Source organism: Bos mutus, chromosome 21, assembly GCF_027580195.1.
Source record: "Bos mutus isolate GX-2022 chromosome 21, NWIPB_WYAK_1.1, whole genome shotgun sequence".
Classification (NCBI taxonomy): domain Eukaryota; kingdom Metazoa; phylum Chordata; class Mammalia; order Artiodactyla; family Bovidae; genus Bos; species Bos mutus.
In genome coordinates, this window is record NC_091637.1 from 45,942,630 (window position 1) to 46,923,623 (window position 980,994).

Here is a 980,994-nt window from a genome sequence, read left to right on the forward strand (position 1 = left end):
CCGTCTGTAGTCTCCCTGCATGATAAATATCAAACCACCTCAGCATTCATTACTTCCACCCCAAGGGTCTCTCTTTTTAATGTCTGAAATCACTGACTACTCTCAGAATTTAAAGCAGAAGCACCAATAGTCTTGGGAAAAGACAAGACTTATTTTGAAGCCTTATGTCTTCGTAAACTTAGAAGTTCCCCTGCTGCTGCTACTGCTAAGTCGCTTCAGTCGTGTCTGACTCTGTGCAACCCCATAGACGGCAGCCCACCAGGCTCCGCCGTCCCTGGGATTCTCCGGGCAAGAACACTGGAGTGGGTTGCCATTTCCTTCTCCAGTGCATGAAAGTGAAAAATGAAAGTGAAGTCACTCAGTCGTGTCCGACTCTTAGTGATCCCGTGGACTGCAGCCTACCAGGCTCCTCCGTCCATGGGATTTTCCAGGCAAGAGTACTGGAGTGGGGTGCCATTGCCTTCTCCAAGAAGTTCCCCGGAAGTATCCTTAAAATATCCTGATCTTGATTTACTCAACCTTTTCAGTGATCAAAATTGTGTTCCTTATGGACTTTTCCCTGCACTGTCGCAGGCTGAGAGCAGAGTGAGAAGGGCCTGCTGTGGTCACACACTGGGCAGCGCTCCCCCCACCACAACAATGTCACCACTTTCTCCTTCACCCACCACCTCTGGGCATTTTGTACATTGCTCCCTGCAGCAGCACAGCCCCTCCCTGACCTTTTGTCAGAAAGTATGGCTGTGAGGATCCCCCAGACTTGATGTACAGAAGGGAGGGCCCTCTCTGCTCCACACCAGGTTATCATCCAATTTCATTTATCCTGCTAAGCTCCACTGTGAAAGTTCTACATGTTATTCTTTGGTGACATTTATGAAATGAATCATATAGTTACCAGCTTGCTACTCCACTTAAGGCTGCTCAGAGGCCCTTTCCACTTTGGTCTCTCTGTATTAAACATGGGTGAAGCATCCTGAGAGTGGAATTAATGCCGAGCTCAAAACTGAATGACAACAGTGCAAACCCAATCATCTGTGTCATAGGGAAAAGCGCATCCCATTTTAAAATGTCTCAAGTCTTTCATTTTCTGTGGTCCTGGAAACCTGGAGCTTCGAATAGTGAGCATAATAGGAACATCCTAGGCGCCATAATAGCCCCATAAATATCTCCTGAGCAGAGCAGTGCATCTCTCCCTGGACTCCAAGAGCCTTCTTTGAAGTCGCAGGACAGAAGTTGTGCATGTGGAAGAGGTATGCAACTTATTATCATTACTCGCCAATGCTTTAGAAGCTTTTAAGTAATACTAGATTTATCACATTTTTCTTACAGCAAATTTTATTTTCATCTAGTGTTTCTTCTGAAGCCTGAACCAATAAACTGGTTTGTCTTTGTAGTTGATCTGCCACAGTAGTTCCCATATTTTTCTGCCAAGAACCCCTTTTGGAATCCTATTAAATGGGTAACATGACATTTATAGTCTCAGAAATTAGAACACCTGGAAAGAGGCCCAGAACTTACCCGGTCTCTTGGGGGACCCTCTAGTACAAAGCAGGCTGGACCTTGCTGCTTTGCTGCTCTTTCCTCCTGAGGTCCACCCTCATCTGGAGCAGCCCCTTTAGGCTGCATTGCCAAGCATTGTGCAGAGTAAATATTTCATATGCTTGATTTGATTTTGCTGAGGGACTGATGTAAAGTTAACATACCTGTAATCAGCTAGAGAGGGCTTCTCTGATGGCTTAGCGGTAAAATATCTGCCTGCAAAGCAGGAGACCCATCAGACGTACAAGACGCAAGAGACGCAGGAGACGCAGGTTCCGTCCGTGGGTTGGGAAGATCCGCGGGAGGAGGAAATGGCAATCCATTCCCGTATTCTTGCCTGGAAAATCCCATGGACGGAGGAGCCTGGTAGGCTGCAGTCCATGTGGTCGCTAGGAGTTGGACACGACTGAGCGACTTCACTTTCACTTTTTACTTTCATGCATTAGAGAAGGAAATGGCAACCCATTCCAGTGTTCTTGCCTGGAGAATCCTAGGGACGGGAGAGCCGGGTGGGCTGCCGTCTATGGGATCGCACAGAGTCGGACACGACTGAAGCGATTTAGCAGCAGCAGCAGCCAGTATTCTTGCCTGGAAAATTCAATGGACAGAGGAGCCTGGTGGGCTACAGTCCATAGGGTTGCAGAGTCGAACATGACTGAGCAATCAGCTTGCGCTGCAATCAGCTTGCACTGCACTGTAGGGGAGGAAAAGGACAGTTACACACCAGCTGAAAACCACCATTCCTGTGTAGGTTTATACCCTTGCTCTCTATCTGTATATGACAAAACGATCATTTCCTTCTTTAACACACACACACCTCACTTTCTTTATCATTACAAAAGGAAATCATGCTCACTGTAAAAAAAATAAAAATAAATAAGCATTTATTTTTTAAATTTATTTAAGCATTTTCCTACTACTGAATACCCACTGTTAAGTTTCAATCGCAAAACTATTATTCCAATACTTCTCTGTATGTGTGTGCATGTATGTACACACTCTTTGGTATATTTCAGTTAACACGTGTCTTGCATTTCTACACACATCAACCCTCTCAGAGGTCCCACTGAAATGATAAAAAGGTTCTTTTTAAAATTGAAACCATTACAGCAATGAAAAACAGAAAATAAGACCAAGGGTCTTCAATAGTTTGGAGGGTTCTAATCAATAGAAAAGAAAAGGCAAATGGTAAGTGGAGGAGTTACCCTAGAGGCAACAAAAGCCCAAATTCAGACACAAAGGACGAGTCCCTTAGATGATTCTAATTTGAAATTGACAAGTTAGTCTGGGATGTTAAAGAGCTGCATTTGGGACAGCTGGGGTGGTGTCTTTCCTTCTCTAAATAGAATGGCTAATGAGGCCGCTTCTATCTTTCAGAGGAGGAGGGAGTAGGTCTGGAGGGGCTACTGGCGAACAAGATGGGGGCTAACAAATGCAATATCAAGTTGGAGATAGATCTGTACTTCCACAGCACCTCAAAAAAGAGGCAGAGCCACCCAGGAGTGGATAACACTGAAGGCCTCCACCCTGCAGAAAAGCCCACCTGCCTGTGGCAATTGTCAAGGAACAATTGCAGACTCAGCCCAATTGCAGACTCACACTAGCATCAGGGAGCTCCAGACAGCAATGGTGGAGTGTCTCCAAAGTCCTCAGGGAAACTATTTTGAACCTAGCTTTCTACACTCAGCCAAATTTCAAGTGTGAGGGCTAGAGAACGGCGCTTGCTACTATGTAAGAATTCAGTATGTTTAGTAATCACACAGCCAGGAAGAAAAAATTACTTCTGAGGTAACCCAGCAAAATCTAAAAATAAGCCAAGAAAGAAGAAAACATGAGATATAAGAAGCTGCAGCTACCCGATATGACCCAAGAGGGTTTACAGACATGAAAAAGAAAATTAAAGGTGAGCCTTAGACAAGGGTGTGTAGAAGGTTCTTGTTTGAGGGACAAAAATGTTCAAAATTGAGGATTATATTTGCATCTCTAGAGAGATTTGTGGTGGTGGTGGGTTTTAGTCACTAAGTCATTCCTGACTCTTTTGTGACCCCATGGACTGTAGTTCGCCAGGCTCCTCTGTCCATGGGATTTCCCAGGCAAGAATACTGGAGTGGGGTGCCATTTCCTTCTCTGGGGGATCTTTCTGACCCAAGGATTGAACCTTCATCTCCTGCACTGGCAGGTGGCTATTTTACCGCTGAGCCACCAGGGATGCCCAGAGAGATTTGTACTCAGGTATTAATTTTATAAATGTTTCACATTGGTTTTAATAGTATAATCAGCCTTCTGAAAAAGGACGTAAGACTAAGTTATGGTTTAAGAGCTTCACTTTGCTGACAAAGGTCCATGTAGTCAAAGCTATGGTTTTTCCAATAGTCGTGTATGGATGTGAGAGTTGGACCATGAAGTAGGCTGAATGCCAAAAAATTCATGCTTTTGAATTGCAGTGCTGGAGAAGACTCCTGAGAGTCATTTGGACTGCAAGGAGATCAAACCAATCAATCCTGAAGACAATCAACCCTGAATATTCATTGAAAGGATTGATGCTGAAGCTGAAGCTCCAATATTCTGGCCACCTAATGCAAACAGCCGACTCACTGGAAAAGATCCTGATGCTGGGAAAGATTGAAGGCAGGAGGAGAAGTGGGTGGCAGAGGATGAGATGGTTAGATAGTATCACCAACTCAATGGTCGTGAATTTGAGTAAAGTCCAGGAGACAGTGAAAGACAGGGAAGTCTGGTGTGCTGCGGTCCGTGGGGTTAGAAAGAGCTGGACACAACTTAGCAACTGAACAACAACAAATTGCATAAATACTAATGCAATTTAAAAATAGGAGTTAAATAGAAGACATTCACGTTACAAATTCCTCACATTTTTTACCTTGAAGCCAGTGTATATGCCTGAATTGGATAAAAATAAGAAATAGAAGAATAATTATATTTTTTTAAATTAAAGTGAAAACTGTTAGAAGCAGAAACAGAAATTGTTAGTAGAATAGGAGGACACTGGGGATTAAGGAAAGGGAGATTTTACTTTTTATTTTAAATATGCCTATGTGGTGTGATAAAACACAAAACAAAACGTGAGCATGCACCACCTTTATGGTTATATACCATCAGCATCTTTCCAGGTGTAACCCAAATGTTACCAGCCTGCTGATATAATTGAGATCACATTTATATTTACGTTTGAAATGTGTGTGTGCTCACTCAGCCGTGTCCGATTCTTTGCAGCCCCATGGACTGTAGCTTACACCACCAGGCTCCTTCTGTCCATGGAATTTTTCAGGTAAGAATACTGGAGCGAGTTGCCATTTCCTCCTGCAGGGGATCTTCCAGACCTAGGAATCGAAGCCAGGTTTCCTATGTCTCCTGCGTAGGCAGGCGGGTTCTTTACCACTGAGCCAACTGGGAAGCCCAGGAAGGCAGAGATTGTTGGCTAATACAGCAAGTACAGTGTGACCTCATTTAGCAAACACATGCACAGAGACATACGGAAAAAGATCTGGAAGAATATATACTGAACATTGATATCAACCACTGAAAGTTGATAGTGGTTGTCTCTGGTAGGAATGTTTTAATTTTTGTTAATTGAAGTATAGTATTTTTGTTAATCAAGTATAATAACATGTTATATATAGAATACATTATTAAAACATTATATATATAATACATTGTTAAAACATTTTATATATAATGTTATTAAAACATATTATATGTATAGCATATATGTATAATAATATGTTTCAGGTTACTTTCATTATAGGTTATCACAAGATATTGAATATAGTTCCCAGTGTGATACAGTGAATTCTTGTTGCTTATCTACTTTATACATAGTGTTTTAACTTTTAAATCTATGTTTATTTTCATTCCTAATTTGTTACCATATGTACTGCTTTTGTAATAATGAGACTTGATTTTAGAATTCCAGTCTCTGTTTCCTGAGCCTGGATCTTGGATTCCCTTTCTCCTCTATCAATATCTAAGTCATAAACAACATAATGGCTCCTCCCCTCCATATCTCCCCTCCTCTCTATCAACAATTTTACTCTTGGAAATACAAAGGCTATATAGATAAGTAACGTGGAGAATTAAGGCTGATGAGTCACACCACTGGGATTCTTCCAAATGCACACTGGTCTAGGTAGACTCAGACGTCACGTGCACGCCTTGCGTTTTTGATTTCTCAACTTCACCATGCGAAATGAATGAATGTCTGCAGGTCAAGACACAGCACATTCATGCCTCAGATTATAACAATGCATCCGAGTTAAGGTGGACTTTAACATCTCTGTGCTATTGCTGACAAATAGCTGATGGAAACCTTAAGGCTTCCTCTGTCAGAGAAAACAGCACCAGTTCTGAATGGCACGTGACACTTAGTAAGAGGCCTTTCTCATCTCACAGTGTGAGCTGCACATGTGCACCCACACCTGACTCTGACCCCTAAGCATTTCCAACACCAGAGATGTTAAGGGTGTACTTTTTTGAAACAGCTCTTTCCCAGGTATTCACAAAAGACACAAAGAACAATGGTGTGTTTATAACTCTTTGAAGCCAATAAGAGTTCCACATGGGGAGAAAAAGGGGGAATATCACAAGAGTAATCGGCAACCTTTTGTATCGTTCACACAAATGTTTGGTCTTCTGGGAAAGTGTGTAAGTAAAGCCCATAGCTGAAAGCAGCAACACACCACAAGTCCTGGGAGGTGTGCGCTGGATGGCGGGGGGCTGGGAGGGACAGAAAGGATAGGAATGCATTTAAAGTTTTAAGAAAATTGAGCTCTAAGTGAAAATAGTCATTCTATATGAGAAAAGCGATAATAAGAGAAAATCACTTAATAGACAGGTTTTCCAAATCCTTGCATTTACAGAAGAGCTCATACCATAGCCGTCCTGTACAAATGTAACGTACAATTCCAAAGAATTAGGACCCAGTTGAAATACAGCTAACCATTGGATTCTTTTATAGTGTCCCTGTCTTAGCATGATTCAGGTGCATCCTGATTCAGGCTATTACAACTAGATCCAAAAAAAGATTTTTGATGGAACACCTAAGCAATAGCCTGGATAGTAACCCTGATTGCCAACATCTCCATATTTTCCTTCATTCTCGACATTAGTAGTCAAATCTAGGGACCTTACAGGATAAAAATGTCTTTCAAAACATCTCCTTTCCCCCAATTTTTCTCCCAAGATAATCTCAAGGCATTGGAGCTTAGAGAGTCCTTATGGATCATTTATTTAAGCCTCAGATTTTACATATGATCCAGAGAGAGAATGTGGTTTCCCAAAGTAATTGGTGACAAAATCCAGACCTGTATCCGGCTCTCTTAAATCCCAAGCCCAAACCTCTTTACAGTGAACCCCACACAGTTCATGATCACTTACAGATCAGGTATCTTACATTATGCTTAATTTAGTTCTCTTCTCAGTAAAGCAATGAAACAAAACAAAAATGAATGAAAATCCCAAGAAGTGCACGCCCCTTCACACATACCCTTCCCTTAAGAACAGTCATAAGATTCTGCCACAATGATATGTAACCAACAAATACTTAAATGTGAGAATATCCTTAATGTATAGACTCCTTTGATTTTAGCCTGTCAGAACTAATCATGCCTTTCTATAGCTTCTCATAGAAATGTTTAGCATATTGTTTGTCTCTTCAGGGTAAACTTGGCATTCCTTATCATCCTAAAGGTCTGCACTCATCATTCCGTTATTTGTAATTAGCCGCTTGCATGGCTGTTCTTTCCATGTGCTGTAAGGCCTTGACCAACAGGCATTTGTCAAGTCCATCTCTATGCCCTCTTATACCTGCACAGGGGAGAAAGAATGAACAAATGAGATCAATAAGTAAACCAACACAGTCACGTGTTTGGATGGCTCTTTCTTCTTTTTCAAGAAGACAATCTATTGTAGTCATCAAGAAATTATGTAATACACGACTCTAATTTAAAACCTGAAGTTTTTGCCACTTAAATACTTCTAAAATAGGTAAGATTTAGTAGAGATTTTGCAACTACTGGCATTTAAAAACTAGAGGGTGTAGTTAATTGTCAACTGCAAGTTTTTTCTATCTTGTGGTCTGTAAAATGTTTTTTAAGACTGATGCTGGGAGGGATTGGGGGCAGGAGGAGAAGGGGACGACAGAGGATGAGATGGCTGGATGGCATCACTGACTCGATGGACGTGAGTCTGGGTGAACTCTGGGAGTTGGTGATGGACAGGGAGGCCTGGTGTGCTGCGATTCATGGGGTCGCAAAGAGTCGGACACGACTGAGCGACTGAACTGAACTGAAACTACCTTAACTTTTACCCTGCCTAGCTTGTAGCACAGAGTAGGACTTCAAAATGCTGAGGCGATGAATTAGCTTTTTTTTTTTTTTACAGCCAATAAGTGATCAAGCCATGATTCAAATCAGGTAGTCAGTCACCAGAAACCACACTTCTAAAATATTCTTTTACTTCATCTCTCCATCAACTTCTCGGGTTCTGTGCTTGTACCACTGGGCCTAGAGGTCTACTCAATAATATAGACCTGGCTCTCTGGGGGATGAAAAGCCCCGTTTGAACCAATTGCTGGTTTCTGTAGTGTAAATACCCCACCGTAGCAAATTTACAGCTACTGACATGATGTCACTGAACAGAGTTGGAAAGAGGTAAATGGTAGCACACCATTATACTAACATCAATTATTATATGGTATTCCTACCATATGTGCATAGAGGACACAAATAACCACCCAAACAGTGATAATAGTAAAGTACAAAAATATAATTAGAAAGTAATAAATATTAAACATTTATTACCTGTTTTTAAACAATTTAATTTTAAATTTATATAATTTGGTTGTAAATAATGGCTGAGTTTAGCAGTTGCCTCATTTAATTTCTAAAAATGCAATAACTCTCTCTCCTGAGCCCACCACACACAATTGGGTTTATCCCTAAAGTACCAAAATGTATCTTATGTGAACTTAAGCTATTTGATCTTTATCACCTCTGTTTTCTCACCTGTAAAATGAGACTAAATAATGATAATACCTACTGTGTAGGTTTTTTGAGGATTAAATACATAAAGTGCTGAGAGTTGTGCCTGGCATAAGGTAAGTACTGCATAAGTGTTATCTATTATTGCTATTATTCCCATTAGTAATAAACCAAAGGCACAGATTTTAGGATTCAGAAGAATAAGCAGTTTGGCTGTCTGAAGACCACTGACACTCTGTGATGATCGCCGAGACAGAAAACAGATACAAAATGTGATCAGCCTGGATATTATTTCATCACATCCAACACTCTCTGGACAGAATTACATATTATAGAATGCGTCCTCTACTCTGAGTAATTGAAACCAGCTGAAAAAAATATGAACTCTACTATGCAAAAGTATCTTTTAACAACAAAAAAATTTTAAATAAAAATAAAATGATGGCTAAAAAACAAGTTGCACTTCTCTGCTTTCCATCTCTCCATGATGCCAGCATCAGTCAAGAATAACAAACAAGGTAACTTCACCTGGTGATGAAGACACTTTGAATTATTACTCTACCGTGTAACACCTGCTGCTGCTACTGCTGCTAAGTCACTTCAGTCGTGTCCAACTCTGTGCGACCCCATAGACGGCAGCCCACCAGGCTCCCCTGTCCCTGGGATTCTCCAGGCAAGAATACTGGAGTGGGTTGCCATTTCCTTCTCCAATGCATGAAAGTGGAAAGTGAAAGTGAAGTCTCTCAGTCGTGTCCGACTCTTAGCGACCTCATGGACTGTAGCCTACCAGGCTCCTCCATCCATGGGATTTTCCAGGCAAGAGTACTGGAGTGGGGGTGCCATTGCCTTCTCCTGTGTAACACCTATGTCACCTCAAATGAGTTACTTAGCTTTCCTGCATCTGAGTTTCCTCATCTATAGCAAGAAGTTCATCAGAGTCTGTCCCTCATGGCTTTGTTGTGAGGATTAAATAAGAAATGTTATGTGCTTAGCACAATGCCTGGCACAGGGGACATCCTAATTATATTAGCTTTTATTACTATTTATAGCTTTTATTACTGTGTGCCTTCTCATTGCTGAGATAGTTAAACAGCATCTAAGCAATTATTTTGATAACTAATTCTGTGCATTGGGGAAGATGGGAGGGAGAGGACAATAACATACTTCATCCTCAGCAAAATGGAGCTACTGGTGTCTTTTCTTTCTCTCCTTCAACTGTAATGTTAATCCACAAACATTTCAAGATGCTCAATATAAAGAAAATGGTGCTGCTTTAGGAGACAGACAGTGGGGGAGCTGATGTCGGACACATTTCTTGACTTTGGTACGATGGAGAAAGTAAGTAAGTCTGGGATTAGGCATTCCTTGGCAACTGAGGAACATTCCTCATCACCCCTCCTCTGACTTCATGAGCATAAGAACTAGCAAGCCCCCAAGATCTACTGGCCAACTACAACATATTTGGTTAAGGGAGATACTATTTGCTAAAACTCTGAATAAAGACCAGTATAGAGAAAGTAGCAACATATGAGTATAAAATCGACAGGTTGAGGTTTAATAAGAGCTAGAAGTTCATTTCACCCAAACTGAATTTCATACTGTGGTTTGGTCAGGCACATGGCCATAATAGCTGGGGTAAAATAGGCCTGTGGTTTACAGACTGAATTCTCTAGAACCCTGCTGCTGCTGCTGAGTCACTTCAGTCGTGTCCGACTCTGTGTGACCCCATAGACGGCAGCCCACCAGGCTCCGCCGTCCCTGGGATTCTCCAGGCAAGAACACTGGAGTGGGTTGCCATTTCCTTCTCCAATGCATGAAAGTGAAAAGTGAAAGTGAAGTCACTCAGTCGTGTCTGACCCTCAGTGACCCCATGGACTGCAGCCTTCCAGGCTCCTCCATCCATGGGATTCTCCAGGCAAGAGTATGGTTCCACAACCAGCATTTATTGCTATCTTTTCTATACAAGATGCAAGTTGTCCCTTTGAAAATGGTCAATGGTTAATACACTGAATTAACAGATAACAAAGCCAAACCTAAACAACTCTTTTCCTAAAGGACCTATATATGCTTGGGACCACCACTTACAGGTTCAAATCACGGCTAAAATCAAACGAAAACTAACCGAAGCCTTCCCTATGTTCCTTCCATTCTCAAGAAGAACCTACATAATGGTGTGTCCTCCAGTATCAAGGAACTAGAATGCCTAATAAGGGCCAGTAAGACCATTTACCTATTCTTTAGTTAACATCCTTTATGAAGAAAAAATTTAATGACAATAAAATTTCCTTTCCAAACAGGTGAGTACTGGTTGAAATTAAAAATCTGAATCATGCATCTTTACTTACATTGATTATCCTAACTAATAGTCAATTTAATTGACTTCATTTGTCACCCTATTGCACTCAATTCACATGCTAGCAAGATAATGCTCAAAATCCTTCAAGCTAGGCGTCAGCAGTATGTTAACTGAGAATTTCCAGATGTACAAGCTGGATTTAGAAAAGACAGAGGAACCAGAGATTAAATTGCCAGCATTCACCGGATCATAGAGAAAGCAAGAGAATTAAAAAAAAGAAAAAACATCTGCTTCATTGACTACACTAAAGCCTTTGACTGTGTGGATCACAGCAAGCTGTGGAAAATTCTTAAAAAGATAGGAATACCAGACCACCTTACCTGTCTCCTGAGAAATCTGTATGCAGGACAAGAAGCAACAGTTAGAACTGGACATGGAACAATGGACTGGTTCAAAATTGGGAAAGGAGTACGTCAAGGCTGTATATATTGTCACCCTGCTTATTTAACTTATATGAAGAGAACATCATATGAAATGCTGGGCTGGATGACTCACAAGTTGGAATCAAGACTGCTGGGAGAAATATCAACAACCTCAGATATGCAGATGATACCACAAAGAGGAACTAAAGAGCCCCTTGATGAGGGTAAAAGAGGAGAGGGAAAAAGCTGACTTAAAACTCAACATTCAGAAAACTAAGATCATGGGCCATGGCATCACTTCATGGCAAATCGATGGGAAAAAGTGGAAACAGTTAAATATTTTATTTTCTTGGGTTCCAAAATCTCTGTGGATGGTGACTGCAGCCATGAAATTAAAAGACACTTGATCCTTGGAAGAAAAACTATGTCAAACCTAGATTTCATATTAAAAAGCAGAGACATCACTTTGCGGACAAAGGTCTGTGTAGTCAAAGCTACGGTTTTTCCAGTTGTCATGTATGGATGTGAGAGTTGGACCATAAAGAAGGTGGACTGTCAAAGAATGGATGCTTTCAAATGGTGGTACTGAAGAACACTCTTAAAAGTCCTTTGGACAGCAAGGAGATCAAACTAGTCAAACCTAAAAAAAATCAACCCTGAATATTCATTGGAAGGACTGATGCTGAAGCTCCAATACTTTGGCCACCTGATGCGAAGAGCCAACTCACTGGAAAAGACCCTTACGCTGGGAAAGATTGAGGGCAGGAGGAGAAGGGGGTGATAGAGGATAAGATGGTTGGATGGCACCATTGACTCAGTGGACATGAGTTTGAGCAAACTCAGGGAGATAGTGAAGGACAAGGAAGTCTGGTGTGCTGCAGTTCATGGGGTCGCAGAGAGTCAGACATGACTTGGCGACTGAACAGTAACAACAATTGACTTCATTTGTCACACAACTTGACACTTCTGTCCTTGAATCTCAGCTCTGTCCTTCTGAGTCACATGCAATAATTCACTCATTTGTTCCTACAACAAAATTTCCTTGGCTGCCCTCAAAAGGAAGGGACTGGAGTTACCAGGACAGTAAGAAAGTCACGGTCCCCATTCATGGAGTATCTACCAAAAAACAACTGTCAAACTCATAGAGGATGGCTTGCTCCATCAACCTCTGGATTACCAACTGAGAAAACCTTGACTGCATTCCTTTGACATAAGTTCAAAAGAATAAGTTTCACATCTTTTCTGTATGACAGTCTTTCAGGTATTTGAGGACAACTATGCTGTCTTTCCGCAGTCTTCTGGTCTCTATCAATAACCCCATTTCCGTCAACCATTACTAGACTCGGCTTAGGGCCTCTCACCACTCCAGGAGTCTCCTGTGCACAGACACTGCCAGGTCAACATCCCTCTTAGGTGTGTGGAGACCAGAACTGAGATATGTTCCAACCCCACTGGAGCAGAATAATCAACATTATGCTGGATACTCTACTTCTTCAGCACAAGCCAAGAACATTAAATTCTGGGTTCATGTCAAGCTTGTAACTAACAGCTAATATGACCCTGAGTTTAACTATGCTGCCATCCTTGACAGTCCCTTCATACATCCATGCAATTATTTTGCATCTGAACATAGAATTTTATCGTTACATTTGTTAATCTTAGTCATAGTCAATTATTCCTGTCAATGTAAAGTATTTTTATATACAGATTGTGTCTTCTTTCAAATTTCTATTCTTTCTACGTGTCGTGTTTTTAACAAATATGAGAGCGTGCCAACAGGCCTGAAGATCAGCTCTGGTGCCTTCTTGCATTCCCATAGCATTTTGTGTCTAACTGCCCATTATATTCTGACATGTCTCTTTCCTCACTTAACTGTGAATTCCCTAAGGACAGGGTCTTCTCTGTCTTTGTGTTTCCAGTACTGAGTCCAGCTCCTGACATACAGATCCAGCTCCTCACATATAGAATATGCTTAAAACTCTTTTGTTTTGAAGAATGAATGAATGAATGATACATTCAACCAATTATATTTCTCTATCTTAGCCTCCAGGGCTGCCATACAGAACTTCGTCAAATGCCTTATTGAATACGAATCTATCGCTGTACTGACTCTGCTACCTTCCATTCTCGATAAAAATTGCAGTGTTTCTCTGAGTCTCACATTCCCCATATGCAGACTATCAAAGTGTTATCACGATTAATAAATGAAATAATACATGTAAAAGTGCTTTACAAAACTGCTAAATGTGCAAATGTCAGATGTAAGCATTCCCTCATTCCAGCAGCTTTATCAAAAAAGGAAATTATGCTTACTGACCTTGCGAGGGCTCGTGGCTTGTGGCTTCCACTCAGGGGCAGGAAGTGAGGTCTCTTAAAAGACAGGCAGGGAAAGGTTCAAAGAATGAAGCCTGGAGTCAAATCCACCACAACCCTTCTGCTCCCTGGGGCTCTGCGGGAAAGCTGTGGCCTCTTGTCCGTAGCCTTCCCTCTTGGTTGGTCTTGGGGGCTTTTCCGAATTCCATGTTGAAGGGTTCGGAGAAGGTCTCCTGCAGATATTTGTTTGGGTGGGCCTGTGGAAAATCTCTAGTAAGCTACCAAAGTTTACACTGTGTGAATGGGGAAACTGTCCTCTGCCCTAGCAAAGAAGGAAGGGAGGACAGCAGGGAGAGGAGTAGGGAGGTGCTCCTGCCCTGCTGAGTGGGTGCCTGTATGTGCAGGGTCTGTTCTATTACAAGGATATCATGAGCCACCAGCTATGGGCCACCGTCTGGGGTATCTCTTTTTCTGTCTGGGCATTTCACTGCCTTTGATATTATTGTCTTCAGTTCAGTTCAGTTCAGTCGCTCAGTCGTGTCCGACTCTGCGACCCCATGAACCGCAGCACGCCAGGCCTCCCTGTCCAACACCAACTCCCAGAGTTTACTCAAACTCATGTCCATTGAGTCGGTGATGCCATCCAACCATCTCATCCTCTATTGTCCCCTTCTCCTCCTGCCCTCAATCTTTCCCAGCATCAGGATCTTTTCCACTGAGTCAGCTCTTCACATCAGGTGGCCAAAGTATTAGAGTTTCAGCTTCAACATCAGTCCTTCCAATGAAAATCCAAGACTGATCTCCTTTAGGATGGACTGGTTGGATCTCCTTGCAGTCCAAGGGACTCTCAAGAGTCTTCTCCAATACCACAGTTCAAAAGCATCAATTCTTTGGCGCTCAGCTTTCTTTATAGTCCAACTCTCACATCCATACATGACCACTGGAAAAACCATAGCCTTGACTAGATGGACCTTTGTTGGCAAAGTAATGTCTCTGCTTTTCAATATGCTATCTAGGCTGGTCATAACTTTCCTTCCAAGGAGTAAGTGTCTTTTAATTTCATGGCTGCAATCACCATCTGCAGTGATTTTGGAGCCCAGAAAAATAAAGTCTCTCACTGCTTCCACTGTTTCCCCATCTATTTGCCATGAAGTGATGGGACCTGATGCCATGATCTTAGTTTTCTGAATGTTGAGCTTTAAGCCAACTTTTTCACTCTCCTCTTTCACTTTCATCAAGAGGCTTTTGAGTTCCTCTTCACTTTCTGCCATAAGGGTGGTGTCATCTGCATATCTGAGGTTATTGATATTTCTCCCGGCAATCTTGATTCCATCTTGTGCTTCCTCCAGCCCAGGGTTTCTCATGATGTACTCTGCATAGAAGTTAAATACACATGGTGACAATAAACAGCCTTGACATACTCCTTTTCCTATTTGGAACCAGTCTGTTGTTCCATGTCCAGTTCTAACTGTTGCTTCCTGACCTGCATATAGGTTTCTCAAGAGGCAGGACAGGTGATCTGGTATTCCCATCTCTTTCAGAATTTTCCACAGTTTATTGTGATCCACATAGTCAAAGGCTTTGGCATAGTCAATAAAGCAGAAGTAGATGTTTTTCTGGAACTCTCTTGCTTTTTCAATGATCCAGTGGATGTTGGCAATTTGAACTCTGGTTCCTCTGTCTTTTCTAAAACCAGCTTGAACATCTGGAAGTTCACAGTTCACGTACTACTGAAGTCTGGCTTGGAGAATTTTGAGCATTAATCTACTAGCGTGTGAGACGAGTGCAATTGTGCGGTAGTTTGAGCATTCTTTGGCATTGCCTTTCTTTGGGATTGGAATGAAAACTGACCTTTTCCAGTCCTGTGGCCACTGCTGAGTTTTCCAAATTTGCTGGCATATTGAGTGCAGCACTTTCACAGCATCATCTTTTAGGATTTGAAATAGCTCAACTGGAATTCCATCAGCTCCACTAGCTTTGTTCATAGTGATGTTTCCTAAGGCCCACTTGTCTTACCTAAGTTATTAAAAAGAAGACCACATCATGTTGGCTGAATCATCCAAACAAGCCATAGATGCCCAGCCACCTGGGTTTGGGAATTTGAAAGCTAGGTTTCAGTTTGGCTGGAGAAGCCACTTGTCTTGCAGCCTCCCTCTCCTTGACTTACAAAGAGGAAAATTGTATTTGAGGACACTTGGAGAGAAAAAAAAAAAAAATTGCTTTTCCAGGAGAAAAGAGCCAGGCCTATAGAGAATCCCAAGCTGAGAGCAGTATTTTATCAGCCAAATGGTCTGGTTAGGAGGCCTTGTCTTTCTTCTTTGTCATTGTACCTCTGAGAGCTAGCACAAGGCCTGACACAGAGCAGATGCTCAATAAATATGTGTTGAATACATGTGTGCCATTCTACATTAATGATGATGGGCACCGGGGCCCCTTGGCCAGAGCTTTAAAAGGGAAGCAACACCTCCCAAGGCCAGTGATAAGATGGCAAGATCATTACACCAAGAACATGACCCAGAGCAGCTCACCAGAGAAAACCTGGACAGGAGGATTCAGCCTGGGATTCCACTTTGAGATTCTCCCTTCACAGCCATCCTTGGTTGATTTTAATCAGTGGGTGTACAGTAGCTAATTGCTCATGTGTAAAAAGAAATTGATGCTTTTGAACTGTGGTGTTGGAGAAGACTCTTGAGAGTCCCTTGAACAGCAAGGAGATCCAACCAGTCCATCTTAAAGGAAATCAGTTCTGAGTATTCATTGGAAGGGCTGATGCTGAAGCTGAAACTCCAATACTTCGGCCACCTGATTTGAAGACCTAACTCATTTGAAAAGACCCTGGTGCTGGGAAAAATTGAAAGCGGGAGGAGAAGGGGATGACAGAGGAAGAGATGGTTGGATGGCATCACCGACTCAATGGACATGGGTTTGAGTAAATTCTGGGAGCTGGTGATGGACAGAAAGGCCTGGTGTGCTGCAGTCCATGGTGTAGCAAAGAGTCGGACACAACTGAGCGACTGAACTGAACTGAAAGAGAACTTACCACTGCTCTGATGTGGTCCTGTTCTAGTGACCAGGACTAACACGTTTTTAAAATAAGTCAAGGATGAAGCTAGAAAAAGGAACTCAGGAGGAGTGTGCCCCTGGAAGGGGGGTGTGTGTGTGTGTGTAACTGACGTCAGAAACCTAACTCTGAAAACTCTTCTTTCTCTATTTCTCAATGTTTTGTTCCCATCTTCTGACTTAATCTCTTTTTAAAAAAATATTACTTTCAAAAATTCCTATCCAACTTGGTAGAAGTGGAAAGGAAACGCTTTCTCTTTTTCCGCGGTGGTGCAGAGAGGCTGGGAGGGTGCGGAGCGGGCTGGTTCTGCTCCAGTCCCGTGAGCAGAGCTGGATCTCTTCCAGACAGCCGGACCCCACTGCAACCTGGTGTGTGCCTTGCGGTGGGGTGGGGGGCACAAACACCCCCACCTTGAGCCATCTCTTCCTATTCTGGCTGGAGTCTTGAGGACCCGACTCTGGTGGACTTGTTAGTCACTCAGTCATGTCCGACCCTTTGTGACCCCATGGACTCTGGTCCACCAGGCTCCTCTGTCCATGGGATTCTCCAGGCGAGAATACTGGAGTGGGTTGCCATTTCCTTCTCCCTGGTGAACGTGAGGAGGGTCCTATATCCCTTGGAAGCTGATAGAAGGTCGTCGCCTCCCCGGGAGGCTGCAGCCTTCTATGCCTTCCTCAGGCAGGGGCACAGGAACCGGGCGCCTGAGTGAGCCTATGTAGAGCATCCCGTGGAGCTAGGACCTGCCTTTCGCCGTTTGCGGAGGTCACTGACCCACGGCTTGGTAATTGTTACCGCAGGCGTTTCTGGAGGCATTTCGGCGCGTTATTAGGGGAAATCGCGCTGACTGGGAGGCGGAGGACCCTCGCTCTCCATCCAGGAACCGCACTTCCTGGGAGGTTTCCTCGGGAGGTGGCGCCACAGCCCGCCGCTGCGCCGCAGCTGTCCGCCTTTCCCCAGCGGAACCCTGGCAGCGCAAACACCAGGTGGAGCGAGTCGGTGGCCGGGGCCTGTGCCGCGGCCGGACCCCAGCAGCGCGGCTTCTCCGGCGCCCTGAGCTTTGGCGCGTGGCGATCGGAACCCCGCCCTGCGGCTCTCCAGCGCACAGAGGGCGCGCAGGGGCCCGGGACCCGCGAGCCCTCGACTTGGGCCAGCTCCCGCCCTGATGACCCAGGATCCTTTTGTTAGGCCACGGCTGCTCTTTATGCCTTGGTGGGAGCGCCCAGGGATGACCTCGGTTGGTGACTGGGAACCAATTCCCCCACGACATCCATCTGCCGTGGGGAGCCCCAAATCCGCTCGCGAACACCATTAAAAAAAAATCTTTAGAGATTCGGAGCAGTCCTTAAGTCCTAAAAGTCTACGGAGTTTCCCGCTTACTGCGCAATTAGACATCGGTCCGGCAGCAGCGGCCGTGAGCGAAATGCCGAGCAGCTTTGGGGCACATTTCCCCGGGAGGAAAGACGCGTGTGGCCACCATCTCTCCGCGGCCAAGCTACGGGTTCCAGCAGGGGCTCGGGCCCTCTTAGCTCCGCAGATCCGGTTCAGGATCCGGTTCCGGGATCCGAGGCTCTGGCGTCCTCGGCTCGCGGGAAGAGGACTCGCGCGGTCGCTTTGGGCTTGAGGTCCCCCGCCGCTGCGTCTGCGGGACGCCGAGCCTGAGGAGTCGATTCAGAGCGCTGGAGAGTTTCCAGAGATCCGGGAGAGGGCGATATTCGCCAATCCCTTCCCCCCAGAGCAACGGTGCGGACGCGGGGTGGCTGGGGTGGAAGACCTGCACGTGTCGGTAACGAAAGTATGGAGCCGAGGGCCTTCCCACCCGGGGGCCTGCTAGACAAGGGACCCGGAATGGGACAAAAGCGTGCGGCCAATTTTCCAGGTTTCATCTTGCCTCTCCTCTGGTCACCATTCTGATCAAACTCCAGCCACTCTCTCCCAGGGTCACAACCCTCACCCTTGTATGAAGAAGGATACCAGTCTGAAGAGCGCAGTACAGCAGACGCTTTGTTTTCAACTTTTCATTACTGCTCTCTTCATCCAAATGCCAGGCCATTTCTCTCGGTGTCGTGTCCACAGAATAGTTGATAGCAGACAAGGAAGCACTAGTAGTGGCGGACTTGAACCTGAACCTGAGAGCTGACGCTGTGAATTTGATTGTAATTCTTGGTTCGACCTTCGGGAACGTTTCTGGGAATGTGTTTTGGGACAGTCCCGCAAGCAAGAGTCCTGGTTCAACCCTCTTTCCCTCCTCTGGGACAGTTCAGAATAGGACGACATGTGAGGTCTCCTAAACCATTAAGATCCTCTGCTCGGCCAGAGGAGTCTCAAGTAACAAGTTACTTTGTCTTTGAGAGCCACTATCCATTTGTAAGCACCTACTTAATGTCTGTTCTCTGGGGTATGCAGATATCCATGGCGTAGCACCCAAAGAAAGCCCCCCACTCCCCCCACCCAACACACACACACACAAACACACACATCCCACTGCCATTTATCTTGTCCGTTTAAAATCTAATTTTAGACGTTGTTTATTCTGTACATCATTTTCATCATGAATAAATAATGTCCATGTAGTCCTTGAACTGCCAGCTGATGGGGGAGAGCAGACTTGAGGACTTTTTCAACTTTCAATAAAAAGAGGAGGACTTTACGACCGGGGTGAAAAGGGGCTGCCGAGCTAAGCCAATGGGGCAGCGGCCTTTACTGTGTGCAAAAGCATTCAGACACATGGCGACCCTTTCGCAATAAAACTTTATTGATGATCGTTTGAAAGTTATGGCAACTCCAAGGTTATAAAACCTGCCATAAAATACCAAGCAGTCATTAGTTTACCTGACCTCATTTCAATATAAACTTCCACAAAACATTTTATTTTGTTCCTTCCTATAAGTGGGGAAAAGAAATTGAGGGGCAGGACACAGTGACCCATTATTGAGGACCCAAGGTCTGCAGTTTGACACTCTGACCTTCATCCCCACAAACAAAGCAGTGAAATTCACACTTTGTTATTTTCTATGACTAATATTGTAGAAAAGATGATAATAATAGCAATGTTTTTGTTCAATCATCTGTTTTTAGCACACATCCAGGTTCTAGTTAGGATGGAGAGTTGTTCCTCTTTGGAAGACCTTGTGAGATACCTTTAACAGTTGTTAAAGTGTATTTACTCCCTAACCTAGGCGTGAGAAGCCTAAGGGTAGCCCCTGTGGGAAGCAACATAGAGCTTCCTCAAACAAAGTAAAAATAGAACTATCATACCACCCAGCTATTCTGTGTCAAGCTATTTCTCCCCTCAAAACACTAACCCAAAACACTATTCAAAAAGATATATATGCCACTATGTTCATTGCAGCGGTAGTCACAATACCCAAGATATGGAAGCAACCTAAATGTCCACAGATGGATATATATACATCTCATATCTTGTTTATATAAAAACTCCATTATATATAGTAGAATATTAATCATCCATAAAAAGAAGGAAATCTTGCCATTTGCAAAACATGGACAGACCTAGAAACAGACTCTTTGTTGGAGAGAACAAATTGCTGGCTGCCAGAGGGTAGATGAGTAGGGGAATGGGCAAAACTGGTGAAGGAAGGAAATTATGACAAAATCTCAGTCATAAAATAAATAAGTCACACGGATATAATGTACAGCATGGGGAACAGAGTCAGTAACATGGTAATAACTTTTTATGGTGACAGAAGGTAACTATACTTATCATTGTGATGAGCTGGTAATGTATAAAATATTGAATCACTGTGTTGTATACCTGAAACTAATACAACAGTGTAAGTTAACTCAATTTCAGTATAAAAATTTTTTTTGTCTTGCCCCCAATAGTGCCAAATCCACATTGAGGGTACAGATTAGGCTGTTTTTGCTGTTTTACAAATAACATTCCAGCGACACAAGGAGCAGTAGCTGAAAAAGAAGAGAGAGGAGGGGAGCTCTGGGTGGGAGGAGAAGAAGCAAATAGCCACACATTATTTGGCAGGTGACCTGAAGAATGAATTGTGTAAAACAATCAATTTGTGTTTAGAGTTACTGAAAGGTCAGATGAATAATGAATTCCCCACCACAAAATCATGAGCTTAAAAGAATGCATCTACTTTAACTGAGATCAGCAATTTGAATTATACTGCAGAAAAGAACTCCAAGTAGTGCTCCAGGAAAGCTCCAGGAGGTAACTAGCTCAGGTTCCGTCATCATTGTTTCCAATACAACTGTGTAAGTGTGCCACAAAGTATACTAACTGTACAAGTGTACCAGGCTTACACTGCTGATCAGAGGAAGAATCAGCCACCAAACAGTGATAATTTTGAATAGTTTCTCATCTGTCCAGATTCCAATTTGGATTGACTGAGGCTGATATTCTCCTAATGTTGTATAACTAAGGTCAGTCTACCTGCTTTTAGGGTAAAGAGATTTGTGAGCATGCACAGATGGCAAACGTTGACCTTGTGTTAGCTGTGTGCTAATTTCCCCCAAACATGTAACAGTCTGGATATACTTTTCATGGATTGTTTAAAATATAAGCACTGAGATAGATCCAGGCATATATGCATTTATGGTGGTTTAGGAATATAATATGAACAACGCTAACTGCTTTATGACCTCACTGGAACTCATCCTGGTAATGTTATGCTTAGTTTCCTGGTGTGCCTTAAAATATTTCAGGGATTTCATGGAATTTTAACTAGAAAAGAACATTTTAAAAATAAAAATCTTATGTAAAATGCTGCTTTCTTCTAGAGAGTGTATAGGGTGTATGTGTGTGTTTAAGAGAGAAAAGTCATATATCAGAGAAAGGGAAAGAGGTGGAGCTAGAGAGAGAAGTATAGGATACAGTACTAATTAAAGGGCAAATTTTCCTGGTATCCACAGCTTTCCCTTGTTGGTGGGTACAAGTTCTAGTAATTTGGGTTACCATTTCATACTCTCAGGCATAGTGATGCCAGGCATCAAAAGAAAGATTCTATTTTCCCAGTTTAGCAATGACTTCCAGGAAGAATAGAAGAAAATGACCTTGTGGACCTACAAAGCAGTCCATAGGCTGAACATGATGTTTTTATTGGACTTGAGAAGCAAATAAGAGATCTAAATTCAGATCTTGGAGCTTAGGACATTTTCAAAAGACTCCTGCAGTTACAAGAGATAACTTACTCAGAGATAAGTTGACAAACTGTTCTTATAACTGAGTTCATTAAATTTATTTGTTGAGATACACACACATGCAGTACTGTATTATCAATATGTGTTGTAACAACAATAGCAATGAATTTAATTTATAATGTTTGTATTAATATTTCTTTGCTATTAATCCCATTATTCATTTGCTTTTCCTAGATGCCTTAAAAGACTGATATTAATATAAAGGAGAAAAGTATCTATTTTAATCTTTTATAAAAAATATTTCTCTCTTATCCTATCTTCCTTCTCAAAACTACTATTCTTCACCCAAAAAGGTCATTTCGACTCTCTTGAGTAATGTCATCTATCTTCACATTCATATAAATGATCTCCATTCAGCTCTGTTTAAGCATATTTACCAAAGAAGCACCCATTTGGACTCACTTTTCTGAACTCTCCCTTGTACCATATTCTGGAAAAGGCACGGAAATTACCCAAGGATTTTTAAAATAGTTTTCATGTCAAAAAAATTGTAAAAGGACAACACGCCATGCACACGGTTCTTTTTCTTATATTCTCCTCTGTTTAGAGACACAGAGGTCAATAGAAAACATTCCCAAGATGCTATGTGCTCCTTCAAATTCCACCCACCCTTGTTTTCCTAGGTGATCTGGTTCATTAAGGCTTAACTACATAATGAGAAGTATGTCTTCAACAGCGTGGCAAGGTGGGGGCTTATAAATATGTTTGTTTGAAGTTTTGGGGACAGCTGGGTGGTAGGATTGTGAAATCCCCAATTATGCCTTGAGTCCTGTACAGATGACATGTACAGACTGCATAGCTCTGCCCTCACCATTTCTATTGACACAAGAAACTTTCCCTTATGAGGAAAAAGCACAGCTTTTATGTAGCATCATCCAAATAGCATTCATTCCTCTTATATAATTTAATATATCTTGCCCCAAGGGCATATTTTCCACAATGAAACTAATTTGCTCTAGTAGGAATAATAATGCCTCCATGTACCTAATACCTTTATTCTCCTCAACACCCTCATGTGACTTAGCAGTTCGATGGTGAAACACACAGATCATGTGCATGTGTGGCCAGAAGCTGTGGTTCATCTTACATACAACTCTATGGAGTTAACTCTCGAGTTTCTGTTCACTTTTCTCCTTCTCTCTCTCTCTCTCTTTTTTTTTTTTTTTTGGTCCTTTTTGACGTAGGGAACCCTTGAGAAACAGAAAATCTTTTTTTTGTTTCACAGTTAAAATATAAAAAGTCTAATTTCAAAGTATATTTTTTGTTTACCTTCATTGAAGGAGGACAATTTAGAGAAGACTCTGGAAGTCATAATTCATATGTAACTTAGCAATGTTTGAACTTCCAGCACAGAATTTAAACGACACATCTTTCTACTGTATATTCTCTTGGGGAAAAGATGGATACACACTTTCAGTTCTAAAATAAATATTGAAGAAACGATACATACTCACACAGGTTACCATTTGAGGACTTCATTTTATATCAGAGTTGAAGAAACGTAGAGAGCTAGTTTTGAATGATAAAACTCTCTGGATTGAGTATCTGGGAGATCTGAGAGGTATGTAGATACTTGAAGCTTTTCTCTCTGTTGTTTTGAGTTGGCTTTTTGTTACCTACAAGTTGGTTTGCTTTCTTTAATCTTTAAATCCGTTTATTAACACATGCTGTGCAGCACTTACACCTACCAAGTAAGCACTGAAACCTACTGCCATGAAACATTCAGATTACAAATGGAAAATCTACCCAGTTAAGTACCACACTCTCCTTTAAACACAGCAGTGGCAGTGTTTGGTTGACCTTTCAGGGAAGGCTTGTAAAAGTACCCTGTATTAGAAAGCCTGCACAACAAAGGTGAGTTAATCCAGCTAAAAGAATTTTAACTTTTTATTTCCTGACTTTCAGGGGTTTAAATTTTTAGCCTTAAACTGTCATTATTGAAGGCTTTTTTACATTGAGTAATGGAATCACTATTTCTCCCCCCACTGAAAGGGGTATCTCCATGCAGCTAGGCAGAATGTACTCCCAAAAGGAACTATGCAGGGATTGCTCAACCAATAAAAACTCCCAAGGGAATTTATGCTGTCAGCTCACCAGAACATCTAGTTCACACCTCTGGTCCTGCAGGAAGGGGTTGGGGGCTTTTTAAAGGTCCCTTATTGCCATGACCTTGGCTTTCTATCCTTCTAAGAAGTGGCTTCCAGCCCAGCCACTGTCATGGGCTCACTTCTTGATCCTACAGAAAACGGAACCCACCTGTTCTCCCAACCTTCTACACCCGTCCATCATGAATGGCAGCTGCACTCCTGAAGCCTTCACATCACAGCATTTCTGGTGTTAATCCCGGGTTGGTGCAGTCCTCTCCCCTGCCCGCCAGACTCCTAGATGCTGGATGTGATTCAGCAACAGAACCAAAATTGTAATGCCTTTATAGGTCAGACAGAAATAACACAAAATCGTAGGGATTGGGATAAAATACAGTGGGTTGGCATTATCTGAAAACTTTTTTATTTGCCTAAATTCTCCCCTCATTTATTTCTCCTTTGTTTCTCCTATGCCCATCCTTACTAATTGTAATAATTTTTGTTAAAGTCTCTACCAAAAAAGTGATTTTTATTAAGTGCACTACCAAAATACATCTGCATAAGATAGGTGCTTAAACATCTTTGCACACATTTTAAAATGTGTGAGTAGCTTTTAAATGTGCAAGTTCCTTAACAGCATTTAAAAAAAACCTTCATTGTTTTTCACATTTGCACATAGGATACTTGTGTACAACAACACTTACTTGGGTTTTCTTGAAAAAAATTTGGACTAATTTATATGAATTTTAAAATGTATCATTTGAATGAAAACGTCAATCATATAAAGGTAGTAGTTCCCTACCCCCTTCTCTTCTCAGAAAAAAAATCTTTTGTTTACAAAGATGCACGATGTTTTATCTCTTAGCTTAGAAAAGAGGAGCTTTTGAGAGGTTACCTTTATTTCTTTTTTAGCTTTCTCTTCCTTAGCCTCTAGGTACTCACCGAAAACTACGTTGTTAGATCGCTCCTCAATTTCCCAAGAACTACTCTGCAGTCCTGTCTGCAGAGAGGTGGTTACCCTCCCTTCTCCCACAAAACTGGTCTCAAATGCTACTGCCATAGGGGAGGAGGTGAGAAGCCGGGTCTTTTCGCTGATCGTGGTGAGGGTAGAGTGTTTAGACTGACTGGACTCTAGACTGGCAAAGGGAGGAAGCGAGAGAGCGCCCGGATGCTGCAAACAGCCTTCGAGTCGAGGAGCCTACCTGAGCCTATCCAGTGGGGAGGACCCAGCACAGCCAGGAAGATTTGCGGTGTAGGACCTTCGTGCCCCACGCTGAAGATTTGCTGAAATACCGGGTCTTGCCGCAGGAATAGGCTCCTGGCCTGTAGAGCTCTGGTGATCCTAGCAAAGACAGATCCTAGTGTGGATTGCAATTTCTTTCCAAAACCTGAAAGCACCAGCTAGGGATTTCGCAGACCAGGTCTGTGGCTGGGAGGCGTCCACCCTGTCCGTCTCCCCCCCGCCCCCCGGCCCCGCGCGTCTAATCCCCACTCAAGGGACAAAGGCAGAGGCAATTATGTGAGGGCCACAGCTAGAAAGCGTTTCCCCAAACTAGTAAAAAATGACCCCTGCCCATGACAACGTGGGGGCTTTCTCTTCTGGTTACCACCTTTCCTAATGTGCGCTAAAATCCTTCTATCATGATCATTTTTATGAATTGATTTATTTCTCCACTCTATCTAAGATGACGAAAAGAGTTGAGCCGGACTCCAAGATGCACTCCAGAGCAAGGAAAATCTAATTATAACCCGAACTCCCGCGAGCGAGCGAGAAGAGCTGCCACGTCTGTTTTCCACGCACTTGGGCCCAACTAGTTAATTACGAGTTCTAATTTTATTGCATCTCAGCTCCTCCCGGTTTTCCCCACTATAGTGGTCTTTAAAAGAAACACCTACAGGGACACGACAGAATAAATTCCCAGGAAAGACGAGCGTGGATTTCTCTGCCTGTAGATAGATTTGAGAGCGCACGGGGAACCAGATGGGAGCATCCTGGCAGCCGGGGAACGAATCCCAGGGAAGGGCAGCTCTTTTCCCATTCTTCTGGACCTCGCTGTGCCCGTCTCTCTGCGGTTCCGCCCGGGCGGTCCCCGGGGACGCCGCGAATTCCCGCGGTCGCTGCTGTTTCCGCCTCCAAACCCTGCTTTAGCCTGGGCCGGAGGCAGGGGTGGGGAACAGAGTACGCATCAAGCCTGATCCCGGTCTCCCGCTCTCGCCCGGTCAGTCTCGACCTCCTCGGCCGGCGCGGGGTCGGTGCCCACAGAGAGGAGTCATCCATGCGGGTGCTCTTTCCCTCAGGCTCTCTGCGCCTGCGGGCTGGGACGGGTGTGTCTCCTTGAGGTCGTGGAGGGGGCAGACACCTACAGTAAACGGGCTTCTCTTGGGGCTTCGACGTGAACTGTCCCCGCAGAAGAGGGACATTCGGAGAGCGACGACACTGAGACACAGTGGGATTTATACACCGTGGGATCTCATTTAAGTGTCTTGTATGCTCTTATATAACCCAAGTCTCTGATTTCCCTGAAAAAAAGGAAAAGAAAAGAAAAAAAGAAAGACGGTAATACTGCCTTTGTAAGTTTATCGTGAATGCTTGGACGTTGGGAGCCCTGAACAAATAGTAAGATGGGTTGGGCAAGGGTGGTCCCAACACTCCCTTTTTGAGGCGCGGAGTCGTTTGCAGTTTCAGGCTCTCCTGCCCAAGTGCACGGACAGTTCACAGCCCAGGACCCCGAGTACCTCCTGGGGAAGGCAAGAGGATCCAGCCCGAACCGTGCAAGATGGGCTCTCGGTGAATCATGACAAGAGTGATGCTCAGGATTGCCTTGGACCATGATGGGGAAAGGTACGGAGGTTTGGAACTCAGTGAAGAGTTGAGGGTGGAGGAGGAATTGGAAGGGAGAACTAGAATTTTCGGGCTATGACAGTTTCGTGGATTTTCAACCTTGCCCAATCGTGGTAAAAATTGCGCGAGCGCAATCAAATTTGCACCTGTAGGTGGCGCTATGATGAGGCGACTGTCTGCAGAAAGGTAGCCAGGGACTCAAAGAAAGCCGGAATTTTTTCGTGAACCCGACCCTAACTTTCTCCTCTTAAACCCGGATTCCTGTTTTCGGAGAGAGAATGCGAGGACAGTGTCGCATGAGTCTTCGTTCTCGAGTTCAGCGCGGGGCTGATCAGTGGTAGAATTAGGTTGGAGAAGGCGACAGGTTGGAAATCCCGCATCTCGACTGCGCGGCTCCAGGCAGTCCCATCACCCTGTCCATTGCCTGGGTGTGAGGACTCACGGAGCTGCGCGGGATCCGAGGCGATTCGTGCGGACACTGTGCCAACTGCAACCTCCCCCGCACCGCACCCCCCACCCCGCCCCCAGCATCGAGAGGACCGAGAAGTGAGCGAGTCGGGGTTCTCTGCATCCCTGAAAACAAGAGGAACTCAGATGCTTAGCACCAAGGCTGGCCCGTACATTGATTGCAGTCCTTTGAAGCCAGCAGGCAACTCCAACCACGCTGCGTTCAACAAAACCTGGACCCTGGTGGGGGACCCGGAGGGTTTCTTTGTGCTTGAGATCCAAAACCTAGGCTTACAGGCACGGCCTGGTTCTCGTTTATCTTTTCTAGGGACCTTTAGGCCAATCGGGTCTTCAGTAGGAGGCAGCCCCACTGCCTTCTTTAAGACCCCCAAAGCCTGTTCTTCCCACAGGCAGCAACAATTCTCTTTAGCCAGCGCTGCTCAAGGCTGTAAGCTCGGACAGTGTCCTTGTCACCGAGCTCTGTGGCTTCTACAGATGCTTCGAACCAGGCAGGTCGAAGAGTCCCTTGGGCAGGACGCTCAGCCCGGCGTCTCTGCTGGACTCCGCCCTGCTCTTGCCCCTAGCCGGGATCCGATCCTTGATCGCACTTGCCACTATGCAGCCAAGAGTTTTGCCCCTTGCCCCCCAAATGTGTTATCTTTCATTTGTGGATTTAATAAACAAATATAACCATATCACATGGGGGCAACGCGCCGTCCTTCTGAAAACAATTCCGCCGTTGAAAACTGAAAAATGGGTGTAATTTGCGTTCAGAAAGTGATGTTGGGGTCACAGCAATTTCCCGGGCCGTTATTTATTTTTACTTTAAAGTCTTTAGGGAAGGTTTGCTTATATACCCGGGAACTTTCCAATGCGAGGGCACCAGCAATCCCGCTTGCCTTCAAAGCGGGGGGAAGGGGGGTGGAGAACAATTACTGAGTGACGCTAATGTGGGGAAACTGAAAAGAAATGTCGATTGTTTTTATTGTAACAGAAGGAGTGTGCAAACAGAAAAACCAACCCCGGGTGATCGGAAACAGGCAGGCGGAGAATTAAAAGCGGGTTTCAGGCGGCAACAAGCCCCTCCCCTGCCCTCGGAAGGAGAAAGCGGGTGAGGAGCGCTCGCAGCCCCAGGGCGGATCCCACGGCCAGCGGCGGGATTTCCGCGCTCCCGCAGGACCCCGTGGGCTGCTGCCCACTGGGGAAAAGGTCTCGAACCGTGAGCACCAGCAGCCGGAAGGCAGCGAGAACGCAGGGAGACCTTAGAGACTTTCGGAGAATTTTCCAGGTTCCTCTTGGGGGCCCCAGCGGCCTCTACTTGGGCTGGTGCGTCCGGATGCGTCCGCAGCCCGGCGAAGTACAGGCTGGCAGGTCAGTGCCTGGACACCCCCTCCCCTCACCACCACCACTACCACCACCACCACTACCCTGGCCTGGCTGAGGCTGAGCGCCCGGGCAGGCGGTCTCTCCCACACCCCCTGGCTCTTCTCTCTAGCCGCTGCCTCCGACCCCGCCCGCGGTCCCCGGCGCAGATAGGGTCCAGCCCGCGGCCCTGGGTGGACCCTCCCTCTCCTTAGGCACCGGGTGCGCTTCCGGCTGCCACGTGCGGCAGCAGACACTGGGAGGTCCAGTGGGCGGAGGGGCGGCCGCTGACCCCACCAGGCCGAAACGTAGCATCGGGCCGATCCGGGTTGGAACCCGCGGCCCGGGCGTTGGCAGCGCAGTTTGGCGAGGACCGCAGAAGTCCGGCCTCCTTTTCTCTCTACGAGGCGTGCAATCCTTCACTTACCAGGAAGAGGAGCTTCCGTGGGGGAACAGGATCGGAGATCTTGCCTTTACCGTATTCTCCCTCAGACGACTGGAAGAAGTAACTGTGTTTTGAAAACCCATCCCCGAGCTCAGACTCCGGCTGCTTTCGATCCCCGAAACTCCCCTGGGCAGGGCGAGAGGCGGCAGTCGTTGCCTGGGCCTCACTCTCGGTCCTGTCTTTTCCCGACAGAGGGGCAAGTTGGAGGAATCTGCTCCTTAACATTCTCGTCGGCAACTCTAGTCTCCCTAAAAGCGCCTGAGAATAGCAGGACCCCTCTCCCGCGTATACACACACCCCTCTCAACCCACCTTCGCGCTCCCGTCCCATCTGCGGTCGTCGCTGACCTGCAGGACCGGGAAGCAGGCGCGAGGCGGAGCCGCCCGGGACGTCGGTCCGTGTTGGAGAGCCGGGGGGTCCCCACTCCCCGCACAGCCTGTGGCGCCTGGGTCCGGGGGCGGCCTCTGAAGGAGCCAGATTCCAGTTCCTTCCCCGCATCTCTTCCCAGACCCCGCTGGTGCCAGGAGGGGCACGCCCCAGGTGATCGCCCGAAGCACTGGGACCGCTGACAGATTTATGAAGATTTTACGGCATCTGGCCGAGGCCCGCAAGGGCAGGGAAGGAGTCCAGAAAAAGGGGCGCGCTAAGTTCCCCAGCCGCGCGCCGGGACCCGGCCGTCTCTGAAGTCCCCGGGCCCCGACTCCCCTCGGGCCCGTGCACAGGTCTGTCCCCGCCAGTGTAGAGCGTACGGAGTCTCTCCACCCCTTGAAGCCCCCTCCTTCACAAGCTCGTGTCCAGCCAGCTTCCAGTCTCCCACTGAGTAAATATTTACCCGGAGGACGGGTCGCTCCTCCGAGAACTAGACAGAGCCCTTGGAAGGGCTTTTGGCTTCTTCCCGGCCTATGTCAGCTGCAGGACTTACTTGTGTTTTGGTCTTAAATTTCTTTAGCTAAAATTCTTCCGATCTCTGTGTGATCTCCTGGGTTCGGAGGGGGCAGTAACCAGGGGGCGCTGACCTCAACTGACCCTTCCTTTTTCTCTGCATCCCTACACTCACCATCAGTCGAGGCTTATTGGCCCTTACTGTTTCTCTCTTTCTCCCCGCCCCACACCACCAACCCCCCTTTTCCGCTTTAGGTCACTGTCTCTCGCCGGGTCTCAGGCTACCTGGCCACAGTGCTCAGTGTGCGTCCGGGCAGGGAGGTGGCGGGGGAGAGTCTGCATCAGCCCCTTCATCTAGGGTTGGGCGCCTCTGTCTGTCCCCTGAAGCTTCGACTCCTCTAGCCCCCGGAGCCCCGGCCTCAGGTTGCCGCTGAGAATTAGTGCTCCCGAACAAGATCCTTCTCTCGCTCTCGGGAATGCGCTGAGCTGAGAGTGCCGAAGACCCGCACTCGCCAGCGTTAGAGGGCCTGTTGGGCCGAAAGAGACGCGGAGCAGGGGGCCGAGACCGCGTGCGACCACAGGTGGAAGTGGAGAGGCAGCAGCAAACCTGTTGGCGTGTGTGTCAGTCGCTCAGTCGTGTCCGACTCTTTGCGACTTCATGGACTGTAGCCCGCCAAGCTCCTCTGTCCGGAGAATTCTCCAGGCAAGAATACTGTCGTGGGTTGCCATTTTATTCTCCAGGGGATCTTCCTGACCCAGGGATCGAACCCAGGCCTGTCGCATTGTGAGCAGATTCTTCATCATCTGAGCCACCAGGGAAGCCCAAATCGGTTGAAGAGTCCGGGGAAATATGAGGAAACTGAGGGATTTGGGGGCGAACGAGAGGGTGTTGTGTGTGAGGTCCTCCTAGCCAGAGCAAAAAAACAATACGAGTTCTGGATCACTCCAGGCTGGTGCTGCAGAACTGCTAAAGCCCTCACAGAGCTGTGAAGAAGCACCCCGAGGCACGGGATCTTGGCCAGTTAGAAGGCGATCGGCCTTTTATCAACATTACAGCCCAGAAAAGTCCGAGAAGCCCTCGCTGGACTGGGCATAGAGTCTGCGCAGGGGACGCTACTTAGTGTGTGTTAGTGAGAGGGAAGAGGGGTCAGAGGATCTCTGGATCAAGATGCCCAGCACGTTCATTCCTTCGCACAAGCCTAAGGCAAAATCGTATGCTCCCCTCAGATGTCGCAGACTCAAATTGCCCCAACAGCAATTAGCTGCTTTTCAAATTTGGGATCCACAAAGGCCCTCCGAGTTGTAGAATTCCTGTATTACATGTAGATGCCATGTAACAGGTATTGGGGGATCAGACCCTGGTGAAATCGCTGTCAAGTCAAACTTGGAGATTTTAAACAATTGAAACAAAAACAACAACCGCAAAGGCAGACAAGTTCAAGTATGTCTAGTTGTGGGACTTTCCACAAGAAGCTGGTTGTAAAGAATTAAGGATGTTTGACTTTACTGTTCCTTTATCTTTCAAATCCTTCATACCTGTACATTTCAACTTAGAATGCACCCCTGCTATGGAAGTGTGAGGATCTGGAGACGACTGCTCATTTCAAAAAGCACAGCTGATCATGAGTTTTCCTGGGCTCTTGTCACTTACTGGCCTAGACTGGGGCCCAGTCAGCTTCCTTATGTGTAAACCAGAGCCCATCCCTCAGGACTGAAACTTTTGCGCACCAGAAGGAGGTAACGTTATGATTGTCAAGAGGCAGTGTCAATAGCCTCGACCCTGAAGCAGGGCAAACTCCCAGGTTCATTAAAAATGTTTCCCGCCTTGCTTTTAATTTTAATTCGCATTCTCCATAACCCATACTCAAAATGTGAATAACTTTGACCGCTAAAAAGACTACTGTACACTTTACATTAGACTTAGCGTGAATTAGAAAGGTAGGCTTAACTGCAGGGCCTCTGGCAGCTAGTGAGAAGATGTGGGAATCACATACATGTGCAGGTTCGGTGTTCACGGTCTTAGGAACGAGTCTGTTTCATATTTAAACACAAGCCCTTTGCAGTGATTCACTGGTGGGGGAAAACCGGCGAACGTCGTTGGCACCAAGGGCCAGCGAACCAGCAACATGGCTGAGCTCTCCAGCGCACTGGGTTCCGCAGAGAGTGAGTGCCCCGTGCCTGTCAATGGTTGAAGTTGGCTATGCGCTCGCTGTAGTCGCGTGTAATTACGTTCCTGATTGGAGCCTAGGCTAATGTTTGACCCCGCGTTCCTGGATGAAATCTCTAGAGACTGTTGTGGGGAGTTAGTCACGAGGCGAGGAGATTGGTGTCCACTTGGAGGTAACAGTGGCCTCCATCTCTGGCTCCTGCTCGTGTTTAGTCGCTCAGTTTCGTGTCCGACTCTTTGCGACCCTTTGGCTAGGTCTCCCCTATTCTCATCTCTCCAATGGGCCTACCTTCTCACACCTGCGCTCTGGTCTCTCGGCGTAGGATGTAGTGCTGTAAGATCCGCTGGTAACAGACATCCTCTCTTGACAACCTCTTGAAGCTTGCCTGACAGGCTATTCTAAGAACCCTCACCATGGCCACCATCAAAGACGGTGGCGCTCACCTCCCACCTAGAGTTTTAACTTAAATTCTGAGATGTCTGCCTTCCCCCCAGAGAAGCCTTCTCGGCCCCTTCTCCCTTCAAGTCTCTCGTATTCAGACCAAAAGCTTTCGTTTGCTTATTCAGCATTTTTAAGAGCCTGATTTTGCTGTTTGCGCTGCCCCTGGGAAGGTGTCAAACACCTCTTTTCATTGTATTTAGTCACCCAGGTGCAGAGCGAGATTGAGAGAGACAGCGGAAGAACTTTCCCGGACTGTGCTGTCGCTCAACGGGCCAAACCAATCATCACGCAGGTTGCCTCCGGGCCCTCCTCTTTGGGGGCGTGCCCCTAGTGAGTGATAGACGGAGCCGCCCGGCCCCGCTCAGCCCAGCCCACGTTGCTGCTTAGATTGAAATGCAGAACTCAAGCCTCTTTCAGCGGGGCACAGACTTCCTTTTACTCCTTCCTTTTGCACTCTCGCCGCCTCCTCCGGGGGAGAAGCGGAGGCACCGGCGGCCCGGGGCAGCAGCACGACGGGCCACTAAGGCCACACGAAGAGTTTCTTTCTGGGAGCGCGGAACTGGGGCCCGGTTGGTGTACTGCTCGGAGCAATGGGTGAGTGGCGGCAGGGTACGCTGTCAGAGCCGGGAAAGGAGGGAGGGAGCGAGCGGGCGAGGGAGGGAGGGAGGGCGCGCACCACTGAGCGCTCACACTCTCCTTATTGACTTTGCTCATGTTCCTACAAGTTGTAGGAACACGCTAAGGGTCAGCGGCTCGCAGCAGTTCAGTCTGAACGCTGGCTACTGGGTTGCTGCTGTTGATGCCATTTTTTGATTTCAAGACTAGGGAGCGGTGGCATCAGCAAGCCCCGCGCCCCGGTGGCGGACCAAATTTTGTTTCGCGTACACAGGGTACAAAAGCCAACCAAGAAAAAAAAAGACTAGACTTTGTCTAATTGCGCAGGTCCCTAGGCGGGGCGCTGGGGATCAAGGGGGAGCGGCCCAAGGACATTAGCGCCGAGTGGGTGAGAAGGAGCCGCTTTGTAGGCGTCAAGACCGACTTCCTCGCCTGCTTCGGAGGCTTCTGAACACTCGGAGAGGCCCTGCGTCTCACCACTTTATTTGCTTGTATCGGCCGCAGGCACTGCGGTAATGAGGGAGGAGGGTCTGACTCAACCCCGGTGATTTGAGGCCGTTCCTCAAGGCTCGGGGACCGTATGGTTTGGTGAAAGCCCGGGTCCTTAGTCCCAGGCGGGTGCCTCCGCCTTGCCCCCTGACGCGCGCGGAGGCCGAGTGGCAAGCGGTTGTCCCAAACTGTGGGTGCGCGTCCCCGCGCGCCGTGTGTTCGTTTTGCAGAGCCAGCCTTTGGGGAGGTAAACCAGTTGGGAGGAGTATTCGTGAACGGGAGGCCGCTGCCCAACGCCATCCGGCTTCGCATAGTGGAGCTGGCCCAACTGGGCATCCGACCGTGTGACATCAGCCGCCAGCTACGGGTCTCGCACGGCTGCGTCAGCAAGATCCTGGCGCGCTACAATGAGACAGGCTCGATCTTGCCAGGAGCCATTGGGGGCAGCAAGCCTCGGGTCACCACCCCCACCGTGGTGAAGCACATCCGGACCTACAAGCAGAGAGACCCCGGCATCTTCGCCTGGGAGATACGGGACCGCCTACTGGCGGACGGCGTGTGTGACAAGTACAACGTGCCCTCGGTGAGCTCCATCAGCCGCATACTGCGCAACAAGATCGGCAACTTGGCCCAACAGGGCCATTACGACTCCTACAAGCAGCACCAACCGGCGCCTCAGCCGGCGCTACCCTATAACCACATCTACTCGTACCCCAGCCCCATCACGGCGGCCGCCGCTAAGGTGCCCACGCCGCCGGGGGTGCCCGCCATCCCCGGCTCAGTGGCCATGCCGCGCACCTGGCCCTCTTCGCACTCCGTCACGGACATCCTGGGCATTCGCTCCATCACCGACCAAGGTAAGGGCACGGGGCCGGATATGGGATTGTGCAGAGCTTCCCTCCTCAACCTCTCTGGGGTTACCGCATCTGCGTCTCCAGGGGCCCGCGTCTGTCCCACCACCTGAGACTTTTTCCTTTGGAAACGTCAAGAGTCCTCCCAGGGGGTGTCCTGATCTCATTAACGTGAAACTCATGCCCTTCGTTTCCTTGCCACACACAGTCTACTGCCTCATCTCAAACTACCAGACCCATAACATCCCCCATCCCCAACACATGGTTCGCATTTTCCACCCTCCCCCGCCTCTCGCGCAGCGGCAGCCTCGGACCAGCCTGCTCACTTGGAGAGCGCGGCCGGGGCCGGACTTGGGGAGCAGCCCGAGAGGCCCGAGCGGGCGTGGAGCTGCCGGCTGCAGACACGGCTTCGGGCGGCTTGTTTGGGGAGTCGGGGACTCTGTAGAAATTGCAGTATTCTTCTTGCATTCTGGCAATCAGACCAAATTTGCTCAGGCAGGAAGTTCAAATGTCACCTAATTGGTTTCATTCTTATGCTTCACTTCATTTTCCTCGGAAACGGAGGTCCCGAAGTTACTACTAGTAACTTGCATGTTAGAGCATTGCTCATTCTGGGACGAATTTTCTGCTTTATTTCTCTCTTTCTCCCGCTCTCCTCCTCCCCGCCACCGGACACTTTCTACCTTAACAGATTTTAGCACATATATATCCTAGGAAGTGGCACCAATCACCGCTAAAATGAAGGGAAAATGCACGGCGATTCCACGCTGTCCTCTCTTCTGTTCTTTGCCGTTTTCCCCGCGCCTGCCGCTTCCCTTTAGGGTCCGACAGTCCCAGGGAATTCTAGTGGACATCCCGTCCCTGCACGTTTTCAGTGGTGCCACCCCACCGTTCCTTTCCTTTCTCACCCTTGACCTTGCGTGTTGTGAATGTCTTATTCTGCTGCTTAGGATGATTCCCCGCGCCCTTATGCTCAGTCGGGCTTCCGCAGGAGACCCGAGTTTGTTTTCTTTTACTGCGTTGTTAAAACAGAATAAAACAAAACATAAAACAGCGTTAACTTCTTTCTCAGTAGGGAGAAAACAAAGTCAAAAATGCCCTAGACGCAGAATTTAAATAATACAGAGATAAAGAGCCTACCTTCTTAATTTCTCAGCCAAGACTTTAAAAAGAGCGGGGGGAAAAATTAAATAGGAAAAGGGGAAATAGTTCATTTAATTATTTCCTGCCTTTCTCAGTTGCCACCACATTGGCACAATTATCTTTTTAAATAATTAACCATAGCCCTGATTTCTCATCTTCTTGTTTTCTGACTGTGACTTTACAGGATCCTTCTAAGGGCCCAGTTTTGTCTTATTTGGAGCTGGCTGGAGTTTTAGTTGGAGAGAGTTTGCCCTTGATTTATAGGATAAACTGACCTCACTGACATTTAAAGGAAGCCCCTGTTCATGGGAAAGTGTGAGATCAGCAGAAATGGGGGCGCGCAGGGGGATCTCAATTTCTTAAGATAACTTCAGGCTTGTGCCCACCGATTGCCTTTTGTCTGGGAAGGCAGGGAAAGACTGGCAGTTCTGGGCCAAAATCCTATTTCCTGGTGCAAATTGGAGCACAATCTTAATTCTTTGGCGAGGGGGAGGCACAGTGAAAAAAGACTGACAGAGTTGAAAAGAAAACCTTTCTTCCCTAGGGAGCCTACAATCAGACCAAATGTCAGTCGGAAAAGTATTAGATTATGGAGAGAAGCAACTCTTCGTTCTACATATGGTTGATTCTGGGTGCCAGCTTTAAACAACCTGTTTTCTGACAAATCTATGAATATAAAATGATTATTTCTACCAATGATCTTTCCTCAAAATGATTGACCTGCTTTGAAGCTCAGTATCAGATGGAAGTGTTTTAAGATAGTAGTAGTAGCTTTGTCAAACTTCAGTCCTCCACCCATGGGTCCCAAAGACAAACTGCTCCTAGTTTTCAAATATCTTCTCTTTAAAATTGTACTTGCTCACTTAAAGATGCCGATGATTCAACATGCACACCTCTTGGTATTGTGGTAATCGGTTTACATCATATAATTTTCTTTGCGTCTCTATAAAGAGAATAAAGGATAGTTGACAGCTTTAGCTCTTTTCCAAAACACTTAATTCTACTTTAATTTTCCTAATCTTTTGTTTCATTGAAAAAGTAAACCTATGACCTTACCTCTGACACTGGTGGCACTTACAGTGGTAATTGTACTATTTGTTTTTGAGTCATATGCACATAACCTCAGTATTTAACGTGTAGAGATAGAGCGCGGAGGGTAGTCACACACCTATGCACTTCTGCTTTGCATGTATATTGTGGGCATCCTTTAGTCATTTGTTTGCAAAAGACTTTACAGGTCTTTTGTTCCATCTGTTGACTTAAGTACTAGATCCCCACAGCACAGTGAGCACTTCCTGGACGTTTCTGAGCGCCAGAACAGGCATAGTTAGGCCAGCATGACCCTTTCTCCCGCACCAGTCTCAGATTTTTGTCAACCCCCAGTCGACCCTGGGTTAGGACTGAGGAGAACAGCGCGTCCAGTTTCACGCGTTCTTTCCCCGATTTGAGAAAATTCGGGGGAAAATTTTCGGATTCCTTCCACTCGTTTCCCAGGGGAGCGACGACGGGAGGAGGTAATCAAAGGCCGTTGCGGGGGGGGGGGGCGGGGATGTCTTCCCGCGGGCGTGGGGCAGAGAGCGGGGAGAGGCCTACTCCGAGGCGTCACCTGGGCCGGGGCCTGGGCTGCCGGCCGGAGAGGTGGGCCCCGCGCCCCTGGGAGGCGGAGGGCAGGGGGCCGACCGAGGTCGCGGCCCTGGCGCTCGCGGGTCGCGGGTTCCGAGCGGGTCTCAGGAGGGGGCGCGCGGTCGGCCCTACAGCCTGACGGCCTCTCCTCCTCCCCTCAGGAGTGAGCGACAGCTCCCCCTACCACAGCCCCAAGGTGGAGGAGTGGAGCAGCCTGGGCCGCAGCAACTTCCCCGCCGCCGCCCCGCACGCGGTCAACGGGCTGGAGAAGGGGGCCTTGGAGCAGGAAGCCAAGTACGCGCAGGTGAGGAGGCGGGGGCCCCGCCGGGTGGGCCGCGGCGGTTTGGGCGACGGAGGCCCGGGCCCCTCTCGGAGCCTCGACCGAGGAGAAGCCCTGGCCACCTCCCCGTGACGGCCACGAGCCCCAGGCCAGGGCGGCGGGGCTGGGACAACGCCCAGACGCGCGAGGGCGGGGTGAGGCCTCGACCCCTCGGCTGGAGGCCCGGGGCGGCGGCCCTGGAAGCGCCTCGGGGCCTGTTGGCCAAACGGCTTGCGCCCCAGTCCTCTCCGCGGCTCGAGTCTGGGCTACAGTCACCTGGGACGGCGTCTCCGAGGGGCCAGGCGAGCGGCCGTGGGTTCCCAGCTGCGCGCGCGGCGAGCGGCCTGTACGCCCGAGGGCGCGGCGCCGCGGCTCCTCCCGCACGGACGGCCCGTGGCTCCCGGGGCACAGGCGCGTGTGGCGGGTCCCGCGACGGCGAGTAGAGGGCAGCCAGAGAAACTTCAGACAGTTCCCGCGCCCCGATTAAAGGTCACGTCGTCATCTCCCCAGGGAGGTTAGTGAGAAAACCTCAAATTATACGGACTGGCTGTCGACCGTTTAATTTTTCTTTCCCTCTGTCCCTCCCTCGACTTTCCAAAAGAAAACTTAAAGCACCCCGTGTTGTTGTTTTTTTTCTTTTCCTTGAGAAAAGCTAAACAACCATAACAACAAAAGCCCCAGAGTTTTGAGTCTAAATTCATCACCACGGTGGAGTCAGGAGTTCAAAGCTCTCAAAAAACCAAACAACAAAGCCGGACCTTCTTTGAACAGACCTAATGTAGGTTTGCAAATTTATTCATGCCAAACTCCTATTCCAGAGCCTCAAAATACTCAGTTTTCGTTTTATTATTTTGAAATCTTAAAACTTTAAATGTTTTCATATCTGTAAAAATCAGTTTTTTCCTCAGTGAAACTTGTAACTTTTATTCACTTGGAAAAAAAAATCCTAGTCTTTATTTTCTCTAACAAACACCATTTCCACTTTCTCTTCCCTCCTTTATTTTGTTAAAACAGAATCCCGTATATATTAGTAGCTCTCCCATGACAAATATCACAGAAAATAGCAGCAAGGAAGGAGGGTCCCTTTCCTGAATCTCTATTTGCAAAGCACGCGAACAAGAAATTACAAGAAAGTTTGTCACTACCTTCTGCAAAAAAGCAAGTAGTACAGAAGAGGCTTTATGTTCAGTGGCACCACTGCCACTTAAGCAAGTTATTTAACCTTTTAGAGTCTCTGTTTTTTCATTTATGAAGCACGGAAATAATAGGCCCAACCTCAAGCAGTGTGAAATTTCAATGTGATAATACAACCATGGGGCACATAGTAAGTCTTCATTAAATATTGCCTATGGATAGAAATGGCACTTAGAGATTGACTTAAAATCAAGCAGTTTTTTATTTTGTCACAATTTACTTTGATCAGGGAATACATAGTCAGAAAGTATCAAGGTATTTTGTTACAAACAATAGAGTGTCTATAAAGCACCTAGCATATAGAGTAGTAAGCATTTACTAGGTGCTCAGTAATGTTTATTAGGTCATCATTGCCTGAAATAACATTGTGAAGTACAGAGCTGAAAAAAAAAGTCTCCCACATAGAGTTGATGAACCTAGTTAATAAATAAAGCAGTGTCATAATCCAAGAATCTTTAGGGTTACTTTTATTTTTACTCTCTTGAATTATAGACCTAGTGTTTAATCTTGTTTAGAAATGGTTAGTTAATACACACACTTCAAAATGAAACCAATCAATCTAAAATAAAAATAGAACAGTGTTAAGTAATCTACTTTGTATTTTCTGAACTTAAAAATCCATTACATTTTATGCAGTGACTATCAAATCACTAAATTATCAGATTTATAAAAATGAGTAATTTAAACAAGTGGCCAATAAGTATTGTTCTAAATGCTTGAGAAAAAATTAAAATTTTTTGAAGAAAAAGACATTTGTATCAGACTTTCATTTGGAAAGTTCTTAATGGCAATCTGCTAACCTTCTGCATTGCCATGTTGTAAGATAATATAAATGATGTAAAATTTCAAAACTTGAAAAATTTCCATGCATAATTAAGTCAGCAGCTACTCTATCAAAATAGTGCTTAATGCTGAAGATGTGCTAAGTAGACACATATACTTAGAATGTATCATTTTGTGAGCAGTTTTGGAGTTTAGACATTAATTTCCTTGAGGGTAAAGTTATACATTAAAATTTGCTCATCAACAAACTTGGAAATGTAAGGTGTGTTGTGTGTGTGTGTATTCCATATATGTATATGCATTTCTCCTATAAATATTTGAAGGGTAATTTTATTTTTTAAGGTTATTTTTCAAAATGTTATCAGCATATGTATGTTTCTACAATCCTAGTATAAACTTGGGTAACACTTTTCTCTGTGTTATGAACAAAAATTGAAAGTCTTTGACAAAAAAAAAAAAATTCTTAAGATTTTTGCCCATAATACTTTTATGGTATTTATGGTTGTTATTAAATAGCGCACTATTATATGATCTCAGTTTCATTTTAGTTAATAAAGGAGGAAATTGAGAGTTCAGGATCATAGGACTTAGAGCATAATCCTTTGTCAGAATATACCTGTAAAATTACCAACAATTGATCATAGGTTTTATTGATTACTGTAATCTAGAGTTTCTGTTTTCAGCTTAAACTGCAAAGAAAGTTGCCCGATTGCTAGTAATTAGAACCTTATGCACACATCTATCTTGTTTTTAAAACATTAGAATATTCAAACTTGTACACATTACTGTTATACTGCAATTGATATTTTATAGTGCCATTCAGAAATCCTTATTGTCTATCTTTGAGGATAGAAGAAAAAGGATATTTATTTTTACTTTTTTCACCTACATTTAATGTTGGGCTCGAACTCTTTAATCTCATCTAACTCTCAATGACAATAATGTTTCTCTGGGTCCTAATGGCTGGTTCTTTTAAGTTGAAAATATAAAACTCTCTTGAATGCAACTGCATGGCAAAAAAAACCCAACAACAAACAAAACATATAGAGAAACATGAGGTTGGAATATATCTACCCTTTTATATGGTACTTAGTGAATTACTGCCTCATTCTTTTTAAAGAGTTCATAAGCAGTTGTATAGGTGTTGAAATTTTCTTTGTATTATTAGGCACACTTTCTCAAGAAAAAAAGAATATCTGGTACTCTGATTCAAGTAATCTGAATGGTGGATTTACAAGCTTTGAGTATCTTTATTTTGGGGTAGTGAAATCAACTCAGCAAGTTTAATATAAAATTAGCTACAAATTGAGATATCAGGAATGGAGAATAGTCTATAAATACTTGAACATAAGAAAAAGTTCAGAGTTAAATGAGATGTGAAAAGAGTTTAATTTGGAGACATAAATCTGAAATTCTTATGAAACATTGATTTGTACATTATATTTAAAATATAGTATTTCCTGAGTATAATTTTCTAGTGCATTATTTAACAGACTGTCCTTGTAGACATACTGTTCTTGTGAAAATATAAATGAAGTTGCCCTGGATTTTTCTTCATATTAAATAAAGTTATTTTGTGCTAAATTTATAATTTTATAGAGAATCAATTTCAGACAAATGTTAATAGTCTTTGAAATTCATATTATCTACTATGAAAAATATTCTTTGATCTGGCTAGTTTTTAACTGTGTTTTAAAATTAGTAATTATGTATTGGTAAAACATGTCATATGAAATACCAAAAAAAGCTATTTAAATTTTTTTCAAGGCTACATCAACTTTAATAACATTTTGGAAACATAAAATTTAGAAAAACATTTAAAATAGCAGCTTTCCATTACCTAGAGACAATTAGATATGCAATGTGATAACTAAATATAATTAAGATCCTTTTGGATGGATGTTGAAATCATATTTACAACTGTCATTTCATTTTGTCAGATTTATTTTACTAGGTTATTGCATAATGAATTAAGAAGGGTAGAATAGCAGCCAGAAAAATGACTTCACGCACACACAAAAAGAGAATCTTGTTTATTTTCAGATCTGAAGCTTTTTCTTGCTTATGATACCTAGGTGGAAATTCTAGGTGAAGCACAGCTGTGTGTGGCTGAACATACTTTATTATAAAGCCAGGGTAAACTCGTTTTATCGTAAGAGAAGGACCAGGTAGGGCTGATGAGTGGATGAAAGATTGTGGATTGAAGACTTGGCACTACTATTTGCATTTTCTTCAAGAAAGAAAACGTTGAGTAGACAACTCCCAGAGTTTGAGGAATTGTCTATAACCTCTAGTTGCCAGACAGTTGTCATACCAGTTTTTTTCATGGTCATGAGTGTTTGGAAACATACATTTCCCCTTTCTCTGGGGGCAGTGGTGGGGGGAGGGGGATACATGCAATGACCATAAATTAAATAATGAAAGAGCTAGGTTACAACTTTTATTTACCTTTTCAACAGCTTTACTCATTTTGCTTACTTAAAATGTAATGCTTATTCTGTGGTAAAGGGTGTCCAGTTTTTTTGTTTGTTTTGTTTTTTCTTGTTTTTAAAAAGCAAGAGCATCACATCTTTTGCTTTCAAAAGGCTGCACTAACTTAAGTATACAAGTGATTATGAAACACCTATAATGTGTCCCATTTTGTGGGGATGTGAGATGATTAAAGGCAAGACCCTGTCCTCAGACTGTTTACAGTCTAACTCTCTGCCAATACAGCTTCTCAACATAGTCATTTGAAAATCTTTTTAAAAACTGGCAAATCTGTGTAACATTTTAGAACGCAATGAAAAGTCATACTTTGATTCACTCTTGTGATAACCGTAACTAGACTACATTGCATATTAATGTATTTTTTTCCTGGACTCTTGTTTAATGTCAGTGGGATAAAATCTGTCTTTTTCTGGAAACATTCAACAAAACAAGGAACTTACTTTTTCCAGGGTATACAATTTGGTCTATTTTACTTTGTATTAGTAAATCTCATTCTCAAAATTAGGTTGAAGATAGTTTGCCTTAGGGAAGACCCTTGTACAGTTCTTTAGAGGAAAGGTTTCTCGTGGCTTCCATGGAAGATCCACATGATCCACATGAAAAGGGGTTTGATGGATTGAGGTCTTATTTATGGAATCTTTAGGTAAAGTCATTTTCAGAAATGAGATTTCCATTACATGCCCATTGCTGGGGTTTCATTTGGAAAATTTGTTTACTCTTCCCTGGGGATTCCATATGTTGGTCGATTTATAAATCATATTTACAATCCAATTAAATAGAGTAATTTAGCATGTTTGCTCCCATGATATTTATGGTGTACCTTTGGTAGTCTCTACTCAGCCTAACCAGCTTTTCAGATTAATTACATGCCCTTCACTGAAAACATTGAACAGATTTGGGAAGTTTAGTCATGTGCTCTTTTACTGGAAGGAATAAACAAACATCAGTGCTACCTGTAGTTGTTTTCCTTTATGGTGGAAAATTTTACTCTTTCAATTATTGCTTCATAAATAACAATTACTTTACCTGGTGGAGATTTATATCTTTTACTAATGTCATGTTTCAAAATTAATAGTGAGAAAATTGCTGTGTTTATTGGGTCACTAGAATGAATGGTGATGGTGGCAGGTACATTTTATTTAAAGCATATTTGTTCTCTCATCTTAATTATGCCGTTTAAAAGAAATTTTTAAATATGAACTTTAAAAGTAAAAAGGGAAATTAAGACAAAACTTTTTCACCCCAGATCTAGGTTATAATTTAACCTGAGTGAAAGCTAAGCGCTATTTCTATACTGTTTAAAGATTTGTTTTTTTTAAAGCAAATTCTTGAGCCTTCCCTTGCCTCCTTCTAATGATGAGGAGGTCAAACCTCTCCGAGGTTCCCTTCCCAACCTTCCTTTCTGCAGTAGAGCTGGGCCTGCATCACTAAAATGACTCTAAAAATATTGCAGATTTTAGAGAACTTTGAAATATTTAACATAAAAAATAAATTTGGTGCCTTAATATGGACAAATCTGGAAAGAATTATTAGTGTTTTTTTTTTTTTTTTACAGTTGATGAACAAATGTAGTTATGGAATAAATAAGGCACCTGATGGTAACCTGAGCTTAAATCCAATGTTTTGACTTCCCACAAATCCTAGGAGCATTATCTAAAATGAGATTCCACTCCAGCCTGGCTTCTTAGGAGAACATCTCTGGGTAAAAAGAAGTGGACCCACGTCAGGGATTGTAGACATTACATTTGAGGAGCTGAAGCGCCCCCAATAAAGGGGTAACATCAGTAAGCAATGGTTCTAGCAGCAAGGATGTAAGGAAAGGAAAGGGAAAAGGGGAATATGATAAAGCAAGTTTCACAGAGATCTGTAAAGTTGAATGATATATATGAAAAATATGAATGAAAAAATATATAAAGAAAAAAGAATGAGTAGGAAAAATTTAGCTGTGATGAAAAATAGAATTCACCAATACATTTTTTTCTGCTGTGTTGCTAAATAATATGTTGTTTCTGTATAATACTACATATCTAACCCATGTATTGGTCAAATGTTGAGCAAAAGTTTTCATTAGTTTTAAAGTAATTTTAACTATAACACTTTAGTCTTAACATTCTTATTTTATGATTCTTGGTGTATAAAATATTAATTAATGCTAGAATAGAAGAGACCAGATAAAGATGCAGACACCTTTCCATAATTGAGCTGGAGCAATTCCTTTCCAAACTAATTTCTTTTAGGTTATTGGGAAGATTCTAGATAATATCAGAAATATAATCTCTGTGCAATGCTAAATTTCTTCTGCAGGTTGCCAGTTCTTGATCTTCATACTCATTTGCTGAGAGAGCCTTAAAGTGTTTCTCCTTTGAGCTATTTTCTAATGAGCCATTCTCAGAAAGCAGGAAAAAGAGGGTTTTTTTTAGAAGTTAAGAAACAGAATTAGGGCCTAAGACTGAGTGTCAGGTTCTAGAAGAGGAAAGAATCTTTTACCAGAAAAGATGCTCTAGTTTGAAATGAAATCATATCTTTTAATTGTCCTGGAGAAACAGAGAATCCTGTATCAGAAGGGGTGATAACTTCTTTTAACACATGGCCATGGACTTGCTGATTGATTGACCTAAGGCAAATGGCTAAACTCCTTAATCTATATTCTCTTGTATAAAGAGGATAAGATTTCATTTATATTCAACAATGATGTGCAGTGGTTTCTTTCTTAAAAATCAGAACATCATCCTTTATAACACATTTTAGTTGCAATTAAACATAGAGTATTACTCATTGTAAATTATCTTGTAATTATTATAAACTCAGGTTAAAATGAGATACAGTTTATCAGTTCTAATTATTTGATAAAATATGTTGGGTATTTCTTAGTGCCTGAGACATAGGACAGATTCAGGAAACCTCAGTTTCCTTTCTTCTTCCCCATTTTTCAAAGAACAAGCACTCTGACAAGAAAACAGAACACGAGGTATGTGTTCTTACAGAACCAAATACATAAAGTTAGGCTTTATGGTGGCTCAGAGGGCTTCCCTGGTGGCTCAGAGGTTAAAGCGTCTGCCTCCAATGCGGGAGACTGGGGTTCGATCCCTGGGTCAGGAAGATCCCCTGGAGAAGGCAATGGCACCCCACTCTAGTATTCTTGCCTGGAGAATCCCATGGACGGAGAAGCCTGGTAGGCTACGGTCCACAGGGTCGCAAAGAGTCGGACACGACTGAGCGACTTCACTCACTCACTCACATAAAGTTAACTCCTCTACTTTTATTCTCATTTTGACAGAAATTCACAAGCAGTGTTAAATCACATCCATGTATATATTTTACTCCATGCATTATTCTACATTGAGAAAATAATTTTTGAGACCCCCACTGTTGCAATCTCATAGACATGGAAGTGAAAATAATAACCAAATGAATTACAGTAGAAAACAATTTCTATGTTGCTATTGAATTGGAAATAGAATCAAACATATGTCTGCTTTTCTTAGCTCTAAGGATTAATTTGTTTTATGAATTATATTTCTATTATTTACATTATATTTTCATTAGGAAATATGGTGATATGTTTATTTATTCAGATCACCACCCGGAAATAGCATTTTCCTTATTTCTAAACAATGTAGAAATTGAAGGGGGAAAATTAAGTTATTCGAAGAAGGGTGCTGAGTATTCATGCCAGAAATCAGGATTAGAAATCAGGGTGTTTTTGGTGTTGTTAATAGTAACGATACCAACAATAATTTATTGCATGCCAGGGTTTCTAGGCAGACTTGCCTGCCAGAGTTGCTGTGTTTTGTTTGCAAACTAAGATTTTACATTTAAATTCATTTCAAGAGATTTATCCATGTGGCTTCTAAAACTTCAGATCACAGAGCTGTAAAACTTTTGCAAGCAAATTTTCCAATTTCAAAACCATGCATATATAATCCTTTCATATTCTGATAGTTTCCTTTTTAATAAAATAACTCTGGAAAAAATACCCCCCTCATCTTCATTAAAAAACCCTTATAGACAAACTGCCTGATCTTTGCATGTCCTTTGTCCAACAGGCATTTTCAACATGATGTTTTAAAATATGGCCGTGTTTTATTCAACAAAGGTCATGCTCATTTTGAGTTTTTAAAATGACAGCCCACACTCTGCCCTTCTTTACTGGAAATGAAAGTACACCAACCAGGCCCTTCACAAAGATCTCAACAAAAGAGCCAAACAAAGCTGGAGTGTGGGGGAAAGCAACAGAGACAGACAGAGCTGAACGGATTCTAAGAGAACTTAATCACAATTAATTCTTTCCTCACCTTGTGTTTCCTTCCTATAATTCCAAGTAGCAAAAGCAAATACTGTGGATTTTCTGGTTTTAGCCTCCTCAAAATCTTTGTTGAAAAAATACATTTAAGTAGCAAGACTGAATGCATTTAGAATATAAACAGAGTCAAATCTAAAAAAAAAGAAATTAGAAGGTAGAGTCAGAATATTGTCAGTTACTACTCAGAACTAACATTCTGTGTTTTTCTAAGAACTGGTGAAATGTCAGCCACTCTAATGTGATTATTTTCACCTCTTCTCTTTTCCGACTCCTTTTAGGCACCAAACGGTCTCCCAGCTGTAAGCAGTTTTGTGTCAGCATCCAGCATGGCTCCTTATCCTACCCCGGCCCAAGTGTCGCCCTACATGACCTACAGCGCTGCTCCTTCTGGTTATGTTGCTGGACATGGGTGGCAACATGCCAGTGGCACCCCACTTTCCCCCCACAACTGTGACATTCCCGCATCGCTGGCGTTCAAGGGAATGCAGGCAGCCCGAGAAGGTAGCCACTCTGTCACAGCTTCCGCGCTCTGATGGGAGATTCTGTCTGCAGCAGCTTCGCCGTCTGCAGCAGCTTCGCCCGAGGAGTCTCCCTCTCAACACACCCTCCCCCTCTTCCCTGGTCTCGGATCCCACCCCTCTACTCTCCAATCCTTTTGCCGGAAAGCTGGCGTTATGGACTCACCTCCTTTGTGCTGATGACACTTAAATATTTCTCGCCATAACTTCTCTCTCACAGAAAACCTGACATGACTTTAGGATTTAAAAAACAGAAGCGATGTTTAGGATTGAATGAGACGTTCGTGTTGCCCACGCACTGTTTTTAACGTAGAAACCTGCACCCCTCAAAGGGCTTAAGGAACTTTTCAAACTAGTCTTTGGTAAAACCACATGTGTATATTTATTCTAAATCAACCTGAACTTCTGAGACGTGCAATTGTTGAGATTCTGCAAAATCAATAAAAGAAAATACATATAGAAAAAGTTATGCTACACCCTCTAATCAAATAAGGTAATAAAATAAGCCTTAATTCATCATTAGGAAACCAATCAATAATTGACTTGAGTGATCCTTTATTTTTAACAGATGACCTATTTTGTTGGAAAATACATGTATAACTTAAGCAATATCTGAGTTTAGCTCCTCTGGTGTTTTGACTTGGTTCCAAATACAATAATGTTTATATTTTCTATTAGTTTGTAAATACGGACTCTGGATGGTGCATTTGTGTTTTCATTCCATGGGATAACCCCCTCCCTACTCCCCCCGCTTCTCTTTTTTTTTCCTTTTCTTTTTGCAAAGGTGACTTTCCGGCAACATCTTTGTCTCTGGTGGTGGGCTGCTCAGGCTCCTGGGCCTGGACTCGCCCCAGATTTTGTGTGTGCAGTGAAGGCTTCGACATCTCATGAAGGACATTTTCTTTCTACAACAGAGGACTCAAAAATACAGATAAAACAAGCCAGTCTCCCATTTTGTATCCCAAACAACACACATGCCAAGCATATCAAGACAGGAGGGTGGAAATATCTGAACGAGGCTCTAAAGGAAGTCACTTAGAAACTTAAGTTCAATGTGAAATGCTTCGCAAAGACACTTAAAATGAACTTTATGTTAAAGAAAACCACTGTGAAACTAAATTGTACTGTTATTGTTGGCTTACCTGTGTGTTCAGCAATCGCAGCCCAAAATTACATTGTAATTTAAAGAAAATGGAAAATTCTGCTCTAATGAATGTAAAAATGGCTTGCTGTGAAGTTTACATTGTTGTACAGAAGCATGTGTCTCGTGTAGGTAAACTGGTGATGGTTTTAGAAATACAGATGCTATTTAATTTTTAAAAATTCCCTTTATTCATTTCTGGAGCTACAGGACATGGTTTAACTGATGGATCTTTTGAAACCAGTCTTTTCACTTTAATGTTAATAATAGAACTGAGGGGGGTATATGTTTGTGTGTGTGTGAGAGAGAGCATGTGATTTGTGATTATGTTTCGTATTTTAAAACAACTGATTTTCTTGGGAAAAAATCTACAGTTTTAATCTCTTCTGTTTAGAAAGTTCTTCCTGCTTGGCAATATAGGCTTGAAAATACGTTTTTAAAATGTTGGTACAATTCATCTATTGGAAAATTAATATATTGTGGGGCTTTTTTTTTTGGTGTTGATTCTGTGCAATAACTAACAGAGCCCATCACTAGATATGGATGTTAGGTGGTTTTGATTTCTTCCTGTCTGGGCTGTGCACAGCCCACGGGGCAATCCACTTCTGTCACTTTGGTTTCATGGCCTCATTTAAAACTCAGATGGCTAGATTAGCCAGGTTTTCAAATCACTATGATATAAACAGTAAGCAGATTTCTGACACACAAGTTATGTTCGAGGAATTGCTTTTTTCAAGCAGCAGATATCTTGTAAAGAGCTTTGAACTGCATTTATTTCTAAAGCAACCGAAATTCAGTGCTACAAACAGAGGATTATAACTTCAGGAGAAGAATAAGCAGAAGGAGCAGATGAACTCTCAGGGCCATAGTCTTCCTTTGATCTTGTAAAACTCCTATTGACATCTGGAGTTCCCAGTCTGGTGAGAAAATAGAACTATAAACCAAATGAATAAAATACCAGTCCGATATTTGGTGGAAACTTTAAAACCATACGGTACAAGGACTCTCCTGCCATGCAGAAAACTGACACAAGGTACAGAATTATTCCTTATCAGATATTTTTAGGAGGCTATTAGGAGTCTTTAAAAAATATCAATAATTTGTATGGAAATACAACTGTTATTTTCCTTATCTAAATTAAGTCTCTTGTTAATATGCTATTTATAATTTTTTCCTGATTCTTGTATCTTTAAAAATCTAATATTAATACTATAAAAGTTTTCCTTTTCTTTTTTCCCCTGGAGGCAATTTAGCATTCTTAGCAATGGTGAACTCACATGGAGTAAATTTTAAAAGATAAGAGAAAGCCCAAATACAATTTGCTATTCAAAGCACACTATGATTTAAAACTACTTTTAAAAAAGAGAGAAGGAAAGTGGGAGGGGAGATGAGGTGGTTCGATTTTTAAAAACATTATTATTATTGGTTAACATTGACTTTTTTCCTCTGTTTCTTCGGGGGTGAAAGTGTTTTTAACCTGGCAAATGCACTCTTCAGAGATCCTTTTCCATCCCATCCACTTGGAGAGGTTAAAGGTTCAATTTCATGGCCTCTATGGAGGCAGTGCTCTCTCTCACAGGATGCAAGAGATAGAATCACCTGCAAGGATAGAATGCAGTTGGACAACAGACACATTCTTACTTCTCTTGTTTTGTCCTACTTTTAGTGACCCTCTTATTAAGTATTGGGCTGAAATATAAATTAAAGAACACGTTGGAAAGGATGTACAAGTGAAGGCTGTGTATGTATATACAGTATGTCAAAAGCCTTTATTTTTATACTTCAAATGCTCTAAATTAATAAAAAGTAATAATTACCATGTTATCTTTCATTTTTTATTTTCAAAATGTTTTAGTGACACAGCTTCATGGTAGACAGATCTCCTGGTTATAGTTAAGAACAGGTGTCATCCTAGAACAGGCAGATATTTTTGTTGACTCAAGATACTGAAGGAGCATCACTTCAGGATGCAGATATAAAATTAAGCTTCGTTACATCAACGTCAAGGAGATATTTGTTTTGAGTGCGTGTTAGTACAGGCATCTTTGCAAATGCCAAGAATGTACTTCTCTTTTGAAACATTTTCTTCATAATACATATGTTAACATTGAAGTTAGTAGACTTCACATCTGAAACCATCACTTAAAAATAGTAAACTAGAAATGTAGTTTATTCTAAACATCCTTTTAAAAAAATGGCATAGGTAAGAATTCTGAGAAAAGGTATCTGATGGAAATACGGACAGCACAAACAGGCCTAAGGAGCAGTTCAGATTTGGATTCAACATGAACATATTTCAGCATTAAAACTTGTTTTCAAAGGGAACTATGTGAAGAAAAGTAGTTTAGTTTCATGTTTTATCTTTGTCACAAAAGACTTCAAATATCATAATTTAAAAATATGATCTGCTTTAACCAACAGTGCAAAATATAAAGTAGGTTTAGGAAAATACAGATGAGATATAAACCAACAATTCAAATTTTAACATGAAATTTTAAAAAGGCCATTTTAGTACCCTTCAGAAACATTTCCATGTATATGATTAAATACTATTTATGGAAGCATTTAATTCCTTATAAAAACTTTAAATTTTGGCATATTTTTTTCACTTATAAGCACTTCTTTACCTTTTGGGAAAGAATAATCATCAATACAATGAATTTTTATTGCAAAGCCATGTAAGAGGAACATAGGTCATAAAATTTGTATTGTTTTTATGGAATATATCTAATTTCCATGCTACTTTTCTATATTCAGTTTATATATTTCATTGCTTCACAGTATTAATTTTCTCATAGTTTTAAGGATATGATTAAAACGACAGTTTCACATTGTCTAGATATAATTTTGAAGTATCAAAATAGGTTTTGTTCTTGAACACACTGTTTTACCCTTTATAATTGTATCTAAGTGTATAATTATAATTTATCATTGTATGGGCTTAACTGATAGATATTCTCGCCTCCTGATGGTGCTGTGTAATGAAAATCCATTTTCACAAGGGGGGAAAATACACCATAGGCAATCACCAGTTCTCCTGAAGCCATGAATAGGTGTATTCATAAACCAGCAGCATCACTGCACCACCTAGAAAAGAAAAGAGCAGTTTTTAATCCTGTGAAATTGTGTTGTCTTTCCCACTGGGTTTCTGAATCCCCTGGAGTCTTATGCAGCCTATCAGGCAGAAGCCATTCAGAATCATCAGTTCTCAAGCTCCAACGCATAGACAGAAAACTACTGTGGAAAATTCTCAGAGCAAAATCAAGACCATCTTGAGCCTCCAAATACATTTTTTCCCCATGAGTTTCTGTAACCTTCATCATTTCTCATCAGATTCTTTTTCAGGCACTTTTAATTTTTAAAAGTAAATAAATACACATTTAGTCATGTAAGGGCATGTGACTTTCCTGTGAACAGAAACCTTCAGATTTGTCATATGTAGGCAAAGGATTTATCTTTTCCAGTTTATAATGAGCATTGTTGTAGCTGCATTCAACAAGGACATTTCTAAGATGGTGCTTGATAGATGAGCCTGGTTTTCTCTTACAGCTTTCAAACTGAATTGTAATGTGAAAAATAGCTTCTGAGTCCTTCTAAAATCTGTATTTCAAAACGTAGCCAGCTTTCAACCTCCTTTTGTTGCCTTCATTCCTTTCATCTGCCTCAAATAGAGATATGGATTGCACTCGAAAATCTGGTAGTTGTACTGGGTGTCATAAAACCCATCATTTATCTGGGAAGGGAAGAGTTATATAATTGGCTGCAAAAACGCTTGCTATATAATATGTCAACAGGAATACGATATAGGAAGACAAACACTGAGGCTGCTGAATACCTAGACATTAGAAGCACGTGTATGTGAAAGATTTTGTGTTCTCTCCGATGCGGTAAACAGCACACATCCTGTGCCCTTTAAGATGTTCTCTGTCCTTTCGTGTATGTGAACAGTACTACAAAATCAAAATGTGGACAAATATCCAGAGCACATCTTAGAGAAGACTTGGCTATGTGAACAGAAGACTGACTTCTGACAGAAAGAAATAGAACTTGATTTTCATCTTATTTTGTACACACTGCCATATGCTTTTTTTTAATCTACAGGCTGCACATGTTTGTGTAACCTTATGCCAAAGATAATTATCTGCCTGTAATTTTCATTTTTAACCCATGAAGATACTCTATTAGCCCCATCTTGGCTGCTGTAGCCCTCCTGGAGCTCTGGCAAACAAAAAGGGATGCGCTACAGAGGGTTGTCATACATATGTAATTGCTGTATTTCCTCTTATTAACCGTTTGCAGTGTAAGACAAGAACACACAGAATTGAGTAAGTTTTCAGCCTAGTGACATTTGGCGTCTGAACCACAGACTTTAAGATTCTCCTTTCCTGGGAGATCCTGATCATTAGCCACAGAGAACTGTTAAAACTGTTATAAAACTAAGATGTTTTACCCTTTACAACTGTATATAAGTTGGGATGTTTCTCCAGAATGAAGGATGAGAATTCCAGGTTCATCCAGCTTTTCTTTTTTACTGTCTCTCTCTCTCAAAAACAAAACAAAACTCTTATCTTTCAGTCTTACCTTCCTCTCTACAACTTTCTTTCCTTTGAGGTTGGTAGGACTTGCATGTTTGGGATGACAGTGGAGACCAGTTATTCACAATTTTGTTTAGCCTGGACACTATGTTCACAACAACCCTTTTCATTGGATTTAACACCATAGCAACTCAGGACACCTCATGCAAAAACATTTAAGAAGCCAACCAAACATTTGTAAGCCTCTAACAAAACTTGGGGTCAGATTATTTAAGAGTTTTGGATTGAGGTTCCAGTCAATTACCATTTTAGCTAAACTCTCCCTGATCACTCTCCCTTTTCAGGCCCATGGCCTCCTGAGAATGCTGGAGGAGGGTCAGTCCTATGATTTTCTCTAATACTAGGTCTATGAGCAGGTTTTTACTGTGTGGTGAAGGAAAAACACCACATTCTTGCAGAGAGAGTTCCACAAAATCACCAATATTCTTTATGACTGAGTTCCTTTTTATACATGGACCAGTAAGACGTCTGAATCTCAAATGTGAAGCAAAAATCCATGCTAAATGCCTAGGAAGTCTGGGATAGATGGACTGGGAATTGTAAAAGTGTTTTCTAAATATATGAAAGTATGAACTGTTCACCAGCTTCAATTTACAGACTGCTGTTCTATATCTCAGGTTGGCAGAAAGGCTGAGATTTAAACGTAAATATGCATGTGTGTGAGTGTGGCAGGGGAGGGGCACATCGGGTGTTCAAAGGGAGGACAGACGGAAGGGGAAAGGGAGAGGGGAGGAGCAGGGGAAGGTTTGGGGGAAGATTACCAGGATGTCTAAGTAGGTGAGTGTGGCCTGGTAAAAAAAATCTGTGTGGTCTAGTGCATACTTCTGTACTTATTCACAAGGTTGCTTATAATCCAAGACTATTTGCCCAGGTGGTAGAGTCTGCAGCAGTTGCTTTCTTATCTATTTACATAGAGGCAGCTGACTCTCCCTGTGGGAATGGCAGCCGGCTTTTTGTGGGCTGGCATCCTGAGGTAAGGCCCCGAGCCAATCCCCTCCACCATCACGCCGACAGGAGCCAGGAAGGTGAGAGCCAGGCTGCAGCTTCCCCCGCTCCCCTCCCCAGAGGCGACTGTGAGGAGAGTGGCCCTGGCTGTTCATGGAGTAGTCCTCCTGCTTTTCTCTCTGTCAAGCAAAGTTGAGGCAGGAGCAAGAATGAACTAGAAGAACCAGGGAAAGGTTTATTGGGCTGGTCCCTTACTCAGTGAAAATCCTCGCCTTTAGCCAGAAGCCACTCAAACTCCAACTGACTGTGGATCCTTTCCTATTGACTTAAGCTGGGCTTTGGCTTCTATCAGGCTCCAGCAAGGCCATAAATAATACCTTATAACACAAGTTCAACACATCTATTGGATTCCCTTAGTGTCTTACTGCTATGCAACTTTTTATTCTTAAGGTTTCCGTGTTTCACAGTGTGACAAACTTTTATTGTGTTACAGATAGACACAAATAAGAAAAAGAAAAGGGATACTAGAACAATAAAGAAGGAAGGATATAAGTAATGAAAACATCATTACCTGGTCCGAGCCTCATAATCTTGGGAAGCAGGCCTTTATACAAAGCTAAAATGCTAGAACCAGGAGAGAAAGAGCACAAGCATTCTTATTCTGAACATGCAATGGATTTGCACCTCAACTTTATTGAGATATTGACCCAGCATTTACCCAAACAAGTCATTTGAAAAAAAATTTTCAAATCTCCAAACAGATAGTATCTGGCCAAGTATTCCCTGCAGCAAATTGGATGAGAGAAAGAGTTAATTCTTTATTACTCAAGGTATGCTGATCTTGTCCCATCAGAAATAAGATTTTTATCAGCGAGATAGTTTTTGTGTTCAAGACAGGCCTCACTTTTAAGACAGCTGTGTATATGGACAAAATGACTCTTGTAATTGAGTTTAAAAGACTTAGTCTTCACAAAAAGAAATATGATGCAGTTTAGATCAAAATCGTAAAACATTACTTGCCTACTTGAGAATGAGACCTGGTGAGGAGGGGCAGAGAGACAAAAACAAGACTTAAAAAAAAAGACCAGCAGAAAAAGGCACATACTTTAAAAGAAAACTACTTTCACAAAACTCTCATGTTTAACTCTCCCAGGAGAATATAATTAGGTGACATTTTGATTAGGAGAGTGAGAGGACACTCATTCTCCTGCCCATGTGGGAACAAGGCATATTATATGCAATAGCGTCTTATGCAAACTGTCAAGCGGAAAGTTCACCTTGGCATTCTAGGACAAACACACTGCATACTGAATGATCGTGGCTCATGTTTCTTGGTGTAAGGAGGTTTTTGCCAACATCTCATTACTGTGTTATCTCACAAAGTTCCTCATCTATTCCCGAAAGCTTCTCAGACACAGACCCAATGCAGGAGGGCTTAATGGCCCTAGTCAAAATGGAAGTACAATACAGTTTTAGCAATGCTTTAGTTTTGCTCATTTATTAAAATAAGAATGTGTTACCCTTCTTCCTGATAGACCGTGGCCATTGTTTTAAAACAGGTTTTGTACTTGATCTCTCCAGGAACTGGCTGAGGCCCTTGAATCCTACTTTTGGCAACATCAAAAGGGATGTTAATGACTGAGGCTATTGTGCCTGAGAGAAGACCAATCCCAAATTTTCTCAAAAACTCCAAGGTTGGATCCTAAAAGAAAAGAAGAATAAAATAACAGAAAGCGAAGCGGAAGCCCCTAAATCGGTTAAACACGATAAAGCAATATATATTTAAGCAGACATTGCGCTGCCTGGCACCCTCCTGTTATTCCAGCGGAACACATTAGGATTTCCTAGGCTGGAACTTGTTTTCTTGACAATCCCATTGGCTATGTTTTTACACATGGTCTAAATTGCTGAAGTACACATTTCCTCACACAGGATTTATAAACACAGTTCATAAAGAAAGACTGGTATGGCATATGGGGATGATTTGTATAATTGGGCTTCACAATGTACTTAGTATTACTGTATCAAAACAGGAGAAATCCAAGCACACTATTAGCTAATTGGCCAGAATATTTTACAAATGACAGCAACTTCCACCATGAAGCCTACTAAAATGCTCATTTGTGTGTGGACCCCCAAATGTTAAATTAAATCAAGGCTACTCTCGGTCTGCTGCTATTCCCCTCCAGGTTTTTTGCATTTATTTTCACGTGTAGCTGATCCACTGTACTGAGAAGTGCTAGCTTCCTGTTATTAACAAACCAACTTGGGGAGGCTGCAAAACAGCCTGTGACATTCTGTGCGTTAGAAACAGTAGTAAGTCACTGGACTAATTGGCTGAAGAATTTATAGCCCATTGTTCCTCAATCATATTCTTCCTTCATGGCAAAGGAAGAAAAGGAGAGAGAGAGACGGAGAAATATTTCTTCTTTCCATTTGAATTTAGGTCCTTCACTTTGGTCTGATTTGATTTTCCACCCCTGCCTGCTCTGCTTTCTGACATCAAAGTATTTAATTAGGTCTGATGTTGAAGTTGCTTTCCTTCAGCCTATTTTTGTGCCCAGCGAGCTCACATTATCCTGTGTTATAATGAATTTGCCGGGAAGTTCTCATTTCGCTTTCAGCCTCAGTCCTTACCCTAAAGAAAGGCCATCTCACACACCGTAAGTTGCTGACAGAGACCTCCCCCATCCTCCCCCTGTCCTCTCTTTTGGTTAGTACTTCAGAAAGTTTTTCAGAGAGGAACAACACCAGGTCGTGCCGTGACGCTATTTTATCTAGCAGGAGAACTTAAGGGGGGAACCATTCTCTGCTTAATTAAAAAAAAAAATCAGGTCTGAGAATTGCACGCTTCTAGCTTTGATGGAAGAAAAAAAATTCTGGAAACTCTGAAATTTTCAATGAAACCAAGAGCCAGATACCATCACAGAAACTCCTACGTGTTTAAATATAAAAAGCGAGGGGTTCGATAATAATTCTTGGATCTGGGCCATACAGGTGCCGAGTAGGTTTAAAGGGATTTAAAAACCAACAGGGTGTTTCAACAGGAAAAACAATGCCGTGATTGCAGCATGAGTGAGGTGTGTTTAAATAATTCCCCCTCCCCCATTTTCTTCTCTTTTACAAGGAGAGAAAAATGCCTTTATGTTACCCTCCTCCATGCTGGCACAGGAGCAAAACTGGAGCTCAGGAGGGTGGTGGATTCAGGGCCAGTTCTGGGTGTCTGACCATGCACTGGCCCCTGCATCCCGTGGAGCCCAGTGGACAGAAGGGACATGTTTGACATCTACTCTTGTTACCCTACTCTTGTACTGTATGGTTTCTCTGAAAAATAAAAACAACAATAATAAAAGTGCTATGAATACTGTATGAGCCTGGCATAAAATGGATAGTATTTTTATGTAGCCTGTTTTCTAAAGTCTCAAAACACCTGTAATGAGGCCCTCATGGTGCTCCTGTGACATGGCCAAGGACAGGTGAAAGTGATGACTTGTATGCACACAGACCTTTTGGGACATTTAGGGGATCCTGTCAAGCACACAGCTCTCCCCGCTCCTGATGTGTTTGCTGAGGATTGGAGTTGAGGAGGGATGGGTGGCTGAGACACTCAGTGAGGGTCATTGTGTTTGAGACAGTGCTGGGGACCAAATGCTAAGGTCTTCAAGCCATCACAGTGTTCACTAGCACAAACTTAATTGAATCCATGGTTTCTACACATTTCCCAGCTCAGCAGTAAGGTCCCACTGCCACTACCAGTCTGCCAAGTCTCTTCAGTTGTGTCCGACTCTGTGCGACCCCAGAGACGGCAGCCCACCAGGCTCCCCCATCCCTGGGATTCTCCAGGCAAGAACACTGGAGTGGGTTGCCATTTCCTTCTCCAATGCATGAAAGTTAAAAGTGAAAGTGAAGTCGCTCAGTCATGTCCGACCCTCAGCAACCCCATGGACTGCAGCCTACCAGGCTCCTCCGCCCATGGGATTTTCCAGGCAAGAGTACTGGAGTGGGGTGCCATTGCCTTCGCCCCTGTTGGATCCTACTACCTCCTAAATTGATTTTTAAACAATTGTACGTAAATTGAAGTTTGCTCATTATGCTATAAAGTTCCATGTTGTTGTTTAGTTGCTAAGTTGTGTCCAACTCTTTTGGGGCCCCATGGACTGTAGCCTTCCAGACTCCTCCATTCATGGGATTTTCCAGGCAAGAGTACTGGAGTGGAGTGCCATTGCCATCTCCGGTAAGGTCCCACACTAGTTCCCAAATCCAGCTGTGCATCAGTCACCTGGGAGCTTTACCAAATATGGATGCACAGCCCCACCTCACACCCACCTTAGATTCCCAGATCAGAATCACCTGGGAAAGTGCCTGAACGTTGATTTAAAAGAACTTTAGGACTTCTCACCTGGCCAGACAGAGGGCCCATGTCTGAGAACCATTGATTTTGATTGCTATTCCACACAGGCAAAGCAGATGGCCAATTGCTACCCCTCTAGGCATTCTAGGAAGGAGAGAAGTCTTTGCAGATAGCCAGGAGGTGCCCCTCACCAAAGACCTCTGGGCCTCTCAGCCTCTTCTTCTGAGCCTATGGTCTGCAAGAGGCAGCAACCCGGCTGGGAATCAGGTACGCCAAGGAGAGCCCGGCCAGCTCCCCTCTGCTTTATTTGCTGCATGTCGTAGCCAGCCTTGGATGAATGCAGCCCCTCAAATGTCCCTCTCCTTCATCCCCTCTGGCTACTCTCACTTCTCTGGCTTTAGCTCATGCCTGTGACTTTCCAGGTCTTGCTTTCTTCTTGCCTCTGTCACCTGTTCTTTGCAGTGGCACAGGGTTCTCTTTGAAAAAACAGATTTGCCTCCCTACTCAAAGGCCCTCAACCCTTCCCCACTCCACGGAGAGTAAGGTCAAAACTCCTTGTTGGCCTTTGCTTTCTTTCCCATGATATGCTTCCAATTTAACCTTTCGAGCCTCAAATTCTACACCCGTATGCACAACCCATACTATAGTCAGACTGGTTAAATCATAATCATGCAAATTTTCTACCAAATACTTTTCTAACTCCACATCTTTTTTCAAACAATTCACACAACCTAGAACACCATTCACCATCATCTTTGTGGACAGCAGCCCCACTCTTTACAGTCCAGCTTAAATCCCAGCTTGCCCAGGAGACTTCTGTGGATGACCACTGAAGCTGATTTCTGCCTCTCCTGTGCTCCTGAAGCACTGTCGCGATCATTGTTCTACGCTTTTCTTTGTCTGGTTTTTGTTTGTAGCCATCTCCCCTGTTGGACTGCGAGCTGACACCGCATAGGAGCATATATTACTCCTCTTTGTGTCACCTACTGCACGGTGTGCACAGCAAGTGCTAAACGTCTGCTGATTAGCTTATCACTGCACTTTTTTTTTTTTGGTAGAAACAGTGAGGATCAGGCTTTACTCTTAATCACTATTTCTCAAAGCTCAGTATCTTCTACCCTGGAAATGAGCCCCTATTAGGACTTCACGTTTCTGTCTTTCTGCCACAAAGCATTAACATGGGGACATGACAAGGCATTGGACGTTTGCAAAGTGGAGTATTTCCAGGCAAATGAATTGAGACTCTCAGGTCATGGAGCCAGGCCTGGGCTTGCCAGACCCCATTACTCAGTGACTCACAGAGAGAACCATGATATGGCAACCTGTGACCAGATTTTAGAAAAAGAATGCAATGAGCATAGAGTAAAGTCTTGAAATATTACTCTTTGGGCTCTTCTTTCTTATACTTCCTGATCTTTCCCCTACTGAGGAGAGGCATCCACTTGCCTCAAGAATGAGGATTGTTGTAGCAGGACTATAAAGAGAGAGCAAAAGGTAATATTTAGTGGTTTTCGTTTTCAAATTAGGCTCTTCAGTGTGCTATATCAATTAATCACTCTTTGAGGTAAGGACCATTATTTTTACTTTTATTTTACAAATGAGTGAACTGAAAGGTATAGAAGAAGTATAAGAAGAACTTGAGTGCAAATCCAAGTATAAGAAGAAAATTTTTGTTACATCCAAGTGAACCCAAGACTTTTCCTTAAGGGGATAGTTTTTCTACTGATACTCTTATGGGTTGGTAGGTGGGCTGTATGGGGAGGTACCTGAGAACCTCCTGAAATTACAAGCAATGCTTCTGTGTATGTGTATTTGGGTTTTTCTGGAGAAAGTATCAGTAGATTTTATCAGGCTCACAAAAGTTAAAAACAACTTCATCAAATCATTTTTCCTACCAATAAATTTATAAAGTAGGGAGAGGACAATGCAGTGTTGAAAACAGGAAGCCCTCATTTTCATGGGAGTTATCGGGCAATTCACTGTAGTGAAAATATTTCTGCAAATATTCCCACTCTGGAGTCGGGTTACTCGTACTATCGGTGAACTCAATGGTTCTCAAAGTGTAGTCCTTGAACCATCACCATCAGTATCATGTGGGAACTTACTAGAAATGAAAATTTGGGCTTTATCAGGACTACAGTACCCAAAACTCTAGGGACGGAGCACAATCTATTTAAACAAGTCTTCCAAATTATTCTGATGGATGCATGGTATTCTCCAGGCCAGAATATTGGAGTGGGTAGCCGTTTCCTTCTCTAGGGGATCTTCCCAACCCAGGGATGGAACCCAGGTCTCCCTCATTGCAGGTGAATTCTTCTGCAAGAATTCACCTGCAATGAGGGAGATGAATTCTTTACCAGCTGAGCCACTAGGGAAGCCCAAGAATACTGGAATGGGTAGCCTATACCTTCTCCAGGGGATCTTCCCAACCCAGGAATCGAACTGCGGTCTCCTGCATTGCAGGCAGATTCTTTACCAGCCGAGCTACCAGGGAAGCTTGGCTAGATAAGTGATGCTCTAAAGGGATCTAGATGTACTGTGGAGCATTTTAAAGCCTTCTTTGGTGGAAACAGGTCTTTGTTTCTTTAAGGCTGCATAAATGAATGCAACACTGTTAACTCTGTCCACCTTTTTCCGACCCCAGCTCCATCCAAAGAAGAATGCACATCTGTGAGGTTGTTCGGTCTGAGTGAAACCTATGACGTAGTTTGAATGGGTCATTCTGTACTGGCAATAAGTAAATCATTCTTGTCAATAACCACAATAGGAAATAACAATAAAATGGTAAAAATAAACAGAAGTAATAAAATAATATACCTTATGATATTTGTGCTATTTTTCATAACTTTCAGTAAGAGAATTAATGGTACTGTTAATAATAGTTACTTATTTCTAGACAATTTTATATGCAAAAAAACATGTATATAGCATATATAAGAACCCTATGAATTAGGTACATAACCCCCTTTTATAGATAAGGACATGAAACTTAGAGAATTAGGCCAGTTGATCAAGACCACATTGCTTATAAGAGATCGAGGTTGGATTTACACTCAAATTTTTCAGACTTCCAACCGCTACACTTTATTTCAATTCATTCACTATGTTATATTGCCTCTCATTCACCATCCATTTGTTGTATATTCATCCAACCTACATTTATTGTACGTTACAAGTTGCTGTGCATTAGCTGAATGCCCAGCCTTCTGGCTTGATTATCATATTACTTGGGATGTCATTCTGCCTCATTTATTTTATTAAAAATTGGAAAAAGCTGCTGATGATAATGATAACACACAATCTGCTAGGCACTATGTTAAGCACTTTCTGTATATTTAAGCCTCACAACATTGCTGAGTAGATGAGGCATCTGAAGCTTACAGAAACTATCTATCTTACTAATGAGTATAAAGTTAAATTAACCAAAAAAGAGCCATGATTCTATTATTTGGAAGTGAAGAAGTCAAAATACTGAGAAGCTCTGAGATTGCCAGATATCAACCAGCAGAATTAGAGACATACCCTTGCCTTTCAGGACTGTACTCCACTTTAACAGTCAAGGAGATCATCTCTCAGTCCAAGAGAGACTTAAGTGGTAGAAAATAAAATCACAAGACTGGAAGTGAATTCAGAAGGTCCCCTAACCTAAAGAGTGACATCAGCAAGGTGGCAGAGCAGGAAGACTTGAATTCTCCTTTCTCACACAAACCCAACAATTCATGGACAGATTCTCTGCGTGAGAAATCAAGAAATTAGTTGAAAATTCCTGTACCCTGGGTCCACATGAACAGAGTTATAGAATTCAGTAGGGAGATTCAGCACACCCTCCCACCAGAGTCCCTGCGCCTAGTGTATTGCCATATAATCAGGAAGACTCCCTAACTTCCTGCTTCTCCTAGGGGAGGGAAGGGATTAATTTGCATGTTCACCTTCTCTGGGGCTGAATGAGAAGAACTGGTATAAAGAACTGGTATATTCTCGCCTATCTTGGAGTTCTGATGGCTCCAGTAGAGTCTAGCCACCGTGGGGCGAACTGAGATGAAGGGTTGGACTGCTAGAGGCCATATCTCTCCTCTTGCTCAGTACAGAGTAAGAAGACAAAAATGACAGCTGCCTGCTTCTCCCTGAGGAGGGAAAGAGTTAGTACAGGTCCCCAGAATCTCTAGCCAGTCTGAATTGTGGGGGTCTTCTCCTGCATGAGGCTAGTCTATGAAGACTGCCTTGTCTTTGTTGGTGTCTGCACAGACACCAACAAAGAGAGTTAAGGAAAATGAACAATCAGGCAAAGATGTTCCAAATTAAGAAACATGATATAGCTCCAGAAACCGACTATAAGGAAAGAGAATTACATGATTTACCTGACACAGAATTCAAAAAACTGTCATAAAGATGCTCACTGAGGTCAAAGGAACATGTGTGAATAAAGTAAGAATTTCAATGAAGAGATAGAAAATATAAAAAATTACCAGACAGAAATCATGGAGTTGAAAAATGCAATAATTGAATCAAAAATTCACTAGAAGAACTCGGTAGTAGACTAGATCAAACAGAAGGAATCAGCAAACACAAAGACAGAGACTATTGGAAGTAATTCAGTCAGAGGAGCAAAATGAAAAAGGAAGGAAAAAGAGTAAAACTAGTCTAAGAGATTGTGGGAGACTATTGTACAAAGCCCAAAATAGAAAATTAGAAAATACCTCAAGCCAAATGAAAAAGAAAACACAACATACCCTAACTTATGAGATTCAGCAAAGGAGTACTAAGAGGGAGGTTCAGAGTGATAAACACCTATATTTTTTAAAAAAGGAAGATCTCAAACAATCTAATTTTATAGCTCAAGGAACTAAAAGGAACACTAAGTCCAAAGTTAGCAGGAGGAAGGAAATATTAAGATTAGAGTGGAAATAAAATAAACATTAGAAAAACAATAGAAAAATAAATGAAATTGAGTTGGGTTTTTTAAAAGATAAAACTGACAAACCCTTAGCAAAACTAATTAAGAAAAAAAGAGAGAAGACTCAAAATCAGAAATGAAAGAAGAGAAATTATAACTGACATTATAACAGATGCCACAGAACTGGAAATGATCATAAGAGGCTATTGTGAACAATTATATATGAACACACTGGATAATCTAGAAGAAATGGACAAATTCCTAGAAATAAACAACCTATCAAGACTAAATCACAAAGAAGTAAAAAGTCTGAATAGACCTGTAACTACTATGGAAATTACATTATCAATCAAAAATCTCCCAACAAAGGAATGCTCAGGACTAGATAGTTTCACTGGTGAATTCTACTAAACATTAATTCTTCTATTAATGCCAATGCTTCTTAAATTCTTACAGAAAATTGAAGAGGAAGGAACACATCCACCTCATTTTATGAAGCCAGCATTATCTTGATATCAAAGCTGAAGACACCACAAGACAAGAAAACTATAGGACACGATCCCCGATGAATATGATGTAAAATTTCTCAAAAAACACTAGCAAATCAAATCCAACATCACTTTAAAAGGATCATACATTATGACAAAGTGGGATTTATCCCTGGGACAAAAGGATGGTTCAACATATGAGAATCGATAATATGATAAAGCACATTAAGAGAATAAAGGATTTAAAAAAATCACATGATTCTCTCAATACATGTAGAAAATGCACTTGATAAAATTCAGCAAGTTTTCATGATAAACTCTCAAGAAAATAGAAACAGAAAGAAAGTACCTCAATGTAATAAAGTCCCAACATAAGTAAAGCCCACAGCTATTATCATATTCACTGGTAAAAAACTGAAAGCCTTTTCTCTAAGATCTAAGTAACAACACAAAGATGCCTGCTCTTATCATAGTAACATAGTAACGGAAGTCCTAATCAGAGAAATTATGCAAGAAAAAATAATAAAAGGCATCAAAGTCAGGAGAAATAAAATTGTTGCTGTTACATATGACATGGTCTTATATGTAGAAAGGATTCCCTGGTGGCTCAGACAGTAAAGAATCTGCCTACTATGTGGGAGACCCAGGTTCTATCCCTGGGTTGGGAAGATCCCCTTGAGAAGGGAATGGCTACCTACTCCAATGTTCTTACCTGGAGAATTTCATGGACAGAGGGGCCTGGCAGGCTACAGTCCATGGGGTATCAAAGAATTGGACATGACTGAGTGACTAACATTTTCACTATATGTAGAAAAACTATATGTAGAAAAACCTAAATACTCTATAACAAACATTCAGAACTAATAAATTAGTAAAGCAGCAGGATACAAATCATCATATAAAATCACCATATAAAAATCACCCATGTTTCTACTAACAGTGAACTATCTGAAAAGAAAATTAGAAAAGTAATCCCATTTACAATAGCACCAACAATAATAAAATACTTAGCAATAAACTTTGGAGAAGGCAATGGCACCCTACTCCAGCACTCTTGCCTGGAAAATCCCATGGACGGAGGAGCCTGGTGGGCTGCAGTCCATGGGGTCACTAAGAGTTGGACACGACTGAGTGACTTCCCTTTCACTTTTCACTTTCCTGCATTAGAGAAGGAAATGGCAACACGCTCCAGCGTTCTTGCCTGGAGAATCCCAGGGACGGGGGAGCCTGGTGGGCTGCCGTCTATGGGGTCACACAAAGTTGGACATGACGAAGCGACTTAGCAGCAATAAACTTACCTAAGAAGGTGAAAGACCTGTATACTGAAAACTACAAAACATTGGTGAAGAATTTTAAAAGACAAACACAAAGATAGTTCATGTTCAGGTATTGGAAGATTTAGTGTTGTTAAAATTTCCATACTACCCTAAATGATCTTCAGATTCAATGCAATTCCTGTTCAGTTCAATTCAGTTCACTTGCTCAGTCATGTGCAACTCTGCGACCCCATGGACTCCAGCATTCCAGGTCTCCCTGTCTATCACCAACTCCTGGAGTTTGCTCAAACTCATGTCCATTGAGTCGGTGATGCCATCAAACCCTCTCATCCTCTGTCATCCCCTTCTCCTCCTGCCTTCAATCTTTCCCAGCATCAGGGTCTTCTCAAGTGAGTCAGTTCTTCGCATCAGGTGGCCAAAGTATTGGAGTTTCAGCTTCAGCATCAGTCCTTCCAATGAACACCCAGGACTGATCTCCTTTAGGATTAACTGTTTTGATTTCCTTGCTGTCCAGGGGACTCTCAAGAGTTTTCTGCAGCACCACAGTTCAAAAGCATCAATTCTTCGGTGCTCAGCTTTCTTTATAGTCCAACTCTCACATCCATACATGACTACTGGAAAAACCATAGCTTTGACTAGATGGACATTTGTTGGCAAAGTAATGTCTCTGCTTTTTAATATGCTGTCTAGGTTGGTCATAACTTCTCTTCCAAAGAGCAAATGTCTTTTAATTTCATGGCTGCAGTCACCATCTTCAGTGATTTTGGGGCCCCCAAAAATGAAGTCTGTCACTGTTTCCACTGTTTCCCCATCTATTTGCCATGAAGTGATGGGACAAGATGCCATGATCTTAGTTTTCTGAATGTTGAGTTTTAAGCCAACTTTTCCACTCTCCTCTCTCACTTTCATCAAGAGGCTCTTTAGTTCTTCGCTTTCTGCCATAAGTGTGGTGTCATCTGCATATCTGAGGTTATTGATATTTCTCCTTGTAAATATTTCAATAGCATTTTTCATAGAAATTAAAAAAAAATACAACTCATATGGAATCACAAAAATACCAAAAGTAGCCAAATCAACCTTGAGAAAGATGAATAAAAGAGGAACACATTTCCTAATTTCAAAATATATTGCAAAGCTACGTTAATTAAGATAGCATGGTACTGACACAAAGACAGACATAGAGACCAATGGAACAGAATAGTAAGCCCAGAAACAAATCCAAGCATGTAGTAAGTGTAAGTGCAAATGTTAATCACTCAGTTGTGTCAACTCTTTGTGACCCTGCCAGGGTCACAAAGTCCATGGAATTCTCTAGGCAAGAACACTGGAGTGGGTAGCCATTCCTTTCTCCAGGGGATCTTACCAACCCAGGGATGGAACCTGAGTCTCCTGGACTGCAGGCAGATTCTTTACTGTCTGAGCCACCAGGGAAGCCCAAGCATACATGGGCTTGGATTTCCCACTAGGAAATCCAAGCATAAATGGTCAATTAATCTTCAACAAAGGTGCCATTGGCCTTAGCAATGATTTCATCAATATGACACCAAAAGCACATAGACATGTGGGACTATGTCAAAAAACTTCTGAACAGCTAAGGAAACAAAAGAGTAAAATAAAAACTTACGGAGTGGGAGAAAATATTTGCAAGCCATACATATGATGAGATGTTACTATTAAAATATATAAGGATCTCCTATAATTCAATACCAAGAAAACTAATAACCTGATTTAAAGATGGGTGAAGGACTTGAATAGACATTTTCCAAAGGAGACTTACAAATGGCCGGCAAGCATATGAAGAAACGCTCAATGTCATTAATAGTCTGGGAGATGTAGATAATCTGGGAAATGTAAATCAAAAATACAGTGAAATCTCATTTCACATGTGTGACGATGGCTACTATAAAAAAACACAAAAGACATGTGTTGGTGAGAACACCAACCTCACCAACCTCTCCAATGTGGAAACACTGGAACACTTGTACATTGTTGACAGAAATGCAAAATGATGTAAGCTTTATAGAAATCAGTATAGAAGTTTCTCAAAAATTAAAAATAGAAGTATTATATAATCCAGCAACCCCACTTCTTAGTATTTCTCCAAACAAAATGAAATAAAAATCTCAGAGTAATATTAGTACTCCTATATTCATCATTGGCGCTTCCTGGGGGCTCAGTAGTAAAGAATTCACCTGCAATGCAGGAGATGTGGGCTTGATCCTGAATCAGGAAGATCCCCTGGAGAAGGAAATGGCAACCCATTCCAATCTTCTTGCCTGGGAAATCCCACGGACGGAGAAGCCTGGCAGGCTACAGTCCATGGGGTTGCAAAAGAATCAGATATGGCTTGTGACTAAACAACAACAACAAATTCATCATAGCAGTATTCACAACAGCCAAGATACGTATACAACCAAAATGCACATTGACAGATAAATGGATTAAAAATGTGGTATATATATACTGCTGCTGCTAAGTTGCTTCAGTAGTGTCCGACTCTATGCCACCCCACAGACGGCAGGCCATCAGGCTCCCCCGTCCCTGAGATTCTCTAGGCAAGAACACTGGAGTGGGTTGCCATTTCCTTCTCCAATGCATGAAAGTGGAAAGTGAAAGTGAAGTCACTCAGTCGTGTCCGACTCTTAGCAACCCCATGGACTGCAGCCTACCAGGCTCCTCTGTCCATGGGATTTTCCAGGCGAGAGTACTGGAGTGGGGTGCCATTGCCTTTTCCAGTGGAATACTATTCATCTTTACAAAGAAGGAAATTCTGCAATATATAACAATATGGATGAACCTTGAGGGTACCATGTAAAGTGAAATAAGCCAGTCACAGACAAATACTGCATGATTCCACTTATATGAGATACCTAAAATTGTCAAATTCATAGAATCGAAGAATGGAACAATGGTTGCCGGGGGTGGGGGAGGGGGAAATGAGTTACAAATCAACAGGCATAAAGTTTCAGCTAAGCAAGATGAGTGAGTAAGCTCTAGAGATCTGCTGTACAACGCTACCTACAGACAACAATAATAAATTAAGCATTTAAAATTTGTTGTATGTAGATATCATGTTAGGTGTTTTTACCATAATAAAGTAAATTAAAAAAAATTATGGTAAAAAAGGTCACCTAGCCTAAGTAAAATATTTTTGATAGATCACATATTAATTATGTAAATGGATATTAATGTTGATAAAAAATCTATTCTGTTACTAAACATTTTCAACTAACTTCCATAATTTGTTCCAACTCTCATCAATCAGTAAACTTCCTTTGTTCCTAACCCACATTCCTCATGCATATGCCTAAGTTATTTTACTCCAGTTTTTTGCTCCCTTGCAAGGGCAATCAACTGTCACCATTCTCAATGTAATTCATCATGACTTAAAAGCCATTACTGCAATAACCTTTTATTCCACATGGTTAAAAATTATACTTCCTCTCAAATATTTGAGCAGTAGTAGTATTTCCCTATCTATAGATGAGTTTTATTTTTTTCCTCTAAATATTTTCTAATTTTCTCATAAAATATGGGACTTTAAACTGGAGCTGAGTAGCCTCACATGTTAGTGGCTATCATACGCATTGACTTCATTTTGTGATAGCAATGCAAAGTCCAACATTCATAATTTTCAAACATTATTTAATTCCCCTGCAAACCTTTTAAGGATAATATTAACATTTCATTTAACAAATAAGAAAACTGAGATACAGAGACAGGTATAATTTGTCAGAGACATGGCTAACTAGTAAGTATCAGAATTGGGAATTATATTCAAGTCTCTTATTAGAACTCTCTGGCTGTTTTCTTCACATTGCAATCTTGGATTAAATGCAGAGTTAAAGAAATATGTTTACCAGCCTCTGTTTCGGAAGATCAATGAATTTTCCTAACAGGACATACTGTTTATAGACTCCACAGCTTGACAAGAGACACTGATTTAGTTGTTTAGTTGTTGCTCATATCCGATTCTTTACAACCCCTGGAATGCAGCACATCAGGCTCCTCTGTGCTCCACTGTCTCCTAGAGTTTGCTCAAATTCATGTCCATTGAGTCAACAATGCTATCTAACCTTCTCATCCTCTGCCATCCCCTTCTCTTTTTGCCTTCAGTCTTTCCCAGCATCAGGGTCTTTGCCAACGAGTTGCCTCTTTGCATGAGGTGGCCAAAGTATTGGAGCTTCAGCTTCAACATCAGTCCTTCCAATGAACACTCAGGCCTGATCTCCTTTAGGATGGACTGGTTGGATCTCCTTGGAGTCCAAGGGATTCTTAAGAGTCTTCTTCAACACCACAGTTCAAAAGCATTAATTCTTTGGCACTCAGCCTTCTTTATGGTCCAACTCTCATATCCATACATGACTACTGGAAAAACCATAGTTTTGACTAGATGGACCTTTGTTGGCAAAATGATGTCTCTGCTTTTTAATACACTGTCTAGGTTTGTGATAACTTTCCTTTCAAGGAGCAGTGTCTTTTAGTTTCATGGCTGCAGTCACCATCTGCAGTGATCTTGGAGCCCAAGAAAATAAAATTTGTCACTGCTTCCACTTTTTCCCCTTCTATTTGCCATGAAGTGATGGGACCAGATGCCATGATCTTAGTTTTTGAATGTTGAGTTTCAAGCCAGCTTTTCCACTCTCCTCTTTCACTCTCATCAAGAGGCACTAATTAAGCGATCCCTAAACATTGGTGGCAGTAATGTTCCACAACCAAGTGGGAACATAAGACTCAAAATAGTTAACAATCAACACACTACCTATTTGTAACTAATTTAACCATCTAATCCAAACATACAGTAGTAAAGACTGTACCAATAATTTAAAGCAATGGCACTTAAGGAGTTAATATTCAGAGAGGCAAAAAATATCTTGATCAAGAGAAGTATGTGCCTCCTTTTTTAACCTTCCCTGGCAGGGACTCTGATGCCTTGGTTAGTGACTGGCCAACTGGCTGCTTGCTTGATAAACAGAGAACCTTCACCCATCTCACAGGCCTTTATGATTAGGGTCTGGCATCTTCAAGAAGACATTCCACACAGAGGTATGCCAGATGGAGGGGGTTAAGGAAGATGGGAAAAGCAGGATTTGTTAGCTAGTGAGAACTAGGGGTGGTGAGGGAGACTGGCCAGAAAGCCTGCTGCTTCCTACAAGGCAAGGCTGAGCAAATTGCAGTGATGGGCTTCTCATTTAAGGGAGTTCAGCATGAATATATACATTCAAGTCAACTCTTAGAATCCTCCTACCTCATGTCAACCCAAATCACATTTCCTTTGCTGCAATTCACTTACCCTTTAATTCTCTTGGTACCACACCAAATCTGAATTCCTCTCTGATTTTAGTTTTGAGTCATTTTTACAGAGTTCCTAACGACCCAGCTTAAAGTCACTATACCCTGCTTCCTCAGACAACCTTAGGATGAGCACCCTGACAGGACCATTCTCTGTTCAGGACTGGCCTTGGATGATCCTAGAGTGGCTTTCATGTTGCTTGTCAAAAATTGCTAAACTGGGTTTGCCATTTGAAGAACTAAAATTACTGTTTAGAAGTGACTAAAAGAGAATGCTATAAAATGCTTTGGATAAGAAAATTAAAGACAATATGCTAGTCCTACAAGGAGTCACATGATTTTCGGGGTATCATAAAGTATTTCTTTGAAGAACTCTTTTATTCACCTCCCTCCTCCCGCAGTGGGTAAGGAAATTTTTGATGATGTGAATGTTATGATCATAACAAGAGCAATTCAAAAAGAATTGAACATTTTGATAAATCAATTAATTAGTGATTAGATTACATATAAACGTGGTCAAAACCAATTTTAATAGATCAATCTCACTATTTCTATAACTTTACAGATGGTCACATTAATTTTCTGCTTAATTCCATCCCTTTCATAGTACATCATCATCAATAATTGAAGGGTGATCGTGATGGAGTCCTTCGTTTGTCAAGGCCACAAGTAAGAGGTAATACAAACATAAAGCCCATGATGTATCCTCATAGAAGAAACAGCAGAAAACCCAGTCTGGTAATAAATTTCACTCCAAAGCCCAGAGCCTCTTAAAGGAAGGGGCTGGGCCATGTCACATTCATTCAGGTATACTGGACCTGACACATCATAGGTGTCTAATAAATGCTGTATCTCTCCTCTGTAAAGACATAATACACAAAGAACCAAGGTCTCAGAAGCAAATTGCAAAGGAGGTACCTACACAAGGCACCTGCACAACCACAAGGCAAATAATAGCAGCTTAGCACTGCCTTCCCACAGCTGGCTGCAGCTGTCATGAAAATGATGTGGTATGTCGAAATAGTTGCCTCCTGGTAACTGAGCAAGAAGGCAGACTGAGTGAGAGTGAACTGCCTTTTTTTTTTTTTAAAGAAGAAATTTGCATGTTAGATGTTGTTAGTTTCAGTGAATGCAAGTCAACTAAAGTCAGCTCTCAGTATGCACCTTTCATTTTCTCTAATCTTGGCTCTCTTTTGTTGTTTTGTTCATAAACTTTTGTTGTTTAGTTCATAAACTTTGACAAAAACATTTTTTCCCCGATGTTATGGTATTGGGGTGTCTTGTCCCCCAGTGAAAATACCTCTATTGGAGCTTAATTAAAAGTTACAGTTGTTTCCATTCACAGATATCAGAAGAATCTATTACAGTGTTTGTTTTTTCTTCATGTGAGATATTTTGGGGAAATGCTAGCTCCTCACTCCACAGAAGGTCATTAAAATGAGATGATTTAATTGATAAGCATTCTTTAAGGAATGTGAAATATTCCCAAGATCCTATCCTTGTAGGGCTCTGGGCTTTGGAATGAAATCAAAGTCTTGTTAACTCAACATCTGATTGTAGCCATTCAGAAAATAGCCATGAAAATTCCTTTCCCCTCCTAAGATAATTGTTTTTTAAAGGGTTGTGATTTGTAAAATAATTGTAAAATAAAGGTCTTGCACACATAGCCAGAATTATAAGATACAGACAATGTCAAAATGGGTTTGGGTTTAAGAATAACAGTTATCACTTTATTATTTCATATATATATATACAGACACATATATACATACCTCTAATATCTATTATTTATAAGTATCTCTCTATAAATAAATAAATGTAGAGAGATAATACCTTCTGAGAGTCAATTATATCACTGAGTATTAGCATAAAAAATGCAGGAAAGTATTAATATGTTTCCTTGGGAACCCAGTAGAACTTTTCTGTTTTTGTGTATTCTATTCCTTGCCTTAATAAAAACACTGACCCAAAGGAACACCAAGGAAAACTAACAAACCAGGATCCCAAAACAAAATTCTAAATGTTGAGAAGTCAGGACAAGGACACACTGAGATGCTCTGAGGTGGAGTTGGGCACATGATCAAGAAGATGTCTTTGAACCAAGTTTACTTCATGAGGTTCTGCTTCTGGACTTCTATACATGAGACTTTCCCATACCCGTTTAGTTGCACTAACATGACATGCCCCCTCAGTTAAATCACTGAAGGGGACTCAACTGCCTTACCACCATGACTCAAACATTCTGGCCAGCTATCCTCTGCAGCTTCCACTGCCTCCGTCCCCCGGTTCACCCCAAACCAGCCACCCTCCTCCTCCCCATGCCTCTTTCTGCTTCTGTGCACTCACATATTCTATTCTCTCTGGTGTCTGCTCATCTTCGTCATCTTGGCCTGACTAAGCCTCATCCTTGAGCTGCAGCCTAAACATCTCTTTTGAAGGAAAGCCTTTCCTATATTCTCACCCTACCCTGCCATGGGTCTAATTAGGATCTTTGGTTGAAAATTCCCACAGGTTCATAGTTGTCTTTCATGGCACTTATCACAATTGCCACAGTTCAGTTCCCTGTATAATGTCTTGTTTATCGTCTGTCTCCTTGACTAGAATGTAAACCCCATTAAGGCAGGAGCAGAGCTGACAGTGAGATGGTGCCCGGTCTCCAATGATAGATGTGCCATGAATACTTCTGGAATGAATGAATAGGAGGCACCCACTGAGAATCTAAAGCCACTTGCACCTCATTTCCATCCACTTGGGTGGTACCTGACGGGAAACTTTTGGGCCTGAGGTTTATTTAAGAAAGTGCCTGAACCCCTGCCCTGCTCCCCTCCCCAGGCCCTCCTCCCCCTACAACACATACACCACCGCCACCCCCCCAACCCCGCCCCAAGGGAGTCTGTGAAAACTGCCAATGAAAGATACCACTTTTTACCACAGAATCTTGTCACATGTCCTGGAATTTTCTAGATAATATATACTTGTAGTTTTACCCCAGTGGTTACCAGAAAGGAGAGTTGTTCTTAATGAAACTTTAATGCTCTTGGCCTTCCCATTACCGGATGATTGGTAAGACTAATGATCAAGTAAGAGAGAATCAGAAAAATAAATGGTCATAAATTAAATCCTACTATGATCTAATCCTACTGAGATTCTTCTTTTCAAAATATAAACAGCTCTGTCTAAGTTCTCCTCTGGAACCCAAAGGTGCATTTGTCATTCTGCTCAGTGCACACCTTAGGGAAGGACAGAGCTCTAAATCATGAAACCAACACATTCCCACATTTCTTCTGATAAACTGAAGTGTGTCTGGCACCACCCTCAGACTTTCTACAGAATTTACAAAACAAAGAAAATGTTAAAAATCAAAAGAGAAACATTTGTGTTGCTTAAAAGGCAATCTTTTCTGAATATTACCTTATGAGAAAATAAAGTGTTTGACTTAATGCTGTCCATAGTAAAACGACCACAGGGACAGGTCTAAATGGTTTATTAAGTAAGAAAGATTGAACTTATGAAAAATTGTTCTCTCCTAGAATATTTCTAACCCACACATGTAATTTATATTATGGCAGAATTCAACACAAAAGGTCTATTGTTTTTGGCAAAACAACCTGCAAACATGCTTAATTAGGATGCAAACTAAAAGCAGTTAATACTGTTGGCAGCCATGTGCTTTAGACAGCAGTTTCTACTCTTATCATTATTTTACTTATGGAAACATAGGAAAAGCAGTAAACATGGAACTAGAAGACAAAAGTTATCAAAGCAATGTAACATTTAAGTTTTAGGATTCCCATTTGTGTGCCACCATCACAAATAAAATGCTTTGAACACCCTATCTAGGAATGAAAATGAAATAAATTGGTTTTGCAATGAAAGCTTACCTTCATTAATATTTTAAAAAGATGTCAGTGTTTAAAGTAATTAATATGTATTTCTAGAAGGCTTTACTTTGAGACGTGATGGCCTCTTTCTGAGAAGGGATAATTCTTTATACTGACATTGCATTCCATTTACTGAAAGATGAAAATGAATGTCGCCATTAAATGAATTCCATGGTCACTTACTATTCAAAGCAAACATTTCTATTGTAGCCATCTATTCAATATCTTATAGGAACATCTACGTTTTCAAACTGGTAATGCCCAGCTCTTCCAGGGTTATGTCTTATAATTCTTTGTTTCTATGGATCAGAGACTAAGGAGGTGAAAAGGGAGGACCAGTTTCCAGGTCTGAATGGGGTAAAAGTAGAATCTGGTTACACTGACTGGATAGTCTACCAAGTTCACTTATTTAAATTTTAGTAACCATTTTAAAGTGACAGTTTATGTGTGACACAAGTCAAGGTAAGATGCAGATGTAGCACTACAAGGAATAGCAGAACGAGTTCTCCCTCCGGTTCTTTCCTTCCCTCTGCTGTATGCTGCTGCTGCTGCTAAGTCACTTCAGTCATGTCCGACTCTGTGCGACCCCATAGATGGCAGCCCACCAGGCTCCTCTGTCCCTGGGATTCTCCAGGCAAGAATACTGGAGTGGGTTGCCATTACCTTCTCCGCCCCCTGCTGTATACCTTCAGATGGATTATGTCAGTAACTTTCACCTTGGGGCCTTTACTTACTGTTTCTATTTCCTCACCTGAAAATGTCAGTCATTGTGACAAGGATCAGGCAAAATCATGGAGTTTACAAATATGATTTTAGTAGTACAGAATGGCATAGGAGGTCAGGATATCTCAGCGAAACATGAAAAAGGAATCTACCAGAGATCATCAATCTGAAGAACTAAAGTTAAAAACTTCAGGGTGGATATCTGACCTGAGTTATCTGAACTCACTGTTTCAAGTTCTTATTTTAACTCTGTAGACACAGAGTTGAATAAAATGTGAAAAAGTTAACTAGGTACTCTATAAGATTATATTAAAATTTTCACTGATTTATTTCCTATTATAAAATTTATACAGGCTTCTTGTAGAGGCTTCCAACAGCTCAGAATGCTATAAAGAAAAAGTACTTTTCCTGCACTCTGCTTTTTCTTACACTTCCCTCCCCGCCAACTTAACACACACACACACATGCACATGGCTCTTGACTTCCACTCCTCAGATATGATCATATGGACAGTTTCTTATAAAATCAAATACTTTGAAAATGGAAAATATTGGTAGACAGTTTATAAAGTTTAGAAAATATTAAAGAAAAATCTAGAATTATCTCATGCCAGTCAGAGTTGATGAAATCTCAAATTCCCTTGGGACAACAGAATGAACAATTTCTGGGTGAGGAAACTGAAACAACAATCCTGTAAACAAACTGTCCGGAGTGTATGGCTGGAGCCGTCCTAGAGCGAAGACGGAAAAAAGCCTTCAAGGAACACCACCTCCTCCTCGTGGTTAACAACTTGATGACGTTCTTCAACATGTTTTAATGATTATCATACCTTCCCCTGCACAAAGCATTGATTTATTATGGTTTAAATTTAAAGAATACTGGTTTCCCAGTTCTGAATCAGGCTTAGATTACAGAACACATAAAATCAATGACTTTGTTCTAGGCAAAAAACCCCTAGAAAACAAAACCCACAACGAACCCCACAGTGTTCATTTAAGTGCAAAAGGAACAGTTCTGGGGAAAAGCTCTTCACACTGTTCTGCATGCTGACTGTCTCCACTACCCTCCTCGCTGCCCTACTTCTCCCCGTCCCTGTCAGCAGCAGCCGCCACGCCTAACACTTCCACAGCACCTTAAAATTCACAAACTTCACTTGCTATTTATTTTAATCCTCAAAACCATTTTGTCAGGTAGAAAGAACACTCTTTGCTTTTCAATTTACAGATTTAAAATACTCAGATGCTCAAAGCGTTACAGTGATTGGCCCATGATCATTCTCCAGAAAATGAATGTTCAAGTGCCTGTGCCTCTGTTTCTGCTTTGCAAATAAGATCATCTATACCACTTTTCTAGATTCCACATATATGCATTAATATATGATATATATGGATACCAAGGGGAAGGAGGGAAAGAGGAATTGGGAGATTGGGACTGACACATACACGCTATTGATATAAAATAGCTAACTAATGAGAACCTGTATAGCACAGGGAACTCTACTCAGTGCTCTGTGGTGACCTAAACGGGAAAGAAATCCAAAAAAGAGGAGGTACATGTATACATATAGCTGATTCACTTTGCTGTACAGTAGAAACTAACACAACACTGTAGGGCAACTACACTCCAATAAAAACTAAACAAAATAAAAAAAAGTATGCTCGCCTTGGGTATACCGATGATGTCTGGCTGTCTGTCTCCATCTTAGGGCCCTCCTCTCAAGATTCCACACGCAATCACTGCCTCAATGTCTGTACTTTGGAGTTCAAAGGTAGTTAAATCAGTTTTCCAGGCTCAGGAAATAATTTTTTCCCCAAATTTGTTCTTTTTCAATGGTATTCTTTCCCAATCAATGGCACCATTATCCTTCTAGTTGTTCAAACCCCAAACCTAGGAATCATCCCCACCCACCACTCTTTTATCAACATGCACACAGACTCCATCACCACATCCTACAGATTCTGGCTCAAATCGACCCACTTCTTGTCTTCACCATGAATACTAGTTCATGACCCCCACATTGCATATAACAATCATTTCCATGTTATACTCTGTCTTTTGCTCACTACCCCACTCTACCCATTTTCCACGCTGCAGCCAGAATTATCATATAATTCCCCTGCTTAAAATCTTCTGTTGGCTTCCCAGTGCTCTTCAGATAAACAGAAGAATCCTTAGTGTGGCCTATAAGGGCCAATATAATCTGAACCCTGTGAACTGGCAAGATAAATGAGCTCTTTCCATAATTTCAGAATACTATGATGTCTTTTAACTAATAAATACATGTTTAAGCTTCTGCTTTTTTCACAACGTGTAAAATTTAATAACAAGTGTATTGATTAATTATTAAATGAAGTTTGTATTTGTGGACTTTTTTAAAGCATTAGTAACATACAGTCAGGCTTCCCAGATGGCTCAGTGGTAAAGAATGTGCTCATCAATGCAGGAGACTTGGGTTTGATCTTTGGGTTAGGAAGATATCCTAGAGAAGGAAATGGCAACCCACTCCGGTATTTTTACCTGGGAAATCCCATGGACAGAGGAGCCCGGCAGGCTACAGTCCACAGGGTATCAAAGAGTCAGACACAACTGAATGACTAAACAACACAACACATAATCATATATAAATCTTATTGATCTTTCTGAAATTCTTCCTTAGATATAACCAAATTCATATTATTATGATAATATATGCATTAAAATAATGCACAAATAAATGTAATGAGATATATATTATTTATATAATATTTGTAAATTATTCATTTCATTGTGTGTAATTTCTATTTGCTTCAAGCCTTTGGATAGCTAGAGAAAGAGGTATGGACATTTCTCCCACATTGTATGAATCACTCAGCTCAGAGTTTAAAAAAACATCAGCTTCACGGGTGTGTGGCTTGTGCAGTTGCCCAGAGCCTGCACTTAGAGGAGCCCCATGCTTGGTTTATTGCTCCACAATTTTTTGTATGCATGCTCAGTCGTGTTTGGCTCTTTGCGATCCCCTGGACTGTAGGCCACCAGGCTCCTCTCTCCATGAAATTTTTCAGGCAAGAATACTGGAGTGGGTTGCTATTTTACTCTTCCAGGGGATCTTCCCAACCCAGGGATCAAACCAGTCTCTTGCATCTCCTGCACTGGCAGGCAGATTCTTTACCACTAGCGCCACCTGGGACACTACGGTTGCTGTCTTGAAATTGGGTTGTTTTTTTTCTGTTTTTTGACCTTACCATGCCAGTATGCAGGATCTTAGTTCCCTGACCAGGGATAGAACCCATGCCCCTTGCAGTGAAAGCATAGTGTTTTAACCACTGGACTGCCAGGGAAGTCCCTTGAAATTCTTAGTTTTTTAAAATTAATTTATTTTAATTGGAGGCTAATTACTTTACAATATTGTATTGGTTTTGCCATACACTGATATGAATCAGCCATGGGTGTACATGTGTTCCCCATCCTGAAGCCCCCTCCCACCTCCCTCCCCATCCCATCCCTCAGGGTCATCCCAGTGCACCGGCCCTGTGCACCCTGTCTCATGCATCGAACCTGGACTGGCAATCTATTTCACATATGATAATATACATGTTTCTATGCTATTCTCTCAAATCATCCCACCATTGACTTTTCCAACCCAGTCCAAAAGGACTTAATTTTTGAACGTTTTCATTTTGCCCTGGGTTCCACGGATTATTTAGCCTGTTTCTGCTAAAAGCATTTTTTTAATATATTGAAAGTTGAACTCTCTCATGTCATCCAGGACCAAAGTATTTATTGCACTCTATTTCTGTATTTCATGAGCCCAACAGGAGAAGGACACTGAGGACCGCCAGTGTCAGAACTGTCACTCATTGGGGAAATCTATCTATTCTGTGGTTATTCATTGATTTCAGATGAACAAAACATGAGCTTATGCTAAATAAGTGAGATTTCTGGTTAACAATTTTGGCTAATGAGTGAGACAACGTCAATGGAAAGTTAATTGGGAACATGCCTTGGATTTAGCTGTTACTTGGAAGATCCCTTGGAGAAGGGAAAGGCTACCCACTCCAATATTCTGGCTTGAAGAATTCCATGGACTGTATAGTCCATGGGGTCACAAAGAGTCAGACACAACTGAGTGACTTTCACTATCACTTTTTGAGATAAGTACTGACCTAGATTAAAAGGGATAACTGGAAAAAAACAAGTACAACCAACACTACTTTGCCAAATCAGGTGACAGCCATATCAGGAATATTTTTATGCTTTATAAAAAGTTCTTCAATATTTTTGTACTAGGCAAAATGAAGAACTGAACTCCTGTGGGAAAATACCTGCATGTGAAAAATGTTTCCCCATTTGGTGCTTCCAGAATTACATATTTGATTGCAAGCAAGCACTATGATGGTGGGAGAAAAGTTTGTGATGCTGTAGTGAAAGATGCTCATTTTAAATCACATGATGTGCTACTTTTATTTTATCAAAGTGGAAAGGCTGCTGACATACGTGAGTTACTGTTAAAAATTATTATTGTTATTTCATGTCAAAAGTGAATGATCCTAGAAGAGTTAATTTAATACTTACCCTAATTAACTTAGGTAAATTTTAAAATTACTATCTATATAAGATTTAAATTTTAGGCTGATAACTTTCTTTCATAAACTCAAAACGTATTTAGACTATGAAAATTTCAACTTTGAAAAAGTTATACTTCTGAGATAAAAATTAAGTAATAACAGTTTCTAGAAATTCCTATTAGAGATAAATGTGAAACATTCAGGTATAATCGCGTATTCTTCAAGAAGAATAATTTTGGTGTCAGACTTGGTTTCAGAGGTCTGCTTTGCTCTTTATTATGTGACTCTGGGCAATTTACTTGATCTTTCTAACTAAGTTTTAGTTTCTGAATTCAAAATAAAGATAACAATACTCAGTGAACAAGGCTGATGTGAGGATCAAACTAGGTAACAGATGTAAGAGTTCAGCACAGTGACTTGGAAGGATAAACACTCTACCTATGTAGCTACCATCATTGATAGGATTTTTCCTCCAGGATTTGAACCTATGAAATAGTTACCTTATTGACAGGAATAATGTTTTTGACATTGAAGTAGAAGCCAAAATAAACCATATTGAAAACTCCATGACGTCCCAAAGTTGCTGTAAATCCTTTGTTGAGGCCTCCGAGTCCCAAACCTTCCTTCTTAATGATGTGTCTTGCATAACTCATGGTGGATGGTTGCTGAAGGAGAGAGGAGCAAAGCCAGAAAGGTCATCTCTGGGACCATGAAACAGAGAAAATTACCATTTCAGCTTCCCTTCAAGCCCAGAATTTTTAGGGACCTCCTCCTCCAAACATGAATTATCATGCCTAGATTCATGCTTTTTAAAATTAGGAAACCCCAAATGTAAACAAAATTGCATGCATGACAACAGGACTTAAAAGGAAGATTGTCGGTGGAGAAAAAATACCTTTGGTGGAATTAGTGAAACTAATGTCAGATAATGACTAGCATCATTTTCAACATGTCAATAGTTGCATCCAATTCTGGATCATCCACACTAATGGAGGGGATTAGCCATGAAGATAAACTAGAAATCCATAACCGTGCATAATCCAAAAGGAATGTATATTTGGCTCCTGAATCCAGTATATTTACCTTCCTAATTATGTTTTTCTAAAGCCAATGTTACAATTAGTCTTGATTCCATTGCCTCAATAGTTTAAACTGGAGTTAGGTTAGAAATCAGCCATGGATAAATAGCAGTTGATTGTAGATTTCCTCAAGAAAGTGGGCAATTAGTGTGTGTAACACTTGCTGTGATAAATGATAAATCAATGGTGTTGAGAGGACTGGGTTACTTTTAATTTACTTCTTTCTAGCCTTTGACTGATTACCCAAGGTTGAAATACCTTGACTGCTAGAATCCAGTCTATGCTCCTTTTGGAAATTGCTAAAGAAATCACTGCAGTTTGCTCTGAGATTTATAATTCATTACAATACAATTACAACAATTCACATGAGTTTTTAAATAAGGTTGAGTGACTGTTTCCTTTTTTGGAGGTACAGCACAAAGGATATCTCTCCCTCTTAAATTTTGAATACTGAATAGCAAATAAGGGGAAATGTTCAGCGTTTAATTTTCTTTTTTTTTTTTCCCTATGAGGCAAGCACTGACATGACATTTGTTTGAAATTTCACTGGAGCAGGTTGCTGGAGTGGTCATGGCAGTCTGATGTACTTACTAAAAGTGTTTTCTTACCATATGCAATTAAGGCTGTATCAGCCAAACAGAACAGGACAGATTCAATCAAGGCTTTTCATCCAACTTGTATTTGTAGCTTAGGTAATTAACCTGATACATTTAAATGAGTTTGTTTATAGAGTAAAATCCTATAGCTTTTACTGGTAAATGTTTTAGAAACTCTAGCTACAATTCTACACTCAACTTCTTTTTTTCATTTAAGAGGATTAATGACAATATATTAATCCTAAGAAAGCCCTTTTTTGTGACATGAAGGAAAAAAAACACATAGGAACACATCTTAAAACAATAAAAGCCATTTCATAGAGGAAAACAAAAAATCTCAGAAGGTTAAAATTCATTCTCTCTGCTACAAAATGAGATTTTGTTGTTGTTGTTGTTGTTGTTTTTGTTCTGGCACATTAACTATCAACTTAAATTATTTATTTTGGTTTTCAAAGGAGACTTGAGGACAAGTTCAGCCACAGTTCATTTCTGTTGGAAAGATTCCGAAGGTGCTGAGCAGGCTTCTGGGCACTGTGCTTGTGTTCTGAGAAAGGCAGCCTAGACGGCCGAGGAAAGCAGAGGGGCAGTTTTCCTGGGGATGGGAGAAACAGGGCAGAAGGGAGGCTGCCTGGGTCCACACTGGCCAACACCAGCTCTTCCTGCTTCTGGCCTAAGCTTTCTCTACATCCTCACCCACTCCCAGCACCTGAGAGCAGGAGAGACGGGGAGCTTAGAGATCATCTAGATTCTTCAGCAACAGAGGAACCAATGGCTTTAATTGAAAGTACAGATCAACATGTTTTCTAAGATCATGGCATCCAGTCCCATCACTTCATGGCAAATAGATGAGGAAAAAGTGTAAGCAGTGACAGATTTTATTTTCTTGGGCTCCAGAATTACTGCAGATGGTTACCAAAGCCCGAAATTAAAAGATGCTTGCTTGGAAGGAAAGCTACGACAAACCTAGACAGCATATTAAAAAGCAGAGATATCACTTTGCCAACAAAGGTCCATATAGTCAAAGCTATGATTTTTCCAGTAGTCATGTATGGATATGAGAATTGGACCATAAAGAAGGCCGAGGGCCGAAGAATTGATGCCTTCAAGTTGTGGTGCTGGAGAAGACTCTTGAAGAGTTCCTTGGACTGCAAGGAGATCCAAGCAATAAATCCTAAAGGAAATCAACCTTGAATATTCATTGGAAGGACTGATGCTGAAGCTGAAGCTCTAATACTTTGGCTGCTGCCGCTGCTGCTAAGTCGCTTCAGTCGTGTCCGACTCTGTGCAACTCCATAGACGGCAGCCCACCAGGCTCCCCCGTCCCTGGGACTACCTGATGCAAAGAGCTGGCTCATCGGAAAAGACCCTGATGATGGAAAAGACTGAGGGCAAAAAGGAGAAGACGGTGGCAGAGGATGAGATGGTTAGATAGCTTTACCATCTCAATGGACACCAATCTGGGCAAACTTCAGGAGACAGTGAAGGAAGGGAAGCCTGGTGTGCTGTAGTCCATGGGGTCAAAAAGAGTCAGACACAACTTAGCGACTGAAAAACAACAAAGATGTTTTTAATCATTTTAAACTATAGTGTGCTAAACCATCAAAATGAAAAGAGAGGACTTCTATTAGGTCTTTTTAAAATGAATTTTTATTGGAGTATAGTTGATTTACAATATTGTGCTAGTTTCTGTTACACAGTAAAGTGAATCAACAATACATATATCCACTCTTTTTTAGATTCTTTTCCCATATGGGTCATTACAGAGTACTGAGTAGAGTTCCCAGTGCTATACAGTAGGTTCTTATTATCTATTTTATAAATAGTAATGTTGATATGTCAATCCAAATAACATTTACTGAGGGCTAACTGCCTGATTTCCACCAGTTTGGGTGTTTGGTGGACATGGGAAAATGTAACACATGGATTTTGACTCAAGTGCTTTGCTGAATTTGAACTCAGTTGTGAATAATTACGCAAATCAGAGGGTGGTTAGAAATAGGGGTCAGGACCAGACAGTCCCAGCTTTGAGTCCCAGCAATACCATTTGCCAGGTTAAGCAGGTATTTAATTCTCTGGTTTATTCTCACTTTACTCATCTGTAAAATAAGGATAATAATAGAATCATCCTCATAGGATTGTTGGGATGATAAACAAGTCAATGAACTTTGCCCTGTGTAAGCATTTACTATACATTAGCTGTTAATAATAATGGCAATTATGATAATAATAAAACTAGTTATCATAGTAAAATAACAGGTAATTCCTTTTGGTGGCTGAAGACAGTGACAACCAAAAGGTGGAGGCTGATGTGAGGGAGAGAAGCTGGCTTCTTCCTGCTCATTCCTTCTGGCTGTTGTTTCCTTTGGCAGAGCCCTGAACCTTTGTGAGAAGGTCCTACAGAAATGTATCCAGAGTGCAAGATCATAGGACTGCTTCCTCTGAGACCCAACCATACCTACTCTTGGGGTAGAGATCTCTTTCGAGGGATAGTTCCTCAACCCAGGAAGCGGAAGATCCTGTAAACTGGTCTCTTCGCTACCACTTGGTAAACATCGTCAGTAAGAACCGTCCACGGGACAGGTCTATGGACAGTAGAAGCAAGGCCATCACACGGGAGCAAACTCTGAGAATGGAGAAGCACACTGACTGGTCCTCCACCTCACACAGTGTATTTACACCCTAGAGGGCACATACGTGCAGGTTACCAGGTACCTGCAACACAAGAATTGCTCATTAGTGTCAGCCATCATCACAGATGTTTGATACTTTACATATATCGTCTTACTTAATCCTTTCAATAAGTGTATGGGGTGGGTATTATCATTACCTCCACTTAACAGATGAGGAAATTAAGCTACTTGCTCAAGATCACAAAGTGGAGGTTCCAGAACTCAAACTGAAGCTCCTCAGACTCAAAGTTCATGTTTTAATACTCTGCATGGTTTTGTCATCTGAACATATCTGGTTGCCCCTCTTAACAATCTGTAAGATGGGCAGCAGGTATATTCTCTGTATTTTACAGGTGAGAAACCAAGGATTGAGTAATATTTTAAGGGGAAAAGACTGAAAAATGGCTTAAGCAGAATTCTACATCTCAACCAATGGTGCTGTCATCCTTGTTAACTCATTCTTGTTATGCATATGCTGTAAGATTTTCAGAGTTTGCTAATCCAACTGATGCAGGTAATAGATAAAATACAAATATGTATTTCTGGCAACTTGGGACCTTGAGATAAAGAAAAATTTAAACTCTAATTCTCATAAGAAATAGAAGTGCCCTTTTTGCTTCATTCAGAGACATTGTATCACACATGTAAGCAAATATTTAATTAGAAAGGCAAAACCTGACTTCCACTAGGATGCTTAAATAGGAAAATATAGAATCATTTTGACTAGATCTCTGTAAACACAAGGAATTTTACTAAACTTATTTGATTACTGGGCTTCCATTTCAAAACAAAATGGTGACTGATTAGCATCATCAGCCAAATGATTCCAATACTATCCAACCCAGCAGGTCACCCACCAATTCAGTTTCCTCCCAATATTTAGATGCACTACAATTTTCATATTTAGTTACTGGCTGTGGCCCAAATTGCATTCTAAGTTTCCTAGATATACTTTTCATTGACTGCACCAGAGCTTCGAGTGTGGAAGAATAAGTGAGTCAGAATGTAGCTAATATTACCATATCACACTGCTCTCCACATTGGTTTAGAAAAATCTTCAGTTCATTGGTACCTGCCAGAAGTACTTCCATGTGAAGGAACTCAGAGACTAACTCTGATGTCAGCTATTGCCATTTGCTAATCCTGGGAACTCCCTGTTCCTTCATGCATTCATTTATTCAACAAGCACCTACTGAGCCCGACAAGGTACCACACACTGTATTAGCCATCTAGTACGGTACTTTGCTCATATTCTGGAAACAAAAATATTTTTATCTTGCTTTTTATTTGGAGAGATATACTGAAAAATATTATATCTATCCATGAGAATATTCTATAATGATTATGAACTATGAAATAGAATTTCTGTAATTGTTGCAATACTATGGAAAACAGTATGGAGTTTCCTCAAAAAACTAGAAATAGAACTACCACATAACCCAGCAATTCTACTCCTGGGAATTTATCTGAAAAAATAAAAATAAAAAATTGAAAGATACAGGCACTCCAATATTTATAGCAGCACTGTTTATAACAGTCAAGATATGGAAGCAACCTGTATCCATCAACAGACTAATAGTAGATAAATAAGACTTGGTATACCCTGAGAAATCACCTCATACCTGTCAGAATGGCTAACATCAAATAGAACACAAATAGCAAACACTGGAGAGGATGTGGAGAAAAAGGAACCCTCATAAACTGTTGGTGGGAATGTAAATTGGTGCTATCAGTATGGAAAACAGTATGGATGTTTCTCAGAAAAACTAAAAATTGAACTATCACATGACCCAGAAATTCTACTCCTGGGTATATATCTGAGAAAAACAAAACACTAATTCTAATAGACACATGCACCCCTTGTACACAGCAGCATTACTTACAATAGCTAAGGTTCGTAAGCAACCTAAGTGTCCATCAACAAATGAATGCATAAACAAGATATGGCACACACACACACACACACATAAACAGATGCAATGGAATAATACTCAGCCATGAGAAAGATTGAAAGTTGCTATCACTTATATATGGAATCTGAAAAATAAAGTAAAAAAGTGAACATAGAAAAAAGAAACAGACTCAGGTACAGAGAACAATCTAGCAGTTACCAGTGGGGGAGGGGCTGGGGGAGGGTAAGATAGAGGTAGGGGATTAAGAGGTATAAACTATTGTGTAAAAGGTAAATAAGCTATAAGGATATATTGTATAATACAAGGAATACAGTCAATATTTTATAATAACTATAAATGGAGTATAACCTTTAAAAACTGTGAGTCACTATGTTGTATACTTGCAATTTATATTGTACATCAACTATACCTCAGTTTAAAAAAAGATGTGCTATACATACACAATGGAATATCACTCAGCCATAAAGCAGATTGAAATTCTGCCATTTGCAGCAATGTAGATGGATAAAGAAATTATCGTGCTTAGTGAAATAAGTCAGACATAGAAAGACAAATAATGTATGATATTACTTAAATGTAGAATTAAAAAAATAATACAAATGAATGTATGTAACAAAACAGAAACAGACTCACAGACATAGGAAAAAACCAATGGGTATCTATGGGGAGAGGGGAGGGGAAGGGGTAACATTAGGGATATAGGATTAAGAGATACAAATTACTATGTATAAAATACATAAGCAACTAGGATGTATTGTACAGCACAGGGAATTACAACCATTATCTTGTAGTAACTTTTCATGAAATATAAATTGCAAAAATATTAAATCACTATGCTGCCCGCCTGAAGCACAAAAATATTCGAAATCAATATGCTTCAATAAAAAATTCTTTTAAAAATTAAAAGTCCTTGAAAGTATTAGTTGCTCAGTCACATCCAACTTTTTGCAATGCCATGGATGGTAACATGGAGCCTGCAATGCCAGGCTCCTTTGTCCTTGGGGATTCTCCAGGCAAGAAAAGTGTGGAGTGGGTAGCCATTCCCTCCTCCAAGGGATCTTCCCAACTCAGGGATCAAACCTGTATTGCAGGCAGATTCTTTACCATTTGAGCCACGAGGGAAGCCTAAAAGTTCTTAAAAGACTAAAGTAAAAGAGAAGATCTGGTGTTTAAACAATGCTCCCTGGCACCACTCTAGGGCCCTGATTCCTTCCTGAGAACCCAGAATCACCAACATATCACTGAGATGACTTATGGCAGCCCGAGCTATTTTTCCTGGAGTTTTTCCATCAAGGACTGGCCATAGTTGGCTCTGATTACCTTGTGAGATCACGGACAGAGGTTTCAGGCATTGTTCCTTGGGTAAATAGTTATCAGAGCATGGCCGGTAGGCACAGGCATGGGGTGTGTGTCAGAGAGAGATTTCCTCTCTCTCTAAAGTGAGAGAAGAGCGCTAGGCACACCATGTCCAAAGACAGCATGCTCCACGTGCATCTCTTTACCTGCTTCCCATGGCAAGGGGAACTTGGGTGCATTTTAGAGCCAATGGGATAAGGATGTTGCATTGGACTTCATCACATGACTAGAAAGCAAACCGGATATCTTTATACAAAGAAGTGAGTGTCCATATCTGGCCTTAAGAAAAATACTGCTTTGTTAAAAAGAGGACATCCAGTTGCTACACTTAGGTAGGAAAAATACCTTTGCTCAATTAGGAGATAGATCACATAAGCCCTTTGTTCCTCGAAGTCTTGAAGCATTTTCATAAATTAAAGAAAAAAAAAAGCCCCTTCCTTTTATTTGAGAACAAAATGTAAAAGAAGAGGAATTGGGCTCAAAAACCCCACAGTTACACATCTCTTTTTGCTTAGGTATTACACTAATTCGTCACTGCAGTTTATTTTACTAGGGCATGATTATGGACAAAAAGACATCCAAAATGTAATTATATTCTTTCTAGAATTTAGATTTGATGAGCAGGCCTATTTTTCAACAATCTGTGAGTGGAAAATAATTTGCTTTAAACAAACTCTTCCAGATGCTGAGCTACGTCAACACCACGTTGCTGCCCAATAACTGTCTGGAGGAACACAGGGCCTCCAGGTGATGAGATGTTGACCCTGTGCTTTGCCCGAGCATCGCTGGGAGAGCAGGAGGGAAGGAGGCTGGACTGTAGGCACAGACGTGCCTGGCAGCATGGAAGGACCCGTTTGCTTTTTCATGGTTCCCCAAACATTTGTGATTTCCCCTTAAGCATCTTCATTACCCACATTTCTTTATCCCAATGAAAACAGTGTTGTTTCTTGAAGGAGACGTCTATGTTAGTGCTCAGTTCATTGGAGCTAATAACTGATTAGGTTTTATTTCCACTCCCTATAAAGTCACCAACCTTACAGGGCAATGGGAGGATTTGATATCAGGTGTGTATGAGCACTGGAAAAGGCGGAAGGACCCACAGAATTTACCAGAGCGATTGGATTGGAGGGTGGGAGTGACAGAAATCATCAATTATTTTTTCTCCATATAGCTCTGTATTATGTAATTTGTGAAAAAAGTTACTTTGGTAATTTATAAAAATTGTATAAATTTTAAAACTCAAATAAAGGAAGAAACACGTGAGGCATCCAGCACAGAATCTGGCATCTAATGCATGTTCTGTAAATGGTAGCTATTATCATTACTTCAAAGTCTCAATTCTGAAAGCAAAAACCTAGGGTTTCTGGCACAGCCGAATGTAAGACTGAGATCTATTTTCTGTAAATGAAAATAGAGAGGCAACTTGGCTGCTGCCTTAGGTATTGCTGAAAGATAACTATATGAAAGGATTCGTACACATAATTCACTTTTCTGCCCACAAGAATCATAGACTGGAAAGAAATAATTTAGGTACTGAACAGCTTCCAGGCAGGATTTCACAGAGTAATGCAGGAAAAATTTGAACTTAACTCAATACATCATCATGAATGTTGACATGCCCTTGAAGCTGGCTTCTCACACTATCTGAAAATAGAGCCACACGTTCACTCTCTATGTAACTCAACTCCTCTCTTTCTTGAAAGCGAGGATCACAAAGTATCATCCTATTTGCTTTGTGTTGTGTCTACATAACACAACTAAGCTTAAGCATGTGTTCATTGCCTACGAAGAAAATAATCACTAAGCTTTGTGACACTGCTGCTCCTGCTGCTACTAAGTCGCTTCAGTTGTGTCCGACTCTGTGCGACCCTAGAGACGGCAGCCCACCAGGCTCCCCCGTCCCTGGGATTCTCCAGGCAAGAACACTGGAATAGGCTGCCATTTCCTCCTCCAATGCATGAAAGTGAAAAGTGAAAGTGAAGTCGCTCAGTCACGTCCGACTCAGCGACCCCATGGACTGCAGCCTACAGGCTCCTCCGTCCATGGGATTTTCCGGGCAAGAGTACTGGAGTGGGGTGCCATTGCCTTCTCCATTTGTGACACTGTACCTGACCTAATTGGTCTCTAATAGATAACTAGGCTTCCCTGGTAGCTCAGTGGTAAAGACTCTGCCTGCCAGGGCAAGAAACATGGGCTCAATCCTGGATTGGGAACATCCCCTGGAGAAGGAAATGGCAGCTCGCTCCAGTATTGTTGCCTGGGAAATCCCAAGGACAGAGGAGCCTGGTTGGCTATATAGTCCATGGGGTTTCAACAAGTCAGATATGCTTAGAGACTAAACCACAACTGCAGATTATTAAGTTCCCAGGATACAGTGTATAGAGCTATATTTAATGGTGTTATCCCAAACCAGAATCAAACCCTGAACTAATTAAAAAAAAAAAATCCCTATCTTTAGAGTCTATCATTGATGACACATTGGCTATTAGTTCATTGATCCTTAACTTTTATCATAGAGCTCAGGTGGAAGACTATTCTCTTCTTGAGCTGAACATCTTCAAAGACTAAATAGAGGTGAAGCAGGCTTTTGCAATTTCCTAAAGGCTGAGTTTCATACTTGGGGTGAGAATGATTATGTTCATATGTAACATAGATTAAAATGACAGAGTGGAAGGAAAACCTGTGCCCCATCCACACATCAGAGGCAAATCCTATAGACCTCAAGGGAAGGAAAACATAACCCGTTAGCCAAATAATAACTTTGAAGTCGATTTCAAAGTGGAGAGAAAAACTGGGAAACAATTCATACAAGATTTTGCTCCTGGGGAGAAATTCACATTTTCCAGGCTAGCAGAGAGCATGCCAGTCAAACACCACTTGCCTTAGCACAAGTGATAGGGGACTTCTTATATGTGTATAGAAAAAAAATGATACACTAGTTAGGAGGGAGCAGGGTCTTATAAGGACAATAAGCTATAAAGTCACACTTTTGGCAAGACTGGGTATACAAACCCTCTCCAATAGAGAAATCCTCTGGCAAGTATAATCCTCAGCCAAAAAGACTACAAACCAGAACAACACTTTGCTTGGGTTTAGTTTGAAGGACGGGGGGAAATTTGGGTCTATCCCGATTTTATCTGAACATGTTTTTACACCCACTGAACCAAACCAGAGCATGACAAAGCTGTGATTACTTTGCTCCCCACAGAAGGTCAAGCATATTTAAATTAGAGACCGGTTTTCTTTATTCACTGTGAATTTTAAGATGCTGGCCAAGATTCTGGTATTGGAATTGAAAGAAGTGTGGCAGGGATTATAGTCTTTGACTGATATGGTGGTAATTTTAAAAGTGGAGGCAAGACAAGCACACCTATTGAAATAGTTTATACAGAAGCTGGAAGGATATGAGGGAAATATCAGAAACCGAATTAACCACAATTTCCTTGAAATTTCTAGAATAGTTTAGGGCTAACCGGGAGGGAAGGCATATTTTATGGATAACATACCTCTGGTTGGCTAGAAAACCAGCCCTAGACCACAGAGAGGAGAATACAGGGAGCTGAAGCCAGCAGGGTACCTACAATTGCTCTGAGAACCCAGCGCTTGCAGTCTCTGCTCTCAGCCAATACTGTCCTTGGACCCCAGCAAGAGGGGCCCTTTTCCTGCACCCCATGCTTCAGGGGGCCCATTCTGGCCCTTTGCCAGCCATGTCCTCTCCACAAGGCCAAGTAGACATCTACCCACATCCCACAAGCTCCTTCTAGACCATGCTCTGCACACCTGGGACCACGGCAGTCCTTTTGCTCCATCTTTATCACTCTACCATTGCCCACAAGACTTTCAGTGTAATAGTAAGAGTAATACTGACTACTGTTACCCTAAGTTGTCTTCCACTGCAGACAACTTCTGGGAAAATTTTTATGTTTAAAGGACCATGTGGACTCACGTTTCCTAGGCTGACAAATTAGGAAATTTCATGATTCCTGTGTCAGAATGCATGGTGGTTAAAATATAAGGCAAGGAGGTAGAAAGGCTGAGCCGCAGAACTGAGGCCTGAGAAACTCACACTATTGGTGGAACAGCAAGAGTTACCTTCCTGTGAAATAAGCCTCCCGGGAAACTGCTCTGCTTTTCGTAAAGGTGTTGTCAAGCCCTCTGGCAGTTCCACGTGCAACTCATCCATTTAGTGTTTCCCCACAGCTGGTCAGTCAGTCAGTTCAGTCACTCAGTCATGTCTGACTCTTTGTAACCCCATGGACTGCAGCACACCAGGCTTAACCCTAACCCTAACCCTAACTCCTGGAGCTTGCTCAAACTCACGTCCATCGAGTCAGCAATACCATCCAATCATCTCATCCTCTGTCATCCCCTTCTCCTCCTACCTTCAATATTTCCCAGTGTCAGAGTCTCTCCAATGAGTCAGTTCTTCACAAGAGGTGGCCAAAGTATTGGAGTTTCAGCTTCAGCATCAGTCCTTCCAATGAAAACCCGGGACTGATCTCCTTTAGGATGGACTGGTTGGATCTCCTCACAGTCCAAGGGACTCTCAAGAGTCTTCTCCAGCACCACAGTCCAAAAGCATTAATTCTTCGGCACTTAGCTTTCTGTATAGTCCAACTCTCACATCCATACATGACTACTGGAAAAACTATAGCTTTGACTAGATAGACCTTTGTTGGCAAAGTAATGTCTCTGCTTTTTAATATGCTGTCTAGGTTCGTCATAGCTTTTCTTCCAAGAAGCAAGTGTCTTTATATTTCATGGCTTCAGTTACCATCTGCAGTGATTTTGGAGCACCCAAAATTAGTCTCTCACTGTTTCCATTGCTTCCCCATCTACTTGCCATGAAGTGATGGGACTGGATGCCATGATCTTAGTTTTTTCAATGTTGAGTTTCAAGCCAACTTTTTCACTCTTATCTTTCACTTTCATCAAGAGGTTCTTTAGTTCTTCTAAGCTGTCTGTCATAAGGGTGGTGTCATCTGCATATCTGAGGTTATTGATATTTCCCCTGGCAATCTTGATTCTAGCTTGTGAGTCATCCAGCCCCACATTTCGCATGATGTACTCTGCATAGAAGTTAAATAAGCAGGGTGACAATATACAGCCTTGATGTACTCCTTTCCCAATTTGGAACCAATCCATTGTTCCATGTCCGGTTCTAACTGTTGCTTCTTGACCTGCATACAGATTTCTCAGGACGCAGGTAAAGTGGTCTGGTTTTCACATTTCTTTAAGAATTTCCCACAGTTTGTTGTGATCCACACAGTCAAAGGCTTTGGCATAGTCAATAAAGCAGAAGTAGATGTTTTTCTGGAACTCTCTTGCTTTTTCTATGATCCAACGGATGTTGGCAATTTGATCTCTGGTTTCTCTGTCTTTTCTAAATCCAGCTTGAACATCTGGAAGTTCTCAGTTCATGTACTGCTGAAGCCTGGCTTGGAGAATTTTGAGCATTACTTTACTAGCATGCAAGATGACTGCAATTGTGTGGTAGTTTGAGCATTCTTTGGCATTGCCTTTCTTTGGGATTGAAATGAAAACTGACCTTTCCCAGTTCTGTGGCTACTGCTGAGTTTTCCAAATTTGCTGGCATATTGAGTGCAGCACTTTCACAGCATTATCTTTTAGGATTTGAAATAGCTCAACTGGAATTCCATCACCTCCACTAGCTTTGTTCTTAGTGATGCTGCCTAAGGCCCACTTGACTTCACATTCCAGGATATCTGGCTCTTAGGTGAGTGATCACACCATCATGGTTATCTGGGTCATTAAATCTTTCTTGTATAGTTCTTCTGTGTATTCTTTCCACCTCTTCTTATCTTCTGCTTCTGTTAGGTCCATACCATTTCTGTCCTTTATTGTGCCTCTTTTTGCATGGAATATTCCCTTGGTATCTCCAATTTTCTTGAAGAGATCTCAGTCTCTCCATTCTATTGTTTTCCTCTATTTCTTTGCATTGATCACTGAGGAAGGGTTTCTTATCTCTCCTTGCTATTCTTTGGAACTCTGCATTCAAATGGGTATATCTTTTCTCTTGTCCTTTGCCTTTAGCTTCTCTTCTTTCCTCAGCTATTTGTAAAGACTCCTCAGACACCATTTTTCCTTTTTGCATTTCTTTTTCTTGGGGATGGTCTTGATCACTGCCTCCTGTACAATGTCATGAAACTCTGTCCATAGTTCTTCAGGCACTCTGTCTATCAGACCTAATCCCTTGAATCTATTTGTCACTTCCACCGTATAATCATAAGGGGTTTGATTTAGGTCATACCTGAATGGTCTAGTGGTTTCCATACTTTCTTCAGTTTAAGTCTGAATTTTGCAATAAGGAGCTCATGATCTGAGCCACAGTCAGCTCTAGGTCTTGTTTTTGTTGACTGTATAGAGTTTCTCCATTTTCAGCTGCAAAGAATATAGTCAATCTGATTTCGATATTGACCATATGGTGATGTCCATATGTAGAGTTATCTCTTGTGTTTTTGGAAGAGTGTGTTTGCTATGACCAGTGTGTTCTCTTAGCCAAACTCTGTTAGCCTCTGCTCTGCTTCATTTTGTATACCAAGGCCAAACTTGCCTGTTACTCCAAGTATCTCTTGACTTCCTACTTTTGCATTCCAGTCCCCTATGAGGAAAAGGACATCTTTTTTGGGTGTTAGTTCTAGAAGGTCTTTAGGTCTTCATAGAACTGTTCAGCTTCAGCTTCTTCGGATTAGTGGTTGGGGCATAGACTTGGATTACTATGTTACTGAATGGTTTGCCTTGGAAACAAACAGAGATCATTCTGTTGTTTTTGAGATTGCACCCAGGTACTGCATTTTGGACTCTTTTGTTTACTATGAGGGCTACTCCATTTCTTCTAAGGGATTCTTGCCCACAGTAGAAGATACAATGGTCATCTGAATTAAGTTCATCCATTCCAATCCATTTTAGTTCACTGATTCCTAAAATGTCAATGTTCTCCCTTGCCATCTCCTGTTTGACCACTTCCACAGGACCTAATTCATGGACCTAATATTGATTCATGGACCTTGATTCATGGACCTAACATTCCAGGTTCCTATGCAATATTGTTCTTTACAGCATCAGACTTTACTTCCATCACCAGTCACATCCACAACTGGGCGTTTTTGCTTTGGCTCTGTCTCTTCATTCTTTCTGCAGTTTTTTCTTCACTCTTCTCCAGTAGCATATCGGGCACCTACCAACCTTGTAGTTCATCATTCAGTGTCATATCTTTTTGTCTTTTCATACTGTTCATGAGGTTCTCAAGGGAAGAATAAGTGAAGTAGTTTGCCATTCCCTTCTCCAGTGGACCTGGTGGCTCAGATGGTAAAGTGTCTGCCTACAATGTCGGAGACCCAGGTTCGATCCCTGGTTTGGGAAGATCCTCTGGAGAAGGAAATGGCAACCCACTCCAGTATTGTTGCCTGGAAAATCCCATGGACAGAGGAGTGTGGTAGGCTACGGTCCATGGGGTCACAAAGAGTCGGACATGACTAAGCGACTTCACTTTCTTTCTTTCTTTCTCTAGTGAACCATGTTTTGTCAGAACTCTCCACCATGACCCGTTTATCTTGGGTGGCCCTACACAGCATGGCTCATAGTTTCACTGAGTTAGATAAGGCTGTGGTCCAAGTGCTCAGTTTGATTAGTTTTCTGTGATTGTGGTTTTCATTCTGTCTGCCCTCTGATGGATAAGGAGGCTTATGGAAGCTTCTGATGGGAGAGTCTGACTGTGTGGGAAACGGGTTTGTTCTGATGGGCAGGGCCATGCTCAGTATATCTTTAATCCAATTTTCTATTGATGGGTGGGGCTGTGTTCCCTCCCTGTTGTTTGACCTGAGACCAAACTGTGGTAGGGGTAATGAAGATAGTGGGGACCTCCTTCAAAAGGTCTTATGCACACACTCTTGTATTCAGTGCCCCTGACCCTGCAGCAGGCCACTGTCGACCCATGTCTCTGCTGGAGACTCCTGGACACTCACAGGCAAGCCTGGGTCAGTCTCTTGTGGGGTCATTGCTCCTTTCTCCTGGGTCCTGCTTTGTAAAAGGTTTTGTTTCTGCCCTCCAAGAGTCTGTTTTCCCAGTCCTGTGGAAGTACTGTAATCAAATCCCACTGGCCTCCAAAGTCAAATTCCCTGGGGATTCTCAGTCCCTTTGCCAGATCCTCAGGTTGAAAAATCTGCTGTGGGTCCTAGAACTTTCTTAACAGTGCCAGAATTTATTTGGTATAATTGTTCTGCAGTTTGTGGGGCGTCTGCTTGGCAGCTCTATGGTGGGGTTAATGGCGACCTCCTCCAAGAGGCCACATGCTGTGTCACCCAGATCTGCTGCACCCAGAGCCCCTGCCCATGTGGCAAGCCACTGATGACCCGTGCCTCCATGGGAGATACTCAAACACTCAAAGGCAGGTCTAGCTCAGTCTCTGTGGGGTCTGGGTCCTGGCACGCACAAGGTTTTGTTTAAGCCCTCCGAGCTTCTCTTGTGGGTATGGGGTTTGATTCTAAATGTGATTTCACCCCTCCTATTGTCTTGCTGGGGCTTCTCCTTTGCCTTTGGCATGGGGTATCTTCTTCTTCTTTTTTTTTTTTTTTTTTAGCCACAGCTAGTAATTGACTGAAAAGGCTGAAAATGAGCTTTGTTCACAACCTCCAGGTGAGGTGACCATGAAGATTGATGAAGAATACGTGCTTACTTGATATGACTCTTCTGAAGGAAGAACATTTTGATTGAGGTAGAACTCTTTCCAAAGTGGCTTCAAATGTTTTTAGTTTCCTCTCAAACTTCTGCTGCTACATGCAAGTTATTTACAGTAAATAGATAGCCAACTACTACTGTTTATGATAACAGACCTCATTTGAGTTTAAAGACCTCAGTAGGTACTGAAACTGGGCTGCCTGCCCTTAAGAATTTAGGCTAAATGGATTGTATTGTCAGTTGGGCATGACCTAAGGGAACCATTGCCCAGTAAGCTGTTTTTGCACCCACAACTGGAGTGGGCTGTGACTATTAACTGGAACATATCTCAAGATAGATCTATTTCTTAAACCTTAAGGGTTTATAGGATCAATTTACATCTAGAAATTGTTATTGGTTGGGTGCCTATAATGTACCAGACTCTGTTAAGACCTTTGTGTATATTATCACATTTGCTGTTGTTCAGTTACTAAGTTGTGTCTGACTCTTTGTGACCCCATGGACTGCAGCACACCAGGCTACCCTGTCCTTCACTATCTCCTGGAGTTTGCTCAAACTCATGTCCATTGAGTCGGTGATGCCATCCAACCATCTCATTCTCTGTCATCGCCTTCTCCTCTTGCTCTCAATCTGCATTTGCCCAAAAATGGTGCTGCTAAGCTGTGCGACCCCATAGACGGCAGCTCACCAGGCTCCTCTGTCCCTGGGATTCTCCAGGCAAGAACACTGGAGTGGGTTGCCATTTCCTTCTCCAATGCATGAAAGTGAAAAGTGAAAGTGAAGTCGCTCAGTCGTGTCCGACTCTTAGTGACCTCTTGGACTGCAGCCTATCAGGCTCTTCCATCCATGGGATTTTCCAGGCAAGAGTACTGGAGTGGGGTGCCGTTGCCTTCTCCGAAATGGTAGTTGGTTTTAAATGACTAAATCTGAAATTTGCTATTCTTATCATGTCATTTCTTTCAGTTTTTTTTTGGTAATAGGCATAGCCCCATTACTTTATGTTGGGTGACTATGCATTACTTTTCAGTTTGATCAATATTGCCTACAAAGTGTCACCTCTGATCAGCTACTAATTCCTGATAACTGCTGGAAATAAATGCTGACACCTGTGACCTACGAGATCCCTCTGTTACTAAGTTTTGACTAGTTGATGTCATATGCCAAATACTTTATAAGGAACCTAATAGATTGTATTTTGTCTAAGTAAATGAATTCTGAATGCAGTTTAGCCAATTCTGCAAAAGAAACACCACCAAACAAGTTCCTCTCTCTCCCTAACTTAAAAAAACCAGTTACATATATACCAACAATTTACACAGACCACACTGGGTCAATGAACTAGGAGCACGTGCACATGCAGCATTCTTGTGTCGGGCTGCAGGGGCATTTAATGTGTTCTAGCAAGGCCTTGGCACATGCAAAACGTAACCAGCGCTTACATGGCCTCAGTGCAGAACCTCCTTGAAGGCAGAGGAGAGAAAAAGAACATTAGGCGTGAGTAGGGGTGCTATGATAATTCGTTATTTTCACTCCTGTGAATGCTTCTTGGTGCTCTGTCCCATTTTGTGTTTCTCTACTTACATGCTGTCTTGATGAAGGACTGCAGTTGGAAGGCCTGTGTATTCTTTTGCTCACTCCTTCCTGCCCCAAGACATGCTTCCCAATAGGTAAAATGGGACACTGAATGGGGAGCTCCAATTCTCCTAGCTGGTAATTCTCCCAGTCTAACAAATCAAATTTTCCTTGAGCAGATTCCATGGGGGCTGTCTTAAATGCTCCATATTGATAGGACATTGGAGAAGTGTTTCTTTTTATTTCCTTCTGGTCCCTGCCATCTTTTCCCATCATTCAAGGAAGAATAGAGAAAAAGCAAAACAGAAACAGAGTAGGGCAATACAGGGATTTTCAGCCTTTTCTAAAGTGCTGTGTATCTCTGCAATTAGCACAACCTTTTGAAACTTAAAAAAAATCTCCCTTAATTAGGACTGACCTCATCTGAGGAGCTGTAGCAGCCCAGCCCTGTCCTCTGTAGGCCTTGGCAGCTAAGGTGAGTAAGGCTCTCTCTCTTTCCCATAGTTCTGCTCAGGAAGCTGCCAGAGAGCTCTCAGGCAGTATCAGCAGACAGGAAGTGGGGTGGGAGTGAGCAGGGTCTCCACCCATTAGCAGCTGCTTAAGTGGTAGGCAGGGGAGCTTTTCTATGGAGAAATTCAGGTCAGCAGATCCTCTAGACCAATTTATACCACATGCTACCCAGTTGTGGAAGTGAATTCAAATGCTAAGAAAGGACCTGAACTGCCAATCTCCTTATTTTTTTCCTACCTTCGGTTTGGCACCCAAAAGAATAAAAGAAGAACAATTGGACTTGTTGGTTTAAAGGGAATTATTAGGCAACTGGAAGGAAGTGAAGGCAGCACAGACCAAGGGAATCTGTCTTCATGGAACATCATGTACCAGTGATTAAATGTCAAGACCCATCATTGTCCAAGTGGTGACGTCTACACAGGTTTAGTAACCCACTCATTCAGATTTAACCAAAAGACAAACTTGACAGATTATCAGAATCTTTGGGGGAAGGCAGTGGGTGGAGTGGGGAATGGAGTGAAGTAATTTTGAAAAAATGATTTCATAATTTTTTTTAAAAAAGCACAACAATATTATCACCCCAGTGGTTTTTTGCTACAGTCTATTCTAGTAAAATGTGAAATAGAGGTTTTGCCAAAAGTAGAGAAAATATTTCCAAATAAGTCATTATACATTACATTACAACTCTAAAATAAAAATGTCTAAACATGTTTGTCCATCAGACTTTAGTGCTTTTTTGTTAGCACTTTCCTGTGGAAGAATTTGACTTTTTCTTATGCTACTTCCTTAACAATAAGTTACTATGGCTTTAACAAGTGGCTAGGAGAAGGGTTCATAATTTTATACTATAGACTGAAAAATAATTTTTTACATTCCCTCAACAATAGGAAAACGTTAAATGATTACCTCTGTAAATCTGTTCCGATTGGCTTGCAAGCCAACTTTTACTACCTCAAAAGGGTTGACCACGATGGCTTCTGTTAGTCCAGATCCCAGTCCAGCAACAGCAAATGTCTAGAAAAATTAAGTCAATCAATACTTTAAAACAAGTTATCATGTGTATGAGGTTAAACATCTTACTCATTACACTATGCAGCTGAATGTTATGATGAGAATGGAGAAACTCACATAAATGCACCATATACCATTACTAAACAGCTTTAGATCTTGATTTGATGCTGACAATTCATGAAGCAGAAATTACAGAAGCCACAAACCACATCCTAACAATTCAAAATAAAACGTCAAAGCCCCATCAACAATGACTTTGTCCTTTAATGAAAAGCAAGGTTGTTTTATGTATTTAAGGTGGATACTAAAACATCTGCACATGTAACAACTAAGAGTGTGACTTAGTAAAAGGAGAGCTTCGTTTTTAAACAACTGCTTAAATACATTTAGTGAGCATATAAAAAATTCAAGGGGCAGAAAAAGCTAAATTTCAGGTAAACAAAGAGTATAGTTGAAAATATTTAAATATATAGCCACATTCTTAGAGTCACTATTCTAGGAAGTTAAGAAACAAAAAAATCATTTTAAAATTCATCCTTTATCTGTTTTTTCAAATTGAGCCCTATTCTTCCAGACCTAGAAGCTGAGGGATAAAGGTTGAGGTCAGAAGTTGCTAGGTTGTCTTGAAGGGCTCAAATAAAATCTAGAACATTCAGCAAAAGGTAACTGTGTCTCAGGTTATTTTCTACCTGTTAAGAATTTCTGCACTAGGAAAGAACAACTTTTAGAATTTTCTTCTGAATAGAATGCTGAAGGGTTTTTTTCAGAAACTTAAATAACTACAACTATTAAAACACACACACTTGGCAGGAAAACAAAATAAAACAATGTCTCAAACCTTCATACAGATGCTGGAAAAAATAATTCTTTAGTGCCGAAGCTCTAACTCTAGGAGAAGTTATACGATTATACAACTAGGAGAAGAAAAAAGCCAATGAAGAGTGAAGAACAGAAGCTCTTATTAGGAGTCTGTAATAGGAGACTAAAAGAGAAAAGGGAGAAAACTATGTTCTACATCCTTAGAAGGGGAGGCAAGATGGAACCAGGGCAGGATCCAGAGCCAGGGGATCTGGGTTTAGGTTCTGATTCTGCCATCTTATTGGCTGTGTGACCAGAGCTGGAGGCCGAAATCAGCCTGCACCCTATTTGCCAAGTGGGAGTTCTGGAAAGCCACTAGTCAGGAGAAAGGAGCACCTTTTCATAATTCACACAAAAACACCATGTGTGTCAGCTGCAACTCTACAGAAATAACTGAATCTTTTAAAGACAATGTGGTACATACAATGGAATATGACTCAGCCATTAAAAAGAATGAAATAATGCCATTTGCAGGAACATGGATGGACCTTGAAATTACTACTAAGTGAAATGTGTCAAACAAAGACAAATCTCATAGAATATCACTTATATTTGGAATCTAAAAAAAAATGATACAATGAACTTATTTACAAAACAGAAAAAGATTCACATACTCAGAGAACAAACATTATTACCAGAGGGGAAGGGAGGAGGGGAGAGATAACTTGGGGGTTTGGGATTGACATGTACACATTCAGTTCAGTTCAGTTCAGTTCAGTCGCTCAGTCGTGTTCGACTCTTTGCGACCATGAACCGCAGCACGCCAGGCCTCCCTGTCCATCTTACTATATTTAAAATAAAATGCCTTTCCATGGAAAAAAACAATGAATTTTTTATGTCACAGTTTTCTCAACTGTAAAATGGAGACTATAATATCTAATCTTTGTATTTAATCAGATTATTATGAGGGTCAAAATCATGTGTGAAAGAGTCTTGTAAATTGCTGTTACTGTTACTAAAAACCACTGTTACTGTTGCATAAAGAGGAAGAACAAGATTTTACACAGATTTCAGGAGAGAATAACTAACAATGTTTTCTTTTAATGCCCCTTCATCACAATTTTAAACATATCTGTATAGGGTAACAGACCAAATATTTTATTCATTTATCTCAGACCCCCATCATGGAAGCCAAAAGCAGAAGAAGAAGAAAAATACTAGTCCCAAACTCTTCTGACTGAAAAAAGCTAAAATCCAGATGTTCAGGTTTTTATTACTACATGCAACCTTCCAAGTAATTCACTTTTTTGTTCTTCTATAAAACTCAGCTACATTTGCTGTCAGAACTAGTGTTCAGCAGTCCCTTGTCAAAAGAATTGATCAGCTATCAGCATATCGTGTTACTCAGGTTGTTCCAGAGACAGGGGTAACTGTCAGGTTCCCAGCCTCCCAGGCTTTTCATGTGAGAGCACCAAGGGACATTTAACAGCTGTTTAAGTGTCTAGCTGTATCAAAGAGAAACTGAAATAAGTGAGTTCAAGAAAAAAGAAAAACTGTATACAGTTTGCATGAATTCAGTGAGAGGATCTGGAGTGGCCAAATGCTTTTCTTTTTGAGTTATCAAGAAAGAAGCATGGTCTCTCACATGGTACAGATGCTCTACCCAGGAACACCCAGCTGACCTTCTGGAAACCATCCTCTTTTTAACAAGATGTTTCCAAAGTGAGGGGAGACATTCAGGGAAGACAGTGAGGAATTAACAAGAAATCTCAGCTAATTTTAGGACTCATGCTACTACTTCTCCTTCCACGAGAGGCCTCCTCACAGCCCCCTTGTTTAAGCAGGAGCCTGGACCAGAGGTTTCCTTGTTGTAACACAAAGCAACACTATTGGGTTTCTTAACTGGAGCCTTCCTAGAAAGGGAGCATGTATGATTTTTTTTTTTTAAATAGCAGCTAATTCTTAATCAATCTTTGGTGTTGTTTAGTTCCTCAGTCATGTCTGACTTTTTTGCGACCCCACAGACTATAGCCTGCCAGGCTCCTCCGTCCATGGGATTTCCCAAGCAAGGATACTGGAGTGGGTTGCCATTTCCTTCTCCAGGGCATCTTCCAGATCCAGGGGTAGAACCCGCGTCTCCTGCATTGCAAGCTTTACCGCTGAGCCACCAGGGAAACCCAGTGAATTACCACTTCCCTGGTGGCTCAGAGGTAAAGAATCCCCCTGCAATGCAGAAGCTGTGGGAGGCACAGTTTTGAATTCCTAGATCCAGAGGATCCCCTGGAACATGGCAACCCACTCCAGTATTCTTGCCTGGAGAATCCCATGGACAGAGGAGCCTGGTGGGCTAGGATTCATAGGGTCACCAAGAGTTGGATGCTGAAGCGACTAAGCATGCAAAGTAATTAAAGAGCTGAAGTTCAGAACACCACCCCTTTGGCTGAGTTCTGAGGTGCATTCCATCAGGTAAACTGGAGGATGGAAGGTACATTGTAAGGTACATTCATAGAGGTTGGAAAGCACGTTGTCAAATAGTTTAGTTTAGTCTTGTTTTGCAGATTTTGAGGAGAAATTATTGCACTGGCTCTTTCTGGGGCTCTCGCTGCACTGATATTGATACAACATACTTGGCCAATATAATTTAACTTGTTTTGTGAAAAGCAACAAAATCACTAAGAAAGAAAGGAGTGGTATCTACAAATGTTCAAATCACCAAATGACTTTTATGTAATAGTTGATCTGACATTGTAAGATCACTATTCTCCCCAACTATAAAGGGCCCCTCAGTGTGCATCTGACCACAGAGTGACCTGAAGTCCTATACTTACTACAGCTTGAGCAAAAGCTGGAAAAGTGACCTGTTAGGAAACAATTTTAGGTACACTGACTTTCACATAAATAGATACGTGTAGTATGTATGTAAACACATGCATTTTTTGGGTTTAAAGGAGTCTTTGACAAATGTACCCTTTATTTTATATTCTTGACCATATCTCATATGGGCCTTTCCACACATATCATTATTATCATAAATTCATCACTGGGAGCTATAAAATAGCCAAATTGTGAGTTATTAGGAAGATGGCTTTCAACAAGTAGCTGAACATTGAATAACTCAAATTCATATTTTAGTAGCTGAGCTTGGGGAATCAAAAGGGTTTTTGTTTCCAGATTTTGCTTTATGAAATAACACACACACTTAAGTATAATAAATACTCTCACTTACCAATGCTGGTGACAGTGACACATATCCAAGCAATTTCTTGTACTGCTCAAAGGTGAAAAACTGTGAAACAAAACCAAACTCGGAGATTTATAACAATTTCCTGCAACAAACCTTTAAATTGACTCTAATTTCTTTAGTAAATCATTATATTCACTAGCAACTTAAAAAATGATAAACCATCGAACACAGTTTTTAATCCAGTCTCGGGTAGTTGCTATTGAATCTTACTTGAACATTCACATTTTTAAATGCAGCTATAATAACCTACAGAAGAGCTGATGGAATCCTTTATAGCAGTAAATGAACCATACAGCTGCCATTTACCATGACCATTTTCAGTTTCCCTAGACATCAATAGACTTCTTTTTTATGGCAGTGATTCAAAATTATAGGCATAGAGACCTGAAGTCTTAGGTCTCTTATGTTTTCTCTATGACCTGCTTTCCCAGTGAATGCCCAATTCTCTAACCCCCTTATAAAAGACACCCACTTCTCGGCTGTAACTCGCATTTATATTGCTGTGTATCTCTACTGTTCCATGGGATTTCTAAACACACAATAATGATGAAGATGCCATGATAAACTAGGAAAGGACCCAACAAGGACACATTTAATCTGTCCCCTGCCTGAAAGTAAAACTGTCTTCAATCTGAATGAAGAAAGACAGCTGTTTAATCTTCCCTTTAAAATCTGATGATGATGATGATGAAGATTTTGTTGGTTCTTTCAATAGTTGATGTTTAATATAATTTTCTCTGTGAAGAGATTTCTATGGAGGCAAATCTAATCAGTCACTTTGTATAATATGCCCCCAATAAATTTTTCTCCTCTCTTTCTATGCTATGCATTTTGGACAACAATCTGGTTGAACATGATGTTTTGCTCCTGGATTCTCTGTTAGGTACCCTGCCAAAATCACCGATAAAACACACTCTTAGGTCCTGCTAGGGTCTGATTCTCAAGACTACAGAAATGGCATGGGCATTTTATGGTCTTAAATGTCTTCTACTCTATTACTTTATAACCCAGTACAATGGAGCAAGAAAAAAATGTAGATTTGAAAGCCAGATAATATTCTGTTGTTAGAAAGAGGTAGTTACACGTAGACGTGGCTCTCATGAATCTTCGGGCAATTCAAGGGTCTTTACGTCACCAGATAGATTGATTCTTTTAAAGACTCAGGAATGATTTTTGTGCTATGGCCCTTTAGATCAACTATGGATGTAGACTTTCATAGAGCAGGAATTCATTCTTTCACTGATTTGACAAATATTTCTTGGTTCACACACTGGGGATGCAGCATAAACAAGGAGAAACCCCTGCCTTCTCGGTTTAACATTCTAGTGGATGGTAAATACCCTGAAACTATCCTGATGTTCAACTAGTAACACCAGGAGCCACCACAGTTAATGAGAGATGTACTAGAAATGATTAAAAGGAAAAGGGTTATGGTCTTGGGTTTAAAAAATAATTTGTTTTTCTTTCTCCTCATGGTCATCATCATAACAATTCTTAGATAATCACTTTATGTGGATTTTGACATGAGCAGTCCTAGGTTTGAATCCTGACTTAGCTCTGGAAGAGGACACAAGACTTCGCTTCTAGAGTAGTCCTTAAATAAAAGAACCTGAGGAAGATTTCTTGACAGTCCTGGCACACTGGAGACTTTCAGATAATCTTAGTTTCCATTTCCTTTCTTCACTTTGGGACTAAAGGGACCATAGATCCCTTATTGACATGGATCATTCACGAGAGCCTGCTGTGGTCCAGGAAACATACTAAGGCCTTTGCACATGCTACTGCATTTAATCCATATGACAGGTTATAGCGCAATCATGATTCCCATTTGTAGATATCTGTCCTGCAGCTAGTGAGTCAAAGGATTGAGGTTTCTTACTACGTCCGACTCCAAAGCCTGAGTTTGCTCTCAACCACTATACTGCACTGCTCACTGCTGAGCCATGATTTTTAGTGGTTTGGGAAGAGATTGTCTGTGCTAGAATTTTCTTCCTGCTGAAATCTTCTTGCCTTCCCTGACCCTGGAAGCTGAGTTCCTTAAAGGCAGAAGATTTCAAACTTTTCTGACCACAAACTAGGTAAAAATTATTTACCCAACTCAGGTACATACATGCATGTAGCACACACTCACCTTTATAACTGAAACAAAACACTGCTGTAAAACAATGTTTACCCCTTTACTATGTGTAATACATTCTGTTTCTTTCTATTCATCAGAAATTTTTTTCTGGTGACCCACTAAATTGATTTCAGAGCTCACAGGTCATGGCCTATATTTTGGAAACATGCTCTAAGGGGTCCATGTGAGTTCAGGAAAGTTCTGGGAGAGGATGGACCTCGCAGAATGCCTCACTACCTTGTTCCCTTCCAGTGTGAGTATGCATTTTTTCTTTCTGACTTTCTGCCATGAAAAGAAATTATAGACCAAACAGATCTCGAAGAAGTGTGGGAACGTGGACTTGATGTGCTGGGCTGTGCTTAGTCGCTCAGTCATGTCCTACTCTTTGTGATCCCATGGACTGTGGCCCATCAGGCTCCTCTGTCCTTGGGGATTCTCAAGGTAAGAATGCTGGAGTGGGCTTCCACGCCCTCCTCCAGGGAATCTTCCCAACCCAGGGATAAAACCCAGGTCTCCTACACTGCAGGCTGATTCTTTACTGACTGAGCCACCAGGGAAGCCCAAGAATACTGGAGTGGGTAGCTTATCCCTTCTCCAGGGGATCTTCCCAATTCAGGAATTGAACCAGGGTCTCCTGCATTGCAGGTGGAATCTTTACCAGCTGAGCTACCAGGGAATCCCGGACTTGACCTGTAACTCTAAGCAGTTCTCACAGGGAATTCCAAGTCTACACTTTGGGGCAATTCTAGGCTTTTCATTTTCCCATCTCTAAAACTGTTAAAAAAAAAAAAAAAGAGAGAAGCTACCACTAGCGGGTTGGTACTCATCAGCAGTCTGCCTGGAAGATTCTGGTTATGGCTGGGATGAAGTGATTCAGGTTCCTGGCAATAAAGAAGCCTCCTAGATCAGTGATAAGTTGCTAATAGATTAAATCCAAAAGTAATGAACAATATATATTACATATTCTAATAAATAGTGCTTTGAACTTAAAAAAAAATACTTGTTTTAATTTCTACCTTTTCAATCAAAGTCTAAATTACTGAATATAAAATAAAATATCTCAAGAAAGCAAAAGTTAAAATATTTTAAAATGGATTTCCAACAATATTAAAATAATGTAATGTCATTAGAATGTGAAACCCATTATTAGCTAAAAATATTCATTCATTCAACAGATATTTATTGAATGTCTCCCATATGTAAAGCTTAAAAGATATTATACTAGACTATATTCTTAAGAACTGGTAGATTAGTTGTTATTTTAATTCCTTTCTATGCAGCACTAATCCTTTATTGCCTTCATAATATTTAGTCAAAGAAGTGATAAAGTTACCCTATAACATAAGAAATGAGATTACACTCTTCAAGGATGAAATTAGGAGAGTCAACATGTTGAAGCTCCAATACTTCGGCCACCTAATGTCAAGAGCTACTCGTTGGAAAAGACCCTGATGCTTGGAAAGATTGAGGGCGGGAGGGGAAGGGCCTGACAGTGGATGGCATCACTGGAAATAGCGAAGGACAGAGGAGTCCGGAGTGCTGCAGTCCATGGCATTGCAAAGAGTTGGACATGATTTAGCAACTGAACAATAACAACAACATGTAGTAATGTTACCTATTCAAAGTCATGCAAATGTGTACTAAAGAGTTTTGAAAACCTTTATAGTCAGTCAAGGTTTTGGGAATCTTGAACATAAAATCTGGAATCCAAATTACTATGGTATACATAATCTATCTACTGGAACCTTGAAATTGGTAGTCTGGTTGGGAGAGGGGTTGGACCTGGAGGACAGGCTGTGTGGTCCCTGGAGAAGTGTCAAGCTGTGGTTGGACAGGGGAGGTGAGCACGGTTTTCCTGGGTGACCCAGCCCTCTGGAGGGTACTTTCATTGCTCACTAAACAATCTGATGATTAAGCTGACCTCCCAGATCATCTGTTCTGAGAGGCAGTTACATTACAGGGAAACAGTCGGATCCATTTGGGTCATACTTTTAACAAGTAGGCCCTGAGAAGCGCCCAGACTAGGACTGACTATTCCCCATCACAGAAGCAAACCCTTCTGGGTACTGCTCTCAATGCCCTATACATTTTGAAGCCTCCCAGTTTGGTGGGTAGTAACAGGCACTATTCCCAGTCCTGTGTGACTGCTGGCACTGTTCCTGCGAATCCTTTCAACCACACTTTCCAGGCCTTGCTAGTTTCCTCACATGTGCACTGGTCAGCGGGATACTGGAGGTGTCCCTCTGCAGATCTTAGGTGTCTCTTTCTGTGCAGATCTGTCTTTCTCTGGTGCTGTGTCCTGCGAACTCTAGATGTCTTTCCCTCCCAGCCTCTCAGCTCTTTCTCAACCCAGGGAGTCTACTGGTTGAGGCAGTCAACTGGATTTCTCCTGTGTATTCCTGAGCTGAGAACCCAAGGCAGTGAGTTACGACAATTTGCAGGGCACATCTCATCTGTTTTGCATCTCAGGTATGACTCTCCCTCTTTGTTTCATGTCCAGTGTCTTAAAAATATCCTGGTTTCATATATTTTGTTCATTTTCTGTTTTTGCTGTTTCAGGCAGCAAAGTAAATCTGGTCCCTGTGACTTCATCTTGGCTGGAAATGGAAGTCTCGGCCTTTTGGAAACTCTGAATAGTAGATGTGGGAATTTGGGGGAACAGGACAGGAATTCTCCTGTTATAAAGTAATAAATTTTCTTTCTGTTTCTTGTTACATGAAAGTGAAAGTACTATTCGCTCAGTTGTGTCCAACTCTTTGTGACCACATGGACTGTAGCCCTCCAGGCTCCTCTGTCCGTGGGATTCTACAGGCAAGAATACTGGAGTCGGTAGCCATTTCCTTTTCCAGAGGATCTTCCCAACCCAGGATTGAACCCTGGTCTTCTGCATTGCAGGCGGATTCTTTACCACTGAGCCACCAGGGAAGTTCCCATTCCATATGTTTCATTTATTCATCTAATATCCATGGAACATCTACTTGTAGGCACTGTGATAAGTGTAAAGGATACAGTGGTGAACAAATAGACTTCACAATATATAATATTTTGTGAGTTTGGTTGGCATTAAGCAGTCCTTGAGAGTCTGACCATGAACTGATGGTGTTTCCGGACCTGTGATGCTCAAAACTAGATCCTGGAATCCAGCATGCATTGCCTGCTGTCTCTGAGCAACCAACTGGTCTCTTTCAGAAGTCTTCATTTCCTTTTGCTAATTGCAATACTAATTCTGTCTCTATTTGTGAAGGGGAGTTTCATTTATTTAGCATCAATGAATATTATTATTTTAATGCTGAAATTAATTTCAAAGAATAAAGTACAGACAAAAATTATGTTTCTAGACATTTTCTGTTTCTTTCTATATACATATACATATATAGACGTAATTTCAGAGACCATATAGACATATGTATACATGTGTGTATATATCTATGGCCTGAATATTTTTTCAAAGTAAACTGTGATGGCATACAATAAAGCAGTTTATGATGTATGAAATCGTTGCAATCAGATGATCATTTTCCTCACAAATCCTAAGATAAATATCTATAAAAGGAATGTTTTCATAAATTGTGTTGAAAAACTGGTGCTATCCATCTGGCAAAGATACACTTAACTCAAAGTCATACTTAAAAAGCCAACATACTTACCATATGTCTCAATAATTTTAAGGTAAAATCCACTTGAAACAAGATGTCTGGGACACATACACCATATCCAGTTGCCCAAAAGTTCATCTGTTAACCATTGTTCTGGCAGGGAGCATTGTTTTTTTAAAGTAGAGACTAGCTCAGTTTTGTAAAGCTCAACTTTTTTTTTCTTCCATAAAAGACTGCTCAACATTGATAAATGTTAATCCTCTAAAAGCTTAAATTGTCTCTAACATATAATATTAAGGAAAAATATTCCAGGAAAAACTGTAATTACAGTTTACTTTATTTATACATGTAAAACTCTGAACAAATGAATATATTATCCCGTGGAGACAAAGTGACTTTCCTTGAACAGGAAGTATGCTCTGTTTGTTTACTTGGGCAATCTTTTATCAAGTGAAGCCATTTCATAATTCAATTCAGCCCTCTTGCGTACTTTGGTGAACTTTTTCCAGATTCTCTATTGCGATTCAGATCCTTATAATGAAATTTGTAGTGAAGTAATAATATAAAATCACAAAAACTATGGCAATGAAGAGGTGAATTTATAGAGGAAAAATGTTTTAAAGCTTTGCTTTCTGTACTCTAGACCAGAATTAAATCCTGTTAAATCTCCATTTTCACATGAGTAAAACTTTGGTGTCTGTGTATATATGTTGGCTTTTTTTTCATCATAATTTTTAACCCAGTCATCTTGATTAACTGAGTATAAAGTATAAGCTGCTTTTTCTTACCTTTCAGGAATGTTGGGAATACAAATTGAGTAATGTGTGAGAAAAAGCTTTATGTCATCAGTTGGAAAGGAAGTCTTTAAGTTTACGTTATCTTTATTATGGAAAGACAAAGCTGTATTTGGTGATGGCAGTGGTGTGGGGGAGGGGGCAATGCCATCAGAGTCACTGTGATCAGGACTTCTGTCTGAAAGAACCTAGAAAAAAGCATGATCAGATTTATTTCTTTTTCCTTTGGAGGTCCTGCTAGATCAGGATGCTTCCCCAGTGGCTCAGCTGGTAAAGAATCCGCCTGCATTGTGGGAGACCTGGGTTCGATCCCTGGGTTGAGAAGATCCTCTGGAGAAGGGAACAGCTACCCACTCCAGTATTCTGACCTGGAGAATTCCATGGACTATACAGTCCATGGGGTCACAAAGAGTCGGACACGACAGAGTGACTTTCACTTTCACTTTCCCCTGGAGGTCCTGCTAGATCTCCACGTTCATACCCAGATACTGAACCAGCAAGGAGTACATAAACCTCCATAGGTGGGATTTCCCTGGCGGTCTAGTGGTTGAGACTTCACGTTTCAATGCAGGGGTTGTGAGTTTGATTCCTGGTCAGGGAGTTAAGATCCCACATGCCTTGTGGTCAAAACACCAAAACAGGAAACAGAAGTAATATTGTAACAGATCCAGTACTTTAAAAATGGACCACATTAAAAAAAAAAATCCTAAAAAAACTCTATAGTTCTGTAGTTAAAGAATGGAAATCAATGTAGTAGAAGCATTGATAGTAATTTTGTGAAAACAAGTACAGAATATTTTAACAGAGGAGACCAGGGTGGAAAAACAAAGTTAGCACACCAAATAAATGTATTATATAAGAATCACACACAAAGAAATATATTATATTAGTTCACTCTATTCATAAAATGAGAATGATTTAGGGGAAGGTTTATCTACCTTTCCTCCCTCCTCTCCTCTCTCTCTTTACTAGTTATTGCTCCAAAGGCAAGTTTACGAATTGCCTTGAGAAAAAGTCCAAGCTCTTTTGTGGCTGCTGTGGTTTGATTACATGAATTTCATTTACCACTGTGCTTTCTGTGTAATTTCACCATTAGAAGGGAATGCTTTTACCTGGAGAAAGAAATCCACAAACCAATATAGCAATATTTGAGAGAATGACCAAGTCTAATTATGATAAAAAATATGATTTCTATATAAAAATTTTAGTATTTCACATTTAATTCCCATTAATGTCCCATAGCTTATTGTGGGATGTGCTAATGCTGAAGCACTAAGCCCATTTTCACTTGATGGGAAGGCATATGTTGTTTACCTTTACTGCTCTTTTTGGTGTTTCAGCCAAGATGGGTGGTAGAATCCCCTTGTAAAAACCGAACAACCTATTGGAGAAATGAAAAGATTTATGTAAGTAAGGAGGGCTTCCCAGGTGGCACGGTCTCCTGCCAATGCAGGAGATGCAAGAGATGCAGGTTCAATCCCTGGGTCAGGAGGATCCCCTGGAAGAGGAAATGGCAGCTCCCCCCAGTGTTCTTGCCTGGAAAATGCCATGGACAAACGAGCCTGGCAGGCTATAGTCCATGGGGTTGCAAACAGTTGGATATGACTGAGTGACTATGCAAGCACACAGATATAAGTAAGGGAATTAAGATGGATAAAGCAACTTAAAGTATTCCCAACTATTCAATATAGCTCATTAGTCACGAAATCTTCCTTTGTTTTAATGCTAAAGCGGGGAGACTATGAATTCTACATTTATATGTTCTATAACATTCAGAAGAGGAATAAATGATGCTGAGACTGGAACCCCTTAGGTAAGCTGCTAAAGATAATCATGAATTGTATAAATAAACTTAAAAATAAACTCAACCCTCCTTAATCTAAGGAATCTTTTGTGGTTGTTAGCGTTGAGCTCTCTACCATCTTGTATCTCTTCCCTGTGGTCACCAAATGAAGTTAAGGCTACACCTGAGCCCACTAGACTAAAACTTCAGAGGCTAACCAGGTGATGAAACCCTCCATTTTAGCTTTACTAACATAGGGGAAACTAACCAACTATACGGCTGTGGAACTAGGGCTCCTAGCCCTGTCCCAAATCAGCCATAATTTTTTTAACTTCCTTGATGGAGATGAAAGGTCAGGGAGGGCTAAGAGACATGTTCCTGGTAGTAGAAGTATCAGACTTTCCTGGAGGCGGTGTGTGCATGCTCAGTTGTGTCTGACTCTGTGACCCTGTGGGCTGGAGCTCACCAAACTCTCCTGCTGAGGTGCAGTCTCATAGGGCATGGGACAGCTGTCGTTTTCAATATTGACATGTGGTCACATATTCAGACATTTTTAGGAAAAAAAAGAATGAGTGCCTTATGCCTATAAGTTTTATAAAAAGTCACCATTTATTCAAAATCTTAAATTTGTCTGCCCTGGAATCTTTACACACTCATGTATACATATATATGTTATGAGGGTATGAAAGTGAAAGTCGCTCAGTCGGTGTCTAACTCTTTGTGACCCCATGGACTATACAGTCCACAGAATTCTCCAGGCCAGAACACTGGAGTGGGTAGCCTTTCCTTGAGGGGATCTTCCAAACCCAGGGATCAAACCTAGGTCTCCCACACTGCACATGGATTCTTTACCAGCTGAGCCACAAGGGAAGCCCAAGAACACTGGAATGAGTAGCCTATCCCTTCTCCAGTGGATCTTCCCAACCCAGGAATTGAACCGGGGTTTCCTGCACTGCAGGCAGATTTTTAGTAAACTGAATTATCATGAGGGTATAGTGTAAATATATATGTAGTATGAAAATATTTCAATAAGAAAGAATATTCTGCATCATTTTCTGAGATAATCAATTCCCCTGGTGATCTGGTAAGTGGCTATAGATAAAGGTAGGACTCAATCAGTCCCTATTTTAGGATAGCCACTTAATATCCTAGAGAAGGCTGGACTCTGATTAACCCATCAAACTTCACTCCAGCACTCTTAAGTTGGGTTCTGCTTCTAGCTGTGCTCTGGAACAAAAAAGTTAAGAGTTTATTCAGACTAACCCACTGTGGCACTCAATCCAACATGGCAACCTCTTGCTCTTCCTCAACACACTGGCTTACACAGCACCTTCCAATGAAGGGAGCAAAAGGCTCGTCTTACAGCTTCTAATTCTTAGTCCCTTGAGGGCTGCTGTTCCCTACAGTGCTTACCCCAGAGTCGCTGCGTGTGCGTGTGTGTGTGTGTGTGTGTCTGCATGTGTGTATGTAAACAGGACACAAATATTTGTTAAGATTACAGATTTTATGAAGAGAAAGAAAAGAGTCAAATGATCCCTTAACGCGGGCTTACTCTGCCTGCTGTTTTCGACTTAATGAATAACACTAGCATTTGTGTTAATATAAAGGAAGTAAAGCAGACGTGCTTTGAAGAACTATGGGAATTCATGAATTCCCCCACTTCCTTTCCATTTCCACTACTGAGGCCTGAAATTTACTTGGAAAATTTTAATACTCTTTCTAATTTGAATTTCATTACAAATTATTATATAATTTTCAGCATGAGAATGACTCTGCCTAGGTTTGATCTTCCTAAAAGATAAATGTGATTTTCTTCAATAGAAGTTCTATATTTATAATAAAAGACATTATTAGTTCTGTTCTTTTTGTGCTGCTTTTTTCACACCTGGAAGATTATGCCTGGTTATGGCGGAGGCGGGGGGCAGGAATGAAGAACATTTAAGTAAGGAAAGCTTCTGGAACAGAGTGTCCCTGTTAATAGAGGTACTTGAAATCCCATGCAACAGAGAACAGATATAGGACGAACAGTAGCTCAGCTGGAGGAGAAAGATCTTAGGGACGAACATCTGATGAATCTTTTGAAAAGTGAGCATGTAGGAAACAGATTAGACTTTTCTGTTTGTTTCCAGGCGGTAGAACTAGGACCAACAGGTGGAAGCAACAGAGAAAGACACATTTGTGGCTCAGTAGGAGCTTGATACAAGGAAGTACTTCTAACGGTCAGACCTATCTAAACATAGACTAGACTCTCCTGAAAAGTGGTGTGTTCCCTTTGGAATGTGGTCAAGCAGTGTGGATGACCACTCCGCATGGATGCCAGAGATGGATGTGCACAACAGTGGAAGGACTTGATGTGTCTCAAGGTGGGTTTACTCCAATCCTCAGATTTTGTTATTCTAAGAGAACGAACAAAAAACACAGAACAGCACATTTCTGAAAACAGACACTCTGCATTACTTTAAACTTTTGCCTAAAGTGGAGCACTACTGTGCTGAAGGAGGACAGAAGTCTTATAAGCAACGCAGAAAGTCTTCATTTTAAAAATGATGAAAGAAAATATTAAAAAGAGGTGTAAGGCAGAAGGGAAGAGAGGCAGCTGGGACAACCATAAGGATTTAATCTGGAAAGAGCTGGGAGGTCCAGAGCCCTCTGCTTCATGTTGGTGATGCTTCCGCGATGTGCCCTCTCTCTTTCATGTGCAGTCATCTCTGCTCCCTCACCAGCTCCAGCTAGCTCGTCATCCTGAACTCTCTAACAGTGAATGAACAGCTTTAATGGGAAATTCTCAAGGACCATAGGCAGCAGTTGCTGACAAATGAGAAGTGAGAATCATCTACTTCCTTGCATTATTTTTATAGTACATCCATGCAATAGTGGGTATCTATGGCATAGCCAGGCTGGCAACTCTTCTATTGAGAACTGTCCCACCCAATTTTTTTAAACTACTAGAACCCATGTATTAGTACAATCTGATACTGCTTGTAGGCAACTTGCTGAATGGATCCAAATGGTACTCCATTTCTTTGTTCCTGTTAATCTGATCCACGTAGAGTTTTTCTCCAGGATTTTGGAATTGGAACTGAAAAGGTCAGCCTTGCTCTGTGTGGTTGAAGCTCTAAGATAATAAGGCTAGAATATTAATAGTAGTCATGTTTTCTGTCATTCAGGGAAAGTGAGTCTGCAGTGATAAGAAAGAAGGAAGCCATCATTCAGGAAAACAAAAAAGCAGGATGCAGAAGTTCTGGTACTGTAAGTGTGATTCTGCGGCCAGGATTTCTTTAAGCCTCGTTACATCTTGACCCTTCTTGAATACTGACATTTCCCTTTGCTTTTGATTCTTTGAGATACCCAGTAATATCTATAATAAATTCCTTTATTTACTTACAAACCAAAGTCCTGGATCCAGAAATTGGCCTCTACAGTCAATGTGACTGTTGCTGTTCCTCCGTACTGTGGCCTCTCCTATGAAGAGCCTTTGGTCAGGTAAGAGTGGCACTTGGGCCAATTCAAAGAGTCACACCCAAAATGTGAGCAAGAATGCAAATCAAAACTACAATGAGCTACCACCTCACACCAGTCAGAAAGGCCATCATTAACAAGTCTACAAATAACAAATGTTGGAAAGGATGTGGAGAAAAGGGAATCCTCCTACACTCTTGGTGGGGATGTAAATTGGTGCAGCCATTATGGAAAACAGTATGAAGGTTCCTCAAAAAAATAAAGATAGAGTTGCCATATGATCCAGCAGTATATCCAGACATATCTATCATTTGAAAAGATACATGCACCCCCATGTTCACAGCAGCACTATTCACAATAACCAAGGCATGGAGACAGCCTAAATGTCCTCAACAGATGAACAGATAAGGAAGATGTGCTACATGCAATGGAATATTATTTAGTCACAAAAAAAGGATGAACTAATGCCATTTGCAGCTATATGGATGGACCCAGAGATTATCATGCTAAGTGAAATAAATCAGAAAGAGAAAGACAAATACCATATGATACTGTTTACATGTGGGGCTGAAAATATGACTCAAATGAATATATCTATGAAATGGAAACAGATTCATAGACAAAGAAAACAGACTTGTGGTTGCCAAAGGGGAAAGGGGGTAAGGAATGGAAGCACTGGGAGCTTGGGATTAGCAGATGCAAGCAGGTATATAAAGGATGGATAAGCAACATCTCACTGTATAGCACAGGGATCTATATTCAATATCCTGTGATAAGCCAGAATGGAAAAGAATAAGAAAACAAAAATATGTAACTGAGTCACTATGCTGTACAGCAGAAATGTAAAACCACTATACTTCAACAATTTTTTTTTTTTAAAGTCTGAGCAAGAGAATGTGGGCAAGGCCTTAAGCTGATGACCTATTTTTTTGATTTGATTGATAATTACTGGAAATTTTCCTAGTGTAGAAGTATGACATACAGATTCTAAAAAACAAAAAGGACTGGTAATGTCTTATGAAGAAGATACTCTTTTTGGCTAAAAAACTGATGTTTATACTCACATGCACTGTTTATTCTGCCAGTTTTGTTTTGTTTTTTTTCCTGTGCTCATGTAGTCTTGGTTTGAAATACAGGGCATGTAGCTTATCAGGACAATAAGCAAGGAAGTTAAGAGATTTGCAGCACTCATACCAACATGCTTCAACCTGCTTACTTCTCAAGAACCAGAGTGACACATTTCGTCTACTCCCTGAATGAATGGAAAGTGAGATTCTAATGTCTGCTGAGAAGACAGTAAAGCCACTACTGTGGTTTTAAGTTTTGACCCATATTAAGCCATCTGGGGAACTCTTCAGAAGAGACACAAGCACCAGTTCAAGACCTCCTATAAAACTGCAGTATGAACAGTATGGAAGACCTCATATTTTGTTTCTCAGAGCTGTTACTTCTAAAAATTATGAGTTTGATGTTAACCACCCTGTGTAGGAAAATGTTAACTTGGTTGTGTATCAACTTTTATTAATACTGTTATAAGTAAAAATAGTCAAATTTGGTGAATGCTTAATGTGGATTTGCCACTCTGTTAAGAATAAATATATGAAGGCATGTGGACATATTTTAATGTCATTCAACTGTCACAACAATCCTTCCTTTGAAGCAGGAATGATTATTTTCTTTATGTTGCAGATGAACCCTGTCCTCACAGTCTCTCGTCCTTGTCCACAGTCCTCGGTGCTTGTTCACTAAGATGTAGAGGTACTGCAGTTTTTCTTAAAATAAAACTATTTTTATAAGCACATTTGAAAAGTCAAGTTATTTCTATTGCAAAAATGTCTTGTCATTTCTTATTTTAGGAGAAGCAGTTAAAAATCAGATTTTTATTCTACTTCCATTCTCTTTTAAAGTCATATGCAACACTTCCTGCATACCTGATAGATCTGGACTGAGAAGAACAAGATCATTTTCTGGAAAAACTTTTGAGTTGTTTATAAAATGTTTTCTAGGTGAATCAGATGAGTAAAAAACTTAGGCTCTAGGATAAATGTTTTCCCCATAGGATACAGTTTTGCCCTTAAGACAAATATCAGGATAATTCTGTGTGGGAAAAGACAACACAATATGATAAAACAATGAAATATTCATACTAAATATTAAAATAAAAATAGTGTTGTTCAAAAAGTCACTTTTAGCTGTTGACTTAACAGATACCCTCCTCAACTGTCTTTGTTCCTGGAGGTGCAGGTATTCACCATTCCCTGCACTTTGGGAAGAGAGCCCTTTGCCAGTCCAGGGGGTGAAGCTGAGTTCTTCAAGCCAATCATGGTGGTCCCATTCCCTTCCTAGCAAGGAGGTTAAACATGGATATACAACCCAAACCTAGCCCCTTGGACCAGCAAAGAGGGAGGGAAGCATGCTGGAAGTCTTGAATTTCTGGCCTAAGGAAAAGAGTACATGGGAAGAAAAGGCCCTCTTTTTCACTAGATGGTGTCCGCACTGCATGATATCCCTGTGTACTGCGGTCAAGTGAAATATCAGTGCCCACAAGCTGAGGATGTCCAGCAAAAAGAAAAGACCTTGATCTTGATGACATCATCAGACTGCTCAATGAACCAGTCCTGGCATCCTACCTCCAGATGTCTGGTTACATGAAATTAAAAATAAACCTTTATTATTTGAGCACTTTCAGTTATATCTTCTGTTAACCTACAGCTAAAAGCATTCTGATACAAATAGCTTTAACATTCCTGTTTTTGAAAAAGTCCCAAATTCTTAAATCATAATATAATGAAGATAGTTGTTAAATGTTAAGCAAAGCACTTAGAAGGAGACTGTGAAAACCAATTTTTAAATATTTTTAGATTATTTCTTTCAGGAACCATATCATACACTAAAACTCTATCCCATTAGAATGATTACATATGAGACAGCCCCCACCCCAAAGACAGAATGTGGAAAAGTTCACAGGCAAAAATGAGGATGGGGTTCCAGTTCTTCGAAACCATTAGATCATGATGGTTCACATCCTGATTGAGAGTTGTTGTTCAGGAATATAAGTAGACAAAGAGTATTACAACATTGGATCACATTTGTTTTTAATTGTATGATCAAAACAGGCCTTGTATTACTTATGTACATCTATAAAGTGCAGATCAAAACTGCACTGCACGTGTTCCTCTCAAAGACACAGCTCACACATAGCTTATTTGAAATACAGATTTATGCCAAGCCCCACAAAATGATTTTATCCCTCATTTCCCCCACCACTTTTTCAAAGTGTGAAGTTATTTAACATACTGGGTGGCTCCAAGGTTGTAGACAAGCCAATAAAAAGATGTTGATTGTACAAATCAAGGAAATGCAGAATTTTCTTTGAGTTCCAGTTGGTGGTTCATTTACAAACCCTGGAGGAAGCCTTCCTGCTGTCTCTAATTAGTAGGGACCAATCTTAGGTTACCTTCTTTGGGGCCCAAACTTTAGAATCCCTGCCCCCAAGGAGACCAGATAGATCCTTAATGAAACATCTTGTACCTGACAACATCTTTAGTCCATTTGGATGGCTGAAAAAAGTTACCTGCTTTAAGTCAGCTACTGAAATCTGAAGACTTTGTGGTTAATAGTGGGAAGACAGGATAGGGCTTAACATACTCAAAATTCAACCCAGGTAAAGAAGCCAGAAAGGAATGGAAAAATGACATGTCCCTCTGCCCCTCCTTTTTCCCTCTGAGTCACCTCTTTGTTGGTTTTGCTGTAATTTTTCTAATTTAGTATGTAGAAAATGTTCGTTTGAAAGTAATTTGTACTGTAGAGCTGGACTACTCTTATAGGCAGGCTGGGAAATTTCTGAAGTTGCCAGCCTGGTAAGCAGGATTTTGGCCTTAGAAGCCACAGCATGGAAGCTTTTCTTCTTTGCAGCTCCCAAGGAGAAAGGGAAAGAGCATAGCTGCTTCACCAGTGACCTTTAGAGGGAGTCATACCATGTTGTCCGTCAGAAAGGTTATCACAAAACTCAACTGGTAGATTACTGAGAAATGAGTGTAAGGAAATGGTGAATAAATTATTTTCCCTCCTAGGAGAGGAAAAGATCACTGTACAAATCTGCTGCCTGGGGAAACCAGGCTTTCCCTGGTTGTTGGAGATGAAGGGTTTTGGGGGCCCAAACTGCTGAGATTCATAACCTGGGTCAAGCAGCCAGGATAGCAGTGCACCTCATCCAAGCCTGAAAAAGCCAATTAAAGAAATGACTTCAAAGTTGAAAAGCCATTTTCAAAGCCACCTGCAGCATACTCACATGCAGCAAGAGACGGATGTTTTCACCTGGATCCCGCTTCTTTGCCAAAAACCTGGCATTCAGTAAAAGTCCAGAGCAGCAATAATACTCATCGGTGAAGCATGAAATAGGAGAGACAGGGAAAGTGACACCAGATCCCCAGTTGGGGAAATTGGAAAGCATTAACGTGTCTGTGTACCTAACAGAGCACAATTACTACATTTTACTTCGTTTCAACAGTCAGGACCTAACTGAACATCACCATTCAGTTCTGTTCTGGGCAATGATCCAAGCTCATCTTTGGTACAGTTGATTTTGAAGCCTTACAGTCAATCATATCTTCACAATTTGTTCTTCTTTCAGGCTTTAGGCATCCTCTTGATTTCCATTTCTTGTTTGGAAGCCTTGAGTCATCTGTTCTGGCAACATGACCAACCCAAATCAGTCATTTTCTCCAAATTATATTGAAATAGGGATCTTGCTAGTTTGTTTTCTTCCTCCCCCTTTCTTTCACATAATTTCCCCTTTAAAGATCTTTTAATACAAAGCTGATTGAAGGCATACAATATCCTCTTTCTTCTGCTGTTGTCAAATCCAAGTTTCTTACCCACATGCTATAGCTCTGTAATTAAAACAATGAGGGTGGCACTCAGGCCTGGGTTATGAGGGCATGGCTTCCATTGCTCGACGGGTCCCGTCTCCCAGGGCAGAATTTTGGCCTTGACACTACACCTTTAGGGCAGAATTCTGACATCATTTACGCTCTGCAAGTCTCAGCGGTTCACAGAATCCAAATGAAAGACTGCAGTTCCATGGCTCTGTTATTTGAATTATGTAGAATCTGCAATCTGAAGTTCTCGAAATTGCATGCATCTTGGGGCCATTTTCATTTAGGCAAAGGAGAGAGGGAAAACTAGATAGTCTTCAAAGGAGAAGGAAAACAGCTTACAAAGAGTAAGTGACACAGATTCTTGTTTCAAAAGCAGCAACTGAACTTTGAAGAAGGGCAGGAAGCATAAAGAAAGTTTCAGCTAAGATTCTAACATAAAAGTCAACAAAGTTTTCCTTGCTTCAACTCCTATCAGGTCTTCGGGCACAAACAATGTAGTTATTATTTTTCATTACAGAAAATTAAGTGAATTGAGTTTCTGCATATGGTCCTCGGGTCTATTTGTTACCTCAAACCATACCACTTTCATTACATGCTATACGGAGGAATTCTTTAAAAGTTTTCCTCGACACACGTTTTTAACTGAACTTTCAGTATGATTTTACCACCACAATTAAACTTTGCTGATGGGTCTGAAATAAACTACAACTTTGATTTTCTAAGATATAAAAAATTAGTTTAGCTGTCAGTATCATTTAGGAGGTAGGTCCATGGCTCCATTCCCTGGAAAGTTGGCAGGATGCTCAATGCACCAAGCATGCTGCGCAGGGAAGGCATTAGCGTGATATAAGAACCAGAACCCTGATGGAAAACCCTAAGGAAAGAAAAAGCAAAAAAGATAATTTGAGAAGCAACTAATACGGTAAATAATATGGCTAGAATGTGGTATTAATTGCTGCATTAATCTATAAGTGAAGAGACTTATTTAGAACTGAATATGCAAAAAGTACAGTAATTTTCAGTGACAGCAGATTACCTTGCTTATAAAGATGAACACATTTCCATTAGAAAATAAGAGTGTAAGAGCAGCCTTTCACTCATGCGGATGGTAACTCTGAGAGAAAAAACTCAAAAAAAAAAAAGAAAAGAAAAGAAAAGAAAACCAAAACAACTCTATTTCTTGAATGGGGACTGAAAACCAGGAAAAAAGGGCCCGACTGTGGAATCAAAAAGTCCTTTGCCAGCCAGCTCCATGCTCTCTGCTAATCAAGTCCTGTTGAAAAAATTCCTTGCTTCATTCTAGTCACCCCAACCTCTCACCAATCCCCCTTTTCTTATTTCCTCTGTTTCTAATTTCTGTTGTCCCCACTCATGAAGTCATCATTCATTTATTCACTCATTTATTCTTTCAGTATATTTTGTTCCAAGCACTAAGCTAAACACCTTTTTCTGGGGTCAAATGTTAATAACAGAGTAGTTCTGTTGTCCCCGAATCAACTAAGGCCTTAACTTTTTCCATGAAGCCTTCTCTGAGATGGTAGACAAAAAGCTTGATATTGCGCCTGCTTGCAATATTTGACCAAGATGTTGTCTTCATACATGCTTGCCACATAGCAAGATGCAGATAACATTATATTGAATACACTGACATTCAAATAAGAAATGTATATACTTATGCATATGTGTCTATACATATCGTGCATGCGTGCTCAGTTGCTAAGTTGTGTCCAACTCTTCTGCAACCCCATGGACTGTAGCCCACCAGGCGCCTCTGTCCATGGGATTTCCCAGGCAAGAATACTGGAGAGGGTTGCCATTTCCTTCTCCAGGGGATCGTCACAACCCAGAGATAGAACCTGCATCTCCTGCATTGGCAGGCGGATTCTTTACCACTGAGCCACCTGGTAAAGTCATGTATATACATATACATATGTGTATATATATGTGTGTGTATATATATAGTCCATATTCACAGACATGACTCGGTATCCATATCAACAGTCTGAATGACTCACATATTTTTAACAAGAGTATGTATTATTCACATGATTACCATATTTAATCCAGGTTATAAATTGTTTGGCAATGGTCACTCCTGTTCTTCATCACCAACCTCTAGCATTTAGCATTCATTTGATTCTACCTGTTAGGAAAGGCAAAGTGATGTAGTGGGCAGGAATGTGGGCTCTGGAGCCACACTCCTTGGGTTGGAATGCTAGGTCAGTCATGTGTTAGCTGTAGATGTAGCATGAAAAACTGTTGGCACAAAAGGTGAGTAAATTAATTCCAAAAGATAACTGTCAGAATCGAGATTTTTTACAATGCCAGGTCCCTCTACAATTGCTTATGGAACTAAGTTAGTACATTGTTGTAAGTTGCCTGATTTTATAGTTTGGTCTAGCTGCAAGGTTGCATATGACCACAGCTGGGGCAAAAAGCCTCAGAATTCAGAGACGTCCTTTCCAAATGGAACCTTACTTAAGTGTGTGACCTAGGGCCTCAGGAATTCACACCCCATTGTGGAATTCTGCCACCACCAATGCATACACGTTTGAGACCAAAGATGCTGTGCACTAAGTAGGCTGCTCCCAAAGTAAAAGTCATATTTGGAAATGCATTAACTGTTTTCGAAAGCCACGCAGTTGTGTCCCAACTCTTTGTGACCCTAAGGACTATACAGTCCATGGAATTCTCCAGGCCAGAATACTGGAGTGGGTAGCCTTTCTCTTCTCCCGGGGATCTTCCCAACCCAGGGATCGAACCCAGGACTCTAGCATTGCAGGAGGATTCTTTACGATCTGAGCCACAAGGGAAACATTAACTGTTTTTAGTCACCAATTATTACAGTAGACTCCAGATTAATTTTTTGAGGTGCCCCCTAGTGGTACCAGGGTTAAATGCAACTCAACAGCTGTCCCATCCCTCGCTGCTGCTGTTCAGTCCATATGTGGTGTCCCACTCTTTGTGACCCTATGGACTACAGCACGCCAGGCTCCTCTGTCCTCCACTATCTCCCAGACTTTGCTCAAATTCATGTCCATTGAGTCAGTGGTGCTATCTAAGCATCTCATCCTCTGCTGCCGGTCTTCCTTTTGCCTTCAATCTTTCCCAGCATCAGGGTCTTTTCCAATAAGTTGGCTCTTCCATCAGGTAGTCAAAGTACTGGAGCTTCAGCTTCAGCATCAGTCCTCCCAGTGAATATTAAGGACTGATTTCCTTGAGGATTGACTGGTTTGATCTCCTTGTAGTCGAAGGGAATCTTCTCCAGCACCGCAGTTTGCAAGCATCAGTTCTTCGGCACTCAGCTTTCTTTATGGTCCAACTCTCACATCTGTAAATGACTACTGGGAAAACCATAACTATATGGACCTTTTTCAGCATATTGATGTTTCTGTTTTTTAATACACTGTCTACATTTGTCATAGCTTTCTTTCCAAGGAGCAAGCGTCTTTTAATTTCATGGATGCAGTCACTGTCTGCAGTGATTTTGAAGCCTAAGAAAATAAAATCTGTCACTGCTCCCACTTTTCACCCTTCTATCTGTCATGAAGTGATAGGACCAGATGCTATGATCTTAGGTTTTCTTAGTATTGAGTTTTAAGCCAACTTTTTCACTTTCCTCCTTCACTCTCATTAAAAGATCTTTAGTTCCTTTTCATTTTCTGCCATTAGAGTGGTATCATCTGCATATCTGAGGTTGTTGATATTTCTCCTGGCAATCTTAATTCCAGCTTGTAATTCATCCAGCCCAGGATTTCACATGATGTACTCTGCATAGAAGTTAAATAAGCAGGGTGACAATATACAGCCTCGTTGTACTCCTTTCTCAATTTGGAAACAGTCAGTTGTTCTATGCCCAAACCCTACCAAAGAACAAAGCCTTGGACGAGAGCATTTTGTATATTACAAATTATAGTCTGATCTAGCAGACGTTCAGTTCATCCAATGAGGCTCCAAAGGAATAGTATTTTAACAGCTTGGACTGCTCATGGAATTGAGATTACTGACAGAAACTTTAGACACAAAATCAGCAATTACTGTGCTTGATGCTTTACAGAATTATCCCATTCAACTTTACATGAAATAGATTCTACTCTTTTCATTTTATAGAGAAGGACACAGAGACTTAATGAAGTTAAGCAGTTTTCCTACTAGTCAAACAGCTTGTAATACTCTTGCCTGGAAAATCCCATGGACAGAGGAGCCTTATGGGCTATAGTCCACGGGGTCACAGAGTCGGAAACAACTTGGTGACTGAAACCACCAAGTGGGAGAGTCGCTATAAGAATGAAAGTCTACTTGAGTCTAAACAGTCCGCCTCTGAATGCTGTGCCTGACTCCCCGTGTCCTCGGAGTCAGAGTCAGGTCAGTGAGCAACGTCATTCTGTCCCCTGGCTCGCATGTTTCTCTGCGCCTGTGTCTCCAGTGCTTGGGCCCCAGGTGCTGCTTGGCTCCTGAGAGGGGCTAAAGTGCAGGCTTTTAAACAAAGGAACAGATGAGCCAGAGTTTACAGCCCCTTTTGTCATCCAAAATCCTCTGCACCAGTTTTTTAAAAAAGGGCCTGAGTTCTTACTTAACTGATTTACACACAAGATGAATGGATAGTAACTGAACTTTCTGGATTTACTTTATGGATGTCCACAGTCTTCCAGGTCACTTTGAAAAACTGTTTCCTTCCTATCACATTATTGTCAGTGAATAGTTAAGGGTTAACTATTTTCCTAACTAACTCTTTCAGTCAATGTTCTAGAAAACTACAAGTTGGATAAACTACATAGAATTTAAGACATTTGAAAAACAGTGCAGAAGCCAACCCTGGGGCTTAGTTTCTGGACCTCATCTATCTCTCCCTGGTGATTTCATCCAGCCATATGACTTTAATTACCATCCTTACGCTGTTAACTGCCATCCATCTCCAGTTCATCCAGTCACCTAGTCAGCACCTCCACTTGGATATCTAGGAGGCATCTCATAATTAGCATGTTCAAAAGGAACTCCTGATTCTTCCTCCACAGACTTGCTCCACCCACAATATTTTCCAAATCACTTCCCGGTAAGTCCATCTTTTCAGTCACGCAGGCCAGAAACTCCGAAAGCACATTTGAGTTCTGTCTTTCTCTTACTCATCGCTATTACCGTGGCCCAAGCCCGAATCATATTGCACTTGAACCTGCTAGTCTCCTAACTAGTTTCTCTATACTCTATATCCTCAAAGCCATGACAGAATAGTCCCATTAGGATAAAAGGTAGGTCATGTCATTCCTTCGCTCCCATCCTGCCAGTGTCCGCCCATCTCCCTCAGAACAAAATGAAAATCCCTTCAAAGGCCCCAGACAGTCTGCTCCTACACACTGAGTCACACATTTCACCTCATCTGCTATGCCTTCCTTGGTTCACGCCCCTCCAGCCCCGCTGACCTTAATCCTCAGAGCAGGCAAGATCCTACTCCAGGGTGTTTACATTTGCAGCATCTCATCTGAGATCCTCTCCCCCACTTATCCCCATGTCTCACTCCTCACTTCCTTAAACTGCACAGATGTTGCAGTCTCAGTGAGGCTTGACCTCACCTCTCTTCTCTTTATTGATGAAACTGCAATACCCTCACTGGGACACTACCTATTCTTTCGGCCTGCTTTCTTTTTCTTTATTGAATTTATCCCTTTCAAACATGTTTGTAGTTTACCTGCTTGTTTTATTTACTGCCTGTCGCTCCTACCAAGATACCGGCTTCATGAGGATCGGGCAGGCATTTTTGTCTATTTACTGTTGTATCCCCCAGTTTAATATGGGAATTGACATATAACAGGTGCTCAGTAAATAATTGTTGAATGAAAGAATAAATGCATTATATTCCTCCTGACCAGTGTGGTGGAGTTGTGAATAGAAAACTGGACCTGGCATTTTTCACTATTTCAAGATCAATCTCTCTCTCTCTTTTTTTTGTCATTAATTTTTATTGGAGTATAGATACTTTACAATGTTGTCAGTTTCTACTATACATAAAAATGAAGCAGCCACACACATACATATATCCCCTCATTTTTGGATTTCCTTCCCATTCAGGTCACCACAGTGCATTAAGTAGAGTTTCCTGAGCTAAACAGTATATTATCTTTATGTTATGTAATTATCTTTATACACATTATCAGTAGTGTATATGTATTAACCCCAATCTCCCACTTCCTCCCAACCCTATTCTCCCTTGGTATCCATATATCTGTTACCTATACCTGTGTCTCCATTTCTGCTTTGCAAACAAGGTCACCTATACCACTTTTCCAGATTCCACATATATGTGTTAATATATATTTGTTTCTCTCTTTCTGACTTACTTCACTCTTACTTCACTCTTTAGGTCCATCCACATCTCTACAAATGACCCAATTTCATTCCTGTTTATGGCTGAGTAATATTCCATTGTATATATGTATCATATCTTCTTTATCCATTCCTCTGTTGATGGACATTTATGTTGCTTCCATGTCCTGGCTATTGTAAATAGTGCTGCAATGAACACTGGGGTGTATGTATCTTTTCCAAGATCAATCTCTTTCACTCTCCTACCAAATGTCAATTTTTTCCTATTTCTTTGGAGTCACTTAGACTTCACCAAAGAGCTTCCCTGCTGGCTCAGATGGTAAAGAATCTGCCTGCCGTGTGGGAGACCTGGGTTCAGTCCCTGGGTTGGGAAAATCCCCTGGAGGACAGTATGGCAATGCACTCCAGTATTATTGCCTGGTGGGCTACAGTCCATGGGATCACAAAGAGTTGGACACACTGAGTGGCTAAGCACAGCACAGACTTCACCAAAATGGCTATCAAAGAGGAATGTTTTGGGCATTTGATCTAGTGAATATGAGTAGAATTCAAGAAACAGTAACTGAGGAAACCTATACTTCATGTGAGTTATTATCCCTCATCAGCTTGTAAGCCATGATAGCAAATGGTATTTTTACCCACCAAACCCACTCCATCACTCTCCATGCTGGCAGGACCTAATTCTAGGTTTCACACCTTTGAGGCCATGTGCTTATGGAAAAGGAAGTCTCTCCAACCTTGCCATGATGGAGTAAATCATCTGGTCTTATTCTCCTGGCTCATAATAGTATGAGACATGAGCATGCAACTTAATTTTAGCCAATAAAACTTTAGGGGGTTTTTGAGAGAGGATTTTTTTCCCTTTCTAAAAAAAAAAAATAGGATTCTTGTGCCTCACCTCTAGAAATTTGGATTTGGTAGGTCTGAGCTGAGGTTCAGGTATTTGAATTTTTAATACCACCCCCAATTCTGATGCAGAAGGTCCAGGAACTACATATTGAAAAATAGAAAGAAAAAAAAAAAACTTCCCTATAAGATTAATGACCTTGGGCTGTTCTTACCCAGTTATCTCTTAGGAAGCCAGCCAAATACTCATTTCCATTATCAAGTAATTCCCCCAGGAAGGTCATGAAATCATCCTCACTTTCCTCTGCTTTTGGATCTAGAATATACTCATTTTTTGAGCCAAAGACTGTTAATTGCAGGTGTGCCCCATCTCTGGCCTCCAACACCAGGAAGCTACAGATATTCTTACCATCAGTGACCATTAAATAGGGGACCAACTTGCGTTCCCTCCAAGATATGCTTAGTTGAGAGGAACTTTGTTCTTACCTCTTGGTTTCCTCTTTGGTTTATTTAGAAACAACACTGAGACATGCAAAAAAGCAGATTATTATCTTACCCACATCTTTTCAGAAGAGATTAATATTTCATTCCACCTTCCACAAGACCTGCAGAAATCTTGGTTGGCAAAAAGCGTGTTTCACTGATTAAATATGAGAACAAAATTCAAATGAGGGTACTTTTCTTTCATTCCCAAATAGTAATGCATTCTGTAGAACAGGTACAACAGGAAGTAGCCCCTGGTGTAAAGCAAGCAGGACCACACCTATGGCTGTCTGAGCTGAAGAATGTAGGAAAATGCTCTCCTTATGCTTTAGGGAATGAACCAACAAAGAATGCAGGCTTCTCTGGGTTCTGTGGGGAACTGATTTTCAGAGAAGCGACATTGCATGGAGAGTGGGACTACAGACTTAGCTTCTAAGTTGATTACTTACTTGAAGGAAAAACCTGTGAATTACTCAGCTGGTAATGAATCCACCTGCAAAGCAGGAGACCCTGGTTCGATTCCTGGGTCGGAAAGATCCACTGGAGAAGGAATAGGCTACCCACTTCAGTGTTCTTGGGCTTCCCTTGTGGCTCAGCTGGTAAAGAATCTACCTGCAATGTGGGAGACCTGGGTTCCATCCCTGGACCAGGAAGATCCCCTGGAGAAGGGAAAGGCTACCCACTCCAGTACTCTGGCCTGGAGAATTCCATGGACTGTATAGTCCATGGGGTCGAAAAGAATTGGACATGACTGAGTGACTTTCACTTCACTTGATGTTTATATTTTCCATCAAAGCCTTGACATTTATAATTTCCACCAAAGCCCCTAAGTGTCTGGAGCTCTTTTGTCCAAAAGAGTTACATATCTCTTCAGTTCAGTTCAGTTCAGTCACTCAGTCATGTCCGACTCCCTGCAACCCCATGGACTGCAGCACGCCAGGCCTCCCTGTCCATCACCAACTCCTGGAGTTCACTCAAACTCATGTCCATTGAGTCGGTGATGCCATCCAACCATCTCATCCTCTGTCGTCCCCTTCTCCTCCTGCCCTCAGTCTTTCCCAGCATCAGGGTCTTTTCCAATGAGTCAGTTCTTCAGATCAGGTGGCCGAAGTATTGGAGTTTCAGCTTCAACATCAGTCCTTCCAATGAATATTCAGGACTGATTTCCTTTAGGTTGGTCTGGTTGGATCTCCTTGCAGTCCAAGGGACTCTCCAACACCATAGTTCAAAAGCATCAATTATTCTGTGCTCAGCTTTCTTTATAGTTCAACTCTCACACTCATACACGATCATTGGAAAAACCATAGCTTTGACTAGACGGACCTTTGTTGGCAAAGTCATGTCTCTGCTTTTTAACATGCTGTCTAGGTTGATCATAACTTTTCTTCCAAGAAGCAAGCGTCTTTTAATTTCATGGCTGCATTCACCATCTGCAGTGATTTTGGAGCCCAAAAAAATAAAGTCTGTCACTGTTTCCACTGTTTCCCCATCTATTTGCCATGAAGTGGTGGGACTGGATGCCATGATCTTAGTTTTCTGAATGTTGAGTTTTAAGCCAACTTTTTCACTCTCCTCTTTCACTTTCAACAAGAGGCTCTTTAGCTCTTTGCTTTCTGCCATAAGGGTGGTGTCATCTGCATATCTGAGGTTATTGATATTTCTCCCGGCAACCTTGATTCTAGCTTGCGCTTTCTCCACTCCTGCATTTCTCATGATGTACTCTGCATATAAGTTAAATAAACAGGGTGACAATATACAGCCTTGACGTACTCCTTTTCCTATTTGGAACCAGTCTGTTGTTCCATGTCCAGTTCTAACTGTTGCTTCCCGACCTGCATACAGATTTCTCAAGAAGCAAGTTAGATAGTCTGGTATGCCCATCTCTTTAAGAATTTTCCAGAGTTTGTTGTGGTCCACACAGTCAAAGGCTTTGGCATAGTCAATAAAGCAGAAATAGATGTTTTTCTGGAACTCTTTTTTGACGATCCATTGGATGTTGGCAATTTGGTCTCTGGTTCCTCTGTCTTTTCTAAATACAGCTTGAACATCTGGAAGTTCATGTTTCACATGCTGTCAAAGCCTGGTTTGGAGAATTTTGAGCATTACTTTACTAGCATGTGAGATGACTGCAATTGTGCGGTAGTTTGAGCATTCTTTGGCATTGCCTTTCTTTGGGACTGGAATGAAAACTGACCTTTTCCAGTCCTGTGGCCACTGCTGAGTTTTCCCAATTTGCTCGCACATTGAGTGCAGCACTTTCACAGCATCGTCTTTTAGGATTTGAAATAGCTCAACTAGAATTCCATCACCTCCACTAGCTTTGTTCATAGTGATGCTTCCTAAGGCCCACTTGATTTTTGCATTCCAGGATGTCTGGCTCTATGTTTGTGATCACACCATCGTGATTATCTGGGTCGTGAAGATCTTGTTTGCACAGTTCTTCTGTGTATTCTTGTCACCTCTTCTTAATATCTTCTGCTTCTGTTAGGTCCATATCATTTCTGTCCTTTATTGTGCCCATCTTTGCATGAAATATTCCCTTGGTATCTTTAATTTTCTTGAAGGGATCTCTAGTCTTTCCCATTCTATTGCTTTCCTCTATTTCTTTCCATTGATCACTGAGGACTTTTAGTTACCATTTAGTTATCATTTTCAAGGCCATTCACTTATTTCTCAGCAAGTATTTCTTGAACACCTACTATATGCCTAGTACTAATTACCAACAGTACATGGAATTTGGTCATTGAAACAGGAAACATGCTATAATTTTGTCAAGTATCAAGTGCATGAGATAGAGAGATCAATTTTCCAAGCAACACTGAATAATGGAAAGGTGACACTGACTATTATCTCAGGCAAAAAATTGAGTTCTTAAAGATTAATCTGGGTTCTATATATGGAGGTTGTATTTTTCTCTCGTGTAAATCCATCTTTTCATTCTTTCAACAAATAATTGAGTGTCTGTTATGTTCTAGTCATGGCTCTCTGGGTTAGACACAAGGCAATGAACATGTCAGATACAATTCTCAGACTCACAGAGCCTATGTCCTATTGAGGGTGCCAGACAATGAATAGGCAACAAACAAATGAAGAAAATGACATCAGATGAGTATCACTAATCATTAGAGAAATGCAAATCAAAACTATAGTGAGATACCACTTCACACCCACTAGGATGGCTGTTATGAAAAAAGCCTGAAAATAGCAAGCCTTAGGGAGGATGTAGAGTAACTGGAACTTTGTGCATTATTAATGGGGGTGTAAAATGGTGCAGCCATGGCAGGAAACAGCATTAGCTTTTTCTTCATAAAAGCTAAATACAGATTTGTCACATGATCAAGCAATTCCACTTCTGGATATATACCCAAAGGAATTACTAGCAGAGACTCAAACAGCTATTTGTATACCAATGTCCACAGCAGCATTATTTACAAGGGCCCAAATATTCATCAATAGATGAATGGATAAACAAAACGTAGTATATAATACAATGGAATATAATTCAACCTTATAAAGGGAGCAAATTCTGATACATGAGACAACATGGATGAATCTTGAGGATATTATTATGCTAACTGAAGCCAGACACAAAAAAGGACAAGTACTGTTATGATTCCACTTCTATGAGGTACTAGAGTAGTCAAATTCATAGAGACAGAAAATAGACAGGTAGTTCCCAGGGACTAGGGGATGCGGGAATGGGGAGTTAGTATTTAATGGGCAGAGTGTGACATCTGCAATATAAAAAGGGTTATAGAGATAGATGGTGGTAATGGCTGCACAACAATATGAATATACCTAATGTTGCTGAAATATACACTTAAATATGATTAAAATAGCATAATTTATGTTATGGATATTTTACCACAATAAAAATATGATGCCAGAGAGTAGAAAGTTATAAAGAAAGTAAAACAAGAGGGTGACTGGTTGCTATATGGATTGGAAGGAGGCTACGGATTCTGGATGGGTCTCTAGGGAAGGCATCATTGAGAGGATACCTGATAAGCTAACAGGGCTTATATTTAGAAGAGGTACAACCTACTGGAAGGGGAGAGAAATTTTTAGAAATAGAGAGCTTTAGGGGGAAAAATCACTAACTTCTGGAAAAGAATTTAAGGCAGGAGTTTATGAACTTTCGCTTTATTATTTTTATTATAAAAAACAATTTTATTTATTTATTTATTATTTATTTGTGGCTGTGCTGGGTTTTGCTGCTGCACAGGCTTTTTCTAGTTACCTGGTTGCAGCAACCAGGGGCTACTCTTCATTGCAGTGCACAGGCTTCTCATTGCTGTGGCTTCTCCTGTTGCAGAGTACAGCCTCAAGGGTGCACGGGCATCAGTAGTTGTGGCCTGTGGGCTCTGGAGCACAGGCTCAATAGTTGTGGTTCACAGGTTTAGTTGCTCCGTGGCATGTGGGATCTTCCCAGATCAGGGATCAAACTCATGTCTCCTGCATTGACAGGTGGATTATTTACCACTGAGCCACCAGGGAAGCCCAAGCTTTTGCTTTACTCTTCATGTAATCATGAAAGAAGCCCTGATTTCCAAAGTAGTCTCTTGGGATGTTCTAAAAACTAATTTTAAAAATAGTTCCTGTTCTTCAGAGCCATTCTTATCCCTATAGGGAACTTCATGCATATGAATTGTACACTGTGATGGCACTGAAGATTTAAAACCAAATAACTAGGGAAGACCCTCCAGAAGTAAAGCTAATGTTGAGTATGGAATTACAGAACCACAGCATCTGAACTAGAAAGGACCCTTCAGAGCCATTAGCTTTCTCTTCTGAAGTTGGAGTTCTCGCTACAATGTCCCTGCTAGCGCTGCACTCAATATGCCAGCAAATTTGGAAAAGTCAGCAGTGGCCACAGGACTGGAAAAGGTCAGTTTTCATTCCAATCCCAAAGAAAGGCAATGCCAAAGAATGCTCAAACTACCGCACAATTGCACTCATCTCACACGCTAGTAAAGTAATGCTCAAAAGTCTCCAAGCCAGGTTTCAGCAATATGTGAACCGTGAACTTCCAGATGTTCAAGCTGGCTTTAGAAAGGGCAGAGGAACCAGAGATCAAATTGCCAACATCCACTGGATCATCGAAAAAGCAAGAGAGGTCCAGAAGAACATCTACTTCTGCTTTATTGACTATGCCAAAGCCTTTGACTGTGTGGATCACAATAAACTGTGGACAATTCTTCAAGAGATGGGAATACCAGACCACCTGACCTGCCTCTTGAGAAACCTGTATGCAGGTCAGGAAGCAACAGTTAGAACTGGACATGGAACAACAGACTGGTTCCAAATAGGAAAAGGAGTACGTCAAGGCTGTATATTGTCACCCTGCTTATTTAACTTCTATGCAGAGTACATCATGAGAAACGCTGGGCTGGAAGAAGCACAAGCTGGAATCAAGATTGCCGGGAGAAATATCAATAACCTCAGATATGCAGATGACATCACCCTTATGGCAGAAAGTGAAGAGGAACTAAAAAGCCTCTTGATGAAAGTGAAAGAGGAGAGTGAAAAAGTTGGCTTCAAGCTCAACATTCAGAAAACGAAGATCATGGCATCTGGTCCCATCAGTTCATGGAAAATAGATGGGGAAACAGTGGAAACAGTGTCAGACTTTATTTTGGGAGGCTCAAAAATCACTGCAGATGGTGATTGCAGCCATGAAATTAAAAGACGCTTACTCCTTGGAAGAAAAGTTATGACCAACCTAGATAGCATGTTGAAAAGCAGAGACATTACTTTGCCAACAAAGGTCCATCTAAGACGTCAAGGCTATGGTTTTTCCAGTGATCATGTATGGATGTGAGGGTTGGACTGTGAAGAAAGCTGAGCGCCGAAGAATTGATGCTTTTGAACTGTGGTGTTGGAGAAGACTCTTGAGAGTCCCTTGGACTGCAAGGAGATCCAACCAGTCCATTCTAAAGGAGATTGGTCCTGGGTGTTCTTTGGAAGGAATGATGCTAAAGCTGAAACTCCAATACTTTGGCCACCTCATGTGAAGAGTTGACTCACTGGAAAAGACTCTGATGCTGGGAGGGATTGGGGGCAGGAGGAGAAGGGGACGACAGAGGATGAGATGGCTGGATGGCATCACTGACTCGATGGACGTGAGTCTGAGTGAACTCTGGGAGTTGGTGATGGACAGGGAGGCCTGGCATGCTGCGATTCATGGGGTCACAAAGAGTTGGACACGATTGAGCAACTGAACTGAACTGAAATGACATTACTTTGCTAACAAAGATTCGTGTAGTCAAAGCTATGGCTTTTCCAGTAGTCATATATGGATGTGAGAGTTGGACTATAAGGAAAGCTGAGCACAAAAGAATTCATGCTTTTGAACTGTAGTGTTGGAGAAGATTCTTGAGAGTCCCTCAGATAGCAAGGAGATCCAACCAGTGCATCCTAAAGAAATCAGTCCTGGGTGTTCATTGGAAGGACTGATGTTGAAGCTGAAACTCCAATATTTTGGCCACCTGATGCGAAGAACTGACTCATTTGATAAGACCCTGATGCTGGGAAAGATTGAAGGCAGAAGAAGGGGATGACAGAGGATGAGGACTGGCTCAATGGACATTAGCTTGAGTGAACTCCAGGAGTTGGTGATGGACAGGGAGGCCTGGCGTGCTGCAGTCCATGGGATCACAAAGAATTAGACACATTTGAGCGACTGAACTGAATGAAATGCCAGAATCTTTCATCCTTTCAGAGTGTCCATCTGATCCTGGGATGACTCTGCTGTTGGAGAGCCCCATTCCATTTTTTAGGTGACCTTCATCTGATTCTATTCAGCAGGTGAGATGGTTAATTTTATGTATAACTTGACTGGGCCAGGAAGAGATTGAGTAAAGCAGATTGCCATCCATAATGTGGGTAGGCATCATTCAATCAGTTGAAGGCATGAAGAGAACAAAAGACTGAGCCTCCCCCCACCAAAAAAAAACAATTCTTCTGCTTGATGGCCTCTGCACTGAGAAATAGCTCTTCCTGTTTCCAGCCTTTGGACTCAAAGTGGGACATTGGCTCTGCAATTTTGATACTTACATATCATAATCTTGTGAGCCCATTCCTTATAATCTATTATCTGTCCATCTATCCATTCATCCTACTGATTTTGTTTCTCTGGAGAATCCTAACACACCAGGTCATATAAAATAAGTTTAATGCCAGTCCTCTTGAGGAACTGCCAAATATCTGAAGATGGTACTGAGCACCCTGATGCCTCTCTTCAATAACTAAAATACCTCAGTTCTTTATACAGCAAGGCTCCTGACTTCTTATCAATCCACCTTGGATTCCTTGAACCAAAATCTACATTTACTGTGGGCTTATCTGGGCACAAGAGAGCACGATCATCATCTCCTTGCTTTACATGTTATATTCCTATGGCAAAAGTCCAACTGAGCTTCGTTTCATCCATGTCATTCTGTTGCTTATATGTGTAGCACAAATGCACATACATGTATATACCACCTACTGCTGTAAACTTATCACTCTTCTACTTCCTTGAGGTCATAATAGAAAGAAAGGGGGATGAATAAAGATATGAATAAGTTCCAAGCACATTAAAGCAGAGTGAAATAAGATTTAACAAGAGTTGTCTGACATACATAATCTTATTTTATCTTTATTTATGGATGAAAGGGGAACAATAGACACTTGGAGCCTAAGTAACTTATCCACATCCTCATAGTTAAGAAATAATTAAAATGGGGTTGAAGCCCAGGACGCTCCGATACTGAAACCAATGGGCTGTCCGCTGCCTCACACCATATAGCACGCACATTGTGGGCACTTAAAATAATTTCCAGAGTAATATAAGATGATGGCATGAAACTATGAGAGAAAGTACCCCAAAGAGGAAAAAAGGAAGAAAACTATAATGCAAGGAAAAATTTAGTAGCAAAGGTATTACTAATTCATCTATTAGTTCTTTATATACTTTCCTATTCTATTCAATAATTTTCCTAGAAAAATTCTCACCATCAATAGCAGAATGTGTAGCAAAGGAGGCATAACTATAGGTTTACTAGGTGAGCTAAGAGGTGAAGGAAATTGAATTTAAAAAAATACACACTCAATTTTGTGATTGTTAACTTTAAAATTGGTATTTATGACGAAAACTATCAGTGCTGGGGAAACAACAGTGTAAGAAAACAAAGGTTTTAAATATAAAACTATGAACTCCTATATACAATTCTTAAAAAACAGAAATAAAAGAGAAAGGCATTTAGTCTTGGCCCTTGAAAAGCAGTCCAAAACATACCCATGTACAGAAGAAGGCAATGGTACCCCACTCCAGCACTCTTGCCTGGAAAATCCCATGGACAGAGGAGCCTGGTGGGCCGCAGTCCATGGGGTTGCAAAGAGTCGGACATGACTGAGCGACTTCACTTTCACTTTTCACTTTCCTGCATTGGAGAAGGAAATGGCAACCCACTCCAGTGTTCTTGTCTGGAAAATCCCAGGGACGGGGGAGCCTGGTGGGCTGCCATCTATGGGGTCGCACAGAGTTGGACACGACTGAAGTGACTTAGCAGCAGCAGCACAGTAACTAATAATGAATGGGGACAAATCTGCTATCTGACTACATTTTAGAAAAATCTGATACTGAACAGTTTTTATCCAGCCATAGGCATCAAAGTTTCTTGCTCATTGAAGGAAGCAACAGTGTGATATCTGAGTAGAATTCAGTTACCATCCATCATGAAAAACCAATACTGTATTCAGAAAGTGGGCATTTTGCACACAGAACAATACCATGAATCACAGTGTGCACACACATAGGCACACTCACACACGTGGGAGTCTCTTCTCTCCATTTCTGTCAGTGCCGTATGGTGATGATCACTGATCTCTATGCGTCCCACTCCCATGCAGCTTGCTTGGCAACACACTTATTCTATAGAGCGACCAGCTGATGTTCTTGGTGATGGCCTCAGAGATGTCCCTCTCCTTTTGGAGACCAAGTAGATTCTGCATAGAGGCCTGGCATCTTTACCGGGACAGCAAATGAGAGCATGGAACTCGGGGCTGAAAGTGGATTTCCTGCACAGCTGAGCCAAGGGCTTCCAACTGTCCAGCCAGATGTTTCTCTATATGGTCCTGGCAGCCATGTCTTGGGATAAGGCCAGAATCTGGCCTGATTTCTATACTGAAAAGCTTGATGGAATGCTGGGGTGGTGCCATCCCATAATAAAAGAGGTGTTCTTTCAGATTGGCATACCATTTCCATTTGCCTTGGGAGCCCCTCCAAAAGGAAGAGGGGCTTGAGTAAAAGTGGGTGTGTTCACCCAATTCATGCCAGGGCCTGGGCAGAGGAGGGGAGGGTGGGGGCTGGGGGAAAGTGGATGAAGAAAAGCTCTGAGTGACTGGAGGTCGGTGCCAGATGGAGCTGAAAGACAGCGCTTTGCCGCCTCCCTCCGCACATGTGTGGTCACCAGGGGATTGCCTGGCTATGAACACTGCTTCACATCTGTCAGCTAAATCAAAGATGCATAATTGAAGATGCAAAGCAAGAAACATTACGTGGTTCACAAGGCTCCCCAGAGGATTTTGGATCTATAATCCAGTGAGGAGATTTTAATGAGACATGAGCCTAGTGCTCTCATCTGTGAGAGAGGATCTCCCTCCAGCTGTGCTCATGGATGTGGAAAACTTCTTTTGTAAAATACAGGCAGTCTTTCTTGATTGGTTACTGCCTGCCCATTTCTCCTAGAAGCCTTTGGCCTTTCTGCCAAAGAAATGCTTCTTTTGAAGCCTGGGCAATTTCTGAACAGGAGGAAGGCTCAAGAGTTGCTATGATTGAAGCTTTAGGATGAACATGTCAGGGAAAGGTGTGCTAGATAAGAACATGGACCTGGTATTATTTCTTAGACCCAAATTTAAGCATTTCCAAATGTTTAATCATAAAAGTAATTTAAGGTTTGACTTTTTACTCAAACAATACATAAATATGGCAAGTGTGAAGTAAACGTGTAAATAGGATTTCTTGCTCACATTCCTACAACAGTGCTTCCCAGATGTTCTGAGGTAAAGGAATAAATTTTCCTTATCTCCAATCCTCATGGACCAATACTTTTGAAAACACAATAAAAATGAATTACTAGAACAATTACCAAAAACCACCCAAAGGCATATAAAGTACAAACCCATCCCCCCAAAAAGTTTAAGTTCAACAGATCACACACTTGTATGTAGTGAAAATATCAATTTGTTGTAACATTTTTAAGGCCTCTCAGTTTCTATACTCATTGTGGACCCCACTTTGACAACTCATTTCCCACTGGAGATTTTTAAAAATTTCTACACATATCAAATATATGTACATTCAGGTATATGTTTTTAAATATAAGAGGAGTCATAGTATACATATTGATATATAACTTGCCTTTTGTACTTAGTATATTCTTACATCTTTCATATTAGTTCTTAAAAAAATCTACCTCACTCTTTTTTGTGGCTGCCAGGCATTCAATATTATGAATGCATTACAATTATTTTTGGCTAGTCTCAATATTTATGGACATGCAGATGGTGTCTAGATTTTGCTTATAGTCAAAATTTGATGGCATGACCCGGAAATAGCGTGGTGGTAATTCCATATGCCTTTTGATGCCAGTGTCACCACTAGCATTTGTTAGAATTTAGACTTTATGAGCAAAAGCAAAATTGCTTGCAGCCCAAAGGTTCTTTTCCCTCAAACCAGCTCGCTGGGCTCCTTGAGAGTCACATTGGTGGTGAAATGACTCAAATAAGCATTTATCACCACAGGGTATTAAAAAGCAGAGAAATTACTTGGCCTACAAAGGTCTATATTGTCAAAGCTATGGTTTTTCCAGTATTCATGTACAGATGTGAGAGCTGGACAATAAGAAAGGCTAAGTGCCAACGAACCGATGCCTTTGAATTGTGGTGCTGGAACAGACTCTTGAGAGTCCCCTGGACAGCCAGGAGATCATCCTAAAGAAAATCAACCCTGATTATTCATTGGAAGGACTGATGCTGAAGTTGAAGCTCCAATACATTGGCCACCTGATGCAAAGATCTGATTCATTGGAAAAAACCCTGATGCTGGAAAAGATTGAAGGCAGGAGGAGAAGGGGACAACAGAGGATGAGGTGGTTGGATGGCATCACTGACTCAATGGCCATGAATTTGAGTAAACTCTGGGAGATGGCGAAAGACAGGGAAGCCTGGCATGTGGCAGTCCATGGGGTCGCAAAGAGTCAAACATGACTGAGTGACTGAACAACAATGGCATAAGGCAACTTCTTCAGAGGTTGCAAGACTAAAGGCGATGCTAATGAACACTTTAATGGAAAGGCTTTGCCTTTTACACTGAGTGGCAGAAAAGTGAATATCCAACAAGAATGCAGGTTGCCTTGGGAGTCCTGCACACTACTGCCCCTCAGCTAATGCTCAGTTCTTAACTCGGTGTTTCAGAGTTCAGCAGAGAGCCCGTATGAAGGGGAGGTCTGCCTGGTGACTAACCTCAGCTTAGGGCCCAGTTCCTCTCTGGCAGTCTTTCCCCTGAATTTGGGGCTCCACATGATTACCTGCCTGAGTTTCTACATTGCTGCTCAGGCTTCAGGTGGCCCATTGTGGGAGCAGTTAGCTTTGAGTGTGTAAACCACACTCCCAGGCAGGCAGGTCTAGTCAAGAGGAACCTGAGCATTTGGCTCCAGTACTCTCGCTCCAGGCATAGGGCATGACCCAGGGACGGGCGGGGTGTTTTTGATGTTTATATTTCAGATATCTCCAACACAGCCAATTATGTCAGGTCCCCGGGCATGTATGGAGCTACTGGAAAGGGTTTTGCGTTGAAGGCAAAACTGCTCAAGTAGAAAGACAAGTTTTCCTTTCTCCTAGGTTAGCAGGTCAAAAGGAAAAGGAGGTTCTAGACTTGTACCATGAAGTTCATCCACTTGGGTTTGGTTAACCCAGATGGGGGAAATCCAGCAATAACTTCCCTCTGTGTTTTCTGTCAAGAAGAGAAATAATTTTGGATATCCCAAAGGCTCCCAAGACCCGACACTCTCTTGCATGAGAACTAAACGCATACTGTGAGGCAGTGAGGGGACCTAATTCTTTGGTTTTGCTAAAACCTCCAATGGTCCTGAGGAGAGCAGCCCTGAGTAGAAGCATACAGACTAACAACCAAGTGAATGCATGAGCTTCATCAAAGGCTGATCCACTTCCCTTCTGGACCGAGCGTTCTACATGTCAAAGGAGGCAGAAGAGAGCTTTGGGTAACAACCGAGAGACAAGGGGACATTCTCATTATGAACCCCCATTCAGTCTGGGCTCTGAGATGACACCCTGAGTCCCAGGCATCGTCTGCACTGGGAGAGGACTCAGGGCCTGGCATTTCCTCTGTGACCTGCCAGCCCCTAACGTGCAGCTCCTGTAGGATTTTTTTTGAAAACCCTGTAAAGATCCCTTTGAGCAGAAACCTGCCCCAGCAGGCCTGCCTTACACATCCCTTCAGAAATGTTTTCTTTTTCCTACGAACATGCACTTTGGCAAGGGCAGCCTTCCTATTCTCAGCCTCTTTTGTATGAAAGTAAGGTTGCCATCTAAATCCAGGGAAAGGTATTTTAAAATGCATATCTAGTTTCCTTCTCAGAAAGGCAGAAGACCCTTTCCTTGTAAACATCATCTCCATTTCAGAGTTCTTAGAAGGACATTTTGTTGCACTGACATGGAAATGCTTACTCCTGTCTTCAATCTCCCTGATTCCCTAAAACTCTCCACAGATAGGCTCTAAATGTTTCACGCTGCTGACATAACCCCTTGGCTCCAAGTGAGCCCCCATAAGCCCTCATGATCTCTCTCTGCTGTTTGGTTTAAGATGACCTCATTTACGTCTTACGGGGAGAAAATCACATCCCAGAGGGGGAAAGGCCAGGATCAAAGAGCAACTCGGTTAGTACAGGTAGAAAAAGATCGCTCATTTCCCTCTCATAGCATATAACTCTCATCTCCAGATGACAGTGACTAGTGGCTCAGCAGTAAAGAATCTGCCTGCAATGCAGGAGACCCAGGCTCGATTCCTGGACAGGGAAGATCCCCTGGAGGAGGGCATGGCAACCCACTCCAGCATTCTTGCCTAGAGAATCCCATGGACAGAGGAACCTGGTGGGGCTGCAGTCCATAGGGTTTGCACAGAGTTGGACACAACTGAAGCGACTAAGCAGCAGCAGCAGAGCAGTTACAAAAGTAAATTGCTGAGTGCCTGGGAAAGTTCTTCCTTACATCACTTCAGTAAACAATTCAGTGGATATCTTTCCAGGCATGTGTTCAACCTGGATGAGTGAGGACAGAACCTGGCTGTTCACTGGCCGCTTACTGAGGACTCGTGCACCACTGATGTACCCAGGAGATGTGGACACTACCTCCAGGGCAGCAAAGGCTGCCTCCCCGGTGATGGAGCCTTCTCAATGCTTGTTCCACATAATCTCGAGCCATGGCCAAGTCAGCCCAATTCACATTTTACTAGGCATGACTAACTACTTTGCTGTTATTGTTTAGTCGCTAAGTCGTGTCCGACTCTTTGGCGACCCCGGGGACTGTAGCCCGCCAGACTCTGCCCATGGGATTTCCCAGGCAAGAATACTGGAGTGGGTTGCCATTTCCTTCTCTAGATCTTCCTGACCCAGGAATTGAACCCATGTCTCCCGCACTGGCAGGTGGATTTTTTACTGCTGAGCCAGCTGGGAAGTTCGACTAAATAATTACTGGTTCATGGGGTTGCAAAGAGTTGGACACGACTGAGCGACTGAACTGAACTGTACTGAGGTTCATGATATTTTATCTCATTTATAAGCCACTGGTTCTGCTGGTGACTATTTCATTTAAACTTTTTGTGACTAATTATACCAGTTATTCTTTTTAAAATTGTTTCTAATTCCGTGGTGGTCCAGTGGTTAGGAATCCACCTTCCAATGCATGGGACACGAGTTCAATCCCCAGGGGGCAGGGGGCAGCTAAGATCCCTCATTCCTCAGGACAACTAAGTCCATGCATCACAACTGGAGAAGCCTATGTGCCACAACCAGAGCATGCTGAAACAAAGACCCAGCACAGCCAAAGGAAAAAAAAATGTTAAAATATCTATGATTGTGGATTTATCTATTTCTCCTTTAAGGTCTGTCAATTTATGTTTTATGTACTTTGAAGTTATATCACCAACCCATTTAAATCTCGTTAATTTTTGAAAATGTTTTCACCTCCCGTCTAACTCCCTCTCTCATTTCCATACCTACTAATGACATGGAATGCCAGGGTGTGTGTGTAGGAGAAAACACTTCTGGAGAATACTCGGCTCCTTCCCAAAGAAAGAGGGAAAGAGGAATGGAGGAAGGATGATCACAGAGATGAGAAATGAAGGGGGAGAAAAAAAAGAAAGAAAAAAGAGACAGAAAAGAAAGGAAAAGAGAAAAAAAAAGGGTATTAAATGGTTTCTGCCTCATTATTTTTTCACTGCTGCCAAAGTTGCTGGCACATTCTTAGAGACTGCAGAGTTTGTTCCTTGAAAACCAACTAGATGTCTAGACCAGGCTTAAAGGCATCTCTTTAATTACAGCCACAGAGATGTTCCTCTTCCCTTTCATCTCATTTCTGGGGCTCGGCTCTGGCCCTTGCCATCATCTTCTGAAAGGTTAGATGTGCCATGTCACCATTCAGTTTGTGCATCCAAACAGAAGCCTTGCAGCATTTTTCTCTTGCTTAGGTTGGCACGGCCAGCCCACAGGGTGTGACTTTGCTACTCTCTCTCATCCTTTTTTTGTTCTCCTATTGAGCACACATCACATTAGTGTCCTGCCTTGTGCCAGACGTGTCTTCAGGACAGCATTCACTTTAGACAGCTTCCTTGAAGGTGCAGAAACTGTGTGCCTCTCTCTCAAGAGAGGCAAACCAGGAAAATATCTGCTGCTGTCTTTATAGAGTTGACTCATTTTAAAGCTGACCCAATCAAGTCGCACAGCCTGCCAATGAGTATTTTAAAATGATTTGCAACAACTATTGAAAATCAGTTAATCTGCACAAATGTTCATGGAGATCATAAGCTGTATTGTGTAAATAAAGGAACAAACCAATGATCTTAACTGACTTCTCAGCTGATTGGAAAGGAGCCAGTTTAAGAGCTTAGTTTGTGAATCACTCTTCTGATATACCAACATTAGGGTATGTTTGCACAGAAGTGACTTAACGGTTAAAATGGGATTGATCTACAGAAATAGAAATGATACATGAAAATATGAACTACAACAGCATTTAGTAGTTTGATCAGATTGTCAAGTTATCTACAAAGATATACAGATCGATGCATAACAGATCAGGATTCAAGGATATAGTGAATTCTGGTTATTAGGTGCTAACTATTCATCTTGTATGGATACTTTTTAGGATTTTTGTTGTTGTTGTTTTCTTTTTGTTCTTCCTACTGCCAGATGTCTGTTTATACTATCACTTTAAAATGGCATATGGGGACTTCTCTCGTGGTCCAGTGGTTAAGAATCCACATTGCAATGCAAGGGACACAGGTTCAATCCCTGATCAGGGAACTAGGATCCCACATGCTGTGGGGCAACTAAGCTCAAGTGCTATGACCACTGAGCCCACTCGCCACAACCAGACAGAAGCCCTCACGATGAAACAGAGAGGCTGTGTGTTGTCATGATCGATCCCACATGCAGCAACTAAGACCCAAAACAGCCCAAAATAAATAAATAAATAAACATTTTTAAAAAGATGAAAAAAATGACATATAGATAATGTATAGCTCAAATCTGCTCATTTTTATTGTCAAAATGTAGGTTTCATAGGGGATTATAGGTAGATTTCCATGACATGAAAGCTATATTTGCATGTGCAAGAAGGTATCATGAGTGATAAACTTAGCAAAGGCAACAGCTAGTTAGACTTCTTACAGAACCAGTGTGCTCTCTCTGCCAGTGACAGAACAGAACAGATTCAGAAAACTTTTATCTCAATAGTAAAAGTGATACTATTAATACAAATTCATATTGGAGTGCTTACTACATATCAGGCACTGAGTTAGTAATTTTATACATATTATGTCATCTATTTTTCATGGTAAGAGACTTGATTTTCTTAATTCCATTTTTACCAGCTGAAGAAATGGAGCCCAGTTAGCAGTATCAGTGGAGAAGAGAGAGGGGTACCTGGGTCAGAGTGCTGCCTTTCACTGAAGATTGCTCGCCTGGCCTGGCCCTCAATGGAAACTGGGTCTCTGTCCTGGGAAGGGCAGCTCTGAGGCTTGTTCTAAGTCACACACACAGCAAGAATGTGAGACTACATGTGTAACACCACAATCAAGGGGGTATTTAGGAAGCTCAGACTTCCCTGAATATTGCAGACTCATCTCAGCTTGAAAAGTCTCAACTCTAATCAATTCTAATCTAACATGTGGTTATCAAGCATTTAAAGTTTGTAACAGGGTCCTAGTTCAAATCCTAGCTCTGATACTTGGCAGCTGTGTAACCTTGACATGGATCTTTCTAAGCTTTAGCTTCTTCATCTGTAAAATGAGATGTTATTCTGGTCTCACTGAGCTGGTATGGGGATTGAGATAATGTTTATAAAGAGCTTACACCTTTGCCTGGTTCATGGTAAGCCCTTAATAAATGTTAGTATTACTGCATCTCTGTAGCATAAAGTAGAGTTTAAGAATATGTCACTGAATTAATCCAACATACTTAGACAATGTAGCCAAAATAAACCCATTACCTAAATTACATAGACCCTCATAGTTACGTGAATGCAAACACACGAGTTTATAACTTACTATAAGGTGAACACCATGTGATACTTATCTCTGTCTAAGTTTTAAAAGCCTGCATTAAACCATGCAAAGCAAGGAGATTAGATCTGGGAATTTTAAAAGTAACACTGTAATTTTATAAAACAAGGGAGACATGCTAATTAAATTATATTCAATATAGGCTTCCAAACATAGAGTAAAAAATGGGCATACTGATTCTAGGATGAAATGGAATTAGGGCTGCAGAGGCCCAGGTCTGGGTTTTTCTCTGCAAATATTTAGGACAGAGAGAACATTCATTTGCTTTTTTGTTCATTCACTCAGTCATTCTTTTGTTCATGTGACAAATATTTATTGAGTGTTGCTAAGCTGTGCTCGGGTGGTGCTGGAGATACTGAGGTGAATCACAGGAGCTTTTCCCCTGCCCTTGTAGGGTTTATAGTCCATTGGGAGGGAGAGGATATTCTGTTATTAACAAATAACTGATTTATTAGAAAGGTGATGAATGCTTTCAATGAGAACTATATGTCTCTTAGTCATTCCCCACTGGAGGTGAGACCAGGAAGAACTTTGAGCTGTTTGTGCTGGATAAGAAATGCTTGCTAGACCGCCTCAGGTACTTGGGTAGGAGTGGCAAGCTTGAAATAGTCTATGCTCACTGTTGGGGTGTGGTCAAAGTGATTCAAAGTGGTGCTCACGTAGGAGCCAGACACAGTGGGGCATATTGAGATCAGAAAAAGAAGCCCCATCACATTCACTACCATAGACATGGTGGAGCCTCTAAGGACTGAAGGCATCCCAAGGGAGCAGCCACCTAGGAACCTTTGCTTGGCCCAATAACAATGCCCCAGCCTGGGTCAGTGCTGTCTCTCATTGAGATTGCTTCCCAGGTTCAGCCCCTGGCAGGAACTGGGGGTGAGTCCTGGGGACTCCTATTAAATGATGGGAAAAAAAGTTAGTCCAAGAAGAGTGGTTTTCATATACAATGTCCATGAGCTGCACTGCTTGGAGAACAAGGTAACAGTATTAATAACAAAAGTGATTCCAGATGCACACTCCAACACACACACACACACACACACACACACACACACACACTCCTCTGGCACAGGACCCAGATGGCTATGATATATCTGGAGCCCTAATAATTGAGGCAGTGGCCTAACACAAAGCACTCCGCCAGCAGGGGCGACCGAGACCAGAGCTTTCTCAGTAATGGGCGACAACGCTGTTGAACTGTTTTGATGGCAGGCCCCCCTGCAGGGTCGTGACAGGCCATCGCACATGGTTTTGCATGTTGCAGGGAACCTGAAGAAGAAAGGAAGAATGTGGTGGGCCACAAAGTAACTGGCCATCTTGCTCTTAAGCACATTTGAGACCCTTTGTACAGACTTTGGGAACTAGTTGAATAGGGGGGTCTGTGTCCCTTCTCTTTCAGTCCGGGTGGGTTCTGTGACTACTGTGACCAATACAACATGGTAGACGTGATGTTGCACCAGTTTGGGAGCCCAGGCTTTATTCAACTAGAAGCTTCCCCTTCCTGTAGTTTGAAATGGTTGCTCTTGGTACCTTGCATTGTCATGTCAGAAGTCTGATGACTTGAGGCCACCATGCTCTGAGGAGAGGTCCTGGAGGATGAGACCCCATGTGGAGAGAGTTAAATGCTGAGGTACCAGACCTGCCAGTGAATAAACCATCTTGGAAAGAATCATCTAGCTCCAACCCTCAGTTGATCAGGTGGATCCTTCCCAAACTCATGGCTCGCAAAAGGTCGAAGAAAATATCATGGTTGTTTTAAGCCCCAATGTTTTGGAATAATTTGTTCCACAGCAGAAGATGACTAGAACCTGAGGGCTGAAGGAAAAGTACAAGTACCAAAGATTTCGCTGTTAGATGCAAGAGAGTAGAAGCCAACTTTGTTCATCATCCTTTACTGTTTGGGTCCAGTCTGCTGTGGCCTGTCAAAGCTCAGACTACTAGAAAAGAGAAAAAAAACTAAAACAGGAAGAAGTCACCAACTGCAATGTCTGAATTTTCTTCCTGTGTTTCGACTTTTCTGGTTCCTCTTGTGTATCCTTTTCCGCTGCTACTCCCCAAACGTATGTGCTCAAAAGAGTCTGTCCTTGGACTTCTCCCTTCTTTCACTTGGATATTATTTACTCTCTCTCTCCTTTTTAAACGTTTATTTTTATTTTTTTTGGCCTTGCTGGGTCTTTGTCGCTTCGCAGATTTTTCTCTAGTTGCCATTTCTCTAGTTGTTTCTCTAGTGGTGGTGCATGAGCTTCTCATTGCTGTGGCTTCTCTACTTGTAAAGCACAGGCTCTCGGGTCCACATGGGCTCAGCAGTTGCAGGTCTCAGGCTCTAGAGCCTAAGCACAGTCGTTGTGCTGCACGAGTTTAGTTGCCCCTTGGCATGTGAAATCTTCCCGGATCAGGGATTGCACCCATGTCTCCTGCATTGGCAGAATGATTCTTTACCACTGAGCCACCAGGGAAGCCCTATTTACTCTCTTCAAATTTAACTGCTCCTCTGTACAGATGGCAATACACAATACACAACATTCAATACAGAATACTCATTATACAATGTTCAATACAGAAGACTCAAAATACCACACTTGATACATAAAACTCAACATACAACATTCCATACAGGATGCTGCTGCTGCTGCTGCTAAGTCGCTTCAGTCGTGTCTGACTCTGTGCGACCCCAGAGACGGCAGCCCACCAGGCTCCACCGTCCCTGGGATTCTCCAGGCAAGAACACTGGAGTGGGTTGCCGTTTCCTTCTCCAATGCATGAAAGTGAAAAGTGAAAGTGAAGTCGCTCAGTCGTGCCCGACTCCCAGCGACCCCATGGACTGCAGCCCACCAGGCTCCTCTGTCCATGGGATTTTCCAGGCAAGAGTATTGGAGTGGGGTGCCATTGCCTTCTCCATCAATACAGGATACTTTAGCCTAAAAGTCTCTCCTGGCCTATAGGTTCTTACTCAACTGTCTGCTTGATACCTCCTGGAACCTGAAACTCAGCACATCCAAAATCAAATTCTCATCCCACACAAAGCCAGTTTCTCCATCCATCTTTTCAACTTCTGTTCATGATCAGCAGCCTCAGAGCCTCTTGAATTGCCAAGTCATTCCCTTCTGAAATATCCTTTTTTAGGTGCCCCTCCCATTTCCCTGGGTCTAGCCTCCACCCCTGCCAGAATTTGTCATCTGTTTCCCCACCTTGTTCCATCTCTCCCAACTATGATCTAAACCCTTGTTTTTCTTACTGTGAGTTGTAACCCATCTCTGAGTTATGAAAGTCAATTACAACTAGTACTATTTTTTAAAAAAGAAACAAAGAATATAATACAACAGAATAGAAAGTGTCAGTGTTTTGCATATGGTAAAGATATTTATCTTAACACAATTTCGCTTCATTTTAAAATATGTTTTAAATATACACGCACTAGGTTGCAATACTAAATGTACTTCTTACTATGGGTTGTGATCAAAGAAAAGTGAAAGATATTGGTCTGAACTGTACATTCCTTTCAGACTAATGTTCCTAAAGTACAGATCTGGTCCTGTTGCTCTCCTCCTCAGAAGCCTTTGATGGCTAAGTATTGCTGACCACAGGAAGGGCCTACTCTCACTCTGGGTTCCGCAACCTTCCTGATTTGGTCTAAGCCTTTTTCTAGTGCATCTCCTACTGCTTGTCTTCACAAGCTCTGACCCAGAGTGGGCTGTTATGTGTTCCTCAAATCTACTCCGGGCTTTCCATCCTCTGAATCTTCGCTCCCTCTGCCTGCCCCAGACTCTCTGAGATACCCACATGTTGATTGACTTCAGTGAGTCCACATTTCAGTGTCTGTTGTAAAGGATCAGGCCTTGGAGTCACACCAACCAGAGACTGACTTCAGGTTCTGTCACTTACTCTGTGGGCAAGTTATATAATCTTCAAGCTGAATTTCCTCATCTCTAACTGCAACCTTGGGGGAAGCCCCAGTGGCTCAGCGGTAAAGATTCCACCTGTAGGAGATGTGGGTTCGATCCCTGGGTCAGGAAGATCCCCTGGAGAAGGAAATGGCAACCCACTCCAATATTCTTGCCTAGAGAATCCCATGGACAGGGGAGCCCAGTAGGCTACAGTCCATGGAGTTGCAAAAGAGTTGGACACAATTGAGTGACTAAACAACAACAAGAGGGACCTTGTAGGATTAGCATGAGGATTATATGAAATAAAGCACACAATGCATTCAGCATAGTATGTGGCAGCCAGTAGGTATCTCTGAATGGGAGTCTATGCCTTCAACATGCCAATACTGGGTGATGATATTTATATTTCTAATGGTATGCATGTGTGTGTGTGTGTGTGTGTGTGTGTGTGTGTGTGCGTGGCGCATGCGCACATGCGTGCTATGCTCAGTTGTGTCTGACTCTTTGTGACCTCATGGACTGTAGTCTGCCAGGTTCCTCTGTCCATGGGATTTCCCAGGCTGGAATATTGGGGTGGGTTACCATTTCCTACTCCAGGGGATCTTCCTGACCCAGGGTTCGAACCTGCATCTCTTGTGTCTCCTGCACAGGCAGGCAGATTCTTTATCACTATGCCACTTGGGAAGCCCTTCTAATGATATAGCTACCACTTATATTGTTGTAAGTATAAACAAGTAAAACATCAGGCATATTGGAGAATCTCAAATATTGGAGACACTTAAATATTAGTTTCTTTCTTTTGGTCTCCAAGCTTTCTTTCTAATTTTATTGTTTTAAATTCAGTGATTCTTGTGCTTGTTAACCTTTCAGTGGAATTAATATTCCTAGATTAGGAATTTTAAAAAATCTATCTGCTGTATCTTATAATGCTTTAGTAAAATGGCTTTTATACAGATAGTATTAAAAAAAATGGAATGGACTTGGAAGCAGAAATGTTACCATGCTGTATTCTGGTCAGAAAAAAGTTCTATATCTGCATGTGGGACCTGCATAAACCAACTGAGAGTGATTATTCTGATTTTCTTCCGAACTCACAGGATGGTTGCATGTACATAAAACTTAAAGTCTATGTCCAGGAGTACCTCTTCTTAGAGTAAGCAATAGATTGTGGTATTACAATTTGCCTTAGAAACTATGACCATCAAATCTATAAATTCTGTGTGAAACTTTGGGAAAATCAGTATAAAAGTAAAAAGTGTGAGAATCTGAAACTAGTTTTGTTTTGTTTTTAGGAGAAAAAGGAGCCATCAAATCTTGAAAAGTTGGAGTGAGTCAAATATACCCAAGATCAAATGTGTGAATCCCAGGGCTGCACTTACTCACTTCTTGCAGGGAATGCTCTTTTCCTCCTAATCCATTATGCTAATACATATGCCACATTTTATGAGGCCAAGGTGAAAACTAATCAGGCTCTATTGTAACTAAGCCTGTTTAGCTGACACATGACACCCACAAGGATTTCTAGCCCAGCAAATCAGGCCCGCTGGTATCTGCTGGGAGGTGATGAATAATGAGGTAATCACAAAGGATTGTCTGGCCAGGGCACTTTGTGAGGAGGTGGCAAAACAGGCTTGGGATCTGAAGTTTTAACCCTTTTTTACTGGACATCTAGTGCTGCAGACACTGTTGAAATGAAGCGGCTGTGATCCTGATGCACATCTGGGCCCACTACCGTGGCACTGTTTCTCTGAAATCTGCAGTGTGGAAAAACATGTAGCTGCCTGCAGAGCTGCACTCTAAGAATTTTCAGGATTCCAACTGACTGTTCACCTTTCTCTGGCCCTGGAATCACCCACCAGCAACAGCCTTTGTTGAATGGCTTCAGTGCATTTGGGATGGGCTTTGTATTTTAAGCATCAGAGAAGGAAGGGCCCAATAAGCTGTTGACCTAGAGAAGGTGGTGAAAAGGAGCCAGCCTCAGGGTGAGAATGAGCAAGAGAGATGCACCTAACATCAGTGTTAGGGGCCAAATGAACCAGGAGAGAAGCAATTACGTCTCTTCCTGTTAGTGCCGATGGCTTTAAAACACCAAGAGAAAACCCAAATCAGTAAACTGACTCGGGCTTACCTACCAGTTAATTAATTTTAAGGAATTAATGATTAAAATGATCTTAATGTCTACCCCCTCTTTTTTAGAGTAGCACTGCTGCTGCTGCTGCTGCTGCTAAGTCACCTCAGTCGTGTCTGACTCTGTGTGACCCCAGAGATGGCAGCCCACCAGGCTGCCCTGTCCCTGGGATTCTCCAGGCAAGAACACTGGAGTGGGTTGCCGTTTCCTTCTCCAATGCATGAAAGTGAGAAGGGAAAGTGAAGTCCCTCAGTTGTGTCTGACTCTTTGTGACCCCATGGACTGCAGCCTACCAGGCTCCTCTGTCCATGCGATTTTCCAGGCAAGAGTACTGGAGTGGGGTGCCATTGCCTTCTCTGCCTGACTTTTATTCTGACTTCACAGTCACTGTTTCTCACTTTCCCAAGCACTCTAATTGTGGCTGTGGCATCTCTGTTAGTTGCTCAGTCACGTCTGACTCTTTGTGACCCCATGGACTGTATGTAGACTGCCAGGCTCCTCTGTCCATGGAATTTTCCAGGCAAGAATACCGGAGTGGGTTGCCAGTCCCTTCTCCAGGGGATCTTCCTGACTCGGGGATCGAACCCAGGTCTCCCTCACTGCAGGCAGATTCTTTACCCTCTGAGCCACCAGGGAAGCCCAGCACCCCTAGTCCCTCTGGCTGCGGCAAGGAGACACAAATTGCTCTCAGTTGACCAAAAGCTGCTTTCAGACAGACCTGGGTTCAAATCTTTCCAGATTCTATGATAATGGGAAGGTCACTTAACTGCTCTAAATCTTAGGTTCCATGTCTACAAAATGAGATACATAGAAACCATATTTAGAAGATATGAAGACAATATTGTTTAGAAGACAAACAGATCATGAAAGGACAAGCCTAGTGCCATGCCTGGGGAAGTACCCAACAAATGGTAGCTAGTATTATAATTGGGCTTCCCAGATAGCTCAGTGGTAAAGAATCTGCCTGCTGATGGAGGAGATGTGAGCTCAATCCCTGGGTCAGGAGGATCTCTTGGAGAAGGAAATGGCAACCCACTCCTGTATTCTTGCCTGGAGAATTCAATGGACAGAGGAGTCTGGTGGGCTACAGTCCATGGGGTTACAAAGAGCTGGACAGGACTTAGTTGGACAGGACCTTAACACAACAAGGTATTATGATTGCTCCAGGTGATAAAAACCTACATGCTAGATTTTCTTTATGTTTCTTCACAAAGCAATGTGGTATCACTTGATGTGATGTCCCCTGGCATTGTTGCAGCTGAGGATAAGGGGAACATGATGACAGGGTGTTACTAAATGTCTGGATAAAACAGATTCACTTGGAAGTGTAACAGTGGGGCTCTTTAGATAATGTGACTCAAGATTCCTTTGTCTTCATTTTCTTTCTTGGTTCTAGTTAACATTTCTATCATACTTCCAACAATTACAAATTTTTCCTCTCCCTGGCAATTGTTCAGTTCAGTTCAGTCGCTTAGTCATGTCCAACTCTTTGCAACCCCATGAGTCGCAGCACACTAGGCCTCCCTGTCCATCACCAACTCTTGGAGTTCACTCAAACTCATGTCCGTCGAGTCGGTGATGCCATCCAGCCATCTCATCCTCTGTTGTCCCCTTCTCCTCCTGCCCCCAATCCCTCCCAGCATTAAAGTCTTTTCCAATGAGTCAACTCTTCACATGAAGTGGCCAAAGTATTGGAGTTTCAACTTCAGCATCATTCCTTCCAATGAACACCCAGGACTGATCTCCTTTAGGATGGACTGGTTGGATCTCCTTGCAGTCCAAGGTACTCTTAAGAGTCTTCTCCAACACCACAGTTCAAAAGCATCAATTCTTCGGCACTCAGCTTTCTTCACAGTCCAACTCTCACATCCATACATGACCACTGGAAAAACCATAGCCTTGACTAGATGGACCTTTGTTGGCAAAGTAATGTCTCTGCTTTTTAATAAGCTATCTGCTGCTGCTGCTGCTAAGTCGCTTCAGTCATGTTTGACTCTGTGTGATCCCACAGATGGCAGCCCATCAGGCTCCACCATCCCTGGGATTCTCCAGGCAAGAACACTGGAGTGGGTTGCCATTGCCTTCTCCAATAAGCTATCTAGGTTGGGCATAACTTTCCTTCCAAGGAGTGTCTTTTAGTTTCATGGCTGCAATCACCATCTGCAGTGATTTTGGAGCCCAAAAAAATAAAGTCTGACACTGTTTTCACTGTTTCCCCATCTATTTCCCATGAAGTGATGGGACCAGATGCCATGATCTTAGTTTTCTGAATGTTGAGCTTGAAGCCAACTTTTTCACTCTCCTCTTTCACTTTCATCAAGAGGCTTTTTAGTTCCTCTTCACTTTCTGCCATAAGGGTGGTGTCATCTGCATATCTGAGGTTATTGATATTTCTCCCGGCAATCTTGATTCCAGCTTGTGCTTCTTCCAGCCCAGCGTTTCTCATGATGTACTCTGCATAGAAGTTAAATAAGCAGGGTGACAATATACAGCCTTGATGTACTCCTTTTCCTATTTGGAACCAGTCTGTTGTTCCATGTCCAGTTCTGCATATAGGTTTCTCAAGAGGCAGGTCAGGTGGTCTGGTATTCCCATCTCTTGAAGAATTCTCCACAGTTTATTGTGATCCACACAGTCAAAGGCTTTGGCATAGTCAAAAAAGCAGAAATAGATGTTTTTCTGGAACTCTTTTGCTTTTTCAATGATCCAGTGGATGCTGGCAATTTGATCTCTGGTTTCTCTGTCAAGAGAAACTCCCTCTCTCTTCAGTATCCTCACAAAGGGAAGAGATTGTTTTTGAAGGAGTTTTATTTTCTCTTTCCTTTTTTAAAACCATTTTATTGAGGTATGATCAACATACAGAAAGCTGTACATGTTTGATGAGTCTGGAGACAAGTATACAGCCATGAAACCATCTCTACTATCTATGCCATAAACATATCCATTACTGCCAAAAAGTTTTCTTCTTACTTTCTTTATTTATTTGTTGTTATTATTCTTTAAAGGAGTTTTCCATTGCCCTTCAAGTATTACTGTTGTTGAAACTGTATACATTTTTGAAGGTCATTCATAATTTGGAAATTTTTTCATCTATCAACATTGGAAAAGTATTAAAAAATAAAATACCAGTGATAACAAAACAGAACTAAATTTCTAAAAATCCCAAAGAGCACTGCTCTCATCACATTATTTCCATATTATCCAAATACTTATTAACAAGGATGGCAATTATCTTTGGATGATTCATGTTTACATATTTCTTCTCCCAAGAGTATACGAAGACTTTTAAACTTAGTAGCTTAAAATTCTTTTCAAAATATGTAGACCCATTTTTTCCCCCACAAAAATAGAATTCATGACAGAGAAACTGAACACATCTCTCAGCAGAAAACCGCAAGCGGCACAGAAATACGTAAACTGCTGTGTCATTGCTGTGTTTACATCTTTTTAATGGAGACGTCTCTCTCTCAGACTTTTTCTGGGGCCACCCTTGTCTTCTATCTTATTTAGTGTCACATCCTCAAAGGGCCTGGCATGGTGCCTTGTTTAAAGAATGAAAAAATCTACATTTCCTGTCAGGTCAGAGACTATCTCTGAACACAGCAGCTACATGTGTTCAGAGAGTTGTCTAGAATTCATCCTCCTCCAAGTCAAGGGCTTCTGGTCCAGATAGAGCTTGTCTCTCTGCCTGGGACCTGAAGGATTGCCCTGCTTGGTTTATATCTATTTCAGAAAGCATTACACCATGTATACACAGCATTTGTTGTTGATTATTTATGATTTGTGGTGATTTCTAGAAAACTTCAGGCCTCAGGCTCTTGGTGAGGCATATAATCCCCTATTATTACAGTTTCTATGAGGAAATCAGATTTGACTTATGTCTTTCCCACTTACCTTGCCTTTACTGAGAGGATAGGTAGATTTGCTTGTGTTTCATTTTGCCATATGTAATTATATTATATATATAATCAGTCTTAAGAATTGGTTGGCTATATTCTATTTCTCCTGAAACTCTTTTGACTTTCTGCATATCTGTTTTATTTAGATGCTGTTTACCTTATGTTCTGCTGTCCACCTTATGCTCAAATTTAAACTTAAAGGCCCTTATTGGGGATCAGGTCTAAGTGCCAGATTCTGACTTCACAGAGCAGCAACAGATATGTCAACATTCCACTGTGATAAACAACAGGTGAAGATGTAGGTCTTCAAGAATAATCTCTTGTTAGCTCAACTTTTGCTATCTGACAGCCCATCTGGTTTTCAGCCTGCTGCTATATTTAAATCTTTAATAAACTTAAAAAAATTACTACCTAAAATTTTGCTTAATTTGTAAATCTCACCATTTTTTGAGTACTATATAAGTTCTACAAAAACAGAAACACTACAACCAAAACAACAAAAAAAGAAAATATACAAAAATAAATCACTGATTCAATCTTATTTTTTGCAATTGTCATTTTTGGATGATAGCCAAGAATGAATTTTTTTTTTTTGATGCAGCTTATGAATTCAAAGTACAACTCCTTCCATTGTTACCAGAACAAAGATCACTCACTCTGAATGGCTCAAGATATGTAAACACAGCTGGTCTAATAGCTTGAGTAGCAATGAAACACTGCACAGAAGAGCTGGATTCAGGTGTGACCTAAAGACTCAGATGCTCTTGCGCAGAAAGCCCAGAGGCTGTACATTCTATTCCTGATCTATACAATCTATTCCTGATTGAGAAGAAAAACTTGTGCTCTCTAGAGAAGTTTCCTCCTTGATAAACCTTAGAACCAGATTTAGCCTTTTGGATTTTCCAGATAAGTAAGATTTCAAAAAATGTTCAGAGACTCAGATAAAACTGCCAACTTTGAATCATCCTTAGTAAGAAACCTAAAAAAACTACCATCTCTATCATTTTATTAAAAAAGAACATTTTAACATAAAAATATTAATAAAGGATACCCTTTTAAAATTGAATACATTTAAGCTTTACCAAAATCTCTGTCTTATTTTGCAGGGTACCAGAGAACAGTTTCGGAGAAGGCAATGGCACCCCACTCCAGCACTCTTGCCTGGAAAATCCCATGGACGGAGGAGCCTGGTGGGCTGCAGTCCATGGGGTCGCTAAGAGTCTGACACGACTGAGAGACTTCACTTTCACTTTTCACTTTCCTGCATTGGAGAAGGAAATGGCAACCCACTCCAGTGTTCTTGCCTGGAGAATCCCAGGGACGGGGGAGCCTGGTGGGCTGCCGTCTCTGGGGTCGCACAGAGTCGGACACGACTCATGTGACCCAGCAGAGAACAGTTTATTACACACAGCGTGGTGTGTGGGCCCAGTGGCCTCGTCATCCCCTGGTAAGAGCTGTTGACTGATGCTCTGATGTCTGAATCCACAAGCAGCATCAGGTGGGGACCACTTTCCTCAGAGCCAGGCAAAGGGAGAGCTTGTAAAACCCTAACATTTCACAGAACGTGCCACTTCAAGGCCACACTTTGGCCACAAAGCAAGGCTCACATGCTGCCTGGGCTCCTTCAGGAGCAAGTCATGCCACTGAGAGCCTTTGTGAGCTGTGAAAAGAGAGAGAACTCTTGTAGCCTGGCACTCAGTACTCATATTTCAAGTGTACCAGAAGCAAAGCAAGGGAATTGTTTTTAGTATTTTAAAATATCATCCAGACCTTCCAAACTTCATGTTTTGAAATTCTTGATATTTGCAAGGGATAAATCCTAAGACACACCAAAAAAAAAAAAAATTCTCCAAATCTGTGAATATGAAGATTTTTGCACAGGTTCCTCATGTTTTAAAGAATTAATTTGGGTTTTTTGTTTGTTTGTTTTTTGACACATATTTATTCCCAAAACATATCATCTTCTGAAACCAGGCAACTTTTGAAAGATTTACTTAGTTTATCTTTCATATGATGACTAATTCTCTTTTTCACTAAAACCAAGTTTTTAATCACCCCAAGAGTTACTGCGTAGGTCAGGAGTAGAGAAGAAAAAAGTCTGACTGGAGAGGGTTGCAGTGGCCAACGAGGCAAGCTTACTAGCTCCTCAATCACCCTCAACACTGGCTTCAAAGTACATGTGATTCGAATTTGAACCTCAGAAAAACTGCCAATTAACACATCACAAACCTTCATGGTCGATTGCAAATATTCAAAACCTAGAGTGTTAAATCTGTGAATTCCAAGGGTCTCCTGCATAGTTCTCTGGCAGTTCAGTGTTACATAATTTGGGGTGAGAAACCCAGGCTCCTGCTGGAATGGTAACGATCACTAACGACATCTTCTTTTGTTGCAATTCAAAGCACAGTAGAACACAAGTGCAATATGTTTTTAGAAACTACCATGCCGATTGCCAACGTGATCTTTGCTGGCTTTTACTATGCACTGGCATGGTGGTAAATGAGTATTATGAGTTAAGAAACTGGGAGATGGCTGAACATTGTTCAGAAGGAAAAGCTGGTTAAACGTCTCTTTAGTGCTGAGGTACTGGGCTAAAGAAAAAATATCTCACATTTACCAGCATTCTTGAGGATTTCATGTTCTTTCAAAATAAACTTAAAATACTTTGCCTGGTTGCATGCATGATGACAGATTTTGAGAAGAAAAATAGTCACCTACCAGCCACTGGGTGGCTAAACAATGGTGTGGAATGTTTACATCTTTCCAGCTGTGAGTGATGAGTTAGTCCTCCCAGACACTGCTGCGCTACAAGGCTCACCCTCGAAGGCACCCATGCCACAAAGGCCATATCACTTCATGTTCCTCTGGAAAGACCCCTTATGGGCATATAAGCGCTAAAGTCAGAAATAGAATATGTGACGGAAAAAGACGCCCTGCATGGCTCATCCTCAGATTGCATGGGGCTCAGAGGGAATATGTTCCAGAGTTTAAAAGTCCAAACAATGTACATCTATTAAGTATTTACTCGAAATCTGTAGCTGTTTGGAATAAGTTATGAGAGAAGAAAAATATACAGTCCCTGTCCTAAAGGAGCTCAAAATCTCATTGTGTTGATAAGAAGCAACACGCTAACAGCAAATATAATAGTGCCATTTATTGAATGCTTACCAGATGGCTGCTGGTGTGCAATTTCATTTAATCGTCACAGTAATCCTATGTGGAGGATTCTAAGGCTGTCAACAGTTCTAAGGTTGTCTCGTCTAAGGTTATGGTCAAGAAAACTGAGGCTTAGAGAAGTTAAGTAATTTGCTGAGTCAGGTGTCTCTGAATCGAAAGCACATGTTTTTTAACATTTCATGATACATACATACATACATATGTACATACATGCACAGATGACAGTGGGAAAAATAGAATTATTACAAGGTAAAGAGTCACTGTTACTTGCTGATGCTTTATGTAATGAATGAACATGAACTTTACTAAATGTCCGTCTGATGGGTACTGGTAGATGTCTTGGTTTAATATGCCTACCTCTACTGAACAGGTGAGGGGAACATCCAGATACCAGCTCAAATTTCTCCTTTCCTCTATGGCAGATCTTCTGAGTCTTCCTTTGTTCTCTTCTAATAATGCATGTCACCTTTTTGCCATTTATAATTCTGTACTAGACTATAAGCTCTTGAGCAAAAAGGATGTGGCTGCTCTCTTAATACTTCTCAAGTGTTTTATATATAGTAGCAACTTGATATCTGTAAATTCTAACAGTTTCATCCATTACTCAGCAAGTATAGGAAGTAGTCGCCTCATGGATGCTCTTGATTTCTTTGCTTATATTGTTAGTTTCTATAAATTGCTTTGATTTACATGTTATCAGATATTATTCCATGTGACATTGGAAAAAGATTCAGAAAGCAACAGAAAAGTTTTTTCCATATTTTTCTTGAGATTACTTCAGGTAAACCAGTAAAAGGAAAAGAACTGACAGCTTGCTAGATAGATTTTGATAACAATATATTCTGGACTCCAAATTCTAAGATGAACAGACAACTATATACATCTTACTCACAAGGGTTGAGTTTTTTAAAAGACTTTTTTTTTAAAGTCTTTATTGAACTTATTACAATACTGATTCTTCTTTTCCCCATTTTTTTTTTTTTAATGGTCACTAGGTACATGGGATCTTAGTTCCTCGACCAGGAACTAACGCCTGCACCCCCTGCACAGGACGGTGAAGTATTAACTTCTGGACTGCCAGGGAAGTCCCAAAAGACTAGGCTTAAAGGAAAAAAATTTTTAAGGTACAGTAAGAACTCACATTATCTGTTTGTGTTTGAGGACACTGACTAACTCTGGAAACCTTTCTTTCTTTAATAATATACAATTTCTCAATTATCCTCTTATTTAATTTTAAAAAAGTTGAAAATTAAAGGGAAAAGCCGATGTTTCAATTTCAGAAATCACCACCTTTAAAATATTTTCATGAAAATTTAAAATTATTTAAAATTGATCCCAATGGTTCTCATGTGCAATAATTTTAATCACCTTTGCTAGACTTTATAAATATACCAACAGTAGTTCACATACTTTATTCTTATCACTCATAAGATTTTACTCTCGTCAGCCAAGAGTTGCCTATGAAACAGTCTACAGTTGCTCATTTCCAAATAACTGTTTGAACAGAAATTCATTCCCATATGACTTGTAAGAAGAAGTATGTCAGTTTTAGTGAAAGATGAACAATTGCCACTCAGGAAATCAACAGCAGAAAAGGGGAAGAGTAGACCCATGTATAAGTTAGGGTCCCAGAATACTTCCATAGATTTACCCCCAGAAACTCAACACAGAATGGTTGAAAGGAACCAGGGATGTGAAGTTTGTACAGAGGTCTGCCAAAGATCTATTCCCAGCTAACTTGTATAATTTTATAAATTGTCAAATATTTAAGGACTTTGAAAGTCAAAAACAGTGAACTCTGGATGTGGAAAAAGAAACCTTGCTTTCCAGAGCTGGGTTTCTAGGAGGGCAATATATTTAGCTAAGCCAGGGGTTCTGTACTCCAAAGTTGCCAGCATAGACATTGTAGGCAAGGTTTGGAAGACTGGATGCGTATAAAACCCACTGAAAGAGAAAGAATCTTCTCTACTCCATAATAAAACAACCAATAAATATCTGTTTCTTGGCTGTTCCCAAGCAGAGGAGTACTCGTCCTGCTTTCTCCCACTGTTTAGGGCTGGGAGTAACCTCTGTGCCAGTGGCCTACATCTAGTGAGGACTGAAGTTCTTTCACATCACACTCATTAATACTAGCCATCACACTGAATACTTCTCTCACCACCCCCTGCCGGCGCCCAAATGCCCTGGTCTAATATTTCTTTGACTTCCTCATTTCTAATTTTTTTTTTGTTTTTTACCACCACCTCATTTTAGCAACCTGTTCCCAAGGTCTGGGCTTTACATCACCTGGAATTGAGACATCTGGAGACACTAAGTGTCACCAGCCCATTTTTCCATCCTTGCCCCACCCCTCTCCCCACCTTGGTTCAGTAATACCTGCCTTTCAACCTCATCTGGACCTGCTCCTTTCATCTCTCGCACTCATTCCAGTCTAATGAAACTTCTAGTGGGTTCTCCTCTTTCCTTACTCTTGGTATGTTCTTTTACTTTTTGCAATCACACTCAATTCATCATTTCTAAGAACCTCCACCAACTGCTTTCTTTGCTGCTGTCCTCAGATTCTAGTATCACTGGAGAATATCAAATGGTTTGAAAATTGGTGACACCTCGAATGTATGCCCCATGTCAACTGGGAACTCAATGACTCTTAATACTGCTATGAGTTCCTGGTCTTTTTTCTGTTCTCACAGGTGCTATTTCTAACCTTCACACCACTTTTCTCAAGTTCCCTCTTCACTATCAGCAGATAATCTTGCCTTCCATTTCACAGAGTCAATAATGGTTATCAGGGAGGATATCTGTCAACATCCAGCTCCCCACCTTTAACTCTATTTACCTTCACACATCCTGTCTCAGAAAACTGGAGACAGCTCATCCTGTTAGATTGTATTCATCTACCAGCATCATCAACTCCTGCCTCACTAGAGGTTTAGATCTGGAAATTAACTCTTTCTCACATAAAACCTAGAATAAATCCCTCTCATCTTAAAAAAAAAATGACCTCTCTTGTGGACTGAGTAGTGGCCCAAAGATGTAGGTCCAAGTCTTAACTCCCAGCACCTATGACTGTGACCTGATTTGGAAATAGGGTCTTGGAAGATATAATTAACTTAAGTATCTCACAATGACATCCTCCTGGATTTGAGTGGGTCCTAAATACAATGATGGATGTTCTTAGAAAAGACAGAAAATGAGAAGACACACAGAGTAGAAAGTCCTATAAAGATGGAGGCAGAGCATGGGGTTCTGCTGCCCCAAGCCAAGGAATGCCATGGACTGCTGGCAGCCACTAAGAGCCAGGAGCCAGGAGCTAGGCACAGAGTGGGCTCTCTCTCAGAGCCTCCAGAAGGAACCGACTCTGCAGACACCTTGATCATGGCCTTCTAGCTCCCAGACCAAGAGAGAACACGTTCCTGTTGTTTAAAGCCATGCAGTCTGTGGTCGTTGTTACAGCAGCCCTAGGCAACAAATACACCCTCCCTTCCACAAGCCCTGCTACTTATCAACGATTTCATGATTTTCCTTTCCTACTAAGAGTCATTGCTTTTATACTCTATATCTTACCCTGCCTGTAAAACTGGAAGTGTGCTCCCCAAAGACATTAACTTCCACCACCCACATCTAATGGGAACTCCCAGTCCTCCCCTCAATGGGCTGTCTGCTGCATCCCTTGCTGTTTGTGGTCCCCTCCTTCATTCTTCACAGCTCTCTTCTCCCCAGGTTTCCAAGATACCTCCAGTCCCTGTAGTACTTCCTACTTTTTGGTTGCTCCTTCTAGATCCCTTCAGTGGACTCACTTCCCTCCTTTTTGTCTTATATTTCAGCATACCTGGGCTTCTTCCTTGGCCTCTTCTCACTCTCCAAGGCATTCTGGCTCCATCTCCTACACACACGTCACGTCTAGACTTTGTAATGCAGTCAGAAAAGGATGATGTGTAGAAAGACTAATTCATACAAATGTCTCTGAGCTCCAGGTTTATCCTTTATATAATGATGAGGCCACCAACTTATAGGGTTGCCTCCAAGGCATGATAAGTATGTCGTACCAGTGACGACTCAACATAGATTAGCTTCTTCCCCTGCCCATCTCCTTAGCTCAGGTTCATTTCCTCATTCATTCACTCTAGAAATACTTATTGAGCACTACCATGAACAGGTCTGCTCTAGCAACACTAGACAGACAAGGTAACTTACGCTCTAGTGGAAGAAAAAGAAAATGAACAAATAGATACAAGGGAAAATTTCAGATAGTAATGACTTCCATAAAAGATAAGAAAAATAGACTGATATATTAGTGAATGATCAGGAACAGGGGTATTTCAACTAGCATGCTCAGGGAGTATCTCTCTGAAAAGGCTACATATGAGCTGAATGCTGAGTGATGAGAAGACAACCTTGCAAAGAGCTGGCAGAAGGAACATTCTGGGTAGAAGGAACTTTGAGTACAAAGGATAAAGGTAGGAGTGAGTTTGGTAGGGTGAGAATAGGAAGGAGGCCACAGTGTCTGGAGTGCAGTGGGCAGGGAAAGTCACAATCTCTCATCTGCATGATTACAATTGCTTCCAAAAGGACCTGTCCCTGTGGGTCTCTTCCCACTCTGAATCCTTATTGTTGCCATTGTGATCTTATTAAAATAGTAATAATAGAAAACAGTGTGGAGCATATCAAATGTATCAGACATTGAGTGCTTTACACACACTGAACAATTTAATCACATCACAGCAACCCTCTGAGGTAAGTATCATTATCTATTTTCTCCATTTAACAGGTGGGAAAATGAGACAGAGAGACAGAGAGAGATTAAGTAACTTTCATGAGTCCCAGAGAACGTCAGTGATGGAGCTGGGATCTGAATACAAGAAGTGGGGTTTGAACATATATCTGAATGTGTCACAATCTTGACCTAAATCCCTCAGAGGCTGCCCAGGACTTTCAGGATTATAGTGCAATCTATTTCATCATCCGCCCCTGTCTTCCTCCCCAGCCTTGGTTTCCCCTGAACACACCCAGATCACTTACTGGCCTGGGACATGCCACGTCTTCTCATATATCACCCCTTTGCATGTGGTCTCCCCTCTGCCTAGAACACTCTTTCTCCTCTTCCCACCTGGCTGTTTCGATGATTTGGTCAAGACTCAGCTCAGGTGTCATCTCCTCACTAACAGTTCACCCATCTTTCCTGTGACACAGTCATCATAACATACAGCATTAAGTAATGTACTGTATCTACCTCCAGGTTACACTGGGAGTGGCTTAGAGGTGAACACTATCAGATTCACATTTTTAGCCCAGCATTTAACACAGTGTCACGCACATAGATGACTCATTAAAACTCTGTTGAATAGATGAACAGGGACAGTGAGGGATGTACCATTTTTTTGAGTGCTTATTTTGAGCCAGGAACCGAGTTAAGCTTTTTACATACTGTTATGGACTAAATGGTTGTGTTCCCCCAGATTCATATGTTGAAACCCTATCCTCCAATATGATGATACTTAATTAAGGTTAAATTATACCATAATGGTGGGACCCAATTCTGATGGAATTAGTGTCCTTTTAAGAGGACAGAAGACCAGGGAGTTCTCTCTCTGTGTTGCACAGAGAAAAGGCCATGTGGGCACAGAGTGAGAAGGTTGCCATCTGCAAACCAGGAAGAAAGCTCTCATCAGAAATCAATTGTATTGGCACCTTGGTCTTGGACTTCCAGACTCTAGAAATGCAAAAAAATTAATTTCAGTTGTTTAAACCATCCAATCTGTGTATTTTGTTACAACATCCCAAGTGGACAAATGCATACCATTCAATTTGATGTCACAGTCACCTGATAAGGTAGGTACCCCCTTATTTAGAAAGAAACAAATGGAGGCTTCGAGTGAATAACATGCTTTTGATCATGCATAGTGGTGCAGCCCTGATTTGGATTACTGAGCCCAACATTCAGGAACAAGAAAAGCAAAAGGGTCTGTTCATCAAGACCTTAAATTTCTTTAGGGCATAACTAAAACACCCAAGCAAGATGATGTGGGCAATGCCCAAATCTCTCCCTTAGTTTCCTGTTTTGTGCTTCTGGTAACCCAGACGACATGTCTACTTTAATGTCTCCTTTCTCCCCCAGCTCAATCTAACACTTGCTTTTTCCCCAAAGCTTTCTTTACTCTTAGATGACACCATGTTTCTCTTCGTCACCCCAAGAGAAGCCCTTGGGATCACAAAGCTGATTCATTTCTGTCTTTTATCACTTCATCCGTATTAACTGCCACCTCCCTGCCCAAGTCCCATAATTTCTTGTTTCCTGATGTTCCTTCATAAGGCCCCTCTCCCACTCCCCCAGCACCTGCACCCACCACAGCCCACCTGATTTCTCTCCTAAGTTTCTGCAAAAGCCTCTGAACTGTGGCTCTGCCTTTAGCTCCACCCAATCAAGCACTAAATTACAACTCTATTCAACTCTTCCATGTGGGGATAAGTGTGGCTCTCACTAAGACATCCACAGCTCTGAGGGCAGCAGCTGCACACTACCATTTCCTTCACACCTTTGAACAACAGCAGTGCTTCTAACCTCATTTATTTCCCCCTCCTATTGAGGACTGGGTTTCCCTGGTGGCTCAGTGGTAAAGAATCCACCTGCCAATGCAGGAGACACAGGTTTGATCCCCTGGGTTGGGAAGACATCCTGGAGAAGGAAACAGCAACCCACTCCAGTATTCTTGCCTGGGAAATCCCATGGACAGAGAAGCCTGGTGTGCTACAGTCCATGGATCACAAGAGTCAGACACGACTTGGCAACTAAACAACAATCAAGGACTATTTTGAGAATCTTCCTTGAGAAATGAAGACTATGGATTCTTCCCGAAAAAACACATATACATACAAAAACTGGCTGATAGCTTCACACCTGCTGAGGTCCATGAACCTTAAGTTAAGATTCCTGCTTTCTGAGCATTGATAACCAGGCTGGTTGGTTAGTACCTGTGCACTCCACTTCCTGCTCTCATCCTCAGTGAATGAAACTGAAAAGCTACGTTGTATATGAAGGTTAGCGAGGGAAGAAGTCATTTGGTAAGGCTCAACTAAGGTGGGGCTTGATCTAGATTTTCAGGTACGGTTAGGATTGAGAAAGCAGGGGGAAAATGGTGTTCAAGGCAGGGAGAAAGGCATGAATAGGGTATGATGTGGAGACAGCAAAGTGACCCACTTAAGGAGCTCTAAGAGCATGCTTGAGCAGAGCGAGGGATGTAAGAGGGTAAGGCAGCATCAAACCTGACCTGGCATGGAGAAGGCAGTGAGGAGCCTGTGGAAGTTTCCGAGCAGAGAAAACATGATGAGAGTGATGTTCAGACAAGTGGACACAGAAAAGAAGAGCGAGGGGTATTGGAAATAGAAAGGCTGGCCAAAGCAACTACAATGATAGCAGTGGGAATTGGAGAGGCAGAGAAGAATCGTTCCAGAAACAGAACCAGGATTCAGTGAGGGATGGACTCAAGGATCTGGAGCTGAAAAGAGCCTGGAAGTTGGGAGGACCAGTGGAGCAGGGGGAGAAACCACAGGACAGTGTGGGTGCGCCAAATTAAACCAGCATCCTTGCTCCCTTTACCAACTTCCAGTCTAAACCAGACACCGACGTAGGGAGTCGGTTTAGTCAGTTCTACCAAGTTTTATTGAGTGAAATAAATACATGGGTAATGTTTCCAGGATGTACATCAAATGCCCACATTGAAAACATCTCCGAAAATCTGTGTCTCTTTAGCACATGGTGCCCTGCACAGAATGTGCTTTTAATGCAACAGCATCTCATCATTAGTCATGTTTTCATTTCAGTGCCTACAGAGTTAACAATAGCAGCATTAATAATGCCCACCAGCATTTCTACTGGCCATGCAAAACTCCAAGGGTTTCTGATCTTGGCATCATCTAAAGGTGCTCTCACAGGAGACAGTCACTTGTCACAAGCCTTTGCAAAGGCACAGAAGTGTGTTTAAGTAGCAGCAGCAGCAGCAGCATTGCTCATCTAGTTTCCCTACACACATCAAAATTGCCCTCCAGGGCCAAGTTATGCATGTGTGTGTGTGTGTACCTGATAACAGTTACAAGTAGAAATTAAGTGATTAGGTAACTTTATTGACTCTTGGATGATGCAAACTATTTCAGTGTCTAAAACCTTCTCCATTGTACTCAATCATTTTAAGTGAAATTGAGCATGAACTTAAAACTGGGGGCAGGGGTGGGTGGGGAGATCAATTCACCACCACCGTGTTACTTAAAATCATGAGTTCTAATTGTTCAGAGAAGACCAGATTCAGTAAAGACACTTTCAAACCATGGTTGGAGGGGGGAAGTGTACAGCTTTACCATTAGAATGGAGGCCCAAGGGAGCCCAGAACTAATCCCAGACTGAAGAAGGAGTTGACACAATCAAGAACTAGCTCCTGGGTTCTGTTCTCCACCTCCCAACCCCAGAGTCTTCACCAGCCACTGAGGCACACTGCCCAAACTTGTATCATGCTTCTGAGATGAGTAAATTTAAAAAATATTGAGAGTTAGCTCAAAATATTAAAGAATATTTAAGGGATTAGACATTCTTTTCACCTTTTTCGGTTGAAAGTCTCCCTGCACCACCAAAGATTACTCAGATTGTCAGACACTTTGTTGATGAAAGTTATTATTAGTCCTTAGCGGAGGAGCCTAGGTACCATAGACGTGCTCTTAATGACAGATTTGAGGAGTGTTTAAATCAAGCTGTGGGGCCTTCTCCAGCACAGAATCCAGAAGACACATTGGAGCTCCATGACTATTCACCTATTCGCACAAGAGATCGTGTGTTCCTAACTGGTAGTTTAGCTTTCAGTGCCAGTGCTACTGGAACTGAAATTAGGCTCGTTATGCAAGAAAGTCAGTAGTTCCCAACAGAAACATTTACATTCCCGATAGAAACAACAGAAATATACTACATTCACGCAGTCGGGATGACCCAAGTGCTACCAGAACATCGGCCCTAGTTGTTCCTCTTCTCTGGGCTGGAGATCTTGAGAGTTAGGTCAATGGTGGCAACAGTTTTATGTGAGAGATGCCTGGGACCTCCCCTAAGCAGAACTGTCTTTTTCTAGAACTACCCTCACCCTTCCCAGTCAGAACAAGCTAGACTGGGTTTGTAACCTCAGGTTTCCCCAGATAGGAGCACATCCCTTCCTTTCAGAAACAGATCTGTAAGCTAAGGCCATTTAGCTACCATCTGGAGATGAGAACAAGAGTAGTAGAATAAGGGGCTGAATCAGCTCAGTGTTTCCTTCATGCACAGGAGCACGGACAGATGTGGATGCAAACGGGACTCTAGTATTTACAGGTACCGCTTGCTTTCTTACCCTGAGAGCCGGCTACCATGATTCCCACTTTACAGATAAGGAAACAGAGTTCCAGTACATAAAACATGCTTACTATACTATCTATATTTGGCAGTTTGTGTCTTAAAAAAAATGTTTTATATGGGAAGCAGAAGGGTGTGACACGGGAACTGAAAGCTAAAATGAACTTTTGGAAGCTTTGGGAATGATATCTCTCCTCACTATTCCTGACCTGAGGGGCTCTCAGAAAGGTTGGCAGCCAAGGAAAGATATCCAATACAGTGTCTCAACGAGTTTCTCAGCTCTCACGGGGTGCAAAGTTGACTCAAGAACATGCTAACTCAGTTCTCCTACAGGTATGGATAGGGGAAACTCACTTTCTGGCCAGAAGCTGGGTGCTCCTGAATAGGGAGCAGAGCCAATCACAATGTTCTTTCCCGTGGAACTCATTCCATTTGAATCTTAGATTTGATAACCAAGTCAAATCAACTTGCAAACAAGCAAACAATAGTATGTGTGTGTTGGATTCACTGACATGCATTTAGTAGTCTGACATGTCCCTCTGTCTCTCATCTAGAGAGTAACCTTGCTGTGCCTGACTTCCTCCACGTGGGAAGTAGAGATGTACACACATTTTCCCTCATCTGCCCCAGGGGGATGGTGAGAGGATTACCAAGATAATAAACATAAAGCTATTTGAGCTTCTTATCAAAAGGTGCTTCTGGAATACAAATTATTATTAGCATTACTATTGTTCTGTGGTTTAAAACAGTAATGTGAAGAGCAAGATCTGTAGATCAGTCAGCATCCAGCATAATTCAAGTTCAATCTGAAGCTGGCTGTCTTGGCAAGCTCAGGTCCCATACTAAAGCATTCTTTTGATGCAAGCACATGTAAGGGGCCAGATGTAGTCACTCTGCAAGAAGAATAATGAAGAAGCAAGAACAGACATGCACAGGTAACACCTGTGCAAAATGGATGTCTGAGCTCTCATTTCTTTAATGCATGTTTATCTTACAAAAGTCCCACCACGGTGAAGTTGGGGGACTCTTACAAGTCTTTATTACATGCTTAATGTGAAGATTATGTGACCTGGGACCAGCTGGAAACAGATACTGAAATTTTGCTTTGAGAAGTGAAGCACTTTGATAGAAACTAAAGATGTGGAATCACAGGACATTCATCTTGGGGACAAATGTGAGATTTCTGGTCATTGAAGACCCTGCCCATGGGTTTGATGCTCAAGAGGCATCCTGGTGTACAGGCAAGAGCGTGGGCCCTGGGATCAGACATGCCTGGATTTATTTATTAGCTATGGGACCTCAGGCGCCTTGGTTTTCACTTATAAAATGGGGACAATAAACTCTACCTCAGAGATCACCTATTGTACTGTGTACAAAGAACCCAGCACCGGAGCAGGCACTTGTTAAAGATTACTCCTGTTTCCTGCTGTTTGGCATGTTTCAAGCATCTATATTGTTCTTTAAATATAGTCGATATACTATACATAAAAAATACCTAAGTTTGAATACCTGAATGTAAATGCTGAGCAATTCAGAGGTGCTTTTCTTCTCTAAAGATAACTCACTAAAGGAGATGTTCTGCAATACTTCTGCAATTAGGACAAATCAGAACAGCCCCATTTGAAAAGTAATCAGGAGAATCGGCACTAAATGAATTCCAGGAGATTCCTAATTTGTGTCTAAATTCCCAGAGACATCATTCTGCTGGCAGAGCTTAAATTCTTCGACAGTTTAATCCCTCTAACTATGTCTGTGCAAAGTTCTTCCTTTGAGTCCTGAGATCACTCCAATTCTTTTCTCTTGGAGCACAGAGGTCTGATCTACACCTGCCCCCCTGCCCTGCATCCTATTAAATGGCCCTTGAAAAAAATGTCATGAAGATGGGGGTGGGGAAACTTTGAAGGAGCTTGGCATATCGCCCATACCCCAGGCTCCAGCCTTTGTACAGGAAATGCTCTGGGCCATGTTGTGGGCATTGGTAGAGGCTCACAGACTCTCATAGCAATTAGAGCCGATGGAGGTGAGGCCCCTCACCTCTCTGACAATTATAAGCCTGTGGTAATAAACACATGCAGCCCCTGTCCGCTATAAGTTTTCTTGCTCAAGGGCTGCAGTGTTGACACTGAAAGCCTTGATAATGAGAGAGTGTCAGGGCAGGGACTGGGGTGGTGTTCTTTCACATTTACTCAGTGGCCTGGCGGAGAAGGCAATGGCACCCCACTCCAGTACTGTTGCCTGGAAAATCCCATGGATGGAGGAGCCCGGTAGGCTACAGTCCATGGGGTCGCTAAGAGTCCGACACGACTGAGCGACTTCACTTTCACTTTTCACTTTCACGCATTGGAGAAGGAAATGGCAACCCACTCCAGTGTTCTTGCCTGGAGAATCCCAGGGATGGGGGAGCCTGGTGGGCTGCCGTCTATGGGGTCTCACAGAGTTGGACACGACTGAAGCGACTTAGCAGCAGCAGCAGCAGCAGCAGCAGTGGCCTGGATGAGACAGAGTCACACATAACTCCAGGGACCTGCTCTCAGTGATGCAAAGGAGTTTTGCATAAGTTGGCAAAAGCAGTAGAGAGGAGAGTGGCCAACAAAAGAGAGTCAAGGGAATAGCCCTCCCAATACACTTTCCTCAGAATAGCCTGAAAGTGAAAGTCACTCAGTCATGTCCAATTCTTTGCGACCCCACGGACTACACAGTCCATGGAATTCTCCAGGCCAGAATACTGGAGTGGGTGGCCTTTCCCTTCTTCAGGGGATCTTCCTGATCCAGGAATTGAACTGGGATCTCCTGCATTGCAGGTGGATTCTTTACCAACTGAGTTATCAGGGAAGTCCCAGAATAGCCTGAGATGCCATGAAAAGCATGGTGGGAAGGGTGAGCAGTCATGGATTCTAATCCTGGCCAAATCCTCATTTATGACAGTATTACCTCAGGACTGTCACCACTGATTTTCCTTTTCTTTGCAAAGGGGCCAATGGCATTTTCCGAAAAATTCACGAAAACAATAGATAGAAATCTGAGGGGTTTAAATATACTTAGTATGCCAATTCTGGAATTTAATTTCTGAATATTTTCAAAAAGGATAAACTTTCTTGAAGAACCTCAATAATTAATGGTGAAATTGACACTAATATAGAAAAGAGTGAAAACACAGCCCGTTTCTACTGTGTTTAGCCCATACTAAACTGAAATCACATCATTCCAAATAACTGTATACATATATTTACAAGACAGATGCAAATGTTGGGTACAAAATGTTGAAAACAATATTATTTTCTGTACACATTTTCTTCTTGAAATATATCAAGATGTTTTAAAAAATTATTACTTCTTCCTGTGAGGCAGAAACATGTCTGACTAATATAGGAATAACTAAGATGGAGAATTGCCTTGGCCTCATGCTATTTTAACACCTAAATTCCCTGCTTGGGTTTTTTCATGCAGGAACAAATGGTTTCTTTGAATAGTCCTTTGCAAGCATGCCTGTTTTAATCAGAATGCTTGCCCAACGCATAAACTTAGCTGTATCAAATCAAGGTGAAACATGGTGTAGACACTCTGAGAGTAATTTGATGTGGACCCTAAGCAAACTACAAACACTAACTTAAAGTATATTGCTCTCTGTACTTTGAAAGGAAAAGACTAGCAGCTCTGAGGGACTCAGCTTTTATTTCTCAAGAAATGGAAGAAATAGAGCAGCAATTTTTATAAGTTTGGATGTATTTACAGTATTGCTTTATTTTCTTAGAGCATAACAGCATGCATTCATCACTTGAGGGTAACAAAGCAGAAACCTGATATATGACAAATATTACGAGCTTAATGGCTGATGTCCATTACTGATGGGTCCCGCTCAGTCTTTGCGGGAGATTGGCACTGAGGGATTACTGAGCAAACAGAGCACCTGGAAAAACGTGCACGCCACAGTCTGTCATCAGGGCCCTGATGGAGGGCGCTACCTGAGAACGGCGGCTCTTATCTGAAGCTGCAAACTGCTGCCATTGCCAACAATTCTCAACAAAGAGCCGCGGTCATGGAAGGCTGAGCCACCGAGGCAGGCGCCCAGGGACACTGCCTCCCTAGCCCATCCCCTTTATGGATCACTTGCGCCCAAGCACGATACCATGCTTTAGTCGTGGATGACCACGGCGACTGAGAACAGGGCTCCCACATCTGTATGTGTTAAAAAACAAAAAGGCTCCAAACATTCTCCCGTAACACTATAAAATATTTAGCATTTTAACTGCATCTTTAATTTCACAACCAACTAAGGAACGAGTCTGTGTTTAATGTTTGAATTCTGATGGAAATCTTTGGATTTTATCAATATTTAAAGTATGCGTTTTGCTGTCATCTATCTTTCTTCTCCTTTTCCTAAGAGGACCTCATATTCCTGAGAACTAAACTTGTCTTACCAGTTTGGCCCTCAAGAAAAGTAAGTCACTGCTTTCTCTTTAGTTATTTTACTTACCTAGAAAAGATCAATTTTCCAACCACAAGGGTTTATGGCTTAATGAACTTGTCAAATTTACAAATTCCAGGTGGAAACAGGATTTTTGAAGACTTGGTTTTACTCATTTTACTGTTTCAGCAACCAAACAAAATATCTAAAATATCTACAGATTTCCAAGAAAAAGATATTTACCTAATGTTTCTTTGTTGCTTCTCTAAGTGTATTTTATTTCAATCATGTCTTAACATTTGATTTCTTTGTTCATTTTCAATAAATTTCATTACAATGGGCTGATAAGTATAATACATGCAAATATTAACTTTATGACAGGAATAAAAAGTACTAACTTTCTGACAGAAATTTTAAAAACATTATAGGAAGTTGAATTATTGGGAGTTAATACTGACATTGTATTACTGTGATAATCTCATAAAGAATTAAATTCAGTGAAATGAACAGAAGTCATTTGAATTTCTGCCACTGGGAATCTGTTTTCCTTAAAGTATTTTATAGTTTTTTTGAGGTGGTGGGGGCAAGGAGGTAGAAGCAAATATCTTCAGAGAAGAAAGGACAAGTATTGGAGTGAAAAAAGAACATGAAATTTTGTTTTGAGAAAACCACTGAGGGTTTCATATACCTATGTATTTAAAGTGGTCACTATGCGTTCATTTTACTAACACCTTTCCTTCCTGAAAAAATTTAATTCTATCAATCCTCCTTAAAGAAACTGAGCAGCACTCAATATACCCTGTATCTGTCATTTGGCACAAACATACATGAGGCAGAGTCGGATAAAAATATGTTAGAAAATATATAGAAAACTAAAAGGTAAGCAGGAAAAAAAAATGTTTGTCTTGTTCATATAAAAATTCATCTTCTTACGACAGTTAGGTTTATATACATTTTTTTCTAGTAGAGAAAAGCACTCTATCTAAATTAATAATTGGTAAAAAGATAAAGGTATATACAAAGTACTGTTTAGGAGCGTTCAAGGTGAGTTCTGCAGCTTCATGGAGTGGTATTTAACATCTGTTGGCCCCAGGATCTACAGGTGTTTTTGTTAAGGTTAAATTTTCTTTCTAAAGTATGGTGGCATCTTAGGATATAAATATATTTACAGTGATAATTCAAAGGTAATAGGTAGAATAATAATTATTAACTATCTCAAAGGAAATGTCCAAACCAAAATAAATCATCATCAGTGTTTCTGATCTATATAAAAATTCCAATTATTTCTAAGCCTAATTTTTGAGGGCCGGTGCCATATTCTGTTTAAATCTATAAACTGTCTATATCTCTCCTTCTGCCTTTGAAGTTGTACTACATCTGCTCTTGCCAGGTAAAATGCTGAACTTATTCTGCTTTAGCTAGTTAAAAAAAAGAGAACCATAGATTGTGTGTTGTGAATTCACAAAATCCTTTCCCTGAAGAACGTATATTATATATTCAAAATGGTCTCTGTTTGGCTCATATTTAAACAGAGAGTTCATTAAATTATGGATTATTGAGAAGTGGTCCTCCAAAAAAGTCTGCAACACTTTTGAGGGTGTAAAAATAAGTCCTCTGTTAGAAAAGCCACAAAATAATGGGATTTGGGAACTCTGGTTTAAGATGAAAGGTTAGTCAGCACACCCAATCGCTTGATGATGACTGCCTTACTTTGAAAAATTAACTTTTCAAAGCAGGGATTTGGGAAAGTTGGACTATTATAAAATTACATATATAATGGCATCACAGTACTGGAAACCAGGGGAAGTATAACGAAAATCTATATCACATCTTCCAAAGATAGTATTTCAGCCATAAAAGGAACATGCTATATATCAATTTTCATTTAATAACAGAGTTCAAAGTTAAATGCAGCAAAAAATACCACCAAAAGATTTGTCCTTACTTTCTAAATTTTTCAAAATATATAGCAAGAAGTTAGTGAACATAAGCAAATGACTACAGACATTAAAACTACTGTTTATATTAGAATGGTTAATATAATTAAACTATAGAAAATTTCTAAAAGGATCCTCTCAAAATTATTGATACCTAAAAATTTTTAAAGAGAAAATTATGCTATAAGTTGTTCATTAATAATTAAGCCCATTTTTTCAAACTGAAGTATTTCTATGAGGCAAAATTTTATAAATGCACATATTATTTTGCATCTAACTTAAAACTACACCAGTAAATCACCTTTCACAGGGAAACATTAATATTCTTATTCATTACTTATTACTTCCTCCATCTAAACAAAAACACTTTACCTGCCTTTTAAAGTCTAGAAATTTCTTTGATAAATCTCAGTGAAAACTTCTAGGTTTTAGCAACTAATATCTACGAAGAAAAACCTGGCTTAATTATAGTTAACTCCACCAGCAGCCATTTTAAACAGAAACTGGTTTAGTTGTGTTGACAATCACATTTTAAACTGATTCTTTCCAGATGAAAAGATACTTTTTCAAACAATGTAATAAAAATGTAAACTCAGCTGTTTCACAGACATAAAAGTGATTTATATCACATGTACTGTGCTCATGGAGTTTTTCTCCTTACACAATGGAAGTTTTATTTTAAGGAAAAGTTAATAATTAACAGCTAGGAAAATCCCACAATGCAAAGAAGTCAGCTATAGGGGATTAACCACCCTCCTTTGCTTTCCCACAAAAATCAGCCAATAAGCCTGGTGAGAAAACGATGTAATATTTGAAAATCAAAAAGGGTCAACATCAGGATGGTCCTTACCTATGGTGGGGGTGGGTGCATCAGTGAATACAGACAGACACCAGGAGGCTTCTGGGAGTGGAAAATGGGCTGTGTTTTGATCTGGATGCATGAGTATCTAGTTTGTGAGAATTCAGTGAAGCTAGACCTGTGCTTTCTGCATTATGCTATACTTCAATGAAAAGTTTTAAAAAGACATTGCATACTTTCTGTTTTAATGACAGTATGAAAAAAATGTTAGTGTAATTAGATAAGTACTCTCCTTTTTATAAATACTCTGAGGTACAGTTGGACTATCAATTATTCCCCCATGAAACTATTACTAAAACTAAAAATTATGTCAGTGGCTTATGTGATAAGTCCCATGCTAGTCCTAAAGAAAAGGAAAATAGGATAATATTTTACATTTTAGGAGAGAAAAATACGTGTGAGAGATAAAGGGCATATTATATCGGAGGTCTCATATAGGAAGTCTCCACGAAAACATGATTTTGGAAGACACTTTAACAGAGGCTTGTAAAATTCACACTTGTAGCAGAGTGTTTCTATGACTGTGAATCTGTATTCTGTACATCCAGTTTCCAATTATTCCTGTTAACGGGAGGCAGGCCACGTGGGTAATTGAAAACCCACAGTCAAGAGTTGGAATATATCCTCTCCCATGAAAATAGGGACCCAAGTATTACATAAATAGAAAAATTGTTCTGTGTTTGAGTTGCTAATAAACTGTGAAATGTCCAAAATTTAGGCCACCGCAGGGCAAGTAAAGAACACCATCCAGCTAATGATCCCCTGAAAACTCAAGCACTGGACACATTAACGGTTATGGAACAAAAGCTTAATTTTCATGTTTGCTCTATGGTGAATTTTGGTATTTAAAACTCTAAGGTTTAGTCCACCAGCACAAAAATATTTATCACTTCCATTTTTTCAACATTTCTTTTCTCATTAAAAAGCTAAAAACAACGCATAGGATTGAGTTTTGGTATCGTGCATGCTGAAGTGTTGCCGAGCTGCCCAACACCACCAAGACTTCCCTGAAGGAAAAATATCTTTGCCCTATCACAGAACCTCCCCATCTTAGTCTCCACATCTTAAAGGCAGTCCTCTCTGGTTCTGTCTTCCTAAAACTCCTCTTTCATGTTCCGATTTGCTAATCCTTGTCTTCCTGTAGTGCCCTTACCCTCTGAAATGGGGTCTTATACTGGCTTGAATTTTGCGGTTCTTTTTTCCAAATCTGAGTAAAATAAAAATATCATCCTTAAGCATACATACACGTGCACAAGATCTGGATGTAAATAGACAACATATAGGCAAAGATACTGTGAGCTGATTATTCCCCTGGAATCTCCTATTAGTTATTTACTGAGAGAAAGCAGTGGTAAGGTGTGGAGGGAGGCACAAGGATAGAGGAGGTAGGCAGACGAATTGCTTTGGGTTTTGGCAAAGTTACTCACAGGAAAATCTGAACAAATAGAATCAGTGGGAGAACCTCAGGTACTTAATTCTAAGCAACAAGGAAGCTAATATGAATACATTACTCTGTATTTGTTCCCAGTCAGCCTGAAGGAGAAGAAGCCTTCCCACATTGCTCTACTGGCTGCTGTCTCCCCCCACCCCAAAGACACACACAAAATCCCCCAGCATGAATACCTTGATGGTCTCATCCACCTCATGTTAAGAATTAAGGAGAAGGATAAGCATATGTATATGACGAACTCAAAGTTAAGGGACCAACTGTTTTCAGAGTTACTTGTGTACCCCAGGGTCAGATTCAACCCTCAGAAAGCCACGTGCAGTTTCCATAGAAATAACTATAAACATCAAGCAGGAAAAAAGAGCTGCAGTCAGTCTCTTTCTCTGTATTGACATACGGCCTTTATTCTTTCCTGGCTTTATCTTTTGAGTGGCAAGTTTTGGCTTGGTTTTATTTATACAATGGAACTTCATCAACTCACACACACCTTTAAGAGAACCAGAGTAAAATACTCATTGTGAAGTTCAGCAAAGAACTAGAAAAAACTTGGCAAGAAGAAACAAATCAAAGAAGTTCATGAAACACATTTATTTTATTGGGCTATGAAAAAAATACAGACTTGGAAAGTGAATATGATGTAACTTCAAAGGCAAATAAATAGTTAATAGAGACGAAGGTGTCAATCACCAAGCATCAAGGCAAACATGTGAAAATAAAGGTCTATGGCCAAGTCTGGTGGAGATAAAATACCATGCATACAATCAGGGCAGGTGTGCGGAGTGTCAACAGGGGTGTAGGATGGAATAAGAAGTATTTCCTAGTTAGTGATGTTCACTTTTTAATTTCTCCCCAAGAATGTTTTTTATTTCCTCAAAAGAAGAAAGGAGAAGAAAATGAAACTTCTCCTTTAATAAAATTTAATAAATCACAATGCGTCTAGCAGACACACAATACCAAATTCTAACATGCTTGTTTCAGACTGAAACAGGGTTAGAAAATATGATTATGTAATGAATCAAAAATTTAATTGTAGACCTGCTTATTGGTGATGCATATAAACATTAGTAAAATAAGACTCTTGATCAAGTAGTAAAAACTAAAGCTATGTTTATGTCAGTGGATCAGTGCATAGAATTGACCCAACAATCAACAGTATAAAAATCTCATAAATTTCAAATAATCCTAAGTTTTACTTTTAGCATGAATTTATGCATTTGCTATATTTGTTTTTACCATACACCATGCTTACATTATTGGAGGCCACTGGACCATTCTGGTGAAAAGTTTATTTATTACAAAGGGAAAAGAGGAAATTCCCAGGTCACCCTACATGACTCCAGCTTATTATAATACCTTAAAGATATAGTAACATAAATTAATCTATTTAAACTGTTCTTTTTGTTATGGGGGCTTTCGGGGAAACTGCTTTTTAAAAAACAAAATTGGAGCATGATTTTAAAATGCTGCTGAGTGGTATACAGCTTGGAAAATGGATTTTAACTTTGTTATTAGTTCCTAAGGATCATAAATAAAGTGGTCAGTTTGGTCAATTTGTTACAAGCAAACCAATCCAATCTGAGCACAATTTTGCTCCGGGCAGTTTTGCTGTGTTCCGTGGCTCCTTAGGTCCAGTTCTGAAGTCTAGCTTCATGTGGTGAGAGTACAGCATACCTGGCACCACAACTCTGTTTGCCCAGCAGATTCTAACGAAGGTCCAGACATCTTCAAGAAAGTGTAAAATAAAATGAAAATTGTTCAGACTTAGCAGGTTGCTAGAGGTTTCTGGTTTGGGTTTTAAAGGAAGAATGGATTTACAAGTGGTTACTGGTAACCTCTAGATTTCTAATCACAGAAGCCCAAGACTGCATGTGGGTATGTGAAGTGTCTGTGCAGTTTGACTCACACACCATGATGAAGCCCATCAGCCCTTTCTGGGACGATACGTGGTAGCCGACTGTTTGCCAAGCCAAGATTCCTATCACCAACCCCAAAGAGGAACCAAACTCACAGAGTAAGTTAAAGAACCATGGCGGTACCCAGGGCTGAGCCTGAAAAGTAATAGGCAGTTATTGCAGACCAGCCCAGAGGGTACTTGGAGAAGGCAATGGCACCCCACTCCAGTACTCTTGCCTGGAGAATGCCATGGATGGAGGAGCCTGGTGGGCTGCAGTCCATGGGGTCGCTAGGAGTTGGACAAGACTGAGCGACTTCACTTTCACTTTTCTCTTTCATGCATTGGAGAAGGAAATGGCAACCCACTCCAGTGTTCTTGCCTGGAGAATCCCAGGGACCCGGGAGCCTGGTGGGCTGCCGTCTACGGGGTCGCACAGAGTCGGACATGACTGAAGCAACTTAGCAGCAGTAGCAGCACCGGAAGGTACTGGGAAGAGAAACAGAATTCAATACATGCAACAGAGCATATGCATAACCTTCTCAGTACAAGCATATGCTAAATGCGAAGGACTTGCTCCAGGGCATTGGAGTCATGGGAAACGTAATAAATGTGTCTGATCAAGGGAGGAGATGCCCTCCCTCATTTATTAAGAAAGCGAAATACTACACAGTGTAAATCAAAAGAAGGGCCCACAAGCCTCTCAGTCTTGTGTTGATGCTCTGGGAATGAAATGAAAATTCCATAGACACTGTAACTAGCAACCTACTAGCAACTTCTGCAAGGCAAGACATTAGGACGCTTTAAAATGTAGGCAATCATCATCACCATGGACATGATACAGAAAGGAATTAAGAATAAATTAAACCTATTGAGGAATAAATTATGTGTTCCACTTAGTAAATTTTAAATAATGTATTTTAGTTTCTTTCTTTTTTAAAAAAGGGCCAAATCTATCTTTAAACAGAGTTAAAAATTATAATGTGGTTCAGTGGAGCTCAACAAGCATTTGGCTGAATTCTGTCTCTGATTCAGGCACCGTGTCGGGTTCCAGGGACACCCAGATGGTGTAGTAGGACCCTGGCCCTTGAACAGTGTACTGCTGCCTGGCGGTAATGTGCTCATTAGCTTAGATGCGTACTTGGTATAAGATTCCTTGAAAAAACTACCTGGCAGCCGCTGAAAGATTCTGACATTCTCCTAATCTCTTTGGTCTATTCGTGTATATGATATATAGCACACTTGCCCAAAGACCTACCCATATCTATGGAGACAGTTAGTTTTGTTGATAAAGTTGAAAACTGAGCTATTTGTATGTTCACATATTAGCCTTGTCAGGAGATAAGCAGATTTTTCAAAGGGAAAAAGCTGGCGCAATTTAATTGCCTCGGGGCTCTGGACTCAGTAAACCTGGTTTCCATTTCTAGCTCTGCAGCCACTCCTTAGCAAGCAACCTTTAACAAGCTGCCTAATTTTTCTCTCCCTTTTATTTTCCTCAGTGCAAAATAGGACCAAGCGAGGGTGAGGGTGGGGGGAGCATAGTGAAGAGAGGAGTAGTAAGAGCCGATGTGAACACACTACTAGGGTGAGTTAAATGAGTATAAAATTCTTCTTTATCTTTTGGTGGAAACATGTTAGGAAAAGAGATATTAGTGGAAATTATAATTAACATCAAGCTAAAAAAAAAAACCCTGAAGCCAAGCATTGTTAATCTAACAATAGTTTGATGAACTACTTTCAATTAAATAGATTATTTCCAAAAGGGTAATATTTCCACTTACAGAAAGAATAATTTACTTTTAAAACATTTCAAATGTCTCATTTAAAATAAAGATAACAATCTAATGATGTTGATACTCGGCTAAAGGCAAAACTGAAAACAACTCCTTAACAGTTTAAAACCAGCTTTCAAACAGTTTAAAGTTATTTCTGTTCCCTTTGTCCAATAACAATGATTCAAAATAACAAAAACCACAGAAAAAAAAAAGTTAGAGTTCTTACTATATGTAACTTATAGGAAATAGTAGAAAAAGTTTATATTATGAGCAATGTGGTTTAGATTTTGCTTTACTGTTAGCTTGCAAGTTTGCATGGCTCATGTAAATTCTACGGCACGGAACCTCTGCACGGTAGCATCCTCCCTTTCAAGGTTTTATTCACTTCAAAACCCCTGTTGTAAAACATCATTTGAGGTAGCCAAGTGGAGGAGACTGAGTAGTGGGGAAAATTAAGGGAAGATCGTCAAAGAAATCAACACAAAAAGTTTTTATGTAGTTGATCCCAAACCTTATTTGAAAAGTCTGAATAGGATGAAAAGGTTTTCTCTATTCGGTAGTTTCACTTAATCCTCCATCCAAACATTTGCCCCAATAAACATTAGATTATTTTTATGTTAGCTATAAAGCTGTCAGTCCTCAATAAACAGATACACTCCTGGTGGTTTTACCTTTGCTGTCAAAGAATTGTCAATATGCATACTGGCTCTTAAATTAAAACAAACACACAGGAAGAGAAATGTAAAATAGAATCACGCAGCAGAGTTTAACGGGAGGCTGTTGAAATCCTAAATAGTTGGTGGTGATTAGAAGTTGAATATACTGTGATATAAAGTAGTCAATGCGTTGTTAGCACCTTGCTGTCTCCTTAAGGGAATTCTGTGACCTCTCCTATTCAGGTAAGCCAGGTCTTACTTTAGTGTGTCTCAATTAAATTTTATGTCTGATGTGTCCATTTGTTGTAGGAAAAGAAACAAATCCAATGAAAGGGACACTTGGAAGGTTTTTATTTCCTATGGGGACAGTTTACTTTTGTCTGGAAAGTCCCTTCACAGCTTTCGTGGGTCTTTTCCCTGTGATTGAGAATGGTTTTTTTAAGAGTGTTATGAGATACGGAGGTATTGAAAATGCAAACCGACTTTCCAACTGGTCAAATCTCTATCGTTTATTTATGCTTTCGGAAGAATTTTTTCACAAAGGCTAATAGAGTCATGTGACTGAGACAAGAATTTTTGTTCATTACAGTCACTGCACTGCAGAATTAAGCTTTCAGAAGGCCAAAGCTGTGTCTCTTTTTATGTACTCTGTGTGCTGCGTAACAGAGGGCTGTGTATACATAGGCAGCCACTAAATACTATTTGCTTGGTGGGTTACAAGTGTCACTCTAAGGCTGGCAAAGAAACAACATAAGTTCTGGGTGGCAGAGTGGTAAAGAATCCGCCTGCAGTGCAGGAGATGCAAGAGATGTGGGTGCGATCTCTGGTTCAAGAGGATTCCCAGGAGAAGAAAATGGCAACCCACTCCAATATTTTTGCCTGGAAAATTCCATGGACTGAGGAGCCTGGCGGGGCTACAGTCCAGGGGGTTATAAAGAGTGGGACATGACTGAGTACACATACACAGAAAGATGTAGATATCTAAGATGTAGGTTCTTAGCTTGCATAATGTTCATCACCTATATAAAAAAGCTTTGCAAACTTTAGGGAACTGGGCCTCACACCAGAGAGAAATTAATATATACTTACTAATATGATTATATTATATTATATTATATGATAATTATATTATATTATGATGATTATACTATATGATAATATCACAAAAAAAGTGGTTCTTTTAATTCTATTTACTTTAATTCTGTCTGAAATGAGTAGTTCTTTTTTCTAGAAAGAAAGTAAAAAAAAAGAGAAAGGAAAGCAAGGGAGAGAGATAAAGATCTTTTATATTGGACAGTCCGAAATAAGGGATCAAAATAGGATGTGGGGCACTAAAAGGTGTAACCTGGGAGAACAAAGAGTTTGAGGAAAAGAGAGCTGAAGGCAAATATATTGGGAATCTTAAGGTCCTGATGAATACTCCCTTTGTTCTGTGTACAAAACGCATGATCTTCCCTGCCAAGGCTGAAAGAAAATGGATTTCCCCAAGGAATGTCCCATCACTGGGGAAAAGATCTGCCATCAAAAGCCAACATACTCTTAGGTGCAGCAAAAAGATTAAATGTTTAAGACAGATGATGGGGTAGAGGAACGAGTGGAGACAGGGATGCAGGAAAGGTAAGATGTCAGCAAATGAGATCCACAAACATGAAAGGAGGAAATTGAGAGTGTCAACTTTAAACCCACAGTTTGTGTCTTATGGCCCTGAGCAATGCGGAGTTTCAGGAGAAAGAGGGACATTCTGTTCATTAGGCGGGTGTTTCTTATATGTCAAACATGCATGACGGAGCTCATGCCAAAATACATTAAGTAGTGCCCTGTCGTCCAGAAGGAACATCTGAAAAAACGTAAAGGTCACATTACAAAAAGAGTTTAGTGCCCTAGCAGATGTCACTATGCAATTTGGCTTCTCAATTTTTCAGTTATTTCTAACATTAGCAACTAGCCCAGTCAGCCAAAGCAGAACAATCTATGTTTCTTTTTTAAAAAAACTCTTTTTAAATAATGTAGGTAAAGATCTGGATCCAGGTCACCTGGGTTCAGATTTCTTTAACCTGTGAAATGTTAAGACAAGTTATACAAAGATTTTGGCCTTGGTTGTCTTATCTATAAAATGATAATGATAGTTATCATTATATATAATGATAGTTATATATAATGATAGTTCCCCTCTATAGGTTGCTGTGAGAGTTACTGCATGTAAAGCACTTAGCAAAGTGCCCGGCTTCTGGTAAATTTAACTTTCTTTTTGGTTACATAAAATGAGTTTTCAAAAAATTTTGTGATCTCCCTCATCAAAAGTATATGTATTATTATTATTTCTGTACTTATTTAATCAAGTAGTTGTAAAAATTGAGTACTTACCACTGCACACTGGTAGGATAAAACATACCCTTTAATATTTAAGAACTAATAAAACAGTTAACAAGTTACATGCTGACAATGTAACATGCAGACTGAAAATCCCCCTACTGAATTCTTATTTTCTGTTATAGTACTTTTCAAGATTTCCATGTGAGTCTTTTATTAAAAAAATAGATTTCAAATCTCTGGTGAAATTCTCCATCTTGTCTTTTACTTTCTTGAACATATTTATTACATCTTTTTAAACAGTCTTTTTAATATTTTAATATTTGTACACTTTTATTTATAGCAGCATTGTTCACAATAGAATGTGAAAACAACCCAGTGTCCACTGACATACAAATAAACAAAATATGACCTGAACATGAGCGTGTGTGTGTGTGTGTGCTAAGTCACTTCAGTCGTGTGGGACTCTGTGCGACCCCATAGACAGCAGCCCATCAGGCTCCGCCATCCTTGGGATTCTCCAGGCAAGAATACTGGAGTGGGTTGCCATTTCCCTCTCCAATGCATGAAAGTGAAAAGTGAAAGTGAAAGTGAAGTCGCTCAGTCGTGTCCGATTCTTCCCGACCCCATGGACTGCAACCTACCAGGGTCCTCCGTCCATGGGATTTCCCAGGCAACAGTGCTGGAGTGGGTTGCCATTGCCTTCTCCGATATGAAGTACCTGATGCTGCTGCTAAGTCACTTCAGTCGTGTCCGACTCTGTGCGACCCCATAGACGGCAGCCCATCAGGCTCCGCCATCCTTGGGATTCTCCAGGCAAGAACACTGGAGTGGCTTGCCATTTCCTTCTCCAATGCGTGAAAGTGAAAAGTGAAAGTGAAGTCCCTCAGTCGTGTCGGACTCTCCGAGACCCCATGGACTGCAGCCTACCAGGCTCCTCTGCCGTGGGATCCTCCAGGCAAGAGTACTAGAGTGGGGTGCCATTGCCTTCTCCTGTGAAGTACCTAGAGTAGTCAAATTCACAGATATAGAAAGCAGAATGTGTTTGCCAAGGGCTGTGAGGAAGGAAAAATGAAGAGCTATCATTTAATGGTTACAGAGTTCAGTTTGGGAAGATGAAAAAGTTTTAGAGATGGATAGTGGTAATGGTTTCACAACAATGTAAATATAAATACTTTATGCCACTGAACTGTACACTTAAACGTGGTTAAAATGGCAAAGTTTATCTTATGTATGTTTTACTACAGTAAAAATTAAGTTTAATTTAAAAGTCCCTATCTGATAATTCCAAAATTTGAGTCACTCACTTGCTGTCTCTGTTTCTCTTGATATCTGGTCATTTTCCCCCAAGACACTGCAATTTTTTATTGAATACAGGACATTGTGCATTAAAAAAAATCAAAGAGCCTCTGGATGGTGGTATCTCTCTGTAAAGAGGAATAAATCTTCTTTTAGCAAACAGATAGATGGAATCTAGCAGGTCACCTTCATCTTTCTGAGGGCTGGATATAGGCTTTGTTAGGAACAATGTTTGTGTTTTACTCCTAAGGTATATTCCTATCTTGAGAGTGGACATTTTAAATTTCAATTGAAAACTCAGTGTTTACAAGAACTCTTCCACCTGGCTGGTCTCACCAGAATCATGGGGCTGCTGAAATCTCTGTTCATTTTTTGTCTGTTTTTACTGGGTTTCTTGGAGTTTCTTCCTGTTCACAGGAAGCTTAGGAGTTGGCAAATCCCTCCAGGTGAAATTGCTTATAGATCTTTGGGTTCACTTCTCTGCAGTTCCCTCTTCTTTTCTCTTTCTTTGCTCCTCAGGGCTCAGCCATTTGCCAGCCCTGAATACCAACCCCCAACTACTCTCCCTGCCTAAGATATGGTCTCATCTGCCTCCCCCAACCCTTCCGCTTATGACTCAGCAACACCTTTATGGAAAAAGCCAGAGTGAATGTAGAGGTCAATGACATGGGCTTCCTTCTCTTAGGTCTTATAGCTCCTCACAAGTTCTGCCTGCTTTGGAGATGCTCTATTGTCTTAAAAAAGTAGTCTGTGTATTTTGTCCAAAGTCTACAGTCATTTTCAGCAGGAGAGCTGTTCCAATACAAGCTACTGTGGTTGTTGGAATCGAAAGTCTGTTAATATTGCCTTTTAAAATTCTAACTCTTGATTTGCCTCTGATTCTGTTCTAAACATTCTTTTGCTTTCATTTTAACTCTTCTTTTTATGGACCTGAGTATTTGGTTTTTATTTTTAATTTTCAAATTTGTATTGGAGTACAGTTGATTTCAAATGTTGTATGTTCTGCTGTATAGCAAAGTGAATCAGTTACACATACACATTTATCTACTCATTTTTAGATCTTTTCCCACATAGGACATTACAGAGTATTGAGAAGCGTTCTTCCTTATTAGTTATCTATTTTATATTATATATAGTAGTGTGTATATGTCAATCCCAATCTTCCAATTTATCCCTCCCCAACCCCCCGGTTCCCCCTTGTTTTTATTTATACTGTTTTAGGTCCCCATGCTTATTAAACCTCAGTCAGGCAGTGTCATAAGTACAGTAGTAGACACAGACACCTTCTAAGCAATGGGAATAAATTGTTTTCCTTCACTTGGATCATCAGCCCTTCAATTTCCCTAACTAACCCCCTCCCCCCAGTACCACTCAGCAGTGGGTCCCTTGAATCTAACCCTCTACTTTCAGCCACCACATCACTCTAAGGAGTTTAATGGTTATTTAAACCATTTTGTTTCCAATTGTACCTAAAATAATAGCACATCTTACATGGCAAATAGATGGGGGGAAAGTGAAAACAGTGACAGAATTTATTTTCTTGGGCTCCGAAAATCACTGTAGTCAGTGACAGATGCAGTCAGTGACTGCAGCCATAAAATCAAAAGATGCTTGCTCCTTGGAAGAAAAGCTACGGCAAACCTAGGCAGCATATTAAAAAGCAGAGACATCACTTTGCCAACAAAGGTCCATTGTAATCAAAGCTATGGTTTTTCAAGTAGTCATGTACAAATGTGAGAGTAGCACCATAAAGAAGGCTGAGCACAGAAGAAGTGAAGCTTTTGAACTGTGGTGTTGGAGAAGATTGTTGAGAGTCACTTGGACTGCAAGGAGATGAAACCAGTCCATCCTAAAGGAAATCAACCTTGAATATTCCATTGGAAGGACTGATGCTGAAGCTTCAATACTTTGGCCACCTGATGCACAGAGCCAACTCACTGGAAAAGACCTTGATGCTGGGAAAGATTGAGGACAAGAGGAGAAGGGGGCAAGAGGATGAGATTGTTGGATGGCATCACCGACTCGATGGACATGAGTTTGAACAAGCTCCAGGAGTTGATGATGGACAGGGAAGCCTGGTATGCTGCAGTCCATGGGGTCACAAAGAGTCAGACATGACTGAGTGACTGAACAACAATAATCCTGTGGCTTCTAAGAGAGCAGTTTGTAAAAATGGATGCAGACAAAAGCCAGATCATGAGGATTAAGGAGCAAACACGTGGTATGAAACGTTTTGTAATCTAATATATATTCTATTTTATATGTGAACTCAGATTTTTCATAATTGATATGTCTTATTGCTTAGTGGGTCACATTGCAATACTCTTCTAATTTTGGTTCTTTTGTAAATCGTGACAACTTCTGGGAATTTAATTTGAATTTTGAAATGCATGTTGAGCTATTCACTGAAAACTTAAAGGATGCAAAACGGTAATGACACCTGAGCACATCATTGTCTCTTATTGTGGTTCTTGATTCTTCTAATTTAGGGAAAACTTTACGTAAGGAAAGCAAAGGACTCATTCACTTAACATAAACTTACGAACTCTATCAGTTTCCAAAATTCATCTCACACTTTACCTCATTTTTTGTTACCACTGAGGCTCTGTCTACATTAGAATTCCTGCTAACTAGGGCTTTGTTTTCCCATGAGTTCTCCATGGCCAGAGGAGAATTATGGACATAGTGTTTATCAGCAGGAGAGCTAGGCTGCTGCATACAGCTGTCATCTGCTCTAGGTTTTGGTGACCGCATATTTCAACATATCTTGCAGTCATATGATGATTTCCACCCCATCTAACAATTCATCCCAGGAACTTTGGTTAAATGCCTTATCTCATGTTTCATGAGGTTTTCCTGGTTATTATTCAATATTCAAGTTGAGTTAGGCAAAGTCACCAACAGGTCAAATAACAGAGTTAGTTTATGCAGTGAGGCTTAATCCTAAACTAATACTGTAACTTCCTTTTGGAGAGGGCTCTGTTCTGAGTTGACAGCCTTTATCGTGGTTTCATGGGATGACGGTACCACTCTTCAGAATATATATTTTTCTAATTTCATTTTCCTAAGATGTCCTCAAAAAGTCAAATCTTTGTATTCTTTGAGTACTGATCTTAGGATCCAAGCTATTATTCTGGGAATCTCAATAAATTCCTTTCTGCCAAAATTTTCTGGTTTGTAGAATGTAACCAACCATACCATCTCTCCCAGATGCTCTTTATCCAAGTGAGATATGTGGCAATGCTTTGAACTCATAATGGAAACAGTATAAATCTGAGATGTTGCTTCTATTATTACTAATACTACTATTAAGTTATTGACAGAAGGGGAGTATGATACAGGATGCAGAAGACCTTGGATGAATGCCTGCCCCAACAAACACCAGCTATGAAATGCTGGGCAAGGTTTTTAACATCTCTTATCAGTTTCCTGACCAGAAAATGAAACATCATATTCCCCACCTTTCTAGCTGCTGGGTTCTTGTGGAGCATCAAGATAAGTAAGATGTATGGACACTTTTCACAAAAGGGTAAAAATGGCAACAGTGATTTTGAATATAATCACTGTTATGACAGCAGAGCCTGAACCTTTTCCTTTCTTCCAGTTTTAAACAACCTGAAAGAGCTGGAGGAGATGTAAAGCTAGAGTCATGAGACTAGATGAAGAATTCACAGGCTGAGAACATTGTAATTGGGTAACTAAACAGATTCCTAAGTAGCAACTGAGTAAAACCTGTCATAATTCACACTGATTGATTCTCCAATGGAATTTGACCATGGGATTTACAGATAAAATGTAACAATCTATAAGCAATTAAATTTAGTTTAATGCATATATGTGTGCATATGTCTGTAGGTATTTTGCCAATGCTTTTACTTCTTAACAGAGTTCTAGACTATTAAGAATCCATGTCACCTTTTTCTAAGAAAAATAAAATAAGCTTAAATATTCATATTGTTAGGAATAGAAGACTTCCTACCAAAAAGATAGCACATTGAAAGATGTAATTCTATAAAGTCAGAGACACTAGCTGAAATCAATGATGGAGATAAAATATTAACTCTAACCTTGTCTATGTCAAATAATACCTAAGTTGTTTTCTACAATAAGAAAATCAGACAAAAGTAGAAGAGTTTTTGGAGATTTTCTTTCTCATTCTCCTCTGAAAATGTTCAGTTTAACAACCTAGAGAAAGGATGCTGGTTTTTGTAAAGATATTTTTCCTCCCAAGGTGACTATGCATCTAGCCCATCAGAAATCCAGAACAAGTTGAAATAAGGGGCTGGAAATATTTTCAAATGGACATCTCCCACTGATGATGAAATCCCCTCACTCCCCATTAACACTCTATAAAAACATGAAGAATATCTGCTAGGGCTCTGAACTTAGACACTGACCTTCCCAAAAGACAACTACTTCCACCCAAACAACTGGTCCTCCTTTCCTACTTGTCAGCACTGCTTGCTGAGAATGGCCGTGTTTGGTCTCTTAATCAGACCTTGATGACGGGCTGACATCACAGCAAACGTTTTCACTTACTCTTTGGCAACACTTAAATCCTTGCCAAAGGCCAGTCAGTAAGTCAGAAAGCATTGTTAGTGCGAGGCTGGTGGAGGAGGGTGTGTGACTGTCAGCTAGCAATCTATGGTGATGACAGGAGGGAAATTTAGGAGCTGAAACCACTTTAAAGGTCACTCAGTGTACAGAACAAAAGATTCTAATTTAGAAAAGGAAACAGAATTCTGGGACATAGAAGCATCAGGATGCTGCTGTCTGAGTCCTCTGAAAATTCACTATCCATGCCTTGATCGCAAAGACCACTTAACAACCTGATACAGCTTAAACCAGTAGCTATTTGCTTCAGCAGCAGTGTAAAATAATCTGGTAAAATAGGAATGCCAAAGAATGTATCAGTGGTTCAACTGCCTGCTTTTTTAATTTACTTTTTTGAGGTAACGTTGATGTATAACACTGTATGTGTCATATGTGCATTATTTTCCTACTTCTGTATACACCACAGCATGCTCACCACCAAAAACTCAGTTCCCATCCGTCAACATAGAGTCAACTCCCTTTACCCCTTTTGCCTTGCCTACTGTCCCTTCCCTTCCGGTAACCACTATTCTGTTCTCTGTGTCTGAATGTTTGTTTTTGGTTTGGTTTGTTCATTTATTTACTTTGTTTGTTTTTTATGTTCCGCATATAAGTGAAATCATACAGTGTTTGTTTTTCTCTGTATGACTTATTTCACTTAGCACAGTACCCTCAGGGTCCATCCATGTTGCAAATGGCAATCATTCATCTTTTTAAATGACTGAGTAGTATTCTAATGAATATCACATCTTTATTTTTTAAAAAGATTTGCAGTATTCTTTCTCCTTACCTTTCCTTTTAAAAATAATTTTATGTATTTATTCATTCTTGGCTGTGCTGGGTCTTCACTGCTGCATGGGTTTCTCTCTAGGTACTGCAAGCGGGGGGCTACTCTGCAGCTGCAGTGCTTGCAGGCTTTTCGTTGCAGTGGCTTCTCTTGTCGTGGCGCACGGGCATATGGAGGCGTCAGTAGTTGTGGCTCCTGGGCTCCCTAGAACAGGCTCAACAGTTGTGGCACAGGGGCTTAGTTGCTCTGCAGCATGTAGGATCTTCCCAGATCAGGGATCAAACCCATGTCTCCTGCATTGGCAGGAGCCACCAGGGAAGCGCCTCACTTTTTGAAAAATTTTCAAACTTGAATTGCTAAATAGAGTTTAAAATTCTTAGCAGAAGTTTTCAGTGAAAAGCTATTACATATATTGTTGGTTCAGTTGCTTAGTCATGTCCGACTCTTGGCGGCCTCATGGACTGCAGCATGCAGCATGCCAGGCTTCCCTGTCCTTCACCAACTCTCAGAGTTTGCTCAAACTCATGTCCATTGAGTCAGTGATGCCATCCAATCATCCCATCCTCTGTCATCCCCTTCTCCTCCTGCCTTCAGTCTTTCCTAATGAGTAGGCTCTTTGTATCAGGTAGCAAAAGCATTGGAGTTTCAGCTTCAGCATCAGTTCTTCCAATGAGTATTTAGGGTTGATTTCTTCTAGGATTAGCTGGTTGGATCTCCTTGCAAACCAAGGGACTCTCAAGTCTTCTCCAGAACCACAAAGGCATCAGTTCTTTGGGGCTCAGCCTTTTTTATTGTCCAGCTCTCACATCTGTACGTGACTACTAGAAAAACCATAGCTTTGACTATAAGGACCTTTGTAGGCAAAGTAATGTCTCTGCTTTTTAATATGCTGTCTAGATTCGTCATTACATATATGCTTTATGACTAAAATTTTGTGAGTATAATATACTAAATCTTTGATAAATTATATTTAAAAGGAACATGAATCATTAGAAGATAGTAATAGCAGGCCCATGCCTGAATTGAGATCATCACTTTTCTCTTTTTCTAAAACAGGAGAAAGCTTGGAAGAACACAGTGGCTTCAGTCTACTGAACACCACATTCTGGACCTGGGTTGATCACTTATAAGATTTGCCAGAGAGATCTGCTGTAGTTTTACTCTCCAAACTCTCACTGGCTATGTTTTTTTCTTGTTTTCCTTTTTTTCTGAGCTAAAGAGGACACTTGTTCTGCCATCATTAAGAAGCCCAGGCAGGCCAGGGCTGAACTCTGACAAGTGGGGGCAAGAGCAATGGGGACCGTCTGCTTTCCCTCTCATCACCACTTAAAAACAAGGGAGAAGGGATGTAATATACAGCATGGTGACTATAATCAACAATATTGTACTGTACACTTGGAAGCTGCTAGGAGAGTAGGTCTTTAATGTTCTCACCATACATAAAAATGGTAATTATGTGAGGTGATGGATGTTTTAACTAGCCCTATTGTGGTGATTAGTTTGCAATAAATGCATGTATCAAACCCTCGCATTGTACACTTTAAACTTATGAAAGTTTATATACCAATTATATATCTCAATAAAGCTAGCAACAAAAGAAAACAAAACAAGGGAGGTCCAGTAGGTGCCAGAAAGGGCTGCTTTGGTAAAATAAAAAGGATAGAAGAGAAGGCACTCAAAGGCACCAGGAAACTCATCACAGAAGGCACACTGCACTTCTAGTACCCACCAAAGAGGTGGGTACTCTTTACCTGAATTCACTCGGGTAAATCGGGCTTGCAAACCCAGTCAACACCCGGTGACCTACACACAACTTATTTATACTATGGATTCTCTGCTTAGGACCCTGGGATATGGTCCGTAATTATTTATCTGAGTGAAAATTCTGCATTTGTTAAGTGGCAGTGAGTCCACAGTGATGTGTGACCTCCACCGGATCTGTCATCAGATAAGAGGGACCAGCCTGAGGATCCAGAGACCTGAGGCCAAGAATCCCCTGCTCCACGCCAGGCTGGCCACACTGGGTAGGGGAGTGGGTTTCTGCTGATGAGAAGTGGGGTCAAAAGGAGAGAGAAAAAGCAGCAGCAACTACTGGGCCTTGTGACGTTGGCTGAGGTGGTGAGGACGCTGATTGCTCAGATAACTACAGTTTCTGGTAGTGGGAAGAGTTATCTCCTCCACTGTCTCCTGAGATCTAACGCTTCCCCTCATTTCTATGTGCGAGTGAGAGACAGTTTCCAGACACCATTTTACTTAGAGGGTTTCAATAGGAGCAAGTCTTTCTATTTACAGCGTTACTTTAAAAATCACCTGGCCCTGTTAGACTAGGTGAACCACCATATAAAAGGCAGACTCACCTTGACAACAAATTAAGCTAAAGACCTTGGAGTGAGTCCGCCTGTTAAAAGAAAATGTCCAAGTCTTACTCGGTTATCGTTGCTTTCGAGCTGTAGACATCCCGCTTCCTTTGTCTGTGTCACAAGCCACTCACTCCCCTTCTTAATGAAAACAAGAGGGAGTGATTATACCTCCTGGGGCTGTGCCATTTATGCCGTCTGAAAGGCACTTAAACGAGTGGCACATTGTCTCACACATCTGGAGTTTACCAAATTAGCCAATTACGCTGGAGCTCATAAAATGAGGCCTTAAATGTCATTTAACTAGAAAATATTATAATCACCAAGTGGTCTGATTGTAAGATGATACTTGGGGCAACATCAGTGGTTACCAGAAAACAAATCGTGAAACAAAACACAGTTCAAATGCCCCCCAAATGCAACCACATATTTTCTACAGTAATACTTTCTGAGGAATACCATATTTCTGAAGGCACCAGCAATCAACATGTTTCTCATTTGAAACTAAGCATAATCTGACCTCCTTGTTTCCTAGTGATTTGCCTTGGGCAAACCAATGCCCAAGAATTTTTCTCATAAGAAAACTAAGGAACAAGCAGAAGGAGAGCAGACTGATGGAAACCCATGAATTCATCAGAAATATGGCGCTCTCTGCAAAAGGTGGCACAATGATTAGATTAAGAGTCTGGAGTTGTTAGAAGTTTGCGGTGCTGTCTCAAAATCGATAGGATTTAGTTGACTGAACATTTACTGGTCTGTCATACTTCACTTGAAGGAAGACATAAAAACTGCTTTAAATTGCTATGTGATTTGAGGGTAGGAATATCAAAGGTTTTAGAAAAGCTATTTAAAAATTAGAGGTTTACAGCCACTACTTCCACATTGTCTTCTTTTCATTTAATAAACAACAAAATTTGGTGTTTAGTGAAAGGTGATACAGTGTAATGGAAAAACCATGGTATGTCACTAGTACCTGTTTGACTTTGGGGAAGTTAACTCCTCTGATCAGTTATCTCACACAAAATACAAAAATACATAATGATGCTGAGTTGTGTTGAGACTAGTGCTGTGTTGAAATAAATGTATAAAAAAAGTCCCTAGCACAGTGTCTGGTACACCGAAGAAAACAGACATTATTTTCACATCTTTCTTTACCTATGTCACCAGACTATCTTAAGTTCCATTTAATTCCCTTTTCTCTTCATGTCAGAGAGAACGGCCACTAGGTGCTTTTGTTAGGGGAACTACCGGCTGAAACCAACTGCCCTGACCAGTTACCATAGTAATATTTGCGTGAGTTATCTTACAAGAGAAGGTTCTGGTAAGGAATGTGGAACTAACAAACTACCACCAACTGGAAGAATTTGGGAAAGGTTAAAAGGAGAGGGTAGACCCCAGTCCACATGTCCTACCAACCTTCCAGAATCCTTCTTGCTGGAATCCATCTTGGCTGAGTGATGCACATGCCACCAGGAATGACCCTGAGTCAGAGTGATTGGCCAGAGACAAACCAAAAACTAACCTGATTACCATAAAACCTGAAACTGTGAGCCACGTGGAAGAGCAGTTCTCTTAGGTTCCCTGACCCTGCTGTACTCCACCCCGGTGCCCCTTCCCAATAAAGTCTCTTGCTTTGTCAGCAATGCATCTCTTCAGACAATTCATTTCAGGGTGTTAGACAAGAGCCCACTCTCAGGCCTTGGAAGTAGTCCCCCTTTCCTGCAATACTTTAAGAGAAGAGTGAGGAGGTAGGCAGTCCTGTTTGTTTGTTTGTTTGTTTTTTTAAGCAAAATTTATAATCCCTTCACCTATCTGGAAACATCTCAATCACTCTCTTTAGAGGAATGACAAGCACAGCAAAGACTAGAAGAACTCTCATGAGATACTTTGAAACAAAAGGAAATTAGGTATGATGCCTGAACACATGATAAATAGAGATACCAGCTACTCTTTTCCAGGGGAGTTTACAAAATGAAGATTATTGGTTTTGAAGGCGCCTAATCAACTAGGCTAAACCTTTGTGTCTTCTGGGCTCATGATTAAAGTAGATAGACCTGTTAGTATATTTTGCCAAACCAGAGAAAGATGAAAAATCACGGTGAAGATGGAGGTGCTCTCAATAGTGACAAATTCCTTCCCTGTGACTTTTCTACAATGATGGCCTTTTTGGTAAAATCTAAGTAAAAACCTAGACAGCATATTAAAAAGCAGAGACATTACTTTGCCGACAAAAGTCTGTCTAGTCAAAGCTGTGGTTCTCCCAGCAGTCATGTATGGATGTGAGAGTTGGACCAGAAAGAAGGTTGAGTGTTGAAGAATTGATGCTTTTGACTGTGGTGTTGGAGAAGACTCTTCAGAGTCCCTTGGACTGCAAGGAGATCCAACCAGTCAATCCTACAGTAAATCTATTGTGAATATTCATTGGAAGGACTAAGGCTGAAGCTGAAGTTCCAATACTTTGGCCACCTGATGGAAAGAACTGACTCATTGGAAAAGACCCTGATGCTGGGAAAGACTGAAGGCAAAGAGAAGGGGACTACAGAGCATGAAATGATTGGGTGGCATCATTGACTGATGGACAAGAATTTGAACAGACTCCAGGAGTTGGTGAAGGACAAGAAGCCTGGTGTGCTACAGTCCATGGGGTTGCAAAGAGTTGGACTTGACTGAGTGGTTGAACTGAAGTAAATACGATGATTCCACATAACAGAAATTCTTACTTAGAATTTGGAAGGCTTTTTGAAAGAAAACAAATTAACTTCACCTCTGTAAAACTGGGTTGAAAAACTATGCCTTTAATAATAGCACAGTGTATTTATACTTTAAAAAAATCTTAGAAGCAGTAAAGGGATCCAGATCCATGTGATTTAGATTTAGCTATTGTCTCTTAGAAATGTGAATTTTTTGGTCTGAGAGGTGGGGAACTGCATCTCTAAGAATGGTGACAAGCACCAATTCACTTTCTTAGAGTGGAGAAATGGGAGACTGTGCAGATTTTAAGTGCATTAACAGACTTTAATGTTTTTAAACAACAGAAAAGGACTAGCTTTCAAAACTTCTAACTTGCAGGGGCTGGGGTGAGGGGTTAGATAAGAAGAGCGAAGAGAGATGAATTCTCCTAATTATGTAAATAGTCAAATTGACTAGCACTAGCCTCTCTGTAGGCCATAGACCAAACTGGACTCTATGCACCTGAGTGAAAAAATCATCTTTGAAAGCATAGTGTTCTCTAAGAGCTAACTAAGAAAATAAAAAGGAACTGTTTTACTAGGGAAAAAATTCAACACAGCATGTGTTAAAAGGTTTTTTTTTTTCTTTTTTTTTTTAAACTTAAAGCTATGAAATGCTCTTGCTCTGTATCAAAAAGCAGCTTTTTCTTTTGTATCTTTACAAATATTTCCATCTTTAAGACAAGAGCTTTCTGACTTTTGCTAACAACGTGTCCAGATCTAAAGGATTACAGAAAGAATGTCAATTTGCTTTAGAAGCAATTAAATGTACAGTCGAGGGAAAAGGCCAATTTTACTATGCAAGGACCACACATACTGTATGTTTGTTATATTACTTGATATCAAAGCAGAAACATTCAATTCTTCCTAAAACACACTTGAAATGAAGAGTCTGGCTAAGGAATTCCCACATCCAATTCAGAGATATCTGTTACAGTTTATAGAACTGGGTAATGCTGACATTATTGTTTTACAGGAAAGAGATACTTTTACTGACTATATAATACACTATGGTTTCTTTAACTTTATATATATTTATTGGGTAAAATGAACATGATTTTGATCCTAATTACCATAAATGCAGGTATATTATCAATGACAGGTACCACATCTCCAGAGGAACAGCAAGAATTTGCTGATTCTCTGTCATTAGATGACCTCAAAATATTTAACCAGCCTTCATTGCTTCAGAGGAAGTGGTCAGTAGCAAGAATTATCATCTTTTTTCTTCGTTTTGCATCATCATGATGTTGGTGTGATGACTTTCATTCATTTGTTCAACATACCTTTACCGAGTATCTCTACTTAGTGCCAAACGCGGGCATAGGGAATACGAGGCAAGTGAGACATAGCTATTAGCGAAATGTATTCTTAGGGTGGGAGAGGAGAGATAGAAAACAAGCTCAGTAAATTAGGGTGGTGCCTGCTATATAACAGGCCTGTGCATGGGGAATGAGCCTGGAGAAGAAGGGAGGCCATCCTAGGAAGGGCTCTGTACACCTAATAAGAAGTTTAGACTTTACCCTGTAGGCCATGTTTTTACATATTCCTGAAATACTCTAAAAATAAAATAACTAAAATAGTATGGCACTTGCATAGAGACAGAGAAATTAGTGAAACAGAACAGAAAATGGAGAAACCAAATAGAAAATTTAAATGATAAATACGTGCAAGTTTAATTAGACAAACAAACTAGCATTTCTAATTAGTGAATAAGGAATAGAATTTTTAACCAGTGGCATTTGGACAGTTGACTAACCATTTGATAATAAATTTGATTCCTATGTGCCACACTGCACACTAAAAACAAATTTCAGATAGATTAAAGATTCGAATGTAAATGTTTATGATCTTGGGGTTTGAGGATGACCTTTTTTAATGTGCCATCAGATATCACAAAGGAAAACAGATCTAATCACAAAATCACAATCTTCAAAGATCACAAACTTCTGAAAGGTTTAAGATATTATAGTTGTAAGACAAAGAGCAAGTTAGGAGAAATTTATAATTTGCATAATAGTTAAATAAATTAATAAAAATTAATAAAAATATCTAACCTAAGAGAAATGGGCAAAGGACACAAATATGCAATTCATGGAAAAAATGACAATGATATAAAAGTATGCTCGACCCCATCAACAGAATTTTATTATGACAGTTTTCTTTTTTATCTGTTAGATTATAAACAGGAGATGCACATGAGTAACAGATATATCAAATAATGATTGATATGGTCCAGTGTTTGAGAGAGTGTGGAGAAGTGAAAACTCTCAAATTCTAAGTCAGTACATACATTTTGGAAGATAATTTGGCAACATATGTGATATAAGGTGTGCATCTCATTTGATAAGTCCATAGCTAGCAACTTTTAAAAACAGAAATTAAAAAAGTAAAAAAATAGTATAAGAATATATACTGTACTGTTGTTTAATAGTAAAAATCTGGAAACAACCTAGTGGGCCACCAAAAGGGATTAATTTAACAAGCTGCAGTATGTAGATAAATAAATTACTATGCTGTTGTTCAAAAGAACATATTGGTGTGGAACAACATCAATGACATACGTTTAACTGAAATGAACAATTAGCAAAACAGTATCCCCAGTAAATTATGCTAAGAAAGATAGTGAACTACAGAGGTTAGGAACACGGACTTTGGGGGAAAGTTGACTTGATTTGAGTCCAAGATTCATAATTTACCAGGTATGTGAAAATTAACTTTTCTGAATCTTGGTTTCTTCATCTGTCTAACTTGAATGGATGCTCACAGAACCTACCTCAAAGAGCTATATGGAAAATTCCTAGTGCATAGTCAAGGCTAAATATATACTAGTTGTTATTATTACTGTTGGAGAAGGCAATGGCACCCCACTCCTGTACTCTTGCCTGGAAAATCCCATGGATGGAGGAGCCTGGTAGGCTGCAGTCCATGTGGTCGCTAAGAGTCGGACACCACTGAGTGACTTCAATTTCACTTTTCACTTTTATGTGTTGGAGAAGGAAATGGCAACCCACTCCAGTGTTCTTGCCTGGAAAATCCTAGGGATGGGGGAGCCTGGTGGGCTGCCGTCTATGGGGTTGCATAGAGTCGGACATGACTGAAGTGACTTAGCAGCAGCAGCATTATTACTGTTATCATTTTGGTATAATTATTATTGTCAACCAATTCTCTTATGAAAATAACTTCAAAACGCAAATCTAAAATCCTTTGTAAAATTATTTATGCTCGACAGAATCTTTAACTGAATCTATACATCAAAGACAATTTTAGTTTATGTAACAAAAATATCCTATTTATCTGATCATCTACTAGACAGGATGATGAACTTGACACATCAGTTTTTGACAACAGTATGTTTTGATAGAATATTCATAAACCAGAATGCAAACAAGGAACACATTTGGGCACTATATTTAAAAAACAAAATAAACAACTATCACATTTAGACATTTCCAGTTATAAGAACTTTGAAAAGCTTTAACAGCACAAATTAAAAATTGTCCTACAGTCATCAAATTATTTTTAATAAAGGATATTATTAATATCCTTTTTGAGGTAGTTATCATGTATGCGTGAGTGCTGAGTCACTTCAATCATGTTCGACTCTCTGTGACCTCATGACTGTAGCCCCTCAGGCTCCTCTGTCCATGGGATTCTCCAGGCAAGAATACCAGAGTGGGTTGCCATGCCCTCCTCCAGGGAGTTTCTATCATATACATATTTAATTTTCAACTGTATCACCAGGAAAAATATGCACAAAAATAGAAAAACACCCTTTTCAATATTTTTCCCTACGAAGACTAGGAAAAGAAATCATTCAAAATGAGCAAATGTTTTATGTAGTAATATATTAAAAAGCCTACATCAACACAGAGATTGTGTGAAGAACCTTACATACCCTTCCGTGCAGAAAATCATTCGAAAGCTGTCTCCTAAGCTTTTATAACTGTTTGGATCGGTTGTACATCTCTGAATCTGGAACCTAGAAACAAAATCAAACAAACAAAAAAATCCAAGTTAAAGATTTCGCCAAATGGCTTTTCTCATTTTTCAAAGTCTTAGGAGACTCAGCCTTTTCAGATTAACCTAAAATATTCTGGCTTTTACTATAGATTTTACTGATTTATTTGCCTCATATAATCTTTACCTTATTTTTGTAGCCTTTAAAATTATAATATTTCTCTATGCTTTAATGGAACTGCAAAAAGTGTGTTTTTCCATCTGTTTCTTAGGCAGATGCACCCTGAGGCATTTATGCTTTTTTCCTTTGTGAAAACCACATGCATATGTCATAGATTGTTTTAATGTATAACTCAGAAATCTGAAGATGCATATGAAACAAATAAGTAGCTCTATTTCTTATCTTAATTAGTGCTCTTTGATGGTAATTTAATACAAAGGTTAAAAATACAGAGCAGCTAATATGGCCTAACTTTGATCCTGATGATGAATTTGGAATTCATTCTGGCAGACAGGAGCCCTTGTTTGGAGCAAGAGTTCAGGGCATACCGTGATACCATTTACTATCAAGACTTCATGATGGAGCAGAGTTGATTATTAGGAGTAGTTCAGATTGCCTGGACTTGCACAGAAGCACAGGGCTCCACATGTAGTTTGTGTGCTTAAACAAAATTCTTTTTTTCCTTCTTTTTGGGTATGATTGTGCATCTCAGAATTCTAACCTTCAAAATGTGAAAGTTTCCAGTATGAAAGTCTTGACTTATTATTTGGTATCTTACCTGGGGGTTTGTTTTTAATGAGATTTATGACAAGTGCTCTCATTTCCCTATATCCTGGCTCTTCATTTTTGGTTTTCTTTAGTCTGTCTGGAGAAGGCAATGGCATCCCACTCTGGTACTCTTGCCTGGAAAATTCCATGGATGGAGAAGCCTGGTAGGCTGCTGTCTGTCTACCCCTTGTGTTTAACTTCCTTGTCCCAACTCTAAGGTAAGGCCCTTCCCCCTTCTGTACATCCCTCCACAGTTTTAGCAAGCCTTTAAAAATAGAAATTCTCAGATATACCTCTAATAGTGTCTACTCTGAGATGCTTTTCTCAGATTGTTGGATTTATGACATGATCACAACTTCTACCTCTGAGAGTGATTTATTTTATAGTTCTAGGCCCCAGGGAATTAAGCTGAAAACTAACACATACATCACAGAAAAGAGAGACTATTTTGCTTTGCTTGAAGTGGTTGGAAAGAACAGTACATGATAAGGCTGGCAAGTGAGGCTGGATTACATTTGACTTTGTAAAGTGGAGAGTTGCTGAACGTGATTGTGCAGGAGAGTTGCCATACTAAGATGAGGGAACTGATTCTTCCAGTTCAGTTCAGTCGCTCAGTCGTGTCCGACTCTTTGCGACCCCATGAATTGCAGCACGCCAGGCCTCCCTGTCCATCACCAACTCCCGGAATTTACCCAAACTCATGTCCATCGAGTCGGTGATGCCATCCAGCCATCTCATCCTCTGTCGTCCCCTTCTCCTCCTGCTCCCAAACCCTCCCAGCATCAGGATCTTTTCCAATGAGTCAACTCTTTGCATCAGTTGGCCAAAGTATTGTAGTTTCAGCTTCAGCATCAGTCCTTCCAATGAACACCCAGGACTGATCTCCTTTAGGATGGATTGGTTGGATCTCCTTGCAGTCCAAGGGGACTCTCAAGAGTCTTCTCCAACACCACAGTTCAAAAACATCAATTCTTTGGCTCTCATCTTTCTTCAGTAGATTACTTGAAACATACAAATTCCTAATAAAATATTTATTGTCTGATTGGGTGGATTAGAATGGGAGTATGGAGGGCAGAACAATGATGAAGGCAATTATGACAGTCTGGGTGAAGATAACGATGCCAGAATATGAATGGAGGTTAAGAGAAATGTCATAAAAGAGGTGAGCTTGTTGGGTGATCCTTTTTGTCTTTAAATCAAACTGTTTTTTTAAATGATACATTTAACATGATCCTCTCTTGATCCTCATCAACCCAGAAAGCAACAATAGTAAGTCCTAGATTTAGTATTGCCAAAGTTTGCATGCATGTGTGCTCAGTCACTCCGCTGTGTCCAACTCTTTCTGACTCCATAGATTTGTGTGTGCTCAGTCACTCAGTTGTGTCTGACTGTTTCTGACCCTATGGACTGTAGCCTGCCAGGCTCCTCTGTCCACGGAATTTCCCAAGCAACAATACTGGAGGTGGTTTCCAGTTTTCTTCTCCAGGGGATCTTCCTGACCCAGGGATCAAACCCATGCCTCCTGCATTGGCAGGTGAATTCTTTATCACTGAGCCACCTGGGAATCCCTGAAGTTCATTAACCTTTGTCAAATTCCTGTCTAGATGCTTTTCTCCCAAATTACCAAGTATTTTTTTTTTTAATATTTGCCATATGAAATAAGATGCTATGGATTTTACAAAAACCCAGGGAATTATCCTCACTCTTGAGAAGCACGAGAAAAAAACAACTGATAATATAAGGAAAACTATCCAAAATGTCAAGTAGCATCAGCATAAGTTGCCCAGGAGTTCATCAGAGGGAGCAATTACTGCTTTCTGCAGAGTCAGGAAGGATCTGATGAAGCAGAAGGGATTGAAGCTGCTCCTGTAGGATTCAGAGAGGCAAAAAGAGTAAGAAAGAGGAAGCATTCCAGTGGGGAAATGAGAGAGGAAAAGATGTCCTCTTAAGAGACGTGAAGGAAAAGATTTCCTACCATGACAACCTCCTGCATTTCCTTTAGGATGGATGTTTCAGCACCCTGCTGGTGGCATTCAGCTGCCCACGATGGGTGGAGACCTGAGCAGGTTAGAGGATGGTGTTTATGAGATCAAGTCAGCAACCAATATTCCTGCTCCTCAGCATTTCAGCTAACTCTGTGGCCATCTCACAGTCATGTGATCGGTCCTAGAGGGAACTGTGAGTCAGCCGAAGGACCAAAGTAACTGACTCCTAATGGCAAGAAAATCGACCTTAGCTTCTCTCTTACTGATGGGGTTAGAGATATCAGGTTCGTCTATGATGTCTGCGTGTTCCAATAATACCAAGGTGGGTGCTCTCTTAGCTTATGCAAAAATAAAACACAGGGTACAATTATTTCTTAATTAACTAGTTATCTAACTTGGTTATTGGAAGTTTAGTATTTCACTCACTGGTTGCGATTTCTTTCTTTTTTCAGTATCCAAACAGATATTTCCAATACACTATTCTCAGTTAATGAATTCCTGAATACTTACTATTAGTTACTCCACTATTTGGGACATTTTGAAGAAAATTAGACATAATCCTGCCCTTTAGAAGCTTATAGTTAAGTGAAGGAGATATACAAATAGATGATTACCATATGCAAGGAATGTTTAGGAATATATTTTGGAGTATCACATGTCAGCCAATGAGTTTTGCTAGTGCTGAATAAACACTAGTATTACTCTTAGGAGAGATGATCTCCCATCTGTGGCCAACTGAAAATATTATAGTACTATACAGAAACATTAGAGGGAAAAGAGAAAATGAGGAGTATATATTCGGGCTAAATATATGTGATTAAACTTTGTGTGTTTGTGTGTCTTAGTCACTCAGTCGGGTCCGACTCTTTGCAACCCCACAGGTTGTAGCCTGCCAGGCTTCTCTGTCCATGGGATTCTCCAGGCAAGAATACTGGAGTGGACTGCCATTCCCTTCTCCAGAGGATCTTCCTGACCTAGGGATTTAACCCTGGTCTCCTGCATTGCAGGCAGATTCTTTATCGGTTGAGCTACAGGGAAGTCCTGTGATTAAACTTTATCCTCCCACTTCAAAACTGGCAGCAAGGACAGTTGCTGGAATCTTTGAGGAGTGTTCCATTTAGAAGCTATCTGTCTGATGAGTGATGCTGTGATCCTTACAAACAGGAGTGGCAAATCAAAATAGTATCGCATGAGGAGGAGAGTCCACAGGCTACGTTGTAGAGCAGTGCAAAAGGATGGGCAGACATGGGAAATACTAATTCTTCCATGAAACCTCCCATCATTCCTTACTCTCCTGAAGCAGCTGGAGATCCCAGTAAGCAGGCTAGGGCAAGTACAGCTGTCTCTTCTACTGCACATCTCACATACTGGCATGTCTACTCTCTGCAGAGAAGGTCCATGCTGCATTTAGTTCCACTACACATGACTTATTCTGATCACAGAGTTATCAGTTCTTCTAAGGACTCTGTTTCAAGTCGATATAATTACAGTGCATTTTGGCCAATCATGTAAAATAGCAATTTCCTTCTTCCTCTCCATTACATTTCAGCAACTTAAAAGGTTTCTCTCTTGGATTGAGGCTTTACATCAGCATTTTCCAAGCTGCATTCTGTGCTAACAAATTCTCTCTATGCTCGGGGAGACAATTTTCCAGTTACGTAATACAACTCTTTGTAAAATTACAAAGGCAAAGCCACACTACTCCTGATTGTGTTTAGAAGAAAAGATTGGACTTTCCCATTGTCCTAATAAAAGCAGCTTAGACACATCTGGAATCTCCATCTGAGTAACGTCTTTTTATTAGAATGAAAACTTGCCGCCAGATGGGCAAATTGGACAATGGAGTAATACTTAAGAAATATTCAGTGCCTAATATCAGGTCAGAATGAAACACAGGGAGAGGAGTGTGGCTCAGACCATATGCTCCATTGCCCAGAAGTTAGCGGTCTCGTGAGCTGTGGGGCCAGGGAGCCTGGTATTGCACTCTCTTGGAGTTGGAAGGAAATGGCCCTACCATCTCTTGCACCATAGATGTTAGTATGAAGCAAGTTACTGTTGTAGTTTCCACAGGGCAAGGAAGAGCTGCTCGATGTTCATAAGCAAGTGTATAAGCATATTTTTAAAAGCCAGAGAATGTTCTCACTCACTAAAGTATTTTTCTTTAAACTGGTCAAGAACTATTACTGCAGTATTTCCCCTAACTTACTGGTGGACTTAGTGATACCAAAGTCTCTTGCTGATTCTTAGCATGGTTAGAAATGCTGCTTTAGGCATTCATTCAGAAAGTGTCTAAGCACTTTCTAAGATACCACAAGAAAGATACGTCTTGAGAAATACAACAATTTTGCTGCCTTAAAAGCTGTAGAATGAATTCTTTGAAAATTCCTAAATCTCAAACTTATACAATGCCTTTATTTTCAAAGTAAATTTTATATCTATCATCTTCATCTACTGTTGGCCGACAGTGTCTATACTGGGAAGTGGAGGCTTCAGGGCACACACACATGCACATAAATATATGTATATATACAGGTATATGTGATCTATATACTTATATGAATGGTGGCAATTGAGTTGCCAAAAGTCAGATTAGGGTAGGCGATAAGACTTGTTCTGAAGCTATATTTGCATAGCATATACTTTGCATTTAGTTAGATTGTATGATTATTTGTGGTGCTTTAGGGCTGGGAAACAAAGAGGATTTGGAAGTTGGGCAAAAGCCATCCTAACTCATCTCTTTTGCACTGCCACCAATCCTAAGCAAAGCAGTGAGACAGGTGGGTTTTATTTTTAGCATCATCTCCAGATCCTTTTCTGGTCCAGGAATATCCTAATGCTCTCTCCTACCTTGCTCTTAGAAGAGCATTCACACCAATTATTTATCCTTATTGTGTCTTTTTGGGCTTCCCAGGTGGCTCAGTGGGTAAAGATTCCACCTGCAATGCAGGAGATGCAAGAGATGCAGCTTCAATCCCTGGGTCAGGAAGATTCCATGGAGGAGGATATGGCAGCCCACTCCAGTATTCTTGCCAAGAAAATCCCATGGACAGAGGAGCCTAGTGGGCTACAGTCCATGGGGTCTTAAAGAGTCAGACACAACCAAAGTGACTGAGCACGCATACACTGTGGTTTTTAATTTGATATGCTCTCTTCCAGAACTTGTCCCCTGTTACAGGGGTTTCAGGTGTCAAGGAAGAGGCAGAAAGATTCAGTTTTGTTTAGGGTGGGGATGCATGGATACCTTTACCACCAGAGACAGCCTCTAGTGGTTCTCCTCTCCCTGAGTGGACTTTTATGCTATCATCACCCGCTGCCCCATAAAACCTACACCTTTGTGTTAAGGGAGATGCGGTGCTTGGGAAACTGAGACACTGACTAGGAAACACGAGTTTTGCTTCCAGTGCTGCCGCCAAAAAATAGTGTAAACTGGTGAGAACTATAATTGAATCCCTCTTGACCTTTCTTCTCGGTGGTAAAATGTCACCACAGACACTAGACGACACTTGACTTTGAAGGGACAGTGACATACTGACTTAACACTGGACTTTGTTAGCCATAAGAGATAAGAAACATTTCATTTTGCTTTGTAAAACCCCAAATTCCATATTTTATAAGGGTGAGAGACTGCTAATAAAAATTGTACACTGACAATAAGTGGTGATGAGCCTAAGGAAACTCCCTGCAGAGATCTTTGTAAATGTGCTGTGAACAAAGATTATCAGTAATTACCAGAATGTTACACGTGCTCCTTAATAACACTTAAGAAACCCACTAATGAATCAGAGATTAACAGACTAAAGGTTTGCAATTACAGAACACATTAAAAGGATAACTGTAGGAAGATTAAATAAAGGTTCTAATTCACTGTAATTAGCCTATCTTACTGAAATAAGACGTTGTTCCTACAGAGTATGTTTGCTTGCTTACTGGTTGGTTGAGCATGGCCAAATTACTGAACACGCAAAGACACGTCTGAGACTTTGAAATTCAGGTGTGCATGCCTACCTTACAAACTTTGGAGAAAGGCCCTATAAAGCACATCTGTAGAGAATTCCCACCAAGTATGTTGTTTCCTGTACTCTGAAAAATTACCCTACACTGAAGCTTCCCCAAGAGAATACCCCTTCCCATGAAAGGCTAGCCATTGAACTGAAGGGGGAAGGGGCCATTGCAGTCATCCCTGCAAAGTCATCCCTGCAGTCACCACATCGGGTGGTGGAGAGTTGAGGCTGCTGACTTAGGACATGAGTCTGTCAGTCTTCTTTAGCAAGTGATGAGGAAAAAGGTTTTTTCTAACATTTCTCTATTGTCCATAGCCTTCTTGTTCTAATCTTAAGTCCCTGGTGATGGTGAATGGTAATTTTTAAAAAATCTTAGCTATGGGTATTTTGTTTTACTTCAGATTAAATATAACAAAAATCCACATACCGTTGCCTTAGCCATGATGAACATGCTGCTGCTGCTAAGTCGCTTCAGTCGTGTCCGACTCTGTGCGACCCCATAGATGGCAGCCCACCAGGCTCCCCCGTCCCTGGGATTCTCCAGGCAAGAACACTGGAGTGGGTTGCCATTTCCTCCTCTTTAATGAATGAAAGTGAAAAGTGAAAGTGAAGTCGCTCAGTTGTGTCCGACTCTTCGCGACCCCATGGACTGCAGCCTACCAGGCTCCTCCGTCCATGGGATTTTCCAGGCAAGAGTACTGGAGTGGGGTGCCATTAAGAGCCCTTTAATCATGTTGGAAGGGTGTGGTTTACAGTTCTAGATCCAGATTTTGGTCTCAACTTTTCCCGAGACCTCCATCAGCAGAAGGGGCAAGGTTAAGAGTTTGGGAGACCCAACAATGAAAACCACAGGTCCTGCTTTCACGAATGGAATACATGTGGGCGGCGGGGCAGGTACAGGGAGATGTAGTAATTAGTTATAAAATAAGACAGGACACAATATTTAATAGAGATTCTAGGAATTTAGTCCATCTGCAGTTTAAGCATTGCCTTTGCTTGCTGGGTTCACAATCTAGTCAAAGTCTAGGCCTGGCATCAATTAACACCCTAAAATAATGCTAACAAATCCACAAGGGTCATGCGTTTGGCTCTGCCTCAGCAGTGATCACTGACTGAAGTTCAAAAGCTGTACTCACATATTTGGCTGCTCATCAGATTATCCTGACAGTTCTGGGGGGAAAAGATACTTCTTCTGATGGTTGCTCAGTCATCTAAGAGAGAGTCTCTTTATATAAGAAGCAGGTGCCTTTCCCTGGTAAAAATTAGGATGTCCTTTGTCTGTTTAAAGTCTGAATGTCTTTACTAGGAATACGTGGGTTGGGCTATGCTTTGGCTTAGTGTTTATGATATTGTAAAGAAGACCAATAAATTTCTCTGTGTTATTATAAAACAGTTTATAATTTTGAAGAAACATGTAACCTGGAGTGCTCATTCAACCTAGATAATTACTACAGATAAGGTAATAACATCTTGGCAAGGCCACAAAAGTGAGGGAAATCTTCTGTGCCATGTAATTTTGAACATGTTTTTGAACAAAGCCTCAAAAATATTATCTTTCTGAAATATCAGATCAACCCAGATAGCCTGATTATACTTTCGGTGATTTCCTGTGATCCAAGACACCTCTAATTGCAGTCTCCTTTCACAAGCCAGGGAGATTTAAAACCTGATAGCCTGTGACTGTACATTGTACAATTCACACTTCGACAGGACACTTAAATATCCAGTAAATGGCTCATCATTTTGTTAACCACAAATTTTGTTACAATAAACATTTACCTATGTGTCCTGATTAATGTGATGAAATAGATCTAGTTTCATACATCTTACACAATTATAAGGTATTCTTAGTATTTTGGACCTGGGTAAAATTTGACATTGTAAAATGAATCATAATAAGAGAGTTTATTCTACTGTCTGGCACAAGTTCTTCCAGTTATTTTTATTACTTAAGGGATAATAACTAAGTATGCTGACAATATAATTCTACAATTTATTTTAATGAAAATATGCTAGTTAACAAGTCAGAGACAAATGATCATTAGAGATTACAACCTAAATCTAATAATGTTAAACCACAAGCAGTAAAACAGGCTAATTGACAGAGCTATATGATTAAAATGCTCCAAGCATAAACTGGTCTCAATTAAACAAAAGTTTGACTAGTATGTCTTTCAGTCGTTTTGCTTTGTAAACTACCCGTCACATTATAAAACTATGCTTAATATCAGATTGTAATGCTACCACTCTTTGAAAAGACATATATGTGTAGGTATCATATCTATATTGAATTAAAATTCACTCTTAATGCCAACAAATGACCTCACACCCGAACACACCTATCTATATTTCCCAAGCACATTAACCCAGGCTGGCCATTACAGTGGCTGACTAGCATGAAACCAAATTGTACTTGGGAAATAAGTGGGATGGATCACAGATTGGAAATAAAACCCATTACCAAGGTGATGAACACAGAGAGGGCTACATCAAATTCAGCAATCAAATATTAAAATAACCACAGTCATGATACATATCACAGTTTCCCCATAGTCCCAAAATAATAGCAGTTTTAAAAAATTCGAACACCCCCCTGCTCCCCGCCAAAAAAAAGTTAGCTCTGTCTTTTCTCTCTCTGGTCCTCCCCTTTCCAGCCCTCCCAACTTGGGTTCACAACTTTCCTTGATGTTCACCAATAGCACCTACCACCTCAGGACAGCAGACCGCACGACTTCATTCTTACCTCAGCATTCTTGAACCTTGGCTCATTGCTCTGGATGGTACTGAAATTCTTGGTTTCTAGCCTTCATAAAAGATTTCCAGAACAGGGAATTAAAAAACAGTCAAATCTACCAGAATCTTTTCGGTGGCCCTGGGAACACAGCCACTTGTCAGAAATTAATTATGCATTAGAGACCATAAGCCTGGGTCCCAGTGAGGGGGAATGTCAGAGAAGATGTCCCTAGAGACCTAATATATACAATGCCTGTTATTTTAACTTATCAAATGTGCCTATTTTATAGTTTACTTAGTATTGATAAGAAAGGCTGCTTTTCAATAATGTCAAAGAAAGAAAGATGAAAAGTGTGGGTGGTTTCTTTGTGTTCATAAGCATAAATGCTTATGCTAGAAAGAAATTTGAAGAATGGAGATAATAAACTTGGCTATTAATGAAGAAAACATGCATGTGCTTATCAAAGTTGAGGAAAATTTCAAGGGAAGTTTATATTTTTATATCAAGATTGACCTCATATGTTACCAAGATATGAGTGAGTTATTGATTCCAAATGAGGACACAGTTTTCAAAAGCATTTCATAGGTGGACAGGACCTGAAAATGACCCCAAAATAGTAATAATCCTGCTTACTTATAAACCACTTTTAACTCTGATTGCATTTTTACATTTTTCTTCTCATCTCAGGGTGGAGTTTCACAGTTCCTTCTATTTATAGGGTTAAAATCACTTGAAAAATGAAAAAAAAAAAAAAGAAAAGTATCAGCCTGGAGCTACAAAGGCATCAGACTGGAGGGAGTAGGTTTCCCTGGAGTCTCTCAGTTGTACTAGAAATTTGTCTCTCTAACTCAGTGAAAGATCAGTAAAAATCACTATTCTGAACCCAAGCTTTTTCAGTTGTTAAAAAGGGAATAATGTTACGTGCACATCACCAAATGAAAGGCAACTGAGTCCACTTAATTCAATCTCTCCGTGTCAGGGGTGTACACTATGGATGGAGAGAAATCTCTGCCTGGGGAAAGTGGGCAGGGCATCTTTGGTAGAAAATTTTCAATTCTATTTGAAGAGCAAAGACATCAAGTGATTCCTTTCAGCCCTCTCATTGTAGACAGCTGGACTGATAGATTCTGGATCAAAAAAACCCTTTCCATGTTTATCTAGCATCTATTCTGTGAGATTTATTTCCAAGTGTTTTAAGTGCCCAATATGTGCCTGGAAAATATTGTCAAGGCCACTATCTACTAACTCTGTAAATTCTTTTGCTCACTTTCTCCTTCTCTCAACTAATAACTTTTAAGGATGAACACTCCATTATGTCAATGAACCCATGCTCGAGAGTGCCCTTGTGGAAGGATGTGGTTTCATTATCATCATCAAATAATATGCTAAAAAGAATTAATAATCACTTAGAATGCTAGAAGCAGAAAAGATATGTGAATTATTCCCACCCAGGAGAAGGCCTAACTTGTTCACAGAACTTGTACAGAAATCTGTGTTTCACTAACTAACCAAATGTTTAATAAAATGGCAACCCACTCCAGTGTTCTTGCCTGGAGAATCCCAGGGACGGGGGAGCCTGGTGGGCTGCCGTCTGTGGGGTCGCACAGAGTCGGACACGACTGACGTGACTTAGCAGCAGCAGCAGTGCTTTTTGTTGAATTATAGATGGGTACTTTGGCAGGTAACAAAGCACTTCAAGACAGTGCAAGTCATTTAATTTTATAAAATGCTGATCTAATTCCAACTAAGCAGCTTCTAAATAAAGCTAACTTCACTTTTTAAAGCAATTAGTTTTTTAAATAATAACTCTCTGTTCTACAATTTAAGATTCAGATAACCAGATATCTTGGTTAATCTAGACTCCCTAAAATCTTGAAGACTAAACATAAGACATTCACATAAAATAATACCCACGAGAGAAACCTATAGTAAATATGTGAGTTTAAAACCCCTCCTTCAGAATTTTGCTAGGGTGCGTTTTGGTTGTCTCCAGTGAAACTCCACTCACTCTCATTCATTTAATCATCATGAATTCTAAAGTGTGAAAAATAGACTTAAACATTTGGAGTTTTAGTCCCTCCCATCACAAGTGATATCTTAAAACTGAATATATAAAAAAAAGTGTTCTTTTATACAGTGAAATTTACAGAGAATTCAAGCCAACTAGCACTTATAGAATGCTTATTCTGTATGGGGCACTTGGGTTTGAGACTCTGCTTAACTTAGACACTGACCTTCTTACAGATGTTTGCATTCTAACAGGAGACAAACATGAAGCATTAAAACATTAATAACAGGCAAGTATTCCCAGATTTGTTGTGTTCTTGCTTGCTCCCTTGAACAGCACACCAGGAACCCCTCCCCACACACATCATTTTTGTAGTGCCTGGGGTTGGAAGGGACCTTCTAAATAGAAACCACCCTCCCATCCTGTTGCACAATGATTTCATCAAGCCTTGCAAGGTGTTGGCAGGCTAGTCATTGCACTAATGGCCCCATAATGCTTTTCTAGTTCTTGATTTTCCTGACATGGTTTTGTTCACTCCCTTCTTGCTAGGCACTGAGCTATCTTTTCTTGCCCATCAGTGTGTCTGCCCCTAAGCACTCTCCTTGCTTCCCTCTCCTTTTCCCACTTTTCTCTGATGGATTCCTCCCATGACCTTTAATTCACCACTTACACCCAGCAGTGAACCAAGGACCAGATAAACCAGGTGGGTCATGCCTCTCGGTGAGGGCTGGAGGGGCCATACTATGAATCAGGCCCACGGACATCAGTACCTTCCCTGTAAAACACACAAGTTGGCTGTCCAGTGACCATTTCTGTATCTGTGTCTCAATTCTGTGTCAGAGCTGAGGTTTTGAGATAAGTGGCCTCTGGCTGAGTTTGAACTTTCCTTGAGAATGAGCTGTGCTGAGAGGAAGAACGGACAGCCAGCCTCTGATTTCCTCTGGTATCTCTCCCTGGTGTTGGGGTCACGCTGAAGGAGAGCACCGCAGGCAGCTACAGTCTCTCCTCCTGGTGGAAGGATGGCCCTGCTGCCATGTGCCTATTTCTTTGGGATTCCTCCACTTTGAGGACTTCATAAAGAGTTCTATTGCTCCTGGAAGCCAAACAAGAATTAATTTATAACACAATGAGGACACATTGCACAGCTGACCTCAGCCATAATGATTCCTTCTGCATTTTGCTTCCCTGTTTGTTTAGTGGATTTCATTTGTTTGTTTCTTGAAATAAAATGCCCTTCTAGTTTTTTTGTATGTTTGTTTTCCATTTCTGCATTATAGACTGGTAGCGTGTGTTATTTAGACTCTCATAGATGCATGTTTAGCTTGAAAACTTCTTTTTTAAAAATATATATATTTTCAGAAATCTGGCCAAATCCCCATGGCTTTCTGTTGGCTCTACTGATACTGCACTAGAGGAGGTACTTGAAAGAGGAAAGGAAGGAAGAAAGAAGGAAGGGGAGAGAAAGAAAGAAAGAGAGAAATAGAGGGAGGGAGGAAGGAAGGAAAAAAGAAAGGGAAAAAAACACTGTAAAATACTGTATTTCCCAGTACAAATACTTCTAATACTTCTGGAACTGCTAAGCCCACTCTTACTCATTTGTGTTAGGTCAGATTCTGGCAAAACTCACCGGACAGCTGCAATTCCATACTTTGAAATGTCTATTAAAAGAAATCTTGATATAATTTATAGAAGAGATGGAAGGTAGTCCCTATTTTTTTTCATTCCCTTGAATGCAGACAACTTTTTTGAATAAAAGAGTAGAGAAATGAGCATTTTCAATGGTGAAGTCAGTATATTCACAACTTTAAATATACAATGCCAAGAGAACTTTCTGCAATGAAGATTGGTTCTCATATATATATATATATACACATATATGTATGTATGTATGTATGAAAGTGGAGTGAAACTGTTGATTTCTCAGTGTGTCTACCTCTTTGCAATCTCATGGACTGTAGCCAGCCAGGCTTCTCTGTCCATGGAATTTTCCAGGCAAGAATACTGGAGTAGGTAGTCATTCCCTTCTCTAAGGGATCTTTCTAACCCGGGGATTGAACCCAGGTCTCCTGCATCGCAGGCAGTTTCTTTACCTTCTGAGCCATCAGGGAAGCCCCTATGTATGGTATAGTATGTTATAATATGTATGTATATATATTAATATTTCTTGGGTCAGGTTGAATTTAAGCTAACTACATGAGAATTAAAAAGCTATACAATTTATGAAAGTTTACATGTGTACAGGTAAACAAGCATACAATCGAGATATCACACTTTTAGATACAAAGAAGAAAAACAAAATTTTCTTTAAAATATCAGATTTAAACATTCTAGAAATCTGAAGAAATAAACAGATGCCTTTTTTTTTTTTGACAGATGTCTTTTTTATATTGCAATACCTATGCTAAATGAATGTGGCTTCACCAAGGGCTTTGGTTGCCAAGACTGCCACGTGACACATGTCATATCAGGGGGAAGTGGTTACTACAGAGACCATCTGTGTTAAGGAGGTGCCATGAAATCTCCTGGTCTCCTGGGAAATGGGACTGGGATGTGGGAATCCATCAGGGGCTGTTGTGGAAGTGATTCCTTGTATAAAGTTGATGCTAGGAGATACCTACACAACCAGAGAGTAAGTACATCTCCAGCCCACTGTACATCCTGGTGTAGGTCATTTGACTTGTTCTTTTCAGTGAAAAAGTAATGTACGGTACTTCCAGACTGAGGTTTTCAAGAAGTGTGGGGCTTCTCCAGTCTCTATCTTATTGCTTCTTTTGAGTGGCACTTGCAAAATACCTTTACATCAAGACTACCTGCATCTTACATCAAATCTGTATCACCTGCAAGAAGGAAGCAGAGAGCTCCCAAGCTCTAATGAGTGTAGAGCCACCAGATGGAAGGAGCCTGGATCATTAAATCACACACTGAGGAAACCTAAATTGGACTACTATATGAGTATACTTTGGAGAAGGCAATGGCACCCCACTCCAGTACTCTTGCCTGGAAAATCCCATGAACGGAGGAGCCTGGTAGGCTGCAGCAGCAGCATGAGTATACTTGGTGGGGGGTAAACCACTGAAATTTGGTTTATTGGTTACTGCAGCTGCTGCTGCTAAGTAGCTTCAGTCATGTCCAACTCCGTGCGACCCCATAGACAGCAGCCCACTAGGCTCCTCTGTCCCTGGGATTCTCCAGGCAAGAATACTGGAGTGGGTTGCCATTTCCTTCTCCAATGCATGAAAGTGGAAAGTGAAAGTGAAGCTAGATTTGCCTTAACTGATCCAAAGATCAGCACTGCACTGTCTCTGTCTCTCTCCATGTCCTCTCTGCAGACAGCTCCTTCTGGTTACTCATACTTCCTTCTTCTCCATAGCACTGACCTTGATGAAGCAGCCCCAGCCTTGGTATAATAGGACACAAACCCAGGGCCTACTGCTTACTGTTCTCTGCCACTACTTGTGCCAAATCTCTCCAGTCTGTTCCTTCATACCCACTCTCTACTCTTCTCCACCCTGTTTACTGCCCTGAGAGGTGATCTGAACTGATTACATCAAAAGACTACTATGTTCTCTGCCTTCCAGTTGGATTTGGTCAATGAGAAGCCCTGGCAGGTGACAACAAGAAGGGAGGAAAATGAGCTGGGGACATTTATTTGTCTGGTTCCTTCCTGTGAGACTTCTTCAGGCTTGTCTCTGTCAACACAAGTTCACCGCTCCTCTCAAGGAGCTCTTTCTTCGTGACTTTCATCTTTCAAGTTTTGGTAACCTTTCCCTTCACACACACCTTTGAATTTAGACATAGGGAACAGCTTTACTTCCTCCTGCTGGTAGCCCCAGAATCCTGAATTCTTCCTTGTAATTTCCTTATATGCTGCCCATACTCTTTATAATGAATCCATTTATAAACCCTCTTCAAATTGTCCCAGTTTGAGAGTTCTGCTTCCTGTTGTTCTCTCACTGCAAATTATCTCACATCGCAGATAATATTCTCTAGGGAGTCAGCAATCTATCCCTGGCTCACTTGGCTGCATCCAAGGGATGGAGTTATTGTACAAACATGGCCATCAAGCCCATCCCATGAGTAGAGCCATTGAGTGATGGCAAATTGCAGAGGAGGAACATGCAGGCAACCCCAGAACATGTCTACCAAATAGTACATCTTCATTTCTTCTGGTAAAAGTTTCCCTTCCTCTTCTCACTCCTCTTCAGCTACATGATTGCCATCATCTGTTGTTGCATTTTTTCCCCTACTGGACTGCTTCACCACTGACAGAGCACATTGCTTTTCACAGGATTGTGCACGCTCAATAGTGCATATTCCCAGGACCCCATTTAGAATTCAATTCTTTACATTTAAAAATAGAAATGTTCATAAAAACAAAAAGGGAGAAAAAAGTAGAAATCACCACAGAAGTACTGCTATGTTACTTCTTATGGCAAAACAAACAAACCAACAAACAAACAAAAAACCAACTTTGTAACCAACTTGGATATGCTATGAATATGTCATACAGAATCTGCATCCAAAGATCTAATCACAATTTTCTCTTTCAGATTTTTCTGGTATCATGAACATTGTTTTACTGCCATTGTGCTCAGTCACTTCAGTTGTGTCCAACTCTTGGCAACCCCATGGACTGTAGTCCTCCACGCTCCTCTGTCCACAGGATTCTCCAGACAAGAATACTGAGGTGGGTTGACATTTCGTCCTCCAGCAGATCTTCCCGACCCAGGGATGGAACCCGCATCTCTTATATCTCCTACATCGGCAGGTGGGTTCTTTACCACTAAGGCCCCATGGGAAGCCCCTCTACTGCCATTGGTTCCCAGCAAAAGATGCTACATAAGCATCAAAACAAGTGGGAAAGTATTATTATTAAACCAAACATCTCATCACTTCCATTCAGTGTGAAAAGTGCCTCACATATGGGTGTGGGGGGACAGGTAGTCTCAGTAAAGCATGTAACCTGAGGGATTATGAAGATTGTGTGAATATCCAGGTACAGAATCCAAACATTCCCTTTGAAGGGCTTATTTTTCTCCAAATATTTTATCCTGGTCCTTGGTTGCTCAGCCATGTCTGACTCTTTGTGACCCCTTGGACTGTAGCCAGCTGGTTCCTCTCTCCTTGGGATTTTTCACACAGGAATATTGGAGTGGGTTGCCATTTCTTTCTCCAGGGAATCTTCCCAACCCAGGGATCAGACCTGTGTCTCTTGTGTCTCCTGCATTGCAGGCAGATTTTTTACCCTCTGAGCCATCTATGAAGTCTCATTTTATTCTAGGATGCTAGTTAAGACTTTGGTGATAACAGTTGTATCCTTTTTCTTATTTCAGGAAATGAGAAACTAGAAAGCACTTGCACTTCTCTGGGAAAACACAAAATGGGAGAAAATACATATTTTCACTCTACTTAGTTTTAAAGTTGCATGTCTTATATAGGATGAAAAAAGGTCAATATTGTAAGATATATGTCTTTCCAAATTAATGTATTCTTAAGGAATGTTACCACTGCTCTTTACCATACATGATAAAACCCACACCAATCCCTCCTCAGCATCCTACATCATCAATTTCATTACTTGAAATGTAAGGGAAAGTTTAGGTTTACTAGAATTTCATGATGGGGTTCAGAAGTGGTTTTAAGAGTCACAGACTGATAACATGGCCACAATTTCTGTCCCTCCATCCTTGCAAGCCTTCCAACACAGAGAAGCAGTGGCTAGCTAAAATCATGGGAAATAAATGTGTGCTTAGAAATCAGTGCAGCACAAAAGAATTTTATTTACACTGATTTCCAGTGGACATATAGAAAGCAATTTATCTTTGTTTTATCATGTTTCTTCTAAACAGTAACTACATACAAAAAGATCATTAAAATAGCATTAGAACTCTGAGTAAAATCCACAAGCTTGTGGATTTTAAAATTACCTTGTTCAATATAGCCACTAATCACATATGGCTATTGAGCAGTTGAAATGTGGGTAGTGCAACTGGGCAAATGGGTTTATTTTAATTAATCTGGATTTAAATTTAAGAGCTCAAAAAGTATTAAATATTTTCCCATTAAACACAACTGCATCATTTTGGTAGGACTACATTCTAACTATTGGATCCCAAAAGATACACTGTAGTAAAAATCAGTTTTTACTTTTAAAATGTGGCTAATAGCAAATTTTAAATTATATGTATGGCCATATTATATTTCCATCAGAAAGCTCTGGCTAAAAAGTGAACACTTAAGGTTAAAATGCTAGTTTATTGTTTGCATGCAGCTGCACCCTGGAGAAGAAAATGTTAACCTGATCCAGTGTTTTTGCCTGGAAAATTCCATGGACAGATGAGCCTGGCAGGTTACAGTCCATGGGCTTACAGTGTCGGACACGACTGAGTGCACACACATGCACGCATGCATCCTAATATATGTAGCATTATCAGTTCATCGGGAGACCATCTCTAATATGCAGAGTGGGTATGATATTGGGAAGAAATCCTGAATTTCAAATTCAACTCTCTGCTTATAAGCTTAATGTTACTTGTTGTATATAGTCCTCCCACTTACTTCAGTTGTTTACCTAGGTTTAAAGTAAAATGAGTTTCCACCACAACTTAATTTTATTATGCCAATTTTGAACTGGTTAAAGATGAAAATGTCTCCTTGATATTTCTCCAACAATCTTTCATGAGATGCATCAACCCTTAGAATGAAGCCACATAAGGCTGGCAAAAATGTTTTCTGAGAAATCCAAATTGGAATCTACTGAATTAAATTCCAAATCAAATTAGAAACATTAAAAAGACTCTTAAATACACAATGTTCTTTTCCTTCAAGCTATATGAGTCCCAGCTGAAGATACCAGTACAGTCTTTTCCAAGTATAAAACTTGAGAAAGATCAATACATAGATATGCTCAAGTCATTTCCATGCTGTGTCTTTGCTAGGTAATCAGAATCTTCTAAATTTAAGGAACTGTCAGCATAGACTTAAAAGAAAACCAAATCCCTCACTGAAAAACAGAAAGAGCCAGTTTCTTAGGACAGTGCTGGAGAGAAGTTGGAGCTATTTTTAGAGAGATAGTGACTTGAAAATCACCAGAGTATAATGAAAATTAAAAGTGCTTTTTTCTTCCAAATCAACTGACTCTATAAAACAATACACTTATCTTCATTACAAGTCATAACAATGACTTGAGAACTTCCAATTTAAATGTAATGCCTCTTTGTTTTTCCTTAGGCAGGACAAGAGACGAAAACTGGAAAGTTTGGGTCATATGGATCATGGCAGTACTGCTATGTCTGGAATTTTCTTATAAATATCCTATTGCTTTGAGCCTCACAGGCCTGTCTAAAACAGCAGGGACAATCTCATTTGCACTTTTATAGTTGTAGAGGGATTTTCAAGAGTTAAAACAATTTTCCACAATATTCTGTATTAACTTAACGGACCTGAAGTGTGATTATTACACTTTTTCACGCTTTTCTGCAGGCTGACAGTTTGGAAGTAATTTTAGAAAAACAGACAAAATTATAAACAAATGCCAACAAGAAGGCATTCTTGGGTACTCAAAAGAATCTATCTGCAACAAATTTTTACTGCCTATTTTCAGCTTTATGCTTTTTTTTTTATTTTTTTTTTTTTAATACTACAAATGACTGTTTCTACCCTTATGAAAATCATCACTTCAAAGGGACACCTTGTGGCACTCACAATGATGAAACAACTTTCAGAAAGCAAAGTGGATGCCACTCTCTATTTGTGTGATTAAACAATAAAGAACATTTTATCAGAATCTATAAACCCTAATAAAGTAAATACTCATTTACTAGAGTTTGAATAACTTTACTTTGCTTAAAATTAGAAAAAAAATACTAATTTCACTAAAATGTAAAACTTCCTTATAAGTCTATCAAAGTTAAATTTTCAATCCATCTACAAAGTGCACAGCAAATTGTACCAGCCATAAGAACACTAAAAATAGATGAAAAACAAGGAAGTTTGAAAATCAGTCAGCAGCACTATTAAAATAAATTTTATACAGAGAGAATATAAATGAATGCTTAAAGGAGATAGGATATACAAATTGAGTTGATGGGCTGCAGAAAATATGGGGTTAAATGAAGAAAACGTATTTGAAGCAGTTAACTTGTAATGTAGGGAAGGATAGTTCTGGGCAATGAGCAAAGTGATACCATGGGTAAATGGGAAGTTAAACCAGCACAGAAAAGAGCCTGTCAGAGTTTTTAAAGGAGATCCAACCAGTCCATTCTAAAGGAGATCAGTCCTGGGTGTTCATTGGAAGGAATGATGCTAAAGCTGAAATTCCAATACTTGGCCACCTAATGTGAAGAGCTGACTCATTGGAAAAGACCCTGATGGTGGGAGGGATTGGGGGCAGGAGGAAAAGGGGACAACAGAGGATGAGATGGCTGGATGGCATCACTGACTCAATGGACATGAGTTTGAGTGAAGTTTGGGAGTTGGTGATGGACAGGGAGGCATGGCGTTCTGTGATTCATGGGGTTGCAAAGAGTCGGACACGACTGAGTGACTGAACTGAACTGAACTGATGTATATACCGGTAAGGGCCGATAACTTTCTCCTAAGAACTAAGTTTATGATTTTGAAAGCTTAGGAGGAATGTTCAAGAAATTTACAAAAAGGTACACTTATTAGAGTCAGAAAGAAGTAAGTATCTAACAATAAGCTGAAGTGAGAGTAAATTATCAAATAGTTGATTTGTGTCTACTTAGGAAAGGGCATTGGCGTCCACTGAACTTGGCTCTGTGAAGGGAAAACTGTGCCAGACCAATTTCATTTCCTCCCATAGCAGAGTGACAGGCAATGTCAACCAACAGGAAGCAATAGCAAAAACAGGATGTTAAAATAGGCCAGGCATGAGAGAACCAATATCTGGAAAACAAATTTGATAAGGGATTTGGCAAAGTAAGGGCTTTTCAGGGGGCTCAATGGTAAAGATTCTGCCTGCCAATGCAGAAGGTGCAGGAGACGTGGGTTTGATCCTTGGGTCTGGAAGATCCCCTGGAGGAGGGCATGGCAACTTCAGTGTTCTTGTCTGGAAAATCCCATGGAAAGAGAAGCCTGGTGGGCTATAGTCCATAAGGGTCTCAGAGTTGGACACAACTAAGCACACACACATATATTGGCAAAGTAAGGAACACACAAGGATAGCTGTAATTCTTTGAAAAGTCCACCACCCTGTGTAAAATCACTTAAAATTGTGGCAGTTGATAATGAAGCAAAGGTGGACTTCTAATAATTGTGCTCAAATTGGCAATATCCACTGGATCATCAAAAAAGCAAGAGAGTTCCAGAAAAACATCTATTTCTGCTTTACTGACTATGCCAAAGCCTTTGACTGTGTTGATCACAACAAACTGTGGAAAATTCTGAGAGAGATGGGAATACCAGACCACCTTACCTGCCTCCTGAGAAATCTGTATGCAGGTCAAGAAGCAACAGTTAGAACTGGACATGGAACAACAGACTGGTTCCAAATTGGGAAAGGAGTACATCAAGGCTGTATACTGTCACCCTGCTTATTTAACTTATGTGCAGAGTATATCATGCAAAATGCCAGGCTGGATGAAGCACAAGTTGCAATCAAGATTTCCGGGAGAATTATCAATAACCTCAGATATGCAGATGACACCACCTGTATGGCAGAAAGCGAAGAAAAACTAAAGAGCCTCTTGTTGAAAGTGAAAGAGGAGAGTGAAAAAATTGTCTTAAAGCTCAACATTCAGAAAACTAAGATCATGGCATCTGGTCCCATCACTTCAGGGGAAATAGATGGGGAAACAGTGGAAACAGTGACAGACTTTATTTTTGGGGGCTCCAAAATCACTGCAGATGGTGATTGCAGCCATGAAATTAAGAGATGTTTGCTCCTCGGAGGAAAAGCTATGATAAACCTAGACAGCATATTAAAAAGTAGAGACATGACTTTGCCGACAAAAGTCCATCTAGTCAAAGCTATGGTTTTTCCAGTAGTCATGTATGGATGTGAGAGTTGGACTGTGAAGAAAGCTGAGCATTGAAGAACTGATGCTTTTGAACTGTGGTGTTGGAGAAGACTCTTGAGAGTCCCTTGGACTGCAAGGAGATCCAACCAGTCCATCCTAAAGGAGATCAGTCCTGGATCAGTCCAGTGTTCATTGGAAGGACTGATGCTGAAGCTGAAACTCCAATACTTTGGCCACCTAATGCAAAGAACTGACTCATCTGAAAAGAACCTGATCCTGGGAAAGATTGAGAGCAGGAGGAAAAGGGGTTGACAGAAGATGAGATGGTTGGATGGCATCACCAACTCGATGGACATGAGTTTGAGCAAGTTCTGGAAGTTGGTGAAGGACAGGGAAGCCTGGCATGCTGCAGTCCATGGGGTCGCAAAGAGTCAGACATGAGTGAGCGATTGAATCTAACTGAATAATTGTGAAATTTCCTGAATTAAAACAACATGTAGTTCCTAACTTCAGAAGACCCTCGATGTCTTTGAAATATCTAAGAATAGAGAATTCTGTGAATTCTCATGTGCACCTATCCCCCAGTCTTGAGCCTTTTGGGCATTTATCTCACAACCACCTTTTAAAGTGTTATGAGTGAAAGTATGAACTAATTTTGTAGTTATGCAGTATATGGAGTTGTAATCAACTTATAAATATGGTAAAAATAAGTCATCATGTTGCATTAAAAGAAATCACAATTTAGCAGAGAGGGGCATTGGTATTCTAGGCTAAAACTAGGTAAACTTCAAGGATCTCATATTTGGGGAGCGGATTGAATTTCAATCAGGCAAGGTTTCATTGATTTTCTAAATCTTTTATCATTTCTTAGAATCAGCTTCTGTGATACAGTGGAAATAGAAAAGGTTCTGGAGTTGTACAGACCTGTATTCAAATTTTGACTATGTCACCCACTATACAAACCTGGGCAGGAAATGTAAACTTCTCTGTTTATCTGGAAAAGTGATACCTACCTTTGCCATTTGCAGTGAGGATTAAATAAGACAATGTGTGTAAAATGCTCAGTATGTATATTTCTACATAGTAAATATTGGCTCCCTTCCACCACTTCTCAATCCTAATCTCTCTTCTCCCTCTCTCCCTAACTGACCATACACCTTGGAAAGAAAGATACACAAAAACGCCAAGAATAAAGCCCTGTCTTGTGAAACAGGAAAACGGACACAGCCTTACTTCCTTTCACTCTTAAACCCTTGTTAAAGGTTTCCTGACTCCACAAGGAACCTTTCACACTTATTTGGCATCCTCCCAGTGTTTCCCAGTTTTCCCATGTTGAATGTCAATAAGCTGAAGGAAAGAGCCTCCTCGTCAAGTGATACATTTCTTAAAAATTCTTCATTCCTGCATATGTTAGGTAAAACATAGAGCAAACATGAGTATGATCACCAACAAATGGTAACTCTATTAGGGCTAAAAATACACCCATCCAACTATGTCAGGTTTACAACCGCAACTTTGAACTGGGAAATCAGTCTCTTTGTTATAGATTTGTCCAGTTTCCCCAAGTAAACAAAAATCAGCTTTCTAGTGTGCTCTATAACATCTTGATAACAATTTAGCACCTATGCAATAAAGAAAGAATCAGGGATTATAAAATCACTTAGAATGTATTATTTTTAGACTGAGCAGACATAAGTCTTTGAGGATTAATTTCATGCTGAGGGTTAAATTTCACTTTCACGATAGGCTAACCATTGCCCGGGGCTGCACAGATAATGAACCTGCCAAGGGATTAGCAAGGAAACACTTGTGTTATTATAAAGCGGGTACACTTCCCTTTCTAACCAAGTTCATCCTACATGACATTAACAAATTACTCCCTCTCTCTGCCCACATTTCAATATAATGTGAGCCAGCAAGTGACCCTGAACCAATAGGACACGAGATAAGATCTTCTCAGTGCATGAATGGCTATTAAACTCGTCTGAGAGAGCTTGACCTCCCGCAGGGAAACATAAGGCATTTTTATCTCCATAGGGCCCCTGCCTCCCTGCAGAAACCTTATTTTGGTCATAAAGCCTCTAAATAGACACAATGTCAAGAGGCAGGAACATCTTAACACAAATATTTAGCCCACAAAAAAGGCACTCTCCGGAAAACACAAATGACATAATTTAATCTTGACAAACTCACAAGGACCTAGTATCTTCTAAATACAAATTTAATAGCTTATCATTTGTTAAAATATGTGTTCAGAGAGATTTCTGATTTTCCAGATAAAAGTATCCTTTTCTCAACAGAGCCTTTTAAAAATAACAGGTATGTGTGTTCAGAGGCATCAAATCTGTTGACTTTTCTCAGTCTTCATTCTCAGAGGATCATCTTCTCCTGCTAGGGGTTAGAGTGGCCCCCCTCTTTTGGAGCGGTCCCTCCCTCCTCTGAATGGCACTTACCATTGCCTCCTTTCCGTCGTGGTTTCCAAGCACTTGTCTTGTTTCTACTTGACTATAAGCTCCCTTAGAGTAGGGAGTTCATCTCAATTTACCTCTGCATCCCCTCCCTCCAGAGTCTGACCAAGTACCTTCACAGAGTGGACACAGCTCCTACTGGCAAAATCGAATCTAACTAGTATCAGCCATTTGACCATATCCTGATTCCACTGTACAATGTTTGGATAAAGGAAAATATAATGGATCCACAGAACATGTGGTTCCTGTTATCTACGAAGTCAAAATTTGGGAGTGTTTAGTATAAGTTAAGAGTGCTTTTGTTAAGAAGCTGTGCTGTTGTTGAATGGACCAACTGCTGCCACAGTGAGACCTGCTACCTCTGCAACTTGCTAATAAGTAGCAGGAGGAGATGTGGAATGCCTAGGACACCCGCTGGTGTTTGCTACAATGCTACTTGGTTCAAACTATGAACCTTATGGGAAAGCACAATATAGTTTTCTTATGATGTATCAGCAGGTCTCTGTTCAAAATATGGTCTTGTGAACAGTAGATAATGTTTCTATGCATTCATTGGAAAAGACCCTCGAGGGCAGGAGGAGAAGAGGACGACAGAGGATGAGATGGTTGGATGGCATCACCAACTCAATGGACATGAATTTGAACAAACTCTGGAAGACAGTGAAGGACAGAGAAGCCTGGCGTGCTGTAGTCTATGGGACCGCAAAAAGTCGGACATAACTTAGTGACTGAACAAAAGCAACATACATTCATGTTCTTATTTGCCAGCTTGAAGGCTTTAGAATTGGGCCCATAATAGCATATTCAAAAGCAGAGACATTACTTCGCCAAAAAAGGTCCGTCTAGTCAAGGCTATGGTTTTTCCTGTGGTCATATATGGATGTGAGAGTTGGACTGTGAAGAAGGCTGAGCACCGAAGAATTGATGCTTTTGAACTGTGGTGCTGGAGAAGACTCTTGAGAGTCCCTTGGACTGCAAGGAGATCCAACCAGTCCATTCTGAAGGAGATCAGCCCTGGGATTTCTTTGGAAGGAATGATGCTAAAGCTGAAACTCCAGTACTTTGGCCACCTCATGCAAAGAGCTGACTCATTGGAAAAGACTCTGATGCTGGGAGGGATTGGGGGCAGGAGGAGAAGGGGACGACAGAGGATGAGATGGCTGGATGGCATCACTGACTCGATGGACATGAGTCTGGGTGAACTCTGGGAGCTGGTGATGGACCGGGAGGCCTGGCGTGCTGCGATTCATGGGGTCGCAAAGAGTCGGACACGACTGAGCGACTGATCTGATCTGAAAGCTCTCATTGCATTTCATGTATATTCTCAGACTAATACAGTAGGTAGCTCTTAAACACAGGTTGTATTTAATGCCAACATGAAAGCATTATTGTATAATGGAGAGGGAGGGATCTGAACTTTGACTGTTGAACTCTGCTGGAGTGAAACACTCTAGAAGCCATGTTTGAGAAGGCAGCTTCTGTAGACCGGTGGAGGTGGGCATCAGAGTAACTGCATAAGAAATGAGCAGATGGCAGAGAAAAATAGATGTAGACAATATTCTTTGTCAAAAAGGTTTATAATTAAAAAAAGAGAGGGCAACAAGAGAAATAAATAGGAAGAATTTTTTTAACAATGGGAGAGATGAGTATATTTGTAGTTAGAGGGGAAAACTAAAGAAGCAAAAGAGAGGAGGGATGGAGTAAATCCTAGAGGAGGAGTAGAATCAGGAGCAACTAATCTTAGAAAAAAGACCAGATACATACATCCTCTTAGAAACAGTAATAAAGAGAAACAACTCAGGTGTGAGCCAGAATAGAGGAATTTTGAAGGAAATCATATCAGAGGTTCCCAGTTTCTTCAGGAGAAAGCAAGATCACCTGCAGAGAGGGATGGGAAATAACTGCAGGCCCGTGCAGTGGGAGGGAGCCTGGAGAGGCTGTTGTGGGAGTGAGATGCAGACTCAAAAAGAAAGTAGTCAGAAGCCTAGAGTCCCATGCACATGAAAAGGCCAACTATGGGTGTGAATATGGAGAGCCAAGAAAAATCAGAGGGAGTGGAAGACAAGGAAGAAGGAGGAGTTGAAGGGCAAGAGTCATGAATAGGATGAAAAGGAGTGCAGCACACACAGAGAAGGGGGCAGTGGAAGAGCAAGAAGAGAGGGGATTTCAGATTTAACCTTAGGGAGCTGAGTTTCCTGTCCCCACCTGCAGGGTGAGGAGGGTCAGGTTTGGTGCAGGAACTGTGAGCACTGAGGCTTAATGTTTAGTGGTGCTGAGGTTGATACTATCAGAGAAGAATCTCTGGGGTCCTGGAGGGTTGTGGAGCCATGTCCGGCCAGTTGGTAAACGACCGAGGAATGAAAGAGATGCTGAGAGAAGGTCAAGGACGATGGCGGGTGAGGAACATGCCAGGCCCTCGTGTGAACTGAGAACAGGAGGAGCAGCCTTCTCCAGACAGGCAGAAAGAGGAAGTGAGGGGGTGTCTGATGAGCAGGTGGGTGAGGCTGTGAGCAGTGGCTAGAAGTGGAGCAAGTTCAGGGTGACCTCCGGTTGGCCTAACCCAGGGTCAAAGAGCATGAGGTCACCCTGGTTTTATAGTTCCTTGGTATCCTCAGCTCCAGGGCTCTCTGTCTCCACACCACAGTCCTGTGACTCCTCCATAGAGCTAAAGCTTGACCTGAGCACACCAGATGTCCCACTACTATGACCTCCAATGTCAGTTTGTTGCTGCCTTGTCTTGATTTTCCTGGTGAATGAGCTCTTTGGTCCTGTGACCCAGTGCCCGTTACTATCTCCCCCACCCCATGCCTGGGCAGTGGAGCCTGCACATGGGCTCCAGGTTTGCACTAGCAACAAGCACTGGGAACCAGGTCATCATCAAGTCTATGAAGGGATTAGTGGTCCAGGTGTGCCGCAGCTTTCCCGGTGGAAGATTGACGTGGGCAAGTGCTTTTATGATCACGGTTCTTAAACTAAGCTGGTACCACAGACATCAAGGTTACTCATGGAGGGAATTATGTCAGACTCAAGAGGCAGGACTGTGAAGGAATGGGGATGGCCAGAGGTAGGCAGAGTGATCACAGCTGCCAGGGCTCTCCCTCAGCTTTCTCCTCTGGGTGAGGATTTGGACCTGCTGATGTGGAGTTCAGATGGAAAACACACAGGCCCAGAGGACTGTAAAGATGTCCTACTGGCTCCAGGAAGAATGAAATAGTGCCAATTATAAAAGAGCTGCAGTTCAGCATATCGGTACCTTCTCCAACACCAGTCCTGGCAGCTGCACAGCCCCGTTAGGGTCTTTGGGCAGCTACACCAGGACACACTGCACCTGCTCTGGCTGTCCACCTCTCTTCTACCAGATTGTGTAGCTTTTGCTCCATAAATCAGAACTATAATATAGACTCACAGAGCATGACTTGAGGTAAGGCAGACGAGGTGTAAAGAACAGGACATGACATCATAAGTTTGACATCCCAGAAAGATGGCCTGGTCTCCAGAAAATCAATTTTCTAGATGGGAAAAAGCAAATTTATGGGGGGCTGGAAGATGGGAAAGATCCTTGTCAGAAGCAATTTACATTCCTTTGACTGACATTCCAGGCTACAGTAATAGGGAGATATTAGCTAGCCTGTCTGTTCGTGGTAGTGTGAAACAGTAATGCTCATCTCTAAAGTTGAGTGGGAAGCCTTATTCATTTGTTACTAGGCAGTACTTGCCAGAAGAAGCACACCTTTCCCTTTTAATAAGCATTTTAATTGGCTAAGTACATTATACCCAGCACATCTAGTAGTCTCAATGGAAACTTCAAGTTGTTACAAGGCTAGTACCTTTTTCAGCATCTCACTTGCATGGAGTGTGCATTCTATAATCTGCCAAAAAGCATGCAGCTGAATGAAGTTCTTTAATCTACATAATTGCTACATAAAATATATTTACTATATTTTTATTTGATGTCTCCTTTAAAAGAGTCACTGGCATTTTTCCAAAATCACTTACTTAATTTTCCATTTTCTGAAGGTTATTAAACCTTAATTAAAGTGCATTTACAGTCAACCATGAGAGGCTCTCATTTAAATTATATTGACAAATTGTATTATAGATCCCTATGGTCTTAATACATGAACGCATCTCTCAAACCAAATTCTAGAAACATCATTTGCATTTGTATGTACCGTACTGTGCTGTGCTTAGTCACTCACTTGTGTCCAACTCTTTTCAACCCCATGAACTGTAGCCCGCCAGGCTCCTCTGTCCATGGGGATTCTCCAGGCTAGAATACTGAAGTGGGTTGCCATGCCCTCCTCCAGGGGATCTTCCCAACCCAGGGATCGAACCCTGGTCTCCCTCATTGCAGGCAGATTCTTGACCATCTGAGCCACCAGGAGAGCCTAAGAATACTGGAGTGGGTAGGCTATCTCTTCTCTAGGGGATCTTCCCAACCCAGAAAACCAACTGGGGTCTCCTGCATTGCAAGTGTATTCTTTACCAGCTGAGCTGACCAGAGAATCCCATACTGTACTAGGGGAATTTAATAAACATTCATTGGGTATTTACTATGAGGTGGGTATTTTTTCCCAGGTACACAAAACTGGGAATGAAAACAATCAGTTTTGTTTAAATAATAACTGGCAGGTAAATCATCTCCATCGCTTAAATGGAACTGATCAAAGGGAACTAAATTAACTTCCCTAGAGGTCAGTTTAGTAAAAGGCCACACTCTTACCTCCAAATGACACCCTTTTGCTCTGAAACATTAACATGACATATCTGAAACAAATTTCCCTGTCTGCCCAAATCCAGTCAAATGTTGACAATTATAACTAGGATACAAAGCTCCTAAGCAAAAGAAAAGATCCTCTAGAGATTTAGAGGAACTTGTTCGCTTCTGGGAGATGGTCAAAAACTGGTGAGAAATGGACTGTAACCTGATGACTCAGGCCCTAACCGTCCCGCAGTGGCACCACAGGGGTGACCTTCCAGGAGGGAAACTGGGGTTCACCGAGCTAAGTCCAGAAGAACATTCTTTGATAGCCTTCACTGCCACATGTCAAAGGAAAACTGAATTCACCAAGTCAAAGCAGGAGTTTTTAAAGAAAAGTTATTACCCAAGAAATCACCATGGAAAACTCAGGAGAGTCCATCCTCTGTGATTAGAGATAAGAAACTTTTCTAATGGATAATGAAAGGAGGAGTTTATTTCAACCACAAATATATTTGTTTGCCTTTATCTTTCAAATTTCTCAAGCAAAAGAACTGTTATGCTATCCCTAGTTGGAATGATCTTTTATCTACCAAATATTTCCATGTTCTCAACAACATTAAAAAATAAGCTCTCCAAATGAGTAACTTGAGCAAATTCCTGACTAGCCTCACTAATAAGAACAGAAGAATCCATTTGTTTTGGACAGACTTTACTCAGATAAACGTTCTTGAAATGTATCGCCTTTCAAATGGCGTGATAGCATCAATTTCCTTAGCTTAGGCTTTGAATGACCAAATGTTGCTCTCCAAAAGTTCTTCCACAGAATATTATAAAATAGAACTGTGGAACCCACAAGGTTTACAAAATCTTTCTAAATGTTAATAAGCTGTGACTTTCAGAAATCATAGATGAGCAATTTTTCAATAGATCTGAAGATCTGATGAGTCAGAGAGAAGGGAAGAAGAACTGAGGAGCCAAGCAGGATAGTACGGAAAAGAATGAGTGGCAGCTTTGACCTTAGTGTTTTGGGGTTTGAATGCTAGTTCGACCGCTTAGCTGTGTAACTGAGGACAGCACTTACTGCTCTGAGTCTAAATGTAAGAGTGTTGGAAGTTGAAATGAAATTGTCTGGCAATGTGTTAATGTTGATTTATATTTTAGTTTATTGTTATTATTGTGGCACAAATTAAATGTTAATTATTTTCCTTTTAGGAATTTTAAGTAAATGAGATTTCCTTTTTATGAAGAATTAACATAGTAAGCCTTGTGTTTTTTGAAGTATATTCAAAGTATCAACATGATCTTTGTCTACTCTTTCTCTCTCTGAAGACTTTACTCTTAGAACGCAAACTACTAGGTATGTTCTAACTAGAAATACACATAGCTAAACACAGGAGCATAGCTCAGGTCTCAGCTAACTCTCAGAAATACATTTGGGGCTTTCAATTGTGTAAGAATTACTTAATGGTGTTTGCTATATCTCTTCCACCCACTCTTAGAGTTAGTTCTTCCTCAAATGTACAATATTGTCCAGAATTTGCAACTATCCCCTCAGAGTCATCTTGTATTTTTTTCCTTTCTTCTATTTAATGATCATCATTCCAGCTCAATTTTTCTTTCAAATATCTTTCAGGTTTATTTTTTTCCTCTCAATTTCCGTTGATTTCTTAACACAGGGTCTATAGTAAATCAAGACTATACTTATTTACTAACTCAAGCCTCTTCACCTACTTTTATTTGCAACTAACAACTTCCTACAAATGGCACTTTCACTTCAATAATATCCTGCTCAAGGACCTATTAATACAATGGCTCCCTAGTGCCTGGTCCATCAGGACCAAACACATGCCTTGGGTTCAATCTCCTCCATAATCCATACCCATTCCACCTGTCTCTTTAGTTTCCGCTTTTCTCCAAACCATGTCCTCTGTCCAGCAGCAAGACCAAGGCACTGCACTCCAACTAGTCTGCTCGTTCTTCCTCTGTGCTTTACTTGTGCTCTTGCTTTCCTTAGGAAAATTCTCTTACCAAGTCTCTTATCTAAATCAAATTCAGAAAACTTGCCTGAAGACTTTGGCTTTCTTTTCTTTGAGTTCCATTTAGATTAGCACCAAATTTTCTTCTAATTTCCCCCCACCTTTCGCCTCCTCTTCTAAGTTTCCAAGGGATTAAGAGGTATGGGAGATGTGTCCTATTTTTTATGCATTCCCCCCTCAGCTCAAAGTCTATACTCAAACGTCTGACTCAGAGAATGATTCAGACGCTGGAACATCAGGTTGCTAGCTGCCTATCCAGTGTTCCTTCTCCTCTTTTTCCTGATACGTTTTCCGATTTTAGGGCAACCATGTGACCAGGGGAAAGACTACATTTCTCAACCATCTGTACTTCTTGGCAAGATGCTGGCAGTATTTCTTAGCTAAGACTCCCCAGAAACTACTTTGAATGGGGCTGACTCAGCTGGGAAGCATGTCTTTTTGCCTGGAAGCTGGATGTATAGATAGAGTTCTGGCAGCTACTTTGCACTATGAGGTGACTTTGCAAAAATGATGGAAGGTGCACAGGAGAGAGAAGTCATAGAGAGAAGGAGCTTGGGCCCCACATGACACTGTAAGGCTACACTCCTGATTGATTTGGCAAAGAGGGCTTCCTATTACTTAGAGCTATTAACACCTAATTAATTTGGTGTCAATAAAGGAAAAAGAGGCTTGGGTACAAGGTAGTATAAAATGAGGAGAAAATCACAATCCTTGCTCTAAGTAGGAAAACAAAGTTGAAAGGGTATAAAACCTGGATAGAAAGACATGGCATATCAAAGGGTACATACATATGGCACTCCATCCTGATGCTATATAAGTAGAAACCTAGACTGAGGGAGGCAGGAAGACTGGGACTACAGGTTCGACGCACCATGATCCATTATCCTGAGAGGGTTGACCCCTGGGTATTAAGAGGAAACAAATCACTTGGGGACATGTTTGGTACTCTAAGTGTTGGAGCCTGGCTAATTTTATAAAGAACCTTGGTTTAAAAATGCATCTGTCAAGTAAGACATTCACAGTAGCTGTCTGAGAATTCTAATCAGGTAGGATATTGTATGACAGAAATTCCATAGCTGAGCTAAAGAAAGCCAGGCTATCAAGACTTTACTGTTAACACTGTTAGAAATAGCAGCATTTTGCTAATCAGTGTGCTAATCATTTTGCTTACATAATTTTCATTTAATTGTTAAAACAATGCCACGAGGTAAATATTGTATGCCTCATTTGTAAAACTCATCCAAAATTATCTGTTTTCAACACTTTGCCATACATGTTTACTGAATCACTTGATATTCAATCAAAGACATCATGACACTTTACCCCTAAATACTATATAATGTATCTCCTAAGAACCAGGACATCTCCAACATAACCAAATGCTATCATTTCATTCACAAAATTCACCATTGATACAATAATATTGGTTAGTGCATTCAAGTATTCCCCAGTGGCACAGCAGTAAAAAATCAGCCTGTTATGCAGGAGATGTGGGTTCTATCCCTGGGTCAGGAAGATCCCCTGGAGAAGGAAAGGGCAACCCACTCTAGTATTCTTGTCTGGGAAATTTCATGGACAGAGGAGCCTGGCAGGCTACGGTCCAGGGGGTCGCAAAGAGTCAGACATGACTTAGCGACTAAATAACAACAACAACAATAATAATATTATCCAATATTCAATCAATATTCAAATTTCCCAACGGTCTCAATAACATCATTTGTAGTTTGTTCGCTTGTTGCAGCCAGTATCACATATTATATTCAATTGTCATGTCTCTTTAGTATCCCTTAACCTAAGAGAGTTCCCTGATCTTTTATTTGGTCTTTTAAGATATCGACCTTTCAGACTATAGACCAGCTATTTGTAGAATGTCCCACAATTTGGATTTGACTGACTGGTTCCTTATAGCTCTATAGCTCTCATTTTTTGATAAAAATACAAGCACAGGTGATGTTCTGTCCTTCTCATATGTCACAGCAGGAAGCACGCAATGCCAATTTGTCCCATTATAAGCGGGCAAAGCTACAGCTTTTACTACTGTGCAATACTAAAGAAGTCAGCGATTTCAAAGGCATCGTACCTATTAGGATGCTAATCTAGCAATAACCAGGTTACTAACGATTTACTTAGCTTTTATTTTCTTGTCACATCTTAAGAACATGTCCTTCCAAATTTACAACTCCCCTTCATTAGAGACACGAATGTTTTCTTATTTCTGACAAGTCTGCAGTCACAGAGAACTGCTCCTGCTGCAGACAACATGTGAACACAGTATCGCGCAGTTTCCCTTCCATGTGCCCTTGCTAGAAGCTGGCGACAGGTAGACACCAGCAATGCCAGCTGCAAACAAGTGGGCGAACCCGGCAACCCACATAAAACTGTGTTGCCCAGAGAAGGTGTGAAGAAGAGATGAAGCCAAATCTGAACTATGATCCCCCCGAGTACTCATTTTCATTTTCTACACCTAATGAGGCAGGAGTTAAAACATTGGCCTGATCAGAGTCAGATGGAAGCCTTAGAGGAGTGGGACCCCCCATTGCCCTCCTGTCCCGACACCCTTTGTTACCTCCAAGTGAGCTGAGGCCAGGCTGTGAACCATGTAAATAGAAGGCTTCCAGGTTAATGAAAAGCTTCAGCAGCATTCAAAAACCTGGACAGAGGGTCACGCCATCTCCTAATCCAAAGCAACTTCATGCCGCTCGGTAATAAAGTTTAATGAACAGTGGTCATTTTGAATCATGAGCCTGAGAGACTGGCCAGGGCTAATAGTTTCCTTATAGAATCTCTTCTTTAGCTGGGACAGAAGTACTCAAAAGCTATATGGGAAGCCAGAGTCGTGCATGAAAGGTAATATTCCATATGCCCCAATCCAAGGGGAAGTTTCTGAAAAGGGCAGTAAACATTTCTCATAAGCTGATGTTTTTATTAGGTGATGGCATGCTTTGTGCTGCATTTCATTAATTATCTGCAACAGAAACTTTCTTTCAACGCCATGTCAGATTTGACCTACTGCGATCATGTAACATTGTATAAAGCCAGCCTGCTAAACAGCTTCTGCATCTTTCTAGGGGCATAAGCCTGGAAGGTAAACTAACAATTTCATGAAAACTGATCCTAGAAAAACTCACATCTCCCAGAGAAGCAAACAAGGATTTGTTTTACATTATTTTTAAAAAGCTGTCTTAATTGGTTAGAAGAGTAATGCAGAAATGGATGGCTTTCGGAGGGGAAGAAAAAAAAAAGTATGCATCATTTTCAGAGTACAAGAAAAAGCCGTACAGAAAAATGTAAAGACCAAATGCTACTTTGATGGGGGTAGATGCAAACCTTACATCCTTCAGATTCATTTTAAAATATAGTAGAAATTATATTCCAGTTACCTAGTACATAGATATTCCATAAGTCAAGTCATATTCTAAGAATGTTCTTGCTTACACATGGCAGAAGTCTAAAATGTGCCAAGCCATATATGAGGCACTGGGATTTTCAGGAATGCAGAGAACGTTTCCACATTTAAAAGAGCCTCAAACTGAACTATTTCAAATAAAACTTCTGTAGAAGTGTATGATCCAACTGATGGCCAAATTATCCTATTTGCCTCAAATGCCTCTTTCAAGAAATAGGTCTTGCTATTGGTTTCCATCTATTCTTGCAAAACAATTAGCCAGAATTTTAGACCTTCTCTTGACAGGCAAGTCTGGGAATTCAATGTAAATACTGGATTTGAAGATTTATGGGGCGGGATATTGTGATCGCACACCGGCGCTTCTCCAGTTTTTCAGAGATCATAATTCCTGCCTCTGTTTATTATTCAGTTTATGGTTGGAGCGTAACAGATGATTCATTTTTAATGTGATAAATGTTTGGGGGTTGGTTTGAGGGAAATAAAAGTTTATAGTTCAGCACTGGACATGGATAGTAAACTGGAGTGTAAGGCAATATATTTCTAAAACATGGTGATTAGGATATTTATTTGCTTCTTTATACCCAGAGCTCTAGTGAAGAGTGACTGATAGTGTTTACCTTTAAACCCCTAAACCACATCACTCTGTTTGCAACTAGTGAACCTTCTAAAAGGAATTTTCATTTTCTCAAAAAATTCAAACTACTAGTTGTGAAAGGAATTTATAATTCCTTACATGAAGGCAGCACTAACTAAATCTACACAAACCATCTAAGAACAAGATATGAACAAAATAAAGTATCCTGACCAGTGAGAACTCACAGTCTATGAAAAAGTGCTTAGAAACAATACTTTACATTATTTGGGTTATACCTATATTAAGTCAGGGTTTTGTTTAATTCATATATATAACTACTCATTCATTCATTTGACAAAAATTTATTGAGCACATACTAGACATCAGAAACAGTTCTAGAACTAGTGATATAGGAGTGAACAAGACAAAGTCTGTGGCCCCAATGAGTTTATATTCCAGGGAAGGAGATGAACAATAATCAAATAGGCAAATTCATAAACAGGTCCTAGTCCCTTCCATAATTCCCAAACTCCAATGCTCCAAACATTCAAAACCCATAGTTTTCCCATTTATGGAAAACTCACTTAGTGGCAAAACCTCACCTAAAAAGAAGTGAGGCTACCTGTAGTTTTTCTTCCATTCAGTGTGAATGGTTATATGTTGAGTTGCATAATTATTGTATTTGATTATGGGGTGCTGCCTGCATCCTACCCAGGTGTTTGTAGTACACATGATAAGTAAATGCACCCTACGATTTTTATAAAATACAAAAATACCGGAGTTCCAAAGTTATATGTACCTAAGAGTTCTCTAAAGACAGTTTTACTGAGGAATAATTGATATACAAAGAAGGAAATGGCAACCCACTCCAGTATTCTTGCCTGGAAAATCCCATGGACAGAGGAGCCTGGTAGGCTATAGTCCATGGGGCCGCAAGAGTCGGACACAACTGAGCGACTTCACTTTCACGTTCACACATGTTTAACGTATACACCGTGATGAGTCTGGACATCTGTAAACCCGTGATGTCATCAGCACAATCAAGGTACTAGATGCATCCAACACCTATAGAGTTTCCTTGTGTCCCTTTGTTTTTGTGACAAGAACACAACACGAAATCTATCCTCTTAAATTTAAAATGTACAATACTATATTATTAACTGCAGGCACCGTGTTGTACAGATCTCTAGAATTTATTCACCTAGCAAACTGGAGCTTCATACCTGTTGGAAAACTCCCCACTGCCTCCATCTTCTAGCCCCTGGCAACTACTATTGTAGTCTTTGATCCTGAGCTTGACTATTTTATATTCCTCATATAGATGGAATGATGCCTGATTTGTTCTTCTGTGACTGGCTTATTTCCCTTAGCATAATATCCTTCAGGCCCATCCATGTTTTGCAAATAGCAGGATTTTCTTCTTTTTTAATGCTGATAATAGTCTGCTGTATGTGTCTACCATATTTTATTCATCCATTTATCTGTTGGTGGACAGTTAGGTTGTTTATCCTAGCTACTGTGAATATTGCTGCAAAGAACACAGGAGGGCCAATATCTCTTCAAGATCTTGATTTCAATTCTTTTGGAATTACTCAGAAATGGAATTGGTGGATCATATGGTAATTCTATAATATTTTTAATTTTTTGATGAGCCTCTATACTGTTTTCCATTGTGGTTCTACCAACTTACATTTCCACAAACAGTGTACAAAAGTTCTGATTAAGGAGTTTAGGTCTGTATATCATAACATCCAGAAGTGAATGAATAGATGCATGGACGAATGGGTGAACAAATAGATGTTTAGAATTATTTTTTTCAGGTAAATCTGATAACGCCATTAAAATACTTAGGCATCAGTAGATTTATACTTTTGCAATGTCTACAACCTAAACCCAGGTTATTTGATATTTAATGGTTCATTTATTATACCTCCTTGGTTTGCTGAGGAGACTAAAATGAATGAGGCACAGTCTTTGTCTTTGTGACGTATAATCCAGTGAGGGAAATGGATATAAAAACAGAAGAATGTCACGCACTGTGATAAATGCCACAATCAACCTTCTTCTGCCTGCGAGGATGGGCAGAGGGGGTGACATTTGAGGAGCGTTGAAAGATGAGTAGCTGTTTTCTAAGCAGAAGTAAGAGAGGACCCTCCAGGAGGTGGATTTCTATGTTCAAAGGCTCACAGAATTCGAGAAAGACAGGGCTTGTTTGAGGAAAAGGTCAGAAGGTCACCGTGGTGGTAGCACAGGGGAGAGCAGGTAGGCAGCTCTGAGGTGGAAAGACTGGAGCCGTAGGACAGCATGTCTGGGGCTGTGCGAAAGAGCACAGATGTGTTTTTGCAGGACATTTTCAGATCTGGAAGCGGGTGAAACTCTCAGCTTTTTGCTTTGTTTCGTTTATTGTTTCACAGAGATCACGCTGGGAGTAGTATGAAGTTAGGTTTGAATATGGACCAGGAGTGGAAGGCAGGCCCTGGGGAGGAGGTGATAAAGGTTGAAACAAGGCAAAGGCTGTGAGGGCAGGAGGGTAGATTTAAGAGACATTTCCAAGGCAGATACAAAAGGGTGTGGTGACCAATGGGTACAGTGAGGAAGAAGGAAGCGTCAGGGTGTCTAACCTGGAATACTAATGAGAAAAACACCATAACTGAAGACACTCATAAGGGCTTGCCAAATATTTTCCATCAACACCCAGATGTTCTCCTTTTTTATCACCTTACCTCAAAAGGTCAATTATATTCTGTTTTACACCACTGTGGATGCTATTCATAAGACACAATAAGATGGAAAAAAATCTTTTTTGTACTTAGAGACTTTCTAGCAGGACAAGCAGAAGAAGGAGACATTCAGTATATTCTCCATACTGTCAAGGACCAGATTCGTTTCCAGTGTCATAAATCATCATAATTAACAACCTTTCAACCAAATGGATCCCAAAGCACTTTCCAAATTATGCAACTCTGGAGGTGAATTGCCTCAGCTGTCCAACAGCTGTCAGCAGCACTCTGCCACGGGGACAGAACAAGAGGGAGGAGGCAGGGTCTCCACGGAATCCCCGCAGCATTTAGGTTTGTGGAATGCAATTCCCCAAAACAGAACTTGGCCCAAACAGGGTCTCATCTACTCTTCGTAGAAATGCAGCAGAAATGCATTCTTATCCCCAAATGGTCAACAAATTTCTCTTTCTTACAAAAGATACCTGTGAATGGAATCAATACCAGTCCTTTGCCCAAGAAAATCAGCTTCTATTTCAGATTACGTTTTCTAATTTTGGTAGTGGCTTCCTTAATAGTTGATCAGGGCACAGTGGTTTCAGACAGAACCCCATTTCTTTTTCACATATTAAGATATCAATAAACAATTATGGAGTTGAATTAAATCAAGCTGTTTGGAATTTCATGTGCTCAAATCCACTCTGTTTTTTCTTTTGTTCATCTAAGTTTGAGTTTTTGAGGGGGTCACTTTTGTAAGCCGATCAAATTATAACTTTTTCTCTCTCTCCCTGTTAGCTCAGGCCCAGCTGATCATTGTAGACCCATAGTAAACCCTTCAAAATATTCCTGTGATTTTGTGCTTTTCCAACTAAGGAAGGCAGGGAATTTGTGAAGTCATAAAATCAATTCTTAGAGGTTCTAATTTATTCTAAGATTTGAGATAATACCAAAATTGATATATTGTGAAGTGCAATGTAACATTAAAGTAAGTTTTAAAGATAAAATACAGGAATTTGAGTTTGCTGTGTACTACTCAGGTACATCCCTGGGCAGTCCTCCTCTCATTCCTCCCATCCCCATATGTCCATTTGTATTTGTTCGCCTTTCATTTGATATGGAGAGGACTTTGGGGAATAATTTTATGAGATGCTCCCATAAGTACTTTTAAAGTATGACTCTCCTGGATAGCAGGGGAATTAATTACACATTTTTGAAATGACACCCCATTTCAGCAAATCTCCTGTTAAGGAAATGACAGCAATGAAAAGGGCTTATCTGTTTCATAATAAGAACTAACACGATCAGTCTGAGAATAATTCAAAACAATGTGACTCCAGCTGACAAAAATTATTTTACCAATACCATTCTAAAGGGAAAAGCAAGAACATGGTATTTTTCATATCAATTCAATGAAGTAAAAGTTTCTGGATTGCCCATCTAGTACAAATAACTGAGTGATACAAGGTGCAAAAAGATAGAAACGACATATCTAAAGCTTTGGACTATGCTAATACTTGGGACAGTCTGTCTATATATCTCTGATGGATCTTGAAAATTCAGTTACCCAGAGCTTATTTCCTGCTAAAACTCATACCAAAACTGTAATGGACTAATTAGGATCTGTTATCATGCTCTTTTAACTAGGCAGAATCAAGAGCTTACAGTTTTGTAAACAGTTGCAGTTCTTTTACTTTGAATTATTTGTTAAATTGCCAGTTAATTAATTAATTCATCTATCCATTAGTTCAAACCTTTATTGTTCTCCAACCATGTGCCAATCTCTGGGCACATTTATTTTTGTAATTGACATACAGCTCCCATAGCCACAGGACTTTCAGTCTCACATGAATACAGGTAAGTGAACAGATAATTGGCAATACTTTGCATATGAAGTGTGGTGATGAGGGTGGGGAGTAGCAGGTGGGTACCTGACCCTAACATCTCAGGGGGAGAAGGCCTTCCAGGGGAAGTGATGTGTAAACAAGGACCTAAAGGATGGGGCATTATCCATGGGAAGGGGAAGGAAAGAGGAGGAGGGAGAAGAGTTTTCGAGACAGAGGAACCAGCATGTGCAAAGGCAGAGCAAAACAAGAGAAGTGTTTGGAGCAGAGTTCAGGATGGGAGAATGGCAGGAGAGGAGAAGGAAAAAGTCACAGGGGCAAGATTTGACAGCCCTGTAAATAGGACTGAAGAAAGTGGGCTTCATCCTGAGGGTAAGGGGGATCTGAGCCACGAGGATCAGAGAGGAGCCTAAACTTTATTTAAATAGAGTTATCCTGATGCCCTGCTTACAAAGCAAACAAGATATTCATGTAGGCTTCCTATCACACCAATCCATGTTTGCGGAGAAGTAACGCCTGCTACCTGCAACAGACTCTTTGCCAGAAACTGAATGGCATTTTACATATTTCACAGCATTGAACACGACTATTTCATTAGGTAGGTAGGTATCACCACCTCTATTTTGCAGATTAGAAAACTGGGGATCAGTTAAGTAATTGGTGAATTCATGCTCCAAGTTTCAGTCAGGATTTGAATCCAGGCCTGTCTTGCTCTATAACTGAAATTCCTTCCATACCTCAGCTTGCCAGCTACAGAAAGCAGTAGAAGATGCAAAGCAAGGTCCCATCTACAGTCTCTGTTAAGAAAAAGGCTTATGATTAAAGCTATTTAATCAGAAGTCACATTTGACACTTTTTATTTCCAACCTCTCAAAAATGATATTCACCATAGTATCTTGTAACTAGCCTTGAAAAATTGGCTGATGGTTCATTGCTTTGTTATAATGTGTTATTTTCTTCATATTACCTGAACTTTCCAGGCATCTAATAGAGCTGCAGCATAGGGCACAAAAGCCAACTAAAGACTCTGAATGGATTTTAGCACCGTTCACTGAAAAAGGAGAGCAGGGATTTAGCATCTATTTAGGAAGCAATATTTTGGTCTTGATGATGCTCCATAGGACTCCTTCATTCACTGCTAGAAATTCAGATTTAATGCATAATACAGAGTACACAGAGGGACCATGGCAGGTGACAAAGATTCCTGCTTTCTACCTATTCCCTTCTTCTACTAGAAATGTCAGTGGTAAAAATGATGATTAAAGGTTATGACAAGCAACAGTCCTCTTTAAATAAGATATACAATTGAAGTTTTAAAGTAGAGGGTATACTCTGTACAGGGGTTTGCTTGGTATCTCGAAAGGAAAATATTCTAATTCTGAACAAGCTCATGGGTGCTAGGTCACTAGCAGTTTATTAAACTTACCCTTGACTAGGCACAAAGTATGCAAGATAACCTGGGAACCATATGTGTCACATGATTTGTTAGGGCCCAATCACACCTAATTTCAGTGGCTGAAGAAAAAGAGGCAAGCAATTAAGGGAGAGTTCGGTCAGCTTCTGTTCAACCAAGGACGGAAACCTGCACAGCTGGAGACAATTCTCAGCAAATTGATCAGAATTCCTTTACCTTAACTAGGGCCTGGCTAACAAGTCAATACCCATGAGTTTCTACAATCAAGCAGCAACAATTTAAGAACCCAGAACGGCAAGTCACCTTGGAGTAGGGAATAGCTCTCAGCCATGTCACTTTAAGGAGTGGGGACACCTGTTAGCTTGGGATAAGGTGGACTATTTTTCATGAATAACATAATTTTCTGGGTAACAACATGCTCACTCTGGGTGTCAGGAGAATTAATCAGTTGATCATTATCAGTTATAAAATAAACTGATAGATGACAAAAATGGGAACTAGGAAAACCTATGGAAATTATTACTCTCAATGGCATAATATCTGGGTATTCAGAAAGCTGTGTCTCCTATAAAAATAAAGAGAAAGACTTACATTTTAATGTATGTTCTCCACATGGGCAGCTAGGAGTCTTCTCTGAGTTGTTAATCCCCAGAACCCCACAAAGCGCTGTTTTATATATACTAATGTTTGCTTTTCTCTTGTTTGCCAATATGATGACCACATCTAAAAACAAAGTCTTTTCCTGGGACAGATCAGCTACTTTAAGGAGGTTTCCCTAATTCCTAAATAATGAACATGGTACTCTGGAAGGATACCAAGGACATTAAACATTTGGAAGAGTTAGAGAAAACAGTTACATATTTTTTTAATAATAAAATAGATTTACCTCCCCTCAGCCGTATGATTATTTTTGCAGTTGCAGACTTCAACTCAAAGCCAAAAGTACTGAAAACACACTTGTTGCTATCCAAATGAGTGTGTTGTGGATCCTATCCTTTACTGCACAGAGCAGGAAGAACCTACCAAGCAAAACTGCCTACATTCAGAGCAGCAACAAAAACAAAGATAAGGTCCAATCCGTTTCCACTAGCCAGCAAAAGCGAACCTGGTTAGTTTGCTTTAGTGCTGAAACAATCTTCTTGGATTCTAGTCTTTTCTTAAATATACAATTGCTATTTGGGAAAAAAAGAAAGCGAACAATTAGACACAGCTGCTTACACCTGTCCTGCGCTCTGTTCACACTTCACGGTGTATCTTAAAGTGACAGCATATTAAAGTGTCAATGTAATTCTTGCGCATTATGTGGCTAAAATAACTGAAAGGACAATTAGATTTCCTAGCATTATGTAACTAAACTTGAATCTTTTGGAGTGCCCCAAAATTCATATATTATGTGAAATATGTAATTTTCATAAGATTATAAAAACTTGGAAAAACTGAAGTTGACTTTCACAATTTATAAATTCCTATTGGCTTTTTTTTGTTTGTGCATTTAGAACATGGTCCTAGAATTCTTTGAGAGTCTACCATCATGCATTAGGCATAATACAGGAAATTTTGGATAAGAAAATTGTCACTCTAATATTTCCAAGACAAACACACAGCTAACCATATTCAGCTCTAAATATATATATATTAAAAAACCATACAGGAAACACTCCTAAAATCTTACACGGAAACCAAATATACCGAATTTGACTATAATGAATATCATAAACATGAAATGGGATCAAATTGCTTCCAAGCACCAAAAAAAGGAAAATTGTAAATCTATTAGAACATATATTCCTGCTAGTAAATTGTGGCATTCTTATTGTAAAAACCAGGAATGCAGCAAAATACTTATACTGTACAATTATTTCAGTAGCCAAAATAAAATAGAATATTACAAAGGAATTTGGCACAAAACAATTGTTCAGGGGAAAGCAGTTTAATTAAATTGTTCTTTTGAAAACTAATGATAGGATATGAATCACATATTCCAGATAAATGTTTTGGTAGAGCTCTGCTTCCATTAAAATCTCCCAGGGACAAGCCTAAAATTGCAAAATCTGAGATCCAAGTGAGTGAATATTGTATTCAAGTAAAGCATTTCATGGGCTTCACTGGTGGCTCAGATGGTAAAGAATCTGCCTGGATTGCAGGAGACTAGGGTTCAATCCCTGGCTCAGGAAGATCCCCTAGAGAAGGGAATGGCTACCCACTCTGCTATTCTTGCCTGGAGAATCCCCACGGACAGAGGCGCCTGGTGAGTTTATAGTCTATGGGGTCATAAGGAGTCAGACATGAATGAGAGACTAACACTTTCAAAGCATTTCACAGCAGATTGTCTGAACACTTCTCAGCATAATACTCCATACTTCAACTTATTACTCTCTTATAAACAAACACTTAGCCCTCTCTGAAGTGCGGTGTGGCTAGGACACACTGTTTTTATATCTTAGTTTTCATTTCTAACTTTTAGAAGTCATTTCCTAATATGCCAAGTAGTGCTAGGATCATCTTAATTTCTCATCTCTCAAGACTACTACCAAGTCATAGTTGGTAGTAGAGAACCTAGTTCCTACGCAAGGCCTGCCTGCCTTTCTCTACCCATGTGGACAAGCAAACTAGCACTTACTCCAATAAATAACTGGTTATACAGGGGGACATGCTGTGACGGCTGCAGTTGCTCGGGCTTGGCTACTCTGGGTTCTGCTGGACCAGTGACAAATGCCACAGCTTTTTAATGGTCTGATCCCTGAGACTTTCATCAGCCAACACTGTATTTTTCAGAGGTCTTAGGTGTCCTCTGAGACCCTCCAATAAACACTGCTGCATTATGCATCCAGTACTTTTGTTCCACTTGGATTAGAGAGCACAGTTAATATATTGTCTTATTTTTTTTCCTCTTTTATACAAGAGTAGGTAGGGTGAAAATCTTTTAAACTATAGAAATAATAAGTATATGTTTCACTGTTCATTTCAACTCAGGTTTGACAATGGGTAGATTGGTGTGGACTGTGTACATTGAAAGCAGTATTTAAAGTTGGGATATACTATTCCTTTACTTATTCACTCCTTCAGTTAGTACATATATCTATATGGCACGAGGCACAATGCCAGATGCTAGCAGTACACATATAAATGTGACATGATCTCATATTTTAAGAGAGGACTACAAAAATCCAGTAACACTATGATGTGAAATATGTGTGTTACATATATTGTAGACACACGTGCACATGGCACACATGCCCTCATGCACACAACATACACATGTACAGAATTTTATTCAGTGTCAGAGAAAGGAACTGTTCGTGCCATTTGGAGATACAGAAGAGAATTCATGGAAGTAGCTACATTTGAGTTGAGTTTTGAAATACGACAGAGTTTGCCCAAGGAGAAGTTGGGTTAGAGTAAATTAAAAGACGCTTACTCCTTGGAAGGAAAGTTATGACCAACCTAGACAGCATATTAAAAAGCAGAGACATTACTTTGCCAACAAAGGTTCGTCTGGTCAAGGCTATGGTTTTTCCAGTGGTCATGTATGGATGTGAGAGTTGGACTGTGAAGAAAGCTGAGTGCTGAAGAATTGATGCTTTTGAACTGTGGTGTTGGAGAAGACTCTTGAGAGTCCCTTGGACTGCAAGGAGATCCAATCAGTCCATCCTATAGGAGATCAGTCCTGGGTGTTCATTGGAAGGATTGACGTTGAGGCTGAAACTCCAATACTTTGGCCACCTGATGCGAAGAGCTGACTCATTGGAAAAGACCCTGATGCTGGGAAAGATTGAGGGCAGGAGGAGAAGGGGATGACAGAGGTTGGATGGCATCACCGACTCAATGGACATGGGTTTCGGTAGACTCCAGCAGTTGGTGATGGACAGGGAGGCCTGGCGTGCTGTGGTTCATGGGGTCACAAAGAGTCGGACACGACTGAGTGACTGAACTGAACTAAACTGAATCATTGCAAAAATAAATAGTGCATATAGTACTTCACAAAGAAAATTAAAGATGAAATAAAGAAGGCTTAAAGTGATTGCCGTCCTCATCTGTAGCTACTTCACCATTGGTGGTAAAGTACCAATCCAGAAAGGTCCAATGTATAGAGTCAGACTGCCTGGGTTTGAATCCTTACTCTTTCCTTTACTCATTTCTTGACCTAAGTTCCAGATTCCTATTGGTAAAAATGGGTGTAATAATTCACAGGCTTGTTGGAAGGATTAAAATAGACAACATGGTAAAGAACAGTACATAGCACATGGTAAATGTTCAATAAATATTTGCTAGTTACTTTTATTACTATTACGACTATTACGTGTAGTTACCGGCCATGTTTAGAGAATAATAAATGATAGTTTGGCACAGATAGAACATATGTATGCATCAGAGTCAGTGAAAACAGTGGATTCTGAAAAAGGTAAGTTGGGGTTCTCCAAAAAAGTCCTCATATGTCATGCTAAGGAATCTGGATTTGATCTCATCAACAAAGGGGGACCATGACTGGTCACAGAGTTCAGTAAAGCACCTGCTAAGCAACCTACAGTGTATAGACACCTGCAGTGTAAGAAGGTAATTAGTATCTTTTGTACTTTTCTAGGGCATGAGGCTGGGGAGGCCATCCTTGGAAACTACCAAGGTAAAGTGATGATAGTAATTGCATTACATTGTCTGTACAGTTTTTAAAAGGTAATGTACTTTGGTTTGCTTTCGATTATTACCATGCTCTGGCAATTAGAAACAATGTCACTGATAAAATATGTTCTTCCTTGCTGGGTGGGCCATCTTCTCGGAATGCCACTGTGTGGTAGTTTGTTTTGTGAAATTTGAGGAGGATTATCAAGCACCCAGAAGTATCTATTAGTATTTCCCGACACATGAGTATGGGTTAATTCCAGAGCAGGAAGTAGACCTGAGGAACAAACAGCCAGACTGAAAGCTTTCATGGGAACAAGTAATTGAGAAAAATTAGGGGCATCTCCCAAGGAAAAAAGGTCAAAGGGGTAGGCATAATCAAGCAGACCCTTGGAAAAAGAAGTCAAGTGACACTGGATGGCGGCGATGACGAGGAAGACACAGACACAGAGAAGACATCAAATAATGTAGCTCACTCACCTGTAGCTACCTCACCACTGATAGATCAGGTGCCAATCCAGAAAGGTCCAGGCTTGTGGTTTTCAAGAGTATCAACTGCAGCATCCTTGTCAAGAATGCACATTTCTGGACCCCACCCAGAATGGCTGAATTAGTAACTCTGGGGTTAGTCCAAGACATCTGCCAGCCCTCCAGGTCTCTCCCCATCTGTGGAACAACTCCCTAAACACAGTACTATATCTTCTGAGTCATGAAATCATATTCTGATGCCTCCTCTGGTATTTGTGACATTTATCACATATCAATATTTATGCCTGTTTATGCTTATTACGCATGAGACCAACAGATTTGTTCCTTTGTTTAACCCAGTGGTTCTCGAAGGAGGTGGAAGGTGATTTTTGGTTCCCTAAGGGACATGAGACAATGTCTGAAGACATTTTGGGTTGTCACCCTGGGAAGAAGGTGCTTCCGGCATCTAGTGAGTAGAAGCCATGGATGCTGATAAAACATTTTACAATGCCCAGGGCAGACCCCACACAACAAAGAAACAACCAGCGCACAGTGTCAGTAGAGCTGAGATTGAGAAACCCTGGTTAACTTCACAAAGAGGTTTCTTGAGGATCCCTGTTACGTCGGGAGTGGGGGGTAGGGGAGGGGGGGAGGGGGGAGGGAAGGAAAAGCAAAGTGGGGAAGTCAGTATCTAATCTGGTGTCTTCGAACACAAATCCCCACTTGCCTGTGAGGAATGTTTACTGACTGATGACTGACTCTGTTTATTGTTGGTCTGTAAAGGAAGTAGGAGCTTTATGACCCTGACCAGGAACTGCTGGCTCTGTTTGCTCTCCCTCTCTTGAGCTTGTCCTTCTGTATATTGTTTCTACCCCAACTTCATTCTTTGATTTGAAAGCAGTCAGGCCAGTCCTGATCTGGATCTCAATATACCCCTTGTGTCCTGGCTGCTTGGACATGGCTTATAAAAAGAGAGGGAGACTATTGGCGACTGCTAGTTCTGCTAGTGGGCGCTGCAGGGACAGCCTCCCTGAATTTGCTGATGCCAAGATTCCCTCCTTTCTTAATTTGGGAAAAGTCAGTGAAAAGGGGGCCACTAGCACCACCATGGAAAGATATGAAGCTGGCGAGAGCTGTGCCAGACACAGGAGGTGATCCATATGGCAAAGCAGCCCTGGGATCCCCACACCTTGGCACAGAGTGACACAGCAGAGGCGGGCACACAAGCCACTTATTGAGTGAACTTGGCTAGAATTTGAATGAGGCAGGAATGGGGCTTAATTGTGGGACAGAGGGGCAAAAAGGAGACAGACCTATGGAGAAGGAATGCTGGATGTTGGAAACATGTCCCCCACACACAAAAATGTGGAATCAGAACAAGTGAGAGTCACAAATATTTGGCTTGCTTTCTTTTCATGTAATGTGGGGGAGGCTTGTCTGCTGTGCTGTCCAAGAGAGCTTGCTGCTGGTGCAAAAGGCCATTACATTCCTGTGAACAACTCTTGGCATCTTTTTTTCACAATGATCTTTACAGCCCTCACATTTCCACAGGGTCTTTACACATTTACCACTGTTTGATGTAACTATCATGCACTCCAGTAGCCAAATGGAACACAGTTCTATTTTAATTTTAAAGGAAACTGTTTGCCTGTAGAGTCTAAAGTGTGGTTTATCTTACACCTGAGGTCTGGAGATGCCTGGCTTTGGGTCTTCTGATTTCTTATTGCCATGGAGATGGGCAACAGACCAACACTGGAAGGCTCACTTCCTAAAAGACACCGAGCCAGGAAGCATGAGGCTGGAGGATGGAAACACCTTTCAGGCAGTACCCTGGGAGTCTCTATTTAAACAGGTGACCTTGTGGGGAAAGGCTCCAGATCCCATTACCAACTGGCCGGCTGAGAGGCAGATTTGTTTTTATGGGCTCTCAAGGCACATGTGGGGGGCCAGGAGTAAATATGGAGAAAACTTGTTGAGGTCTCGCTCCTCTTACACACAATGTAAAGAAAAGAACATGATGCAAAGGCTTTTTTGAGAACAGCAACCTACAAGTAAATGGCCAGCAAACCAAGTGGTCATCATTCAATTAAAGTTTTAAATTGACTTTATGTAGTGCTGTGGCCAATGGCACCCCACTCCAGTACTCTTGCCTGGAAAATCCCATGGATGGAGGAGCCTGGTAGGCTGCAGTCCACGGGGTCACAAAGAGTTGGACACGACTGAGCAACTTCACTTTCACTTTTCACTTTCATACACTGGAGAAGGAAATGGCAACCCACTCCAGTATTCTTGCCTGGAGAATCCCAGGGACGAGGGAGCCTGTTGAGCTGCTGTCTATGGGGTCGCACAGAGTCGGACATGACTGAAGCGACTTAGCAGCAGCAGCAGCAGTGCTGTGCTCAGTACTTCAGTTGTGTCCGACTCTTTGAAACCCCATGGACTGTAGCCTGCCAGGCTCCTCTCTCCATTGGGATTCTCCAGGCAAGAACACTGGAGTGGGTAGCCATGCCCTCCTCCAGGGGGATCTTCCCAACCCAGGGATCAAACCCATGCCTCCGGCATTGTAGGCGGATTCTTTACCATCTAAGCCACCAGGGAAATCCATGAATATTGGAGCGGATAGCCTATCCCTTCTCCAGGGTGCCTTCTAGACCTAGGAATCGAACCAGGGTCTCCTGCATTGCAGTCGGATTCTTTACCAGCTGAGCTACCAGGGAAGCCCCGACTTTATGTAGGGGAATTTGCAAAAGAAAAAAAAAATGTATGAGATATTTCAGCTCTCCTGCTTCCTTCAAAAAATGGTGAAAAGAGGAAAACAGATGCCTGTATATGAAGGAGTTTAAGGGTCAAATATTGCTCTGCCCAGCAGTGCTGACATCACTTAACTCTCCCCAGGAGAAGGGCACTGGCATCACTTGCCAAGTTGGCCAACAACAGCCCTGAAGATGGGCTGCCCCAGCTCCCACTTTGTTTCTCCCTGAGTACCTACGGGGTCAACAACTGCAAATGAATATTGCAATTCGATTCTAAAACTTTGTTTTTATTGGCTTTTGGGGGCAAGAATTTTTTTTTCACAATTTATGAAAACACAGTGTAGCCAGTAAGTTATAATGTGAATGTGAGCTTCAAACTTTGCATAGTCATTAGGCTAATCATTAGTCATTTGCGGCTGACAAGGAGGGTTATAGTTTGACACCTGGCAAAAATCAAGCAGATTTCGGAGAATTTGGAGCTGGGAAATGAAATGGAAAAAACACCCTCTTTTTCCCTAGGAGGTCCCATGAAGTAACGTTTGCAAACCTCTTTTCTCCCCATAGAAGTGAACTGCCCATGATTCAGGGCTCTGATGTCTCTCCATCTCTGACTGTTGGACCCCCACCCCGCCAAGAGCCTTGTAAGCACTGGCCAAAGAATCCGCCTCCAAGGGTTCCCAGAAGTGAGCCTCTGGGAGTTACGAGAAAGAGATAAATAACTTCTCAACCTGATGCTTAAGCAACAAGAGACCACCAGAAAGTTTCAGTGTCAATTCTGAAAATATTTTTTGAAACATCATAGAGTCATGGGAGAAAGGAGTTTTAGAATGACAGAATCCTTAGTTCCTAACATCTCCATACAATTCCAGGTTTTCTTCTGTCCACTATCTAGGACCATTTTCTTTTGTGTAATGTGATCAAAATAGCGAACCCTGAGTTTGTCTTTTCTGACCCCTGACCTCTCACAGGTGTTCTGGCTCATTTCCTGAGAGTTATGTTTGATTTGGGAATGCTTCCTTCTTTTCTCCTGTTCCCTTGTTACAGTTTGAAACCTGGAACACACGCATACAAGACCCCGACTATCTCCCTGTGCTACCCAAAAACACTCTTAAATGTTCTCTCAGAACTTGGCAAGCATCTGGACAGGGACAGTTTTCTCACACTCTGGGAAATCAAAATGTAAAACAACAGTTCTTTTCTAATTTTTCAACCTGAGGATAAATTTCGAGGTCATTTCTTTTTCTTTTTCTATTTAACCTAAAAGTTTCTCTGTTTTGTACTAAAAAGAAGTCAAATAAATAATCTACTCAAATTTTCAATATGTACTAATAAAAAGGAAGCAGAAGTGCTAATGTGAGATTCTTAGGACTAAGCATAGCAAAGGGCCAAAACGTATTCCAAGATTATTACTTCAGAAGCAATGATTAACATTTTCTTAATAAATCTCTCTCTCTCCCTCTCCCTCTTCCTCCACCCTCCCCTTCCCCTTCCCTGCCTCTCTCAGATTCCAGAAGAAGAGACTAGAAAATATTACTTTTGGAAGTCACGCATAATTTTTGTTTTGAAATGGAGCTAGAGCCATGCTTGACACTACTGCTCTATTAATCCTGTTTGCTTAAAAAAAGAAAAAGCTTAAGATACCTAGCAAATCCTGATAGAAAAGAGATTTCTATGTTTTTTTAATTCAAGAAGAGGTATGCCAGTTAACTGAGCAATGCAATAATCTCTCCCTACTCCATCTGGCATTATTCATTAGAAATAAGCAAAACAAACAAACAAAAAAACTAGCCTCTTGAACTGTGCAAGTAAAAATATGATATTGTCTGCACTAAAAACATTTCCTTAGGGAGTGTCCAGGCTGGCTGCTAGAAGCCCACCCATCACTAGCATCATTCTCACCAATCTTCTCATCACCCGTGAGAGTCCTCTTTATACTCTAGTGGGTGGGGTCATCCCTGCATTGGAAAGGAAAAAAGACCCTTGAACCTTGGCAGAGAAGAATGGACAGGACTGAGGGAGACACAGCTCTCCTGGGTCTAGATGAAACTTTCTTGGTGTAAGAGTAGTAAAGGAGCAGCTGGTGCAGAGGTCCTGGAAAATTCACTGACACAGAGTAAATATATGAAAATCATTTTTAATTCTCTGTGATATAAAGCTATAAACCACAAGTTGAGCACTGAAGAAAATACAGCATATGCTGTATAAAATGCCCAGGTTATGTGGCCAAAAGAAATATGTGAATTCCATAAAGTACGTGAATTGCCCTTGTGTGAAGATTGGCTCATGATTGGAGCAAAAGACAGGTTTAGTGTTTTTGTTTGTTTTATTTTTCCAAATACATAATTTAAAAATATACATGCATCAATTTTTAAACTACCTTCATTCAATAAGTACTTATCGAGCACCTACTTTGTGCCAACACTCTTCTAGACACTGCATACATACATCAGTAAGCAAAAGAAGGTCTCAGCTTACATTCCGGGGAGCTGGACAGTTAACAAGTACACACAGAAATCAACATGATGAGATCAGAAGACTAGAGCAAAGATAAATGGGGCAATGAGAGCGAGAGAAACACAAGAGGCCGCTTTAGATGAGGTGGCCAGGGAGGACTCTGAGTGGAGATGACAAGTGAGCCAAGGTCTGAAGGCTGAGATAGAGCCAGTCATTTCAGGAGAAGGGATAGCAGGCACACGGGTTCTGAGACAGGAGAAAGCTTGGCATGTTCAAGGAATAGAGAAATCCCACTGCTGGGCATGTACCAAGATCACGCTACTTTTAGCCATGAAGACTTGACTTTGGAAACATAGAATATCAGACTAGAAGAAGCCTCCAAGATCATTTAGGGGAATAGCGTTAATCTCCAGGTGAGAAACAAGTCCCAGAGCATTCCATTGACTCCAGCTGCTCAAGCCACCAGCGTTGAACTAAAATGCTGGGCTCCTGCATTCATCTTCCTGCTTGATTAGATGTCTCTCTGAGCTAATGTTAATCACATTCTTGCCTGACACTTAAAGCCTGTCTACAGCGGATCGTTTCTGTCAATCTATCCTTTTAGGATGAAAATGAGTCAGAATTCTAATCAGTTCTCACTTTAGGACGTCTGAAAAAAAATTTTTTTTTAGGTATATTGGTTACTTTGCAGACTTTAAAAGGACACAAATATAGAAGTTTAAATTCTAAAGACTCTTTTTCCTTGAGACTTCAGCAGTACTCAATTAGATCTGATAGACATTTGCCATATTGTATCTATTTTATAAAAAAGAGAAATGCATTTCCCAGATAGAGTTTGATTACCAAAAATTGAGGATATTCAGCTTAATTTTGGATTGTTTTTCCTATAAAAGTATGTAACGTATTCAGTACTCAAAACTGGAGAAAATATTATTCAATAACCCCCAAATGGGAAAATTTTATTCTGTAGGAACTTGGCCCAGACTATGTAGAGTTGAATCCAGAGAATATACAGCTCTATTTATCATCTTGCAAACTTCTTCATTATGTCAAAACTAAATCTCAACTGTGCCCTGACTGCAAATAAAAAGCAATACAGGCTATTTTAGCTATCTCAATAAGAGTATTTTGAGAATTAATCGATTTTCCAGGAATGTTTAAACAATTTTATCAATTTTTGGTCAAGGTTCACAGTTCTGATATTACATTATCAGCCTTGAATTTAAGTTTTTCTAAAGAAATTTTTGATTTTTTTTATTTTTGGAAAGGAAAACCAATCTTCCAGCATGTCCACAACAACCACAGTTTTCAACTGCGCTACAACCCCAGCAATTCTGATGTCATTCTTCATTCCCACTATACGCTCAGCTCAAAAGGAGCTTTCCCATGGCCAGGTCCCCAGGTTTCAAGGGTCAGCTCACAGTTGTGCTTTCTCTTCTCAAGCAGCTTCCTTCTCAATGCTTTCAGGGTTCTCTCGTGATATAGGAAGAGCCCGAGTAAGTAACTAAAATATTTTCTACGTGACACAAGACTTTTAAGGGATATTCCAGTCCTCTATGACAGACTATAGATACAGGTGAGGAGCAAATATCCCTGATAAGACAATTTTATTTTCACTGGTAATGTTGCTTAGGGTTTAACCAGAAATCATTTAAAATAAGTGCTATAGTCAAATAAACAGCAAACATTCTGAATTTTACTGTACTTCTTGAATTTAGAGTTAGAGCTTTTCTCAAATAGCCTTTGGATAGCTGCTGAAAATAGACATGGTTATTAGTTCCAAATTCTCTCTTTCCCCCAAAACCGGTACTTAAAACAGATGATAGAGAAAAGTTTATGAATGCATTTTTTTTAAAAAAAACTTTAAAAATCCCATTTGTTTTTTAAATCAAAATAATCCCAAATCAGTTTATTTTAATCCTATGCTTTATACTCATATGATATTCTAATAATACAAGATGGGAATCTAAACCATGGTTAAGGCAATATCTCATTTAGCTAATACCTATGACAGGGGAACCTGTCATAGGTATTAGCTAAATAAGTAGATTAATGAAGTTGCTGAAAATTTTAAAGCTATTGAGATAAAACCCTGGTTGGGGACTGAGGGGCGGGATGGGGGAGGTGAACAGAGGAAGCAGTCATCATGCTGATACTCACTTTAGAAGCAATTCACTTTCCCATGACAAAGATAAGAAAGCCATTTAAGAATAATTTAACCTTTCAGCTTAAAAAAAAAAAAAAAAAAAGAATGTCTGAAAAAGCCCATTGACAGGCATGAAGAATCCAAAGATGCTTTGCCTCATCCTCCTTGGGCTCCTCATAGAAGGAGAAGCCTTTGCAGGTAAGCAGAAAGAAGAGAGACGTGTCCTTATGTGTTAGCTAAGGGAGAATCTTCTAACTAAGCCCATGTCATTAGTTGAGGAATAATAGCTACTGTACTTTAAACAGATACCAAATCTGTTTTTTTTTTTTAGACAAAAACATAAATTAAGGGGAAATGAAACATTTTACAAAATTTCCACAATGTGAGTCATAAAAATAGTATGCTCCTCTGGCGAGTGATTTAAAAAAGACCTCCATTTACAAAATAGATAAAAGAAAAGAAATTAGAAATAATATTTCAAGATTATGAAATGCATTACCATTGGCTTAAAGCTCAACATTCAGAAAACGAAGATCATGGCATCCGGTCCCATCAGTTCATAGGAAAGAGATGGGGAAACAGTGGAAACAGTGTCAGACTTTATTTTTTGGGGTTCCAAAATCACTGCAGATGGTGACTGCAGCTATGAAATTAAAAGACGCGTACTCCTTGGAAGGAAAGTTATGACCAACCTAGATAGCATATTCAAAAGCAGAGACATTACTTTGCCAACAAAGGTCCGTCTAGTCAAGGCTATGGTTTTTCCTGTGGTCATGTATGGATGTGAGAGTTGGACTGTGAAGAAGGCTGAGCATCAAAGAATTGATGCTTTTGAACTGTGGTGTTGGAGAAGACTCTTGAGAGTCCCTTGGACTGCAAGGAGATGCAACCAGTCCATTCTGAAGGGGATCAGCCCTGGGATTTCTTTGGAGGGAATGATGCTGAAGCTGAAACTCCAGTACTTTGGCCACCTCATGTGAAGAGTTGACTCATTGGAAAAGACCCTGATGCTGGGAGGGATTGGGGACAGGAGGAGAAGGGGATGACAGAGGATGAGATGGCTGGATGGCGTCACTGACTCGATGAACATGAGTCTGAGTGAACTCCGGGAGTTGGTGATGGACAGGGAGGCCTGGCGTGCTGCGATTCATGGGGTTGCAAATAGTTGGAGAATACTGAGCGACTGATCTGTTCTGATATATATTTATATTTATTTATTATTTAAATATATTTATATTTATTATATATATATATTTATTTATTTGGTTGCACCAGGTCTTTTTGTGGCATGCAGGATCTAGATCCCTGACCAGGGATTGAACCTGGGCCCCCTACATTGGGAGTGTGGACTCTTATCCCCTAGGGAATTTCCGTGGATTTTTTTTTTTTTAAAGAAAGGATTTGTTTCCCTTATCAATAAGTCTGAAAAATAATTGTAGCCTATGATAGCAAGATTATTCTACATAAGATCTTTGAGACAAATTTTTTCTTCAATGTTTCAGAGCACCGGGTCCTTAGACAGCCTCTCTTTCTATCTACTCTTCATTATTATTGGGCTGCTGGAGAAATGATTAAAACTGTCCAGTAGCAGCAAAGGCCCACATGCATGTAGCATTCACTATGGATTAGGAAACTCTTAACCAATGGCTTGGATTTGTGTTCAGTGGGAAGGACTACTGAACATGAGGGAGGGGCAAATCTATTTACTGAGGGCCCTCCTGAGTTTTCCACAGTGTAGATAATGTGCTTATGGGGTTCCTTGTTTCCCAAAGAGAGGCAGAACATTGTCAAAGTAAAAATCCCAAGAGTAATATTAATGAAATTTCTTTCTGGGGTTACGGGCTCTCATCCCCCATCCTTCTGTCTTTCTCCAGAAATCCACACCTGTCTAGAACGTCAGGTAGCATTCCTACCAGTGCACAAAATAGGACTACTTTCTCTTGTTTTAGGGTCAAGCTTAGGTTATACTAGTCTTTTTAATTAAATCACTATACAAACATAGGACCTTTTAAAGTTTGCCTGAACTCACTGGCAATGACAAATTTAATTTGTAATAAAGCAATTAGGTGGGGGGAAATGGCATTTTAAAGCATTTATTCCCTTAACACATATTCACTACCGCCCTACGATATGCCAAGGAGAACATAATTAATTGTCACCTCTACCCATTCCAAATATATTATCCACCCTGTGCACAGTTTTTATTTGATTATGTCAATAAATAAAATCTCAAATGATGACTGCATGGAAAAAATGACACACTGCATCTATGTGAATCTGTGGTGTGCCCACCACCCAGGACTTTCTGGCTTTGGCTCAGGAAGTACAGAAAGACATTTCAATTAAATAAAACAAATCCCAGAAAAATCCTGATATGCTCATGCAGCTTCAAAAGCAAAGTTGAAGTTACTCACAACTTTCAGGATCCTTTCAGGATTCTGTAACCATTTTGTGCTATTATAAGTTGCCATTGATTGATTTAGCTAAAGGACAAAGATGAAACAAAAATACAGTTTATAAAAATGTGGTTCTACTCCTTGCTTGCTTTACTTCAGACACATTCTCTCCATGGTTAGAAACAAGCCATGACAGTGGTCTAGCCCCAGATTTCTATGCATGGTGAGAAATCAGGCATAACCATGGTCTAACCCTGAATGTGATCTTAATGTTTTATACCACGGACAAATCATTAACATATGGAAATAACCCTCTCAGCCGCTCCATAATTTTTTTTAGATCTATAGACTCTACTGCCTTGACTTTAAACTCCATCTTGAATTTTTTCCACTGTTCTCTCCCAATTATAAAAGGATTTTCTTTTCTTTCTTTTTCTTTTTTTTTAAGGATCTATTGGGGAGAAAAAAAATTTCATTCCTTGTTTCCACCCTGCTGTTCTGTTGGCCTCAGTGGCTGCTCAACGTCCCCTCTCCAACCTCTAAATTAAGTGTTCATTTTCAAGTTCACTGCTGTTCTCCCCTCCCCCTGTAAAGGAAGGCTGTGGATGGTCCCCAGCCCAGTCCCTCGCTCTCCGCTGGGCTCCCCACCAAGCAGCCTCTCACCAGAGCCTGTCCTCAGATTTCTCTTTTTAATAAAGTTTATGGTGGGCTTATACCTCTAAATCATTTTTACTCATCAGGGCCGCTCACCTTCCCTCTGTAACAACCGACACTCACTCCCCTCCCGTTGCCTGGCACTGATTTTTTGCCCCTGTAACCTCTCTCAGTAGGACAGAGTGTGTTTTCTCTGGCTGGAGATAATATATTCCCATATCACTCTCACAAACCACAGAATGAGCTCCGCAAGGAAACTGCCCTTCCACTTCCCGTCATTGCTAACAAAGCAGTTTACAGAAATAAAACCAATGAGAACCACAGGTTAATGAGATAGTTAACATACACACACACACACACACACGAAAAGAATTCTTTACATAAAGACTTTTTTTTACAGAACTGCCTGTAGGGTGTTCAGCCATGGTTCCCAAAGGCTGACCCAGTGACCAGTCAGGCTTAAGATTCACCCAGGAGGGTGTTAAACATAAATATCCATAGGCCCCACCCCCAGAGTTTCGGATTCAGGGGGTCTGAGGTTTGGGAGCCTCAGAGAGAGACAGAATGTAAATCAATCTCAGCAGCTTGAGTAAAAGCCCCATAAGCACATATATAACAACACATGGCTGCCAAATTTTCAAGCCATGTGAGACCTTAGAATTCACACAGTGATTAATATGTTTGAGGAGAAGTATGATAAGACTTCTCAGTGCAAGTTAAGTCCTGATGTGAGGAAGATGAAAGCTGAGGTGTGTATCGGCCTGTCCACTCACCGGCAGCCTGTACCTGTGCCTGTGCAATAAACTGTGAGGACGCCACCTCACCCCTACTTCTCCCTGCCTTCCCCAGCACCCCCAAAAGATGTGCCGCACATCTCTTTGACAGGACATGTTTGCAAAGATCAGTCTTTATAGGATGGCCAATTCAGTTCATTTGCAACTGATTTATGTCCCATTCAAAAATGAAACAAAACAAAAATGATGAAAAATGACTCTGGGCAAAATAGTGAACATCTCAGTAATTCTGTCTTCCTGAAGCACAATGAGCCATTTCCCTTCCTGGGAATAAAAGTGTGAAGGGGATGTAAGCTAAAACCCCCGTGGAGTGTAACTTCGATAAATCTGTGGGGTTTTGAATATCACTCTTTCCACACCAGGACAGACCATCAAATGCACATGTAGTAAAATTCCCTCCTACCTAGGGTCTTGCTTATTTGCAACTGTCAACCTATTTTAAGCAAGAGTATTTTTCTTACTAAGGAACCACCGGACCATCTCCCTTTCCCCATAAAGAAGTCCTTTCCCCATTGCCCTCTAGGCTTGTGCTGTCTAATCCCATAACCACTAACCATGTATGGCTATTGAGCATTTGAAATGTGACTGTCAATAAGTAGATGTATTCTAAGTGTAAAACAGATATCAGATTTCAAGGACTGAGTATAAAAAAAAGAACGCAAAACATTTCAATCATTTTTCCAGAGACTAACATGATTGCTACGATAATGTTTTAGATATATGAGGTCAATTAAAATATAGTTGCTATGCTAAGTCACTTCAGTCGCATCTGACTCTGTGCGACCCCATAGATGGCAGCCCACCAGGCTCCCCCGTCCCTGGGATTCTCCAGGCAAGAACACCGGAGTGGGTTGCCATTTCCTTCTCCAATGCAGGAAAGTGAAAAGAGAAAGTGAAGTCGCTCAGTCATGTCCGACTCTTAGCGACCCCATGGACTGCAGTCTACCAGGCTCCTCCGTCCATGGGATTTTCCAGGCAAGATTACTGGAGTGGGGTGCCATTGCCTTCTCCAGATGAGATATAGTTAGGTGAGATATACTGTTAAAATTAATTTTATAAAATGTTTTACTTTAAAAAATATAGCTTTTAGAATGTATTTTATTTCAAGTAGCCAGCGCTGTTCTAGGTGAAGTCCAAGAAATTACTTGTCATCTCAAAGCTTGTCACCTGTCCTCCAGCGGCGCCTTCAGTGCTGTGCGCGGGCTCACTCCACCCACCTCTCATCGTGACATGCCTCCTGGAAACCCTCTCATCTCCTTGTTATCCGGTCCCATCTCCAAACCTCCACTACAAGCTTGAAACGTTTTGCCCACCACCATTATCAAGTAATCTCTCCCTTTTTATTTCAACAGATCCTTATTTCCCATATCTCTTTCATGAAATCATCAGTTTTTCAATGAAGAAAACAGTTGCATATTATTCACTTCTAGACATTCCAGTTTGGCCACAGAACTCATAGGGCTCTCGTTTCTGATTGTTTCCCAACACTCATTCATTTGTTTGTTCAACAGCATTCACTGGGCCCCTCCTGGAGGCCAGGCACTGTGCATCCCTCGGGGGTTACCTAAGGATGTCAGTGCACAGACCCAAGGTGATGTGTAGAGTAACGTCAACAGGAACTCACAGATAAAACTGATGCTCTCCTGTCCTCAGACCCAGGAGGACTCTCCACTTGCAAACACCCTTCTGAGGAAGGATTTAAATGCAGTGCTCACGTAACACAAGTCTTCCAACTTGGAAACCTGAAACCTCCTGACTCCCTATTAAACATTTCCCCTCTCTCACATTTTGTATTCTCCATAGTGTTTCCCTGACTACCTTATAAACTCCATTTGTCTTTGCAGTTCCCATTTCCTCTGCTGACACAGTATTAAACACCATGATTTCCTATAAATAAATATACATATATGCATGTGTGTGTGCTAAGTCGCTTTAGTTGTGTCTGACTCTTTGCGACCCTATGGACTGTAGTCTGCCAGGCTTCTCTGTCCATGGGATTCTCCAGGCAAGAATACTGGAGTGGGTTGCCGTGTCCTCCTCCAGGGGAACTTTCCAACCCAGGGATTGAACCCACATCTCTTACGTCTCCTGCACCACTAGCGCCACCTGGGAAGCCCCATATATATAAATATGTATGTTATATATAAGACTATGCATATGTATAGTCATTTATTTCCTACAGTAAGGTAGGTACTATTACTGTTTCTATGTGAAGATATGAAAAACTGAGGCACAGGGAAGTAACTGATGTTACATGGATAATAAAGAAGCAGAATTTAAACCCAGGCAGCCTAACTCTAGAGCCAGAGTTCTTAAATACTAGGTAATCCTGTATCAGAGAGAATACAAACAAGCACCAAGGAACATGTAAGCTTGAAGCTGGTGAGGCCAGCTGGTGCCAAGTGAGAAAAGCCACACCAAAAATGAAGCCCATGTAGGGAAAGGAAAGCTCAAGGAAAAGAGGGAGAGACAGAGACTGAGAAACAACATGAGAAATGTATGAGATATTACTGATTATTTTATTTTTACTTATTTTATTTTATTTATATAAATCTCGAGGATAAGAAGCCAGAAACTAAACTACCTTTAGTCTTCCTAGTTATACAAGTAAATAAAGTCTTTCCTCATTTGTAGCTACAGGTTCTTAACTGGGAGTCCAACAACAATTGTACACAAAGTTCTTTGTATAAAAACAGAACTATGAAACAATGTACATGCATGTCTCTGGGGAGAATCTCAAAGGAGACCTTGATTCTACTTAACTGCTGTGCTTACAGTATCTTAGCCAAATCTCCTCTGCCAGATCAGGTGGGGACACTTAGAATAAGGCTGTTTTCATGTGATAGCCTATGCTCACATTAGGTCTATCCCTAGAGCTACACTTATATGGAGGAAAATGAATGATTTCTCATAAAGCCAAGTGCTACAGTGCCTAAAATCTTTCCATAAAGGATTTATTACTTACAATTTCTAATCATCTTTCAAAATGCAAAGCATGTTTCTGTTAAACATAACAGAATTGAAAATGCATGCTTGCAACCTAAGGGTCCATCAGTGGATGACTGGACAGTGGATGGAGAAAATGTGATACATCATATATATATACAATGGAATGCTGCTGCTGCTGCTGCTCTAAGTCACTTCAGTCGTGTCTGACTCTGTGCGACCCCATAGACAGCAGCCCACCAGGTTCCCCCATCCTTGGGATTCTCCAGGCAAGAACACTGGAGTGGGTTGCCATTTCCTTCTCCAGTGCATGAAAGTGAAAAGTGAAAGTGAAGTTCGCTCAGTCGTGTCCGACCCTCAGCGACCCCATGGACTGCAACCTTCCAGGCTCCTCCGTCCATGGGACAATGGAATGCTACACAGCCATAAAAAAAGGAAACTGCCACTTGCAACAACACGAATGGAATTTGAGAACATTAGGCTAGGTGAAACAAATCAGGCAGGATGGACAAATGCTATATGATCTCGCTTATATGTGGAACCTAAAAAATAAAAAATCAAACTCATAGATGCTGAGTACAACATTGGTAGTTGCCAGAGGCGGGGTGGGGGTTGAGGAAAATGGATGAAGATAGTCACAAGGTATAAACTTCCATTATAAAATAAGTCCTGTGGATGTAATGTATGGTTAGTAACAGAAGCAGAAGATATTAAGAAGAGGAGGCAAGAATACACAGAAGAACTGTACAAAAAAGAGCTTCACGACCCAGATAATCATGATGGTGTGATCACTCACCTGGAGCCAGACATCCTGGAACGTGAAGTTAAGTGGGCCTTAGAAAGCATCACTATGAACAAAGCTAGTGGAGGTGATGGAATTCCAGTTGAGCTATTTCAAATCCTGAAAGATGATGCTGTGAAAGTGCTGCACTCAATATGCCAGCAAATTTGGAAAAGTCAGCAGTGCCCACAGGACTGGAAAAGGTCAGTTTTCATTCCACTCCCAAAGAAAGGCAATGCCAAAGAATGCTCAAACTACTGCACAATTGCACTCATCTCACACGCTAGTAAAGTAATGCTCAAAATTCTCCGAGCCAGGCTTCAACAATATGTGAACCATGAACTTCCTGATGTTCAAGCTGGTTTCAGAAAAGGCAGAGGAACCAGAGATCAAATTGCCAACATCCACTGGATCATGGAAAAAGCAAGAGAGTTCCAGAAAAACATCTATCTGCTTTATTGACTATGCCAAAGCCTTTGACTGTGTGGATCACAATAAACTGTGGGAAATTCTGAAAGAGATGGGAATACCAGACCACCTGACCTGCCTCTTGAGAAACCTATATGCAGGTCAGGAAGCAACAGTTCGAACTGGACATGGAACAACAGACAGGTTCCAAATAGGAAAAGGAGTACGTCAAGGCTGTATATTGTCACCCTGCTTATTTAACTTCTATGCAGAGTACATCATGAGAAAGGCTGGGCTGAAGAAGCACAAGCTGGAATCAAGATTGCCAGGAGAAATATCAATAACCTCAGATATGCAGATGACACTACCCTTATGGCAGAAAGTGAAGAGGAACTCAAAAGCCTCTTGATGAAAGTGAAAGTGGAGAGTGAAAAAGTTGGCTTAAAGCTCAACATTCAGAAAATGAAGATCATGGCATCCGGTCCCATCACTTCATGGGAAATAGATGGGGAAACAGTGGAAACAGTGTCAGACTTCAGGTTTTTGGGCTCCAAAATCACTGCAGATGGTGACTGCAGCCATGAAATTAAAAGACGCTTACTCCTTGGAAGGAAAGTTAGGACCAACCTAGATAGCATATTCAAAAGCAGAGATACTACTTTGTGAACAAAGGTCCATCTAGTCAAGGCTATGGTTTTTCCAGTGGTCATGTATGGATGTGAGAGTTGAACTGTGAAGAAAGCTGAGCGCCAAAGAATTGATGCTTTTGAACTGTGGTGTTGGAGAAGATTCTTGAGAGTCCCTTGGACTGCAAGGAGATCCAACCAGTCCATTCTAAAGGAGATCAGTCTTGGGTGTTCATTGGAAGGACTGATCCTGAAGCTGAAACTCCAGTACTTTGGCCACCTCATGCGAAGAGTTGACTCATTGGAAAAGACCCTGATGCTGGGAGGGATTGGGGACAGGAGGAGAAGGGGACAACAGAGGATGAGATGGCTGGATGGCCTCACTGACTCAATGGACATGAGTTTGAGTGAACTCTGGGAGTTGGTGATGGACAGGGAGGCCTGGCGTGCTGCAATTCATGGGGTTGCAAAGATCGGACACGACTGAGTGACTGAACTGAACTGGACACTATATTGTACATTTGAAAGATGCTAAGAGAGTAGATCTCAAAAGTTCTCATCACAATAAAAAGAAAATTGTGACTGTGTGTGGTAATGGATGTTAACTAGACTTATTGTGATTATTTTGCAAAATATACAAACATTGAATCATTATGTACACCTGAAACTAATATGTCAATTACATCTCAATTTAAAAGAAGAAAATGCATGTTTATGTCAGCTCTTTCTCCAAATCCCACTAAAATGACAGTGTGTCAGTTCTGAATGTTTGTCTGCAGACCATTTCTCACTCTTCCCTTGTCCTCTGCTCTATTATTCAGAGGGACCACCTTCTGCTGAGCTGGGCCTCCCAGGCTTCCATGGGTTTAGCATCTAGGAGCACTGATAGGAGACAGTAGAGAGAAGAGAGAAGCCAGAAGACCTTCCCTCTCCCTGTCTGCCTCAGACAGGGAATCTGGCAGTGGTTGAGGCTCCTCTGAGACCAGCTACCACTAGACGGATATACTCCGGTTCTCCAGCTATCGCCAGGTAGTCCTGACCCTTGGGCTTAGGTCACACTACCACCTCCCCCGTCCCTCCAGCCAGGGGTAACAGAATCAGTAATTTACAGAGTGAAAAAAAAATGAAAAAAATTCCTGTGAAGAAAGAACTTGGAAATACATTTTTAGAATCTGTCATCTTTCATTCAACAAAGAAAAGGATTAGGTACAAACAGAACCCAAAAAGAAAGAACTAGACTTATTGATTTTGCCACATCCCAGATGGTAAAGCGTCTGCCTACTATGCAGGAGACCTGGATTCGATCCCTGGGTCAGGAAGATCCCCTGGAGAAGGAAATGGCAACCCACTCCAGTACCCTTGCCTGAAAAATCCCATGGACGGAGGAGTCTGTTAGGCTACAGTCTATGGGGTCGCAAAGAGTCAGACACGACTCAGCGACTTCACTCACAACACATGGGATATTGGGGAAAATGAGGCCTTTCCATGCTCAGATTAATTCACTGTACCATTCTTCAAGCAATAATATCCTATGAGAGGCAAAAACAGCCCACAAAAAACTGAAGCCGTGAGGTTTGGCCTGGTGTAACCCATGCCCACTTTGACAATGCTTGCAACAACTTAGAACCCAATGCCCTTGACTCTCATCAAGGAAAGTAACCTGGTAAAATCACTAATGCTCTGTGGTTTCACGTTTTATCCTTTATAGTTTACAGTCTGTCTTATTCAGAAGCATAGACATCTCCTGTGCAATATAACAGTGATGATTTCAGCAATAATTTAGTCTGTCCTGTGCCCTCCCTGTCACTTGTGTGTTAGTGCCCCCCTGACACATGGTTCCAATCTTGTGTATTCCACTTTGATTCAGTCAACTACAAGAGTTTGGGGCTTTCAGTTTATTTCATGATTGTGAGTCTGTATTCAGTATAGTTTTTATTGTCATGTAGGTCAAATACCATCCACTATCCCACTGACTTCTCTTTCAGGGTCCCTGGAAGTTAGGTAAGAGCACTTGACAAATTTAAATCAGTGAATTCCCTTTCCATAAAAATATCTATATAAAAAGAAGACAAAGTTCTAATGAATTGGTACATTTCAATAAATACCCTAGTCAAATCCAGTTCCATGAAATGACATTTTTTAATTCACTGTGATGAGATTCCTATTAACTCGTCAAATTGTGAGCTCTTTGAGGGCAGAGCTAACCTAGAACCCACATGCACCGGATGCTCAATATACTTTGCTAAATGAATGAATGAAGGCTTGCAGGAATGAATGAGTAACCATAATGTCAATATCATGTCTCATTTAAATCATTCTTACTTCTCCTTGCTCATTTGAACACAATGCTAATTTAGGAAATTAGCATTAAATGAAAAAGACTATATATTCCTCAGAGAGTTTAATAACAATACTCTGGCTTTTCAAAGAAAGTTAATATAAAAATTAGGAAGGAAAGGACGAGTTTTGCTTCAGTTTCTGAACTCTATATAAAAGATGGTCCAGGGAGTGCACACACCTTATTGTTTAGTTGCTCAGTCATGTCTGATTCTTTGTGACTCCATGGACTGTAGCCACCCACGCCCCCTCAAGCTCTTCTGTCCATGGGATTTCCCAGGCAAAAATATCAGAGAGGGTTGCCACTTCCTTCTCCAGTGGATCTTTCTGACCCAGGGATTGAACCTATGTCTCCTGCATTGGCAGGTGGATTCTTCACCACTGAGTCAACAGGGAGCCTACACATACCTTACATTTGAACATTAGTTGGATTTCCTTCTTTCTGTGTTTGGGTTTGGTAACTTGAGGTTGTTATAGACTGAATGTTTGTGGCTCCCCCGGAATTCACATATTGAGGCCCTAACCCCCAGTATGATTGTATTTGGAGGTGAGGTCTTTGGTGGGGGTGGGGAGGAAATAGGTTTAGATGAAGTCATGGGGGATCCCATGATGATGAAATTTGTGTTCTTATAAGAAGAAAGACATGGGTGTTTCCTCTCTCCATCACCAAGAAAGGATACAGCAAGAATGTGAGTGTCTACTCAGGACAGGTAGAGGGTTCTCATCAAGAATCAAATTGGTATCTTGATCTTGAGCTTTCCACCCTCCAAAACAGCCTCCAATCTATGTAATTTTGTTATAGGTGCAAAAGCTGACTATGAAAGAGGCCACATTCTCATCTTCTCTATCAGAAATGTAATATTATTTGCATGTCACAGACACCTTCCCTTGCTTTCAGCCACCAGCCTAGATTCGGTTGCCTCTTCAGGTAAATTAAGCAACATGTCCATTCAATGACCAGCCTCACTCATCAAGTATTCCCTAACTGTGGTCGTAAGGGTTTGCTTGACCATCACTGTTGGATGGTACTTCTGCTATTAAGCTCCATCCTAGGCATATTGTTGGAATTGACACAATGCAAATAAATGGAAACTTTCACTACAGTTGCAGAGCTTTTAATTTGAAAAAATAGAGTTCAGTAATTTAGTCACAGATTTAATTTTTTTCTAAAAAAATGCTCCAAATCATATTAAAACCCACAAGTTTTGTTTTCTCTTGGTAAACAGACTTAATACATTGCCCTGATTTGTATCTCCCTTTAAGAGCAAATGCATTTTCCAGGAAATATGGCACTCTGCACTGGCAAACAGATGTAGGAATAAATTCTTTAAGCACCATTAAAGAAGTTTACTTGAAATTTTGGAGTTTCACACCAAAATGCTAACTATTAAATAGCAATCTGCTATATGCAATGCCAAGTGGAAGTCTGCTGTCATAATTTACTTAGACAGAGTTACGTTTTTACATCATTTTGATAAATTTCCTTTGCTCACCAGTTAAGTCACAAATCATTCCTTATGGTTGTCATGTGACGGCAGTAAAATATTATATACCTTCAGATGACCTCTATCGAGAAATGCTTTTCACTGCTCACATTTTATCTGTCAAATAGTATTTTCTTTAAGAAGTAAATATAAATGCCATTATTGGGAGAAGCTACCGGCCTAGGACAAGTTCTAGCATTTAGTGTTCTGACAGATCTTAATTTGGATATCAGCCAAAGTCAATAAAACTTGTTCATGCAGAACCTTACCTGGTTTTCACCACATCGAGAGGGTGCATCAGGCAAATTTCTACAAGACCTGAAAGATGATAAAGAAAAGTCCAATAAACACTTATGCAAAGACTGGCTCCTATTTTCTTGAACGTATTGGTTTCTCAAGTATGAAGATTCAAATAAAACACTTGGACCTTTGGACATGACAGGTAACAGAGGCTAATAGCAAAAGGCTAAAGTACAACAAAATTTTATTTCAATGGAAGTAAGATATGTGACTACGTTTTTTAAAAAATGGAGTATAATTGCTTTACAATGTTGTCTTAGTTTCTACTGTACAACAGTGTTCCTTTATGTACAACAGGATTATGTATGCATATATCCCTTCCCCTTGAGCCTCCCTCCAGGTCATCACAGAGCATTGAGCTACATTTTTATAAGTGCTCTGGCACAAGCAGGGATTTTAAATAGAGGAGTGATACTAACTTCTATTACTATGTTCTCCTATCAATCTGATCATCTGTCCAGTAACCCTTCCACTGCTCCCAATCACATTTATTAACATGCCAACACATGAGTGGTGATGCTCCAATCTTCTCCCCTTGGTAAATACACCATCTCTCTCATCACAGCATGGAAGTTCTGGAGTCCCAAGCACCTCTAAGTCTGAAAAGCCAATGCCCAACTAGAAGAAGAGCACAAACACTATCATGCAAGGATTAACTGTGATTGGTGAAAGAACAGTTTCTTCAGTGTTCAATTCCCTGAGCTTTTCCTTCTCTCTGGAATGTTGTCCTCCTGTCAGGATACACACACATATACTTCTGAGAATCCTACTTACCCCAGATCTCAATTTGGACAATTATTTTCCCAGAAATCCTAAGGCAGAGACTGTTAGTTGTCCCCTAGCATTCACCCTCTTTTTCTTCCTGGTTGCCCAGAATAAATACATCATTTCCCAGCCTCCCTTGCTGCTAGATCATCACATGACCAAGTTCTGGCCAATGGGAATGTAAGTGAAAGTGGTTTGAGCAATTTCTAGGAAGTCTTTTAAAGTTACAGAGACTGCTCCTCCCCTCTCTTTTCCTACTTCCTTCTGGTGGAATGTGGATTTGGGGCAGGAGAAGTCACCTTGCACAATGAGGTGATTTGGGGCCTGGAGGTCACACACAGCACAGCAACAAGACAGAAGTAGGTCTGACATCATGGAGTTCTGGTCTACCTCAAGACATTCATGTTAAAATTTTTCTATTTCTTCTAAACTATTGCTATTTGGGTTTTGTGCCACTTGTCCTTGAACCTAATTCTAACAGATACAGGTGCCCTTTGATGCACTCCTGCAGTACCCTGGACTTGTGTTATTACATGGCACTGCAACTGTTTGCTTGTCAAAAAGCTCCATAAGGACAGAGATTCCATCTGCCTTATTTACTTTACACCCCCATCACTGTTCCATTGAACCCAGGCCCTCTGCATTGGGAGTGTGGAGTCTGAGCCACCATACCACCAGGGCAGTCCCAAATATTTACAATTTTTAAGTAAAATTTTAATTCAGTTGTGGCTTAGATGTGCTTTATAACTGAGATTATTTGTAGGATACAAGGCTGATGTCATGAGGTAAAGACCACTTAAAAATGTTAAAGATATACATGTGTGTGAATATGTATGTGTGTGTGTATGTGTATATGTATGAATTTTGCAAATTCCCCACATAAAGTCGGGGCTTCCCTGGTAGCTCAGCTGGTAAAGAGTCCGCCTGCAACACAGGAGACCTGGGTTCGATCTCTGGGTTGGGAAGATCCCCTGGAGAAGGTAAAGACTACCCACTCCAGTATTCTGGCCTGGAGAAGTCCATGAACTGTATAGTCCAACGGGTCATAAAGAGTCAGACATGACTGAACAACTTTCACTTCACTCACTTCACATATATGTGTGTGTGTGTGTGTGTATTTCACCTGGAAGCATTTTTTAGAATTCTCACCTACTTGGCCAGTAACCACTGGTGGATGACTCAATAGTATTCTTAGAGCTGGGAACAGAAAATCACATTAAAGAAAGGCATCACTTCACAGAAAAGATGTTTTTTTTTAGTGGGTTTTTTTTTTTTTTTTGAGATTATAATGCTTACAACAGAAAGTAGAAAATCCACTTTTAAAAACCATTCCTTTGTAACCTAAGCCACAGAAAAGAGACAATGGAAAGGGCAAGACCACATTGATGGACTGATTATGGGACATAGCACCCCTGCTAACTCCTAACAGAATCCTCACGTATAGAAAGCTAGAATGCTGTGGTCCTGTTGTCATTCCTGTGCCTTCCTTCCTCGTCCACCTCTGCCTTCAGCCATGAGCAATGCTGCAATGGGCTTTGGTAGCCTTTTTAGCAATAGGATAGGGGATCTCGGAAGACAAACTAGGTGCCCAAAGGTGGACCTGAATGTAGGTTATTAAAAGATAATGTCAAGTGATCCTTCAGTTCAGGTCTTAATTTTGATTTTAACTACACACAATGTTATTATATATTAATCTGTTCTAAGATACACTGTTTGAGAACAGAGTCTTCTAAATTTAACTCCACCTTCTTATCATTGAGTCAAATCACATTTCCTTTCTCTACAATCCCATGACATATACCAATTCTATTACATTTTACATTATTAATATTATATTATATTACAACTCTACTACATATATCAAGAATAGCATTTATTGTATCATGTTATGGCCATTAACATGTCTAGTCAAGGCTATGGTTTTTCCAGTGGTCATGTATGGATGTGAGAGTTGGACTATAAACAAAGCTGAGCACTGAAGAATTGATGCTTTTGAACTGTGGTGTTGGAGAAGACTCTTGAGAGTCCCTTGGACTGCAAGGAGATCCAACCAGTCCATCATAAAGGAGATCAGTCCTGGGTGTTCATTGGAAGGGCTGATGTTGAAGCTGAAACTCCAATACTTTGGCCACCTGATGCGAAGAGCTGACTCATTGGAAAAGACCCTGATGCTGGAAAAGATTGAGGGCAGGACGAGACGGGGATGACAGAGGATGAGATGGCTGGATGGCATCACTGACTCAATGGACATGAGTATGGGTAAACTCCGGGAGTTGGTGATGGACAGGGAGGCCTGGCATGCTGTGGTTCATGGGGTCACAAAGAGTTGGACACGACTGAGCGACTGAACTGAACTGAACTGAACTGATAGCCACTAACATACAGAAATACAGAACTGACTCTCCACACTGCTCCCCACATCCCCATATTGGCCATTGCAATATTCATCTCCAGACACTACAGTCTATATGAATAGCATCTCCTGCATTTATGAAAATGTACAGTCAAATACAAACCATGAGTTCTTTGAGAAGAGGGTGTATTTAACTTTACAAGCCCACTGAGTAAATCATGCCAAATACATGAAATTCACTCTTAAGTTCTCTATCTACACTCACTCCCTTGGTGATCTCATTCTAATTCATGGTTTTAATTATCATCTATATGCTAACAACTTGCCCAATACATGTCCAGTACAGGCTTCTCTTTCAAAGTCTAGACTTAAGTATCTGATTGTCTATCTAATGTCTCTGCTTAGATATCTAACAACTTTCTCAAAATTCACATGAGTAAAACTGAACAACTTCCCCAACACCCCTATTCAATAAAACAAAATAAAATAAACAGAACAAAAACCAACCTGTTCAACCTTAGAATCACTGTGGACTCCTCTGTCTCTCAAAATTCTCTTCTAATCCATTGGCTCTACTTCAAAATACAAACAGACTTCTACCATCTCTCACTTCCTCTACTGCCTGTACTCTTGACCCTTTTCTAGTTAAGTTATGGTCATCATTTCTCAGCTGATTAACTGCAGCACCTCATTAACAGGTTTCCCTTCATCTACCTTTGACCCCTTCCATCTGTTCTCACCCAACAGACCGAGTGATCCTTTTTAACATGTAAGTCATTTCACGTCATCCCTCTGGTCAGCAACGACTCCCATCTCACTCACAGAAAGGCCATGCATAATCCAGGCCTGCACTACTTCCCTCAGCAACTCTCCTACTATTCTCCCCTCACTAATTCTACTCTGGCCACAGTGGTCTCTGCTGTTTCCCAAACATGCCAAGACTGTCTCAGCTTTCAGCCTTTGTGCTAGCCATTCCCTCTGCCTGGAATACTCCTCCCTCAGATTCTACGTGGCCAACTTCCTTTACGTGGTCACTGAGTAATCTGACCACTCTAATACAGAGGTCTGCTCTTTCCTATCCCAGAATCAAAAAACAAACAAACAAAAAAACACGTCTTGCTGCTCTGTTTTTTCCTCTTGCCAAAGTACTTATCAACTTCGAACATAATACATTATTTACTTCCTTTTTTATATTTATTGTTTCCTGTCTTTTCCAGTAGAATATAAGATTCACCAGGGCAGAGATCTTTGTCTGCATTGTCCACCAATATGCACTAAGTACCTAAAATATACCTGAAACCTAGTAGTTGCTTGATAAAGATTTGTTGAAAAAAGAAACGGATTATATAAAATAATAAACCGCCACAATGATGGGTCTCCTTTACAACAATATGTAGATGATGAAGTTTTAAGAATTCAGCGTACATAAAGAGAACTTCATCCAGTTATTCAAGAAATCCATGATAATGTATAATATAGGAAGTTAGTCTACTGAAACACTCTGAGTTTGTATGTATCCTCTAAGTAGAATGGATTATTCCAAAGATAATTTTGTTAAGTAACTTTTTATGAATCAGAAAACATCTCAACATCTTCATGAAGATGAAAGGGGATAGTAATGCAGAGAGAGAGCTGAAGCATTCAAGCATCCCAAGATGTCAGTTACAAGTAAGACCTATGTTTTCCTTTCACCAAAGCCAAAAATTTTGCATTGTACTATAGCCCAAGCATTTTAAAATAAAACTTGTCTTCTATTTTGTCCTCTGAAATCATAGTACCCTAACCATTACCCTGATTTTGTGTGACATCTTTAACTCTTTAAAATATAAAGGAATTAAAAAAAAATTTTAAAGAAAACCACGAGGAATAAATGGTCTCAAACTGTGCAAATCTGAAATTCAAAAATAGAACAGCTACAGACAGAACTAATATTTTTTCATCTATTCTACTAGTCAAGCAAATCATTACAACATCCTATTTGATAGCCTGCCCAGAAAATGTGGTAGCCCTACTGAATTATAAGCAATGTGAGACTCATAAAGGGAAATCAAATAAATACTTTCCCCTAATAACAGTTAAAGCGTACTACCTTTGTGGCATAGTAAATTAATATTATGCACACTGAATTGGCTAAATAGGCAGTGTAATTTCGCAGGTTTGAAAGATGTTGTTAAAAGTTAAGCTTTTGGGCAAGCCACAGACTTCCTTGAAAATTCTGAGCAAATATTATCATGGAAGTTTACTATTAGTTTGTATTTTTCTAAAGAAACTAACTCCAAGCAATGGTCATTAGCACAAAACTAAAGGGAGTGCAGTAACTTCCTTGGCATAAACTTCTTGCTCTCATAAAGTTTATTATTTCATCGACTTCAGAATATAGGAAAATATATTTCAGAGTTATAAACATATACATACATTATGCATGAAATCATGATAGATAGAGAATGTACAAGGAAGGAAGAAAAGTTGATGCAGAGCTTAAAAACAAGTGGGTTTTTAAAAAGCACACTTTGAATGAAAGGACAGAAAAGCTGAGAATTATTAAACTAATGAAAATCTCACTTGTAAGCAAAGTTTTTACTAAACTCAATTTCAGCTCAATGTAATATATTTTAAAATTATTGTTTGCTTTTTTAATTCAATGGAAGCTATCCTTTTATTTTCCTTTACTTGCTATTAAACTTTATATTAGACCCCAAGTAAGCTCCAAGTGCACTTAGGTAAGTGGTTCAATTTTCAGATATGTTGTTGGTCTTTTATGGAAAGTTAACTGCTATATATGGGCCTTAATACAATGAGTAATGCAATGAGAAACACCAGGGGAAAAGCAAGCTGTGGATTAGGCTGGCAGATGGTAAAATACCCCAGTTCAGTTCAGTTAAGTCGCTCAGTCTTCTCCAACTCTGTGGCCCCATGGACTGCAGCACGCCAGGCCTCCCTGTCCATTACCAACTTCCAGGGCTTACTCAACTCATGGCCATCAAGTCAGTGATGCCATCCAACCATCTCATCCTCTGTTGTCTTCTCCTCCCACCTTCAATCTTTCCCAGCATCAGGGTCTTTTCTAGTGAGTCAGTTCCTTGCATCAGGTGGCCAAAGTATTGGAATTTCAGCTTCAGCATCAGTCCTTCCAATATTCAGGACTGATTTCCTTTAGGATGGACGAGTTAGATTTCCTTGCAGTCCAAGGGACTCTCAAGAGTCTTCTCCAACACCACAGTTCAAAAGCATCAATTCTTCAGTGCTCAGCTTTCTTTATGGTCCAACTCTTACGTCTATACATGACTACTGGAAAAAACATAGCTTTGACTAGATGGACCTTTGTCGGCAAAGTAATGTCTCTGCTTTTTAATATGCTGTCTAGGTTGGTCATAGCTTTTCTTCCAAGGAGCAAGCATCTTTTAATGGCTGCAGTCACCATCTGCAGTGATTTTGGAGCCCCCAAAAATAAAGTCTGCCACTGTTTCCACTAATTCCCATCTATTTGCCATGAAGTGATTGGAACGGATGCCATGATTTTAGTTTCCTGAATGTTGAGTTTTAAGCCAATTTTTTCACTCTCTTTCACTTTCATCAAGAGGCTCTTTAGTTCTTTTTTGCTTTCTGCCATAAGGGTGGTGCCATCTGCATATCTGGAGTTATTAATATTTATCCTGGCAATCTTGATTCCAGCTTGTGCTTCATCCAGCCTGGCATTTCGCATGATGTACTCTATATATAAGTTAAATAAGCAGGGTTACAATATGCAGCCTCGACATACTCCTTTCCTGATTTGGAACCAGTCTGTTTTTCTATGTCCGCTTCTAACTGTTGCTTCTTGACCTACATACAGATTTCTCAGGAGGCAGGTTAGGTGGTCTGGTACTCCCATCTCTTAAAGAGTTTTCCACAATTTGTTGTGACCCACACAGTCAAAGGCTTTGGTGTAGTCAATAAAGCAGAAGTAGATGTTTTTCTGGAACTCTCTTGCTTTTTCGATGATCCAACGGATGTTGGCAATTTGATCTCTGGTTCCTCTGCCTTTTCTAAATCCAGCTTGAACATCTGGAAGCTCATAGTTCACGTACTGCTGAAGCCTGGCTTGGAGAATTCTGAGCATTACTTTGTTAGCGTGTGATGAGTGCAATTGTGCGGTAGTATGAGCATTCTTTGGCATGGCTTTTCTTTGGGATTTGAATGAAGACTGACCTTTTCTAGTCCTGTGGCCACTGCTGACTTTTCCAAATTTGCTGGCATATTGAGTGTAGCACTTTCACAGCATCATCTTTTAGGATGTGAAATAGCTCAATTAGAATTCCATCACCTCCACTAGCTTTGTTCGTAGTGATGCTTCCTAAGGCCCACTTGACTTCACATTTCAGGATGTCTGGCTCTAGGTGAGTGATCACACCATTGTGGTTTCTGGGTCATGAAGATCTTTTTTGTACAGTTCTTCTGTGTATTCTTGCCACCTCTTCTTAATATCTTCTGCTTCTGTTAGGTCCATACCATTTCTGTCTTTTATTGTGCCCATCTTCCATGAAATGTTCTCTTGGTATCTCTAATTTTCTTGAAAAGATCTCTCATCTTTACCATTCTATTGTTTTCCTCTATTTCTTTGCACTGATCACTGAGGAAGACTTTCCTTTCTCTCCTTGCTATGCTTTGGAACTCTGCATTCAAATGGGTATATCTTTCCATTTCTTCTTTGCCTTTAGTTTCTCTTCTTTTCACAGCTATTTGTAAGACCTACTCAGACAACCATTTTGCCTTTTTGCATTTCTTTTTCTTGGGGATGTCTTGATCACTGCCTCCCGTACAATGTCATGAAACTCCATCCATAGTTCATCAGGCATTCTATCAGATTTAATCCCTTGAATCTATTTGTCACTTCCACTGCATAATCATAAGAGATTTAATTTAGGTCATACCTGAGAGGTCTAGTGGTTTCCCCTAATTTCTTCAATTTAAGTCTGAATTTGGCAATAAGGAGTCCATGATCTGAGCCACAGTCAGCTGCCGGTTTTGTTTTTGCTGACTGGATAGAGCTTCTCCATCTTTGGATGCAAAGAATATAATCAATGTGACTTAAGTATTGACCATCTGGTGATGTCCATGTGTGGAGTCTTCTCTTGTGTTGTTGGAAGAGGGTGTTTGCTATGACCAGTGCATTCTCTTCACCAAACTCAGTTAGCCTTTGCCCTGCTTGATTTTGTACTCCAAGGCCAAATTTGCCTGTCACTTCAGATATCTCTTGACTTCCTACTTTTGCATTCCAGTCCCCTGTGATGAGAAGGACATCTTTTGGGGGTGTTAGTTCTAGAACATCTTTTAGGTCTTCATAGAACCATTCAACTTCAGCTTCTTCAGCATTACTGAAGGGGGATAGGCTTGGATTACTGTGATATTGAATGGTTTACCTTGGAAATGAACAGAGATCATTTTGTCACCCTTGAAATTGCATCCAAGTACTGCATTTTGGACTCTTTTGCTGACTATGATGTCTACTCCATTTCTTCTAAGGGATTCTTGCCCACAGTAGTAGATATAATGGTCATCTGACTTAAATTCATCCATTCCAGTCCATTTTAGTTCGCTGATTCCTAAAATGTCAACATTTACTCTTGCCATCTTCTGTTTGACCACTTCCAATGCCTTGATTCATGGATATAACCTGTAGGTTCCTATGCAATATTGCTCTTTACAGCATTGGACTTCTATCACCAGCCACATCCACAACTGGGTATTGTTTTTGCCTTGGCTCTGTCTCTTTATTCTTTCTGGAGTTATTTCTCAGAAATTCCTCAAGAAGTGTATTAAATGCCTTTAAGGGCTTCTCAGGTGGTGCTAGTTGTAAATAACCCACTTGCTAATGCAGTAGATACAAGAGACACAGGTTCAGTCCCTGGGTTGGGACGATCCCTGGGAGGAGGGCATGGCAACCTGCTCCAATATTTTTGCCTGGATAATCCCGTGGACAAAAGACCAGGGTATGCTACAGTCCGTAGGGTTGCAAAGAGTTGGACACAACTGAAGTGACTGAGCACACACATACACACAAAATGTCTTTAAAGTGAAGGAAATGTGAAGAGAAACAGACGTATCACTTGTTTCACGATTGCATGTGTATATACTATATATACACTTCGGAAAAAGTTGCAATGTATTTTGTGTATCCAGAGTGAAAAAAATGTTCACTGTGACTAGCATTTCAACATTGGAAGTCTATCAACATGCAGAAGGGTAGTTGTAGAAATTAGGACTCCACTCTATCTGCTGAGTACCAGGACCTCTCTTTCCATTCAAAAGAGACTTGACCAATTCTGGGGACTTCTCTATCAGTCACAAAGAAGATATATTGCTTTGCCTCAGAATTTCTTTTTTCTTTAAATTGAAATATATTTGACATATGACATTATGTAAATTTAAGGTGTACAGCCTGTTGATTTAATACATTTATGTACTATAATTAATATGGCTGCCATTGTAACAACAATTAGCACTTACATCACATAATTATCCTTTATTTTTAGTGGTTGAAATAATTAAATTCCAGCCTCTTCAAATAAATACAGTATACTAACGCATATATATGGAATTTAGAAAGATGGTAACAATAACCCGGTGTACGAGACAGCAAAAGAGACACTGATGTATAGAACAGTCTTATGGACTCTGTGGGAGAGGGAGAGGGTGGGAAGATTTGGGAGAATGACATTGAAACATGTAAAATATCATGTAAGAAACGAGTTGCCAGTCCAGGTTCGATGCACGATACTGGATGCTTGGGGCTAGTGCACTGGGACGACCCAGAGGGATGGTATGGGGAGGGAGGAGGGAGGAGGGTTCAGGATGGGGAACACATGTATACCTGTGGCAGATTCATTTTGATATTTGGCAAACCTAATATAATTATGTAAAGTTTAAAAATAAAATTTAAAAAAATAAAGAAAAAAAAAGAAAAAAAAAAAAAAAAAAAAGTTTGATAACTTCCTCACAGTTGGTCTTCCTTCCTTCTATTATTGAACTGCCTGGAAAGAAGGATCTTTCTATTTGTCACAAGACTCAGCAACAGAGCTCAGGCCCTCCCTGCCCACTCCTCCAGTTCTGTAGTAAAGCTGACCCTTACCGGCCAGATGCTAAGCCTCTCTTCCCAACCACACATTCAGTGGCATCATGGTGGTAGCATGAAACTGCCCATGGTAGGAGTATTTACACTAAGGAAAATACCAAAAGGTACAAATCAGAGATTTTGTTTGTTTTCTAGAGAGCCAGTTATTAAACACTTACCAGACCAACACTGCCCAAATCCAACTACAAAGTCTGTTACCTTTATTGCCTAGTTGGTCAGTCGTGTCCAACTCCTTGCGACCCCAGGGACTGCAGCCCTTGAGGCTCCTCAGTCCATGGGGTTCTCCAGGCAAGAACACTGGGGTGGGCTGCCATTTCCTTCTCCAATGTTATCTATATTAGGTTCAAATAATTTTAAAAGTATAGTATATGGAGAGTTTTTAATTACCAGTACTTCCTTAACTCAGGGGCTTCCCTAGTGCCTCAGTGGTAAAGAATCTGCTCGCCAATGCAGGAGACTTGGATTCGATCCTTGGGTCGGGAAGATCCTCTGGAGGAAGAAAGGGCAACCCACTCCAATATTCTTGCCTGGGAAACCCCATGGACACAGAAGCCTGGCGGGTTACAGTCCATGGGGTTGCAAAGAGTCGGACATGACTTAGGGACTAAACAACAGCAACAACTTCTTTAACTCTGCTTGTCACAAATTTCCAAGGGTTCCATAAATCAACCTTTAGCCCATATTCTCTGTTCATGATAATTTAACAATAAAATTATGATATTATGCCAGAATTTTTAAAGAAATCCTTAGGAATTGATACCCAAGAAAACCATCCAACCCACCAAACTACTGACCATGCATGTGATTCACAATGCTGTTTTCCCAATACTTAGACCACATAGAGATTTGGTAATGAGTGCAACAGTCTTCCAGGAAAACAGCTTCCTTCCCCTGCCCTCCTCCAAGGGTATGAGCATCTTAAAAGAGAGGAGGGAAAATGTTACTTTAAAGACAGTTTCGCCTCAGTCACTGGATAGGAGTCCAGAAACAGGAAGAATTAGTACTACTTCTTGCAATCTCATTGTTCATCTTGATAGAGTAAGAGACTTAGAACTGTTAAAATATGTGCCACTATTACCTTAATTAATATACAGCCAAGTGTTTTGCACTTAATCACACTTGCCTTTATGTAATAGCTCTTAACTTTTTATTTGCCAAATGACCTAGAACCATAGCTATAGAAATTATTTATTTTGAACTTCTATTCCATACCAGCCTTGGTACCATGCTTTTATGAAATCCAGCTTACTGGGATTTATTTTAGATAAATCCCCCTATGTGCTTAGTCACTCAGTCATGTCCAACTCTTTGTGACCCCATGGACTGCAGCCCGCCACTCTCCTCTGTCCATGGGGATTCTCCAGGCAAGAATACTGGAGTGGGTTGCCATGCTCTTCTTTAGTGAATCTTCCCAACCCGGAGATCAAACCCAAGTCTCCCACATTGCAGGCAGATTCTTTACCATCTGAGCCACAAGGGAAGCCCATGTGCTTTATCAAGGTCTGGCTTATGGGGAACAAAGAAGAAAGCTGATTCATTTTCAGTTATGTAGTCAGCCATACAGTTCAATCACACAGAATTTTCACTAAGTATGGGTTAAGCTAATCTTTACTTCCACATGAAAAACTTGCAAAAATGAAACTGCCCTTCAAGCAAAATAAGTATCAACTGAAAAACAATATTTAGATTCTGAAGTGTGAGACATTACATAAACATGATGGCAGATAGATTTTATAACACAAATATTTAATTATAATAGCACTGAATATATTACTACTCACAGAAATATAATCTAAATAATAATCAATGTTTGATATCAGTTAATATGCTTAACTTACTAACTCACTAGAAACAGTATCTGCCTCCATGGCTTCCATCCAAACAAGCACTGTGGTATGTGTCTTTGCTACTGTATAACATTAAATGCGCTTAACCCCAGTTTTCTGGGAGCCAGACAAGTACACAATCAGGAGGGTTTTCATTCATCAAATTTTTCTGAGTGCACACTGTGTTAGTTATCCTAGCATAGTTCTAGGTGTTGGTTCTCTTCTGCTCGCTTCCGTTTTCCATTTTCTCAGGAAGCAAGGTCATCAACCGAGAGTGAGAATAAGGAAGGGGATGTTGGAGAAAGCAGAGAGAAGGTATGAGATAGTTGTCAGTAGGAGTGAGGGAAGGGATGGATGGGGAAACATATAGTAGTATGATTACAAGGCAACACTAAGGGTACACTTGCGGTCAGAGGTCATGACTTAGTGTCATTTTCGGTAGCCACGTTTTGGCTGTGTGTGTGCAGGCAGAATAGGCAAACCAGAATGAGGTTTTGTCAAGTGAATATGAGGAAGTGACAGGGCAACGAAAAGAATGTGTGCCAGGAAATTATTATAATGGTTGACTCTGGAACTTAAGATGAGTAGAGGGAAGTGAAGATGAATGGGGATGAGGATATGGTGGAAAGAGCATAGGCTTGCTAGTCCTGTTGGAGTCAGGATACTGGAGGAAAGCGTTGGAGGGATAAGAGGTGGAGTTAACACTGAGATAACTACTAAGTTCCTGTTTTTATGAATACATAGTAACTAAATAGCTTGTTTTTCTTTCTTAGTGTCTCCAGTATCTAGCACAAGGTATGGTATACTATCTATATACAGAATAAAAATGTTGAATGAACAAACTGTTGGTCATATTATTGAGTAATACCAAGTATGTAAAGAACAAATACACTGAAGGATGTTCACTATTCCCTGAACTAGATTCAGCAGATATTCTCTTTGTTTAGTTTTAATCTTCAAGGTTTCCTTGGGTTTATGGTTTGGCAAATATTTAACTAAGATCCAATAATGTACCAAAATGTGTATACCTTAAGCAGTTAATATACTTAATGGCCAAATTACATCATATAGAAACGTAGAAAATTGGAAACACCAACTAAAATAATTATACAAATAAACATAGGCCTCTAAAGATGGGTCACGAACCCAATAAAACTACTTTAAGAAATTTTGAATCTGCAGTATTAAGTCCTCAAGTAAAAATGGACAAAAAGTAAAAAAAGAAAGTAAAAGGACACATTCATATTCTTATTCTTAAGCAAAGTTCAGTTCAGTTCAGTCGCTAAGTCATGTCCGACTCCTTGTGACCCCATGGACTGCAGCATGCCAGGCTTCCCTGTCCAACACCAACTCCCAGAGCTTACTCAAACTCATGTCCATTGAGTCAGTGATGCCATCCAACCATCTCGTCCTCTGTTGTCCCCTTCTCCTTCTGCCTTCAATCTTTCCCAGCATCAGGATCTTTTCCAATGAGTCAGTTCTTTGCATCAGGTGGCCAAAGTATTGGAGTTTCAGCTTCAGTGTCAATCCTTCCAATGAATATTTAGGACTGATTTCCTTTAGGATGGACTGGTTGGATCTCCTTGCAGTCCAAGGGACTCTCAAGAGTCTTCTCCAACACCACAGTTCAAAAGCAAAGTTACATAGCAATTAATGAAAGATTTTTAAAATGAATCATCTTTTTTAGAGAAGGCAGTCCCTAACTTTTTGCCAAGCAATTTAAAATGCATCCTCACTAAAAGAATCTCTTGATGGATGAAAATTAAAACCATGACAATCTACCCTGGAATTCTCAGGTTGTCTAAAAAGTCTGAAAACAGACAAATAAAATTTCTTCATGTGCTACTTTGGTGTTCCAAGGATCAATGTCCTCATTTGTTTTTCTTATGCACCAAAGTAATGCATGTGATAAGTGGACATGTGAAACAGTGGCACAATCTAAAAGCGTAAAATATCTCTGGAAACAATACCTGAGCTCCACCAAAATCCAATTTCTCTTTCTTGATACCATGACCCATCTATCTCATAAATATGGCAGTTCCCAGCATCTTTTGTGTGTGACCATGTGACTAAATTCTTCATCCATGGCATGTGAGAAGCAGAGTGCATAAGACCATGAGTATGCCTCTCTCCTACCTAATTTCCTCTTCCCACTAATTAGAACTTCAGGGTGGTAGTAACTGAAGTTATACCTTACAGATGACCAGACAGTGCCCTAGGGGATGGCAGAGCAACCACTGGAAGGGACCTGTGTCCCAGAGTGACTATGAGGAGCAAAGACTCCCTGATGAACTGAACTATTACCATCAGAACTGTCACATGAAAGAGAAATAGTTCCTTCTTTAAGCTGCTGAATGGTTGGGTCTCTCTGATACAGCAGTTAAGCTTTACCCTGACATATGGTTGTGGTGGTTTAAGTCACTCAGTCACGTCTGAATCGTGACTCCATGAACTGCAGCCCAGCAGGCTCCTCTGTCCATGGGATTTTCCAGGCAAGAATACTGGAGTGTGTTGCTATTTTCTGCTCCAGAGGATCTTCGCAACCCAAGGATCAAATCTGAGTCTCTGGCATCTTTTGCACTACAGGCGGATTTTTTATCACTCAGCCACTGGGGAAGCCCTGACACATACAAATGCCAAATCAAATAGCATCAACATCAATATAGCTGCTAGCTATATTATGAATTCATAAATGGCACCTTTTCTGAACTAAATTCAGCTTACAACCAACGAGGAGAGAGGATTTCCCTGTTTCCAAGGAAGAAGAAAAATGATATTATGAAGTGTTTCAAGACCAACACTGTGAAATTACAGAGTGTGTGTATGTGTGTGTCTGTGTGTGTGTGCACACATGCCCATGCTAAGTTGTGTCTGACTCTTTGCAATCCCATGGACTGTAGCCCATCAGGTTCCTCTATCCATGGAATTTTCCAGTCAAGAATATTGGAATGGGTTGCCATTTGCTACACCAGGGGATCTTCCCAAAGCAGGAATTGAACCCTCATCTCCTTCATTGTCAGGGAGATTCTTACCACTGTGCCACCTGGGAAGCCGAGTGAAATTACAGGTTTACTCAAGCTACACCTAAGGCTTTCTCTTGCCTTTGAATGGGTTTTGGAGCACTCGTCATTGAAAATGAATTTAAGAGCATGAGATTAAAAGTTAATATGGAAGATATGGGTCCAATTAGACCACAGTACAATTATTAAAATGAGCACAGAATCTAAAATGCCGTTGTTCAATAAATGAAGCAATACTGTTTTCTCCATTGCAGTTTAATTTATTCAATATTTGTTTCACGCAGTTTGAAAGATACTCCTACAAGGAGTCATTTGTGTTTTAAAGTGGTGTTTTCCAGGATGAACAAACACAGAGTTCACATTTTCAGTTTTACCTTACCAGTGAAAAGGCAGGAGAGTTGGTGTGAGAGAAACAATGCTTTTTATTCATGCAGATAGTCAGTTCCAACCAAAATCATTTGTCAGGGCTCTTTTGATTGTTTAAGTCAAAATTCAACATAAATCACAAGAAGGGAATTCATTGGCTTATAATTGAAATGACGGCAATGGCAGGGATGCTTGGCTCTAAGACTTTCTCTCCCCTTCCCTCATCTGCTTGCCTCTGCTTGTCTTTATTCACTCCTGCTACAGAGGTTTCCTAACACAGAGAGGTATACTGCCTCTGAGAGCCCCTGATTCCCATCCTGTCACCTTTCAGATGCAGGAAGCAAGCAGGACACTTCCCTGCTGGCTCCAACAGAAAGGTCCTGGGAAGGCTCTGATAGACCTCTCACTTCAGTCACATGTGAGTCCCTGGGCCAATAGCTGTGGGAAGGAGGTTTGGACATCTGATTGGTGGGGATCTGGTCACATGTGAACCCCTGGATGGAGGGCTATAGAAAAGAGAATTTCAGAGTTTTAAAATCTCTTTGTAACATCTTTTTCTTTGTGCTTTGAAAAATAAGAGTGGGTTTGGAATGTTTAAACAACACTCTAGCTGCTTCTTTATCTAAATAATTAAGTTTTAATCCTAATTAACTGACTTATTTTCCACACTGCTGACCATCCAGTAACAACAGTACTGGGACTAATTAATTGCACTTCATTTCAAAAAACACTTTTCTATTAGGAGCCCAGGTTTATGGTTTGGTTATTCTATATTCCTGTGAGATTAGCAAACTTGGAAGGAAAATGAAATGGCTCAAGTTTTAAATATACATATACTGCATAAGATGTTAACTTGTGGATAAGGCCCAGCTCACCTAAACCTGTCATTTAGAAAGTATTTATTGTATAGGAAAGTTGTGAAGAAATAGGGAAGACATAAGCCCTGCTTGAAAGGTTTACATAATAACTCTGGAAGTCATTGCAATAGGGCATCATGGTTATTAAAACTGCACACTGCTTCCTGGAGGGGCAAACAGAGGTAACTTTGGCTGCATGTTACAATCCACAATTCAGTTTGGCATAGCATCTTGCACAAAAGTGTATCCCAAACCACTTTACAGAAGTGAAATTTCCATTCTCAAGCCAATATATGCTATACATTACAGAGCAGCTGTGTGCAAACATTGCCTCATGGAAAAAAGAAAGCACCAAAGGCATTAGATCATGAGATGGAAATCCAAAGAAAAACGTAGGCGGCACTGACCACTAAGGCAGGAAACAGGGAGAAGAGGAAAGAATGACAAGAAAGGAAACAGGTTAATTTGCAAGTTTTAGAAATGGATCTGTGATAAGCTAAAGATACATTGCATGCCTTTTCTCTCAGAAAAAATTGAGATTGAGATAATCTTTTATATGATCCAAAGGAAGTTGGATAAACATAAAAGCAGCAGAAGTTAAATAAACGTGAAAAGTAAGAAGTGAGGGCTAACAAACATTTATAGTGGTGTAAATTACACAGGATTAGTAATCTTAACTAATATGGGACAAAGGCAATACAATAATGCATTTGAGCTAACTTGAATTATACTAAACTATTATCTAGAAAGGTTGGGGATGAGATGTACTGTTAAAACTAATTTCATAAACATATACATTGCACATAGTTGTGTATTTAAAAATAAATAGAATTTTATAAAATATTACTAATAATACTAAGATAAACCACATACTTTTAGAATCTCACTAGGTTTTAAGAAACCATAAAATATCAATTTTTATTTTAGTTTTGAGTCCTAGAGTACCAGTTAATGGGGAATTGTAATATTTAACAATTGTCAATAGAGAGTTAGCTGAACTTAAACTGGATTCCCAATATAAAATCTTGCTTTTAAGTGAAATTTACTCCCAAGTGAAATTTTTTTTTTAAGTGAAAATTACTCCCAAGTATATAAAGGTACAAAAAATTTGACTATGTTTCCCATCATTTAAATAACAATAAAAGATTTTTTTTTAATTCAAATTCTCCATTTTGGATGTTTATTTGAAGCTTAAGTTGCTATTTCAAATATCATCCACATAGCAAATTAATCTATATACTCTGTGTATAACAAATATCATTCTAGTTACATAAACTCCAAGATTATCCATTTAACAGGGGTTTATATAACTCAGTAAAAGCTATGCACTTCTTTTAAGGCGATGTACTCTTGAGTAATGAAGTTTTCCACATAAAAATATGATTAACTCTGTATCTTGTGTACGTTATTCATGCTTGGCATCTCCTCACTTTAATTTGGCAAGTATCCCATTTTACATGACTCATATAACACTATATATGAAAATGGAATAAATTAAATCTAATATGCATTATTTCCCCAAACGTTTAGAAATACTGGATACTCAGTTCAGTTGTAAATGAATTTGGTATCACTGGCCTTTAAGGAACACTGAAGATAATACAGTTTATCACTGATTTTGGCAGCTGAACAGAGTTTAGCAATGACTGATTATATATATGTCAGGGAATGAAAGAGGATGAGATGGTTGGATGGCATCACTGACTCAATGGACATGAGTTTGAGCAAGCTCTGAGAGATGGTGAAGAACAGGGAAGTCTGGCGTACTGCAGTTCATGGGGTCACAAATAGCTGGACATGACTGAGTGACTGAACAGCAGTGTGTGTGTGTGTGTGTGTGTGTGTGTGTGTGTATGAAAATTCCCACCAGACTGGGTATAATTAAAGTTTTTCCTTTATCTTCTTAAATGCACAAAATTTTTCTTTAAGTCCATGCTATCTGGAAAAAAATCATTGTGTCTTAAAAGGAAAAACAACCTTTCAGAAATTTTTGTACGGTCATATATCTCAAGAGGGGTTCCCTGATGACTCAGTAAAGAATCTGCCTGCAATGCAGGAGACAAGGGTTGGGAAGACCCTTTGGATGAGGAAATGGCAACCCACTCCAGTATTCTTGCCTAGAGAATTCCATGGACAGAGGAGCCTGGTGGGCTACAGTCCATGGGGTCGCAAAGAGTCAGACATGACTGAGCAACTAACACACACACACATCTAAAGAATGATGACAGAATAAAGCATCCTCCCCTGCACCTTCCATTCCCTCATTTGCTCACTCTACAGTGAACAGCAGTACAGCAGAGTGGTTAATGGTGTCAGAGCCAGAGTCAGGATGATCATCTTGGGTTAGCAGTTCCTTTAATCTGTGTAATGGAGGTAAAAACTGTACTGATTTCATCACTCAACACAGTGCCTGGCATATCACAAGCATAGGGTGAGTAGTGGCCACTCTTACTGTTGCTGTTACTATTTGTAACTCTCAGATGTCTTAGAGAACACTGAGAAGTTTTCCAGAGACTATGGTGAGGAGGGTTCTAACTGCTGGTGTCTTTCTCCCCAGTCCCAGCCTCATCTCGGAGTCCAAACATTCCAGCAGTGGTGGCTTGCAAATGATTCTTCAGCCTGGGCAGGCTCTACTCTGGTGGCTGCTCTCTCAATTATTTGCTTCTCTAAGGAGGAAAGCATCAGGTAATAGAAAAAGACACACACACACAGCGCTCTGAAGACCTAGGTTTGAATTGTGTATTAAGTTTCACAGAACACTTATTCCAGGGGTTCTGTGGTTGGACTTTGGAATGAGGAAGGTGTGCATGACCTCCCAGAAATTATGAGCTAAGTTTTTATTTTAATGTTCAATTTTATAGCAAGAGAAGTCTGTGACTTTCAACAATTTCTCCAAAGATTCTTCATCCTTAAAATGATTAAGAACCTCTCACTGAGCTTCAATACCCTCCTCTGTAAAATGGAAATAAAAATAATAGTCCTTATAGCCCAGCAGGGTTGTCCCGAGGACTCCTCTAAATGAGAGTATGAAAGCACACAGTAAGATATCACCATACAAGCATTTGTTCTTCCTAACTTTGCTGTCACTATTTTTTAGATCAGTTTGTGCTACCATTTCTGATGACACGGTGTCACCCACTCAAAATCTTCCATGTACTTTTTGAAAGCCATGTCATAGTTTGCCCAAGCAGTAAGCGCTGAAAAGAAGATTGAGGCACTACCTCCAGAAAATAGTCTACAGATGTGCCTTGTTCAGTTCACATAGTGTTCTTTCTTAAAATGAATTGGGTTGTCAACATTTACCTATCAGAAGTTTTCACATATAAGAAAATCAGACTTCCAGGTGATTTGAGAAACTGAAATATCTGGCAGCTCTGAATCATCTTTCTGCAAGGCTGCAAGTGGCTGGAGCTGAGTACAGGGACATATGCCACCACCCCATACCACTCCCAGAGTTGAATCTGGCTCTCCTGTTCCTTTCTTTGGACTGACTGGCCACATCATAAGTATCCCTAGGCTTTAGATGTTAACTCTAAATCTTAACCAAGCATAATTATTCTGCTTTTAAAATATATTAGGTGCCTCCTGCTCCCTTTTTTTGTTCTTATAAAGTCCTTTCAAACTTCAAGTATAGAATAGTCAGGATAGACATTCAGGTAGTTGAAGACAAAATATCTATAATTTCCAAACACACTGCTTTTTCTATTAGTAAATTCTTGTCCTTTGAAAGAATGGGCTCTAACAGGAATATTGAAGGGCAAGACCCATGACGTGATTAAAAGATCCAAAAAAAGAGGCAAGTGATGCAACTGAGGAAAAGCCATTTTAGCCAAGGGGAAGTGTGGACCATGACTCATAATTTGGCCATACACAAGTCAATAGGTACAGAGAAATAGATTGTTGACATATTTGGGAAAACTCAAAGTGAATCAGCAACTCAAGAGAGCCTCCTAGTTTTATTCTGAGTGAAAATGTTACTTTTTGAAGTAAGAGAATTGTGAAATATAGGATAGTGTTTTTCTCAAATTTCATAGGTTACAAGAGATTGCATAAGGCTGACTTTTCTCTGAAACTTACAAGGAGGAAGAGCGCCTATAAAAATTGAACATGCATAGTGAAAAATGAAGGGTTGGGAAGTCCTTGATCTTCTTTCCTCAAATCAAATGTTCTCTCATGTTATCAAGGACCCCCAAATAATGATGCTATGGGTTATAATAAAGAAGAAAAAATGACAACAGGAAATCCACTTAGATATGGTTAGAATGGACTCCTTTCCAGAATAGTTCTTAAGCTCTTGTTCAAGATTATTGACTCTAAGGAACACTCTACTTTTTAAAAAACTGCTGATATTGGCATTTTCATTCCAATGAAGATTACATCAATCAGCTTGATTTGTGAAAGATTTCAAGATTTATACAGTCACTACCAAAGTAAAATTTATGTTGGATCATGTTCTACTTAATACATAGTAGATGCTTCAGCAAAAGTGATGATATGGTATAACAGAGGCCGTCCATTCCATCCGTATAGAGCATAGGAAATTTTTCTAAACCTAATTGCAGGGGCCATTTGGGTTACAGCAAAGGTGCATTGTAAATCTTCCATTCTTAGAGCACCAACATCCTCAATGCATACTGAGCCAATATTCCTGCTATGAAACTGTGTAAGCTAGATTCTGAGCCACTGTAGTAAAATGCCCCTCAGTAAATCTGTTTTCACAAGAAGTTTGCCCACTCATGCATCCCAAAGCTGTTGTAATCTTCATTGTTGAGGCTGATCTAACAGCAGGAACATTATTCTATTTCTTGACATGTTTAAAGTTCTCTAATGAATAAAGCTAACAGCTTATGGCTGCTTCCACTGTCACTTGATTACCCCGGAGGGATTTTCTTTTTTTTTTTTTTTTTTTGTCTTTAAAATGGCCTCCTAGTTTGTTTTTAACTACCTTGTGTGCAGAGGTCTGAAGGGGAAAGCAGATCAAAGATCAGCGTGCAACATAAAAAGCAGCTGTAGTTAATTAAAGGCAAATGAAGGACATCTGACCAGATTCTTTATGAGCCGCCTTGTCACACATTCAACAGTCTATAATCTCTGTGACCTTGTCCCTTGGTCCTGAACTGTCGCCAAACCTGAGAAATGGATACCTCTCAAATTATATACAAATGGAAAAATGAGAGGAATGTTCAGGGAGTGGCTTAAGAAAGAGGAAGTAATGTGGAAGAAGAATACAAAGGGAAGTGAAGTTAACTGAAATACGCAGAAGTCACCTGAGTTTCCATTGGAAAGCAGAAAATCTTTCCCCCAGTAAAAATAAAGTGGTTTGTTATAAAAAGGTAGTGGTAGATAAATCAGATTATAAAAGATAACATTTGACATGTGATAGCTATTCTGCTATGATTTGAAAGAAAATGAACTAATAACACTCTGATACCTCTGATACTTATTTAAATTTAAATAAGTTTAAATAAGGATTTAAATTTTTTTAAAAATTACAATTGTTCTGAGTTTTTTAAACATTATAAAATCTAAAGTGGTCAAGTAGAACAATAATTTCTATATTATAGAACAAAATTAATTTCTATACTTTTGAAAGCAATGTATATTTACTCTAAATACTCAGAAAATCCCAGACACGTGGAAGAAAGAAAATGAAATTCTCCCCAAACACAGTCTCTGGGAGAATTTCATTATGATTTATATTTAAATCAAGTGAAAAAAAATTGAATACTACTAATAAAAAACTGCAGTAAAGTCGCACAGTACCTGTGTTTGTAGATGGCCAAGATGGCTACAAAGCATGGATGACGGAGTGAAACTTTGGGTTCTGGCAAGTCATTAACCTCTAGCAACACTAGAAAAATAGCTGTGAGGGTCTGCATTGATCCCTTAAAAGTCCATCTCCAGCATGGATAAAAGAAAAGCCATTGTATCCTCTATAATCCCCAGAATGATTGGATAGCTTTTAGGTCTGCCTGTTGGCATACATACGATAGGCCCAGAATGGCAAGCTTCATACCCTGACTCCCACTTTCTCTCGACTGAAGATTAAAGATCATAGAGAAAATGTCTACTTCATAGTAATACATAAAGAAACGTGTTGTTGTTTAGTCACTAAGTTGTGTCTGACTCTGTGCGACCTCATGGACTGTAGCCTGCCAGGCTTCTCTGTCCATGGGATTTCCCAGGCATGAATACTGGAGTGAGTTGCCATTTTCTTCTCCAGGGGATCTCCCCAACTCAGGGATCGAACCTGAGTCTCCTGAATTGGCAGGCAAATTCTTTACCTCTGAGCCACCAGGAAAGGTCATGTAAAGAAGAGATCATATCTCCAGGAATGCATTCAGAATTGCAAAGTACTATTTATTAACTATTATTAGTAGTAATTGAAGTGTGGTGGACAACACTAAAAATAAATAAGAACTTACCTTCTAGGAATTTTTATCACATATCTAGAGGTACAATATATAAACAAATAAAATACTAGTTAAAATTTACACATAGATTCAACTTACAATGTGCCAGATAATCATCAAATGAAGTGTAAAAATCTGAGATGGGATAATCAAGTATGGGTTTTGGATTTTATTTCTAAAACAAACATCAGTACTAACCAACACAAATGAATTATTCTTTTTGAAGCCATCACCTTCACCATCCACAAGTATACTAAGAAAGTATTGCTACTGAAATATTTCTGAACTTTATGAGATTCCCTTGAACTTATGGTATATAACCTTTAAAAACCTAAAATGATAATTTTGAAGATAGATCCAATTACTGGAAAGAACCAAGCATTATTCAGAACCAAGAGTGGTGAATGCAGAGGTGATCAATTATCATACCACTAAATCATACCACCTTGGATAGCAAAAACAGGTGGCCACAGAATAAGGAAATTAATCACTGTATGTAAGATATAGTATTTCTGAAGAGTATTCCTAGAGTATCTGTCTCAAAAAGTATTTTGATTAAAGCAATGGCACCCCAGTCCAGTACTCTTGCCTGGAAAATCCCATGGGCGGAAGAGCCTGGTAGGCTGCAGTCCATGGGGTCGCTAAGAGTCGGACGTGACTGAGCAACTTCACTTTCACTTTTCACTTTCATGCATTGGAGAAGGAAATGGCAACCTACTCCAGTGTTCTTGCCTGGAGAATCCCAGGGATGGGTGAGCCTGGTGGGCTGCTGTCTATGGGGTCGCACAGAGTCAGACACGACTGAAGTGACTTAGCCATAGCCGTAAAATAAGCTACTAGTTACAAGGGCAGGATTAAATGAAATGAATGTGAACAGTGATTTCTTCTTCATTAAAAAAACCAAAAACCTGGTTACTTTATAGTTATACTCTGCAGTTGCACAGGACTTTAGAAGAGAAAGATATAGAAAAGCTTTACAGTCTAATTTGGGTTTGATGTTACTGAAGGATAGACAAGATATTATTGGGAGAGTGGATGAAGTGTGAATCTCAGGGAGGTGGAATGGTGTATAAAAATTGATGGTGGCTACAGAGGATTCTTGTGGCAGTGAAACTATTCCTTATAATACAACAATGATGGATACACGTCCTTATACATTTGTCAAAAACCACAGATGTACACCACCTAATATAAATATGGGCTTTGGATGATAATGATGTGTCAGTGTAGGATCACCAAATCATAACAAATACACCATTCTGGTGAGTGTGTTGATAAGTGGAAAGTGTTGTGTGTGTGTATGGGCAGAAGGCATATGCGAATCCTATATGTTTTCTCCTCATTTATACTCTAAAACATAAAGTCTATTTTAAAAATGATGGTGGGAAAGCACAAGGCATTAATGGGGAATGTGAGGAAAGATGAATTAGAAAGGATTCCAAGGAAAGGATAAAAGACTATGAAAGTGAAATCGCTCAGTCATGTCCGAGTCTTTGTGATCCCATGGATGGTAGCCTACCAGGCTCCGCTGTCCACGGGATTTTCTAGGCAAGAATACTGGAGTGGGCTGCCATTTCCTTCTCCAGGGGATCTTCCCAACCCAGGGATTGAACCTGGGTGTCCTTCATTGCAGACAGATGCTTTACCATCTGAGCCACCAGGGAAGCCCCTGCTGCTGCTGCTGCTGCTAAGTCACTTGAGTTGTGTCCGACTCTGTGTGACCCCACAGACAGCAGCACACCAGGCTCCCCTGTCCCTGGGATTCTCCAGGCAAGAACACTGGAGTGGGTTGCCATTTCCTTCTCCAATGCATGAAAGTGAAAAAGTGAAGTCTCTCAGTCGTGTCCATCTCTTAGCGACCCCATGGACTGCAGCCCACCAGGCTCCTCCGTCCATGGAATTTTCCAGGCAAGAGTACCAGAGTGGGGTGCCATTGCCTTCTCCGAGGGAAGCCCCTAAAAGACTATAAATGAGAGAAAAAGGCAAATTCCAGGAAACAAAAGGATTTCAATATGCATATTCCTATCCAACAGAACTTTCTGTAATGATGGAAATATTTTATAATCTGGGCTGTCAAGTATGGTAGCCACTAGCTTAATGCAGCTACCGAGCACATGAAATGTGGCTAGTAAGACTGAAGAAATGACATTCTGTTTTTACTTACTTTTAATTAATTTAAATCTAAATAGCCATACATTGGTCACAGATAAACTGAATAGTGTGAGATAGAGCATGGAGTGACGGTCCTGTGAGACTCAGATGGACAATTATATGGAGGACAAAGAGGAGAGTTATATAGAAGATATATAGGAATTATATAGGAAATTACTCGATATCAGAGGATCTTCCAGCTATGTTAGAGTATTAAATTCATCTTAAGGAACATGAGAAGCCAGTGAAAAGATTTAAGAGAGATGGCAACTAACATGATCAAATTATTTGCTTTCTGATCTCAAACTACAGGCGAAAGAACAGATTAGGGTTGGGATGATGATTTACTTAGGAGGCAAGGTACCAGGGAAAAGGCTATTGGATAATCCAAGCAAGAGATGTCATGACACAAAATGGTAGAAATAGAGGGACTTGAGGGACATTTAAGAGGGGAAGGAAAGGATGGATTAGTGGTAGAGGAATGCATATATGAGGCTTAAGAATGGAAGATGGAGGGACTTCCCTGGTAGTCCAGTGGTTAAGAATCTGCCTGCCAATGCAAGGGACACAGGTTCGATCCTTAGTGCAGGAACTAAGATTCCACCTGCCTGTGGGGCAACTAAGCGTGTGTGCCACAAATATCGAAGCCCATGTACCCTAGAGCCTATGCTCTACAACAAGAGAAGCCACAGCAATGAGTAGCCCCCACTCACTGCAACTAGAGAAAGCCAGCACACAGCACTGAAGACCTTGCCACAACAAAGACCCAGCACAGCCATAAATAAATAAACAAGTAAAATACCAACAACTATTATTTTTCAGATAAAGAATGGTAGATGGTGGTGCCATGATTTGGAGATGAATCCAAGTAGAGACACATTGAGTGAGGGGTCTGCTAGGCACCCAAACAGGATGATACACACTTGGGAGGCATGTAAATGCAGATAGAAGCCATGGGAGGGAATACCACCATCTGGAATGAGTCTGAAAGTGAGAAAAGTGGCCTGGGACAAAACCCCAACAACACCAATACCCTGATGTGATTCTTCTCCTTTAAGTCAGTTGCCTATTCATTCCTATATACTGTAGTGAACCATATTACTCTGTACTTGTGAGTCTTTTAAATAAAAACCCTCACTCACTCTCAGCACTCCACAGCTCTCTCTCAACAGGTTGAGATTCTTTCTCCCCAAAACCCCCCTTTTAGGACACACTGACATATGAAAAGTATTATCTTAAATACATTTTTTGTTTCATTCAGAACACAATTTCAGATTGAAAAAAGTAAATCCCCAAAAGAAGAAAGGAACTGGAGGAATCAACCTGCCTGACTTCAGGCTCTACTACAAAGCCACAGTCATCAAGACAGTATGGTACTGGCACAAAGACAGAAATACAGATCAATGGAACAAAATAGAAAGCCCAGAGATAAATCCACGCACCTATGGACACCTTATCTTTGACAAAGGAGGAAAGAATATACAATGGAGAAAAGACAATCTCTTTAACAAGTGGTGCTGGGGAAACTGGTCAACCACTTATAAAAGAATGAAACTAGAACACTTTCTAACATCATACACAGAAATAAACTTAAAATGGATTAAAGATCTAAACATAAGACCAGAAACTATAAAACTCCTAGAGGAGAACATAGGCAAAACATTCTCCAACATAAATCACAGCAGGATCCTCTATGACCCACCTCCCAGAATATTGGAAATAAAAGAAAAAATAAATAAATGGGACCTAATTAAAATTAAAAGCTTGTGCACAACAAAGGAAACTATAAGCAAGGTGAAAAGACAGCCTTCAGAATGGGAGAAAATAATAGCAAATGAAGCAACTAACAAACAACTAATCTCAAAAATACACAAGCAACTCCTGCAGCTCAATTCCAGAAAAATAAACGACCCAATCAAAAAATGGGCCAAAGAACTAAATAGACATTTCTACAAAGAAGACATACAGATGGCTAACAAACACATGAAAAGATGCTCATCACTCATTATCAGAGAAATGCAAATCAAAACCACAATGAGGTACCATTTCACGCCAGTCAGAATGGCTGCGATCCAAAAGTCTACAAGCAATAAATGCTGGAGAGGGTGTGGAGAAAAGGGAATCCTCTTACACTGTTGGTGGGAATGCAAACTAGTATAGCCACTATGGAGAACAGTGTGGAGATTCCTTAAAAAACTGAAAATAGAACTGCCATATGACTCAGCAATCCCACTGCTGGGCATACACACTGAGGAAACCAGAATTGAAAGAGACACATGTACCCTAATGTTCATCGCAGCACTGTTTATAATAGTCAGGACATGGAAGCAACCTAGATGTCCATCAGCAGATGAATGGCTAAGAAAGCTGTGGTACATATACACAATGGAGTATTACTCAGCCACTAAAAAGAATACATTTGAATCAGTTCTAATGAGGTGGATGAAACTGATGCCTATTATACACAGTGAAGTAAGCCATAAAGAAAAACACCAATACAGTATACTAACGCATATACTGGAGAAGGCAATGGCAACCCACTCCAGTACTCTTGCCTGGAAAATCCCATGGATGGAGGAGCCTGGTGGGCTGCAGTCCATGGGGTCGCTAAGAGTCGGACACAACTGAGCGACTTCACTCTCACTTTTCACTTTCATGCATTGGAGAAGGAAATGGCAACCCACTCCAGTGTTCTTGCCTAGAGAATCCCAGGGATGAGGGAGCCTCGTGGGCTGACGTCTATGGGGTCACACAGAGTCGGACACGACTGAAGTGACTTGGCGGCAGCAGCAGCAGCAACACATATATATGGAATTTAGAAGGATGGTAATGATAACCCTGTATGCGAGACAGCAAAAGAGACACAGATGTATAAAACAGTCTTTTGGACTCTGTGGGAGAGGGCGAGGGTGGGACGATTTGGGAGAATGGCACTGAAACATGTATATTATCATATGTGAAACGAATCGCCAGTCCAGGTTCCATGAGTTATACAGGGTGCTCGGGGCCGGTGCACTGGGATGACCCAGAGGGATGGGATGGGGAGGGATGTAGGAGGGGGGTTCAGGATGGGGAACACATGTACACCCATGGTGGATTCAAGTTGATGTATGGCAAAACCAATACAATATTGTAAAGTAATTAGCCTGCAATTAAATTTTAAAAATTGATAATTAAAAAAAAGTAAATCCCCCAAAAAGAAAAAAAAAAGTGAATGCTAACGTGAAGAGAAAATAAATTACTAGTAAAAGAAAAAAAAATTACTAGTAAAAAAAGACTATATTCTTCATAGTTAAGCCATATTTTAAAAGAAGCTAGTAATATATTCATCAAAAATAAAATCCACAAAAAACTAGTGAAATATGAATAAAATCTGGAATTTAGTTAATAGTGATGCACTAGTGTTGATTTCTTAGTTGTGCTCTGGTAAGGTAATAACTTTAGGGATATATGGGTCTGTAGTATCTTTGAAGTTTTCTGTAAACCTAAAATTATTCTAAAATTAAAATTTTATTTAAAAAATAAAGTCCACAAGTGTTTCCCTCTCCTGTAAATTTATTATTAAGCAAATGTGCAGTGCCCTTCCCATATCTGGCAAGCCATCAAATAAAGCACAAACAACTAATTGTGGGAATGTACTGATTTTTAAAAGTGGAAGCACACCGAGTGGCAACCCGGCTGTATGCAGTGATGCTCGGCGCATGCAAATGGAGGAGGTGGGGCGCCCGCCATAGCAGCCTCGTTCCTGGTGTGTTCACAGTGGACAGGGCTCTGCCTATATGAGCTCTGGGAGCCCACAGGCACTGACATGGTTGCCCACATGCTGAGATGGGGCTGAAATCTGAGCCGATGAGCCATCTCCCAGCAGCTGTGCTACTCCCAGATTTACGTGCCTCCCAGGGCTCTGTGAGCTCAGTGCCTGGCTGTGGGACATCTGAGCGGATTACTGGTGCTCCTGTGGACAGGGCAGGTCCAGGTTAGTAGCTGTGGGCTTTGTCACTCTTGGAGGCAGAGCTGGAGTCCGGGCTGTAGTTCCAACAGCGGGTCCAGGTGCTCAGCTATGGCTATCCCAGTGCCTGACTTGAGCAGATCTGTGCCAACGAATCCATGCTGATGGCATTGCAAGCACAGCACCTGTGGGACATCCAGGCTGATCGTCTGCATTCCCACAATTGAAGAGGGGCTGGGGGCAGTGCCAAAAACAGTGTGTTTCTGAGCCGACACAAGAGGTGGCAGGCAACCTCACAGAGCTCCTGTGGAGGAATACTCAGTAGCTCCTCTCCCAGCGAGAGAATTCCAATCCTGCCTACCTCACACCACAACTTATAAACAGATCTGGGGGCTTCTACTCCAACAACTAGAGAGCAGACCCTGCCCCCAACAGGACTGTGACAACCACAGAGGGAAGAGGAGGCCCCGCTGGACATTTAGTGTAGGCTCTGGTCACCACCACACCAGTCACAGCCCCCATCAATGGGACAATGGCTAGCACACACCAAGGAAAGACATGACAGGAATCCATACTAAAAACTGCCCTCGCACCAAAAATATTAGATTCAGGCAGGCTGCATACGGATGCTCCCACATAAAAACAGCCCTTCAGGACCGCAGTCCTGTTTCTCCAAACGTATACTTAGTATAAGTCTTAGGACTATTATGAGTCATTCTTATTTCAAGAACCCAACTGACATTATAAATAAATCATGACAGATCCCATGTTGGGCTATTTCATCTAGCAACCTCTTATTAAGAATTTAGTATGTATAGCGGTTTTGAGCATTATGTTGAACAGTTTGGACTTCACAGCTATGAGAAAAGAAGGCATCAGAGTGTTGGGAGATGAGGCATTGTGTGGCAGTGATAGGATCTCAATCATGTTCTCAGAGAGAGAGCACTGGGAGCAGAATTAGGGCAGAGAGACTGCCCTCGTGAGCCTCCTGACTGGAGGTTTTTACATTAACTTGGATAAGAAAAGATTGATACCTGAAACTGAGAAAGGGGTATGGCAGAGGGGATGGGGTGAAAGAAATTAATCAGAAAGATACTTAGAAGTTGATTTGGAAATTGAGAAATAATTCTGAGGTTATTATATGGGAGGATTGTGTAGATGTTTTTGATCCCAGGAAATATCTCTAAAGATATTAATTATTTCTGAGTCTCTATTTGTGGTACTCCCCTAGGGGTAGCATGGAAGTGCTAAGCACTCATTAGTGACTTATTTTGGAATTATAGTTATTTCTTCACTAAACAGCCTGTTAAGAAGTTAATGATCTGTAAAACTCTTAACTGAACAAGGAAGAGTTCTTTAAATTAATTCTTTAAACCAAAGATCCTTTCATTGTATTTTCTATATTCTGATTTGCTTCTCTAAATGAATTGTACCTATCTCTCAGGGTGTATTTTCTATTCCCTGTACTGTGAAGAAATTTCATTAGTCTTTAATATGATCCAGTGGAACTGAACTCAACCTGTTAGTTTTCTAAGTATCAACATATCAGATATTTTTTTAAGCTCTAGTGTAAATAAATCAGCACAACATATCAGATATTTTTAAAGCTCTAGTGAAACTAAATCAGCAGCTGTCAAGAAGATTCCTAAGATGATATTTCTTCTATACTCCTATTACTGCCACTACTACTACTACTAATGCTATTATTACTCCTTTTATAACTACTACTATCATCACCATCACTACTAAAAGTGGCTTACTTTAAGTGCTTTTATGTACCAGAAACTGCTGTATGAATTTTACATGTATTAATTCATGAACTCATTGCTAATACAACAGTACTCTGAAGACAGTAGGGCTATTTTCCCTATTTTATTAATTAGAAAACTAAGGCACAGGGAGGAGAAATAACTTGCCCAAAGTCACACAGCTAGTAAGGGGCAACCCAGTTGGAGACTGTTACTTTGATAGTCACTAATAACCACACCTCGAGGGATTCCTGCCCTGGTGGAATGCCCTCTAGCACTGACGCCAAGCTTGGTCACGTGACTTGCTTTGAACAATGAGGCATTACCATGTGTCATGCAACTGGGGTCTGATAAGCGGCCTGCACATTGGTGCGGTGTTTGCTCAGCTGGTATACTTCTTTTTGGGACTGCCTTGTGCTGAAAAGCCCAGCCACTTGGCAGAGGATAGAGCCTCTCCAGTCCCAGCCAACAGCCTGAACCAATTGCCGGCAGTGTGAGGAAGTCATCTCAGCCACTACAGCCCCAACCACCACCTGACTATAATTGTATGAAATACTCCAATCAAGACCAGCAGCACCGCCCATGTGGGTTCACACAACCCACTGAATTGTGAGAGATGATAACAATGGTTGTTTTAAGCTACTAAATCTTAGGGTGACTTTTTATACAGTAATAGAAAGACAAAGCAAAATCCAATCAAGTTTGGCTCCAAATCTGTGCTCTTAACCACTTTGCTATCCTGAGCTGAAGTTCCTAAATAATCATTTAAAATATATGAATATATATTGAAAGACCTAAATGTATATAATATATATTATATATGTAAATAACTTGAGTATTTACTATATGCTTATCATAACTACTTATTTAAAATCCACATTTATAAAATTTGTCTTCTCTGTGTTCTACTATATTACTTATTATAAATTTCTATCTTAAATCCAAAATGTATCCTGGGAATTAAACCTAACAACCTACCTGTCCATTGTCAAGAACATTCAGTTTTACCAAAAGAACTAATTTGCAGAAAGGATTAGATCTATTTCACTAACTCTTCTAAGAATTTATAACCATAATATTCACTCATATATTCAATCATTCAACAAATAGTTAACATTTATTGCACAAATATTATGTGCTGGTAACCATGCTAAGCAGTCTACATAGATTCGCTCCTCACAACCATGAGGTTGTTCAAGAACTGGGAGGGTACCAGGAACCATGTCTGAAGTCACAGCCGGTAGGCGGCAGAGCCTGGGTCAAGGCTCAAGTCCATCTAACTTTAGAGTCCAAGCTCTTCTCTCACATTTTGCTGTACTTTACGCTGCCATACAGGCCCTGTAAATTCTGACAACTAAGAATCTGACTGAAAGCATCACTGAATAACCTGTTTCATTAAAAATATCTAATTCCCTGTGCTCCTAAGGCAGGGGGCCCAGGTTAGATCCCTGGTTGGGGAAGATCTTGCATGCTATACAGTGCAGCTAAAAAAAGAGAAAAGCATTCAAAAGTTCCTATTCTTAGCTTCCATTTAAATTATATAGTCTATAATTTAAGACAAGTCAACAGATTATCTTCAAATTAATATTTGTTGTTACTATTGTTGTTTAATTGCTAAGTCATATCCAACTCTTTGCAACCTCATGGATGGTAGCCCACTAGGCTCTTCTGTCCATGGGATTTCCCAGGCAAGCATACTGGAGTGGGTTGCCATTTCCTTCTCCATGGAATCTTCCCCATCCAGGGATCAAACCCACATCTCCTGCATTCGAAGGTGAATTCTTTATTGCTGAGTGTTTGATGCATAAAACTCTTATTCGTGGCTAACAGTTTACTCACATGTTAATTTGCAAAGATTTTAAGACTTTGCCCAGATCAGTCGCTCAGTCGTGTCCGACTCTTTGCGACCGCATGATTCGCAGCACGCCAGGCCTCCCTGTCCATCACCAACTCCCGGAGTTCACCCAGACTCACGTCCATCGAGTCAGTGATGCCATCCAGCCATCTCATCCTCTGTCATCCCCTTCTCCTCCTGCCCCCAATCCCTCCCAGCATCACAGTCTTTTCCAATGAGTCAACTCTTCGCATGAGGTGGCCAAAGTACTGGAGTTTCAGCTTTAGCATCATTCCTTCCAAAGAAATCCCAGGGCTGATCTCCTTTAGAATGGACTGGTTGGATCTCCTTGCAGTCCAAGGGACTCTCAAGAGTCTTCTCCAACACCACAGTTCAAAAGCATCAATTCTTCGGCGCTCAGCCTTCTTCACAGTCCAACTCTCACATCCATACATGACCACAGGAAAAATCATAGCCTTGACTAGACGAACCATTGTTGGCAAAGTAATGTCTCTGCTTTTGAATATGCTATCTAGGTTGGTCATAACTTTCCTTCCAAGGAGTAAGCGTCTTTTAATTTCATGGCTGCAATCACCATCTGCAGTGATTTTGGAGCCCAGAAAAATAAAGTCTGACACTGTTTCCACTGTTTTCCCATCTATTTCCCATGAAGTGATGGGACCGGATGCCATGATCTTTGTTTTCTGAATGTTGAGCTTTAAGCCAACTTTTTCACTCTCCACTTTCACCTTCATCAAGAGGCTTTTGAGTTCCTCTTCACTTTCTGCCATAAGGGTGGTGTCATCTGCATATCTGAGGTTATAGATATTTCTCCCGGCAATCTTGATTCCAGCTTGTGTTTCTTCCAGTCCAGCGTTTCTCATGATGTACTCTGCATATAAGTTAAATAAACAGGGTGACAATATACAGCCTTGACGTACTCCTTTTCCTATTTGGAACCAGTCTGTTGTTCCATGTCCAGTTCTAACTGTTGCTTCCTGACCTGCATACAAATTTCTCAAGAGGCAGATCAGGTGGTCTGGTACTCCCAACTCTTTCAGAATTTTCCACAGTTTATTGTGATCCACACAGTCAAAGGCTTTGGCATAGTCAAAAAAGCAGAAATAGATGTTTTTCTGGAACTCTCTTGCTTTTTCGATGATCCAGCGGATGTTGGCAATTTGATCTCTGGTTCCTCTGCCTTTTCTAAAACCAGCTTGAACATCAGGAAGTTCACGGTTCACATATTGCTGAAGCCTGGCTTGGAGAATTTTAAGAATTACTTTACTAGCGTGTGAGATGAGTGCAATTGTGCAGTAGTTTGAGCATTCTTGTCATTACCTTTCTTTGGGATTGGAATGAAAACTGACCTTTTCCAGTCCTGTGGCCACTGCTGACTTTTCCAATTTTGCTGGCATATTGAGTGCAGCACTTTCACAGCATCATCTTCCAGGATTTGGAATAGCTCAACTGGAATTCTATCACCTCCACTAGCTTTGTTCGTAGTGATGCTTTCTAAGGCCCACCTGACTTCACATTCCAGGTTGTCTGGCTCTAGGTCAGTAATCACACCATTGTGATTATCTGGGTTGTGAAGATCTTTTTTGTACAGTTCTTCTGTGTATTCCTGCCATCTCTTCTTAATATCTTCTGCTTCTGTTAGGTCCATACCATTTCTGTCCTTATCGAGCCCATCTTTGCATGAAATGTTCCTTTGGTATCTCTGATTTTCTTGAAGAGATACCTAGTCTTTCCCATTCTGTTGTTTTCCTCTATTTCTTTGCATTGATCACTGAAGAAGGCTTTCTTATCTCTTCTTGCTATTCTTTGGAACTCTGCATTCAGATGTTTATATCTTCCCTTTTCTCCTTTGTTTTTCACTTCTCTTCTTTTCACAGCTATTTGTAAGGCCTCTCCAGGCAGCCATTTTGCTTTTTTGTATTTCTTTTCCATGGGGATGGTCTTGACCCCTGTCTCCTGTACAATGTCACGAACCTCATTCCATAGCTCATCAGGCACTCTATCTATCAGATATAGGCCCTTAAATCTCCTTCTCACTTCCACTGTATAATCATAAGGGATTTGATTTAGGTCATACCTGAATGGTCTAGTGGTTTTCCCTACTTTCTTTGCCCAGCTAACATCAATGCTTAAATTATTAGCTCATCCTCTCCTACTTAGGCAACTAACTAATTTGGACTACCCCAGTCAAGTCAGATGCAATCTTATTTGTCATGTGTAGTTTTATAGTGAATTCTAGTGCTCTATTCACCAATCTACTTGCTAATTCTCTCCCACTCACACTGGACTGTGAGGACTTTGAGAATAAGAAATATATATATCTTTTAATCTATGTTATTATAGTATCTTTGGTGAAAGAATAAATCCCAGGGTAGAAAGAGGGCTTCCTCCATTTCCCATTCCTCTCCCCAGCAGCCACCCACTGGGGCTGCCCTTCTACTGGCCAGCAGTTGAGGAAATCTGTTCATTTAATTGATAAATAACAGTAGTAACATAACTTCAAGTAATAATGAAACAAAGATTTCATTATTTTAAATCACTTTTTTCCTTTCCATTTCAAAAGACATTTTAACTTATACAGTTTGAGTTTAATATTCAGAAAATGATATATTAAAAAGAAAAAAATAGGAAAATTCCTAACAAAGGCTACTGTGTGAGCCTCTGTATTTAGATAATTAAAATCCAAAACATATCCTGTGAAGGAAAACACCTTAAGGCAAAGGTAGAATAGTAATGTTTGAACTGAATTTTAAAGGACAGTTCAGTTCAGTGCTCAGTCACGTCGGACTTTTCGTGAACCCGTGGACTGCAGCACACCAGGCCTCCCTGTCTATCACCAACTCCCGGAGTTTACCCGACCTCATGGCCATTGAGTCAGTGATGCCATCCAGCCATCTCATCCTCTGTCATCCCCTTCTCCTCCTGCCTTCAATCTTTCCCAGCATCAGAGTCTTTTCCAATGAGTCAGCTCTTCACATCAGGTGGCAGAGTATTGGAGTTTCAGCTTCAACATCAGTCCTTCCAATGAACACTTAGGACTGATCTCCTTTAGGATGGACTGGTTGGATCTCCTTGCAGTCCAAGGGACTCTCAAGAGTCTTCTCCAACACCACAGTTCAAAAGCACTAATTCTTAGGTGCTCAGCTTTCTTTATAGTGCAACTCTCACATCCATACATGACTACTGGAAAAACCATAGCCTTGACCAGATGGACCTTTGTTGGCAAAGTAATGTCTCTACTTTTTAATATGCTGTCTAGGTTGGTCATAACTTTCCTTCCAAGGAGTTCAGTTCAGTCGCTCAGTCGTGTCCGACTCTTTGCGATCCCATGAATCACAGCACACCAGGCCTCCTTGTCCATCACCAACTCCCGGAGTCTACTCAAACTCATGTCCATCAAGTCAGTGATGCCATCCAGCCATCTCATCCTCTGTCGTCCCCTTCTCCTCCTGCCCCCAATCCCTCCCAGCATCACAGTCTTTTCCAATGAGTCAACTCTTCACAGGAGGTGGCCAAAGTACTGGAGTTTCAGCTTCAGCATCAGTCCTTCCAATGAACACCCAGACTGATCTCCTTTAGAATGGACTGGTTGGACCTCCTTGCAGTCCAGGGGACTCTCAAGAGTCTTCTCCAACACCACAGTTCAAAAGCATCAATTCTTCAGCGCTCAGCTTTCTTCACAGTCCAACTCGAGTAAGGGTATTTTAATTTCATGGCTGCAGTCACCATCTGCAGCGATTTTGGAGCCCAAAAAGATAAAGTCTGCCAATCTTACCACTGTTTCCCCATCTATTTGTCATGAAGTGATGGGACCAGATGCCATGATCTTAGTTTTCTGAATGTTTAGCTTTAAGCCAACTTTTTCACTCTCCTCTTTCACTTTCATCAAGAGGCTTTTGAGTTCCTCTTCACTTTCTGCCATAAGGGTAGTGTCATCTGCATATCTGAGGTTATTGATATTTCTCCTGGCAATCTTGATTCCAGCTTGTGCTTCTTCCAGCCCAGCATTTCTCATGATGTACTCTGCATATAAGTTAAATAAGCAGGGTGACAATATACAGCCTTGACATACTCCTTTTCCTATTTGGAACCGGTCTGTTGTTCCATGTCCAGTTCTAACTGTTGCTTCCTGACCTGCATACAGATTTCTCAAGAGGCAGGTCATGTGGTCTGCTATTCCCATCTCTTTCAGAATTTTCCACAGTTTATTGTGATCCACACAGTCAAAGGCTTTGGCATAGCAATAAAGCAAAAGTAGATGTTTTTCTGGAACTCTCGCATTTTTGATGATACAGCGGATGTTGGCAATTTGGTCTGTGGTTTCTCTGCCTTTTCTAAATCCAGCTTGAAGATCTGAAAGTTCATGGTCATGTATTGTTGAAGCTTGGCTTGGAGAATTTTGAGCATTACTTTGCTAGCATGTGAAATGAGTGCAACTGTGCGGTAGTTTGAGCATTCTTTGGCATTGCCTTTCTTTGGGATTGGAATGAAAACTGACCTTTTCCAGTCCTGTGGCCACTGCTGAGTTTTCCAAAGTTGCTCACATATTGTGTGCAGCACTTTCACAGCATCATCTTTTAGGACTTGAAATAGCTCAACTGGAATTCCATCACCTCCACTAGCTTTGTTCATAGTGATGCTTCCTAAGGCCACTTCACTTCACATTCCAGGATGTCTGGCTCTAGGTGAGTGATCACACCATCGTGGTTATCTGGGTCATGAAGATCTTTTTTGTATGATTCTTCTGTGTATTCTTGCCACCTCCTCTTAATATCTTTTGCTTCTTTTAGGTCCATACCATTTTTGTCCTTTATTGAGCCTCTCTTTGCATGAAATGTTCCCTTGATATCTCTAATTTTCTTGAAGAGATCTCTAGTCTTTCCCATTCTGTTGCTTTCCTCTATTTCTTTGCACTGATCACTGATGAAGGCCTTCTTATCTCTCCTTGCTATTCTTTGGAACTCTGCATTCAAATGGGTATATCTTTCCTTTTCTCCTTTGCTTTTTGCTTCTCTTCTTCTCACAGCTATTTGTAAGGCCTCCTCAGACAGCCATTTTGCTTTTTTGCATTTCTTTTTTTCTTGGGGAGGGTCTTGTTCCCTGTCTCCTGTATAATGTCATGAACCTCTGTCCATAGTTCATCACACACTCTATCAGATCTAGTCCCTTAAATCTATTTCTCACTTCCACTATATAATCATAAGGGATTTGATTTAGTTCATACCTGTATGGTCTAGTGGTTTTCCCTACTTTATTCAATTTAAGTCTGAACTTGGCAATAAGGAGTTCATTATCTGAGCCACAGTCAGCTGCCAGTCTTGTTTTTGCTGACTGAATAGAGCTTCTCCATCTTTGGCTGGAAAGAATATAATCAGTGTGACTCCAGTGTTTACCATCTGGTGATGTCCATGTGTAGCATCTTCTCTTGTGTTGTTGGAAGAGGGTGTTTGCTATGACCAGTGCATTCTTTTGGCAAAACTCTGTTAGCCTTTGCCCTGCTTGATTTTGTACTCCAAGGCCAAATTTGCCTGTCACTCTAGATATCTCTTGACTTCCTACTTTTGCATTCCAGTCTCCTGTGATGAAAAGGACATCTTTTTCTGGTGTTAGTTCTAGAAGGTCTTTTAGGTCTTCATAGAACCATTCAACTTCAGCTTCTTCAGCATTACTGAAGGGGCATAGACTTGGATTACTGTGATATTGAATGGTTTGCCTTGGAAATGAACAGAGATCATTCTGTTGCTTTTGAGATTGCATCCAAGTACTGCATTTTGGACTCTTTTGTTGACCATGATGGCTACTCCATTTCTTCTAAGGGATTCTTTCCCACAGTAGTAGATATAATGGTCATCTGAGTTAAGTTAACCCATTCCAGTCCATTTTAGTCACTGATTCCTGAAATGTCGATGTTCACTCTTGCCATCTCCTGTTTGACCACTTCCAATTTGCCATTATTCATGGACCTAACATTTCGAGTTCCTATGCAATATTGCTCTTTACAGCATCAGACCTTGTTTCTATCACCAGTCACATCCACAACTGGGTGTTGTTTTTTCTTTGGCTCCGTCTCTTCATTCTTTCTGGAGTTATTTCTCCACTGATCTCCAGTAGCATATTGGGCACCTACCCACCCCGGGAGTTCATCTTCCAGTGTCCTATCTTTTTGCCTTTTCATACTGTTCAAAGGACAAGAATGTTTAAAGGACAAGATTGAGTTAATTGTATGAGTCGATGTTTACAATCCCTTCCACCATAGAAGAACCAAGGTTTGAAAGTATAAGAGAAGAGATTTCTTTTGTTGTTGTTCAGTTGCTAAGTTGTGTCTGACTCTTTGCAACCCCATGGATTGCAGCATGCCAGGCTTCCTTGTCCTTCACTATCTTCTGGAGTTTGCTCAAATTCATGTCCATTGAGACAGTGATACCATCCAACCATCTCATCCTCTGTTGCCCTCTTTGTCCTTTCTCTGCTGCTGCTAAGTCGCTTCAGTCGTGTCCAACTCTGTGTGATCCCACAGACGGCAGCCTACCAGGCTCTGCCATCCCTGGGATTCTCCAGGCAAGAACACTGGAATGGGTTACCATTTCCTTCTCCAATGCACGGAAGTGAAAAGTGAAAGTGAAGTCGCTCAGTTGTGTCCGACTCTTCACGACCCCATGGACTGCAGCCTACCAGGCTCCTCCATCCATGGGATTTTCCAAGCAAGAGTACTGGAGTGGGGTGCCATTGCCTTGTCCTTTCTCTAGTCTACAGTAAATTGTATGTTGTCCAAAGAACCTTTTATGGATCATCTAATTGTCATCAGAGTAAATTAATCACAGCAAATGTTAAACATTAATTATCTTATATACCAAGTTAAATGTTTAAACATGAATGAAAAGTGGCACATGAGTATGTCTTTGATAGACATGGGAATTCGGAATCAGATATATCATAATATTCTGCATTATCACAGCAAAGCAAAATTTGAGGAGTCTTCTAAGAAGGATCAAAAGACTCCAAGAAATATTAGGCTTTTACAACATGTGATTGTTGCTAAGTCATGTAATAACAAGTCATAATATGGTACAGTTGCAATTCTATAAGGATTCCCCTTAACAAGCAACTTCTCCAAGGCAGATCTTTGACCTATAAGCTAAATACATTAACATCAGTTGGTGGAAGATGAATAGGAACAAATGAACATAAACTTTCTAAAACTCAGGAAAACTTTAAGGAAATCTTCCAACTTAGAATAAATATATTTAATTTGCTTCCAGATCCCTTATACTTGACTGGTTTTAATCACCATAATGATAATTAATAAATGATTTGTCAGTGCTCTAGGAGACAGTATAGTCTCCATCTGGTATATGCAAGGCTTGTGAAAACATTTTCCAGTACTATCCAGTGACAGAAAACATTGGTAAGGTAAGCTCTTACAGATGAAATGCAGCAGTTGATTACCAATGGAAGCTACAGGAAAGGATGATTAATATAAACAGACTTTTGCCTGTGCTTCACAGCAACATTACATAAAGCAGTGCTATTTCAGGAGACTTTTATATTTTAATTTCCAAGAGTCCATAGGGTAATGGATTTTTTTTTCTTCATCTTGTTTGATCTTTGATATTTAAGACCAACTTCTGTGTTTTGTTTATTTTGTCTTTGCATTGGAAAAAGAACATAAAGTGAGTGACAACACATAATCAGGGCTAATTGGTATTTTTCAGAGAAAAAAAAAAGAAAACACCTTTTATGATGAGCCAAATGCAAACATTTTACAAATAGGGTATCTTGCACCAAATAATCATGTCAGTAAAAAAAGTGGTTATGTTGCATGCATGAAAGTATTTGTTAGTTTCAGATTTAATCATAGCAAGTGGTTTTAATTTATATTTCCCTAAAATTTGGCTATTACACAAAGCAAGAACTTTAAAGGACTAAATGATTGTCTTTTCCCTGAAGGAAAGAAACTGAAAGTTGATTTCAGACTGCATGGAGTAATAGAGACAAAGCATTTTAAATAAAAATAAATAAAGGGGTAGGTAAACCATCCAGTGGCCAGCTTGTTTAATATAAGATGATTTTGTTTCCTTTAAAGAAAATTTACTATTTTTTTCACTCTAAAAATGATCAGGATGATGCAAGCTAACTATTCCTTCTTAAAATACTATCAGATATGTTGGGGTCTTCTTGTTGCACTTTTGCTAAGATCTGTGTTGTCGAAACAGGTGATGACAGCAGTACTATTTTGTGTTATTTTAGCCGTCACTAGCCTTCCTAGTATTTTTCACCACTCCCACTTGCTGGCAGTATATCATGGCACAGTTTCAACAGAATTCTACTATGAGCTGTGAGCTAACTGGGAAATGTCAACATGTAAAGCCATGTCTAGAATTAACCTGTCTTTAGCTGGGGCAAACTCCCACACTCTTTCTTCTCTCTCAAAACTTAATTACAACAGAAGTGCAGCAGAAAGGAGTGGAGAGGGTTGGATGAGGAGAGGCTAGCCACTTCTATAACCTAAAGGTAAGATAATCATGCAAAATCCACCATGAACATTTAACTATGAAACTAGAAAACAATACTGTTTGTCTTGTCAGGGAACAAACTCTTCTAATTAAGAACCACATGGCCATCTGAGTAAGAGTCTTGATCCCTCCAAAGTGAAAGGATCATGCCCTTCAGCTTATTGTGATGCATGCCACATCCTTTCCTCTGTGGAACATCTGACTCTAATTGAACAGCTATTGAGGTTCCTGCTGTGACATCCTAGAGGCATCATCACACTTTCAAGCATCAGCCTTGGCTGTGATCTGCCCCATGTCCCCTTTAATGACAAGAGGTCAACACTCTATCCCCTAGCCAAGTTACACACTATATGATGGCTCCTCTTAGTACTGCCCCATGCCTGTTGACCTTGAAAAATGACCAGCAGCCACAGGACAAATCGGCCAAGCTCCTGAAGGTCATGGCCCCCATGTAACCTAATCAGCATCCCTAAATAATCTGTCAAGTTGAGAGTCATATCCTAGGGGGACTTTGCTGCCCACATATCTGAAACCTTTCTCAGATAAGCGGATCCATAAAGATTTCTGTGGAAAGATTATAGAAGCAAAAAAGAAATGTTCAAAAATTTTAAACATTTGAGAAAACAAAGAAGTAAAAGGTCATTTTCAGACTTTTAAAAAATCTATTAAAGCATTTCCTGGATTGTAAACAACAGAAAATTTCACTGAAAAAAGAACAGAGATCTAAAGATCTGGATTGTCTTCAATACAAGTGGTCTCTGACAATGCTAACAGCACCCCAGGAATCATAAAATGACATGAAAAAGATATCATATGTTGTATCTTGAGGAGTTCACTTTTCATTTTGGCTATTTATCTTGTGTCCTCTCAAAAACTAATTTAACACCTCACTGTCAAAGAGAATAAATAGAAATATTTCTCACTCTCTCTTGTGCTTATATAGTTCAGAGCTACTCATGCTGTTTTAGCACAAAACAATGTATTTCCAACCTAGTTTTTGGTTGAGGTTTCATTTAAATTCACTTTTTAACTATGGATAATGTAAATATGGGGTTCCCAGGTGGCATGAGTGGTAAAGAAATAACCTGCCAATGCAAGAGACAGACGTAACAAATGCAGTTTTGATCCTTGGATCACGAATATCCCCTGGAGGAGGGCATGGTAACCCACTCCAGTATTCTTGCCTGGAGAATCCCATGGACAGAGGAGCCAGGTGGGCTACAGTTTGTAGAGCCACACAGAGTGAAGTGACTTAGCATGCATGCACGCAGTGTGAATATGCTGGTGAGTCAAGCAAAACATTGAAAAAGATGCTATTCACTTGCAGGCCATATGATGTACATTGTTGATTTTGTTCAACTAGTATAGATTTAAAGTTAAATTAGGTTTGATAAAATGGACACAGAGCCTGATGGAAGTATAAAAATAATTAGCTTATAACTACTGCCTTTGAACTGTTGACTTCCAGATCTATATTATAATATTTATTGACAGACTGGATCTCTCTAAGGCCCAGACCCAGCTTTTAAATTGCCTCCTGAGCCAGCTCCACCTAGATATCTCTGAAGCCTCCAAATCCCCATGTGACCAGAACACATTTTTCAGCTCTCTTCCCAGTCCACCATCAATCTGCTCTTCCTTTGACCTTCCCATATATTCTACATGCAGTAATTCAAATCAGAAACTGGACTTCATACTAGATACCTTTACCTCTCATTTCCAAGCAGGCTTTAAGTCCTGGGATTTCTTTGACTTCTCTCAAATCTCTTCCTTTCTCTCCATTTCAACTGTCTTTACCAAATGCCAGGCCTTCATTATTTCTTGACTGGACTTTAACAACATCCTCTACTAGGGCTCTTTCTGCTTCAAGTTTCTCTTTACTCCTCAGGCATTTCTAATGTTACTATTCTATGACCTCAGGGGTTACCCACCACTCACAGGACGAAGACTCATCCAAATGCTATTTCTTTGTCTGGGACTTGGCCTATAACCTTCAACTCTCTCTCCTCAGTGGGCTTCCTGGTTTTGGCCCTAGAAAGTAACTGCAGGTCCTATTTGACCCTGGTCCTCTGAACGTCAAGGGTTCGAATGCCCTGAGTTATTTGTCTGCCTTCTGAATGCCACTGAGGCACCTCCAAAGACAGTGAATCCTGTTCCCACAGTTCCTTGTTTATGCCTTGCTTCTTATAATAATTTTGTACATATCTATTCCTTTCCCCACCAAATTGTGAACTTCTTAGAAAACAGAATCCATGTACTGCCCAGATTTCTGTCTTAGCATCTATCACAATATATGGTGCATAGGAGGAAATTTAATAATGTTGAGTAGATAAATAAATGCTTGTACTGAAAGATGCTTCAAATACTGGATTCAAAGCTATATAAATAAGGCAGAAAATATAGAGGCAAACTGATGGCATTTGATAGTTCCCAATCAAACATTAGTGAAATATTGTTTGTAAGGAAGAAAATAAAGTTTCCTTAATTAAGAAACATAATGCTAATTACATAAAAATCCAGGAGGTCCCTTACATTTGTATTGTAACATTAGTAGAAAAGAGTAAAAACATTTACAGATAAAGGTGAAGTTTTAGGAAATCTGAATTTCATTTTCAGTCAACTACAACCTAAGGGCAAATTAAAAGTTCTCAACTGAAAAACTAAAAATTGGCATCATAATCCTATTTTTTTTTTAACCATTTCATGATTAGGTGTTATCATCAAAGTCTGTGGCTTAGCATCACTTTTTGTGTATGAATACCTAAAGCGATCAAGGCATTAGGCCTCAGGAAAGGGACAAAGACTTCTTAAGTGACTGTGATGCAGAAGTATACTCCCTAAAAAGGAATATAAAATGGAAAGCCCCATAAGTTCCTTAGCTCAGGCCAGCTTTCTTATTGCATAAGACTTACTACAAAGATTGAGCTGAAAAAGTTGCAGAAAACCTTAACATCAGTATAGCAGATGTTAGACAATACTTTGAGCTCCAGATGTCCACAAACAGCCCTGTTACACTGAGTCAGACCCATGGGTCACCCATCCCAGAATCACATGTCTTTACAGAGATCAAGGAATGATTGTGGGATGCCATGATTTTCCTCCAAATGCCACACTCAACAAGATAAGCAAGTATTTCTCAAATATCCCCAGTTTCCTAAATAACTTATTGAAAAGCTGTCATCCTCAAGCTGATTTAAATCCTTCCTGAAAAATGAAATTTACCACAGACTCCTGATTTGGACCTAGGGAATTGGCTGGACTTGAATCAGAATTGTTTTCAGAACTGCAGGATGAGAAAGTCCAACACAGAGGAGGGCTTTAAAGGGATTTCATCAAGGGCATGGAAATATTGTCCACAATACTGTGCAAATCTAGAGCCATTTTTAGAAATTATCTTCAATTTAATATAAATTTCATACTTTCTCATAAATGATCAGAAACCAATACAACATTGAATGTAGAAAAAAATGCAGAAGCTATAACTTTGTTACACATCTTTATTACCTTTAAAAATAACTAATGAAAAACAGTAACACACACACAAAAATCAAATGGGGGTAAAAAAGAGAGAAGCTGTAAAAGGAAAAGCCCACAAGATCCTTTTAAGTGTAAAACACATAAATTTTTCTTTTTCTCTTTTTTTAACAGCCCTCTTCTGTGGGAAGGGGTGAGGAGGGAGGTTTTATGTGATCATTCAGAACTTCTAGATAGTAACTAAAGCAGAAAGAAAAAGCCAGTAAAAAGAGTTAGTGCCCAACCATGGAAACCAAAACAGAGCTCATGTTCTTCCCATTGCTCCTAGAAATATTCACCCACAAAAGATAAGATAAATTTATTCTTATAACTTTAGATGCTATAGTTCTCTCTAAATCTTTTGAAACCAAAATTCTTTACCAAATCCACTTTGGCATCAGATAAAATACTTTAAACTGCTTTACAATGAGATTTAAACCTAATTCCATGCTAGGAATTAGGAAACTGCTTATTAGGTTATATCTTCATTAGGTTTGTTTATCCATGTTTGAATATGATTTGTTTATGGAGTCATCTTTTTAGGTTAAAAACTCCTAATCAATCTTTAGAAGCACTGAATTATTTCTGAGTACAATTTAATCTTTGTATGAATACTTGTTGAAAGGTATAGCAAATTGACATTGGGACAACATATTACCCCAAAGTTAGAACTTCATAATGGCACTTTCTATGTTCAAAGCAATTTCTCTACCTCCTGAAATGAAGATGTTTCTCCTTGACATTCCTTTCATAGAATGGGAGAAATATATGTATGTGTACATATATACACATACATACATACATCAATACATACATATATATTAATACATATACACACACACACACACACACACACACACATATATATATATTTCAGCCCAAAGACTTGAAATATCATAGGGCCAATTTTTTTATAGTAATTCAGGAGAACAGATAGTAGGAATTTTGATTGAATCAGAGATATACACTCACTTGATTTGCAATCAAAATGTTTCCTTAATAAAGACCACAGACCATATTATTATATCACTTATTTAAACACAAAGACAAATAATGGTGATGAATGAAAGTAAAGATCTTGCCAAATGAATTTCATTCTCTGTGAATGAAATTACACCACCATGAAAAGTTCTTATTCTGTAGAGATGTCCTGAAGATATTTTGTTTTGTCAGTTCTCTAACCCCTTCTTTTCTGATTACTAATTTTAACTCTGGAAATCAGTCAAATAAATAAAACAAATACATAAAATGTAGCTGAGGAAGCAAGTTTAGAAGTTTTTATGTATTTGGCAAGTAAACCAGATAACCTTTCTTCTAGATACTATGTTTATTTTAAGAAATTTTTTTTTCTAATTACATTTATGGCAGGAAAAAAGTGTTCTTTAACAATATATCTATCCTCTTACAGAGATACATGTGGGAAAAATCTATTGGTTCAGGTAAACTAATTCTTGGTATCAATTATAGCTTTATTTTCACAGAAAATTTAGAATTATAAAACAGGCTCCCTGTAAAATTTTATGTTCACATACGTTATAGGAATGTGATATAATATTTTAATATTGTAATTTAAGTCGGTTTAACTATGTTTATATTTACATAATTTTAAAATCATGACAGGTTAAATATTCTTTATAATCAGGAAAGCTACCCTAATAGAATCTCTAAACAAACTAATGTAAATATTATTTGAGAGGCTCCACATGCTGAGAAGGTATCATATATCTTAAAAAGATTTGGGCCATTCTCAAGGAGTGACTTCATCACACCTCCTTTAAGTGTCCCTGGAAGAAGTGCTCCAAGAGAGAGAAAAGACCAACATGTTTTATGTAGTAATGCTATACCAAATGAAAAATTTAGTATTTCACCTCTATTTTTCAGTCTGGGTTTCAATTATAGTAGTTAAAAACTACAAAAGTAGAAAAAGAGAGGCACTAGCAATTCCATAGCTCTAATGTGAAATATTATGGCACCTAGCAACCCAAAAGGAATTCTAAAATTAACCAAAGTTATTTGCTCATTTTTGTACAATAAATATGGTTACATACTACCTATGTATTAGGAAAACAAATTACATTGATAATTACTGACTCATGATTTACGGTCAGTCATACAGGAAAGTAGATCTGTTTGCTTTCAACTGTTCCACAATACAGCTTATAGACTTTTAGGTCTAATGCATTCTTAAAAATTGAGTTCTCCTTTAAGGTTGCTTAGATAGTAACATACAAGCTAGAAACTGTAGCCCAGTGAATTTTGCCCTAGACTAACAGTGAATTGCCCTTGTTCTATGTGAAATTCACCTAGCCATAGTATGGACCATACTCAAAGGAAACAATAGTGGTACTAATGATTTTTCCATTAAGGAGGGTGATATTTCATTTGTTCATTCAATGAACATACACTGAGCACTTTCTACATGCAAGGCACATACTGGGTTCTAAAGTTACAAAAGTAAATAGAATCCTTTACCCTCAATGAAATGACAATATAGTAGAAAAAATTACAGTATATTTATGGAAATTGACACGCTAATTCTTGTCTCAAAGACGCAAAATTTACATGAAAATGCAAAAGCTTAGAATAGCTGTCTACTGTGATAAGACACAAAGTTAGAGGACTTATACTACCACATATCAAGATGTATGATAAAGCTATAGTAAGATAATGTGACACTGGAAAACGAGTAAACAAATAGACCAATGGAATAGAATTTTAAAATCGACAAGGACATCTATGCATAAAGGATCACAGGATTTATAATTAATGTACCAGTGAAGAACTGTAAGGAAAAGAAGGTCTTTTCCATAAATGGCACTGGGACAATTGGATATCCATATAGGAAAAAAAAGGAATCCTGATTCTTGTATCACATTAAATACAAAAATCAACTCCAGATGGATTGGACATCTAAGCATCAAAAGTAAAACAATAAAACTTTAAAGGAAAACCATAAGAGATCATTTTCAGAAATTTGGGATGGACATAAGATTAAACAAGTTACAGAAAGTGTTATATAAGAAAGAATAAGTTAGGCTACATTAATTGTTACATAATTTTTACCAAAAGATTAATCATAAGAGTGAAAAGGAAAGTCACAAGGTGGGGGAAGATATTTGCAGAATATATATCAACAAAAAGCCAGGGGACAAAAAGGGTACAGACTTACAAGTTATTTCATATAAACAAATACATGAAAAAGTTCTCCACTGTAATTATTCATCATGAAAATGCAAATTAGACCCACAATACACCCACTGGAATGGCTAAAATGAATAAACACACACACAAACATTACCAAGTGTCATTGAGGATGTGGGACAACTGAAGTTCCCATATATTGCTGGACTATTAACTGGTAAAACTAGTTTGGAAAACTGACAAGATCTGCTATGGCCAAATATGGACATGCTTTAAGACACAACAGTTCCATTCTAGGAATATTTCCAACAGGAAGATAAATATTCACCAAATGCTGAGTATAAGAATGTTCATAAATGTAGCATCTTTAAATTAGACCATAGGAGTAAAATTATTTTATACTATAATAGTACACTGCAATTAAAATGAATGAATGATAGCTATGTAAAACAAAATGGATAAATCTTCTAAATATTGAATTAAAGAATACAGACCCATACATAATATATGAGTCCACTTCAGTAATGTTCAAAAGAAGGCAAAACTAACCTAGGGTGGTAATAATAGCTTCTGGAATAGTGGATACCCTTTCTTGGGAGAAAGTAATATCTTGAAGGGGGAAAAGGAGGGACTAGTTGGGTGCTGATTATGTTTTGTGATATATAGGTGTGTTCACTTTGTGAGTTTTATTAGGCTAAATATTTATGATTTGTGCACTTCTTGTATGCATACCATACTTTAAAAGTCACTTTAAAAAATTACAGTATGAAAACTTTCAATTCTGGCTGTGATTTTGGTCTCCCACTATAAACAAATGAACTTGCCCTCCTACCAAAAACAACAAGAAAACTGGACAAAATACAGGGCAGCTGTTTTCAGAAAACAGATGAGTAGCATTGCAGGGCTGTTTTCCCTAAAAGAAGGGAAACAAATTATCTCTATGATTGCCTCTGCATTCCTCTTGGAAATAATTTCTAGACAGTAGTGTAGGAAAGGGCAATCCAACCAAAATACAGTAGTTTCTTCAATTGAGGAGACAGAGGTTAGAACTCAGGAAGACCAAGGCAGCTCTAATTTGGAAGACACAGCCAGAGAGGAATCAGCTACACAGCGAAGGAGCTCTGAAAATCATCATGAGGGTCCCTTCTGTTGCTTTTTTTTTTTTTCCAAATGTAGGATGAATATGGGCTTCTCCGGTAGCCCAGCTGGTAAAGAATCCACCTGCAATGTGGGAGACCTGGGTTCAATCCCTGGGTTTGGAAGATCCCCCTGGAGGAGGGCATGGGTTCTATCCCTGGGTTGGGAAGATCCCCTGGAGGAGGGCATGGCAACCCACTCCAGTATTCTTGCCTGGAGAATCCCCATGGACAGAGCAGCCTGGAGAGCTCCAGGTCATGAGGTCACAAAAAGTCGGACATGACTGAGAGACTAACACTCAGCACAGCATGCATATATGCATAATAAAATTCTACAAGACCAAGCAAATTCCAATGAGGGAATTGGAGTTAAAATATTCTTAGAGCTCACATAGGGCTGGAAGATATTCACATGTTTTAAACAGCCAGAATGGTGAGAACAGGGAACATTGAGTACAGACTCCAGAAGGGTCACAACTTTGTAGCAGGGCTAAAATAATGGTAAGATAAAAGATACTCTAGATCCATTCTAAGTAATTTAAAAGCAAGCTTTGAAAGAATCAAGGTGATCCGCAAGCAACTTAACTACTTGAAAAACAAACGAAAAACACCTTAATGGAGAACAGTGAAATCCAGACACTCAACAATGTAACATTTACAATGTTCACTGTCCCATCAAAAATAACAAAGAGGCTGGGAAAATATGACCCATATCCAGGAGAAAAATTAGTCCACAGAAACAGACCTAGAAATGACAGAGATGATGAAATAAGCAAAAATTTAAAGCAGTTATAATAAACACATCAAGGGTTAAAGAAAAACTATAAATTGTGTATTTAAGAAGCACAAAAAATCTCAAGTAGGCTAAAGAAAAAAATCATTCAAAGATAAATTATATTCAAATTCCTGTAAAACAATGACAGAAAATCTTTATCTCCCAAAAAAGACATTATATAAAGAAGAACAAAGATAAAAAATGATAGGAAAAAATGACAACCTAGCTTTCCACATTCAGAGAAAAACATCTTTAAAAAGCAAAAGTAAAGTAAATATTTTTTCCAAACAAAATTTTAGAGCATTCATTGCCTGCACCTCTTTGTACTATAAGAAATATTAACGAAGTCCTATAGGCAGGAAGAAAATGATACCAGATGGAAATTTGGAACTCCACAAGGAAATGAAGAACATCAGAAATGATAAATGTGTGAGTAAATGTAAAATAATTTTTCTTATTTTTAAACTTTTAAAAAATAAATTTAAAAAACTTTATTTATTTAAACAACAATAGGCAGTGGCAACCCACTCCAGTACTCTTGCCTGGAAAATCCCATGGATGGAGGAGCCTGGTAGGCTGCAATCCATGGGGTCGCGAAGAGTCGGACACGACTGAGCGACTTCACTTTCACTTTTCACTTTCATGCACTGGAGAAGGAAATGGCAACTCACTCCAGTGTTCTTGCCTGGAGAATCCCAGGGACGGGGAGCCTGGTGGGCTGCCATCTCTGGGGTCGCACAGAGTCGGACACGACTGAAGCAACTTAGCAGTAGCAGACTGTTTAAAAGGTGAAGGCAATGGCAACCCACTCCGGTACTCTTGCCTGGAGAATCCCATGGATGGAGGAGCCTAGTAGGCTGTGGTCCATGGGGTCGCGAAGAGTCTGACACAACTGAGCGACTTCACTTTCACTTTTCACTTTCATGTATTGGAGAAGGAAATGGCAACCCATTCCAGCGTTCTTGCCTGGAGAATCCCAGGGATGGGGGAGCCTGGTGGGCTGCCGTCTATGGGGTTGCACAGTCGGACACGACTGAAGCGACTTAGCAGCAGCAGCAGCAGCAGACTGTTTAAATGTATTGTGGGGTTTATGCGTGCATGCCACTTCAGTCATGTTGGACTCTTTTCAACCCTATAGGCTGTAGCCTGCCAGACTCCTGTGTCCATGGGATCCTCCAGGCAAGAATACTGGAGTGGGCTGCCATACCTGCCTCCAGAAGATCTTCCTGACCCAGAGATTGAACCATCATCTCTGGCAGTTCCTGCATATCAGGTGTATTCTTTACCACTGAGTCACTGGGGAGGCCCTGTGGGGTTTATAACATATGCAGAATTAAGGTGCATGACAACAATAGCACAAAGAACAGAACACAAAAAGTGGAAACATTCTGTAGTGAGGTTTGTATGGAGTGTGGTACAATATTAGTTGAAGGTGGACTAAATTAAGATAAAAAATACATATTGTAAACCCTTAAGCAAGCACTTAAAAAATAAAGCAAATTCAAAAACATAGGATGCCTTTTTATTTATCTGTGTCTTGTTAATTTCTTTCATCAATGTATTATAGTTTTCAGTGTGTAAATCTTTCACCTTTTTTGTTAAGTTTATTCATATGTAAAAAAAAGTTTATTCATATGTATTTTATTCTTTTAATGCTATTGTAAATGGGATTTTTTTCTCAACGTCCTTTTCAAATTGTTCATTGTTAGTGTATAGAAATGCAACTGATTTTTATACGTTGATTTTGTATCCTGAAACTTTGCTGAATTTGTTTATTAGTTCTAACAGTTTGGGGTATAGTCTTTAGAGTTTGCTTATAAAAGATCATGTCAACTGAAAACAGAGATAATTTACTTCTATCTTTCAGATCTGGATGCCTTTTATTTCTTTTCCTTACTCTGGCTAGTACTTCCAGTATTACATGTAATAGAACTGGCAACAGTGAGTATCCTTGTTTTGTTTATGATTTAGAGAAAAATCCTTCAGCTTTTCACAAGCTGTAGGCTTGTCATGTACTACCTTTATTATGTTGAAGGACATTCCTTCAATAGCTAATTTGTTCATCATTTTTATCAAGAAGGGTATAAAATCTTGTCAAATGCATTTTCTGCATCTATTGAGGTGACTATATGATTTTTATCCTTCATTCTGTTAATGTGATGTATCATATTTACTGATTTGTGTATGTTATGCCATTCTAGCATCCCAGGGATAAACTCTTCTTGATCATGATGTTTGATGCTTTCATTGTACTGTTGAATTTGGTTTGCTAGTATTTTGGTGAGGATTTTTATATCTATATTTATCAGGAATATTGCTTGTAATCTTTTTTGTAACTGTTCTTATTTGACTTTGGATTGATTACAGAAATTAAGGAAGACACATATAAACAGGATGACATCCCAAGTTCATGAATTGGAAGACTTAATATTGTTAAAATGTCCATACCACTTGAAGCTATCAAAAAAAAATTGAAGCAATCTACAATTTCAATGCTATTCCCAAACTCCTGATGACATTTTTTTACAGAAATAGAAAAAACGTCCTGAAATTTATGTGGAACAACAAAAGATCCAGTGGTCTTTAGAAAGTGACCAAAACTGGAAACACCGTATATTCTGATTTCAAACTATTACAAAGTTATAGTAATGAAAAATTCTGGTGTTGGCATAAAGACAGACATATAGACTAATGGAATAGAATAGAGAGTCAAGAAAGAAATCCATTCATATAACTTCAACAAAGGTGCCAAGAATATATGATTAGGAAAAGATAAGTTTCTTCAACAAATGGTATTGGAAAAACTAGATATCCAAATGCAAAAGGATGAAATGGAACACTTATCTTACACCATACAGAAAAAATCAACTCAAAATAGATTACAGATTTAAATAAAAGACTTAAAATTATAAAACTCCTAGAAGAAAACATAATGGAAAAGCTTTATGACATTGATCTAGGCAATGACTTCACAAATATGACACCAAAAGTTCAGCAACAGAAGGCAAAAATAATCAAATGGGACTAAAACAAACTGAAGAGTTTCTGCACAGCCAAGGACCAGCAACAGAGTGCAAGACAACCTACAAAATGAAAGACAACATTTATAAACCATGTATCTGATAAGAGGTTAATTTCCAAAATATATAAGGAACTCATACAATTCAAGAACAACAACAACAAAAAATTAACCCCCAATTTAAAAATTAGCAAAGGACCTTGAATAGGTATTTCTCCAAAGAAAATATGCAAATGGCCAGTAGGTATATGAAAAGGTGCTGAAAGTCACTAATCATGTTGGGAATGCAAACCAAAACCATAGTGAGATATCACTTCCTACCTGTTAGAATGGCTATTATTTAAAAAAAAAAAAAAAAGGTAAGTGTTGGCAAGATTGTAGAGGAACTAAATCCCTTATATACTGTTGATGGGAATATAAAATGGTGTAGCAGCTATGGAAAACAGTATGGAGGTTCATCAGAAAATTAAAAATAGAACTACCACATGATCCAGCAATCCCACTTCTGAGTATATATCCACAAGAATGGGAATCAGGATCTCGAAGAGATTATCTGCACTCATATACTCATTCTACCATTATTCTCAATAGCCAAGAATATGCACAAGAATATGCAAACAACCCAACAGTCCCTCAAGAGACAGATGAATAAAGAAATGCAGTACACATGTACAATAGAATATTATTCTGACTTCAAAAAGAAGAAAATCTACCATTTGTGAGAACCTGCATGGAACTGAAAGACATTATGATCAGTGAAACAAGTCAATCACCTAAGGATAAATAGTACATGATCCACTTATATGAAGGATCTAAAATAGTCAAAGTATCTAAAATATCTAAAAAAGTATCTTTTCCTTATAGAAACAGAAAATAGATTGGTGGTTGTCAGGGAATGGCGGGTGAGGGAAGCCGGGAGTTGTTGTTCAGTGGGAATAAAGTTTCAGTTTAGCTAAATGAAAAAGTTCTAGACATGTGCTAAATAACCTAGTGCTTATAGTTAACAGTGTGGTTTTGTGCACTCAGAAATTTGTTAATAGTGTAGATCTCATGTTAAGTGTTCTTACTACACACACACAAGGAAACTTTTGGAGGTTATGGATATATTTAATACCATGGTGATGATAGCATGGGTATATGTATATGTTCAAACCCATCAAATTGTATGCATTAAATATGTGGTTTATATCAGTTAAAACCAAATAAAGCTATAAAAATAAGAATGTAAAGCTAATGAGGTGATAAAGATGATACAGTACAATAGTAAAAAATAATCCTAATGAGGCAAGGATAGAGAGATAAAGGAACAAATTAAACTGAAACAAAAAGAAAACAAGTAGAATAGTAATCTTCAATCCAACTACATCAATAATTACATTAAATGCAGAAGGTTTAAACTATTACATGGTAGATTTTATCCACTTAGAGTAAATTAAAATGTAAGTTCCAATTATATGCTGTCTGGTAGATTAACTTTAAATATAATAACACTGATAGGTTAAAGAAACCAAAAAAGATATATTATGCAAACACTAATTATTACAAAAAACCAGAAATGACTATGTTAATAATATTAGACAATATAGACTTAAGAATATTATCAGAATAAAGAAAGACATTCTATAATAATAGAAGTGTCAACAAAAAACCCCCATAGGAATCCTAAATGTGCATTCACCTAATAACAGACCTTCAAAATGCATGAAGCAATGACAGACAAAACTGAAAAAAGAAACAGACAAATTCACAAATGTACTTGTTAGCTGAAGACAGGAAATCAGTAAGTATATTGATGAGGTGAATATCATCAACCAACTTGACTGTACTAACATTTATAAACCCCTCCATTTCAACAACTGCAGGATATATAGTCTTTTAAGTGTATGAGAAACATTACTAAATGGCCTATTTGCCGGGCCATAAAAATTAGTTTCAATAATTTTGATGAAATTGAAATCAAAAAGAGTACATTCTCTGACCAGGACTGAATTAAAATAAAAATGAGTGATTGATAAATATGCAGAAAATTCCTAATTTTTTAGAATTAAAGAACACCATTCAAAATATGCCACAAAGAAGAAACCATAACAGAAATTAGAAATATTTTTATCCCAATGAAAACAAAAACATAATGTATCAAAACTTGACCTTGGATAGGCAACAATTTCTTAGCTAGGACACACACGCACACAAAAGGTAACAAATTTAAACAAAGACATTTGAGGGAGAACAAAAGAAAACCCTTGGAAGAGGGAGAAGATTAAGCCAGTGGTGGTAAGCAGGACAGTAGGAGGGAACTTCTCAGAACTACCCAAGGATACAGATGGAGTGAATTTATCTTGAGATGCCAAATAATAAAACCAAGAAGTCAGGTAAAAGAGAAAGCAGAGAGGGCAACTTAGTTATGAAATGCATTAAGATTAGCACATGAAAGAGCAGGAGCACCCGGCTGAGAACCAAGAGTGTGGACTTGGAAGAGATCACGGCTTAGAACACTGGCTCCTACAGCAGCGCAGATACTTTACTACACTGGTACTCATATATTAAATATTTTGGAATACAGTCATAATGTTTCTGTAGTGCCCCCACCTACAAAAAAAAAAAGTGAACTATAAAGACTATCTGCTGCTTTCAACTAAATCTAAAGAGCATACTTGTGTAGTAATTCCATATAACTGAAAAGTTATAATAACCAATCCCTTGTGGAATGTCTCAGTTCTCCAGTTTGACACATTAGAGAAATCCCTAGGTTGTATTGATGCCACTAACAACTTTTTTTTTAAAGCATGTAAAATTATTGAATTAATAAGATATTTTAGACATTTGAATAAATTAGAAGATTTTCAATAGCTCTTTAGCCATATCAATCCAGAAACAGCCCGAATCTATTGTTTTTGTTTTTTTTTAATCACATATTCTCTCTTCCAAGGGTCATCTTTATGTCCGGAGGTCTAAAGATGGGTAGGTGAAAACAGAGGGGTTTCTTTCTATTTTACTTTCCTGGACAACATGAAGGAAATTGACAATTCTGCAGCAAGGCTAGGAATTTCCCACTGGAGTCTGCAGCAACAGCATTCACTTGAAATGTTTGACTGTGTCTCTGTTTATATATAGATTCTGATGCTACCTCTAGCTAGACGATCAGGAAACAGGCGACTCTAGTAGCATGGAGAACCAGCCCAGGATACAGTTTATGTGGAGAAAAACTTAACCTTTTAAAACAAATTCTCTATATCCACAGTCATTGTTCAGTCACTAAGTTGAATCTGACTCTGGGACCCCAGGGACTGTAACTTGCCAGGCTCCTCTGCCCAGCGGGTTTTCCAGGCAAGGATGCTGGAGTGGGTTGCCATTTCCTTCTCTAGTATCCACAGTATCCTTACCTAATCGTGGAAATAGCAACCAAAACTGACTTGAATCCAGCTTTGTGCCTGTCCCCCAAAATATTAATAATGAACTCTCTGGTGTCTGAAATCACAGATTCAACAGCTAATAGCCTCAGGAGTGGTGTATGAGCAAATATTTGGGGCGGGGCGAATCTTCCTATTTTCTTTTTGTTTCTTTTCTATTGTGTAGAAACCAGCCTTCATTAGGAATTATTGGGACCCAGCACACAACTTGAGGCAATTGAAGCTAAGGTCCTAAAACACTGACTTCTTAATGACACCTCAGAGACCCAGAAGCATTAATGCTGACTTCCTAAAGCATCTAATCTTTCCCAGGGAGCAGTTTTCCCTCCTGATATAGTTTGCCTCATTATGACAACAGTGAGTTGATACCCTTATCTTTAAAACAACTCAGAGTAATTCCTAAGTCCTGGAAACAGTCACAGCATAAGAATTTATAATAGTCACATGTGAAAAATAAACAGGTACTCCAAAGAGGACTAATTTACTTACGGAATAATGCCAGAAACATTAAATGTGATGGTTTTGCTTTTAAATAAAATGCAGTTAATTTGATTACTATTTATTTTATTTTTTGCCAGATTTCAATCAACTTTTATGGTAGGATTAAGCTTGTAAGTAGAGTGTTGTGTTTTTTAAAAAATAATGGAAGCACTTTTCCAAACTTCACCATGGTTAACTAATGGGAGGATAATGTTGTACATTATGGATCCGTGCTTATCCTCCAATGTATTTATCCACAATGCATGCGTGTTTAGGGTCTGGGTTAGAATGAGTAGGTATGTGTATTGCAGACTCTCATTAATTCATAACAGCTTAAATTGTGATTTTTATTTGGCATCCTACTGTGGAACCCAGTCGAGAATGCTGAACTACTCAGCTAAACATTTTCAAATCCGTGACTCTCCATCTGGTTATTCAATCAGAACAAAATCCCTGCAAAGAAAATCCTCTTCTTAAAATGTACCCCATTTTCCTGGCTAAGAATCATTCTGGAGAAATGTGAACAGTTTGCCCAGTTGTTCAAGGAGTTTATTTGCAGGAAAAACTAACACTATAAATATCAACAGCACTTAAATGGAAGTGAAGAAAGAATTCCCTCATCCTGCATAATAGCAGGTTTGTTAGAAATAATTATACACAGAAAATGGAAATGGAATTTATTATTTTGGAGCATTTTTTCAAAATGTGAAGTCACCATAAAACAGTCTCATATGACTCCATTGACATACCAGGAGTAGCTATATTAGCATCATTATGTTTTATAAAAACTTCAAAGTAATGGTAATTTAGTACCTAACACCATGTAAGGTCTTCATAAAAAATAAAAACTGCTCTAAACAAGCAATAATATTCTTGTGCTGCTGCTGCTGCTGCTGCATCACTTCAGTTGTGTCCAACTCTGTGTGAACCCGTAGATGGCAGCCCACCAGGCTCCCCCATCCCTGGGATTCTCCAGACAAGAACACTTGAGTGGGTTGCCATTTCCTTCTCCAATGCATGAAAGTGAATAGTGAAAGTGAAGTCGCTCAGTCGTGCCCGACTCTTAGTGACCCCATGGACTGCAGCCTACCAGGCTCCTCCGTCCATGGGATTTTCCAGGCAAGAGTACTGGAGTAGGGTGCCATCGCCTTCTCTGAATATTCTTGTAAGAGTAAGTAATTCTACCAAACAAGATGCCTGGACACAGTGGCCTATAATAAATATTTGTCAAATGAATACCAAAATATTCCACTCACAGTTCATGGGACTTTTGTTTCTATTAAAATGGTAGAGAATTAGACTCCCACCTTAAGTAGCTAAAACAGAGCCTTTTATAGAGATATTCTGTTTTCAATGTGTTTTTCATTGCTTTAGTTCATTGACTATCCCTATCTTGGAGAAAAATGGGAAAAGTAAACATTGCAATTTTTTTTTTCTTCTTAAAAGGTAAGTCTGTTTCTAATTAGAGAATATTAGATAAAAGAAGATTTGGGGGGGTGTGGCTATGGAAAAGTGATAGGAATTGTATAGGTTAGAATTAGCAGGCTTGGCTATCATGTTGAACAGAATAAACATCATGTAAACACTGGATCCTGGAAAACATTTTGTGTTTCTAAATAAAAAATGGTTCTGTAATTCCTTTACCATTAGGACAGAGAAAAAAAATATTTAAGGGGAAATGGTGAAAGTAAATCAAGGGAAAGCCTTGATTCACTTAAAAAGAACTATGACAAGAGGTTATAACATAGCTTTTCTCCAAGATGGGTAACCATGTATGTGTAACCATTACTTCTTTGAAAGTTGGAGTCAATTCTTCTATGCTCTTGAATCTCAGCTGGTGTATATATATATATATATATATATATATATATAGGTCCATGATCAATATAGAATATAACACTATATAACTTCTCAGATTAGTTCTAAGAAGACTTGCAGCTCTCACTTGGCTTCTTAGAACAATCACTTCTGGAGGAAGCAACCACTCTGTAAGAAGTTCAGAGTACTATGCTGTGTAGAAACCCAACACAGCCACGCACAGAGGCCTCTTGAGAGAGAAATGTCCAACCAGTCGTTACAGCCTGGAATCAGATATGTGAGTTAAGAAGCCTTCAGATGACTCTAGCCCTACCTGCATCTAGCTGCACCCCAAGTGAGAAACACCTTGCTGAGTTTATGAAACCATTGCCAAACAGAAGAAATATTAATAAATTTTTGTCTGAAGCCATTCAGTTCTGACAAGCTAAAAAACACAGCATAAAACCACCAATAGTCAGGTTTTCAGAAAAACATTTAACATTATTCTATTGTTGAACATTTAAAGAAACAGTGGGATTTTAGAATAAAGTGGGAACCAAACTAATGTTCACCTTTCCACAAGTTGCTAAAATCAGAAGACCGAGTCTTGTTAAACCCTCCCCATTCTTTCAGGCCCCTCATCCAATCACCAAGTTCTCCAATTTACCTTCCTAATATCACCTGATTCTAAGTACTCCTCCTCATCCACATTGTAATTGCCTTATATGACATTTGAACTTCTCGTCTAAATGACACAGTATCACTTCCCTCAGACCCTCTAAACTTACTTCATAGCTATCTATCTTTCACATTATTATCCTAATAATCTTTTTACAGCAAAGTCCTCTCATCTTTCTACCTAAAATCCTTAGTAACAGTTACATGAATTTTAAATTCCTCAATCTAACACATGAGGGTCTTTATGTTCAGGCATCCTCCTGCCTCTCAAGTCTCATCCCCTACCATCTCCTCATATGTCCCTCCTATCAAATTAAACCTCTTGTAGCCATCAGAGGGAGTTAGGTACCTCTGCATTGATTTATCCAAATGCTTTGCATTCTGCTTATAACATGCATCCCTCTGCTGTCTGACTCCTACTTGTTCTTTGAAATTCAGGTCAAAAATCACCTCTTTTTAGGAAGGTTTCCCTGAACTGGCCTATCTAATTTTTCTCATCATTTTGAATTTTTGTTGTTGTTTTTTATTAAACTTTTTATTTCATGTTGGAATATAGCTGATGAACAATGTTGTGATAGTTTCAGGTGAACAGCAAAGGGTGTTTTGTCTATCTAATTTTGACATCTCTCCTTCAGACTCCCATGGACTCATTTGCTTTTCCACATGTGAGTTCAGTGCACCTTGAGTTAATTTCCTGAGTCCCTTATGTAAAGCAAGGGAGACTGTGATGACACCTGACACATATCAGGCCTCAATAACACATTCCTAGAGGGAAATAAATGGGTTATTGAAAGCCATGATATTTTCATTTATGCAGTGAAAATCATAAATATTACTTCCAACTGTGAGTATAAAGCTGTTTCTCTGAGGAGGGGCACACAGTTCAAACTAGAGGCAAATGAGAAGCTTGTCAGAGGTCACCATAACAAGTATGAGGATAATCCGGCAGGTAGAGTGGAGAGAAAAGTATCTTAGCAGATGGATAAGCTTTTGCAAAAATGTAGAAGTAGAGAGTTCAGGAAGCATACATAAATCAATGTGGTGAATGCTTCACACTCTGAATAGCAGAATGTGAGGCTGGTATGATGGTCAGAAGCCAGAAGATGGGAGGCTCTGAGAGGACATTATACTGAATTGTGTAGGCAATGGGGAGTCATCACAAGATATAAACCAGAAAAGAAACACTGGGGTTATATGCTAGAAACCTTAGTTGTGGGAAATTGTTTAAAGGAGGAAAATAGAAAGGAGAGAGGTGTGGCTAAGAGTCTAATGCAGTAATTCAAATAAATTTAAAAGACATGGAATTAGAATTCACAAGGTTTGTTAACTGTATATAACGAGTGGCAACTAGAATGCTCTCAGAATTTTGCTCTGTGTCATTCTGTGGTGGTGGCAAATTAAAGTTAAACTAATTTTCAAGGATTTTTGAGAATTTTACCATGCATTTTGAGCTAATTAGAGACGTTTTGTAATATGAGACATGATATTTTGAAAGAGATGTTTCTGACAATAGTCTCCATTTGCTATGAAATAGCCAAGAAATAGAATTCCTTTGGATTATGCCATAGAGTCTCTATGTAATCCCAAAGAGTCATTAAACTTTCTGCACCTCAATCTAGCAAAAATTTCCATATAAGTAAGAAAAAATATATGCCTCCCAGATAACTCAATGAAACAATTTAAAAGTAAATTTGTCTGGTAATTTCTGTTTCTAAAAGGCAAAATGAAATACAACCTCAATTTCCTCCTCTATTAAAATTTTTTTTTGAAGAGAAGGCTTAAATGATTTCAAATGGCCCTTTCAGCTCTAAGATCAATAACTCCGTAAGTCAAAACACTTGGTTGGAGCTACATTCTACCCAGATCAGCAGCTGATCCTCAACAAGAACCAAAGGATTTATGGTGGAGATAGGTTGTCCTATTTAAGCACTTCCTGCTGAGTAAAGTAGTACTTCCTTTTATTTGTCTTAATAATCTGGTTCTTTATCGTGCTACTTTTTTAATGAGGTGTTTTCATTGAACAAATATTTGTTGAGTACCTACTATGTGCCAGGCACCACATTAGGTGCTAGAGAAACAAAACAAAATGGCACATGTTCCCTTTGTTACATTTGTTAACTGTAAAGAATGTTCAAGCCCAAATCCATCAACTTCTAAAGTAATATTTATCATGTACACGATCCTGCTCTAGGAACCATGCCAGGCTACCCCATTAAACTTGATGGGCCTGAGAATAGTAAAACTATACACTGTATAATGTATTTATAGTATATTGCAAGGCAACAAGGTCCCCTGAGAAGGGAAGGCAGGGAAACTGAAAAATCATCATAAGTGCACTTGGAACTCAGAACATCCACAAACTCCCTGACTACTTCATGACTCCATTTCTTTACCTATAAAATGGAGATAATAAGGCCTACTTCTAATATTCTTCACAGGATAAGGATTAAATAAGTAAAAGCACATTAAATACTTCAAGCCTTAAGAAAGAGCACTAAATAAATATTAGGTATTGTTATTTGGTAGCATTACATAAAATTACATTAAAGTTAAAAGCCTACTGTAGTTATTCTAATGGAAGTTTAAATCCCAAAATGAAAGCAAGGTGAATTGAATAACTAAAATCAGGACACACCCCTAATCAGATATAGTTAAAAACTAAAATTAAAACTGGAATTAAAAGTGCATGACTAATAAAAGATGGTTTCTTGCACAGGACAGAGCTTACAAGATGTTTGCTTTGTGCCTATAAAGCTGGGGAGGAAAGCATGAGCCCTACCTGGGATGACCACTGTTGAATTTTAAAAATGAGTCTTCAACTGGTGGCAGGTTTCAGAGAAACTCCTCATTGTTGGGGATCACGCATCCCCTAAAGATTATGCTACCAGCTCTCCAATGACAAAACAGGGACACCTGCACACCAGGGTATTTGATGTGTGTCATCTTCAACAGCAGAACCAGTTGTTAATCTTGAGAGGTTGACTGTAATGGAAATCAGTTGTCTCTGCTCAAAAGCTTTACTTAGGTTTTGTTCAAAAGTTCTATTATAAAATATCCAGACCCTAGGAGGTGTGTTAGTCGCTCAGCTGTGTCCGACTCTTTTGTGACCCAGTGGACTGTAGGCTCTTCCGTCCATGGAATTCTCCAGGCATAAATACTGGAGTGGGTTGCCATTCCCATCTCCAGGGGATCTTCCCAACCCAGGGATCAAACCTGGGTGTCCTGCATTGCAGGCAGATTCTTTACCATCTGAGTCATCAGTCCCTAGAAGAAGACAATTTCTCATGAACATTTTTTGGCTAATACACTCAAAGCTAAGAACTTCCCATGTGGCACTAGTGGTAAAGAACCCACTTGCCAGTGCACGAGATATAAGAGACGCAGGTTTGCTCCAAGTTGTTGAGAAGATCCCCTGGAGAAGGGAATGGCAACCCACTCCAGTATTCTTGCCTTGAGAATCCCATGGACAAAGGAGCCTGGTAGGCTATGATCCATAGGGTTGCATAGAGTCGGACATGACTGAAGCAAGTTAGCACACACCCAAAGCTAAGGTAGGCACTAAAACCAAACAGAGAAGCTAAACTAATAAAACCTTCATCCACCTCCACATTAGAACTATCTTCAAGCTCAATAAGAGGAATCAGAATGCAATTCAGTACCCTCCTCAAGTCCCAGGATGGAAAGCTTCATGAATAGGGAAATGACGGATTTAGCAATACCATAGTATTTCTTTCTCTTTCTGCTTCTGTGCTGTAGGTAAGAGGATAAAAGAGAGCGAAATGGAGTTTCTTTTAACCTTACTCACAACAATTCTTTTAGTTTCCTAAAGAGGAAATGAACAGAAGAGATGGGTGAGGAGATATTTGGATCCTAAGATTTAAGCATCATTAGGTTCTCTGATGCTAAGAATGGCTGAACGTTTAAAGCAAATCTTCAGAAATGGCTTTTGACTACAAGCTAGCTTTCCAGGAAAATAAATAAAGGGAAAATATTAGTTAGAAAAATACCAAAGTTTAACTAGATTTTTTTAAGCGCCGAAACAGTATTTTTCAAATTCATATTTGTTTAAACCAAAATTGTTTTAAAAAGAGGCTTATTTGGATAAAAAGTGGAAATTACACTGCTATTAATCTTTAAGGAAATAAGTAGAGAACCACTGACTAAATCTCGGGCAAAACTATACCTTTTCTATTAAATATAATCCAGGGAACCTCACATACTTTATTTCAAAGGTGAATAAATCTCTTAAGAAAGGTGATTCTCTAATAATTAAAGTATATAAGCAAAAGCAAGTCCACAAATTCTAGTGAGTTACACAACTTTCTGAGTAACAAAAAGAGTCTTAGAGTCTTAAAATTCTTAGACTCAAATTCTCCCTTACAACAAATCTGTATCTATTTTATCTTGGGAGATAAAAAATATTAAAAGTATAAAATCCCTTGGATATTAACTCTTCCTCTATATTAAAGCTATAAATCATCAGCTACCAACCACTGACTGAAATTAATGGTATTAGTCCCTATGCCATTTCCACTTAACTTCTAATTCTCCAAGACTTAGAAGGTGAAAAGAAGATAACACAATTTGACTTTTAGTTTACAAAATACAATTGTTAAAATTCTCACTCTTGCACTCTAATTAGATTTTACACAAACACACACACACACAGTAGAGGAGCTAAGATTTTGAAACTTTTTGTATGCTTAGTGTCTTTTATCCCCAAAACTTTAAGATTTATTTAACATTTATTATGTGGCTCAGTGGTAAAGAATCTGCCTGCAATCCAGGAGACACAGGTTTTATCCCTGGGTCAGGAAGATTCCCTGGAGAGGGAAATGGCAACCCATTCCAGTATTCTTGCCTGGGAAATCCCATGGACGGAGGAGCCTGGTGGACTATAGTCCATTTGATCACAAAAGAGTTGAACACAACTTAGTGACTAAACAACAACAAAAGCACCTCCTACACTTTCTTGGCACTATTTCCATCTTAGTAGCCTTGCTACTTTTTCACTTTTATGAGCTTCATTCCACAAGATACTTCAAACAACATACCATACCTGGCACTACCCCTGACGAATGAATGAAACCCGGGTGGGCAGATTCTTTACCATCTGAGCCACAGGGAGGCCCGAATAAATAAATATCAGCAGCTAAAACCTCATGGTTCTCCCCTCTCTTTCTCCTGAGTGCTATCACCAAGACTCTACTCTATCAGCAAATTTTAAATAGGGAAGATAATTCAAGAGATCCCAGAAGGCTCTCAATTCAGTCTAAAATCCATATTCTGCCACCGACACCTCCAAACAACTTTTCAGGATCCTAAAGTCTTGAACTAGTGTAGACTTTCTAGCTGCCTACATAGTGTTTCAAATGATGTTCTTGCTAAGCACCTTAATGTTTCACAGATATCTCCTAACAGGATAATTTTGAATCATAATTAAATTTCAGTTCCTCACATCTTTCCATTTCAACTCATCCAGACATGGAGCAAACTGTTGCCAAATGGTGGGGGGGTGGGACCTAACGGAGAGCCTGACTCGAGAGGGCCCTCTGTTCCCCAACCCTGACTCTAATATGGTAACTGTTTTCAAAGGATTCTCTCACCTGGACTATGTGAAATATGATGCCTCTGTGCACACTATGATTTTCTTTCTCAGTTAGTCCTGAGAACTAAATTATTTTGTAAACACAAACAGGCTCATATGGGAGGCATCTAATATCTACATTCATCACAACATCTTAGTGAAATAAATCCACATTATTTCATTATTGTCATTTTTTAACGTCTGATTGGTTAGAGGATTTAACTCCAAATTTCCTCACTGTGGGCTTCCCTCATAACTCAGTAAAGAATCTGCCTGCAATGCAGGAGACCCTGGTTCAATTCCTGGGCTGGGGTATCTGCTGGAGAAGGGATAGGCTACCCACTCCAGTATTCTTGGGCTTCCCTTGTGGCTCAACTGGTAAAGAATCTGCCTACAAAGCAGGAGACCTGGGTTCGATCACTGGGTTGGGAAGATCCTCTGGAGAAAAGAAAGGCTACCCACTCCAGTATTCTGGTCTGGAGAATTCCATGGACTGTATAGTCCATGGCGTTGCAAAGAGTCAGACACGACTAAGTGACCTTCACTTTTTTTCCTCACTGCCATCCCCTGCAATAGATCAGACTACAGTATATTTGAAACAGAATAAAGCACTGTTTGCAAACCTAGTAAAGAACACTGGAAGTAGCAGGAGGACACCCTTCAAGTACTATCAGAATAAATGTGGTTTATATCTAATTCTGAGATTCTGCTCCCAACCACGCCCCTCCAAAATAAGTAAGGTCATAGATTTTTCATCTTTCTCATTTTTAAATTTCAGACTGTCTGTAAAATAACACTTTTAAGCTTTCCTTTTAAAAGACAAATACATTTAGATCCTCTGTTTTTAAAAGGGGCACCTTCGAGAGTCCTAAGAGTTTAAAGAGTAGAATTCTGCCTGGTTTGGATATCAAGAAAGGGACAATTTGTCTTTAAATGGTGGAATAGTAACTCTAGGGTAAATTATTCCACATTTCCTTCAGCTACTGGTACTGGGTTTTTATCTATGGGTACCATCAGTTTTGCAAACCTCAGGCCAACAATCACAGAAGTTGAGAGAAGCCCATCAGGGGAAATCAATCCTAGTCAGGCTTAAAGAAATCTTTAGCATCTACATGTCTTCCGAGCTGAATCACAAACAGTCCACACCCATCATGATCCCTCTTCAAATAATTTCTTCATTTACCTGTGTGGCATTTCCTGAAAGTAAGGAATGGGCTTGACTGGATGAGCTATTATCTCATTAGGATTTGTGAAGGACCAAGCAGACTGGAATGCTTTTCATGACCCCCCCTCCCACGTCCCGTCTCCATTTCCCATACCCTGGCCACCGTTTGTACTGTTTGCCTTTTCTCAGTTTCTGTGTTGCTCAAGGCAGATAGATAAGCCCTTTAAATGATTACTACCACTCTGCATTAGCTTCCAAAGCCTCTGACAATTTTTCCATGTTTGGGAATTGCTTTGTGATAGACGTGTTGACAATGTAAGGCGATAACTCAATCACAAACCAGAACTTCTCAGAATAAATGGAAATCACCCAAAGACTCTCTGGGAATCTTTTCCTAAGGACTTTCAGCCATAGGTCTGTCCAAAGCACATGTGGAAGGCAAGATCTATTTTTCTTGTTCTTTAATCAGCAGAAATACCAGGAATAGTAATAAAGGTATACATACGAGGCTTTTTTTCGGGGGGGGGGGTGTCAATATGATAGTTTTCATATCACTTTTATTTTTTCCACTTTCTCCTTTTAGATTATCCAAAAGAAAAATCATACAATTTCTCAGTCTGGTATCCTAAAAAAATTACAAACTTTGATTTTCATGTAGAAACAAAATAAATGCTTAAAGGAGGGGGAGATCAAAGCATAATGCTTCCCCTCCGTCCTGCTGCATGCATTTTCATGCTGCCTGGGGTTCATTTATATCAGTGTAACTGGAGGTACAAGGACATAGTCAGAACTCTTTCTCTGGTACAACAAGGACAGATAGGTATTACATTTCAGCTTGAGAGACAAAAAAAAAAAAAAAAAGGCAAGGAGAATTTGCTAAATATTTGCTTCCTTCTCAGAGCACTGCTAAGTTTTCTTTTGCTAGTTGACTGAATGCCTGTTGCTGAACAAAATCCTGCAGTGGCACTGTAAAAACTGCTCTGTCTGAGTAAACTGGGTGGATGCTGAAGGCACACTGTCCCACCTTGCCCCACATCATCCCACGGTGTAGGGGGCTCCTAGGAAGGACAGGGCCACCAAAGAGCCCCCCTCCCAAGACGTGGTATTCCCACTTGAGCTAATTGGGAGTGGACAGGCATGGAGAGTAGGAAAAAATAAAGGAAACCATGTCAACTTCATTTTGAATCATGAAGAAAACAAACAAAAAACAAATGACAAAGTAATGGGGCAGAGAGAGGACAGACTATCATAGATAAAAACACTCTATTAAATGGAGAAAGAGCTAGTCATGCAAGGAGCCAGAGGAGCAATCCGGGCAGAGAGCAAAGCAAATGGCCATGCGGTCAGAAAGAACAGAAAACTCGGCACAGAGGAAAAAGACTTTTTCTTATTATTGTTTTAATGGTTGAGTTTCTAATGCATGGCCAAGAAATAAAACTATATACTAACCAAGCATGGGTTAACTAACATGTTTACGTTTAAAATTAACCTATTATTTCAGAAATTTTCTGGAGAGAACACTTTATTATTATGATTATTTGAATTAATTTTTTTCCCCAGGGACCAATTATGTCTGGCTTGTTGTTTCCTTTGAGAGCCCAGGAAACTGCTGTGATGAGTCTATACTTCTATTCCTGATTTATTTTCTCAAACCCCCCTGAAAACATGTTGTTAAACTGTATATATAGGTCTGACTGTTAAACTGTTGTTGTTTTTTTTTCACTTTATCTTTCTTACAGAAGCCTTCTCCTGGCAATACCTACAAGCTGATTTAAAGATTGATGGCAACAAATCAGATCTTTATGCACAGGGTGGATGGTGCCCTGGGCTTTGACCAAGACTCCACAGGAGTCTATTGATGTAGGATTCTAATTAGCCAGGTTTGCTTGATACCAAATGACACATCTCTTCACAAGGGCAAGACCACCTTGTTTGTGCATTGGGGCAAAGTACTTTATTGGAGACTGTCAGACTCTGGATAGTGTTAGAGGAGCAGAGGGTTGGATCCCCGGCACCTCTGTGTCATCCCCTTTTATTCTGCATCCTACTCAACATTTATCTAAATTTGGTATCACATTGGCTTTCTTCTGCTTGATTGATTTTTATTTTTCAATACATAATAATAAATGATTGCCAACAATCAATGGGATCATTGCACAGCCAATCCAATTTAATCACAAAGATCACATCTGGTTATTTTACTCATTTTAATGATCAAACAGGATCAACCATAAAGAAATTTTTGGCTCTTTAAACAATCAGTTAATCTCATAAACTTCTAAACAAGAACCTGATGAAAAACAGTCAAGTTGGGTTGTGTGTATATATATACATACACACACACACACACATACATATATAGATGGCTTATATGATGAGTTAAACAAATTTATTTAAACATAAATTTATTTCTTTCACTGCATCATAGAAATAGATCAACCTATATTATATTCAGATTTAATGTTCTTGTGCTTAGATAATAATAGATTTGTTCACTACTTTTAGCTTTCTAAAGTTTTATGTAAGCCAAATTTTTGCAAATCTAATCATGTTTTAAATACATTAAAAGAATTTACTACTTAAATTATGAATCTGTGTATAATCAATGAAATTCCTTCAAACACATCTCTTGTGTAGAGGTGGAATTTCATATAACAGAGTTTGTTTAATAGTGAGTTTGGTTGCAAAATTCTGTTTCCCAGATAACTTGTACAATTTTTAGTATATCTAAATTTGTCAGATTCATTTATGGAAAAACATAAGAAAACCATGTTTCTGTGTTTCAAAGAAGCGAAGGAAGGCGGCTTGTTTCTTCCTAAACCAGTAAGTTGGATCCAGAGGAGGAAAATGTAAATATGAATTCTCTATCAAGCTCATTTCCTTCTGTGAAGGGTTTCATGGCAATCTGATTGAAAAGAATATATCCACGTACATTGATTGTTAGGACAGCATTTTTGTTAAGTGGTTCTGTTGAGTAAACATGACTTACGCCCCTCTTTCTCATCTCCATAATCTTCTTGTTGTCCACCTAAATCTTTCTGACTTACTATCGCCAGGTTACCTGAGCTTTGTCAGGTCTTTCAAAACCAATCCAGTCTCTCTCCTTTCTCTCACTTTCACGATAATCTGCCTCCCACTGTTGTATGTGAAAAAGAAGCTATTTTACGAAAATGTATTTTATAGCAAATAGATTAATAGGTTCCTCAAGGGGGAAATATTCAGTATTTACATACACACATAAATAAGTTTTATACGTACAGCTTTGCTTATGGATTTAGCAAAAGGGAAAAAACAGATTTAGAAGACACAAGGAAATTTAAAGGATCAGCCACTGTTAGCAACATTTACCTAGAATAGTAAATGAATAAAAAGAAAACATGGACACTTTTAGTGACTAAGAACGTGAACTGTAAGAAATAAGGAAGTCTGGCTTCTGATTATTGTGTTTTCTTTTTTTATGCTTAGTATCATTTTGTACTTCAGACTTTCCTAAAGAAATCTGGGTCATCTGCAATAGCTCTCCACAGGGTACACAAGCAGACTTTAAAAATTACCTTAGCTCTGTAGATACCTACCTTCCCACATGGTTTTATAAAAAGAGAAACTAACAAGAAATTTTTAAATGTATACTCAAAAATATTTATTGTAAAAGTTTCATAATTATACTCAAATTCAGTATTTAAAAAATTTTTTAAACTTTAAAATCAACGTATGTGAATATATTCTTTTCAGTCATATTGCCATGAAACCCTTCACAGAAGGAAATGTGCTTGATAGAGAATTCATATTTACAACTTTAAAAAAACTAACCCTGGCAGTCTCTTTGAATGAATATATTAAAACATATTTTCCCATATAACTAATGAAAAAGAACAAAAAAAATGCATTCAAAACCACTGACATTTTTTTCATTTGGTTTCTTCCAAATTTAAAATGATGAAACTGCCATGATTTCAAGTTTTTAGTAAAATTTTCTCTCAGATTAAAAGAAGAAATACACGAATCTGAATGTAGTTTTTTTTAAAACGGTTGAGTTATAAACCAAAACTCCTAAAAATAGGAGTTTATGGTGGAAATGACAGCATTTTAATTATAAAGGCATGAGTGGTGTCCTTTTACAGATGCCTAAATCAAACACAGAAAAAAGTGCTGGGTTGCCAGGACATTCAGTACACTTTCCTTTAATTGCCATATATAGTTAATAGCCTAACTTTTTTTTTTTTTTTAAAGAAAATAAATTGCAAAGATGGAAGCAACTCAATTACATAATATCTTCCCATGTAAAAAAACATATCAAAAACAATGAATTTAATCATTCTGTGGTCTGGGTTGAATTCAACACTGAAATCTTTTATTGAACTTCACAGGAACAAAGAACTTCAAACTTACAGATGACCATGTTTGAAGCTGGATAGGACGCTGACCATACTATGATTGTCTGATACTAAAAAAGGACACAATACAGTATTCCAACCAGGATTTGGGCTGATCTGAGAAACTCAAGAAAAGTACTGTGAAAGAATTACAGATATAGAATGACTGGATAGGACATTTGATCTTGCTTCTGAGACTGAACTTAAGAACCTCTGTTTCAGATTAAACAGTATTTCATTGCTTTTCTTTTCCTTTTTTTCTTGTCACAAAAGTACTTCTACAGATTAAAAGAAACCATCAGAATGGAGAAACAGAATTATGCAGGATGTATTATACCTACATAGGTCTGGAAGCTTCCTGATATTTGAATAATTCAAGCTTTATTCAAAATATTGATACTAAGCAGTATCAAACCAAACTCTCGGATCACACAGTGGTCTTTTCTACAATGTGTGTGATCAGTAAAAGCAGTGATCCTATCCTATAATATACCATAAAACAGGAGGGAAAAAAATCATCTCACATTTTAGAAATGCAACTGCCCCATTAGCCTAAATACACAGTGTAGGCAGTCAACATTTTATGGTTTTCATTATTTTCAAACATGTTGCAAAAAATTGTACAGAGAATGTTTTGACTATATATTTGACATTTAGAAAAAAGTAAGAATGATGGCAACAATAGTATTGACTATAGCTTAAACTTACATTATCAAGATAACTACATCAAATAAATTTGAAATTAATATAATTTTGATATAAATCTTGAATCATATAGTTTCCAACATTTAAATAAATATTTTCACCACATTAATTTGCATTTTATAGATAACCAGTGAGGACATATTATACAGTACAGGGAATTATACTCAATATTTCATAATAACCTGTAACAGAAAAAAACCTGAAAAAGAAGTGTATGTACATACATATATACATACACACACACATATATAGTACTGAATCATTTTGTTATATACCTGAAACTAATACAACACTATAAATCAACTATATTTCAATAAAAAATAAAATTTTTAAAAATGTGCACTTTTGATGATATTTTCTAGATAGAAGATCTGTGGTATATATTTAGTTATGGCATGGAATTTTTTATTGTGCTTCCTTCCCTAGCTTAGGATATACAAAATTAAATATAACTGCTTTTGTTCATAGAATAGTTTTTACTTTCTATTATTACAGTTGCTAATTATTGAAAAATTCAAGGTTTTTATTTTTTTTAATTTAAAATAATGAAATCTATGATAGTAGGTGAACAATAATGTGCTTAAATACGTAATTTTCAAGCTTGTTACATACATAGACTACTTTAAAAGAATGAGTGTAAATATGGTGTTATCTTCATTCTGAATGTGTAAGAATTACTTCAAATAAATTTTAAACATGTAATTGGATGAAAGAAAACAAATGACACATTAAATTACATACACAACATTGAGAGAGGAATAACTATAGCAAATTAAAAACTACTTCTTGAATAACAAAACCAGTAACCATCTAAATTTTATTTTTATTACTTTAGATATATACCACCCAGCTTTAAAATTATTTATTATATGATTGCTTAGTTTTTAATTATTTTGACCATTATTTATTCTCCCACAATTAATACTGAGATTGTAAGCAAGAGCTCAGACTGAAAATAAAAGATCTTGCTGCTGGTATCAACTTAAATTCATCATACCTTGAATAATTTTTGAAAGTGAAATTCTTAGGGCTTAGAAAACCAATTTAATGAGACTCTTTTTGATTCAATTTAGTCAAAATTACCTAAACCAAACCAACCAAACAAGAGTACACCGTACATGCAAAATCCACGTTATTCAGGAGTCTGGAGGATTCGCTGAAATAACCAGAAATGAACACAAGCAGGGAGCGGTGCTGTGCTGGCACCTAGTGGAGAAGGCAGTAGAAGAGTCATTTACCAGGCTGAGAAAAGAACACATGTTAATTATTTCAATCTATGCCTTCTACCACACACCTCTGAAAAGACAAATGAGAAGTATCTGGGCTAATTCAACTTAAGTATACAGCCAAAAGTTACAATTTTAATTTTCTGCAAGGACTAAAAAAATTTTGGAGAGGCGGGATGGAATATGACTAGCTGTGGTGAAAAATATAACATAGTAAAAACAAGGATTGTGCAATTTTCTTCTCCCTTGATAAATTCTGCCAAACCTGGTCACACTAGTCTATTCTCTGTCAAGCAAAGAATTTTTATGAACTCAAGTGACAGGCTGTTTGTGAAGTTCTGTCTGTATTTGGGACATAAGTCACCAAACACTACTTAACATTAAATGTGGAATTTTCAAATGTCAGTATTACATGCAGAGTTATAATTATTTTTCCTTCTCAGCATGTTTAGGGGAAAGACATATTTAAATTTGAGTCCTACCTTCTCTTATTTTTCTAAACTAGGTACGGCATGTTTCTGGTGGAGAACTTCTGCCTTAGAAGGCAATGTGCTCCCCAATCCAATGCAAGCAAGTAAAGGCAGAATTCCTAAAACTTATCGGGGAGTGTAAGACATCAATTAAGTTCCCCAAGTGAATCAATGATCTCTTCCAGTTGGGAGATTTTATGATTTCCAAAAGGAGACATTTTCTTATATTTTTCTACACTAGGAAATTCATTTTAGTTCACTGTCCCTATCAGTATTCCAAGGACTGCATTGATCTCCTTATTTTTTGTTATTCTTGGAATGGTTGGTAATTATTTTATGATGAAGACAAAGAATGATCAAATCATACTAAACTCAAATCAAGACTGATCTTACAGTATGTGAGGAGTCAACTTTTTCATAATTGCATAACTTAGGTTACTAAAGTGCAAGTACTCCATGATTTACTCCAGGTCGGCTTTGCTTTATCAAGCAGCTACACTGTTTTGTGAAAGTCATTCAGTCATGTCCGACTCTTTGCAACCCCGTGGATTATACAGTCCATGGAATTCTCCAGGCCAGAATACTGGAGTGGGTAGCCTTTCCCTTCTTCAGGGGATCTTCCCAACCCAGGGATCAAACCCAGGTCTCTTACACTGCAGGTGGATTCTTTACCTGCTGAGCCACAAGGGAAGCCCTTGTTTTATACTGTTTAAGGAAGCTATTTTAATTTTTAACTAATACATGATGAGAGAGATTTACATACACAGTCTTTCTTATTAATAACCTTTTCCCCTCATTTTTAATCATGGAGAACAACCCGTTTTCATCCTGTTGTATTAACCTGATGACATCTTGCACCTAATGAGGTGCTAAGGCTTATCCTATATTACTGTACTGATGCTCAACTTTAAAAACTGATACTTTGGCTAACATAATTGGTTTGTCTTATGTCTTAGACATCTAGAAGTTTATTTCAGAGCACATGGATGAACTATTCTGTGTATCACACTATTGGAGGGTTGGTACTGCCCTGGCATTCTCTGCCCTGCTGCAACACTAGAGAGAACAAGATCAGTGACCCCCTTGTGATTCTGGTTCTCCTGAAATTGCAGGGAACTGCTGGACAATCCACATTCAGAGCAGCATTACTCCCCTGGTTCCATATGACGGATATACTACCTAACCTCAGAGCTCTGCCACATCAGGTCAGGGTGGTTTCTCAAAACATAGAACCGAACTCATGTCCTGGACCATACGACTTGGCCTTCCAGCGAGCAAGTGTCCTTTGGTTGACTAGGAAACCTCTTTGCAGCAAATGTGATTAATTGATTGAGAAAATAAACAGTCATTGACTCTTTATACGAAGTTTGATATGATCACTACTAAATTTATGAGAAAAATAAGAAATTCATTGGAAATTCTTTGCAGGTAGACACAAGTTTACTGGTGGAGCTACAGTAGAGTCCTCCTTCTCTCTGGGATAGCCGAGGGCACAGTGCCAACAGGGGAATGGACAGACAGACCCCAAATGGACACATGGATGGTCAAGTTCACTGGCAAGGGAAAGTTTCCTGTGAAGGACACCCCAAATCCCTTAGAAATTCTAAATTCAACTTCTTCCCTAACCCTGCTCCAGTCACATCACAGAACCATGTCTTGTGGCCATCTCTGTACTTTTTCAGGTGACTTTGCCTAAGAGTGACCAGACGTAAAGGTTTCTGTCCCCAGAGATCAGTTACCAGGATCATGTCCTGAAGCCTGTCCACATTTGGGATCTTGGCCCAGCTGTGTGACAAGGACAAGGATGAAAGATCAAGAGCCTGCCATGAATGCGAGGGAAGGATATGGGGACAAGTAGTAGAAAAAAAGCAATAGCCACAGTGGGCACAGATAGTCTGTCATAGACATTCAGAGGAAGGAACCTGCCTCCAGCTCAAGGAGGGGATTTGAGGAAGATGGTATCAAGGAAGACTTCCTGAAGGAAGTGGCTGAGATATGAGATATGGTTAGGACTTGGGAAACCATCATGGTGGAGAAAAGCACACTTTGTTTGAAGCTACATGGCAGATGGTGACAGGATTTTCTTTCTCTCTCAGACAGACAGCCTGAGGAGAAAGCCATCTGTTCCAACATCAGAAGGGTGGGGCTCCCAGCAGCCCATTCGGACACAGGCATGGCCAAGTGACTACAGCTGCCCTAGTTAATCCACAAGAAAACCACTGCATATTGGTAACGTACTTCTAAGCCCACTGAGTTGACTGGTGGCCTCCACAGCAATGATAAATTCCATTTTTCTCTCTTTTTTTCAGGCCATTGCATCTCCTGTCATTTTCAAGTATAATGAACATTACTTCAGAAGCCAAAACAGAGAACCAAAATTGAGTGTCCTAAAATGAGGTCCATTGCCTGCAGCTGATTATCCCATCGTTGTTCATTTTTGCTGTGTGAATCAATTCTAATTTTCAAACTGAAATATATCATGCTTTGTCATGAACATGCCAAATCATGTTTGTTTCTCCAGGTTCCTTTCTCCAGGAGCGCCTTTCCCAGCCAACCTTCTTAGGACAACCAAAATCAAAACAAATAATAAAACTTCTCCCTTTTGATCCAGATTGCTATTTTTAGTTTTTAAGGACATGTGAGCATAAGAGGAGATGGTTATTCATTCTGCCTCTAAAATGTTTCCATAATCATCTCAAAACTACTGGGTAATGAGGACAGTTATCTTTATTTAAAGAAGAAAGTGAAACTTTGAAGTTAAGAATATTGCTACAAAAGGAAGTAGAAATGTGAATTGGTACCATGTAGTCAAGTGATAATATCTCATTTGTAGCCTATTCAAAACAAACTTCAATAGTATGATCCAGTGAATCCGCTTCTGGGCACAGGCCCCAAAGAGCTGAAAGCATGGAGTAGAAGAAATATTTCTATATCCATGTTCACAGCAGCACTATTCACAGCAGCCAAAAGGTGGAAACAACCCAACTGTTCATCAACAGATGAATGGATGAACAAAATGTAGTATATACATACAACGGGATCTTATTCAGCCTTAAAATGGAGAAGGAAATGGCAACCCACTCCAATATTCTTGCCTAGAGAATCCTGTGGACAGAGGAGCCTGGGCTGCTGTCCATCGGGTCGCACAGAGTCAGACACGACTGAAGCGACTTAGCATGCATGCATGCATGCATTGGAGAAGGAAATGGCAACCCACTCCAGTATTCTTGCCTGGAGAATCCTAGAGACAGAGGAGCCTCGTGGGCTGCGCACAGAGTCAAATGCGACTGAAGTGACTTAGCAGCAGCAGCCTTAAAAAGGAAGGAAATTCTGATACACACTACAACATGGATAAACTTTGAGGACACTGCACTAAATGAAACAAGCCAGGCACAAAAGGACAAATGATACATGATTACACTTATATGAGGTACCTAGAGTAGTTCAATTCCTAGAGATAGAAAGCAGAGTGATGGTTGCCCAGGGCTGGGAGGAGGGGAATGAGTGATGAATAATTATTTAATGCACACAGAGTTTCAGTTTTGTAAGACAAGAAGAATTTTAGAGATGAATGGTAGTGATGATTGCAAAACAATGTGAATATATTATTACTTAATGCTACTGATGGCAAATTTTATGTTATGTATTTTATCATAGTGAAAAACATACCTAAATTTTAAAAGCTGGCAAAAAAAGTTTCACCATTCAAACTCGAGGAGTTTGAACATATGTATGTAAGCAAGCTAGCCATACACTCTACTCCTGTGATGTATGCATGCTGAGAGTGATGATACTCAAACTTCTGTGAGTACAAGATAAAGGTATCAGACAAATGATCGAATACCTCAAGAATGTTGTGAATATACAGATAATACTAGATTCAGAACAAGAAATAAAGAGAATGAAGTTATTATTATAAATAATACATTTATTATTATGCTGCTGCTAAGTTGCTTCAGTCGTGTCCGACTCTGTGGGACCCCATAGACGGCAGCCCATCAGGCTTCTGAGTCCCTGGGATTCTCCAGGCAAGAATACTGGAGTGGGTTGCCATTTCCTTCTCCAATGCATGAAAGTGAAAAGTGAAAGTGAAATCGCTCAGTTGTGTCTGACTCCTAGGGACCCCATGGACCACAGCCCACCAGGCTCCTCCGTCCATGGGATTTTCCAGGCAAGAGTATTGGAGTGGGGTGCCATTTCCTTCTCCAATTTATTATTATAAATAAATATAATTATTATTATAAATAATTATAAATAACACAATGAAACACATTTGCTAATGCCAATTTACTCCTGTGTTTCACATTGTACTAATATAGTAAAAGTTTATTATTAAAATACAGTGTTAAAATCTTTGGCAACTCTAAAACTATAGTGCATTCAAGAATTAACTCCTCTCCCTTCTAAATTCTGTATTTACTAAAGCCATTAAATAAGTGTTAGTCACTTAGTCGTGTCTAACTCTGCAACCCCATGGACTGTAACCCACTAGGATCCTCTGTCCATGGAATTCTCCAGGCAAGAATACTGGATTTGGTAGTCATTCCCTTCTCCAGGGGATCTTCCAGACCCGGGGATTGAACCTGGGTCTCCTGCATTGCAGGCAGATTTTTTACTGTCCAAACCACCAGGGAAGTCCTTTACTAGCCATTAGCCCTTAACAAAGCAAAAGAAAGAAGCATGTGTGGTTACTTTAAATATAATTCATTGAATTTAACTATGTATACCATAAATAAACTCATATTTTGTCAGTTATTAATGCCAATAAATATATAGGGTCATAGGTAAATAACAGCAATGGTAATTCTAACAAAAGCTAAGTGTCTGCATTTTTAAATCTTTCAATAACATTAACATGTGCCTCCTTAAACTTCTATGTTATACACGCATCTGCCCGTCTGATACAATCAATATTAAGAAAAAGACCTTCTAAATACCAAGTAGGTGAAATTTTTCTTCCATAAATCATGACTTCAAATGTGTTGTCACAATTCTCAAAAGTCCAATTAATTAAAATCCAAGTAACAGTTGGTTTTGCTCAACAACTGCCCGGTCTAGCAGTCCTATGAAAGATGGCCACCCCTATAATCTTACTAATACCTCTAGGCTGTCAGTGCGTCATGGCCCGAGCATGAAATCTAACTTGACAGATAATGGAAATGAGCTATTAACACAAACCAACCTATGCTCAGACCATGTTTTAGTATTTTATATGTGTTTATTTGGCATAAAATTACAACTTTTATCCAGACTGTCTTGGAGCAAACCCATTCTGGAAACTATTTCTCTTTTGTAAAAAATTTGTTAATACTGAGAAGTTTCTTAATTCTATATCCTCCAACCCTCCTCACTCCACCCCACATGCTCAGCAAAAGTTTCTAAAAGTTATTTAGCTCTCTAATCTTTAGGCTGTTTCAACTCTTGCCTTTTGAAACAGCCCATAAGTGATAATGAAATGCATAAAGGAACGAGAAAGAGAATCCAATTACATCTACCTGCATAGCTCAGCTGCACACCAAGTAACAATAAACAGGCATTCTTAAGTCACAGCATTTCACTGGAAATGGGGCAGAACTTGTGTATTTTAACAACTTTTTACAACTAGCAACCACTATAGCATTTATTTTACTTTCTCAAAGAAAACCAGAGAAGGTTCATAATTTAAACTAAAGGGTCTTTCAGCCTTGAAGACAAAAAGCACTTCTGCTTAGCACCTGAGTAATAATGTGAGATGTGTACAGGTGAATTAAGAAGACTAGACTCAAAGATAGTTTGTCTTTGGTCAGTCTGAAGCACATGACTCCTTTCCAGCCCTGCGATCATTTATTATCCAGCAAAGAAAAGCTGGGTTTTTGCTCCATAAACACAGTGGTGGTCCTCAGCTTATAATGATTTACCATGTCTGCTCTGAAATGCATGACCCAGACTGTTCCAGAAAGGTCTCTCTCATATACAGACACACACATCTGATGGTATTTCAGGTCTGATTTACTTTTGTGCCACTAAAGCCAGAGTTTTGGTCACCTGCACACATTTTCACTCTCAAATGTGACACTCAAAACAAATTTTAGGGTGTACTTTATTTTAAGCGATATATATGTGAACATACACAGCAAAAGCATCTCAGGTTTTATTGGGTTAGTAACCTGAGATTCATTTTTCCTTTTAGAAGGGACTATTTTTAAGACTTAGAAGTACTGCACCCAAAACACAGTTAAGGCATATTTTAAATGATGTGTATGTGGAAATAAATAGCAAATGCTTCTCAGGGAACGTTGGATTAGTAACTAGATATTTATTTCTCCTCTAAGAAGGGACCATCATTACTCTAAAGTATGAATATTTTATAAGAGCACAGAAAAATATATAGTATTAATAAGAAGGAGCTTTAACTCTGATGGAAGTTTGGACACATCACTTTAGAAATGCCAGTTCCTAAGTGTGCAATCATGACTTTAAATCTACATCATACATACATTCAACTATATACACAGTTATAAGTACTGCCTTATGTATGACATATGTAGGCGTGTAGAATATCTAAGTCATAGGCTCCAGTTTGTTAAAATTGCCACCCTAATTAGTTGGTATAATAATACAAGTCAGAAAACAATAATTTTTTAAAATTAGCTATATACATATAGATTTATATACTTTCCTAAGATATTTACAGAAGCATGAGTTCTGACGCTAAATTAGAATATGAATGGATTCAGTTAAGCTTGTCATCCTCAGCAGTGGTAAGTTACAAACCCAACACAGAGTCTAGCATAAATGACAAGTTTTCACTCAAAGAAAACTGTTCCATAGTGAAAAACAGAAAAGAGGCAGGAGAAAAACCTAGTAAGCAATAATTTAATGAAAACCTCCTTGAAAATAATGGCAGTAACTAGACATCTAGAAGTACATAATAAAACAACAAACATTGAGAAGCAGAAAAAGTTACTCTCTGGTTCCAAATAATGATGAAACGTTTGTCTTTCTAATGCCCTGAGTCTACAGCTGTGCAGCCAAATACCAGAGCCACTAGGCCTAAGTGGCAACTGAGCCTGTGAAATAAGGCTGCTCTGAGCTGAGACGTGCTGTGAGTGTAGAATACACACAGGTTTCAAAGATTCAGTACTAAAAACATAATGTAAAATCTCAGTAATGTTTTTAATGGATTCCATGTTGATAGGTTAATGTTTTGAATTAATTACATTAAATAATATAACCAATCTCATCAGTTTCTTTTGACTTTTTAAAAATGTGGCTACTCGGGACTTCCCTGCTGGTCCAGCGGTTATGGATTCACCTTCCAATGCAGGGGACAGAGGTTCGATCTCTGGTAGGAGAGCTAAGATCCCACACGTTGCAGGGCAAAACAGACCCAATGAGGCCAGAATAAAAGTAAATAAATAAATTTCTTTTTAGAATGTGGCTACTGAAAAATTTGAACTTACATATATGGTTTGCAATACCTATCTAAAGGATAAAGTTACAACATGTGAATATTGGCTGAGAAATTACAAATCACCTAGTTCAAATCTATTTTACAAATAAGAAAACCAAGGCTTAGAGTGATGGGTTCTGGTTAAGTCCAAATTGAGCTGTAGATTCTTTCACAGGCCAGTATTCTCTTCATGAGAGTATCATGAAGGAGAGATAACAACTTGACTTGTCTCTCAATCAAAAGTGCTTTCACACAGGTTCAAAACCCTTTTCTCATTTTTTGAGCTATGATATAAGAACTTTAAATTATACTTACCCCAAGACATGCCTTTTACGTACCATTATTAGTATGCATTTCACTGAAGATTTTTAATTCATGTCATAAACTAACATAAATTAACTAGAAGTTTGTAAGCCAAACCAATTAAAAATATGCTTTAAACTTGTCTTTAAAGCACAATAAAAGTTATGTCAGGGGATTCCCAGATGACTCAGTGGTAAAGAATCTACCTGCCAATGCAGGAGACACAGGAAACACACAGACACAGGTTCGATCCCTGGGTTGGGAAGATCCCCTGGAGGAGGGCATGGCAACCCACTCCAGTATTCTTGTCTGGAGAATTCCATGGACAGAGGAGCCTGGCAGGCTACAGTCCATGGGGCTGCAATGAGTCAGACACGACTGAAGTGACTGAACATGCACACACGTACCCTCACCCACCTCTACCATCCCTCCAGGCCACACACCCATACAAAGGGCCTTCTCTTTTTCATAGTCACTCCCATATTTAGGAGATAATTTTTTTATCTTAATAAAACAATTTTTATTTTTATTACCATATTACAAAGTTTAAGTTTATATATTAATATCTATTTCTAGATTCTAATGTCCTAAGAGTTTGAAGTTGAGTTGAAATGGTAAATGGAAAACAGGATAGACTAGAAATCTCCATTTGCCCCTCCCCTTCCAATTCTGAGCCTACAGATATTACCCTTCAGTAGGATTTGAAACATTTTCAAAATGGGCAATAAATAGCACTTGCTTGCTAAGTTGCTTCAGTCATGTCCGACTCTGTGTGACCCCATAGACAGCAGCCCACCAGGTTCCCGTCCCTGGGATTCTCCAGGCAAGAACACTGGAGTGGGTTGCCATTTCCTTCTCCAATGCATGAAAGTGAAAAGTGAAAGTGAAGTTGCTCAGTTGTGTCCGACCCTCAGTGACCCCATGGACTGCAGACTCCCAGGCTCCTCCGTCCATGGGGTTTTCCAGGCAACAGTACTGGAGTGGGTTGCCATTGCACTAGTTAAAAAAAAAATGGAGGGAAGGTTCTGTATCCAATATGTGGAAGGAAAGTCTGGGCTAAATACAGTTAACAGTTCTCTTTTCTGACATAGAAGAGGTTTTATTATGTTAAAGTATAATCTGACTCTCCAAGAGAGGGATATAGTATACAGAGTTCTCCAAATGTGTTTAAACCATGTAAATCCTATTCTCAGAGAGCATCTTGAGAGACTAGAATCCCATAGAATGCATTTGAGGAAACCCTGGACCATGGAATTTGCTGCAAGATACTTTACAAAATCACATATCACCCTTAACCTTTGTATTATTGCTGAATAACTATCATTTGTTTTATCAATTCATTTATCCAATAAACTTTTATTACCTTGTTATGGATTGAATTACATCCCCCTCCAAATTCATATATTGAAGCCTAATCCCCAATGCGATCATATTTGGAGACAAGGACATTAAGAAGTTGTTGCTGTTGTTCAGTCACTCAGTTGTGTCTGACTCTTTTATGACCCTGTGGACTGTAGACCACCAGGCTCCTCTGACCATGGGATTTCCCAGGCAAGAATACAGGAGTGGGTTACCATTTCCTTCTCCAGAGGATCTTCCTGACCCAGGGACTGAACCTGTGTCTCCTGCACTGCAGGAAGATTCTTTAAGGTTAAATGAATTCATGAAGAGGGCTCCTCATCTGATGGGATTACTGTCCTTATAAAAAGAAGAGATACCAGAGATCCCTTTCTCTTTCCAAAGGCCATGTGAGGACACAGCCAGGGCACAGCTGTCTACAAGCTGGAAAGTGATGTCCCACCAGAAACCCACTCGGCTGCACCTTGTGGATGAACTTCTGGTCTCTAGAACTGTAGGAAATAAATTTCTCTCGTTCAAGTCACCCAGTCTGTGGTTATTTTATTACTGCCACCTTAGCAGACTAATCATAGCTCCTACCATGTTTTAGAAAGTGCACATGGTTAATAAATAGGCATAGTCCCTGGCCACTGGAAGTCTGCATTCTAGTTAAAGGGCAGTGTGGGAAACACTGAGGATCTTCTGGTGTTAGACTAAGTCAAATTTGACCAAGTCAAATTACTTGACTTGGCATCAGCAAAAACTTGCCCCACAGCCCAACCTCCAACTCACATTCTCATTTCAAAGGATAATCAAATGATTTGTTTTATAAATTATTACTTGAAGAAATGGGCCAACTGGACCTCTTATTCCCTCTCATTTTCTGGAAAAGCCTGGAATCCCAAGAATCAAAGCCTAAGTCCCTGCACCCTTGTCTTGGAGTATGGAAGGATATTTCAACCAGGCAGCCAGGAATATACATTCTATGCTTCCCACCCCACCCTTCAACAGCTCTCCAAGAGACCAAACACTAGGCTCTATATCCTAACACCAAGATTTCCTCCACTATGGTTGCTGAAATTACATTGTTGATACTCTCTGCCTTGACTCTACAAAGTAAAAAAGAGGCAATCTGAAGCCAACCACATCTATCCACAGTCTACAGATGCAGCCTTCTCTATTTGTCTCAGGGGAAAAGTTTTGGTAACCAAGTCACACACTATAAACTATGTCCTTCTTTAAAATTACACAAAAAGAGAAATAATTTGACTTTTCTCTTGTCATCACAAAACAAAGAAACAAAGCAAAGAAACCCCTAGTAGTTACCAAGACAAATAGTCTATTTTTGAGGAATCAATAATGGTGTTCCAAAACATGGTGTAAACAACATAGTAACTTAAAATAGTGATAACATTCAAAAATATATAACTTAGGAAATTTGGGGACTACTGATTAGTTACATTTTTCTACCACTTTTTCCACTGCACTGCTCTGAATCCTTGCAACTCTCTGCATCTCAAATGCCAAGCTCCTTACTAACCAAGGCACAGACCTTGTCAATCCCTCTAGTTATGAGACTGGATCAAATAAAAGAAATAGGACTTTCCTCTATCTACATACCTATCCATCAGACAGAGTTAATTATTTTTTCTAAATATTTGTGCAGGAAATAGATTTTTTTGCAAAGAATTGTTTTTCAAAAATATAAACAAACAATTAAAATGTATTGTTCAGTCGCTAAGTTGTGTCTGACTGTTCGCAATCCATGGACTGCAACAGTAAATGATTAGGTTGGTCCAAAAGTAATTCCAGTATCAAACCATGAATTTTAAGTTATTATAAATAGACTAAAACCATCTTTATTAATCAAAATAGGGATGATTAAAATCAACACATTTTTGCCAACAAGAAATAAGTTGATTTATTCCTATAGCATAAAAATCCATGCTTTAGGATTCAAGAACTCTTGAAAAGTTCATCCTTCTGGTGGTGGAAGCATTTTCCACATCCTGCTGGTTGTGGAAGGATTTTCCCTGCAAAAAGTTGTCGAGATGTTTGAAGAAGTGGTAGATGGTTGGCAAAAGATCATGTGAATATGACAGATGAGGCAAAACTTTGTAGCCCAATTGGTTCAACTTTTGCAGTGTTGGTTGTACAACATGCAGTCTGACATTGTCATGGGGAAGAAGTGGGCCCTTTCTGTTGACCAATGCTAGCTGCAGTCATTGCAGTTTTGGTGCATCCCATCAATTTGCTGAGCATACTTCTCAGAGATAATGGTTTTGCCAGGATTCAGAAAGCTGTAGTGGATCAGACACCACCAAACAGTGACCATGACCTTTTTTTGGTGCAAGTTTGGCTTTGGGAAGTGCTTTGGAGCTTCTTCTTGGTCCAACCACTGAGTTGGTCATCGCTGGTTGTCATATAAAATCTACTTTCTGTTTCATGATACAATCAGATCAAGAAATGGTTTGTTTTTGCTGTGCAGAATAAGAGAAGATGACAATTCAAAGTGATGAGTCTTTTGATTTGCAGTCAGCTCATGAGGCACCCACTTATCGAGCTTTTTCACCTTTCCAATTTGCTGCAAATGCTGAACAACCATAGAATGGTTGACGTTGAGTTCTTCGGCAACTTCTCGTGTAGTCGTAAGAGGATCAGCCAGGATGATGGCTCTCAAATTGGTCATTATCAGCTTCTGATGGCCAGCCACTCTGCTCCTCATCTTCGAGGCTTTCTTCTCCTTTGCAAAACTTCTTGAACCACTGCTGCACTGTATATTTGTTAGCAGTTCCTGGGCCAAATGTGTTGTTGATGTTGTGAGCTGTCTCTACTGCTTTACGACCCATTTTGAACTTGGATAAGAAAATTATTTGAATTTGCTTTTTGTCTAACAATATTTCCATAGCCCCCAAAAATATGATAAACAGCAAGTAGTAAGTCACTAGCAAAAAACATAAAACAAGAAATGCACATTAAAATATGATGTATAACATAACCACATTTATTAAGAATGTATTCCAATATTAAACAGCAAATTTCAAGATGCAAAAACTGCAATTACACTTACACCAACCTAATAGTAATATTCAAACAAGCCAATTGGTATTAAAATGATCTAGCTTAGATCTGACTATCCTTCTTGAAAAAGTCACTTATCCTCTCTGAGCCTGCTCCCTCAAACTCAAAATGAAAGGAAAAGTTTATTTGATCTCTAAAATATTCCCAAATGCCATTACTGAATAAAAAATGATTTCTTGAAAAAAATTTACTGTAAAAGCTATCTTTAGTACTCCATTCCTTTTATATTTTGCAGTGCTAAATTTTAGCCAACTCATGATTCTCTAAGAAAATAGGCTAGCTCTACTTAACTTTTAGCCATTGCAAAACTATCCAATTGAGCTGGTTTTTATTTAAATAGAAAGAAAAAGCAAAACAATGCTAACTGTATGTTTCTATTTTCTGTCTAGGCATAGAGACAAGGCCAATCTCTTGGGAGAAATGAGTATGAGATTTGTGCAAGCTAATTATGTGTGTGCTTGTATAAGAAATGGCTAATATATTTTTGTATATTATTGTACATACTCACATTGTTTTAAAATACTCTGCCTTGTGATTGCATAAGAATTGGCAATTTGGTATCAATGCAGACCAAGTAAAATGATTACATTCAGGACACATTAACTGCTCTTAACCCCTGTTCTGTCCAGTGTTCTGTACTGGACATGCCCAGGACTCAGAGAAGTAGGGCTATGGGGCCTGGCCTTTCTGTTTAGGCATTAACTATCTGCACAAACCAAGGCTGTGGATGTAAGACTCGTAACCATTTGGTTGTGCCTCCAGAGTTCTGCCACAGGTGCAGATCACAGTGAGGAAAACTCTTAGCTTTTCAGATAAGTGGTAGGTGTTTGGAAATCTCATCCAATTAAGTGGTTCTTTATCAGTGAAGCAGATAAATCTGGAGTGTTTATAATTATAGTGGAAACACAAACATATCCAGTTATTATAAGACTATATCTCACTGAAACAGACATTGGTCCATCCTACAGAATTTTCTGTCTCTGACATGGAACCAGGGTCAATTTTGTGGTAAAGTACGGTTGACAACCATGAGTTCACAAAATGACAAGGAAAGGAACACTGGACAAAGCTTATTCAATGATGACTCTGTCTCTTTTGAACTGCCCATGAGGACACTTTACACTCTTTGAAACTAATGGTCTTTTCAGATTCTCTTGCCATTAGAAATATAATATTTCTGGATTTACTAGCTTCTAACTATTGTCAGGATTTGGACAATAGGTAAACCTAAGCAAAAGCTAACCTCAAATATTGTCCACATGGTTCTTAAATGACCAGACTTCACAAACCAGTAAATTAAAAAAAAAATAAGGAATAACTGGGTTGCCAAGTTTTCACTTTGCCAAGCAAGAAAAATTTTTAGATTACCATCACCAACTCTTACCATTATTTCACAAAACAGAAAGGACATTTTAATACCACAAAAGTAGAAAGGGCAGAATCTTAAAAGTGACAGTTCCTTAAACTGATTGAAATTAATTATGAAGATGTATTCTTTACTTTTCTTATTTCACACAAACCAACAAAGACTCCATTATGGATTGGTATGCTTTTAGGAAAAAATTATTTGGGAATAACTGATTCATACTGTAAAGCCTTTCCTTATTTCTACTCTATCAGGGTATTTTCTTTCTCCATTTCCCTTAAGAATGTGCTCATATTAGTTCTATTATATTAAAAGAAGTAATCATACTATAGTAAATGGAATAGTTGTTATACTGTAATATATAGTTGTTCATTTCTGTGTGTTCCACTAGACAAGGTTAAGAATCATTTTATTCATCTTCTGACTTCAATGCCTAAGATAACACATTCTGGATGTCTTTTTATAAATGAACAAATGATTGAGTGAATGAAAAAGAGAATAAACCAGTAAAGGAATAAACAAATGAATGGATGAAAGTCAGGCACACCGAAGACACTTTCTCAATTCCATGGGTTAGCCTGTTTTTCCCAACTAGGGAAATAGATGGCTGAGAGATCCTGGTATTTCCTACATCACTAAGAGAGCAATCTTGATCTCCCATTGTGGATATATAGCACAGTTTCACTCAAATACACTGAATCAATTCAGAGCTTTGATTACAATCTTTGGGGTTTTCCAGAGATTTCACCAGTTAAGACTTTGTATTCTGGAACCCCACAGAATGATTCACTGGTTACACAGACCCTAAGCAGAGGAATCCTGCAAAAGCTTCATTTTGCTCATGCTTCAGATAGTCTTTTTTCAGGTACAATGAATGCAGGGTAAACTTGAACCAAAAAAAAAGAATCACAGTAGAATGAACAATTATCTTCTTCTTTTCAGTTCCTGGCAGTACAGCTATTGAAGCAGGAAACAATATACCAATTTTTTGCAGGGAGGGTGTCCATTATTTTATGTTCTGAAAATTCCTATATTTATATGTGTCCATGACTATTATTGGCTGTATATTGTCACCATGTTTATTTAACTTATATGCAGAGTACATCATGAGAAACGCTGGACTGGAAGAAACACAAGCTGGAATCAAGATTGCCGGGAGAAATACCAATAACCTCAGATATGCAGATGACACCACCCTTATGGCAGAAAGTGAAGAGGAACTTTAGTGGAGAGTGAAAAAGTTGGCTTAAAGCTCAACATTCAGAAAACGAAGATCATGGCATCCAGTCCCACCACTTCACGGAAAATGGATGGGGAAACAGTGGAAACAGTGTTAGACTTTATTTTTCTGGGCTCCAAAATCACTACAGATGGTGACTGCAGCCATGAAATTAAAAGACGCTTACTCCTTGGAAGGAAAGTTATGACCATCCTAGATAGCATATTCAGAAGCAGAGACATTACTTTGCCAACAAAGATTCGTCTAGTCAAGGCTATGGTTTTTTCTGTGGTCATGTATGGAGGTGAGAGTTGGACTGTGAAGAAGGCTGAGCGCCGAAGAATTGATGCTTTTGAACTGTGGTGTTGGAGAAGACTCTTGAGAGTCCCTTGGACTGCAAGGAGATGCAACCAGTCCATTCTGAAGGAGATCAGCCCTGGGATTTCTTTGGAAGGAATGGTGCTAAGGCTGAAACTCCAGTACTTTGGCCACCTCATGCGAAGAGTTGACTCATTGGAAAAGACCCTGATGCTGGGAGGGATTGGGGGCAGGAGGAGAAGGGGATGACAGAGGATGAGATGGCTGGATGGCATCACTGACTCGATGGACGTGAGTCTGAGTAAACTCCGGGAGTTGGTGATGGACAGGGAGGCCTGGTGTGCTGCGATTCATGGGGTCGCAAAGAGTCGGACACGACTGAGTGACTGATCTGATCTGATCTGATGACTATTATTATCTCTGTGGATAAATTTCTTGAAAGGTGGAATTATTTTCTCAATTTTATTACTATATATCACATACCACTGTTCCCTAAATAAATAGTGAAATTTTTATGTGGTGGTTTAATCACGAAGTCGTGTCTGACGCCTGCGACCCCAAGGACTATAGCCTGCCATGCTCCTCTGTCCATGGGATTCTCCAGGCAAGAATACTGGAGTGCATTGCCACTTCCTTCTCCAGGGGATCTTCTCAACCCAGGGTTCGAACCCACGTCTCCTACATTGCAGGCAGATTCTTTACTGATTGAGCTACAAGGGAAGACCCAGTAACAATAAATGACATCAGGATTAGAAGCAACTCATAAACCAACGAAGTCTAGATATCATAAAGTCTAGATTTCATATATTCACCAAGTTCAAACAGACAATTTTGGGAAGTCTGTGCTTTTTCTGTGTTTTACACAATAAAGCGTAAAAACAAAACAAAAAACAGTGATGCCTTAACATCATAACAATAAATCCTAAAAAGACAAACCCCCAAAGCACGATACAAACAAATCCCATTTTTATCCAGTATACGGGACTGGGGTCTTGGAAAAAAAGACTACACCTTCTAGAGTTTGGGCTTAGTCTACAAGTTGTCATGTTTCAGGTATGAAGAATGGGATATTCAAGAAGACTTCGCTCAAATGGCTGGGTATTTACAGAACATTTAGATCTGGTTACTCATCTATCATCAAGCTGTGGCCACCCGGTCTTCACTGAACCCTTCAGCAGTATTGTGGAATTTGATTTTTATCATTTTGCTATTCTATCTCCACCTCTACTTATTTACTTTTGAAGTATCAATTGCCTGCATTGTGGTCCATGTCTAAACACTGCTTTTGGTTATCGGGGCTTGAATGTCAGAAAATATTTGGTTAATGATAACATGACATACTACATATAAGCTATTGCTAATCAGAAATGTGCTTGAACTTCAAGAGGTTTCTTAATCAACTCTTGAATTTAATATAAATACAGTGGGATACTTCTGGGCTACTTTGTGTAAATGGAAGGCTGGGCTAAATAACAAAGATTGCATTAATATTTCTATTTTGTAATCCATAAGGTTTGTAACATGAAAACAGCATAAACGGTGTGCAAAATCAAGTTGGAAATCTTAAAGTATATGTAAAGTTGGGGATATGGAATACCAAGGAAAAATCAAGACACAACAAAATAGGATATAAAAGTTTGTAAGTGATTAGCTCCAAACTGAAAAATATAAATCCATGCCTGCTAAAATTAATATTCAATAGATGGAAAACAAACAGAGGTGAAAACTTTTGAATAATTGTCTTTATTTGTTTTGCAAGCAAACGGCTAGAAGTGTCCTTTACTGCCAGAGTAGAGAACACTTCACTATTGGCACCAAGTTTTTTGGCATAAAATTTTTCTCAGCATAAGACCACATATTTCAAATATTGTGATTTGTATTAACTGGGAAAAGGGTATACATATCATTTTTGAAATTGACACAATAAGAAAGAAACATTCAAAAATGTTTATTTACTGTTTATGTATTTTAGCCACTCTCCTGGTTAAGAAATAAAACCTATTAGATATTTAACTGTATCCTACAGCCAGGCACTGTGAAGAGAGAAAATAAATTATGACTTGCCTGATTTTCCAACTGTCTACTGGACATCTTCACATGAGATAACCTGTGTGTCAAATAACATTTCAACTTCATTCAGCATCCACAGTTTGTTAGAAATTGGGAATTCAAAGATACATATACTATGATTCTGTAGATCCAGATTATCATACTGGTGTCCAGAAATGAACTTGGCAGTTTACTGCTTCTAGGCCTGCCTCTGCAGTGGCCACAGGACTGGCAAAGGTCAGTTTTCATTCCAATCCCAAAGAAAGGCAATGCCAAAGAATGCTCAAACTACCGCACAATTGCATTCATCTCACACGCTAGTAAAGTAATGCTCAAAATTCTCCAAGCCAGGCTTCAGCAATATGTGAACCCTGAACTTCCTGATGTTCAAGCTGGTTTTAGAAAAGGCAGAGGAACCAGAGATCAAATTGCCAACATCCGCTGGATCATCGAAAAAGCAAGAAAGTTCCAGAAAAACATCTATTTCTGCTTTTTTGACTATGCCAAAGCCTTTGACTGTGTGGATCACAATAAACTGTGGACAATTCTTCAAGAGATGGGAATACCAGACCACCTGACCTGCCTCTTGAGAAACCTGTATGCAGGTCAGGAAGCAACAGTTAGAACTGGACATGGAACAACAGACTGGTTCCAAACAGGAAAAGGAGTACATGAAGGCTGTATGTTGTCATCCTGCTTATTTAATTTCTATGCAGAGTACATCATGAGAAACGCTGGGCTGGAAGAAGCACAATCTGGAATCAAGATTGCCGGGAGAAATATCAATAACCTCAGATATGCAGATGACATCACCCTTATGGCAGAAAGAGCTGCTGCTGCTGCTAAGTCACTTCAGTCATGTCCGACTCTGTGTGACCCCATAGACGGCAGCCCACCAGGCTCCCCCTGTCCCTGGGATTCTCCAGGCAAGAACACTGGAGTGGGTTGCCATGTCCTTCTCCAATGCATGAAAGTGAAAAGTGAAAGTGAAGTCGCTTAGTCGTGTCCGACTCTTAGCGACCCCATGGACTGAAGCCTACCAGGCTCCTCCACCCATGGGATTTTCCAGGCAAGAGTACTGGAGTGGGGTGCCATCGCCTTCTCTGGGCAGAAAGTGAAGAGGAACTAAAAAGCCTCTTGATGAAAGTGAAAGTGGAGAGTGAAAAAGTTGGCTTAAAGTTCAACATTCAGAAAACGAAGATCACGGCATCTGGTCCCATTACTTCATGGGAAATAGATGGGGAAACAGTGGAAACAGTGTCAGACTTTATTTTTTTGGGTTCCAAAATTACTGCAGATGGTGATTGCAGCCATGAAATTAAAAGATGCTTACTCCTTGGAAAGAAAGTTATGACCAACCTAGATAGCATATTGAAAAGCAGAGACATTACTTTGCCAACAAAGGTCCATCTAGTCGAGGCTATGGTTTTTCCAGTGGTCATGTATGAATGTGAGAGTTGGACTGTGAAGAAAGCTGAGCATTGCAGAATTGATGCTTTTGAACTGTGGTGTTGGAGAAGACTCTTGAGAGTCCCTTGGACTGCAAGGAGATCCAACTAGTCCATTCTGAAGATCAGCCCTGGGATTTCTTTGGAAGGAATGATGCTAAAGCTGAAACTCCAGTACTTTGGCCACCTCATGTGAAGAGTTGACTCATTGGAAAAGACTGATGCTGGGAGGGATTGGGGGCAGGAGGAGAAGGGAACAACAGAGGATGAGATGGCTAGATGGTATCACCGACTCGATTGACGTGAGTGTGAGTGAACTCTGGGAGTTGGTGATGGACAGGGAGGCCTGGCGTGCTGCAATTCATGGGGTCCCAAAGAGTCGGACATGACTGAGCGACTGAACTGAACTGAAACCTGCCCCCATTTTTACTGACTTTCCTAGTCCTCAGCTGAAATCTGAAAGTTGATCTTGATGCATCAGTCCCCTAAACATGTCTCTGACCCTCTGATGTGACCTCTGCCTCATATTTCCACTCCACTGTCCACCTCTTCCTCTCCATGTTCATTCACAGGAATTCTTTCCCACTCATCCAACTAGCCTCCTCACCTTCTTCTCTTTATCCTCCACCCCATTCTGGAGGCTCAGCAATAAAGAATCTGCCTGCCAATGTAGGAGATGCAGGAGACACAGGTTCGATCCCTGGGTTAGGAAGATACCCTGGGGAAAGAAATGGCAACCCAATCCAGTATTCTTGCCTGGGAAATCCCATGGACAAAGGAGCCTGGTGGGCTACAGTCCATGGTGTTGCAAAGAGTAGGTCATGACTTAGTGACTAAAAAATAGCCACCACCATTCTGGAGAGTGCTTTTCTAAGCACAGTGCTAATCAAGTTTGTTTCTGCTAAAGACTTTGAATTCCTCCCACTGACTAAGGAAGAAGGCCTGAACCCTTTAGTTGGCCTCTCAAGGTCTTTGGTGATCTGGTCCCATCTTCTGTTCCCATCATTCTTCGGTTTCTTCACTTTTCCCTCCCTTCCTTTCCTCTGCACCTTTCGTCATTTTCCTTGTGTCTGTTGTGGCTTTCCTGTTCTCTGGAGGTGCAAATTCTAGGCAACCTTTAAAGCCCACCTCAAATACTGCCATTTCTAGGAAGTTTTTCCAGAGCCCTCCAGAAAGAACTAATGGTCATTCCTGCATCTTCACCTCCCAGTGCTGCCAGCAACAATCTAAGGACGTGTATCATGTTCTACCTTATATTTGGAGCATTTTCACACCTGTCTTATTTACTCTACTGCTTTTTAAACCACTGGAAGTCCCTTGTCTGATGCATTTTTCCTCCTCCTAAAAACCTGGCACAGGATAGGCTTCAGAAATATTTACTGAATAAAGTGAATAAATGAAAGAATGAATAAATGAGCAAACAAACTAAAAGTGACTAAAGATGGTCATGGCAAAATTAACTTGAAAGGTGCAACCATCAAGAAAAAAGAATGTACTGCATTGCTCAAGAGGTTATAATAACTAGTATAATGGCTGACATCATGAAAGAAATAATTTATGCTAAGTACTTGGAAAATTTTCCCAAAGGGATTACTTTTGTATAGTGATAATTTCCTACTTGGTGGTGAAAGGAAATTATCACTTGGACTGATACTAAAAGTTTTTCCTATTTTTTATTCTAATTCTGTTTTCATCCATATGGGAAAGGGCACCATGGGGACAAGTCTATGCTGTCATTCAAATGGCCTGGTTGACTTGTTGGTCTCTTGATTTTATCTACAGGCACTCTCGGTAGCAACGCACTATTAATCATGGGAATTTTAACTGTGGACACATTAGAGATGACAAACAGATTAAAGATGTATGATAAATGTGTTAAAAATCTTCTCTGCCTAATTTTTCATATTTACTCATCAAAAATTTCACCTTTGGTAATGAATACTTAGGCTTAAGATTTTTTTTTAAAGAGAGTAATCCATCTTGTGGAATGATATCTGTGAAACAACTTAAGAACTATTGCCTGTGAGGGGGTGGGACATAGAAAATAGTTTCCACAAAAAAGGGGGGGGGGAACTGTTCAAATCCCAGCCTGGTCCTACCCTTTGGTGCTGGTCAATAAACTTGGTACCAGATATAAACAAAACATTCCATTCAACATTATGTCAACCTTCAGCAAAAAGATCATCCATCACTGTACATCAATGTTCTGAGCACCTGTAAAATCCGATGTGCATTCTTTCAGGCCATTTTTTTTCAACTGTGTGTCTGTCAGAGATACCCCCCACCATATACCTATTATTTATGTTGGGAGTAGCTTTCTAAATGTCACCCAAATGAATTAGTATCACGCTGAGCCTCGGAGTTAAGAGAGTCGCCATGTGCATTTATGTGTTTTCTCTCCCCGAATACTGACACATTTATATCCCTGCCCCGTCTGCTCTGGCTTTGGCAGGGATGCATAGTACAAGCAGTTTATTTTACTATGACATGGTGACAAAATAGAACTTTATTTATGTGAAGCTGGTTAAAAATGCCCTGGCCAAAAAAATATGACACCAGTTAAGGAAATCTAATAAAACCTCTTGTAGAAATGGTGTAAAGGATAGAGTTTTATTTGGAACTTAATGAGGTTAGCAATGCATACTGTACCTTACTTTGTCTACCAAATAACATTAGGCTAATGTTGCCAAATTTTTTTTTAAGCAGCCCAATCTCTAATTTAGTCAGCCACTTTTAGTTCCCTAGCATCGCCTCATTCATTCATTCTTTCAACAAAGAAAATATTTATCAGATGCCTATTTTATGTAGCTGGAGAGGAATTATGTTAGTTTTTAAATATATGGAAACTCAAACCATTTTTATCAATATTTACATGTTCTCTAAGGGTCTCAGCTGAAGTAAGTCACTAATCATAGGGATATCTGCTGAAGCTGAAAGCAAAAAAGCCCTGAAACTTATAAAATTTTTGTGCTAAATGCCCATCATCTAACAACTATTTTTCGAGTGGCCAAAAATAAACACCTTTATTTATAGATCATGTTACATGGTTTGGTCATGGACACAGCAACCCGTACAAATAATGCAAAAAAATTATTAGGTACCCCTAAGTTCATGACTGTGTATGCAAACAAATAGAAATGAAATAAAAGTTTTTCATCCAAATTTTTGTTGTTTTTGAAAGGCACTACACTGAAAGGCTGGGTGAAGAGTCAAATGATGCTATCAACTGTTTAAAGCATTTCTGGCTCTTGTCTTGGATTTGGCCATCAGACACCCTTTTCAGTCACTAGAGAAAGTCCATCTTATTAGTTTAGAAACAGGGACACTCTTCTATGGTCATCTTCCCCCTCCCTCTTTTCTCCTCTTATTTCTTGCTTCCTCCTCATTCCCAGGCCTGCTGCTGATGCTGGCAGAGATCCAGAAACTCAAAGAAGGGCAGCAACCTGCAGAGGCCCTTGGAATAAGAGGGGCCTTCTTCAGTGTTCACTGGGATGCCTAAGGGAAGTGTTCAAAACTGATGCAGGGGTGAACCAGGCTGACTGTGGCTGGATCCTGAGTTCCCATCCTAGTTCAGTCACTCCTATGCTACTACTATTCCATATAAGGGAACACCTCAATGGATTTTGATTTCCTCACAAGATAAGGTGGTTGGGTATGGCAGTGGGGGTACCACAGGTAATCTTTACAGATCCTTCCAGCTTCACAGTTCTATGCCCCACTCCCAGACAACCACCAACAGTCAGAAAGCCTCCTGTATCAGCCCCAACTAAAATGACATAAAACTTCCAAATCTTATAAACCAATCACATTGCCTGAACAAAATTTAACTTTGATTGGCATTTCAAACACAGCTGCCGGTATAAATACCCACTGAAACAGCATATTTCTGTTGAGAAAAATGTGCCTGCTAATTGATTTCTCTTTCAACTTTAATGCATTAAGTTCACTCTAACACTTAGCATTAGAGACTTCTGACTAGGTCAGGAAAAATGGATTTAATATACAGAACTTGTTCTTTAAGGATATTCATTTCTATTCAATTTTGTTTATGTCTCATTGTTTGTGTGTGTGTGTATATATATAATTTTTTTTCTGGGTGACTCTAGGTAAGAGTCTACTCTTTCCATTGGAAGTGATAAAATACAGTATTGACTAACTTGAACATACATAATAGCATAGGTCATGACTGGGTTACATGCTATCAGAGAATAAATGAAGTAGGTCTTCAGAAATTACTCTTTAAGGCTCATTTCAGCCAGCCATTAGGCTACTGTCATACACATATATAACTCCTGAGGATAATGCAACTAGGCCATTTCCAGGTGTATGTGCTCAGAACAGCCAAACTGCCGAAACTCCTCCACTGCCCCACTCTGCCTAATTGCCTGTGTGCCACAAGTGAGTAACCATGCCCACCTTCCTCAGCTCTCCTGCCTAAGACAGAAAACATTCAGAAGCACAGACAACTCCAGCTCAGGCAACATTCAGTTTTACATTCTGTCTTATGTAATCAGCACACACATTTATTTCACATAATGAAATTTAAAATAAGTCTGAACAAAGTTTCATAATTAGGAAACCATTCAAGAAATTTTCCTCTTAGAAATCTCCAAGATTAAACTCCTTTGAAGTCTTCCTGCAGGTATGTTTCATTATGATCCTTTATGCAATGAACACACAGCACTAGTTCAGAGACAATCTTTCCGTCATTGGAGATATTAAGAGTCATTAAGTGTGCTGTGTGGAAACTAGCCTTGTTACTAGGTGTTGAGGCCTTACCCAGATATGGGAGACTGACAATCTCCACCCACATAACACTGTCAGACTCACACACGCATGTGCATAGGCACGTACGCACGCGTGCGTGTACAAAGGAGCCAGAGGGAGGACACAGAGTGCAGCCACTTGGTTTTCAAGAGTTTACACAGGGCTGCCACACAAGCGAGTCAGAATGGAGCGGAAAGGGCCAAACCCACCTGAAGGACACCGCCAAAGACAAGACCACACTCCAAACCTGGCTTCTGCAACCAGCTTCTTGGTAGATTTGATAACACGCTGCTTCAGGCTTCTTTGTTTAAACTTTCTTGCTAGACAGTGCATATTGACCCCACAAATTCTTAGGTTACCAATAAATAAATGAATCTGCTATACACAAACATGGAGTGGGGTAAACACTGTCACGTACTTCTTGTGGTTGCTTTGAATATAAGTTGAAAATGTCTTACGAGGGTATTCAGAGTATGTGGCATGAGCTTAAGGCTTAGTTTTGCTATTAGTCAGTGTTGCTGCTGCAACAGATGTGCCCCACGCTGCCGGGACACACAGCATGGGGCAGCGGACTTGTAGGAGCAAGCAGTGCAGGAGCTTGTACTCCTCCCTTCCTCTCCTCCACCAAGAATCCTATAATGATGGGGAGGGAGGAGGGAGGAGGGTTCAGGATGGGGAACACATGTATACCTGTGGCGGATTCATTTCGATATTTGGCAAAACCAATACAATATTGTAAAGTTTAAAAATAAAATAAAATTTTAAAAAAATCTTAAAAAAAAAAAAAAAAAGAATCCTATGATGAAGTGAGGGCAAGTGGAATCAACTGATTTAATTGCTAGATCCCAAGCCCTTTGTATCTGATCCTACTCACTGAAACCAGGACATTCTTCTCTTTACTGTCTCTAAAAACAAACCCCAAGAAATGTCTCTAAGTGTTCTAATTCCCTGTAATTCCCCACTGACTGCAGGTGGGGGAGGTGGTGTTTCACCTGCTTTTACAACCTGAGAAAAAGGTATTTGAACACGAGCATGGCCAGTTTTGCCTATGTTTCTAAGGGCCTTTAGAAAGGAAAGCTCTCCACAAAGCCAAAGAGATGGAGAAGAAAGGGCACAGGCCACCAGCTGACCTGAAATACATATAGAAAACAATGAAAGGAAAGAAGGGCAACCCAATTTTTGGCTCATTTCCACCTTCACCTCTTTGTTTGAATTTCCTAAATCTGGATTGCACAATTTAGATCCCAATTCCTCAGTCTGATCCTAATAAACAGATCAACTCATGATGGATGTTGCAGTACCTATTTAGCAATAATTTAATCAGTGGCCAAGAAGCAGTCTTAACATCTATCTTTTCTTTTCTATCTTAACATCTATCTTAAAAGAGAAGGCAGCACATTGGAAAGATCATTGAACTCAGAGCCAAAAGAAATGGATTTGAGTCCTCCTTGGCCACGAGCTGATCATAAAATATCCAGCAGGTCACGTAAGCTCTCTAGCTGTCAGGTTCTCCACCTCTCCAATTTGGGCAAGAATTCACTTCCTGCTTCTCTGCAGACTGTTCAGAGCATTAATGAGATGAGATGGGTATGAAACCCACAAAAGCCTAATGTGGAGAGATTCATGGGTAGTCTTTTTTTTTTTTTTCTTAATTTAAATGGGAAAATGGGAATCTAATCATTTAATCCAAAATACACAAAGCTGTTTACACAACCAAGATCTATTTTCACTGGCCAATTAATGCCATCCCTATTTCTAGTCTTGTGAATCTTATTCCTATCTAATTCCACCTTTTTCGTTTTAGTAGTTTGACCACTTATCCACACATAGACATGTGACTGAGAAAACCATATGGAGGACTTCGCTAGTGGTCCAATGGCAAAGATTCTGAGCTCCGGATGCAGGGGGCCAGGATTCAATCCTGGTTGGGGAACTAGATCCCATGAACTGCAACTAAAAAAGATCCTGCATGCTTCAACAAAGATCAAAGATCCCATGTGCAGCAACTAAGACACAGCACAGCTACATAGATATTTTTTTAAAAAAATAGGCAAAGGAAAAATAAAATAAAGTTATGTGGAATTTCTAGGATAAAAATGGTGAATAAACCAGGATTGAGAAAATCTGTTTTCATAAAACAGAACTAGATTTTCATGTTCAGGGCTTCATGTGATAAAGAGTAGAGAGAGAAGAGGATAGAGATAATATTAGATAAACTACTATGTTTTTTAAAGCATAAAATATCAATATTTCTTTTATTGAGAATGAAAAGAAGAAGTGAAAGTTAGTTGCACAGTCATGTCTGACTCTGCAATCCCATGGACTGTAGCCTGCCCAGCTCCATGGAATTCTCCAGGCAAGAGTGAGAATGCCTTTCTCATATAAATTTCCTATCTTACAATGCAGATTCTGTAATGTCATGCTCTCACCGTCTCTTTCCTTTTGTCCTTTTTCCTCCTTGCCCCAACCTGCCACCTCAGTCCTTTCCTTCCCTCGCTCTCTGACCCACTCTCCCTGAATATGGCCTCACCATTATTTGGTTTCTTGGCTGGCCTGTACCTTTCCAACAAATCTCTCATGAGTGAGAAATGTAGAGCGATGGGCTGCAGTTCTATGCACAGCCCTGCTCAGCAGCACCAAACACAGTCACAGCCAAAACAAGCAAGAAAGTCCGTGGGAACACCTATCTAAACAGCAGCAGTGATTCCACTCTCCAAGCCACCCCAAGCATGGAGCCACTCTCATTATATGTAACTCTTGCTTTTTGCCAATAATCAGAAAAAGGAAGGTTCAGACAATGTAGAACATGATAGCCTAATTGCTCAAATGGAATTCTGACAGCAACAGTGCTGCTGTCCTCCAGTACTAATCACAATCTGTTAAGGCGAGCAAATTTTAGACAATGGTTCTCAAACTTTCAGGTGCAGAACTATCCAAGTGAGCTTGAAAAAATCCACCCCCAGGAAGTCTGATGCTGAAGGTTTGAGATAAGACCTGGAAATTACAGCTTTAGCATGCCTTTCCTAGTTGTTCTGATAAAGAACATCCAATGGCCACACTTTGAAAAACATTGTTCTAAGGCTTTGCTGAGAAAGTGGCCACTATTATATGAGACCTGGAAATTTTTTAAGAGGGTCACTTTGTCTCCAGGCCTGGTGCTGATCCCTTACTGTCCCTAGTCTCAGTCTTGACCCACAAGCTCAGGGTCATTCCTCTTCCTGCCATCCCCACTCCAATGCTGATGAGGAACAGAGAGGCAGGTGGGCTCTCCAGTGGACTCCCAAGCTATAGCTGTGTAGGGGAAGAGCAAAGGAAATACAGGTACTTCCAAGTGATGGAAAAGAGTTTTACAAATGCCTTAGCACACAAATGCTGCATAAGAAGTGAAGAGGTGCATCCTCTCCCTGGAGCTGGGCAGGTAAGAGGTATTCCCTGAATCCCTATTCTAAATGCTGACACAACTGTGAGAGCTCCCTCCAGGACAGGCAAGTTCCCTCCTTCCTGTATGTCTTAAAACATAATTTCCCATACAAACAATGAAAGAGGAGAATTAGAGACCCCGGTCAGCCTATAAACGATGCCACATCTTGGAAGTATTTCAACTCCAGTTCCACAGTCTGGATGTGAGATCTCCTCATCTTTGTCTGGACAATTGCAGCCACTTTCAAGGTGGCTCACTGCCTCCCCTGTCTCTACCACTTGTCCTTTCTCTATTTTTCTATCAAAGTTATTGGTCTCACATAAAAATTGTTACTAGTGTTAATATTTTGCTTCTGGCTATTAGGCTCCATGCTATTCCTTGGTGTAATGTTTTTAAAACACAATCAAATAGCATCAAATTTAAATAAGTAACATAAATATACAGAAAATAACCACAAAAGGTAGTGATAGCATATGTTTTATGCAGAAATGAATCAAGAAATTATTCAAAAGTTGAATTAAAGATCATAGAATACCATGTAACTATCCAACCTTTTTAAATTTAAATTTATTTAAATTGAAGGAAGTGATGGAATTCCAGTTGACCTATTTCAAATCCTAAAAGATGATGCTGTGAAAGTGCTGCACTCAATATGCCAGCAAATTTGGAAAACTCAGCAGTGGCCACAGGACTGGAAAAGGTCAGTTTTCATTCCAATCTCAAAGAAAGGCAATTCCAAAGAATGCTCAAACTACCGCACAATTGCACTCATTTCACATGCTAGTAAAGTAATGCTCAAAATTCTCCAAGCCAGGCTTCAACAATACGTGAACCATGAACTTCCAGATGGTCAAATTGGTTTTAGAAAAGGCAGAGGAACCAGAGATCAAATTGCCAACATTCGCTGGATCATGGAAAAAGCAAGAGAGCTCCAGAAAAACATCTATTTCTGCTTTTTTGACTATGCCAAAGCCTTTGACTGTGTGGATCACAATAAACTGTGGAAAATTCTGAAAGAGATGGGAATACCAGACCACCTTACCTGCCTCTTGAGAAACCTGTATGTAGGTCAGGAAGCAACAGTTAGAACCGGACATAGAACAACATACTGGTTCCAAATAGGAACAGAAGTATGTCAAGGCTGTCTATTGTCACCCTGCTTATTTAACTTCTATGCAGAGTACATCATGAGAAACGCTAGACTGGAAGAAACACAATCTGGAATCAAGATTGCCGGGAGAAATATCAATAATCTCAGATATGCAGATGACACCACCCTTATGGCAGAAAGTGAAGAGGAACTAAACAGCCTCTTGATGAAAGTGAAAGAGGAGAGTGAAAAAGTTGGCTTAAAGCTCAACATTCAGAAAACGAAGATCATGGCATCTGGTCCCATCACTTCATGGCAAATAGATGGGGAAACAGTGGAAACAGTGTCAGACTTTATCTTTCTGGGCTCCAAAATCACTGCAGATGGTGACTGCAGCCATGAAATTAAAAGATGCTTACTCCTTGGAAGGAAAGTTATGACCAACCTAGATAGCATATTCAAAAGCAGAGACATTACTTTCCAACAAAGGTCCATCTAGTCAAGGCTGTGTTTTTTCCAGTAGTCATGTATGGATGTGAGAGTTGGACTGTGAAGAAAGCTGAGCATTGCAGAATTGATGCTTTTGAACTGTGGTGTTGGAGAAGACTCTTGAGAGTCCTTTGGACTGCAAGGAGATCCAACCAGTCCATCCTAAAGGAAATCAACCCTGAATATTTATTGGAAGGACTGGTGCTGAAGCTGAAGCTCCAATACTTTGGCCACCTGATGTGAAGAGCTGACTCATTTGAAAAGACCCTGATGTTGGGAAAGATTGAAGGCATGAGAAGAAGGGGATGATGTTGGATGAGATGGTTAGACGGCATCACCGACTCAATGGACATGAGTTAAGGTAAACTCTAGGAGTTGGTGATGGACAGGCAGACCTGGCTTGCTGCTGTTCATGGGGTGGCAAAGAGTCGGACATGACTGAGTGAGCTGAACCAAACTGAACTGAATTACTTTACAATATTGTGATGGTTTTGCCACTCATCAACATGAATTGGCCATAGGTACACTTGTGCCTCTAAGGATGAATCTCATTTAGGGGTCAGACATAAACACAATGAAACTCATTTCTAAAAATTTATAATTTTACTGCTTCCCTTGATTCTAGGATTTGAGTTGGAGGTAGTAGATATGCAGTTTTGACTGAGCCAGAAATTTTCTTTCTGTATTGGGGTACAACCATGAATATGAATAGCAGTAATTTTAGTTTTTGGCAGAAAAGTTATTGTGAGACCTGAGTTGGCAGTCTTCAAGTTTTTATTTTATTATTCCATATTTCTTTTGAGTCATTTAAGAGGTTGAAAGAAAGTCAAAATGTTCCAGAAATATTTTCCACTTTCTTTTGGTTACAAAATAGGCCCCCTCTCAACCAAAGGTTAGTGCATATCCCCCCATAGTATATTAAACTGGTTAAAGAAACGATAAGTGAAAAAGCCATTAAGCTTATTCTATTTTTAAAATTTCCCCCTTTTCCTGTTTTATTCCCCTAAGTCACGCAAAAATGCTGCTTAGATCATGTGAACAGAGGTTATAAAATGGCCCTCCCCAGATTACGGTGATTCTGAACAGCATGTTAGCAAAGAAGGTATTTATGGCTGACAGAGTAATGGGAAAACTTATATTTGAAAATAATAGATTATTCATGCAGGGACCATAATAACTCTATCTGCCTTCGGCACAAAGATACAAGACCACGTATGGGTCTGTGATCAAAATAAAGAGCTGAATTAATGTGCATGACCAAGCAGGCCATTCTCCCTGGTATTCTGCACCCTCTTGATTAGAAGGCATGTTTTGACTCTTCACCAGTGGAAAATCGAGCTGCTACAAACTTTGACCCTGCCTGCAAAATGAGCTGCCAAAGGTATATGCACAGAAGTGCATCTACGCCCATTTCAAGCCAGGCCAATCTTGCTCCAACTCTGCAAGCCTGCTCTAAGAGTGCCAGGAGCACCTGGTGACCTCTCATTATACGACACAACCCTAAAGGATCATAGATAGAACATCACCAATTTTTTGTTTGTGAAGAAAGCTGCTAGCTAAAGTGGAGGGACACTCAAAATACTTGGTGAAAAATGGCTTTTCTTGTCTATCAGGATCGCTTGTATTCACAATTCCACAATACTCTTCCACATCTCTCCCTTGAAACCACTTTTAGAAATTGTACTTTTGCTATATTTGTAAACACTATTTAGTGCTTTTGTTTTCTAAGACTTCTTATGTAAATATATAATTTCCTAGTCTAAATAAATCCATGAAAAACCAACATGAGTAAATATATTTTTAAATTAATATAGCTTTTCCACCTTCTCATAAATACTAATTATGATAGACTCAAACCAAATGCCAATAAAATGTTTCTAAGAATATGCATTTAATTTATGAATCAATAGCTTGTTTATAATCAGCATATTGAGAATAAGCCAGTGCAGATGAAGTGTTTGGCAACCTCTTGATGCAGCAAGTTAACCATTTTTTTCTCTACATTTCTATTACTTTGTTTGCTCAGCAAACCCCTTCTGCATGGACTCTACAAAGTGGATCACTTGTGCATGTTCACAAATGCTGATTAATTTAATGGAGTCCACATGACCATTCTCTGGGTGAGAGCCATCACAGAACGCCTCCTTCAAGTGTTAATCTCGAGGGTGGAACAGTCAAGCCCTGGAATCAGGAGCGGCTTTGTAGCTACATTAGAGACTTCTTTTGCAGACTTTGAACAAGTTACTTATATCCATGGGAAGCAGTTTCCTCAGTTATAAACCAGGAAGAATAATCCTGGGAATAACACACTAATGTGAGTAAAGCTCTTAAAGATCCTCTCTTGAGAGGTGCAGTAAAAGGACAAAGTAACATTATTGGTACCTTGTCAACACTCAAACAATACACTCAGGTATTAAGTAAAAGTGAATATAAATATAAGTAGAATCAGCGTCTGCAGTATAATCACATAATCCCACTCAGTATACTTACCTAGAACTATAATTTAGCAGTGTATTTCAAGAAGATAAACTATTTATATGGACATATCTATTCCAATATCAGAATTACAGACTTGCTTGTGATGGAGAGGGTAACAGTTTGCTTATATCTGTCTCATCAATTTAGTTCTGATTTGTATGATTAGGTGAGTTTTTTCTATCTATGTGGATAGTTCTATAGATGGAGAAAAGGCTTTTCTAAGTTACCTAAAGGAATGGTTCTGGTTGGATCTGACTTTGTCTTCCAATTACCTACTCCATATTCAGTCCGTTTTAAATGTTCATGGTTACTTTCAGTAGATGTGCTCATTTGATTTTTTTATTTTTGCAAATATTTGTTATATTTATATTCACTTTTGGAATCTGACTTTTTGTGACCCCATGGACTACAGGCCTTCAAGGCTCCTCTGTTTCGATGTCCGATACTGGATGCTTGGGGCTAGTGCACTGGGACGACCTAGAGGGATGGTATGGGGAGGAAGGAGGGAGGAGGGTTCAGGATGGGGAACACATGTATACCTGTAGCGGATTCATTTTGATATTTGGCAAAACTAATACAATTATGTAAAGTTTAAAAATAAAATAAAATTAAACAACAACAACAACAACAAAGAAAACATTAAGAAGAAAAAAAAGAAAAAAGAATACTGGAGTGGGTAGCCATTCCCTTCTCCAGAGGATCTTCCCAACCCAGGGATCGAACCTGGGTCTCTCACATTGCAGGCAGATTCTTTACCATCTGAGCCCCCAGGGAAGGTCCTTTGGAGTCCTCAGAATTTATTAATTTGAAGGTGAAAATGCTCCCTTTTGATCCTGACCTATGGAATAGATCTATGCTTTAATCAAAGGATATCATTATTTCATATCATAATCACCATGATTATGTAAACATAATAAATTCATAATTCCACAGTTATCCATCTTTTCCACTCCACTAAATTTAAAAGCTTAGGCTTCATTCTTTTTAAAATAATCTCTCCTCAACCAGATTGCTGAATCTTGGTTATGATTTTTGATATGTTTAAGACTCAAACATTTGTTATTTTTAAAGACTGTCAATAGAACATTAAATTTCTCAAATTTTCACAAAGAACAAAGACCCCCATGAGATACGGAAATTTACAGAGAATTTTATAATCTCTAACATTCCAATGTTTGAATAATCTCACTTGGTTTTGGTATATAAATACACATGAACTATATATAGACATACTTTCCAAGTAAGAACTATAGCATTCCTATTTATTCCTATCAAAAATAAAAGCAAAATGTTCTGGAGAAAGTCCAATATTTTTTGGAGTACACTAGACCAGAAATATTTTCCTTCTGAATTTATTTCTCACTCTAACAGATTCTCATGAATTATGACAAATAAATTTCATATTCTTATGAAAATACTATATTAACATTTTATTAAAATATATTTTCATTTAATTCAATTTCTAGTTAGTATAATATTTAAACATAAAAATAAATCAGAGTATCTAAGACAGCCCTAATCATCTGAGAACAATTTGTAAATATGCTTTTGGTTTGGGATAGGAACCACATAGAACAAGAAAGTGGATGGCACGGAGGTGTCACAGTCATGAGAAAGAGCTGAATCTCCATTTTCAAAGTGACCTCTCTCTTTCCTCTGCTCTCTGCCTCATTTGCTATCTCTAAAGAAACATTTCAAGAAAGTGTCCATAAAAGGAAAGAGGGGAGTTTCCCATCAGCACAGCGATCTATGACTTTACAGACATTCCAACAACTTCCCACTATTTCCAGCAAAGAGAATGAACCTCTAAGCAACATGAAGGCATGCTAGAGGAAATTCCTGAGTTGATCAAAGGAATTGCTCAAGAGTCTCTTTCTAGTCAACTCAGATACCTCAAAGAAGAGCCCTTATGTGTCCTGGAGCAGATTCAGCACAGCCTGACCTAATGTCCTCACTGATCAGTGGATCAGTGTTACGATCTTATCAATTCCTTGCTTTTCTTACAGGATATGTGACTATGTCTCTTTTTGTCGACACATTATACTCACACTTCCCTGCTAACATTGTTCTCCTCCATCATTCAAATTCACTGACTTTTGTCATCTGCCCTGAGCAAGAATTCTTGAATTCTGCAGTTTAAACAAAAGTCCGCAAATCATGACAGCAGAACTCTTTCTTCTAATGAGATTTTAAAATTCTAAAAAGAAGGTCTCAACACAGAGCCCTTCTGGTTGAAGGACTGTTGGTGGGGGGAGGCAGGGGGACCAGACCTTTATCCCTTGAGTTCCTCCCTTCCTGACCTCTCCTTCAGAAGCCTCTGCAGGGACTTCTCAGGGAATGAAAAGCCTCTAAATTAGACAGCAAGAGGAAACCTCCAAGAGAATTTTTATTTCCCTAAATACTTAATGCCTTTGCTCTGTCAAAACACAACCATCAACAAAATACACCTGCTGCTACCCCGAAAATCTTGTAAGGAATCTTGATTTTTTTTTTCCTTTTGAATATCAGGTTAATTTTAGAATGAAATCACAAGATTTATGGGTTGCAGATCTGAACAAATCACCACTAACCTAGGGTCAGTTACATTTTTATCTTTCTTGAGTCCACAGATCTGACCATGTAAAAGGAGAGAGAATTCAACTTTCTTCATATTTGTGATTCTCTCACATTTCCACCAGGTCTTCCCTGGTGGCTCAGAGGATAAAGCATCTGCCAGCAATGCAGGAGACCTGGGTTTGATCCCTGGGTTGGGAAGATCCCCTGGAGAAGGAAATGGCAACCTACTCCAGTATTCTTGCCTGGAGAATCCCATGGACAGAGGAGCCTGGAGGGCTACAGTCCATGGGGTCACAAAGAGTTGGACACAACTGAGCAACTTCACTTTCACATTTCCACAAGTGAACTTTTTCTCCCCTGGTATTTATCTGCTGTTTCTTATTTAGATAATAAGCCTCAGAAGAGCAGGCATTTTGTCTGTATCAGTCAAAAGAGCAAAGGACTGTCCTGAATAATAACCAGAACTTGATGACCATTGTTTGATAGGGTCAATAAGAGATAACTTTATTTGAAAATATATATATTCATTTGATCTGAAAATACTGGACTCTTCATTCACAAAAAAGAGGGGTTGTTACACTTGTTACTAAGTAAACAACTCAGCTTTGCTCTTAAAAGTTACCGTGTATCTGTTTATGCCTATAAAAAGGATATAATGACAAGTTTCTGCTTTCCTAATGATAGAGAAATTAAACATCACTATATCCAACAGTAACAAATATGCATTGAGTAGTGGGCAATGGAAGTACAATGATGGAGACTGACAGCCACAATTTCTGTCCTTGAGAAACCTGAAGCTGGAGCAAGGAGAACAGGCATTCATTGTGCAATCGTGTGCATGTGAGTGTGTGTGTGTGAGAGAGAGAGAGAGACAGAGAGAGAGATACACAGACAGACAGGGTACTTAATAATGTAGAGTGTGAGAAAGACATCCATTGAATGGTCACTGAAACTGTGCTGCCAAAGAAGGGACATTGTCCTAAGGACATCGCAAGCAGGAAGCTCTGACTTAAGCAAGAAGTGCAGGGGTTCTGGAAGTAAGGAGGATATTTCTCTCATAATCTGAGAATAGCAAGATGAGCAGCAGTTAAGAAAGAAGTAAATGAAGGAGGGAAAAGCCTGCACAGTCAAGGGAACAGCACGTACAGAAGCTCTGTGGTAGGAGTGAGCTAGCAAGTCCCAGGGCCTGAGAGAAAGTCAGGGAGGAATAATGTCTTAACATGAGGTAAAGTGAAAATGCTTCTGAAGGCAAAAAAGGTCAAGCAAACTCTGAAGTCACTTCTGTTATTCGACCATTGGCAACCTGGTTCTTTTCCCTCACAGAGCTTCTCCCCTGCACCGACAGCACAACTAAGCCCCTCGTCTGAGAGTGGGAGGTCCTGCAGATGGACAAGCAGTCACTGGTGAGTCACAGTCAGTCATTCCTGACAAACCCAGGTTATTATTAAATGTAGTGGAGCAGTGAATGCAATGGTTAGAAATGGAACGGAGAGAGCCTGAGAAACGTGGCGAGGCAGCCTCGAGGAAAGCCACCTCCATGGAACAGGAAGTCTTTTCTCTTTTCAGAGCATCATCCATCATGCTGGGGGAAACGGCAGGAACGTAACCTACTACTTCTTAATAGGCTTCTGCACAGAGAGTGGCTTTGAAGCAGCAGCTGCCCACAGTAAATTTCACTGACCCTTAGAGCCTTTCCCCAAGTTTTCCAACTGTTTTGTCTCCTGAGCTGCAGCTCAGTGTTGGGTCCAAGTTACAGCACCTGACAAAACTAAGGAGCCTCCACCGAATGAGAATGGATAGCGTTCAGTGATGTTGTCTTTTCTGTGCTACCCCAACAGTGAGACATGATGCCATTCCATCTGGCCAGAAAGTGTATTCTTTCCCAGGGAGAAGAAGCCCAGCAAGGGATTTTATTTTAGGATCTGGTATTTTACTGTACATATATCAAAGAAAATACAGTGAAACACAGCCTGATCCCAAGATAAAGCAGCCAAGGGGTCAAGTCTTCTCAATAAAGCAGAAATAATAAGTCTAATAAGAACACATGCTTTTAGAGTTCATTTGGTCTTGATTTTTTTAAATTATGAAATGGCAGAGACATAAAAATCAAAGGATGGCATCAGAAAAAAAATATGAAAAATAAGAAAGCGTATCAGAAAAAAATTTAGCTTTTTCCTCTTCTGAAGAGGGCTTCCCTGGTGGCTCAGTGGTAAAGAATCTGCCTGCTATGTAGGAGACCTGGGTTCAATCCCTGGGTAGGGAAGATCCCCTGGAGAAGGAAATGGCATCCCACTCCAGTATTCTTGCCTGGAGAATCCCCACGGGCAGAGGAGCCTAGCGGGCTACAGTTGCAAAAAGTCGGACATGACTGAGTGACTAACACTTTCATTTTTCTTCTGAATAATCTCAGAAGAATTACAATTAAATTTTGGGAAGCATGACTTATGTACAAAGCAGAAACTAATTAATGAAATAAAAAATATGTGGCCTCTGAGACCCAAGGTTGAAGTTCCAGGGTCCTGTTCTAGGGCTTGTGGGCTGAGCTGCTTTCCCAGGAGTGGGAATAGGTTTGTTTAGATCCTGCTATCCTGTCTCACAGTCTGGTTTCCTCTGTGGGCTATGGAAGACTGTTGTGCAAAGAAGGGCTGAGTCACACTGAAACTACTTTACACTTGAGGGCCTGAAATCACACTCTAGTTTTTATTACCACCAACCAAGCTGAGCAGTAGAGTCAAAGAAGCCCTAGACACTCACTTTTGTACTTCCGACTGCCTATCCCAGGCAGGCAATAGAGGCTCATGCAAGCAGGGCTGTTTTGGCGGTACAGGTTTTGAGCCATGCTCTTGCAGGGGAAATGCTTCTCAGTGCTTTAGCTCCCAACAGGGGAAAAGCACAAAGAGGAGTAAGGCTTCAGATCCCATTGTCTCTGCCAATGTTGAGCAAAGATCCAAATAAACTTCTATAAAATTGTCACAATAGAACATTTACTTAATGATGACACCTCTAGATTCTTCTCACTCTCCTTAGTCACAAAAATGTCAGAAGGAAAAAAAAAGTATGACAGTAATTTTTTATTATTATGAAGAACAATTCTTAAAGTATAGCTTGCTATCACTTGAGATTATGACCATTGTTATAATAATGATTATCACAGCAACTGTTCAGTGAGCAAAGATTATAGGCCAGGCACTGTTCATACCATCTCTCCTTGAGGCCAGGAACCCTATGCTATTTGAGGTGGCATGCCCAGAGTAGATGCTCAAGAAACACTTGCTGATGGAATAGTCAATGAAGGGATGAGCCTAAGAGCATAATTCACCAACATGCATGAAAGTTACTGAGTCAGAGTCATGACATGGCATGTATATACCTTTAGGCCAACATGAAAGAAAAGAAAATACTCAATTAATTTTATATTTTAATTACTAGTATAATAAAACCAACTAATTATGAATATGAACCTGTAACTAGAGAATTAAGCCAATAATTACCAGTAATGACTAACAACTAGCATTACTAATTAGCACTTTATCTCCATAGGCTGAGTCAAAAGTAAAGTAACAAACCAATTTAGAGTGAAGAAAGAACCAGATATATACAGACCCAAGGTACTAACATTAAGTTCTATAGATTCAAGACTTGTCCCAATCCACACCTACATAGGTTGACCCATGTGAAATTGCTGTTTTTGTTAAAATGCTCGAACATCTCTAGTTTCATACAATTCAAACTAATATTTTCATGCAGCTATCCTGTGCTGGACTAAAAATAAAGGTAACTAATAACTACAGATTAGTCATTGCTAATCTTTTACTCTGAAGCGCTCTTAAAAGAAGTAATGTGAGAACATCCAGCTTCTTTTATATTTATACATTCATCTGTATATTCAACATTTACACACTGAATATATTCAATCAGTCCCTGCCTGCAGGGATTCAAAGGTTTCTTAGTAGAGGAGATAAATTTATAAGCAAATAAAGCTCTTCAAGATTTTTAAAGTTCAGGTAAATATGTAAGCTCTCCAGGCAAGGCAAACTGAAATGAACTTTCTGAGTTCCTTCAGCATTTATCCAAATGTGATAATAACTGTTTTTTTATTCTTTCCCACTTTCTTCTGTAAAGTACAAGTACTGGTTGGGAAGGGGAAGTCTTGAATTTTGGAGTATCACAACAATAAAGACACACTAGTTGTGAAGATTGTGTTAAAAAAAAAGAAACAAGTAAATGAAGATATTGGAGATTATATTTAATTATACACACACACACATATATATATTTTCAACATATATTTATCAAGTACCAAGCATGCTGGGCACCATGAAGAATACAAAACTAATTAAGGCAATGGTTGTCACCTTTGTGGGTATTAAATTCTAGTCAAAAAGAAAGAAATACCGTAGGCTATAACAGGAGATAGAAGTTGACAGATGAGGAAAGAGGAATAAGTAAAGTAAGACTGGCCAGAAGGCTTGGGAAGCAATATAGCAGAACCAAGGATGGCTTCCTGGAGCAAGTCTTGAAGAAATGACCAGTGTGCTTGCAGTAGGGATTGGAAAGGGAGGTAGTAGGTGGCAGAGAGGCATTGAAAGGTCTGGGGCAGAAATAAACTACTAGAGCCACATATTAGGAAGTCTGGTAGCTGTGTGTATGATGGATTGGAAGTGGCGGGAAGCAGGAAAGCTGAGGGTGGGACATGTGGTTGGGTGGTGGCAATGGCAGGGGCATGAGTTGTAAGTTGGGAGCAATGCAGGAGGAGAAAAGCAGTGAAGGTCGAGCGAACTCAGTGATATAAGCATGGAACTGAGCACATCAATGAGAGAAACACACCGGAAGCTGACTTATAGGATGTGGTACCCAGTTGAATGCAAAACAAGAAAAGGAAGCCTAAGATAAAGAAAACACCAAATCTGTGCGTTAGGCTAACTGAGTGGCTCCATTACCAAACACAGGAACATGATGAGCTTACAGCACTGGAGGGACACCAATACAACTGAGGTTAGGTAGCCAAGGAGGAAGACAGATTCGAGTTTGAGGGAGAGGCCAGGGTCAGTTTTGGAGTCAACCTCCTTGAGTAGAAAATTGACAATTTGTAGATTCAGGAAATGTTACATAACTAATAAGAGGAAAAGTTTTTTTTTTTTTACCATGAAAATTAAACTAAAAGTACAATAAATTGTAACAGGTAGTTAAATTGATCCAACTGGACTGTAAAATAAGTTGTAAAGCTGGAAGGAAACAAAGTAAATGAAGAAATGAACTGAAAGTGTTCAGGGGAAAGGGGAAAGGAAACAGCACAAGAGAATTCCTTTAAAGGATGAAGATCAGGCCTAACTCGGGCAAGAGAAGGAAGTGTGGCAAATTGAATTTTCAAATCAGAATTAGCAAGGACAAAGTCGAATGTGGTACTAAATTAAGAAAGAAGTTAGCTGAGGATAGGTAAACCTCTTTGGGGGACAGCCTTATTCCTAAGGCTACACATGAGGGGAAAAAAGAGCAACATTTGAATAAGAAGATTTGACAAATTTCAAAAGAGTTGAGTGGAAGTGAAATAAAAGGACACTGGGATGGGCTCACCAGAAATATTTGTTTGAAAGATAGAAGGAGATTTGTTTTTCCAGTGTTACGTAAACTAATCACTGGTATTTAAACTTTACTGACTCTTGGTAATCCCGACTTCTAGAATGACTTAGACGTTAACAGACGTGCTTTTGGACTGTTTCCACACAAAGTTGGTGACTGCCTTTTCTTGTTAGGAATATGACTCATACTTTCTCTTAAATATCCCCTCTACTCCTCCCTTTTTATTTGCTAATATAATTCTGAAAGAGTAGCATGTACCAAGACCTTCATTTTTGACAACTCTTCTACTTTTGAGAACTTGTCTTAAAAAAAAAAACAGTAGGCACATGTATTATTTCTTTTTTCTAATCACTTCAGGTGCCTGCCAAGTATTCTAAAAGTTTTTACTTCCTGAGCCTCCAAATACTTTGCTGTGAAAAAGTACATATCCTAAAAGCCTGGGCGATTCTGAATTCTGATCTGCAAGAATACAATAGACATTGCTGCTGCTGTTTAGTTGTTTCGATCATGTCTGACTCTGTGCAACCTTATGGACTGCAGCCCACCAGTCTCCTCTGTCCATGGGATTCTCCAGGCAGGAATACTGGAGTGGGTTGCCGTGCCCCCCTCCAGGGGATCTTTCCGACTCAGGGATCAAACCTGGGTCTCCTGCATTGCAGGCAGAGTCTTTATCGCAGAGCCATAATGAAAGCCCATAACAGACACTGGTAGCTGCATAGCTGCATAAAATTTAAATTGAATGGAGCTACTGCAACCTGGCCATCTGACACACGAGAAGCAATGAAGCATGCGTGCACACCTGCCATTTTGAATCATCACAGACTGTGCAGATCAGAGAGGGTGGAACTCTGAGGAGAAAGTAGCAAACTGGAAATAGATGGAAAGGCATGGGATCCCTCTTCAGCATGTTTCAATATATTTCACTCTCTCTGTGAGGGTTTAACCGTGCGACTGTAGTTTTTTCTTTTGTGAACAACCAAAGGCAAAGATCAAAATAAATCTTTAAATGTGATAATTACTATACCATGTTAAAATTATAATATAAGCCTGGGGATGCTTAACTCAAAAAGCTATAAATATTTATATCAAATACGACCAAAAACAGCTCAAGAACTGTATCTGAGTATAGTTCTCTAGAGATATAAAACAATTAATGCAGAGCTGGAATACATAAGATATCAAGTAGTAAAAGGCAATCAAATGGGCTCCTACACTGAGAAAAAAGAGATAATAAGAGTGCCCAACATTTCAGCAAGGAAACGCTCAAGCTGAGTCTTCTGACACCTTGACCTACTAATGATGTACTGATGATGAAGATGATGACGAGTGCCACTTTGAAAGCACTCTCTAGGCGTACATTATCTCATCTAATCCTCATAATTCTATAAGGAAAATACTTTAATTATCCCCATTTTACAGATGAGGAAATCGAAGCTTCCCGGAACTCTTGGCAGGATATAAAAGATTAGGAAGAAGAAGTAAAGACATACATAAAGAACTTGACTGATGACATCAAAGAAGAAACACCCCTGCCAAAGAAAGGTGCTAGAGAATGAGGAAGCAGATGAGTTAAGGTTATATTACAATGAAATATATATTGAAAATCCAATTTAATAAGGAAAAAGTACAAGGTTGTTTTCTTCCAACATATTAGCATTCAATCTAGAAAATAAAGTTGAAGAAATTTCTTTTGTATCTTTGCACTGTAAAGATAACAGTTCTTCAATGGGTTACAAACTTAAAGGAACATATACATTAAAGTTTTACAAGTCCAACTGTTAAAAATGTAATTTTAAGATGGTCTGTTTGGCTTAACAAACACCTAGAAAAAGCTTAGGTGTTTTAGGTTCAGCTATTTCCCAGATACTTTGGCCAGTACTTTGGCCACCTGATGCGAAGAACTGACTCACTAGAAAAGACCCTGATGCTGGGAAAGATTGAAGGCAGGAGGAGAAGGGGACGACAGAGGATGAGATGGTTGGATGGCATCAGAGACTTAATGGTCATGAGTTTGAGCAAGCTTGATGATAGACAGGGAAGCCTGGCATGCTGCGGTCCAAGGGGTCGCAAAGAGTCAGACACGACTGAGCAACTGAACTGATTTCCCAGATAACCTTGTTTGGTCCATGGCACATACATATCCAGTGTCCAAATCCTGAGGGGATCCAGACTATCTCCTCACTGGCAACAGGAGTAGAACCCCAACAGGTGACAAACGGGAAGAAACCTGGGGACCGTGGCTGATACCAGTGAGGTGATCAGGCAACAATCACAGGAAGAAGAATCAAAGATTAAGACAGCCTGCTGAAGTAGAGTCCCAGGAAGAAATAAACTAAATAGAACTGTTGCAGAGAAGACAGCTGAAGGCAGTGCTACTGTTGGGGGAGGTAGACCGTTGGGCAGTCCCTTACCAGGCAGTGTCAGTGTAAACCAGCACCTTAGCCTTGGGAATTTTTGCTCCAGATCAAAAGGACAGCAGCAATGCCATCTGCTGTTTGCTTAGAAAAATGGTAAGAGCAGATGTTTTCATGTGCTGACCTGCCATCCTTTGACTAAGAGGCCACTTGAAAAATAATCATGAAATAGCACAGGAGAACATCTGCGCAGTTACAGCAGACCACCAATCGTGCAGCACAGGAGAGAAGGAACACGCATGGAGCCCATGAAATGATAGTAGGCAGGTCCCCAACAAGTGGTGGGGGCCCCCTTGTGTAAATGTCATATGAGAACATCTAAAAGTGAGATCAGTATTGGGCAAGGAGTGGCTGCAATGTCCCCCAGGGCCCTGAGGAACTTCAGTGGCAAACCCTAACCTATTTAGAGTATCTTTACAAGGCTCATAGCTACACAGCTACCCCCCAGACTTCTCTCTGCTGTTGCCTACAATATCATTTGATTTTGTTTAGCCCACATTTTAGGCATCACTGAAATTAAATGACTAGCGGCTCCTTAAGAACAAGCCATGGCCTGTAGATGAAAAAAAAAAAAAAAAAGTCAAATGCAAAGTGCCCGTGAAAAGTAGGGTCAGGATATGGTGAGAGGATTTGCATCTTACCTCTCCTGCTAGCCCAAGCTCCAGAGGGACCTCACCCTCAGGGTGAGGCTGATTCAAACCAGGACTCTTGGAAATTGCTGAGTCACTTGCCAGGCACCAGGTGGGACAGAGGAGGCTCAGCTTCAGGAGGAAGCAAGTTTCATTGAGGATTTGCACCTCAGGTGTGCTCCCCTTGCTTTGTGGCCACACCTGCTACCTAGTCGAGTTCATCGTCTTGCTTTGAGAGCCTTGCGTGAAAAGCACCAGTCGTCTCTTCCTGCCTCCCTGCTGGATGCAAGTCCCTGCACACCATTTCCCCAGCAGCTAATCATCATGCAGCTGCTCAAATTGTTTACCAGATCACATGTACTTGGGACTCAATGCTATCCACAATTTTTCAAAATCGTAAATTTTCCCTTTGTGCACATGGAGGACAAAATGTTTACATGACCTGTATTTCGTCTCAAACATGTAACACTTTTGTATTTAGGACTTAGCTTTCAAGGCACCGATTTTTTTCTACTTTCATTTAAGTATTTGTTCCATTCTCTTTCCTTAGTTTATTTTTCTGACCTAGTGATTGATTGCCTAATCTCTCCTCAACAGTTTAGGTTTGGGTTTTGTCATTTGGGGAGGAGAAGATTTGGCTCATTTTTAAATGAACATTTTCTCTTCTTTTTCTTGATTTAAATAAGGCATTTTGACTGATCAGAGAAGGAGGATTCAGTCTTATTTTCATTCCTCTGCAGACCTACTGGCATATGGTAAATGCTAAGTGCTTAGATAAATTAAAAAAAAAAAAAAGATTTCCAGGAGAGGGCTTACTGAAAATGTCTGCTATATAATAAAACCACTGGAAATAATATATTCTCCCTAAAAATGAAACATAAACACCTTAAAGTCTAGACCCCGGTGGGGACCTTAAAGTCTAGAATAGCTATCACTGCTGCTGCTGCTGCTAAGTTGCTTCAGTCGTGTCCGACTCTGTGCAACCCCATAGACGGCAGCCCACCAGGCTCTGCCATCCCTGAGATTCTCTAGGCAAGAACACTGGAGTGGGTTGCCATGTCCTTCTCCAATGCATGAAAGTGAAAAGTGAAAGTGAAGTCACTCAGTCGTGTCCCACTCTTCGTGACCCCGTGACTGCAGCCTACCAGGCTCCTCCGTCCACAGGATTTGCCAGGCAAGAGTGCTGGAGTGGGGTGCCATTGCCTTCTCCGCCTCCTCCCAAATTCTTGAGAAAAGAGAATATTTATTGATAGCTCTCCTCTCTTACAGCAAGACAGCTTTTGGAGGAAAATGTTAAAACAAAATGATTTTCTATATGTTCTAATGCAAGTGGGATCTTTTAATAAAGTTTGTTTTCTTAGATACCATCAATTATACGGCAGCAGCAGCATACGACAGTATTACTTATATCACACATCATTCCCAAAGAGGGATAGAAGACATTAAAGATAAAGGTAATATTTAATTTTCAAAATGTAAAATAGATTTTGTCTCCTTCAAAGATGTTGTCTTCTTAAGGCAAATGCATATCATGAACGTTCCCTTTGCACAGGGCACTTTAAGAGTTCTCTTGGGAATGTTTTCAAAACTTTTTATCTCCTTCTCCTTTTTAATTTTTCAATTCACCCCAGTGGTCATAAAGTTTTTATTTTGGGAATTAATTTGGATTTTGTAAATATTCAAATTTGGAGGCAATGATGGGCAATAACATGGTCAAGCTGGCTACCATTTGGTTAAAATCAAGGTGTGCTTGTAAAGTATTATATGAGTGATTAGTTGTCTTCTGTGACTCAACCCGACTCCAAGAGTATAACAAATCTTTTTGAGCAGTGGCAGAACTGCAGCAACAATTCTAATATGACAGTTTAGATGGATAATATTTAATCTGTATGTAAATAATCAATGAACATACATGTATATGAAAAAATACCTGTATATGTCAACTGAAAAAAAATGCACAACCTAAAAGTTGAGAATTATGTTTTATTTGGCAGACAAAACTAAGAACTTAAATCTGGAAGACAGCTTCTCAGATAGCTCTGAGGGACTGCTCTGAAGAGAGAAGGGAGAAGCCTAGGATACAGAAAAGTTTTGCAATAAAAAACCAGGTAGTCAGAATATCAAAAGATTACTATTAATTAAAGAAAACAAGACATCTCAAGTTCATGAATTTAGTGCTTTTGTAAGTTTGGGAGGATGAAAGAGTCTGAGCTGATCGAAATCTTTCCTTAGACAAGCACCATAACTATCTACCGCCCTGTATCTGATCCTAAATCCCCTAAGGGTGCACAGCGGGGGTGGCTGCAATGGCCGAAGGCTTAAAGGCTACAACATCCTGTGTTTACTGATACCTGTGTGTCAGTTGCTCAATTGTGTCTGATTCTTTACTGGTAGAGCAGGCAGCATTTTTCATCCATATACGTAAATAAATAAATTATATTTCATGATGATGCTCATGCCCCAAAATACAGTATAAAATCTAATGTAATATAAAATTATAAAATATAATACCCCCCTCTTACAGTACACTCTCAGTTCATTTCAGTTGGGTCATCAGTTGTGTCTGACTCTTTGCGACCCCATGCACTGCAGCACACCAGGCCTCCCTATCTGTCACCAACTCCCGGAGTTTACCCAAACTCATGTCCATTGAGTCGGTGGTGCCATCCAACCATCTCATCCTCTGTTGTCCCCTTCTCTTCCCGCCTTCAATCTTGCCCAGCATCTGGGTCTTTTCAAATGAGTCAGTTCTTCGTATCAGGTGGCCAAAGTATTGGAGTTTCAGCTTCAGCATCAGTCCTTCCAATGAATATCAGGACTGATTTCCTCTAGGATGGACTGGTTGGATCTCCTTGCAGTCCAAGGGACTCTCAAGAGTCCTCTCCAAAACCACAGTTCAAAAATATCAATTCTTTAGTGCTCAGCTTTCTTTATAGTCCAACTCTCACATCCATACGTGACTACTGGAAAAACCATAGCTTTGACTAGATGGACCTCTGTTGGAAAGTCATGTCTCTGCTTTTTAATATGCTGTCTAGGTTGGTCATAACTTTTCTTCCAAGGAGCAAAGGTCTTTTAATTTCATGGCTACAGTCACCATCTGCAGTGATTTTGGAGCCCCCCAAAATAAAGTCTGTCACTGTTTCCACTGTTTCCCCATCTATTTCCCATGAAGTGATGGGACCTGATTTTAGTTTTCTCAATGTTGAGTTTTAAGCCAAATTTTTTATTCTCCTCTTTCACTTTCATCAAGAGGCTCTTTAGTTCTTCTTCTCTTTCTGCCATAAGGGTGGTGTGTGTTTTTTTTTTTTGGTTAGATCAGGATTTCTTTTTATTCCTTGTTGGTTTAAAATGGCTAATCAGAATAAAAAATAAAAGGGCCTCTGTCTAGAAGCTGGGGTTGCCCCTATTTTTGAAGGTGAGAATCCAGGTATCCCCTCTACCCAGCACCATACTGAGGTGGGCAGGGGGGACCCCCAAGGGACAGCTGGAGGGGCCTAGGCCTGCTGCTCCTTCTCTCCATCCCGTTTTTTGGCATGTGATGAGAAATATTGCTTTTTGGATTCTTCTTTCCTGGCCTTGGGTTTAAAAATAACGTTAACCATGTGAACGGGGGAGGAGGGCTTTGAGGGACCCGCTAAAGAAGCCCGCTCTGCTCCCTCTCCCCCAAGAAGGGGGGGCTACCCCAGTACTGTTGCTGGAGCTCCACCAAGCCCTTCTGACCACCCCACCACCACCAGTCAAGGGGCTGAGGCGCCCTCCTCCTCTGACAGATCCCGCCCTGCCTCTCCTCTCCCTGGGTGTCTCTCCTGACCACCAGCACGGGGTGCTGTGCCCTTGGACAGGAGCTGGGACCAAAAGCGGGAGCCATGGGGAAGAGGAAGACCTCAGGACATCTCCCCCCTTCCCGCTGGTCTGAGGAACAGGAAGAGTAAGGGGCCCCATACACACCTCCCTCCCTCATCTGCCCATCCCAGGATAGATATATTATTTTTTTGATATTTATTTTTATATATATATATATATATATGTACACACACACCTCTGCATATCTGAGGTTATTGATATTTCTCCCCACAATCTTGATCCCAGCTTGTGCTTTATCCAGCCCAGCATTTCTCATGATGTATTCTGCATAGAAGTTAAATAAGCAGGGTGACAAAATACAGCCTTGACGTATTCCTTTACCAATTTGAAACCAGTCTGTTGTTCCATGTCAGTTCTAACTGTTGCTTCTTGACCTACATACAGATTTCTCAGGAGGCAGGTCAGGTGGTCTGGTATTCCCATCTCTTTAAGAATTTTCCACAGTTTGTTGTGATCCACACAGTCAAAGGCTTTGGGGTAGTCAATAAAGCAGAAGTAGACAATTTTCTGGAACTCTTTTGCTTTTTCAGTGATCCAATGAATGTTGGCAATTTGATCTCTGGTTATTCTGTCTTCCTAAATCAAGCTTGAACATCTGGAAGTTCATGGTTCATGTACTGTTGAAGCCTGGCTTGGAGAATTTTGAGCATTACTTTACTAGCACGTGAGATGAGTGCAATTGTGCAGTAGTTTGAATATTCTTTGGCATTGCCTTTCTTTGGGATTGGAATGAAAACTGACCTTTTCCAGTCCTGTGGCCACTGCTGACTTTTCCAAATTTGCTGGCATATTGAACGCAGTACTTTCACAGCATCATCCTTCAGGATTTGAAACAGCTCAACTGGAATTCCATCACCTCCACTAGCTTTGTTCGCAGTGATGCTTTCTAAGGCCCACTTGACTTCACATTCCAGGATGTCTGGCTCTAGGTCAGTGATCACACCATCGTGATTATCTGGGTCGTGAAGATCTTTTTTGTACAGTTCTTCTGTGTATTCTTGCCACCTCTTCTTAATATCTTCTGCTTCTGTTAGGTGCATACCATTTCTGTCCTCTATCGAGCCCATCTTTGCATGAAATGTTCCCTTGGTATCTCTCATTTTCTTGAAGAGATCTCTCGTCTTTCCCATTCTGTTGTTTTCCTCTATTTCTTTGCATTGATCACTGAAGAAGGCTTTCTTATCTATTCTTGCTATTCTTTGGAACTGTTCATTCAGATGCTTATATCTTTCCTTAATATCTTCTGCTTCTGTTAGGTCCCTACCATTTCTGTCCTTTATTGTGCCCATCTTTGCATGAAAAGTTCCCTTGGAATATCTAATTTTCTTGAACAGATCTCTAGTCTTTCCCATTCTATTGTTCCTCTATTTCTTTGCAATATGCTCTAGAATATTACAATTATTTGGCTTGAAAGATTGAGTTTTGTGTATTGTACATCATTTCCTTAGTTATTCTCCACTAGACTGGAAGTGAATGTCCCTTCCCCAGAGAGTTAGATGATGTCAGTGCCTAAGCCATTCATCAACATTGCTAGGATCCTCACTTTGTTAGCTAACTTAGTGGTCACTGCTATTAAGCAGCTATTCTTAGTCTTTAAAAGACCGTTTCCCATAAGACGGCACTATGCCATTACCAGGTTAGACATCATGATTCTGGTACCCTCAAAACCCCAAAATTTGCCAAGCACCTGGTCCTCTGAGGTATTCAAACTAAGTAGAATATGGAGTCTTTTACCTTAGAGCTTATATTACTATTTTGGAAAACAATCAACCAAAAATTTCAGTAAAAATTAATACAGGAGATGGTGAGATAATCTGAAAACCTGCCAAGGTAGTACTTTTTAAAACTTGCTTACGCAAACCTATAATCCAGCAAGCTCTAAGGCCACAGACATAAGTTTGAGTAAACTCCAGGAGTTGGTGATGGACAGGGAGGCCTGGCGTGCTGCAGTCCATGGGGTTGCAAAGAGTCCGACACAACTGAGTGACTGAACTGACTGAACTGAAGGCTACAGTGATTCAATAAAGAAAGCAAAAATTCTAACCTGTGGCCTGGAAACTATTTCTCCATTAAACAATGAGATTTCCTTTTCAAAAATAGCCTCTATCCTGGTCAGCAGAGACAGTGTATGCTCTGATTATATTCCTTCCAGGCCTACTCTATGGGCTTCCCAGGTGATTCAATGGTCAAGAATCCATCTGCCAATGCAGGAGCTGCAGGAGACACAGACTGGATCCCTGGGCCAGGAAGAAACCCTGGAGAAAGAAATGGCAATCCACTCCAGTATTTTTGCTGGGATAATCCCATGGACAAGAGGACCCTGCAAGGAGATCTAGTCCAGTGCTTTAACCCCACAGTAGTTATCTATGGAGCAATTGGAAGGTCACTGACATTTCTTTCTGGCTTGAAGGATGAGACCATCCCAGAAGAAGGGGTTATTCTTTACCTTCTATTTATTTACTAAAGTGTATGCTGGATAGATCGGAGACAGCAATGGCACCCCACCCCACTCCAATGACCTGGAACAAGAACATGGGGTCGCACAGAGTCGGACATGACTGAAGTGACTTAGCAGCAGCAGCAGCAGCATGCTGGGTATATAGAGTGAAAAATAACTACTTATAAAGAAAAAAATTCTGAGCTAAGTATTTGCTAAGTCACGCTAAGTCACGTCAGTCATGTCCAACTGTGCAACCCCATAGACGGCAGACCACCAGGCTCCACCGTCCCTGGGATTCTCCAGGCAAGAACACTGGAGTGGGTTGCCATTTCCTTCTCCAGTGCATGAAAGTGAAAAGTGAAAGTGAAGTCGCTCAGTCGTGTCCGATTCTTAGCGACCCCATGGACTGCAGACTACCAGGCTCCTCCATCCATGGGATTTTCTAGGCAAGAGTACTGGAGTGGGTTGCCATTGCCTTCTCCGGAGCTAAGTATTTACTTCACTTAATACCTAACAGGCTTCTTTATAATTGAATTTACTCTTTGCATTTTTCATGAACTGAACAATTGTTTTGGTGTCAGGTAAAGAACACCCTGGGGCTTCCCTGGTGGTGGCTCAGAGATAAAGAATCCGCCTGCTAAGGCAGGAGATGCAAGTTCCATCCCTGGGTCGGGAAGATACCCTGGAGAAGGAAATGGCAACCCCCTCCAGTATTCTTGTCTGGGAAATCACATGAACAAAGGAGCCTGGCGGGCTACAGTCCATGGGGTCACAAGAGTCAGGTACAACTTAGCGACTAAATAATAAAATCAACAAAACAACACTCTGCGTTTTCTACTGACCACCTTTATGATTTTGTGCTTTTTAGAGTACAGTCAAATATTCTGAAAAGTGCTTGTAAAACATGGAGAATGTCTTACTGTCAACATTATGTAATCTTAGTGCTTATAGAAAACAGTAAAAGTTCAACACCAATTGAACTTAGAACTGATTTTGGAATCTTTTAAACTCATTTTTAAAGACTGTATATCATATAGGAAGATCTCTTAAAATATACCATCACAGGGACTTCCTCGGCAGTCCAGTGGTTAAGAGCCCAACTTTGACTGCAGGAGGCATGTGTTCCATCCCTGATCATGGAACTAAGATCCCACATGCTCTGAGATAGGGCCAAAAGGAAAAAAACAAAAAAAATATACATCACATATCACACAAACATATAATTACACATCACAGAAAGCGTGACTCATTTAAGAATTTAAATTATTCTTTGTGTATTATTCATAGTATCATCCTTAGTGTGAATACTCCTGAGTGAATAAACTTCCAGTGTCCCAAAATAGGAAAATGTTACTCAAATATCACAACACAGTAACTCTATTTTCATCTTGTTGGGCTTGCACACATGAAACGAAAAGTAAAATTTTAAAAAGAAGCATGGGGGGAAAAGCTAACACACAAACAAAGCACAGGAATACATGAATAATGGCATTAGAGTCTAGCACATTTTAAAGTAGATTGATATTTTAAATTGATTAATATAGATATAGTTTACTAAATAGCATTCCGCTTATTTAAGGAAGAACTTCCCAGGTGGCGCAGTGGTAAAGAATCTGCCTGCCAATGCAGGAGACACAAGTGATGCAGGTTCAATCCCTAGGTCAAGAAGATCCCTTGGAAAATTAAATGGCACCCCACTCCAGAACTCTTGCCTGGAAAATCCCATGGATGGAGGAGCCTGGTAGGCTGCAGTTCCTGGGGTCACTAAGATTCAGAAACGACTGAGCGGCTGGCTTCATTTTCACTTTTCACTTTCATGCATTGGAGAAGGAAATGGCAACTCACTCCAATGTTCTTGCCTGGAGGATCCCAGGGATGGGGGAGCCTGGTGGGCTGCTGTCTATGGGGTCGCACAGAGTCGGACACAACTGAACCGACTTAGCAGCAGCAGCAGCAGCAAGTATTCTTGCCTGGAAAATTCCATGGACAGAGATAGGAGCCCGGCAGGGTACAGTACATGGGTCCCAAAAAGTCGGACAAAACTGAGCACACACACACAGATATTTAAGGAAACATATTTTGTTTACTTTTCCAAGCCTGCATTAAAGACATTAATTCCTTTTGAATTTTCTTCAAAATAGGCCAAAGGAAAGGCTAATAACCATCATAAAGTATGGCTGAATATGCTCCAAAATAAATATCTGATATTAAATATCCTTACTTTAATATCTATAAAGTTTTAAAAAGAAAGATATTTTGCTCTTCAGTTGATAGTTAAAAGTCTTGAATATAAGACTCTGAAACCTAGTCTTCTAGATGGCTTATACTTATTGAGTGATTTTTAGTGAATAGTCTGTATTGCCAGTTTCACTTTCATAACTTTGCATCTTTCCCTTATTTTTAATCTAAAATTAGACATTGGAAGAAAAAAACATAGTCTGCTTGGTATGGCTCTAATTTATTTATTTTACAAATATTTTGGTGTGCCTACTATACTACAGGCATTGCCATCAGTCAGTTCAGTTGCTCAGTCGTGTCCGACTCTTTGCGACCCCATGAATCGCAGCACGCCAGGCCTCCCTGTCCATCACCAACTCCCGGAGTTCACCCAGACTCATGTCCATTGAGTCAGTGATGCCATCCAGCCATCTCATCCTCTGTCGTCCCCTTCTCCTCCTGCCCCCAATCCCTCCTAGCATCAGAGTCTTTTCCAAGGAGTCAACTCTTCGCATGAGGTGGCTAAAGTACTGGAGTTTCAGCTTTAGCATCATTCCTTCCAAAGAAATCCCAGGGCTGATCTCCTTCAGAATGGACTGGTTGGATCTCCTTGTAGTCCAAGGAACTCTCAAGAGTCTTCTCCAACACCAGAGTTTCAAAGCATCAATTCTTCAGCGCTCAGCCTTCTTCACAGTCCAACTCTCACATCCATACATGACCACAGCAAAAACCATAGCCTTGACTAGATGGACCTTCGTTGGCAAAGTAATGTCTCTGCTTTTGAATATGCTGTCTAGGTTGGTCATAATTTTCCTTTCAAGGAATAAGCGTCTTTTAATTTTATGGCTGCAGGTACCATCTGCAGTGATTTTGGAGCCCAAAAAAATAAAGTCTGACACTGTTTCCCCATCTATTTCCCATGAAGTGATGGGACCGGATGCCATGATCTTCGTTTTCTGAATGTTGAGCTTTAAGCCAACTTTTTCACTCTCCACTTTCACTTTCATCAAGAGGCTTTTTAGTTCCTCTTCACTTTCTGCCATAAGGGTGGTGTCATCTCCATATCTGAGGTTATTGATATTTCTCCCAGCAATCTTGATTCCAGCTTGTGTTTCTTCCAGTCCAGCGTTTCTCATGATGTACTCTGCATAGAGGTTAAATAAGCAGGGTGACAATATACAGCCTTGATGTACTCCTGTTGTTCCATGTCCAGTTCTAACTGTTGCTTCCTGACCTGCATACAAATTTCTCAAGAGGTAGATCAGGTGGTCTGGTATTCCCATCTCTTTCAGAATTTTCCACAGCTGGCATAGGTGCTAATATAAAGCAGTAAACAAAACAGACAAAAAACCCTATCCTCATAGGTTTATATTACCTCTGTCTTTCTAATCCCATATACTTAAGGGTAATACATTCCAAGTAATCTCAGAAAAGTGGCAAAATTAATTGGATTCTGTAATATTATCTCTTTTTTTATCTACCTCAACAAGGCTATTTAAGGGACCATGGTGTAAACAAGGAACTACAATGACTGGTATTATGTGAAATTGCTTACAATATTGTTTTAAAGATAGAAACTAAACAGTATGCCAACTAAAAAGTATGACATAATGTGCCCCCCAAAGGAAGGTACTGTCACATTTTAAAATTTCCTTTTATCTCTGGGTCTTACCTAGGCATTTTAACTGGGTAAGAATTAAAATGCTACCCAGGCATTTTAACTCCTACACAAACAAGTGATGACTATGGAGTTAAAACATGCATGAGGATGACTATCCTTATATATTAAAAGAAACTATGCTTGCCTATGCCCAATTGTGACTTGTCCTGTGGAAATGATCCCATTTACCTATAGTTCAAGCTCAAAGAGAGGTGAAAGAATGACATTGCCTAACACTGCTTTTGATAAATGGGAAGACTAACTCTATTAATTTTCCAGAGTTACCATAACAAAATGCCCAACAACAGGTTGCTTAAGCAACACAAATGCATCAATCAATATTACCTCACAGTTCTAGAGGCTTGTAGTCCAAAGTCAAGGTCCTGGCAATGTCTCTGTCTCCTGAAGTGTCTCTCCTTGTCTGATAGATGGCTACTTTCTGGCTGTTTTGCCCTCACACGGTTGTCCCTATGTGTGTATATATATGCACCCCTGGTGTCTTTTGTATGCTTCAGTGCCCTCTTCATATAAGCACACCAGACAGTTTGGATTAGGGTCCATTCTAAAGACGTAATTTTAACTTAATTCCCTCTTTAAAGGCCTTATCTCCAAACACAACAACACTATAAAAATGTTATTCTACTATTTCTTGGCTTCCATTGTTGCTATTGAGAAATCTACTGTTATCTAACTTTCTTTTTAGATGATTTGTCTTTTCTCTATGGTTGTTTGTAAATTCTTCTCTTTCTCTTTGGTGTTTAGTAGTTTTATTGATATGTCCACGCATAGACTTAAAATTTTTTTCTGCTTGGTATACAGTACTGCCAACCTTTATTTGTAATGTATTTCATGTTTTAAATATTGTTGTTGTTGAGTCACTAAGCTGTGTCCAATTCTTTGCAACTTAATGGACTGTACAACTCCAGGCTCCTCTGTCCTCCACTACCTTCTGGAGTTTGCTCAAGTTCATGTCCATTGGGTCAGTGATGCTATCTAAATATTATTTTAAATATTACTTTTTTAAAAAACTACTGCTGCTCCTCTATCATCTGGAGATTCTATTAAATGTATAGGGGACCTTGGCATTGCATTCTCCAAATCTCTTAACTTCTCAATTCTACTCTCAATCCTCTTTGAGTTACATTCTGATGATTTAGCTCTTTCTTCCAGCTAACTAATATCCTTTTAAACTCTTTCATCTTCTGTTTGGCCTGTGCATTGAGCACTTTTTTTTCTTTCATTTTTACAAGTTAAATTTAGTTCTCCTCTAAAACTTCTTCTGCCTAATGGTTCTTTGAAAGACTTTTTTTCCTTATGTACTTCTTAAATTTCACTTTTTAGTTCTTTAAGTATTTTATAACAGTACTTTATATTTTTATCTTTATAATTCAAATGCCTAAATACTTTGTAGATTCGTCTCTTTTTTTTGTTACTACTGACTCTCAGTCCTCATTTGATGATTTTTTAACATGATTTTTTTTAAGTGTTTTATTTTGAAATAAGTTCAAATTTAGGAAGGGATAGCAATAGTACAAAGAATTTCCTTACATACTTCACCCAGAGATCCCAGTAGTTTCTCCAAGTGCCCCAGTTATGCACTCTACAACAAAGAAGACAATCAAGGATCACAATGCACTTAATTCCTATCTCTCTCCAGTCTCCTTCAATCTCAAGCAGTTCTTCAGTCCTTCCTTGACCTTTATGATATATCATTTTTTAAGATTAAAGGTGAGTTTGTAGACTGTATTTCAATTGTGATTTTTATGATGCTTACTCATGATAAGACTCAGATTCTAAATATGTCATACTTCAAGGAAACAGATCAGAGGCACATGATGTCAAATTTTAACATATATTGATATTTCTTGACTAAATTATTACTATAATGGTTGCTATAATTTTCTAATTGCATTACTTCTTCTACACTTAATAGTCAGCATTCTACTATAAAATTTTTTTTCTCTCGTCTCTATGTATTTATTCATTCATTTATTTATATCAGTGAGGACTCAGGCTTCCTGTTCTATTCAATGTGATAAAATTCATTAGTATCATTATTTTAACACTCAAATTGTCCCAGATTTGGCCAGTGAGAGCCCCTTCAAACTGTGTTATATGTCCTTTTCACATGTCCCCATTATTCTTTGGGTGTGTCCTTACTTTTTGATATAAGACATTCTAATCTTTTCTTATACTATCCCTGCCCCATGCCCTGAAAATATACCATTTCTCCAGAAAACCCTAGTTCCTTTTAGTGGAGAGCAGTACTTAGAAACCAAGATTTAGGTATTAGGTGTGCTCTTTACTTGGTGGCTCAGATGATAAAGAATCTGCCTGCAATGTGGGAGGCCTGGGTTCGATCCCTGTGTTGGGAAGATCCCCTGGAGGACGGCATGGCAACCCACTCCAGCATTCTTACCTGGCACATCCCCATGGACAGAGGAGCCTGGTGGGCTACAGTCCATGGGGTCACAAAGAGTCGAACATGACAGCAACTAAGCACACAGCACAGTGCTCTTTACTACTGAGATCTCTCAGGCACTCTCAAGTGGACAGAGCAACCACATATATGCATGTGTATGTATACACACTTATCTATATACATACAGTTTTAATTTATATTTATTCCTATATCTATATAAATATAGAAAGTCATGAGTTCACATCAATATTTGCAGTTCCAACTCAATGCTACAAGGTTTACTTTGTATTCTCCCTTTTTATATTAATAACAACCATCTTCGAAAGTAAGACATTTTATTCCCATTATCCTCAATCCATCCACTTATGTGCTCATTCCCCCCTGTATGTAGCCAATGTCCTGACCCTCCTGGGCCTCTACCCCCATTTATCTGCTTGGTTGATCCTTATAATCTCACATCTAATTGGACTTAATCTGTGGGAATCCTAAAGGCAACAGTGAGGTTGCTTTCCTATACAGAAGATTTGCACTTACTTCTCCCAGGAGCCTAGGGCACAACCAGTGTGAGATCATGTAAACTCCCCTACTGAGAATCCTGGCTAATTCAGAAACTTTAGGTTAGCAGTCTCATACTGCAGCAAGCCTCAGTCTAAGTCTCCTTATCCCACCATTTACTGCTCTCCTTTCCAATTTCAGTTCTCTGAGTATTTGGTGGAAGACTTTTGGAGGGTATGGGACTCTTTGCTGTTTTGATTTTATTTTTTGTTTTGTTTTTGTGTTATTTGTCTTTTTGTTTGTTCAGGTGATCTTTGTTTCTTATCTTTTGTTTTCACCCTTAAAGACTTCCATTGGCTTCTTGCAATCTCAGGAATGCTTTCAAAGTTAGCCTTCTATTTTATCCAAATTCAGGTGTACTAAGTAGTGGAGCCTTTCAGAGTTTCCATTTAGCTATAATTTGTCTTTATGTGTCCATATGCTTATCTGGGTTGATCGTTTCCTGTGTTTCAAAACTATTAATGCCCTTGAAACACCTTGGGAATCTCTGCTATAGCCTAATTATTATTTCAGTGCAGAAAAAAAAAGTGAGACAAGAGAAATTATTGGGTAACACTTTTATTTTTGTTCATATTAGAAAACAGAGATTCTTTACAGCAAGGTTATGATAAGAATGTCTTTTATTAAATCTTAAAAAGATTATTAACATTACTTTGATCTATTCCCCTAATTTGACACAAAGGGAAAATGTAGCCCAAATAGACAGGAAGAATTTCTACCAAAGTATATTGTCACCCTGCTTATTTAACTTATATGTAGAGTACATCATGAAAAATGCCAGTCTGGATGAAGCACAAGCTGGAATCAAGATTGCCAGGAGAAATATCAATAACCTCAGACACGCAGACGACACCACCCTTATGGCAGAGAGTGAAAGAACTAAAGAGCCTCTTGATGCAAGTGAAAGAGGAAAGTGAAAAAGTCTGCTTAACACTCAACATTCAAAAAACTAAGATCATGGCATCTGGTCCCATTACTTCGCAAATAGATGGAGAAACCATGGAAACAGTGAGAAACTTTATTTTGGGGGGCTCCAAAATCATGGCAGATGGTGATTGCAGCCATGAAATTAAAAGATGCTTGCTCCCTGGAAGAAAAGTTATGACCAACCTAGACAGCATATTAAAAAGCAGAGACATTACTTTGCCAACAAAGGTTCATCTAGTCAAGGCTATGGTTTTTCCAGTGGTCATGTATGAATGTGAGAGTTGGACTATAAAGAAAGCTGGGCACCAAAGAATTAATGCTTTGGAACTCTGGTGTTGGAGAAGACTTTTGAGAATCCCTTGGACTGCAAGGAGATCAAACCAGTCCATCCTAAAGGAAATCAGTCCTGATATTCATTGGAAGGACTGATGCTGAAGCTGAAACTCCAATACTTGGCCACCTGATGCAAAGAACTTACTCACTGGAAAGGACCCTGATGCTGGGCAAGATTGAAGACAGGAGAAGGAGACGACAGAGAATGAGATGGTTGGATGGCATCAGAAACTTGATGGACATGAGTTTGAGTAAGCTCCAGGAGCTGGTGTTGGACAGGGAAGCCTGGCATGCTGCAGTCCATGGGGTTGCAAAGAGTCAGACACGACTGAGCAACTGAACTGAACTGAACTGAAATGACATTTTGGTGAGTTTGCTTAGACTTATTTGGAACTCAGGACTCTGGTCTACTATCCTTAATCTATTTCTGTCCAATTTTTTTTAATGAAACTCTATGATTATTTTTGAAAGTATATTTTAATGTGCTTCCCACTTACTAAAATAATACATGATCATTTTAGAAAAAAATTAAATGCATAAAAAGTATTTCAAACCTTATTTATAATCCTACTGCCTGGAGATAAATACTGTTAACATTTAGGGGTTTTTAATGCTTACATCCTTTATTTTCATAGCTGAGATCATACCATATAGTTTTGCATCTTTTTTTCACATATCATTAAAATTTCCTCACCTCATTAAAATCTCTTCATAAGCATTATTTTTGATGCTACATAATATTTCATCATATGGATGTACTTAAGTATAGTGAACTATTCACCTTCACTAAATATTTAGATTGTCCCCCTTTTTCCTATTATATATAATGTTCTAAAGAACATTATTTTTATTCAATATTAGTTCACACCAATAATTATTCCCTAAAAACAGATTCCTAGAAGCAGATATTCTAGGTCAAAGGATGTGAATGTAACTAAGATTCCTGATATATACTGCCAAATTACTTTCTAAAAAGACAGTAACAATTTGTACTACAAATTATGGGTTTAAGAAAGCTGGTCTTATCATGTCCGTAACCATGGTTCTTCTATATGGGTTTGACCATTTTCAAGCATTCTTTTTCATTACTCTCCTAAAGTTCCAAGTTAAAGGGTTCTTGAATTATGGAGTGGAGCCTGGGGATACCATGGATAGCCCTCCAACTAGATATACCTTGCAAGAATGACCTTGGAGCACCTGAAAAGCACTGCTTATGCAGAACGGCCTTCTTCCCTTAGCAGCAGCAAGATCTTATGGGGAGACCACAGGCTCTGGAGTTAGACACACCTGTCCCATTCCTACTACCTGTGTAATCTTAAGAGAGCTAAAACCTGAATGAGACTTATTTTCCTTATCTGTAGAATGGACTATTGATGCCTTTCTGATTACAAGGATTAAAGGTAAATTTGCCTGTTACTTCTTTATCCCCTAATTATGCCTTCCCATCAAGTTTGAATATCTACCCTTAAGATAATTTCATGAGCTAGATAAAATAGAACAAGCTTCTTATACAGGTCACAGTCTCCACACATCAGTTAGTATACCTAGCGTTCTACCACATATATGACAGGTGAGTTTATATATGGGATACTTACATTTTATAATGTAACAGCATGAAATCATGGAACTTTGAAAGGACTGGCCTAGGAGAGAAGGCAGCCAGGATACAGAAGCCAAAATAGAAAGGTTTCACAAGATACTTGATCATGTTTTAAATGATCAGATCAGGTTGCTCTACCCAGAAATACAGAAGTACATGGCAAGCAGTTAACTAGTTTTTGCAATCTCACCCATGGTTGTACATCTACTATTTTTAAGCTTTAAGAGCTTCACCCAGACCTACTAAAGTGGAACTTTGTGGGATGGAGCCCAGGTATCTGCATTTTTTTAAAGCTCCTAAGCTGATTCTGATTCACTGCCAAGCTTGAGGTTTAATGGATAACGTGGTTCATAGATTCTGGAATGAAAGAACTGGAAATAGTCATCTAAACCTTTAATTAAACACCCTTGATTTATAGATTAGGAACTAAGGCCTACAGAGGTTCAATTACTTGCTAAATATCACATAGTTTGGTAATAACAGGACGAAAATGTAGAATTCTAGCACATTGCCAGAATGTCTTAAAGAAGCTTATTAGATAGAAGACAAACATCTCATAAAATGCAAAAATCAATTTTTGAAAGCAATTACTGCCATTCGGCAAGGGGTCGTTACTGCTCTCATTTTTAAATTATCATATTTCATACTGTACGTATGTGCAGGATGAAGAAATTGGATCTCAGTTCTCACCTGGATAGAGGGCCAAAAAACACTTGCCTTGCCATTTGCTCTCCCCCAGGAAGTGAGCAACAGTTGCTGCAATGCAGAATCTTTGTTAGTTCTCCTCAGTGCACTAAGTTCTCTTAACTGTTCCTTTTTAAAGCTGAAACTGTAATGGTTGAGGTGTAACTGTTGTCAGAAAGGTTCTCCTTGAGCTGCCATTTCCAAAACTCATTTTAATTTCTAAAATGTAATTGCTATTATTGCCATGAACACTGTAAAGACTCTCTCCCTTTACACTGTTTCTTCTTTAGATATTGGGAAAAGGGTGAATGTTTACTGTTGCTTAGGTCAGCAATAGTGGAGGTATGATGATCTTAAAGAACTTGGGTGGTAAAAGGCCTTAAACAAACCAGTTTTTTTTTTTTTTTACAGTTTAATTTTGACTATGGACAGCCTACTAATGAACTTTTAATCACGTCATTAATGAAGTCTTAACTATGGCTTTGTTTTAACTTTTAACAGTTTCCAGAAAAAAAACATCTAACCATACAAAAATGCCTTGCTAATTTTTATTCCTCTGGGGCCATGTGGGGAAGAGCTGGGTCCTAAAATATTGCTTAAAGGCCCTGAGTTCACAGCTGACATGTTCTTAACATTTAGAGTGATTCTAGAGACCCTTGGTATCTAGTGCTACAGTTCCTTCTTGCAGTGTTTTTCTTGGATTGGATTTACAGCCAACTGGTTGTAATTGACCCTCTACTGGGACAAGTTAGGATATGAGCATATGACTCTCCTTTAAAAAAAAAAAAAAAAAAGCAAGAGAGAGTGACCAAGAAAAAAATCACCGTTGATATTTATCTTAAACTTCCTTCATTTCCAGCTTCTTTGGCAGCAAGTCAAACTGCTGTCATAAAATAGAACTCTCAGTGAAAGGGGTTCTTAGAGAAAGGGCATAGTACTGCATGCAGAACCACACAGGAGAAAGTATAATAGAAAAGACAAGCAGTTTCTGTCTGGTAGGGCACATAGCACCTGAGTCTTGTCACAAAACTGGGATTTGTTACCTGAGATTCCAGGCTGGCACTTCCCCATAGGACAACTGTTCATAAACAGTCTAAGAACAATGGGGACACTGAAAATCACTATCAATTCTTTAAGAAAAGCAAAGCCCTGTCCAACTACACAAGCCCTCCCAGCCCCAAGTGCACTGTCTTCAGCACTCCATGGAACTGTCCCCAGTTCTCTCCACGGAACCGATCGGTGGATCCTTTTCTATTTACTTATTTAGCAGGCCACCTTCATAAAGAAAGAAAAACTAATTAAGGTTTTACACACTAAATGAGAGCCTGAAATTCTTTTCTGTTTAACCGATCATGGTTGGTTTTGAGGAAAGAGAAGAATGAAACAGAAATAATTCTGTATTTGGCACAACATGCTTACAGATTCATCCCCCAAGAAGTCTTCCCTACCATGGCCACTGTACAAACTGCAAAGTACTGATTTGTAAGACTCTAAAGTCAGCCATGTCCCAAGCTTTTTAACTTTATGGTCAGTAGGATGGGAGTTCTCATCCCCATGTGCTGGAAAACAAATCACTGCAAATCACTCTATACAACAGCATACAGTTTTCCCTTCAAATGGACTCTTTTAAAAAGCTAACTCCATCTGAAGCCTGTTTTATGTAAAAGTCCTAATAATGTAAACAGTCCAATGAGCATTTTTAGTCATTAGCACTGAAAAAATATCACACACCTGCCAGATTTACCTGGGTATGAGCAAGGAGGGTTACTTTCTATACAGAGATGTTGACCACAATTGGAGAGTTAGGCCATCTATCAGATAGCTGAAAAACACTGACCAGAAGTGGGAAGACTGTTAATGGGGACTGCTTGATGCAATGCCGCAGCTCATCTCAGTTTTGGCTCCTCATCTTCACACCCAGCTTTGTAGTTTGTGAGACTGAAGCAGGCAAGAGGTGGCCCCACACAAGACATTATGACCTTGGCTGCTGGTTTGGAGAAGGGTACATGGAAGCAATGCCTTGCCACCACTGACTTCAGAAAGCATTTCTTAAGCACTTTGCTCTATTATGACAATCTTCACCCTCTAGTAATAAAAAGAACCAAGAATTTTTGAGTGCTTCATTGTGCTAAGGCCTTACCAGCATTACTTCATTAATTCCTCATCACAGCACCCTGGAAGGGAAGTAATACTATTATTCCCTAATAGTAATAGTAATTCCCCACTCCAGTACTCTTGCCTAGAAAATCCCATGGACGGAGAAGCCTGAAAGGCTGCAGTCCATGGGGTCGCTGAGGGTCGGATATGACTGAGTGACTTCACTTTCACTTTTCACTTTCATGCACTGGAGAAGGAAATGGCAGCCCACTCCAGTGTTCTTGCCTGGAGAATCCCAGGGACGGGGGAGCCTGGTGGGCTGCCGTCTATGGGGTCACACAGAGTCAGACACAACTGAAGTGACTTAGTAGTAGTAGTAGTAGTAGTAATAGTAATACTATTACAGAGGAAGAAACTAAGGTTTGAAAAAGTTAAGTAGCGTACCCCAAGATCACACAGCCAGAAGGGCTCAAATTTAAAACTGCTGCTACTGCTGCTAAGTCACATCAGTCGTGTCCAACTCTGTGCGACCCCATAGTCGGCAGCCCACCAGGCTCCCCCGTCCCTGGGATTCTCCAGGTAAGAACACTGGAGTGGGTTGCCATTTCCTTCTCCAGTGCATGAAAGGGAAAAGTGAAAGTGAAGTTGCTCAGTCGTGTCCGACTCTTCACGATCCCATGGTCTGCAGCCTACCAGGCTCTTCCATCCATGGGATTCTCCAGGCAAGAGTACTGGAGTGGGGTGCCATTGCCTTCTTCGAATTTAAAACTGGGCATACCTTATTTCAAAGTCCAGGCTCTTAACCACCACACAGTACAAGGAAGTTAACGGTCTCTTCAAGGTGCTGTCTCCTACCCTGGGCTCTTCCCTCATACAGCAGAAACACTGAGACAGAAGGATGCCCACTCAGGAAAGACAGAAAGAATCAACTGCTTTGGGGGTTGTTTCAGTAACATCAGTGCCCAGGACTCAGTGGGGCCTATGTTTGACTTGACAAGATCCTTATAAGATCTGGGCAACATATCCCATTTCTACAGAAGTGGTATAGTAGTTGAGTGTTCTGTCAGTGGTTTCTCCATTTCTCATGTAGCAAGAGATCAAGTGATTCTTTTTCATATAAAGCAATATGAAAACATTGACAATTTATTAAGCATATGTATGCGTGAGGCCTTAGACTGGGGGAATGAAATGGCATCAATAATTATATGATCCTCACAAACCTAACCACCTGTGGGTGGAACCATCTACCTCCCCATGGATAAAACCCCTATGTTGATGGGCCAGAGAAGTTATATCCTCTATTCCCAGGGTATTAAGAATAGCTCTGTTCCTTGGTCACACTCTGAGAAAAGCTTTTTTTTTTTTTTTTTACATCTGGTTCAAGCCCTGAGTCAGCAACTGGCTATATAAGCTCAAGGTATGCTAAGGAGAAACCATTAACCATGCAAACTAGCCCCAAATGGCTTTTCTGATTACTTGCTAGCATGCAGGTGGCTTGGAGAAGAGGACTGCAATTCTAGAATGTTAGTTTTTGTAGTATGAGAAAATCATAACTTTTTTTTTTTTCCAGGAACTTGTTTTGCCACAGATTTAAGGCAGTAATTTGTTACAGGCAAGACATTTCTAGGGGCTGCGTTATCGAAGCTAGAATCATCAAGAAATTCTATCAGAAGACACAATGTTTAAGTATAGGTCTAATTACCGCAATCATTTCTTTTTTGTTTCCTTTGCAGAGATCCACTTAATCCCATCTCTTAGTGTGGGCACAAGCTGACAGTTGCATGACAAGGAATGTTTCCCTTTGTAAAAAACCCACTTCCTTTCTATGTAGTTTTAGCCTAATTGAAATGTTTCCTATTAAGCTCAATCAAGGCAGCAATTATCTAATTACTCACTTATGCTTTTCCAGCCAAAAATTTGCCTATGCTGGTATATCAGAATGAGGGAGAACATACTTATTATTGCTCTTACATTTTCCTGTTTGGCTTCAGACAACAATCAGAAACATTTACTTCTAGCTCACCAGAATATATCTAATTAATACTGCTATTTTCTATAAAATTGTGTCACTGCAAGCTACAGCCCAGTGCCAAATGTGGCCCTGGCTACGAAATATACTTTAAAAGGCTTGTGGTTATGCTACATGAATGGTGTCATTGGAGAAGGGTAATAAGGAAAGAGGGTAGTGAAAACAAATCACAAACATACATTCAATCATTTCAAAGCCATAAGTTTTATGGCTTTACAAAATAAAAAGTGAATCACAGATTTAATTGAGAAAATAATTTTTATAGCATCACTTTAAAGAAACATGTATCCTGCATGTCTGGATTTTCTCCTGATACAAATCCCTTAGGTCTCAAGATGATCACAACCAGTCAACAACACAGGTGGTCCACACTTTTTAGGTATAAATTAGAGACATATATCATTAAAACCAGAATTAATTTTAGAGTTAGTGACCCTATGAGGTCACTCCTGATTAACTCCATTTTGATTGAGGTTGTACCAAAGCACAACAGACAAATTGGGTATGAAAGATTGATATTTTCATTTCCAGACAATAAATTTTATCATTTTCATCAAAAATACTAACTAATGTGGGACTAATACAACTCTCTATATGAAAAAAAACATTCCCTGGAAAACTTGTGTCCCTCTGCGTGAATTTGTGAGGAAGAACAGGAACACTTCATCAATCCCCCAAATGTGACCACTTGACAATCTTTCACCGAAGTTTACGGTAAGCCCAGAAAATGACTACGGTCCGTGAGAATTACAACAACAAAATAAGCCTACAAGGAAAACATTTCATTTACTGGAAGGAGGTGAGTTTTTGCATTGAATTGGTAAACAGAAGAGCTTTTCACTTACACATAATGATGAATGAGACATACACAATATTAGTAACCTCAGAGATAACAAGCTCTGTTCAAAGAGGACATTTCAGTTTCTAATAACTGATTTCTCTTAGTTATACCCTGAGTGATGACTGACTGATAAATTAAACCTGAGTGGTCAGACATTTCCGGGTGGGGGAGATGTTGTTCTCCAAACCAAGTTAGGTTACCTGCTTCTCAGGATGGAAAGAAGTTCAGAAAAAGAAAATGCATTATATCTTAAAGGTGGTCCCAAAGATTCCACATCTTGTTCTATTTATTTCCTTCAGGAGAGGAAGGAAGCAAAAAAGGCACAGAGAAAGGGAAGAATCAATTTCTTTGCGAGAATGGGGGAAATAACCCAACATTTCCCTTTCACTGGTCCTTACTAAGGAACTTGGAAATTTGTGAAGACGTCAATAAAATGGTTGGAGAATGAATTTCGTTTCTTCATGTGCATGTTCATTGAAGAGGACAAGATAAGTATCCATATTCTGTCTGCAGTTGACTCATCCCCACTGTTCTCTGACCAAGCAGCTTTACACACTGGAAACAAGGTGTAAATCCACCTTACAAGAGGCAGAATGTGAGCCTGGGGCATAAGGTGAATCCTCTGGGAACAGACACAGAGACCAGCACTCTCCTACCTGTCTAGATCTGCTTGCGGCTGACCCTGAGCAGCACTGGGTCCGTGAAGGCAGGTACACCAAACCTACCAGTACCTCTTACATACACAGGCCCATGGACCTCCTGCTTAGTGTTCAGCAATAAATAAAAGGAAACAAGCCATTAAACCAAGTGGTCCTTGTGTTGAGCATTATGTAGCTCTTGAAATTTTCAAATTGAGTCACTATTGCCTTTATTCTCCCTCTTAGTTTGTACCAGTTCTCATATTTCTATCCTTCCTCCACCACAATAATTCAATAGAACTAATTAGGTCTTTAAAAATAGTTACATAAGCAAATGACTGAAGTTCTCCTTCCATTTACCCTAATGCTGGGTAAATGGCTTCTCAAGTTTGTCTGAAATGATACTCTCAAAGGTCTGTCCTGGGTCTTCTGTTTGGATCTCTTTTTTTTGATGTCTCATTGTATTTCCCAAAGTGTGTTGAAGTGTGCTATTTAATTCAACTTAAAGTAATAGTGGCTGGCAAATCTTAAGATCTTAGAAATTTAACACTAACTTTTACTAAAGAGTAAATATCTCACAGTTTCTTAATTGTAATTATGGATTATATATAGGCTTATTCTAAATTTTCCATTTGTGAATTATTTTCCTACTTTGTGCAATTTTAATATCTGATTGGTCTGTTAGTTATTTTGTTCCTAAGGCCTTTAGTTTTCTGTAATAGTAAAGGCTTTGGAAGAGATAATATGGACAAAAGCATTATTTACCTTCCAGTTTTCTAAAAATGCAAATTAATCATTGGCGCCTTCTGGAACCCGCCTTCCGCAGCATGGCTGCTGGCCCTGTCCTGAGACAGGAGCGGCTGTAGGGTGGTGGGGAGCATGGTCTCTACACAATACCACACTGGAGTGCAGAGCAGCAGCAGAGGTCGTTCAGGCTCCAAGGAGTTGGAGGTCTGTGAGATGCACGACAGGGCCGGCAGCCATGCTGAGGAAGGCGGCTTCCGGAAGACAACGAGCTGCTTGCCTGCCTATTGCGAGGCTCCATTTTGTGACGATTTTACCGAACATTCCTTTTAGACTGCACTGCAAGCTGAAAGGCTTCCACTACCTTCCCTTCCTTCCACCTGCCTCAAAGGCCAGCTCTGCAGAGAGGTCAGGAAGAGCCGCTCTGGTCTCTCCCCGCTTCCTTCCCATTTACTTTCACACCAGTTTCCTCCAGGACCAACCACATCATTTTGAGTACAAAATCAAAATGTGGAGCACTCTGTTCAAAAATCATGAATTTTAAGACCAGCAGGGCAGAGCATTGAATTAATTGTTCTAAAACGGAAGGTCTTGTGCAGCTGCTAGGTAGCTCCCTGCCTGAGGCTGGCCTTAGTATCTTCTGGTAAAATCCTTGCATATATAATATAATCCCAGTCTGGTGTCTGTTCAGAGAATGCTTACTAAAAGGACATTCTAGCACAATTCCCCTATAGTTGCTTTGGGCATCAAATCTGGCTGTGATCAAGTTAAGTGGAAGTCATATAGTTTCAACCTGCCTTTCCAAGCCTCTGATACAATTTTTAAATTAATTTTATTGGTTCAAGCTAGTTATTTTTGTTCAGTGTTGAGGTTTCCCTTTTCTCCAATAAATAACATATAATGTGTAAGAAGTAGTGTAGGTTTTTGAGCCAAGCTCATTGGGGAAAAAATATGTAGCGAGAATTACAATTGTGATTGCAACATTTCACTTGAAATAAACACTGAGGCAAAATTCAGGCAGTAAAACTCAGAAACACATTCCTTCAATTCATATTTAAAGAAAAGGAGCTGGAAACAACTAAAGGGCTACTTTAGGCGAAAGGAATAAAACTTTCTCCTTCTGCTCCCATTTGCTATTTCATGAGCAATTTTCTTTTCTGAGAAGGTGGTTTCCAAACATTCAGCAATTTTAAATATCAAGGCAAAGCTCTGTAGCCTTTAGTAACTTCTCTAGGCCTCAGTGTAGTAAGCACATTGGACTGAGAGATTCTTTTTGGCAATAAAATTCCTCAAATTTTCAAAAAAAAAAAAAAATCTGCTTTAGTTAAGTCTGTGAGTTTTTGTGGCATTATATTCTTCTTCAGTATATATTCTACTGGAAGTGTATGTCTTTTCAGGGTGTTCCAAAGAAACTGATTTGCTTAATATTCCTGACATTAGGATTTGTTAAGGAAGGCATTGTAAGTGAGATAAAGAAACTAAAATGAAAAAATGCAGTTGATGAAACGTTCAGATCATGAGCCCAATGCTCAGTGTTGGTTAGAGACAGACTCTGGAGTGGAACCTGAATCTCTTGACTATTCATCATATTTTCTTGTCTGTGTGATGCTGCCTTTTCATAATTTGTCATAATAAAGAGCCAAGCTGTTCAGTTTTACATTTTTGCAATACCAAGTTAATACATAAACATTTTCATTTAATATATTCCCTTAAATAGTGCACAGCTCTGACCAAGACACTGGATTCCCAAGGCAGGCTAATAATTTGGCCCCTTCAAACTGATGCTATTTATTCACTTAACACTGTTGTAAACTAAATATGGGGGATGCAAGAAGAGGAAGATGAGGAGGCAGTGGGGCAGGGTGGTAAGGAGGACCACCAGATCCCCATCTGTACACCAAAGGCCTGCAGAGAATAGGACCCACTGTCCTTGGAAGCTGTATGGCAACTGTCTGCTGCTATTGTTGCATACCTTTTGTGGTCACCCCCTAAGCAACTCATTCATGGACGTGACCACACTACTACACAGAGTCATGTGTTGGTGCCCTGAAGAGCTAGCTAACTGCTCCTGCTCTCAGTCCAGCTTTTGATATTTTAAATTATTTTTCCTTCAAGTCCACTTCACTTTTATAATTTGAGACAGGTGGGAGTGAAATGGTTCCTACATCATATGCCCCTTGTAAAATCTGAAAACCTGTTTCAGATTTTTCTCTTCATTCATGTAATCTGTTATCTCAGAGATTTAGATATGCAGAGAATTTATACATCTCTTTGAATAAGAAAAAAAAAAAAAACCTCAAGCCAAAGGCAAACTAGAGCCATACACAGCATTAAAAGACTTGTATTTATTGAGCTGAAACCTACAGAAAGAATATGTCTTAAATGTCAGATTTTGAGACTATTTGCCTGGAGTAGGACTATGAACAGGAACACAGGATACTTACTTTTATGTAGGTTCCATGCCAGCTACTACAAACCATGCCAAACCTCTTTCCTCCTCATCAAGAACTGAGATGCTTTATTAGCTTATGATCCTGTCCTAAATACACTGATATACTTGCCAAGTATATCAGAAAATTGCATAGAGACTCTAAACACTTGGAAAAATCTCTTAAAAAGTAATATATGATATACAGTCAACATGTTGTTCAGATCTTGTTCAACATATAGGTTCAATATGTTGTTCAACCACTGCATTTTGAGCATTACTGTAGGTAGGCCACCTACAAAGTCAACTAAAACTGGCAAAGCCTGGTTTCCAACCTATGCCTCCAAAAGTTCTTCACCATTCTATGGTACTACCTTGCCAACCACTCTCTGTTTCTGTTATTGCTATAGCTGCTTCCACTCTCCCTGCCCTCGCAGTCGATCACATCCCTTGTGTCATCTCTTGGTTAATGTCTTCATTAATATCAGAAATCTCTGTACCTAGTATTCTTGTTCAGCTAACCTACATCTGGTCTACTATATTTCATTGTCTTAATTATCTGCTTCACTTGATCATAATATTGAAGCCATACCCAGCCTCAATTAGGTCCTCACAGATACTCAGCATCAGATATTAATATCATACTGTATATGATAACAGTGGATAATACAGTGGTTAAAAGACAGGCCTCTGGAGCCAGATGCCCAGGTTTCAAAGCCTGGATTCTTTATATTCTGGCTTGGGCAAATTACTTAACTATTTTGTGACTTCATTTACTCATGTGGCAAATGTGGATAATAATACATTGTTGTGAGCAATGAATAGAAGTTGATTAATCACATTGGCTATGTACATCCTACTCCTCCTTTATACTGTTAGGATGTTTGCTCTCTTCTCCTTAAGTTCTCACAGACTGCTGCCTGTATGAGGAAATGGCATTGTGGAGAACTTACAAGCAATGAAACCAAAACAACCATATGAAGAAATAAAAGAGAAAACAGTGGGATTAAAGAGAGAGAACAAGGTCAGAAATTAGCCAAGAAGTCAGCATTTTCTTAAGACTCAGGTGAAATGACAAAGCCATGGGCTCTGTCTCCTAAAAGTGTCTTCAAACAGAAAGGTAGTTACAAATACAGAGTATATGAAAAGCAGATAAAGAGGTTCAAAATGAAGAGCTGTTAATTCAAATGAAAGAAGAAAGAAGGAAGCTTTGGAGTTGTTCCTACTTCTACTGATGAGCGATTGACTTCACTAAGCAAAAGTTAGGGATGAGAAAGAAAGAACATCCCAAATCCCGGTGGGGAAGCAGGCAATGCCCTGAACCACAGGACAATTTGTTCTCAGAACTAGAACCAAAGCAAAGTCAGTGAAGGATTATGTTGTGGGAATCCTGATGATAAACACACTCAAGATGAAGGAAAGAGTGTACCCCTCCCCCAACTTTGTGGGTACCATAATTGAAAACAGGATGATGTAATTCTTAAAAATGGAACAATCTAGGATTCAGCTCAATAAATGGAACCCCTACTATGGGCCAGGTACTGAAGATGTGGTCTGTGCCCTTGCAGAGCTACAAACCAGAGGAGAAGCAGACTTTCTCAATAAATGACCAAAGGAGTAAAGGGGGACAAATGAGAGAAGGCCAAATTGAGGATGACTTCCTATAGGAGGAGATAGTTTACACTTAGCCTGGATCAAAGCATATACAAATTAGACTGTTGGTAAGATAAACTTGGAAATAAAATTACTATATAAGTTAAAAATAAGTATTACTTCAGACTATGCATGAGATGGAAATTAAATGTTTGAAGAGACACAAAAATAAGATTTAAAACTACATTATTTAAACTCATACAAAGTACTTTCATTTAGACTTGTGCAAAGTGCTTTCATTCATGTTTTATACGTTTAGAGGTACTGAGTAAAACCTGAAGCAAGCCTAGGAGGGCCTGTTGTTATCACCATTTTATAAATGGGAAACCTAGGGAACAGAGAGGTTAACTGCCTTGTCTAAGGTTGCACAAACAAAGCCAGCCTCAACACTGGAATATATTTCTCTGGATTTCTTGCCTATGATGCTGTCAACCCACTCAGCATTTTCCCAAAGTTCGAGGCCTGACACACAAGTTCTACAGAATGTTAGCAAGTTTTTGTCTCATAGTAAAGGAAATGTTGGATATGCTGAGTGGACGGAGTTAAACAGTTTCGTACTGTGAGACTTCTCAGAGCCTTAAAAATGATCATGTACAATGTGAATTTCCAAGTGGTTGTGATGCGGAATGTGGCTTTTCTTAAACTTGTTTTATCATGGAACACGTTTCTTGTGGTCTATCTCTTGGATTTAGAGTAATATGGAACACACTAGAAAGTGCTGCACCAGAGCGAGCAAGAAGTTAGACAGGTTTTTAGTGTGAGCAGAGAAATATAAATTTGATGTAGAATAACTATGACAAGATGATTCTGGAATAAATTACTTACTTGGAACAACTTATGATTAAGCAGAAGGGAGCTGGTACCCTAAACTAGACCACCACACACCCATAAATATCTATGCAATGCTCAGTTTAGATAAGTATGCATGTGCATATTTCATTATGGAGAATTCAGATATAAATTAACACTGCTGCTGCTGCTGCTAAGTTGCTTCAGTCGTGTCCGACTCTGTGCGACCCCATAGACAGCAGCCCACCAGGCTCCCCTGTGCCTGGGATACTCCAGGCAAGAACACTGGAGTGGTTTGCCATTTCCTTCTCCAATGCATGAGAGGAAAAGTGAAAGTGAAGTCATTCAGTCGTGTCCGACTCTTCGAGACCCCCTGGACTGCAGCCTACCAGGCTCCTCCGTCCATGGGATTTTCCAGGGAAGAGTACTGGAGTGGGGTGCCATTGCCTTCTCCATAAATTAACACTAGAGATAGTAATTGGTATGAATTGTGTGACCAAAAAAAACCTATTTATTGCATCTGAACAGGGATGAGGAGAAAAATGCAAATTGGAAGAAAGTATCATCAGACACAATGGAAAAGGTTGTGTCTTTTCCACTTATACTCAAATCAACACCTTTAGAAGCAGACAGAGCTGACCAGGGCAGTGAATCGGTAATGGCAAATTCACTTATTATTTATAATACTTATGATTTTATTATTATCTTCCCATAGTTGAATGAAAACTTCTAAAGAGGAGAGTTTTGCTCTTTTTTTTTTTCTATTTCATTTTTTTCCCAGTGATCTACCCCAAGAGTCTAGAACAGTGTCTGGCTCTGGTACCCAGTCAGAGATTGATAAAACAGTGAATGAATAAAAGATTATACTCAAATCAGACCCTTTGATCACTCCCAGCACCCAGAAGAAATCTTCCTCATCTTTTCCATCTTAGTTAATGACATCTCCAGTTGCCCTTGTTCCTTGGACCCCAATATCGTGGGGTTTACCTTTACTTCTCTTTCTTGCTCACCCTCTTCCAATCAAATAGCAAATCAAGTCAAGTCTAAATTTATCTGTATTGCAATTCTAATCTCTTCTTCTCATCTCCACTGCTACCACCCTAGTCTAAGCCATCATCAACTTTTGTTTGGCCTATTTTAATACCCTCCTGATTGTTATCCTTGTTTCCTCTGACATCTTGATACTATCTCATCTCACATAGCAGCCAGGTTATCCTCTACAGTTGTAAATCAGCTTCCATTGCTCCTATGCCCCAAACCATCTCTACAAGCCTCCTTCCATCTCACTTATTGCTCATTGCTGCTCCAGGCTCACTGGACCCCTTGCTGTTCCTGGTTACATCCAGCACACTCCACACTACAAGGCCTACACTCACTGCTTCTCCACCTAGGTTTCTTCCCTCGGACATCCACACTCCATTTCTCCTAGAGGCCACCTCACCACCATGATTCCTTCTGTGCTTTTATCCTTTTTTGTTTCATTGCTCTCACCAGCCTCTGATTTTGTATGGCTATTTGTTCTCTGTCTCCATACCCTACTTGAATATAAGCTCCATAAAACCTGTTTTGCTAAATTCTGTAGCTTCGGCACACAGAATAGTGCCTGGAACAGTGTAGCCCTGATAAAAATATGCCAAATGAATTAATTGCTGATGTTTGTCAAGTGCTTATATGCCAAGACCTTTAAAAGCACTATTTCACGATTCTTCAGAGTCAGTTATTAATATTATTAACCGACTTTATAGATGAAGCAATTCATGCCCAGAGAAGTTAAGTAACTTGCTCCAAGAAAAAAGTCAAGATTTATACCCAAACAGACCAGCTCTGGCTCTGCACCTCTGTGCTCTACATCGTCTTACATTGTTATGGCGAACATGCATCAGTCATTCCAATATTCTTATGAAAATTCCCAGAAATGTCTTTTCTCTCTTCCTTTTTTCCTCTTTTTTTTCTTTTGTTTTTTTTCATTCATTCATTCATCTGCCCACATGTTAAACACTGTGACTGACTGGCTCTGGGGATACAAATTTAAATAAGACACATTCCCCATTCACAACAAGCTGCCCTATCTAGAAAGAAGGAAGACATATAAATAAATAATTCCAAGATACGTATTTATTTTCTCCTAGAAAATAGGAACCATTTTACTCAACATATGTTCCACTTTGCATTAAACTACAAGAAATTTAAGTCAGTCATTGCCTAAATGGTGTACTCTGCTTATCTCAATTGCCATAAAACATGTAAATACCATATTTTGCATTTTTTTCCTTGCAAGTTGTTTCCGGTTCTTCGGAAAGTAGATGCAGTTTAAATAGTAAATGTCATAAAATGCTAAGTATCTTACTGCTCCTGAAACAATTACTTACTGATGTTTATCATTAAGATATGTACTAGGCACCCTGAGGGATTAAAAATAACTATGATGTAGCACCTGTTCCTTAGTGAGTTTGTGGTCAGGTAGAGAGACACAGGAAAAAAATAAGTAACTGCAGTACAAGACCTCAGCAGAAAGCATCACAAGGGAAGTGCAAGGTCTCATGCATTTTCTGCAGAGAACTAGGTTCTCTGGATGGGCTATTGGGGATTTAAATGGAGACAGCCCAGTTCCGGGGCCTGTATTCTTAATCATGGCTCTCAACTACGCTCACTGAGGTTGGTATAGATTTAGCATTGGTAAATATTATATGGTAGAAATTTTTCATCTGATATTTTTAAATGTTTTTCCAGTTTTATTGAGAAATAACTGGCATATACCACTGTATAAATTTAAGGCATACAGCATGACAGTATGGTTTACATGCTGTAAAATGATTACCATAATAGGTTCATCTAACATTCATCTTTTTTTCAGCATTCAATAGGTTATTATTTTTTACTGAAATATAATTGCTTTACAGTATTTCACCTCAGATGTTTTAATGTAAATTATCCAAATGCTTTGTCTTCTACAGAATTATTAATGGCTCTGCTGAGCTTATAAGCTTTCTCTGCATATAGGTCTGGTCTTCAGGATTATACCTGGTCAGACTTTTAAGATCTTGTTTTAAAGATGTTACACGTAAAGAAAGAGTACATATTCTTCCCTACTTCCTACTATAGAATTTTGGGAAAGCTATTTCTCTGTACCTTGTCTGTAAAATGAGCTTAATAGGAGTATCTACAATATAGTGATGGTGCTGAGGGTACAAACATGGTAAAAAGTAAGAAGAAAACTGAAGGCAGTTAGATAAAAAGCAATATTCAGATAAAACTATTACAAACTGTATATAACAATACTAGTAAATATAGTGCATATAGTGAATATAGTTGGAGAAGGCAATGGCACCCCACTCCAGTACTCTTGCCTGGAAAATCCCACGGACAGAGGAGCCTGGTACGCTGCAGTCCAGGGGGTCACTAAGAGTTGGACACGACTGAGCGACTTCACTTTCACTTTTCCTTTCATGCACTGGAGAAGGAAATGGCAACCCACTCCAGTGTTCTTGCCTGGAGAATCCCAGGGAAGGGGGAGCCTGGTGGGCTGCCGTCTATGGGGTCGCACAGAGTCTGACACAACTGAAGCGACTTAGCAGCAGCAGCAGCAGTGAATATAGTATATGTCTATGTACAAACGTGTCTGCGTTAGAGTTAAAGGCTAGTCCATAATATTTTGGTACAGTCCTTCCATTTAGGTCTACAATTCAGAAACCATGGTGCAGCAAGAGAGCTGCAGTGATTATTTGCATTTTTTAAATGGTAATACATATGATGAAAAATTGGTAGTACCTACTAAAGCTGAACATTTCTATGATTCTTAGTTAATTTACCCTCATCATTATATACCCTACAGAAATGTTCACATGTTCACCAAAAGACATTTATAAGAATATTCATAACACCACTATTTATAATCAGTAGAAACTGGACACTACCATATACTCATCAACGTAAACTGTAGTTTATTCATTCAACACTAGACATTAGTTATAATGAACAGATCACAATTGAATGTAACAACATGAACGACTTTAACAGATACAATGCTGAACAAATAAGCCAGATACAAAAGCAAGCATGCTCTTTGCATCAAAATCAAGTTCAAAAGCAGCAATACTAGGAAGTTAAAAGTTAGGACAATGGTTTCTTCGGGATATGTTAATACTAATTGGAAGGAGTTACAAGGGTGTTTTTAATGGTCTAGTAACATCTAGAGCCAGACATCCTGGAATGTGAAGTCAAGTGGGCCTTAGAAAGCATCACTACAAACAAAGCTAGTGGAGGTGATGGAATTCCAGTTGAGCTATTTCAAATCCTGAAAGATGATGCTATGAAAGTGCTGCACTCAATATGCCAGCAAATTTGGAAAACTCAGCAGTGGCCACAGGACTGGAAAGGGCAGTTTTCATTCCAATCCCAAAGAAAGGCAATGCCAAAGAATGCTCAAACTACCGCACAATTGCACTCATCTCACACACTAGTAAAGGAATGCTCAAAATTCTCCAAGCCAGGCTTCAGCAATATGTGAACCGTGAACTTCCTGATGTTCAAGTTGGTTTTAGAAAAGGCAGAGGAATCAGAGATCAAATTGCCAACATCTGCTGGATCATGGAAAAAGCAAGAGAGTTCCAAAACAACATCTATTTCTGCTTTATTGACTATGCCAAAGCCTTTGACTGTGTGGATCACAATAAACTGTGGAAAATTCTGAAAGAGATGGGAATACCAGACCACCTGACCTGCTTCTTGAGAAACCTGGATGCAGGTCAGGAAGCAACAGTTAGAACCGGACATGGAACAACAGACTGGTTCCAAATAGGAAAAGGAGTACGTCAAGGCTGTATATTGTCACCCTGCTTATTTAACTTATATGCAGAGTACGTCATGAGAAACGCTGGGCTGGAAGAAGCACATGCTGGAATCAAGATTGCCAGGAGAAATATCAATCACCTCGGAAATGCAGATGACACCACCCTTATGGCAGAAAGTGAAGAGGAACTAAAAAGCCTCTTGATGAAAGTGAAAGAGGAGAGTGAAAAAGTTGGCTTAAAGCTGAATATTCAAAAATCTAAGATCATGGCATTTGGTCCCATCACTTCATGGGAAATAGATGGGGAAACAGCGGAAACAGTGTCAGACTTCACTTTTTTGGGCTCGAAAATCACTGCAGATGGTAATTGCAGCCATGAAATTAAAATACGCTTTACTGCTTGGAAGGAAAGTTATGACCAACCTAGATAGCATATTCAAAAGAAAAGACATTACTTTGCCAACAAAGGTCCATCTAGTCAAGGCTATGGTTTTTCCAGTGGTCATGTATGGATGTGAGAGTTGGACTGTGAAGAAAGCTGAGTGCTGAAGAATTGATGCTTTTGAACTGTGGTGTTGGAGAAGACTCTCGCGAGTCCCTTGGACTGCAAGGAGATCCAACCAGTCCATTCTGAAGGAGACCAGTCCTGGGTGTTCTTTGGAAGGACTGATGCTGAGGCTGAAACTCCAATACTTTGGCCACCTCGTGTGAAGAGCTGACTTATTGGAAAAACCCTGATGCTGGGAGGGACTGGGGCAGGAGGAGAAGGGGACGACAGAGGATGAGATGACTGGATGGCATCACCAACTCGATGCACATGAGTTTGAGTGAACTCCAGGAGTTGGTGATGGACAGGGAGGGCTGGTGTGCTGCGATTCACGGGGTTGCAAAGAGTCAGACACGACTGAGCGACTGAACTGAACTGAACATCGGTTTCTTGCTCCTAGTTAGCTGGTCATAGGCAATTGGTAAATATTCATCAAACTGTACAGTTAAGAAATGTACTTTTCTTAATGTATGTTATTTTCCAAGAAAATACCCCCCACAAAACATTATCCTCCCCTCACTGTCCCAACACCCAGGCCACATGTTCCTTAGCTTTGTGTGTCACTCTACCCAAGGCCAGGCATTCTGAGAACCCACCCAGCGTAAGTGTTAATAATCTTTCCCTCTGTAAGCATAATGCAAGTAGAGAGTATTGCTGCAAACCACTCTTAGAATCAATGTTTTCTTTGACTATGATTAGCTCATTGGTGCCACATGTTCCAGGGGGCATTAAGACATTTTTAAATGGCAAAATAATGAAAGAGTCATTTGATGGTAAAGCAAGTAAATAGCTTGTCCTTATTTTCCAAAAACAACCTGCAGCCACCCACCAAATTCTATTTTGAAATGTCATCGATGCTTGGAAGAAAAAACTATCAACTGACAACTATTATTTATACAAGACCCTATAAAGGGTATTAAAGATGTCAAGAGTGTTTTATCTACTAACCTGAAACCTGACCGCAGAGCCAACACATGCATTTCATGTTAGTGCTGCATTTAAGGGCACCTGGGCCAAAGTTATGTGTTAAGTCAGTGAAAATGTATAATTCATGGGGTAACTGAAAAAGCCACTAGACAGGAAGATGGATGGATTGAACATTTTCTGTGCCACCAAATGGCTAATGATCAGGTAAACACCTCTGAGAAAAACAAGATCCAGAATTGTTCCACCCGTTCTCTGACCACCTCTTGCCTCTGGCGTGAGCAGCCATTAGCCTGCTGAGGGTTCCTCCAGAAGACGGACCAGCTGCTGAGCCCCTGGGAGGTCACATGCTCCCTCCCTCCCTTCAGAGCCCAGTAAATAGCTCATTAGTCAGAGGCACCTGCTGTGGAAACCTGGCATGGGCAGAGCCAGGGCTCAAACCAAATTTGCTGATTCTGTGGCTGAGTCTCATAACTATTACACTATAGTGCTTCCTAATTTTAAAACACCTTTTTATGCTCTCGTTTTACAAAGAGGAATAAGGACAGAGGCCAGACCAAGAAATTAATTATGATCCATATCCATCCCTTCCAATCCCTGCTCTGGATTCAACCAGCCATATGATCAGAGACAGCACTCCATGAGACACATGTATGTGGAACTTCCAAATTCCCTAAGGATACTGCCCTCCAGAATATTACCTCCCCAATTATTTCATGTAAGTAGCCATCGTTCATACATCTGCACCTCATGCACATGCATGCATGCACGCACATGCATGCACACACAGACGCACACACACACCACAATAAAAAGAATTCTGGAGACAGCAAAGGTCAGAGAAGCAAGTCTTCAGGTTCAATCCCATTTTGACTGACTTCCACAAGAAGTTCAGACAGCTCTTCAAAATTAACCTCTTGTTTTTGGTTCTTAGTTCCCATCTATAGCCAACATGGTATCTTGTTCAGTTTCTCATATTTATACCCTAAGAATTATGTCAATATCCATCCATTATATTTTATTAAATAGCCATGATTGGGTAGTAGAATAATACACAAAAGTTTTCTTAAAAAAAACTATGAAACATAATGCAGCATCTGTTAAGAATTGAATTCACTTACCTAGTTATCATACATTTTAGTTTTTAAATACTGCACTTATGGATTAGATTTGCTTTATGTACATTTTGAAATTTACTTTCCCCTATAAATCAATATACTGTATGCCGTTCATGTATATATATATGATGTGATTCAAATTTAAGATTTTTCAAAGCTAGACATACCAGTGCATGTGAAATTAAAGCACATTACACACAAAATGAAAAGAACTATAGCATAAAACACAGACAGTGTGTTCCTTGCCTAAATAAAATATAGTCATTGTATCCCTAGAATATTTTGTCTTTTTTCTTCTTAAAAAATAAAGCCCATTATCCACTTATTGAGTAATTAACAATGTAATTTTCTAAAAAAAAAAAAAAAAAACAACTTATAAGTAATGGAAATCATACTGTATTCTGGGCTTTAGCCCACCAATTATTCCAAAGATATTTAAGTTAAAAAAAAAAATACCAGTATATGAAAAACAATGTAAACTGTTCAGATAAACATGTTTACATTTAAATAACTGAATAATATACAGAGTATCACATTTGCCAAGTGTAGCTGTCCCCACTGTTGTCTCACTAATGATAGAGAACAGTCATTGGCCAACTTTTCTAAGCTTTTTGCAGTATTTTCAAATGTTCATGAAAAATTTGCTATATTAGTTTTAGTATTTTGTTTTGAAGTACGGGATGACCACAAAGTTCATTTGGGGATGCCACCAGAAAACTCGAACAAACTTTTTGGCCAACCCAATATAATATCTCAATTTTCTCCCCTTAGCTCAAATCATACCCCATTCTTAAAATATTATATGTATGTAAAACAGCATGCATATTCATGTATTTATTAAACGACTTGCTAAAAGAAGGTCCCTGTGAAAAGATTTACCAACACAGTACAAAATCAAGAAGGAAACCTCTAGCAAAATCTTTCAACAATTTGTTTTACTGAGTGGCAAAAACAGAGAGCCAACAAAATTACATACTGTCCAAGATTATCAACAATTAGTTTCCTAAAACACTGTGCCAGAATCTCAAACAAACCTTAGCCAACATTATTTCCTTAATTCCTATTTTCCCCATATTTTAATGTTTCTAAAATGGGGATTATCTTACAAAGAACATATATATTTTATGTTAGTTCTCCTTTTAAAAAGGAAATAACTATACTAACTTGATGTCAGATGCAACAAGAGATAGAGGTTTAGAATCACAGAAATATAATAAATATAGTATTACTCACCAAGGGTAATTCTAAGGTAAGTATTTTTTTAATTTGCCATTTCTTCCAGTAATATGTGCTATATTTACAACTCACCCTACCCAAAGTGGAGCTCTCACAATCTCCCAAAATAAAGAAACGGCATAATCCTGCAACCAATCAATGTTTTTTAACATTTTTTTCCTACAGTGGCGACTAATGCCAAGTCATTTTATCACTTCCCAAAGTGAAGACACCAGAGAATGATTTACAGATTAGAAAGATAGATGATACAGACCAAAACTTACTGAAAAGTAATGAGGTTAGTTGTCAAATCACCAGTATGAATTATCTGTTGCAGCAGGACTCTCTTATGAGATGACACATTGTTATTTATTCCAAGAACTGGCCATTACACTAGCTTGGCCAGATTACATGCAGCACTTCCAAGAACTACTCATGCAAAAACCTTGGCTAAAAATTACCTCTAATAGTCTGGAACTTATTTTTTGGCATTAAAAAGCCAGGATTTTCAGACCACTCACCATAACTTGCCTAAGAAATCTATTTCTCTTGGTAAAAAAAAAAAAGTGCTCATTCATCTACCTTGATTTTACTGGCACACTTTAAGGGAAGAGTTAATTCATTTAATATTCATTTATCTCTTCAACCAAAGTATGACAATCACATTTAAAAAAGATACTGATCCATTTAAAACCTCTACCATCTCAAAGTTTCTGCATTTACTTCTAATTATTTTAAAGAATGTGTCTCTACGATTGCTACTCAAACTCCCAACATCACTTCTCACTCACCACACTCAAGTAAACCATCAGGCTTAAAGGACTGTACAGATTTTCAGATTGCTCAAAGCCGATCGCTGGAAGAGATGATCAAACCAGTTGCCAGGCTAGTCAATGCTCCAAAAATCATTGCATGTATTCTTTGCTCCAAAACAAGAATTTATTCTGCTGAATTACTGAACAGAATTTTAGACACTTGCATTAACTATCTTTATCCACATTTGTGGGAAAGTGCTATAGGTTAAATATATCATCTTGATGCTGCTCTGTACCTATAGAACCCAACAAAGGAGGCTGGGATTGGGATGGGGGTGGGGGTAGCGGGGATGGAGTTTCAGCTATTGTAATAGATGTGGTACCCAAAGATCATATAGTCTTCTGCAGCAACTGGAACCATGTCAATATAAAGGCCCCACCTCTGCTATTTTTTTTTCCATTTTATATAATCCTAATTTTACTCTAAAGAGATATTTGTACAGAAAGGTAACATTTGAAAAGGAAAAATCTGATACAGTTTTACCCAAATTGGTGTTACTAGTTTGCATAAATTAAAAATAGAAAAGTTGAAAGCAAAGTAATGGAAATCAAGCTTGAAACTTTTACATATAAATCTTATTTTTCTGTTCTACCATTGAGTTTTAAACTATATCTTGTGATTACTCACCATATCTACCCAGTCCACCTGCTAAAGCAGCATCCCATGATTTTAACTACCTGGTGTAACGCAGAGAGAACCTTACAAAGAGGTACAGGCCATCCCCAATTAAGAGTTGATATTGGAGAAGGAAGAGAGGCTTTGATTAAGTGCTAATGTTCTGTTCCTTCTTCAAAGTTTTTTTCCTCAAAGATTTATGTCTCAGTTATTTTATGGGCAAGTTAAAGGACTGTTTACAAAAACAATTTTATATCAAGAGGCAGCACATATGTTTTCCTATTTCTATTACAACATCTGTGTAACCAAAGGAATCCAGCAAACAACAAGTGAAAATGGAAGACAATCTTAGTCCAGGAGAATAATTCTTTATAAACAGAAGTGCATGGAGATAAAACCTGTCAGAGGAACCCAGGGCCCAGGTGTAGGCAAGTGCACAGCAGGGCAAATATAAGCCTTTTCTTAGTTTGTCTCTCCAACACCTGTTCTCATTTCTCTCTTTCCTTTTTCTTAATCTCACTCCATCAGCGCCCATATGTATTCATTTACCTCAATGACAGTCTTGGTGCTTTTCCTTGGAAGTAAAGAATAAAAGATTTAGTTTAGAAGTCTTAGTTCAGAAAAATCTGGATAAGAGAAGGAAAAAAAATGGTTTCCACTTGTCCTTTAGTGTTATTTTAGCATTGTTGGTGACATCTCTGAATTAGTGTTGGTGTCTAAACATAATGAAAACCCTGACTCATTTGTGGCCCTCTAAGCAAATTTCCCCCCAGTAAAAGCACACCTAGCCAGAGAATGCTCAGTGAAAGTTACAGACACACTGATGTCTTGACGTGGTCCTCTCAGTGGTCCTACTATTCCAGGTGTTAATGCTGAGAACACAGGATTGGACAGGCAAAATCAACCATAAATCCATGGTGCAGATAGTGCGAGAGTCAGGGCTCGGGAAATACATCATACCTTTGTAGGTCTTAACAACTTAAGACATCTTGACATAACGTGAAAAATATCTCCGGTGCTCAGATAATCGTCTAGGTGAGTAAGAATTAAAATTTGAACAGAATGGTGGGTAGAAAACTCCAATTGAGTCAGAACATCTGGTTCAAATTTTAGTCTGCCACTCATTACCTGTGACTTTGGATGTACTGCTTCTCTTAGCCTTAATTTCCTTATCTGAAAATTGGGAAAATACAAGGACATACAGAACAAGATTGCTGTGAGGGTTGAGTAAGATGAAACATTGAGAAACAATAGCAGAGTACTTGAAATGCAGTGGATACTCAATTGTTTTTACAAAAACTAACCACACTAATTCAACGATGTCACCAATGATGCCAATATAACATTTAGGGACAAATGAAAGCCTTTATATTTCTTCTCTTCTCTAGATTTTTCTGAATGAAGACTTCTCTTATAAAAGTTGTTTTTACATAATTTAATTTCTTTTTTTAAAGAAAATTTAAAATCTTTTTTCAGGGGATAGGGAGAAACTTACAGTTTTTCTGATATGGTCACTGCCTGGCATCTGCATTGCTTGAAATATTGCTGTTGTTGCGTAGTTGCTAAGTCATGTCCAACTCTTTTACGACCCCATGGACTGTAGCCTACCAGGTCCTTTGCTTGAAATATTAGGTCTCTCTTATCTCCTTTTGTTACATGTGAAATGACTTGAGGTTCATTCATACATTTAGTAAGGACCTACTTTCTTTGTCAACAGGCTTGCTATCTAGCATGAGAAATGCAAATTATGAATTCAGGATGTAACACAGCAAGGCAGAGAGTGGTACACTGGCAGCACGAAGTCCATGAGCCTGGGGGAGCCTGGGAGGCTTCAGCAGGAAGCAGGACTTGGTCAGGCTTAAGGATCAGGAAAGGGATCTGCCAGGCATCCAAGAGTAAGGGGAAGTCTTTCAGACAGAACCTAGAGAAATATCTAAACTCGATTTTTAAAATGTTTAAAATGCTCCTTTTAAAGGTGCTTAAATTCTAAATTTAAAGTGAAGAAAAAAAGGTATTAAAAAGCATAGACATCACTTTGCCAACAAAGGTCTGTATAGTCAAAGCTATGGTTTTTCCAGTAGTCATGTATGTGAGATGTGAGATCATGGATGTGAGAGTTGGATCATAAAGAAGGCTGAGCACTGAAGAATTGATGCTTTTGAATTATGGTGCTGGAGAAGACTCTTGAGAGTCATTTGTACTGCAAGGTGATTGAACCAGTCAATCCTGAAAGAAATAAGCTCCTGAATATTCATTGGAATGACTGATGCTGAAGCTTCAATTCTTTGGCCACTTGATGCAACGAGACAATTCATTGGCAAAGACCCTGGTGCTAGGAAAGATTGAAGGGACAACAGAGGATGAGATGGTTAGATAGCATCACTGACTCAATGGACATGAATCTGAGCAAATTCCAGAAGATGGTGAAGGACAGGGGAGCCTAGTGTCCTGCACTCCATGGGGTCACAAATAGTCAGACACAACTTAGCAACTGAACAACAACAAATTCTCAATTTTTATGTGTTCATATTAAACCACTCACAGATGTACACATTTTTCCCCAGAAACTCTAACTGAGATTATTTTAAAAGTAATGGAGATATTTATGCTTTTGAGATTCATGAGAACTTCTAAAGGAATAAGCAGTGATGAGAATAAATTGATCAAACCATATCAAGCATTTTACTTTTGAATACTTATTATTAACTGGGAGACACCACAGCAGACCCTTGATAACTGATGTATGCAAATACCTATAGAGGTCTTTGGTTTTCTCTCACAGTCTCATCCAGAATTACATCATCATTAAAATCATCATGATCTCAGCAGATAATATTTGCATGGTTTTTATGTGCTAAATACTGTCTCAAGTACTTGATAGATAAGAACCCATTTATTCCCCCAAACGGTGAATATTTATCATGCCAAAAGTCAATGGCCTTTTCGACTTTGCTAAAAATGCTTATTTGATGAGCAATTCTTATATTGGCTACAGCATTCCCAGAATAGATTTATAAATCATTTCTCTTTCTCTGTGGAGCATAATAAGCTCACTTCATACACCTAAATCATGGTGAAATAAATAAACATCACTTTTCAGAGGGTTTTACATTCTCACTTTTATCATACTCATCACTTGGCTCTTCATTTTTTTTTCTTCTGGACTACTTTTCACAAAGACAGCAAATCTTTACTCTTCACAAGAATTACCATATAGTGATGATCAAATTGGAACAACTAAATTGCCCTGAGAAGCTCTCACACTGTAATTGGCTGGGCTTACTTTCTAACCACAGTGATTTGCTCCTACCCAGTTTAAAAGAAATGCAAAGCCATGCTTCAGCAAAGTGACAAATTAGTACCCATCACGACTTTGGGACTATGCATGAAGAGTGAAGTCAAAGATATTAAATCCAAAGGTCTATTATTGTATATGACCACTGAAGTTAGGAGATAGCATGATGTACAGACTGCATAATGAGAACACAGCTGTGATATTTAGGATTAAAGTTTAAAAGCTGCTGCTATCAAATGTCTTATGTTATCTTGCTATATACTTTTTACATGTAATTCACGTATTTCATCACACTTGCAATTAACCTACTATAAGAAAACTTCAGTACTATAACTTCTTCCTCTTCCACCCTTAAGATGATTAGGAAATTAGAAGCTAAATTATATGGCCGAGTAATATCATGTCCACAAGTAATATAAGCTGTACATGCAGAATGTAGTAAATAACTTTAAATTATCATTAAAAGTTAACCTCAGTTTCAAGGCATTAACAGACATTTCATATTGTCTTTAGTATTGGTAAATATTAGTCAACTTCTGACTCTTATTTAGTTCATGATTCCATCATTTAGTACACAAAACATTTTTAGAACAGAGTCTGCACATGTGTGGTAGCCAAATTTCCCAATTTTAACAATAGTTATTTGGGACTTCCCTGGTGGTACAGTGGATAAGAATCCACCTGTCAATACAGGGGACACAGGCTTGATCCCTGTACAGGAAGATTCCATATGCTGCAGAACAACTAAGCCCGTGCCACAACTACTGAGCCTGCGTACTGCAGCTCTTGAAGCCCATGCACCCTAGAGCCTGTGTTCCACAAGCCAGGCAGAGAAGAGAAACCAGTACAATGAGAAGCTGCACACCACAACAAAGAGTAGCCCCTGCTCATCACCGCTCGAGAAAGCCTATGCACAGCAACAAAGACCCAACACAGCTAAAAGAGTAAAACAAACTAAAAAATAATAAAAATAGTTGTTTGGCTTAAAGGACTCAATTTTCCTAATAGACCCACCACTTAGGACATTCAGTGTAAAACAACTGCTCTTGAAGTTAGGGATCATCACAAAGAATCCACAGTGCTGGGCTATGTTTAACTTGTCATTCCTGCTGTTGAAATGACAAAACTGATTTGATCATAAATAGCCTCCAAAGAAGGCCAGTGTACTCTGGGGACACGCCAACTTGGTCTAACCACCATGAACTTGGAACTCTGAGAGCATAGTATCAGACTGCTTGGTGGGATAGTTGTAGAATATAATGCTCAGAGTCTAGTTAAACACAAGTTAAACTGCTTTGTAATTTAAAATATATATTCCAAGAACCCTAATAATTGGAGTAGTATTTGAAAATAAAAGCTTTAACAAATATGATTTTTAAAGACTTCTTGCCATTCAGAGCCACTATTCCATGGGTGTGAAATGAAACACCAGGCTTTATCCTACTGAAATCTGAGAGGCAAGGAGCTCATTTTAAATATTCGTATGTCTGTGTTGGCTTTACAGATAAAGATCAATTCAATGACATTTTAGAAAAGTAGTTGTGTCTAATCCCCAGTGTCCTAGTCAACATTTCCTTTATTAATAGAACAGGATACACATGGCTGTGGGTGACCTCTTACTGGGTTTGCTCTGACTATAGTAGTAGTCTGCAAAGAACAGATGCTCTACGAAGTACATTGGGCTACTCCAAGGGAAAAAAATACTTTATGGATCTCCTCATTATCATCCTCTATTTTAACCATCAAAGTTCTTGAGCATTTACAGATGTGTTTTCAAGTCTCTTAATATATAGGTAATAATATATATTATTAGGTAACTAAAACAGACATTAAAACATTGATTTCCAGGGACTTCCCTGATGGTTTAGTGGCTAAGATTCCACGCTCCCAATGCAGGGGGCCAAGGTTCATTCCCTGGTCAGGAAACTAGATCCCACATGCTGCAACTAAGACCTGCTGCAGCCAGACAAATAAATACTAAAAATCAATAACAACAACACTGATTTCTAAAATGCCTTCCAAAACCTACCTTTAGTATTTTATTAACATATTTTTATACACAAAAGCATAACGCAATTTTCATAAAATATTTAACCCTCCCCCAACCAATCACTCTTCAAAATTCTCATAAGTCACCTTATGAGACTATAACAAAAAAGCAAATGGTAATTACGCCTCTACTTCTTTACTTTATGCTTTCCTGTTAACCTTTATTCTCTCTTTTCTTCCTTCATTTTTTAACTTCTCATTTTATTTCTCTTAAATATCTGAATTTTATTTTGCTTTGCTTTTTCATTTCTAGAATGATTTCATATCTTTTTTACAGAAAACCAAAAAATGGAATGGCTAATAAACATGAAAAAATGCTCAACATCATGGATAACAAGAAAGTAAAGTAAAATAACACTGAGATTACATTTTCCCCTTTCAGACTGTAAAGCATAACATAAATTGATGAGTCCAATGTTAGGAAAATTGGCACTCTAATACCTGGTTAAACGGTACAGTTCTTTTCAAGGGCAGCAGTTTCTATCTGAACTCAAAATGCGTATATGTTTTGATCGATAAATTCTACTTCTTGAAATCCTATAGAAATACTTGAAAAATTATGTAATAATATACATAATAATTACCACATATGTAAATTTTGATTAAATTATAGTACAGCTATACTATCATGCAACTTTAAAAAAATAATGAAGTAATTCTATATTATAGATATGGAAGAATTCTCATAATTTGGTTTTAATGAAAAAAACAATTATATTCATAATACGCTGCTGCTGCTGCTGCTGCTGCTGCTGCTGCTGCTGCTGTCGCTTCACTCATGTCCATCTCTGTGAGATCCCATAAACGGCAGCCCACCAGGCTCCCCCGTCCCTGGGATTCTCCAGGCAAGAACACTGGAGTGGGTTGCCATTTCCTTCTCCAATGCATGAAAGTGAAAAGTGAAAGTGAAGTCACTCAGTCATGTCCGACTCTTAGCGACCCCATGGACTGCAGCCTACCAGGCCCCTCTGTCCATGGGATTTTCCAGGCAAGAGTACTGGAGTGGGGTGCCATCACCTTCTCCGTCATTTAATTTATAAATACTTACATGTATATTACTTTCAAATCCATATATTTAGCTGTCTACTTAAAAAAATCTTATTTAGGCACAAATGTCTAAAATTTAATATCTCCAAAATTGAACTACTGATCTTGCCTCCAACACTGTCCCCTATTTACTTGACACCTCTATCTACTTGTTCATTCAAGAAACCAGGGACATCTTTCTGTTTCATATGCCCCACATCCAGTCTAGTCCTAAACACTGAGAATCTGTCTACTCCCCACTATCTTGCATTGCCATTACTCTATACCTCCATCATATTTCCTCTGATTTTTACAACAGCCTTCTATCATATTTGTTATCTTCTGCTTTTGCAATTGTATAATTTACTTTTTACACACCTTTAAAAATTCTGAAGCATGTCACTCCATGCCTAAAACCCTCCATGGTGTCACTTTGCGCTTGGAGAAAATCTACTTTCTTTCCCTTGGCCTGTGCCACCTGCATTACCTCAACACTGACTACTTCTTCAGTCACTGGCTTTATTACTGCAAGAGCAATAATAATATTGCCCAATAATTCTTCACTTGGGTTTCAAAAGAACTTTTAAGAGACATATAGTTGGCCCCTGAATAGTTAAAAATCCACCTATCTTTACACTCAGCCCTCTTTATTTGTGATTTTGCATCCCTGAATTCAACTGATGGCAGATGATGTAGTACTGTAGTATTAATACATAATAACTGAAAATAATCCAAATGTAAGGGGACCACATAGCAGAAACCCAAGTTGATCAAGGGTCAACTGTAACTATTAGTAACTATTCTGAAGATAGTGGGATCTCAAGATCATCTGTTTGAAAGTTATCCCTAGCCCAAACATGTGCAATAGCCTACTTGCTGGTTCCCCTGAGATGCTTGCTCACCTACAATCTATTATGCAACAGCGTCAAGAAAGGTAATATATGCATGACATTCCTTTGCTTAAAAGCCTCCAGTGGTGTCTCGCATATAGGGTCATTGTTAGCAACTTTCTAAATTCCATATATATGCATTAATATATTGTATTGGTGTTTTTCCTTCTGACTTACTTCACTCTGTATAATAGACTCCAGTTTCATCCACCTCATTAGAACTGATTCAAATGCATTCTTTTCAATAGCTGAGTAATATGCGAGACAGCAAAAGAGACACAGATATATAAAGAACAGACTTTTGGACTCTGTGGGAGAAGGCAAGGGTGGGATGATTTGAGAGAATAGCATTGAAACATATATATCATCATATGTGAAATATATCGCCAGTCCAAGTTCGATGCATGAAACAGGGCACTCAAAGTCGGTGCACTGGAACAACCTGAGAGATGGGATGAGGAGGGAGGTGGGTGGGGGATTCAGGATGGGGGACACATGTACACCCATGGCTGATTCATGTCAATGTATAGCAAAAACCACTACAATATTGTAAAGTAATTAGCCTCCAATTAAAATTAATTAATTAAAAATTAAAAAATCAACTCAAGCAGCCCTTTGGAGATGCCCACATGAAAAGAAAGTGAGGTCTACCTTATCAAGAACTTGAGAATCACACAAGGAAAACACCATGAAAGTGTATCCTCCCATACCAGTCAAACCTTCAGATGACTGTATTCTCATGAGATATCTCAAGCCAGAACCAGACATTCCTAAATTCCAGACTCAAAGAAACTATGAAAGGTAATAAGTGGTCATTCACTTTGGGGTAATTTGTTATTGGCAATGAACAATAAAATGTGTGTCTACTGACATTAAAAAAAAAAAAAAAAAGAAGAAGAAAGAAAGCCTCCAGTGGTATAGACTGACCTGGTCTGGCCTCCATTTAGCTCTCCAACCTTATCTTGTGCCATCATCCCCTTGATCACTTGAGGCAAGTGGCCTCATCTCTAGTTGCTCAGATACACCAATCTCTTCACTTTGGAGCTTTGTATGTGACTCTCTGCCTAAAACATTATGTTTTCAGTCTCAGTTTAAATGTCACTTTTTAAGACTCTTTCTTGACCATTAAGTAGCCTAATCCTACTTTTCTTTCTCATAGCACCATACTAATTTCCTTTACATCACTTAACACAGTTGAAATTGTTTACTTTTCTGTCATCTGTCTTCCCAATACTCTGGACATTCTGTGCAACACAGCCCATGATAGAGGCATTGGTAGGGGGAGCTGTGAATATGGAAGACTTCTTAGAATATGACATTAAGTCCTGAACTTAAGGGAATGTGGTAAGAAAGGAAATGAAGAAGGTCATTCTAGGTCAAGAGGACAATTGATGAAGCTGGGCAAAAGCACTTGCTGCTGCTGCTGCTGTTGCTAAGTCGCTTCAGTTGTGTCTGACTCTGTGCGATCCCATAGACGGCAGCCCACCAGGCTCGGCCGTCCCTGGGATTCTCCAGGCAAGAATACTGGAATGGGTTGCCATTTCCTCCTCCAGTGCATGAAAGTGAAAAGTGAAAGTGAAGTCCCTCAGTCGTGTCTGACTCTTCGAGACCCCATGTACTGCAGCCTACCAGGCTCCTCCGTCCATGGGATTTTCCAGGCAAGAGTACTGGAGTGGCAAAAGCACTTAAATTCCAGAAAACTATATTTGGGACCTAAAGAGAAAAGTGAGGAATAAGGCATTGAGGCTGAAAAGATAGGTACAACCATATGGTAAAGAACTAAGGAGCCTTTTCTTGTCCTATAAACGCTGGGGAGCCACAGGAAGTTTAAAAGAAGAGTAAAATATCAGATTTATGATTTAGATGGAGAACAGACTACAGAGTGTCTTCTAAAAAACAAATCTGTAGCCCCAGCTCTTCTTATTAACAAAATTAAGATATATAATATGTCTAATATATAAAAGGTGAAATAAGTACAGTTTTTAATTAGAGTTGAGTAAGAAAAAATGCATGTAATATTTTTGGTATAAATTCAAATTTATTGTTAAAAGTTAACTCTTTTTAAAGTAATGCAGTTTTAGGAATGTCAGCTAATTTTCCAGAGGACCCAGTGGCAAAACTGTGCTGGATAAAAGTCAGTCAATGTAGCTAGTTTGTAAGAACAGGAGAAGAGTAATTTGCCCTAATTTAAAAAGAAAAAAAATTTTTTGAGGACTATAATCCATGTATCACTTTGGTAAACCTTATATGGTAAGGTTGCTGGACTTATAGAAAAACAAATAATGTCAAATATTTGTACATAAGCAAAAGTTATTAAATTAAAAATAAATTAATTGGAAAATACATGAAACTCAGTGTTTTCCATTTAGAGATTCATCCAGTAATCTAGGGGGGGGGAAACTTAGTAAATATGAAAAAAGTCAAAACACACAGTTTAGATATGACCTGATTTGACCCCAAATTCCACTGGACATTCTGCTACAAAGTAATTAGAAATACACAATGTACTTGTTCAATTTGTTTGTACTATGTAAAATTGATTTTTTTCTTTAATACTAAAATTTGGTCCATCTGTTGGGAAAACAGAAAATGTTCTAAATATATACAAAGAGTGGAAATGCTTCATTCCACTGGCTGTATCCTGTCGTATATGCATTTTCATCAGTGTGTTTGTCTTGCAGACAAAATGAATATCAGATGGTGGGTTTGAAAAAGGGCAGACCTAACATGAGGTGATTAGTTTCAAAAACAGATTTTTATTCTTGATAAATTATTACCAAATACAATCATCTGTTGATTGAGGATATAAAACAGATTGGTCATACTACAACCCACAGGTTAAATGAAAAACGGAAATAATAAGTTTATTTAACATGGTCTTGCATTAGGTTCCCAGCAGTGCAAATCTAAGGCAAATAATTAGATTTCCAATTTAAAGATATGCGTTTGTTAAGCCAGACATTTCCTGAGGTCATCTATTTCTCTGTTGGCTCGTCTCACTGCATTGGCAATGTGTTTAGGACATTTCCACTTAGAGCTTTATATCACTACACCTTGTACATTACCCTGATCAAACCTGTATTATAGTTTGATTCAGGGACAATGCAGTGAGGGCAAAGGGTTGATTATAAAATCTGGCTATAAATCAGATTCAAATACACAGTCACACAGATTAAAAAAAAAAATGAATTCCCAAAAATAAATCCCAGGAGGAAAAAAAGAGACAACTGGTAAACCAAACAAATCAAAACATCTAGGACAACAAATACAGTACACTCAATTTCTTAAATATCCACTCTTCCTTTCCTTGGGACAACCACTTACTTTTACGGTAATAAAAATAAAAAGTTAAAGACAACTGCTTTAATCAATAGTACATCCTATTTTTACTGAGCATACTCCTCTTCCCACCCCGTCCTCCTCCTTCTCTATTTTTTCAGTGATTTACAGCTCTGCTATGTAATGTCTCTCCCGGGAGCAAAGAATCCCATTACAGATGATTCCTCTGTGCAGACTTCAGCTCTGTAAATCAACAGCTGAGCTCTCTAACAGATTTTAAATCCCTGCTTCAGTAAGGCTGGGACAACTTGCAAATTGGTAGGGCCAGAATTAGGGGGAGGAAGGAGAGTTTGGTACCAGAATAAGTCCCAGAAAAAGCACTTGTAACACAACTTGTACTTTTGTTAACTTTCTCCAGTAACTATTGTGCCTTGATACAGAACACAGGAGGTCCAGAAATACTAGGGGTTGAAAAAGAACATGCAAAGGAGAGTCTCTCCCCAGAGCATTCTCAGGAGAGTCTAACAAGCCCAAGAGGATGTATCAGAAGCATAAAGTAAGCTGGACTAATGCCTCCTTAGAGATAAAGATTTCTGAATGGAATAGAGCACCTTAAAAAGATAGAGTGAAGTTGTATGACAAAGATGGTAGTGGGGATTATTTTTTAAAATAAATCTCTAAGAATTAGATGGCTCATAGGGAATTTATTTTCCTAGAGGGCTTTTGATGCCTTTATTATTCAGAAAGTGAAAAATTCTCTAGAAATCCACTGATGTGGTGGAAGACATTTGAGAGACTGCCATTATTTTTTGTATAGTGTAAGTCTCACATAAAATAATGGTTAATAACTGTAACAAGGATGTAAAGCATAGGTAATTATATAAAAACATATTTTATAATAAGAGAATCTTAGACATATTATACCAACATTGGGGCTTCCCAGGTGGCACAGAGGTAAAGAAGCCACCTGCCAATGCAGGAGACTACAGAGATGTAGGTTTGATATCTATGTCAGGAAGAGCCCCTGGAATAGGAAATGGCAACCCACTCCAGAATTCTTGCCTAGAGAATCCCATGGAGAGGAGTCTAGTGAGCTACAGTCCATGGAGTTGCAAAGAGTCAGACATGACTGAGGGACTGAGCATGTAGCACATACCAACACTGATCACATTAGGAAATAGACTTTTGGATATTTTCATTAAAAATCCAACATGCTGTGGTTTTAAATGCTTATATTAAGAAGCATGAAATTAAAAGACGCTTACTCCTTGGAAGGAAAGTTATGACCAACCTAGATAGCATATTCAAAAGCAGAGACATTACTTTGCCAACAAAGGTCCGTCTAGTCAAGGCTATGGTTTTTCCTGTGGTCATGTATGGATGTGAGAGTTGGACTGTGAAGAAGGCTGAGCGCTGAAGAATTGATGCTTTTGAACTGTGGTGTTGGAGAAGACTCTTGAGAGTCCCTTGGACTGCAAGGAGATCCAACCAGTCCATTCTAAAGGAGATCAGCCCTGGGATTTCTTTGGAAGGAATGATGCCAAAGCTGAAACTCCAGTACTTTGGCCACCTCATGCGAAGAGTTGACTCATTGGAAAAGACTCTGATGCTGGGAGGGATTGGGGGCAAGAGGAGAAGGGGACGACAGAGGATGAGATGACTGGATGGCATCACTGACTCGATGGACGTAAGTCTCAGAGAACTCCAGGAGTTGGTGTTGGACAGGGAGGCCTGGCGTGCTGCGATTCATGGGGTCACAAAGAGTCGGACACGACTGAGCGACTGATCTGATCTGATCTGATTAAGAAAATAATACTATGTTCAAGACGAACCAAGTGTTTATTGAAATAGAACAAGAAGAAGAATAGGGACAGGGAAGCCAGTTCAATATTCCAAACCAAACTGTTTCTGAAGATCAGTGCCATATAAGACCCCATTACTTGAGTTTAACAAACTACTCTTTTATTGTTATCAATAACATAAGATAGATCTCTCTTTCTCTGCCCGACTTCTCTCTCTCTGACTCTTGTAATCTCAGCAAATCTTTCCCCAATTGGCCCTAACCAACACTTTTTCTCTTTTCTCCTCAGATTATTTTCACTTTTTAAAACAAAAGCATTTATTTGGCTGCACTGGGTCTTAGCTGCCACAGGCAGGATCTTAGTTGCAGTGCACGGACTCTCTAGCTGTGGCTTGTGGCATGTGAACTTAGTCGCTCCTCAGTATGTGGAATCTTAGTTCCCTGAAAGGGATCAAATCCACATCCCCTGCATTGCAAGATGGATTCTTAACCTCTGAGCCACCAGCAAAGTCCCTATTTTCAATTTTTACCTTCTCCATTTGGCCATTTCTGTGACCAGCATTCCAACCCCTCTATCATTTAGTCTATCTACATGCCATTGTTACTTAATCTTGCCCATCCTTCCTTTTGTATTTCTCTTATTTTGTTTTTTACTGTTTTTCTACCACTATTATCCTAGTACCAGGTCTCAGCACCTCTATCCTGGATTACTACTATTTCATTCTGTCCAAACTCCTTTGCTTTGACATTTTACCAGATCTTCAGCCTCTGCACACATCTCCAATTAATCTTCCTAAAACTCCAATTATGAGTTAATAAAACCTGGAATCTGAAATATTTTCCTTTACTTAGTTCTGTGGTGGCAGACAACAACTTTGACTATGCCCAATTATGCTGAAATCTAATGTCATTTGTAAAGGGATAATAAAATAAATGGATTGGGACAAGTCTCTTCTAGACAAACTACTCCAAGCACATGCTTCTGTTAGTCAACATTTCCCCACTTTGTATATTAAAAAAAAATAGCATGTAATTATTAAACTGGAAGAGGTATAATGGAACCCTGATTATCAATTTAACTTCCTAAGGGATCCTTTCTGTTTTCCAGTATCACTTCTCCAGGTCACCATCCCAACTCTCAAACACTGCCTCTGATTGCTATGATTACCAACAGACTGAGAATACCTCCAGCACTGTTTTGCTCCTCCGGTGAAAACCCAAATGATAGCCTGTAACAATCTTTGATTCTGCTGGTTTTCTGGAAGGCATCTCACTGTCAATATTTACTCCCAAAGTGTTCCAAAAGTCAACATTTCCCTTAACATGGATTAGTATGTGGAGACTTGTCTGTGCTGCCAGGAAACTTCAGACTGAATTTTCAAATGGAAGAAAAAGCCTAGGCCCAATTGAGCACCTGTGTACTGCTTTAAAAATGATGTGTTTGTTTTAAATTGGTGCTCCATCACTAAAGTTCAAGAGGAATCTTTAAAAAAAAAAAAATCAGTGTTTAAAACAACCCAATTTCTCTGCACCTTTGGTCAAGAGTTCAGTTACTTCCCTTGTTAGGAGAACTAACTTATCTTAGCAACAGCAAAGAAAGTAAAAACCAATGGATTCTCTGTTCTTCATCTATTGATTGATCAATAAATTAACTTCTAAAACTATCTTTGCCTTTGTGTGCAAGAGCTTTAATTCTCTACTTATTTGGCATTTACAATCTCAAATGTAAATAATGAGAACGTTCTTCCACCCTGTACTCCTCCTTACACTTACTTCAAACAGTACTTCCTTGACTTCTGATTAACATTTCTCCTATGTGTACTTTCAGAGAATAGGCTCCCTGACCCTCATCACTAACACAGCACTTAACACATTGTATTACAGTGGCGATACTACAATTTACTTCCTCCCTACCAGCACAGTCTGTGAACTCCTGAGAGACAAGACCACATTTTAGTCACCTCTGAATTTCAAAACACAGCATAGTAATTAACATGTACTAGGTGCTCCATAAATTTATTTGCTGAATTGAACTGGACTGACAAATTGTAATTCAGGCCATGCTAATTACTGGTTAAGGCCAGGCTTCCACATACAGAGGATAGCAGTGAAATGAAGTAATTATCCAGATCACTGAGGACAAAAAAAAAAAAATGTGCTAATTTGGGCAAAGTGAGTAAGCAAGATTTTGCCTAACTGAACTAATCCATCATTTCATTCCAATGCTTAGCTTTGCTAATGGAAATCTGACCTCTGTGGGGGCAGTCCTATTCTCTCCTGTGCTTTCTGTTATAATTCAGCCACCTGTTTTATATCGATGCTGAACATATCCTACACTTCTTGGGCACACAACAAAAATCACACCCTAATCCCTGCCAGTGTCTCATGAGAACATCATTGGTTCCAAAGAGGACCAGTTGAGGTCAGAGTATAGCTAGTTCTGAGAAACCCACAACTGAACCCACACTTTAAAGACCACACCCCACTGACATATAGTGAGTCACTGGTATCTACATATTAAAGTTAGCAAGTTGCATAACTGATTCAACTTTTAGCACATGGATTCTCCAAACAAATTCTGCATAATCCTCTAGACAAAAAGTTAGGTGGGTCTGTCAACACATTTAACTTTGGGATGAAGATAAACATCACTGGATTTGAAGGATTATTAGAGGAAGAAAATAATGTGGCTTTTTAAACAGACCAACAGCTTTGTTATTTATACTGTATGTATTTGTTGGCATCTTTCCTTTCCCAGATAATTTGTATTTGATCTAAGCAGGAAAAGCAAAGTTACTCAAACAACTAAGCAACAGATTAAAATTTAAATACTTTTAATCTTGTCATTCTGTGCCTGTAATTAATTTCCTTATGTACATGTGTCTAGCTTCAGAAATGGTGGAAAAGTTTTTGTGTGTTTCATGAGGAAGCATAATTTTTAGAAAATACTTTGCATTTGTAAATTTAAATCTTTCAATTTGCAAGCAGTTATTTACTTTGCAAATAGCTGGGGGAAAAAAAACAACACTGAAAATATAACTATATTTGACATCAGCACTGTCAAACTTACAGGACTGTGCTTTTTTATATACCCTTAAGGTTTAAAAGCAGGATGAGTACTCTTTAAACTTAGTGGCAGACAAAATATTTAATGAAAATTATGGTAAGACAGGGCTTCCCACATGGCATTAGTGGTAAAGAACGCACCTGCCAATGCAAGAGACGCAAGAGTCACGGGTTTGATCCTTCGGTTGGTAAGATCCTCTGGAGGATAGCATGGCAACCCACTCCAGTATTCTTGCCCGGAGAATCTGATGTACAGAAGATCCTAGTGGGCTACAGTCCATAGGGTCACAAAGAGTCAGACACAACTGGAGCAACTTAGCATGTATGCACGAACAATAAGACAACACTTTAGGCAGTATAGAGAAGTAGAAAGAACTGATGTCAGAAAAAACCTAGTTTGAATCTCAATTTTCCCATCCTAACTTCATAACAGAGGGCAAGTCACTAAAACTTTCTGAACCTGACTTTGCTTATTTCTAAAACAGAAATAATAGTTCCACTATTATCTAATTCTTGAGGCTGCTTGAAGAACATAAGATAACATAAATGGAAGTAGTTTTAAAACTATGGAAAGCTATACAATATAAAGACATTATTTTTATTATTTTGGCATATGGCTATTGCTGGTGGTGATGGTAGTAATGGCCTGACATTTGCCATCAGATGTATCACTAATGCTCTGCTGTTAATTAATGCAATTATCATAATGGCAAATTAATTTTGTTCAGATTCTACCAGCTGAAAGGCCAAAATATTTGTTTCACCATCAAGTGAAAACAACATATAAGAGTCTAAACTGAGAATAGTAAACAAAGACTATAGTTCATATTTCTTCCAATTGAAGAGTCCTTTTCCCACCTGGCTTCCTCTTCACTCTACACTAACAAGTGTAGAATACTGTCAATCATATTTTATTAAATTGACTGTGAAAAGAGTAAACTTCAGATAGAGATTTGCAGTCTTCTGCTTCCTTGATTTGCTTGTTGCAGATGCAGTTTTAGCAACTCCTGCTCAAGTTTCCTTAAAAATAAAAAAAAAAAAAAAAAAAAAAGGAGAAAGAAGGAAGAACAGGGGGTGGGGAACAAAAAGGAGTGAGATAAAGGGACTAGTGCATAAATTCAAACTGGAGTGGACAAAACTAGGTGGTAGATATCAGAACTTACAGTGAAGAAGCCCTAGGTGGAACATGCAGTCGTTTACACTTCACCAAGGGAGTCAGGAACTATCTCAGACACAATCTTCTATGTCTTAGGTAACAGAAAAGCACCACAGGACACCAGCCATCTTCCTAAAGACTAGACTTCCCGGACTCCCCTGGTGGTCCAGTGGTTAAGAATCCGCCTGCCAAAGCAGGGGACACGGGTTTGATCCCTGGTGCAGGAAGATCCCATGTGCTGCAGGGCAACTAAGCTCGTGTGCCACAACTACTGAGCACACTTGCTGCAACCACCGAGACGCCACCACAATGAGAACGCTGTGCACGACGACTAGAGTAGCCCCCGCTCCCCACAAGCAGAGAAAGCCTGTGAACAGCAACAAAGACCCAGAGCAGCCATAAATCAATAAAGAGAGACTTGAAAAAGGACTAGACTTCTTAAATAAAGAAGCAATCTTCAACTAACTTTTCCTCTTTGTGAAGTACTAACATCTGCGATATAATCTATGGCTCTTTGAAAAACTCTGTTGCACCACAGGAAATAATCTTTGTTTTTCTACACATCAGCAGTTCTCAATTAGTTTCAATAAGACTCTTCTCCAACACTAACTATTATGAGTTGGCTAGGAAAAGGTAGAGGCATCACTGTAGTTCTCTGGGTTTTGTCAAAATGATTACCCTTTAATAAAGTTTCTTATGAAGAGCCTTGACCAAGCTAGTAATCTTCCAAGTGTCTTTCTTAGCTAGCAGCAGCAAGACCTCCAAATTATTTTGTTATTCAAAAAATAAGCACCAAAAAAGAGCTCCTTGTTTTGACCAACTTTAAATTACATATATTATGCATTTGAATAAATAATTAGATAATATCTATTTGGCCACCTCATGTGAAGAGTTGCTGCTGCTGCTGCTGCTAAGTTGCTTCAGTTGTGTCCGACTCTGTGCGACCCCATAGACGGCAGCCCACCAGGCTCCCCAGTCCCTGGGATTCTCCAGGCAAGAACACTGGAGTGGGTTGCCATTTCCTTCTCCAATGCATGAAAGGAAAAGTGAAAGTGAAGCCGCTCAGTTGTGTCCAACTCTTGGCGACCCCATGGACTGCAGCCTACCAGACTCCTCCATCCATGGGATTTTCCAGGCAAGAGTACTGGAGTGGGGTGCCATTGCCTTCTCCGGCGAAGAGTTGACTCATTGGAAAAGACTCTGATGCTGGGAGGGATTGAGGGCAGGAGGAGAAGGGGACGACAGAGGATGAGATGGCTGGATGGCATCACCAACTCGCTCGATGCACATGAGTTTGAGTGAACTCCGGGAGTTGGTGATGGACAGGGAGGCCTGGCGTGCTGCAATTCATGGGGTTGCAAAGAGTTGGACATGACTGAGCGACTGAACTGAACTGAACTGAACTTAAAGGGCTATGCTCCAATGCAAACTAGTGTCCAAAGCAAAACTGTTTTATGGAATATCGTGGTGTCACATGAAAAAAAAAAAAAAAAGTGTTTCACACTCAAATAAGTTTGGGAAACACTGAATTAAACTAGGTTTAAAAGTTTTTTTCTCTGCTGGATTTCTAAGAACTACAATATACTATCATGTATTGTGATTTTCTAAGGAAGTGTTTGAGCTTCCCCAGTGGCTCAAATGGTAAAAACTGCCTGCAACGCGGGAGACCCAGGTTTGATCCCTGGGTCGGGAAGATTCCCTGGAGAAGGGAATGGCTGCCACTCCAGTATTCTTGCCTGGAGAATTTCATGGACAGAGGAGCCTTGCAGGCTACAGTCCATGGGGTCCCAAAGAGTTGGACATGACTGAGCAACTAACACACATGCATGGAAGTGTTTACAAAATTTATTTGACCATGAAAGTCTTTTTCAGGGAACTCTAAGACTCCAGAGGTCTTTCAAATCCTAAAGGATGATGCTGTGAAAGTGCTGCACTAAATATACCAGCAAATTTGGAAAACTCAGCAGTGGCCACAGGACTGGAAAAAGTCAGTTTTCATTCCAATCCCAAAGAAAGGCAATGCCAAAGAATGTTCAAACTACTACACAATTGTACTCATCTCACACACTAGCAAAGTAATGCTCAAAAGTCTCCATTCCAGGCTTTGACAGTACGTGAACCGTGAAATTCCAGATATTCAAGCTGGATTTAGAAAAGGCAGAGGAAGCAGAAATCAAATTGCCAACATCTGCTGGATCACTGAAAAAGCAAGAGAGTTCCAGAAAAATATCTATTTCTGCTTTATTGACTACACCAATGCCTTTGACCGTGTGGATCACAACAAACTGTGGAAAATTTTGAAAGAGATGGGAATACCAGACCACCTGACCTGCCTCCTGAGAAATCTGTATGCAGGTCAAGAAGCAATAGTTACAACTGGACATGGAAAATCAGACTGGTTCCAAATTGGGAAAGGAGTACGTCAAGGCTGTATATTGTCACCCTGCTTGTTTAACTTATATGCAGAGTACATCATGAGAAATGCAGGACTGGATAAAGCACAAGCTGGAATCAAGATTGCCAGGAGAAATATCAATAACCTCAGATATGTAGATGACACTACTCTTATGGCAGAAAGCGAAGAAGAACTAAAGAGCCTCTTGATGAAAGTGAAAGAGGAGAGTGAAAAAGCTGGCTTAAAACTCAACATTCAGAAAACTAAGATCATGGCATCTGGTCCCATCACTTCATGGCAATAGATGGGGAAACAGTGGAAACAGTGTCAGACTTTATTTTGGGGGGCTCCAAAATCACTGCAGGTGGTGACTGCAGCCATGAAATTAAAAGCCGCTTGCTCCTTGGAAGAAAAGCTGTGACCAACCTAGACAGCGTATTAAAAAGCAGAGACATTACTTTGCCAACAAAGGTCCGTCTAGTCAAAGCTTTAGTTTTTCCAGTAGTTATGTATGGATGTGAGAACTGGAGTATAAAGAAAGCTGAGCTCCCAAGAATTGATGCTTTTGAACTGTGGTGTTGGAGAAAACTCTTGAGAGTCCCTGGGACTGCAAGGAGATTCAACCAGTCCATCCTAAAGGAAGTCAATCCTGAATATTCATTGGAAGGACTGATGCTGAAGATGAAATTCCAATGCTTTGGCCATCTGATGTGAAGAGCTGACTCATCTGAAAAGACCCTGATGCTGGGAATGATTGAAGGCAGGAGGAGAAGGGGACGACAGAGAATGAAATGGTTGGATAGCATCATCAACTTGATGGACATGAGTTTGAGCAAGCTCTGGGAGTTGGTGATGAACAGGGAAGCTTGGCATACTGCAGTGCATGGGGTCTCAAAGAGTCAGACACAATTGAGCGATTGAACTGAACTGAAGACTCTAGAATAAAATTGGTTAAGAAACGCAGGTCTGTAATATGGCATAAATATGTCAAAGAATTCATCATGACCATCAAAGAGTTGTCTCTGTGTAGCTGATCCTATTTACACCAATCTGTGTAGCCACAGGGAACCCACCGTCTTGACAGGTTCTGTTTATTTTAGGAGTAGATACAGACTGCTTTGAGGGAAGAGAAAAACAGATTTAATCAGCACCAACAGTTCCAAGGAATCTTTTTTCTTTCCCAAGTGACAGTAATCTCAAGAAATGGCTTAAGCTACTTTTTCCATGATGTCACAAGGTCCCAATACAGTAATCCCCACAATAGGAACCTTCAAGTTGCAAACTTTCAAAGATGCAAATGTGTGTTCATATGTCCAATCACGTAAGTTAATTTATGTGTCTGGTGTACACTGTCATGTGCATCCTCTACAAATGGTTGTGCTTTTGTGTATTTTAACGTACAGTTCTGTATAGAGTATAGTAGTACAGTATCTTTATTTCAAGTCCAGGATGTCTGGAAGCAAGGGTAAAAGCAGCAGTGATGTAACTGGTACTGTACTTACTGTACCTTTCAAGATACTGTACTATAAGATTTAAAATGTTTTATCTTTTGTGTTTTTTGTGTATTTTATGTATTTTGTGTTTTTTGTGTATTTTGTGTTTTTTATCTTTTGTGTTTTTGTGTATTATTTGTGTGAAAAGCATTGTAAACCTATTACAGTATAGTACTAATAGCTGATTGTGTTAGTTGGGTACCTAGGCTAACTTTGGTAGACTTAAGAACAAACTGGACTTATGAACAGGCTCTTGGAATGAATCTCTTTGTATGTAGGGGACTTACTGTATTATTCACATTTTCACTGGGGATTGTGGGAACAGAATAGGTATGGAATTACAAATGGCATGATATAAACCACAAAATACTGCATCCACATTTTTAGAAATTATAGGAAAACTGGTTTCACAATTTAAAACAGGACATGCTACAGCAAATAATAGATCCATTTTAGGGGTAATGACTTAATATCTAATACATCTGAATCTAGCTATAAGTAACTCATTTGAATTCAAATGTCTTATCTCTGTGTCTCTGGAACATTCTGTTCTCTAGTTTCTAAGACAGTTACTATAGGAACTAAAATTAGTTCATTGATTTGAACTCATATCAACTCATTCCTAAAGCCTTCTTTTACAGCCAGCCTAATGATGATGAGTTTTGTTTTGTTTGTTTACAGGCAGCGAGGAGGACCTAGATTTTATCTGTTTTCGTGAAGCTCCTCTTTTCCCAGCTGAAGTGCAGCCTCCCTACAACACTACAGTAGCTCCGGAGCGTGCTCAGCGGCTGTGGCAGCTCAACCATGCAATTTTACAGCAGGCAGCAAACAAGGCAGAGAATTCAGGGTTAAAAACTCAAGTGAAGTTTTGTCTTCTACAGTAATGAAAGCTGACTAAAAGAGTAAATCAAATGGATCTCCTAACAAAATGAAAACAGCTGTTTGGCCTGGCTTGGTCTCTGATTTAGGTTAAGTAATTATTGCTCTAGTGTGGTTCAAGGTTGTTCTGTATTAGTGAAATAGGATATCACATGAAAATCATCCAACTTTTTAATTTACTGTAGCATCAGAAATTCCACTGTATAAAAAATTCCAGAAACGTAATCTTCTAAAAACTTTACCTATAAACCTTTTCAAATACCAATTGATTAAATCTTCCAAGACATAATTACACAATACATAATTACATTATAGTAATAACTTTCAGTATCTATGCTGAGAAAATATTTTAATATTTTAAATTTAAAATGCTAAGTTTTTCAAGTTTTACTGAAGTGATATATTATATCCCTATTGTCAAAAAACTGTAAAGATCATTTCTGAATAGATATTTTACAAAAAGTAACTAATGAATAACTACTTCTTGAGCCCCCAAACAAGTCTATTTTAATAGTGTAAATTTTTAATTTTTTTTAATTCAACCTTTGCATACCAATAGTGGTTGAAAAGAAAAACAATTACAGTGAAGAACCACAGCAAAGGAAGATTCTTGAGGAAGAGGCTTTTGTGTTTAGTACTACTCCGAGTAAGATAAATTACTCAAGTCACTTCAAATACCATTTCCTGTTTGTGGACTTTTGCTTTTCATTCATCTATCATCATCATCATCATCATCAATGCTATTCCTCTCTTACTTAAACACTTTATTTCTACTTCAGCTTGTCTATGATAACAAAGGACAAGTCAATGGTTGGTTGTTGGTAGTTTTTTAATATGATGCTCCAGTAATTATTTTTAAATGACTAAAAGAAGCTTTAAATGGTGTCTAATGCAGATGTTAAGTTCTTGAAGAAAACACTTAAGTCTTGGCCACTATTAATTTTTAAGTCAATCTCCGTTATATCACTAAATGGATACTTAAATGTATGAAAAAAACCCATAACATTAAAATATTTTCTGATACTAACAACTATTTAAATTATAGGATAACATTTCTTCAATGACGTGACATCTTTAGAGCACTGTAATTCATTTAGATACATTCAATTTGATTCCCAACAAAAAACACAGACAGAGGGAGAGAGAAAATATTTTGAAGAAAATTAATTAGGTGGTGTAAAGCCCAGGGAAATGTCTCAGATGTTCTTGTTGCAATTATTATTGCTGGACACAAAACATGACATATTTACCTTTCCAGTGGGATAGTTTTGTAGCTTTCCTAAGTCTGAATAGTATTTCTTGCTAGCCCTTGCCAATTATTCTAACTAGTGGTTTCCAGCATATCAGAATAACAGAAACAACAGGGTTACATATGTTACTTCTCTAAAATGTTTCCATATTATGATCCTTCTTCGGGGTCGATATTCCTTAAATAAGAGAATATATCATGTTTGGGGTTTCCATTCAGAAAATGTGCTGTAGAACTAGAGCAACAGGGTACAGTTTACTGAAGGATTAGAGAGGAACTCAGGGAAAAGCAATATTTAAAAGGAAGGTTTAATTTTTCCTTTTCAGACAGTTAACATAAATTCCACTGCGATCTTCAGAAATGATAAGGCACAAGAAGCCAGTCTGCATTCTTCGCTGTCTGCAATCCAAGGAGGGCAATATGGACGGATGGTCCCACCATTTTTTGCATAGTTGGTGTTTCCTTTTCAAGAAGCACAAAGCCTGATGTTGTTACTGTGTAAATCTGAAGTGATAGGCAAATGTCATTAACTCAAACTTATAAAGAAAATGGAGCTACTTAAACAGTACATCTTTAACTGCTTAGTATAAGGTCAAACTCTCTTTAGTTCTCAGACATGTTTCCATAAGCAGTGTCAGAGCAGTACCTCCAGATAGAATCTTTATGCTGGAAAGAGACTCTTCCTCCGTGAAAATTTTACTCTCAAATATGTACATATTTGGGAGGAGTCCTGATCTTCCTCTAGCTCTCAGTTACTCCTGATATTCTTTTCTACTTCCTTTGCTTCTTTGATGATTCACATTTACTCTGAGGGTGAGCAGGACACCACTGTTCAAGAGAAATGGATTTTCCAAAGACTGACATACTCTAAGCCTCTCCCTTTGCCTTCTTCCTCCTTTTCCTTGGGACTCCAGCAAAAGCCTGTTTACCACAATCCACAGCCTTCTAAGGTGGCAAGACTTTCTGCCTATTGGCACTTGAATAGTGAACATTACTTTTTACAGTCACAGGGCTTACACCTTACAGCCAACCATTTCAAAGCAGCTTTCCCACACATTTTTTCCTTTTCCTCTTAAATTCTCTAATGAAAAAATTCCTCTTTTAAAAAATTCTTTGGTTCAAAGTAACTACGTAAGCTCTTACGTAGTTAGGCTTCAAATTATTTCATTATAGATTATTTTCATTTGAAGTTTTAATAATTTAGAAACAAAATGAATACAGAATATAAAATAATGTTTATCACATCAACTTCAATAAAACTTTCATAGATCTTACAAAAAATGTTTTGGCAACTATTCTACACTAATTTACAGATTACCTTGAATCATAGGTATTTTTTCACTTGATTTTGGCTAAGATATGAGACGATATCTCAACTTACATAACCTGTGAATAGTGGCAACCACATCAAAAGGTAGGGCCTTTACTAGAGTAAATTCAGGCATGAATTTAATCTATTGAAACACTCCATAGGAAAATATTCACTACTACTCTCATATCATAGGATTCTTAAATTAGAAAAGCCCTTAGCAACTCTTCTTTCCAAAGCCATCTTTTTACATGAAAATGAAAGTGTTAGTCAGATCCAACTCTTTGTGTCCCCTTGGGTTGTAGCCAGGCTCCTCTATCCATTGATTCTCCAGGCAAGAGTACTGGACAGGGTAGCCATTCCCTTCTCCAGGGGAATCATCCTGACCCAGAGATGGAACCTGGGTCTCCTGCATTGCAGACGGATTCCTTACTGTCTTAACCACCAAGGAAGCCATCATTTTACATACGAAGGGATTAAGGCCCCTGAAAGATGAAGCAAATCGCCCAAGGTCACAGGACTGATGGGTGGATGAACCCAGACTAGCTACTTCTTCCACTCTGGGAACGAGTGGTAAAACAAACACATATTTTTAAAAAAGATTTTACCTCATATTATATTCAAAAATATATATAGATATTCTTCTTAAACAATTCCCAGTTCCTAAAATTAATATTTTAGTCCTCTTTCATACTTCTAAAGCAGGGCCAAATTCAGGTCATGAGGGTTTGATCATTCCCGTTCAACACTCCAATTCTTGTAATCACAGCCTTCCCCCACAGTCTTTCCTGCACAGCTATCTGAGTTTTATATTTGAAGAAATTACGGTACAAATTTGGAAAACTCAGCAATGGCCACAGGACTGGAAAAGGTCAGTTTTCATTCCAATCCCAAAGAAAGGCAATGCCAAAGAATGCTCAAACTACTGCACAATTGCACTCATCTCACACACTAGTAAAGTAATGCTCAAAATTCTCCAAGCCAGGCTTCAGCAGTACATGAACTGTGAACTTCCAGATATTCAAGCTGGTTTTAGAAAAGGCAGAGGAACCAGAGATCAAATTGCCAACATCCGCTGGATCATCGAAAAAGCAAGAGAGTTTCAGAAAACATCTATTTCTGCTTTACTGACTATGCCAAAGCCTTTGACTGTGTGGACCACAATAAATTGCGGAAAATTCTTCAAGAGATGGGAATACCAGACCACCTGACCTGCCTCTTGAGAAACCTATATGCAGGTCAGGAAGCAACAGTTAGAACTGGACATGGAACAACAGGCTGGTTCCAAATAGGAAAAGGAGTTCGTCAAGGCTGTATACTGTCACCCTGCTTATTTAACTTCTATGCAGAGTATATCATGAGAAACGCTGGGCTAGAAGAAGCACACGCTGGAATCAAGATTGTTGGGAGAAATATCAATAACCTCAGATATGCAGATGACACCACCCTTATGGCAGAAAGTGAAGATGAACTAAAAAGCCTCTTGATAAAAGTGAAAGAGGAGAGTGAAAAAGGTGGCTTAAAGCTCATTCAGAAAATGAAGATCATGGCATCTGGTCCCATCACTTCATGGGAAATAGATGGGGAAACAGTGGAAACAGTGTCAGACTTTATTTTTGGGGGCTCCAAAATCACTTCAGATGGGGATTGCAGCCATGAAATTAAAAGACACTAACTCCTTGGAAGGAAACTTATGACCAACCTAGATAACATATTCAAAAGCAGAGATATTACTTTGCCAACAAAGGTCCGTCTAGTCAAGGCTATGGTTTTTCCAGTGGTCATGTATGGATGTGAAAGTTGGACTGTAAAGAAAGCTGAGCGTCGAAGAATTGATGTTTTTGAACTGTGGTGTTGGAGAAGACTCTTGGACTGCAAGGAGATCCAACCAGTCCATCCTTAAGGAGATGAGTTCTGGGTGTTCATTGGAAGGACTGATGCTGAAGCTGAAACTCCAATACTTTGGCCACCTCATGTGAAGAGTTGACTCATTGGAAAAGACCCTGATGCTGGGAGGGTTTGGGGGCAGGAGGAGAAGGGGACGACAGAGGATGAGATGGCTGGATGGCAGATGGCATCACTGGCTCGATGGACATGGGTTTGAGTGAACTTGGGGGGAGTTGGTAATGGACAGGGAGGCCTGGCTTGCTGCAATTCATGGGGTCGCAAAGAGTCGGACACAACTGAGTGACTGAACTGAACTGAACTGAAGATACAATAGAAAATATTACATTTAAATAACAAATATTTTTATATGTCAAGATCTTTAAACAATGCCCTCTGAGTTTCTGAAATAAGTGCCAAGTCTATAAGTAAAACCTAATCTATTCATTGTTTCAAAATATTCAAAATATTCCAGGAGGAAAAAAAGGTGGAAAAATAGATGAAACTAGATTGGAAAAACTACAACTGTAATTATAATTTAATTATAATTATAACATAAATTATCATTGGTAATGGATGGCTCAATGGTAATGCAGGGGACACATGTTTGATCCATGGGTCAGCAAGATCCCCTGGAGAATAAAATGGCAACCCACTCCAGTATTGTTGCCTGGAAAATCCCATGGACAGAGAAGCCTGGCAGGCTACAGTCCATGGGGTCACAAAAGAGTCAGGCATGACTTAGTGATTAAACAAAAAAATTTTTAAAGTGGAATATATATGGTTGATTATATTAACCCTAACAGAAGTAGAAGACATTAAGAAGAGATGGCAAGAATACACAGAAGAACTACACAAAAAATATCTTCATGACCCAGATAATCACGATGGTGTGATCACTCAACTAGAGCCAGACATCCTGGAATGCGAAGTCAAGTGGGCCTTAGGAAGCATCACTACAAACAAAGCTAGTGGAGGTGATGGAATTCCAGTTGAGCTATTTCAAATCCTAAAAGGTGATGCTGTGAAAGTGCTGCACTCAATATGCCAGCAAATTTGGAAAACTCAGCAGTAGCCACAGGACTGGAAAAGGTCAGTTTTCATTCCAATTCCAAAGAAAGGCAATGCCAAAGAAAGTTCAAACAACTGCACAATTGCACTCATCTCTTCGATACCTGGGTGGGGAAGATCCCCTGGAGAAGGAAATGGCAACCCACTCCAGTATTCTTGCCTGGAGAATCCCATGGACGGAGGAGCCTAGAGGGCTACAGTCCACGGGGTCACAAAGAGTCGGACACAACTGAGCGACTTCACTTTCACTTTCACACACTAGTAAAGTAATGCTCAAAATTCTCCACACCAGGCTTCAACAGTATGTGAAATGTGAAATTCCAGATGTTCAAGCTGGATTCAGAAAAGGCAGAGGAAGCAGAGATCAAATTGCCAACATCTGCTGGATATTCGAAAAAGCAAGAGAATTCCAGAAAAATATCTATTTCTGCCTTATTGACTACACCAATGCCTTTGACCATGTGGATCACAACAAACTGTGGAAAATTCTGAAAGAGATGGGAATACCAGACCACCTGAACTGCCTCCTGAGAAATCTGTATGCAAGTCAAGAGGCAATAGTTACAACTGGACATGGAAAAGCAGACTGGTTCCAAATCCGGAAAGGTGTACGTCAAGTCTGTATATTGTCACCCTGGTCATTTAACTTATATGCAGAGTACATCATGCGAAATGCCAGGCTGGATGAAGCACAAGCTGGAATCAAGATTACCAGGAGAAATATCAATAACCTCAGATATGCAGATGATGCCACACTTACATCAGAAAGTGAAGAACTAAAGAGCCTCTTGATAAAAGTGAAAGGGGAGAGTGAGAAAGCTGGCTTAAAACTCAACATTCAGAAAACTAAGATCATGGCATCTGGTCCCATCACTTCATGGCAAATAGATGAGGAAACAATGGAAACAGAGACAGACTTTATTTTGGGAGGCTCCAAAATCACTGCTGCTCCCCTCATAGCTCAGTTGGTAAATCATCTGCGTGCAATGCAGGAGACCCGGGTTCAATTACTGCGTCGGGAAGATCCCCTGGAGAAGGAAATAGCAACCCATTCCAGTATTCTTGCCTGGGGAATCCCATGGACAGAGGGGTCTGACAGGCTATAGTCCATGGGGTCGCAAGAGTCGGACACGACTTAGTGGCTAAACCACCACCACAACCAAAATCACTGCAGATGTTGAATGCAGCCATGAAATTAAAAGCTGCTTGCTCCTTGAAAGAAAAATTATGACCAACCTAGACGGCATATTAAAAAGCAGAGACATTACTTTGCCAACAAAGGTCCATCTAGTCAAATCTTTGGTTTTTCCAGTAGTCATGTATGGATGTGAGAGGTGGACTATAAAGAAAGCTGAGTGCTGAAGAAGTGATGCTTTTAAACTCTGGTGTTGGAGAAGATTCTTGAGAGTCCCTTGGACTGCAAGGAGATCCAACCAGTCCATCCTAAAGGAAATCAATCCTGAATATTCACTGGAAGGACTGATGCTGAAACTGAACTCCAATACTTTGGCCACGTGATGGGAAAAACTGACTTATTTGAAAGGACCCTGATGTGAGAAAGATATAAGGCAGGAAGAGAAGGGGACAACAGAGGATGGGATAGTTGGATGGCATCAACGACTCAGTAGACATGAGTTTGAGTAGCCTCTGGGAGTTGGTGATGGACAGGGAAGCCTGGGCATGCTGCAGTCCATGGGGTCTCAAAGAGTCGTACACGACTGAGTGACTGTACTGAACTGAATTGAACTATTCTATTCAGTGAATGATTACAATTTTTGATAATATAAAGTATTTATTTAAAAAATTAATCCACATACTTCCTTTTGAGAGAACTTAACAAAGTACCAGGTCACAATGTATACCAGTGGACTGTTGGACTGTATACCAGTGGACCAGTGGACTGTTATAATCAACAATAAAAAAGGTAAAGGAGAATGCAGCCAATGTCTTCATCTTTTCTTTTAATTGTGTTTAAAAACACACACACATAACTTGAAGTTAAATAGCTTGCCCATTTTAAGTGACCTTTAATAGTGTTAGGTATATTGACATTGTTGTACAATGGATCTCCAGAACTTTTTCACCTCACAAAACTGGAACTGTATACCCACTGAACAACAGCTCCCCATTTCCCCTTTCCTCAGCCCTTTGAAACCACTACTTTCTGTTTCTGTGAATTTGACTGCCTTAGAAATCTCAAGCAATGGGATCATATAGAATTTGTCTCTTTGTGACAGGCTTATTTCAGTTATCATAATGTCCTCAAGATTCATCCATGTCATCCATGAGACAAGATTTTCTTCCTCTTTAAAGCTGAATAATATTCCATTGTAGATATGTGCTATATTTTATCTTTTGTCCATTCACCTGTCAGTGGACATTTGGGTTACTTCCACCTCAAAGTCTTCATGTTAATATATTTTCTGAGGAAACTGAAATAAAATTGCTGTTAGAAAAATTCAAGTAAGCAACAAGAAGAAAGAATACATATTCAACTACTGGAACAAAGTCTAGCCGCTTGATTTTCATCACTCCAGGGACTATAAGAAACAGGGCACATCTAATGGATATTATTCAGTGGGTCTAAAAGAAACTAAATTTATTATTTATTGACTTCTGTTTTCTACCCCTCTCTTTATTTTGGTACCCTTTCTTGATGGAACTATTCAGAGGATGTTGATGTGTAGAAATATGTTTTTAGTCCCTTAATAAGGGATAAAGCTGTAAGAGATGTAGCTAAACTGAGAAAATAAATTATCACAAATGGATCAATGAAGACTGGGAGAGTGCCAAATATTTCAGATTAAAACTTTTCTGATTAATAAAAATTACATGTAAATTGCAAATTTTTAAAGAAAATTTGTAGTATAGGTACTCCAGGGTTTATTTTGATGATGAATATGCTAAACCATTTGATGTCTAAAAGGTTCCTTTTAACCGCTTAGAAAACTTTTCTGAATGACAACATGATATGGGGGGGGGACTAATTATTTTATTATTTATTAGAGATAATGAACCTACCATAGAGGACATAGTTCTTCAGATGATTATATGCCATCTGATTCTACATAGATAAAGTCCATCCAAAATCACTTGAGTTTCTTGGGCACTGAAAAATCACTGCCATCTTATCTGGAGCCATTTTTGTATTTTATATTTTGCCTCTAGTTCACTTTCTCAGCTCCTACTCCAAGGGGTCATGGATCCCTTGGGTTCATTAAATTTCTGGCTTGGATTATGTGGAATGATTAATGGTGGTGGGCCTGATACATGTTGAGGTCAGCATGCTGAGCATCCTGTATGTCAGCGACAAATACAGCAGTGTGCATCCACTAAGTCACTTTGCCCCTTTGCAACTGTAATTTATTCATCCCAGAGTACACTCGACCATCTGCTATTTATTTTGTTTTCTTTAAGCATTATTTCCTTCGATTGGCTAAGCCAGGGCACAGGTGAAAAGTGGTAAGAAGCAAAGGGAAGTTGCTGTTGTTGGACACAGGAGGGGTGAGTTGAGCTCCCCTGGAGGAAGAGCATTCAGTTCCACAGAAAAGGCCTAACTGTATTGTTGAATACTTAAATCCCTGTCTAATAGGGGCATTTGGGCCAGGCCCAATCATAACTAGCTAAAGCTAGACCCCTGGGGTGAGCAGTGTAAAGCTGGGGAATTTTAAGCATCCTTAATAGTAGCCTTGTAATAAACTGATGCTCTGAATCTTTGCTAGAGTATATACAAGACTGAACTATAAATCTTACATTTGGCTAAGTGACTCATACAGAAACACCCACCTGATTTCAGACATGCATTTTTGGCAGTGAGGGTGCTAGCTAAATTAGCTACAGTTCTATTTTTGGCTGCTTTCTTTCTCTGCCTAAAATACAATGATTCTATCTGTACAGTTTTACATCTGTGCCCTTCTCCACTACTTATTAGACTGTTTCCTGGATTGGGAGATTGCTTCTCTTTTTTTTAATGCCCAAAACATGGGAATAAAATTTATTTTTTATTTTATCTATTAGCATCTGATCCAAGAAGCTGTTTTTTTTATGAGTAACAATAATAAATATTTATCAAAATGCATTTCAGCTTAATTGCACTCAAACAATCTCTGCTATTTACAGAGTGATAAAAATATAACAACACTTTTTCTTCAGGAAGAGTTGAAGTGTCTCTTGTCTGGGGAGGTCCAGTGTTGACTTGAGGAACTTTGGTCAAGCTGGTATTTGACCTTTGGCAGGAGGCTGCCCTGGGTCTTATATTCTCAACAAACTGGACCCAAGACAATAGTGTGCTTTATAGCCCAGAGCCTGATCAGTGTGTTTCTCCAAGGAAGACCTCAAGCTGAAAAGCCAACATGCCTGACAAGCACCGTCAAGGTACCAAGGGCATAAGCACTAGACATTGGAAAACAAATGGAAAAGCACACACAGCTACATCTGGAATCCTAATGGGCCGCCAATGGTTCCCAGCTAAAGGAAGAATTACCCGTGTTATTTTATCATCCCTTGCGCTAACTTCGCTGTTTATGTACAGCAATAAATGATTTTTTAAAAACATATTTGGGTCATTATGTCATATACCACCAGCAAGTAAGGTTGTTTTATTGTGCTTGGAGTCAAAATACACTGCTGTACCCAGATGTACGGGAAGTTTAAAATCTCCTGTCCTTCTGTATTCATTCCTCCTGGACAAATGAGTTAAGTTTTTAAAAGGGAAATTGAGAATTTTTATGGCTTCTATTCCCACCTCGCCAGTAAAATTTGCACCAGTATTTTTCTACCCAGCAAAGGTGCTTGGCCAATGATAACACTAAATAGTAATGCAGAAAGCCAAACAGCTTCCAACCAACAGGAAATGCCAGAGATTCTTTTTTTCTGGAACACTTTGAGCAAGTAGAAATTTTATGCCAAGGCTGTGCTACAATCCAAAAGCAACTGCACATCAGAAACACAGAGTGAAATCCAGAGGTTTAAGCAGACTCTTCCCATGCACTATGTGGATTTCTAGCTGCTTTTCTCATTGCTGCCAGCAGTTTTAAAATACACCTGCTCTGTTATCATACATACCCAACACTTACCAACAAAATGAAACCGCTTCTTAGTTAAAAAAAAAAATCCAATGTGCCTATCTCTCTATAATGTATCCTTCTCCATGCTCTTTAATCAATGAATCTGATTGGCTTCTTTTTCTACCCCTTCCCCATACTTTCCAAAAAAATATTTTACTGGAATGTAATCGATTTACAATATTGTGTTAGTTTCTGCTGTACAACACAGTGATTTGGCTATATGTATACATATATACCTTTCCTCTTCAGCCTCCTTCCCACCCTCTCCCCCATTTAAAGCACAAGTCACGTAAACCTGCTTCCATTCTATTAAGGGAATTTTTTTCACATGAATAAAGTTAAAGACATTCTACATCAAGGGAGGGAAAAGCAGAGGAAGGCTAAGAAAAGCAGATGTTCAGACCTGACTGACCCACCTATCCAGAGAATCAGACCTTGTGTGAATGTTTGGTTTCTGAAGCAGAGGATGGTGGCCTTCCTGTTTACTTAGCTAGCCCTGTCTCTGGTTTACAGGTGGCCTGGAAAGAAGATTTAGGAAATGTTTTCCCTTTCCATAAATGAACATCAAATTATTTTACAATGTGCCCTGGTACATGCATCATGACAGGTTAGAAGGCAGAGAGAATCTCAAAAGGGGAGAAAGATGTGGAGAAGTGGGGCAGGCAGTTAAATGTTGTGGGATGAGGGGGGATGGTAAAAAACTTGGCTGAGTTCTTGGTGAAACAAAATTATTTACAGCTTTTCAAATGTTTTGCTAATAGATAAGTCATTTTGCCCTTTAACCTGGCACACCTTCCCTTCCCAGTCTCCTTCTTTGGCAGGACTTCTAAGTTCTGGTTCCTCCTGCAATGTAACAGACAGATTTTTTGAAAGATCTTCTTTAGTATGCAGCACTGAGTTCCCTGAACAGTCTTATCATGATCTTTTGCTAAATAATAATCATTATTTTATTTTTTTTTAAAAAGCAGTTAACTTGATTTTTAGTTAGTATTACTGAATCTTCTCAAAAGGGAAGACTAGAATCGCCAGCATTGCTTCCATATGGAAGAAGTCATTACTTGACAATTTATCAACTAAGGCTAGAGTTCCATCTCTTTTTCCTCCCCTTTCATGATACTCTATCTTTTCTTTTCTTTTGTCTTATTACTTGGCAATTTTTTCACCAAACTTCCAGAGGTGATTTTGGTGACTTCTTCCCTTCTTTCTTCTTATTCTTGACCTTGTCCCCCTGACACATTTCTAGCCTACATTTTAGCAGTATCTGATTCTTGTCATTTTTCATGTTTCAAGAGAGTTTTAGTCTCTTGCTCCTAACTCTACATTCCCTCAGCCCAGCAGTCTTCACAGATCATCTCTGTCAATTCACGTCCCTCCTTCTTCAGAATGCTGCCAGGAATCATCTCTTAAACTAACCCCATAGGGCTCTGCTCAACTAAATCCCTTCAACAATCCTGTTTGCACAATGTCAGGAGAAGTTGCCTAGAAAGAAGTTTCTATATTCTGCAGATGTTTATATTTTTTATATGACTCTTCTTTCATTTGCATATAACTTCTGATCCTTACTGAAACTCAAGGCTCCTTGTAAGCATGGAATGATCTTATAACCAAGTACTTTTTGTGTGTTTCTAGAATTCTTAGTTCAGTGCTCACTGTATTATAATGGAGGAAAATCAAGAACTGTGGTTACCTGACTGAAGTCTGAAATTACTTTTCTGGCTATCATGCTATTTGGCCTGTGATAGCAAAGCATCTCTTAAATAATATTTACTCATGGTCCTTTGTTATCAGGTACCCTTATTAGTAACATCCACTGGACTCAAGATTTCTGAAGTGACATGGGCGTACTCACCTTCTATTTGTTGGTACAAAAATGAAGAATAAATAGAGCTGGCAAAATAATAACATTTGAAAAATTTTCTTTTGCTTCCAACCTTCCTTTAGACATTTGTGAGAGTCCTCTCTCCTTTCTCAATTTCAGATATTAAGTGCCTCCTTAAATTCTAACTTCTCCAAAATAAAAGCAGCAAGATGTAGTATTTTTTAACTTTACCTAAAATTAATTATCACAATCTTAATATATTCACTCTTTTAAGAATTTTCCATTTTAAGCCTCATTTCCTGTTGAAAAAGTATCTCCTGAGAGAGGAGTTTAGAGAATGTTTAGGAAGTGAGAGGGCTTCCCTTGTGGCTCAGCTGATAAAGAATCTGTATGCAATGCAGGAGACCTGGGTTCAATCCCTGGGTTGGGAAGATCCCCTGGAGAAGGGAAAGGCTACCCACTCCAGTATTCTGGCCTAGAGAATTCCATGGATTATATAGTCCATGGGATCTCAAAGAGTCAGACATGACTGAGTGACTTTCACTCACTCACTCACTCAGAAAGTGAGAAGAATGTTATAGGGGGAGGAGGATGTAGAATAGAGTCTTCACCTTGACCCTCAAATCAGTGCTGCATTTAATTCCAGTCTTAGTAAGAGACTAGCATAGTTTCTACCTTTCCACTTTGCTTAAGACAAAGATTCCTGTGCCAGAAGACTCATAAATGCCAGGGGGCTTGAGACCTCAACCTGCCTGGGTCTTCCAGTATCACTGCCATTCACACAACTCCTCTCCCCCACCATGACAGGGACATGGGATATGCCTTTCCCCAGCCCCCTCTTTGCTTCTTCTAAAATATTATCTATAATCCCGAGATCCGAAGTTCTAGTTACTTCCAATACCCACCCAAAACCGGAGTCTGACACTGCCTTAGAAGCAGAGAACAGTTGCTAAGTAGTCATCAGATGAGGCAGAATGACAGTAAGGTGCGGAGTGGGAATCATCAGCCCAGAGCACCATGGTTATTAGCAGACACAATCCTGCCTTTCTGTCAAGTCCCTGACTGCATATCCCAATAAAGTTCAAAGGTATTTATTGACTCTGTCTTATTGGTAGTGTTTTTAACTAAGGTATAATTGACATGCAATCAACTGTATATATTTTAAAAGTACAACTTGATAATTTTTGACATTTGTATATACCTGTGAAACCATTACCACAAATCAAGATATTAATGAATATATTCATCACCCTCAAGAGTGTCCTCATCCTCCTTTGAATCCCAAGGGATTCCCTTGGTAAACCCAAGAGATTCTTTGGGAGCTCAGCTGGTAAAAGAATCTGCCTGCAATGCAGAAGACCCTGGTTTGATTCCTGGGTTGGGAAGATCCACTGGAAAAGGGATAGGTTACCCACTCCAGTATTCTTGGGCTTCCCTAGTGGCTCAGCTTATAAAGAATCCACCTGCAATGCGGGAGACCTGGGTTTGATTCCTGGGTTGGGAAGATCCCCTGGAGAAAGGAACACCTACCCACTTCAGTATTCTGCCCTGGAGAATTCCATGGACTGTACAGTCCATGGGCTCACAAAGAGTCAGACACAACTGACCTTTACTTGCACTTTCCTCACATTCCTATCTCTTCAGCCACTATAGATTAATTTGTATTTTTTAGATTTTACATAAATGGAACCATATAGTATGTACTCCTTTTCCTCTGACTTCTTTCACTTGGCATGATTATATGGAGATTCATCCATGTTGTTATATGTATCATTAGTATATTTATTTGTATTGCTGAGTTGTCTTTCATTGCAAGGATACACCTATCTGAAAGGTGTTAATTGGGCCTCTTCTTTGTGGTAGACACTGGAAGATAGAGTTACTTGTTACTTAAGTCTAGGTATCAGTTCTTAAGGATCTAATTTGGTGTCTAATATCTGTGTGTGTGCTCAGTTGCTCAGTCATGTTCAACTCTTTGAGACCCCATGGACTGTAGACCACCAGGCTCCTCTGTCCACGGGGTTTCCCAAGTAAGAATACCGGATTGGGTTGCCATTTCCTACTCCAGGGGATTTTTCTGATCCAGGATTGAACCCCCACCTTTATGTTTCCCACATTGGCAGACAGGTTATTTACCACCTCATCATCTGGGAAGCCCATGGTATCTAAGATGGAGACTGAGAAAAAAGTTGATAGTTATAGGAAAATGTGATCTTTGGTGTATGGGAGATAAGCATAGGGCTTCTGAGGCCTCAGCAAAAGACCATGAAAATTAGACTTCAGGAAGAGAGGTTCAGCAAAGACTGTTGATGGAACTAGTGCTTGAGGTGGATTTTGGTGGATATGCAGAAATTTGTTACAGAGTGAGGCCAAAGAGTTACAAGTAGTTCTATGTGCCTGGCATGGCTGGGGCAGAGGAAGCACCTTAGAAGGACCTTTATGTGCTGGATAAGAAGCTTAAATTATATCGAGATGTATTAAAGTCATTTAAATAGCAACTGAATTCATAAGTAAATTTACTTTTTACTATGTAGAATGAGCTAGAAGAAAACAAGACCAAAGATAGGAAGACTAATTAAGAGGGTATCAAAGTAGCCCCAGATCAGAGGGGATGGAGGTATAGGCTAAGGTGGTGGATGCAGAGACTGGGGGAAGTGGACAGACCACAAAGAAAGTAAAAAAGACAAAGGAAATAGAATTCTAAGTACTTGTTTTATTTTTATTTTTGTAATTTTTTTAATACCAAAAACATTTTGTGTTGGGTATAGCCAATTAACAATGCTGTGATAGTATTCTAAGTACCTGTTGATTCATTAACTGCATAGGGAAAAGTTAAATAGATTCCCATATTTAAAGCTTGAGCAACTACATAAATAATCGATTAAGAAGTGACAATAGGGTTTGGGAGGATGATAAAGTTCAAAAGAATTACAGAACTTAGAAGGATATAAACATAGGTTTAGACTGTGCAGGAGTTTGGAGATGGAGATACACTTCCTCATATTTACAGACTTGAGGGACAAAAAAGATAAAGAATGAAAAAGAGCAACAGGCTTAAAATGAAGTTCTTGGAAACACTGCCTTTATTAGCAGTGTTAAATGGAAAATTAGCTCATGTATCTCATACATTTATTTCTGCTCCTTAATTAGTTTAGAAATTCCTGAAGGAACAGGCTTTGCCTTAAACTTTTTAGTAACTCAGCCCCTGTGACAAAGGAGTTCAGAACTCATTATTTGCATACTTACAAACTGGAAACATAGTCAGTCTGACTCTATAACCAGCTGTCTCTGAGAAATCAATCCATTTGGCATACTAAATGCTAAAACAATTATTTAATGATGCCTGGGCATGAGCTATCACCACCACCTAGATGTGGTCTATTTCTGTTGAGCAGGAACAAAAATTGCTAGTTACAGAATTTTCTGATATTTAACCACATATGTAAAAGGAAAAAAGTGCTGCCAGTTTCAAATCTAGTAATGTGACTTAAGCCAAACCATGATGGTTAGGTCCAGCAGTGGGCTTACATATACAGCTAAATAAAAAATCAGATGACACACTGAACATTCCTTTTGCCATTTTTTGCACATCATGCAGAATTTTGCAGGTGACAACCTGGGATACATTTTTGCATAAATGATTAAGAATCCCAATTTTCTCAATAGCACCTCCACCAAAACTGGGAAAGTCTTCCTAATACAAATTAAATCTAAAGACTGCAAATATTATTGTATCTTTAAACTGGATTAAATCAAGGTAAATGAGTGTAAGGTGGTCAGGAAAACCTCAGTGAATCAGTCCTCATTTTTCCTACCACATCAAGTGGAGAAGCTATGATTTAAGCAATTTCTGCTAGGGAAAGTGCTTCCCCTGTAGCATTTTTCCTCCATGATCTCTCCCCCATAATACATTAAGGGGTAACCTTTACTTGCCATAGAAAAACAGACTTGTGAATTTGATACTCTGAGTTTGTTGATATGTTTTTAAAGCTGGCAAACAAACAGAGTGCAGAATGTGAAATTTTTTTGCTTGAGCTGCCACATGGCTAGCTGGAAGCTGTGTTCAGGACATAGCAAAGTGTCTATTCTGATTTCCAAGAACAGCAAAAATATTAAGTTATGTTTAGGGAGAAAAATTCTTATTCTTGATATCATCAAACTTGTTTCTGAAATACCCTCCAATTTCTTCTAGGTGGAGAACCTCACAAGTGAAATAAAAACAACAAACTTAATTTGACCGTCTCCAAAAGATGTCTAACAATTCTCAAAGGAATTTCTCAGACCCTCATTTTTCCAAAGTTTCTTTTTTGTAAGTAGAAAACAACAATGTAGTTTGAGTTGTAAGTACATTTCCTAACTCTTAAAGAAATATTCCTTGGATACAACTTGATTTAAGAAAATTTCTATGCAAAATCTTTCTAAAGAAGATAAATTAGGAAGATATTAATTGTATTAAGAAGTTTTTTCACATTATAAGATCCATTAATACACTAATCTCCCTGGAGAACTTAAAAATTAATTTATAAAAGTTTTGTTCACTCAGTCTTTGGGAAAACACATTTATTGCATAATCCACGGCATGTGTGAATTTTTTATAATAGTGGGTCTATGATACTCAGTCTATCATTCTCTTCTATTTCTCTTTATATATTTAATTTCCTCCTAATGTGCCAGAACAAGAGAATTTCAGAAAAACATCTACATCTTCTTTATTGACTACGCTAAAGACTTTGACTGTGTGGATCACAACAATCTGTGGAAAATTCTTCAAGAGATGGGAATACCAGACCACCTTACCTGCCTCCTGAGAAATCTGTATGCAGGTATATATGTATGAGAAAACTGTATGTAACAGTTAGAACTGGACATGGAACAACAGTCTGATTCAAAATTGGGAAAGGAGTATGTCAAGGCTGTATATTGTCACCTTGCTTATTTAACTTATATGCAGAGTACATCATGAGAAACGCTGGGCTGGATAAAGCACCAGCTAGAATCAAGATTGCTAGGAAAAATATCTATAACCTCCCATATGCAGATGACACCATCCTTACAGCAGAAATTGAAGAGGAACTAAGGAGCCTCTTGATGAAAGTGAAAGAGGAGAGTGAAAAAGCTGGCTTAAAACTCAACATTCATAAAACTAAGATCATGGTATCTGGTTCCATCATTTCATGGCAAAATGATGGGGAGACAATGGAAACAGTGAAAGACTTTATTTTGGGGGGCTCCAAAATCACTGCAGATGGTGACTGCAGCCATGAAATTAAAAGACATTTGCTCCTTGGAAGAAAAGCTATGACTAACCTAGACAATGTGAGAGCTGTCTCAACAATGTGAAAGTTGGACCATAAATAAAGCTGAGTGCTGAAGAATTGATACTTTTGAACTGTCATGTTGGAGAAGACTTGAGAGTCCCTTGGACAGCAAGGAGATTAAAACAATCAATCCTAAAGGAAATCAGTCCTGAATATTCATTGGAAGGACTGATGCTGAAGCCGAAGCTCCCATTCTTTGGCTACCTGATGCGAAGAACTCACTCATTGGAAAAGACGCTGATGCTGGGAAAGAGTAAAGGCAGGAGGAAAAGGGGACGACAGAGGATAAGATAGTTAGGTGGCATCACCGACTTGATGGACATGAGTTTGAGCAAGCTCCAGGAGTTGGTGATGGACAGGGAAGCCTGGCATGTTGCAGTCCATGGGGTCACAAAGAGTCAGACATGACTGAGCGACTGAACTGAACACTCACATATTCAGCAGAAATTTCACTGCAAGTATATTTTGATATATTACATAAAAGAGATCCTGAAAGATTAAGCAAGTTTTAGAAATACTACCAGCTTTGAATGTACCATTGGAATGTTGACTTTATTATTTATAGGAACACAGGCTTTGTCTAATGCAATGAATCCTTCTCTTGAGTTTTAGAAACTTGAATTTCTATATACAGTATTGGGTTTTCTTAAGGTAAGGTCCAGGGCTTCCCCAGTGGCTCAGTGGTGAAGAATCTACCCGCCGATGCAGAAGACATTGGCTTGATCCCTAGTCTGGGATGAGCCCACATGCTGTGGAGAGCATCTCAGCCTGTGTGCCACAATTGCTGAAGCCCATGCACTACAGAGCCTGTGCACTATAGAGCCCATGCTCCAAAACAAAAGAAGCCACTGCAGTGAGAAGCCTGTGCACCACAACAGGAGCATAGCCCCACTCTTCAGATCTAGAGGAAAAAACCTGAGCAGCTTATTTTTGTGTATGGTGTTAGAAAGTGTTCTAGTTTCATTCTTTTACAAGTGGTTGACCAGATTTCCCAGCACCACTTGTTAAAGAGATTGTCATTAATCCATTGTATATTCTTGCCTCCTTTGTCAAAGATAAGGTGTCCATATGTGCGTGGATTTATCTCTGGGCTTTCTATTTTGTTCCATTGATCTATGTTTCTGACTTTGTGCCAGTACCATACTGTCTTGATAACTGTGGCTTTGTAGTAGAGCCTGAAGTCAGGTAGGTTGATTCCTCCAGTTCCATTCTTCTTTCTCAAGATAGCTTTGGCTATTCGAGGTTTTTTGTATTTCCATACAAATTTGTGAAATTATTTGTTCTAGCTCTGTGAAGAATACCGTTGGTAGCTTGATAGGGATTGCATTGAATCTATAAATTGTTTTGGGTAGTATACTCATTTTCACTATACTGATTCTTCCAATCCATGAACATGGTATATTTCTCCATCTATTAGTGTCCTCTTTGATTTCTTTTACCAGTGTTTTATAGTTTTCTATGTATAGGTCTTTAGTTGGATTAAAGATCTAAACCTAAGACCAGAAACTATAAAACTCCTAGAGGGGAACATAGGCAAAACACTCTCTGACATACATCACAGCAGGATCCTCTATGACCCACCTCCAAGAATATTGGAAATAAAAGCAAAAATAAACAAATGGGACCTAATTAAACTTAAAAGCTTCTGCACATCAAAGGAAACTATTAGCAAGGTGAAAAGGCAGCCTTCAGAATGGGAGAAAATAATAGCAAATGAAGCAACTGACAAACAACTAATCTCAAAAATATACAAGCAACTCCTACAGCTCAACTCCAGAAAAATAAATGACCCAATCAAAAAATGAGCCAAAGAACTAAATAGACATTTCTCCAAAGAAGACATACAGATGGCTAACAAACACATGAAAAGATGCTCAACATCACTCATTATCAGAGAAATGCAAATCAAAACCACTATGAGGTACCATTTCACACCAGTCAGAATGGCTGCGATCCAAAAGTCTACAAGCAATAAATGCTGGAAAGGGTGTGGAGAAAAGGGAACCCTCTCACACTGTTGGTGGGAATGCAAACTAGTACAGCCACTATGGAGAACAGTGTGGAGATTCCTTAAAAAACTGGAAATAGAACTGCCTTATGATCCAGCAATCCCACTGCTGGGCATACACACTGAGGAAACCAGAAGGGAAAGAGACACGTGTACCCCAATGTTCATCGCAGCACTGTTTATAATAGCCAGGACATGGAAGCAACCTAGATGTCCATCAGCAGATGAATGGATAATAAAGCTGTGGTACATATACACAATGGAGTATTACTCAGCCATTAAAAAGAATACATTTGAATCAGTTCTAATGAGGTGGATGAAACTGGAGCCTATTATACAGAGTGAAGTAAGCCAGAAAGAAAAACACCAATACAGTATACTAACGCATATATATGGAATTTAGAAAGATGCTAACAATAACCCTGTGTACGAGACAGCAAAAGAGACACTGATGTATAGAACAGTCTTATGGACTCTGTTGCAGAGGGAGAGGGTGGGAAGATTTGTGAGAATGGCATTGAAACATGTATAATATCATGTATGAAACGAGATGCCAGTCCAGGTTCGATGCACGATACTGGATGCTTGGGGCTAGTGCACTGGGACGACCCAGAGGGATGGTATGGGGAGGGAGGAGGGAGGAGGGTTCAGGATGGGGAACACATGTACACTTGTGGCGGATTCATTTTGATATTTGGCAAAACTAATACAATTTGTAAAGTTTAAAAATAAAATAAAAAAAAAAAAAAAAAACCTGAGCAGCAACGAAGACCCAACACAGCCAAAAATAAATAAATAAAAATTATTTTAAAATAAGGTAAGGTATAGTCACAAAGCACTAAAATCCAAGGAAGACTTCAAGCTTGTGAAAAAAGGAAAAGTAAATCTTGAAATTACATACTGAATAAAGTTCTCCTAAATTTGTCTTGACTTAAATTAATAACTGACCTGCAATTTTTGGTTGATATTGTTTTCAAATTTGTGGCAAAATCCCCAAATCTGAAAATTAAGGTATTTACTTGCCATTTGTTTCCTCCTGGGCAAATGGGGAAACGGCTGGATCAATGTTCCCCAAACATGATTCCAACTGAGAAGTCTTTTCTTTCTTTAAAATAAATATTACAGAGATGACCAATATATAAAAACATTTACAAAATTCAGTTGGGGAAATGAAAAAGGAAGATACCCTTGTTCCCTAGCCCCTTTGCTCCACAGCACGTTGCTTCTCAAGTTCCAAGAGTTAGATGGAATACAGCTTTAAAACCCCTTGTCTGTATGAGCTGCAAAGACTCCTTTCAAATCTGAAGCTACACAATTCTAAAATTTACAAACATTTCTATGTGTGCAGTTATCTAAAGAAGAAGGCCTTAATAATCAAATCACTATGCTGGGACTTTCTAGGGAATATGAAAGTGTTTGGTATAATATAGGTGTGATGTAAACTACTACAATTAGGAAGGAAAGCTCTCTGGAAATCATCATCATAGAATTAATGGGTTCTATAATGTTTCTGTAATTATTTTTTTAATCTAATATTTTCCATCATTTAAAGGAGTCCATGAGGGCATATATAGTTGAATGAGAAAGGCAAACTGTTGGAGGAAAAAAAGTCACTAATATTTCAAAATTGGAAAGTGAAAAGAGTGAGTTTCAATGAGAACCACAAAATAATGACAGGAACTTAGTTTGAAGAAACCCCAAAACATCCAGAAACTCAAAGTAATGAGTTTAATTCCCCAAAGTCGAAAGCAGTTTCCACCCCAGGGTAACAAAAACAAGACCTCATGTTTGTTTGTTTTGGAGTCTCCATTTGGACCTGGAAGGTCAGGCTCTGAACAGCAGAGCCATTGTTCAACATCATTCATCCTGATCGTGGTCCAGCACCTGACCAGGAATTAGGAAACCTGGGTTCTCTATCTGATTCTGTGATTGACTCGCCCCTAGGGTCTTTGAAGAGTGATAGTTTCTTCCCTCTAGAGTATCTGTGAAACGATCTTTTCCCTCTGGATGACGGAGGAATTACAGAGATTATGCTGTCTCCTAGTAATACTTGGAAATACGCTTAACAAGGTTAGGCTGACATTTTATTACCAATGTTTTTCACTTCAGTACCTAAAACAACATCAGTGAGGGATTATTCTGTGCCAGGACCTTTTCTAAATTCCTTACATAAATTAACTCAATTCTCACAACAGCCCTATTACTTAGGTGTACTATAATCCTTGGCTTCCTGGTGGCTCAGTGGTAAAGAATCTGCCTGCCAATGCAGGGGACACAGGTTCAATCCCTGGGTCAGGAAGATTCCCCCGGAGAAGGAAATGGCAATCCACTCCAGTATTCTTGCCTGGGAAATCCCAAGAACAGAGGAGCCTGGATGGCTACAATCCACGGGGTTACAAGAGTAGGACATGACTTAGTGACTAAAGGAACAAAAACAAACAAACTATAATCCTCATTTTGCAAATGAGGCAGCAAAATTATAAAGAAGTTGAGTAACTTGCCTAAAATCACACAGTTAGTAAGTGGTGGTGCCAGAGCTCTAGAGCAGGTATTGCTCTTCACGCTGCACTACCTCGTCCCCAAAGAAGCTGTCTGGTTTCCCCAGATTTGCTGCAATGAACAGGAAGGCTAGAGCATATCTCATCTCTTAATTGCCTGTCAAATCAGATTAGCTAGATTTTTTCTCACACAGTCAGAGACTATGACATATATTGGCCTTACATTTTTTCCCACTATGGATGCAGGTAGTTGAGGGAGGGTTAAATAACTTCAAAATGGCATTGAAACTGAATTGGACTATCTTTCAATGTTTGTATTTAGAACAAAACAGGCTTGTAAATTTTGTTAAAGTCATTTTAATAATAATGGCAAATCCTGAACTTTCTGTTAGAGATACTTTGCAATTAATATCAAAGTACCAACAAGATAAAGTGAAACTTGCAGATCAAGTTTCCATGAAGCAGACGTTGAATTGATTCTGTAAAGTCTGTGTGCATTCATGATACTGTTCTGCCTTTACTGCTCCCCCCTACCCCCCTGATTAGAAGTTCTATCATCAGATTGTACAGGATAGGGAATTCTTAGGTCCCAGCAGAAAAGAGAAAACAACAACTGATAGTGTAAAAAAAGTGACAGTGAAAAAAACAACGGATAGTGTATTGCCTGTTGATCACAGCTAGCTGCAACACTGAATCATTCCTGCCCCACACGACACCCCTGGGTCCTACTCACCCAAGATTCCCTGGGTCTGTCCTCAACAGGAGCCAAACAGGACAATGGTATCTGGAACATTTGGCCTTACTGCAGTTTGTTCTAAGACATTACAGTTCAAAAGCCTCTAAGCAACTACTGTGCTGCACTAATCACAAAGAGATCTCTCCTACAGGAACTATGAAATAATTTAACTAGAGTCTTCCTTCCCAGACTTCAATAATTCCAAAAGTCACAGTGAGTCAAAGGACTTGGAAAGGCATTGAGGCTAAGGAAACACATACTGGTGGGGTTGTATTAACCCTAAACCAATCTGGAAATCGATTCATGTGAGATTAAGAAGAGCACACTGCAGGCTAGAGGAAATAAAGTCTGGGTGTCAAGTTCAGACCCTTGGAACATGTAAATAAGACACTTGGTCCAGGCAATTGAGACATATTTTGAAGTGTACATTTTGTTCACTAACACAAGGATAACCATATGAGTCAACTGCCATGAAACCAGAGCAAAGTCAGAAGTATGGGAGCAAAAAGAAAAACATGACCTTAAGTGGCAATGTAGCAAAGAGCAGACCATGGTCCATTGCTGGAACTTTGCTAAGAGGCAAAAGTAGGAGGCTCTGGGTCTCACCAAACCCAGATGGCAATGTAAAAATAAATGAATGAATGCTGAGTAATTATTTATCAAGCAGCACGATCATTCCAGAAACAAAGAAAATATGTAACATAACAAGAAGTATTAAATCAGTCCCAGCAGAGTTTTGAAATGGGGCAGTAAAGAAGTTCACATTGATTAAAAACCAAAATGCAATCTTGTGCTTTTGATTTGCTTTACTCTTAAAAAATAAAAGTGTTTTATTGATATCCATATGTGGAGACAGAAAGCAAAACCTTTCTTGAATTTCACGCAAAGTAAATGTGGTTTTCAATGTTTCACCCATTCCATGTCAGGCTTCCAATTAACTTTATCAGGCTTATCAGGAAAAACAATAAGAATATATTAATAGCACAGACTTGTAGGTGCTGGATTTCATGCTACTCCTAAAAGAAATATAAATATATATAGGCTTGTCCTTTTTTCAGTGAATAAATAAACAAACTTTAAAATTAACTTACCACAATCACACAAAAAAAATGAATACCTTTTTACAAAGAAAATTATTCTTTAAAAACTTCTTTTCAGGTCCACTCACAAAGTTCTTTCATTGTTTACAATGTTTGTGAACCTATTTAGGTTGTTTTGAAAAACAACCACTACTTCCATTCCTTTCTCAACATAATATCTGAAAGGAAGACAAGGAAAACCTTCAGGAAAAAAATGCTGTCTTCTAAAGCCTTTGACTATGTGGATCACAAGAAACTGTGGAAAATTCTTAAAGAGATGAGCATACCGGCCACCTTACTTGCCTCTTGAGAAACCTGTATGCAGGTCAAGAAGCATCAGTTAGAATTGGACATGGAACAACAGACTGGTTCAAAATTGGGAAAGGAGTACGTCAAGGCTGTATATTGACTCTAAAATTTAGATCAATGCTGTGGAAAGGATATGCAGTGAGACACAACTGTGAGTCATATGTGTAAATTGTAATTTTCTAGTAGCCACATTGAAAAAAAAAAGAAAACCAAATGCAATTAATTCTAATATCATGTCTTATTTAGTACAATGCATGTGTGCATGCTAAGTTGCTTCAGTTGTGTGCAACTCTGTGCAACTCTATGGACTGTAGCCTGCCAGGCTCCTCTGTCCATTAGATTCTCCAGGCAAGAAGACTGGAGTGGGTTGCCATGCCCTCCTCCAGAGGAGTTTCCCAACCCAGAGATTGAACACAGGTCTCCCACATTGCAGGTAGATTCTTTACTGACTGAGCCACCAGGGAAGCCCAAGAAATAAGCACTTTTATTAGAATTAATTCATTTATGGTAGAAGTAGATGACAAATCTGGCCCAACTTCTACACCTTCCAAGCCAAAATCATCTCCTCCTTGCTAAAGTCAGTAATACAGAGCTGAAGCAGCAACCAAGTAGTTTTAAGATTCAAGGTAACTTCCTATGTAAATATTAACCCAAAGCCTCTACCAGTTGAAAGTTTGAATGGTTCACTCTCTGGGCATAAGGCAAATCAGAATTTTAGATTCTTAACCAAAAAATCTGGTTAGCCACCTATATGCCTAGTTTTCAAGTATTTTGACCTTATTTCAGACAACACACAGATATTTACTCTTCAGGTTTCTTCATCTAAAATAACAGTTCCACTTACCAATTTAGGCTATTCCATCTTTTTCACTGACTTTATTACTATCTTTGTTACTTTGTTCATCTAATTGTTTACCTCTTTACTATCAGAGACCTCCAGTAGTACATCTGGGATAAGTGAAGTCATTTCCACCCAAAAACCTAAAAGGACAAGGAGGGCCAGATCCTGAGAGGACAGCTGCATGGGAAGGGCTATCCGCAGCTGAGAGTAGCTGTGGTCTTTTTCCTGTGGTCAGAGCCCAGCCACTGTGACTAGGTAGCGAGGGAGACAGTTGATAAACACTCTAACTTCATCCTTGCTTTCTCCTCCCTGGTTTCCCATTGGGACCTCCCATTAGATTAGACTCTGTGCTCTCACTGCCAAGAACCGGTTCTAATCCTTCGTTGGGGAACAGGTTCAACAAGGCATATGGTATAGTAAAAAAAAAAAACCACCTGAAGAGTGTTTTAAAACTAAAGATTCTGGGATCTACCCACTTGACTCCCCCGAACTCTAACTCTTCAGAAGAGGAGAGGGATTATGACACACAGATTTTTAGAACTAATGTTTTTAAATGTCCCTTTCAAATGTTAAATATCTTGGTTCTTTTAAAGTGTTTTTATTTTTCCATGCTTGTTTTTGTGCTGTTTTAAATTAAGTATTCATCAAAGATAATTTGTTATTCAAATTTCTGAAATCAATCAGTAAAATCATTAATAAACATAAAGATTTAATAAAAGACTTTTGGGGGTTCCAATCCAAGATGGTGACATGGGAGACTCCTGAATTCACCTCCTCCCATGGCATTAAATATAAAGTGATTTTCAGAACTGAGACCAAAGAAGGATGAAAAGGGAAGGTTAAAAAACACATGTAATGGCAACATGATCTGACAATGTATATACAGTATTTTTTACAAATTAAGGAAATGGGGAAAGCAAGTGTAAAAATCATTTTATTAACTGTTTTCATAATCCTTTTGGTGGGACCATCCAATTTGTGGTCTTACAATATTATTTCCTACTATAACATACCAAAACGTCTTAGATAAATGGCTGACTCTAGGTTTAGGGAAGAAATCTAAAGCCTGAAACATTTGTCATCTAATAGATAACACAGAAGCTATCACATGGTATTAGGATCAGGTCAAAAGAATCCAGAAGTCAACTTGAGGAGGCTCATATTAGTCAAAAATAAGACAATTTGAACATCAATAAAAAATAATAGCTTTGATGGATTGAAGCACATTGAATATATTTACACCTGAATTGATAATGATCCATTTTTTTTAAGTTCATCTTAGAATAATAAGTATGGTAGATTAAGATGACTACAAAATCTTTGTCACTGTTCCCAGTGAGAAGAGTAACAAAGAACCTATGAGTTACTCTTCCCTTGATATGGGCTGGTGTTAGCAATTTGCCTATGCAATAAAATGGAATGGAAGTTACATTCTGAGATTTCAAAGCCTAGATCAACATAAGATTTGCAACTTCCATCTTGTCCTAACATTCTTTGGAAACCCTGAGTTGTCATTAGTTAGACAATTCTAGTTGACACTCCCAGCTAAGGCTAGCCTCCCAGCCATCCTGACCATCATCAAACATGAACTCACATACATAGCACCTTAGATCTCTCAAACCAGCTCATCTACAGCTAAATATCACGAAGTAATCTTAGTTGATGCCACATGGAAAAAAAGAATCACATGGCCAAGAGCTGCAAAAATTCCTGACCTACGAAATCCTGTAATATAATAGTTTTTAATTTAAGCCACTAATTTTGGAGTAGCTTGTTATGCATTAATAGGTAAATGGAACATATTTTTATATCTCCAGTAACAAAAACCTAAACGTGTTTTAAAAAAAATTGGTTTGGGGACCACAGAAACTGGAAGAGCTTCAGGGAGACTAGCAATGACAGCTAAAAAGTTCAGAGAGACTTTAAAGGAGGATTTAATGGAGAGTGAGAAAAAATGCTAGGGAGTTTCGAAAAGGAGGGCACCCTGATACAGTGGAAGTTTGACAATATTACAGCCTTTAGTAATGTGGAATACAAAAGAGATTAAAAGAAGCATTGTTTGGTTTTTAAGAAGTGTTTTGCGGGGGAAAAGAAGATCTAGAACTCTCTATGGTTAAATAAAACTGTTTCTCATCTCTATTTTCTCCGAGCAAAATATTCTTAAGTTAGAAATGACTTTAGGGCAAAAATCAAATCCAGAGTCCAATAAGTAAAACTTGGTCTCAGATTAAAGCTGTCAAGCATGACTCCAAAACTCTCTCCAAAACATTTAAGGGTATGCCTAGTAGAGTGCCTAGGAATCATATAGGTATGCTTCTTAGACCCTCTCTGCTAGACAATCTGGTGTCCAGGAATCTGAAAGGTGTGCCTTACAGCCCTTTCCAACTAGATGATAGGCTTCTGTTTTAAAGTCATTGTCCCATACACAGCACCCAGACATTCAGCTCAACACTGAGAAGGGCAAGTTTCTGGAATAAAATGTAGATGTTTCTTTTGACTAATTAAGCAAATTGTAATTTGATACACAGGAAGCCCACAAATTGCTTTAACAAAGTGTGTCAGCTTCAACCAAAAAAGGCACAAAGACAATCCAAGAGAGGGAAAAAAAAAAGGAATTTGATTCCCAAACTTCTACTGGCAGGAATCAAGACTAGGAAAGGTTGTTCTTTTGCAAAGAGAAAGGAAAAGAAAAAATGACTCAGTGTGAAAACAAAATCCTGGAGGTCCATGCCAAGAGCTACAGAGAATCATTTCCAGGGGAAAGGACTGAGTCCTGATCAATGAACTGGTGACATCTGCCTAGCTGGAATTCGGAATTGCCATAGACCTTCTTGGCTATGCACCTCCAGTTTTATCCCTTTGTGAATGGAAATGTATACTGTAGACATCTTGCACCTTTGCCAATACTGTATGTTAGCTATATGGGAAGGGGGTTCAGGTTCGGGAAGATTTGATAAATTTGTCTCTAATTCACAGATGTTCAGATCAAAGGGAATGACATTATACCTGAGAAAATCACACACAAGTAACTTCATTAGCATCTGGATCTGATTTAGATAATGTCTTAGTTCAGACTGTTACAACAAATTACCATAGACCGGGTAGCTTAAACAACAAACATTTGTTTCCCACAGTTTTGGAGGTTAGAAAGTCTAAGGTCAACATGCTTGCAGATTTGGTTCTGATAAGAACTCACTTTCTGGTTTGTAGATGGCCATCTTCTAGCTGTTTCACCACACAGAAGAGCAGAGAGGGAAAAAGCAAGCTTTCTAGTGTCTCTTCTTATAAGGGCACAAATACCGTTCGTGAGGGCTCTACCTTCATGACCCAATTAACCCCCAAAGGCCCCACAACCTGATATCATCACACTGGGAGTCAGGATTTCAACATAAGAATTTTGGAATAGACATATTCAGTCTATAACAGATGAGTATTAGGCTTCAAAGAGGAGGCCACAATGAGATGAGAATTTGGAGGAACTGGGAAGAAGATAACTCTCTTTTGCACTTGGTAGGAATGTAGGAGTGTAGCCTGAAGTAAATTGTGTGTGTGTGCATATGCTCAGTCACCCAGTCTTGTCCAGCTCTTTGTGACCCCATGGACTGTAGCCCATCAGGCTCCTCTGTCCATGGGATTTTCCAGGCCATAATACTAGAGTGGGTTGCCATTTCCTAGTCCAGGGGATCTTCCCAACCCAGGGATTGAACCCCTTATCTCTTGCATCTCCTGCATCGGCAGGTGGATTCTTTACCACTGTACTACCTGGGAAGGCTCAGCCCCACCTGGGAAGTAGCCACAAATTCTTCAATGCCTCTCGCATTGAAAGGTGGCATCTCACGTCTTCCTCCTTGAATCTGGACTCACTTTAGTGGCTTGCTTGGTTAAAGAATGCAGTAAAAGTGACACCTTAGAATTTCTATGACTTAGAAGCCTCAGGGCTTCTATCTCGCCCTTTTGAAACATTTGTTGGTAGACCTAACCTGTCATACATAAAAATCCAACTACTCAGAGATCTTTCTGCTAGAGGGGCAAGGAGTAAGCTCTCCAAATGACAGTCCTAGCTAAGCCTAGCCTTTCAACCATCCCCATCAATGCACCAAACACATGAATCACTGCCCAGAGCCATAGACTAGACACAAAGATTCCTATCTCATTCTGTTCTTTAAAAGATTAGGTAACAGCCTAAGTGAAGACACTATGAAACTTCAGCAAGTACTATATAAATTCTATAAAATAGAATACCCAATCTGTACATCCATAAAGTGACACGTGTACACCTCTGTAATTTATGCATTCTCCAAATCTATGAAATGACTCACACTCTTTCCCACCATGTCCTCACACAATGGACCTGCACAGTTTTCTTCCTTCCATTCTGGCCACCCTGCTGTGCACTGACCTCCAACTACAGACTCGGAGTCTGTAGCCAAGTCAACACTGAAAGATAATTTATTTTTACATACGAGGGGCAAGCGTTCATCCATATCCATCACACCTTTGCAAACTATCAGGCTTTTCTTCCTCCCATACAAACTTCCGAAAATCTTTATCTAGACATGATATCGATTTTTAACCCTCAATCCATAAAGACTAGAAACATTTCAAATTTCTCATCCCCCTCCCTGGAAGCATTTAAATAAATTTCCACACACTGAGAGCTGGATTTTTTAACCATATCTCAAGAGAAAGTAAAAGACCATTTAAGATATATTTCACAAATGTATTTTTTATTTGAGATTTAATCTAGATCCTCCTCTAAACTGTTACCACTATATCTAAAGTAACACAGTACCGTTTTCTTCCCTTTGGATTTAGAACTTTCAAATATGTATACAAGCCTACAATAACTTCCCTTTAGTCACAGGCTCCCTAACTATATTTAACTTTTGCAGTCTTGACATTCCTCACCCCAGCTCTTTTTTCGAAGCAATTTTGTTTTGCTTTCATCTGTGATACAATGACAGTTGGAACCTAAAGCTGTATTCCAGGTGGGTCTTGAGTTACTTGCCCTTTACAAAGTATTTTTTTTTCTGGCCAATCAATTTTATGATAAATTCAAGTTAGGAAAGTTTTAGCAAGTTCAGCTAGAAAAAGGACAAATTGTTATAAATGGAGGATATTCATATAAACTGTGCAATTTCCTTTGATTTTTCTAGCTCCCTTTTCATATCCTCAGCCAAAAAGTTACTGGATTTTAAAATCTTGTGAAATTCTCCCAGCTAAATCAATAGACATTAGTAACAATAAGATAAAATATAATAATCCTTTAACAATAAAAAGCTTATAGCATTGACTGAGTCCAATGAATACCTATGTACAACTGGAAGTAAACCCAATCTTATTCTCCTTTTTTCTTTATAATGATGAACTACATTGTTGTCACTTTTTATGTTAACTTGAGTTTTCATACAAGTACAAGCTTTCCTTTGGTAAACATTTTATTCCAAGAGTTTTAATTCTATCTTGTCAGTGGATGCTTCCTTCAGAGTTTTGAGTGCATTTTCCATTTTAACAGCATATTCATATTAAGATCTAGAACATTGATATATTAACAAATTAACATCAAAGACCGAGATACCCACAGATTGCACAGATGAACCTTCAGCCTAAATCTCATAGTGCCTGGAAATGGTTTGCTTTTTTATGTTTTCCATATGAACAGTTTTCTACCCACACAGCATTGATCATAGCCATGCGATTTTGAATTTGGAATATGTTCATGGGATCCTATAGCCAGAACTTTCCCACATTCAAATCACATAAGAACTATAGTATATTCATCCAAAACTTTCAAAATTCTATTAAATAATTTGAAAAATGATTAAAGCATACAAATGGCAAATTATTCTCCATATGTACTATTTGTGTGTGCTAAGTCACTTCAGTCATATCTGACTCTTTGCGACCCCATGGACTGTAGCCCACCAGGCTCCTCTGTCCATGGGATTCTTCAGGCAAGAATACTGGAATGGGTTGCCATGCCCTTCTCCAAGGAATCTTCCCAACCCAGGGACTGAATCACCTGAGCCACTCAATTTAATTAAATTTGTTGAAATCAAGTCAGCAAATATTTATTAAACGCCAGAAATTTGGGGCCTCCCAGGTGGCACTAGTGGAAAAGAACCCACCTGCCAGTGCAGGCAACATAAGAGCCATGAGTTTGATCCTTGGGTTGGGAAGATCCCCTGGAGGAGGGTATGGCAACACACTCCAGTATTCTTGCCTGGAGAATTCCATGGACAGAGGAGCCTGATGGGCTACAGTCCATAGAGTCACAAAGAGTCAGACAAGACTGAAGCAACAGTGCACAGCAGAGTAAGAAATTTAATAATGAAAAAAACAATCTTTACTACATAACAAAGCCCTTATATCTCTACTACCATTAATGTGACCCTTGCTTTTCTGGTAGACTTTAAATTGGTAAAGATGCAACTCATTTGACCAACTTGTGTATGCCAAGCAGAACTTCAGTGGCTATCTTTGTTTTATATCACTTCTGTGAAATAATCAAGGCATCTCAATATTTATTTTGGGTCCAGGGCTGCCAGGTATGGTAATCAATCATTTTATAAAGGTTACTTTTCCTCTGTGAATTTTGATATTCTTGGCTGTAAGGTGAAGGGATCAGACCAGATGATGTCTGAGACCCTGTCCAGTTTTAGGGTACTTGGATTTTTGTCTGTCTGGTTAGAAGGAGCATGACTTGGACTGTAACAACAGCTGAAATACTGACTGAATTTTGGGGGCATTAGAGTTTGAAGACCATAGCAAGATCTGCTGACAGCCTGTCACATTTGTGGTCAAGTTTTGCTAAAATTGACAGACTCTTTTCCATGCAGGAGTGTGCAGACTAGCACCAGTTGTCAGTCTGCCCCTAGGGGCCTTGCTTGGCCTTATACTCTTAGATCACATGAATGTACATTGTGTCTCAACTAATGGCAACTCCTTCCCTCTCCCTCAAATACTTCTCTCAAGAAAGGTTAAATATCTCCATGAAACCTTCCATGATCTCTCCAGATAGGGGTCCCTTCCTCCCTGGTCACTATTCTAACCTGAATGTATCTGTGGTATTACATTTACATAATGGTAAATAACAAATTACCATTATTTAAGTGTATTCTCATATATTAAGCCATCAGCTTCTTCAGGGTAAGGATCGTGACTTATTTATCTTTGTATCTGACACAAGAGCCTACCACATAAAAGATATTCAAATAACAGTAACAGCTTACATTTATAAGTGGCAAACACTGTATACAGTGAGAGCACAGAGTCCAAAGCACTGGGCCACCAGGGAATTCCCAGAATCACACTTTTTAAAACAGCTCTAACTCCATTTCGGAAAGGTTTACTGAAACAAACAAAAAAGCTTGAGAAATAGATTTTTTGGTATTTGCCACTGGGAGAAACTGGAGGAGGAAATGACAACCTACTTCATATTCTTGCTTGGAGAATCCCATGCATAGAGGAGTCTGGGGGGCTACAGGGGTCGCAGAGAGAGTCAGACTGAGTGACTGAGCACACAGCGGGAGAGAACGACCACAAAGGCAAACCTGCAAGCATCAACGTCTGTAACGGAAGTCTTCACAGAGTTGACAAAAATAAACAGGGTCCTGTGTGGATGGAATCTGCCATCGTCAAATACTGCCACCCCAAGGTAACTAGTCTGGGATTTCCAAGTGAGGGCGCTGGAAGAGGGCCAGTCAAAACTAGAGTAGCATCAAGCAACACTGTCTGGATCCAAACTGGGGCCTGACACCTCCTAAGTTCCATTCCGGCAAGGCCTAAGGAGTCGTCACAAGTCAATGCTTTTAAGGGATGAGGAAGCTAACAGGATTGAAGGATATCTTGCTAGAAAAACATTTACAAACACTGGGATAAAAGAAAATATACCATTTCTCTCTTTACTATATTAAAAAATAATAATAACCACAAGAAAATCAGGAATGGTGGGAACTACAGAGAACTAAAGAGAGAAACATACACCGTTCCAGGCATCAGCTGCCAAATCTTTCAATTTTTCATGGGACACCAGATTTTAAGGTGAAAGTTTTCAGCTCTGAAAATATTATTAGCAACCAATCCAATTAAAACACACACATGATGCAAATAAACTCTAGATGTGGCAATCAAACCTGTTGATCAGATTTGGCCCATGGCACACAGTTACAAACTTGGAAGAGAGATCTGGATGTAAAGCAGGAGAGAGCCCAGAAGTTAGGAAGATCGGTGGGTTAAGACAATAGTACCAGAAATCCAAACCACAGAGAACAATCTGAGCCAGGGCATGTTTTGCCCAATAGAGCCCTCTCTTCTCCCTGTAAGCTGAAGCTGGGAGAGGGTGGTGGCCATCTCTGGAACCAGGGTATGCACAAGGAAGTCAATGTGGGTGGTTGCAAGAGAAAGCTCTCTTCCTACAGGTGTGCTCTGATCCTGCTGGAACGGAGACAGTCCAGCTGGGATTCCAGGGAGATTCTTAGGTTAGGGCCCCTGAACTTTCTATTCTAAATAGGAAGCACACCTCAGAGACAAGAAGGTTAAGCCCTCCTATATTTCAGAGCCTGCCTTGTCTGCCAGGGTTCCTCACGTGTTCTACAAATTAAGCACATTTTGCTATGACATCAATGAACAGCGCTGGTCCCAAGCAACAACATTCAGGCCGATTCCTCAAATGTCAGTTTGCACAATCTGCCCTCTTTCTTGTAGACCACCCAGTCTTCCTATAATGATTCTACATTGTCCCATTTATTTTCTTCATGACAGTAGAGATCCCAATTTCCTTAGTTAAATTTCATTCCCTCCCTTATGCAACTGCTGATTTATTTGTAGTTCCCTGACTCTCTATTAGTCAGTTCAGGATGATTTTTTTCTCTCTAATCAGCTGAGAAATATAGCAGAATTGATAAGCTTTTACTTTTACTTTCCTACTCAGAGAAAAGTGAGAAGCAAAAAAAAGGGGGGGGATGTAGGGGAGAAAAATTAAGTACAAAGCAATTAGAAGGGAAAAGAAACAAAGAAAGCAGATGCTACATGTAGGTAGTTCGTAGTTCATAGTGTCCTTTTTGCTGAGTGTTTTGAAAGAAATGGACAAGAAAACAGTCTTAATGAATTTACCCTATCATTTGGTGCAGCTCATGTTATTGCATTATTGTAATGAAAAACACATCAGAATATGTCTAGACACATGACATACTCCTGGTAGAGAGTTCCCTGAACTTCAAAAAAATTGTGGTTCAATTTCCTTCTGGGAAACGCTCCAATGGCAACATTTCAGGTTCTTGAAAGGCTCTTCAGAATGACCGCCTAAGGGGAGGCCACCTCCACAAGAAGACTTAAAGCACCAGGGCACTGTACGGGCTGGCAGAGCTTTCCATGGGAAAATGGTCCGAACAGCATGGCCCCCCTGGAGAAACTCCATGTACAATAATTCACTGATAGCTTTTGCTATGTACAGAGTAGCTGTGACAGTCTAAATAAAACACTAAAAAGAACCTGTAAACAGAACAGAAGTAATGAAATACTTTGTTTTGGTGATTCTTTAATTTTAACTACATATGGATTAAACAAATCCACTTGGTATAACTTTCACCAATGTGTTGATTTAAATCAAATTCTATAGACACTGGAAGTCAGGAAAGGAAAACAACACCACATCTCCATGGTACACTACCTATTAGAGGGTAAAAGATGCTACGCCTGTGCTCTCACAGAAAAGTCAGGAGAAGAGTAAGTCCTAAACTGCAGTAATCAATGCTTAGACTGTAATTCTGGCTATGCCACTCCCAGACTTGAATCTCTAAATGCCTGAAGCTGGGAAAATCACATAATCCCCTCTTATACATCTGCAAAACAAAGAGTATAAAACAAAACAAAAAGGATCCAATATTCAATCCAACTCCTAGAATTTTCTAGGATGCTATCACATACAGGACAGGATGATTTGAGAGGTATGGGGATGCTCTCTGTCTACACTCAACAAGTCAAAAAGCATTTCTTGAGTGTATAACCAGTACTACAATTAGAGCGATGAATGGCCCACCAGGTGAATACAATAGTCTCTAAGGAGTCAACAATCAAGACTGGGAAAGAGGATTAACCCTAGTTAAATAATTAAGAAGCATGACAAAATTGAATATAATTAAATGCAGAATGTTGAGAGTTTAGATAAGTTTATAGGAGTTTGGTCGATGGGCTAGATAATAGAGAGGATATCTTATGAGAGGTGGAATTTTAGTTGGGCTTTGAACCATGAGCAGATACAAAGAAAGGCATTCTAGAATGGGAAAATAATATAGCAAAGGCAAAAATTGGGGAATTTGTTGTGGAGGCATGGCCAGGAGCAGCAATTACCATGGATTTTGGGATACTTCAGCTTGACTGGCACTTATTGGAAAGGTGCCAGGTAAATCAGGCTAGAAGGAGCCAAACTTTGAAGTTTTAAAAGCAGGCCTGGTGGAAGTAAAATCTCTCTGCAGAGAATTTAGCCCTCAGTGCAATAGCTAACCCAAAAGAAGTTTGCCTTACCCTAAGGAGCAGCTCATGTGTTGCTCAATACACACCACAGTCCCACACAACAGTCAAGTCTCAAGGCCAGAATGCAAGCCAGAGGCCTTTGCTGAAACCACCTCCACTTGTGCCACTGACAGTCATGATCTAACTTCCAAGTTCAGGAATTGTTTGAACTATGATTTCTACTGATCCTCTTCCCTAGCCTGTATGTCTGAACAACTGTGAACTATAAACCCCTAAACATTCTAAATTTGCTTCTGTTCAGTTAGATAAACCAGATTGTATCCCTTCCAGACTCACAGTAATTCTACCACCACTGCTACTACCATCATGAACACCCCATCCTATGAATTAACCTGTTTAGGTCACCTGTCCTGTATTCTGTCCTAGTCATTCTGTCCCATAGTCTATCTCAATTCGAAGGTGACAAAAAAGTTCTGTCAACAAATAATTATTAGATACCTACTATGTATCTGGGAACATTAGATACGTACTAATCACTGGGAACACAAAAATCTGCCAGCCACAGTACTAGGTCCTAAGGGTACAAAAATGAACAAGATATGATACCTGCTCTCAAAGAACTCATAGTCTCTTTGGGAAAGACAGACAAGAAGGCAAACTGGATCAAGAGAATAATCTATTGTACCTCAGGAGAGGGATTTGTTCAGAGGTATCTTTATGGAGGAGGTGACACTTCAACTGATACGTGAAAACTAAGGAGGTGTTTGAGGGACAGAACAGATGAAGAAGAACACTCAGTATAGAGAATATAGTGTGAGGGAATACCACATCTTGGGTTATTCAAACCTGTCTTCCCACTGAAAACAATGTTAGTCAATGCAGAAAAACATCTTAAACCCATTAAAAAGCTAACACGTATAGAATAACCAGGCTAAAATCTAAGAGAAACAGAAACTCAGAGAGGTGAGCAGAGCTCTGGAATTCATTTTGCTCCAGGACATTTGTCAGCTAGGTAACTTTGAGTTTTTATTTGTAGACCTCTTGGGATGAGAAGAAATCAAAGCTCAGGTCCTTTAAGGTAGAGAGACATATCAAAGAGATCCCTACATTCAGCACTTTCCCCAAAGGACTATATGCTCAAGGAAAGGGTGAACTAGAAGTAAATTCACCCTATCTCATACCCAACCCCAGGGGACTATAAAGAAACATGTCTTTACTGAGCAGATTAGAAGGGAAGTCCTTAAGAAGCTGCAACCATAAAATGATCCTTGAGTCAATGTGAAGATCTAACTTACATCACTTTAAAAAAGTACCATGAGTACCATGAGAAAGAGTAAAATGCAGAAACAGATCTTCAACAGACTTCAGATAGTGAATCATTGTACATATATTATAAAACAGTTAATCTTACTATATTAAAAGAAATTAGAGAAAAGTAGAATAAAATTTAAAAGGAAAAAGAAAATATCAATATGTACCCTAAGCAAATCTGAAAAGAATAGATTTTATACAGTTGAAAAATAAAACTAATTTAAAGTGTTTTTGCAACAGTTGCAGTAAAGATTAGATCAGGCAAGAATCATCAGTGAATGCCAAATCTAGGGGGAAATTTTCATAAGGTGAAGTCTATTTAGTTTTGTTGTTTTTGTTGTTTGTTTTTACCTGCACAGCTAACTTATTTACTTGATTTTATTACCTTCTACAGACAAAGGGTTCATATTTTAATTGATGTAAGAACTCTTAACATGAGACTTACCCTCTTAAATTTTAAGTCCACAAGAGAATATTGTTAACTATAGGCACAATGTTGTAAAGTAGATCTCTTGAACGGTCGCCCTGCATAACTTAAATCACTCACTGAACAGAAACCCTTTCCCATTTCCCCTTCCCAGAGTGAGAATATTTGTATCATCTTAAAGTGCTACCCTTTAAACTGTTTATTAGTTTCAAGAGGGGGGAAAAATAATTATACAGTGGAGCAATCAGATAAATTGACTGACTGATCAAAATTACTATCACTACCTACAGATATAATACCCTGAGAAAGAAATGGCATCATTGATGTAGTATTCTTGCCAAGAATGCATAACCTGACTCTAACTATGAAGGAACATTAGACAAACCCCAAGTTAGAAATATTCTTTTTTTTAAAGGTGGGTATAGGGGCTATAGTCTTTCAAAATGTAACTATCATAAAAGACTAAGGAAATGTTTCAGATGAAAGAAGGTTTAACAGACATGACAAGTGAATACGATACCTGACTCTAGACTGGACACTGAAATGGAGGAGAAAAAATGCTATCAAAGACATACTTGAGTCAACTGAAAAATGGAATACAGCAGTAGATTAGATAAAAAGCACTGTGTGTGTTAGTCACTTAGTCATGTCCAACTCTTTGCGACCCCATGGACTGTGGCCACCAGGCTACTCTGTCCATGGAATTCACCAGGCAAGAATACTGGAGTGGGTTGCCATTCCCTTCACCAGGGGATCTTCTTGACCCAGGAATCAAACCCAGGTCTCCTGCATTGGGGGCAGATTTTTTACCATCTGAGTCACCAGGGAATCACTGTACCAATACTCTAATTGTTGAACTTAAATTTACCATGTCAAAATTTACTGAAGTTGATAACTTTACTGTAGTTACATGAAAATACCCTTATTCTTCAGAAACAAACAGTGAAGTAATCAAGGGTAAAGGACCATGATGCATACAAGTGCTACAGGTGCTTCTATTCCTGCAGCATCTCAGGAAAGAAAAGCTCTAGCAGGAGACTGATATGATGTCACATATGAAAGGAAAGCATCGAACAACACGCAGTACCCGGATGATTGTGCACTGTTTTTAATTTACTTGGACTCCATCTTGTTAAAGAAAATTAAAGAGCCTTACAAAAATGCATATAATATGTAAAAACCCAACAAAAGAAAGTAAAGATGAAGCAATATCTAGCAACCTAGAATTTGTCATTCTGAGTGAAATAAGTCAGAAAAGCAGAAACATTGTATGACACCCCTTATATGTGAAATCTAAAAAGACATAATACAAATGAACTTATTTACAAAACAGAGAGACTTGTAGACTTAGAGAACAAACATGGTTGTTGGTGGGCGGAGGGAATAGAAAAACGCTTCAGAAAAATATTTACATATATATATACATATATGCACATATGTATATCTATATAAAATGATTACTTATCATGCATATATACCTTTAATTTATATAATATATACAATTATACATAGAAAGATGGAGCAACAGAGCACAAATGATTAAGCAAATGGAGTACAATCATAATAGGCATATCTGGGCAAAGAGTTAACAGATGTTCTTTGTACTGTTTTTATTTTTTCTTCAAGTTATCCATATGTTTTAAATGTTTGAAGTTATTTCCAATAAAAAGGTAAAAAATGAATCACAATGAATAGATTCAACTACAATCTAGATAAGAGAAAACTTAGTACACTAGAAAGCAGGGAAGAAGAAATTATTCAGAATCACATCACAGTGGGAAAAAACAGAAATATAAAAGAGAGGTTAGGATACACGGGCTTAGGAAAGAGGGCAAATATATGGTTAACTGGAGTTTAATTGAAAGAGAAGATAAAAATACTGAGGCAGGAACAGGGACAAAATTGAAGAAGTAATGACTAATATTTGTAAAGTGATAAGAGCCACCAACCCTAATTCATGAATCATAATGAATCTTGAGCAGGTAAATAAAATGCACCTAAAGGAACATCAGAGTAGAACTTCATTACACCAAAAAAGTGAAAGCAGCCAGAGGGAAAAAATAACAGATTACTTCCAAACAGCAGCAGTTTGGCAGCTGACTTCACAAAAACAAAACTGAAGTCCAAAAGTCAATGGAATCACAACTTTAATGTGCTGAGAGAAAACTGCCAACCTAGAGTTCTACACACAGCAAAATTATCTTTAGTATAAAGATGTTTTCAGGCACATGAAGAAATTTTCCTTCTAGCAAACCACAGATAAAGGAATTTTAAGAGAATATATTTCAGGGGAGAGAGGAGGGAGGCTCAAGAGAGTGGGGATATGTATAATAATGGCTGATTATATGTATAATTATGTTGCTGTATGGCAGAAATTAACACAACATTGTAAAGCAATTTTCCTCCGATTAAAAAACAACTTAAATAAAGAATATAGGTCAATGAATGTGATCTTGGAGGGGAAGGTCTGAGATGCAAGAAGGAATAACAAGTAAAAAGATTGCTAAATACACGAGAGGATACCATGAACAAAAGCACAGAGGCAGAGAGCAGTCTGGTATGTCCTGAAAATTGCCAGAAGCATTGGAGTAGATTGGTAGAGCAGACAGTTAATCTCTCACATTTACCAAATACAAATCCTACAGTAAAAAATATTAACCATGTGTGTGGAGAAGGAAATGGCAACCCGCTCCAGTATTCTTGCTGGGAGAATCCTGTGGATGGAGGAGGCTGGCAAGCTGCAGTCCATGGGGTCACAAAAGTCAGACATGACTTCCTGACTAAATAACAACAACAACAACAACCATGTGCTATGAATAGCCTAAATTTTAAAAGTCAGTATATTATGGTTGGGGAACTAGGATCTTGTATGCCACACAGCACAGCCAAAAAATAAATTAATAATAATAAGTGAAAATTAAAAAGCAACACATAATTTAAATATATATATACTATGTATAATATAAATTATACACAAAAAAATTTTAAAGGATAGAATTAAAAACAAAATATAAATAGACTTTCTGATGATTTCTTCCTATAGTCTGAGGCATTTTTATTCTAAAATCAGGGTTGGCAAACTAGCCTGCAGGCCAAATTCTGGGATATCACCTTTTTTTGTAAATAAAGTTGTATCGGAACACGGTGATACTCATTTGTTTGCATATAATCCCTGATTGCTTTCATGCTGCAACAACTGTTGTATAGACCATGAAGTCGAAAATATTTGCTATCTGGCCCTTACAGAAAGTTTCCAAACCCTGGGCTTGAATACGGATGGGTACAAGGGAGGCATAGGCTCGTAAGTCACTACAATATGGACAGAAACACACAGGCAATGCCAAGTACTCAAAGGAATTTAAGCAGGAGAAAGGTCACTCTAGTAGCCATGATGTAAAAAGAACAGAGGTCAGAAAAGGGAGACATTAGGAGATTTTCTTCTATGATGTTGATTAAAGTGCTTTCTCTGAGACCAGTTTCCCTGTGACAATTTACACAGTGTTATTTTGTGGGCCAAATAAAATAATGTGTAATAAAGTGTGTCTTAAATGTAAAAGCACTATAACAAATTAAGGTATGATGTTTTTACTTGCAGTAGATTTTCATTAAATGAAAGCTTCACAAAGAGTTATATATGTTTTGTTCTCTCAGTTTGGCCTGCATTCTTTGATACTAATACATATTGTATTAATATCACATAGCTATATTGAAATCATTTAGTACCATCTAATTTTAGATGCAATTTAACTGTATTAATTGACTTAAACTCAATAGTTACTTGCCTGGAAAAATACTTCCAGATGCTAATATCCAGTGTAATTTATTTGCCTGTTCAGTTACAAATGATGCTCCTTGGTTTAAAAATATATTGTTTAGGCATTGACTTCTTATTAACACCTAGCATGCATATCCCATGTAAAAGACATACAAAGGCCATAAAGAAATAATACAGCAGAAAAAGATCTGTAAACATAATTTTCTTTTAATTTTTGAGACTACCAAAACATTAGGAGCTAAATCAAGCATTTCAAGTCTTTAAAAAAAAAACAAAAAACTTATGTGCTTCTCTTATTAATACTTAACTCTATGATCATATTAGTTGATCATTTTTCAGACTCAAGGATATGGCTTTCAATAGCATCTATCTGCATCCACCATCTCATAACACAAAGTGCTGAGAGCATTATCTGTGGCAATAACAGATTATGCCCTCCTAATTTTTAAATGCCTCTGTCCTTCATGCATGTACAAATATGTACTTATGAACACATGTGCAGATGTTTTTTTAAAACATGACAGCAAATTGGTTAAAGAAAAAATACATTATTATCATCAGTGAAGATAGAAGGTGAGAAACAGTACCACATGCATCCTAATAGAACTGCAGGCTGTTTTAATTTAAATTAGTTTCAGCCTTCTTTGTTGAAAACAGAAGTAAATCATGTAAGGAACTAATTCATACTGGGAGAGACAACAAAGAATGCCAATAAAATTTATTTGCAAAAAAAAAAAAATACTACAAAAATATTTCTACCGCATTTCCCGTTTTGTTTTAAATAAAAGAATAGAGGCCCCCTTCCAGGAACATTTTAAAAGGATATAGCTTAAAGGAAACTTTCATTTCTTTTTTTATATATATTTGGCTGGGTCTCATTTATTATGCATTAATTGCAGGCAAAATCTTAGTTCTCTGCAAAACGAGGCTTGACACAAGCAACATGGTGGTCTATGAAACAGAAGGTTACATGATCCCTAATTCTGCCTGTGTCCAACATATGCACATTATTGTTCGCTCCTCTGATAACAAAGATCAGATGCTCCTAGTATATAAAGTACACTCTTTCACAGAGGTTTTCCACCACCAAATGCTCTAGAATTCATAGGCAGCTCTTTTATTTACATGTCTTTGGAACCTGGATAATTTAATGAGCCCAATTTCACCCACATTTTTGCAGTTGTCTTACCTGCCTAAACCAACTGTTATATATACATTCCCCATGGTCCATTTCATCATGATATTCCTTCTCTGATGGGCACACCAGGGACATAGAATAGAAGAGTATGTCTGATCCCTTTTAAGAGTTGTGGACATACCCCCAAAGTGTCATTGTTTCCCCAATCTGTTATTCATGAGCTTATCTAACTTTTAATAAATCTATTTATATTTTCAATCTGCACCACATCCTGGGATAATGCATTCCACAAGTCTCTATTCATTGTAGACCTCTTTTAAGTTTCTGAGAGTGCTCTGAGTCCTAGTATACCAGAATTCAATAAATAAGAAAGCATAGCTTTCATAATTTTATAGATTTTAATCACATCTTCTATCTCAACCTTCTTCTTTTGTACATAGAGTCCTCCTCTTTTTACGCTACATGTGGAAAAATATTTAGTGAATGAATTCACCAATTTAAGCTAATTAATCAATATAGAGGCCTATTCTTCTGCCCATGTTAGTTAATTTTCTCTGGACCCACTCGCTTTAATCACATCTTTGTTGAGAATTGCTCACCAGAACTGCACACCATGTTCCTGGTACAGTGCATAATGAGGCACAAAGAGAGATTGTTTATTCTAAAACAATTTATAAGCAAGCCTGGAAATGATTAAGACACTTGTGGAATCACCACATACCACCACACTGGAATCAAGAAGGGCTTTGGGTGAAATGGTGCTTGTCAGTGAAGATAGGGCACAGAGGGGGGAAGCAAGCTACCCTTGTCAGGCTCACCACCTCTTAATCCTGGGCTGCCTTCCTCACTGGACAAGCCATCACACCAATGTCTCCAGGATAAGGCCTTTCCACACAAGGCTCTGAAACATCAAGAGTTGCCTTGAAAGTACAACTTTCAAGTAATTTTATAAGACAAGATGAAGTGCTGTACCATACATGCAGAAAGGTACCAGGATATTTGTCTGTTCGTGCTCATATTAAGCCACATTCCAAAGTGATTACCCATTTATAAAACATCCAACAGATCTTCAAGGGCATAAATCCCCTGGAAAGCTAATTCAGAAGGTTTCTTGGCAAGTAGAGAATAAAAGCAAAGATGTTTACATGGTATTGATGAAAATGGAAAAGCATGTTACATTGATCCTACTGCAGAATACATCACTATCATGACAGTGATACAGACAACTTGTGCCCATCAGCTACTATTTTTCAGAGACCTGGACAATGCCAGATAAACAGTTATAAGCTAGCAATTTGCAATTTCCTTTTAAATATAAGCCCCAGGTAGACAATTCCTTTCCAATTACTTTATAGGAAAGAACAAAAATGCCTGGCTCATATGCAGCCATCTTTCTAACCCCCACCCTTATAAATGGCATAGGCTCTGAGTCAGAATGCAGTCTCAGAATGTCTCAATTCAGTATTTCTGGTAATCATTACAAAATTATTACTAGGTTACTGTTTTGGGGGGTTACATTTTAGTGCCAGAGATACATTCCAGTTATTGAAGATAGAAAAATACCCAAATTATATTTACAAACATCCTTCCAAGGCTCAGTTTTTCAAGGACTCTAAGAGGCCATCAATCATCAAATGCACCATTGTTTTTATGTAGCAAAAGGAAAATACTGCTAAGTATTTGTAAGGCTTGTTGTTGGTGGTGGTTAGTTGCTAAGTCGAGTCTGACTCTTTCGAGACTGCACAGACTGTAGCCCGCCAGGCTCGTCTGTCCATGGGATTACTGGAGTGGGCTGCCATTTCCTTCTCCAGAGATTTCCTTGACCTAGGGATCAAACCTGCCTCTCTTACGTCTCCTGCATTGGCAGGCAGATTCTTTACAGCTGAGACACCAGGGAAGCCCTTTGTAAGGCTACAGCAATTATACAATATACCCTAGTTTCAGAGCTGTTACAGTGTGGGGGAAATGTATCTTGAAATCTATTTAATACAGTACTTTCATTTTCATATTTTTCTCAAACCAGTCCCAAATTTTGAGAGCACTCTTCATCCAGGCCCCATGCTCTGATTTCCAAAGCTGTCCTAAAGGCCGCTTCAAATTAGTGAATTCTGGGAAACGGCAGCACTGTCAGTAGCCTCCCACACTCAGTCATAAGTAGGGGACAAGCAAGGGTTTTATTTGAGGTAAGGATTCTGGTTGACTGCAAACCAAAGAGCAAGAGTCATAAGAAGAGTTTCTGGAAATACTGTTTAAAATGAGAAGCCAGGAAATGGTCTAGCAGCCTTGCTTATGAAGTAGACCTTCCAGTCACACATGCATATGTAGAAAACACAGTCACCATCAGGTATATAACCTTTAAATACCAACAACAATAATAAAAACCATACACACTTAGGTGACAACTTAGTCCTGGGACAAGGCATAATTCTTGAGCTTGGTTCCCAGGTTCATTCAATACAGCCCGTCCCTGTTTCCCAGGCTCTCTCCTGGCATCGTTCCTGAAGCCAACAGGCTTTCTTAGTGCCCAGGTTAAATGCTCTGCTACTGTGCACTCTGGCATGGGTTCAGAATAAAGTGCGAACCTGTCTTAGTTGAGCAAAACCCAGGGTGGCCTCCTGGGAACACATTACTTATTGGTTGACCATGGAACTTAATCATTACACTAGACTTTAGGGCTTTCCTGGTGGCTCAGTGGTAAAGAATCCACCTACCAATACAGCAGATGTGGGTTCAATCCCTGGGTAGGGAAGATCCCCTGGAGAAGGGAATGGCAACTCACTCCAGTATTCTTACCCAAAAATCCCATGGACAGAGGAGCCTGGTAGGCTACAGTTCATGTGGTCACAAGAGTTGGACACAACTTAGCAACTAAACAACAATATAGTCTTGAAGCATATCTATAGCATTCAAATCACCTCCTGGCTTTCTTCTACATTAAAAAAAAAAAAAAACTGTTTGTGCAGCTGAGATATAAAATTCCTAGAAAGTTCTAGAAAGAGGCTCAGAAATCTGGCCCTTCAATCCTCTCTAGTCTCCTTATCTCCCCAGTTGACCTCTGTCTAAATCAATCAGGTAACATCTTCCTTTAGAAAATGGAAAGAAGAAAGAGCAATTATTCCAAAGACAACTTAATACATCACTCATTTAATAAATATTTAATTTTTTCTGTAGCATTGCCAACAACAAAACATCTCATATGCTGCAAAAAAAAAAAAAACTGTGTTTTCTAAAACAAAGAACATTGTTTCTACTGACTTGGTATTCTTTTCCAAGGTTGAAACCAATGTTTTCTATATTTCATAACACATAACTTATATCCATTATTGAATGAATTTGGACAGAGCCCCATTGTTGAATTAGAAATCAAGATCTTAATTATGCTACATATTCTTCATTTGCCCCTTTGCTTCCTCTCTTTTCCACCTGTTTCCCAAGAGGCTAATTTCTAAGAACTACATCAACTGTATTTCCTTTTTGCCTTCTGACATCCAGTTAGGTTCGACCAAAGGGAGATACTGATAAGAATTCAAAGGCAGGAGGGGAGAGAGAGTTGAATATTTCTTTCCCAGCTTCCTCCTTTCCAAGCCTAACTTAGAACTGTTTCTGCTGGTTAAGGCCAGAAAGCCTATAAGGCAGCCTTCTCTTGCTTCAGCTATGGCCAGGGTTGATAATGGTGTCCCATGGTTGCCAAATCCTGGTGCTTCACTCTCCCTTCCTTAAACGTACCCAGTCTTTTCAATAGTTCTTCCATTCATCTCTCTTCAATTATGCCTTTTCCATGAGCCATTTCCTGCTGGGACTTAACAGACACATCAGCTTTTACAATAATCCATGCTACCTAACATTTAGTGTGCCTCTGTCCTTCAGTCTAAAGCTAAGGATATCTCTTCCTCAGACACTTGCTAATAATCTCAATTTTTAAAAATTAAAAGAGCTTTATTCTTTTACTGTCAAATCTTGCCTGAAATATCTGACAGTCAAGAGGATAGACTATATTAACCACTCTCTCTTCAAGAGCCCAAGTGTTACCCCTGTTTTAGGCCAGATCAAAAGGCAGCTACATACCTCAACCATGCCTCTCTGTACACACCCTACAGCCCTGTTCTGGTCTCAAAGGATTTCATCTCTCCCATTTCTTTGGTCTGCAATAGCTATTCTTCCTGTGGGCTCTCACAGCATCCTGAACTTATCTATCTGATTCTCTGTATTGCAACTTTTTTTTTTTCTTCTAAATTTTATTTCTCTATCTGCCCCATTTGATTATAAGCTCTGTGAAAGCACAAACTGTCTTAACTCACTTTAATATTTACAGCTTCTAAAATTATGCCACTCAGTTCAGTTCAGTCACTCAGTCGTGTCCGACTCTTTGCAACCCCGTGAATTGCAGCACACCAGGCCTCACTGTCCATCACCAACTCCCGGAGTTCACTCAGACTCATGTCCATCAAGTCAGTGATGCCATCCAGCCATCTCATCCTCTGTCGTCCCCTTCTCCTCTTGCCCCCAATCCCTCCCAGCATCAGAGTCTTTCCCAATGAGTCAACTCTTCGCATGAGGTGGCCAAAGTACTGGAGTTTCAGCTTTAGCATCATTCCTTCCAAAGAAATCCCAGGGCTGATCTCCTTCAGAATTTACAGCTTCTAAAATCATGCCACTAGGCATCTGCTAATACTTGTTTAAAAAAAAAAAAAGAATGAACTGAACATTATGCTTTTGAATTTGCAGGTCAGGAAGCAACAGTTAGAACTGGACATGGAACAACAGACTGGTTCCAAATAGGAAAAGGAATACATCAAGGCTGTATATTGTCACCCTGCTTATTTAACTTATATGCAGAGTACATCATGAGAAATGCTGGACTGGAAGAAACACAAGCTGGAATCAAGACTGCCGGGAGAAATATCAATAACCTCAGATATGCAGATGACACCACCCTTATGGCAGGAAGCAACAGTTAGAACTGGACATGGAACAACAGACTGGTTCCAAATAGGAAAAGGAGTACGTCAAGGCTGTATATTGTCACCCTGCTTATTTAACTTACATGCAGAGTACATCATGAGAAATGCTGGACTGGAAGAAACACAAGCTGGAATCAAGACTGCCGGGAGAAATATCAATAACCTCAGATATGCAGATGACACCACCCTTATGGCAGAAAGTGAAGAGGAACTAAAAAGCCTCTTGATGAAAGTGAAAGTGGAGAGTGAAAAAGTTGGCGTAAAGCTCAACATTCAGAAAACGAAGATCATGGCATCTGGTCCCATCACTTCATGGGAAATAGATGGGGAAACAGTGGAAACAGTGTCAGACTTTATTTTTCTGGGCTCCAAAATCGCTGCAGATGGTGACTGCAGCCATGAAATTAAAAGACGCTTACTCCTTGGAAAGAAAGTTATGACCAACCTAGATAGCATATTCAAAAGCAGAGACATTACTTTGCCAACAAAGGTTCGTCTAGTCAAGGCTATGGTTTTTCCTGTAGTCATGTATGGATGTGAGAGTTGGACTGTGAAGAAGGCTGAGCGCTGAAGAATTGATGCTTTTGAACTGTGGTGTTGGAGAAGACTCTTGAGAGTCCCTTGGCCTGCAAGGAGATCCAACCAGTCCATTCTGAAGGAGATCAGCCCTGGGATTTCTTTGGAAGGAATGATGCTAAAGCTGAAACTCCAGTACTTTGGCCACCTCATGCGAAGAGTTGACTCATTGGGAGACTCTGATGCTGGGAGGAATTGGCGGCAAGAGGAGAAGGGGACGACAGAGGATGAGATGGCTGGATGGCATCACTGACTCGATGGACGTGAGTCTGAGTGAACTCCGGGAGTTGGTGACGGACAGGGAGGCCTGGCGTGCTGCAATTCACGGGGTCGCCAAGAGTCGGACACGACTGAGCGACTGATCTGATCTAATCTGATCTGACATAATAACACAAAACAATCATAGGTGGAACACAAATGCATTATAAATAAACTGCTAACAAGTACTGTGGTCACTCTCTCATTGCTTCATTCACTGTTTCATTCATTTGCTGTTCTATTAAATGTGTTTAGGGTCTGCTATTAGATGGCATAGGGACTTCCCTAGTGGCTCAGTGGTAAAGAATCCACTTACCAATGCATGAGACTTGGGTTCAGTCCCTGGGTTGGGAAGATTCCCTGGAGAGGAAATGGCAACCCACTCCAGGGGTTGCCTGGAAAGCCCATGAGCAAGAGGAACCTGGCAGTGCCAAAGTTCATGAGGTCACAAAAGAGTTGGGCATTACTTGCCACTAAACAACAATTGGACAGCATGGTGCTATGTCCTGCTGCTGCTGCTGCTGCTACTAAGTCGCTTCAGTTGTGTCTGATTCTGTGCGACCCCATAGATAGCAGCCCACCAGGCTCCCCTGTCCCTGGGATTCTCCAGTCAAGAACACTGGAATGGGTTGCCATTTCCTTCTCCAATGCATGAAAGTGAAAAGTGAAAGTGAAGTCACTCAGTCGTGTCCAACTCTTCTCGACCCCATGGACTGCAGCCTACCAGGCTCCTCCATCCATGGGATTTTCCAGGCAAGAATACTGGAGTGGGGTGCCATTGCCTTCTTCGGGTGCTAGGTCCTAGAAACACAAATTTATATGAAGCATTGTCCCTACCTGAAAGCGACATTGTTAATTACAAGGACCCTGTGAGGGTCATATTTTGACCATAGGTGGATTCCTATGCAAATTCATCTTGAAAGAACTGGTTTCCTATTGCAACCCAGGAAGAACTGGGAAGATCACTTTGAAACGTTGGGCAATGTTTTTTTTGTTTTGTTTATCAAGCAGCACAGCTTTCTACCACTCCAACTTTTTGACTTACCATTCCCCTCTTCTCTATTTCCCCTTTGTTTCTCTTATTTACACTTTATGAGTAGTTCTTGCTTGTATTTTCCTTTGCCCTGGTTTTTATTGTAAGCTGTTTCAAATGCTTCTTGAAAAAAGTTGAAGCATGAATAACAAAACAAAACAAACTGCTTTATTTTTTCCCACTTAAATTTTATCTACTTTTGAAGTTCTTTATTGATTGATCCAGCTAATTTTTCACTTAAATTAATTTTAAAAGGCCAAAATTGCATTAGTAAAATATCAACAATATAAAATTCCATGAATGGTTAAGAAGTAGTTGATACACACCAAACTGTTAACATGTCAAGTGACAGGGAGGAGGGGAGGCCCCCACTGGAGATTTTAGCTATTCATATTATATAATGTTCAAAATTTTACAGCCATTTTACTTGTATATGCAGAAACAAAATAAAGAGAAGACTGCCTAAATTATTTTTGCTTTTCCACGTCCATATGGTGGTCAAATGAACATACAGATTTAAGATATATAGGGTGGTAATTTGATTATTGAGTCATATGTGACCCAGCTGAATGGATGTAATAACAGACAGATGATGGTTTATGTTGTTGATAGAAACTGATTTCCCTCGTTCCATATTTTAGCAGCCAGTCATTTCCAGAATTGGCTTAGACCCTGAAAACAACCTCAGCAGGGATGCTGTTTTGAGCCCAGGACATTCTCTAACAGCTGGAAGACATTCAGTGACTCCAAATGATGAGAGCCAGTGGGAGCATGTGAGGATGGGCACCTGTCCTGGAGCTTCCCTGAGCTGGCAAGCACCTTGCTCTGGCAATGAACTCTCCCTCGGGCTCTTTTAGGTATTAAGTTTCAGAACCAAATCGAAGGATGACAGTTCATTTGAAATAACCTTCATATCTAGAGACCACACTGTAAGACTTTTTAAAGTTTAATAAGCGTCCACATTAGAGAAGAGTAGAAGGGAGGAGGGGAGCGACATAAATAGCCTTATTTTCAAATTCCGAGGTCACCTTCAGAATAATTCCAAAGATTCACAAAGCAGGTTCTCCCTATTACACAGTAAAACAAAGTCTCCATAAAATATAAAATATTTTATATATCTCCATAAAATATAAAATGCAAAGTGTATGAATAATGAAATATTGGGGATCAATGTTTGTACTTTCATAGCAAAATATCTGAACTGTTTAACATTAAACTCCAAAGATCTAATCATCTATATATTTGAGTGACTCAGACACTGTAAGTAATTTCAGCATTGCAGTATTGTATTTGCCAGGAGATACAGTCAGTTCTTTCACCAACTGAGATATCATTTAGTCTACAACTTAAACAAGCATTGATAAAGTTTTTTACAAAAGATGCTATCAGCAAAACAAACAGAGGACTTTGTATTACTTCAAAGCTTACTCATAATGTGTTTAGAAAAAATTCAATGGAAACAGGAAAATAATGTCTTGATTTTCTAAACTTTACAACATCTGCTTTTACTTACTTTTCAGCATTGTAAAGGTCTGTGGATTTCAAGTGAATTACTTTGCTTTCCCTTTGTCTATTCCTTTACTTGACTATCTCCATACTACATTACACATCCAGGCACAGTATATGAACCCATGGAAATTTCTGTGGCATGAATAACAAAGGAATTTTAGAATATGTAATACACTACATGGAAATATGCCTCAGAAGAAAGACCAGGTGTGCAGGAGCAGATCCCTCTATAAAAATATTCAAAAGTCTGTATTATTCTTTCTCATACCATCCAACATTGGTTCTTTACATGTCGTTCATAATCTTTGCTGGATAATATTAAAACTGTTTCCTAAAGGAAAAGAAAGGACTTTTACATATATATGTATACTTGAGTATGTGTGTGTGTTTTCCCCAAATCTAAATAAAAGTATTAATATAATATTCAGTAAATCCACAGGTTTGGGGGGAAAAAAAAAGCCACTAAAATCTGCCAGGAAAATAACCTCAATGTTAATCTACTCCATTGGGTTTTTGCTTTCCTTCTTCCCAAATTAAAAGAACTTAAATCCAAAGACATTTTAGAAATGTTTTCTAATTTATTTTTAAAGAAAGGTATTTCTCTATACTGACTGAGAATTGCCCATAAAAAACACTAGCATCCAACTATTTTGGAGGGCATGTAGGTCTCTCACTCCTTGACCTTTCCCTAACTACACATTCATTTATTTCATTTAAAAGTAGTTACCTTAGAGAAATATAATGATTTATTCTGCTACATCCCTGATTTCTTAAAATTTGAGATTTCAGTAAATTTTGCATCAATAGGAGACAGTGGGTAAAAAAAGTTGATATATTGCTCATCATACAAACACAATTTTATTTAAGACTTTCTTGGAAACCTTGTTGAGATGCCTTAAACATTTGTTGGTGGCTTTTTGTGAAGCTGATTTAAAGGCTATGGGTTATTTGTGCTTAATATACAAAAGGAAAAAAGAAAAACAAGGAGAAATGGCCTTTATGGAGCACACTCCTGAGGTTTCAGTGCTGGGTTAACTGACATTCTTTCCTTCACTTCCCCAGTTAGGCTGACCTCAACATTCTTGGTGTCCAAGACTTCTAAAAGAATGTAAACCACATTATCTTCCCCAAAGGGGAAAACAGAAACAAAGTTGGATGATATGTCAGGATAAGGAATAGGTCCACCATGTGTTTAAGAAGGGGGAAGAGTTCTACTATAATCTTACCAAAAATCAAAGTTTTGTGGACATGGGTTTGTCCACATAAAAAAGAAGAGTGTCTCTGCCAATTACTCAAAGGTCCTTTACAAGCAGTTAAAGAGTAAGTTGGGAGCCATTATTCTTGGTTTTTCCACACACCTATGAGATCAAGATGGGAGAGAGAATACAAAAAGATCCATATCTCTAAAGGATTTAAAAAATGGCAAGATACTGTAAGTCAGTGGTGAAAAGAGGGAAAGGAAGCAAGGTTCTTCTTTGGCCATCACTGAATGTTGGCAACACTGCATTTTATGGTTGCTTTCATTATGCGCTAAATTCAAAAGTTTTAGCCATGGATAATTTGATGCTTTGATTTTACTTTATTCTCATTTTTTTTCATTGCATGTTTTAAAATGGTTTGTGTTCAAGAATCAATTTAACCACAACAGAAGAGACTGTGATTGGAATTTGTATGACTTCACTTGAGGTGCAAGTAAACCGGGAAATCAGTTCTGAAAAAGAAAACTCTCAGGCTTGCAAGCTTTCCTTTATTCTTTAAAAACATTTTTAAGATGTTTTTATCCAATGTTATCTTTAAACCATCACATTTTGAAACAGTCAATGTCAGTGTTTCTCTGAAGGTCCATCATAGGTCCTCCGTTGTTCCCATTCCAGGTCTGCGTAACTAAAAGCATTAACTTATAGAGCCTCAGTTGGCATCCATGTACTGGTCACCCCTATATTTCATCTCAGTTCATATCTGCTGCTCTTTGGACTCACTTATGTAACTGCCTGATGAACAACAGCCTACGTGGTATCTCATAAGCCCTCCAGTGCATCACGTTCAGAAATGAAGTTATTGCTCTTCTTTGCTCTCTAAGCTTTTCCTCTGTGGCTTTAGAGTCTACCCAGGGAGCCCATATAATTAATCCAAGGATCTCTCCAACTCTTCTGTCTCATCCAACTAAAGACAAAGTCCTGTCAAAATGCCTCCCCAGTATCACATTAATATCCTTTATCTCCATCTCTACCACAACCCTAAGTCATTGTTATCTCTGACAAATTTTGCTTAAACAGTATCCTAACCAGTCTCCTTACCTCTATTTACTCCTACCCTGTTCATTTTCCCTCCACACAGCCCTCAGTAATCCTTCTTGAAGTGGTCCCCATAAGACACAAATATGACCATACATACCAGATTAAAATCCACAAATAATTCTCATCATTCCTATAATCAAGTCTAAACACCTTAACTTAAAAGACTCTTACTATCTAATCTATTTCTACTTCTCCACTGAAGAGTTTCACTTCTCCTTCCAGTCACACTGAGCGTCTTTTTGTCCCTAGAACCCACCATGTTTTCAGTTGGAACATGTAGTTTGCACTGCCCATTTTTAATTCAAATGTCAGTTCCCTAGGGACATATTCTTAACCTAAAATAGATCCAGGACCCAGCTTTGTTTGTAAAACACCCTAACTTCTAGTGCAACATTCATCATATTCTATTTAATATTGAGCAATGTCTCCTCCATGTTACTATATGTTCCCTGAGGGCAGAGACCACATTTGTCTTAATTACTACTCAGCACCTGGTACTTGGAAGCTATTTAATAAATACTCATTGAATGTATGTACATGTATATTTCTTTCTTCATTGGTACATCAGGCCACATTACCCGCTATAAACTTACCAGTGACTGGCTCATTCACCACAAAGGGAGTACGAACCATCGTATATCCAGGATGCTCCATAATCAAGACATCACATAGAATTTATAGGTATCACTTGCCCCAAATTCTGCCTAGTTAATAGGACAGTAGCAGTTTCATCTAAGCTTCAGTTCAGTTCAGTTCAGTCGCTCGGTTGTGTCCGACTCTTTGCGACCCCATGAATCGCAGCACGCCAGGCCTCCCTGTCCATCACCATCTCCCGGAGTTCACTCAAACTCAAGTTCATCGAGTTGGCGATGCCATCCAGCCATCTCATCCTCTGTCGTCCCCTTCTCCTCTTGCCCCCAATCTCTCCCAGCATCAGAGTCTTTTCCAATGAGTCAACTCTTCGCATGAGGTGGCCAAAGTACTGGAGTTTCAGCTTTAGCATCATTCCTTCCAAAGAAATCCTAGGGCTGATCTCCTTCAGAATGGACTGGTTGGATCTCCTTGCAGTCCAAGGGACTTTCAAGAGTCTTCTCCAACACCACAGTTCAAAACCATCAATTCTTCAGCGCTCAGCTTTCTTCACAGTCCAGCTCTCACATCCATACATGACCACTGGAAAAACAATAGCCTTGACTAGACAGACCTTTGTTGGCAAAGTAATGTCTCTGCTTTTGAATATGCTATCTAGGTTAGTCATAACTTTCTTTCCAAGGAGTAAGCGTCCTTGAATTTCATGGATGCAATCACCATCTGCAGTGATTTTGGAGCCCAGAAAAATAAAGTCTGACACTGTTTCCACTGTTTCCCCATCTATTTCCCATGAAGTGATGCGACCGGATGCCATGATCTTCGTTTTCTGAATGTTGAGCTTTACGCCAACTTTTTCACTTTCCTCTTTCACTTTCATCAAGAGGGTCTTTAGTTCCTCTTCACTTTCTGCCATAAGGGTGGTGTCATCTGCATATCTGAGGTTATTGATATTTCTCCCGGCAGTCTTGATTCCAGCTTGTGTTTCTTCCAGTCCAGCATTTCTCATGATGTACTCTGCATATAAGTTAAATAAGCAGGGTGACAATATACAGCCTTGACATACTCCTTTTCCTATTTGGAACCAGTCTGTTGTTCCATGTCCAGTTCTAACTGTTGCTTCCTGACCTGCATACAAATTTCTCAAGAGGCAGATCAGGTGGTCTGGTATTCCCATCTCTTTCAGAATTTTCCACAGTTTACTGTGATCCACACAGTCAAAGGCTTTGGCATAGTCAATAAAGCAGAAATAGATCTTTTTCTGGAACTCTCTTGCTTTTTCCATGATCCAGTGGATGTTGGCAATTTGATCTCTGGTTCCTCTACCTTTTCTAAAACCAGCTTGAACATCAGGAAGTTCACGGTTCACGTATTGCTGAAGCCTGGCTTGGAGAATTTTGAGCATTCCTTTACTAGCGTGTGAGATGAGTGCAATTGTGCGGTAGTTTGAGCATTCTTTGGCATTGCCTTTCTTTGGGATTGGAATGAAAACTGACCTTTTCCAGTCCTGTGGCCACTGCTGAGTTTTCCAAATTTGCTGGCATATTGAGTGCAGCACTTTCACAGCATCATCTTTCAGGATTTGAAATAGCTCAACTGGAATTCCATCACCTCCACTAGCTTTGTTCATAGTGATGCTTTCTAAGGCCCACTTGCTTAGCCAGACCCAAATACTTGCTTACCTTTGGCTAATTCAAAAGTCAAGAGTGAAATAAATAAATAAGGTTGTTAAATGGTTATTACTACCTTTATTTATTCTCCTTGATCCTGTCACCTAGTTTAGAGAAAAGTAGAGAGTTATTCACAGAGAAGGAAATGGCAACCCAAGATGTTATTAAGCTGGAGGAATATTTTATCTATCCCCTGAGTACAACTGATAGTTACTACCAATGACCACTTAGTTCCAAATACCACTTAGACCCTGAGCATGTTGCCAGTAAGGCACTCTTGTGAACTTCTTCAACCCTGAGAATATGAGAAAAATCATGAGTTTATACAGGTATTACACTGATACCTCAATCAGAAGAAGATTTTTTAAGGGCCATTTTAACTCTCTCTAACCCTTGCCTATGTTTCCCCTGATATCATATAAAATATCAGGTATGATCTCTTGAGATAGTTTAACTGACAGAAGATGCAATGTTAGTGATATATTGTGGAAAATGACACAATTGTGCCAAAGCTGGGACAGAAGACATGATCCAACAAGAGGTATGCCACCTGCAGTGTCTCACCTCACAACAAGGGCTCAGTTCACTTATGTTCTGCTCCTTGCTGCTGTCTTCTCCAAAGAAATGATCCCTGTCTCTCCAGTGTTACACCAAACAGGAATTTCTTACTGTCTTATTTATTCTTAAGGTTTACTGATAGAATGCTACATTATGTCAAAATCATTATTGGCTTGACAGTTTTATCACTCTATAATTTCTTAGGGTGATGAAATACAATCATAATTAGAAATTAAAATATCTTCAGTGGTCTCTATAATTCTGCAAGTCAGCAAGACATGCTTCAAACCCCAGCACTGGATATTGCATTAAGTAAGATGCCATATAGAAAACTATGAAATAGAATGAATTAGATCAACTCTGGATAAACATAAAGGCTTAGCAAGAATGCTGTGCTGTGCTTTTCTTAGCCGCTCAGTCATGCCTGACTCTTTGCAACCCCATGGACTGCAGCCTGTCAGGCTTCTCTGTCCATGGGGATTCTCCAGGTAAGAATACTGGAGTGGATAGCCTATTCCTTCTCCAGGGGAACTTCCCAACCCAGGAATCAAACTGGTGCCTCCTGCATTGCATGTGGATTCTTAACTATCTGAGCCACCAGGGAAGCCCCTCAACTCATGCTTCAAATCCCATCACTGGGTATTGCATAAAGTAAGATGCTGCATAGTAGAGAAAACTAATGAAATGAAATGAATTAGATCAACTCTGGATAAACCATAAAGGTTTAGCAAGAATAATGCTATTCAATTACTGTACTAGAATCTCTGAAGTACTTCAGTCATTGTTAGAAACAGGCCAGGAAACTGTGACAATGCAGCAACTTTGTTGGAAAACCATACGGTGACTTTCTATAGAAGCACCCTTTCCAAAGGTAGTAGTAAAAAAAGAGAACGGTGTTTATAGAGACACCTGGAGAAGAAATTTGGCTCCACCTTTTTCTCCTTTTGTCTCTTTAAAAGTTTCAGGTCTCAGAAATGAAAAAGGAGTAATGATACCTATCTCACACAATAGCTCTAAGCAATGAATTAGTACATGTAAATTTCCTAGCACATGGTGAAGTACCTGGCTCATAACAAGTATTCAAAAAATTTAGCTCCCTTCCTTCTTCCTTTCCCCACCCACACTCAGGTACCTACTTAATGCTGTGGGAATCACACAGTCACTGAGCAAAACAGAAACCATTCCAACCTGATATTAGCAGGTCCTATTCTCTAGGTATCTTTTCACAGTAATTTGATCTATCATTTGTCCTCTAGAAATAGGATTGTTGAGGTGCATTTTTTACTTTTGTGTTTAACTCAGCTATAATTTTGCACAAAAATCTAAATAAAACTAATTTTAAAGTATATAATTCTACAACTACCTCTAATTTGAAGATAGTATAATAAGTCTAAAATTTATTGTATACCGAAATACCAAGAAACTCCCAACATATCTCATCAATTTCAAGCTTAAATCTATCCTAATTAGCTTAAAAAGTCAAACTGTTTGCAGCTACAAGGCAGAATTTTCTTATGTTTTCTTATTTTCTTATGCTTATGTTTCTTATTCTTACACTTAGCAGCAGGTAAGGTAGACTCTAAGAACAAGAGAGGTGTGACAGGATGGAAGTAATTATTTCAGTTCACACAGTACTGTTAAATGGGTTCACAGTTTGTTTATCCAGCCAACTACTATGAAGAGGCTGCTATATGCCACTGTTATAGGGTATACATACAGTTGCAGGTATATACTTCTAGTGCTGATTCACAATGTGGCACTAATTCACGTTCCTAGTTTTATCTCATGAGTATTATCTTCTTTCTAACTATAGTAATAACATATGCTAAGTGCTTGTAATAATGTTAGACACAGTACAAGTGCTTTATCCCATTTACTCTTCACAAAGTGAAAGTGAAAGTGAAGTCGCTCAGTCGTGTCTGACTCTTTATGACCCTGTGGACTGAAGCCTACTAGGCTCCTCCGTCCATGGGATTTTCCAGGCAAGAGTACTGGAGTGGGTTGCCATTTACTCTTCACAACACTCATATAAAAACAAGGATTATTATAATCCTTATTTTACCAGATGAAGAAAAGATCTATGGAAATAATGTTTAACTTACCAAGCCCACCCAGTTGGTAACCAAAAAATCTGAAATTCAAACCAAGTCTGTCTGATTCTAGAATCCATTCCCTAAAGTCTAAACCAGTGCTACTCAAAGTATGGTCCTCCATGGACTGGCAGTATCAGCAGCACCTGGGAGCTTCTCAGAAATACAGAAACTACTCAATCATAATTTGGTGGAGCGGGGCATAAGCTCTCGATGCTAAAGTTTGGTAAACATTACTCTAAACCACTACATAATCCACTATCAGTCTTCCTAATTCACAGTACACTAATGGTATCAGGTCAGATTACTACTCACTTGTATTTAAGAATTTTTAACTCTCATCATAGGTGTTCTCTTGGGTAGTTGAAAAACAACTCTGTGCCATATCCTTTAAGCAAAGTGGTGATTCCTCCTAATTCTCCTAGGAAAATCCCATTAATTAACAGTGGTCATGATATAATTAACAGCAGCCTCTTTCACTCTCAGAAGTGCTATGGTCAGACCACAAGTCCCGTGGCTACTGCTAAGTCACTTCAGTCGTGTCCAACTCTGTGCGACCCCATAGACAGCAGCCCACCAGGCTCCCCCGTCCCTGGGATTCTCCAGGCAAGAACACTGGAGTGGGTTGCCATTTCCTTCTCCAATGCATGAAAGTGAAAGTGAAGTCGCTCAGTCATGTCCGACCCTCAGAGACCCCATGGACTGCAGCCTTCCAGGCTCCTCCATCCATGGATTTTCCAGGCAAGAGTACTGGAGTGGGGTGCCATTGCCTTCTCCGAGTCACATGGCAGTCCCAGCTATAAAACACTACTTACCCTGGCTGCCAGTGTCTCTAACCTCACCCCCAACTTCTATTCTTTAGCTACAGTAATGGCCTTTCAGTTCCTTAGAGATCTCAAACTCATGCAAGGCCTTAACATTTGTTTCCCCTTCCTGGAAGACTCTTCCTCTAGATTTCAGAATAATTTGTTCCTCCTCAGTGGCATCCCGAGGGTGGGCTGGTAAAGTAGTCTGCACCGCATACAGGCAATTTTGAGAATTTTAAAACAATAGTAAAGCAAACTAAAAGTCAGCCTACTTTTTATTTATCACCATGTACCAGCAATTGTAAACAATGTTAATGATAAAACACTACTCTCCCCAAAAAATACTTTGTGATTTGTCTTTTAATAAACATTGTATTCTACAGCAAAGTTAATAAGGAGAACTCTCAGGTACATAGGTGGCCCCCAACAGACACAAACACAGATATTTATCTTGCATTCATTTCAACAATAAATTCCTAATAGTTTCAGGACAGTCATAGTTTATTGGGGGTAGTTTGTGTTTCCAAATCCTGTGTTACTACATATTTCTTAATTTAAACAGTAGACTTGAAGTAAATTGTGGTAATGATTATAAAGATGAAGAAATAGAACTTGACTCATTTCAATTTTCATCTTATTTGGTTTCCTGGAATTTTGATTTGTATTTAAGATTTTAAGCATAGGGAAATTCAGTGGGCCAGAGTAGCCAAAGCAGTCTTCAAAAAGAATAAAGATGAAGGTTTCACACACCTCAGCTTAAATAATCACTGCAAAGATACGGTAATCAAGACAGTCTGATACTGGCATAAGGACAGTCACATATATCAGTGAAATACACTCTAGAGTCCAGAAATAAATGTTCACCTCTAAATCAATTAGCTTTCAACAAAAGTGCCAAAACAATTCAGTAGGGGAAAAAGCCTTTTTAATACATGGTGTTAGGACAACTAGATATCCATATGCAAAAGAAAAAAGTTAAGCCCTCATCTGATACTAACTCAAAATGTACCAAAGACCTAAGTTCAAGAGCTGAAACAGTAAGACTTGTAGGAAAAATATAAGTGTAAGTCTTTGTAAACTTGCATCATCCATTTTTTTTTTTTAAGTCATTCAGTCATGTCTGACTCTTTGCGACCCCATGGACCATACAGTCCATGGAATTCTCCAGGCCAGAATACCGGAGTGGGTAGCCTTTCTCTTCTCCAAGGGATCTTGGAACCCAGGTCTCCCATATTGCAGGCAGATTCTTTACCAGCTGAGCCACAAGGGAAGCCCAAAACTACTGGAGTGGGTAGCCTATTCCTTCTCCAGCAGATCTTTCCAACTCAGGAATTGAACCAGGGTCTTCTGCATTGCAGGTGGATTATTTACCAACTGAGCTATGAGGGAAGCCCACATCAGGCCATAGTTTTTTAGATAATGCCAACAGCACAAACAACAAAAGAAAACTAGGAACTGGACTTCATCAAAATTAAAAACTTTTGTGCTTCAAAGGAAACCATCAAGAAAATGAAAAGATAACCCATAGCATGTGAAAAAATATTTGCAAATCATAAATCTGATAAAGGACATAGCTAGAATATATAAAGAATTCTTACAACTCAATAATAAAAAGACAAAGCAATTCCAGATGGGATGGGTGTTTGGCAGAGACTGGATACATGTATATGCATGGCTGAATCCTTTTGCTATTCACCTGAAACTACCACAACATTGTTATTCAGCTATACTCCAGTGCAAAATAAAAAGTTTAAAGTTTGTGGAAAAAAGACAAAGCAATTAAAATGGGCAAAGAACTGTGAAAACAGTATGGAGGCTTTTCAAACAACTAAAAACAGAACTACCATATGGAGGTTTCTCAAACAACTGAAAACTAAAAACAGACCCGGCAATTCTACTCCTGGGTATATATCCAAACAAAACACCAAGTCAAAAAGATACATGTGCCCCAATGTTCACAGCAGTATTATTTATAATTTCCAAGGTATGGAAACAATCTAAGTGTCTATCAGTAGATGAATGGATAAAGAAGATGTGGTATACATATATAATAAAATACTATTTGGCCATTTAAAAAAAAGAACAAAATTTTGCCATTTGTAGCAACATGGATCGGAGAAGGCAATGGCACCCCACTCCAGTACTTTTGCCTGGAAAATCCCATGGACGGAGGAGCCTGGTAGGCTGCAGTCCATGGGGTCGCTATAGTCGGACACGACTGAGCGACTTCACTTTCACTTTTCACTTTCATGCATTGGAGAAGGAAATGGCAACCCACTCCAGTGTTCTTGCCTGGAGAATCCCAGGGACGGGGAAGCTTGGTGGGCTGCCGTCTATGGGGTCGCACAGAGTCGGACACGACTGAAGCGACTTAGCAGCAGCAGCAGCAGCAACATGGATGGACTTGGAGGGCATTATGCCAAGTGAAATACATCAGAGAGAGAAAGACAAACATGATATTATATTACCTATCTGTGGAATCTAAAAAATAGAACAAACTATTGAAAAAAAAAAGAAAAGAAGCAGATGGCCAACAAACACAGGAAATGATGCTCAACATCACTAATTATTAGAGCAATGCAAATCAAAACTACAATGAGGTATCAGCTCACACTGGTCAGAATGGCCAACATCAAAAAATCTACAAACAATAAATGCTGCAGAGAATGTGGGGGAAAAGGAATCCTCCTATGCTGTTGGTGGGAATGTAAACTGGTATAGCCACTATGGAGGACAATGTGCTGCTGCTGCTGCTGCCAAGTCCTTCCGTTGTGTCCAAATCTGTGCGACCCCATAGACGGCAAGCCACCAGGTTCCCCAGTCCCTGGGATTCTCCAGGCAAGAACACTGGAGTGGAGGTCCTGAAAAAAAAACTAAAAATAGAGCTGCCATATGACCCAGCAATCCTGCTCCTGGGCATTTGAACTACAATTCAAAAAGATACATGTACCCCAATGTTCATTGTTACGCTATTTACAATACCCAGGACATGGAAGCAACTAAATATCCTTCAACAGAGGAATGGATAAGTAAGATGTGGTACATATATACAATGGAATATTACTCAGCCATAAAAAGAAACAAAATTGGGTCATTTGTAGTGACATGGATGAACCTAAAGTCTGTCATACAGAGTGAATGTAAGTCAGAAAGGAAAAACAAATATTGTATATTAACACATATATATGGAATTTATAAAAATGGTACTGACAAACCTATTTGAAGGGTAGGAATAGAGACACAGATGTAGAGAAAGGACTTGTGGACATAGTGGGGGAAGGAGAGGGTGGGACAAATTGAGAGAGTAGAATTGACATATATACACTACCATGTGTAAAATAGATAGCTAGTGAGAAGCTGCTATATAGCCTGGGGAGCTCAGCTGAGCACTCTCTGGTGACTGAGATGCGTGGGATGGTGGGTGGGATGGGGGATGGGTGAGAGAGAGGCTCAAAAGGGAGGGGATATATGTATATGCCTGTGTATACATCTGTATATGTCATAGCTGATTCATGTTGTTGTACAGCATAAACTAACACAACATTGTATAGCAATTATATTCCAAATAAAAATTAAATTTAAAAAATTTAATGGGCAAAGAAAACATACAAATAGCCAATAAAAAAATGAAAAGATGTTCAGCATCATTAGCCATTAGGGAAATACAAATCAAAATTGCAAAATAACTACCACCTCACACTCACAAAGAAGGACAGAATCAAAATTTTAGATAATAACGTGTTGGCAAGGAGTGCTGGAGAAGTTAGATGCCTCATTCGTTGCTAGTGGGTATGCAAACTGATGCAGCCACTTTGGAAAACAGTATGATAGCTCCTCAAAAGACTCAACGTAAGAGTTGCCATGCTGTTGTTGTTTTTGCTGTCGAGTCACTAAGTCGAGTCTGACTCTTTTGAGATCCCATGGACTGTAGCCCACCAGACTCCTCTGTCCATGGGGTTTTCCAGGCAATAATACTGGAGGGAGTTGCCATGTCCTTCTCCAGGGAACTTCCTGATCCAGGGATTGAATCTGCGTCTCCTGCATTGCAGGTGGATTCTTTACCAGTAAGCCACCAGATACTATTGCACTCCTAGGAATATGTGTGAGTATGAAGGTCGCTCAGTCATGTCCGACTCTTTGTGATTCACTGGACTGTAGCCTGCCAGGCTCCTCTGTCCATGGAATTCTACAGGCAAGAATACTGGAGTGGGTAGCCTTTCCCTTCTCCAGGGGATCTTCCCAACCCAGGGATCAAACCCAGGTCTCCCACATTGCAGGCAGATTCTTTACCATCTGAGCCACCAGAGAAGCCCAAGAATACTAGAGTGGGTAGCCTATCTCTTCTCCAGTGGATCTTCCCAAACCAGGAATTGAACCAGGGTCTCCTGCATTGCAGGCAGATTTTTTACCAGTTGAGTTATCAGGGAAGCCCTAGGAATATACTCCACAAAATATAAACATATGTTCAAATAAAATATTGCACATGAATATTCATATCAACATTATTTGTAATATAAAAACAGTAGAAACAAATCAAATGTCCATCAACTGATAAATAGATAAATGAAATGTGGTATATCCATACAATGATATATTATTCAGCAATTTAAAAAATGAAGTATTAATAAATGCTATAACATAGATGAACATTAAAAACAAGATGCAAAATAAAAGAAACTGGTCACAAAAGAACATATTTATGATTTCATTTATATGAAAAGTCCAAAACAAGCAAATCTATAGACCCCAAAAGTGGATTAGTGCCTTCCTACCCCTGGGCAGGAGAAGTGGTGATATAGGGAAACAAGAGGTGATTTTAAAGAGAAAGAGATTTTTCTTTTGGGGTGATGAAAATGTCCTAACATTGACGGTGAAGATAACTGTACAACTCTATGTGTATACTAAAAACCACTGAATTATACATTTTAAATAGGCGAATTTTATGGCACATGTATCTCACTAAAGCTGTTCAAAAAAGGATTTATAATGTGAAACAGTGCAAACTGCATATGATATAGTTATGCTATTTTTATCATTTTACAGAAAAAATACAATGATGTAATTTAAAAGTACTAATCCATTATTCCCTCCCTCTTTTCTACAGTATGTTTATTTTTTAAATTAATATGTTACTGGCATGACACTACCATAAAGCTTGATAACATTTTTTCATTGTCTGCTGTTTTCTCTAGCCATTATTATCATTCTTTTCATTACATTAATATTACTAAAAATAATTTTATCTAAAGAGGATAGAAATGTTAAAAATTACTTATCCTAGGTGACAAATGCCACTAATGTACTAAGTATTTAGATTACTTAAGAGTTTTGCTCAAATTGTACCTCAGGGAAGCCTTCTCCTAACCACTTTGTTTAAAAGAGTCCACTGCATGTCCCCAAAGACATCACTTTCTCTCCCCTTACTTAACTTTACATTCTTTATAACTTAAAATTATCTGACATTATATTATTTGTTTATTCCTGTCTCCTTCACTAGAATGTTAGTTCCCCTCTGTCTTGCTCACTCTTGCATACTCAAACCACAGAACACATTCAATCAGTTTTGGTGAATAAAAAAACACACAAAATTTTATCTACTGCTTAAATTTCTTCACATACATTTTATCCTTGTACACACTTTCTGTTTTTTACTTTGAGATGAAAGCATTGGTTCTCACCAGTCTCCTCATCAGAGTATTTCCTATATGGACATTGTATTCTGCTAGATAATTCAGAGATGTCTGGCAATCAAAATTTCTTTGTCTAGGAATTTGAAATCTCCCCAAAATTACACATAGCATTTTATACCTCTGAATTATCTTCAACAAGGTTTATGAGCTGTAGTTCAGCCAAATTTGCAACGTTCTTTCTTAAAGTTATCAAAAAAGTATAATTTTTTAAGTTTAATCAGCTTAGATTATCCCAGAATTCATTACTCAACTTTAGTGATAAAAACCAGTCTCCTTTATTGAACCTAAATATTGCTGGACTTTGTTAAACAGACTTCAAAACACTCACTTCTGAAAACTTGGCAAATTTTTATAGCAACTACTTCTTAGAGCCTAGATTTTTTTTTTTTTACTATTGTTTCTATCTCCTTTTCAAAATAATAGTTGTGTTTTTAAAACAAAGCAGAACCCTGTTATAATATGGCTCAATATTACAACTGCTTGGGTAGGCCATAAGTCAAATTCTGTCCCTCCCAAAATGCAACAACCACACATGGTAAAAACCTAACCACACTGTTAAGCCTATAACCCTTTTGTTAGTCATGTTCTGGGATATGAAAGCTAAGAAAAAAGGATATTACTATGTATATAAGTATATTAACATAATATTCCTCTGGAACAGTTTCTCCAAACATAGTGAAATAATCTTTGGAATACCATTCCTGAAGTCTTTTGAATAATAAATTTGGTGGATTTAGATATTTGTGTATAGATCTTCCAACAACTTAAACTAATGGCTGCACTGCAGAATGGTTAAGAGCCTTGAATCTGGAGTCAGAATGCCTATGTTCAAATCCCTATTCTACTACATTTTAGCTGTGTGACATTGCTCAAGTTACTTATCCTCTCTATACCTCAGTTTTATAAACTTTAAAATGAAGGTAATAACAGCACCCACCTCAAGGGGCTATGATGATTAAATGTTAATCATGTATAGTACTTAGAACTGTGCTTAGGACACAGGACACCATCATTTTTAGGTTGAAAGGGAAAAGCATTTAAAGTCTTAGTTACCACTAAAGTATCCATTTAAAGTTTAAAATATAATTCCACACATTTTAATATAAAATTAGCAGGAACTTTATTTTAGCTTCAGGTTTTCCATGTAAAATTGTATTTTATCTGTTCAGCTAAAGTAATAACTTTCTGAAGTGAACACTTATGCAGAAGCCTAAAAGATGCAAGATTATTTTCTTATACTGTTGCAGCCTAGTAGGAAAAGGACCCATGGCCCTCCTGCTAAGTTTAGACTAGACGGTTTTCTTAAACAGTCACATATTTCTTCATTAAACTGTTTTTAATGGCCTTTTTGATGACTGCCAGTTTCCTCCACAATAAAGGAAGTTTTGACCTGTGAATTCATTTTTTTAATCTAGTAATAACTTTGAATACATTAACTGAACATTGTGGACCAAATAAGGAGTCAATTACTTGTATTTTCCATCCTCTGAATAAAATACAAATGAACCAACTTCATCACTAAACTTAAAAGGTTGTCTTCATTGGCAAAGAAGTCTAACTATTTTCTGCTAACTCAAGTTCTTTTAAGAGAATAAAGAAAGTTGAATTATCTGTGACCTAAAAACAACCAAGTTTCATTTTCCCTTGCCTTCTGTGAACATCAGTCAAGTGACCTAGTACTGTTTCACAGTAGCGCTCCACATAAAATTACTCTAAGAACTCATTAGAGAGCTGCCTATAAATTATGATCCAGCACAGTCTTCATTTTCATAAATAGATGCTGTTTATTTTTCCTTCCTCATTCATTCTTTATTTTCCTTTTTCACTCATCTAGATATCGGGACGGCATGATGAATGCATACTCCTCAAGTCATTATCTTTGGTAAAGAGACCTCAAAGATAATCACCTTATCAACTAGTTATAACAAGTCAGAAGAGAGACAACCATGAATGAGTCTGAAATCTTAGCGCAAACACTGTCCAACTATGTTTGCTTTTTGTAAAAGCACATCCTTTCTCCTCAAGTGTTTAGTTTTTATAGATGTCAACTGAAAAGATTTCAAACTACACGCACACCAAACACCACATCACGATTTTGTGCCTCTCCAGATAGTGTATGTGTGGGACACCAAGCATACGGGAAATACGGTTCATCTCACCAACACACATTGGAAAAGATCCTCATTTTCAGCATTTTCATGTGTACTTTCTTTGGAGTTTCAAAAGAGAAAGTGAAACATCAGTTTTAGGTTTAAACATGTCATCACAACTTTGGGGATTTTTCACATTATAAAAGTAAAAAACACAACTGGGATGTACTAATTATTCACAGTAAAATGTTTAAATGCACCTATGATGCATTTTTTCTCTTGAAAATATATCTTTAAATTCCGATTATTTTTTTTTGTTTCCCTAATTATTTCTTAATTACTTGCTTACGCTGTTGCTAAAATATCACAATACATACAAGCTGCAATTATTAATACCCTGGTTTGAAAATATTTCTACAGCTGTTGCTTTTGTAGGAATCCCTTTTTTTTTTAAAGCTGAGGAATAATGCCGTTAATGAAATATAGATACTTAATAAACCATTTTTATGTTTAAAAGCAATTCATTAACTGGCAGCTAACTAAAGAGAATACAAAAACCTCACTTTTAATCCTCAGGTTCTTATTGTGAATATTTGTTCTGTTGAATACTTTTCTGTCAGGCAAAGTCTCCAAGTTGGGAATGGGCCCCTGCCAAGTCTCTGAAAATCGATTGCTCAAAAATCTTAATTATAAGAAAGTAAACAAAGAGCGGGTTGAAGCAGTGCAGAGTTCTAATGAGTTAATGTAACAAAACTCGGCAGAGTCAACTCGCTTCAAAGCGGCAGGCTCAGCTCTGACAGTCATCCATCAAACTGAAGGTCTCCTTAATAAATGCCAATTATAGGGCACATATGCACAAACGTGGCTAGCCTAAGCTTGAGGATCATTTCCTTCCGAGAAAACTAGTGACCAGGAAAACACCCAGGCAGTATAAGCAACCAGCCCACCGAAAGTAAGGTTTGCTCCTGATAGGAATAATAACCAGCATTATTTCTCTCTCTTTTTTTCAACTTTGGAAAAGTTCAGAACCACACAGAATTTTGTTTGGGGTTATACAAATTCCTTCACAATTTGTATAGAAGTCTAACATAACTTTTTAAAAGCCATGACATGCCCATAATGTATACAGAGTCTCCGACTTCCGCCGTAAGCGAGGCTTTTTCCTAACTTAATCATACTCAAATTTCACCCCTTTTAAAGATCCTGATTCAAAAATGTTCACTCATTCTCCACAGTCCACAAATTTATACCATCTCTTCCTGTGGTATTTTATGTGCATAAATTAAAAAAGAATGGCCTCCAATGAGGATTAAAAGGTTGAAAAAAATCATAGACTTTCCAAATTTAGTTTCATTTTTTATTTTAACTCTCAAAATGTGTGTTAACAAAATATATATATTTTCCTATACTCTTACAAAATAATCGATTTATGTTAACCTTATTACCTAGAGGAAATGCTGAATTGACTCAGATAGGAAGTTACATTGTAGGCTTAGGCTTAGCATCATATCACTATGTAACCCAGCATACATGAGAAATACATGTTTGAGGACTCCTGAGAAATAATGAAAATATTCCCCCACTAGTATATTAACTCTTACTGTAGAACTCAAACCATTATATGAATCCTAAGTTTCAAAAATATTTCTCTCCTGCCTTTTTCATTATCTACCTGGCCGGGCATGGAGTCCATCCTCAAACAGGTTTCAGAGAGGCGTATGATGACATCAGGGGAGGGGAAGGAACTTTCTTAGCAAGATGGCCACAGATCTTTTGTTCAGAGGCCATGAGCCCCAATTTTATACCACAGCACAATTTCTGTAATGGAGATAGATGGATTTTTCAAAAAGAAAGTCTGTATCCTCCTATGATGACAGAGATAATTAATGGAATAAATGAAAACGTTCATGTTTGATATTTTTATGCAAATGGATTAGAATAGTCTGCATTAGTCCCAAGTTGATGTCTTATCTAATTGCCGTTTAAAGTGATATCTTCCATTACACATGCAGACCCGTGCTAAATTCATTTATTTCCATCTTGCCTGAAATTATGATGAATGGTCTGAGCTCCATTCAATTATTTAAAATGTGCAAAGAAACAGAAACAATGAAACTGGCAAAGCCCTCTACATTCTTAGGAACAATTTAGGCTAATTAGCATCAACTTCTCCCCCATTCATCATACCCCTTTAGAAATATAAACAAACTGTCAGCTCTAACCTAACAAACAGATCACTGAGCTACTTAACACAAATTATTCTTACATGAAAAGCTCCTTCTCAGGCAATATTCTCCTTTAGGGCATCTGGGAAGCTGAGCTATTAAAATTGAAGACATATGTTCCAGTCAAACTTAACTCCCGGATTGTAATGATCGCTGTTGTGACAGTTTTCAGTCAGCATACTTGCTGCTGGCAACACAGCCCAAGCTTGAGCGAAACAAAAGTCAAACGGAATGATGCACACAGAATCCTAGATGCAGAGGACACCTCCTCATCCTACCCATCACAACTGACTTAGTGGGCCTCAACTCATGATCTCCAGTGGCAGCACAAAGTTTTGCAAAGTTTGGTTTGGGAGCATTAGGGAAAGGAAGGTAACAAAAGTGGTCTTAGACAAGACAGTGGATTTCATCATGTGTTATTGTTCATTACATCCAGTGAATGAGACTGAAACTATGGTCAGTGGAAGCCTGTAAATCAGGACCTTTCATTTCAGAGAAGGTAGAGAGGACACAGATAGAAGAGCCCAGGTGGAGAGAAACGTAAATTGCAGATAGGTTGTGTATGTCTCCTCAAGTGGACTACTTAGAAACTCTGAACTCTCCTTTTAACTAACAGGAATTAAAAATAAAGTGTTTTACATACTAGAATTCTGTGACTGAATCCTTGCCTGGATATTGGACTAAGATATTTTCTTCATTTGTTTAAATGAAATCACATATATACAGTCAATCCTTATTGCTTGCAGTAGTTATATTCTACAAAGTCACTGAGAGCACTGAATTAGTGAATACTGAACCCATTACTCCTAGGGGAAATAACAAGGCTAAGTTCCTGAGAGCCTTTGGATCACAACTTTTTCATCAACCAATCAGTACATTACTTTATGTGTGCCCCAGTTTAAACACACTTTACTTAATATACAGTTGATTTATTAATATTGACCTCACAACCAACAGCATTATAACTCATGCCTGAACACAGCTTACCTAACAGATGTATTTTCTCAGAAGGCACATCACAGCCCTCTTGCATTTAGAAACACTAGACAGCGCTTCAGCACCATGCTTGGAGGCCATTTCAAACAGTGAAATAACCAACAAAAGGCACAAAAAATGTGAAGAACGTGGCACTAAATAGACTATGAAAGGGACATGTGTTTACAGCACGAGAGTTGAAACAGGAAGGCAGAGTATCTTCTCACTTGACCTCAGCTGGGAACATGGGCTTCAGATGGCTCAGATTGTTCACCATGCTGCACATGTCTGCAAATGACCATGAAAGCACGAGCACTGATTTTGAGGTTCCAAACCAATTTTAGCAAGTAGACAAATTCACAAATACTAAATCTGCAAATAATGAGGATCAAATGTGTATACATTCATACACTTTTTTTATCTTCAGATTTCTCACGGAAGGTCTCTGAGTTTTTTTCTCTTAGTAAGCAAGAGTCATAGCCTAAAATCAAGCAAAGCATTTCATGAGCTAACTGATAGAGCAGGTGGCCACATTCCTAATTATATGATAAGCAAGAAAGCCTTTCAAATATGTTTCTGTTCTTTAGCATCATAGAAACATGAATATTGATGGCACCACGTGAGTTTGAGTGAACTCTGGGAGTTGGTGATGGACAGGGAGGCCTGGAGTGCTGCAATTCACGGGGTCGCAAAGAGTCAGACATGACTGAGCGACTGAACTGGACTGAACTGATACTTCTACAGTATAGAAGTATAGAACCCGACATGGAACAATGGACTGGTTCCAAATTGGGAAAGGAGTACAACAAGGCTGTATATTGTCACCTTGCTTATTTAATTTACATGCAAAGTACATCATGTGAAATGCTGGGCTGGATGAAGCACAGCTGAAATTAAGATTGCCAGGAGAAATATCAATAACCTCAGATATGCAGATGACACCACCCTAATGGCAGAAAGCAAACAGGAATTAAAGAGCGTCTTGATGAAAGTGAAAGTGGAGAGTGAAAAAGCTGGCTTAAAACTCAACATTCAAAAAATGAAGATCATGGCATCCGGTCCCATCACTTCATGGCAAATAGATGGGGAAACAATGACAGATTTTCTTTTCTTGGACTCCAAAATCACTGCAGATGATGACTGCAGTCATGAAATTAAAAGACGCTTCTTCCTTGAAAGAAAAGCTACGACCAACCTAGACAGCATATTAAAAAGCAGAGACACTACTTTGCCAACAAAGGTTCATCTAGTCAAAGGTATGGCTTTTCCAGTAGTCATATATAGATGTGAGAGTTGGACCATAAAGAAAACTGAGCGCCGAAGAACTGATGCTTTTGAACTGTGGTGTTGGAGAAGTCTCTTGAGAGTCCCCTGTACTGCAAGGAGATCCAACCAATCCATCCTAAAGGAAATCAGTCCTGAATATACATTGGAAGGCCTGATGCTGAAGGTGAAACTCCAATACTTTGGCCACCTGATGAGAAGAACTGACTCACTGGAAAAGACCTTGATGTTGGGAAAGATTGAAGGCGGGAGGAGAAGGGGACAACAAAGCATGAGATGGTTGGATGGCACCACCAACTCAATGGACACGGGCTTGGGTGGACTCCAGGAGTTGGTGACGGACAGGGAGGACTGGCGTGCTGCAGTTCATGGGGTTGCAAAGAGTCGGACACGACTGAGCGACTGAACTGAACTGAACTGATATTTAAGTGGAGTTGTCTCTAGGACTAGAACACTGGCCTTTAAGCCAGTTAGTGCATCCATCCCCTTGGCCACAGTAATTTCTTTAGGAATAAGTACATGACTCAGTCTGGGCTAATGACACACAAGGAGATATTTGCTGAGTTCATCTGGGAAAAACAGTTCCTGTTATAGCCATGGTGGGAACCAGCCTCAGGATGAAGCAGGCACTACAAAAAGCAGAGCAGAGAAATGCAAAGAATCTGGGTCCTTGGTGACAGTGTTGTGCTCCTGGAAAAAAAGTCTCACATTTATCCCACTCTATTTTTTAACATTTCAATTCAATAACTAATAAATACTAAAAATATACTTCATTGTTTAAGACAACTTGGGTGAGGTTCTGTTTTCCTTGTACCCAAAAGAATCCTGATATTTTTACATGCTATTTTTTATTTCCCCTGCTCCTAATACACACACACACACACACACACAGAAACATTAGTGACCTGAATTATTTTTTGCTCATCTTTCCATATACTCTTTACTTCCTGGCATCATGACTGATAATAGCAGCCATTGATAAATATTGGGTTGCCCAAAAAATTCATTTCGATTTTTCCATAAGGTGTTATGGAACACATAAGGTACTTTTTATGACAATTCAATATATAGAATTCAATTATTAGAATGGAGAATTCCTCCCATGGATATAATCATAACAGTTCAGTTCAGTCGCTCAGTCACGTCCAACTCTGCAATCCAATGGACTGCAGCACTCCAGGCCTCCCCGTCCATCACCAACTCCCAGAGTTTACTCAAACGCATGTCCATTGAGTTGGTGATGCCATCCAACCATCTCATCCTCTGTCATCTCCTTCTCCTCCCACCAGTAAACCACATTAACTGCACAATGGTTAACCAAGATGGCTGCCATCACATTGCTGCTCACCAATGAGAACAAAGCTCTTGCTATGATCACCTTAAACATAAAGTTATTCACTTTACATTATACATATCTGTACCATGCTGCTGCTGCTGCTAAGTCACATCAGTCGTGTCTGACTCTGTGCGACCTCACAGACGGCAGCCTACAAGGCTCCGCCATCCCTGGGATTCTCCAGGCAAGAACACTGGAGTGGGTTGCCATTTCCTTCTCCAATGCATGAAAGTATAAAGTGAAAGTGAAGTCGCTGTCATGTCTGACTCAGTGACCCCATGGACTGCAGCCTTCCAGGCTTCTCTGTCCATGGGATTTTCCAGGCAAGAGTACTGGAGTGGGGTGCCATCGCCTTTTCCAATCTGTACCATAGAAGGCTAAAATCTTAAAACAACCAACAAGAATCACCTTTTAACTTTATCAAGGAAAATTACAAAGAAACACAATCATATTTCCTGTCCACCCCTCCCAATAGGACTTTGGAATACATTTTCTTCAGTCTCCCTAACTCCAGTTTCTGAGGATTGGGATAAAATGAATAGGACTGAATGTTACCCAAGCTTCATTCATAAATGCTAAGCAAAATGCCAACTTAAAAAAAAAATTTCTGTCCACCTTTTTTTTCCTCTATGGGTGGTTTTAACAGCCACGGTTATTTGTGGATGCAAAACTGCATATAATAAATTGCAACTGCAATTGACTAACCTCAGAAGGACTGACAAGTGACTAATTACTCCCACAGGTGGCCAACTGCTTTGGCAATTAGCCCATTGTGGGCAAAATTCATGGCATGGAAAAAGAGGCTTCCTTTTCAAAATATCCACACCTCTTTTCTGGAGGAGGAAAGGAGGGAAGAGGACTACACGTTGGGGGTGGGGGTGGGCGGTATGGGGAAGCAGGGTTAAGGGATAAATGGAAAAATTAATGGTTTCTTCAACAATGAAAAAAAAAATTAATCTGAAGTTCTCTCCCAAGATGGTGGAATTCTACCTAACCATCTTCTTCCAAAATAACTTCAGTAATAATTTTAAAAAGAAATCAAGCCATCTAGCTAAATATTTAAAATAATTATAAGGCCATTTGCCATGAACAAATATTTCCTCTTGAGTTTATTATATATCTCAGAAATGTTTGAGTGATACTGTAGCAGTTTTGGAGACTCTGTTATAGCCCATTCTTCACAGAATATAGCAATAGCATAAAAGATTTATATCTAAATGTACATTTTTTATTAATCTATGTTTATACTATATATCATTCAGTTCAGTTCAGTTCAGTCGCTCAGTCATGTCCGACTCTTTGCGACCCCATGAATCGCAGCATGCCAGGCCTCCCTGTCCATTACCAACTCCCGAAGTTTACTCAGACTCACGTCCATCGAGTCAGTGATGCCATCCAGCCATCTCATCCTCTGTTGTCCCCTTCTCCTCCTGCCCCCAATCCCTCCCAGCATCAGGGTCTTTTCCAATGAGTCAACTCTTCGCATGAGGTGGCCAAAGTACTGGAGTTTCAGCTTTAGCATCATTCCTTCCAAAGAAATCCCAGGGCTGATCTCCTTCAGAATGGACTGGTTGGATCTCCTTGCAGTCCAAGGGACTCTCAAGAGTCTTCTCCAACACCACAGTTTAAAAGCATCAATTCTTCGGCACTCAGCTTTCTTCACAGTCCAACTCTCACATCCATACATAGCTTTCTACTAAAATGTCTCAAGATCCTAGATAACATTCCCATACCACAACAACATAGTCAAGAGGGGAATTTAGCTTTTTAAAAATTTATTTATTTATTTTTACTTTTGGCTGTGCTGGGTCTTCGCTGGTACACAGGCTTTTCTCCAGTTGCAGTGTGGAGGCTTCTCATTGCAGTAGTTTCTCCTGTTGCAGAGCACAGGCTCTTGAAAACATCGGCTTCAGTAGTTGCAGCACATGGACTCAGTAGTTGTGGATCACAGGCTCTACAGCACAGGGTCAATAGTTCTGGTGCGTAGGCTTAATTGCTTCGTGGCATGTGGACTCCTCCAGGATTGGAGATCGATCTCATGTCTCCTGCATCGGCAGGCAGATTCTTTACTACTGAGCCATCAGAGAAGTCCTGGAATTTAGATTTTAAAGATTTCTCTCCTAACAGACTTCAATCAAGAATTACATGTTTAAAATATTCATACTACCCAAAGCAATCTACATATTCAATGCAATTCCTAACAAAATTCTAAAAGCATTCTTTTATAAAACCAGAAAAGTCGATCCTAAAATTCACATGGTATCAGAGAGGACCCTGACTAGACAAAGCAATCTTGAGCAAGAACAAAGCTAGAGACGTCATTCTTCTGCCTGATTTCAATGCATACTACAAAGTCATAGTAATCAAAACAGTATGGTACGAGCCTAAACATAGATTATGTACATCAATGGAACAGAATAGAGAGCCTAAAAACAAATCTACACATCTACAGTCACCTAATCTTTGACAAAGGTGCCAAGAACACACAGAAAGTTAAGGACTGTCTCTTCAATAAATGGTGTTGAGAAAACTGGATATTCATATGCAGAAGAATGAAACTGGACTCATTTCATACCATGCACAAAAATCAATTCAAAATGGATTAAAGACTTAAATGTAAGCACTGAAACTGTAAAACCACTAGAAAATATGGAGAAAAAGTTTCTTGACATTGGTCTAGGAAATCATTTTTTGAATATGAACCCCTGAGCACAGGCAACAAAAGCAAAAATAAAAAATGGAACTGAATCTAACTAAAAAGCTTTGCACAGCAAAGGAAACAACAAAGTGAAAAGACAATATAAGGAATGAGAGAAAGTATTTGTAAACCATCTGATAGGAGACCAATATCTAAAATATTGAGTTGGCCAAATAGTTCATTTGCAGTTTTTCCTATAACATCTTATGGAAAAACTGCAAATGAACTTTTTGACTAACCCAATATATAAGGAACTCAAAGAACTCAATAACAAGAAAACAAATAATCCAATTAAAATATGGGCAAATGATCTGAATAGATATTTCTCAAAGGAAGATATACAAGTATATGAAAAAATGCTCAACATTAGTATTCATTAGAGAAGTGCAAATCAAAACCACAATGAGATATCACGTTACATCTATCAGAATGGCTATTATTTTAAAAATTAAAGGATAAGTGTTGGTGAGATTGCAGAGAAACTAGAACCCCTGTACACTGTTGGTGGGAATGCAAAATGATGCTGCTATGAAAACAGTAGGGTAGTTCCTTAAAAACTTGAAAATAGAACTACCATATGACCCAGCAATCCCACCACTGGGTATATATCCAAAGGAAATGAAATCAGTATCTTGAAGAGATATCTGAACACCCATGTTCACTGCAGTATTATTCAAATAGCTAAGAAAAGGAAACAACCTAAGCATTCATCAATAGATGAATGGATAAAGAAAATGTGACATATTATGTATTATTCCATTGTGAAATGGAATGGAATAATATTCAGCCTTTAAAAAGAATAGAATAATACTCAATGGAATAATATCCAGCCTTTAAGAAGAGAAAATCTTGTCACTTGTGACAACATGGATGAACATGAAGGACATTATACTAAGTGAAATAAGCCAGATACAGAAAGACAAATACTGCATGTTCTCACTTATAAGTGGAATCTAAAAAAGTATACCACTTAGGAGTAGAGAAGTGGTTTCCAGAGACTACAGGGTGAGGGAAATGGGGAAATGTTCAAAGGGTACAAAGCTTCAGATATGCAACATAAACAAGTTTTGGAGTTCTAATGTACAACGTGATGAACACAGTTAACAATATTGTATTGAATACTTGATATTTGCTAAGAGAGTAGATCTCAGTTACTCTCACACACAAAAAAAGTTAACTGTGTGAGGTAGCAGATGTGTTCATTAGCATGATTGTGGTAACCATTCACATATATCAGAACATTACATCATACATCTTAAGTATGTACAATTTCTGTTTGTCAATTATACCTCAATAAAGGTAGGAGAAAATGATTTGGTATTTTTTCCCTAAAGATATAAGTAACCACCTTGTGATCAGTCTCTCCATTCACCAGAGGCGGGTCTCATGAAGGACAATACTAGTAGAACTGCAACAATCAAACAAAACAGATACTTTACATGCCAGACTTGGAAAAAGCTGGATACACCTCATTGCCATCCAGCTGAGATGATCCCTACATGCTACATGCTCAGTTGCATTGGACTCTGCCACCCCATGGACTATAGCCCACCAGGTTCCTCTATCCGTGAAATTTTCTAGTCAAAAATACTGGAGTGGGTTGCCATTTCCTATTCCAGGGGATCTTCCCAATGCAGACATTGAACCTGCGTCTCTTGCATCTCCTGTATTAGCAGGCAGATTCTTTACCACTGACCATCAGGGAAGCCCTAAGATGATCCCTACTAGTATAGAAAATATGAAAACCTTTGACTGTGTCCAGTTGATGAGGACTGGGAGATATAAGCACTATACTGAAGACAAAATACACTGCACTGAAAACAAAAACAAGAGGGAAATCGTAACATCTGTAAGAACATAAAAAACAAATTTGTTTGACTCATAAGTTCTCTTTTAAGGAATTATTCCACAGATAAACAAGTTTATACACAGATATACATGCTTGCTGAAACATTCACACATAACCATAAATACACACAAACATTCATATATATGCACAGATGTACATACACACACACACATGCAACTAGATAAGTATACTACATTGCAGGGTGCTATAGCAGCATGGTGCACGCATGTGTGCTAAGTCATGTTCAACTTTGCAACCCCATGAGCTGTAGCCCACTAGACTTCTCTGTCCATGGTATTCTCCAGGCAAGAATACAGAAGTGGGTTGCCATGTCCTCCTCCAAGGGATCTTCCCAACCCAGAGATCGAACTTGCGTCTCTGCATTGGTGGCCTTTGGGAAGAGGTCATGAGGATGGAGGTCATGAGGACAGAGCTCTCATGAGTGGGATCAGTTCTCTTACAAAAGAGATCCAGAGGACTCCCTCATCCCTTCCTGCTTTGTGAGGACAGAGTAAGAAGACAGAAAATCATCTATGAACCAGGAAGCAGGCCCTCACCAGACACTGAATCAGCAGACATTTTGATTTTGGACTTTTCAGCTCCAGAATTGTGAGAAATAAATTTCTGTTATCTATAAGCTGCCTAGTCTATGGTATTCTGTTACAACAACCCAACAGACTAAGACAGAAAGTAAAGGGCCAGGGTGTTAACTACTTACTCTCAATTGGTTCAGACAAAAATAGTATCAGTTGATGGATGGATGGACAGATAGATAGATAAATAGGTAGACAGATAGACTGAGAGATGGACATAGAGAATAGATGATAAAGAAACTTAGCCAAAACGTCAATCGCATTGAATCTGGATAAAATTTCTATCATTCTTGCAACTTTTTTGAAAGTCTGAGCTTTTTTTCAAATAAAAACATTTTTAAAAGATATACTTACAGTTTCTGAAAGTAAATACTAAAAAATGTTTATGCATTTACCTCTAGGACATGTAAATAGAGGGCTTTGGGGGGACAGACAGCATAAGGTCACTGAAAAGGAGGAGGACTCTGCTTTCATTTAGTATGCTTCTCTACTGTCATAATTTAACATGAACATATGATACCTTGGTCATCAGTTCAGTTCAGTCGCCCAGTCGTGTCCGACTCTTTGCGACTCCATGAATCACAGCACGCCAGGCCTCCCTGTCCATCACCAACTCCCAGAGTTCACCCAAACTCATGTCCATCGAGTCAGTGATGCCATCCAGCCATCTCATCCTCTGTCGTCCCCTTCTCCTCCTGCCCCCAATTCCTCCCAGCATCAGAGTCTTTTCCAATGAGTCAACTCTTCGCATGAGGTGGCCAAAGTACTGGAGTTTCAGCTTTAGCATCTAATTAATCTAAAGCAACAGTGTGGAGTTGTAGAAAGTGTGTAGTCTCTGGAGCCAGACAGATGTTGGTTGAAATCCCCTCAGTGCCCACTTTACCTTGGGTGTGGCCTTGATGAAGTCAAGTAATTTTCTTGACTGTGAAATTCCTTAGATGACCTGGTTTCTTGTCACAGCTCTGTCACTAATCAACTGGGGAATATTAAGCATGCCATCTCACCTACTTGAGTCTCAAATCTCTTATCTATAAAAGGACAGAACACAACCATATTTCTTTTCAAGTTCATTTTTGCTGCAAAGAGGTTTGGATTTTCAGGACATTACCATTAACCCCTGCTTTTCAAACTTCCTCAATACTCGTCTTCGCTATTATCAAAGACCTATATCAGTACCTGTTTTCGCTAACTGAAAGAAATCCAAAGACTTTTGCTTTTATTCAAAAAGATGAAAAGCAAAAATAGCATTCATCATTGGTTTTGCAGGAAGTGTAACAGCACCCCCGAGTGAGGAGAATGTCACCGCCAAGCTCCTTCCCAGGGAACTAGACTCAGCCTTGAAGTGTTGTGTCTGTGAGTATCTGAGCCTTATCTCAATTATTTGTGTGCAACCTTTAGCAAGGTGTGTCCTAAGGTAATTGCTTCTTTCACTTTACAACACTTAGGAAAGGTTTCATAGGAACTCTTTGCTTTTGGCTATCTGGGGAATCCTCTAGCTTCTTTAACAGGAAGAGTTTTTAATTTTACCATTCACATGAAGAAAAGATGATCAACCATCTTCTGGGCCGATGGCTATTACCTAAACTCCTCCTGCTGCTGCTGCTGCTAAGTCGCTTCAGTCGTGTCTGACTCTGTGCGACCCCATAGATGGCAGCCCATGAGGCTCCTCTGTCCCTGGGATTCTCCAGACAAGAATACTGGAGTGGGTTGCCATTTCCTTCTCCAATGCTGCATGCGTGCTAAGTCGCTTCAGTCGTGTCTGACTCTGTGCGACCCCACAGATGGCAGCCCATGAGGCTCCTCTGTCCCTGGGATTCTCCAGGCAAGAATACTGGAGTGGGTTGCCATTTCCTTCTCCAATGCTGCATGCGTGCTAAGTCGCTTCAGTCATGTCCAACTCTTTGAGACCCCAAGGACAGCAGCCCACCAGGCTCCTCTGTCCATGGGATTCTCTAGGCAAGAATACTGGAGTGGGTTGCCATTTCCTTCTCCCAAACTCCTCCTAATGGGACTTAAAATGTTTTTCATATGCTGGAGTTGAGGCCACACTGACATGTAATCTTTGGACTTCACCCAAGTTGGGGCTGAGGGTACAATGTGCATCCTTGATTCTTCTATTCCTGACCTTCCCCAGGACGCACTTCTCAGTCTTTGCTTTGTGAGTCCACCTAAAACCCTGCTGGGGCAAACATCAGAGACTGCTTAACTCGGGAGGACCCTGTTCTCATTTCTCTTTCCCATTAATGTTGAAACCAGTGCATTGCTGAAAGGAAATTTAATCCATATGCTTCTCAGTAATTTACACTTAACACATCACAATATTCCGTTGTAACACTCATTTGTTGTCCCAAGAATTCTCTCGAGTCTTTTTAAGGCCTTTTATTCTTAGCAGTCTCGGTTCAACAGTCATAAATGGAATTTGAACTCCAGAAGGACAGTGCTTTATCCTTATTATTCCTCACTTATTTTGGTAGACCTTGCAGGCTTCTTTTCCTCCCCTTAGGTAAGAAAGTTTTGTTCTAAGATGCTTTTTACATTCTTTTAGTTATATAATCAGGGTGTTAATAATTACTATTTGCTGGGCATCAGTAATGACAGGCTCTATACTAGGAACTTCTCTGTATCTTCTTTAACCTTCACATTGAAGTAAGCATATTTTTTTCCTATTTTTCCAGATTCAGAATTCAAAGCTCTGAGAGATTAATTTGCAAAAATCATATAGTTGATAAGAATCTAAGTGTGACTAATTCCAAATATTGCACTGTATATCTTCTTTTTTTATCACTACAATTATTTATTTATATTCCTGATCAAAATAGTGTAAGTATTGTATATATTGTAATTTTGATGAAAAAGTGGAAGTAGTGGCAGATTTTATTTTCTTGGGCTCCAAAATCACTGCAGACAGTGACTACAGCTACGGCATTATTATAAGAGATGCTTTCCATCTATTTGGAAGGAAAGCTATGACCAATCTATACAGTGTATTAAAAAACAGAGACATCACTTGCCAACAAAGGTCTGTATAGTCAAATCTATGGTTTTTCTAGTAGTTATGTACAGATGTAAGAACTCGACCATAAAAAGGCTGAGTGCCAAAGAACTGATGCTTTTGAACTGTGGTGTTGGAGAAGACGCTTGAGAGTCCACTGGACTGCAAGGAGATCAAACCAGTCAATACTAAAGGAAATCAACTCTGAATATTCATTGGAAAGACTGATACTGAAGCTGAAGCTCCAATACTTTGGCCACCTGATGCAAACAGCTGACTCATTTGAAAAGACCCTGATGCTGGGAAAGATTGAAGGCAAAAGGAGAAGAGAATGGCAGGGGATAAGTTGGTTAGATAACATCACCAACTCAATGGACATGACTTTGAGCAAACTCTAGGAGATAGTGGAGGACAGGGGAGCCTGGTGTGCTACAGTCCATCGGGTCACAGAGTCAGAAACGATGTAGAAACTGAACAACAATATGGTACTTAGTAAGTACTAGACACTAGTCCAAGAATTTTACTCATTCAATCCATATAACGTCCCTAAAATGTGAGTATTATTATTACCATCCCCATTTCACTGAGGAAGAAACTGAAGCAGAGAAATGCTAAGATGCTCAAGGTACACCCAGAGCCCAAGTTATTAAATGAAGTTCAAACTCTGCCATTCCCTCTCATAAGGTAACTATTATATTTATTTGCACATACTTAGTGAGAACAGAGAGGAAGTCTGAGAAACACTGAGAAATGGACATACGTGAGAATCAGTGTTGGATCCTAGTAAAAGTGATGATAGGTCCCTCAGGACAGTCCAAGCTCATAACTATTGTCTCAGTAATTATTAATAGTAATCCTTTCATTATCAATAGTATCTAAGTTTGGGCAATAAACTATAGGGTCAAACTTTCAGAAAAGCCCTATTCCACTTCCATAAGCAAGGCTCTTATGCTTTGATATCCATAATTCCATCTGTAAAATGGGAATGCTCTTTTTTTGCCTCCCAAGATGATATTATGAAGGCATTATAATAAGAGTATAAATGTAAGATATTTTGCAGTGTTACAGACATCAGAGAGCTGCCTAGGGAGTTTCTATAACTGTGGAACTCCCATCATGAACAGAGCATGAAGGTAGACGCTTTAGATTTGTTAGAGGACTCATTGTCCTTGAGTACATAATGCCTTTTTTATTCTTATAAAACAAACATTTGTGATAGAAACCTTGGTGTCAGGATAGAGTACAAACAAACCATTGTCACTCTTAACCATCATTACTGAACTAGAAACTGTGACAAGAAACTTGAAAAGGAAGCTTTGCTAATTTCATTATATAATATTCACTTTATGGCTGACTCATTATTCCCATGTAAGCAAGAAAAATGAGCGGAAGAAAAGAATAAACTGTTTTGTTATTTAAAATTCAGTTTAAAAAGCTAGTACTGCTAAGTAATTCATCAGAAAGAAAATCTATGGTTTTTTTAAAAATAAGAAAAAGTATACTGTGACCTTGCTGCTACAAAAATAAGTTGAAATTCAGGAAAATAACGCACATAAGGAGGAATTAACCTATCTTTAATTAGATATGAGTTCTATCATGTGTGTGAAAGGGGAGAGAGACAGCATATTCCTTTGTGTTCTGGCTTTTTGGTATGGAAATTCACAAAAACAAGAGAAAAATCATCTAAAATGGATAAAGGTATTAAATCCTTTTTATCTTTTTGTAATTCTCCCCAGTTTTCAAGTTTTTGTTCCCTGATTTCTATCCATTCACTTTGCCACATGCTACTTTCTGAATTATTGGTCATTTTATCAGTCTATCACTTTCCTTTGCTCCTCTTTATTATCTCACTAAATGTACTCAGTTCTTTGTAAATAAGGGAAGAAAATAAGTATATTCATTGTATTTTTTTCTTACATTTTGTCCCACTTTGTAAAAGCAGAGTTTGGGTTATAGTTTCCTTAACTATAAATTGAAATGTTTCATTTAGTTGATCCCCATGAAATTTACAGCTTTGCAGTTCACAATATATTGCATGAGTGGGGGGAGTTTAATAAATGCTTCAAACTGAGACAAGGATAGAAATTACAGTGGTGTGAATTATTCTATCTTTCTTTGGGAAGAAAAATTGCCATAACAACTAACTCTGCTTCAATTAAGCAATAAATCTCTGGTTAAACAGAAAAAAGAAAGGACTAAGGGAAAGAAGGAAAGGAGAAAGGAAGAGAGAACAGGAAAGAAGGAGGGGAGGAAAAAACCTCTAGGTACATAAAAACATGGGTCAGATTTGTGGCATTCCCTTAATTTTTTGCTCCAGTGAAATATGATCTGTTAGTCATTAGCATGTGGAACATGAAGCCAAGATACATAAATGCAACTTTGGCTTTTTGAAAAATCGTTTTATCTTTACCTGTCATAAAGAGTGGTGGTCAAAGTAAACAATGTCATTAGTTAGGAAACTCATCTGCTAGCCTCAGCTCTATTTCTAACCAACTTTCCAAGTCACTTGGTTTTTTCCAGCCTGGATTTTGTCATGGTTCCTGAGGCATCTCTCAGAGAGGGAAATAACGATAAGGATTATACCTTTGGTGCATCACAATTTTTTTTCACATTGCAAAACTGTCACAGAATTGATTCTTTTTATAATCTGAGGTCTTTATAAAAGAAAATAAAAACAAAAATTTGATAAATAATATTTTTCTAGTTTGATTTCTCATGTGAAAATTAACACTGCATGTCTAAAATCAAAACAGCTTAAATGTATATAATGAAGTAAACTATTACAATTTTATTAAATATCTTATGAGGTTTCTTTATAACATCATATTACAAGAACCAGTACTTCTGACTTTAAGTTGACCTGTGCTTTCCATGAAGAACATTTTCACACTTGTGAAAAAAAAAAGTAAAATTGCTGTAAAACAATAGTTTGTGAACACTACTTCAGACTTTCTAATCATGCTCCAGGGAATCCAAGAGCTCATTTCCTCTGAAGTTCTATTACTTATGTTTTATGTTAAGAGGTTATATTGGTTTGCAAAGGCATTAGTTAGCCAGAAAACTAGTCCCTAGAGAACTTGCTTTATTATTAAATGCAAAATCAAATAGTAAATAGTAGGATGAAGGTAACTTTCACATTTATTTAACGCCTAAATTACCTAATAAGCTCATAGAGAACAGGTGAGCGTCATTCAATTCTGAAGTATTAAGTTCATCCATTCAAAATACGGCACTTGCAGGGCCTTCAAGGGGCTTCCCAGGTGGATCTGTGGTAAAGAATCCACCTGTAATTCAGGAGACATGAGTTTGATCCCTGGGTCAGGAAGATTCCCTGGAGAAGGAAATGGCAACCCACTCCAGTATTTTTGCCTGGAAAATCCCATGGACAAAGGACCCTGCTAGGTCACAGTCCACTGGGTCACAGAAGAGTCAGACATGACTTAGCAACTAAACAAGAGGGCCTTCAAAGTATGAAGGAGTCTTCATCTTTTATTTCTCAGAACCCAAATCACAGGATGTGGAGATCATTTTCTATGATAAAGACACAAGGAAGGTACCTGTTGCTTGGGTTGAAGAGTTCAGAACAGAAAGTGATGGGGCCACTCATTTCTCTGGAGGTCAGTCCCTATGCTGGGCCTGGGTCATCTCCACCCACACAACCTCTACAGAACCATGATTCAGTGATATAAGGGACTACACCATACTGCACTCAACAACTGCCAGGCAATACCACAACCAAACGACCCCTCATGCTGCAATGAAGATGGGAGATTCTGCTTGCCACAGCTAAGACCTGGTGCAGCCAAATGAAATAAAGAAAGAAATATTTTTTTAAATTGTCAGTTAAAGCCATGACAATGAAAATACTTCATTCTCAAACAACCATTCATCAATAATAATAATAATTGATAATATAAAACAATGGAGGAATAACATGTTTGAACCAATATTTATCATACATGTTATCTGGTTTTTACAAGACAATAACTATTGGAAGAACTTGGTTTCCTATTTTATGCCAAATTTCATCACATAATTCCAAAAAAGATAACTACTCACTTTTTGAACCAAGTCGCTAAATCACTGATATAAGGATATTTTGGAGCCAAAACTTGCACAGTAGGAAGATATCCAGCCCAGGAGTAAGGAGACTTGAATTCTGGACCAGGCTCTGCTTTAGAAATCTCTGAAAAATTAATTCTCTCTAGGCCTTTATGTTTTCAGCTATAAATTAAGGAAGTTGGGTTCAATGGAAGGACTCTAAACTTTTGTTAGAATAAGACCACTTTTTTTCAAGAAAATTTATTAATGAACCCAATCTGCTAAAATGATAAGAGTGAATCTGCTCTGCTTGAAAAGAGGGCAGGAAACCCAAGTTTTACCAACCACCTTCCCGTCAAAGAAAAGCCAAATTATGTTTAAGGTACAGGTTGCCTCCTGTACATTTTCTCTTTTACAAAATAATTCTATGTCAACTATCCCTTAGAGAAACAACTGATTATAATCTTATTCAAAGATGAAATCCAAACTAAAACAAAGTTAAGTCTGACTATTATGTGGCAGTTAAAGACAATACTAAGTTGAATTTGCAGGCAGTAAATTCCTACTACATTGCACTCAGCAAAGATTTTTCAAATGGAAAACTAGTGCATATGTTGGATAAGCTGGAAGTCTGAAGACAAATCCTGAGATGGAAAAATAAACCCATTTATTTGTTCATTTAACAAACTTTTTTGAGCACTAACAATGAGCTGGGCAATATTCCATATTGTAGAGATATAGCTGTGAACAAAACAGACAAAAATTCCAGTTTTCCTAAGGCTTACATTCTCATTTCCTTAATTTTCTTTTTATTTCTTTTTCTCTTTTTCTCTATCTTTCCTTCCTTCCTTCTTTCTTATTTCCATCTTTCTTCCTCTCTCTCCTGCCGTTTTTCTCTTTCTCTTTCAATTCTTTTCTTTTCTACCAACTTCCTACAGAGCACAGGCTACTTATGAACACTAGCTATTTACATTGAATATTAGCATTGTCATTACTGTAGATTAAAATAAGGGAAAGGAAGCAATAAGCAAAGAAGAAAAAGAATAAAGAGGGAGAGAGAAAAGTAAAGAGGAGAAGAAATAAAATCAGGAATCTGAACTAGAGAAGATCAAAACTGTTAGAGACCATTCTAACAGAGACCACTCCAATACTCATTCTATATACTCTTCTTTCCTTTTGGTAACAGAAAACCCCACCTTTACCACTTACTTTTAGCTGGACACACAATTGTCTATTTCCAACTACACTTCCCAGAGTCCTTTGCAGCTAGGAGTGGCCATATGACTAAGTTCCAGTCAATAGGATGTGAAAGAAAGTAATGTAAGTAATTCAGGTCATATCTTTATTAAGGCAGTTGCTTCTTCTCCTTACTTATGACCACCCCATCACCAGTTCAGGCTGAGATGAAGACAGTGCTGGTAATCATGCTTTTACTATGCAGATAGGGATCATATTCTAAGGAAACCAGGAAAAAATGAAGTAACCTATATTCCTTGACCTTACAGAACAGAAACTCCTGTATGCCTTCCTTTTTGAGTCTCTGTATTTTAAAATCTCTTTGTTACAGCATCTTAGAATATACTCTAATTAATGTAATTTCCTTCTCCTTTGTTATGATTAAAAAACAGAAACAAAAATACAGGGATAGATGCAAAGAGATAACACCCAACAAGTGGCTCTGCCTTGATGTTATGAGGGCTAAAATCACCAAGGAGTCTTAGTTTCTAGAGTGTCAAGTCACCCTAAGAAAGCTTTGTAAAGTGACTTGAGGGTTTCCATGGACACTTCAGCTAGGTCAAATTTCAACAGACCAAAAGATATTTCAGCAGGAGAATCATTCACCATGCTCCTATGTTCACTATGGCTGTCTGCTAGTTTCCTATTACAAGGTGCTTAAAAACACATCTTTTTTTCCCTATCACACAAACATCTCTACCTTTTTGAGGGATGGATTTGGGGTGGAACTGACTAAATATTTCTAGTCTCTTTTTATTCTTTAATTCCATTCCTTGTGACAATAAAACAGTGATAGAGAGTGTATACAAACTGGGCGAATACAGACACAGCACCCAGAATATATGCAGGCACAAACCAATTATATGTTATTTTATCACTGTCATTGCCTTCTTTCCTCAGAGCCTTTTCTCTAGTTATTTGGAGAATACCATATATAATTACTGAAACTTTTGTTTTGAAATAATAATGCTAAACTTTGCTCTTCCATTCAGTATATTTTATACCTGCTTGACTATCTGCTACTAAGACACATGAAAACTATTTTTGAATCCAACATGAAAAGGTATTTATATATATTTTAATAATCCAGGGACTTAAGCATTAAAAGTGGTAGAGAAAAATAGGTTGAACATGATGATGTAATAAAAATATTTAGCATGTCTTGACATTACATTTTTCCTCAGACTCTTTACTATTTCCTCCTACGTATGATAATAAAACATAGTTACAATTCATGTGTGATGACAAATGGTCTCCGGGTTGAGTTTGCATTCTTCCAAATATATTGGCATTTATAAGTGGGAAAAGATAGATGTAATCAACCACCCTCAGACAAAAGCAGGATGACTGTTCTGGCAAAATGTTCAAACCACATTAAGCCCTAATTTGAAATGATGTTTGAAAGAAAGCAAGGCAACTAGGACCAATTTATTTGTACAGCAACTAAAAAGTGAACTCACCAGACATATTTAAGAGATGGAAACAATTAAATACATTTGTTTTCTAAATAGACCAAGTATATTAGAAGGTTAAAAAAAAAACACCAATTTTACTAGACACTATTATTTGTTGCTGCATAATACTTAAATAAGTTTCTTTAATGGCCCTCTGAGGTTGTTCTAATAAAACATGCTATTTTTAAGAGTGAGTAAACAATCTATTTAATTTTACATTATCAATATATCACAGAATTTCATTCTAATTAGCCACATATGAAAGGAAGTAGCTGTAAGGAAGTGTGGGACAACTTAAACAGAATGTCTTTTTATTGTGGGGGGTATTGTTGATTTTCACTTTTGTTTTCAGAAAAACTGAATTTTGATGCTTTCTCCTTTGTATCCAAATCAAGTTTCTACAGTATTCTGGTAAAATTATGTCAAGTGAGTTCTTTTGGGTACATATCTAAACACAATACGCACTTCATCTGAAGATAACAATTGTTCTGGCTCCAAAGAGATTGAAATAATGATGTTTCTATCCAGAACAATATTCTGCTCCAAATGCGGGATGGCCAGATACCAGCATATCATCAAGTCTTTGGCTAATATATGGACCCTGACCACTCAATCAAGGAGAGTTTCTTTAAGACCAAGTGTCCTAGACTCTCTGGCGTCTTCTCCCTTGGGCTATATCCTGACAAGCCTGGCTAAGAGAGGTGGCTCTTTACACACCATAATGAAGTACATGTCCGTGAGGGCAGCACTGCCAAGGCCCCACTGAAGTCTGCCAGGAACTGTACAGCGTATTGAAAACAGGACAGGACCATTTTTAGTTCTCCTCTCTGCATCACTAGTTTATAGAAGAGCCTGATGAACACTTGAATAAATAAAGATCAAGAGGATTATTTTAAATAAGGATCACACATCACAAGCAAAGGATATAAGCCTGCCCTAGTGTGGAAGATACCGGAAGGACTGGTAGGAAAAGTAGAACATGCATCAATTACTTAACTGCATTACTACATAACTTCAAAGTACTGAAAGGCTCTCCTCGGGGCTTCTTCATCTTATGTAGAAACACTAACAATTCAGTGCATAGCATTTTCCTAACACTTCGCATTCCTCTTAGAGATCCATCTAGGGTTGCTGCTGCTAAGTCGCTTCAGTCATGTCCGACTCTGTGCGGACATGAGCCCACCAGGCTCCCCTGTTCCTGGGATTCTCCAGGCAAGAACACTGGAGTGGGTTGCCATTTCCTTCTCTAATGTATGAAAGTGAAAAGTGAAAGTGGAGTCACTCAGTTGTGTCTGACTCTTAGCGATCCCATGGACTACAGCCCACCAGGTTCCTCCGTATATGGGATTTTCCAGGCAAGAGTACTGGAGTGGGGTGCCATTGCCTTCTCCGCCATCTAGGGTTAGGAGCATGTATTTGACTTTGATATTGTACCTATTTGGGCTTCCCTGGTAGCTCAGCTGGTAAAGAATCCACCTGCCACGCCAGAGACCCTGGTTTGACGCCTGGGTCGGGAAGATCTGCTGAAGAAGGGATAGGCTACCCACTCCAGTATTCTTGGGTCCCTGGTGGCTCAGTTGGTAAAGAATTCTCCTGCAATGTGGGAGACCTTGGTTCAACCCCTGGGTTGGGAAGATCCCCTGGAGAAGGGAAAGACTACCCACTCCAGTATTCGGGCCTGGAGAATTTCATGGATGTAAAAGACATTTAGGGCTTCCCTGATAGCTCAGTAAAGAATCCACCTGCAATGCAGGAGATGCAGGTTCGATTCCTGGGCTGGGAAGATTCCCTGAAGAAGGAAATGGCAAACCACACCAGTATTCTTGCCTGGGAAATCCCATGGACAGAGGATCCTGGTGGGCTACAGTCCATTGGGTTTCAAAAGAGTTGGACACAACTTAGTGACTAAACAACACCAACAATAACAACATTGTGTCTATTCAGTTTGCTAGGAAAAGTTAAGGAGATTCTCCTGATAACAGCATTTAGTCTCAAATGATACTGGTTGCTTGGCGCTGGTGCACTGGGACCACCCAGAGGGATGGTACGGGGAGGGAGGAGGGAGGGGGCTTTGGGATGGGGAACACATGTATACCTGTGGCAGATTCATGTTGATGTATGGCAAAATCAACACAATATTGTACAGTAATTAACCTCCAATTAAAATTTTAAAAAAATAAAATAAAAGATTTAAAAGATTATAATACAGGTGAGACAACTAAAGCATGACTGAAACATCAATTCCAGTGAATTGCTTCATGGTATATCAGTATATCATATCTAGCAAGTATAAAGCACATTCTAATTGACCTAAAAACCAATGAACGCTTCAGATATTCTAACTGTAGCTATTCAGCACTTCAACTAAAATATTTAAAGATTTCAAGTGTTTCTTCTACTTAATAAGTACATGAAGAACTAAAATATAAAGGAATTCCCTCATGGTCCAGTAGTGAGGACTCCTCACTCTCATTACAGAGGGTATGGGCTCAATTCCTGGTGGGAAAACTAAGATCCTGTAACCCATGCAGTACAGACAAAAAAAAAATTAAAACATAAAAATTCATGTAGTAGAAATACATTTTAATGAAACTCATAAATTTATTTATCTAAAATAGAACTTGTCTAGAAAAATGATCCTACTGTAACACAAAAGATAAGTTCAAAAAGATTTTTTTAAAGGAGCTGCTTTAAACAAAAAAGTTGCAATTTTTGAGAGAGAATAGTCATAAAATTTAAAACAGCCAGAAAACATTAAGTGACCACATGTTATGCTTAAGACACTGTGTTTCAAGTATCATGGCACACAAGATACAATATGTCACTTCTACCCACCTCACAGGATGGGTTTGGTACTGAATGTATAGACCTTAGCCCTTCCAAAGTAGCAAATCTTTAACTAGGCTACTCTTAATTGGAGTTCTGAGGGTAGTATTAATATAAACTCCCTTACTAGGCTTATGCATTCACTGTGTTGTACAGCTTACAAAACACAAGACACATTGGTACTAAAGATATATGTTACATCCTCTAACTTTAGCATTACATTTTAAGTCCTTAGACATGTTATTGGAAGCCTTTACTCAGCAGACCTTTCCAAACTAACCAGAACATATCCTTTTAATAAAAAATAATAGCTATGTTCTCATTTTCAAAGTTTGCGATTACAACCTACAGTGAAAGAATCCAGCTGAGAAGAAATTTCCTTTTGGTTCAAAAAAATAATAATGTCATTAAATTTATCGGAACAATATGAAATGAAGATGTTGTTGTTGGGTCCTTCACTTATAATGGAAACCAAATAGGCTTGTTGGCTTAGTTATATCCATAAATTATTCGTCACGTAACATTTCAACAATAATTTTAAGCATATAAAAATTAAGGCACAAAAGAAAATCCCACTATCAATGATAATCAAACAACAATTACACATCTTTTTGCATGTGGCTTAATTACCCAGATTTCAAAGAAAACCACATAATCTCATGTGTTAAAATATTGCTTTTACATATTTTAAGCATGGCAGGACAGCTTTTCAAAATATAACTGGTAGTATTGGGTGCCATTTCAACTGCTGTTTCAGATCCGTTGACATGGCAGCTTAGTTTGCTAATCTTGGCTTATACTTTTAAAAACAACTTATTCCAGTTTTCTGTGGTAGCATTCTATCTTTCTCATAGTTTATAACCTGAAAATGCACTGTTAAATTGCTTTTGATATTGACAAAGGGCACTGTTACTCATTTTATTTTTCAACATAGAGCTAAAAGGTATATGAATCATCCTTTTGAAACCTGGAATGCAGGCAAAACAGTGGATGTGAATGGAGACTAAGCAAATAATTCCTCTCATCATCTAAACTTTTTTTTAGGGCATCAGCCCTGAAAAAAAAAAAAAAAAGTCATTTTCTTAGCAGTAGCCTATTGCCCTAAAGAAAGAAATGGTGAAAAATTTGTTCACAGAGAGCAGTTTATTTACCATAAGATGTGGCTCAGCAAAGGTTTTGTGTTCTGGAAATGTAAAGTTAATTCTTCCTGTCAAAGCCTTAGGAAAACAGGCACTTTGTAAACATATTTGCACTTAAGAGCTGGCCCTCGTTTTATTTCGGAAGAAGGTTGTTTCTATGTGTCCCATAAATCAGTGTTCTTAGATGTGCAGAAATGAGAATAAGTAATTTAATAGTGTCTTTGTATGCAGACCTAATATAACATATATTAGAGTACTCTTTCATTCTCCATATGGAATTACAAAGGGGAATGTGGGTAGAAAATGAAATCCCAAGAGATGAAACTGAATTTAGCTAAAGTGATACTTCTTAGGAAGAATTTTAAACTCTTTCAAAAAATGTTAAGAGAGAGCTAAGGCTCAATACTGCCATCTCCTTCTTAAATGTTGAAATACAAGGAGCAATCTCAAGATAAAAATACAGGATAACAAAGCAAAAGGAAATAGCGATGAACACATAAAACACACCAAATACATAATTTTTATGCTTGGCATCTTGGAGGGAAGATTCAGTCACTAAAGATAGTATATACGTTTTACTAAATTAGCAAACATTTTTAACTACAAAATGACTAATGTTTTGCGGATTTCCCCCCGCCCAAAAGGCCGTATACACAATTAATTTATCCATCCTATTATTGATGACAGTCCAACTTATTTTTCTTATTTTGAGGATAAGGATTGAGACAACTACCAAGAAGTCAATAAAGCCAGCCTTGAATGTTGGCAGAGTAATTTCCTACTGCCCTAGTAGCTTCCTCGTAGTTCAGAGAGTAAAGCATCCACCTGCAAAGCAGAACACCTGGGTTCGATCCCTGGGTCGGGCAGATACCCTGGAGAAGGAAATGGCAACCCACTCCAGTATTCTTACCTGGAGAATCCCACGGACAGAGGAGTCTGGTGGGCTACAATCCATGGGGTCGCAAAGAGTCAGACATGACTGAATGACTAACACATACACAATTTCCTACTTATTCTTTGACTATGGTTTCTTTGACTCTAATAGTCTCCTTACTTAGAAACTGATATCTGAAAATCCACCATTAGGATGCTCTTTTAACTTAAAGATTTGGGCTCTACTAAAATGCTTTTGAACTGTGGTGTTGGAGAAGACTCTTGAGAGTCCCTTGGACTGCAAGGAGATCCAACCAGTCTATTTTGAAGGAGATCAGCCCTGGGATTTCTTTGGAAGGAATGATGCTAAAGCTGAAACTCCAGTACTTTGGCCACCTCATGCGAAGAGTTGACTCATTGGAAAAGACTGTGATACTGGGAGGGATTGGGGGCAGGAGGAGAAGGGGACAGAGGATGAGATGGCTGGATGTCATCACTGACTCGATGGACGTGAGTCTGACTGAACTCCGGGAGTTGGTGATGGACATGGAGGCCTGGCGTGCTGTGATTCATGGGATCGCAAAGAGTTGGACACGACTGAGTGACTGAACTGAACTGAACTGAAAATGCAAAGAGCTCACTGTAAAGTATTATCAAGTGCGTAGAACTTATTGTGCATTGTTCTCACACAGGGTAAGAGTTAAGTTCCTAGACAGTACCAGTTGATACCTCTTGTCCTACAGTAATGATTTAAAACTCTGCCTTATCAAACTTGATAAAGTATATGGTTATCCTAGTCTTAGATCCTTCTGAAGGGTAGGGTTTAGCAGAAGAGATGAGGCCTCTGTGGCAAGTGGGGGGCCACTATCAAAGCAAGTGGGTGAAGAGTAAATAGAATGGGAAGGTTGAGGGTAAGAGTGCTTCTCAGGGAGTTATTTAGGTATCACATTTATGGGACATAAGAAGGAAAATCCATGTAGTATGAAATGCAACACAACCTTAATTAACAATGGTAAAGAATGTATTTAGCTAAAATAAATGTTAAAGCACCATACTGGTTTCATCAATAACTTCTTGAGCAATTTATCTTTTTCAAAAGAACAAAAATGATAATTTAGAATCTCTCCCTTCTAAAGTGAACAGATTACTGAATATATTCAGAACCAGCATGAGAGATTCAGAGGCTTGGAGAAGGCACTGCTCCACCATATGTACCCTTATCCTGTCTAGAAAAATATCTTTTCTCCCTCTGGAATATTGAGATCTGCAAGAGATGTCTAGAAAGGACAAGGTAAGTTACCATCTTGTCAGCTGTTAGGCTACTCACTGACAGAACAGCTCTGTTGCCATGGCTGACACACCAAAGGCCCACATCCTCAAAGGTGGGGTTCAAGCTCAAGAAGGGCCATTGACCCAAGGGGGAAAAAGAGGATGAGCTTACTCTTACTGAAGTAGTCATAACACACCAATACTCTATGTCATAGAAGGAGTATTACTATTACTGAAGAATGTATTACTTCTAATACATAACTAATAGGAGATTCAGTGTTGAGACTTAAGAAGTAGAAAGTACAAAATAAGGGGAATTCCCTGGTGGTCCAGTCATTAAGAGGACCTTGCACTTTCACTGCTGAGGGTGCAGGTTCAATCCCTGGTTGAGGAACTAAGATCCACCAAGACTCTTGGCGCAGCCAAAAGTAAAAATACAAAATTAAGAAAGTAGAAAACAAGATAGAAACATTGCCATGACTCTATCCAATGAAGAACACACTTCTATAAGCTATAAGAATTATATTAAAATTTAACCACAAAAATATAGTAATAGATGTTTTTACACCTTGTAAATTTAATTACTCAAATTTCAAGAAAGTTTTTCTATAAACAAACTGGCTATGAAATGAATCAGAATAAAGAAACGTTTTCCCTTCTTCTAATAACTTAGAATTTTTACATAAAAGTTGGTGGAGCAAATTATTACCTCATCTACCACCTCCAAGTTCAATCAATCTGTGTTTTAAACATCTAGGCTTTAGACCTTTGGATAAGAAGCATGGACTTCCCAGGTAGCTCAGTGGTAAAGAAGCTGCCTACCAACGCAGGAGATACGAGTTGAATCCCTGGGTTGGGAAGATCCCCTGGAGAAGGAAATGGCAACCCTTCAGTATTCTTGCCTGGGAAATCCCAAGGAGAAAGGAGCCTGGCGGGCTATAGTCCATAGAGTCACAAAAGAATCAGACATGACTTAGCATCTAAACAACAACAACATATATTTTACATGCATTTAATGTCTTTGGGCAACCCACTCCAGTACTCTTGCCTGGAGAATCCCAGGGACAGAGGAATCTGTTGGGTGCCATCTATGGGGTCACACAGAGTTGGACACGACTGATGCAACTTAGCATAATGTCTTTGGAAAGAAAATGTCTTGAAAAGTTATTATAAAATGTGTTACATGCATGCTCAGTCACTTCAGTCATGTCAGACTCTTTGCAATCCTATGGACTGTAGCCTGCCAAGCTTCTCTGTCCATGGAGTTCTCCAGGCAAGAATACTGGAGTGGGTTGCCAGGCCCTCCTCCAGGGGATCTTCCCAACCCAGAGATTGAACCAGTGTCTCCAGCGACTCCTGCATTGCTGCTGCTGCTGCTGCTAAGTCGCTTCAGTTGTGTCTGACCCTGTGCGATTCCATAGATGGAAGCCAACCAGGCTCCCCCGTCCCTGGGATTCTCTAGGCAATAACACCGGAGTGGGTTGCCATTTCCTTCTCCAATGCGTGAAAGTGAAGTCGCTCAGTCGTGTCTGACTCTTGGCGACCCCATGGACTGCAGCCTACCAGGCTCCTCTGTCCATGGGATTTTCCAGGCAAGAGTACTGCAGTGGGGTGCCATTGCCTTCTCTGCTCCTGCATTGCAGGAGGATTCTTTACCCATAAGCCATCTAGGAAGCCTTTGTGTTACAGAAAGTGTGTGTGCATAATAAATATAAATTTATTTATATAAATAAATAAAATTATATATGTATATTTATTGTTTATTTATTATTATTTATTTATTTTTGGATGTGTTGGGTCTTCATTGGTGTGTGAGGTTTCCTCTAGCTTCAGTAAGCTGGGGCTACTCTTCGTTCCAGTACACAGCTTCTCATTGCAGTGGCTTCTCGTTGCAGAACACAGGCTCTAGGGGGCGCAAGCTTCAGTAGTTGTGTCACATGGGCTCGTTAGTTGCAGTTCTCCAGCTCTAGAAGGCTTATTAGTTGCGGCACACAGGCTTAGCTGCTTCTCATCATGTGGGATCTTCCCGGACCAAGGGTCAAACCCGTGTCTCCTGCATTGGCAGGCGGATTCTTTACCACTGAGCCACCAGGGAAGCCTGATGACAAATGTTTTTAAATGACCAAAAAGGACTTCACCAGTACTGCCTTTAGTTCTCTGAGAAAGCAATGTCAATTTTAAGTCCTCTCTCTTTTCATCGAGAGTTAGAAACAAAGGAACACCAAGCACGACCGCCATCTCTGTAGGATAGGTGAGGCCACTGATGCAGAGCAAGGAGCACCATCACTGACCACTTTCCCTTGACCTCTTGAATAAAAAGATGCTGCACACTAAAGTAGGTCTGCCATCCCTACTTAAGTTTCATTACCAGGTATGTTGGCTCAATTTGGGGGATTAAAAAAAAACTGTCAAGGAAAAACATTCAGAGCTGTGATGTTTTTTCTAACGTTGTCTTCTTGGTGTTACTACATGGCAGCATTTCCAGCAGGCCCAGCAACACTACACAGAAGCTTTACACAGAAGCTTTCCATATATAAATTAGTAGAAAAAATATGTTCCACACCTCAAAGAGAGAAAATATTCTAATTAGTATAAGCACTAACAGCCTCATCCTTTTATTAGTTCCTTTCATAAAGGGAAAATTGAGAGAGCTGTTGTGGTGTTACAGAACTGAAGTCCCCTGTTAAATGAGGACAGGACAGTCTGAAGCTTATAAAAGGGCCAAATAAACATTTCTCTGCAAAAAGTATCCTGGCCAAGGTCTTTTAACCTTAGTGACTTCAGTGAACACCCAAAGGGCATAGCAGGTGGCCATATACCCTTTAAAAGTGATTTTCAAACTTTTTCAGAACCCCAGACTCCTTGTGCTGGGCAAAAAGTTTAATAACCTCACTTGCTCTCAGATACAGCTCAACAAAATTATTGAAGATTAGCTTTAATGTTCATGATATCCTTATTGGAGAGATTGATCATGTCTTCAGTTATTTGGTCCTTTCTTTTGGCTGATTACATAATGGGGTATGATTTTTACCTTGGGGTAAGTTGTGTGAATGTGAGCTCAATTAATTCAGTGTTCTTAATCTTACTGATATTTTCCCCTAATCCAGGAGGATCCTACATGCCATGGAGCAACTAAGCCTCAGAGCCACAACTATTGATCCTGTGCTCCACAACAAGAGAGACCCACTGCAATGAGAAGCCCATGCACCACAACGAGGGAGTAGCCCCCACTTGCCACAATTGGAGAAAAGCCCACACAGCAACAAAGACCCAGAACTGCCAAATATAAATAAACAAATAAAATTAAAAAAAATAAAAAAGTAAGAGAGGCACATAATGATTAAGCAATACATGAATACCAGCATGCAATCTGTTTTAACTAAAAAAGTACTGACTTCATTAAACACCATGAGAAGAAAATTCATGGTAGAGAAGTTGATACCGTTCCGTATGCCCCATCTCCTCTCATGTTCCAATTTTTATCTCTTTCAAAAATTAGCTCAAAGGTCATGCCCTCAGCATGTCCCTGAAAGCCCAGAAACAAAGGTAAACTCTTCTGATCTCTAATGAAAATAGTCTTTCTATTCCCCTTATCATGTTCTATATCTTACATTTTTCTTTCCTTGTCTCTCCCATTTTATTGAGATACAGTTGACAGGTAACATTGCATTAGTTTAATGTATACAACACAGTGATTTGATATATGTATGTATCATGGAATGATTACCACAGTAAGTTTAGTTAATACCCATCATCTCATAGTAAGCATTTTTTTTCTTATGATGAGCACTGTTTTCTTTCTTGAAGAACTTAGCCATCTTGGCTATCCCCAGGACAACTAGGATGATGTCTTACCCTAATAGGTCTTCAAACTCCTTCCTAACATTTCTGAGAATGTCTCTTGTGATAAGAAATAATTTTTTATTTCTTGTTGAATTCCTTTAATTGTTTACAAGTCCTTCCTTATGTTAAATCACTTTGTAACTCTTACCTATAAGTCCAAATTATACATTCTAGAGTTATACAAAAGCCTAATCTAACTGTCATGGTATAATCCTTCAGTATGTATTATTTCTAGACTAAATGCAGTGTCCCAAAAGAAATGGCTTCTAGATCCTTCATCATCTTTGTCACTCATTTGAATTTGTCTTCCATTTCATTGATACGCTTAAAAATCTTTCCATAAGAAATAAGAAAAGAAGACATATAAGAGAAAATAAAAGGACAAGTATATAAAATAACACAATACTATAGCACCCCACTCCAGTACTCTTGCTTGGAAAATCCCATGGATGGAGGAGCCTGGTAGGCTGCAGTCCATGGGGTCGCTAAGAGTTGGACACAACTGAGTGACTTCACTTTCCCTTTTCACTTTCATGCATTGGAGAAGGAAATGGCAACCCACTCCAGTGTTCTTGCCTGGAGAATCCCAGGGACAGGGGAGCCTGGTGGGCTGTCATCTCTGGGGTCGCACAGAGTCGGACATGACTGAAGCGACTTAGCAGCAGCAGCATAGAAGTACAGTGGAAGAAACAATCATCCGAGAAGTCACCAATAAAGATAATCAGTAAAACAACTTAGTAAGACTAGACCAAGGTCAGAGAATCCTATAGCACTCCCTCAAACACCTATCTGTGAATCACTGTTTTCCAGAGTGTATAGCAAATAGTAAACAAATAACAACTTACGTTAATTGAGCATATAGCATGTACCAGGCATCGTCCATGCACTTTTTATGTTTTAGGTCATTTAATCCTCACAAGAATCCTTTAAAGTAGATAAACAGACCCAGGCTTGGTGAGCCAGCTTTGGACCATCCTTCCAATTTCTCACTTTCAATCATTAACAACTAAATGAAAACAAGCACATATAACAAATAAGAATGTTCAGGTGTATACAAAGTAAAGAATGTGATCTTCCTTGTTATGAAGCAATTTTTAAAAAAAAAAAAAAAAAAAAATTCTGCATATCAACATGCCACTTAATTCTGTTGCCCCATGAGACACTCTCTCTGACTAGACTCTGAAATTTTCCTGTTTAATACAATGATGTGCTTTGTAAACAGTAAAAAAGCTAGAAAGAACATATAGCCAACAATGGGAGATTGATTAAATAAATTGTGAAATGCCCACATTAAAAAGTAGTATTTGCATTCAGAAAATGACAGAAATGTCCTTAAAATTAAAATACAAAATTTTGTAAAATATATCATGAGAATATTATATATATCATAATAAACACAAACTAAAAGAAACTAAAGAAAAGACCATTAAGAAATAAATCAAGATAACTATGATTATCAGTGGGTTGGAAAGTTATTAGTGATTTTCATTTTCTTCATTATATTTTTCAATATTTTTTAAATTCTCCAAATTAAGTTCCATTGGTTTTAAAAGAGAGAAAAATAATGATAGTCTCTTAAAGATACTTCCTTCTAATTTTATTTCTCTACTGGGGCACTGACTTAGGACTTTGAACAATAACAGAATTTTCCATTTATAACCTTTGCCCAAGGACATCTGTCAACAATCCTGTAAATAGAGTATTCGGCTTAAAGACTGCAGATCTGAGAAGAACACCTAGGGTTATATAACAGGGCTGCTGCTGCTGCTGCTAAGTCGCTTCAGTCATGTCTGACTCTGTGCGACCCCATAGACGGCAGCCCACTGGGCCTCGCCGTCCCTGGGATTCTCCAGGCAAGAACAGAGGAGTGGGTTGCCATTTCCTCCTCCAATTCATGAAAGCGAAAAGTGAAAGTGAAGTCACTTAGTCGTGTCCGACTCTTAGCGACCCCATGGACTGCAGCCTACCAAGCATATATGACACTATATGCAGGCTTTCCCAGTATATTATTGTTACCTGCAGCAAAGATAAAAATCAACTCCTGAACATATGATCTTCTTATACTGATTCTTTTCTTAAGCTGAAGGGTTTGATTTCCAAGGCTGAAATTATCAGTAAGACCCCTCTTGGTTATAGATAGATGTTACTTATATGCATATATGGGCTTCCCTGGTAGCTCAGCTGGTAAAGAATCCACCTGCAATGTGGGAGACATGGGTTTGATCCCTGCGTTGGAAAGATCCCCTGGAAAAGGGAATGGCTACCCACTCTAGTATTCTGGCCTGGAGAATTCCACGGACTGCATAGTCCATGGGGTCTCAAAGAGTCAGACACAACTGAGGTTTCACTTTCACTTTCATATGCAAATATAGGGTAAACTCTGAATGGGATCTGGATGGATGGCCGCCCAAGAGAAAGAGCTGTGCACTAAGTCAGGACATCAAGATTCCTGTCCTGGTTATGCTACTAAAAAGCTATGTGACCCTTGGACAAATCACAACTTCTTAAAGTGTCAGTTTCCACATGTGTAAAATTGCGGAATTACACAATTTACTTGTTCAAGGAAGGACTCTGCTGAAAAGGGGGCTGCAAATGCATAAACACTAGACAGTCACTTACAGAACAGGGTGACACTTAGGTCAATACAAACAGGTATGAAAAGATTCTCTAGTGGTCCAGAATCTATAATTCCTGGTCTGCCACTAGCTAGCTGTATGATTTTCTGAAATTCATATGATCTCTTTGAAAATGAAAATGTTGCTGCTGCTGCTGCTGCTAAGTCGCTTAAGTCGTGTCTGACTCTGTACAACCCCATAGATGGCAACCCACCAGGCTCCGCCGTCCCTGGGATTCTCCAGGCAAGAACACTGGAGTGGGCTGCCATTTCCTTCTCAGGGGATCTTCCCAACCCAAGGATCAAACTTGAGTCTCCTCCATTGCAAGCAGATTCTTCATCATCTGAACCACCAGGGAATCTCTTTAGGCCATTACAAAACTCAGGTGAGGGGACTAGATGATCTTTAAGTTCCATTCAACCTCTAAAATCTATCATTTGGAATTCAAATATGAGTCTAGAGAAGACAAACAGGTTAAAAAAAAAAAAAGGACTGAAATTCTCTCTAACTTTCTTGTTTCTAAACCCGGTTAGATTTTCTTTAATTCTGTTATTTGGTGGAGGGATCAGTGGGAGTAACATACTAGTTGATGGTAAGATAGAAATTATTTTAAAAAATAAATATGTATGGCAAAAACCACCACAATATTGTAAAGTAATTAGCCTCCAGTTAAAATAAATTAATTAAAAACAAACAAAAAAAATAAAACATAACAATTATGATTAGGTTAAGAGGCAGAAAATAAGTTCTATATATTGATATATACTAATAATTTGCTTCAGGAGGCAGAACCATCTTACACTTTTTGGCAACTAGAAAGTACTTCATATTTACTATATAAGTCACAATTACTATTGTTCTACTTGAGTGAAGACAGACTAGAAACAGGCGGCCTTAAGTGGAGGATTCTAGTGTTTAGAAATCCCTTTCCTTTCTGTTTCAAAAGACTCCAAGTCTTTGGACCCATTAAACACCCATTATGTGTTTATGGTCTATCACAGTGAGAAGGAGTCAACCGGGACATACAGTATTTCTGTTACTTTGAAGGCTATCCAAATCCTGTGGTAAGATCTCATTGTATTGAGGGTCAAAAGGAACTCAGGGTACCTAACAATTCAAAAGAAATATTCTTTGCTCATATAAATTAGGAGCAATTATATTTTTCAACCTAGAGTCTGACAAATGACTTTTTTTAAAAAATGGATAATATATAAAGATGTGGTCCTACAGTCTTTCACCACATCTCTTATTAACCTACACACCACTTAGGTTAAATATACTGTCTATATTTTTATTTTAATCATAAGTCAGGGCATTTTTCCCACCATGGCCTGGCCAATGGCTTTCTTCCCTACACATGTGCTATGTGTATACTACAATCAGGAGCTGAACAACTTTGTAGTAATAAGTACTGAAGTGAGCATTACTTGTTCTGACTGCCACAGAAGTGGCAGTTTACTAACTCTGGCTCAACAAGACATCATTACAAAATCATCAGCCACAGTTTGGCAGCATGAGTACTTTACTAGAACCACTGAAACAGAATTACCAGTATCAATGCCCTTATCATTATACACCTAAATTAGAGGAGGAAAAGGAAACTCATTTGTAGAATTTATTTAATACTATTGAGTTGGCCAGGAAGTTCATTGGGTTTTTCTATATAATGGAAAAACTAGAAAAAACTTTCTGGCCAACCCAAATATGTATTAGTATTCATCTTTCATTTCATATTTGTAATACCAGATTACATTTCACATACAAGTTATTGAGACTATAAAAAAGAATATTCACCAAGGAAGATCGTGCATAATTTTATGTTTTTGGCAAAATTATATGACACATGCAATGAAATGTAAAAAATAAAAGGCTATTTGTCACCATGTTGATTTCCATAATCTCAACATGATAGTTCAATTACAGCAAAAAGATTACATGAACATGTCAGTCTGATCCAAATTAACAAGCATTTACAAAGGTTGTTACATGGCTTTAACAACCATTTTCATGGCTGCTGGATTCAGGGCACAAAGCGACATCCAAGATGTGTTATCACCTCCCTGCCTTCAAGGAGTTTATAAGGACATTTTAATCTCCCTTATAAAGAAAGTCCTAGAAAACTAATGTTTCTTTTTATTCTTTAACAGAGTTCCCAGGAAGAGGTTTTTCTGGAAGTTAATGAATTATAGTTTTGCTACAGGCCTGTTCTTCAGAAGATGCAACTGATGACTTGAAAGAAAATAGCAAGATCTACTGGAAATTCCTGAAACACATGTTTCCAAAACACTAAATATTAAAGGAATATTGTTTGCCCACACTTGTTCTGAAAACACCAAATTCCATTAAGGTAAAACTAAAAAGAAAAACAAGAGAATAATAAAGGTAGTGCTTTTATAAAAAGACAGCCCTAGGTTAGGCAGGACTAATAATAAATATCATTTAATAAGTGCCAATCAAGTCCCAAGTACATTGCAAACATTATCCTACTAACCCAGCAAAGTGGGCACGTTTACCCTTGTTTTGCAGATGGAGAAACTAGGGCTCAAAGGCCTTGGGGATTCTGTGTGAGGTCACATAATGAAGAGTGGCATAACCAGGATTCTAAGCCAGGAATGTCTCACTTCAAACACCAGGAATTTCATCAGCTGCCTCCACAGAGAGATACCTCTATAAATACCTACTGGATATCTACCATTTGGCCAAAACAAGTTTCTTTGACCTGAACTTGACCTAAGTGCTGCACAGTGCATTTCCAGCACCCTCTCAGTTTTTCCCTCCTCTGTAGCCAGATCTTGTCTTTGACTTCTAGTGCTTTTCTACCTTTTTTCTCTCAATGAAGAAAGCCTGAAAGAGGGTGTGGTAATTACTAACTGTTGGCACAGAATCAGAGTGGGTCTCGAATTGTTCTTTTTAACTTGTACAAACCTAAAATCCAGTATCTTCACTGAACAAATGCAAAGTAAAGCTTCAAAAGCAAAAAGACCAGTTCTCTAGCTGCTACATTCAATTGTTCTTCTCAAATAATACACACATATGGAAAACTAAAAACCTGGTGAGGAAGCTAGAAGTAGCCTAAAACCAACATAATTTCTTACTTCAAATGATGGTGGAATTATTTTGGTAAAGATGGGATAGATTGACACTTGGTAAAGGCCATGTCCAACTGTCAAACAAGAAGAGGTTATTAAAATTTTTAAGAACTAAGAAAAGCCAAATATTTTGCTATTAATCAAAATGCTATGAGAATGTGACTCAAAGGGACCTATGAATTCAAAACACAAACTTTCCAAGAAAAAAGTTATGTTACAATCTATATTTAACAGTTAGGTGCCAGCTTTCTTGTCTGTTGTGTGCTAAACACAGCCATGCCTATAAAAACAGAAATGCCCATTCATCACCTCCTTATTCTCATGTCAACAGACATTCATCTTTAAGAAATGCCCACACTACAAAGATTTTAAAATATTGTGTTGTTTAAGCCAAGGAAAGCCTAGCACTATCAGCAACTTCCAGAAGCTAGGAGACAGAGGCTAGATTCTCCCTCAGAACCCCCACAAAGAACTAACCCTGCTGACACCTTGATTTTGAACTTCTAGCTTCCAGAACTAAGAGACAATACATATCTGTTATTTTAAGCCCCACAACATTATGTTGTTTAGGAAGAATTTTATCTCTTAAAGTGAACCATAAGTTAGACTGAACTATTAATATTTTGATGTGCTAATCCCAAAGAAAGGCAATGCCAAAGAATGCTCAAACTACCGCACAATTGCACTCATCTCACACGCTAGTAAAGTAATGCTCAAAATTCTCCAAGCCAGGCTTCAGCAATACATGAACCGTGAACTTCCTGATGTTCAAGCTGGTTTTAGAAAAGGCAGAGGAACCAGAGATCAAATTGCCAACATCCACTGGATCATGGAAAAAGCAAGAGAGTTCCAGAAAAACATCGATTTCTGCTTTATTGACTACGCCAAAGCCTTTGACTGTGTGGATCATAATAAACTGTGGAAAATTCTGAAAGAGATGGAATATCAGACCACCTGACCTGCCTCTTGAGAAATCTGTATGCAGGTCAGGAAGTAACAGTTAGAACTGGATATGGAACAACATACTGGTTCCAAATAGGAAAAGGAGTACATTAAGGCTGTATATTCTCACCCTGCTTATTTAACTTATATGCAGAGTACATCATGAGAAACGCTGGACTGGAAGAAACACAAGCTGGAATCAAGATTGCTGGGAGAAATATCAATAACCTCAGATATGCAGATGACACCACCCTTAAGGCAGAAAGTGAAGAGGAACTAAAAAGCCTCTTGATGAAAGTGAAAGTGGAGACTGAAAAAGTTGGCTTAAAGCTCAGAAAATGAAGATCATGGCATCCGGTTCCATCACTTCATGGGAAATAGATGGGGAAACAGTGGAAACAGTGTCAGACTTTATTTTTTGGGTCTCCAAAGTCACTGCAGATGGTAACTGCAGCCATGAAATTAAAAGACGCTTACTCTTTGGAAGGAAAGTTATGACCAACCTAGATAGCGTATTCAAAAGCAGAGACGTTACTTTGCCAACAAAGGTCCGTCTAGTCAAGGCTATGGTTTTTCCAGTGGTCAGGTATGGATGTGAGAGTTGGACTGTGAAGAAGGCTGAGTGCCAAAGAATTGATGCTTTTGAACTGTGGTGTTGGAGAAGACTCTTGAGAGTTCCTTGGACTGTAAGGAGATCCAACAAGTCCATTCTGAAGGAGATCAGCCCTGGGATTTCTTTGGAAGGAATTATGCTAAAGCTGAAACTCCAGTACATTGGCCACCTCATGCGAAGAGTTGACTCATTGGAAAAGACTCTGATGCTGGGAGGGATTGGAGGCAAGAGGAGAAGGGGACAATAGAGGTGAGATGGCTGGATGGCATCACTGACCTTATGGACATGAGTCTGAGTGAACTCCGGGAATTGGTGATGGACAGGGAGGCCTGGCATGCTGTGATTCATGGGGTCGCAAAGAGTTGGACACGACTGAGCGACTGAACTGAACTGAAGTGAACACAAAACAATCTTCCCACTCCAAAGTAAATACACAGATCAATATGGTCCATTCTTTTACATTTTAAATGTTATCTTTTGGTTTACACAAACCCATAACCTAAATGGTGCTGTACAATACAGTAGCTGCAAACCACATACAACCATTTAAATATAAACTAATTATAGTTAAATAAAATTAATAATGAATTTCTTCAATCCCACTGGCCACATTTCAAATGTTCAACAGTCACCTGTGGCTGGTCGCTACTGTAATGGATGGCACATTATAGAACATTTCCATCAGCACAGAAAGATCCACTAAAAGGTGCTGGTAGAGAAGAGTGCGACAGAGAATAGAGAACCATTGTGACAGCCACTGCTTCTGTTTCAAGAAATTTCTGGCTTCGCATCCAACACTGACTTCATAACACTCACACAAACAACAGCTATACTCCACAATCCCATAAACATCACTTTCCTGGATTTACATCCTAGAGAAACCCAACAACTGGCACTTTATTATACATGGTGGCAGCTCAACATCTAGTTTGGAGATGCTATTGTCCTGACCTTTCTGTTGGCAAGAGTTATCTGTGCAGTTCCACTTGTCTGGATTAGAAGGCAGCTGGGTGAGAAAATGGAAAACATGACACTACCCCTTCAGCAACAACCCAGACGCACCCAGTGTTCTTTTCAGGACCGTTCCTAAGTGACTATGAAGTACATTTACACAAGCAACAGTCCTGCACTTCTCAAAAACCACAGTAAGCTCTCAAGATAACAAAAGATTGATCTTGGATACAGGAAAGCTGTGCATTTCCCCAGGTCCCATATTCTATCATTGAGATAGAAACACTGTGTTAAATACATTTTACATAAGAGTGCTCAGAACAGTCCACCCAGAAAGTAGACAATCAATATTCCATAATGTGCTTACATGTAGCTCTTGAAATAAGTATAGAGTCTTTTTAAATTACATTATACAGTTTCAAAATTCTCATAAATATATGGAATCTATATTTATTTCTTGCCTAAATTAGTCTCCAAATACACTTGAGAATTATTCCAGTAATTTTTCTCAAGACCAGTTGCTTTGACAGTATCAAAAACTTTTAGAAGTCTTTAAAAAAAAAAAAAAAAAGGACTAAGCATCCATAGTATCCTACTAGAATGACAAAGATTAAAAACAAAGCTGAGTCCTACTATTAAGGCAGTCTATACCCATTTTTCATGCATTTTTCATGCATTGGAGAAGGAAATGGCAACCCACTCCAGTGTTCTTGCCTGGAGAATCCCATGGACGGAGAAGCCTGGTGGGCTGCAGTCCATGGGGTTGCACAGAGTCGGACACGACTGAAGCAACTTAGCAGCAGCAGCAGCAGCATACCCATTTTATGGGCTTCCGATGTGATGCAGTGGTATAGAATCCACTTCCCATGCTGGAGATGCACGTTCAATCTCAGGTTAGGGAAGATCCCCTGAAGAAGGATATAGCAACCCACTCCAGTATTCTTGCCCAGGACAGAGAAGCCTAGCAGGCTACAGTCCAAGGGGTCATAAAAGAGTTGGATATAACTTAGCAACTCAACAACAAGAAGATCCATTTTTATAACAGGTTGTCCCCAGTAAGAGTCCACAGAGATTCATGATATAAATCCTGAAACAGCAGCAAGACATGTTTGCTCCGCATTAACATGTAAACTGGATCTATCCTCCAATTATTAACTTTTCTACTTATAACAAGCATATGCACTACAATATGTTACGTTGCTTAATGCATAAATTGAAGAAAAATAATAAAGTATATCACTAAAACTAGAAATATGATGGGAACTCTGACCTAAGGAAAAATTAAAGGAAAAAAAAAATGTTAACTCACAGCAGTTCATGTGCACGGCACGGCTCTTTTGAAAAACAAGGGTCCTGAGAGAAACTTACAGCCAAAGAAGATTTGGTGGTTTCTCATTAAGCCCCTGGCAGTGAGTATTTCAGAAAATTAAGTAGTTTATGGAGCACATACTCCTGAGACATTCTCTCGCTTGATTAGATGAGGCAACAATACAATGTGGATGTGAATTCTAAACAGATGGGGAAAATAATCATAGAAAAAAAGCTGCTGGCTTTGGTCAGATTGTAAAAGGGTTCTCCTAATGGGCAAGCAAAACACACCTCATTGAAAAAGAAGTTTGAGGGGATCTGGCCACTATAAAGGAAAAGCCAAAGTTAAATGCCCTACTGTTGCAGGGGAGGAAGAAGGTAATTGGAGGGAAGAGTAAGGGGGCTTCTAGGTTGCTGGTGATATTCTATTTATCGACTAGGGTGTTGGCTACACAAGTGTGTTTACTTTGAATGATTTGTCAAGCTCTATTCTTAAAATTTGTATTTTTCTACGGGTGTCTGTTACACACAAAAAATTTTTAAATGTAAAGAAGTTAAAACATCTCCCACTCCTCAACAGAGAGTCAAACCAACTAACCTCAGAATCTTCATGGGTTTCTATGAAAGAAGCAACAAAAGGAATTTGTTTAATGTAACACTAGGGCATGTCACTGAGTTAGACACACGTTGTGGTGACATTTCATCTTCTGAGGTCCCGTTGTGAACCTTTTGGTGTGGCATCAGTCCAAGTTCATTGGTGCATACTCCACAAGAATTTTATGTTTGACTGTTTGGTACTAACTGATGCAGTTGTCAGCCAGCAGACGTTATGTAGAAGACCTCAGAGGTGCATAGCACTGCCTATACTGGTAAGAGAGATATTATGCCCACAGTGAAATAAAAATGACTGATCTTTTTTCCCCATAAGTAATACATCAGCAAGTTGCTGATTCACATGGATTTTAAGTGCTAATGGGAGAATGATTAAGCATTTAGACTACTTGAATCAAAGAAGATCTCTGTTAACTAGTTTAGGACAATGATCTTAAACTTGGCTGCTCAGTGGAATCACCTGGGGAATTTTTAAAAAGACTGACGCTTCGGTTCCACCTCCAGAGATTCTGATTTAATTAGTCTTGGGTGTGATTCAGCCATAGGTTTGGTTTGAACTCTCCAGACAATTCTAATGTGAAGCCAAGGATGAAAACTACAGCTCAGGCTGGGACGTAGGTTGATAGCCTACTGCAAAGCCATTTTATGTAAGAGTAACATCATGTAGAGAAACATGAGAATGAGTAGAAAGGTCCTGTGATTCAGAAGAGCCAGCATACTTGACCTGAGACAAAGGTTCATATTGAAAGATCAGGTTAAATCAGTGGTTCACAAAGTCTCAGGCAGTTTCTGCCCTAGGGTAACAAAAAAACAAGAACTCCTTTTTGTTTCTTTTGGAGTAGCCATTTAGGCTTAGGAAGACCAGTATCATTCATCTTGGTTGTAGCTATCTGTGATTTCTGAGAGGGAAAATCACAATGTTAGTCCAGAATAGTGCTTTTATTTTCTTCCCGGCCTTAAATGATGGAGATATTAAGGATACTATGTTGCTAGTGAAGTGTTTTGGTACATGCTAATTGTATTTAGGACAATATCATTCTACCAATGTTTTTAGTTTTGACACATAGAAATAATTGACTCAGGCACATTAATTGCATTAACTCATGTAACCTTCACAGCAGCCCTATGAGACTGATAGCTATCCTAATCCCAAAATAGATGGGGAAACAGTGGAAACAGTGTCAGACTTTATTTTGGGGGGCTCCAAAATCACTGCAAATGGTGACTGCAGCCATGAAATTAAAAGACGCTTACTCCTTGGAAGGAAAGTTATGACCAACCTAGATAGCATATTCAAAAGCAGAGACATTACTTTGCCAACAAAGGTCCGTCTAGTCAAGGCTATGGTTTTTCCTGTGGTCATGTATGGATGTGAGAGTTGGACTGTGAAGAAGGCTGAGCACCGAAGAATTGATGCTTTTGAACTGTGGTGTTGGAAAAGACTCTTGAGAGTCCCTTGGACTGCAAGGAGATCCAATCAGTCTATTCTGAAGGAGATCAGCCCTGGGATTTCTTTGGAAGGAATGATGCTAAAGCTGAAACTCCAGTACTTTGGCCACCTCATGCGAAGAGTTGACTCATTGGAAAAGACTCTGATGCTGGGAGGGATTGGGGGCAGGAGGAGAAGGAGACGACAGAGGATGAGATGGCTGGATGGCATCACGGACTCGATGGACGTGAGTCTGAGTGAACTCCAGGAGTTGGTGACGGACAGGGAGACCTGGCATGCTGCAATTCATGGGGTCGCAAACAGTTGGACACAACTGAGCGACTGAACTGAACTGAATCCCAAAATGCAAAAACTGAACCCTGGTGAAGTAGAACTTGGCAAGGTCATCCATCAATAACTGGAGAAGCTGGGATTCAAAGCCAGACACTGATTGTCTTTCATTCCACTATACCCACAAGTGAGCTGGTAGAGCATGGGTTGTAGGAGGTACAAATTTAAAGATGAAAATTTTAAACACCAGGACACAGAATTTTAACTTACTGGTGACATATGCACATAGAATGAAATGTAAAAAAAAAATGTTCAGGCAACTATTTTTGGATTAATTGGAAGAGCATTTGACACTATTGACTTCCTCGAAAAGTTCTTTAGCTCTCAGGGCACTCTTCTGGTTCACTTTCGATCTTTCTGATGATTCATTTCTTTAGACTCGTTTAATACAGCTGCTGCCCTTTCCTCTTCCTCTCTTTGTTCACTTACTCTGATATCTGAATGTACTGCTCTTCCGATCTTCTGGCTTCTCTAATAGTTGTGGCCACAGAGGTATGGAATTTTTAAGTATCTCAAAAAAGAGATGTACTTTTTAATCCCCTCAAGTGATTCTGATACACATACCCTACCCCAAAATACAACACAGCTTCCCTGAGAGCTCAGTTGGTAAAGAATCCACCTGCAATGCAGGAGACCCCAGTTCGATTTCTGGGTCAGGAAGATTCCAGGAGGAGGAATAGGCTACCCACTCCAGTATTCTTGGGCTTCTCTTGTGGCTCAGCTGGTAAAGAATCCGTCCTGCAATGCAGGAGACCTGGCTTTAATCCCTAGGTTGGGAAGATCCCCTGGAGAAGGGAAAGGCTACCCACTTCAGTATTCTGGCCTGGAGAATTTCATGAATTGTACAGTCTATGGGGTCGCAAGAGTTGGACATGACTGAGTGACTTTCACTTTCACTTTTCTTCATCCCAACATACACACAATGTAAGAATAATAAATATATAATAAATAAATTTTTATATAATATAATATATATTATATAAAATATAATAAATATAAAATATAATATTTTTATAATTTTATAAATTTATATAATATATATAAATATATATATTTATATATATATAAATATTTATATATAATATATATTATATTTATTTATATATAAATATTTATATATTTATAAATATATATTTATATTTATTATATTTTATATATTATAAAATTATATGAATATTATATATATTTATATATTTATTTATATATATATTTATTATATTTATATAAATAAATAAAAATATATAATATTTATATAATTTTATAATAAATATAAATATATAATATATAAATATATATTATAATATATATTATAAATATAATATAAATATAAATATAAAATATAATAAATAAATATATATATAAATAAATAAATAATAATAAATAATAAATATGCTGATTTGAGAACTCTCAAAACTTCATAGACAGCCCATCTATTTTCCAACAACTGCATGAATAATTCAAACCTCACATACATAAAACATAGCTCACTATTGCTGAGTTCTTCTTCTGATATTCCCTATCATCTTTAATGGCATCAGACATCAGCTTTACCCAGTCTATAACCATGAGGCCTTTTCTCATTTGTCTTCCCATTTCAATCTCCTACTAAATAAAACTGATTCTTCAAGCTTCCATGCCACTGCAACTACTACTTCCTCTGCCTAGAATGTCCTTGCTCTCACAGAAAATTCCTACTCACCTTTCAATACCCAACATAATCATTTACTTCCCCAGTAAAATTGTTCCTGGCTCCTTCTTTGAGGTCTCACAGAACTGGTGTACTCCTCCAAGCCGAGGACTCATTTGTTTTCTCATGTCCAAGCAATGCACCTGGCATCAGGCAGACACTCAGTACACTCAATGTTTATTAAACCATGACCTGAGAAATTTGACCAGGAAGCTAAATAATTATTGAGGTCATCTAGCCAAGAAACTATAATAAACCAAAACAATAGTGGTCAAAATAGAGAGGAGGTAAGCCAGAGTGATTAGCAAAGTTTTGATGAGGGGGGCACAAAGCAGCAATAGTAGAAAAATTAAAGGATGAAATACACTTTGTTCCCTTTGATGGGTTTCACACCAAATCCAATTTTAATTTATGTGAAAAATATATGAAAAAATGTTCATGGTTTTGAGCTTCCTTGGTGGTTCAGTAGTAAAGAATCCACCTGCCAATGCAGGAGACACAGGTTCGTTCCCTAATCCGGGTAGGTCCCACATGATAGCAGAGCAACTAAGTCCATGCGTTGGCAACTATTGAGCCTGTGCTCTAGAACCCCGGAGCCACAACTACTGAAGCCCATGCACCCGAGAGCCTGTGCTCTGAAACTAGAGACCCCACGGCAATGAGAAGCCTGTGCACCACAACGAGAGAGTAGCCCTTGCTTGTTGCAACTAGAGAAAAGCCCATGTAGCAACGAAGACCCAGGCCAACCAAAATAAATAACTAAATTGTTTTAATGTTCAAGTTTTAAATTTTTCAAATTTCAATCCTAGAGTTAAGAGAATCCTTAGGTAAAATAATTTTCCTGAGGTCCTCAATGGCAGAATGTTACCAAAAACCAAGCATCCTGACATTCCAAATTTCTTCCACCTGTAGTACACTGACTCTTTAGATCAGCTTAATGTTCTGAGCTTGAAAACTGAATAGTCCAGAAATAACTATCTAAGCACAAGGAGTTATCAAACAGTTAGTTCCCTTGAAAGGGAGATTCATAATCAAATTTAATAATTCCTACCCTTTTGTCCCTTGGCAAATTTACTCAACATCATTTTTTTGGATCTCCTCCCTCCCAACTGAAAGCCTTCTCCAAGCTTGAATCTTATAGCACCCTCTTCACTGATTCAAAAAATATATATACTTAACTCTTTCTGCACATAATTTAATAACTTAGCTTAACAGGCAAAATAGTAATGTTTTGTGCTTCTGAGTGAGAGCTCTGGAACCAAACCATCTGAGTTTGCTTTCCAGTGCTGCCACTAACAACATGAGCAAGAGTTACTTAACTTTCTCTCTTCCTCAGTTTCCCTATTTGTAAGATGAAGTTGTTGAACTTTGTTGACAGGTGCCGGCAAAATCTGATTCAGCTGTCATCTCAGAATAGTACCTGGCACTTAGTAGCGTAGTGTGTGCTCAGTCGTGTCTGACTCTTTGCAGCCCCATGGACTGTAGCCCGCCACGCTCCTCTATCCATAGGATTTCCCAGGCAAGAATACTGGAGTGGGTTGCCATTTCCTACTCCAGGGGAATCTTCCTGACCTAGGGATTGAACCCACATCTCGTGCTCCTTCACTGGTAGGCTGACTCTTTACCACGAGCGCCACCCGGTGCTAGGCACTATGATAGTAACTATTGTTATATCATTTATATAGTTGTGATACTCCTTGAATATTTGTATTTATATTATCTACTGTAGCTTAAAAAGTCCTTGGTTGGTCCAAGTAGAAGGATGTACATACAATCAAAGGTTTTGAATGACACCTAGCACAGAATCAAATTCTATAACTAATTTAGAAACAGACCATCAGTAACCAAGGGGGACACTCCAATCTCCTGACTATATTCTAGTTCTCATCTTTTATAGGCTATGTTTTCCACTGTCTTTGAGATGACCCACCCTCAAGGGTTAATTAATGGTCTTATCAAATTATGAGTTTATCTCACCTTGAAATCTTATCAAAAATCAACAAACATGGATTTGAATAGCTTTTCATGCCTATTGCATACTATGCAGGAAGAAGAAAGTGAAGATTTATTTATCCTGAATTCAACTATAAGAATCCAGGAAATACATTTTTATCTTTCCTAATATATTAGCTTAAAATATATACATATATTCTTCCTCAATGTTCATATCAGCACTATTTACAATAACCAAGACATGGAAGCAACTCAAGTTCCCATCATCAAACAAAAGGATAAAGACACAGTTTATATATACAGTGGAATATTACTCAGCCATAAAAAGGAAGAAAAGTGTTTCATTTGCAGCAACATGGATGGACCTACAGATTATCATACGAAGTGAAGTAAGTCAGAGAAAGATAAATATCATATGATATCACTTACATGTGGAATCTAAAAAAATGATACAAATGAACTTATTTACAAAACAGAAATATACCCATAGACATAGAAAACAAACTTATGATTACCAAGATAGGGATAAATTGGGAATTTGAGATTAACAGATATATACTCCTATATATAAAAAACAGAAACAACAAGGGCCCACTGTATAGCACAAGAGACTATATTCAGTATCTTGCAATAACCTAAAAAGGAAAAAAAATTTTTTTAAGAATATATATATAAATGGGACAACACAAACAAAAAAAAAACAAAATAGAAAGCCCAGAGATTAATCCACGCACATATGGACACCTTATCTTTGACAAAGGAGGCAAGAATATACAATGGATTAAAGACAGTCTCTTTAACAAGTGGTGCTGGGAAAACTGGTCAACCACTTGTAAAAGAATGAAACTAGAACACTTTCTAATACCATACACAAAAATAAACTCAAAATGGATTAAAGATCTAAACGTAAGACCAGAAACTATAAAACTCCTGGAGGAGAACATAGGCAAAACACTCTCCGACATACATCACAGCAGGATCCTCTATGACCCACCTCCAAGAATATTGGAAATAAAAGCAAAAATAAACAAATGGGACCTAATTAAACTTAAAAGCTTCTGCACAACAAAGGAAACTATCAGCAAGGTGAAAAGACAGCCTTCAGAATGGGAGAAAATAATAGCAAATGAAGCAACTGACAAACAACTAATCTCAAAAATATACAAGCAACTCCTACACCTCAATTCCAGAAAAATAAATGACCCAATCAAAAAATGGGCCAAAGAACTAAATCGACATTTCTCCAAAGAAGACATACAGATGGCTAACAAACACATGAAAAGATGCTCAACATCACTCATTATCAGAGAAATGCACATCAAAACCACTATGAGGTACCATTTCACACCAGTCAGAATGGCTGCGATCCAAAAGTCTACAAGCAATAAATGCTGGAGAGGGTGTGGAGAAAAGGGAACCCTCTTACACTGTCGGGGGGAATGCAAACTAGTACAGCCACTATGGAGAACAATGTGGAGATTCCTTAAAAAACTGGAAATAGAACTGCCTTATGATCCAGCAATCCCACTGCTGGGCATATACACCAAGGAAACCAGAAGGGAAAGAGACACGTGTACCCCAATGTTCATCGCAGCACTGTTTATAATAGCCAGGACATGGAAGCGACCTAGATGTCCATCAGCAGATGAATGGATAATAAAGCTGTGGTACATATACACAATGGAGTATTACTCAGCCATTAAAAAGAATACATTTGAATCAGTTCTAATGAGATGGATGAAACTGGAGCCTATTATACAGAGTGAAGTAAGCCAGAAAGAAAAACACCAATACAGTATACTAACACATATATATGGAATTTAGAAAGATGGTAACAATAACTCTGTATATGAGACAGCAAAAGAGACACTGATGTATAGAACAGTCTTATGGACTCTGTGGGAGAGGGAGAGGGTGGGAAGATTTGGGAGAATGGCATTGAAACACGTATACTATCATGTACGAAATGAGTCGCCAGTCCAGGTTCGATGCACGATACTGGATGCTTGGGGCTAGTGCACTGGGATGACCCAGAGGGATGGTATGGGGAGGAAGGAGGGAGGAGGGTTCAGGATGGGGAACACATGTATACCTGTGGTGGATTCATTTCGATATTTGGCAAAACCAATACAATATTGTAAAGTTTAAAAATAAAATAAAATTTAAAAAAAAAGAATATATATATATATATATAACTGGATTATTTTGCTGTACACCTGAAATATTGTAAATCAACTCTATTTCAATTAAAAATAATTTTTAATTAAGTTTTAAAATAAAAAGATATGGATATTTTTATATATCGAGATATTGCTACAGGTAAATTCATTTAAAAATACTTCAATTATTCAGAAATCACACTCCTACACAAATGAGTTGAAAATGTCTATTCACACAAAAATCTGCACATAAACATTTATAGTAGCTTTATTCATAACTGTCAAACTTGAAAGAAACGAAGATGTCCTTCCATAGGAAACTGTGGTGCACTCCATACAATGAAGGATATCCATCCATGAAAAGATATGGGGAAACTTAATTGTATATAGCTTATTGAAAGAAGCCAGTCTGCAAAGGATATATACTGTATGATTCCAACTACATGACATTCTTGAAAAGGAAAAACTATAGAGATAATAAAAAGGTCACTATTGTCTCGGGTTGTAGAAGGAGGGATAAATAGGTGGAACACAAGGGATTTTTAAGTTAAGTCAAGTCACTCGCTCAGTCATGTTCAACTCTTTGCGACCCCGTGGACTGTAGCCCACCAGGCTCCTCCGTCCATGGGATTCTCCAGGCAAGAATACTGGAGTGGGTTGCCATTTCCTTCTCCAGGATTTTTAGGGCAGTGAAATTATCTGTACAGTTCAGTGATGGTAGATATATATGACATTATTGGCAAAATCCATAATATGGCATGAATTTTTAAACACCAATTTTAAAAGGTTATATTTATGTTTAAGTATTACTGTTTACTTACCTGTATCATTTACATTTCTTCCCAAAATTTAATTTTACCCATAGGCAAAAATCCCAATTTTAGTTCCCTGTTACAAGAATAGACACCAGCTGATTTTCTTTAAAATGTCAACTGTGTGGATATATATAAGCTGAAATACAAGTAAATAAGAAAATTTCCTTTCAGTTCAGTTCAGTTCAGTCACTCAGTCGTGCCTGACTCTGCAACCCCATGAATTGCAGCACACCAGGCCTCCCTGGCCATCACCAACTCCTGGAGTTCACTCAAACTCACGTCCATCGAGTCCGTGATGCCATCCAGCCATCTCATCCTCTGTCATCCTCTTCTCCTCCTGCCCCCAATCCCTCCCAGCATCAGAGTCTTTTCCAATGAGTCAACTCTTCGCATGAGGTGGCCAAAGTACTGGAGTTTCAGCTTTAGAATCAGTCCTTCCAAAGAACACCCAGGACTGATCTCCTTTAGGATGGACTGGTTGGATCTCCTTGCAGTCCAAGGGACTCTCAAGAGTCTTCTCCAACACCACAGTTCAAATGCATCAATTCTTCGACGCTCAGCTTTCTTCATAGTCCAACTCTCACATCCATACATGACCACTGGAAAAACCATAGCCTTGACTAGACGGACCTTTGTTGGCAAAGTAATGTCTCTGCTTTTCAATATGAGTGGCTCTCAAATGCATCTTCATTTGAGATGTCAGCTGCCTGGTTTTTATACATCACTATGTTACAGAATCACAAGTAAAGCCAAAAGGAATGGTATGATGTAGTATAAGCTATCACTACCGTGTAGTCTGCCTTATCTAGGAAGTGGCAATTACAAGCACTATTCTCAAAAGTGAAAACAAAGGCTACATCATTAAAGGGTCCACAGGCATTGACCCTTCTGTAAACTTACAGTCTACTATAGTTTAACATGTCTATATGTCAATGAACTCATTTTACAGATATTCATTAACTATTGACACTCAACAAAATATGTAGAAAACAATTCAAGGATGATAAAGATGGATCCTCCATTATTTTTTCATTGTATTATTCATCAATGTCAATAAAATAGTCTTTATTTTTAAGTGTTTTTACTTATGATGCTTGCATTCCTAGATTCTTCTTGTCTTCATTTTGTCCCAAAACTTTTTTCTTAAAATAGTTTCCACATATTCCTAGTTGCTTTTCTCTCAAGTGAATATAAACCACTTAGGGAAATAAGACCCACTCTGTTACACTGACAAAAAAGCAGATATAAGATCCCACCCCCAAAATGGCATTTATTGCCCATGTGATTTTTAAAAAGCAATAGAAGCAGCATAGTCTCAATTTCAGAAAACTGAGACAAGCAGAAAGACAATAGAAAAGATAAAGAAAAGAAACAATAGTTCTTCTAGAATTTTTAACTCATGAACTACCTCAAGTCAACTATATACTTTGGCATTTAAAAGAGTCATATTCAAAATTCACATGATAAGGGCTTTAAATCTAACTTATTTGTAAAATAATTTCTAAAAGAAATAATCCTTAATAACTGTTTAAAATTTGAGGGGAAATGTAAAGGTTTTCATTGCAGACCATGTTTTTTAAATTATAACGTCCACAGCAATGTGATTTCCAGGATAACATTCTAGCTGATGATAAAAATGAAAATATGCTTATTCCTACATAGCTCTGCCTTAAACATATTTGTCACATACATTATTATCTTCAGACAATATATCTTATCTTTTATCTATTTTATTCTACTCAATTGCCTATACATTTCTAGTAGCTCCCTCTGCTAATTTCTCTTCATTGAAATGTTAAATATTACGAGCTCCTTAAAAATCTTCCCTCAAAACTAGCTATATATTATAGTTACATTGATTTTCATAAGTATTCAATATAATTTTGATTTTGAAAAAGGAAAAACTATTTTAAATGTTTATATAATACTCTACAAAACAGTCTTCAACGAATTTTTTTTTTGGTAAACTATGGTACGTTGTTTGGTTCAGTATAAATGATATGGTAAATTTGCATTCAAATTCATGGAACTTTTCAAATCTGTTTCCCATTTAGCTGACCAGCCAAAAACAATATTTTCATTTGTAAACAGCTGTTTCATAATCAGCTCTTTTGTACTATGTGGAATTCCATAAAAGATAGAAAATTTTATTTAAAATACAGGAATTGCATTAATCCACTGCAAATCATTGATTAGTTTTTGTATACTACCACACAGTTTAACTTATAAGGAAAGATTTTAAGGAAAATTTAATCTTGTGTCCAAATATAACATTACTTTAAACATGAGGTCATCTAAACATCTGTCTCCAATATATCACTGGGGATTTAAATCAAAAGTCTGCTAAACATGTACAATCATTTTGAAAATAAATAACAGGACAAATTTTGTCTTGATTATGATTATCATGCATTTTAAAAGGAAACATTTATTCTAATAAGAAAAGTCTGAACTAATTTAAACTTTATTGACATTAAGTTAAAATAGTTTCATACAAAAGAGGTATATTTCATTTATTTTCTGTTTAACAATACTTAATATTTTAACTTTTCAACATTATACACTGTTCCTTTATCTCTTCATGTATTTTTAACTGCAAAATATTCAAGGAAAATTTTCAAGACATAAAATGTTTCCACTCAGTAACTGAAAAACTAATAATATTCTTTCTGAACTTTTCTTCCTTTAGGGCAACTATGAATCCTCAAAAAGGACTAAAATAGGTCTATCCATTTAACTGACTCACACTTTATACATTAAAATAAAATGAATATGTCTAATTACAAAAGACAAGGCAAAAAGTTCCCTTCAAAACTTTACAACTAGCAGGAAAAAAAGGATTATTTTAAAGAGTTTAATTAAAACAAAGTCTATACCTTATTGTAGAATTTGTGTCTAGTAAGCATGATTATGTATTTTAATTCAGCAACAGGATTACTTTAAAAACCAGCTATTCAATAAATACTTCAGATGAATTAGTATTAAAAATAAACCAAATGTTTAATCTTCAAAACAGTTTCCGCCAAAACTAAAATGAATGTTAGCACTTGAAAAGCTGGAGAAAGGCAAATTGAAGCATCACTGAATAATACATTCTTAGAAAAGCACTATAACATTTCCTTAATGTAGCAGAAATCACTAGAAAAAATTCAGCCACGAGGGATGTAAAGGATATTAATGTCCGGGCTGATCATGCACCTAATAGGCTGTGACAAAATATAAATGTAGAAGGCGGTAGGTATGGATTTTGGAACTCCCACAATTCTTTTCTTCTTCCTGCCTATGTCTCAGAAAAGCTGACAGCTTTCGTCATGGTAATTTCAGATTGTGTATTCTACTTTGGTGCATGGGCTAAGAACTTTAAAATGCATTTTTGACACTGTGTGTGGAACTCCTTAAAGGCAAGAAGTGTGTCTTACTCATCTTGGATGCCCACTGCCTACAGCTTCATCAGACACATACAGCTTGACAATGCTTTGTAAATGCATGAATTAGCTAATGAAAGGAACACCTGACTAAAAACCAAGAATTTTGCCCTGGGTCAGCTGGAACAGCCTTCTATTAATAATAAACTGCCTTAGCTTTCCCACCTATAAAACAACGCTAATTTTTGACCCTCAATGAGGTATTATGAGAACTGAATAAAAACATATATACAAAAGTATTCCCAGAACTAACAGTAGTAAACAAGTATAATTATTATGATGATTCTCAACAATCTATGTAGGTTTAAACTGTATACAAAGAGAAACAGATACTGAATGTGAGATAGAGTATTTATAAAAACAAAGATTTTTTGAAGGCTAAAATTAAAATAATTTGTTTACCAAAATAATGTGATATGTCAAAATATAAACAAATTCACTTTAGAAATGCAGTTTAAAAACTGGGAGCTAAGAAATCCCTTGGGAAAATTTGCCTTGTATCATTTTGTTTAACTTTATAGGATGTTGAAAACTTTATAATTAATGTCTTCTGGATTACCCAGAAATTCAGGTTTTCTTATATAGTTAATACAAATGAGTTTATCCTATATATTAGCCTTCTCATTCAAAAGGTTTAATACTATAATAGATGCCTAAAGATGTTGATTCAGCATAAGCAATATAAAGTTATAATTCTTATGTTGCCAGTGGTTTTCTTCAAAATTTAAACAAACACAGATGTGACCTAACTGGGAAGAATTTGAATTTACATTCATCTTTGTATTAAAATAGCACAGACTTATCTTTACAATCATTGCTGTTAATTCCATTAAAAAAAAACACTAAAGTATAAAAATAATTTTGCCTCACTATAGTTTCTATTTGTATAATTTTCTAACATTTGAACTTTAGGTTCCTACATATAAGTTTCCATTTCTTTCTTAGTAGATTTGCTCTAGAATGATGTTGCTAGTAAGTGGCTCCTTGAAAAATCACTTTATTTGGCTTTTCTGCATTCAGTTACTCAATTCATGCAAAGTACTATGTGTCTTTTTTTTCTAAATCATACTGACTTTTATTTTTCAAAATATCCATATTAGCAATATTTTCAAACATTCATCTAAGTTCTTTAATATGACACAGTCCCGAATTTCAGGGACCATATTTCTCAATTTTAACTGCACATTGAAATCAGCTGAAAGCAATTTTTAAAATGCTAATAAGTCCTAGTCCCAACTCCCAAAGATGCTGATTTAGTCTATCTGGGTGTGTGGCCCTGGCATCAGGAGCTTTTAAGGTTACACAGGTGATTCTAATGTGTAATCAAGGGCTGAGAATCACTGCTTTGGAAGTTCACAGTCTTGTAGGGGAGATTACTAATAACAGCAACAAACACATGTATGGGGTGCTTCCTTGTGACAAGCAACAGGCTAAGCTCTTATATGCAATATCTCATTTAACTCACAACAAACTAATAAGAAAAGATTCTGTTACTAATTCCTACTTTATGAATAAGGGCATGTAGATTAAAAAGATTAAGAAGCTCTCCCAAGGTTCCACCACTGTTAATTGACTGAGAGAGAACTCAAAGACAGCTATCCTTAACTCCAAATCCAGAGAGGGAAGTACTATCATGGTAGAAACTAAGTCATAAACCCGATCTTTTAAAGAATCAAGTCAGAGTACTAGTGAAAAGAAGTGACAGAAGAATTACTTTTGAGGATATAAAAACAGTAAAATTACCAAGATATTGAAAATGTGCATTTTTCTCCTTAGCCTGATTGTCAGAATAAACTGAAAATGTTCTCAAAATTGTTGTATTGAAGGGAAAAAAGAAACCACTCCCAGGCAGTGTCTTGATCTAGCTGCATACCTCTCAGTTGTCATGGACACAAGAAGGAACAATGAAATCATTATTTGACGATTATTTTTCAGTTGCTAGTCAGCATATGATTCCGTCTGTAAACTGCATCTCTGTACTCCCTGCGGATCAGGGGAGCTGTCCCTCCTGGTAGTGACAGAATAACCACAAACAAAACAATCCTTCTCAGGGGAAAGCCATCTTTATCTGTCAGTATTAGTCAGTTGAGAAACAGAGCTGCAGGCAGCTGAAAAAACAGTTTGACTGTTTTAAGTTTACAGGTGGCCTTATAATGGAAAGTTTTACACACTGAAATTCCTTTTGCAAGTTAAAAAAGTTTGGATATAAAGGGACAAAATTTGGCAGTATTTTAATGCAAAGCTTCTAACCAGCTTGCAAAAGCAGAATATCAAATTTTAGTGACGCTTGGTGAACTAAGCTCTGGCCTTCTGGTAAATGGATTCAGTTAACGGTTAGTGTTATGGTGTTAGTCGCTCAGTCATGTCTGACTCTGAACCTCCATGGACTATGGCCCACCAGGCTTTGCCGTCCATGGAATTCATCAGGCCAAATACAGGAGTGGGTTGCCATTCCCTTCTCCAGGGGATCTTCCTAACCCAGGAATTGAACCTGGGTCTCCTGTACTGCAGGCAGATTCTTTACCATCTGAGCCACCAAGGAAGTCCTCAGTTAATTAACTGTTACCACCCTTTCTATGCCACACACTCCTCATGGTTAAAGTCAGATCAGACACATGTACCTGTTATCACAGAGCCTGGTATATATAAGACACTTAAGAGATGTTTTCTGAATGAATTCATGGACACTAGGGAGAACTAATTCAAAAAATATTCTTAAACAGCAGATTATATACACAGTGAATAATAATAATATCAGTGTGTAAATGAACAGCTGCTTAAAGTCCAGCTAGAAAGTATTCTGATGTGTATGTTTATTTGCCTCTGTGTGTGTGTGTATGTGTGTGTGTGTGTGTGTTTATGTGTTGTTTTTTGGGAGAGACAAAGTTGAAAAGAGAAGGCATTTGACTAAATAATTCCATAACCATTAGTATTAAGGATCAGAAACTGGGGGTTCTATGAAAGGCACCATCTATGCTTTGTAGAAGCAGATGGAGTGGGTTTATTTTACAGGTGGCTCAAAACACTTTCCCTGCTTGGCTTATCATAAGTTAAACGTTTTCTGGGGCAAAGGCACAGTATGGAGACTGTCCCATGGTACAAAGCACAGTTAATTAAACTTAGCTACTAGAATAAAATTTTCCTAGAATAAAACCAGGGTTTTAAAAAGTCAGATAAGGCCACTATTGATGAGAGTTAGAAAATACAGGGAGATTTGATGGGAAGCCCTGGACAGGCCCTGAGTGAGTACACTGAACCTTGGAGTTGAGGGACTGGAAAAAAACACAGAAACTAATGAGAAAAGAACCATTAATTACAAACTTGGACAATACTGTTTCCTGGGAAAATGACTAACAGAACCTAATTAACCTATAAATCAGAAGTTGGGAGTTGTCGATCTGGTGGTCTCTTTATCACTGGTGGGATATGGAAATAACTACATTAAAGACAAGGTCTTTATTACTTGTCTTGATTAGTAATGCTTGACAAAATTTATTCCAAACATTACTATACAATTTTAAGATGCCAAAGTTTTTATGAAAGATAAATATAATAGAATAACTACAAAAATATAAATGCCCTTCTCTTACAAAAAAGTAAGTCTTGGGATAAGGGAATAACCCAAGCTATTTGATAAGGAGACCACTGGATTATGAACTGAGAATAATCACTCCTCTACACCCATGGGGTTGCAAAGAGTCGGATATGACTGAGCGACTGAACTGAACTGAAGGCCCACTATGGAATACTAGAAAAAAGACTTCCAGAAGCAACCTAATGACTCCATCTGGGGAATAAAAAGACCACTTCATATGATGAAAAATAGGATTATGTTAATGATATCCAGGTTTGAGAACAAAACTCTATCCCCCCAAATCAGTAGAGTTAAGCAAAATAAGATTAGATTTCTAAAAGGTAAACAGAAAAATAGAGTTTACATTATAAATTGTAGAACAGAATTATAGTTAGCATATATTCATATAATGTGTCACTCACCTATGAAGAGTTTCTAAAATGTTTAGAATTCACCTAAATACTTCCATGAATTCCCTCTCCATTAATAATAACTACACTTACAGAGTGCTTACTTAGTGCTAAGTACATTTATAAGCACTTGACAGGGATCAGCCCATCTGACCCTTCCAACAGCCTTATGAAGTACTGCAATGGCTCTGTATTTCATAGATGAAGCACAGACATGTTAAACTGCCTGCCCACAGTAACACACCTAGTGAGCATGCGAATTGGGATCTAACGCCAGGTGTAAAGCATCGGAATCCCCACAGGCACTTCCTTCCAGTACTGCCTCTACTCTCTTCATTAGGTAAAGTTCACTAACCTTACAACAGATGCCCCTTGATGGGGTGTCCTATTTTCTTCTTTTTGTTGTACCTTCCATAGTGTACCGAAAAGTTTGCCATCTATGTAATCAATTTTGGAAAATGATGTAACTTCAAAACAAAGACCCAACAACAAAAGTGAGGCAGATTGATGTTTCCATATATATTTTTTTCCAAATATATATTTCATAAACACACACACACACACAAATGTGTCAAATAATTCTTTGGGACACGAGAGTATAAACTTAATAGAGCAGAAGAGAAAATTAAGATTAGTTTGCTCTGACCCCACTGAAGAAATCCCCTGTCATGTGACTCCATGCATCTCTCTGTGTCTATAAATTATGTGGGAGTAACTCACCAGTTCCTGAGGGAGTGTGGGACAAGTAGGGAGAAGACTGACTGGAAAAACACAACCAACACAGCGGCCCTTGAGCTTAGAAAATAAACTAACTTCCGAAAAGTAAATAACAATCAGACAGTCCACACTTGTTATAGTCACTCCTGGGAAACCAGGTATTGGGAAGAAACCAGTCTACACCTATGCACAGTCAAGATCCAGGAAGACACATATCCCAGAATCAATGGGATTTACAGTATCTAGGATTAAAGTCCCTCCAAGATTGACTCCTACTTACAGCAATCAGGGCAGGAAAACTAAGCCTCCTTGGATTTCCTTTTTCTTCCTCTGCAGCTGTTAGGAATAAAATGGAACAGTGCATCTTAGGTAGTGCATGGTTCCTGGGGTAATGTCTCACTTTGGTGGCAGGAGAGCAGCAATGATTTTTCTCACCATCAGTGACGTGTATTGGGCCTGGCAGGAACTCAACCAACTCCTTCAGGTCGTTAAGTAGCAATATAAACTCTAGCATCTTGATGACACGTTTAGAATTTTTCAAATTAACATTCAAAATTGAAAACCAAAATAAATGTGACATTCATTCATTCAGTCATCTATTCATTCAGTGAACAAATGTTCACTGAGTATCTATCCTGCACCAGATTTTATTTTAGGCCCTGGGGGTACACCAGGATACCAAACAGTCAAGATTCTTATCTTCAGGGAGCTTATTGTTTCCTGAGAGAAATAGGAGCATGTTTTAATATGTCATTGTTCTACATCAAGTTTATCTAATGATTAATATTAAAAATTCTTACATTTAAATAAAGAATAAATATGTCAATGTTACTTACAGATCAATAAAATATAAAGGATATTTTCTTTTAATATATGGCTATCTTCCCAGCTATGTAATGTTAATAAAATATATATTAAAAGTGTGATTTCCTCATGTTCACTCAAATGCAAGCATACATAAATTCACATAGACTGCACAAATCATAACAAAAAAATGCAGACATTTTCCAATGCAGAAAAAGCTAATGTCCTAACAACCTATGCATATTAATGACCACAACAACACTTATTTTACTCCAATCTTGAAGCTTCCCTTATTACAGTTCTTTGGTTTGCACTTTCCCTTTGGTCCTCCCCTGCTATCCAACTACTCAAAATCCATTTATCCACCCATTTATTTATTTATTGCACAAATATGTCCAGAAACAATTGAAGTGAGAACCTCTAGAATCCACTTGCCCTTGTCCTTTAGGATCAGAGTTTCTCAGAAGGTGAAAAAGACCTAAGGTCTTCGATTTTTTTTTTTTTTTGAGACTCTCAGTTTACTTTATTAAAAAGTAAAGAAATGGCAACTAACAGAGTTATTAAAATATAGCTGATCTTAAATGCTTAAATTTCACAGAGTAAAGCTTTTAAAAAACATAATCGCAATGACAGAAGCAATGACTTCATGTCTAGCTTTATTTGAAAGGAATGCCAGAGGTTTACATTTACAAGGTCCTCCGTGAACTTGAAACTGCCTTCCAAGAGCCCCCCTTATCCGGCTGGCACATTTCTGTCTCATTGTTAAGAAGAGGCCACCAGGTTGTCTCCATTTATGACTGTCTCATTCTCACTCCCTACTGTACACAGCCCTTGGACCTCAGAAGGGCACAGGATCCTGTATTTGGGCTTAAAAGTCCTAACTATCCTAGGGCTCCTGATAGTGGTATCTCGCACCTATTACAGGTTTAAAAGGATTTTTGTGGCTCACCTACAAATTTCATACCATTGTTCTAGAAGGAAATGCACCTTATTGCAAAAAAATTAACTTAAAAATTATAAATTTTTGGAATATGACCTACACATTTAGGGTATTACATGAAATTCTATATTTTCTCAAACATGGTAACTGCATTTCTTCTTTTCTTGCCTATTTATATGTTCTTCCCATACATGATAACTGTCTTTTTAAATTTTAACTTGCCCACAAAAAAACTTGCCATTCAAAAAAAAAAAACAAAAAACTTGCCATTCAAAAAAAAGAAAAAAAACTTGCCATCCATTTATAACTTATGTAAATAATGGGAAATAACAGACCTCCTTTTTGAGTTTACAATATAAAATATTTCTGTATATAGCTACACACAAGCAGCAAGTATGCAACTTATACTGATTAAATGTCAAATATGCCATTACAGAAAGCAAATCATACTGTTCACATAGGACTATTATCATTTAGACACTTTTGAGAAAAAACATAAAAGTTTATTTTCAGTGCTGTCCTGACAAACTATCACTACTACAAGGAACATTCCCTCCACCACTGGGAAAACGAAGGATATCATGAAAAAATTCAAATCACTTGACTTCTAAAAGGTCTTTTTTTTGGTTTTTTTGGCTGTGCTGAACATGGCACGTGGGGATCTTAATTCCCTGACCAGGGGTCAAACCCACACCCCCTGCAGTGGAAGGGCAGTGTCTTAACCACTGGACCACCAAGGAAGTCCCTAAAAGGTCTTTTCTTTACCTCTGCCACACTGAGGGCTACTTAGGCCACAAGAGGCACAAAAGCAAAATAGATCTCAGCAGAATTGTACTGATTTGTGGCAAATGCAATTTAAAGAAAAACAGATTTACTGAGTGGCTATGACATTCTAACCACTGTAGTGGGCCTGCTGCTGCTGCTGCTGCTGCTAAGTCGCTTCAGTCGTGTCCGACTCTGTGAGACCCCACAGACGGCAGCCCACCAGGCTCCCCCGTCCCTGGGATTCTCCAGGCAAGAACACTGGAGTGGGTTGCCATTCCCTTCTCCAATGCATGAAAGTGGAAAGTGAAAGTGAAGTTGCTCAGCCGTGTCCGACTGTTAGCGACCCCATGGACTGCAGCGTACCAGGCTCCTCTGTCCATGGGATTTTCCAGGCAAGAGTACTGGAGTGGGGTGCCATCGCCTTCTCTGTAGTGGGCCTAGAGATATAAAATCAGTAAGACTTGCGTGTATGTGTCCCTGTGCGACATATACAGGGACCCATATATAGATCCCAGTGTCTCTGTGCGACCGTTTGGACTGTAGCCTATCAGGCTCCTCTGTCCATGAGATTTTTCAGGCAAGAATCATGGAGTGTGTTGCCATTTCCACCTCCAAGGGATCTTCCCCACCCAGGGATCAAACTTGCGTCTCTAGTGTCTCCTGCATTGCAGAGAGATTCTTTATGAGGGTCTCTACCTAAAAGGTGCTTTGTAAGACTTAAAAAACAAGACATAGACCCAGTGTAATCTTCTAAATTAATCACACACAAAACTAAAGTAATTGTGAAAAGCATCTATGTAGGGCGAAACATAATACTATATAATATATAAACATACCAATGAAAACATTAAAAATACAGATACTACCGTATAATAACTATTTAAAAACCCAATGTTGAATGGAAAGATGATACATTTTTAGACTACAGAATATATAAATCCAGCAAGGGTCCCACCTTTTTATACTTAAGTGCCAACATCTCTACTTTTCATTCCTTTCTTTCCCTTTGCTTCTCTATTGGCCTTCTAATCTCTAGTATATGTGTGGTTGAAAGACTAGAAGGTATAGGCCAATGCAGATCTTCACGAAAATATGAAGGAAACAAAAGTCTTATTTCTTGATGCAGCATCAGGCAAACATGAGACTATGTTTCACTGTGAAAGAAAGTTGCTGATATGACTCTACAATTTTTATATCATCACATTCCTACTTTCAACTTAAAAGAATATAAAATAAATGTAATGAAAACTTGCTCAATCAAAACAAACAAAAAAAACTAGTCTTTAGTACTTCTTATATTAATTTAATTTAAATATTCACCTTCTTCCTTATTTTCCTAAAATTTCATAGCTGTATACATTTCTCATTAAAAAATAATTTGAGTCATCATTTTAGAAATAGCTTATAGGACATGGGAAAGTGATACTGCCATCTTGTGGTTAAAGATTCATTTACAACAACAAGGACTTACTGGTATTTCCCATTAACTCCACAATACATTATGTATTAATCTAAAGAAAAATAATTTACTGTTTGGAAGTTATCTTTAAGAAAAATATACTTTTCGTACATCTCTCTCACTTTCTTATGTTAAATCCCACTAAGTTAAAGCAGAAATGGCATTTTGAGTGGCAGCCTCAGATGTGCATTTGGCCCTCTAGATCCTACTCACAGTAGTTGATCCTTCACTTTCAGTGTAACACACACTCTAACCCTGGGAATTTAGAGAAACAAAAATATGGAATCTAGGACCACTGTTTCACAAAGTAATCTCCAAGACCTACAAGCAACTAATGTGACATTTATGCTAAGCTTATAAATAATTTTTTTTTGGACCTAGGACCCTAAATTCAAAAGCACTACAGATAAACTCGGAGAAGGAAATGGCAATCCACTCCAGTGTTCTTGCCTGGAGAATCCCAGGGACAGGGGAGCCTGGTGGGCTGCCGTCTATGGAGTCGCACAGAGTCAGACACGACTGAAGTGACTTAGCAGCAGTAGCACAGATAAAATAAACAATATAGCAACAGAAATACTTTCTTCCATCCCTCTTATATATGGTAGTGGTGATTTAGTCACTAAATTGTATCCAACTCTTGCGATCTCATGGACTGTAGCCCACCAGGCTCCTCTGTCTATGGGGTTCCCCAGGCAAGAATACAGGAATTTACTTATGTATAGCAACCTGTTTTTCCATATATAGCTAAGAATTATACTTAAATGGAAAAATTAATTTTATAAGTACAGTCCTCTATATTTTTCAACTATGTGGTCTTCTGTAATCTATGCAAGACACCTGTTGCAAGTGTTTTACAATGGTGGAATCTAATTAAAAGTCAGGACACTTCTACATCTAACTCTTGTCATCAGAAAGTTTTACTTTTTTTTTTTTTCCTTTTTGAGCAAATCACCAAAATTATAGGAAGACAGCACCATCTATAGGTCTGCCCAGGTACAGAATGAAGTTATTAGATGTTACTGCTCACTGTGATACAGTAGCCAACCAAATGTACTACCCCAGAAGGAAGTTCCAAAATAACCCTGTTTATTCTTGACACTCTCCAAAGCATTTTACTCTATCTCTACAACCACCCTCCAGGATAATAATTGTAATAATCGCAACAACAGTCACAGCAATAAGAACTAAAACCAAAGTTTCCCATAATTGCATTATTTTTATTTTGATAGATTTGATGATTCATAAATAGGCAAGTTTTCAGGAACTATTAGGGCACTGGCATTTTCCTCTCCCTCTCTCTCTCTCTCTCTCACACACACAAATACACACACACACACACTCACACACACACAAAATGTAAAACTTTGTGGTGACAATTCTATTTTAGGTGTCACTGAATTCTACTGAAACACATATTTAATTATTCTTTCTCCAAAGTTACATCTTCTCCTTATAACAGTCCACTCTAGTTTCTATAGACATTCAACTAAATTTACCATTGTGTCTAACCTAAGGCTACCAGACTCATACAAAGGAAAAGGCTCAAGACAAATCAATGTTTTATGCAACTTAAATATCCTCCTTCACGATAAGCTTGTCCAGTCGGCTCTGGGGTCGCTCTCACTCCAGTGAGTCATTCTAGAGCCTAAGGTGATTGTATAAGGGTTGAATAAATGATAACCTGAGCACCGAGGGTCAGATCATTCCTAATTATTGCTGGTAGGGACTGGCAGAAATGATGTAGCCCCAAAGATGCTGAGCCCCCTGTGGGTAGTATGGAGAATTTCATAAAGTGCTGGGGCTAGCACTTAAAGATCTAGCAAAAACAAGAAATGGCTGGTTGCACCAAAGGTAGACTCTGTTTGTTCATCAATACTCAACCTACAGTATTTAACCCAACTGGAATAAAAGAGGCCTGATGAAGGTAGTACTCTGTATGGGGCTGATAACCTGATATCTCATTCTGTATATTACAAGGCAGGGTGGGATAGTGGGTAGGAATATAAACTCTGAAAGCAAAGAGAACAGAGCTTGAGCCTATACTCTGTCACTGGTCTTGAGCAAGTTACTTAATTTCTCTAAGCTTTATTTCCCTCATCCTCAAGAAGTTACAGATTAATATTGATGATTTAACCAAAGTAAGGATTTTAAGTAAAGCATTGATATATTGAATAGTAAGGCAATGGCACCCCACTCCAGTACTCTTGCCTGGAGAATCCCATGGACGGAGGAGCCTGTTGGGCTGCAGTCCATGGGGTCGTGAAGAGTCGGACACAACTGAGCGACTCCACTTTCACTTTTCACTTTCATGCATTGGAGAAGGAAATGGCAACCCACTCCTGTGTTCTTGTCTGGAGAATCCCAGGGACGGGGGAGCCTGGTGGGCTGCCGTCTATGGGGTCGCACAGAGTCGGACACGACTGAAGCGACTTAGCAGCAGCATACACATAGTAGGCAGGCATTCAAGAGCATTGAAGATGTATCTTAGCATTTCCTGTTTGTCTTATTATAATTATTGACTAGATAATTACGTAGGATCCACCCAACCCAAACAAGTACCCAGAGAAATTCATTTGCAACTTCTTAACAAACAGAATTAGTGAGAAAAACTAGACTCAAAATAAGGACGGACACAACTATATAACAAAGGAAAAATGGTATTTGAGGATCTAATATCAGTTTCAAATTTTAGCTCCAAAATATTTTTTAAATCATTAGAATCCACATGACTCTTGATTTCCACATTATTTTTACTGTATAATTTAGAAATTTAAGTCTTCAGGGCACAGAGAAGTTAGAAATACAGATCAGAGAGTTACCTGCACCTGGATAGTATAGAAGCCAGAGAGCAAGAACACAGCAGAGTGGGAATGGGTAGAGAACTCAGAATCCTGAAGAACATCAATTTTTGAGGAAATGGAAAAAAGACAGAGGAACCAGCAATTCTTTGTTGCTGGTACACAAGTGATCATGTATGGAGAAGGGGGTGAAAATCAATAGCAGAGACAACTTTAAAGAGAAAAATTGGTTACAGATGTGAAATTCCACCAAGATTAGGTAAAATTAGGAATGAAAGCCAGTAGTTAACAGTTCCAGCAAAAAGGTAAATTCAGATATGCCAGTTATAGTGGGTAGTCAAACTGAGTGAGGAACTTTTCACAAAAGTTGACAATGAAAGGAAGAAAAATACAGGACCATAGCTTGAATTTGAGAAACACAATATGAAGAGAAAAATACAATCGATTGTTTGTTGTGACTTGAACTGTGTTCCCCCACCCCTGAAAAGATATGTTCAAATCCTAACCCCTAGTACCTAAGAATGTGACCTTATTTGGAAACAGCATCTTTGCAAACATTATCAAGTTAAAATAAGGTCATAATGGAATGTAGTGGGCCACAATCCAATGAGTGATGTTCTTATAACAAGAGAGAAATTTGGATACAGACACTGAGGCAAATAGGGAGAAAGCGATGTGACAACAGTCAAAGAGCACAAGGACTGTGGGCAACTGCAGAAGCTAGGTGAGAGGCAGACAACAGATTCTCTCTCAGATTCCCCGCCCACACTTTGATTTCAGACTTCTAACCTCCAGAACCACACGACCATGAATTGCCGGTGTTTTGTGCCACCCAGTTCGTGGTACATCATTCAAACCGCTAGCAAACTAATAAACAAAAACTACTGACAACAATCCAAAGATACAGACCTACTAGAGTATCTGCTGTTGCTGTTGTTGTTTAGTCTCTAAGTTCTGTCCAACTCTTTGCAACCCCATGGACTGTAGCCCACCAGGCTCCTCTGTCCAAGGAATTTCCCAGGCAAGAATATTTATAAGGTGTATAAATCATGATCACATCAAAATAGGGAAATAACTGACACAAACATGATAGTTTAAAAGCAAAAGAAAACTGGTAAGGAGAAAGAGTTAAAATCTGAAACAATTATAAAGAATCCTGTAGAAGTCCCTTAACCTGGTTTCACTCATTGCCATTTTAAGATACTGCACACTTAAATCATAAAGGTGTTTGAAAATGATTGGTGCATCTCTTTTCAGTTTGGGGTCCTGAAACGACAGGACTTCCTTGGTAGTGCAGAGAATAAGAATCTGGGCACACGGGTTCCATGACTGGTCTGGGAAGATTCCACAAGCTGTGGAGCAACTAAGACCCTATGCCTCAACTACTGAGCCCATGCTCCAGAGCCCTCGAGCTGTAACCATTGAGCCCTCAAGCCACAACTAGAAGCCCTCCCACCTAGAGCCTGTGCTCAACAACAAGAGAAGCCATCACAGTAAGAAGCCCTAGAGAGTGCCCCTAGAGAGCAGCCAACTATAGAGAGTTGCAAACTAGAGAGTAGCCCCCATTTGCCATAACTAGATAAAGCCCATCCAAAGCAACAAAGACCCAACACAGACAAAAATAAAATAAATAAAAATTAAAAGTGATCATGGGCCTCTCAGCCAAAAAAAAGGTGGCAGAGAGTGCAGACCTGAATGTTTTCACGTCATTTATCAAACAACTACTATAAAATAAAATATTGTTGAAAGAAAATATTGTTGCAATATCAGTTGTCTGATTATTAGAATCCCAGAATACTTATCTTTCTTCAGAGTAGGACCCCAAGAATAATATTCTATGGCTTGGGCTTCTGATATCTATTCATTAATACAGTCAACAAACATTTCTGAGCACCTACTGTACTATACCTAAAACATAGCTTCTCAATGGTCTGAGATGCTGTCGTCAAGACAGTGGTGGGACACAGGGCCGGGGGCAGGGAGGTGAGGAAGGCCTGGTTAACAAGGCGTATCTAAAATGTGTAAAGTTGTTTTATGTTCTTATATCACTTGTGCCCACATACAATACTTATAGTTTTAAAACATGTTTCAGTGAAGGACAGTAAAATAAACCCTCTGAAATGTCCCATGTAATTCATATTTTATTGGCTCTTAAGTTCATATTTTTGAGAACTAGATTTTCTTTGAGACAGACTATATTTCAATTAAAACATATCCTTTAAAGGTATTTCATAATTAATTTGAGCAATAGAGTTGCTTCCTCCTATGTGGTTGAAATAAGGGGAATTTTTCCTCCCTAATTACCCAGATAATGGGTTCCAGCCTCCCTTTGATGTGTCATAAAGGTTCACCTGTTTCTCTACAACCTGCTATTTATTATCAAGCAAATGCAGTTTGCCAAATCCTGAATTTCCAAAGGTGCCATTTATCCAAATCACATGTGTATCCCCTTTGCACCCATGCTGAAAAAGAATTCTCCTTGATCAAAATTTTAACCTTGATTACCCCCCCAGTGCATCAGCCCTTTTATTACCAAGTCCAAATTAAAATCCAGAGAACTACTAGTATACACACTGCCTATTAAGGCATTTCTTTTAACTGTATTTTAACTGTTTGGGGTTAGGGTAGAAAGGTAGAAAGGTAGAAATCTTGTGAAAATGGAGATATGTAAGGTATATAAGATTAGGAGTTTTGAAAATAAGATTTGAAATTATTCTACCTCTTTAGTGACCTTTTTGGGTTGAAAGCCTTGAACTCTCTTCCATCAATATAAAGTACATTTTACATATACGCTCAATAGTTTATCTCCCAGGAGTCTATCTATGAATCCCAGGTTTCTCTCCTCCAGAAAAAGTCTCTCATTTCATTTTCTCACTTGATCCCTTGAAGATGATTAATGAGATAAACTACACAAAGTAGTTGAACTGTGTTTAGTGCAAAACTGGAAAACTTATTTCTGAGATACTTTGACTAAACAATTTGACTCAAACATCTCCAGCACGATGAACAAAATAAAAACAGTGATTGAAGCTGTGGTAGGATGTTTGCTTACAAGATACAGAGGACTAGGATGATGCTGGAGAGGAAGAAACAACAGCCTGGAAATTTGGGGAAATAAATCAGGGTTCTGCTGGAATGGTGATCATGTAAAAGACAGATGGAGGAGACTTAGGAATTCTTAAGAAGAATTCTGAGTGAGACCTGCAGAGGTCAAGGAATATGAGTGTCAGATTTGGGGAGGCAGGAGGAGAAGGGTCCTAGTGATGCCACCATGAAGAAAATTCAGTGTGGACAGGATCTAGGTGTGCCCTCTGGGGGGAGCCTGATAGGTCTGGGCAAGAGCAGGGTTTCTCAGGGGCCAGGGGACTTCGTTAGAGATCTGGGAGAATTGTAAAGTTGAATGCCAGAGCCCTGTGAGAACTTGGGTAGAATACCCATTTGAGGGGGCCTAAAAGGCACTCACATGACATGGGAAATAAAAACCCCATAAGCTTTGGAAACACATGGAAGTGCCCACATGGGAAAAGGGGAAGGTCTGAGATGGAACCATGCTCCTGGCTTCAAAAAAGAGATAAAAGGGAAACTTCCCAGAGCCACACTGGGAGCAAACCATGGAATGATGGGGGCCCCAGGGGACTGGGCTCATCTCTGCTCTTGGATACACAGATTATGACTCAGACCACAGGCCCGATTTCAGCTCCCACTTGCTCAAGTGGACAAAGCCCTTTTTCAGGCCACAATCTGCCCTACTGCACATAGAGGCCCTAAATGCAATGAGAAATGATAATCTTGTGCCTGTACACATGGAATTATTTGGAGAGAGCAAGATATTATGATGCAGCAGAAAGACTATAAGGATTGTATTTGTAGATAAAAGTTGTTTCAAGGGATGTAAACTAATAAAAGATAGATAATAAAGGATAGCAGACTTGATCTCTCCAACTTCTAAAAATATCTGCCAGTGAGAATAGTATTTTCCTAGTTCCTCTCTTATCCTATTCCTTTAGAAATGATTGCATGCTTGTGCAACCACAGGCAAGTGAATTATGCCCTCTGGGTATCAGTTTCTTCATTCTGAAGGTGTGGTGAGGATTTAAAATGTTGATACATGTAAAGCTTCGCATTGGGCATGGCCCTTGTATTTATTCCAGAAATGTTAGCTATTTTTATTACTTGTATCATTCAATGCTAATGAGAATGTTAAAACTGGATGTGGCCTCAAGGCCATCTGGGAGCATTTATGCAGAAAATGATTTTTAAGTCAGGCCTTGAAAATGGGCAGAGTTTCAATCAGTTCAGTTCAGTTCAGTCGCTCAGTCGTGTCTGACTCTTTGCGACCCCATGAATCGCAGCACACCAGGCCTCCCCGTCCATCAACATCTCCCGGAGTTCACTCAAACTCACGTCCATCGAGTCGGTGATGCCATCCAGCCATCTCATCCTCTGTTGTCCCCTTCTCCTCCTGCCCCCAACCCTTCCCAACATCAGAGTCTTTTCCAATGAGTCAACTCTTCGCGTGAGATGGCCAAAGTATCGGAGTTTCAGTTTTAGGATTCCTAGGATTTTTAGGATTCCTGCCTGCAGTAGTAGATATAATGGTCATCTGAGTTAAATTCACCCATTCCAGTCCATTTTAGTTCACTGATTCCTAGAACGTCGACGTTCACTCTTGCCATCTCCTGTTTGACCACTTCCAATTTGCCTTGACTCGTGGACCTGACATTCCAGGTTCCTATGCAATATTGCTCTTTACAGCATCGGACCTTGCTTCTATCACCAGTCACATCCACAACTGGGTATTGTTTTTGCTTTGGCTCCATCCCTTCATTCTTTCTGGAGTTATTCACTAATCTGCAGTAACATATTGGGCACCTACTGACCTGGGGAGTTCCTCTTTCAGTATCCTATCATTTTGCCTTTTCATACTGTTCATGGGGTTCTCAAGGCAAGAATACTGAAGTGGTTTGCCATTCCCTTCTCCAGTGGACCACATTCTGTCAGAGAGTTTCACAGAGTTTAAATAGGTAGATAAAATTAGGAAAAGACATTCCAGGCATTGGGAATAAAGGTGCAAAGGTATAGGCAGCATTCAAGTATGGTGAGCAGATCTACTGAGCAGAAACCAAATGGAACGTATGGCAGAGGACAGGAAAATAAGACTGAAAGCTAAACTGACAGCACACAAGTAAGGAGGACAGAACTTGTTCTTCTCTCTACGGTCAGCAATGAAAGCCAAGAAAGATTTAACTTGCAACCTACTTCAACCTGGCTCCAACTCTATGGAATCTCTTTTCTCAAGTCTTCTAAAGCAGTGCTTCTAAAACCTGAAAGAATAAACTAGTGACTTGAGGACTTTCCTAAAACTCAGCTTCTGATATGGTATGTCTGCAATAAGCTTAGCCTGAGGTCCTACATTTTTAACATGCTTCCAAGTACTACCAGGCTCCTCCTTCCTGCTCATCCATGGATCACACTTTGAATACTAATCCAATGGCCTCTTCTCCATCTCATCCTTAACCTCTCTGAAGTGTTAGCCTTGCTGATCTTCCTGAAGCTATCATCACTGGCTTATATTCCCTCACCTCAATTTTAGGCTATTACTTGAAGCTGAGAAGGCAAACTAGGAGCCTACTCTGTGTATACTGTCTTGAGCACAGCTTTCATCACTGGGCTTCCCTGGTGGCTCAGATGGTAATGCATCTGCCCGCAGTGCAGGAGACCCGGGTTCAATCCCTGGGTCGGGAAGACCCCCCTGGAGAAGGAAATGGCAGTCCACTCCAGCACTCTTGCCTGGAAAATCCATGGATGGAGGAGCCTGACAGGCTACAGTCCATGGGGTCGCAAAGAGTCAGGCGGGACTGAGCAACTTCACTTTCACTTTTCATCATGTAAAACAAAGTTGCCATTGGTAACAATATAATAGCTATAGCTACAAACTTAAGACAAGTCTTCAGATATGTATTATCCAAGCAACTGCCAGTGCATCATTTGGTTTTTTAAATGCAAATATTATAAACATCTTTTAACAAAAGACACACATATATCATTACAAAAGACACCAATTGCCCATCTCATGATGTGTTTCAACTTCTTTGGAAAATAATTTGCCCTAAGATTCTCACCCCTCCTAGTGGGGATTGGCTACAGCTGATTGGTACAGAGGTGGGCCCCTACCCAATACTGGATTATTTTGAGTCTCACCCCAGCATCCTACACTGGAATTGAAAAAAAGCAAGTCAGTCTCCTGTTTCCCTGGTGGCTGAGTAGTAAAGAAACCGCCTGCAATGCAGAAGACCCAGGAGACCCAGATTCGACCCCTGGGTAGGGAAGATCGCCTGGAGGAGGGCATGGCGACCCACTCCTGTGTCCTTGCCTGGAGAATCCCATGGACAGAGGAGCCTGGCGGGCTACAGTCCGTGGGGTTGCAAAGAGTTGGACACAACTGAAGCAACTGAGCATGCACAAATGCACGTATGAATCACTAGTCACAAGTTAGGATGTTCACCAATTAACTATATTTCCCTCCTGGGCCAGCTGAGTTTTATTTAATAAGGGTTGTGGACTCTGAATCAAGCAAATCAAGGACAGCTGACAGTCTTGGACATTGTGGAATTTGACCAAAATGGTGAGTAAATTGGTGCAAATTCATTATCACTACCGGGAACAACTAAAAAGTAGAAAGTGGGGGCGCTGACAACATAATGAATAGACAAAGTATAATAACATATAAGAAATGAATGCCTTGATTGCCATATTAATGAAATGTCATCGTTAGAAAAGTGTGGATTGTAAGTGATACATCTGCTTGTGGTCCTCCTAGATGCAAGGAACTTGTGACAGGATGATAAATAGTCATAATTTGTAACAGTCCTTTATACAAAGTTCAAATTTTTTTGAAAATAAAATTTGCTAGTCAAAGGTAGATATTAGACATTCAGTCATCTTAATATGATTTACTAGCATTACCATAATTTATTAAGGGATATTTACATTTATAAAAATGTTTTGGGACTTCCCTGGTGGTCCAGTGGCTAAGACTTGGTGCTCCCAATGCAGGGGGCGCAAGTCCCATGCCTGGTCAGGGAATCAGGTTTCACTTGCTGCAAATAATGAAGTCCCTTGCTACAATTAAAGATTCACATGCAGCAGCTAAGGTCCAGAGCAGCTAAATAAATAAATAAGTACGTTTAAAAAAATGTCTTATGGTGATGAGTGAATTACAGTAATTATTTTATATATTCATAATAATATGTATCACAATTTGTAAGATTAAATTTTCAATCAATTCATAATTCATATTTTAAAATATCTTTAAAATACATTCACATAATGTAACTAGTGAGTTAGTAACTTTCTCTTAGCCACACTTAGTAATTACTTCCATGATTAGTTATAACAGATTTCTTCCTAAAGATTCTTCCCTACAGCATAACTCTCCATAAATTACTGTGAGCCTATTATATCAAAGGTGTTTATATGCGTCAACATTTTCATTTGATTTTAATATGCTTATTAAGGCAGGAATAGCTGCAAGCAAGAAACAGGATGCAGTAAGAAAACCTGTGGAGTCCCGAGGCACATACTTTAACGAGGGAGGTAGAAATCTGTAAGATCTGAGTTAGCTGGGGGAAAAAGAGGCTATAGTGGATAGCACAACTCAGTCTAACGCAAACTGAATCATTTCAAATACAATAGCCAGCCAGGCTAAAAGACCTCCTCAAAGCGGCAGGCCTCGGGACTGCTGCCTACCTTGCTTTCCAGGCTAGGAACACAGAATGCGGGGAACTCGAGAGCGGCCGGCGCGGGCGCCGCGGCGACTTGACCTGGGACACCCGGGGCCCGCCGCCTGATCCCGGTTTTCTTTACTCCCGCGCTCCGCGGGCTCGGGCTACTCAGGCTCTGAACCCGGAGCGCGGAAGGCATAGGAAGAAGTTTACTATGGTGGGGAGACTTGTCGGAGAAAGGTTTTTCGGAACACGCGAAAGGAAAGGCGACTAGCCCCCGGCCGGGCGGAGCGGCCTTACCAGCAGAGCCACCGGCCAGGATCTGCCGAGAAGCCTCGTTCACGAAGCCGACAGAGGGCTTAGCCGACATCTTCGCAAGACAGTGGACCACGGCGTGGGCTGAGATGCCGGGGCGAGCTCGCCTGCCTCGATGCCGGCCTGCAGGGCCTCTCTGGAGCAAGAGAGCTGGGGCTGTGTTGCTTCTTGGGCCGAGTGGCTCCCTGGGGGGCGGCAATCCGACGACTGCTCGGAGGCGGCGGGCGGTTTGGACCACAGATTAGCAGCGTGATCTCCGGCGTGTTGAGACCTGCCTGTGGCTCTCCTTCAGGGGCTCCCTCTCCCCACTCCTGTCTCTCTGGGCTCCGAGGAGGACCCAGGGACCCCGGGGTTGGGTTGGTCGACCGCAGCGGGTCGGTTTGGTCTCCTAGATTGGCGCTCACGGGTTTCCCTATCGGGAGCCTTCTGCAGAGTTTGTCAAGCTGGACGCTCTGCCTCTGATAAGGCAAGTAAAAAAAGTGACTGTGGCCTAGAACTTCATCGGCAGGGCCCCGGCGACCCTTGCCCTCTGGAAAGCCAGAACACAGTGCAGTTCTAAAGAAGGAACAGGTGACTGAATTCCTTGGAGTTAGTTGTCCTGAAACTGTAGAACTGAAATTGACAGCAACTAAGTCAAAATAAATCCAGTTTACGGTTATCTTACAATTGAGTTAATGTAGTACTTTTCTAAGAAGCGGTTTTGGCTTAAGGGAATTTATCTCATACCTCATCAACTTGAGTTTTATTTACTGAAAGACCAAAGGGGTGGGGGGAAGGCCTTATTACAAATAAGTCGCTTCTATACCTAATATCCGTGAGCATCCGTGTAATGTGTGTGTAAGAAAAGCAGATTCATGTTCCAGTCCTGACCCACTGAATCACAATCTGTGGTATAGGGCTCAGAAAACTTTGTTTGAATAAGTTCTCCAATGATTATTATGTATGCTAAAGTTGGTGAACCACTGACCTAAATAATCAAGGAACATTAAGGAACTCCCAGTATATTCTCTCTATAAAGCGATTAATTATTCATACTAGCCTTTAAGGGTAGTTGCTGCTGCTGCTAAGTGACTTCAGTCGTGTCCGACTCCTAGCGACCCCATGGACTGCAGCCCACCAGGCCCCTCCATCCATGGGATTTTCCAGGCAAAAGTACTGGAGTGGGTTGCCATTGCCTTCTCCTTAGGATAGTTAGCAAAACAAAAATACTAGGATATATATACTATTTTTAAACCACAAGTTGATGCTATGTAGGAGAGACAAGATTCTCAAATTTTAGGAAAGTACCTGCCACACCCCTAACAGGCAGGAAATGATAGGCCTAAAAGGGAGGAGAAACTTTGGAACCCTTTTGTCATATTATTTCTTAAACACGGTATTCAGTACTAAATATATTCAGTTTGAACCATATAAAATTGCTATTTTTGAAGGCCATTGAATATCAGTATATGTAACAAGGTTTAATATATATGATTTCCAATTAAATGTACAAAATACAGTAATTGGTTTTATATTTTGTCTTTAATTCTTAGGTTGAACTATTAAAAGCTGATAATAATGACAGTGAGCAATTGGAGAGACTTATTACTTCTGTGGTCAGATGTACAAAAACAAATTTTCTCATATTTAATTAAAATTACCTAGTTTGAATATGCTTACCAAGAAGTAGTTTTCAGAAATATTTGCTATTTAGATATAGTAAAAGCTTTTAAGCAATGTTTCAATTTCTTACTAATTAAATATGAGGCCTTAAGTATAACATAGAATCACTCATTCAGTAAATACTTAGAACCTATTATATACTAAGCACTAAAATCAGAATTTCAGAGTTCAGAGAAAATATTTCCCTCATTTTCCATTGAGGAAACTAAGTTTCCCAAGATCACACCAGAAGTTATTGGTATAGATGGATTCAATTCCAGGATTCCTTCTTCTAAGAGCCATGGGATTATAGATTTAAATGTTAATCACAGGCCAAATTACCTTTGGTCATACTGAAACCTAAAATAATTAAATGCTACCAAAATTAATTTTGTATATAAGTAGATAATTTTTTCAATTAAATAAATTTTTTGGATTATTACATACTATTAAACCCCAAGGCACACAGGGAAGCAAATCCTACATTCATTCATTGAGAGTTTTCTACGTGTCAGCATTATGCTCTGACAATATTACAGTTAAAATCCCCCCTAGAGTATATAATCTAATGAAAGAGATCACATCATGTTGCAATGTAAGTAAATTTTTCCCTTCCCTAGATTATTTCAGGAAATACAGCAGTACTCCCAGGTCAAGATTTAAAGACAGCTTTTTGACATCATTCATCATTTCCAAGAATATCTTTTTTTTTTTCATAAATATCATAATCTATGAATATTTTACCTTGAGGAGGTAGATGCAAGTTTGAGGTCTCACTCAGACCTCAATCTTTCAGGATCCCAAGGATTCAGTCGTGAGACTCCCAGATTCTCTCTTTCCAAATATCCTTTTAGAAAATTGCTATCTCTTTTTAACCTCTCTGCATTAGAATAGATTTCTTTGAGTAAAAAAAGACCTGATATCACAGGTGGTCTAATCCTATACCTCTAGATGAGCTGAGAAGATAGGACCTGGGTATAAGAACATTCTGGAGTTTAGGAGTCAGCCAGTGGTAATCCACAGTCAACAAGTACCCACTATGCTCAGAGCTCTGATAATGGGGCGTAGCTCTTACCTGCAGCCAAAGTTGCCCATGGCCAGTAGTGGAACCCTGGGAGGTTAGCAGTGGGAAAAGCAAAGTTTACTTGACCTACCATTTCAGATTCCCTAGACACAATCCATCACATTACTCTTTCTATTATTATTTTAAATAATGGTGTAATGTCCTGATATTAGAGTAAAACTGCCAAAGTATCAAGCTTATATTTTTTAATTATTGATTTATTTACTTGATCTTGGTTGAGAACTACATAGCTAAATTATGGATTTATCAGTTTGCCAAGTGACTAGAAACTAAACTTTTAGGAACCTTAAAATACTTACTGAAGGGACTTCCTTGATGGTCCAGTGATTAAGGCTTTCAATGAAGGGGGTAAGGGTTCCATCCCTGATTGGGGAGCCAGGATCCCATACACCTGGGGGCCAAAACATAAACAATATTGTGACAAATTCAATAAAGATTAAAAAATAGATACTGAACTTAAGTATCTGACAATTTCTTCAATGTCTTTTTGGAATAAAGTTTTTGTATTGTGCCATAGGATCAGCTACTGTTCAAGGCCAAAATAATAGTGACTTAAATGAGATAGAAATTTATTTCGCTCTCAGGTAATGACACAATTGTAAGCCAAAATAAAGCTCAGGCCTGCAGAGAGGAAAAAAGTAAAATGGATAAAGAAAACCCTCCAAATTACATAAATCTCATTGGTTAGAACTTGGCCACAAGGGCTATGCCTAAGTATGAGGGAGGTTGGGAAAGGTAGTATTTATTTTGCTGGGTGACAATGTGTCTAGAAAAAAAAAAAAAAATATATATATATATATATATATTTATACACCATTATGGGAAAAAGGGAAAAACATTAAACAACTGGCAGTGTCAACCACAGTTTGGGAAAAAGTTTAGGAACCAAGAGCTATACTTTAAAATTATAGTATTTCTCAGTTTGAAAGATTCTGTTTTCCTCAAGTCTAAAGTTTACCTTCATCAGTTTCTGACTAGAAAATGCAATATAATCCCATGGTATTCAATGTACTGTGACTGGAGCCACATTTACAAATACTATTCCTTAAAAGATACATAGACATTGTAGGCTAGAGACTCTTCTTTAGATGTTAAAACACACTGTATATACACACAGACATACAAATGCAGAATTTGGCATGCATAGAGCCCATTCATGGAATGGGGTGGGAAGTTGGGAAGAATGTTCTGTGGATACCACGTTAAGAAATCTTGACCAGTAGAAGAGATTTCAACTCTCGAATGATTCAAAAGACCTATATTATTCTCAGGTATTCTTTTGCAGAAATATTAAAGAAACGCTGTGTGCAAATGAAAGGTGCTTTAAAATCTGCGGGTCTGAGTATCACTGCTCTAAGTCCTCAGTGATTTATAGTTTACAGATACCAAAGCAACATTTTATTTAAGACCGATCCTAGGTTCTGATGCATTAGATTATTCTATCGCCTAACAGAGCAGTTCTAAGTTCCAAGGGACTTTAACTGGGCTGTATGAGCAAAATAATTACTTGGGAAGTTTTTTTCAATATATTATTGTAATATGATAAGAACAACACTTAGAGGCCATTTATTTACAGAGTTCTGTTACTTAAGAGGTAACTGTGAATGTATAGTTAAAACCTATGAGCCATCAACATGCAGAAATCCTTTTACTTGCACCTGGAAGCTTCCCAGGCCTTCACTTAGAACTAATTTTAGACCCAATTCTAGAAAGGTTGATAGGATGGACATCTAATATTTTGGTTCACAACAAATTAGAAAAAATAAATAAGAGAATAGACCAGAGGGAAATCAGGGAGATTCTAGAAAAGTGAAGAGCAATCTGCAACCTTCAGGCCATAGTCAGACTGCCTAGCAAATTGTAATAATTACAATATTCATGTAATACTTACTTATGCAAGGCACTAGGCTAAGATTTTTACAAACCACTATCTCATTCACACTATCCCTGTGCTTGGGCTTCTCATTGCAGTGACTTATCTTGTGGTGGAACACAAGCTCTAGGCACGTGGGCTTGGTTGTTCTGCAGCATGTGGGGTCTTATGGGACTAAGGATGAAATCTGAGTCCCCTGCATTGGCAGGCAGGTTCTTAAGCATTTGGCCATGAGGGAAGTCCTGAAATATTCTCATCTTACAAATGAGGAAGATCACCAAGTGTCAGATATGACTGAACACAGCACACACACACAGGGCTGTTTATAATGAATATAAATTTAAAAATAATTCCTAGAAAAGCTGTTGCTTACTCTCAGATACATTTTGGGCTTCCCTGGTAACTCAGATGGTAAAGAATCTGCCTGCAATGCAAGAGAACTGGGTTCGATCCCTGGGTCTGGAAGATACTCTGGAGAAGGAAATGGCAACCCACTTGAGTATTCTTGCCTGGGAAATCCCATGGACAGAGGAGCCTGGCAGGGTTGCAAGGAGTCAGACACACGACTGAGCGACTAACACTTTCACTTTCACAAATGAGGAAATTCTGGCACAGAAGTTAAGTGACTTTTGCCTGAATTCATTCTGAATACTTTAGATATTATTGGAACCTAAGTATACATATATATGCCTCTATATTCCTCCCCAAACTTGTTATTTTCCATTTGAAAAAAAATTATAGCCATCCTAGGCCAGAGGATGTGAAGTGGTATCACATAGTGGCTTTGATTTGCTTTTCTTCAATGATGGATGAAGTTGGCCATCTTTTCATGTGATTATTGGCCATGTGTAAGTCTTTCAAAAAAAATATATTAAAGCCCATTGTTCATTTTTTTGGTTGGACTGTTTGTATTTTGTTATTAAATTGTAAGAGTTGTTTGTGCATCCTGAATATTAAGCTCTATTTGATATATGATTTGCAAATGTTTCTTCCATTTTTTACTTTCTTGATAGTATCCTTTGATGCACAAGTTTTTAATCTTGATGAAGTCCAAGAGTTGAAGATAATCATTATATGGTCTGGAATGCTTGTTGAAAATCAATTGGCCATAGATACTTGGGTTTCTTTCTGGATTCTCTATTCTTTCTGCTGGTCAGTATGTCTCTTCTTATGCCCCAACCTCACTATTTAATTAATATAGCTTTGAAAGCTTTGAAATCAGAACACATAAGTTCTCCAACTTTCTTTTTCTTTTCCAAAATTGCCTTGACTATTTGAGGCCCCTTGCAATTCTATATGAACTTGAGGATCAGCTTACTGATTTATGCAAGAAAGGCCACTGGAATTTTGATAGGGATTGCTTTGAATCTGCAGATGACTTTGGACAGAAGTGCCATTTTAACAATATTAAATCTTATGATCTATGAATATGGGATGCCTTTCCATTTAACTATGTCTTTAGTTTCTTTCAACATTGCATTGAAGTCTGTAGTATGCACACCTTTCACTTCCTTGGTTAAATTTATTACTAGGTATTTTATTATTTTTGATGCTGTAGGAAGAGGATTTTTCAGAATTTCCTATTTGGATAATTCACTGCTGGTATATGGAAACACTGCTGATTTTTGTATTTTGATCCTGTAACCTGCAACTCTGCTGAATTCATATATTAATTTTTGGTGGATTTTTTGTGATTTTTTTCGTACATAGAATCATGTCATTTGCAAATAGAAATAGTTTTATTTCTCTTCCAATTTGGAGAACTTTTATTTCTTTCTTACATAATTGTTCTCTCTAGGAATTCCAGTACAATGCTGAATAGCAGTGATGAAACTAGGTGTCCTTGTCTTGTTCCTGACATGAATATGTTACCTGTGAAATTTTCATAAGTGCTTTTTATCAGGTTAAGGAAGTGTTCCTTCTATTCCTATTTTGCTGAGTGTTTTAACATGAAATGAGGTGGAATTTTGTCAGGTGCTTTTTCTACATCTATTAAGATAATCATGTAGGTATTTTTCCTTTGTCATATTAATATGAAATGTACTATATGGATTGATTCTATCATGTCTTAACACCTTTTTATTCCTGGGATAAATTCTGTTTGTTCATGGTGCTTACTCCTTTTAATATGCTTTTGAATTTAGTTTGCTAGTATATTTGCATCATAAAGGATATTGGTCTGTACTTTTCTTGTGATATCTTTTTCTGGCTTTAGTATCAAGGAAATGTTGGTCTCATAGAATGTATTAGGAAGTATTTTCTCCTCTCTATTTTTGGAAAAAGTTTGAGTAGAATCACTGTTGATTCTTTAAATATTTGGTAGAATTCACCTGTGAAGCCATCTGGTCTTGAACTTGTTTTAATGGATTGATTTTAATTACTGATTCACTTTGCTTACTTATTATAGGTCTGTTGATATTTTCTATTCTAGAGTAAGTTTTGGTAATGTGTATATTTTGATGAATGTGTTCACTTCATCTAAATTATTTAATTTGTTGGCATACAATTGTATGCCAATTATATTCTCTTAAAATTCTTTCAGTTTCTGTAAGGCCAGTAATAATGTCCCCACTTTCATTTCTGATTTTATTACATCGGTTTTTTCTTAGTCAATGGAACTAGTTTTGATGTTTTCACTTTCATTTCTGATTTTAATAACATCTTCTATCTTTTTCTTAGTCAATGTAGGTAAAGTTCTGACATTTTTAAAACATTTTCGAAGAACCAAACTTTTGGTTTAGCCAATTATTTTCCCTATTCCCTATTTCATTCACCTCTGCTATAATATTTCTTTCCTTCTGCTGGTTTTGTTTTCTCTCCTTTTTCTAATTTCCTAAGGTGTAAGGTTAAGCTATTGATTTGAGATGTTTTCTTTTTTAATATGGTCATCTACAGCTGTGAATGTCCTGAGCACTGCTTTTGTTGCATCCCATAACCATGGCATGTTGTGTTTTCATTTTGATGTTTCTCAAGTTATTGTTATGGGCTGAATTGTCTCCTCCAGAAAAGATGAATTGAAGCCCTAACTCCAAGTACCTCAGAATATGACCTCATTTGGAAATGGGGTATTTATAGAATAATCAAATTAAAATAAGCTCATTAGGATGACCCTAGTACAATGTGTATTCTTATAAAAAGGGGAAATTTAGACACAGGAAGACATGCATAGAAGGAAGACTGTGTGAAGAGACACAGACAATGCCACTTAATTACAGTTGTCTATAGTATGCTTTGAGTTCAGGAAGTGTGAGGCTTCTACCTTGTCCTTCTTTCTCAAGATTGCTTCAGAGGTTTTTGTGGTTTCATATGAATTTTAGGTTTTTCCTACTTCTGTAAAAAATGCCATAGGACTTTAATAAGGATTGAACTGAATCTGTATATCACTTTGGGTAGTATGGACATTTAAACAGTACTGTCTTCCAGTTCACAAACATGAATGTCTTTCCATTTATTTGCATCTTCTTAATTTCTTTAGAAATGTCTTACAGTTTTCAGTATACAAGTTTTTCACCTCTTCAGCTAAGTTTATTGCTAATTATTTTATCCTTTTTCATGCCATACTAAGTGCAATCATTTTCTTAATTTCCTTTTCACGTTGGTCATTGTTCAGTTCAGTTCAGTTGCTCAGTCATGTCCGACTCTTTGCAACCCCATGAATCACAGCACGCCAGGCCTCCCTGTCCATCACCAACTCCTGGAGTTCACTCAAACTCATGTCCATCGAGTTGGTGATGCCATCCAGCCATCTCATCCTCTGTCGTCCCCTTCTCCTCCTGCCCCCAATCCCTCCCAGCATCAGTCTTTTCCAATGAATTAACTCTTCGCATGAGGTGGCCAAGTACTGGAGTTTCAGCTTTAGGATCATTCCTTCCAAAGAACACCCAGGGCTGATCTCCTTTAGAATGGTAGTGTACAGAAATATAACTGATTTCTGTGCATTGATTTTAATATCCTGAAACTTTGCTGAAATTTTTTATTACCTGTAGTAATTTCATTGTGGAACTTTTAGGATTTTCATCTAAAATAATATCATCTACAGAAAGAGTTAATTTTACCTCTTTATTTCCAATTTGAATGCCTATATTGATTTTTTCTGCCTAATTGAACTGACTAGGAATCCCATGTTATGTTGAATAGTAATGGTGACAGTGGGCATCCTTGCTGTGTTCCTGATCTTAAGGGAAAAGCTTTTAGGTATTCACCATTGAATATGATGTTTGCTGCAGGTTTTTATACATGGTTTTTATTATATTGAGATGTGTGCATGCAAGTTCAGTCACATATGACTCCTTGTGACCCCATGGACTATAGTTATACAGGCTTCTCTGTTCATGACATTTTCAAGGCAATAATAGTGGAGTGGTTGCCATTTCCTTCTCCAGGGGATCTCCTGACTGGGATTGAACCTCTGTCTCCTGAGCCTCCTGCATTGGCAGGCTGATTCTTTACCCCTGAGTCATCTGGGAAGCCCATTATGTTGAAATAACTTTCTTCTATTCTTAGTTTGTTGTCTTTTTTAAAATAATGAAAGAGTGTCAAGTTTTGTCAAATGCTTTCTCTGATTTCAGTTGAGATACTCATGTGATTTTTGTCTTTCGTTAATGTTGATTGATTTCGATATGTTGAATAGAGCCTTTGTTCCAGATAAAAATCCCACGTGGTCATGGTAAATAATCATTTTAATGTGCTGTTGGATTCAATTTGGGAGTATTCTGCTGAGGATTTTTTTCATCATTGTTCATTAGGGATGTTAGCCTGTTGTTTCCTCTTTTTATCTAGTTTTAGTATCAAAGTACTTCTGGCCTCACAGGATGAGTTTGCAAGTGTTCCTTCCTCTTTTATTCTTTGGAATTTTGAGGAGGATTGGTGCTAATTTTTAAATGTTTAGTAGAATTCTCCAGTGAAGCCTTCTGGTCCAGAACTTTTCTTTGTGGAGGTTTGATTACTGCTTCAATCTCCTTACTAGTTATAGATCTGTTCAGATTTTTTTATTTCTTCATAATTCAATCTTGGTAGGTTGTGTTTTTCTAGGAATTTATCAACTTCTTTTAGGTTATCCATTTTGTTGGCACATAACTGTTCATATTTGTCTCTTACCGTCATTTTTAAAAAAATAATGGCTTTAACCGTCATTTTAAGTATACCACAGGGGAAAGTGTGCTTTAATTAAATATACATACCAGTGATGCTGGCAAGTTGAAAGTTACTCCTTATGTTGATAGCTATAAAAAGTAGTTTTACATGATAAGACAATGAGAAGGAAAAAAAAAAAAACAGTCCCTTTGAAACAAAAAAGTTCACAGTGGTTTGTATCCAACAGTATGCATTTTATGACAATAACATGTACAGACTGAGCACCCTAGAGCTCTTGATATCCTAAAGAAAATGAGCATTTACATTATTCAGGGGCTGTACTGAATTAAAAAATATCAGTTGTACACTCACCACTTAGGGTACACTGTTCTAAGTGTACAGCTTTTACACCCTCATTAAAGTTGTTTTCAAAAGGAACAGAAACAAAACAAAACATTTTTCCTTGGGAGTGGAGAGTCTTTCATTTGCTGTTATAACCAGCAAATACCATTCCTTAAGTAAAAAATGGTGAAGGGGGGGCCCCCAAAACACTGTTTGAGCAAGTTGACCAATACACATTACAGTTTTAAAAAATGAAGGTTATATACTATATGTTACAAGTCCCAACTAAGCAGTGTCAAAATGACATCAATTTCTTTGTTTGCTTTGTGATCATACCCCTTGGAGGTGTTACGGGTCTCGTGGCATTTGGCTTCTTTTTCTCTGCTGCTGCTGCTGCTGCTGCTAAGTCGCTTCAGTCATGTTCCACTCTGTGCGACCCCATAGATGGCAGCCCACCAGGCTCCCCCGTCCCTGGGATTCTCCAGGCAAGAATACTGGAGTGGGTTGCCATTTCCTTCTCCAATGCATGAAAGTGAAAAGTGAAAATGAAGATGCTTAGTCATGTCCAACTCTTAGCAACCCCATGGACTGCAGCCTACCAGGCTCCTCCGTCCATGGGATTGTCCAGGCAAGAGTACTGGAGTGGGTTGCCATCTCTGTAGGCTTTAAAATCTGAAAAGAACACATCAGATGTGTTTCGTCCACACTTATCATGGTACTTGCATTGTCAAACTCCCTACAATTGGGCACGGAAAACAGAGTGACCAACTGCCTCTTTGCAAAAAATTCATATCCATCTTCAACCACTTAATGGGCTTTACATATAAGATCCAAATTATGCCTATGGAGAAATTTTACAACCACTTCTGCATCAAATGTGGACACTCCTCTGTCATTTTCACCCCAGCTTAAGACATCTTCATCGGGGTCAGACCACAAAAGATCACAAAGAAGACCTTGATCTTGTACATCAGTTGGTCACATAATTCGCCAAATCTGTTTCATGGATTGAAGATTTGGTGATAAACCTCCATGACAGCAGAATATTTTCTCATCCGCAATGTCTGCTATCAATAAACAGTTAAAGCAGGCTGTGAAAGTTTTCCATAGTTGAATGTTATATCTTCTTTTACACTCACCATAAAATCCATAAATTCTATTGATGCTGGCACATTCATGGTTTCCCCTGAGAAGAAAAAATTTCTCAGGATATTTGATTTTGTAAGCCAACAAGAGGCTGATAGTCTCCAATGACTGCTTTCCCCTATGTGCATAGTCCCCAGTAAACAGGTAATTGCTTTCTGGCCGGATGGCACCACTCTACTCAAAAACTCGAAGCAAATCGTAGTATTGCCCATGGATATCACCACATATCTTGAGTGGTGCTTCAAGTTCTAGCAGGATAAGACTGATTGAGAAAGCTCTCTTGGGACTTTAAGCACAGTCCTCTGATTTCATTCTCCTGTAGCTAGACATTCTTACTAGGCTTGGACTCTCTCACTTACAGCAGCAGTTAGATGTTACCACCAATATTGAGTTTATTTATATCCGCCTTCGCCTTCCCGTCGCTAACCTTCTCGCAGAGGCTCCACCGCAGCTGCAGGTCAGGATTTACGGCAGCGGTAGCAGAAGCTGCGGCAGGTCCTCCCTCAACCACCCCTCTCCCTGCTTCCTCCTTTCCCCCCCAATGAAACCATGAGCTCTTGTGGTCATTTTTAATTCTGTCACATCAGTGGCAATGTCTTCTATTTCATTTCTAATTTTAGTTATGAGTCCTCTTCTTTTTTCTTTCTGAGTTTAGGTAAAAGCTTATCAATTTTGTTGATCTTTTAAAAAAAATCAACTTTGGATTCATTGATTTTTTTAAAAGCTGTCTTTCTAGTCTATTTCATTTATCTTTGTTCTAATCTTTATTATTTCTTCTCTTTTTTGAACTTTGGACTTAGTTTGGCTTCATTTTCCTAGTTCCTTGAGTTCTAAAGTTAGGTTGTCAACTTGAGGTTTTTGGGTTTTTTTTGATGGAAGCATTTACTACTATAAACTTCCCAATTAGTACTCCATTTGCAGCATCGCATAGTTTTGGTATTGTGCTCATGCTCAGTCCTTTCAGTCAAGTCTGACTCCAGGACTGTAGCCTGCCAGGCTCCTCTGTCCATGGGATTTACTTAATAGTGGTTAATACTTTGCAGATTTTCCTATTTTCTTTGTTGTTGATTTCTAGCTTCATTTGTGATTGGAGAAGGTACTTTATTTCAAACTTCTTAAATTTATTAAGACTTGTTTTCTGACTTAACATATCTTGGAAATGGAACATTTCTGACTCTTTGTGACTCCATGGACTTGAAGCCTGCCAGGTTCCCCTGTCCATGAGATTTTCCAGGCAAGAAGATGGAGTAGGTTGCCATTTCCTTCTCTAGGGGATCTTACTGGACCAGGGATCAAATCATCTGCATTAACAGGCAAACTCTTTACCACTGAGCCACCAGGGAAGCCCCGTTGTTGGGTATAATGTTGTTCATATGTCTGCTGCTGCTGCTGCTGCTAAGTCACTTCAGTCGTGTCCAACTCTGTGCAACCCCATAGATGGCAGCCCACCAGGCTCCCCCGTCCCTGGGATTCTCCAGGCAAAAACACTGGAGTGGGTTGCCATTTCCTTCTCCAATGCATGAAAGTGAAAAGTGAAAGTGAAGTTCCTCAGTCATGTCCGACTCTTTGTGACCCCATGGACTGCAGCCTACCAGGCTCCTCAGTCCATAGAATTTTCCAGGCAAGGGTACTGGAGTGGGATGCCATTGCCTTCTCCGTCATATGTCTGCTAGGTTGGTCTATAGTGTTGTTCAAGTTTTCTGTTTTCTGTTTCCTTATTTGATCTACTGTTTTGCTCTCCTACCTGTAGTTGAAAGTTGGGCATTAAAGTCTCCTATTACTATATTGCAATCTATTTCTCCCTTCAGTTCTGTAAATGTTTGCTGCATATATTAAGGCATTCTAATGTTCAGTTCAGTTCAGTCGCTCAGTTGTGCCTGACTCTTTGCGACCCCATGAATCGCAGCACGCCAAGCCTCCCTGTTCATCACCAACTCCCCCTCACGTCCATCAAGTCGGTGATGCCATCCAGCCATCTCAATTCCTCCCAGCATCAGAGTCTTTTCCAATGAGTCAACTCTCCCCATGAGGTGGCCAAGATATTGGAATTTCAACTTTAGCATCAGTCCTTCCAATGAACACTCAGGACTGATCTCCTTTAGAATGGACTGGTTGGATCTCCTTGCAGTCCAGGGGACTCTCAAGAGTCTTCTCCAACACCACAGTTCAAAAGCATCAATTTTTTGGCACTCAGCTTTCTTCACAGTCCAACTCTCACATCCATACATGACCACGGGACAAAAAATAGCCTTGACTAGACGGAGCTTTGTTGGCAAAGTAATAGCTCTGCTTTTGAATATGCTATCTAGGTTGGTCATAACTTTCCTTCCAAGGAGTAAGCGTCTTTTAATTTCATGGCTGCAGTCACCATCTGCAATAATTTTGGAGCCCCCCAAAAATAAAGTCTGACACTGTTTCCACTGTTTCCCCATCTATTTCCCATGAAGTGATGGGACCAGATGTCATGATCTTAGTTTTCCGAATGTTGAGCTTTAAGCCACCTATTTTACTCTCCTCTTTCACTTTCATCAAGAGGCCTTTTAGTTCCTCATGGCTTTCTGCCATAGGGGTTCAGTTCAGTTCAGTTCAGTTCAGTCGCTCAGTCGTGTCTGACTCTGTGACCCCATGAATCGCAGCATGCCAGACCTCCCTGTCCATCACCAACTCCCGGAGTTCACTCAGACTCACATCCATCGAGTCAGTGATGCCATCCAGCCATCTCATCCTCTGTCATCCCCTTCTCCTCCTGCCCCCAATCCCTCTCAGCATCAGAGTCTTTTCCAATGAGTCAACTCTTCCCATGGGGTGGCCAAAGTACTGGAGTTTCAGCTTTAACATCATTCCTTCCAAAGAAATCCCAGGGCTGATCTCCTTCAGAATGGACTGGTTGGATCTCCTTGCAGTCCAATGGACTCTCAAGAGTCTTCTCCAACACCACAGTTCAAAAGCATCAATTCTTCGGTGCTCAGCCTTCTTCACAGTCCAACTCTCACATCCATACATGACCACAGGAAAAACCATAGCTTTGACTAGATGAAACTTTGTTGGCAAAGTAATGTCTCTGCTTTTGAATATGCTATCTAGGCTGGTCATAACTTTCCTTCCAAGGGGTAAGCATCTTTTAATTTCATGGCTGCAGTCACCATCTGTAGTGATTTTGGAGCCCAGAAAAATAAAGTCTGACCCTGTTTCCACTGTTTCCCCATCTATTTCCCATGAAGTGGTGGGACCGGATGCCATGATCTTCGTTTTCTGAATGTTGAGCTTTAAGCCAACTTTTTCACTCTCCACTTTCACTTTCATCAAGAGGCTTTTGAGTTCCTCTTCACTTTCTGCCTTAAGGGCGGTGTCATCTGCATATCTGACGTTATTGATATTTCTCCCGGCAATCTTGATTCCAGCTTGTGTTTCTTCCAGTCCAGCGTTTCTCATGATGTACTCTGCATAAAAGTTAAATAAACAGGGTGACAATATACAGCCTTGACGAACTCCTTTTCCTATTTGGAACCAGTCTGTTGTTCCATGTCCAGTTCTAACTGTTGCTTCCTGACCTGCATACAGATTTCTCAAGAGGCATGTCCAGTGGTCTGGTATTCCCATCTCTTTCAGAATTTTCCACAGTTTATTGTGATCCACACAGTCAAAGGCCTTGGCATAGTCAATAAAGCAGAAATAGATGTTTTTCTGGAACTCTGCCAAAGAATGTTAAAATTACTGCACAACTGCACTCATCTCACACACTAGCAAAGTAAAGCTCAAAATTCTTCAAGCCAGGCTTCTACAGTACGTGAACTGTGAAATTCCAGTTGTTCAAGCTGGATTTAGAAAGGGCAGAGGAACCAGAGATCAAATTGCCAACATCCACAGGAACTCTCTTGCTTTTTCGATGATCAAATTTATATTTATAAATTGTTACATCTTGTTGGTGAATTGACACTTTTATTATTATATAACGTCCATCTTTGTCTCTTGTGACAGTTTCTGTCTTAAAACTATTTTATCGGACAGAAGTTTGCCATTCCTGCTCTCTGCAAGTTCTGATTGTAAGCAGTATCTTTTCTCTTCCTTTCACTTTTAATGTTTCCTTAGCTCTAAAGGGAGTCTCTTGTAGGCAACATATAGTTGATCTTGTTTCCTCATCCACTTAGCCAATCTACATATTTGAATATAGAGAAGCGAAAAGCAAAGGAGAAAAGGAAAGATATAAACATCTGAATGCAGAGTTCCAAAGAATAGCAAGAAGAGATAAGACAGCCTTCTTCAGCGATCAATAAAAGAAATAGAAGAAAACAACAGAATGGGAAAGACTAGGGATCTCTTTAAGAAAGTCAGAGATACCAAAGGAACATTTCATGAAAAGATGAGCTCGATAAAGGACAGAAATGGTATGGACCTAACAGAAGCAGAAGATATTAAGAAGAGGTGGCAAGAATACACAGAAGAACTGTACAAAAAAGATCTTCCCAACCCAGATAATCATGATGGTGTGATCACTGACCTAGACCCAGACATCCTGGAATGTGAAGTCAAGTGCGCCTTAGAAAGCATCACTACGAACAAAGCTAGTGGAGGTGATGGAATTCCAGTTGAGCTATTCCAAATCCTGAATGATGATGCTGTGAAAGAGCTGCACTCAATATGCCAGCAAATTGGGAAAACTCAGCAGTGGCCACAGGACTGGAAAAGGTCAGTTTTCATTCCAATCCCAAATAAAGGCAATGCTAAAGAATGCTCAAACTACCGCACAATTGCACTCATCTCACGTGCTAGTAAAGTAATGCTCAAAATTCTCCAAGCCAGGCTTCAGCAATACGTGAACCGTGAACTTCCTGATGTTCAAGCTGGTTTTAGAAAAGGCAGAGGAACCAGAGATCAAATCGCCAACATCTGCTGGATCATGGAAAAAGCAAGAGAGTTCCAGAAAAAGATCTATTTCTGCTTTATTGACTATGCCAAGGCCTTTGACTGTGTGGATCACAATAAACTGTGGAAAATTCTGAAAGAGATGGGAATACCAGACCACTGGACATGCCTCTTGAGAAATCTGTATGCAGGTCAGGAAGCAACAGTTAGAACTGGACATGGAACAACAGACTGGTTCCAAATAGGAAAAGGAGTTCGTCAAGGCTGTATATTGTCACCCTGTTTATTTAACTTATATGCAGAGTACATCATGAGAAACGCTGGACTGGAAGAAACACAAGCTGGAATCAAGATTGCCGGGAGAAATATCAATAACGTCAGATATGCAGATGACACTGCCCTTAAGGCAGAAAGTGAAGAGGAACTCAAAAGCCTCTTGATGAAAGTGAAAGTGGAGAGTGAAAAAGTTGGCTTAAAGCTCAACATTCAGAAAACGAAGATCATGGCATCCGGTCCCACCACTTCATGGGAAATAGATGGGGAAACAGTGGAAACAGGGTCAGACTTTATTTTTCTGGGCTCCAAAATCACTACAGATGGTGACTGCAGCCATGAAATTAAAAGATGCTTACCCCTTGGAAGGAAAGTTATGACCAGCCTAGATAGCATATTCAAAAGCAGAGACATTACTTTGCCAACAAAGTTTCATCTAGTCAAAGCTATGGTTTTTCCTGTGGTCATGATGGAGAAGGCAATGGCACCCCACTCCAGTACTCTTGCCAGGAAAATTGCATGGACAGAGGAGCCTGGTAAGCTGTAGACCATGGGGTCGTGAAGAGTCGGACATGACTGAGCGACTTCACTTTCACTTTTCCCTTTCATGCAATGGAGAAGGAAATGGCAACCCACTCCAGTGTTCTTGCCTGGAGAATCCCAGGGATGGGGGAGCCTGGTGGACTGCCGTCTATGGGGTCGCACAGAGTTGGACACGACTGAAGCGACTTAGCAGCAGCAGCAGCAGCATGTATGGATGTGAGAGTTGGACTGTGAAGAAGGCTGAGCGCCGAAGAATTGATGCTTTTGAACTGTGGTGTTGGAGAAGACTCTTGAGAGTCCCTTGGCCTGCAAGGAGATCCAACCAGTCCATTCTGAAGGAGATCAGCCCTGGGATTTCTTTGGAAGGAATGATGCTAAAGCTGAAACTCCAGTACTTTGGCCACCTCATGCGAAGAGTTGACTCATTGGAAAAGACTCTGATGCTGAGAGGGATTGGGGGCAGGAGGAGAAGGGGATGACAGAGGATGAGATGGCTGGATGGCATCACTGACTCGATGGACGTGAGTTTCAGTGAACTCCGGGAGTTGGTGATGGACAGGGAGGCCTGGCGTGCTGCAATTCATGGGGTGGCAAAGAGTTGGACACGACTGAGCGACTGATCTGATCTGATCTGATCACGTTTAAAGTAATTGTTAAAAAAAATTATTACTGACAGGATAAGATTTACTATTGCCATTTTCTCAGCTGCTTTTTGTATGCTGTGTAGTTTTTCTTCCTATTCTTTTCTTTATTGTTGTCACTTTTAAATTTTAAACCAATGGATTTTTCATAGTAAACTGTTTTGATTCCTTTCTCCTTTCCCATTATGCATATGCATATACATATATAGAATATATTTTCCTTTGGTTACATCTGTCCTACCCTTTATGTTGATGACACACACATAAAAAATGACTTTTTATGCTGCAAATCCATTAACAGATTTGTAGTTTTCATGCTTTTGTGTTTTAAATTTTATACATTTAAAAGCGATTCATGCATATAGATTACAAATACTATAGAATTCTATATTTGTCTATCAATTTACCTTTATCAGGGAGCTTTATTTTTTCTTATGGCTTTGTATTGCTGTTTACCATTCTTTCATTTCAACTTAAAGAGTTCCCTTCAGCATTTTTTGAAGGGCAGGAGTAATGGTGATGAAAGCCTATAGATTTACTTTATCTGGAAAAATCTTTTTCCAGAATTTTGGAGCCTGCTGAATTTTATGTCAGTTTCTCTCCTCCTATTTGGTGAGTTTACAGTCATTATTCCTTCAAATAGGCTCTCTGCTTTCTTTTTCTTTTCCTTCTGGAACTCTCATTATGCTTATGTTGTTTCACATGATGGTGTTCCATAAGTCCCTTAGCCTCTCTTAAGTTTCCTTCCTTCTTTTTCTTCTTGCCTGAGTGATTCTGAAAGTTCTGTATTCAATTTCATTGATTCTTTCTTCTTTCTGGTCAAGAATTCAATTTCAGAATTTCTGTTTAGATCTTCTTCATAGTTTATCTTTGTTAGTGTTGTTGTTTGTTAACATAATGTTTTCCTGACTGCACTAGTTATCTATCTGTGCTGTCTTAATTCACTGAGCATCCATATGATGGTTATTTTGAATTTTTTTGTAATTCATATATCTCCATTTCTTTAGGGTATGTATCAAATTTAATTTGCTCCTTTCAATGGGTAATGTTTCCCTATTCTTTGTATGTCCTGTCATCTTCTGTTGGGACTTCAACATTTGCAAAATCAGCCACCTCTCCCAGTTTTTGTGATCTGGCTTCATACAGGAAGAACTGTCTATAATCAATCCGGCTAGAGATCCTAGAGACATCTTAAGCCTCACATGCACTTTGGGCTTGTGTGTGTAATCTAATAATTGAAGAGGTTTGCCAATTTCTACTGAGACTCTCCTTTTGGATCTTTCTGCCTTATTGTGGCCTCTGTGATGCAGTAGTAAGCTGTGGTACTTGTCTCCCATCTAACTTCTGCCTGTAGTATAGTGGACTCTGGGGCACACTGATTGCCTTTGTTCTTAGCAGCCCCAAACTGGCTGCCCGTTCCTGTCAGTTTTTAGATTCAAGGAAGATAGAAACCAGTCCCCCAGGCACCTTCTTGAAAATTCAGATCACTGAATATATGTTCTCCTTTTTCTTCTCAGTGAGAAGATGGGAGTTGAGAGTTTCCTCCCAATCATGTTTTATTGGGGGTGAGTCACTTGCAAGTGAGTGCTACAAGATTTCTTACTGGGTACTGATGCAGTTGGTTTCACATTAACCTGGGGTGCGGGACACACTTAACGTTTCTGGATTTCTCATAAAGGCAATTGGCCCATGTATTATTGTTAAATTTGTGTCTCCATGGGAGAAGGAGAGTCTGGGGTTGCCTATTCCACCATCTTCTTAATGTCACTCCTGATTTGAATCTTTTTCAATGAATTTGTATTTATGATATAAATTATGGCCTGTCTTGGAATATCTTATGCATACTTGAAAAGAAAGTGTATCCTGTTGTTAATAGCTATTCTATAAATGTCAATTAGATAAGTTGGTTAATACTGTTGTGGTTGATTGTGTTGTTCAAGCCTTAGATGGACGTGAGTTTGAGTGAATTCCAGGAGTTGGTGATGAACAGGGAGGCCTGGCATGCTGCGATTCATGGGGTTGCAAAGAGTTGTGCTGCAATTAATGGGGTTGCAAAGAGTTGGACAGGACTGAGCAACTGAACTGAACTGAATGTACCCTTAGCCAAAGAAAAATAGTATAATCACAGTTTTTAAATTTAACTTATAAATTCATTATTTGGTTTGACTTTTCTCAGTGTTACGATAACTATTCTCTCTTATTTCTTGCTACTCTAGCTAGGAAAACCAACTCTCCCTCTTTTTTTTTTTTTTTTTATAACATAAATTTGAGTTGCCCTTAAAGCTTTTCACAAGTCAAACCTTTTTTCCCGATTAGGGTGCTCTTCCCAGCTACTCTGACCCGTTCTCCTTTTTGCCTCCTATATTTTTATGGTACTTTTTGTCCATCTATATCTGATTCAGACCTTGACTGAAGTAAATAAAAATGGATTTCAAAGCTGAAGCTATAAAAAAAGAAAATTTCTTCAAAGCCCTGTGCATTCATTACAATGTAATAACCAGGAGCTTGTATTACAACTGTGTTCCAACTAATTAACATTGGTTTTTTAATTTTTCCCCCCACTCCTCTTTTTTACTAAAGTGTAAGTTTCTTTTATTAACTTTAACGACTAACTTAGGAGACCGTCAAGACTTTATTTTATACATATTCTTCGGGGATATTTAAGAAATCATCACTATTGCTTATTATCCAAACCCAGAGGAGTACCTGGCACATGGTATGTTCTCAAGAACTATGTGGCGTCTGAAGGAATTAACGTGAGATTTATAAAAGCAACACTTATCTGTGGTACAGGAAAACCACATTTGAATTACTATCAGCTATAATCCTTTCTCGTTTCAACACAGAGGTACAGGAATTGAGGACTTAATTTTTTAATTCTGGAAAGTTCAACCTTTTGTCTTAAAGAATCCATATATTGAACGTTAAGCTTCCATATCTTTTTCTTAAGTACCTCCTAGTTTTAGTCTGAAGCGTTCTTTGTCTAAGAGGTGGGTACTGGTTTTTGCTAGCCCAACTGGAGTCCGACTGCAGCTTTTTTCATTCAACCATTCCTTCCCAACACGTCCCTCTTCTCTCCCTGGAGTCCCATCCCCACTCTCCCTCTCACCTCAAGACAAAAACAGAACCGGAAATCCCATTTCCGCCAGTTTCTGTGGAAACTCCACAACGCTCAAGTTGAGGCCACAAGACACGTCTTTATGGACGTGGTTTCCCTCCCCTAACGAGATTAACTTTTGTCTGGGGAATATTTGGTCTCACAGAATGCGCCGTTCACCTCATACCTGACAACCTTAACTACGAAAACTGTCTTCTCCAAACTCCAGCGAAGATTTCCCAAGCTTGCTCTGTTGCCCAGGTGCCCCGCCCCACAGCCCCAGTGGCGCGAAATGCGCATGCCCGGTGCGCGCCGCCTGCCCCTGCCCGGCGTCTGCTCCTCCCTGATCGCCGTGGATCCTCGCGCGCCGGGCGCGTCTGGCCCCCTCCTCCGTTGCGCCCCGCGGGGACATTCACGAGCGCGCGCACCTCCTCGCACAGAGGAACCCGGGGTTGGGAGGCTCCGAGCGAGCTGCGATTGGCTGACGTGGAGGCTGCGCGTCTGGCCTGAGAAACTCTGGGCGAGAGCGCAGAGTCTGCTCCCGGGGCTGTGCAGGGCGCATCTCAGGTAAACGGGTAGGGTGGGAGGTTTGGGCGATCCGAGAAAAGGAGGGGTGGGTTGAGACCAGCCCTGGAATTTCCGGCCGCAGCCTCCTTGGAGAACGGCAAGGGGCCCCCCAGGAGCTGCACCGGGTGAATACTGGCCCCGTGCGGCCGGGAATGATGGGGCTCCCTCGAAGGTCAGCTTTGTGTGGTCCCCTGGTCTACTTTCTCGGCAGGATTTCGGCATCTTGCCCTGTTTCTTATTACAAGAATGCTGCAGCTGAGTTTTTTATTCGAGGTTTTTTTTTTGTTGTTGTTCGTTTGCTTTTCCCTTAAGAGGCAGTGAGTTGGAGGTCCTGACTCAACCTAGGATTGATTCCGTGCCCTCGAGAGTCACTCACTGGTTTGTATTTCAGTTCTCACACTTTAAGTTTCGGCAAAGAATACGGTGATTCTTTCGGTAGGCGGAGCCATGCTGTAGAAAGATACTGTTAAAATTTTTTGAGTTCGTAGTGTCTCTGGGCCCACATTTTTCGTCCTGGCTGGAAGGTGACACCACCCGATGCTATTTGTGAAGTATTTACTTTAAGCACCGTGGGTGGAAGGAACTGGATGAACCCAAGATAACAACATTATTAAGATGTCGTGGGAAAAAAACTTTTCCACCAGAAGAGGCTTTTTGAAAGGTTCCTTTGAACATTTTATGCAGATTAAATCACAGTGGTAGTAGATAAAGGTGAGCCAAAACAAAGGGCCAAACAAAAGTACGTTTTAAGGAGCTCCCCCCGCCCCCCCTTCTTTCCCAGACAACTTTCTGACAACAATGACAAGTTACTGGCTTTTCAAAGTTTCTCCTTGGGATCTATTGTGGAACTAACCTGAAATGACAGTTACATAAACATGTGGGTATCCTGTGCAGTAGTACACCAAGAGAATTAATTAAAACAAAACTACCTTCTATGTAAGGTAACAGGGATTAAGATAGCTCACTGGTGGTAAGGATGGCAAATCAGAAAAGTGAACAGAAGATGTACACAGTTTTCCTTCAAAGGCATAGAGTTTGTAAATATGAAACGTTTTTGCTGTGATAATTATTAAAGGTTAATAGACACACAGAAAAGTGCATGAATCATAAGCGTACAGTTCACTGAATTTTCACCAAGTGTGTATATCCAAGAAAGAGCGTTACTCACATCCTAGAAGCCCCACTTTTCAGTTTCTGACATCATCAATAAATTTACTGATTATTGACTTTATATAAATGGAAACATACAGTGTATAGTCTTCTGTGTCTCACTTTTGCTTAATATTTGCGGGATTTATACAAGTTATGTAGCAGTTGTTTGTTCTTAATGCTGTGCAGTATCTTATCCAGCTTTTGGCTATTACTAATAGGTCTGGTGTGAACATTTTTTTGTAAGTATTTTGGTGAATGTATGTATACATTTCTGTTGGATATATACCCACTGGTGAAATGACTATATTATAGGCTATGCGTATATGTCTTTCTAATATTGTTGTTGTTGTTTAATAGCTAAGTAGCGTCCGACTCTTTTGCCACCCCACAGACTGTAGCCTGCCAGGTTCCTCTGTCCATGGGATTTCCCTGGCAAGAGTACTAGAGTGGGTTGCCATTCTATTCTCCATGGGATCTTCCCAACGCAAGGATTGAACCTACATCTCTTGCATTGGCAGGCCGGTTCTTTACCACTAAGCCACCTGGAAACCCATTTCTGGTATGTTGTTCAGTTGCTCAGTCCTGTCCGACTCTTTGTGACCCTATGACCTGCAGCATGCCATGTTTCCCTGTCGTCCATCACCAACTCCCGGAGCTTACTCAAACTCATGTCCATTGAGTCAGTGATGCCATCCAACCATTTTGTCCTCTGTCATCCCCTTCTCCTCCTGCCTTCAATCTTTCCTATCATCAGGGTCTTATCTAATGAGTCAGTTCTTCGCATCAGGTGGCCAAAGTGTTGGAGCTTCAGCATCAGTCCTTCCAATGAATGTTCAGGACTGATTTCCTTTTGACCGGTTGGATCTCCTTGCAGTCCAAGGTACTCTCAAGAGTCTTCTCCAACAGCACAGTTCAAAAGCATCAATTTTTCCATGCTCAGTTGGATCAATTATTGTTCAACTCCTACATCCATACATGACAACTAGAAAAGCCATAGCTTTGTCTAGACGGACCTTTGTTGGCAAAGTGATGTCTCTACTTTTTAATATGCTGTCTACGCTGGTCATAACTTTTCTTCCAAGGAGCATGCATCTTTTAATTTCATGTCTCCAGTCACTGTCTGCAGTGGCTTTGGAGCCCAAGAAAATAAAATCTGTTACCGTTTCCACTTTTCCCAATCTATTTGTCATGAAGTGATGGTACAGGATACCATGATCTTAGAGTTTTGAATGTTGAGTTTTAAGCCAGCTTTTTCACTGTCCTCTTTCACCTTCATCAGGAGGCTCTTTTGTTCTTCTTTGCTTTTTGCCATTTCTGGTATACATTACTAAAAAATTGTTCAAATGAGTTTCCACATGCTTGAAACATTTAGCATCATTCTTTTCATTTTACCCATTCTGTTGGGTAGTGATATCACATTGTGGTTTTTCCCTAATTTCTCTGCTGATGAATATTTACACCTCTCTGTATGTCTGTTGGCCATTTGGGTATCTCCAGTGGCAGGGGTCATCAAATTTTCTGTAAAGGGCTGGATAGTTAATAGAGGCATCTTGCTTTGTAGAGTTTCAGTTAAAGCAATACTGTGTGAGGCTAGGACTACTTGTATTTTAGGTTTTGCAAGCCACATAGTGTCTATTTCACATAGTTTGTATTTTCTTCTTTCCTTTCTTTTTTTGCCTGCCTGTTTGCTCGCTTCCCTGTCTATCTTACCTCCTTTCTCCCCTCCTTTTTGTCCTTCATCTCTCCCTCTCATTTTTCTCTTTAATTTTCTTTTCTCCTTCCTTCCTTCCTTCACTTTGTACTTCACTAACCATTACTGTGTTGAAATGACCATTTGATCTCCTGCTCATTGTTGATGATGACATCATTCAGTTCAGTTCATTTCAGTCACTCAGTCGTGTCCGACTCTTTGCGACCCCATGGACTACAGCACGCCAGGCCTCCCTGTTCATCACCAACTCCTGGAGCTTGCTCAAGCTCATGTCCGTTGAGTTGGTGATGCCATCCAACCATCTTATCCTGTGTCGTCCCCTTCTCCTGCCTTCAGTCTTTCCCAGCATCAGGGTCTTTTCCAATGAGTCAGTTCTTCGCATCAGGTGACCATAGTAGTATTGGAGTTTCAGCTTTAGCATCAGTCCTTCCAATGACTATTCAAGACTGATTTCCTTTAGGATTGACTGGTTGGCTCTCCTTGCAGTCCAAGGGATTATCAAGAGTTCAAAAGCATCAATTCTTGGGAGCTCAGCTTTCTTCATAGTCCAACTCTCACATCCATACATGACTACAGGAAAAACCATAGCCTTGACTAGGCAGATCTTTGTCGGCAAAGTAATGTCTCTGCTTTTTAATATTTGCTGTCTAAGTGGGTCATAACTTTTCTTCCAAGGAGTAAGCGTCTTTTAATTTCATGGCTGCAGTCACCATCTGCAGTGATTTTGGAGCCCTCCAAAATAAAGTCTGTCACTGTTTCCCCAATTATTTCCCATGAAGTGATGGGACCAGATGCCATGATCTTAGTTTTCTGAATGTTGAGTTTTAAGCCAACTTTTTCACTCTCCTCTTTCACTTTCATCAAGAGGCTCTTTAGTTCTTCTTTGCTTTCTGCCATAAGGGCGGTGTCATCTGCATATCTGAGGTTATTGATATTTCTCCCAGCAGTCTTGATTCCAACTTGTGCTTCATCCTGCCCAGCATTTCTCATGATGTATTCTGCATATAAGTTAAATAAGCAGGGTGACAACATGCAGCCTTGATGTACTCCTTTCCCGGTTTGGAACCAGTCTGTTGTTCCATGTCCAGTTCTAACTGTTGCTTCCTGACCTGCATACAAATTTCTCAGGAGGCAGGTCAGGTGGTCTGGTATTCCCATCTCTCTTCAGAATTTTTCACAGTTTATCGTGATCCACACAGTCAAAGGCTTTGGCATAGTCAATAAAGCAGAAATAGCTGTTTTTCTGGAACTCTCTTGCTTTTTCGATGATCCAACAGATGTTGGCAATTTGATCTGGTTCCTCTGCCTCTTCTAAATCCAGCTTGAACTTCCATCTGGAAGTTCATGGCTCACATACTGTTGGAGCCTGGCTTGGAGAATTTTGAGCATTACTTTGCTAGCGTGTGAGATGAGTGCAATTATGTGGTAGTTTGAGCATTGTTTGGCATTGCCTTTCTTTGGGATTGCAATGAAAACTGACCTTTTCTGGTCCTGTGGCCACTGCTGAGTTAGCATTAGTATATATTCAAGTAAATACCTAAATCACTTCTATAAACCACCTAAAAAAAGAGTTGTTAGCTAAATATGTTAACATACTTTAAAAAGTTTTTTTTTTTTTTTTATACTGTTAGTGCTAAGTGAAAGGCAGGGGACTAAAAATAAGAGATGAACTGCACAGCCCAATGAAGCATTTAAGGAAGACAGGACCTTGAAGTCAGGGAGGGGTGCCACAGTTGAGTTTCATGGGCCAAGTCATTGGTAATTGAAAGTGAAAGTCGCTCAGTCGTGTCTGACTCTTTGCAACCCTATGGACTGTACAGTCCATGGAATTCTCCAGGCCAGAATACTGGAGTAGGTAGCCTTTCTCTTCTCCAGGGGATCTTCCCAACCCAGGAATTGAACCTACGTCTCCTGCATTGCAGGCAGATTCTCTACCAGCAGAGCCAAAAGGGAAGCCCTTGTGGAAGTAATCATTAATTACCTCCTATATTATGAATGTACTCAATCATGTAGATATAAGTTTCAACCAAGCCTTCCCAAGATGGAATAGGTCAAAAGACAATATCCATCTCAAAGTGTGGGAAAAAGTTTATGCTTTTTGATACTTTTTTTACTCAATGTCGACAACTGCCTGGATATCCATCTCTTTCATAGCCTTTTATGTAAATCAACAAAGGTTGTATTTCCTTTCTTTTCTCACTTCTTTCCTCTCTTTTATTCCTCAGGTTTAAAGGGAATAAGAGATATTTAACACCAAAACATTACAGTCACACATTGCTATTGTTCAGTTGCTCAGTCGTGTCCAACTCTTTGTGACCACATGGACTATAGCATGCCAGGCTTCCCTGTCCTTCATTATCTCCCAGAATTTCCTCAGACTCATGTCCGTTGAATCAATGATGCCATCTAATCATCTCATCGTCTGCTGCCCCCTTTTCCTCCTGCCCTCAATCTTTCCCATCATCAAGGTCTTTTCCAGTGAGTTGACTCTTTGCATCAGGTTGCCAAAGTATCAGAGCTTTTCTTCAGCATCAGGAAGTATACTTTTACAAATAGCCCCATCAAATGATGTCTAACTCAATGAACCTATGAGCCATGCCATGTAGGGCCATCCAAGACAGGTCATGGGGGAGAGTTCTAACAAAATGTGGTCCACTGGAGAAGGGAATGGCAAACCACTTCAGTATTCTTGCCTTGAGAATGCCATGAACAGTATGAAAAGGCAAAAAGATAGGACACTGAAAGATGAACTCCCCAGGTTGGTAGGTGCCCATTATGCTACTGGAGATCACTGGAGAAATAACTCCAGATAGAATGAAGAGATGGAGCCAAAGCAAAAACAACACCCAGTTGTAGATGTGATTGGTGATATAAGCAAAGTCTGATGCTATAAACAGTAATATTTCATAGGAACCTGAAATGTTAGGACCATCAATCAAGGCAAATTAGAGGTGGTCAAACAGGAGATAACAAAAATGAACATCCTAAAATGAACATTTTAGGAATCAAGGAACTAAAATGGACTAGAATGGGTGAATTTAACTCAGATGACTATTACATCTACCATTGTGGACAAGAACCCCTTGGAAGAAATGGAGTAGCCATCAAAGGCAACAAAAGAGTCCAAAATGCAGTACTTGGATGCAATCTCAAAAACAGCAGAATGATCTCTATTCACTTCCAAGGCAAGCAATTCAATATCACAGTAATCCAAGTCTATGCCCCAACCAGTAATGCTGAAGAAGCTGAAGTTGAATGGTTCTATGAAGACCTATAAGACCTTCTAAAACTAACCTGCCAAAAAGATGTCCTTTTCATTATAGGGGACTGAAATTCAAAAGTAGGAATCAAGAAACACCTGGACTAACGGGAAAATTTGGCCTTGGAATACAGAATGAAGCAGGGCAAATGCTAATAGAGTTTTGCCAGGAGAACACACTGGTCATAGCACACACCCTCTTCCAAAAACACATGAGAAGACTGCACATGGATATCACCAGATGGTCAATACTGAAATTAGACTGATTATATTCTTTGCATCCAAAGATGGAGAAGCTCTATACAGTCAGCAAAAACAAGACCAGGAGCTGACTGTGGCTCAGATCATGAATTCCTTATTCCCAAATTCAGACTTAAATTGAAGAGTGTAGGGAAAACCACTAGACCATTCAGGTACGACCTAAATCAAATCCCTTAGATTATACAGTGGAAGTGACAAATAGATTCAAGGGATTAGATCTGATACAGAGTGCCTGAAATACTATGGATGAAGGATCGGGACATTGTACAGGAGACAGGGAACAAGACCATCCCCAAGAAAAAGAAATGCAAAAAAGCAAAAAGCTGTCTGAGAAGGCCTTACAAATAGCTGTGAAAAGAAGAGAAGCTAAAGGCAAAGGAGAAAAGGAATGATATAAACATCTGAATACAGAGTTCCAAAGAATAGCAAGAAGAGATAAGAAAGCCTTCTTCATTGATCAGTGCAAAGAAATAGAGGAAAACAATAGAATGGGAAACACTAGAGATCTCTTCAAGAACATTAGAGACAATAAGGGAACATTTTATGCAAAGATGGGCACAATAAAGACAGAAATGGTATGGATGTAACAAAAGCAGAAGATATTAAGATGAGGTGGCAAGAATACACGGAAGAACCATACACAAAAGATCATCACATCCCAGATAATCACGATGGTGTGATCACTCACCTATAGCCAGACATCCTAGAATGTGAAGTCAGGTGGGCCTTAGGAAGCATCACTACGAAGAAAGCTAGTGGAGGTGATGCAATTCCAGTTGAGCTGTTTCAAATCCTACAAGATGATGCCATGAAAGTGCTGCACTCAATATGCCAGCAAATTTGGAAAACTCAGCAGTCACAGGACCAGAAAAGGTCAGTTTTTATTCCAATCCCAAAGAAAGGCAATGCCAAACAATGCTCAAACTACCACACAATTGCACTCATCTCACACTCATAGCAAAGTAATACTCAAAATTCTCCAAGCCAGGCTCCAACAGTACGTGAGCTGTGATCTTCCAGATGTTCAAGCTGGATTTAGAACAGGCAGAGGAACCAGATCAAATTGCCAAAATCCGTTGGATCATCAAAAAAGCAAGAGAGTTCCAGAAAAACAGCTATTTCTGCTTTATTGACTATGCCAAAGCCTTTGACTGTGTGGATCACGATAAACTGTGAAAAATTCTGAAGAGAGATGGGAATACCAGACCACCTGACCTGCCTCCTGAGAAATTTGTATGCAGGTCAGGAAGCAACAGTTAGAACTGGACATGGAACAACAGACTGGTTCCAAACCGGGAAAGGAGTACATCAAGGCTGCATGTTGTCACCCTGCTTATTTAACTTATATGCAGAATACATCATGAGAAATGCTGGGCAGGATGAAGCACAAGTTGGAATCAAGACTGCTGGGAGAAACATCAATAACGTCAGATATGCAGATGACACCACCTTTATGGCAGAAAGCAAAGAAGAACTAAAGAGCCTCTTGATGAAAGTGAAAGAGGAGAGTGAAAAAGTTGGCTTAAAACTCAACATTCAGAAAACTAAGATCATGGCATCTGGTCCCATCACTTCATGGGAAATAATTGGGGAAACAGTGACAGACTTTATTTTGGAGGGCTCCAAAATCACTGCAGATGGTGACTGCAGCCATGAAATTAAAAGACGCTTACTCCTTGGAAGAAAAGTTATGACCCACTTAGACAGCAAATATTAAAAAGCAGGGACATTACTTTGCCGACAAAGATCTGCCTAGTCAAGGCTATGGTTTTTCCAGAGGTCATGTATGGATGTGAGAGTTGGACTATGAAGAAAGCTGAGCTCCCAAGAATTGATGCTTTTGAACTGTGGTGTTGGAGAAGACTTGAGAATTCCTTGGACTGCAAGGGGATCCAACCAGTCCACCCTAAAGGAAATCAGTCCGAATATTCATTGGAAGGACTGATGCTGAAGCTGAAACTCCTGTACTATGGTTACCTGATGCAAAGAACTGACTCATTGGAAAAGACCCTGATGCTGGGAAAGATTGAAGGTGGGAGAAGGGGACGACAGAGGATGTGATGGTTGGATGGCACTCCCGACTCAATGGACATGAATTTGAGTAAACTCCAGGGGTTGGTGAAGGACAGGGAAGCCTGGAGTGCTGCTGTCCATGCGGTCGCAAAGAGTCAGACTTGACTGAGGGACTGAACCGAGCTGAACCCCTTAAGAACTGAATTCTCCCAACAGCCACTGACGGAAGTTGGAGATCATGTTCCAGTTAAACTTTGAGATGACTGTCGCCCTCCGTTAACACTGTGGCCTCAACCTTTTGAGAGACTCTGAACTGAGGACCTAATTGATCAGAAACTTTGAGATAATAAATGTTCGTTGTTTTAAGCTGCTAAGTTTTGGGGTGACTTGTTAGGTGTCAGTTGTTGTTCAGTTGCTAAGTCATGTCTGACTCTTTGTCACTCCGTGGACTGTAGCACTCCAGGCTCCTCTGTCCTCTACTGTCTCCAGTGTTTGCTCAGATTCATGTCCATTGAGTCGGTGACGCTATCTAACCATCTCTTCCTCTGACATCCTCTTCTTTTGCCTTCAATCTTTCTTGGCATCAGGTTTTTCCCCCAGCAATACTGATTCCACCTTGTGTTTCATCCAGCCCAGCCTTTTCCATAATGTACTCTGCAGTAAGTTACATAAGCAGGGTGACAGTATACAGCCTTGTCATACTCTTTTTCCCAATTTCGAGCCGGTCAGTTGTTCATGTCTGGTTCTTTCGCTTCTTGACCCACATACAGGTTTCTCAGGAGACAGGTAAGGTGGTCTGGTACTCCCATCTCTTAAAAAATTTTTCACAGTATATTGTGATCCACATAGTCAAAGACTTTAGCACAGTCAATGACGTAGGTGTAGGTGTTTTTCTGTAATTCCCTTGCTTTCTCCATGATCCAGTGAATGTTGGGAATTTGATCTCTGGTTCTTCTGTCTTTTCTAAATCCAGCTTGTACATCTGAAAATTCTCTGTTCACGTATTACTGAAGCCTAACTTGACGGATTTTAAGCATAACCTTGCTAGCATGTGAAATAAGCACAATTGTACAGTAGTTTGAGGATTCTTTGGCATTGCCCTTTTTACTTTTTTGCAAAGTAAAATATTAACCATTTAACTCTTCTGTAATTGTTTTATCTTAATTACTGAGTATTTGTTTTATCTCAAAAATGGCAACATAAAGAGATGATTATTTTGAAGGTTGGTTTGGGGTTTCATTAAATTAGATAATCATGGGAGAGACTTACCATAGAACTGCTTTTGGCAATTGGTATGAGCACCTCTGATTCAGATATTGTCAGTATTGAAGGTGTTTTTAATTTAGATTTTATGCTGCTTGGGATGTAGATAGCCAGATAGTCTGCACTTATTTATCTGCAGTTTTGCATTAGAGTGATTTGAGCATTATAAATATTTTTTTGAGAATTGCCTGTAGTATCCCTTCCTTGGTTTATAAGTTTTGAAAACTAAGAATACAGCAGGGATGATTTTATTGGAAGCCCTTATCCTGAATCTTTTTTTTTTTTAATTTTTCTGTTGGAGCTTTTGAGCTTTCCATCTTCATAGTTTTATCTTGGGGTTTCTGCTGTGCAAGATAAAACAAGTTTTGAAAAACTCAAAAATAGAAGAGTATGTAATTAAATGATATAGTTCAGTTAACTTTAAAAAATATTTATTGCAAAAGTTAATACATGTTAAAAAAGTATGTAAATATATATGGACAGTTCAATGAATAAATAAAAAGTTAATATCTATGTAACTACCATCAGATATCTGAATTGAAGAATCATTGAAATGTCCTTTTTAAAGTGTTATGTGACTGTGTTAGTGATGTCTTAATAACTTCTGCAGTTAATAGGTACAGTACTTTGTGTCTATTACATGAAATTTGTTAATGCTTTTGTTAAAGTCTTCTCTTTCCGTATTGATTTGTGTGTGTGTGTGTGTGTGTGTGTGTGTACGTGTACTCACATGTGCTTGCCTGTCTGTTACTGATAATTTACTGTGTGTTAAATCTCCCTGTGTAATGTTGGATTTTATTTTCTCCTAGTAGTTTTCTGCCAATTTTTGGTTTATTTATTTTGAAGTCATGTTACTAGAAGCATATTCAGTTTTCTAATTTGTCTGTCTTCCTATGAATTGAACTTTTGTTCCATGAAAAAGTGTCCCTATTTATCCCTAGTAATGCACTTCGTTTTAATGTCTAATCTGACTTTTTAAAAACTTTTTGAAATAATAGACTTCCTGAAAAGTTGCAAAAATAGCACAGAGAGTTTCTGTAAACTCTTCAACCTTCTTCTAATGTTAACACGATGCATAATCAGTATAATTCTCAAAGCCAAGAAATTAATATTGTTACAATGCTAGTCACTAAATTATATAGTTTATCATTAGTTTTCTCGTAATAGTAGTATTCTTTTTTTGTTCCAGGACTCAATCTAGATCCCACACTGTATTTAGTTGTCATGTTTCCTGTGTCTTATCCAATCTGTGACCTCTTTATGATTTTAGTTTAACTATATTAGCCTTTTTTTGGTTAATGTGTACTTAGAATTGGTTTTTAAAAATCCAGTGGGACATCTTTGTCTTAAAATTGGAGCATTTGGTGGTTGGATCATTTAATCCATTCGTATTTTGTGGGGTTTTTTTTTACCCTGTTATTTTGGAAATTATACATGCCTTATAATTCTTTTAGTGACTCTTGTAAAAACTATAGAATCCTGGAATGCGTCTTTTCAGATTTTAACGCATTTCCTTATGTCTGTATATGTACCCAACCACATAGTTTTGCTTTGTTTGCTTTTTTTTTCTTAATGTAACAATGGTCCTACTGTATTATTTTATGACTACTTCTTTGCATTTATTAAAAAAATAAATGCATAATTGTTATAAACTCTTTCAAGCAACATAAATCTATAAAAAGTTGACAGCAAAACATTACCCCAGATTCTATCCCAGCAAAAATAACGTTTGTTAAAAACCAAGTATACAGCATTTTGTGTGTCTGTTCCTTCAGTTCAGTTCAGTTCAGTTCAGTCACTCAGTTGTGTCCGACTCTTTGTGACCCCATGAATCGCAGCACGCCAGGCCTCCCTGTCCATTACCAACTCCCGGAGTTCACTCAAACTCATATCCATCGAGTCCGTGAAGCCATCCAGCCCTCTCATTCTCTGTCGTCCCCTTCTCCTCCTGCCCCCAATCCCTCCCAGCATCAGGGTCTTTTCTAATGAGTCAACTCTTTGCATGAGGTGGCCGAAGTATTGGAGTTTCAGCTTCAGCATCATTCCTTCCAAAGAACACCCGGGGCTGATCTCCTTCAGAATGGACTGGTTGGATCTCCTTGCAGTCCAAGGGACTCTCAAGAGTCTTCTCCAAATCCACAGTTCAAAAGCATCAATTCTTCGGCGCTCAGCTTTCTTCACGGTCCAACTCTCACATCCATACATGACCACAGGAAAAACCGTAGCCTTGACTAGATGGACCTTTGTTGGCAAAGTAATGTCTCTGCTTTTGAATATGCTATCTAGGTTGGTCATAACTTTCCTTCCAAGGAGTAGGCGTCTTTTGATTTCATGGCTGCAGTCACCATCTGCAGTGATTTTGGAGCCCCGAAAAATAAAGTCTGACACTGTTTCCACTGTTTCCCCATCTATTTCCCATGAAGTGATGGGACCAGATGCCACGATCTTCGTTTTCTGAATGTCGAGCTTTAAGCCAACTCTTTCACTCTCCACTTTCTCTTTCATCAAGAGGCTTAGGAGTGCTCAATTAAAAAAAAAAAAAAATTAAAAAGCCTAGCCATAGGCATGTGTTTGTGAAATTTCACAGCACCAGGAATTAAAAAAAATTTTTCTGAAGATTTCCAGAGAGAAAACCTAATAAGAAAAAAAATTGAATATATCAGCATCAGTCTTCTTGATCAGCAGAATGGCTAGTTAACTAACTATGTAAAGTATGGAAGTTAGAATAAAGATTTTTCAGATCTGAAAAGGCCTCAGAAATCCTGCTTTCGAAAAATAAAGAAGTGAAAACAAGACCTGGGGTGTAGGAAATAGTAGATTCAACCCAGGAGAACAGTGAAATGATGTTCCAGGTGGGAGGGCTATATAGCAGGCCTAGAGAGCAGATGGTCCAATTTGAGAGAATCTTCAGATAGGAAGTTTCCAGGAAAGAAATGGGGATTTAAGAGATCCTATGGATATGAGAGTTGGACTGTGAAGAAGGCTGAGCGCCGAAGAATTGATGCTTTTGAACTGTGGTGTTGGAAAAGACTCTTGAGGGTCCCTTGGACTGCAAGGAGATCCAACCAGTCCATTCTAAAGGAGATCAGCCCTGGGATTTCTTTGGAAGGAATGATACTAAAGTTGAAACTCCAGTACTTTGGCCACCTCATGCGAAGAGTTGACCTATTGGAAAAGACTTTGATGCTGGGAGGGATTGGGGGCAAGGGGAGAAGGGGACGACAGAGGATGAGATGGCTGGATGGCATCACTGACTCGATGGACATGAGTCTGAGTGAACTCCGGGGGTTGGTGATGGACAGGGAGGCCTGGCGTGCTGCGATTCATGGGGTCTCAAAGAGTCGGACACGACTGAGCGACTCATCTGTTCTGATCTGATATCCTCTGGGCTGGAGTTTTCTCTGTTGGAAGGTTTTTTAATCTATGAATTCAATTTCTTTAATATATATGGGCCTATTTTGATTAGCTATTCTTACTGAGTTAGCTTTGGTAGATTTTATCTTTCAAAGAATTTGTTGAATTTATAGGTGTTAAATTGTAATATTCCCTTTTAGTCTTTTTAATGTATATGGAATTGTTTTAATAGCCTTCTCTTCTTTCTGATATTGGCAATGCATGGGATCTTTATTTTTATCTTGATTAGTCTGGCCAAAGGGATTATCAGTTTCATTGCTCTCAGAACCAGCCTTTGGTTTCATTGATTTTTCTATGTTGATTTTACATTTTCAGTTTTGTTAATTTTTGCTCTTTACCATTTTCATCGTTTCATTTAATTTTCTCTTAATTTTGCATCTTTTTTAAGGGTGCAAGCTCAAGTATTAATGAGAGGCTGTCATACATATACATATATCCACTCCTTTTTTTTTTTTAGGTTCTTTTCCCATGTAGGCCATTACAGAGTACCGACTCGAGTTTCTTGTGCTAATAGTTTGCATATGTCAGTTTATTGCAGTTTATCCCTCCTCTCCTTATCCCCTGCTAACTATAAGTTTGTTTTCTACACCTGTAATTCTTTTTCTGTTTTGTAAATAAATTCACTTGTACCCTTGTTTTCTTAGAGTCCACATATAAGCAATATTATATGATCAGTTTGTCTTTCTGTGTCTGACTTACTTCACTCAGTATGATGATCTCTGCTGCTGCTGCTGCTAAGTTGCTTCAGTTGTGTCCGACTCTGTGCGACCCCATAGACAGCAACCCACCAGGCTCCCCTGTCCCTGGGATTCTCCAGGCAAGAACACTAGAGTGGGTTGCCATTTCCTTCTCCAATGATGATCTCTAGGTCCATCCATTTTACTGTAAATGGCATTATTTTTTTTTCTTTTTTGATAGCTGAGTAATATTCCATTGGGGCTTCCCTAGTGGCTCAGTGGTAAAGAATTTGCCTGCCAATGCAGGAGATGTGGGTTTGATCTCTGGGTTGGGAAAATTTCCCTGGAGAAGCAAATGGCAACCCACTCCAGTATCCTTCCTGGGAAATCCTGTGGACAGAGGAACTTGCAGGTTGCAGTCCGTGGGGTCACAAAAGAGTCAGACACAATTTAGCAACTTAACAACAACAAACAACATTATTTTATTGTATATATGTACCACATCCTCTTTATCCATTCCTCTGTTGATGGACATTTAGGTTGCTTCCATGTCCTGGCTATTGTAAGTAGTGCTGCAGTGGACATTGAAGTACATGTATCTTTTTCAAGTTATGGTTTTCTTCAGCTGTATGCCTAAGAATAGGATTGTTGGGTCATATGGTAGTTCTGTTTTTAGTTTTTTTAATCCTAAAAAGCTCCTAAGTTGTTGTTGTTGTTTTTAAGAATTATAGGAATAAAGTTCTTTTATCCTAATGAACATCTATATTGTTCTCCATAGTGGCTGCACCAATTTACATTTCCACCAATATTTACAAGTGAAGCAACCAACAAGGATTTAATCTCCAAAATATACAATTTGTGCAGCTCAGTATCCAAAAAAAATAACCCAATCAAAAAATGGGCAGAAGATCAAAATAGACTTTTCTCCAAAGAAGACATACAGATGGCCAAAAGGCACATGAAAAGATGGTCAACATCACTAAGTATTTGAGAAATGCACATCAGGACTACAATGAGGATCACACTAGTCAGAATGGCCAACATCAAAAAATCTATAAATGCTGGAGAGGGTATGGTGAGAAGGGAATCCACCTCCCTTTTTTTAATGTATGTGTTTAATACTATATATTCCTCTAAACACTGATCTTGGTCTTCCCTTGTGGCTCAGTGGTAAAGAATCTGCCTCCCAATGAAGGAGAGGCAGGTTCGATCCTGAGTCAGAAAGATCCCTTGGAGAAGAAAATGGCAACCCACTCGGGTATCCTTGCCTGGGAAATCCCATGGACAGAGGACCTGGTGGGCTACAGTTCATGGGGTCACAAAAAGAGTTGGACATGACTGAGCAACTAAACAACAGCCACGCTGATCTAGCCACATCCCACCAATTTTGGTATGTTGTGTTTCCATTTTTATATCAGTTCAGTTCAGTCGTTGAGTCGTGTCCAACTCTTTGCAACCCATGAACCTTAGCACACCAGGCCTCCCTGTCTATCACCAACTCCTGGAGTTTACCCAAACTCATGTCCATTGAGTCGGTGATGCCGTCCAACCATCTCATCCTCTATTGTCCCCTTGTCCTCCTGCCTTAAATCTTTCTCAACATCAGGGTCTTTTCAAATGAGTCAGCTCTTTGCATCAGGTGGCCAAAATATTGGAGTTTCAGCTTCAACATCAGTCCTTCCGATGAACACCCAGGGCTGATTTCCTTTAGGATGGACTGGTTGGATCTCCTTGCAGTCCAAAGGACTCTCAAGAGTCTTCTCAATACCACAGTTCAAAAGCTTATAAATGGCATTATTTTTTTTTCTTTTTGATAGCTGAGTAATATTCCATTGGGGCTTCCCTAGTGGCTCAGTGGTAAGAATTTGCCTGCCAATGCAGGAGATGTGGGTTTGATCTCTGGGTTGGGAAAATTTCCCTGGAGAAGCAAATGGCAACCCACTCCAGTATCCTTCCTGGGAAATCCTGTGGACAGAGGAACTTGCAGGTTGCAGTCCGTGGGGTCACAAAAGAGTCAGACACAATTTAGCAACTTAACAACAACAAACAACATTATTTTATTGTATATATGTACCACATCCTCTTTATCCATTCCTCTGTTGATGGACATTTAGGTTGCTTCCATGTCCTGGCTATTGTAAGTAGTGCTGCAGTGGACATTGAAGTACATGTATCTTTTCAAGTTATGGTTTTCTTCAGCTGTATGCCTAAGAATAGGATTGTTGGGTCATATGGTAGTTCTGTTTTTAGTTTTTTTTAATCCCTAAAAAAGCTCCTAAGTTGTTGTTGTTGTTTTTAAGAATTATAGGAATAAAGTTCTTTTATCCCTAATGAACATCTATATTGTTCTCCATAGTGGCTGCACCAATTTACATTTCCACCAATATTTACAAGTGAAGCAACCAACAAGGATTTAATCTCCAAAATATACAATTTGTGCAGCTCAGTATCCAAAAAAAATAACCCAATCAAAAAATGGGCAGAAGATCAAAATAGACTTTTCTCCAAAGAAGACATACAGATGGCCAAAAGGCACATGAAAAGATGGTCAACATCACTAAGTATTTGAGAAATGCACATCAGGACTACAATGAGGATCACACTAGTCAGAATGGCCAACATCAAAAAATCTATAAATGCTGGAGAGGGTATGGTGAGAAGGGAATCCACCTCCCTTTTTTAATGTATGTGTTTAATACTATATATTCCCTCTAAACACTGATCTTGGTCTTCCCTTGTGGCTCAGTGGTAAAGAATCTGCCTCCCAATGAAGGAGAGGCAGGTTCGATCCCTGAGTCAGAAAGATCCCTTGGAGAAGAAAATGGCAACCCACTCGGGTATCCTTGCCTGGGAAATCCCATGGACAGAGGACCCTGGTGGGCTACAGTTCATGGGGTCACAAAAGAGTTGGACATGACTGAGCAACTAAACAACAGCCACGCTGATCTAGCCACATCCCACCAATTTTGGTATGTTGTGTTTCCATTTTTATATCAGTTCAGTTCAGTCGTTGAGTCGTGTCCAACTCTTTGCAACCCATGAACCTTAGCACACCAGGCCTCCCTGTCTATCACCAACTCCTGGAGTTTACCCAAACTCATGTCCATTGAGTCGGTGATGCCGTCCAACCATCTCATCCTCTATTGTCCCCTTGTCCTCCTGCCTTAAATCTTTCTCAACATCAGGGTCTTTTCAAATGAGTCAGCTCTTTGCATCAGGTGGCCAAAATATTGGAGTTTCAGCTTCAACATCAGTCCTTCCGATGAACACCCAGGGCTGATTTCCTTTAGGATGGACTGGTTGGATCTCCTTGCAGTCCAAAGGACTCTCAAGAGTCTTCTCCAATACCACAGTTCAAAAGCTTATAGTTTGAAATATTTAAAATTTTCCCTTTACTCTTCTTTTTTGTATCATGTACTATTTAGAAGTCTTTAGGCATTTTCGAGATACCTTTCTGTTAATGATTTCTGGTTTATTTTGTTGTGATAAGATAGCATTGTATGATTTCAGTTCTCATCAATGTGTTGAGATCTTTTTTTTAATGGGTCAGAGTAGGGTCTTTGATGGTAAATCTGCCATGTGCACTTGAAAAGATTGTGTATTTTCCTCTGCTGTGTAGAGTTGTCTGTGAATGTCAAATAGGTCAAGTTGGTTGATAACACTGAGTCCTCTGTATCTTTGCTGATTTTCTGAGTATTTATTATCCTGATTCCTCAGTTTTCAGGTATAATCATGGATTTGTCTGTTATTCCTTTTATCAGTTCTCACCTCCTCTATTTTGACATTTTGTTGTGAAGTGCTTACATATTTAAAATTATTTGTGTCTTATTAGTGATCTAAACCCTGCAATGTCCTTAGTCTTGGTCATGTTTCTTGTTTCACTTTGTCTCATATTAATATAGCTACTCCTCTTTCCTTTGATTAGTATTTGCCTGTTTTTTCCCACTGTGGCCTTTATCCTAAATAACATGGTTTGCTGTGTGCTGTGCTTAGTTGCTCAGTCATGTCCTACTTTTTGCAACCCCATGGACTGTAGCCTGCTGGGCTCCTCTGTCATGAGGATTCTCCAGGCAAGAATACTGCAGTGGGTTGCCATGCCCTCCTCCAGGGATCTTCCTAACCCAAGAATTGAACCCAGGTCTCCCACATTGCAGGCAGATTCCTTACCATCTGAGCCACCAGGGAAACCCAAGAATACTGGAGTGAGTAACCTATCCCTTCTCCAGGGGATCTTCCCGACCCAGGAATTGAACTGGGGTCTCCTGCATTGCAGGCAGATTCTTTACCAGCTGAACTTCCAGGGAAGCCTAAACATATAGTTTATGAAAGGGTGATTTGCAGGATATTTCATTTTGTATTGGCAGGGTTTAGAACGCACTACCCCCCAAATATGACCCCTTGGCATATTGAATATTTTAAAGCTGAAGGATTTTGAGAAATGGCAGGTGCAGGAAGGACTCTCAGCCCTCCCCTTTCTTCACTAAAGCAGATCATAAGATCTGTGAGAGGGTCCCTCCTCCCTAAATCTGGAGGAAAGGAACATCCTTGTCTTCAGAGCTGGAGGATACCAAGAGGAATCTGAACGAACAGGCCTTGCTAAGTTTTTCCCAGTTTACTACCCATTGGCTCATACTCTTTTGTCCTATGGCATTTTTTCCATGACTCTCAACTGTTCATCATACCTTGTATAAGAATGCTTAGACCTGTTTCTTCACATCTTCATTTGTTTGTAAAGGCTCCCCTGTCATGTAAAACTTAGATTAATTAAATTTGTCTGCTTTTCTTTTGTTAATCTGTCTTCGTCAGTTTAATATTCAGACCCCTGCCAGGTATCCTAAGAGGATCAAGGAAGTTTTTCACCCCAACAGTGCATTTTGTTATTTATGTATTTATTTTAAATAATGTTTTGGTAAGATCATATACTGATAATTTATGTTAAGGTATAAGGATATAAGTGTTCATAACACAATTAGAAAAAATTTTTGCATTATTATTCTAATTCTCGGATGGAATTTAAATGGTAATTTCTTACAGATACTATTTGTGTTTGGGTGTTGAAATGCTGTTTTGCATTGTCTCAATCATAAGCATACAACCGAAAATTTAAAAAAAAATTCATTTTTTTAATGATATATTTTCTGAAGTATGGCAGACTTCTTTAAGCAGCATGTCTTGAAACTAATTAGTAGTTTAATACTTTATTATCTTTGAAATTTAATGTAAATCGAAGCTATTTCCTTAATTTATGTCAAACAGCTTGTTACCAGCATGGGAGCTGCAGATACTGTGTGATGTAGCTTAAGATAACCCAAAGTAGAACATTTTATTCAGTGGCATGAGCTGGCTCAGTGGGCAAGATTATTCTAATTCATTTGGGTAGGTGAACTGAACTTAGGAAGTTCGTATACAAAAACTCATTGTCTGAGTTTCTTTGTGATTCTTTACTGGTTCAGAAACTCCGCTTAGGATTTCAGTGGCTTAATTTCTATTGCCTTTATTTCTGGCAGATGATTAATTTTCATTTTAGTTTAAAATCTTCATCCACATCTTTAAAATGCCTATATTTTTGTTTGTTAGCCATCTTAGAATTAAGATCGCTTTTAAAATATTTTGTTACATGATTATTAACTGCTTGGTTTTGGTAGCTTTGGAAGCTTTTGACCTGCATGTTAAATATATCTTTAAATTAGAGAAATTAATTATTTTCTCCACTGAAGTTTTTGGAATCATTTTTCTTCTAAAACATACTTTAAAATATTAGGGATTACTTTATGAGAAACAAAAGACTATTATTGGCCTGTTAGTGGATAGAAATTTAGACTGCTCTTTAATATCGCCACATTTCATTTTAATGAGACTTTTAAGTTGCCAAAACGTTGTTCCTTCTAGTAATATCCCTAACAGGAGATTATGATACTGCCATCCAATGGAATTAAATAACCATTGAAGTAGTTTGAAGAAAAATACTTATGATATAATTTGTGAAAAACAAGTATTTGTAGCCTTTGGTTGCACGTATATAAATATGTAAAACAAAAGTGACGAAACACAATTTTAATTTTATATTTTGTTGTTGAATGGAAGGGATTATCTCTTTTTTCCTTCTTCCTATTTTTGTGTATTCTGGATTTTTTTTTATAGAATGTGGTCATTTGGGCAGTGCTAGAATTTCTATCTCTATTTTTTTTCTCTATCAGTAATTTCTACCAAATCAAGAATCCAGCATCTTTTAACATTAGTGTTGGATTCACCTGACTTCTAAAGATTATTGTTGATTGTAACCAGTGTATTTGTTTTAAGAATATAATGATTTTTAAGCCCTTTGAAATCTCCCAAATGAGCTGTCAAATTTTTTTTAAGTGATTATTTGGAAAACTGTTTCCTGTTTTTGAGAAATAATTTTCTAAGATCATCTGTGTGTGTCACCTTCCCTTCTCTAGCTTTTGTCTATACTTTTTTTTTTTTTTAACTAATTTCTGTGTGTTGTCCATGTTGCTTTATTTTTTAGTGTTTTTGGCTCTGCCACATGACTTGTGGGATTTTAGTTCCCCTACTGGGAATTGAACCTAGGCCCTGGACAGTGAAGTGCAGAGTCCTAATCACTGTGCCGCCAGGGAATTTCCTGGACTTTTGTTTTTATTTTGTCCATGTTGTATCTTCCCTACTGATTTAGACTGTTTTCAGTTTCTCCATGTGCAAGAAACTACGAGATGTTTTGAGAGTTGACAGGGCTTTGACCGCTCTAGGCCCCCACTTGAGACCTTGTTGAGGCCCTTTGCTTGCTGAGAATAACTGCTGTGCAGAGAGATGCTCGTGGCTCTCAGATACCACTTTGCTCCATGTCATTCCCCTCTCTTCCTGCACAGATGTTGAGTATCATGCAGGTCTTATAGTCATTTGTGGTGTTTTTTTGTGTTTACCTAGTTTTGAGGTTGATATTTTGTCTCTCTCTCTCTTTTTTTTTGGGGGGTTGTTTTTGCTCTCCTGGTCTTTCTGTTTTTATGGAAATATTTGAAGAGATTCAAAAATTATGCAGCTTCTACCATGGCCTTTCCAGAATGTTCTTAGTTTTCTCACAAAGTTAAATTTATTCAGTTTAAAAGGTTGTCTGTTTTGAAGATACATTCCGTTAAGATGTTCTTTATTTTATAAAATACAAGTCTAGAAACAATTTTTGTTTTGGAAACTTGACTGGCCTGTGAAATCAAATGTTTTAGTGACCACTTAATTTCTCGATTCCCTGAAACAGAAAAAATAAGTGACTTGTCAAAGGCTACAGCATTAATGAGTGACAGCATCAGAGTCTAAACATTCATTTTATGATTCCATAATAATCAGCCCTAAATTAGTTGCAAGAAGTGACTGCATGAAAGTGAACACTGTTTAGAAAGTGTTTTAGCCTTTAGCTAATATGTGGTTGTACTGAGTTAGGACTCTCTTCTGGATGGTATGAGAAGCAACCTATCTAGGGAGAGGGAGATATGTTTTTTGGCAGGCTCTGATAATTATGAACTCAGTTTCCAGTTGACTCATGACTGTGATTCCTCTTTTAAATTTGTTCTGTAAGAGAAGCTGAAAATGCCTCTAAACATAGGTGGTATGAGCGCTAGGAGACGAACAAGACGTGTGTATTTAGTTTCTATTGCTGCTGCAACAGCTGTAACAAATCAGCACAAATTTAGTGGCTTAAAACAACACACATTTATTATCTCACAGTTCTGGAGGTTAGAAATCTTGCATGACCCCCACTGCCCTAAAAAGATGTTACTAGGACTGCATTCCTTTGTAGACTCTCCAAGGGAGGTTCTTTTTTCCTCTTTTCCTACTTTAGAGGGAGTCCTGCTTTTTAACAACTGAAATGGATTTCCCCAAGGAGGTGATCAGGGTTAACATTTTATAGTCTATTCATGTATTTGGTTCTTTGAACTTATTTAGTGCAATTTATTTCATTTAACCAATAAACAGTCACTGTCTATTATCTCTCCTCATATCTGGGGGTTGAAAACGGTGATGGAGCTGAACAGGTATATCCATGATCTAAAAATATGAAATGCGTGTGAGAGGAAGAGAGAGTGTGAGTGTATGTGTGCGTGTATTTTCAGAAGAGGGTACTGGATGAGCTTGCAGTGAAAGAGTTTGGGGTATATTCACTGTTGACATTTGTTGGTACTGCACTAAGAAACTCCTTGGTGAGAATTGAAGGAGGGAGGGTGGCAATCTCTTAAGTTGTTTATTAGGATAAGAGAGCTCTGTTGTATTTTGTTGTTGTTTAGTTATGTCTGACTCTTTGGGACTCCATGAACTTCAGCACGCCAGGCTCCCTTGTCCTGCACTGTCTCCCAGAGTTTGTGACAAATTTGTATCCATTGAGTCGGTGATGCTATCTAGTCACCTCATCCTCTGCCTCCTCCTTCTCCATTTGCTTTCAATCTTTCCTAGCATCAGGGTCTTTTCCTGTGAGTTGGCTCTTTGCATCAGGTGGCCAAAGTATTGGAGCGTCAGCTTTAGCATCAGTCCTTCCAGTGAATAATCAGGGTTGATTTCCTTTAGGATTGACTGGTTTGCTCTCCTTGCAGTTGAAGGGACTGACAACTGTCAAATTGTGACTTAATACAACACAAGTTTATTTCTTGCCCATATAGAGTTTGGCTTAGAGATCGAGGTTCCTTCTGTATTGTGATACCACCATCTCAAATGTGGTTTTTAAGGTTTTTGCAGGAGGGGAAGAGAAGGCTAGAGTATCTCTTCTGCATACACTGCTTTGGCTACAACTCAGTTATATGACCCAAATGTAAAGAAGTTTAGGAAATGCACTTATCTTGTATATTCAGGAATAGGAAGTGCTGTGGTTTATAATCCACCCAGTCTAGCGTTTGGAAGGGGAGAAGATAGAAAAGTAAATAAATAATGTTTAGATCTTGTTATGAACTGAATGTATTTGTGTCCCCCAAATTCATATGTTGAAACTTTATTCTGAAACGTGATGGTGTGCCAGGTGAGTACTTTGGGATGTAATTAGGATTTAGTAAGGTAACAGGGGCAATGTCCTTGTGAATGGGATTATATAAGTTCCCTAATAAGAATCACTTGACAATTGCTTCCCCACTCTGCTCTCTACCTTGTGAGTACAGTGAGAAATTGGTAATCTGCAGCCCAAAAGAGGACTTTCACCAGAACTCAGCCACGCTGGCTGACACCCTTATCTCAGACTTCTAGCATCTGGAACTGTGGGAAAGAAATTTCTGTTGTTTGTGAGCCATCCAGTCTGTACTATTTTTGTTGGAGCAGCCCAAATGGACTAAGATAAATCTCTTTTCCTGACCCAGTGGAATTTCTGTGCTGCCTGATTACCCCATGGCACTTGCAACTTGGGTTATTGCTGCTGATTTCTGTGTTGGTGAAACAGACAAGAATTGTTCTAATGCGGCATGGGGTGGTTGTCGTTCTTTAGTTGCTAAGTCATGTCCGACTCTTTTGCAGCCCCATGGACTGTAAGCCGCCAGACTCCTCTGTCCATGGATTTCCCAGGCAAGAATTCTGGAGTGGGTTGCCGTTTCCTTCTCCAGGGGATCTTCCTGACCCAGGGATCAAATCTGCTTCTCCTGCATTGCAGGTGGATTGTTTACTGCTCAGGCACCAGGAAAGGCCATGGGGGAGGTTAGAACCATGTAAATTTTTCTCTCATCTATTCTTTCTGCATCATCAGTGTCTTTTTGTTCACCCAAGGCTATAGTCCTCTTTCCTAGTCCTCTTTCAAAGCAGCTGACATGGATTTCTTGAAGGTTTTGGTTGGTTCCTCAGGTACCTGATTCCCTTACTTTTCTAGTTTGTCTAGGTTGATTTGGGGAAGAGAGCCAGCAATCTTGATAGTTTGCTGTCTCGACCCTTCCTAGTTTCTGAATAACTGGAAGCCTTCCTAATTTCTGAATAAAACATCCTTGGGAAAAAACTCCAACCTCGTCTTAACTGATAAGGAAACAGTTTCATTTTTTTGTTCATAATAAATAGAATAAACAATTTATTCCTTGGACCTAAGTAAAAGGATAATTTTAATAAGCTAGTAACTTTGCCAACAAAGGTCCGTTTAGTCAAGGCTATGGTTTTTCCAGTGGTCATGTATGGATGTGAGAGTTGGACTGTGAAGAAACCTGAGCGCCGAAGAATTTATGCTTTTGAACTGTGGTGTTGGAGAAGACTTTTGAGAGTCCCTTGGACTGCGAGGAGATCCAACCAGTCCATCCTAAAGGAGATCAGTCCTGGGTGTTCACTGGAAGGACTGATGCTGAAGTTGAAACTCCAATACTTTGGCCACCTCATGCGAAGAGTTGACTCATTGGAAAGACCCTGATGCTGGGAGGGATTTGGGGCAGGAGGAGAAGGGGACGACAGAGGATGAGATGGCTGGATGGCATCACCAACTCGATGGACCTGAGTCTGAGTGAACTCCAGGAGTTGGTTATGGACAGGGAGGCCTGGCGTGCTGTGATTCATGGGGTCTCAGAGAGTCAGACACAACTGAATGACTGAACTGAACTGAACTGAACTTTTCCTATGGAAAAGTTTATTAGATGATAATGACCTGACCAAGGATAGCAGGAAACTCTGTATTAGGTTATTTGTGGATATGATTCCCATTTTAGCAAGTGGATTCTTTCTTTTAACTGTTCATACTATCCTTACCCACCTGCTCAGGTCAGGTTGGAGGTCCGAAATAGTAATTTTAAAGCCAGTTTATCAAAGCAATTACATTGCTTCAAATTTTTAGCCTCTCATGGCATCCAAAAGGAAGAAAATATTAAAGCAATTTGATTTGATAAAATATCACCCTGACCAATAAAGAAGAGTTAAAAGATTGATAGTGTTGTTGTTGTTAAGGTTCCCTAAAATAAGTCAACATTCTCATAAAAAGTCTTTATATTAGATTGTTCATTTAAAATATGAATAATTTTACTCTTCTGCTAGGTTCTGTGCTCAACAGGCACTGGAGATATGAATTAGGGCAGTGTTAAATCCTTCAGTTCAGTCGCTCAGTCGTGTCCGACTCTTTGCGACCCCATGAATTGCAGCACGCCAGGCCTCCCTGTCCATCACCAACTCCCGGAGTTCACTCAAACTCACGTCCATTGAGTCATTGATGCCATCCAGCCATCTCATCCTCTGTTGTCCCCTTCTCCTCCTGCCCCCAATCCCTCCCAGCATCAGAGTCTTTTCCAATGAGTCAACTCTTCACATGAGGTGGCCAAAGTCTTGGAGTTTCAGCTTTAGCATCATTCCTTCCAAAGAAATCCCAGGGCTGATCTTCTTCAGAATGGACTGGTTGGATCTCCTTGCAGTCCAAGGGACTCTCAAGAGTCTTCTCCAACACCACAGTTCAAAAGCATCACTTCTTCGGCGCTCAGCCTTCTTCACAGTCCAACTCTCACATCCATACATGACCACAGGAAAAACCATAGCCTTGACTAGACGGACCTTTGTTGGCGAAGTAACCTCTCTACTTTTGAATATGCTATCTAGGTTGGTCATAATTTTCCTTCCAAGGAGTAGGTGTCTTTTGATTTCATGGCTGCAGTCACCATCTGCAGTGATTTTGGAGCCCCAAAAAATAAAGTCTGACACTGTTTCCCCATCTATTTCCCATGAAGTGATGGGACCAGATGCCATGATCTTCATTTTCTGAATGTTGAGCTTTAAGCCAACTTTTTCACTCTCCTCTTTCACTTTCATCAAGAGGCTTTTGAGTTCCTCTTCACTTTCTGCCATAAGGGTGGTGTCATCTGAGATTAACGTTTGCTAGCCATATTATTCTTACGAATTAACATCACAGAGTAATAGACTAAACAGTTCTAGTTAAAATCAACAACATAAAGAGAAATACAGTTAAATTCTGTATTGAGTTTATGCAGAGGTGTGGAAGTGAGTATTAGATCTGTTAGTACTGCATTTGTATACCTCTTCATGCCTGGTACCTGATAGTTGGCTTTTATATTAAGTTAAATACATTGCATCGTGATTCAGAAATAACTGAGTTTGATTTGAGTTTAGTTACATTAATGATTAGAAAGTTTTTATAGTTTGAAAATATATGTATTTAAAGTAGTTTAATAACTTTAATAAGGAGGAATTTTCATAGTTCTTTAAAATTGCTATAACATTAAAATTTTGCGTCAAACTTTTAAAACATGTGAGATTTTTTTTTTATTATGTTATTTAATAGCGTGAAGTGAAAGTTGTTCAGTTGTGTCTGACTCTTTGCGACCCCATGGTCTATAGTCCATCGAATTCTCCAGACCAGAATACTGAAGTGGGTAGCCTTTCCCTTCTCCAGGGGATCTTCCCAACCCAAGGATCGAACCCAGGTCTCCTGCATTGCAGGCGGATTCTTTACTAGCTGAGCCACAAGGGAGGCCCATTTAAAAGTGGGGAAAGGTCAAAAAAGTATTTAGAAACCTTACTGGTGTTTTGTCCATATCTCTCTACCTGTTATTATGACCATGGGAACTTGGAAGAGCATTTTACATTTGTATTTGCTTGCAGAATATTACTCAGTAATTGTATGTTTCGGTTATGACTTTTGTGTGTTTTATTCTCTTTAAAGGAACAGGGATTTCTAAGTTTTTTGTTTGCAAAATCAGTCGTCACTATTCTTTTCTTCCTATAGAAAACTTCATTAGAAGATGTTGAAGAAATCTCATATATTCATAAATATCACTGATCAAATGCAAAAATGTTGGTTAGAATATTGATTAGGAAAAAGTATGTAATTACTTGTTATGAGTGAAGAGGTGAAGTCACTCAGTCGTGTCCGACTCTTTGCGACCCCATGGACTGTAGCCTACCAGGCTCCTCCATCCATGGGATTTTCCAGGCAAAAGTACTGTACTAGATGGGTTGCCATTTCCTTCTCCACGGGATCTTCCCGACCCAGGGATCGAACCCAGGTCTCCCACATTGCAGGCAGACGCTTTACGGTCTGAGCCACCAGGGAAGCCTATGAGTGAAAAGTTGGCCTTTTTAAAAGCCAATTTTGGTAGACTTATTGTGAAATTAGGACTGAAACATAGGCTCTGGAAACATTTGTCTATTTTCCCACTAGATGGTGCTGTTTACTTGTTATTTCTCTATAGCAAACAAGGCCAGTTACCCGATCACGTAATACTAAGGTTAAACTGTAGTAGCCTGTATATCGGAGAAGGCAATGGCAGCCCACTCCAGTGTTCTTGCCTGGAGAATCCCAGGGACGGGGGAGCCTGGTGGGCTGCCGTCTATGGGGTCGCACAGAGTCAGACAGGATTGAAGCGACTTAGCAGCAGCAGCAGCAGCAGCAGTAGCAGCCTGTATATTAATAGAAATAAATAATTGATCTATTTGTTGTATAACTAAGGGAAAAATATAACTTTATTTGTTATATATAAAATGTTATTTAGCAGTCATCTGAGAGGAATGTGTAATTTTGATTTTTTTTGATAGGATTGCTGATTTTTTGTTAGTCTATCCTTATGTTTTGTCAGCATCTTAATGGCCAAAAATATTTTAAAAATTCAGTATACAGTTGAAATGATCTTAAATGATTTCCACTTGATGATTTTCCAGAATAAATAAAGTTCTTCATTTCCTTTGGTATAAACATACCAACTGGTGCCTGTGCTATGCTTAATGCATGGACTAGTATTGATCTCTTGTTGATGTTTTTGCTCCTACTAGTTTAGTTGATTTATTTACATACCAAGAATGACTAGTATTTGTCCCCAAACCTGTTTATACCAGTTGTATCTCTGTCATATTATTTAAATGAAATCTAGGTAAGCTAATGGAAATATCTTTATAAAAAATGTTCTTCCTGAGAAAACCAAGTTAACATTTAGCACCACTCAAGTTAGGTGAGTTGCTAAAAAAAAATTACTATCAAAATAGATGTGAGGAAGCTATGCGAAAAACTTAGATTATGCACTTATTTATGAGAGAGAAGAATGCTTAGAATTCTGTGAATTCTGTACTAAAGGTGCTTTTATTTAACAGAGTGATTACAAATGTAGAAGTTTCACATTTTGATGCTTACAACTGAGAGATAACTCTCCACAAAGTTTTTACTTGAAGATGTTGAATGTCCTGGATGAAAATTATTTAAAGCCTTTACTTAAGTGCTTAATAATTTTAAAGTTTGTTTATCTCTTAATATTACTCTCTTGCTATAGTTTATATGGTTGATTTAAGTGATTGTTATTTAGGTACATCTGCTAAGTCACTTCAGTCGTGTCTGACTCTGTGTGATCCCATAGATGGCAGCCCACCAGGCTCTGCTGTCCCTGGGATTCTCCAGGCAAGAACACTGGAGTGGGCCGCCATTTCCTTCTCCAAGGTACATCTACATAGAAGGTATTAGAAAACAATGTGTTTAGATAGGAGAAAATTAATACTTATCAAAGGCTTCAGAAAGATAGTTTTGCAAATAACATAGTCTTTGCAGTCTTGCTGTTGAGTGAATGTGTAGATCCTGTCTTTTTATAATTATAGATTTTATGATTTGTTGCTGAATTGTTTTTCAGCCAAAAGTTTGAATTTTGGTCCCACAGTTCTCTGGCCTCTTCATGTTTAACTAAGAAGGGATTGTTTTCCTCCAGGTATATAAAAGAGGCAGTTTTAGTTCAGTGGTGAGTCAGTTTGGCTATAATATGGTTTTTCTTCCCCACTATAATCCTCTGAGAGCAATTTCATTACTGAGAAATGGTAGATTTTTTTTCAACCACTTTTTGAAAAGAACACTGTTCTAGGAGTCAGAAGATCTAGGTTTTAGTACTAGAATTTAGGACCTAGAACAATAAATATTTGCTCAATACAGATAATAAATGAGTAGCATGTTCCACATGCTGCTGCTGCTGCTAAGTCGCTTCAGTCATGTCTGACTCTGTGCGACCCCATAGACAGCAGCCCACCAGGCTCCCCCATCCCTGGGATTCTTCAGGCAAGAATACCGGAGTGGATTGCCATTTCCTTCTCCAGTGCATGAAAGTGAAAAGTGAAAGTGAAGTCGCTCAGTCGTGTCCGACTCTTTGTGACCCCATGGACTGCAGCCTACCAGGCTCCTCTGTCCGTGGGATTTTTCAGGCAAGAGTACTGGAGTGGGGTGCCATCACCTTCTCTGGTGTTCCATATGAGTTGTAAGATTATAACCCAGTCAGTTAACCTTTCTTAGATCCTTATCTATAAAATGTAATTTTATTAGTTCAACACACATTTCTTCAGTATTATGAGTCAGGCAAAAATGAGAAATATAAGCCTCCTTTTGATCAAATTGCTTAATGGTAGGATCACATAAGTAAATAATATGTACTTTGAAAAGTTGACAAGTGCTCTGATAAAGCTATGTATGGATAGAACTGGGAAGAGACAAGGAGATAGCCCTTTTAAACCTGTAGGTACTGTTTGAACATTTACTTTGTTGGTGTAGGGAAAACTGATTTTTTTTTCTTATAGCTATTATATGGAAACAATGAAAGCGTTAACTTTCACTCGTTGAAGAAAACATTTCTGAAAAAGATTTTGTAAAATATTTTTCAGTTTTCTGTAGCTCTTTTCACTTCTGAACCAACAGTTTGCTTCTTGGGAAGCATATTTGAGTTTCAAAATTGGGTAACGTAAGTCACCAGAAAAGTGCTGTTTGAATTTTTAACTCAGTTTAACTACATGTGTAGGAGGTATTGTTGAGGGATGTTATAAAACTTCCAGTTAAGAGTGACATACAGAAACCCCAGTTTACTGACATCATACTTCTAATTCATTCCAGTGAGGTTTTAGTGGCCCTCGTAGCCATTCACTCTGCCCTTGTATCCTAACTGGCTTTCTGTTGCATTTAGTTTGAACAGATTGACACTTTAGAATTTTAAGTTTTCCAGTCCATGACCACAGATCTGTATCTCTCAATAAACTTGTATTATTTTCTCCGTCGGGATTTTGCATTGTTGTAATGGCAAGAACCTTAAGTATAGATGTTGAAAGAAGCATGAATAGCCAAGATTCTTGATTTGTTCCAGTAGCAAGGGGACAATTTTTAATGTTTCACCATTCTTAGAGGATTTTTTTCTTGTTTATTGTTTGTTTTAAGACACCTGTTATCAGGTTATTATATTTTTAGAATGCAAAGAGTATTTTAAGAAATGCTGTTGAATATTACCAGATGCTTCATATCTATCTATAGATGTTTGTCTGTCCTTTGATGTTAGTAATGAATGCATTAATTTCTTTTCAAATATTGAATAAATCTATATTGAGATAAACACAACTTAGTCACAGTACATTATTGCTTTTCCTATATTGTTGGTTTCTACTTGTTAGTATTTTGTTGATAAGTTTTACATCTGTGTTCATTAATGAGATTTGCCTTTTTTTTAGGGCTTCCCTCGTAGCTCAGTTGGTAAAGAATCTGCCTGCAGTGCAGGAGACCCTGGTTGTATCCCTGAATTGGGAAGATTCCCCTGGAGAAGGAAATGGCAATCCGCTCCAGTATTCTGCCTTCAGAACCCTATGGACAGAGAAGCCTGGCAGGCTACAGTCCATGGGGTCCCAAGAGTCTTCCTATACTTTCCTGTGTGGGTTGGTTATCAAGATTCTGCTGCCCTTGTAAGATTTTGCTATCTTTTTCCTCACTGAAAATTTTAAAGTAAGATTGGAATAATTCCAAATAAGATTGGAATAATAATTTCTGAAATATGTTACTTCCCAGGCATATTTCCACTCCTGATTAATTTCTTTGAAATTATAGGATTAGTCAAGTTTTTATTCTACTAAATCAGTTTTGAAATTTATGTTTTTCTGGGAATTTGCTGCATCTCAATTTTCAAATGTATTGCCATAGAAATGTCAATAATATTCTATTCTTTTTTTGAAGTATAGTTGGTTTATAGTGTTGTATTATACACATATACAATTTATATTATTATTCCTGAATTGTTTATTTGTATATTTTGTCTTTTCTTCTTGATCAGTTTTACCAGATTTGTCAGTTTTTAATTCTCTTCAAAGAGCCAACTTTTGGCTTTGTTAATTCTCTCAGTTGATGTTTTATTTCCTATTTAATTTCTTCTCTTACTTTTTTTCCTTCTAATATCTTTGAGCTTATTTTGCTTTAGTTCTAATTGTTTTTTTTTAGATTCTTAGCTCAAACACATTAACTTTCGGTTTCCTTTCCTAATATGTGGATTTTATGATATGAAGTTGCCTCCAAGTGGTACTTAAGTTGTACCTCACAGTTTGGCTTTGTGAAATTTGTTACTGTAGAGTTCAAAGTATTTTCTAAATGTAATCATGATATTTTCACTGACTTATTTCTTACTTTCTAAACATAGGAACTATATTAATTTCTGAATATATAAGAATTTAAAATTTTAAACATACGAAAATTTTCTTTTTGTTACCTGTTTCTAATCTTATTTTGTGATTAGAGAAGGTGCTCTATTGAGTTTTAATTCTTTGAAATTTGATTCTACTTGCTCCCAGAATATGGTTGATATTGTATGTACTTAGCAAGAGTGCATATTCTGGATGTTGTAGAACATTAATTTATTAATTTATTCAGATTTGTTGGGTCAGGTTTGTTAATGACATTGTGTAAATCTGTATTCTTACTGAGTTTTTGGTGTTGTTCCATCATTGTGGATTTATCCATTTTCTGTTCAAAGTTCTGTTGGTTTCTACATTGCATATGTGTAGAGGATGTTGTTAGGCTTGTATGCACTTAGAATTTTTGTATTTTCCTTGCAAACTGAAACTTATTATGAAGGGACTTTCTTTCTGCTTAAAATCTGTTTTGGAACAGGGGAGCCTGGTGGGCTGCCGTCTATGGGGTCGCACAGAGTCGGACACGACTGAAGCGACTTAGCAGCAGCAGTAGCAGCATAGCAACTTAAGATTGTTTGCTTAATATTTACATTTACATCATTTTGTTGTTCTGATCCTCTTCATTTTGGGTGAGTCAGCATATAGACAGACTACAAAAAGTCAAGTTTGACAGTTTCTTTTTAACTTTACATTTAAAAGTATTATGTAAAAGACTTCTTTTTCATTTGTGTATGTTCCTATGAATTACTTTTATTGTGGTTAAGTGTAGGGAATTCCCTGGCAGTTTAGTGGTTAAGACTCAGCTGTTTCACGGCCAAGGGCCCAGGTTTAATCCCTACTAAGGTAACTAAGATCCCACAAGGCTGGGGACCAAAAAAATATTGGGACCAAGAAAAAGTGTGCTTAATGTAAAAGTATGTTTAATGTAAAATTTTAACCCGTTTTATGCGGCCAATATAGTAGCATGAGCTGCATTCACAGTATGCACCATTACCAGTCAAGGCAAGAATACTGAAGTGGTTTGCCAATCCCTTCTCCAATGGACCATGCCCCTGATGCCGGTAAAGATTGAGGGCAGGAGGAGAAGGGGTCAACAGAGGATGAGATGGTTGGATGGCATCATCGATTCAGTGGATGTGAGTTTGAGCAAACTCTAGAAGATAGTGAAGGACAGGGAAGCTTGGCGTGTTGCAGTCCATGGGGTTGCAAAGAGTCAGACACAACTTAGCGACTAAACAACAACAGTAACCATTACCACTATCTATCTCTGTAACTTTTCCCTTGTTCCAAACAGAACGTTTATACTCATTAAGCAATAACTCTTAGTCTTCCCTCTCCCAACCACTGGTTATTACTGTACTTTCTCTACGAAGCTGAATATTCTAGGTATCTTGTATAAGTAGACCATGCGGTATGTATCCTTTTGTATTTGGCTTGTTTTATTAGTATAACATTTTCAAGATTCAAGCATGTGTGGCATGTATCAGTATTTCATTCCTTTTTAAGACAATAATATTCTCTTGTACCTATGTTATAGTATAGGAGTTTTTATCACATTTTGTATTACATTTAAATCTGTGGTCTGTTTAGAGTTAACTTTAGTGAAAGATATGCAGTCTAGATTCATTTTTTGCATGTGGATGTCCAGTTGGTCAGGTTCCAGTTGTTGAAAAGATTATTCTTTCTCCATTGAATTGCCTTTTCTCCTTTGTCAAAGATCAGTTGACTCTGTTTGTGTGGGTCCAAGTCTATTTCTATTGACCTGTTTGTCTATTCTTTCGCTAATACCACGCTGTCTTGATTGCAATAGCTTTATATTGAGTCTTGAAATTGTATAGTGTTAATATTCTGACGTTGTTCCTCTTCAATATTGGGTTTGCTCTTCTGTATCTTTTGTCTCTTTCAATTTTAGAATAGTTTGTTAGTATCAGCAACAAAACTTACTTGGGTTTTGATTGAAATCACATTGAATCTATAGATCAAGTTTGAAGGAGCCGATATCTTGAAAATATTGAGTCTTCTTTCCCGTGTGCATGTAATATCTCTCCATTTATTTAGATCTTTGATTTTTTTTTAACCACAATTTTGTAGTTTTCCTCTTGTATATCTTGTCTATATTTTATTTGATGTATGCCTAATTTAAAATATAATTGTTCATTGCTGGTATATTTTTATGTTTCTTCTAAACGTTTTATAGATTTACTGCCTTTTTTGGGGGGAGTATTGTGTCATGTGGCTTGTAGGATCTTAGTTCCCCAACCAGGAGTACCCGTGCCCCCTGCATTGGAAGCATGGAGTCTTAAGCATTGGGCCACCAGGGAAGTCCTTACTGCTTTCATTTACATCTATGACCCAATCTTTGCATATGATGTAGGTTTAGCTTTTATGATTAAAAAAAAATTTTTTTTTTTTAAACATCTGGGCATTCCAACAGTGTTTGTTGAAAAATTAGCTTTTCTTGAATTGCTTGTATACCTTTGGTAGGTAGAGATCAAATGGTCATGTTTGTTTATCTCTGGGTTTATCTCTGGGCTCCCTAGTTATTTCTTTTGATTTAGAGTTTAATACCATGCTATCATGGTTACTTTACCTTCGTAGTAAATCTTAATGTTGGGTAGTGTATGTTTTCCGGTTTTGTTCTTTCTTTTTAAAATTGTTTTAGCAATTCTCATTCCTTTGAGTTTTCATTTAATTTTTAGAATCATGTTTTATCTGTAAACTATCTTGCTGTGATTTTGATTGGTATTGCATTAAATACATTGGTTACTTTAGGGGAGAATTGACATCTTTACTATGTTGAGTCATCTTTCGTGAGTTGAATATGCCTTTCCATTTATGTAGACCTTGCTTTCTTTCATCAGTGTTTGTTTTCAGCACATAGATCCTGTATTACCTAATTTTTTTCTAGCTATTATATATGGTATTATTTCTTTGATTTCCTGTTTTTGTTACAAAGTGTATCATGTATCCAGAAGAGCATAAAGAATAATAGGTGGTCTATTGAGCTACCCAAATTTGTCACCTTTTAAAAGTGTTTTGCATTTTACCTTATTGCCAATCTCAGTCCTCCTTTTTATGTTAATCCCTGTTAAAAGTAGCTGGGTATTTTATCAGATTGACTTCTGTGTATTCACTTATTCAAACACACATAGAATATTTTTTAGTTTAAAAAATAAATGCAGTCATGTTATAATACTTTTCTGATATTTCATTTTTCACTGTATCATAGATATATTTTTATGTCAATACATATTGATATATATAATTTAATGAATGACTTTTGTAATCTGTTTTATGTTAGTACTTTGCCTTTTATATAACAGGCACTCAGAAAATACTGGCCATGATTTGCTGTTATTATGATGATGATATGCTCCGGATGTACCAAACTTTATTTAGCCACTTACTTACAGAGTGGCTTTCAGATACCTTCTAGCATTCTGGTCTAATCTTTGCCTTTTCTTTTAAGATATTTCTTATGGGGTAACTTTTTTCTCTCATGAGTCTCTTGGTTTTTAGATAAATTATTAGCAAATGAAGGACCTTTTGAAATAATAATAATTTAGTAAATATAATTAATATCTCTGTCTTTGGAGTCAACAGATTTATTTTCTCTGGGATCTTTAAACTTTTCTAGAAGGATTACAGTATGGACAACCTTCCTTATTTCCATATTTATTGTGAGTCATATTTTTCTTAGTATCTGAGTCAGGTCTTTAAACAGGAGTTGGTAAATTTTGGCTGATGGGACGAAACTGGCCTGCTGTCTGTTTTTGTAAATAAAATTTTACTGAAACATAGCATGTGCATTTATGTGTTGTTTGTGACTACTTTATTGCTATCGTGGCAGAGCTGAATAGTTGCAACAGAGACCAGTGGCATATGAGATCAGATCAGATCAGATCAGTCGCTCAGTCATGTCCGACTCTTTGCGACCCCATGAATTGCAGCACGCCAGGCCTCCCTGTCCATCACCAACTCCCGGAGTTCACCCAGACTCATGTCCATCGAGTCAGTGATGCCATCCAGCCATCTCATCCTCTGTTGTCCCCTTCTCCTCCTGCCCCCAATCCTTCCCAGCATCAGAGTCTTTTCCAATGAGTCAACTCTTCGCATGAGGTGGCCAAAGTACTGGAGTTTCAGCTTCAGCATCATTCCTTCCAAATAAGGCCTAAATTGTTCATTCTCTCATTCATTACAGAAAACGTTTGCTGACTGCTGCTTTAGATGAGTATTAGATATTGGCCAGTAATTGATATAGTACTCACATCCTGAAACTAGTCAGAAATTCTAATGTACCTTTGACTTTGTTTCTTTGACTTTGGAGGAAATTGCTTTCTCTTCTTAAACCCTAAGTTTCTTTTTCTGTAAGAAGGAACATAACTGAATGATTTTTGAGGATCTTTCTAACTCTGAGGTTCTGAGAAACTGTGTAACACAAAGATTTTGAAAGGAATTTGGAATAAGTACAGATATATATTTGTATATAATAAATACAGATATATATAGATATATATTTAGAATAAATACAAATATAAATGCAGGTCAAGAAGCAACAGAACTGGACATGGAACAATGGACTGGTTCAAAATTGGGAAAGGAGTATGTCAAGGTTGTATATTGTCACCCTGCTTATTTAACTTATATGCAGAGTACATCATGAGAAATGCCAGGCTGGATGAAGCACAAGCTGGAATCAAGATTGCTGGGAGAAATATCAGCAACCTCAGATATGCAGATAATATCACCTTTATGGCAGAATGTAAAGAGGAACTGAAGAGCATTTTGATGAAAGTGAAAGAGGAGAGTGAAAAAGCTGGTTTAAAACTCAACATTCAAAAAACTAAGATCGTGGCATCCAATCTCATCACTTCTTGGCAAATAGATGGGGAAACAATGGAAACAGTGACAGACTTTCTTTTCTTGGGCTCCAAAATCACTGCAGATGGTGATTGCAGCCATGAAATTAAAAGATGCTTGCTCCTTGGAAGAAAAGCTATGACCAACTTAGACAGTATATTAAAAAGCAGAGACATTACTTTGCCAACAAAGGTCTGTCTAGTCAAAGCTATGATTTTTCCCAGTAGTCATGTATGGATGTGAGAGTTGGACCATAAAGAAAGTTGAGTGCCGAAGAATTGATGCTTTTGAATTGTGGTGTTGGAGAAGACTCTTGCGAGTCCCTTGGACAGTAAGGAGATCCAACCAGTCCATCCTAAAGGCAATCAGTCCTGAATATTCACTGGAAGGACTGATACTGAAGCTGAAACTCCATTACTTTGGCCACCTGATGTGAAGAGCCAACTCATTGAAAAAGACCCTGATCCTGGGAAGAATTGAAAACAGGAGGAGAAGGGGGTGACAGAAGATGAGATGGTTGGATGGCATCACTGACTCAATGGACGTGAGTTTGAGCAAGCTCCGGGGGATGGTGATGGACAGGGAAGCTTGGTGTGCTTCAGTCCATAAGGTACCAAAGAGTTGGACATGACATAATCAGTATATCTATATAATATAGATATAAAATAGGTATAAAATAAGTGGGGTTACCAGGTGGCTCAGTGGTAAAGAATCCACTTGCCAAGTGTTAGATGTGGGTTCTATCCTTGAGTCAGGAAGATCCCCTGGAGAAAGAAATGGGAAACCCACTCCAGTATTCTTGCCTGGGAAATCCCATGGACAGAAGAGCCTGGTGTGCTATAGTCATAAAGAATCAGACACGACTTAGTGACTAAACAACAACAGCAATAAAATGAATATATATATGGACCAGAAAATGAAGGTGATACAGAGGTTTTTTCCCCTTCAATTTAATAAATACAGGAATCTTTATTGTGCCAGTGTAATTCCATCGTGAAAATGTATTAAATAGGGATTTTTTTTGGATACTGTGAAGACCTATGTTCCATTGTGTTAAATAGAAGAGTAATGAACTGTTATGAGCTTATCCCCAAACCCTAACCAGTCGTTTTCCAAGTATCACTGAAACACTCTTCCACATCTATATAATCATATATAGTTGTTATCATAGTATGACATTTAAAATACTGATGTAAAGTGAAATGAAAGTTGCTCAGTCGTGTCCAACTTTTTGTGATCCCGTGGACTGTGACCCACCAGACTCCTCTGTCCATAGAGTTCTCCAGTCAAGAATACTGAAGTGAGTAGCCATTCCGTTCTCCAGGGAAATCTTGACTCAGGGATTGAACTTGGGATCGAACTCCTACATTGCAAGCAGATTCTTTACCATCTGAGTCACCAGGGAAGCCCAAAATACTGATGCCTAATTATATAATTCCTAATGAACTCATTAGTGTATATGTATGTATTAGTTTGGTATGTAATATGTATTTATATACATATACATGAAGTGATGGGACCAGATGCCATGATCTTCATTTTCTGAGTGTTGAGCTTTAAGCCAACTTCTTTACTCTCCACTTTCACTTTCATCCATAGGCTTTTTAGTTCCTCTTCACTTTCTGCCATAAGGCTGGTGTCATCTGCATATCTGAGGTTATTGATATTTCTCCCGGCAATCTTGATTCCAGCTTGTGTTTCTTCCAGTCCAGCATTTCTCATGATGCACTCTACATAGAAGTTAAATAAGCAGGGTGACAATATACAGCCTTGACGAACTCCTTTTCCTATTTGGAACCAGTCTGTTGTTCCATGTCCAGTTCTAACTGTTGCTTCCTGACCTGCATACAGATTTCTCAAGAGGCGGGTCAGGTGGTCTGGTATTCCCATCTCTTTCAGAATTTTCCACAATTTATTGTGATCCACACAGTCAGAGGCCTTGGCATAGTCAATAAAGCAGAAATAGATCTTTTTCTGGAACTCTCTTGCTTTTTCCATGATCCAGCAGATGTTGGCGATTTGATCTCTGGTTCCTCTGCCTTTTCTAAAACCAGCTTGAACATCAGGAAGTTCACGGTTCACGTATTGCTGAAGCCTGGCTTGGAGAATTTTGAGCATTACTTTACTAGCATGTGAGATAAGTGCAACTGTGCGGTAGTTTGAGCATTCTTTGGCATTGCCTTTCTTTGGGATCGGAATGAAAACTAACCTTTTCCAGTTCTGTGGCCACTGCTGAGTTTTTGAAGAAACAGTGGAAACAGTGTCAGACTTTATTTTTTTGGGTTCCAAAATCACTACAGATGGTGACTGCAGCCATGAAATTAAAAGACGCTTACTCCTTGGAAGGAAAGTTATGTCCAACCTAGATGGCATATTCAAAAGCAGAGACATCACTTTGCCAACAAAGGTCCGTCTAGTCAAGGCTATGGTTTTTCCAGTGGTCGTGTATGGATGTGAGAGTTGGACTGTGAAGAAGGCTGAGCGCCGATGAATTGATGCTTTTGAACTGAGGTGTTGGAGAAGACTCTTGAGAGTCCCTTGGACTGTAAGGAGATCCAACCAGTCCATTCTGAAGGAGATCAGCCCTGGGATTTCTTTGGAAGGAATGATGCTAAAGCTGAAACTCCAGTACTTTGGCCACCTCATGCGAAGAGTTGACTCATTGGAAAAGACTCTGATGCTGGGAGGGATTGGGGGCAGGAGGAGAAGGGGACGACAGAGGATGAGATGGCTGGATGGCATCACTGACTCGATGGACGTGAGTCTGGGTGAACTCCAGGAGTTGGTGATGGACAGGGAGGCCTGGCGTGTTGCAATTCATGGGGTCGCAGAGTCAGTCGGACACGACTGAGCAACTGAACTGAACTGATACATATACATATACATATACAGTATGTAATATTCTACCTTGTACAGTGTACCTAATGTGTACTGCTTTGTAATACACTATGAATACAGGTACTACTTAGAAACTTTTGAACTGTGGTGTTGGAGAAGACTCTTGAGAGTCCCTTGGACTGCCAGGAAATCCAGCCAGTCAATCCAAAAGGAAATAAACCCTGAATATTCATTGGAAGGACTGATGCTGAAGCTGAAACTCCAATTCTTGGGCCACCTGATGCGAAGAACTTACTCATTGGAAAAGACCCTGATGCTGGGAAAGATTGAAGGCGGGAGGAAAAGGGGATGACAGAGGATGAGGTGGTTGGATGGCATCTCTGACTCAATGGACTTGAGTTTGAGTAAACTCAAGGAGTTGTTGGTCAGGGACAGGGAAGCCTGGTATACTGCAGTCTATAGGGTCGCAAAGAGTCGTACATGACTGAGTGCCTGAACTGAACTGCATTCTTAGAAAATAAGTATTGAACAGTTAAAAGAAAAAGTCACTTACTGACCAGAGATTTCTTTTAGCTAATAAATTCTGTCCACTGTAGTTTGTAAGTAGTTCTGGTTAAAGTCATGATTGCCTCAGACATTTCTTAGGAGGGAGGAGTCCTATGGAAGGGACTCAGCCATACATATACAAATATCCACCTCCCCTCCCATCCAGACTGCACATAGCATTCATTGAGCAGAGTTCCATATGTTATACAGTAGGTCCTTGTTGGTTATCCATTTAAAATACAGCAGTGTGTACATGTCCATCCCAAACTTCCTAACTATCCTTTCCTCTCATCTATCTGCCATTGACCATAAGTTCACTCTTTATAAAAGGGGAAGCACACTAATATCCTGATATCACCAGGAGGAGCCATCCAGTGGGAAATGAAATTTGCTCTGCAAGATATATTAATTGCAGCTATATCCTTCACAGGTTTTTAAAAATATACTCTTGTCTTTTTGATTGTTCTTTTTCCTCTTCCATCAACAGATACTTGTACCTTTTTATATGTGTTGATGGAAGTATTTACTTGCATGTGTGCGTGTGTGCATGTATGCTTGCTTCAGTCATGTCCAACTCTTTGCAACCCTATGGATTGTAGCCTGTCAGGCTTCCCTGTCCATGGGATTGTCCAGGCAAGATTATTAGAGTGGGTTGTCATGCCCTTCTCCAGGAGATCTTCCCAACCCATGGATCAAACCCACATCTCTTACATCTTCTGCATTGTCAGACAGGTTCTTTACCACTAGAGCCACCTGGGAAGCCCATGCGTAATTTTTCTAAAGCCAAATTCTCTTATTTTTTGGGTCCATTTTCTGTAAATAATGTATCAAATGAGGACCTTAAATCTTGTCTCCTCTTTTTTTTTTAATCCTGGAAATTCAAATGTGTGATTTTATTTAATTCTGTTAATGAACCTATAATCTCATTGTTATATCATACTACTATGGCTGAAAGATGAAAATCTCATGACCAATTTAGAACTGCCAGATTCCATGATGATTAGTCCTTCCTAGGTAGGTGTATAAGCCTTCTCTAGTGTAACTGAGATGTATACTGTTTTACTGGCTTAGTGAGGTGTCTGATTCACTCATGTATAGCTTTGGCTTTCTAATCTGACTGCTAGTCTTGACCAATCTTCTGAAATAAAGCACCCTCTAGTGTCCCTTTTTGTGGTAACAAGTGTTGTTTTACCTGATGAAGTGCTTCTCGGAGCCCCTTTTGGGCTTGGTTCAGTAATCCAAGTTTGTTCCTGAGGCTCCCCGCTTGCCTCTTGGTTGTCGGGGCCAGTGTTGATAGAGCCTCCATAAAACCTGTTGGCATTGAGTACCTGTGGTTTGAATGTGACTTAAATATAATGTGCACACCCAAATATATTTTTTGTGTCCCAAGAAATAGTCAATAAAGCGTATTCATTTCACTTTCAGGTTAAATTTAGTCTTTGTCAGCCACAAGGTTTAATGCAGTAGCCCTTTTCTGAATTCCAGAGGTGAATCTGTGAGTGATAAGTAGCCATCATGTTTCAGACTCACTCTTCTAGAGACCACTTTAATCCTATGGATGCTATTTCATTTGTATTCATGCCTTTTGTAACCAAAGGAGCAGCAGTACTTTGCCCTCATACCCAAGTCGTTTTCTCAGAGTGATTTTGATGGGGGCAATACAATACCCCAGTTATCTGCTGCCTCTTAATGATTCATTCCACTTGGTTGAAAGGTAGAATTTTTGTTAAGCACTGCAAAGGAACCAGTGTGATAAAAATACTACCAACAAGAATGTGACTTCAATTATGATTCTGATGTCCTCCCATTTAGGTGATTCGTTAAAAGGATTATCTTTGGTATCCTTTCTCTAAATCACTTGAGGTAGTTGTCATCAGTCAGTATTAGTTGAGTTTTCATACTCTAGAGATAATGGGTTAACTGCTTTTTCCCAGCCCCAGTCATTCTTATTACTTTGCTCTGAAAAATTCTTGTGGAAAAAGAAAAATAGCGTTTTTCCTTGTGTCATACCCCATTTCTCTGTTCCCTTACTATTGGCCAATATTTATTTTGGCTTCCATTTATTATTCATTTTAACCTCACTTTTCCCCCTCTAGTGCAGTGCTCTCATTTGGCCCCATGCCTGTCCACGTGGCAGGCAATTACAGCAGCCTTGCCAGAACCTCTGCTTTTATTTATTCCTGGGAAAATTTTGTGCAGTTTGACAAAAAGTAAAGGACTGTCTTCTTCTTAGTAATGAAGGAGCACTTAGAGTTAATCTTAATTTAACTACATGGGATGAAGTCAAAAGTTCCCTTCGGGGACTTTGCTGGCGGTACAGTGGACAAGAATCCGCCTGCCAAGGCAGGGAACGTGGGTCTGATCCCTGGTCTGGGAAGATTCCACATGCCACGGGCAACTAAAGCCCCTGTGCCACAACTCCTAGGCCGAGTGCTGCAGCTACTGGAGAACCTGTGCCCAGAATCTATGCTCCGCAACAAGAGAAGCTACTGCAGTGAGAAGCCCGTGCATCACAAGGAGGAGTGGCCCCAGCTCACCGCAACCAGAGAAAGTCTGTGCAACAACAAAGACTCAGCACAACCAAAAATTAATACATTTATATATGTTTCCTTAGGAATGTTCTTAGTCCCTCAGCCCTGTCTGACTCTTTGCGACCCCATGCCCACCAGACTCCTCTTTCCATGGGTTTTCTCCACACTAAAATACTGGAGTGGGTTGCCATTTCCTCCTCCATTCCTTAGGAATATGTCCGATCAGATTGTATATTATGGACAATGTGTCCTGTGCAGCAACATCTCTGTTGACACTGCTCTTCTGGTCTTGGCACAGCTGGGTCTCGCAGGATGAACGAAAAATTTGTGAGGTGAGAAATACCGAAAATTGTGAATTGCGTCACCACCATCCCCTTAACTGCCACTCCAGTTGCTAGTGAGAAGTGGAATATTTCCTTGCTGTGTTGGTAAACAAAGATGTCACCGTCATCATGGATTGCAGCTTTCAATGTGAGCCAATGAGCCCTAGGGGAACTCAGGAAGGAGAAGCATGCCTGCTAATCCGGCAGCCATCAGACTACAGCCACTCCCTGTAGTGAGCCCTGAGGAAAGGAAGCTCAGGATGTGAAAATAGGTTACTGGCTCCAGATAGGTGAGGTGCATTTGAAAGGAATGATTTCAGTGAGCCTAGACTCTTGCATTTCCAATCTTAAAGGAAATAAACTCTGAATATTCATTAGAACGACTGATGCTGAAGCTCCAAAATTTTGGCCACCTGATGGCAAAGAGCCAACACTGGAAAAGACCCTGATGCTGGGAATGGTTGAGGGCAGGAGGAGAAGGGGGAACAGAGGAAGAGATGGTTGGATGGTATCACTGACTGTATGGACATGAGTCTGAGCAAACTCCAGGAGACAGTGAAGGACAGGGAAGCCTGACGTGCTGCAGTCCATGGGGTCACAAAGAGTTGGACACAATTGAACAACGGAACAACAACAACAACTCAGCTTTAAGGTTGTAAATATTTTTTAAGTTGACATTAGAAATGTTTCTGGTGGTGTCCCCTCTTACTTCCTCTCATATTTAACCTTTTAACCCAGTGGCCAACTTGAGTTAGCGAGCCGTCAATGCCTTCAGTTCAGTTCAGTTCAGTCGCTCAGTCGTGTCCGACTCTCTGCGAACCCGTGAATCGCAGCACGCCAGGCCTCCCTGTCCATCACCAACTCCCAGAGTTCACTCAAACTCATGTCCATCGAGTCCGTGATGCCATCCAGCCATCTCATTCTCTGTCGTCCCCTTCTCCTCCTGCCCCTAATCCTTCCCAGCATTAGAGTCTTTTCCAATGAGTCAACTCTCCGCATGAGGTGGCCAAAGTATTGGAGTTTCAGCTTCAACATCAGTCCTTCCAAAGAACACCCAGGACTGATCTCCTTCAGAATGGACTGCTTGGATCTCCTTGCAGTCCAAGGGACTCTCAAGAGTCTTCTCCAACACCACAGTTCAAAAGCATCAATTCTTCGGTGCTCAGCCTTCTTCACAGTCCAACTCTCATATCCACACATGACCACAGGAAAAACAATAGCCTTGACTAGACGCACCTTTGTTGGCAAAGTAATGTCTCTGCTTTTGAATATGCTATCTAGGTTAGTCATAACTTTTCTTCCAAGGAGTAAGCGTCTTTTAATTTCATGGCTGCAATCACCATCTGCAGTGATTTTGGAGGCCCCCAAAATAAAGTCTGACACTGTTTCCACTGTTTCCCCATCTATTTCCTATGAAGTGATGGGACCAGATGCCTGATCTTCGTTTTCTGAATGTTGAGCTTTAAGCCAACTTTTTCACTCTCCTCTTTCACTTTCATCAAGAGGCTTTTTAGTTCCTCTTCACTTTCTGCCATAAGGGTGGTGTCATCTGCATATCTGAGGTTATTGATATTTCTCCTGGCAATCTTGATTCCTTATCTCCTATCATTTTAAATAACATATTTTAATTGCTCATTCCGATTTTTAATGGGATCATTACTTTGAGAGTGGTAAGGAATGTGTCCTGTCCATGTAATATTTTATTTCTTTGCCCATCTTTGTACGTAGATAACAATCAGTGGAAACATATTCAGGCAGTTCAAATTAATAAGTGATTCTCTGTTCCAAACTTTTAATTAAATCTTTGCCTGTTAAATACTTTTGTTAAAGTGTGCTGCAGTCCATGGGGTCGCAAAGAGTCAGACACAACTTGGTGACTGAACAGCAATAACAAAGTAAATTCTAGAAAAAATAAGTGTCAATTTCAGTCATGACTCATTTGTAGGTCTCTGCAGTACTGGTAGAGCTCTAGTGTGGTCCACTTACAACTGCATTCTTAAAGTGGAAGTTCCCCAATCTTTTTTTTATGCCGTTATAGTGACATTTTTGTTACAGGGCAGCGGACCCCTTCCAGGGCCTCTGAGTAGGCTCTTGTCTAACACTCAGAAATGTGTTGTCCAAGGAGACACACATGTTGACAAAGCAAGAGACTTTATTGGGAAGGGCATGCAGGCAGAGAGGAGAAGGGTAAAGAAGAAACCCAGGAAGACATCCCTGCCACATGGCTCATTAACCATTTTTAAGTTGACCTTTCAGTGTCATTAAGTACATTCACAGTATTGTGTAATCATCACCATTACCCATTTCCAGAACTTTCATCATCCCAAATAGAAACAAACTCTGTACGCATTAAACAGTAACTCCTGAATCTCTCCTCCTCCACCTCCTGGTAATCTCTATTCTGCTTTCTCTCTCTGAATTTGCCTACTTCCAGTACCTTATGTAACTGGGATCATACAGTTTTTGTCCTTTTATGTTTGGCTTATTAGCATGCCTTCCAGGTTCATCCACATTGTAGCATGTGTTAACATTCTCTTCTTTTTAAGATTAAAAGTTATTCCATTGTATATGTATGCCACTTTTTGTTTATTCATTCATCTGTCAGTGGGCACTTGGGTTGTCTCCACCTTTTAGCTTTGTAAATTATGCTGCTGTGAATGTTGGCTTACAAGTACGTGTTTGAGTCTCTGATGTCAATTCTTTGGGATATATACCTAGTAGTAGGGTTGCTGAGCCTTGGGTAATTCTAACTCTGAGAAGCTGCCAAACTGTTTTCTACAGCAGTTGCATCATTTTACATTTCTACCTACAGTGTGCCAGGGTTCCAATTCCTCTACGTCCTTGCTCTTGGTATTTTCAGTTTTTTGATACCAGCCATTCTGTTATATGCAAAGTAGTTTTGATTTGGATTTTCCTAATGGTTAGTGATGCCGAACATCTTTTTATGTATTTTTGGGCTACTTGTGTCTCTTCTTTGATGAAATGTCTATTCAAATTCTTTGTCCTTTTTTTTTTATATATACTTTTGAAGACTGTAGTAGTTTGAGACTTTTCCAAATTGTTTTTGCAGAATGTTCCTCTTTGTGTGTGGTTCCTGAAGTCTCTGTTCCTTTAATTCACTTACTCAGCTAATAAGTTTACAGAGACTTCCTTGAATGCTAGCTCTTCCAGTCTTTGCAGATTACCTCTGTGCTTTGGTACTCCTTCAACCCTTAGCTAGGCTTCTTTGAGTATAGTGTTCAGCCTGAGGTAAAAGCTTAAGGTCTTCCTTTCTGAGTATACAGGTAATTTTCTGTGGAGGTGGTGGTTTAGTTGCTAAGTTATGTGGACTCTTGGCGACCTCATGGGCTATAGCCCACCAGGTTCCTCTGTCCATGGAATTTCCCAGGCAAGAGTACTGGAGTGGGTTGCCATTTCCTCCAGGGGATCTTCCTGACCCAGGGATCAAACCCATGCTTCTTGCAGAGCAGGCAGATTCTTTACCTGAGCCACCAGGAAAGCCTAGGTCACTCTCTAAATTCCCCCATATTTTTGACTGCTTTTACTTGTGTTAATTTCCCAGAGTCTCTCCGGCTTCTCTTCCAGGCCTTAGATGGTCTCGTGTATGTCTCCATCTTTCTTGCCCTGGGTGTAGTTTGTCCTGGGTGTGGGTCTGTAGTTTTCTTGTAGCTTTTCCAAGTACTGAAGTTCCAAACTAGGTGATAAAAAGGCAAGTGCCTTATGTCAGTCCTTCAGGTACCCTCCAGACAGGTTAGAACAGAATTATATAATAATTTCCATATCAAGTCTTCCCTGTTCCCTGGAAACTGGGAACCAGGCTGCTGTTGCTGCTTCAGGAGCTGACATTGGAGAAGGGGTGGGAACAGTGAGGGGAAATACCACAGAACTCTTCTGCCATTTTAAAGATGACTTTTTCTTGATTTGGTGTTTGCTTGGCTGGTGTTAACTTTTGACTGTTTTCCAGAGCTTCAACAAAGTTGGCTTAGGCAGTTCCTGTTTCTTTTTAAAATTGTTCTGCAGTAATGAGAGCTTGGCACTTTCTAGCCTGCCATTTTGCTGACATTCCTCGTATTGAGTGTTTCTTTTTGTTTGTCTTTGGCTGTGTGATGAGTCATGTGGATCCTAGTTCTCTGACCTGGGATCAAACCTGCACCACTCATGTTGGGAGCATCGAGTCTTAACCACTGGACTGTCAGGGAAGTCTGAGGGTGAGGTGAATCAGCACAAATGTGGGGGTCATCTCACTACTTGGGGAAACCCTAACAAAAAGTCACTGCATTATTTTGGGCCTAGTTTGGGGGTTAAAGGGTACTGCAAGGAGGACAGAGAGAGTAATGGGCTAGGAATGGAAAAGTACTGTTTAGTGACTCAGAGTTTAGAAAAGTGTTCTCCTCCCACCACCTCCAAGGAGGTCTGCTTCTGAGGGAGGCTGTAGATAAAGGGACCTCTTAATGGCTTGGAATGAAGATACACATAAGAGCTTGGCTAGACAGGGGGACTTGAGTCCTTGACTGCAACTCACTTTAGAAACTGCGGTCCATCGGTTGTGCAAAGTCTGGTATGGGGAACGCAGTGTTGTCCTGTGACATCGGCCAGATAAAGCTTTTGTAATTGCTTATGGTTGACAGCATATGATTGTAATTGCTTATGTGAAAAATCACACACAGGAGCTGGGTTCCTCAAGTATACATTGTTTGATCCCATTCATACAGATTCTAGAAGTAGCATTGAATTTGTATAGTAAAGGAACATATATTAGTATTTGCCTAGGATTGAGCATTGGAGAAGGAAATGGCAACCCACTCCAGTGTGCTTGTCTGGAGAATCCCAGGGACGGGTGAGCCTGGTGGGCTGCCGTCTATGGGGTCCCACAGAGTCGGACACGACTGAAGCGACTTAGCAGCAGCAGCAGCAGGATTGAGCAAGATTGGATTAGATCTATTGCAAAAGAACAACTTTTTAATTTTTTTTTTTAAGATTTTTCTTTGGGGGGGGATGTGGACCTTTTTTTTAAAAAGTCTTTATTGAATTTGTTACAATGTTGCTTGTTTTATGTGTTATTTTCTTGGCTGCAAGGCATGTGGGATCTTAGCTCCCCAACCAGGGATTGAACCCTCACCCCTTGCATTGGAAGGTGAATTCTTAACCACTGGACCACCGGGGAAGTCCCTTAATGCATTTTTAAAAATTATACCATTGTAGAAAATTGTTAAAACTTAATTTACCAAGTGTAGAGTTGAAATGGATGCCTCAAAATTGATTTTTAAAGTGAAGAAAATAAAGTTTTAGTCGAATTCTAAGTGTAGTGGTAAAAATACTAGTGTGCTTACTGCAACTCAAAATTTTCAACTATATATTATGAACAGGACTATAGTGTAAATATAAAATGTGAACCTGTATGGGTTGGTAAAATCGGGTGAATTTTGTGTATGGCTTTATCCAAGCCACTGAAAAGAAAGTGAATGTAGAATCATGATTACTATTTAAATTACTATTAAATAGAATAGCTGGGTTATAAGGTAGTTCTGTTTGTAGTTTTTTGAGGACTCTCCATACTGTTTTCCATAGTGGCTGTACCAGTTTACAGTCCTGCCAACAGTCTGTATTGTTGGTGTTCAGTCACTAAATCATGTCCAGTTCTTTGGTGACCCCATGGACTGCAGCACGCCAGGCTCCCCTGTCCTTCACTGTCTCCCAGAGTTTGCTCAAATTTATGTCCATTGAGTCGGTGCTTCTATCCAACCATCTCATCCTCTGCCTCTTTCTCCTTTTGCCTTGAATCTTGCCCAGCATCAGGGTCTTTGCAATGAATTGACTCTTTGTATCAGGTGGCCAAAGTTTTGGAACCTCAGCTTCAGCATCAGTCCTTCCAATGAAAATACAGGGTTGATTTCCTTTAGGATTGACTGGTTGGATCTCTTTGCTATCTAAGGGACTTTCAAGAGTCTTCTCCAGCACCACAATTCAAAGTTCTTTGCGCTCAGCCTTCTTTATGATCCAACTTTCACATCAGTACATGACTACTGGAAAGACCTTAGCTTTGACTACACAGACCTTTGTGGGCAAAGTGATGTCTCTGCTTTTTAATACACTGTCTAGGTTTGTCATAGCTTTCCTTCCAAGGAGCAAGCGTCTTTTAATTTCATGGCTGCAGTCACCGTCCGCAGTGATTTTGGAACCCAAGAAAATAAAATCTGCACTGCTTCCACTTTTTCCCTTTTTCTTCATATCTTCTCCAACATGTGGTTATTTCTTGTCTTTTCAATAATAACCATTCCAACAGGTATGAGATAATATCTCATTTTGGTTTTGATTTGCATTTCCCCAATTAATAGTGATCTCTATCATTTCTTTCTATTTTACCATCTGTGTGTCTTCTTTGGAAAAATATCTACTCAGATCCTCTGTCCACATTTTAAATCAGGTTGTTTGTATTTTGTTGTTGTTGTCTTTATATATTTTGGATATTAACCCTTTATTAGATATATAGTTTGCAAATAGATTCTTCCATTCAGTAGGTTGCCTTTTCATTTTGATTATGGTTTACTTTGCTGTATAAATGCTTTTTAGTTTGATGTGGTCCTGTTTGTTTATTTTTGCTTTTGTTTCGCTTGCCTTTTGGTTTCATCCACAAAACATTGCCTAAGGCCAATGTCAGTAGGTTTACTTCCTTTGTTTTCTATTAGGAATTTTATGATTTCTGGTCTTAACATTCAATTCTAATCCTTTTGAGTCAATGTTTGTATATGGTGTGATGTGCTCTAGTGTCATTCTTTTGCATGTGGCTGTCCAGTGTTCACGTGCTCCTGATTTAGAAGACTGTCCTTTCTCCATTGTATGTTCTTTATTCCTTTGTTATAGATTAATTTTCCATATATGTATGGCTTAATTTTGGGCTCTCAGTTCTGTTCCATTCATCTGTATATCTGGTTCTGTGCCCAAACCATACTGTTTTGATTACTTTGTAGTATACAAATGATCCTTGAACAACATGGATTTGATCTAAGTATGTCCATTACAGCAGAATTTTTTTCAGTAAAAACACACTACAGTATCCACAGTTGGTTGAATCCAAAGATTCAAACCCTTGGATATGGAGCACTGACTGTAAACTTATATATGTGTTTTCAGCTACATGAGAGGTCAATACTCGTAAACCCTGAGTTGTTGAAAAGGTTAACTGTAGTTTGGAGTCAGAGGGTGTGATACCTCCAGCTTTGTTTTTCTTTCTCAAGATTGCTTTTGTGACTCAGGATCTTTTGTGCTTCCATACAAATTTTAGAATTATATGTCCAAGTTCTGCTAAATATGCCATTGGGATTTTGATAGGGATTGCACTGAATCTGTAGATTTCTTTGGGAAGTATGGACATTTGAACAGTTTTAATTCTTCCAGTCCACCAGTACAGAATATCTTTTTTTTTTTTTTTTTTTGGTGTCTTCAATTTCTTTTATCCGTGTCTTATAGTTTTTAGTGTACAGGTTTTCACCTCATTGGTTAAATTTATTTCTAAGTGTTTTAAACTTTTTGATGCAGCTGTAAATGAGATTTTTTTAATTTGCCTTCTCTAATAGTTTGTTATTAGTGTATAGAAATGCCACAGATTCTGTATGTTGATTTGTATCCTACACTTTATTCATTTATTCTAACCAATTTTTTGGTGAAATCTTTATAAATTTCTATATATAGTATCATGTCATCAGCAAGTAGTGACAGTTTTACACTTCTTTCTTTCTGATTTGGATGCCTTTTATTTCTTTTTCTTGTGTAATTGCTGTGAATAGTACGTCCAGTACTCTACTGAATGAAAGTGGTGAGAGTGAGCATACTTGTCTTGTTCTGGTCTTGGAGGAAAAGTTTTCATTTTTTAACTACTGAAAACGATGTCAGCTGTGGATTTGTCATATATGACCTTCATTTCGTTAAGGTTTGTTCCCTCTGTACCTACTTTGTTGAGAGTTTTTATCATAAATGGATGTTGGGTTTTGTCAAATGCATTTTCTACATCCATTGAGATAATCATGATTTTTATTTTTCATTTTTTAAAATGTGATGTATCATGTAGATTGATTTGCAGATGTTGAATCATCGTTGATTCCCTGAAATAAATGCCACTTGATTTTAGTGTTTGATCATTTTAATATATCACTGGATTCAGTATTTTGTTGAGGATTTTTGCACCTATGATCATCAAGGATGTTAGCCTATTATATTTTCTTGTTGTGGTGTCTGGTTTGGTATGCTGGTTTTATAAAATATCTTTGGAAGATTTCCCTCTTCAAATGGAAGAGCTTGAAAAGAATAGGTATTAAATCCTCTTTGAATGTTTTATAGAATTTTCTTGTGAAATGTCTGGTTCTGGGCTTTTGCTTTTTGGGGAAATTGTTGATTATGGTTTCCATCTACTTGCTAGTAATTGATCTATTCAGATTTTCTATTGTTTCATGATTCACTCCTGGAAGATTATATGCTTCTAGGAATTTACCCATTTCTTCTAAGTTGTCCAATTTGTTTGTATATAATTGTTCATAGTAGTCTCTTACAGTTCTTTGTATTTTTGCGTTCTTTCATGTTGGGTGGGGCTATGGCTGTTGCTATGGAGTGTTGGTGGGTGGAACTGGCCCTCTGACTGACTTCAGGACCTGATGGTGGCTGCTGCAGTGAGCTGGCAGGTGCAGTAGTCACACTTCTGGCTGTGAAACCCAGTGGAGACCGAGGTGGGCAAGGCTCCCAACAAGGTGTACCCTCTGGAACTAACAGACTAGAGGGAGAATTTCACAATGGCATCTGTAGGTAGCCTGAGATTGCAAAAGTTGTTCTCGCCAGTTTCTCAGGCCCCAGGGAGCATCCCAACTGTTCCTGTCTCTCCAGCACACTCTTCAAGATTAGTGGGTGGATTCCCTTCACACTTCATTCCATGTGCTTTTCAACCTGGTGTTTTTGTGTGGAATGAGACTGTGTTCAAGCCTTTTAAGAGCAGGTTTTCCATTTTCTGCAGTTCTGTAGGTTTCCTGGGCATATTCCTCATTGGTTTTCAAAGCCACCTGTTGGAGGCTTATCTCTCTTGTGCAGGATCTAGGAGGTTGGGTGCCTGATGTGGAGCTTGACTCCTCTGCTCCCAGGGGAAATAAGTATACCTTTGCAATCTCTCCTGTCTGTGGATTGCTGAAGTTGCGATGTGTTTTCTTTCCCTTGCAGAAACCATCTCTACGTCTCCTACCTGCCTTGTTGTTGTCCTTTTTTACTTTTTGTTGTGGAGACTCTGTCCATCTAGCTTTTAGGTTCCTGTTAGGGAGAGTTTTACCATCTGAGCCACCAGGGAAGTCAATTCTCCAAGCCAGGCTTCAGCAATACGTTAACTGTGAACTTCCAGATGTTCAAGCTGGTTTTAGAAAAGGCAGAGGAACCAGAGATCAAATTGCCAACATCCAATGGATCACCGAAAAGCAAGAGAGTTCCAGAAAAACATCTATTTCTGCTTTATTGACTATGCCAAAGCCTTTGACTGTGTGGATCACAATAAACTGTGGAAAATTCTGAAAGAGATGGGAATACCAGACCACCTGGCCTGCCTCTTGAAAAACCTATATGCAGGTCAGGAAGCAACAGTTAGAACTGGACATGGAACAACAGACTGGTTCCAAATAGGAAAAGGAGTACGTCAAGGCTGTATATTGTCACCCTGCTTATTTAACTTCTATGCAGAGTACATCATGAGAAAGGCTGGGCTGGAAAAAGCACAAGCTGGAATGAAGATTGCTGGGAGAAATATCAATCACCTCAGGTATGCAGATGTCACCACCCTTATGGCAGAAAGTGAAGAGGAACTAAAAAGCCTCTTAATGAAAGTGAAAGTGGAGAGTGAAAAAGTTGGCTTAAAGCTCAACATTCAGAAAACGAAGATCATGGCATCCGGTCCCATCACTTCATGGGAAATAGATGGGCAAACAGTGGAAACAGTGTCAGACTTTATTTTTTTGGGCTCCCAAATCACTGCAGATGGTGATTGCAGCCATGAAATTAAAAGAAGCTTACTCCTTGGAAGGAAAGTTACGACCAACCTAGATAGCATATTGAAAGGCAGAGATATTACTTTGCCAACAAAGGTCCATCTAGTCAAGGCTATGGTTTTTCCAGTGGTCATGTATGGATGTGAGTTGGACTGTGTAGAAAGCTGAGCGTCAAAGAATTGATGCTTTTGAACTGTGGTGTTGGAGAAGACTCTTGAGAGTCCCTTGGACTGCAAGGAGATCCAACCAGTCCATCCTAAAGGAGATCAGTCCTGGGTGTTTTTGGAAGGACTGATGCTAAAGCTGAAACTCCAGTACTTTGGCCACCTCATACGAAGATTTGACTCATTGGAAAGGACTCTGATGCTGGGAGGGATTGGGGGCAGGAGGAGAAGGGGACGACAGAGGATGAGATGGCTGGATGGCATCACGGACTCGATGGACATGAGTTTGAGTGAACTCCGGGAATTGGTGATGGACAGGGAGGCCTGGCGTGCTGTGATTCATAGGGTTGCAAAGAGCTGGACAAGACTGAGCAACTGAACTGAACTGAACTGAGGAAGAGTTACTCTGCATGTATTTGTAGCTTTGTTGAGGCCATGAAAGGAACAGATCTGAAATATTTCTGTATGGCATGCTTATATTTCAACTTCTTGATTCTCATCCCAGTTTTGTTATAATTCATGGACTTATGAAGATATCAGTTACATTATGGGATGGCGGGAAAAAACAACTCTAGGTATTTCAAGCAGAAAGGTCCTTTATATAGGGAATTAACAGCTTACAAACTTATTCCAAGTGCTGGAACAGTAGTCAGGGACTACCTCTAGACCATGGTTCAGGATTGTGATATTGTTGCAATCTAGAGGTCAGAAAGCTGTTTTTGTGGCTGGCACCCCTACTTGCTGTCATATCTAGGAGGCTTATGCGCCTCATTAAACTTCAGGGTCTCTATCACTAGAAACACTTAAGTCTGTCTGACCTTACATGCTGAAAGCAGATGGGTAACCTTTGCTTTCCTTTCGTCTTCCATATCTTACTAGAGAACTTCTCATTGGTAGAACTTTTTTTTTACATTCAAACATGAACTGCAAAGAGACTGGAAAGTATAAGTTCTAGATGTTAACCTATTTCAAACAGAAAGGCAGACTGAAATGAGGGAGGTCCTGGTAACTAAGACAAGGATATAGGTCTCTTTGATACCTCTGTCCCAACACACATGCTCCTTTTCTGTTCCAGTATAACTATATTGTAACTTTGTTAAGGAAAAATATATAGTCTTTATATTGTTATGGTAATGTGGATGCTATTCACGATTAATACATGTAGTATATTTTTACTATTTTCTCCTCCCCCTCACCTCCATACTTTACTGCTATTTTGCTTTATTTGCTTGATTTTCTGTATATTTATTATTGATTCAACTCCAAACTCTCTTTTCATTTATTTCAATCTCTTCTTAAATTACTCTTTCTTGAACAAATTACTCCTGAAGTTTTCTTAATGCTCTCAACTTTGCATGGCTATTATCTATGTCTGGTGTATAGCTATTATCCTGTGATTTTTCTCACCATGACCATGGTTATTCTTTTCACCTTTTTCATACTTTACTCCCACACGTTGATGGAGCACATTCTCAGCTAGCTTTCTGAGAAAGAATGTAGATACAAGGCGAGGTGGTTTTATTTTTTGAATTGTATTTATTTCTGTGTATATAAAGAAAAACTTTGTAGAACATTGCTAATACATATTTTTCCTATGTTTCAAGAGCAGAGAGAAGGAAATGGCAACCCACTCCAGTGTTCTTGCCTGGAGAATCCCAGGGACGGGGGAGCCTGGTGGGCTGCCGTCTCTGGGGTCGCACAGAGTCGGACATGACTGACGTGACTTAGCAGTAGTAGCAGCAGCAGCATTTTAGCCCATGAGAACCAAGATTGCAGATTGTACTATATGCTCTCAGCCTTTAAGTGTGGCTTGGCATTCTGCCATTTATTTTGATTTTTGGCAAGCAGTTTTGACCAAGTTGGTGACAGGAGATGTGTAAGTGATAATGCTGGATTATAAAAAAATAAAGAAATAATATCACATTGGATATTAACAAGCAGTTATATTGGTGACTCCTTGTGCCTTGATGGAAAGGGTGAGGAACCAGGATAAAGATCAACAGACTTAGTATTTTTAAACATCTCTTGGTATTGTGAAGGGTAGTATATGCATCACTGTGATTTGCAGGTAACAAAATAATGTAGTTGTGCCGAAATTTCAGGAAATTTGAAGAAAATGAAGGATCACTGCCAGAATGTGATGCTGGGACTGCATCTCCAGGGGAATTATGGGATGTTGATACTATAGAACTCTGATTCAGTTACTCTTTTCCAGGGACATATTTTCTGTCCTATTTGGAGTATGTAATTAATTTAATTTTCATTTCTTTTTATGCTTTTCCCCTACTCAGTCCCTTACTGGGCATATGTTAGAACATCTTATTAATATTTTATCTTCCACGTTGCTTGACTTCTTTTTCATATTTTTAAAGTATTATTCTATGCAGCATTCTGAGGAATATCTTCCTTTCTGCCTGCAAATCTTTAATTCTGTGCTCAACTGTTTTATAGTTTTTACTTCATCTATAGAGTTTCAACTTGAATTAACATTTCTTATTTCTGAATAATTTCTACTTGATTCATTTTTATATCTATCTATGCTTCTTTAGAAACTGATTGCTTTTACTTAATGGGTTGTATTGATTTCTCTATGTGGCAATTTGAAAATTATACTTGTTGTGAAGATTGATTTCAGGTTGCCTAGTTTTCTCTAGTTCAAGTCTGAATCTCCACCTCTCTCTTTCGTATGCCTGTACTGCTTTTCTTTATGTTAAATTCTTTCATATATGTTATAGTTTTTCTTGTGGCTGTGAGCATATTTTCGAAAGAAACTATCTTGTAAAGAAATGTAGTTCGTGACCTAACTTTTTTTTTTTTTCTTTAAAATTTCTGGCTGGACTGTATAGTCTCAGATTGCTAACCAGTTTACATTAATTGATTGGCTTAAGTACAAGTTTGTATTCCTTGCCCCACCATGGTAAAGACTTTGGGTTTTGATCTTAGGTAGTTCACTTTTCTACCTAATTTGGTGGGTGCCTTGTGTCTGGCTCAGATATTGAACAAGTGGTTGGAAAAAGAGGAAAGGGTGTGTCACTCACCTAGAGCAGACATCTTGGAGTGCAGTCAAGTGGGCCTTAGGAAGCTTTGCTATGAACAAAGATAGTGGAGGTGATGGAATTCCAGTTGAGCTATTTAAAATCCTTAAAGATGATGCTGTTAAAGTGCTGCACTTAATATACCAGCAAATTTGGAAAACTCAGCAGTGTCCACAGGATTGGAAAAGGTCAGTTTTCATTCCAATCCCAAAGAAAGGCAATGCCAAAGAATGTTCATAGTACCGTACAATTGCACTCATTTCATGTGGTAGCAAGGTTAGGCTCAAAATCCTTCAAGCTAGGCTTCAGCAGTACGTGAGCCAAGAAATTCCAGATGTGCAAGCTGAATTTAGAAAAGGTGAAGGAGCCAGAGATCAAATTGCCAGCATCTGCTGGATCATAGAAAAAGCAAGGGAATTCCAAAAAGAAATCTACTTTGGCTTCCCTTGTGGCTCAGCTGGTAAAGAAGCCGCCTGGCAATGCGGGACACCTGGGTTGGGAAGATTCCCTGGAGAAGGAAATGGAAACCCACTCCGGTGTTCTTGTCTGGGAAATCCCATGGACAGAGGAGCCTGGTGGGCTATAGTACATGGGGTTGCAAAAGAATCAGACACAACTTAGCAACTAAACAAGTGATTGTCACTATTTCTGCTTATGATTCTTCTATATCACCATCTTTGTTAATTAAGAGATAATTACTGTGCACATACAAAGAACTATCACTGTTCTACAAATGAGAAATATCTCCATCAGTGAAAATACATATCTTGTAAGATAAAATTAGGAAATGTTTCAGATTCATGTAGCTTTGACTCCAACAAATGATAAACTTGGTTACTTACATCACATGTCTGTAGCAGTAACTAACTAGGATATTGCTTCAGGGTGCAGCAGCTGGCCTCTGGTGAGGAGAATGTTTGCTAAAGGTGACAGAGTGTACCTATTCAGCATATGCACTAGGTCATTGGTAAAGTAAGGTCTTAGCTTCAGGAAGTTATTAAGTATAAGGTCAGGGAAAAATTCCAAAGCATTTTAATAAAGTACATATTTCTCAGCAGATTATATTTTCTGTTCAGTCCCTATATGATAAGATAAAACTTTTAGGCTTTTTGCTAAATGACGTGCAATATAGAATCCACGTAAGGTGTGTATGTATGATATATTCGTGAACCATGTGCAATATTTGTTACATAATATGTTTGTGGATACATATATCAGGCATGAAACTGATAAAAGTTTGATATGTTCTATTATAAAATGAAGTACTCATTGCTAGTTCTGTGAAAGTAATTGATAGTGTATATACTCTTTTATATTATAATATGTATTTTAAGCTATTATGGAAAATTACAAACATACAAGAGTAGAGAAATGGAATAATGAGCCCCTATGTACTCATAACCCAGCTTCAACATGATTATAATATAAATCAACACATCCTAGCCATGCAGCTTCTTAAAAGAAAGAAAATTCTTTTAAAATGAAAGAGTATTTTCTTATGGAAAATGTCTTAAAAGTTATAGCATATGTTGTTTAATTTAGTACTGTGAAACACTGTGCAGTTGTTTTACTAAATATTAATTTTGTAAGTATTAATAATATTTTAAACTCAGTCATTTTGCCATCTTGATATGTTTTAAAAAATAACTTTCCTGAAACAGATTTTTAGGGAACATATACTTCTAAATCTTAGGAAACTCTTTATGGTATGGTGAACAAAAGAGCTAGTACCATCCTTACATATAATTTGTAGTTGACATCTTATTTTAGATGCAGGAAGAATAAAATCATTGAAGGAAATTTCTCTATATAGTTGGCTTCTTATATTTTTCCGTTTCATATAGTATTTTATTCTATATCAGTTATAGATTATCTACTTTAGGATCATAGTCTTATTACATATTTTTTATTAACAGATACATTTATTAAGAATGACTCTTAAGAAATTAAATGAGCTTTGGTAGGTCCTCAGATTAATGAAACTGATGGCTGTGACTTTCTTAATATTGGATAAGGAGTTAGAACTGTAAGCCTAACATTTGCTTTACTTTCTTCAAAGTTTTTGTTTCTAGTAATTGTATTTTACAACCTAGTTACCTTTAACATTACTGTTTAAAAAGTGAAATACATAGCTTTCATGTTGCATACTGTTCACTGGGAATGATTAAGTGCTATAGTTTTAGCAAATTGCATAGATAAACTTTATACTAATTATATGCATGAATTGTTATTTAGTATTTAAAATATAAACTAACACAACATTGTAAATCAACTATGTTAACAAAAAAAGGAAAAAAATTCATACTAAAAGTGTTCAAAAGCATAACTGCTATCATTAGAATATATTGATGTTATTTGTTAGTGTCCCTATTACTGCTTATAATTTAACTGTATAAACTATAGAGAATTATTAAGCAATTTTGGGGGGAAAAATCTGTTAGTAAAGCATTATGATATGTGATGAATTAAGAACTTATAGTTTTTACTTTATTTTAGAAGGACGTTTTCTGACAGCTGTTCTTTTATTTGTCATACCAGTTGTCATTACAGATCGATTTAACTTGCTCTAATACTTTTTTACCTTTGATGTGCCAAGAACTTCAGTTGGTTGTATGGAAATGTAAGCCTTTGTGTGAAGGAGTGTGTCATTGCATCAGAACTTGGCAATCACATGAATCTTAAGAAAACATGCTGTTTGTTCCCTAGAGAAGCTATTCTATAAAATGACTTTGTTTTTATATTCTGTGCTAGATTAAATGATTTAGTTTGGTTTGGCCTGGGGCAAAACATTTCAGGTTATTTTAGAAAATCCTGTATCTGATTAACCTTCTGAAAATAATAACCAGTTTTCAAGTTTTTCTTTTTAAAATTTTATCAGTAGGCTGTGCAATACAGGATTCATAGTCAAAGTGTCATTTGTAACTGACAGTGAAAGCTGTTGCAGTGTTCAGGTATATTTATTTGTTTGGCTATGTCCGGTCATAGTTGCATGAAAACCATATATTTGAAACATTAAATATTTATTTCCTTTTAATTTGACACCCTCCATGATATCAAATGATGTAAGTAATTAGTCTTTTTTTGATAGTAATTTCTGTTATAAACTCTTAAATATTAGAATCCTGAACACTATGACTGTTATAAATAGTCCTTAATTGAACAAAGAAATGTGATTTAAAAAAAAAAAAAGCTTAATTCTCAGGAAATTCATCCATTTAAATTTTTCTATACTGAAATATATTTCTACCATATATTAGTTAAATTAGAACTTTTCACTCTGCATAAACCAAGCAAGCAAACAGCCATGACAAAGTATAATTATAAAAGTTAATTAGTCTAATTATTTGTTCAGAGTTTCAAGGGAGTCATAAAGCTTTCTTTCAGTTCATTTTGAATCTCTTTGATGTAATGTGACTTCTTTCAGAGTTTCTTGTAAAATGCCAAGGTTATTAATAAATATTTTGTTATTAAGTTAAAAAAGAATACATGCACATAGTAAAAAGAAAAAATCAGATTATACAGGTAGGTAGGTATGAAACAGAAATTACTTCTCTTCCTCATTTTCTCAGTCTCTCTACCTCAACTCTTAGGCCCTTTCTTCAGAGTAACTGCTGATAATAGATTGCTGTGATTGCTGTGTGTATCCTATTCAAGCATGTATGCATATACGAGTGTAATTTTACAGTTTTTTCTGTCTTTAATTTATCCATGTTCTGTACCTATATTGTTTTAGCTAAAAATTTATTTGGGGTAGGAAATTTATTTGCCTTATCTATTTATTTTATATTTAATCCCTAAAACGGTTGACTGACAAATAATATATAGGTGCATAACAGATGCTTGTTGAGAAAATCTGCACATCTTCTGTCCACCTGTCTGATCATCAAGTACATACTGAAATACTTACTTACTCTATGCCAAACACCCTTCTAAGGATACAGATGAAAGACAAAAACAAGGGCTGTGCCTGAATGTAACTTCCATATACCTCCTTGGCGGATATATATCATAAACAATGATGGCTTCATGAAAGTAGTAGCACAGGTAATGTGATGAGAGAGGAGTTTCTGCTTTAGATAGGATGGCCAGGCAAAACCTTTTGAAGAGATGAATTTTGAGCAAGGCCTAAATGATGGGAAAAAATGGTTTAGCAATCTAGAGAAGAGAAGTATAAAAGTTCTGAGGCAAGAACAAACTTAGTGAGTTCAAGGAACAGGAAGAAGTTCAGAATGACTAGAGCATAAGTACTGTCTCATACCAAATAAATATTGCTTCAAGGTGTATCTTTTGTACATAAAAATATGTTCTACATATTTTTAAAAGACTTGTAGTAGACTGAGGGATCAAATAGTATATGCATTTAAAATCTTGATAGCTATGGCATCTGGCTACTTTTATCCTTTCTCCCTTTCCCTAAACCTTTTCTTAATTACCCAGGCTGTGGGAAACTTGGATTATCTGGAGCTGGTAGGGAGTGGGCTGTGATGTGAGATAGTCAGTGAAAGGAATTCTTTTTTGTGAGAGAACGTGAATATTTGAGAGACTTTTGTCTAGTAAGATGGAAATCCATCAGTAGAACATATGCATATATTGTATGTGTTGAGTTACCTGATATAATATTTGGCTTTCAGAAATACACTGCTCTTCTTTAGCCACTTAATGAAACCATCCCAGTGCAGAAATTATCAACATTTCTCAATCTAGAAAATCCAAAATTTGGCATTGTTATAGTTGCATATAATTTAAGTTATAGTTAGAAATGATACTTAGCTTTATACTCTGGATTCAAATTACACAAATCTGTGATTAAACTAAGGAAACATTATGAAAAAGCAAAGCCGTTAAAGGAAGTCAGCTGAACACCTTTGCCATGTGTGGTTTTTGTGGAAGAAAGTAGACGGATATCTCCTATTTAAAATACGTTTTAAAAAATCCTGGGTGTTGTTTCTTTGGGGTGTGAAGTCCCATCTTTAAATGCCTTTCTATCCAAAAAGCATTGCTTCATTTTGAAGGATAAATGTCAGAATTACTCATTCTTTTTTAGGCAGATTAGAAATTTTAGACTGGTCAAAGAACAAATTTTGTTTCATCAAGTGTTTTACTGCTGAGTAAACAAGGAAAGTCAAGTCCCATTTCAGAGCATGGAGATGTTTGTTTAATTTTTTTCAGTCTCCATTTTTTGATAGCATGAAAGTAGGAAATATAGGCAGATACATTCAAATTCCAGTGTAGTTAGAGGTGGTATGTGGTTTCCTTAACTATAATTTGTTTTTTCTTTTTTCACTTATTCCAAGACTTAAAAACAACTTGGAGGAATGAGGTTAGGCCTCTGTGATGGAGAAGATGTCATTTTAACACATGCTGATATGATATGTTCTGTTACAGTGAAGATTTTATTTTTCTTTTTTATGCGGGTAATTTTTTCCCACATCACTTAAAGATGAACTTCAGTTAGGTTTTGCTTTGTTGCTCGAACCTGGTAACATTAGTAATATTAAAGCATTTAACATATTTTATCTGTGACGTAATGATTTAGCACTTTGATTAAGTAGCCTAGTTTATGTATCTACTCTGAAATCATCCCACTAATTTTAACATGAAGATATAATTTCTGATTTAAACAAGTTCTTGATATCCATCTTTAAGGTGAGTGTGAGGAAAGGAATCAGAATCTTATTAGTCTTATCCTTTGTCCTAAAATGAATAGATGTGTAAAATATGTTGCATGTTTACAAAAATCTTCTATTCTATTACAATATGTAGATCTATAAGTTGTAATTATTTGAATCATTAGAACATCTAATTTTTGCTTGACAATATGCAAATGTGCCATTAAATCTGTTTTTTAAGATTTTTCCAGTTTAATGTCTGAATCCAAATTCATAAAGAGTTGGAAAAATGAGATGTCTGAGCTATAGGATTCACAGGGATTTCACATGAAGCCTATTTAATCAGGATAACACTGTTATTAATATTCATAATGTCAGCTGGAACACAAATGACAGACTATGGGGCCTAAAAATTTTACTTGGTGAATTTATTAAAAGTAGCTTAAAAAATTAATGAAATTGAAGTAAAGTTGGTGAATATGAAAATCTTGTGTTAGCAGAAAAAAAATCTCTATTAGAACTTTCTTTAAGACCATTTTGCATTGATGTCTTTTGACAGATTTCATTGGTACTTAAAGAAGAAAGATGCATGAATGGTCATTTAAGAGGATTTAAACACATTGGCACATTAATTTTTACATGAATAATAAGTACTTTCCAAAAGCAATTAACTTACAGTGTACAAGATATGAATTGAAAAATAAGACTGTGACATCAAGGGCAAAGCAAATGTGCTGTACATTTTAAACTTAGTGGCAGGACTTTTTAATATTTCGTTTTATTTTTATAGCTTGCATAGGCTGTGACTTAGAATATAGTTATTTTACTGCATTTGAAAACATAGTAGAAAGGAATAATGTTCCCTCCCTGACTAAAAAAATTGGTACTGTTAAGCATTATCCCCTGCAAGTATCTATTGCATTTATTGGAGAATTAATTAACCACTTGTTATACCATTGTTTATATTTGAGAATATGTTCAATTTTGCAGAAAGTTAAAGAGATGATTCTGAATAGGCTTAGTGATAGAAATACATATGTGTAACAGTCTTACTGATTATATCATAACTTAAATATATAATAAATACATTTCTAAAAGTCTAGTATAAGAAATTTAGTTGATACGCATCAGGTAGTATTCAAGTAAATTTGTTCTGAATGTTAGCCTAAAAAAGTAAAAAGTTGGGAATGGCTTATGTAAAACTGGGGTGTTTTATTTTGTGTACTGCCTGCTATTCTTTATGTTTTAAAATGTGCTTGTAATGATATACCAGTGCTGTAGGTCTTTTTCTTGTTGTTGTTATTGGAGTTCATTAAAAACATTTAGTTTTAGACCATTTTGTATAGTCACAGTAATACTGAGTGTTTTGTTTTATATCCATCAGAGATTATTTTTCTTATCCATTTTAGTACTTATAAAAACATAGCTTAAATCTCTAGCAGTCTAGTTAGGGTTTACCAGTGAGAGAATATAGGTGTTGGTCTGACAGTCCAAGAGGGAACTAGAAGTTTCACTTGCAACCAGTGTCCTATCTGAATGATTTACTTTCATTAGATTATAGGAATTGCCTGGTATGTTTTGGGACTCGTATTCAGAACTTGAATGGAAAAACCACTAATTACTAGGGCGTGAAGAAATTATCACAATAAGCCATAAATGAAAAATTTTTGCTTAAGGAATGAAATAAAACTTATATATAAATTTTATATATATATATATATATTTTTTTTTTCCCCCTTTTTAGTGTCCTTTTAAAACTTAGATTTTGGGTAGGGGGAAATGTTTTGTTTTTGGCTCTGAAGAATTCACTTATATGCCCAGGAGAGGGCAGCATTTTACTATATCAGTCTCATAAAAGAATTAGCCCTACTTAGACTGTCAATGTTTCTTGTAATTACTCCCAGTATATTTGTTGCTTGCTTATGAATTAACTTGCATTTATGGAACTAAATCATTCCAATCATTTAATTACACCTGAGGAGCTGAACTATAATTGCTTGCTTCCAACTAGGATCTGATATGGCTTGAGCAGTATTAATTTGGTGTTTACTTTTCTGAGTGCTAAAAGCATTAAAATGATTGTGCAATGGGATTACATTTTACTAATTGCTGGCATTCATTAGCTGGGTAAATGATGAGAAAGAGTGACTGTATATCGCAAAGGGATAAAATTATGGTTTTAAATAGTATATTACTAAGCACATTAAGGCCTGTAAGGCATGTTTTAAAATACTCCAGAGGTTATTAAAGACTGTATTTTCTACATGTCTTGCTATATGAATCTCTTATTAAAAGAGTGCAATTATTATTAACCTTTTTGGGCAATATGGAGGGAAATGGCTTCATTGACTGGAACATATTTCTTTGATATTAATAACTTCCTATATTTTCAGTTAATCCAAAAGTAAATGAGGAACTTAGAAAAAGATTGCCAACTCCAGATCAACATATTTAGAGAAAATTGGAATAGGAGAAGCTTGCTACAGCTCTATTTGAGGACTTTTTAAAGAACGCAGAGTTCTAGCTGTGAGGTGAATCTAATTTTATTATTCTCTTTAAAAGCGTGCAAAAAAGTGAACTTGCATAGTTTTGATCATATTTATTATGAAAACAAAAGAGAGAAATACCAACAATTCCACAAGCTGAAAATAACCTTTGAAAAAATTAGAGTAACATTTTAAAATTACACACTATGAAATATTTATGTGAAAATATACATTCAAATAAATAAGTTTGAAATTTTTGCTATAAACTTATGACAAATAGAGTAAAATTTTTATTTTTCTTAAATTGTTGAAGTTGTGTTAATAGTTGGAAAAGACTTAAGTTAAATAAATTGAATAGTTCCCTAACCAAAGGAGCAAGAGTGTCTAGACGCTTACCCTTGAACCGTATTTACTAAAATGTAAGTGTGAATGAAAGAACTTTTTTCCTGAGAAAAAAGATTTAATTTCACGTGTTGAAATATACAGTTAATTGTCCTATTATAAGTGTTTTAGAAAACCAGTTATCCTGTAAATTCTCCGTTAAACAAAGGTAAGATTTAGGTGTGTTCTGATATATTGTTTTAAGTTTATTTATCTAGAGTTGGCTTTATTTTAGCCTCAAATCTTGGCGCAAAAACCAGAGACATTGCCAGAGCAAACAAGAACAGAAGTGCAAATGGAGGACTGGTCAAAAGGTAAGGACTTTTAAGGTATTAATACCAAACCCCAGGTGATGTGCTCCTTTAAGGCACTGAATGAAGTGTGTTTGTTCTAACCAGTGTATTAGACAGAAGCAGATAAGCACAAGCACACATGCATGCACGCACACACACAAGGAAGGAAGTATACACAAAAAGACCCACATTCTGCAAAAGAGACACAAGGAGAAAGAGAAAAAGGCACAGAGCAAGAGATACTGAAGAGAAAAAGGAAAGCAGACACACAGAGAGAGAAAGACACACACCCACAAAGTGATAGAGGAGATTGAGAGAACGACTAGTAGAGAAATGCATACAGAGAGGTAAGCTCAGAGAAAGAAACCCAAACAGAGAAAGGAGACACAGATATAAGGGGGAGATGGTAAACTCAATGAAAAAGACACAGATACATATATAGAGGCATACACAGAGAGACGCATGCATAGATACACACAAAAAGACACACATCCTGAGACTCATGGAGGACAAGTACCAGAGTAAGAGAAACACAATGAGGAGACAGACAGACTGACAGAGAGAGAAGGGTTGGGCGGAGACGGGAAAGAGACATACGGAGAGAGAGGCACCTGTGTGCACACAGACACTCTCAGACAGAGACAGAGATGAGACACAAAGTTAAAGAGACAGAAGATACACACACATGCAGAGACAGACAGACATGTATGGAGAGGAGACACATACACAGAAAAACAAAGACATACAGGCACAGAGACATACAGAGACACTTGTACACTAAAGACACTCAGAGACAACCACAGAAGAATAGTCAAAGGGGGACTCTCCCTAGAGTCAGAGCCACAGACACTCGCAGAGGTGTGTAGAGGAAAGCGGAAGAAATACTTCGAAAAAGAGACAGAGACATGAAATGAGTCAGAGACAAGGAGAGAAACAGAAAGAGAAAAGCACAGATGTGCACAGGCAGAGGGAGAGAGCTGTCAGAGAGAAATACAGTTTGAAAGACAGACAAAGAGAGGTCCTGCCAAAGGGAGAAATAGTGGAAGGATGGATGGATGGATGGGTACAAACATAGGTAGATAAGTATAGGACACCCATCTGTGTGTAGAGCAAGGTAGAATAAGCACCACACAGACGGGTTTTAAAAATGTTTGGTTTTTATTTGAGATCTTTTACACTAAATCTGGATACAGTTGCAAATCTGAAATGCTTGGATAACAAATCATTCTGAATATAGTATGACATATAGTTGAAAACTTGAAATTTTATGTTCGTCATTTTTATGTCCTCTGAATTTTTCCAAATAGACTTATTATCGAAACATTGCACATATCTCTCTTTCCCCTCTCCTTCAACAGGGCTTTCTTCACCATTTACCAACCACACTGTTACCTTTTTCAGAAGGTTAAAGGCCATCTGAGGGAACTCTTCTGTCATCCTTGAACTAAATCAGTTAATAGCTACACATTCTTTTGAGATACAGAAAGATGCTGCACTGAGTATATCTTTTTTGATTTCTCCATTTGTTTTTGATTTGTATACTATTATCGATTTTCTTGTCATTTATGCGTACCATTAGCAACCTTTCTATTTGTGATTCTAGGCTACTGTTCTGAGTTTAGAATCCACGTAACCGATTGCATTGTGTATAAAGGAATAGCAAGTAATACCTGAGTAATGTATATAGTTAAAGGTTTTAATGAAAAGTTAATAGCTTTAGTGGAAGGATTTTGTGGCACTTGATTTTAGTCTACTCTCTTTATATTCAACTTGTGATAATGATGTATTGGTGTGAAGCAGGAAACTATTTGTTGTAGCTGTTTTTATTCATTTATGCAGATAAGCAGGCAAACACTCTTGAAAAACTCAAAGCAGTTCTTACTCAATGTATGTGCAAAATAAGAAAAGAGGAAGTAAATAACAATGCCCTTCTTGCTTTTGTTCCCTTTTCAGAGGTCACATTGCTATGAAAGCCATGTGGTTCACATTATAGACCAAAGGATCTTTAAGGAGCCAAAGGAATTATTTTTAATATCTCTAAAGAGTAGGGATCGTAGAGGAAATACTTCTCATAAATGTGAAACAACCATGAGAAATGTTAAGGAAGGGAACTGCTGAAGCTCTAGGACACTTGTGGAGAGGAAGGTTTTAGGGCTGAAGACAGATGCATAAATAGTTTGCAGCAGGCACAGACTGCAGGAGACGTGACTGAAACATCATTAAGAAAATTTGCATTTTTACAGACATTTTTTGGACAGTGGAAATAGGACTAAGACATTCCTTAAGGACCTATTAATGAAACATTATTAACAAATAAAGTTAAACAGGTAAATGGAGTATCTTTTGAGTTTTGTGATAACCAATACATTTAAACATATGGTTACTTTTTTGTTATCAAGGTTCATGGGATTTTTCATAAAGCACAGATTGCTTCAAAGCTAGGCTATTCTTATAGTTATTTTATTTAAAGTTATCTTAATTTTTAAGAAAATGGAGCTAATTAATAACTTTTATTATACTTTGCATCATCTTACAAGTTTCATTATAAGGAATGCTGAAGTGGTTATTCTTTTCCTAGCTTTATTTTAGAAACATTGCTGAAATATTTGACATCAAAGATTTGATGAGGTAAACAATGTTAACTGGTGAAATGTTTTACATTTTTCTTGGTTTTTATCATTATTCTCAGTTTAGAAAATGTAAAGCTGAGATTGATAGGCAGGATAAGTGAAGACATCTATAGACTGTACAAGCTTCTTTGTACCCTGCCCTGAATGAATGAAATTTTAGGTTGTGGAAGCAATAGGTGACAACATTTGTGTGTTGTGTAGTGAACATTGATAACATCTTCTGGCTTACTTAAGAAGTAAATGATGTTTTTGTCCTTTCAGGAAAGCCTTCTCTTTTTCAATATTCCTTTTTCCTCCCTGCTTTTGAAGAAAAAAATGAAATGGCGCAGTCAAAGGGCATATGTAAAGTTAACTCTCAGAAAGAACCAGTTACTATATGATTGACTGTTTAGCCTGTCTTAAGCATTTACTTATTATTTACTTAACAATGTAAGAAAAAAGTCTTGGGGATCAGAAATCTCTTATGAATAATTATTGGGAATAGTATGTTAAATTACTGGATAGTTCTTAAATTTTGGTGACTTTTATTAAATTAGCAGAAACACGGTTGTTTTGTAGTGCACAACAGTCTGTTGGAAATAATTTTAAGTGTGATTTATGAATAAACATGTGTGCCATAAGAATATATACCTATAATAATGGTAAAAATGAGGTCTGGATACCAGTTAAATTTAGAATATTGTTAAACTTTTTTAAATTTAGAACCTTTAGGGGTCAGTGTTCCCTAAGAAAGGTTAAAGAAGGTTATTGTGCCTACCCAAATTAAACACTGTCTGCTGTGTTTTAAGTATTTCTTACCAATTGAGGGTAAGAAATGGTAGGAATCATACAGCTTGAAGAATCTTTAGACAAAAACCTTTCAATTTTATGAGTTTCTTTAATATTTTTAGGTTTTGTATTTTAGGAGTTATATTTAATATTTGTTTTATACACAGAGTAGTTATTTTCACTTATGTATTATCTCAATTTAAATGTGAAGCACATTTTAAAAACTATTTTAAGCATAATTTTAAAAAGTGAGCATAATTCTAAATCATTGTCTCAATTGAAACTTGAGTTGAAAGCCTTCTAGAACTGCTTATGTCAATAGATTTCTTACATATTGCAGTTTACTGGAGGTTAGCAAATATTTTTAAAAATTTTATCTTGCTGCTCTAAGTAAAAAGCAACTGTCTTCTTTATATGTAAAGAGGACATGATTTTGTTACCATGATTTTTGTGGTTTTTCTATCAAATAACAAGGACTAAAACCTAGCAAAAGGTAACTTATAAGTAGTTTGTTAGTTTCTTCTTGAGTCAGAATACTGTTTAATTTTGCTTGGCATTTGGAACCTGTGTGCCACCTTCAACCTCTTTTATTATTGGTTCTTTTATCTTTCTCTCTTTTCACAAATTATGTGTTCTTTTTATGTGTTTTTTTGCCCATATAGTGTTCTGTAACTGAATTACGTCTAAAACTATTGTATGATTTGCAAGCATTTTATAAGAGTAGACATCTATAGAAAAACAACCCGGATGCTTTTAAATGTCTTTGATCATTATGATAAAAATATTAGAATTTCATGTCATCTTCATAAACTGTTTCAAAGTAGAGAGGAAGGAAACAGCAACTTATGTAAAATGGACATCCATTTCTACCAGCAAGATAGCTGGTAGGAAAAAATGAATCCCCTAGACATTATGATTAGACACTCCTTGAAATTCAAGGTGTTGGAACTGTCCACATAATTATTTATTCTGTGTTGAATTACAGGATTTGAATTGTACTTAATAATTGTCATTCTAGTTAGTAATGGTTTATTTTCCCTGAATGAGTAACACAATTTGTTTTTATTAATTTTGTTTAAATTTAAAGGAAAATTACACTGGAGAACCAATGCATTTAAGAATTTTAATATCATGTTATAGTAGAAAGAATGTAAGTTTGGGAACTAGATTGACCTGTGTTTTAATTTTTCAATCTTCTACTGACTGCCTACCTGGACTTAGGTGCAAGTTTCATAATTATTTTCAAACCAGAGTTTTCTTGTTTATGGAACAGGGAGATACTTCCTTTTGGAGAGTTTGGAAGATGAGAGATTGTGTATGTAAAAGCACACATATATACCTACAATACCTGAAATAGGAAACAAGTTTTATATGAATTTCATATACCAAAACAATTATTTTCAATAATGTAGTGGTAGTAATAGTCTTTACAGATGCTTAAAAAATAGATTGTTGACATTTTTTATAGGGCCTAGATAAGTGGTGGTGGTTGCATCATTGTTCTTCCACCCAGCTGTGAAAGATAGTCTATAAAAAAGTTTCGGAAGTATTAAGAACACAAATAATAGTATTTGAAATGGTTATTATTAGTTTTATAGGAAGTTATTCTCTTTAGATATAATGTTCACAATATCAAAAACTTGATATTTTTCAAAGTAGTATAGTTTATATTTAGTATATTTATATTTTTTAGAATAGAATATAAAATCAATAATAATCATTTAGGGTAAAATCTAATTGTGTCTGTATTGAAATTGCAATTGCAGTAATAATCTTCACACTAGTGACATCATACAATTTGCCTTTTTCTTTTGGCAAGGGTGAATATAAGAACGCATTTCTAATTTTTGTTTTGCCATAGAAGGGTTAAAAAAAGAGCATGTCAAGGTCTGCCTAAATTTACTATTTATCTCCATAGGTTCTAACTTAATAGAGTTCTGGTGGTTTCTTACACATGACCATTGAGAATATTTGAAAGTGGTTTTAGGACTGCTGGCAGTGAGCCAACAAGGATTGATTCATTTCCAGAGGAAATGCTAAGATACCCTTAAAAGCATCATTGAGGTTATACTCTTTTAGAAAAAAAATAATTTCTTTTTTAAAAAAATAAGTTTATAAAAATAAATGAGATTCTGAGTGTCCTTGTTTTTTAGGGTTGATATGAATGATTCTGTCACGATTCCTGGCCTCATTAGAAAAATGTAATGGAAAACCAAAAAATTTTTCTAAGGACAACTTAGTCTTCTAGCTGGTAATGAAGTTTATTATAAACCGTGTTTTGGGATTTATCATTTCTGCTCTTAGTAATTCACATTTATGAATATATGTCATATATATTTTTTACTTTTGTGGGCAGTTTTTTAAAAAGACTTTATTTTGGAGAATAGCTTTAAGTTCTCAGCAAAACTGAGCAAAAAGTACAGAGTTCCCACTGCACCCCTACTACCTAACCCCACACAACAACAGCTGAGTATAGTGGTGCATTTGCTAGAGTTGATAAACCTGCCCATAAATTCCTAATGAGGGAAAATTTGGGGAGATAATAGGACTCTTTATTTCTTTTCTTTCTTTCTTTTTTTTAAAACTAAATTTAGAGTCTTTTAGAGTCTTTTTCAGCCTATACTCTTCACATGGAATTCTTACTACCCTTTCAGTCCTTCATTTTGTAAAAATGATAATCACTAAGAAGACTAAGCATGAAAAATGGTAATTTTTTTTTAATGGGACTACTTCTCCATTTCTATGCTATTAGTATGATCCTCTCTTTTTACAACTTGGAACTATTTCTTTGATTTAAGGAAATGCAATTCTGCTTTTAAAGAGCTGTTTTAAATATATTTGTGACCATGAAAATACATTTTTTTTAATAGAAAAAAACTACTTGAATTTTTCAAAAGTTTTTGGCTTTAACTTTTCCATTCTTAAGAATCTGAGCTCTTTGATAAAAGTCCTCATTCATTTCTGGTTAGGGCCCTTTCATACCAGAGCACTTCCTGGAACACATATTTATGACACAAATCTCAATATAATATTATTGAATCTTAAATTTTTTTTTTTTTTATTTTTTTATTATTTTATGAATCTTAAATTTTTTAGAAATTGCAATTTCAGTGGATCATACTTAAGATGATTATTATGGTCTCCATAGTGACTGCATTTGTCACCTTAGCATGATTGTCCTGAGTGTGCATTGGCATTTTGTTGATTTTGTTGATCTGAATCAATATACAGTGGTGTATAGACTGAATTTATGACCATTTACACAGTTGGTTCAGGTTGACTGACTGACTGTAGAGTAGGACTGATGTGACTACATTTATTCTGTTTTTGGTTGTAAATATATCTGGAAGTTGAATATAAAATTTGGGGTTTAGTATGTGTATATATTTGTGTTTTAATCAAAACTACCTGTCATGTAAGACATCATTATCTTCTGGGAGGAAGTTTCAGATACAAATTTTCTTCATGTTTTGCCTTTTGTGACTTTGTTTTTTCTTGGGGAATAAAAAACAAATTTAGAAGATCAAGCTATAAAATTTTGAAATTGGTTGCATAGATTATTTCATAGTCTGAATGATTGAATTAAAAATTCTAATCTGTAGCTTTGTGGTAAAATTGATAAATTTTGCCAAATGGTATAATTGTGCTGATAAGATGTAAGGTAAAAGTAATTATTTCAGAAAATTATATTTTGACTTCATTTTTAATTTATTTTGTCTTCACATATTGAAACTTTTCTGTGCTTTAAAATCAGGATGCTAGTGAATGAAAAGCTAAAAGTAATCTGTTCACATTGGTAAAAATTATACTTGTATAGATACTGAATATGTTAGTTTTTGCAAATTAAATGTTTGAAGTTAAAAATCAAATACTCTTTTTTAATAGTTTCACTGGCTATACTTAAAATAATGTGATGTACTCTAAAACATGGTAACATTCTTTGATTTTGAGTTTAGAAATATATTCAAAATTAAGCAAAAAATACTCTTATTTCCTTCCTTAATATCCTATTTAAGTTTTATCCTCTCTGTTTCAGATTAATTTTCAGATTAATGTTGATCCCTAACAGATTAAGATAGGTAAGGTTTATTTAGCCTTAGTTTCCTTGAATCCACAACACGTATTGGAGGAAATCTGATAGGAAGAACTGGAGAAATCCATAATTCTGAAAGAATCAGGATTGTGTATAAATTCTAGCATTTTGAGTATGGAATGCAGACTATTTTGTATCCTTTCCATGGATTAAATTAAGTGTAAAGATTTTACAAATTTCAAGCAATTGTTATTTTAAGTAGATTAAATGATTTTTGAATCTTTTATCAGGAAACCAAATGTTGCAGAATTTGGAGTCACTGAAGGCTTTTATTCAATTGCTTTTAAGAGTTTAAAGTTAAAAAGAGTAATATTTCCGTTCAGCAAATCTGATTTTTTTCCTTTCAGAAACCTTCATTGTCTATATTTTATAATCAGTCGATATATTTCAGCATCAGGACAGTGCTGCATTAGTCCAGGTAAGAAGAGCGAAGACAAAACAAAAATTTTCATTAAAAACAAGTCCTAGATCTCCTGAGAATGCAGTGAAGACTAGCGTCGGAGACTTCCTCTGCATTTTTAATAGACCATTGGTCTCTAATAGGTTCTCTTCTTTACCTTTTTCTTTTTTAAAAGTCTCTGCCTCTCACCACAGTCATTTGAAATGAATAGATTATATACATAGATAATTTTTACTTTTCTCAGGCTTTTTTTGTCTCAGGTATTTAATGCTTTTTTTAAAAGTTAAAAAATACTAACAAGATGGTGATGATGATGTACATTAGTATAGTAGTCACAGTTGATTAATAAAATGAGAGTCCCTACCTTTTCCTTTTGTTCCCTCCCCCACCAAATAAATGGTGAATTTGAATAAAACATACATCATTTGCATAGAAAGTTATGTAATGATGCCATATAGAGTGTAATGATTTCCTAAAACCTTGTATTTAAAGTAACCTGAATTACAATGAGAGATAAACAGAATATTTACCCATCCCTTATGAGCTGCTGCTGATATGTAAATTTATTCTTCTACTTTGCACAAATATACTTTTGAGCTACTGCTTAAACACTTTGAGGTCCTTAGTCAAACAGTTTTAATGATGCCTCCAATATTATGAAAGTGTGACATTTGATGAATGTCTCATATAGTTTTGATATCTAGGCACATGTCAACAAAAAAAATGAACATTAGTTTGTCATGCAACACCTAGATAATTTATAATTTTACTGTTTATATCCATCTTGACATTTTTTATCTGCCAAAGGCAGGTTTCATTTGGAATCTTAATCTGAGATTTATTTGGTGGATCTGGAAATCATAGCTAGGGTTCCCACAGGAAATGGTCCATCTACCAACAGATTAAATGGCAGTCCTGCAGTTGTTAGGGGAGCTCTGCATTTAACACACATGCATACTCATTCAGTCAGCACTGGGGAGAAAAATTAAAGTAGTAACCCAGGTTTAGGAACAATGTAGCTAAAAAGTCCCATATTTGCTGAATGACAAAGGGTTATATAGCAGCATTTCATTTTATTATTCGTGCTTGAATTTCTTGTTTGCTCTGTTGAGTCTGCTGACGAATACTAATAAATGCCTGCAACAATCCAGACGAGAGATGCCTGGCAACAAAGCTATGCGGTGGACCTCCCTGATCTTCTCCAGTTCACAACCTGACCTTTTGAAAAATTGGCTGGGCTAAGCTGCAGAATTTGGGTGTAATGGTTATTGTTAACTCCAGCTTTAGGATTTATTAATTTGTGTGATCAAGACTTACCTATACTTCAAAGTTTCAAAAGACCAAATACAATCATCCATCCATTAGAACTAACATTGTGTTTCAGTGATTTCCACTTAGTATCTGACTGGTGATTCTCCTGTTTTATTTTCCAAATCTAAAGATGATCTTAAATAAAATGAAAGGCACATGTAACGAAATCATTTTTTCTCCTTTTTACAATTGCTATTAAAAAGGTTACCTTCCATAAATGCTTTATGGGATTGTTGAATTCATAGACAATTAGTATGTGTTCATACTTAGCAAACAAAAATATATAATTAAAAAACCCATTTTACTTGCAGTGGTAGAAATGTAAGACTTACCTAGTTGATTCATATATTTAATTACTTTATATAAATTATTCTTAGGAAAAATTGAAAAGGTTGAAAAGATTAGAAATATAGTAAGTAGCCAAATAGTTCATGTCACGGGGGAATAAAGAGAATATAGAGTACTATTCTGCTAATCTAATATTATGATAGTTTTCACAATCATTTTAGCTTAAATAATATTTGCAATGGTTTAAGTAGGATGATATAATTTTTACAAAGCTTTAATTTATGTGATAGTTTCATAAGTTAGGTAGTATAAGCTTTAGGTAATTGTACTGTGTTCATGGTCTTCATATGGTGAAAATGTTAAAATTTAAAAGCTGAAATACTATAATAGAACAGTTTTTGCAGAAATGTGTTGAATGAATATCGATGTGTTCATGACTGTTTCAGGCTTGAAACAAAAACTTTAAAAAATTTGTTTAGGACCACCACTTCAAAAGCTTTTTTAAATAATAAAGCAAAATTCCAGTAAGGTGATTTATATGTCTAGTCATTGGATAACTTGAAATGTGGTATACTAAGCCATTGAATTATCTTAATCAAAGAAGAAATAACCTCACTAGTTCTTTTTGACATGTTTATTTAGAGATACAACCATGTAATGGAATGAAAGGACATAGTTTATTTTGAATTCATGTACAAGTGAATAAATTATGTGACATTTCTAGGTTTCATGATTTTTCAGGTTAATAAACTTTTATGAAGCCTTATTTTAAAATCTTAGAGCTATGTCCAGCCTCTCCCCCATCATATGTTTTTGACCTCCCCTCAGTATATATGATACACCTTATTAGAATTACACAAAACTGTGTATCTGTGCTTTTCAACATAATAGCCAATGGCTCCATGTGCTTTGAATGCTTGAAATATGAGCAATTAGAATACAAAACAATGAAAATTAAAGTTATAGTATCTTCTTCTTCTTCTTCATAAGGCTGGTTAAGCCAAAAAATAAATTAAAAACACCTCAAGAGAGTATACAATATGCAGGTAACAAGTTTGCAGTTTTTAAGCCAAAGATCCAGAAGTTACCTAATTTCTTGTGACTCCTAAATTAGAATCTCTGAAGAATAAGTACCTGTGATCTATTACCTATGGTCCTGATCATATCTAATTTCATGTGCCAGTATAGTAGTGTTCAAATTATGTTACAGAAACATGCTATTTAAATTCCTTATTTTCCTGCTGTGGGAGTGCATTTACAGAAATATCCTCTTAATTTTCTTGCTATGAGATGGACTTTTCTTTCAGGATCTTTTCCTAATGTCAGGATTTCTGAGTTTTGAAGTTCTGTTATTTTTGTAATTTTTCAGCTTTATAATCTCATACAAACTTTATTAAACCATTATGTATTAACTACAAGTTGTAATTAAGGTTGTTAAGTATCTTCTCTTGTTTGTATGTATCTCATTGAACAAAGTAGCATTTTATTTATTTTCCACGTTGATGCCTTTTGATTTTAATAGAAATTTTTTTCTCAATTGTATTTTTATGTATTCTTACTACAGTTTAATAAGAAAATATTTTGCTTTTAGCCAAGTAGATACTTGCAAATAATAATAGCTAAAATTTATTGAGTGTGTTTTCTATGCTGATACTTTTCTAAGAGATTATATAATTTAAATAATTTAATTCTCATAATAACCTTTTGAGTAGGTGCTTTTTTTGTGTGCTTTTTACTGATAGGGAAATTGATGAGAAGTTTATTAATTTGGTAAAGGTCATACAGCTATGTTGTAGAGCTGGAATTCAAACTCTGTGGTCTGTCTTCAGAGTCCATGCACTCTGGTTTTGCTTGGAAACTCTAAATACACCAATATTCTACTTGGAAGGTCTGAACTTTGCTCTTGTACTCACTCATGTTAAGTGGAGTTACTATAATATGGCAGAAGTTTCTGATGTCTTTTATGTCTGGGGAGAGAAAAGCTCATATATGCATCTATATGGAAAACTAATCACCCCACACATAATAGGAAGCAAATAGTCCAAAGTATTTAGTAAAGGGAGTAAAGAGTATTTGTATACATATAGAGATAGATGATCTACATGTAACTTATCCAAGGAATTGATAGAAGTTATTAGGGGCTATGTTGAAACTAATGTTTGTTTAGAAAAATTCTTAACCATTGGAAAAAAAGACATATTCTGTTTAAAATGTGGGACTATAGTAAATCCATCATGAAATCACATTTATACTTATTCAACAGTTAAAAAAAAAATCTTATCATTTTGATGTTTTTACATAATGTAGTGACAGTATACAAAAGAAAGAAGCGATAAACATGAGATTTTCATTCTTTTTATATTTATAAAATCTAATGCTACAATCAAAGTAACAACCTTTTCAAAAAAAGAAAGATGGAGTATAAAGAAGTGATGACCAATTATGTTAGCAAGTGTCAGACAACATAATTACAAATTGCTTCTTTTATGGTTCATTTTAGATAGTCAGTGCCCTTGAGGAGTACCTGCATGTGAAGGAGCAAGAAATACATTTATTTGAATGCACTTGCCTGTTACACTTCCATCCTTCTTTCTCTTTTCTGCCACTGAGCTCTCAGGTACCTGTGATGTTGCTATTCTGAGTAACCCCTGTAAGATCCCTAGAGACAATTCTAGCTCAACCACTCTGAAGAAACAGCTCTGTAAACAGTATTGACCCCCCAGGGGACCATCAAATCCATTTACACAGATACCAGTTGTCACAAACTATTTACAAAGCCAGACAGGACGGAATTTCCCAGCCTCTAAGAATCCCTATTTGATTCTAACTGCCTCCTCACTTCTGTATAGTAGTTGTGAAGTAACAGTTATTTTTGGCCCTGAGTTATGATTTCTTGGATGGCATCAATGTAGCTGAGTATATTATACATTAATGTATAATTGTCTGGAGAACTGATGTCAAAGGGGATCCCAAAGCGTTCTTTTCTAGGTTAGGAAATAGTATGATGCTGTTAATTTTCTAGACTAAGGAGTTGAGAATGTGATAGCAATACGAACACTGAAATGGTTGACAATACTGATACCTCCAGCGGTAAGGGGAGAATTTGTTAGATCATGAAAATGATCCACAGAAACAATATGAAAGTCACTAGGAAGATACAGGGTCTTCACACCATATCATACAGCCGGCCAACACACATGCATTAAGAGTTTTAAAAAGTTGTTACTAAATTCACCCAGTTTGCCCAGATGAATAAACTGGCTCTAACAATAGCAGTAGGTGGCATTTGAAGCATACTGAGTAATCATCTTCTATAGCATTATTTTCAATGGTGACAGGATAGGTTTACATGGCAGTGATTACATTAGGTAGCATGTAAAAATATTGTATTGTAAAAATTGGAGAATATATTTGTTTTAAGTAGTTAAAATTCATATGTCCAATTAATACAGCATGCCCACAGAAGAGCAAATAAATAAAGGGATTTATTAGTCATCACAAAAAATTTCATGTTATTTGAGGAAAGTTAGATTTCATAGACATGAATTATGAAGAAAAGATTGGTAACATTCTTAAGTTCATATGAAGAAATGAATTTAAATAGTTTTAATTCTGTTAGTCCTAATGATGAAACAATTGACAATGATGTTGATTCAACACTGAAGCAAATTATTAAAGAAAGTTATAGAGTTTCCATTTCAGACCATGAAAGAGAGGCATCAACAGAATAGAGTGTTTTCATCTGCCTAGAGGTAAATTTGAATCGGAAGTGAGTTCTTTTAAACATTTATCTCATCTTTCAACTTGAATAGTGTATGAAACAGACCCATAACTTCACTGTTGCTACACTTTATTGATATATTGCTAATTCAATATTTTTTGCAAGTGATGGGGCTAAGACAACATCTCAACTAAAGTTTTTGGTAGCATCAACCTGTTATTACTTGGTAAAAATTTTTCTGTTGGGCCTGCAAAGTTTAGGAAAAGTAACTGAAGACTGAATTAGAGTAACTAAATGCAGTTTTCTCTTGGTTGGTGAAGGTATTAACTCAGAAATTGAATTTAAGTTGACCTTTGAATAAGGTAAAGAAAATTTGGTAAACTGAAGTATGGTACAGCACCATCTTGATATTTGACCTGAAAAGTCAAAGTGAATCATGCCTGCAACTTACTTTGAAATGTTTCAGAAAAAAATATATATGTGTAGGTAGACTGACATAGAATAAATAATAAAGCGAGTGTGGTAAAATGTTAACATTTGAGGAATCTGCATGAAGGTTATATAGAACCCTTTGTACTATATTTGCAACATTTTAATAAGACTGGAATTATTTCAAAGTAAAAAGGTAGAAAGAGATGACTGTTGTCTACCATCAGTCAGCTTTCTCATCAGGTTCTGTCTTCTTTAGCATGTTTATGCAGCCAGTGAAGTCTTTTGCATTTGTCTTTCATCTCTGGTCTCCATTGCTTGCCTTTTTTCTGAATGACTTCAGTGTCTTGAAAGGTAGCATTCCCTGTACCTTGATACCTTCATTTATTCCTCTCCAAGTACTTCATCATCAGTCTATTTAATCAACACATTCCCAGATCTACCACATCTTGTCTTTACAATGTTACACATTTTACAAGTTTTCACTCCTCGACTATAGCATCTAGTCCTTTCAAAACACCAAATGTCTTTGTTTTTCCTAAAGCTATTCCTTCTCTTTTGTACTCGTTCTTCCTGTTCTCTTATTCTTACAGTCTGTCCGCTTTTTCTTTACTGAACTCAAACCCTTTGATAGTCCATTACTTTGCATATTTCTGTTTGTCATGGTTTGGAATAAATGCCTTTGTGAAATCATCCCACAGTCTTCCAGCTGAGCATCAAGATGTCTAGTATGTTTTGTTTGTGGTCTTTGTAGCCCTAGCATGCTCCTTAGTACATTGTCTTCAAATTATTAGATCAGTTTGTCTTCTTCACTGGACTGTAGAGTCTTTGAGGGGAGAATCTGTTTCTTACCCGTCTTTGTTTTCCCAGTACTTACCACAGGACATATCACACTGTGGCATTTCCATGGATGATTATTAAGTGAAAGTGAAGTCACCCAGTCATGTCCGACTCTTTGCGACCCCATGGACTGTAGTCTACCAGGCTCCTCCATCCATGGGATTTTCCAGGCAAGAATACTGGAGTGGGTTGCCATTTCCTTCTCCAGGAGATTTCCCAACCCAGGGATTGAACCCAGGTCTCCCACATTGTAGGCAGATGCTTTACCATCTGAGCCACCAGGGAAGTCATTAATTAATAAATAATGGGGTCAAACTTTCTATACAAATGATCAAATTCTGATATAAGGTAATGCAGTATGGCAGAGTACAGGACTGTTGAGACCATTCAGAGGATTTAAGGAAGACTTGCTAAAATAGTTTGTCCGAAAAAAAAAAAAAAAGGTAAAAAGCAGACAGGAAGGAAAATTTTATAAGTCACCTTGTTTACTTTAAAGTAAAATTAAATTCTCATTAGAAGAATATGGATAGTTTCAGATCAGCCTCCAAATATCTGATGAACAGTTGCAGTTAGGAAATCTAAAACCTTTTACTACAGAACAAGATTAGAAACATCCAGAAATAGAGCCAAATCACATAGTATGAATTCTTCAGAAGTATTAAACATTTAGAATTAAAACCCAGAAGTGCATTAGAAGTTTATGAGTTTATTTTGATAATACTTCAAGAGTTAATGATTACTCGGATCCAGGAGGGATCAGTCAAGAACCCTCTTATTGGCAAGGTTCCATGTCTGCTCTGTTTGAAGAAGATATCACATTCACAGGTGAAAAGACCTAATTTACCAAGAGTTCAGGGATCACAAAATTTGACGTTAGGTAAGCTGAAGTGGAAAAGAAATGCAAAAAAGCAAAATGGCTGTCTGAGGAGGCCTTACAAGTAGCTGTGAAAAGAAGAGAAGCGAAAAGCAAAGGAGAAAAGGAAAGATACAAGCATCTCAATGCAGAGTTCCAAAGAATATCAAGGAGAGATAAGAAAGCCTTCCTCAGTGATCAGTGCCAAGAAATAGACGAAAACAACAGAATGGGAAAGACTAGAGATCTCTTCAAGAAAATTAGAGATACCAAGGGAACATTTCATGCAAAGATGGGCTCGATAAAGGACAGAAATGGTATGGACCTAACAGAAGCAGTAGATATTAAGAAGAGGTGGCAGGAATACACAGAAGAACTGTACAAAAAAGATCTTCATGACCAAGAGAAGCACGATGGTGTGATCACTGACCTAGAGCCAGACATCCTGGAATGTGAAGTCAAGTGGGCCTTAGAAAGCATCACTACGAACAAAGCTAGTGGAGGTGATGGAATTCCAGTTGAGCTATTTCACATCCTGAAAGATGATGCTCTGAAAGTGCTGTACTCAATATGCCAGCAAATTTGGAAAAGTCAGCAGTGACCACAGGACTGGAAAAGGTCAGTTTTCATTCCAATCCCAAAGAAAGGCAATGCCAAAGAACGCTCAAACTACCGCACAATTGCACTCATCTCACACACTGGTAAAGTAATGCTCAAAATTCTCCAAGCCAGGCTTCAGCAATATGTGAACCGTGAACTTCCAGATGTTCAAGCTGGTTTTAGAAAAGGCAGAGGAACCAGAGATCAAATTGCCAACATCCACTGGATCATGGAAAAAGCAAGAGAGTTCCAGAAAAACATCGATTTTTGCTTTATTGACTATGCCAAAGCCTTTGACTTTGTGGATCACAATAAACTGTGGAAAATTCTGAAAGAGATGGGGATCCCAGACCACCTGACCTGCCTCTTGAGAAACCTACATGCAGGTCAGGAAGCAACAGTTAGAACTGGACACGGAACAACAGACTGGTTCCAAATAGGAAAAGGAGTATGTCAAGGCTGTATATTGTCACCCTGCTTATTTAACTTCTATGCAGAGTACATCATGAGAAAGGCTGGGCTGGAAGAAGCACAAGCTGGAATTAAGATTGCCGGGAGAAATATCAATCACCTCAGATATGCAGATGACACCACCCTTATGGCAGAAAGTGAAGAGGAACTCAAAAGCCTCTTGATGAAAGTGAAAGTGGAGAGTGAAAAAGTTGGCTTAAAGTTCAACTTTCAGAAAACAAAGATCGTGGCATCTGGTCCCATCACTTCATAGGAAATAGATGGGGAAACAGTGGAAATAGTGTCAGACTTTATTTTTTTGGGCTCCAAAATCACTGCAGATGGTGACTGCAACCAAGAAATTAAAAGACGCTTACTGCTTGGAAGGAAAGTTATGACCAACCTAGATAGCATATTGAAAGGCAGAGACATTACTTTGCCAACAAAGGTCGTCTAGTCAAGGCTATGGTTTTTCCAATGGTCATGTATGAATGTGAGAGTTGGACTGTGAAGAAAGCTGAGTGCCGAAGAATTGATGTTTTTGAACTGCGGTGTTGGAGAAGACTCTTGAGAGTCCCTTGGACTGCAAGGAGATCCAACCAGTCCATTCTGAAGGAGATCAGCCCTGGGATTTCTTTGGAAGGAATGGTGCTAAAGTTGAAACTCCAGTACTTTGGCCACCTCATGCGAAGAGTTGACTCATTGGACAGGACTCTGATGCTGGGAGGAATTGGGGGCAGGAGGAAAAGGGGACACCAGAGGATGAGATGGCTGGATGGCATCACTGACTCGATGGACTTGAGTCTGAGTGAACTCCGGGAGTTGGTGATGGACAGGAAGGCCTGGCGTGCTGCGAATCACGGGGTCGCAAAGAGTTGGACATGACTGAGCGATTGAACTGAACTGAACTGAAGCTGAAGTGGGGGCTTCCCAGGTGGCACAGTGGTAAAGAATCCACCTGCCAGTGCAGAAGACATGGGTTCAATCCCTGGAGTAGGAAATGGCAACCTGCTCCAGTATTCTTGCCTGGAAAGTTCTATGGACAGAGGATGCTGGTGGGCTACAGTCAATGGGGTTGCAAAGAGTGAGTGCTTGTGAGTGCCTGTGTACTCAGTGCATGACTGAGCACACGAGAGAGAAGCTGAAGTAAGAAAGAGAGCTATAAATGTGGTAATGAAAAGTAATATAGATATCAGGGATGAGGTAAAGTCAGCACTCAGAGTTGGAAATAAAAACTAAATGAAGAGAGATGTTACATTACATCCAGAAATACAGAGGTGAAAACCTGGGACAAGTTGCAGATAACGATATGTTTGTTCTCAAAAACAGGTCAGAGAGTCAAGACTTAAGATTCTGAAGCAATTGATAAGGTGTTGCCATGGGGCACGCAGAAGCCTTGTGTACTGCAGTCCGTGGGGTCGCAAAGAGTTGGACGCACCTGAGCGACTGAACAGCAACAGTAACAGTGGGGAACTGGGGGCTTTTCCTTACTGGCTATGCTCCTTGGCTTATCTTTTTACCTGTTGAAGAATCTTTGTACTTCATAAACTGAAGAATAGCATAGGGCCTAATATGAATTGTTGTCTTCTGATATGCCTCTGGAGACAATTTTTGTTGTTTTGATATTGTTTTCTATAGCTGTAATTTTCTTTAAATTACTTTAAAAGTCATAGGTGTTCAGGATGGGGAACACATGTATACCTGTGGTGGATTCATTTTGATACTTGGCAAAACTAATACAATTATGTAAAGTTTAAAAATAAAATAAAAAAAAAAAGTCATAGGTGCTAAAAAGCCTGGTCTGTTAATGATATTATCTAGTGATATTCCGTAGTGTCCATTTATAAAATTTTATAATACCTCTTTCATATTTGGGGGTACTAATACCAGCCTATTCTAGAAATGTAGCATGATGAACATCTACAGCAGATCAGGTGTTTTGAAATTTCAAGAACCAACAAATAACCTTCAGATACATATAATTGTTAAAGTTTAAAACAGAATATAATGAAATATCACAGATATGTAATTATGATAGCATATTTTCCCAGTTTATGCCCTCAGTAAATTTAAGAGTAATTGACCAAAAATGAATATTTTCTGGTTTAGCATTCAGCCACCAATAGACAATGTCCAGGACTTGGAGTGTATGACTGGCTATACCTAATTTCAGCATATATATATATAAGCAAAGAATTTCTTCTGGAAGAATGAGTGCTTTGTGAGGGGTACCTTATTTATGTTTCTCTATTTTATTTTTATTGTAAAACTACTCTTCTGCCTCAAAAGGATTTTAAGTGTGACAAATTAAAGAAGGCATCATAAACAAGCAGGTGCGATTCACCTGCTTTTTAAAATTGACGAATTGTTTCTATTGGAAATAATAAAGTACTGGTTTCAATCAGTATTTGTGGTCATTGATCTGATTTATTGGTTTAGAGAGTTTGTTTTGTTCACTTGTCTATGTGTCATTTTCTCCCCGGAATTTCACTATAAATCAGATATACACTGTTCCTTTGAATAGCTATTTAATAGTTACAGCTTGAGGTAACTCATTTTTATGAGATAGCCAAGCTTTTCAAAATATTCTCTAATTTATTATACATATCTGATGAAAGGTAAGTTAAAAATAATTCTCCTTGTATTATTTCCCTTTTAATATGATGATGCTTATTATCAAAATAATAGCTAACATTTATTGATGGGCCAAACAGTAGGCCAAGTACTTTGTCTTCATTAATTCAGTTAATCCTTGCAGCAACTCAAGTAAGCAGTATTATGTTTCCATTTAACAAAGTCTGAGGCATGGATGGGTAAAGTAACTTGCCCAAAGTTATGTGTTTGGCAAAGACGAGATTCTAACTCAGTCTGACACCAGAATCCCATGCACATTATCACTTCACTGTAATCAGTTAACTTACCATATCCTGTTTTTCAAATTCTAGAAAAAAAAGTAATGTATAAAATAATAACCTAAATCAGTGGTTCCCAGCCTTGATTTTATACTAGACTCCTGTGATCACACCCAGGGATCTTGATTTAGTTAGTATAAGGTGAACCTGAGCTTTAGGATTTTTAGAAACTCCTCAGCTGATGTAGACTTCCCTGCTGGCTAAGTCGGTAAAGAATTTGCCTGCAATGCAGGAGACACAGGTTCAATCCCTGGATCAGGAAGATCCACTGGAGAAGGGAATGGCAACCCATTCCAGTATTTCTTGCCTGGGAAATCCCATGGACAGAGGCTACAGTTCATAGGGTTGCAAAGATTTGGACACGACCGAGTGGCTAAACACACACACAGCTGATGTACACTTAAGGTTGTAAACCACCATCCTACTCTGCTGTCTGACTGGAAATGGAAGCATTAATAGCAAGATCACCCTGTACATGTTTGTCTGATTACAATAGGAGTAAGGTTAGTAAGTGCATGTTTAAAGCTACGAGACCACTTATTTACAGAAAAATACTCTTTTGATCTGTTTAATATGTAACGATGTTTTAAATATCATGTTTTTATTTTGTTTTAAATGCAGACATTACCCATAGTTACCTTGAACAAGAGACTACAGGCAGAAATAAAAATACCCAGCCAGATGAGCAACTGCCTGTGAATTCTAAGGGAAGCATGCATCAGAAATCCAATGAATTAGTTAATGAAGCTACATATGAGAGCACAGAACTGCCAGAGCAGAGATCAAGGAATTTTCAAGTTGTCAGCCCTCATCCAGGTGACGAGACAGCTTACTGCACTGCAGGAAAATCCAAGTGAGTGCTAGCACCCTTAGATTTAGAAAGTAAGAATTGGGAGAACTTTTCCTTCCTCTCTTCTTCCCTCTGTTGCTCCCTTTCTTTTTAATGTGGCCCTAATTTGATGTATGGTTAACTTATTAGAATTTGGGGAGTTTTCTGTTATTTTCATTACGTTAATATAATGTGTCTAAGTCACTGAGTGAAAAAGCACAGGATGAGCCTGAATGAAGGTCATGAGGATTTTTTTTTTAATTGTTTTGTTTTTGTTTGTTTCGTCCTGAGGTTTTATATTTTGTTGAGTATTGTTTTAAGTGACCTTTCATTAAGGATCTGGAAATAACTATTACATTGATGAAAATGGTATATTTTTCATCAGAACCATAACTTGGCAGCTCCACGAAAAGACAAGCCCAAAGATATGTTTTGCTTTTGGTCAGCACTGTTCTTCATTTAAATGAGTTTGACTTCTTTTAGAAGGGTCACCTACTCTCCTGTTTACATTCCTTGATATTTTACATTTTGTAGTTTCTACCCATTCACTTTATCTACCTATTTTATGAAGAGATTTGAATTTGTGACACCTTTGACTTTTTCCTTAAAAGAGTAAAATACTTTGATAATTAGTCATGTACTATGAAAATATTGCTACATTTAAAGATTCTCAATGACTAATTTATAATTATATTGAAATATAAATATTGTATTTTCAGTCTAGACAAAGTCATATTTATGGAATACTTTTTAACAGAGTTTTATGTAGGAATACCTGTTTCTATTTACTTAAAAATTATGAAATAGGTATGTTAAAGAATATTGATATATAATGAAGTAGATAATGTTAATATGTTCCACCCTCTTGGCAGTCAGTTATAGTCTTATGAAAGTACAGATTGGAGTATATTTTTGGGAAGTAGGGATGAATGAAAAGGTGATAAACTTTATAACCACATAGGAAAGGTAAATAGTAGAGACTGGGCTAAAGTCATCTACTTTTTCCTTCCCATCCTTTATAGTACTTGCTAACAAGTTAATTATTGTTCTCAAATAGCATACACATTGTCAAAAATTTATTTTGCTTACCCCTAAGTGTCACAGGAATAGGTTTTCATTTTTAATATGCTGTGACTTTAATAATGAAAATATGATATTCTGTCATTTATAATGAAAAATTATTTGTTGTTCCCAGTTTCAGAAAAGTAAGAATGTATCTGGAGTCCTGACCAAAAGTACGAATTGAATTAATATTCATAACCCATTAAAAACTGAATTCTTTAATTGTACTGAACCATCAATGGCACCCCACTCCAGTACTTTTGCCTGGAAAATCCCATGGATGGAGGAGCCTGGTGGGCTGCAGTCCATGGGGTCGCTAAGAGTCGGATACGACTGAGCAACTTCACTTTCACTTTTCACTTTCATGCATTGGAGAAGGAAATGGCAACCCACTCCAGTGTTCTTGCCTGGAGAATCCCAGGGACGGAGGAGCCTGGTGGGCTGCCGTCTATGGGGTCACACAGAGTCGGACACGACTGAAGTGACTTAGAAGTAGTAGTAGTAGTAGCAGTAGTAGTAGTATGCATCTCTATGGTGGTGGTGGTTTAGTCGCTAAGTTTTGTCCAACTCTTGCTACCCCACAGACTCCAGGCTCCTCTGTCTGTGGGATTTCCCAGGCAAGAGTACTGCAGTGGGTTGGTATTTCCTTCTCTCTCGGATCTTCCTGACCCGGGGATCAAACCTGGGTCTCCTGCATGAATCTTTATAGTTATTACCAAATGTTTTTCACAGATTTAACTCTTCCTTGTGAGATTGGTGTATTAGTACCTCTGTGAATTTGTGATGTTTATGCTTTTTCATCCATAGTATTTTCTTAAGAGAAATTTTATATTAAGTAATTTTACACATTTATTGTTAAACTTGTTTCCCTGTTTGAAGTATAAAATGTACAGATCCTGTAGAGTGGAAATTATGTGTATATTGTTTTAATAGTTTTCTTCATTACAGCATCATGGACCACAGAAGTAATGATTTGCATTGCGAATGTACGAATCCTTGTCAGGTTACTTCAGATTTCAGTAAAGAGGAGACAATAGCGTTGCTTCTAAAAGAATTGAACATTCTCAAAGCAAGCAATAAAAAGGTACAGTATAGAAAGTCTGATAATTGTAGAGCATACTTTTAGTTATTGGCCTTCTAAGTTTGCTGTCACTCATCATAATTCAGTTTTATTGTGTACTTTAATCCTGGAACAGTAGCTTTATGCCGTTGCCATACCATGCCATTCAGGGTATGATTGAACTGAGACATGGGCTATGAAGAGCAGTTTCTTTTGTTTCCTGCCTTGGTGGCTTGCAATATCACTCGCTTTTTCATAATCTGTAGTACTTTTCATAGGTGCCTATAAAATTCAAGTTTTACTTCATTGGTTTCATGTTACTTTCTTAACTTTTTTTCTTTGTAGTATCTGTGCCCTGTGCTCAGTACTACATGTAAACTTTAAAGTAGCAAGGCTTGGAAATATTGTCATTTACCTTGTGTTATCTTATATTGCTGTATTTTGTCCAATCTAATTTATCATGTCACTTCTGACTCTTTTTCTAGTTACATTCCTTTGAGCTTTAAGTAATATTATTAAATAATGTTCATTTTCTATGCTTGCTGGGTTTTTTTTTTAACCTCTATATACTTTTCTGATTCTAATATTCTATTTGTTTGACCTAATCAAACTGAAACATGATGTTAGGAGTGTCGATCATGTCTGATGGAAAACAACACAAACGACAAAAGCCGAGGGAGAAATTAAAAATAAAACATTTGGAAGGACTCCATATGAAAGCATGAGATATTTTCTGTACTTTCATCTAGCAGTTATTTATTGCATACCAATTATGAATCAGGTGCCAGTGCCAACTTAAATGGAAGTTGATGGCATAGCATTCTCAAAGGGAGATTTGTATCAAATATTAAGATTATTATCTTAATTAATTTTGTTTCAAAATATTAGAATTACTAAGAGAAGCTGTAATTTGTGCTATCCTTTATTTTATTACAATGATCCCTTCCAAGCCTTTTGCTTTAAGACAAAAGAATTTATCAGATTGCTTTTTGTCACAGTATATTTAATAATAATAATGTTCCTTCTTTAATTTCATTTGCCTATTAAGTGTATATTAAAATGTTTTTATAATTATTATGTCATTTCAGGTAATTATTATTTTGTAAATTATCTTAAAACCTTAAAGATTGTTTTTTCCCAAGAGTTATATATTCATAAAGTTAATATGTTATTCTATAAGGGTTTAGAGAAAGTAAAAATTAACACTGGGATTAATTATATTTGTGCAAGGGATATATTCGTAAGAATCCATGTTTTTTTCAATGTTTTTTAGCTTCAAGAAAAACTGAGTAAAGAAGATAAAGAACACAGAAAACTGAAGCTTAAACTGGAACTCCAAGAAAAAGCAACAGAAGCTCAAATTGCTGAAAAGACAGCAGGTATTGCATATGAGTATTAACATATGGCATTAAAAATCATACGCAAAGCTGTTATCTGATGTGGCTTGGTGAATACTAGCATGCTAACTTATTTGCCAAAGGAGGGAAAGCTCTGTTTTTTTTTTTTTTTTTTTTTGGGCTGCTTAGAAAATAGGTGGCTTTAACATCCTGGTACTGGTATTAGTGAGAGCTTTACCTGTATTCATACTGATTTGGGCATTAAATGCATTGTTAACACCATGTCAATCCAATCACAAAAAGGTTGTTTGTTTTGTTGGAAGGGCCTGAACAAACAAGGGGGAATAATGATTACCAGTGCCTCTACCTTTCATCCCAGCGGTTCAGATACCACTTATTGTTTTAGCTTGTTGAGAGGAAATACTTCTTTGTATGAAGATAGTCATATATTCATTGCCAGTGGAAACCTACATTTGATTCAAAAATCTGTTTTGTGAAGTTAATTTTCATCTGATGACATGGATGATGATGAAGATAATGTATTCTCTGAAAAGATTAAAGTAAAAGATTGCCTGAGTTGAAGATTATAAATGACTGCCTAAAATATGTTTTGGAGTCTATGTTCATTCATGAGTCTTTGTGAGGAGAAAATTTTTTAAATGTATCTGTGATGTGTTACAGATATGGTCAATTATCTCTGATGTACTCTTTCTCTTGCTTTCTCTCCTTCCCTAAATCACTTTATGAATCACTTACCCTGGTTGCCTTATATGAAATAATTCTGGTATTTTAGGTCAGAGATACAATTAACAGGTATAATATGTCTTCAAAACATTACTGTGCAAAGTAGAACATCACTAAGAAAATATAACAAAGATGATGAGAAATAAATATTCCAGCCAAATACCAGATATTTGTTTTTCGATTAATGTTAAACTACTGTGAATTTTTTGTTTCTTTTTTAGTGGGAAAATATGAAAGTAATGTATTTTAAGGAAAATTAACAGTATGTTAAAATGGATAGTTCAAATATAAATTTAGAACACTTAAGTTTCTTGGCTTTTTATAATCAAATATGTGTACTAATTGCTAGAATGGTATTATAAGAAATACATCTGTTTTTAGTGTTTGCGTTATAATTTAACTTTGTATATGTCTTTCAGATATAATTTATTAAGGTTTAAGCCATTGTGATTTATTGAAAATCATGAATTAATATGTCTACATAGCTCATTTATCTCTTAGAGGGGAAAACTGATTAAGCATATTTATTCTTTAAACTTTTGTATAGTATAGCTAATCGTATACTTTAAATATTTATTTATTGGTATATATTTAAGGATTCCCTATGACTAAACAGTATGAGTCATGCCTGCATAAGATGGAAAGAATTTGATTGCTTTATGATTCTTGTTAATCAAATTTTCTCATTAATGACAAAATACTTTAATGTTGAATGTTTGAAAGATGTTTAGTATATTTCTATAACGTCCTAAGTTGATGAAAATGAAAGTGCTATATAGTTTCTCTGGAGCTAAGTAATACTGTTTTAAATCAAAATATTCCATATTAAAAGAAATACATGCTAAAACATCTGGACATTGAAAATTGCAAATAGGATACAAAAATGTACATCTATAGTTTTTTCAAATAAAATGATAATTAAAATATGTGATATTCTAAGGAAATAGCCATTTTCTTTAAGTATATGATTTGTAAATATTTATATAAATAAGAATATTTGTATCAGTATCAGTTATGATAGCAATAAATTTAGGTACATTTATGGTATGAGACATCATGCAATAATTTAAAACCATTTATGAAGAATATTTAATGATATGAGAAAAACTTTATGACTCAAAGTTAAGTGAAAATTAGGGGTAAGCTGTATTCTTGATATAATTTTTGTTAAAAAACTATACATATATGTAATATAAAATTAGAGTCAAATTTTGGTTTTGTGAATGGATGTGTAAATGCTTCAGTTACCAGTTTTCTGCCTTTTCAGGTTTTTTGCATTGAGCGTGGATTAGATTTACTATTAGAAAAAGTAAATGTTGCTTTTAAAAGATGTGATTTTTTTTTTTTTTTTTTGTTACTTGCTCTCTAATCTTAAAATCATTCCTGTGATAGGTTTGACACATAAAGATTATATAAACCAAAATTCTGTGAAATCCATGTAATGGCTTTGATCAAATCTTGCCATTTTACCTGTGCTGTTTTTCTTGTCTTTCTGATTTTCCCCATATTTATTTTTATGTCTCTATTATGTAACATATATGTATTTTTTTAGTTCATCTTATCTCCCCCCCAGTTGATAGTATAATTCATAAGAATAAGAATCTTGTATAGTCAAAACCATATAAAAGCAAAACGTTCCCAGTACTCTGTGAGACAGACTGAAGCAACGGGAAGACTATAAGCTTTCAAATCAGATGGACTAAGGTTCAAATCACAGCTTTGACCCTTAATACCAACCATGTGCCTTTGGGCAAGTTACTTATTAGCCTCTCCTGGTTTACTTTCTCCCATGTCAGATGTAAATATTAACTAATTTACCAGATTATTTTAAGGATTAGAGATAATGTATAGAAGCACCTAGAGTATAACTGGTACTCAGTAAATTGTAGCTAATATTAATATTTGGTTACTTTTATCTTTATGAAATTCTTAAACCTTTGATAATGTCAGAAGTCATGATAATATTTTTATTCTGTTTAGATTTCAGTTAGAATTTATAGTTTACTATTAATAGATTTTAAGAGGGAAATAAAGAGAAAAGTGAAAGAAGAAGATTTGGAAACCAGGATTGGATGATGAGAAAAATTACTGAAAAATGTATTATCACTAATACATTTTACTTAAATATGGATCTGAAATGAAATAGGATGCACAAGGTTTGGGTTTTAATCTGATATATACTTATGGTAAACCTTCATGTAGACTGTTACTGTTTCCTTTGCTTCTCTGTTAGTTTTTAATGTGAATAATGTACTATCATTGTAAAGTGATGTCATGAGTTTGAAGTGCAGTTGTATCCTGTATCGATAAAATCTCAAATGGTTGACTTTTTACCTTCCCCTTCTTTTTTGACAGCAGCAGCAGCAGCAGCATCACTGCCATTGATACTTTTAGTAGGCATTTAATTGGAACTATGCTAACTTCTTTAAAAGTTAAACAAGGAATATTTATTGAAGGGTTTGTATGTACTAGACTCTGTGCTAGGCACTAAATATGCATCAGCAAATAAGACAGATTTGGTATTTCAGACATGTCTTTTTGTTTGCAGTCACTTCTTATTCATAATACGTCATTGTAGTAGATGGTGGTAAATGCTTACTTAGACTTTGGATTCAGACCTTTGTTCTAATCTTTTTACTACTTATCATGTGTAAGTGACAGCCTCTCTAAGATTTGGTTAAAACCTACTTAATAGGTTGCTGTGACATTTAAGTGAAATAATGTTTATGAAGTAGTTAACCCATTAGAAAGCACTCAATAAGTGGTAATTATGATGATAAGGAGATGATATTAGCATCTTGTTTCCTTAAGACTTCTTGATCTAATAGGGGGCATATCAAGTGTAGCTAATATAAATAACTATTTCATAGTTACTTATATATAGTTTTGTTTTTTATATTCCATGTTAAAAATATATATTTTACTTACTTCATTTTATCCACATAGATTTTAGTTTTCCCTGACTTTTCAGAATTAAATTTGTTTGGAAAGTTTGAAAATATGAAAATTTTTAAAATCTCTACCAAGAAGAAAATAAAGGAAAATATATGCTACATAGGTCTTACTGTGTTTTAATTCATTAAATTATACATGTGGATAATATGATGTAAATTATTGGCGTGTATGACCTTCAGATACTAGGAGATATTTCAGAGAAGCACAACTAAAACATTGTCCTTTAAGTAAGTATCTTTTCTCATCTAAATAAAAGTGATTAAATCACAAACACTTCAAAATTTCATTTATTTAAATTGATTTTGAAGAGATAGTATTGTATTACCTTATTTGCATCCACTTAATTTAATTTCTCTTAGGTGAGTGATGTTATTACTTTTAAAAATAATTTGTTAATAAACCTTTCATTTTTCTGAAACAATCTCAGTGGACATTTTTTAGTGTTTAATATCTTAATTTTTATTAACCTATTGCATTTATAGTATACAGATGATGTGTGAATTTTTGCACAAAGAATATTTATTTAGTTTTTTAAGTTATTTTTGTGACATTTAGAATATTTATATTTCTTTAAAAGCCTTATTTTTCTATTTCTTAAACCCTATCTTTAGAATCTTTCCTCTATATGTTATTTTTCTTTCTTGCATGTCATCCATTAAAGATTAGCTGTGGAAGGTTGGAACATGGAGAGATTATGAATGACAGAACAACTGCTGTAGAATAATAATCAGTTTTTGGTATTTAATGCTGTTTGACTTTTGCAGACACATTTCTTATTAACCTTTGGTACAAAGAGAAATCCAGGTTCCTGATATCTCATGGAGAAGATGAATTTGAGATCCTCTTCCAATTAAACTGAAATAAGGCCAATATTGGGTTTTAGCCAAAAGAACTCCTTAGTTCCTTATATAAATCTATCTGTTTCTTAGTTACATTTTACATATAATTCGGTGGTTATGTAGTTTGCTTATTAGTTAGCATACCATACTGATTCTGCAAGCATTTAATCCACCTTTTCTTGGTAAACAAATTCTTTTCTGTGCGTCCAAATTTAGACTGCTAGTAAAAACAATTAAGTCTTTCTTATTACAGAGAATTCTCATTTATTTTTGGTAGAGACAAAATAAGTTTATTGTCCAAAGCATCAGAACATAGAATCCCTGAAATATGTAACTTATGTTTTTCTATTCAGACTAATATGTAAATGTTAAAAGTGTAGATATATCATCTACTGTTGTAGCAAATATATTAAGATACCCAACTAATTAACACATAAAAATAAAAATTGTTGTAAGAAAATATGTACATTGTTTTCTTGTAAAAAAATTATTTGTTACTATATACCGTATCTCTGATGATGCTGATCATATAATGATTAAGAAGAACAAGAGTCATTTAGTTTGGTATATCAGAAGAACAGAAAATAACATACTATTACTTTTAAGAAATAATACACATTGGAATTCCATTTCTCTGTGTATATAATGGGCATTGGACTTCCCAGGTGGCACTAGAGGTAAAGAACCCACCTGCCAATGCAGGAGACGAAAGAGGTGCAGGTTCAGTCCCTGGGTCAGGAAGATCCCTGGAGGAAGGCATGACAACCCACTGCAGTATTTTTGCGTGGAGAATCTCATGAACAGAGGAGCCTGGCAGTCTCCACGCCATAGGTTCACAAAGAGTTGGATACGACAAAAGCGACTTAGCATGCGCGTGTGCATAGGGCATTAATAAAATATGCTAGCCTTTAATCTAAAACCTAAATGCTGTAACAGTATTAATATAATGATACAGAGGATGAGATGGCTGGATGACATCACTGACTCAATGGACATGAGTCTGAGTGAACTCCGGGAGATGGTGATGGACAGGGAGGCCTGGCTGCTGCGATTCATGGGGTCTCAAAGAGTAGGACACGACTGAATGACTGAACTTAACTGAACTGAACCGAACACCACATATATCTCTGTTGCATATTTATTAATTTGGAAGAAAAAAGGATTTCAAGAATATGGCTAGTTATTTCAGATTAAAACAAAAAGGTCCATATCTGTGAAATGCAGCAAGTAGAAATATTGATAGAATGCAAATTATATTACTATCTTTGGCTGTAGAATCCTTTGAGTATTAAAATTGTAATGAGAGGTAGGTCAAATAATGCTTACAGGTAGAGTACGGCCAATTTTATAACCTCCCTCCCTAGAAAAGTTTGTATTTTTCTGGAAACAACAAAATGAACATGAAAAAACAAAAACCATTGTACATAACAATGACCAACAATTGGAAATATTTTACTAGGTATGGCATGCTATGGACTTTAGCATGATATCAAGCATTTGAGAGCTTATCATGCAATTTGGGTATTTAAAACAAAAATAACAAAAGACTTCTCAAAAAATGATTCCTGACTTTTTGCATATGTTTAATTAATTCTAAAGAGGAAAATGTTTAGGTAACAATTATATTTCACAGAATTTTCCCATTGGTATCTATTAAAATTTAAAGTGTATATTCTGTGCAGAAAATAGGTTAAATACCCCTTAAAATTATATCTCAAAAGTGCATAAAATAAGTGATTTTAATACTTCAGAGATAAGCTTATCTCTTTCACATTAAAAATTGTAGCTAATATCAGATATATTGAAGGTTTGAATGTAAAGATCACATTTTTAGAAAGTGTTTTATATAGTCTTGGCATTATTTGTACTAAATACGTGTATGTAATGATGGCAGGTTTTGCCAGAAAGTTGCTGTTTTAATAGTTTTGCTCCTTAAACTTAGTATTTTGTATAATTTTCTAATTAATCTTTGGCAGTTTCTATACTCTTGGGAAGTATAAATTTATAGCAAGTTTACAGAGGAAAATTTTAAAACATAGTAAAAAGCTTAAAAAGCTGATTTTTAATGTAGTAATCATACTTGTAGGAATTTTCCTAAGTCACTGTCTATGTACATACATAAAGATTTGTGTAGAAAGATGGTCATTACAGTGTGGTTCATATAGTGAATAATTGGAAATGGTGTAAAATCTTATTTTAGGAGCATCCTGGTTCAGTCAAATATGTCATGTCCTTATGATAAAAGTCTATTCTATTTTATACCTTTGATGAATACTAAAGAATATGAAAACATGTTCTATTTATCTTAAATATACACAGAAAATTACAAAACTATGCAAAATATTTCCGTCTCCACATTTTTACAGTGAGTGTATTATTTTTCAATCAAAAAAGGTTATTTACAGAATAATCGTGTAAAATGTTGAACATTTATCCCAGTTTTAGAAAAATAATATTCTGGTTTATTAAAGAAATTCTGAAGAAATAAGTTGAATTCAGCAAGGTAATGCCAAGAACAGAACCATCAAACTACTTGAAGTATGTTGGTTAGTTCCCTAGTGGTGTGTGATATTTACCACCTGTGTTTAATTTACAATAAACAACTCATGCCAAGAAAGAGAAATTATAAATTTTAAGGAAATTAAGATATAGTGTAATATTTGTGGTTCTGGAATGTATACATATTGTGATTTCATAAAACATTAAATATTATTTGCAAGGAATTCATGTAACCTCATGTAAAGCAATAATAAAAAATATTCATACCATATGAAATTTGGTAATCTTTAACCAAACTATTACCTATATTTATTGCTTAGAATTTTGGAATTTGAATTATAATCAGTGATTATTTCATATGTTTCAAATTCAAATCCTAATGATTTCTTCTTCCCTCTCTGCAGTTCAGCCTTTTCTATTTAAATAACTACCTTGAGGATGTTAAATGGATTCTTTTTCTTGGGAAATGTCTGTCTTCCAAATTATGTTATTTAGAAAATTATGATTTGATGTTTAAACTAGAATGTTTTCCAATAAACCGTCTTCTAGTATATTTTAAAAGTAGTTTGAGAAGTGTAGAATATGGGTTTGTCAATAGACTTGGGTTCTACTAAGAAAATATGTACTCTGTCTTGACTCAATAAACTCATACTTAGTTTGGTTCAGCTTCTTCATATTTACTTTTGCCCATATTAGAAAACAATTAGCTTACTAAACAAATTTGAGTATTTAGGGGTGGGGACTGGGGTGATCCTCTCTGAATCTTTCTCATTTGACTAAGAATTATAGGATATTTGATAACCATGTTTAAAAATGGAGATATCCAAATATTATTGTAAACACCCAATGATTTGTTTTACCTACAATACAAGTATTTTACTTGGTTGGCTTACATAGTAGCTAATAATATTTGTTAATGTAATTTAACTGCTGTGAACCTTTACTGAACAAATATTGAAATTTATTCAAGTCAAAGAAAGAGAATCTCTAATGACTTTTGTTAAAGCTTCTATTTAATAGTTAAGGAGAAAAGTTTGTATGACATACGAGATGCAATTAACAGTAGATTTTACATTTAATAAAAAGAAAGAAGCATACGTATTTGCTTTATTCATTCCATCATAATTTGCATTAGAGCTGTGGGTGTTTAATGAGCAAATTCCAACTAAAATGCTATATTGATTTTCTAGTGAACTTTGTAATAGTCATCTACCTTGGAAAAGCTCTGTGTTTACAATTAAGTTTTCTTTACTAAAAATGTTTGAGAGTTGCATATTGATTCTTTAAAAGTACTGAATTCTAGAAAAAGAGCCAGGTTTTTCATAATCAACAAATTTCACATATAACCTAGTATAGTTGTTGAAATTATTATTTTGTAATACTTTTGGGAAACTTTTTATAACATTTATAAAATGCATAATCAGATTTTGTGTGCGTGTGTGTTTTATGGTATTTTAAATTTTAACCTTAGAATATTCCTTTAAATGCACACATTATTCATATATTTAGAATTGATACAGCATTATAGAGGGAAAAAAACGGTTTCTCTTTATCACATAGGACCAAATAAACTCTTGATGTAAAGCATTTATCCTTAAGCATAGAGATAGTGAAAGTCACTCAGTTGTGTCCAACTCTTTGCGACCTCATGGACTATAGAGTCCATGGAATTCTCCAGGCCAGAATATTGGAGTGGGTAGCCTTTCTCTTCTCCAGGGGATCTTCCCAACCCAGGGATCGAACCCAGGTCTCCTGCATTGCAGGCAGATTCTCTACCAGCTGAGCCACAAGGAAAGCCCAATAATGTATTAAGTGTGCTATTTACCCCATTAAATTTTAATAAAGTAGAATTAAGCCACTGAAATAATGTTCTAATGTCACAGTAAGTTGGGAATTGCTGAGGCAAGCCACAAATATCAGGAAGCAAACTAAAGACAGGTGGGCATGAAAGAACTCTGATGGTCATAAGGCAACCAAGTATGTTAAGTAAGTCTATGCAGATGCTGAATATAAGAGTTAATATTTTGGAACTCTGGGGTTTTCATGTTGTCATTTAGTCACTAAGTCATGTCTGACTCTTGTGACCCCTTGGACTGTAGTCCGTCAGGCTCCTCTGTCCATGGGATTTCCCAGGCAAGCCTACTGGAGTGGGTTGCCATTTCCTTCTCCAAACTAGACATTAAAAGCCCTTAATAGTCACAGCCTTACCTTTTCAATCAAGTGTTATTGTATATAAAGTAGGACACAGCTTACATTAAATGTCACTTTATAAAGATCTCATCACATTATACAGAAGTGATAGAAGCCTGTTGCATTAAAAATTTAGTAAATAGTGCTTTAGGACTTTCCAGGTGGAGCTAAGTAGTAAAGAACCCACCTGCCACTGCAGGAGACAAAAGAGGTTCAGTCCTTGCATCAGGAAGATCTCCTGGAGGGGAGGGCATGGCAGCCTGCTTCAGTATTCTTGGCTGGAGAATCCCAGGGACTGAGGAGCCTGACGGGCTACAGTCCACAGGGTGGCAAAGAGTTGGAGACGACTGAAATGACTTCACACGCACACAAATTGTATTTTGACCTTTTGATATGCCAGAATATTACAGGGCAATAAAACATACATGTTAATCGGTACCTAGGTCACTGTTTAGCATCATTTTATTCATCTTATCTGACCCACAAATTAGAAGTATTTTATAATGTAAAAATTAAAAAATAGAGTATCATATTTTGTACAAATGTGATTTTATAGTATATTGTATAATATAGAATGTGTTCTGAATAAAATCTTACTCAATTCCCATTTGTACTTCTTCTATATCAATGAAAAAGCCAAAAAAGTAAGAAATTTTGAAATGATTATAGATAGCAATGATCCAAATTAATCAAAATTGCATTTTTAATGTGTCTAGAAATGAAGCTAAATTGTGAGACTGTGGGTTGAAGGTGATGATGGTAGTGGTGGTATGGATATAATGTTTGTTGAGAATCCATTTTATATGACCAAGAGCTTTTATATATCATCTCATTTCATTTTCCCTAATAACCATAAAATGATGGTATTCTATTCATTTTATACATCTGAACTGTGACTAAAATAATTTAAGAAATACAAAAAAAGCCACGTTGCCTAACTTTATAGTGGTAACACCTTGGATCTGAATCAAAGCCCATATTCTTCATAATATCTCATATTGTTTTCTCTAATCCCTTTCTAGGATTGTATACAACTAACTGGAGATTGTATACAGCTAACCAGAAATTATGTACAACTAACAGGGGGAAATAAAATTCACTATTGTGTACTATATTATAGGCAAAAGTTTTTTTCAAAATAGCGTGATGAATTGATGCATACAAGCAGAATAGTATGGCCACAAACAAGCAGTTAACAGGAATGATATAGACTTAAAAACTATATGAAAATTATACTCAAAAGTAGTAGATCTTCCAAAAGCTATGTTTATAGCAAGAATTTCTTAACTTTATCTAAACTGTTGTTTAAAAGCATTTAATTTTATGCATGTGGATATCCAGTTGTTCTAGCACAATTTGTTATGTAGTTTGCTTATCCATTCATCTGTTACTAGAAGTCTGAGGTGTTTCTGAGTTTTTACTATTATAAATAAAGATGCCGTGAATATTTGTGTTTAAGTCTTTGCATGGACATAATCTTTAATTTTTTGGGGGGTAAATACTTTTGAATGGAGTAGCTGAATTTTCTCTAATGACTGAACATGTTGAACACCTTTTCTTGTGCTTATTACCATCAGTATATCTGATAAAAAGTCTTCAAGTTTTTTTTCCCAATTTTGTTTCTTTTCCTTGTTATTGAACTTTGACAGTTTTTAAAATTACATTCTAGATGCAAGTCTTTTATCATATACATACTTTGCAGTTATTTTCTTCCAGTCTGTGGCTTCTCTCTTTTTTTTTCCTTATCAGCATCTTTGAAGATTGGAAATTCTTAATTGAATTAAATTGCATTCTTTTTTAGATTTCACATATAAAGGATAAGGTATAGGTTTAATGTGCTAGTTATATTTTTATAACATACATTAAAATGACATATAGCTATTAAAAATGTATTTCACATCCTATATTTTGTGAACTACTGACCTAGAAGAAATATAATGGTAGAGGATGCAGGAAGGTAGGCTAGAACTAGACTCCAGTTTTCCTTAAATGTTGGACTAAGACTCCCCGTCCCCCTTGGAATCGATGTGGCAGCAGGAAGAAGAGTAACCAGTTTTCCTCAGAGTTTTATGAAGATTATCTTTTGATAGATGGAGGGGTACCTTAGTGAAGTCACCTGTCCTATTTTTCTCTCCTTGAAAATTTGATACGTGCTTAAGTTTTTGTTATGAATTGAATCAGTTTTCTTTCTCTTTTCTGTTGCCCTTGCCTTAATTCGGGATTTCATTATTTCTCACCTGGACTCATAAAATCTAATGTTGGATTAAGGGGCATGTACAATCCAACAGCTTTTCTCTGATTGCTGTTTCAGATACTCTGAATGCTAATCTCTGGGTTTTCCCTCTAAAACACAGATCTGATCAATTTGTGCCTATTTTTCTAGAAGTCATTTCTCTAGGGTGGCATATTTACTTCTGGGTAGCTTTAAGTTCCGGGAGTTGGTGATGGACAGGGAGGCCTGGCGTGCTGCGATTCATGGGGTCACAAAGAGTCGGACATGACTGAGTGACTGAACTGAACTGAACTGAGCTTTAAGTTTCAGGGAAAGGGTTATTCTTGTGGGTTATTGATGTGAATTCTTTCATAGATCACTCCTATGTCTCTTTACTGGAATCTGCTTCCATGTTGCCCCACCTATGAACAATTTCTCACCCAGAAGCCAGAATTCCTTTTTAAACATATATGTGAGTCTGTCATTTCCTTGCTCGTAAACCTCCATTGCTACCGTCATATTTTGTTGTTTAGTCTCTAAGTCATGTCCAATGCTTTGTAACAGATCTGAATTCCCTGCTATGACTTACAGTGTGATCCCCAAGAACTCTCACCCTCTCTCACTGTGCTCCAGTCATATTGATGTTGTTTCACCAATATTCTAGGGCCTTAGTTGCAGTTTTTCTTCAACTTCATCTACTTTCAAATATAAATATGGCTTTCTTCCTGTATTTGAATGTACTGAAATGTCACTTATTTAAAAAGATCTTTTCTGACCACTCTTTCTAAAATAGTCTGCTCTAATCCACATGTACCACATCACTCTCTTTTCTATATATTTTCCTCTAAAGCAATATGTCTCCATACCTACCTATCTAATTTTTGGTCTGTTTTTCTCACTATTGTCTGTTTTCCTGTAATGGAATGTATACTGCAGGGTGATAAGGACTTCTAGGACCACCATATTCATATTCCTTAAAACTGGATTGATGACTGCCACAGGAACTATATAAATATTTGATGAATTAATTAATTTATTGAATATTTATCTTGCCTCAGGCTCAGCTTCTTAGAAATGGTTGTGCCTTTTGTTTTACCATTGCATGTTCCATTTTACACTCTATTATGGAAAAGATATAGTTGATTTTTTTCTCAGGGTTTCTTTTTTACCCCTTATATTTTAAGTAATATAAAAGTAACTATCTTGGTTAAAAGTATATTAATCTATGACAAATCTTGGTACAAAACTCAATATTCTGTGACCTAAAGGAATGTTTCAAATGTCTTTCCTAAGTTTATTTTGTGGTTTGACAGTATAAATAAATGTGCTTCAGTGATATAAGTATTTGAGCCCCTTTCTAAAATTGCAGTGATATTTTAAGTTATGTAAGATTTCAAGTAGAAATTCAGCTTGAGAAATGACAATTTCAGATAACATATGAGCTCCTTCGATAGTGCTGCAGAAATTTAAATGAAGTCATTTGTATCGTAATCAATATAAATGGTGCCTCTGGAGATGTGCCGTGCTAAACTAGTGTACACCCATGTCCTCACCTCTTTCCTCTTCTTTTATCATCTTACTGAGGTAACTACTGTCCTGAACTTGGTGTTTATCATTTTCATGTTCGTTTGAATATTTTTACTAATTGTGTCTATCCACAATAGTTAGATTTGCTTTATTTTGCAACTTCTTGTATTTTTCAGATTTTCATTTTTGAGATTTGTCCATTTGTCTATAGTTAATTCATTGTATGGAGAAGGAAATGGCAACCCTCATTTTAAACCCATTCATTTTAAATGCTGCATTGTATTCCACTTTTAATGCATAGAAATTTATTCCTGCTCCAATTATTCTACATTAGGTTATTTGTAAGTTTTTGTTATTATATAATGTTGAGATAAACATTTTTATACATGCTTCCTAAACATTTTTATACTTCTTTCCTTGTGTTCATGTGCAAGAATTTTTCATGTGCTTCATACCAAAGAGGAGATTAGCCAGGTTATAAACGAGGCACAGCTTCAGCATTGCCAAATTGCTTTTCAGATGGTTATAGAAATATATACGCCTATCTGCAATATAGTTGAGTGTTTCCGTTATTTCACAAACTCAATATTTTTTATTATTTAATGTTTTAATTTTTTATTTTATGCATATGAAATGGTATCTCACTTTTGCAGTAGCTTTAAAAGAATGTTTTCTCAAGTGGTTAATTGACGCTAATTCAGTTGAATAAAAGAATTGTTTTTATTTTTGCTAAAAGTATGCTTTTTCTTCTGTATTCTCTAATTTTGAATTATGTATTTTGGTAGCTCTGGTTGAAGAGGTGTATCTTGCACAGAAAGAACGTGATGAAGCTATTATGTCTCGACTGCAGTTAGCCAACGAGGAGAGGGATGAAGCCATTGCACGAGCCAAGCATATGGAAATGTCTCTAAAATTGTACGTATGCTTGTAAAACCACATATGACATCAGGAGCATTTATAAAGTGCATGAATTATGTGATGGTTACATGTTCAAAAATGTTATAATTACAGTGGTAAATTCCATATCCCCGGTCTTTCTCTAGGACTTTTGTCATGCTAGTAGCTTTCAGTCACTAAACGAAAAGCAGAGAGGGATGAAGAAAGGGAAACATTCAGTAAAGTGACTGTATTTCTTCACAGTGCTGTTGTTGATGCCCTTACTCTGCTTTCTTTTGTGACTCCTCTTTTCTTCCTCTCCTTCTTATTATCTCCTTCTTAATTTATTTCAGCTCTCTGGGTTTTTTTTTACTGCTTTCTGCTTATTGTGCTCATTTATAGTCTCCAGTACTTTTTACTTCTTTTAGTTGTGAGTCTTAAACTTAATAACACCTGAAATAGGGTAGAGCCTGAGAATCTACATTTTTAGCAGGCAATCCAGGTGATTCTGATATAGATAAATACTGGACCACACTTAGAGAAACTTGGGTCAGGAAGATCCCCTGGAGAAGGGAATGGCTACCCACTCCAGTATTCTTGCCTGGAGAATCATATGGACAGAGGAGCCTGTCAGGCCATAGTCCATAGGGTCACAAAGAGTCAGACACGACCTAGCAACTAACTTTCACTTTTTTAGAGAAACAGTGCACTGGAAAGAAGTACTTCAATTTTAATGTGCACTACAATCATGGGGAAATATTGTTAAAATGCAGATTCTTGATAGATAGGTCTGGAGCAGGGCCTGAGATTCTGCAACTTTGCCAAGCTCCCAGATCATGCAAATGATGCTAATCTAAGAAGTCCACTTTGGGTAGAAAGGCCCTAGAGCATCTATAGACTATAATAATCTAGTATTTTATGTTGATCCCTCCGTATATTTATTGAATGTTTCTTTTGCCCAGCGTTGTTCTAGACTCTCTGAGGGATCACAGTCAAATACTAATTAAAACATGGGGAAGTTCCTTAGCAGTGTGGTGGATAGGACTCTATGCTTCCACTGCAGGAGGCACATGTTTGATCCCTGGTTGGTGATCTAAGATCCCACAAGCCACATGGTGTGGACGAAAAAGCCAAAAAGGTACAAAAAAAGTGGTGGTTTATTTGACAGCAAGCATTAAATAATTAATATTGCAGTGCTCAGGTTGTGACTAGATAGCATGATTTGGTTTTTGTTTATATTATTTTTTGTTTATGTTTTTTGAAGGCTCATTCAAAAAGTAGATAGACTCGTTATAAACATTAAATTCACTGTCAAATAAAGGAAAAAATATTAGGTAAATTCTACACTGCCTACTCCCAAAAAACTATCTTTATCAATAGGGAAACATTATTCCAAACATTTTTCTTTGCTTATATAAACTACTGTCTGGGGAGGAGCCAAGATGGCGGAGGAGTAGGACGGGGAGAACACTTTCTCCCCCACAAATTCATCAAAAGAGCATTTAAACGTCGAGTAAATTCCACAAAACAACTTCTGAATGCCGGCAGAGGACACCAGGCACCCAGAAAAGCAACCCAACTCTTCGAAAGGAGGTAGGAAAAAATATTAAAAAAAAAAAAAAGAGACAAAGAGGGAGGGACGGAGTTCCGTCCGGGAAGGAATCTTAAAAAGAGAAGTTTCCAAACACCAGGAAACCTTCTCACTGCGAATCTGTGCCGAGCTTTGGAAGCACAGAGGGCAACATAACAGGGAGAAAAAAAAATAAATAAGCAATTAAAACTCAGAGATTGCGAGGCCCTACGGTAACTCCCCAGCGGAGAAGCAGCGCAGGCGCCTGCATCCGCCATTAGCAAGCCGGGCTGGGCAGGGGGAGGCGCGGCGTGGGCTGCATCACTGAGAGTAAGAATCTGGCCTGAATACCCTGAGCGCTATCTGAGCGAAATAATTTGGGCTAGCAAACCAGACTGTGGGATATCTACCACGCGAAAAGCCAGCCTAACCTAAGACCGCCAGGCCCGCGCACGGAACAAAGGACTGAACAGAGATAGCCGGCTGCAGATCTTCCCCCTCCGGTGACAGGCAGCCAGAGTCGGAAGGGGGCAATCGCAGCCCCAGAGAGACATTATCTATAAAACTGTAAGCAGGCTTCTTTGCTAACTAAAACTTCTTGGGGGTCTGGACGGTCAACATCTGCCTGAGAAGGTGCGCCGGTTTTAACACCCAGATAACCGAGTGGCGGGGAGGCGATAAGTCGCAGCATTGGCGCTCGCCAAACACCTCATCACCTGAGCTGCTCGGACCTGGGAAGAGCACAAAACGCAGGCCCAACTGAGTCTGCGCCTCTGAGGACTACCCAGTGCCTGAACCTGGCGGCTTGGACCTGGGAGGTGCATGCAGCCCAGGGCCAGCCTCGGATTGTTCCCAGCGGAACAACCTAGAGTCCGAGCAGTGTGGACAGGGAGGCTACGGCGCCGTGAGCGGGGCAGACCCAGTGTGGCTGAGGCACTGCGAACCCACGCCAGTGTTATTTGTTTGCAGCATCCCTCCCTCCCTCCCCCCCCCACAGCGACTGAACAAGTAAGCCTAAAAAAAAAAAAAAAAAAAGAAAAAAGTGTCCTCCACCGTGCCCTTTGTGTCAGGGCGGAAACCAGATACTGAAGAGACTAGCAAACAGAAGAAGATATAACAGAGGGAAACGCCTTGGAAGCTACAGGCAATAGATCAAAACCCTGTGGTTACTACGGACTACATAGGAAGGGCCTATAGATCTTGAGAAATATAAATCTGACCAAGGAACTAGCCAAAAATGAACTGAACCCACAACACCCACAAAAAAACACAAAAAATTCCTAGATATATTTTTATTATTTTTACGATCATTCTTTTTCCTTTTTTTTTTTTTAAAAAAAAAAAAATTTTTTTAAGTCCTCTATTGTTCCTTTAAATTTCACTTTTATAACCTATTACTTTGAAAAAAAAAAAAAAAAACCCTATTTTTTTTCTTCTTCAGCAAACTTCATATATATATATTTTATAATTTTTTGACCTTGTTTTTTTTGTTTTTTTTTGTTTTTTTTTTCTTTTTTCTTTAACATTGTATTTTTGAAATTCCAAACTCTACTCTAGATTTTTAATTTTTGCTTTTTGGTATATGTTATCAATTTTGTACCTATAGTTTTTTTATATAATTTCTGACTTTTTTTTTTTTCCTTCTCTGTTTCTTTCTCTTCTTCTTTTATATAACATTGTATATCTGAAATTCCAAACTTTACTCTAGATTTTAATTTATGCTTTTTGGTATTTGATATCAATTTTGTACCTGTATTTTCTTTATAATTTTGTGACATTGTTCGTATTTGTTTTTTTTTTCTCTCTTTTTTTTTTTCTTCTTCTTCTTTTTTTTTTTTTTTTTTAACATTGTATTTTTGAAATTCCAAACTCTACTCTAGATTTTTAATTTTTGCTTTCTGGTATTAGTTATCAATTTTGTACCTGTACTTTCTTTATAATTTTTTGACCTTGTTTGTTTTTGTTTGTTGTTTTTTTTCTCTCTTTCTTTTCCTTCTTCTTTTCTTTAACATCGTATTTTTGAAATTCCAAACTCTACTCTAGATTTTTAATTTTTGCTGTCTGGTATTAGTTATCAATTTTGTACCTGTACTTTCTTTATAATTTTCGCGACCTTGTTTGTTTTTGTTTGTTCGTTTTTTCTCTCTTTCTTTTCCTTCTTCTTTTCTTTAACATCGTATTTTTGAAATTCCAAACTTTACTCTAGATTTTTTTTTTGCTTTTATGTATTTGTTACCAATTTTGTACCTTTAAGGACCCAATCTTCAGGACCCATTTTTCACTAGGGGTGAGATTACTGGCTTGACTGCTCTCTCTCCCTTTGGACTCTCCTTTTTCTCCACCAGGTCGCCTGTGTCTCCTCCCTAACCCCTCTCTACTCTACCCAACTCTGTGAAATTCTGTGTGTTCCAGACGGTGGAGAACACTTAGGGAACTGATTACTGGCTGGATCTGTCTCCATCCTTTTCATTCCCCCCTTTTATCCTTCTGGCCACCCCTGTTACCTTCCTCCTTCTTCTCTTCTCTGTATAACCCCGTGAACATCTCTGAGTGGGCCAGTTGTGGAGTGCACATAAGGAAGTGACTACTGGCTAGCCCACTCTCTCCACTATTGATTCACCTCATCTCATTTGGGTCACCTCTAACTCCCTCCTCCCTCTTCTCTTCTCCATGTAACCCTGTGAACCTCTCTGAGTGACCCTCACTGTAGAGAAACTTTTCATCTTTAATGTAGATGTTTTATCAATGGTGCTGTATAGAAGGAGAAGTTTTGAAACTACTGTAAAAATAAGACCGATAACCGGAAGCAGGAGACTTAAGTCAAACCCTGACTCCAGGAACTCCTGACTCAAGGAACATTAATTGTGGGAGCTCATCAAATGCATCCATACCGACACTGAAACCAAGCACCACACAAGGGCCAATAAATTCCAGGGCAAGACATACCAAACAAATTCTCTAGCAACAAAGGAACACAGCCCTGAGCTTCAAGATACAGGCTGCCCAAAGTCACCCCAAAACTATAGACATCTCATAAATCATTACTGGACATTTCATTTGCACTCCAGAGGGAAGAAATACAGCTCCACCCACCAGAACACCGACACAAGCTTCCCTAACCAGGAAACCTTGACAAGCCACCTGTACAAACCCACACACAGTGTGAAACGCATACAATAAAGAGAACTCCACAAACTGTCAGAATACAGAAAGGACACCCCAAACTCAGCAATTTAAACAAGATGAAGAGACAGAGGAATACTCAGCAGATAAAGGAACAGGATAAATGCCCACCAAACCAAACAAAAGGAAGAGATAGGGAATCTACCTGATAAAGAATTCGAATAATGATAGTGAAATTGATCCAAAATCTTGAAACTAAAATGGAATCACAGATAAATAGCCTGGAGACAAGGATTGAGAAGATGCAAGAAAGGTTTAACAAGGACCTAGAAGAAATAAAAAGAGTCAATATATAATGAATAATGCAATAAGTGAAATTAAAAACACTCTGGAGGCAACAAATAGTAGAATAACAGAGGCAGAAGACAGGATTAGTGAATTAGAAGATAGAATGGTAGAAATAAATGAATCAGAGAGGATAAAAGAAAAACGAATTAAAAGAAATGAGGACAATCTCAGAGACCTCCAGGACAATATTAAACGCTACAACATTGAATCATAGGGGTTCCAGAAGAAGAAGACAAAAAAAGAAAGACCATGAGAAAATACTTGAGGAGATAATAGTGGAAAACTTCCTAAAATGGGGAAGGAAATAATCACCCAAGTACAAGAAACCCAGAGAGTCCCAAACAGGATAAACCCAAGGAGAAACACCCCAAGACACATATTAATCAAATTAACAAAGATCAAACACAAAGAACAAATATTAAAAGCAGCAAGGGAAAAACAACAAATAACACACAAGGGAATTCCCATACGGATAACAGCTGATCTTTCAATAGAAACTCTTCAAGCCAGGAGGAATGGCAAGACATACTTAAAATGATGAAAGAAAATAACCTACAGCCCAGATTATTGTACCCAGCAAGGATCTCATTCAAGTATGAAGGAGAAATCAAAAGCTTTTCAGACAAGCAAAAGCTGAGAGAATTCTGCACCACCAAACCAGCTCTCCAACAAATACTAAAGGATATTCTCTAGACAGGAAACACAAAAGCGGTGTATAAACTCAGACCCAAAACAATAAAGTAAATGGCAGCAGGATCATACTTATCAGTAATTACCTTAAACATAAATGGGTTGAATGCCCCAACCAAAAAGACAAAGACTGGCTGAATGGATACAAAAACAAGACCCCACATATGTTGTCTACAAGAGACCCACCTCAAAACAGGGGACACATACAGACTGAAAGTGAAGGGCTGGAAAAAGATTTTCCATGCAAATAGGGACCAAAAGAAAGCAGGAGTAGCAATACTTATATCAGATAAAATAGACTTTAAAACAAAGGCTGTGAAAAGAGACAAAGAAGGTCACTACATAATGATCAAAGGATCAATCCAAGAAGAAGATATAACAATTATAAATATATATGCACCCAACACGGGAGCACCACAGTATGTAAGACAAATGCTAACAAGTATGAAAGGAGAAATTAATAATAACACAATAATAGTGGGAGACTTTAATACCCCACTTACACCTATGGATAGATCAACTAAACAGAAAATTAACAAGGAAACACAAACTTTAAGCGATACAATAGACCAGTTAGACCTAATTGATATCTATAGGACATTTCATCCCAAAACAATGAATTTCACCTTTTTCTCAAGCGCACATGGAACCTTCTCCAGGATAGATCACATCCTGGGCCATAAAAAGCTAGCCTTGGTAAATTCAAAAAAATAGAAATCATTCCAAGCATTTTTTCTGACCACAATGCAGTAAGATTAGATCTCAATTACAGGAGAAAAACTATTAAAAATTCCAACATATGGAGGCTGAACAACACACTGCTGAATAACCAACAAATCACAGAAGAAATCAAAAAAAGAAATCAAAATTTGCATAGAAACGAATGAAAATGAAAACACAACAACCCAAAACCTGTGGGACACGGTAAAAGCAGTCCTAAGGGGAAAGTTCATAGCAATACAGGCACACCTCAAGAAACAAGAAAAAAGTCAAATAAATAACCTAACTCTACACCTAAAGCAACTAGAAAAGGAAGAAATGAAGAACCCCAGGGTTAGTAGAAGGAAAGAAATCTTAAAAATTAGAGCAGAAATAAATGCAAAAGAAACAAAAGAGACCATAGCAAAAATCAACAAAACCAAAAGCTGGTTCTTTGAAAGGATAAATAAAATTGACAAACCATTAGCCAGACTCATCAAGAAACAAAGGAGAAAAATCAAATCAACAAGATTAGAAACGAAAATGGAGAGATCACAACAGACAACACAGAAATACAAAGGATCATAAGAGACTACTATCAACAATTATATGCCAATAAAATGGACAACGTGGAAGAAATGGACAAATTCTTAGAAAAGTACAACTTTCCAAAACTGGACCAGGAAGAAATAGAAAATCTTAACAGACCCATCACAAGCATGGAAATTGAAACTGTAATCAAAAATCTTCCAGCAAACAAAAGCCCGGTCCAGACGGCTTCACAGCTGAATTCTACCAAAAATTTAGAGAAGAGCTCACACCTATCCTGCTCAAACTCTTCCAGAAAATTGCAGAGGAAGGTAAACTTCCAAACTCATTCTATGAGGCCACCATCACCCTAATACCAAAACCTGACAAAGATGCCACAAAAAAAAGAAAACTACAGGCCAATATCACTGATGAACATAGATGCAAAAATCCTTAACAAAATTCTAGCAATCAGAATCCAGCAACACATTAAAAGATCATACACCATGATCAAGTGGGCTTTATCCCAGGGATGCAAGGATTCTTCAATATCCATAAATCAATCAATGTAATACACCACATTAACAAATTGAAAAATAAAAACCATATGATTATCTCAATAGATGCAGAAAGCCTTTGACAAAATTCAACATCCATTTATGATAAAAACTCTCCAGAAAGCAGGAATAGAAGGAACATACCTCAACATAATAAAAGCTATATATGACAAACCCACAGCAAACATTATCCTCAATGGTGAAAAATTGAAAGCATTTCCTCTAAAGTCAGGAACAAGACAAGGGTGCCCACTTTCACCATTACTATTCAACATAGTTTTGGAAGTTTTGGCCACAGCAATCAGAGCAGAAAAAGAAATAAAAGGAATCCAAATTGGAAAGAAGAAGTAAAACTCTCACTATTTGCAGATGACATGATCCTCTACATAGAAAACCCTAAAGATTCCACCAGAAAATTACTAGAAATAATCAATGACTATAGTAAAGTTGCAGGATATAAAATCAACACACAGAAATCCCTTGCATTCCTATACACTAATAATGAGAAAACAGAAAGAGAAATTAAGGAAACAATTCCATTCACCATTGCAACGGAAAGAATAAAATACTTAGGAATATATCTACCTAAAGAAACTAAAGACCTATATATAGAAAACTATAAAACACTGGTGAAAGAAATCAAAGAGGACACTAATAGATGGAGAAATATACCATGTTCATGGATTGGAAGAATCAATATAGTGAAAATGAGTATACTACCCAAAGCAATTTATAGATTCAATGCAATCCCTATCAAGCTACCAACAGTATTCTTCACAGAGCTAGAACAAATAATTTCACAATTTGTATGGAAATACAAAAAACCTCGAATAGCCAAAGCGATCTTGAGAAAGAAGAATGGAACTGGAGGAATCAACCTACCTGACTTCAGGCTCTACTACAAAGCCACAGTTATCAAGACAGTATGGTACTGGCACAAAGACAGAAATATTGATCAATGGAATAAAATAGAAAGCCCAGAGATAAATCCACGCACATATGGACACCTTATCTTTGACAAAGGAGGCAAGAATATACAATGGATTAAAGACAATCTCTTTAACAAGTGGTGCTGGGAAATCTGGTCAACCACTTGTAAAAAGAATGAAACTGGACCACTTTCTAACACCATACACAAAAATAAACTCAAAATGGATTAAAGATCTAAGCGTAAGACCAGAAACTATAAAACTCCTAGAGGAGAACATAGGCAAAACACTCTCCGACATACATCACAGCAGGATCCTCTATGACCCACCTCCCAGAATATTGGAAATAAAAGCAAAAATAAACAAATGGGACCTAATTAACCTTAAAAGCTTCTGCACATCAAAGGAAACTATTAGCAAGGTGAAAAGACAGCCTTCAGAATGGGAGAAAATAATAGCAAATGAAGCAACCGACAAACAACTAATCTCAAAAATATACAAGCAACTCCTACAGCTCAACTCCAGAAAAATAAACGACCCAATCAAAAAATGGGCCAAAGAACTAAATAGACATTTCTCCAAAGAAGACATACAGATGGCTAACAAACACATGAAAAGATGCTCAACATCACTCATTATCAGAGAAATGCAAATCAAAACCACTATGAGGTACCATTTCACACCAGTCAGAATGGCTGCGATCCAAAAGTCTACAAATAATAAATGCTGGAGAGGGTGTGGAGAAAAGGGAACCCTCTTACACTGTTGGTGGGAATGCAACCTAGTACAGCCACTATGGAGAACAGTGTGGAGATTCCTTAAAAAACTGGAAATAGAACTGCCTTATGATCCAGCAATCCCACTGCTGGGCATACACACTGAGGAAACCAGAAGGGAAAGAGACATGTGTACCCCAATGTTCATCGCAGCACTGTTTATAATAGCCAGGACATGGAAGCAACCTAGATGCCCATCAGCAGATGAATGGATAAGAAAGCTGTGGTACATATACACAATGGAGTATTACTCAGCCATTAAAAAGAATACATTTGAATCAGTTCTAATGAGGTGGATGAAACTGGAGCCTATTATACAGAGTGAAGTAAGCCAGAAGGAAAAACATAAATACAGTATACTAACATATATATGGAATTTAGAAAGATGGTAACAATAACTCTGTATACGAGACAGCAAAAGAGACACTGATGTATAGAACAGTCTTATGGACTCTGTTGCAGAGGGAGAGGGTGGGAAGATTTGGGAGAATGGCATTGAGACATGTAAAATATCATGTAGGAAACGAGTTGCCAGTCCAGGTTCGATGCACGATGCTGGATGCTTGGGGCTGGTGCACTAGACGGCCCAGAGGGATGGTATGGGGAGGAGGAGGAGGAGGGTTGGGATGGGGAACACATGTATACCTGTGGCAGATTCATTTTGATATTTGCAAAACTAATACAATTATGTAAAGTTTAAAAATAAAATAAAATTAGAAAAAAAAAAAAAAAAAAAAAAATAAAAAAATAAAAAATAAATAAACTACTGTCTGGAAGGATAGATGGTTGATAATTGAATAGATGCTTGCAACATGCTAAGTTGCTAAAGTTGTATCCAACTCTTTGCAGCCCTGTGGATTGTAGCCCGTCTGGCTTGCTGTCCGTGTAATTCTCCATGCAAGAATACTGGAGTGGGTTACCATTTCCTTCTTCAGAGGATCTTCCTGACCCAGGAATTGAACCTGTATCCCCTGTGTCTCCTGCATCACAGGCAGATTCTTTACCACTGAGCAACCAGGGAAGCCCAATAGAATTAATTTGATAAAAATTAGTTATTTTCTACTTTCTGTTTTACATGAGAGGCATTATATTATCAAGGTGAGGAGCATAGATTCCACACCCATTTACCTGCCTTTGAATTTTCACTCTGCTTCCTGGCTGTACAACCATGGACAAACTATTCGGTTTCTGAAACTACAAAATGTGGAAGTAGTGGCTGTTTTTATATTGGTTGTTATGAGGACTAAATGATTTAATAAGTATTGAAAAGTACTTGTAGCGGTTCTGTATAAATATTACTTGAATTTAAGAATAATAATCAGTTGTGAAACTGAAGAAAATTTTGAACCTGAGGCACTATTTTCTCCCAGAGATTGAACCCAGGTCTTCTGCATTGCAGGCAGATTCTTTACCATCTGAGACACCACGGAAGCCCCATTTTCTCTCACTAAGATATATCAATTCCCTAAGGATCCTTTTAAATTAAAAAAAAGAGACTGAAAAACGTTCTCATAAATATTTCTTATGTAGTGTTTTAGTTAAACAATATTATTTGACTCAGCTATGAAATAATAATTTTAAACTCCTTTTTTTCTTTTTCTTTATGAATTCTACTTTCCAAAATTTTATAAAGTTACATTGGATACAATAGCCAAAGTGCTTCTCTGGGTTTAACCTTAATTTTCTAGTTTAAAGAATTAAGAATCATTGCTGGAACTTTTATCATATGTGGCATTTTTACACCTGAGTTCTTTTTTTTTTATTTTATTTATTTTTCTCTTTATTTATTTTTTTATTATTATTTTTTTTTTACTTTACAATATTGTGTTGGTTTTGCCATACATCAACATGCATCCTCCACAGGTGTACATGTGTTCCCCATCCTGAACCATCCTCCCACCTCCCTCCCCATACCATCCCTCCGGGTCATCCCAGTGCACCAGCCCCAAGCCTCCTGTATCCTGCATCGAACCTGGACTGGCGATTCATTTCTTATATGATACTATACATGTTTTAATGCCATTCTCCCAAATCATCCCCCCCCACTCCATAGAGTCCAAAAGACAGTTCTATACATCTGTGTCTCTTTTGCTGTCTCGCATACAGGGTTGTTGTTACCATCTTTTTAAATTCCATATATATGTGTTAGCATACTGTATTGGTGTTTTTCTTTCTGGCTTACTTCACTCTGTATAATAGGCTGCAGTTTCATCCACCTCATTAGAACTGATGCAAATGTATTCTTTTTAATGGCTGAGTAATACTCCATTTGTATATGTACCATTCATCTGCTGATGGGCATCTAGGTTGCTTCCATGTCCTGGCTATTATAAACAGTGCTGCGATGAACATTGGGATACACGTGTCTCTTTCAATTCTGGTTTCCTCGGTGTGTATGCCCAGCAGTGGGATTGATGGGTCGTATGGCAGTTCTACGTCCAGTTTTTTAAGGAATCTCCACACTGTTCTCCATAGTGGCTGTACTAGTTTGCATTCGCACCAACAGTGTAAGAGGGTTCCCTTTACTCCACATCCTCTCCAGCATTTATTGCTTGTAGACTTGGATCATAGCCATTGGCAGGAAATGGTACCTCATTGTGGTTTTGATTTGCATTTCTCTGATAATGAGTGGTGTTGAGCATCTTTTCATGTGTTTGTTAGCCATCTGTATGTCTTCTTTGGAGAAATGTCTATTTAGTTCTTTGGCCCATTTTTTGATTGGGTCATTTATTTTTCTGGAATTGAGGTGTAGGAGTTGCTTGTATATTTTTGAGATTAGTTGTTTGTCCGTTTCTTCATTTGCTGTTATTTTCTCCCATTCTGAAGGCTGTCTTTTCACCTTGCTTATAGTTTCTTTTCTTGTGCAGAAGCTTTTAATTTTAATTAGATCCCATATGTTTATTTTCGCTTTTATCCTGAGAACGTCATAGAACACCTGACTCTAGGGAACATTAAGCAATAGGAGCTCATCAAACGTACCTGCACTGAAACCAAGCACCACCCAAAGGCCAACAAGTTCCAGAGCAAGGCATACCACGCAAATTCTCCAGCAACACAGGAACACAACCCTGAGCTTCAATATACAGGCTGCCCAAAGTTACTCCAAATCCATTGACATCTCATAACTCGTTACTAGACACTTCATTGCACTCCAGAGAGAAGAAATCCAGCTCCACCCACCAGAACACCGACACAAACTTCCCTAACCAAGAAACCTTGACTGATACAACCCCACCCACAGCAAGGAAACTCCACCACCTGAGTTCTTTATTGTGGGAAATTCCTGGGTAACCAGATTTCATTTTTAAATAGTCTTTTAAGGAGGGGTTTATAAATACTTTATTCTAAACTTTAATATGCTCCAGACTGGCTGTTTATTATCCTTATATTCAAAGTGGTTATGAATAAAATTCTTTGCTCAAGTATTTTTCATTCTAAACATTGTAAAAAATGTTACTGACTTTTCTGACATCAAGTTTGTCTGAAAAGAAGTCTAGTGTCAATCATATTCCTTTTTTCCTCACTTAAAGGTAGTTCATTTTTTCCTGCCTGGATACCAGAAGGATTTTCCTTTATTCTTGAAGTAGAATAACTTAATCAGGATGTTTGTGTTGATTATTATGTAATAATATTTTTAGAATCACAGCATGCCTTTTCTTAAGATTATTTGATTCTTCCTTTATTTCAGGAAATTTTAGATTTTTAAATTTTATTTTATTTTGGTTTTTTTTTTTTTAAATTTTTTTAATATAAATTTATTTATTTTAATTGGAGGCTAATTATTTTACAGTATTGTATTAGCTTTATTGGAGAAGGCAATGGCAACCCACTCCAGTACTCTTGCCTGGAAAATCCCATGGACAGAGGAGCCTGGTAGGCTTCAGTCCATGAGGTCGCGAAGTCAGACACGACTGAGTGACTTCCCTTTCACTTTTCACTTTTATGCATTGGAGAAGGAAATGGCAACCCACTCCAGTGTTCTTGCCTGGAGAATCCCAGGGATGGCAGAGCCTGGTGGGCTGCCGTCTATGGGGTCGCACAGAGTCGGACACGACTGAAGTGACTTAGCAGCAGCAGCAGCATTAGCTTTGTGTTTTTCTATTTTAGAGACTTTGGTTATTATTATAGGCACTTTGGTTCTCATCTATTATGAATTCAATAATTATTTTAATTTCTGTTTTTTTCCTGTGCATTCATTGTGACAGTCTCAAGCCTTTCCTATATGTTAGTACTTCCAGTTTTACAATCCCATCGCCTGTTCTTTCTACTTCATTTATTAAATATTTGTCTGTTTATTTATTCTCAATGTTTCCTCAGGCTTTCTTTTCTTTCTTTTTAAAATTATATCAGTTTCAGGTCTGTCCTTTAGTTTTCAGTTTTCCTCTTCATCTGCTCTTTTTTTTGGCATCTTCTCTTTGAAATTTGTTTTATTGAATTCATGTTTTTATGCTTTTCTAGAATGCCAACCATTAATGGGTCAACTTCCTTCTTGGTCAGTGTTATCTTTTATATTGTGATCTTTATCTCATCTGCATGATACTTGGTCATGTGTTTGTGGTAAATTCATAGTTGACTTGTCATTTCTCTTTTATCTTGCTCATACTTAAATCGTCAAGAACTTTTATCTGTTTTGATATGGTGCAAATGAATTTTCCTTGATAAATATTTCATATTATTTGACACCTGTTTGCCTTCTCCTCTGACTCTTGGCTAGGTGTTGCTTCTGGGCCACCTTTCTACATTTTGTTTGAGATCCTGTCCCCTGCTGTGGAGTTTTGTTTGGTGTCTTGCGCTGCACTGAGGGGCCACTCTGTCTCTTCTTGTGAATATCCTGATTCCATGGAGTAGTACTTTGGGGCTTTTATTTGTTACACCAGTGTAGTAAAAAGAAACAGGCAAACAAAATGGCCAGCCCTGGTGATTTTTGCTTCATCTATAAAGATTCTTAGTAATACAGAAGGATCTTAACTTTTCTTTGGGCTGTCTACTCAACCCATTGGTCTCTAAGGTTATTTCTAAGCTGTGTGGTATTAGTGAAAAATTCCTAGGATTTGGTAAGGTCACTGTCTTTTCTCAATACCTATTTTCATGTGTAAAAAGATAAGTTAGTTGAACCAGTTCAAAATCATTTTTCCACCCTCCACCTTGTCCTTACTTTAAAAATTACTACATGATGTCCTGCTTCCTCTACAGTTTGATTAATTTTTATCTTCTGTTCAAGTGGTATGTGATGGGGTAGATGGATTTGTGTTCAGATTTCACTCCACTGTCTTTGCTGCTGCTAAGTCGCTTCAGTCGTGTCCGACTCTGTGCGACCTCATAGACAGCAGCCCACCAGGCTCCCCCATCCCTGGGATTCTCCAGGCAAGAACACTGGAGTGGGTTGCCATTTCCTTCTCCAATGCATGAAAATGAAAAGTGAAAGTGAAGTTGCTCAGTCATGTCCGACTCTTAGCGACCTTATGGAGTGCAGCCCACCAGGCTCCTCCATCCATGGGATTTTCCAGGCAAGAGTACTGGAGTGGGGTGCCATTGCCACTGTCTTTACTTGGACTTTTTTTATAATAAACTTTTCATTTTAGAATACTTTCAGATTTATAGAAAAGTTGTGAAGATAATGCAAAGTTTATATAACGCTCACCCAGTTTCTTTTATTGCTACCTTTTGTATTACTATGATATATATGTCACAGGAGAGAAATCAACATTGTTATAGAACTATTTACTATAGGCCATATCGGCTTCCCTGGTGGCTCAGAGGGTGAAGCGTTTGCCTGCAATGCAGGAGACCCGGGTTCAATTCCTGGGTCAGGAAGAGCCCCTCGAGAAGGAAATGGCAACCCACTCCAGTACCCTTGCCTGGAAAATCCCATGGACGGAGAAGCTTGGTAGGCTACAGTCCATGGGGTCACAAAGAGTCGGATACGACTGAGCGACTTCACTTCACTTCATACTTTATTCAGATTTCACTACTTTCTCTAATGTCCTTTTTATTTTCCATGATCCTATCTAGGATTCCATAGGCATTTAGTTACTGTGTCTCCATTGCCTACTCTGGTCTGTGACATTTTCTCAGACTTTCCTTGTTTTTGATGATGTGACAGTTTTTTGGAGTACTGGTCAGGTATTTTATAGAATGTTCCTCAATTTCAGTTTTTCTGAAGTTTTTCTCATGATTAGACTGATGTAATGGTTTTATGGGACAGATAGTACAGAAGTGAAATGCCATGTTTAATCACATCATTTCAAGATTATATTCTGTCAACGTGACTTTCAGCCGGGGATGTTAATTTTGGTCTCCCAGTCAAGGTAGTGCTTGCCATGTTTCTTCACTGTAAAGTTACCCACATTCCTCTTTTATACTCTTTTATCCTCTTTTATCCTCTTTTATACTTTTATTCCTCTTTTAAACTCTTTGAAGCAGATCACTAAAGTACAGCCTGTACTCAATGGTGGGGCTGGAGAGTGTGGGCTAGGAGGTTGAGTTTTTTTGGTTGTGCTGGGTCTTGTTGCGGCGTGCAGGTGTCTCTGGTTGTGGTGCATGGGCTTAGTTGCCCTGCAGCATGTGGGGTCTTAGTGCCATGACCAGGGATCCAGCCCTGCATTGGAAGGCAGATTCTTAACCACTGAACCACCAGGGAAGTCCTGGTTAATTCACTTTGCCTTTCTTAGTGGAGAATATCTATATAAATTATTTGTGATTCTTCAATATAGGAGATTTTTATCCCTCATTTATGTGTTTAGTTATGTCAGTATGGACTCATTGACATTCATTTAATACTTTGACTTGTAATCAAATTCTGTGTTATTCTGTTTCTTGGGGTGTTCCAGTTTTGACATTGGAAACTCTCTCAGGTGATTCCTGTATGCCTTTGGCTTGTTCTCATCCTTTTGGTTTTTGAACATTTTCTTACTTTCTAGCATTATAAAACATATAAAATGTTTTATGAAAGGGATGTGCCCACCCAGCAATGAATCAGAATTCTCATTGCTTACCATCTTTGCCAGCATTTGTAATTGTCCTTTTTGTTTGGTTAGGTTTCCTATTTTGGACATTTAGCCATTCTCTAATAACAGATGATACTGAGTTGGTAAATGTTTATTTACCAGCTGTGTATCTTCTTTGGTAAAGTGTCTGTTCAGATATTTGACCAGTTTTTGAAGTTGTATTGTTTTCTTTTGTTAATTTTAAGTGTTCTTTATGCATTCTGTATGTGAGTCCTTTTTCAGATAGGTGGTTTTCAAATATTTTCTTGCAGTCCATATTTTTGGTCTCTCAACAATGTGTTTAGCAGAATATAAGTTTAAATTTTGATAAAATCCAACTTATTGGTTTTTCTTTTATGTTTTGTACTTTTGGTATTGAATCTAAAACTCAGTGCCACATGTTAGGTCACACCAAATTTTCTCCTGTGTTTTCTTCTAGAATTTATAAATTTCATGTTTTACATGTAGGCCTATAATTCATTTTTAATTGATTTTTGTGTAAGGTGGTACATGGTACATATAGTTATACATCAGGACATTTATTTATTCCAGCACCATTTGTGAAAAGCGTATCATTTCTCCACTAATTTCCTTTGCACCTGTGCCAAAAATCAATCGACTGTATTCATGTGGGTTAATTTCAGGACTTTCTTTTCTGTTCCATTGATCTGTGAGTCTGTCACTGTCATTGCCAGTACCACACACTCTTGATTGCTAAATCTTGAAATCAGATGGCATCCTTCTAAACCTTGCTCTTTTACTATAGAATTACTTTGACTATTCTGGTACATTTGCCTTTCCATATACCTTGCAGAATCAGTTTGATTTTATCTACAAAAACAGTTGTTGGGGCTGAATGTGTTTAAACATACTCTTCAAATAGATAACCTTTTTTCTTATTTCAATAATGCAGCTATTAATACCTTTAGAACTCTTCTTTAGGGATTTGTAAGTATTATTAGCTTCAGCTTATCAACCATTCATAGTATTACACTTCACATATAATTTATGACCATAAATCTTTTATGTAGATTGATCATCAGTTTTTTATATCATTTTTATTTGTGCATTGTTGATTTACAATGTTGTGTTAGTTTCAGGTGTACAGCAGAATGAATCTGTTATACATACACATATGTGCTTTGCTGTGCATGCTTGATCATGTCCAACTCAGCGACCCCAGGGACTGTAGCCCACCAGACTCCTCTGTTTGTGAAATTTTCCAGGCAAGAATACTGGAGTGGGTTGCTGTTTCCTCCTCCAGGAGATCACCAATTTTAATCATGAATTTTGCTTATAAATAGATTTGAATGTTTTTTGAAATGAAATTTGCCTGACAAAGATTACAAATCAATTTTTTATGTAGCGTCACAACTCATTGAGGTAGGTGATATTCAAGCTTTATAGGTGAGCAAACTTAAGAGTGATCGCCTACCTGCCTAAGGAGTCATAGTAAGTCACATGTAGTAGATACCTCAGATCTCTTCAGGCAACTCAAACTCATCATATCCAAAAATGGAATTATTAATTTATTTTTAAAACCTGATTCTCCTTAATTCCCTCTACCAATCATTGGCATAACCACTCTCCCACATATCCAAACCAGAACTTCTTCCTCAGAATTCCTCTTAGATTGGTCTCTTAGTTTTGTTCATTCTATCTCTTTTTTTCCCTTGGAAATATGACTTGCTTTATGGACTAGGAGATAGTCAGTTCATTTTGTCTCTTTAAAAGATGGATCTAAATTGAACCTTCTTTAAATTTTTTAGCCTCCGTTGTCTATTTTCATTTGTATATATGTTTTGTTATAGTTTTTATTACAATACATGAAAATTAGGCTTCTTTGAGGTACAACCTTTTTCATTTTGTTCTAGGTAGAGTTCATATTGAGGGAAGAATGGGGAAGGGAGTAAAGGAAAACAGTCCTATCCTAAGCCTTCTCTTTTAGTTACTTAATCCATTCAATAAATACTTATTGAATATGTGCTAAGTGTCAGGTACACTGCTAGTTGCTGGGAACACAGCATTATGGTCTCAGTTAAGATCAGCATCAAGTAAATAATTACATAAATATTTAAAATAATTTCAAGTGATAAAGAATTGTTAGTTCCTAGGAAAAGTTTATAGACAGCTCCTGCTTTATTACACTCTAGGGTTTCAGGTAAGGGGATCAGGACAAATACATAAGAAGTAAGAACAACAGCAGCAACAAATAGCATGCCAGTACAGTTTTATGGTGCTGTGGAGGTTCCTTTCTAGTTAGCTGAGGTCTATGAACTCTGAACCTCAATAGTGCATTTTAGACTAAATCTTTGTTAAGATAGAACCAATTTATAACGGAGCTTTGCTTGACTGAAAGGCATATTTAGAAGCATTGTGTATAAGAAGAAAATATATGAATTATTTTACATCTCTTTTTTAAAAAGGGTTTTACATCTTTATTTCTCTAAACAACGACCTTTTTCCTTGATTTGAGAGATAGTGCTCTACTTTGTGTAGCAAAGTATCCCATATAATTTATCCCATATCATTGAGATATGATAGTTATTCTCAATTTGAACTTTCTCTTTCCTTTGGTCTCATAATAGAGTATATGCTCTGTTGCTCAGTTGTGTCTGACTCTTTGTGACCCTATGAACTGTAGCATGGCAGACTCCTCTGTCCATGGAATTTCCTAGGCAAGAATACTGGAGTGGGTTGCCATTTCCATTTCCTTCTCCAACATTTCTTTTTTAATTCCTCATTTCTTGATTCCTGTAATCTGGAAATTCTTTCCTTCTCTTTTCTCTTAACTATATTTTCACTTCTGATCTACTTTGCATCTTTCTGTATAATGTTTGTCTTGTCTCTCTGCTTTCCCTTACTCCCTGAATTTTTAATGCTTTTTTGTCTCTTTTGCTTCTATCCAAAACTAGGAAAAAATAAAAAGGATTCAAGGTAAAATGACTTTTGTAGCATGCCAATATAGACATGCGTGCATATGAACATTCCAGCTTTTGAGATCATGATATCTTTTTTCAATCTGTTATTATTGGTGTATTTTTTTATACCATATTAAAGGTGGCACTGTGTAAAAAATAAGACTTAGAGAAAAAAGCAAATACTTTAGGATTTTCTGATAAGCTGATCATTAATTAGTTTTATCATTTGGGTTCAAAGTTTTGCTTCTTCCCATTGAACAAGGTAAATGACTCTAGGTTCAGAAGGAAAAGATGTTATATTGACTGATTTAGGGATAAATCAAGAAATGTGACATTTCGTGCATGAGTCTTTCCACTTAGAGTGCAAGGTTGTCAGTCAGAATTTGCATGGTATAGGAAATCAATTGAAACTTGAGCCCATGGACGTTTACTTCAGCAATATTCTTACTGATTATCATGACTCTCTAATTAGACTGTTATAGGAATAATTTAGAGTTTATGAAAGGTTGAGGTTCTTTTGTTTAACTGTAAACTTCCTATTAAAATATAATGTATAATTTGTCAGATATATTTCATATGACAACTATTATTTTGTCTTTATTAAGCAAATAAAACTTTTATGTTGTACACGCTGCTAGTAAACCTTAAGCCTAAAAAGTCATTTTACATAGAAAGTTGAATGTCTTACATAACTATTTCAAATTGCTTCAGTTTTTTAAAGGTAAGTTGTTTGTTTAATTTTTGTTTTCATTAGTGATACAGTATATTATGTACTTACCGTAGAACTATATTTAATCTTCTAGAAGCCACTTTTGTTGATTTTTAATCTTTAAGTAGATATTGAATGATCCATCTCAGAAAAATGTGTCAAATATAGTTTTGTCCTTTTGATAACAGCCATTCTAACAGGTATTAGGTGATACCTCGTTGTTGTTTTGTACGAGAGTTTTTAAGTTTTTCTTTTCACATTTTATTTTTCTCTTAGTGACCATTTATCTTTATACTTATATCAGTTTTAAAGGGTCATAATAAAGCAAAATGGAGATTCACATGCTAAGTGGCTGACTTGGCTCACTCACTTATTCCCTGCATTTCAGACCTGACACACTCACTCACTAAAACATGGTTCAGATTCATTTATCAGAAAGTGATAAGTCACTGTATGTCATGGAGTTTTAAAGACAACCACACAAGTTATTTATAATCAGAATGCTGAATTCATATACTGAGGATCCAGTATATAACATCTGCTAAGAAAATTTGATTTTAATATTTTTTCTTAAATTTTAGTTGTTAGCAGGGAATTTAATATGAGATTAGATACAGTTATCTTAACCCTTTCCTGTTGAAAACTGTTAATTTAAATCATTTAAACTCTTAATTTGATTTTCCTTAAAGTAATAATTCTTCACTTTGCAGTGCCTGAAAAAAATGTACAGATATTACACAGGAATTCCACGCACTTTTTATTGTGTTGATTATTTGGAACATAGGAATTCGTTAACCTGTCTCTACTGCCGTTTTCTTTTCGTCCATATGTAATTCTTTAAAACAAAACAAAAAAAGGGAGATGTGTAATACTGAGAAATAAATTTTTTTGTTTCCAGTAATCTGTAAATCTAAACACTTAATTTCCACGTGTCTTTTCCCATTTTAAATGATCAAGTTTAATAAATTGTTAAATTTATAAAAATTTAAGCTTCTTTGGAAACTGTCGTTAATCAGCTCTTAGTTTGATTTCATCTATAAAGAACAATATTAAGGTAAATATTTCTCACCACCTATGGCTTTCTAAAAATCATATTTAGCCAACCAGTAACTGATGGTTAAAGCTGCTCATGTTTTTAAAATGTTTTTACATGATCTTAAGTGTAAGAATTTTATCTTATACTTTTCCACTGTATTTTTTAATTGAGTAAAAGAAGTGATTATCTTCATAGTTCTTATAAACTAAGCTTCTATGAAGCAAAATATTTGAAAACTTTGGATTGATTTTGGGAGAAAAAGATAAAAGAGTACATATTTACCCTTATTGAAATGTGAATCCAAGGGGACATTAGCAGTTTGAGATATAATACATTAAATACATATAATTCAAAATTGCTTCACCTACTTGTTAACTTAAATACTATTTAAATATGGGTAGGAATAGTTTTTTTATATATGTTCATCTTTACTTCCTCTCTATGAATGTAGTAGTTTGAACTGTGGAGTTTGGAACAATTTTGTAATAAATTTATTAAGTATCTTTTATTTTTTCCTAGTATCCTTTTTTTTTTTTTTTTTTGGGCGGTAAATGTTAAATCATAGGAGTAAAGAAATCAAGGGGAAAAAATCAAAACAGAAATTTGGATATCTAAAATTTTTAGTCCAATTTTTATTTTACCTTTTGTTTTTGGTTGCACTGCACATCATGTCTGATCTTAGTTCCCCGACCAGGGATTGAACCCATGCCCCCTTCAGTGGAAGCACAAAGCCCTAACCACTAGACCACCAGGGAATTCCCTAGTACAGTTTTTAAATAATTGAAATCATTTCTAAAATCTAAGTAGTTTCACTGGTATCCATGATAAAGTTTCATTTAATCTACCAAATTTAATTATTGCCTAAGTTATATAACAGATATTTTCTAAATATGTGATTTAGAACTTCTTTCTTTACTTTTACTGCATTTCTTCAGTTTACCAACATCAGCAAACTTTTCAGTGAGCACTAAGACTCTTTTCTTTTTTTTCATTCTTTAAAATTTATTTTTAATTGGAGGATAATTGCTTTTACAATACTGTGTTACTTTCTGCCATACATCAACATGGTATACATATGTATACTTTGGTATACATATGTATACATATGTCCCCTCCCTCTTGAGCTTCCCTCCTACCTCCCATCCCATCCTCCCCCAGCACTATGACTCTTGTAAGACAAAAATGCATTTATGACGGGAACCAGTTTACCTTTTTTGCCCTTAATTTGAATAATTCTATCTATGTTATGCAGAAGAGAAAATAATATTAGACATCTAAAAATGTGGCCCAGTTTTGGTCAGCATTTCTATACAGCATATTTGTTTTACCAAATAGGTAGCAGCAGGAGATTGTCAGGTCAAATTTAGTGGTAATTATTTGTTGTTGCTTTTTGAGGGAACATTGTTTAACTCTGTAGTAAAAATACTTGCCTTGTTTTACTTGTGATGATGTCCAAAAAGGAGAGGAAATACAGTTTCTGGTAAGAATTGAAAGTCCAGAAATAAATATAATGATGAGAATGAGTGCTTCTATCACTGGGGAACTTTCTTCATCTAAGCACATATGAACAATTGATCCTTGTAGTCATATATAGCAGTAAACATTAATAACTTAACAGTCTGAAGTCAGTGCAGAAGATATGGAGCATTATTGAAAGATGGAGTCGAGCAGGTGGCACTTTAATATGTTCAGTGTCATGGTTGACTCTAAAGACTAGTCGAATGAAATTACTTGAGGTTCTAAAGATTTAAAAAGCGAACTCATTTTGCTGCACTAAGGAAATGCTACTGATCAGGCTTTCTGTGTCCCTTTTTTCTAGGCTAGAAAATATTAACCCTGAAGAAAATGACATGGTAAGCCATTCTCCGAGGAGATTTCTTGATGTCAGTCTTATATCTTAGAGGCTTAAGTTCAATTGAGTGGGTTTCAAGAACTAAGATGTGGGAAAAAGAAGAATTGACACACTAATAATGTACATCTTTGCTGCAATATGAAAATTCAATAACTTCACTCAGTCAATTTACAATTCACATGTGCCTATTAATTAAAACCCTATATTAAATAAAATATATTAAAACTTCATGTCTGACTAACATATAATGGTGTTGGTAGACATTACAGGAATTACTGAACAGAATAAACAATGCAGACACAGGGGTAGCTATTCAGAAGAATGGAGCTATAATTGTGGATAGAATCTACAAGACCAAGGAATGTAAAAAGAGAATAACTGCAGAAGAAATGAACGCAGTGATTGAAGAACGAGATGCTGCTTTGTCTCAGGTACCTGCATGTATCTATAAAAAGCTGTCTACCATTTTTCCCTCTTTCTTTACATTAAAAAATGACTTCCCCCCACTTATTCTTAATTCAAATTAGTTTTTAGCTTATAATTAATACCACAATGATTAGCTATATTAAGATAATCACATATTTTGTTATATCATTCTTCAAATATATGCATCCTCATTTCTTAATAAAACTGTTAGCTTTTTATAAAAATTTAGTTCAATTCTTTAAAGTAATCGCTTTTATATGAGACTTCTTACTTGAGTCACAGTTTTGGGAGGGCTGAGATTATGTCTTTATTACTGTTTTATTCCCAGTGCCTAATTCAGTGCCTTTTAGTAAACATGGATAAATGAATCAAATTATTAGGGTATTCCTTTCTGAACATTACTTACACCTTCCTGCTCCAGCTGAAACTTGATCACCACCCTGAGGATGCAGCTTCGACTGCAGTCCTCTCAAGTGTGAATGTATTCCCTCCCCCAGCAGTTGGGCCACTGGCCTTGGAGGCTTGTTCGATTAGTGCGTTTCAATCATTCTTCCTGTTTTCTCTCTAAACACCTCCAGCTTTGAGACCCATGCATCAGATTGTACCACCCATTACACACTGCTGTTGCAGTCATATATACACTCCCATATAGCTTCCTTCATCTCTTAAAGATTTTAGGATCTATTTTACTGTCTCTTTCTTTAGCTTACTCCTGTCACAATTCTTGGTGATTTAAATATCTATGTGGATGATTCTTTCAATAGCCATCTCATCTCTCTGAATCTCTCTCCTCCAGTCTTCCAGATGCTCTTTACCTGTTCTGCTATCCACCCTATGATCATACCTTATTCTTGGTCATTATCAGTCTCAATTTCAAGCATCCACTTACTATCTTTCCAGCCTATTCTAAAATTCTAGCAAATTTTCAACTCTACTGGCGCCTGATTATAGTGATCTTATCACCTCTTTTCCTTTCCTTTAACCCCTTCATGTCCTCTCTTCTGTCTTTATCTAGCTTAGATTCCTTGGGTCACCATAAGTAGCTCCTACTAGCATGTAAGATAACCTCAGTTGTCCTGACCCTCTTCCTTTGTCCTGCTCACCTAACAAAACCTAAGTTTTATAAATTTAACTTTCTGCCTGTTGTATACCTTCAAAGCTTTATATGGCAAGAGTCTATCACACATTTGATGACTCAACTGTTCATGACAGTTGTCTTCAAGTAGACCCCTGGTGTTGCCTGATAACCTTCTTGCCTTTTGCTAGTCCACTCACTCTCCCCCTCTGGAGGACTCTTTTTTATCTTCTTCCTGTCCCCGCAACTATCCAACCTCTTCTCGCCAATAGAAAGAGAAATTTCTGCTTGTCTCCATCATATCAGTGACTGGCCTACCTGCATGTGGCACCCATATACTCCGCCTTTTCTACTTTGTATCTTTCTTACATATTTCGGTTAGTGGACAACTGCTCTGTTTCACACTAGTGGACCTCTTTTCTTGCTTGCTTCAGGTTGTCACTTAACCAGCTGTGCCTTTTATACTTCATAAAATATTTCCTATTAGTTCATTTCTACCAGTATCTGACGTTCTTTACTATATCCTTGAAGGCTGGGTGAGTTTTGGCACATCTTGCTCTACCTGTGGTTTACCCCTGTGCTTTTGGGGAGGCTTCCTAAACTGAGAGCTGAGTATTCACTAGGGACCTACTCCTGGAGAATCCTCTAGTCTGTTGTTTGTCTTCTCAGCATTTTAAGACTGTTGGAAATGCCAGTATTCTTTTCACAGGGCTTAGGGCTTAGCTCTTTAACTTCGAGCCCTGTACAGGTTTGGGATTTAGCAAATGATCTGAGATGGAAACAAGTCTCAAATCTCTAATTTTGTCACTTCAGCCCTGCATAAATGCCAGAGGCTTAGATGACTTCTCTGTTCTCCAGCCAGAGTCTTCTATGTAGTCACAGCCTGATTTCTCAGCCTCTTGCCCATTCCTTGAGCCTTTAAAACTTAGGAGGAAAAAAACAACTTCCAGTCTTCCAATCACCTGTCTCCAGCTAAACCCTCTTCAGAATTCTAGCTGCTCAAGTCATTGTTGCAGTAGCAGTCTTCTGCTGTCTTAAACATGATTTTTAAATTTTAATCTAGCTTTCTTTTTTCTTGGCTGGAGCACTGTTCTGCCACAAACAATTCTATCCTATCTCAATGTGGAAATCTGACATTTATCATTTATCTTCAGATTAGAATTGGGCAAAGTTCAATTTAATCTTTTTAAATGAGCAACTTTTTTTTTTTTTTTAGCATTTTGTACCCTACCAATTGTATTCAATCTTGGATCATTCAGCATATTGTTTTAAAAAAAGTGAAGTGTTAGTGTCTCAGTTGTGTCTGACTCTTTGTGACCCCATGGATTGTAGCCTGCCAGGCCCCTCTGTCCATGGAATTCCGCAGGCAAGAGTACTGGGTAGCATTCCCTTCTCCAGGGGATCTTCCTAGCTCAGGGATCAAACCCAGGTCTTCTGCATTGGAGGCAGATTCTTTACTATGTGAACCACCAGGGAAGCCCTATATTGTTAAAGAGAGAGTCAAAACTATTTTTATGAGCTTACAACAATTACAGGTATAAACTCCAGCTTAGGATGTTTTAGAAATCATTTATTTTGTTAACTAAAACATCCATGTACATAAAGAACTGACCACTTTCTTTCTTTATCCCTGCTATATTCCAAGTCTTTATTATAAGGTCTTTGCTTTTGTGTTTTGGATATATTTTATATACCAACCCCCGTAACCCTTTTGGCAAAAGTCCATACTCCAGTCTTCATTCCCAGGCCTTACTTATTCAGTGCTCAGAAGCTAGGCCCTTTACCTACTGCACTGGGAACCAGCTGAGTTCCAATCAATGAAAATATGATATTATTCTATGGACTACAACTATCAGTGAGGCCTGAAGCCTTCTCCTGCCAGGCTCTAACCATCTATGCATATCCTGGGAAATCAAAACTACCCTAGAACCAGTCTAATTTAGCCAGAACCCCAAGGAATAGTATGCTAATTGTGTGAAAACTTCACTGGACCATGGGGTGTCCAGCTTTTTGGTTAGACATTATTTCTGATTGTGTCTGTGAGGGTGTTTCTGGATGACATTAACATCTGAATCTTATATCATTGACTTTCCTGGTTTTCATGCCTTCGGACTAAAGCTGAAACTATACCTTTTTCTTATGGTTAGAATGAGATTTTGAGTCTTTGGAAAGAATACCACAGAAATGTCATCATAATTAGCACTATTTTCTCTTTCCCCAGGTGAAGTGTCTCCATGTCCTTTCCCTGAGCTTCCTTTTCCTTTGTCGTCTTCTAGTTGTTAATTTTCCATCTTGGCCTATCAAGGCTGAATGAATGATCATAAATTTCTATTACCTGAACACCATGCAGAGAATCTTAACTCATCACTATTTTCTGGAAAAGAGTCATTCCAAATCCCTAAATTCAGTAGTAACCCTTTTTCATCTGTGTACTTTTCTTTATTGTGTTTGTTGTTGAAAATATTTTTAAAACATTTATGTGCCTCTTTTACCCAAAATATAATTTATCTTTTTTTGATAGTTACTTACTTCTGTCAAATGCTGTAATGAAAACTATAGATCCTGAGATCTTTCAGGTCCACAGTTGACAAATATAAAAAGCAGGGAGGACCACGGAGTAAATATCAGGGTAATTAAAGAAATTCAGCTAAACATTTCACTAGTCAGGTTCCTCCTTCTCTATAGCTTGCAAGCTGTTGATATACCATGCACTAACCAGTCCATTCTGAAGGAGATCAGCCCTGGGATTTCTTTGGAAGGAATGATGCTAAAGATGAAACTCCAGTACTTTGGCACCTCATGCGAAGAGTTGACTTGTTGGAAAAGACTCTGATGCTGGGAGGGATTGGGGGGCAGGAGGAAAAGGGGACGACAGAGGATGAGATGGCTGGATGGCATCACTGACTCGATGGACGTGAGTTTGAGTGAACTCCGGGAGTTGGTGAGGGACAGGGAGGCCTGGCGTGCTGGGATTCATGGGGTCACAAAAAGTTGGACACGACTGAGTGACTGAACTGAACTGAACTGAAGCTCTAGCAAAATGAAAAATAAACTAGTTAAGAGGAAGATGTGAATCCAGTACAGGATTACAGTGAAGAAAATTCTAAGAAGACAGCTGAACAGTTTACCACAAATACAGGTGATCTGTTGCTTTGTAACTCTATTGGTTATAGATTAAGATAAAGAGTACATAGCATGATTCCTTTTATATCAAGTTTAAAACATGCAAAATGACCTAGGTGTTAGAAGTTAGACAGTGTTAGAAGTGAGAGTAATGACTACTCTTGGAAAGGAATTCTGATTAGGAAGAGGCATGGAGGAACCCTCTGGAGTGCTGCTTCTGTACTATAAAATGGGATCAATATCCACCAAATTTTTACTTAAGATGTGTGTTCTTTCCTATAAGTCATACATGATTTAAACTGTTTTTTTTTTTTAAATGCAAGTTTAGCTTTCATATCTATTCCTCTATCATTTTTCTTGTTTAGACCCTCATTATCTCTTGCCTGAATTATTACAATAGGATCCCAACTATTTCCTCAGCCTTGGACTTATAGTATATAATTTGCTTTATGCAGTGCTGTCCAGAAATCTTGTTCAAGAACGTACTTTCTTTATTACCAGAAAACTAAAAAAAATTTCAGGAGACCCAACTGCCTAGAAAATAAAGTCTAAGTTCCTGAGTATTTTATTCATCCAAATTCCCCTTGGATGAAATCTCAACATTTCTGTGTACAATTTTTCTATGAAGGCAGTACAAAAATCTATATTTATTTAAAATGTTTATACTCTTTGATTTAGTATTTCTACTTCTGAGAATTTTCCCTAAGGAAATAAACATGGATGTACATAAAAATTTACCTACAAAAATGCTCCTGGTATGAAAAGAAGAGAAAAAACATAACTACCTCCCCAAACAGCATGAGTTCAATAAATCTTAATATAAACATTTAGAAAAATATACAAATATCTGACAAAATATAAAATCAAAGTGAAAAATCAGGTTATCAAGTAGTATATTTGATATGCATTGAAAATAAGACAAAGGATCTGTGCATGACTGTTCCCCTTCTTGCTTATCTGTACTTGTCCAAAGTTATTTATAGTTTCAAAAAGTTGTAAAAATGTTGTAATAAGAAGAAAGGAAGTTATTAGAACAGATCAAATATCAACAATAAATTTCAGCAAGATGGGCTGGAAAAAATGCACAGGCAAATAATTGTATGACAGACAGGAAAGCAAATTAACAAACTGACAGGGGAAAAAATTAATAAAAATTTTTAGTCACAATAACAATGTTAAACATGTCTCCTACTTTTCTTGAAAAATGAAACTCTAAATGTTATGATTTATTTTCTTTTCAAGTATGAGTTTTTTGGCAAACTTCTAATAATTTAACAGATCATTATTTTGCATTTATTAGGTGCTAGTTATTATGTGAATTACAAGGGCTACAAAGTGAAAGCAACACTTAACAATGGGGAAATCTGGAAACTTGGTTATGCTTTCCTCTGCTCATGTGGAACATTACCTTTGATGGTCACATCACTGGCCAGGAATCTGGGTTTGCTCTTCAAGGAGATTTGCTAAAGTTTATTTTTACACACAAACTGGGACAACTCCAGTCATCCTGAGGGTATTTACAGGGGACTGGTTCCAGGAGTTCTGCGTATATCAAGACCCATTGAAGCTTGATTTGTTATATTATCTCTGCATTATCCATCCTTTCCTCTATCCATCAGTTCACCTCACTCACTTTATGAATTTCAGGTGAAGGCAGGCATTGGTACTTTGTCCTCTGAATTCTTCAGCACAGCATATCATTAGTTATCACTCCAGAAATTCCCCCCGTTCTCTGTTCAGTTAACCCATGCCCTTGCTGTTCTCCAGTAGCAATCACCAATCTGGTATTTTTACATCATTAATTAGTTTTACTTTCTCTAGAAAGTTATATGCTTGAGATCACAATATAGCTTGTTGGGTAGAAAATACATATTTTTCTAAGCTTGCCTCTTGCTGTTGAGGACTGATTTTTTTTTTTCTTTAAGATTTTCTTCATCTTTTTTGAAGTAGATCTAGAATTTCTATTATTCTTTTTCTGTGCTAATTCCTATGGGTCATTCTGTTAAAACTGCATTTCAGCATATCATTCCTAAAGGTCCACATGTAATTTTACCATCTTAAAATATCAAAAACTGAAATTATTTCCTTAAAAATTAGTCTTCACCAGCTTTGCAACTAATACTTTTTAAAATAGAATAGGCCATGTTAAGCATGCAGTACCATTTTCTCTGATACATTGTTCTTTAGTGTAATAGTAAACCTATCCTTATTTTCCAGAAAAAGCAGTGTTAGGCAAGATTGAAGGGAGTGTGAATTTAAGCCATGAACACATTTGATAATTAGCAGAAGTTTTGAGGAGCCTGTATTATAAAGTTTTGGCATGAAAGCATCTTTATTCTAAAGACTTTGTGACATTTTTTGTGTAAGTTATAAATTTATGATTTTAAAAAATCCCATATTTTGTAGTAATCTTGGAAAACTACTTTATAGTTTCATAAACTGCCATTTGGGCACAAAAATTCAAACTGCTGTGATTTTGTTTCTTCATTACATCTCTGATTTCATAAGGAAAATTTTCAGTTAGCATTTTGGTTAATTATATTTCTGCTAAATTTTATTTTCAAAAACACAGGAACATGCAACCAAATATGTAGTAAAATTATTTGACTTGTTTACACAAGTAGTGCAGGAGTAACATAAAGATACCTGAATGTATCATTCACTATAAAATGTAAGTCTTTAGTCCAAAGTATTAGGGCACTTTTTAAAATAAAACTTTCTTTCTCAACATCAAGGCCTTCACTGTTGAAAATGACTCTGTGGCTGTGCCTGTACATTTACCTACAGGTTTGTTTGATTAATTGCTACTTGACTCATCTATCATAATACTAAGCTCTGGGATCACAAAAGATCAGATTCTCAAATCACCTCCTAGAATTAATTTAAATATCTAATGTTGATACTTGCAATGATTCAGGGGATAATGGTTTTTGCTGTTACTAGTAGCCTGTCGGAGAAGGCAATGGCACCCCACTCCAGTACTCTTGCCTGGAGAGTCCCATGGATGGAGGAGCCTGGTGGGCTGCAGTCCATGGGGTCGCGGAGAGTCGGACACGACTGAGTGACTTCCCTTTCACTTTTCGCTTTCATGCGTTGGAGAAGGAAATGGCAACCCACTCCAGTGTTCTTGCCTGGAGAATCCCAGGGATGGGGGAGCCTGATGGGCTGCCGTCTATGAGGTCGCACAGAGTCGGACACGACTGAAGTGACTTAGTAGTAGTAGTAATAGTAGCCTGTAACTAGAAAAAAATTCTGAAGTTATATATTAACTCCTTGTTAACATTATTTAACCTGTTGCAGTAAAAAATTATCATAGTCTTTATTAGTAGGTTAGAATATATAATGAAATATATTTCTAAGTTATAATTCATCTGGAAACTTTTTCAATAAATATGTCTGTAAGTCATAAATATATTACTAGATCTTCATGAGTGTTATTTTGGTTTAGATATCCTTGAAAATGGAATGTTTTTTGCTATTAATATATTTACTTTTTATTTACAATTTTTATTTCAAATGCAATTTACACACAAATGAAATACGTTAAGTATTAAATCAGCAATTTGACAAGTTGTGACAAATATTTTCACCCACATGACCACATCCCTCTGAAGATAGGAACATTTCCATATCCCAGGAAAGTCCCCTCATTTATTTCCCTTCCCTACCAATCACATCTGCCCCACCCAAATGACTTTTCTGTTTTGTTTTTGTTTTTTCAAAATTAATTAATTATTTTTTAAAAAGATGACTGAGGGCCGGGGACCATTGTTTCTGAATAATTCCAGCTGATATGTCTAAGCAAAGATAGAATTGGAAAATGTAATGATTAATTCAGGTGCAGACCATCCATGGACCCCAAAACCATTGAGGGAAACCACTTTGGGGAACATAAGATCCCGAAGTATCACCCTACAGACTTTTCTGTTTTTAACCATAGATTTATTTTGCATATTCTAGAACTTCGTGCAAGTAGATTAAACAATTACACAATTGGCAGCACAATATTTATATTCATTCATATTGCTCTTTCTACCAAGTACTTCTTTCCTTTTTATTGATAAGTATTCCATTGTGTATAATCTTGCATTTCTTATTCATTTTCCTGTTGATGGAACAGGAAAGTTGGATTTGTCCCGTTTTTGTTCATTATCATTAAGGCTACTATGAGAATTCTTGTATAAGCCTTTTTGTGGACGTAAGTTTTCATTCTCTTGGTTACAAATCTAAAAATGAAATTCTGGGATCACAAATTGCTCACTGAAGTTGCTCTATCATTTTACAGTCTCAGCAGCAATTTATGGACTCACCAACAATTGTCAGTATTTTTAATTATAACTTTTATTAGTTGTGCAATAATATGTATATCATTGTGGTTCTACTACATATTTCTTAGTGACTAATAGCAGTTTTTCATGTGCTTATTGCATTTATATACTTACCTTTTTGAACATGTGTCCAAGTCTTTTACCTATCTTTTATTTGACTTTTTTATTGATTTGTATATTCTATATAAAGTCAGTTATTTGATATATATAGTAAAAATATTTATTCCTAGTCTTCTCTTGATTGCTCATTTTCTTAATTCTGTTACTTTGATGGACCAAGTTTTAAATTTTGATGAAATCTGAGATATCATATTTTTTATTGGAATAGAATTGCTTTACATTGTTGTGTTAGTCTCTACCGTACAACATCGTGAATCAGCCATATGTATACATATGCCACCTCCCTCTCGGTGCTCCCTCTCAACCCACCCGCCTTTCCACCCCCTTTAGGTCATCGCAGAGCACCTAGCTGAGTTCCCTGTGTTATACAGTAGCTTGCCACTAGCTGTTTTACACAGGGTAGTGTCCTCCGTCCTTCCCACCCTCTCCTTCCTACCCTGCAGATAGATTCATCTGTACAATTTTTCTAGATCCCATGTGTTGTTGTTCTGTTGCTTAGTCATGTCTCTTTGCAACCCCATGGGCTATATTCCATATATATGCATTCATATATGATGGTATAGCAATATTTTAATGTACCTTGTCTAGGAAATGTGTCCTCACCCCAAATTACAAAGATATTGTCCTGTTTTCCTCTACAAGCTTTATTATTTTAGTTTTTACTTCTTATCTGTGATTTACTTTGAGTGAACTATTGTGCATGATATTAGATTCAGGATCGTTTTCTAAACAGGTTAATATTCAGTTGTTCCAGCACTGTTTGTTGAAAAGGTGTTTTTTACCCCGTTGAATGGCTTTAGTGACGTGTTTTGAAAATTAATTGGCCATCCATGCGTGCTCCATTGCTAAGACGTGTCCAGCTCTTTGTGACTCCATGAACTGTAGCCCGCCAGACTCCTCTTTTCATGGGATTTCCCAGGCAAGAATACTGGAGTGGGTTGTCATTTCTACCTCTGTCAGATCTTCCCAACGAGGAATTGAGCCCGTGTCTCTTGCATCTCTTGCATTGGCAGGCGAATTCTTTGCCTTGTACCTGTTTATGAACATTCTATTCTATTTTAATCATGTTTTCCTATGCTTATGCCAGTGGCACACTACACTGATTGCTATAAATCAGTGATGTCAGGCATTGCTTGTCCTCCAACTTTGTTCTTTTTTTAAGATTGTTTTTGTTATAGATTCTTTGTATTTTTCTATAAATATTAAAACCAGATTTTCAGCTTCTATAAAAAGCCTGGTGGGATTATAATTAGATTGTGTTGAATTAGTAGATCATTGAAATGGAGGTAGATTGACATCTTAACAATTTTTAGGTTTTTTTTTTAATCCATGGTATTTCTCACAATCTTCTTGATATTAATAGTGTATTACATGGTTTAAATTGAAGAATCTTAAAAGAGTAAAATTTCATTTGCTATCACCCTTCTTAATGTATTGACATTTTTATTTATTTTGATTGAAATAAATTGTTTTTAAAAGAAATTATGAGAATTAAAAATAAACTCTATGTCTGTCCATTATTGATTTTCAGTATTCCCTATTTGTTCATGTTGGAATGAATTTTCCTTATTTGTTATTTTTCTTTACCCAAATGACATCTTTTAGCCCTTCTTTCTTTCCTTCCATTCTTCTTTCCACACCTCCTTTCTTCTTTTCTTCCTTCCCTCCCTGCCCTTTCTCCTTTTCTCACTTCTTTCATTTGTTCCTTCATTTTTCCTTTCTCTCTCTCTTTCTCTTCTCTAATATACATCTGCTCTTCTTTAGTTCCATTCTTATTTATCTCCATATATTTTTATTTCACCCTCATTTTTAAGGGTATTGGTGGATGTGATGAATAAGATGTCTGTGAGAGATGTTGTGAGTGGTCTCCTGTATTCTAGATATATTCCTCCTTACCCTCAATGTATAATAGCAACTCTGCTTCCCCAAGGTAGTCAGAATTAGTTTCTGTAGCCTGTACATTTACCTCCTTCCTTACATATTGATTGAGAGGCATGAGGACCTCTACGTGGCCAGGTAACAGTTTCAACTTCCAGCATAATGGGATTTTTGTTAGATCACTAAGTAGAATTTTTCTCTCCCTTTGGAACTACCACCTGTGGATTAGCAGAATCTCAGTTTGCCAAGATGGGAAGCAAAAATCTTGCTATTGGATCACTCTGGGTAATAATAAAGCCATTCCCATATCAACCCCTTGATTCCTAGACCCATGAATACTGACTGTGAATGAAAAAGTACCATATGTTGGACTATGATTTGGAACATAAACATTGTCACAGAGAACCTTATCCTAGCTCCAAAAGATATTGCCAGGTACCTGGCACTATATTTAAGTCTTCAAAATTCTGTTTTCACTGTTGTATCAAGTCAGCTGCTTCATGATGCTGTGGAACTTGGTAAGATCAGTTTTCAGGAGCATGAGCCCAGTACCACGCTTCATGTGCTATGAAGTGAATTCCTTCTTAAGAACAGTGCTGTGTGGAATCTCATGTGAGGCCTTCTGTAAGTTCATGGGTTGCTGTTTTTGCAGAAGCGTTGCATTCAGAGAAGGCAAGTCCACATCCAGACAAAGTGTGTATTCTGGTAAGAAGAGTAAAGAGCAGTTTTAGTAAGAAGGTAGGAAAATGAAAGGTTGTGATCCAAGAGTAGAATTTCAGAGTTAAGGATTAAGGAGGACTAAAAACAAGATGCTGGCTGAGGATATTGTTTGAAGGTAAATTTTATTGGAATAAATGAGTCAAGAAATTGTAAAGCTAGAGTGTTGTGTGTGTGATTCTTGCTTCTGTCTAGAATATTGGCAAGCAAAAATTTTTTTTAATGTGGGAAAATTACCTTGGTTTTCACATCACAGTGTTACAGATATGAAGCAAGTCATCCAAATCATTGCTTCTTAAACTGTCTGTGGTGAAAACTAGTTTTTAAAAAAATATTTTTCAAATGTGTTATGGACCACTACTTTTTTAACATACAATAAAAATGACTTATCAAAAGATGAGATAAAAAATATATAGACATGCAGAATTCAAGCAAACATTCTTTTAATGAGTTCAAAGCCATGAACTTTGCTCTGTGAAATTCCTGTAAAATGTTTGATTGCTGCTTCTGAATTTTAGTACCAGCTTCATGGCAGTGTCAGTTTCGGACCACTACTAGCCCATGGACCACACACTTTGAATGGATAACAGAAACTTCAAAAGTGAAAGGGTTGTTTAATGAAGGATTAGTGGACTGGAAATGACAGTTGGGAACCAGGAAAATTACATGGTCTTTTTTCCTGTCTGACATTACAGTATTTGAACATAGAGTAGGCTCTACTAGAGAGGGTGCAGATGAAGATGTCACTGGAAGTGACTAGTTTTTTTTTTTTTTATCAAGCTGAGGAAATAAAGGGATTAAGCTTAAGAATGTATGGAAGTATTTTGGCAATGAAAAGTACTTCCAAAGTCCCCAGCATCAAAAGTGCAGGAAAGGTAGGTAAGAGAAAGAATTAAGGCAGGAGAGAATGCAAGTTTTAGGTGACTTGAGGGAGCTAAATACAGTGTTGACTTACTTTTCTACTGAAATTGCTCCTGATTCCTGTCAAATGGTTTGGATGATGTTCATGGGTTTGCATATATATATTATTTTTAATTAATTAATTTTTGGCTGCACTGGGTTTTCCTTGCTTTGCATGGGCTTTCTCTAGTTATCGGAGAAGGCAATGGCACCCCACTCCAGTACTCTTGCCTGGAAAATCCAATGGACGGAGGAGCCTGGTGGGCTGCAGTCCATGGGGTCACTGAGAGTCGGACACGACTGAGCGACTTCACTTTCACTTTTCATTTTCATGCATTGGAGAAGGAAATGGCAACCTACTCCAGTGTTCTTGCCTGGAAAATCCCAGGGACGGTAGAGCCTGATGGGCTGCTGTCTGTGGGGTCATACAGAGTCAGACACGACTGAAGCTACTTAGCAGTCTCTAGTTGTGGTGAGCAGGGACTACTCTTCAGTGTGGTGTGTGTGTGGGCTTGTCGTTGCAGTGTCTTCTCTTGTGAAGAATGTGCTCTAGGGCATACAGGCTTCAGTAGTCAGCTCATGGGCTCTAGAGTGCAGACTCAGAGGTTGTGGTCTATGGACATAGTTGCCGCACGGCACGTGAAATCTTTCCGGGCCAGGGGTCGAACCCACATCTACTGCATTGGCAGGTGGATTCTTATCCACTGTGCCACCAGGAAAGTTCTGAATATGTATAAAATGAAAACAGTATAAAAAATGTACAAATATTTTTTAAAAAATCGGTGAAATAGAGAATTCCCTGGCCCAGTGTTTGAGACGTTGTGCTTCTACACATGGGGCATGGGTTTGATCCCTGGCCAGGGAACTAAGATCTGGCAAGCCATGTGGTACAGCCAAATAAATAAATAAAAATAGGTGAAATGATTGACTCTGTTGAAAAACTAGAAAGTGCCTAAATTTACAAAGTGTTTGCTAAATGGCAGTCACTAAATCAGACCACAAGTAATTTACTGCTTTCCTTTGGAGAATGCTAGTTATAGTTACATGTTCAAAAATAAAGTCTTATCTCTCCAAGAGAATGACTCTTTCTCAACTTGTTGATACTTTGATTTATCACACAATTTTTTAGTTTTTCTCTTGTAATCTTAGAAGTTGAAGTGGCTGTCTGTTAGGATATCACTATGTTTGGGCAACACACATTATACAATAAGAAAATTAAGAATGAGAACTTAAGTAATTGACAGCTGTATTGAGATTACAACATTTATAATAGCAAACAAACAAAGTTTGCAAACCAAGAGAAGGAGGCATCTGTGATTCCAGGAATACAATAACTGAAAAAGAGCTTAATAAACTATTAAACCATGGCTGTCATCCAGTCAGTACTAATACTATTTCCTGAACTCTGCTTTGTGTCTTACAATAGTATAAGAAGCATCTCTATCCTTTTGTGCAATAACTGTCAACTTAACATTTAGGTTATACTGTTGTTTGTTTATGGATTTTGAGAAAATCCACTGAAGTTTACTCAAGCACCAATTCATTACAATGGTATTATTTACTGAATTTTGTGTTCCTGACCATTAGCTAAGTACAAGGTTCAGCATTACAAGGTTATGACTGTACAGAAAGGATCAGAGTACCACAGCCTAGTAGTTGAATTAACCAGAGAAGTAAAGTCATCATCTTAGAAATAAATGGTTTTGCAGCACTGAAGAGATTATAGAAAGTGAATAAGCTAGATTAGACCTGTTTTATGTAGTAATTTTATAGTTTATTTTAATTATTTCAGTTGTAAAATATTGTTATACTGTTAATTAGTTCTGATTGTTCATAGTAAACTATTGAAATGCAATACTTTTCTGATATAATTCATAACAAAAACTCAAAGCAGTTCTATAGTTTTTATTAATGAAATTGAAGAGGAAGTGTTATTAGGTTTGAACTGTAGCTTTTAATTTAACTGCTAGAATTATAATTTCAAATCTATTTAATATTTTAGGTAATCATCCTAAAATCTGGAAATTGCAAACTAAGTTTTCTTAAACTGTATATAAACATATTTATAATTCAGCATCAGTGTTGTAAGTATAATTATAAGCATTGACAAAATAAATGATTCATACATTAGATGTGAAATATAATAGCCTCAGTGTTAAACTGTCATTTTCTTCTTGTTAGACCTGAAGGCTGGACCAACAGATTGAGATCCTTAGAAGCTGTGGCATAGTGGAAGTGGTGCCTCTTCCCAGGATACAACAGATACTGCTGAAATCAAGGGTTTCTGTGACTTTTGTTTTTCTCTTCTTTTTGGGGCAGCTTGTTCAGATTACTCCCCTTGATTTATCATCCTGCCCTTCTCGTCTTTTACTCCTAGAACAGTGTGTGTCTAATCCATACACAGCCAGTTAGAATACACTGAGAATTAGGATGGTAGGGAAGAGAGATCAAAGAGGGATGGATTGAATGGACAAATGATAAGTTAGCTTTTGCTTACTTTTCTATTCAGGGAAGTATTACTTGCATTTTTTATCTTTTTTAGTTTCTTATTTTATTAACAACTCAACGTTAATAATCATTTCTAGATATGTTCTGTTAGAATCCAGAAAAGGTGATTTCAAAACTCTCCATTTAGTTAGACTCTTCAGTCCTCATCCAAGAGTTTGGCAATTCATGCGCAGGGCTTGCATGCAAGTGGCTTAAAAGCACTGCCAGAGTACTGTGAGTTAAAGGGAGAAGTTGGAGATCTGGTCTACCTGAAGTAGAGAAAGCTTGATGAGAACCTTGGACATTCACTTGATTCTTCCTTAGATTAAGGACCAAGCCTGAATGCAGTGTTATTTAATACAATATTCTATAATAATGGAAATATTTCTACATTGTTCAGTTTGGTAGCCATGAACTACATTTGGTTCCTGAGCACTTTAAATGTGATTAGTGCAAAAGAATAATTTATTTTAAATTTTATTTAATTTTAATTAATGTACAGTTAAATCTGAATAGCCACATATGCCTTCTGTCTATATATCTGTCAGAACAGCTCTAGGTAAAGATTCAGGACCTCAGATTAAGTTCAGAACTGGAATAGACCTGATAAAATAAATTACAAAAATAAGTTTGATAGGTGCAAAGGAATTAAGCAATAACTTCACTCTTTTCTGGAGGAAAAATCCACACTCTTCAAAGAAAGACAGCATAATATAGATACCTTACAGTGAACCACCCACATTGACCAGCGTATAATTAAAAATACTAGAAGTAGATAAATGTGAGCCTCAGTCCAGAGAACACATAGTTAGCAGAAACAAATCTTGACATACTCAATATATTACACATTCAGAACAGTGCTTTGAAGAAGTTATTCTAACTTTCTTCCAAGACTTAAAAGAAAAGTGTTCCCAGTGTGTGAACTGCTGGGCAATATCAGCAAGGAAGCGAAACTCTAGAAAGAACTTAATTGTAAAACTAAAGTTGTAACATCTGATATGAAAACTTCGGTGGACATACTTAATAGTGGTTTAGAGATTGTACAGTAAAAGATTGGTGAGCTTGAAGACAGATCAGTAGAATTTATCTAACCTGAAGAAAAAGAAAAAATGATTATAAAAGAATATAATCTCTGTGATGTGTGGAACAGTATCAAGCATTCTAACAATGTTTAATTTCCAGATATTTAGGGATATTCTAGATATCTTATTCTTGTTAATTTCTCATTTAGTTCCCTTGTGAGCAGAAACATGCTCTATGATTTTTTTCACATTTATTGTGATCTATTTTAAGGTTGAGCACATAGTTTTTTCTTTCCATTGAGAAGAATGTGTATTAGGTCAGACAATGAAAAGTAAAAGTCAAGCCTTCTACAATGTTAATGATTTTGTCTAGATTGTCTCGCAGTTAGAACCAATTATGATTGCTGAATAGTGTAAAAGAATGAAATTTGAGCACTCACGCTATCTGATTTCAAGACTTGCTCTAAAACTACAATAATCAAGACTGTGCTTTGCACATGCACAAATCAGTAGAAGAGTGTAGCAAGCCCAGAAACAGGTGTCTATTGTGTGTAGTGTTAGTTGCTCAGTCATGTCCAACTCTTTGCAACCCCATGGACTGTATAACCCACCAGGCTCCTCTGTCCATGGAATTCTCCTGGCAAGAATACTGGAGTTGGTAGCCATTTCCTTCTCCAGGGGATCTTCCCGGCCCAGGGATAGAACCTGGGTCTCCCTGCATTGCAGGCAAATTCTTTACCAGGAAAGCCCCAGATCTTGTGTATAGTTCCTTAATTTTTTTTTTACATTTTTAATAGATTTATTGAGACTTACATGCCATAGTAATAGTAGTCTCAGTAGACACGCTCAGTTGTGTCTGACTCTTTGCAGCCCCATGTACTGTAGCCTCCCAGGCTCCTGTGTCCATGAAATTTTCCAGGCAGTAATACTGGAGTGGGTTGCCATTTCCTTCTCCAGAGGATCTTCCCAACCCAAGAGTTGAACCTGGGTCTCCCGCACTGCAGGCAGATTCTTTACCATCTGAGCCACCAGGGAAGCCATAAATACATTTAAAGTTATAATTCAGCATTTTTATTGTTTTCATAGAGTTGTATGTTCTCAAAATTTTGGAACATTTTCATCACCCCAGAAGAAACTTTATACCCATTATTAGTTATTCCCATTCATTCCTGCAAAGCACCCCTCCACCAGCCCTAGGCAACCTCTAATGTACTATCTATCTCCATAGATTTACTCTTTGGGACATTTTATGTAGTGGAATCACACAATTGTGATCTTTAGTGACTAATTTCTTTGACTTTATACAATGCATTTACAGTTCACCCATGTGGTAGCATGTATCAGTACTTTTATAGCTAAATTAATCCTTTTTAAATTGCCAAATAATATTATGGATATATCACATTTTGCTTGTCAGTTGATAGATAGTTTATTTCTACTTTGTGGTTATTGCAAATAATTCTTCTCTGTTCATTTACAACTTTTTGTGTGAATGTATTTTTTTTCACTTTCTTGAGAATGTACCTGGAAGTGGAATTTCTGTGTCATATGGCAACTATAACTGAAAAGTGGCCGTCTCTTTCCAACTGATGTCATTGTGGTGAGTCATGGAGACAGTCCAGGAAGGTCAACTAAATATGCCACAAATGTTCCTACCAATTGAGAGTGTCAAATTGGTTGGGGGTTCATTTGGTTGCTGTAGATCTGTAATTGTTTTCTAGAATTTCCACAAAGCTTTAGTCCATATGTTGTTTACTTTTTGTTTCCATTGAGGAGCTTATTTGTCCACCATCTTGCAGGTGTCATTCTGCTCATTGTCATTTTGATTTACATTTCCCTAATGGCTACTGATATTGACTATCTTTTCTTGTGCTTATTGGCCATTTATATATGTTTTTTGAGAAATATCTATTTTGGTCCTTTGCCCATTGTTTAGTTACATTTTTATTCTTCCTTTTGTTATTAAGTAGTAAGAATTCTTTTTGTATTGTAGATACAAGATTTTTCTTTTTAATCAGATACATCATTTATAAAATATTTTTCCCTTTCTGTGGGTTATCTTTTCCCCTCTTAATTATATGAGCAACCATGTGCAACACACAAGTTGTTCAGCATAGTCAAGTCCCATTTATTTTTTTTCTTTTGTTATTTGAAGGCTTAAAAGGTTATGCTGAACCCAATATCACTAAATTTACTCCCGTTCTTCCCTAAGATTTTTATACTTTTATTTCTTACATTCAGATCTGTGATCAAATCTAAGTTAATTTTTCTGTATGTACTAAGAACGTTGTCTAACTTTATTATTTTGCTTGTGACACACTTGACATTTGACCAAGGCATCAGGCCAGTCCACTGTGGAAGGATAGATTTACAGCAAGTAATAGTGGAACAACAGCTCAGTATCACTATTAATTAAAAGAATTAATATCACTAGAATTAAAAGGAACCTTAACTCTCTCCTTACACCATACTCAAAAATAAAGTCAAGGTGGATTATAAACTTACACAAGAAAACTTAAACCTTAAAGATGTTGTAAGACACCAGGGGTAAATATCTTTATTACCTCAAGGGAGGTAAACTTGTCAGAAAGGACAGAAAGAGCTCCAACCATAGCAAAAACAAAAAAAAAAGTGATAAATTTAACTTTGACAGAATTAAAAGCTAATGCTTGTCAAAAGCCAACTTTAAGACTATGAAAGGTGGGACTTCCCTGGTGGTCCAGTGGCTGAGATTTTTGTGCTTCCAATGCAAGGACCTAGTTCTGTCCCTGGTCAGGGGACTAGATCCCACATGCTGCAACCAAGAGTTCACCTGCCAAAGCCAAGTAAACAAACAACAAAAGATAAGCCATAGCCTAGGAGAAAATATTTGCAATTCATGTGTCTGACACAGGACTTGCATTACTGCTGCTGTTGCTGCTAAGTCGCTTCAGTCGTGTCCGACTCTGTGCGACCCCATAGACGGCAGCCCACCAGGCTCCCCCGTCCCTGGGATTCTCCAGGCAAGAACACTGGAGTGGGTTGCCATTTCCTTCTCCAATGCATGAAAGTGAAAAGTGAAAGTGAAGTCGCTCAGTCATGTCCGACTCTTAGCCACCCCATAGACTGTAGCCCACCAGGCTCCTCCATCCATTGGACTTTCCAGGCAAGAGCACCGGAGTGGGGTGCCATTGCCTTCTCCATGTGAATAAAAAGAACCCAAGAAAAAAATTGACCAAAGACTGGAAGAAAAGCTTCACAGATGTTCAGTGAACACACGAAAAGATTATTATAATTTGTGAACAGGGAAACACAAAGTTAAATGTGATACCACCTCACATACACAATGGCATCTGAAATTAAAAAGACCAACAACAGTAAATGTTGGCGAGAGTGTATAGCAACTGAAACAAGGACCCATTGCTAATTGGAATGTAAAATGGAACAACCAGTTTTGAAAACTACTTGACAGTTTCTTAGACACTTGAACAAGATATACTTTGTGACCTAGCAAGTCCGTTTCTATGTATTTATCCAAGGAAAATGAAAAAAAAAATATATATATATATAATGCTGTAAGAATTTTAGAGAAACACTTATAGGAGCTCATTTGTAATATTTAAATACTAAAGACAATTCAACTGTCATTTCCTTAGGAAGAATATGGACAAATACATACAATTCCATACAGTGGAATATTATTAATATTTTACACGAAAAGAATGACATACTCAGGCACACAAAAGCTTAGGTGACTCTCAAATACATATGTTGATTGAAAGAAGTCAAAGGATTGCAACTAAAGATTTTATTGTATTTTTACAAAGTTTAAAAACAAGTGAAATTACTCATGGTATTAAAGAAAATTCCAAATATTCTTTTCCACTGGTCAAGGACTTCTGCCAGTATTTAACTGGTGTTTGTGAGAACTGCTGCATTTGTAGGTGTATTCTTGATGCACCATGGAGAGAGTTGTACTCCACGTCCACCTACTCCTCCATTATCTTGTCAACCTCCTCAGATACTACAAATCAGAACAATGGTAGCCTATGGCTATGAATGGGCTTCCCTGGTGGCTCAAATAGTAAAGAATCCACCTGCAATGCTGGAGACCTGGGTTCAGTTCCTATTTTGGGAAGATCCCCTGGAGAAGGAAACGACAGATTGGGAGCACCAAGACCTCTCTGGTGTGATGTAAATATTATATTTCATCATCCAAAGATTTTGTGTATTCCTGTATTTTAAAATTATTTTCTTGAAGTATAATTTTTTTCAGTTTTTATATTATGCTGCATTCATGCTTATATGTATACAATAGCCTAAATATTGATTACTGGTATATACTTTTAATTTTAGATCAAAATTAATATAGAAAAATAAGATTTCTTTTAAAAAAAATCACATCATTTATTCTTAAGCATGTATTATATAGCTTCAGTGAAGCAGGTGCTGGATTTGTCCCTGGGATTGTAGGTGGCTGTGAGGGAGAATGACAAGCAGATGGTTGTAGATGAGAACATAAAGGCCAGTGAATTCAGAGAGGGAAGGAGGGGATGGTATTCCTCAAGAGGGCTTCCCAGTGGGCCTGGTGTTGTGTGGATAAATCATAAATGTACAAAAATGTGTTGAAAGGCATGAAAGTTGAAAGGAATATTCATATCTTGGGGACTGTGGATAATTTATCATGTCTGAACTAGAGCAGGTATACAATTGAGGAATGAGATATGACACTTAATTTTAATTCTTTAAGCAATGAGAAAACCAATATACAATATCAAGATAGGGCAAGTAGGAATTACTGTGATTAGAGTTGTATTTTAGAAACACCTTTCTGGAGTATTTGTTAGCTCTGAGATCCAGCCTGAAAACACGTGCATGCACACATAGCCATTTTTTTTTTTTATTATCATTGGAGTATAGTTGATTAACCGTGTTGTGTTTCAAGTGTATAGCAAAATGATTCAGTTAGGTATGTATATACACGTGTCTATTCTTTTTCAAGTTCTTCTCCTATTTAGGTTATTACAGAATATTGAAGCAGAGTCCCCTGTGCCATAGAGTAGGTTCTTACGGGTTATCTATTTTAAATATACCAGTGCATACATGTTAATCCCAAACTCCTAATCTATCCTTCCCTGCAGCCATCCCTACCTATAACTATAAGTTTGTTCTGTAAGTCTGTGAGTCTTTTTCTGTTTTGTAAATAAATTCATATGTATTTACTTTTTTACATACCACATATAAGTAGTATCATATAATATTTGTCTTTGTATGACTTACTTCGCTTAGGATGATCTCCAGATTTATCCATGTTGCTGCAAATGGCATTATTTCATTCTTTTTGATGGCTGAGTAATACTCCATTGTACTTATGTACCGCATCTTCCTTATCCATTCATCTGTTGATAGGCAGATAGGTTGCCTCCATTTAGGTTGCATGTATGCTTTCAAACCATGGTTTTCTCCAGCTATATTCCCAGGAGTGGGATTGTTGGATCATATGGTAGGTCTGTTTTTAGTTTCTTAAGGGCCATCCATACTGTTATTCGTAGTGGCTCTACCAATTTACATTCCCACCAATAGTGTAGAAGGGTTCCCTTTCTTCCACATCCTCATTGTTATTTATTGTTTGCAGATATTTCTATAGTGGCCGTTCTGACTGGTGTGAGGTGGGATCTCATTGTAGTTTTGATTTGCATTTCTTGAATAATTAGCAGTGTTGAGCATCTTTTGATATGCCTCAGCCATCTATATGACTTCTTTGGAGAAATGTCTATTTATGTCTTCTGCCCATTTTTTTATTGGGTTGTTTGTTTTTATGGTATTGAGCCACATGTGCTATTTGTAAATTTTAGAGACTAATTCATTGTTGACCTCATCGTTTGCAAATATTTTCTCCCTTTCTTTGGATTGTCCTTTCGTTTTATTTATGGTTTCCTTTGCTTTCCAAAAACGTTTGAATTTAATTAGGTCCCATTTTTTTATTTTTATTTTTATTACTCTAGGAAATGGATTGAAAAAAGATACTGCTACAACTTATATCAGAGAACATTTTCCTTGTTTTCCTCTAAGAGTTTTATAGTATGCAGTCACATATAGGTCATTAATCCATTTTGAGTTTATTTTTGTGTATGGTGTTAGAGTGTTCTAACTTCATTTTTTTCATGTGGCTGTCCAGTTTTCCCAGCACCATTTATTGAAGAGACTCTTCTATTGTGTGATCTTGCCTCCTTTGTCATAGATTAATTGACTGTAAGTGTATGGGTTTATTTCTGGGCTTTGTATCCTGTTCCAGTGATCTATGTTTCTGTTCTTGAGACTTCAGACTATACTGCAAAGACATAGTCATCAAAGCAGTGTGGTACTAGCACATTCTTTTTTAAACTCTCTTGATGATATTGATTTGCAGTCTGAGAACTACCAGATTAGAGGATAATTTGAAAGAACTTGAGACTGAAGACATGACACTTGCTCTCACAGTTAATGAAAAAGTCAGAGGCTGAATGAAAGGCATGACATTGGGGATAAAAAATAAAGCATGTTGAAGGACTAAGACTTCCTCCAACTTTAGGATAAAGATAGGAGGAAGCTTAAGGTGACTTTCAGGTTTAGTAAGGATGATTGGTTAAATGCCATTTATAAGCAGGGAATCCAGTAAAATAGGAAATACATATTTAATATCACCTAATTTTTAGGTACCCTGCTATGTAGCAATGAACAGAGACTTTGGGCTCTACTTTCTTGGAGTTTGCAGTTTATACAAAGTAGAAATAGATATTTGCATGTGAAGGCCTGATGATTTCAGATCTTTTTGTAAATTCATACATAAATATATTTGTTATATAACATAGGTATAAAAATATGTGTATGTATGTGTGTATATATATATATATATGTATCCATATATATGTGTATGTAGCTTTTATAAGGCCTTCATTTAAAACAATTCCAATGTTAATAAAAGAATAGCAATTTTTCTGTTTTATATTCCTAAAGAGAACATTATGATTTTAGATATAATGTTACTGTTAGAATATGCTATTAAAAGTTGAGAAATAATTGCCTAGATTTTTATCAGTTTCGCTTAGGTTCAATGAACTGAGTTAAATGTAGTAATCCTGAATGGTAGCTAGTTCACCTTCCATTCTGATCTATGTTACATATTTCCTTAAAGTTCAAATTCTAAAACATCATCATCATTAACTTTTTCTGTAATTCTAGCTATTACATTGCTTTTACTATTTTCCTATGTGTGTATATTATAAATTTTGTTGATAAACAGTTATTCTGCCTGCAATTGAATCCTCCTTATTAGTTGCATGAGTTTAAAGGAGGTATTTTTACTCTGTTTCTGTTTCCTTCTCTGTCAAATGGTTAAATATATAATCTATAGGGTCCACATGAAGATTGACTGATTTAATACATGTAAAGTTTCTGGCACATACTGATTTCTCATTGAGGGTTCGTTGACTATCATTAATAACATGTGTTAACCTTTATCTTGAAACAGAGATGCAAATCATGATTTTTCAAATGAATACGTTTTATGAATACAGCTAACAAAATAATCTTAACCAGTATTACAAAAATGGTATTTTGATAGCATAGCTTACTAAATACCTATATACATGTTGACATCTTTTTAAGTAATTATTATGTTTACTAATAATCTTTTTACATTGTGATTTTAATCTTTTTTGAGCAATTTAGTTGTTTAAAATGAGTATAAATTACTGTATTTGCTATTAAATCCTTATTTACTTTCACATGTTTTTGAAATGTTATATGTAAATATAATTAAGATATATATGTATAAATATGTACAAACATGTCACTGTCTGGCATGTTGCCTGGTAATTGCCGGTATATTGCTTGATGAGTGTTTACTGAGTAATTTATGATTCGTCTGTATGTGTATGTGCATGTGCACGCACACAGGTGTGTATCGCCTGTAACATAAGTGTTTTCAGAGACTCACATAATTATTGTTTTTCTTTTTTTAATCTTTGTTTTTTTTTTAAACTCTGAGTATTGTATATATTATTCATTTAACCAAACTGCTGATATTTTGCCAGGGCTTTGAAGAAGAAACAAGTTACCTTTTTGAATTGGAAAACTATTCCAAGTTATTTTGCTGTGAGAAAAGCATTCTAGTTATTATTTTTAAATCCAAAATGAAGTGTTGTTTTAAAATTCTCCTAAATGAAAAGGAATAAAGTTATTTATATAACCCTAAGTGCTTCCAAACATCTACAGCTCAAAGTTCATAATTCACATTGACACCAAAGTGTAATTTCTGTTTTGACTGGAAGAGTCTGGTATTATTTTTTTGTCTGCAAGGGAAAGAGTTGTATAACATCCAAGTGGGAAGATGTTTGATTGTAATGCAATCAACATGATTTGTGAGTGAAAGCAGATTGTACAGGAAGAGAAACAGCAGCTGTTAAAAACCTAGACAGTATTAGAGAATTCTAAAAAAAAAAAAAAAAACTCTTTCAGGAAATAAACATGAGGTGAGACAGAATCATAGCAATATATTTTCTGTTTGATACAGTTCTTCACAATTCGGGGTAATGAGTAAAAGGAAATTACTGGTGAATATAATGTCTTATAGTAAATATGGATCAAATCCTTTAATAAAAATTTTTCATTAATTTTTTATATACTTTATGTCTTTAGTTCACTTATGTATAGAATTAGTTTTGTTTGCAGTGGCAAATTTAATTCTTTTCTTTTTATTAGTGATACTATAGAATCATGAGCCTCTGAGATCATTTCACCCTATTACAACAGCTGTCCATCTTTTTTTATCTATATCCCCCACTCATTTACTCCTCCTCATTTTATCTTGCAGGGAATCCCAGACATAATGTCCTTTTCATCTATAACTTTTATTGTGTATCTCTTAAAGATGTGGCACATATATACCCAAGCACATGAGTGCATGCTCAGTCACTCAGGCGTGTCCAACTGTCTGTCCACCAGGCTGTAGTCCACCAGACTCCACTGTCCATGGAATTTTCTGGGCAAGAATACTGGAGTGGGTTGCCATTTCCTACTCCAGGGGATCTTCCTGACCTAGCAATTGAACCTGCATCTCATGCCCCACCTGGAAAGCCCTAAAGATGTGGACTTTTGTGTAAAACATAATTACAGCACAATTATCATACCAAAAATATTAACAGTTCTTTAATATTGTAAAATATTCAATTAGTTTTCAAATTCCAATAGTCTTTTCCTCTTTGTTTTGAATCTGTATCTAAAATAAGAATCACATGTTGCAAATGATTGACTTGACTCTTAGGACTTAAAAAAAATTTTTTTGTAGTACAGTTGCTTTACAGTGTTGTGTTAGTTTCTGCTGTACAGCGAAGTAAATCAGCTATATGTATACTTATATCCCCTCTTTTTTGGATTTCCTTCCCAGTTAGGTCACCACAGAGCATTAAGTAGAGTTCTCTGTACTATACAATAGGTTCTCATTAGTTATCTGTTTTATATATAGCAGTGTATATGTCAGTCCCAATCTCCCAGTTCAACGGCCCCTGCTTCCCCCCAGGTGTCCAAATGTTTGTTCTTTACTTCTGTTTCTATTTCTGTTTGACAGATCAATTCATCTGTACCGTTTTTCTGGATTCCACATGTATGTGTTAATATATAATAGTTGTTTTTCTCTTTCTGACTGACTTCGCTCTGTATGATAATCGCTAGGTCCATCCATGTCTTTGCAAATGGCACAGTTTCATTCCTCTTTATGGCTGAGTAATATTCCTTTGTGTATACACAGCACTTCCTTATCTGTTCCTCTGCTGATGGACATTTAGGTTGTATCCATGTCCTGGCTGTTATCAATAGTGCTGCAATGAAACTGTGACAATATACAGATAGCATTTCATTAAGTTCCTTTTAAGTATTAAAACATTTTAAGTATAAAAAAATGTTTAAAAATCCTCCTAGGTCTTAATTTATGCACTAGAACTTTTAAGAACATTGTTTGGCACAATATGAACAGAGAAGATATTGTGTTATTTATTATTAATTGTGTCAGTTCGAAATGAAGCTGTCTAAAACCATAGAAGAAATTACATATTACTTAATTTAGGGACATTCTTCTTCCCTAGCACTTGTTTTGTTTCTTTTCATTCATTAAATTAGGGAAAATTATTAACACCTGAAAGTGTAACACTTTGGGACACTTGCCACATGGAGTGGTCCCTGGGCCTTACCTTCTGTCCCTCTTATACTGTGTGGCAGTGAATACTGAGCCCAGGTACAAAATGTGAATAAATGTCCTCAGCACAAAAATAGCTTTATTATATTTATCGTTTTGGTTACAGTTTTTCATATAAACTTTGGCCTACAAGTACCCTTCCCCTCCCCTCCCCAGTCTTTTCAGAAAGTGGGAAAATCTATGAAGAATAAAAATTTAGAGGAAACCAAAAAAGAAAGAAAGGAAACCTAAATAGTTACAAACATACCAGTTTACTAGGGATCTAAGACCAGGTATAGAACTCCAAGGCTAAAAACTTGAATTTTATTGCCCTTACAAGGGTTGATGATTGGACTACTTGTGATGGGACCAGACCCTTGCATGTATTTCCAAAATCATAGAAAGACCCTCTTTTTAGTAAAAAAGAATCTAGGGGGAAAAAACCACTCACTGGTTTAGGAAAGGATAAGGAGGTTTGTCTTTGGTCTTGACTGAGCAAAGGGCTCAAGCATCCTGAGAAATCAAAGGGTTGGACACTCAGCGTAATAACCATCATGATGAGAATTCACAAACTAAGACATTTAGATAAACGTCTGCACTAGTTGAGTAAAACTTTGGGTCACCTTGCAAGAAACAAATGCAAAACCAGTCTGGACGTTCTTCCACACACAGGTGGACAAAACTTCTACAAAAAAGAATTCTCCATGTAAGGAAACAGTCTACTATGAAACACAATTAAAAGAGTTAGACCATTTAGAATTTGAGATAATAGGAAAAAATGAAAGAGTATGACACTTGCATGTTTAAACAGAGACATCATCAAGTAATACATATAAAAGAAGAGCACTATGAAAAGTAGATGGACAGAATTGAAGAAGCATACAAGGAAATATTTAGAACTGAAAACTAGTCATTGACATTAAAAGATAAGTGAACAAAGATATAGACAGAATTGGAGATAGAATCAGGAGTCTCAATTCACTAATGGATGATAGACGCTCAGAATTCACACACACACAGAGAAATGGATATTAAAAGATATGAAAGGAAAGTGAATAAACCCAATATATGATCTATAAGAATTTCAAAATGGGAACTGGGTAACAATTCAAGATATAACAGCTATGAGTTTTTCAGGTTTGAGAAGCATAGAGAATATCTAAATGATTTAAATAAATCCATCTCTTCAACTATAGAATTGAACTCTAAAGTTAAACTACAGATTTTAAAGCAACCATTGAGTAAAGACAAATGTATACAAGAATGATTATTAGACTAATATTGACCTCACATTAGCAACAATAGATGCCAGACTGAGGCAGAACAGCATCGTCAGAGTACTGAAGATACAACTTTTGTCGTAACAGTTCTATCCAGTAAAGAGTGTCATGAAAACAAAACAATCACCTTTTCAGGCAGAATGTCTCACTAAGAGATTTTTAAAAGCTATGCCTCTTCAAAGAGGGACTTGAACCCAGAAGGAAAGCTCAGAGGGTTTGATAGGGGACTTACACCTATTCTTGTATGAATAGATAATTTAATATAAGCTATTTCCAAAAATAAAATAAGGAAACTTTGTGAGAGTAATCCAACCTTGATAACAAAACTGGAAAGGATAGCCCAGAGAAGGAAAGATACAGGTCAGTTTCATTTAAGAATATGTACCCCACAATCTGATATATTAATATAAAATCCTTGGAAACCCATTTAACATATATATTTTCATACACATATACACATTCACATGAATGTAAATAATATGTAACAAAATTCGTCTAAGTGGTTATATGATAGAAGCATTCCTTTTAAGGTCACGAGCAAGAGCGGAAGAATAACCACCACTTTTTTTTTTCTGGCTACATCTGAAATACATCCAAAGTCCAGCTGCTGCACACTACCTCCACTGCTCCTTACCATCCTAGTCTGAGACACATCATCTCTCTCCTGCACTGCTCAGTAGCCTCTCAGCGAGACTTCCCGCTTCTGTCCTTGCCTTCCTTAGAATCTATTCTTTACATTGCAGAAGGAGTGAGCCTACATTGAGGCAAATCGTGGTACTTCTTTGTTCTAAGCCCTCCAGCAACTTTCCCACACACTCAGAGTAAAAACCCTGGTCTATAATATCTCAAGGCTCTTCTGATCTCATCTCCCAGTATTCTGTCCCTTGCTTATTTCACTCCTGCTGTATTCTTCCCCTTGTTAAAACTCGAATATGCTAGACAAGCTTCTACTTCAGAGCCTTTGCACTCAGTTGTTCCTTTTGCTTGAACCACTGCTTCCAAAGATCTGAAGGCTTACTTCTTTGTCTTCTTAGTGTCTTTATTCAAGTATCTTTTTCTCAATTAAAATTTCTCCTATTTAAAGTCATAAAAGATTTCCTTCCTACTCTTTTGGTATTCCCTATGTTTATTTTTGTCCATAACATTTTCACCTTCTATCATACTATGTATTTCATTTATTTTATTGTCTCTTTTCCCATCTGGAATATGAGTTCCATGCGGGCAGGGATTTTTATCTATTTTGTTAAATGCCATATCCCCCACCATTTATAATTAAACCTAGCACAGGATAAGTGCTTAATAAATACCAGTAAATAAGTGAATATCAAGAGTTTGGTAAGACTTTTTCTTTTAAAAGAATTTGTATGTTACTCAAAGTTGGGAAATACTGATACAGATTGCTGAATAATATTGAGATCAGAGGCAGAAAATATTAGAAGAAATACTCATTTGGATTATGACTGCATCTTGATTTTGTATCATAATAATGATTTTTAATTCATTATGACATCTAACACTTGCTGGGTAATGCAGAAGTAACTGTCTAACTCTCAAACTAATAGGTGTACTTACTTATTGGTTATTAAATATCCTCCTTTAAAACTAGATAAACTAAGGAGTGATTTTTTAAAATATTTTACTGAACAATAGTTTTAGTAATTTATTTCTTTACAAATCACCTTTGTATCATCATATGGTTTTAATATGCAGCATATCAGTTTTATATCCTATACAGTCATTGTGAAAATGTTTGACATATTTATATTACAATCTCATTTTTAAATGACATAACATTTTAATGATTTTTTTGAATGTAGATGCTTCTGTTAGTTCATTTATGCTTTTATCATTTCCTTTTTACTTACATTTTTATGTATTCCCAATAGGTCAATGTCGTTTCACATCTATTTTATCACTTGTTTTACTTACAAGTAAGGTTTAGTCAAAATAGGATTAAAAACAACTGTTTCCTTAGTTGTTTCCAAGTCATGTAGCACTCTGTGGCTATTGTTTTTTCTCAACTGTTTCTTTAGATATTTCTAAAAATATGAAAATCTCATATATATTTTTATGATAATTTTTATTTTAAAAATTAATAAAAAGTTCCTCACAGAGTATTATATCATAGTTTATTTGGAACCTACTATCATTTTTAGAAGTATATTTTTAATTCAGCCAGCAGATACACAGTGAAAATCATTTGGTCAATGAAGAAAATAATAATTTAATCTTAATTTTACAAGAAATGGGTATTTTTCTAATTTATATGGTAGCATTTAGATTAATAAAAGTCAAAACTGAAAATTGCAATTGAATGTGCCAGAGTACTATACGCAATATTACTTTGTTCATTTTCAACAGTGCTTTTCACTTACTATTCTTATTGCAAAGGATACTTTTTGGGAGAGTAAGATGGTATTATTTACATCAATTCATGTGAGTTTGTGAAAAAAATGCCGTGACTCCTTTACTTAATGGGATTCTTTCCCTGTGGCAGTGCAAACGGCTGGAGCAGGAGCTTCATCATCTGAAAGAGCAGAAGCAGACTTCAGCAAACAACATGAGACATCTGACTGCTGAAAACAATCAAGAACGTGCATTGAAGGTAAATCTCCATTCCTTCTTGCAGGCAAATTAAGGCTGTAAGCCCTTGGTGCCAGCTTTCTGTGCTGCATATATCGGTTGTGTACATTTCAGCAGAAGTGAGCTGTGGTGTTTGCCAACAGCCCCCTCTTTAAACACAGATACAGCACCCTTCTGTCACGGTATTATTTTATTTCGTGTATGTGTACATGAAAACAACAGATTTTCTGAATTTCAAGTAGTGGTATATTAACAACTTTAGGTTCATGCTCATTGTGATTTCAAAGTACGTTGTTACCTTTAGTGGTTAAGAAAAAGTGGCCACTCTGAAAGAAAAAAATATATAATGGGCTTTTTCTTTGCATCAGTAATTATTACAGTAATTTTCTAAATGACTTATAATATTAGTGACCCACAGAATTGACGCTCCTTGAAAGGTACATGAATATGTTTGGGAATTGAAAGAATACTTAAGATGTTACCTACAGCAAAAAATGAAAGAAAGAAAATATATTCTATTAGAACTTGAAACAAGTAGAGTATATATCATGACAAAAATTCTGTTTGATTTTAATATAGATCCTATAGTTAATGAAAAAGGACATTATTTCAATTTAACTAATTATCTTTTTTTCTTAAGATACTTTTCATTCTCTTTTTTGTCTTTGCCCTGGTTCCTAGCATAATGCCTGTGACATAATAGAGGCCCCTGCCCTCAAGGTGCTTACGTTCTCATTAACGGGTTAAAAATAAAAACACAGCATAGCCACAGGAAACAAAATGTTCATCGTTGTTGTTAATGGCACAGTTAAAGAAAAATGTGCTGTCAAGAAGTTTGTATTGTATTTTGTTGTCTTAAATTCGTTTCTTGCTGCAGATTACAAAAAAACATCATGTCATTAGAAGGGTAAGTCAGTAAACCAGAATCATCAACCAACGTTGAGGAAAATGGTGACATTTGATGTAGAAATATTTTTAATCTGTTTATGAAGTATGAGGTTTGGTTGAAGATGGATTTTCTACAAAGTATATTTAGCTTCGTTCTCAGCAGTGTGTGTGTGTAATAACTTTGCTATTACTATTTAATGCACTTTTCTTTTTTCTCTCGAATTTACAGACAGACCAGAACAATAAATGGGAAAGAAAAGAACTATAGATTGCTATGATTATTTTTCAGTTACCCAAGGAATTGTCTATTGTATGAGTAAAATTAAGCATATAATTACTTAGATGTATATTTGCAAATCAAAGGTAAAGTTCTTTTAGAGAGAGCCTCCATCATGAGTGTTAGTTTATCAGCCTTAAGGGACAGGTATTATGTGCTCTGTTTGACATGGCTATCAGTATTTAAAATAGGACCTAAAATAAGAATTCTAGTTTGTTAAGTTAATAATAATTGCATGATATTTATTCTGGCATTTTTGTTTGTGTATTTATGTTAAATTGAATTAAATGATAGCCACTATGTGTAGAGAGAAAAAGATGCATAGTTCCAAGAGATTATTAAAATTAGAAGGCAAATTGTAGACCAAAAGAAACCTGTAAATTCAACACAAAATAAAAATAAACCCCCATAAAATCATTCTTTAGTTATCTTGTGCCATAATTCCTCATAGAAAACCTTTAAGTTTATTATTAAAATTAGGTCATTTATAATATATCTGCTTTATTCTGAATCATTTTTTAAAATTTTTCTTACCTTTCAGGGTCTTTATTCTTTATTTAGTCCTTTTATTATTACACTTCATGTCTTTAAATTGCCATATAAGATATGGATAATAATAAGTTTATTACCAAGCTGTTTGGTGAACAAACTTTCTCCTTTCCAAGCAATATGCTTATCTCTTAAAATACATTTACAGGTGTCATTTTAAAAAATGTTAACTGTAAATATTTGACTAGTATCTAATGAAGTTGAGGAAGAATTTTTAAACAGAATCTGTCTCTAGTAGATTTCAGTCTGCCAATAATATTTCTAGTATTTTAACATAAGTGGTACTATTATTAATATCACTGAATAAGGTAATATAAATTTGAATAGGATGATAGCTGAAGTTTTTGTGCTTTATTACATTGCATTATGCTATAATTCTTAAAGGAAACAGTCCTACAGGTATGTTGGAAAAAATCAAAGTTAATGGTTCTACATTACATAGAACTTTCCAAAGTGATGACTGTGGGAAATAACATGATTATTATACATGGATACATTATATGTGGATACTTTTTAGTAATCTAGTGCCATTTGAATATCTTTGTTTATCCTAATAACCAGGAAATGCTTTGTAAATTATTTTTTGTGATAAAGCATAAAATAAGAATTTTGTTGATCCTTAAATGCATTGTTTTTGAAGTAGTATAGAATGGTGGTGGTTTAGTCACCAAGTCGTGTCCAACTCTTGCGACCCCAAGGACTATAGCCTGCCAGACTCCTCTGTCCATGGGATTCTGTAGGCAAGAATATTGGAGTGGGTTGCCATTTCCTTCTCTAGGGAATCTTCCCAATCCAAGGATCGAACCCTGTTCTCCTGCATTGCAGGAAGATTGCTTAATGACTAAGCTACAAGGGAAGTCCAAGCATGGAATACGTACTAGTTAAATTTGGCAGCATGACACTGTTTCCCTACTTTTACAATATTTAAAATTTTCCCTAATAATAAGTAGAACACAGTGATACATATAGGATCAAAGGCTAAATTTATACTGATACTAATCTATACCCTGAAAGTTACGTAAATTAAAAAGATAGTTCATTCCTTCATTTAAAATAAATTTTATCCACTATTAAATTTATTTCTCAATGAACACAATTTTGAACATCTAATGATTTTAAAGTAAATTTAGATTAGGCATAAATATTCAGGCATTAGATTTAATAAGAAATGTCATATAAACTGCCTTTCTTTCCTGTTTGGTTTCATTTACTTCCCTTATCACATATCTTTAACCTCCTACAATTGGACTTCACCACTGTAATTCCATTGAAACATACTCTTTCTTAAATTATATGTAACCTCTGATGGTTAAACCCATGAAACTTATCATTGCATATCCTGCTTAGTATCCCAGTAAGCCTAACTGGAACACATTTTCATCTTACTAGCCCCTGCCTTCATGAATTACCTTCCTATAATTCTTTGCTTCCATATCCTCATCATTTTTCTTTTCTTTGATTGTATTCTTTAGCTTGTGCCTTTCTTCTACCAGTTCCTAAAGTGTAAATATTCCCCTAAGTTATGTGATTAGTCCCCTACTTTTTGTTTCTTAAAAAAAAAACCAAAAAAACAGATTTTTTATTTTAGAGACGTTTTAGCTGCACAGCAAAATCAAACAAACTAGAACTCCTTCACACTCAGTGTTCCATACATTCAGATGCCCCCAGCATCCAGTACAGGAAAGGTACATTTATTGCAATCCATAACCTACATCAGTGTAACCCACAGTCTATAGTTTACATTAGGGTTCACCTAGTGTTGTACATTCTGTTGATTTTGAGAAATGTAAATAACAAATATTTACTAATATCATTGTAGTATTACAGAAGAGTTTCACTGTGAAAAAGTATACAGAAGAGTTTCACTCTAAAAATCCTCTGCATTCCACCTATTTATCTCTCCTTCACCTCAGCACCTACCCAGCCATTAATCATTTTAGTGTGTCCATAATTTTGTCTTTTCTAGAATGTCATGTAGTAGTTCTGTGCACATAGGTTTCTTTCACTTAATAATCATTTAAAGTTCATCCATATCTTTTGATGGCTTTATACTACATTCCTTTTTAGTATTGAATAAATTTCCATTATTTGAATATACCGCAATTTATTTATTCACCCACCTATTGAGGCATCTTTTGGTTGCTTCCAAATTTGGGCATTTATTTATGAATAAATCTGCTGTAAGCATCCACATGCACGTTTTTCTGTGGATGTAAGTTTTCAACTCATTTCAGTAAATGCAAAGAACCATGATTGCTGAATCGTATGGTAAAAGTATATTTAGTTTTTGAGGAGATGCCAAGCTGTTTTCCCAAATGGCTGTACCATTTTGGATTTGCTAGTTATGAATGACAGTTTTTGTTGCTCCATATTCTTGCCAGCATTTGGTGTTTTGTTTATTGTAGGCTTGTCTTTTCTAATTTCATCCGTTCCTGCAACATCATCTGTCATTTGTGTCCTAACGACTGCTTTGCCCTTCCACTTGGATATCTTAGTGTCTCCTTTACTTCAGTAAACTTGAAACGAAACCCTGAATTTGACTTCCTAAGTCCTCTCTTCAACCTGGGAGGAAGTCAGGACCTGAGCCAAACTCTGTTGACTCTATAACTTAACATTTATTCTCAGTTATATTCTCCTTTGTTTACCTTTACAGCTTTATAGAAGATGGAAAAGTTAAACACTTTGTAAGCTTTTCTTTTTGCCAGTGAGACATAAGAGGAATTCTACAGTGGGGATGACAGAAGAAGGAAGAATCTCAATTTTATAGGTGTGAAGTTGGGGCTTCCTAGGTGATGCAGTGGTAAAGAATCCATCTGCTGATGCAGGAGACACAGAGATGTGGGTTCAATCCTTAGGTCAGGAAGAGCCCTGGAGTACAGAATGGCAACGCACTCCAGTATTCTTGCCTGAAAAATTCCATGGACAGAGGAGCCTGGCGGGCTACTGTCCATGGAGTCGCAAGGAGTCGGACATGTGCAACTGAGCACTCTCATACACAAACACACAAATGCCAAGAGAAAAATATGTTAATCAGTCATGTCTGACCTTTTGCGCCCCCATGGATGATAGCCCATCAGGCTCCTCTGTCTGCGGAATTCTCCAGACAAGAATACTGGATTATTCTTGGAAATACTTCTCCAGGGGAACTTTCCAACCCGGGGAGTGAAACTGGGTCTCCTGCCTTGCAGGCAGATTCTTTACTATCTGCATGAGCAGGGAAGCTGGCCTTTAACATCATTGAGCCTTTTAGCAAGTGAGCCACTTGGAGAACTTTTAAGTCCCTATGTGGTCATCTATGCCCTGACTTATTTTTCTAGTGACATAATGCTATATATTTTAAATCATTCTTAACAATTTTCTATTTACTTCCAAATTGATCAGTTTGTTGTTGTTTAGTTGTTCAGTCATGTGTGACTCTTTGCAACCCCATGGACTGCAGCACACCAGGCTTCCCTGTCTTTCACCATCTCTGTGAGTTTGCCCAAACTCATGTCCATTGAGTTGATGATGCTATGCAACATCTTATCCTCTATCACCCTCTTCTCCTCCTTTTGCTCTCAATCTTTCCCAGCATGAGGGTCTTTTCCGATGAGTTGGCTCTTCACTTCAGGTGGCCAAAGTATTGGAGCTTCAGTGTCAGCATCAGTCCTTTCAATGAATACCAGGGTTGATTTCCTTTAGGATTGACTGGTTTGATCTCCTTGCTGTTCAAGGGACTCTCAAGCATCTTCTCCAGTACGACAGTTCAAAAACGTCAATTCTGTGATGCTCAGCCTTCTTTATGGTCCAACTCTCACATCCATATATGACTACTGGAAAAACCATAACTTTGACTATATGGACCTTTTTCAGCAAAGTGATGTCTCTGCTTTTTCCATATGCTGTCTAGGTTTATCATAGTGTTTCTTCCAAGGAGCAAGTGTCTTTTAACTTCCAGGGTGCAGTCACCATCTGCAGTGATTTTTGGAGCCCAAGAAAATAAAGTCTGTCACTGTTTCCAATTTTTCCTGTCTATTTGCCATAAAGTGATGGGACCTGATGCTAGTGTCTTAGTTTTTTGAATGTTGAGTTTTAAGCTAGCTTTTTCACTCTTCTCTTTCACCTTCATCAAGAGGTTCTTTAGTTCCTCTTAACTTTATTGATCTGCTGCTAAGTCACGTCAGTCGTGTCCGACTCTGTGCGACCCCATAGATGGCAGCCCACCAGGCTCCCGTCCCTGGGATTCTCCAGGCAACAATACTGGAGTGGGTTGCCATTTTCTTCTCCAGTCCATGAAAGTGAAAAGTGAAAGTGAAGTCACTCAGTCGTATCCGACTCTTCACAACCCCATGGACTGTAGCCTACCAGGCTCCTCCATCCATGGGATTTCCCAGGCAAGAGTACTGGAGTGGGGTGCCATTGCCTTCTCCTTATTGGTCAGTTAACATCTTTTAATTAATGGCATTCCCAATCTCCTAGACTTGTAGCCTAATATGTAATTGACATGCTCTTCATGTCCTTTCAAACTCTCACCTACTACACAGTGACAGAACATCCAGTCCTGTCAATTCTGCAACAGTGACTTCTTTTCTATTTTACTCTCTTTTGTATTATTATGCCTTGGCTCTGTGTCAAGTTCATGATCTAGAAGGTAATAGTACCTTCCAATCTAACTTTTTCCCCCTCAGTTTCTCACCTTTGTAATCATTGTCACACTTCTATTAGCTGTCATTCTAAAACACAAGTGACCCTTTTCTACCCCAAAACCTTTAGTAAGTCTAACATTTTCAGCAATGAAAGAAGACAGATATTCTGAATAACTTTCTTAATAAAAACAATAAAAAGGTTGCCTATTACTTTAAGAATATTTTACAAAATGACTGAGAAGACAAGGAATCTGAAAAGGCTTAAAGCAACATGGAAATAGAAAAACAAATGAACAAACATGGGAAATAAGTGATTGCCTGAAGTCATCTTGCCCCCTCAGTGCGTTTGTCAAATGGTGGTGAATTTGAACTTTGAATTTTAAGGACTACAAGGACAAGACAAACAGAAAACAGAGCCAAGGGCCTATTTAAACCAGAATGTAATGAAGATCTTTTCCTGAAGCTGGTGTCTTAGATGATCACACCATCACTGTTTAGGTGAACAAGAGTCAAGCCCTTCATGCAAAATATGAAAGTAAGAAAACTTGATTTTCTTACTGTGGAGAAGCTCATAAAAAGTCTCAAGAATTCATTCTTCTACAGTTAGCTTTACAGCTGGTTTAGGATCACACCTGTTGCCTGAATTCTTGCTATCTGACTTCCTGACAGTAATAATGGTATATCATCTTAAATATACTGAAAGCAAAAGGGGGAATAATTCCTTAAATATACAGAGAGAAAGCAGCTGTTGAAAACAAGGGTGAAATAATCATTGGATAAATAAAAGAACTTCATTTGCTTTTCATTGTCTGTTTTGGTTTCTGCCATACAACAACACGAATCAGCCATTGATATACCTATATCCCCTCTCTCTATAACTTCCCTCCCACCTCCCACCCCTCTAGGTTGTTACAGAGCCCTGGTTTGAATTCCCTGAGTCATATAACAAATTCCCATTGGCTATCTATTTTACATATGGTCATGTATATGTTTCCATGTACTCTCTCCATTTATCCCACTGTCTTCTTCCTCCCTGCTCTGCAAGATTTTGTGGTCTTGAATTATTTCAAAATAATACATTGTTAAAAAATTTTATATGTTCATTGTAGCCAGTGAAAAAGTGCTAAGGTATGTAAATGAAATGTTAATAATATTTCCTCTCCTCTCTCACAGTTTCTAGACCTGCCAAATTAATCTTGACTAGGAATTGCAATAGATACCCTGCTTGACTTTTACCTAATTTTAATGAGAATGGATTCTACATTACACCAACTAGTTGTGATACTTACCATGGGATTTTATATTTCCTTTCATAATTTAGAGTCTCACTGAATAGTTCCAATATATAGATCATCCCTGAGTCTGGTTTTGTGGTTGCTTTGTCTTTTGACATGTTTGTTGTTTTGCTTTTGCTTTTCGTGTATCTCATAATTTTTTCTTGTTTAAATGCTAGACATTGTGGGTAGAATGGTGCTTCTTCTATCAGGCCAGTAGTGTGAGTATTGAGTTGATCTACTGAGGAGTTGATCTGGATTTGGGTTTTGTTGTTATGGTCACTGTTAGTGCATCCTAAGTTTCAAGCTGTTCTCAGAATGAATTGCTGTTGGCCTTTTTCTAAGGATAGAGGTGCAGTGCTGGAGGACTTTCTGTGTTCATCTTCCACCCTTCATTTTCAGTTGATCCTATGTACTTATACCTCGAGGGTGTCTCACTGTACACTCCTGCGCTTGTCTAGCATTTGGATGCTGATTTTTACCATCTGGTATTGAAGAACTGAAGAGTTTTTCTGCTTCTATCTTACACAGTCCCTTTGTGATTGGACTTTGGGGTCAGGCTTTCTCAGGATTCCTCTCCATGGGATCCAAACTCTGACTTGTATCTGTGACAGGTATTGTAAAAGAGAGACATTCATGCCCCTTTCTCAATGTAGAATCTACCTATCTAATGATATTGGTGTAGGATCCTGGGCCTGGATCTATTTTCTTGCTGCTCACCCAGGAATAGAGAGTTCTTTCTTCTACCACTCCCACGCAGAGTGTGTTTTGTTTTGTTTTTTTCCTGTGTCCTGAAGTTTACTGTCCTTCTTTTAGCTGTATATGGCTTTTGATCTGTTTACAGAAAGGGCTGGTGTTGGGATAGAGGGGTGGGGTGGTTTGTTCCTTTCCATAGCAGCAGTTCCCTCCCCCACATCCCCTGCATGCCTACATCACTGAGGGAAGCTCTCTCTGGTTTTCTTAATATTTCTGGTCCTTAATATTTCTCATGAGCACCTGATGGAGATCTATGGGGAAATATCTACCCGTAGTTGCAAGTCACCTTTTGTCAGGAATTTCCGAAGATTCTGTGCGATAGATAGCTAACCCTTCTTCCTGTGGTCTGCTCTCAGTCAGCTAGACTGTGTATCCCATTTGCTTTGCATGCTTCTCCCTCCTTGAAGTTAAAACTGGTTTTCTGCTGAGCTTAGTTGTCTGATGAGCTCAAGAAAAAGTATGGCTTTGTGCCTTATTTAGCTTTTCTTACTGTCAAAGTGGAGTGACAGCTTGTTTCAGCTTTCTGCAACCTAGGCATAAGCATTACATCTACTGTTGGACTTTGATATTGTTTTGTCATATTTAAGTAGCTTCTTTCTAGAATTTTTTAAAAGTTCTTATTAGTAAGATGTATTTTATTGAGTTCTTGGATGTTGAACAACTCCTTGAATAAACTGTTGGATTTGTTTTGTCATTGTTTTCCTGGGAATTTTAAAAGTTATAATCATCTGCCCTCATATAGTACGTAACTGAGTGTCAGGTACTCTTACTCCATATAGTAGTAAGGAATTTACTTACAGTGGTAAAGTATTTAGACCGTTGAGATAGCAGGTACAGCTGTTTCTAATTTTATAGGGTAATAAACTAAGCAACATGTGTTAATTAACGTGACCCATGTTAGGAGGAGTAGTTAGTGGTGTACCTTACGTCTGAACCAAGGCTATTGATCTCCAAAGTTCATGTTCTCAAATATAAATGAAAATTACCTGTTTTGTTTGTTCGTTAGTGAGTGTAAATTTTTTTTCATATATCCAAGGGATTATATGTGAGAATATAAATAATTAGGTGTATTTGTTCATGTTTTTTGTCATTTTTTTTTCTGTTGGTTTTTCTTTGCTTTCTTTTGGTCCTTTGTCCATCAGTCTTGTGGTTTTGTTTTGCGCTGTTTTGTTTTGTTTTGCATCTTACAGCTTTATTGATAAGTATTTCATATACAATAAAATTCACTTGTTTACAGTTTACAATTCCGTGTTTTTTGGTGTATTTGCATATTTGTGCAGACATAACATAACCACAATCGTAATTTTAGAACATTTTCAACATTCACCTAAAACATCCTGTACATTTTTAACTATCATTCCTCATTCCTGCTGACATCCTCTCCTCAGTCTCAAGCAACCACTAAGCTACTTTCTCTCTCTATAGATTTGCCATTCTGGAGATTTTTTATAAATGAAATTATAGGATATGTGATTCTTTGTGACTGGCTTCTTTCACTTTGCATAATATTTTCAAAGTTTGTTCATATTATAGCATGTATCATCCTTCCTTTTTCTTTGATGCATAATCATTGTACAGATATACTATAATCTGATTATCAGATTATTAGCTGATGGACATTTAAACATTTAGACCTTTGACCAATTTTTAATGAATTTTTAGGTATTGTATAAGGTAGGAGTCCAAATACTTTTTCTACATGTGTGTATCCAGTTTTCTCTGCACTATTTGAAAGACTGTTTTCCTCCCTACAGAATTATCTTGACACCTTCTCAAAAGTCAGTGATCATAAATTTGAGAGTTTAGCTCAGGACTCTTAGTTCTGTTCTATTGATCTAACATATCTGTCTCTATGATGGTACCACTCTGTTGATCACTAGCTTTGTAGTAGGCATGTCATCTAGACCTGAATTCTCGAGTTTGTTTTGGCTTATTTGGTTGCACCTGTTTTGATGTTAATGTTACTAGCTTAGAGAATGACCAAAATTTCTGCCTTCAGCAGAAATCTTGGCAGCTTTAAAATTGCATGAGAATGGTCTTGCCTTAAGTATTAAGTAGAATCAATTTTTAAAACCATGTACTCTTGGTAACTTTTTATTACAGTGAATTTGTAAATTGCTTTTTCAGTAGTTTCACTATATCTAGTTTTTATTTTTCTTAAGTCAGTTTTGTTGGTCTGTATTTTTTTTCTAGGAAATACCCTTTTCACATCTCAGATTTGATATTATAGAATTGTAGATAATTTTCTCAGTTTTTGAATTTCTTCTGTTTCTCTGTATTCACTCTTTCATCTGTATTGTGGCGTATATCTGCTTTCTGTCTCCCTTTCTCTTTTTTCTTATAAAGTCTTTCCTGGGCTTTATGCATTTTATTTTCTTTTAATAAATTCTTGGTTTTATTTATCCTTTCAACTTGCTAAAGTTTCCATTTCTGTTTCCCTTTTCACTCTTTATTCTGTTTTATTCTAATTTTTATAAGTTAATTAGCTTATCTCAGTCTTTTTTTAAAAATAAAATTGTAAGGCTATACACTTTACTCTTGACTATAAGTCCAGCTATGTCTATAGTTTTGGGAGGGATCAAATGTTTTTTTTTCACGAGTTGGTTCTGTTTTGATTTTTTTGTTTGATCCAGAATAATTTAGAGAATATAATTTAAACACTTATATTTTAAAAAATATATTAATGTTTTATTTCTTACCATGTAAATAATCCACTGTGAAAGATATCATCGACTAAATAAATAAATTACAGTCTCTGTTCAGTGTATGAGGTCAATATATATTCAGTTGAACTCAATTTATGCTTCCACTATAATTCCATTCTTATAATTTTCTCATATTGCTAGGAATTTCTTGCTTTATACATTTGTCTGCTCTATTCTTTGTTATATAGATATGTATAACTCTCTCAGGCTATGCATATACATTACATTATTATATACTGTTCCTTTTCAGACTGCTTACAGCTTCATACCTTTAAGTATACTTTTCTGATATATGTATTAGTGCCATTATCTTGGTTCATTCTGACTTCTATAACCAAAATATCACAGACCAAGTACCTTATAAATAGCAGATATTTATTTCTCACTATTCTGGAGGCTGGAAAGTCCAAGGTCAAGATACCGGTATGGTAAGGATCTGGTAAGGGCCTTCTCTTTTTTTCATAGCTGGCACCTCTCACTGTGTCTTCTCGTGGTGAGAGGGGCAAGGGATCACTGTGGGGTCCACATCAATACCATGAACTGTCTATACTAGTGACCTAATCACCTCCCATTTCAAAGGTCACCTTTCTAATACCATCATCTTTAAGGGTTAAGATTTCAACATTGAAATTTTGGAGTGACAAAAATTCAGACCATAGCAACTAGTTTTTCTTTCTTTTGTTTTTACATTTGCCCAGTGTAATGGTAGTGTTCAACAGTAATTTTGCTACTCAGAATTTTTTCATCCTTCACCTGATTTTTATAACCTTTGTTCTCTTGTAAGAAACAGACTGTCCTTATTCCTCGCATGTAGTTTGGCTGGTGATAATACCTCTGTGGCCTCAGGTCTGACAGATCAGAATGTCAGATTCTCCTGGCCACAGCAGTTGCTTCAGAATCAGGCACGTGTACCACATAAAGCCAGTGATTCCATTCCAGGCCTTTTTTCTCTGTGTTGTTATGGATTTAATATAAACAGAAATGAAGTAACTCACCAAATAAAAAGATCTTTCTGCCTCTGTAAGTACAGATCTGCATCATCAATTTGTTGACTCTATAAATCCCTGTGCTTGATACATACCTTGTAATTTTCTGTCTTCTGTTTAGAGCATCTTCATTCAAGCTATTCGATATCATAAGCAAAACTTTGAAAAATACTCTTACATGTACATCTTTCTCTTAGAGCATGTGACCATACTGTGGGAAGTATAGTGGCAGGAAATTACTGGAGAAGGGGGAGAATGATACCAGATTTTGTACAGGTTGCAGTTCAAATCTCTGAAGTATATGAGAGTATTCAGAGGTCAGATTTAGAAGAAAAGATACATGAAACAAGAGTATTCCAGAATCTCACTACTGACGCACAGAAATAAATGGTTCACAAAAGAGACTGAGAAGCGAGTCAGAAAGATTACCAAGAGGTTGTGTTATCATAGATTCAGAATAGAATAAAGTTCTGTGTATGGAGTAGTTCATAGGGTCAAATTCTACAAAGTCAAACATAATCACAAGTGTCCATTTGATCTGACAACTAGGAAGGCAATGGTACCTTTGTTGTTGCAGTTGCAGTTCAGTGGTTCTGATGGTAGCCTTCAATCTAGTAAGTTGCAGAGTTAATACATTTAAAAGTGGGGAAAAGGTAGATTATTTTTTGAGGAGCTTTTCTGTGAAGTGTAAGTGTAAGGATTATATGAATATAACCTGGAGGAAGATTTAAAGAATGGAGAGATCAGTTAACATATCCTCAAGCATTCTCCTTTTATAAGAAATCTGATGTGTGCCTGTCTAGCCCAAAGCTAGCTAATAATGATCTGTGTTTGTTGTTGTTCAGTTGCTAAGTTGTGTCCTACTCTGTGACCCCAGGCTCCTCTGTCCTCAGCTATCTCCCAGAGTTTGCTGATGCTATCTGACCATCTCATCCAGTTCAAAAAGATTGGTAGGTTCACTTTAGTTCAGTCACTCAGTTGTGTCTGACTCTTTGCAACCCCATGGACTGCAGCCCACCAGGCTTCCCTGTTTTTCACCAACTCCTGGAGCTTACTCAAACTCATGTCCATCGAGTTGGTGATGCCATCCAACCATCTCATCCTCTGTTGTCCCCTTCTCTTGCCTTCAATCTTTCGCAGCATCAGAGTCTTTTCCAATGAGTCAACTCTTCCCATCAGGTGGCCAAAGTATTATAGTTTCAGCTTCAGCATCAGTCCTTCCAATGAATATTCAGGACTGATTTCCTTTAGGATGGACTGGTTGGATCTCCTTGCCATCTAAGGGACTCTCAGGAGTCTTCTCAAACACCACAGTTTAAAACCATCATCTTCAGTGCTCACCTTTCTTTCTAGTCCAACTCTCACATCCATACATGACTACTGGGAAAACTATAGCTTTGACTAGATGGACTTTTGTTGGCAAGGTCTCTACTTTTTAATATGCTTTCTAGGTTGGTCATAACTTTTCTTCCAAGGAGCAAATGTCTTTAATTTCATGACTGCAGTCACCATCTGCAGTGATTTTGGAGCCAAAAAAATAAAGTCTGTCACTGTTTCCTTTGTTTCCCCATCTGTTTGCCATGAAGTGATACGACCAGATGCCATGATCTTAGTTTTCTGAATGTTGAGTTTTAAGCCAACTTTTTCACTTTCCTCTTTCACTTTCATCAAGAGACTCTTTAATTCTTCTTCACATTCTACCGTAAGTTTGGTGTCATCTGCATATCTGAGGTTATTGATATTTCTCCTGGCAATCTTGATTCCAGCTTGTGCTTCATCCAGCCCAGCATTTCTCATGATATATACTCTGCATATAAGTTAAATAAGCAGGCAATATACAGCTCTGACGTACTCCTTTCCTGATTTGGAACCAGTCTGTTGTTCCACGCCCAGTTCTAACTGTTGCTTCTTGACCTGCATACAGATTTCTTGGGATACAGGTCAGGTGGTCTGGTATTCCCATCTCTTTCAGAATTTTCCACAGTTTGTTGTGATCCACACAGTGAAAGGTTTTGACGTAGTCAATAAAGCAGAAGTAGATGTTTTTCTGGAAACTCTTGCTTTTTTGATGATCCAGCGGATGTTGGCAATTTGATCTCTGGTTCCTCTGCCTTTTCTAAATCCATCTTGAACATCTGGAAGTTCATGGTTCATGTACTGTTGAAACCTGGCTTGGAGAATTTTGAGTGTTACTTTGCTAGTGGTTAGATGATAATTTAATCATTTGGAATCAGGAAACTGAGAGAGAACACAACAGTGAGCTTTGAAATCTGAGCCAAAAGATCCCAAGGTAGGTTTAGGGCCAGGCAGACTGCTGTGCGCTTCCCTGGTAGCTCAGCGGTAAAGAATCTGCCTGCAGTGCAGGAGACCCGGGTTCAATCCCCGGGTAGAGAAGATCCCCTGGAGGTGGGCATGGCTACCCACTCTAGTATTCTTGCCTAGAGAATCCCACGGACAGAGGAGGCTGGCAGGCTGAGGTCCATAGTGTTGCACAGAGCCAGACACTCCTGAAGTGGCTAAGCAGCAACAGCAGCAGACTGCTGTAGGCCATGGGTACTCTGAAGTTATGAAATAGACAGTTGGAAAAGTTGGAGCCAATATGTCAATAAAAAGTATGAAATTCTGAAGAAGAGAGGTGAAAAGAGATTTTATCCTAGTTCCTAATAGTATTCTATTTCCATGTAGGCTTTCTTTTCCACACAATAAATGTTTTCTTTCTTTATAATGGGCAAGACTCTCAGCTAGACCGGGTTTAAAGTCTGCATGCCAAATGGAGAATTGCCATGATGCATTCATTATAGGCTCTCTGAAAGGAATGATTGCATTAAAGGGTGACTCTGTGGATTACTGCACCAGGTATAGTCAAATCATCAAAGCCTGTGTAAGTTCATCAAGTACACCAAGACACAATAAAACTGATGAGATTCAGATGAAACAACTGTGAACTGTTCCCTCTTCCATAAAAGGAATACTGAATTACTGTGGGAAACTTCTGTGGAGTTTGTCAGAGGCAAACCCCAAATATAATACTTGTTCAGTTCAGTTCAGTTCAGTCGCTCAGTCATGTCCGACTCTTTGTGACCCCATGAATCATACCACGCCAGGCCTCCCTGTCCATCCCTAACTCCCGGAGTTCACTCAGACTCACGTCCATCGAGTCGGTGATGCCAGCCATCTCATCCTCTGTTGTCCCCTTCTCCTCCTGCCCCCAATCCATCCCAGCATCAGAGTCTTGTCCAAATAATACTTGTAAATATTTACATTTAATTGCTCCTAATATTGGTTACTAATGTTTTTGTAATTTTTATGTTCATAGTACTATTTTAACAATTTGAAGATATTATTTTGACAAAAAATGATAGAAATATAAAATTACCTTGCATGCTTCCCTATTGTTTTATACATTTTGTAATATGATTTAAAAAATTAATCAAAATGAGCATTTGAGTGAAGACATACACTTTCAGTAGAAGACTGAACTTTAGGCACACAGGCAGACTCATCATTATGGGAGCTGGGTTTAGATAGATCCTGGAGTCTTTCTCCAGCCTTTGGACCTAGTATTTCCCTGACTGAAAAAATGCTCTGCATCACCTATTGCCCTATTTCCTTTGCCCAGATAATACCTACTCATACCAACTTCAGTTTGGCCACAGTCCTCTTATCTGTAGCCAAACTGGAGAAAGATTTGGGTAATAGAATCAGTTCAGTTCAGTCGCTCAGTCAGGTCTGACTCTTTGCAACCCCATGGACTGCAGCACGCCAGGCTTCCCTGTCTTTCACCAACTCCTGGAGTTGGTGATGTCCATCGAGTTGGTAATGCCATCCAACCATCTCATCCTCTGTTGTCCCCTTCTCCTCCTGCCCTCAATCTTTCCCAGCATCAGGGTCTTTTCCATTGAGTCAGTTCTTCACATCAGGTGGCCAAAGTATTGGAGTTTCAGCTTCAGCGTCAGTCCTTCCAATGAATATTCAGGACTGATTTCCTTTCATATCTGGTTGGATCTGAATATATATCCTGAATATTTCAGGACTGGTTGGATCTCCTTTCTGTCTAAGGAACTCTCAAGAGTCTTCTCCAACACCACAGTTCAAAAGCATCAATTCTTCGGCACTCAACTTTCTTTATAGTCCAACTCTCACATCCATACATGACTACTGGAAAAAACCATAGCTTTGACTAGATGGACCTTTGTCAGCAAAGTCATGTCTCTGCTTTTTAGTATGCTGTGTTGGTCATAGCTTTTCTTCCAAGGAGCAAGCGTCTTTAATTTCATGGCTGCAGTCACCATCTGCAGTGATTTTGGCACCCAAGAAAATAAAGTCTCTCACTGTTTCCATTGTTTCCCCATCTATTTGCCATCAAGTGATGGGACTGGATGTGTAGTAGAATGAAATTGTTTTAATAACAGAATAAGTACTGACCTGAAAAGAAACATAATATGTGAGAAACCATTCAGGGCTCCCAGGACTTCCTTCCCGGTCTTTCCTAAGGCTGTCCACGTCAGCAGTCCTCCTTTCCCCTTGTCCCCAGCTCTCCCTCATCATCTCCTCCCTTTTTTTCCTTACCTATTGGCCTTTGGTATTACGGTGACCAAGAAGGTGTAAAAGAGCAGATGTCCACAGTACTTTCTTGGAAACAGTACCCTGGGTACCTTTAAAGGCAATGAAGGTCCTATTCATTGACTGTTAGGTACTGAGTATAGGTTAATTGGTACTGAGTATAGGTTCATAACAGAGGTGTGTATCAGAATCATAAGAAGAATGGTTGTTATTTAAATCTGGGCCTGACATAAAGCATGCTGAATTGGAATATCTTACATGGTGTTTGAAAACTTACTGTCATAGACTTGGTGTTTGGACATAAACTAGAGACAAAATAATTCCCCAACCTTCTCTTATGCCTGTGGATTTCTTTATTTCTGAAGATAGTATTTATTTTCTACCAATTGTGTGTTTTAATGTTGTTGTTCACTGTTGGTCAGTCCCTAAGTCGTGTCTGACTCTTTGCAACCCCATAAACTGCAGCATGCCAGGCTTCCATTCCTTCATCTTCTCCCTGAATTTGCTCAAACTCATGTCCATTGAGGAGAAGGCAATGGCATCCCACTCCAGTGCTCTTGCCTGGAAAGTCCCATGGATGGAGGAGTCTGGTGGGCTGCAGTCCATGGGGTCGCTAGGAGTCGGACACGACTGAGCGACTTCACTTTCATTTCTCACTTTCATGCCTTGGAGAAGGCAATGGCAACCCACTCTAGTGTTCTTGCCTGGAGAATCCCAGGGACGGAGGAGCCTGGTGGGCTACCGTCTATGGGGTCGCACAGAGTCGGACACGACTGAAGCGACTTAGCGGCAGCAGCAGCATGTCCATTGAGTCAGGGATGCCATCCAACCATCTCATACTCTGTTGCCCCCTTCTGCTCTTGTTTAATGTTAGTTCTGTTTAATTTTCTAATTGATTTCAGGATTGGGCTGGTATCAGTGTTTCTGTGGCATTATCAGTTTTATATCTTTTATAAATATGTTTTTTGGTATTTTAGGGATAAGCTAGATGAGACTACAGAGAGACTGCTGGCCAAATAAAATTTTTCTGTTTCAGTTTTTGCATTTCCAGCAATCAAGTTCTACACAAGATTGTACCTAATAGTGATTTGAAATGAATGACTTATTAGATTCTCTTGTGAATTGCAGTGTAGTAATACTGTGAAAAGTGTAGTGAAAAATCCAGATGGTTTTTTAAATACTGTGAAATTTAATTTGATGGATTGTTAGTATTACATGTTCTTTCTAAACTAGAATATATATATATTAAAACATTAAATTATCAAATAGAATTAATGTACTCTGGCTACAGAGGAAGTTGTTTCTAATTTCAGACGTGATGCTGGAAAGCAGTTAAGTCCTTCATGAGAGATTACATACAATTCTCAATATAAGTATTTTTAACAGTGTAGTTTTCTGTACCAAGCAAATCGTTATTGTATTAGCATCTTTGGCTTGAGTGGTTTTTAGACACATAGTTTTTAGTGTAATGCAGCTACAGAATGTTGGCATATTTAACTTATTACTAATATTTTAAAAACTAACATTTTATATAAATTGACATAGCTACAGTATGTCTTCTATATCAAAATAACTTTATTGTGTTGTTCAGTGTTGGCTAGTTTTTCTGTTATGTTGATGCATTAAAACAGATATTAAATTTTATCATTAATTCAGCGCCTGGTCTCTCATCAAATCCCCTTAATTACAAATTGACTCCAAGGATTAGACAGCATGGATTTTAATTTTAACTGAAACAAAAAAAAAGCATCTTGAAGAATCACTCTTGCCTAGTGCCTCATAGACACATTTAAAAGATCCATAATTTATTGCTTAGTGTTTAAAGTTGAATACAATACAAAATTATATATTCATATTCATATATTCTCTTATATTCATATTAAATATGTGTTTTAATATATATTTCATAGTCTTGAAAAAACTCGAGTATTTTTAGATAAATAGCAGCTTCAGAAGTTTTGAAAACTTGTAACCCTTTCTTTAGAAAATATTAACTTTGAATATTGCACAACCATAACTATATCTGAATGACATATATTTTCTTTTATTTCTGTTTCCTTAATAATTTCACAAAATCATGCAGTGTGATTTTATATATTCCATAGAAGTCTTTCCGATGTAATCTAGTGTCCTATTTCCAGTATTATTTGTAGTTTATAACTATTTTGTTAAATCTTTACTTCTTTTGATACTCGCTATATTAAGTCCAGAATCATTTTTGTGCATTTTACTCTGACTATATATGAGCTTTTCTGTCCTTCTTGGTAAAAGTGCTAGTTTTTAAATTTGAATTTTGATACATAATTACTCATTTAAAGATAGAACAGCAATTCATTTTTATTATAATAAGAGGATAATGAAATGGAGTCATGATTACAGTGATCAAAAAGTACATTTGTCCCCTGTATTTGTTGTTTCATTATGTGGTGATCAGCTTTTAACTCTGTGTTCCCTCTTAAAGAATTTACTTATTATTCTTAAAAGATTCTGGAACCTATCTTCTGATAGTTGTCACTTATGTTGAATTTATCTAGATCTATAAGTTTTCAAGTAGTCAATTTACTTTATAAAGACCAAGAGATAATTATTAATAAACCTAAAGTATTCTAAGTTATATCATTTTTTAATAAATTATGTTGTGTCAATTACCTTTACCTTTTGAAAGTGTGTAAAATATAAATAATTGTATTCTTTCCAGTTAGGGGATATCGCTTATCTTATATTTTTGTAAATTGATTTTTAAATAGTAGTCCATGGTGGGCTTTTGTGCTGTTGCTATTAAACTGGATTTTTATATGCTGGAAGGTAGCGTCCAAATGAGCTCAGCTCATCATGGGAAAAATAAATTGCCTAGAAACAGATTGTTTACGTAATATTAGATGGTAATATAAACCAACAAAAGCAAGGAAATTAACTTCTAAGGCTGACACAGTGCCCTTTCCTTGCTCCTTTGTGCTGTAGATATCATGAATGTGTTGTAATACCAAAGTACCATGGACTCAGTTCAGAACTGTCAAACATAATTCTAAATTTCTTTACTTTGTTGGTTTATGTCACAACTTAATATTATTTTGTCCCTTAATACTATATAATGTCCTTCACATGTGAGATGAAGCAATGCATGGGTGCATCTGAACAAAATGGAAAAGTTTGTTTGCTTTTCTCTCATTTACAGTTGATTGCCTCTGATTAACCATTATCATGCTGCTCTAATATAGTTCTTTAAATTGTGAAAAAAGGTAATAAAAAAATTATAAAGTATCAGGACATTTTTAAAAAATGTAGTTACTGATTTTAAAAATGTTATTTATTCTTAATTTTTTTCCCATTGATTACTTTTTATCATTTTCTTGTCATCTTGAAAGGCAGCTATCTCTCTGTTAGGGCGATGAGAAACTACTAGTGTTTTATTATAAATACTCAAGTATACAAGTATGATTTCACAGAGAGTTCTAATATGAGTTGCAGAAAAGAATTATATATGGAATATCTACTTCTAGAGTAGAACGAAACCTCTCAAAGTAACCTCCAGGATTTATTTGGAAAGTGATAGAAACTAGGCCACTCTTTTAAGAGCACCTATTTCTTGATGATTATGGTAAAACGTAAAAATGCATTCACTTAATTTTTATATTCAGTAGTTAGGTAGTCGCTAATCAATTCTTAATGTGTTATCTTTGCTTTGGGGTCTCTTTTATACAATTATGGGGGGACTTTTAATACTAAATATTTCAGTGTTAGAAAATTTATTTCTTTTATGAATAAGAGTTCCGTATCTATAGCAGTTTGGAAATTATTTTCCTTTCTGTTTTTCTCTGTAAACAATATCTACCCTTTTTAGATATCCATTAAGACAATTTTCTAAAAGAGAATTACAGATTTTTAAGCTTTGAATATTTCTTAAGAAAAATCTTCCCTTGTACCAAAGATACTTGACTTTTTTTTTAAGATTCTTATTTATTTCTGATTTGTCTGTTAAACCTTACAGAAGGTCACATACTTTCTGTAAAATTATACAACAGAACAAACTCTCTAATGTGGTCAAACAAAAGATCTTGCTCTCAGAAACTAAAGTACTCTGAAATATGATGGTAGCGAAGCAGTTTAAAGTGAGGAAGGGTGATCATTCTTTATGAAATTTTATTTTTATTTTATGCAAGTAATGTTTAATTGGCTACATTTAAAAGTAGTGAAAAAATGATCTATTTGCTAGAGATTTGCAAAACAATACTTTAAGCTCTAACTTATTTTGAGGTGTTGAAAGGTGAAACATTTGACATTTTCTTTTCGGGCATTGCTTTAAAAAACAGAGGGCGGGAAAGAGGCGTTGCCACATCAGAGTTAAGGGTGTTTGTGGTTGTCCGTGACAGCAGCTCTAGTTTTAAAACACCTGTGTTTACTTTAGAGCTTTTCAGAGTCTGCCTGAAAGTGGCCTAAGAATGGCGCAGGCCTTCATGATGGCTAGGGTTTTTTATAATGCAGAAACAGAACTACACTTTATACTTCGATGTTCTGTTCCCGGCATTTACTTCTCTTATTTTATATATTTTATCCCTTCATATACTTACAGATGTCCATCAGATAATGCATGATTTATAATCTATATAATGTATAGATTATACTGTATCAAAGCCATTTGTTTTTATAGATACGTTTTGCTTTTTGTTCACTGATTGATAAAGGTTGGCGAAAAAGTCTTCAGTATATTATACAGTTGTATTTCCATTCACGATTTAAAGAAGTTCATGAAAATACTTTTTTGGAGAGAAATGAATGTGGCCTAATGTGTGTTACATTATTTTGTTTTTATCTTTAGTAGTTTGAATATAGGTTGATGTTTCAATTTGCCCATCATTTCCTAGCTAGTCACTGTTTCCAGTTTAGGAACATGTGCTTTTTAAATGATTTTGTACATTTCTTATAATTTTGTAGTATTTCAAATGACATCTACATATTGTATAATCTTTATTATTCTCCAATTGAGATATTCTTAACTATGAGAATTTAATTTAACAGAGTTTAGTTTTTACTGAATTGTTTGTTTCAGTATTTTTTTGTTTTCAAACTTAATTATCAGATATCATATACTCTGTGATGCATTCCTATAATATTCAACTTCTTAATTGTAGTATCAAGACATTTCCATGATATTACAGTTAATATCAAGCCTCAGTAGTGTATAAAGGAAATAATTTTGTCTTTTGGTAAGAGATAGGTGTTCTTTGTTTCTCCATATAACTGGTTTTTAACATTTTATGTACTTAAACCCTTTTGAGACGCCAATGCCAGTTTTGAATATTTTCCCTTGAAAAATACGCATGCACAGAAATTTGCATATAGGTTCAAGTTTATTTCTCACCCAACCCCATCCATGTGCCCCTGGATAAGAACTTTATTCTAGGTCTTATTTTCTCTAGATAGTGGTATAGACGGTTGTTAACCCAGAATATCAGAGAATCACAGTCAGAAAAGTATTAAGTACTTAGTACAAATCACTATGTTAGAAATTGAAAAACATAAAGCAAACATTGATTTTACCAGCTTTAAATATAAATAGTATTTTAATGATATACTCCAAATCTTATGATGGCTACATGTTAATGTCCTAATCCCAGTACCTCAGGAAAATGATAAAATAAAAATGATAATTGCCTCATTTTTATAGATATAAGCAGTTCACAATATACCTACTACTTTACTGAAAGATAAGTCAACTAATATCATCACATAAAAGCTGCAAAAAAAAAAAATGATATTGTACTTCAAAAGGGTAGGCATCCCTCTAGGTGGCTAATGCTTAGCTGTAGACAGTATACTAAAGGAATACATGTAATAGTGTGTATCACCTGAAAGATAATGAAAACTTGAGGAAAATAACTAATAATTGAGTTGTTAAATATGAAAGAATCCAGAAAGAGGTAATTTAAAATGCTTGAAACAGAGGAAAAGCAGCGACGTTATTTTAAGTGGCGTTAAGTTACGTGTTCAGTCGCTAACTTGTGTCTGACTCTGACCCAGCACAGGCAGGGTTGACTGCAGCATGCCAGGCTCCTCTGTCCTCCACTATCTCCCAGAGTTTGCTCTAATTCATGTTCATTGAGTTGGAGAGTTATATGACAAATAACTAAAATATTTTAATAATGATTTATAATAATACTGTATTGTGTATGGTTTTACTTAGATCAGGAAAACTGTTTTGGTCAGATAAAACTGCTGAGAGAAAGGATAATTTTATTTAAAATCTTTTATTTTTATTTTCTGCGACTACTGATAAGGAAGTAAAGAAAAAAGATTCTCTTAGTGCTGTAAGTACATTTGTTTCCAGAAACTCTCAAATTGCTTAACTTAACTCCTGAAACTTGATACAGGATTTCCACTGGGTGTGTCAGTTGGTCTTGGTGGTAGTTCTTGTTAGATAGTAGTTATCTGTCTCTGACGTAAGTTTCAGCATAATTCACGTGTAGCCACTCTTTGTATTATATAAGATTTACAATTCTTTAGTAAAAACTTTATGTGTGTATCTGTCTCAAGCACACTTCCAACGTCCCTAGTTGTTAAGACCACAATTCTCTCTCTGCCTCCCTCTCTCTCTCTCTCTCTTCCTGAATCTTAAGCTATCAGTCCTGTGTTTAGAATGTTTTTATTATAAAGCACTGGGTGTTTTAAAATTCATATTTCTCTACAACTAATATTTTCCAATATAATTTTAAAGGGGAAATGGGAAAACTTTAAGATCCAAAAGATTTCTAAAAATTAAATGAGACTTAATGTAGAAATTAAGACAACTGAAATGAAAGCCAGAGATATGGCTTAGAACTATGCAAATATATAATATAATTTGGAGAATTACACATTATCTCATGTTCAATTTTGAAGTAAACCGTGAAGAGAAAAAATACTGAATCAATGATCAGGAAAAGCATTAAGTAACAACTATGAAACTATGTAACACCTGAAGAAACTTTCTTGGACTCACTTCTTAGGATTAAAAATAAAACTTGAAGACTTCCCTGGTGATCCAGTGGTTACGACTCTGACTCCCAATGCAGGAGACACAAGTTTGATTCCTGGTTAGGGAAGTTCTGCAAGCTGTGTGGTATTGCCAAAAACTTAGTAAATCAGTAAAAATAAAACTTGATTTAATCAGCAGTATTGGAGAGTTGTGTTTTTATTTAAAAGCTGAGTCACTAAGCATCTTAAGTCCTTTTGTTCCACCAGTGTTAACTATCTTTCAAAAATGTATTAGTATATTTGCTTACTGTACTAAAGGGCTTCCCTAGTAGCTTAGCTGGTAAAGAATCTGCAGTGCAGGAGACCTGGGTTGGATCCCTGTGTTGGAAACATCCCCTGGAGAAGGGTATGGCAACCTACTCCAGGATTCTTGCCTGGAGAATCCCCATGGACAGAGGAGCCTGGTGGGCTACAGTCCATGAGGTCGCAAAGAGTTGGACATGACTGAGCGACTAAGAACAGCACAGCACATGTGTGTTTACATTCATATATTTATGCATATACACACATACCTATTGAGGCTGATCACATGATTTACGTGGGCTATATCTGTGTTTTTTTAATTGGAGCATTGACAGCTTAGAAATATAGGTCATTCTTTATTCTTTTTTTCATTTATTTTTATAGTATATTTTCTATGTTCTGTCTTTTGACCCTTGATTTTTTATTCTTGAGAGTTATTTATTCACAAAAATACTGTGTGTTATAAAATAAAAGGCTTTAACTTCTGCTTCTGAGTGTGATTGAGTGGTTTGCAGCATCCCAGCACTCCTTTCAAGAACTGAAAAAAATAATAATAATTTCAAGGGAAAAGAGAACTGCCAGGAAAATGAGAACTAAAGTGGTCAAGATAGTGGTAGCAAAAAATCTAAAAGAAAACTGATTTCTTCAGTCACTTTTACTCTGTACGCATTTGTTCATTATTTGCAGGTAGAAATATGAAAATTCCAGCTTTGTACTCATGGAGTGTGATTGGTAGGACTCAGAAAAACAAGCAGATTTTCGGTGGTGATGTTGAGGGAAGGAGGGACTCAAGCATACATTTAGTAGTGCCTTCAGGACATCTCTTGACTATGCCAAAGCCTTTGACTGTGTGGGTCACAATAAACTGTGGAAAATTCTGAAAGAGATGGAAATACCAGACCACCTGACCTGCCTCTTGAGAAACCTATATGCAGGTCAGGAAGCAACAGTTAGAACTGGACATGGAACAACAGACTGGTTCCAAATAGGAAAAGGAGTACATCAAGGCTGTATATTGTCACCCTGCTTATTTAACTTCTATGCAGAGTACATCATGAGAAAGGCTGGGCTGGAAGAAGCACAAGCTGAAATCAAGATTGCCAGGAGGAATATCAATCACCTCAGATATGCAGATGACACCACCCTTATGGCAGCAAGTAAAGAGGAACTAAAAAGCCTCTTGATGAAAGTGAAAGAGGAGAGTGAAAAAGTTGGCTTAAAGCTCCACATTCAGAAAACGAAGATCATGGCATCCAGTCCCATCACTTCATGGGAAATAGATGGGGAAACAGTGTCAGACTTTATATTTTGGGGCTCCAAAATCACTGCAGATGGTGACTGCAGCCATGAAATTAAAAGACGCTTACTCCTTAGAAGGAAAGTTATGACCAACTTAGATAGCATATTCAAAAGCAGAGACATTACTTTCTCAACAAAGGTCCGTCTAGTCAAGGCTATGGTTTTTCCAGTGGTCAGGTATGGATGTGAGAGTTGGACTGTGAAGAAGACTGAGCGCTGAAGAATTGATGCTTTTGAACTGTGGTGTTGGAGAAGACTCTTGAGAGTCCCTTGGACTGCAGGGAGATCCAACCAGTCCATTCTAAAGGAGACCAGTCCTGGGTGTTCATTGCAAGGACTGATGCTGAGGCTGAAACTCCAATACTTTGGCCAACTGTTGTGAAGAGCTGACTCATTGGAAAAGACCCTGATGTTGGGTCTTTTCCAGGGGAGGATTGGGGGCAGGAGGAGAAGGGGATGACAGAGGATGAGATGGCTGGATGGCATCACCGACTTGATGCACCCGAGTTTTGGTGAACTCCAGGAGTTTGTGATGGACAGGGAGGCCTGGCATGCTGCAATTCATGGGGTCGCAAAGAGTTGGACACAACTGAGCAACTGAACTGAACTCAAGACATCTGAGACTGTACAGATGAAGAGATTAAAAACGTAAATAAAAAGTCTCTGAAAACAAAAATGGGCTTCACAGTTGTTTTATAAGAACCAGAGGCTACAAACTGGCATTTACATAGAGCAGTTCTTGTTTGAATTAATGTGATCACCTCCTACTCCATCTGCCTGGCATAAATAAGGCTGAATCTCCAGAAAAATGTCTGGAATCTCTACCATTATTTTATAGATGATGGCAGGCACTTCTGTAATAATTACTAGGCACGCAAAAAGATGAGACTACTTGACCAAAATCCAAAGAAATGCATATTGTATCAGATCAGATCAGTCACTCAGTCATGTCCGACTCTTTGCGACCCCATGAATCACAGCACGCCAGGCCTCCCTGTCCATCACCATCTCCCTGAGTTCACTGAGACTCAGGTCCATTGAGTCAGTGATGCCATCCAGCCATCTCATCCTCTGTTGTCCCCTTCTCCTCCTGCCCCCGATCCCTCCCAGCATTAGAGTTTTCCAATGAGTCAACTCTTCGTATGAGGTGGCCAAAGTACTGGAGTTTCAGCTTTAGCATCATTCCTTCCAATATAAACCAACTCAAAATTGATCTGATCACTTTGATCAGATCAAAGATATTGCCATTCAGATATATAGCTGATCCAGATATTGGAGTTAGATGTACAAGGGCTTTATAATAATAGCAATGCAATCACCATAAAATTACCAGTGACATCTTTCACAGAATTAGAGCAAAACATTTTACAATTTGTATGGAAACACAAGACCCCAAACAGCTAAAGCAATCTTGAAAAATAAAAATGGAGCTGGAAGACTCAGGCTCGCTGATTTCAGACTATACTACAAATCTACAGTAATCAAAACAGTATGGTGCCAGTAGAAAACTCCCAAGATAAACCTACACACCTGTGGTCCCCTAATCTGTGACAAAGGAGTCAAGAATATACAATGGAGAAAAGACAATCTCTTCAATAAGTGATGCTAGAAAAACTGAACAGCTCCATGTAAAAGAATGAAATTAGAAGAAATAAACTCCAAATAGATTAAAGACCTAAGTGTAATACTGGATACTATTAAAGGAAAACAGGCAGAATACTTTTTGATATAAATCGAAGCAAGATCTTTTTCAGCCCATCTCCTAGAGTAATGAAAATAAAAACAAAAATAAACAAATGGGACCTAATTTAACTTAAAAGCTTTTGCACAGCAAAAGAAAACATAAACAAAAAGGCAAACCTCAGAATGGGAGAAAATATTTGCAAACAAAGCAACTGACGAGGGATTAATCTCCAAGATATATATACACAGCCGATGCAGCTCAATATCAAAAAAACAAACAACCCAATCAAAAATGAGCAGAAGATCCAAATAGAGATCCAGATGTAGAAAACAAACTTAAGATTACTATGGGTTAAGGGGGAAGGAGAGAGATAAGTTGGAAAAATTATAATAGCCATGATTAAAGTATTCAAAAAAAGAAAATGAAGGAGAATGCAGATAAACAGATTATTCTGCATTATATTAGAAATAAATGATACCTAACACTGCAGAGGAACCAGAGATCAAATTGCCAACATCCTCTGGATCATCGAAAAAGCAAGAGAGTTCCAGAAAAAGATCTATTTCTGCTTTATTGACTATGCCAAATCCTTTGACTGTGTGGATCACAATAAACTGTGGAAAATTCTGAAAGAGATGGGAATACCAGACCACCTGACCTGCCTCTTGAGAAATCTGTATGCAGGTCAGGAAGCAACAGTTCAAACTGGACATGGAACAACAGACTGGTTCCAAATAGGAAAAGGAGTATGTCAAGGCTGTATATTGTCACCCTGCTTATTTAACTTCTATGCAGAGTACATCATGAGAAAGGTTGGGCTGGAAGAAGCACAAGCTGGAATCAAGATTGCCAGGAGGAATATCAATCACCTCAGATATGCAGATGACACCACCCTTATGGCAGAAAGTGAAGAGGAACTAAAAAGCTTCTTGATGACAGTGAAAGAGGAGAGTGAAAAAGTTGGCTTAAAGCTCCACATTCAGAAAACGAAGATCATGGCATCCGGTCCCATCACTTCATGGGAAATAGATGGGGAAACAGTGGAAACAGTGTCACACTTTATTTTTGGGGGCTCTAAAATCACTGCAGATGGTGACTGCAGCCATGAAATTAAAAGACGTTTACTCCTTGGAAGGAAAGTTATGACCAACCTAGATAGCATATTGAAAAGCAGAGACATTACTTTGCCAACAAAGGTCCATCTAGTCAAGGCTATGGTTTTCCCTGTGGTCATGTATGGATGTGAGATTTGGAGTGTGAAGAAAGCTGAGCGCCGAAGAATTGATGCTTTTGAACTGTGGTGTTGGAGAGGACTCTTGAGAGTCCTTTGGACTGCAAGGAGATCCAACCAGTCTATTCTGAAGGAGATCAGCCCTGGGTGTTCTTTGGAAGGAATGATGCTAAAGCTGAAACTCCAGTACTTTGGCCACCTCATGCGAAGAGTTGACTCATTGGAAAAGACTCTGATGCTAGGAGGGATTGGGTGCAGGAGGAGAAGGGGACAACAGAGGATGAGATGGCTGGATGGCATCACTGACTCGATGGACATGAGTCTGAGTGAACTGCGGGAGTTGGTGATGGACTGGGAGGCCTGGTGTGCTGCAATTCATGGGGTTGCAAAGAGTCGGACACGACTGAGCAACTGAACTGAACTGAACACTGATAAAACATGGTGTACTGGAGAAAGGAATGGCAAACCACTTCACTATTCTTGCCTTGAGAACCCCATGAACAGTATGAAAAGGCAAAAACACAGGACACTGAAAGATGAACTCCCCAGGTCAGTAGGTGCCCAGTATGCTACTGGAGATCAGTGGAGAAATAACTCCAGAAAGAGTGAAGAGATGGACCCAAAGCAAAAACAACACCCAGTTGTGGATGTGACTGGTGATGGAAGTAAAGTCTGATGCTGTAAAGAGCAATATTACATAGGAACCTGGAATGTTAGGTCCATGAATCAAGGTAAATTGGAAGTAGTCAAATAGGAGATGGCAAGCGTAAACGTCGACATTTTAGGAATCAGCAAACTAAAATGGACTGGAATGGGTGAATTTAACTCAGATGACCATTATATCTACTACTGTGGGCAAGAATCCTTTAGAAGAAATGGAGTAACCATCATAGTCAGCAAAAGACTCTGAAATGCAGTACTAGGATGCAGTCTCAAAAACGACAGAATGATCTCTGTTGCTTCCAAGGCAAAACATTCAGTATCACAATAATCACTTTTTTGGGTTTTAGTTCTAGAAGATCTTGTAGGTCTTCATAGAACCATTCAACTTCAGCTTCTTCAGCATTACTGGTTGGGGCACAGGCTTGAAGAAGCTGAAGCTGAATGGTTCTATGAAGACCTACAAGGCCTTGTAGAACTAACACCCAAGAAAGATGTCCTTTGCATTACAGGGGACTGGAATACAAAAGTGGGAAGTCAAGAGATACCTGGAATAACAGGCAAATTTGGCCTTGAGTACAGAATGAAGTAGGGCAAAGACTAGTAGTGTTTTGCCAAGAGAACATACTGGTCATAGCAAACACCCTCTTCCATCAACACAAGAGAAGACTCTACACATGGACGTTACCAGATAGTCAATACCGAAGTCAGATTGATTATATTCTTTGCAGCATAAGATGGAGGAGCTCTATACAGTCAGCAAAAACAAGACCAGGAGGTGACTGTGGCTCAGACTCCTTATCACCAAATTCAGACTTAAATTGAAGGAAGTAGGGAAAACCACTAGACCATTCAGGTATGACCTAAATCAAATCCCTTATGATTATACAGTGGAAGTGACACATAGATTTAAGGGATTAGATCTGATAGAGTGCCTGAAGAACTATGGATGAGGTTCATGACATTATACAGGAGGCAATGATCAAGACCATCCCCAAGAAAAAGAAATGCCAGAAAGGCAAAAATGGTTCTCTCAGAAGGCCTTACAGATAGCTGTGGAAAAGAAGAGAAGTGAAAGGAAAAGGAGAAAAGGAAAGATATACCCATTTGAATGCAGAGTTCCAAGGAATAGCAAGGAGAGAAAAGAAAGCCTTCCTCAGTGATCAATGCAAAGAAATAGAGGAAAACAGTAAAATGAGAAAGACTAGAGATCTCTTCAAAAAATTGGAGATACCAAGGGAACAGTTCATGCAAAGATGGGCACAATAAAGGACAGAAATGGTATGGATCTAACTGAAGCAGAAGATATTAAGAAGAGGTGGCAAGAATACACAAAAAAATTATACAAAAAAAGATCTCCATGACTCATAATCACGATGGTGTGATCGCTCACCTAGAGCCAGACATCCTAGAATGCGAAGTCAAGTGGACCTTAGGAAGCATCAGTACAAACAAAGCTAGTGGAGGTGATGGAATTCCAGTTGAGCTATTTCAAATCCTAAAAGATGATGCTGTGAAAGTGCTGCACTCAATATGCCAGCAAATCTGGAAAACTTAGCAGCGGCCACAGGACTGGAAAAGGTCAGTTGTCATTCCAATCCCAAAGAAAGGCAATGCCAAAGAATGCTCAAACTACCGCACAATTTCACTCATCTCACATGCTAGCAAAGTGATGCTCAAAATTCTCCAAGCCAGGCTTCAACAGTATGTGAACCGTGAACTTCCAGATGTTCAAGCTGGATTTAGAAAAGGCAGAGGAATCAGAGATCAAATTGCTAACATCCGCTGGATCATTAAAAAAGCAAGAGAGTTCCAGATAAACATCTATTTCTGCTTTATGGACTACGCCAAAACCTTTGTGTGGATCACAACAGACTGTGCAAAATTCTGAAAGAGATGGGAATCCCAGACCACCTGACCTGCCTCCTGAGAAACCTATAAGCAGGTCAGGAAGCAACAGTTAGAACTGGACATGAAACAACAGTTTCCAAATCGAGAAGGGAGTACATCAAGGCTGTATGTTGTCACCCTGCTTATTTAACTTCTATGCAGAGTACATCATGAGAAACTCTGGGCTGGATGAAGCACAAGCTGGAATCAAGATTGCCCGGAGAAATATCAATAACCTCAGATATGCAGATGGCTCCACCCTTAATGCAGAAAGCGAAGAACTAAAGATCCTCTTGATGAAAATGAAAGAGGAGAATGAAAAAGTTGGCTTAAAACTCAACATTCAGAAAACTAACATCATGCCATCCGGTCCCATCACTTCATGGCAAATAGATGGGCAAACAGTGGAAACAGTGAGAGGCTTTATTTTTCTGTGCTCCATAATCACTGCAGATGGTGACTGCAGCCATGAAATTTAAAGATGCTTAGTCCTTGAAAGAAAAGTTATTACCAACCTAGACAGAATTAAAAAGTAGAGACATGACTTTGCCAACAAAGGTCCATCTAGTCAAAGCTATGGTTTTCCAGTAGTCATGTATGGATGTGAGAGTTGGACTATAAAGAAAGCTGAGCGCCAAAGAATTGATGCTTTTGAACTGTGGTGTTGGAGAAGACTCTTGAGAGTCCCTTGGATGGCAAAGAGGTCCAACTTTCCATCCTAAAGGACATCAGTCCTGAATATTCATTGGAAGGACTGTTGCTGAAGCTGAAACTCCAATACTTGGGCCACTTGATGTGAAGAACTGACTCATTTGAAAAGAGCCTGATGCTGGGAAGGATTGAAGGCAGGAAGAGAAGGGAACAACAGAGGATATGATAGTTGGATGGCATCACCGACTCAATGGACATGAGTTTGAGTAAATTCTGGGAGTTGGCGATGGACAGGGAGGCCTGGCGTGCTGCAGTCCATGGGGTAGCAAAGAGTCGGACACGACTGAGTGACTGAACTGAACTGAACTGAACACTGATAAATATAAAGAAGATATAGCAATTCTAAATCTATATGCTGTAGTACTAGTTTAAGAATATATATGGCAAAAATTGATGAAACAGAAAGAACTAGGTAAACTTAAATCACGCGGTAGGTTTTAGCACATCTTTCTCAGTAATTAATAGAACAAACGAATCAGAAATGATACAGAAGATGAACCATATAGTTAACAATATAATATACACACAGTGGGAGGTCAGAAGGGGATGATAGAGACCACTGCAACTCAGTCCATAGAAGGGAAAGTGATATACTTAAAATATTTATTAGAATAGCTAAAAGGCCAGAAGCAAATATTCTTAAGATTTTACCTTAGGAAGAAAAAGTAATTACCCAGTTGAGTCAATTGCTGTGACTGTGGCTTTATCTTCAGCATTACTTTTCAGTGCCTCCTAGCAATTCTTTCAGCATGATCTCTTACAGCAACCATTTTTAACTTCTACTGTTCTTTTGGAGATCTTACTCTGATGCTCTTCCCCTGTCTCTCTGAGAAGATAAGCTTGCAGAGATAAGCTTCACAGAGAAATTGGACTAGTAAGTATGATCTGTCTACTTCATCCTTATTTGCTTTCTCAGAGGAAGTGACCTCCCTCCTTCTGTATTAAGAACTATTCCATTTGCTATGCTGGCAAGCCTTTATTTCCTGTATTGTCTTGTTATAACAGCTGTTTCTAAATGATAGTCTTTAGATCAGCTGTGTACGAAAATTACCTATAGAGTTTTTTTAAAAGTACAGATTCTAAACCCCTTCGTCAGAGGATCTGATTCAGTGGGTCTATGATACGACCTGAAAATTCATGTTTTTAAAAACTTCTCCAGGTGATTCTCATATGTTATCAGTTGTAGGAACCATTTGATGGATGGAATTTTGATCTATTAGGTATTTTTTAGTGTTTTTGTGGGGCAAATATTTTTAATTTTTTTGAATTCAATTATTAGTGAATTAATTATTGAATTAATTGTTTCATCAATGGATTGTATTTTTGGCATCATCCTAAGAACTCTATATCCCTAGGTCATGAAGATATTCTGCATTCTTCTAAAAGTTACATAGTTTTACATTTAGACATTCATTTTGATTTATTTGTGTAACAAGGATACTCAGGTGGAAGTCTTTTTTTCTTTTTTTTTTTTGCATATGGATGTTCAGTTGTTCCAAAACCACTTGTTAAAGGACTCTACTATCTCTGTTGAACTGCTTTGCACCTTTATCAAGAAAAAAATTAACACATTAGTGTGACTCCACTTATGGACTAAACCAATCTGTTCTGTTGATCTATCTATTCCTTCACCAATACCAGGCTATCTTGATTTCTGTGGCTTTATAGGAAATCTTATAGTTAAATAGTTTGATTACTCCAACTTTATTTTCATTATTATTTTATTCTACTTTCATTCCCTTGTATAAATGTTTAAATCAGCTTATCTACTTCTACAAGAGATCCTGCTGAGATTTTGATAGGAATCGACTTATAGATCAATTAAAGGATAATTGACTTCTTTACAATGGTGAATCTTACAATCCATGAATAGGATATGTGTCTTCATTTATTTATGTTTCTTTGATTCCTTTAATAGCAGTTCGAGTTTTGAGCATACAGATCCTGTACAAGCTTTATTAGATTTACACTTAAGTATTAATGATCAATATTGTAAGTAATATTGTTTTTAATTTTGTTTTTCCAGTTGTATGTTACCAGTGTACAGAAATACAGTTTATTTCTATTTGTTTGTCTTGTTTCCTGCAGCCTTCATGAATTCACTTATTGGTTCAAGTGTTGTTATTGTTGTTTTAAAGTTCCTTGGGATTTTCAACATAGACAATCATTTGTCTCTAAATAGGGACATTACTAGGTCTTCCTTTCACCCATGTATGCTTTTTCTTTCCTCTTCCTTCTTTATTGCGCTGACTGGAACTCTGAGCACTGTGCTGAATAAGAGAAGTGAGGAAGGGCATCATTGCCTTATTCCCAATCTTGGGGAAAAGCATTCGGTCTTTCATCTTTAAGTATGTTGTTAGCTATGATTTTTTGTAGATACTCTTTATCACAACAAAGACCTTCCATGGAGTTTTTATTATGAATGGATGTTGAATTTTCTCAAAGACTTTTTCAGCATCAGTTGGACACAGAGGTAGTTGGAACTTATGGATTCAAAATTGGATCCAAATAATTTTAAGTTACTACAGAAGTTAACTTATCTGTCTAATGTGGGTAGAATTTCGTCTTCCTAATAAGATCTTTAAGTTCTAATCCCTAGTACCTATAAATGTGACCTTATTTGGAAATCTTCACAAATGTAATCAAGTTAAAATGAGATTATACTGCATAAAGGTGGACCCTAATCTAATGACTGGTGTCCTTATAAAAGGAAAATTTGGACACAAACGCAGGAGACACTTCAAAGAAGACCATGTAATGACAGAGGCAGAGATTGGAGTGATGTGTACACAAGCTAAGGGATGCTAAGGATTGCTAGCAACCACCAGAAGCCTGGAGAAAGGCATGAAACAGAGTTTCTGGAAGGAAACAACCCTATCCACACCTTGATTTTGAACTTCTGGCCTCACAACTGTGAGAGAATAAATTCCTGTGGTTTTAACTCACCCAGTCTCTGGTAATTCATTCTAGTAGTCCTAGGAAACTACTATCAGAAAATTCATTCAGGTTTTTCCATAGCATCTTACAGAAAAACCCAAATGAATTTTTTGGCCGGCTCAGTAATATACTGCCACTTTCTGGTGACTTTTTTTGAGTTCCAAACGGTTTTATTCCAAAAAATAAGTCTTTGTTTGTTTTGGGGTTGTATACATATTTTTCACAACCTACACATAACATCAAACAACTCAGGTAGGCTATTCGTCCTTCTTAGGTTTCTTAATAGTTTTCTCAGTGATCTTCAAACAGTTTTAGAGAAAAGCATATAATATGCTCATTATGTTTCCAAATCACAGAAGGATATTCTTTTTGTTCTGCACTTTGAAAATATGATTTTATTGTAGGCCAGCCTTTTAATATCTTTTCTATGACGAGCAACAATGATAGCCATCATAGGCTCATATCTGAGGAGGCTGTCTACCTCCATTTTTTAAAGTAAAAATATCTCATTAAATAATTTTGCATGTTTTGAGAGGGTCAAAAGTAGAACAGAAACTTTCATTATTAAAGCCTCATATCACAGGTAAACAGATCATACCCCTTTCTTAGAAGTATTGCATACAAGCTGTGCAGACATTTCATTTTCTTTGGTAAGAAATTTATAGAAAAGAAACCGCCTAAGTTTTATTTGCACTGTTGGCCTAATATCCAGATAAATGAGAAAAGTCTAATGTATATTTGGACACAATATCAACATTCTTTTGTTTTATGTTTTTTACAGTTTAAAACCCTTATAGAAATCAAGAAAACAATTTGAAACCTCATTTTTCAAATGAAAATACCTAATAGGTAGAGGGTAATGATTTTTGTTGCTCTGATTTGGCACACTGCTTGATATGTTTTGAAAAATGTTATTATTCTTAAGTGCTGACAGAGTCAGCTCTATACTATAAGGGGCCAGCACAAGTCTTTATCAAAATCCCTTTTTGTTTATGCATAGTTGTAACCTCTGAGCCAAAATAGGTAATTTTACTCAGTTTCATAGAACAGTCAAGGAAACAAAACTAATTTTTGTCTGTTCTGTGTAGTTTGCCCGGGCTAATGCAGCCTGGTGTAATTCATTATCATTGGTGTGATGTGAAGAAACAAAAACACCCCTTTTGATTGGTTCAGAAGCACATGCCTATTTCACCCCAGACTTGGGAGATTCACTTTCCGTATGTACTTTCACGTCTCCCTCTCCAGCATGCCCAACCACACATTCTCTGTGTATTTTGCTGTATATTGTTTTGATTATTTATCTGCATAATCCACCTGTATATGTGTCCTGTCATTTAGCCTTCATTTTTTGTGATACCTGGGTCATGCCGACATTGGTCTTGTCAGTATTCCCATTTTCATTATCTGAAACTCTTAGAAACCGTGTTCATAATATCCACAGTTGTAAACATTAAACTAGCCCTGTCTTGATACAAAGCACAACAGTTAGTGTACAGAGAAAGTCAGAGGTGAACTGTTAACTCTTAACACTGACAGTGTATATTTGTTGAACTTAAGTTGCATCACTCGGAGGGATGCAGTGATGAACGATCCATGATTGTGAACCACTTGTAAGTTAGTGGCCAGAGGAAAAAAGAGCAATTGCAGCAGGCAGATAATTTTGCTGTATCCATCAGATACTGAAACCAGTATTGCTTTGAGCCCTATTTTTTGGACTACCATAAGAGTTTGTACTCCCCCTGCCAAACTTCTATACCCATTGCCAAAGACCAGAACATTTTACATTACGTGGAGTGGTTTCCCAAAATGGTTGGTCACTCTGTGGACAGCTCTGATGTCAGACAGTGAGCTCTTGAAAGTGACACAAAGGAGATTGTACTTGGTCTGTTAAAAATTTGGCAAACTCTGACGTCCATTTTCTGGAGGAGTGATAAAATGTATGACTTGATAATATCAGAGTTGGAGGAAAGTAATCTCACTGGTTTTAATTGAATTAACTAGGGCAGGTATTGGAGAAGGTAATGGCAACCCACTCCAGTACTCTTGCCTGGAGAATCCCATGGACGGAGGAGCCTGGTAGGCCGCAGTCCATGGGGTTGCTAAGAATCAGACACAACTGAGCGACTTCACTTTCACTTTTCACTTTCATGCATTAGAGAAGGAAATGGCAACCCACTCCAGTGTTCTTGCCTGGAGAATCCCAGGGAAGGTGGAGCCTGGTAGGTTGCTGTCTATGGGGTCGCACAGAGTCGGACATGACTGAAGTGACTTAGCAGCAGCAGCAGCAGCAGGGCAGGTATAGGAAGGTAGGAAAGACTGACTGGAGGCTATTGAAGTATTTCATGAATGATGTTGTTGTTCAGTTGCCATATCATGTCCGACTTTGTGACCCCATGGACTGCGGCATGCCAGGCCTCTCTGTCCCTCACCATCTCCTGAAGTTTGCCCAAGTTCATGTCCACTGAACTGGTGATACCATCCAACCATCTCATTCTCTGTCATCCCCTTCTCCTGCCTTCAGTCTCCCAGTATCAGGGTCTTTTCCAGTGAATTGGATGATCACATCAATGAATGAAGTACATAAGTTCAAATTACTGGAACTGGAGGTCATTGATAAGGATAGGACAAAGTTTAGTGAACACTGCCTGGAAAATCCCATGGACGGAGGAGCCTGGTAGGCTGTAGTCCATGGGGTCGCTAAGAGTTGGACACGAGTGAGCAACTTCTCTTTCGCTTTTCACTTTCATGCATTGGAGAAGGAAATGGCAACCCACTCCAGTGTTCTTGTCTGGAGAATCCCAGGGACAGCAGAGCCTGGTGGGCTTCCGTCTGTGGGGTCGCACAGAGTCAGACACGACTGAAGTGACTTAACAGCAGCAGCAGCAGGATCAATACTGACTCCCTATAGAGTAAATATTATGATTTAAAAAGAGTATTTGCCATTTGTACAAAAGGAAAACATATAACTTTTAAAAGTTTGAATGGATGATAGGAAAAGAAGTGGTGGAATAAAAGTTGTTTCTGCCCTGAATAACAGAGCTCTAGTATGTCCTCTTATCTTGGAAAGAAGCTATCTCTGTCCAACTCATGATCATGCACTATGAGAAACTTGCCAATCTACCTAATGATAAAACTACTTACTACTCAATCTTGCTCATCACTACTCGTCCAAATACATTAGTTTTCAAATGTACTAAAGGGAACCCATATGAGCTAATATGAATAGGCTTGAGAGTGTCATTTAGAGAATTTGATTGCTTCATGGAGAAAGGCCATATTCCATTTACCCTATTGGCTCCAACTGAAGCTGTTTTAGTGCAAAAGGAAAATTTTTAAATGAAAATAAGACTTCATATGGCTAGTCAGGCATATTTTGAGGGAGTGATCAAAATAGACCTGCATTTTTAAAAAGATAGCATAGGAGATTTGAACAGAATGATCAAGGACAAAATTCTAGTGATCTGGAAGAACAAAAGGAGAAAATGAAGAATGGTGTGAACTGCTAGACAAAACCTAGTATGTGAAAACAGGAGTAACTTTTAGAAATGAAAGGAATAGATATAAGGGAAACCATATTCAAAAGAGTAACAGGCAAAAACTCACCTGAACCAAGGTTCGACAGAGGATGAGGTGGTTGGATGGCCTCACTGACTCAATGGACATGAGTTTGACTAAACTCTGGGAGTCGGTGATAGACAGGGAGGCCTGGCGTGCTGCAGTCCATGGGGTCCCAGAGTCGGACACGACTGAGCGGCTGAACTGAACACTTGAACCAAAGAAAAACTCAAGTTATCAAAATGAAAGTACATCACAAGGATGGGGTAGAATAAATGTTTTATTACTTATATAAATTTATATACATATGTTGAATGTATAGATATATCTGGCTAAAATACCTGTTGGGGAAGAGAAAATGTTAACACCTTTCCAGTATAGAAGTGATGGTTTGCAAAGGAAAGAGCATCATCACGTCACTTGTGTACTTTTCCAGTTTTCCAGCTTAGTGCGGAGGGAAAGGGTCCTAACACTCAGGGGAATTTGGTTTCCTAGAAATGGACCATCTTTCTTTTTTTTTTGTAATGTATTTATCTCTCATGTTTGTAATTATATAAATACTGAAGTTACTGTGATTATGAAATGTGGTATGCTTCCAATCTTTCATATTGGAAAGCCAGGGTGCCCAAGTGGAAACCTAAATATTTCTGTAGGAAGTTTGCCTTTATTCATTATTTTTTTTTATTACAGCCTTTTTTGGTGAAGTGATTTATTTACATGGTTTTTTTTTTAAGTTTCTGTCCTGTTAACTGTCTTGATGCCTAACTGAGGGCTTTCAGAACTGATAATCAGTAGGCTTTTCTATTTAACGCTGGAGGAACAAGCTGCTTATGATGACCCAACAGAGACATGAGGAAGGTTTGTGAAAGGGGTGTATTCATCCTGCTCTAATCCTTGTTTTCAGAAAGACAGTGTCTTTAAGTGTTCTCTAATTAGTGAATAGATATGGTTGTAAATTCTTGTAGACACCTCTTTTGTAGGACAGAGATGGATGCCTGGCTTGTTTAAATCTTTGTTTTACATTTAAGTGAAATTTTGATATTGAACATTTGACAATGGAGAATAGGAAAAGTAACTTTATACATATAATTATTCCTTTTTTATTAGTATGCTCCATTGTGATCTTTCTTTTTTAACATCATCACAATTAGAAACTTGAATATCATACGAGATGATCACGGCAAAATAAAAGTAGGGTTTTCTGTTTTGACTTCCTGCTTGGTGGTTTGCTTTGCTGATCTCTTTGTGTACATAAAATAATGTTTACTGCTATGAAGTAAATTCTTTTTGGGTTTGGTAAAATTGCTTCTACTCGTCACCTAGGAAATGTAAGCGAGGGAACAAGACACTGATATTTAGGCATACCAAGAGGAAATATATTTCTTCAGTGAACTGAATATAAAACACGATCAGTGAAAACACCTGGAAATCAGAAAGAACAGATTTTAGTTATGCTTCTCCTTTTCAAAGAACTTAAGTACTTAGCTATTATTGTTAGTACTGGAGAAGTAAGTTGGCAGTGTCATTTGAAATATGATAAATAAAAGCCTGTCGAATGTCTGCTTCTACTTTTAGCACTTGTCTGATTCCTTCTCCAGGAATTGCATCATGGAAACTACCAAAGAATTAATGGGAGTCAAATATACAGCCTTATTTGTTGTAATAAATGTATTCTCTATCACTGTGTAATGATAAAGCCATAGTTATTGAAACTACCAAAGTTATTGAAACAGAGGGATAGGAGCTTTTTGCCTTTATCACCTGTATTATTAATTGGAGATAATTACTGCAGAGCAGCTGGCTGTTGGTTTTAGGGAGCATCAATTGTTCTTCTCACCCAGCTGTTGGCTAATAAGGATAGTCAACACATCTGTTTCAACAGCTGGTAATTAACAGAAGCCTAATTGCTGCAACTCTTTTAACATCCAATCTGTGAAAAAGAAAGGATGTAGAGGAATATTATTTACTTTGTGCTTTGCGCTCTCTGAGACCAGTTTCTCTTTTCTCTCTCCCTCCACTTTTTTTCCCTTACTTTGAACACCACTGCCTTTGTATGAAGCATTGAATGGCAGGAGAACACAATATGGTAATCCAGAGCTTAACTTTTTCAGATCTTTGTTGGTGTTTCTTATTGCAACATTTCTTTGCTAACTTGCAAGATAAAATGGATCAAAAGCATTTTGAGTAGTTCCATACAACAGTTAAAATCCGCAGCAGCGTGCCCTGGGCTGTTTTGCTGTTGTCTGCAGCATCCAAAAGGAAACAGGGAATTCTCTTTTCTTACGCTTTTCACATGCTTAAACACAACTCCCAAATAATTCCACATTCATTTACAGAATTTTTGTTTAAATTCATGTTTTTATTGATTAACACAAGTGAAGTCCAGTTTAGTGATTTCTCTTCGTTTTGTCATTTCTTAACAACTTTAGTTGCTGTGTTTAATGCCTGTATGTTAACTTAAAGTATTTAAGAAAACTTTTAATTTATATATGAAATCTTACTTCATCTGTTTTTCTTTAAAATGTGTTTGGTCTTTTAAAAACTTTGCCTTTAATCAGATAACTTCAGTTATTTCTTGTTGATTTTTAAGATGAACTGGAAATTTACTGGCTTAGTGATAGAGATCTGAGTAAAATGGTTTCACAAATGAAAGACTTATAAATTTAGCATTTCTTTTATTTGAAAAATTTTAGTACTCTAATTATGAACTATTTCAGTAAAAATATATTCCATATAACCTCAGTTATAAAGCTTTATATTTGTATTATCATTGTAATTTTTGCTGGTTATAGATTAATGTTTACATATTTTTAAATTTGCTTTTCTCATATCTTAAAATTTTCCATGTAAAGTGTAGCTTATTAACTTGTTTTCCTTTGTAAGAATATATTTTTCAGTTATCATGGCTGATTTTTTCAAGAGGCTTTTCCATAGTCTTATGCTTTCTTTATAGTCTATATATGTGTAAACTTTGTAATGAGTAAAGTTTTTATTTTTAATAATTAGAGATTACATAATCATACTGATGTACCTTTTAACTTAATGTTAAGGTTAATCTGATAGACAGTGATCATGGTAGTTATTTGAGTATCAGAAAATTCCTTAGCTAAAATGTTGCTCAAGTTCCCTTGGTTAAACTCACTTCACTGACTTTTCAGTTGGCAGTATTTCTATGCAGGCAGTTCTTTAATTGTCATTAGGTATGTTGGAAGGTATAGAAGAAATTCTATCTAAGTGCTTGCAATGGACTGAATTGCAGATTGCATAATTTCAAACTTTTTTGCTGGCAAGACAAGTTTAAGATTAGTTCAACAGGTGTTCAGGTGGTGAAGTGTATTATAGACGTAGTGAAAAAACATACATGATCCTGAACAAATAAACAAAATACTGCTGACTAAAGTTCTAACTAAGTAGAAGAACAGCGGCATGTAGAAAAGTGTTTACGACTCATCTGTAAAGGAGGAGAACACTGTCATTTTGGGAAATGTTTGCTTCTTGAGTTTAAATAAGAATTTAATTTTCTCTGTGTGCTCATGTTCTTAGGTAGTACCAGAGAGAGCAAGCTTAGAGAAAGGAATGTATCATGCCATGAAAAAGGAGAATGGACGTTTTGGAGGGAACTCACATTCCAGCTGATGCTTTAAGTGTTTCCTTGCATATAGATTTTTTTTCCAGAGAAAATAACTTCAAGAACAAGTGGTGTGATAGACAGGAAATCAATAATTTAATGGATCTTCTCTGAACACTGTGACTACTGCTTGATTAACCTGTTTTCTAAAAAAGCAAATCTCATTTAATGATGAATAGATTTCTTAGTGAAGCCAGTGAGGTGGTCAGTGGTTTTGTATGTATCAGTATAAATGACTTTCAGAGGTATGGTCAGGAAGTCCTAGGAGCCAGATATCTAATGGGATCTAACTGGCAACAAATTTAAGGTCAAGGTAGTATCTTCTAAGAGTTCATTCAGTGGAAAAGATAGAGCCTCCACAGTCTGAATTCATGGACAAATGCTTCAAAATAAATATGTTGAATTACTTATGGCTTTAAAATTGAATAATATCATACACTAAAATTAAAAATACAAAAAAACAACTTTAAATGACAGTGAACAGAAAAAGAGAGAAATTGGAGTAAACTATGTTCTTTATTGTCATCCCAATAGGATATAATAGCTTCTTTAAAGTTGGAGAAGAGGTTGGCAAAGTAGTTAATGCATAAACTCAGCATTGTTTATTGAATAGGTAGTTAAGAATTCTGTATTCAAATTCTGGTTCTGACACTAACCTTTATTTATAACCTTAAAAACTGAGAGGGTTTAAGTAAATAATTTCCTAACAAGCAGTTCTTCCACCCCAAGGAATTTTTTTCCAGAAGGATTCACATTGTTAAGTGTGGTTAGGGGAATGTTTCAATTTCTGCTTTTCAACATTTTATCAATTAAATAATAGTTTATATATACTTTTCCCTTTAAAATAAGTGAGACTATGATAATTTCTATTTGTTTAATTAGAATATGTGGCAGTTACTGGAGATCAGACATGACAAGCTTATGACACAATTTATCACTCAACTAGCAGCTAGCATGAACTATGAACATGAACCATGCTAGCTGCTATAGTGATTGACCATTAATCTGTTTTAAATAGCTTTCATTCTTACAATGTGTTTATTGGAGAACAGAGAAGCTGTTGTTTTTAAACAGAAAGCAAAAAAAAGATACTAATGATGATACAGTAGTTAATATACAGCTTAAAAGTGATGATATTAGAAATACTGTTAGGATGACTGTGTTCAAAATTTCACTTTATGTTTCAGGTATTTGGATTTTAGACTAGACCTCCACATAGCAGGCTGTTCACAGAGAAGGGCTTGCAGATGGTGATCTGAAACTTTCTCTTATATCTTTTCTAATCAAAAAAATTGTTAAATTATTAAAATAATTAAGTCTAGTTAATGTACCAAATCTTAGAATTCCAAATATTAAATTATAAAAATAGTTTGGTCTATTTTTGATGGCATAATACATGTTAAATTTCAGTATAGGCTTTTTCTTCTTGAAGTGTAACAAAAACATACTATGGGGACCCTTCTGCTTCCAACTTGCTAGGTTCTGGACAAAATCTAATTCATGCATTGCTAGACTCACAAAAAAATAGAGGAAATTTTCCAAAGATTTTACTTTACCAAAAAACTGACAGTTGAGCCAGAAACATTCCCCTCTCCAAAAATAGGCAAATCAATGGTCCCCAGAAGTACCAGAGGCAGACATCTATAGAAGTACTTTGATCTTCACTTGGGATCCCCATCTGAGCCAGAAACAATATTAATCTAGACTTCTTGAACTTTATCTAGGAATTGTCTCCTCTGACTCCCTAATGAAACAGACACAAGTTCTCCTCAGAGAAAGATATCGCCAATTTAATCCAACATAATTCCCATAAATTACACTCATCTCACACGCTAGTAAAGTAATACTCAAAATTCTCCAAGCCAGGCTTCAGCAATACGTGAACCATGAACTTCCAGATGTTCAAGCTGGTTTCAGAAAAGGCAGAGGGACCAGAGATCAAATTGCCAACATTCGCTGAATCATCGAAAAAGCAAGAGAGTTCCAAAAAAACATGTATTTCTGCTTTATTGACTATGCCAAAGCCTTTGACTGTGTGGATCACAGTAAACTGTGGAAAATTCTTCAAGAGATGGGAATCCCAGACCACCTGACCTGCCTCTTGAGAAACCTATATGCAGGTCAGGAAGCAACAGTTAGAACTGGACATGGAACAACAGACTGGTTCCAAATAGGAAAAGGAGTACGTCAAGGCTGTACGTTGTCACCCTGCTTATTTAACTTCTATGCAGAGTACATCATGAGAAAGGCTGGGCTGGAAGAAGCACAAGCTGGAATCAAGATTGCCGGGAGGAATATCAATCACCTCAGATATGCAGATGACACCACCCTTATGGCAGCAAGTAAAGAGGAACTAAAAAGCCTCTTGATGAAAGTGAAAGAGGAGAGTGAAAAAGTTGGCTTAAAGCTCAACATTCAGAAAACGAAGATCATGGCATCTGGTCCCATCACTTCATGGGAAATAGATGGGGAAACAGTGGAAACAGTGTCAGACTTTATTTTTTTGGGCTCCCAAATCACTGCAGATGGTGATTGCAGCCATGAAATTAAAAGATGCTTACTCCTTGGAAGGAAAGTTATGACCAACCTAGATAGCATATTGAAAAGCAGAGACATGACTTTGCCAACAAAGGTTCGTCTAGTCAAGGCTATGGTTTTTCCAGTGGTCATGTATGGATGTGAGAGTTGGACTGTGAAGAAAGCTGAGTGCCGAAGAATTGATGCTTTTGAACTGTGGTGTTTGGAGAAGACTCTTGAGAGTCCCTTGGACTGCAAGGAGATCCAACCAGTCCATTCTAAAGGAGATCAGTCCTGGGTGTTCTTTGGAAGGAATGATGCTAAAGCTGAAACTCCAGTACTTTGGCCACTTCATGTGAAGAGTTGACTCATTGGAAAAGACTGTGATGCTGGGAGGGATTGGGGGCAGGAGGAGAAGGGGACAACAGAGGATGAGATGGCTGGATGGCATCACTGACTCGATGGACATGAGTCTGAGTGAACTTCAGAAGTTGGTGATGGACAGGGAGGCCTGGCGTGCTGCGATCCATGGGGTCGCAAAGAGTTGTACACGACTGAGCGACTGAACTGAACTGAACTGAACTTTCTGGAAAATATGAATTCACAACTAACTTGATTTAGTCATTTTCAGCCTTGTATTAAACTTCCAAGAGCTGTGTTTAAGTAGAAGGAATGTGATTCTGTAAGGAACTTCCCAAAGAGGAAGGAATGAAATACAAAAAAGTGACAAATATAAATATACATTTACTCAAGAAAATAATATTAATAATGTTTTGGGGGAATTAAACCTAACTAAGATGAATTATAATACATTTTAAAAACAGTAATAAATAAATTGGAATGAAAGTAAAAAGGGTTAAAGGGTTATGGGTCCTCTCATTGTCCAGGAGGATTAATGTTATATTTATGCTAAATCAAGTTGAATCTTGTAATTTCTGGGATAATCATTAAAAGAATGTGAAAGAATTACTACATTAGATGAAAAAGGGGAAATGGAGTAATAAAAGAACCCAAAATATAACAAGAAAAGATGATTTTAAAAGAAAAATGTAGCAGAGCTAACAGGCCAAATAGAAAACACAGGATAAGAATATATGGAAGTGTTAATCACTCAGTGTGTCTGACTCTTTGCAATCCCATGAACTGTAGCCCATCAAGCTCCTCTGTCCATGGGATTCTCCAGACAAGAATACTGAAATGGGATGCCATTCCCTTTTCCAGGAGCTTTTCCCGACCCAGGAATCAAACTTCAGTCTCCCTGTTTGCAGACAGATTCTTTACGATCTGAGCCACCAGGAAATAATAATGTATACTTAAGCCCAAATCTAGTGGTAATTACATTAATTGTAAAGAGATCAAATGTCCTAATTAAAAAACAAAGATTTTTAGACTGAAAAAAATACAGGCAAACCTCATTTTATCATATGTCGCTTTATTGTGCTTCTCAGTGAGTTTCTTACAAGAGGTTTGCGGCAACCCTTTGTCAAGCAAGTCTTTAGTACAGTTCTTCCAACAACATTTGTTCACTGTGTGTCTCTGTCCCATTTTAATAATTCTCACTATTTCAAACTTTTTCATTTTCTTTATTATGGTTATCTGTGATCAGGGATCTCTGATATTACTATTACAAAAGGATTATGACTCACTAAGGGTTCATATGATGATTAACATTTTTTAGCAATAAAGTATTTTTAATTAAGATAAGCATGTTGATTTTGTAGACATACTGCTATTGCACACTTAACAGACTACACTGTAGTATAAACATAGCACATACATTCTGGGCAGCTAGAAAATTCATGTCACTCAGTTCATTGCAGTCTTCGTTTTATTCCACTGCTCTGGAACTGAACTTGCAGTACCTGAGTTCTGCCTTTATGCTGATTCCAGTAGTCACATCTAAACCTAGGCATGTAAAAAAGATTGACATTAACAGGATATAAAAAAGATATGCCATGCAAACACTAATAAAAAGAATGCTATTAAAACTCTACTGACATCAGGGAAAATAGAATTTGAAGCTGCAAGGTTTTTCATTTGTCTTGCTTGGTATACAGTAGGTGACGTCATAGCTCACTGACAAAGTGGTTCCTGTCACAACACAGTGTTCCTATGCACACAGTGTTCACCATACAACCATTAACTCCTTTTTTCCTTTCTATCGTTATGTGTCCTGGCAAATCTGTCTAGAACACTGTGAATTTCACGTGTTTTGTTTCATTGCACCCAGAAACATGTTCGTCTAGACAGGGCAACATTTTCTTTCTTCATTTCCCCAGGTATCTGACAGCATTAGCCAATAGCTTATAAAGACCAATAAATATTTTAGATTCTATGTATCTGGCTTTCCAGATACATAGTTGGCAAACAATGGCCTTTGGACAGGCTCCTTTTTTTTTTGTAAATAGAGATTTTTTTTTAATACAGCCATGCTCATTGAAACATGTAAATTATCATATGTGAAACAAATTGCCAGTCCAGGTTCGATGCATGATACAGGGTGCTCGGGGCTGGTGCACTGGGATGACCCAGAGGCATGGGATGGGGAGGGAGGTGGGAGGGGGATTCAGGATGGGGAACACATGTACACCGATGGCAGATTCATGTTAATGTATGGCAAAACCAATACAATATTGTAAAGTAAAAAAAAAAAAAATAATAAAAACAATACAAAAAAATACAGCCATGCTTGTTCGTTTGTATTGTCTGTGGCGGCTTTCACTCTCCAACAATAATTGAATAGTTGCAATACAATCTTTACAGTTCACATTTTTAAAACGTTTAAGAACTGTAGTTCTTAACAACCATTCTCTTGATGGCCACATGGCTTGAACTTGTACTTTAAGCCCAGTTCCTTCTCACCTTATTGACCTGTTACTTTATACAATGCTATTCCTTACGGACATAGTTCTTTCCACAGTAACTTCACATCAAAAGTTCAACAGTTGTTATTGCGCAGTTTATATATTTATTCACCTTGATATGGCTATATTGTATGGGAATTTATTTTATCATTGTATCATAATCCTGTGAGATGTGGTATTATGCTTATTTTACCAAAAAGAAAATAGAGGTTCACAGGCTGTAACTTACTCATTCATAGCACTAATTACAGCAAGTGAATCCCAAGTTTATTCTTACTCAATGTGCTGTGCTCTCTTTCTGGTATACTTCTCTCTACCCTTCCTTTCTCGGCTTTGTGGTTTCTTCTCACTGCTCATAGATCACTCTTTGCCTGTATATATTTTTATTTCTGCTTCCATTTCAAACCATAGATTACTAGACAGTGCATTATGACTGCTTTTGAGTCTAGATGCTGATGATGCTTGGCCCAAGAAATTTGACATGAGGACAAAAGATAACCTCTGAGGAATAACCTTTGAAAGAGCAATGCACTCCAGTAATATACTGCTATAATCCCAGTCTTCTTATCAAGGGGAGATATAATTAAAATCAGTCATTAAAAAAAAATTAATAAAATAAAATCAGTCATTTGTATCTTTCTAATATAGTAGCTTCTAATTTTTTAGATATCCTTTTGCAGTGTTTCTTTACAAGCTTCTTAATAAGCTTCTGAGCTTAAAGAGTCAAATACTAGAATGGTTATACTCATATATAAATGAGCAAACATAAATTGCTCATTTACGTTTGAGCAATTGTGCAATCAGACATATTGTTTGAAAATCTCTAATTAGGTACCTTACAGATGTGTTTAATAACATAGCACAGTCCATATATTTGTGCTTACTCTGTAAAATACTTATATTAAAACAGATAACATATATATTAATTGCTTGTTAAAAATAAGCAATATTTTCTGAATAGTTTTATGCTAGTTCAAACTTCTAACCAGCCATGAAACTTTAAACAGTTCCCAAATGTTTCTCTAAACATATTGTATAATGTTAACAACAATTTCCTCACCTATAAAAGTAGAGGACTATATTACCTCTGAAATCCTTTTCAGGATTTGGTTCTATGATTTGATTTGTATTGTATATTTCTTTCTTTAGTAGATATCGTACATAAGATCAGATGCCTCTGTTCTCCATTTATGGAGATTTCCATTTTATGATCTTGGAGCTACCAAAGAAAGGTTTAACTGTATCAGACTATTACTATTTAAAACACATTCAAAACCAAACATAACAAGATTTTAAGGTAAGATAAAAGTCATTTCTCCACAATATCCATACAAATAGTGTTCACTGATGTGAAAAGTGTAGGCTTTTCTTTGTGATTCTACATTACTAGATAAAACTCTAAGGAAATAATGTAGTTGATTTTGAAGAGTAGCATTAATAGTACAAATGGTGGTCTTGTTTAGATGGTATTGCTCAAGATAGATACAGTTTAATGAGATACTTTTAAGGTTAACCTAACTTTAATTATGGAGAAGGCAATGGCACCCCACTCCAGTACTCCTGCCTGGAAAATCCCATGGACGGAGGAGCCTGGTGGGCTGCAGTCCATGGGGTCGAGAAGAGTCGGACATGACTGAGCGACTTCACTTCACTTTTCACTTTCATGCATTGGAGAAAGAAATGGCAACCCACTCCAGTGTTCTTGCCTTGAGAATCCCAGGGACAGGGGAGCCTGGTGGGCTGCCATCTATGGGGTCACACAGAGTTGGACATGACTGAAGTTGCTTAGCAGCAACATTAATTAACCAACATGTTTTCACTTAAGGTAAATAAGTTCTGGAGAAGTACTTATGTACAGAATAGTAACAATACCGTATTATGTATTTGAAAGTTGCTGGGAGAGTAAATCTTAAAACTTCTCATCACAGGAAAAAAAAATGTGATCATGTGAGGTGATGGATGTTAACTTACTGTGGTATTTATTTTGCAGTATGTATATATAGGACTTCCCTCATAGCTCAATTGGTAAAAAAAATCTGCCTGCAGTGCAGGAGTCCCGGGTTTGATTCCTGGGTTGGAAAGATCCCCTGGAGAAGGAAATGGCAACCCACTCCAGTATTCTTGCCTGGAGAATCCCACGGGCAGAGGAGCCTGGTGGGCTGCAGTCCATGGGGTCGCAAGAGTCGGACACAACTTAGTGACTAAACCACCACCATGTGTGTATATATATGTGTATATATATATATATAAAATCATGATGTTGTACACCTAAAATTAATATAATGTTATATGTCAGTTATGACTTTAAAACCTGGAAACAAAGAGAAAAGATACCCCACACACAGCCCAGAATGCTAGTATGTTGAGGTTAAAGGGAGAAATATGTATTTTGTTTCAAACAGGCTTGAATATGTGCTTGAGTTCTGTCAGTCACTAGCTCTGTTACATTTACAAGTTGATTAATGTTCATGGACCTCAGTTTAATCATCTGTAAAATAGGGATACTGGGAATTATCTCACTGATGTGTGAATATAGTTGTTGTTCAGTCGCTAAGTTATGTCTGACTCTTTGCGACCCCATGAACTGCAGCACACCAGGTTTCCCTGTCCTTCACTCACTCCTGGAGCTTGCTCAAACTCATGTCCATTGAGTCAATGATGCCATCCAAACATCTCATCTTCTTTTACCCCCTTCTGTTGCCCTCAATCTTTCCCACCATCAGGGTCTTTTCCAATGAGCCGGCTCTTCACATCAGGTGACCAAAGTACTGCAGCTTCAGCTTCAGCATCAGTCCTTACAATGAATATTCAGGGTCGATATCCTTTAGAATTGACTGGTTTGATCTTCTTGCAGTCCAGGGACTCTCAAGAGAATCTTCTCAAGAACCACAATTCAGAAGCCTCAGTTTGGCACTCAGTCTTCTTTATGGTCCACCTCTTACATCTGTACCTGACTACTGGAAAAACCATAGCTTTGAATATACCTTTGTCAGCAAAGTGATGTCTCTGCTTTTTAATATGCTGTCTAGGTTTGTAATAGTTTTTCTTCCAAGGAGCAAGCATCTTTTAATTTCATGGCTACAGTCACTGTCTACAGTGATTTTGGAGCCCAAGAAAATGAAATCTGACACTGTTTCCACTTTTCCCCCATCTATTTGCCATGAAGTAATGGGACCAGATATCATGGTCTTAGTTTTTTGAATGTTGAGTTTTAAGCCAGGTTTTTCACTCTCCTCTTTGACTTTCATCAAGAGGCTCTTTAGTTCCTCTTTGCTTTCTTCCATCAGAGTGGTATCATCTGCATATCTGAGGTTGTTGATATTTCTCCTGGTAATCTTGATTCCAGCTTGTGCTTCATCCAGCCTGGCATTTCAATACTCAGTACAATGTCCAACCCATAGAAGGCATTCAACAAATGGCATTGCTATTGTGGTTAACCACAGATGGTTTTGTTTTGTTTTTTATTGAAATCTAGTTGATTTATAATGTTCTGGTAAATTCTGCTGTGTAGCAAAATGATTCATAGATATATATACACACGCACACACTCGCAAACACAATCTTTTTTATATTCAGTACATTGAATATAATTCTCTGTGCTATACAATAGGACCTTGTTGTTTATTGATGCTGTATATTTAATAGTTTGCATCTGCAAACCCCAAACTCCCACTCAGTCCCTCCCCTACACGCCCCCATCTTGGCAACCACAAGTCTGTTTTCTATGTCTGTGAATCTGCTTCTCTTTCATAGATAAGTTTGTGTATGTCACATTACAGGTTCCACATATAAGCGATATGGTATTATGGTATTTGTCTTTCTCTTTCTGATTTACTTTACTTAGTGTGATAATCTCTAGTTCCATCCATGCTGCTACAAATGGCATTATTTTGTTCTGTTTTATCACTGAATAGTATTGCATTGTATTATACGTATGTGTCACATCATTGTTTTTTATTCATCTGTTGATGGACATTTAGGTTTCCATGTTTTGGCCATGGTGAATAGTGCTGCTTTGGACGTGTGTCTTTTTGAATTATAGTTTTATCTGGGTATATGCCCAGGAGTAGGATTGCTGGATCATATGTCAACTCTATTTTTAGTTTTTAGAGGAATCTCCATATTGTTGTCCATAATGGTTGGACCAGTTTATCCTCCCAACAGTGTAGGAGGATTCCCTTTTCTCCACACCCTCTTCAGTATTTGTTATTCGTAGACTTTTTAATGGTGGTCCATCTGACTGATGTGTGGTGATACCTCTTTGTGGTTTTGATTTGCATTTCTCTGATAATTAGCGATGTTGAGCATCTTTTCATATGCCTGTTGGTCATCTGTATGTCTTCTTTGGAGAAATGCCTATTTATTTCTGCCCATTTTTTGATTGAATTGTTTGGGATTTTTTGTTGTTGTTGAGTTGTATGAGTTGTTTGTGTATTTTGAAAATGAATCCTTTGTCAGTTACATTGTTTGCAAATCTTTTCTCCCATTCTGTTGGTTGTATTTTCATTTTGCGTATGGTTTCCTTTGCTGAAGCACAGATGTTTTTAAGTTTTATCAATTTAGGCAGCATGTTTGGCAGTTTCTTTATAATGTATATAACTTAATAGAGTACATAACTTTTAAAGTATATAAACACACATACTTATCATGGGACCCAGCAATTCCACTCCATGGTGTTTACCTAAGTAAGAGAAATGAAAGCATATTTCCACAAAATTATCTATAAACAAATGTTTATAGCAGCTTTATTAAAACTACCAAAAACTGGAAACAATCCAACTGTCCATCAACTGGTGAATGAATATACAGATTATAGTACATCCATGCAATGGAGTACTGCTCAGTGATACAAAGGAATGAACTACTAATCCGGGTAATAATATGAATGAATCTTTAAAAGCATTAAGTAAAAGAAGCCAAATTCAAAAGTCTGTCGACTATATAATATTTATATGATGTTCTAGAAATGGGAAGACTATAGCAGTAAAAATAAAAATCACATCTCTGGTTGCCAGGAACTACATGTAAAGAAAGGACATTGATTGCATTATTGCACAAGGGAACATTTTGGGATAATGAAAATATTCTGTGTCTTGATTGTCATTGTTATTACATAACTATATAAACTTGTGACAATGTATACAACTGTACACCAAAAAAATGGGTGAATTTTTACTTTGCCTCAATTATAACTCAACAAGCCCACCTAAAAAATTCATGTATGTATAATTTGTATATGTTATGAATGTTTTACTTCAATAAAATTTTCACCTGAAAATGTAAGTTTAAAAAAGATGTTATACTTTTGTACAATGTTTGTCTAAATCTATGACCATATAATCGTCCCTTGTTATCCAGAAGAGATTAGTTCTAGGAGCCCCACAGATAGCAAAATCTGCAGTGTTCAAGTTCCTTAATTGGCCCTCCAGTATCTGCATATATGGAACCTGTGGATAGGGAGAGCCAGCAATACTTAGAAATTTTGACTCACTGTAGGCTTTGCTCAAAAATATATTTTAAAGTGTATGTTCACCATGTGTGAAGGTAATTATTAGCAATTGTCTGTGAATGTAGAGAGTATCATTTATATAAAGCTTGTCATTGTGTTGTTCACTCACTAAGTTGTGTCTGACTCTTTGTGACCCCATGGACTGTATCATGCCAGGCTTCACTGTCTTCTACTATCTCCCAGAGTTATATAAAGTTTAGAAATGTATAAACAATCACATACATTATCTGTAAGTACGTAACTATATTGTAAAAGTATAAAATACTCTTGAAAATGATGAACCCAAATTCATGGAAATATTTCACTTTGGGGTTGGAGGGAAGGAAGGAAATGTGATTAGTGAGTGCGACACGTGGGTTAGGATAAAAGATTTCTTTTTTAATAGAAAGCAAAATAGCAAAACTTCTTTTAAACCTAAAACAAAGTTTTTAATAGTGTATAAAGATACCATCAATATTGTAAATAGATTTATTTGGTTGTAAATATATATATATATATGTTTGTATATATATTTCTAGAAGGATATACAACAAACAGGTAACTTGAAATCTCAGAATATTTGTAGTTTGAAGATTGGGGGTGGGAGATTGACAAGTAATTACCAGAAATATGGGAAATATAATGGCAGAGAAACAGGAAAAATGTTTGCTAATTTTTATTGTTTTTGAGATTAAATATATTTTTGACTTGCAATGTGATGGAAAGAATCAACACGACTGAGTGACTAACACTCAGTTTTCTTTCAATAATGAAACTAGGAAATGCAATAGGTATAAACAGCACATGTAAATTAATTAAATTTTCTTACATTGCTTATACTCTTTGTGACCCCATGGACTGTAGCCCACCAGGCTCCTCTGTCCATGGAATTCTCCAGACAAGAATACTGGAGTGGATAGCCATTCCCTTCTCCAGGGGATCTTCCCAACCCAGGGATCGAACCCAGGTCTCCTGCTTGCAGGCAAATTCTTTACCTTCTGAGCCACCAGGGACATTACATTGCATATACCATAAATCCAACTCAAAACGAGCCTGTGCAAAAAAAGAAGAAACTCATGTGTCCAAGAAATGAATCTGGATCTGTCTGGTGTACAGGGAACCAGGATACAAATGATGTCTTCAAGGTTCAGTTTTCTTCTGGGGCTATCAGGATGGACTACTCTGTTTGAACAATCTAGACCATATAAGGACGCCTCCAGTGGCCCAGTGGCTGGGACTGCACATGCCCAGTGCAGGGGATCTGGGTTCAATCCCTGGTCAGGAACTGGATCCCATATGCTGCAACTAGCTTTTGCGTGCCACAGCTAAAACATCCTGTGTACCAAAGCTTAAAAAAAAAAAAAGATCCCACATGTCGCAATGAAGGTCAAAGATCCCGCGTGCTGCAACTAAGACCGGCACAACTAAATAAATAAATAAATATTTTTTAAAAATTCTAGATCACATATAATTGAGTACCTGAGGTAGTGGGAAAGGAAGTTCATCCCAGCTGCCAAACAGGATCACTGTGCCATAAGGTAATGGTATTTACTCACCCCTAAAAAAAGTTGACCAGATAAATGTGTATCTGATAAAGTAGCGGAAGGAGCTTATAAGGCCAGAAGGTTTATAATAGCTTTGAACATAGTCTCCAGTGCCTAGATATAAGATCAGACATTTGGAAGTAATAAATCAAATGGGTTACCATGAAGCAACACCAAATCTTCATGGTGAACTGAGTGTAGAAAGAGGAATAAAATGTTCATTTTTACACAAAGCAAGGGAATTTAAGTACAGTTCTCACATCCCATTTTCATTGCAAAAATTTCTTAGGCATAATCTTTGTTATGTCTTTTTCATGCTACAACATTGCTGGTTTTGTTTTTTGCTTTGTGTTTAGGTTTGTTTTTTGGTTTTCTGCAGAAGTACCGGGTACAAAAGCTTAAAAATAATCATCTCAGGTTCTTAACACTGTCCCATTGTTATTTATCACATTCTCAATTACCTGTCAAATAGTTGATATTTCTTAAATTACATGCAACAGGATATCTGATGTTTTGTAAGTTGAATGTGAAATATTTGGGGGGCAATTCTTTTTGGTTTCTTATTAATCACAGTGGGTATTCGGTCATGCAAGTTACCCTTTCAATTACATTTTATAGTATACTGAAAATTAGCAAAGCTGTTATTATTGGCATCAAGAACCAGCTTTAAATGCTTTTTTAAAAATAATTTTTGAGACTATTTCATCCATAATTCTAGAATGTGACATGTTAAAGCAAGTACTTGAACATCTTAAATTTAATTAAAAGTAACTCTTTGTTAGGATTTGCTAGTGCAGATAGCTAATTAATTTGGTGCTTAATTTTTATATAAAAATTTAAACTGCTATTTTTTATAATTCTGCATTATTAAAATAGAAAAGTGGCACTGTTTAATGTTTATTTATATTACACTCATTAATTTTCCTATGATCAGATTTCACGGTTTATCTTATGACTTCATTCTTATGCAGGAAAATAATTTCAGTGAAATCATGTGAGTTCAGCAAAATTAATGAATTTCATTCAACCTCCAACTTTTGATTACTTTTTAATTATTTCCGTTAGTGCAGTTTGTGACATGTATGATTACAATTTGCTTCATGTTATCTATCAAACACATTTAAAGTAAAAGACAGCCTTTTTCATGCAAATTAAGCTTTAAATAAGCAAAATTAAAGTCTGACTTACCAGTACCATACTTTAAAAGGCAGGTTGATAACTTTTTTTGACTATGCTGGAAATTTTGGGAATGATGTTTGGAAGGTACAATTCTTTTAAAATTACTATTAAACTCTATTGAAAAACTGATTAAGACTCTTTAAAATTTGATTATTATAAGCCAAGATGAACAATAGCAACCCTTGAGTAAAATATCTCCAACATTCAAAATTACTGCCATTCTCCCTTTAGAGATTTTTTTTTCCCTGCAGAAAAGGAATTGAAGAGGTTAAATCATATCTGTAAAAATCAGGTTGTAGTCTTGTGCAGTTTTTTTCATGTTAAATATCAAAGATGGCTTAACATATTTAGAATTTTCGGAGTTTCTATTAATAAAGTTAAAAGAAAATCTAGCGATCAGGCAGTGGAGCCACATAAAATTTATATGTGAAACACCCATTGTGCTTATCTCTACTCTAGATAGTGCTCTGAACCCATGTTCCACATTCTGAATTCTGTGTGTAAAGTTAAACATTGCAGAAAGGCATATATCTGATGATACAGATGAATAAGATTGAAGTTTAGTAATGAGCGAAGTTGGTAAATTAAATATGTTCATGTCTTTAATATTTCTGTTATTAATATAATCGAATTATTTTGTGGGAAATTATGAACCACTACTAAAAATACTGATGGGTTTTTAAACTCCCAGAAATTAAAGACTTCTATTCATACTATAGTAGTGTATTTAAAGGTACCAAACTGCTATTAAATTTCTTAAAATGTTAATTACTTGCAGGCAAAGTTGTTAGCTATGCAACAAGCCAGAGAAACCGCAGTTCAGCAGTACAAAAAACTGGAAGAAGAAATCCAGACACTTCGAGTTTACTACAGGTAAAATTCTTTTTATCCTGGGCATAAATAAATGTTAGTTTGGAAAATGTTTCTACCCAATTTTATAGTGGTGAATGAGGAAATACCTCAGTGAAATTAAACATCATACACTTAAGACATTTTTGTAATTTTAAAATGATTCAGGCATGAAATATTTATTATTCTACCTTGTTTCCTTCTGGTATTTGGTAAAGTTTAAGTTGAGCCTCCCATTATAAAATGGGAATTATAAAGTTTATGTAACTCTAAACCAGTTGTCTAAATGGAGCCTGCTTAGCTCTTGAATTATTTGCTCATCTAAATGGCACCTCTGAAATGAAGGCATATATTTTTAAAATAGTACATGAATACCTGTAATAACAGCCTTTCAACTATCACAGTATAAGAAGTTTCTAAAGGAACTCCACTAAAGGATTTTTAAGACTAATTTATGCTCCAAGATTAGTTGTCAGATTAATTCAGTAGGTCACACTGGCATTTTTTAATGAATAGAGATAGAATAGAAAATGTCAAGAGTGCAGTAAGGGTAAATATTGTTTTGTGACATTTTTGTTTCAGTTTTGTGTTGTGTGTGAGAGAGACGATTGTGTCTTGCTGCTAAGTCACTTCAGTCCTGTCCGACTCTGTGCAACCCCATAGATGGCAGCCCACCAGGCTCCCCCGTCCCTGGGATTCTCCAGGCAAGAACACTGGAGTGGGTTGCCATTTCCTTCTCCAGTGCACGAAAGTGAAAAGTGAAAGTGAAGTCACTCAGTCATGTCCGACTCTTAGCAACCCCATGGATTGCAGCCCACCAGGCTCCTCCACCCATGGGATTTTCCAGGCAAGAGTACTGGAGTGGGGTGCCATTGCCTTCTCCGGATTGTGTCTTGAGCTACATTTAAAATATATATTTTCATGGTGGATCATAGTTTTTTTTTGTAAAAGGTTTGAAAATGATGTACAAGGCACTGCATATTTTTAAATACTTAATGAAGATTAAAAAATCCTCAAGTATGAAATGGCAGAATTCACTAACTAGAGCTGTAGGTTATTGAAAGATTTTTTTTAAATTTTGATCCCCTTCTCAAGATAACGTTCAGTGCATAAAATTCAATTAAATCAAAATCAGTTTTATTGAAATAAAATTATGAAGGTATTACATCATGATATATTAATGCACTAATACAGTAAATAACTAACAGCAAGTCTGTTAAAAACTGTAATTTCTAAGTAGTGATAACTATAAATAATATTTTGAAGATGACTGCAAACACTGAAATGTGACCTGAAAATACCAATGGTTTCTATGGACACAAAGTCTCAAGAACCACTAATAATACTACTGAAGATTGTTGCCTGTGTTCATAATCATAAGAAATACTGTATTTACATGAAGAGTGAAAAATAAAGATAAAAATTTTTTCCCATCTTCATGTTAAGAATCCATGCTTTGAAACAGTGTTATTTGATGTAAATGCTAAGTGGTTATTGTTATGGGTTGAATTGTGTCCCTCACAAAAATATATTGAAGTCTTAACCCCTAGTGCCTCAGAATGTGCTCTTATTTGGGTCTAAATAAGGTGTTTAATGGAGAAGGCAATGGCACCCCACTCCAGTACTCTTGCCTGGAAAATCCCATGGACAGAGGAGCCTGGTAGGCTGCAGTCCATGGGGTTGCACAGAGTCGGACACGACTGAGCGACTTCACTTTCACTTTTCACTTTCATGCATTGGAGGAGGAAATGGCAACCCACTCCAGTGTTCTTGCCTTGAGAATCCCGGGGACGGGGGAGCCTGGTGGGCTGCCATCTACGGGGTCGCACAGAGTTGGACACGACCGAAGCGACAGCAGCAGCAGCAGCAGCAGCAGCAGCAAGGTGTTTAACCGGAGAAGTCGATGGCACCCCACTCCAGTACTCTTGCCTGGAGAATCCCATGGACGGAGGAGCCTGGTAGGCTGCAGTCCATGGGGTCGCTAAGAATCAGACACAACTGAGCGACTTCACTTTCACTTTTCACTTTCATGCATTGGAGGAGGAAATGGCAACCCACTCCAGTGTTCTTGCCTGGAGAATCCCAGGGATGGGAGAGCCTGTTGGGCTGCCGTCTATGGGGTCACATAGAGTTGGACACAACTGAGCGACTTAGCAGCAGCAGCAGCAGCAAGGTGTTTAACAGAGCTAATCAAGTTAAAATGAGATCATTAGCATGGGCTCTAACCCAATATGACTGAAGTTTTTATAAAAAGTAGAAAGTTAGCCACAGAGACACAGGCATAAAGGGAAGACTATGTGAAGACCCAGGGCAAACACAGCCTTGTGCCTGGGGAGATGTGAGATATCTACAAGCACATGAATACCAAGGATTGGAGCAAACGCCCAAAGCCAGAAGAGGCACCAGGAGGGTTCTCCCTTACAGCCTTCATGGAAAACACAATCCAGCTGAAACCGTGATTTTGGACTTGTAGCCTCCAGAACTGTGAGACAATAAATTTCTGTTGTTTTAAGCCCCCTAGTTTGGGTACTTTGTTACAGCAGCTCAGGAAACTAAGACAGTTACCAAATTCCAAGTATGTTTGGTTGATGACTGACCGTGGGGAATCATTTGCTTGCAATTAGAATCAGTAGGTATGTGGGCAAGCAGAACCCTGGTAGTAGTTGAAGATGTCAAATCCTTATTTTTTTTTTTAAGAGCATGAATATAACAGTCTTTCCTCCCAGGTGGTGCTAGGGGTAAAGAACCTGCCTGCCAATGCAAGAGACATAAGAGATGCCGGTCCGATCCCTGGTTGGGAAGATCCCCTGGAGGAGGAAATGGCAAACCACTCCAGTATCCTTGCCTGTAGAGTCCCCATGGACAGAGGAGCCTGGCAGGCTACAGTCCATAGGGTCGCACAACTGAAGCAACTTAGTACACAATTGTATATTTTACACTAGTGGATTCTCAGCTGTAATTATGCAATAGGATCACTTGAGGAGCCTCTAAAAATCCTGATCCCCATCCCATCCCTGACTGATTACTTCAGAGTCTGTTGGAGTAAGACTCTGCTTTGGTGTGTTTAAAGCTCCTTAGAAATTCCCATGTGCATCCAAGTTTGAAGGCTGCCAGTTTAAATGCACACTTCAGTTAGCTGCATTAAGTTAGGGTTACTTCTTGGGAGAATAACAGAAGCCTTTATGAAGACTTATGAATACTGTGTGGTTTGTGCTTAGACCTTGGCTGTTGTGTATGGTATGTAGTCTTTTCACCCCATTGATAGGGAGAGTTTTTATGGCACCCTCTCCTGCCATGAGGTAGGTCAGCAGGTGTTCTGTCGTTAAAGCAACAGTGTCCAAGAATGCTGAGGGTGATGTGCTAATCTTGCATAAGTTGACCTTACTTACTGAAAAACAAACCTTGATACTCCTTCTCTTTGCTGAATTGCAGAGGATTATTGAAAGATTTTTGAAAATTATGTGGATTAAACATTTATCTTTCAAAGACTTTTTAAAATCTACATGAATCTAACAGAGCTACATAACCTCTTTTAAATAGTTAACAATTATTGGCCCAAAGATAAGCTTCACAAAGACCCCTCTCACTGCTACTTTTTTTTTTAATTGCTGATAATGTGGTAAAGCTACAGAGATTTTCAGTTAGACAGCCCTGCCTTGTGTAACCTTTTATAAATGAACCTCTCCAAGACCATTTTCATTTTATAAAATGAGAATTATAGTACCTACCACATAGAGGTTTTGTGTTGTTTTATTTTTTATGGCCAGGCCACACAGCTTGCAGGATCTTAGTTCCCTGACCAGGGATCAAACCCATGCCCTCATCAGTGAAAGCACAGAGTTCTAACCACTGGACCACCAGGGAATTTTCTAGAATAGTTTTAAATACTTGCAACCCTTCACACAGTGTTTGGCTGATTATTAGTGTTCAACCAATGTTAAATTCAGAAAACTAAGATCATGGCATCTGGTCCCATCACTTCATGGGAAATAGACGGGGAAACAGTGGAAACAGTGTCACACTTTATTTTGGGGGGCTCCAAAATCACTGCAGATGGTGACTGCAGCCATGAAATTAAAAGACGCTTACTCCTTGGAAGGAAAGTTATGACCAACCTAGACAGCATATTCAAAAGCAGAGACATTACTTTGCCAACAAAGGTCCATCTAGGCAAGGCTATGGTTTTTCCAATAGTCGTGTATGGATGTGAGAGTTGGAGTGTGAAGAAAACTGAGCATTGAAGAATTGATGGTTTTGAACTGTGGTGTTGGAGAAGACTCTTGAGAGTCCCTTGGACTGCAAGGAGATCCAACCAATCTGTTCTAAAGGAGATCAGTCCTGGGTGTTCTTGGAAGGAATGATGCTAAAGCTGAAACTCCAGTACTTTGTCCACTTCATGCGAAGAGTTGACTCATTGGAAAAGACTCTGATGCTGGGAGGGATTGGGGGCAGGAGGAGAAAGGGACGACAGAGGATGAGATGGCTGGATGGCATCACCAACTCGATGGACGTGAGTTTGGGTGAGTTCCGGGAGATGGGAGATGGTGATGGACAGGGCGGCCTGGCGTGCTGCAATTCATGGGCTCCAAAGACATGACTGAGTGACTGAACTGAACTGAACTGAATGTTAAATTTCTTTTTACAACAAGAGGTCAGTGAGGTAAGAATAGAATTAAAAACAATATCACTGAAGCCAAGGAAGGAGATTTTAATTTAAAAAATTTTAAAAAGTCAAATGTTTCTAAATGGTTAAGATATGAGCAAAAAGTATCCCCTTTGTTTGAAACGAGGTGGCCATTATTGACATCTATAAGAGTAGTTTTAATAGAGTATTAAGTATAGAAGCCAATTTTTTTGTAAGTTCAAGAGTGACTTGAGGGAGAGAAGAACTATCAGTTTGAGTGATCCTTGAAGAAACCTGAATAAGAAAGATGTTATAGCTAAGAAGAAAGGAAAATGGGTTAAGGATTATGTCTCTTATTTTTGAAAAATGGCAGACATTTGAACATGTTTATGACTCATTGGAAAGAGCCAAGAGAGAATTGTTCTAGAACAACATCCCCCCAAATTTAAAAAGAGATGGAATTAAGAATCTGTAGAAGGGTTTGCCTTGAGCAGGAAGATGGTCACCTTGTGTTTATAGACAGGAGTAAAGGAGATAAGAATAGCTATGAATATAAATAAATTTAAGCTCACAGTTAAGTTTCCTTTTCAAGGTATAGAAAACATTCTGTGAGGATATTCAGGAATTTATTTTAAATAGAATAGGAATAAGATCCCTGGAATGTAGAACTCTAGGAAGAGAGAAGCAATTTCCAAAAACAATAAAGTTTAAATTTCCTGGAATCCCAGATTCTAATTTAAGTGAAAGTAAACAGTATTTCTTACACACCCAAATAGATGGTGGTTACAGATCCATACATGAAACACAACTAGCTCATAGAAGTAGTACTCTTTTTTTTTTTCTTCAAAGTTTCCTCTGCTATGGAAGACAGGGGGAAGAGTTTCTTATTTATTGTGAAGAAAGCCAAGACTGACTCTAGTTTTCATGTATGTTTGCATGTGTATATGTATGTCATAACAGGTAATGTATTTTTTAAAAAAAGTTTAAGAAAAAATGCACTTTTAGTTATTCAAATCAGTTTTACACATAAATATATATACATATATATATACACATACATGTGTATGGTCATATCAAAGAAAGTTGCTTATCAATAACTAAGAAAAAATACACTAAGAAAAATATAGGAATAGGACAAGAAGCTAGAGCCAGGAGTAAGTCAGCTTGCATATTTACCATGAAACGGCAAAAGAATAAGCCTCAAGAATAATTCTGTCTTAAACTTTCCGTCAGCCAAAGCAATAGAGGATATGTGATCAGTCATTAGTGTTAGGGGCATATTAAAATATGCTAATGACTTTTATTCTTCCTGATACTGACCTTGAAGTGAAGTGAAGTCACTCAGTTGTGTCCAACTCTTTGTGACCCCATAGACAGTAGCCTACCAGGCTCTGCCGTCCGTGGGATTTTCCAGGCAAGAATACTGGAGTGGGCTGCCATTTCCTTCTCCAGGGGATCTTCCCAACCCAGGGATCGAACCGGGTCTCCTGCATTGCAGACAGACGCTTTACCGTCTAAGCCACCAGGGAAGCCCATAAGATATTGACCTTATTCTTTCTAATTTTTTTTCTAAAAAGTTGTTTTTTTAGCTGGGTTACACCAAGAGCTACTGTTTACTATAAGCGTTTCATTTCCCCGAGTGGGAATAGGAATATGGAAGTATGTATTAGGAGATTTTTCTATTCTGTTTGTTTCCTTTGAGTCCTAGAAGACTTTGAATACTGAGAAAAGGAAATGTTGGCCTGTGTCCTTTGGCACAGTTAGGGACGGGGCAGGTGAGGTGAATGGGTAGCGATAGTAAACTTACCAGTATAAGTGATGGCTCCTTCACATTAAAGCAGAGAGGATAGCAGGAGAGGAATCAATGTGAAGGTTTCAAATAAATGTTATTATTACAAAAGTGCTATTAGTAAAGTGTTAGTGCCTTCCTTTCTGCCAAATACTGAATTCATCTAACAGCTTCATTAGTGTAAATCTAAATTTTCATCAGGTAAGAATCTTAAACTTGTAGGAGTTAGATTTGTATTTAGTAATGATTTTTTCCTGTTCTTTAAACCTGTAGTGCTGCATTCCTAAGCTCAGGAGGCATAATAATAACAAACTGTTTTCTAATCGAGAGAAACCCTAAGTTTCAATGTTTGCTGATTTTATAGTACTTCTGTATTTACTTCTGCTTTAAAAAAGTGTAAATTCAAGTGTGTAGATAGGAATTAGATCCTGTTGTTCAGTGCCAGTAGACTAGGATTTAATATACTCATAATAGCAGCAGATTATATTTTAAATTTTTGTTGTTTTGTTCAATTCCAAGTGAGAAGTTGTGATGCCTTTCAGAACATGGCAGATTTGACATTCTACAACATCACAAATACTGAATAGTCTGCTTCATATTTTAAGGTGGTGTGTTTCCTCTGATTGTAATAGTATTTTTGTAAAAAATTAAATAGAATGCTTGAATGTTTGGCATAGTAAATACTGGATTAAAAATAAATCCTACTTACTGGGTTCATGATATACTACATTTCTAAGTCATAAAAGCCACAAAGGCAGAAACCATGTCAAATATACTCAAAAAGAGGGTGGGATGCTTTTTTTTTTCCCTACATTCTTTTTATAAATTTTATTTAGTATGGGTCCCTTTTACTACTTATATATATATTTTCTGGTCTTTATATATCCTGTCCTTCGTAATCAGAAATATTACTGACTGTCACTAGGCTCTGGCTGGGTTTGGGATGTGTGTGTGTGATGGTGATGGTGATGGTGATGGTTATGGTTTCTCATTCAGTAGTGAGAACTATGCATCAATAAGAGTCAATGGCATGCAAACTCTAGCCATGAAGCAACATTTTTCTCAATGCAAATCCCTCATCAAGAGGAGTTGAACACTCAATCCTGAACTCTTAGTTCTGTGTTCTAATTGGACTACCCAGTGACACAAACATTTTGTTATATCTGTATTTTTATTGGAATTAATTTTCGTGGAACTGTTTTATGGAACCATACTGCCAAAACAGTAATAAAAAATCAAAAGAGCATCTTTGCCATTAACCAAATTTTTTTCTGATATAGACAAGCTCCAGGCTTTCTAGGCTTCAAGTTCTTTAACTTGGACTTGGGGATTTCTCTAGTTCTAATATTCTGTGACATTTCTAACCATTTTCTATGAAGTAGATTAGATTTTTTTGTTTAGTAATATTTGGAATTAAGAACTAGCTTCTTATACCAGTGAGTTGCACCTGTTTGTGAATGATCTAAGCCACTTACTATGACAATTAGGGAGATGATTTTTTTTTAATGTTTTTGAAAACTATAAAGTACTGTGCCAAAGAAATGTATTAATAGTATCATTGATCAAAATACTTTAAATGTTTTTGCTTTATTGACATATAAGACAATTAAATAACTACAGAGGCTACCAAAATATTTTATGTCTTCTATGACTTTGAATTTAGAAAGACTTTTTTTTTTTTTGCATTACTTTCGCTGTTTTCTGTGCCTTATTTTAACATGAAAGTTCAACATGTATAGCTCTCAACTGCTCCTTTTTATTCTGTAAAATGGTTCAGCTTCCTCTTTGAAGAGCATTTAACAAAATATTTTGCCATTTAATTATCATGGATAGCAAAAGATCCAGACTTAGAATGGGCCTGCTAATTATAGATCCTGGAGTCTGCCATCTATTAACATCATTTTCATCAGCTTGAGAAAAAATTAATTTTGTATTTTAGTAAATAAAAAAGTAAAGTGTTTCTCTTGGTCTTGACACTATTATTAGAGTTCTGCATATGCTTGTTGCCTTCTGCATAGGTAATCTTTGATTTGTCCCTTTTTAAAATTTAATTAGTAAACAAATTTTGCTAGATTTTTCCTTGCAATGTCTCCTTCCTTTACAAAATTCCTACCTTAGACCAGTCTTGTATAATTTCATGCCCAGGTTTTTCTAGCTACATCATCCACTTGTCTCCATTTCTCCCTCCTCTTAAGACTCCTGAAACATTATTCTCAACCTCTCAATCAGATATCAGCAGTATTTAATAATACCACATTGTGTGTGTGCGTGTGTGTGCGCGCGCGCACGCACTCAGTCATGTCCAACTCTTTGCAACCCACCAGGCTCTTCTGTCCATAGAATTTTCCAGACAAGAATACTGGAGTGGGTTCCCATGCCCTCCTCCAGAAGATCTTCCCAACCCAGGGATCGAACCCTTGTCTCTTACGCCTCTTGCATTAGCAGGCAGATTCTGTACCACTGCACCACCTGGGAAATACCATATTACCTGTACAATAAATTCCAGACCCTTTTACCTAAAACACTTATGAACCTTTGATATTGCTGCCACCTCTATCTCTGGTTTCGGAGAAGGCAATGGCACCCCACTCCAGTACTCTTGCCTGGAAAATCCCATGGACAAAGGAGCCTGGTAGGCAGCAGTCCGTGGGGTCGCACAGAGTCGGACACGACTAAGTGACTTCACTTTCACTTTTCACTTTCACGCATTGGAGAAGGAAATGGCAACCCACTCCAGTGTTCTTGCCTGGAGAATCTCACGGACGGGGGGAGCCTGGTAGGCTGCTGTCTATGGGGTCGCACAGAGTCGGACATGACTGAAGTGACTTAGCAGTAGCAGTAGCTATCTCTGGTTTAGTGTTCCACCAATCATCCTTTTATCTTCTGGTTTCATTCATATTTGTGTCACTGGTGCTAGTACACTACCTCACACATAATAAGCACCCAACAAATATTTGTTATACTAAATTGACTATTATTTATACTTTCAAAATGAATTATTCACTGTTTCCTGGCCATACCCCAAATTTCCCACTTCACTGCTTTCTTTTTATTTCATCTTACTCCTGGAATTCTCCCAATCTCTGCCTATCAGATTCTTACTGAGCCTTCAAAACACAATTTAAGAACTATTCTGGTAATCTTTTTCTGATCTTCTCAACCGGAAGTGATCTCATTCTACCTAACATTACCGTAATTATATGTAGTGCTCTCTCATCATACATACCTCATGCTCACCGGTATAACACCTTTATGAATATTTCTCTTAATTTCCCTTCTAAAGCTTGTATTTTTTATATATTACAAGCCTTCAGTAAATATTTGCCAAGCAAATGAATAGACAGTCAAATTTAACACTAGATTGAAAGTCTCTTCAGATTAAAACTTTCTTCTGTAGAGTGATAGTGTGTGCAATGCACATAATAGGAACTCAGTGATGAGTAAATTGATTGGAAATAACATGGACCTAGTTCAGCTTTTCAGTTAGTGATTTGTAGGGCTGTAGGCAAAACAAGGTCTTTATATGATAAAGTATCTTATCTGCCAACAAAGTTTCTTTTCTTTTAGGCCAACAGTGTTCAAATTTGAAAACAATTATCAGTAGCATTTGTTTGGATTTTACCTTTCTTAAAATTTAGAATTAAAAAAAGGGGGGTTGCTTAGGCAGACTGTAAATAGAGAAGACCCTGCATGCATTGAAATAAGAGTGTAAACTTCTAAAGCCATTCTGGAGAGCATTATCCATTACCTAGAAATTTGGCACCTGTGTATATTCCTTGACTAAATTCTCACAGGTCCAATTAAAAAAATGTGTAGGAAACAGTAGCATTATTCCATATTCATTTGCAACATTGTTTCCAAGGTGAAAAAAAAAAAGCTGGAAGATCTGCCCATGTGGGATCCTTAGCATGGCAAGTGTGTTAGGGTTCTCCAGAGAAACAGAACCAATACACTGTTTATATACAGGGAGGGAGATTTATTTTAAAGAATTGTGTGCTGTACTCAGTCACTTCAGTTATGCCTACCAGTAAGCCTACCAGGTTCCTCTGTCCATGGGATTCTCCAGGCAAGACTACTGGAGTGGGTTGCCATGCCCTCCTCTGGGGGATTTTCCCAACCCAAGGATTAAACCCCCATCTCTTATGTCTCTTGGCAGGCGAATTCTTTACCACTAATGCCAACTGGTAGCTCATACAATTGTGGGTACTGGTAAGTCAAAAATCTGCAGGGCAAGTCAGCTGGCTAGAGAACCAGGAATAAGTTGTTGTGGTTTTAAGTCCCAAGATGCAGAATTCCTTCTTCCTCGGGAGATCTCAGTCTTTCTCTTAAAGCCTTCAACTGATTGGCTGAGGCCCATCCGTATTATGGAGACTAATCTGCTTTCCTCAAAGCCTACTGATCTAAATATTAATCATATATAAAATATACCTTTACAGCAATATCTAGACCGCTCGATGAACAAACAGCTGAGCACCATGGTCTAGCTGCATTAACACATAAAATTAACCATTATACCTCTGCTTTTCAGCAGTTAGCTGAGGCTGAGTAGAGGCTACCTTTCCTAAAAGGGTCTGGCATTTACCATTTGACCACATTTTCCATCCTGCTTTTGTTGTTTTCTGTTGCTCAGTCATGTCCGACTCTTTGTGACCCAATGGACTGCAGCACGCCAGGCTTCCTTGTCCTTCACTATCTCCCAGAGTTTGCTCAAACTCATGTCCATTGAGTCGGTGATGCCAGCCAACCATCTTATCCTCTCTTGCCCCCTTCTCTTCCTGCCCTCAGTCTTTCACAACATCAGGTTTTTGTGTTTTTTTAATGAGTTGTCCGTTCCCATCAGGTGACCAAAGTCTTGAGCTTCAGCTTTGGCATTGTCTTTCCAATGAATATTCAGGGTTGATTTCCTTTAGGATTGACTGGTTTGATCTCCTTGCTGCCCAAGGGACACTGAAGAGTCAACAGTATCCTGCTTACTTCATGCATTTAACAACAGCTGCCTAAATCATATAGTGACTCCAGATATTTGTCCTTTCTTATTTAATTATAAAAGGAGTGTTTGTACACATATGCACTGGCCCCTGCTACCTTTCCAACTTCGTTTCTTAACAGGTGTCTACTCTTGCTTTGGTCCAGCCACACCAGATTTCTAATTATCGCCAACATTCTAAGAATGCTCCCATCACAAAACCTCAACTTTCTTTTTTCTCTGCCTAATCTACAAGCCCACCACCAGCACTATAGTGTCACGAGTCAACTGTTCACTTTGCTCAACTTTCTGCTGAAATGTTCCTGGCCACATTATCTAAAATAGTCTACCTCCTCGCTGCATCACACTATTTGTTACTCTACTATATTTTTCTTAATAATGGACAAGCCTGCATGATACTATAATTGTATTTGTGCATTGTCCTCTAGAAATTAAGTTCTGCAAGGACAAGGATTTTGTTTATTTACCACTGCATCCTGTACCTGAATCAGTGCTTGGAGCATCTGTAAGAGTCAATAAAAATTTTTCTGATACCCCGGAAGCTCAACAGCATGTTTTCTGGAAAGTGGGAGTATGTTTAACAGTTAAGTTTATTATATGTATGTGATGAATGAGAGGAAAGGAAATTTTAACTTGCATTCATAACCTAATTAAGTGTTTGAATTCTTTATGTATATATGTGTTACTTTTATATAAAAATGAGTTTGCAAATTTTGATAAAGTTTTGCAACTTTATTCATAGTAACCTGCACAAATTAAATTTGATGCCTAGAAGTAAATACGGAGAAGGCGATGGCACCCCACTCCAGTACTCTTGCCTGGAAAATCCCATGGGCGGAGGAGCCTGGTGGGCTGCAGTCCATGGGGTCGCGAAGAGTCAGACACGACTGAGCAACTTCACTTTCATTTTTCATTTTCATGCATTGGAGAAGGAAATGGCAACCCACTCCAGTGTTCTTGCCTGGAGAATCCCAGGGACGGGGGAGCCTGGTGGGCTGCCGTCTATGGGGTCGCACAGAGTTGGACACTACTGAAGCGACTTAGCAGCAGCAGAAGTAAATAAGCTTCTATGAAAAATAGGTCTATAATACATACATATGTGTGTGTATAATTTATTTATTATATCAGTGAATTTCATCTCTTTAATTTAGTTTATTAGTGTTGTGCTTTAAAAAACAATGAGATATATAAGGGAATGACACCTCAAAGTGGATTCACTTACCTTATGAAATAGACGTGTATATACACGATAACCTCACTTATGTTTTAAGTTTGCCAAATATTTTAAACTATTTTTAAAGTACTTTACACTGCAGAAATTCAATCACTTTTATAAAAAAAAAAAAAGAAAAAAATATTAGCAATTTTAAAAGAAGTATTAGCCTGTTATAACATTCTTCTGCCATTTGGTAGAGGTGGGGGCCCAGGACAGTTAGTGAGGGAAAGGATACCTTTTCAAAGAATTCAGTCCTGTGAACATTGGGTTCTGGCCAGAAATGACAATGAGAGGAGAGAATTCCTTCATATTTCCAGAGACTTTGCTCAGTGCAATTAGATTAATTTAGCATGCTGCTGCTAAGTAGCTTCAGTCGTGTCCGACTCTGTGCGACAGCCCCCTCCACCTGGCTCCCCCATCCCTGGGATTCTCCAGGCAAGAACACTGGAGTGGGTTGCCATTTCCTTCTCCATAATTTAACATAGTTGTATTATAAACATTTTCTCTCACTACATGTGACATATATATTATTGAATGTATTAAAGTTTTACTGAATCTACTTTGAAATATTGAAAATAAATGGAAATAATAGCTAATAACAAAGGCCTTTGTTCAGAAACAATTTGATTCATTAATTGCAAAAAAAACCCCAAATATCAAGGTTAACTTACATGATAACCAGTTACAATAAACTGAGATCTTTGAGCTACTCTTGATTTTTATAAACTTTCTAATGCCACTGCTGTCATAAAGAGCTTAGTAAATATTGACTGAGGATGATAATGATGATATGGCAATACTTTTAAGACTGGGTGGCACTGGCAGTACAGTCAGATATCCGGGACTTACATTGTCATTTTGCCATGGGGCCCTTCCACCTGGGCCTCTCCCAAAAGGACAAATGTTTACTTGCAGTTAAGCATTTAAATGTGTAAATATTCCAGTCTTAAATATATATGAAGTAGTTAGAGTCTTCACTCTTTATAGCATGAAGTAGTTGTTCTCTGAAGTTGACGGTGATGTTCCAAAACTTTGCAAAGGTCAAAAAAGGCCCAGTTGAATGTTTTTCTGTAATTCCAAGCCAAAATGTGTTTTATGAACTCAGGTCAATATTAAAATATTTTGTTCCCTTTACTATTTTAGACTTCAGATATTCATGAAACTTCCAAATTTATTAGGATCTAATTTACTATTTGCTTTAGTTGCTAAGTTTTAAATGTTGTTATACCCTGTATCTTGTTCCCTTTGGGCTTTTAATAGTTTTGTTATTGTCAGTATTCTATCATAGTTCCAATTTTTTCCCCAAATAACTGGTTCAGATTAGATCAGAAATAAACAATATTCTGTTATTTCATGAAACAAGGAAGAAATCAAAATCCTAGGTATTAATATTTTTAAATTTAGTTTTATTAGACATCATTGATCTGATAAGTATTTAAATTTGTTTTAATCCATAGAAAGTTTAGCTGTCCTGTCAGGCTTGGTTAGGGCTTCCCTGGTGGCTCAGTGGTAAAGAAGCTGCCTGCTGATGCAGGAGACAGAGTTCCTCCCTGGGCCAGGAAGATCCCCTGGAGAAGGAAATGGTAAAACCCACTCCAGGATTCTTGCCTGGGAAATCCCATGGAGAGAGGAGCCTGGCGTGCTACAGTCCATGGGGTCACAAAAGAGTCAGACATGACTTAGCAACTAAACAGCTACAAACAGGCTTGGTTAACTAATCTGAACTGTAAAATATAAAATTTTTCTAAAATGTCAATTATATGGAAAAATGTGAGAATTGAGATTTTAATCTGGAAAGTCACACTGTTGGCTCATAATTGAGGAGTATACATTTCTGATTGGTTTCATTTGTTCTTTGTTTTGTTGTATATGATTTGAAATTGAAATAATCACTCATTCTACTCTGTTACTTGAAAACTAAGTGAAACCAGGGAGTCAAGATTAACTTCTGACTTTAATGGATATTTGCTTTTTTGTTTTCATTAATAATTGGTAATATGCTAAAAGGTGATATAAATTGACTTCAATTATAATTTATATAAAGAAAACCATTTATTTCTAAATCTCAGTTAATTGGACCTGTGTTTATCTTTTTTATTTGTAAAGTTTGTGTTTTGCAGTTATTCTTTTAGTACAACAATAGTGTTTTAATTCCTAGCTAACACTGTAATAAGACAGATGGTATAGATTCTGACTTCCTAGCCAAGATGACCTTTGATAGGTAATAACCTCTGTAAGCCTCAATTTCCTGACCTGTAAAATTGAAATTATACTAATAGCTGCTTATATTATTTTTGAGAAAAATCAAAATAAAATAATAGTTGTCAAATGCTTTGTATCATACCTGAGTACAGATTTTAAGTAATAAGTGTGAACCACTTTGTCAACAAAGGTCTGTCTAGTCAAAGCTATGATTTTTCCAGTAGTCATGTATGGATGTGAGAGTTGGACTATAAAGAAAACTGAACACCGAAGAATTGATGCTTTTGAATTGTGGTGTTGGAGAAGACTCTTGAGAGTCCCTTGGACTGCAAGGAGATCTAACCAATCCATCCTAAAGGACATCAGCCCTGGGTGTTCATTGGAAGGACTGATGTTGAAGCTGAAATTCCAATACTTTGGCCACCTGATACGAAGAGCTGACTCATTTGGAAAGACCCTGATGCTGGGAAAGGTTGAGGGCAGGAGGAGAAGGGAACGACAGAGGATGAGACGGTTGGATGGCATCACTGACTCAATGGACATGGGTTTGGGTGGACTCCGGGAGTTGGTGATGGACAGGGAGGCCTGGCGTGCTGTGGTTCATGGGGTCTCAAAGAGTCAGACACAACTGAGCGACTGAACTGAACTGATTGTTGTTATGATGCCTATGCTGAGTTTATAGTGATCCAGCATTCACTTTTCTTTGAGAATCTATTAATGGATATTAAATATTTTTAGTGTTTTGGCTCAAAATGCAATATTCTGACTGCAATATGGAGTTATTTGTTTTTCCTTTGGGAACAAGTTTTCACTGGAATTAAAAGGTTAATTTTTTTTTTCGTTACAGGACATTTAAAAAATATTTAGTCGAAGTGTTATGTTTCAATTTAGATTTGGCCCTTTTTGATTAGCAGTTTATTTTCAGGTGTTGTTCACACAGAATTTTAAAGTTCAGAAATCTATTGAGAATTTAATAATTTTTTCATTTTTTCTACTCTGTTAAAAACATACATTTCATGTAGTACACATTCAAAATATACCATGTTTTCTGTTTTAGAATCTACTCCAGAAAATAATCAGGCTGTGCTTTTAAAGTTATGTTCCTAATTCTATCTTGTATCTTGGAGTTCAATACAAACATTATATTCTTGAATCCCTTGAACATCCTTGTGAGGTATTATTGCTTTTTACAGATGAGGAAACTGAAATACAGAGCTATAAACTAACATGCCCTAGGTCACATCAGGGCCAGTAATGGAAGTATAAATATTACATAAACCACCTTATTCTTGGGCCTCTGCACTATCTGCCAGACAGCTTCCCCCACCCTTGCCTCTCAGAAATAATGCTAAGGTAGAACTGGTACTTCAGCATTATTTTTCTGATTTGGATACGCTTGGTATGTTTATCACATAAAACATGCCTCAAAGCCCACATTAAGGACACGTTAAAATGGTAAAAGAACCTGACCTGCTGTGGAGTTCAACAGTCTTTGTCAGTGTTCAGCCAAACTCTGCAAATTACAACCGCAGTCAGTGTCTGGATTTATAAATAGACTACCTCTGAATTTTTTTTTGAGAACCTTTAAGCTCTTGCAGTATATCATATGTCAGACAACAAAGGTAATACTGTGCCTGAAAGTAATTTTATCCAAACGTTTATTTTTATTTATATGTTGTGGTATTGTTATTTTATCAGAGCCCTAGCACAATCACTGACATTAACCAAATAGTCATTTTCAGTTTCAGGACCCTACTGAAATCCTTCAGAGGATTGTGTAGTCTCCTATAATAAATAGAGTAGCAAAGGGTAACATACAATTATCACCCACAAATATAATTAGATAGAAAAAAGAAAATGAGCATATAGGATTATAAACTTTTAAATAAAGTGATTGGACATTGCCATAGAAAGTGAAGTGAGAAATTATTGCAGACTAAAATGAAGTTTTATGAAATGTCTGGAAATTGAGATATGAATAAATAAGATTCTGAAAGAAGGAGAGGAGAAAGAAAAAGGGCATTCTAGCCTAGAAGAACAGTATAAGCAAAACTGAACAAGGTGTAATGAGCATTCAGTTCAGTTCCATCATTCAGTCGTGTCCGACTGTTTGCAACCCCATGGACTGCAGCACATAGGCCTCCCTGTCCATCACCAATTCCTGGAGCTTACTCAAACTGATGTCCATAAAGTCGATGATGCCATCCAACCATCTCATCCTCTGCCGTCCCCTCCTCCTCCTGCCTTCAATCTTTCCCAGCATCAGGGTCTTTTCCAATGAGTCAGTTCTTCACATCAGGTGGCCAAAGTATTGGAGCTTCAGCATCAATCCTTCCAATAAATATTCAGGACTAATTTCCCTTAGGATTGACTGATTTGATCTCCTTGGAGTCCAAGGGACTCTCAAGAATCTTCTCCAACACCACAGTTCAAAAGTATCAGTTCTTTGGCACTCAGCTTTCTTTATAGCCCAGCTCTTACATCCATACATGACTATTGGAAAAACCATAGCTTTGACTAGAAGGACCTTTTTCAGTAAAATAATGTCTCTGCTTTTTAATATGCTGTGTAGGTTTGTCATAGCTTTTCTTCCAAGGAGAAAGTGTCTTTTAATTTCATGGCTGCAGTCAGCATCTGCAGCGATTTTGGAGCCCAAGAAAATAAAGTCTCTCACTGTTTCCATTGTTTTCCCATCTATTTGCCATGAAGTGATGGGACCGGATACCATGATCTTGGTGTTTTGAATGTTGAGTTTTCAGCCAGCTTTTTCACTCTCCTATTTCACTTTCATTAAGAGGCTCTTTAGTTCCTCTTTACTTTTACCATAAGGGTAGTGTCATCTGCATATCTGAGGTTATTGATACTTCTCCCTCAATCTTGATTTCAGCTTGTGCTTCATCCAGACCGGCATTTTGCGTGATGTACTCTGCTTATAAGAAAAATAAGCAGGGTGACAATATACAGCCTTGACATACTCCTTTCCCAATTTTGAACCAATCTGTTACTCCATGTCTGGTTCTAACTGTTGCTTCTTGTCCTGCGTACAGGTAAGGTGTTTCCATCTCTTTCAGAATTTTCCACAGTTCGTTGTGATCCACACAGTCAAAGGCTTTAACATGGTCAATAAAGCAGAAGTAAGTAGATGGGTTTTTGGAATGCCATTGCTTTTTATATGATCCAATGGATGTTGGCAATTTGATCTCTGGTTCATCTGCCCTTTCTAAATCCTGCTTCTACATCTGGAAGTTCTGGGTTCATATGCTGTTGAAGCCTAGATTGAAGGATTTGGGGCATTAACCTTGCTAGCACATGAAATGAGTACAATTGTGTAGTAGTTTTAACATCCTTTGGCATTGCTTTCTTTGGAATTGGAATGAAAACTGACCTTTTCCAGTTCTGTGGCCACTGCTGAGTTTTCCAAACTTGCTGACATATTGAGTGCAGCACATTAACAGCATCATCTTTTAGGATTTGAAATAGCTCAGCTGGAATTCCATCACCTCTGCTAGCTTTGTTCATAGTGATGCTTCCTAAGGCCCACTTGACTTTGCACTCCAGGCTGTCTGGCTTTAGGTGAGTGACCACACCATCATGGTTATCCAGATCATTAAGACATTTTTTGTATAGTTCTTCTGTGTATTCTTGCCACCTCTTCTTAATCTCGTCTGCTCTGTTAGGTCCTTGCCATTTCTGTCCTTCATTGTGCTCAAATGTGCATGAAATGTTCTCTTGATATCTCCAATTTTCTTGAAGTTACAATTTGTTATACTTTTAATATGTGTGTATGTATAATGTCTGTTTTTTTAGAACATGAATCATTCACTTCAGTTTTCACATGCTCCTTTTTATTGGTTACTAATATTTATAGTAGAAAATCCAAAACTATAAAAATAGAAGTGAGCTTCAGTTCCACTACTCTTTTCATATTTTGGAATGTATAATTCTAAACATTTCTCCTGTCACTAGCTACACAGTACTTTTTTTCAAAATGTTTTAGTTAATATTTCTATGCCAATTTCTTACAGTATATATTATACTATAATTCTTACATTATCTGTTACTTCTGTCATACATCTTGGTCTGTATAATAACACTAATTCTTAGCTTCTTTCATGTTCCTCACAGTTGATAAAAAGTAAACCTATTTAAAATTTGATCCACTAGGAACTGAAACTAGAGTTTAGAATCACATAAGAGAGATATCTTAGCTCCCATTCACAAGACTGTCATACAAGTTTCCTTATAATATGGAATCATAGAACGGTTTCATATAATCATCTCTGAGATGTGCCATAAAGATAAATACAATGAATTCATTTCAGGCATGGGAATATACAAATAGAAAGTAGGCCCTCCAAGTTTATAGAGTCACAGAGCTATTACTCATAATAAACTAACTCAAAATACAGCAAAGTTTTAATTATCATTAAAGTTAACATTTATAGCCACCAAGATGGCTATAATTTTTTTAATGGAAAATAACAAATATTAGCAAGGATACAGAAAAAAACACCTTTTATGCTTTGTTAGTAGGAATGTAAAATGGTACAACAACTGGAAAATAGTTGGGTGGTTGCTTAGTAAGTTGATTATAGAATTAGCATATTGCCCAGTATTCCTGAGTATATACCCAAAATAATTGAAAACAGATAGTCAAACAAAAGCTAGTATGTGAATTTATATAGCAGAATTGTTCACAATAGCCAAAGAGTAGAAACATCTGAAATGTCCATCACCTAATAGACAGTATGTGGCATATCCATACAATATTCTTCAGCCATAAAGAGGAATGGGATGCAGGTACATGCTACAATATGAATGAATATGCTATGTGAAGAACGCCACATACTAAGGTACACATTGCATAATTTTTTGGACAAGAATTATCCAAATTTATGGAACCAGAAAGCAGATGAGTGGGACTGGAAATAGTGAGGAATGGAAAGTAACTGCTTAATGAGTACAGGATTTCCTTGGGGATGATAAACGTGTTCTGGAACTAAATAGTGAGATGGTTATACAACATTGTGACTATACTTCAAACACTCGCAGACTGAAACCAGCAACCTATAAAAAGAATTCTTTATCATGACCAAGCAAAGGTGGGCTTCCCAGGTGGTGCTAGTGGTAAAGAACTCGCCTGCTGATGCAGGAGACGTAAGAAACATAGGTTCTCTCCTCCTGGTGCAAGGCATTCTAGTATTCTTATCAGGAGAATCCCACGGACAGAGGAGCCTGGTGGGCCATAGGGTCATAGAGTCGGACACAACTAAAGCAACTTAACACACACACACACAAGCAAAGTTGGTTTAACACTTGAAAATCGATAAATGGAATATGCTTTATTATTTTGGTAGGACTGCCATACAACCCACTCCAGTGTTCTTGCCTGGAGAATCCCAGGGACGGGGAAGCCTGGTGGGCTGCCGTCTATGAGGTCGCACAGAGTCAGACACGACTAAAGTGACTTAGCAGCAGCAGCAGCCATAACAAAATACCTTAGGTTGTTGCTGCTGCTGCTGCTGCTAAGTCGCTTCAGTCGTGTCCGACTCTGTGTGACCCCATAGACGGCAGGCTTCTCTGTCCCTGGGATTCTCCAGGCAAGAATACTAGAGTGGGTTGCCATTTCCTTCTCCAGTGCATGCATGCAAAGTCACTTCAGTCGTGTCTGACTCTGTGCTACCCTGTGGACAGCAGCCCACCAGGCTCCTCTGTCCACAGGATTCTCTAGGCAAGAATACTGGAGTGGGTTGCCATTTCCTTCTCCTATACCTTAGGTTAGGTAGCTTAAACAATGAAAATTTATTTTATGTCAGTTTTGAAGACCAGAAGTTTAGGATAAGGGTGTCAGAGGTCTGATTTCTTCTGAGCTCTACCTCCTTGACTTGCAGTGTCCACCTTGCTGAGTTCTCACATGGGCTTTCTCTTTTGTTCACATCCATGATGTCTATCTCTGTATGTCCTGATCTCTTTTTATAAGGTCACCAGTCAGGTCATATTAGAGGCTACCATAACATCCTCATCATAATTATCTCATTAAAAACTCTGTCGCCCATACAGTCACATTCTGAGGCATTGGAAGTTTGGTGGGAGTTAGGGCTTCAACATGTGAATTTGGAGGGTATAGATTTCAGTCATCACATTCCAAAATTTGTTCTTCTCCCATTCAAAACTCATTCATCCCCATCTCAATAGCCCCAAAGTCTTAACTCATTACATCATCATTCTAAGCTTCTTATAAATCCATGGTGAACAAAACTTGAGGTATGATTCAGCCCAAGGCAAAATTCCTCTCCAGCTATGAAACTGAAAACACACAGGTTATCTGCTTCCAAAATACAGTGGTGGGACAAGCATAAGGTAGACATTTCCATTCCTGAAAGAAGAAAGGGGATCACAGGTCCCAGTTAAGTCCAAAACAGGCTTTGAGGCTCCAGAAGAATCTTCTTTGACTCAGTGCTCTATCCTTCAGGCCTAGTGCAGTAACAGCCCAACCTCCAGGCCCTCTAGGATGGCAAGGTCACCACTTCACCCTGGGTGGGAACCTGGTCCCCCTAAGCTAAAGAGGAGACAGTGGTGCGCCCTGGACCTGTGGTGCAAGTAGAGGCCGTCCTGATACCTGAACCACCTCCAGGGTCACTCTTCTCTTTCTTGAAGATGGCACATGTGCAGCAAGATGGATATATCTATTATCCCATCCTACAGAGTTCCAGAAGTCCGACCACCGCACTTTATTTTGTTCTGTCTCTGTTCCCTTTAGTCCAGACTGACAGTGTTTCTCCTGATGTAACCCCATGTTTATTCCTGGCTTCTGCAGATGTGGCTGATTAGACCATGAGTCACACCTGTAATCACTTTATGGCATTTCTGTCCCATCTCATTGTTCTCTCCAGAAGACACTTCCTCAGTTTTAGCAGTATGGATAGGCTGTGAATTTTCTAAATCTTCAAGTTCTGGTGCCTTTTACTTAAACAATTTCTTCAACTGATTCCTCTTATATTTTACTCCAAGTAGTGAGGAGAAACCAGGCCACACCTTCAGTATTAGAAATATCTTTAATTAAATATCCAAGTTCACCACTTAAAAATTTTACTTTCCATGTTATTAGAACACAATTCAGCCAAGTTGGTTGCCAGTTTAAAACAAAGATCAACTCTCTTCCAGTTTCTAATGACACATTCTTCGAATCCATCTGAGACCTCACCAAAATCATCTTTTAACATCCATGTTTTTTTCCAACTGTCTCTTCAGAGCAATGTAGGTTTTTCTATTTAACATCTCAAAACTCTTTTAGCCTCCACCTTTTTTCCAGTTCCAAAGCCACATCCACATTTTTAGGTACCAAAATCTGTATTAGTTATAGATTCTGGTACCAAAATCTATATTAATTATAAAGAAACAGAACCAATACAATATGTATATATATAGAAAGATTTAATTTAAGGAAGCTCATCGGATTATGTGATTATGGAGACAGACAAATACAGAATCTTCAGGTGACCCAGTAGTTTGGAGATCTAGGGAAGAGCTGATATTGCAATTCAAGTACAAAGGCCATTAGGCTAAAGAACGAGGGAAAGGTCAAGGTTGCAGTTTAGTTCCAAAGGTGATCTACTGCTAGAATTCCTTCTTGCTTTGTTCTAGTAAGACCTTCACCTGATTGGGTGAGTCCCATCCACATTATTGAAGGCGGTCTGCTTTTACTCAAACCTAACCAATTTAAATGTTAGTCTCATTCAGAAACCACTGTTACATAAAGCCTAGGAAGTCTGATCAACTATTTGAGCACTGTTGACATGTAAAGTTAGCCATCATATCCACATATATATGCATTAATATAAAAGTAAATATAAACAAAATAATGTTAAATGAATAAAAAACAAACCCATGTGATTACCTCAGTAGATGCAGAAAAAGCATTTGACAATATCCAACAACTTTTTGTGATTTAAAAAAAAAGACTCCAACAGAATAGGTATAGAAAGGAATATTCTCAATCTGAAAAGGGGCATCTATGAAAAACCCACAGATAACATCATACTTAATAATGAAAGATTGGCTGCCTTCTCCCTCAGATCGCAAACGAGACAAAGATGTCCACTCTCACCACTTCTGCTTAAAATTGTGCTCTGTGTTGTAGCAAGGGCATTTAGACAGGAAAATATAATAAAAAGGCTTCCAGATTGGAAAATAAGTGGTAAAAGTATCTCTGTACACATTATATGATCATAATTTTGGAAATTATATGAAATTCATTAAAAAGATGTTAGAACTAAGTTTAGTAAGATTACAGAACACAAACTCAATATGTAGAAATTAATTGTATTTCTCATTTGCAGTGATCAATCCAAAAATGAAATCAAGTAAATAACATTTATAATAACATCAAAGAGAGTAATATAGTTAGGAATGTATTTCATATACTTTGAAAACTATAAAACATTCTTAAAAGAAATTAAAGAAGATAAATGGAAAACATCCATGTGCGGGGATAAGAAGTTGGTAATTTGTTACCATGTTACCACACAGTTGGTAACACTTCCCAGACTGGATACAGACTCAACATAATTCCTGTCAGAATTTTGATTTCTGTATGGAAATTGCATGTCAAATGGCAAGGAACAAGAATAGTAAAAACGGTCTTGAAAAAAACAAAATAGGCAAACTCACACTTCCTGATTTTAAAACTTACTACAAAGCTACATTAGTTAAAAGATTGTGGTACTAGCATTAGAGTAGATATCTAGATATTCAACAGAATTGAGACTCTAGAAGTAAACTCATACTTGACATAGTAAGAAATGAAAACTGAATGGCCCTGTGTCTTTTCAGTTCAGTTCAGTCGCTCGGTCGTGTCCAACTCTTTGTGACCCCATAAATTGCAGCACGCCAGGCCTCCCTGTCCATCACCAACTTGCAGAGTTCACTCAAACCCAGTCCATCAAGTTGGTGATGCCATCCAGCCATCTCATCCTCTGTTGTCCCCTTCTCCTCCTGCCCCCAATCCCTCCCAGCATCAGAGTCTTTTCCAATGAGTCAACTCTTCGCATGAGGTGGCCAAAGTACTGGAGTCTCAGCTTTAGCATCATTCCTTCCAAAGAACACCCAGGACTGATCTTTAGAATGGACTGGTTGGATGTCCTTGCAGTCCAAGGGACTCTCAAGAGTCTTCTCCAACACCACAGTTCAAAAGCATCAATTCTTCGGCACTCAGCTTTCTTCACACTCCAACTCTCACATCCATACATGACCACTGGAAAAACCATAGCCTTGACTAGACAGACCTTTGTTGGCAAAGTAATGTCTCTGCTTTTCAGTATGCTATCTAGGTTGGTCATAACTTTCCTTCCAAGGAGTAAACATCTTTTAATTTCATGGCTGCGGTCACCATCTGCAGTGATTTTGGAGCCCAAAAAATAAAGTCTGACACTGTTTCCACTGTTTCCCCATTTATTTCCCATGAAGTGATGGGACCAGATGCCATGATCTTCATTTTCTGAATGTTGAGCTTTAAGTCAACTTTTTCACTCTCCTCTTTCACTTTCATCAAGAGACTTTTTAGTTCCTCTTCACTTGCTGCCATAAGGGTGGTGTTATCTGCATATCTGAGGTGATTGATATTTCTCCCGGCAATCTTGATTCCAGCTTGTGCTTCTTCCAGCCCAGTGTTTCTCATGATGTACTCTGCATAGAAGTTAAATAAGCAAGGTGACAATATACAGCCTTGACATACTCCTTTTCCTATTTGGAACCAGTCTGTTGTTCCGTGTCCAGTTCTAACTGTTGCTTCCTGACCTGCATATAGGTTTCTCAAGAAGGTCAGGTGGTCTGGTATTCCCCTCTCTTTCAGAATTTTCCAGTTTATTGTGATCCACACAGTCAAAGGCTTTGGCATAGTCAATAAAGCAGAAATAGATGTTTTTCTGGAACTCTCTTGCTTTTTCAATGATCCAGCGGATGTTGGCAATTTGATCACTGGTTCCTCTGCCTTTTCTAAAACCAGCTTGAACATCTGGAAGTTCACGGTTCACATATTGCTGAAGCCTGGCTTGGAGAATTTTGAGCATTACTTTACTGGCATGTGAGATAAGTGCAACTGTGCTGTAGTTTGAGTATTCTTTGGCATTGCCTTTCTTTGGGATTGAAATGAAAACTGACCTTTTCTAGTCCTGTGGCCACTGCTGAGTTTTCCAAATTTGCTGGCACGTTGAGTGCAGCACTTTCACAGCATTATCTTTCAGGATTTGAAATAGCTCAACTGGAATTCCATCACCTCCACTAGCTTTGTTCGTAGAGATGCTTTCTAAGGCCTACTTGACTTCACATTCCAGGATGTCTGGCTCTGGGTGAATGATCACACCATCGTGATTATCTTAGTTGTGAAGATCTTTTTTGTACAGTTCTTCTGTGTATTCTTGCCACCTCTCCTTAATATCTACTGCCTCTGTTAGGTCCATACCATTTCTGTCCTTTATTGAGCCCATCTTTGCATGAAATGTTCCCTTGGTATCTCTCATTTTCTTGAAGAGATCTCTAGTCTTTCCCATTCTGTTATTTTCCTCTATTTCTTTGCATTGATCACTGAGGAAGGCTTTCTTATCTCTCCTTGCTATTCTTTGGAACTCTGCATTCAGATGCTTATATCTTTCCTTTTCCCTTTGCTTTTCACTTCTCTTCTTTTCACAGCTATTTGTAAGGCCTCCCTAGACAGCCATTTTCCTTTTTGCGTTTATTTTCCCTGGGGATGGTCTTGATCCCTGTCTCCTGTACAGTGTCACGAACCTCAGTCCATAGTTCATCAGGCATTCTATCTATCAGATCTAGTCCCTTAAATCTATTTCTCACTTCCACTGTATAATCATAAGGGATTAGATTTAGGTCATACCTGAATGGTCTAGTGGTTTTCCCTACTTTCAGTTTAAGTCTGAATTTGGCAATAAGGAGCTCATGATCTGAGCCACAGTCAGCTCCCGGTCTTGTTTTTGTTGACTGTATAGAGCTTCTCCATCTATGGCTGCAAAGAATATAATCAGTCTAATTTCAGTGTTGACTATCTGGTGATGTCCATGTGTAGAGTCTTCTCTTGTGTTGTTGGAAGAGGGTGTTTGCTATGACCAGTGCGTTCTCTTGGCAAAACTCTATTAGCCTTTGCCCTGCTTCATTCCGTATTCCAAGGCCAAATTTTATGTCTTTTAAAGACATTGAATTCACAGTTTAAAACATTCATAGCTTAAACAGTGCTAGGCCCAAGTGTTTTAATGGTTAATTTTGTCAGCCATTTAAGGAAAACAGTAAGCAATCTTAACATAAACTCTCAGAAAGTGTAAGAGATGGGAATACATTCTAATTTAGTTGATGATGCCAGTTTTATATTATTGTAAAAACCAGGTGAAGGCATTATGAAAAACCAATCCAAAGCCCAAATCTTTAACAAAAATCAGGAACTCAAACCCAACAGTATATAAAAATGACACCACATTGTGACCAGGTGGCAGTGCAAGTTTGATTTAACATTTAAAAATCAATGTAATTCACCATGTTAACAACGTAACGAAGTTTTATTCCAGCATCTTATGTACTGTGTGTCTGTTGTACTCAGTTGCTCAGGCATGTCCAACTCTTTGCAATCCCATGGACTGTAGCCTACCAGGCTCCTTTGTCCATGTGGGTTCTCCAAGGCATGAATACTGGAGGGGTTTGCCATGCCCTCCTCCAGGGGATCTTCCCAGCCCAGGGATCAAACCCAGGTCTCCTGCATTTCAAGTGGATTCTTTACCATCTGAGCCACCAGGGAAGCCCAAGAATACTAAAGTGGGTAGCCTATCCATTTTCCAGGGGATCTTCCCGACCCAGGAATCGAACTGGGGTCTCCTGCATTGCAGGCAGATTCTTTTACCAGCTAAGCTACCAGGGAAGCCCATCTGTCTGGTAGTATAGGTGCTAAATAATTACCTGTGTAATGAATAAATGATTAGAATAGTTGTCTTGGTTTCTAACTCTAAGTGAGAGATGTTTACCACACTTTTGGAAGGCTATACAAACTTTGTTTTAGCTTCAATAAGCTATAACTCAGTTTCAATAAGATATAACCCAGATTCTAGTTCCTTTATTTCACTGAGTCAGTCTGGGTAACTTTCCTTCATAACTTCCAGGTACACTGACCTGACTCTGAAATGTTTAATAGTTTTATAGATATTTCTTTGTGTCATTGCATATGTATTTATTAGAAGTGGCAAGCATAAGAACTTGTTAAACTTAGAGTAACAAGAAACAGAACAATGATATGTGCCTATGGATAATTCAGTACTGTTTGTTGATGCTACTGATTTGAATTTTACTCCCACTGGCAGCTAGAGTCAACATGATATATCCATTTATGCTAACATTTAATTCCAGTGAGCTGTCTTTAAAAAAATAATATAGATCCAGTGTGACTTAATTTTTTGCTCAAAGAAATTAAAGGATAATGGTACCCATACTTTCAATATATGGGTAGATAATCAGTGACTAATGTTGGTAGATGAACTAGAGAGTAAGATAACTTGACCGTTGACATGAAAGAGAAAGATCTCAGGTAAAGTTCAGGACTCCTGATGGCTGATTTTATAAAATGATTCTTAAAGGAGTAGGCTGTATTATAGAATACCTCATCACTTGGTTGCAAACTGGGAATGCTCTTAAATTAAAAGCAAAACCAAAAAATAGTCTGAGCCACAGAAAAATAAATACTTCTCTTCAAAGCTATGTTTAAGGATACTACTTCGATTACTCACAAGAGAGAAAACCCATTAGGTTCTAATGAAGTGAAAATTGTTCAGTCATGTCCAGCTCTTTGTGACCTCACTGACTATACAGTCCATGGAATTCTCTAGGCCAGAATACTGGAGTGCGTAGCCTTTCCCTTCTCCAGGGGATCTTCCCAACCCAGGATTCAAACCCAGGTCTCACACACTGCAAGCAGATTCTTTACCAGCTGAGCCACAAGGGAAGCCCTAATAGTCCCTCATAACTTCAAGACTGCCAAACCTTCCTTTTAAAGGGGACAGACTCTGTTCTACAGCAATAGCAGCAATAAGCAGTGTGGGCTGATGCATGACAGAGGTGTCATCGCAGAAGGCAGCTTATGTTCTGAAACAGGAAGTTGAGTCAAGGTGTCCTATACATGCTGCTTTTCTAAAACTGGTCTAAGATGTAGTATTATAGTAGTTTATTTAAACTAAACTGCCCATAGTATCACTGGCAAGAAGTTATTTTTATGTTATTGATGTTGATGACATTATGAATAAGTTCTGATACATCACAAAATTCTTTTTGACTGAACTATATTGATCATTTTTTCTAAAAGATTGTTTGATTTGCCAGTAAATACTTGTTAAAAACAGCCAGCAAAATCATTAGCAGTTTCCAGAGTCTTATTAGTTCGTTTTATCCCTTACATATTGAATAGTCTTAAAATCTTTCCAAGGAAGTTAATATTGTTTGCTATGCTGTGGCCTTTTAAAATCAGTGGGATGGGGTTAATCAGGAGTGCAAGGGGCAGAAAGCTTCCTAAAGGGATCTTAGAGAACTGATGGTCTTCCTTTACACTGCTTATTATACTAAAAGAGCCAAAGGATCTCAGATGTCAAAATCGATATCCTGCTGACTCTTTAATGTTATGTGAAGATCACTTGTCCATATTTATTAATATATGCTAAGTTCAAATTTCATGACAGATGTGTTCCTTTAGTTATTCCTCAAAGTATTTATTCTTACATATTTATTTTCTAATAGATATTCTCAAAGACCATCTTAAAAGAGATCTGGTTTATGCCAGCAAAGAAGGGAATAGCAGCAAGATCACATTCTTCTTTTTATCACCTGAGGAGTATTTGTCTTATTTCATACATTGATACTTGATCAGACAGGTTGCTGAAATTTTTGCCATGTCAAAGTCATCTCTAACAATTAAGAGCTCTACTTCATTTTCTTTTAATCTCCCTGTTAATGGGCTCTACTATTAATGTTATCAGTTTTAAAAATGAAAGGACTCTTTGGCAGAGGTAATCTACAATTGTTAAAATATTAAAACAAACATAAACTCAGATTATGTTTTGAATAATTATGTTTATCAGTATGCATGCTCAGCCATTCAGTTGTATCTGACTCTTTGCTACCATATGGACCTTAGCATTGGCAGGCTTCTCTGTCCATGGGATTCTCCAGGCAGTAATACTGGAGTGGGTTACCATGCCTTCCTCCAGGGGATCTTCCCGACGCAGGGATCGAGCCTGTGTCTCTTATGTCTCCTGCATTGGCAGGCAAGTTCTTTACCACTAGCACCACCTGGGAAGCCCATTTATCAGTATAAAAATTGACAAAATGTAGACTTCTAGAAGGCATTGAAATAGCAAATATATAGATCTGTAAAGAACTCTTATTGTTACAGTTGTCCTAAAAATTGTTCAACAAATTGGATGAAGGTGAAGACTCTGAATTTGACTTTCTCCTCTTTTCTCCACCTGTCCTTCAGTGGAATTAGTAATGTTTATTGCTTTATACACAGATTGATGTTAAGATTTAAAATGTTTCCTGTTTGAAAAACAGAAAGCAACGTAATTGACTGTATTGGCCATGTGATGTTCAAGAATTATAGTCCCTTTCGTTGGGTTGAATTTTTCAGTCCCTGTGCCAAAGGAGAATGTTCTTTGGATCAAGACAAAAGGATTAAAAAGAAAAATACTCCATCAAGTACTTAAAATCATACCATATTTTGTGTCTTTTTCTTACTTAAGCCATGACTTTCTTGTACAATTGTTTCATCTTGTCTGAAATTTCTAATTACCTTTCTTTTTCTTGGATCTTGTACTTTATTATTTCAGCTTTGTCCGTCTTGATGCTCTCATTTTGTTTTCTGTAGTTTCCTTTTCACCAGAGCCCCCTGTCCTCCTGCTATAATTAGACCTGTTGGTTGCTCTCTAGGCTTCCTCGCAGCTGTCTTCCTAAGATTTCTCTTCATATCTGGGTTGGTTTCACTGTTTCTAGGATTCCATGTCTTCTTTCTTGCTTTATTGCCTGTTCAAGTAACTTCCAAACAAAGGGTAGATGATAGAGAGGTTCTTTGAATGTAGAACTTAAATTTGAAGTTTATATGCCGTTCTTTGAATGTAGAACTTAAATTTGAAGTTTATATGCCTTTGAAACTTTTAAGATATTTCTCTTCTCTTTTTCTGTTTCTAGTAACTGATTCCAGGATGATTCAAATCAGTCTTCCTTTGCAGATTTTTTTCTCATGAAAAATATTAATTTTTTTTCACCTTAGTGTTCTGAAATCTCATAAGGAGGTTCTGAGAGTGGATCTTCTTTCTTTTATTGTGTTCTGTACTTATAGATGCTTTTAATTTGAAGATTCTTATCCTTCATCTCTGAGAAATGCTCCTTAAGATTATCTGAGAGTTTCCTCTCTTTTTTGTTTCTTTATGATGTCTCTTTCTATTTTCCTAATTCCCAGATGTTGTACTTTCTGGACTGACTCATGTTTTTCTTTGTATATTTTTTCTGATACATAGTTTTAGAAATTTCCCCAACTTTACTTCAGGTTATCTTTTTTGTCAGTGGATTTAAAACATTTATTTGTATAAACAATGCAGTCTACTTCCTCATTGTTTCTTTAAGTAGCTTTCCATTTCCAAGAATAAAAATAAGTTGTTTGTAGTACAAAATTTCCACCACAGCTATTGGCTACAAGGAGTTTTTCTGGAAAATAGTCTCCCATTTACTAAACTACATAAAAGTTCACACTTTCTTTTTTTTTTATTTTTTTGGTCATAAAACATATATAACAAAATTTACCATTTTAACCATTTTTTAACTGGGCAATTCAGTGGCATTATACAGTCACATTGTACTATTACATCTTTCTACTTACTTTTAATTTAGTCAGTGAAATCTTTATTCTCTAAAATTGCTTTCTTACATTTTATTCCTTTTCCATAGCATCCCGATCCTATATTGTAAGATAACATATTGTCTTGTCTTGTCATGTCTCTCTGTGTATATTTTTTTATTTCTTTTTGTTTTAGCATTAAACTGTTTTATTTTTTTTTTAGGGATCAGATTTTCTGTTTATTTACCTTGTTTTATTCTTTTTCATACTGTGGCTCTCGTCATATGTCTTTTCATAGTTAAAAACAAAAGGCTTAGTATCCGATGTGGACTGCATTAACTATTGTATAAGTAGAAATTTTTAAATAATTTTAATTTCTAAATTAAAGATGGATTAAATATGATGAGGCTTCTTTGGTTTAGAAAAGATTGTGTGTCATAAGCTTTCCGTATCTTCATCGTGGACATCACCTGCCTTTTTGTACAAATCTGTCATTCTTGTACAGTGAACTTCATTGTGTAGACTCGGACTTTTGTATATGGAAATGGAGTTAATTATCTCCCTGCATGCTGCAAGCTAAGTCCCTTTGGTCGTTTCCAACTCTGTGCAACCCTAGGGACCATAGCCCACCAGGCTCCTCTGTCCATGGGATTCTCCAGGCAAGAACACTGGAATGGGTTGCCATGCCCTCCTCCAGGGGATCTTCCTGAATTATCTCCCTGATAGTCATAAATTTTTCTAATGAAAGATGTACACAGATACACATATACATATGTGTGTGTGTTAGAAAAAGCATTAACAATCAATAGATTTTAAGCACAAAGCATGACTTAGTTAAAGCAAAGGATTATTTTTAAGGGGAAAACGAAGAAATAAATGTTCTGCTGAGTTGTATTTGTCAAAGCATATCAAGCAAATCATTATGAATCTTAAAGTTCTTTTGTCTGTTCGCTTTGCCCGGCACTTGACCACTAAGGGCTTGAGATGAAAAGAAAGAGATACGGCTACTCAATAGTCTGTCAGTGCAGTTGGAATAGCGAAGCATGAAATCTGGAATTCAGCCAAGTGTTAGTTATTAATATCTTTGGATGATTTTTAAATGTAGATTTGCATTTATTATCATTTAATATAGTAGAAAAGCATTAATTAGAGAAATAGTCTCATGAATATGAACAGCAAATGAAAACTTGATTAAAGGTGGCCATATCAAACATTTCTTCTCTTGAATTATCTTGCCAGCTTCTGAGTAATGCTTTGATTTGATTTGAACCTTTTGTATGTAACAATTTTTAGAGCAAGTTACTACAGTTCTTTCTGAATAATATAGGTCATGAGAAGTTCATTTGTAGGTGGGGCAGTTGTGCTACTTTGGGGGACTGTCTTAATAGATCCATTTCATTAATTGTCACGAATTTTTTATTAACAGAACCAGTACATCAGGTTTAGCCAGCTGAAAACTGTTCTCGTAGTTGTTATCTTTATTGTCAGAAAGAATATTGTGAAAATAGGGAATTGCTGCACATGCTTTAACTCTTGATTAAACAGAGGAATGGCACTATCCATGAACAGTAACTTAGGGGCATATTGTGAAGCTGACATACAGTGATTTCTGTTGTGCAACTCCCATTAACTTTAAAGCCCTGCGCTCTAATTTCAGTGTCTTCCAGTTAGGAGTAATGCTATAGCTGTCTGTTAGGTTCTCTGAGTTAATGTGATTAATGTCAAGTAGCAGGATGTTCATTCTTTATTCCTTAAGCTTTATTCCTTAGGTATTTTTGGTGAAATGGCCTTCTAATGAATTCCATTTCAGAAACCAGGGAGTGGTATTAAGAAGTTGCAGTAATGGGTTGGAAAGTGAATGTTGTTAGCATGTACATTTTTGCTTACCAATAGAAGAAATTTCCTTCAATCCTCAACTGATAACTTTTAAGTCATACACAGAGTATTAAAACTGACTTTATTTTTATTTAAAAAAAATTTGAAAAGGCTTCTTAGATACACGATAGGCAATTATAATGTTATTATCCATGGTCTTTGTATCTTCCAAGGTCATAAGCAGTTTTTATTTCCCACCTCTTGTGAGATAATTGGTATCATAAATTATTATCTATATAAAAATGGTTTCGAAAGTGAAACAAGGAGATGCTTGATGGTTTCTTTGGATCCCAGGACTAACCTTTGATATACTACCTAGTAGGACTTAGAATGTATACTTGTACTCATTTTACTTGATTAAACGTTGGTCTCATAAAATAGTAAGCCTGGAAGAGTCCTGCTGCTGCTGCTGCTAAGTCGCTTCAGTCGTGTCCGACTCTGTACGACCCCATAGACGGCAGCCCACCAGGCTCCCCCGTCCCTGGGATTCTCCAGGCAAGAACACTGGAGTGGGTTGCCATTTCCTTCTCCAATGCATGAAAGTGAAAGGTGAAAGTGAAGTTGCTCAGTGGTGTCTGACTCTTCACGACCCCACGGACTGCAGCGTACCAGGCTCCTCCGTCCATGGGATTTTCCAGGCAAGAGTACTGGAGTGGGGTGCCATTGCCTTCTCTGGAAAGAGTCCTGAGAAAATCACATTTTAGAAAACAAAAATGACATAATTTTTAGAGGAACATATATTGTGATTGGAACCCTTACTCAGCCATTTACTAGCCCGGATAGATTACTCAGCCTCTTTACCCTCCATTTTCTCATTTTAAATGGAAATAATAACTACCTTTCAGCTTTTTTGTGTAAATTAGATATAGTGTATGTAAAATGCCCAAATACATGTTGAAAGCACTCAAAACAATAGGCATCATGTTCATTTTTATCTGAAGATTTGAAATCAGTCCTAGAAAAGTTAAAATAGAATTTACCAAGGTATCATGGCCTGTTAGTGGCAAGGATGGAGTTTAGAGCCAAGGTGCTCTAACCAAGTCCAGTGTTCTTTGCATATGCAATGTTATCTCTTAATTATTGAAATTGTTATGGAACCCAGTCCAGTATTCTTGCCTGGAGAATCCCAGGGACAGAGGAGCCTGTTGGGCTGCCGTCTATGGGGTCGCACAAAGTCGGATACGACTGAAGTGACTTCGCAGCAGCAGCAGCAGCAGCAGCAGCAGTCTTTTTAGTCAGGATTATTCACTGGTGGATACTCCTGTTACTCAATGAGTCTTCCCCGGTGGCTCAATGATAAAGCCACCTGCAATGCAGGAGACGTGCGGGAGACACAGGTTCAATTCCTGGGTTGGGAAGATCCCCTAGAGAAGGAAATGGCAACCTACTCCAGTATTCTTGCCTGGGAAATCCCATGGGCAGAGGAGCCTGGTGGGGCTACAGTCCATGGAGTTGCAAAGAGTCAGTCATGACTGAGTGACACAAAAATAACAACAGCAGCATGTTACTCAATAGTATCATCACTTTCTTTCGTTTCCCTACAATTCAAGATTTGAATATCTGTCATTAAGGCCAGAAACCCAGATTTTTTTTTTCATGTATGTGTGATTTAAAGAATCCTATTATTTTTAAACAAATACTTTCAAATTCTGTTAGAAACAAGAGAGTTTTTTCAACGGCCAGTTTTTAGAATCTGGAAAATGAGTCTAGTTAGCCATGACCTAGAATAAATAACATAAGACATTTCTACTCTAAGTCATACAGTTTCTAGTCTTAGTCACAATTGCCAATATACCTGCTGATACCTGCTGATACATGGCACTTTGTATTCTGTCTGCTGGCTTTTCATGGACTTCATGCTCTCAGACCAGAACAATGTTCAGAGCTCTAGATCTCTTACTCCTCCTGGATTATAGGTTTCAGGGTGCCCCCCAGGTTTGACCTTTTCCTGGACCAGTTTTCTTTGCCATCTGTGATGTGGACCTTCCACTCCTCACTTCCCATGCTGTCTAACTGTTCTACCACAGAGGTGTAGTGATGATGTTGGCTAATACTTACATAGAGCTTTACTTTTGGCAGAGTTTCTTTCACAGCCATAATCTAAGTTGATCCTCATAACAACTGTGTGAAGTACGTAAATTGTCTGTCTTACAATTGAGGAATCTGAAATTCAGTTAAGTAATTTGCCCAAAGTCATGTAAATCATGAACAGAAGGGCCCAGGGCCTTTGACCACAAACCCCATGCTCTTTTCACCTCTCAATCACTGCTTATGATCCTTTGCTGGCAAATTGTACCCCAGGTGCCCCGAGATAACCAAAAATGCACCAATATAATAACCGAATGAAAATGTACAGTTAAAGTATTATATTGGGATATGAAAGCTACTGGAAGAAGCATCTTATATACAAATCTATATGAGAAATAAAGTATTGGCAGTGTTAACTAAGGAGTAAGTCTTACAGTTCTTTTATTTCTCTCAAAACTGAGCACATGGGAGGTAGCTGCTAAATTTTTTTGATTATTATTTCACTTAGAATATCATTGAAAAAGACACTGTCTCTTCTAGGGGAAAAAGTCTCTCAGCAATTTTTTCATTGTTTGCGATAGCAATTCTATAAATCATTTTCCTGGACTGCCTCCATTTATTCCTCTGATTTTAACACCTACGTATATGCTGCTACGTATATGCTGATGACTCCTAAATGCAGATACACAGCCCAGACTTCTGAGCTTCGGTCATTGTATGAAAACTATCTGCTGGACGTTTCCAGATGATATTTCATGGGCACTCCAATTCAGAATGGGTATCCCAACTTCTGAAACTGAAGACAACAACTTTCTTTAAAATAAAAACTGCTCTTCCTTCTAAGTGCCTGAGTCAACATATTTATCTCTTTCCCTTCAAATACTTCTGGAATCTGTTTCCTCTCTTTTATCTTGATTGCTGCTAAGTCACTTGAGTCGTGTCCGACTCTGTGCGACCCCGTAGATGGCAGCCCACCAGGCTCCCCCATCCCTGGGATTCTCCAGGCGAGAACACTGGAGTGGCTTGCCATTTCCTTCTCCAATGCATGAAAGTGAAAAGTGAAAGTGAAGTCGCTCAGTCACGTCCGACCCTCAGCAACCCCATGGACTGCAGCGTACCAGGCTCCTCCGTCCATGGGATTTTCCAGGCAAGAGTCCTGGAGTGGGGTGCCATTGCCTTCTCCCTTTATCTTGATTACCAGTACCCTATTCAGTATCTCATTATATCTCACTTGAACTACTGAGAAAGTGTTGGTTGCTCAGTCGTGTCCAACTCTTTGCAACCCCACAGACTGTAGCCCATCAGGTTCCTCTGTCCATGGGATTCTCCAGGCAAGAATACTGGAGTAGGTTGCCATTCCCTCCTCCAGAGGATCTTCTTGGCCCAGGGATTGAATCCATGTCTCCCACGTTGCAGGCAAATTCTTTACCGTCTAAGCCACCAGGGACAATGGCACCCCACTCCAGTACTCTTTCCTGGGAAGTCCCATGGACGGAGGAGCCTGGTGGGCTGCAGTCCATGGGGTCGCTATGAGTCGGACACGACTGAGCAACTTCACTTTCACTTTTCACTTTCATGCATTGGAGAAGGCAATGGCAACCCACTCCAGTGTTTTTGCCTGGAGAATCCCAGGGACGGGGGATCCAGGGGGCTGCCGTCTGTGGGGTCGCACAGAGTCGGACATGACTGAAGCGACTTAGCAACAGCAGCAAGCCACCAGGGAAGCCCTGAACTACTGTGATGGCCTCCTAAATAATTTCTCTGTAGCCAGTTTTGTTATCTTCAGATTCATTCCCCACTCCTGACTGCCATTTCCCTTTTTAAAGCCTTTCAATAATAGTCCTCCATTCCCACAGGATAACATCATAGTTCTTAAGGCTTCCATCATGAGCTCCCCCATGACTGCCTCTTCCACTTCATCTTTGCCCTTTCCCTGCTGTTTAGCTGAGGCCGCATATACACCAACTGCTTATAGTTGCCTGTATGCCATTCTTTTTTCTCCCCAAAAAGCTTTTTTTGCTTATTTTTTTTTTTTATTTTAAGGAATTGTTCTCTTCTTAAAAATCTATTACCATTCTCATCTCCCATTCACGAGCCAAATTAGGTGTGCTTCCACTCTATTCGTATTGTAATTATCTGTCTTATCAACTGCACTCTGCAGTTTATAACACTTGGGCTAATAGTGTATTTGGTATATTATAGACACTCAGATTTGGGCTTCCCTTATAGCCTAGTTGGTAAAAAAAATCCTCCTGCAATGTGGGAGACCTGGGTTCGATCCCTGGGTTGGGAAGATCCCCTGGAGAAGGGAAAGGCTACCCACTCCAGTGCCGGCCTAGAGAATTCCATGGACCGTATAGTCCATGGGGTAGCAAAGAGTCGGACACCACTGAGCGACTTTCACTTTTTACTTTCAGACACTCAGATAGTTTTGAAATGGGCGTGCTTTTAGAAATGTCGTGTTCTTGAAAACTACGTGTTTTTAAGTTTTTAAATTTATTTCATTTTGTTGTGAATGATCTCTTTAGTAGGTCAAATTTGGTAATTCATGTTTACCAAGTTAGATTTAATCCATATACATGTCATTTTTCATTAAAATAATAATTTGTTATTATATTCTCTTTTGTTACATGTTTCAATAAATTATAAAAAAGTAACATATGCTGATAATATTGCAGAAGCCCTGTCTCATGTAGATGAAAATATAGGTTTCTTCTCTATTATGTTAATATTGGTAGCTTTTCATTTATGAATTTATCATACCCATAGCAGGAAACAAACAAAATAAATAAGCTGAAGACCAGCTTTCAGTCCTTTACCCATCCAAATCAGTCTTTTTTATATTTTTTTTCTAGTTGAACCTGCTTTCCAGTTAGCAGATATTTTCTTGAGTAGTGAACAAGATCAGATACTTATTCCCCAAGTGAAGAACAAATTATAGTTAGGCCTGTGTTTATATTTGTATTACAGATAAGTTCTATACATACCTACAATGAAAACTTATTAAATGAAAAACAAGCATGTTGCAGCTATGAATTTTTCAGATAAAGGAAATACAATCTTGCTTATTGAAAGGAGCCTAACATTCTTTGTTATAGTATACTCAGCGGCAGTACATCTTATCCTAATCCACTATTTCAATCCAAAGCTAGCTAAATATTGGATTGTAAGGACAATAAAAATTTCCCTGCTATGTCATTTAACTGGCAGTTTGTTGGACTGGTTGGTTTGTTTGTTTTGATGATTTACTTGCTTCAAAGAGATCTAGAAGTTATATTTGTCACTCTCCAAAGTAAACCTCTTATAGGCAGTGATTATCAGCATATAGATGGCTGTTGAAGTACTACAAAATCTAGTACTTATGATTTCAAACCTTTTCTTATTATCTGAAAATATTTCAGTTTATCCTAATGTCTTATAAGAATATAAAATCTTTTTGAAAATAAGCGTGAGTATATGAAAACTCACTTTATAGGCTACCTTCAAGGAATTGTCTTTACAGTTGAATTATTCTTAAAAATTGTGACTAATGGGACTTCCCTGGTGGTCCAGTGACTAAGATTTTGCACTCCCAGTGCAGGGGGTCTGGGTTTGATCCCTGGTCAGCTAACTAGATCCCACATCTGCAACCTGATACAGCCAAATAAATAAATAAAAATATAAAAAAAAATTGTAACTAATGTTCTTTTGTGTATTTGCATAATATTTACATATACTTTTACCATAAAAAAAAATACTACAATAAGGTATACTTTGTTGACTGAAAATGTATTCTGGAGATACATATAATACAAAAAGTGGACTCATTATGAAAATATAAAATTTGAAATAAAGCATTAGTTTTAAAAACTGAAGAATTTGTATCTGGGGAGTCTTAACATAGGGGATAGAGTGGAAAATAGGTGAGAGATAAGAGCCTCTCATACTAGGGCTATAGGTTAGTTCTCCAGAAAGGGACTTCAACTGTCAGATGTGTCTTTGCTAAATAAAGTTGAGTAAACTTCATTCTCAGACTTTCCAGAAGAGTAGGAATCTTGGTCTGTTTTATTCATTGCTCTCTCCATAGTGCCTAGGACTGTGTCTAGCACAAAGTAGATATTGTATAAATGTTTGTTGAATGAATGAGTGATGACAGTGAAAACGAGCCTGTCCTCAACCAGACCAGAGTTTCCACACATTGGCCTTTCAGCAGTCAGATCATGTTATTCTCTCTCTTAGATTCAGAAAACACTTGTCAGTAAGAGAACACTAAATAGTCTCTCCCTCACCTACTTTACAAAGATCTGACGGTTTCTTTTTAGCACTAGCCAACTATGCAAGCCTGTAATGAGTTAAATATTTTCCGCAAAGTTTCTCTCATACCACCATGATACACACATAGTGTGTGCTGAAACACACAACCTTCATTAGCTACAACATCCTCTATAGATCTTTGTTTGAATGAACAAATCCTATTCCTTTTTCAAGACTCAATGTCTTCTAAGAAGCTCCTATACTCCCTACCCTTCAGTCTGTCTGAGCTGGGTGCCCCTACTAGGTACTGCCACAGCTTCTTTTACTTGTCTTTTTAAATTTCCCAACCAGACAGTTTTGAACATATTAGAATTGAATCCCTTAATGGCATCACATCATATGTTTTGGTTTCAGAAGTTAGTTGTCTGGTAAAGTGTAATTGGTGCTATTTATCATACTTTATAATATGCAATTATGTATCAGAGCTGGCAAAAAAAAATATTCTAAATTTTTGGTAAGTTACTCATCTATTTAGGGAAGTAACCCAGTTTACTTTTTGCATTTATGTGAGTCATTGGTCACCTGTGCAACTTGAGTTAATGACCTCCATATTTTAAATTTATTCCAGTGAGTTTTTTGTGACCATTTAAAATTGAGGCCCATGACGTGTACCTACTGGCCTGCCCCTAATTCTTGTCTGATCTGCGTCCCTGGCCAAATTCTGAGAAGTAGGGCAGTACCATTATATCACATAATGTATATCAAAATGAATATAGACATATTTTCAAGAGACATAAACAGAAATACTAATTTTAAAGCATACATATTCTATGCCATCTTTCCAAACTGTAATATATAGAGGTTAGCAATGTAAAAATGAACTCCTTTTAAAGTTGGAATATAGTGCCTTATAGTTGGAGTATAGGTCCATCTAGTCAAGGCTATGGTTTTTCCAGTGGTCATGTATGGATGTGAGAGTTGGACTATAAAGAAAGCTGAGCACCGAAGAATGGATGCTTTTGAACTGTGGTGTTGGAGAAGACTCTTGAGAGTCCCTTGGACTGCAAGGAGATCCATCCAGTCCATCCTAAAGGAGATCAGTCCTGGGTGTTCATTGGAAGGACCAATGTTGAAGCTGAAACTCCAATACTTTGGCCACCTGATGTGAAGAGCTGACTCATTTGAAGACCCTGATACTGGGAAAGATTGAGGGCAGGAGGAGAAGGGGACAACAGAGGATAAGATGGTTGGATGGCATCACTCACTCAATGGACATGGATTTGGGTGTACTCCAGGAGTTGGTGATGGACAGGGAGGCCTGGCGTGCTGCAGTTCATGGGGTCGCAAAGAGTCGGACACAACTGAGCAACTGAACTGAACTGAATAGTACCTTACTCTCTTAAAGCACCATATTATTAAAGAACTCTTAGAAAGGGTTTCAGAAAAGATTCAGAAACCTTTCTTTCATAGTAATTGGTTCATCTAATAATATCTTTAAAAATTAACTTCATATGTCACTGATAGTAGGTGGCTATTTCTGTTCTATGCACTAGCCATGTCAGGCTAAAAAAAAATGTATAAACATTCCTTTCAGACCACCACAAAGTAAAATAAACAGATCATCCAGGTATTGTTAAACCCAGTGTTGCCACCTCAAATCTGGCACATTTGTAAAATGTTTTCATTCTTAAAGCTTAACTTTAAACTTTTTTTGCTTTCACACTTTTTTATTTTCAATTTTAACCCTTTTGATGTAGGATGCCTCTTAAAAGGCCATTAATTTAATACAATGCTTTGAGTCACAGGTTCTTATTTGATACTTAGTTGAATAATTTGTGGCTTTCTGTAGTTAGACTATTAAAATTCATACTTCGTAAAACAGTATTTAGTAGTAAATTTAGTGTCAAATTTTTAGACTGATAAAAATTTTGAGAAAGATTTCTAGAAATCTCATTTCTAGAAAGATTCTAAACAGTTATCAATATTCCAATAAAATTTAAACCTGAAAAGATTTCTTCCAAATTTAAAAAAGTTGTCGGGTTTATTTGTTTGTTTTTGCCCAACCACAAGTTAGAATAAGTGAAACAGGAGGGCCTAAGAATTCAGAAATAAAAAAGGTAAAGGTGTAAAACTCAACCTTTATTGTGTTGAATAGAAAGCAAAAATCCAAATCCCTTCTGATTTTCACAGGGCATATAGCAACTCTGTAGCAACAGAAACTTTATAACATTTCCTGATGACAGCAGCCTACAATGAGTTTTGAAAAAGTCTGGTTTACAATGAATGGGCTAGGTGGTTTTATGCTTTGAGTTGGCATTTTCCCAAGGAGAGAAGTTTGTTGGTGGTTTGTTTTCCCCTCTTATGTTTAAGTGACAGAGTACTGATTAAAATGAGCATTTTTTCATATTCTCATTTGGTCTTTTTTCTGAGCAGGATACCCAGTAGAATGAAATCCAGATGCTTTTACACCTACATACTATATTGCTGAGCAAATCATTTATGGAAGAGAAGGCAAGATAAAGTTGCTTTTAAGAGTCCTTTAGCATATCAGTTTGATAACTAGCAAAACACCTCTACTGCCATTAAATATTTACCAAGACTCAGCTTTAGGCAGGGAGGCAGTTTGGTGCAACAGATTTGACTCTGTGCAATGCCATTGATTAGCTATCAGAAGGGCATAGTTAATAAATAACTTTAGGTATTACAGAGCACTCTACATTCTTGTCAAATATTTTCTCTGAAGATGGCCTAAAAAAAGTCAGTTACAACCAGCATTCACCCCAGCGATGATTGCACAAGCACAACCATGAAAGAAAGAAAGGCCAGGCGAATCAGTTGAGCAGTAAGTACTTAGGCAATCTTTCCTAGTGACTGTTGTCATTGCCGCTGGACTTTAGAACTGAACATGTTTACATTTAATTAGAAAGGACACACAGTTTACAGCACAGTAGCTATCAATATCGGATCAGAATTGATTTCTGCTTTCTCCCCAGTGATTGCTTCCTTCAAGCTAATTAAAAAAGGCATATAACCAAAATGACTCACATAAATTTTAAAGCAAAGTAAACAATATTTCCTGGAGACCAAAACAAAAGTAAATGACATTCAACCTGATTATTAGCTACATTTTTTTTAAAAGAATTCTGATGCCTGTAAATGTGATATAAGGCACGTTTAGTGTTTATCGGACTGCTGATAAATCACATATTCCCTTCTGAAGAAACCTGAATGAGTGCTTTACTGAGTTCTTTAACTCTCAAAGAACAATAACCTTACGTTTATCTCTCTAATCCCTAAAACATGTAGATAAAGCAGTCTGATAGTAGCTTGGACTGATTTTATTCATGTCTTCAATTTTCACATATTATACAGAGAAACTGCTAAAAATATAACAATAATTACCACATTGATTTCCTTTTAAATAAGTTAAATAGAGCATATGTGTAATTTAATAACATTAAGGGAATCATTCTGGTGTATGTGAGTCTGTGTAGTATGCACATACCTAGTCGTGTCCGACTCTTTGTGACCATGCCCACCAGGTCCTCTGTCCATGGAATTTCCCAGACAGAAATACTGGAGTGGGTTGCCATTTCCTACTCCAGGGAATCTTCCCAACCCAGGGATAGAACCCACATCTTTTGTGTCTCCTGCATTCCCAGGCATATTCTTTACCACTGCGCCACCTGGGAAGCCCTGTATATGAATAACATTTCTCTACAGTTACCATAGCCAAAATCATCAGCAAAATTATGAAAAAAGATATTTTCTTATAACTCTATTCATTATAAAGGGAACTGTTTTAAATTTCACAAGCTAGCATTTGTTGATTATGCTATATTATGGTAAAATTGATTTCAATATTAAAGATATAAAAGAAAGTAAGGGAGACAAAATGATTACCCACCAGAAGAATTGTGTTACAGCCCTCCTTCCTTTTCTATGCATCTGCCTTATAATCCCTCATCTAGGATGCAAGGCCATTAAGATGCAAGAAAATGCAGAATGATTCAGATTAGAAGCAGGCCTTAAGCAACATTCAATAGTCAATTTGCAAATATTAAGCAGTTCTTCCAGGCACTAAAGATAAAGGTAGTGAGCAAAATCTCTGTATGATCAGACATTTTTATCTGCTTTGGTTACTATTATATCCTCAAGCTTTTAATGTATACTCGGTACTCTATATGTTTAGTTGCTCAATAAATATTTATTAAATGAATGACTCCTTTCAGACATTATTTCATTACAAGCAAATATTCACTCATCCACCAGAGGGGAGTCCAGTAGCACTGTATCTGGTATTCCAGGAAAACTGCTGAAATCCACAGTGGTAACCATAGTAGATGAGAGTCAAGGTGAAATCCCCCTCCGGAGGAGAGTAATTCGTTGAAGCTATTTTTGCTTGCTTTTCTTTCTTTCATTTTCTTTTTAAATCTTAGGCTTTTTCTTATTGTTAGTGTTCACAAAGCAATCAACCTGGAAGCCACATTGGTTAACTATAGACCAGTACATATCCATAACTTGAATTCTGCAGGGCACACACCAATCACAGAGATTCGAGTCAGCCATTAAAACATTAAAAAAAAAAATTAAGAACCACATGAAGCAGGCCGTCAGTTCCACAAATATTTATTAAATCCTTTTCTGGGCACTAGAGATCAAATGGTGGGGAAAAAAATTGCTTCACAACTATCCAGTTGAAAGGTCAGAGTACTATAGGAGCACATGAGAGGATCAGCTAATCTGGACAACAGGTCAGATTTCTTAGAGAAACTCATATCCATGCTGAGATCTGAAGGATGAGTAGGGGCTAGATAAGTAACAGAGAATAAGGTCAGTGTTCTGGGAGATATGAAAGTTGTTCATTCTGGCCTGGAGTATAGAGATTAAATAGGTGAATAATGAGAAATGAGCTAGAAAGAGAGGCATGAGGAGCTTTGTAAATGATGCTTAAGGAATTTGGACTTTACCCTCGGAGCAGTGAGGAGTCATTGAAGAGTTTTAATCCATGTAGTCGTACATTCACATTTGTGCTTTAGAAAACTCACTCAAGGCAAAGAACAAGTGAAGACTGCTGCAGTAATCCACTAAAGAAAATAATGGCAGACACGCTAAATTATGATAATGGTAATGGGGCTAGAAAGAAATACTGGAAAGATACAAGGGACATTTAAGTTTAAGTCAAAAGGATTGATTAGATTGTGTGTGAGAAATAGATGTCAAGGATGATGCATAGGTTTTGAGCATGAGCACTGAGTAGAAGCAGTACCCAGTGAGAGGAGAGGGAAAGAAAGGGCTGATTTGTAGAGGAATAGAAAATGAGATCATGAGTTTAGTTTTTAGATATACTGAGTTGTAGATATTTGTAGGATGGCCAAGTGAAGATGTCTGCTAGGTGGTTGTGTAGATCTGCTGCTCAGGATAGAAATCTGAGTTGGAGAGAAAGACTTCTGAGTTAGGAGTCATTAGCAAAATAAATGATTGAGTGACACCATGGGACTGAGCTAAAATCAAGGGAGAGTGACTAGAAGTGAGAAGACACCAACAGTTAAAAGTTGGGTAAAGAAAAAGAAGCTCCCAGAGGAGATTAAGAAGTGTCAAGAAATACTTTTGATGAAGCAGAAGAGCCGAAGTATATTTTTATAGAAAGCATTTTCAGAAAGACTTGGCTTCTATTAGATAATAAAACATAGAGATTGAAAAATGAGCAATGACATCGTTGGAGCAGTTGTGGATAGAGCAGATAGCAGAGCCTTGAATAGAATTTGAGGTGAAGATAGGAAGCACAGACAGTTTGATTCTAAATGAGATGATCCCAAAGTAAGTCCAAGAAAAATCTCATCTTTTAGACCAGACTAGCATACCTTTGAACTTAGTCAAAATCTCTGGTAGAAAACAGAACGAAACAAAAAACTTCATAAATGGAATATCTGGCCCAAGGAAATAAATAAAATGTGAGTTCTAGAACTTTATTTCCCAGATTTGAAAAGAAAGTGGAGTCACTCAGTTGTGTCTGACTCTTTGCTACCACATGGACTGTAGCCTACGAGGCTCCTCCATCCGTGGGATTTTCCAGGCAAGAATACAGGAGTGGATTGCCATTCCTTCTCCAGAGGATCTTCCCAACCCAGAAATTGAACCTGGGTTTCCCACGTTGCAGGCAGACGCTTTACTGTCTGAGCCACCAGGGAAGCCTCAATATAATTCCATGCCCTTGAAATTGCACTCAGAGAAGAAGCAAGGTGCATCTGAACAGTTAGAGGCTGTTTGTCATATAAGGTAATGAACAGACACAAAACACACCCTACCCAGACTAGAGCAATTGTTTTAAAAGGTAAATCTTGTTCCCCTCTCTTTAAAATCCTTCAGGAGTTTCTCATTTGCCTTAGGAAAAGAAGCAAAATCCTCCTCATGTTCTGAAAAGGCCCTCTGTGATCTAGTCCCAACCACTTGTTCAGTGATACAAACACTGGTTGTAGCTGGGCTTCATTGAGCTCATCAGCCATCCTTATTATATATATAAAGTACAGATAAATAGATAAATATATAATATATCCTTATGTAATAAGAGAAGGAAATGGCAACCCACTCCAGTATTCTTGCCTGGAGAATTTCATGGTCAGAGGAACCTGGTGGGCTACAGTCCATGAGATTGCAGAGTCGGACATGACTGAGCAGCTAACACTTACTTACTTGCTTACTTACTTACTATGTAATAAGAGCATTGTGTTATTATGAAGCCTTGGTATATGCTCTTACCTGTGCCTGAAATGTTTCCATCACCTCTCTTCTAGTTAGTGCTACTCTTACCTTTAAATTTCAACTCAAATGTCACATTCCTTCCTTGATAGCACTTGCAATCATTTGAAATGTGTGTTTAGTCACTATTCTAGCTCTAGCAAAGTGCCCCAGCACACACTAGTCATTCATTTACGTGAGGAGGGGAAGCAGGGCCTGACATGTCACCATGCAGCCGCCCAATTCCAAGTAAAGCAAAGCACATGCTTCCAGTCTGTGTGTACTGACTGAACCCTACTCAACAACTCAATTAAACAAACAACGGTACAGCAACAGCTGTGTATCAAGCACTGTGCCTTTGTAATGGTCTCATAAAATGAATTTATTTAAACTTCATAGCTGAGATCAGCATCAGTGCTTATCCTAGGCTTTCTATAATGTGAAATAAAACTATATATCTAATAGGACTTAATTTACTTTTCCTAAGGGAGTCATTTAGGATCATTAATAAAATTGAAAAATATTTACCCTATGTAAGAACAGTTGGTCTGCTGTTTTTACATTTTTAGTAGAATGATTTATTCATGCAGATGGTATGGAGCATAGCTTTTCAATAGTTGAACATAATTCTCAGCCATTTGCTAAGAAATAGGCTAGTAAGAGTGTGGCCAGGCTCCTCAAAACCTTTTGTTTAGAACTGACCCTTATGTGGGTGATGCTCTTCCTTTGTGACAGTTCGTAGATAGAGTGCCCCATCTCAGTAGAAGGAGGATGACAAATTATGATCGTTGACATTTAATTAGGCCTCAGCACTGTGAGATCACTCTTGTCTAAAGCTGACTGACACCAATCTTCTACATTATGCAGGGATTTCTTCTACACCATTTCTAATAGCTTAGTTATCTAGTGTCTACATAAATATGATATCTGATCACAGGTAGGGCTTATCTTACCTGATAAGGTGCTTCGATTTATAACTTAGACATGGCTGAATTCAGGTGTGGTTAGGTCTGATTTGGATATTAGGCCATGGCTGGCCATGCTTGCCTTTTTTTAATTCCTTTCTCGTGTCACTTTGGATTCCTACTAAAATATGGTTAAATATGAGAAGCTCTAGTCCATCCATGTTGCTGTGAAGATTTTCTCTCAGTCTGTGGATTGTCTTTTCATTCTCTTAACCGTGTGTCTTGCAGCATACAAGTTTTTAATTTTAATAAGGTTTTATATCTATTTTTTTTCATGGATTATGTCTTTGGTGTTGTATCTAAAAGCTCATTGGTAAACCTAAGATCTTATATGTTTTCTCTTATGTTATCTTCTAGATATATATTGTTTTGCATTTTGCTTCAGGCCTGTAAAACATTTTTAGTTACTTTTTGTGAAAGGTGTCAATTCTCTGTCTAGATTCTTTTCTTGTCTGAATGTTCATTTGTTCCAGCACTTTGAGAAAAGGCTATTCCTTGTCCGTGGAAGTGCCTTTCCTCTTTTGTCAAGATCAGTTGGCCACATTTGTATGAATCTATTTCAAGACTTTCTGTTCTCTTCCACTGATCTGTTTGTCTCTTCTTTTGCCAGCATAATGCTGTCTTGATTGCTGTGGCTTTAAGTCCTAAAGTTGGGTAATGTCATTCTTCTGACTATTCTTCAGTATTGAGTTGGTGGTCCTAAATCTTTTGCCTCACCATGTAAACTTTAGAATCAGTTTGTCAATATATAAAATAATGTTCTGGTCCTTTGATTGGAATTTCTTTGAATCTATAGGACAAGTTAGGAAGAATTGACATTTAACGAACGGTATTGCGTCTTTTTAATCATATACATGGAATATCTCTCCATTTATTTAGGTCTTTGATTTCTTTTATTCCAGTTTTCTTCCTGTTGGATTTATATCTAAATATTTCATTTGAGGGAGTGGTAATATAAGTGGTAGTATGTTTTCATTTTAAATTGGAACTGTTCACTGCTGCAAGATAGGCAAGCAATCAACTTTATATTAACCTTCGATCCTGCAGCCTAGTTATAGTCACTTATTAGTTCCAGGAGTTTTGTTGTTTTGTTTCTGTTGAGTCTTTGAGATTTTCTACATAGACAATCATGTCATCTGTGAACAAAGAGAGTTTTATTTCTTCCTTCTTAACCTGTATACATTTTATTTTCTTGTCTAACTGCATTAGCTACAACTTCCAGTACTGTGTTGAACAGAAGAGGTAAGGAGAAATATGTTTGCTTTTGCTGTGATCTTTGGGAGAAAGTATCTAATTTCTTACCACTAAGTATGATGTTAGCTTTAGAGTTTTTTTGGCAGATTTCTGTATCAAGTTAAGTAATTTCTTCTCCCTCTAGTTAGCTGAGACTTTTTATTATGAATGGATCTTAGATTTTGCCATTGCTTCTTCTGCATTTATTGATATAATCAAATGATTTTTTTTCTTAGATTGTTTTATGATGGATGACAATAATCAACTTTTTAATGTTTTATACCTAGAATAAATCTTACGTGTTGGAGTGCATAATTCTTTGTGTACTGTGTTGGGGTTGATTTACTAATATTTTGCTGAAGATTGTTGCATCTATATACATGGGAGATAATATTCTGTAGGGGTTTTTTTCTCATGATATCTTTATCTGATTTTGGTTTTGGGATAATCCCAGGACTCATAGATTGAGTTTGGAAATATTTCTTCTGTTTCTGCTTTCTGGAAGAGATTATGAAGAGCTAACTGATATCAAAAGAAAAAGAATTGGTATCACTTCTTCCTTAAATGTTTAATTAATTCATCTGGGCCTTGTGCTTTCTTTTTTGGTATATCATTGACTGTTAATTCATTTAATAGCTAAAGACTTATTCAAACTGTCTATTTCTCCTTGTATGAGTTTTGTTAGTTTGTATCTTACAAGGAATTTGGTCCATTTTATCTGTTATTAAATTTGTGGACATAGAGTTGTTCATAATGTTACTTTTAACGTGCCTGGGATCAGTGAGGACCTCTCTTTCATTTTGCTATTAGTAATTTTTATCTTCTTTTTCTTGGTTAGCCTGGCTAGAGGTTTATTGATTTTATTAATTGCGATAGGCCAAAAATGCCTCTTCTCAAAGATATCCACATTAAATCACTGGAACCTTTAAGTGTTACCCTATGTGGCAAGGAGATACAAGAAAGTTCCAAACACTTGGGAACTAAACAACACATTTCTAAATAATCAAAAGTCAAAGGAGAATTGTCAAGGGAAATTAGAATATATATATGTATGTATATATGTGTGTATATATATGTATACACACACATGTGGAAGTGAATGAAAATAAAACTGCAACATAGCAAAATTTCTGAGACACAGCTAAGGCAATGCTGAGAGGGAAATTTTTATCACTAAATTCATACCTTAGGGAAATTTGAAATGTATCAAATTAACAATCCAAGGTCCTACCTCAAGAATATGGAAAAAGAACATTAAAATAAATACAAACCAAGCAGAAGGAGGAAATATTAAAAATAGGAACAGAAAGAAGCACATAAGAGCAGAGAGAAGACACATGATGATATCAGGAATGACAGGATATCACTATGGACTTTCCAGAAATAAAAACAATAAGAGATTACTATGAACAGCTCTCAGTTCAGTTCAGTTCAATCATTCAGTCGTGTCCGATTCTTTGCGACCCCATGAATCGCAGCACGCCAGGCCTCCCTGTCCATCACCATCTCCCGGAGTTCACTCAAACTCATGTCCGTTGAGTCGGTGACGCCATCCAGCCATCTCATCCTCTGTTGTCCCCTTCTCCTCCTGCCCCCAATCCCTCCCAGCATCAGAGTCTTTTCCAATCAGTCAACTCTTCACATGAGGTGGCCAAAGTACTGGAGTCTCAGCTTTAGCATCATTCCTTCCAAAGAACACCCAGGGCTGATCTCCTTCAGGATGGACTGGTTAGATCTCCTTGCAGTCCAAGGGACTCTCAAGAGTCTTCTCCAACACCACAGTTCAAAAGCATCAATTCTTCAGTGCTCAGCTTTCTTCACAGTTCAACTCTCACATCCATACATGACCACTGGAAAAACCAGAGCCTTGACTAAATGGACCTTTGTTGGCAAAGTAATGTCTCTGCTTTTCAATATGCTGTCTAGGTTGGTCGTAACTTTTCTTCCAAGGAGTAAATGTCTTTTAATTTCATGGCTGCAATCACCATCTGCAGTGATTTTGGAGCCCCAAAAGATAAAGTCTGACACTGTTTCCCCATCTATTTCCCATGAAGTGATGGGACCAGATGCCATGATCTTCGTTTTCTGAATGTTGAGCTATAAGCCAAATTTTTCACTTTCCTCTTTCACTTTCATCAAGAGGCTCTTTAATTCCTCTTCACTTTCTGCCATAAGGGTGGTGTCATCTGCATATCTGAGGTTATTGATATTTCTCCCAGCAATTTGATTCCAGCTTGTGCTTCTTCCAGCCCAGCATTTCTCATAATGTACTCTGTATAGAAGTTAAATAAGCAGGGTGACATATGTATACAGCCTTGACGTACTTCTTTTCCTATTTGGAACCAGTCTGTTGTTCCATGTCCAGTTCTAACTGTTGCTTCCTGACCTGCATACAGATTTCTCAAGAGGCAGGTCAGGTGGTCTGGTATTCTCATCTCTTTCAGAATTTTCCACAGTTTATTGTGATCCACACAGTCAAAGGCTTTGGCATAGTCAATAAAGCAGAAATAGATGTTTTTCTGGAACTCTCTTGCTTTTTCGATGATCCAGCAGATGTTGGCAATTTGATCTCTGGTCCCTCTGCCTTTTCTAAAACCAGCTTGAACATCTGGAAGTTCACGGTTCACATATTGCTCAAACCTGGCTGGGAGAATTTTGAGCATTACTTTACTAATGTGTGAGATGAGGGCAATTGTGCGGCAGTTTACATACATAAAAATGGAAACTTAGAAGTGACAGACCATTTCCTCAGAAAAAACTATTATTCCGTTATTGATACATGCAACAACCTGGATGAATTCCTGGGGAACTATGCTGTGTGAAAAGAGAAAATCCCCAAACCTTTCTATTTGTATAACCATCTTGAAATGACATTATACAAATGGTAAACGGATTAGTAGTTATTAGATTTAAGGAGAGGGTGGAGTGGTAAGGAAATAGGGAAAAAGAAGGAATCTTTGTGGTGAAATAACTGTTTTGTATCTTGTCTGTATCCATGTCAACATCTTGGTGGTGCTATTATGCTATAATTTTACAAAATGTTACTGTTGGGAGGAAGGTGGTTAAGGATACCAGGCATCTTCTGTATTATTTCTTGCAACTCCATATGAATGTGTAATTATCTCAAAACAAAAAAGTAACTTTTTAAATATTCCTCAAAAATGGAGTGGAATGGAGTCTGGATGAGGGAATGCAGTGGAGAATGAGGCTTCGCACAAACATAAGCACAAAAGGAAGGGAAGTAAAACTGATATGACTCTTGTAGAACGCTAGAGTCCACTTGTTCAAATGGAGCATTTAAGCAACAATGTTCAATAGATAATTTTTGCCAGCCTCTTACAGAAAAGCCACTGTGCTTGGCCATAGAAGGAAATAAAGAAGAGCAAAAGTATTAAAGTAGAAAAGATAAGACAAGCATAAAGTAGGTATGAAGGATAGTGGAAAGTGATGAAGTTGTGTCTCCTTGGCAGGATATGGGAGAGTGACTTCATGATGGTTGTGACCATTCATCTGGGTCTTAAAGTGTAGTGATCAGGCATTCATAGTAGAGGCAACAGTGTGAGCAGTAATCTATAGTGAAAAGTGTGAGGGTGTTTTTAAAGAATAGTTTATGTTACCATTTGACTAGAATTAAAAATTTTTGATAGCATAGGTAGGATGAAGCCTGAAAAGAAAAGCAGAACAGAGTTCTGGAGCACCTTGAATTGTCAGACTAAACCTTGGGACATCAGCCTAGAATTCTACATCCAGGGAACTTACCCTCCAAAAGTGAAGGAGAAATAAAGACTTTCTTAGACAGACAGAACCTGAGGGAGCTTGTCACCAAAATACCTGCCTTGCAGGAAATGTTAAAAGAAGTTATTCAGAGAAAAGATACTGACAATAAGTTAGCAACTCAGATTAAATTAATTGATGAAATAAACCGGGAAGTAAAAAAGAGGCTCTGTTTCCTCAGAAAATGTAGTTAGGACAGCATAGCTCATACTTCTGCTTTCCATACTGGCTTTGTCTTTATTTATTTTTATTCAGTAAAACAAGCCAAACCTGCCTGTTGTTTTTTTTTTTAATGATTTAATAATGTTATCAGTGAGTGATAAGGTTAGGAAAACTAAGTTACTTCTCCCAATTCATGAAAAATCTGTAGCAACAAGTAGGTTTTTTTAATCATAGTATTTATAAAATATCTAAGTCTTATATGATATCTTATACAAAATAATTAGATATAAATTATTTCTTTAAAATTATATAATGTAAAATTATATAGTGTATAAATAGCTGGTTTCTTCCAGGTGTTGTGCTAGATATTTTCATATAGATAGATTACCTCATTTTTTCTCATATAAACTTAATGAGGTTTTTCTCATTATTTTAGAGTTGAAGATAACAGTCAAAGGGGTACTGTATTTTTCAGACAGAGTGAACAGCAAGACTGAAATTTGAATCTCCTTCTTCAAAATCCAAATCCAGTCTCTTTTTGTTTACCAGATTTGACGTTCTTGACGTATTAGATCGGATAATTCTTTGTCATGGGGATCTGTCCTCTGCAATGTAGGATGTTTAGCAACATCTCTGGCCTCTACTCATTAAATGCTGGTAAAAATATTTTTAAAGGCTCACTTTCTATAGAGACATTCACTAAGAATTACGTAGTTTCAAAACTGAAAGAGTTAATTTAATTTTTTATGTTACTTCATTATCTTCATAATAAATAGGGTTCGTTACCCTCCGGTGTTAATGCCCTGTAAGCCACACTCTTTCTGGGGGTGATTAACAGCTTTTCTGCTGTTGTTTTATCATTTATTCTTACTGCGATTAAAATATTTTCCTATACAATGTCATTTAAGTGCCATTAAATTGTAATGCTGCTGTATGGGAAAAGATGCATCTGAAAAGCAATGCATCTCAATCAACTTGGAACAGAGGTTAAATGTGATAAGACTCTGAAGAAAACTAACCAGTGTGACCCTCTTGTCAATTTAGGGAAGAACTTTCTGAAGAAAAGTGTTAGTGCAGGCTTTCCTGGTGACTCAGATGGTAAAGAATCTGCCTGCAATGCAGGAGACCCGGGTTCCATCCCTGGGTCTGGAAGATCCCCTGGAGAAGGGAATGGCTATCCAATCCAGTGCTCTTGCCTGGAGAATCCCACGGACAGAGGAGCCTGGCGGGATACAGTCCATGGGGCCGCGGAAAAACAGCACTAAAACAAAAACTTACTTCAGTGGTTATAGATTTATACACACTAGGAATATATCCACTCTGCTGCTGCTGCTGCTGCTAAGTCGCTTCAGTCGTGTCCAACTCTGTGCGACCCCATAGACGGCAGCCCACTAGGCTCCTCTGTGCCTGGGATTCTCCAGGCAAGAACACTGGAGTGGGTTGCCATTTCCTTCTCCAACTCTACTTCACCTTTATTCCTCTAAGAAAATTTCCCTAAATTATAAACATTCTGATTTATTGAAGTTTATGAATATATTCTTCCTGTAAAGTTTCCCTATGTAAGTTAATATGTTAGAATTAGAAAGTAAATCACATGATACTGAAAAAAACTGCAAAGTATTGTAAGTTCTAAGAAGGAGAAGAGGTTATATGAGGGAACATATAAATTTAAATGAAGAGACATAAAAGTTTTATCTGAGAAACCAGTACTTATGCTGAGCCCTAGGACCTTAGTCACGCAGAAGTGTGGAGAGAAAGGCATTCCAAACAAATGCTTCAAGCAGGAAAAGCTTGCTGCACCTGAGAAATGGAATGTCTGCTAGAAGGTGGTACGTAGAGAGACCAGGTGACAGAAGGCTTTGTAGCCCATGGCAAGTAGGGGAGGATTCCAGCCCACGTAAAAGGCTGTAATGGGTGTAAAAGCCAGATCCTGGCTCTGCTAGGGGTGAGATTAATTAAATTACTTATGTCTTTGCTTCAGTTTTTTTATTAGTAAAAAAGTAATATTTAATAGGACTTTCCAAGTTGTTGTGAGGTTTAGTTAAAATATGTAGTTCATTATTATCATCAGAGATTTATTCTGAATTCAGCAAGGAACTATTATAGGGTTTTGAGTGACATTATCTAATTCATCTTTTTATGAGATCACTCCAGCTACTACTTCAGTCTGAGAAACCCTTGATGGGGATTTAAAGGTTTCCAAAACACGCTGAATGATGAGTAGCTTTTTGAGCTTGAGAATAAAGGGTCCCAGTCACAGGTCCATCTGAGAGAAAAATTAAAATCTGCTAGTATAAACTTACTCCCCAAAAGGAAAAAATTAAATGATAGAAGACTAATAAATGATGAATGATTAGGGAATTAAATTTGGATAACATTGACTTTAATAATGGTATAATTTTTAAAACTGAGTCATTGATTCTTAATAGTTAATTGTTTATAATATACTAGAGAGTGTTTTAGGTATCATAAAGAAATGCAGAATTCCCAAAATAACCTGACTGACTTTAAGTTTTAAATGAGGAACATATATGTAAGATTAAAATACAAAGGAACTGGATAGGCTAAGATTTTTTTAAATAGGACACAAGAAAACACTGCCATAAGTGGAATAATAATAAACTGGATTTCATTAGCATGAAGAACTTGTATTCATCAAAAGACAACATTAAGAGAATGAAATATCACTGTACCCCTATTAAAATGGCCAGTTTAAAGGACTGGCAGTCCCACTCTAAGGTTGCACATAGAGCAACTGGAACTCCCTTGTGATGGGAGCATACACTGGCGTGACCACTTTGGGAAACTTTGCAGTGTCTGCTAAATCTGGACATACATATACCCTAAGGAGAAATTCTGTTCCAGGTATGAGTGCTTATGTCACTTATATCTCAGTAAACCTGGAAACAAAAACCAAAACAAAGAAGAAGCAAGTACGTAGGTCCATCAAAAGACACGTACAAGAACTTATTCACGGCAGCAACAGTGGGGTGGTGAAATAAGTTGCTGTGTATTTATGTAACAGAAAACTTAATAGAATTTTTTAAAAAAGCGAACTACATGCAACAACAGGATGAATCTCATAAACTTTATGTTAGCTAAAGTAAGTCAGACAAAAAGTTCAAAAACAGGCAATATTAATCTTGATAGAGGTTGAATTAGTGATTACCTTTGGGAAGGGGATCAACGGTAAGGACTGGAGTCTTCTGTATTTGTTCTGTGTTTTGTTCTTTACATTTTGTCAAAGCTGAATGTTTTAGATTTGTGCACAGTATATAATTTAAAGTGTAATTGACATTTAAAAGTAAAGAACATAGACCTTTTAGCGGTTTTGTTTTGTTTTGTTTTTAGTTCCTTTCTTGGATCTTTCAAGTAAACAAAAAGAGTGGATTGAAAGAAATTGGAAGTTGGAAGAATGTAGAAAGTATGAGAGGACAGAGAAAGAATAGGAAAATGAGCAAGAGACAGAAGTCTTTAAGTACATGGATTGGTAGAAAGAAGAATGAAATAAGAGTTAGATACATAAATAAGGAGGTGAAAAAGCACAAAGGAAGGCACTTTGCTCGCACTCCGCCAATCTGGCACCATGCACCATTTCTATTCATACACAGTAATCGATCATTAGACCACAGTGTAGCAGCATTCTCTCTTCCAGATTAAGTTGAATTCTGGAATGATTTCTTTTGGTGTGCTAACTGTCCCTGCCTCAGGTCCATCTTATTTCCTTGTGACACCTTCTCCAAAGTGAGCACCTTGGAGAGGTGTATAGGTTGTGAAATCAAGAAGAAGAAATTTATCATTACTTTAGTTGGAAAAGTTTTAGATAAAGTACTAGGCTAGATATTCAGCCAGAGTTAAAGTTCCCTGACAAGCTTTCTGCAGCTTTAAGGATTAGATTACTTTCTTTCAACATTATCAATCTGTATTATATAGTTGGGTTGTTTTACTTCGAGTCTCCCATCGACATTTCTTTTGTATGCATATACTGAAATGATTTTATTTAATAAAAAAAGAACATCTCCTGTGTGGATTTTAAATTTCCCCTTATTAAATATTTATATTTTCAAAATGTCTTTATTTAATTGAGTGAGGTGCTTGGTGCCATTTCAAAATAACCTCAGGTGGTAGATGTAATGACATATCAAAGATTTGACCTTTAGCATTTTAGGATTCTATTTGTCTGCGTTTTCTTCTGCATTCATTTGGTCTTAATTTATATGCTGTTTCTCTGTATGACTTAATGAGTGGGTGTATTTGGAGTAAGATTCATTAACAAAAAGAAAATATATCTGAATACATATTATTTCTGTGCGGTCTGACTGGTAATCTTAACCTCATTCATATCTCAACTGTGACAAGTAGAAAATGCTGTGTATAAGGCTGATCAGTATTTGTACAAACCTCATTCATTCTCATTAAGTGTTCAGCTGAATTAGACCCTGGATCTACTAAACTGATGCCCATTCTCTTACTTCTCACTTCTTTGCAGTCAGCTTATTACATTCTTTTATTTACCTAGAGATACTTTATTTTCCAATTCTTTGCTATTCCTTTTAAAGAAAATTGAATGTAATATTTACACTGATATAATTAAATTAACATCTTACAGCATCTTTTTGTATGCTTTGGTAGCAAAGATAATCATTTGTCTGGGTAGCTTTCAGCTTAGAAGCAGAGAAATGGATAATTATCAAGTATAATATTATGATATAAAAATTACTTTATCCATTTAAGTATGCCTTTATTGATTTTTAGAAATGGATCTTTCTAACTGGAGCTTTTTGTTTAATAGATTATTGGTCTGTAAGCCTACATATTTATGTTTAAATTTTTTTATTTTTATATTTTCTCAGTTTACACAAATCTTTATCCCAAGAAGAAAATCTGAAGGATCAGTTTAATCTTACACTTAGTACCTATGAAGAAGCTTTAAAAAATAGAGAGAATATTGTTTCCATCACTCAACAACAAAATGAGGAACTGGCTACCCAACTGCAGCAAGCTCTGACAGATCGAGCAAACATGGAATTAGAGCTTCAGCATGCTGTAGAGGCCTCCCGAACGGCCAATGATAAAGTTCAGAAGTAAGTAAAATGATCTTGTATTATTTCAAAAGTACGAAACAAAATGAGGCAAAAGCACTTTGTTTTGGCAACTAAGTAATATGTATTCATGCTATTAATAGTTTCAGACAGAAGTGGATTGAGCCAAATGCACGTGTTTAGACTACGTGTTGTATTTAAATTTGGGGTCAAAAAGTCATTTATTTGGGAATCGTGGTTACTGTTTAGGGCAAACAACTTTTATTTTTGTTTGTGTTTAACTTTTTTTAACTTAGTAATTGATCTTTGTGAGTTCATGGAGGCCATACGATAAAAATCATTTCATAGGTACTGCATGAAGTTACTAGCAAAGGGAAGAGATGGGCAAGTTACTAATTTTATTCATTTAGCATCAAAGTAATCCTGCCTGAGCTGAAATTTTCTATGATCTTGCAGTTTGAGACCTCTAGGTACATAGAATCCAGTACAGTGAAATTCGTTTTCTTGTGTTGTTCCTCTGAAGAATTCAACACAGCTTTCATAGTGCATGATATTTATTTTAAATAATCTTTGCATTTTTATTCAGATTTAAATAAAGCTGCATAATCAGTCTTTAATGATAGCTAGCAAAATGATAACAAATAACTTACCATATAATGAAATCGCTTGTTAATTGATGAGACTTGAACACTGTAGCAGAATTTTCTTAGGCAGCTTTAAAGTAATAGAACTTTGTCATTTTAACAGAGCCTTTTTTTTATGTATTGCGAACAGCATTGCATCATTTACACACCTAATCGCATTCAATTCTAAGACACTAAATTCTAAGACAAAGAGTTCTAAAACATACCTTTTTCCTTAGCAGTTTTTTTCATTTTTACAGTATGAAGTGTAAGTGCTAACTTCAAGATTTCTTACTTCTCACTACTTCTTATTTGAAAATAGGTCTCAAACATTTCCCTCACACTCCTGAAATTATATCTTATATCTTGATTCATAGCCCAAGGTCAGGTACATATGCAGTCAAGACTTTTTTAAAACAGATTAGGAATTTTGCATATTAATCTTTAAAGCAATGTCTTCTACCTTGAAACTTATGATTTATAATATTATATTTTTATAGGTTTAAAGATTAAGTTTATATTTGACCAGCAACTGTCTATAATTATTCACAATGAAATATTAATGTTCTAAGAACACCAAGATAGATATTTAGGTCTATCTCATTTCATTGTCAATTACAAATCAGTAACTTTTGACAGTCAAGATCTATTTTGGATCAACTTGCTTAAAAGCTACAAATACTTTAAATTTCAAAGTTTTCTTTACATGCAATCCTTCAATTTCTTTACATAACTAAAATCCCCTAAAATTGTGTTTCCCAAAGAGTATTAGATTTCTAAAATATTTGGAAATGTTGTCAGCTTTCATTTTTAAATCTCATCAGCTATCTTATTATTTTGTAAAGAGGTGGATGAAACTAGAGCCGATTATACAGAGTGAAGTAAGCCAGAAAGAAAAACACCAATACAGTATAGTAACGCATATATATGGAATTTAGAAAGATGGTAACGATAACCCTGTATGTGAGACAGCAAAAGAGACACAGATGTACAGAACAGTCTTTTGGACTCTGTGGGGGGGGGGGTGGGGATGATTTGGGAGAATGGCACCGAAACATGTATAATATCATATAAGAAACGAATCGCCAGTCCAGGTTTGATGCAGGATACAGGAAGCTTGGGGCTGGTGCACTGGAATGACCCAGAGGGATGGTATGGGGAGGGAGGTGGGAAGGGGGTTCAGGATTGGGAACATGTGTACACCCGTGGCAGATTCATGTTGATGTATGGCAAAACCAAAACCAATACAATATTGTAAAGTAATTAGCCTCTAATTAAAATAAATAAATTTAAATTTAAAAAAATACAGTAAAAAAAAAAAAGAAATAACTTTGTACCCCAAGAAGTAGAAATAACATTTTCTCTTATAATGCTTAACCTTTTGAAAAACTAGTGATATTGCCCTTATTTTTCACATTTAACAACAGACAAATCAAGACTTGGAAATGGCACCAATCATGGACAGGGTTTAAGTGCAAAAATTATGTCAGTTACCAGAGTTAAATGTTAAATTTTAATTTAAATGTTAAATCTTTTATTCTGATTTCTAGCAATCAGACCTAGAGGAAGTATTATCAGGCTTTCCTTTTCATATTATATACACTGTCTTTCATCTCTAGTTGCCCTCAAGTGTGCAGTGTATCTTCATCACATTATGGTGGGCATCAGCCTATTTTATTGGATATAAGATGATAACTTTCCAGGAAGCCAATTTGTAAGATGTTATTAGATGGTATTAGTATCCTCTATATAATCTGAATTACTGTTACTAGCAATTATTTTTGAAGGTCCTTTGTAAATATATCAGTATTCGAGGCAATAATCAAAATTTAAACTAAAAATGTTCACATTTTCCCTTTCCCTTCATAACTAAATTTCTTAAATAGCTGATCTGTATTCACTCTAATTTTTCAATTCCCATTAGCTCGTCTACTACTCAATACACTATGGTTAGCTCTTATACCAAAATTGTTCTTCTTAAGATCACCAGTAATTTCCGAAATATTAAATTCACCAGCTCATTCCTAACTATTATAAAACTAGTATATGATCATGGTAAAATAAGTAAAAATGCTCATACGTCTTCAACATGTTAATTTAAAATCTCAGGCTCTGGATTCAGAATGTATAGGTATGTGAACTAGGACATTTTATTTTAAAACATTATGCTGATGTGGACAATAAAATGTGGATAGTAATAGTCCTACCTCATAATGTTGTAAGAATTAGATGAGGTAATACATGTGATGCTTTTAAAACAATGTGTATTGCATAGTCCCTCCTCTTGTCATTTCACTCACACTGCGCTGTCTCACTCTTCAGAAGGGCACTACCTTTTCAGGGCTAAATGCCTTTATATATGTTGGCCTCTCTCCTTGGAGCCTTTGGCCCTTTTCCTCCATGAGAACTGTATTCGTCCTATGAGACTCGCTGCAGTGTAGAAGATAGTCAAGATTTGTAGTCAAATCAGACAGACCTGTGTTTGAGTCCCTGCTTTTCTACTTATTTCCTGTCAGATTTGGGGCAGATTACTTAACCCCTGAAGCAAAATTTTTTCAGTGAAAAAATTTGGACAGTTACACTGACTTCACAGGGAGAGTTTATGTGAAGAATAAACTGGATAGTATGTAAAATTGCCTAGTTTGTAATCAGTTACTGTAGCATTCTGCAAATTATATCGTTAGTATCACCACATTTATCAAACCCATCAACTGCCTTTTCTCTACCAAGTCTTCTCCAACATCCTAGAAAATTAAATCACAGTCTTCTGTGTCATAGATATTTTTGGTGAAAAATTACTGCTCTGAAAATAAAGCCCTCCCATTCTGTATTTCCTGTCTCCATCATAGTCCTCAAAAGTGTCAGCCCTTTCCTTCTTCCCTCACTCTTTCTTGTCATTCACGTTCACGTTGCCATCAGTCTCTGTTGTCTACTGCCTAAGTGTCTTCTGATTCCCACCACTCTTCCCTTGTTAATGTCATTAATTCAGGCCCTCATCATCCCTCATGGCTGTTGAAATAATTATTCCTCTAGACTATTGAAATAATCTTAGAACTAGTTTACCTGCCTGTAGCTCTCTCAAAATTTGTCTTCCTTACCGCCACCAGAGTTAATTTTTCTAAAACACTAATCAGGTTATATTATTTCCCTATTTTAAATCTTTCAGGGACTCTTCAACCCCTGCAAGTTAAAGTTTAAACAACTTAGCATGTTATGCTGCTGCTGCTGCTAAGTCGCTCCAGTCATGTCTGACTCTGTGCGACCCCATAGACGGCAGCCCACCAGGCTCCGCCGTCCCTGGAATTCTCCAGACAAGAACACTGGATTGGGTTGCCATTTCCTTCTCCAATGCATGAAAGTGAAAAGTGAAAATGAAGTTGCTCAGTCATGTCCGACTCTAGCGACCCCATGGACTGCAGCCTACCAGGCTCCTCCATCCATGGGATTTTCCAGGCAAGAGTACTGGAGTGGGGTGCCGGAGGCCTATCACTGGGCTTCTCCCATTGTTTTAGTATCATCTTCCCCCATGATGCCCTACCACAGTATCTCTGCTCATGCCATTTCATCTTCTTAGAAAATATTCCTCCCTTTTAGTGCCTTGCCAGATTTTTGTATTCCTTAAATTCTGATCTAAATGTTACCCCTATGATGCTTCTTTATATTTCCATTCTTTAATGCTTTCATAATACTCAGTCCATACCCTTATTAGAAGTCTCAATCAGCTAGGTGTTAAAATTGCTTTGTATATCTGTATCCTATCTACTCTGATCCCTGCAAAATTAGTCATCATGGAGCTTTTCCAAGCCATAGATGGTGTTCTGTTCATCTTTGTATCCCCATTGCTTCCAAGTACTTGGCACAGATGCCAGCTGTTAAGTGGGTACTCTATAAATGCTTATGAACATACAGACTACTGCTGCTGCTGCTAAGTCGCTTCAGTCATGTCTGACTCTGTGCAACCCCATAGACAGCAGCCCACCAGGCTCCCCTGTCCCTGGGATTCTCCAGACAAGAACACTGGAGTGGGTTGCCATTTCCTTCTCCAATGCATGAAAGTGAAGAGTGAAAGTGAAGTCACTCAGTTGCGTCCAACTTGTAGCGACCCCATGGACTGCAGCCTACCAGGCTCCTCCATCCATGGGATTTTCTAGGCAAGAGTACTGGAGTGGCTTGCCAGACTAGAACAATTTAATAGTTTGATATAATGACAGAAAAGGGTTTCCCTGGTGGCATAGTAGTAAAGAATCCACCTGCCAATGCAGGAGACACAGAGACAGGGATTTATTTGATCCCTGGATCAGGAAGATCTCCTAGAGGAGGAAATGGAAACCACTCCAGTATTCTTATCTGGAGAATCCCATGGACAGAGGCACCTGGCAGGCTACAATCCATGGGTCACAGAAGAGTCAGACACAACTGAGTAATTGAGCACACACACTTGCTAGTGATCAGCTTGTTCTAACCACAGACTTCCATCAAGTTTAATTACATTTAAAAGACCTGAAATCTTCAGTAAATAGGACAGAGAGACCACTATTTCTAATAATTGTATTTTAAATGTATATTTTATTTGTTTGAGTAAATATTTTTCTTAAGTTTTTTAACCTGAGTATATTTGGAAAGGAAAGTTGTACAGAATTACTATCCATAAAGTAGCCAATATTTATAGGCAGATAGTCACTTATAGGGTAAAATGTGATGAATGCCAGACTTCACAAACCAAAAATAACTTCTTGGCCCAGGTATCTGGGTGATACCTAAAATTTCACCAATGGAAATCCATTCCTTTGCCTTCAACATTACTCTCCTTAGGTAGGTCTCTTTTAAATGTATATGTTTGTGGAAGAAGAGCACATAGTGATTTGCCTTTTAGGGTTTGGTTTTTTTTTTTTGCCAATCCTGGATGCAGAGATTTACATGGAGGCTAAAAAAAAGGTTAAGAACATGAGATCTTTGTTATAAAAAACTTCTCTTAATAGTTTTGCCTAGACCTTCCATAGTCCTCATTTATTTAAAAGAAAACTGATGCACTAGTCCACTAAATGATGTTTTTATCACAAGCGATTATAAAATCTGATTCTTTGTGCTGTATTTTTCCACCTGTCTTTCCATCTACAGATACACTTCTTCTGGCCTACAGCAAAAGTTCCCAAAGGGATTTTTAAATATATTTTACTGTAATTAACGTATTTAAGCTACACAGTTACCTAAAAGTATTTACAGCCAGACTGATGTGGTTAGAAAACCTCTCAAAGATCTAGGTTTTAAAATGAAATAACTTTCATCACGTACCATCTTTACTGTGGGCCAAATTTACACTGATGTTTATTTCCTCATAAACTATAACTATATAATGAATAGGTTGGACTAAAATTGTAAGCTTTTAATATATCTTCAAGAAGAAAAATGTATCAACTATTTAGAATTTTCTTTCTGTACTTTAAAAAAATCAGTTACTTAACATTTGCAGGCATTCTAATTTTTAATTGCATAATTAAAATTTCAAAAATCAGCATAAAACATTTCTTTCTGAAATATAGGGCATCCTGTGGCTTTTGAATGCTATTTAAAAAAAAAAAAAGAAAAGAGCATGTAAAGCTAATAAAAGTCTTTCCTGCCGTTGGCCAAATACTGATTTCTATGAAGAAGTTGAAGTTACAAAGAAGTTGTGAATTCTCAGCCTGGTTTCCCTGCTGATGAGTGAGAGCAGTCTGTAGTTCACTTTGAGGTATCAGGGGAGTCGCCATAGTGTCACACAACGGTTCTTAGCGGAGAGCAAACATACTTTCCACAAACTTAGCTGCTTAATCTGTTTGCAGGTTGAATTATAAAACAGGGTAGATGACTCTGGGCGCTGGGAAGGGGAACAGAGCATTTCCAGTTTCTTGACTTTTTTTTTTTTTTTAAAGCGTACTATTATTTAAAAAAAAAAAACCTACAATTTTCATCAAAAGACCACTAAACTTTATAGTTTTGTTGCTAGTTCCAGAATCTGATATTAACTATAATGATAAGTGATTCTGCTCAAATAGTTTTACAAAGTTTAATGTGAAAAGCGTCAATGAATTTTTTACATAGTTGCATTAATACTGTGTTTTCATTAAAATTATTCTACTTCTTGCCAACTTTATCTTGCTATTTTCCCTGTAAATTCTTGGTTGGACTACAAGTTGCAAAGCAATACTAGATGTACTGTGAATGCTTTGTAAATATGATACTTGTTAATTGAATCAAGGAGTACACTTCTTAAATTCTCAACTCAGCATAAGGTTTAAATCCATATTTAATAAAATGTTGAAAGTTTACTTGGATTTATTAGTATTATTAGTAAATGAGGATTTGAAACTTTTCTGGAAATTTCTTCACAATCGTTTTTATATTTGAGATTTTAAAAGCTCTGTGAAATATGATATGTACCTCAGCAAATAATAAGTCAAATAGTTAATTTATTTGTGATAGTTTATGTACAACTGAACACCCCCATCAGCTTTGGACAACACCTTCTAAATCTAGAAGTAATTAGATATAGTTTTTTTATGTCCTTTATATATGGAAAATGGACTCAGATGCTTCCTAAACAGTCATCACAAAATATACATGATCTAACGTGCTTAATTTTTATTCTTGAACACATGATATGCTTTTTAAGAATTTAATGTTCTGGGTTTTTTAATCATAACACATGTTTTTAAATTAAATACCTATTTAACTTATGAAATACATCTTGTACTCTATCAAACAAGTATGTATTTTATAAAAACTTTAATTCCATTATATATTTGTATAGTGATCCCCTCTCTTACACACTGAGTACATAAAGTAGCTTTCCTTAGAGCTACTTTTATTATATACAGAAATACCTACCATGTTTGATAGGTGATATGATTATATTCATTTCTTTATAAAACTAGAGAATTGAGGCTTATACCTTGATCTTCAAGGAACGTCTCACTTTGACATGAAAAAGAAACATAGTTTTAATTGTCTAGCTCATTTCTTTCTACCAGGGAAGGATTAATCTGTGATTATTAAAATTGAGAAATTCCAATGAAGTGGAAAGTAAAAGATCCAGGGTAAAGAAGAAGAGGGGTTCTCTAAACCTAAGTATCTGCCCTGTCCCTGTTAAGTTCCCTTTTATAGTTAATTTTATGGAATGAATCATAAACAGCCTGAAAGTAGGGCCTAAAAAGTTAAATCACAACATGACTTCTTACATTTAATTGGCTTCTTCATTTCGGAGTCTGTCTTCACTAGGTGATCTAGAGTTGGACTAGTATTCATCTCAGCCTACTAAGATAGATAAAACACATTTCAGATGATCATGTGAGGAATGAGAGAAAAAGAATAGAAGTGTTGAATAAGAGACTCATATAGTTTCTTTTTAAGACTAAAATGCAGGAATTTTTATTGTTTTTTATTAATCCCAGTGTTACAGTAATTGAAATAAAAAATACGAGTTCCTATTATTTTAGGGAAATTATTTATTAGTGTTCAGTCACTAAGTCATGTCTGACTCTTTACGACCCCATGCACTGCAGTACACCAGGCTCCTCTGTCTTCCACTATCTCCCAGAGTTTGCTCAAATTCATGTCCATTGAGTCAGTGATGCATCTAACCATCTCATCCTCTTCTGCCCGCTTCTTTTGCCTTCAGGGTCTTTTCTTCAGGTCTTTTCTTCAGTATCAGGCTCTTTTCCAGTCAGTTGGCTCTGCATCAGATAGCCAAAGTATTGGAGCTTCAACTCCAGCATCAGTCCTTCCCATGAATATTCAGGGTTGATTTCCTTTAGGATTGACTGGTTAAATCTCCTTGCTGTCCAAGGGCCTCCCAAAAGTCTCCTCAAGCTCCATAATTTGAAAGCATCAATTCTTTGATGCTCAGCCTTCTTTATGGTCCAACTCTCATGTCTGTACATGACTACTGGAAAAACCATGGCTTTGACTATATGGACCTTTATTAGGGAAATTATAGGACACACTTAATGATGATCAAGTACACTTTAACTGAAACTTGACAAGCTGAAAAAAGTACGAGAGTTCTTACACTGCAGAGATGTCCTATTGTGATTTTCATGCATATACATGAAATGTAAATTCCTTAGAGTGGTCTTATGCTCTAATCAGTACCATTTTCCTAGGTTTCTATTCTTAGCTCCAGTTAAAAGCCTTCTTAATTGTTTAACCCTTGACCCCAGGGTACTTCATAAAGATAGGAGAACTCATCTATCTTACCTGAAAATAGTTTTAGAATTGATAAAAATAAGATATATAAAGTGATTTGAACTTCCTAGGAAAGGTACTTAATATCACCAACCACTAAATATTTTACATACTTCTTTTGTACTCAAGGAAAAAAAGGAAGCTATTGTAGAAATTCGATTTTTTAAAGTTTTCATCGTCCTGCCTGTATGTTGCTCAACCTGATTATACTTGAAAACTCATTCAGAAATTCCTCTTTTGCTTTCTCTACTCTTAAAAGCACAGATGATTGGATATAATGTATCTATCTATTGATACAGAGAATGTTTACATGCTTGCATAAATCAGGGTCTGTTTTTTTTTAATAAATTGTCAGTGTATTCATCTAAAGTCTGCTGTATACTGCTTTACTAGATATAGGATTTATTCCCAGAATATAATTGAAAAATTCTAAATTGAACCCAAGAACAACTAGAAATACAAATTTTACTTGGATTGTAAGATTCCATGTTTGATTCTTTCTTCCCATTATTTCATGTTTGTCTATATCCCCCACTAAAGGATTTTTCCCAAGTGCACATTTGGCCCTCTATAAATGAAAGAATATTGTTTCTTTCACGGTAACTCTGTCTGATAGTGAAATCATAAACACAGTCCTCGCATAAACTTCATTCTTCATCATTTACATTTACAGAGAAAAGAATGCATTCTGTAGCAATATAGTGTATAATAGCAGCTAAAATCCTCCTCCTTTCTTTCTTATATTGTTTTATTAATATATTCCTGAGCAACTCAACAAATATCATTTTTTCCTTCAGTTCTTAACCTAAGTATAAAGAAAAGAATAATTTTGCTACTATAGATTACTTCATTAGCTGTTCCTATGGAAAGACTAACCAGAAGTGAAATTTTTATATAGTAAATAGTATTTTGGAACCTATTACTGAACTTAACTATTTTAATTTTTTTAATTACTTTGACATGTATAGCATTCAAACTAATAGTTCTTGGAACAGCATCATCATTCAACTTTTTCCTTCACATACAATAGTATCCAAAAGCATAGTGAAAGTATGTCTTCTTTCTTTTTGTGTTACACCATTTGACAAGCTACATAATGGTAAAAATAACATAAACATGCTCAAAATCTTGAAATGTCACCTTCTTTAGTTTACTAATCTGCTTTCTGAGCTATGTGTATTTCACATCAGTGTCCCAAGAAGTTCTCTACTACTGATTGGAGGGCCTAATCTTTCCCAGAATGATGGGAGTAGCACAGTTCAAGAACAAGAATGAATCTCTGTATAATCACACCACAATGTGAGGTGACCCTAAGACTGAGAACTGACCAGATACACATATGGGTTTTAAGAAGACTTTCTGATGCTCTTTTTGACACAGCTGTGAGAAGAATGTGGCTAAGGCCCAGTAGTCATTCTTGAGTAGAGCTGGCAAAGGAAACCATGAGGAGAAGAGAATTTAACACATGGGTGTAAGAGAGTACGGCTTCATTGATGTGATCTGAGGGGAATGCCTAATGACTGGAAGAATCAAACTTGGCAATGAAAACACAAAGCTCTTTTCATCAATTCAAACACAGACTCTAAAGCTGCAGATGGTCACCTCCAGCCTTGTCTATTCAGTGTGAGGTTTTATAAAATGGCACTTTGGTGAATACTAATAGATCAAAACAAAGATTTAATAACGTAAAGATGTGGTGTTCATTTTTAAATGAATATACAGGTCAGCGTCTCAGAAAAGGATAAAAAGAATACCTTTTATATGTGGGTCTAAAGTCTTTTTGTTATTTTTCAACTTCAAAAATAAATGACATTTATCTTCAAAACTAAATGACAAATGTACAGATTGTGTTTTATGGAAAACAGTTTACATTATGAAACAGACCAAAATCAGAGTTTATATTTACACATTGATTTCACTACTTTCGTTTGAGGACTCTCAATTTATAACATTTGTTAATGTCATCCTTTAATATTTTCTTGAAACTCACTTGATAGGGCAAATCTGTGTTGCCATTCTCAAGGATTAATCAGTCTAATTAATTTAGGCCAAAATATTTTACAACTGGAATAGAACTTTTTTATTGCCTTTTTAGAAAATGCAAAGAAACATTGTTTAGTACAAAGGAGGCTTTGAACTTTAATGCATTCTTGAAAGGTACTTTGAATTTGATTTTGTAAGATTTTAGAAGTTCATAATTGTATATTTAGTCAAGAGGTAATTCACTATACTCATCTGTTACTAATGCTTACATAACTGAATCTTACTTTAAATTAAAATATGGTGTATTTTTCCAGAACGAATTTTATTACTAGACTTGTTCAGCACTTTACAGTTTATAAAAGTCTTGAGCTAAACCCAAACAAGTAAGCTTTATTTTCTAAAATATGCTTAAAAGATGAACATGACTAATTAATAGCCTTCATATTTCTATTATATGTGAAGTAAATATAATGAATAAGTCTGTGTTCCTAATACTTTTATCTAATAAGTGACCTAGCATGTAATAAAATTCACCCATTCCAGTCCATTTCAGTTCGCTGACTCCTAGAATGTCGACATTCACTCTTGCCATCTCTTGTTTGACCACTTCTAATTTGCCCTGATTCATGGACCTGACATTCCAGGTTCCTATGCAATATTGCTCTTCACAGCATCGGACCTTGCTTCTATCACCAGTCACATCCACAGCTGGTTATTCTTTTTGCTTTGGCTCTATCCCTTCATTCTTTCTGGAGTTATTTCTCCACTAATCTCCAGTAGCATATTGGGCACCTACTGACCTGGGGAGTTTCTCTTTCAGTATCCTATCATTTTGTCTTTTCATACTGTTCATGGGGTTCTCAAGGCAAGAATACTGAAGTGGTTTGCCATTCCCTTCTCCAGTGGACCACGTCCTGTCAGATCTCTCCACCATGACCCGCCCATCTTGGGTTGCCCCACGGGCATGGCTTAGTTTCATTGAGTTAGACAAGGCTGTGGTCCTAGTGTGATTAGATTGACTAGTTTCCTGTGAGTATGGTTTCAGTGTGTTTCCCTCTGATGCCCTCTTTCAACACCTACCGTCTTACTTGGGTTTCTCTTACAGTGGAAGTGAAAAATAGATTTAAGGGCCTAGATCTGATAGATAGAGTGCCTGATGAACTATGGATGGAGGTTTGTGACATTGTACAGGAGATAGGGATCAAGACCATCCCCATGGAAAAGAAATGCAAAAAAGCAAAATGGCTGTCTGAGGAGGCCTTACAAATAGCTGTGAAAAGAAGAGAAGCGAAAAGCAAAGGAGAAAAGGAAAGATATAAGCATCTGAATGCAGAGTTCCAAAGAAGAGATAAGAAAGCCTTCTTCAGCGATCAATGCAAAGAAATAGAGGAAAACAACAGAATGGGAAAGACGAGAGATCTCTTCAAGAAAATCAGAGATACCAAAGGAACATTTCATGCAAAGATGGGCTTGATAAAAGACAGAAATGGTATGCACCTAACAGAAGCAGAAGATATTAAGAAGAGATGGCAAGAATACACAGAAGAACTGTACAAAAAAGATCTTCACGACCCAGATAATCACGATGGTGTGATCATTGACCTAGAGCCAGACATCCTGGAATGTGAAATCAAGTAGGTCTTAGAAAGCATCACTACGAACAAAGCTAGTGGAGGTGATAGAATTCCAGTTGAGCTATTCCAAATCCTGGAAGATGATGCTGTGAAAGTGCTGCACTCAATATGCCAGCAAATTTGGAAAACTCAGCAGTGGCCACAGGACTGGAAAAGGTCAGTTTTCATTCCAGTCCCAAAGAATGCTCAAACTACCGCACAATTGCACTCATCTCACACACTAGTAAAGTAATGCTCAAAATTCTCCAAGCCAGGCTTCAGGAGTACGTGAACCGTGAACTTCCAGATGTTCAAGCTGGTTTTAGAAAAGGCAGAGGAACCAGAGATCAAATTGCCAACATCCGCTGGATCATCGAAAAAGCAAGAGAGTTCCAGAAAAACATCTATTTCTGATTTATTGACTATGCCAAAACCTTTGTGTGGATCACAATAAACTGTGGAAAATTCTGAAAGAGATGGGCATACCAGACCACCTGACCTGCCTCTTGAGAAACCTATATGCAGGTCAGGAGGCAACAGTTAGAACTGGACATGGAACAACAGACTGGTTCCAAATAGGAAAAGAAGTACGTCAAGGCTGTACCTTGTCACCCTGTTTATTTAACTTCTATGCAGAGTACATCATGAGAAAGGCTGGGCTGGAAGAAGCACAAGCTGGAATCAAGATTGCCAGGAGAAATATCAATAACCTCAGATAGGCAGATGACACCACCCTTATGGCGGAAAGTGAAGAGGAACTAAAAAGCCTCTGGATGAAAGTGAAAGTGGAGAGTGAAAAAGTTGGCTTAAAGCCCAACATTCAGAAAACGAAGATCATGGCATCCAGTCCCATCAGTTCATGGGAAATAGATGGGGAAACAGTGGAAACAGTGTCAGACTTTATTTTGGGGGCTCCAAAATCACTGCAGATGGTGACTGCAGCCATGAAATTAAGACGCTTACTCCTTAGAAGGAAAGTTATGACCAACCTAGATAGCATATTGAAAAGCAGAGACATTACTTTGCCAACAAAGGTTCGTCTAGTCAAGGCTATGGTTTTCCCTGTGGTCATGTATGGATGTGAGAGTTGGACTGTGAAGAAGGCTGAGCACTGAAGAATTGATGCTTTTGAACTGTGGTGTTGGAGAAGACTCTTGAGAGTCCCTTGGACTGCAAGGAGATCCAACCAGTCCATTCTGAAGGAGATCAGCCCTGGGATTTCTTTGGAAGGAATGATACTAAAGCTGAAACTCCAGTACTTTGGCCACCTCATGCGAAGAGTTGACTGATTGGAAAAGACTCTGATGATGGGAGGGATTGGGGGCAAGAGGAGAAGGGGACGACAGAGGATGAGATGGCTGGATGGCATCACTGACTCAATGGAAGTGAGTCTCAGTGAACTCCAGGAGTTGGTGATGGCATGCTGCGATTCATGGGGTCGCAAAGAGTCGGACACGACTGAGCAACTGATCTGATCTGATCTGATTTGAACATATAATAAAATACTAGAGTTGAAAGTTAAGAGGAAGGCAACCAAGTATTTAGTAGAAATACCAGTAAACTAAGGGCCCTTGGCTGTCATTAACTGGGTGTGTACAAATTAATTAGATTGTGTTTCTTCTCAGTTTCCTCATCTGGAAGATGGAGCTGATAGACTTGCTGTAACTACTTTTAAACGTAATTGTGAGAATCAAATAATATGCATGTATATAGAAGTACTTTGAAAAATATACACTTTATAAATGCAAGCCATAGACTGAAGAATATCTTCTACTTATAATATACATTTTAGATTAAAAATTATTATTACCGCTTTGGAACCAGAAATGAGTGAGTTAGAAAAATAATATTTTAGCCTCAGAGATGTTGTAGATGTCATGTAACTGGAAAAAGTGATTCTCCACACAGATCTTGGAAACTAAAAGTAAAGAGGATTCTGTGCTTTCTCATACATTACTGGTGGGATTGCAAAATAGTGGGAGAAAAAAAAAAAGCCCTATGGTGGAGAATTTGATGGTATCTAACAAAATCACGGGATTCCCAGGTGGTGCTAGTGGTAAAGAAATAGCCTACCAATGCAGGAGAAATATGAGATGCCAGTTTTATTCCAAGGTCAGGAAGATCCCCTGGATGAAGACATGGCAACCACTCCAGTATTCTTGCCTGGAGAATCCCATGGACCGGGAAACCTGGCAGGGTGCAGTCTATAGGGTCACAAAGAGTTGGATGCTACTGAAGCAACTTAGCACGCACACACAACAAAATTACATTTGCCCTTTGACTAAGGAAAATCACTTTTAGGAATTCCTTCTAAGGAATTCCTCCTAAGAACTGTAGTATTATTATCATCATTACTGTTATTTAGTGAATGCACTGAGTGGCATGTGAGATCCTAGTTCACTGATCAGGGATCAAACCTGTGCCCCCTGCAGTGGAAGCACAGTCTTAACCAATGGACCATCAGAGAACCCCTACAGTATTATTTTTAATAGCAAACAGAAACAACCCAAATCGGAGAGTAGATGAATAAAGCGTGCATATATTTGCATAGTGTAATACATGTGCTTACTCAGTCATGTCTGCCTCTTTGCAACCCCATGACTGTGGCCTGTCAGGCGGCTCTGTCCATGGAATTCTACAGGCGAGCACACTGGAGTGGGTTGCCATTTCCTACTCCAGGGGATCTTCCCGATCCAAGAATCAATCCTGCATCTCCTGAGTCTCCTGCATTGCAGGCAGATTCTGTACCACTGCACCACCTGGGGTAGTGCTTAGTGTGATACAGTGCAACTGTAAAAAAAAGATACAATAGTAAGTGAAAGTGAAAGTTTAGTTGCTCAGTCATTTCCAACTCTGCGACCCCATGGACTGTAGCCTACCAGGCTCCTCCATCCACGGGATTTTCCAGGTAAGAATACTGGAGTGGGTTGCCATTTCCTTCTCCAGAGGATCTTCCTGACCCAGGGATCGAACCCGAATCTCCCACATCATAGGCAGATGCTTTACTGTCTGAGCCACCAGGGAAAATAGTAAGGAAGCTGTCTATAAATGAATATTGATTGACATATTGCTAATTGGAAAAAAAATCAAGTATTTATAATATAAGTGAGAAATAAGGATAAAAAGAACAGGAGGGATGTTTATCCTTTGGAGGTAGATAGGAAAGAGACACAGGCATAGGATGGTAATGCAACTTTTTGAACTATGTCTTTTTGTATAGTTTGACTTTTGAACCGTGTGTGTGTTTTAAATATTTAGAAATTAAAATCAAATGAAAAAATTAAAAAGCACCCATGAAAACAAATACAAATAGAAATAAATATACCTGACTATATCAGATTGGTTAGATTCTTATAGAGAGAAAATAATTAACTCAAGTGTCTTTTGACTGTTAGACTGACTATGCATCATTAAAGGCGTATGTTTTAAGGACAAGAAGAAATGCAAAGTAATCTTAAACTTTGCTCAGTATATTCATACTTAGTTGTACTACTGGTTATTAAAATCTTAAAACTTTTCTTTATATTGTTGGACTAAGGAGCTATGTAAATATTATTAGGAGCCAAAATTTACACTGTAAAATAAATGGCATTAAGAAAAAGAAACTGTAATACTCAATTTGAGTTGAAACTATCAGTATGAATTTTGATTTAAAAAAATGTATATTTTTCCTTAGCTTTATTTATTGAAAAGGCCTTAGAAGCAAGGGATACACCTAAACACCCAAATTTTGGTTTCTGACTACATTTCTTATTAAAGGGTATCAAAGCTTCTGGGTCTGGATCATGGAAAGTACAGTGAGTCTAGATTATCATTTTGTACCAGAAAGCAAGAACTTTCTGGTTTTTGCTCAGAGACTAATAGAGTCATGTAGAAAGGGCACGGGAACAGCTTGACAAAGTTCCCATAGACCAAAATTGAAACAATGTATGCATCAAAAGAAGTGTATTTGATTATAAAATCCTTAACTGTTACACTTAGGATCTATAAAGATACTTTTTTTTAAAAAAAGATGGAAGTTAGAAAGGAAGAATGCCTTTTGTAAAGAAGAGTGTGCTGTGCTATTGTGCTCAGTCGCGTCCAACTCTGTGACTGCGTGGACTGTGGCCCGCCAGGCTCCTCTGTCCTTGGAATTTTCCAAGCAAGAATACTGGAGTGGGTTGCCATTTTCTACTCCAGGGGATCTTCCCAACCCAAGGCTTGAACCTGCATCTCTTGTGTCTCCTGTTTTGGCAGGTGGATTCTTTTACCACCGTACCACCTGGGAAGCCCCATGGAAGGAGAATGGGAGTTAACATGGAGTAATAGAATCAGAAAACTACCATCTTGTAACCCCTACTGTAATTAATTCAAGCGAAGACCATTCCATCAGCCATGTAATGAGTTAAAAGAAGCTACTTTGGCACTAGAGTCAGTCAGTCTAGTTTGGGGAAACCTACTTAGCATATACCAAAGAGTTTAGAGCTTAAAAATCAGAGAGGGCTTAGACATGGGGATTTAAGATGTCAAGTGCCTTCAAACAATATTTAGGGATTTATTATTAAAATTTACTTTAGAAATTTTTCTTACTCAAATATTCTGTGCTTATGTAAATCATAGAAGATAGACCTAAACCATTCAACCTTTTATCAAAATTGATCTTTTAAAGAAACTCACTATAAAGAAGTTTTGCCTTAGAGATTTTATCAATCTTAGACTAGGTGCTGATCTTTTATTTAAATTTTGGGGGTTTTTTTATCATGGGGTTTTTGTGTTACTTTTTATTTTTTGAAATGTTGCATTAAAATATTATTTATCTTCATAATGAGCGTTTTTACACCTCTTTCAATTGTTCATCTGAATTGAGTGTCCCATTCACCTCTCCCTAGATTTAGCCCTGAATACTCTATAGATGAAAAAGACACTCTCAGAGTGCACTTCTCGTTTACCCTTATTCAAAAATAAGAACAGCTTACTTAGTTTTCCTAGTTTGTATGATTTCTATTGAATGGTGTTTCATGTTCAGAAATAATAGTCATACAGTGGAGCTGAAAAACTGTGGTTCTTCCCATTCTGTGGAAATTGACCAGGTTTTTAATTATATACTGTCCAGTAAGCCTACCACTCTCTGAATTTCTGTGTCTTACTTTATGGTCATTACCTGCACCACTTTTTTCAACTGTTGCTTTGTCTTTATTTCAATCATCTGGGTAGATGGGTTATTATATCTATCAACAGTAAGGCTGTGATTGTATTCTAGCCCCTGTTTATTTCAATTTGAGAATATTTGGTTTTTATGAATCAAAGATAAGTCGGATAGAGAAAATGACTGTGCTGATTCTGCTTAATAAGTTGAATATTACTTTTACTTTGTAGGCCCCTGGCTTAGTCTGAAGTTTGAAGGTACATTGATATATTATCTCTTCTAGTCTCCCAACGGATGTTGCCAGTCTTTTGAATTAAACTTGAAGAAGGTTGATTTGTATTCCCTCTTAATCAAAATTTGAAATGTTGACATTAGAAAATTTCATTCAGTGCTAATTATATATGACTTTTATGAAAGTTAGGAAGGAAAGAATCCTACATTTTAAAGTTTAGTATCAGCATAAAGCCCTGTGAAAACAATAGTGAGTAGTTAATAAGCCATCTTAATAAGATACCTTAATAAAACTAACCAGTTATTCTAGCTTGCTGCATTTCACTTGGCAGTATAAAAATCAATGACTTTACTTCCTCCATCATTAATTGAAACTTTTCTGGGTTTAAAATGATCAAAAACCTCAGCAATGTTATAGCAATGTTTCCTAACCTTTCTTGACTCTTAATTCCCTTTAGTAGTAATACATATTCACTAGGCAGAGTTTTAAGTATCCTTCTTGCATTGGTATAAGATAAAGAAGTTAATTTGCATTGATTGTTTTTTAAGTTTTATGTTAAGTACACTCTTTAGTATTCATATGTAACATCACATGGTATTTCACATACATATAAGGAAGTATTAATAGATTAAAATTTCATAATGTCTTATGGCATTAAATAACTGCTTGTGAGATAATATTTGAAATTCTTAGCATTTTACTTTTAAAATGAAATAACAGTGGTTTTTCAACCTTTGTTTGCTGAAATATTTCCACAGGTAGCACATTATGATTGTTTTGGGTCTGTACTCCAATGTATGTAAAGCTAAATTAAATATTATTATATATCATGGGCTTCCCCAGTGGCTCAGTGGTAAAGAATCCTCCTGCAATGCAGGATACCTGGGTTCTATCCCTGAATTGGGAAGATCCCCAAGATCCCCTGAAGAATGGAATGGCTATCTACTCCAGTATTCTGGCCTGGAGAATTCCATGGACTGTAATCCATGGGGTTGCAGAGAGTGGGACTCAACTGAGCAACTTTCACTTTCTTTTTTTCATTATTTTATATAATATTCCTTTCATCATGAGCAAAGTATACAACTCCAAGACCTGATTTGTTAGTGAACTTACTAAATATTATCTTTACTGGTCCAGTTTATGCATTTAGCTTTTATGCCAACACTAATTTTGCTCTAAAATACTCTGCAGTTTGCTGTTACATGATACTAGCCCCACAGCTAGCTTTTTCAGTCTGAGTATGCTTAATATATTCTATAATAAATCAATAAAATCTTGTAATATACCTATTCCTATCTCTATGAAGCAATTGTAAGCAAACTGTAAGTGAATGCATGAATCAAAAAGGTATGTTTCAATGAGACTGACTCTGAGAACATTTGATTTTAACAATATATGTCATTTATTGTATGGTATAAATTGGTTGTAGCACTGATTATAAGTTTTTGAATAATAAATCCAGTTAATAGTAAAACAAAATGTTTATATCATGGGAATACATTTTAAGTATTCTGAAAAGCTACATATTAGTGATCTTTAAGTAAATTAATGAATCATATTTCTTATTTAGGGAATGAAACTGGCACCTGTTAATAAAATTTTTATCTTTAGTCATTGAATTTTATATTGGTTTCATAAATTTTCTATTATCATATTATAATAGATCGCAAAAATGCATTGAAAGTGTGTTAGTCGCTCAGTCATGTCTGACTGTTTGCAACCCCACAGTCTGTAGCCCACTAGACTCCTCTGTCCATGGGATTTCCCAGGCAAGAATACTAGAATGGGTTGCCATTCCCTTCTCCAGAGGATCTTCCCAACCCAGAGATCAAACCCAGGTCTCGTGCATTGCAGGTGAATTCTTGGCCATCTGAGCCACAGGGAAGCCCCCAAAATGGATTTTTTTTAATGCATTAAAAACTTTGAATACATTTAAATACAATTTAACACAGTAAACTCTACATTGATTAAATAACTGTGTTATAAAGCTGAGAATAAAATGAATGCATCAAAAAAGTTCCTTTATAATCATGTTGTCTTGCTCATTTTAAAATAATTCCTGGGACTTCCCTTGTGGCCCAGTGGCTAAGACTTCACAGTCCAGAAGCAGGAGTGTAAGTTCAATCCCTGGTCAAGGAACTAGATCCTGCATGCTGCAACCAAGAGCCAGTGCGGCCAGATTAACATAATAGTTCCTGCTTGATGTAATGCTTCATTACCTGTTAAAATTTTGTTGTTTTAAATAGCTAACCCATTCAGTTGTCCAATTGTTTAAAGAAACTGTACTTTCATGATAAAACATAGCTTTGACACTCTTTTCCTGACATTTTGTCACTTTAAGAAATAGCCCTTTTGACCATTAGACAGGGGTTATTTGTATTCATAATTAGTTGATATAGACATCCTAATTAGTTACTGTAAAGTGAAAAAGTAAATATAAATCATTACAGCTGAATTGATTGAGGAAGTGAATAGTCATTTCAATATAAATATTAGAATCTTTTCACTTCTCAGAAATTAATGCATTTTATTATAAATAAAAAGATAAAAGAGAAAGTTCCTTAATGGATGAAAGGCTGTAATTTAAATATTTCACCAATAATAATAAGCCAGATCTTGAACAATTTTATTCGTGTTTTATTCAACAAATATTTTAAAAGCACATAGTGTCAGGCATGGGTGAACGAAGACAACCTGTACATTGAGTTCACGAAGCAAACCTTCCTTCAGAAGAGATGGTAGTAAACATGCATACAAATAAGTGTATTGCTATAATTTGTACTTAATATGATGAGGGAAAATTCTCTACAAACCGTAAGAGAATAAAACAGATCTAATTCAGATTTGTGTTAAAGGGAGGATGGTTTTACTAAGCTGGGGCTGAAAGTATAAATTGGAATTAGCCAGGGGGAAACCCTTCTGTGTGTAAGCCAAAGCAAAGAAATTGGTGCGTGGGAGAAACTGAAGAAAGATCTTTGTGAGCAGAGGGCAGCTTGGAACAAAAAAGAAGGATGGAGTAGTCTTGTAGAGTCAGATCTTGAGGAACCTTGTAACCCTCGTCAAGGTTTTTGTCTGTTAGTTTCCATTTTTTAATTTAAACAGTAGAATTCCTTGATCTGTTTTAATAAGAGTACATGTTCTTATTTGCATATTTAAAAGATTAACCCTGAATGCTCTGTGGAGGATGAATTTGAATAAGAAAAGAAGTAGAGAGACTCACTAGGAAGAAATAGCAGTCATGAGACACTGTGATGACTTGGACCGGTGGGAACTTGAGATGTACATGAAATCCGAGCAATAAACTTCCTGTATAATGATGTGGAGTGTTTTGGAGAATGCCCAAACTTTTGTCTTGAGCAACCTGATAGACAGTAATACCTTTTGTTGAGATTGACAAAACCAGAGGAAGAACAGAGATGAAAGAGAAGGACGTTTCTAAGAGTTTGAGTTGTATGCAGGACATCCTAATAGCTGTCCATCTTGGGATCTTAATTTCTCAAGGAAGAGGCTTTCACTTATTAACAGATAATCCTTCAGAATTGTTAGTCCATTTAAGAAGGGCTTCCCAGGTGGTCCAGCTGGTAAAGAATCTGCCTGTCAATACAGGAGATACAAGAGATGCAGGTTCAAGCCCTGGGTTGGGAAGATCCCCTGGAGTAGGAAATGGCAACCTGCCCCAGTATTCTTGCCTGGAAAATTCCATGGACAGAGGAGCCTGGTGGGCTACAGTCCATGGGTTGCAAAGAACTGGACACAACTGAGCATGCATGCACACTCCATTTAAGAAAATATTTGACATTTATGTCCCTTAAATATTAAGTGATCAGTTATATTTAGAGTTTAAAATTCTAATGAAAAGTGAGTTTAAAATTCTAATGAAAAGAGGATAACCTGCAGTTTTCTTGCATGATAATCATACCAATAGGCTATATGAGGAGACCAGATAACATTCTGTGATATGATTGATGTCTACAATAACAGATATAACCTAAGAACATTATTTAGTTAGTATATTTTTCCTTCCCATAGAATATATCATTTTTATCCAAAAATTTTCATTGAACCATCTTGCCAAGAATCACTTTAAGTGTTAAAATTACATCACTTATACATATGTGTCACTATTTTGTTCCAGAACTCTTCCTTACTATATATATTTATTTCCTGCTAATAATGTACTTGTATCATATTAAAAGATATAATGAATACACATTAACAAAGGAATTTCTTAGTTGTCCAGTGGTTAAGACTACACACTTCCACTGCACAGGTTCCATCCATGGATGAGGAACTAGGATCCTGCAAGCCAAAAAATAAAAATAAATAAAACATCTTACACACTCTGTGCCTTTTTAAAAAGATACATATTAACCAGCTAGGTACATAATTTGAAAACATAATTTTGTCATATTTTGTAAGACAAAAATATTTTGCTTTTGAGGTTTTATATTAGCCTAGTTATCATCTTCTCTCTAACAAATTACTCCAAAACGTAATAGCTTAAAACTATTATTATTACCCTGGGCTTCCCTGTGGCTCAAATGGTAAAGAATCAAACTGAAATGTGGGAGGCCGGTTTGATCCTTGGATTGGGAAGATCCCCTGGAGAAAGGAATGGCAATCCATTCCAGTATTCTTGCTTGGAAAATTCCATGGACAGAGGAGCCTGGCAGGCTACATACAGTCCATGGGGTCGCAAAGAGTCAGACATGACTGAGCAACTAACACTTTCTTTTCACTTTCATTATTATTTTCATTTCTTTGGATAAAGGACCTCAGTAGAGCTTAGCTGAGTCCTGTGGTTCCAGGTGTGTCACAAGCTGCAGTAATCTCACAGCCTGACTGGGAAGGATCTACTTTCTAGGTGACCCACATGGTTGTTGTCAGGATTCGGATATCATAAGCTGTTAAACTAAAGCTACTCAGTTCTTCTCACACTCAAGGCCTCAGCTTTCTTTAGTTCCTTGCTATGTGGGTCTCTCCATGTAGCATCTCAGAACTTGACAGGTAGCTTCACTGGAATGGCCAAGGAAGACAGAGAGAGAGTACACTAGCAGAATGGAAGCCACAGCCTTTTCTAGCAGTCTTAGAAGTGACATTCCATCACTTTTGCCATGTTCTGTGCGTTAGAACCAAATCCTTGGGTCCAGTCCCCACCAATGGGGAGGGGATTACACAATGGTATAAATACCAGAAGGCAAGCCTCATTGGAAGACATGTCAGAAGCCACCTTCCTCAAAGTTTTCAGAAGGTTATTTTTATTGGGCCTTAGGGAGCTAAGATAATCACAACGGTATGATCACTCACCTATAGCCAGACATCCTGGAATGTGAAGTCAAGTGGGCCTTAGAAAGCATCACTACAAACAAAGCTAGTGGAGGTGATGGAATTCCAGTTGAGCTATTTCAAATCCTGAAAGATGATGCTGTAAAAGTGCTGCACTCAATATGCCAGCAAATTTGGAAAACTCAGCAGTGGCCACAGGACTGGAAAAGGTCAGTTTTCATTCCAATCCCAAAGAAAGGCAATGCCAAAGAATGCTCAAACTCCCGCACAATTGCACTCATCTCACATGCTAATAAAGTAGTGCTCAAAATTCTCCAAGCCAGGCTTCAGGAATACGTGAACCGTGAACTTCCAGATGTTCAAGCTGGTTTTAGAAAAGGCAGAGGAACCAGAGATCAAATTGCCAACATCTGCTGGATCATGGAAAAAGCAAGAGAGTTCCAGAAAAACATCTATTTCTGCTTTATTGACTATGCCAAAGCCTTTGACTGTGTGGATCACAATAAACTGTGGAAAATTCTGAAATAGATGGGAATCCCAGACCACCTGACCTGCCTCTTGAGAAACCTATATGCAGGTCAGGAAGCAACAGTTAAAACTGGACATGGAACAACAGACTGGTTCTAAATAGGAAAAGGAGTACGTCAAGGCTGTATGTTGTCACCCTGCTTATTTAACTTCTATGCAGAGTACATCATGAGAAAGGCTGGGCTGGAAGAAGCACAAGCTGGAATCAAGATTGCTGGGAGAAATATCAATAACCTCAGGTATGCAGATGACACCACCCTTATGGCAGAAAGTGAAGAGGAACTAAAAAGCCTCTTGATCAAAGTGAAAGAGGAGAGTGGAAAAGTTGGCTTAAAGCTCAACATTCAGAAAACTAAGATCATGGCATCTGGTCCCATCAGTTCATGGGAAATAGATGGGGAAACAGTGGAAACAGTGTCAGACTTTATTTTTGCGGGCTCCAAAATCACTGCAGATGGTGATTACAGCCATGAAATTAAAAGACGCTTACTCCTTAGAAGGAAAGTTATGACCAACCTAGATAGCATATTGAAAAGCAGAGACTTTACTTTGCCAACAAAGGTCCATCTAGTCAAGGCTATGGTTTTCCCTGTGGTCATGTATGGATGTGAGAGTTGGACTGTGAAGAAAGCTGAGCGCTGAAGAATTGTGTTGAAGAAGACTCTTGAGAGTCCCTTGGACTACAAGGAGATCCAGCCAGTCCATCCTAGAGGAGATCAGTCCTGGGTGTTCATTGGAAGGACTGATGCTGAAGCTCCAATACTTTGGCCACCTCATGCGAAGAGTTGACTCATTGGAAAAGACCCTGATGCTGGGAGGGATTGGGGGCAGGAGGAGAAGGGGACAACAGAGGATGAGATGGCTGGATGGCATCACGGACTCGATGGACATGAGTTTGAGTGAACTCCAGGAATTGGTGATGGACAGGGAGGCCTGGCATGCTATGATTCACGGGGTCACAAAGAGTCAGACATGACTGAGCGACTGAACTGAACTGAACTGAACTGAGGAAGCTAAGAATTGGTGGTGTCTATGGACTGGAATGCAAAAGTAGGAAGTCAAGAAACACCTGGAGTAACAGGCAAATTTGGCCTTGGAATACGGAATGAAGCAGGGCAAAGACTAACAGAGTTTTGCCAAGAAAATGCACTGGTCATAACAAACACCCTCTTCCAACAACACAAGAGAAGACTCTATACATGGACATCACCAGATCGTCAACACTGAAATCAGATTGATTATATTCTTTGCAGCCAAAGATGGAGAAGCTCTATACAGTCAGCAAAAACAAGACCAGGAGCTGACTGTGGCTCAGACCATGAACTCCTTATTCCCGAATTCAGACTTAAATTGAAGAAAGTAAGGAAAACCACTAGACCATTCCGGTATGACCTAAATCAAATCCCTTATGATTATACAGTGGAAGTGAGAAATAGATTTAAGGGCCTAGATCTGATAGATAGAGTGCCTGATGAACTATGGACTGAGGTTCGTGACATTGTACAGGAGACAGGGATCAAGACCATCCCCATGGAAAAGAAATGCAAAAAAGCAAAATGGCTGTCTGGGGAGGCCTTACAAATAGCTGTGAAAAGAAGAGAAGCGAAAAGCAAAGGAGAAAAGGAAAGATATAAACATCTGAATGCAGAGTTCCAAACAATAGCAAGAAGAGATAAGAAAGCCTTCTTCAGTGATCAATACAAAGAAATAGAGGAAAACAACAGAATGGGAAAGACTAGAGATCTCTTCAAGAAAATCAGAGATACCAAAGGAACATTTCATGCAAAGATGGGCTCGATAAAGGACAGAAATGGTATGCACCTAACAGAAGCAGAAGATATTAAGAAGAGATGGCAAGAATACACAGAAGAACTGTACAAAAAAGATCTTCATGACCCAGAGAATCACAATGGTGTGATCACTGACCTACAGCCAGACATCCTGGAATGTGAAGTCAAGTGAGCCTTAGAAAGCATCACTACAAACAAAGCTAGTGGAGGTGATAGAATTCCAGTTGAGCTATTCCAAATCCTGGAAGATGATGCTGTGGAAGTGCTGCACTCAATATGCCAGCAAATTTGGAAAACTCAGCAGTGGCCACAGGACTGGAAAAGGTCAGTTTTCATTCCAATCCCAAAGAAAGGCAATGCCAAAGAATGCTCAAACTACCGCACAATTGCACTCATCTCACACGCTAGTAAAGTTATGCTCAAAATTCTCCAAGCCAGGCTTCAGCAATATGTGAACCGTGAACTGCCTGATGTTCAAGCTGGTTTTAGAAAAGGCAGAGGAACCAGAGATCAAATTGCCAACATCTGCTGGATCATGGAACAAGCAAGAGAGTTCCAGAAAAACATCTATTTCTGCTTTATTGACTATGCCAAAGCCTTTGACTGCGTGGATCACAATAAACTGTGGAAAATTCTGAAAGAGATGGGAATACCAGACCACCTGATCTGCCTCTTAAGAAATTTGTATGCAGGTCAGAAAGCAACAGTTAACGCTGGACTGGAAGAAACACAAGCTGGAATCAAGATTGCCAGGAGAAATATCAATAACCTCAGATATGCAGATTATACCACCCTTATGGCAGAAAGTGAAGAAGAACTAAAAACCCTCTTGATGAAAGTGAAAGTGGAGAGTGAAAAAGTTGGCTTAAAGCTCAACATTCAGAAAATGAAGATCATGGCATCCGGTCCCATCACTTCATGGGAAATAGATGGGGAAACAGTGGAAACAGTGTCAGACTTTATTTTTCTAGGCTCCAAAATCACTACAGATGGTGACTGCAGCCATGAAATTAAAAGACGCTTACTCCTTGGAAGGAAAGTTATGACCAACCTAGATAGCATATTCAAAAGCAGAGACATGACTTTGCCAACAAAGGTTCGTCTAGTCAAGGCTATGGTTTTTCCTGTGGTCATGTATGGATGTGAGAGTTGGACTGTGAAGAAGGCTGAGCGCCAAAGAATTGATGCTTTTGAACTGTGGTGTTGAAGAAGACTCTTGAGAGTCCCTCGGACTGCAAGGAGATCCAACCAGTCCATTCTGAAGGAGATCAGCCCTGGGATTTCTTTGGAAGGAATGATGCTAAAGCTGAAACTCCAGTACTTTGGCCACCTCATGGGAAGAGTTGACTCATTGGAAAAGACTCTGATGCTGGGAGGGATTGAGGGCAGGAGGAGAAGGGGACAACAGAGGATGAGATGGCTGGATGGCATCACTGACTCGATGGACGTGAGTCTCAGTGAACTCCGGGAGTTGATGATGGACAGGGAGGCCTGGGGTGCTGCCATTCATGGGGTTGCAGAGAGTCAGACACGACTGAGGAAGTGATCTGATCTGATCTGATCTAATGACATTCAGTTGCTCATATTGCTTCATGAGCAGTGGTAAAATGCCCAACCACATTCTGACCTTAGGAAATCATCTCAATCCTCTGAAAATGTACAGAATCCTATTTAAAGAAACCAAAGGTCATGGCAAGGTCAAAACTTCTAAAGAAACCAAAGCCTGAGCCAAAATTAAGTAGCAGGAATCATGCATATTCAGAAACATAAAAGATCACAAACAGGGCAGTTAGCTCGATCTGTCTATGGTGCTCCCAGTTCCTACTTATTTTAGAAATAGGAATTTTAAACTTCAAAGTGCCACTAGCTGGTGTAAGAAATAAGGAAAGAGGAGTTAGATTTTTATCTCTTTCAAATATAAATGAATACAGAGAATCTGAGTCAAGATTTAAGCCAGTCCTACCGATAAAAATGAGAAAAATAAAATAATGGGAAAGGGGAATGCTCAGCTGACTATATACTGAAGTGTAGCAGTATTATTAGGACTTCAGATCTGTTCATTGTTGATATTGATCCTATTAATAATTGTACACTGTTTAAAAAAAATGTCAATAGCAATGAAGATTCAGCAAAAATTTAAGTTACCAAATATAAGTATTTAAAATATTTAACTGAAAAAGACAAGTAATTGCAATCATTAACATGAAAGATTACCAAAAAATAAATAAAATAATAATAAACATGATTGTCCTACAATAGAAATGTCAGTGAATGGATAGGTGTTAAAATATTTTGGTAAAATAAGATGAAAAAGAACCATTAAATAATGATAAGATAAAAGTTGGGCTTCCCAGGTGGCTCAATGGCAAAGGATCTGCCTGCCAATGCAGGAGACTCAGGTTCGTTCTCTGGGTCAGGAAGATCTCCTAGAGTAGGAAATGACAACCCACTCCAGTATTCTTGCCTGGAGAATTCCTTGGACAGAGAAGCCTGGGTAGCTACAGTTCATGGGGTCACAAAGAGTTGGACATGACTGAGTGACTGAACACACACACAAGATAGAAGTTGAATGAGAGAGTGCCTGCCCATTTCTAAGTATCTTGAACTATGTCGGGGCTTCCCTGATAGCTCAGTTGGTAAAGAATCCTCCTGCAATGCAGGAGACCTGGGTTCAATCCCTGGATTAGAAAGATCCCGTGGAGAAGGGAAAGGCTACCCACTCTGGTATTCTGGCCTAGAGAATTCCATGGACTGTATAGTCCAAGGGGTCACAAAGAGTCAGACACGACTGAGAGACTTCCAGTGAACCATTTGGAGGCCTTTAGAAAATTCTTTGAAACTTTTCTGCTCTTCAATTCAATTATTATTTTAATCAAGTACGTATGATTCACCAAGCATTGAGGTAGACACTGAGCATCACTGGTAGATAAAATTAAAGACAGCAGTACTAGCCATCACTGAGCTTACAATGTAGCAAAGGATATTGACAGGTAAAGAGCTCTAAAGAAGAAGTTTGAGGTACTCAGGGAACACTTAAGGAAGATACTCTATCAGACTTGGATCAATTAGGGGAGGTTTCATAGTTGTGAAAGCATAATGTTTCATTAATTTTGTGGGTTATGTTGCTAGCGGTCTTGGTTACCTGTTACAGCGTGCCACAAAAAAAAGGTCTAAGATTTAGGCCTTCTCGAATTTTTATTTTTAAATATTGAATATGCTATAGCATATGTACTATATTCACCTACTAAAGAAATAACAAAACAGAATCTAATCAAATCCACACCCTTCATTTAACCCTGCTTGGGGGCTATTAGTGTTTCAGAATTGAGAATTTTTCAAATTTCATAAAGGTAATACGATGTATATTCTCTTTATTAGTTAATATCTTCAGTTGTTGTAGAGAAACATACTGTAATCAAGCATGAATATTTCTGCAGTGAAATATATGAATTATCACCCTTGTTCAGGTTTTGCTGTTACAAGAGTTACAACAAACAAAAATACTTCTGGTTTTTCAGCTTTCTCAGTTTTCAAATTGCACATTAAAGAATTATAAATAAAGCCTCCTTTTGTATAAGAAAAAAAATTGGAATTGATAAATTAACAAAAGGTTACCCAGTGAAGACTTTGCATTATGCTTGTGCTCATAATATTAGTTATTGAAATTTAAAGGAAAGATTACACTCCTTCCTCTATGATAGTATATTGACTACCCCTCGGTGATTGGAAGGATCAGTGGGAAAAAGTGACTGTTCCTACTGACTTCTTTAATAGTAGTATTTCTAAGAGATTATGGCATCATAGACAAAGTTGTTTAAATTTTAGGGATATAAGAATCACAAAAATGTGATAAATATTTTTAAATAGAAGTTTTAATAACTTTATTAAATGTTAGCTTCTCCAAGCTAATATTTATGTCAGGCCTCTGGTCAGGATAGTTGTATATATCTTTATAATATCAGATGATGTGGTAACCTAGTGAACTAGGCTGAGTTTATTGAGAAGGATTTGTCACAAGTGGGAGCTTTCTTTATTTCAATATTTTCCTAAGACTTTATTCCTTGTTGCTCATTTTTTTTCTGCAATCTTACAAGTCAGTGAAGTTTTTTGTTTACTGAGATGCATAACCACCTATTGGGTTAAGTAAAAAGAAAAAGTCAAATGCCACACCTAAGGGATTTTTTTTGAAACAGGGTTCTGTGGTTTTCCCTGGAAAAGATGTCCTTTTATTACAAGCTCCAGCTAGCTTTTGAGGGTTGAGCTACTAAAAGAGAAGCTAGAAACAATTCAAATTATTTTAGAGCATCAAGTTCTCACAAGAGCCCATATTTAAGTTGTTTTGATCTTCTCCACTGCAGTTCTGTGAACACGATCCCTGTTTTAAGCAAAGCATTTTGCCTACCCATGAAGAAGGATGTATACTGATATGTCCAATAAAAAGGCAAATGTATGTATCTTAATAGTTCAGTTCAGTTCAGTTCAGTCGCTCAGTCGTATCCGACTCTGCGACCCCATGAATCGCAGCACGCCAGGCCTCCCTGTCCATCACCAACTCCCAGAGTTCACTCAGACTCACGTCCATCGAGTCAGTGATGCCATCCAGCCATCTCATCCTCTGTCGTCCCCTTCTCCTCCTGCCCCCAATCCCTCCCAGCATCAGAGTCTTTTCCAATGAGTCAACTCTTCCCATGAGGTGGCCAAAGTACTGGAGTTTCAGCTTTAGCATCATTCCTTCCAAAGAAATCCCAGGGCTGATCTCCTTCAGAATGGACTGGTTAGATCTTGCAGTCCAAGGGACTCTCAAGAGTCTTCTCCAACACCACAGTTCAAAAGCATCAATTCTTTGGTGCTCAGCCTTCTTCACAGTCCAACTCTCATATCCATACATGACCACAGGAAAAACCATAGCCTTGACTAGACGGACCTTTGTTGGCAAAATAATGTCTCTACTTAGTACTAAAAATAAATTAACTTTGAATTTTCAGTCTCCAAAGTATTATCAGCTTCCTTACAGATTTTCCAAAAAAGAAACATTAATTGCTAATTCCCAGCCAATACAGAACATTGTGAAATAATACTTTGAGGCTTAAAAAAAATTACTGTATACATATGTCTTTTGTAGACTAGGGTGCAATTTCTGTGAGAAAAGAATTTGAATTTATTTACTTGAGTTGTTAAAATTTGCTGTTACAAACTATGCTACAAGTGTTCGGCCTTCCTTAAGCAGATTTCTGTATAGTCCTTTAGCTAGATTTAGAGGATAAATTTCTAGAAATCAAAATTTTAAGGTTAAAAAAATGTGCCTTTTTAACTCAGTCAGTCAGTTCAGTCGCTCAGTCGTGTCCAACTCTTTGCGACCCCATGGACTGCAGCACACCAGGCTTCCCTGTTCATCACCAGCTCCCGGAGCTTGCTCAGACTCCTGTCCATCGAGTTGGTGATGCCATCCAACCATCTCATCCTCTGTCACCCCCTCGTCCCCTTTTAATTCTAAATATTGCCAAATTGTTCTGTTAAGAAGTTAAGTCAGCAACTAATAATCTGTGAGAATGCTTATTCCCTAAGCTAATTAGTATTTAAATAGTGTATTTAATACACTATTTAGTATTATCAAAGTTTTTAGCCTTCCACTCTGAAAGATGAAAAATATCTCATTTTAATATGTCTTCTATTAATTATGAATAAAGTTAAGCAAATTTTAATATTTATTGAAGTTTATTTTTCTTTTTATGTTAACTGTTGTTCATGACCTTTTTCCTATTTTTATATTGAACTGTTAATCACTTTTTATTGATGTGTAAGAACTCTTTGGGTAGTAAATAAGCTTTTTATTATATGTACAGTGAACATTTTTCTGTTTAAAACTTTGCTTTTTTTTTTTTAACAAAGACTTTTTTTTCTTTTACAGTTCAGGTTTATTATCTTGTTTATTGGAGGATTTTTTTAAATTATTACTTGTGATTATCTGTCTAGAAAAAGCATTAGAATTATTTAAACTTGATCTCTGTGTACTTTTTTTTTCTTTTAAAGAAAGGGTTGTTTTTATTAATTAGCAGTCCAGTAGGTAATAGTTTTTTTTTTTAACCTTAATACTAATGCACGTTGGTTTATCTTAGCAAATAAGCTGTTTAAGTCATAGTTCTTCGGCTATAAATCTCCTCTTCCAAAGCAAATATCCTGCAAGGATAGAACAAACAGGATCAAAACACAATGAGAGGTTTGAGCTCTTAGTTGCTGGATTGGCCTCATTTGGGTGTGGGAGATTAAAGGAAAGTACCTGAGGAAGCCTTGACTATGTAAAAAAGTCTCCTTCAGTTCAAATAATATTTTTAAATATTGTAAAAACTTAATTGGCAAAATTGTATGACCTTGATTTATGACATTAAGAAACAGTGAAATAATAGTTATTCCATCTTTGTGTACCTTATGTCCCCTTCATTTATTTTTCTGGGAAGTGTCTAGCTAGTAAGAAGTAAAACTTTTAAACCTGCAAAATACACATACGTACTGAATAAAACTACTTTATAGCCACAGGTAACTTTTAAGCCTCATAAGCTGTCTGTCAACCTTATTGGATCCTCAAACCTGTGGACAGCTCAACAAAAAATAAGACTGGAAATAGAGACAGGTTGCATTTTTTTGCTTTTTAATGACCCCTTGTTCATTTTAGTAGTTAAGTACATGTGTCATTTTTATCAAGAGAAATATTACATGATATTGTTTTAGGCCAAATATTTTTAAATGCTTTATAACCATGAGATATAGATATAGATATATAAATTACTAAACTAATATCCACTAATTTTTAGACAATTTTTAAAATATTACTAAACAACTTGACATTTTTAAAAAATGTTTTTATGTAGTACATACAGATTTGTAACCTGATTCACTTGATTTGTCATGATTAACTTTCTATGTCATTATACATAGTGTTTTACTAAGTAATTCAAATGACTTTAAATCTGTTGTTACTATTTTAAAGTACTGCTGCAGTGAACCTACTCACATCTAAATGTTTGCACATATCTGTAGTTATTGTAGGAGACATAAATTCCTAGAAGTGGAATTGTTGAATTTAAAAGTGTTTAGAATTGCTAGAAAAGGTTTCTGTTAATTAAGAATATAGTTAGGTCATTTGTAGAGATGCCATTGAGGACTAGCAGCAGATTTTAAATTTCTTCAGTTGTATCAAAAAGAGAAATATAGTACTAGGGTTTTTTTAATAGTATACAGGTAATACTTCATCTTGCCCTCTAATTATAAAACACATTTTAATACCTTCTATTATAATGATAACCTAAATTGTTTAAAAGCTATATATAAGAGAATACAGGGCTTTCCAGGGGACACTGTGGTAAAGAACCCACCTGCAAATGCAAGAGACACAAGAGATGCAGGTTCAATCCCTGGGTTGGGAAGATTGCCTGGAGTAGAAAATGGCACCCCACTCTTGTATTATTGCCTGGAAAATTCCATGGACAGAGGACTCTGGCAGGCTGCAGACCAGGTGCCTGCAGACCTGGCATGTTGCAGAGTTAGTCACAACTGAGTAACCAAGCACAATCATAAGTATATGTGGTGGTGGTGGTTTAGTCACTAAGTCATGTCCAACTCTTGTGACCCCATAGACTGCAACCTGCCAAGCTCCTCTGTCCATGGGATTCTCCAGGTAAGAGTACTGGAGTGGGTTGCCATTTCCTTCTCCAGGGGATCTTCCCAACCTAAGACTTGAACCCGGGTCTCCTGCATTGCAGGTAGATTCTTTACTGACTGAGTTATGAGGGAAGCCCCGCATATGTAGTGATAACTAGATTTTCAGATAAAGGACTGAGAATCTTTTTATTCAAAATATCTATACTTTGTTAATATGGCTCTTTTTATAGCCTTCAGAGACACTGGCATGTAATAGAGCAGGATAATGTGAAGTTGGAAAAGGCAGAGTATGCTTCCCATCAAAGAGCCATCCTACAGTAGTTCAGATTGAGAGAGAAAGTTCAGACAGGAGTTAGCTTGCTCTGAGGATAGTAAGTTATCCTCTCTTCTCAGTAAGCATGTCAAAATAGTGCACTTTTGACAGGTACATATGAGGGATTTAAGTCTTTGAGTGTATATACATATCAGTAGAGGCTTCCCTGGTGACTCAGTGGTAAAGAATCTGCCTGCTAATGCAGGAGACGTGGGTTCAGTCCCTAGGTTGGGAACATTCCCCTGGAGAAGGAAATGGCAGCACACTCTGGTGTTCTTGCCTGGGAAATCCCATGGACAGAGGAGCCTGGCAACCTAGCGTCCATGGGGTCACAAAGAGTCAGACACGACTTGGCGCCTGAGCATGCACTCATGCACATAGCATTAGAAGCACGCTGCCTATGGGGACTTTTTGGAGAAGATAACAATTAAGAGTAAGATTAATTCTTTCAACTTGTTTCTTTATATCTGGTAATACTTTTTCTTCTAGCCATTTCCTTGAGGCATTAATGCAAATAGTTTCTTGTGTTTCTTGTTAGTCAGACTACCATATGAAATTTAAATTATTTTATCTTTTCTTGGAAAGTAAAGATATGGGATTTGAGTGAGAAATACAGACCAGTAATAGGGAGGAATCAATGAGTTTGAATTTTATTTTCATCTCTGTTACTGTCAGGATATGGGCTTCCCAGATGGCACGGTGGTAAAGAATCAGCCTGCCAGGGGAGAAGATACAAAAGATGTGGTTCAGTCCCTGGGTGGGGAAGAGCCCCTAGAGTAGGAAATGGCAACCCGCTCCAGTATTCTTGCCTGGAAAATTCCGTGAACACAGCTGAGCAACTGAGCACACGTTATTATAAGATACAGAGAAAGATACCTCACCAAAAAATTGTTTTCTGTATTTACCGCTCAGATTTGGTGGAATAAATGAAAAATATGCTGTACAGCTCTTGCCCACAAGACATTTAGAGCATTGGTATTAAGTTGTTTAAGTTGTTTCCAAATGCTGCTGCAGTGAATATATTGTTGGTGTTGTTCAGTTGCTAAGGACTGACTGACTTGTCTGTTGTGTCTGACTCTTTTGCGACCCCACAGACTTTAGCCCACCAGTCTCCTCTGCTTGGGATTTCCCAGGCAAGAGTACTAGAGTGGGTTGCAATTTCTTTCTCCAGTGGATCTTCCCGACCCAGGGATCGAACCAGCATCTCCTGCTTGGCAGGTGGATTCTTTGCCACTGAGCCATGACGGAAGCCCTTATAGCTAAATGCCTTGGAGAGGGCACAGATTCCTAGACGTGAAATTGTGAGGGTATCTGCCATCTTGCATCTGTATATAAAGCTAATAACATATTTATATATTTATTTCCCTTTTTTATTATTTCATTGGTATCGAAGAACTTGGAAGAGCTTGTTAATTGTTCAGTGCAGATAATACAGAGAAATGGAAGACCTGAGGAATGAGTGGGAGACACATAAACAGAGAGGAAAGAAGAAAGGGTAAAAGAGGAAAGAGCATAAATGAAGCAAAGGTACAAGGGTGAGTGGAGTACTGGAGAGCAGCCAGTCTAAAGGTCAGCCCCGCCGCAGCGGAGGTTCCTGTGGGATGACGTCACGTGGGCGAGGCAAGGCTGAACTACTGAGAGCCTTCAAAAGTATGCAAAGGCATTTAGATTTCAGGTGATAGGGAATAAGAAACCGCTGTAGAGTTTTGAAAGCAGCAAAGGTTACGTGATGGAACTAGCATTTTAGAACATCAGTCCCGCTTAGTATTGTAGAAGATTAATGGCAGCAGGTTGGTTTTAGAGATAGGAGTACCAGCCAAGAAGCACTACAATTTAATAGTATAGAGAACTGATATGCTGATATGGGCTGGTAGCAGTGAGAAGGAGGAAGGAATTCATAGCAAGAACACCACAGAGGAAAACAATGTAATTTGGTGACTGAAGAGATGTGAAGGGTAAAGAAGTAGTCGATATTTTAAGATTTTCTTCCCAAGAGATAGGAGCAACACAGTGCCATTAATAGAATGTCTTTAGTTCAGCACTGAAAACGAATTTCATTTTCTTTTTGTGTAACCCTAACTTATAAACTTAGGAGAAAAACTAGTGTTTGAGAACAGTGCTGTCAGATGGCAGATATAAAACTCATCAAAACTGGCTTCCAGTAACTGAAGAGCAAAGGAAGGAAAAGGCTTCTAAGGAATCGTCTCTGGGAAGAGCAGAAATACCCATGAGAATGTCTTTAGAATGATAGCAGTTTAAATTATATAACTTTCCCACCTAATTAAACTCTTTCTGTGGAGTTTAGTGCTAAAAGTCAGAATGCCCAAAGTCATTCCGGATGATAATGATTATTCTTAAGAGCTGAATCTGAAGCCATTCAAAGATAGGCCAGATGTCAAGGCTGTGGTCTGAGGTGTCATTCTTCAAAAGGCAATATGTAACTCCTCTACTGGGCAAACAGCAGATCAGTTTCTGAGCTGATAGTATTGGGAAGAACTGTCTGAACCGAGCTGGTGGGTGAATATTTAAAAGTCCAGATATATGGGGCAGAAAGCAGATATAGAAGAAATTTTTATAATTGTTTTGTTTTAAAAGGCATGTGATGATGGCAGGCTACTAGCAAAGATTTACAGCAATTATTCATTAATACCAGCTGGATTATTTACTCAAAGAAGTAGTTCCACTAAATTTAAGTAACAAAACACACACAAGAAGATATAAACATTACTGTATTACCCAAACCTAGTTTAAGGGAAAGTAACAAATGATACTTTTCATGTATGATACCTTATAGACTATTAGAAAAACCTTTAGGACTTGATCAGAAGGCAGGTTTAAGGATCAGCTCTTCACAACCAGATGGGAATTGCTCTACCAATTAAGATAAGGGAATAGTTTTTACTGACCATACAAATTTCCCTCTGCATGCATGTATGCTAAGTCGAGTCAGTCCTTCTGACTCTTTGCAATCCTATGGAATGTAGCCTGCCAGGCTCCTCTGTCCCTGGGATTCTCCAGGCAAGAATACTGGAGTGGGTTGCCGTGCCTTCCTCCAGGGGATCTTCCTGATCCAGGGATCAAACCCATGTTTCTTATGTCTCCTGCATTGGTAGGTGGGTTCTTTACCACTAGCACTGCCTGGGAAGCCCACATTTCCCTCTAAGACTCTGTAAATCAAAATCATTATAAATATATGAGGCCTTATTTGTTGTTATTTGTGACAAGTTCAAAGTAGTTTCTAGAATATAAAAATCTGTATGTATTATTAACACTACAAATACTGCAAGTCTAAAGAAAATTATGTAAAAAAAAAATCCACCTCAGTGAATGAATTACTCATTGTAAGCAAATCTGAACATAAGAACAATTCACATTTCAGATCTTTGTAACTCAGTCCCTGTTACAATTTAATAGTGTTCTGTCAGCTCACTTCCTCCACCAGGATCTTCCCAACCCAGGGATCAAACCCACTTCCTTTATGGTCTCCTGCACTGGCAGGCAGATTCTTTAACCACTAGCACCACCTGGAATCCACCTGCCAATGCAGGAGAGACAAGAGACATAGGTTAGATCTGTGGGTGGGGAAGATCCCCTGGAGTGGGAAATGGCAACCCACTCCAGTATTCTTGCCTGGAGAATCCCAGGGACAGAGGAGCCTAGTGGGCTACAGTCCATGGGATACCAAAGAGTTAGACATGACTGAGTGACTAAGCACACAAAGACACAGACACAGCTCGAAAGAGTGGATGTGTGTCTATGTAACTAACTTATTGATGTTGTTCAGTCAGTAAGTGGTGTCCAACTCTTTGAGACCCCTTAGACTATGTAGCACACCAGGCTCCTCTGTTCTCCACTACCTTCCAGAGTTTGCTCAAATTAATGTCCATTGAGTCAATGATGCTATCTAACCATCTCATTCTCTGCTGCCCTCTTCTTCCTTCAGTCTTTTCCAGCATCAGAGTCTTTTCCAGTGAGTCAGCTCTCCCTATCAGGTGACTGAAGTATTGAAGCATCAGCTTCAGCAACAGGCCTTCCAATGAATATTCAGGGTTGATTTCCTTTAGTATTGACTGATTTCATATCCTTGCTGTCCAAGGGACTCTCAAGAGTCTTCTCCAGCACCACAGTTCAAAAGCATCAATTCTTTAGCCTTCAGCTTTCTTTATGGTTCAACTCTTACATCCATACATGACTACTGGAAAAACCATAGTTTTGACTATACAGACCTTTGTCAACAAAATGATGTCTCTGCTTTTTAGTAGGCTGTTTAGGTTTGCCATAGCTTTCGTTCCAAGGAGCAAGTGTCTTTTAATTTCATGGCGAGGTCTGTAGGCCAAGAAATACTTCTACTTTTTCCCCTTCTGTTTGCCTTGATGTGATGGGACCAGATGACATGATCTTCGTTTTTTGAATGTTGAATTTCAAGCCAGCTTTTTCACTCTCCTCTTTCACCCTCATCAAAAGGCTCTTTAGTTCCTCTTCACTTTTTACCATTAGAGTGGTATCATCTGCATATCTGAGGTTGTTGATATTTCTTCCAGCAATCTTGATTCTAACTTGTGATTCATCCAGTCTGGCATTTCACATGGTGTACTCTGCATATAAGTCACTAACTTGCCACCAGTGACTAATCTAGATACTGAGAATAAAGTTCATTCATCGTTAAAACTAACACTTTAACAAGTAAAAGAAAGATACATGCAATTTAATTTTGTCTTCTCTGGTGCTTGAAAGTATTAGCTGTGAAGTGAATGGATATTAAAGAATAGTAATTACATTTACAAATGGCATATAAAAATCAAAAATCAGGAAGAAATGAAACTTATAAATGCTCTCTTTGAAGGCATTCAGAATTCCTTATCCATAAATTACCCAAAAAATGTGTATATGGTTGGGATAGACACTCTTTTGAGATAGATGAAAATATAAACCTCTTTTATGCTTTTATATATGTATTAGTATAAATCTTTATAAACATTTTCCTTTAATATGTTCTCATGGCAACTCTAAGTAAATAGTGTATGTTTTATGACCAGTATACATCATAAACTTTTGAGAGAAATCTTCTTTTTCATGATTATATTACATAGCTAAATTTTGATATTTTAGAAAGATTAATTTTTCTCATTCATATTAAAATTAGACTGTATATAAAATACCTAAGTATTGTAACATACAATTTTAAACTGACAGAAGCAGTGACTGTCTAGCTATCTAATGATATAATGAATGAGATTAACTTCAAACTTTTATTTACTGTATCCTTATCTTGAAACCAAGGATCAGTTTCTTCATAGGGGGAAAAAAAAACTTTTAGGAGAATATAATTGAAGTTTTTAAAACAGTATTGAAGAAGAAAATGACTTAACATCCTTAATTTTTAACAAAAGACACTCTAAAAATAATGAAACTATGATATTTTAAACAGAAGAGTGATGTAATCAGTAGTCTTTCATCTAAAAGAAATAAAGGTCTTCTGTGTGCCTTCCCCTTCATGGATCACGGCCTTGTCATGGTGAAGGCACTTATGTAACAATGAAGCTGCGAGCCATGCTGTGCAGGGGCACCCAGGACAGATGGATCATAGTAAAGAGCTCTTACTAAATGTGGTCCGCTGGAGAAGAAAGTGGCACCCACTCCAATATTCTTGCCTAGAAAACCCCATGAACAGTATATAAAGGCAAAAAGATATTACACCAGAAGATGAGCCCCCCAGGATGGAAAGTGTCCAATATGCTACAGGGGAAGAGTGGAGGGCAGTTACTAATAACTCCAGAAAGAATGTAGCATTTGGACCAAAGCAGAAACGACTCTCAGTTGTGAATGTGTCTGGTAGTGAAAGTAAAGTCCGATGCTGTAAAAAACAATATTGCATAGGAACCTGGAAAGTTCGGTCCATGAATCAAGGTAAATTGGACATAGTCAAGCAGGAGGTGGCAATATTTTCATTTTAGGGATCAGTGAACTAAAGTCCAGATGTTCAAGCTGGTTTTAGAAAAGGCAGAGGAACCAGAGATCAAATTGCCAACATCCGCTGGATCATCGAAAAAGCAAGAGAGTTCCAGAAAAAACATCTATTTCTGCTTTCTTGACTGTACCAAAGCCTTTGACTGTGTGGATCACAATAAACTGTGGAAAATTCTGAAAGAGATGAGAATCCCAGACCACCTGACCTGCCTCTTGAGAAACCTATATGCAGGTCAGGAAGCAACAGTTAGAACTGGACATGGAACAACAGACTGGTTCCAAATAGGAAAAGGAGTATGTCAAGGCTGTATATTATCACCCTGCTTATTTAACTTATATGCAGAGTACATCATGAGAAAGGCTGGGCTGGAAGAAGCACAAGCTGGAATCAAGATTGCCGGGAGAAATATCAATAACCTCAGATATGCAGATGACACCACCCTTACAGCAGAAAGTGAAGAGGAACTAAAATACCTCTTGATGAAAGTGAAAGAGGAGAGTGCAAAAGTTGGCTTAAAACTCAACATTCAGAAAACGAAAATCGTGGCATCTGGTCCCATCACTTCATGGGAAATAGATGGGGAAACAGTGGAAACAGTGTCAGACTTTATATTTTTGGACTCCAAAATCACTGCAGGTGGTGACTGCAGCCATGAAATTAAAAGATGCTTACTCCTTGGAAGGAAAGTTATGACCAACCTAGATAGCATATTGAAAAGCAGAGACATGACTTTGCCAACAAAGGTCCGTCTAGTCAAGGCTATGGTTTTTCCCGTGGTCATGTATGGATGTGAGAGTTGGACGGTGAAGAAAGCTGAGTGCCGAAGAAGAATTGATGCTTTTGACTGTGGTGTTGGAGAAGACTCTTGAGAGTCCCTTGGACTGCAAGGAGATCAAGCCAGTCCGTTCTAAAGGAGATCAGCCTTGGGTGTTCTTTGGAAGGACTGATGCTAAAGCTGAAACTCCAATAGTTTGGCCACCTCATGTGGAGAGTTGACTCATTGGAAAAGACTCTGATGCTGGGAGGGATTGAGGGCAGGAGGAGAAGGGGACGACAGAGGATGCGATGACTGGATGACATCACTGACTCAATGGACATGAGTCTGAGTGAGCTCCGGGAGTTGGTGATGGACAGGGAGGCCTGACGTGCTGTGATTCATGGGGTTGCAAAGAGTCGGACATGACTGAGCAATTGAACTGAACTGAACTAAAGTGGATAGGAATGGGTGAATTTAATTCAGATGAGCACAATATCTATTATTTCAGACAAGAATCCCTTAGAAGAAATGGAGACACCCTCATAGTCAACCAAAAATGTCCAAAATACAGTACCTGCATGCAGTCTCAAAAACAACAGCATGATCTTGGTTTTGTTTCCAAGACACACCATTCACCATCATAGTAATCTAAGTCTGTGCCCCAACCACTGATGCCAAAGAAGCTTAAGTTCACCAATTCTAGGAAGACCTACAACACCTTCTAGACCTAACACCAAAAAAAGATGTCCTTTGCATCATAGGGGATTGGAATGCAAAAGTAGGAAGTCAAGAGATACCCGGAATAACAGGCAGTTTGACCTTGGTGTACAAAATAAAGCAGGGCAAAGGCTAACAGAAAACGTCTGTTAATAGAATACGCTGGTCATAGCAAACACCCTCTTCCAACAACACAGGAGATGACTGTACACATGGACATCACCAGATGGTGAGTACCGAAACCAGATTGATATGTACTTTGCAGCTGAAATGGAGAAACTCTATATAGTCAGCAAAAACAATACCAGGAGTTGACTGTGGCTAAGATCATGAGCTCCTTAATGCAAAATTCAAGCTTAAATTGGAGAAAGTAGGGAAAACCACTATTCAGGTATGACCTAAATCACACCCCTTATTACTATACAATGGAAGTGACAAGTGGTTTCAGGGGATTCGATCTGGTAGACAGAGTGCCTGAAGAACTATGAACGAAGGTTTGTAATATTGTACAGGAGGCAGTGACCAAAATCATCCCAAAGAAAAAGAAATGCACAGAGGCAAAGTGGCTGTGTGAGGAGGCTTTACACACAGCTGAGGAGAGAAGAAAAGCAAAAAGCAAGGGAGAAAGGCAAAGACATACCCAGCCGAATGCAGAGTTCCAGAGAGTAGCACAGAGAGATAAGAAGGCTATCCTAAATGAACAATGCAAAGAAATAGAGGAAAACAATAGAATGGAGACGACTAGCGATCTCTTCAGGGGAATTGGAGATATCAAAGGAGCGTTTCATGCGAAGATGGGCATGATAAAGGACAGAAATGATAAGGACGTAACAGAAGAAGAAGAAACTAGGAAGAGGTGGCAAGAATTCACTGAAGAGCTATACAAAAAAGGTCTTAATGACCCAGATAATCACAATAGTGTGATCACTCACCTATAGCTGGACGTCCTGGAGTGTGAAGTCAAGTGGGGCTTAGAATGCATTACTATGAACAAAGCTAATAGAGGTGATCGAAATCCAACTGAACTATTTCAAATCCTTAAAGATGATGCTGTTAAAGTGCTGCAATCAATATGTCAGAAAATTTGGAAAACGCAGCAATAGCCACAGGACTGGAAACAGTCAGTTTTCATTCCAGTCCCAAAGGAAGGCAGTGCCAAAGAAAGCCCAAATTACCGTACAATTGCAATCATTTCACATGCTAGCAAGATTATGCTCAAAATTCTTCAAGCTGGTCTTCAGAAGTATGTAAACCAAAAACTTCTAGATATACAAGCTGAGTTTCGAAAAGGCAAAGGGATCAGAGATCCAAATTGCCAACATTCACTGGATCTTGGAGAAAGCAAAGGAGTTCCAGAAAAAAACATCTGTGAACAGTAGTTCATGTGAACTCCTGGGCTGGTTGAAGCTCAAGTTGGAGTCAAGACTGCTGGGAGAAATATCAGTAACCTCATATATGCAGATGCTTGCTACTTGCTTGCTAAGTCGCTTCAGTCGTGTCCGACTCTGTGCGACCCCATAGAGGGCAGCCCACCAGGCTCCCCAGTCCCTGGGATTCTCCAGGCAAGAACACTGGAGTGGGTTGCCATTTCCTTCTCCAATATGCAGATGACTCCACCCTAATGGCAGAAAGTGAAGAGGAGCTGAAGTATCTCTTGATGAAGGTGAAAGAAGAGAGTGAAAAAGCTGGCTTAAAATTCAACATGCAAAAAACTAAGATCATGGCATCTGGTTCCATCACTAGGACTATCCTAGAAGCTGCAGAGCAGGGACAAAACACAAGAATCAGAAAAGGAACTGGCCGAAATTTGTGTTCTTTTTAAAAATACCGCTAACATATCCCTTTTTCAGTTCTTCTAAATCAAGAGTTTTTAATGGAACAGTTAAAAATGGTTTACCATATTTTCAGTTTGTCAATCCCTACATTGTCATGCACTTGCTTGTTTTTGACTGTGATGCTTCTCCCATAGAAGATGCATAGAAGGTGCATCAATAGCAATTTTATTCCTTTGTATGCTTCATGTTTTTTCTCCTTGTAAGTTATGAAGTCAAAAAGAAGAGCTGGAGTTGCTGGTTTGGGGAATTAATAATTTATTCTTATCACATTGACAAAATCCCTCCTGATACAAAAAGCATAACCTTGGTTCTCACTAAGAGTGAAATTTCATTTAACATCTTTCCCACCAAGCCCCCAAACTCCCTACATTCTTTTCAAATAACTATTTTATCATTCAGTATGCTTCTGCAGAGACCCTTAACATATGCATGTGTGTATAATATTTATTCACAAACAAATAATGTCCTGTTGATTTTTGAGAGCCTGTTCTGCTAGTTACAAAAATATATTTATGAACAAAACACATAATGTCCCAGCCCTCATGGAGCTTTATGAGGTTGTTACTGGCGTTGAGTTTTCTTGGGAATCTTACATATGGTTTAAATATCCTCTGATAGACAGTTAAAGAGCCCAATAAAATTGTCACTTGATCTTAATTCATTCTATTATCTCAATCACTTTATTATGTTAAGTTAGAGGCTTAAGCAAAATAACTCTATTATCTTCAGTAAGTACTTTCCTAATAGTATCATCCACTGCACTAGCACTGCTTTGGACAGTTGGAATCTAGCAGGCTATCTAGACATCTAACTTACTAACTTAATTAAGCCCTGGATAAAATTATACCAAAATTATCAATTTAAAATCCAAAACTTGAAGTAGAATTACCTTAGAGATCCTGTAAAGAAGGAAATATAGCTTTAATTCTTCTCCCTGTTTTAATTTTTAAGTGGGATGAAATAAAAATAAGGCCAAGCTTTATGTAATTTGGTTGTTTTATTTCCAACTTTTATGTTTATTAGTCATCTAAATTGATGCTAATTGCTATAATGATTGTTTAGTGAAACTAATTTTTCATGGTTACATAGAAAATAGCAAATATTAGTCTGTGTTTAAAATATAGGTAACTTTTCATTGCCTTGTCTACCCTGATAGTTCAGTTGGTAAAAAATCTGCCTGCAATGCAGAAGACCCCGGTTCGATTTCTGGGTCAGGAAGATCTGCTGGAGAAGGGATAGGCTACCCACTCCAGTATTCTTGGGCTTCCCTTGTGGCTCAGCTGGTAAAGAATCTGCCTGCAATGCGAGAGACCTGGGTTACAATCCCTGGGTTGGGAAGATCCCCTTGAGAAGGGAAAGGCTATCCACTCCAGTATTCTGGCCTGGAAAATTCCATGGACTGTATAGTCTATGGGGTCGCAGAGTCAGATACAACTGAGCAACTTTCACTTTCACTTCACTTCACTTTTCACTTCATCTTATGTATTAGTGGCGTTGAATAAGGAATGTCATATATCTAATCTAAGCACTGTTGTATTTACATGTACTAAGTTTTTTCTATGCTCTCTTTTATCTCAAAGATAAATCCAAGTTTATTATTTAATTTCAAGGTAAAAAACAGTTTCTTACTATTAATGTACATCTAAAAGTGGAGCTAAATGAAGTACTGAAAATTAAATGACCCAAAATTGTGGTGTCTAAGAACATCTTATTCCTACTTTCTCATTATCTTCTAATTAATACACCTCTTGTTCACAATACTTATAATCTTAGAACTATTTGCAAAAGATATAGCTTGAACTCATTATATCATGACATAGCTGAAAATTCCTTTTATGGCACATCTTTACAGAGGATTTTGTATTAAAAAAAAAAAAACTTGATGTAACACCTACAGTAGACACATTAAAAACTCTTTTGAACACAACTGTTTAGAAGGTGCATTCACAAAATAAATACTCAAGAAGTATTTATGAATGAATGAATGATAGTACTTGATATAATGACATATCTGAAGAGCTAAATTAATCTATTTTTCTGTCTTTGTGCCAGTACCGTACTGTCTTGATGACTGTAGCTTTGTAGTATAGTCTGATGTCAGGCAGGTTGATTTCTCCAGTTCCATTCTTCTTTCTCAAGATTGCTTTGGCTATTCGAGGTTTTTTGTATTTCCGTACAAATTGGGAAATTATTTGTTCTAGTTCTCTGAAAAATACCATTGGTAGCTTGATAGGGATTGCATTGAATCTATAGATTGCTTTGGGTAGTATACTCATTTTCACTATACTGATTCTTCCAATCCATGAACATGGTATATTTCTCCATCTATTTGTGTCATCTTTGATTTCTTTCATCAGTGTTTTATAGTTTTCTATATATAGGTCTTTTGTTTCTTTAGGTAGATTTATTCCTAAGTATTTTATTCTTTTCATTGCAATGGTGAATGGAATTGTTTCCTTAATTTCTCTTTCTGTTTTCTCATTGTTAGTGTATAGGAATGCAAGGGATTTCTGTGTGTGAATTTTATATCCTGAAACTTTACTACATTGATTAGCTCTAGTAATTTTCTGGTAGAGTCTTTAGGGTTTTCTATGTAGAGGATCATGTCATCTGTAAACAGTGAGAGGTTTATTTCTTCTTTTCCAATCTGGATTCCTTTTATTTCCTTTTCTTCTCTGATTGCTATGGCTAAAACTTCCAAAACTATGTTGAATAGTAGTGGTGAGAGTGGGCACCCTTGTCTTGTTCCTGACTTTAGGGGAAGTGCTTTCAATTTTTCACCATTGAGGTTAATGTTTGCTGTGGGTTTATCATATATGGCTTTTATTATGTTGAGGTATGTTCCTTCTATGCCTGCTTTCTGGAGGGTTTTTATCATAAATGGATGTTGAATTTTGTCAAAGGCTTTCTCTGCATCTATTGAGATAATCATATGGTTTTTATCTTTCAATTTATTAATGTGTTCACCATGACTTTTCACCCCACTCTCCCATATACTTCTGCATTCACCTTTTCACTTAGAATTTCTTTTTCCATTCTATTTCATATGTGAATAGTCTTTCTTTTCTCCATTTTATTCTCTTTGATTGATCTTCCTTTATTTCTTACACGTACTTTTATGCACATATGTGTGTTCATATTTATACGTTGTGTCTTTACAGATTTATAAATGTGTATATATATATATATTTTTAAACGCATCTGTGTGTATTTTAATCTGTATCTTTCAGTTACATAGTGTGCCTGAGACTGAGAAAGAACTTTTTGTTTCATTGTTTACAATTTATGCCTGGGAGGGTGGGTTTTGTTGTTCAGTCATAGAGTCATGTCCAACTCTTTGCAACCCCATGGACTGTAGCCCACCAGGCTCCTCTGTCCACAGGATTTCCCAGGCTAGAATACTGGAGTGGGTTGCCATTTCCTACTCCAGGGATCTTCCTGACCCAGGGACCAAACCCACATACATGTCTTGTGCCTCCTGTCGTTGGCAGGAGGATTCTTTATCAGTGTACCACCTTGGAAGCCCTACTACATTGCATCTTTCCACAACTTCTGCACTGAATGTTTCCCACATACGTTCTACCTGAAACTTGAATTTACCAAGGACACTTCTTTGCTTGTAGCCCATCAGACACCAGTCTTTTCCCCATACCCTGTAGACTAGAAAGAAGAGTTCTCTGGTTCCCTGTTGCTATTTTCATACCTTCTGCATCCACATGAAAACCCTCCCTTCTTTGGGATTTATATCATCCAAATTTATTATCACTATGTCTGTCTCCTCTCCAGTGATATCTACTTATGTCCATAAATGTGAGATCCTTGAGGTTCCTTTAATGTGCATTTCAAGTACCTGGTTCAGTATCTTCCTCTCCACCCAACCTCTGCATTCATGCTGCTGCTGCTAAGTCACTTCAGTCATGTCCGACACTGTGTGACCCCATAGATGGCAGCCCACCAGGCTCCCCCTTCCCTGCTAAGAAACTTCAATATCAGTGGCCCATCAATCCCACTAGCATTCCTTTTACATGTCCAATATCACCTCCCTTTCTTGTCCCATTAAACCTTTACTATTTCCCGCCCCCTTCCCAGCCTTTTTCTTTACCCTGTGCTCTCAGTAGAGAACTCGGCCTCTTACTCAGTGGGGAAAATTGAATCTAGCAATGATGAGTTCTGTCAGTTAAATGGCTCCACCTCTACAGAGTTATCCATAGCTCTATTCCCCCCGCCTCTATACCCTCTAATCTCCAAGGAAAAGTTTTCCAGTCATATTTTTAGTGATAATGCTGCAAGTTGTGCTTACAATTCCATTCTCTGAGACCCTCCTTAAAATATATTGTCTTCCTCCCTTTTACTTTAGCTTCTTCCTGTAGTCTTCTCTTCTATAGTCCATAAACATAATCACATGCCATCCATTTCTTTAAGGACTTCCTCAGCCATACGTTTTCCTGCAACTATAATCCTCTTTAGTTTCTACCCAAGATCTTATATTTTCTAACCAAGCCTATACTTCATCTTCACTTTTTCACATCATCCTACTTCTATCATGCTATTAAAGCTGCACAGAGAAGGTTGTCATTTCCTAATGTTCATTTGTCACTTTCATCTTATTTAAGTATTTAACCCTGGTGATGACTCTCTTCCTGAAATTCTCTTCTCTACTTTCTGTGACAGCACCTACGCTTGGTTTGTCTTTTGCTTCCCGACTGTTTTCTCAAATTCTTTTGTCAGTCCTTTTCCTTAAAGTGTTTGTTTTCATTTTGGTTCTTTCTTCTTCCCACCCCCATCCCCCCTGCTCCTCCTTTCTTATGTCTCTCTTAGCATTTCCATCCACTCCTGTGGCTTTAGTTACCACCTAGGGCAAGACCTAGTCATGACCAACCACTGCAGTCTCATTTCCCAACATCCTCCATGATCCTGAGAAACCTGCGAAACCATCCTACTGGTAGGACTTGACACACATCATGCTTTTCATACCTCAGTGCCTGTACACATATTATTTCCTTTGTCTGAAATTCCCATCCTACCCCCTCTCCATTCCCACCTTTCTTGAGGTGACTGTCTCCTTCTTATCCTTCAAAACTTAACTCAGGCATCATCAGAAAGCCTTTACAGGCCCTTCTTTTTCCCTGCCCAAGCTAGGTTCTGTGTAATACCCATGCTTACCCTTTTATTACAGCATTTACCAATAACTGATTGAAGTTACCATATAAAGGTGTTTCTCCACCTTACTGCTCCTATGATCAAGCCATGTCCTAGTCTTTGAATAATCAATGCCTCGAATAGTAACTAGTTCATAGGAATTACTAAATAAATGTTTGTCGATTGAACTAAAATCCGTATCACAAGCTTTTTAGGTATGCAGTTTTGTGACCATAAGTACATCCACATTGTTGTGCTCCTAAGAAGTTATCTGGACTCCCTACCTGTAGGCCAACTTACCTCCATCTCATCTCTATATTCTTGCCAGGGGGGAATCTTTCTAAAATGTAAATGACGTTACTAGATGAGGTAAACCCTTTTATTGCTTCCCACTGTCTACATTAGTGGTTTTATCACAGTCTTTTCTTAGATCCAAGCTGCAGTGAGAAAAAAAATCAATGAACCAAGGTTTTCTAAATTTTTTCAACTTAAAGTTGGTTAATGAATGGCAACAGTAATCAGAATAAGAAATACTGAAATATGCATGGGAGGTAAAATAAGCTTTATTTTAGATATGCTCACTGTCATATGCCTGTGAAATAAGCAAGAGGAGCTATCTTGAAGGCAGTTGGATATATGAGGGTGAAACTCAGAGGAGAGTTTTGGGATGATAATCTGTACCATAAGCATTTAAATGAAATCAGGGGAACAAATAACATCTTTTAGGAAAACAGAAAAAGTGTTTAAAGGTGATAAAACAACATTTAAGAACTAGCATAGAAAGAACAGCCATAATAGTAAAAGAAAAAACTACATCTCTTTCTTGTCCCGCTGCCATGGTTTAAAGAGAGCAAGATCTTTGACACTAATGGCCAACCCAAAGCATTTTTAGTGGCTTTGCTGTCTTCTCTACTGGAAGGATGATTTTTATCCATCTCTCTTGAATTTCCCTGATTCTGTCTCCTTGGGAAAAAAAATAATAATTAAGAAGCCAGATATGTTGGATGAGATAATTTTGTTGCCTAAATAGTAGAAATGGAATTTTTTTCTAAAAAGAAAATTCTCCTGCTAATAAGAATTCTCTCACCTTGACAGATAAAACAAAACTTTCTCTCAAAAATGAAATCTAAAAAAAAAAATGAAATCTAAAAAAAAAATTTTTAATGGAATCTACAGCTTGTTTATCTATAGTGAAATTTTTGCTTCACTACAGTTCAACTGAAGATGAGGAATTTGTTCTGTTTTCAGTCCTTTCTCTCACTTTGCAAAAAAATTATCTAGTCAGTAAGAGTAGTCCAAGGCCATAAAAAATCAAAACTAAACCTTAAAAGTTACAGTATTTTTGGAAGCAGTGGAACACATCATCAGAGAGATCAGGGATGTGGTAATTATGCCTTGCAGCGTACGCCAGCTTCAGAACTCAATAGCAGTGCAACTTTGGTCAGATTACCTTCTATATGCTTTGGTTTGTCATCTAATGATAATATCTACTCCATGGAGTTGTAATGAAAATTAAATATGTGCATAAAGTACTTCTCAGAATGCTGACACATAGTCAGTATTCATTAAGTATTACTTGCCTTTTAAAATGTATCAAAATATTCATTAAGAGTGAAAAATGAGAGTAAACCAACTCAGAAAATTGGTAAATAACTTATGATCATCTACTTGATGGAAAGCTATGTATTTCATTGTAGTATGTACATATTATATAGACATAAAGAAAATATAAAAGTGGTATTATTTGAAAAAGCTAGAATTTCTGTCTAAAAAATAGCTATAAATGTATTTTTCAAGTTGACAAAACATTTGTGTTATAGCAAATAAACTGTCTTATTTCCTAATTATATACAGCGTTATCAGTTTACTTTCCTATAATTGTTACTAAACTAGCAGATAAAATATGCCAGTAAATGCTTACCAATTTGACTTAAGTAATAACTCGAGGAAACAGTTTAATGTACTTATTAAGACAAATAATACAGTAACCTATAATCTAAAATCTGTAGCTTTCTATTAGCCCAAACTCTAGTGGAAGTAACTGAAATAAGAACAAGGAAACCAGGCCCACATTTGTTACTGTCTTATCTTAGGACCTTGTACAAGGATTTCCTTGTCTGGGCTTCTGTTTCTTCATTTAGAAGAGAGAAATTCTAATCCTAGAATTCTAATCTGACTCTTTTCCTATTTCATGAATTTTGTGAGAAGCTATCATTGAGCAACATGTAAAGCAGTTGGAGCCTATTTTATTAAACTATGTAATTTTTTAAGGATATTATTGATTAGGACAGTAAAGAATAACCTGCAGGCAGATCCTGCAAGGTGGTTCAACAGACACACCTACCTTCCTGTCAGCACAGTCCGTGTTTGGCAGGTATAGTCCATTCCTTACAGGAAGGAATAGATGCTTCATTGTGTTTCAAAAGTCAGTAAGCTTTTACAAAACGATGTAATTGACATATTTCTCGTTTCTGAGATCAAATTTTCATAAATCATTCAACCTGGATAAACTGAGAATGTGGTTGATCTAGTAGTTGTTGAAATATAATAAAGACATTGCAAAACATGATATTTAAGTATTTCCTCCTAACTTCTTGCCTTCACAAGATGTAAGAGTTCTAAATGGAAAGATATCCTGATGTATGAAGAAACTAAAGTAAGATGAGTCCATCTGTAAAGAAAAAACCCAAAGAAGCACAGTACAGACTCATCTCAGTAATTTAGCATTCCACTGATTCAGAATTCATACTGATAATAACTGTGCAAAGTAGAGCTTACTTTTACATTATGAGGAAGTTTTTTTAATAGTAGAGCAAATGATACTGTGGGAGAGAGATATAGTTAACTAACCTGAAAGTACTATTTTCTAACTTTCGGGACTTCCTTGGTGGTCCACTGGTTGAGAATCTACCTTCCAATGCAGGGGATGCGGGTTCAATCCCTAGTCAGGGAACTAAGATCCCACGTGCCACAGAGAAACTAACCCTGCATGCCACAACTACAGAGCTTGCACGCTGCAACTACTGAGACCATACTCTCTAGAACCCATGCTTCACAGCGGGAGAAGCCCCTGCACGGCGACTGGAGAAACCTGCACACAGCAAGAAAGACCCAGTGCAGCCAAAAATATGTGTATTGTCTTAGCTTTTTACAGTCTATGCTGAGAAATTCTATTAATGGCATATCAAGGTTTCTACTGGCTTCTACAAGGTTTCTAGTTGTTAGCTGTTAATTCAGGTTATTAGCATATTTTACAATGCAGTTAAAATTTCACGGTGACATTTTTCCTCCCCTTCCTCCACAGTTAACCTTAGTAAAACTTTGTCTTAAAGAATCTATGCGATCCTAGGAATCATACTCTTCAGAGAGTATAACAGAGCACTGGTTCTTATCACTAGGGAAAGTCCAACAGAGTCATCTGTAAATACAGTGAATTTTCTAATAAATCTTCTAGTTCAAGTATTTGCATCACTAGCTTAAAGCTGTTTTAATGGATGTATAATACTTGTGTAAAATTTACATTAGAGAAATTTGTGGTAATAAATTTAAACAAGATTTTCCTTTTTCACTATGAGATCATAACTACATTTCTCAAAGCAAAGATTTTTTTATGCCCCGAGTTGTTTCATGTCCCTACTTTCTATTAACAAAACTCTTGATATATGCAGAGTCATCCATTTAACTTGAGCTGTTTTCAATGTTGCATGCAGCTGATGAGTCCATCTAAACCAGTGTGTATGACTCTAAGAATACCCTCATTCCTTTAGTGTCTGGCTCGGTGCTGTGTTTATTTGCAAAGGACCCTCATGCATGGATCCATATAAATGAGAAAAGCTGGAGCAGACTAGACTGTGTCGCTCACCAGTCTTTGAGGAGGGAGAATTGTGTATATGAAAGCTGCTGGGTATGAGCTTCCCTTATAGAGAAGATTTCTGTGTGTGTGACATCAAGCAAGATTTTTGGTTGAGGTTTTATGCTTACTGTGAATAAAATAGTAAGAAAAAGGCAATTGATGATCTAATTCCATCATCTTTTGAGACGCAAAACCCTTACTGATTCAATGAATGGATCTCTCTCCCTTAGAGCAGTCTAAGAACCCTATAGAATGACCTCTGAACTTTGGACTCCCATTTTCAGTTTAGTTGGTGAATTTTTAATCAACTGAAAAATCACATATATTTGACTCAGAAGTATATAGAGTCAGTGCTAGCCTATTTATATTACTCAGGAATAGAAACTTTTAAAATGTAGTACAGAAAATCTGGCTTTATTAGCATCAAACCATTTATATATATTTAAATTGTTTTGATGCCACTGAGACATCGTTTTTCCAACCTAGCCACCTAACACCTGGCTTTAAAAAGAAATGTAATGCATAACAATTATACAGTATACCAACATATCACTTATTAAGCTCAGTAACAGGTCTAAGAATTATAGTATTTCTATATTGAAAAATGAACTTCTTGGGTGAAAAATCGGTTTGAAACTGCTCAACATTTAATATGCCATCTTGTCATGGCATAATAGTGATTCATTCATAACTTTGATGCAAGTAGGTAGATGTATTAAAACTAGTAGCTTGTGTTTTTCATGTAGCCTCTAAAACTGCCGTAATCTGAAGATTGGGTTTAAGTGTATGTTTTTGCTGTTTTTTTAACCTCAAATACTTGGCACTCTGCACCCGTGTCTCTCACTTCCAGTCATGCTTTGTTTCTTCACATGACGACCAGAAGTGCTTGATCACAGGTAAATACTGTCCTTTTTCAGTCAAAACATTCCTGACAATAATTGCACTTTCTGTGTTCTTTATTTTTTTCCCCTCCCACCCCACTGCCCTCAACTTAGGTTGGAAAGGCTGGTGGACGTCCTGAGGAAGAAGGTTGAAACAGGGACCATGAGGACAGTGATCTGAACTGAAAAAAAAAAAACGACAGTCTGGGGAAGCAATCACATCTGGTGACCAGGCTGCTTCATTCAACACTGTGTAAACACTAAAGCCTTAACTTAGCAAACAGTTGTTAGAAGTGGGACACTCCAACCACATTCCAAGCTGAGATAAAATCAAATCACAAATGTTTAACCACTTTGCTGCTGACTTGAGTTATTTATCCAAATGTATTAACTACAGACTTTTACCAATGAATAGCTGTAAAGTTGCAGCTTATTTGTAATTATTTTATATCTCACTGTATTTAATATAAATATTTTTGCTGGAAGACCATTATAGAAACATAGTAAAGTTGGTCAGGATCATATCTTCACATATGGCCCTTTCTGAGTCAAATGCAGCAAAGTAAATATTGTCTAAACCTTAATCCACTGTGTTAGGTCAAAACTTCAAATACATGCATTTTTCAATATAGAGTTTATTTCTTAACCAATGAGAGAAGCACATACATAAGAAGCATGTATAGTCTTCCTTCAATGCATACATGTAATCTTTTATAGTATTAAAGAATATTAAGTATGGATACCAAGAATCAAATGTACAATTTGCTTTAATAAGAGCTTGGCATATTAAAATGACATTAATCAAAGCATGATTTTTTTCACTACAAATAATGCACACTGTTTTCAATAAAAAAGAAAGTATTGTTAATGTGTACTTATAAATTCATGGTGTTGGTATTTTTTAATGTTGGGTCTGAATAATGAACTAAACTCTATTTGAGCCATAGTAATTGCCAAGTCTGTCTACTCAGGTGGGATACTTTTGGCTTGAAAATGAGCATGTGTCACCATGACACAAAAAGGCAAGCGCCCATGAAACATACGAAGTATTCTTTTTTTTTAATGCCTATATTTAGACTGTTATTTGAATTTTTGTTATGGAAGATGGGAATCTAATTATAATATACAATAAAATTATAATGTAAAAATATAAAGACTTGGGGGAAAAAGTAAACCTGTGATTTGGTTCAGGAAACCTACTTTTTTAAATTTTATGGATAAAACTAAGATTCATGTATTTAGCTACAGGAAAAAATCTTTTTTTTAAGATTGACTAGATGAGAAGCAAATAGAAAATAAATATGACGAAAATAGGATGAAATAGATAAGTAGAGATGGAATTAGTGAAAATTAAGTAGGCAAGTGAAAAATTTTCTAAGTCCATATAATCTTTTATCTTTAAGACTGAGCTAAATTATTTACCATTGCCTATTTTCAGGACAAGTACAGAATCATTTATTGCATACACCATTGGAAATTATGCTTTTGAATTTTTTTTACTCTGCAGAAAAATGTAAGGTGCTTTATCACAGGGTGACAAAAGAATTGTGATGCAAACAAGCTCTATTTGTTTCTTATTAACCCCGTTGAATTAACTGACAGAATCATCCCATTGATTCAAATTTAGAATTTACTCATGTTGCCTGCTTTTAATTTTGCTTAAACTATGTGAAAAATAAGGAAGAATAGGGGTTCAAAATTAACTGGATTTATTCTACAGTCCTAAAGAGAATTATAGGCTCTCTAAACTGCGACTATCTTACTATAGAAATTTAGAATAGTTTCGTCATGCATGTAGTTTTCTCTAACATGTAACAGCTCCCTATGTGAAGGAACAGCCCCTTTTAAGTCATGCAGGTAAGTGAAGAAAAACAGTTCTCATCACAAAATAGTCCATTCCTGAAACCTCTTCAAATAAATTGCAAGTAACTTGAGTTTTCAATTTATTCCTGAATAACAGACAAAATTTATTGAGTTATTTTGCTTGAGGTTTTGTAAAACACAAAGTGTAGAAAAAAGGCATTTTACAATTTCCAAACATCTCTTTCTATAACTAGCCAATCAGATTAGCACAACTAATTCCTATAATCAATATACAGAACCTTTAAAGAATTTGATACCTTGACATTAAATTTACAAAATAGTTCTAGCATCTACTATTGCTCAGTGTAGGTAATCTCCCCCAAATTACCACATCCCCTTGAAAATGAATTGTCTGCACAATTACAGATGCGTCAAGTAGTACTTATTTTTGGACAGGGCAAGGGGGTGTGAAGGAATAATCTTGCCTGCTGAAGATCAGTTCTCTATATATTCAATTATAATGCAACTTCTGAAGTGTTCCACACTTCAGAAAAGAGGTTGCTTTGAGTTTACTTTAAACATCAAGTCTAATTCCTACAGTGAAATGATAATTTACTTTTCCTTGTTAAAAATAAGTAGTTCAGAGGAAAAGCAGAAAAGATCATACAAACGTGTAGCACTTGATTAACAAAGCCCTTTCTCATCTGCATTTTTATGTGATTCTATGGACAGTAATATAATACCAATATTTTTGTCTACCACGTAATAATGATAATGATGCTAGTAGTTTTAGTATTACCATTAGTAGTAGTATTAGTAATACATTTTGTAAATGAGGAAACACACTCAATGGAACTAGGAATTTGGCAAGAACTGGCTGGGGCTTACAGCTGAGGTCTTATGACTCAACTCCATGCAACCACAGGTCTCCAGAACTTTCATTTACAAAAATTAAAAATCAAAGATTCTAACTGTTGCAATTTCTTTTATTATTGTGCCATTTCTTTTATGCATATATGTATGAATTTTCTGCACATATCTTTCAATTAAGTACAGTAATGTGAGCTGCATATGTGAACAGCATCACATTATTACTACCTCTCTATAGTGTTACAGTAGCAACCTTAACCTTACTTTCACTAATTAGGAATATTGTGACAATTCATTGTTGATTAAAAATAACCAGAGTTCTTCTGTACTCTTTAATTTGGCTTGATGTTAGAACCTGACAATATATTTCTAGCAAATGACAGTCTAAACTTAAAGGCTCACTGTACCTCCTGGAGCATCTGTTAAAGATACAACCAGTTATAGGCAAGTTATAAACAAAGTATAAAGCAAAGTTATTAGTTAATAATATGGGAGAAACTCATTCTACTTCTATATTATGTTTAACCATTGTGTTAAAATTATTTAAAATATCTTTCTTTTTCAGTGAGAAACTTGATCCTTTGTAGATGTCCTTATTCAAATAAACGGATAAATCCTCTCATCAGATCACTTACCAATAGAATTAGTTTATTGGACAAAAATGTTAGAATATTAAAATTTTATAGTTTTAATATTGATTAACATTACATAAAAAGCCATTTTTGTAGATAGTATATTTTTAAAGATAATTAGTGAAGTTTCTATCATTAAATACTCTTGACAAGTGAGGCATTATAATGATAAAATAGCCATGTCCTATACATTTGTCTTCTCACATATGGTTTATATGGAACCCAAATTTTTCGCAAGACAATTATTGTGTTGATAACTACTATATACAGTTATGCTATCTATCTAGTAATATCAAGAGAGATATATAGATATATAAATACACAGACACATATGCATATAAATATATTTGCCTTTCTAAAAAATTGATTTATAAGTCAATTGTTAGGCTCCAGTGACTTCAGCATTTTGTTCGTTTTATTACAAATGCACGTGGTTTCTGAGGCTTTTAAACAAATACATGAAATGGTTGAAAGATTTATATTGCTTGAGCTCAGCTAAATATGTCATCTCTAGAAAAGATGTGGTTTATTTTGGCACTGTTTTAAAAACTCAAATATTTTAAACATTTGTTAAGTTGGAGCTTGCACATTTGAACTAGCAGCATACGTTCCAGAATAGCATCTCAGGTTACCAGATTTTTTGTAATCCTTTTACTAGAATAACCTTCTTTGAAAAGGTTTTCTTTTCTTTTTTGTTATGTACTTTAAGTTAAATCGATAAATGTTGAAGTTATTTTTAATGTAGGATTTCATAAATAGAATTGGACAGTGATGAATGTGTATTTTTAAGACTCATTAAATTATTGTGTACTATTGACACTTCTTTGCAGAAATCTTAATATACTTATTTTTAATGTTACTGTTTTCTCAACATAGTTTTGGAGAATGCTGGTACTTTCAATGTGACCAGTTTCTTGATGGTCAGATTATTAAGAAAGGTGTATTTTAATGCACAAACTCCAAAATCTGAAATATATATTTACTTTTCAGTCATATAAGCTCTCTACTGCAAATTTTATACATTTCAATACAGTTATTTAGACATTTAATCAAGCTTTTATAAGTGTTCAGTCCTGAAGGCACTGTACGGAATATGCCTATAAAATACACGACAGTAAGGAAACAGATGACGTCCACTGTCAACCTGTCTGACTGTCTTACAAGTTTAATAAAGTTAAAAGTCATTAAGGACAGATTTATTAGGTACTTTACTACTGGCACTAGTAAAATATTAAAGAGAAATTGTATTTTGTTTTTTTGTTTTTTTTTTATTTTATTTTATTTTATTGTTAAACTTTACAATATTGTATTAGTTTTGCCAAATATCGAAATGAATCCATCACAGGTATACCCGCGTTCCCCATCCTGAACCCTCCTCCCTCCTCCCTCCCCTCCCCTCCCTCTGGGTCGTCCCAGTGCACCAGCCCCAAGCATCCAGTACCGTGCATTGAACCTGGACTGGCGACTCGTTTCATACATGATATTATACATGTTTCAATGCTATTCTCCCAAATCTCCCCACCCTCTCCCTCTCCCACAGAGTCCATAAGACTGATCTATACATCAGTGTCTCTTTTGCTGTCTCGTACACAGGGTTATTGTTACCATCTTTCTAAATTCCATATATATGTGTTAGTATACTGTATTGGTGTTTTTCTTTCTGGCTTACTTCACTCTGTATAATAGGTTCTGGTTTCATCCATCTCATTAGAACTGATTCAAATGTATTCTTTTTAATGGCTGAGTAATACTCCATTGTGTATATGTACCACAGCTTTCTTATCCATTCATCTGCTGATGGGCATCTAGGTTGCTTCCATGTCCTGGCTATTATAAACAGTGCTGCAATGAACATTGGGGTACACGTGTCTCTTTCCCTTCTGGTTTCCTCAGTGTGTATGCCCAGCAGTGGGATTGCTGGATCATAAGGCAGTTCTATTTCCAGTTTTTTAAGGAATCTCCACACTGTTCTCCATAGTGGCTGTACTAGTTTGCATTCCCACCAACAGTGTAAGAGAGTTCCCTTTTCTCCACACCCTCTCCAGCATTTATTGCTTGTAGACTTTTGGATCGCAGCCATTCTGACTGGCGTGAAATGGTACCTCATAGTGGTTTTGATTTGCATTTCTCTGATAATGAGTGATGTTGAGCATCTTTTCATGTGTTTGTTAGCCATCTGTATGTCTTCTTTGAGAAATGTCTATTTAGTTCTTTGGCCCATTTTTTGATTGGGTCGTTTTATTTTCTGGAGTTGAGCTGTAGGAGTTGCTTGTATATTTTTGAGATTAGTTGTTTGTCAGTTGCTTCATTTGCTATTATTTTCTCCCACTCTGAAGGCTGCCTTTTCACCTTGCTAATAGTTTCCTTTGTTGTGCAGAAGCTTTTAAGGTTAATTAGGTCCCATTTGTTTATTTTTGCTTTTATTTCCGATATTCTGGGAGGTGGGTCATAGAGGATCCTGCTGTGATGTATGTCGGAGTGTTTTGCCTATGTTCTCCTCTAGGAGTTTTATAGTTTCTGGTCTTACGTTTAGATCTTTAATCCATTTTGAGTTTATTTTTGTGTATGGTGTTAGAAAGTGTTCTAGTTTCATTCTTTTACAAATGGTTGACCAGTTTTCCCAGCACCACTTGTTAAAGAGATTGTCTTTAATCGAGAAATTGTATTTTGGTTAGAAAGAACCTAAGACAGGCAATCAAATTCTCTTAATAAAAAAATGATTTGAAACTATGACAAAGCACCTCTACTAATTTTGAAATTCGTATGTGGAATTTTGCTGTAGCCAACAGCTGAAATCAAAGAACACTGCTTCTGTTGTGTTTGGTTATTCAATCAGGATAAGGTAAATATAAGCAGACTGTGTAACACAGTGTCCCCTGTAGTGAACTTAGAATTTAAAGCTTAAGGTGCATGGCTACAAGAGGACTAGGGTGGGGTGGGCAGTAGGAATTGTTGGGGTGAAGTTTCTATAAACTGATAATATCTAAACAGTCAGATTGCTGTTTAAAAAAATTGTCTCACCATGTATGACCTTTGTGATATTGTTGTCATGCATTTTACTTTTCCATAGGTATACAATAATAATTTAATTATTGTTTTTGCTTTGAATAATTAACTACTTTTAAAGTGACTCAAAAAGTAAGAACAACATTATTTTCTATTTACCCACGTATTTACATTTCTAGTACTCTTCTTGTAGATCCAAGTTTCCACCTGCTACCATTTTCTTCCTTCCTGAAGTATGTATCTTTTATACAACGCTGGGCTGTAAATAATGAATTCTTTCAGCTTTTGTATGTTTGAAAATGTCTCTGTCTTTTTTTAGCCTTCATTTTGTTGGGCGAAGAAAGTTTTTTTTCTGGTTATAGAATTCTAGGTTAACCTTTTGGGAAAATATTTTCAAGATGTTATTCCACCGTCTCTGGCTACTGTCATTTTAATTTTTGTTCTCTGCACATATGTCCTCTGGCTGCTTTAAGGATTTTACCTTCATTACTCGTTTTAGCCCACTTGATTGTGATGTGTTACAGATTTCTGCATGTTCCTGTGCATATTTGTTGAACTTCTTGGACTATAAGTTTATAATCTTCATCAATTTTTTTAAATTTTGGCTTTTTCCCCCAATACCATTTGTCCTCAAACTCTTTCCTCCCCCTCTAGAACTGCTACTTAATATATATTAGGCCACTTGAGGTTGTCCTACGGCTCATTCATTCTTCGTTCATTTTGCCAGTGGCAGAGGAGTGTTTCTTTTTCCTCTGGGTGTTTTATTTTGAATACTTTCTATTATTTTGTCTTTAAAGTTACCGACCTTTTCTTTTGGAGTATCTAATTTACTCTTCTTAATTCCATCTAGAGCCTTTTACATCACAAATATACTTCTCATCTCTAAAATTTTAAATTGGGGTCTTTTTAATGTCTTTCAAATCTCCTTAGTTTTTTCATGCTTCGAACTATTTTCTGGAATATTGTGCTTGTCTGTTAATTCTATTATCTATTCTATTTCCAAGTCTATTTCTATTGATTTCCTTATCATAAGTTGTTTTTTTTTAATTGAAGTAAAGTTGAAGTATATTTGATACTTTATAGTTGAAGCCTGATACAAGCCAGGCTTCAACAGTATGTGAACCATGAACTTCCAGATGTTCAAGCTGGATTTAGAAAAGGCGAGGAACCAGAGATCAAAATTGCCAACATCCATTGGATCATCAAAAAAGCAAGAGAGTTCCAGAAAAATATATATTTCTGTTTTATTGACTACGCCAAAGCCTTTGACTGTGTGGATCACAGCAAACTGTGGAAAATTCTGAAAGAGACGGGAATAGCAGACCAGCTTACCTACCTCCTGAGAAGTCTGTATGCAGGTCAAGAAGCAACAGTTAGAACTGGACATGGAACAATGGATTGGTTCCAAATCGGGAAAGGAGTACATCAAGGCTGTATATTGTCACCCTGCTTACTTAACTTACATGCAGAGTACATTATGTGAAATGCCAGGCTGGATGAAGCACAAGCTGGAATCAAGATTGGCAGAAGAAATATCAATAACTTCAGATATATAGATGACACCACCCTTATGGCAGAAAGTGAAGAAGAACAAAAGAGCCTCTTGATGAAAGTAAAAGAGCAAAGTGAAAAAATTGACTTAAAACTTAACATTCAGAAAACTAAGATCATGGCATCTGGTCCCATCACTTCATGGCAAATAGACAGGAAAACTTGAAACAGTGAGAGACTTTATTTTCTTGGGTTCCAGAATCACTGCAGATGGTAACTGTAGCCATGAAATTAAAGGATGCTTGCTCCTTGGAAGAAAATATATGACAAACCTAAACAGCATATTAAAAAGCAGAGATATTACTTTGCAAAAAAAGTTCGGTCTAGTCAAAGCTATGGTATTTCTAGTAGTCATGTATGGATGTGAGAGTTGAACCATAAATAAGGCTGAGAGCCAAAGAATTGATGTTTTTGAACTGTAGGGTTGGAGAAGACTCTTGAGAGTCCCTTGAACTGCAAGGAGATCCAACCAGTCCATCCTAAAGGAAGTCAGTCCTGAATATTCATTGGAAGGACTGATGCTGGAGCTGAAACTCCAATACTTTGGCCACCTGATGCAAAGAACTGACTCATTGGAAAAGACCCTGATGCTGGGAAAGATTGAAGACAGGAGGAGAAGGGGACAACAGAGGATGAGATGGTTGGATGGCATCACCGACACAATGGACATGGAGTTTGAGCAAACTCTGGAAGTTGGTGATGAACAGGGAAGCCTGGTGTGCTGCAGTCCATGGGGTCGCAAAGAGTCGGACACGACTGAGCAACTAAACTGAACTGAACTCTTAGTTGATTTACAATATTATATTAGTTTCAGGTGTACATCATAGTGGTTCAATATTTTATAGATTATATTCCATTTAAAGTTAACACAAAATAATAGCTATTTCCCTGTGCTGTACAATCATGAGTTGTATTTTTCTGCTTTGTATGCTTGATAACTTGTTTTAGACGCAAGTCATTGTAAATTTTATCTTGTTGGGTGTTAGATATTTTTGTTTTTCATTAAAAATTTTGAAGTGTGTTCAGGGATGCAGTTACATGATTTGGAAACAGTTTTGATCCTTGCTAGTAGGTTTTAAGCTTCAGTCAGTAGGACCAGAGAAACTTAAGTCTAGGGCTCATTCTCCCCCTCCGCTTAGGCCATCCCCTTCTGAATACCTGATGCCCTGTGCAGTGTGAGTTGACTCTGCTCTGACTAGTCACACCTATGTGTGAGTTTGGGTCGTCGTTCTGCCTGCACCTCTCTAAAGTTCTAACCTTAGCCTTGGTAGTTTACTTACGCAAGTCTGCTGGTCCATACTCAGAGGAAGACTCAAGGAATGCTCTGTAGCTCTTCTGAGCCCACTTGCTCTCACTCTCTTTCTGTACAGCAATTTTTGTTCCAGAATCTACCCTCTCTAGTACTCTGACTGCAAATTCTAACCACTTTGACCTCCCCCAAGTCTCAACTCTATGTTCTCAATTCAGGGAAGCTCCCAGACTCTGTTTTGGTCTTTCTTCTGCACTCTGCTCGGTAAACTCACCATGTGATGCGCTGGAATCATCTTTGGACTCCCTTTCTTCCCCTTCTCTCTGGGATCACTGTCCTGTTTGCCTGTTGTCCCAAGTACAAAGACTTTGATTCACGTATTTCCACCTGTTTTTGTTGTTGTTTTGCTTTTGGTGGGTCTTTTTGTTTTGTTTTGAGGTTTGGGGGATTTTTCTTTTGTTTTTTGTTTGGTTGGTTGGTTAGTTGGTCGTTTGGTCATTTGCTTTTTTTTTTTTTTAAGGTGGAGAGGGTAAACGTGGTCCCTGTTATTCCATCATGACCAGAAGTATACGTTCTCCTATAACTCTTTCTAAAATGTCATCCTCTTAATGTCTAGCTTCCCTCACCCCTGTTGAGAAATCAACCATCCAGTCTTAATGTTCTTCTGAAAGTAAAATGTCTGTTTTCTCTGATTGTTTTTTAGATCTTTTTCATTGTTGGGTTTGGCGGACAGGGTGTTTTATTTTGTTTGGTTTTTTTTTTTTTTTTTTTTATGGTCTTTGCTTGAGTTTGTAGACCTATTAAATCTCTGACTTCATATCTGTTGTCAATTTTAGGAAATCTTTGCTTAGTATATTTTTCTCCTTCCTTTTGTGACTCCAACTATATATATTTTTTCACTGTTCCCACATATCTCTTCTGTGTTTGCCTTTTTTTTTCATGTGCATTAGTTTTAAATTTTCAAAATTACCTGTCTTTTATTTCACTAATCTTGTTTCCTGCTGTTAAAGCCATCTATTCAATTCTTAATTTCAGATATTTTGTTTTTTAATTTACAGTCTTCCTCTTGGTGTTTTTGGTGCATTTCAATTCTCTGGTGAAATACTCATCTTTCTAAATATATTGTCTCCCCATTGCTTATAACTATAAGAAACTATAGTAACTTAGTTTCTATAAATTAGTAATTAAAAGTCCATACCTCTTAACTCCAATATCTGAATCACCCCTGAGTCCTTAATATCTGTTTCATTTCTAGGTGTCTAGATCCATGGTCCTCTCTTGGCATGCCTATTAATTGTTTATTTAATATAAGACATCCTGAGCCTGCCAGGTACTTTTGCTTTCCACTAGAGAGAGCTTCATATTTCCTCTATTGGAAAGATTGGGTAGACGTCCACCTTAATCCAGTCAAGTATGCTGAGTTGAAGCTGAGTTGCAGTTTGAATAAGGCTCAGTTTTCTCTGGTTTGCCCCTTTTCCTATGGGGTAGCTCACTAGGCTTTCAGTGCTGAAAGTAATATCTTCACTTGAGTCCTTTAGATATTCTTATATGAGCTTTTTTAATCTTCCACCTAGGAGAGCCCAGAATTTGCCAAATACTTTGAAGGGGAAACTAGGCATAAAGTTCCAATACTTTGGCCAATACTTGATGCAAAGAGCAAACTTATTAGAAAAGACGCTGATGCTGGGGCAGGAGGAGAAGGGGACGACAGAGGATGAGATGGTTGGATGGCATCACCAACTCAAGGGACATGAGTTTGAGCAAGCTCCAGCAGATAGGGAAGGAACGGGAAGGCTCTCATGCTGTTGTCCACGGGTTGCAGAGAGTCAGGCACAACTTAGCAACTAAACAACAAGGCGTGTGTCTCAGGCCCCTTTGGTTTTCTAGGGCTCTCACTCCAACCCTGAGAGGTTTCCCAAAGTTCTGCGGTTTCTTGTCTCTAACAGCAGCCTTCTGCCAGGACAAACCCAGCGCCAGCAAATGCTTCCAGGGGAAGAGCAGCTGCAGACCATTAGCTTGCCTCTCAGCTCTCGCCTTTGGAGTCTTCATTCCTCTAGCTGTCTTTGTTTCAGCCCTTCTCTGATACTTTTAAACAAATATGTTTTGTATTTCATCCAGCTTTACTAGTTGTTCTTGCAAAGCATTGATCTGCCACAAATGACTCTGTTCTGTCTGGAAGCAGAATTCCAGTGCGTTTTTAATTTTTGTTATTATATTTTTCATTTCAGGAAATTATATTTTGTTCATCCCCAAATCTGTTTGATCATTCTTGTGGTCTCTTGTTTCTCTATCATATTTTCAACCCCTTTTTAATTTTCTTGTACATTTTAAACATGCTTATTCTATACTTAGGGCTTCCCTGGTGGGTCAGTGGTAAAGAATCCACCTGCCAATGGAGGAGACATGGGTTCAATCCCTGGGTTGGGAGGATCCCCTGAAGAAGGAAATGGCAACGCACTCCAGGATTCTTGCCTGGAGAACTGCAGGGACAAAGCAGCCTGGACGGCTGCAGTCCATGTGATCACAAAAGGCTCAGACACAACTTAGCAACTAAACAAGAACAACAATTCTATACTTTTGACTATTTTACAATCTCAAATATTTATTGCTCCAATTTTAATATTATTTCTGCTAGCTACATTTAACTTGCCTCTTTTGATGTTTACTGATTCGTGAATATGAGCTTATATGTCTTAGAATTAGTTCCTATGGGAGTTTTCACGCCTTAATTGAAGGTAGATTCCTTCATAGAGGCTTTGCATTTGCTTCTGCCTGGGAATAAGTACAGGCCTTAGCATACTTTAAGAGCTTAATTTGAATTTTATTGGGCTGCTTAAATAATTTGGGATGAAAATTCATATGAAGCCTAGCTTGTGTTTATAAAATTCATAAGGGATTTTTTTTTTCTATCTTCTATTCATAGTCTGAGTTTAAGATTTCTCTTCGTGTGTGGGCCCTGGACTTTGTCCCCTGCTCCATTAGGAGGCCATGGAAAACCAGAGCTCAACCTCACCTCGATCATAAGTCAAATGCTCTCAAGGTAAAAACCTTGCCCTTCATGCTTCACATACCATTAAGGGTTCCCAGTTGTACTTAGATTTACTCTCTGTATTCCTTACCTACTTGCCAATGTAATGATGCATTTAAGAAGATGTTTCTCATTTTCTGTACAACATTTTTAGTTGTTCAGTATGGGAGGTTCCAGGTCCTTCGTAGTAGGAAACAGTAGCCAGGGCTGAATGTTATTAAATTTACACACACACACACGCACACACACACAGGTATAATTATATTGCTAATAAAATGTTCTGAATTTAGTATCACTTGTATACATGATTAAAATGAGTAGGTAATAAATTTACCTTCCAAGATCCATAATTGCAGCTCTTTGTCCCCACCAGTAACTACAAGCAGTTTTTCATTAAAGAAAAGAAAATGATTGAATAATCCAAATTAGCCTGGGCAAGAAAACTAACAGCTGCCTAAAATGAAACGTTTGAGTTATGAGCCATGTGCCACTTTGGTTTATCTGCAGCCAAAAGGTTCAGAATCCTTATTCAATTAACCATGTTGCTTGGGAGGGCTTGGTTGCCCTGAATAAGAGCTGCCTGGTGATGAGTAAGAGGTATCCGTGACACACAAGTTCAGACCTTGCAACTCTGTTTTTGTTGTTTGAACTTTCTTCTCTATTGTAGCTAGGGATCCGGCATGGAATTTAAACACTTGTGTGGTAACCCCATTCCTTCAGCCATTGTGTTGTTAAGCTCTAGCTAACGAACTTTTAACACTGGTTCCATGTAAGGTAAGACTTAGAAAACAGCAGCAGTCAACATTTCTGGCATTATAAATAAAACCATAGGCTATGTGTTTAGGAAAGTAAGATGCTACTGCCTGTCTATTCCAACTGAACCACGCCCAAAAGTAGCCTTTATGATATATATGAAAAAATAAAAATAAACCAAGGTAGCACCTAAGGAAGCTTAAATTAAGAAGTGGCTTTTATTTAAAAGAAAAAAAATGGAAGTTTCAAAATGTATGCCTATTTTAAAACTTAGGAACTTTGCATAAAATTGAGAAACCAAAATTACATAATATTTGCAAAGGTAAGAGCTGCCAAATGCAGCAGTCAAATAGACTTTGTCTTGTGTGGACTTTTCTTCCATGCCAACAGTTTTTGTTGCTTAGGGAGATCCTCCTGAAACAAAGAATGTTTCTCAAACTATATAGATTATGTACACATTGGCTTCTTAAAGACAGGTTTGATTTTAAATCTCTAAGCTTCATTTTGCTTCTAAACATACTTTTTTTGAAACAAAAGCCAGGTGACTGAATTTTTTTTCCAACTTAAAAACAAGTTCTGAAGATAATTCTGGAGGAGAAAATTCAAATATAGTTTGAACAGCGATATAATAATTTTACATAAAATGTCTCAGTGTTATTGCTTTGAAGAATCACTCTGCTTGAATGTGTATGCACACTAATTAGTAATGTCTTACATCATAGTCTTCCCACTTTACAAAATTAGATTTGCTTTTTGCATCTTATCTTCTTAAGTTGTGGTCACACTACAAAGAGTAATTCTTGCTTTTATTTAGATGACAGACGAACGTGAATATGTAATGTTGTTTGTGAAATAGAAGTGAAGACAATCTTTTGAAATCAGAAGCTTCCTTTCAATGAAGACCTCAAGCATATCATATAATTACTTATTTCTCCTTTTATAAAAATTGTAACAACTTTTTCAAGAATTATAGCTACCCTGTGTACTGTAAGTCTAAATATTACAGATATTATTGTCTTTAAGTTGCAATAAGACAAACAGTGGTTTTATCATTTCTAGAAGCAATGAAGTGAGCATGTGTGTGCTTTTTATTTTTTTAGGTTTTAGGAAAGTTTTCTGGACCCATTTTTGGATTTTCTAAAAGAACTAAGGGCCCAAATCATACTTTAAAGTTTTGATATGTTATTTTGTTTTTCTTTGGATAGCAAGAAAATTAATGAAAGTGACTCATTCATACTAATACCTTAGACCCTGTGCTCCTCTCCATTCTAGTTCCTACTCTGTACTGTTATTATTTAATTCATTTGCCATTTTTAGTCCTCTGCTCAGTCAAAGTCACCTTCACAAGTTTAACCTAATTTATCTTTCAAGAACACTTTTATACCACCTCCTAACATGAAGCTTTCCCTAATTCCCTGCTTCTACCCCACCACCAAGTAGAAGTCAGTCTCTTTTCTGTATAATTTATAGGTCTTCCTTCATCTCTATTAGGGCAGTTAATAAGTTTCATCTTGTTTCATTATCCCTGTACTATCTCCCATTAGCATATAGCTTCTGGAAGTCAAAAATTCAGTCTTGTATTTCTTTGCACAGGTAAATACTTAATCATTTTTGTTAATAATGAAGCCTAAATTTTCAAACTATATTTTTGTTTTTATAAACATCTATGTAATCTGTCTTTCTAAAAAATACATGCAATGGAAGATTAAGATTTGAGCACCTTTTTAAAAAATAGTGCTGATAAAATATACTGTTATGTCAAATTATCTAACACCTAGCCCATTACCAGGTGAGACATTGGGTTTACCTGAAGATTTTAACTTTTAATCATAATCGATTTAAAGTGAAGAGTTTTGGGGGTGGAGGGGTATTTGCTTGTTTTATTTGGTTAGATTTGTTTTTTAATCAGAATTTCTTGCATTATTGTTCAATTTTGGTCCCATACAATCCAACATTTGAAATTTCACTCCATGATAAAGTGAAGATGAGGTTTTGTTGTCTTGCGATGTTTACACAAAATTTCCAGACCACAAGAGAGGTCATTTAAATCTTTTTGAACAACAGTAATAACTAAGTTGTTTTCTGGAACCAAGTATGTTAGAATGCAAAAAGAAGAAGGCAAGCAGTGTATAAACCAGGGCATTCTCAGATGCTTTCTGATATTGCTTCAAGCTACTTTAAATAATGATTTCAAATTCAATAATTCCTTATTTCCTAAAAGTAACTGAAGTCTTCTGAATTCCAATTATTTTGTTAAGTTTTCCTGATGTTTTATTTTCTGGTGCTTTATTATTCTTTCAATACCTAAGCCCTATTCTAAGATATAGTTTTGAGAGCAAAACTAAATTGTGTGTGAACATTACCCACAAGCTAGAGCTTCAAAAATTTATATTTAGTTACTAATTTTATCTCTAGTCTCCACCAATTTTCATCATGAACCTTGTTGAGTGAAGATCCTAAAGCTTAAAAAATACCTACCTTTCTTCAATAAATAAGTTAATTATATCAAAGGCTTTTTGAAATGCTTAAGCATAGAATATTCACTGCATACTACTTGTATGACCATGACATTAACACACTGAAAACCTTTGAGTTCCCTAAAGAAGACTTTCATAAATCTTTGCTAGCTGTGTCTAATCAAATTACATTTTTCAAGACAGTATGCCCTTCTCTGAAATTGTTTCTTGTATATACCTCACACACAAAGTTAACTGTCTTGGTTATAATTGGCTGTCAGCAGAGAGGCTCACTTTTGATAACATTATTTTGTTCATAATTTTCTAGGAAATACAGCTTCTTTCCTCACCAAGGAATAGTAAACCCAAACTACCAACATTGTCTACCATGTTGAAAAAGTAAAAATTTATAGTGCTCAAATGCTGGTACATAGCCAAATGAATCATCTTTGTCTTAAAGTAGCAAAAAGGGTAAGACACCACTTATGTTAAGACTTAATTTTCATGAAACTCATCAGACAAGAAGTGAAAATGCTATAGAATCTTGGCTTTTGTCTTGAGCATCTGAAGTCCTCTTAGTAATTTTTTACTTAGATTTATATCTTTAATCCTAGGATCTCTCATCTCTTTGAAACCAGTTAATTAAAACAGATAATCACCTTATAGAACTTTCACATTAGAAATGAGAAAAAAGGAATTGAATAAGTTTCATAATGTGACACAGGCAGGCATTTTCAGAGCTAGATGTGCAACTGTGTGTCTATTCCTAAACTTCTGCTTCCCTGTTGCTGTTAAGAGCTGAAGCTTGTGCCATCATGGTTAATGTTTTGACAGATTTTATCATAAACCTTGCTGTTGTACATTTGCCTTGAGCCAAAATTAACATGTTGTAAGCTCAGAAACAGTTTTTGCTGTTAGTGACCAAAAGAGGAAATCAATTATGCTCTTTTGAAGGATAGGAGTAGAGAGTTTAACTCTTTAAAAGTTACTTGAAATTTGAGAAACGTTCTCATTTTTTATTCTACGACCTCTCAGTTGCCAATAAAACATGCATAAACACTTTTGTGATTCTCACAAAGGAGAATATACCAAAGAAAATATTACACAGCTTTAATGTGCTCACTAAATTTCATCACCAAAATACTATCCCTAATTTTTTTTAATGAAAAGGTCCTTTGCTTTATTGTATAGAGTCAAAAATTTAAACCCTCAACATGTGATTGATTCAAAAATGATGAAGTAGCTACTTTGTTTTCAAATAATTTGTCAGAATGCAGTTCAGTTAGAACCTATCTATGGTGTCTATCATCTATTCTATAACTACTTGGAGTGTTTTATTAAACATACTCCCATCATTGCTATTCCTAACTCCTGCAGATCTAGAATTTTTTCCCTCTAAAACATCTTCAATGACCATGACCATTAATGTTTACTCATAAACTCATTTGTACACAGGCTAAATCATAGCATATCAGTGAAGAAAAAAAAGAGTTGTAACCCAGTCTTTACCCTAGAATAAATCAAATCAACAAATATTTATTGAATGTCTACTATGTGCAAATAGCCCTGACTGGTCAGCTTTTAAAAGCCATCCAACTTCTCACATTGACAAATCAAAGCATTATTATTTTTAAGTATCGCAGAGGCTGCTTCCATGTCCTTTAGGTGACAAAACTTCTGAGGATCCTGCAATTACTTAGGATGAAGACAGGAGGGGAAGAGGAAGCTAATTGACAGACTGAGAAGAGAAGAAAGGATAACCTAAAATACCACCAACAGATTGCATCATGTATGTATGTGTGTTTATGAGTTTATGTGTATGAGCATGTATTATGTATATGTGTATATACACATATACACACAAAGAGAAGAATGAATTTGAGAAAAATAGACTTTGTTAAGGTGACATAAAAATTTATATTTGAGAGAGTTCAGGATGGGGAGCACGGGTATACCTGTGGCGGATTCATTTTGATGTTTGGCAAAACGAATACAATGTTGTAAAGTTTAAAAATAAAATAAAATTAAAAAAAGAAAAAAGAAAAATAAGCTTAATAATAGTTTGGCCAGTGTTAAGTTCTATGATAGGACAAAACCAAATAAATCATAACAGAAAGATTACTCAACTTGGCCCCCCAGGTTCTAACACCTAGATTTCCCTAAAGTCTATTAGGAGATGACTTCATCAGTCAATAGATTTGTAATAGAAGAAGTGACTTCTAAAATGTTACTATAAAAAATTACTGTAGAGGCCTAAATATAAAGTTAATTTTATCATAAATAAGAGAAGCTACTTAAAAGCTCACTTCAAAGAGCTTTTTTATCAGAAACTAAATAAATCTACCAGTTATGAGATAAATCTTGTATACTTTATACTATGTTATATATTATAGTCTTTTATGCTATATATTATATTTTATGCTACAATGATCTATGCATTTCATTTTACTAATCTGTAAAAGATAAAATAATCCACTATCTACCCCCACCAAATAACTAAATGTGAAGTATAAAAAGGAGACTATTAGTAAAAGGTTCCAGTTTTATCAAGTAGAATTAATCCTGGCTACTTTGCATATAAGGTACATATTAATATATATATATATATGTTGGTGACTGATGATATTGTCATTGACATTCTCATGGGAGATGTCTAATGTCAATTTAAAAATATTTGTTTAGGAGAACTAGTTTTCTGTTAATTTTGCTTCCTATTGGTAGACTAAGTTTAGTTTCTCATGAAAATCAAAGCAGATTCTTTTAAGCAGCAGCTTTTATTTTTCCTAAAATGTCTGAAATTAATATCTCAATTTTTCTATGGGGGAAAAAAATTGGTATTCCTCTATTATTCAAAGTTTATGCCTCTGTTATGAAATTGTTGATCATTCAGATGACTTTGAGGCAAAAGTTTCTTTTCATATCTTTTTAATAATTTGATAGATTTTCTCTGGTTGTAGTTTATTTTCAAAGAATACCCTAATTGCTCTGTAGTAAATTTTGGATTTCTTCTCAGTTTGTGTATAACTTTTCTCTTCTTCATAAAAGCATGCTATTGGCCTCTGTGTATACAGCGGGCACTTGCAGTGTGTGACTACATTGGTTTGGTTTCTTTAATTCATTTTCTTGGTATATGATAAGAAAATGTATCTGGATACATTTTAAATAAAGTTTTACTTGGACGACACAGACACAATGCTGAAGTTCCTGGAGAAATATTCTCTTTAGAGTTGTTGCTGGTTTTCATTTCATCCTCTCCCTCCTTTGACCAGAATTCCTAAAACTGAGACCCTCTCACCTAGGACCTAGCCTGGATTCACCTGCCCCCTTGTGGTATTCCTTTCTGAATATTCCTTTCTGAATTTAATTGATTTCTGAAATTTGGATTTGGTATTACTTAGCCTGAGAAGATAAACCTCTTTACTCTTGTCCAACACTCTAAGACCAGAAAACTTTTCTTCTGTTAGTCACTGGCTAACATACAAAGATTAAAGAAGTTTATTTTTTAAATTTAATTTAGAGCACAAGAAGGAAATTGAGCACTATAAAGAAACTATGATCAGAGATGATGATAAGAACTTTGTCTGGAATCTATATTAGTGACCTGCAGATTGATAAACTAAAGAGATGTTTCCAAGGTTCTCATAAAGCAACTTAAAATGAAATTTTTTCTATGTGAATGTCTCCTTTTTTGATTAATGTTAGAGGAAAATGTTACTCCATTTTACTTAAATTTTCTATAGATTTCCTAAACCTCTCATCAAGGATGAATTCATAAATATAAAAAATAAATGTATACAATATGATATTTGACACGTCTCTCTCTGAAAAATGGAATTTTTTTACATGCCATAGAACTAATTTTTACATCCTCAATTGAAGTCAGTATTGAAATCACATGGGAAAGGGATGATATATCAATGAGGGAATTATCTAGACACAAATTGAGAGATATTTTCAAGAATGATAAGAATTAGGCATCTAGTCAATAAAGAATAATGTGCAGATGAAAGAAAATGGGAGATGAAAGAAAAGCACTATTTACAAAAATAGTTTGTCTTTCTTGGAAGAAATAGATTGCTAAATTATTGTCAATAAGACCCCAATTAATGTTTGAAAAACCTCTTTCTGTCTGCTAAGTATAAATATTTCTAGCAGAAAGAGTTGTTTGTTTCTTTGCTGTTCCACCTCTTCCCCAGCTCTTCACCAAAGGCTGGGTTGATTGAATGATAGTGGTCCTCCGTGGCGTTTTAAACACTATGTCACCTAACTGGAGATCTAGAAGAAGAAAAAGTATGCAGGCTTTAACAAAGCTGTAGTCCAACTTCCAACTATCTAGGATCCGCCGCTCCTTTGCAGCTTCTCTTACATTTATGACAGCTGACCTACTAACAGGTTCCCAGAAATCCAGGTTCAAATTTTGGCAGGCTTACCTCACCTCTTTGTCCTTCCAAAGTACATAAATGCTAAACTGTGTTCACAGTGAGGAAGGAAGAGTCATTCCAATGAGACTTTTAAAATCAAGACCCTTTCTGCTCCCTACCAAGTTACTGCCATTCTCTCCAAAGGAATAGAATTTTCTCAGTGTGCCCTTGGCGTAATTTCTTCAGCCTGGATTAAACACAGGTGACTGAGAGTCTACCTTATCTCCACAGGGCATTAGTCACTCTATAAAAGTTAAATTTATTATGAAATGCTTTGTTTGTGTTAACATATATCTTCTCTGGGAAGTTGGAAACAAAGGCACGTCCTTTAAGACTCCGTATGGGGAAAACATATCCTCCTGTGGAATTTAACCTTAATTTGAACCAAGATCTGTGAAAGAAAAGCACTTTAGTGCATTGTTCCCTTTGCTCCACCCCTCTATTCCCTTATCTAAATGGGGTTACTGTTGCTCTGCGTTTTTTAACTCTTCACATTCCAAACCTTGCTTTCCTGAACTTAATCTTAGAAGTATATCCAAATAATTGTGACAAACAATTATGCCTTTTTAGGTATGAGTGGTTTTATGTAATATATTAATTCTGATATTTAAAATTAAATATGTTAAATATATAGCCAGTTATGCTTGCATGTCTTATTGTTCATTATGTTGTTTTAACAAATGGTACATTGTAAAGGATATTTTATTTCCTGAAAATCTTCTCTAAGGTTCACTTGTTAGGAAGCATTGTCATGTATGCATTGTTCATACTTTATTCGAAGTAAAGAATAATTAGAAGAAAAGTGTACATTAGGAATGATGAGAAGATGTATTTGAAAGAACTAATTTCGACCTCTCTTTTCCTTCAGTCTGTTTGCATAGTCTGGTATTGCTTTCAATGTATTTAAATCCATAGATGCACCAATGCTTTTTAAAAGTAAAAGCAAAGCTTCCATAGCTGCTATCCACCCTCATGCAGATGAGTTTATAAGCAGCAAAGGGAGTATCTTTTAAATATTAAGTTTTCATTTTAAAAAATTCTGCTTATATGAATACATAAATTTTCTTTGATAGTATCTACCAACAAACTTGTAATTATTCAAATAACTTTTCTTCTTTTTTTTTTATCCTTTGGCCATGCCACACTGCATATGGGAGCATAATTCCCCGACCAGAAATCAAACCTGTGCCCCCTGCATTAGCAGCACGGAGTCTTAACCACTGGACCACCAGGAAGTCCCCTTTCATTATCTTTTATTAAGTTAAGAAAAAAATAACAAACTAAATTTGAATATAAACTTAGATATTCATTTAAAATATACACATAAGATTTTTAAATTAACATGTGCTCAATTCTACTCAAAATAACTATCTTCAGCATTATTAAATTGAAAATTTCTTATCAAAATAAAAAATTAATAACAAAACATTTACAGATTCCTGCAGTCACACATTCCTTATCATATAGTATGTTTCATTTAAACAATAACATTGAAATTAGTTTGATAAATATGTTTTTTTTTTAAATGGGATATATGAATAATACATTTAGGGCGTTAGGACATTTATCACAAGTAATATCAAATCAAGGCATCATTGTTCTCCTCCTCAGCCCTGCCTACATTTACTGGTTCCAACCAACCCTCATATGACATATATTGAAGCTTAGTTTCTACCACTTGTTAGCACTTGATTATATACTATGACTGCTATTTGAATTCGTAATTTTTATTGCTTTTTCATGGAAATTATAAACTCAGAATAATAATGAGTAGACAACTGGAATACTTTAATTTACCTCTTAGACTCAAATCCTTGTTTCTCTTGGACTTTACACTATATTAGATACTGCTGCTGCTGCTGCTGCCAAGTCGCTTCAGTCGTGTCCGACTCTGTGCAACCCCATAGACGGCAGCCCACCAGGCTCCGCCGTCCCTGGGGTTCTCCAGGCAAGAAACTGGAGTGGGTTGCCATTTCCTTCTCCAATGTATGAAAGTGGAAAGTGAAAGTGAAGTCACTCGGTCGTGTCTGACTCTTAGCGACCCCATGGACTGCAGCCTACCAGGTTCCTCTACCCATGGGACTCTCCAGGCAAGAGTACTGGAGTGGGTTGCCATTACCTTCTCCAATACTAGATACTAGTTTGATACAAATTTTCTTATAATAGTGCTACACCTCTTCATGGCATATATAGATGCCTGTATAGTATATTATTTATTCATGGTCGTACCATAAGATGCAGGCTTCCCTGGTGGTAAAGAATCCACCTGCTAAGCAGGAGACATGGGTTCAGTCCCTGGGTTGGGAAGATCCCCTGGAGAAGGAAGTGCCAACCCAATAGTCCATGGGGTCTCATATAGTCAGACATGACTTAGTGATGAAACAACAAAAACTACTACCATAAGACAGCCAAAAGATCTTCTACAGCAGTAAAATGGTCAAAATGAGAGACAAACAAGATCATGGGAGAAGTGATAATAGTGAAGTATAAGACTGAAGAGGCAGATGTTAACCAGAAACAAACAAAAAACAATGAAAAGTGTGGACTTTGTAAATGATAAGGAGAAACACTTTGGCAAAAATAAAGGAGCAAAAGGAAGAGAAAGAACCAAAGATAATTCCAAACTGCCACATGTGTCAATTTTGATGAATCCCAAAGTATTTGCAAAATTGGATTTAAAAAGGTTGTGTGCATGTCTGTATTTATAAAAATGTAGACAAGAATGGTCTTCACATATTATGTTTTAATGGTATAAGGGTGTGGTAAAACAAAATAATAAAATACTGAGCGTTTTTACCGACCATGAACTCCATTTCTAGAAAAAAAGCCGTGTCTGATGAAATTAGAAATAATAATGAGTTTGTTCATGCAATGTATAATTTTTATTAATTCTAATTTTATCTTCTTATATCCAGCACCAATTAGAACATACTGACCATAGGAGACACTTTAAAGTATTTGCTGCTGCTAAGTCGCTTTAGTCGTGTCCGACTCTGTGCGACCCCATGGACTGCAGCCTACCAGGCTTCTCCATCCATGGGATTCTCCAGGCAAGAACACTGGAGTGGGTTGCCATTTCCTTCTCCAATGCATGAAAGTGGAAAGTGAAAGTGAAGTCGCTCAGTCGTGTCCGACTCTTAGCGACCCCATGGACTGGCCAGGCAACAGTACTGGAGTGGGGTGCCATTGCCTTCTCCCTTAAAGTATTTAGCTAAAATTAAAATGTCCTTACCCAATGAAATCATGATAGAGTCACAAGAATTATGGATAATGTACTGTGGCAATGGGTAAGGGATAGATGACAAGAGACTCAACTGTAAAATGTAAAACATCTAAGCCCTGTTAATAAATTAGTTATTTAATATCATGCACAGAATTTACAGTACAAGTGAAGTAAAAGTAGTATTCTCAGAGGATATTTTTGCTGATTATATTTGGAAGGTTTCAGTATTTCTCTAAAAGTATATCTTCATGAAAGAATTGAAATGGGTAATAGAGGGGGCATTATTATTTATTTTTTTATCATTAATTCAAACAACACCATCCTAGGTACTGAGGATACAGAATAAGATACAGTTTCTATCATGGAAATCACATCCAGAGAGAATGACAAAACTAAATAATTACAACACAGTATCATAGGTACCATAACAGGGGTAGGCTCAGGATGCTTTGGCAGAACAGATGAAAGGGTACCTTGTCCTCTCTGTGAGATTAGGGAAGGCTTCCCAGAGGAGATAGTTTGGAGCTAAGTGCCATTGGAATTGGCAACTAAAGAGTCCGTGATGACTTTAATGAGAGCAGTTTCTACTATAATGAGAGAAAAATCCAAATTGCAGTGAATTAAAATGTGAATGAAAAATGCAGAAATGGACAGTGAATATAGACTACTTTTGCCAGGATTACCTCCTAACTCTTCTTACTTACTACCTCTGAAAAGATTCAATAAGGAATTTCACATTGCATAGCACAATTAAGTGCTAGTGATATAGTGGAGTTTTTTCTGTGTTAGTAAATAAATTCCATTCCACATGTATAAGCTCAAGCATCAATCCTTCTGGCAAGAGTCTTAGCACTGAAGGAGGGTCATATCTATACCTTTGTATGAATGTCTTTGATCCCTAATTCTATTCCTGTTTTCTTTTCAGGAACTTCTTATTTGCAAAGTGTACCTGGATGAAACTGTTTTTTTCTTTCCTCTCTTCCATCTTTCATATAATTTTTCTTTATACCTCTAACCATATATCCTCAAGCAGTTCAAATATTTTACTGTCTATACAGTATCTTTCTAACACCAAATATTACCTACTGAATAAACTCCAAATTCTTTTGAGCATTCAAGGCCCTCCAGACTTTTTTTGCCAGCCTACTTTCTCAACTTTTTATTCCCATAGCTTCCTCTCTCAGGCTTCAACTTCACCTTGCTCTCTATGCACTCTGAACTTTCTATCTTCCATTTCCTGACACTGTTACTTCCACTTGGAACTACCCTCTCCCTGAAATCTATCTAAATACTGTCAGACACTTATGGTCTGGGTTGTCATATTCTGTGTAAAAGCCTTTCTTAAAATTTTCCCAAATATAGATTTTCTTCTCAACTCTTGTATTTATATGTGCCTCTCTATGCCTTTCATTCATTCATTCAACAAACCTTTATTCAGCATCCACCTACTATGTGCTAGGAACTGAAATTGTCATTTTCTACTGTTTTTTCCCATGGTGGAGAAACTGTTTTATCTCAACACTCCTATCAGACTATACATTCTTTGAGACCAAAAACGATCTGAAATAGCTCTATAACTATTGCAATGTTTTACATGTAGCAATTATTCAACAAAAATTAATTATTAATCTCAGAGACTCACCCCCTGAAATTCAATTAGACAAAGACAGCACCCAAATATTTTATCCTCCCTGTCATGAAATTCCATCCTACCATATTATCTGCAAGAACAGTTTGTCACTTCCTCAGTTTAACCACCTTAAATAGCATTTTTTAAAATGGTATTTGGTTTCCTTATATTTATTCTCTTAAACTCTTCCCTATCTTCAGCTCCATCCATTCCACTGAAAGAGTCCACAAGTAATAGTATTAATTAAATCCTTCCACTTTGTCTACATCACTACCTCATTAGGTGGTGACCATACTACAACTCCCTTAAAAGGATCATTCAATATCAGTCATTTCCTCCTTTCAGTCCATCCTACATGACTTAGCTTATATAAACTCAGATTATATGCCTTTTCATATCTTTCCTGTTTCCGTAGACATTATAAAACTGCTTAATACTAATACACTTCCATTTCTACCATAATGTTTCATCTTCTTGCTATTTGCCAACCGTCTTTAGCTTAAAACGTCCTTCACCCCTGGAATATTCTACCTATTCACTTCCACCAACATAGTTTACTATCACTCCAGCTATCTGCAATCAAGCTTAAAATTCATTTTCAAGGGAATTTTTGGATTAACCTAGATTCAAGTATTACTGTACTTATTTTCTATATATTGTTCAACTACTGTATTGCTTTAAATCAGTTATGTATTTATCTAACTTTCCATGAGTGTCCTCTGTTAAGGACATTGTCTTATTCAAAGTGTAAATTAAACTCCAATAGGAATCCTGTACACTGATCTGAATTTTAAGTGTGAAGGCTTGCTCTTCATGATGATGTTAATCTGTGGCTCTCTGCCCTTTAGGTAAAACAAACATACTAGATTAAATAATATCAAGATATTCAATTCTTCTAGAATTACCATATATAATGACATGATCTTTTTTGTCTAAACAACCAAAATTTACAGAACAATAATGCTACCATAATGTGATCTCAAATATACGTCAATCCACAAATTATGAGTAAGAGGGTGCATATGAGCCTTGAACACAAGATAATTAAGAGGGTCTCATAAGACTCACCGAGACTTGATCGTTCGGGACCAGGGTTTAGAATATAAATAGGAAACGTGTCTCACTTCTGGCTGTAACAGAGTTGATAGAATGAGATCAAGAGAATAACTACAAAACTTGGACAAAATGCAAAGTCAAACAAAACAAAATCTGAAGGCACTGAAGCACAACCAGTGCAGGCGAGACCCGAGGGGCCAGGGTCCCGGAGAGAAGGAAAATACACGAGGTGAGCCCTGCCTTCGCAGCTGTGTTTTTCCCTCAGGGTGTTTGCCTAGTCAAGGTTTGGGACACAGAAGTATAGCAAAAGCAGCTTCTCCAGTTTGTGGCCGTTTGAGCTGGAGAAACAAAAATGGAGTTTAGAACTAATTAAACAGCTATGCTAGGAGGAGCCATGATTAGGAGAAGAGAGCTACAGACTGGAGACCAATGTGCTGTGTACAATTTTTCCCTAAAGGCATTTTCTGATTTCTTAGAGGCTTAAATTCAGGACAAAACACAGAGAAACCGAGTTAAAAAAAAAAAAACAATTGCTAAGAAGATTTAAAAAATAACTAAGAAGAGAATTAGTCCTATGATGCTAAGGAGACAAAAAATTGGGGTGAAGTCTCACCAAAGAGGAGGAATGACTCAGCTTTTAACTTAGACTCTGGGAAAGTTCTGCCAAAGAAGTAAGGGTACAGGGTAAATAGACCAGCTTCAACTGTATCAGGTTGATCTACCCAAACTCACTCACACCTAAGATGGTCCCACCAACACTGAAGTAGAATTTGGGAACTTCCCTGTGCTCTAGACCCTGCGCTGAATAGGAGGCAGAGACTGTCCGCCGCTGGAGGAGGTGCATACAGCCTGCCTAAGACGGAGATGGGAGCTGGAAAGCTGAGCAACCTTCTCTGCCCCAGTGAAACTTGTATCTTGTAACAGGTAATAGCCATGTGAAAGTCTCTCAGTCGTGTCTGACTCTTTGCAATCCCATGGACTATACAGTCCATGGAATTCTTCAGGCCAGAATAATGGAGTGTGTAGCCTTTCTCTTCTCCAGGGGATCTTCCGAACCCAAGGATCGAACCCAGGTCTCCTGCATTACAGGTGGATTCTTTACCAGCTGAGCCACAAGGGAAGCCCTGTACTGGTTCATATAATAGCCATGTACTGGTGGGGGGATCAAAAACATGGAAAGAGACAGTCTCAATGTTGCAGGCCTAGACATCCTGCTGTAATCTTAGGGTGGAGCAGGGAAACAGAAAACCACCCTCCAGTTCTCCAAGCCTTACACTAAACCCAGAATAGTGGAAATCCAGCTCACACTTCCTGATGTTCAAGCTGGTTTCAGAAAAGGCAGAGGAACCAGAGATCAAATTGCCAACATCCACTAGATCATGGAAAAAGCAAGAGAGTTCCAGAAAAACATCTATTTCTACTTTATTGACTATGCCAAAGCCTTTGACTGTGTGGATCACAATAAACTGTGGAAAATTCTGAAAGAGATGGGAATACCAGACCACCTGACCTGCCTCTTGAGAAATCTGTATGCAGGTCAGGAAGCAACAGTTAGAACTGGACATGGAACAACAGACTGGTTCCAAATAGGAAAAGGAGTATGTCAAGGCTGTATATTGTCACCCTGCTTATTTAACTTATATGCAGAGTACATCATGAGAAATGCTAGACTGGAAGAAACACAAGCTGGAATCAAGATTGCTAGGAGAAATATCAATAACCTCAGATATGCAGATGACACCACCCTTATGGCAGAAAGTGAAGAGGAACTAAAAAGCCTCTTGAAGAAAGTGAAAATGGAGAGTGAAAAAGTTGGCTTAAAGCTCAACATTCAGAAAATGAAGATCATGGCATCCGGTCCCATCACTTCATGGGAAATAGATGGGGAAACAGTGGAAACAGTGTCCGACTTTACTTTTCTAGGCTCCAAAATCACTGCAGATGGTGACTACAGCCGTGAAGTTAAAAGACGCTTACTCCTTGGAAGGAAAGTTATGACCAACCTAGATAGCATATTCAAAAGCAGAGACGTTACTTTGCCAACAAAGGTCCGTCTAGTCAAGGCTATGGTTTTTCCTGTGGTCATATATGGATGTGAGAGTTGGACTGTGAAGAAGGCTGAGCACCGAAGAATTGATGCTTTTGAACTGTGGTGTTGGAGAAGACTCTTGAGGGTCCCTTGGACTGCAAGGAGATCCAGCCAGTCCATTCTGAAGGAGATCAGCCCTGGGATTTCTTTGGAAGGAATGATGCTAAAGCTGAAACTCCAGTACTTTGGCCACCTCATGTGAAGAGTTGACTCATTGGAAAAGACCCTGATGCTGGGAGGGATTGGGGGCAGGAGGAGAAGGGGACAACAGAGGATGAGATGGCTGGATGGCATCACTGACTCGATGGACATGAGTCTCAGTGAACTCCGGGAGTTGGTGATGGACAGGGAGGCCTGGTGTGCTGCGATTCATGGGGTCACAAAGAGTTGGACACGACTGAGCAACTGAACTGAACTGAACTGAGCTCATCATTGGGGGAATTTCAAATCTGTGGTATGTTAAAGGAAACTATAGCAACCACAAAACCAAACTCATTTCAAATGTTAACAGATCTCCTTTAGTGAACGAAGTATTCTCATCTTGGGCACTTACCTCAGTTCCATGTTATTTTATACACAATGGGTAGCATGTGCATGCTCCGTCATGTCTGACTCTGCGACCTCATGGATTATAGCCCGCCAAGCTCCTCCCTCCTTGGGATTTTCCAGGCAAGAATACTGGAGCAGGTTGCCATTTCCTCCTCCAGGGGATCTTCCCAACTCAGGGGTGGAACCTGCGTCTCCTGTGTTTCCCGAATTGGCAGGTGGATTCTTTACCACTGAGCCACCTGGGAAGACTTTACACACAGTATCTGGCACTTAATTTTTAAAAAATACAAGACACACTAAAAAGAAAGAAGAGCCATGTGAAAATATAAAATAGGTGATGGAACCAGATCTAGTGATGACCCAGATGTTGAAATTATCAGAAACTTTTAAAAGATGGAAAAAAAGAATAAAAGCACATATTAATTTCAAAATGGTAACAATAAGAGAGAACTTCTCTAAGAAACAGAATCCAAAATAAAATGAAGTAGTATCTTTAAAGAGCTGAAAGTCAAACAAACAAACAAAAAACACCTACAATTAATTGCTCCTGAAAAAATTACAGAATGTTACAAGCAGAACACTAATTTAAAAAAATCTTCAAGGGAGTTGATTAGGCAAATGAAAAGTGATCACAGATGGAATCGCAGGAACACTGGGAAGAACACCAGCACCTGGCAGGGTAAACGTGTGCGTGCTAGCTATTTAAGAAATAAGAGCATGCGTGTAATATAAAGTCCATTTTGTTTAAAAGAAATAAATCTACTCTAATTGACAGTCTAATGCTCACAGCTAAATAAATAAAGCACAAATTTGAGGGACGTGTTTACCCAAGTGTTCATCTAGTCCACCCCTGAATGTTCAACATTGAGAAGCTCAATATTTCCTGAGGTAGCCTATTCTATCTGTCCCCATGCTACACGTGTTTTTATATTGAGCTATACTCTGTAATTGGAGAAGGCAGTGGCACCCCACTCGAGTACTCTTGCCTGGAAAATCCCATGGACGAAGGAGCCTGGTGGGCTGCAGTCCATGGGGTCGCTAAGAGTCGGACACGACTGAGCGAATTCACTCCCACTTTTCACTTTCCTGCATTGGAGAAGGAAATGGCAACCCACTCCAGTGTTCTTGCCTGGAGAATCCCAGGGACGGGGGAGCCTCGTGGGCTGACGTCTCTGGGGTCACACAGAGTCGGACACGACTGAAGTGACTTAGCAGCAGCATAATCTGTAATGCTCTCAAATTGCCACCTTCTGGCTCTAATTTTGCCTTCTAGAAACATATGCAATATGTATTCTAATTTCTTTCACACATGCTTGAAATAACTAAATTATCCTCCAATGTAATGGAAAAGTTTTATTCTGTGGTCAAACAGCCCCAATCCAACATTCCTTCACAAGGCATGGTCCAGTTCCCATCTAATCCAGAATCTTTTAACTGCACCTCACTTTTCAAATATTTCTCAAAGATCAGATCTGGAATAGATCTGGAATGATTCTGTGGCGACCAGAGCATTCTTGCCAATCCTCCCTGTGTACACTGATGGCATTTATCTTTCATAAGGGGCAGGGGGGAGGGGAATCATGCTACTCATTCATATGTAATTCCCGATTTAACCTCTTAAAACTCTGGCCTCAAGAGGCAGGACTTCCTTGGGTTCACTGAAAGGTATTGCTCAGGAATATTAGGCTAGAAACGGTATACAGGCAAAGAGATTCAGAGGCTATTTCAACAGGTACTAGACATTAGTATGAAAGTTGTGACCTTTAGAATGTTAAGAAATAAACGATTGGAGAATGGGGGTTATTGAAAGAGCATATTAATTAAGTACAGATGTATAGGCCATAAGAGGGATGAGTCAAAGACTATGAATTTTCAACCCTGTGACAAAGAGAATGAGAGAAATATGGATATCAAGAGGCATGCGTTGGTACTGAAACAATTGTGTTGCTGTCATTTAAATGGATTAAATACTCATGGAAATACCTCGTAACTGGTGTTGGTATGAGATGGGAGATCTTGTTGGGGACAGATATGGATGGAGTTTTAGCTTGGTACAGGGATATACCTATAGTTGAACAAGTTGAGTTTCTTGCTTGTTGCCAGCAAGAGAGACCACACATCCTAAGGGCTGTGTGATATTTCAGTAAGAGGGTTGTTAGAAAGGACTTAGAGTATTGGGGCTTCTGCTAGGTGGTTTAAGGGAGAGTTCAAGAAAGTGGGACGTCAGGCTGTGAAGTGGGATGCTGTCAGGCTCTGAAGATAATTTTACGGTTGAGTATCTTAAGAAATCTTGATGGGAGAGGGAGAGGGGGATGATTTGGGAGAATGGCATTGAAACATGTATATCATATAAGAAACGAATCGCCAGTCCAGGTTCGATGCAGAATGCAGGAAGCTTGGGGCTGGTGCACTGAGATGACCCAGAGGGATGGTATGGGGAGTGGGAGGGGGGTTCAGGATTGGGAACACGTGTACACCTGTGGCGGATTCATGTTGATGTATGGCAAAACCAATATAATATTGTAAAATAATTAGCCTCTAATTAAAATAAATAAATTTAAATAAAAAAAAAAAAAGAAATCTTGGGACTACCCTGGTGGTCTGATGGTTAAAACTTTAGTTTCCAATGCAGGGTATACAGGTTTGATCCCCACTCAGGGAGTTAAGGTCCCACATGCCTTGGGGCCATCAATCAAAACATAAAACAGAAGCAGTATTGTAACAAATTCAATAAAGGCTTAAAAAAAAGAAAAAAATCTTACCTAGAAGGAGGAAAGACTAAAAAGTCAAGCTGTACTTTAAAAAGAGGCAGCAGTTACCAATCCTAACTCACGTGGAAGGAATGTTTGCCATTTTTGTGATTTGTAGTGACTTTGTTTATATCTGTGCTTAGAAAAAGTTATAAAGTGGTCTTCTTTTTGTCTCACTTTTTCTATAGTTATAAGGTGGCCTTGTCTCCTCTTGATGTTCAGTAAAGTGGCTGATGTTTGACAGAAGAGCACCTAGGTCTATCTGTGAGTGCCAGACCAACTCCTAAGAACATCCTAGGCTACTCGGAAGTGTCAAGCCAGTTTCCAAACATGAGGGTCTGTTTTGCTGTCTCAGGCTAACATACTTAGCCTCAGGGAACTATAGTGAAGGTTTGAGTAGACAGGGAAGACAGTTATAGAAACAGAAGGGCAGCTGAGAAGAAATAGACATTAAGGATAGGTTGGTGCCAGGGGATCTCTGGAAGGAGAGCGTTCAACGCTGCTAAGGATATTCAGAACTCTTGAGGCTGTTGAGACTTAGCAAAAGAAATAGAGTAAAAACAGAATTGAGCAAGCCACCACTGATGATCTTCAAGAAGGAAGTTTCAGGGATCACACTGCAAGGCTGTGGATAAGTAGAGACTGTGGGTGATGGCCACTCACTTGAAAAGTTTGGCAGTGAGAAAGAAAGCAAAGGAATGTTAACTAGAGGATTTTGAAAAACCAATTGGACTCCCCCTCCCCCCCCCCAGAAATAGAAAAACATATTCAAGGCTGAGGAGAAGACTCCCTGGACATAGAAAAAAATCCAGTGACAGTAAAAACGGAAAAGACAGTCTAGGACTAAGAACTTCAATGAATGTGTTTGCTCTGGAAGGGAGGCGGGACTCTTCTCCTCCAGGACCAGCAGAGAATGTGTTGGTACAGAACAGAAAGGCTGAGCTGGAATATAGGGTAGATGAAGGAATGGATGACAGGCAAAATTATCTTTGTTGTTGTTTTTTTTTCCTTTTCAGTGAAATTAGAAATAAGATCATCTGCCAGGGGTTTGGAGAAAAAGAGATGAAAAGTTTGGAGAAGGTTTGAGTCATCTGCTAAGAAGTTGTTTAGTGACTCAACAAAAGATGCTGCTTTCTATTGTCATCCATTTTACTACAGAAAATGCAACTGTTGCTGTGTATTGTGAAGTGGTAGAGGATTTAGAAGTAAAAGCCCTTTTATTCCCTAAAAAGAAAAAAAAAGAATGGGTTAACATCTTTTTACACAAGATGTACAAGGTACAACAAAACTCTTTTATAGGAGACCCATATGAGATTAAATATTTTTTGACACAAATAATTTGTAACTTTTAATTTTGGTTTTTGGACTGTAGCTCCCAAGTGGGGGATAAGCTTGCTGTTTTCCAAAGCTAAATAGAACATCAACCAGAGATGACCATCATCCAGAAGGATGGATTCTATAGTATCCAGAGCAAAGAAAATCAACATTTGCACTTATAATCATAAAACGGTCCCCCCACTCCCTCTTGAATTCTCTGATTATGTGCGTCTAAATAGCTAGATGTTTTGCTCACTCGCAGTATTAGGTGCGACTGGGAGATGACTTACTCAGGGGCAGTGGCAGCAGCATCAGTTTCTATGCTTGAAGGAGCCCATGCTCTTGTGAGCATCAAAAGGAGATGAAGCCTGATTAACCATTTTGAAATCTATCGGATGAGGAGAAGTCCTTACAAAACAACTTTTATACGCTTTAATTAAAAACGTGTTCCGGCAGCTCAGAGCTGAATGGGCTTCAGGGGGAGCAGGGCTGAGCCCGTTGCTATGACGACACAAAATCTTTTCAGGCCTGGCCCTTCCTCAGCACACACTCTCTGGCTCTCTCCAGCTATTAATTTGCCTCCATATCATCTCTTATTCCTTCGGTCTCTTAGTCTGTGAGTCAATAGAAGCCCCAATACTTTGCTTTTTCAGCTATGGAACCTCTCCCTTCCTCCCTTTCCCTTATCTTTTCTTCCCTCACACATTCCTGACACTCTGTTTTCTTGTTTCTCTTGAGAACATGTTTACCTCCTGAACTGCAAACATTAAGAAAAAAAAAAATTTGTTTCTTTGATCCCAGCATGGTAGTCATGTTTATTACCCCTCATGAGGAATCCATTCTGGGGGTTTTGAGTATAGTCAAGAAGGATTTCACTATGTGCTACATTTTTTTTTTTTAATTTTTCAGGTTGGACACTGGCTACTATATCATGCTTTCTGTTGCTGAAGATAAGGCTAAAAGAAAAAGGTCTATGGTACTCTGTAAATTTCTGCTTATTATTAAAATCTAAGGTTTTCTCACAAACCACATCATCTGATAACAACTCTAAGTGAATGTGAGATTTTAAATATATCCTGAAAAAAAGGCAGACCCCACTTCATTTAAGAAGGCTATGTAAATATTTTTAAGATTATACCAAATCCAGAGACTTAAATAAAACCCAACACTGTAACTTGTTATACCATATGAAACAAGAATTGGGTAGAACTTGTCCATCTCAGAAACCAACAGACAACTTGGGAGAAGATGGTATCATTGGAATTTTGCATTCAATACATTTATATAGATAATAATATTATTACACAACTTCTTACTGTTACTTTTTGAGTCATCACAGGCCTTAAAACCTTTCACTTTTATTACAATTCCAATTTTCCCTTTCACTATTCTATTTTATAAGATGATGGAGGTGAGTGGAATGTAGTAGAAATCATTTTTCATTTCTCATTTTTTTCCTCCCTACTTAACCCTCAATCTGTTCTTACTATGATTATACTTCCAAAGTGAATTATCAGTCAAATTCAATAAGTATCTCGTTTCTAATTGCCTGACTCAGTAGAGATGTTGTAACTTGAGAGACACGTATAGTCTGGAGTGTTAATTCTTGGCAAAGCATGGAGCAGTGGTCACTGTAGAGAAAGTGGTGAATCCTTCAGAGCCTTGGGAACCTAGAATCTGGATTCTCTGAAAGTGAAATTTAAAAGTTTAACTTCTCTTTAGAAGTTTAACAATGAACTTCCTCAGTGTCTTTATTAAAGAAAACTCTGACATAATATATTCCTGGTAGGTCACATGTAAATCTGTGTACCACAGATTAACAAATACTCTAAACTTTCTCTAGTCCGAGGAACAGTATTTCTTTTAAATGAACCAACCTCCAGATTGGTTTCTTGATTTTGTTCTTATAAATTAAGAACTTAACACGTTTTGAGAAACTGAAGTTCTTTTACCTCTTACAATTTGTTGTTATTTAGTTGCTAAGTCGTGTCCAATTCTTTTGCAACCCCACGGACCGTAGCCCGCCAGGCTCCTCTGTCCATGGGATTTCCCAGGCAAGAATACTGGAGTGGGTTGCTGTTTCCTTCTCCAGGGATATTCCTGACCCAGGGACTGAGTCCATGTCTCATGCATTGGCAGATTCTTTACCACTGAGCCACCAGGAAGCCTACTTCTTACAATAGTCATACATAAAGATGAAGAAGCTGCATGATGTAGCTGCATGATTTGGATGGCATTCACAAATGGACCAAGTTTCCTGTTTATAATGCCGGTATAATTGAAAGGAATTGCTGAGGTTTAACTTTATTTTTCCCCTTTCAGTATTAAGAATAGAAAGTCAAATGCTCATACTTGTTAAAGGTGCTTTCTCACCTGGGACACTTTATTTGGACCAATCTTAGGCGAGAATTAGAGAAAGTAAATGTGTATAGATTGGTTACATAAATAGAGACATAAATATCCAAGTATCTGAAAAGGTTTAAGGCTGAATGAAAATGGATCTTCCAAGAAGCTCATTTAAAATGTAAGTCGAAAATATCAGAGAAAATATTCTGTTGGCAAGATGTCTTGCATTGAAATATAGTGCTTCTCCAATACACTGATAAACTCAAGAAGTGGAAGTTCTTCAGTTCTTACATTTAAATATATTCTGGACTTGATTTGGGAAAACTCTGAGGGGAGTAAACTCACAGGTGCGTAGAATAGAAAACAGTAAATCCATCTTTCCTCTTACCATGTACTGGAGTCCCAGGCAGTGAATCTCTGGGCTAAAATATGCTCTGGGGTTGCACTTTAGGTAACATTGAATTCTCACTTCTACTGAAATGCTTTACATTTCCTTCCCTCCTAATTTTGCTTCATGATCGAAGATACCTACATGAAAATCATGATATTTTTTATTTAGTAATTCATCCATCCTATGGCACCCTGCTCACCTGAAGTCATATAATTCTTTATATGTCGGAATTAAAGCTTTTTTGGTGGTTATTTTGAACACATTGTTACTCACAGAATAGTTCTTACATTGAGTCCAGAATGTGTTTACTCTGAAGTCCTCAAAATGTTGTAAAAATTAATTCCCAGATAGCTATGCTGCTGCTGCTAAGTCACTTCAGTCATGTCCGACTCTGTGCGACCCCATAAATGGCAGCCCACCAGGCTCCCCCGTCCCTGGGATTCTCCAGGCAAGAACACTGGAGTGGGTTGCCATTTCCTTCTCCAATTCATGAAAGTGAAAAGTGAAAGTGAAGTCGCTCGGTCGTGTCCGACCCTCAGCAACCCCATGGACTGCAGCCTACCAGGCTCCTCCGTCCATGGGATTTTCCAGGCAGGAGTACTGGAGTGGGGTGCCATTGCCTTCTCCGCCAAATAGCTATACCTACATATAACTTATTCTGGTCATGCATGCTATGTTAAACTCTTACTCAAATTGTTAATCTGTAAAATCTAAGGCACTGCCATCCTTAGCCAGTATAAATACCTTTCTCTCCCCAGTATTTCTAAACACGTGGTAATGAGCAAAGGAAGCACAGCAGTCCTCCAGGTGTGGACTAGCATGTCATATTGAGGACGAAGATGAAACCTCTACTTGATGTTACAAAAGAGACTCTATAAAAGGTGACTTAAATAACACCACACTGTAAATATCTAGTTCACCAAGATTCAGATCCATTCTTTAATAAGTTAATAAAATGTGGGGTAGGGTGCAGGGGAGAAGTCATTCATTCCTTGACAATTTGTAATACAGATTTGGAGTTTGATAACTCATCTAAAGATTAGTGTTACCCATAGACCTCTTTATTAGAGATCCAGAATATCTGCAAGTCAATGTTTTACATCCTTTTTGATGTAAATGAAAACCATAAAGTCTTCATAAAAGTAAGTACATGTTTTAATGTAAGCTGTATTCAGGATGTTACTGTGTAAGACAAAAAGAGGAGAGAAAAAAACAAAAGAAAAGAAAATGAAGGAAGAAAGAACTGAAGTCATCTCCTTAACATTACCTATCACAATAGATTTTTCTCCTCCACCTCCCCCAGATTCCTAGGCCTAAAAACTGGGGGAACTGGTCCAAGTTTCTTGGGATAAATGTGTAAAGTTTTCACCACTTAATGCTGAAGGGAATAAATAACAAAATTCCTGTATCTCTGTTGATGTATGGCAGAAACCAATGAATATTGTAAAGCAATCATCTTTCAATTAAAAATAATTTTTTTTAAGAAAAGCTAAAAAATATCCTGTATCTCTTGATGAGAATAATACCTAGCTGAAAGTCTTACATCTGAAATGCTTTTCTTGGTTTGCCCCCAAATCAACAGATCACTTAATTTATTGCTTTCATGCTTAGGGGACAGTCATAGGAACAGAAGGATCTTCTGTATGCTCTTCTAAATCCGCATATCTAATTGTGTGTGTCTCCATACACACATCCTATATCTGTGTGTATGGAGACATACACATATCTAACTATCTACCTATTGATATCTATTATTCTAGTTGCTTAGTCCAACTCTTTGCAACCCCAGGGACTGTAGCCACCAGGCTCCTCTGTCCATGAAATTCTCCAGGCAAGAATACTGGAGTGGGTAGCCATTCCCTTTTCCAGAGGATCTTCCAGACCCAGGGATTGAACCTGGTTCTCCTGCATTGTAGATGGATTCTTTACGGGTCTGAGCCACCAGAAAAGCCTATAGTATATGTGTGCTGGCTCTAATGCCCTGAAGAGAAAAGTGGAGGGAAAGCTTCAAGATTGGGATAGCCATGACTAATCGGCGAGGGATGACTAATCCTAACCCATGGTTACTACCATAGAGCATTTTATGTATTCTCACACACACGCACAAAAGTTTCTATTTTCTTTATTATTCGTTATCTGATTGAAATAAAACTGCAACACATACTGTCCACAATAATGAGTGACAGGGGAAATAGGGTTGCGTAGAAAGTACGCCTAGCAATGAAATGACTCAAATTTTAGACACTTACAGAAGTCTTCTTTGATCTTGCTTCTTAGGGAAATGTATACACGCACACGCATGCACACACATCTGAAATCAAGGTACCTAACAGTACCCGTTTTAGCCCCTGTTTTCACCTGCGTCCACTCAGGACCGCAGGGCCCGGAGGAAACTGAAAGGGCAAAGATGGCAGAGGAAGCCGGGAGGAGGCGCTCGCGTGGAGGTAGGGGTCCCGGGCAGTGTCCACCCGACCGGAAGCGAAGGTACAGCACCTCAAGTTCCGGGCTGGGGCCTGGCGCCTGGGTACCGGACGTGGTGTCCGGCCGTCGGGGCTCAGGCTCCTGGTGCGGTTCTGCAATTAATGCAGGTGGCTGCTGTGAAAGCCTGAGCGGAGCGGGCTCCAGGACAGGGGCTTTTTAAAGCCGGGTTTATCAGTGCTGCGTTGCGATTATAGCTGGCTTGGAGCCCAGAACTCCAGGGGGTCGGGCTGCGCTGCCAGGATGCTGAGAGCCCTTCGCGCTCAGCCATGGGCGCAGGGCGTCCTTTCTGGCGGGCGAGCGGGGGGGCCCCGCTACTTCACAGCTGGAGGCCGGGAGGGAAGAGAGTAAACACCCAGCCCTCGGGGCATGGCTGCAAAGGGAGACACGAAAAATAAATCAAGCCCGAGAGCCGCCCCACCCCCTCCCGCTGCCTCCGCGGGCGGCGCCATCGGGTCCTGCAGCCTCCTGGAGGGCCCGCGCCCCCGCGCGCCGGGGGTGTCGCATCCCGGCCGGGCCCGCTGCAACTGCGCCTCGGAGCGGGTCCCAGGAGCGCGCCTCGCTGGCCCGCCCCGCCCGGCCGGGCCCCTCGGGCGGGATAGAGCCCCGCTTTGCTCTTTTCGTTGGCCAAGCACAATTGTGTTATTGGAGATAATGAATTCAATCCCCATCAAAGGGCATTAGGCTCGCCCGGGCCCTGGAGTTGCTGATGCCTTTTTTTTTTTTTTTTAAACCTGGAATGAAAGGCAGAGGAGGAAAAAAAAAAATTCTCTAGGGGAGCCTTTCCCCTGATCGCCGCTTTTGAAGTGAAGGGGCCCGGGCATTGTTGTTCACCTCGCGGCCCATACGGCTGAAGAAAGCCTGGGCTTTTGATGGGCTGAGAACCGCCTCTGCAATGAGCACCACGTCGGGCCGCACGGCCTGCGGATAGCATATGTCTCGGGGGTGCGCCGGCACTGTCTGGCGGGCGGGGCCGCAGGCCTGGCGAGAGGGGGCTCGGCCGTACCAGCTGAGAGGCCGGAACCGGAGAACAGACCCGCACCCACCAGGAGCGTCCTCTGGGGCCTGGGGTCGCAGTTCCTCGCGCCCACTTCGTGGCGTAGCGCAGGGGATGCCTTCGTGGTTAATCAGTTAAGACCCCCGACTGGGAGGCCAGACAGCCCTTTGGAGGTGAGGCTGGGGAAGGCAGTGGGTGAAGGAGGTTGGAAGTCTTTAGGTTTAGTCACTGGGATCCAGCATCTAAGGTGGCTGTCTCAGCTAGAGCTGGATCAGTCTGCGGAGGTGTAACAACACCGCAAGCAGGGGCATCCGTGTCACACGCAGTTAGGATTTTTCACCTGTGACTCGAGGACACCGCGCAGGGCGACCCAGCTCCGGGCGGGGGGCGGCGGGTGAGGGCGGAACGCGGAGCGGGGGACCCGGAGGCGCATGGCCCGTTCGGCCAGCGGGGCAGGTTCTCCAGCATGCGTGGCGTCCGGGCCTCGCAGTTCTGAACCCGGGGCTGCACATTAGCATCAGATCGCTCTTTCTAAATCGCTTGGTGCAGGCATTTAAGTTTGCTTATAGCGCCCTCAACGTGAACTTTCCCCACCTGGATTCGCAACCCGCGCCCCCCTCCCTCTCCTGCCGCCCGCTCGCCTCTCAACACTTTGGCCCAAGGGTCAGCAGCTAGATCCGTTCTCTTTCCTTCTCTCCCTTCCTTGTCTCCAACCCCCCTCTACCCCTCCTCAAAGGATCTGGGTTATCCGCCCCATTAATATATTAGCCAGGCATAACACAAAGGAAGCGCGTGTCAGCAGAAGGCAGTGATTCCATGCAGAGGCGAAGAAACCTGGCCGGTGCCCTACGCTACAACACGGCTCATTGCAGTTGGAGCTTGTGAATCGGCCTCCACCTAGGAAGAAGCGGTGGAGAACGCGGCAGGAGGTGGCCCTCCGAGTTGAGGAGTTTTGCGGTTAGGCGTTTGTAGCTGGGCTCTGGAACTGAAGCAGTAGGCTCCCAGGTGGGACCCAGGGCTGCTGGAACGTCCCAGAAACACCCCAGTCACCTGAATCGCGCCAAGAAAATCAGCTTTCCAGGAGTGCAGCACTAAGCGGGAGTGTCCTTTCTCCCTAGTGCATAACGTGTCCTTAAAATTAAATCTATAAACGAAACACTCCCCCACCCCCAAGAAGCCCCTTGCATTCTTCTCATTAAATTGTTTGTGTTTTAAAATAACAACTCCTTGGTGTGTGGGTGAGAGAGAGAGACAGGGGGAGAGAGAGAGAAAGCGGACCTGGGACATGATCAGACAAGCAAAGGACTAACTGAAATTTCATGGGAGAGAGGGGAAAGAAACTAAGGAGGTTTCCAGTTGAAAACATTTTCCCCTAATTCCAGGCAATGCTTGGGGGAAGGGGTATTTCCAGGTTGTTTTTCTTAGTTTCAGGAATTAAAAAAGAAAGAAAAAGAAAAGAAAAAGTCCTTGGTGTGTAATGCTGAAGAGGAGAAAAGAAATAGAAAGTCAACCCAAGGCAATTCACTCACACTGAGTAGCACTGACCAGACCTGGTCTCCACTTGCTCTGGATGTGCCTTGACTGGCATCCCACTTGAATTCTGAGGTCTTCAAGCATTTATTCCATCCAAGCCCTTTCCTTTCTGGATTTTGAGAAAGAATATTCTGCTTTTATACTCTAAGTTGACTAGGACATAGAGAACCCCAAAACATCAGGAAGTGATATCTAGAAGGAGGGATGCTCCTCACTTTCCAGGGTTGCAGAAGGGAGCTCATGCTCACCATGAGCTTTGCTCTTGTGCACTCAAGAGCTAATATAATTGGAGAAATGAGGAAGTTAGAAAAAGAAAGGTAGCAAGGGAGAATGTCTCCTTTGTCAGATTAAAAGACATATTCATAAGAAGGAAAATGCATGCACTTTACAAGTTAAAGTTGAACAGAATGGATATGTTCCAGCCCCAAATTGCTTACTAGTATGATGGCTGGAGAAGAAGAAAAAAAAAAAAAAAAGATGAAGGCTGCAGTCCCAGTTGTCCAAAGTTCAATGAACTGAGCTAGACCAGGAGCTAAAAAGAGAAACACCAGTGGAAACATTATGGTCTCAAACTTTACTATTTGGAAGGGGGGGGGGGGAATGAGAATATTTAAAGTAATCTGTTTTTAAATGTTAATTGGATACACTAGGATCATTTGTAGAAAATAAAACTTGAATAAATGACTTCTTAAAAACCTTTTCTCTCTCCAAATGGATTCTATTTTTGAGTAGTAAGGTTGTAAAACCTCCCAAGTTATTTCATTTTATTACATTCTTACTTTCATGAGTTTCTACATATCCAATGATTCTTTCAGTTCAGGAAAATCTTATTTCTAGATTTCAGCATAATTTAATTTCCTATTTAGTCCAAGGTAGCTTACAAATAATCACCTTTTTGCACATAATTATCTTGAAGTAATTAGACATTATCGTAACTCCATTTAGTTGCAAAACACATTTTACTGCAATTCAAATAAGCAATTTAAATTTGATTTTTGAAAGTAAAACATTTAAACAAATTATTAACCTATTACATAATTTAAACAATTATATCTTTTTAAAGCATTTTTCCTCTTGACATATTGAAGTATCACATTAAAATACATTATAGCTAAATGTTCTGCAATATTACTGCTAAATCAACAGAAGACCAATTGATCTTGAGGAAAGGTTAATTAATTTGGGCTACAGGTCTCCTACACTGGCCTGCATTGAGAGGAATTTGTATCGATCACAGAAGTTTTCTGCAAAGAAATGTAATAAGCATTTTCGTGGAATTGAGATCAATTATTTAAAATGCCAAAACAACGAAGTTTTCCATTTCTATCACTCCAGGAATTCTTTACTGCCATGGCTTATTCAAATCTGTTAGACTCCTGAGTAAAATAATGTTTTTTACACTTTCAGTGATATCAATCGGGTATCTAGCTTTCAGAGACTGAAAACGGAAGTTGAGAACTTTAATAGGATTTTCTTTGTTTAATCCCTCCTGCCATAATGATTCTCACCAGTTTTTTCTACTATGAGGGGATCGCGAAGGGACAATGGAAATTAAATTTTATCTTCGGTTTAAACACTGGTAGCTATCCTGTGGAAAACGCTGAGCTGCTATGTACTTGGAAACACATTTAAGTTGTGGAGTTTCTGAACACAACCGGTGAGCTTTTCTTCATCCCTAAATTTATCAATTTAAAAAAATGTTTCAGGCCTGGGACAAGGTGAAGGTAACTTCAGAAGCTCCCCTCCCCAACACTATACTCACTCTCAAAACCTTTTTCTTGTTTTCTAAAAATGTTTGCTCTGCGGTTAGTCAGTGGATCGGAGGGCCTCCGGAGCTTTGCACAGGGCTCTAGAGGAAGGTTTTTCCCTTCTCATCCCCTCCCTCCCCCTCGGGAGACCCCTCCCCCACCTCGGGCGAAATTCCTAAATAAAGAGAGTCGGGTGGACCGCGGGTGAGCGGTCAGCATCCCCTTTCCGGCCGTCTGCTGCAGGAGCGTCCGAGGTGTAGAAATCTGGAAGCTCCGGGACGAAAAGGGAGGTGGGAGGGGGTCGCGGGACGCCGGCGCGCTCCGGGAGGGTCCCAGCACTCCCTCGGAACCACAGATGTTTTCCTCCTGGCCCTGGGGCTCCGCGTCCCAGCCCCGGGCGTTCCGGCATTTGTGTGTCCCGGTTTCCGAGGAAGGGATTACGCAGCGGGAGCAGCCGCGGCAACGCGGGCGTTGGGGCCGCAGGAGCGGTAACGAGGCGCCTGGCCTTCTTTGTTGACTTTTAGGTCTCGGGCTCAACAGAAGATTTATTCGCTAGGAGGGGAAAATGCCCAAACAATGAAGAACTAACTGCACTTGTCACCTCAAGATGCTTGCGGTCCTTCTCTCTGTTCTCCTTCCCCGGCAACCGGACGCGCCGGCGCCCAGCCCGCGCGCGTCCTAACACACCGGGCGCAGATGGCATCGCCCAGAGGTGGCCGAGGGTGCGGTTAGAAAATAGCCAGAGAAGCCCACGAGGCGAGCCGCGCTCGCCGCGATCCACCGGGCTAGCTCCCCAGGCGGGTCTCCAGAGTGGCCTCGGCCGTAAACCCGCCGCGCACCGTCCCCCGCGAACCTTGAAAAAGTCTCCGCCAAGTAAGACACCAAGAACTGAGGCCGACTTAAGCCTGGTGGGTGAATGCAAGACACTACTGCTAATTTGTTAGAAAAAGGGAAGGGAACAAGTAAGACGATTTAGGTTCAGTGGGTCCGAGTAAGATTCCGAGGATCAAGCTCATGCCTTTATATTACTTTTGGAACTCGAATTTGCCAACGTTGCCCATTGTATAAATATAAATAACTATTGGGATTGAAAGCTTTTCCCTCTCTTTGAGACTTTAATGTCCTTCCGAGAGGCCTCTAAATTAAATTTTGAAATTACTCAAATCAATAGTTTCCATCTCCTCCTTTCATTAGCTGAAGTGAGGGCGAGGGGTTGGATTTCTGGATTTTTCTCAAGTGCTACATGGCACCCCTTCTGTCATCTGGGGAGGCAATTACTCGATAATTAAGGGACTCACACAGCTCTTTTTATCTTGTCTGCGGTAAGGAGTAGGCGATCAAAGTAAAGGCTGTCCAAGTTCAAGCCCTGGCTAGGATGGAGTTCATACACAAGGGTTCAGGCAGGCCAGCCTCTGTTTGGGCTAGTGTTGTTATTGTTGACGTCAATCCGACGAGGCTGACAAAGAAATAGGTGGACTGGAAAGTGAGCCTACTATCAAAGGAGATTACTGATTTTGTGATCTCAACCAACTGCAGAGGTGTGAAGTTGCATTTGAGCTTCTTAGAAGGCAAACAAATCATCAGTTTTTAAGTTCTTGGGGAAAAAAAATTTGTAACAATATTTTAAAAAAATATCTTCACAAAATACAAAATACCCACAACCCTGAAACGTCCTGGTGGCACAAAGCTTCCCCTGCAGGAGTGAATTAACCCGGGCCTCCCTGGGCCTCCTCGAAAGCTGCCGTGATGGTTAATTTTCACCTCTCCTTTAGTAAAAAGACGGTTCTGGATCCTCTCTTGTAGACAACTTAATTTTATCGGCTACATCTGATATTTTATTCTCACTCAAATACTTTCAGATAAAGGAAAATGATACACTGGAGAAGGGGGGGAAGGTAGTTAAATTAATAATATTTGAGTTCATTGTAGAAAGGCTCAAAGGAAGCACAGAAGACTTAAGCCCTTGTCAAAAATTGAAGTAAACATTACAAGGAATAAAGAATCTTTCAAAAACTCAATTCTTATGATATTAAATCAATTTATCTACCTTTTAATTTATCTACTTTTATTGAATCTCCTTAATTACTTTTCCCTAGCTACACGTTCATATAATAAAAATAAAAAAACAAAAATTTTAAGATTCTTTTCGTTTTTGTCATTTCTATTCAGTGCCAGGCTTTGAAAAATATCATATTCAGAATATCCATTTTGGATTTAATTAAGGAAAATAGCAGAAATTTTCTTTTTGTTAACATTTGATTTATTTAAAGTCCTTAGCTGCAAATGATCAAGAACATATTCCACAGCTTAAAATTTCTCATTTTCATTATTTAAATCAAAATATTTTGATTACAATCACACTGATAAAAATTAACATTTTATTTTGTAATTTTAACCATCATTTAAAGCAATTTCAGCTGTAAAGAAAAAAGAATAAACCATGCAATAAATTAACATTGAGAAAGCGAAGAGGAATAATAATGGAACCCGTCTGGCTATACTAACACCATGTCCAACTGTGAAAAGTGCATTAACACTGAATGAAACAAGCACACGATGGCAATAATTAAAATGGCCACAATCAATTGGATTTTGGAACTTGGACCAAATTTTGAAATACAGCTCCCTATAACTTATCTCTCCTCCAACATGGTAATAGTATTCCCCCCCTTTTTTTTCTGGAAAAAAAAATATCCTTTAAATGGTATAAATACAAAGAAGCTAATTTTACACATGTTATATGACCTCAGAATGACATGCCCATGGCCCTCTGCAAAACAAGGAGTAGAGTTATTGACAAGGGCAATTCTCAAGGAATTGATTCCCAGGGCTATGTGTGGGTGGAGGGGAGGGGAAGAGGGTGTCTTTGTAACTTCTTGGTCCGGCAACTCAAGAGCAGGTATATCACCTACCTATTACCTTTATATGTTATATAAATATATGGATGATGTCTACATATCTGAGCATGTGCATAAATAAGTTCATATATATGGTAGATATGTATTTCATTTAGAGACATCTGCTATCTGAGTGTATCTGAAATGCAAGCTGAAAAAAAGTGGCTCTAATCTGTTTATGTTTTGCTGTGTAACAGCAGCACTGTCCTTCAGTACTTTTAACAGTCCTGGTGTCTACTTGTTTCTTCACCCTTTCAGTTCTTCTGGTTAAGAGTATTGCCATGGACCTGTAAACTGTGTGTGTCTGTGGGAGGGGGGAGGGGAATCAGGTGAGGAGGGGAAAAAAAGCACAAACAAATATTTTACAAGCTTGACCATCTTTCTTTTTTTTAAATAAATCCTGCACAGACTAGAACATGTCTGCAGGGGGGGAAGAGGGAAGAAAGGGAGAAGGACAAGGAAGCAGGAGGATTTATATATATATACACTTGTGGATCATTAAACTTTGCAGGACAATTTTTGTTGGTTTGAGGTTGGTTTTCTTTGTAATAATATACACAAGGCGTTTTGAACAACAGTAACAAAGTAACAGTCTTTTGCACTAGGGGAAAGATTGTGCACACACAAAAAAAGGAAATAAAAATAGTTGGGATTTCATTATGCTGCTGTCGGCTTGGTACGTGTGGTTTTGTTTGCTGTTGATTTCTCTCTCTCTCTCCTGCTACCAGCATGGCCATGCCAGACAGACCCCCGGTCCCAGGGAGCTAAGAAGTGTTTAGAACGGGTCTAGAATACACACCTTGGTAGTAGGCTGGCTCCAGGGCTGAGGGCTCAATGGGGCTCCTCGTGGCCACCGAGGCGCCGCCGAGGGGCAAGCTGGCGGGCAAAGCGCTGCCGTAGGGCGAGTACTGTAGTGCCTGCTCATATGCCTTGAAGTCCAACTTGTGCTGCTGCTCCGAGGAGGACATGAGGTTGTTGATGGAGAAAGGATGATTGAAGGAGTAGTGAGGGTCCCCTTTCATGTGCAGCTGGGACTCGTGGGGTGCCAAGGCATGCGCCGGGTGGGAGGGGGGCACGGATACCAGGGCCCCAGGCCCAGAGCTGATCGGAGGAGCAGCCGAGGTGGCTGGAGTCTTCAACTCCGAGGCGCCCCCTGTCGCCGCCGCCCCGCCGTGGTCCAGAGTCTGGGGGCTGGCGGCGGGCCCGGGGGCCGGCGCGCCCTCTAGCTGGCCGGCCTTCCCGTGCACACCGCGATGAAGGGGCGAGTCGGCGCTGGGGTTGGCAGCGCTCGAGGGGTCCTTGCGGCTCTCTGGGCCACCCTTGGGGCCGCCGCCGCCGCCCCCGCCCCCAGGGCCCGGCTGCTTCTCGCACTTGAAGCGCTTCTGGCGGCGCAAGTAACAGCCGTTCTCGAACATGTTGCCGGAGTCCGGGTGCAGCGTCCAATAGGAACCCTTGCCTGGCTTGTCCGGGGAGCGGGCCACTTTGACAAAGCAGTCGTTGAAGGAGAGCGAGTGGCGGATGGAGTTCTGCCAGCGCTGCTGGTTCTGCCGGTAATAGGGGAAGAGGTCCATGATCCACTGATAGATCTCGCTCAGTGTGAGCATCTTGCTGGGCGCCTGCTGGATGGCCATGGTGATGAGAGAGATGTACGAGTAGGGTGGCTTGGCGTGAGGATAGCTGCGCTTGAAAGTCTTGGCGTCGCCGCCGCCGCCGGCAGCGCGGCTGCGGCCCAGGTTGGACGGCGCGTACGCCATGGGGCTCATGCAAGGGTTCATGGCGGCCGCGTAGGGCCCCAGGCCATTCATGGAGGCCGCCGGCTGCGCGCCCATAGCCCCCATGCCGCCTGGGCTCAACGTCGTCCCCATGGCCGTCACGCCCGCCGTCATGCTATTCATGGCGCCCGCAGAGCCGCCGGGCATGCCAGCCACCGCCCCGGGGCTCAGTCCGGCTCCCAGGCCCGGGTTTGCGTAGGACATGTTGAACGAAGCCGGGGTCATGTTGCCGCTGGTGCTCATGGTGTTCATGGTCATGTAGGTGTTCATGGAATTCATGGTGCCCAGACCCGAGTTCATGTTGCTGACCGGGACAGAGGAGTAGGCCTGGAGCGGAGACAGCGTGAAGAGGCCCCGAAGGGCTGAGTTAGCAGTGGGCGCGCTGGCGGCTACTGCCCCCTCCCCAACCCCACCCCCCGGCAAATCCGAAAACGAGAAGAGGCCATTTCTGCAAAGTCTAAGATCCCCCAACCAGGGGCAAACCGGCGGGCGCCCTCCCCAGAGCCAGCAAAGAGATGTCGTGCACGGCAGGGGGGGAAATCCTAGCTCGGCAGGCATGAAAGACAAGAACTCACAGAAAATATGTCCCCAGGAAGATGTGTAATCGCCTTACACGCCAGGCTTAGGGGCCGGCTTCTAGGGCCCCTCCATTGCCAGGCAGTATCCCACTTTCCACCCCAGATCGGGCCTCGGCAAAGCCGTCTTCCTTTTGCTTGAAAGGAGTTAAAACTCCGAAAATAGAATTAATATCTCGGATCCTCTGCTTATTCGCTCCACCTTAAGCGTGCGGTGGGTATGACACTGCTTCCCCCCATGCCCCAGCCCCCACCCCTAGGCGGGCAACATCCCCAGATTTGCACCCATCTCGCCTAAGCCTGCCAGGCCTGGGCTGACCACGTAGCGGCCCGCGCTGTTCCGGGTGACTGTTAGTTAACCTCTCCCTGATAGAGCAAATCATCCATGGCCATATGACCAAACATTTCCAAACAACTGGCTTTACTATCTTAGCAGCTTTCACCAAATGGTGACTTTTTGTTGTTCATTATATTTAGAAGTAGTGTTTTCCATCTACTTGTAGCAATTGTAATATTAAAAGGGAAAAAACTCAGAAGTTGAGTAACTTTTGGAAAAAATAGATATATAATAGGAGAAAGAGTAGGGGAGGGTACATAATAATATCAATGCACAACCTACATTTAACATGACTTTACAGCCATTCATAAACTTGCACTAATTTCATTACCTGTTTCCAGGGCCCTAATGTTTGAAAATTTTGGTGACAAAATTTATAGAAATAATCACATTTTTTACATAGTCTGATATTTTGCCCCTGATCATCTCAAAACCTGGCTTTTGAAACTATATGAATAGTATCAAATACTTTAAAATTAAAAAATCAAAGTTCACTTGCTTTCTCTTAATGCTATTCTACTTCCCAATTCTAACCTGTAAAGAAGCTCTTTTCATAGAGAATTTAACTCACTAGTGAGCGGAGATGACTGTATGTGAATTAAATCTGAGGAAGTGTTCTGAGCTCCTTCTTAAATCATCAGTAGGGGGAAACTTATCAGTGGCAATCTGAGAGCACTAGATATGTTAAAAACATAGAGTATAGAAATGTAAAAACTACTTATCTGTTAACTTAATAAAAATAATAGTATCCTTACGTTTATTTTCATCTGAAAACATGACTTTATTTGAAAACATAAAAGGTGAACAAACATTTAATTAGGCACACATTCTGCTAGAGTATGCAAATAAACTCGGGATATGTTTGTGAATATATACATATATAAATCTAAATAAATTAATTAGCATGAAAATATTTCTTGATTTTATGTTTTTCTGTCCATGTCTTAAAGTATATTTTACTTTTCTTTTCCTCTTCCCAAGATTATCCAAGGCAGTTTCAATAAACGTTTTCAATAATGGTAAATTTTTGGAGGGTAATCGCCAGTTATTTTCAGAGAAATACTTTTAGGAGTAGGAGGTGGTCCTGCCTGTACCTGGTTTTCCTCGCAATCCCTTTGTGCACACTGTATTGATAAAATAAACCACACGAACGTGCCACCAAGGGGACAATGAAGAGAAACAGGTTCTCCGCCCGCCCGGAGTGCTGGAGGAAAAGTCAGCTCGCACTAGCGCCACCCAGCGGTTCTAAAGAGGAAGAAGCACACTTCTCCCCAAACAGGGGTTTTGAAGAACTTTTACAAAATTTCAGAATCATTTCATTATCAAGAGGCGCATTATTAGCGGCTAAGCGCTTTCATCAGAAGACATCTGAGAATTCAACTACGGAAGGAAGAAACTGCCCCCCGGGCGAATTCTAGCCTTTTCAGACTTGCCTCAAACTCATGCCTCCGCCAGCCAGCCAACCCGCGCGCGACACCCGGGTCTGGGCTCTGGCTCCCGTTCTCCGCAAGCAAGAGGCAAGTGCGTCCCAAAGAACGGGTGCTTTCACAGCAAGAGTTTCCTAAAACCGTCTCGCCCGCTCTGAGCGCCGATCGCCGGAATCCCGTCCCCGGGCCGGGCTGAGGATCCGGCCCCCAGGCCCGTTTAGCCAAGGCCCGGCCGGGGCTAACCCGGGTGGGTAGGCACCGGTGGCACGGAGGAGACGCCCCCAGTCCGCCTGCTGCCCGCCTCGCCAGGTTTCCCCCGTCCCAGCACGGGCTCCAGGAACGTCCCGCCTGCCTCCCGCCTCTCACCTCCTGTGTGTCCGCATAGTAGCTGTTCCAGTCACTGCTCTCGTGCCCTTCCATCTTCACAGTCCCTAACATCCTGGAGCCACCCTGCTCGGTGCAACCATCCAGCCCTGTGCGAAGCGACTGGCAGCCGCGCGGCCCGGGGCGGGGGGCGGGGAGCCGAGCCCGCTGCAGTCACCCGAGCGCCCGCTTCGGCCCAACGCCACCCTAGCGAGGAGGAAGCCAGGAGCTGCGGGGCGCGGCGTGCTCGGCGGCGGCGGCGGCGGCGGCGGCGGCGGCGGGGCGGGCGGGGGCAGGCGGCGGCCGCGAAGCGCGGCGCCGGGGAGCGCCTCCGCGGGAAGTGAGCTGGCGGCCTCTGCGAGATGAGTGCAGTTGAGCTGATGTGGATCTTACGTCGCTCGAGTGCCCACCTCCTCGTCCTCTCCCCATTTGTCCGCCGCACAAAGACGCTCGCACCTACAAAGCCCGAGGTGCACCTGCGAGGCGGCCGCCCGCCAGTCCGGCCGCCGCGCCTCCCGCCCCGCCGCGCCGCCGCCGCCGCGCGCGCCCCCTGGGCCCCCTCCCGCCGAGCCCCCTCCCCCAAACCGACCCTCACTTTGTTTGCCAAGCGGCGTAATTGGTTTAAGCCGGGAGGCTGGGGGAAGAGGGAAACCGGGGTGGTGGTGGTGGAGGGCGGGGGGCGGTGTGTGTAACCCCTCTTTGGAAGAGGAAAAAAGAAAAATAGGCGGGGCCGGGAGGGCTAGAGAGGGTTTTGGATGGGAACCGCGCAGCCGATGAAGCGCTGGGGGCGGTGGCGTTGGAGCCCGGGCTCCTGGGGGTAGAGCCGGCTACATGACCCCAGGGTTCCCCTGGGGGACATTCGGCCCACGGTGCTGCGACCCCGTCCCGCGCCCCTCCTGCCTCCTACTCTTCTGCCCGCTTCCAGCTCCCGCCCTTCTGATTCCTGACCTAAAAGTTCAACCCCGGGAGACTGGAAAATTCAGACTTCCTTCTCTCGCCCCCGGCCCCCGCCCCGGACTTCAGGATTGAAAACGGAAAAAGCCCCACTTTTGCCCCGTCACTAGAAACTCGGCCATCTGAGTCAGCCGACCCAGGTGACGTTAGGCCGATTCCGGCTCCTGGCTAGCAGAGTGGAGACGCTGCCACGAAACCCGTACCTGCGGCTAAGAGCAGGTGAGTCACAACACCGTTTTATATCTTTATGACATAACTTTTTTTTTTTTTCCACCTCGATCCGCTCTACTCCCCCTGTCATCTGTAGCGATTATGAAGAGGAAGAAACTGAGAACAGATGTCTATGTGATAGGGCAGGCGGACCCGAGTCGGGCCGTCCTCCCTCTGCCCAGCTCCTCCTCCCGCCCCCCTTCCGCAGCCTCGGGGACTGAGCTGGAGGCGACCGTCTGGTTTCTGATAGGGAAAGGTCAGGGGGAGGGGACATCTCCCTAAATACGCGCCGGGAGAGGCTGGGCTCGGGCGCGGGAATGCATCTACTCGGCTAGAGAGGTGCCAGGCCGAAGCCAGCGGTGATGACGGCGGTGCTTGGTCCCATCTCTGATCTGGAGTGGCCGGGCTGGGACTGGACATCCGTGGGAAGTGCTTCTTCAAGCAAAGCCTCTTGGCTTCTATGAGACTCTGGGTAGTGGCTTGCCCACAAGCCCTGGGGAGGACCAAACAAAGTGACTGGGTGGTAGGCAGTGAGTTGGTGAGAGGTTGTGCTATGGTGGTTGTGTGTTTCTGAGTGTGTGTGTGGCCATGTATGTGCTGTACTTTCGGAGAACCACTGGGTTTAAGCAGCAATAAAAAACCTTTCTGAAAGGACTAAGAATCCGCGAAATATTCTTGTTTGGCAAAGTTTTAAACTATTATTAATCTCATTTTAAGAAATGTGTTTTAACTTGTCTTCCAAACAGATTCCTTTCCCCCCCCTGTGCTTTGTTCTTACAAACCTTTCTTCCTTGAAATCTGGCAAGAGAATCACATTAAATCCTTGAACCAAACAAATCTCTTAAATTAGCAGGAGAGCATGAGAGGGTGAAGATGTGTAGTTAAGGAAAAAAAAAAAGATAAAAGCATTGGATTCCAATTCCTTTAAGAAAAAAAAAAGGGGGGGGGTGGTGATGGTGGTGAGTAACGTCACATTGTAAGGAAAGGCTTGAGAGTGAAATTAAATCACCTGGAACTCAGCAGCCAGTCGCCCTCCCCAACTGCAGCCTGTCCCTGGGACTGCAAGCCAGTCCCATCAATTTGTGTAAATGTATCTGCAAACGTGTGGGTCTGCACATATTTCTCAGGGCGACAGTCAGAAACTAATTCTTTTGTGCAAAGTTCCCATCAACAGCAGGACCTTAGTCCCATTTGTAAAGTACACGGATGCATAGGCTCCTCAGCCTGCCTGGGGAGGTGGGGGCACTTTCAGTGCTAATGAGCTTCCTTGTTCCTTCCCGCGGTGATTCGCCAACGCCCTCTTGGCTCTTCCACCACATCCAGCATGACTAGGGTATTTTCTATGGGTAGTAACAACTTAGCAATAACTTTTATGTTGCACAAAAATCCGGAGCTTTAAGGCGAAAACAAACCAAACCAAAGGCTGTAACCGTAAAGGGAGTCAATTAAAAAAAAAAAAATCTTCCTTTCAGCACACATCTCAAACCCACTAGACCTCATCTTACAAAAAATTCAGCTTGGTGGCGGGGCGGGGGGAGGAGGGGAACGCCCATTTTTCAAAGCGGATGGCCAAAGTGAAGTTTCTTCAGGGCTTCTCCAAAGCTCAAGATCGGTGGTGAAGAGTGGGCTCTGCCAGTTTTAGAACCTTGATCCAGCATGGGGACCCTGTCGGCAGCCCGAGGAATTCCCGCGATCACAGCGCCTCCTGTCGTAGGAAGGGAACGCGGGCGGATTCCTGCCGCAGGCGCCCCCAGCCAGCACTAGCAGGCGAGACTGGAACCTCGCACGCCGCTCTCAGCCAGAGATTTTTGGTTCCTAGAGCCGACTGCCTGAGGCCAAGAAGAAGGAAAGGCGGCAGCTCGGTGAGCTTCTAGCCTCTCTCCATCTCAGTCGCGGTGTTCCAAGACACCTAACAAATTTAGAAGGTGAAGTTCTAGTGTACCCTGCTGCCAGTCGGGCATTTCCGTGAGATTTAAAAGCGAATCATCAGTGCCCTGTTTGGTCTTTGGTTTGGAAAATTAACGACCAACAAAACTGCTGTTTCTAGGTTGCTAACCAGCAACCAGGTAACGAGGCCGGCTGCTGCAGCCTGCTCATTTCCAACCTTTTCTCCCTAATAGGCCCTGCCTTTACGCGGTGCAGAAAGATTGCGCTTTTCGGGCAACTGGACCTGCCTTCTGTGTTGGGAGGTGGGGTTGCGGGGGGTCGGGGGTGGGGCACTCGAGGTAAAGGAGCCCCGAGGGCAGCCACGTGGCGGTTCCTGGGGTGTCCCGGGCTCAAGTGGCCTGTGCCAGGGCGAACAGAGCGCTCCTAGAGTGGCCTGGGTAGCGGGGTGGGCAGGCTCCTTGGATGGAGGGAGTCAGGGCAGTCGCGATGGCAGGTGCGCGGGTACCTCCAGATGAACAAGGACGGAGGAAGGGGCCCCTCCCTTCCCGGAAGCTGCGCCCTCTACCCCCTTGGGGTCCGCTCTCCTCGCAGTCGGGCCCCGGGGGCCTGTGGCGCCTGGCCCACCCACCGAACTTAGCCACCTTCGCTCCGCTCTCCCAGCATTACCTGGCTTAGGAGCCCCTTCCGCAGATCTCCACTCGGTCAGGGAGAAGTCGAGGGCGACGACTGGAAGCAAAGGCCGGGGGCTCGCGCCTCGGGCCCAGCTGGCTGCCTTTGGCGGCACCAAGTCCTACCTGTTCAGCGGGACCGTTTAGACGCGTGGCAGACAGCAGGGCCCGAGGCGGCGGGGTCTAAAAATGTGTACCCTATTCCCGCCAGCTCTCCCCTCCCCGACGAGCCCCGGCCAGATCTCGCCCGCGGCCGCGGGCCCAGGGTGCACGCTCGCTGCAGGGTGATCGGAGCTCCTCCTCAGGCTCCCACCCGCCCCCCAGATAAGAAGCTTCGATCCTCCACCTCCCGGGAGAATCAGATGCCGAGAAACTAAGATCTGTCGCCTTGCACGCGGTTGGTTCACAGTCGCCTGGGACGGGGCCCCGGGTCTGTTTAGGACCGAGGAAGGCTTGGGACACTTGAAGCAACTGTCTACTCCTGCGTGTGCCTGGCCCTCGAGGACAGAGGTGTGTGCGGGAGCTGGGGAAGGGCCGGCGCCGCGAGAGTGCGGACCCCAGCGCCGGCCTCGGCTTCCCGCCCGCAGTCGCCGCCGCCGCCGCCGAGACGCGGCCTTCGAGTCCCGCCGCCGCCCAGGCCAGGGTGAGGGCGCAGAGGGTCAGAAGAGCAGCACCGAGCTCCTTGTTCCTCCGCTGCCTCTCTCTTCTCCTTTCTTCCTCTGCCCTTGCTCAGTCGTGTCCGACTCTTTGTGACCTCGTGGACTGTAGCCCGTCAGGCTCCTCTGTCCATGGGATTCTCCAGGCAAGAATACTGGAGCGGGTTGCCATGCCCTCCTCCAGGGGATCTTCCCAACCCAGGGATCCAACCCAGGTCCCCCTCATTGCAGGAGGATTCTTTACCGACTGAGCCACCAGGGAAGTGGTGGCTTCTATCATTACATCAATTTAAGAAATTAATTCACTAGGCGTTTGACCCTCAGTAGGTAGGGGCCACGGGACAGCCTTAACCCGCCTTGTCGGTTCCCTGTGGGGAAGTCTGCGTTTACTGGCAGGTATCTGTTTATGTGGATCCACAGACATGTACATCCAGGGCTTTCACTTTACTGAAAAAAAATTTTTTTAATGTAACATTTTAATCCCGGTTCTTCATCCCTGGGTGTGTCCCTTCCCCTACAGCTCCTTGAGCCGCTGCCGGGTTTCTGAGCGACCCGGGTCGCGGGCCGGGCTCGCCCACAGCCGGATGTCGGAGCCGGAGCTGCTCCCCACCTGGCCTCCGCCCGCGGGCGACAAAACCGTCTCTCTGGCCGTGAGCGAGCAGCGCCTTGCCAAAATCAACTCTCATTTTCATGTATTGAAATGAGAAAGGTTGGGAAGGGCGACCTGCCCTCCTAGGCCATCACTAGCCTTGGGAGGTAGGAGTCAGAAGCCAGTCGGTCCTCCCAGGGCCTCTCTCCTTGGAGGGTCGCGCATAAAACGCTTCACCACCCCCCCCAACCCCCCGCTGGTCCAGGTCCCCGAGGCCGTCGCGTGTCTCCAGGCAGCTGTTTCTCCGAGTCACCAGACAGCTTTATTCACGCCAGCTGGAGAAAGTGGCCCAATCCCTAAAGTCTTTCCTCACCCCTGCACACTCCTGGAGTGGCTATCTCTGCGTAGTGGTGCCCGTGTTTTCCCCCTGTGGTTACTTGAAAACCACTAGGGAGGGGGTCTTGGGGGGAGTAACTGGAAATGCACTGCTTCAGAGTTGAAAAATTATAGGGAGATGTGACAAACGTTTAAGTCTGAGAGCAGAAAAGGACTAGAGTGGCTGAGGCCCTACTGTGTGCCCCCGAAGGAGCGGAGTGGGGTGCGTTTGAGGGGGGAGAAAGCTTTGAGATCCCAATCTATTCCTCCTATGCTGCTCCGGGTATGCAACTGGGAGATTGGAGGTGTAGGCGTTGATATGTCAGAACCTCCATTGCTCCAAATGGCAAAAGCTCAGGCTAGTGGGAAGCAGTGATGGAAACAAAGGGTTGGGTGTGCTCGCTTAGACCTCAATCCTTCCCTAATTGCTAAGGAACGTTTAACTTCTCAGTCCCTGAACTCCCCGTTCTCCATCCACTGGTCTCCACCACAGGTACACCCAAGACTTTCTCACGGCCCTTCAGCCTGACCTGGTGGCTTAACTTGGGCTATTCAAATGTGATTACCCTCAAATTTACATAGTTCTATTTAACAGATGCTTTTGTAACAATTATATAAATCATATCCTACACATGGGGGTGAAAGGGTAAAAATGTGTTATAGCCAGGCTTTTCCCATTGTACTGGCTTCCTGATCTCTCTCCTAATTTTAAAATTGTGCTTTTGGATTGGCGTGGCATGGCGAGAGGGAGGTTATGTTCATTATTTAAAATTCGATTGGAGGACACTGTTGAGTGGTTGCTTTGGGGATTTCCAGCAAGCTATTCCAGAGCTAGGGAAAGCTTTGTTTTAAAATAGTACATCTGTTTGAAGCTGTTTGATTTTTCTTGTCCTAAGGGTCACAGAGTAAAACCAGTACTTAGCTCACATGCAGTGAGTTTTCTTGTAAAGAGAAACACTAGGAAGAGGGCTCCCTGGCAGCATTCCCTTTTGCTAGGATACAGCAAAATTTGCAGGCTCTTTCACCACTTTCTGAATGCTGCCATCCTGGTTGTCTATCGCAAATGGATCAAAGTAAGGAAATGCGGATGCCAACACTGTGGTGGCAAGTCCAGTGCAAGTCAAGTGCAAGTCCAGTGGGTCTTGAGGAATTTGCAGACTTCCCCAGCTAACTGAGGTCTGCCTTCTTTAGGTCCATTTCTGTTGCTGTTGTTTAGTCGTTAAGTCATGTCCAACTCTTTTGCCATCCCATGGACTGTAGTCCACCAGGCTCCTCTGTCCATGGGATTTTCAAGGCAAGAATACTGGAGTGGGTTTCCATTTCCATCTCCAGGGGATCTTAGGTCCACACCTTGCTCTAAGTTCCTGCCAGGTTTTTATCCCTCCTCAACAGCAATTCCCTTTGTGTCTTTTCATTTTTTTTTCTCTCCCCCACTGGACTAGAAACTCTCTGAGGGTGCAGACTACAGTGGTCTCCACTGCTGCAGCAGAGCCTGGGGGTTAGTAGACTACAATAAAGATTTGTTGACTCGATCACTGAACTAACTGCTCCAATCCAGAGACTGGCCAGGTTGGTGTCAGATGGGAGAAGATGCTGGTCCAAGTGAGAGGATCTCAGGGACTTGTCTCAGTTCAATGGGCTTGAGAAATGAATGGACCGTACAATGAACAAATAGATGAACAGATATTTTTAGCATAATGGTTAGGGCTTCAGAACCTTGGGATCCTTGGATTTTCAGGCCTGCTGGGCTTGGTTCTTCCCATGTACATGATGCTTAATTTTAACCTAAATCATCGTGGTGACATGATCAAATGGGAAATGCCCCCACCTCACCTGTACCCGGCCTTTGGCAGAATCAGCGGCCGCCGTTGCTCATCTAGGACCCTCAACGTGTGACCCGAGGCAAATGTTTTCACTTTCCCCCGCTGTGAAAAGGCGGCCAACCGCACCTTTCAACAAAGATATCGATTAAAAGTTGAAGAACCCCATCTACTTTCCATTAAGCAAAATGTTTCACTCCAATCTGTAAAGGAAACTTCCGTGTTTAAATAATATGTTTAAATTGGCCAAGGGATGAAGCCGAACCCACGGAATGAGAAGGAAAAGCACTGTTAGTCCCGGATTGTGCCCAGCGCTAAGCGCGCGGCGTTTCCGCCCCGGGACTCCGGGGGGCACCTGCAGGGGCGGGGCGCGACCAGGACGGGTGGCGCAGCAAGAGTCCCCGAAGTGACCCTCCCGGATGCCAGACGCTCAGCGCACCACGGAGGTGGCGGCGCGCTCAAAGTTTTCAGGCTTTTACCTTCATGGTCTTCCAGTCTTTAGGATCTAAAGCATTTTATTCCACGCACCTTCCCAGTGTGATGTAATCATTTTCTTAAAGGACCACTAAACCTCTCTGAACCTGCCATGTTGTTGTTACAAGGTATTAACTGCAGACCCAGTGGGTCAACTTCTCCTCCTGAAGTTTTATGTTTAAAAACATAAAACTCTCCTCCCTCTCCTCTGGGCTGCTGTCACTCGGGAAGCCACCAGGCAGCATCTGGTGTCCGTGATGTCCCAGTCCCCTACATCCCACGGGCACCGGCGCTGAGAGCTGCTCTAAGGCTCCGTAGCGCCCCCCTACCCGGCCCGCCCCACGCCCCGCCCCAGGAGCTGAAGGGCAAACTCGCTGCTTCCAGACCGCTCTTTCTTCCTGGGACAGCTCCCTACCTGGACCCCAGTCCTGCGGCTCCGGAGAGGGACTTGGCACTGCATGGAACCCGAACCACCTTGGAGGCTTAGGCTTCTAACAGATCTGGTGTCGGTTTGTTTTCTTTCAAATGCTTTCCATGATACAGTCCGCGGGGTGCATCCCACTCTCCTCACCCTACTGGCCTCCTTCTAAGAAAATACCTTCCACTGTGAATCTGCTAGTCTTCTCTGACCTCCTTGTGACCCTCCCCTGACAACCCACCCGGCAAGAGAAGTGGTTTCAATAAATAAAGCGTAGTGCTTGCCTTGAAGGTCAGTTTACACTGGGGCAGAAACTTCTAAAACTCCTGCAGGTGCTGGAATGGGAATAAACCCGCCCCAAGAGATGGGAGAGGGAGGAAGCATCGACTAGGAGAAGACACCAGGGGATGTAGACAGGAATTCCAACAGGGTGGAGGGGCGTGGTCAGGAGTTTGGCACCCAATGGCAACCCACTCCAGCGTTCTTGCCTGGAGAATCCCAGGGACGGGGGAGCCTGGTAGGCTGCCATCTATGGGGTCGCACAGAGTCGGACACGCCTGAAGCGACTTAGCAGCAGTAGCAGCAGCAACCCACCTTCAATTTGCTGGGGAGCCTGGATGGATACTTTGGGCCTCAGTTTCCCCTGAGTCTGGAGTGGCTGGTGCAGGCCTGATGATCCCACCCAGGGGAACCAGGATCTGTGTGAACTTAGGAAGGAAACCGTTTAGGTGATGGAAGGTGAGGAGGTGTGACTCAGCTCCTAGAGTAGGGAAGCCTCTCTCTGCAAGTTGAAAAGACTCTGGGATAACAGGTAGCACAAAGAGTTTCCTCCGGTTTGCTCTAATTTTGTGCTCTAAGTTTCTTTGTAAATTTTGGGCAAAAGCCTTTCTCTCTTTCTTTTTTCCGTTTTCCAGCATCTCCAAAGACAACAAGCAGCGGGAGGAAAAGTAGAGCTTGTGTTTCAGGTTCCAAGACCGGGCAAAGCCTTCTCAGCAGCCGAAGCAGTGGTCTGCACATGCCTCTGTGCACGGCTGGCACCTCTGAGGCTGGGGGTCTCTCAGTCTTAGTGAATCTCTCATTACACAAGCTCCAACCTGGCTTGTTCTTGCAGTTGACAAGGACTATAGCGTTTATGTTTAAGATCACGGATTTGGAATCAGAGTCCAATCTGTACTCTGTAGGAGACTTGCTATCTCTGAGCCTCCATTTTTTCAACTATAAAATGGGCACATTAGTACCTACCTCACACTAGGTGAGTGCAGAGTGTAAGTACAATAAAAGGTAACCACAGTCAAGAGCCTTTACAGAAATCCGGGAACCTGGGCGATGCTGGCTGCTGTGGACCGGGCATCTGGGCACACTCGGCCCTCCCTTTTTACCAGTCTTTTGGAGGTAGTCACCAGCTAGGCTCCTGGAAATCACGGTGTCTCCCGGATACAAATGGCAGGGAGAAAGGAGTCCCCACTTGATGACGCTGAGCTCCCAGCCGTGCCTAAGCATCCATCGAGACACTGCCTGTAATCCCCTCCCAATCTTCCCCACCTGCAGGGCCGCTCTCTGTAGAGCAAAGAAATGTGCTTCCTGAAAATGTCCGGTGGCTGCATCAGCTACACCTTTAGGATCTTTAAGGGAGAGGAGGCTCAAGGGGCTAAGAGGTGAGAGATCCCTGTGCCTCCCTCTCCCGAGGACTCGGCAAACCCCAGTGAAAGTCACTCAGCCATGTCCGACCCTTTGGACCTGCCAGGCTCCTCTAACCATGAGATTCTCCCAGGCAAGAGTACTGAAGTGGGTAGTCATTCCCTTCTCCAGGGGATTTTCCCAACCCAGGGATCAAACCATAGTCTCCCACATTGCAGGCAGGTTCTTTACCATCTGAGCCACCAGGGAAGTCGGTCCAGCTCCAGGAGCTCCTCTTTGCTTACCCCCTTCTTTTCCCCCACTTCACTCCCCACCGCCTCTGACGGGGCACAGGCACACTAGGGGGACCTGCACCATCGCTGCACTAGCTATGGTGACCTCAGGCAAGACTGTGGGGCCTGGGTCCAGGAAGCATTCACTGGGAGAGGTGAAGGAAATGAGTTGGGGCTTCTGGGAAGCTATTCCCCACCCTCAGCACTAGAACTTGCAGGGCAGGGAGGTGAGAAAGCAGGACCCTTGATTCACCCAAACATTTTTTTCTTTCTCCCTGGGATCCCCCTCTCTATTTCCCCAGTCCTGTCATAGACAGAATCAGAAGAAGCCACTTAAGACTCATTTGGAGAAGTTATCACTGAAGACATTTTCTAAAATCCTCAAAATCTGAGACAGTACGAGTGTAAGGAAACTTTAGGTCCTGTCTTTTAGAATTATTTGATAAAGATTCCCTTTAAAAAATAGTTTCTGTCTGAGAGTCCAAGTCCATTGGAAATGAAGCAAGCATGCTGAAGACCCTAAATGATACTTTGCATATACTTTGCATGTGTAGGAAAGCTTAGTGGGGGACAGGGGCCTAATCAAGACAAATAGTAAAGACCAAGCCACAAGAGGATTTTGCCCCATACACATAGATCTAACTGATGGGGTAAAAATTCACAAGTTGATTATCACCTCCCACTAAGGAGGCTTGGAAGAGCTAGAGTCTGGGGGTGCATTCCTGAATCTCTTGCATCACGACCCACATATTTCAGACAGGGCTTGGATGGGCTAAGACAACTCTAGTAAGATTTTGAATTCTGCTTCACTTAGTTACCAGAACCGGGGGAATAAAATAAAATATTTCCTTTGCTGGAGGACAGACAAACAACACACCTTCAAAGCTTATTAATTTTCCTTGGGTTGGTATTGGGGAGTTGCCTTCGGGGGAGGTGGGCTGGTACACAGAAGTCTCAAGCAGCAATGAATCTCTAGCTAAATGCAGCTTCTGTTTTTACAGCTTACTTAGGGAGAATTGTTAGTTTTTCTAAGCATAAACCGAGCGTTGGTTCTCTAAGCTCAGTGTTTAGGCTACAAAGCACATCCAACAGTCTTATATGCCTTTAGAAAAAAAAAATGTCTCTGACCCCAAACGTAGCAAAATCTCTAGTGCATTACCATGCTTGGAGAACACCTAAGCAAAGCCCTTTGGAAGTATAAAGTGTAACTGGAATGTCAAATACCAGCCACCACCTCCAAGGAAAATAAATCCCTCATTCTCAGCCAGGTACACCTGCTTTGGACAAGGCTTATTAGTGTTATTTGTGTCTTTTCAAGTGGATAGTTTTACTCACAGACTTTTCTTTCTACTCAATGCTTGCTATTTTTATCTTACCTTAAAAATCCTGAGATCAGGCCTGGCGCCAGACTTCTGAGACATCCCACGGAAGGATGGTTGCTGGCTTCCCAGGGGTCCATTCCTGAACTCAGTTAGCTCAGGTGTTGTCAAATCAGAGTTTGGGGTCTGGAGAGAAGGCTGGCATATGTTAATTAGGTCAGCAAGGTGGGAGTGGGGAAATGGGTGAGCAGGCTAGGAGTGAGCAATGCCAAGGAGGACCCTAAGGTGGGGGAAGTGTCTCAGTTCATTAGTTTGTGTGGATTAAAGCAGTACAGTAGTAGTAGACTTTGGGTAGTAGACTTTGCTTGTTCTTCTCTGTTATTCTTCTGAGCTTCCTTCTCTGGTCCTCTGCCCCAGAGACCAATCTCTATGAGTTGCATTGATCCATTTTCCTTGCCTTGGGGCTTCCAGTTGGATTTGGCCAATGTGGGGATAATGATGCCAGCAAGGAGAGCAGAAGAATAGAGCAATAGGAGTACTTAACTCCTGCTTTCTCCCTGCATCAGTGTGGCTTTGTCCTTAACTGCCTTTGTGGCTCTAGTTCCTATCAGGCAACCCCTCTCTCCAGTCTCAGCTCTCACCAGGCACTGCTCACACCATTTTTTTTTTTAATACCTTTCCCCCTTCAGATCAAGGGTGATAATACCTCTGTGCTGTTGCTACACCTTGAATGTTAGTTCCCTTTAATCCTGCCTGCATCCTATAAACAGCTCTCTCCATTCTCTCTGTGTTACGCCTCCAACACACCACCTTTTGAGCATGCCATCTGTCTCAGGTGGGAATCTAACTGATAAGGAGGGGAATGGAAGTCAAATACAGTGTCTTTAACTTTTTCCAGCCTGGTCCTCATACTGTACTCATCGAAAGGCTGTACCCTTTCCTCGTCATCATGGGTGGAGTGCAGCTGTGATGCTTTCAGGGTTGTGGTGGTGGTTGCTTCCTGCAAGCAAGGCTGCAGGGTAGTGAACTCTGAGTATATTTGTTTTATATTCCATGTTAATTTGCTAATTTGCACTTGATATCATTATGAAAGTAATTAATGTTAAAACCAAGTACTGATATTATTCAAGGTTTTTTTTTTTTTCGGTGAACCGATCTTTGGTATAAACCTAAGACTGAGACTTATGCTTCTAGTGGGTTGTGTGAATATAACCAGACACTAAACTAGGTCTAGGCTAGTAGGTGGGTCTAGTAGTAAGGAATCCACTTGCCAGTGTAGGAGGTGCAAGAGATATGGGTTCAATCCCTGGGTTGGGAAGATCCCCTGGAGTAGGAAATGGCAACCCATCCCATTATTCATGTCTGGAAAATTTCATGGGCAGAGGAGCCTGATGGGGCACAGTCCATGGGACCACAAAGAGTCGGACACAGCTGAGTGACTGAGCACAAAGTAAGTCCAGTGACCCTGGGGCTCCTGGGAAATACACTCTCCATGGCCGGAGCATCTCTCTCTTTCTGATCTTTGGAATGTTAAGTCTAGAGTTCAGTTCTCCCTACACCTGTGCCCTGGCAATAACTTGGTCTTGACTAATGCTAATTCAGTGACATTATTTAGCTGTGTCTCTCAATGAGCACTCTCCGTGTCCCAGGCTCTGTGCGAGACACTAAGGAGATTCGGTTTAAGACAAAGAGTTTTGCCTTCTAATGATTAAAATAATTCTTCAGTATCATTATCGTTAAATTTTGCATATCTCTATTAGTAGAAAAAGTCAACAAAAATGAACTTTCTAGATCAAAAGATACATAAGTGTTTAAGACTCATGAGACATTTTGCTATAAAACATCTAGCAGAACAGCAAGAGATAGCCACACTTGTGTGCATGTACCCCGCCACTTTGTAGTCTGGCAAACATTACATAAAACTGTTTTAATTTTACATGTCAAAGATTACTACTGAAGTTGAATATTTTAATATTTCTATCTGCCAGAAGTATTTCTTCTTTTGGGAGCTCTCTTCACACTTTCTTTAGCCAATTTCAAGTTTTGATGTCTTATCTATTTTTCATTTAAAGACTATTAATCCCATGTCTACTGTAAATATTGTGCATTTTCCACTAAGTTTTCATTTACACTATAATTTTGTTTATTTTTAGATGCATGGGTTTTAAAAAACACATCCATCAGTATTTTCATTTGTAGTTTCTGCCTCTTATAGTTCAATGCTTACAGGTCTTTTCTATACCTGCTACTCTTGTGTATAACAAAATCTTTCATCCAGTTGGAATTTATTATATGGAGTGAAGGTATAATTTAGTCATCATTTATTTTCCAAATAGTTAGACCTTTGGGCAGGCTCTAGTGGTGTGGGACCTTGAATTCTCTTTGGAAAACTTTGGAATTTGTTCTGTGAGAGAACATGCGAGGTACAGAAGCTGAATGTTCCATTGGATCTTCCTTGACTTGCTGTGCAGTGAACCAAAGGGGGCTCCAAAAGGAGATGACAAGAGGATGGGTAGAGGGCAGTCTGAGAGTGATAAAAAGCAGATGAAATCAGTGTTCCAATGATGAGTGAGTAATTTTACGTCACTCTTTTAAGTTCTCTCTTTAAGACGGCACTAAAATTATTAACATTTTCATATGATGGCATTTCAGTATCAACGAAGAATCTGAAATATTTTTAGATTAATGCATGATTGGATGGAGGAGCCTGGTAGGCTGCAGTCCATAGGGTTGCGAAGAGTCAGGCACGACTGAGCAACTTCAGTTTCACTTATCACTTTCATGTATTGGAGAAGGAAATGGCAACCCGCTCCAGTGTTCTTGCCTGGAGAATCCTGGGGACCGGGGAGCCTGGTGGGCTGCTCTCTATGGGGTCATGAAGAATCCGACACAACTGAAGTAACTTAACAGCAGCAGCTTAGTCACTCAGTTGTGTCCGATGACCCCATGGACTGTAGCCTTCCAGGCTCCTCTGTCTATGGGATTCTCCAGGCTAAAAGCAAGAATACTGGAGTGGATAGCCATTTCCTTGTCCCAGAACTCTTCCTGATCCAGGGACTGAACCCAGGTCTCCTGCATTGCAAGCAAATTCTTTACTGTCTGAGCCGTAACTGCCATCCCTCCTCCTCCTTCCTTTCTCTCTTGCCCCTCCTTTCCTCTTTTGTCACTTTGTTCCTTCCCTCCTTTTTTTTTTTTTTCTTTTTTGGTGAAAGCAGACCTAGAATAGAATTTCTAGTACAGGATTGACTACTGCTGCTGCTGCTAACTCGCTTTAATCATGTCAGCCCACCAGGCTCCCCTGTCTCTGGGATTCTCCAGGCAAGAACACTGGAGTGGGTTGCCATTTCCACTACTAGCTCAAGGTAAATCCTTAATCTCTTTGAACATTAGTACTTTATCTATAAAATGAAGCTAATAGTACCTGGCCCATGGATCTCATTATCTGAATACTTACATACTATTTTTGATTACCAAAAATATTAATGAACAGTATTTATTTACCACTTAAATTGTTTCCTGATCATATGATAGGCATATTTTAAGGTTACATTAATTTTTGAATTTTTCCAGCTCAGAAACATGGCCTGTATGTTTTTTGTGTGCAGCCTCCAGGATGGTACCAAGAACAATTAGTCATCTTCTAAGCTCTTGGTTATTTGCTTATTGTTTTAATTGGCACAGAAAAGTAATTTTCTTACTGTCTGAAGGGGTTACTCCCATGCTTAGAATGAAGCTGCCCTCATGAAGCATCCACAGGACAGTGAGATGTGAGGAGGGTGGCAGGGCCTTCTCTGTAGAATGCTTCTCATTTTGTGAGCATTCAGCAACCATTTTTGAACTCATTATGTTAGGGGGTAAAGCAACAAACCTTCAAGGTAAGAGTATTGTCTCCATTTTACAGATGAGGTTGCAGAAACCCTGAGAGGGAAGCAACTTGCCCAAGTGGCAAAGCGAGACATCCTCACCTGGCTTTGTACATCTCCAGAGCAGGAGCGTCCCTCAGGGAGGCCTCACTGAGATGCCTGAGTGTATCCACCTCCTCAGCCGGGCTGCTCTAAGACCCAGCACCAGGGAATGTATAGCACCAGCACCAGCACCAGCAGCAGCAGCATTCTTGGAAAGCATAAAACAGCTGGAAAGCATGCTTCCCGCTTCCAGCATTTGGAGTCTCATGGAGGACTTCCAGAAGGTTTTATCTGCCACTTTCTCGATCTCGCTTATTAGTTGCTTGGGTATTTGGAGAAAGACAGGTTGGTAGAGAGTTATTGCTGCTGTTCAGTTGCTAAGTCGAGTCCGACTACTTTCGACCTCATGGACTGCAGCACACCAGGTTTCCCTGTCCTTCACCATCTCCTGCAGTTTGCTCAAACTCATGTCCATTGAGCCGGTAATGCCATCCAACCATCTCACCCTCTGTCGACCCCTTCTCCTCCTGCCCTCAGTCTTTCCCAGCATCAGGGTCTTTTCCAGTGAGTTGGCTCTTCACATCAAGTGGCCAAAGTATTAGAGTTTCAGCTTCAGCATCAGTCCTTTCAATGAATATTCAGGGTTGATTTCCTTGAGGATTAACTGGTTTGATCTCACTGTAGTTCAAGGGACTCTCAAGAGTCTTCTCCAGCACCACAGTTTGGAAGCATCAATTCTTTGGTGCTCAGCTTTCTTTATGGCCCAACTCTCACATCTGTACATGACTACTGGAGAAACCATGGCTTGGTATAATATATGGAGCTTTGTTGGCAAAGTGATGTCTCTACTTTATAAAATGCTATTTAGGTTTGTCATGGTAGAGAGTAGAGGAA

The 980,994-nt window shown here is 38.8% G+C and overlaps 4 protein-coding genes and 1 pseudogene across 12 annotated transcripts; 2 read left to right on the top strand and 3 right to left on the bottom strand.

Moving 5' to 3' along the window:
• Positions 1-28,298: 28,298 nt before the first annotated feature.
• On the top strand, positions 28,299-48,516 carry PAX9 (paired box 9). Its single transcript, XM_070358759.1, has 5 exons — positions 28,299-28,542; positions 32,670-33,063; positions 33,804-34,430; positions 37,352-37,494; positions 46,558-48,516. Exons 2-5 carry the CDS (start codon positions 33,060-33,062, stop codon positions 46,810-46,812), a joined length of 1,029 nt encoding a protein of 342 aa, XP_070214860.1. The 5' UTR covers positions 28,299-28,542; positions 32,670-33,059; the 3' UTR covers positions 46,813-48,516.
• Positions 48,517-48,660: 144 nt separating this feature from the next.
• On the bottom strand, positions 48,661-575,126 carry SLC25A21 (solute carrier family 25 member 21). Of its 5 annotated transcripts, XR_011461727.1 has the most exons (11): positions 574,912-575,126; positions 262,714-262,762; positions 196,884-196,967; positions 110,197-110,263; positions 102,356-102,415; positions 98,227-98,334; positions 79,429-79,593; positions 54,999-55,180; positions 54,050-54,102; positions 49,416-51,025; positions 48,661-48,855 (listed from the first exon to the last, which is right to left on the bottom strand). XR_011461727.1 is itself a non-coding variant. In XM_005891791.2 (10 exons), the coding sequence occupies exons 1-10, from the start codon at positions 574,979-574,981 to the stop codon at positions 50,964-50,966; spliced, it is 900 nt and encodes a 299-aa protein (XP_005891853.1). In that variant the 5' UTR covers positions 574,982-575,126; the 3' UTR covers positions 48,661-50,963. The 5 variants fall into 5 exon arrangements, 4 of the variants coding, with proteins under 4 accessions (XP_005891853.1, XP_070214861.1, XP_070214864.1 ...); XM_005891791.2 differs by having other exon boundaries at positions 48,661-51,025; XM_070358760.1 differs by having other exon boundaries at positions 48,661-51,025; positions 574,637-575,126.
• MIPOL1 (mirror-image polydactyly 1) lies at positions 573,475-934,188 on the top strand. Of its 5 annotated transcripts, XM_070358757.1 has the most exons (14): positions 595,834-596,069; positions 659,460-659,597; positions 660,169-660,247; positions 680,143-680,374; positions 682,361-682,496; positions 683,746-683,851; positions 697,561-697,690; positions 720,343-720,376; positions 720,636-720,806; positions 750,418-750,525; positions 806,346-806,440; positions 862,961-863,191; positions 927,703-927,819; positions 929,375-934,188. In XM_070358757.1, the coding sequence occupies exons 3-14, from the start codon at positions 660,229-660,231 to the stop codon at positions 929,376-929,378; spliced, it is 1,383 nt and encodes a 460-aa protein (XP_070214858.1). In that variant the 5' UTR covers positions 595,834-596,069; positions 659,460-659,597; positions 660,169-660,228; the 3' UTR covers positions 929,379-934,188. The 5 variants fall into 5 exon arrangements, with proteins under 5 accessions (XP_070214855.1, XP_070214856.1, XP_070214858.1 ...); XM_070358754.1 differs by lacking the exons at positions 595,834-596,069; positions 659,460-659,597 and adding an exon at positions 573,475-573,512; XM_070358756.1 differs by lacking the exon at positions 659,460-659,597.
• LOC102273108 (serine/threonine-protein phosphatase PP1-gamma catalytic subunit pseudogene) lies at positions 585,235-596,291 on the bottom strand (annotated as a pseudogene).
• A 25,549-nt stretch (positions 934,189-959,737) lies between the features above and the next one.
• Positions 959,738-966,336, bottom strand: FOXA1 (forkhead box A1). Its single transcript, XM_070358764.1, has 2 exons — positions 964,919-966,336; positions 959,738-962,540 (listed from the first exon to the last, which is right to left on the bottom strand). The coding sequence occupies exons 1-2, from the start codon at positions 964,988-964,990 to the stop codon at positions 961,206-961,208; spliced, it is 1,407 nt and encodes a 468-aa protein (XP_070214865.1). The 5' UTR covers positions 964,991-966,336; the 3' UTR covers positions 959,738-961,205.
• Between the last annotated feature and the right edge of the window lie 14,658 nt (positions 966,337-980,994).

Excerpts from the sequence above, each read along its gene's own strand:
- PAX9 (XM_070358759.1), top strand. Across the intron at positions 34,431-37,351 it reads TCGCTCCATCACCGACCAAG|GAGTGAGCGACAGCTCCCCC; the intron begins GTAAGGGCACGG and ends TCCTCCCCTCAG. Across the intron at positions 37,495-46,557 it reads AGGAAGCCAAGTACGCGCAG|GCACCAAACGGTCTCCCAGC; the intron begins GTGAGGAGGCGG and ends GACTCCTTTTAG.
- MIPOL1 (XM_070358754.1), top strand. Across the intron at positions 683,852-697,560 it reads AATTGCTGAAAAGACAGCAG|CTCTGGTTGAAGAGGTGTAT; the intron begins GTATTGCATATG and ends GTATTTTGGTAG. Across the intron at positions 720,377-720,635 it reads ACCCTGAAGAAAATGACATG|ACATTACAGGAATTACTGAA; the intron begins GTAAGCCATTCT and ends TGGTGTTGGTAG.
- SLC25A21 (XM_005891791.2), bottom strand. The coding sequence starts at position 574,981 with ATGTCGGCTAAGCCCTCTGTCGGCTTCGTGAACGAGGCTTCTCGGCAG. Across the intron at positions 110,264-196,883 it reads ATGATTTTCTGCACGGAAGG|GTTGTTCGGTTTTTACAAGG; the intron begins GTATGTAAGGTT and ends TTTCTCCAATAG. Across the intron at positions 102,416-110,196 it reads CACCAAAAAGAGCAGTAAAG|TTTTTCACCTTTGAGCAGTA; the intron begins GTAAACAACATA and ends TTTGTTTCACAG.
- FOXA1 (XM_070358764.1), bottom strand. The coding sequence starts at position 964,990 with ATGTTAGGGACTGTGAAGATGGAAGGGCACGAGAGCAGTGACTGGAAC. Across the intron at positions 962,541-964,918 it reads ACTATGCGGACACACAGGAG|GCCTACTCCTCTGTCCCGGT; the intron begins GTGAGAGGCGGG and ends TCTCCGCTCCAG.